This window comes from Pristis pectinata, chromosome 3 (genome assembly GCF_009764475.1).
Source record: "Pristis pectinata isolate sPriPec2 chromosome 3, sPriPec2.1.pri, whole genome shotgun sequence".
In the NCBI taxonomy this organism is placed as follows: domain Eukaryota; kingdom Metazoa; phylum Chordata; class Chondrichthyes; order Rhinopristiformes; family Pristidae; genus Pristis; species Pristis pectinata.
In genome coordinates this window covers 98,021,654-99,014,838 of record NC_067407.1, presented here as the reverse complement: position 1 = coordinate 99,014,838, position 993,185 = coordinate 98,021,654, and the positions used below count along the sequence as shown (strand labels likewise).

General features: G+C 39.3%; 11 protein-coding genes across 49 annotated transcripts; 4 read left to right on the top strand and 7 right to left on the bottom strand.

The window, feature by feature from the left end:
* The first annotated feature begins 93,654 nt into the window (after positions 1–93,654).
* Positions 93,655–137,016, top strand: papolg (poly(A) polymerase gamma). Of its 7 annotated transcripts, none has more exons than XM_052011914.1 (24): positions 93,655–93,852; positions 94,589–94,651; positions 99,647–99,817; positions 99,902–99,968; positions 100,711–100,792; positions 100,914–101,023; positions 104,519–104,572; positions 105,092–105,203; positions 106,684–106,773; positions 106,861–106,999; positions 111,746–111,818; positions 111,900–112,020; positions 114,652–114,736; positions 121,536–121,589; positions 121,665–121,784; positions 126,260–126,369; positions 133,471–133,592; positions 133,675–133,856; positions 133,948–134,066; positions 134,141–134,364; positions 134,726–134,815; positions 135,636–135,692; positions 135,897–136,012; positions 136,163–137,016. In XM_052011914.1, exons 1-23 carry the CDS (start codon positions 93,836–93,838, stop codon positions 135,993–135,995), a joined length of 2,361 nt encoding a protein of 786 aa, XP_051867874.1. In that variant the 5' UTR covers positions 93,655–93,835; the 3' UTR covers positions 135,996–136,012; positions 136,163–137,016. The 7 variants fall into 7 exon arrangements, with proteins under 7 accessions (XP_051867874.1, XP_051867873.1, XP_051867875.1 ...); XM_052011915.1 differs by having other exon boundaries at positions 93,688–93,852; positions 136,672–137,016; XM_052011913.1 differs by having other exon boundaries at positions 93,660–93,852; positions 135,897–137,016.
* Positions 137,017–152,771: 15,755 nt separating this feature from the next.
* LOC127568654 (proto-oncogene c-Rel-like) lies at positions 152,772–196,064 on the top strand. The gene is made up of 11 exons (XM_052012649.1): positions 152,772–152,955; positions 156,757–156,798; positions 156,918–157,054; positions 158,895–159,043; positions 171,830–171,921; positions 179,857–179,997; positions 181,021–181,125; positions 183,007–183,222; positions 186,448–186,519; positions 189,172–189,264; positions 189,898–196,064. Exons 1-11 carry the CDS (start codon positions 152,949–152,951, stop codon positions 190,725–190,727), a joined length of 1,884 nt encoding a protein of 627 aa, XP_051868609.1. The 5' UTR covers positions 152,772–152,948; the 3' UTR covers positions 190,728–196,064.
* A 971-nt stretch (positions 196,065–197,035) lies between these two features.
* pus10 (pseudouridine synthase 10) lies at positions 197,036–245,053 on the bottom strand. Of its 6 annotated transcripts, XM_052011805.1 has the most exons (19): positions 244,964–244,998; positions 244,690–244,864; positions 243,147–243,283; positions 234,275–234,523; positions 226,628–226,714; positions 220,806–220,840; positions 215,697–215,808; positions 215,261–215,322; positions 212,065–212,110; positions 211,042–211,106; positions 209,705–209,790; positions 208,994–209,119; positions 208,029–208,085; positions 206,247–206,323; positions 206,111–206,166; positions 205,181–205,298; positions 203,555–203,697; positions 200,693–200,792; positions 197,089–198,112 (listed from the first exon to the last, which is right to left on the bottom strand). In XM_052011805.1, the coding sequence occupies exons 3-19, from the start codon at positions 243,270–243,272 to the stop codon at positions 198,074–198,076; spliced, it is 1,584 nt and encodes a 527-aa protein (XP_051867765.1). In that variant the 5' UTR covers positions 243,273–243,283; positions 244,690–244,864; positions 244,964–244,998; the 3' UTR covers positions 197,089–198,073. The 6 variants fall into 6 exon arrangements, with proteins under 6 accessions (XP_051867768.1, XP_051867765.1, XP_051867766.1 ...); XM_052011808.1 differs by lacking the exon at positions 244,690–244,864 and having other exon boundaries at positions 197,036–198,112; positions 244,964–245,053; XM_052011806.1 differs by having other exon boundaries at positions 244,615–244,987.
* A 58-nt stretch (positions 245,054–245,111) lies between these two features.
* Positions 245,112–259,166, top strand: pex13 (peroxisomal biogenesis factor 13). The gene is made up of 4 exons (XM_052012769.1): positions 245,112–245,367; positions 249,513–250,204; positions 257,150–257,275; positions 257,828–259,166. Exons 1-4 carry the CDS (start codon positions 245,297–245,299, stop codon positions 258,121–258,123), a joined length of 1,185 nt encoding a protein of 394 aa, XP_051868729.1. The 5' UTR covers positions 245,112–245,296; the 3' UTR covers positions 258,124–259,166.
* A 141-nt stretch (positions 259,167–259,307) lies between these two features.
* Positions 259,308–275,233, bottom strand: LOC127568712 (uncharacterized). The gene is made up of 7 exons (XM_052012770.1): positions 275,140–275,233; positions 272,483–272,797; positions 270,852–270,983; positions 267,970–268,128; positions 267,766–267,881; positions 265,150–265,255; positions 259,308–263,311 (listed from the first exon to the last, which is right to left on the bottom strand). Exons 2-7 carry the CDS (start codon positions 272,732–272,734, stop codon positions 263,249–263,251), a joined length of 828 nt encoding a protein of 275 aa, XP_051868730.1. The 5' UTR covers positions 272,735–272,797; positions 275,140–275,233; the 3' UTR covers positions 259,308–263,248.
* Positions 275,234–276,038: 805 nt separating this feature from the next.
* sanbr (SANT and BTB domain regulator of CSR) lies at positions 276,039–330,432 on the top strand. 5 transcript variants are annotated; one of them, XM_052011930.1, is made up of 21 exons: positions 276,039–276,525; positions 280,344–280,509; positions 283,094–283,274; positions 284,833–284,923; positions 291,402–291,640; positions 295,077–295,135; positions 297,203–297,363; positions 301,116–301,202; positions 301,299–301,409; positions 301,709–301,832; positions 309,950–310,093; positions 314,969–315,114; positions 317,592–317,691; positions 319,081–319,113; positions 322,660–322,759; positions 323,680–323,756; positions 324,688–324,716; positions 325,615–325,688; positions 325,959–326,050; positions 327,811–327,902; positions 329,265–330,432. In XM_052011930.1, the coding sequence occupies exons 2-21, from the start codon at positions 280,360–280,362 to the stop codon at positions 329,299–329,301; spliced, it is 2,127 nt and encodes a 708-aa protein (XP_051867890.1). In that variant the 5' UTR covers positions 276,039–276,525; positions 280,344–280,359; the 3' UTR covers positions 329,302–330,432. The 5 variants fall into 5 exon arrangements, with proteins under 5 accessions (XP_051867890.1, XP_051867892.1, XP_051867893.1 ...); XM_052011932.1 differs by lacking the exon at positions 280,344–280,509 and having other exon boundaries at positions 309,950–310,102; XM_052011929.1 differs by lacking the exon at positions 276,039–276,525 and having other exon boundaries at positions 280,466–280,509; positions 309,950–310,102.
* Positions 330,433–337,268: 6,836 nt separating this feature from the next.
* On the bottom strand, positions 337,269–523,514 carry usp34 (ubiquitin specific peptidase 34). Of its 7 annotated transcripts, none has more exons than XM_052011351.1 (79): positions 523,306–523,514; positions 506,408–506,495; positions 505,023–505,446; positions 502,895–502,945; positions 500,943–501,092; positions 492,941–493,008; positions 492,590–492,782; positions 490,177–490,238; positions 489,925–490,006; positions 489,689–489,781; positions 488,523–488,648; positions 485,925–486,054; positions 475,010–475,140; positions 472,302–472,888; positions 463,982–464,196; positions 461,922–462,037; positions 461,717–461,844; positions 461,320–461,409; positions 454,418–454,513; positions 452,615–452,697; positions 448,231–448,385; positions 447,918–448,031; positions 438,938–439,040; positions 437,098–437,257; positions 435,937–436,063; positions 432,844–432,991; positions 431,859–431,959; positions 430,426–430,635; positions 426,431–426,556; positions 424,788–424,910; positions 419,678–419,761; positions 418,077–418,163; positions 415,820–416,020; positions 415,635–415,717; positions 412,396–412,436; positions 411,887–412,011; positions 411,576–411,728; positions 410,539–410,643; positions 405,794–405,849; positions 405,589–405,709; positions 404,466–404,649; positions 399,245–399,408; positions 390,564–390,629; positions 390,325–390,471; positions 390,183–390,239; positions 390,011–390,088; positions 389,370–389,464; positions 388,744–388,916; positions 387,689–387,839; positions 387,342–387,420; positions 385,417–385,470; positions 381,225–381,320; positions 379,143–379,207; positions 378,972–379,047; positions 378,804–378,851; positions 377,691–377,756; positions 376,258–376,338; positions 375,978–376,063; positions 372,578–372,746; positions 372,390–372,464; positions 371,887–372,050; positions 371,440–371,512; positions 370,556–370,660; positions 370,395–370,439; positions 368,976–369,080; positions 368,132–368,279; positions 366,483–367,117; positions 364,075–364,232; positions 360,581–360,659; positions 355,811–355,937; positions 355,088–355,195; positions 353,397–353,501; positions 353,157–353,281; positions 352,094–352,217; positions 350,304–350,383; positions 347,320–347,460; positions 344,401–344,547; positions 343,320–343,479; positions 337,269–338,559 (listed from the first exon to the last, which is right to left on the bottom strand). In XM_052011351.1, the coding sequence occupies exons 1-79, from the start codon at positions 523,346–523,348 to the stop codon at positions 337,925–337,927; spliced, it is 10,653 nt and encodes a 3,550-aa protein (XP_051867311.1). In that variant the 5' UTR covers positions 523,349–523,514; the 3' UTR covers positions 337,269–337,924. The 7 variants fall into 7 exon arrangements, with proteins under 7 accessions (XP_051867311.1, XP_051867314.1, XP_051867313.1 ...); XM_052011354.1 differs by having other exon boundaries at positions 371,464–371,512; XM_052011353.1 differs by having other exon boundaries at positions 371,887–372,047.
* A 6,298-nt stretch (positions 523,515–529,812) lies between these two features.
* LOC127568189 (exportin-1) lies at positions 529,813–582,595 on the bottom strand. 9 transcript variants are annotated; one of them, XM_052011653.1, is made up of 26 exons: positions 576,871–577,181; positions 576,572–576,663; positions 574,072–574,228; positions 569,397–569,498; positions 566,900–566,972; positions 562,594–562,655; positions 562,458–562,502; positions 561,450–561,631; positions 561,317–561,365; positions 561,111–561,230; positions 560,897–561,025; positions 557,326–557,484; positions 556,465–556,662; positions 555,928–556,066; positions 551,440–551,621; positions 548,994–549,150; positions 547,733–547,896; positions 546,306–546,440; positions 544,293–544,476; positions 541,106–541,212; positions 537,341–537,535; positions 535,403–535,571; positions 535,177–535,311; positions 532,336–532,495; positions 532,159–532,255; positions 529,813–530,924 (listed from the first exon to the last, which is right to left on the bottom strand). In XM_052011653.1, exons 3-26 carry the CDS (start codon positions 574,195–574,197, stop codon positions 530,778–530,780), a joined length of 3,216 nt encoding a protein of 1,071 aa, XP_051867613.1. In that variant the 5' UTR covers positions 574,198–574,228; positions 576,572–576,663; positions 576,871–577,181; the 3' UTR covers positions 529,813–530,777. The 9 variants fall into 9 exon arrangements, with proteins under 9 accessions (XP_051867613.1, XP_051867620.1, XP_051867618.1 ...); XM_052011660.1 differs by having other exon boundaries at positions 574,072–574,203; XM_052011658.1 differs by having other exon boundaries at positions 576,967–577,181.
* Positions 582,596–608,409: 25,814 nt separating this feature from the next.
* fam161a (FAM161 centrosomal protein A) lies at positions 608,410–641,264 on the bottom strand. 2 transcript variants are annotated; one of them, XM_052012767.1, is made up of 6 exons: positions 640,638–641,264; positions 618,540–618,775; positions 615,395–616,573; positions 610,935–611,034; positions 609,558–609,715; positions 608,410–608,808 (listed from the first exon to the last, which is right to left on the bottom strand). In XM_052012767.1, the coding sequence occupies exons 1-6, from the start codon at positions 640,665–640,667 to the stop codon at positions 608,724–608,726; spliced, it is 1,788 nt and encodes a 595-aa protein (XP_051868727.1). In that variant the 5' UTR covers positions 640,668–641,264; the 3' UTR covers positions 608,410–608,723. The 2 variants fall into 2 exon arrangements, with proteins under 2 accessions (XP_051868727.1, XP_051868728.1); XM_052012768.1 differs by lacking the exon at positions 640,638–641,264 and adding an exon at positions 620,313–620,380.
* A 10,455-nt stretch (positions 641,265–651,719) lies between these two features.
* On the bottom strand, positions 651,720–690,925 carry LOC127568266 (protein transport protein Sec23B). Of its 6 annotated transcripts, none has more exons than XR_007955985.1 (21): positions 686,187–686,425; positions 684,198–684,255; positions 681,698–681,784; positions 681,314–681,550; positions 679,959–680,041; positions 677,505–677,649; positions 676,544–676,702; positions 674,601–674,716; positions 672,131–672,254; positions 667,942–668,022; positions 667,384–667,473; positions 663,935–664,041; positions 661,049–661,202; positions 660,868–660,945; positions 659,781–659,942; positions 659,057–659,143; positions 657,713–657,868; positions 657,279–657,344; positions 654,513–654,645; positions 652,998–653,179; positions 651,720–651,751 (listed from the first exon to the last, which is right to left on the bottom strand). XR_007955985.1 is itself a non-coding variant. In XM_052011813.1 (20 exons), exons 2-20 carry the CDS (start codon positions 686,405–686,407, stop codon positions 654,556–654,558), a joined length of 2,301 nt encoding a protein of 766 aa, XP_051867773.1. In that variant the 5' UTR covers positions 686,408–686,422; positions 690,808–690,925; the 3' UTR covers positions 653,395–654,555. The 6 variants fall into 6 exon arrangements, 4 of the variants coding, with proteins under 4 accessions (XP_051867773.1, XP_051867774.1, XP_051867772.1 ...); XR_007955984.1 differs by lacking the exon at positions 651,720–651,751 and adding an exon at positions 652,286–652,637; XM_052011813.1 differs by lacking the exons at positions 651,720–651,751; positions 652,998–653,179 and adding an exon at positions 690,808–690,925 and having other exon boundaries at positions 653,395–654,645; positions 686,187–686,422.
* A 4,818-nt stretch (positions 690,926–695,743) lies between these two features.
* On the bottom strand, positions 695,744–992,734 carry pde10a (phosphodiesterase 10A). 4 transcript variants are annotated; one of them, XM_052012872.1, is made up of 23 exons: positions 991,921–992,734; positions 959,725–959,763; positions 822,623–822,751; positions 790,915–790,943; positions 789,030–789,150; positions 783,824–783,873; positions 777,715–777,858; positions 773,474–773,629; positions 772,768–772,818; positions 766,414–766,472; positions 764,324–764,375; positions 761,310–761,452; positions 756,635–756,727; positions 749,300–749,486; positions 736,454–736,596; positions 732,684–732,767; positions 732,149–732,299; positions 726,908–727,063; positions 719,997–720,169; positions 718,518–718,629; positions 710,489–710,569; positions 704,475–704,563; positions 695,744–698,493 (listed from the first exon to the last, which is right to left on the bottom strand). In XM_052012872.1, the coding sequence occupies exons 1-23, from the start codon at positions 991,994–991,996 to the stop codon at positions 698,385–698,387; spliced, it is 2,427 nt and encodes an 808-aa protein (XP_051868832.1). In that variant the 5' UTR covers positions 991,997–992,734; the 3' UTR covers positions 695,744–698,384. The 4 variants fall into 4 exon arrangements, with proteins under 4 accessions (XP_051868832.1, XP_051868833.1, XP_051868835.1 ...); XM_052012873.1 differs by lacking the exon at positions 959,725–959,763; XM_052012875.1 differs by lacking the exons at positions 959,725–959,763; positions 991,921–992,734 and adding an exon at positions 855,305–855,654.
* Positions 992,735–993,185: the final 451 nt, after the last annotated feature.

The following is a 993,185-nucleotide window of genomic DNA, read 5'->3' as shown; positions in this document are numbered from 1 at the left end:
CTCAAGGGGCGTTGCGAGGTAACCTGACTGCTTGAAAATCGAGAGAGCCATGTGCAAAACATGGGCAGGAAAATTGAGTGTCCGCTTGGTCGCATTTCAATATGTAAATGATCAGGCATTAGCAGTCGCGACCCATCCGCCAAATAAATCAAACCACTCTGCTGTTCTGTCATTATTTTTTTCTACATCATTTAGTAAATTGACTTTTTTAAAGCCTTGCTTTCAGACCGTGTGTTGCAGAATTTGTTCCCCCACCCTTGCTCGGCGATCAGGGCCTTGTTGTGACTGATTATGATCAAATGTTTTGCATAATCTACATAGCTGCACTGGCCAGTGGGCAGCGGTTGGAATAATTCTAAAGTTTAATTCCATTGTAAGGCAGATAAGGACTGGGTCTTAGTGAGCAATATGACAACCAATGAACGAATAGCTTAATCGATAAGTCTTAGATACTTCACTTCCCGAAGCACATTATTTTGTTCCAAAGGAGGACAATGAATACAGCCTTTTTGTTTAAAAAAAGACTGTTGTATTGGAAAAGTGGGCAGTTGCAGCATGCGACTTGATCAGTTTCCGCTGCATTAAAGTGGGTGCATTGAGTCTATCCTATCCGTTGACAAGACGGACCTAATAGCAGTATGGCAACACTTTCCCTATTTTTTTTCTCATTACCAGATACGTTGCGCTTTATTGAAAAGGTCCGTCGCTGTACCTATTGGAGATAAAGGCGAACTTGGCGGTGTTTTTGTATTGTCTGCAGTGTCTTGAAGACGTGCCAGTGCTTGCCAGTAAAAATGAGTGTCAATTACAAGCTTCCATATTCCATCCCACATATTAGGAGGCACTTGAGCAGAAAGCGTTCAGATGACGTTTGCACTATATTCAGAAGTGCAAATCGTGTAGGCTTTGTACCAAAACTAATCGCGAACAAAAGATGTGTGTCTCGGCATACAAAATTGAGTGAGAAAGTGTAACGTTTGAAATGCCCCTGCTGTACAATCCAAACGTAATTGGTGGCATGCATGCTGTGTGTTATGTTATACATATGGATCTGGTGCTATAATATTCATTGCCTTTGTTCAAGATGAGACAGGCAACCGAGAGGTAGTAGTACAACAAAGATTGTTTTGTCTGTAGCTGAATCAGTGTTGCGCCCCCCTCCCCTCCCCCAACGTCCCGTCCAGGTGTGAGAAAAAGGAAACTCGTAAAACTGGATTTTAGGTTCCAACACGTAGCGTGAAACAAGTACCTTTCATTAGGATACAAAGCGACTTCCTTAAAAAAATCGCAGGGACGGTCCATTGCAAAGTACAGCTACCTTAAGAAATTGCAACACTGGTTATGCCATGCTGACTTTTTCCACTTTCTTTCTCTTAGTTTTTAAAAGCTCTATACCCAAATGACAACGTTGTTCCACAAAAGTCGCTTGAAAACTCCTCGCGGCTACATTTCTGAGAGATATACAAAGTGCTGGATATCCTCTTTCTATTACTCATCAACTCGCTTTATCAACATTATCTTTACTGAATCCTAATATGTTTACATTTTCTCTGATTTTTTTTACAATTGTGCATACAAATTTGAACCCGGAATCAATTATATTTTACCTCAAATTAAAGTTTTGTAACTTTACTCATTTTTGGGAAAGAAAGGTCAAATCAAACGATAATCTTCTTGCAGTACCGCCTGAATCTTCTTAATCTATTCCCTTTGGTGATCATTTGGAAACAATATTTAGCTTCTTAAAGTAAATGTACTCTTTTCATTTTCTGTTTTCTCACGTAAATGCATTTTGCAGGTGTTATGCGAGTCCAGATATTGTCTAGGTATGTTGTAATACTGATTCCCTTATTTAAGGAAACAATTTAACCATTTGTCTTTAATATGCAGAAATTCCTATACATCAAAAGAGGCAGCCTGTTTGACATCATTTTGAGTATCGTTTTATCCAACGGTCACTACTTTGGTAAACACTTGAACGTTTAGTTAGTCCAGTTACAGGCCATTTCACCTTTTGGGGGCCAGACATAAGCACACAAGGACCTATTGAATCTGTCTGGGCTCAAGTGCAGACAGATGGACGGCGCACAGAGCCAAGAGGTTACGTTTGCCAAGCCCTACATCGACCCTTTCAGGGGGACTCCACTCAGCCAGTCTGTTGTTAGAGCTGAATTATAGCCCTGCGCAGACACACAAAACATTCTCAATAACACTACTGCACATTATTAACCGGCTAGCGACCACTTTATATAGGAGGCTCACTTCGAAGTGTATTACTTTTTTGACGAAACCCTCTGAAACTAGTCAAACGGTTCAGCCAAAACATGCGTCAGAATTTCTAGACTTCGTATGATATTTAAGCAGTAAATAAAGCAGGAGTGGAAAATTGACCCTGCAATGCATACACGTGATTTTGCTATGAGCTTCTTTATATTGTCATGTCAAGTTGTAATGTGCGCTTCATAGAAGGAGTAATGGGCAGGGATTCACTTATACACAAGGTGGTAATCGGAATCTAAATTAATTATATATTACTCGCCAACTGCTACAAGATTCTGAAATACTTTCAAACAGCCAAAACTCTTGAAAGTCTTGTTCAAAAACCACCAGTATCCTGCGGTAATGTCTAACATATAGACCACCTATGGCCATTTCACAATCAATAATTTTTGATAAAATGCATTATATTATGCACTGTTTAGTAGTCTTTATATATCTGTATGTATGCGTGTATATCAAAAGATTATTGGTGGTGCCCATGTAAAGCTGGAATTATACAACAACATTGGGATAAAAAGAGTATTTTCTAGGTTATTTAACATGTTAGATATTAAATGCATTTAAAATAACGATTTAAGAATTAAGTTAAATTCTCATCTACTGCAGTATCCTGTTTTTTGTTGAAAAGGCAATCGTCTGTTTTAGCAGTTCAGTCATCAGAACAGGTTTAAATCGGTGGCTGACAATGAATATTAATGTGAAGATTTCATACTGGGTATTATCATACTGTGTAACGAGTATATTATCCAGGTTTTGGCAAGCATTGGTCGTAATCAAGAGGGATTACTTGACCAGCAGAAAAAATATTTGAACCAATTTTATGTTTTGTCCATCTTCTTAATTTGTTTTAAAAGTATTGTTTACAGGATTTGTATGAGACACACAAATAACATGGATTGTCCCATCCTTCCTAATGAAAAATTGTTGTACTAAATCTTAAACATAGTGGTCGTGTCCTGTATTTAAAAAAATACTAAAATCTGAACAATTCTTTCATATCATTGAAATGTGTTACACAAAAATTAATTATTAATGCGTAGCATATAATAACTTTTTAAAATGCGAAATATACATTACATAAACCAATTGTGCTGGTAAAATTTGGGAATAGTTGTGTAAATGTAACCTAGTTTCCAAAGAAACAAAATTTAACATTATTAAATAAAATCATACTTAGAAATATATATCGAAAAAATGTTACTTGGGGTCCATGCATTTACAGAACTTACACTTTCCCGTCAAACGAGAACCACCGTACGTGAAAAAGTCAATTAAACTCCATATATTTTTTACTTTTTTAAATCGTTTTTTTTTCACAGCGTACTTGGCTGATTATTGCTGCCCACTGTCCATCAATCTATCGTAATGCATGATCTTGTTTATAACTGGTGTAGTTAAGTTGTTGTTAATTTTACACTAAACGGTTGTTATGATGACAAATGAGGAGGCTGTGATCACACACATGGGACCACAAACAATTTATCTCACGCGTGAAAAGCAGGATTTTGATTCGGGAGGTTGGCATTTCTTCAACATGCCTCGGGTCGGAAATGGCTGAAGATCCCCGCAACTTCACAAAAGACATTCACCTTTGGAATCTGGGGGAACGGCTAGTTGAGCCAACATATGAAAAGGGAAGATTTATTTTAAATGAGGCTGTGCAGCTTTGAGGTTCCAATGGAAGTATGTAAATAGATATATATTGCATCACCTCTGTACCAAACTAACGGAACAACACATGATTTACAATCGTATGCATATTATCAGAGAGATAATTTTATAGTATTTTTAATCCATCTTTAAGGAATATTCAAAGGTGGGCGTGTTTATTTCGTAATATTTATATTTAGTTCTAATCACTAGTTATGTCTTTATATATTTTATCTGATCATGGATTAAACCCGAACTTTACTGATTACTTAAATAGTTAATTTTTCTTTGCGACTTTTTTTTCTTTAAAACAAAACATATCTTACATAGAATTAGTTTTGTTGGGGTGCCATGCTCAATTGCTAATCAGGAATATTGCAGATCAAAGCGGAAAAGAGACAGCTAACGATAAAGATCAATTTCAATTTTGTGCGGACAGATTGAAAAAGTTATGCGTTCGGATCAGCTCAGATAAGTGCGCTTTTCAGTGGTTAGCAGATTGGTAGGAAAAAGAAGGGAGTTCGTGGTTCTTTGTCAGAGGTGCTGCGCTGTCCGACAGTTTGTAATGAACGCGCGCCATCAACAGGGCAAAGGCAGCACTAGACACCACACACCCACAGAACTAGGTCACAACAAACACCAAACACGGTGCTAAAGGTGCCTGGTCAAGAGTCTATCAATGGAAGGTCTGTTGTTAAAGACAAATATGCCGTAAAGAGTTATTCAATGTTTCTATATCAATGATACAGCTGAGGTTTCCGTTCTTCGAATTTTGGTATTGAAAATATTAGGACGAAGCAGGAGTTGCGCTAACTTTAACCGACAGTTTCAAATATCTAATGTTTCCTCAAGGAAGAGATATTACAAATTATTAATAATCCAGTTGCACTGGTTTAAATGTGAAAAGATTTTAGCTGGACTGCAGAAAATAATTGTATAAAATAAATTTAGAGTAACAATTAATGTGAAATTTCACATACTTTCTCTCCAGTCTGCAAGAAAAATCATATTTCATGTTACATATATATGTACTCCGTGCTGAAGGGATGTAAATATGAGGACTATTTACCCCGAGCCTCCCGTACCTTCGGTACAGCACCGTTGAGCAACCAATACAAGCAAGTGTAATGATAAAACAAGAACATTAGAAGATATTGGAAACCACTCAGACTAATTGCCAAAAGAACCAAGCAATAAAGTTCAGAATCTATATCCTTACGGCAAAGTTAAGGTACAAGTTCAGGAGATAACCTGATTAGAGGTGATGGTGAGGCTGGGGAATGTGACGGCAAGGAGGAATGCTTTAAAAATGATATCAGGATTTAGTAGGTCTTGTGTACATACAAAATGCACAGTAAGAAATCTTAATTACAATTAAAAATGTGCTTAATCTAGGAGAAAGTGAATCATGCAGTTTCCATATTACTGTTATGTGAGTCGAAATGTGGTCCAAAATTACAGGTAATTTCAGAAGTTAAAGAAAGGAAACTGAGACCAAGAGGTGGTCCTGAAATGGAGGGAAAATCTTAAGAACAAATAGAAGAAATGATGGATGGATATAGGAGGGAAAGGTGTCCTCAGGGGCAGAAAAATCTATGAGGAAAAATCTTCACAGCAGCAAAAGGTTCCAGCATTCAGTCTCCGTGAACTACTCCAGCCATCAAGGTCCCCCTGGTGGATAAAGGTTTACACTGTGTGAAGAAACAAGACCAGTATAGATGAAATGACAGTTAAACTCTAAATTAAGGAGCAACACTAAAGATAATGAATAGCTGAATATTCTCAAAGGGGCCAGCATGTCCTCTTGTTAAGTTAAATCTTTGAAAAATAAGCTTATCAATATCCTGAGAGTGTAATTGACAACTTGTAAACTTTTGAAGTGGCCGGAATAACACTTCACCCAATCTGAAACTACTTTTGAAGCTGATCACATCTTTCACCTTAGTGTGCTTAAGAGTTAAATCTTCAACTTGACTCCTAGGCTATACTCTCACTTTCAGGCCAAATGCAATATTCATAATGCAGAGAGTTTGATAAATAGTGCATTGCATTTGGATCTCCTGCTCATTTCTTTTTTTTCTTATATGGGCTGGAGTTTCACAAGGCTAAAGACCTTAAAATGATGAAATATCATTGACCTGAAACATTAGCTCTGTTTCGTTCCCCACAATTGCTGCCTCACCTGCTGAGTATTTCCAGCATCTTTTTCATGGGTTGGGGCAGAGAATATAAAAGTTATGATGTTATATTACTGTTTTATAAAACACTGTTTGGGCCGCACTGGCCACCACACTATAGGAAGGATGTGATTGCACTGGAGAGAGTGCAGAGGAGATTCATCAAGATGTTGCCTGGATTGGAGAATTTTAGTTATGGGGAGACACTGGATAGGCTGGGCTTGTTTTCACTGGAGCGAAGGAGGCTGAGGAGAGACCTGATAGAAGTGTGCAAGATTATAGGCAAAGATAGGGTACATACTCAAAATCTTCTTCCCATGGTGTCAAAAACAATAGGGTATAGGTTTAAGGTGAGACGAAGGGGTTTTAAAAGGGGTCTGAGGAGATTTTTACACAGAGAGTAGTTGACATCTGGAACCCACTGCCAGAGGAGGTGGTGGAATCAGATATAAGCACTATACTTAAGAGGCATTTAGACAGACACTTAAATTGGCAAGGCATGGAAGGGTACAGTCCTACTGCAGACAAATGGGATTAGTGTAGATGGAACAAAAGTTCGGTATAGACGTGGTGGGCTGAAGGGCCTGTTTCTGTGCTCTGTGTCTCTGTGACTTCTCTTTTTTAAATTTATTATTTGAGAAAGTTTGCAAACCTCAAGCCAAAAAGACCTGCTCCAAAGCATATTAATTAAACTAATAGTTAAGAAAAAACAATAGAAAACATTAATCTTTCTTAATGGAGTTTCACAGAAAAACAGGGTAGTACCCATGGCAAGAAGGAGAAAAGAATAATGAAAAGCTGGATACACATCAGAGAGAGGAAGCACAGCATGAAAAAGGGGCAAAGATTGTCAAGACAGGACCGAGTCTGAGCACCCTGGATGTGAGGATAAAATATTAGGTATTGAGGACAGTGAGAATGTTGCATAAGTCAATTTCATTAGCTGAGTAAGAACTGAAAATAGCACACTGAACTGGTAGATTGGACCACAGGAGAAGTGTACCTTCGGGCAAAGGAAAATAAGCGAAAACACCAGAGACTGCAGATGCTGTAATCTAGAGGAACTCAGTGGGTCGAGCAGCACTTGGGGAGGTAAAGGAATTGTCAATGTTTCAGTCAAGACACTGGACATCAGGACTGAGGGTGGAGAAGGAAGATAGCCGGTATAAAGAGAGGGTGAGGGATGAGACAGGGGGCCAGTAGGTGATAGGTGGACTGAGGATAGGTGGGCAGATGGATCCAGTTGGGAGAGGGGATGAGTAGAGTTGGAAGACAGAGGTAGGTGGGTGATAGGTGAAAGCAAGCAAGGAAGACAAAAGGGGGGGGTGGGGACGAGATGGAGCCAGGTGGGGGAAGGGGAGAGTAAAGGTGGAGAAAGAGGCTGGAGGTGATGAGTGAGGGCACAAAGGCTGCTGGTGCAGAAGCTGATAAGTAAGCAAAGTGATAATGGAAACATTTCAAGGGAGAGATGGGCAGATGGGACCAGATAGGGGAGGGGGTCTGGTGGGTGAAATGTGTGGGTAGTAAGTGGGTAGAACCAGAGTGGGGACAAAAATGGGTGATGGGGAGCTGGAGAGTGGGTATGGGAAAGGCAACAGAAAAGGGAGGACAAGGAGTAGATCGGAAGGAGAGAAAGAGGGGAACACAGGGAGTAAGAGATTGGAAAATGCAATGTTCATACCATTGGGTTGTAGACCTCACCCTGGTAGTGCAGAAGGTTGAGGATGGACAGGTCAATGTGGGAATGGGCAGGGAGTTGAAATGACATGGAAGCGGAAGTTCAGGATGGCCACTGCGGACAGAGCTCAGGTGCCCTGCAAGTCAGTTGCCTTATTATGTGCTTGATCTCACTGATGGAGAGGATACCACATCGGGAGCACTGAATGTTGAAGGAGGTGTACGTGAATCTTTACCTATTTAGGTCCCTAGATGGTGGTGAGGGAGGAGCTGTAGGAACAAGTGTTGCACCTCCTGTGGTTGCAGGGGAAAGTGCCAGGGGTCAGGGAGTGGTGGCTCGGGAGGGATGAACAGACTAGGGGGTCATGAAGAAAGCAGTCCCTGTAGAAGACGGCAAGGGGTGGGGAGGAGAAGATGTTACTAGTGATCCTGTTGCAGCTGGCGAAAATGATTAAAGATTATGTGTTTCATCAGAAAAAGTGGAGGGCTTTAAGACCTCTGGGCCTTAAAGGGAGATGGAAGTGTATAAAGACTGGAAGTAAAAATAAATGAAGTCTGTTTCAGCAATGGAGATAGACAAATCAGAGTATGAATGTTAGCTGGTACAACCAGAATTTACAGCTGCTATTCAGTCTTATTGGAGAGCCAGAAGATTCATTAGTCTCTCAAGCATAGTCAGATAAAAATATAAATAATGATGCACTAATAGATATAGTGATGTCATAAATTCAGAAATATTGGCTAAATAAAGCAACAACTAAATTATTCCCGTTTTGTCCTGTGAAATTACAAACAAAGTCACAACTTTAAATGAAATCTTCAGATATCTGTGCCTTAGACAAGGCATTACAAAGCCCCAGGTTCCACAAAAATAGCCTGTGGCCCCACCGTTGTGAGAGAATAGGACAGATTGTGCAGCTCAGAACTGTGTATCCTCAAGGCACCAAGGACCATCAGAAGCAACAGATATGTACACCACCATAACCTGTAACTTCATGGCTCAGCAGTTCCCTCACACTACCATTTCATTTAAGACAATGGAGCAATCCTGATTCAGTGAAGAGTGCAGAAGGGTAGGGAGGCAGACAATCTCTTGGTCATTGCCTGGCATCTTTGTGGCACAAATGTTATTTCTGGGGATAGTGTCAGGTACATCTAAAAATAAAATGCCAACTTTGTGAAGCTGCAACATGGGATGACATGCATGTTAAACAGCAAAAAAAACAACATGCAACAAACAGAGCTAAGCAATCCTATAACAAAGCTCTGCAACCCTGCCACATTTAGTTGTGAATGATGGTGGACAGCTAATGGCTGAAGAAGGTTCCAAGGATATCCCCATCTTCAATGGAGGCAGGGCCCAGCACATGAGTATCAAAGATAAGGTGGGAACATTTGCAACTATGTTCAACCACAAATGCCAAGTGGATGATCCATTCAGTCTCCTTCTGAGATCCCCACCAACACAGAAGTCAATATTCTGCCAGTTTGACTCAGTCCACGTTATTATAAGGAACAATGGAAAGGACTAGATGCAGGAAAAACTATAGGACCAGACAACATTCCGGTTGTGCTACTGAAGACCTGAACTCCAGAACTAGCCATGCCTCGAGCCAAACTGTTGCAGTACTGGCATCCAGTTGATAATGCAAAAAATTGCCCACAATAAGCAGGACAGATGCAATCCAGCTAATTACTCCCCAGTTAGTCTATTCACAGTCATCAGCAAAGTAAAAGAAGATGTCATCAACAGTGCTATCAGATGGCACTTACTCATCAATAATCTGATCACCAATGTTTAGTTCAGGTTTTGCCTGGACCATATAGCTGCAAGCCTCACCACAACGATGGCCCAGAGATGAGGTGAGACTGCCCCCCCCCCCCCCCCCACCTCCCCTTTATATAAAAGTGGTATTTGACCGATTGTGGCATAAAGGAGCCTTGAAAAAATGAAATCAATGGGAATCAAGGAGAAAATACTTCAAAAGTTGCATTCATACCTCAGACAAAGAAACATGGTTGTGGTTGTTGGAGGTCAATGATTCCCCCACCCATCCCAGAACATTACTGCAAAAGTTCTTTGGAGTAGTTTCTTAGGCCCAATCATCTTCAGTCATCAATGACCTTCTTTCCATCTTGAGGTCAAAAGTGGAGATGTTCGCTGATGGTTGCACAATGTTTAATTCCATTCACAACTCCTCAGCAAATAAAACAAGCCATCACTACATGCAGCATGACCAAAGCACCTGGCCTAAAAATTGAAGTAATATTTGGCAATGGTGATCAGGAACAAGAGTGTCTAAGAATCTACCCTTGATCTTCAATGGAATTTCTATTGCCAGGTCGCCACCATCAACGTTCTGGAGATCATCACTGACCAGATACTAAACTGGACCAGCCACATAAATACCACAGATACAAAAGCAGGCCAGAAGCTGGGTATCTTGAAGTGAGTAACTCTCCCCACCGCAACATCCCAAAGCTTTTCTACCATCTACAAAACACAGAAGTGTTTCTTTCCATTTGCCTGGACGACTGTAGCTCCAATGACTCTCAAGAAGCTCCATGTCATCCAGGACAAAGCAGCCCTCCTGACTGATGCCCCACCCAGTACCCTAAATATTCATTCTTTCCACCACCAGTGCAAAGTGGCTGCAGTACATTCCATCTTCAAAATGCACTGCAGCTATTCACCTGGACTGAATCGGAAAGCACCTCACAAATCTGGGATCTCTACCATAATGAAGGTCGAAGACAGCAGAACATCACCATCTGTTGAATTCTTACACAACAGCATTCTGGAAGTACCTTCACCAGAAGGACCGCAGCAGTTCAAGGAAGTGGTACCACCACCTTCTCAAGGGTAATGTGGGGGTGCACAATAAATGCTGACCTTGCCAGAGACACCTATATCTCAAAAACTGAATAAATAACTTAAATAAATAAGCCCTCTAATTCCAGAAATACAATCTACTGGGATTCCTGCTGCCCTGGATCTTGTTATATTTGTACTGCAGGTGGATTTCACAGATCTGGCAGACGCATGCGTGGAAGTACATGTGGAGTAATTTAAAGTCCCAACCACAGCTTTCACTTTCTCACTGCAGACTTTCTGCAATGGCTAAAGAGGGTTTATGTGAACCAGTAGCTCTGTCCTGTCTGTGCTAACTGATTGCAAACTTTGCCCACAACTGGAAGGCACAGTGAGTTGTGCCTTTGGCAGAAAACAAGTACAATTCATAAAGTGTCTTAGTCTCCAGATTCAGTCACCAGAATCAGGGCACAGTCTTTGGTTTTGGAATATATGAAGTAAACTTTAAGGGTTAAAAAAATAGGCAAGTTATTATTCTGCAATGAAAAAGATGTTTAGGTCATAATTCTAATAAGTCCTTCTAGATACTTCAACAATAATGTATAAGAAACTGACAGACACTTTAAAATTTAATTACTCCTCCTATCAGTATTCAGTTTGAAATGCATAAGTTCCTGTGAACAAGATTCATGGCTTTCATATTCTGTTAAAGAAGTAGGATAGTCTTTCCACACAATGCATTTGGTTTGTGAAACTCATTAAAGGTAGGTGCACTCCAATTGAGAATTATTTGTCTTGATGAAGTTCTTTGTTCTGCAATTAGTCCATTCAGTAAATCGAGTCTTTGTCAAATCTATCTGCCTATCTATATGAGACAAGTTCCCCAGTGTCTTAAATTTCTTTACATCTGCTTTTTTCCAGGTAGCATCAGGTGACCTTTTCCATATTCATCAGGCAGCTGTTCAACATTGTATCATGGTCACTGATGTTCTATTCAGAAGGCCTGTTTAGCTTCTATCCCTCCCAGTGGAACAAAGAGAGACAGCGAGAGAGAGAGATCCATGTTTCCACATGTGTAAAGAAAAATTGACAGAGTGCCTGTGCCCCCAAATCATTATTTGACATTCCCCTCAGTGACATGAACAGGAAATATTTTCATTCTATTCGATTGTTGCAAAATAAAAGCATTATGACAGCTTCTTGTATACCGACACCAATCACCTTACACTATGTGTCAAAGTCAGTTATACAAGAAGCTGTCATAATGCTTTCAGTCCCCAAAAGTCTATCTTAAGGCATATGGCCATATATACAGGTAACAACAAAAATTTAGTTTTATTTAGCATTTTAATATTGTTAAAAGTCCAAGGGCACTTCATGTGACTATAATATCAAGACACATAAAAATTTTTAGGACGGTCAACCAAAAGAGTCAAATTCATAGTGGCTTTACAAAGAAGAGGTGAGTGGAAAGGTGGAGAGGTTTAGAGTCTAGAAAATGATCTAGAAATCAGGCCTATGTTACCTGAAGTCAAGTCTACTAGTGGAGGATGGAAGGAAATCAGGCTAACACTGGAGAAACACAGATATCTTGGAAGGTTGTAGGGCTGAAGGAGGTTATAGAAATAGACAGAGGCAATGCCATGGAGGCCTTTGAAAACATGAATTAGAATTCTAAAATCAATGTATTTCTGGACTGGAAGCAATATAGGTCAGTGAGCAAAGGGGTGATGGCAAATGAGACATTGTACAAGTTAGGATATGGACAATAGTTTTAAATGAACTCATTTACAGAGGATTCAAGATCCTAGAAGTAACATGAACATGGATGAGGGTTCCCAGAGCAGATAACATCAGATGGGATACAGGCAGGCAACAGACTGAACTAGACAACTTTGGTGATAACAAGTATAGGAGTTTGGAAGCTAAGAACTAAATAGAACACAGGGGTTGCAAGAAGTTTGGTTCAGGTTCAAACGGTGGCCATGAAGAATAATCTGAAACAAAAACAGAAATGCTGGAAGAACTCAGCCAGCCAAGCAGCATTTGTGGAAAGAGAAACTAGCTAACATTTCAGTTCAGGGACCCTATCTCAGGACTGCAAGAGATTCTTTGATGGCAGTTGCAAATAAGAATAGAACCAGGTGAGGTTCCCTTCGGTTGTACAGCAGGGTTATTTTTGCTCAGAATTATCCTCTATGATTGTTACATATGACTCTGGAAAGTGGAGTGATATTAATAGGGAACTCTATAGTCAAGGGCACAGACAGGCATTTCTGTGGCTGCGAGTGAGATTCCACGATGATGTGTGCCAGGATCAAGGTTGTCTCTGAGCGGGCACAGGACATTCTGAGAGGCATGGGTGAGCAGCTAGAGGACATGGTCCATAATGGTACCAATGACATAGGTAGGAAGGGACATGAGGTCCTGGAAAGAAAATTTAGAGAGTAAGATAGTAAGCTAAAAAACAGGACCTCCAGGGTTGTAATCTCGGGTTTACTACCTGTGCCACGTGCTAGTGAAGGAAGAAATAGAACAGTGCAGTTCAATGCACGGCTGAGGAGCTGGTGCAAGAGGGAGGGCTTCAGATACCTGGGTCATTGAGCTCTCTTACAGGAGAGGTGGAACCTGTACAAGAAGATTGCACCTAAACTGGAGGAGTAAATTGGTAAATTGGTTTATTATTGTCGCATGTGCCGATATCCTTGCAGGGGGATTTGCTACTGCTGCTTGAGAGGGTTTAAACAAGTATGGCAGTGGGTTGGGAACCAGAGCAGTAGGTCAGCAGGTGGAGTGATTGAGGAGAAGGTAGTCCTCGTTAAGTCAAGTAGCTCTAATGAAAAGAACAGGCAGGGCCTGGATAATGGCCTCAGCAGGAATAATGGTCTGAAGTGCATTTATTTTAATGCAAGGAGTATAACAAGTAGGGTAGATGAGTTTAGAACCTGGATTAATACATGGAACTATGATGTTGTTGCCATTACAGAAATTTGGTTGAGAGAAAGGTAGGACTGGCAGCTCAATGTTCCAGGGTCTAGATGTTCCAGACGTGAAAAAAAGGGAAGTAAAAGATGCGGGGGAGTTGCATTACTGAATAGGGATAATGTCACAGCTGGATTTAGAGAGGAGATTCTGGATGGCTCATCCAATGAGGCCATATGATGAAAGTTTAGGAATAAGAAAGGTACAATCACTATGATGGGATTATACTGTAGGCCTCCCAATAGCGAATGGGAGATAGAGGAACGGATATGTTGGCAGATCATGGAAAGATGTAAAAGCAACAGGGTTGTTGTAATGGATGATTTTAACTTTCCCAATATTGACTGGGACTCCCTTAGTGCCAGGGGCTTAGGTGGGGCAGAATTTATTTGGTGCATACAGGAGGGTTTCTTGAAACAATATGTAGATAGTCCAACTTACATAGAGAAGAGGCCACACTAGACCTTGTATTGGGAATAAGCCTGGCCATATGATTGAAGTTTCAGTGGGGGAGCAATTTGGGAACAGCAATCATAATTCCATAAGGTTTAATATGGTTATGGAGAAAGATAAGACTGGTCCTCAGGGAAAATGTAAATTGGGGCAAGGCTAACTATGACAGTATTGGACAGGAACTGAGGAAAGTAGATTAGGAGCAGCTGTTTGAGGGTAAATGCACATCCGACATGTGGAAGTCTTTAAAAGGGCAGCAGGTGAGAGGTCAGGGCCAGCATGTTACTGTGAAGATAAAAGATAAGAATGAGAAGGTTCAGGAACCTTGGATGACAAGAGATAGGATGTCAAGAGAGAAGAAAAATGAAGCATATGTGAGGATTAAGAAGCTGAAATCTGATGAGGAATATAAAGGAAGCTGGAAAAACACTTTAACAAGGAACTAGGAGGGCTAAAAGGGGCCATGACATGTCCCTGGCAAATAGGATTAAGCAGAATCCCAAGGGATTATTAGGAGCAAGAGGGTAACTAGGAAAGAGAGAGGAGGTAAACTATGTGTGGAACTAGAGGAAGTGGGCGAGGTCCTTAATGAATACTTTGCAATGTATTCACCAAGGAGAAAGACGTGGATGATGGTGAGATCAGGGAGGGATATGTTGATATTCCAGGGCATGTGGATATTAAGAAGGAGGAGTGTATTGAAAGGGTGTACTGAAAAACATTAAGGTAGATAAGTCCTCAGGGCCTGATGGAATCTATCCCAGGATACTGAAGGAGGCAAGGGAGGAGATTACTGGGGCTTTGACAGAGATATTTATATCCTCTTTAGCCATAGGTGAGGTCCCAGGGGACTGAAGAATAGCTAATTTTGTTCCTTTGTTTAAGAAGGGCAATAGAGATAATTCAGGAAAATTTAGGTCACTGAGCCTTACATCAGTGCTAGGGCATATTTTAGGTGAATGTTCTTCTGTAAAATAAGCATGCCTTGTGCATATGAAATTCAAAGTTTATTTATTAAAAACTAAATATCCCAAACAGATCATGGATGTCCTGGGCAAGTGCAGCGTTCATGACAACTCTCAAGACAGCTAATGAAGCAAAAATAACTGTCATTTCAGAAGCTGCTTCTGGGATCATAATGCTGCTGAAATTGCCAGTATTTCACCATCTCCAGCAAGTTCTGCATATTGCGGGAAGTTTGCTGCAAAGCATTGCAAATATTAGCATTAGATATCTTCCTTTTGTCCACCCTCTCAGCCATACATTCAGAATTTCTTCCATATGAGACTATTACATCCAAATCAGAGCTCTATTCAACATCAAGCCTCTGGGATCTGTAGCTTTAGCTTCTCAGTCATTTAGCCTTCCTCCATTATGCAATGCAGTGTTCCTTTCCTCTATTTCCATGTCCTCATTCCTACTATGTTCCATGCTTAACCCATTGACAGCTTCCTTCAACAGGTGTTCCTGCTTCCACAGTAAGGATATTATGAAGTTGATCATAATGAACTATGGAACTGGATATGCATGTGATCAAAGGAGCAATTGGACTGTCCTACTAAGGCACCAAAAATATTTTAAAAATTGTGTAGCTTTGCACAGAGTGATAGTCATATACAGAGAGCAGTTGGTCATATGCTACAATCCTTAAAGTTCTGCATACCCAATCAACAAGAATAGCTGAGAAATAAGCTACAAAACCTTACTTTCATCAGTCATCTCATCATAGATATGACTTTGCATGATAGCACTGGTTCAAGTGTCCATGGCACTAACTTTGTGGAGATCCTCACATGGAGGACATTGTCCATCATGCATTATGGTTCAAACACCATTCCAGGTTGGATAAATTAAGGGCAGATAAGGGCTTATATCTCAAAATTAAGCATCCATGAGGTGATCTGGACCATCAGCAGCAGCTGAATTGTAATCCACCATCAGCAACATTAGGCATTCCTAAAAAGGGTAAAGTAACTCAACAAAGATACAACTGATGCAGACATAACAACAAAATTGACATGTTATAGATCAAGATAGGCAGACTTTGTTTTAAATAGGTTAGATTAAAGTTCTACAGCAATGTTACTTCAGTCATGAAGTGTGGTGGACAGTTAAGGAACCAATGCTTCCAGAGCTTTATGAATAATCCATTCTCAATCATGTCAGAGCTTAATACGTGAGTTTAAAAGATAGACTGCAGCATTTGTTTAGCCAACTCTAACAACGTGTGCCAAGCAGACGAACCTTCTCAGCCTCTCTTAATGTCCCCAGAATTACAGATGTCAGTCTTCAATCTACTGGATTAACTCCACATAAAATCAAGAAATGTTTGCATGCACTACATTGAGGAAAGATTATGAATCCAATAATATCCTGGGTGTGGAAGACCTGTGCTCCAAAACAAATCAAGACCCAATCAAGCTAAATTGGTTTATTATTATTCTCACATGTACCAAGGTACAGTAAAAAATATTGCTTTAATAATAACAGAATGCAGAATAAAGTGTTACAGTTACAGAGCAAGTGCAGTGCAGGCAGACAATAAATTGCAAGGCCATAACGAGGTAGATTGTGAGGTCAAGAGTCCATTTTATCATAATAGGGGACCAATTGATAGTCTTAAAATAGCAGGATAGAAGCTTTCCTTGAGCATGGTGGAAAGTGCTTTCAGGCTTTTGTATCTTCTGCCTGAAGGGAGAGGGGAGAAGAGAGAATGACCAGGGACAATATTGGCATCTATCCGATATGGTGGGAAATTATCAAGCTAAGTTCTGCCTTAAAAAAGCAAAAAAATCCAATAACCACATGATACCATTCTATTGCGCATCACTTGTTGGCCAGAGTCAGTGGTGATAGTAAGTGACCTTTTCAATGGATTGCTTAATTGTGTTCTCACAATGTTGTTAGTAAGAATTTTGATAGTGATAATATTGATACTTATCCAAATCTAGATGGTGTAACATTTGTAGGAGAGCTGATATTGGGAGTACAATAGTGTTATGGTAAATTACTGGGCTGGCAGCCAAGGTTCTGGACCATTCATCCAAAGACATGAGTTCTGATTCTGCTATGGCAGCTGGAGAATTTAAATTTAGGTCATAAATCTGGAAGTAAGAGGAAAAAATAAAGCTAGTCTCAGTAACTGGAGCCATGAAACCACCAGGTTATTGTAAAAACCCACCTGGTTCATTGTTGTACTTGTACTTCTGCCATCCTTATCCAATCAGGCCTTTAGGTGACTCCATGCCTGTTGCAGTGCGGTAGACTGTTAACTGTCTCCTCAGTCAGGCTATTACGAGTGGACAATAAATGCTGGGCATTGCCAGTGACATCTAGATCATGTGAATTAATTTAAGAAAACTTTAAGATAATGCTTAAAGTTACCTGCTACTTTTGTCCTTCTGGATGCAACCTTCTCCAGCCCACCAATTCCCTGAATTCTGGTTTCTTGTGCTTCTACTTTCTGTTACCTGACCATTAGCAACAGTGACTATAATGATCCAGGCCTCATTGGCTGGATTTTTCTCCCAAAGCTCTTCCATCCCCCTGCCTCATTCACCTCTTTAAAATCCACTTCACTGAATTATCTTGTGACCATCACTCCTGCTGTCTGTAATTCGGGAACAGTTCCTATATTAAAAAAAATAAGCAGCAACTAGGAGAAGTTGTGTAAAAGAACAGGACTTTATCAAATAAAAAAAATCCTCAACAAAGGCTACTCAATCAATGTCCATTTATGGTCCTTAATAGATTCCACTTGATTTTATTGGCTCTAGTTGTCAAAAATACTACTGCTGTTGAAGTCACCTTCTGATCTTTTAGCTCCATCCAAGTCAGCAGTCATGGCAGTTTGGCCATTGCTTACAATTATCTCCTTTACACAAATACTTCTTCTTAAAAATAAAGCAGACAACTTCTTGATTATATTTAAAAGTTTAACGTAAACACAGAACTGATTTCATTGAAAATCAAGAAAACACAGATGCTGGAAATCCGAAATAAAAACAGGAACTGCTAGAAAAGTTCAGCAGAAATAGAGTTAACACTTCAGGTTGAAGACCCTTCATGAAGTTCTTGACCTGAAATAATAGATTTTTTTTTAAGCACAGACGCTGAGTGTTTCCAGTATTTTCTGTTTTTGTTTTAGAACTGACTGTCGAGAAAGGCTTTATTAACAAAGTGGTATTTACTCAACAGGTAATTACATAATAGTTGTGCATTTATTTAGTCCTTAATTTACTTAGCAAAGCTTCCCATCATGCCTTAAGATCACAATCCTACAACCAATAACAAATAAAAAATCAAAAGCGGTTTATTAGGTTTATTGTTTTTATTTGATTACCTTCCAATGAAGTGTTACTACATTTGTTCCTGTTATAGCATAATCCAAATGGATGTTAATTTTATAAGAATCTTTTGGTAGTTTATAGTTTAAGTAATGTTTTACTGTGCTCCAAAGATTGCTAGATCTTAAAAAGGCCTCTGACACAATAATAAATCAAAAATAGCGACATGACCTCTGGCCTCACTACATTGCCAGATACTGGGTGTGTAAAAGGATGCATTTCGTATGGGGAAGACTCACTTAGACAAGTGGTCGTTGGCTTCAAGGAATATCTAAGTGAAAATGCAAAAGAGAAAGTGGCATAAAGATCATAAAGTAAAGGATTTTTTTATTTGAAATGTAAAGAGAGGCAATAGGCATAAAATTCCTATGCTGATGTTTGAAAGCTATATTTGTCATGACAAATTGCTTTAAAATTAAGTATGATAGTCATGGTGCACTCCAATTTTAACAGGTTGTTTTTGCTCAGTAAATGTTAGTATACTGATATCTATCTCTGATTTAGTGCCACTATAAGTCCTTCATACCTATTGAAATCAGCCACTTATTCATAAAATGAAACTCAATAAAGTAACAACTTTTTCCAAGAATCTCTAATAAGAAAATCTCTTTTCCCAGGAAACATGTCTTTTGAATTGTCCCCCATAAAAAGTATTTTCTCTGAAATCACCCAGACTAAAAATCAGCATTGTGCAAAGGATCTCTGACATGCTACTTAAGATTCCACATGTCCCAACCTGGACTGAGAAACATGTACAGCTACACACATGCTGGCAGTGGGTTCCCCCACAACCACAGTCAGATCTTACATGGTGCTTACCACTTTGGTAAGTGGTAAAATAACTGCTTTGACAGCAGTTAATTTGTCAGATAACATCCACCTTTTAATTCTAAATCCCTGTGATTCCGATCCCTGCCTGAATCACAGAGACTTATGGCTGAGAAAGGTTGCAAGCTGGTCCTTTAGATAACAGGTTTTTGCTCTTTGACTGTCACCTCTAATTGCATCCGGTCCATTGTGCATTGTTACACACTGAATTCAAACTCTCAATCAAAATTACTTGTCATAGACTGCTCTGGTGTACTCCATTCTGTGGCTGGAATGCTAGGTTTCTGTTTATCTGGGTTAAGGCAGGAAGATTCATGGCAGAGATGCATGCATGGGGAGGCCAGGAGGTTCAAAACCCCCTGGTAATCATTATGTATACTAAGGATGTTGGTACATGCTCTTATGGGTAGAATATGTGTTTAATATACTCTTTCCATAGAGGTCAAGGTTAAATTCCTGGCCATGTGCTTGGTTCTTGGGTTATCACTTGCACAAACATTGATAGAATAATTCCTGACAGATTTGCTTTTAAACAATGCTTTCATTGATAGATGAGACGTGGAATGGTGGAGTTCATCTTTAGTTCCATTTCAGAGTGTAGGCTATTGATCACTATCCACCATAAGCTCACTGACCACAACTATATTGACTGCATTTCCACCCATCCCACTTCCTAAAGGAACTCTCTTGTGTTCTCCCAATTTCTCTATCTTCATTGCCTGTTCTGATGATGCTACTTTCACATCAGTGCTTCTGCTCTGTTTTCTTTTCTCTGCAACCAAGGACTCGTATACATTGTGATTGACAGAGCCCTCAACTGTGTTTGTTTCATTTCCTACATTTCTGCTCTCAACCCCTCCTCCCATATCTATAAAAGGATTTCTATTGGCTTCATCTTCTGGATCATCAGCCATTTTATTCAAAGGATCATTCTCCACCATTTCCGACACCTCTTGTTTGAAACAACTACCAAATACACCTCTGCCATCTTTCATTTTCAGCATTCCCAGACATCCTTATCCAATCTTCGCTCATCCCCGGCACCCTTCCCGTCACACATTCCAAGGCAAGCACAAAAGATACAAAACCTGCTATTTTGCTTCCCAAACCCATGTCCCAAATATTCTGTGCCAGTGAAACTGATGGACCTTTTAATTTAGTGCACTGTATTCATTGAAAATTGTGGTCTCCTCTACAGCAGTGAGACAAAACCAGATTGAGTAACCACTTTGTGAAATACTTCTGTTTATTGCACAAGTGTGACCCTAAGCATCTGGTTCACTGTGACCATAAATTTCTGCCTCACTCCCACTCTGACCCCTCCAGTGGAGTTCAACACGAGTTCGAGGAACAATACCTCAACTCGTTTTACAGACTCACAGACTTAATACTGAGTTTAGCAACTTCAGTTCATAGTCACTATTCCCAGTTTTCAGACTGCAATTGCTGGCAACAATCCTGCTGTTCACACTTGTACTTCCTGTAGAATTATCCTGAGTTTTTTGTTCAATCACTATTCCCTTACATTCTCTGTGTAGCACTACAAACATGTTAAATGGGATAGACTCAAAATAGATCTGGGAGCTCAAAACTGGGCATCCATGAGGCACTGTGGGGCATCAGCAAGAGAAGGAATGTACACTGCTGCACTGTGTAACTTCATGGCCTGGCATATCCCCTGTTTTGTCATGACAATGGTTCAATTAGGAGTGCAGAAGAACTTGCTGGGAGCAGCATTAGGCACATCTAAAAATGATGGGGTGTCAGACTAATGGAGCTGCAACATTGGACTATATGCACCCCTGCTGGCAAGAGGCAACCAGTGAGAGGGCAGTGTGACTTCCTTCTGGGGCTGACAGCTGAGGAGAGACAGCAATGATTCTCAAGGAGACACATGACAATATTAGCAAATGTGAAATCTTTACGTACATTAAGCTGTTTTTCCCTCCAGAAACAAATAACGCCTACTGATATTAAAATTACTGCTATGAATAATTAGTCGATAACAGGACTCTGCATTTTTATCTGAATTGTCTGCAACTCAACCACATTCTTTTGAAGTCATCCTGTAATTTAGGTAGGGCCTTAAAGATCAGTATTTTGTTCAATTGCCTTCCTTGTTATTATTGCACCACTAGAGGGGGCATGGTGACATTGTAAAGGGCTAAAAACAGATATTTCCATACTGTATGTAACTCCACTGTTGTGATTATTTTAGAAAAAAGTAGTTTCGGGAGTAAGCAGATATCTTATAAGATATATAAGTGACATCTTATAAACATTTTTAGTTGCATTTCAATCCACCAACTGGTGCACTTGCATTAAAAATATTGTTAAAATAATTGCCCCACAAATACATGACCTGACATACTTTAAAAGTGGTAAAATTGTGCAATAATATACAATTACCATTAGACCATGATTATTTTTCTGCCACTGCATCTGCAGTACACTCCTTTAATGGATATAGTGCATATTCCTTTATTAAAGAACTCCCTGAATTTGCAGGTTTTTTTCAGTTATGATTTATCAATACAAGTGCAATGAGTTCTTTATGTTTTATTTACAGTTTGTGCTATACATTTAATAATATAATATTGAAATACAAATTAAATTGACTTAAGGTGGGACAAAATAAAGCAACAATGAGAAAATATGGGAAATAATAGTGGTTAGAAGGAGGCTATATTTTGGTGACTGAATTCATGCAAGGATTCAGAATATGGGATGCAAAGGAATCGCAGGTGGAATTTAACTCAGACAAGCATGCTGATGCATTTATTTGGAAATTAAACCAGGGCAAGACTTACACAATAAATGACAGGGCCATGGGGCATGTTGTAGAACAGAGAGATTTAGGGGCACAAGTACATACTGTATTTCCCTGAAAGTGATAACATATTGCGACAGGATGGTGCCTTCATCGGATGGGGCATTGAATACGAGAGTTGGGATGTCAGCTGTATAGGACATCTGTGAGACCGCACCTGGAACACTGTGTGCACTTCTGGTCACTGTAATATAGGAAGTATGTGATTAAGGTAGACAGGGTGCAGGAAAGATTCATCAGGATGTTGCCAGGACTGGAGGATCTGAGTTATGAGAAGAGACTGGACAGGATGGAACTGTTTTCCCTGGAACAAAGGAGGCTGAGGGGTGACCTTATAAAGGATTATAAATTCATTAGGGGCCAAGATAAGGTGGATGATCACAGTCTTTTTCCCAGGACAGGGGAGTCTAAAACTAGAGGGCACAGGTTTAAGGTGAAGGGGAAAGATTTAAAGCGGACCTGAGGGGCAACCTTTTCACACAGAGGGTGGTGGGTACTTTTCACACAGAGGAAGTGGGAGAGGTGGGTACAATTACAATGTTTAAAAGACATTTAGACAGGTTTATGGATAGGAAAGGTTCAGAGGGATATGGGCCAAATGGAGGCAAATGGGACTAGTTCAGGAAGGCATCTTGGTCGGCATGGACAAATTGGGTCAAGGAGCATATTTCTGAGCTGCATTTCCTCTGTGACTCTCTAACTACATGACAGGTAACTAACTTATTTAGCATGCGATCAAGCCAATTGAGCAAGAAAATAAAATTACTTAAAACATATATAAATTCCTCTTATGGACAACCATCTTTAGAATATGCAACAGTCCATGCACCTGCATAAATAAAGAGATTATTAAACAATGTTATGTATTAAAGCCATTTAATTTTTCTCTTTTAACACTGCAATATGTTCTTAACTTAACTTTGGTATGTTATAACAATCTATATCCTAAGGGCTAAGTTGTAATGAAGAAAGAGTATATGATTTAAAATATATTGTGCACTGTGAGAAATAGCCAAGTAACAATGTCATCGATCCTCAGATTCCTCCAGGAGAGGATTACAAAAATCAAAAACCCAGGTGTGGGAAGTTGATAACTCAAATCCCCATCTACGGTCAGTCAGATGTCAAGATTCAATTACACGTTCCAGGAGCTTGATAAAGGAACATTCATGTCTATATTCACAATGCTCATGGTTAGGCAGATGATCCAACTGACTAATTATGCAAAAAATTAGTATACTGTACTTCATTTTCGGTGCAATCAAAAAGATGTGCAACAGGATGTTATTAATATGTGTAATTTTAGTATTTTCTTTAAGTAAATTTGCTCTGTTAGATAATAAGACTATTAAAAGGTAATACTGCAAGAGGTGAAATTGTATGGTTGTGCCATAAATTGGAGTCCCATTGCAAAGTGTCATTGTGGACTACACTTCACTTGCCTCCATTTAGTTGAATTTACAATGAATTAAACCCAAAATATGTGGAGAAGTATCAAGTTGTACAATTAACGGACCTGATGCCCACCAAACTTGTGCTGTCCACTCAGTATAATGACTTCCGTGGCAGGCAATATTAACTGACCTGTTCAGGAGGCCCAATTTCATGAGTGGCTGTTAATACCAGTTAATACCAGTTAAATGTACTTATAGTCAGTCTGCACATTCTGGCTTAACCAAGCACTGGCAGGCAATCTGGAACTGAAGCTCACCTGGAAGCATAAAGATCCAAAAAGGAATAGAGCAGGTTCCATGGATTTCTACTGAGCCTAACGGGTCGAGCACCAGCCTTGCCGCAGGCCTCAGGCAAGCCTGGAGCTTTCATTTCTAGGACAGAAGAGGTGGCCAACTCCATTCACACATAGTAGTGTCTGGTGGCTGACACTGCAGTATCAATAGTAGCACAAGCCAGCCGAGGTCTGGGTACTATAGTGGAAGCTTATACTCCTGTACCACACATTCAGCTTGCTGCCTTGCAAACTCACACTGGTGCCACCATGGCTGAGGGCACTAATGTACAAAGGCAGTTGCAGGGTGTCACAGGAGTCCAACAACCTGTCCTCCAACAGTTTATTGTTGAGATGATATACCAGAAATGTGGTAATGGGGCTGTAAAGAACACATTTGCTGTCCTCTCCCAGTATAATAGCACGTCAACCGGCCCTGACAGCTCTCTGAGTTGCTGTAGTCTGAAGCTGGACCTTCTCAGTTCACAGCTACTCAAGGACATCCTCAGGTCAATGTCTGGTCTTCTCTGTTACCGGTCACCAATCTTCTAGCCACTGTGGTCATGCTGTATAGGAGTACTAGGGCAGGAAGAAGCATTCAGGAATGCACAAATGTGATTAGTTGATATTTGCATGCCTTGATTCATAAATTAAGTCTGAAATGCATTGGCTTGCCTTCTAGCATTGTGGTCTTTAAGTACTGTGATGGTCAGCAACAGAGCGGAGAAAAGGTGTCAGAATATTGATGAATGGAGAATTGTGCATGTAGTTATAGGTTTCATAGTTACATTCAATGTATAGATTATTGGATTAGAAATCCAGGAATCTGAACTAATGATCCAGAAAAATGAGTTTGAATCCTATCATAGGAGCTGGAAAACTTAAATATGGCTAATGAAATAGCATGTATCAGAAACAGAAATGATGAGAGCACTAAATTTTTGCTAATAACCGTTCCAATTCACAATGTCCATTACGGAACTAAAAAACCTCCCTTCCTTACCCCTTCTGGATTCCAGACCTGTAGCAATATTGTGACTGTTAAAAAAAACTAACAAGCCACTCAGTTATATCAAATAGCTGTATCACTGACAGGGGAGATCCACCAAAGGTGGTGGCATAATCAGGAGGGACTGCCTAGGGAGTCCTCAACACTGCAGACCTCAGAAAATCACACTGCATTAAGCCAAACACAGGGAAGAAAGTGTGTTGATCATATCCTACAATCTGCTCTCAAATAATGAATCACTACTCTGTTGTTGAGCACCACATGAAAGAAGACTTGAGTAGCAATGGCACGAAGTATATTCTATGTAAACACTTCAATATCCATCATCAAAAGTGGCTAATTAGCACTATCACTGGACATAACAATTAGGGACTGACGCAGTTGGTGAGGGAACCAACAAAGTGTATAAACCAACCTTGTCCTTAATCTACCTGTCATAGATGCATCTGGTTATGAAAGTATTGGCAGGGGTGGCCAGCTTAAAGTTTTTGCAGCAATTGATCTTCTTAGGCAGTCCATCACTATCAAGAGTAATGCTCCTTCTCCAGGCTCCTTCAGAATGCCATTCTGAAAATGGCATGCAAAAATTCTTTTAACATGGGTAGGCTGTTGCACACCAGCTACCACACAGACACAGCAGAGTGAGGTGTCCATCCAACAGTGAGGCAAATGGACACCAGGTTCTGCTGCACAGACCATGCACCCCTCCTGCCATGATCTCTGCCCTCCTTCATTCCTCCTCCATCAATCCCTCTCTCTCTTAGCTTTCTCCTCCTCCTTTTACCTCCTTAGTCCCTCTTGATTTTCGCACTCTCCAGCCTCCCCCTCCCCAATTCTCTTGCTGTCAGTGGCTTGTCCTTCCTGGAGTGAGACTGCCCCTGACCCAATCCCCATGACTCCAAAGCCTGTGGCCTAGCCCAGAACCCTTAACCCCTTCCCCCAAACCTCTCCCAGCAAACCACAGATGAATGCTGCCTGATGTTAAGGGATTGCAATTTCCCAGTGCTCCGTGGATCCCAGAGTGTGACTCCCTCACACACAACTTTGTTATTTAGATCAGGTGAATACGCACCACGTTGAAAGCAGAGGATCTGCATAAGGTAAGTCCTTAAAAGACAGATCTAGTATCTCTGGACTGCACATCCATGAGCTTGTCTGGGCTATCAGCAGCTACAGAATAGTATTCCATCTGCAATCTTGTAGCTCGAATATCTGTCACTTTACCATTATCTTCAAGCCAACATAAAATAGACAGAGGTATGCAATCCCATAATCTATGAATGAAGTCAAATCTCTGCAATCTTGTTACATCAGTCATGAACGTTAGTGGACAATTAAACATGAGACTCTATGAACATTCTCATCCTCAATAACGGTACAACTTACCCCTTGAGGGCAAAACACAAGGGGTATTTGTAATGATCAGAAATAAATCCTCAGGTAAGTTATGTTATTTTATGTGTCCTCTGTTAGGTTTCCTGTGACGCTGCAGCCCAAGGGGCATGGTTACTAATGCAGCCATGCTTGGAAGGAGCAGTTGGTGTAGAAAGATGGTCACAACACCATCTTTCAGCACCTGGCAACTTCAAGGAACTGGAAAAAATAGAAATCTTGTCAAATTCTGGCAACAGGCAGTAGAAATCAATCAACAACCTAAGTCCAGGCCATTTTGGTCCTTCCTGCTAATGCATGTTCTGGTATGTAAGGTTAAAAGAGGGCATCAGCTGTAACTTAGCAGCACGGGCATCAAATCAGGGATTGCACGGTGACTTACATGACCTGCCTCCCCTGCATTCTTTCAGAGGAACTTATAGTTGAATTATCAACACAAATGACACGGACAATGTGTGCACAGATATTGGTTACCGTGCAGGAGCCAATTTGCCACCCAAACTGTGAGTGCAGTGAGGCCAAATTCTGTATTCCTAATTTGTAGCATTTTGCATTGAGAGGTGTTGATGTATTCACTTACCCCATGGATCCAGCAGAGAGCTCTTCTTAAAGGAAGCAGATGCCAGGAAATCCAATATATATCTTTCACCGATATTCCCTTTAAACCTAGATTCTTGCTGAAGCATTGAATTGTTGAATTAACTTTCTGATACCTTCCTAAAGTAAAAGCTGTAAGTTCCCCTAAACATATTTGTTAGCTTAGAATTGTAACTTACTGCAGCATTCTGATATAAATTTTCTGATGTTCTGAAATTGTAAAGTTCTACATCAGGCTCAGATTTTTGTTTGAAAGGATTACATATTGGAAAATTGGGCATGGAGGTCATTTTCAACTTTAATGACTTTAATGGCTGGATAATTAGGAGCACTGTGAGTCAGCTGCACTGACCTCCATGCACAATCATTTGGGACTCAAATCTTCGTGTGCTCACAGCAACCACTCAGTGTCAAATTATGAGCTATTATTTTAATAACCTACAAATGCTGTCTGATATGCAAAAAAGGAAACAGCAAATCTTTAGATTACAGTAAGGTTTCTACTGCCCATTATTGATATCAAAATCATAAGCACATGCTTTATAATTGAGTTTACAATTTCACAACAAATAATGCACAGAAGATTTCATGTTCAGCTAATAAATTGGTAAGTCCCAATAGAACAGCCAAGAGAGAGAATGAAATAAAGCCGATAGACAAAGCAAAATAAAATATGGGTGTGTTTCATGATTCATCATGTCAGGCTCATAATCCCTGAGCTGTAATTGGAAGAAAATGAATGTGGACTCTATTTGCGTGACCAAGGATTGGGAAATAGTTGCCAGGTAAAGCAAGATCTCCAAATGTGGTCACATATGAGATGGAATCATATGAAGAAAACCCTTTCTAATGAAAAGAACAAAAGAATGAAATATATAGTTCTAAAAACTATGATGACTTGTGATAAGTGAGAAAAGGAGTTTGATTGAAAAGCAGTCAAATATGAACTTTGTATGACTTAAGTTTCAGGTATATCCAGTTTTTGATCACTTTCAAGGTGGCATTTAAAAATGACTGATGGAATATTTGAGCCTCCATCCCCCAAACCAGCACATCTTTCAGCATTTAAGAACCTTCCATAAATGAACTTAGCAAGCCAAGAGTTTCTCTAGTTGTGTTATAGATATTTAACATCTGAAAATAAATTGTAACTATAACATTTTAGAGTAAAAAGAGTTAACATCTATTAAAATAGCTTAAAGAAGAATGTCATACAAACCACTGTAGTGGACATCTGATAATTCTCACAGGAGAACCAAAGGACTGCAGATGCTGGAATCTAGATGAATAAACAACAAGATGCTGGAGGAACTTAGCAGGCCAGGCAGCATCCATGGAGAAAAACAGATGGTCACTGTTTCAGGTCAGGGCCCTTCTTCAGGACTGAAGATAGGAAAAGGGGAAGCCCAATATAGAGGGGGGAAAACAGAGCAGTGATAGGTGGATAAAGGAGGGGAGGCAGAGTGGGCACAGGGTGGTGATAGGTAGATGCAGGTAGGAGATAGTGATAGGCAGATGTAGGGGAGGAGGGGAGAGCAGATCCACCAGGGGATGGGTCAAAGGTATGGAGGCAGGCAACCCATGGGAGGCTGCTGCAGAAGGTCAAGTCGTTTGGCATTCAGGATGAAGTAGCCAATTGGATTCAACATTGGCTTAGCAGGAGAAGCCAGAGAGTGGTAGTAGGTGGTTGTCTCTCTGACTTGAGGCCTGTGACTAGTGGTGTGCCACAGGGATCAGTGCTGGGTCCATTGTTGTTTTTTATCTATATTAATGACATAGATGATAATGTGGTAAACTGGATCAGCAAATTTGTGGATGACACCAAGATTGGGGGCCTAGTGGACAGCAAGAAAGGCTATCAAAGCTTGCAGCGTGACCTTGACCAGCTTGGAAAATGGGCTGAAAAATGGCAGATGGAATTTAATGCAGACATGTGAGGTGATGCACTTTGGGAGGACAAACCAGGGTAAGACTTACACAGTGAATAGCAAGGCTTTGAGGTGTGCGGTAGAACAAAGGGAACTGGGAATACAGATCCAGAGTTCTTTGAAAGTGGCGTCACAGGTAGATTGGGTCGTAAGGAGAGTTTTTGGCACTTTGGCCTTCATAAATCAGGGCATTGAGTACAGGAATTGGGATGTTATGTTGAAATTGTACAAGACATTGGTGAGGCCGAATTTGGAGTATTGTGTGCAGTTCTTGTCACCTACCTACACAGGAAAGTTATCAATAAGCTTGAAAGGGTGCAGAGAAAATTTACAAGGATGTTGCCAGGATTTGAGGACCTGAGTTATAGGGAAAGGTTGAATAGGTTAGGACTTTATTCCCTGGAGCACTGGAAAATGAGGGGAGATCTTATAGAGGTATACAAAATTATGAGGGGAATGGATAGGGTGAATGCATACAGGCTTTTTTCCCCTCAGGTTGAGTGAGACTAGAAATAGAGGACAGAGGTTTAGGGTGAAAGGTGAATATAGGGGAATCTGAGATGGAACTTCTTCACTCAGAGGGTGGTGTGAGTGTGGAATGAGCTGCCAGCAGAAGTGGTAGATGCGGGTTTAATTGTAACATTTAAGAGAGGTGTGGATAGGTACATAGACGGGAGAGGTTTGGAGGGATATGGTCTGGGTGCAGGTAAATGGGACTAAGCAGAAGATCAGGCCAGCATGGACTAGATGGGCCAAAGGGCCTGTTTCTGTGCTGTAGAACTCTGTGACTCTATAACCCAAGATGAGCTTCTGTGAGCAGGTTGTAGTGAAGCAAGTGCCACTTGGTAGCACTATTGTCTATCCCTTTCATCACTTTGCTGATGATTGAGAGTAGACTAATGGGGTGGTAATTCGCTGGGTTGGATTTGTCCTGATTGCTGTGGACAGGACATACCTGGGCAATTTTCCACATTATCAGTGAGATACCAGTGTTGTAGCTGTACTAAAACAGCTTGACCAATGGCCTGGCGTGTTCTGAAGTACAAGTCTTCAGTACTATCACTGGAATGTTGTAAGGGCTTATAGCCTTTGCTGTATCCAATGCCTTTAGCCATTTATTGATATTGCATTGAGTGAATCGAATTGGCTAAGGACCACAGGAGGAGAGCGAAATAGATCATCTACTCGGCACTTCTGGCTGAAGATTCTTGCAAATGGTTCAACTTTCTCTTAGCATTATAAAGTCAAACTATGTGATGATTACTATAGTGAAAAGTTAGATGGATTACCATTAAGGTCTTACATGTTTATAAAGTTATATATCCTTGATTTTTGTTTGTATAAATGGGAGCAAATTTGGCACAGTAATCAAAAGGCACAAAAAAAACTGCAATGTCCCTCTGTTTTTCAACTCTCCTTAAGGCGCTATCATTTATTGTATACATCCTAGTCTTATCAGTCATCCCAAACTGCATCACCTCACACTTGTCAGGATTATATTCCACTTAACTTTGCTTTGCCCAACTTACCAAGTGATCAATAGAATGCCACTGTCAACAAACTCACTAATTTTCATGTCATCTGAAAACCTAATAATCATATCTGCCATATTCACATCCAAATTGTTAATGTATATCAGAAACACTAAGACTCCCAGCACTAAGCTCTGTGGTACAGTACTGGTCACAAGCTTCCATTCACAAAACAACCCTCCACCATCAACCTCTGTCTCCTATTACCAAGCCAATTTTTGGTCCAGTTTGTCATCTTAAGGGGGGCGGGAGAATGGGGTTGAAAAAAGTCAGCCACAGTTGAATAGTGGAACAGACTCGATGGGCCAAATGGCCTGATTCTGCTCCTATATCTATATCTTATGGTTTTATCCTGAAACTTGAAACCCATGGGCTCTAATCTCTTGGACCAGTTTCCCATATAGAACTTTATCAAAGGGGTTCCTGAAGTCCATGCAGATTAGGTCAACAGCACTGTCCTCATCAGTACCACTTTGTTACCTCTTCAAAAAATTCATACAAATTATTCAGACGGGATCTCCCCAAAACAAAGCCATGTTGGCTGTCAATGATTAATCCCTGCCTTTATCAGTGTAGATTAATCCTGTCCTTCAGAATGTTTTCCCAAAAAACTTCCTAACCACTGAAAATAGACTCGCAGGTATTACCTGGTATATCCCTGCTGCCTTCTTGACTAAAGATAACGCATTTGCTGTCCTCTAGTCGTCTGGCACCTCAACTGTCGCCAGCAAAAATTTTAAATTCCATCAAGACTCCAGTAATCTCCCTTGCCTCCCATGCCAGCCTGGGATACATCTCATCAGGCCTAGGGGATTTATCCACCTTTAAGCCTGCTAAAACATCTAATATTTTATCCATTTTCACTGCACTTTATTCTCTAATTTCATTGCCCCCTTCTCTGAATTTTCTGACTACAAAGTCCTTCTCTTTAGTGGATACAGATGAGTATTTGTTTAAAAATTCACCTGCAGTTTGCCCCTTTCCCTGGTTATCCTCCTATAAAATACTTTGGGATTCTCCTTAATCTTATTTATTAATGATATTTTGTTACCCTCCCCATCACTTTTTGTTTCTCAGCTCTTTTGAAGAATATCCTCCCTCCATTCTGCACTAATGGCCTCCTTAATTAACATTACAATGCCATATCCCCTTCTAAATCTCCCTCTTCCCATCACACCTGAAGATTCCTTACTGTACTGTTACACAGTACTGGTCTTTTATCAAACATATCTCTGTGATAGTGAAAATATGATATTTCCATATGCTGATGATTGCTCTCAGTTTATCAACTTTACTAATCAATCTCCTTGTATTAAAATAGATAGTATTTATATTGTATTCCTCCCATATGCCTTATCACACCAATGAATGCTCTCCTTACTGAATGAACATGGTTTTCTTTCTATATCTGATTGTACCTCCCCTCCCTAACTCGATGCCCCATTCTCCTGCAAAATTAACAGCACTAACAAGCTGTTCAACTTCTCCTAAAGTTTAATTGTTGTTCCTATCACTTCAGTCACAGAGTGGAGACAGATCACTGAGGCAATGGAACAGATTTCCTGCATTAGCAAACCACAGGGACTTGCTGGCACCCACAGCTCCACACAATATTCAGGCTCTCCACCAGGGCCATGCTCAGTAGCCAGTGCAAAGACAAGAGGGTGGAGGTGGCAGCATGTAGGGAGGTGGCAGATCTTTAAACCTCATGTTTTATGTAAGAGAGTGTCCGATCGTTTGCAGTTTGGAGATCAGCAGGTTTTCCCTCCCCTGCCTTGGTTTCCACTCTTCATTACACAGCCCTTCCACTGTTTCCAATGCTTCCCACTCCCTAGATCAGGCTCTATAGGACTTTCATTTCCAGAAGTTGTCAACTATTTTTATTAATGGCAATTCTAATGTAAAGTTTGAGAATTAAATACAAGGAGAACTGAGCAATGAACACACTGGTATTGTACCAGTAGGAAGTCAGAGAAACACATCCTAAGGTCACTGGCCTTTAGCAGATGTTCCATAAAGAAGATATGGAGAGTAAAAATCATGATGGCAATCAGTATAGGCCATTCCTAAACCCACTTCTGCACCAAAGGCCATGGGCCATGCAGGCTGCTTTAAACAAGGAAAACACAATTCCTAGGACAAGGGCAACACGTAACTTCACTGCATGTCCACCAATCACCCCTATACCTTCAGGCCAGTATCGTCCACTACACCTTATACTTTGTCCAGGAGAATGGACCCTGGCCAGCCCAATACTCACAATGACAACTATCAGCAGGAATAAAAGGGACAGATCATATTTATCAGTCAGTATTATATCCCAAATGCCAGCTTGGTCATCTCAGTGTAGACACTCCAAAGTCCAAACTGATGGTGAGCTTGCCTCCACACAAGTTCAACACAATCTTTTACCCTACTGAGTAAGTAGTCAGATAATATGTTAAGAATGATGCCCAGGTGATATCTTTATCTCGTGCCAGGACGAAAGATGATCCCATTCTTATCCTGTAAGTTTGATCACCCCAGTTGGAGCTGGATATATTTCTATCCATAGATGTGTCCAAATAGATCTAAACAGATTTCATTGTTTCTTACCAATGACCACAAGCAGGGTGATCTTGCATTTAACCATGATTACAGGCTTCCCCATGTCTACACAAACATTGCTTTGAGAGCATTATGTATGTAACCCTAACCTACACAATAACTGAAAGGCATTCCATTCTCTTCAACATCTAGCTTATGTCGGATCAGAAACAACAAATTGAACAAGTCATTGTTGGTACCCTGGCTGTGCCAGGTCTCTGTGCTGTATCAGGTGGCACTGAGCCATGGTGGTAAACCAAATGATGGCCACTGAACAGTATGGTACCTGCTGACAACATGGCTCATAATCCCTGGTGCAACCCAATCTGCATGTATACAATGAAGGCCATGCTGGGACACTGAAACAATGGTCCCACCACCTGGACAGTTCTGGAGGAGCTCTGTGGTACTTGGCAGCTATAGGTAAGCACCTGAGTCAAGAAGGGCTCACCACCATCTTAAAAAAAAATCTTCTTTGCATTTCTTCCTTCTGTGTGGAAATGTGAAAAAGGCAGAATAGATGGAATAAGGTCTTCCACCCTAAACACACCTCGTTACACCTTAATTGTTCCAGTGCAATGTGATCCTGCATGAAATTTTATCTAGAGCTGAAACTGGTGCCAACTGTTGTTCAATAGGTCAATAATACATTATAGACCAGAAAGTTTGAAATATGATCTTATAACAATCCTAGGCTGACAGAAATGTTTCTCCTTTCACTTGTTTTCCAACCACCTGCCAACATTTATGTCAACATTGAAAACTATCAATCCCTAACCACATTATGAGACTGCCAATGACCGGCTTGGGGTGGATCCAGGGATGAGAATGTCGGGCAAGCATCCCAGATTTGATCCCAAAAAGGCCTTCCAAGGAATCTATCAGCATCTATTGTAGAAATAAACTGGTTCTCAATTTGTGAAAAAAACTTCAAACCCATCTTAGCTGATGTTATCCTGACTTATTTCACACACTATTTTAACTGAGAAAGCATTGATCACCAACAGATAGAAACAAAACAAAAATCCAGCCCAAGATTATTAAATAATATGCTACTAATGCAGTATATTTTTTAAATGAAGGGTTGTAATCATTATCCTGAGTAATATTTACACCCTTTTATAGAACAAAAAAAAAATGGAAGCCTGGTTCATTATGTCAGATGAAGAAACAGATTATATTTTCAAACCCAAGTGCAAAATCACATTGTAATAATAACCACTAATTATGATTAGAAATAAATGAGCTGAGTAAATTGATTGGACATTTTGGTTCATATATGTGTAAGATTTCCAGATCAACAAGACTGTGATAAAACTCACTTAGAGTAATAAAAATCAGTTCAGAAAAACAACAGAATGGGGAGCTCAGGAACACAAACAAATCAGTGAAACAGACAACAGAGTTTTAAAAAGTTACATTTACCAAATGACAGGTAGGATAACAAGAAGAGCAAGTGTAGCTACTTAAATAACAAAATATTTTCAGTGCTAGAAAATCAAAAGTGAAATTATGCAGGTACTGAAAATACACAAGAATTTACCAAAAACATATAACTATTTTGACATATCCCTTGATATGTTGAGCAAAACTATCCAGAAATTAAAGCAAGAGTTGCGTACTGACATTTTATTCCATACACTGCCCCATCCTGATATTACGTTTGAAGGGTGCCAAAACACTCCACCCATTTCACCAATGGATCCATGATTATATATGTTCAAATAAATGAGGAACTGTTTTATGTACCCACCAGTATAAATGAGTCTCCAGAGATGCTAGGATTTATCCTAAACTATGTAGATTTAAAGAACCCATTAACAAGATTGGATTGGCAATTTGGAGATAAGTATAGCACCTATCATACCTTTCTAAAGTTTTCATTTTGCCACGTAAATTATCAGGTTGCTTTAAAACAAGTTGTATGCTAATGGAGTCCAGTCCTATTTGTATAGGTAGTGAACGTGTAAAAGGAAGCATTTAAAGCCATATCAATGCAATTGGCAACTCCATTAGCTTTCAGGAATCCTGCATTTCTGTGAAATAACTTTTTTATGCTATTGTTAGTTTTCCATGGTAAAGGAGATGAAATTGTTTGCCTAGTCAATCAAGGTATAACATTTTCTTTATGCAACAGAATACATAAAACTCTTTGTTTTACATTGCTTTGCTGGTAATCTGAAGTCTGCCACCTCTCCAACAGTTCTCCTCGTCGTTCTTCAAAAGTACACGGTGGAAACCATTGCACGACTGTTATGATGTTAAATGAAAAAATGGCAGTACCTAAATTATTACCTGCACTTCACAGTGTATTTGTGGACAGGTACTTGGATAGGAAATGTACAGAGGGATACAGGCCTAATGCAGGCAAAGAGGATTGGTGTAGATGGCACCATGGTCGACATGGACAAGGGGTGCCAATAGAGCCTGTTTCTATGCTGAACAATTCAATGAATCTATAATAACTGAGGTATCAGTGGTCACCAACAACGATAAATTAAACACAAATCTAGCCCAGAATTAGTAAATAATACAACCTTATTTTTAACTGAAGTGGTTGTAGTGACCATCATCACTGGATTAAGCAAGACAATGCTCAATTCAACCCATCTGGAGTTATGTTATAATTTTCTCCCTCAGTAATTATACAATTCCCCTTTGAAAGTCACAGTTGAATCTGCTTTCACCATCTGTGAATTCTAGATCGTATTTATTTCAGTCCCTTATGCATGGAGGTCAATCCAGCATAAATTTTAACTGAATTGATAAACATTGCAGAACAGCTAAAAATTTTCTACCTGGTGATCATTTGCCATATAGATCTTAGCAGCTCTTTCAACTGTCACTAAAATTAAGGAAAGCACAGGGTGGCCTTTAGGTAAGTAAAGCTTTTCTCTGAAGACACAGCACATGACATTTCTAAAATAATAATGATACCAGATGAGTATGTATGCAATAAGGTATACGTGTTCACCAAAATATTTATTAAAGACACTTATCATGTTGAAACAAGATTTCAGCTAGTTAGATCTGAGGGCTTCTGCAGTTCAGCTTGGCTGAGGTTACAAGACTATGGAAAGGCGCATTTGAACATAAGAAGTATCAGCAGGAGTAGTACTGAAAAGGGGCATATAATTAGTATGTAATTGTCAAATAAGCAATTGAAAGAATAGGGCAAGAAAGAGCAGGGTTAACCTAAGCTGCAAACTGTGATATGGCAGTAATCCTACTTTCCCATCTTCAGCATTCTCTGGAGCAATAAAACAAACTGCTGGAGGAATTCAGCGGTCAAGCAACACCTCTGGAGGCAAATGGATGGTCGACGTTTCAGGTCAAGACCCTGTATCATGATGTGCAGGGTCTTAACCCAAAACGTCAGCTATCCCTTTGTCACCACAGATGCTTCCTGACCCGCTGAGTTCCTCCAGCAGTTTATTTTTTTAAATTCCAGATTCTAGCATCTGCGGTCTCTTGTGTCTCCAGCATTCTCTGTCTTCCATGTAATGATGCCAAGGACTTTGTCTCCTCAGGAAATTAGGAGAGAGATCCCACGATACTATTCTCATGCGTATCTTTTTGCTGCCGTTGTGGACTGTTCTTTTGCAGCCTCAGAAGAAAAAAATGACAATTTCCAGTTGTTGGAATGAAATTTATTTATGTTTTTATTATTGGACCTCACAGGCAATGCTGATATGAATAGTCCACCCCTAAATCCCACTGAACTGAGGAAGGCAACCAAGATTCAATTGCATTGGTGGTTCTGTAGTCATATAAAGGCTAGACTGGGTAAGAATGGAAGATCTCTTGAATTTAAATTTCCCAGCTTCTTTGGATCAATGGCCCAGAACTCTAGCTTTAGTCTAGTAATTTAAATATTATGCTACCATAGCCATTTGCAGAATGAGGCTCAAGGCTGGTGTAATGACATTTACATACAACATTCAGATAGATTAGAGGGGTGGATTTTTCTTAGTGTTGAATGTAGGCATGGGCATGAGTAAAAGAATACTTTCAGGTGAAGCCTGGGAATACATCATGCACTATGCTGTAGAAAGAACGCCTAAATAAGACTTGAAAGAACTACAAAATCAGTGAAAAGAAGAAAGCCATTTCTAAGTTGTTAAGTACCAGCAACAACAGAAACACAAAGAGCCATGTATAAGTGTTGGAATCTATTTATTAATAACTACTTGTAATAATAAGAAAAACAAAAAATGTTAGATATTAAACATTGACCCCAAAAATAAACTCGAAGTGTGTGTGTGGCAAATTCCCAAACCCCACGTCTAGGAATAGTTCTCAAAGTTCAGTTCAGCAAGTCATACGGTAGAATGTTGAGCAAAGGCTTTTGAAAACCACAGCAGATTGTAGAGAGAATGCAGAGAGAATTTACAAAATCCACATGTTCCACGATGGAACCCATATAACACCTCAGTCACCGATGATCTGCATTGCTTTGTTCCGAAGTATCTGCCACACCGAGGGCACTCAATTCGTGGCCGCCCACAGATATACCTGCTTTCCAGTACAGGTTAATGACAAAGTGGACTCCACAGATTGCTCCACAAATCCATACATGGATTGTATAGTGACAGTCACTGCTATTGTGCTTCACTCGTGGGTACAGAAACTGGCAGTCAGTGTTTCTCTCTCTCTCTCTCTCTCTCTCTCTCTCTCTCTCTCTCTCTCTCTCTCTCTCTCTCTCTCTCTCTCTCTCTCTCTCTCTCCCTCCCTCCCTCCCTCCCTCCCTCCCTCCCTCCCTCCCTCCCTCTCCCTCTCTCTCTCTGTGCAACAACCCGTATGCTCTAGTTATAGTCTTGCAGTCATCAGATAACACCACACACACTACTACACTACTGTCCAGGTGCCTTAAAGGGACATTCACCAAGTAGCAACCTGGCTCATAATAAAGTGATACCCACGTTTTGTACACCATATTAAGGGAAGATAATATGTGTTGTCTTACCCTAGTATTTTTTTAGTGCTAGAATTAAGTGTATGCCAAATATGCCATTTAATAAATCTGGTAATGTATGTCCTGAAACATGAAGAATAATTGGGACCTACTGTATGGTTGTAAACTGCTTCATTCATGTTCTTCTGAGAAGTGGTAATGCCACCCCTACCTCGCAGGGTCTACATGTGAAACTGATCCCAGACTACAATATTGACTCAAACTAATCACAGCCCAAAATGATCTTGCAAAATTGTTCTTATTAGCATTTTGGAACTGGTGCCTCAGTTGAGAGAGTTTTTCCAGAGAACAATCGTGGCAATTACGTGAAAAAAAATTATCTTCTGAATCATAGTTATCAGGCTATGTTCTAGTTTCTGCATTACAATACTGGGTGTGTCTAATCCAAATGGCAGCATTGCTATCAAAGGTGAACACAGTGAAATATGACAAGGTTGAAACCTTAAATATTCACTTCAAATCCCACTAAGCCTCATAGGTTCAGATCAAATAATCTTCTCAGATGGATCCAATGAAACAAATTTTGATGAGGAGTATATATATCACAACATGAACTTGGAAACACGTGCCATGTGCTAGTGAGGGCAAGAATTGGTTGATTTGGCAGATGAATGTGTGGCTGAGAAATTGGTGCAGGGGGCAGGGTTTCAGATTTGTGGATCGTCGGGATCTCTTCTGGGAAGGTATGACCTGTACAAAAAGGACGGGTTACACCTGAACTGCAGGAGGACCAATATCCTTGCGGGCAGGTTTACTATAGCTGCTGCAGAGGGTTTAAACTAGTTTGGCAGGGGAATGAGAACCTGAGTAATAGGTCAGAGGATTGGGTAGTTGATGTACAGGTTGATGCAGCGTGTAGAGAGACTGTGAGGAAGGATAGGCAGTTGATCAGGCAAAATTGCAGTCAGTTGGATGGGTTGAAGTGTGTCTATTTTAATGCAAGAAGTATCAGGGACAAGAGTGATGAACTTAGAGCATAGGTCAGTACATGGAACTACGATGTTGTGGCCTTTACAGAGACTTGGCTGTTACAAGGGCAGGAATGGCTGCTGGATGTTCTGGGGTTTAGATGTTTCAAAAGGGACAGGGAGGGAGGTAAAAGAGGTGGGGGATTAGCATTGCTAATCAGGGATAACATCACAGCTGCAGAAGGGGAAGATGTCCTGGAGGGATCGTCTACCAAGTCAGTGTGGGTGGAGGTCAGAAACAGGAAGGGAGCAATCACTCTATTGGGAGTATTCTATAGACCCCACCTCCCCCTCCCCCCCAATAGCAACAGAGACACGGAGGAACAGATCAGGAGGCAGATCTTGGAAAGGCGGAAAAATAACAGGGTTGTTGTCATGGGTGATTTCAACTTCTCTAATAATGATTGGCACCTCCTTAGTGCAAAAGGTTTGGATGGGGCGGAATTTGTTAGATGTGTCCAGGAAGGATTCCTGACATAATGTGTAGACAGGCCGATTAGAGGAGAGGCCATTCTGGATCTGGTACTAGGCAATGAACCTGGTCAGGTGTCAGATCTCTTGGTGGGTGAGCATTTCGAAGACAGTGACCACAATTCCCTGACCTTTACCCTTGCCTTGGAGAGTGATAGGAGCAGATGGTATGGGATGTGGCGACTCACCTTACCGGTATTGAACCGGCTCCCGAGATCGCGAGCGTCGTCGGAGGCCCTGACTCAAGATGGTGCAGGGTCCTCCTTCTTCTCCATCGTTGGGCTAGGAAAGCCCGCGCGCGGGAAGGTCAGGTGACCCGCGCATTACGTCAGCACGGGAACTGAAGCGCGGGAAGAGTTTCGGTATTAAAAGGCGCACCGCGCCCCTGTCGAGCAATCGAATTCTGACTCAAAGCAACAGACTCCGTGTCTTTATTCTATAGTAGTGTAGCTAGCCACTACAGGGAAAATATTTAATTGGGGGAGGGGGAATTATAATGCTATTAGGCAGGAACTTGGGAGTGTAAATTGGGAGCAGATATACTCAGGGAAATGCACAATGGACATGTGGAGGTTGTTTAGAGATCACTTGCATGGGGTTCTGGATAGGTTTGTCCCATTGAGGCAGGAAAAGGATGGTAGGGTGAAGGAACCATGGTTGACAAGAGATGTGGAATATCTAGTGAAGAGGAAGAAAGAAGCTTACCTAAGGTTTAGGAAGCAAGGGTCAGACAGGGCTCTAGAGAGTAACAATATAGTTAGGAAGGGGCTTAAGAATGGACTTAGGAGAGCTAGAAGGGGGCATGAGAAGGCCTTAGCAAGTAGGATTAAGGAAAACCCCAAGGCATTCCACTCGTAAGTGAAGAACAGGAGGATGACTAGAGTGAAAGTAGGACTGATTAGGGATAGAGGAGGAAACATGTGCCTGGAGTCCGAGGAGGTTGGGGAGGTCCTTAATGAATACTTTGCTTCAGTATTCACCAGTGAGAGAGGCCTTAACATTTGTGAGGACAGTGTAAAACAGGCTGATAAGCTGGAACATGTCGATGTTAAGAAGGAGGATGTGCTGGAACTTTTGAAAAACATTAGGATAAATAAATCCTTGGGGCCTGATGGGATATATCTTAAGATACTACGGGAAGTGAAGGAAGAGATTTATGAGCCCTTGGCGATGATCTTTGTATCATCACTGGCCACAGGAGTAGTACCAGATGATTGGAGGGTGGGAACTCTCATTCCTTTGATCAAGAAAGGGAGTAGGGATAACTCTGGGAATTATAGACCAGTGAGTCTTACTTCAGTGGTGGGGAAATTACTAGAAAAGATTATTAGGGACAGGATTTATGAGCATTTGGAGAAGCATAGTCTGATTAGGGACAGTCAGCATGGCTTTGTGAAGGGCAGGTCGTGCCTCACGAGCCTGATTGAATTCTTTGAGGATGTGACAAAACACATTGATGAAGGTAAAGCAATGAATGTGGTGTACATGGACTTTAGTAAGGCGTTTGATAAGGTTCCCCACAATAGGCTCATTCAGAAGGTCGGGAGGCATGGGATCCAGGAAAACTTGGATGTGTAGATTCGGAATTGGCTTTCCCATAGAAAGCAGAGGGTGGTTATAGATTGAGCATATTCTGCCCGGAAGTCGGTGACCAGTGGTGTTCCGCATGGATCTGTACTGGGACCCCTACTCTTGTGATTTTTATAAATGACTTGGATGAGGAAGTGGAAGGGTGGATTAGTAAGTTTGCAGATGACACCAAGGTTCGTGGTGTTGTGGATAGTGTAGAAGGTTGACGAGGGTTTCAATGGGACATTGATAGGATGCAAAGCTGGGCTGAGAAGTGGCAGATGGAGTTCAACCCGGAAAAGTGCAAAGTGATTCACTTTAGAAGGTCGAATTTGAAGGCAGAATACAGGGTTAATGGCAGGATTCTTAGCAGCGTGGAGGAACAGAGGGATCTTGGGGTCCAAGTCCATAGATCCCTCAAAGTTGCCGCGCAAGTTGAATGGGTTGTTCAGAAGGCGTATGGCATGTTGGCCTTCATTAGTCGGGAGATTGAGTTCAAGAGCCGCAAGGTAATGTTGCAGCTCTAAAAAATCCCTGGTTAGACCATATTTAGAATATTGTGTTCAGTTCTGGTCATCTCACTATAGGAAGGGTGTGGAAGCTTTAGAAAGGGTGCAGAGGAGATTTACCAGGATGCTACCTGGGTTGGAGGGCATGTCTTATGAGGATAGGTTGAGCGAGCTAGGGCTTTTCTCTTTGGAGCAAAGGAGAATGAGAGGTGACCTGATAGAGGTGTTCAAGATGCTAAGAGGCATAGATCGAGTGGACAGCCTGAGACTTTTTCCCAGGGTGGAAATGGCTAACACAAGGGGGCATAATTTTAAGGTGATTGGAGGAAAGTACAGGGGGGATACCAGAAGTAAGTTTTTTACACAGAGAGTAATGGGTGCGTGGAATGCGCTGCCAGGGGTGCTGGTAGAGGCAGATACAATAGGGACATTTAAGAGACTTTTAGATAGGCACATGGATGATAGAAAAATGGAGGGGTATGTGGGAGGGAAGGGTTAGATTGATCTTAGGGTAGGTTAAAAGGTAGGCACAACATTGTGGGCCGAAGGACCTGTACTGCACTGTAATGTTCTATGTTCTATGTAAAAGAGCTAAATGATTACCACCCAGTTTTGCATCTTATCTTGCTGAAGGTGCACTGGATTAAGATTAAGCTTCTTGTGCATTTATATTATGATTAAAAAATGACTATTTTCCAAATTCAGGAGCGTTTTGCCTTGACGACCTACCAAACGTTGTTGGCACCAGCCTTCTAGGATGGTGCTCTTTGTAAATCTGACATTACTATCCCAGGTATTAAGGAGCATGGAAACTGAAGACATGCAGAAATAACTGAATTGACTAATATTTTAAGGAATATCAACTAGCTGAGAGTGTAACTTTCATTGTGCAGATGACACCTAAAACTATACTCATGGAACTCTGTGCTTCCATTCAACTGGTCAAACTTCACATTAAGGGATTCATCATCTCCTATAACTTTAATCTAAATGGTCAATTTTATCCAGAGTTGGCTGAGCTATCTGCAAAAAAAAACGTCCTCGCCTCCCACACAGTCCTACACAGCTGTGCATTCAGTTACCTGCCTCATTTTTTCTGCAATTTCCTCAATAAAGTTCTCTGCCTCGTAACTGTTCTCTCCTTTCTGAGAGCTCCTTAAAATCTACTTCTTTGACTCAGTTTTTTGTTAGCCTGTCCAGATATCTCTTCATATGATTAGGGGTCAAATTAAGTTTAATATTCACTCCTGTGCAGCATCTTAGGATGCTTTTTCTTGTTAAAGCTGCTAAATAAAAGCAAGTGATTTTTTTTGTTATTGTAAGATTACAACTGTGTAATCATTGTGTCAGAGTACATCTACACAAGAGGTTAAAATGAATAGAGAAGAGGGACTAGTTTGATTATTCAAGATCTGTCAGCGGCTTATTTCTTCAAATCCTAATATAACAGCTTTAAAATGAATTGTTTATGTATAATATACTTCTATACATTATGCAGACTATCTTGATGTGAACATTCCAAATGGTTCAAAATATCACCTTTGAACCATGTTGCCAGCAACTTTGATGAATACTTTGAAAATTCCTCATAATTTTTATTTTCACAAGGACCATGTCAAATTATTTTGCAATGGCAAAATCAAAATTGTGCAGAAATCAAAAGGAAATGGTATCTTTTAAAAAGCTAGTGCTTGCAGCAATTTCATACTCACAAATACAAAGTCACCACTGATGAAGAAATACAAGATTTGTAATAATAATGTAATAAACAGTTCAACACTGAGCAATATCTCTGTAATTATGAGTGTATTTATTAACAAGACACACTTAAAGTTAATCTATATGAAGTTTCCTATGTTGTTAGTTATGTTTGTAAAGTACATTACAACATCACCCTGGTTCATCATTGTGTTAGCAACATTTTGTCATCCAGGATTGTTAATGTAACAATCTTAAAGTTTATAAAATTTTCAAAACACTGGAAAAAAAAGTCTTGGTTTTCCAGGATTAATCTATAATCATACATTTGGAAATGAATTGATACAAAACCACTGAAGTAATCTTAAAAATATGATATGTGCAAAGGCAAATAGGCAGCAAATTAATTAATGAATAAGAGGAAGACCTCTCTATTTGCACTTATCCTTACAGTATGTGTATCAGACTTTGAGCATATCTGAGTATCCATATCTTTATTTATCCATGTGTGTATTATGTAACGTCATTAATTGATTCTGTGAATGTCACATTTATTTCCTGGCCTCACAGATTATTCCCAACACACTTTGATGATTAGATCAACAGAAGATAAAGATAAATCAGAAAAAGATGAACGTGTAGAGTTTTGGATATAACTGGAAATTTTTAAATGTTTATATTTGCTCTGGTTTAGTTGCTCTTTAAGTTTTCACCAAAATATTTTGCAGAATCACAAACATACATAAACATAAAATCTTCCATGGTCAATTAGGGAGCATAATAGAATTAATTGTTTAACTTTCTATTAAAATATATTTCTTCTGTACTTATGGTACTGTTTTATTAATAAAGCTAAAAATAAGTATATCATCAAAATATTTTCATATGAACTTCCATAACTTATTTATGAATAACCTGATTTAGAATAATTGATACTGCCAACAGAGCCATAGTGAACAATTTAATAATATTACAGGCACCGCTATTTAAATCAATTTTTTTACATCTGAAAACCTTCAAAAATGAGCAAAGCTTAAAGAGCCTGGACCAGTGTAATTGGTGGAAACTTGTTATTCTAATCTAGAGATTTGGTTTGTTGGAAAACAAGTGATTGATTTTGGAAAACTGAATAACTGAAAACTGAATCAAAATTTGACCTAACCCTAAAGAGATATGTTACATTGAACAGATACATAGAAATACTATTGTGCTCAATTAGATATTAGTATAGGTAATCAAAATTTAGGTCAAATTTAGGTTTTGTAGATTGTCTCAAGGATAGTGAGAATTAAAGAGGCTTATAGGTTTAATACACCATCGTTTTCACCACATCCACTTTTATGCCAGTTGTTCAGCTATAATCAAGCACATCCTACACACCTCACCAACTTGAATTTGCTGAGCAGCGAATCCCCACTTCATTCCTTTGGCCACTTGCACTTAAATCCTTCAAGCAGAGCTGGTGTTCAGCAATTATGACTAAAAGTAGGCCACATCTTTCTTTTCCATTCACCTTTCAAAAAGCACTAAATGCAAAGAATTAATGATGGATGTGGTTGTCTTCTCTCTCAATGTCAACTCATCCTCACTGTAATAACATCTCACCTCCAATAACTTCATGTGCCAGAAATTGGCAGTGTCCAGAAGGATAACCTTGGAGGCTACTTAGAGATTGGGAGGTGAACCCCTAAAAACAGTAATTGGTTCAGTATAGTTCATTTTTAAGTTATTTTCAGTTATTTAAAACCATGCTGCTCGCAAGTCATGGACTACGCATATTTTAAAATTTTTAGTTTTCTGTGATCAACTGCTTCCACCCTTAAGTATACCAATAAGTATTTGCTCAATACGATGTAAAAGTTAAAACGATTCCTTTTATAAACCTTTGCATGAATGTTATGGAATTGAGCAGAAATTTGAACTTATAACTTACTTTGGAAAACCTATGTAATTTCAAGTGGATCTTGTAACAGAATGCCAAATGCAGTCAATGTGGAAACCTACACTGAGATGTTCTGCATTAGAGAACCTTATGAAGCTTTTTTCCTGAGCCTAAAGAGAAAACCATTAACTATCAAGACAATGCAACTGAGTCCACATTAAACCTAGTTGTGAAATGAAGAGAACTGGAAAACAGCAAGCAGTGATCAACAGCAGCCTTTAACTTCTGTGAAGTGCTTGAGAAATCAGATGCAGGAAAACAAAGTTGTTTTATTTTTTGGTGGCTGCCTTCTAACAGTCCTTTTAATACTGATGCATACAATGTGAATGCTGCACAACTGGATCGGAAAGGCGATGGAAACTCAGATAAGAGTCCTGGATGTCCATAGTAAATGGCCCTTAGGTTAGTTTATGGGATATATGTGTCTGATACCAGGATGCACTAACCAGTTACACCATAGCAGATCCTTCAGCCCACAAAAACAATCCAATTTCTGGTCCACCATCTATATAAAATCTGGTTAAACTCATTTCATAATGCACAATTAGAAAAAAAAATAGATGTTCATTACCTATCTTCCTCTCTCTTGTTTAAAAGGCCCCTTGGAGCCTGACTTTGAACCAGTCCAATATAGCTCTTTACATGGCTTGATGTCAATTTCTATGTGGTGACTGGATATTTTACATCAAAGGTACTATAATTACACGTAAATGTAAATTATTTTTATACTCAAGCCTAGATGTCAGAGAAGAAAGGGGTGCATAGAAAACTACGAGACCACATAGTTCCATCCAATGTTTTCTAGAAGTTGAGATATCAAGCAATAGGCATGCCCCATACTTTGACGGAAAAAAGTGTAAATTACAACTACTTTAGGCAATTCTTTAGTAAAGTTAAACCTTAAGCATACCCTGTTTTTCTGGAACAAATCAAAAATCATGCTAAACAACTACAATGAGTAAGGGAAAAAGAAGAATGCAGCAATGAGATTGATCTAGCTGAACATGATCTGAGAGTCAACATTCATCGACTGCAAAACCTTGGAAGTATTTCTATCTTCAGTATACCTCTCAATCATCATTATGACCACCAACTTAATACATAGCACAGCACTGTAGTTGGAAAATTATATGTTTAAAAATTAGCTTTAGGATTGCAAAACAATTCTAGGTATCATGAATGTTGCTTTCACTAGTTACCACTTGTCCCTTTTTTTTGTGTTGTAAAGCTGTTGATCACAAGCTGCCTTTCATAAAGTGCACAAAAACATCCTGCAGTAATGTTCTCTCATTGGAAGAGATTACTAGGCAAACAGAGGAAAAGATTCAAGGATGTGCTCAAAGCCTCCTTGAAAAAGTGCATCAGCCCCACTGACTCCTGGGAATGTCCACCATTGATCACTCAGGGTGGAGAAGGAGCATTAGGGATGGTATTAACAACATTGTGGGCAGGCACGGTAGTGTAGCAATTGGCATAATGCTTTACAGGGCCAGCGACCCGGGTTCAGTTCCGGCCACTGTCTGTAAGGAGTTTGTAGGTTCTCCCCGCGTCTGCGTGTGTTTCCTCCGGGTGCTCCGGTTTCCTCCCACATTCCAAAGACGCATGGGTTAGGAAGTTGTGGGCATGCTATGTTGGTGCAAGAGGCGCGGTGACATTTGCGGGCTGCCCCCAGAACACTCGACGCAAAAGATGCATTTCATAGTGTGTTTCGATGTTACAAATGTCTGTTTAGAGGATACATGAACCTGGAGAATCAAGGAGCATTAAATGAGGTAGAAGCTATGCTTATTTCTTTACTTATAATAGTTTTGAAATTATAAGAATGGTTAATTATCCCCTGTTCCTCCAACAACCCCCCCCCCCCACCCCACAACAATAACCTTGAATCACAACATGAACATTATCTTTGTCACGTGACAACTTCAAGAAAAGTGCAGGGAACAGCACCACCTATTTTTTCAACCTCACTGAAGTCAACTGGAAAGAATTACAGAACACCCTCCTCAAATTTATCTGCCCACAGAAATCCGTCTCCATTTTACATTTTGACCATGACACATGCAAGCCATGAGCCTAACCAATGGGTCCTCAACAGTGCAATCTCAGGGAAGACCAGTGTAAGGCAATGTTGCTTCGTTGCCCTAACACTTTTCTCAATCTTTCTCACTACAATGTTGCACCTCATCTCTAACAAACTTCCCACAGGCATGGAGCTAAGCTTCAGAACCAATGGGAAGCTCTTCCTGTTGTGATAACTACATTCCTAAACCAAGGCCACCTGAACCTCTGTAGTCGAGCAGCCGTATGCAGATAGCATTTGCATTGTGCATGATCGGAGACTGAGTTCCAAGTCATCTTCAACCTGTTAGCTGAAGTATATGAGAGGATGGGTCTTACACTCAACACTCACAAGACAAAGATCTTCTACAAAGCCACTCCCACTACACCACATTGCCCTCCTATGATAAAAGTTCATGACAAGACCCTGGAAAACTCAGACTGCTTCCCATTATCTCAGAAAGTGCAGATAATGAAATTCACTATCACCTTCCATGTGAGAGCACAGCCTCTGTGTTTATATGCTTCTGAGACTATGTACAAGCATTGGGAAGTTACCACCAACACTGTCACCACAAGATCCTCCAAATTCACTGGAGGGATAAGCGAACCACCATCAATGTTCTCTCCCAAGCCAACATCCCCACCATTGAAGTCCAATTTATATTCAGTCAGTTCCATTAGGCAAACCATATAGATTGAATGCCAAACAACAGACTCCTAAAATAGACAATTTATTTCGAGTTCTCTCATTGGAAGAGATTACTAGGCAAACAGAGGAAAAGATTCAAGGATGTGCTCAAAGCCTCCTTGAAAAAGTGCATCAGCCCCACTGACTCCTGGGAATGTCCACCATTGATCACTCAGGGTGGAGAAGGAGCATTAGGGATGGTATTGACAACATTGTGGGCAGGCATGGTAGTGTAGCAGTTGACATAATGCTTTACAGCGCCAGTGACCCGGGTTCAATTCTGGCCACTGTCTGTAAGGAGTTTGTAGGTTCTCCCAGCGTCTGCATGGGTTTCTTCTGGGTGCTCCGGTTTCCTCCCACATTCCAAAGATGTATGGGTTAGGAAGTTGTGGGTATGCTATGTTGGTGCAGGAGGCGCGGTGACACTTGCAGGCTGCCCCCAGAACACTCTACGCAAAAGATGCATTTCACAGTGTGTTTCGATGTACATGTGACTAATAAAGATATCTTATCTTATCTTATTGAGGCTATGGATCATGAACACACGGAAACCCAACGTTGGTGGTGGAAGGAGCATACCACCTCACAGAGTATCCATCTGCCAGCCATCTGCCACCTTTTACCCCATCCATGGAAGAGTCTGCGGTTCCCATACTGGCTTCACCAGGCATCTCAGAACCTACAAAACCAGACTGGAAGCAAGGCATCCTTGTCTAAGACCACAGCAGAGTATAGATCAGATGGAAAGTTGGGCAGAACATTCGCAGACGGAATTTGATCCTGACAAGTGCAAGGTGATGCATTTTGGGAAGTCAAATATGGCTAGGACATATCTAGCAAATGATTGGGTGCTAAGTAATATTAATGAATATATGAACCTTGGAGTTTAGTCCTTAGTTCCTTGAAAATGGCAAATAATGGTTGTGAAGGCATATGGCATGCTTGTCTTCATAGGTCAGATCACAGAATATAAAAGTTGGGATGTTGCAACTTTACAAAACACTGGTGAGACTGCACTTGGAGTCCTGTGTGCAATTCTGGTTGCCACACAATAGGAGAGATGTGGTGTTGGAGAGAGTACAGGGCAGATTCACCAGTGTGTTGCCTGGATTGGTTATATGTAGAGATTGGATAGGCTGGATTTATTTTCCCTGGAGCAAAGAAGGCTAAGTGGTGACCTGATAGAGCTATATAAAGTTATAAGAGGCATAGACAGGTAATCTGAACCTTTTTCCTATGGTAGAGGCAGCAAAACTGAGAGGGAATGGGTTCAATGGAGGTTTAAAGGGGATTTGAGGGGAAAGGTTTTTACACAGAGAGTTGTTGATAGCTGGAACCAGAGGGTGTGGTGAAGTCAGATACATTCTCTCCAATTAAGAGACATTTAGACAGGCACTTAAATAGGTAGGTATAGAAGGATATGGATATGAGCAGGTGTAGATGGCATGGACATGGTGGGCTAAAGGGCCTGTTTCTGTGTTGTACAACTCTATGTCTATTTCTTTGTTCTCTATTTTAACACTGCAATTAACTCACTTATTTTGAATGGTTAATTATCTTTGTTGAACTGCTAACTTGCATTTTGGGTAGAGTATAAAGCAAATTTTACATTACCAAAGTGTGAGCCACAGCAGACTCTCTGACAAACTCCACTGTTACTTCAAAAGTAACCACATTACCCAAACCATCTGATTAGTCTGTGAATTAATTTAGAATTAATCATAAAAAATAAATGTTGGCTGTCCCAATATTTGACACAGCTTTTACACTGGAGACACGCTCAAGCCAACCTTTTCTGGTGCTGTCTCATTTCCTGAAATTATTGGAGAGAAGATGAATTAAAAATTTCAAACCTCCTGTGCATTGTACATTAACTGCCCAAGAAACAGGCTTAACATAGGACCAATTTATTATTTTGAAATGCAAAGTATGTCATAGCCAATACCTATATAATTCAATCCTTCAGTTTTCTGGAATTAAACCACATGCACTGTATTTTCTTTGAGCAAATACTGTATTTTGACAACTATTTGTAAACTTAAAGTGGCATAATTAATATCCCATAGGTATGAGAATTCCATATTGCACAATATCATTTCTTAATAACCCATGAAAATGTGCTGCTTAAATAGGTGACAAGAACTGTTACTGATAGGTGTTCCTGTATTATTACTGAATGTGAAAAGCATTATATTATTTTAAAAAGACAATCATTATTTCTGGAGTATTTCCTCCTTTTATCTCCTTTGGTACTCCTAATTCTCTGGTTGAGTTCTAGCATGACAACTTAAAAAATAGCAATAGGATTAAGCCATTCAGGCCCTCATGCCTGCTATGCCACTCAGTAAGATTATGACTGATCTTTTACATTTGTGCCACTTTCCTGTACAAACCCCATATCCCTTAACTATCTTAATGTCCAAAAATCTATCAGTTCTCTTGGGAAGAGAATTTCAAAGATACATCGGCCTTTTGGGTAAAGATGTTTCTTTTCACCTCTCTCTTAGATGGTTGTTGACTAATTCTGAGACTGTGACCCCCGGTTCTTGATTCCTGAGCCAGGGGAAACATCATCACTGTCAGAGTTTTATAAGTTCCAATGAGATCATCTCTCAATCTTCTAAACTAGAGAGTGTAAGTCCAGTCTGTTTTATTGCTCCTCATAGAACTATACTCCCATTCCAGGAATCAAGCTGGCGAACCTTTGTTGCACTCCTTGAATCACAAGTACATCTTTCCTTTGGTAGGAGTACCAGACTTGTACAGAATATTCCAGGCATGGTCTCACCAGGACTCTGTACAATTGCAGTGATCCAGCAGTCTTCTCCACTGACACAGATACATTTTAACTCTCTTTTCAAGACTGGCAATCTTAAACCCAAGAAAATGCCTTCCCCAATTAAGCATTCAACACTTTTTGAAACAGTTAGTTGAAGATCAAAGACTGCCATATCATACTGAAAGTTACCATGAGGCATTACTACAAGGTCTTGAAATGTGTATCAGTGTCATGGAAAACTCTGAAAACAGTCTGCTTATGAATAGAATACTTACGTGGTGAAACTTAACATTTTTTGAAAAACATGTTTAAAATCGGAGTGAATGTCACAGGCCAACACAGCTATATAAGTTAAAGATCAATCTTTCGAAGTGAATAATCTATTCGTGCTTTTCAAATAGATAAGTTTCCCAAACAACTACCCAATTAAGCAAGAACTTCCTTATTCTGGCACAAGTTATCGTATTCATCAAATGTTTTTCCATGGGAATCAGATATGGATTAAAGAGTCCAGTCATGAATCTTGTGTTTTGAGTTGATGTCAGTGATAGAAACCCCATGACATAGCTTATGATCTAATTTTGCTAAACTGTGCTTTAGGCAACACTACCTCTTTGGTTAGGGAATAGCATTTTAATGAATTTGCAAGTATTATAACTATCTCTTTTAATGATTTAATGAACTGTTTCAGTATTCAGTGCAGTAGCCTTTAATTGAATACTACTTAAGAAATATTAGCTAATTTTATCTATTTGGTTGGAAATGTTTGACCTGTTTCTCTGCTAATAACCTCAACCTATGAATATGCTCTTAATCTACAGCCTCTGTTGCTGAGAAAATGATGCCACAGTTTGTTAGGAATGAAAGAACACCTTGGTCAGCATACAAGCAATCTTTATTCAGTCTGCATTGGTTTGTTTGATACATTTCACACATTGAACATTAATGTAAGTGTGCCAAGAAATTTGTAGTCTGTAATCAGGTTCAATTTAGAATGCACCCAATATTAGTTTTTGGGCAGAAAACATAAGAATGTGGCGTATATGTATTACAAATATTCCTCTATTCAGCATTCCTAGTGAAAGCATATTCTACAATCAGTGTGTAATTTTGTAAGAAATAACATCCAGAACAAAATTTGATATCAAAAGTAACCAGTGGAATTCTTACTCCCAGGTAAACAGAAAAGTGATCGTCTTTTCCCACTTTAGATGGTGTAATCACGCTGAAGATGTTTTGTTTTATTTCAGGTCAGAAGGAAGATTATATAAGATTTTGGCCTAATGTGCCTCTTAATATCAACTTTGAATTGCTACCTTTTAGAGGACACTCTCCACTGTGTTTTAAAGGTGTTTTTGTCATCTCACTTGCAACAGCAATTGTTTGATTTAGGTTATTTTAGGATTCACAAATAATTTATGAACCTTAATAGGAAGTGAATTTCAATTGACAGCCCTGCAACAAATCAGATTCTAAATAGGAAATTCACTCTGCATTCCACAGTACAAGAATTAAGATGCCAATTCAAGAATTTTTCATTCAGAAATTTAATGAAGAAATATTGCAGGCTGTTAGATAATGTAAGAAAAATGCTGAAGAGTTTGCAGACCTCCTTGCTGCAGCTGACATCCACTTTGCAACAATGACCCCCAATTGGTGCCTTCCAAGGAACTGCAATGGGAGTGGCTCCCAATAGCTACAATTATCTATTTTCTTACAATAACCTTCCTCTAACTTCAAGTCATCCTCAAATCAAGATTATCTTCAAACTCTTCAGATCATTGCTAAACTCTGGGAGGGTACCAGAAGATTGGGAAAAAGCTAATGCAACTCTCTTGTTCAAAGGAGGTACAAAGGCAGAAGGCAGGGAAAACCACAGGCCAGTTAGTTTAACATCTATTATGAGCAAGACACTAGAGTCAATAATCAAAGAGGAAACAACTAATCATTTAGGAAAGCTGAATATAATTAAAATTAGATAACATGGTTTTATGAATGGTAAATCATATATGACAAATTTGCTTGAATTATTTGAGGGTGTAAAAGGGAGAGCTGATAGAGGGAAATCTGTAGATGTGGTGTACTTAGATTTTCAAAAGGTATTTGACAAGGTGCCACATAAGAAGCCGATGGATAAAATAAAAGCACATGGTATTGGAAGAAGTGTGTTAGAATGGATTGAAAACTGACTGTCTCATAGAAAATAGAGGTGGAATATATGGGTCCTTTTTAGACTGGAAGGAGGTAACTGGTGGAGTACCTCAGGGATCTGTTCTTGGCCCCCAACTGTTCACTACTTACATTAATGACTTGGAAGAAGGAGCATAATGTAAGCTTTCTGAATTTCCTTATGATATGAAAATAGGCAGAAAGGCATGTTGTGATAAGGAAACTGTGATTTTGCAACAGGGTATAGAGAAATTGAGAAAGTGGGCAAAAGACTGGCAAATGGAGTTTAATGTAGGGAAATGTGCGGTTATGCACCTCAGTAAGAAAAATCAGAAGGCAATTATTATCTAAGTGGAGAGAGATTGAAAGTGACTGAAGTACAGAGGGTCCACTTGTTTCAGGATACCCATCCTTAGACTGCTCTTGTAGCACAGTATTTATGTCTGATCCAGTTGAGTTTCTAGTCAGTGATGACCCCCAAGGACAATGATGGTGAAGGACCCAAAAATGATAATGCATTGAATGTCAAGACTAGGTGATCAGACTCTCTCTGGTTAGACCTGGCACCTCTTTGATGCAAATGTTTTTTGCCACTTCTGAATCAGAATCAGAATCAGAATCAGATTTATTATCACTGACATATGACATGAAATGTATTGTTTTGCGGCAGCAGCACGGTGCAAAGACATAAAATCCATAAATTAAAAAATAAATCAATAGTGCAATAAAAAGGAATAATGAGGTAGTGTTCATGGGTTCATGGATTGTTCAGAAATCTGATGGTGGAGGGGGAGAAGCTGTTCCTGAATCACTGAGTGTGGGTCTTCGGGCTCCTGAACCTCCTCCCTAATGGTATTAATGAGAAGAGGGCGTGTCCAGGATGGTGAGTCCATGGCTGAAAATTGTCTAGGTCTTGCTGCATGGAGGCATGGACTACTTCATTTTCTAAGGAGTAGAGAATGGAATTGAATATTGTGCAGTCATCAGTGAACAGATCAGATCAGATCAGATTAGTTTCTTGTCATGTACACCAGGGTGCAATGAAATTCCTTACTCATGTGAAGCTCACAGAGTAAACAGTATGCATGGTAATAATAAATACAACAATAAATACTATGACGAGCGCAAAACAGCTTAATTGTTCAAGGATTGTAGTGCAATCTGAAGTTTTGCAAAAAGAAATTCTAAAGTGACAATAATGGAATAACCGAGAGAGGCAGAATTAAAAGTCCAAGAATGTAGTGGCAGCACCACTGGGAAGGGAATGCGAAAGAGGTGATTGGTTCAGAAGTCTGACAGCAGTGGGGAAGAAACTGTTCTTAAATCTGAACATCTGGGCTTTCAAGCTCCTGTATCTTCTTCCAGAAGATAGAAGAGAGAAAAGGGAATTGCTAGGTTGGCAAGCATCCTTTACGATACTATTAGCCTTCCTGAAGCAGCACTACGTGAAGATGGACTGGATGGGAGGAAGTAACAGGCCTGTGATGAATTGCGCTGTGTTTACCACTCTCTGCAGGTTCTTTTGGTCCAGAGCAGAGTAGTTGCTATACCAGGCTGAGATGCAACCCAACAGGATACTTTCTAAAGCCCATTGTAGAAGTTCAAGAGAATCCTCATGACCATGCTGAATATTCTCAGACAGCTAAGAAAGTAAATGCGGTGATGCGCTTTCTTGATCACCTCATCAGTAAGGAGGGACCAGGAGAAGTTGCTGGTGATATGGATGCCTTGGAACTTGAAGCTGTCAACCATCTCTATATTAGCTTCATTGACGATGACATGTTTGTGTTCATTCACCACCCCCCCCCCCCCCAACTACGTTACGTTGACAATCAACTCTTTCATCTTGCTAACATTAAGGGCTAGGTTGTTGCTCTGACACCATGACACAAGGTTTGTGATCTCTTTCCTGCAGTCTGTCTCATCATTGTTGTTGATCCAGCCAATAACAGTGGTATCATTGGCGAATTTAAAGATCGGATCGAGTTGGCACTGTATCTGGCTACACAGTCATGGGTATACAGGGAGTAGAGCAAGGGACTGAGCACACAACCCTGGGGAGCACTGGTATTAAGGGTCAGGGTGGATGAAATGTTATTACCAATTGTAGCTGACTGCGGTCTGCCAGTCAGGAAGTTAAGAAGCTAGCTGCAGATGGGGGTCCCAAGGCCAAGGTCCAGGAGTTTAGAGATGATCTTATTTGGTATTATGATGTTGAAGGCTGAGCTATAGTCAATGAATAGCATGCTAACATATGTATTATTATTGTCGAGGTGATCCAGAACTGAATGTAGTGCAAGGGAGATGGCATCCACTATAGACCTATTTTTCCTGTATGCAAATTGCAAGAGGTCTAGATTGTGTGGGAGACTATCACTGATGTGGGCCATTATCAGTGTCTCAAAGCACTTCATTATGGTCAATGTTACAGCCACTGGTTGGTAGTCACTGAGATAGGGCATGTTACTTTTCTTGGGGACTGAAATGATGGAAGTTTCCTTGAACCAGGTGGGGGCAGTGAGAAGTTGAAGATGTCGGCAAAGACAGTGATCAATTGATTGGGGCATGATTTCAGAACCAGTCCAGAGACTCTGTCTGGTCTGACTGTTTTCCAAGAGTTTATCTTAGTAAAAGCAGACCTGACTTCTGTCACTGAGATGTAAGGTACAGAGCCAGCAGGGAATGGGGGGGTGGGGGGTTGCACCTTGGTGGAACATTGCCTGCTCAAGACAGGTGTACAAGGCATTCTCATCCGGTAGAGATGCATCATTGCCAGAGATCGCCCTTGATTCCAGATTATAGCCCGTGATGGTATTCAGGCCCTGCATCTGCTATCCCCACTTCTGACTCTTTGACAGGAAGGTCGTTGAAGAAGCAGCTGAAGGTGGTTGGCCCTAGGATGCTGAGGAACTCCTGCAGTGATGACGTGAAGCTGGGAAGATTGACCTCTGACAACCACAGACATCTTCCTTTGTGGGATTCTGGCTGAACATGGTTGTGAAAGCTTCAGCTTGCCTTAGCACTCACATTCTGAGCCTTGCCATCATCAAGGATGGGTGTGCTCTTGGAGCCTCCCCCTCCTGTTAGATGTTTAATTTCCCTTCAACATTCATTACAAGATGTGGTGGAAGTGCAAAGTTGCAATTTGATTCATTGTCTATTACTCATTAATACCTGGTTTGCAATTTTGCAGCAATTGTGAAATGTGAAATAAAGCAGAAAATTCATCCTATTATTTTTCTTTACAGAATAGAGATGAGCCTGTCATTGCAAGCGAACACGAACCAAGGTCTCAAACGCTATAATGTTGTTATTTATAATGCATGCTGCAATTCACCATAAAGTGCTTAGGGTCTAATCAAATCCCATCAAAATGAAAGGTAATTCGATAATAAAGCACAACAGTACAATATTTTCAAAATGAACACATTTGAAGGTTAAACATTAGCATTCCTCAATAATTTAGCTCTCTATACTATTAAATTATGTTTAAATCAAGATTAGTGCCTAATTGTACTACATCAGGAGATAGGAATATGCCTTTCTCTCTCTAATAGCTACACTTTGGATTTTTGTAAAATGATCCCATTATGTATTGCTCGCATATTCTCCAATGACTGAGAAGAGTGCAAATTTTGATCTCACAAAATCCCATGAAAAAGAAGTTTGAAGGAGGATTTTCAACAGGCCAATAAAGTGACAATTGAAAGAAGTACTAATGTTACTGATGGGGAAAATATTTAGGTTGAATGGTGAGCAAAGTGTTTGTGCTAATTGCCTAATGTCAGCAGCTAAAAGGTTGAACCATAGTCACACAATTTCAACCGGTTTGCAGTGTTCAACAAGTGATGACTACTTCAATGCTTACTGATTACTTCAGTGTAATTTGGTAGCCCCTCCATTGAGTCAAGCCAGAAGTAGTTCTTTGAGGAGTGGCAATCCTCGTGCTCCCATGATGCTGAAATATCTGCAATGGATGGAAAGAATTTTGTCAGGCCTGAGTGGGGTTTCAAACCTTTGGAATTTTAAGGACAGTTCATTTGGTCACTATACTGTATATCCAGCGTCATGAGATGGAGTACAATTTATCATTGGTAGTTCAGTGTAGTGTGACATCCCACAAATAGGTCCTGGTTTATATCTTTTGGAAAGTTGCAGCCTAGTTGACTGTTGAGGCCTTTGCAGCATTAATATTGTGGTTGTCAGACAAAAATCCTCTTTATATATTTCTTGTTTTTTTCTATGTTCATTGTGTGTTATTGATTGGTAGGAACACATATAGAACACCACTTGTCCTTCACAGTAACACTGACTTCTGTTAAAAATGATGTGGAATGTAAATGGGGCAAGTTCCAAAAAAGATGGGCAATTAACAGGCAGTACAGCCGAAATCAGTCCAAATGAAAAGGGAATGGGAATATATAGCTGTGGAGGACTTTTCCAGGATTTTAATCAAGAAGTTAATTTATGTATATCATACACTATTAATTGCATCATGAGCCTTTGACATTATTTTATTCACTGCAGCCTCATCAAGCATCTGCCAATAATCACTCTTATCCGGGACCGCACCTAACATTAAAAGCCTAACTCTCATACTCACACACTTGGCACAGCAGCAAGCCACACACTCATCTCACATCTTCACACACTTTCAGCTTTCTAACCACAATGTTCACACTGTAATAGGCTAATGGCGATGATAATTATAATTTGGCTAAATCATCAATATTTGTTTTCTATTGATGAGTTAGTATTAGTAATTAATACATTCATACCTACTTGCAAAACATTTGGTAAAAATATGGGCTATCTCTCCCCTGGGCTAGGACCCAGAACAAGCCGAATTTGACTTCAATAGGAATTACAATTAGCTGCAGAGGTAAGAAGCAGGACATACAGTATATGGTCCATGAGTCCTATTGCATGAAACAAAGCTCTGAGATCATGGCTTTGTGACCACTGCTAATGGAATTCCATGAATCTGTTCATATAATTCATAGGATATCCTTCCACTTGGAATTGCTGGAGTATTATATAAGATACGATAAGATATCTTTATTAGTCACATGTACATCGAAACACACAGTGAAATGCATCTTTTGCGTAGAGTGTTCTGGGAGCAGCCCTCAAGTGTCGCCATGCTTCCGGTGCCAATATAGCACGACCACAACTTCCTAACCCGTACGTCTTTGGAATGTGGGAGGAAACCAGAGCACCCAGAGAAAACCCACACAGACACGGGAAGAACAGACAAACTCCTTACAGACAGTGGCCGAAATTGAACCCGGGTCGCTGGCGCTGTAAAGCGTTACACTACCCGCTACACTACAGTGCCTGCCTTATCCTTGCATATAAGTGCGAAGGCTCATGTAAGTAGAGGTTGCAAAGAGACTGGCCAGTTCAAACTAAGAACATAGTCAATCAGTGTGTTGACCTGCAGCAAGAATGAACTTCATATCTCTTCTTCCCTCACCACGACCTTACTGCTCTCCCATTTTCTATTCCGACACCTAGGAACTATCAATTGGATGGTTATGGACAAAGACCAAAACAAAAAGGGATGATCAATTTCACCTTCTCAGCCACCATCTCAGATATTCACACTGCATGTAATATTGAGGAAAACCTCCAAGAATACAAAAATAAAAGAACAGTAACAGAATAAGCTTTCAACTACATTTACTGTAACAGAAAAAAATGTAAGAGATATACAGGTTACATAATCTGAAATTACCTTTAAGAGAACTTTTATAATCAGTACATAGCTCATTCAGAAAGAGCTTAATTTTAGACATATTTCTAGGAACTAAAGCCTTACTGTGTAAGGCTTATCAGTGGAAGACCATTTCTGCATTAGTCATCACAATTCAGTTAGATTTAAAAATTCTCCAGCAAGCAAAGCCAATTTTATTAGGCTGGGACATGACTTACTGAAGGAGGACCATGAACACAGAGTCATGCAGTATGAAGTCAGACCCTTGGGCCCACTATGTCCATGCTGGCTTTCAAGTACCTGTCTATGTAAATCTCATTTTCCAGCACTTAGCCTATACCATTCCATGCATGGCATTTCAAATGTGCATCTAGATACTTCTTAAATGTTGTGAGAGTACCTGCCTCCATCACCCTGCACTACATTCCAGATTTCAGCCTCCCTTTGGTAAAATATCCCCTCGGAATCTCTTATCCCTTACCTGAAACCCATGCTCTCTGATTATGGATATCTCTGCTAAAAAGAATAGTTTCTCACTATTTATTCTATGCCCCTCACTTTTTTTGTATACCTCCCTCAAATCCCCACTCATTCTTCTCTGCTCCAAGATAAACAAGCCTAGTCTATCAAGTCTCTGCTCATAGGTGAAGCATTCCATTCCAGGCACCATGCTGATGAGTCTTCTTTGCACTCTTACCAGTGTATTCAGTGTATTCACATATTTCCTACAGTGTGGAGACCAGAACTGTACACAATACACCAACTGTGTTCTTATTAATGTTTCATGTAGTTGTAACATACCCCCCCCCCCAACTCTTGTATTCTATTGCCACAGTCAATGAAGGCAAGTTTCCCATATACCTTCTTAAACATCTTAGCTAACTGTGCTTCTACCTTCAGGGATCCTTCGGCTTGAGCCCCAAGACCCTTAGTACTTCCAAGGGTCCTACCATTCCTTGTGTATATCTCAGCCTTATTAGTACTCCCAAAATGCATCATTTCACATTTTTTCAGAATTAAATTCCATCTGCCATTGCTCAACCCATCATTATCATTTTGTAACTAAAGACCACCCTCACTACCAACAAACATCTATTGTCATGTCACCTGCAAACTTACTAGTCATACCTCATACACACACACACACACACACACAGGAAGAGTCCCAGCACCAATTCCTGTAGCTCACTATTGGTCCAGGCTTTTAATTGCAAGAACAATCCTTGGCCATCACCAAGCCAGTTTGCCAAATTTCCCTTGATCCCTTGGGCTGTTACACTTTGGACTAGTTTCCCATGTGGGACTTTGTCAACAGCCTTACTTGGTCTATGTAGACAACAATGACACTCACTCATCAATACACTAGTTAATTCTTTTAAAAACTAATCAAATTAGTCATACAGGATCTCCCCTTAACAAAGCCATGCTGACTATATTTGATAGTCCCTGATTCTCCAAGTGCAGATTAATCCTTTCCTTCAGAATTTTTTCCAGTAATTTTCCTACCACTGATGTTAGACTCAGTAGCCTGTAATTAGCTAGCTTATCCTTGCAGTCCTTCTTGAAAAAAGGTAAACAGTGTCAAAGCAATGGGTGGTAGACACTGAGAATTCTGACCAAATACATTCCCACAACGTAAAATGTTGGTACACCTAAACCTACATTCCCCTCACCACCTCCCCCCCCCCCATCCCTGTCATGAACACCAAGAAGCATATGGGGTATGTAAAGATAGGGTAGCTTGTGTTGGAGATCAAGAGGTCAATACTGTAGAAAACTTAGAAGAAAATAGTAAGTGCTGGGATATAATTAAAAAAGGAGATTCAAAAGGCAGAAAGAGTACATTAAAATATTTGCTAGTAAAGAAAAACACAAAAGCTGATTTATAGAAGTACATTAAAGGCAAGAGGATAAGATAATAGGGCTTTATATAGATTGAAAAAGCTAATCTGTGTGGAGGCAGAAAATGTGGGGATGGATGTAAACAAATGCTTTCTATCTCTTAACAGAAGGGGTGAAATAGTTATAGATGAACAGTGTCTCAGTATCTCTCTTTTTCACTTTGTAAAATACTGGAAATAATCATAAATTTAATTAACAAAAGTACTTTATTCATGAAATAGCTTACAGAGATGGCTGGTATCCTCACAGTTGCTTTCTTTTTCTCCTCCTGGAACATTTTATCCACAAATAGTGTTGCAAAGCTAGAAGCAGTTTGTCACATGGAACAATTCTTAAAGGATTGATAGCATTAAAGGAATAATTATTACCCAAAGGCCAATATTACACATATGCTACATTCCAAACATGAAAAACAAATCCAGTTTCTAGGTGATTTAGCTTGACACAAAGTTCTTGAGATTGATGGCTTGCTTTGGGAGGGCATTAAACATTGCTTCCAATTGGGTTCGAATGTCATTGGTTGTTTTTGCACCAACATCTTGGCATAGATACATCCAGTAGTTTTTCCTTCTGCAGAACTGATCTTGTTGGCACAAGGTACATTGTTTGCAACTAATACTTTAAATCTGTCCCTGCACAGTTCATCTCCTCCAGTTGAGAAACGTTCAATGTCATCTTCATTGTAACCACACCATAGAAATGTACGCTTTCATTGTAAACCACACCATTCCCACATGCAGGACAAATTTATTCAAAGACTCATGTTGTTATCTGCAATACTTGCAAAATTTCAGCCAACCAATCTACACTTTCTTTTCCTGCTCCTTGTCTTGATAATCACGATATGTACTTCCAACATCTGTCCGTTAGATCAGTCCACAGCTTTGCATATCTGAATACCCTTTTCATCAGTTAATTGTGTCTCATTTACTAGCTGTTCCCTCCAGCTGGACTCTCAAGTTCCACAAATACTCCAGTCTCTGATAAGCAAGTCCTGTGAAACCGCAATTATTTGCTGACAATCTTAGCTCTGTTAAGAAAACATCAAATGATTCTCCAGGCTCCTGGTTGCACATAAAGAACTGGTGACAATCAACTGTGCCATTTCTACATGGATTGTAATGCATCTAATGCATTTTCCAAGGTCCTAAAAACTTAATGGCATATAGTATAATTCTCTCCCCTTGTGATCAATGAGACACAACAACATATTTACTTTTGTCTGTTCTGGCTTATCTTTCCTATCCAGCTCGATATAAATAGTGTAAGCTCCTCCCTTCATGCTCCCCATTTTTTTAGAAATGATATTTGCCAGGAAATTCAGAAGCTCAAGTTTCTTTATTTGTTCTATCGTGTACCATCTCAGTTGGCTCATGTGGCTCATTGTCCATTGGCACATATCCACATGCTATCTCAATTGGAAGGGATTGTGGCTGGTATTGGGTATGCCAATTCGGGCATAGCATATAAATTTCATCATCCACCACATCCAATGCCATGTCTCAATATCCTTATTCTCATAGATGCTGGAAATATTCAATAATTTAAACTCAGCAAAGATACTTTATTCATAGAACCATAGAACGCTACAGCACAGAAAACAAGCCATTTGGCCCTTCTAGTCTGTGCTGAAACTTTGTTCCGCTAGTCCCATTTACCTGCACCCCGTCCATAAACCTCCAGACCTCTCCCGTCCATGTATCTATCCAATTTATTCTTAAAACTTAAGAGTGAGCCTGCATTTACCACATCAGATGGCAGCCAGTGCCACACTCCCACCACTCTTTGAGTGAAGAAGTTCCCCCTAATGTTCCCCCTAAACCTTTCCCCTTTCACCCTAAAGCCATCTACTCTCATACTTATCTCTCCTAATCTAGGTGGAAAGAGCCTACTCGCATTACCCCTCATAATTTTGTAAACCTCTATCAAATCTCCCCTCATTGTTCTACGCTCCAAGGAATAAAGTCCTAACCTGTTCAATCTTTCCCTGTAACTCAACTCCTGAAGACCCGGCAACATTTTAGTAAATCTTCTTGGCACTCTTTCAATCTTACTGATATCCTTCCTATAGTTAGGTGACCAGAACTGCACACATGATGAAAGAAACAACAAGATGCTGGAGGAACTCAGCAGGCCAGGCAACATCAGTGGAGAAAAGCATACGGTCAATGTTTCGGGTCAGGACCCTCCTTCAGGACCGAAGATAGGAAAAGGGGAAGCCCAATATGTAGGGGGGAAAACAGAGCAGTGATAGGTGGATAAAAGAGGGGAGGCGGGCTGGGCACAAAGGTGGTGATAGATGCAGGTAACAGAGAGTGATAGGCAGATGTGGGGGAGGAAGGGAGAGCAGATCCACCGGGAGATGGGTCAAAGGTATGGAGACAGGCGGCATGGAGGGAGGGGAGGAGAGGAAAAGGAGAAAGAACATTTTATTTTCAAATAGCAAGGAGAAAAAAGAGAGATAGGCTGGGAAAGGGAAGAAAAGAAGAGGCAAGGTGGGGGCGGGGGGTTGGTTTACTTAAAGTGGAAGAACTGGAAGCTCATCCAGTTAGGCCATAAGGTCCCAAGACGGAAAATGAGGTGTTGTTCCTCCAGTTTGCATTTGGATTTCTCCTGGCAGTGGAGGAGGCTGAGGACTGACTGGGAGGGGGAGTTAAGTGACTGGCAACGGGGAGGTGCAGATCGTGGTTACGGACGGAGTGTAGGTGTTCTACGAAATGGTCACCTAGTTTGCGTTTGGTCCCGCCAATGTAGAGGAGGCCACGTTTGGAGCACCGAATGCAGATGATGATATTGGGGGGGTGCAGGTAAATCTCTGCCTCACCTGAAAGGACTGTTTGGGTTCACCACCTCCATCCAGGCTCTGCTCTCACCCCCACCCCTCCCAGACCCAACAGGGATAGGGTCACCCGTGTCCTCACATTTCAGCCCACCAGCCTACGTATCCAACACGTCATTCTTTGCCACTTCTGCTATCTCCAACAGGACCCCACCACCTAGCATATCTTCCCCTCCCCACCCCTTTCAGCCTTTCGTAGGGATTCTCTCCGTGATTCCCTAGTTCACTCTACCCTCCCCACCCATCCCACTCCCACTCCAGGGACTCTCCAGTGCCCCCACCATAGGTGTAACACCTGCCCCTACACCACCTCCATCACTTCCATCCAGAACCCAAACAGTCCTTCCAGGTGAGGCAGAGATTTACCTGCACCTCCCCTAATATCATCTACTGCAAAGGAATTGACACACTCATCAAAGACCATTGCATTGGGAAAATTATTGAAAAAATATGCATGTTTGTATACATCATCATTTACAGAGTCATGGTACAATTAGCCTGGACCTGTTAAGGTAAGGTTGTAAATAATTAATGACAGAATTTTCTGAGGTGGCAACAGGTCAATGAGATAATTTATTTGATGCAGTCTAAATAAATTTTAGGAAGGTGTTTGACGAGGCCACAGTGTGTAATCTAATGAGAAAAGTAAAAGCCAACATGATAAGCTGGTGAAGAACACTTCCTACAGGAGGTAAGTGTTTTATGCCACACCAAGCAGTGCCCTCATTGGATGTTGATAGGGAGCATTCTGAAAGTATGAGTACAGCCTATGAACATCTGTGCTTTGGGAAAGCCTGCAATGTAGGCAAATGGCCATGTCACTCTGCCTGCTCCTGTGGGCTGAAGGAAAAGTAATTGAAACTTTCTCTGCTTGAGTATGAAGTTGGGTGGCCACCCCAATGTATCATTGAGCAGAAACTGTAAGATGTGCCAGACATTAGCAACAGCAGCATGGAATGATCCTAATGGTAGGAAACTGAGAGTGACTATGACCCCAATCTCTGTGGCAAAGCAGTCCAGGCACTTGTGAGGCTGTATTTGATATCCCAAAAGGTTAGAAATCTCAGTGAGGACAAAGAATGTGGTTTGACAGTTTGCCATTTAAGTAGCACAGTTTCAGGGAAAACAGGATTTTTAAATAAGAATGGTAATTTTTGGTATATATTTTGTCACAAACCAGCAACAAAAGAAACACACTGAGCATGATTCAGTGTTAAAAACTATTTTATTAATCACTACTATTGATAATACGTAAAATAAAAGTAAAAATGTTAGTATGTTAGAATTCAAGAATGTTAAACCTCGAACGTTAACCCCAAAACTAAACTCTTCGTGTGTGTGTGTGACAAAGTCCAAAACTCCCAGTTCCTGAATGGTTCTTAAAGTTCAGTTCCGCAAGCCATAAGGTGAAACATGAGCAAGGGCTTCTTCAACAACCACCGTTGTCTGAAGATAAGATGTAGATGTAGAAAAACATAGAGAGAGTACATACGAAATCCAAATGTTCCACGATGGAACCCAAACGACACTTCAGTGTTTACTCGGTAGTGACTTCCTCACCCCGAAAAGCATCCGAACCGTGGTCGTCCACACACAAATACCTGTTTCCTTCTACAGGTCAGCAACAAAGTGAACTCCACCGGATTACTTCCAACTTCCATACATGGATTTCAGTGGCAAACACAGTTATTGTTTCTCATCCATCGATAGAGAAAACAAGCAGGCTGGTGTCTCTCTCCCTTCTCTCTCTCTCTCCTTCTTCTTCTTCAACAACGTCATTACGTCCTTTATCTTCTATTGACGTAAGCACGCCCCACACACACATACATACACACACACTCTCTATCTTAAAGGGACTTTCACTGAGTCCGTAACATGGTAAATTGGTTTATTATTGTGACATGTACCAAGGTACAGTGAAAAACTTGTCTTGCATACCGTTCATTGAGATCAATTCAGTACAAGGTAAAACAAAACAGAATGCAGAATAAAGTGTCACAGCTACAGAGAAAGTGCAGTGCAGGTAGACAATAAGGTGCAAGGTCATAATGAGGTAGATTGTGAGGTCAAGAGTCCATCTTATTGTACTAGGGGACTGTTCAAGAGTCTTATAACAATGGAATAGAAGCTGACCTTGAGCAAAAGAACTTTGCAGATTGCACTACAGTTAACATCTTTTGAGCCACAATAAAAGTGCAAGGGAGAGATAAAACTGTACCAAATAATGACAAGACAAATTTCCTGACAAGTGCAAAGTCACCCAGAAACATGAACAAGTATACTCCAAGTTAATCCAATTTTCATCAGCAAAGCACCATTATTTTGGAGCTGTGTGAATGAACTTCTAGTCTTTTATGTCCAGAAACCAGTGAAGTAAGTTTCCTATTTTTCTCACTTTATTTAATAAAATCTGACAATTGGTTGTCTCATTTGTATCAAACCTGCTCTTCTTCTTCTCCTACTATAATATCTGCAGTCTAGAAGTTCCTCTTCATAGGATTTCATTTATACTCTGGAGAACATTTGGTTTAGCTATTATTTTGTATTAATAATAAACAATGATGTAAAAACTATAGGCCGAGATTTACTTTAGTCAGTGAACGAATAGCACATCCTTGCCTGTTCAATTTTCATGATCTTTTCCGCAACATGCTTTTGTTCATGGAAGATCAAAATAACATGATGCCCTCTACAGGACATCTGGGGCTTATGTTGACTGGGAAGCAACTTCTCAACTCATCAGTCAAAGTCGAACAGTCAAGTTTATTGTCATATGCACAAGTACATGTATGCACAGGCACATTGCATCAGATACACAACATTCACAAAAAAAAACATAAATTAACAACATAAATCATACAAATTCATACAAGTTAGAACAAAATAAATTAAAGTAAATTGTAGTGCAAAGTGGTCATGTTTTCACTGCTGAGGTAGTGATTAGGGTTGTGTAGGTTGGTTCAAGATCCAAATGGTTGAAGGGAATTAGCTGTTCTTGAACCTGGTAGTGTGGGGCTTTAGGCTTCTGTACCTCCTGCCTGATGGTAGCCGTGAAAAGATGGCATGGCCTGAATGGTGGGGATCATTGATGATGGATGTTGCCTTCTTGAGGCAGCACCTCATGTAGATACTACCAATGGTGGGGAGGGATGTGCCTGTGATGTATTGGGCAGAGTCCACTACCCTCTGCAGCTTCTTAGTTCCTGTGTATTCGAATTGCTGTATCAGACCACAAGGCAACCAGTCAGGACACTTTCAACAGTACATCTGTAGAAATTAGCGTGCTTGGTGACACGTCAAACCTCCTTAACCTTCTAAGAAAGTAAAGATGCTGGCGCACCTTCCCTGTGATTGCATCCATGTGCTGGGCCCAGGACAGGTCATCCAATATGTTAATGCCCAGAAATTTAAAGCTGCTGACCCTCTCCACCACCGATCCACCAAAGAAGACTGGTGCATGTTCACCCTCCTTCTCCTTCTTGAAGCTCTTTAGTTTTACTGACGTTGAGCAAGAAGTTGCTATTGTGGCACCATTCAACCAGATGTCCTATCTTGCTCCTGTAGCTGACCCAACAGTAGTGTCATAGGCAAATTTGTATATGGCAGTGGAACTGTGTGGAGTAGAGCAGGGGGCTAAACATGCAGCCTTGAGGTACATCTGTGTTGGTGATCCTCATTGATTGAGGTCTGCCGATGACGAAGTCGAGTATCCAGTTGCAGAGGGAGGAACACAAGCCCAGGTCTTGAACCTTGATGGTGAGTTTGGATGGGATGATTGTGTTGGATGCCGAGCTGTAGTTGATGAACAGCAACCTGACGTATAAGTTCCTGTTGTCCAGGTGGTCAGACAAATTGCAACTGCTGTTGACCTGTTGTGGCAGTAGGCAAATTGAAGTGGATCCAGGTCACCCCTGAGGCAGGAGTTGATTCGCGCCAAAACCAACCTCTCAAAGCACTTCATTACGGTTGATGTAAGCACTACCAAGACGGTAGTTATTGAGGTAGGTCACCACGCTCTTCTGGGGCACCGGTACAATAGATGCCTTTTTGAAGCACGTGGGAACCTCAGACCGCAGAAGCGAGAGGCTGAATATGTCTGTAAGTACTCCAGCCAGTTGGTCTGTACAGATCTTTAGTACTTGGCCAGGTACACCATCTGGACCCAACACCTATCGTGGATTCACCCTCTTGAAGGATGCCCAGACATTGGTCTCAGAGACTGAGATTACAGGGTCATCCGGAGATGTGGGGGCTCATGTGGGTGTGTCATAGTTCTCCCTATCAAAGCGTGCATAAAAGGCACTGAGCTCATCCAGGATTGATGGGTTGTTGTCACTTATGCTAACCAATCTCATCTTGTAGGAAGTAATATTGTGCAAGCCCTCCACAGCTGCCGAGCATCCCATCTGTGATCCCAGTTTAGTCTGAAATTGCCTCTTTGCACTCACAATGGCCTTCCGGAGGTCATACCTGGACTTCATATATGACTCTGGGTCACCAGCCCTAAACACCACAGCAGATTATGAATCTCCTGGTTCATCCAGGGCTTCTTCTTGGAGAAGCCTCGGAACGTTTTTGTGGGTACACATTCATCCACGCATGTCATTAAGTCGGTGACAACCGTGGCATATTCATTTAGGTCTGCTGACGAATCCTTGAACATGGCCCAGTCCACCCACTCGAAGCAATCCCAAATTCGCTCCTCCATTTCTCCCAACCTGCTCTTCATAGTCCTCTTCACTGGTGCAGCGCTCTTCAGTCTCTGTCTGTACACAGGCAGAAGAAGCACAGACAGGTGGTCGGATATACCAAACTGCAGGCAAGGGATGGAGCGGTAGGCATTCTTGATGGTATAGCAGTGGTTGAGTGTGTTGGGTCCTCTAGAGTTGCAGGTGATGTGTTGATAGTAGTTAGGCAGAGACTTCTTCAAGCTGGCCTGATTAAAGTCTCCTACCACAATGTGACAGACATCAGGTTACACGACTTTGTTCTTGTTGATTATGGCACTCAGTTCCTCAAGTGCTTGCCTGATGTCTGTCTGAGGTGAGATGTAAATTGCAGTCAGGATGATGGCGGAGTACTCTTCTGGTAGGTAGAATGGTCAGTACTTCACTGCCAGATGCTGCAGCTCAGGGGAGCAGGAATGGGTCAAGACCGTCACATCCATACACCATGACAAGTTTATCATAAAGCAGATACCGCTGCCTTTTTCCTTACCCAATGCTGTCCTCCAGTCCGTGTGGTGGATCAGAAAACCCTCAGGCTGGAGCACCGTGTCAGGAGAGTTGGTGGTGAGCCGTAGCTCTGTGAAACAGAGCACACAGCAGTCCCTCATGTCCTTCTGATAAAGCAATGTTGCTCTCAGGTTCTCTGTCTTGTTTCCAAAGACTGCACGTTAGCCAGGACGATGCTGGGGGGTGGAGGGGAGGGGCTTAAGCCCCTGCGCTTCAGTTTTACCTGAAGTCCTCCCTGGCAACCACGTTTTCTGGCACAGTGGAAGCCCGATGTTTCCAGGTGCTGTGCTTGTCTTCTGGGTGTCTGTTCTGCCGAGTCTGTCGGCTCTGGCTAAGGTTCATAAGATCACTAACTCATTTTAATGGCTTAAAAGAACATTATTTACTGAAGTAGTTTCCACTTCAGTTCTCAGTTTTAAAAGATCAGAACCTGAGTATGTTACTATGTTGCTGTTAGCTGCCAGCAAAATGTCACCTCTCTCCGGTGCCACCTTGGTCTGAGAAACCACAAATGAGCAGCACAAAATTTGAAGCTAGAGGTGTCCATTGGAATAGTGAAGGCAATGTCAAATCATGTCCAAAAAGGGCAATAAAAAAAGGGAAAGAAAAATGGAATATGGAGAGGGGACACAAGGGAGAAAGTAAGAAAGTAAGTTAAATCTAGAACAATTAAAAGCTAAAAGAATGAGACACCATAAATATAAATATTCATTGCCAGTGCCAGAAGTATTGTTTTATTCATTCATTGGATGTGCATGTCACTGGCAATGCAAGTATTGTTGTCCATCACTCTTTCTCCATGAATTGAAGAAGTAATTAACAGTTGGCCATACTGGTGGGTCAGACATTGGTCAAAAAGGGTAAGGACAGCAATATTCCTTCCCTGAAGGCCATTTGTGCACCAAATGGGGCTTTACAACAATCTAGGATTTTTAGGCTTACCATTACTGAGGCTAGTTTTCATTGTAATGTCAGATATATTTCATTAATTGAATGTACCTAGCAATTCACACTCATGGAATTCTAATTCATGTCTCTGGATAAAAGGCCCAGAACTCTGGCTGCTCGTCCCATCACTTAACAATTACACTGCATACAAATTTGGCAGTAATTAAGATTCAACATGCCTTTAAAACGAGTACTGATGTGGAATGGCCCTAACTTTCTTTGGGTAGTTTAGTTCAGATACACTATCCAAGCACAGGAACTTCATGCTGTTCAATGGCAAATCATAGTGAGATATTTTTTTCGGAGCTAATGTCAATGTAGCAGGAACTTCCACATTTTCAGGTGATTGCTCTTCCCTTCTGTTTCTGAGCATAAATAAAGGTAATTAGTCTCAACCATTAACTGGACAGGAAATTCTGGCTGTTTGTGAGCATTAAAATAGAGAATACTTTCACCTAGTATCGCAGCTAAAGCTCCACAAAACTTTACCCCTACATGCAGACAGACCACCTGAATTGCCTTTCATATCTCAGCCCTCGTTAATTTTATTCACTAGTGAGACAGAACTGCTATCCACTCAGCTTCATTTGGGAAGTCAAAAACCAAAAAACTGCAGATACTGTAAGTGTAAATAAAAATGGAAAAGGTTAGAAATACTCAGCAGGTCAGGCAGCTTATAAGGATAGTGTTCGCATTTCAAGACATATCCGGACCTTGAGTACAGGAAGTCCCCGGGTTACGAACGAGTTCCGTTTCTGAGACTGTTCGTAACCCGATTTTGTATGTAACTCAGAACAGTGTCCGCGCATGTGCACTTGGGCCGGGGATCATGGCCGCACATGGCCCCAGCCGCACATACGCACTTGGCCTGGGGTTCCCTGGCCGTATATGCGCACTTGGCCCAAGGTTGGGCCAAAGAAGGTGTACCGCCGCCGTAAGTACAGGCGTTCGTAAGTCGGGCGTTCGTAAGTCAGGGACTTCCTGTATTTCTAACATTTAAAGGAAATGCTAACTTTGTTTCTCACTTCACAGATGCTACCTGACCAGCTGAGGGTTTCCAGCAATTTCTGTTTATATTCCTTTGGGATGATATTGGCTGTATTATGCAATTGATCACAACCCACCATTTATGTACATTGATTTTTTCACAAAAGAATGAGCACAAATTCCAGCATCCAGGATTATGAAAAAAATTTGCAATAATTTTATATGATATTTGGTGAACAAATCCATTGTTCAAAAATTTCCATCATTACTTCTACTAATATGAGTTCTAAGCTCTGCATATAATCGAACTGCTTCATTCTTTTTCAGATTTGATGGCATTAAATGCCTTTATCTTTAATTCCATTCTGTCCATTTGGTGTACATTTTTAGTTGAATATGCAAAATTATTCTACATATAATAGTATATTTATTCATGAGGTACAATTTATATTGGTGAACTGCAGCAAATAGAAATGTTCTCCACCACTACCCGCATGTTGTTCTCCAAGTCACTCACTCTCTAAGTCCTGATATGCAAGAATATCATTCCCTCACTGGGTCTAAGTCTTGGAACTTTCCACCCAACAGCACTCTGGGAGTGCCTTCGCCGGAAGGACCACATCAGTTCAAGAAGGTAACTCATCACCACCTTCTCACAGGCGATTAGGGATGCACAATAAACCGTATTACTGTCAATATCCACACCTCAAAAAATAAATGAATAAAAACAGAATGCTCAGCTTTCTGAGAATAATCTAAATAATTCCACCTTAATTACTTTAAAAAGACAGAGTATGAGTTATTGGAGTCATACTTGTGTTGTTTCGTGTTTAAAGTCTTTATCAAAAAGTATTCAGGAGTACCATTTGTCGAGTTGCTAAGAACACCTTTATGAGGTGTTCTGATGTGACATCACAAGCTTCTCAATAACTTGTGTCACTGTCTGATGTGTAATGAACCATGCACATTGCTATTCCCTTTCCTCCTTGGTACTCCTTTCCCAACCACTGCACAGGGATTTCCAGCTCCATGGTTCTATATTCCTCACTTCCTACTTACCATTGCAGAATTGAATAACTTGTCTTTATTACTTGTAGATCTCATAATTCCCCTTCCAATTCCTCGCATACCATAACCACATTATGTTGATCACATACCAAAATCTTATTGCTCCCAGTTTTCAACAATATACTTCCTACACAGACACGATCACATTATCCCACTGCCATATCTCAGATATCCTTCCCACTACATCCTTTATCAATTTAAATCAATATGCGAATCCTTCTGAGTATTAAGGACCCCATGAATATTAAAGTCAAGAAAACAGACAATACAAACATTGATGCATGATGATTGTCTCCAATATTTTTTCAAAAGAGTTTCATGACAATATCTTATAAGTAGATGAGCTTTACATACAAAATCAATTAAATAAATCATCTAACTCTATGAAAATTGTTCAGATTAATTTGGGAAAGCTGCGTGTAAATAGCTGGTGGTATCTTAAATTGTTTCTATTTTTGGTGAGCACATCTGTCTGGTGATAGTGCTTGATCTTCAGATGTGAATGGTTAATTATTATCTATTACAATCATTAATTACAGTCCTTGTATGTTAAAAAAATTGTCCTACCTCACCATGTCATTAATGACACCACCTCCAATCTCACAAATGCAGTCAGTTCTCACCCAGTGCCACTGGTTCAAGCAGCTAAAAGGCAATGTACAAGAAATCCTCCAATTAATTTGCCCTCTAATTTCTTTGGGAAAGTGACTTATCTCCATGAGCACCTTGCTATTAGCGGCAAGAATGAACATAAATGTAAATCCTACCCTAACCAATAGAGCTGGATGGAGGTATACCAAAATATATGGCTAGAACACATCCACCTTGAGAATACAGTTCTTTTATTCCAATCACATACTGCTAGAAGGCAATTAAATTACAGGAGATAGAATACTTTCCAAAAGTTCCTAAGACTGGGGAACCTGAATTACAAAAACAGAAATGCTAGAAATACCCAGCAGCTCAGGCAGCAGCTTTGGAGGAAGATACAGAAATAACGTATCAGGTTGTTTACTTTTCATCAGAATGGTCATCAAATCAGGGTATTATTTATTTTCAAATTTCTTTTAACTCTTACAATATAGTGGGGAAATAATAATTTTCCATTTCATTAGGAGATATTTTCCTTGACTACATCTTACATAAACAAATGATAGCTATCTTCAAATTGTAATTTTAGTAAAATTCAAAATAAAGGCAATAACAGTTCACGACCACATGGGGGAATGACACATTTCACCAAAAGAAAGTCCTTTCATTTAAAAAGCACCTAGTCTCACCTCACAGAGTCTCAAAAGCCTCTCTCGGAAAACATTACTTTTTTGAAGCGCAAGTGCTCTTGTAATGCAGAAAAAAACAGGGTTCTCTTTCTCCTATTGCTGGTCCCATCAAACTACTGGGACATACCATCCCAATGAGAATACTAGTGAATGTGAAATCATATCTATGTACTACTTCAGAAATTCCTTTAAAAATATATGCTTCCAGTACCAGGTGCGAAAAATAACACAAAAGGGTACACAAAACGTTATGCTTCATTTGTAAATTTAAAGCTTACAACAACCCACTTCCTCACTTCTATTATAAGTTGTTGTAGTGAGACTAAAATTACGTGTAGAAATGAACCACTGAAGGACCATACATTCTGAACTTTGCGAGTATTTAGGTGCTTGACTCTGACATAACTTTCATCACTATCTGTATTGTCATCAATAGTTCTTCAACCCATCTACATACAACAAACAGTGCATGTCAGAGGTGGTGGCCATTTCCAGTAACATTTGAACAAATCCTCAACTATCCCCAACTAAACTGTGAAAATCTTGAGGGAACACTTTACTGGATTAAATTGTGAGTTTTAGTGTGTAACATAAACAATTTTAAATTGATTTACAACATCCTGAACCGTTAAGGGGCTTCTCATGGTACACTTCCTGGCAAACTGACTCAATCTAGGAGAAAAAATATGAGCTGCAATAGGAGAAAGGAGCAAACAGATAGCCATTGCCTGAAATCCCTGAATGATCACAATCATTCACGTTTGGAGTTATGCTGAAGTAGAATGAGAAAGACAAGTATAACAAATTAGATGCAATGTATTTGATATTAAAAAAAAACTTTTGAATGATCCCAAGCGAATTTCTCAGTAGAAGTGCTGGGGAGTCTCAGTAAGTTTGTGCTTCAGAGCCGCAAAGTCCAGTGGCAGAGTGTAGTAACGGATTCATTGGGCAGAAATCCATCAGCACATTCGGACCATCCGCATTCAAATGTTAGGTCCAAACTTGCAGGCATTTACATCTTTCCAATACAGTTTGTGTACATTCAGAAATTGTTCTAAAACATTTTTGTTTTTGACTTTAGTACAGCATTGTGGAACACCCTAAAGCTGTTTAGGAAAGTCACATAAACTTTTGGAATTGTGAGGTTCATTTAGTAATGCTGTCAGATTTCCCTATGTATCATCATGCAGAAATTGGGATTGTAGGTTACAGCATTCTGTCCCCTACTGCAAGCCCTTGCAGTTCTTAACATGTAGTGCATCAGGAAGGATCAAAGCAGCTGGCTGTTAGACAAATAGCACATTTCCAGATACAGGAAAGTTTTGCTGCACATTGAATGCATGTTGCAATGATGGGAAGGGGTTAAATCGTGTTCCCAAAGAGCAGCAAGAACTGGATAAGCTGGTGAAGTGTTTTATGCCACACGCAGCAGTGCCATCCCGGAATGTTGATAAGGAGCATCCTGATAGTATGAGTACAGCCTATGAACATCGGTCCTTTGGGAAAGCCTGCAATGTAGGCAAATGGCCATGTCACTCTGCCTGCTCCTGTGGGCTGAAGGAAAAGTAACTGAAGCTTTCTCTCCTTGAATATGAAGTTGGGTGGATACCTCATGAGCAGCAAGCCTTGAGATGTGGCAGACATCAGCAGCAGAAGCAGCATGGGATGTTCCTGATGGTAGGAAACTGAGATTGACTATGACTGTGACTTCTGTGGGCAAAGCAGTCCAGGCACATGTGAGGTTGCATTTGACATTGCAGAGGGTTAAAGATGTTGGAGAAGATGAAGAATGTGGTTTGGGAGTTGGCTCTTTAATTAGGCTTCAGGGGAAACAGGTTTAGTAAAACCTTGTTGGTCTGTGATTAAATAATTTTTCAGATCAGTGGAGTTGAAAACATCATTGCAGAATTTTGCATGCGATACTGCAGTTAACATCATCTGGGGGAGATTAACACCAGAAAAGAAAAGCTGGAAAGAACATAAATCCCACCAAAAAAATGAGAAGATAAATTTCCTAATGGGCACCTATGCACCCAGACCTATTGAATCTTGCATGGTTGATTCATGACCATTGTAAGGGCATGTGAAATCATGGAAAAAGCAGCATAATATATAGCAAATTGACTATAAACCAAAACAAGGTCAAGGGATTAAGAACAAGAGTGCACAACACTTTTTGTGAGGAAAGCCAAGTTGACAATTCAAAATACTTCTGAGAGCCACTAGCCCTTAATTCACAATAATTCCTCTTTTTTTCCATGCACATCAATATGCTTGGCACTAGGTTCAAAATTCCTCTAATGACCACACTGTGCCACAATCACATCTCTGGCTCAACTAGAGTTTTCACAGAGTAGATCCTTGAGAACAATGCTGAGAGAGGTCCAGTGACCTTGTACAATAAAGTCCATAAAAGGTAATTGATATGCTTTATGGCGTATTGGTATGCTGCTCTGTTGCACATGGAGCATGAAGAAAGTCATGATACTGAAGAAACAGAAAAGGACAAAGAAGTCTTCTAACAGTTGCCTACAGATAGTGCTTCTCAGCAGCAGCTCTTTTACAAGCACTTTAGCTATACGATCGATTTTTCCCTGCATTAAAATTCATGTCCAAAAACTGTCCTGTTTTTTCCATCTTTAAATGTCCACTCAGAATTGCAATTGGTTTATTGTCACATGTACCGAGGTACAGTGAAAAACTTGTCTTGCATACTGTTCATACAGATCAATTCATTACACAGTGCATTGAGGCAGTACAAGGTAAAACGATAATAAAAAATGCAGAGTAAAGTGTAACGGCTACAAAGAAAATGCAGTGCAGGTAGACAGTAAGGTACAAGGTCATAACAAGGTAGATTGAGGTCAAGAGTCCATCTTATCATACTAGGGAACTGTTCAATAGTCTTATTAGTGGGATAGAAGCTGTCCTTGAGCTTGGTGGTGCATGCTTTCAGGCTTTTGTATCTTCTGCCCAATGAGAGAGGGGAGAAGGGAGAACGTCCGGGGTGGGTGGGGTCTTTGATTATGCTGGCTGCTTTATCGAGGCAGAGAGAAGTATAGACAAGAGTCCGTGGATGGGAGGGTGGGTTTCCCTGAAGCGCTGGGCTGTGCCCACAACCCTCTGCAGTTTCTTGTGGTCACAGTCAGAGCTATGTTGGGTTGCATAGCTAACAACAGCGCATCCCTTCCTGATGAACTTAACACATTCTATGCGCGTTTTGAACAAAAGGGAAGTGGATTGTCACCATTCACCCAGACAGCCACCAACGCAGCTGAACCTGTGATCACAGTGGAGGACGTAAGATCAGTCTTCCGGAGAGTGAACACGAGGAAAGCACCTGGCCCAGATGGTGTCCCGGGCCGCGTGCTCAGATCTTGTGCTGATCAGCTGGCAGAAGTATTTGCGTACATATTCAACCTCTCCCTGCTTCAATCTCAGGTTCCCTCCTGTTTTAAGAAGACCACTATCATCCCGGTACCAAAGAAAAGCAAGGTAACATGCCTCAATGACTACCGGCCAGTGGCTCTGACATCCACCATCATGAAGTGCTTTGAGAGGTTGGTCATGGCACACATCAACTCCAGCCTACCAGACAACCTGGACCCATTGCAATTTGCCTATCGGCGAAACAGGTCTACAGCGGATGCTATCTCCCTGGCCCTACACTCAGCTCTGGAGCATCTGGACAGTAAAGACACATACTTTAGACTATTGTTTATTGACTACAGCTCTGCCTTCAATACAATAATTCCAAGCAAGCTTGTCACCAAACTCCGAGACCTAGGACTCAACACTTCCCTCTGTAACTGGATCCTTGACTTTCTAACAAACAGACTGCAATCAGTGAGGATAGGCAGCAATACCTCCGGCACGATTATTCTCAACACTGGTGCCCCACAAGGCTGCGTCCTCAGCCCTCTACTCTACTCCCTATACACTCACGACTGTCTGGCCAAATTCTGCTCTAACTCCATCTACAAGTTTGCAGATGATACCACCGTTGTAGGCCGTATCTCAAACAGCGATGAGTCGGAGTACAGGAAGGAGATAGGGAACTTAGTGGAATGGTGTCATGACAACAACCTTTCCCTCAATGTCAAACAAACAAAAGAGCTGGTCATTGACTTCAGGAAAGGGGGTGGTGTACATGCACCTGTCTACATCAATGGTGCTGAGGTCAAGAGGGTTGAGAGCTTCAAGTTCCTGGGTGTGACCATCACCAACAGCCTGTCCTGGTCAAATCACGTAGATGCCACGGCCAAGAAAGCTCACCAGCACCTCTACTTCCTCAGGAGGCTAAAGAAATTTGGTTTGTCCCCTTTGACTCTCACCAACTTTTACCAATGCACCATAGAAAGCATCCTATCTGGATGTATCACGGCTTGGTACGGCAACTGCTCTGCCCAGGACCGCAAGAAGCTGCAGAGAGTTGTGGACACAGCCCAGTGCGTCACGGACACCAGCCTCTCCTTCTTGGACTCTGTCTTTACCTCTCGTTGTCTTGGTGTAGCAGCCAGCATAATCAAAGACCCCACACATCCGGGACATTCTCTCTTCTCTCCTCTTCCATTGGGTAGAAGATACAGGAGCCTGAGGGCACGTACCACCAGACTTAAGGACAGCTTCTACCCCACTGTTATAAGACTATTGAACAGTTCCCTTACACAATGAGATGGACTATGACCTCACGACCTACCTTGTTGTGATCTTGCACCTTACTGCACTGCATTTTCTCTGTAGTTGTGACACTTTACTCTGTACTGTTACTGTTTTTACCTGCACTACATCAATGCACTTTGTACTAGCTCAATGTAACTGCACTGTGTAATGAATTGACCTGTACAATCAGTTTGTAAGACAAGCTTTTCACTGTACCTCGGTACAAGTGACAATAATAAACCAATACCAATACCAGTTGCCATACCAAGCCGTGATACATCCAAATAGGATGCTTTCCATGGTGCATCAATAAAATTTGGTGAGGGTCGACAGGGACATGCCAAATTTCTTTAGCCTCCTGAGGAAGCAGAGGCACTGGTGAGCTTTCTTGTCTGTGGTGTCTACGTGGTTGGACCAGGACAGGCTATTGGTGATGTTCACTCCTAAGAACTTGAAGTTCTCAACCCTCTTGACCTCAGCACCATTGATGTAGACAGGAGCATGTGCACCGCCCCCCCTTCCTGAAGTCAATGACCAGCTCTTTTGTTTTGCTGACATTGAGGTAAAGGTTGGTGTCATGACACCATGTCACTAAGCTCTCTATCTCCTTCCTGTACTCTGACTCATCGTTATTTGAGATACAGCCCACTATGGCGGTATCATCTGCAAACCTATAGATGGAGTTAGAGCAGAATCTGGCCACACAGCCATGAGTGTATAGGGAGTAGAGTAGGGGGCTGAGGACACAGCCTTATGGGGCACCGGTGTTGAGAAAAATGATGTTGCTGCCTACCCTCACTAATTACAGTCTGTTGGTCAGGAAGTCAAGGATCCAGTTACAAAGGGAGGTGTTGAGTCCCAAGTCTCAGAGTTTGATGATGACTTTGCTTGGAATTATAGTATTGAAGGCAGAGCTGTAGTCAATAAACAATAGCCTAACGTAGATGTCTTTACTGTCCAGATACTCCAGAGATGAGTGTAGGGCTAGGGAGATGGCGTCAGCCGTAGACCTGTTTCAGCAGTCGGCGAATTGCAGTGGGTCAAGGTTGTCTGGGAGGCTGGAGTTAATGCGTGCCATGACCAGCCTCTTGAAGCACTTCATGATGATGGATGTCAGACCCACCAGGTGGAGTCATTGAGGCACATTGCCTTGTTTTTCTTACGTATCAGGATGATAGTGGTCTTCTTAAAGCAAGTGGGAACCTCAGATTAAAGCAGGGAGAGGTTAGAAATGTCTGCAAATACCCCCACCAGCTGATTTGCACAGGATCTAACATCACAGCCAGGGACACCATCCGGGCTAGATGCTTTCCACAGATTCACTCTCTGGAAGACTGATCTTACATCTGCAACAGTGAGTGTGGATTCAGGTGCATTGCACAGAACAGAGTCACCAGTCATTACAGGAACACCACCTGCATGCAAAGATTTCAAAAGGGGTCACCATTTTATTTTCTTAGTAGAAATGTCTCAATGTTAATTATCATTCAACTGAAAGCTCCCAGCACTTGAATTACATGCTTGCTTAACTCCTTGAATGTTCCTCTTTGAGTTTCCACCCAGTAAATTGGAAGCTATTGAATCAATGGCTCCTCAGACGCCTTTGGTTAATGATAAGTAGAAGCTCAGATTTGAGACTCCCTGACGACAAACTATGGCAATTCGGTGCCACTGGTCATTTGATGCTTCTGTATTTCTTACACCATGAAGATATTAGCTGGAGAAGTGGCCAGAATGTGGTTGTGCTATCATCCAAAGAAGCAGCAATATGTTCCAATACCTTCTGGTCAAATTGCAGCTCCACATTTTCACTCATGTATATTTGGTCTGCCTGTCAGCCCTCTTTTTGGCAATGATATTGACACCAGCCATCTCCAGTGGTCTGAGAAGCTGCAGGAAAGTGAGACATCTTCCTGTTGTGGAAGTCTCTTTTATTGTCTGCAAATTTTTCCTGCAAAGAGTGCCACTGGTTTAGCATGAATCCTGTTGAAATATTTTGCACATTGAGAAAAAGAAACATCAAGTGTGGTCACAAAAGTTAAGTAGTTGTAAGACAATAGTTTGTGGTAAAGAGAAATGGTGGTGTAATGATTGAAAGAAATGCTTGGGATGGAGAACTTGGTGTTCAAATATAAAAATGTATGAAAATATCATGAAACAACCAAATGAAGATACAAGAAAGTGTCCTACTTTTCCAGCCATTGTGTGCTAACCTTGTGCTACCATCGGTCACGCTTCAATTTACAAAATACCTGAGAATGAAGCTCACAACTAGGGGAACAATAGTAATGCAGGACCACATTCAGTGTAAAATAATTCACATAATGTCACATTATTTGAATTACATGAACAATGTTTTCATAAGAAATTGCTTAGGGAACATGTTGTCAATTATTTCCAAGAATACACAACAATGAGATAAAGTGCATTGAAACATATCATTGCAGTGCTTTTGCATGATGCCATTATCCTTGCTTTTTTGGCTCATCTCCATTTAAAAGCTAAAGTGTGGAATAACTGAGTACCTTTCCTGCACAAGCCGTTAACAAGCTTGCAACAAATTCTATTCTCTGCAACTTTAACAGAGGCATTAACCCATTTAAAATAAGTGGGTTAATGCCCTTGTCATAATAGTAGAGTGAGAATTTTTTATATAGGCATGTTAAGCATTCATATGATAACATCGCTCACAGCTATTTCCAGGCTTAAAATAGATTTGCCAAACACTTTTAATGAAGGCATTACCCTTTCATATAATAGAGGCCTTAACTTCATCATTATTAAAATTTTTGTCAGGTATTGAATTTAGGCTAAGATGCAACCTCTTCCTGTCCAACCTATATGTATTTTTCATAACAGAAGTTCCACTAATTGGAGAAGGTGGATAAGGGTAGCTGGCACCTTCTATGCCATGATTCCCAATCTAAAATGATGCACTGAGTAATTTTACAAATCATGGCTTTACTAATTATTAGAGGATATATCTGCAAAGATTAGTGGAGTCAGTTACTTAATTCGGTCTGTAAAGGACTGTCTTGCTTCAATCTTGCATTAAAAATTGTACATACTCCACATAAATGGTTTGATACTTGTGTACATAACATTCAAAATTTAAGGTTAACTTCAAGCTAAGCAAATGCCATTTTTACTAAACGAATGATAGCCAGCAGATTTGGTTATATAAAAACAAAGCTTAAGTCTGCTTTGTTCCTATCCAGTGAGATGCCACACCAGAAGTTGAGCTTGCAATAATCACATCTTTATGTGTGGTGCATATTTAAAGTTGTGGGTAATTACTTCAATTGTTTCTTTACAAATTTGATATTTAATGTGGCAGAAATTCCAAAAGGTATCTAAATTGTAATTTTCTTTTGAACTTTATGGAAGTACCTTTCCATTATGGTGTATCTTTACTTTTTCTATGGAGTTTTAATCCCATTCAAATTGGTAATCCACAATACCTTAAACTAAAAAAAACAGGTGGACAATTTGTGTCCAAGCTTTAAGCAATGTTTCTTGAGAATGGGCCTCGTCTAAATGTATTAATCATTAGATTAACAATTTCAACTTGAAGTGATTTGTTATCAGCTCTGGTTTGGAACTCCTGTTTAGTAAACCATCTGCTTGCTTTTGATCCTTCAGGGATCCATTCCACATCAAATTGTCTAGATCTAGCTTCCCCCTACAATGCCTACTTCAACTTTCCAATCCCTCAACGTTCCAATTCCTAATGTTCCTGACCCTCTATCTTGAATGTCACATTTTCCAATAGAGTACAGAACCTGAGGCTTTGAGCACAGCTGAAATTTGCAGCAGTGGACCCATGACCAAGATGGTCATTAGAATGCTGCTGCAATGCCCTTTAGTGAATACATTTGAATGCAGCACCACTCTTGGTATACTTTCAGGAATAAAATTAGCACTCCTGTGAAGCCTGGTGCAAATTCACAATCACACCATGTATTGGCAACCTATTCCAGAGCATGATGGTTTGGGAAATGTTACAGGGCTTTGTACCATAGCTCTTGGCCCTTCAAAGAGGGATGTTGATATTTTATTTTAAATAACATGCAGGTACTTATATCTGCAGGTTAAAAACTTGATTTGCGGTCATCCAACAGTCAATTATCCTAATTGCATATATGCATAGACCTTCTGTTTGGTATGAATTGGCAAGGATGAAAGAGGTATAAGCACTGCCAGAGAAATTGGAATTAAATACTTGGCATCTTATGCCATAATTAAAGAAAGAAAATGTTTCCTGTTACAGTAAATGTGCAGATTCTCAGCAGGTACAAGGCTGGGTTAAGTGGGTACAACAAATGAAATCTAACACTTATTTGTTCTTGCTGTGCATGGAGAAAATGATTAACCTATGCAAGTATAACACACACAATAGTCCCAGGCAGCCATGCCAATGTGGGTTGCTTTAACAATTCTTTTGAGCAATTATACTGGACATTGCTGGGTTCCATGAACTGGCATATTTTTACTGTATATACAAAGCATTTTCTTACTAAATCAAAACCCTCAATTTATTGCTAGATATACAAGTTAACAAACTGTTAATGCACTTAATTATTTTCCTCCATCTGCTATTTTAATCCAAATAGCAAAGCATGGAACACTATCATGCAGACAGTTCCAAAATAGGAGAAACAAAAGCAGAAGTCATTTTTTTTAGAGTCGGAGAGATTTTAAAACATTTTTTAAATATCTTCCTGAGCTGAAAACCGCACCAGGGAATAATCCTGCAGCTGACAAGACTCAGCCCCTTCTAAGATATTCAGTGCTTTTGAGTCACCGTTCTCATTACATCTTGAGATCCATGCTGAAAGCCATGTCAGCAAATGTATGCTCTTGACCTCTCTCTCCAACAGCACCAACTCACTTTTTCTCAAAGACATCCTATCCACTGTTTCATTTTATCCTTCGACACATTTAGTACTTTAACAAAAAACATTTTTCCTCCAATCAGTAATCAAGGATTGTGAAATTCATTAACTAGAATTCTAACATTTCTCCATATCTTTCTTCCTCTTCACTTTCCTCTGACTCCATCGCTCTCGCACCAGTCTTACCTCTTGCAGTGTTTTCATTATCACTTCTGAACTTCCCCTCTCTGAATAATGATGAATCCTCAGCAGAGGCCTCTGCTTTGTCCCCCCTGCATCACCATTCAAGTGAACTGTGTGCCCTTGATATTGTGATCTTTTTCCACCTGCCTTCAGCTCTCTGCCCATTTCTCTGGCCAGGAGCCCTCACCCCACGCTATGGACACTTTCTCCCATCTTCAAAATTCTGATCCACTTGCATTCCTTCCTCTAGCCTGATGTTCTCTCTGGATCCATTCACTTTGCCTACTCACTCTAATGTATCTCCTCACTGAATATGCAGCACTCTGTTCTTTAAGGACTAACTCCAACATTGTTATTAAACTGGAGCAACGAACACAAAATGCTGGAGGAAGTCAGCTGGTCAGGCAGCATCTATGGAGGGAAATAAACAGTCGACATTTTGGGCTGAGACCCTTCATCAGGACTGGAAAGGAAGAGGGCAGAAGCCAGAATAAAAGGGTGAGGTAAGGAGGAGTAGCATGAGCTGGCAAGTGATAGGTGAGTCCAGGTGAGAGGGGGAAGGTAGGTTAGTGGGGGAGGGGGGCTGTAAGGGAATGATGTGAGAAGTTGGTAGGTGATAGGTGTGTTACGGACTCAGTGAATGTCCCTTTTAGATAGAGTGTGTGTGTGTCGTGCTTACATCAATAGAAGATAAAGGATGTAATGACATTGTTGAAGAAGTCAGAAGAAGAGAGAGAGAAGGGAGAGAGACACCAGCCTGCTAGTTTTCTACTGAAATCCATGTATGGAACTTGGAAGTAATCCGGTGGAGTTCACTTTGTTGCTGACCTGGAGAAGGAAACAGGTATTTGTGTGGACGACCACAATTCGGATGCTTTTCGGGGTGAGGAAGTCACTACCAAGTAAACACTGAAGTGTCGTTTGGGTTCCATCGTGGAACATTTGGATTTTGTATTTACTCTCCCTATGTTTCTCTACGTCTACGTCTTATCTTCAGACAACGGTGGTTGTTGAAGAAGCCCTTGCTCATGTTTCACCTTATGGCTTGCGGAACTGAACTTTAAGAACCATTCCTGAACTTGGAGTTTGGGACTTTGCCACACACACACGAAGAGTTTAGTTTTAGGGGTTAACGTTCAAGGTTTAACATTTTTTTTTGAATTCTAACATACTAACATTTTTACTTTTATTTTACGTATTATCATAAGTAGTAATTAATAGTTTTTAACACTGAGTCATGCTCAGTGTGTTTCTTTTGTTGCTAGTTTGTAACAGGTGGAAAAGCCAAAGGATAGGTCAGAAGGCCAGGGAATAAAGGGAAAGAGATGGGCAGGTCGTGGAGGGGTGGGGGGAAGAGAAGGGGTGCAGAGGCCACAGGAATGAAGGAAAACAAAGAGAAAAAAAACAAAAATTGTTATTCAAACTCCTTTCTCTGACACTTTTTCATACCTTCCACTGGTCCCCACCACCAAACATTGGGCCATTATCCCCTAGGCAGTCATGTCTTTAATTCCTCTGGATATTTTTCTCTTCAGCTTCCTCCCCAAGCAGGACTGTCCTGGTACACCCATTGTTTCAGCCTTTTCTTGTACCACAGAAATAATTTCTTATTACCCTGACTCAATCCTTTCTCCACTTGCCTGGTATCTTCACATTTATGTCCGTAACATCTCTGACACCCACTGTTAATTTGAAAATTTCCAGCTTTGTGACCTCAACTGACTCATCTTCACCATGGATGCCCAATCCCTCTGAACCTTAACCCAAACCAGGATGGCCTAAGGGTTTTTTGCTTTTTTTCACCATGGATGCCCAACCAGACCTCCTCCACCACCACACTCCTTTGCCTGACTGAAGTTTGAGGACCCCAGTAATTCTACTCACTTCCACCTGTTCAAAGATGTAGCTATAATAACCCACATGGCTTCAACCTATGCTTGTCTCCTTGTGGATACATGAAACAAATGTTGTTTCAGATCTGCTCTGCCGTCCCTCACCTTTGTTCCCATTACATCAACGACTGTATTGATGCTCCTTCCTGCACTCAGAAAGAACTTTTGCTGACAACTTCCACTTCCTCTCCCTTTCATGTGATCCACCTCTGATCTTACCCTTCCCTTTTTCAGATTCCTTATTTCCATATCAGGGAATAGGTTAATAACATGTCCCACAGACTCCCATAAGCTATCTTGCTCGACTTCTCATTCTGCTTCTTGCAAAGGCTCCATCCTATTCTTCTAGCTTCTTCAGCTTTGTTGGATCTGTTCTGATAATGACACGTTCCACACCAGTGTTTCCAAGATTCTTCACGTTTTCTCAACCAGTTTCCCCTCCACCACTGTTGATAAGGTTCTGCTGCATTTCCTGTACTTTTGTTCTCACCTCCCATCCAGATCAAGGAAAGAATTCCCTCTGTCCTCATCTTCCATTAGGTTACCTTAACAGATCATCTGTGTAATTCCCGACACGATCAATATGATACCCCCACCTGCCATACCATCCCCTCCCCTTTCTTTTCAGCATTTTCCAGGGACCGTTCCCTCCGTGACTTCCTGATTCATTCTTCTATCTCCACCATCACCCACTCACTTTGTGTGGCATCTTCCTGTGCAATCACAGGAAATGTAATATTTGCCCTTTTACCTCTTCCCTTCCTCCATTCCAGGGACCCAGACATCCCAAGTGAAGAAGCAATTCACTTGCACTTCCTCCAATTTGGTATACTGCAGTCAGTGCTCACAAAGTGATCTCCCCCACATTAGAGAAAAAGTATAACAGATTGGGTGACTACTTGATAGCACACTCCATTCAGTCCATTTGAAGACCCTGAGCTTCCAGAAACCCATCATCTTAATTCTCTATCCTACTCCCACTCAGTCTTTGGTCCCCTACCCTGTTCCAACAAAGTCCAAAGATTGAAGAACAGCAACTGATCTAGGCCACATTACAGCCCTCAGGAGTCAATACTGAAATCAATAATTTTGATAACTGGCCAGTGCTGATGAAAGGTTATCAACTTGAAACATTAACTGTTTCTCCCTCTAGAGATGCTGTCTGACATGCTGTGTACTTCCAGCTTTTTCTGCTTTTATTCCAGAATTTTCTCCATTCAACATAATTTTGAATTCCTTCTGCAAAATTAAAACTTATCGAGTGGCTTTACCATGATTTCCTGACCAAAGTAAGAAAAATCAGGAATGAGCAAGAATATATCTAAATGCTAACTAAATGGTTCTATATGTTTTTTCCCACTACAAACTGGCACGAAAGCCAACTCGATTTCAGTCGATATTCAAAATATTGGTTATATTCATCTCATTCATTCAGAAGATTAGTTGTCAGTCTATTTTCACATCCATTATTGAAACAACAGACCTGGAGGTGATCAAAGCTGTATTTTCTCATAAGCTGTGCATCAGTTTACGTACCTTAGTACATGAGATGACTGTTGTAGCTGTACAGGCGACCCCACGTTACAGCCGTTTGGGTAACGGAAATTCATGCTTACAGAACTTACAGATCTCAACCCATAAATTTGAGATACAGAATAAGATTTGCTCTCACAGAACATACATGATAAAAAATAAAACACAAAATTATTTTTTTTCAACTTGTGTTTCTTGACATGTAGAGATGGCACAGCTTCACATTACAGAAAATTGCGATACCAAATGCGTTCTAGGAACGCATCCTCCCCATAATGTGGGGGTCGCCTGTACAAATGTTAAGGATAAGATTTTGTTCAGGATGTTATGAAACAGCTGTTAAATAATCAGAGGTATTAATATAATGCTGAGCAAAGGAGCGGAATTGGAAGACTGTATTGTGGAAAAAGATTGTGTGAGGAAATCAGGGTGGCTTTCTTCTGAGGATAAAAGAATATGATGGAAAGGTCATGGAATTAAAAGTGACCATGTGAAAGAAAGATAAGATGTTCTTGGAGTTCTATCAGCTATAAAGAACTTTGAAGTATCAAGGTTTGTTCTGAGTTATGGGTGGCAGTATCAACTAGGAGAGTGCTGATCAGACAAAGGCTGAGGGGAAAGAAGTCAGTGCAATATGAAAGATAAGTTATGCTGAAAGTCGGGATTAACGAGGATGAACATTCATTTGGTGCAGAAAGTGAAGGCAGAGAGCAGGGGGAAAATTCAGTCAGAAAACCACCTACTGCTGGGAGAAGAATGGCAATAGATGAGGTTATTTTGTAGAATCCTTCGAAAGAATAGAGAAAGGTGGAATCTTAAAATATGGAGTAAGTTGAAAATAAAAGCTATGATGCCAATCCCATGGTGGTTAGATCAGAGGTGAGGGACATGCTGGAACGTAAAAGCAAAGCAAGATGATTTTCATGGGAGGAAAGAATTCAGAATTTATCAGCTCATACATTAAGATATCCTTTCAGACCGCGATTGTTTGAGAAACAGAAGACATCACATAGGAAAATCTGAATGAGTGATTTCAACGTGCTATGTGGGTACTGATGTAGACTCATAAGAGTGACAGATGCAAATAAAGTTATTATAATTCCAACTGGTAGGCTCCAACAAACTAAACTGGGTATGAAGCATACTGGAAATAGGAATAGAACAATCAGGGTAACATGGGGAAGTGCCACAACTGGTTAATGTTTAAATGAGCCAGAGAGAAGTCAATCCATAAGGAGTGATGATAATAAAATGGATATTGATAATTCTCCTTCGTTTTTTTTGCTGAATAGGACCATTGGATCTTTAGATTTACTTAACAGGCAATGGGACCTCATTTTCACAATTCATCTGAAAGATAATAGGTCAGACAGAACTATATTGGTGTTAAACTAGTCTGACTTTTGATTGAGAAGTAACAGTCCAGTTGAATGAATCAAGCTGCCACAGCAAAATTTCGTAGGATTCACATTTATAATGAAGAGCAGCATATATATGGTACCCTTGGAAAAATCATAAAAAGTACAGCAACAGATTCCACACAGATGCTGATAAAGCATCACTTCATCTCTATTGATCCTTCCATCTTCAAGTTATCAGTTTGCTTACCCGAAATTCAAGAACTGGAGGAGATAAATTTCCTCCAGATAAAATAGAGAATAATGAAGACATTCTCTTTGGGGCAAATGAATGGCAATTCTAAGCTAGGATAAGATTCAGACCCAATATCAAAAGAGCACTCCCTCAGACAAATTTTTGTGCTCATATTCCTTATATGGGGCTTAAACCCACAGACTTCTGATTCAGAGGTTCTAATGAGCCACAGCTAACACCTAAAACATTGATTCATTAATCAAAATGCTCTGGGGTTATGTATCTATTGCCATAGAGAATTCCATCACATGGTCAACCTCAACCATCTCCACATTGTAGAATACAAGAAAATGGGCTTTACGCTAAACATCTTTAAGATAAAAGACTTCTATGGAACACTGTCTCCAAGGTCAATGACAAGACCATGGAAAATGTAGATCACCTTTCATATCTCAGAAGACATCTCTCAGTGAAGGCAGATATCCACGACAAATTTCACCGGCACCCCTAGAGCACAAGCACAGCCTTTCATCATCTGAGATAAAGCGTCTTTGAAGATCAAGACCTCAGACTTGGTAGGATCCAAAGACGTACGGGTTATGAAGTTGTGGGCATGCTATGTTGGCGCCGGAAGTGTGGCGACACTTGCAGGCTGCCCCCAGAACACTCTACGCAAAAGATGCATTTCACTGTGTGTTTCAATGTACATGTGACTAATAAAGATATCTTATTATAGTCTATCCCTGCTTCCTGTGTGCATCAGAGACAGGGACTACCTACAGCATATACCCAAAACAAACACTCTCTTCCAAACTCAAGGGATTTCCAGGAAAAAAATGTCTTAAGGATAACTTCAAAGCTTCCTCAATAAAAATATAGGATCCCAATTGGGATAAGAATCTGTTGGTCCATGATCACTCAAAATGGAGAATGAGCAACACCAAACCACACAGAGGTGGCAAGAATGCAATGAAAACAAGAATTCCCAACAGCCCACCTTCTTGGTCTCTCAAACATTTCCTCCCTCAACTGTAGCAGGATCTATGGATTCCACGAGCCTTACCAGCCACCAAATCTACAGAAATGGAAGCAAGTCATCCTTGACCTCGAGGGACTGCCTAATCGCAGTAGGAAGGGAGGCCATTCAGTCTGTTGAGTTGGTACTGGCTCCATGCAAGAGCAATCCAGCAAGTTCCACTCACCTGTTCTCTCTACATAGCCATAAAAATGATCTACTTTCACATATTTATCCAGCTCCTTTTTGTACATTACAATTGAACCTGCCCCCACTGGCAGTGTACTTCAGACTACAATCGCTCACTTTGGTATTTTGTTTTGGTGTCTCCTGGTTTTTGATTCGTGCATTGATGGGTACAATTCCTCCCTTATCTATTCTGACTAAACACCTCATTTTAAATAACTCTAAAACATCCCCTCACAACCTCCTCTTTTCCAAGGAGAATAGCCCTACCTTCTCAAGTCTCTCCATAAAACTATAGTGACTCATCCCCAGAATCATCTGAGTAAATCCTTTCCACACCTTTGCCAAAGGCTTCACTTCTTTCCTAAAGAATGGTGCCCAGGACAGGACCCAATTGTCCAGTTGTGGCCAAGCCAGTATTTAATAAAGATTTATCCTGACTTTCTTGCTCTTGAACTTGATGCCTCTATTTATAAAATTCATGATCCCCTTTTTTGTAAGCTGTCCTGCCACTTTCAATGAAATATGCACATATATCCCAAGACCTCTCTGTTCTTACAAGCCTTTTAGAATTAGTCAGATTTATTATCACTGACTTACAGTACATGATGTGAAATTTGTTGTTTTGCAGCATCAGTACAGTGCAAAGACATAAATTATGATAAATTATAAAAATAAATACATATTGCGGAAAAAAGGAATAACGAGGTAGTGCTCATGAATTCGTGACCTGATGAAGCCCCTCTGTATAGGCCCTTTTCGTTCTACCAAAATAGTCAACATTCTTCAGCCACCCATTCCATCAACTTGTTTATATCTCCTTAAAGGCCATTACCAACTTCTTCAAAGTTCAGGATATGTCCAAATTTTATGACTTCTATAAATGTGGAGGTTGTACCCTATATACCCAAATCCAAATCATTAACATACATTAAGGAAAGTAATGGTCCTGGTAACAACCTATAGGAAACTTCCTCCGGTATGAAAAACTATTTACTCCAACATGGAGTAAAAAACTGCAGATGCTGGACATCTGAAAACAAATTTTAAAAATGCTGCAAGCAGTTGGCAAGTCAAACAGCATCCGTGGGTAAAGAAACAGAGTGGACCTTTCAGGTTAATGACTTTCATCAGATCTGAGAAAATGAGAAAACAAGTATATTTTAAGTTGCAGGGAGGGTCAAGTGGTGGAGAGTATAGAGGTGTATTAGTGACAGGCTGAAGATCAAAGTTGTCAAGGCAACAATTACTTTAAAACTTGCAGTTTTAGATGGATGTGCAAAAAAAAAGAAACAAATTGAAAGAAAAAATATAGCCATGTCAGTGGAGAAATAAAGTGGGGTGGCTACCTGACATTGTTAAATTTGATACTAAGTCCCAAAGCCTCCAATGTGGCCTGTTGGAAGATTAGGTGCTGTTCCTACAAGCTTACATTGGGCATTGTTGGAGCAATCTAGGAGTCCAAAGACAGAGAGGTTAGAGTGAGAATGGGATAGAGAATTAAAGTGATAGGTGACTGGAAGCTCATGGTTGCCCTTGCAGACTGAATAGAGGTGTTCTGCAAAGCGGTCACCCAAACTGTTTTGGATTTCTTCAAATGTAGAGGACCACATCATGACTTTGAATGCAATACACTTATTTGTAAGAAGTGCAACTGCATCACCTGGAAGGACTATTTGAGTCCTTAGATGATGATTCCCGTCGCTGTCTGTAAGGAGTTTGTACATTCTCCCGTGTCTGCGTGTGTTTCCTCCCACATTCCAAAGACGTACGGGTAGGTCAATTTGGGTTAAAAAAAAAATGGGCGGCGTGGACTCGTTGGGCCAGAAGGGCCTGTTACCATGCTGTAAATAAAAAAAAATTTTAAAAAAAGAGGTAAAGATAGTTGTTGCAACTTCTGTGATTGCATGGGAAAATCCTTGAGAATGGAATTGGTTGGTGGAGATGTAAGAGCAAACAGTGAACAGTTTCTATGAAATGCTGAAAAAGGAGAGTGAGTAAGATTCGTCTGCTGGTAGAATCCCATTGAAGGGGCTGGAAATAATGGATGATCCATTGAAATTGATGGCTGGTGGGGTGGAAGATGAGGACAAGGGGAATTCTATCACGTTCTGGCTAGGAGAAGGAGGTGAAAGCAGGAAAAAGAGAATTCAGGACCGAGAACCCTGTCACTAGAATAGAGGTCAAGCTAAGGTTACGGAAAAATTAAGAATGAGTTCAGCCAGGCTAAGGAGAGTGGTGGTGAAGGGGGTTTGTTTGGGGCTCTTTTCAAAGAGTCTTTTCAAGAGGTTTGGGCTCCTTCCAAAGTGAAAGATTCTCATACCATCTTGAAGTAGGATGGAGGCATAGAGGAATTGGACGTCCATGGTGAAGAGTTGATTGTGATGAGGAAACAGGAAACTGTCAAAGTGCTGGAGGGCATCAGGAAGGGGACAAAGGGCAGGATGAATCAATGGGTTTACCAGAAGAGTCCTGCTTGTGGATCCTACGGAGGAGGGAGATGCAGTTAATGTGGGTTTGGGGGTCTATGAGGCTGGAATCTATGGAGGGAATGTCTCTCGAGGATATGAGAGCAGTGACTGTCTGGGAGACAATGGCCTGATGTTCAGTGGTGGGGTCATGGTCCAGCAGAATGTATGAGGTGGTGTCTGAGAACTGACATTCAGCTTCTGCGAGATAGAAATCAATTATTCAAACCACAACAGTGCTGCCCTTATCAGTGGGTTTTATGATGATGATGATGATGAAGGAGCGCTGCAAATTCAAAGGAGGGGTAGGTTAAAGTAAGGATTGTGGAAAAATTGTGAAGGCCAATGTTGCAATGGCAATTAGTGTTAAATGGATCTAAAGAGAGTAAAAATCCATAAGGAGCACTCCAGTCACTTTGGGAATTCTGGAGATAGGAGAAAGGGTCCATAGGTTGGGGTGAGGACTACTGGCCAAAGAAATGGACACAAACAGCAGTTTAATTTAGATGGTTTAATTTATGTTTTTCTTGTAAATGCTGCTTATATGATGCCATGTGCCTATGATGCTGCTGCAAGTAAGTTTTTCATTGCACCTGTGCATAGATGTACTTGTGCATATGACAATAAATTCCACTTGGACTTAGAGAAGAAGACACAAGAAATTTTTTTGCAGCCAAAGAAGAGCTCAACATCACTTTGGGCTCATAACATGGAAATGAGGGGGAGATGAAGGTGTATCCTCCGTAGGAAGATTTACAAGATCGTGAAAATATAACAAGGGGTAGGACTGAGAGGGAAATGGAGTCAGAGGAAAATGAAGGGGTAAGAAGGATCTGGAGGTCTATTAGAAATCAGGAGCTGTTAATGTTTAAGATATTTGATGTCTGAAAGAAAGGAAACGAGATTTTTAATCAAATCTCTGAAAGCAGCAAAGGCTAAATTGGAACTACAGACCAGGACAACTTTGGGATAGAGTCTGTGCATTTGCAGATCGAGATAAGCTCTTGCAGGTGTCGAATAATGGCATTAAGTGTGGATCTCGAGACATGACAAGAGCAGTGATTAAATAAAACAGTTCTTGTTCAAACACTTAGTTTGAACATGCCTTTCATGATTACTCTGTTTTATGTTACTTGGTTACCTTACCATCCCACGACTACAGCCCTATTATTCCATGGGCTTCAAACTTGATGATGTATCACTTGCCGTTTTGAAGGCTACATATAATCACATTAATTGTATTTTGCTCATCAAACCCTCCGTTATTTAGCAAAATCATTAGTTAAACGTGATTTGTTTTTACAAATCCATGCTGGGACTCACTAATCAATCAATATTGGTCCAGGTGACTATTAATTCTGTTCCTCGAAAGCACAATGGTACCCCGCTTTGCACTATTCCAGAGTTATGAATTGTTATAGCCCTTAGACCTCCAGACACTTTACGTACATAGATCATTGTACTTTAAAAGTCAGGCTAAAAGCTACCGTGCAGTGATGCGGGCACAAACCACTGCCCTTCCCAATGCTACACGCTGATGAGGGACTCCTGCTCTCTACAGGGGCTCTCCCAACAATAAATCGCCTACTGTTCACAATGCCGAGGCTGCCTGTGAAGGCTAGTGTTTGACGGGCAGTGGCGAACAGTGCAGCCGGTCAGCGCTGACATGCAGAATTCAGGCCGTTGCAGGGGATTGGCAACTGCTGCTCCACGTGTTATCAACCTGTTCTTTCATCGCCTCCTGCTGAAAGTGATCGAAACTGGCTGGTTCCCCTCTATCTGCCAGCACAGCTCTCAGAAGATTTCTCTGTAGTAACAAGCGACGGCTGGCCAGTGGTCTCAGCACTGAGCGGCCACATCGCTCGCCCCTGTCTGCCCAACGCAGATAGCCACTCCCGCACCAAGCTACCAGGTGATTCATTGCTAGGATTCGTGCCAGATTCCTGGTCATAGCATCGAGAAGGGTAACAGTTTGTGGCAAGTTTCCAGCACAGCACTGAGGCAGGCAGGAGTTGGCGCCAAAATTCCCGGCATAACGACACGGTCAGAGGCACAGCACTCCAGGTACATGATCACAGTTTTGGCGCGGATCCCACTCAGGCTCCGGTTCTCGGGAACCCCTACTGAGAACTAACAAGTGCCGGCGAGTCACAAAAACCGAGTTCACACATCAAAGAAAATGATAAGTTATCAACCTCAGAAACCATCAGCCTTGAAGCGGAAGCTGCAGCTCCACGCCCACAGCCCGAAGATGAGGGCGGGCGTGCACGCGTGCGGAGCCGAGCGCCGCGAGAGCTGGGGTGGGGGACGCGCGCGTTGAGGACGGGCGCGCACGCCGTGGGGGGGAGAGGAGGAGACAGGGGGCGCGCACGCCGTGGGGGGAGAGGAGGAGACAGGGGGCGCGCACGCCGTGGGGGGAGAGGAGGAGACAGGGGGCGCGCACGCCGTGGGGGGAGAGGAGGAGACAGGGGGCGCGCACGCCGGTGGGGAGAGGAGGAGACAGGGGGCACACACGCCGAGGGTGGGGGAGAGGAGGAGACAGGGGGCGCGCACGCCGGGAGGTGAGAGAGAGGAGGAGACAGGGGGCCCACACGCCGGGGGGACGGGGGCGCGCACGTCGGGGCGGGGCGAAGCGGGGCAGCTGGGCCGCCATGTTGGCGGTGGCTTCATATTTATGAGGTTTTCTCGGGAGGCAGCGGCCGAGTAGTTTCCGAGCGGATTCCAGTGGTGGGGGAAAAAAAAGAGATCAGGAACAAGTCAGTCGTGACGGAGGGGTGGGGTAGCCGTCGGCCGTGAGGAGATGAAAGAAATGTCAGCGTAAGTGGCGGCTCCGTCAGGGTCAGCGGGCGGCGTGGGACCGCGCGAGGATTTCCGGCTGTTGGGAAGTGGCTCAGCCGCCGGCCGGGCTGTTGGCCGAGGTCGCCAGGGAGGCCTCGGTGCCAGCCGGCCGGCCTGGTCTCCCCGCGTTAGACCCCGGGCACAGCTCCGTGATGGGAGACGGGACTGTAAGGGGGTGGTATCCACGCCTTCCGCTGGAAGTTAGGCCTCTGCCTCAAGCGAGACCTGGGCTTTAGCCGATAGGCCTTGACCTCCCACCTCTACCCCATCCCCAGCGCCTCTTTCCCCCCCCCCCCCCCCCCCCCCCCGTTCACACACTGCTGTTGTGTGCAGCATCCCCGGCTTCAGCAGTTTAGCTTATTTAAGTTGATGTGTGGCACAAATCTTAAAAAAGAGATCAGCTGTGGAAAGAACAGATAATAACGTTCAAACAATGTTAATGCGCCGTTCAGAACGCTATTTACTGCGTCGATTAATAATTATATTGATTTATTTCCGGAGAATTATCTTTAACTTTGATTGTATTTGGAATAGTTAAACCGTACACTATTTGCTTAGTAAACTGCTTGTGTTGAGAACATCTTTGAACAAAGATGGACAACCTGTTTTTTAATGAATTTTAAATAGTCACACTTAGTGTGCCTATTTTGTTTGCATGGGAAATCATGTGTTATTTCAAATCTCTTTTTGATCCAAATACTTTATATAACTGCAGACTTTTGATGTCCAATGGCGGAGTTCTGTCTCCCGAATCTTTGACTGCACTACTAAACTCAGGGTTAGTATACTTTATTTCCAGGAAGCATTAGCAATAGTTTAAAGGAGGAAGAATATTTTAAAAATAACTACTCTCAAATGTTTCTGACAAGAAACTTTTGCTGTTTCCATTACAGAAGCTAATATGCAGCATGTAGAGAAAAAGATTGTGTCAAATTCATGTTGGACACTGATCAATCTGAAATTTTCTTTATGTTCATGAATTGAACAAGTGTTAAAGGTTTACTTTTACACTCACTGCATGTGTTGTTTGCATGTAGTGAAATTGTACTATCTCAATCTCTTTTCAGCCTTAATTTTTAATAACTTAAAATTCAGGAATGCATTTATGCAGTATGTGAATGTTTAGTGTCCCAGTGAAGCATAGCTACAAGTTCTGCCTTTTTGTATGCAAGTGCCTGTAGATTTCAAATGGTTTGATTGGCTGCAAAGGTAGTTAAGTGGAATTGTATTCCTATTACTTTGAAACCTGGATGGCTTTGTCTCTCAAACATCATCTGTGGTTTAAGTTCATCATTTTAGTTTTCTGGTTTTTATTGTTAAGCTATCTTTTAGGCCCAAAATTTCAACCATAACATTTTGATTGGTGATGCAGTCAGAAATTAATGTTGCTTGTAAACAATACAAGTTTCTTCCTGACATTTTTTCCAATTGATATAAATGCATCCTGCACAAAAGCTTTATCAGATTCTTTAAATGTTATAAACTTCACATTTGGTTTAATACTCATAATACAATTGATTCATGTTTTTGAAGGGATGAGTGGGTATTAGTTGTAGTGGAAAAAGGCAACTGGAACTCCTGGATTTGTGGTGGACTTGGAAGTACAACTGCTCTGTTTATCAAGCTTTAACTAACAGTAAAATGTTCTTTTTTTTCTTGAAAAGAAACAATTATGCTTTGTATACTGTTTAGATCTAGGCTTAATGTAACATGGCAGTTCAACTGGTTTTTATGTTTAGTTGTGGCATGTTAAAAATTGGTTTTAAAGTGCTTTTGCTGGATTCCAGTGCTTTTAATATCACCCAATGAAAGTAGACCACCTCTGTAGGTCTAGTGGCAAGTTAATCTACTTCATAGATCTTTTGTGCTAAGTCTGCCAATACAATCTCTGCTGGCCTTCTGGATAATATGTCTCTGGTATGCATGTTTTGGTGTGCTTGAATTATACTTACAATTGTAAGTGCAGTTTGCTTGCACGAAGGGTCAGCTTTGTTATCTCTGCAATTGTTCCCACTCCCCAACAACCACCACTATTTCCCTTAGCATGTTGTTGGTGCCAATATGTAGTAATTGTGTACACCTGGCAAACTGGGGTTTCCTTTTGAATGGGCAGTTATTGTAATGTATTCAGGTTTTCAAAACTGAAGCAGATTAAAAGCAGGAAGGGAATGGAATGCAGGAGTTGAGGGAGCAAGCATTTTATGGTTGGGTGGTACAGAGATTTGTAGTGCTGAAAAACATCCTTCATGAGGGTGGTGTGAGTTTGTGGAAGGATTTATCATTGGAAAATTTTAAGCTATTTTGCACTTGGCTTTCCAGTATAGATTGGCACAGCTGATGGGGTTGCTACAAATACTATCTGTAGCATATGATCTGAGATTTATGTATGATCCTCAGAGCTAACCAGTAGAAAAAAAATTTGAAGGAGAGCTGCTATCTGTGCATACACACTGTCACTATTTGATCCACCTTCCATTCTCTTTTCTCTTCATGATGGAAGAGAGAGAGAAATGTCAGTACACTGGTTAATTAGATTGCAAGCCACAACATGTAGCAACATCAATGAGGTTTCTACTCTCAGGAATACAGGTGAAGTGGTTAAGTTACTGGACTAGTATCCAGGGGTCTTGACCATTGGTCTAAGAAAGTGAGTTTGAATCCTATCACACCAGCTGGAGCATTTAAATTTGAGCATGTAATAAACCTGGAAAGTAAAAGAGAGTCTAGTCTAAATGTTAGCTATGAAACTACTGGATTGTTATTTTTTTTCTAAAAATAAAGCATCACCTGGTTTGTTCCTATTCTTGGAGAATGAAATCTTGTCCTTACCATTTTGGCCAAAGCCACGAGTGGTTGATGCATGAAGAAAGTAAAGTCATAAGGGATATGGGCCAAACGCAGGCAAGTGGGACTAGCATAGATGGGAATCTTGATTGCTGTGGACCAGTTGGGGCAAAGGGCCTGTCTCCGTGCTGTATGACTTATGCAATGTTGCCTAGCTCTTAAGGTGACATAATGCTTGCAACTTATAAAACATGGAACAGTACAGCACAGGAACAGGCCCTTTGGTCCATGATTTCTGCACTGAACACTATGCCAAATTAAACAAAATCTCTTCTGCCTGTACATGATCCATATCCTTCCATTCTCTCCATATTCATGTGCACATCTAAAAGTCTCTTAAATGCTCCTAACTTATCTGCTTCTACCACTATTCCTGTCAGCCCATTCCAGGCACCTACCACTCCATGTAAAAAAAAACCGCGCACCTCTCCTTTTAAACTCCCCCTCTCACCTTAAATGCATGTCATCTAATATTTGATATTTCTACCCTGAGTAAAAAAAAAAATTCTGTCTACCCTATCAATGCCTCATAATTTTATAAACTTTATTGGTTCTCTCCTCTGCCTCTGGTGCTCCAGTGAAAACAAACCAAGTTTGGTATTGGTTTATTATTGTCACTTGTACCGAGGTACAGTGAAAAACTTGTCTTGCATACTGATCGTACAGGTCCATTCATTACACAGTGTAGTTACATTGAGTTAGTACAGAGTGTATTGAGGTAGTACAGGTAAAAACAATAACAGTACAGAGTAAAGTGTCGCAGCTCCAGAGAGGGTGCAGGTAGACAATAAGGTGCAAGGTCACAACAAGGTAGATCGTGAGGTCATAGTCCATCTCATTGTATAAGGAAACCGTTCGGTAGTCTTATCATAGTGGGATAGAAGCTGTCCTTAAGCCTGGTGGTATGTGCCCTCAGGCTCCTGTATCTTCTACCTGATGGAAGAGGAGAGAAGAGAGAATGACCTGGGTAGGTGGGGTCTTTGATTATGCTGGCTGCTTCACCAAGGCAGCGAGAGGTAAAGACAGTCCAAGGAGGGGAGGCTGGTTTCTGTGACACTCTGGGCTTTGTCCACAACTCTGCAGTTTCTTGCGGTCCTGGGCAGAGCAATTGCCGTACCAAGCCATGATGCATTCAGATAGGATGCTTTCTGTGGTGCATCGATGAAAGTTGGTGAGTGTCAAAGGGGACATACTGAATTCCTTTAGCTTCCTGAGGAAGTAGAGGTGTTGGTGAGCTTTCTTGGCCATGGCATCTACGTGATTTGACCAGGACAGGCTATTGGTGATGTTCACTCCCAGGAACTTGAAGCTCTCAGCTCACACCCTGCAATCCAGGTGGTATCCTGGTAAAACTCTTCTGCATCCTTTCCAAAGCCTCCACATGGTCCTGTATTGGGGCATACAGAATTGCACACAGTACTCCAAGTGCAGCCTGTCTAAAGTTTTATATAGCTGCAACGTGACTTCATCACTCTTGTACTCTGCCCCGACCAATGAAGGCAAGCATTGCCATACACCTCCTTTATCACCCTATTTACTTGTGCGGCTGCTTTCAGGGAGCTATGGACTTGGACCCCAAGATCCCTCTGTACATCAATGCTGTTAAGGGTCCTGCCATTAACTGTATACTTTTGACCTCCCAAAGTGCAACACCTCCCATTTGCTCAGGTTAAACTGCCATTTCTGTCACTAATTTGTATCCTTTGACAGCCCTCTACACTGTCCAAGACACTACCAATCTTTGTATTGTCTGAAGACCTACTAATCCAACCATCCACATTTTCATCCAAGTCATATTTTTTTTTATATATATCACAAGCCACAGAGGCCCGAGCATTGATCCCTGCAGAACGTGACTGGTCACTAATCTCCAGCCAAAATAACTCCTTTCCACCACTACCCTCTGTCTTCTACGGGCAAGTCAGTTCTGAATCCAAACTACCGAGTCACCATGGCTCCCATGCATCTTAATCTTCTGCATCAGCCAACCATGAGGGACCTTGTCAAATGTCTTCTATGTGGGCATCCTATCCCACCCAGTGTTACTGAATCCTTGATTAGATTTAGAGCAGGGGGGCTTGCACATTTCAAATCTTGAGGTTGGTAGATTTGTCTTGTCATTTAAGTAGGGTGCCTGTTACGGGTGTTAGTAGACTAGATTCAAACCGCATTCAGATTGCTGAATCTGATAACAGTGCTGTCTCATTTCTTAGTTTGCTTATCAAGGACAAAAGCAAGAGGATTGGAATCCTCTGAAATGCAGGTCTTGAACATCTGTTCACTTTTAAGGGTTTCTCTTTCTATGGAAAACTACTGTGGCCAGGATCTGTGGGATTGTTGCCTATGAAGTTCCTTGCAGGATGATCAAACTTAGCACTATCAATCCCACATGGTATCAAATCATGGTATTTGGTATTACATTAAGTGGATATTTTGAATTTTGTCTTAGCACTGTAAGAAACTTTGCATTGAAGAACTGAGTGCCTTCAAAGGAATCTTTTATCTGGTGTATATTGTCAGTTGCAATGACCTGGATTGGAAAAATGTAGTGTTCATGATGTTGGAGGGAGGACATTATAGCCAAATATATTAAGAAGGCTTAGCCTGGTGTGAAAGGGAAAGAATGCTGTTTGCCAAAGTTTCTCTTCATTTTTGAGTAAGTATGGCAGTACTGAGCTATTTACAGTCTACAATTGTCACTTTTTTTTAATGTCTGATATTGGTAGGAATCTAAGAAGTCAAGTAACTTTTTGAGATTTTGGAGCAGAAGTGAATTGACTTCCAGAAGTTGTAGCTATACTAGGTTTATAATTTCTGAAAGTTATTGTATTTGTACAGTGGAGATGCTACCATTTGCTGTATTGACTGGTCTTAACATTAGTGCATTTCACATTACAATATGTAATGGAATTTTTACTTCCTTTTGCAGCAACACTGTTATGCTGGGGCCTCAGCCTCAGCAGACCCAGAAGCATTATGGGATCACTTCTCCAATTAGTCTCGCCTATCCCAAGGATGTAGATGATATTTCTACTCAGAGGTTGATTGAAGCTTTGAAACCATTTGGAGTGTTTGAAGAGGAAGAAGAATTAAACCACAGGTGGTAATATTAAGACAGTTTTTATCGGCTGATTTACCATTTTTTCTTACTGAACAATTTTAATGGTTTCTTTTAATATTTCAGATTAGTTGTTTTGGGAAAATTAAACAATTTGGTTAAAGAATGGATAGCAGAGATCAGCGAAACAAAGGTAATATTGTAAAAGTGAAACATTTGTAAATATGAAAACTTTTAATCATGGCTTGTGTTACAAATAGTGCTTTAATATTTTCAAGGAAATCCTCAGTTGTAGCTGATGTAATGTTTGTAATGTTTTTCACTATTGGAACTTTGATTCCAATACAATGTGCAATACATGAAATAGTCACAGTAGATGGTGAGTTTCTCTCAATTAGAAATTTGGGATCTTGATATTTGAGTTTGTAGTGATTTTAAACAGCAATTTGTGCAGAAATATTTACCGTGTGTCTGCATAATTCAGTGTAAGCTGAATTTGAATATTCTGATGGAAGTAGTTTTGAGATCTCTAGCTAGTCATTTGTTTGTGGAAGGTGTGTAGTATCTATTACAATTAGATGGCAACTTGAACATTCTGGAGAATGTTGAGATTTTGGATAGTTTGTTAAACAGCTGTAGTGATTTCAATTTTAAATGTTAATATTTATGTTTGAAAAGGAAGTGTGATCAATTGAGTTGGAGTTGAGGTCAGAAGTGTGTAGAATTTATAAGTTTAAAGACTCTTGTATTTAATGTGGAAAGGCTCCTGCGGCCCAATAGTCACTGAACGTATTTTTAACAAAAGACATTTAAACAAAGGATGTTTAGCTATTATTGCATTTTTTGAGAGTAGATTAAAATACTGTGATATTTGTAAGAATGCAGCAAAGTGTAGCAGCTGTTGTGCTAACTAGTTGTAAACTTTTTATTCCCAGAATCTACCACCATCAGTTATAGTAAATGTTGGTGGGAAGATATTTACGTTTGGCTCATACCGACTAGGAGTGCATACAAAAGGTATACACAAATGAAATTTGTTTTGATGTAATGTAATAGTATACTGTAAATGCTTTTTTTGTCATTGCTAAATTTGCTAATCTGAAATATGGCACTTTCTTGGATTCTTAACAACTTGTAGGTGCTGATATTGATGCGCTCTGTGTTGCTCCACGTCATGTAGAAAGGAGTGACTTCTTTCAATCCTTCTTTGAAAAGCTAAAGCAACAAGAAGGAATCAAGGACCTGAGGGTAATGTATCGCATATAATTTTGTACCATCAGCTCTTCTCCATGTTGCTTTTGTGCAGGTTATTGGATTAGCATTTTCTGTTCTTTCAGTTGTTTCTGCTTAATTATGATGGACTTGCTCTAAAATACTTGTTATAATGCTCGATCTTTGTGTTCTAGACTTCTAATAAACAACTTTGATATGAAAACAGATTTATAGCCATGATACTTTGGTATGACTCTTTGACTGAAGTTTCTTTTTTGCCCCAAAAATAGAATGGAAATTGCTCGTCAAAATAAAAGGTGCAGATACTGGAAATCTGAAATAAAAACAGAAAATGTTGGAGTTGTGATGAAGGGTCTGCTACTTGAAACATTATTTTTTTTCCTCTTTTCACAAATGCTGTTTGACCTGCTGAATTTGTCCCAGTATTTTCTTTATTTAATGAAAATTACTACCTGCTTTTCTTTCTAATAAACCCTTAAGAGACCATCCTAGGCTTTAATGGGTCACTTGATTTTTTTCTAAGCTCGTCAGATGCATTGTTATCTCCTACCTTGGTCCACTTCCCTTACTTGATTCCCAAAGTCCTCTGCATTATTTTGCCACAATACTTTCCCATGATATTTTCCAGAGGTGAGTGCTATCTTTTCCCATTCTCCATATCTATGTGAGTGTTCTTGCATCGTAAAATTCCTACGTAGTCAAAAATAACATCATTCCAATAATAACTTCTCTTCCTGCCAATCTAGCCAATTAAGTTCTTCTCTATTATTCAGTCATCAACAGACATCAAGAAGTTATTGAGGCAGTGCTCTCAAGCACCACCAAGCAATAACGTGCTCAGTTTGGGTTTTGCTAAAATTATTGAGTAATACCATCATGTTAGTCCAAACATGAACAAAAACAAACTCAATTCCAGAGGTGAGGTGAGAGTGACACCTTTTAATATCAAGGTAGCAATTGACCATGTGTGGCATCAAGGATCCCCCCGCAAAATTAGTGGAAAACTCTTCACTGACTAAATTTTTGAACCCTGTATAAAGGAAGGTAGTTGTAAGAGATCAGTTGCCTGTTTTAGGATTTAGAATGTCCCAAAACACTGTCCAATGCCCAACCAAATTTAGCTTCATTACTGACCTCCATTCCATCAAAAACAGAAGTGGGGATATTTGCTGCTTGCACATGTTATTCCACTATCATCACAGAACAGAAAGCAGCCTATTCTTGTTGCAAGGTCCAGAAAATGTTCAGGTATGATCTGACAAGTGGTAAATAACATATGAGCCAACCAATGAGCATCTCCAACAAAAGCCTAATCATCTAGCTTTTGCATTCAATGTACCACACCGTGAATATCCTGGGGGGGGGTCACCAGAAACTGGGCTAGCCACAAATGGGTAATAGTTGCCTGTACTGTAACAAGTGATTTGTCACCTCATTCCCCAAATCCATTCCACCACCTAAATGTCAGGAGTGTAATAGAATACTCTCCATTTGGATGTGGAAATCCAACATCAGAAGACAAAAGAGCTTTTTTGATTGGCACCCCATCAACTGCTCTTTACATTCACTCCCTTCTTCATTGGCTTGATATCTGCACCATCAACAAAATGTACTGCAGTTACTCAATAAGGCTACCATGATAGCACCTCCCAAAACAAAGAAGGATAAGGAGATCAGACACATGGGAATATTATCCGTAAGATTCTTTCTCTTCCCCCCCCCCCCCCCCCATTAAAATTTGAATTGTATCATTGTTTAAACCTTGGTAATTTAGTAGCAAACTGTCTGTCAGGTTTGGGTTTAGGAGTGTGTGAATTATTAAAACATTCTGGGTTGTATCAGGTTGTGCCGTATTGCTTGGCTTGTACTTTATTCGGGTCAGAAAGTCTTGCTTAGTGTTATTGCATATGTACTCTATTCTTCACTAATGTTGTTTCATCTTGATGCAGATCAATAGCATGTTTAAGATTTATCTCCTGTTGATGGTCAGTGTAGGGGGTGGAAAATGTGTATGAATTGTTTTTTTTGTATCTGAAAAGATCTCATGGTGATCCTTATTAGTGGGTCAAATCCTGGAATTCCTTATTCAACAGTATGTAGTGGTAGTAGCATGAGAAGCAGCTTGAAGGCAGCTTTCCTCCATCTTAAAGGTGGTTAGGGATGGATGCTATGCTGGCGTTGCCCATTACAACCAGTCAATAAATGGATTCCTTAAAATTACTTTGTTTTAATTAAATATTTAAGAAAAAACTTGAGAAATACATTAGCTCTTGTATTGTTCTCACGCTTGATCTCTCACTCATCTTTTTGCTATTTTGCTCCCTGCACACTTCTTGGAATTGAATTAAATATTCTAGTTTGTGTTGCTTCATTTAGACTTAGGAATCCAAATTGATACCTTTTTGCTTGGTTCGGGTGCTATGACTTTTTTTTGTCCTCCATCTAAATCTCTAATTATCACGTCACAATGAAAAGCCCAAAGTGTCTTTAGGCAATGGAAGAATTATTGAAGAACAAGTACAATTTTTCCACTACTGCCTATACAATCCACATCTATACTTTAATATAGTCTACACCCCCACTTAAAAGAGAATTTACTTATCATTGTTTTAAGTGGGGGACTTGATTCTGCTCCCTACCATTCACTGGCTGCTGTACACGATCAGACCCTTGGTACAAACACTTGGTGACTTTTCTGTCGTGATTATTTGATGCAGTCACCTTCTGCTACAGGAAAATTGTACACTAGTTGCTTATGATATATACTTCTGTTGGAGCCTCTTTCTGTCTCCAAATGGAGCCTCTTTCCTGTAGATAGCCATACATATTAGTGCAATATGTATGGCTATCTACAGGAATACTTCGGGTCTAGGTCTTTTCACCACAGTTATTTCCCTAATCACTGATGCTAACATCCTAAATTTTATTTCTGCTGCCTTTACTGGATCCAGTGGTAGAAAATCTAAATTCTTCTTGGGCTTGAGCCCCATTTACACAAATCTTGGTCCCCTGCAGAGGGTGCCACACTCTTCCATTAAGTCAATGGGAGAAACATTAATGTTTGTTAATTGAACGTTTGTGTTTAAAGGTACTCCATGTGTTTTTGGTTTCATTTACTTCAATATTTTGGCAAATTAGTAAAGGATTTCTTTAGGTGCCAAGTGTTTGTTTGTATTTTTAAAAAAAATAAGAGTTCTGCCAGCTATTTTGAATGTGTTAACCATGAAAAAATGTTAGCTGTTCTAAAGTTGAAACAAAAAGTTATTTTACATGTTGGGTAATGAGATTTGATTCAATAATTCGGCTGCTGCATTGAAATTGGTTGGCACCTCTCATATTTTCTTAAATGCATCAACATGACTGATTTCCAAATATAATTGGGAAATATGAAGAATCTGCAGTTGTTTTGAAGTTGTCCTAGATTAGTACTTTTGATCTTTCTTTCAAAAAAAAAACATCCATTATTAATGGTCTACATCTGTATGATTTTCATCCTTTTAAAATTTGCAGGCAGTGGAGGATGCATATGTTCCAGTTATCAAATTTGAACTCGATAACATTGAGGTAAATCTGTTTTCAACAGTCCAAATGTGCTTATTTATAAGAGAATGCCATTTGTTTTTATTTCTAACTTTTACCAGAATGATAGCTTCTATTGTACAGGTTTAGGAAGACTTTTAAGCCTGAGCCTCAAATTGGGATGTTTAGAATTCATACACGAGTTTATATGATGTGTATCCCCTTTCATCCTAATGGGAAACACCTTTGGTCTAGTCAATTCTCCAACTGAACATCAATGACTGGAAACCTCCAGTGAAGGGCAGATCCATGGTCAGTTCAGCAGCAAGCTATACTTCAAAATTTTCTTTTCTTTTGGAAAGAAAAGGACAATAGACGTGTGAGCTTGTGTAGAAATTACATTTCAAGCTGTATGTACAATTGTAATCAAGTTGTGTGCTCAGGCAGTATAGAGAAAATTTAACCTAATGTCCAAATTTTGGTAATTTCTGTTTCTAGAAATAACTGCAGAATATAGTAAGTTACAATATCATAGTGATGTATATCTCTTTAACTTTTTCTCAGATTGATCTCGTTTTTGCTAGGCTGGCTTTACAAACCATTCCAGACAACTTGGACCTCAGAGATGATTCTCGATTGAAGAACCTTGATATTCGATGTATACGAAGTTTGAATGGTATGCAAACCACTGACTTGATCTTGACTGTTAAATTCATCAATCTCCTTTTGTTTTATCTAGCTTAAAGAGATTGAGAAATGTATTGTAAAGATGCTTCAACTTTGCATTCCAGTTTGCAGTACAATTGGTAGGCCCGTTGTCTCTGAGTAATGGCCAGCATGGCATCTTGTAGTAGAAACTTCTGAGGGCAGTCAAACTTATGATGAATTCTCCACAGCTCCTCATGAGTCAAAGGATTTTGTGTGATTTTAAAAAGACCCTGTTTAATGGTTGGTGCAGTTCACTCCATTTTTTTTTCTTGCAGTTGTGACATGGTGAAGATCATATTCTTTGTGGCTCTACATGAATGGAATAAACACCATGATTCAGGGAGTGGGAGGAGATGGTTGAGGCAGATGTGTACAATAAATTTCCCAGTGGCCAACAGAAAAGACCCCTCAGATTTGTCTCCTTGCTTGAAGATCTCTGGATGTCCTCATCCTTGATGTGGGAGATTCGGCTGTAAACTTGTGTCTGAAGTTCCTCTCTATTAAGCTTTAGAACTTCAGCAGGGATACCATGTGCTCCCTTGGTTTTATTGTTCGTCAGTTGAAATAAGACATTTTCAGTTACTTGATGAATAAGAAAATGATCAGGAGATCTGGGAGCTAATTGTATCACAAGGTGTTCTATGCACTCTTGGATTGGAAGCTCTCACGCCACAAGGAAACTTAAAAAAAGCTTATAGCTACGTTATGATCTGGGGTGGGCCAGCAGGTGTTCTGTGAGATGGAGTCAAGGGCAGAGTATCAGTTGGGCTTTCCTCGACACTCTCCTTTCAATGAGTATTGATTTTTTTTTCCCCCCCTGATTCTTAAGTGCTCTTGTCTTCCTGGTTCTTGGCCTGGTGGTCCTTGAGGTGTTTGTTGTGAAGAAATACTTGTCATGATTATTAGCGATTGCTTTATTTTCTGTGATCATTCCACCCACCATCTGTTCTTTAGATCATGGGTTTTGTGTTTAACCTTGGCCTTCAGGTGCTTGTGGATCTTTACTTACTCTCACTTGGGAAGCAGAGTTTCCAATCCAAGAATGCCATGTGCTTGCAATTCATTTGCTCCTGGCTCTCCTGATGATTCCCCTCAAACGAGTCTTAGTGTTTTTTTTGCAGTCTCTCTCAGGTTTGCTTCAGGGCACTCTAGATGCATTGCAGTTTCTGTTGATCAAAAGTTGTCAGGTTATCGGCTGTGCATTGAATATTGTGATATTTGTTAATTGTACCAATGTAGTGTCAAAATTATGCATAAATTAAGCATTAAGGAAGGCTTGAGGAGAGTACCTTAACATATAAGGGGCAAAATGTTCAGCATGAAAGTGTTTTGCAGAACTCTAAATGAATTTTTTTTTAATTTTGACCAGTATTTATTGCTTTACTGTATTGACAAACTTTGAACAAGTTGCATCTAATGCCACTAAATACAAATTTCATTTCTGATAGGTTGCAGAGTTACAGATGAAATTCTCCACTTAGTACCAAATAAAGAGAATTTCAGACTGACTCTTAGAGCCATTAAACTGTGGGCAAAAAGTAAGTAGCATAAGATGTTGAAGTTCACATTTTTAAAATATTTGTGAAAGGAAAATATGCTAATTATATTGTAATAATCTATCCTAGGGCGTGGAATATACTCTAATATGCTTGGATTCCTTGGTGGTGTATCATGGGCTATGCTTGTAGCGAGAACCTGTCAGTTGTACCCTAATGCAGTTGCCTCCACTTTAGTCCACAAGTTTTTTCTAGTCTTTTCAAAATGGTGAGTTAAATCTTACAATGTATAGTTATATTCATATAATTTCCTTTTGTTTTGTTGATTCTGAAGAAAATGAATTGCAAAACTTTCTCAGATAAAGCTTTCACAGTAAAAATCTGATGGCATGCTCGAGACTTTGGGGGTACCAGACTGGCAGATTTTCTGGACTATCGATTGAACCCCAACCTAATTTTAATTAACTTTTTTTCCAGCTATTACATAATTATAATATTTCTAGCGAAGCTTGAGAGTTCAAAGGAAGCCAGTGTTCCAGTCAGTTTGAGGGAGCATGGGAAGCATCACCTGCTGAGCCAGATGTTGAACCATTGGGAATTCCAAGTAGTCAGATAGCAGATTGATGGAGTTTTACTGTAATAGTTATTAAATATAGTGAATGCTCAAATGAAAGTTTGCATCAGGATAACCTGAAACAGCGTGAGCAAAATACAAACTTTGAAATTTAACTTTTAATGTGTATCCTGAAGAGTTGAAAACTTGGTAGTGTTGATGCTGGGGAGTTGTATTTTCCTGACTAGAATTGGAATTAGAGGAAATAGTTTTGGTATAATAGGTAAGCCATTTTGGATTGAGATGACAAATCTGTTCACCTCAGTTTTTTTTGAATCTTTGGAAATTCTTCAGGGGCTGAGGGATTCCATTGCTGGCTGTATCAAAGGTTAAGGTTGCTTTTATTTTGTACTAATAGAACTGTTGGTATGAGACAAGTGTGGGAGAGAGCAGTGGCTGTAGCAAATCAGACATGATCTTATGGAATGGCAGATCAAGCCTTGAGGCTGAATGACAATTCCCACTCCAATTTCTTATTCCAGAACTGTTTGAAATTTGAGGCTAATGAAAACCAATACCAATTATAGATTAAAGCTAGGAGGGTAATTCTTGGCCAAACAACAAGTAAGTTAGGAGGGCCAAAGGAGCCCCAAAATACTTGTTAAGAGTAAATTTGACATTATATAGTTATATAGCAATACAACACAAATACAGGCCCTTTGGCCTGACCAGTCCATGCTGACCACTGCCCACCCATCTAGTCCCCATTTTCCTTCATTCAGCCCATATGCCTCTAAGCCTGCTCCTCCGTGTACCAGTCCGTGTGCTGCTTAAACAATACTATTGTACCTGCCTCAACCACTTCTGGCAGCTCATTCCTTATACTCACCACTCTCTTCATGAAAAAGTTGTCCCTCAGGTCCCTGTTTAAGTCTTTCCCCTCCTCACCCTAAATCTATGCCCCCTAGTTTTGGACTCTCCTACCCTGGGGAAAAGACTGTTACCATCTACCTTATTATCTATACCTCTCATAATTTTAAACACTTCTATAAGATCACCCTTCATTCTCCTACTGCCCAAGGAATAAAGACTTAGCCTGGCCAACCTCTTCCTATAACTCATGCCCTCTCATCCTAGCAACATCCTCGTAAATCTTCTTTGCACTCTTTCTAGTTTAACCATATCTTTCTAGTAACAGAGTGACCAAAACTGTACACAGTACTCCCAAGTGTGGCCTCACCAATGACATGTACAACTGCAACATGTCCCAACTCCTATACTCGGTGCCCTAACTGATGAATGCTAGTGTGCTAAATGCCTTTTTCACCACCCTGTCTACCTGTGATGCTGCTTTCAATGAACTGTGCACTTGTACTCCTAGGTTCTGTTTCACTCCCTAGTGCCCTACCATTCAGAGTACAAGCCCTACACTGGTTTGACTTTCCAAAATGCATCACCTCACACTTATCTGTATTGAAATCCATTTGCCGCCACTTGGCCCACTCCCTAACTGATCAAATCCCCCTGTAATCTACGATAAACTTCTTCACCATCAACATCTCCTCATTTCATGTCATCTGCAAACTTGCTGATCCAGCCTTGTGCATTTGCTTCCAAATTAGTTGTATAAATAATGAGTAACAGGGTCCCAATACTGACCCCTGCAGCACACCACTAGTCACCGGCCTCCATTCTGAGAAATAACCTTCAACCACCACCCTCTGCTTCCTACCTCAGAGCTAGTTTTGAATCTACCTAACTAGCACTACCTGGATTCCATGGGATCTAACCTTCCAGACCAGCCTGCCATGTGGGACTTTGTCGAAGACCTTGCTAAAGTCCAAATAGACAACATCCCCCGCCCTACCCTCATCTATGCTTTTGGTTACCTCTTCAAAAAAAAACTAAAAGCTTCATCAAACATGACTTCCTACGCACAAAGCCACGCTGACTCGTCCTAATCAGACTTTGTCTATCCAAATGTTGGTCCAATCCTGTCCCTCAGAATTCCGTCCAGTAACTTCCCCTCCACTGACGTCAGGCTGACTAGCCTGTAGTTCATGGCTTGTCCTTGCTATCCTCCTTAAACAATGGAACAACATTAGCCACCTTCCAGTTTTTGGGAACTTCACCAGTGGCTAACAATGAAGCAAGTACCTCTGCAAGAGCCTCCACAATTTCTTCTCTAGCCTCACTCAAAGTCTGAGGATGCACCTGGTCAGGCCCTGGGGATTTATCCATCTTAATGTGCTATAAGGCTGCAAATGCCTCCCTGACAATATGAATGTTCTCCAAAATATCTCCTATTTGGTTGCTTAAGAGGTAAGGGAAACATGATTTTCTCCTCAGTAAACACAGCGTGTGCTTCCTTTTTCTTGACCAGAGTCTCTATCTCCTGTCAGCCAGGGTTCCCTGAACTTGAGATTTACCCTTTGCCTTCTTGGGAATATGCTGCCTCTGGACTCTTGATATCATAGCCTGAAAAACCTCCCACTTGTCGTTTGCTTTCCCTTCAGACAGGCTCACCTAATCACCCTCTACTAGATTTTGCCTAATTCCCCCAGAATTAGCCCTGCTCTAGTTTAGGACCCTAACCTGTGGACCTGTCCTATCCTTTTCCATCACTAACTTAAAACTAATAGAATTATGGTCACTAGAGCCAAAGTGCTCCCTGACTGCCACTTCAGTTACCTGCCCTACCTTGTTCCCTAGGAGAAGGTCCAGTATTGCACCCTCCTGAGTAGGGCCCACTTTATATTGACTTGGGGAACTTTCCTGGAGACGTTTCACAAATTCCACCCCATCCGGACCCTTAATACTGGGTGGCACAGTCAGTTCTGGGGAAATTAAAATCTCCCACTAATATAACCCTATTATTCTTACAACTGTCAGCGATTTCTCTACACACTTGCTCCTCCAGTGCCCGCTGACTATTGAGAGGTCTATAATACAGCCCCACTAGAGCGACCTACCTGTTTTTTTTATTTAAGTTCTACCCATATGACCTCACTGGATGATCCCCCAAAAATGTCATCTCTAAGCACTGCTGTTACGTCCTCCCTTATCAAAAAGGCAACATCCCCTCCTTGCTTACCTGTACTTCTGTCACGTCTGTAGCATCTGTATCCTGGAACATTGAGCTGCCAGTTCTGCCCTTCTCTCAGCCATGTCTCTGTTCTGGCTATGACATCCCAGTCCCCAGAGCCAATCCACAATGAGTTTATCTGCCTTACTTGTTAAGCCTCAAGCACTGAAATAAATGCAGTTTATCTGAGTATTCTTTTCCCTCCCTTTATTGTGTCCCTGGCTATCCTGATTACAAAATTTGTTCTCGCTGGCTACTGCTTCATCCCATGACTTGCTCCTGCTCAAAGTCCCACCCTCCTATGTAGCACTAGCACATTTTCCTGCTAGGATATTGGTCCTTCTCCAGTTCAAGTGCAACCCTTCCCTCTTGCATCTACCCCAAAAGAGATCCCATTGATCCAAGAACCTGAATCCCTGCCCTCTGCATCAGCTCCTCAGCCATGTATTCATCTGTCCTATCTTTTTATTTCTGACCTCGCACATTGCACTGGGAGTAATCCGGAGGTCACAACCCTTGAGGTCCTGCTTCTTAATTTCTTACCTAACTCCTTATACTCGTTCTGCAGGACCTCATTCTCTTGTTCTACCTGTGTTGCTTATGCTCAAGTTATGTTTGCATTTGACTGTAGAATTTGGGAAATGACCATCTAGTGCAGAAAGCTTACACAAAAGTCATTTTATTTTCTTTTGTTGCAATGAATGGTAATGGTTAAGATGCTCATTTACCCTATGGAATGCTAAAACTAGGCAAAGATTCAAATTTTTGTTTTTCTGTGCAGAATGCTATTGTGGTACAATTGTAGTATTCTTAATACTTCATAATAAGCTGCTATTCACAACGTCTGAAAAAAAACATCTGTTTTACATTATGATTGACTAAGAACCCAGAGTTTGAACCAAACAAGTAATCTAGCAGTTTTGAGTTGCAAATCATCAGGAGATTATACTGCAAAGTGGATTTTGACCTGAGTGGGAGGAGGTAATCTTGGATCACTTGGATTTGGTATTGCATTAAGTACAGGTCCAGAAGAATGTCAAGTGCTTTGTACCAAGTATTTTGTGAATCCTTTGAATCTCCTAAATTTAATTACAAACAAATATAAATATTTCTACACCATTAATAATGTCATCCACACTTTAGTAATGCCACCTACCTAATCTTCATTTCATGTGGATGATGATCTGCATGTTTATTTTGGATAGAGGCAGGTAGCATACAGCAACTTTCCCAGGTTGAGATACAGCCTGGCAGCATTTGCTAGTGTATATGAATTCTTAGAAACCAAAGAGCAAGGTTACTATTGAAACTGATAGTTTTTTTTTGTTTTTGCCTATTAATCATCCAGTTGTTTTTAAAATGTTGCTTTTTTTCAGGGAGTGGCCAAATCCAGTGTTGCTTAAACAACCAGAAGATAGCAACTTGAATCTGCCTGTTTGGGATCCACGGGTATGACTTGGCATGGTACAGAGAGTTAATTTAATTTAATGTTTGTTGTATACTATTAAGTATGAAATATTTGTTTTACAGGTAAACCCATCTGACAGATACCATTTGATGCCAATAATAACTCCTGCCTACCCACAGCAGAATTCCACATTTAACGTATCCTCATCAACTCGAACAATAATGGTAGAAGAATTCAAGCAAGGTTTAGTTTTTTTTTTCCATTCTTAATATACTTTGCAGCTTTTCATAGTATAATTTTCATTACTAGTTTCCTCTAGGTTACTGATACAAGTAGCAAGGTCTGCAAATTAATTTGAACAATAGCTTTACACTGAGTCATTTGCAATTACAGTTGAGGTACGGATCTATTATCATCTACTTGAATGTCAGAAAGAACTTCTGGGATTGAATGCCAACTTTTGGTGCTAGGGCATTGTGGCTTGTGATTTAGAATATTTTTCAAGTAAGGTTAGGGATGAGATTCTTGATGTGTGACATGAGTATAGTATGCCTTTTGAATTATCAACAGACTTTATTCCCCTTTTTAATTTATTGGGGACAAAGTATCTGAATGCAAAAAACCATTTCTGGTGTTTGACATTTGAGGCAAAAAACCTTTTGAATTCTTTGTGAGCTTTTTACTGAAATTTAAAGATTTGAGTCTAAATTAGAAATGTTTTTAGGTAAAATATTTTGATTTGGGGTACAAAAATATCTCGAGGCACAAGAATATCTGAACAAAAATTGAATATCTCCGAAGTAACTTCATGCAATTTAATTTATCATTGCTCTTTCTCAGTAATATTTTGAAGTACAACTGGTGTTGTATGTAACATGTCAATATGTAAAGCCTGAAACATCTGTAGATATGGTTTGGAGAGGTTGATGTTATTGAAGGGAAACTTATTCTGAAAAATTACAGAGTCTCCATTTGATGTATTCTCAGCTGTAAAGGGAAAATGAGGATGGTAGGAGCATTGACCTGTTACGAACCAGCAACAAAAGAATACACACTGTCATGATTCAGTGTTTTAAAAACTACTTTATTAATAACTACTTATGATAATAAGAAAAATAAAAGTAAAAATGTTAGAAGTAAAAATGTTAAACCTTGAACATTAACCCCAAAACTAAATTTGTCGTGTGTGTGGCAAAGTCCCAAACTCCAAGTCCAGGAATGGTTATTAAAGTTCAGTTCTGCAAGCCAGAAGGTGAAACATGAGCAAAGGCTTCTTCAACAACCACCGTTGTCTGAAGATAAAACGTAGATGTAGAGAGAACATATAGAGTAATTAAGAAATCCAAATGTTCCACGATAGAACCCAAACGACACCTCCGTGTTTTCTCGGTAGTGACATCCTCACCCCAAAAAGCATCCATATTGTGGCAGTCCACACAAGTACTTGTTTCCCTCCACAGGTCAGCAACAAAGTGAACTCCACTGGATTACTCCCAATTTCCATGTGTCTCTGTGTCTCTGTGTCATTACGTCCTTTATCTTCTGTTGATGTAAGCACCACACACACAACTATGGTCTATCTTAAAGAGACATTCACCTAGTCCGTAACAGACCTTAAACTTTTAGTCCTTTTAAGTTGTGCCAAGCACTGAAAGGCAGCAAGTGTAACATTTGTTCAAGAAAAGAGATAATATTTTAGCCATATTTATTGTTAATTAAAGGTAAATGCTGAGATTATTAATGAAGGTGAAATAAGGAAAATTTAAAAACTATATGGTTTGAATGAAGGGCCACCAGTGCTAACCATCAAAAACAAAACTTTTCAATTGTGAAGGAGAGTTCATAGCACATAGTCCTCTGTTCAGAACTTCCTGGCTTGCATTTTTGTATAAACATTTTCAAAAATTGTTATGTGGAGGAGTCATAAATAGCTGGTCCTGTGGTGAGGAGACCTGAAGTTTCTTGATTTATTGGTGCCACTATATTTTTAAATGTCAGTATTTTTTGATCCTTTTGAAGCTGTCGGTAGATTGATACATTAAAAGATAAACATTGATAAATACCTAGCAATCTGGTGCTTGGCTGTGTACTTTTTGTTTAGCTGTTTATCACTTTATGCTATGAATTATAGTCTAAGTTATGACTTGAAGTAGTTGGCATGACTACTAATTTGGATTATATTTCAATCACAGATATCTATTTCATGTTAATCCTGTTTAGATTCAATAAATGTTCCAAAAAACTTTGGGTTTTTTAAAAAAAAGTTCAGTAGTCAGAAACTTTTGAAATTTATTCTTTGTATGGAACTCAATCCATTTGACGTTGTAAATCTCAAAACATGGCTTTTGAAATGTAATAACATTGAAATGCAACATATATTTTAAAAATAAAAAGCACCATCCAACCAGTCTGTCCACGCGCAATTCCTTCTCCAAAGCAGTGCATTTAATTAACTTGCTTTCTAACAGCTGTTATTTTTAAATAACTATTACATGAGAGGAAAATCTGCAGTTACCCTCTGTTCCCTTTCAGTTCATTCATCAGAGGTAAAGAATGATACCAGTTCACTTAATAAATGTCTTAAAAAAATATTTCTGAATTAGTATTTTTCAATTTCATGACAGTGAAACTAGTTAATTTATTAATTGCCACATCATTTGCATTTTTCAATGTACATTTTGGTTCCGTGCCATCGGTCTTTTGGAATTAGTTTTAATTGATATCTTTTATCAAGTTCTGATTATGCCAAAGCCAATAATACTGGATAATTTTGATTATTTAAAATTTTGCAGAACCTAAAGTTTTATTAAATGTTCTTTGTTGTATTTGCACTGAGAGTTAAAATTTATTCAGGTTTTGTATTGTTATTGATAGGTCTGGCCATTACTGATGAAATTCTGCAAGGCAAGACAGACTGGTCTAAACTTTTTGAACCACCAAACTTCTTCCAAAAATACAAGTGAGTATACTTGTTTCAATGGCTATATAAGTTGTAGAATTGTAATCTTGTTACAAACTTTTGAGTGTTTACTGTCTGTTTTGGAGAGACCTGTTCCAGTTTGGTGGAAAAATGTCAAAATACTAATAGTATTTTAATTCTCCTTTTGTATTATTTAAACACTTGGAGTTGCAGGACAATTGTCCTGCAACTCCAAGTGTTGTAGATAGAAATATAGGAGGACAATATTAGAAGAAATGTCATCCATAGTGATTTGTATCAGTTGGAAGCTAACTACAGATTCGTTAAATTTAGTTATTTAGCAATCTCTGGTGTTCTAGTACATTGTTGGAATCTAGTTTCTTCTTGCTTTTGAAACTGAGTATCTCTCTGCATTTGAATATATTTTGTGAATTAATTCATTACTGGTATGGCTATTCACCTGAGTGTTTCATTTTTGGTTCCTGATAAGAGTATTGAATGATCTCTTAATTCTACAAGGTACCTCCCCCATGTAAAACAGCAACATGCTATTTAAACTTTATTTATACAGCACGGTAACCGGCCCGTACGGGCCGATAGTTCAGATTCTTATAAAATTAAAGATCTCCTGATCTGAATTTAGTAGACTCTGTCTCCATATATACTAATTTCTTGATTCTAAATTCCTTCCATGTTTAATTGATGAATTTTTATTTTAGGCTAATTTCTCGCAGCTCAAAGCTGTTCATAATTTTTTTTAATTATGATTTGAAATTCATACACATTTTAAGCTTTAAAGTTCCTTGAGCAGTAATATGATATTTTGCATGATTTTCTTTTTGCAACAAAACATAACATTTGCAGGGTTACTTTTTACATTGAGAATGATTGCCTAAACACCACCTTGCTTTTGTGAGATGGGACACTTCTCAAATTTGCAAAGTAGTGCACCTTGTGGAATACCAGGGTTTCATTCCCGCATTTGGCTGGGTTTTGTATTTGAATTGCATAAGCATAATCCAGAAATTACTGTTTCATGTTGAAATGACAATCACTGTTGGCATAATTAACAATGGCAAGATGTGGCCCTTGGTTCTGTTAAATAGTTTCCTAAGGATTGTTATTTTTAATTCCATTTTGTACGTACACTAATGGCTGTGCACTTTCCTGTCCAATGTGTAGTTAAATGATGTGGCGAACGCAGCGCTCTTACTATGTTCACAAGATCACAAGACAAGGGAGCAGAAGCAGGCCATTCGGCCTATCGAGTCTGCTCCAAGGAAAGGAAAATAGAAATGGGGGAAGAAGAAGAAAAAAAACTATTCTAATCCCAATTTCCGGCCTTATCACCATATCCCTTGATATCCTGACTATTTAGATATCTATCTATCTCCTCCTTGAACGCCCCCACTGATCTGGCCTCCACTGCTGTACGTGGCAAGGAGTTCCACAAATTCACCACCCTCTGGCTAAAGAAATTTTTCCTCATCTCTGTTTTGAAACTGTACCCTCTAATTCTAAGATTGTGCCCTCTGGTCCTGGACTCACCCACCAAGGGAAACAGCCTAGCCACATTTACTCTGTCCTTTCCTATCAATATTTTAAATGTCGCTATGAGGTCCCCTCTCATTCTTCTGTACTCCAGTGAGTACAGTCCAAGAGCCGACAAACGGTCCTCATACGTAAGCCCTTTCATTCCTGGAATCATCCTCGTAAATCTCCTCTGAACCCTCTCCAACGTCAACACATCCTTCCTAAGATGTGGGGCCCAAAACTGCGCACAATATTCCAAATGAGGCCTCACTAGTGCCCCGTAGAGCCTCATCAACACTTCCTTACTTTTATACACTATACCTCTCGAAATGAATGCCAACATAGCATTCACTTTCTTTACCACCGATCCGACCTGGTGGTTAACCTTTAAGGCATCCTGCACGAGTACCCCCAAGTCCCTTTGTACTTCCGTGCTTTGGATTTTCTGTCCTCCTAGATAATAATCTGCCCGCTTATTTCTGCTTCCAAAGTGTACAACTGCACATTTCCCTACATTGAATCTCATCTGCCATTTCCTTGCCCATTCTCCTAAACTGTCTAGGTCCCTCTGCAACCTTCCTATCTCTTCAATACTCCCTACTCCTCCCCCTATCCTGGTGTCATCCGCAAACTTAGCCACGAAACCATTTATTCTATCATCCAAATCATTAATGTACAAGGTAAAAAGGAGCGGTCCCAACACCGACCCCTGCGGCACACCACTAGTAACCGGTAACCAACCAGAACGAGATCCTTTTACTTCCACTCTTTGCTTCCTGTCAACCAGCCAATGCTCCACCCATTCTGTTATCCTACCCATAATTCCATGACCTCTCATCTTATTAATCAGTCTCTTGTGAGGCACCTTATCAAAGGCCTTTTGAAAGTCTAAATACACAACATCTACCGCCTCTCCCTTATCCACCTTACCTGTGATTTCTTCAAAAAAACTCCAATAGGTTGGTCAGGCAGGATCTTCCCTTCACAAAACCATGTTGGCTAGGACCTATCTTGCCTTGCGCCTCTAGGTATTCCGTAACCCCGTCTTTGAGGATAGATTCCAATAACTTTCCCACCACTGACGTCAGACTAATAGGTCTGTAATTTCCTTTATGCTGCCTCCCACCTTTCTTATACAACGGAACTACATTTGCGACCCTCCAGTCCTCCGGAACCACGTCGGAATCTGTCGATTTCTGGAAAATTATCGCCAATGCCTCCGCTATCTCTAAAGCCGCCTCCTTCAGAACCCGGGGATGCACCTCATCCGGTCCGGGAGACTTATCAGTCTTTAGTCCATTTAGTTTTCCTGGCACCTTCTCCCTAGTAATCTTAACTGAACTCAATTCCATTTCGTGAGACTCCTGACTAACCAGCACATTGCTGATGTCCTCCACGGTGAAGACCGATGCAAAATATTCATTCAATTCCTCTGCCATCTCTCTATCGTCCATTATAATAGCTCCTGCACCGTTATCAATTGGTCCTATATCAACCCGTGTCTCTCTTTTACACCTTATGTATTTAAAAAAAAACTCTTAGTATCCTTTCGAATGTTATCCGCCAACTTCCTTTCATAATTCATCTTTTCTTTCCTAATGACCTTCTTAGTTTCTCTCTGCAGGTTTTTAAAAGCTTCCCAGTCTTCTGTTTTCCCACTAATTTTTGCTGCTTTGTGCGCCGTCCCTTTTGCTTTTATTTTAGCCTTCACCTCTCTCTTTATCCACATTTGTGCCTTTTTTCCATTAAAAAACCTTTTTTTCTTGGAATACATCTATCCTGCAATTTCCTTATTTCCTTTAGAAATTCCTTCCATTTCTCCTCTGCCGTCCCTCCAGCCAGCTTACTCTTCCAATCAATTAGGGCCAACTCCTCTCTCATACCATTGTAATTTCCTTTGTTCCACTGAAATATCGATACACCAGTTATCAGTTTCTCCTTCTCAAACTTGAAACTGAACTCAATCATATTGTGATCACTGGTTCCCAATGGTTACTTTACCTTTAGTTCCCTAATCACCTCCGGTTCATTACACAGCACCCAATCCAAAACAGCTGATCCCCTGGTGGGCTCTTCAACAAGTTGCTCTAGAAAAACGTCCCTTAGACTTTCCACAAACTCCCTCTCCCGAGTACTACTGCCATTCTGGATTTCCCAGTCCACCTTCATGTTAAAATCCCCCATAATTATCTTCACATTGTCACTCTGGCATGCTTTTTCTATCTCAAACTGTAACTTATCGTCCACTTGCTGACTGCTATTAGGGGGCCTATATATGACTGCTACTATTGTCCTTTTACCCTTGCTATTCCTTAGCTCCACCCACAAGGATTCCACCTCCTCTGACCCAATATCCTTCCTTTCTATTGATTTTGTATCACTACTAACCATCATGGCCACACCTCCCCCTCTGCCTACCTGCCTATCCTTCCTATACACTGTGTACCCCTGGACATTCAGTTCCCAATCACATCCATCATAAAGCCATGACTTGGTGATTGCCACAATGTCGTATTTATTAACCTGTAGTTGTGCCACTAGGTCATCTACTTTATTCCTAATGTTACGTGCATTTAAATATAGTACGTTTAGTCTGGTATCTGCTATTAATTTTGTTGTACTTCTATTGTTCAGCAGATTATCCTGGCTTTCCACCTGTCTATCCTTCTTACCATCTTCACTACATACTACCTTAGACATGTTCCTATATACCTCATCCCCTATCCTAACATTCTGTATCCTAACATTCTGTATCCTAACATTCTGTATCCTAACATTCTGTATCCTAACATTCTGTATCCTAACATTCTGTATCCTAACATTCTGTATCCTAACATTCTGTATCCTAACATTCTGTATCCTAACATTCTGTATCCTAACATTCTGTATCCTAACATTCTGTATCCTAACATTCTGTATCCTAACATTCTGTATCCTAACATTCTGTATCCTAACATTCTGTATCCTAACATTCTGTATCCTAACATTCTGTATCCTAACATTCTGTATCCTAACATTCTGTATCCTAACATTCTGTATCCTAACATTCTGTATCCTAACATTCTGTATCCTAACATTCTGTATCCTAACATTCTGTATCCTAACATTCTGTATCCTAACATTCTGTATCCTAACATTCTGTATCCTAACATTCTGTATCCTAACATTCTGTATCCTAACATTCTGTATCCTAACATTCTGTATCCTAACATTCTGTATCCTAACATTCTGTATCCTAACATTCTGTATCCTAACATTCTGTATCCTAACATTCTGACTTGTTGTACTTCTATTATTCAGCAAATTATCCTGACTTCTCACCTGCCTGTCCTTCTTGCCATCCTCATTGGACTTGTTTCTATAAACTCCCTCCTTTACCTTAGCATCTTGTAACCTAACATCCTGGTTTCCATCCCCCTGCCAGATCAGCTTAAACCCTCCCCTACAACTAAATCAAACATTCCCGCCAAGATATTGGAACCTCTGGAGTTTAGGTGCAACCCATCCTTAGTGAATAGGTCATGCCTCCCCCAAAAAAGGTCCCAGTTATCCAAAAATCTGAAGCCCTGCCCCCTGCACCAGTCACTCAGCCACACATTCATCTGCCAGAGCTTTCTATTCTTCCTATCATTGACACGTGGCACAGGTAGTAATCCTGAGATTACTACCCTTGAGGTCCTACTTCTCAACCTTCTCCCCAATGCCTTGTATTCCTCCTTCAGGACCTCTTCTCTTTTTCTACCTATGTCATTGGTACCTACATGTACCAAGACTTCTGGCTGCTCACCCTCTCCCCTCAGAATATTCTGGACCCGGTCCATGATATCCCATACCCTGGCACCAGGGAGGCAACACACCATCCGAGACTCATTGTCGCTATCGCAGAATCTGCTATCCGTACCCCTTATTATAGAATCCCCAATAACCACTGCATTTCACTTCCTCCGCTGGACCACAGTACCAGGCACGGTGCCAAGGTCCTGGTTGCTGAGGTCTTCCTCTATCAGGTAATCCTCTCCAACCAAATCTAAAATGAGATATCGGTTTTTGAGGGGGACCGCCACAGAGGTGCTGTCTACAAACTCTTTATAACTCCTATCTATTTCCTGCTCGCTCTCCCTAACTAACCGAAGGTCATCGAGCTGCAGCTCCAGACTCTCAATCCATTCCTTGAGGAGCCGCATCTCGGTGCACTTTGCGCAGATGTAGTTATCGGGGAGTCTGGTAGTTGTTTGTCACTTATTCTCAAGTGAGATTGACTTCTAGCCTGTGGTGTTGCGATATATACAGAGATGAATGATTAGACCAATCTGGGCTCCAAAGTTTCTTTCCACACAGATGACAGAGGTATAGGGATGCTGTAGCATCAGTGGTTCTTGATCTTCCAGATTCTCTTCCCTCTTTTATTTCCTCCTTTTCTAGCTTCTCCATATGAGCAAGCACCGCTTTTTAACGCGGGTATGCCAAACGGGGTGATCCAATGCTGCTTGTTCCCAATGGAATGTGTCAATGTTGAAACTCTTCAAGGATGTTCTAAGAGTCTATTGAATCCTTTTCTGTTCACCACGTAATCATTTGCTCTCAGTCAATTCTCCATAAAGTAGCTGCTTTTGTATTCTGTCATCAGACATTTTTCTGACGTGTCCTGCCCACCTGATCTGTGATTCTTTCAGCAATGTGTAAATGCTGGGGAGATTTGTTTGGGTCGGAATCTGTGTGTCTGAAATTTTGTCTTGCCACTTGATGTAAAGTATTCTGTGCAGACAGATAATGTGGAAGTGATTAAGCTGCCTGGCATGTCTCCTGTACACTGTTAATGTCTCGCAAATATAAGAGTAAACTGGGTATGACAGTACCATGATGCATCTTCCGCTTGATCTTAGGCTGATTGATTCCTCCTCATTCCCATACTTGGTTTTCCAAAAGCAGAGCAGTATTTTGCTATCCTGTTGTTGACTTTGTCATCAGTGTTGACTGATCTTGAGAGTGCTGCCATTGTATGTGTAGTTGTCCACTAATGAAAGCCTCTGACAATTCACAAGAATGTTTGGTACCGGAAGTATTGCATGTGAAACCACATATTATCCCCCTCATTGTAGAAAAGAGGGGGATAATATACATGGTTTCATATGCAATGCCCCCTTCCCCTGCTGTCCTCTCCCCTCTCCTCCTCTTCCCCCTTCCCCCCACCCCCTCTCTGATTTAAGTATTTCTAAAAGAAAATGTTTGTGGTAAATCTATTGTAATGTGAGTTTATTGTGGTTTACTAGTGGATATTAAAACTTCTTATTTTATTTGGTTACAGGCACTACATTGTATTAACAGCAAGTGCATCCACTGAAGATCATCACTTAGAATGGTAAGTATCCTGTTAATCTATACAAGGATTTGTTTTCTTTAGTTGACTTCTAAACTTAAATATTTTCTTTCTTAGGGTTGGTCTTGTTGAATCTAAAATTCGTGTACTTGTTGGTAACCTTGAGCGAAATGATTACATCACTCTTGCCCATGTAAACCCTCAGTCATTTCCTGGCTTAAAGGAACAGCATAATCTGTAAGTTGGGTTTTAACTTTGCTTTTAAATACTTCATGGCCTAAAAAGGTTAAGTTTATCTTTGCTTGTAGTAGAATGGTTAATTGAACATCTGGTGTGTGTTTTGTACTTCTCGCTGGAAACCATTTGACTGATTGCTGGCATTGGACATGCAAACTTACTCTAGAAATCAAAATAAAGTTCATCTATTTGCATCATTTCTGTGCTTTATGATAAACACAATGCAGATGTAACTGGTATCTTGTTTTTGTAGATAACTGTGCTGTGAAAGCCACTATATAAATCTATACATAATTTGTTATTTACAAATTTCCTTTTTTAAATTTCAAAACTAGTTCCACTTGATCGTAAGAGTCCAGGTTGATGATTTAATAGGCTGTGTTATTTATTTGAAATACCTCTATCTTTAACAGGCTTCTGTATCTGTAAATGGAGATGATTTATAAACTTTTAAAAGATATAAAGGGCAGATAAAGGTGACAGTTCTACTGTTTGTTTAACTTGCATTTTTAAATTTGGCAGTACAGTCCATGCCAAAAGTAGCTGTTTGTGAAAGCCACAAGTTTATTATATTTAATTTTTTTGAAGTAGAAAATGGTGCATGGCACTTAAGAGCTGTTAGCAAAAGAAGAATTGGTTCATAAGCTTTAAAATAAATTCACTTTATCATTTTTTGTATATTTATGATTTTTTAGCTTGATTTGTCACCAAGTTCTTGTAACTTAAGTGTACCTTTTTCAATATATTGTATGTAGATCATCACTGTTTAAAAGATCAGCAGGTGAAAGCTCAATTTTAAAGCCGTGGATCTTCATTCACTTCTTCAAAGTGGGAGTGGAAGAATGCCAATTGGTATTCTTCAACTTGGAACCATTTGAATTATCAGCTATCCCAGTTTGGAGAGAGTTGGCAGGCTGAGTTGATTTGTAACCTAAAATTCCTACATTTCTTCATTACAATATTAGTATTGACTTTCAATAGTTTTAAAATTTTGGCTTGAGGGTAATCTAAATTTCATGCTTTCATCAAATATCTAGACTTGTAAAAAATTTTTAATAGACCTGGTTTACATTCAACAGGTGGCCAGAAGCTATCATGCATGCTATTTAGTGATGTATAGTAGTTGAACTCCACTTTTGGAATTCTCTTCCACGGATCTTAGTTTAATCCACAGTGGAGTATTGTGAAACACCCAATGCAATTATTGTTCTGTGACAAGTGCAAATAAGGATAGATTTCAACCTTGTATAGTCCTAAAAAAAACATTTGAGTCTTTTGGTACATGCTCCTTTATTGAGATTAGTGTTTCTTTACCTCCTATGATTTCAGAATTAGATGTTGTTGAAAGCAAATAATGAGTAGCTAATAATTAGTAGAAACTGAGGTCAAATTACTGAGTAATTTTAACCAGTTTAGACCAAAATGAGAAGTTTACTAAACTGAGTGTAACTTTCAAAGGATAGGTGCTTTGCTGCACATGTCCAGTACTGTCCTTGAGCTAATCAAATGGCACTAGAGATTGTTGTGCAAACTCCATCTATCCTTTTGCTTCCACTATAGACAAGTGCTTCCTATTAAATTTAGATAAAATGGCAAGTTTCTACTTATAAATCCCAGTGTCTTTTTGGAGTTAGTGTTATACCATCAGAAGGTCAAATATTATGGCTGCCAAGCATAAACAAACTTGGTGCCACTCCTTTAGCTCAAAGCATGAGTATACCTTGTACTTCAGCAAGAAAATAAATAGCAAGAATTATTAAATATAGATAAGTCTTTAACTTCCTTAGGTGCAATGACCAATATTTATGTACCAGAAAATATCAGATTAAATATGTTGACTACAGCATGTTATTGAAACTTCCATGCTGCACATCCCATTGCATGTGGGACATCTGTATGTATTGCAAAAAGAGTCCATTAAGGTTGGTTGTGAGCCACTCAGCTACTTTGCCTTTGTATTAAATCATTGCTAATCTGTAACTCCATTTTGTCCCTGGATCTATACCGGGCATCAGTGATCAAAATTGCATTCACCATGGAAGCCATAAGTTATTAGAGAAATCAAGAGAATTAAAGCAGGACAAAGTGCCCTGATTTTCTAAAAGAAATTGCTGCAGCTGGGATCTTGCAAGGTCCCATCAGATTGGAATGTAGCAAATATAACTTTGTTTTAAAGGGTTGGAAACTAGGAACTATAGCCAGTTAGTCTGAAGTATTGCCAGATACCAGAATGCATCATTTAATATTTATAACCTAATTTTAATCTTAATCTGATTAGAAAGAGTCAGCTTGGTTTTATGAAGGGAAAATTGCATTTGCCAAATCAGATCTTCTTTAGAAGATGTAACTAGCACGACTGATAAAGGAAACAAATGAATATAGTGTGTCTGGATTTCGAAAAGGTACTTGACAGGTACCACACAAACATGCAGGAAGGGCCTTACAAGGCTGGAGATAACAAAACAACACACAGAGGACAGAAAACAACAAAAATAAATAGATCGCTTTTGAATTGTAATTTGTAGGGTTCCATAGTATCTGGTTCTGAGTCTTTGACTACTCTTGCCGGAGGTAAGCTGCCATGTTTACTGTTGATGTGTGCAAAGGTATTTTTTCTGCAAACCCACCACTACTCGGTTGTCCCATTTAATAATGGAGCAGCCCTGTATAACATCAGGGTCTTGAGTGTCAATACTGTCATGTATGTCAGAATAAGCCCTGCTCCTGAAGCTGCTGTTGTGGGAATGAACTGACATTTGGCTGGGCAGAACCTCTGAATTTGGTGCCTGTTGAGTCCCTGCCATTCTGAATCATTCAAAATCCCTGTTCTTTGGAAATCAGAAACTAAGCAAAAAAAAATCAATTCCAACATTTGTTAAAACTGGGGGCTAGGGTGGTGGAGAGGGGGAGAGAACCATCACTTAAACATTTTGAATTGAGTTTCTTGAATTACCACGTACTTTTTTTAAACATCTATTCTTCTCCATTCAAAAGAATGGACTCTATTCCTGTGCAAGATCCAACCAGGCGCAGGTTCAAGTGACACATTCCGAGTCTAAATTCTGGGGAAACTGCTGCAAGGTTATCATCTGTTGCTGGAATCCATGAGAGATCCATTGTTCAAGCAAGCTAGGGAATTGATTGCAAAGCAGGTTGGGAACTTGCATGTTTGGGAATCCCGATCGTGTTGACCCTTGAGCTGAGAACTGACAGTTTTTACACAGTTCCCAGCATTTCCCAGAAAGTTTGGGCCCAATAATGACTTGGACGAAAAATACTACATTTCCAAATTTGCTGAGAAACAAATCCACTTTGGAACATGAGCTAAGAGAAGAATGCAAGGAGTCTGGGAGAACTGTCCAACTTTAGTTTCCATATATAAAGGTGGATATCCATGCGTGGGTGTTGGTGCAGTATAGAATGACCTGGTTTCTCAGATGAGCAGGCATTCTACAGGGAGAGATTGATTTTACTCAGATGAGAAAGATAAAATGATTTCATTGAAACATGCACAATTCTTGGAAGGATTAACAGGTTAGTTGCCTAGTGACTTGGAGAGTCCAGGGGTAAGGGATTGGTCATTAGGCAGAGGTTGTAAATCTTGGGGATTCTATATGTCCCCAGAGGGTTGTGGCTCCAATGAGTATATTTGGGTCTGAGATTGATGAATTTTAGACTTGGGAATTGGGCAGGAAAGCAGATAAGTGTGGGATTTTCTATGGTAAGGTTATGTATGGATTATTCTTTATTCTTGAGCTATAAATGGACACAGATTAACTAAATATGCAAGTTTTTATATGTATTAAAAAAATACAGATGGTGTTCAGACATTAAAAAGACCCACCATGGAAAATCCTTCACTTTAAATATGCTTTCCTGCCCAATTCTCAAGTGTAAAATTCATCAATCTCAGACCCAAATATACACAAGGTCCATCTTGATCTATTGGAATATTTTCTTGATGGTGAGAGACTAGGATTTATTCCTTCACTGCACCCAAAGCTGGTGCACAGATACAAAAATCGGTCATAAAAGATGATGAACCATTTACTGTTTGTCTCCATTGAATGCTTAAAGCTCTTGGTCTGACTATCTGAAGTTCTGCCTTCAGTTTTGGGCACCTTACTGAGGCAAACAGCATAGATGCACTAAAATGTAACCCTTAAGACGCCAATAGCTGGTTGTAAAAAGGTGTTCTGAATTCTGCAGTTTAGACCATTGAGAGGCTAAATGATTTATTTAAAATGATTTGACTTGGTCAGTCAGGTGAACTTTAGTGGAATAGATCAGCCAGGATAGTACTGAATGGTGGAAGAGGCTTGAGGAACTGAATGGCCTTCTGTTCCAGTATGCCTTGTGTCAGAATATTGTAAAAGCAAACTAATCTCGCTGTATTCAATGATAGTTGTAGGTATCAGTGCCCTCTGTGATTAATTTATAAAAGAATCTCAGTTGTAACTTTTATCTTTTTTTAGGGATAATTATGTTACCATCTGGTTTATTGGGATCATTTTTAAGAAGGTGGAAAATGCAGAAAGTGTGAACATTGATCTGACACAAGATATTCAGTTGTTCACTGACACAGGTAAATGGGTAACTTTGATCATCTCAGTTGTTTCACTTCTATAGATACTGCAAGTCCTACAATGAAAAGAAATCTTGTAATATCTTTGCTTTTTATTAGCTTGCCTACAAAGTTCAGCAAGTAGGTTTGTGGCAACTTTGCAAAAAGTTGTGTGGATTAATTTAACACTCTTCCAAAAATTGTAATTTGGATTTGGCAATATTTTCCAACTCAATCTTATCCATTTGGAGTTTTTAATCATTGAAACTTGCAATATTTTGTCAGTTTGGTCTTTACAGTAATTATTGATGTCATTTGGCATTGTAATCCACATTACACTGTCTAGGGAAAAATTTGCTTTTGTTTTAAATGATCTCAATCTTAACGTTTTGTATATTTTTAATATTTCATTTTACCATCTTGTCCAAAGAAAGTAATCAATTCCTTTAGATGCAACAAGATCTACAGATTCAGATAGGTTAGAGTCTGCTGACTCTATATTAGTTCTCAACTGGCTCATAAATATAGTTCAAGTGCTTTCAAACATTCTCTGACGCAGAAGAATGTAGTTCAAACATTTTAAAAGGTTGCATAAGAAATGGTATTAATAACATTTTTTTAAACACATGGAAGGATTAGACTCTGCATCTTTTCTTTATCTAATCCTTCCATGTGTTTAAAAAGAAGTGTTATTAATCCCATTTCTTATGCCACTTTTAAAGTGGCTCAGTAGTGTAGTGGTCACCATAATGCTATTACGGTGCCAGCAACCCAGGTTCAATTCCGGCTGCTGTCTGTGAGGGGTTTGTACGTTCTCCTAGTGTCTGTGTGGGTTTCCTCTGGGTGCTCCGGTTTCCTCCCACATTTTAAAGATGTATGGATTAGGAAGTTGTGGGTATGCTGTGTTGGTGCCGGAAGAGTGGCGACACTTGTGGGCTGCCCCCAGAACATTATATGCAAAAAAGATGCATTTCACTATGTTCCATTGTACATGTGACTAAAGATATCTTGTCTGAATCTGCAGTTTGTAATCAGTAATGCAGTGCTCTAGATCCAAGTTTTCTTTCACTAAAACTTGGTTTTATTGCCCTATATTTTGAATAAAGACACTTTATTTTATCATTTGCATCTCAAAATTCCATATTAGTAAGGCTGGTTATGAAATAGAGTGTAATGTTAGATCTAAAATTATTATACACTCTGTATCATGATGTGTCTAGCGAAGGTGAACATCGCCTTAATCCTAGACTTGACCATTTTATTCTTGAACTAAATTTGAACCTAGAAAAAGCTGAAATAGCCTAAGTACTACTTGAATGTAGGAAATATGTGGGAAAAATAATTGATCAAAAAGACTTTGACATCATATACATTCCATTACAGCACAAGATCATCTTTGTTAAGAGGGTAAATAACAATCTTAAATGCTTGTTAGAAACTGTTAGGGTTGTTGGCATTACATCATTCTTTGCACTTTATTTTATCTGTCTAAAGTTGGTGGTGTACTCCGCAAAGGTCCTGGAGATAGGAGCAGAATAACTTCAATAGGGGATTAATTACCCTGGTATCATCATCATCCTTCATCTTGCCTTGCACTTACATCGGGAGGTTCGTGCTTTCATTTCTGAAGCCTCCTTCACTTTTCAGCACAATTCCATCTTTTAACAAATTCCATGGGTGTTCCTAGCATCTGTTTTCTTTCATATTAAAGATACTATCATGAGCTACAACAGTATTAAAGATACTATCATGAGCTACAACAGTTCTATCATGTAGATGGCTTCTGCAAACACCCATTCATGTATAGTCTTCATACTGGCTTAGCACTTTTTTCCCCACTTGCAATCGTTAAAGATAGCTTTGCACAAGTTATACAAAATGAGACAGGCATTTTCAGCACTGGAGGACAATGCTTATAATTGGTAGACTTCGTCCACCAGAATGGCTTTAGCTGAACTGGTTTTTAATGGAGGTGTCTGATGAAATATCAGTGAATTCTTTCATGGATGTGTATAGCTGTTCAGTCTCAATATTCTCACTAAAACTGTTAGTAGTCTTCAGATATATAATTATTCTATTCTGAATTCTGGAAAATAGTTCTTTGATAGTTGAGGATACCAGAAAAATAGGTACCAATTGTGGATTAATTATGTCAAAGTAAATGTCATTTTTGAAATAAATTTAAGAATGCAAGACCTCAAACATTGTTGATTTCCCCCACAGACAATTTCATAGACCCATAACACTTTTTTGAAACCTTGTATTGATTCTCACTGGGCAATGAGTTCTCCCTAGCCTTGCATAGGTTTATTGAATTTCTTTTATTGATTATGTCCTGTTATAGAACTATTGCAGTATGGAAGGTTCTGATTTGGCCCATCGGGTTCATGCTGGCTCTCTGCAGAGCATTCCAATTGGTCTTATTCCCTGCTGGGATACTGGGAAAGATCCATTATTTTATTTCCTTCAAATACCTCTTTTGATTGAATCTGCTTCCACCATGTTATCAGGCAGTGAATTCCAGGTCATGATTGCTTTCCACAAGAAAATGCTTTCCTCCAAGTACGCTGGTAATTTTTTAATCATATTACAAGCTTTGCCTGAACCTGTCATGACTTTGAAATATCAACTCTCTTCCCAACTTTCTGTATGGAGAAACCAGAATTGTTCTGTCTATAACAACTGAACTCCTTCATCCATGGAATGAACATTTTCTCTGCCCTTTCTATGCCCTTCATCCTTCCACTGGAGCAATAACCAGGGCTGAACACAATTTCTCTCTGGTAGTCTGGTTTAGTCAACCACATCTTTCAGTACCCTGGCAAGTTTGTTTTTCTTTAGCAACTAAGAAAATGCATGTTTTTCCCCGAGATTAATTGTAGAAATTGGCATTCTCCCTCAATTAGACATCCCGGCTTTTATGCAAAAGCATCCACTTCCTCAATTGCATCAAACACCAAGTTTGCTCTTAATGATATTCAATGTCATCACTATGTTGTAGATACTTAGATCTTATTCAATGACTTTCACTGCAAAAATTGTTCAAATTGTACTGTGATTTTTGTTTATGTTCATGCATTGGACCAGACTGCTTTCTTATCACTACTACATCACCATGTTTGCAGACCCTAGTGTAGTTTGTTTGACTGCCTTTGGTTAAGTTTATGAAGTCATCCAATCACTTGTTAAGCACACTGTTTACTGGAAACATTTCTGCAAATTACTTTTGAACTTGACCATTAATACTGCAACACAGCCAAAAGTACAGTACAGCACAGCAAGCAAGCTTAAGTTCTGATCTTCTTTCTTTTCTCTTTTGGTTCTTTTCTGGTTTGCTCTTTTCATGGTCATAGAGTTGGGCTAGGTGCTTGTTGGTGGCAGACTGATAAAGTTTCTTATTAGTGTGCTTGAGCATAAGAATCTGCTTTGCTACCTTTTTGGTGACTTAAGATACATGTGGTACTTCTGGAATGCATGTGTTCATTTCTGATCCCCATGCTTCGGAAAGGATATGGAGGTCCTTTGAGGAGGATATGGAAGAGATTCTGACCTGAGTATTTCTGGCATTTTCTACTTTTATTTTAGATGTCCAGTATTTGCAGTTTTTTTTATTTTAACTTGCTAATGGAAGAGATTTACTAGAATGGTTTTGGGGATGAAGGATTTCAACAACAAAATTGGACAGGAAATGCTAAGGTTGTTTTGCTTAGAGCAAAGAAGGGTGAGAGGTGATTTGGTAGAAATGTACACGATAACTGCTGGTTTAAGTAGAGAAGCAGAGTTTGTATGCACGTGATTCAAGGTTTTTTTATGCACAGTGGTGGAAAATACCTAGTAAGGATGTTGGAAACAGCTACTGGGCTTTTGCTAGACAGTTATTCTTGGGACGACAAGAAAAGATCAGGGGAATGTGACAGTTGATTGTTTGTCAGACTGGCGTGGACTTGAGAAAATGGTGGCATCCTTTGCTATCAGAAGTCTTTGATTTTGTTTTTAAAGAGTAGAAATGTGTGAGCTTCTAGATAGCTGGACGAACTGGCGGACCCAAAAGAAATTTATTTGGAATAGAAAGTTGTAATTGGGGAAGTCGATGAGAGATTACATTGTGGTGCTTAAAGTACTGGATTCAAGGCAGGATCTGATTTAAGACTTGTACATTAAATACTAAAATATCCATCTTTTAATAGACGTATTATTCAATTACCAAACTACTGTAAGCCAAGTACAGAGATGATCATTATTGTCAGCAGTGATTATTTAATTTAAATTTTCCATGAATGTTTCTTTTCTAATTATTGATTTTTTTTCAACAGTTTAGCCCAGGCAATTATTTTTTCTCCTTTTCTATTGAGTAGGGTTGTCATTGCAATAGTGAAGTTGATCTTTGCGAAGTAAAATTACTGTCCTAGAATATTTTTCTGAATTTCTGTAGATGCCTTGATTGAAAGCCTGTTACAGTACTGTGTGAACCAGAGGAAATTATTTAAAATACAGTGAATTGTGGAAAGTTGGTGTAACAATTTGGATGCATGCATTCTTACACCACCACATTAGCTGGAGAATTTATGCTTGATTCATTTAAGGGCAAAATAGTTTATTGAAGAAAAGAAATGCAATGCCATTACCTGATGAGTTTAATATGAAACTAGCAGATGCGGGAGGGGGAGGGGGGGGGGGGGTGGTGGGAAATAATGGTTCAATCTTTTAAGGGAATAATCCGGCATCCTCGTCTACTCTGCAAACAAGTAACCAGTTATGCAATAGGCCTAAGTTGTTGATTTTTTAATTGCCCTCTGAAGTGACTAACAGGCTGCATGATTGTGTTAAACTGTTGCACCAGAATAAAATAATTAAAACTAAACAAACAACCTAGCGTTGATTTACAATTTGGATGTGACTACAGCACAGCCAACTTCATTGTTCCTGGGACCACCCAACAGATGTCCAAGGACGTGACTAAATTGAAAAAGCTGATCCATAGAACAGTCAAGCAATAGCCTGACAATACTTGTGGAATCAAAACTTTCAACTAATGTTACAAACTCTTCAACAATTCCTAATATTACCCTGTCTCATGAACAGGGGTGCCACTGGAAGATCTTGCATTGATTCAAACTCCGTACTATCTCATAGCATCAAAATAGGGATAAGAAACCACCTGATGATTACTACCTACTCCTCTAATTCATTTGATGGGAAGGTATTACTCCACATTGAACATGATTCAACATTGCTTCTAAAGTGGAGGAAGATTTTGGTGTCCTTCAGCAAGATTGCCAGTGACCAAGTTTGCCGAGTCATGAAAGCTGTAACAGCCAGGGTGGACTTGATGCAGGTGTGAGAGAACCAGCACATGCAAAGGTCCTACTTGACTTTGCCCATCTATATCCTAATCCTCAAGGTGATAGCCCCATATTTGTACTATAGGAACCTTGCTGTATGTTGAGTGACACTTGCTTTGTACTAAAGGAGGTAAATTCAGAGAAGACACAGCAATTCAAAACTGGGTATCCACGAGATGCCAGGTACAGAAAAGTATTCCCTGATGATATGAGAATTCATGACACTGCATGTTCCTCACTTCAACTAACCCCAGTTCTGATGAAGGGTCTATGTCCTGAACCATTAACTGTTTCCCTTTCTATAGACGTACCAAATTTCTGTTAGGTTTTCAGCTACCAAGAGGCTTTGATTTTTATCTTGAATATATATACCTTTTCGCCCTGAAATATCCCAATAATATGGAATACTTGTTTCGCCCCTGTCGGATCTATCAATTTGCACCTGAACACATTATCAACAATGGTGGTGTCATTGGTGGTGTTTTCTGCAGCTGGCCTCCTGCTGTGATAATATTTCCCATTTCTGAGGTTTTCATATTGCCTCAACTTGCTCTCTTTTTCAGGTAGCAGTTCTGTGTAGTATTTCAAACTTTTTCCATTAGTTTTATCACACAAACCACTCCTTGAATTCTGTTTAGCTTTTATCTATACAAATGCTGTGGCTATGAAAGCAGAGCAGATGGGTTATCTTTCAGCAAGTGTCTCAGCTCCAGCCCTCCTCGCCCAGTAAAACCTTGCTACCATCCATAGTACCCATAGGTCAGGAATTTAATGAAATGCATGCTGCATGCCTGGATCAGTGCATTTCCCACTACAAGCAGTTCTGGATCATCCAGGACAAAGCAAATCTTGAGCTTCTATTCCACCCTCCGAAACACCGACTTCCTCCACATTTTGTGTATCGTGGCTGCATTGTATACCCACTACATAAAGCACTGTACCGACACTGCAAAACTACTTCAACAGTGCCTTTTACAAACCTGTAGCTTCTATCATCTAGACGGACAAAGGCTGTACACCATGGGAATTCCACTGCCTGCAATTTTGCTTCCAAATCACATTGCATCCTGGCTTTAAAAAAAAATAAATTGCCATTTCTTTTTAATAGGGTTAAAACCACAGAACTGAGATTTGCTTGTCACCACCACAAAGGCAATTGACATAGGGCAATAAATGCTGAACTTGCCCATTGTGTCCATATGCTGCTCTTTCTAAATAATATGCTGCTGAGGTATCTCCAAATTCGCTACTGGAAACACTGCTGGTGGATGAACAAATGAATGGTTTTAGGGAAACCTCTTGAAGTATTTACTGCATTTAAAATAAGCTAGCATCAGATTCTAATGGCTATAAATCTAATTCTAAGCAGTCTAGATCCAGACTGTTCTGCACTTTATAATATTTATACTGTTACTTGGTCTACGTTTTGGAAAAACTAACTGGTACATCTATTTACCAAATACTGGTTTCATTTTTCTACTATGTATTGTTTTTTTACTTCTGTGTTTAATGTCACAAATTGTAGAGTAATTTGGAAAGCCATTTTATATTTGCTGTTAAATGGGATTATTTATTAACTTGCATCGTAAAACAATGCAGATTAAAATCTGTAATGTAGTACTCAAAAATTCTTTAAAGCTGAAATCTCTATACAAGATGCAATGTATTCGATCAGATGCTATTCAGTTAAATTCTACAAACCACCTTTCCCCATTTTATTTTATTTTATTTATTAAATATCCTTGCTCTTGCCTGGGAACAGTTCTGGTTTATATTGCAGTGTACAGACAAGCAAACAATATTAACATGCTAAAGGAAAAAATGAGGATAGAAGCTACGCATGTCAAAAAGAAGCAGCTTCATCAGTATTTGCCAGCTGAATTGGTACAGAAGAAAAAGAAGGTAATTATGGACAATTGCAGTGAATTTATTTGGCCCGGTGCTATGTGTGGGATTTTTAAACCATATTCAATTTGTCTTCCAGCAAAGCATACCTGACATTAATCGAAACTCTGCTGGAAGTGCCAGTAATCTAAATCGTACATCTTTGGAAGGAAATCCTTTGGATAGTTCGAGAGACACTGATGTTGGCACTCCATTTGGTTCTCCTGTGACGTTGCAAAAGTCTTCCAAACCAAATACTCCAGGAACAGGGGACTTGCAGGAGTATGTAAAATATGTCAGATTTGCTCTCTGCACCAGCATTCCATACTGTGTAGTTACTACAATGAAACTTTTCTGTTTCTTCTTCATTTAGAAACAGTGTTTCTCCAGTGAAAACGCAAATTTCAGATGTAACAAAACTAATGCCTAATGAATGTGCTTCTCCAGAAACCCAGTTTTGCCAAGGGAAATCTATACCAGTTATTGGTGCAAGTATGTCAGTTTTTCAAAGTTAATTTGCAGGATTATATATTGACTTCACACTCATAATTTTCCTCCTCTTGTAGAGAATGATCTGGGTTCCACTGCAAATCCCCCTCCTCCTCCTCAGGCAGTCTGTACCATTCCCACTGTCGTTGGACGTAGTGTAATTCCTCGCTTAACATCTTCAAGTAACCAGCCACTGCCAAATGGGACCAAGCTAAATACTAGTCCAAACAGCTCAACTTCAAAAAGACCTCATTCTCCTACATTGGAAGAATCTCCAAAGCGGATGAAAGACCTCCAGTTGGTAAATACTTCAAGATTTATCAATATTTCAATCATTGATCCAAGTATTAATTGTATTAAGTAGCTGTTAAGGGAGAAAGATTATTGTACGTGAAATAGTTGGTTAAATAAGATTATTTACCTGGAGTACTGATCTTAAAATTTCCATTTTGTTTGTATCTTTGACTGTAGCTTTTATTATTTAGTTCCACCTGGTAATATTGCAAGGTTATGCTTAATGGGACAACATCCTCCTTGGGGCTGTACTTGGTATCAACACTCCTAGGCTTACCATGAAATGTTTTTAATCTGGTCCCTTTTTTAATACTTTCTAGATGATGTCTGGATTATTAATATATTATTTTCCTTTCCTGTCCATGTAGATATGTGCTATTGAGCCAAATGATTCTGCATTCAGTCAACCTCATTCATCAAATGAAGAGGATGGATGGAAATGTCAGAAAGATGGACAGGTAGTGGTAACTACAGCTGAAGGTTGACCCCATTTCTCACTGGCTAGTAAAAAAAAAAATTCACTTGCACCTACAAATGTATAATTTTATCCATGTAACAGGTGAATTTGTTAGTAAATGAATCTGTTCATATCTAGTTCGGTGTGCAAGTGTAAATTCAACTCCCTCTTCAGCCAGACTATTATTTTATCCCATAAATTTTGTGGTTAATTATCAGTCTTCCTTATTTAACAAATATTGGGATATTCCTGGAAAAAGTGTATGGGTGTCTGTTGACTCTGTAAGGTAGATGAACAAGTGTTGTCTTCTGCATGAAAAGCATTGGAAAATGATACATCTCTAATTTTACAATCAATATTGCATTTTGTGGCCTGTGCCACAGTGCTTAAGACTTCATAAATGCTTGAACACTACTTGGAAATTAATATTCTACTTAGTGTAATTTTATAGCAAAGGTACTTAGCAAGAATTAGATGACATTTACATGCACTTTTTCCTTCGCTACTTATTTCCCCCCCCCCCCCCCCCCCCCCCCGCAAAGTGCTTGTGTTGAGCATTTCACCTGACTCTGGCTGAAAGCTGATTTGAAATAGCTCACAGCTGGAGTACCCAGACTACAGTGGATATTCAGCTCCCTTATTTCCCAATTTTAGCATTAAAATTAACATAGTGAATGCATTAATTCTTAAAAATCAAAATAAGCATAAACTTACAAATTTGATTTTTTTTCTATTGGGTACTTGATGATAACACTTCACCCATCTGTCTCTGTGAAATTTATTTTGCTTCAATTGATTAAACTGTTGTCTGTATGTAACAGGATAACCATGAAGAAGTGAAATCCATGCCCATTCCAACAATTGACACAAGATCACAGGTACTACCTATTAAATCTCTTTCTTCACAGGAACAATGATACTGCGAGTAAGGTCTGCATTCAAATCAAAACATTGTGGATTCTTAAGGGAACTAGAAATAACTTATTAAAATTAAAATGCCTCTTGTATTTCTAGAATTAATCTTTAAGTACAGTGTAACGTGTCTCTTTCCGTCCTTGTTTTTGGTGCTGCTTTTCTTACAGAGACTACCCAGCAAGGAACTGCCAGACGTATCTTCTCCAGTCCCCACAAGCAGCATACGAGTCATAAAAAATTCCATCAGGCTAACCCTTAATCGGTAACAACACTGTCTTGTCAGGTAAATGTAATTCTTGAACCATTCTCACATATCAGTTGAATTTTGTTAACAGTTACCCTGAAATGAAATTGGAAAACTGTAATTATTACCCTGACTTGGTGTTGAAGCCAAAAACTGGGTTGGCTAAGGCTACTCCACTATATCTTGCAGAGCAGATACAAATAGGAAGACCAGAATTATATTTTGGCTTCCACTTCAAGACATTTATGTACTGATTTGTCTCTGCTGGTTAACCACTGTCCATGGACTTGAGGCCTTAAAAGAGAAAGGGAGGAATAAAAATCAAAGCCTTAAATGGATGGAATAGCTTCCGGCCTCCTAGATCAGCCAGTGTCTTTGGACACGTCTCTTTGATGCCCTGAATTATGCATTGCATTCTATGTGTGTAAATACTTGTGAACAGCCTTTTATTGAAAAATCAGTATTGCATTGACAGTTCTCTTCAGAAGGCTGAAGTGTAATTTTAATAACTGTAAAATAACAAAAAAAAACTTGTCCTGTGATGTATTTTTTGTTTCTTCCCCCTGCCCTTCCCTTCTCCCCAACACCCTATTCCCTTCATACCCTGGTCTATGTTTTGTGTATATAACAAAAAAAAACAAAAAAAGTAGCCTATTTTAGTTAACTGATATTTGGTTTTGAGCTTAAAATCTTTACAGTTGCAGATTTGCATCACTTCAGGAAACAATTTACAGACAACAGTTTTTGATTACTTCTGTATGCTAGTCACTGTTTCAGTGGCTAACACTGGCCAATGACAAGTCTGCTGATTTCCAGTGTATGTGTATGTAGCACTGCATTTAATTGTCCAGAGCAGAATGAAAAGTTTAATTGCCTAAAAATGTCTGCTTTTTCTGCTGTAACTTTCATTGTCAGTGATATACATTTTCCAGTGCATTCAGTTGATTCTGTTTTGTAGACCTAAAATCCATATGTATTTGAAAGAATATTTTTGTATTTACTGTATCAAAAAGAACAAGAGTAAAAAAAAAGTTTGAAAACTTGGTATGTTTTATGTATTGCTAATTTAGTATTAACTGGAACTTGTTATGAGAGTTAGCCTGGAAATTTCAGCCCTGGTCTCCATTTAACTTTTGTATTATGACAGCTTTGTTTTGAATTTCCATAAATTAACACCAGCCTAACATTCTCATGGCTGAATTTGATGGCCATTTTATTTTTTTTAAACGGAGTACAAATTACAAAGCTGGTTTGGGTCCTAACTGGAATAAGAGAACCAAGTTTGAGTTGCAAGTAACAATGACTTCAGAATCTGTTCCAAAACACTGTTCATATAAAAGTTACTACACTTAATTAATGTTGCAGGCCTAAACCAAGCTTCAGGGAGTGCTAAATGTTTCTTTTGCTGCGCAACACAGTATTTGTGGAGCTAATCTAGCAATATTTCAGTTGGAATAGAGGAAATACTTTTATTAACAGGATAACGATTCATAAAATGAAATCCTTTTCCTATGAAAACAATATACAAGATTAAGTGTTTTGACTTTAGAGGGCAACTGAAATGTTAGTTATTAAACTTTTTTAAAGTTCAAGAATAAAGGACAGTGATTTCAGTTAGACTGAAATGAAGTGAGTTTGTTATTCACAGGGAAAACTGGCTGTGAAATTACAACCTACAGTAAGTTGTTTTTATCCATTCTTTGGGAATGACTGACTAAAGTCCATCCTGTGTAATGTGATTGTCAGTTACACTTTCATAGACAGGCCACATGATAATTTGAATTCCTGACAGCTTGGTTAGAAACTAAGTAGAGCATGGGGCCATTTCATATATGGAAAATCAAAATAGTATTTATTGTACAAAAATAGGTGTCTTAATTTCCAAAAGTGGTAGTGTGTGGACCACTTTTTTTAAATCTCCATTTATGATAGAGGCAGGGAATAAGCAAACAATCCCCTCCAGGGAGGCGTATTAGTCACTTGTAATGGACTTGCATGCCTCAGCATGTTTATCTTCATACCTCTCTTTAACTGCTGGGTTTTTCAAGATTTGGGGAAATCTGGTAGCTGAAGGGAGACTAGTATTGCTGTCTGGAAAAGGTAAGTGCTCTGCTTGTGGGCCTGAGGAACAGGACACCGAATCCAACTTGGCAGCAAATTGTACATCATTACATCAGTTGCATTGCTGGACACAGCAGATCTATTAGCAAAAGCTTTTTTCAAAAAAAAAACTTGGCTAATTCGGAGAGAAACTACATAAAATCCTCATGACAGATGAACATCTCATTTTATAAAATGGTCAGACCATTTAGGAAACAGCATTCAGTAGATTGCAAACAACTGTATATTGATCACCTTGTCTCAAAGTAATCAAAGCAGACAACAGTAACATTTATTAAAATACAAACTAATTAAGAACTCAAATTACTAAACCAGTTTTGTAATAAGTAGGACTGTTCAGCAATTAAAATTAATTGCAATTAAATCAGGTTAATTGTGGTTGTAATCACATATTTAAAAAAAAGGTATTTTGTTTTTTCAAATGGTCCAAAGAAAAATATTTTTGTTGTTTAGTTAATTTCTGGAGGAAAAATGCCTCCGATATAATTTAAAATTGTGGTCAAATCCCTTTAAGTTTAAGATTGTCTCCTCCCTCCCCCACCCCCCACCCCGCCGGGTTGGGGAAATAGGGCCGAGTACAGGTTTTTAAAAAAAAACCTTGGAAGAAACTAGATATACCCAATTGCATTTTCTTAAATTCAAGTTTTAAGCTAGAGCCCTGAATCCAAAGCCATTTGTCAATGCAGTCATTGCAGATAGACTAACAAAAACGGCAGCGAACAAAACTAAGTGTGCAGGTGTACTTTCAGCTTCCAAGTACTGTAGTGTATTAATTTGTGTAGCTTTTCAGGACTTGATGTTTGAGCCCTGTTCTTTTTAACAATTACTGAGCATGAGGAAGTAGAGGTACTGGGCCTCCATGATTTGCAAGAGGGGATCAAGTTTACTGATAGCAAGCTGAGTGGCAGCATGGATTGAGCAGGCTTCAAAAGGATATCAGCAGGCTAAGTCAATGAGCAAGACTTTGGCAGATGCGAACAAAATGTAAGATCATCCATAAATTTGAAATCCATAAATTTGAAGGTTTTTAAATGGTGAGATTGAAAGGTGATGTTCAGAAGAACCTTGGTGTCATTGTATACAAATCAATGTGCACATTCAGCAAGCAGCAATTGGGAAGACAAACGATGAGTTGGCCTTTATCACAAGAGGATTTGAGTACGAGGCATGTTCCTGCAATTGTATAAGGCCCTAATGAGATTGCACCTGGAACTTTGTCCAATTTGGTTTCCCTAGCCAAGGAAGGACATAGCTACAATAGAGGGAGTGTTGCAAAGGTTCATCCAATTGATTCCTAGTATTGGGAAGGGGTGGTTGGGCATATAGGAAGAAATTAAGTAGACTGGACCTTTACTCAGAGTTTAGAAGAATGAGAGGGGACAGGATCTTAGATGGCTTGACAGGGAAGGTGCAGGGATGACGTTTCCCCTGTTTTTAACTGTTGTTGGGGGTCATATTCTCAAAATAAGAGACTAGCATGCAGGATTTGGATGAAAATAAACATTCACTCAGTTGTGAATCAATGGAATCTGTTTTCCAAGTAACTCTGGAGGTTGATTCATTTTTGTTTTAAGTGGTTTGAACCTCTAACCCAGAATCTTCAGACTTGGGAGACAAGACATTCACCACAAACTGAGTTGACCATTAGGAGCCAAAGAGTAAAGAAAATCCTTTTCTAAGTGCAATGACATCCTGATCTTTCATTTCAGTTAGTTTACCCATGCTTGATAATGCACTTGTTGTGGCCAGGCTGATATAACTGATGACTTCCTTCCAGCAGGAGTAATGGCATGAGCATTAGCAAGAGGCACCCTGCTTGAGTTGTATCCTCCTGCCTCTCATCCATCCCTATTGGCCAAACATAATTTTAACATTCCACACAAGATGATCTTGATTCTTGGAGCTCATTCATAGCACATTGCTTGCTACATTTACTCTCATCAAAGAAATCCTGCTTTTAGTGTTAATGGATGCTAGTAGGTGGTGATGAATCAAAACATGTGGTTTGTTTGTAGCAATTTGTACCATGACCTTAGCATTAAGTAAGCAGCTTGTACCCTGCTATTTGTTTCTCTTATCCTTAATAGAGATTTTATGGTTGGATTTGTTTCTAAAGCAATCACTGGTTAATGTGACATAATAAACCGTAGTTACTCTAGTAAAGAAAAAGAAATGGTTGTCTTGTGACCATATCATGATACAGCACAATGAGAAATGGAACTGCACTTTTTGTAGTCTCTCTATCTGCTTTTCTCAGGAAATGTAGCCTCTGTCTTAAAAAGAATAGTAGTGAATAACGGCATCAGCACAGCATTCCTAAATCTTAGTTGACATTTCACATTTTGGAATTCAAAACTTTACATGCTTTCATTTCTGTTATTCCACAAGTACTTCACTGTGGCTTTTGTTTATTTGAAATAATGCTGAATCCTATTTATTAAGACTGATGGTACTTAACTGCATGAACAGTTAATGCATCTGGGGAGTGAACCAGACCTTCCATTATGGGGTATAAAGCACTTACCACCTTTTGTGTTCTCACCCCTCTAGCTTTTACTTCCTGCACAATTGGTTTCAGGCCATGGATTTTTGCAGTTATCACTGAGTGGGAAGCTAGTCAATTTTAGTTGCAGTGCTTGAATTCATCCAAGACTTCTAAAACGACCAAAATACTAAGTTTATTTGTCATTTTGTGCCCTGGTTAATTGATCCCTTTTACCTATAATTTACTTCAGAATTATTTTGAGGTGCAGTCATACTGTGCATTAACGTTTGACTGCTTCTCAAACAATTAAGGTGTCCTGAACAGAATCTCCCAACATTAATTCAGCTAGGCAGTTCCAAATGATTTGAACTTGAAATTTTCTTTGTGAAAATATAAACCAAGTACTACAAGGAGGTGCTGTTACTTCATTTTTAAGTTAGTAGCCCTAAATTTTGCTCTAAAGTGATATCCATGACTACATTATTGACAGCATATAGGACTAGAAACAACCTGTCTTTTATTTTTATCAAATTTCTCAATCTATTCCAGAACACTTCACAACTAGTGAATGACTTTCTGAAAGTGGATATTTGCAGCTTTGCATGAGTAAGCACAATTAACAATTGCATGCAACCAGATCCCACAAGCAGCAAATTAAATGAATCATGAAGTAATGTGTATGGTAAGAATGGTTGGCGGACTTCATCTGATCCTGTGACATATTCTGTAATATCACTAATAGGAACTTGCTCAACTGGAGTCTTCAGCTGCTCTTAATGTTGCATCATAATATATTCTTTGCAGTCACACCATTGGCTCAAGGCATACAGCTGCCATTATTGGTTAAAAGACTTGGGACACTCATGAGTGCCAAGGAATGATTCATGGCTGCTGATGGATAAAGGGTCATAACTTTTCTGAAAAATGGTTGGATTTGCTGCAAAATAAGAGGAGAAATGTCATGAATAGCAAAATGAAGTTTTGCAGCAGGAAGTATGCAGCTTGAGTGAATGTCTTTTTTTTAAACACATACTTGTGAATGTTCAGACTCCAGGACCAAGAGTGCAATAACTAATTCATGCTCTGTGAGATTGTCCCAAGCAAAGTACAGGTGCACTTTTTTCCTCAGCTGATTTCTCCTCCACCATAGTTGCATTTACTGCACTTCAGCTTGCACCCCATTTTCCTCCCAGAACAAGAAAATGGATCTTATCATTCACTCCACCAGCCTCTATTCAACAAATCTGTAATTTCTGACACCACCTAAAGTCATTTCTACCACTACTATTGTTTTTCTGAATTCTGAAGGATAATCTAAGACTGTGTTTCACTCTTCCATATCCATCAATGCCACCCCCCCCCCCCCCCCCCCCCCCATTCACTTGTTCATGCACAGTGCTCACATATTATCCTTTTCCCTCCTCCAGGGATGTAAACATCCTTTTTCAGTTGAAGCAGCAGATCACTTGTGTGACTTCCAATTTGGTATATTTGTACTGGGGGTCTCTTGGGAGGGGTGAGGAGGAACCAAACACAGGTGTCCTGTGAAGAATTCACCCAATGTTCAGTATGCCTGGAGACCCTGAGCTTCCAATTGCCTGTCACTAATTCTCCATTCTAACTTGTCTGTCTGTGGCCTCTAATACTGCCCTAACAAAGCCCAATGGAAGCTCAAGGAACAACACCTTGCTTTTCAACTAGCAACATTACAGCTTGCCAAACTCAACACTGAATTGAACATTTTCATTATTTTGGGTTTTTTTTTTATCTTGTTCATCTCCTATTGACACCTCACCAGACAAATCTTTTGTCATTCAACAGTCTTCACTATGCCTTTATAGCCAGCTCCATCACCTCCTTGCTTTCTCTGCAACTTGTTTTATTTCAAACTTTTCCCAGTGTGGATGAAAGGTCATCAACCTGTAATGTTAACTCCTGTTTCTCTCTCCAGAAGCTGCCTACCTGCTGAGTTATCTCCAGATCTCAGTATTTTGTCTTATTTCAGATTCCCAACATCTGCATTATTTTGGTCCTGGAGTTTAATTTCAGTGTTTTTTTTTACCCGTTATCATTCCATACCATTTTATGATTCAAGAGACTACTGTTAGCACATGAGGTCAATAGCCTTTATTTTAAAAAGAATAGCCTTGTCCTTAATTCCATGTGAATTGTTCTGAAAATAACACTGCTGTTGTAACTGCAATAAGAATATAGCATTGTTCAGGTGAGTGTGATGTAGAGACTTCATGCTCCCTGACTGTTTAAGCTTTGAACTGAATGGATCTCCTGAGGAATTGTCCTTTGGTGATGAGTTGGCTGATACCTTTTATTAGTGACCTCTGGGCTTTTTGTTTAGTGCTATGCAACTTGTAGGACCTGGTACCTAAATTAATAAACCTGCAGTTGCAAAGAGGGGTATAGATGAGAGAACGAAAGGAATGTTTTTGATAGGGTGGAGACCAAAAGAATACAGATATCAGAAAGGCTGTCAGTGCAATCCAGGAAAGGTGATGAAAGTGTGTTAAGTATAGCTGATCTGCTTAGAGTAAGTGTAGAAAGAGGGAGATGAGTGAAGACAGAGGACGAGGAAAAAGTCAGCAGAAACAGTGCTGGAAATGAGATGAACAGTTACTGGAAACCTGAAAATACTAGATCAGTTGTGGAGAAGGGGAAAAAAACAGTTAATGTTACAGGTGGATGACCTTGCATTGGATAGTTCTGACACAAACAACAAGGCCAGTTTTCTGAAATTGTTGAAATTCAATATAAGAGTCCCAAGAGCTGCAGTGTGCCAAGACAGCGCACAGCACAAACAATAGCAACCTCTGGATCACCCCTGTGGGCTGAATGGGGTGTTCTGCAAAGCACATCATGAACACTGTAGTACACTAAATTGGATAAAGTGCAATGTAAGGACTTTAGGCACTTGGATGGTGAAAAGAGAAGAGGTAAAGTGTGACAAAAAGGGGAGTAGTTGTTGCTGGAGATGGATGAGAGGACCAGGGAATCATGAATGTTGAAAGGGAAGGCAAGGATGCGTCTCACTGAATGTGGGAAAAATTACTTAGATGATCAGTTAAAATGTGGAGGCTGGTCCTGTGATAAAGACTCTCCTTGCTGTGGTTGGGAGAAGGGTGAGAGCAAAAGTACAGGGAATGAAGTAGATGTTATTGAGACTTGCTCTATGATGCAAAGGGAAGCCATTGTAAAGGAAGACAAGCACTGGTGTGGAAAGTTGTAATCAGAACAGATACAATGGAGCTGGAAACACTAGGGAGAATGAAATGGAGCTCTTACAGAAAGTAGGGTGGGAGGAGATGAAGGCAAGATAGTTTTGGTAGTCTGTGGACTTGTAATAAATATTGGTCGCTAATCTGTCCCTTGAAGCGGAGCTAAATATGTTGAGGAAATGTCGGATGTGAACGTGAGAGCAATATGGAAATTGGCAGCAAAGCTGATTGAAATTTTTGAGTTCTTTCCTGTATATTACTATTTCTTGAAGTTACTTGAACTCAACAGCTGTGAAGGCTGCAACAAATCCATCAGCTCTGATTTGTCGTGGTTTCCATGCCATTTGAATCAGTTGGTTGATTTGTAAAGTATCGTGTGCTTTTTGTAGTGCAACATCAAGTACACATTAAATAAACACACACAGGCAATGTGATGGCTGGAAGCTCCTAGTCAAGAACTGGCACAAAAACGGTGAATACTTTATTCAGTCGCTCAACTTTTGATTGCACTCATAAGCCACTTGAGAGCCCATGAATAGATCAACGGAACGAAGACCATCATCCTCGACCTTGAGGGAAAGCCATGATGACGATTACTCTTTCTTGTAAAATATTAGCTACTTGGATGTATTGTAAGAGCTATGATTTAGCCACCAAAAATTGATGGTATTGTGGATAGTAAGGAGGATAGTCTCAGGCTCCAGAAGGATATTGATCAGCTGTTGGTCAGAACAATGGCAGATGGAATTTAACCCTTACAAGTGTAGATTGATGCATTTTGGGAGGTCATATAAGGATAGGACATAATGAATAAAGGAGTTTTGAGGAGCAGAGGGATTCTGGACTTTTACACCAAAGATTCGTTAAGGTGGCAGCATGGATTGGTAGGGTGGTAATGAAGGCATATGGAATACGAACCTTCATTACATGGGGCGTAGAATTTAAGAGCAGGGAAGTTATGCTACAACTTTATAAAACATTGAGGCCATGTCTGGGCAATTTTGTGTAGTTTTGATTGCCATAGTATAGAGAGAATGTGATTGGTCTAGAGAGGGCACAGAGGAGATTCACCAGGATGTTGCCTGGGATGGAATGTCTCAGTTACAAGAGACTGAATAGGCTGCGTGTGTTTTCCATTGAGCTCTTATTGTTGAGGTGAACAAAATTGAGAGGCATAGATAGGAAAGACGAAAGCAAACTACACTAAAACAGTAGTATCTATGACGAGAGGGCATTAAAGAGTGAGAGGTTTCGAGGGGATAAAAGGAACAATTTTCCACCCAGAGGGTGGTTGGATTTAGAATGCACTACCCGAGAGAGTGGTGGACACAGACTCGCAGCATTTAAGTATCTAGATACGCAGTTTGATTGCCAAAACATAGAAGGCTATGGACCAAGTGCTAGTAAATGCGATTAATGCGAGTGAGTACTTGATGGCCATCATGTAGAGAGTGGGCCGAAGTGCCTGTTTCTATACACTGGACTCTAAGGCACTGATGCTGGTGTAGAAGTCGCATTGTCACGGTGAATCGAAGGGCCTGTTTCTATGCTACTAGACACTAAAATGTATGGGTGGCAATGATAGTGGAATAAATTTTATTTTTAGCAATAGATTTCTCTTCGATATTTCCTAAATGTGTGACATAATTGTATGTACAAGATATTCCTTTGGTCTCTGTAACGAGAATCGCAAACATTCAGAAGAGATAAAAAAAAAGATTGTGATATGTAAAGTAAGAGAAACTACTAGTAGACCAGAGCGGATAGTTTGGTTTGGTTTGCAATAGCAGCTCAAACATGCTGCTCGAATGTATTTAGTTGTGTGGATAACCTGTATGTAAATTTCAATAACTTTAAAATAAAAACAAAAAAATAAATAAAATGGTGCAGCTAAACACTGGGGTGGCTGGTCCCAGCTGATGTCCGCCCGCCACTTACCGGTGCACCGCTTGGCGATTTTACAAGCAATGTGTGGAAACCCTGACTGAGTTTGAGACGACAACCCCCACGGTCCTCGGCATTCACAGGCACGGCCGCAGGTCCCACCCTCGCCCAGCGGACGTCACTTCCTTCATTTGACAGGCGATTGGTGTGGATACATGGTGACATTTCAGAGCTCTTGTTAGTGTGAGAAGCCGCCTCACTCCTGCCCACCTCCCTTCATCCCAAAGGAAAATTAACTGAGAAAAGTCACGGGGTTCCATGTGAGTCATCGAGGAGGCGGAGGTGTGAGGGTGAAAATTTGAAGTCAATAAAATTTAAATATTTAGGCAATATTTTACTTCAATTCTTTTACCCGAAGTATCTCAGCCTTATTGGCTGGTAGTTAGAGCAAATAATTGCCAATGTAATTCAAATTTACCTTACCCCGGGAGTCCCAGACTGAGCCAGTGAGGAACCAGGGTCTTTCTTAGCTGGAGGCCTCCCACCATTCTAGGCAGTCCAGCAGTGTGGCGAGGGTCGCGCTTCATCACAAGCGGGCAGGTGGAAGGTGGCTGCCTCATCCATTGACGCCTCTCCGCCGACCCATGGACACCTTCTGACCGGAAACGGTAGATACTCCGTAACTATACATCTGCCTATCGACGATCAAACCCAGATTATTCAGTGTATCCGAATGAAACGTGTATTAGAAAGTAATCAAGGTGGAGTAATTAAATGCACTCACATTGATCCGAAAGTTAGGATACATTAAACAAGGGGAAATGTCAAACATTAGACCAAGACACCGAAAATATGTTTGGGGGCAAAAAAGAGGCATGCAAACCGATTCTAGGGACGACTGGATTTATGAAAAGAGTTGGGTTTATGTTCACTGAAGTTTCTAAAAATGTCAGGAGCAATAAGGGAGCCAGAGAAAGAGTCGGTCCCCTTAGGTTGCCCCTTTGGTCCCTATGTGTGGAGCCAGGGGATGTGGGCGAGGTCCTAGGTGTATGTTTCTCATCTGTATCCATCACAGAGAAGGGTGTGGAAGGTAGTGAGTTTAGGAAGGAGTACGTGGATAATCTGGAGCACGTTGGCATTATGAAGGAGTAAGTGTTAGATTCCATGGGGTGCAAAAGGGTTAATAAATCCCCAGGGCCTGATGACATCAATCCAAGGATGCTTTGGGAAGCAAGGGAGGAGATAGATGAAGTCCTGGCAGATTTTTGTATTTTCATTCGCCACAGGTCAGGTTCCAGAAGACTGGAGGATAGCTAATGTTGTTCCCTTATGTAAGGAGAGCAGGGATAAACAAAGTAATTACAGGCTGGTGAGCCCTACACCAGTGGTAAGAAAAATTATTGGAGAAAATCCTAAGGAATGGGATTTGGGTATATTTGGAAAGGCAGACGTTGATCAGGGATAGTCAGAGTAGCTTTGTAAAGGGGAAATCCTGTCTCACTAGTTTCACTGAATTTTTTGAGAAGGGAACTAAGAAGCTTGCTGAAAAACACTATGATGCTACAGCAGGCCAGGCAGCACTCGTGGAGAAAAGCAGGCAGTCAACGTTTCGGGTCAGGACCCTTCTTCAGGACTGAAGATAGGAAAAGGGGAAGCCCAATATATGGGAGGGAAAAGCAAAGCAGTGATGGGTGGACAAAAGAGGGGAGGTGGGGTGGGCACAAGGTGGTGATAGGTAGATGCAGGTAAGAGATAGTGATAGGTGGGAGAAGGGGAGAGCAGATCCACCGGGGGATGGGTCAAAGGTAAGGAGGAAAAAATGGGGTAGAAGAAAGAGAGATAGGAAAGGGAAGAAAAGAGGCATGGTTGGGGATGGGTGTGGGGATTACTTAAAGTGGGAGACTTCAATGTTCATGCCATTAGGCTGCAAGGCTCCAAGACGGAAAATGAGGTGCTGTTGCTCCAGTTTGCGTTTGGAATTCTCCTGGTAGTGGAGGAGGCCGAGGACTGACATATCTGTGATGGAGTGGGGGGGGGGGGAGTTGAAGTGACTGGCAACAGGGAGATGCAGATTGCAGTTACGGACAGAGCGCACGTGTTCTGCGAAATGGTCACCTAGTCTGCGTTTGGTCTTGCCAATGTAGAGGAGGCCACACTTGGAGCACCAAAAGCAGTAGATGATATAAAGGGAGGTGCAAGTGAATTTTTGTCTCCCCTGAAAGGACTGTTTGGGTCCCTGGATGGAGGTGGTGTAGGGGCAGTGGAAAGTTCCTGGGGTGGTGGAGGAGTTGTGGAGAGAGCAGTCCCTGTGAAAGGCAGAAAGGGGTGGGGAAGGGAATATGTACTTGGTAGTGGGGTCCCATTGGAGATGGCAGAAATGGCAGAGAATGCTTGATGAAGGCAGGGCTTTTGACAAGGCATTTGATGAGGTCCCACATGGTAGGCTGGTCCAGAAGATTAAGGCTTGGTGACAGGAGGCAGATGGTAGTGGTGGAAGGCTGCTTTCCTGATTGGAAGTCTGTACCACAGATGTACCACAGGAATCAGTACTGGGACCCTTGTTGATTGTGATATATATTAACGACTTGGATGTAATGTAGTAAGTATGATTAGTAAGGTTGCGGATGGCACGGAAGTTGGCGGTGTTGTGGATAGCGAAGAAGGTTGTCTAAGACTACAGTAGGATAGAGATCAGATGGAAAGTTGGGCAGAGCATTGGCAGATGGAGTTCAATCCCCATAAGTGCAAGGTGATGCATTTCAGGAAGTCAAATAAGACTAGGACATTTACAGTAAATGGTAGGGTGCTGAGGAATGTTGATGAACAGAGGGAGCTTGGGGTTCAAGTCCATAGTTCCCTGAAAGTGCCAACACTGGTAGATGGGGTAATGAAGAAAGTATATGATATGCTTCACTTCATAGTTTGGGACATAGAATGTAAATGTTGGTTATGTTGTAACTTTACAAAGCACTGGTTAGACTGCACTTGGAGTAATGTGTGCAAGTCTGGTCACCATAAGAAGGATGTGGTTGTGCTGGAGAGGGTGCAGAGGAGATTCACCAGGATGTTGCCTATATTGGAGGACTTGTTTTTCCTGGAGTGAAAGAGAATAAGGGTGACCTGATAGAGGTATATAAAATCTTAAGAAGCACGGATAGGGTATCAAGTCAAAATCTTTTTCCTATCAAGAACAAGGGGGCGTAGGTATAAGGTGAGAGGGAAGAGTTTTAAAGGGGATCTGAAGGTTAAGATTTTTGCAGAGTGGTTGGTACCTGGAACTCACTGCCAGAGTAGGTGGTGGAACAAATACAATCACTACATTTAAGAGACATTTTGACAGCCATTTAAATAGGCAAGGCATTGAAGGATAAGGAAAATGGAGAGAAAGCAGGAACCGGGTACAGAATTTGGATGACCAGCCATGATCAAATTGAATTGTGGAGCAGGCTCAAAAGGCTGAATGGTTTGCTCCTACTCCTATTCTGTGTTGCCTGGTACTAGTTTAGTGGAATAGTAACAAAATGAAAGAACACCACATTAACAGTTTAAATTGTAACTCTACATTCAATAAAACATTTTTTGGGGCAATGACTTCAAAACCCAATTTAAAATATAAATCATTTGAGGCATACACAGAATGTTGTAACTTTACTAATAAGCAGTTCACATATTCATGGAGTAATGTTTGGGAGTGCCTGGATATTTGCAAGCATCGTAATTTAAGGCCTAATCACTGATGCTGATGGAAAATGCTGATATCTGTCTCGGATATTTGGCTTTTTGTTACCACTCGTATTGGAGTCATTTGCTTTTGGAAGCTTCTTTTTTTGTTGTTGATTTCCCTTTCACCACCTTCTGTTGCCCTGCTTGTTGCTCCACCGCCGCCTCCTCCTCCATTGCCTGAGCAGGCCGGAGTCTGAGAGCTTGCAGTGGATGAACTTTTCTTCCTTTCACTGTATGGAATTTTTTGCCGTACCCAGTTTTCCATCCTGGAGGATTTCCTGCCAGTTATCCATCTATAGCCTGTGCATAGCTAAGGGAAGGTTTGGGAATAGGACCCTTTGAGGTGTCCTGCCTGTCCCCACACAGGCTGCATTACTTGTAATGCACACAGGCTGCTTCTCTAGTAGCCTTCCAGCTTGCAGTTCCTGTAGATAGCTGCCACATGTCCAGGTTTGATGCAAGAGTGGGACTGGCATACTCCGGGATGTCCGCTACTGTTGTTGGAAGTGGATGACATCACTGTCTTCTGCTTGGACCCATAGTCAGTCTACGGATTAATCAGCATTTGCAACCAGTTTGAGTTGGCATCAGGGGCTAGAGTCAACAGCAAGAAGAGCAAGGCAATGCTCTTCGACAACTGGCCTGTTCGGTCCACCATCCCTTTCACTGTCAGGTCTGACTACCAAAAGGTGCTGGGGATTTGGTTTAAAGGGGCCTAGGCACGTAACAAAAATTGGCCAGAGTGGACAGGCAGGATTAAACAAAAATTGGGACCGTGGGAGAGGTGCTCCCTCCCAATAACTGGTAAGAACTTGGTCATCAGATGCGATGTGTTCTCAGTGCTGCTGTACTGAGGTGTGGGCCATTCCCTGCTCCCTGGCAGTCACCCGAGTCATCTTCCAGTTCAGCGGGGGATCCAAACTGGAATGGGTCCAACAGGTCACAATGCACAAGTCCCTGGACAACAGGGGTTAAAGCATATCCAATATTGTCCTCATCTTGATGGCCACCTTCACTTGTGGCTGCATCAGGCTGTACTTGGAACCTAAGTAAGTGCGTATCAAGTGCCACCATGTGCTGAGGTTCTACCTGTCTGTTATGTTGCGAAGGATAGGCCTGGTGCTGTTAACATGCAATGTCCCAGTCAGCTGGAAATTGCCACACTATCTATCCTTCATGGAAAAGTTCTTCCAGAAAAACACCTTGGACCACAAGTCCACCAGGCTGTGGTCGGCACAGAATGTCCTGCAGGACAAAGATATGATGGATCATGTGGGGTGGTTCTATGAGCAGGCTGTCCAAATCATCTGGCAGAATGCCTCATTGCCAGAATTCACCAACAGGCAGCAAAACCTTGCTTGGCTGCTGGTGAGAGGAGCCCTCCCTGTCAAATTCTTTATGGTCAGAATCTGACTCCCAATCCACACTGCCCTTGGGACAGCTGTGATGAGGAGGAGACGGTCACCCAACTCTTTGCATTCAGTATATTTGCAAAGAGAGTCTGGAGAAGAGTGCAAAGTGCTTTGTCATTGGTTCATCCCAAGCAACTGTGCAACAGAGGACTCTCTGATCTATGGACTGTTCCCAGGGATACACACAGAGACCGACATCAAGTGCTGCTGGAAGATGATCAGCTTGGTGGAAGGTGCACTTTGGTCTGCCTGAAACTTGTTGGTCTTCCAGTACAATGAGATGACCATAAGGGAATTCTGCTGACTGGCACATTCCAGACTGCAGGAGATATGCTGAGGAACACAATGAAGTTTGGTGCAGCCAATGCAAAGGTTCTGTGGGGAAGGACAACAGTCTAGGGTCCTCCTGCCACTAGACACTGAGAGGCTCAGTCCAGGATAGAACCAGTTTAACATCAACAAAGGAATCCAATCCGTAGCCTGAGGGAAACACAGAGGAATCACAAAATCTATTGCTCAAGAATGAGCAACACACAAAATGCTGGAGGAACTCAGCAGGTCAGGCAGCATCTGTGGAGGGAAATGATCAGTCAACGTTTTGGGTCGAGACCCTTCATCAGGACTGTGTGTTGTTGCTCCAGATGCCAGCATCTGCAGAACTTATTTGTCTCAAGAATAAGCAGCAACTTGATCTGAGCCAAAAGGCTGTTTAAATGTAATGTTTTTGTTTAGCTGTAGATTTGCTATATGTATTTCTAATGTCTTTTTTTAAGCTAATCAGTTAAGGATTTTCAATTTTTACTGCACACCTTTTGCAAAGTAAAAAGATGATCAATTATATCCTGATTGAATATTTTCCATTTTATGTCCTGGTTTATTTGTCATTTTTCTTATTTTATTGATTTACTCTTTAGTCTGTCCTGAGGGATTGAGGAGAACTTCTTCCACTTCAGCTTTGTGAGGTGGTAAAGGAGGCCATGTGAGAATCATTGACTCTTCCACAGATGATTTCCTGGTCATTCTCATGAAACCTGCACCAGTTCTTCTTGACAGAGGAGCCAAGAGTTTCTCCATGGGTGCCAATTATAGCAATTTTTTTCAGCGCAGCCCATAAGTTGCAGACACTCTGTGGGGAAGTCTGGGAGTTGACTGGTTATCTATGAAGTATTGTCTGAGAAGGGCTGCCTTTGTTGGGATTCTTGAGCACTTCGGCATTGATCTTCTTGCAGCAATCCTGTTGATGGAGGTAACAGAATGGATCATGTGGTGATCAATCCAGCACTCACTGGTGCCTGTTGCAGTGTGGATGATGTGAACATCTTTGCGGTCCCTTGCTCGGATGATGATAAAATCCAGGAGATGCCAGTGTTTGAACAGGGTCTTGCCATGACTTTTGCTTATCCATCTGATGAAGCAGAGTGTTTGTTATAGGGAGACTGTGCTCCAACCATCCAAGGACCCCTTTGGAAAAAGGCTTCCCTATTACTTCCTTGACAGTCAATCCTTCCAAGGGATTGTGTCCCTTCCCACCCTGGCACTGAAGTTTGCTTAGAAGAGTTGTATCTGATTGCCTCCTCAAAGCCCATTTTCAAGAGCACATCCATCATCTTATGTACACATATGAGGTGATGGCGAGTTGTAGAACAAGATTGTGGGTTGTTCTTCCAGAAGGGCAAACTGGAAGAGGAACACTGCCACAGAGAAGCTTCTCCATCAATAATGAGCTAATCTGGAAACTCAGCGATTCACCCTGTGGAATTAGTAAATTCTTTTATTTCCTTACTGCTGATATTAGTCCGTCCTTTTATAACAAACAAAGGTAAAGTGCTTCTGGAGGTTCCGAAAGGTACGTGAAAGGCTTAATGAAATGCAAAACAACCTTCAGTAATATTCATTCATTTGTGAACAATGAATTAGGCTAAGAGAGATTCTTACTCTTAATTGGGCGCAGCTACCATCGGCATCACGTCAGCGAGGGGGCGGGGGAATTTCCCTGGTGAATTTTATGAGTTTCACAGGGGCCTCTTCCAGCTTTGCAATCAGGACATTTACGAGTGAGGACAGAAGTTACATATCGGAATAATTCTGTGAGGTATAAAAGGATCGCGGGGCAAACAGCCATGGACGGTAAGACGAGTTATTAATCAAGTATTGAATTGTTTTAGCTGCCGAAGCCATTTCTAAACTTCGCTGAAGGCCACTTGCTTTATTGGCGGAACTACGTCTCGCCATTAGGAGCACTTCACTTTAACACATCGCAGTCGAAAGGGCAATTTGATGAGTTTTGTTGCTGGCGCAGAACTCGTTACCTTTGGGAATCGGAGTAGATGGGACTGTGAGTCCGCATTTAATATCCATTCCGGATTAAGCCATCGCAAAGCGCGCACTTCACTCTCCACCTGACTGTGCCCTTGCCCGGCTGTTCTCACTGTCCGGGCTTCGGCCGCCAGGGCCGTGTTGAGGGAGGGTAGCTGGTCGCCTTTCGGGCGGCGGGGTGGTGACCAGGGCTGCGGGGAGTGCCGGAGCCAGGGTCGCGGGAAGCCGGCGGGAAATGAGTGCCCGGCTTCCGCCTCAAATGTCACCGTCGCCTTTGAATATCGGAAACAGCAGTAGGAGGCAATCTGAAGGCGTGTTAACATGATAAACTTGCTCGCCGGGGGCTTTATTGAAGGTTTTACTCCCACTCCCTAAAGCTGCCAGTGTCTTTGGCAGCTCCCATACCCCGGAGCAGGCAGGCAGACCGGCCGGCTGTATTGGCTGGATGAGGAAGTGTTGAGTGAAAGTAAAAACGCGTTTGAAAGTTTCTTTTAAGTTGCTACCTGTTCATAAAACAAATGTCTAGTGAAACTGCGGCTGAGACTCCTCGTGAAACTATCGTGGGCGACGGCGAGAGCAAAAAAACGACCGGAAACTTTCCTTGTGTTCATCAATTTAAACTTAAGCTACAAGTGGAAAGTGGGCGGACCTTTCTCTGAAGGAGCGCTGTTCGATAGGCAGGGGAATCTTTGTACAAGTGTAATAGACCGTCTCTGCAACGGGATACGTTGGTACTCTCCCCAGGAAGTTAATGTTAAGGCTGATTTTTGGTTGCTTTGGTCCCCAATTATCCCCAAATCTAATATTCAAAGACACAGAATTCTACTGATGAATGGGGCAGGGCAATGCTGGTGGAAAAAGCAAGTGAAATTCGCAGCGGAACAGTCCCATCAAACTGAAAAGGTGCCGTCCCCACAAGGTGGCGTGCTGTGTAGCCGGGACGTGGTTCAATCCATTTTCTGAAAAGCGGCTCTTATCCTGTTAAACAACCAGTTAAAATGGTTTTTTGACAGTAGATTCACGAAGGTTTGCTGTGCAGTCTCTGCTCTAAGTAACAACAGCTGGACATGGGGGGTGGGGGAACCACTGATTTCATTTTTATTATTTTTAATAAAAAAAGTTTTCGAATCCAAACTTTCAAATCTTGTTTCCCGCTGCCAACTCCCCTCCCCTTCCCTTCCACCACGCACGAGTCACAAATCCCACTCCATGATACTCCAGTGCAGTACGGAGAAAGTTTGACACGTTTGAAGATGTCACCTTTCAATGGTGATGCGCTCTGCTACATTCTTCGATGAACAAAAACAATCTTAGGATACTATTTTGAGGAAGGGAGGGTAACCTGCTCAGTGACCAGGTTAATTGTCCATCAATCACCATCAGGAAGACGTTACTTGCCTGTTATCATGTAATTGTAGGGTGTGCTGGAAAGAGTACAGAGGAGCTTCACCATAACGTTGCTTGAATTGGAGGTCTTTAGTTACAGGAAGAAATTGGATAGGCTGAGTTTTCCCTGGTGCGAAGGAAACTGAGGGCTGCTTGATAGAAGTGTATATAAGACTATGAGAGACAGATACCGTGGTTAGTCAATATCTTTTTCGGGTGGCACGAGTATCAAAAAGAAGAGGGCATAGGTTTAAGGTGAGAGGAAGGAAATTTAAATGGGGATATGAGAGGTTAGTTTTTTATGTATGAAGTGGTTGATATCTGGACTATACTGGCAGAGGAAGTGGTGGAATTGTATACAATTACTGTGCTTAAGACGCATTTTAAACAGATACTTAAATAGTCAAAGCATAAATGGATATGGTCCTATTCCATGCAAATGGAATTAGTGTAGATGGGCCAAAGAAATTGTTATGGGCATGGTGGGCTAAAGGGCTAATTTCTGAGCTGTACTACTTCTTTGATGCTATCTGCAGATTCTTTCACAGTTGGGGCAGCAGCTGTTTGATGGGATGGACAGGTGGCCATGAGTTGGAGCAGATGTGGTTTTGTTTTATATATAAATTTTCTTTGAGAAATTTCTTGAAGTGTCTTCCCTGTTCTACTAGATATCTTTCTGTGACACATCCTCAGAATGGAGAACTTGTTTCGGAAGTTTGGTGTCACTACTGCACATTTTGTTTTTAAAGTCTCTTAATTTCCCACAACAGCATGATGGAGCGTGCAATCCCATTCATCTGGTACTGTTGAACAATTGAAGACAAAGATTGATGATGAAGATTGGTCTTGACATATGCAGCAAGATATTAAATAGCAATTTTAGTTTGTTTATGGCAAATATGCAGAGAAATCCCAGTGAATGGTACACAAGGCATAAAATATCATTTCTAAGTGCAGTTAAAATGGACTTATAAAATTAAAGTATTGCACAGCTGTTGTGCCACTGCACTATTGATGACACAATTCTGGCTAGTGATTTTTTTTTACATATTTTCTGCTTATTATGTATTTGATTCTAGGAGTCACACTCCTGCAAAAAAAAAAGACCATTATTGCTGTTGCTCTCACTCAGTCCACCTGTAACTGTCACAAAGTGGATCTCTGCACAGACATTCATCTTGAAAGAAATGAACCTCATTGGGTAACAGTACTGGTTAATCTTTGTTTCCAATTGATAAGCAGTTCAGTGAATGGTCTCACTTGAAACTGCATAAGTAAATCAATTGCAACAGGCTTTGTGACTACTGCACATTTTAAGAAAGTAAAATGCTTGATTGTGAGCACTGGAAGGTGAAATAGTGCAGATAAGGAGTTGCAGCCACGCTGAGTCTGAAACTACCTGGTAACTTGTTTCTGTGTAAACAATTACTTCACATTGTAAAATTTAACATTTGGCCTAGTTTCAAAACATTGTAATTTTGTTCCTTAAGATATTTTGGAAATCTAGCTGGACAGTTATAATGCTGAAGAGCAAGTAATTATTTCCTCAGCTGGTTTACACAAAATTACCTTTCTTTAACTTGGTCTATCTCGTGATTTTTTTTCCCAAATAGGAAATCTTTTATGAAATATTGTAGGGCTTAAAGTCAAAACATTACTGTCCTAATCAGTATTATTGTGTGTGTTGTTTGGGGGTGATGGGAGGAGCTTCATTAATTACATTAGCTATTGCATATTCAAAACCTAACACTAATTAGATATTCTATTAGTTAGTACAGTTTGAATTGATTTGTATAAAACAATTGCTTCTAACACATTGCGCAAAGCTAAATTCCATAATCTATGGAGAAAACATTTTTAAGTCAATATTTAAAATGGGGAAAAACCTTCAGAAAATTATTTTGTTTTTAGTAGGTGTACATTAGCAGGACCTGCATCACTTTGTTTGAGTGCATGTGCACCATTAGGTGGTGGGTGTAAATCAAGTAACCTTTAATTTTAAACTTGCGTGGTTTCCTGATGACCTCATCAGAGGGCAATACTAACTATCCGCTTAGATCTTCGATCTTTAATCTTTATTAATTTGCTTTCATAAAAATGTACACTTCTAACTTAAATTCTAATTCTGATTTGGACAAAATTGCCATTTTTAAGTAAGGTGGTGCATTTCTCTTTTATTCCTTATAATTAATAATGAGCATTATCTCTGGAATTCTGTCTTTATAGTGAGAGGTCACTTGCCTGCTATGTCAAGGCCTCCCCTTCAAGGTAAGAGATTTTTATGTATTGTGTGGAAAATTGTTTCTAATTTTAATTCTGCATTGTGTGTCAGCTGTGTTGTGTACCTTGCTGGAATTCTACGTTGCTGAAATTATTGTTAATTTTAGGTGAACCTTATGTTGAAATTGTTGAGCAGCCCAAGCAACGCGGTATGCGTTTCCGATACAAGTGTGAAGGACGATCAGCTGGTAGCATTCCTGGGGAGCACAGCATGGATAACAATAGAACATATCCTTCTATACGGGTAAAATATCATAGTGCATTTGCATGCAGTATTAAGTTTTCTATGAAAATGTCTCACTTACTGTATCCTTTCAAAGCTATAACTGTTGTTAAGCATGTGTAAACTTTGCTTTTATGCTGTTGAGTTCCAAAAGTCAGGTGAACTACCTAAAATCAGTTGCTCACAGAGAACACAAATTAAGTAGTTTTCAATGAGCAAGTATCCTTTACTCCACGGTGTAGAAAAACTCCTAAATGATTTTCTTTCAAGCAAAGTAACATTTGAATTGTATCTTACCTGATGGTTCTCCCAAATGTTTTTGTTGAATTTAGGAACTCCCTGTATGAGCAATAGACATTTGACTGATCATTACACATGTCACAGCAATATTCTGTACCAAGGTACAATAACACCGGGGGGTTAGATTGATGCATGTCATCCCATTGTGGAAAGGCAAGAATTTATATTTTAAAAAAACAGAAGATGCTGAAAACGCTCAGGAAATCGGGTAGCATGTGTGGAAAAGAGAATTAGAGTTAATATTTCAGATCAAAAATCCTTCATCAGAACTGGGAACATGAGGAAATAAGTTATTTTTGCATTCTGCAGAAGGTGGGTGGGGAGGGATGGATAGGACAAAGGGATAGGCTGAGCCTATGTGATCATAATGATAAGGGAGGTGTCTGGTTAATAATTCTACTTGGGAAAATTAGAAGGGGAGAAAACAACCAATGGGGTATGTAAAGATGAAATGCAGGTCAGAGCTGTTGCTGAACCGTGGATCAAAAGGAAGTTGTTGGAAATGCCCAGCAGATCGGGCGGTGTCTGATGAGAGAGAAAACTGAGTTAGTACTACAGATGGATAACTTTGCAGTAGAACTGGTATATTGGAGAAAGAAAATACCTTTAATCATTGTCTATTTATAAATAACTATCAACACAGTAAAACTTGAAGTGAAACTACTAAACTGCCCAGATTATTGCACATTCTTTACATGACAACTTTCTTTCAAGTGTGCAGTCTTGCTATTTGATGTTTTGTTTTGCTTAAATCTAGCGTTCTCCTGAGAGTTTACTTTGGAAAAATATTTTTAATCCAGTCTGAAATGAATTTATAGAAAGCTGTAATGATTGCTATTATTATATCTACCATTAATCTCAATTTTACTGAAAGTACCATAATTACTTGGAAGCTACAATGCTTGTGTGCCAATTTGCATCACATTCACAATAGGGAAACACAACAGAAGATCAGATTAACTCCCAGGAATTGCAGAAGTTTGTGCTCCGCCACAGGACACCATGTGGACTCCATTTGGAAGTACAGTGTAGTTCAGTCAGCAAGTTTACATCTTCTGCACTCTCATGTGACTTCTGAACTACCTCATTCCATTGGGAAATAAATGCAAGGAGTTCAGTACAGAATTGCCTGTATTTTTCAGCAAGTTCCAGCCCATTAACCTTATTTATCTGTTGACTAGAGCTGCCAGACCTGCTTCACTTACTGTTTTTGGTATATTGAATTTCCTTTCGTCTGAGAAATCATGATGAAAATGCCACAATAGCCATCTAAATCAATTCCGTAGCAGGGGAAGAAATGGAAGTCATTGATTATATCTACTTGGTTTATGTGATCAACTGTATACTACATCAGTCCTGGTATACAACTACTAAAAGAAGTAGGCTTTTTCTGTCCTGAGACTGTGAACTTTTCAGTGCTATTAGAATCGGGAAACTGGAATAGAGAAAATCCCAAAATCTTAAAGTTCTAAACTTGATTAATTCTTTTGTATAGCTTTTCTAATGTTTCCTTCTCCTTTATAGCATTTTAGTTCTTACTTGTTTGTTCTTATTCATAAAGGTTGTGAATTATCTCGGAAGAGTGAGAGTTTTGGTTAGTTTAGTAACAAAGATCGAACCCTTCAAGCCCCATCCTCATGACTTGGTTGGGAAAGACTGCAGAGACGGGTTCTATGAAGCTGACTTTGGCCCTGACCGTAGGATTCTGTGGTAGGTATCCAGTGTAAGCTGGCATTTTTCTTTGTTTAAAAGTGATATATATTAATCTTTTGATTTTTGTTTTATTATTTTTACCAACTATATTGGAAATGGGGATGTGTGGGGGAAAAACATTTTTTACACATCTGGTACGGAGTGCATTATCAGGAAAAAATTGAAACCATGCCACAAAATGTACAGCAGGATGGGTGACAGCCCTATGGTTGACTCATAACTGCCTCCTCAGTTTGGAGTTGATCCAAGATGAATGATAAGTGCCAGCATTGCTTATGATGTTTACATTTCATAAATAAATGGGGGGGGAAAAAAGCATTTGGATTCCTTGAGATATTCTTTCTTTTAAAAAAAAAAATAATTATGGAGGATCCTTGTCCTGGATGCTTCATAGTAAAGAGTAGTCACTATCCTCAGAAATATCGGTACAAAAAATAGCATGCTAAAACAAAGGCTTAAAGTTGATGATCAGAAATTGAAATGACCAACATCTGGACATCATCTGTTTAATCTGTTGGGTTTTCTGGGATAACTTTGATGAATCTTGCATGTTGTCCTCTGGCAACGGTGAGGGGCAGGGTTAATATTTTTTGTAAAGATGATATTGTGAGTTAATGGAATCTGAATCTTGCCCAAACCACTGAAATAACAGTCTCATCCTAGTTGTTTGAATTCATTTTGAAATGTTTTTGTAATTTCAATCCACTTAGTGGGTGTGAGCACACAGCACAAATCTGGTCCAGACCTGGCATTCATGTTACTTAATGCCACAATAGTGGCAGTCTCGCTGCATCTGAATCAGAAGGCCAGTGAGTTCAAGTTACACTTTGGAGACTTGAGTCCATAATCTGTGCTTGCACCTCAATGTAGTACTGAAAGAGAGTTGGATTGCCATTGTGCTATCTTTCAGATTGTTAAACGAAGACTCTGCTCTCTTAAGGTGAAAGTTGGGGGGGGGGGGGGGGGTTTGCTGTCAACTGATTCAAGACTAGTGGAGTACTAGCCTACACTTAATCCTCCTCCAGCATCTAAAACTGACTTTATGGTCATTTATTTCATTGCTTTTTGTTGAAACTTTTCTTTGAAAGTGTTAGCTGATGTGTGGCTCTCATTACAACAGTACCTAATCTTCAAAAGTACCTCATTAGCTGCTTGGGGCCATGAGGAGATTGTGAATCATACAATATGCATTAAGTCTTTATTTCTTTCCTCCTCCTAAATTGTCAGTCTGTCTTGGAGACAGTAATGTAGGAGTTGCTGTCAGTTATAGTGTTGCATGGTGTGTCCTTCTGAAAGTGTGGTTAAGTTGTTTTTTTTTTACCCCTTTCTAATGGCCTGTTTCTCCACCCCTCTTCTAAAAGGTTTGGCAACTTAGTTTAACATTTTCAAGAGAAAGCACCTCTGGTACAGTTTCATGGCTTCCCTTCCCCCATGTGGGGAGTTCCCAGACTCAACTGGGCATTGGGCAAGGCACTATATCAAGGGCAGTGGGGTGGGGAGTTCCCCTTGGAGAGAAATAAACCACCATATTAGTCACCTGGGCTGGGCCTGTGTACCTCCCCAAACAACATTAGCAAAGGCTATGGAGAAGGTTTACTTGCCTTCTGTGGTGCTTATAGTAGAACCCCAAAGACCTGGATGGGAGCACTATAATGTCTATTATCATCATGATAAATTCAGTCAAATACGAGCAACTTCTTTAATGGACTATTTCACTAGATAACTAGAAAGTTATTGTCTTGGTTCATGGCAATAGACAGGGGGATCCACAATAGTTTTTTTTTCTGTTCTGCCTTTCAGAGAAAGTGGTGCTTGTTTTAAAAACTATAATGGTGTTGGCAGCCAGAAATATATCTACTACAGTTTGTTCCGAGGAAACTGTTTCTTTTGCCTGTTTTATTGCATGTATGCTTTTGAAATAAGCATTGTGAATATCAGTTCCACTGCTGTTGAGAAGTGGAATAATATAATTAACTAATTGGGCATCCTTGCTGAACCTTTTTATTTGTGAAACTGTTATTTCTATGCAGCATGCAGAAGGAGTGGACGTGCCTATCAATTTAACTTTTCCAGTTCCATGATCATGTATGTGACCAGCTGGGATTTTCATTTAACCTGTACTGTTAAGAATAAAAATTATTGTTGAATACAATTTGGATTATAAATTATGTTGCCTTTTGATGTTTCAAGTAAGGCATTGCCTTTTTTTATTGCGGAATCTAAAAATTACCAGTTTGAAATTAATCCTTATTAATTATAATTTTTATAATGAAAATCTGCTTCTGTTTTGGCACTTTAATCAGTCACTGACATGAGTCATAAATTTTGTCATGCCAGCAAATACCTTAAAATAATTTTTCCTGCCTTTTCTGAAATGGTAGTGGCTTGTTTTGTTAAGTTTTAAGTGTTTCATAAAATCACATGCATTTTCCTACTACCAATATTTAGATATCACATGATTGCTTTCAACCAATAGATATGTTGACCACTTTTCCAATCTTTAGGAGTTTCTCCAAAATGTAGCGCCAATATTATTAATTCTAATTTGGTTCCAAAAATCCACTATGCATCCAAACTTTAGTCTCTTTACTATAAACCATTCAGAAATCCGCTTGGACGTGATCAGTCTAAAAATAACTTTTCACCTTTGAACCTTTGCCCCTTTCTAATGTATGATTTAACTGAAGTCTAGTTACAGAATTATCTTTTGTATACAGCTTACCACTTTACATACCAGAGTGCCCACTGTGGAGCAGGCATGGTAGTGTAGCAGTTAGCGTAACACGATTACAGCACCAGCGACCCGGGTTCAATTCCTGCCGCTGTCTGTAAGGAGTTTGTACATTCTCCCCGTGTCTATGTGGCTTTCCTCTGGGTGCTCCGGTTTCCTCTCGCGTTCCAAAGACGTACGGGTTAGGAAGTTGTGGGCATGCTATGTTGGCACCAGAAGCGTGGCGACACTTGTGGGCTGCCCCCAGAACACTCTACACAAAGATGCATTTCACTGTGTTTTGATGTACATGTGACTATCTTATTTTAAAGCAAATAACTAGGCAAAGACAAGTAAACCTCTGCATAATCTTTGTAGTTCTTCAATACATTGCCTAGGCTGCTTGGATGAGTTCCTTGCAGCCTAATGACCAAAGCTGGGCACCGATGTCAAAAAGCACAATATCTTATGACTCTCAATCTACCAATTTAGCAAAGCAACTCTGCATTCTTATGAAAACTCTTTAACTATTTTTTATAATAGTAAAATCAAAAATTACTGGGAAAAAAAATTAAGCAAATCAGCGAGCAGAGAAAGGGATCAAAGAACCTTCATCAGAACTTGTAACCAGCTGAGTTTTTCTAGCACTTTTTGTTTATGGTTCACATTTTTGGCAACTGCAGGACTTCTTATTTTTCTGTTTTTTTTTGTTGTCCTTGATTACTTAGTTCATTTCTTTATTTTTATTTATTTATTTGTCTTATCGTTGTATTGATTGCTCAAACCCAATTCAGTGGTGGGGGGGGGGGGGGGGTGGAGCACCAAAAGGCAACCATATTAAGCACCAAAAGGCAACATAATTTTGATCTAAATTACATTTGTACATTTTACTCTGTTTTTCTTATAACAGTGCATGTTAAATGGAAAAACCTGACTGGCTTTAAACATCATGGAGCTAGAAAAGTTAAATTGACAAGAGTGCTCCACTCCAATTTATTTCTCATTGTATCCAAAGGTGTCCCTTTTTCTTTTTTTTTAAAAAAAAGAGAGAAAAGTTTAGTTTCAGTGTATTTTACAAACTATGTACCTTTTTCTTTTATTCTACCTATAACATTTTACCAAAACAAGGCTGTGCTGGCATTTCAGTCTTTGCACTAGTCTTAGGATTTCCATCATCTGTTCTTACCCCTTAGTTTTCCATGTATCTGCTGCTGGGTTACAAGCATGCATTAATGTTTTTAAAAATTGGTTTGCATTTCGTTGTTTGTGTCAGTATTTGGAGGGGGAAGGCCACGAACTTATTTGGAAAGTTCTGAACATGCTGTTCTAAACCTGGATTTTCATTTCTAGCACCTTTTTCGTTTCTAAATTTTCTCTTAATATTTCATGAGATGTGGGAGTGAATGTCTGGGCCACCACTTACTGCCCTTGAGAAGGTGTTGATGAATCATCTTCCTGAACTGCTGCAGTTCAAATGGTGATCACACTCCCACAGAGAGTTAGGCAAGGAGTTCCAGTATTTGGATCCAGTGACAATGAAGGGATGGCTTTGTATATCCAAAATTCACAACGTGTGATTTGGAAGGGAAGTTGTAGATAGTGGGATTTCCTTTTGCAAACTACCCTAGTCCTTTGTTGGCTGGATTTTTGAGTTGCTATTAAAGTTGCTGTTGTGGACCTTGTAGATGATATGTGCTGTAATAACGGTATACGGTGAAGGAAGGAATGAATGCTTATGGTGCACTGATACAAGAAAATGGTGAATTTTCCATCACATTCCTGATCTGGAGTCAAACTGCATGGAAACTGGCACTTTGGCCCATTGAGTCTGCACCAACCATCAATCACCCATTTATGCCAATCCCATTTTATGCTCCATGAATTCCCATCAACTCTTCCCAGATTCTATCACTTACCTACACACTTTGGACAATTGCCTGTAGCCAATTAACCCACCAATCTGCACATCTTTGAGAGTAGGAGGAAACTAGAGCTCCTGGAGGAAACGCGTGTTGTCACAGAAAGAACATGCAAGCTCTATCTAGACACGATTGAAGGCAGGTCACTGGAGCTATGAGGCATCAGCTTTTCTAGCTACACTACTGTGCCTTGTAGATCATGGAAAGTTGTTGGGGAATGAGGAGTTGAGTCATGTGGTTTAGAATACTCAGCCTCTGACCTGCTCTTGTACCATAATATTCAAGGGGCTTCTCCTGTTAAGTTTCTACAGTGACCCCTCCCGGGCTATTGATGGTGGAACATTCAGAAATGGTAATGCCAAAGAATGGTGTTTAGATTCTGCCTCTTGTTGGATATGTGTCTGGATTTGCAGCTGTCAATTCTTGGGGGGTGGAAATTCCTAACATGAAACAACATGGCTTCAGGTGAAGTAGGCAGCCAACCACAATGAAGGATTCTCACAAGTAGTAAAAGGCACAATATTAACTAACATTTTTCAGAATGTGAAGGTACAGTAAATACTATTTTAACAATATAATCCATTTTGAAATTTATCAGTGGAATTCCATCCACTGATACAATTTTTACAGATTGGAAAGTTTCCTAAGCAGTTATTTCCTAAGCGGTCATTTTAAAATCTCACACTTCGTGCAACCAAATGTAACAGTTTTAGGGTATTTTAAGGGCATAGCTTGAAATTTCTGAGGTTTTCCATAAGACATAGGAGCAGAATTAGGCCATTCAGCCCGTCAAGTCTGTTCCACCATTTGATCATGGCTGATTTATTTTTCCCTCTCAACCCCATTCTCCTGCCTTCTCCCCGTAACCTTTGACTCCCATGCTAATCAAGAACCTAGCAACCTCTGCTTTAAATATATGCAATGACTTGGCCTCCACAGCCCTCTGTGGCAATGAATTTCACAGATTCGCAACCCTCTACGTGGGTTTCCTCCGGGTGCTCTGGTTTCCTCCCACATTCCAAAGATATACAGGTTAGGAAGTTGTGGGCATGCTACATTGGCGCCAGAAGTGTGGCGACACTTGTGGGCTGCCCCAGAACACTCTACGCGAAAGATGTATTTCACTGATTGTTTCAATGAACATGTGACTAATAAAAATATCTTATTATCTCAGTTCTAAAGGGGCATCCTTTTATTCTGAGGCTGTGCCCTCTGGTCCTAGACACTCCCACTGGAAACATCCTCTCCACATTCACTCTATCCAGGCCTTTCAATATTCAGTAGGTTTCAATGAGATCCCCCCCCTTATCCTTCTAAACTTCAGCAAGTACAGGTCCAGAGCCATCAAATGCTGCTCATGCATTAACCCTTTCATCCCCAGGATCATTCTCGTAAACCACTTCTGGACTCTCTCCAATGCCAACACATTCTTCCTTGAATATGGGGACCAAACTGCTCTCAATACTCCAAATGTGGTCTGACCAACACCTTATAAAGCCCCAGTATTACATCCTTGCTTTTATATTCTAGTCCTCTCAAAATGAATGCTAACATTGCATTTGCCTTCCTTACTACCAACTCAACCCTCAAGTTAACCCTTGGGGAATCCTGCACGAGGACTCCCAAGTCCCTTTTCACCTCCGATTTCTGAATTCTCTCCCCATTTAGAAAATAGTCTACGCCTTTATTCCTTTTACCGATGTGCGTGACCATACACTTCCCTACGCTGTATTCCATCTGTCACTTCTTTGCCCATTCTCCCACTCTATCTAAGTCCTTCTGCAGACTCCCTGCTTCCTCAATACTACCTGCCCCTCCACCTATCTTTGTATCATCTGCAAACTTGGCCACAAAGCTATCAATTCCATCATCCAGATTATTAAGATATAACATGAAAAGTAGCAGACCCAACACCGACCCCTGGGGAACATCACTAGTCACCAGCAGCCAACCAGAAAAGGTCCCCTTTATTCCCACTCTTTGCCTTCTGCCAGTCAGCCAATCTTCTATCCATGCTAGTACCCTTCCTGTAATACCATGGACTCCCTCCTATCTTGTTTAGCAGCCTCATGTGTGGCACCTTGTCAAAGGCCTTCTGAAAATACAAGTAAACAACATCCACTGACTCATTACTTTTCGTTAGTTTATTGAGACCTAGTGTTCATGGAAAAGGCTGTAAAAACCCTTCCCCTTGTTACATGCAAGGTCTTAATGACTGTATTTCCGTGTTATTCTGGATTTGCCATGTGCTGACAATGTCCTCTCTGATGTGTAATGGTACCAAAGGCTGACAGTTTCACATCAATACTAATGCAAAATCTTAGCGTTAATTTCCCTTGCTGCATTGTTTAGGTCCTGAAATCATTTTGGTGTTATTTTTGGCATATTGGCTAATACATACTCATTAAATCTTTATATGTTATTTTGGTCATGACCTTGAAAAGCTCTTGTAGGAATTTAACAGAAGTGTATTGTAAGGTATGTTTCCGAAAAACAAGAGCTGAAACCCTCAGTTATTTTTTTTTAAATCTTTTTTTTCATTCTCTATACCACTAGCACCTGGGCTTGTTTATAATGTGACTCGTGTTTTGAAGAAACTGTAATGTGAATAATTGATGTGAAGAGGAGGGGAAATTTAAAAACTTGTAATCACTGTCATCTTATAAATTACTTCTGAAATGATTCAAAGCTTCAGCTTGTTGTTATTTATCTGGTGTGAGGTTTGTTTTGCTAAATTTTAAATCACAGTTTAAACCTCAAAAAGGATATGTTAGTTTTCCTTCATAGTATTTTACATTACAATTATTTATATTATTGTTCTAATATAGAATGCATAGAAAAGCTTTGTCATTTCAATTTGCTCAAGTAATTTTTAAATTGGAAACTTTGCAGGAAATTTACATTTATATAAAAACTTAAATTAGCATTGGTTAACAATAGCTAAATGTTGCAAAATCCTTGCTGTTTAAGTGAACCTTGTATTTTCAAAAATAAAATTCCTTAAGTTGAATGTCCTGTTTAATTTCCTTCAGGGATAACATCGTAAGTTAGTCAGATGCTATTGTCTTTATTGTACTTATTTCCATTTTGTTCTGTTTCCTGCAATATTAGTATGTAGAAAAATTAAGTTGAGCAAATGTAACAATTTACAATGTTCCTATTGTATCATAAATGTGAATACAAATCAGTATGAGGCTTCTTGATCATGGTTTACTTGCTGCATGAGCATTTCAAACAAGAAAAAAATATTACCTGATTATATTAGTTTTGTTTTTAATATTGGGCAGTTCTTCTGTTGCCCTGAGATTGCAGAATGCCATACTGTTTCTTCCAGTGTGGTTCTGGGTGCTGTCTTCCACCAGGATCCTAGCTGGTCATTGAGGCACAGGACCACCCCAAGTATAGCTAGCCAGCTGCGCTGACAGAACAGCTGCATGTAAAGCAATTAAATATTTTTAAAACTAACATCTATATCAAATACAATGCCTTGCCCTTTTCCAGCAGCCAATTTTCTCCAATGCAGGTGGAGTCTCACAGTGGAGCACAGATGTCTCGACGTTCTCTCTCTGCTTGGGGATAATCTAGTTACTGTTATATCTGTCAAGATCTGGACTGGTCCACCAGCAAAGCATTGGCTTTATTAACAATCATGCAAAATTTAAATGGGGTGGGGATGATAAGGGACAAACCAGAGAACATATGAAGGCAGAGGTATGGCTAAGATACTAAATAAATACTTTGTACTGTCTTCAATAGAGATGAGGATTCTGACACTGGAACAGTAAAAGAAGAATGCAGTAGTAAAATGGGATGGGATAAAATTACAGAATTCTCAAAATAGGGAAGTCACCATTTCCAGCTGGAATGCACTCTATTTTAATGAGGGAAGGGCAGAAGTTGCATAGGTTATGGCCAGAACCACCATCTTTTGGATATTGGGATAGGGTCAGAGGACAATAACATAGCAAATACTGCATTTCTGTTCTTTTTTAAAACGGGGAGGGGAATGAATCTGACCACAGATCTAACATCAGTGGTGAAGAAATTTTCAGAGGCAATATCCTGGATCAAAATTAATTCACATTTGTAAATTTACAGGCTGATGTGCTCAGCAATGATTTGTTAAAGGTTACCTTGACTGATATTTTAGAGTTTTTTTTAGCATGGTGTTGTTAATAGCTGTACTGAATTTCAAAAAGCAAATTTTGACATAATTGGCTTGCTTGCAAAATTAAAGTACATGGGATTGAGAGGATAGTGGCACTAAGGGGTGGAAAGTGGGGAGTATTGGTTAACCAAAAAGCAAAACACTGCAGATACTGGAAATCTGAAATAAAAACAGAAAATGCTGCAGATGCTCAGCAGGTCAAATGACATCTCTGGAGAGAGAAACAAAGTTAACATTGCAGGTCAATGACATGATGGGATAGTACAGTGGTACTACAGATTATGCAGTTTTCTTGCATCACCAGCAACATGGGTTCGATTCTGACCTCCCGTACTGTCCATGTGGACTTTGCGTGTTCTCCCTGTGACCTCGTGGGTTTTTCCCAGGTGCTCTGGTTCCCTCTCGCACCCCAAAGGAATACTGGTTGTTGGATTAATTGGCTACTCTAAATTACCCTGGTGTAGGTGGCTGATGGGAGAATCAGGAAAGTATTGAGGAGCATGTGAGGGAGAATAGGGAGCAGTGAATAAGTGGAGAAATAGGGTTGCTGTGAGAGCTGGCATGGACTTGATGGGCTGAATGGCCCCCTCTTGTATTACAGAAATATAAGACTTTGCATCAGAACAGGGAAAGAGAAAACAAATGTGTTTCAGGTTGCAGTGGGAGAGGGGTAGAGAAAACAGAAGGATTGGGGAAGAGCAAGTTTATCCAAGTGATAACCATGCATATGGCATGCTTGCATTTATTAGTCAGGACACTGAGTTCAGGAGTTGGGAAGTTATGTTGCAGTTTACCCAGAGTTTTATAAAGCTGCATCTGGAGTATTGCATTCATTTCTGGTCACTGCGATATAGGAATGATGTGGAGGCTTTGGAGAGGGTGCAGAAGAGGTTTACCAGGATGATGCCTAGATTAAGAATGCAGGTGTTATAAGGAGAAGTTGGACAAACTTAGGTTGTTTTCTGTGGAGTGCTGGAGGCAGAGGGGAGACCTGATAAAAGTTTATAAAATTATGAGAGGCATGGATAGATAGCTGATATCTTTTTTTCCCCAGAGTTGAAATGTCAAATACTAGAGGACATAGATTTAAGATGAGAGGGGGGAAATTCAAAAGAGATGCACAGGGCAAGTTTTTCTACACAGTGCTGGATGCCCTGGAATGCGCCGCCAGGGGTGGTGGTGGAGGCAGATCCGGTAGGAGCGTTCAAGAGGCTCTTGGGCATATGAATATGCAGAGAATGGAAAGATACAGACTATGTGCAGGTAGAAGGGACTGGATTAACTAGGCATCATTAGTTGAATTATTTCAGCACAACATTGTGGGTTGAAGGGCCTGTTCCTGTGCTGTACTGTTATATGTGGTTGGTGCCATCTAAGGGAGGGTGATGATCACTTGTTATTTATAGCTGTTCTGTCTGGAAGAATGTAAATAAGGGGAGATGGATGAAGGCAATAGAGTGAAAACAAATGCTGGCAATGCAAGATGTGGTGCAAAGTAGTTGCTAGAATTGAAATAAAAGAGAATGCTGGAAAGACTCGGCCGATCAGGTAGCTTCTGTGGAGAGTTAAAAACCAAGTTAGTGTTACAGATGGGTGATCTTGCATCAGAACTGATCCATTCTGACAATCAGAAGGGGTTCACCGGGATGCTGACTTGTCAAGGAGAAGTTGGACATACTTGGATTATTTTCACTGGAGTGTTGGGAAGCTGAGGGGAAACCTGGTAGAAGTATACAAAATTGAGAGGAATAGATGGGATAGACAGTTAGAGTCTTTATCCCAAGTTGGTAATGTCAAAACCTAGAGGGCATAGCTTTAAAATGAGAGGGGGAAAAGCTTAAAGGAGATTTCCATGGTAATTTCTTTTTAACAGTGGTAGATGCCTGTAACATGTTGCCAGGGGAGATATTGTCATCTCACCATGGGGACTAAAGTTATCTGATCTGAAATGCTACCATGTATCGACGGATGTCTTTTGTAAACTCCTAGGGCAGGCACGGTAGTGTAGCGGTTAGCATAACGCTATTACAGCACCAGCGACCCGGGTTCAATTCCGGCCGCTGTCTGAAAGGAGTTTGTGTGTTCTCCCCGTGACTGCCTGGGTTTCCTCCGGGTGCTCCGGTTTCCTCCCGCATTCCAAAGACATACGGGTTAGGAAGTTGTGGGCATGCTATGTTGGTGCCAGAAGCGTGGCGATACTTGGGGTGCTGCCCCCCAGAAGACTCTATGCATAAGATGTATTTCACTGTGTGTTTCGATGTACATGTGACTAATAAAGATATTGTATCTTCTTGGAAGCCTGTCTGATAGTTTAAGAGGCATTTGGATGGGTACATGAATGGACTGGGACTGGAGGGATACAGACCTTGTGCAGGCAGGTGGAATTAGTTAGACTGGCATGGTCAGCACAGACATCATGGGCCGAAGGGCCTGTTTCTGTGCTGTTCTGTATTCTATGTGAATATGGAAAGCTGGTTATCTGTAGTTGGCAAATTCACTATCAAGTCCCTTGGGCTGCAGCATGCCTGGAAAGATGCGTTGTTCCTTGAGCTGATGTTGGGCTTTGTTGGAATAGTGTAGCAGGCCAACGACACAGTGGAAACGGGTTGGAGAGAAAGTGACTTACAGACTATATGGAGGAGTTTGTTTTTCAGGTGCTGATCTCCAGGAGTCTTAATTGGGACCATTGCTGTTTGTGAAATTTAGTGAAGACCTGAACTTGGGTATACAAGGCATAATTTTGAAGCTTACAGAAGTCACGGAATTTATGATAAGTAGAGGAGGAGAGTAATAGGCATTAGGATACAGACTGGTAAAATAGCAGATGCACAGTAGATGAAATTAAATACAGGGAAGTGATCTATTTTACAGGAAGTATGAAGAGTGAAATTATGAATTAAAAATATAACTTTAAATGAAATAGAGGAACAACAAGACCTGGTTGTACATACATGAATTTCTATAGGTGCCAAGATAAGCTAAGAATGCGGTTAAAATAGCATTTGGGATCCTTAATGTGAAGGATAAACAGAGCCTTGGAACACAGATACAAGGAAGTTCTGCAAAGGCCCTATCAACTTGAGTAGAGATAAAGCCACGGTGGGCAAAAACAGCCAGTGTCTGGTCCTCTAGCAGGTGACAGATATCTTCTCTGTAATATGAAAGGTACATTTATAATTTTTGGAGACTGCTGTGAAAGTACTAAAAGGAACAGTGAAAACTGGACACACTGATAACAAGAATATTCTCTTTTATTTTAGTCTGACTAATGCCAGACTAATAAACGTTATGCTTTGTAATATATGGCTAACAATGCCAATGCAAATTAGCTAGAAGTCATTTTATAACAAGGTAAATATAGTATCAAACTGCAAGTGTTTATGGTTTCATTTACTATTTACCACATAGTTCATTAAACAGGCATTTTATTGGCCTCTAACAAAAACTGGTGGTAATGTAGACAAGCACGGTATTAGGAGTATAACATTAATTCCTTAAATGACTAGTTGAGTTATTCCAACCCTGCATTTTTAAATAAGCACTTCCCTGTTGTCATTGATTATGCTGTAGTGATGTCATGGTTTTTCCATGTGGGAAATGTAGTGGGGAAGTCCCAAACATTAAACTGCAGTATTATGCAAATTGGCTAAGAAATGGACTCCTGCGCAATTTTCCACAGCTATCACCTCCGTTTGATATAAAAATATGCAGTTTATATTTCAAGAAAAGGTTAAAGTAAAAATTGCTTTGTCTGTAAAAGAGCTGAGTCTAGTGTTAAATAAGTAATTTAACTGAGTTCTCAATGGAAAGAGATAATTGTCACAAAATGATCTCGCCCCTCCTTGGGGATTTTAACCTTTTAGACAAACATTTGGCTTGCTTTACTTTATATATTAATACTTTTAAAACTATATTTAATTTCTTGCCTTTGTTCGAGGACAATATCCTTCAATAACTCTGACGTTAAATTGCCATGTATTTTCTAGTTTTCAGAACTTGGGCATTCAGTGCGTGAGAAGGAAAGAAGTGAAAGATGCCATTCTATTTCGAATTCAGCGACAACTCAACCCTTTTAATGGTAATGAATTCTTCCTCATTCTGGAGCTGCATTTTAGTTCCTATAAACATAACTGGAAAATATAAGGGAACAACCAGTATTTACAAATAGTATCTTTAACTTCCAGGGTAAATATACATTAAATGCTTCCAATCAATTGAATTTGCTCTAACCTATTGGCAGCCAGCCTAAATTGTTTGCATTTACAAACATCTTGAATTTTCAGTCACTTTGAGGAATCAGCTCCTCGTGATACTCCATTGAACGCCCTGTCCAGTGCATGTGCTGTTTTGATTGCTGTTGTGAAATCAGGGGAAAATAAGATGCAAGAACTTTTCGAAATAAGATAATCGGAACGAAATAAGTCATTCCTTTCATTTGTATGTGCAATTAGCAATAAATTGCTGTACAAGTTGAAATTGGCTGCAATGCCATTGCAATCAAATTGAGATTGATTTTAAATATCATGACAAAATTTTAAGTTTTGAACCAGGATATTTGTGACCAATCTTGTAGTTTCCAGATGGCTTCTTATAAAATTTAGCTACAAGATTTAGTATTAAAATTGATAGTATTAAAATTGTAACTTATGGAAGAAGCCAAAACCTCAGCAGTCTGATTTGATTCAGAATTAGGTTTTATTATCACTGACGTGTTGTGAAATTTGTTGTTTTGTGGCAGCAGTACAGTGCAAGACATAAAGACAAAGACCTAAAAATGACTAAACGTTCTAAAAATAAATAGTGCAAAAGAGGAATAATGAGGTACAAAATGAGCTGAAAATATTGCACTTGTTTAAACTTGGCTAATGTGATCAACTTTGACTCACTGCCATGCTGCTGCTAAGATTCTGTCTAAGCCAGCCATATGTTACTTATATTCTCAAGTGGTTTAGAACTGAAGTGAAACAAAGACATATTTAGTACATGTTTTAGTTCACTGTTCTTAAAGATCACAGTCTTGTGTTGAATGAAGGATTTTGACTGTGCATAAGTTCGGAATGTCATGATATTTACTTTCATTTCCAGTGGTTCCCATCTAGAAATAATTTTAGGGATGGAGAGCTCTCAGTTTGAGCAAAAACTGGTGGTAATTTTTATTCAGCCTTATTCTGAAGGATTAAAATTGAGAAGTGTTTTTTGGTTTTAATGGTCCCCTTCCTCGGGCTTCTGAAATGGCAGACCTGAAAAACGCAGAGAAGATATTCTTGATATAAAAATGGAAAATGCTGGAAAAATTCATCTGGTGATTCCTCAGATAGATTGAAATGTGGCAGTTAACATCAGGTTAAGCTTCAGTTCCCTTTGTTCCACCTATCACTCTCCTCTGCTACCTAGACTGACTAGTTTCTCTCTTTCTCAGTTCTGATGAAGTGTCCCTGAAATATTCACTGTTTGTCTTTCCACAAATGCTGAACTTTTGCAGCATTTTCTGTTTTTATTTCAGATTTCCAGCATCTGCAGTTTCTTTGACTTTCATTTACTGAAGGAAGTATTGGAATGCTTTACATTTTTTTGAATATAGGAAAGAAAAAGTTTATATGATGATGTAATTTATTAACAGTTATATTTTTCTCTGCTTGTGTTACTAAAACCAAGTAAATCCAAGATGATGCTAGTTAATGGTTTTAAACCTCACTTTAGCTGCGTATACTTATAAAGAAACTTTCATTACAGTTGACAGAACTCTAAGCATGTACCCTATTTCTAGATACTCTCATGAGAAAACATTTTCTTGACATCTGCACAGTCAATCCCCCTCCACCACCACCCCAGAATCTTGCGCTTCAAAAAGATCACCTCTGATTCTTCAAAATTCCAAAGATTACACATCCTAGGAATCAATTTAGTTAGCCCTCACTTTACTGTCTCCATATCCCTCCTTAAATAAGGAGACCAAAATGGCATATAACACTCTGAGTGTGGCTTACTGATGTCCTGCACTGTTGTAGGAACCTTTCCTCACTTTTGTTTTTCATCTTCTTTGCAGTAGGAGCAAGCAATCTGTTTGGCCTCCTTATTATGCATAGTACCTGTTTGCTAATTTTGCATTTCATGTACATGGTGACCCAGATCCATTTGAAGCATTTGACACTTTTGCTCCATTTCAACAATATTCTGTTTCTTTTCTTCCTAGCAAAGTGGATAACTTTGCATTTCCCCACTTTATTTTATTTGTGCCCACTCATCTAATCTAATTTTTTTTGGTCATGTATATTAGTCACTTGGATGAGAACGTAGATGGCACAATTAGTCAGTTTGCAAATGATGCAAAAATTGGTGTAGGGAATAGTGAAGAAGGTTGTCTAAGGTTACAACAAGATGTCTATCAGCTGGGAAAATGAGTATAGGAATGGCTGATGGAACTTGACTCGGACAAGTGCAAAGTGATGCATTTTGGTAAGTTCAACCTGGCTGAGACTTGCAGTGAATGGCGGGGTCTTGTGGATTGCTGCTGAAGAGAGAGACCTAGGGGTGCAAGTACATACTTCCTTGAAAGTGGCAATACAGGTAGACCGGCTAGTGAAGACATATAGCATGCTTTCCTTCATCGACTGAAGCATTCAGTACAGGAATTGAGATGTCATATTACAATTGTATAAAACATTGGTTAGACCACACTTGGAGTATTATGTGCATTTCTGGTTGCCACACAACAGGAAGGATGTGATTAAACTAGAGAGGGTGCTGAAAAGATTCACAAGGATGTTGCCTGGACAGGAGAGCTTGAGTTATAAGGAGAGATTAGATGGGCTGTGAATGTTTTCCTTAGAGCAAAGGAGGTTGAGGGGTGACCTTGTAGAGGATTATAAAATTATGAGAAACATAGGGTAGATAATTTCTCCCTTTCCCAGGGTAGGGGAGTCTAAATCTAGAGGGCAAAGGTTTATGGCGAGAGAGGAAAGCTTTAAGAGATCTAAGGGGCAAGTTTTTCCACACAGAAGGTGATGGGTAAATGGAACAAGTTGCAAGTGGAGGTATAGGGGCAGGTACAATTATAACATTAAAAAAAATATTTAGATTGGTTTATGGATAGGAAAAGTTAAGAGGGATATGGGCTAATGGGATTAGCTTAGATGGGCATCTTGGTCAGCATGGATGAATTGGTGCTGTATAATTCGATGAATCTACCTTTATTCTTTTTGTGCCCACTCATTTAATCTATCTTCCCGTCCTCACTTGCTTTCCCACCAAATTTGGCAAAATACACTTTCTCCTTTCACCTAAGCCATCAATATAGATTGTAAAAAGCTGAAGCTCTTGCATTGATCCCAGTGGCTCTCCACAACTTGATCTTGCTAACCTGAAATGATCTACTTATCCTAGTTCCCTATTGTCTATTAGTTAGAGTCCTCTTTCTTGTGGGTTGTCACAAGAGATCAACAAATTGTTATCTGTCAGTTTGAAAACAGAAAGCTAACATTTCTCATTTCTTGCTTATAATTAGGAACATATCTCTTCATGTACTATCGTAAACCATCCAATGTGTATGTCGTGAAAAATCTTTCTTTTATAAACTTTTATAAATGTATGATTTCTGGAATCTGCTTTATTCTATTGAAAGCTGGCTGTAGTAACGAGTAGCACAATAAGTAGTGTTGAAGAGAGAGGAAGAACCATCATGGTTGAAGTAGTCAACCGTCAGATACGTGCATGAAGCTCTGGTTTAGTACCATGAACATTTGGTCGTAATTATGTAGTAAGCAAATATCAGGAAGCTGGTGTCTGTGAAACTGTGAGGTCTAAAAGGGAACTGGAGACAGGAAATGGGCCCCAGGTTTGAAAACTTCTTTATTGTCTGCAATTTGCCAAATTTGAAGTGCACTGCTGTGGCTTTAAAACAAACCTGTATTATATTGTCATTGGTTGTGTTTTCAGGTCAGAGTCTATCAATAATTCAGTATCATATTTGTTTAATTAAAATATAATATACAAACAATTGAATCAGCTTAAAAGGATATGCTATTTAAAAATAGTACAAGAGGAAGTGTACTATCTAGCTTCCTTTTAAAATGCCACATTGCAAAAAAAAAACTAGTAGGTTTTCAAGTTTTAAGAATAGATGAACAATAAAGTTTAAATATTTCCATCTTGTGAACTGCTTAAGCATTTATAGCAATGTTTCACAGCTTAGTAAATTCCCAAAATCTTTTTGGTTTGTAATTTTGCTATTGTTCTCAATGTTTACATAATTTTTGCATCTTTATAGTTTTTTTTTGCATTTAACCTATAATAGTGCATTCTTTTATAAAACAACCTGGTTTGAATATAAAAACAATTATGTAAAGTAAATCTTACACGTCTTTTGCCTATCCTTGAAGTATTATTTTAAGGCAATATATTATAGAATATATTGCCTTATTTTGTAAGAAACATGATGCTGATTCCTGAGGAAACTATGATCATCTTTCACACCTATATCCTTGCACCAGATTTGAGTCTGAAAATTTGAGTCAGAATCTCGATATTTGCTGCATGTTGCCAATAAATTTTCCTGACTGCTTGGGTTGTATCCTCATTGAAAACTTGGTTCCTTGTGCTTGAAGATTAGTATTAGAGAGCTGAATAAGTAATCACAGAAATCTATGTCAAAAGGAGAATATTTGGCCATTACGTTCCTGTCACATGAGAAAGATGTATCCAGCCTAATCCCACATTCCAGCTCTTGGTCTGCAGTCCTTGAGACAACAAGGTATCAAGTACTCATTTAAATGTGACTAATATTTATGACTCAACCACCTTTCAGATAGTGACTTCTAAGCCACCCACAGGGTGGAAACATTTTCTCTAGTCCACTCCAGTGCTTCTACCAACTACCTTGAATTTGTGTCTCATTGTAATTGAACTCTCTGTTATTGAAAGTAATTCCTTCCCGTCCATTCTATCAAATCCTAGACCTCTGCTCAGCTTCCTTTGTTTCAAAGTAAGTAACCCAGCACAGCCAATACTCTTCAGTCTCAACAGCATCCTCACAAATTTCACTTCTACTCTCACAAATTTCACTTCTACTCTCACAAATCCACATCTGGGAACAAGTCTTAAATCATTTGCTGTAATTTTAGAATGTGAGCAGAGAACTGCCTTGGATGTTTCATTTCTAGAAACTCTTGCTTATTCCACAAGCTTCTGAAGAGTTTGCATTGAATATCCATTTGATGCACTAGCTGTGAGAGGTGATCAGAACTGTACGTAGTCTTCTACCTGTGATATTAGTAGCAGTCATTATTGTACAAATTTTCCATTGCCTTTGTTTGAATTTCCCGAGCACAAACACAAAACTTAAATTTTATGGAATCCTTGATTCAGTTTCAAGATCACAGCAGCTAACTTTAAGATCTTTGCTTTGGGGTAAATTCATTAGATTTGAGCTGCTGACCTACGGACCTGCTAGCTCATATACTGCTGCTTTTTGAACCTATGCACACATTTATGTTTGTGGCTATACACAATTTCATCGAATGGTAATCATACATCCCTTTGTGAAGTACAACATTGGAAAAAGAAGGCAAAAAAAAGATAAATAGCTTGATAGTTTTCCTAATCAGTTTCCAATCCAGCTGCCACTGTACACCTTTATATATGTTGGAACCTAATGACCCAGCACCATTTTGATGAGTGACAAAATGAATTGATAACATGTGGGATGGAGGAGAGAGAAACTTTCAAAGTTGCATTCACAGGAAGCAGCTACCATTTTCGGGCAGGACTTTCCTTCAACTGTGTGATATACATCTTGTGGATTTAATTGGTTAGTTTAAATATTGTTTTACATTGTGGCATCATAAGAACAACTGATGCTAATTTTGTGATGTTATATTGCTGAGCATTTAGAATGTTACATTCTAATGTTTAGAATTCCAACGTGACGAACACAATCAGCAAATCTAAAAGCTGTTTAGATTAGCACTGTCCACAGTTAACCTGAAACGGGCATTATTGCTTCCTTGAATATATTTGGATTACTTCGGTTCCAGAAGCTTTGTAGGAATGGCACTCTATTGGTTCTTGCCCTGTGTCATTAGATGATACGATAATGCCTGCTGTAGAATCATAGAATGGTTGCAACACAAAAGGTGGCCATTTGGCCCATCATGTCTACACTGGCTCTCTACCATAGCAGCTCTCTAGTTCCATCCACCCACCAAAGCCTTGCAAGTTTATTCCCTACTCTTCTGCCAAAGTGTTTTGGTACAGGTTGTTTCACCGCTTGTTATTAACTCTTGACGTCCACCCTCTACAATTAAGGCAATAAAATCTGGATTAAATTTAGCTGCTCTCTTTCATGTCTCAGCAACCTAAACACTCTAATTGTACCAGGAAGTACATCATGATGGAAAGTATCCATTCTTTAGAGAACTTTGACTTGAAGCATGAAATAATCAAATCTTAACCACAACTCATACACAATTGGTGTGACAACTTGTTTCAGTCACACTTCTGGGTGATAGGGATGTATAAATGGCGGGTTTAAAATAGGGAAAAAATTAGCTAAAAGGCTATTTTAAGGCCAGTAACTTTTTAACTGTATGCTCAAAACTATATAACTGAACTTGGTTATTTTTGTTTATTTGGCATTCCATGTTGCATTACATTTCTGCACTTTCTTCCTACTGTCTATTCTACTATCTATCTGCTGCCCAAGTGTAGGGCCAAATCACCATAGCTGGTCACAGTTTCTGATTAGATCTAACTGGCGCTATCTCTATGCACTGCTTGATTAGTACATAAAGGGAATAGATAATCTTTGTTATCTAGGCATTAATCCTCTAGTTTTGGGAAAACATGTAATTTGATATTTTGTTGGATATTACATTCCGCATTTGTGCTACTTTAAATATTCTCAAATTTAACTTTCCAAGTTTCTAGATTGCCTTGGCTGAAAATTTTAAAAAGGGTAAAATGGTAAGCCTATTGCTATTTCAGCCAGTCATACAACAACATGAGAATAAAATCTAATTTGTAGTTACTGCCAGTTTGTTTATTGGGCTTGACATGGAGGGGGAAATGTGTAGTTCAAATGAATAAACTTTATAGCATTAAAGATCATTCTGGACTTTTTTAATTTGCTCATCGTTATTGTATAATTAACTTGTATTCTTTTGTTGATGATGCACATGGTAAAAGCTGTAAATGTCAATACTATATACAATGCAGGATAAGCAAAGGTGACATCGTGCCCAAAGAGACTTTCTTGTTAAGCTCAATTTAGTTTTCAGCTGATGACTTTTTTGGATTTAAAAACAATTGACGTTAGCAGAAGGTGTTCCTCTTCTTGCGTAGATTGGTTTGAAACAAAAACCAAAAGATACATCAAGAGTGGGTATCAACATTGCCTACTCACAACTGGGGGAGGAATGACTTGGCTGTGATAAATTTTGCATGCTAGTGGACTCATTATTCAAAAAGGAAGTGTAACCTCATTTATGGTTTGACCTTATCAGTTTTGCTACATGGTTGTAAGGCGTAGATAATGGTTGGATGGCTTTGGGTGTCAGTCGACGTCAATGAATCATGTGGAGGTGGTGATCATTACCAAGCTGGGGAGGTTAATGTAGAAGGTATTATTTCATCATTCTGCGATTTAGTTCTTTTAAAACTGCACTTTATTTGTTTTAACAGGAAAAAAAATTACAATATTTAGTTATATTTTAACATTCATTAGTAGAACCTACTTTGAAGTCACAAAGTACTCTTTCTGTTCTTGATATTTCTGTAAATGTATGAAAAATGTTTAAATGGAGCCTCTGGCCACCCGTAGTTTCTTTGACCAGATTTGACTTGTTTCTTTTTCCGGTAAAATTGAAATCTTATTCAAATAATCAAAAGTAAACTAAAAATGCAAATGAGAACCTATTTGTCATATAAGGAACTTTAATTTGTGTCATAATATCATCATGAGACTCTTGGCTTTTTGTCATTTAAATGAAAACCAGTGTTTTTTTTTCATTTTTTTCAGTTCCACAGGAACAGCTACTTCAGATTGAAGATTATGACCTGAATGTGGTGAGGTTGTGTTTCCAGGTTTTTCTTCCTGATGAACATGGCAGCTTCTCAAGAGCTCTTCCACCAGTTGTCTCAAACCCTATATACGACAACAGTGAGTCTCAAAAGTCATTACCGAATACCTTGCTCTTTGCGTTTACTATGTAGTAAACACGGTAACTTGGGCGGGGGGTCTCTTTTGGCTTTTGGACTGGATTCTTAGCTGATTTTTGGACTAAATCCTCTACTTCCCTATCATTGCTGACTCTATGCCAGCTTCTGCTGATCTCCTTTTTGAAACTCCCATCCACACACTTTTTGGTATTTCTTGACTTAACACCAATGCACTCTTCATTTTGCACTCTATAAACCTGAAGTCATCCAAAACTTTTCTGTCTTACATCAACACCCATTCATCATTACCCTTGTACTCGCTCCTCTCCATTGGCCCCTGGTTAACTGAGGCCTGCTTTTTTTTCCATCAGAATTCCATACTTTTTTTTTCCAATTTTTTTTAACTTTGCCCTTCCTTATCTCTGCTCTAGTCTTGCAACCCTCTGATATATCTATGTTATGATAATTCTGGCCTCTTGATCAACATTGAGTACTTGTGCCAACAACTGTCATAGCCCTAACCTCTACGGAAGCAATAGCTTTGGGGTAAAAGTAACAACTTTAACTGAAAAATTGTGTTAACCTTGCCTTTGTTTTTGCTCAGTTGAAGAAGGAAGGTGGATAGTATAGATGTGGTTAAATGAGAACAGTACATTTTATGACCCAGTTTTGCAATAATTACAGCATGAACAATAGTTGTGGAATTATATAGCATGGAAACATCCCCTTTTGGTCCTCCATGTTCATGCTGACCATCAAGTGTCCATCTATACTAATCCCATTTACCAACAGTTGGTCTGGCAGCAGAGCAAAGGAATACAAATTTGACTTCCTACATTCTTTGGTTTTTGGCAATATTCATAGAATTACCTGCTTTTCATTCATCTGTATGTTACCTTGAACATGAAAGGAATAAATTTATCTGCAATACTCTCTTGACTTGCACATTGCGTGAGATTTCTTCAACGTGAAATAGCCACTGCATGCCAGCCACCACAAATTTATATGCATTTCTGATTTACAGGAGCACCAAACACAGCGGAGTTAAAAATTTGTCGTGTCAATAAGAACACTGGAACTGTTAAGGGGGGAGATGAAATTTTTCTACTGTGTGACAAAGTTCAAAAAGGTAAATTATTACCCTTAGCTTTTTAAGTTATTGTATTTCTGCAATTTGTTATAAAGAGTGAGAAATTAGTGTAATCTTGATCAGACTTGATTTACTTAAAAGTATCAGTGAGAAATTTTAAAATTCACTCCATCATTTGATCTTGGTTTTTCACCTCTTCTGTGAAATTGCAAGATTTATTGCCGCTGAGTTGGGATTATCTTTGTGCTGGTGCATACGGCATTGCTACCGAATAGAACTGGCTAATTTTCTTCTAAAACCTGTTTTGTGTGTTTAAAGCAGATCTGAAATGGTAATTCTTGTTGGATCAAAATAACTTGTGCTGCTCAAAATGAAGAGTAATGTTCTTATTAAACAGATTGTTTGGCATCCTGTGTAACTGGAACCCACAAGAATGAGTGACTTTCAATGGTTGCTTCCTAGTTTTGCTATCTAGACCGTGAATGTTGGAAATCTGGAGAGTCTGAAATGGGATGTGGATTCTAATTAATTATATCTACATCTCAATACTGTAGTTTAGTTGCTAGGTAGCATTAATGCACACAGGGCTCTTTCTAGCATACCTCCTGTCCTTGAATTTCAGCCACCAAAATACTTTGGAAGCAGAATTATATATAGAAGTTCTCTCAGTGAAGTTGAGCTTGAGATGATCAGTGAAGCCATTTCTGGATTACACAGAATTTACCTAACAGACTACTTCATTTCTGAATAGCCTAACTGAAGTTTTTGTTTTATGTAAGCAATTGGCAAAGTTGATCAAGATAAATTGTTCACTCTGATCAATTTGCATAAATACATTATGTTATGTGGAGTGATGATGAAGTTTTTCAGTTAAGGATGATTTTTTTTAGAACTAATTTTCCAGTAAGGTAATTGGGAAAGTAAAGTACTCACGGGTTTAAGGGATAATTAGTTACACTTCTGGAAAGTGAGAGGTGATTAAGGAGGAAGGTGAGAAGATGGGTAGCTAGGATTGATCCAGTGGGGAAAAAAGATGAACATTTTAGGGATTCTTGTCTTTTCCAATTGTCATAATCTTCAGCGTTTTGCTCTCTCCCTCTTCTCTCACTGAATCATTTTACTAGGATAATAATTTCTAGTCAGTACTTGTATACTATGAGAAAAGGACTTGATGTGGATATTTATTTACTTTTACATGAGTGATGTCATTCAATAATTCTTAAAGGGATAATTTTCCTAAGATTTACTTTGACTACAGTAATTGCTTTTTCTAAAATGCTCAGTAACAGCAGAAATAATCCTTTTTTTTCTTTTAAATGATGACACTGTTTTGTGAAATGTGTTCTAAATTTTCATGTCAGTGAAGGATACTTCTAAGGTTTCACCAGTGACAGTAAGATGTTTGGTTATGTAGTGAAGGCTATGGATGATACTAATATGGTTAATGCTGCCTTGAATATTACATTGATATTGTGACAGCTATCCAGTCAAATATCTGCATGATTATTTGAATGACAGCTTTTCAACTGCCTTTAAAGCTCATTTGCAAAAGAAATTATTAATACTGGGCTTGGAGCTGGAAGAACAACTCGTCAGGGTGAACTTTTGCTTTCTTGAATGGTTGCAAGGCCTAAAGTAGGAGTAAAGTGATTGAACGCAGCCAAATACAAAGACGCTTACAAATGTTCATTATAATCTGTCTTCTATTTGTTTCAACTAAGGATGTTAATGGGTGTCCTAAAGTCAGTAAAATGGAACCACCATGGTGGGAAAAGAGAGTGTATTTTATAAACCAAAGAAAGAAGATACTACTGTACATTGGTCACTAATCATAAACTGTATATATTAAAAAAAAATATGGGTTAGAACTGTTTGTGCATAGCACTGTTGATTTTTTTTTTAATATATTTATATTCACAGATGACATTGAAGTTCGTTTCTTTACTCCTAACTGGGAGGCCAAAGGTTCATTTTCACAAGCTGATGTCCATCGGCAGGTTGCCATTGTCTTTCGAACACCAGCGTATTGCCAAAGTAATATCACCGAGCCTGTATCAGTGAAAATGCAGCTTCGCAGACCTTCAGATCAAGAAGTCAGTGAGCCAATGGAGTTCAGATACCTTCCAGATGAAAGAGGTAGATTCATACATTCACAGAGTTCTACAGTGTGGAAACAAACCTTTCAGCTGAACTCGTACTTGTCGGCCAAGGTGCCTATCTATGCTGATCCCATTTGCCTGCATTTGGCCTGTATCCCTCTAAACCTTCCCTGTCCGTTTACCTGTCCAAATATCTTCTAAATGTTGTAATTGTACCTGCCTCTACCACCTCCTCTGACAGTTTGCTCTATATGCTACCACCCTCTGTGTGGAAAAACTTGCCCCTCAGATCCCCATTAAATCTTTCCCCTTTCACCATAAACCTATGTCCTCTAGTTTTGACTCCCCTACCCTGGGAAAAGGGCTGTGAAATTCTACCTTTTTCTATGCCCCTCATAATTGCTTTCTCTTTTCCACCAACTGAAGGGTCTGAATTGTGTTGAGCCAAAGTATTTTCATGTGAAATTGAATCAAGTGTTGGCAAGTTATTAAACTTTGGAGAGCATCAAAGCTGAACCTAATTTTGATGGCAGGTAAACACTTTCCACTTTTCTCACGTTGGCTGATTGGACTAGGATGTCATTGACTCGTACAGCAAGGAATCAGGCTCTTTGACTCACCAAGTGGGGAAGATGCTAGAGTCCATTATTAAGGATGAAATAGCGGCATATTTGGATAGCAATGATAGGATTGGGTCGAGTCAGCATGGATTTACCAAGGGCAAATCATGCTTGACTAATCTACTGGAGTTTTTTGAGGATGTAACCAGGAAAATAGACAAGGGAGATTCAGTGGATGTTGTATACCTCAACTTTCAGAAGGCATCTGATAAAGTGCCGCACAGGAGATTGGTGGGTAAAATTAGGGCTCATGGAATTGGGGAGCGGGTATTAACGTGGATAGAAAACTGGTTGGCGGATAGGAAACAAGGGGTAGGGGTGAATGGATGTTTCTCAGAACGGCAGGCCGTGACTAGTGGGGTGCCACAGGGCTCGGTGCTGGGACCGCAGCTGTTTACGATCTATGTTGATGATTTAGATGAAGGCATTGTGAATAACATTAGCAAGTTTGGTGATGATACAAAGTTGGGTGGCAGTGCGACGTGTGTAGAGGAAGTTAGGAGAATTCAAGGTGATTTGGATAGGTTGGGTAAGTGGGCAGATACTTGGCAGATGAAGTTTAATGTGGATAAGTGTGAGGTTATCCACTTTGGGAGCAGGAACAGGAAGGTGGATTATTATCTGAATGGTGTGGAGTTAGGTAAGGAGGAAATACAAAGGGATCTAGGAGTCCTTGTTCATCAGTCACTGAAAGTGAATGAGCAAGTGCAGCAGGCAGTGATGAAGGCTAATGGAATGTTGGCCTGTATTACAAGGGGAATTGAGTACAAAAGCAAAGAGATTCTTTTGCATTTGTACAGGGCCCTGGTGAGAACACTCCTGGAGTATTGTGTACAGTTTTGGTCTCCAGGGTTAAGGAAGGATATCCTGGCTATAGAGGGCGTGCAGCGTAGGTTTACGAGGTTAATTCCGGGGATGTCGGGACTGTCTTATGCTGAGAGGTTGGAGAGACTGGGATTGTACACGCTGGAATTGAGAAGATTGAGAGGGGATCTGATTGAAACATACAGGATTATTAAGGGATTGGACAAGATAGAGACAGGAAATATGTTCCAGATGTTGGGGAAGTCCAGGACCAGGGGGCATGATTTAAGAATAAGGGCTAGGCCATTTAGGACAGAGGTGAGGAAAAACTTCTTCTCCCAGAGGGTTGTGAATTTGTGGAATGCACTGCCTCAGAGGGCAGTGGAGGCCAATTCTCTGGGCATTTTCAAGAAGGAGCTAGATAGGTTTCTTATAGATAGGGGAATCAAGGGATATGGGGACAAGGCAGGAACAGGATATTGATTGTTGAGGATCAGCCATGATCTCAAAATGGCAGTGCAGACTCGAAGGGCCGAATGGTCTACTTCTGCTCCTATTGTCTAAGTCCATGCTGACCGTCAAACACTCATTTACACTAATCCCTTTATTACTCCCCTCATCCATCAACTCCCTCAGATTCAACCATTCACCGACACACTGGCAATAATTTACAATGCACAGCTTTGGGATTAATGATTCTATAAGGGTGCACTAGCCACTTCTCACCAACCTTGCTCTTCAACTTGATGACAAATTATAATATTTCCTCGCAGTAAATTAACAACAAAGGTGATGACCCTCCCTGCCTTTTATTGTTGTTACATACTTTTATTATTTTTCTTGGAATCTTATTTTACTGTTGATTGTGCTACCAGTGGTGAGTCCATGAGAATGTTACTAGTTTGCTTTATCTTGATTTGAGGTGTAGGAGATTTGAATTCTTTTGGTTTGGGGCATGGGAAGGGGAAGTTTTCCTGCAGTATGATTTGAGCAACATTCAAGTGACAACTTGGTGGCATACAAGTATTTGGTGATCTCATTTTCCTCGAATGAATGTATTCATTTCCCCTTCATATCCAGTGGCTGAATCCTTTTAATGAAAAAAACATAACAGAATAAACCACATAAATACTGCAGTTATAATGGAAGATGGAACTTGCCTTCTGACTCTTCAAGGTCGTTCCATGAACTATAAAGCAAAAGTGATAGAATATCATCCACTTGCCTCCTTAGATTGCATCACAAATGAATCACACTATGCAGGACCCTAAGCATTCATTCATTCCATCACTGGCATATCTTGGTCACAATGTACACCATATACAAAATGCACTATAGTAACTTGCCAAGGCTGCTTTTGATAATATCCCAAAATCTGTGACCTTTCCACCTAGAAGGACATGGCCAGTAGGTGCAAGGGAACATCATCTGCTGCACAGTCACCTCAAAGTCACAGACCATCCTGACTTGGAATTGGATCCCTGTACTTTTTATTATGGCCAGGCCCAAATCTCGGAACACCCTACCTGACAGCAGTCTGAGTATTTTCACTACAAAAATTCTTAAGAATGCTGCTCATTCAGGGGCAACTGGTAGTTGACAGAAAAAGGTGGCTTTTACCACAAATAGCCAGATTATTAATTAAAAGAAATACTGCTTGGTGCCAAATTTTGTTTGATAATATTCATGTGAAGACTATTTCAATGTCAAACATGCTTTATAAAGACATTGTTAAATTTAGAGAAGCCTGCAAAGTGTCCTGTATTTTTACTAATATTTTTTATCTTGAGCACTGTTTAATTCTTTCAACTCCACTGTACTTTTTCTCATTTGTACAGATAACTATTTTTATGAAAAAAGAAAGAGAACAGCAGATGTTTTCCATAAAATGATGCAGGATTGGGCACCAGGTAAGGATTATGTTAAATACCACAGCCCAAGTGTCTTCATCTCATTTTATCTTGGGCACGACATTGGGCTGTCTCCTGTGAGCTGTGAATATCACATCCCAACAGAGCCTCGTATTACAACCCTCTCTCCACCTGGCCTTTACCATTCAACATTTCTGGGAGGGGTTTACATAAACTGTGGACAAATTTATTTTGCCTTAAATTATCATTGTATGCTGATACTGAAATAAAACAACTTTTGGTGCTGCTCAGTGTACTTGCTGGCTTTTTGCCTGATGAAAATGACTGAGTTGTTGTGAAGGTGGAGGAGGATTAAGGAGATGCATGTTCCTTGTTAATAGGTACATTTATCAATGGAAGTGCAAACAAAATAAAGTTGTGTTCCTAACCTGAGTATCAGACTTCACTCTGGTTTGGTGATTTTGGTAAATGCAGATACAAGAGACTGCAGATGCTGAAGTCTCAAAAAAAAAACTGCTGGAGGAACTCAGTGGGTTGGGTAGCATCTGTGGAGGCCGTTGACTATCCCTTTGCCTTCAAAGATGCTTCTTGACCTGCTGAGTTCCTCCAGTTTATTTTTTGGTAAATGCAGACATCTGAGTCAGCCAGCTGTAACGAGATCCAACCACCAGCCACATCTCCTCCCCACCCCTTTTCACCTCCACATGGACCACTCCCTCCATGACTCCCTGGTCCACTCATCCCTCCACACCTATCCACTCCTCCCCCCGGTACTTTCCCCTGCCCTCACAGTAGATGTAACACTTGTCCTTACACCTTCTCCCTCACCACCATCCAGGGACCTAAACAGTCCTTCCAGGTGAGGCAGAGGTTCACGTGCATCTCCTCTAACCTTGTCCACTGCATTCAGTGCTCCCGGTGTGGCCTCCTCTACGTCAGCAAAACCAAGCACAGGCTTGGGGACCATTTCACAGAACACCTATGCTCAGTCTGCAATGGCCATCCTGAGCTCCCAGTTGCAGACCATTTCAACTCCCCTTCCCAATCCCACACTGACCTGTCCATCCTTGGCTTTCTCTACTGCCAGGATGAAGCCCAACATAAACTGGAGGAGCAACACCTTGTATTCTGCTGGGTAGTTTACAACCCAATGACACGAATATTCAGTTTTCCAAGTTTTTAGGTAAACCACCCCCTCCCCCTCCCCCGCACCCCCCCCCCCACCTTTTCTCCCTCTTTCCCCCAACTCTTTTTCTCCCCGCCCCCCTCCCACTCCCCACTCACCTCCCCTACCTGGCACTACCTGCCTGTCGTCTTGCACTCCTCAGTCCACCAATCACCTTGGAATCTGTTGTTGCCACTCCCCTTCTCTCTATGCTGGCCATCTCACCTCTCCACTCTCAGTCCTGATGCAGGGTTTAGCCAGATAACAATGAGCTCAAATAGAGACAAGTTTATGTCACGCTGGCACCTTTGCCTCCTAAGTGGGATTGCCTATTACAGGTTTTGAACTCTTTCTAATATGGAACAAATGAATGGGTTTGCCCATTTTATAAATGTATAACGTGTTTACATTAGTTTCTCATTTTAGCCCCATCAATGTAATTTGAATTTTGTTAGGAAGCAAGTGGCTGAGGCATTACAAATGCTGCTTGGGATGTGCTTTGTCAGCCTTTCTTGCAAAGGGCAAAAAGAAGCATAAAGTAAAAGCACCAGACTCTGAGGCACATACAATCTCCTAGCTCAGAGCTAGGCAGCTTATTTTTGGGCTTCTGCCAATTTTGCCAGTGGACACCCACATTTGCCTTTCGTTCAAAGCTGGAAGGTGCCTGACCTTCGTATCTTGCTTCCCAGTAGCATGACTTGCAACAGAAATGGACCATGAGAAGAACTGTAACAAGGAGAACCTACTTGGAGTCATAGAGCAATAAAGCACAGATACAGGCCCTTCGGCCCAATGAGTCCATGCTGACCATGGTGCCCACCCAGCTAGCCCCTATTCCCTGCATTTGGCCCATATCCGTCTAAGCCCCACCCCTGCATGAACCTATCCAAGTGCTGCTTAAATGATACTATTGTACCTGCCTCAACCACTTCCTCTGGCAGCTCGTTCCATATACTCACACCCTCTGTGTGGAAAAAGTTGCCCCTCAGGTCCTTTTTTAAATCTTTCCCCTCTCTCCCTAAATCTAAGTCCCCTAGTTTTGGACTCCCTTACCCTGGGGGAAAAGACTGCTACCATCCACCTTATCCATGCCCTACATTATCTTAAATATTTCTGTAAGGTCACCCCTCATCCTCCTATGTTCCAAGGGTTACTTCAGCATCACTTTAAGATGCTTTTGTGATTAGCAGCATTGTCAACCAATGTGCTATGTTACCGTAACAAAGGATACTTTTGAAAGAAATTAATATTGTGTCAATGGTCTCTTCTTGCATTTCTGCTATCTGTGGAAAGTAATGATAAGTAATAATAATCTCATCCATAAATATTTTGACTCATTCTGATACGCAAGTTGGATATCATGCCATATCAATGAATTATGAAAATGTTTTATCGGAATGGATGATAGAACATTGGGTCTACTCAGATGAACAGATGGCTATGTTAATGTTGTTCAGTTGCATCTGCACATTAGGGAAAGCTTCTAAATCCAATTGCTTTCTGATGTTTACTTTCAAATGCCGTAGATGTACAACCTAGCGGAAACCGATCAGACAGGATATCGGTTGGTGTGCCTTCTGCAAGAAGACCGTATCTACCCTCAAAGACAATTAAACAAGGTAGGAGCAGCTGCACTGATAAATGCAAATGGATTTTGAGTATTCAGTACTAGTTTGTGTCAGAAATTGGGTTCAGAAGTTTTGCATTCTAACTGATATACTAGCATTGCAGATATGCATATTTTCTGGAATTTATTGTAAAATCAAATCTATCTCACTTCATAATTTTAGTTAAATGGTAAATAAGTTGACTATTTTCCAATGAAAAGAATTTGAGAAATATTTTGCCATTATTCACTAGAATAGGTGATAAGAGTAGTGCCAAAGCATGTGGGATTTTTTGGAATGAGGTTTTAACATCAAGTAACTTGCCTGTAATACGGTAATGTAACTTTGAGATACAAAACCAATGGATTGAACCAAAAATAGTCAATTCAATTCTCTGCACCTGTATATTTAATTTAGAAATATCAGTTTTTTAACTACATCCTAGTTATTAAGGTAACAAATACAAATTGATACTGTACACGTGGAGTGAATTGTTGCTTTCTGCTTATTTTTAAGTCAATAAGTGCTGGTTACTTGAGCAGTTTCAACATACAGTTGCTTGGATTCCAATGTTTTTGTTCAAATGTTGCATAACTTCCATGTCATATGACAGTATATTAATAGTTTTTGTTCCTTGTTTCTCAGAACCTCACGATCCATTTTCTGGACTACAACAGGTGCACGCAATATCAACACAGCAGCAGCATTCAAAGAACCATAATCATAATATTTTTAACAGTACAGTTCCCACAAATTCAAACCAGATCTTCTCTTCTGGCCAGTCAACAATGGTACCTACAACCATGGCAACAGCTGGTGGTCAAAGCTGGCCTCCAATACCTTCAGATTGCAAAGTGGATTTGCACCTTCACACTCCTGGAAATAGTAACTCATTGCCAGTGCTTAATGAAGATGTGCTGAAATGTTTAGAACCTCCTACCCCAAATTGTCTGTTACATTCAGTGGGTTTTAGACATGATGCCAACAGCAATGGTATTGCAACTCAACTGATTCAACAACCTGTTGGTTTCAGCACGTCAGAAACTATTGTCAATCAAAGCCCTCACATTAATATGCAAATGCTTTCCAATAACAGCATTGACCATAATGATATGCATTTGGTAAGTACAAACTGTGAGCAACCAGTATCCATGCCAGGTCTATGGAAACCATCAAATCAACAACCATCTTCATCCATTCAGAGTGTCCATTTATCAAAAAATACCATGGGAAACAACGCTGTTATCAAGACTGCTCAACCAAATTCGCAAATGCCTGTTAGCATGCATGTTGATGGTGTCCTTGGAGACTTGAACAAAGACCTAGCTTTTAATGGAGGCATACAGATAACGGACGTCATAGGAAGTGATGTATTTAGTATTAGTGGAGCTGAAGGTAATGATTGTATAAATTCAATAACTTCAGAACATATAGGTCTGAATTTCATGAATGACGGAAACTTTTGGGGATTGTGAATGAATTTGCCCTTGAAGTAAAACCAAAATGAACACTTGGAAAAAATCAGTTGCTGTCTATAGTTGAAATTGACTATAGGCACATTACTCAAATTAATTTCTTTAATGTGTGGCAAGAACTAGTTAATGCTACATCTCATTTTTAACATCAGCAATTTTTGATTTTTTTTCCCTATCAATGAATGACTGTTAACTGTGCGATTTAATGCAACACATACTAACTTTTGTGCATTAATCACACACCATCACATTTTTTTAAAAAAAAGCACAATACATCAACATGAACCAGATCTACCCTGCTGCGATATCCCCACCTCATCGAGTGCAATTTGATGAAAGAATTGTCAAGCAATTGAGTCAAAAAGCTTATTTCAAACAGAATGTTTTGATGCAGCCTCCCAGGATATACCAGCAGGACTTAAAGAAATCTTGTATATCGATTATGGATTATATTGGACATTGCTCTTGGATTATTTCTGAATCATCTCATCAACTACTTCCCAGTTACCAAGGAATGTATGTTAATTATTTGACCTGTTTTAATATTCACTTGAAAGCTATGTGTATAATAGTAAGTGAACTCATTCCTGGAGCTTTTATTGTGGTCATAGCAGTTTGGTGGACAGCTTTACATGGTGATCCTAATGTACTGGAGCTTGTATGAAGTAGGCTTTGATACTCAGTAATAATGATTAGAAAACAAATTCACTGAAACTTTCAGAATTTGAATATATAAAATTTCACCTCTGCCTTTTAACGTGTCCATTTGAACCAATCAATAGCAGTCCTAATGATCAAGTGTTTGTTACGAGAGAAAATTTCTCCCTCAGAAAACTAAGAATTGGGAAGTTAAATTTGATTAGTGTACACCAGGAGTCTGTGATCTCAGGAACCAAAATATCAAAGATTGTTCAAGCTTTGGCTAGTCACACAAACATCAAGTTAAGAAATGCAGTTTTAGTGATGAAATAGAACTAGCAAGAACTAAACAGATGGAAGAGGATGAGAGCAGAAAGAAGGGAAAACTTAATGGAGTGTCAGCTCACAATTATGCAAATTCCAAGTTGATGGAAAAATGATGCTGGCACAGAGAAAACTCCCATGGGTTTTGATTAGGCAAAGAATATTTGTCTTCTACCTAAATTCAATGAAGAGGGAGGAATACAACTTTGGAGGTGTATTCCTCTTTTTTTTTAAGAACAACAATCTGATGTAACCTTGAAAGCCGGGTTTAGGTGGATCCTATAGGATCAAACAGAGACTCTTTGATGTAAACTATGTGTTTAATGCCCCAAACAGGAAATGTCAGAGGGTATGTCAGGTGAACATTCTTTTTAAAAAAAATAGGTGCAATGAATGTGACTATAGTTAACAAGTAGGTGTAGTTTAGGTAGTGAAAAAATTAGCAACAGTGGGTATGTGGAACCAAGTGATGTGATTTCTGAGACTCAGCTAGTTGAGAATGTTAGAAAATCTGGATGAAGTGCCACACCATTTATTAGAGAGAACATGTTATTGATCTGTTGGAAAAGTATGTGCAAGAATGTGTGGATGAACTAGATTGTACATCTTTGGTCATTAATGATGTGTCAGCAGCCAAATGAATTAAAACCTACAGACTTGATCCAAGCAAATTCTTAAAGATCAGAGAGAAAATTTCAATTTGTACTTGTAATGGTGCCAAAATTTGATAGTTCCAAATATTAGTTTAATGTTGTAACTGAAAAGATTCCTATCCAAAACCAAAATTCAATGATTATGCTGAAGGTGTGGGAAAATCTGCCATTGTTAGAAAGGTCAATTTGCTTAATTTGTATCAGCAAGCACCTTAACTGACTAAGAAAAAAACAATTGCTGTTGTTTCATCAGATGTCTTTTTTAGAGTAAAGCCATGCCATTTGGTCTTAAAGATGCACAGGCAACCTTTTTAGAGATTTGACTTGTAAAGTGATGGCTGAGATTTGAAGTGTAAATTGATGACCACTCTGCACACAATGATACTTGAAGTGACCATCTTGAGCATCTGAAATCTTTATTTGATCAGCTTAGCAAAGAGGGAATTTGGCAAGGTCACTGACATTTGTCTTGGATGTTTAGCTGGTCGAGGTTGAGCTGCCACAAGAAGTTAAAGATTTTCCTCCATCCACTTAAAGAAGTGTGAGGATTACTTGGTACGGGTGGATTCTGCAGGAAATTTGTTCCAAACCCAAGTATTATAGTCCCTCACTGACAATTGTTGGGGGAAAGAAAACATGGATGTTGTGTGGTTAGAATCAAGCCAAAGTGCTTTTGAAATAAGCCTTTGCTTGCAGTACCAGACTTTAAGCTCTTCAAGATAACTATTAGGGCTAAAATGGGGTGGTAGCAGTATTGTGGCTTAATAAGCATCAAAGAAAGCCCCTGACTAATGAGAAAGAGACCTTAAGTTTTGTACTATCTCCAACAATTTGAAATGAATACCAGGAGCAGTGATGGGGATGTAATAGTTTATACTATACACAATCTCCTCGCGCCTTATAGAGCTTCAAAACAAAGAAACAATGGCTGTTTCAGTGGAGTTTTATGTTGCAACCCTTTGCACAAAACTCTTGCATGTTTCAGGGAAAAATGTGATGGCTGATGTAATAAAAACAGAATGCTGGAATAACTTGGGTCAGGTAGAATCTGTGGAGAAAGAAACAGTCAATGACCTTTCATCAGAAAATGTATGATTTCTGAATCATCTCGTGAACTGTTTCCCAGAATGTATGATAACCAATTTGATTTGTTCTGATGAAATGTTAACTGCTCTGTAGTTGTTGCCAGACCTGCTCCAGTGTTTTCTGTTTTTATTTCAGGCATCTGGGTTTTTATTTTGCTTTTATGATTGCTGATATTCTGGTTATAGCCTAATTCTTGAAAGAAAAGTGACAAATATGTTGCCTTTGTTGTACAGCATATGATGGTTAAAATGCTTTCTTTATGAACTTGATGCATGTAGGTAGGTTTTCTTTACCACAAAATAACTACTATAAAGACTGTTGTCAAAGGAGGAGGATGTGTTGTAACCCCCAATGCCAGAATCCTTTGGAGTCATCTGGATTTCTTCCTGAGTCATGGCTTCCCCTCTACCGCATTGGACAGAACCCTTACCCACATCTCAACTACTTCTTGCACCTCTGCTCTCACTTGCACTTCTAATCTAGTGTATTCAGTGTTCACAATGTGGACCCCTCTACACTGGAGAAGCCAAATGCAGATTGGGTGATCGCTTTGCAGAGCACCTATACTCAGTCTGCAGGAGTGATCCTGAGATTCTAGCTCCTGCCACTTTAATTCACCATCACACTCGCACTCTGACCTGTCTGTCTGCTGCCCTCTTGAGCTGTTGCAATGATGCCCAATATAAGCTTGAAAAACAACACCTCATCTTCCATCTGGGCACGCTGCAGCCTCCCAGACTCAATATTGAATTCTCCAACTTTCAAGAAGCCAATTCTTTCTTTGTCTGTATGAGAAATGGGAGCTTCAGCCTGTCTCCATTTTGGCTCAGTTTTTCTTATTCTATTTGTATTGACAAGGAATCTTAATATTGCTGGTAACTGCCCCTATTAACCCACTTGGTCTCACCCTAAAAAGTATTCCTTTTGTTCTACCAATCCCTTTCCCACCACCTCTCCTACTGAAAACTAACTTCATTTTTTTTTCTTTCCCTGTTCTGAAGAAGAGTCCCAGATCTGAAGTGTTAACTGCTTCTCTTTCCACAGATGTTGCCTGACCTGCTGAGTGTTTCCAGCGTTTTTGGTTTTTATTTCTATTTTCCAGCAGCTGCAGCTTTTTTTGTTTGTTTTTCTTTTTACTGGATTTTATCCTTGCTGGCCTATAGCCATCCTTGAAGGACTTTTATTCGAAGTGGAAGGCATTGCGATGGTAATAGCAGTTTAATTATTGAAAAGTTAGTTGCAGAAACTCAATTGGGACTGGGGTGGGTGGGGGGGGGGGCAGAGGGTGGCACGGGACAGGAGGTGGTGTTGGGAGAACAGGAGACTTTCATTTGGTGCAATTTTCCATACTACACCAAAGGAACTTAAATTTCTCACATGAATTGTGGATGACACTAGATATTACACAGCCTGTTCATGGATGATTTTTGAAGGAATGCACGTTAAACATTTGATGTAATCTTCAGTAAAGTCTTTGTAATTATCAAGTAAAAATCTTTTCTGGTAATCAGGTTGTCAACTTTACATCATGATCTTTAAATGGGCGTAAGTTATCCACCCTGACGTCTCCTGTTCCCCTAGACTACTGCTGTAAAATTGATGGATTCAGAGTTGTGTATATGGAATTGATATCAACAAGAGCACTAAATGACAGTGGTAAGATGGCAATTTGTTTGTCACTTCTCATCCATGTGGAGATGTATGTCCTAAAACAAATGAGGGTCAAGTGAGGAAAAAAAAGCAAAGAAATGGAGGTTATAACATTTTACTGTAACGGTGGCTAAGGTAATGCCTGATCACCTTCTAGCAAAGGAGGAATATTGCAGTCTGATTTAATTCAATTATTACCCTAATCACAGGACATTGGGACAGTGGCTGGGTGTCCTTTGAGGAAGGAGCTGTCTGTTGAAGTGCTACGAGTAATGTTTTTCAAACTTCCCAGAAACTTGAGAAAAATTCTAGGCACTCCTACTTCCTAGGAGCTCCTACAAATACTGACACATGCCTGGGGCCCCACAGCAAGTGTTTATATTCTCCAGTGGGTAACAGTTGAAAAATATTACAGGTATCTGTTGACATTATTTGTGGCACAGATTTTCCATAAACTAGTACGCAGTAACAGAAGCATACATTTTGTAAATTAGTAAAACTGGAGTAAATCTTGATATCTTGGACCGCTTGCTGTTCCTGTCCAATTCCTCCATTTGTTTGATTATATAAGCCTTCAAATGACAATACTATGCTACTATCATTTTAACAGTGCGGTCAAAACTGCTTTAATTGTGGTTAGTATTAATCTTGATTAATTGTGATCTCTTTTAAGTTTCCATTTTTATTATATTTAAGTTCTCAAAGTGGTAGAATAAATCATTAGAAAATTAGATTTACTTTACGAATTTTGCATTGTAAAGTTGTAAATACACTTTTATATAAGGGGCTTCCCTTAATGTTTGTAATGACTGTGTCAGCCTAACTACTTGCAAGGAAAGTTCTCAGTTTATAACCCTTTTTTTTGATAATTTGAATGTAAAGTTGTAATATTGCTTACTGTGATTAGTCTTTATATGCCAAATGGGATTTTTAAATATCATTCTTCCCCACTATCAATGTTTTTCACTTTGATATTCAAAATGCTTTTAACATATAATTACTGCCATCATTAACTTTATTGTTTTGTATGTTTTAAATAAAATTTTGTTTGAAATTTATCTAATTGGAATCATTACTTTCTGTTGGATGATTCCAGTCAATGTGATAATAGAGCAAGTAGGGTTGTTAAAAGTTTAAATTGAGTAAAAAAAAGGGTTGCCAATGGTCAGGGTAAGCAAGAATTTTTTTGTTTGGATGCAGCACAAGTTCTCTTTCAAATTCCACTGCCTCTTCATGGACTCCCCACAGTACTCATATTGGATAGCTGTACATACTGAAGCAGAGTTGTTTGAATCTCTTCAAAAGTTACTGACTTAAGAAGATCTTTTACTTACACACATCTATACATGAAATACAATTAAAGGCAGCTGAGGTCAGTTGGCAACCATAACGTTCAAGTGAAAAATATGGCAATGGTTATAAATTTATAAATTTAACTACTTGCAAAGTTATAAATTTAACACTACTGGAGGCTGAGATAACTCCTGATCACCTTGCTTTTGTGCAACTACATGAAATGGAAATATTCACTAGATAATGCAAAATAATTTCTTGCACCTATAATTCAAGGAGGAATTAAATTAGAGCATAAAATCTCAATGAACACTCAAACTTTGATCATTTGACTTGGTGCATAAATTTTACATTGCAACCTTAATATTTGTTGTGACCAGCTCATGTTAATTGTGCTTTTTTCACATTAGTGCAGAACCACATAGGAGACTGACAAAATTAGTCCCCAGCATATGTATTACAAGGAGAGGTCAGCAAGAGTGTAAGGTGGGGAAGTGTTGGCTGGTGTCTACAAAGCAGTTATTAGTGTGTCAATAAGTCCCTTGGTGAGTGAAATGTAAAACGCAGGATAATATTTGTATCAGATCATACTTTATGATGTGACAATGCAGGTTTATACTGTAACTACATTATTTGTAATGATTCAGTTCTTGGAGACTGTATATAAAAAAAATCTTTTTTAATCATAAAATAGGTACTGCATAGGGATTATCAAAACAATTTAATTTACTAATAAGACATGGTCAAGCTAAAAATCCAGCAAGGTTAGCTTACATTCTGCTTTCCAAAATTGAATTCTTTCATTAAATCGCTGCATAGCAAGTCAATGAAAACAAACCAACAGAATCTTCCTTCACAAAGTGAAATATTCTAAAATTTATACAATAGACACAGGAGCCATGTGCAATCTGAGACTGTACTTTGGTACTATTATGCCACACAGTAAAATGACATGTAGGTAAAGCAGTGCCAACTAAATGAGATGCTAGACTTAAAAAAAATTAAACAATGCCAGAATTCTTCTGTTTCACTTACATCTTTCTCCATGCCACCAATAACAGATGGTTTTGTTATTATCACTTATTATTCTGTGCAAAGTTGCTATTGCAAAATAGTTGTTACATTTCCCCAGGTCACATTTGCCAACATCTAAATGCTGGTGAAGTAGTTGGTTTGACAAGATTGGAAGATGCCATTTACATACTATCACTGTTTCATTTAAGAAGTTTGACCTACATCTACAGATGTTATAAATATCATTACAAGTTGATTTATGGTTCTACACATGATTGCAACAGGTAGTTTTACAACATTTTCACAAGTCCAAGAAATTGTATTATTTTGAGATAGGACGCCAAATTACCAGTTATTGTGCAAGGAGCACACAAGACCACTTTGCCTGAAATCGATGTATAAAAAATTTAAGATGGGCTAATTTATTTCAAATAAAAACAGGAAATGTTTAGCTTGGGCATCACCGACAGTGAAAGACCTGCCATCATATTTCAAATTGGTTGCTTACTTGTTCCAGAAGCTGCTGTAAATTTACTCTGCAACCAAATCATTAGGTATTATAAAGTTAAATTTTCTTTAAAAATTACCATCAAAACAAACCAGTTCCAATGATATAGTTGATGGGTTTTTTTTGGTTGTAGCTATAACTGGGCATGATCATTCAGCAATTGAATAAACTTGATTACTTCATTCATCCAATTTGGGAGGCCAGTCAACATCTACAGACTAAAGAAATGAAAGGTTAATGTGTTTTACCACAAACATAACAATAATTGCACAATGTGGTGACTACTACTAAAAGACTGTTAGCCTTTACTAATGATGCCAGAAATAAGTTCCCAAAGTAACTTTTTAAGAATGAAGTGTTGCCACACTATTAGGCTACCCAAATTCCCAAAGCAGATCTTGATCTGTCATCAGGGGTGTTACTGAGTAGAAAGCAGATTCTATTCTTTCAAAGAAAAAGCAAAAACCTCTCAAGGAACAGACATAACATGGGTTTCCTCCCTTGGTTGCATGAAAAAAGGACTGGTTCCTTCTTGGCAACTGGCAAGATGATGTGAGGGTCTGAAGCAAAGTACCTTTAATGTGCATGTAGTATGGACAAAATAAAACGCAAGACAGCAAGAGGACGAGTGAGTTAAATGTGACAATTCCAGCAAATGTATTAGCAAGATGAGAATGAGCAGCAGTAAGTTGATCATAAAGGCAGTAAGATGTGAAAAGTTAGCAGTTAACGAATGCAAGACAGAATAATGCAATGGAGTGACAGAGTGGTTTACAAGGATAGTCTAAACAAAAACAATAGGGCTCTTGTTAATAATGATAATTGTGTGAGGCCTATTGACTAATCATAATTCATCCATGCAGAAGGATCCTCCAGTCTTCATCCTCATCTCACTGAATCCAGTTGTACCTTAAATAAGCCATGGTTTTGCCTTCCATTGGTCTATAGAATTTCAGTCCACACACACATGAAGGGACAAACATTTTCCAGGCAACAGTCCAGAATTTAGATTTTTACCAGCTTGATTATGTATTATCTTGTCTTTTTCTCCAATGTTAATATTTTAGAGTTAGTTTTTTCCCCCATTCCCTTACTAACCTAATATATTTAACTACCTCCAAAACTTTTTTCCAATTCTTTTAGGATTACGTTTTTTTTTCCAATATCCCCATCTTAAAAAGCCACTATTTTGTTTGGATTTTGTCTTGCCTTATGGTTCTTCTCCTCTGCACTGTCTTTAAAGAATGAATTCCTCCTTGTTCAATCACTAGAAGTGGACGCAGTCCACGAGGTCTGACTTCACTTGATCATACCTTCCTGAGTCGTTTCCTACTATTTTATTTATGTAGTTTACTATTCTGTTGGTTGGTTTGGTTACTGCCCTTCACTGCCTGAACACATCAACTTTTGAGTCCACTAAGACTCTTTGATCTCTTTCGGCTGGTTCCACATCAATAGAACATTACAGTTTCCATCCTTTGTTCAATGCCTTTTGATTGTTTGAGTACACTATGCTGCAGGGCTAATCACAGTGCACTTGGGCTGTCACCCCCAAATCCAATAAATGACTATTTGTTGATTTATTATTACACAAATAATCAAGGCATTCTTTCTGCAGAAAGGAAACTAGACTGAAGGATATGTAGATATGGGTGTTCGTTTAACTCACACAATTAGCAGGAGATAGGGAGCAAGAGAAGACAAGAATGAGACAGAAAAGCTACAGGCAGTGTGTGCAATGGACAAGACATGACTACAGAAGGAAAATACTGTAGGCACAGGAAATCTGAGTTGACATTTGAGATTGTTGATCCAACACGTCAACTCAATTTCTCCAATGGTGCCATCTGATTGCTGAGTATTCCCAGCATTTTGTATTTTTGCAACATGGTTGCAATTTTTCTGACTGTAAACAGTAAGTTTTGACAGAAAAAGGGTTGCAGGCCTATTCTCTGATAGATAAAAGTGTTGCCAAAGTGACACTAAGTTGCATGTTTGTTACAAAACAGAAGACACAATTCAGGCAAACAATCTAGTACACTACCAAAAGTGTGCTGTTCATTCAAAGGTATCACCTTTCAGGAGGTATATTAAACTAAGAAAAGCTTCAGAAGGATCCTCTGCAGTTTTGCGCAATGTTCCTATGTTAATCTCATTGAAACACCAGATCCTGAGTGAGCCTGACAGGGTAGGTACTGTGAACACGTTTCCTTTAGTGCGGAAACCTAGAACTAGGGGCTGTCTTGGGATAAAGGGGCAGCCATTTTAGTCTGAGATGAGGAATTGCTTTTCTCAGAAGGTTGCAAGGTTATCTTTTCTAGAGAGTCAAAAGGTATCAAGGTCAAGATCGAAAGATTCTTGGGCTCAAGGGAAAATGCTGGGTTGTGGGGATCAGGTCGAATAGTAGAATTGTGGCCACAGATCAGATCAGCCATGATACTGAACGGCAGGTTGAGGGGTCCCGTGGCCCACTCCTGCTCTAATGTAAGAACAATCTCAGATTAACTAGTCGCTCGTCTCACTTACCGTTCACACATTAGCTACCACGCTTCCTATATACACACAACTACAATTTCCCAAGGACATAAGAGCTGTAATTCAAGATCTGCCTTGTAATGCTCAGCATCAGCAATTTGTAGCCAGGTGATCTGCATTTTGAAACATTAACCAAAATCTAGACTTCAAAACTATTCAAACTGCAAGCTGTTTCTTCTATGACAAAGAGCCCAACTCAAATAGTTCACAAGATCTTATCATTAACATACAATATAAATAAAAGTAATAGAAATTATTTTCACCTCCACATCGAGTTCAAGAATGTCTGTTGTCGTGTTCATTAGCATGCCTAGATTTGGCTTTGTACGTCCAAAATCTCCATGTACAAACTCTTTAACGTAACTATAAGATAGTTAAGAAAATAAATCTACTATTCAGAGGAATATGGTTAATAATAAGTACTTAATGTAATCGGCATGAAGCTTGCTTTCATAAAGTTTCAGTACAGCCAGATTTACCATTTATATCTAGTAAAATATCAAACAATTACAATATGTGAATATAATTTTTAGGTAGTTCAGGTTATTTAAAGAAATTTCACTGCAATTTGCACATTAGCTGAGGTTCTGTTTCATCTAGAACATAAAATAGATTATTTTCAAAGGAACCAGCCTTTCCAAGCTAGATATCAGCAGGGACAGATAATATACTAAGATGAGCCTAACAGGATAATCGAACCAAAAGAAAAGTACAAATCAGCTGTGTTCCCCGCCTAGAACCCGAAAAGCTTTGCCACTGCAGCTCTTTGTATTTAATTTGTTTTAGAATTCTAACTTTTTTTCCTCCTTTGGTGAGGAAGGGTGGTAGAGCCCTTTGCTATAGGAGGGGTATTTCTTACAGAGACCACTAATTTTACTGTGGTTTCTCTCAGGCCTGGGCATCATGAAACTCCTTGTAGAGAAGGTTCTTGTCTCCTCCAATGCACAGCTGACAGAGGATCAAAGTACCCATCAGCTTCTATCATGATCCTGCCTACTAAAGTGGCGCACTCCTTCCCCTGTTTATTGTGTGTTCCCAATGCATGGATTTGAGGTCCTCATTACCATTCCAAATGTTCCTTCTCCGCTTCAGTGGGCATGGGCCAGAGGTTCTCAGATGTCAGTAGGGAAATTTGCAATTTTCAAGCTTTGAGCACATCTTGAATCTTTTCCTCTTCCTGCCAGGCAATCTCTTCCAGTGACAGAGCTCGGCAGAGCGCCTATTTCAGGACTGGTGCTGGGAATGCAAACGATGTGGCTTGTCCACAGTGTGTGACTACAGCCAGTGTGTATGGCACACACTACAGCCATGGTGTACCAGTGGTAGAGGGAAAGAATGCTTAAGATGATGAATGGGATGCCAATTGAGTGGGCTGTTTTGTCCTGAATGGCATTGAGCTTTTTGGTTGTTTGTTGAAGCTGCACTCATCCAGTGAAGAGCGTTGCATTATGTGAACATATGAATTAGCTGCAGTAGACCACTCGGCCCTTGAGCCTGTTCAGTAAGGCCACGACCGATCTGATTGCAATCTCCACATTCCTATCTACCCCCAGTAACCTTTCCACCCCCCGTGCGTCAAGAATCTACCGACATCAGTCTTGATACAGTCGAAGATTCTGCTTCCTGACTTATGGTTTGTAGACAGAGAAGTTGCTTCAGGGTGTCGGGAGGCACGTCACTTGCCACGTGACACCCAGCCTGTGACCTGCTCGAAGCTGCAGTATTTGTGTGGTAGATCCAGGCCACCACAAATGTTGACGGCGGGAGAAGTGACAATAGTAAGGTCATTGTATGCCCCTACTTCTTAAAGATCAATGTCCAGCACTTTTGTGTCACTTGTCAGGCTATGCCTGAATGTTGCTGCGGTTATGCTGCGTTCAAAGGAACTGCTTCATTTCTGAGGAATTATCAATAGAATTGAGCATTGTACAATTATTAGAAAACAACCCAACTTCTCTCATTATAATGATGAAAAAGACGGTCAAGCCTAGGACACTGTCCTGAGGAACTCTTGAGTGATGTCTGGGGCAGGGATGATCACCATCCAACAATGACAACCTGATTCCTTTGTGTGAGACATGACTCCAACTATTGGAATGTTCTCTCCCTGACATCTACACACATCAATCAATCAGACTTGATCAGGCGTAACACACAAAAGTGCTGGAGGAACTCAGCAGGTCAGGCAGCATCTAGGCACTGCCTTGGAATGCAATTTCACTGGAATTCAGCTCTTTGGTCCATATTTGGATCAAAGCTGATGAAATATGGAACCAAACAGTCAAGCAAAATCCAAACTGGGCATTGGCCAGCAGGTTATTAAAGTGCTGGTTAAAAGTACTGCTGATTTTTAACCTGTCCAGTCAATGCCAGTGTTATAACTGCACTGGACCAGCTTGGCTGGAGGTGGGACTAATTCTGAACCACAAGCCTTTAGTGCTACAGCTGGAATGTTATTTGGTGTATTCAAAGATTTTCAGCCTTTATTTGATATCACATGCAGTGAAACAAACTGGCTGAAGACTACCTCGAGTGATGGTGGGGGGCTCACAAAGAAGCAGAGATGGATCAACCACTGGACACTCCTGGCTAAATATAGTTGGGAACGCTTCAGCCTTATCATCAGCAGTGCATGCTGGGCCATGTCATTGCTGAAGATCGGGATGTTCTTGGAGCATCCTGCTCCAATTAGCTGTTTAAATTGTACACTGTCATTCACAGGTTAATACAGCAGGACTGGAGATCTTTGATCTGATCTGTTGGTTATGGGATCACTTTGCTCTGTCTGTTGCAAGGTGTTTTGTTGTTTAGCTTCTATTACAGGTTCACCAGATTGGCACCTCAGTTTTAGGTGTACTAGTTCCAGCATGCCCTTCTACACTTCTCATTGAACCAAGGTAACTCTTCCATTACAATCAAGTCATTGGATTACAGATTGCAGTAGTGTACATTCCTGCTACTGTTGATGGTCCACAGTACCTCACACATGCCCACCTATAAACTGCCAGATCTGGTCTGATCAGTGAGACTAATACAGCAGTGAGTTATATGCTGACAGGAAAAAAGATCAGTTTTGAAAGTGTAGAGTCTTTTGCATTATTACTGTGCAAACAAAAAAAAGATACGATCCAGCCTGAGTCTTCAAATAAAGATGAAAATGATGTTGATCTACATACTCCACTTTCATGTTGTGTATTATCCGTGTTCTTACAGCCAGCGGTCTTCGGTGAAGAACTCTCAGTGGCGTCTTCTGGTCAATCTTTAGGTCCTATAGACATGCATTAATACATTAAACAGTCACATTTAATTACACATTCCCTTAAATTTCATAAATATATTTTGCAAAGATAAATCTTTCAAAAAATTGCTACATGTCACATCTTATAAACTGTTTTAATGCAAAACCCAGACCATTTAGGATAATCAACATTTGCAAGAAGCTGTCCTTTATAAAATGGCTTTGCAAAATTCACAAATACATATTAAAATTGAAAAGGTTAACAATTATTTGGTTTGTTAGATCAAGCCAATTTATCTTTCCATCACCACACAATTCAACTTAATTTGCATTCTGGGAATACATTTATACAGTTAAATTCACCATTTTTCCCTGATATTTTGACCACTGGCATTAAAGTTTCAGCCTGACTTGCTCCCATTTAATAATAACCTGAGTCCCTTGATACTTGATGGACTTATTTTGAAGTTATTATGTTCACAGCTTACCATTTGAAACAATAATATAAACACAGATCTCTTGCAAGGGAGTAAAGGTCAATGTGTGCACTTGAACTCTTTACAGAGATAACAAAATTCACTATCTACAAAGTAAAACAACAATATGAATCTCGTAGCAATTCAGAGATTGACAGATATCCATGATATGATATACCACCTCCATTGGTCACTTGTGTATTCTGTCACGTTTCCTAAACTGTACAGAATATGCCATGCATTTGAGATAGGATCTGACTAATTTCGTTTTTACAACAACTTGTCACAATCATACTAATAGACAACAGTACTGCATCCTACAATATAGGGGCAGGTGTCCTATGAAATCTCAAATGTTTATTTAATGTAACAAGTGGATATCTATTCTGGTTAACATTACATAAAGCTGTTCCACGTATCATTCTCTCAAATTGTTCATTCTGTTTCGTATTTTCCTGTTTGAATTTTCCTGTTTGAATACCATCTATCAGTTATCTTTCCAATTCTGATGGTATTATTTATTATTTCACTATATTACTTTGGAACTGTGCTCTTTAATAGCCACGTTTACTTCTTCAGTCAATGTAGAGCCTACTCCCTTTCCTAAACTGTGATTCCCCTTGACTAATCAGTGGGTTCTACAAGGGTCAATTTCAAATTCCTAATGAGAGTATATAAATAACACGTTAACATGTTTTCAGCATTACAATAAAAGCCCAGTTTTCCAACACTCCAATAACTGGCACTTCAGAGCTGGTAGCTGCACAGCATTAAGGGAGCCCCCTCTGATATAATGGAATAACTGAACATTGAATAATTGAACCTTTAGTGTATTGCCTTCCTTTCATGTACAGAGAGACCTTAGGACCTTCCCAGAAAAACAGCCCGACATTGGGAGATGAATTTAAAAATAAACATTAAAAAAAAGCTTGCTATTAGTGTGAAAACACTCAATTTCATACCAACATTAAGGCAAGGTCAATGCTGTCAGAGTTGATTGGCAATACATTTACCCTACTAGAGATGCAAAACTGTACCTTTATATTTTGGAGAAAATCTATATCATTTCTTTCTATAGCCTTCTCTGTCCAAATTAGGGCACTATATGATTTCGTCTTCTCTTCTTCACCTTCCTTCATATGTCCTATTGCTTCCCTAAACAAATATAATGGGAACAAGTTACTTGGTGATGTAATTAACAAAGGGAATAGATGCAAAGATATTGACCATGTGGAGGAACCACAGAACGAGGGAGTGTACACTCACAGATGCTCAAATGTAGCCAGATGGTCAATGATGTGATTAAAAGGATATACAGAATCTTTTTCTTTAACAGCCAAGTCTTAGAATACAAGAGCAGGGAGGTGATGCTAAAATTGTATACAACATTGGTACTACTGATTGACCAATACACAAAGTTCTGGTCAGTACCTTGCAGGAAAGATGCGATTTTACAGGAAAGATGCGATTTTACAGGAAAGGGCAGAGGAGAGATTTACAAGGAGGTTGCAAGGATTGGAAATGTGTGGCTATGAGGAAATGGATATATTACAGCTGTTTTCTTAAGAACAGGGAAGGCCGAGGGGAGATGAGGGAGGGGCCCAGAAAGGTGCAATGGAGAAATCTATTTCTCTCAGCAGAGAGGTGAGAAACTAGGGATATAGATTTAAAGTAATTGGTAGGATTAGAGGGGAGTAAAATAAATAAAAGTTTCTTTCACCCACAGAACAGTACGGGTCTAGAACTCATTGCCTAAAAGGATGATAAACCCCTCATTACATTTAAGAAGTACTTGGGCATGTGCTTGTAGAGCTGAAACCTGTAGGAGTATGGTCCAAGTGTTGAAGGTCGCAATTAAGCTGGGTAACTCTTTTTCAATTGGTTTCGACATGATGGGCTGAGTAGTCTCCTTCTGTGATTCTACTTCAGACTTATATCTGGATCCTGAGTTAAATGGATGTGCTTACCTGGTCACTATCTGTAAATCCCGAACTCGAATTTTATCAGTAGAGTTATTAATTTTCTGTAAAGAGCACAAAAAGTACACAGATAAGCAAACCAACTACAAAAGCTGAGGAAAATAATTTTCTTTACCTCAATCACCTGTTGAAGTTCTTTTATCTCTTGTTGAAGAAAGGATGTTCTACGTGGGTTAAGTAGCTCAATCGCAAAGGGTCTACCTACAAAAGTGCAAGGATTCAGTACTCTACCAGTTGTACTGGATGAAATATTTAAGTTATAAATTATTCCAATCACCAAATAATCCACAAGGAACAGTAAGTCAAAGTATTAGTGACATCAATCTTAGTTCAGTTGCGTCACCCATATCTCCTACTCCTTTGGGTACATAATCCAAGCCGACACTCCAACACTGCACTGAAGCAGCATTGCACTGTCAGAATTAGTCTCATTCAGATGAGATGCTAAATCGATGGCATAACCACATAGCAAAGGCCTGATACTCCTCTATTTGTGTAAGAACTGCAACATTTTCCTGCTGTCCTGGCTAACAATTAGCCCTCATTAAAATGGTCATTTACTATTTGTGGTTGTTTCCTTTGTCCAACTTGGCTGCTTTATTTATCTATAAAATACCAGGAAACAATACCTTAACCAATAATTCATTGGCTTATGAATTTCCAGAAATCATAAATATATTAATCAAAACTGTGTAAACCTCCTACAGTAGGTCAGTGGTAAACAAATATCCTTATTTCATAATACATGCTACAAGCAGCTCTTTGAAATAACTTTTAAAACATAGCATTCAGCTTCTTTCAGTTTTCATTTTATGAAAACATATTACATTTAAATCATAGGAACAGGAGTAGGCCGCTGTTCCTCAAGCACAAAATCTACTTCACGATTGTCTAAAAACTAAGCTACACTTCTGTTTCCTATCTCATCTCCATCTTGATTTGGTTTGTTCAAGGATGTCTCCTCCTTTAGCAATAGACCATGCGAGCTATTGCAAATGGATTTTTGTGGTTGATACTAACTATCTAATCATGCTTTGTAAAATAGTATAAAAATTAGCATGTTGTACGGTATAAAATATCACACATGCAAATTACCAAGAACCACCCTACAATAACATCAGCAAAACATTTGAGTTATGGAGCTTCTTTCCTCTGATTTGCTCAAGCACAGAGAGAAAAATGATCCACTGCTCAGTTAGTGTCTAATCTGTACCTCAACCTCATTTCCCTGCTTTTGACCCAGACCCTGGAGACATTTACCAACCCAAAATCTATTTCAATCTTGAAAATTTCAATTGAACCACTGCCTTTTGAGGGAGGGAGATCCAAATTTCCACTGGCCTATGTGGAAAAAGACTTCCCCCAATTTCAATCCTAAAAGGACCAACTCTAATTTTAAGATTCTTAGTTCTTCCTCTGGGGTCTCAGCCAGTGGAAACATTTTCTGTACCTCCTCCCTGTCAAATTCATTTACCATTTCAAATATCTAGGTTAGATCAACCTTCCACTTTTTAAATCTCAAGGAGTCACAAACCAAGATAATGCAACCTGTCCTCAAACTCCTGGTACTATTCCAGTGGGTAGATCCTAGTTTACAGAGCTGAGGAGCCCTAGGCTGAATGCTGAATTCCAAAACTGAAGCAACACTTCATCATCTCTTTAATTGCACCTTCCTGATAGAAAGGTCATTATTCTGTTGGTAATTTTCATCACATTTTGTAATGTAGAAGGTAAACATCAAACCCCTTTATTTCTAACTTTTCCTGACAAAAGCACAGACATATCTCGTGCTATTTATACAAATTTTTTTTTGTATTTTTAGCCTTAATCGATTGCTGTTTAATGCAAAACTTGCACAGACTGCAGTTAATACAAAGTATATCACACAAAGCCAAAACATATTTACCATTTCCCAAAGCTCTGACATCGACATCTTCCCTTCCCGAAGATGAAAAATTTAAATCTGCAGGAACAGAAGTTTTTCAAAATCCCTTTATTTTCAAGAAAAAGTTTAATAAGCCAAGTTATAAAGAGCATAATTATTAACCCATAACATTAATGGAACAGGGAATCAAATAAAATTAAGAAAAGATAAAACTAAAACAATAACCTATTGATAAATAAAAGCATTAAACTAAAGCAAAACAATTTTTAAAAATTTTTACATCTCCTTTCCCTCCTAATTCACAGGACTAGAATTCTCATTGAAGTTAACAGGGTTTTGGATTCCACATTCAATGTAGAGTCCAACACCAGAGCACAGTGGCAGATTTGGACGCCTGAATCTGCATGTCCCAGACTTGCAGCACGTGTATGCAAACCTGGGACCTACTTCAGTCTGAATGGTTTAATGCCAGAAGTCCTGTTTAGATCCACCAGCTTCAGCAACCCATTTGTTCGGTTCCTCGAATGCTCCAGGCAAAAACCATACACATAAAAAAAACTTCAAATTGCAGGATTGCCATCATAGAGCTTAATAGAGTTCTTTGATTAGAAGAAAAGGCAGTCTTACCAGACTGACATAAAACATGAGTAGGTGAAGTCCTACAGAGACTGCAGCAGAACCTCAGCTCTATGCTTTTGTAAACCTTAAGGTTTAGCTTGAATTCAATTATGCAGGGTTTGAGTTCAACTCTCCAGACTGACCGTGTGTCTACACAAGAACAATGTACTGCAAATAGAGAAAAATCAGACAGCCTGCCCTATCACAAACTTGGAATTAATAAGAAAATCAGCTATCATTGTGGTGTGTGGTGCATGTGGTCAAGTGTGTGCATGTGACTCTCTGCACGTCAGAGAGGGGGAATAATCTAAAAAGTTGAACCAGAAAACATGCATTGTTTAAGCATTTCACTTATTCAGGTAGCTTACTGTCCACTTCAAACATCTTCTTCAATGGCTCTCCTATAAGTTCTTCTACTGAGGACTCCATTTTTCTCTCTCCATCTATTACCCAAGGGGTCTGTGGCAGAGTTCTGGAGAACTTGTTATATCTGCCTGAGGAATAAAAAAACATGGAAATAAACCTTAATTTCCACTGCTCAAAGGTACAAGGTGTTTCAGAACAATAATAAACCATCACAGGTCAGACACGTTTGTTGTAATATGGAGCAAGTTGTTCCCAAATGACCTGGGGCTAATTTTGTGTGGATTTCAGATCAGTTACATGAAAGTGCAAGGGCCTTCAAGTTATAAAAGTATTTTCAGTATTATGACATGGATAAAGGTTATACCATTATCCTTCAAACAACAGAACACAGAGAAAAATGTATTTTCTGGTTACAGTACTAAGATTTCCAAGAAGATAGAATAAAAATGCTTCAAACTGGTTATGATTATGTACAAGGGCTTGTCAAAACTGCCTTGACTGTTTTCTGTGTCTCATTTAACATATAAAATATCAGGATTGAGTTGCATTTCAGCATCAGTTGAAATATTACATTCCTCCAACTTCCAAAAATCAAAAATGTATTACAAAAGTAACTAGAGAAGTCGACTTCCAATGTCCTCAATGTTTAAAACTAGTGATTTGCATATGACAGAAGGGAGGGGATTCAAGAAATAATTGCTGCAAGGTCCTACCTGCCACATAGACTGAATTGTGTGTGCAGTGAATTTCCTGAACAATACAGGAGCCTTTAGGTGCTTCAAACTGATAAGGAAACTGTCTGTCAAAAATAAAAATAATGAATTGGAGATCTTAAACACACAAAATTCAGGTGAACATTTCATTAAATCTACAGTTAAATCAATTTATCTCAATAAGCCACTTTTCAAAATTATTTCAAACATTAGCTTAGGAAGGTACCCAGGACTTGCACAGATTCAAATCAATCTTGATTCAATGCAAATAACTTACAATACATGCGTAAGCCATTTATTTTGTGAAACCAAATACAAAATTCATTCTATTTCTGTGACATTAGCATTAATATCCATATTGAAAGCTTCTCTAGGATTTCAGATCTTCAAAATCATTGTTTTTTTATTTTATTTTCACTGTTTAATTTCTTCATTTGTGTTGCTTGTGAGGAAATTAATTTTTTGCTGGCACAGATCCATAATCTGTTGTTCTGCTTCAGAGACTCCACACTATTGTTTTTCCTTCCTCCCTCCCTGCCCTGTCTGCTTTGCATCTATCCCTAGTTGTAGAACTGATAACTATGTTTTAAATTGTGGGCCTCCAGCATATTGCACTTGGCCATTCCTACGGATTGCAGGGGGGAAACGAATCCACCCAAGTCAAAGAAAGAACAAATGGAAGAGTGTGCCAAAGAGGTGCATTTTAAGGAGTGCTTTAAAAGGAGGAGTTGGAGAGAGGCATAAGAGCTCAGGGAGCTCCGGACAGAGTGAAGGCACAGGCATTAATGGTGGTATGAGGGAGGCATGGGGAGAAATGCACAGAGGATGAGAAGATGAAAAGAGAGTTTGAATGGTATGGATATTCATGGGCTGGGGTTGGTTTGGAGAGATAAAAGAGAAGTGTGTCAAGGGTTCTGGAGCTAAAGTAGGTCTACAATCGCAGGAATGATAAGTGACTGGGGCACGTATAGAATAAAGTTCAGGCAGCAATATTTTGGATGCCATAATTGATGAAGGATGGGGAACTACTGAAATATTTGGATTTGGAGAGGACATAAAAGCAGATGAAGATTTCAGTGGCAGGTGTCCCGAATCAACTCCATTGATAATATATTCTTAACTTATTTTGTATGAATGACATCTCTATGTCCTTCAAATTTTTCATTGCACAAATGTTTTTCTTTGTTTCTGGGATTTTCCTCAGAATATTTGTTCATTACTCAATGTATATCATTAACTTATCTTTATATCTCTATGGTATATGAACTCCCTATTTACTAAGAAACACAAAATAAATTTTCAAGCTTTTGCTCAACAAAATACTAGTCAATACTCACTCAAGGAAGTCATCATCTTTTATCTTCTCCAAAGCTTTCACCACTGCCATTCTAGTGAAAATGGACTGAAAAGAGAAACTTCCGCTATAATTGGTTCTCAGAACCTTAGCATGTGTACAGGATGTGGCAAAATGAAGTACCTCAAGTTCAATTTCAGCACAACATTGCTAACAAGTCACATGACTTAGCAATCAAGTCTAATTCACATTTACTCTGTAATCCAGAAAAATACCTTACTGGGATTTTCAGAGAACACTAATTCTTAGAGACTTTATCTAAAAAAATTCCATTACTGCCTCTATTCCTGGAGTGTTTCACAGGCAACACAATTCACATATAATAAAGATTTAAGTACTTTAATGCAGTCATAACGCCAATTTATTTTCTATTTCTTATCTACAAATAACTTCTATAGTCCTTTCTACAAGTAATTAGGAAGAATAGAATGTTGGCCTTTTTGCAAAAAGGACAGAGTATACACGTGGAGAAGTCATATTACATGTGCATGGAGCTTTGGTGAGACTGCACCTGGAGTACTGCATATTGTTTTGGTCTCCTTATTAATGGAGGAATTTCTTTTCATACTTCCTTACTGTAGCTCTCACTACTTGCTCTGCCACATTTTGTGCTCTTTGTACCTCTCACAATCATCAGGTCTCCTGCTAGTTTTTATACTTCTGTATGCTTTTCCATTCAGTTTCTAACCATCTTTAGACACCGGTGCTATTTTTTGGCTAAACTAAAGCACTTGCCTCTTGGGAGGTGTAAACTAGTCCTCTTCAAAAACTACACTGAATTGCTGGTTCACTCCTATTTTTGGCAAACAATTAAATGCACTTTCAAAATTGTCCACCTTCCAATCTAGTATCTTTGTCTCTCTTTTTATACATTATGAGGAGGTAATAACCATAACCAAATTAAATGTCAGGAAGGTTGTTTATCAAATAAATTTAGAGCCATGGAAATTTCCTGTACCATTACTACTGTTACCCTTTCTGCACTAGAGTGACATAAAAATTTTACCTGCTTGTTTTTTGTTGGTCTGAAGCAGTCACGACACACTGTGGCCCTAGATTATTAACAAATAGCACAATTAAGAAAATTCTAAGAATGTTACAGTTTTAAAGTTTGTTCTTAAATTTTTACTCTATAATACATAAAGAAGATGTACAAAACTCAAAAGCCAGAACAAAAAAAATCACAAAGTCACTAATATTAGATAGTGGGCTTCGTCTATACTTCTCTCCCTTGAGATGAGTGACAGACTTAACAGCAAATGCGGCATGATACAAAAAGCCTGTCAGTAGGAGTAATTATTGTTATCTACATAGAAGGAAACAAAGCTAGTCCTCAACAAAGACAGAGAGGCAACAGCTGTAATATGTAATTAATCCTTCAGACACATATTCATATTCCTACACTCAGTACACAGGACAAGAAAATATTTTGTAGAAATTGCTTTTAGAATTGATTATCCCACATTCATGGTAGGACTGATTTATTTTGGAGGGAAGGAGCCACATCATACCCAGCAATGATTAGAATGTGGGTCCACCTCAGACGAGCACAGGAAGTGAATGGCTACTCTGAATCATGATAGAAACTGTGTCTCCTGATATTTGGTGTGGTTGGCAGTAACATCACCAATGTCCAGCAGAGGATCACAGGGAAGGACTGCGCAGTTCTCCATCCCACTCATCTGGTTATGATTCCCAAAGTGTTGACTAAGTTGACTTTTAGGTTCCCTGCTGCTATTTAGATAACTATCCTGAAGGTTGCTTGTGGCAAATGGAGAGGCTCTCATGAAGATAAACGGTAACAACACATGTGAATGCATGCACTTCAATTTTGTAGTATGGAAACCAAAATTATTTCAAGATAAAATGACTGAAATGGCACACTTTAGTCATCTCAGGGTACTCTGGGTAATCATTCATTCTCCACTGGTAATGTGAAGCTTCCCCTGGAATCAGCATCTGTGAGCTTCTTCCGCACCACACATTCAATGAGACAATTTATGTTTTATTTGGATGTTCTAGTCTGGGAGGGAGAAGAAAGTAAATTATGATTACAGTCAGGTATATCTGTCCTACTGCAAAATAGAATTCTGATAATCAAAGAGGAAATTACTGTTTTTTTTAAAATAATTAATTTGTTGGATCATGGGCATCACTGGTATTTCATGCCCATTTCAAAACGTTCTTGAGATGTTGTTATAACACCTTAAATCACACTTCTCCCACTGGTATACGTACTGCTGACAATTCCAGGATACGGACTCACTGATGATGAGGCAACAGTGAAATATTTTTGAGTTAGGATGGCATGTGGCTCAGATGTGAACCTGCAGATGGTAGTGTTCTTAAGCACTACTTCATAACATTGCAGGTGGCACCCATGATCACTTAACTAATTAACCAGTGAACTAATAGGATGCTAATTAGCTGGGTTAGTTTCTCCTGTTTTTTTGCCAGCAGTGTTCCACCTTGTTGGGTAGATACCAATGGAACAGCTTGGCTTGAGGTGAGCTTAGAATTCTGGACAGAAGTTCTTCGGCCCTACAGCTAACACATTGACTGGTCACATAACCTTTGTTGTATCCAGTGAGCTCAGCCTTTTCTGGTATCATGTGGAATGAACTGAACTAGTTGAAGACTGGTTGCCATGAAAGTGAAGACCTTAGGATGAAGCCAAGATGGATCATCTGCTTGACATATCTGGCTGAATGTGGTCAAAAGTGCTTCAGCTTCATCTTTGGGACCCATGTACCAGGCCCTGTCATTGTTGATGATGGGGTGTTGTTGGAGTTATTCTTCATTAGCTGTTTAATTGTCCTCTGCCATTTAAGATCAGACTTTTGATTTGATATGTTGGATGGTGAGATCTATTGCATATTGTTTAGCATGCATGTAATCCTATGATGAAGCTTTACCAGATGCTGCTCCTGTCATACCCTGCACTCCTTAAGAAACCATTGAGGAATTGGTGGGGAGGCAAGTACCTGAAACATTACAGTCACAAGAGATTTCAGATGCTGGAGTCTGGAACAAAAAATAATCTGCTGGAAGAACTCAGGTAGGTCAAGCAACATCTGTGGAGGCAAAGGGATGGCTGACATCTCAGGTCGAGACCTGCATCAGGAAACATTAACTCTTTTTTTTGCCTCCACAGATGCTGCATGACCTGCTGAGTGTTCCTTGCACCTTCTATTTTATTTCAGATTCCCAGCATTTCTAGTATTTTGCTTTAAAATACCTGAAGGCTGAGATGGGCAAATGGAAGAGAGGAAATTTATGTGGAATGTTAGAAGCAGCACAAAATAGCTGAAGTGAGCAGCCTGTTCTGTGACTATAATGTTCTATGTGACTTCCATCAGCTGTTATCATGCATGTACAAAAGCATATTATTGGTTCATGCAGGTGAGTACTTTATATAGGGGAGAAACAGAATTTAATGCACAGAAATCAATTATCATCAAGGTATTAGGTTTTCAACATAAAAATTCATGCAGCATTTGCACTGCATGATATAAGTATTAGGATATTTGTTAATTTATACACCAGGGTCTCCTGCCAACTAAGGTGGTGTCAATTATGAATTTACACTATCAGGAGTAATTGTATTTAACTACAAGACAAAGAATTGTCATGTTAATCAATATAAAATATACAGGTTCAAATCAAAACAGTAGTGAACATCACTATAGCCTCGATAACATTTGCCAGAGATTTGTTTACTCTTAAATGTGACATTGGGGAAAAGGTGTTTTTCTTTGTCAGTCTTGCTTGTTCAATCACCCAGTCTCACCAGTGGCCAAATTTCTTTCACTCTTCCCATCTGCCTTAAATCAAACTACAAAATAATCTTATGCTAATTTCTATCCGAGGATGGACTTCTGTGGTGTGAGCTTGTGGTTACTCACATCAACCTTATGACTGCCTAAAATCATTTCATTCCTTTCTAATTGAAAGCATGTCCATTACAGTATATTTAAACATTTCCTTTAAAAAATAAACTTATACAATCCAACAACAAGAAAGCCATGGCAGTAAAAGTCATGGTTCTTAACATGCACCGCTGAAACTTTAAACAAGAAAGTGTCATTTATCTTACACAGATTACTGGAGTGTAAGTTTGCTGTTGGGTTAAATTATATAAATAAATATAAAATTCATGTGTTGAACAACATGCAAGAAAAATGATAAATAAGGCAACTTACAGAAAATGGCAATCCCCATCTGTTTCAGGATGAGCAAAGACCACACTCACTTCAAATAAACTCTAATTATTGAAACAAACAAGTTGACCTTAAGCATACAAGATAATCCTTATAACCTAACAAAGTCTTATCATCATTTCAACACAATAATTATTAATCAAAAACAAAACAAAACCAATTTAGTTTTAATTTTAAAATATTACTAATTGCGTAGATTATATTTACACTTATTTCCCTTGAAAAATTAAATAGCTCCTTGGTATTCTTTACCATTAATGAGATCTTAGTCCTCAGCAAGTCAATCAAATTTAATATTTCAATGACTCAAGTTCAGCTGTTCTACTTTCATTACATATTTCACTGCATTTTCACATTCTAACACATTAAACTTGAAGCATTGCCAAAGACGATGACAATTTAGAAATTAGAATATTACCTTCGCATCTACAGGAACACCCAGTTTTTCGGAAAGCAGAGGGTGGGTTATCCACTTGTAAACCTCTTTAAGTTGTAAAATATCACCTTTCGTTAAAAAACTTCCTTGTTGTCTGTCAAACACAGAGAACATGATGCTGGAATCTCACCCAAATCTTGTTAATTATATTGTTAAAGGTCAAAAAGCATGAAATGAGCAGAGTTACGAGAGAGTTTGGAAAACTGAGATCACATGGCTCAGCTGCTCTTAAGAACTGCAACATCAAGCCCGATCATATAAAAACTGGTGCAAATATCTTAAGGCAAGATCTTATGAATAAAACTGAAGTGATAATTAGACAGCCAAATCTTGCAGAGTAAAATCAGCCTCAGATTATAACCAAAAAAGGTAGCCAATTTCAACTCAGAAATATCAACGTCTAATATTTCAAATTACAGAGATGATATAGTATATGACAAGGATGGCACTAACAATTATAATACACTCAAAAATTCTGACAAACGTGATGAGAAATGTTAAAATGTTGAGTAAAAATGGATAAGCTAATTTTTTTCATTCCCTCTCCCTCATACCTCTGGTAAATAGGTGACAGACACTCAAGTAAAGCAATCAATAATATGACAGTTAAGAAGTGTAACTAAGGCATGCATGTTATGACTAAAGAAAAAGTCTTTGGGAAAAAAAGCAGCCAGCAATGAATAGCTAATATATAGGAAATGGGATTTAATTGGTGTTTTGCTGCTCTGTTCTATTCTTTCGAAAAGAATCTTTACTGGTTGCTTGAAAAGATTAACTAATTTATATTGTCTGCAACAGAGTTGTATATAGTCCATAGAAAGGGACTTTCACACTGACATTAGACTAGCTTGGTACTTAAAGATCAACATTCTTGAGTAATTAAAGTTGGATTCTTTACCCTGGTAATAGACCTGAATATCTGTGGTTCAACAATAAATACAGGAGAAGATAAACCGAATACATTGTGTATAAAATTATCAATCAATGGGCTTGAAAAAGTAAATTAGTTTATTTGCTGCACATGTTCTCATTAATATCCTCACAGGTTGGTTGCCAGTATTGTTTGGAAAGTTTACACCAGCTTGAAATAAAAACCTGCAGACGCTGCAAATCAGAAACAAAAACAGGTCACAATCCTAGAATGTTGACTCTGTTTCGCTCTCCACAGATGTGACCTGAACTGCTGAGTGTTTCCAGCATTTCTTGATGTTGTTTTAAAATAGCTTGGCAGGAGGATAGAAAGCTGAGCGAAGATTCAGGAGGGAGAAACACGGAAATGGAAATAGAAGTCAATTATAAGGTTGAAAAGGCAGAGAAAACAAAGTCTAAAAAAATTAACAAAAAGGTTTAGCTGGGCTTAATGGTGTATATACCCAAATGCAATGAAATTATTTAATAAGGCAGATGAGTTAAGGGCACTGACAGATGTGTGAAAGAATAATACCTAAGTTAATTCTGGCACAAAGCTTAAAGGAGGTGGAACTGGTAGCTTAACTGTCTTGGTTACGTAGTTCTCAGGTGAGAGAATAAAGGGGTTGTGGGGGGGTTTAAAAATGGAGTGGGGTGACAATATTGGTTAAATAAAGCATCAAAGCTGTGAGAAGGGATGATGTTAGAAGAGTCATCCAGGTTGAACTAAAGAATGAGAAAAGGGCAAGTAGACTGTTGGGAGTATATCATAAACTTCCAAACAGTCCAAGGAAGATAAAAGACCAAAATCATCAGTAAACCTTAGCCACTTGCAGGAGCACCAGGGCAATTTCAGTAGACTGGGAAGTGATTTTGCAAAAGTGCACTGGAGCGGCTACTTGAAGGTAAATCGCTCTCAGAGCAATGGGAAATAGATAAGAAAGCAATTCAAAGGGTTCAGGATAAACATTTTCCCACAAAGATAAGAATAAAGAGCACCCTGGACAACCATGTGCATTGAGGGAGGATAAGACACGGAAAAAAAAAGCTTATTTTGGGATATGAGAGCTTGATACAGCAGAAGACCTGGAAGAGTATAGAATAGAGGAGTGAAATTAAAAGGGAAAGCGAAGAAATATATGAAAAAGTACTGGCAAGATCAACCAAAACGAGAACTCTGTTTCTCTTCACAGAAACTGCTTGATCTAAAGACTACTTCCAAAATTTTCTTAGTTTATTCCATATTACCAGCACCTGCAGTTCTTTACTTTTCAGATGAATACGGTCAGTATTCGTCTACGTGGATTTTACCTAGATTTTGACAAGGGACCACATGGAAAAAAAGTTAAAAATCAATGGGACCAATTAACTGTGGCAAATTGGATCTGAAATTGGCTCAGGATGCAAAGGGCTAAGGTTGATGGCTGTTTTGTGACTGGCAGGCTGTTACCAGTGGTGTGCCACAGGTCTCAGCAGTCAGTCCCTTTCATGATTCACTTAAGTGTAGGAGGCATGATACAAAAACAGACTGTGTGATTACCAGTCAGAAGGAAAACTTTAGACTGCCAGAAGATACAAATGGTCTGGTCAGTCTGTGGCAAATGGAAACTAATCCAGAGAAGTGCAAGTATTGCAGTGGGGGTGTTCAACAAGACATAAAAACACGGAGGGAGGTGGAAGAACTAAGAGACCTTGTAATGTACACCAACAGATCCTGTAAAGTAGCAGTATAGATCAACAAGCTGGTTAAAAAGGCATATGTGATGTTTTCCTTTATTAGTTAAGGCACAGAATATAAGAGCAGGGAGGTTATGCTAAAACTAAATACAATACTTGCTAGAAATGACAGAGTTATAGTAACCACGTTACAGGAAAGATGTACATGAATGTTGCCACGACAGGAAAATTGTAACTATCAGGAAAGGTTGGTTGAGGTAGGGTTGTTTTCTTTGGAAGAGGCAGAGGAGAGACTTAATTCAGGTGTGTATAAAATTATGAGTGGCCAAGACAGAGTAAATAGGAAGGACCTATTTATCTTCACAGAGGGGTTAAAAACAAGGGACATAGATTTAAAGAAATCTGTAGATCAGAAGGGAGATGAGAGCAGTAGGGCTCTGGAACTCATTATCTGAAGGACTAAAGAGGGAGAAATCCACATTTAAACAGTGCTTGGATGTGCCTTTGAAGACTTGGGATCTATAAGGTTATGGACTAAGTACTGGAAGGCGGGATTAGGTTGTATTGCTCTATTCTGACCAACACAAATACAATGGGCCCAATGACATTTTCCGTGCTGTAGATTTTCTACGATTCACTTGTATTCCCTCATTGCTTTTTTTTTAAAAAAGAAAGAAAGTCTGTTGGATTCTCCATTTCCATAGAACCATTGGCATCTCTTGTGGGGCAGAGGTGATCTGCACAAGAGGTACAGGTTACAATTGAACTGGAGGAGGGCCAACATTCTTGCAGGGAGGTTTGCAAAGTACTACTCAGGAGTGTTTAAGCTAGTCTGGCGGGGGGTGGGACCCAAAATAGTAGCGTGTCAGGTAAGAAAGCCCTTTTGCCCAGCATCCCTCCCTTATTTAGTTCCACTTATCACCTTCCTTTCTTATCCAATTCCATAATCTGCTGCGCTTTGTTTCCACTCCACCCCTCCCTCCCCCACTTGGTTCTATCTGCCCATCAACCCCTCCTCACCTGGATCCATCTGTTGCTTGCCAACTCCTCCTCACCTCTTTATACTGGCTACCTCCCCTTTACACTCTCAGTCTTAATGCAGGGTCTCAACCTGAAACGTCGACTATCCCTTTGCCTCCACAGATACTGCCTGACCCACTAAATTCCTCCACCAAGACACAAGAGATTCTACAGGTGCTGCATTCTGGAGCAACACACATAAAATGCAGAAGGAACTCAGCAGGTCAAGCAGCATCTGTGGAGGGAAATAAACAGTCGACGTTTCGGGTCGAGTCCCTTCATCAGGACTGGAAAGGAAAAGGGCTGAAGCCAGAATAAGAAGGCTGGGGGGGAGGGGGAGGAGCACAGGCTGGCAGGTAATAGGTGAGTCCAGGTGAGGGGGGAAGGTAGTTGGGTGGGGAGGGGGGGATGAAAGGGAGTGATGTAAGAAGCTGAGAGGTGATGGGCAGAAGAGGCAAAGGGCTGAAGGAGGAGGAATCTGGTAGGACAGGGCAGTGGACCAGGGAATAAAGGGAAGGAGGTGGGCAATAGATGGGCAGGACATGATGATGGGGGAGGGGAAAGGGGTGAGAGGGACACAGCACAGGAATGAGGGAAGACGGGGGGTCGGGGGGGGGTGGTTACTGGAAGTTAGAGAAATTGATGTTGCAGCATCAGGTTGGAAACCACCAAGGCGGAATATGAGGTGTTGTTCCTCCAACCAGCGTCTGGCCTCAATGTGGCAGTAGAGGAGGCCGTGGATAGACACGTCAGTATGGGAGTGGGATATGGAATTGAAGTGGCTGGCCACTGGGAGATCCTTGCTTTTGCAGCAGACGGAGTGAAGGTGCTCGACAAAGCAGTCGCCAAACTGCATCGGGTCTCACCGATGTACAGGAGGCCGGACCGGGAGCACCGGATGCAATAAATGATACCCTCAGATTCACATGTGAAGCGCTGCCTCCACCAATTTATTTGCTCCAGATCCTAGCATCTGCAGTCTTGTGTCTTACTTTCTTTCTCATCAATTCTTCCCAGCTTCTGAGACGGCAGGAAAAGTGACAGGGTCAGGTGCAAGCCCACTTTATTTCAAGCAATTGCAAACATTTATTTTTCCCCAATTACACAAGGATTATGCAATGCTTAAGCCTTTCTATCCTACGTGATTAGTTAAAAGCAATATTATAATATTGTAGAGTCATTTTATGCACCAGAATTGATTTAAAAAAAATCAGTTGTCTGCCAAATTCCATTTTTACCAGTTTACATGATTAGATATTAGAAACACCAGATTAGCAAGTGCAAGGTAGGTGTATTGAATATAAAAGTCAAACAAAATTAATAAACGGTGAAAAATAAAATAACAATATTTTATAAAGTAGAATTTAACAAAAGGTTCAGGCAGTTTTTAAATTAAATTAGTTGAAAATGAAAGCAGTGGCAGATACTGTGATTAGTTAATTGCAAAACATGTAAAAACAAAAATTCCCTGCAATGACTACTTACCCTGCTTCCTGTTTTACCAGCAACCAAGTGGCATGCTATTAGGTATGTGACCACACCCAAAGATAAAAGAAAAAAAGCATAAACAATTAAAATGAGGTAACATTTCCTGTCTTCTGTGATTAATTGTCTAAGCACATCACAAGAGATAATGTTGCAGTCTTCTGAAGGTACAGCCCATCTGACAAAGCACGTAATAAAAGTGAGGAAGTGAACACAACATTTGTTTTGCAGCAGTTTAAATCCCACAACCAGCTCTTACAAGAAGTTTAGAAATCCCCTTTACATTACACAGACTTGGTCAATGTTTTTTTTAGAATGTTTACAGTTCTAGCTACAACTACCAATTTTTTGAAAGCATTCTTTTGTGAACATGTGAAAAATTGCTGTTAGCATAATTTTTTCTCTTCTCACAGAAGAATAATTTCAGTGATTGGATTCTGGAACACTTATGTTTTTTCCACATAGAGCACTCACTGTCAGCATTAAGGAACTTCAGGTTGGGGGCAAGATAGCTAGGTATAGAGCAAAACTCTTTTTCGTCTACCCCAACTGTATACCTAATGACAGACAAGCATAGCCTGGTATATGACCATTTCTATTTTCCACTGCAACTATACTTTGAGATCTAAGTGGGACTTTAAACCTCTGCTGAATTCAGTATGGTTTTGTATTGAGAATTAAGAAGTGGACTGAAATGAAAGTAACTTTCATTTAGGATCCTGGTTGAAGGAGCAAAGCTTCATACCACTGGTAAGATGCTAGATTCAAACCCAGGATCAAAACTGAGTCCTTCCATCACAGCACACTGCTGACAGATGGAGTGTTCAGGACAAACAGTAAAAATATCTAAGCATACATTATTGAAAACTTTTATCCTTACCACTCTGAAGCTCTTAAAATTATTTTCCCCAATTAACAGCATATCATACCAGTACTCCAGTGACGCAACACAGACTTGAAAGCTGAACTTCTCATGTACTGTACAAGCTCTATTATGGAAGTTGATAGAAGTGTATTGAACTGTCGTTTGCTACTTCTCGACAAGAGATAGAAGGATCATAGATTAATGGCTCTTAACCAAATGAATGAAATGCAGAGGGATCTCGGTATTCTAGTGTATGAATCACATAAAGTTAGCAGGCAGGTGCAGCAAATAGTAGGAAGGTGAATGGCATTTGCCCTTTTATTGCAAAGGGTTTGCTGTTTAGATATAGGGAAATATGGTTATAATTGTACAGGACATTGGTGAGGCATGCCTGGAGTATTGTGCATAGTTTTATTCCTCCTTTCAAGAAGGGATATGTTAACATTGGCGGTAGTTCAAAGAGATTCACTAAACTAAATCCAGAGATGAGAGGGAGGTCCTATCAGAAGTGGCTAAAGAAGCTGGATCTGTATTCTCTGGAGTTCAGAAGAATCAGGGGTGATCTTATTGAAACACATTGGATCTTAAGAGGGCAGGACAGGGTAGATGTTAAAATCTTTCCACTAGTGGGAGAGTCTTGAGCAAGGGGAAATAGTTAAAAGAAAAGAACGGGAATTTCTTGTCTGGGATTCTCCACTCCAGAGGGTTGTGGAGGTTAGATCATTGTAAGGAGAAGTAGATACATTTTTGAAAGATCAAGGAATTCAGGGTTATAAAGAGAGCAGAGGTTTGGAGCAAATCAGCCATCATCAAATTCAGTAGCAGTGCAGGCTTGAGGGGCTGGGTGGCCTCTTCCTGCTCCTACTTCCTTGTGTTACCACCTCTGCATTTTCAAGTGGAACTCTGGACTCCATCATAATATCAACAGAGCGCAGAAACATGTGAATATCACAAGTCTGTTTCATGATGAGAATATTATGATGTGTTTTGAGGAAGAGGGATGAGGAAAAGAAGCTCCAAATGGGGTTAAAATTGGTTTCATTACAATTGTAAAAGGAAAAGTTGTTGAGGAAACAAAGAACATAAGATCAAATAAAGAAAACCTTAGTTAGGAGTGCTATTTTGTTACCTCTGATGTCCCTCAAGGATTTCTCCTTACCACTTCCATCACCACCCCCTATGTTTTGTCTGCCTGCTGCCACTCAACGTCAGCCACTGTTAGGTAGTATTTGTAATAGAGTTATACAGCACAGAAACAGGCCCAACGGCACAACTTGTCCATACCAACCGAGCTGTCTTCTTGAGTTCGTCCCATTTCCCCACCTTTGGCCCATATCCCTGTAGACCTTTCCTATCCATGTACTATATGCCGGTTATACCTAGTTCCATGTTACCACCACCTCTCTTGGCCATTTGTCCAACAAACAGTACTGAATGAGCAGAAATGACTGAAACTATGGTCTACTTCTGTAACAGCCAATATTCCCATGTCACTGGCTCAAGACCTTTCCATGGGAAGTATCTGAAAATGAACTGGTCTCTTCACAGCCTTGGTGTTATTTCTGGCCTCAGCAAGCCAACCTTTCATTGTTCAACCACTTGTAAACTTGCAGTCGCTCAAAATGCTGTTGCTTGTTTCCTGACTCACAGTAAGTACTATTTACCCACTAGCCCTCTGTGTGCTGATCTACATTAGAAGACAAGAACTAGCAGCAGGAGGTTATTTGGCTCCTCATCGAATGGGAGAGCAGGCATAAGATCACAGCTGAACTTTTACCTCCACGATTGCCTTAATAGATCCAATAGATCTGTAAATCTCTTGATCTCTAGTTAAGGTTGCTGGTTAAATAGGCACTATCAAATACCTAAACCTCTCCACATCCCTTTCATTTTTTTTAATACGATCTTCAAAATCTAACTACTTCATCATGCTTTTAGTTATCTGTCCTTGCATCTCCCTGCGGCGCAGCACCAAGTTTTGTTTGATAACTGTCTTATGAAGTTCCCTGGGATATTTTGACATTTAAAGACACCGTATAAATATAGATTTCTGTAACTACGGATAAAGGCAATTTAAGAAACAGCTATCAGAAGCCCACAAAGTTAAATGAATAGTATATTTATACAAAAGGCTCATTTTAAACAGAACTGTGTAGTTAGAATAGTTAAATTCAATAGGATAAGTTCAGTCAACCATAAGTAATGACAGTTTCAAACGACAAGCATGTGCATCAGTACAACGGAGTAGTCTTCCTTCTACTGGAAAATCCTGGTATTACACCTCATGTGGTTTTACAACCCATGAGGCTCTTGATTACTCTAATTTTACTAATAAATAATTGAATAAGGTAAAACCTGTTTATGAATAGCACTGGTACTATAAAACCAAAATGAGAAAAAATGTGTAAAAATAAATCTCCAGTAATGGATAGGATTATCCCATTAAGCTGGAAGGTAATTCAGGATGCAAAAATCATTTCTCACACTCAAAAGCAAATTAGATGGACTTTTCTGCCTCCACAAAAATAAAATTTTTAGTACACAATCCACGAATAATTAGACACAGGAGGTTGAAGCATGCTTTGAAGGAAAATGGTGATTATAGTCCTATAGTTCCAAGGCTTTTCACCAGTTTATAGTCAATAGAAATCTGTAGCTGCCTAGAGTCAGTGACTGCTTTGAGATACAATCTCAGGGAATTGTATAAGGGCATCTCTTGGTAGGTTACAGTGTTGTAGGGTATTCATGTGCAATTATGTGATATTTTGTTTGTATTTATTACCTTACAGATATATTATGATTGGAGTGCCTAGGACAAAGCTGCTTTTAATTCACTAAAAATGGAAGTATGTAAATGAGCAAGTTGCAATATGACTTCAGGCAGGTGCACACACTGAGCGTTTCACACAGCTTTGCCAGAAAACTGCTGAAATCAGTCTTATGGTGATCAAACACGGCCACGTCTTGAGAAACTGGAGCATCTACAGGAAACCCACACAGTCACAGGGAAAACATGCAAACTCCACACAGACAGCACCAGAGGCCAAGACTGCACCCAGGTTGCTGGAGCTGTGAGGAAGCAGCACTAATTGCTTTGCCACTGTGCCATATGTGGAATGGAATAAGTGACAGTAAAGATGTTGGCCTAAGCATGGCTTCAATTTGTTTCTGATTTTGTATGAGGGATAACAGAAAAAAAACAAAACATTTTTTTTGTTTTCTTTCTCCCCCCCCCCCCCCCAAGTGAATCCAATACAATAAGAGGCATTTAGACAGGCACATGAACTGCCAGGGAATGTCAGGATGTGCATTTAAATTGGCATCATGGTGGGCACATGCATTGTGGGATGAAGGGCCTGATCATGTGCTGTACTCTTCTATGTTCTATGTTCAATTGGATCAGCCCACTCTCAGTGCCACAAAGAAACCTTTATACTAGTCCCATATCCCAGAACAACTCTCAATGATACATTTGGAGCTGCTCCAAAAACCAAAATTCCTTTCACATTATCAAATATAGTAGATCTAATTACTGACTGCCATATATTATTTACCAATGGTTTTTGTGTTTAGGGCCTGAAAATTATTGAAATAAATTAGATACAAGGATAAAGAAATGGTAATAACTGAAGTCACATATTTATAATCTGCATCATGGAATTCAGTCTCTATAACAGCAATAAAAACACAGGAATCTCAAGAATTAAAATCAGAATTCAATTTTCTCTTTAGTCACAATTAAGACAATGGCCCGGGTAACTGTATTACAAAGCACAAAATTCAGAAAACTGCTGAGGCCAGAAATCTGAAATAAAAACAGAAAATGCTTGAGGCATAGATAGAGTAGACAGCCGGTATCTTTCTAGGGTCGAAATGTTTAATAATAGAAGCATGCACTTAAGGTGAGAGAGAGAGAAAGTTTAAAGGAGATGTGCGGGGCAAATTGTTTTTTGAAAACAGAGTGGTGGGTGCCTGGAATGCACTGCCAGGGGTGGTGGTGGATGCAGATATGATAGAGGTGTTTAAGAGGCTCTTATATAGGCACATGAATATGCAGAGAATGGAGGGATATGGGCCACATGCAGACAGAAGGGATTTGGTGTCATTAGCTTAATTACTTCAGCATAACATCATGGGCCAAAGGACCTGCTCCTGTGCTATACTGTTGTATATGTAGCATGATCTCCAAGGTCCATGATCATTTTTAAATCTGTTTGTCCATACTAGGTTTCACATTTGTTAAATCAGCATGCACTTTGTCCCTCTGAAAGTATAGGGATAGTTGCCACATGAAAATTCACACCAGGATAAGAGCAACTGTCCATGACCGAGGTCAAAACATTTTGCTATAGTTTAATCCAAATTTGCATCTGACGGAAGCAATGCTCAGTTCTGACACAAGGGCACAGCAGTAAACCAGCACATTCCTTTGTGTAGGCATTGTGTGCTTTGCCGGGAAAAAGAAAAAGAAAATTCAACAAAATTTAAACCTGGCAATTATCAGCAGGAAACACTTATAAAACTACATATATTCAATGAAGATCAGTTATTAACAAATTGTAGTTTTAAATGTGTTCCATTTTCTGATTTGATCATATTTACTTCAGTAGCAATAAAGTTCAACAGCTGGAGGTGAAAGGACATGAGAAACCGGAATGTCATTTGGTAAATTTAGTTCCAAGTCATTTGTTGTTCAAAAGCTGGGAAGGAGACAAGTCAATATACTATTGTCTTTACTTCTATAAAACCTCTAAACAACATGGGATGAAATCAGAAAACATGAAGAAAACAGAAGGTCATAGTTTAGCAAAACAGACAGTGATTGATAATAGATCAATGCAAGGAAAGACAGATACAGATTTTGTAATTCATCAAGAGAAGCAAAATGTTAAGGTACATTTCATGCAACAAAAAAAAAATTCAGTATGTTTAAAAAATGAGATACTGGAATACTCACCTCTCTGACTAAGAGCTGTGGTGGCAGTGAAACTGAAAATACAAGACTGCTAAAATGATAACCAGCAGATTCCACTTTACCACACACCTGAAAAACAAGGCAAAATTTCCATTCATAACAGAACATGGATTTAAACAATGAAAACTGAAGTGTAGCTACTTATGAATCACTTTCATAAAGAAGCTACTCCAGTTTAACTTACAGTGTTTTACAGTCAGTGTGTACACTGAAAAAAAATTGTTATTGCTTCCCTGGTACAGACGTATCATACAATTTCCAATGTCATGTATTTTTAACAATGTGAATGTTTAAAAAAATGACTAGATTATTTCCAATACTTGTGATCAATTTAGGAGATGGAGGTCCCTTAAGTTCAATACCATTAAGTAGCATTGTTTATGCAGACATTTCTAAAAAAAAAGCATTGTTAATGGCCCAAAATCAGGCTTCAAATCATTGTGTGGCCATGATAAAATAACACACAAATTAGATTCAGGAAGAGTATTTGCCTAGGGAGCATTTACACAGTTGATTTTCTTTAGATACGTACTTGGAGTTTACTTTAATTGCTATCTGCTATGTTACATAGAAACCAAGTCTTGAGACTGAGCCTGGTTGGAAATATTGCAGAGCTGGAAGTATGCCATCTTTATAATGGGAAAGATTTGAAGTCTGAAACCAAATTCAAAGTCAAAAGAGCATTAGGAAGAGATAACATTTGGTTGTGGCAGAAAATGTGGGCTGGGGAAGCAGACAGAAGTGTTGCAAGGTCATATAGTTGGTTGCAGGAGCAATTGGTATTGCCAATTTTAAGTTGAGAACATCATGGCTTATCCAAGACTGAAATTTAGATACATTGCTTGAAAGCCATAGGACCTATCACGAGAGATGAAGACTCAATTTTTAAAATAAAATATTTATTCACTTTTCAGAATGTGGTCATCATCAGCAAGGCCAGTATTTATTGCCCTTCCATTATTGAACTCAAGAGGTTGGTGTTCTAGTATAGTTGCAACATTGGCATCCACCTGAAAATGTGGAAAATTGCTCAGGGAATTTTACAGATGAGAAGTGAGTCACTCCTTTGGGATACAAGTCTCTGACATACATTTCTAGCCACGGTATTTAAGTGAATAGCCCAGTTGAGTTCCTAGTCACTAGTGATTCTCAGGATGTTGGTGGTGTGGAACTCAGCAGTAGTAAAGCCACTGAATATCAGAGGTAGGTGGTACACTCTCTCGTGGAAGTTGTCATTGTCTGGTACTTTTGGCTCAGATCGTCTCATGCCTAAATGTGCCTAGGTCTTTCTTATGAATTGCAAATGGTATTTAACATTATGCAATCATCAGCAAACATCCCCTCTTCTGACCATACGATGGAAGGAAGATTATGCATAAGGCAGTTGAAGATAATTATGCCCAGGATACTAAGCTAAGGAACACAGTGATGGCCTGAGGCTGCAGGGCAAAACAGGACAAATCCAATCCAAGTAATTATCACCCAGTCTACTCATAATCATCAGTGGTGATGGGGCATGTGATTGCCATAACCTGTCTCCTATTTGCTATTTGGGTTTCACCTCTAGGCCTAATAACAGCTTTGAACCAAGCATGGGCCAAACAGCTAAATTTCAGAAGCAAGGCGAGGGTGACTGCCCTTCACGTCAAGCAGCCCTATTAAAAATGAAGTCAACAGCATCATGGGAAAAGCACACCAATAGTTGGAGTCAAACCTTGCAGAAACGGAAATGAATGAAGTTGTAGTTGTGTTTGTTGGAGGTCAATCGTACCAGCCCCAGGGCATCGCTGCAGCAGTTCCTTAGCACAATATCCTAGGCGTGACTATCGTCATCTGTATAGTACATGATCTTCCTTGTGCCGTAAGGTGAGAAGAGGGGATTTTTGCTGATAATAGTGTAGTGTTCAATTCCATTTGCAACTCATCAGAAAGTGAAACAGTTCATCACTGAAGAGGAACTCAAATGGGCCATTCACATAAATACTGTGGCTAGAAATGTAGATCAGAGACTTACATCCCACAGGAAATGACTCAATTCCCATCTCCAAAACCTTTCTTCCATCTACAAGGCACAAATCAAGATTATGATGGAATACTCTCCACTTGTTTGGATCCGTGTAGCTCCAACAACATTCAGGAATCTCAACACCATCCAGAGCAAAGCAGCCTATTAACTGGCGCTCCATCCATTACTCTAAGCCTTTATTCCACCCACTGCTGACACACGGTGGCTGCAATGAGAACAATCTACAAAATGCACTGCATTACTTGCTTAGGTACCCTGCTAGTCTCTCCCAAACCCACGACCTTAACCACTAAGGACAAGGGCAGCAAGCACAAGCAAACACCACCACTTGGTTCCCCTCCAAGTCACACAATACCCCGACTTGGAAAAATATTGCCATTCCTCCTTCAACAGTGGATCTAAATCTTGGAACTGCTGACTCAAAGTTGTGGGCATGGAAGGACGGCAGTGGTTAAAGTAAATGCCCAATCCCAAATGATGATTAAAAACTCTATAAGAGTTTCCGAACCAGCATTATTTGAAAGCCAAATACAATTTATTTCACCTATGTCGCCATTGTACACCTTAAGCATACTACTTGAGCCAACTACATGGCTTATATTTTGAAGAAAGTGAATGCTTTTGCCAGAAGAGCCATTCAATGAATCAAGTGAAGGTAGAGTATCCCATCAGTGACATGCAGGTTCAAGCCAATGTCATATCAAACAGCAATTTCAATGAAATGTTGATTATATCTATCTAATAACAGATTTGATTTTAAAAGTCCATCACAATTAATTTAGGAAGAGAGAGGAGGTCTATTTCTGCTTAAATTTATCAAGAATTTCAATATCCTTCAGTACAGGCTTCAAAAGGTAAAAATGATAGATGAAACCTAGGAAATCATTAACAATAATCATTTTAGATTCAAATCAAATGCTAGTAAAATAAAACTTTTAAAAGAAATTTGATTTAAAACATTTAAAACTTGGTCCAATCCCTCTCAAGACTGCTAGTAAAAAATGTTTCTCCTATTGCACTGGAACTGGGTTGGATCCAGTAAACTTAGACTAACAAAGAAGCTTGAAAGATTTAACCCAGAGGGTTCTGTCTTATATGGGAAAGTATTACATTTCCAATCCTATAAACTACCGATGTAAAATAGGGTCCATGGCGCATTTGCTTTTTCATGTGTACCCAACCTTGGTAACCATTATAGTATCAATGAGCACAGAAAAAAAATACTTGATCCAGATTTTGCAGTGGTAATGAAGGCAAATGAGCAGTGTTTGCCAATATTGCTCTGTCTCACCCACAACTACTTTGGGATTTCCGCACACGTTTGAAAAATCCCAAAAGGTGCCGTCAGTGATCCTGCATAAGCTGTGCAGTGGTCAGACTTCTCCACCACAATCAAATTGAATTCACTTGAACTAGCATGAATTTAAGCCATTTAGAAAATAATCCCACTATCGCTCTTAAAATCTCTAAATGAGTTTTAAAATGGTATACCAAGCTATAATTACTGCATGGCAAGCTATCTGGCCCTAAAAAGCTGATTGTGTGCGTATTATGATTTTCTAACATGAATATACTGAAGTAAGGGATTTTAACATCTTAAATTTTTTTATAGAAAGTCTACTTAACCTTGTATGTTCCAAATTTTGATTAGCACAGCTTTCAAGAAGTTTAAAAAAATTGTTTCCCGGCTTCTCATTAGTGTATAGTTTGTGCAGCATTATTCCACTCAACCATACTCAAGATTGCAAGTGCAAACCTTAAAGATTTTGATCGATGAGTACAAAATTTGTCAGAGTGAGGAATGCAGGGGGAGGGGATCCAGAATGAGAGAGAGGATAGCGAGATGGAGGGTAGAGGACAGGTAGGGACTACACAATTTCGGAACATTAATACAAATGGAGAGAGGAGAAATGGGTTAAAAATCCTATATCTGAATGCACGGAGTGTCAGGAATAAGGTAGGCGAGCTTGAAGCTCAGATACGAATGGGTAAGTATGATGTTGTTGGGATAACGGAGACATGGCTGCAGGGAGATCAGACCTGGGAGATGAATTTTCAAGGGTATACATGCTATCATAAGGACAGGAAGGTGGGCAGAGGGGGTGGGGTGGCCCTGTTGGTGAGGAATGAGATTCAGTCCCTTGCAAAGGGGGACATTGAATCAGGAGAAGTAGAGTCAGTGTGTATAGAACTGAGGAACTGTAAGGGCAAAAAGACCCTAATGGGTGTTATCTACAGGCCTCCGAACAGTGGCATGGATATCGGGTGCAAGCTGAATAGTGAGTTAATGTTGGCATGTGGCAAGGGTAATGTCACAGTAGTTATGGGGGATTTCAATATGCAAGTGGACTGGGAAAATCAGGCTGGTACTGGACCCCGGGAAAGGGAGTTTATTGAGTGCCTCCGGGATGCATTCTTGGAGCAGCTGGTACGAGAGCCGACCAGGGAGAGGGCTATTCTGGATTTAGTGCTGTGTAATGAGCAGGATTTGATAAGAGAACTCGAAGTAAAGGAGCCATTGGGAGGTAGTGACCATAACATGATAAGTTTTTATCTGCAATTGGAGAGGGAAAAGGGCAAATCAGAAGGGTCAATTTTGCAGTTGAACAAAGGAGACTATGGAGCCATGAGGGAGGAGCTGGCTAAAGGTGACTGGGCGGGCATCCTAGCAGAATTGTCAGTGGAACAGCAATGGCAGGTATTCTTGGGAATAATGCACAAGGTGCAGGATCAGTTTATTCCCCAGAGAAGGAAAGACAAAGAGGGGAAAGGGGCCACCGTGGCTGACAAAGGAAGTCAGAGATAGCATTGTGTTAAAAAGGAAGAAGTATGGCAGAGCCAAGCTGAGTGGGAAGATAGAAGATTGGGAAATTTTTAAGGTGCAGCAGAATTTAACTAAAAAGGTAATTCGGGAAGAAAAAATGTGGTACGAAGGCAAGCTAGCCAGGAATATTAAGGAGGATAGCAAAAGCTTTTTTAGGTATGTGAAGGGAAAGAAGTTAGTTAGGAACAATGTTGGGCCCTTGAAGACCGAATCGGGTGAAATTATTACAGGAAACAGGGAGATGGCAGTCGAATTTAATGAGTACTTTGGATCTGTCTTCACGGGGGAAGACGTAAGAAATCTCCCAGAGGTAAGGATGGACAAAAGGCAGAGGTTGACAGAGGAACTGAAGTGGATTGACATTAGGAAAGAAACGGCGATGGGTAGACTAATGGGGCTGAAGACTGACAAATCCCCAGGTCCAGATGGTCTGCATCCCAGGGTACTAAAGGAGGTGGCTCTAGAAATTGTGGATGCATTGGTGATCATTTTCTGATGTTCCTTAGATTCGGGGTCAGTTCCTGAGGATTGGAGAATGGCTAATGTTATCCCACTTTTTAAGAAAGGAGGGAGGGAGAAAATGGGGAACTATCATCCAGTTAGCCTAACATCTGTGGTGGGGAAGATGCTAGAGTCCATTATTAAGGATGAAATAGCGGCATATTTGGATAGCAATGATAGGATTGGGTCGAGTCAACATGGATTTACCAAGGGCAAATCATGCTTGACTAATCTACTGGAGTTTTTTGAGGATGTAACCAGGAAAATAGACAAGGGAGATTCAGTGGATGTTGTATACCTCGACTTTCAGAAGGCATCTGATAAGGTGCCGCACAGGAGATTGGTGGGTAAAATTAGGGCTCATGGAATTGGGGGGTGGGTATTAACGTGGATAGAAAATTGGTTGGCGGATAGGAAACAAAGGGTAGGGGTGAATGGATGTTTCTCAGAACGGCAGGCCGTGACTAGTGGGGTGCCACAGGGCTCGGTGCTGGGACCACAGGTGTTTACGATCTATGTTGATGATTTAGATGAAGGCATTGTGAATAACATTAGCAAGTTTGGTGATGATACAAAGTTGGGTGGCAGTGCGACATCTGCAGAGGAAGTTAGGAGAATTCAAGGTGATTTGGATAGGTTGGGTAAGTGGGCAGATACTTGGCAGATGAAGTTTAATGTGGATAAGTGTGAGGTTATCCACTTTGGGAGCGGGAACAGGAAGGCGGATTATTATCTGAATGGTGTGGAGTTAGGTAAGGGGGAAATACAAAGGGATCTAGGAGTCCTTGTTCATCAGTCACTGAAAGTGAATGAGCAAGTGCAGCAGGCAGTGATGAAGGCTAATGGAATGTTGGCCTGTATTACAAGGGGAATTGAGTACAAAAGCAAAGAGATTCTTTTGCATTTGTACAGGGCCCTGGTGAGACCACTCCTGGAGTATTGTGTACAGTTTTGGTCTCCAGGGTTAAGGAAGGATATCCTGGCTATAGAGGGCGTGCAGCGTAGGTTTACGAGGTTAATTCCGGGGATGTCGGGACTGTCTTATGCTGAGAGGTTGGAGAGACTGGGATTGTACACGCTGGAATTGAGAAGTTTGAGAGGGGATCTGATTGAAACATACAGGATTATTAAGGGATTGGACAAGATAGAGACAGGAAATATGTTCCAGATGTTGGGGAAGTCCAGGACCAGGGGGCATGATTTAAGAATAAGGGCTAGGCCATTTAGGACAGAGGTGAGGAAAACTTCTTCTCCCAGAGGGTTGTGAATTTGTGGAATGCACTGCCTCAGAGGGCAGTGGAGGCCAATTCTCTGGGCACTTTCAAGAAGGAGCTAGATAGGTTTCTTATAGATAGGGGAATCAAGGGATATGGGGACAAGGCAGAAACAGGATATTGATTGTTGAGGATCAGCCATGATCTCAAAATGGTGGTGCAGACTCGAAGGGCCGAATGGTCTACTTCTGCTCCTATTGTCTATTGTCTATTGAATGCCATGTCCTCGCACATTTACCAATTTAGCTAAGGTTTGTACTAATGCAGGTTGCAGACAGGTAACTGCACTAAATTACAATACTCCAATTCACTGAACCAGACAACCTTTCATAACTTACCCATGTAAAGCAGTCTTTTAAACCCTGATAAATTTACCCATCCCACAAGTTGTTAATGCTGAGCTTGCTGCTGGGACATACTGTATGAACAAGTTATCTATTACAGCCATTATGTCACTGAGTAAATGATTATTACAAGTTTTCAGGCTGCAATTAACATCCTTGCTATCAAATCCAACTCAAGCAGAGTTTGGAACATTTATTTTTAGCTATAATTATTCAGGAAGGAGTAAAACATCCATCAATAATTAATCACTGTAAAATCTGTAAAAGAAAATTCACTAAGGTTTGCTGTACTGATCAATCAAATCTAAAAAAGCATCTATACTCCAAATCTAAAGTAACATTTAACTAAGTAATCAGGACATAATATTAATTGGTATATTTTAACGTAGAAAACTAATAGTCATTCATCATCCAATACTCTGAAAATATAATAAGCCCACTAATGACAGAAAATTAGACAAAAACAAATAAGACACTGAATTAATGCATGAACTTGACGTTCTGAAAAATTTAAATTCCCTGCTAATTAGGATAATTTATGACTTACTTAATCATGCAAAACCTGAACTGTAATTATCAGCATCTTACATCTGAAAAGGCTTACACAGGTCATGGCTTAATTTGTGTAACAAAGTTTGGAAAAAATATCGAACATTTTACCTTTTTCACAAAATCTTTTTCACAAAGGTCCTGTAGTACACCCAGACACACTGTGCAAGTTCGAATACCAACATCAGGAACCACATGCTCACTTGATGGCACTTTTGTTGTTCCATTTTTGTCTGAATCCATATCATTATTCTCACAATCCTCCAATTTGATTTTCTTATAAAGTGGTTGATCATTTTCCATTGGTTCAGATTTACATTCATCATCATTTAAGAATTTGTGGAGTTCAATGAACAATTCCTGAAACACAATGATGTGTTTAAGAAGTTACTGTCCATGACTGCCTATATATGGAATTTGGCAAAAAGATATTATTTGTCTGCATATTTACAATGTCATAATTTGATCAGTGGAATAATTTTCACTAATGGAAATTTTTATAATAGTGAAGAACAAATCCGTTCAACAAACAAGACCAAAGTATGCTTTGTTTTTTGAGTGAGATGACATTACAGAGTTACACACAAGCCTGATCTGTTTTATACTGGATCCCGTTCCGCACAATTGCAGAGATGTTGTGACAATGCAATCGTTGTGCGAGCGGAAGGAGGAAATAAAAAAATATACTTTCCACTGGATACTTCTGCTCTCCTTATTCCAAGTGGGCAAGATTAGCAGTAACAAATCTACCAACAAGCTAAATAGGCTTCAGAGGAGCAGTGTGACCATAAGAGGGGAGGGAGGGATTACATTAGCAAGGACCTAAATATCAAGTGTGCAAAGAGGAATCCAACATTTCAAAGAAAAACAGCAAATAACAATTAACAAGTCTCATTTGGAATGTCCACAACTCAGCTGGCACATGCACTGCTACAAAGACAGAGCTTTCACTGTCTAGTTGGCAGTCTCCAAATTTAGCGACAAAGCACAAGGTTTTTGAAGCCTGCTGTTGATGTACAACTCTAATCCAAGTTATTGCAGTTATTACTACAACTCACCTGAATAGCAAACTGAACTGTCAATGAAGGACACAAACTATATTTGAATAAACTCAGGTTATGTGACTAGTCCAGTTAAATTTTTAATCCAATGTCAATTTGAACATCCAAATAAATCAACCTAATCAGCTATATAATTTGCCAGCTCATAATGATAAGTCATAATGAATAATGCGATGCTTTACCACTATCAAAGAATAAAAATCTTAGAATTATATGGCAATTCTAACAACAACAGAACATCTAAAGCACTTTATGTCCAGTGAAGCAATTCTGAAGTGTTACTGGCGTTATGATGTAGTCAATTTGCACACAACAAGCTTTCAAAAACATGATAATGACCAGATAATCTGCTTTATGAATGTTGATGGAGGGATACATTTTGGCCAGAACCCCAGGGATAGATCCCCTGTTCTGCTTCAAAGCAGTGGCTTAGATCCCTTTTGTCCACTCAAGAACAGATGAGGATTCAGTTGAATGCATCAACTGAAAGACAGCACCTCAGAGTGCAGCATTACCCCAGTTCTGTACTAGATAAGATTTCTGTTCTCACATCCCTGGATTGCAACTTGTATGCACAACCTTCAACTCAGAAGTTACAGTCCTACCCACTAAGCCACAGCTGACGGGAGAGGAATAAATTCTAAAACCTAGTCTGGCCTATACGACCCATCCATTATGGTTGATTCGTAAATTGCCCAGCAAGCCAATCAGTTTATAGGCATCAAATGCTTGTCTTACCAAAGATGTCCAGATCCTGAAACACAAACTTTAAATGAAGGTAGAAGCAAAGATATTAAGTGGCAGGTCAAAGGCAGGGTCCAACATCATTTCTACAAAATCCTGATGGCCTACTGAGCTGTCTGCCCCCACCGCCTTCCACTGTTAAGCATCCAGTCACATCCAGAGGTTCTGTTCCTATTCTTGAACTGATTCCACATTTGGCTCTCTGCTCGACATGCTGTGCCTTGATGGTATCATTGGAAAATATGTCAAGTTCCATGTGCACTGACAAAACACAGCTCCAGTTTACCGACACCACTCCTTGTCCCTCTACTGCTTCAAACTTTCCACGCTGCTTCTCTGACATCCAGTATTAGGTGAGCTGATTTCCTAATTATACATTGAGAAGACCAAATTAGTGTTCTTCAGCTCCTGACAAAAACTTGTGTTGGCACAGTCTCAGATTCAACAGTCTGATACCAACCTTGGCATTCTATTTGACTCCGAGCTGCACTTCCAGTCCCATAAGCACTCCATCATCTATTTCCACCTTTGTGATATTTACCTTTATCCACCCTGCGACAGGTTCTCTAAGGTTGCACATTCATCCATGCCTTTATCACTTCCAAACCCTCCATAAACTCGAACTCATCCTAAGCACTGATGCCTTCAATATAACTCACATTATCCCACTTATCCATCCTCAATGATTTGTAGTGTGTCCTGCTCTAGCAAGAGCTTAGTTTTAAAATTCTCATCTTCATGTTCCAATCATTCGATAGCCTTGCTCTCTTTGATACTTATAGCTAGCTCCAATCCTATAACACCAAGATCACCACCAATTTTTGATCTGTAGCACACACCCAATTTAGTAATTGCCTCACTATGGCCACCATTCTATGCCACCAGCTGCCTAGACTGCTCTGGAATTCCTTTTCTAAAATTCCCACATTGCCATCTCTCTCCCTTCATAACTGCCTTTTTCCATGGTCCACATTTTGAAATAGAGCATTTGAATCAGTTGAAACAGGATATGGTAAAGGCAGCACACTCAGAAGAAAGAAGTGACTTTGGACTAGAGTTGTCAACATTGTATTCCAATAAAAAGTGACATCGGTGAGGCCACAGTACTCGCATTGTACAAGAGGAAAACCCCAGGAGCATCGAAGGGCCAAATAGTCTCCTGTAACTGTGAATATTGTACAAATTAAAATCAAATAAGTGAACAAGAAACATGACATTATAATACAGAATCTGCCAGTTACCTATTCTTGAAATCTGACCAAATTTGGGGAATTAAGGGTTATGGGGAAAAGGCAGGTACGTGGATCTGAGTCCATGGCCAGATCAGCCATGATCATATTGAATGGCGGAGCAGGCTCGACGGGCCAGATGGCCTACTCCTGCTCCTATGTCTTATGTTCTTATATTCTTACTTTGAAAGCACTGCAGTACTCAAAATGTATGTTGTCACATTCAGAGGCACATGTTCTAAAATCAACACTCCAGACCATTTAGAGAAAAAAAGCCATGTGTTTCTTTTGAAAAAGGCAGATGTTCAAAACTCCCTCTCAGAGAGCAAGTATTTTCCACTCTCCCAAGACAAGAAGCTGGGCACATTTCTTCCCTGTGCACCCTTGATAAATCACTGTACTTTTCAGCATCAGAAGTCCTCAAATGCAGCTACATATATTTGTCACCAACATAGGGTGAAATTTTGTGGGGTAGTGGGGAGGAGATGGTGGGAGGGGGGCACGAGGTGAGTAGGGTCAGGGATTCAGAGAAATTGTGCTGGTATCAGCTCGTTAAAAAACTTCCTTGAAAGTACATTTCCTGCCAGCAAGAGACCTATGCTCACCATTACTTCACCCAATTTACATGGTGATGGACCTGTGCCCATCAGTACTGTATCGGAGCATTGTACAGCAACAGAGGCGTACACATCAGTACTGCACCCAATTGCTTTGGAATAACAGATCCACATTGCCCAGTGTTATACCCATGTTATGATGACAAGCACCCATCAGTACAGCACCCTGGGTCAGGGGCTGGATACAGATTTGGATCTGCATTCAGCTGCCCAGAAGATCAGACTGGCTTGCCAATGCCAAGGCCCAGCCTGGCTCCATTTGGTACCTGGTGACCATGTCTCATCATAGCACAGGCCCCAGAAAGCAGGCCAAATCACAGGGAGAGTGGGTCCTACCTCTGCTCTGCATCTGTAGCCTCCACAGTGCTCCTAGGCACTATGTGCTTCTGTCTGCATAATGACATCACTAGCCGCTCTTTTTAGGGAGCTGAGGCTGTTCTAGGAATTCCGGGCCTCACCATCACAGCCTGTGTGGGGAAAATTCGCAAACACTTTCAAATTATAAAGGGCAGCCAATTTTTCTTTTAGCTGTGGTTCTGATACTTATCCTTTTCTTTTTCAATCTTTTTATTAGTTTTCAAATTAATACAGATTAATATATAACATCAATGTTTGTAGATGTAATACCTTATCCTGGTGCTTTCAGTTGACAACATTACTGAAATTCCCCAGCATAGGTCTCCTGTCGCCAAGAAATGCAATCACGGAGCTCTTTTAAAGTGTTTATGCTGGCACAATAGCTTTAAATTATCATCCCTGGCCTGGCCTTCCGCAACACCAAATTTCACTTTTTGTTGGTGACAAGCATTATGTACCTGCATATCTGTGTTGTATAAGTTGCTCATTCAAGAAATTAGATGAAGGAAAGGCTGTGGATATTGTAAACATGGACTTTAGGAATGCCTTTGACAAGGTCCCACATGGGAGGTTAGTTCAAAAGGTTCAGACTCTAGGTATCCATGGAAAGGGTGTAAACTGGATTCGAAATTGGCTGTGTGGGAGAAGACAGAGAGTGGTAGAGGATGATTGTTTCTCAGACTGGAGGCCTGTGACTAGTGGTGTGTCTCAGGGATCTGTGCTGGGACCATTGTTGTTGTCTATATCAATGATCTAGATGATAATGTGGTAAAGTGGATCAGCAAGTTTGCTGATGACACATTGATTGGAGGCGTTGTGGACAGCGAGGAAAGCTTTCAAAGCTTGCAGAGGGATCTGGACCAACTGGAAAAATGGGCCAGAAAATGGCAGATGGAATTTAATGCATACAAGTATGAGGTGTTGCATTTTGGAAGGACAAATCAAGGTAGGACATACACAGTAAATGGTAGAGCACTGAGGAGTGCGGAGGAACAAAGGGATCTGGGAATTCAGATACATAATTCCCTGAAAGTGGTGTCACAAGTAGACAGGGTTGTAAAGAAGGCTTTTGGCATCCTGGCATTCATAAATCAAAGTTTTGAACATAGGAGTTGGGATGTTTTGGTGAGGTTGTATAAGACATTGGTGAGGCCAAATTTGGAGTATTGTGTGCAGTTCTGGTCACCTAACAATAGGAAGGATATCAGTAAGATTGAAAGAGTGCAGAGAAGATTTACTAGAATGTTGCTGGGTCTTCAGGAGTTGAGTTACAGGGAAAGATTGAACAGGTTAAGACTTTATTCCTTGGAGCATAGAAGAATAAGGGGAGATTTGATAGAGGTTTACAAAATTATGAGGGGTATAGACAGAGTTAATGCGAGTAGGCTCTTTCCACCTAGATTAGGAGAGATAAGTACGAGAGGACATGGCTTTAGGGTGAAAGGGGAAAGGTTTGGGGGAACATTAGGGGGAACTTCTTCACTCAAAGAGTGGTGGGAGTGTGGAACGGGCCGCCATCTGATGTGGTAAATGCGGGCTCACTCTTAAGTTTTAAGAATAAATTGGATAGGTACATGGATGGGAAAGGTCTGGAGGGTTATGGACTGGGTGCAGGTAAATGGGACTAGCGGAATAAAGTTTTGGCACAGACTAGAAGGGCCAAATGGCCTGTTTTCTGTGCTGTAGTGTTCTATGGTTCATAGAATCATAGAAAGTACAGCACAATACAGGCCCTTCAGCCCACAATATTGTGCTGACCTTTAAACCTCACCAAAAAACTATCTAAACCCTTCCCCCCACATATCCCTCCATTTTAACTTCCTCCATATGCTTATCTAGCAATCTCTTGAATTTGACCAATGTACCTGCCTCCACCACCGCCCCAGGCAGCGTATTCCATGCCCCAAACACTCTCTGGGTAAAAAACCTTCCTCTGATATCTCCCTTGAACTTCCCCCCCCATTACTTTAAAGCCATGCCCTCTTGTACTGAGCATTGGTGCCCTGGGAAACAGGCGATGGCTGTCTACTCTATCTATTCCTCTTAATATTTTGTACACCTCTATCATGTCTCCTCTCATCCTCCTTCACTCCAAAGAGTAAAGCCCTAGCTCCCTTAGTCTCTCCTCATAATCCATACTCTCTAAACCAGGCAGCATCCTGGTAAATCTCCTCTGCAGCCTTTCCAACGCTTCCACATCCTTCCTATAATGAGGTGACCAGAACTGGACACAGTATTCTAAGTGTGGTCTAACCAGAGTCTCGTAGAGCTGCATCATTACCTTGCAGCTCTTAAACTCGATCCCACGACTTATGAATGCTAACATCCCATAAGCTTTCTTAACTACCCTATCCACCTGTGAGACAACTTTCAGGGATCTGTGGATATGAATCCCCAGATCCCTCTGCTCCTCCACACTACCCATAATCCTGCCATTAACTTTGTACTCCGCCTTGGAGTTTGTCCTTCCAAAGTGTACCACCTCACACTTCTCCGGATTGAACTCCATCTGCCACTTCTCAGCCCAGCTCCGCATCCTATCAATATCCCTCTGAAATCTTTGACAGTCCTCCACACTATCCACAACACCACCAACCTTTGTGTCGTCTGCAAACTTGCCAACCCACCCTTCTACCCCCTCATCCAGGTCATTAGTAACAAATCACGAAAAGTAGAGGTCCCAGAACCGATCCTTGTGGGACACCACTAGTCACAGCCCTCCAATCTGAATGCACTCCCTCCACCACAACCCTCTGCTTTCTGCAGGCAAGCCAATTCTGAATCCACACGGCCAAGCCTCCCTAGACCCCATGCTCTCTGACCTTCTGAAGAAGCCTACCATATGGAACCTTGTCAAATGCCTTACTAAAATCCATGTAGACCACATCTACTGCACTACGCTCATCAATCTTCCTGGTCACCTCCTCAAAGAACCCTATCAGGCTTGTGAGACATGATCTGCCCTTCACAAAGCCATGCTGGCTGTCCCTGATCAGACCATGATTCTCTAAATGCCCATAGATCCTATCTCTAAGAATCTTTTCCAACAGCTTGCCCACCACAGACGTGAGGCTCACTGGTTCTAACTGACAGATTGATTGATTCATCCAACAAACAGATTATCAAAAAGGTGAACTGGATGGAACTTTGCATTCATCCACCAATTCCTAACTTTGGGACCCTCCGACATGAACATCTGGCGAGGGGAGGGGTAACTAACAGAACTCCCATATTCCTTACACATAATAAATTGTACTTTTACAACTGTTATTAGCAATGTTATTGTGGAGCTACAAGTAATTGTCATTATTCAAAGACAACAGTCTGCTTTTTTGCTATTCCACAAATGAGAGTTGCTGCAGATGGAGTCATTCTGTCCAGTTCTTGGTGAGTACAGTTTATTCACAAATATTGCACAAGTAAAAATGCTGCCAATTTGAGCATGATAAAGAGGAAAAACAAACTGCTGAATGAACTCAGCAGGTCAGGCAGCATCTGTGGAGGCAGAAGCATGGTTGATACTTTGGGTTGAGACCCTGCATCAGGACTGAGAGTGCAGAAGGGAGATAGCCAGTATAGAGGTGAGAGGGAGGGGCAAGGAAGGGGCTGGGAGGCGACTGATAGAACCTAATGTGAGGGTGGGGGGCTGATAAGCAGACGGAGGCAGGTGTGGGAGGGGAACAAAACCGGGTAATGGGGTGCTGGGGAGCGAGAGAGGTGAAGTGAAAGACAGTGGCTGGTGGGTGATAGGTAGAAACGGTTAAGAGAGCAGAAGAAGGGGGAGGCTGCAGATGGAGGCAGGTGGAGGGAAAGGAGAGTGAAAGTAGAGGTTGGAAGGTGATAAGAGGAGGCACGAGGCTGCAGATGCTGAAATCTGGTAAGGAGGGAAAGTGGAACCAGAAAAGGAAGGGATGATAGGCAGATGGAACCAGTTAGGGGAGCAGATAAGAGACCCAGTAGGTGATCGGCAGATGGAACCAGGTAGAGAGGGGAACAAAACCGTGTAACGTGGTGCTGGGGGGTGGTGTGGTGTGGGAGTAAAGGGCAGTGAGAAAACCTTGGTGGATCAGAAGGAGAGAGAAAGGAATACAGTGGGTTACCTGAAGTTGGAAAATTCAATGTTCATACCAATGGATTGTAGTTTACCCAGGGGGAATACGAGGCATTTTGCGTTTGGCCTCACCTTGGCAGTGGAGAAGGCCAAGGATAGACAGCTCAGTGTAGGAAGGAAAAGAGGAATTGAAATGGCATGCAACTGGCCAATTAAGTTGGCCACTGCAGACAGGACTTTGACTTTCAGACAAAGTGAAGGAGACAAAGCTATAATTTATTAAGATACAGGGACAAAAGAGACACAAGTGAAAATACGCGGGGCACCAAGTCCATGAGGAGAGTAATCAGAAACATCTTGTCTGATGAATATCTCACACAAAAGATGAAATACGTTGATGACCCTTAGGTGACTCAAAATTCAAAGAAAAATCAAGTCAGGTTCTCCTCTGTTAAAGAACTATTTCTAAATGTTATCTTCAAATATTCCAAAGCATGGAAAGGGACACGGTTCACCGAAAACACATTCACCTCTGAGCTAGAATGCTTTGGAAATCTTCTACAGCAAATCTGGACACACAGGGAAGACCTTATAATATAAAATTTTAGTTGCCATGCTGCTCAAGAGATACAAAAGCATCAGTGAATATCAAAGGAAGAGTTTTAAAGTATAACAGGGAATAGCCAATGGACGTACAGCTGGCTCTCAGGAGGGTGTGGGTTGTGGGGGGAGGAGGCAGGCAAGGCGGAACAGAAAAAAAGAGGAAAGAGGAGGGGAGACAAGAAGAAAAGGGAGAAAACTGAGGTGTGATGGCATGGATTATATCTTTACTGTTTGGGATACATGGAAAATTTGTCTTTAATATTTTAAGAGGACTTTACAACCCATTTAAATTTTCCAAACAGAAGAAAAACATGCAGAAACCTTGCAAGAAAGTCTGTATGACGCTTGGTTTCCCACGCAACAGAATCGCAGCACACATCGAGGGCAGGATCCTGCCCTCAGCAGTGCCTGGACCACTGCCTTGTCCTTCTCAATCAACGGAAGCATGACTTTGAATCCTATTCAACAAAGGGCAAAAGCATTATTACATGTCAAACAACTTCACTAAAATAGCTACATTCTTTAATATTTTCCAAAAGCAATTCAGTTACATCAAAAACACTAAATGTAAATAATTTGAAAAGCTTTCTTTTTGCTTCAATGTGTTCTTCAGTTACATTTTTTTCTGTTACAATTTTGAACAAGGGACACTTATGCAATTTTTGTTCCTAGATCTTCCATCCTGGAAGCATGTCTAATATGTATCTATGTATTTAATTTTATACTAAGCTCATATACCTACTAGAAACTGCAATGAGACTCCTTAGATTTGTTTGCATTTTCTGATCAATGGTGGTGGGGGGGGGGGGGGGGTAAACCATTTTGCACTTGGCATTCTTGCTAACTAAAAGGATGCTCCATTTTACTCAAATTTTATTTATTTGTTTACAGCTTGTACCTTCACTGGTAGGGCCACCTATTTATTAACCATCTCCAATTGTCCTTTTCAAAGTGGCAGTGACAAGTTGTCTTCTGTTTTCGCTGCAATTCATGTGATGAAGGTATCCTCACAGTGCTTTTGACTAGTGGATCTAAATGCCTCAGTGAAGAAAGAGCAATACACATTGACAGGAAAGTGTACAACTTGGGTGGGAAATTTGCAAGTGGTGCCCTTGCCATGCATTTACTGTCATTGTCCCTCCAGGTTTTCTGGAAGAAACTACTGCAGTGAGTTAATACAGTTATGTGGAAGGGACACCTTGCTGTCTTGATGTGACAATCATGGAAGGAGTCAATGTTTAGGGTGGAAAACTGAGTGCCGGACAAGCAGACTCTTTGGTGTTGAAATTCTTGAGCTTTGGGGAGTTGGAAGGAGAGTCACTTGTCATAGCCTTTTTCTGCTCTTACAGTTAGTATTTATCTGGCTTCTCCAGTTGACTTTCTGGTCAGCAATAACTCCTGGGACATTAATGGTGTTATTGCCAGAGCTGATTATTGTCTGGCAATGGTGACACAAATATAATTTGCCACTTACTAGCTTGTGCCTTAATGGTGACCAGGTTTTGTTGGATGCAATATTTTTCATACCTTTTCACTGCAGATCCTCTATTTTTTTTCCTCCAAATGTTTGACCTTTTCACTTTCAAAAGCTGCTATTCATCCTACTTCCACCACAGTATCTGGTGGTGTATTACATATTCTAACAACCCAATGCATTCAAAACCAAAGGTGAATGGAGATTATTTATCCTGATTCTGGGTTGCATTTGAATTCATATCCTACTGTATCATCCAATACCCTAACTTTTCTACTAATTTTAAGACTGCCCTCACGCTGTGAACTTTCTTACCTACGTATATCTCTTTCCATTCATACTCAGAACGCTGTTACTTGAAGAAATCACTTGCAATCGTCTAATACATACCAACACTTATACGACCGTTATTATCTTCATTGATATTTCTGTAGTGTTCAGTCACAAATATAACTGCAGCTGGTTAACGTCCCAGGTGCTTATTTACTTAATAACGTTCCTCGCTCAAAGATCACTGAAGTTCTTCACGCGTGGCACATCACAACGTTATTTCCATATTTTTGTACTAGATAGCAAACCAATTCGCATTCGGTCAAATGTGTAAATAATTATCCAGAAGACGAATAAAATGTCATTAAAAAGGGCATCACTAAACTCACATTACCTCAGCTACTTCCCACCTTGAACATTCGAGTAACCCCGTTCCCGGAAGTGATTATTCGCAAATGGAAAGTGACTCAGATCTTTCAGATGCTTTCAGTGAGTTACTGTATCCACGTTTCGATATATCGCCAACTCCCATTGGCTCCAGCTCGGCCTCTGCGGATGTGTCCCAATCTTCTATTGGATGATGTCTTTGTCCGGCTGTGTCTTCATGTATCATTCGAGGTTGTCTACGTTCGGATGTGTCTCTGGGTTCCATTGGCTGTATCGGAGGGTCATTAAACGCTGAAGTGCGGAGAGGTCGCACTGAACTAATGTTTTTAGAACAAAGATAATGGGGTCACAGCCGCCTCCAAAACCCTGGGAAAGACGGATCCCGGGAAATATGAGCGTCCCGTCCTTCCAGTAAGTGTGTTTCGCTACGTGGTGTGTAATTGACCAGGAGGAAATGTTATCCTCGGTTTGCATTGGTTCTTGGTGTAGTTGCAGGCTCCATGTTGGTAGGGTTGAGAAAGACGGCAAAAACTTGTATTTATGTAGCACCTTTTCATGTAGTAAACTGTCCCAAGGGGCTTCACAGGTGTGTGTAAAAAAAACAACAAACAGGAGGAACTCAGCTGCCAGATAATATCTGTGGTGGGAAGTGGGCAGTCGACCTTTCGGGTCAGTTCACGCAAATATTAAACCAGGAGCCCAAAAACTTGGTCAACGAGGTATACGTTAAAGAATGATTTGAAAGAGTAAATCTGTTGAGGGAATTCAAGAAGTTAGGGCCGTGTAGCTGAAAGTATAATAGCTAGCGGAGGAATGTAGATAACCTAGCGGCCTAAATGGGAGGAACGTAACTATTTGGAAGGAGATGCCAGCGATAGGGACGGATTGGGCAATGGGAACGATTTAAAAGCAAGAAAGAATTTTAAAACCAATGTGCTGCTTAATCAGGAATCAATGTAAGTCAGCAAGTGTAGGACAGATATGTGAATGGGACGATACAGAGTAGGACACAGTAGGGCTTTGGATAGCCTTCAGTTTGGCCAGTATATTGGAACAGGCAAGTTGAGAGGTACTGGGCCTAGAAGTCCCTTCCTGGGCTCTTTGCTATAAATGAGAGACATGGTTATGTGTGGAAAAGCACCACGTTCTTTTTTTTAATTGAACAATCTTTAAAAATAATATGCTGGCCTTTTCCAATTTTCATATGAGCTGTCAATCAATAGCTGGTAACTAGATTGAAGCAGTTATACAAAGTTCAAAGTATATTTTAAGAATTATTCAAAATACTGATGTATTACTCTATTGTTTTATTTAAGTCAGTGTTTCCCCCCCTTCTCCCCCCCCCCCCAAATGCTATGTATTATAGGATCCTCTGAAATGAAAGTAATAAACAATGGAGAGGGGCATTCTCCAAATGGAAGAATGTTTGACAGGCCTGATGCAAAATGTGTTCAGATGCAAGCTAATCTGAGCCACAACTTGTTTTATAATAGGAAGCACATATGTTCAGTAACTGCAGTTTTGGGGACTATCTCTTTGCTTTGTGAAGATCCTTCACAAACAATAATCATTGACAAAAGCTTGCTTATCCTTTTTATAAGAGTGTAATTTTTGACCTGTAGGAGTTTTAATGAATTAAATGTTGATAGCAAATCATTTGCATCTTCGGTTGCATTTTATTAAAATCTATTTTAAAAAGTGCAATGAATTATGGAATATATTTTTGAAAACTACATAGAACAATAATAAATGCTATAAACTCACTACATTATAAGCAGTTTAAGCATGCATAAATACTAGGCATCAGAAAATTATACAACATTTAAAGATGTTCATTTCTTATTCTTGAAAATGGCAAAGATTGTAAGAAAGGGAGGGGTTGTGTTGAACTAATTTTGGTGAGTGGCTGCAATATTTACTTTATATCATGCAAATGTAAATGTGGTTGCAATATGCCAGTGATGGAGGAGTTACTTATTGAGTCCAGTGAGAAGAGATTGACATTGGGTAAATGTGAATGATGTTGATTAACTGGACCATTGTTGTGATTGCACCCATGCAGGTATGGTGTGGGAATTGCAAAGTCTCCTGACTTGAGCTTTGTAGATGGTGGGTAGGTTCTGAAGAAAGAGAAGATGAGAAAGACACACCAGAGTATCTAGTTACTGCCTTAACCATACAATGGTGATATGGCCGGTCCACTTCAAACTTTGGGTTAATATGACTGCCCACCAACCCCCCCCCCCCCCCCCCCCAACCCCCCAAAAAAATTCACAATCATCTTCCTTTGTGTCATTCTCTTAATACTACAGCCATTGGAGTGCTACTAACTTCAGCTTTACTCTCATTGGCATCTGGTCAGATTCTTTATTGTGTCAAGAGGAGCAGGAGTCCACTCTGACTTTCAGTACTTTGATGCTTGAATGAAGACTGCTTTGAAATAAAAAGCAAAATCCAAAATGTGATGAACCTTCAGTATTTGCTGATTTCCAACTTTATTTTTAATTAACCTGTCTCTATAAATGTTTAAGTTGTTAATTGACTCAACAACATTTAATAATGAACTCGCAATCCAATCTATGTTTCATATAATCCTTTTCTTCAAAACATGTCTAATCCCTTTGGAAAGTAACTCAAAAATTTGTTTTATTTGCAATGAAATGTTCGTATTGGATGTTATTATTTTATTATTCCTTCACATTCAATTTTCTTAGCACAAAATTGATTTTAGTGTTTACAGTTACTGAAATAATTGCTACACCAACCAAGTGCTTGTCTAAAAAAAAAAACAAAGTACAAAAGACAGTTATTAGAATGGTAGAGTCATAGAGTAATACAGCATGAAAACAGACCCTTTAGCCCAACCCATCCATGCCAACTATGATGCCCACCAAACTAGTCCTATTTGCCTGCGTTTGGTCCATATCCCTCTAATCCATGTACTTATCCAAAGGTCTTTTGAATGTTGTTATTGTATCTGCCTCAACCACTTTCTCTGGCAGCTCATTCCATATACACATCACCCTCTGTGTGAAGAAGTTGCCCCTCGGGTCCCTTTTAAATCTTTCACCTCTCAACTTAAACCTACTGTATGCTCTTTAGTATTTAGTCCCCCTACCCTGGGGAGAAAAGACTGTGCTTTCACCCTATCTATGCCCCTCATGGTTTTATACACTTCTGTACGGTTACCCTTCAGTCTCTTATGTTCCAAGGAATAAAGTATAAGCCTGCCCAACCTCTCCCTATAACTCAGTCCCTCGAGTCCTGGTAGCATCCTCGTAAATCTTCTGCACTCTTTCCAGTTTAACGATGTCTTTCCTATAACAGGGTGGCCAAAACTATGCACAATACTCCAAGTGTGGATTCACCAGTGCCTTGTACAACTGCAACATAGTGTCCCATCTTCTATACTCAGTGCCCTGACTGATGAAGGTCAGCATGCCAAGCGCTTTCTTCACCACCTTGTCTACCTGTGATGCTGCTTTCAGTGAACTGTGCACTTGCACTCCTAAATGCCTCTGTTCCACTACACTCCCCAGGGCCTGACCATTCACTGTATAAGTCCTACTCTGGTTTGACTTCCCAAAATGCAACCCTTGGCATTTATCTGAATTGAAAGCCTTTTGCAAATCTTCACCCCATTTACACAGCTGATGAAGATTCCCCTGTTCCCCTGTTATTTTTGATAACCTTCTTCACTGTCTACGATACTACCTACTTTAGTTTCACCTACAGACTTACTAACCATGCCTTGTACATACACATTCAAATTGTTTATATAATTAATGAACCACAAAGGTCCCAGAGTAATTAAGTACTTTTTTTGGCTATGTCTGTGCATACTTTTCTGCATTAATTCTTAATTTAGTATGAGGAAACAAGTAAGATTCTCCAAAACACAAAATAATTATTATTCCTTGATTTAACACTAATTCCAAACTGATCTATGTCATTATTGGTTATATCAGTGGATTTGTGCATGGTGGACAGGATGTTCAGTTTAAATTTACCCAGTATGCAATATCCTGTAGTGTACCTAATGAAGGTCATTAAATCCAAGGGTAATATGCTTACAGCAGACAATGTAAAAAGGGAATCTTCCTTGCTCTCATCATGCTGTCTGTGATGGTATTATCCAGATTCTGCTTCCTATTGCCTCTCAGCACTCAGTCTCTACCAAGGACAAAGCCAAACAAATGATTGTATCCTTGGAATGTTTCTCATTCAGATTTATCCCAAATTTATCCCCATTCAGATTTGATAAATAGAGGTTATTGATCTGAAACATTAATTCTGTTTCTCCCTCCACTTCACCTGCTGAGTATGTGCAGCATTTTCTGTATCTTAAACTTTTAAACCACAAAAAAATTATGCAAAAGTTGATATTAATTGATCTTTATTTGTAAATAAAACATGCTTAGATTTTTAACCTTAAATTAATGATGGCACTTCCTTCAAACAAACATTTGTTAAGTATTATCTTCATGAATGCAGTGTTCCTTTATGATTATTGGTTTTCTGGTGTTGAAATTATATTTGTACTTCCTGAATTTCAGATCTGCTGATTTGGTATCTGGCTTCCCTGCAAGACAAGGACAGACTGTAGTTACACAAATTCCGCCTCCTGTTCCCCCAAGATCATCACAACAGACTGGAGTTGGCAATCTCAGCACTTATAGATCTGCTTATAACACCTTCTCTCCAGCATACACACCATATGGAAGCTCTTTGTATGGAAGCTATACCCCTTATAGTTATGGATATGGAGGTCTTGGCTATAACAGATTTCGAACAGATGATATACCTCCCAGCAGATTTGTACGCCAGGCTGAAGAAAGCAGTAGAGGAGCATTTCAGTCTATTGAAAGTATTGTTCATGCATTTGCTTCTGTCAGTATGATGCTTGAGGCTACTTTTTCAGCAGTGTACAACAGTTTCAGAGCCGTCTTGGATGTTGCTAATCACTTTTCCAGACTCCGGGTGCATTTTACTAAAGTTCTGTCAGCATTTGCATTGATCCGAACTTTGAAGTATATGTACAGGAAGCTACAAAGATTACTTGGCCTACGGAACAACTCGGAGGTTGAGGATTTATGGGCAGAGAGTGCTGGTTCCATGGTTCCAGCTGGAGCTGAAGACAAGATACCTGGGTCAGGCAAATCCTGGCCCATTTTTTTGTTTTTCGCAGTGGTTCTTGGAGGCCCTTATCTCATATGGAAATTATTAAGTTCTGCTACTTCTGAAGCAGGTGAGAAGGTTGCCAACAAATAAAAGCAACTAAATACATTGCAATTTTTTTTGAATGAAGGTACAGGGCCTAAATTGAAAGGGTTTACAAAACCTGAGGTAAAGAAATGTAATTCATTGGTAGGGTCATTAAGAATGATGCACAGCAATAATCATTTTAGGCATGGAGCAAAAGAGAGCAGATGCTGGAAATCTGAAACAAACAATACTGGAAGTCTCAGCAGGTCAGACAGCATCATTAGGGAGTGAAGCAGTTGAGCTTTTGAGTCAACGACCTATCCACAGAACTTAAAAAAAAAAGTAAGAAAACAAGCATGTTGTAAGGTGAGTTGTAGAGAGGGAGAGCAGAGGGTATGTTAGGCACAGATCTCAACTTTGTTCTCTGGCCTATCACAGGTATTCTGTTCTCTCCACCCCTCCCCCTCTTGACAATGTCATCAGAAGGGTCCTTGACGTGAAGTGTTGCCTCTGCTTCTCTCCCCATGTATGCTGCCTGACCTGCTGAGCATTTCCAACATTCTATGTTGAGATAATCATTTAAGGCATTTGGCTTTTGAGATGCTCAATGTTTTCTGCATAATTGAAATATATTGTACTCTTTGGAATTAATCTAATTCTATCAACTGAAATTTGTCAAATTTCATGTGCAGTAAAACTCCTTAATCTAACACTCATGGGATTTTGGTGCCAGACTAGGAGATTTTCCAAACTATTGGATGTTATGCCTCTGAAAACCCAAACACTGCCATTTCACATTTTTTACATGTAATCTAATAAACTTACCAGTGAACCCAGTGAGGTTAAAGGGAGTGGGAAGTGTACACACAGACCCTGCCTCTGGCTGCAAACTGACTTCCGGTGCTCTGGACCCCAATCTTGACTTTGGCTGTTTACTCAGTTCAGAGTCTGGACACCGCCCACAGCCACAGTCTGTATCTTGGTCTGGCCACACATCTCACTTACATTCTGGATCCCCTGTTTTCATTTCAGACTCGAGCCGAGTACCAGATCAACAGGATTTTGGAACATTCAGATGCCGGATTATTGGAGTTTTATTGTAGCTCTAAGTTCCATGCATTTCCACTTGCTCTCTTCCAGAGTGCCCATTGGTGATTTGGCTATAAATTCAATAGAGGAAGTTTGAATACAGATTGTGCATGCAGAGAGGCAGCTTCGCCCCGTTGATTTTAGTGTTTTTTGTTTTGGACAGGAGGGTGATGAGGTGGATTCAAAGTACATGAGGCTGAGATGTTCTACCTATACACTGAAGCCAAGTGATAGACTGCCAGTATTCTTGTGTAATATCAAAGATTTCAGTCAAATCAAGTATCTGTTTTAAATTAGTAATTGCATTTTCCTGTTTGCTGTCTGCTTTGATAATGGATTTTGACTCTTTAGTTAGAGAGAAGGGAGGCATTAATAATACCTAAACTTGGGTCTGCTAGTTTGAGGATGAGCTTCATAAACGTCATTTGGAAGAATCAAGGGCTGAGGGAAGATATCAAGGAGGTTTATAAAACTATAAAGCAATTATATTTACTTAAGATATTTGAAGTAGATAGTAATAATGTAACCAAAAGGCATGCCTCTGAGGGGAAAAATACTTTCTGCAATTCTCTCTGACACTCCAAAGTACTATTGTCAAATGTATCATTTGTACATTTGATCAGAATAGTTGAGCTTTAACAAGTGAGATGAGGTGGTGGTTAGTTAAACAGGCTAGGGACCTATTCAATATTGATAGTAAAAGACAGAACCTTTTAATTGTTGAATAGTTACTCAGAAGTTTTTGTGAAATAAGCTGTAGTTTTCTTTTCCATCTTCTGAAACTGCTTTATGGATTTGGCATTATGAGAGTTTGAGAAATTGGAACGCGATATGAGATGATAGAACAATCATTAATTAGTGTAATGGTCTTTGACTGCCATGTTTTTGTATGCAACGACACCAACACCCTCTTTCAAAGTCTTTTTTAACTAAATGTGTAGCTCTATGTTTAAACGTGTCATTGATGCAAATACTGTCTTAAAACCAAATCAGAACCACATTTGTTTTATTTTGGTTTAAAGCCGTGTGTGTCAGTAGGCCACGATTCCACCTTAGTGTTCTGGCCAGGAGTCCGAATCATGATGTGATGCTAATCATGTGAAAGGATTGTAATCTGTGTTCCAACAGGCAGTTTCTCACTGTGGGGGAGAGTCTATTCATTACAAAAACAAACTCTGTGCACTAAATGGCTGCATTCCTCATAAATTTGAAAAATTTAATGACTCAATCTTGGAAAAACTCGCACAAAATTATGTTGCTTTCATATAGATTTTTCCTATATGTTCTGTTTATATTTTAACTGCATCTGGTGTAGAGAGAACAGATATTTGCACTGTATTTCATATTGTGATTCTTATATTTAGAGGCTGTGGATTGTTTCCAATCTCTCTCCCTTTCGCCTGGAGCCTTCCAAATACTTGCCATTTCATTTGTTTCCAGCCTTCTGTCTGTAGACCATGAACTGAGTGAAAGTATGAGGGACAAAGATAGTTAGTAGAACTTGAGCACTTGTCAAAAGTTTCATGAGAAATTCTGCTCTTAAACTATGTGGAGAATTATCAGCTGCACCCTGGCAGTTTGCTGGGGATGCATTCCCAGAATGAGAACACTAGTAGAATTGGTAATAAGAGGGGTTATTATTGCATTTGTACGGAGAGAGATGCATTACTGACAGCTCTACTATGTTGGGAACCTGGCATGAACCCTTGCCCTTCCTGATGCTTAACCACCACTGGCACTCTCACGGCAGTGAAATGGTTAAAATAATTTCATTGCCGTATGACTTGATGTAGAATGAGGCACTGATGCATTGTGCAGTAGCTGCCTGTGAGGGCTGGTATTGGGCGGGGTGGGATGAGTTGTATGGCCTGTCAGCACAGATCTGGGTTCAAGTCTGCACCCTAGCTGGCACAGTAAGTACCAGCCATTGTTGGGGACTAACAGCACCTGTGCCACATGATGACAGAGTGCCCAGATCCTGTGGTCTCTCTCATTGCTTCCTGCTGCTGTCTCCATCTCTGTTTGGCTGCACCTCTCTTCCCAGCCCAGTGATTTCTCAATGGTAACAAATTCAACAGTGGTCATTGATCATGGAGCTCATTACCGCAGAGAAATATCAGGTTGGGGTAGAATCTGGGCAGTCTGCCAACATGTGCTGCCTGTCTCCAGCAGTGATCTGTACTCACCACCCAGGCCGAGATCACAAGACAAGGGAGCAGAAGTAGGCCTTTCGGCCCATTGAGTCTGCTCCAAAGAAAGGAAAGGGGGGAAAAAGAAAGGGGGAAAAAGAAAAAAAATGGGGGGAAAAAGTCTGCTTCATGAGCTAAAGGGGAAAAAAAAACAAAAAACTATTCCTTTCTAGCCCCAATTTCCAGCCTTATCCCCATATCCCTTGATACCTTGACTAATTAGAAACCTATCTATCTCCTCCTCAAATGCCTCCAATGATTGGGCCTCCACTGCTGTACATGCAAAGAATTCCATAAATTCACTACCCTCTGGCTAAAGAAATTTCTCCTAGTCTCTGTTTTAAACCTGTACCCTCTAATTCTAAGATTGTGCCCTCTGGTCTTGGACTCGCCCTCCAAGGGAAACAGCTTGGCCACATCTACTCTGTCCAGTCCTTTCAACATTCTAAATGTTTCTGAGGTCCCCTCTCATTCTTCTGTACTCCAGTGAGTACAGTCCAAGAGCCGACAAGCTCATCATATGTAAGCCCTTTCATTCCAGGAATCATCCTCGTAAGTCTCCTCTGAGCCCTCCAACATCAGCACATCCTTCCTAAGATATGGGGCCCAAAACCGCACACAGTATTCCAAATGAGGCCTCACTAGTGCCCCGTAGAGCCTCATCAACACCTCCCTACTTTTATACATTATACCTCTCGAAATGAATGCCAACATAGCATTCGCTTTCCTTACCGCCGATCTGACCTGGTGGTTAACCTTTAGGATATCCTGCATGAGAACCCCCAAGTCCCTTTGTACTTTGGTACTTTGAATTTCCTTCCCCTTCTAGATAATAATCTGCCTGTTTATTTCTGTTTCCAAAGTGTACAACTGCACATTTCTCAACATTGAATCTCATCTGCCATTTTCTTGCCTATTCTCCTAAACTATCTAGGTCTCTCTGCAACCTTCCTGTCTCCTCAATACTCCCTACTCCTCCACCCATCTTGGTGTCATCTGCAAACTTAGCCACAAAACCATTTACTCCATCATCCAAATGGTTAATGTACAAAGTAAAAAGAAGTGGCCCCAACACTGACCCCTGCGGAACACCAGAAGCCAACCAGAACAGGATCCTTTTATTCCCACCCTTTGCTTTCTGCCAACCAGCCAATGCTCCACCCATTCTATTATCCTACCTGTAATTCCATGACCTCTCATCTTATTAATCAGCCTCTTGTGCGGCACCTTGTCAAAGGTCTTTTGAAAGTCTAAATACACAATATCTACAGCCTCTCCCTTATCCACCCTACCTGAGACTTCCTCAAAAAAAAAACCAATAGGTTGGTCAGGCAGGATCTTCCCTTCACGAAGCCATGCTGGCTTGGACCTATCTTGCCTTGCACCTCTAGGTATTCCATAACCTCATCCTTGAGGATCGATTCTAATAACTTTCCCACCACCGATGTCAGACTAATGGGTCTGTAATTTCCTTTATCCTGCCTCCCACCTTTCTTATACAGCGGAACTACATTTGTGACCCTCCAGTCCTCTGGAACTATGCCCGAGTCTGTCAATTCCTGGAAAATTATCACCAGTGCTTCTGCAATCTCTAAAGCCACTTCCTTCAGAACCCGGGGATGCACCTCATCCGGTCTGGGAGACTTATCTGTCTTTAGTCCATTTAGCTTCCCTAGCACCTTCTCTCTAGTAATCTTAACTGAACTCAGTTCCATCCCTTGAGACCCCTGACTATCTGGTATGTTGCTGATGTCCTCCATAGTGAAGACCGATGCAAAATACTCATTTAGTTCCTCTGCCATCTCTTTATCATCCATTATAATCTCTCCAGGATGCAGCCCTGAACCCTGTACCTCAGCACTGAGCAGCTCCATGCCCAACACCAGCCCACAGGCAGGCTCTCCATTTCATCTTGCTGGTTCACACCACACTGAGCCACGCAACCTTCTAAATATTTGTTATTGATTAATACAGATGGATGGGGCAATAGTCTTGCCTGAATTGGAATGTTTTTTGTTGACAGGACAAACATAAGAAACTTTGCACATTGTCTATTTAAATGCCAGTCCCATAGATGCAGTAAAATGGCTTGGCTAGAGACACAGCTAGCTCTGGAGCACAAGCCTTCAGCATTACAGTTGGGATGTCCTAGGAGTGAATTGAATTGGCTAAAGACTGACTACTATTGTAGTGGAGATGTCAGGAGTTTTAGATGGATTATATACTCAATGTTGAATTCTGCAACTTCATGCAACCATTTTCAGCCAATACATTGAGTCCAAAAAGCTGCAACATACTCAGATGGAAGATGAGGCGCTATTGCTCAAGCTTGTGCTGAGCTTTATTGTAACAGTACAGGAGGCCACAGATAGAAACGTCAGAGGGGGATGGAGAATTAAAATGATAGGCAATGGGAAGCTCCGTGTCACCCCTGAGGACTGAGCACGAGTCCATAAAGCAGTCGCCTAATCTGTGTTTGCTTTCTCCAATGTAGAGGAGATCACATTGTGAAGACCAAATGCAGTGTCCTAGGTGAGAGGAAATCTGAGTGAATTGCTCCTTCACCTGGAAAGACTGTTGGGTCACTGGATAGTGGGAAGGGAAGGAGTGAAAGGGCAAGATTATGTTTGAAGGGAAAGTGCCAACTGAAGTGGGGTGGTTGGTAGGGATGGCAGATTGGACCAGGAAATTGCAAAGGGAACGTTTTCTGCAAAATGCTGAAAGAGGAGGAGAGGGAAGATGTCTGGTGGTGGAATCTCTTTTGAAGGTGGTGAAAATTCTGGAGAATGACCTGTTGAATGTGGAGGCTGCTGGAATGGGAGGTGAGGACCAGGTGAAATCTATCTTTGTTCTGCTCTGGAGAAGAGGGGTTGAGAGCAGAGGTGCAGGAAAAGGATGAGCTGTGGTCAAGGGCTTTGTTAACAATGATAGAGGGGAAGTAACAGTTCAGGAGGAAGGAAGACATTTCATGGGCACCTCTATGGAAAGTCTGTATTGGAACAAAGACAGAGAAACTGGGAGAATGAACTGAAGTCCTTGCACGAGGCAGGTTAGGACAACAGTAGTCAAGATAGCTATGGGAGTTGGTAGGCTTGTAATGGATATTAGGCAGCCCATCTCCTGAGATGGAGACAGAGATCCAGAAAAGGAAGGGAAGATTCCGAGGTTGACAATGTGAAGGTGCGAGCAGGGTGGAAATTGGCAGCAGGGGTGATGAAATTATAAATTTCTGCATGAGTACTGGAAGCAGCACCAATGCAGTCATCGATGTACCAGAAAAAGAGTTAAGGGAGTGGACTGGTTAGGACTGAAACAAAGACTGTTCCACGTGTCCCACAAAAAGACGGGCATGGCTTGGGCCTATGATAATGTAATTCATTTCTTGTTGGTTTGAACCTGAACCTTTTACTTCAGAGATGCTACCAAACATGCACATTACCATTTCAGATACTGGAATTTAAAGATCCAAACCTTTGGATGATATTATGTGGATTCACTAATCCAGACTTCAAGCAAACTCTCTCTTGTAGATATGTTTTCTTATTCTTCATAAACAAAATTAGATTACTGGATTTGCCACAGTGCAGTTATTAGTTGGTGACACAAACTCTTTTGTAGCACATAGGTGCCTTTTATGACTGTGTAAATTGGTAACAGGTAGTGATGACCACAGTCTTAATATTAATAACCTTTCTCTGTTTTCAACAAAGAATCAACAAGTTGGGCAAATGGAGAAGATGATCATATTGTTGCAAGAGCGGAGTATGATTTCACTGCTGGGACAGAAGAAGAGCTCTCATTTCGTTCGGGTGATATGCTTAACCTGGCACCTAAAGGTGAGTTGTTTGACCTTTTTACCAAACTATCAAACCAACAAAGTAAAAAGTATAAAATGTATAAATATATTAAAATGCTGATTAAAACTTAGTGCAATATCCACTAAAATTTATAAACTTCTCATGCATTAACCTTAAACAAATATGAAAGTTGCCAAAAATATATAAAGCTTCAAAATACTTGAAGAATCTTTTTTAAGAAGCAAAACATCCAGAATTTCTGTTTAGTAGTTTAGTGTTTTTAGTTTCTCCATCTCTTAATAAAGGTAAGTCACGAAAACTGAGAAATGAGGCTAAAGTTTAAGTTTTGAAGATTATTACAAACTTATTTTAGAATTGTTTATTTCCTTCCCTAAAGTCAACCATTTATATTTTGGACAGGGAGCTGGACCTGTCAAAATGCTGAAAGTTGTTTTCTATTTGACATTTGAAGAACATTTTTCAACATATTCATCAAGCTCTTTGTTACTGTATGACCTAATCTAAATTGCTGTTTTACCCAAATTTTATACCGGATCAAAACGCACTTAATTGTTTTGCTTCTCTTTCCAGAACAACAGCCAAAAGTACGTGGATGGTTGCTGGCCTGTTTGGATGGCCAAACAACTGGATTAGTGCCAGCCAATTACGTCAGAATTTTAGGTAAAAGGCGGGGCAGAAGGCAAGTGGAGCTGGAACGCACTGCAAAGAAGCAGCCACAGAGACCTAGTGATTCAACAGCTACAGGAACCTCATTCAAGGAACAAGAGGCAGTCTTTGAATCTGCTTTTTCTGAAACATCAAAACAGAATATAGATTCTGACACGGTAGAATCTATAAATACTGGGAAAGATGTAATGAATGTCTGAAAATACCAATATTAATAAGATCCTTTCCCACCTGCCTTCTGCTCTATTAAATTTTATTCATAGGTTTTAAGCTTCAGTTGTAGCATATCCTTTCATTCTCAGCCTAGCAACATATTCTTTGATAAAGGAATTGGGTACATTAATTTATTTGCCACCTACCAGTACATATCCATATCCTTGATCTATGTGCACCAGATAAATAATGTCCTTGAGTGCAACTAGTTATTGGTTAGCAAAATTTTAATCTTGGCCTGAGATTTCAACAACTCTGATGGGTTGTCTGTATGAATAAGTTGTTTCTCTAGCAAGATGTGGAGTTGATTCAATTATATTGGTATAATTCAAAGCTTACTGCATGTCTAAAATTTGAACACTCAGGGTTTATTGGTGTTTGTGTTATTGGTAACATTCTGGTAATTTTTGTAATAAATAGGTTGTGATGCATGGTCATTTGATTAAATTAATCAAATCATTAATCTACAATGTTCATAAACTCAAATTAATGGACAAAAGAAAATATGTGAAGCAAACACATTCTTAAACCATTGATGAAATTCATTAGAGAAATGCTTATGTGTTGCTTCCAATTAATTGAATAACCATGATGCTAATTTGCTGGAATATTATAATTTGTAACCATATTCCAACAAGGAGAAGTTTTCAAACTAGTTATGGTGATTAAAACAAGATTCTACAATTTTACTTAAAGCCTCATAATAAAGGGTGAAGGTAGTTTACAGTCCAGTGTAATAGAATGGATATGACCCGATGTAAGGAGTAAATATAATTGTAAAGTAATATTATGGGAAGCTCTTGAAAATTCATCAAGTTAGGCAAATGGAGATCATAATGTTGGAAGAGCGGAGTATGATTTCACAGCTGGGACTGAAGAGATCTCATTCCTTTCAGGTGATATACTCAATCTATTAAAATCTGGTCTTTTCATGTTTATATGTAATTTCTTAACTAAGTTCCATAATCCAAACATTATTACAATATTATCAGTCAATAAAACCTGTACGGTCTTGTTTGCATTGTGAAAATTTATACATATGTAATGGCTTCCCCACCCTTTTCCATGCATCTGAGCTCCATACATTTTCAAAGGGATGATGAATGTTCGGCAAAGATAACAAAGGCATTTTTAAATTAGGCCTGTGCAATGTTTAAGTAATTGCAGGTGTATAAATTTCGTCCATGTAATGTTTCTCCCAGCATATTATCCCCATGACACTGAACAAATGCACCTGTATGCAAGATGATGTGCATGTAGATTAGGAGGATCCTTGGTCTGATGTTAATGCGGTGTGGTGAACAATAGACAAAGATTCTGAGGCTTGGATTTGAATCTGAGGTAATTCTGAATACTCAAGATATTTGCCCAAAATTTTCACAAAAATAACAGCACTTGCACACTTGGCAGTGTTCATCTCAAACATGAAAAACTCTGGGTCTCCTGCACAAACCTGATAAGCTCACTGTACTCCAATACTTATCATGAGTTTAGCACTGGAGTGTGAACTTCCTACAGTTTCCCAGAAGTAATGCTTGGAAATCTGCCTGCTGAATTTGTGGCATATTAACCCTGGTGCAACTTCAATGAATCATCATTTCAATAGAGATGAACAGTTACAAGGGAGCAGGTAATTTGTTTTTGTGAATTGAGATAACTCAAATTTATTTGTTTTGTGTTTTCTAGTGTCAATTTTTTATCTTAATTTTAATAGTACATTTAATAGGTTTTTAAGTTTGAAGGTCAGACATTCATTAAAGATGTTTTATGGTTTTGATAGCTGGTGGAGCCTGGAGTGTGGCTTCTTCAGCTGAAGGAACATTTCTGTGGGATTTTGGTTGGAAGGCCCTGCAGTGGATGGTTGGTGAAATGCTAGGGAGAAATGAAATGAGTTATTTGACTAGATCAGTAAACCAAGTTGTGAAACAATTGAATATTTGTAATTTCAGCTGTATACATAAATTATTACTTGACTACAAGTGCAGTTTTGCAACTTATTTTTTAATTGTTTAGTAGATAATCGGAAAAATTCAGCGTGAATACTTTTACCATTTTTTCCCAATTCGGAAGGTAACATTTATTTTTAAAAAAATCTACTGGTGTTTAAAAGTAACACTTTTCTAAGAATTTTCTTTCCTATGATGCAGGTGCATACTACAGAAATGTTGAGGTATTTTTATTTGTTAAATTTTAAGCAAATTCTGAACCTCTACATGAAACATCTGTTAATGTATAAAATTATGGCCATTCTAAGTGTTGAAAATAAGAAAATATTTCATTAAAAATAGTTACCAAAGTATAAATGGGGAATATGTTGTATTGTACACAGTCTGTTTTTGCCTGCATCTCATATCACTTAAATATTTTAATGGTACTTGTCAACAGTTACATGCATTGACTGTAGCTGTGCTTTGAACTGATGTATGAGAGTGTTCATTAATGCATGAGGGTGATTTATGCAGATTACCTAGAAACCATCTTTGAGAACACTTATGCAAATATTTTTGTAAAAAAAGTAATTTTGCTAGAAAAAATAAGGGTTTATTTGAGTTACAAACTTTTACCCACAGGTTCAATGAATAGTTTCATTTGCAATCATTTCATTTGGATTTTTTGGCAGTAAAGGTTTTATAATTGGTGGAAAAATCGATAAAATCTGCAAAGACAATTATTGGGAATGAATTACAGTGCAAATTGTAGTTTAACCTTAGCTGTCAAAGCCAAGTGGACAGTTCATCATTTGAAGAATATGCATTTTGTTTGAAATGGTTTAAACTGTGTTTATTATAGTAATGTGAACGTTTATAAAGTTCTAGCAAAGGTAGAAGTAACAGATGAATTTTACATTCACAAATATCAACTTGAGTACTTGGTCATACTTAAAAGCATTGTTTTATTGATGTTGATACATTGTACAAACTCTTCTCACATCACAAATGTTACTGAAGATAATTATTTATAATTTCAATAATAAAAGCTCTAGGTCACATCTTCATAATTTCAATGGAGAACATGTCCCAAAAACTTGTAATAATGGCGAGAGATTAAATTTTATTAAATGTAAGTTCATATTTTTGTTTCATTTGCTGAACTATTTTTGATATGCTAATGAGCAACTAACCACAATGGATATTATGAATGATGTTTTTGACAATTGATGAAATGTTCCTCAGATCTTTCTTCCTCATGTCATCTTCGTACTCGCTGTGGCATGTGAGTCCTTGTTAGCTCCCTCAACCCTATTCCTGTTACACTCCTGACTACCTACCTACCCTGATTCTTAACTGTTCTTTGGATATGGGGCCTTGCCTTCAAATCTGCTGTTGACACTCTCTTTTCAGTTTATCTTACTACTTTAATGTGTTGTAGGCTCCTAAATTTATAGAAATTCTTGCTTGAATCCACCTAGACCGGTTTTAAGCTTTGTCAAAGATACAACTAACATCCTAAGTGACTATGACAGTTGATCCATCCCTCTTTGTCCATGGCTTATTTGCAGTCTTTGGCATGGTTAATCTCACTATCCTCCACCAACACCTTTCTACCATCATCCAGCAGAAATTCTTACCTCTACCATCATTGCCAGAGAATCAGCTGCAATGGCTATGCTTTCCACCTTTTTTATATACCACTTATCTCTTCTGTTTGCCAAAGATCTACATGTTGCCCCTTGCCAACATCATATTTATATAAAAAATAATTCCAGTTTTTGCATCTGTACTGATGACGTTTGGCTCTACCTCAATTTCTTTTGACCCTTTTTCTGTCTCTAAATTACGTCCTTCCAATCTATAGGGTCAAATGAATGGAAATTTCCTCTAACTAGATAATGGGAAGACCAAAGCCATTGACTTTATTCCCCATCTCAAATTTCAGACTCCATCCTCCTTTTTACCATCCATGTGAAAATGAACCAGATTAATATCCAACCCGGGGACCTTTTTAAACCAATGATTGGCTTGAGACCACACTGTTACTAATTTTGCCTATTTCCACCTTCACAACAGCACTTGACTTTCACCGCTGTCTCACTTATTATTCTCCAATGTCTTTGCTGCCTCTCATTTTGACTATTCCAATTCATTCCTCATCGGCCTTCCTCATTCAGCATATGCAAGGGCAGCCAGAACTCCATGGCCCATATCCTAACTTGCAAGTCTTATTCACTGTACCTCTTTACTCTGACTTGCATTGGCCCTGGTTAAGCAAGCCTCCATTTTGAAGTGCTGACTCTTGTTTCCAATCCTTCTATCCCACTGTTATCAGACTCTATGCTAAAGACGATCTTTTGGTCTCCCAATCTACCTTGCTGTGGTCTATCTGCACTGCACTTTCTCTGTAACTGCAATACTAAATTCTGCATTCAATTTTCTTTTTACTATCTTGATGTAATTACATATGGCATAATCTGTTGGGATGGCATGCAGAACAAAGATTTTTCCCTGTATCTCAGTACATGTGATGATAAACCAATACCAACATCATTATTTCTAAGTTTTCTCCAGCACTACAATAAATCAAAATCTTTCTGCCCCAATCCTGTCCTTCTGATCATCCAAAATCAGCATCATAAGTGTCTATACCTTCAGCTGTCAAAGCCCTGAGCTCTGGACCCTTCTACCTCTTCATTTTAAGACAAACCTTCAAAACTTTAAATTTAATGACTTTGAGGGGGATATTAAATACGTATGTCTATAACACATGTTCATGCAGTTTTGATTTTGGTGGAGTTGGGGGACTGTTCTCCTTGCTTGTCTCCCACCTTATGCACACCCCCAATTAGCCTTTTAATTTTTTTTCGGCCAACCTTTTGGTCTTCTGCACCAAAATCTCCTTGTAGCTTGGTGCCAAATCTTGTTTTACATTTTTCAAGTTTCTCAGAACGTGTTTAATGTGCTGCAGATAAACAAGTTGTTGATTTTTTTTTATTAATAAGTGCCCTCAGAACAGCAAAACAAGATCAATATAAGGTAGTGATTTGGATGTACTACTTGGATTTGTAATTACGGGAACAGTCTAAGACAAGTTACTCATTTAATGTTCCAATGTACGTGCTGCAATCTCTGTTCAAAGCATTGGAAGGTTCTATGTGGTTCATCATCTGTTCTTTCTTTAAATCTTATTGGTAAGATTGTCTCCAAGATTCAATGTCAAGCAGCTGCAGCTTTTACAATCCTAAAGAAAACAAACAACTTGCGTAATTATTTGCAACTTGATCCAGTACATAGGAAAACAGTACAGTACAGGAACAAGCCCTTTGGCAACCATGATGCAGATTTAAATTGCACATCTGCCTACACATGATCTATATCCCTCCATTCCCCGAATGTTCATCGGCCTTGCCTATATGTCTCTGAAACATTGCTATTGTATCTGCTTCCTCCACCTCCACTGGTGGCATGTACCACTGTGTGTGTGTGTGTGTTTAAAAAAAAATTGCCTCAAATCTCCTTTGAACTTTTCCTCCCTCACTTTAAATCTATGCCTTCTAGTGTTTGACATTTCCACCTGGGGGTTGGGGGGGGAAACATCTACCCTATCTATACCTTTTCATATACTACCAGGTTGCCCCCAGCCTCTGACACTGTAGAGAGAACAATCCAAGTTTGTCCAACTTCTCCTTAGAGCTAATACTCCTTAATTCAGCAATATCCTGGTGAACCTCTTCTGTACCCTTTCCGAGCCTCCACATCCTTCTGTAATGTTGTGATCAAAACTGCACACAATACTCCAAATGTGGCCGAACCAAACTTTTATACAGCTACAACGTGACTTCCCAATTTTTATACTCAGTGCCCTGACCAATGAAGCAAGTGTGCTGTATGCCTTCTTTACCACCCTATCTACTTGTGTCGCTACTTTCAGGGAGCTGTGAACCTCAAGATCCTCCTGTACATCAATGCTCCCAAGTGTCCTGCCATTTCTGCATACTTCCCTCTTCCATTTGACATCCTAAAGTGCAACACCTCACACTTGTCGGGATTAAACTCCATCTGCCATTTTGCTGCCCACATTTCCAACTGGTCTATTGTCCTGCTGAATCCTTTGACAAGGTTCCTCTATCCATAACCCTGCCAATTTTGCATTGTCTGCAGATTTTTTAATCAGCCCACCTACATTTTTGTCCAAATCATTTATATGGAGGCTGCAGCACTGATTCCTGCAGAACACCACTGGTCAAAGGCCTCCAGACAGAATAAAGCCCCTCCACCACTACCCTCTGTCTTCTATGGCCAAGCCAATTTTGAATTCAATCTACAAATCACTATGGATCCCACATGCCTTAATCTTCTGGATCAGCCTTCCATGAGGGACCTTGTTGAATGCTTCACTAAAGTCCATGTTTACACATCCACTGCCCGATCCTCATCAATCATCCTTGTCACCTCCTCAGACAAGCTCAATCATGTTTGTAATACGTACCCTCCCCCTGCACAAAGCCATGCTGACTATCCCTAATAATTCCATGCTATTCCAGATGTGATTAGATCCTATCTCTAAGAATCTTCTCCAATAATTTCCCTGAAGGCATTACAGGAAGGATGTTCAAACAGAGGGTGCAGAGGTGGTTTAATGGAAATGGTACTTGCAGAGTGGGACTTCAGTTGTGAGAGAGAAGTTGAAAAGGTTAAGAGGAATTTGGCAAACCAATTCAAAAATCATGATAGTTCTTCCTACTTCATCCAAACCTATTTCAGAGGCAAAAGTGTTGGTAACCATTGAATAGACATTTAAGATAATTAGCAAAAGGACTGAAGGCAAGAGGTGGAGGTTAAATGTTTTAATTAATTGGTGTTACTGGCAAGGTCAGCACTTAATGCCCATTCCTCCCTCAACCAATTGTGAATACCATGTACAACTTAAACATTTAAAGAGAGATGGAGATTCTAGCAAATCCTCATCTTCTCTGATGGCAAAGTTCAGCATATGAAGATAAAAGGCAAAACTCAAGTATTTCAACTGTACCAAGAAAGCTACAATATGAGAGCCGATAATATCCTGCAAAAAGTTACCTTTATAAAAGATTGTTGCAACTGAAGTTTCTTTTGAAGTGCACTTGCTTCCTCTGTTAACTGTATTACTTCTTTCTTTAGTTCATGTAACTGTTGCTGACGTTCCCTTTTTAGGTCAGGAAAACACATAAACCATACATTGCAATAGTAAAGAATCAAAATTTACTTAATTAGGCTGTTAATGCATTCAAAACTTCTTTGAGTGACCCAAACAGAAATAAAGCCCAGAGCTATGGAAGCAGACAGCTTATTTGACTGGTTCAATATACCTCATTCATTTTCAATATTGGTACAATATCTCCATTGTGTGATCAAACTTTCTTGTGCAGTATTTCCTTTTCCATTCTCCTGTCTTTTTTATATATTTAAAAAGAGGTACAGGAATATACCACATATAGCTACATTGAAGTATTTGTCCTGGTTTTTCTCAGGTCCTTATCATTGTGAAGTTCAGAGCAATTTAGATGTTGTAGAGCACGAATCACGAAAAGTTAGCAGGCAGGCCCAACAAGTAGTTAAGGCAAATGGCACATTGGCCTTTTTTTGCAAAGAGATTGGAGTTTAAGAATAGGAAGGTTTTGTTACAGTTGTACTGTGCACAGTTTTGGTTCTCTTACCTAAAAAAATGAAGTAGTAGCATTGGGTGTAGTCCAAAGTAGATTCACTGGGATGAGAGGGTTGTCCTACCAAGAGAGGTTGAACAGTTTGGGTCTATATTCCTTGAAGTTTAGAAGAATGAGGGGGTGACCTTAGTTACATACAGGATCCTCGTACAGGGGTGGGGGAGGTGGGCTTGGCAGGATAGATGTTGCGGTCTTTACATTAGTGGAAGGATCACAAACAAGGGGACATATCAGTGAAATAAGAGGCTGTTCATTTTAAATAGGTGCATAGAAATTTCTTCCCAGAGGGTTGTGAATCTTTGGAATTCTCTGCCCCAGAGCAGGGTGGAGATAGATAAATATTTGAAAGATCAAGGAATTAAGGGTTATGGGGAACTGGCACAAAAGAGAAGCTAAGGCAGGATAGATCAGCACAAATCATATTGAACAGTGGAGCCTGGTGGGCCTGCTTTTATTTCCTTGTGTTCATTTGCATAAAATAAAATATCTGATATGATTCCATTGAAGTATTCTTTATTTTTACTCTTGATTCCATTCTTGTTCTCTGTAATGTTTTGTGTTTTTAAGTTTACATTCCACTCTTGTCCACTTTCTTCATGTTGTTTCAACCACCTCCCTAAATATCATAAATTCATACCCATTCTTGCAATTTTCTTATGTAATTAATAATCTACAGTTATAGACAGCCTTGGGAAATTATAGTGGATGAAAATATTGATTAATACCTTACATTTGAGTCCAACTTCCGGAGGAAATCTTGCTCTAGCAAAGTCATTTCTCACAACCCTGATTCCATCCTTTCTCCCCAGGTCCAGTCCCTTCCCACTCACATCCATGACACCTCTGATATTTCCCATCATTTTGACAGTTGCCAATTTACTGCTCCAAACCGGTTCATCTAAACCATGGACATAAAATCCCATCACATCTGCATCCCACACAAGGATGGTTTGAAGGCCCTCCACCACTTCCCTGAGCGGAGGCCCAATTAGTTCCCCTCCACCAACAGATTCATTTTCCCAAGTAGACTCATTCCTACATTGAATAACTTCTCTTTCAACCCTACTCACATTCTCCAGATCAAAAATGTGATTAAGGGAATACCATGGGCCTAAACTATGCCCATCTTAATGTTGGATGTGGAACTTGTTTCAGGTTCCTTCTCTCAACTCTTTCTGGTACATAGATGACTGTTTTGGTGTTTCTTCCTGCATTTTTAAAGAACTCAAACATATCACTTTTGCCTCAATTTCTACCCTAGTGTTATAAAATTCAACAATTTTGGGTAATTCTCTTCCACTATTTGTGTCAGCACTTTCACTATTTCTACCATAAGATTATCCATCAACAAAATTAACCTAATTTTTCCTTCTGGGGATTTCCAACATTCTCCTTTTCATTGCAGTTCTCTGACATGCATCTCATTGATTTTGCACATCCCTCATTAAACTATCAGTGTATCACCTCAGCAACCCTGAAACAGCCATTGGCACACTGTCCAATGGCTGTAAAGTGCACCCATTAGAATTTTTATGCAAAAACAAGGGAAGACATATCAAGCACTGGCTTGTGTAATAATGATGAAAGTGACAACAAACCAGGTTCTCTATGTAATACCTTTCAATTTACTTAATTTTTACTACTGTCTCAAGAAAGATGAAATTTAAAAAAATCCAGATTCATTAAGCAAACCATGATGTATAAGTAATAGAAACTTAGAAGAGGCTTAATCAAATTTTTATCTCTGTTGGCACCATTGGGGAGATGTTACAATTGTTCTGGTGTCTCTGTATGAAATTATATAAACCATGAGCAAAAGTAGCATTAGTTTCAATGGCAATATATCCAACTTTGTTACCCTGCTGTATGTTATTGCCTAGCCTTACATATTTAGGGCAGACACCCAAGGATTGTTAGCACTAATGCCAATATACCCCAGCAGGACTTACTACCTTCAAAAGAGAAAGGAAAAGACTTGCACAAGAAAAAGTACCAAGATTTTCCTTCTAGAATTTCTGAAACTTGTCGCTTCAGTTTTCTGATCTTCTCATCTCTGCATGTGATTTCTGATGTACTTTCTCTTAACATTATGGCTAATTTTTCTTCATGCTGTATTAAGCAAAACAAAAGCTTATCAAATTTGGGATGAACTGGATTTTGCATGTACTTCTGAAAAGCTGCTGTGAAAATTACTAACCAACTTCTTGAGATGCTCAGTTTTTTCTTCAAATTCCTTCCTGCACTCATGAAGGCTCTGCAACTTCTCTGCTGCCAATGCTTCGGCTTGTTTTAATCTTTCTTCTATCTGTTCATGGGATTGTTGTTCTAGTTTAATCAAATGACTGTATTCAGAAATCTGAAAAAAGGTTAACAGACATTTATTTATTTCTAAAGAATATCCCCAGTTAAAGTTACAGCCACTGGTAAGTGTTACTATTGTCTGTGTGATGTCTGCACTCATTAGCTTCTGCCATGTGAAGTATATTTTACAAAGGCCTTCCTTGATTTTATCCTTTTATTCTCACCCCACTATCCCACAAGGATAATGATTTACAATGGGTACTATTTCTGCGAGTGCCTCTCCAGATTACCATTCTACTCTCCAGTGTTTATACAATTATAGGCAGTTTATGAGAGTTGAGTCTGACTTGTCTTCACAAATCTTATTTACTAACCGGGATTAACTGCTGATAATGAACACTGGAAATCCTGGCCCTTTTCACCCATTCTGACTAACTTATGATCCTAGAGTCAATTGTTATAGAGTTATACATCATGGAAACAGGCCAACTCGTCCATGCCAACCAAGGTGCTTACCTGAGCTAGTCCCGTTTGCCTGTGTTTGGCCCAAAAACCCTCTAAACGTTTCCAATCCACGTACTGTCGACATGTCTTTTAGACGTTGTAATTGTACCCACCCCTTCCACTTTCTCTGGCAGCTCATCCCATATACCCACCACCTTATAACAAACAAGAGCGTTGATTTATTAAACTTACACAAAAAAAATTGAACCATGATTCTACAATGCATGGGTAAATGCATTGTACTATAGTATACATTTACCCATTAAACCATAGGGAAAAACCTCATGATGCTGCTTTTATTTGGCTAATTAAAACAAGCATAGAACAATCTAGCAGGAGGAGGTTTCTTTTTCATTACAATAAAAGTTAAGCTGTTTTCTCCATGACAACAATAGCACCTGTAATAACCAGGCTGAATCATGTTAAATTGAGGTAGGAATGGTGTCCATGGTCATGCACCAATATTGTCTGTGTGAATATTGTGGATTCTTTGCATCCTTATACCTTCTCTAGAGTTTAGAAGGATGAGAGTTAACCTCAATGAAGCATATGTAGCTGGCTTTACAGAATGTTTACCCCTAGGTTAGGAATCTAGAACTGGAGCATCACAGTCTCAAAATAAGGGTACACCAAAGTGGAAACATTTCTTAACTCTAAGAGTGGTGAATCATTGAAATTCTTTACCCTGGGAGGCTGCAGAGGCTTAAACATCGATTGCATTCAAATCAGGGATCAATAGACTTCTGGATTTCAAAGAAATCAAGGAATTTAGGATAGTCCAAAGGAATGATGTGGAGCTGTAAGACTGCCATTAGTTGCAGGTAGGAGGTTTAGGCCACATGGTTCTTCAAACTTGTTCTGCCATGTCTGTTCTTCTATTTCAATGCAATTTTTTTGTTCTATTCTCATATCCCTTGATTCCTTAGTATCCAGAAAGCCATCGACCTGTTTTGAATAACCTCTACAACCCCCCGTGTTAAGAAAGGCTATATCGTCTTGAAGCCTCTTTACATCCTACTTCCTACTCACAATCTCATCTAGTTTAGAATCATCAGCAAAATTTGATCTATGACATTTGGTCACCTCAGCTAAATCACTGGAGGGATCTGGGTGTCCTTGTACATAAATCAATGGGCAATCAGCAGATGCAACAGGCAACACTATGTTAGCCTTTATTGCAAAAGGATTTAAGAACAAGTACAAAGATGTCTTACTACAATTAGGTCATGATGTGATCACAACTTGAATTTGTGTAAACGTCTGGTTTCCCTACCATATGAGGAAATGCAACAAAGGTTCAGCCCCGAGATGAGGAGGGTGGGAGTCGGGGAGTTGTTCTATGCAGCAGGATGAAGCATTCAGGGATATACCCATTGGAGTTTGGAAGAGTGAAACATGATCTCATGGAAACATAAAAATCTTATGAGGCTTCACAGGGTAGATGTTGAAATGATGTTACCCCTGGCTGGGGTGTCTAGAACAAGTGGGTCACAATCTCAAACTATGGAGTTGGCCACTCAGGTCAAAGAAAATGTTTTTTTTTGTTTTCAACCAGAGGGCAATGAATCTTTGGAATTCTCTATTCAAACGGGCTGTGGAGACTTGGTTCTTGAGTAGATTCGAGACAATGATCCATCAACATGATCAAGAAGGAAAATGCTAGAATGCTTGATTGAGGTATATAAAATTATGATTGGATTGAAGAAGTAGATTGCAAGAAACTTTTCCCCTTATCAGAGATGAACAAAACTGGGGGACATAGATTTAGTGTAAGGGGTGAGAGATTTAGAGGGGATCGGAGGGGAACCTTTTCACCAAATGAGTGGTGGGTACCTGAAATGTACTGCCAGAGAGAGTGGTGGAAACAGAGTCACTGACAACATTTAAGAAATGTCCAAACACTTGAATCACCCAGGCATAGAAGACTATAGGCTAAGTGTTGGAAGGTGGGATTAACGCAGATGGGTGCTCACTGGTAAGTGTAGATGTAATGAGCTGAATGGACTGTTTCCATGCTGTATGACTCAATAACTCTATATAGACTTTTAATGAATATTTTGGTCTGTCTTCCCAAAAGATAGGGATACTCTAGTAAAGGCAAACAAGTATAAAATATTGGGTAGCATCTTTATCATCTTTGAAAGTGGATAAATTGCTAGGTCCAGATGAAATGCATCCCAGGGCTATTAAAAGAAATAAGGGAGGAAACTGAAGACTCTGATTACAATACTTCCATTCTTGTAGTATTGATAAATGTTATTATCTGGCACTTACCTTCTGTTGCATTAGTTTATTGATATTGTTTATCGTTACTTCTTTTCCTTTTAGTTGTGTTTTTAGCTGTGCATTTTCTTTTTCCAGCATACTGATTCTTTCCATCAATTGTTTTTGATCATACAAGGGAGCCTGCAAATACACACATGGCTGGTTAATACATTATTCAGATGATCAGGAGTTTTGAACAACTCCCTGAAATAAATAAACATATGTAAGGTTTACCCATGTGACTGTCAGGTTAATAATTATGTGTGACTGAAGTTACATTGATGTTTTCCCAAATAATAATAGTTGCTACATTACACAGAATTATTAGTTCTGAATCAGTTAGCTCCACTGACTTTTATACTATTTCATATTCCATACTTTCAAATATTTATCCAGTTAACCTCTAACAATGACTGTGCCTCACGAGCCATATAAGTAAAGCATTCATGTTCTACTAAATGTTTTTGAAGAAGTATTTCCCCTTCCTTCTTATGGAGGTATTTCCAAATATTTCCCCTTGCAATTGATTCACCAACAATTTTTCAGTGGCCTTTCAAAATTAGTTGTAACTTGAAGATATTTAAAATAACAATATGCTTTGATAAAGTAGTCACAAGAGACTGTAGATATGGAATATGGAGCACAATACAAGCTGCCAGAGGAACTCAGGATTGATGCAGGGTCTCGACCCACAACAACGACTGTCCCTTTGCTTCCACAGATGCTGCCCGAGTGGTTGAGTTTCTCCAGCAGCTTTCTTTTTGCGTTCATGAGAAAAACATCAGGGGAGTAAAATAAATGACAAATTCACCAATGGAAAGACCATATTGAAAACTTAAATGATTATTGTGTTACTTTATGATAGCACTATGGTAACTGTATCAGAGACATGAGCACAGAATGGATTCCAGTGTAAAAAATTGACTAGAACTTGCACTGGTGGTGCTTCCATTTTTCAGATGTGTCCTTTCTTGTAAAATTTGTGTATAATTTATGTTTAATTTATGTTTTTCTTGTGAATGCTGCTTATATGGTGCTATGTGCCTGTGATACTGCTGCAAGTAAGTTTTTCATTGCACCTGTCAATACATGTACTTGTGTAGATGACAATATATTTTACTTTGACGTTATGTCAGGTGATTGCAAAACATCCTCTGAGGCCACATTGAAGGATAGCAGGGTAGATCTTCCAGGTACCTGGTTTATCCCTCAACTGATATCACAACAGACAGTATCTGGGGTAAAATTGAATTACTGTTCACAAGTCCTTGCTATGTGTAAATTGGATGTAACAAAATGACTACACTGTAAACTATGAACTATATTAAGAGAACCTGACATCTTGAAAAGGTCCGTTTGAAACGCAAACCTTTCTTTAGGCCAGTTTTCAAAATTATAAATAATCTGAGTTAATAGTGTTTTTCATAACTTTGGAAAACACAAGTGTAACAACAATGTAATGGTCAGAAAAAAAGTAGATGGGAACAACTATCCTAGGCTGAAGAGAAAATATTCATGAAGACATACTGGCAAACACTAATGAAATGGCATTTAACAGAAGAAAGTTTTGAGACACATCTTGAAAATAATTGATGGCAATATTGTTAACAAGTCAGGATATAAAGATAATTTCATCTTACTTTAATTGTAGCATCTTTGGCAGAAATTTCATGTTTTTCACTTCCAAAGGGAATTTTCTTTGTATGCCCTTTATGCACTCTAATGGCATTAAAATGTATGGTCAATGATTTTGTTTCTGGAATGGGCATGCTTGCACCTGATATTCCTGTAAAATCTGGAGGCTCCTTGATTGATATATCAGGTTCTGCAGATGCATTTTTGTGTTTCAGGTTACCAGTTGATCTTGTTGCTCCTAATTTCACTTTGGACATGTTGGATGTTTGTCCACTAATTGCCAAAATAATACCATCAGTCAATGACCTTCTTTGTTGCTTCTTGTTAGTTTGCAAAAGAATCAGCACAATGGAAAATAAAAATAATCACCATTATTCCCTGATCTTAACTAGATATTTCATGATTAATAACTTATGAAGCTTAATCAAAATACACATGGACTGTTTTGAGACCATACAAACAAAGTTAACTTGTAAATTTGGCAATTGGTGTAAATAAAGCTTCTATAATATTTTACTTTCATTCAAAGGGCATATTATCCCAATTTTCAGTTCAGGTGAGGATCCCTGACAGCATTATGACCCTTTTTACACAATTAGCAAAGCTGCCGTGATTGTCAAGTCATTTAGAAGAAATAAGTATGCTAATCAAAATCCAGAAGGATAATAGAGAAAAATAAATACATATTATTTTATTCAAGAAAATCTTTTGTTCTGCAGATGCCATCATTCAAATAATCAATGCAAATGGTGAAGAGTGATGGTTCTGAAATAGAGACAGGTTGCAAAAGAATGGGGTACTGAGGGACCTAGTTGTCTTTGTGCAGGAATCACAAAAGGTTAATGGAGGAGCAGCAATTAGTTACAAAAGGTAAATGACACATTCGCTTTTTTTTGCAAGGAGCTTGGAGTTTAGTAATCTGGATTGATTGTTGCAATTGTACAGGATGTGAAATCTAATGGGAACAGAGCAAAATATAAGTGGAGGTATAAAATCAGAATATCTGTGTGGGATGAAGTTTGAAGTTAGAAGGGAGTCAACTTAAAACATCCATTAATTGATGTTCAGAACTGAACACAGAAAAATAAGAGCAGGAGTAGGCCACCTTAAAGCCTGCCCTGCCATTCAATGTGATCATGGCTGATCTATGTTGGCTTTAACTCCTCTTCTTTGCTAGTTCCCCATAACCCTCAATTCCACAATCGATGTGGAAGCCAAATTAATTCACAAGCTATTTGAAGGCTATAGTCTTAACATTTGAGGCTATCATTGCCTGTAGCATGATTGCTAAAATGATCTAAATTGTTTTGTTTCTGCATAATTACAACAAAAGTTTTGTTGGCTATAAAGCTATGCTTAGGTTGTGAAAGGTTAATTATGTCAAGAAAACACAAGGAGGATTAGGTCGTTCAGCCTCTTCAGCCTGCAATGCCATTCAATAATATCATGACTAGTCCTTTATCTCAGTGGTGCTTTCCTGTACTAACTCCATATCCCTTGCTTCCTTGGGCCTCATTACAAGTGCAGGAGGCTACAGACCAACAGAGTGAGAGTGGATTGGAGAATCAAAGTGGCAGGTAACAGCAAGCTCAGGGTTGTTGTGGTTGCAAGGGAAAGCACCTAAAGGATGGGGGTTGATTGGTGGGATTGGAAGAGTGGGAACATGCTTTCACCTCTTCCCTTCCCAGCATCCAGGAATCCAAACAGACTTTTCAGCTGAAGCAGCAATTCACTTGCACTTATTCCAATCTAGTTGTCCATAGTCAGTGTGCATACTGCAGTCTCCTTTACAATGCAGAAACCAAACTCAGAGTGGGTGACCACCTTACAGAGCACCTGTGTTCAGATAATTTGATTACTTTGTCTGTGTCAGTCAACCATCTGTGATATTGGCCCAGCTTGTTTTACCCCCCCCCCCCCCCTTTTTTTCCCCTCTGGAAGAAAAGGACATGCTCAGCCTGATCTACCAGTCACGACTTCCTGCTATGCATCTCACAACTCCTACATTCTTCAGTCGAGACTATCCAGTCTCTAACTGTTGCCAGCGACTGGATAGTCTAGGGTTGTTTCCCCTGGAGCAGAGACTTGATAGGCTGGAGACAAGAAAGCTGAGGAATGACCTTATAAGAGGTTTATATGGTCAGGAGGGGCATGGATAAGGTGGACAATCACAGTCTTTTCCCTCAGGATAGGAGAGTCTAAAACTAGAGGGCATAGGTTTAAGTTGAGAGGGGAAAGATTTACAGGGGAACAGAGGGACAAGTTGTTCCACACAGGAGGTAGTGGGTATATGGAACTAACAAAGGAAGTGGTAGTGATAAGTAAAATTGCAACATTTAAAAGACATTGAGAGGTGCATGGTTAGGAAAGCTGAGATGGATACAGGCCAAATGCAGGCAAGTAAGACTAACTCGGAAGGCACCTTGGTCAGCATGGACGAGTTGGCCCGAAGGGCCTGTTTCCATGTTATACAACTGTGTGGCTCTATTCTCTCATTGACTGGATAACCGTTTACAGCATATCTCCACGTTCACCCCAGTTTTACCCTGTCAGAGATATCCCCCTCCCCTTCTCCCTGCAGTTTAACGAGTGTGTTCCCAGTACTGACGAAGAACCTTCGCCCTGAAAGGTTGACTGTTTCTCTTCCCCCAGGCGGCCTGACCTGCTGAGTATTTTCAACATTTTCTGTTTGTGTTTTGGATTTCCAGCTTTTGCAGGGTTTTTTTTTTGCTTTTCTTTGACACTGGTGCCCTTCACTTCCGCGTCGCTGCGAGTGCGCGCGCATGCGCACAGTCCCGGCCCCAGTTCCTAACATCGCAAAATGTGAAGCAGATGAAGTTTAAAATGATATGGGCAGAAATAAAGCAGCGCTGATTTATGTAAAAAAACAATTTCGTTAGCGCGGAGTTACTAAGTTAGCAGAATCTGAATAAATAAAACCAGAAAATGTGAATGTTAAAAGGTGAACGAGAGATAAAATGCTGGAAATGTTTGCAAGGAGGCGACGATTCACATCTGGCCGAGTTATTTACAACCCCAAGCGCTTCCTTACACAGTTCGGTTAAGAGATTCCCCAAAACTCGGAGATGCACTGAAGGGCGTTTAAAGTCTTTTACCTGTTTACTCCTTAACAATAGTGGCTGACCAGTATACTTTGAGAACTTTCTACAGATAGATTCTGAGTGCGGACTTTTCCCCCCTTAAACAGAACGATTGATTGGAAATCCCTTTATAATCGCAGCCTCTTTCCGCATTGAGCTCCTCTCACCGACGAACAGTGCGGTTGCCTAGTTACCCGGACGCCGGCCTTACTGCACTGCGGCTCCGGTCCGCAGAGCCGGCGAGAGGAGGAGGAGGGGGAAGCTAAATACTGCGACACGTAAAACCGCCTTCGCCCCCAATCGACCGCCAGCCCACAAGACCCGCCCACGTCCCGTGCGCCAATTGGACCAACCTTGGCTCCTGTTCGCAGTGTCTTCCCCCGTTGCCAGGGTTAACCTTGCCTTTGATTGGTTGATCGGGATGTCAATCAGAAAAGGCGAGTTGCCCCCTCCTGCGCTTGTTCGGTTGGGCGGTTGTTCTGATCCATGTTTGGTGCGGGCATTGTGGGGGCAATGGCTGGAACTGGGCAGCAGTACGAGGAAGATATGCCTCTTGTTTAAAAAAACTGTTAAAGAGACAGCATTGACAACAAGAAGATGCAGTGTGGCGGCGGTCTGTAGCCGGCGTATTTACTGCAGTTCGAGCAGAAAGGACGGGGAGAAATCCAGTGACTGGCTTCACAGCCGCTGCTTTGAGTTGCTGCCGCTGAGGTGAAGGACACGATGTCGTTTGGTCAAATACCGGCTGTGCTGAACAAGTAGTTTTGAGTTGAATTGGGTTGTACCATTCAAGTTTAAATTCTGTGTTATCACTCATCCGCCGCCGTCTGTAAAGAGGCTCAATGGAACCACAGCATTCAGACTCCGAGTTTAAATCCTATTGAAAGAGTGTCAGCCCCTCTGAGAGTGCAGTCCTGCAGTTCTACCGTCTACCGGCTGTAGCTCGGGTTAGTGTAAATATGCCAATGTTTCATGATTTTCGTGGCCCATATGTTTGTAGAACACCAAAATATACATGACCGTGTAATTAAAGCACGAGATTAAAATGGGATTTTAGTGTGCATGTAATCCCCGAGCAAGGGTTTCTGAGAACAGGAAATTCTAATCCCATTTTACTGTTCTTTAGCCCCCGTTTAAGCAAATTTACAACTAGAGATCTATTCGATCTCTTGTTTTATATTGTAACAGGAAAGTACAGGGAAGATCACATATTTTGTTATTTTTTCTGGGATGTGCTCAGAATGTATCGCTATTCCTAGATTCTTGATATAATAGATTGACTTGTAGATTGCGTCAGAGGATAGTTGACCACGTTGAAGTGGGACTGAAGTCACATCCAGGCAGACCTGATGAGGAATAGTAGGTTTTTCACCTCTGAAGGACATCATAATTTTTATTTATAAAATACCTTCAAACTGGTAGTATATTCCAAGGTGCTTCAAAAGATGTTATTAATCAAAATTGGACGAGCCATCTTTAGACACTTAAGACAAATTACCAAAGCTTAGTCAAAAGGATGTGTTTTAACGGAAGGAAAAGAGGTGTAGAGGTTTTGGAAGGGCTTAGGATCTTGGCAACTGAAGTCAATTATCGAGAGATTTAAAATCAGGCATAACAAAAAGGCCAGAATCTGAAGAGTACAGATTTCTTTCAGGGTTGTAGTCCAGTGATCACATAAAATAACGTGCAGTAAATCAAACTTTAGAACCTTTAAACAATATTTAGGCTATAATAACTTTCCCCATTTTGTGTTGCAGCATATTGCAGCAGTTTTGAATATTATAAATTGATATTTACTTAAAAATAATGACATGTTGGCAAAGCTTAACCATTTGTAATTTAAAAATCTATTAGAGAAACAGGAAAGTCTTGATAGAGAACTGTGTAATCCAACAGTGCAGTTTATGGCTGTGCCAATTCTTTAAAAGGTTTTCAATTTAGTCCCACCGCCTATAATCCTGCAAATTAGTTCTAACCAAGGACACATCCAATTGCCTTTTCAAATTTCTTCCTTTATCTGATTTGGTGCATCGCCAAACATAACTACCCTTCATCAAAAAGAATTTTTCATTTTGAGTTTTCTTGTAAATCTTTAAAATCATTTGACTTATTTATTAACTCTGCCAAAGAAAAATATTTTTCCCTACTTTCTCTGTCAAAACATACTTTAGGTGTCCCCCTAATCTTTTACATATCACTGGTCAGACCATAGTCAAAGTGTATACTACTTTGACAATGTTCTGATGGGTGATTTGTGAACAAAGGAACAGGAATACACTAACTAGTCTCTTGAGCTGTTCCACCTTTCAGTGAGATCATGCCAATCTATGCCCTTTCCTCCATATTCCTTCATTACTTCTGGTTAGCAAAAATTCACCAATCTCAAATTTGAATTAAAAAGAAACTGACCTATCATTTTTTTTTGAAAGTTGTAACACCTTCTGCATGTAAAATTGCCCCTCATCTTTTGTTCTTTAAAGGCCTGACTAATTTTTAGGTAATGGCCTCAAATCTTAGACTACGCAATTAGCAGAAATAGCTACTTTTCCTCAGAATCACCAGCATTTTGGAAACTTTTAAATTCCAAGGAATGCATCCCTATTTTGTATAGACTTGTATTTTGACTCTTGAGGTTTGTCTATCATTTTGAAAATTTGTGCTGCACTCCCTCCCAGGCTGGTATATCATTGTTTTAACATGACATTTTTATTTCCTGTGCTTCTTCCCTAAAACACCAAATATTTCATATGCTTTTTTTTTAAACTTCCAATAAACTTTTCTTGTCACCTTCAAGAATCTGAATTTGCTCCCTCAGGCCCTCCTGCTCTTGCATTACCTCAAAAAATTTCCACATTGTTTCTCCCAAATTGCTTCACTTAAGTGTATTGAATTGCACCTGCAATGGGTTTGCCCATTTCATCTGTCTATGGTATAATATTTCTTGCAAAATTTTCATTATTATTGCTACCAAGATTTGAATCATTTGCAAACTTTAGAATTGTCTTTCTAGTGTCCAAGTCCAGATCACTAAAATGGAATTAGAAAAGCAACAGTCACTTTACCAATTCTGGGGTATTGTCCATGTTTCCAATAAGAAAAACAACTTTTTGCTATTACTCTCAGGTCCTGTCCCTTGCCTAATCAATATACACAAGTTACCAGTCCCTTTAATACCACACACTTACATTTTCTCTTTAGATCTATTGCATGATTTTTTATCAAATGCCTTTTGAAACATCTACTAATAGTCAACACCCACTCGTTATTTCCATAGGAGCAAAGGTCAAAGAGGAATTAAAATGATTTGTAAAATTATGAGGGAGTTGATGGGGAGAATAGAGAATAACTCTGGTTTGGGAATTACTAATATTTTATTAAAAGTGTTAAAATATTTATTAAACATTTTAAATTATTATTATAGTTCCATGGATTATAATTTTTAAATTCTATTAAAACTAAGAATGGATTTTAAACTTTGAATAACAATTTAAAATTCCAGCACTTTATCGTCATTTTTGTTCAAATACAGCTATCCTAATCTCACAACAGCACAGTTTGGTCAGAGAGGTTAGTAATCTCTAGTTTGTTTTGTAATTGATCATGAGTGCATTATGTATTGGCAACAGAGTTGTGTATAACTGATCTGTTGTTGTTTGCCAGCGATGTCAATATGGATGCTTTGTTGGATTATATCATGAATGAGGGAGCCAATAATACTCAGACAACCAAGGGACTGCACTTGAGAAACAAGAATAATGGGCACTGGTAAACTAAATTATGGTTATGGTAATAATGGAGGGCAAATTTGGGTTGCACCATGGCAAGTCCCCTTCTCGGCTGCCTTTTGAGAAGTTTAGCCAACGTCAAATTAATTACAAAGGAATTTGTTATTTACTTGTTACACTTGTTTATTGACTTGTTTATGTGTTGGGAATTTTACCCTAGGAAGGAAATGTGTTATTTGTTGATAGGAATTTTCACCACTTTGAATCTCTTTCTTTAATTATGTTCCCAATTGGGATAGGAAAGGTTACATAGATAGGAAAGGTTTAAAAGGATATGGACCAAATGTGGGCAAAAGCAGCTAGCTTAGACGAGCATCTTGGTTGGCATGGACTAGTTGGGCTGAAGGGCCTGTTTCCGTGCTGTATGATTCTACGATATTAAAAATCCTTGTATCCAGAATTTAACTTATTTATATATCTGCCAGCATTTATTATCTATCCCTAAATGCCCCTTGAACTGATTGGCATGCTAGACCATTTTGGAGGTGGTTATATTGCTCTGGGTCTGGAAATGTATTATAGGTCAAACTGAATGTGGATATCAGATTTCCTTCCCAGAAAATTGTCACCATTACCAGTGCTAGCTTATTCCAAAATTTACTTATTTGAATTTAAATTCCCCAGCCACCTTCAATGATGGAATTTGAATACCTTTCTTGATCAATTGCTCCCTTGCTATGCGTCCAGTATACTGTTGTTAGGTTTTCAAACTACAATGGCTTACTTTCTGTTCCTCCCATGTATGTTTAGAATATTATTAGCACTCTGTAAAATGCAAATAAAATTGAACCCAACAAAATAAATTTTAATTCTGTGCAGTACCCAATGATCTAACAACTGTTTCCATATATATGTAACTGGCTATGCTAAATTAACTAAAAATGCAAATCCAAAATATCTGACCTGGGTATACCTGCAATAACTAGTGATGCTACTTGCAGTACATAAATATTTTTAACTAAATTGCAACTTTTTCTCAGTTTAGTAGAAAACAAGATGAGTCACGCGTGTTCAGTAAATGCCCCATTTCTTTATGAGAAGCAAGGATTGGTGCTGGATATGATTCTCCGCTCTATGTTAGGAGTAGCCCAGCCTATCAACTGGGAAAGAGTAGCTAGACTCATACCAGGAGTCACAGCCAAACAGGTATTGAAAGTTACTGTTTTGCCTTTTGAGGTTTAAGAACAATTCTCATTTCTACTTTTCCATTCAAGAGTAATGTTACATTAATCAGTAAGCCACTTTATTGTTGGGAACATTGTCTGTTGAGCTCAAAGGCTAGTAGTCTGTAAGACTGGTTTGTCAGAAATATCACATCAGAAATTTCCTTCCTGGCAAAATCATTGTTTATTCTAAAAATTATAAATCTTTAAGTAATGAATTTTAAATTAATTTAATATTTTTCCATATTTATAAAATATCTTTTTAACACCCAACTAACAAAGTAGTTTATTAACATATTCTTTTTTTAATGATTTCTTTTTAAGCCAAACATTATTTGTTAGTTTGAGACCCATTCAATTTCTTGAAAGGTTTTCTTCATATCAGCAATAAAACTGCACCAGTATTGAATGGGTTATTTTTCTAACTTTACCAATAATCACTATAAAGTGTTGTGCAGATGATTATTCTAACTGTTCATTATGAACATAATGTCACTATCGTGGAATAGAGGAGATTTGGATTAAGTTCTGGTAATTATCATACTGAGTAATCACTTTTTTACTGAAAAGTGCTGCAGCTAAATCTTTAACTAAGTAACAATTAAATCTGATGGAGTGGTTTTGAAAAATTCTTAATTCACAAATACAGGAAAATTAATGTTGATATTTCAGAAATAGTGTAATGTGAGAATATAAGTTGCTGCATTAACAATGGGAATTAAAAATGTGAACTGGTTTATAGAACACATTGGAAAGTAATCAAGAGCATTTATCATTCAGATGCATTTTGCTCAGACTTTTATATTGATTTTCAAATATGTCATTTATAAGATTGGAGTTTATGTCATTTATCTTGACTTATGTCAGCAGTGTAAGTCCTGGGGTATATTTCTTGCATGTTGATTGGATTTTCTAGTATTTTTGCTAAACAGTTCAGTGTTTTAATGAAGAACAACCTGATTGTCTCATCACCTTTGACCTCCTGCATATATTTTTGAATGGTGATCATTGAGACCTAAACCCTGCTATGGTGATTTATATGTTCAATACTCTAAAATTACATGCACTCTGAATGGCTATATTGTTTTGGATGTGAACATACATATCTAACCACTACAAATTGTTTTTAAAAATGTAACGCTGAAATTGTAGATTTTTAGATAGTTTTTTGGAAAACTAGAGTCTCCTGTGGGCATAATCATTTCCAAGATCATTGGAGAGATCATAAATCCAGAAGGACACCTGTGCATGGGGGCTAAAATGGTTTGTAAACATACACGCATTGTTAGCCTAAATAAGTAAAAGATATTTAATTGAATCCTTTGTTGATGGGGACTATGGGTAGTCTTATAAAGAATCTGGGAAAAAGTGTTGAAAGGACTGGTGGAAATGACTAGGAAATTCTAGCCAAACATGTCAATAGCACACAAGTTTCCTCTGTTTTGAAATTGCATTGCATCCTAATTCCATGGTATTGTAAGGACAAATTGCTAGGAAGTTCCAAGTCTTAATTCTTTCAGGGGTAGGAAGGTCATATTGGTGAAAAAGAATTTATCTGTTCTGTTAAGAGGAATAGTGTGCATGAGAGGTTCTGAGTTCAATTTTGTTGGAGATCCACCAAGAAGAGGTAATTTGTGAACTGACCAGGGAATTAACTATGAATAAATGAGCAGAGAGATTTTGATAACCAAATATTTGACTGGCTCTAGGAAAAGGGAACAGGGAAAAGGAAATATAATTCGTAAAATGTGTGAATATATACTGTATACATGGATAGAGATATTCCCAAAAGCAATATTGAGAGAATGAGTTAAAACAAGGCAAAACTTGATATATTTAGTTAATTTTTAATTTGAATAAGTCATTAAAAGATATTACAAAGATTCAGCTTAGATGGATGCCATCAAAAAGGGAACAGACAATAGGGTATTGCTAAATATGGGGTAGGACTTTTGATGCAAGATTAATGAGTGTATGGAAAGTAAATGGAAATTGGTGGGGGTGCCCAACACAGAAAGCATTTTGCATTAGGGAGGAGAATATCTGAATTAATTTAAAAAAAACAATGTGAATGATTATAATAAATATTAGAGAAGAATTGGTAAGGAGGGTGTGATTTGAAACATGTATGTTAAAATTATGAAGGGTTGGGATGAATAATAACAATTTCCAAGGATTTGAAAGATTTAGAACCTGAGGACACTTTTATAATATTGAGAAAGGGAGATTTGAGACAGAGAACAGAAGTTATATTTTGACTGGCTTGTGATGTTTTGCAATGCACTGATTAGGTTAGTGATTTAAGCAAAGACTGTATCAGTTGTTAAGAATGGTTTAGGTGATTAAGGGAAATGGTTATACAGGGAAATATGGAAAGCATGGGCATGTAAGATTGTATATGTGCTAATGTGAAGAATAATCATTTATTCAGAATGGTTGGGCAAATGATCTACTTTAAAATCATCAAATGAATTTAGATTTTCTGAGGGTAGAAAATGAGTTGCTACTAGGAATGCACTGAAATGGCTACAATTTATTATTAAAGCCAAGCTTTAAATTATTTGCAGTGTGCCAAGAGATTTGAAGAGCTAAGAAGCAATGGAATCATGCCCCATATTTGTGATGAAAACAAGTGTGAAGGGAGTCCATCTAAATCATTGGCCACATATATTAAATCATCGTTTTTGGACAATGAAGATGATGAAAAATCTAGATTATCTGTAGTGCAGAATAGCACTTCCATATCAGGTTAGTTATGTCTGCAAGGAGTTTATTTTTTTAATATTTGAAGGTATTTTTTCATTAACTGATACTTTATAGATATTATATTACTTCAAATAAACAAAATTGTTGAAGAGGTTGAACATTTGGAACACTTATTTGAATATCAAAGGGTATTGATTCATTTTTATTAATTATTTTGCTGAAAAACATGAACATTCACTTTTATAGTTCATGGCTTGCTGAGTAGTGCCTACAAACTACATAGAACCATAGAGCACAGAAAGAAGCCATTCAGCCATTTCTGTCTCTGTTGACTCTTTGAAATAATTATCAATCTAGCTCTGCAAATTCTCCCTTTTTAATTATATATAGAATTTCCCTTGTAACTTCTGAATATTATTCTGCAACCCCATCAGATGTTGCAAACCAGACCATGACAACTTGTTACATTAATACTCTTATAATTTCTCCCATGGATTATTGACAATTATCTCAAATTGCTATTGTCTGATTACAGACCCTCCTACCAGATTTTTTTTTACCTACTATTATCATTACCTCCATATAATTTCAGGGTATGGTAGTCAGAGCAGCTATGGAATTTTGAATTCCATCAATTAAATAATCTGGAATAAAATCTATGGTGATTGTTGTAAAAATGCAGCTGTTTCACTGAGTTCTTTCAGGGTAATAACTCCGTCATATTTATCCAGTCTGACCTACCTGGCTCCAGACCCACTGCTATGTAATTGAATCCTAACTGCCCTCATAAATGACCTAGCAGGCTATTCAGCTGAAGGGTCAGTAGGAATGGGCAATAAGTGCTGGTGTTGCCAGCAATATCCGTACCCCGTGGAAGGATTAAAAAAAAACTCCATTAAATTTCCTATAAACTTGACTGATGTTTATCCGCAAATAACTACCGTCAAAGTCTAGTTTATTGTCAAACGCACAAGTACGTGTATGCACAGGTACAGTGAAAAACCTAGTTGCAGCAGTATCAGGTACACAACATTCACAAGAAAAACATACATTAAACATAAGTTATAAAAAAAATGACACAGTGAATGCTTCAGTTTTGAAGACTTACAAACTAAAATCAATAGTTTTAATATAACTCGGTATCCTTTGGGCAGCTGAGTAACAGACTTTCTCCAGCATTGCCTTCAAGAATCAATGAGCTAACTACTTGAGGGCCTAGAAATTCTAGTTCAGCCTAATTCAATGCTGCTCACATCTGGGGAAGAGGTAATTCTTTCTTCACACCCTACCGGAGCTCAGAATTTTAGGATTTTGATTTCCATCTGCTGTTTTCTCCACACCCCCACCAGCCCCTGCCCATATATAATAAAACTTCCTTATTCCCTGCAATCAAAGTTGAATGTAGTGATAGTATTGAGTTATTGATCAGCTGGAAAGTCATTGATGACTTGCAACATATATTCTTGATTCTCAAAACTTATTTTAATTAATGAGGGAAATTTGCTTGTTTATCTGATTTGCATTTGGTTATCTGATTTGGTGCAATGAACTTTGGTTCACTCTGCCAACTTTGTAGTTTCAATATTTTTAAATATTCAAGGACGAATTACTTTGTCTTCAGGAAGAAATTGCACTCTAAAAGAAAATGGTTCAACGGATAAAGGTGAAGATAAACTGGATGAAAGCCAAGGGTAGGTAACAATGAAGTATATCCATATCTGTAAAGGGAAGTAATCATTCATTGAGACATAATGATGGATAATACCTACATTTTAAAAAAAAATTCTTAACAGAAACAAGCATAATCAGACATTTGAAGTGAGTGGATAGATTTACATGCTTTAGGCCCATGTTGGTATATGTGTGAATTTAAAAAAAAATACAATAATTAGAAAGGAGTAACACCATTACTTCTAGTTATGTTCTCGAGTAACACCATGATATCTAGCCGATAGTATTGTGATGTAATGGAGATGGATGATTAGACCAATCTGGGCTCCAAAGTTCCTTTCACACAGGTGACAGAGGTGTAAGGATGCTGTAGCATTAGTGGTTCTTGATTTTCGGGAGATTTTCTTTTCCTCTTTGCTTCCTCCATTCTAGTTTCCTCATATGAGCGAGGAAAGCTTTTAATGTGGGTACGCCAAACAGGATGATCCAATGCTTGTTGTTCCCAGTGGTATGTGTCAATGTTGAAGCTCTTCAGAGATGTTCTAAGAGAGTCTTTGAATTTCTTTTTCCGTCCACCATATAATCGTTTTCCCACAGTCAGTTCTCCATAAAGTAGCTGCTTTGGTATCCTGTTATCAGACATTCTTCTGACATGTACTACCCACCTGATCTGTGATTCTTTCAGCAATGTGTAAATGCTGGGCAGGTTTATTTAGGACAGAATCTGTGTTTCAGGAATCTTGTCTTGCCACTTGATGTGGAGTATTCTGCGCAGACAGGTCATGTAGAATTGATTGAGCTGTCTGGCATGTCTGCTATACACTCTCCATGCCTCACAAGCATAGAGTAAAGTGGGTATGACAACAGCACAATACATCTTCACTTTGTCTGCAGGCTGATTCCTCTTTGTTCCCACAGTCTTCCAAAAGCAGAGCTGGCTTTTGTTATACTATTATTGACTTCTTTATCAGCGTTGATTGATCTTGAGAAAGTGCTGCTGAAGTATGTGAATTTGTCCACCACTGTTCACAAGGATGTTTGGTTCTGTGTATGGCATGTTTGGTGCAGGTTGTTGCATAATTTCTGTTTTCTTTGTGCTGACTGTGAGGCCAAAGTTGCCACAGGCGCTGTCCAATTTGTCCAAGCTTTGCTGCGTATCAGCTTATGAGCTTGCATTGATCGCACAGTCATCAGCAAAGAAGTCGTCCCTTAAAGTGGTTTCTCGTACTTTGGTTTTAGCTGTGAGTCTCCTTGGGTTAAAAAGGCACCATAAGTCCTGTGTCCAAGGTTGATTCCATCTTCTTTATCAGCGTAGGCACTAGACAGCATTGCAGAGGACATTGTACTAAATGGTGCAGGGAAAGCACACGTCCATGTTTCAGACCATTGGTGACTGGGAATAGGTCTGAAGACACTCTGTCATCCATTATTCTGGCCATCACACTGTAATGGAGTTGTCAGACAATTTTGATGAACTTTTTGGGGCAACCGTACTTTGCCATGGTCTCAGGCCCTCAACAAACAGTGTCAAAAGTTTTAGTGAGATCGACAAAGGTGGTGAACAAGCTGCAGTTCTGTTCTTGGCACTTCTCTTGGGGTTGTCTTGCTGCGAAGATCATGTCTACCGTTCCACGCGCTTCATGGAAACCACATTGGCTTTCTGGATGTAAGCCTCCCTCAGGGTGAGTAGTCAGTATGTTTAACAAGACTTTATCAAGGATTTGAGAGTAAAGAGATTCCTCTGTAATTATCTCAGAGTTGATGGTTCCCCTTGTGCTTGTATAGGTGTATAATTGAAGCATCCTTGAAGTCCTGAGTTGCTTTGTCCTTGTTCCATAGTACCTGAAGTAGCTCTATCAGTCTCTCAATCAACAGTGGGCCCCCTTCTTTGAAGACTTCTGCTGGTAAAGCATCTGCTCCTGGAGCTTTTCCATATAATAGTTGTGACACTGACTTTTGAGCTTCTGCAAGAAACAGGTCAGTTGCTGGGGGTCAGCAAGAGTGAGTTTTGTTGGATGTTGTGGCATGCATCTATTGCTTCATCACTAATCGTAGTTTAGATCAGATTTGAAATACTTAGCCTTTCTCTCTAGGATCTTTTTCTTTTCGGTGATGAGTGCCTGTCCATCTGCGCTTAGTAGAGGTGAGCCACCAGATGGTTGAGGACCATATACAGATCTTAGAGCAGCATAGAAATTTTTAGAGACTTTCTGATCATTATCACACTGTATCTCATATGCCCTATTACTGAGTCACAGATCCTGCATCTTGCGGGGCTTATTTTGGACACTTCTACGAATGTTGGAAAAGGTATCCTTTTTAGAAATGTATGTAGGATCTTTCTGGTATGCTCTGAGATGAGATGAGATATCTTTATTAGTCACATGTACATTGAAACACAGTGAAATGCATCTTTTTGCATAGAGTGTTCTGGGGGCAGCCCACAAGTGTTGCCACGCTTCCGGCACCAACATAGCATGCCCACAACTTCCTAACCCATACGTCTGGAATGTGGGAGGAAACCCACGCAGACATGGGGAGAACGTACAAACTCCTTACAGACAGTGGCCGGAATTGAATCCAGGTCACTGGTGCTGTAAAGCGCTACACTACCGTGCCTTAGATAGGTAAAAAGATTAACTAAAGTGAATGTGGATTCCTTACAGAAGAGAGATTACATTGGGGAATAAGACCATGGCAGAGAAATTAAACAAATATTTTGCCTCTGTCTTCACAGAAAATAGAGAAAATCTCTTGGAAATAATGGAGTACAACAGATCTGGAATGAATGAGGAACTGAAAGAAATTAACAATTAGTGTAAAAAAAAATTAATGAGACTAACAGGTGATAAATCCCCAAGACCTGATGACCTGAATATTAGGGTTTGAAAGAGGTAGCAATATAGATAGTGGAAATCTGTACTGATTTATCTTCCAAAATTCCATAGATTCTAAAATGGTTATCAATAGATTGAAGGCTAGCAAATATAATCTCATGGACTTCTGCATTTAATTGTGCACAAACAAAATCTGAGACTTTCAAGGGGCAAGCTGCTGATCGCTGGTAGTTCCAAAGGCAACTGCAGACCATCTGTCTGCATGATTTCACATAGTATGGATTATCACCTCCATTGCAGTACTTTGTACAAATGGAACTAATTGCCCAGGGATACTTAAAGCAAAATCTGAAAAGTAATAAAGAAATGTTTCGATTATCATCTTCATTTCTGCTGTAAAGAATGTTTCTGCTTCATCCTCCCACTGCCAACTCCTACGATGTGAAAATGTACCTGTAATGATTCTGTCAAGCAGAGACCTGATTTCCTCCTTATTTTCATCAAACCAGTCTTGTTGTGTCTTTGGTTCAAGCTTTCCATAGGCAGTTCTGAATATAATGTCCCTGAGTAGGGCCCAGTCATCCTCTGCATCATTTGGACTGAGGTTCAGATTAGCTAGCTGGTTGTCAAGCTCTGCTACAAACTCTTGCTTCACTGTATTGTCCTTGAGTTTGTTTATATTGAGTTGTTTAGCAGATCTTGTGCCTTGGGGATGCCTCTTAGTCTAGATGTGGAGATTGAGTTTGGAGATAATGAGCCTGTGATATGTCCAGCAATTTGCACCACACATGGCATTAGTCACTCCCATGTCTTGCTAGTCTTTTTTTTTCCTAACAATAACATTGTCCATGAGATGCCAGTGCTTAGAGCCTGGATGCATCCAAGAAGTTTTGTGGCGACTTGGTTGATGGAAGATGGTATTGGTTGTGATTAGGTCATCCATGTTGCACAGTCTGAGCAGCAGTAGGCCATTACTCTTACACTTTCCAACTCTGCTGTTCCAGGCTTGGTGGTCTGTTCTAGCTCTTGCATTGAAGTCGACACGAATGCTAAATTTCTCTGTAGCTGAGATCACTGAGTTCAGATCTTCATAAAATTTTTCTTTGATTTCATCATCATTTGTCATTGTGGGAGCAAAGACGTTGACCAGAGGAGCATTTTGTTCATCCTCTACTGGGCATTGTAAAGTCATGAGCCTATTGTTAATTCCCTTGGGGAGATGGGTTAAACTGCCAAGGTTTAATATTGACAGCAAAGTCAATACCTGTCTCTCTACACTCTTCGCTACTACGACTGCTCCAGAAAAACATGTACCACAACCACTCTGTCAGTTGCCCCTCATCTGCTGGGTGACTTTCAGTCAGTGCAGCAATGTCAATGTTATATCTAGCTATCTCCCTTCCAACAAAAGCACATCTTCGCTCTGGTCTGTCAGCATTAGAGTTGTACATTAAGGTACGCACTTTCCATGTGCCAATTGTGAGTGAAGTCATTCTCTTCTTTGCTCTCGTTCGACTGCTGAGACGGAGAATCCCCCAGCTGGAGTAAGCTGGGCAGGGAAGAAATGCAGCAGCAACGTTTGGGGTACCATTTCCAGCCCCTTCCTCAGTCCATGGTGCTTTGGTGCTTTGATGCTCTCCCAGCACCATCTGACTTAATGCCATGACTTGCACGTGACTTGGATTATAGTGACAGAAATTGCACAGATTCAAGCTCTCTCTCTCTCGTCCAGGCACATCTGGTTCCAGTGGCAACACAAAATCTAGATGACTGGAGATGAGTCTGGATGCAGGAGCTGCCAGAATGACTGTGAGATGCTCTCAGACCGCCTATGAGTTCCACTCCTGATATTCTGTCTGGGTTTACTCATATAATCCCATACTTCGTCAAGATAACCCACAGGACAGTGGGGACTTTCTGTTAGGGTTTATTCCCTCAGCCTTTTCCTCTTGGATACCCACGAGGTAGTGGGCCTATTTGGTCAAAGCTGGGGATAGGGATACACTATATATACACTAATGGGCTATCCTGGCCCAGACACAGTTCATTTTGGAGGCTGGTAGATGAAAGGTACCATGTGGGTGCCTCTGGCCCAGGCACCAAGGTAGTTAGTGAACAAATGAAGGGATGGGTGCATGCATTGATTATTTAAAGATTACTCATACAAGCATTCAGTTACCTGTGAGATCTGTGTACTCATAAGGGTGTTAATTGCCATGTTTGGCAGTTGAAGGATTCCCCAACATGCTGGCAGCTCTACGCCTTATCCAAATAGCCTCTCTTTTTCACAGGGTGGAGTCCTTGCCTCTTTCAAATATTATTGGCTTTTCATTACATGAACGTGTCTGTCTGCAGGTTATCCTGAGACAAATACAACTGTCACAGCCCATCTTGTGAAGCTGTAGTGGTGACGTATCTTGTAGGTGTAAAGGGATTTGTAAATATGGATCTTCAGGCAGTTACTGTTACTGATACAGACAAAACACCTATGATGTTTTTGCACCTGCTTTTGTTAGTTGCTTATGAACTGCATTATTGCAGATGAACAGGACACATCATAAGCCCAAGGGAAAGAAGGTTGCACTTTGTAGATCAGAATAATGGAGGGTACTTGTGTTTTAAAACTCTAGAAGATGCAAAAATGGTAGATTACACAACGAAGGCATCACTTTGGATCCCGGAGTTTGGTATAACTAGAAAGGAACCTGAAGTTTAGCAGAACTGTGGTGAAATGAGGGTTGTCTTTATGCTGATGTCAGCAATGAGTGGAGTGAGTTGAGAGAAATGAGTGGGGTTATGAGTAGGGAATACAGGCTTAAACGGCACTGGGTGGGGGTGAGCATTTTCCTGGGTTCTCTTATCTTGCATGTGCATAGCTGTATCTGCCTTGAAATAATAGCTACGTGATGGGCAAAATTATTAGTTCAGAAGCAAGATTTTGAGCCAGAAGTTTTCAGATAAAACAAAATATGAAAGTAACTAAGATATGAAACGGACATATTCTGTGAGTAAATATAAGTGTACAGTCAGCTATTTTAACAAAAAATGTTAGAAGTAATGTAAGATGTTTTTCCTCCATGTCATCCTGTTTCATAAATATAAATTTGCATCTTAAAAAGGTAAAAATTCAATATGTATTTCAGCTGAGAAAAAAAAAATGCTGTGTGAACACATTGTAGAAAAGAATTTTATAGTGAAGAAGTGTGGACGGTAATGGATCTTGGTGGTCATCAGTGCCTCACCACCTTGAAGCAATAAAGCTAAATAAACTACTTCCCCAATATACTTATTGGAAAACAACCAGTCGAGAAAATTAAAAATTATGATCCTAAACACAACTGAATTCCTTCAGCTTCATTCCTGATTCATGGGAGTGTACATAAAAATGATGATAGTCTGGACAATCTCCCAAATGCCTGCTGTGACAAGTTATATAAAAATATAATCCTTTGATTTAAGGACAAAAATTTGATCAAATGAGTAGTAAAGTGCTAGTCAAGCACTTATCAAACATCATAATTTCTTATTAACGTACAAGATTTAGATTTAACAAAGCAATTCCTAATCACTTTTGGTTTTGCAATATAGTTGTAAGCCACAGAAAATTGAACTATATTTTTGTTACTGGTTATTTCAAATTTGCTCTTTATTTTTATAATAGGCCCAACATGGTAATTCATGTTTGTGATGAAGCTAAAAACTTGAAGCGTGATTTTGTTTGTCCTCGGAATCTTCTCGTCAGTGAGATGAAATACTTTGCTGAGTATCTCTCTGTAGATGCGCAGCGCTGGCAAGAAGTAGATATCTCAGTGCACTGCGATGTCCATATCTTTGCCTGGTTGATGAGCTATGTGAAGAAGAAACTAAAGCATCAAGGACAGGCTGAACAACCAGAGCTTGGTATGTGTGACAGTAACAGTTTAATTGAATACTCGTACAGTGGAGAATTTGTCATTGTTTTTAAACTGATCTTTCTTCAATATTAATGATTTTATGTAGTTTATAGTATACTAATTGCGAGGTTATACATTTATACTATTAGATAAAACAGTAATTGTGTCCACTTCTTTATCATGTTCTATTCACACATAAGTTAATTTCATGTTCTCTTCTAATAATTTCTTAAACACTTATAGAATTTTATAGTTTTGCTTGGTTTATTTATTTTCTTATTGTCAGGTTGTGCCATATGGTCACATTTATTCATAAGCACCCTCTCACAGCCACATTTCAAATTGTAAGGCTTCACCATCATTCAGTTTTTACCTAAATGGCTCTCTGACATAGAAGGGAAAATGGAAGAAGTACCAATGCATCTTTTATTGCTTGTATAGTAACTTTAAAAAAAAATAGGAATTGAAATTTGTTCATAATTTAACTTTCAAATGTAGGAGAAGAGCTTTGTAGAAAAGACATTTCCCACATATTTTTAGAAATTTGATGCTTTGCCTAAAACTAATGGATGTACACCAATCTCTGTAATGTGATGAGAGGATGTGGTTTTATAAGTGAGTTCTAGGTCTATGTCTAAGTTCTATGTCATTTGAAGTAATTACCAAATTGTGGTGACCATCCTCCACCTTTCATATTTTACTTCAAATGGTTGATTCATACTGACGCAGCGTGTCTTCATAGCATCAACGTGAGTTATTTTTATTTGGCACAGATCTACTTGTCATCAAGGGAGTCAGTTGGTGGTATGGTGAAGAATTATTTGTGGAGGGCAAAAAGAAAACTTGGATGTATTATTGCTTTTAGAATTCAACATTTTTTTTGTTCTTGGCATTCAATTTGGTTTAAATATTTTTAATTTATGATGACTGTTGTCTTTGATTACTTGTCACATTTTAACTTTTTTATATGTATGTTCATAAGCAAATTCAAATAATTTTGGCATTCCGTTTACTATTCTAGTTGCTGCTTCCACATTTTTGGGTATCATTATTTACTGTTGATCCACATTTTTATTACGTTTGATTCTCCCATGGCCAGCTGATTGAGTACAAGAAAAAGCCAAATATAAGTCTCCATGAAATATTTCAGAGTGCAGTCTAGTTCTGATTATTCAGAGTTGTTTGCGTTAAGGGATTCAAAATATTCAATAACTTGAATTAAGCTAAAAAAATTATATTACAGTGCAAAGTGGGAATTTAGTTCCTTAATTATCAAATTACCAGTTAATTCAAATTAAGTGACTTTGAATCAAGCATGCACTCTAATTCTATTATAATGTTCATATTGACATTTCATAGTAAAGTCAGGTTGAAGTTAAGCCTAATTATATTACCGTCCATTGCTAGAAAATAAAGGACAATAACTTCTTAACATTTTTAATTTAACAAAAATACAAATAAAAATTTTTAAACCCTGCAGGCAAAATTTCGCAGAATATAAGGTTTACTGATGCATAATTCAGTCTTTGTAATAAACAAACATCAATAATAAAACAATTTTCACTTTATATACCTCCTCTAACAAAATGAAACAGCTGATGGAACTCAGCATTGTAAGAGAATACATTGCATAGGTCTGAGATGCAATTTTTATTTAAATTATTATAATTGGTGTATTAAGAATATGAAGATGAATAAGTAGTAATATTTTTGAAATGCATACTAACGCCAATCTTTTCCAACTGGTCAAAATCCACTGTTAACATGGCAAAAGAATGAACTTTTGAAGGGCTGGAGTCCTTTTCCAGGCAGCCTTGATGAATGGAGACAAGAATATAATATCTAAATGCTGGATGACATTCTGGGAGGTACATGTGATGGACTGGTTAGTGATCGGCTTAGAAGTTTGGGTTGTCATAAAGGATAGCTGGGGTTCATTGTCTTATTTGAATCCTAATAAATAGAATGTACTCCTAAAATAAGGAAGGAGTAAATCACCTCAGCTACTTTTCACTAGCAAATTGCCAAAGAATCTTGTGAACTAGGAACTTACTTGAGCAAAATTGTGGGTAAAATTCATGAAAGGACTTTGTAGAACTGTTATTTCATTTTTATCTTGCTGTCACCACAGATATTTAAAATTAAATTTGATTTGAGGTCTCAAAAAAAATTCTAACTGGTTCTTTTTCCATACTGACAATCACAAAGAAAATAAAAGTTCTCTTCCTCCAAATGTTTTTGTTTACCTACCGGTCCTTGAATGACTTGTCTCCAAATATCATTTGTTGGCTTTTGACCTTGCTATAAATGTAGCTTTCCATTTTCATCCGCTTATACATATATTTTACTGTGTGTGTGTGTGTGTGTGTGTGTGTGTGTGTGTGTGTGTGTGTTTAAAAAAAAGAAAGAAAGAAAGTTGTAGACAACAAAACATGACAATGTCAATGGCGGGGATCTGGGTCAGTTTGAGAAGAGGTTAGGAATGAAAGTGAAGAGGCAGCTTTTTGGAATATATCATGCACAAGTGTAAAGTGAATCTGAACTTCAAGCAAAATGATGGGAACTGAAGCCTCTAGCCTTGGAGAGAACAGAGTGCCAGTCATGTACAAGAAGCAGTTGGATTGGGGTAGCTGGAATGATAGAAAGTGACATCTTGTTCAGGTGGCAGTTTTGGTGCCTAACTCAATGGACTGCTGTTGTTGACTGCTATTAAGCTTTGAAAGGTCACAGTTCAATCAGGACTAAAGGGCCACTTGATTTCTTGAATGCTCGGTTTGCTGCTTCTGCATAATTTTTAGTGTCAGCAAGGAGAAACTGAGAACAATATTTTTGATTGAATTATCCTTACTGAACATATTGGATATCTAGTCATATGGCCAATGAATCCTTTTAAATCCTGTTATAGCACTATTACAATATGAAGGAGACAGGAAAATTGTATCACAATGTAGATCTATTAAATGCACACATTTAGATTTTACTGTAAATAGCAGTATTCTAGATAAGTTTTTAATAGTTAATATGTGGTGCTGTTCATGGAGAAAATAGAAACTGAAACTGCAAAAAAAATCATATAATTCCCTAAAAACCTATGCAATTATTTATTTCCATTCCCTCCGATTTTCCTTTTGTTAAGAACTTCCCCTCACTTTTTCATAAAATCTGTTTGATTACTTTCATACAGTGAATTACAGTAATACAAGAATCATCCAGGTACAGGTTCTTGAGGCAGATGCATAAGGCCTTTTATGGGCCTTGGAAAATAAGAATCTAGCATTTTCTTGTTCTTAAAATTGATAGCATTAATTATTACTAGAATTGATTTCTGACAATTCCAAATTATCTAAAATGGGAAGTTTGTTTACCTGTCTTCTTTTGTGTTTATGAAACTTGTCGTTACAATTTGTGACATTTTTGGCAATTTTATTTTCCATTTCTTTTAGAGCCTAGTAATGTTATCTCAATTCTCATTTCATCTGAATTTTTGAAAATGGATTCCCTGGTAAGTACATTTTTAATTAAATGCTAATATGACAACTATAATCTGGTTTGCTAAGATTTGTCTTTCTTTTCTATCCTCTGATTTTGCAGAGTTGTACACTGTAAAAGAAAAAGTTTGCATATACTCAGTGCCTTTCACATCCCTTGAAAGGTATCCAACAGCACTTTACAGTCGACAAAGTGGCTTTGAAGTATAGTCATTGAGGTGATGCAGCAACCAATTTGAGCAAGATAAGCTCTCAAGAGCAACAAATAGATAATCTATTCTTAGATTATATTGATTGAGGATAAATACTCCTCCTTTGAAATAGTGCCATGAAATCTTCTACATCCACTTAAGAGATTAGTCATATGCATTTATATTAAACACTCAGCCCTACGATTTTTAAAAAAAGTAGTATCTGTTCATGAATGATAACTGCAGCTTTATAATGTGTACATTAAGTATAAATGTTGCAAACATTTATTAATACATTTTTGAATAGTGCTTTTACTATGATTAGCAATTTTACTTGCTGGGGAGAATGTAGGGAAGGCCTCCATTCCCAGAACAGTCTGGTCTCTGTTAAGGGCAGTACAGAGGTAAGTTGTTAGTTATACTGCTCACAGGCATGAAATCCATATGGCAGTTTTCCAATAACATCACATTAGCAGTGTCAACTGTAGATCAATTGGTAATACTCTCAATTTCCAAGTCAGAAAGTTGAGGGCTGAAGCCTGGCACTCCAGTGTAGTACAGAAAAATAATGCTCCCCCAACAGGACATAAAAGATCACATGACAATATTTCAAAGATCAGGAGGCTAATCCCAGCATTGTGGCCAATATTTATTCCTTTTGCAATATCACTTTTAAAAAAAAGCATACCATCTGGTCATAACCACATTATTACTTGTGGATGCTTGTTGTCTGCACACTGGCTCCTATATTTTTTAAATTATAACACTTTCCATACTTTAAAAGTATCAATTGACCTTAAAACATTTTGGGATGTTCTGAAAGAAATGTGATAGACTGTAATCTTTCTTTATAAGTCTCACAAACATAGTCAATAGTTGTCCTGAGGTAAGAGCAGAAAATACTGCAAGTATTCAACAAGTCAGTGAATCTGGAAAGAAAAATGAGTTAATGCTAGAGGTCAATTTCCAGTATCTGCTGTTGGTTTCAGTTTTATATTGGCTTCATAAATGACATTGCTATTGTGTATGAAATATTGTTTCTAGAATATGTATGAATACATATATACTACTCTAACTTAGAATAGATAATATTCCAACTTTAAATTTACTGTTATGTTTAATTGGGATTGTTATTAAAGTAAAAAAAACTTTGTTCTCATAATTACTTTTAATAACAGTTCTGTAGCTCTAATATATTTTTTTAAATCACTTTGAAATATTGGCTGTATTTGTTATATTATTAGCATGAAGACCAAAATAATTGATACAGTATTTTGCCGCAGTGTCTTGAGCATTATAAAATTTCAGGCAGTAAGTTGACAGCATCATTATTTAACTTTATTTGTTTTGGTTCTTATGTGGTATTATCCTAACTTGTTTTTATATGCAAATGTTCAACTTGAAACCACTGCTTCAACCAACATGAAAGATATTTGAGTTGAAGCTGAAGTGACTTAAATCTCACATAAGATTATACCAAATTATGAATCTCTCATGACTGCAGTAGAATATTTTGCTGGTAATTCATGGAGTAACATTGGAGAAAATCTATCACCTTTTTCCTTTCCTTGGTTTGAGCTTGGTACATGGCAAAGGGTGGTTTCTCTTAGATGACAAAGAGAAGAAATAAAGGCCTAATCCAGAAGTATAAATTCCAATATAAAGCATGTTGCTTTAAGGATAGTTTTTTTTAAATTGCAGTTTTAATGATACTAAGGCCTATTAGTCATCTAATAGTATGAAGTGCTGGAGTCTGCAAGTTCTGGTGCCTGCTCATTCAACTGAAACAAGTGGATAAATAAGCTAGGATAAGGGGATGGATGCTGCATGATTCATTGTAATGAATATTATATTGAGTGCCCTTTATATCTTTGTTCTTTGTTGCTTTAGGTTGAAGAGTGCATACATTACTGTCATAAAAATATGAGTGCCATTGTAGCTACTCCTTGCAATATGAACTGCATCAATGGCACCCTAGCCACACGTATTATTGACCTCTTCACACATAATGAAGCTGATGAAGTAAAAGACAGAAAAGATAAATTTAAAAGGTAATATTAATCCCCTAATATCATCTACTGCATTCGGTTCTCCAAGTGTGGCCTCCTCTACATTGGCGAGACCAAATGCAGACTAGGTGACCGTTTCGTAGAACACCTACTCTTCGTCTGTAACTGTGATCTGCATCTCCGTGTTGCCAGTCACTTCAACTCCCCCTCCCACTCCATTACTGATCTGTTAGTCCTCTGCCGCCTCCATTGCCGGGAGAAATCCAAACATAAACTGGAAGAACAACACCTCATTTTCTGCTTTACAGCCTTACAGCCTAACGGAATGAACATCGATTTCTCCCACTTTAAGTAGACACCCCCTTCCCCCCCCCCCCCAACTTGCCTCTTCTTTTCTTCCCTTTCCTAGCCTATCTCTCTTTTTTCTTCTCACCATTTTTTCTCTCTCCTTTTCCTCTCCTCCCCTCCCCCCCATGCCGCCTGCCTCCATGCCTTTGACCCATCCCCCAGTAGGTCTGCTGTCCCCTCTTCCCTCCCTCTTGCCCGCCCCATCTGCCTATCACTATCTCTTACCTGCATCCACCTTGTGCCCACCCCGTCTTCCCTCTTTTGTCCACCTATAACTTCTCTGTTTCTATATTGGGCTTCCCTTTTCCTATCTTGTCCTTAAGGATCCTGATCCAAAATGTTGACTGTCTGCTTTTGTCTACAGATGCTGCTTGACCTGCTGAGTTCCTCCAGCATCTTGTTGTTTTTTACATCTAGATTCCAGCATCTGCAGTCCTTTGTTTCTCTAATATTAATAATTATCTTGAAAATATTATCAGCTGAAACACAGAATCTGGGGCTACATTAGATCTTTTAGTAAAGTCTGTGAGTTGGTTGGTAACATTTTTCCCTCCCTTTGTTGATAAAATATCAGAATCAGATTTATTATCACTGACATTGTTGTTTTGCAGCAGCAGTACAGTACAAAATATGTGTTTTGCCTTCCTGTTACACTCTCAAAAATAATGCATCAATGTGACCAAATTCTATTAAAGTATGTTGCGACTAAAATGTGAAGCAGATTTGCATCCTATTAGTTTGATCTGTGTTCAAAGACCTGTGAGAAGAGGAATCTGTATGCTAATTCCCAGTTACTTGGACGTAGTCTTTGCCATTTTTCATTTGCACTTTTTGTCCTTCAGTGTTTTCAGATTAAGTTGCATATGTTAATACAACATTATGCAAACATCAGGTAAAAGAATACCAGGGTTTGATTACTGGTAACAATAGTTTTTGTTTCAATAAATAATTCTGATGGCATAGAATATAAAATATATATATTTTAAAATATATTTTGGTTTTAATGTGCATTAAATAGAATCAGAACGATTTGGTCTAGATTAGCTATTGTGGAAGATGAAATGCTGCATTAGCACATGCTCCTGCTCGAGGTTAGCTGTCTAGCAACAGTTAAAGGATTAAAGCTATGTATGGTTTCTTTTGTTTTTCTCAGTGCTCATGCATTATCGTTTATTTGTAATAGAGGCTGAAACTAAAACCAAGCTGCGAGGGGAATATATGCAAAATGAAAACATAGTAGCAGTCTATCTGTAGTAATTTGAAAGTTGGGAACAGATATTGGAATTTACAAGGATTTGTTGGGTGATTTTTTAAAAAAATTTAATTGTCATAGAATAGACTGAACTAAAGGTGATTAACAAAGCTGACATTGGCTTGTAGCGTGTCCTGGACCATCTTGGATCAGAGTATATCCATTATAACAAGGAAAAGGTATTATTTTGTTTAATTGAAATAAATAACATTTGGAGTTAGAAGAATGTACAGTAAAACTGATAATCTGCTCTCTGACTATTCTGAGATTTCAGTGGTTTAGTATCTGGCTCATCAGGTGATGTTTGCACTTTCCACTTGCCAGGGCCCTGTTTCCTGAACTCCCTTGAAATGTTACTGTGTAACATCTTTTTTAAAAAATGACCTAAAAATCTGTTGGTGTATTAATAGAATAACACCTGATGATCTGGGAAATCTAAAGTCCATTCTGGATTAACAGAGTCTTACTGTGCTTGGCTTCAATGTAAGAAGTTAAAATAGTAATAAAGCATCCAAGGTATTCAACTAGAAATATAAAAAGTTCAGTGGAATACTACTGTCTATAATTTTCCTTTGCAATTCACAAACCATCCTGACTGGGAAATGTATCTCTGATTTGTTTTTTTTTATCACTGTAAGAAATTCTTGGAACACTCCAACTAACAGTACAGTGGGAGTTCCTACACCATGTGGGTATTGGCAGATCAGGGCAGCTCACCACTAGTATGCCTTACACAATTTGGAAAGGACTATAAAGGACTTGCTAGCCTTACAAATGATGATCTCAATCCCATCCTGAGTAGCAGGTGTAGATTCTTAAAAGCTCATAATACAGCATTAATTGCCACAAATTTGATTATTTTGTCCAGTTATGAGGCAGAGCAGCTCTAGTTTCCTCCCACATTCCAAAGACGTATGGGTAGGTTAATATGGGTTTAAATGGGTGGTGTGGACTCATTGGGCTGAAAGGGCCTGTTACCATGCCGTAAATAAAGTTTCAAAAAGTTTAAATTAATGAGAGCAGAGAACATTTTTGGAACTTCACTGTACTTATGGATTTGTATGACTTGGAGTGCTTATGCTAATTTCATGCTTTTTTTTCTCTCAGAGGGTACCAGAGGGTGGTGGAGGCTAAATAATTAGTAAAATTCAAGTTAGAGATAGGTAAATATTTGAAAGATCAAGGAATTGAGAACTAAGAGGAACTAGCACAGATCAGCCATGATTATGTTGAATAGCAGGGCAGGCTAGAGGGGCCTGGTGGTCTACTGCTGCTCCTATTTTCTTGTGTAATGACTAAATCTTTCTGGAACAAGCTCATTGCGATCAGTACAAAAACTTCAAATGAATAATTTTTAATTTAGAGCAAAAATAGGTCAAAAGAAACTCAACTTTTTTAAAACTGGAAGATACTATTTAAATATTGTGTGTTATGAACCAGCAACAAAAGAAACACACCGAGTCATGTATAAGTGTTAAAAAAACCTATTTTATTAATAACTACTTATGATAATAAGAAAAATAAAAGTAAAAATGTTAGAAGTAAAAATGTTAAAACTTAAACATTAACCCCAAAAACTAAACTCGAAGTGTGTGTGTGGCAAATTCCCAAACTCCAAGTCCAGGAATAGTTCTCAAAGTTCAGTTCAGCAAGCCATAAGGTGAAACGTGAGCAAGGGCTTCTTCAACAACCACTGTTGACTGAAGACAAAACGTAGAGAGAAAATAGAGAGTAAATATGAAATCCAAATGTTCCACGATGGAACCCATACGACACCTCAGTGTCTACTCAGCAGTGACTACTCCACCACTTTGTTCCGAAGCATCTGCCACCCTGAAAGGCATTCGAATCATGGCCGTCCACTCAAATACCTGTTTCCCTCTACAGGTTAATGACAAAGTGGACTCCACTGCTTTGTTCCAAAAATCCATACGTGGATTGTAGTGACAGACACAGTTACTGTTTTTCATCCATCGATACAGAGATCAGCAGGCTGCGCGCGCTCTCTCTCTCTCTCTCTCTCTCTCTCTTTCTTCTGACGGACTCCGACTGTCTGCTCCAAAAACGTCATTATGTCCTTATCTTCTGTTGTCATCACACACACACACCACTGTGCTCTAAAAGGGACATTCACCAATAGTAAACTAATCTGTAACTTTTAATGTGTAATTTTTAATATTATTCTATGAAACAGCAAGATATTTTGTAAGAAGATTGAGAGGCTATTTGATCCAGAGTTCAAGGACCCGGACTCTCCAGGGAGTGCTCATACACTGTACAGGTATTCCACGAAAATCTTCAAATGAATTTTGAGAAATTGTTTAAACTGTTAGTCCTGACTACTGAGAATGTCATGCGGTGTTCGTGTCTTTTTCAGATGTAGTTTGTGTAAGAAACTTCTTACCAAAGAAACTGAGAAAATGCTTCCTTGTTTGCCTGTGAAAATAAATATTGACCTACGTGGAAATATAATATACTTGCACAACAGGTAACTTTTGAATTATTATACAAATTCTTGAGCTGGAGATTAACAATTACAGCAGAGTTTATCCATAAGAATTAAACATTGGGATTTCTGGTTATCTCTTTGATACTTTTACTCTGCACATCACTTTAATTCCCTGTAACACCTTCCAAAAAAAAAATTGATGCAAAGTTGTAACTGACCCCAACATTCTTCCTGGTATTGAAATTCCTGTATTTTCCGATGATCAGTTACTCTTGCTGCTAAATTTTCTCAATTTATTATAAGAGTAAAGTTAACCAGAATATTTTCAAATTTTTAAGGGACAAAAGCTGGGATGTGAATGAGTATCTTGATAGTCTCTTTGAAGACTTGAAGTCTTGGCAAGATGTGTATTGGCGTTTATGGGGAACTATAAATTGGCTGCCCTGTACAAGATGTAAAAAAGTAAGTTTTCATATTTAAATTTTGATGCTGAATTTTAAATACAAAAAACCTAAAAATAACATATTAGAAGTGGAATTTTTAACCTATTATACAAGCTGATTTTAGTCAATTTTCTGTGTTTTGGTGAAGGAATGCATTTTAATTGACAGATAATGGATTTATTCAACAAAAAAGAACTGCTGTAATGAAAGGCTAGCTGTACTAAAAATGGATCAATCGCCCAATTTGAATGATTTCCTGGGTGCTGTGAGCGGCATAGGTGGAAATTATCAAGGTATTGGCTACCTTCCTCCAGCATCTGTAGATGTAGGGCTGGTGCACATGGACTGGGGAATTGAAGATGCTACCTATTTGTTCAAAAAATGGTGCAATAAAAACACAAATCACAGGCCACTTATTTTTACCTTACTTGTGGGAAAACTTTTAAAAAGTGATGAGAACACTTGACCACCAGGGGATTAAGTGAGGAAAGCCAGTATGGATGTAATATAGACAAATTTATGTAATTTTTTTTTCTGTTGAATAACAGAGTTGAGGGATCTCTGGTCAATGTGGTGTATATGGACTTTCAAAGGCCATTAATAAAGTGTTGCATAGTATGTTTGTCATCATGATTGCCGACCCCAAAAAAAGGGGCAGTAAACAAAGAAATTTCACTAAGTGACAGGGGTCAGAGTAATAATGAACAGTTTATTTTCAGACTGGAGGAAAGCGTTCAGTGGATTTCCCCAGGACCACTATTTTCCCTAAATTAATGGCTTGGACTTAGGGATATAGATGCAATATCCTAATTTACAGATGGCACATAACTTGGAAAAGCAGTGAGCTCTGAAGACGATTATAATAACTTCCAAGGGATATTGACAGGTGAATGGAATGGGTGGATTGGGCAGATGAAATTTAATTGGGGCAAAAAAATGTGAAGCAGAAACAATGAGGAGAGGGAACATTAACTAGAAGGTGGAAAGCGTCCAGGCAGATAGAGATCTAGAGATATACAGAAATTGTGGAAGGACATAGGGCAGTTTGAGAAGTTGATTTAAAAAAAATACAGGATCCTACAATGAGAGGTATGGAGTACAAGAGCAAGGAAGTCGTGATAAATTTTGTTAAAGCACTGATGTGGCCACAACTGGAGTACTGTGTCCAATTCTGGACACCATACTTTAGCAATAATGTGAAGGCCTAAGGAGAGTGCACAGCAGTTGTACTGTAATGTTTCCAGCAATGAGGGACTTCAATTACATGGATAGATGGGAGAAGCTGGGATTGTGCTCCTTGGAACAGAGGAGTTTACAAGGTATTCTGATAGATGTATTTAAATCTATGAAGAGTCTAGACAAGGTAGATGCGGAGGAAATTTTTTTATTGGCAAAAGGGTCAAGGAATAGAATTGTCTTTTGTGCTGTGAGTAGTTAGATTCTGAATTGCACTGTGGGGTAGGGATAGCAAAGGTGGATTCAACTGGGATGTTTAAAAAGGAATAGGTAAATATGTGGAAAAAGAAGAATATGGAAAGATGATGAATGCTTCTGAGTGGATGTCTGCTCTGGCTATATGAAAGACTTAATGAGCCGAGTGACCTCCCTCCAGTGCTGTAACCTTCCTGTGAATGAACGTTATTACAAATGTACTGTGTGTTGGTGGCTATCTTGTTTGTAAGTGATGGGGTTCCAGTTGACTGGGAGGGTGGAGAATCCATAACCCTTAGAATTGAGTTGGTGATGTTGAAGTTTATATTTAAAGGGCACGTGGTTAGAGAAAATGTGGTATATAATACGTTCAGCAGTTTGGCCATGCTGCAGGTACAGAAAGAGAGGACATGGGTGGCCACCAGGAAGGGCAGTTAAGGACAGGCAGGTAGTGCAGGAGTCCTCTGTGGACATGCCCTTCTCAAACGGGTATACCAATTTAGAGCAAAAATAGTTTAAAATAAACCGAATCTTTTTAAAATTGGAAGATACTACTTTAAGTATTTTAGTAGTATTTTAATAGTAAATATTTAACTGTTGAGGGGAATGGCTTCTCTGAGGATAGCAGCAGCAGCAGCCAGGTTGTACGCAATACACAAAAATTGCTGGAGGAACTCAGTAGGTCAGGCAGCATCCATGGAGGGAAATAAACAGTTGCCGTTTCGGGCCGAGACCCTTCATCGGGACTGGAAAGGAAGAGGGCAGAAGCCAGAATAAGAAGGTGGGGGGAGTAGCACACGCAGGCAGGGGATAGGTAAGTCCAGGTGAGAGGGAGAAGGTAGGTGGGTGGGGGAGGGGGAGAAGATGCAATACTCTGAGAGGTAATGGGTAGAAAAGGCAAAGGGCTGAAGAAGAAGGAATCCGGTCGGAGAGGACAGTGGACCATGGAATAAAGAATAGGAGAGGAGATGGGCAGATCATCAAGGTGCAGGAAGGGAGCCACAGGATTAAGGGAAGACAAAAGAGTGGGGGGATGAAAAAGAAGGGGTTACTGTAAGTTAGAGAAATTGATGTTGAAGCCATCAGGTTGGAGACTCCTAAGGCAGAATATGAGGTGTTGTTCCTCAAACCTGCATCTGGCCTCAACGTGGCAGTAGAGGAGGCCGTTGATAGACATGTCCGCATGAGAATGGGATGCGGAATTGAAGGTCACCCGCTTCGTCGAGCACCTTTGCTCCGTCCGCCACAACAGCCAGGACCTCCCTGTGGTCACCCACTTTAATTCCACATCCCACTCCCAGACTGACATGTTTATCCATGGCCTCCTTTACTGCCATGTTGAGGCCAGGCGCAGTTGGAGGAACAACACCTCATATTCCACCTTGGGAGTCTCCGACCTGATGGCCTCAACATCGTTTTCTCTAACTTACTGTAACTCCACCCCTTCTTTTTCTATCTCTCCCCCCCCCCCAATTCCTTTGTCTTCCCTTATTCCTATGGCTCCCTTCCCCCACCTTGATGACCTGCCCATCTCCTTGTACGTATAGGCAAGTTTCTGGCACCACCACGGTTAGCTCTGATGCACAACAGGAAAGAGTCTAGGTGAGCACTAATGGTAGGAGATTTGTTGGTGAGAGGAACAGACGGGTGTTTCTGTGGCCAAGAGTGAGGTCAGGGATGTCTCGGACTGGTTAAAGAGCATTCTGAAGGAGGAGGGAGAAGAGCCAGAGGTCATAGTATTGGTACTAATAACACAGGCAGAAAGAAGGATGAGGTCCTGCAGAGTGAATTGTTGGAGTTAGGCAGAAGGCTAAAAAGCAGGACCTCTAGGGTCGTAATCTCAGGATTACTCCCTGCGCCATGTGCTAGTGAGTGTTGAAATAGGAAGATTGGTCAGATAAATGCATGGCTAAAAAGCTGGTGCAGGAGGGAGAGCTTTAGATACTTGTATCAGACAGGTGACACCTGTACAAAAAGGACATGTCACATCTGAACTGGGAAAGGACCAATATACTTGCAGGGAGGTTTGCTCACGCTACAGGTGAGGGTTTAAACTAATTTGGTGGGGGTGGGGAAACTCGGTAGCAGTGTGGCAGGTGGGGAGATTGACCTGAATGTAGAGGATAGATCAATCAAGTCGAGTGACTTGTCCTCACCTTAGGAAACGAAATCAGGCAGGTGGTGAAAGTGTTGGTTGGGGAACACTTTGGAAACAGTGACAACAACATGGTAAGTTTCAAGGTGGTTATGGTAAAGGATAAGGTTGATCCTAAAGTTAAGACCCTAAAGTTAAGGAGACTTGGAGGTAAGTCAGATGAGCTGAGAGCATGAATCAGCACATAGAGTTATGTTATTGCAGTCATGGAAACATGATTGAGTGAAGGGCAGGACTGGCAGCTTAATGTTTCCGGCTCTAGAGGTTTTGGGCATGACAGAGGGGGATGCAAACGAGGGATGGGGAGTCGCACTGTTGATTAGGGAGAGCATCACAGCAATATATAGGGAGGATAGCCTGGAGGGATTGTCCAACAAGTCCATATAGCTAGAAATAAGAGAAGGGTGGTCACTTTCTTGGGATTATATATAGGCCTCCCAGTATTCAGTGGGAATTAGAGGTACAGATATGTAAGTATATCACAGAATGGTGTGAGGTAGGGTATTAATAGTAGGGGATTTCAACTTTTCCCAATATTGACTGAAATTGCCTTAGTTTAAGGGGCTTAAATGGGGTCAAATTTGTTAAGTGCGCCCAAGAATGTTTTTGCAGATGATATGTAGATGGTCATACCAGAGCAGGGACTGTACTTGTCGTCATCTTAGGAAATGAAACCAGGAAGGTGGTGGAAGTGTCAGTTGGGGAACATTTTGGAAATAGTGACAACAATAACGCAAGTTTCAAGGTAGTTATGGAAAAGGATAAGGTTGATCCTAAAGTTAGTCCTAAATTGGGGGACGGCTGATTTCGATAGCACGAGAGGACCTGGGGAAAGTATATTGCAAGCAGATGCTTGTGAATAAATCATCACCTAAGAAGACAGTCAGCAAGAGTTCAGATTCAGAATATTCTGTTAAGGATGTAAGGAAAAGATGGCAAGATTTGGGAACCTTGGATGACCAAGGTTGTTTAAGGTTTGATCAGGGAAAAAAAGGAAGCATATGACAGGTATAGGCAACTATAATCAAGCAAGTCCTTTGAGGAATATGGAGGGTGTGGGTGAGGAATTAAGAAGGAAATATCCTTGACAGGTAAGATTGAGGAGAATCCCAAGTCATTTTCTAAGTGTAAGAGGATAGCTATGGAAAGAGTGGGTCCCCTGAGTGATAAAAGGGGTAATCTATGTGCTAGGGGGTGTGGGCAAGGTCCTAAATAAATACTTCTCATCTGTATTCACCAAGGAGAAGGATGTGGAGTATAATGAAGGATACATTGATTGTCAGGAACTTGTAACTATTGAGAAGGTGGAGGTGTTAGATATCTTGGAACACATAATGGTGGATAAATCTCCAGGGCTGGATGAGATCTGGAATAGATCTCATCCAGACCTGGATATTTAACCACCATTATGTGTGGATAACAAGGAAGGAAATAGCTGGAGCCCTAATTGGGGATTTTTACATCTTCATTAGCTACAGGTGAGGTATCAGAAGACTGGAGGATAACTAATGTTCCTTTATTTCAAAAAGGCAGCAGGGATAAGCCAGGTAACTGTAGGCTGGTGAGTCTGGTATCAGTTGGAGCAAGTTATTGGAGAACATTCTAAGCGATAGGATCCGTGTTCATTTCGAAAGGGAGGGATTAGGGACAGTCAGCATGGCTTTGTGAGTGGGAAATCCTGTCTCACTAATTTGAGATTTTTGAGGAGGTAGCCAAGGAGATAGATGAAAGCAGGGCAGTAGTTGTTATCTACATGGATTTTTACCAAGGCATTTGACAAGTTTCCACATGGTAGGCTGGTCCAGAAGGTGAAGCAACATGGGATCCAAGGCAAACTGATGAATTGGATCCAAAACTGGTTTGGTGAGAAGAGGCAGAGAGTGGTGATGGAAGGATGTTTTTCTGATCTGTGATCCCACCAACACTGGGATTGGTGCTGGGATCTTTGCTGTTTGTGATATGTATTAATGACTTAGATGTGAATTAATGGTTTTATGGATAGCAAGGAAGGTAGTCTAAGGCTACAGCAAGATAAAGATCAAATAGAAAGTTAGGCAGAGCATTGGCAGACTGGAATTTAATCCCAAGTGAAGGTAATGCATTTTGGGAAGTCAAATAGAGGTAGGACATGTAGAGTAAATGGTAGAGCACCTAGGGTTCCATGTCCATAGTTCCCTGAAAGTGCCAACACAGGTGGATCGGGTGGTGGTCAGACATATTGACGTGCTTGTCTTCATAGGTCAGGGCATAGGATATAAAAGTTGGAATGTTGCAACTTTACAAAGCACTGGTCAGCACACTATAGGAAGGACGTGATTGTATGAGAGAGAGTGCAGCTGAGATTCACCAGGATGTTGCCTGGATCGGAGTACTTCAGTTATGGAGAGAGATTGGATAGACTGGGCTTGTTTTCCCTGAGTGAAGGAGGCTGAAGGTTGACATGTCAGAAGTATGTAAGATTATGAGAGGCATAGGATAATCAAAATCTTTTTCCCATGGCAGGGGTATCAAAAACAAGAGGTCATAGGTTTAAGGTGAGAGGGTGGAGATTTAAAGTGGATTGTAGGGAAAAGTTGACATTACAGAGAGAGTGGTTGGTATCTGGAACATGCTGTCAGAGAAGGTGGAATCAGATACAATTATTAGGTTTTGGAGGCATTTGACAGACACTTAAATAGGCAAGGCATAGAAATATACAGTCCTGATGCGAGCAAATGGAATTAGTGTAGATGAACAAAAATATTGGCATGGACATGGTGGGCCGAAGGGCCTGTTTCTGTGCTGTGCAACTTTATGATTGTTAATCACTCTGAAACAAGACAATGGAGATGGAGGTACAGATCAGACACTAATGGAATGGTGGCACAGGCTCTCTGGGATAATTGGCTGTGCATTGTTCCTGTAAAAATAATATACAGGGGCTCTCTGACTTTAAACTATCCTCTCATACATTTTAAAGCAATTTTCAAGATGGGATTATGAATAATAATGTTTTGTGGTGGTCATTAATGACTGGATACAGTATATTCCATTAGTTTAATTATGGGTAGTATTAGGGTGAATATTTGAGAAATGAAGGAATTATAGCAAGTGTATGTAGGAGTGATATGATGTGGGTAGTCTTAGAAAATGGACATTTCTGACTTGCAGAGAAGTCAGCTTATGGACAGTTCTCAGAAACGGAACCCATATGTAACTTGGGGACTGCCTGTAAGTTATTCAATTTACTTTTTAAAAAAAGTATTTGTGGCTTTTATGGAGAAAAAAAAATCCTAGTTTTGCACATAGGTCTGATACGTTTTCAGAACATAAAGTCATAGAGCAATACAGCACGGATACAGGCCCTTTGGCCCAATTTGTACATACCAACCAATATGCCTACCTTAGCTAGTCCCATTTCCCCATGTTTGTCCCATATCCCTCTAAACCTCTCCTATCCATGTACCTGTCCAAATGTCTTTTAAATGTTGTAATTGTACTCTCCTCGACTACTTCCTCTGGCAGCTTGTTCTACATACCATCCACCCTCTGTGTGGATAAACTTGCTCTGAGGTCCCCTCTGATTCTTTCCCCTCTCACCTATGCCCTCTGGGTTTAGACTCTCCTATCCTGGGGGAAAATATAGTTACCATCTACCCTATCAACCCCCCCCCCCCCTTGTGATTTTATAAACCTCTATAAGGTCACCCCTCGGTCCCCTATGCTCCAGGGAAAGTAGTCTCAGCTTATATGGTCTCTTATAACTCAAGCTCTCCAGCCCCAGCAACTTCCTTGTGAATCTTTTCAGCACCCGCTCTAGCTTAATGGCATCCTCCTTATAGCATGGTGACCAGAACTGCGCATAATACACTAAGAGTGGTTTCACCAACATATTATACAGCTGTCACATGTCCCAACTTTTGTACTCAATGCCCCGACTGATGAAGGCAAGCTTTCTTCACCACCCTGTCTGTGTTGCCATTTCAGGGTACTATGTAATGTACCTCTAGGTCTTTCTGTTTTACAATACTTCCCAGGGCTCTGCCATTCACTTTGCACTTTGTCTGGGTTAAATTCCATTTGTCATTCTTTTGCCCACTTTCCCAGTTGACCTAGATCCTGTTGGAACCTTAGACAACCTCCTTCACATCTACCTGAAGTATCAATTTCTAGCATCTGTAAAGGATATTGTGATGGTCATATTGCTTAATATGTTAGACATATGCAAAGATGAGTAATAACATGTTTTCTGCTTGATTCATTTAGAATGTGAAAGAACACTTGATTTTTTCTATATAATCTCTCTTGTATGTATGTAGGTGGCAATAAATTCTCCCATTAGGGAAGGCTTGTATTTGAACCGAAGTTGCATTTTAAAAATGCTTATTTTGGTGAAATGTATCTGTTTGAGACAGTATATAAACGAATATGTTGCAACAGTCACAACTGGGGTACATTGAAAAGACCAGTTACTCAAGCACAAAATCAAACAATTTATCACTAAATACTTATTTTGAATTTGTGTTACAAGATATGTTTATTTAGTATTGTGCTATTTTCATTTGTTTTAGGTCTTTCAATGCACTGAACTCTCCCACTGCCGCTACCACCCAGAACAAGTGACGTATCTTCCTGCAGGCAGTCAGTTGTCCACTCCTGGCTTTGGGTTCTATCCCTGTTGCAAGCAGAAGGTCCTGCGGTTTGATCCTCTTCAAGTAAATACAGTAAGCATGAAAGCTGAGCAAAGAATTTGCTATTCAGTATGTATAAATAAAGGAGCATTCTAAAAAAAATATTGAGCCCTGGAAATTTACAGCAGAGAAGGAAGGCAAGAAGTCTGCTATGAATGTGCTCATATTTTTTTAAAAAAACTTAATTATGACCCTGTTTTTTCCACAAAAGGGTGCAATGTTATCTATTTAAATAGTTTCCTGTAGTTAAGCATTTTATTCTTCAACAAGCTGCATAAGACACTTCTAAACTCTCATCATTGTTTTGCAACCAAAGAAATTTGCCTCTTTTTACTGATACCCATCAATTCACTTTGACCATGTTGTTATTGTGGCGTTCTCTGCTCTAGTGGAAGTAGTCCAAGTTTTTGAATCTTTCCAAATACCTGTAGTTTCTCACCACCTAGAAGCTATGTGTACTTTCTCATTTTAGAAATTTTGTCCATTATGCAACTGAATGTGTGAGATGATTGTTTTGGAAACATTTCTGTAACAACTGTTCCCTATCATCCTGTAGTTCAATAAAATTCACAATGTCACCACTTTAAGTGTGACAGTGCCAGTGACAGCCAAGCTCCATTGGTAGCAGTAGTATCCCTGCGTTTTGAACTTGCAATTTAAATTACACTTCAGTGACCTGAGCACAGTAAAATTCTGTTCATCCAGCACACTCGGGACTTGAGTGGCACACTGGCAGATTTTCTGGACTATTGGATGTTATCCTATTTGTACTCCAACACAATTTTAATTCACTTTTTTAGATGTCACACATTGACATAATGAATGTTAAAGTGAACCCAGTAAGCTTAAAGGGAGGGTGGGAAATTGAAATGGGTGAGTTTCAAGGGAGCATTGGAAATGGTTTCCGGTGAGATGGATGCTGAACCATTGCAATTTCCACATAATAGGATAGTGGATTATAGGCGTTTTACTGTACTTCATTGGACTAATGGACTCTGCTCTTGCATATGACAAGAAAATCCTTGGATGGGCAGTCTATCAACGGCCTCCTGAAATGCCAAGTGGAGAAATGGAGTGTTTCCTGGAACATTGCTTACTATACAAGTTGATATGATGTATTTGATAGTTTGGGATTTATGGCCACCACTGCAATTTGGCTTGTGTGGATTCTGTTGAAGGCCATCCACAGAGAGGTATTTGTCTTCTGTACAGGTTCTGTCCTTCAGTTACTTTTATCAGGAACAATGGGTTTGTGCCTCTTGGAGCTTGTTTCCCAGAGTTGCCAGCTGGCTTTCAGTTTCTTTTGCACTGGTTTTGCCAAATCTTTTTGAATGAGGAGGTTATTGCTCATGCTATTTACCATCTTGCAGATGGTGTTGAAATGCAAAGAACAGGCAGCGAACGGTGGGCCAGTACCAGAGGCACTCAGTTGGAATAGTCCTGAGGGTTCCTGTTACTATCTGCATGGTTGAGCCATATTCTCCAGGAATCATCCCTGCTGTACCGGCCATGCTTATTCCTCTATTAAGATATCTTTTGAAGCATTGCAGTAAAACATCAATGATCTGCTATCCACTTTAAAATTTTGTTTGATCTGTATTTATTCATGATCCTTTATATGTGAATGCACGCGCTTCATGCAAATTTTTATTTTTACTTCTTAGCATTGTGTTTTTGAAGATTTATTGCTGGTGAGCCCGTTGATCCCTTTGCCAACTTTTCTGTTTACTTACCTTCACCAAAGCTTTTCTCATGCTGCTGAATTTCTTTATCTGACCCAACATCTTTGACTCTTTGCTTTTCTTGTATTACATCTAAATGAGTATAACAATGTTGTGTTCACTATTTTTTAATTATTCTATAATTTACAAGTCAGTTATTTTCCTTGTGCCCCTTCTCTCAGCTAAATCAAACAGTGCTTTTCTTCATATAAGTCCAGAAAATGCTTCTGGATGCATTCTAAAAGTATTATTTGTTTAAAAACAAATGCAATTTTTTTTCCATTCTCTTTTGGGCTGTTAGTTTTATCACTCAATATCATTTCTGTTTTGCTTGCATATCTCTCTGAAATATTTAAAGAATCCTCTACTATTTGCTCACCTGTAATAGCCTGAGAATTGTATCATTTCTTAATCCTATCCATAGTTATTTGTTGTGCTGCCGTATGGTAGCATTGTGTGATAATACTGCGCTGGAATCCTTCCCTCCATTAAGAAATTGCTTCAAACTTAAGTCGCATCTCTATTTTAGCCTCTACTCTCTCAATTTTTATTTTGAACGCTTTATCGATTTGCATACAGTCAATAATTGTTCCTGATCTTTTTTAGAACCTACACTCTCATTTTTTTGTCCAAGTTATTTTCTCAACCTAAACTTTCTGAATTCTCTTGCAATTTCCATAACAGTATTGTATTTCACTGTGCCTTTCATTTCTTTTCCAGAGATATCTTAATGCTGTCCATTTAAACTAATCATTTTGCCTCTTTTTTACCATCTATGTTAATCCCTCTAGTCTTCTGTGTAGACTTACCCCAAATAGAACATAGAATAATTACAGCACAATTCAGGCCCTTCAGCCCACAAAGCTTTGCCGAACATGTCCCTACCCTAGAAATTACTAGGCTTACCCATAGCCCTCTATTTTACTCAGCTCCATATACCTATCTAACAGTCTCTTGAAAGACCCTATCGTATCAGCCTCCACCACAGTTTCCTGCAGCCCATTCCACGCACTCACCACTCTGAGTAAAAAAAAACTTACCCCTGACACCTTCTCTATATCTACTCCCCAGCACCTTAAACCTATGTCCTCTTGTGGCCACCAATTCAGCCCTGGGGAAAAGCCTCTGACTATCTACCCTATCAATACCTCTCATCATCTTATACACCTCAGTCAGGTCCCCCCTCATCCTCCGTCTCTCCAAAGAGAAGAGGCCGAGTTCCCTCAACCTGCTTTCATAAGGCATGCTCTGCATTCCAGGCAGCATCCTTGTAAATCTCCTCTGCACCCTCTCTATGGCTTCCACATCTTTCCTGTAGTGAGGCGACCAGAACTGAGCACAATACTCCAAGTGGGGTCTGACCAGGGACCTATATAGCTGCAGCAATACCTCACGGCTCCTAAATTCAATTCCACGATTGATGAAGGACAATACGCCTTCTTAACCACAGAGTCAATCTGCGCTGCCATTTTGAGTGTCCTATGGACTTGGACCCCAAGATCCCTCTGATCCTCCACACTGCCAAGAGTCCTACCATTAAGACTATATATTCCACCAACATATTTGGCCTACTAAAATGAACCACTTCACACTTATCTGGGTTGAACTGCATCTGCCACTTCTCAGCCCAACTCTGCATCCCATCTATGTCCCTCTGTAACCTCTGACAGCCCTCCAAACTATCCACAACACCCCCAACCTTCATGTCATCCGCAAATTTACTAACCCACCCCTCCACTTCCTCATCCAGGTCATTTATAAAAATCACAAATAGTAAGGGTCCCAGTACAGATCCCTGAAGTACACCACTGGTTACCGACCTCCACTCAGAATACGACTCTTCAACAACCACTCTTTGCCTTCTGTGGGCCAGCCAGTTCTGGATCCACACTGCAATGTCCCCTTGGATCCCATGTCTCCTGACCTTCTCCAAAAGCCTCGAATGGGGTACCTTATCAAATGCCTTGCTGAAATCCATATACACTACATCTACTGCTCTCCCTTCATCGATGTGCTTAGTCACATCCTCAAAAAATTCAATCAGGCTCGTAAGGCAGGACCTGCCCTTAACAAAGCCATGCTGACTATTCCTAATCATACGTCTCCAAATGTTCATAAATCCTGTCTCTCAGGATCTTCTCCATCAGCTTACCAACCACTGAGGTAAGACTCACCGGTCTAATAATTTCCTGGACTATCCCTACTCCCCTTCTTGAATAAGGGAACAACATCCGCAACCCTCCAATCTTCCAGAACCTCTCCCGTCTCCATATACTAACTATTAGATTAGCTTGACCTCCATTGTACTTTTTTGCTAATTTTTGGAGACTCCAAACAGTATTTTACAGTCAAAGTACTGGAGTAGCAATTAAAAAGTCTAGTGCCTGAAAGGTCCTTAGAATTAAAATATTTTTAATTTGCAGTATACAGTGGACAAGTTTACTTGACAAAAGCTTTCTGCGAGTTTACCTCTTTCCAGCAAAATGCAGAATGATAAGAGTAGTCCTACCACTGTGCCTTAGTCTGGTTTTAAAGAAAAGTCAATAATTTCATAGAAGCTCGGAAAGACAATATAATATTAACATTTATATTTTCCCATAGCAGAAACTAAGGCAACTATCCAAAATAAAAACATTGTGCTGCGGATACTTTAGCAGGTTAGGCAGCAAGTGTGATGAGAGAAACAGTTGATGCTTCAGAACAGAGAACAATATTGGCAGCAATCTGCATGCTTTTAACAAGTATTATTTAAATTTTTTTTTAAATTTTATTTTATTTACAGTGTGGTAACAGGCCCTTCCGGCCCAACGAGTCCGCGCCGCCCATTTTAAACCCAAATTAACCTACCGGAAAGTCTTTGCAATGTGGGAGGAAACCGGAGCACCTGGAGGAAACCCACGCAGACACGGGAGAACGTACAAACTCCTTACAGACAGCGACGGGAATCGAACCCCGATCGCTGTAATAGCGTCGCGCTAACCGCTTATGCTACTGTGTCATTTGAACAAATTGATAGCACACTGGAGCAAGATACAAGGAAATAATGGCTTCCTTTCACTTTTTTTTTCCCGTTTTATGTGTAATAAATCTCAATTGTAAGTGGAGATTGAGCTAACTAAGAATGTGAAAATTGATTATCTCTGTTAATAATTTAATAATTTTTTTTGTTTTATTTTAGGGTTGTAAACTTCAGGATCATGTTGTCAAATTAGTCAGTCATCTTCGGAATGGTAAACTAACTTCATTATCAATTGGTCAAGTGTACTGTGACGTACTGCAGCACAAGGATGTTGTCTGTGTGCCATTTTGTAAAACTGAAGAAAGGTAATATCCTTGATAAGCTCTTGAGCATTTAAACGTTGCAAAAGTATGCTGAATATGGATTATTTATGTTTGTTTTTACATATGTAAGGATGATAAACACTGAAATTTAAAAACAAAGTCTGGTTACTGTTGCACATAGATATAACTTTTAAATTGGTCTGGACGTGTGAAAATGTGGGTGTCATAGAGTTGTACAGCGCAGAAACGAGCCTTTCAGCCCACTATGTTCATGTCGACCTTTTACCATCTATACTAATCCCATTTGCCAACACTGGGTCTGAATCCTTCTATGTCTTACCTATCTAAAAGTCTCATAGTGAATGTATCTGACTCCACCACCTCTGGCAGTGAGTTCCTGGATTCAACCACTTGATGGGAATTTTTTTAAATTTAAAAAAAACTCCCTGAAATTCCTATTAAAACTCCATCCTCGCACCTTAACCTTTGGCCCGCTTGTTTTGGGTAACCCAACCATGTAGTATTATAGAATTATACGGCATGGAAACAGACTATTCGGCCCAACTTGTCCATGCTGACCAGTGGGCACCCTTCTGTATTAATCCTATTGCCTGACACTTGGTCCATTAGCCCTCTATACCTAAGCAATTCAAGTGCTAGAATGGTTCTGACTATCCACCCTATCCATGTCTCTTTATAATTTTTTATACTTCTTTCAGGTCAGCCGTCAGCCTCCTTCGCTCCAGGGAACAGGCCCAGCCTATCTAATCTCTCCCCATAACTAAAGTCTTCCAATTCAGGCCATATCCTGGTGAATCTCCTCTGCACTCTCTCCAATGTAACCACATCCTTCCTATAGTGTGGTGACCAGATATGCATGCAATACTCCCAAGTGTGGTCTATTTTGTTCAGTTGCAGCATCCCAACTTTTGTATTCTATGTCCCGACCTATGGAGGCAAGCATGCCATATGCTTTCTTCACCACCCTATCCACCTGTGTTGCTACTATCAGGGAACTATGGACATGAACACCAAGGTCCCTCTGTCCATTAATATTCCTTAGTGCCCTATTGTTTATTATATATGTCCTTCCCCTTTTTGATTTCTCAGCATGCATCACCTCACATTAGTTGGGATTAAATTCTATCTGTCAACCCTCCACTCAGCTTTCCATATGATGTATTATCTTGCCATAGCTTTGGAGAACCATCCTTGCTATCCACAACACCACCAACTTCCGTGTCATCTGCAGACTTGCTAATCATACCTTCTACGTTCATGTCTAAGTCGTCAATAAGTTAATTTTATCATCTACGAAAGGAAAATCACCTTTAACTAATCTGCTGGACTTCCTTGAGGTTATGATCAATAGAATAGATGAGGAGGGGGCTATTGGTTGTGGTATGTTCAGATTTATGGAAGGCTTTCAATAAGGTCTCACATATATTAATCAGCAAGGTTATTGTATGTGGAATTGGGAGTACTGATATGGATTGAGAATTGGTTATCAGACAGCGCAAACATGGGAACAGATGTTTTTTCTAAGGATGGCAGGCTGTGACTAGTGGAGTACCCCAGGGATCTGTGCTTGGGACCCAGCAATTCACAATTTATATCAATTAGTTGAAGAGTAGATGATACTGAATTAGATGGGATTGAGGGTAGGGAGTTGGATGCAAAAAAGGCTTCAAGTGAATGTGGACAAGATGACTGAATGGGCAAGAACATGCCAAATGCAATCTAATGAGGGGAAAAATGTGCACAAAATAAAAAAGCAGAATAATTTTAAAATGGTGAGAGAGAGTAGTGTTGATGTTCAAAGGGTGGTGGGTTCCCTTGTACACTATTCACAAGGACAACATACAGCTGCAACAAATGATTAGGAAAGCAAGTAGTATGTTGGCCTTCATTACAAGGGAATTTGAATATAGTAATAAATGAGTTTTACTGAGATTGTATATGGCCTTGGTGAGACTATACATGGAGTGATGTGCATGGCTTTAGTCTGCTTACGCATTCCTCTTCGAATCAGGATTGGCTTCATAATAATGATCGAGTGATGGATCATTCCACTGTACTGGAACATTATGATGCTGATGGCCAATAATCCCTCATGGTAACCACGTTTTGAAGTACTAGATCTATTCTGAACTTATTCAGTATAGCACGGGGGGGAGGGGGGTCACATAGCTTGGTGGGTGTCCTTGGTGTGAAGACTATGATTTGTATTCACAAGATTTGTGCAATGTGATTGTACTTGTAAATACTGCCACTGTAATAGGTCACACGTAGTGCAGCTAGTAGACTTGCTGTCTCTCAGCTCCAGAGGCCAGAGTTCAATCCTGACCTATTTTTTCCCAATAAAAATATCCATATTAAAAAGAATTTAAGGTAAAAGTTTCTAGTAAATTGTTTTCTTGGAATACTTCCTCTCAGAATAATCTGATTGGTAGTTACACATAATGCTTTAATAAAATGTTTGTTTCTATTATAAAGTTTCAATTGGAATTTTGTTGCAGTAATGGAAACACAGATCCTTCTGAAGAGAAGGATCTAGATTTTGAAATCTTAGCAGAACCCAATTCATGGAGGGGACAAAAAATTGGAGATGTCACAACTGTAAGTATTCATACTGATGAGCAGTAGTTTTTCTGATGGAGGAAATTTTGGTATTTTAAAAAGTAATATTCTGAAATGTTTTACGACCTAAAATATCTACTCATTTTAAAAGAATCCTTTGGTGTATAATGCTTCAACATTATATTTATGTAGCATGTTGTCAGGGTTTCCTAATGCAGTTTTTGTTTCAGTACTTTTTGAATTACTGTGTCCATTGTTTGGCAAACAAGACAGCCAGTTTGCACACAGGAAATTTCAATAGACAGCAAATAGATGATTATGTAACATGATCTGGTGATACTTAGTGGGATTACCCTGGTCAAAATTATACCCTAATTGAAGGTCTAGTAACCATTTCCTCTAGACCATGTTGGAACTATTAATTGGGATATTCTCAATCAAACATCTTGTGTTGGCTATCTATAATTTGACAGCAGTAACCCTGTGAAAATCATTCTTTATTGAAATCATTTTAAAAGAATTCCTGTTAGTAATGAGAATCATGCAATGGTGCAGCAGTTGGCACTACTGCCACAATGCCTCATTGACCTGGGTTTGATCCTGGCCTCGGTGCTGTCCTTGGTGTAGATAAGTGGCAGAATAATCAATGAGGAATTGATGGGTATATGAGAGAGAATGAGTTGCAGGGCTATAGGGAAACAAGAAAAACATGAATGGGGCAGGTAGAAGTGTTTTCTCAGAGTTGGCATAGACCTGATGGTCCAATGGCCTTCTCCTGTGTCTTAATAAGTAAGCAATGAATCAATTAAAAAAAAGTCCTGATCATTCCTCTGTTGTGCTTCAGCAATTTTTCCTTCCTTAGGATTAGAGTATAACATTTAGCAGGAAATTGAGTAGTAGTAAACAATTTTATCAGAAAGAACAATTCTGTTGGGAGTGTGTTTCAAACCCGTGACTCTGAGTCTAACGATGGAAATACAAGGTTATTTTGCTCTAGTGCAAGTTAGTTACAATTTTATTTTAATGAAGAAAGTTTTATGGCATACCTCATTTTTAACACTTGGGGATTGAAATTGGCTTCTTATTTAGTAGCCAGAGCTAACTTTAGTCTAATTTATGCAACATCAGCACTTTGGAACTTTTCAGAACATTAGAAATCAGTAGTCAACCATAAAAGGTTTATTTATAGCTATGGATTCATTCTGCAGCAATCAAGGCAACTTATCACTTTCAGTATTTCATGCTTAAATACTTCTGGTCTCAATTTTTGAAGTTAAAATTCATTGAAGGTTTATCTACAATATTCAGATTTATTTCATTACAAATCATTAAAATGAAGATAATTGACTCTTTACTTGCATAGTATATTCTTATGGGTATCTTGTAATTTTTTTTGCTTGTTTCACAATCTCTGAATTCCTTTCATAGTTTTCACTTTTGAAAAACTGGAGTTTGCAGCTGGTATGTTAAAGTTATTAATGTTTAGTTCTATAAAATGGTAATACATGTTAATATTAAAATGTTGAAGTTACTGTTGAGTTGAATTCAATGCAATTAACAAATTACTGAAACTTAATTTGATGTTTGTTCTGTGTCCCAGAAAGTTAAAGTCTTATGAGTTATGTTTCAAGTTTTCTGCAACAGGCATAAGCATTTTTAGCTCTGCCAATGATCATAACTTGCATTCATGTATCGCCTCCAATGCAGTAAAACACTGAAGGTTGTTATAGCAATGTAATCAGAAAAAAATCAATACGGAGCCAAAAAGCTTGATCTGAGGTGTGGGTTTTCATTGTCATAAAGGAGCAGGCAAGCTGCCAATGGAGGGGCTAAAAAAAATGGGCCTCTCATTCATCTTGAAGTTGGAAAACGTGCCTAGAAATTTAAATGCCTAATTCTTTTTCCAGCATTACATAACTGGAGATAATTTATTTTTCCCCTCCACAGCATAAAAGGTGAAATTAATCATTTCCAGACCTTTGGAATGAGAGGTAATTTTTGGTGAAGCACCCTTGCAGCTGTGATAAATTTTTTCTGTCCTGGGCACACTAGATAATGCCATTTCCCATGCAGCTTTCCTTTTGGAGCATTGCAGAGGAACAATGGGCCACATTGACCTGTGAACATTGAATTAGGACACCTATCAGATAGGTGTATTACTTACCTTCATCCTCAGGACAACCCCTGCACTACCCACCAGTGATTTCTGACTTATGTTTTAACCCCACCCCACCTTCTTACCCACTGGTCCTGATCCATTACCACACCACTCCACCTCCTGACCTACAGGGCTCCAATGCTCTGTCCTCCCTATCCTACAGCCAAGCTGTGATTGGGCCTGTGACCACCAATTCCTGGATCTTAGTACCAAAAGGGGTACCAGATATTATGTTTTTGATTCTGCAAATGTGGAATGCCCAAAAGAATTGTTGGTACCCAGACACTACACCACTCTTGCAGATCCTTTGGAGTACACAAAAATATGCAGGCAGTAAAGTATCTGGAGGCTTGTAGGACAGAGACTAAAGCTAGGAAGGAATGAAGCCATAGTGAGATGAACTTGCTGTAATGGGAGCTAATGTAGATCTTTGAGCATACTTATGATGGGTGACTAAGATATTGTGAATGTTACAGTACAGGCAGCAAAGTTTTAGATGAGTTTATATTTGTATAATGTATATGATGGGCAAATAGAGCATTTGAGAAATGGAGTAAGAACATAATAGAAATATGGATAATTGTTTTGGCACAAATGGATTAAAGTAGGCTTGCAGGCAGACAGTGAGAAGAAGAAAGTCAGTTGTTTAAAAACTGAGTTTGCAAATGGTCTGAGATGGCGATTGTGGAGCAGGAGATGACATTTTGTTACTAAAGTGAGTATGAAGTAGGACTTTACCATTACAATTTTTAATTGGCAGAAATGTCAGCTGATCTGAGCCCACATGTCAGAGAAGCACTTTGATTAGACAGGCAATAGAGGTGTTCAGGGGTGTTACCTGAACACGTAGAACTGAATGTCTTCTTGTATGAAGTTGCTGACTGCTTGCTTTGATGTGCCGTATAAAGCAGCTTCTGAGTGGCTTCTCAAGCTCTTCTAAAACTCTGAAAATAATTCACTAATACACCTTAAGGAGCTTGTCTTAGAGGCTATCTTTAGGTAGTGACCTTTGGCACTGGACTAAAGTGCATTACAGTTTATCGAAAAAGTTAAAGCATGATCTGTGGCTCACGATTGAGAACCATTACCTTTTGTTAGCAAGTGAAATATGATGGATAGCATTGTTATTGTTTCTTTACAGAAGGCAGACTGAGATAATGTCCCACTTCAAACCAACAACTGATTTAATCTACATGAATGATCAGTACAGTTTTCCCATTTAAAAAAAAACTCAAGTTACCCTTTAAACATGTATTTAGTAAATAAGCTGCTGGAGCTATCTGCCCTAGACTATCAAACCAACATCTTGTTACTGTCATCTTCTCTGTCTGAGGTGGTCATGAGTCAGAAAGGCTTTTCTATTTCCTACTATCAGCCTTTGAGAGAGAAGGCTGATCAAATTAACTAATGTGACTACCTTTGGGTGTATGAACATGATGGTCCCAATTGTCATTCTCAGCTATTTGCGTAGAATAACTATGTACGTCACAGTTTTATCTGTACTAGCCAGAATGCTTGTGATTGTTCTTATTTATTGCTCCGTTTGGGTAACTAACATTTCAGATTAATCAGCACAAGCCGATAGCTTTATCTATACAGAGGTATTAAATTTTTTTAAAAATCCATCCTGGGCAACATGAGTAATATTAAGTTATACTTTCGTTATTTCCTGGAACTCTCCATAAACTACATGCAGTAAATATTACTACATTAAATACTGCATTTCTTTAATTGTAGTTTTCGTGACCAAATATAGAGCTAGAACATTTTAGTTAACTGTTGAAGTTAGAAGATCTAGAATGGATGACCAGATGATACTTACCCATCAGATTTTCTTTGGTAAATTTCATTTTTAAGAAGGCTCATTCTTAATGAGCTTCATGAAAACCATTTTGTAAGTCGTTTTTATCCTCTTTTTAGGTCCAAGGCCTTCTCCCTCACTATAATATGCTATAGACCATCTAATTACTGAGAGGGTGGACAGGAGATCTGTTGCACATCCATGTCAAGTCTGTCCAATCAAGCTACTGGGCAGGACCAAACGGTACCACTCATTGGTTTCTGCTCCAATTTTCTCATGGTTGGGAATATCTCATCTCTGAGTGCATTTCCCATCCCACCTAAATGAGATTACAAATGTGTGGAGAAAATTTCCACCAGTTCACTGGGGAGAGGGATTGAAGAGTTAATATTCTGCAGTAACCATTTTCTAATGGTTTTCAACCTCAACCTCACCATCTATGTAAGAGGCTGTAATGAGGTGGGGGGGGAATTAACTTTCAGTCTTAAGCAGGAATTATCTTCTAGCTTCCCTTAATTGGACTTTTACTCCCAAGTATCTGATCCATTATATTTTCTTCAATTTGAATTCAACTATATTTTCAATTTTTGGTGAAATTAGTGAACATTGAACTGTTTATCATCAGCAGTACTACGGAACCTAGTTCTTGTAATCATGTCTGCTTTGGTTCTAGTTTTAACATGTGCAGATGTTACAAATTAAATTGCATGGAATTGCAGGTTTTATATTTGTCAAACCCACTCATTTTTAAAGAATGGGAAGTGTCTTACCATAGTATAATATTTACATCATTCAGTTGGTCACTGCCAATTGTAGCAAGTTTTCATTAACAATCTCAGCAGAAAGGAGTGTGAAACTTCATTGACAGCTGTGGTTTGATAATATTTCCATTGTTCTTTCCAGTTCATTTTTAAATGTGAATTGATGCATTAAAGTGAAAAATTGCAAGTCTATTACTGTTCTGAATATATACTTTTAAAACTATTAATCTTATGTTGAGCCATTGCTGGACCTCCAAAAATGTTGGATAAAATGTTATTTCTTTTAGAAGCAGCAAGCATTATATTCTGAAGATGAAGAGTACACCACAGGTTCAGAAGTAACTGAGGATGAAGTAGGAGATGAAGAAGAATTGACAAAAAAACAAGGTAAAAAATTCAGAATGATTAAAAATGTTTGTTGATATTGATGCATAAACTGAAATACTGATGAACAATGTAAGCATGCACACATTGTCATAAAACTTGCATTCAATAACTTCCATAAAGAAATTCTTACTACTATAAGAATTGGCACGTTAGGATGAAAATTGATGGTGCTGGTGGACAGCTTTTCATATGACAAGAGAAAATGTCTCTTAAAAACAATCTTTCTGGTCACATTCTAGTTGTAATTTGTGGGGGGAATGTTGGTTCCAACACCACAACCATAAGTGTTCATCAAAAATTGGTCGAACAACATTGGAACAAAGTGGTGTGAAAGGTGCAATACAAATGTAATTTTATTTGTGTGATTTGGGAGGGGGCTGCCAGAGTGGTAATTGGTTGGGTTAATTTATTGCAGTTTTGATAGAGATAGGGCATTACTGGCCAGTCTTTACTGGCCATTTTTACTATTCTCGCATCAGTACTAAAACTGATTGTCTAAGGGAGCAGCTTGATCCAGTGGAGCAAATAATATCTCTCAATCTTGCTGCAAAATAAATTAAATCACAACTTTTAAGCAGAAGATTTGCTAATGCATTGAAAAACACGCTAAGAACAGTGAGGTATAATTCACACTTTACAACTGTAATGCCAAAAGGCTCTTTGGTTTACAGTCCTATGTTTCTAAACTTTTTTCAAGTTTATATTTGCCTTTCTTACTAACAATTTAGAATTGGTTTTAGGGACACAAATTTTGAATAGCTAAAGGTAAACTATTCATTCTCATAAATTGATAAAAATATTGATCTGCTTTTAGCCTATACATAGAATCATGCTTTAACCTACATTATTGATATTTGCAAGTTTCCAGTAAAGGAGAGTATCCAAGCTTGTAAGTTTACTATTTCCCTCCTCCCATACAGGTACAAGAAAGTTTAAGAAAATTACTAATCGAACAAAGAAGCCAGCAGCATCTCCTACTACACAGAAAAAAGAGAAGGTAAAGACAGATAGGGAAAGATAAAGTGGGCTGCTTCAAATTAAAATGATATGTACAGGAAGTATTCTGCTCCATTTATATCTAATCAGATCTATTTTAAGATTTCTATTGAACACAAGCAACCAATGTCCAAAATTCCTTGATGGGTGAACAAGGAGGCATTATCTTAAATTAGAACTAGGTGATTTCGGGATGACCCACCCCGCCATTGGGTAAAATGGAGAATATTGGATCAGGCATTGTGGTAGGGGAGGGAGAATTAGACTAGCACTGCTTGAAGAGTGGATGTGTCCGGGTCAGGAGCTGGTGGAGTGTAGTCAGATTGATCTGGCGTGGTGTGAAGTTGGGAATGAGGAGGCAGGTGTATGGGCATCAGGACTATATCAGAAATTTGGGGATGCGGGAGAGATATCAAATTGGCATTGTGTAAAAAGGAAGGAAATAGGGCTGGTATGTTGATGTGGGAGTTCGGGATCTGGATTTTTAACAGATGGTATTGCACGGTCAGGTTCAGCTTCTGGCTTGTCCATCGGAAGGGAAATTTTGTGCAGTGTAACCAGATTGGTGAAGGTAAGTAATTTACTTGCCTGAAAAACATTCCAGTCAGGCACTGTGCTAGTAAGTCCGTCTTGTCCTGGTAGTTCCTGGTGATGGGCAGCCCTGCGATAGCATGGTCTAAGTTCTCATGCATGGCTCCAAAAGTATTGTATAGCTGTGCCTAGAAATTCAACTGCACTCCTATATGAAAAAACATGGAACAAAGGTGGATAAACCTTTTGAGGTACAGGTTACTTTATGGTGTTGTGGAATGGATTTTAAGGGCGGATTGGCCTTTTGCTTCATTGTTCCTATCTACATTAAATAAAACTAATCCAAATGAGTCTTTATTGTGTTTACAACTTTTAGTCTAATTTTTTTTTGTTATTTCCAGGGATCTGTACGAGATGGATCTCCTTTCACGTAAGTGTCATGCTTTTATTTTTGATAGTTAACAACAAAAATAGAAATAGGATTCATTATTCAGCCTCACTGCATTTGAACAGCTTGTTTATAAAAGTGATCAACTTTTGTATAATCTTGGCAACAAAGAAAGGAGGCCATTCACTGATGGACTGACTTACTAACAGGAAACAACTTGCATTCTTACAGCATTTCCTACTATAGGAAAATAATCCTATAGAAGAAAATGCTGTAAGTACTTATGTAGTCATAAATAAAAATGAAAGGACGATTAATTGGGAGAAATTATCAAAAGCTTGATGAAAGCAGTGGAGTTAGGAAGAATTGGGATAATAAGCGAGTTGGATTTTATCTGGGTCAGAATATGGCCAGCAGGGTTATGGATGAGCTGAAATTTGAGGGTGGGAATTTGGCTTGAATGAGATGTCCTGAGGTAGGAATGAAATGCACAGAGACTGTTGTAAAGGCCACATTGTGCATGCTGCTAAAGGTAAAGTAAGAATAGTCTGGTTCAGTCTGAGACTGTTGCTGGGAAGGAAGATGGAATCTCGGTCAGTGTTTTAGATGTATGGGAGGAGCAAAAGACAGTGGCTTTGCTCTAGCATTTGGAGAGAATTGCAGTTCATTCAGAACTGGATATTGGATGAAGAGACTGATAATGGAAGCAGTAGAGAAGTTGAAAAGGAAGTAGTGGGTAAGTAGAACAAGGTGTCATCAGATCAGGAGCTGTGGAAAGGAGCAGCACTGAATTTGAACATGGCAACATGGTTACAAATTTTGGAGAGGCAAGGATGTTTGGAAATGAAGTCATCTGAGTATTTCGAGAAGAATTTCTGTACAACAAAATAAGAGAAGATATAATATGACAGTGATGTAATTCAGTTTCTTCTTCTGTTAGTGTCAGTTTTCAGAAAAGCAAGTGGGACAGCAACCGTTCGATGCGATATAATCAGGACGCCCAAAGAGAGGAAGGTACATTAACTGATGTAGAGTAAATAGTTTATAGTATATACCAAAGTACATCAATCTTTACAACTGATGTCTTTTGTGGTACCGAACAATGCAGTAATGATCTTAATACATTTTAGCTTTAACTTTCTTTGCACATGTCAGTCACACTTCCCCAATAGTAAAAAATTTCCCTTGTTTTCTATTTAACTGTAATTATTTAATCACATTTGTGGAAAGTAATACAGAAACAGAATCAAGTTATTTTAAGTTAATGCAGGCTTTACTTTTCAGATCAACGAAGGATGGTTGAAATAATTGGACATCTGACAAAGATTAGGTTTGGAGAAAAAATTGATCGCACCAAGGCAAAAGAAGGAAAAGAGGTGAGTTTTTTTTATTATTGACATCTTCTGATAATGTGAAAGTTGGTGTGTTGATCCTACATTAAATGCAAATAAAACTCAAGTATTGTTTTGTGAGTGCGTCCATGGACTCATAATAATAGGAAAGTTTATTTTGGGTAGTGGTGGGGGAAGCAAAGGTTTAAATTACTGCTATCTGTTTAGTTACTTAATCAAGTTTTCAAGTGGTAGGTACTTACTGTTCACCAAATACTTTTCAACAGTGTGTTTACTAGATCTTATTCATGCATTCAGCTTACTACTTGATGTTAATTGAATGCATGAATTTGGGTAATACAAAGCCACCTGAGATGAGCTTTAAAAATCTGTTTCCATTCACTGAAATTGGTTAAAAACGAGTTGAGCACACCCTTTTCTTTTTCAAAAAAAAGCAAAGAAAATTAGTCTTTCGAAAGACTGACAGTTTATATTTTCAGGAACAGCAATAAGAACTTATTTCTGCTTTATAAATGTACAGTTAAGCTCGGTTTAGTGAATGCACATCCCGTGCCACGTGGGAAGCAGTAGCAGCTGGATTTGCTAGAATAATATTAGAGAGGGAGTCACGTTGTAGCTTAAATGCCCTCAGGCAGAGGGAATGGATGTTTCTGCCAGCCAGACTAGGAGAAGCAGATAGGTAAATGTCATGCAGGAGTACCCAGAATCCACCACCTTACAAACAGATTTTCTTTAATGAATACCGGTATGGTTAACAGAAGAGTGCAGCCAGCAGCAGGAGCCTGGCACCATTGGACAAGAGGGATGAGCACAAAGTTATGGACATATTTCCTTACAATACAGATCATTTGTTGGCTCACATCAACCCCATTCCCCCACTAATTTTCCTTGTTTTGCCTATTCTTCCCACGTTCTTTTCAATTGCCCATAAATTCTTACACTAACCTCCAAACTCGAGGATCCAGGGGAAACCCACACAGTTACAGGGAGAACATGCACACTCTATACAGACAGCACTGAAGGTCAGAAATGAACCCAGGGCTCTGGAGGTGTGAGGCAGCGGTTGTACAAGCCCTGCCATTGTGTCACGTCATGGCACCAGGGGGATGGAAACCTGAGGGTAGGATTGGAAATCGAAGGATTGGGTATGGGGGTAATTAGGAAAGCAATAGCATGGGGGCAGGAAGGGATTATTACATAGTGTTTTGGGAAGGAGCATATAAGCACAAACTGAAATATATAGGTACGACAACCATTACTGTGACATAACTGCAAGGTGACCATAGCTGGGAACTGAATATTCAGCAGTATTTGACATTTCAGAATGCAAAGGAAAAGAGTGTGAGGTAACTCTGTTAATAAATGCCCTGCATTCTGAAGAGGGCCCAAAGGATTGGAAGGCTATGAAATGTATTCAAGAAGGGTAACAGAGAGCAGGAAATGCACATTATGAGAGGTCCTGGGGAAATCACTGAAAAGACTTACTAGGGTGGAGGCCCTTAAGATTTTAAAAATGTGAGATAGGGCGGGCATTGTGGAGGAGGATCAGAACCAGGGTGCTTAAATGCACAATAATCTTTAATTATTACAGAATTAAGGAGAAACAATTTAGTGGGTGTTAGACTGAGGAAGTAGTAGGATTGATACATTAGGGGAAAGAGGGACAGTAGCTTATGTTGATGAGTTTAGATAAGCAAGGATCAGAGGGGACTTGTTCTGTTAAATGTAAAACTATGACTAAGCCATTATATTGCTTAATTTTAAATACACTACCATTTTTGCAGTTTGCTGGTGGCATTTATTCCAGATTGGAATCTCAGTTTAAACCCTGTCAACCAGCAACTCCTCGTCAGAATAATTCATCACAAAACACAAGGTAAACTGGATTTCTAGTTTTGTGATTTAAAGAAATATAGATATAAAGCAGTTATTATCTGAAAGCTTTTTACAATGCCCCCTAACTAGTGGAATGAAGATTACAGGTAATTATATTTCACATAAACTTTTGCATTCAGTCTCAATTTTGGAGTGTACATCAATTGTTTTGTGTTATTTGTACCATTTCACCATTTTAATATAGATGGGTCAGTGGTTAACAAGGTGGTATTTAGTAGGGAGTTGTGACAATAGAAAATAGTTTTCATGTAAAGGACCCACCTGGAGTGTAAAACTTAGAACTGCCTGATAACAGTGTGGGAATACTACTTTTGTTGGTGACTAATTGATAACCTATTAAGCTAAACAAATTATTTGCTTTTCTCAGATTACCCCAACAACATTATCTACACAGATTCTACAGTTTAGGAACAGGCTGAGTCCAACAGGTCTATTTAAGTGTGTATACGATACAAGATGCCTGTCATCCTTCATCTCGCTCCCTCACCAAATCCCATTAATCTGACTTAACTAGATTCCCCTAAATGCTGAATTCTTTGCACAGCTCCCTGAGCTTCTCATTTAATTTCAGTAACTAGCTTATTTTAATGATCTTCCCCCAGTAGATGTAATTTTACAGAACTCCATCAGGTCATCCATCTTTTCTCTCAAAGAAAGCCTCTGCTTAAAGGTCTTTCCTTTATATAAAAATATTGGGCACAACTAATTTTCCAGTTTACTCATTACTTAACATGACACTGAAGACAAATAACCTGCAGTTGTAATTTTATGAGTGCATGATTTTCCTCATATGTATCTTATTTATTGCTGTGTCTGAGTCCCTCAACCAATAGTGCTGCTGCTGGCAATGTGCCCACCAGTGACTGGTTTAATTATGCTAATTGGTTTAGAGAATGCAGTTATTTATTGAAGGGTGTGCACTAGCTTGTTCTGAAAGTGTGTTGCTAAATGTGGTGCAACCTAGATGGGTGAATTAAGTACGTGTGCAAGCTGCCATGGTTTAGTTGGAGGACCTCCTATGGATAGAACACACCCTCTACACCTCTACCAACATCAAAAAACATCGGTTACTGCTCCATCCTAGTCAAGCCATTATTGCATCGTTACTTTCTCCAGCCACAGTGCACCTTCCCTGTAGGAGGTACAAGTTGGCTTTAAATAGTACAGGATAACAAAGTGGCTCCTTTAACTCTCACCTGAGGGATGCAGCCACTTAACAGCTTTGTTAGCACCAATTGCATAAGGCAATCATTTTAATTAGCAGGTAGCATGACATGTGTATATTTAAGTATCACATTTGCTTTACAAAAAGATTGAATGTGTTTTACTCTCTCACCTCTAGGTCCAAGGCCCGCTTATCACAATTGCGCCCAACGTAGTGGATCCCAGAACCAACAGGAATGAACTCATGATAAACGCCAACCTCCACAGCAATTTAAACATGCATGTTTATTAACATTAAATACCTAATCAAGTACAATGTGCGAATAGTTTTCATAACTTTTCTGTAGACTGCCCAGATTATATCATGGTATAATGCCATTTAAACAATCAACTCTTCTGCACTTGACAATATTCAAATTTAATTCAAATAGCTTAACTGCACTTACTGTATTTGGTGAAATGTTTTCCACTAAACTTTTTAGTGTAGTTTTTCTGGTTTTCTAAAAATAACAGCAAGTTCATAATTTTGTGAACTATAGTTAATACTTCACATAGATGGTTTAACTTACAAAGTTTTGAACTTTAAATTGCTGGGCAATTCTGAAAAAAATTAAAAACTGGTTGGCTGCCATCTTGCAGCACTCAAAGGAATGAATGGCCTGTATATTTATAGGAGAAAAATGTTTTAATTTCCTACCTCTTAGCTTCATATTTGATTTGAATTTTATTGCCACATGGAAATTCCTTGGGATTACATTTTCTACTAATTTATGAAAAGTGGGGATTTTAAAAGCCATTTCTAGCATTCTGCACTAATTACATTAGTTTATACAATGTAAAAAGGTTGTACCAAAAATAGGCTCGCTAACTAAAACATTCATTCGTTATCCTTATTTTTCACATTTACAAAATAATGGAAGCAATTCTATACTCTTCATTTGAGCAACTAGAAACATGGAATTTTGCTGATGGCCCAAAGAGCTCAAGAATAATTATGCGAATTGAACAGAGTAATATGAATTCTTGAGGGTTCATCTCACACATTTATATATGTATGAACAGCTGTTGTAAAAGTGTTTTGCACGTACTTAAATAGTTCCTGCTTGAAATGCATTGCAAGCAGTGCAGTATGTGCATTTTCAGGTATGTTTTCAGGAAATCAACAACCAATAACAATTGACTGAATAGCCAGTAGATATTAAAAGCAATTGGAATAACAATTATATTCACCCTGTGCACCCAAACTTAAGCTGTTGCCTGTTCAGTAACTCATTTAGATGTCACTTTTGATACTTTGTATATTAGTTTTGTTTAGAAATATCTAAGTGAACCTTTTGAAAGATATTCGTTAGTGGCATACAAGACCATTATTGTAAAATTGGTTATAAACACAACTGCTGAATAACTCCAAAGTTTGCAATGACATTAAAGCTTATTTTGAATGACATTTGTCATGTAATCAATTTTTAAAAGTAGTTTGCTTCTGAAATTAGTTACCATTCTGCACAGCTAACTTTTGATTCAAACAGTTTCCTTGACTTGGGTTAATGTGACTTATCCAGCACCAAACAGACTAGGCACCTACTATTCTAGTAGGGTTCTTGTCTTTTACCTCTGTAAATACCTGTATAACTTCTGGTACTGAACTGGTTTCTGTCCTTTGACACAAGCGGTTTACAAAATATGGTAAAGCACAAGTATATCATGATATTCCATCCACTTTAAACAAGATAAGCTGATACATAAAACTCTGAGTATATCCAAAGTACACTGCTGTTAATATTTCTCTGAAAGAATTCCTAGGTTTCTTTACAGAAGTCATAATCAATATCATACTTTATGTACACACTAGAAATTCAATGAACTAACAGATTTAAGTAATGTAAGAGTAATAGGCCACATTGCCCATCAAGCCCTCCCCACTAAGGCTGTGCCTCAGCCTCCACTGTTCTATAGGGTGCTAAGTTCTGAAGATTCTTCAGCCTTAAATAGCCAACTCTAGTTGGCTCCCTAGTTCTATATTCTCTCAAGGGAAAACTTCCTCTCAGCATCTCCCGTATCAAGCCCTCCAACACTTTTCCCATGAAATTTCTGCACTTGTATTAACCGTTCCCTGAAACCACCTATCTAGGTATTGCACTGAGAACTTTCTCTAGTTTGTGTGATATGTTTATTATTCAGTCAAGGAGATCAGTTGTTCAGTTTCAAAATGGCTCATTTAATATTGATTTGAGGATTTTTAATTAAATGCAAAATTACTCAACATTTCACATCTTGAGTATTATTTGTGGAATGTTATTCATATGAATTTTATCTAGGTTACCAGTCAATTTGTTAATATAAAGTTTATTTGGTTCAGTGGATCAACTTTTGTTTTTAACCTGTAACAAAAAGTTATAAATCACACCACCCTAGAATTTGGATACAAAAAGATTCTCCAGTGATGGTCAGTGATGGGCAGGCATGGTGTGTAGCGGTTAGCATAACGTTTTAGTGCCAATGACTCGGGTTTAAATCCGGTCACTGTCTGTAAAGAGTCTGTACGTTCTCCCCATGTCTGCGTGGGTTTCCTCCGGGTTTGATGTACATGTGACTAACAAAGATATCTTTAGAGATTATTATCAGTTCAATTATAAAATCAGTATTTGTTGCTGCTATACAGCCTCTTAGAGTAACAATGGATACATTGTTCATTTTCTGTCGAGAAGTAAAAGGCAGGTCAGTTTAGCAAAAATGCTTTCTTTTTGAAACATGGACTCATCCAGTCTGAACTGATGTAAATGAAAAAGAACTCTTTTAGGGAATATGAATAAAATTTGTTTTTGGTATAGAATGACTTTTTTCCCCCAAATTGATCAATCACAAAGTTGGCTGTAAGTCAACAATATTAAGATAATTTAAAATATCTTTGTATAATTAAAATACATCAAAGGTCGAGGCGATTAATAAGAGTTCTGTGAAACAAATCTGTTTGAGAATTTGTATTAAGATTTGCCTAACCAAATGATGGCATATATACCAATTTAGATCAGTCTGAGGGTTCAATTATTGCATACCTGGGTTAACCTTTGACATACACACGCGTGAGTTAATTCACATAAAACTGAGGGGGCAATTGAACTCAAGACAACATCCAAAGGGATCTCATTAAATATCAGGTATAATGCAACATCTAAATTACCAAAAGCTCACTAGTATTAACTGCTAAAATAAAATTCAACCTTGACATTTGTAGTGAGTTTGAGTAACTTAAGGCTTTTCTTAAAAATATCCTTTGAGTAGTTTCACCTGTACGCAATTAATATCATTTGGCACACACGTTTTCCCTTCTACCTTTCACCCCTACCTTCACAATATTCAAAAGTTAACACCATCCAGGCAACTGCATGACTGACACATCATCAACCACCCTAAACATTTACTCCACTTGTATCATGGCTGCACTGTGCATTATTTCAACAGCTTCTTACAAGCTTTACCAGTAAGAGTAACCTGCTCATGAACATCATCAACTGTAGGTTGTCTTCAAGTTACCGTAAAACCCTGATAATCCACTAACTGACCATTTGAATCACCAGGTAATGTTTCTCACACTTCCCCTAAATTCACGGTCCACTCGCTCTCCTTGGGGAGTTCACTGGAGAATTTATTATAGTAAATTCTGTGTAACATCTTAAAAAATAACTACAAGTGTGTTGGAAGTATTAATATGGAGAACATCCAATAGTCCAGAAAAATCCACCAATCCAGCACCAAACTCTCAAGCATGCTAGACTATTGGAGGTTTACGGTACACACTATTCTTAAACATTGGTTAGCTTAAGTCCAAGAACTCCTTCCACAAGAGCACAGAAGACATTCAGCTATGGGTTGCAACAATTCACCAAATTCAAACATCACTTTATCTAAAACTACCCTTTGGGGCCACACTTTTCAGTCTTTAACAATGTTTCCATTTGAATTCAATGTGGCTAGGGACAATTATAAAATAGGCAAAACCAATGTGACAAGTAAATTCAGAGCCAGTCTTTCAAACATTGTAGGAGTAGTTCAAATAGTCTAATTAAGATAACCAGTGGGAAATCGTTGCTGCACTAATGTATACAAAGGCAAAGAGATTTCTAATGTTACATTTGTTGCTCTAATTCAGTAAATTCAATGATAAAGTCTGTGGGATTTGTATTTGCCATTAATAAACATATCAAAACATTAAGGAAAGCCATTTGTAATCATTGTACTTCCAAGACTTGCCCAAAATTTTTAATTATTTTCTTTCAGCAGTTTCTAAGAACTGATGCAGGTTGATAGCTACAATATAGAAAATATTCACCTGAAGCTTTAAAAAACAATATTCATTAGTGTTCAGTGGTTGACACCCTGTTTATAGATACACCCTAGAATGGCTTTCCTTTCCAGTTGACTACTGGTGTGATAATGAGAGGATACGTGACTCTCAATGCAGGAAATCAGAACAGAGTAAGGAAGAACAAGTCGTTGCAGATCTGTGTCTTCAGAGTATTTTTGTAAATATAGCCACTATGATATATTTAGTTTCACTATCGCTTCCCTGATACTACATGGTTGTTAATGTAACCGGGCTTATCTTCATATGTCAGAACCATAATTCTCTATAAGATTATGAGACATTTTTAAAGGAAAAACTCGACACTGAGTCAACATAGATTGTGCAAACATACCTCTTTAACTGCTGCATTGATTGATGCTTGCAAGAAGGATGCTTGTTTTCCCCCTCTTGCAAAGATGGGCAACCTGTTCTGAACTTAAAGAAAAAAAAGTTCAGCCAAAAAAGATGTTCCAAAGCTTACTAAGAAGCTGTATACTTAAAAGCAGGTTTGGACCTTAACACATGTAGTTCAAAGGAAAGACATAATGTATTAATTTTCTTTACCCTCAATGCAATGCTGTGGACAAACCAGAGGATCAAAGAGTAAGCTTGCTGATGTTTACACTCTTTTACAAATAGTTATTATTATAAATAAATTGAACTATTATTTATTTATTATAACAGCTACAACATTTTAGATTTAAATTTTGGGCAATGATAGCTTGAAGGTTTTAAATAATCTTGTCACAATAAAAAACTATTTGCATATTAGATAATATATGTTGAATGTTGATTAAGGGGCAAATCTAGCTCACCCACATTAAGAAAAGTCAATTTCTTACTCCACGAACAGGTTTCAAAGAGAAAATTTGGTGTGCAATATTCAAATGTGGCATTTCTATCAATTGAAGTTTTCAAATTTTTCTTTATATTAAAACTGACAACTCACATTATTTTATCAATAAACCAGGTTTATTTTGATTCAGATATACCGTTGCAATCACAAAAGTTTCATGCAACACCTATTCTAATCAGACAACTATTCAAGATAGCGTTTTCCAATTACTGGACAAGCTGACTGACCACACCTAACGTATTCAGCAGGACAGAATAGGTTCTGAACATCATATCTCAAGTCCTGGCCTTGGAATTCTCTGACAGTCTTTTGCTTCTCACTGGCTGTCAAAAGCCTTTTAACAGATTTTAAATGCTTCTGATGATCAGAAACAGATAAAATCTATTCAATTATTTTAAAATTCTATTGTTTTTATTTTAAATTGTAATTAAAATAAAAACATTACAAACACTTAAATACACCAAGTTAAAAACTTAGTTTTTCCTTCCAAATCTCCGCACTGAGAATCCATATTGAAATGATTGGTTTCTCCAATCTTCATCAAAATTGGTTGGATCGGAGATAGAGAATCCCCAGCATAATGTTAGCAGGACAGGGGCTCCGCTGTTGGACTGCATGGTGTACTGACATGTGTTCCTCATGATGTTCAGGAAGTGCAGAGGCCACATAAGCCTGTGCTTACATGAGAGCAGCTAAATAGTGGCAGATCCCTTTGGAACTGCCAGCCACAGTCAGCATGACTTAGCCCAATGCCTCTCCCAAATTTGGGTACTTCAGAATGCTAAACTGGTAAATTAACGTCACCAGCATTTAAATATGGTATGTTTAATGTCTCTCTCCATGACCTTTCTATGATGTTCTTAACCAATGGAGAAATCAAATGGCCAGACACCAAGCTTGTACCACGGGCAGCCACTGTACCTCGTGCCTCAATCTCTTTAATCATCCCCAATACTTAAAAATGGACAAAGAGAATATACTGGATATGCCAAGCAATTCAGGTAGCAATCATGTAGGGAAATATCATAACAGGAAAAAAATCTCTAGCATGTGTGCTAATGACAGAGCTCGAAAGAAAACTCTAGAAAAGCAACATTCTTTCTTCAAATCTTTAGCTACTCATTGACTGGAAATCCAGGCATGGGATCACAAGACAACACCTCACCTCAAATCCTTTCAGACCCCAAGCACAGAAATGAAATAAGGTGTCACTGTATGCCACCATAAAAGTAGATGCTACTTTCAGAGCAGAGAATTTACCCCAATCATTTGTTTGTAGAGGGAGTTATCACCAATGCAATACACTTTAGAGTGGGTGTCCAACTTTGCATCTGCCTAGTACATCATCCTTAACCAGGCAACAAGGTAACCTCAGTCCTTGGCAGCAGCAGAGGAGCAGAAGTAGAGTACATGCAAGAAGAGGAAGTGGCAACATCTAGGTAGGCAACAAGAAATTTGATTTCAATATGCAGACGCCTGTAAACCATCTGACTCTCATTTGACCTCAGTAACACAATACAAAGCACACCTATTCAACATTCAACCATATTTATGCATTCACGCGTCCAACATATATGTCAACTTTTTAACAGAGGTGCATTCCCTTTGTGATTGTACTCTGCATGCCTTTAACCATATTGAGTATTGCTCCACAGTGGCTGCAGCATGACTGCTGACTTGCAGAGGAGGAGACTGCTGATGATTATCTCAAGCAGCTTTGGACCAAAAAAGAACTATTTTCACACTGCGTTCTTGTGTAGCGGACTGGGTTAGCCGATGGATATCAGGAAGGACAGGATGTGGAAAGGGTGGGAGCATAAATATCATTCTGAGTGGGTTATTCTGAGTTAGTTATCTGAATGTTAGTTAATCCTCCTGAAAGAAAGAGATATGTACTTGTATATTAAAGTTGCCTCGAATCAGGTGTGAATGACATTAATGATCACGTACAGGAAATAAACATTATGAAAAGATAAAACAGCATCTACTGACTACTTTTACACAAAAAGCCTGCAAACCTTTACAGTTGCGAGACCAGTTCAGAATGCGTGCTTATGGCTTTTCTGTCCCTTGCTTCCATTTCAGACCACTATCCTATAGAGCATCCTTCACAAACAGGATCTCTCAGTTTTCACTCAATGCTTCAAGATTATCTGCAATTAGAACAAATAAACATAACTTTTATTATGTATTCCAATATGGTCAATATAAATGACTATTATTATTTTTCTTTGCTTGTAATTTCAGGATTCAGGTATTTATAATTCTCTTTGCCATCAACTTAACAATTCTGGAATATCACACACATTGTTTGATGCTCTTTTTATTTTGTTATCCTTTTGCATATATTTCCACTCACAATTTAATTAACTATGTTGTCTCTATTTAAAAATAATGGCAATATAAACTGCCCATGAGCACAATGTGAAAAATTAATATTAAAATTAATATATTACAAAACTCAGGAATATTGATAAGACTCACCTTTTCATTGTGCATCATACATTTTGTGTGTTCTCAATACCAAAGTAATCCTCAACATTAGAAATGTTTAGCCCATGAGCACTTTAAATACCTAGTTCAAGATCAATTAAAATGCAGAGGCTGGAATGACTTACAATGATATCAGTGAGTGTCAGAGTTAAACTAAAGGCTGTTCCTGATAAATGCTTACAGAAATGCTTACAGATTTTGATCCAGTAGTGACAATTTTTATAAGTAGTTACTGATAAATCCCCAAAAATACTTAGAAATGCATTACATCCACTTTGTTTGAATATGCTACTGTAAAACTACTGATCAAAGAACACGTTCTATGATCTTTCTATTCATTACAATTGACAAAAAGAGAATGAATCAGTGTTATTTTCATTTTAATTTTGTAATAGTTCAAATATTAATTCATTCTTGACTTCATTTTATTCATAATATTTGGCAATTAATTTTGTGTGCATCAAAAAACATGGAGAACAATATAAAGTTCCAATTTTTATTTTGTGTGCTTTATTTCCACCATGGGAAACCTGTCAGATAAAGCACCTTATTTATGCCAGTTCATGTCTACAGAGGATTCTTAACAGAATCAAATTAATCGTGGTTGGTTTAGTATACAAGTAAACAACTTAATTTGGATAATAGAACCACGGAGATTTGAGGCAAGGTTGCCTCCTTTAATAGAGTACAAAAACCGGCAACAAAAGACACAATATTATACACAGTAAAAATGCAATATTTTTAAATTACATCATACAATGTGAGAAGAACAAAAATCTCTGTAACCCTTCACACCTAGATACACCCCAAATCTGGATGAAAAGCCACAACAAATTACTTCTATGTAAAAGCTGACCATTAATATGATTTCCCTTGAGAAATATGCTGTAAATGCCTTTGCTTTAAGTTATCTAGAAATGTGTTTAGTTTTCCACTTATCACATCTTCAAGCGCATAACCCTAACACACTGGATTTCTCTTATGGCTGAGATGCTTCTTCATACAAATAGCTAACAGGCATTCAAGCAGGAAAAATGTCACTTGACAGTGAAGCACAAAGCATCAGATTCAACAGGCAGAACAGAATTAAACGAAACTCAAACTGTATTTAAAAAGGACAAAACTAGTCATGCTAGTAGTCTCATCAAGAAGTGGGTTGGTTCCCTCTGCTCAATATTCGTGTGACTGCACTAATAGTAGATTCAATGGTCCTGCACAAATTATCTAAAAGGTCCTGCTGTTGCATGTTAAAGAGTCCTCTGGAATGGGTACAGCTGTTGGATAAACCTGTTTCTGGGTCAAATGACGGTAGATTTTGAGCCTCACAGTTCCTAAGGTCAGTCAGATCAGATAAAACTGCAGCAGCAGGTGGTGGTGTAGAGGGAGAGTCAGAATCATCTTCATTCACACTAGTTTCCTTTTCTGAACTTAGTAGTTCCTTCACCACTTTACAATTGTCTGCTGCATCCTCTCCCTGCAACTGTTCTACAGAGTCCTGGGGCCTATTGCTGATTAATGTCTCATGTGCACTCAAGGAAGAAACTTCCATTTTATCTTCTTTAATAGAAATAGGATCAGGGGTTGGCGGGTCTTGTTCGGTGCCTGGATCAATGACTGTTGAATCTCTAGTTTCAGTGTCTGAGGTACTGCCCGGGGTTAATGCATCCCTAGGTTCTGTCCGAGTATCACTGGGCGTGCTATGTCCTGTGCTGTTGTCCAGCGGATGTTCTTCATCACTGCTAACACGCCTCCTTTTAACAGGAGTGGCTCCTTCATCATCTGTTAAATAATAGGGGAAAAAAACATGTGAAAACTGTGCACGTACTTCATAACCAAATATCAGGAAAGAGGGATAAAATAATAGTATTCCAAAAAAAACAAAATACTGCATATGTTTTGAAATCTAAATCTTGAATCAACAGGCTTTATGATACAATGAAACAGGAGCAGAGATCAAGCACTTCTGTGATTGCTGGAAGGTGGGAGAATCCAAATAAAGAAGTGGATTGATAGTGTAAAGTCAAAGAAGTTAATAACAGGACATAAAAAACTAAAAGGTCAGCCTGGAAATGGTTTAAGTAGAAGCAAGGTCATTATATGAAATTACCAAAGGTAAACTCTCGATGTTGGAAATATGAAATGAAATGCTTTCTCTGAAATTCTTGAACTCATTGTGGAAGGTCTTACTGTACCTTGTCAGAAGATGGGTGTTATTCTTCAAACTTAAACTGGGCTTCACTGGAACAGTTTGGAGGCCAAGCATAGAGCAGTTAGAGTGGGAATCAGACGGAGAATTATACTGAGAGGCAACCAAAAGGTCAGGATCAAGTCTCTGCACAGCAGTCATTCACAACATAGAGACCACCACATCATGAGAAGCAAACTGGTAGGTACTGCTGTAAATGGAGGAATGAACCAGAGCATCACAAAGGAAATGATCTCTTTGAAATACTCAAAAGAGCAGGGAAGATATATCTGGTGCTAGCAACTCAACAAGAAAATATCAGAAGTCAGAAATTTGTTAAATGTACAGGCAGGAGAGATAGAAGGTGAGGAAAGAGAAATCAAGTCCTGATTCTAACAGGGGAGAAGCAAGCAAAAGTGTGGAAAACGGAACAGATGTGGTCAAGGGCTCTCTTTGTGGGGAATCCTAGATGGTTGGAAAAGAGATACATATTAAGATCAATAGAATGAAGATTAAACTATAGCCAGCAGACATCAACAGAGAAAGAAAAACTTTGAGAACGAAGTAGCATCAATAGAGCAATTAATGTAGCAGAAAAAAGAGGTGACGGAGGGGACCTAAAGCAGGAATGAAACAAAATATTGCACATATCCCAGAGAGGCAGGATTAGCATAGATTTATTTGGAAGAACTCAGTTAAGTGAAAATTTGTTCAATGCTAGAACAAGTTCAGTCAAGCAGAGGAGAGAGGAGGTGGAGAATGACCTTCCATTCAAGAGGCAAAGGATCTCAAGTTGCCCTGGTGGGGGAATGGAAGAGCAGGATTGGATGGCCATAGTGAAACAGTAGGGAACAGAAAAATGGAAACTGTAAAGGAAAAAGTGGGTACCAAGATGTAGCTGGGGATAGACTGTACAGGTGGAAAAAATCTAGAATCAAGGTAGGAAGAAGTGCCTACCATAGGACAAAAACAAGCTATGAGATAATAAGTTTGGACGTTTACACGTTTCTGATGAAGGGTCCTTCACCTGAAACTTTAACTGTTTTTATTTAGTACAGGGGCTTCCTAACCTGCTGAGTTTTTCCAGCATTGTCTATTTTTATTTAAGTAGGGAGGGCTTTGGAAGGAAGATCTCCAGATAAAATGGAGTCAGAAATCCTACAACCAGGACTACAGTGTAAAATGCTCAAGGAGCACTCTGTTTTACTACCAAGGCCCTCCCCCCTCATTTCTTCTTCCAGGAAATTAATGAGAGTACTGACATCACATCCCGCTCTGACCCTAAACTAGAAAATTCCATCAACTTTGTTAGCTTCCATCATTCCCTTCACACATTTTACCTCTGAATTTTTTTCTTTCTTTGATTCTCTATTTCTCTTTCAGAGGACAGGCCAGTAACCAGTATCCCCTGGAAGTCCACTGACTCCCAAGCCTACTTTGATTATTATTTTTCCCCATATTGCTACCTAATGGACTCTTCCATTCTCCTAGATTCTCCTTGGCTGCAGCTCCTAGATCTGGGCCATTCCATTTACAGCACCTACTCCCAGTCCTTTTCCTCTCACTTCTAGAATCAGGATAGGATTCTCCTCGTTCTCACTTTCCAAGCCCACCCACCTTCACATTCTACAAATTATTCTTCATAATTTCACACAATCCAATGTGATGCCACCATTAAACACATTTTCCCCTCTCCTTCCTTATCAGCACTGCAAAGGGACCTTTCCCTTTGAGGCACAGTGGTTCACTCACTCATTTCTAACAAAATCACTCTCCCTTCTGTGGCACCTCACCATGCAACAGCAGGGTATGCAATATCAGCCCATCTACCTAGTTCCTTTTCACTGCCTAGGGTCCAAACATTTTATTTTAGGTGAAGCAGTGATCTACTGCTTTTAATATAGTTCTCAGCAAATGTTGCTTATGATGTGGCCTTTCTACAAAAGGGAGACCAATCTTAGACTGAGTGATCATTTTGCAGAACACCTCTGTTCAAAGTGACCTTGAACTTCCAGTAGCTTGTCCTTTTAATTCTTCCCTGACCTCCAATACTATTTCAATGAAGTCCAATGCAAGCTTAAGGAAAAATACCTCATCTTTTAAGTAAGCACACTGTAGCCTTTATATTTCAACATTGTGTTCAATGATTTCAGATGGTTAGCATTTTTATTTCTGATTTTCAACATTCGCAGTTTTTAGCCATTTCTAACAATGATTTTGTTTCTATCTTTTGCATCTTCTCCAGAATGATCTTCTATATCTTTATTTTAAACAATCTTTTTCACCTTGCACCATTTATCCCTTTGACCTGAAGCACTGATTTAACCATTTAACATAACGATAAGGTTACAGAATGAATAATGCAACCACCATGATGCATGTATTATTTTATCTACTGAAGCCAATACAAAAGTCTTTATTTATTTCTAAACTGATTATTCCTTCACAGCTCCAGAACCTCTAAACATAAAGGAAGATATTTTAATGGGCAAGACATAATGTTATTTTAAATTACACTGATAGAAATGGTGGAAGATTGTAATCTGAGATTAAAAAAAAGAAAATGCTGGAAACACTGAGCAGGCCTGGCCACATCTGTGACAGAGAAACAGAGTTGAAGTTTCAGGTCAAAGATTGTTTGACAGAACTAGGAAAGAGAGAACATGTTAGTTTTAAGTTGCAGAGAAGGTGATGGGAGGAATGGTAACACAAAGGGGAAATCTCTGATAGGGTGAGCCCAGGGTTGCAAATTATTTTAATTCCCCTTCCCATTCCCACACTGACCTGTCTGTCCTCAGCCTCCTCCACTACCAGGGTGAGGCCAAGCATAAATTAGAGGAACAGCACCTCATATTCCACCTGGGTAATCTACAACCTAATGCCATGAATTTGAATTCCCCGATTTATGATAACCTGTTCCTCCTCAGTTCCTTTCTCTCTCTCCTTCTGATCTACCAAGGTCCTCTCACACACACACTTTTTCCAATATCCCCTCCCCCAGTTTCCTTCCCCTCCCCCACCTACATTTGCCCATCACCCACATACCCCTCCCATTGGGTTCCCTATCCCCTCCCCCACCGTTCCCATCTGCCACCATCCCTCCCTTGTTTGATTCCACTCTTCACCTTCCTTTCTTATCAGATTCCATAATCTAAAGCCTTTATTTGCCTCCACTTGTCATCTCCCAGCCTCTGTTGCTATCCCCACCCTTCCCTTTCCCACCTGAATCCATCTGCCAATCAACCCCTCCTCACATGGATCTACCTATCACTTAACAAGCTCTTGCTCCACCCCACCCCCTCACCTCTTTATACTGCCTATCTCCCCTCTGCTCAAGCAGTCCAGATGAGGGGTCTTGACCTGAAACATCAACTGTGCATTTCCTCTTTGACCTGAAAAGTTAACTCTGCTTCTCATTTCATAGATGATGCCTGAACTGCTGAGTGTTTCCAGCATTTTTGGTTTTGATTCACGTTATTAATTTAGCTTTTGTTGATATGGGATGTGTTTGTTAATTATTAAAATATTATCATTTCCTTCTCAGTAAGTAGATATCTACATTGCAATCCACAGGGAAAAAACCCTCTAATCTTTTTCTAATCTTCCTTTAGGTTAAGTACAAAAAAAATCTGCTATTTTTCTTCGCAGTTACATGTCTTCAAATTTATTTTTATAATAATAACTGGCTACATGAAAGTTTATTTGTTGTTTGATACTCTTACAGAATTTTATTGTAAAATATTTTAAAATTTTACAATAAACATTTTGAAAATTTTACATGTATGAGTGGTAGAAAAGTCTGTTGGGAAAAGGGTGTCCAGAAAATTTGAACAAGGCTAGCATTTTAATTTTGGTTCGCATATCAAATGTGCCCATGTACATGTTGCTCTTATTGAATTCCGAAGTTATTTCATTCATTTTATGAGTACTTCTGAGTGGAATTTGATTTTACTCTCAACTACAAATTTAATGAAGGAACGGTTTACTTTGATTAGATGATACTTGGAGAGGATGATGTTATTTTGATAACTGCATCAAAAGCAAAGCCTTGTAGCAGTCATACTAGCTAAGGTAGCTGTTGTCTCCCGAACATGAAGAGACCACAATGGCTGGTTTATTCCCTAAGCCGTCCAATTTTATTCCCTTTAAGGTTATTTGGGTGCTTTTGGAGTTATGTTGAAAACCTCTCTCAGAAAACTTCTCGAACTTATTGGCAGCTCTTCAGTTGGAATCTACTTTTATTACTAAAGCCAACTATTAGCTTTTGAGAGGATATATTCCAATACAGAAGTGTCCGCCTTCCAGCAATAGTTGTTTTCCATTCCAGCCAATGAGAACAATCCCTTATACGCACCCTTTGTCTTTCTTTCCTTTGCTTCCTGTTCCTGTAAAGCATTTTTCTGCTGCTGACATGTTCTACACTTATTTAACAAATCCTGCAGCGTCTGGATTAGTGCAGAGTCCAGTAGTTTGGGGGTGTGTATAGAAAGCAGCAAAGCGAGAGCTCGAAGGTCCTGTTAACAGAAAAATAAATCAAAGACTACTGTTTTTTTATGGTATTAAGCAAGTGCAAGTTAATCAAATGACTGCGCAGCTGATCCCTTGGTGCCTCCACTGTTAGTCTGGCCTCTTCCCCCACATTGCCCTTCTGTTGGCCAGGCTTCCTCTTCCATGCTGTCAAAATCAGTGCAGCTGCTGTCTCTGCAGCTCAGCCACTCCCTCTAAAATACTAATGACCAGTGTGTGATGAGTTGTAAAATGCAGGATAACAATGCCTTTGCTATAGAAAATGAATTAGAAATGGCTTAACACATTTCATGCAGGAGGTTCATTATCAACATGGAAGACTTTTCTTTTAAAAAGTAGAGCTTGGACTACAATAAATGCAAAATACAAAAACACAACATAAAATTCCCACCAACAGTCCACAGAGGAATTCAGTATACAAATCACAAATGCTTTCTAATAACCATTACCAGCAGAGAAGAAAACTCTACAGTACAGAGGGTGATTAGGGGAAATTTAAATAACATTAGATTCACTTTCTGATCATGACCCAAGCCATTTTGAAACATTAGAAATTCATCCAAAATCTGTCTTTGTGTTAGGTTTAAGAGTCAATCCATGGACCTTTGCTGCCAATCTCATCAATGGTCATGAAGGTCAGGAGAGAGTGAGGGTAGAAGAATCCAGTTTTATATTCTATGGTTAAGACGCTCACCAGCATTTGTGATTTGTACACTGCTTGGGCCGAAATTACAGCTCATATGTTTGAATCCCACCCATATGTTTGAATCCCACCCAAGTCACAGCATCCTAGAACCATGGATACAGAAGGTAGATTAGATACATTAGGTGGTATTACATTTTTAAAAATAAGATCAAGCAGAAGGTTGGATAAAGCTTTTTTTTAAAGAAGACCATAAATATCTTACCCCATTTAGAATAGCACCAACTTTATAGATTTCAACACGCTGTCCCAGAAGCTCTGGCTCAAGGTTATGGTATTCGTTTATTAGATTTGTGATTAAATTATTGATCAAACTGGAACAGTTTGAACTGGAAAAAACCTGATTCTGAACCTGGGAACACAACATCAAGAGTAAAGACAATACTTTTTTTTAAATAAGCAATTTGATCTATTATGATCTGGACACAAAAGGTGACTCAAACATTCATATTTCTATCAATCCTTTGACTCCTGAAATATTTGAAGTTTGATTTGTATTACTGAATAATGAAATACAGTAAGGGAACATTCGCATTGGTACCATCTCTTTGAAAGAGTTACCCAATTTAGTTCCATCACCCTGTACTGTTGCCGTAATCCTTTAATTTGCTCCTCTTCGGTAATGTATCTATCCACTTCCTTTCCAAAAGTGACAAATGAATCTGCTTTCACTGCCTTTTTAGAGCGTGTACTCCAGACCATAACATGCTGCATAAAAAGAAACTTTCAATTTCTCCTCTGGATTTTTGCCAATTATCTTAAATTGTTACCTTCTGGTAACTGAGCCTCCTCCAGAGGAAATGATTTCTCCCGATTTACTCTTAGAAAACACATCAATTTTGAATATCATTATTCAATCTCTCCCAAACCACAACAATCACAAATTCTCGACTCTTTCCACGAAACAGAAGTCCCTCACTCTGCTAACTTTTCTCTGGACCAAGGCCTCTGCATCCTTCAGTCATGTCAACTTGCCCTTGCCACTTTAAAAAAATGTATAAACTTCCCTAGTTCTATGTGCTCCTGCACCCACTTTTAAATTCTAACATTTAATTTACATTGCTTCACTGTATTTTTCCTTACAAAATGCATCAGTTCGCAATTTACTGTTACTTGTTTACGAACCTCCCTTAGTGTTCTAGAAAGAACCATTTGGGTCTATTGCTTAAGCTTCATTATCTTTTAAATTTTCTAATAAATCACTCTTGCACATTTTTTTCCTGGAGTCCTTCCTTCTTCTTTTGCAAACAAGGAGGTAAATTGCCAACTACATCTGCTTTATTAATTTCTATTGTAAGACTGCCTTATTCATTCTATTCCTTTTGTTAAATAGACTGCCTGGCAACTACAGTGCAAAAAGTCTCATTTCACATTCAGGTTAAATTATGCTTTTCCAGTTCCCTTAAAATATGATATCAAAATCTTCCCTTCTTTCTTTATTCATTTCTATTTGGAATCCCGGTGCCCTGCTTTTCACCTTGAAGGGATAGACAGGTTAGTCCAGGCATCTGGATTGTTTGTCTAGTACATAACTACTTTGCTATTATAGCTTGTTATAATAAGGTGCTGCATAATAGGCAGCTTTGATAAAGTGCTGGATAATAGGTTCGTCATTAAGAATGAAGCCCATGGAATAAAAGGGGCATTAACAGCATGGATTCCAAATTGGCTAAATGACAGGAAGCTAAAAGCAGTAGTGAATGGTTGTTTTTCAGAAAGGAGGACAGCATGCAGAGATGTTCTGCCGGGTTTGGTACCAGGACAACTGTCTTTCTTTTATATCTATTGAAGGGGAGCACAGGGCATAATCTCCAAAGCTACAAGGGCCGCAAAACTTGGAAGTGCAGTGAATTGATAGGAAGATAATAAAATACTTCAAGAGGATACAAACAGACTGCTAGAATTGGCAGACACATTGCAATGAAATTTAAAGCAGAAAAATACATTAAAAAATGAGGAGAGGTAATATAAACTAGAAAACAGAATTCTAAAAGGTACAGGAACAGGGAGATCTGGAGGAAATCTGTGCATAAATCTAATGGTACTGAAAAAGCAGTTTAAAAAATGCGTATGGGATCCTGGGCTTTATAAATAGAGGTATGGAGTTCAAGAGGATGGAAAGTCACGATGAACCTTGACTAAATATTGGTTTGTCCGTAACTGGAGTATCTAGTCCAGTGCTGGGCACTTCTGTCTAAGAAAGATGAGAAGGCTGGTTCCAGGGATGAGTGACTTCAGTTACGTGGTTAGACTGGAAAAGCCAGGGTTGTTCTCCATGGAAAAATGGAGGTTAAGTGGGGATGTGATGAATAATTTAAAATAATGAAGGATGTAGACAAGAGCAGATGGGAGAGAGACTGTTCCCATTGGACAGGTCAAGGATCAGAGGACACAGAATAAAGGTGATTTGCAAAAGCCGCCAAAAAAGTGATGAGGATTTTTTTTTAAATGCAGCATTACATCTCATGAGATTACATGAACTTTAATTTTTCATGTCTAATGTATTTACAATTCCCTAGAAAATTGCTGCTGACTTGCATCAATTGAAGCTAACATTTATCTGGAAGTTTTCTTTCCAGAACAGTTGGACTAAACTTAGCAGGAACGTTAGGCTTACCAAATGTTTCTTATAATTGTCAGTAATCTGTCAATTCTTTCTCATGAAAAATACTAAACATTCTGCTAGTTTCCAGCTGTACAGATTGCATGGCACCCTACTAAACTGGCTACTATTCATTTATCAGCCTTGACCATTTGGTTGCTTAGGAAGGCGATCAGGCCCAATTCTGATCCTGACAGCCGTGTGCAGTTTCAGCTTGAAAGTAACTAGCAGTGGGGATTTCTTACTCCCTAACCCAAGTATGTTGGAGGTCATATGCTACCATTCAGTTTATACCCCAGAGGTGATTGGTTAACTCAACTCCAATTACCAAAACTTAGTCCCTAAGACTCAATTATCCATCAGAGAATCAGTACATAAACACTCAGAATAGTAGCAAGTTTCCTTAACCGGGAAACTTGCTTCTGTTTGCAATGAAACCTTTTAATTCAATAGTATAAGACACCAGATGAAGTTTTAATAATGAATACAGATTACAGTGTGGAAACAAATGTGACAACATACCTTGGGGAGGAAGCAAGCAAGAAAGGTATAAACTGCATTGTTGTTTAAACAGATCCTTTCGTCCATAAGAATGCACTTAATATATTCAGCAAATACTGGTTCATCACACAGCAGTTTAACACAATTCTTTGCCATAGTTGACTGGAAAAAAAAGTTACAAGTGAGGAGAGTACAAACAGAAAACTTAACTGTGCACAAATAAACCTCATTTAAGTTATTCCTCTCTCGCTCATATAACTGTAGGCGAAGCATTTTAGCAGCCAAGAGGATCGGTAATTAATGGCCATTAGGTCTTGCTTCTGTTCTCTAACCAGCGATTTCCCTATGGAGAAGATTCTGGCCATAAAGAACTCAACAGCATCGCTGAATTCCACATATTGGAAGGCATAGATACTATCTACAATGACCTAGATGTCACCATCTAATGCCAACAGTTCCGAATAGACTCTCTGAGGTTTAATCATTTAAGCATCGATAAGTCCCGAACTTTTTACCAGAAATAGAAAGCACAGTCAATCAATTTTCTCCAGTCTTGGCATCCACAAGATCCAGTAATGAAGCCGAGTCTTGCTGAGGGGAAAGAAAACACCTTTGGGATCTGAGTTGCCATTAATTTCAATGGCAATTGTAGGGTTTTGGCTTTGGAGGAAAACATGACTTTATTAAAAATATTTCCCATTCAATGCTTTTAGTTCTGTGTTTTTAGCTAAACTGTCTTTTAAGTATGTCAGGGACATAAAAAAAAACATTTTTACTTTGATTGCTGCTGTGGGGTTTTGTTCGCTGTTAAAGCTCTCCACACAGTTTTACTATTGCTGCCCTCTCAACGGACACTAGAAGCACTGTCAACTCAGAGACCATATCACTACAGCCTTGGATAATTCAGGCCAGTAAAACCGGCCTTGTGCATCTGGATCAAGTACATGCAGACCTGGGGGGGTGGGGGGGTGGGGTGGGTGCGGGTGGTGAGGAACGACTGGTGGTAGCAATTCTAGGCAGGTGAGTGGGCTGACATATGGCATTATTTTGAGGCACCTCTGTCTTAATGTGTCAGCTGTAAGTGCACATTTATAATGAACAGAACTCATGGCACCACTACAGAGATTATGAAGTTACACTGCATTATTTAAATTTTATAATTTTTAACTGATTTCTATCCTGCTGTAAATTGTAGATTTACAGCAACTATTGGGAAAACAGTTCAAACGTAAGAACATAAGAAATAGATGCAGTATATGCTATTCAGTCCCTTGTGCTTGCCCTACTATCAATAAGACCATGCATGATCTTCTACCTCAGTACCACTTTCTAGCATTAAACTCATATCCCTTGATTCCCTTAATATTTAAATATCTCCCCTACTTTGAACTTATTCCATGACTGAGTCTCCACAGTCCTCTTGGGTACAGAACTCCAAAGATTCACTGTGCACTGGGTGAAAAACGGCCAGCTCCCAATCTTAAGATCAATTCCTCGTTCTTCAAACCCTTGCTCAGAAAAAACACTGTCCCATGTCAATCCCATGAGGATTTTGTATATTTCAATAAGATCACCTCTCATTCTTCAGGTCTGTTTAATCTCTCTTCATACAGTGTCACCCCCATCTCCAGAATCAATTTAGTGATCCTTTTCTGCAAGTACATCCTTCCTTAGGTAGGGAGACCAGACCTCTGAAATATTCCAGATGTTACCTCACCAAAGTCCCAAATAATTGGAGCCAAATGTCTCTACTCTTGTATTCAAATCTTTGTTAATATAAGGCCAAACTACTGTTTGCCTTCCTAATTGCTTGCTGAACATGCACGTTAATGTACACAAATCACTGAACAAGAATACCCAGGTCACTCTGTTCACTAACACCTACTAAACTCTCACCATTTAAAAAGTTTCTACTTTTTCTTCCCGAAGAGGATGACCTTGCATTTTTCCACAATATATTCCATTTGTCATATCCTTTCCCTTTCATTTAACCTGTATATCTCCTTGAAGCCTTTGTTCTCCTCACAGCCTGACTGTATCAACTGCAAACTGAGATGTATCATGCTTGATCCCCTCATCCAAGTCACTAATTAAGTTGCAAATTTTCACAGCCATGTCATGTGGAAAATCGTCTCTCACACCTGAAATGCCATGGATTTCAATGGGGATTGTACAGTTTCAGAATGAAGGTGGCATTTTTTTTTCATCCTCTCCAAATACATTCTTCTCCATTATCAAATACTTGGTAATTTTAACACCAACCTATTGGACGTGAAAAGATCTACCATCTACGAATTAAAAATAAAAAAAGAAAATGCTGGAAACACTAAATGGGTCAGGTAGCATCTGTGAAAAGAGAAATTCAGTTAACTTTTTAGGTTCAAGACCCTTTTGTCAGACCTGCTGAACATTTCCAACATTGTCTGTTTTTATTTCAGATTTCCATCATCTGCAGCTTTTTAATTTTTAGTTACAATCCACTAATAATAAGTTACATGATAATGACCTAACTGGATAAACAAAAAAGAAACTAAAATCAGTGATGCCAACAAATTGTTAATATTGTCAGACCCTCAAAATTAAAAAGGACTTTTCAGTCTTTTTGTTTTTTCTTTAAATAAAGTGGTTCGCGTAACGCTATTACAGCACCAGCGACCTGGGTTCAATTCTGCCGCTGTCTGTAAGGAGTTTGTACGTTCTCCCTGCGACTGCATGGGTTTCCTCTGGGTGCTCCGGTTTCCTCCCACATTCCAAAAGAGGTACAGGTTAGGAAGTTGTGGGCATGCTATGTCGGTGTTGGAAGCATGCAACACTTGTGGGCTTGCCCCAGCACATTCTCAGACTGTGTTGGTTTTTAATGCAAAAAGACGCATTTCACTATTTTCGATGCACATGCGACTAATAAATAAATATTATCAAGTAACCATCACAAACAGTTCATTTCTTCTCAAAAATAAATATAAAGCGCACCCACAATTTAGAAAAAAGTTACAGTAATCAAATACCTGAGATTGGCAAATCTCTGTCCAGAGTTTAGGGAATAATGCTAAATGTAGAGGTAAACCTTCATATGCTATCAGGACACCTGTATAACAACAAAATAAACTGCACAATCAGTGAAGGAGCAAAAAATAATAAGAACTTGAACTATTATTAAATTATGCACAATGCAGCCCCATTCATTTTTGCAAACTTCAATATTTACAAGTTGAAGTGAATTTTCAAATGGAATGGTTTGCAAATGAGTGGTCTGTAATTCCTTATTTTGATTCCATAAAGTTTGATAATTTATGCAGAAACAGTTAAAAGCTATAGTAGTAACATATACTAAACCACAGAACAAGTAATGAAACTGAACTTTAAATGGATTCAAATAAAATTAATGAATTAAAACTTCTAACTCTTACAATTTCAGTAATTAAAAATATGATCTCAGATTGAAACTTTATGACCATAAGGGAGTTACGGACAATAAAGATAAAACATTATTTATCAAAGTTTCTTCTTCCTCATTCATTAAGCCTCCAAGTTTATTTATTCCCTTATTAATTGAAGTGTCTATCACACATTTATCACACTATATTTTCATCAACTGAGCACCCCAGGGGTCATAATTGTCTTTCATACAGAAACTCCAAGGAGCAAAGGCACAGTTAACATCCCACCCAAGTCCATCTGACCCTCAGCAGAAAAATACTCAGTAGTCTTAACAATTCCTAACCAGCACATAAGCACATGCAGGATTGCATCAGTGAGCTTTTGTTGGTCTGCTTCCTATGCCAAGGGTACAATGCCTCAGAATATCCCTAAACAAGACTCCCACAACTTCATCCCTGATCTCTGGAAGCTTTTTCAAGTATTCTTCCCCATGATCGATAAGCCAACTGTATAGAACTACAGAAAAATGAAGAGGAGGAGAAGCAGCAGTAGATAAACTTTTATCAAGTTAAGTTAATAAACCAAATCATGTATCTTTCAAAAGACTGAATTTCCTTTCCCTAAGGTAACATGAGCTCTAGATAGGATTCTGCATATCATGCACTTTTATCATTCTTATCCAATATTATTTATTTAATCATCTTTCCTACATTGCTCTTTTAAATGCCTTCCTTAAGTTCTGTATCTGCACCTCTTATTCATTTATCATCCTGAAGGCCTACCTTTTTGTTCCTTTCTCCTAATTTCTTTTTCATTAGAAACTACATTATGTTTTCATCCCAGTAATGTCTTTTCTAAGTTGAAGGGACTGTATATATTCAAGCTATTATCAAATCTTTGAAGCAACTGTGCTTGTACAGTGATTATGTAATTGCACATAAACATAATAGGATTTGAAATTATGCCACTGAGCTTCAAGTTTAATGTTTACAAAACAAAACATGCCTGCATCACAGAAGCATGTTCAAAGTGATCAGTCAGTCCCAGATTTCACCCCCTATACAATCTCGCCTGCCCTGCTACACAAAACTGTTCCAAATTTGGAGTTGACCCACAATATCCAAGAGCCATGCAGCACAGCCTGCCACAAGTTTTGACTAGATCTTAGGTGCTGGATCCTGAAGCTGCATCTCTGGACTGCTCTGATGTCCTTTGAACCAATTTCAAAGGCTTTTGAACTATTCTTAAATGTCTCTGACAGTCAGAGATATTTTAAAACTCTTCAAATTAATAATTTTTATTTTCAGAAGTAAAAAAAATAAATTTAAATTTAAAAATAAATAAATACATTAAAATACAAATACACAAAATACAAATAATTCGTCATTTTAAAAAGAAAGATTAGGTTAGTCCATACTTAATTTCACCAAGGTTTCTGTAAATTTTTCACAGTTCACTGCTACTCGACACAGGAGATGGATGAACTGATGGTATGAAAGGAAGTAATCCACTAGCACACGGTCATAAACATCATCTTTTCCCTGAAAAACAAAATAGAGTAATTAGAAGAAACAAGAAGGTCTTCACAAAATTTTCACCATTTGCTTTCACCAGTTTCATGATAGAAATTTAACATACAGTCTCAAAACTAAGTATCAATATATTTTTATGCTTGAATCCTTGAAACCACAGTGGAGTGGGAATAAAATAACATTTTGGGAGTATTTCCTATTTGGGCAACGTTTGTGAGGTGGAAAAACAATCAATAGTTAACAGTGCTCCATTGGAAACGTGCATTATACTAAATGCATTTACAAGCAAAAATTAATGAACAAAAGACAGAATGTTCGCAGTTAGAATTTTGGATAGTACGTCAAGCACCACTTTCTTTTAAGTTGAATAGAAACTAATACTACAGGTAACAGGTAATACCAACTTTGCACAAGAGCCACATTATTGATCCTTTGCTGAGCTGCCAGATCGGAGATCAAGCACAAAGGGTTTTGTGGATTGAAAACAAAACTGCCAGGTTTAAATGCAAGAATAAATCCAGAAAGCACATTTATGGTTAAATTATACTAAAGTAAGGGAGATCATTTGGTGGTTCTGAACAAAATTGTCACACAAGAACCCCTGTTAAGCACGTGATAATATAAATGCAAAAAAGTATTAGAGGGAAGAGACACCATTACATAAGCTCAAGCTATCTTTTTCTTTAATTAGCAAGTGTAAAGATGCATATGCAGATGTTTCAGGTGGACCTTTTCCCCATGACTGTTTGAGCCAGTAATAATGTAATATCATTGCCCTATATGCTCACCTGGCTGACAGTCAGGAATTTGAAAAGCAGGTGGCCATGAACTTGAGCAACAAAAACATTACTTAAAAATGTTTATTCCTCAAATTTGTCTTTTAAAAAAAAGTACACACACACGTAAGCTCTGTCCTACTTAGAACACTTCCATGGAGTCTCAACATACCTTGCTAGTTTCCACCATTGTGGGCAAGAGGCACATATTGAGTTCTGGACGAGGAGGGCGGATATTATTCTTTCCGCCCATTAACTTTATGTTCTCACGACAGGGAAAATAGGGGCCTAAAGACACTGTAAAACAAATTTTAAAAAAAAGTGAAGTGCAATTTTCAAAGGAAATCAAAGACAAAAAAAGAAATTCATTATTTTCTGACTTGCTGATTAATTGCTTAAAGATTGCACTTACTTGGTATATTACTATGGTGGTAAGTACAATGATTGTGCTGAAGGAATGGTACCAAAGTGTGAAGGAAATCATGAGGACTCAGAAGAACAAGTTCTTTTAAAACATCTAGAAAGCAATGACAATTTTGTTTAACTTAACAGGAGTGGAGCATTTTATACATGATTTTTTAAAAAAGTCCTTGGGGTTGACCATTAAGCTGTCTTGTTTCTTAAATTCCAATGATCATTTACTGAATGAGCTGATTTGACAGTGCAGAGTATTGCAGCCATAAAGTGTGTCAAAATACAGATAGAAAATCCCTGTACAAAACTGTATAAAGTCCCTGGCTTTAATTTCACAGAGGCACACATCACAATTATGTTGATATCTGATGGCAAGAGGTGACTAGCAAAAACAACATTCTTATTAATATTTCTGGAAATCATAAATTTATGACACAAGGTAGTCCTTTAGTGCAAGCTAACTGAAAAAAGAGTCAGCATGCTCCGAACCTCTTTCACTGCTACAGGTGAAAATATCTTTTGTTTTTAAATGGTATTTTTTTTACATCAAGTGGTAGGTTACAATGTAAATTGTGTACCCTTTTCTCATGGTCCACATATCTCAAGCAAAAATAGCTTTGGCATTCTCAATCAATCCCTAGCCCTAATTACCTTATATCTGGTTTGCCATCAGTATGAACATGTTGGGAAATCCTTTGGAAAATGGAGAGAGCAACTATCAAGTTACTGAGGCTCGCCATTAAATACAATGGAAATTTCAAAAACTAACTACCACACAAAAAAATCTAAATTGATATTTTGTCCTATTCCTTCTCAAAAATTGATCATGCCCGACATAACAATATATCCAAATGCTAAGAGAATTTGCCAATCCACACTGGTTCTACTGAGATCTTTCGCCAGGATTTGAGAGAGAACAACTCAGATGGACTCACCTCCCTGTGCTGCAACATGTTGGCAGTTGGACCATTGGGCAGATTCGCTAATTACCTTGCAAGTGAAGGACTTCAGGAATGGGATTGTGTATAGTTCCCTGGTTAACACTTGTATCGCCAGAATACCAATACTACACCCAAATCACACATTTCAGACTTTCTTTTTTCCTTGCTCATGAGGACAATTGGAAAATCAAAATTGAACACATCTGAGACAAAAATGGACGAGTCAACCTACTGTAAGGTAGCAATAGTACAGCTCTAGACCACATTCACGAGTTCATATCATGTTTTAACGCCAGGCTTTGGAATTCTTCCCTTTTAAGACATCAAAGTTATTTTTTCTCTGAACTGAAACTATTTTTTTGAAACTTTTTTTCCCTAAGTAAGCAGCACATTCTTCTGAAATGATGGATAAAGCACCATGCTTCAATCTTTACCCACCACTTCCCTTACCAACCAAACACAAGTACCTGAATGGAAGATGCTAAGTTGTTACAAATGCCAGATTTATCATGTGCAGCAAAAATTAGATTGAAATTGGCAAAACTATTTCCTATGCAGGATTGTTTTAATCATTAGGAAGAAGAAATTTTTAACCAGTTAATTTGTGCTGAATTCAAATACCACATCACAGAACTACTGTATTTCCAAGAACTACTCTGCCAATCAGATAGCCCATCCAGATGAATCAAAGATTCAAGTGCTGACTTATTTAGTTGCAGCCAAAGTACAACCTAAAAGGTCCTATTACCTATACAGGCATTTCGAAGTTCTGGAGGGCTATAGGAATTCAATAATGTGAGAAGCTTGTGAGCAAATTCGATTCTTTCCTGCCACTGGATCAAGGCTTGCTTAACATCTGTAAATGCAAGGTGAAAACAATGAATCTGAAACTGAAAATGCTTCAACTTAACTGCAAATAAAATTTTAATACTGTGCATTTATTGAAAACAATAAACAATTTAAGAAGGTAACACTAAGCATCCTATAGTAAATAAATTCTACCACCAAATGTAACTTGAAATAGTAAATACATCTCAAAGTAATAAATACACATGGTTACATATTTATGTATGTATAGGTCTACTTTAAAGGTGTGACCAAGCAGGAAACAATATTTAATCATTGTGTCACTTGATGCTTCTTATCTAAGCCAAAAACATCATAAATGTAAAAATTTAACACAATTGCAGAAACATTTGTAATCAGAAAGCCTACATGCTTCATTCTTGAACATGGCTGAAGGATCAATTTTAAATCTGATTCCCTGCAATTTCACCCAACCAATCTTCTCATAAAACATAAATGAATATTAAAAATGATCCAACAGCCAACTGAAAAAGTCAACTAATCCAAAATAAACAATAAAACCAAACTCTGCATTAGCTGATCTACTGTTCATCCCACTGAGACCCATGTTGAAGCCTTCCAGAGAAGATCTATCCTTCACATAACATAACAGAATTGAACAAACCTTTTCGCTGCAGATATGGTCGAGTTGATTTCAAAACAGATAGGAAAATAGAGAGAAGTTCCACTAAGTCTCCAGTTACATGGCAAGCTGTAGCCTCGTGGTACATCATGTGCAAAGTATTAAAAGACTGAAAACAAAATTTAGGGTTATAGATTTTCTTGTTATCAAAAGATTTGAAGCCAATTTATTCCAATAAAAAGACAGATAAAATTGTAGTAAAATTGTAGAAAAACTGGTGGTGCTTGGGTAGCTTGGGTTCCCTGTCACTTTAAGAATTCTCCATCCCACTCCAATACTCTTCCATCAAAGCTCAATATAAGTTTGAGAACAACATCTGATGTTCCAAGTGAACACAAAGTTGCCCAGATGCAACAAGTTCAACAATTTCTGATATCAACATTTCTAGTTTTAGTATTTTACATTTTCAGAATTTAAAGTGGTTTCATTCTGGTCATTTCCTCTCACTTATGCTTTCTCCTAGATTGACCTTTTCTTTCGCACTAATCTTTTTACCACTCAACACCATTAGCCCTTTCACCACATCATAGAACTGTACAAGGATCGCTGCTGAGACTTTTGATGTTTGTGATATACTTAACACCTACATTCACATCCAAGTCGTTAACGTATCTTTAAAGATGATATGAAATTTGGTGTTGTAGATAGCAAGGAAGACTGTCTAAGGTTATAGCATGATATAGATCAGCTAAAAAATTTGGCGGGCCATTGGCAAATGAAATTTAATCCTGACAAGTGCAAGGTGATGCATTTTGGGAGGGCAAAAACAAGGATAGGGAATACAGGCAGTCCGCAGGTTACAACAGTTCCACTCCTGAGAACTGCTCTCAACCTGAACTGTTTGTAAGTTGAAAACAGTGTGTGGGAGAAGATCACAGAAACACCTGTCATGGGAGACCGAGCAGGCACGGGAAGAGCAGCCACCAGCTGGCCTCCCTGACTCAGTGAGTGAGTGACTGAGTCTGCTCAGCGCACCCAGCTCCTTGGCTCAACCCACTCCTCAAATTGTTGCAGCACAGGGTGGGAGAGATGGCATGTGGAAATGCCCCATTCCCACCCAGCAGGAGATGCCCGCAGCCCTGTAGCAGCCAACAAATCCATCCCGCCAATCTCCCAAATGCTCGTATGTATGGGATGTCCATAAGTCAGGCGAACATAACCTGGGGAGGATCTGTATCCTGTAAATGTTAGGGCCCTGGGGAGTATTGATGAACAGATGGACCTTAGGGCACAAGTCCAGAGATCTCTCCAAGTGACAGTACAGGCAGATAAGGTGGTGAAGAAGGCATAGGGGATGCTCAGCCATGTCTTGGAATAAAAGGCTTGGCATGTCATGTTACAACTTTACGAAACATTGCTTAGGCCACACCAGGAGTAAGGGATGCAGTTCTGGTCACTCCATTATAGGAAAGATGTGATTACGCTGGAAAGGGTGCAAAAGAGGTCCACAAAGATGTTGCCTGGATTGGAGCTTTATATTTATGATGAGTGCTGGATAGACTGGGTTTGTTTTCCCCAGAGGTTGAAGGGTGAACTGATGCAGGTTTTTAAAATTACAAGGCATAGAGAGGGTAGATTGTCAGAATCTTTTTCCCATGGGTAAGGGTATCAAAATCAAGAGTGCATAGCATTAAGATGAGAGGTAGAATGTTTAGAGGGGATATGAGGAGGATTTTTTCTCCACACAGATCTGGAATGAGCTGCCGGACAAGGTGGTGGAGCCAAATACTCTCAGAACATGCAAGAAGCATCTAGACAAGTACTTAAATAGCCAAGGCATAGAAGGCTACGCATCGAATGAGGGTAAATGAGATTAGTGTGGACAGCTACAAGAGGTGGCATAGATATGGTGGGCCAAAGGGCTTGTTTCTGTGCTGTATGATTCTATAACTCTACCTTCCTTTATGTTCCCTCCTCCCTTTCCCTGCACCTGAAAACTGGTTTTATCTCTAACTTTTCCCTGTTTTTTTTAAACGTCATTGACCCAAAACAAATTTTCACTATCCTGACATTTTTGTTGCCTTTCCCTGCGGACATAATTGATCTCTGCTGGATAAACCCTTGTCCAAGAACAATGACAGCAAACGGAATCGCGTGGGTCAAAATTTGTCTAAACTATAAATATGTGCACATGGTTCTTGGCATAAAGGCACACTAAATCCTTAAGGAATGCAAGGCCTCTTACAGAAGCGGACAGTGATGGAACTCCCAAGGGAATACTTAATACAAATAATTGCAATTCATAATTGGGATGCATGGAAGACAAAGGCAAATTAAACAGTTTTGTTTTCAATAGATGACATGCCATTCGTTTTTGCTGGTCTTGATAAATTAGTTAAGTTAGTCAGGTTGAAAAATTCTATAGATATACCAGGAAAAAATTCAGGAAGACCCTAGTATTTTTGGGCTTGAATAGGGGTCCATCTGAATAGGTCATTCTTAATTGAATATATGTAACTGAAGACTCTGTTAAAACTGAAAGCATTTCAAATGTGTCTGCAATGATAAGGAAGAGACTGGGGATTGAATACACATTGTATTATAATACAAGTAGCAGCAGAGGAGATACCGAGAAGCAAAATGGTGATGAGCAGGAAACTTTGTTCTTATTCTAAAATTTGTCTTATTCTAATATCTGGCATATTTTGAAACCTCTGCCTTATATTAACTCCAATGTGAGTACATTTTATCATCACTTCAAATTTATATATGCTTAAATTTATCAGAGTTGAACTCCAAGGTTACATTAACAGCATGATGGTATTTATTTTCCTCAATAAATTGGTAAATCGGTTTATTATTGTCACATGTACCGAGGTACAGTGAAAAACTTTGTTTTGCATGCCATCCATACAAATCATTTCATTACAACAGTGTAGTACAAGGGAGAACAGAATGCAGAATAAAGTGTTACAATTGAGAATAATTGAGATACATTGAGAAACTGCAATTCATGGAGAAAATGTGAAATAAGCACAAAAAGGTATTTCTGTTTTGAAATGTCAAAGAGAAATTTGTTTTGTAAAGACTGAATGAACTATTTTGTTGCATCTATCTATTGGTTTTTGATGTGAGGGGCTACAGTCTATTGGAAGGTGATTCGACATATCCATTAAAGATCAGAGAGATGAAAAGCCCAAGGAAAATTTTAAGCCTCTCCCTGCTTCCATCTGAGGTTCACACCTGCTTTAAGACCACTATCACCACAGTACCTAAGAAAAACAAGGTAATATGCCTTAATGACTACTGCCCAATGCCTCTGACATCCACTTTCATGAAGTGCTTCAAGAGGCTGGTCATGGCACGCATTAACTCCAGCCTCCCAGATAAACTTGACCCAGTGCAATTCACCTACTGCCAAAACAAGTCTATGGCAGATGCTGTCTCCCTGGCCCTACACTCATCTCTGGAGCATTTGCACAGTAAAGGCACCTATATTAGACTATTGTTTATTGACTACAGCTCCACCTTCAATACTATAACTCCAAGCAAACTCATCTCCAAACTCCTAGACCTGGGACTCAACACCTCCCTTTGCAACTGGATGCTTGGCTTCCTGACCATCAGATCACAATCAGTGAGGATAGGCAGCAGCAGTTCTGCCATGATTATTCCCAACACTAGTGTCCCACAGGGCTGCATCCTCAGCCCCGTACTCTACTCCCTATACAGTCATGACTGCATGGCCAGATTCTGCTCTAGCTCTATCTACAAGTTTGCAGATGATACCCCCGTAGTGGGTCGTATCTCAAATAACAACGAGTTGGAGTACAGGAAGGAGATAGAGAGTTTAGTGACGTGGTGTCATGACAACAATCTTCCCCTTAATGTCAGCAAAACAAAAGAACTGGTCATCGACTTCAGTAAGAGGAGCCATACACATGCTCCTGTTTTCATCGAAGTTGTTGAGGTTGTGAGGGTTGAGAGTTTCAAGTTCATAGGAGTGAACATCACCAATAGCCTGTCCTGGTCCAACCACACAGATGCCATGGCCAAGAAAGCTCACGGAGTGAACATCACCAATAGCCTGTCCTGATCCAAGCATGTAGATGCCCACGGCCAAGAAAGCTCACCAGCGCCTCTACTTCCTCAGGAGGATAAAGAAATGTGGCATGTCCCCTTTAACCCTCACCAATTTTTATTGCTACACCATAGAAAGCATCCTATCCCGTTGCATCACAGTTTGGTAAGGCAATTGATCTGCACGTGACCACAAGAAACTGCAGAGAGTTGTGGACACAGCTCAGAACATCTTGGAAACTAGCCTCCCCTCCATGTACTCTGTATACATTTCTCAATGCCTTGGTAAACCAGCCAGCATAATCAAAGACCTCATCCACCTTGGACATTCTCTCTTATCCCACCTCCCATCGGGCAAAAGATACAAAAGCCTGAGAACACGAACCACTAGGCTCAAGGACAGCTCCTATCCTGCTGTCATAAGACTACTGAACGGTTCCCTTATATGATGAGATGGACTCTTGACCTCACAATCTACTTTGTTATGACCTTGCACCTTATTGTCTACCTGCACTGCATTTTCTCTGTAACTGTAACATTTTATTCTGTATTCTGTTATTGTTTTACTCTATACTACCTCAATTCACTCTTGGAATAAACTGATTCGTATGAACTGTATGCAAGACAAGTCTTTCACTGTACCTCAGTACACGTGACAATAATAAACCAATCTACCAAATGCTGAACATGAGAGTACACAGCAATGAATAAAAGAGAACCAATTTAATGTACCTCAGTCATCAGAATCAGACCCCGATTGAAAACAACTAGCAACCTATCTTCATCTGTCTCCAGGAGTATTCTGAAGGCACTGTAATAATAAAATGATAAAAATAAGGCGCATTAACAAAATAAGGTATTTTGATGGAATGTCAGAATCCACTCATGGTTCATGCCATTTATACACATGGACGTTATCACTGATTGTTTAATTTTCTGTCAGCATCCCAATTTGTTGCAATATGAATCACCAGTAAAACCTAACAGATTTAGGTAACATAACCATTATCCTATTCCCTTCACTATTACATACATGACTAATGATCTCTTTCAATCCATAATTTTTAAAACTAGTCATTTAAAATGACACAAATTTATTACAAAGAACATGGATTGATTAAAGGCTTTTTTTTAGTTCATAAACATATTATTTTGATTTGTTAATGAAAATGTGATCAATACATTGTATATGGGTTTGGAACTTGTACTGCATGGCAGAAATTTATTATGCACTGCCCAATGGAATCTTTAAGATCTCTACTGCAATGCACTTCCAGAAGTTAGATTTGAGTCGTCCAAGCTCAGAACACACATACAATGGGGGCCACTGATGGGCATTCATGTTAAAATGGGAATAATTTTTGTTCTTATGTCACTGATGCTAAAATGTATTGTTCCGCTCAGGCCACTAAATTATGGCCTAAATCAGCTTGCAAAATCACTTAAAGGGTTCCTTTACCTTGACTGCTGCCAAGGAGTCTGACATTTCTTCTAGCTGGATATAGGTCTTTACGTTTTGTTAATGATAACCTTTTATACCCACCAATCCCGTAAATTCCCTCGACCACTAATATTCTCTGGCCCCCATGACTGTTACTTTGAACTCCTCCTCCCTTCCTTAAACCTTAGCCTGGCAATCTATCCCAACCTACAACACCCCCTCCACCAGTTATGGAATAGTGCTGCTTGAGGACCCTGATGCATGCCTTCACACCCCTCTAGCCATGCGATACATTTTCAGGTTTGTTATCATTTCAAGACCATGGCATTTTCAGGAGTGGACTCAACCAGTTTCATCGTGGGTATAGTTCTCCCCACCATTGAGGACATCTACAAGAGGCAGTATCACAGGAAGGTGACAGCCATCATGAAGGAGCCCCATCATAAAGGCTATGCTCTCTTCTCAATGCTGCCATCAGGCAGGAGGTACAGAAGCCTAAAGACCCACACCTCAAGGTTCAACGACAGCTTCGTCCCCACTGCCAGGTTCTTGAACTTACCTGAAAAACCCTAACACTATTTTGGACTATATTTCGTTTTTCCCTTTCAACTTGCACTAATATTGTTGTTATGTTTATTTTAGCTTATTTTGTCAAGCAAGTTGTTTATAATTTATGGTAATTTAAGTCTATGTTAACTTACGTTTGTCACGTCTGTAATGCACTGTGTTGCTGCTGCAAAAAGCTAACTTTCATGGCATTTTATACCCAGGATATATATGCTGATGACAATAAACTTGAAGTGTTAAAATACATCAGGAAACTTGTACCCATACAAGTAAATTTTCTCACTAGAGGAATTGTAGTAGCATATACAGATGACTTACTCTTCAGAAGCAAAGTTAGGGCAAACAGGTACAGCTCTAGTAAAGGGTTTTGCAAATTGAGAGTTGTCTTAAACAAGTTGTTGGAACAGACAAGCTGGCAGTGGATAAAATTAAATACAAGGACATGCTGTGTTATAAGATTTGGGAAGAGAAAGAAAGACTGTTCATTCAGGGAAAATTGCAGAACAGAGACCTCTTAGATATTCAAGTACAGTGGAGAGGAATTAAAATAAGCAAGGATAAACAAGCAATCAATTTACTGTCATTAGTTTTGTGCCCTTGCCAAATTGAATTTCATGCCAGAATTCCCAGTAAGTTAAAGTGATTGCACAGATAGATAAGGGGATATAAAAAGATGTTAATCATTTTGGATCTTATAAATGTGACATTCATTTATCAGATTAAGATGTAATGATACATTACTAAAAAGCATTAATTGTGCTGGTTTATAAAATGTATAAACTTGTCCATTTACCAGCCAATTTGGAGGGTAACATTTCTTGGACTTAATTGCGAGAGAGTTGGGGGGTACAAAATATTTGAAAGGAAAACTTATGTTTGATTGTACCAAGTTCATCCTAAGTATTTGGACTGAGAAGTGGAGCTAAACAACTTTAATTAAATGGTACAATGGGTGAACTTCTTGGGCCTTCTAAGATCCCATAATTTTGGTCTAAGCTCTTCTTGTTCCTAAAGCCAATCATGATAACAAAGGACAGTAAAAGGATTTTAGATTCACAATTGGTTATCTCATTTGCAAGCTCCCTGGATTACAGGTCCTCCAGGTTACGAATGCCCAATTTACGTACAGCCCGTATGTTTGAATGAGCATTTGGGAGACTGGCGGCATGAATACAAGAATGATACCAGGAATGAAAGGCTTAACATATGAGGAGCGTTTGATGTCTATAAGCCTGTACTCTATGGCACTCAGAAGGATGAGGGGGGATCTCATTGAAACCTACCGACTACTCAAAGGCCTGAATAGAGTGGATGTGGAGAGGATGTTTCCATTAGTAGGAGAGTGCAGGATCCGAGGGCACAGCCTCAGAATAAAGGGATGTCCCTTTAAAACTAGATGAGGAGGAATTTCTTCAGCCAGAGGGTGGAAAATCTGTGATCAGACAGCTGTGGAGGCCAAGTCATTGGGTGTTTGTAAGGCAGAGGTTGATAGGTTCTTGACTGGTAAGGAGGTTAAGGGTTAAGAGAAGGCAGGGCAATGAAGTTGAAAAAAATCAACCATGATTGAATGGCGGAGCAAACTCAATGGGCTGAATGGCCTAATATCTGTTCCTGTATCTTATGGTCTTATGACTTGCTGGCTGCTGTGGGACTGCAGGCACCTTCTGCAAAGTGGGAACTCGGTTTGCTACAATATCATTGCAGCTTGCAGAGAAATCTGAATGGTTAAGTTAAATGGCCTGGTTTAACTGTACATTGCCCTTGGTTGGCACATGCTTTTATTTAAGTATATTGTCAGGCTGCTGTATTTCCGACTTGCAAACTGTTCAGTTTATGAGCAGTTCTCAGGAATGGAACCCTATCGTAACCTGGAGAGGACTGGTAGAGAAGCTGCACGGATTTCAAATACCAACCACTGGAAAAAAGTGTTCATAAAAGGTTACATAAAGCAAATTTTAAAATATCCAGGATATATGAGATAAAGTGCTTATCTTCCAGAATAAACAAAAGAAATGTATTTCATTAGGTTTTGGTTAAATTTTCAATTTTACTTTCAATCCATGATTGCCACAGATCTCATCAACTCTACACAGTTTCACCACAATCAACTGCCAAAATTATGCTCATTAGGATTTCTCATTAAATCAGATATTTTCATATCAAACCCCATTATACTAGATGTACTTAAATATTTCTTGATATTATTTGCTTTCACTACCTAATAAGTGTAGTCCAGCATGAGCGCCCATCCAGACATCGCAAATAGCAGCTAATGGTAGTTTTCTTGAATTGCTTAATGTCTTCCAGTTCCTCTTCTCTCATATCTGGTCTCTGAGCTACAAATAGCTGCATAAGATTGAATAGTTCTTCGACAGCCTGTGTAATAAATAAGGAATAATTCAGTACAGGAATGGGGCAATTTTAACAATGAAAATTATTTATAATTCAGCTCAACAAATTTGCTTTAACATTTCATGAAATTACTGATTCCTATTTGAGTATTTTTGGTGGTTTTTCCCACAGTAAGACACCAGCCTGAGATATAACTATTTACTGAAGCTTTTATATTCATCAGTTTATCTTTACCGCAGAAACCTATTAACTTTTAAGTGAATGCTGCTCTCCAGCAAAATCCCTTAATGAACCTAATTTTTTGAAGTAGACTTGGTACACTTGAGAAAAGTAAAGGGTGACTTGATTGTGAATGAATAAGTATGACTGCGAGAGACTGCCTCCAATGAATCTGAGAGTCAATAACCTTAAAATAATCACAAAAAGAAATTAATTTCAGTGGAATATGCAAAGGCCTGCCAACGATCGAGCAGTTATGCATTTTCCAAAAGTCATGAACCTATTCAATAAAGTCTGATGAAAGTTGTATGCCCTGGATGTGTTCATATCTGCATGCTAAAGCTAACTTTTCCACAGGATAACTACAGTTGGTTAATTGGCACGTTTCAGAATAAAGGAACCAAAACCATCATCTCAGGCTCACTGTCTGTGGTTACCAATTTACCAGTGAGAATCAATGTGATTAACTCAAAAAAAGTGGAGGACAATTTTAAACATTTTAGGGGAAATATATTAATTCATAAATGTAAATGATTCAAAAAAAATTACAGTTTTTAAACACTTTCCACAAGGAATATAACATTAAGAAATTGATTCATACTCAGGGAGGAGACTGCTTTAAAAAGTTTTATCTATTTGCAAACCGTATGAGAAAAATAAGGCTGGAACTACAGCTGTGAAGAGCTTAGAAACTTGCTTACAAATTGAAAAATATCTGCTTAGATACGTTAATGATAGGTCAAAAGACATTTTGTTGGAGGGCCTGCCACTGCGGGCCAAGGTTTGAAGCGCTACTGAAGAGGATAAGGATATTTTTAAGAGAATCATGTTGGGGGTAAACATCAATAGTTGGAAGAGCCAGAGCAAAGATTGGCAGAATTTATAATTGAATCAAGCTGAGCTTCACGTATCTCCACTACAAAAAAAAACGAAATGTACACTTCAGTATACTGCTTTGTTTTGCCTCTCACTAGCCTCAGCCTATCTATTGCCAAAATCCTGATCTAGGCCCTTATCACCTCTAGACATGCCTGTTCCAATACACTTAGGTTCAGCTTCCCATCCTCCACAATTTTTGTAAACTACAGCTCATCTAAAGCTTGCTGTCTACATCTTGTCCTACATCAGATCCACTCACCACCTGAGCTTTAAAGTGTTCCTCTTTTTTGCTAATGGCAGCCCAACGTTCAGCCAACAAGGCTCCACACAGACATTTCTCCCTATACAGCCTTCTCTGCTCTTTTTAAACTCTCAGAACTGGACCAAACATTTGCTGATTCATTCCTTCTTCGAACCCTTGTTAGGTTTTACCCAACAGCATTTCTCTGAAGTATAGTGCAATACTTTTCTCCATAAGGCATTCCATAAATGTAAGTTGGGGAAGCAAAGCAACTTTTACTCTCTGGCTAACTGTATTAAACCTGATCGAAGAAAACATAATACATTGAAAATGGATGCTGGAAATGAGAAGTTTTCCATTCATGAACAATGAAATTCCCATCTTGAAAAGTACAAGTTACCAAAAAAAGTTGTACTTCTATTTCACTGATACAGACACAATCTAATCTACCAACATGATAAAATAGAGACATGAATAGCCAAAGGCTGCTTATTCTAATGCACAAACCTACTTAGACCTAATCTTAAAAGAACATTTTACGTAACAGTAGGCACTCAACAACTTTGCCAAAAGTTTTCTTTTATTATAAACAGATTCATAGCTTCAAAGAAATAAAGGCCGTCTTTTGTAGAAGTGCACCTTTTTCCTCTTGAGCTACATTTATGAATTGTGAAACAGCTGGAAAATTATTTTGTATTAAAGTACAATGATCTGAACATTGGCACTTATCATCCAAAAGTAAGTGTGACCAACTTCAAAACTAAAGGTCACATCACCAAACAAGTTCAAGATTTGATGTTCGGCATTTCTGGCTGTTCCAGATGCCTTCCCAGTAGATTAGGTAATGCAACACTTAGAAAAGAACTAATTCAGCTCACTAACATGCAGCGACGTTCAATCTGGCTAAAAACCGTTAAATAAATAGCTATACTTACCCCTGGATACTGGCTTGCATGAGGTGTAAGATTTTTGAATGCCCACTGAATATTCTGATGAGAAGCTAGTTGCCGTGTGAAAGCTGGGGACTGTTCACAGCACAGGCGCAAAATCCCATAATATGCAGGCAGCATCCCACGGTTAAAAAGAACAACGTCTTGGTCATCATGATCGGCCAAGATGTAATTAAAAGCAATGTTTTTTGTCACAACGGGATTCTGTACAATGAAGCGCACATTTTCTGGGCAGTCCACACACACATTATACCAGAAAATGAGCAATGCCTGCTTATTGTGGTTTGTTGCAATAGCAGGTTCAGACAACTTAGGCTGGAAGAGATTCCACAGGTCCATGAAATAGCTAGAAAACATCAACTTCTCAGTCTTTGAGACTAAACAATAGGTCATGAAGCTGAAATAAGGTACTAATTTTGTGGTGCCATGAACAGCAGCATCAACATATAGCTTGGCTCTTGAAAGCAGACCCAGGAGAATATTGTACACCTGATGAAGAACAACAGTTGTATCTGGACTAAGAGGCAAATCACGTGTAGGATTGTGCAAAGAACGCGTAGATCGGAACATCTGACGGAACGAGTTACTTGGAATGAGTGAAACCAAGAGGTAAGCTGCAGCTGTAAGAATAAATAAAATTATAATCAATTTAACAGATCACTAGATCTGATCATTTATTACTTCATGGTTCTTGATCATTTAAAACCCAATATTCTGAAATACAGGTCCTCTCCAGCTTACAAACGCCTGACTTATGTACAGACTATACATATGAATGAGCATTTGAGAGAAAGGCGGTATGAATTTGCTGGCTGCTGCGGGGCTGCAGGCATCTTCTGCCGTGTGGGAACATGGTTTGGGGCGCATTTCCAACTTGGAACTGCTCAGGTTATGAACAGTTCACGGGAATGGAACCCTGCCATTAGTGGGGAGGACCTGTACATAGTTTAGTATAAAAAGACTGCGCATGCAACCAGTATTTCATGATATCTTTTCAGCAAAGAAAAAGTGAGTTTAAAGGTACAAAGGGTAAGACAAATTTTCATTTACCTTAAGGACCTTAGCAATGTGGACTTGCAGCTATTTTATTCAAGTTTTTAGATAGAACAGGATTATAAGCCTCAAAAATGTTGAGACCAATATATTCATTGGGTAAAACAAAAAATGTGGGAATAACCAGCACTTCAGGCAGTATCAGATGAAAGATCAATGACCCGATATGTTAAAGATATTGCACCCTCTACAGATATTGGTTGACTTATTGAGTTTTCCAGCATTTTCTGCTTTATTTCAGTTCTCCAGGATTTGTTTTGCTTTGAGCTCAAAGTACATGCTTAATTAGAATTGTCACTTAATCCAGTAATACTGAATTCAATCACTCAAAAAGAAACAGTTTAAAATTGAACAAGAAGATTTGGAATAAATACTTAAGTTCATTCTGAGAGCTGGTCCTGTCTCATTTGGTAAAGACAATTGGTCCAATCTGTCCACATTTACATAATATACAAAATATACATAAAAGAAAGAAACTCCTCAACTTCTCTTGATTGTACCCCAGGATTTTAAAAAGATGACCAGGACTACCATTTTTTTCCTTCTGTAATTGCTGATATCTTTGACTGGAGGTAACTTACATGTTCTGACTCGAGGATAGTTGTGTGCCAGCAAAAAACGCTCCACCCAGTTCTCCATATTTTGAAGTACCCAGCTGTGAGCAAGCTTATTGCGAGGCGTTTGCATTGCTAACCAGTCTAAGCACTGAGAAGGGTTGTATTCAATAACCTAATCAAAAACAAGAGGTCTAACATTAATTATTTTAATAGCATACTCTCCAATTCAAAATTTCCCACAAAAATGGAAGCCAGTTTTCATTTTAATTGATACACTGTGCCCAACTGATTTCCAAATGAAATAAACTGATATATACGTAAACTAAATTAAGTCTTTGCATTCACAAAATAGAGGCATGGACTTTCTGTGGATAATGAAAACAAAACACGCATTCCACTAAGGCCAATGGTCATGACAGTAATGCTGCAACGACATACAGTGGTCAACCTCCCCATGGATAATAACAACTTCCATACAAGTTTCAACTTGGCTCCTTTAGCTTGTATGCTTCAGTCTACATGCCAGATCCCTTAGTGTTTCTAACCCTGACCCCAACTATTGATATTTCACTACCTGCCTGCACAAGAGATCAAATTCAATCCATCTCATGGCAAACAGGACTGACCGGATACCACAGGAGAGGACTCTGAAGGGACTCATTAAATTAAGGACATTAAATTTATCAATGCCAGTAATACACAGGTGACCTCGCAAGTACACAGCTCCATGGATAGTAAGTCAATGTGAACTTGGAGCATTCTTAAACATAGTTATTAATTCATAAATTTATGAATCATATTTTCCCCACTACCATAAATTCTATATTCCAAAACCACTGCTTGTGAAAGACAGTGAATTAATGCATACCTCCCAAATTCTCTGAAGAATATAAGAAGCAAATGGAGGCATTCCAGGTGGTCCACCAGCAAACTCCATCAACATGGATAACAGCTTAAAGAAAGGCTGTGCAGCCTAGAAATAATATAAAGCATGAGCATGATTCTTGGCTTAAATATGTGAGACTGGTACTAATACAAGGTATGTTTTTATTTTCTTCAACATTAGATGCTATTCAATGGAGTGACAAGAATTTTTAGCTATGCAAATGGAATGCACTTTGCAGTAACAAAGCAATAGGATGAGACAGAAAACCTGGCAAGAATTTTAAGCCTTCTACAAAGTTTAATCAATCAAAGTTTGGACAGAAAATTAAGTTCAGTATACCTTCAATTCACAGTCCCTACAGCACTTATTTATGTTGCTTAAATTCAAAAGCCAAACAGTTCTAAAAAGGCTGGAATTCTAAAAGAAGTCATAGAGGTATACAGCACAGAAACAGGCCCTTCGGTCCAACTCATCCATACCGGCCAAGTTGCCCATCTGAGCTAGTCCCATTTGCCTGCATTTGGCCCAGATCCTTCTCAACCTTTTTTATCCATGTACCTAACTAAATGCCTTTCAAATGTTGTAATTGCATCTGCCTCTACACTTCCTTTGGCAGCTCGTTCCACATACCCATGGGAGAAAGTTTTCCCTCACATCCCCTTTAAATGTTTTCGCCTCTCACAATAAAACTATGCCCTTGAGTTTTAGACTCCCCTACCCTGGGAAAAAAACTGTGAACATTCACTCTATCAAGTCCCCTCATGACTTTATGTACCTCTATAAGGTCATTGTCTTCATATTAAAGAATAAAAGCACAGGGCACCTATGTCCATAGCCTGTCCTGGCTGGATTGCATTAGTCATCTAAATATCCTTTATACCCCACCTTTTCAGAAATTAAGCAATGAGCCAAATAATTGTCAAAATGTCAATTTCTAATCCATCCTGGGGTTACGAGATGTTGGCTGGAGTGGAGGAAAAGTAAAACCACAAAAAAATCCCTGAGTTAGCACAAGTAAAATTTGACAAGTTCTTTGTCATTATCTAATAACAGCTAATAGAAATGTGCTTGCAAATGTCAGATGAAGTCAAGATTAAGCCCAAGCATAGTTATGTTGTTACATTATAAATCAATAGTCTGCTGATTGAAGCCTCATACATAATTAATGTTCATTTGGGCAAGGTACAAAAACACGAATGGCATCCTGGGGTCTTATCCCAGCAAGCACTCAACCTCAATAGAAAAAAACTGTGGGACAACATTAATGAGGAATGAAAAAAATTTTCTAACTGAAATTATAATGCTGCATTCATTTTGAAGTTCAACAGAAAATGATTTGGAATGCGAGTTGGTATTTTTCCTTGTCAAATGGAAGACAAAACGTCAATGTAATAAACATACCTCAGGAGTCAGCTTTGCTATCGATGTGAACAGCATAGAAACAATCTAAGTACACAAAGAGAAAGCCATATTTAAAAAATATTTGCCATTTCTCTCTACCTGAGCATCTATGAAAATGTTAAGTATTGCTACTGAATTATAACAACACAAAAGGTGCATACATGCTCTGCAAGTCGATTATTGTAGCGGCAGAGGCTGAAGATCAAATTACATGTCTGTCTAATGTTGATTCCATCACGGATATGCTGAAACAAAAACGGGAAACCCTGAAAAGGAAAACAAATCCATAAATATTAAACATATTAGAAACATTAACAAACTACTTTAGTATTCAAGTACTGTCAATACTACCATTTTGAAATATTACCAATCATCAAAGCACATATGATGTATGTCCCAAAACAAATGGCTTGACACTGAAATAGCAAAATTCCAAGTCAATTTCAGAATTGCAACATAAAACGTTAACTGCTCTCAGCAGTCATAGTAGTCCTTGGGAAATCCATAGTTTTCATTAATTAAAATATATCATGGAGTTTGCATTTCACCACATAGACCATCCTGTGGCACTATTTTTCATTCTTTTAGCACAATTAGTTCATAAATTACAAACCATCCTAATCTGATAAATCTAGTAAAATAGCATTATAAATTGCCAGAGTACAGTAAAATGTGAAGATGGAGATCTTTGTCCTTGCTTGTTCTGTAATTAAGAATCCATTAGGTCAGAAGCTACTTTTCTGTCATTTACCTTTCTCCTTAATAATAATGTAAACCATTTACGTACATACATGAGAAACCTTAAGAAACTAGGTCACTTACTTTAAAAACAAAAAGTAATGTTTGAGATCACTATATGAAATGAATTTGAAAGTCTTGGTGTTGAGACCATCATTTCTGATTCAACAATTAAAATTATTACTGACTAAGAATTAGAAATGCAATTTAGATTCACTCTTTAATTGTAGTATCAAAAACAAGGCGAATTGCACTGGCCACAAAATAAAGTCAAGCATTTCTAAAAGAGAAAAGAAATATATATCACCAGTTCTATGTCTACTGACGATACCTTGCCTCCTGTCAAGGCAGCCATGTCATTCTGTGACAAAGTCAGATGCCTATTAAAATAAAATTGAAAAGGGCAACCATTACTATTGAGTCCTGAAAATCAAGACTAGGATTCAATGCAACATATAAATAAAAAGATATAGCATTTTAGAAATAAAGTTCAACTTGTTTTAATTGGCATTGTCAAATTTAAACAATTCCATAAGCAAACAAAATAACAATTCATAGTTCATAGAAAAATGGGCTATATATTTCTATATCAATTTTCAGATTTCTTCTGGAATCAAAAGTTAACAAAAGATAGTTTGGATGTTTCATTTTAAATGGTTAAAGGAAGAAAAAAATCCTATTTCTGCAAAATATTAGAAACACTTGAAAACAAGCAGGCAATTGAGATGAACGCCATTCCATATATGCATCTTACCTTTCAGAACGAGACTGTTCTACTAAAAGTGCAATCAAGGCAATCATCTTCTCCAGTGCTGCGGGCCTGTACTTCTCTTCTGTTAAAGATAAAATGTCTTCCTCCTCCTCTTCCTCCTCACCTTCTTCTTCAGACAGTACCTCAACTTGTGGTTGGGGGAACTGCTAAAGGTTTTAAAATATAAAATGATACCAAAGTTCAGATAGTAAAATCTATTGTTTTATTATTTGTAGTTTAATTGTACAAATATAACTTACTGTATCACTTTCTTAACAAAAGAACCATACTCAACAATAATGCAGATTAAATTGAGGACCTAGGTTTTTTTATGTACGTTTTCTACAAAAGATACAAACTTGAGAAATGACAAAAATATGAGTCCTGTAGAAGTAAAAGGATATTAAACAATGTCAAAATTATTAACTTTAAAATAAAACAGAACACCATTGCAAAAGAACACATTATGTGCTTCAAACATATTGCCATGTCTGAAAAGTTCTTACATTTTCTGGTCCCTTTGTTCCCATGTAAAAATGTACCATTGTTGATATCGCTTGCAAGGACAAAAGAAACTGACTCTGAAACAATTAAATAACAATTGTTAGGAGGATCATATGAAAAAATGAGGTAAATTTGAAATTGCCCTTCCTTTAAATGCTATTTTAGACCTGAGAGCATCCATTTAATTTACCTCTTCTTCTCCCATTTTGGCAAACTCAAACAAGAAGGCAAAATACTCTGTGAGATGTTTGCTGTGAGGTTTGACTCCATGCTCCATTATAGACAACAGTGTCTTCACGAATCTAGTTACACATGAACGACTTCCTATATCTTCTACTGGACCATCCATATCATCAGAACTACAAAAGGGGAAATAGAGATGCATTAACTATATTGTCTAAATCATAGAATATTCAAAAGCAAAGTGTTAAATAAAAACTGTAAGGTTTAATTTTGAAAGCTGATAATTTAAATATTTCACATTTCACTTGATAATTAATGTTCATTATTGATCAATAACTTAGTGATTTAGTCTTAATCTACAAACTGTCTATAAATTTCCAACAAAGACCAGAACCTGGACAGACACAGGAATACAATCATTGCAAAGGTATGTTCCACTAAACCTATGCTCCAATTTTTTTTAGTGTCGTACTTCCTGAATACTTCCAAGCATAGTAACTACATTTCATTCTTGTGTTAAGCACTGTAAGATAATACAAAGTTAGAGACAAACCTTTCAGTAAAAAGGATAAAATATTGGAGTTTTAACAATGGATAAGGAACACATTTCTAAACCACTGTGTAAAAAGCCAAACAAAGGAAGATTCAGTATTAGATCTAGTAATGGAGAGTTAACCAGAGTGGAAAGAGGAAATAAATATACAGTAACATCTGGGGAAAAATGACCACTGTAATGAGCATAATAATGACTATAACTGTAGATGCTGGAATCTGAAAATAAAAGCAGGAAATGGTGGAAAGACTCGGCAGGAGAAGTTTAAAATTGGCAATATTAGCAACAGGTAATGTAGAACAACGATGGGCAATGCTTAAAAAGGACTTCAACAGAGGGCAGGAAAATCTCAAAGACTAAAAACTCATCATCTTGATATTTTAAAGACATCAAACAAAAAAGGATATGACTATTTGGGGACAGATAGGACAAGCCAAAGGTAATGAAAAGGTTATGGCAGAAATAACTCAGTTTCTTTTTCCTGTATTTACAAAAGATAGAGTGTAGGCGGTCTTGACTTTGGAAGAGGAGTACTGAGATAAACGAATTTAAAATAGAAAATAAAGATATATCAAATAAACTAATCAAACTCAAAAATGTCACGTGCTGGATACCACCTGAGGCTATCCTCTCCATCTCAGAGATGAACTAGACATCAACATCCACAAGCCCACTAACTCCCATAGCTATCTTGATTATACTTCGTCCCACCCTGCCCCGTGCAAGATTCTATTCTATTCCATCAGTTCTTTCACCTCTGTTGCATTTGCTCTGATGAGACATTCTACACAGGTGCCTCTGAAATGTCTTTCTTCTTGCTGAACCAGGGCTTCTCCTCTACCATAGTGGACAAACCCCCTGACCGTGTTTCACCTTTTTCCCTCAGCTCCGCTCTCATCCCTTCTCCACCTGAAGGCTGTTAAAGAGGCTGTGTCCTTCATGTTAAATAGGACCTTTATTTTAACGAATAGAAGCTTGTTCCCCATGACTCAGCAAGCAAAACACATGAAAGACGCTTGGAAGAGCTGGGTCAATGAGTTAAGTACTTTTACAGTATGATTTGTTGGTCATGAGGAGCAGGAGAGTTTGCATCAGGCACCAGTCAATATTGGGGTATCGGTGGTGGAGAGAGTCAGCAACCATCTTTTTGTAGCTACCATCAGGCAGGAGGTACAGAAACCTGAAGCCCACACCACCAGATTCAAGAACAGCTACCTCCCTTCAGTCATTTGGTTCTTGAACAAACTGGCAAAACCCTAATCACTACAGTTTAGCAAGACTATGACCACTTTGAACACTTTGCACTAAACTGGACTTTGTTTTTTTTGTTCTAATTGTGTGCTTGTAAAAATTTTATTTATATTTTTCTTGTGAATGCTGCTTATTTGATGCTATGTGCCTGTGATGCCGCTGCAAGTAAGTTTTTCATTGTACCTGTGCATACATGTACTTGTGCATATGACAGTAAACTCGACAGTGACAAAACCCTGCAGACACTGACATAATGTGCCAATTGGCCTTCTGGGGTTTTTTATCATCTAGTGGCTTTTAGTACTGCAAACTCCAAAACGTCTCATATATAGATCTTTATTAAAAGACCTGTTGGAAGTCAACGTACACATTTTTCTTTTTTAAAGAGCTTTCCTCACAATCCACCTGTATTTTCACTTCCTCAAAGTTGTCACAGAGGCAGGTAAGTCATTTTCCTCCAAAATTCTGATTGCCATTCCAGGATTATTGTGCAGATAATCAAGTTTATTCTTGCTAATTGACTGAAAGTAGTGAAACTTGCATATGTATAAATAAATCAACTTCTCTATGACCTCCAGTTCAGTTGATTCACTGAAAATATCAGGGAATTATAAATGGACAGAATCAAACATAACTTTAAATTCAAATCTTTTCTACTTGTATGCATTTGTATGTTCAAACAAACATTTAGGAAAAGATTAGGAAACTTGGGCATGGATTTTCTGGCAGGGACTACACATGTTGGCTTTGGTCTTGTTCATCTGTAAATCTCTAATAGATTCTGGCAATTGTGCTGTTCAACCGTTGTTCTGACATCAATTTGTAATCCGCGAGAGGTTATACTTACACAGAATTTTACATTAGATGCACGAGAAATTCTGTTAATATGCAAAAAATGTGTATTTATACAGCGAGAAATGGGATCATAAAAATCACCTTTCCATCACTGTTCAACTATTTTGATATTTCACACGTGGGGGCCTATTATTACTGGTCCCTTCTTTTGAAGCCCCTGAGAAGGAGATCCTGAGGGGGAGAATGGTCTGCAGTAAGAAATGCTACTTATGAGATACTGCACCACTGGACCCAGAGTTTTAGACTAATGGTGTGTCAAATGCCAGGCCTCTAGCCCCTATAGTGGGAGTGAATGCCGAAAATGTGCAGAGGGTGAGGAAGCAAACAATTACTAACCTTTCTGGCAGTGGTCACATTGTTTAGCGTTGTCATTTGTCTTTTTGATGTGACATTTCATGGGCCTCTGACATTACTGGCTACTCCTCAAGGCCCATTAAAAATACTTCATGGGAGAAAGTCTCTGAACTAAGGCAAGCTGCTCATGAGGTGCTGCCTCATTACACTGAAGATCAGTGAACTAGGCACTAGGCACCCGGCCCCAGGAAGCCAGTAGGACATTACCTTGTTATGTTTTCATTACCTTTGACTTCAAGCTAGGCACTGGTCTCTCAAAAAATTTTGAGACAGAGAAAATAGCCAATAGACCAAACCATGACCACAACATTGGATAAATATATGACTTGATAAAGCATTTAAAAATGCAGCCTTTACTAAATATATTCATAGATATAGAAGTGATTATCATTACCCATCTTCCATTCCTGGCTGTAAATAGAGATGAGCATGTACTGGTCGGAGCCGCTGAATCACATGAATGCATAAACGCTGGAACATCTGCAGAGCCCAAAGTAGGGTGTAAAGGAAAAGTTTTAATAATCACATTTTTAATTTTAATAAAACAATTTTATTTCTGACGTTATTAACTTCAAGCATGCTCTACAGAAACTAATATATAAATTAGTGCAATATTAGGAAAATGACGCAATGATCAATTAGAGGTATTACAACTGTATTAAAACACTTCATACCTGTCTCACAATCTGATTTGGGCACTTAATAAGGATTTGCATTGGCCACCAGTCATCATCAGCCATTCGGTCCAAAAACCACTACATAGACAGAATACTGAGTTATCATTTTGAAACTATACAAAAATAATGATCTACAACTTTTGAAGAGAAGTTTAATTTCACCATTTCTCACAAGCACATCGACAATGAAACTAACATAAGCATGCTACCATACGACTACATTGAAGATGCACTTGCAGACACACAGTATTGGTGGGTTACTGAATTCAAATATTCAAAACAAACTATACTTAGCATTTGTTAGGAAAGGTGCTGCTTGAATAACTCATTCTGTCACCACCAGCAGCTTACACTTAAGCAGATTTTGAAGGCGACACAATAGTACAACAAAAATGGACTGCAATATGGTTAAAATGATATCCAAATAGGGTATGATGCACAATGACAACAATAGGAAGGTGGGAGCAGAAGGAAGTATGAGAATGAAAATTATTAAAGAGAAAATGTTGGAATTTTATACATTAAACTGTGTGAATTGTTCAGATTAATATTTTGCTACTTGCTCTTGCGTGGAGGTACGCACTGAACTCCACCTTGACCCCTCACCTCCTGTCCACAAAGGCCTATGTATGGATGTTTAGAAATCTTCCTACTAATTTACATTATATCATTTCAATTTCATAATCTGAGTTTTATCATATAAACAATTGCTCACTTAATACCTGCAATAAAATTATTCAATGAATTGGCAATTTTATGGAACTTGCTGGACAATAAATACATTTAAAATTATGATTGATTGTTGTATGCATCTGGAAAACAAGTTAATGTGACTTAATCAAGAAGCACTATCAGCTTAACTGTGGCAACTTAAGCAATGTGTTTTTTTGCACTAGAAATCCATACCACTTATGTAATATTACATGCAGATACATTGGAAATGAAAAAGCATTTAATTTATTTAGTATTGCTTGGCATGTATACTGCAGGAGTTGCCTTGGTACAATCTGGATATAATCAACATGAAATAAGAAAGATTCTTCTCAACATAAAAGCAAAGAGATTTTCCTAAAAAAAAACGTAGATCTAAAGCTATAAAGCGTTTTAAATAAAGCAAAAAGAAACTGGATATGTAGGGACAACTAAACTGAGGAAATGGAAGGTCGGGTTATGTTCCATAAAAAGGTCAACTTGATGTGCGTCAATGTTTCAAAGACACAGAATTCTGCCTCCTCTCAGCAGACCATGTCTGTTGTTTAAAGTTTATTTCAGAGGTTTCTGGAATATATCAAACAAAGAAAAGGTAATGGACCTCCAACAACATTGGATCCCTCAATTTAATTCAGTCATGAAACCTACATTCTTTAAAACATTAAGCCATTCAAAACCAATTGGAAGAAAGTTGCTCAGAAATCTGATTAGTTTCTCACCTCACAAGCTGCCTGGCTGTTGTTAAATTGTTTTGTCAAAAGTTCGATCCATTGCAACATAGTGGGCTATTAAATTTAAAAAAATGTAAAACTTGAATACACATACATTTATAAACCAAAATTTACAAGTTTGCTGCTAAATAACAAAAGGGCTGCTCAGTCGATCTATACATTTTCTAAACAATTTCCTCATTACTTCAAAAAAAAGTGCTGTGGTCAGTCAATGCCTGAACAGCTATTTCAAGGGTGGGGAGTTTAATATTGGATTTTGGGAAGTAACAGAAGTTCCACACCACCATGTTCAAGAGCAGTTGCTTCCCTTCAACCACTTGGTTCTTGAACCAACTGGCACAACCCTATTCACTATAGTATAGGAACACCATGACCACTTCGAACACTTTGCACTGAAATGGACTTTGTTTTTATTTTGGTCTAATTGTTTCTTTCTTGCAAGCATTGTGTACAATTTATGTTTAATTTATGTTTTTTCTTGTGAATGCTGCTTATCTGATGCTATGTGCCTGTGATGCTGCTGCAAATAAGTTTTTCATTGCACCTGTGCATACACGTAATTGTGCATACACGTAATTGTGCATATGACAATAAACTCAACTTTGACAACACAGAAAATTGCACTCTCTTTTCATGATAAAGCATTCACCAATAATGAGTACATCTGTAGGTGACACCTTTCCACTTTGGACATAAACTTCAACCTCAATGTTACTACTCTACTGTTGGATGTGATTCTCAATGCAATGTGATCCCATGAGTAGAGGGAACCAAATATGTATCTGGACTCTAAAGTTTCAGCAACAATCCCCAACCACATCCAGAACAAACATATCCATCAATGTCCATGAAAGATGGTTGCTTTTCCCCATCCCACGTGTTCACTAATACCGGTCTCCTACCTAATGTTGATGTACTAGAAACATAAAAGAAGTTGATTTTGGCTCTCAACAAGCTATTGGAGAGCTGCAGCTTTTTGTTGTAGTGTCATTTCATTAAATTTTACAAATTGTTCCATAAGTACTGTATTAAAACTGAATTTAATTTCATTAAATACCTGCATTGAATACAATGATAATATAATTAATACTGTACATTTACCTTTTCTTTGGAGTGGATAAAAGTTTCCAGGACAAAAGATGTACTTAACTACAATCAAAAAAAAAATTTCAATATAAGATATATGTATTGACAAAATGTTTTTGTTTAAAATAGACAGAATGTCTTCAAGTTTTATCTGTGAAAACCCACAACATAACAAGGACTCACCTTTGCAGTCATAAGCGATACTGCCTTTGGGTCAGGTAACGTGCTTGGGATGCTACTGCACAACTGCCACATAAATCTGAAATTGCAGATGTTTTTGAAAGCAAATTGCATTATCCTGCCAATATGATTTTCCAAAGGTCTAGATGTGACATAATGTTGCAGAACACTCACCCAAAGTAAGTATGTTCAAAGATATTCTTGTCCTGCAGAAACTGCATGTTGTCATGCCAGATCCACTATATTTAAAAAAAATATGATTTCCAAGAATAATCTTGAAGATGAACACTTGAATTTTTATACTGCATTAAAATTGAGATTTTTCAAGATTTTCTTTGCACTTTTCTTAATTGTGGAATATCTATTGTGTTGCGTGTATTCAATGTCATGTTATAATACTAATATGTAATTGAAAAGCAATTTCTGTTCCAATCTTCCCCTCTTTGATCCCAATCAAGTCATTCTCAGTGGAGGCCTCAGCTTCATCTCCTAGTATTGCCAGCTCAATGGATTCTGAGCCCAACATGATGTTGAGCTGTTCTTCAGTTTACCTTCTTTGGTCACGCTAGACTGTGGAACTTCTCTCCTCTGTTCAGCTTGCCTTATCCACATAGGCCCCTCCCTGGCCTCTTACCTTTTCTAGATCTATTCATCATGTATTGCCGATGTGACATTTCCACCGATCTTGCTCACCTTAACCTACAGCCCTCTGAACTTGCAGTGCTCCACTCACTAATAACCAAGCACAATATTGTCAAACCTGCTAACGAGGACAGTCCAGCTACCGCATGGCCAAATGACCTTTACATCAGGCTGAATGAGAATTATCCAACACCTCTTCATACCTCTATATCAAGACAATAACACCACTGAATTCCTGGCCATTGCTTCTCAGTCATTGACCATAGCTCCTTGAGAGATCTTCCCTCCACAGCCTCTGTACTACTGAGGATCCACAAGTATGATTGTCCAACTTGACTCAATTTTTTCCCCCTTATCCAGTCCCTTCTCCCTTACAACCATGACATTTCTGATACCCTCCACCACTCTACAGTTTTCAGCTTCCTGGTTCCAAGGAAAAAGGAAGACCAATTGTAAATCCAATCCTTCTACACCTCTATCTCACACCAGGATAGCCCTTTGAATCTTCTCTGAATGAGACCCAAGCAGTCTTCATTTCTCCACTGCACCCCCCCCCCCCCCGCCAATACTTCTTTGTCTGGCCGAACTCATTCTCACATTGAACAACTTCTATTTTAACTATATTCCCTTCTTCTAAATGGTATAGTTATAGGAATCTGCAAAGGTCCAAGGTGTCTTCCTCTTTGAGGATTACGATGAAACAGCCCTTGTTTCAGTCCTACTTGGAGCTTCCTCCTTTATCTCTTTTTCCTGGACATTTGTTATATTGGTTCTGCTTCATGCTCTCATAAGGAAAGATTCATCACCTTTGCTAAGCATTTCCAACCTATTCTCATACTAACATGGCCCTCTAACCCTTCACTTTCCTGATTTCTTTATTTCCATCTCAGGGGATAGGTTAGCGATCAATGCTCTTTACAAGCCCACAGACTTCACAGCTATCTTGACTGTAACGCCTCACACTCTACAATCTGTAGGGATTACATTCCATTCTCCCAGTTTGATTGGCTCTGTCATATCTGTTCTGACGACAACACTTTCCATACCAGTGCTCCCAAGAGGTCTTCCTTTTTCTTTAACTACGGCTACTCCTCTATCATGGTTGACAGGGCTCTCAATCATGTCAGTTCCATTAGAAAGTCAGTCTTTTATCCAGGGTGGAAATGTCAAATACTAGAGAGCGCAGGTTTAAGGTGAGAGGGGGAAAGTTTAAATGAGATGTGCATGGCAATTTTTTTTTATATACAAAGAGTGTTATGTGCCTGCAACATGCCACCAGAGATGACAGAAATAGACACAATAGCAATGTTTAAGAGGCACACGAACAGGCAGGAAGTAGAGGGATATGGACCATGGGCAGGCAGATGGGAGTACTTTAATTTGTCACCATAGTCAGCAGTGACATGGTAGGCCAAAGGGCCTGTTCCTGTGCTGTAATTTTGAATGTTTCTGTGTTTCATCCCACTTTCCTCTAACCAAACTAAGAATGATGCACTATGGTCATTTATCAGATGCTTGTATCAATATTCAAAACATTTCCATTATTTTCCTTGAATATCATTAATTTTTTCTAATATGCTGATGTCAATAGGTCAGTAAAAAATATCACATTACCTCCAAAAGTTCTGGTGAAACATCAAAGCTGTACTCCTTCCCATTTTCTTCTTCTGTCTCCACACGTTTATAGAACAGCATGTATGCACTGTGTGTCTAAGACCAAGATATTGTTTCAGCAGCTAAAACCCTCAGATATTTCATTTCTAACTGAAGGATTAAACAATGATATATTGAGCACAGTACACAGAGCGCACACTTCAGGGAAAATGCTGAAATTAACTACTTATTCTGCCAGGAGATGGAAGTAAGATGAATACTTATGATTTTGAAGGTGTCAAACATTCCTGTGATTGCACACAAACTTCTCATAAAAACACTCAAAATATTCCAAAAATATTTTTCTTCAATTTCTTCATGTACCATATTGTTCCTCACTAACCACAATTCCTATGGAGCAAAATAGGATTTGCCTTTTGCAATTCCCTTACCTTGCTACGTTGAGAATAGAAATATTATGGACCCAGGGTAACTCATATCACATCACTCTACATACATTCGCTATAATTCTTTCATTTCATTGAATAATCATCTAAACACTACCCATAATTAAACCAATGGAATCTACAATGCTTCCAGTTATCAATGAACATGATGAAACATTTTATTATTGTTAATACTGGCTTGAAAAATAGTCCAAAAATTGTTTTGGAGAATTTGTGTAAAGTGGGATTTATCCATAAGGATGTATGGAGGTGGGGGTAATGTATTAGCATGGATAGAGGATTGGTTAACCAACAGAAGGCAGAAAGTTGGGATAAATGGGTGTTTCTCTGGTTGACAATCAGTGGTGAGCGGAGTGCCACAGGGTTCGGTGCTAAGCCTGCAACTGTTCACAATATACTGTACATTAACGACTTGGAAGAGGGGACCGAGTGTAGCATATCTAAGTTTGCAGATGACACTAAATTGAGTGGAAAAGCAAACTGTGCAGAGGACGCGGACAGTCTGCAGAGAGATATAGATAGGTTAAGTGATTGGGCAAGGGTCTGGCAGATGGAGTACAATGTTAGTAAATGTGAGATCATCCACTTTGGAAGGAAAAAAATAGAAGATCAGGTTATTATTTAAATGGTAAAAGATTGCAGCATGCTGTTGTGCAGAGGGACTTGGGAGAGCTTGTGCATGAATCACAAAAGGTTGGTTTGCAGGTACAACAGGTTGTCAAGAAGGCAAATGGAATGTTGGCCTTCATTGCTAGAGGGATTGAATTTAAGAGCAGGGAGGTTATGCTGCAACTGTACAAGGCACTGGTGAGGCCGCACCTGGAAATACTGCAAGAGTTCTGGTCTCCTTACTTGGAGAAGGATATACTGGCTTTGGAGGTGGTGCAAAGGAGGTTCAGCAGGTTGATTCTGGAGATGAGGGGTTTAGCCTATGAGGAGAGATTGAGTCGCCTGGGACTATACACGCTGGAATTCAGAAGAATGAGAGGGGATCTTATAGAAGCATATAAAATTATGAAAGGGATAGATAAGATAGAGGAAGGTTGTTTCCACTGGTAGGTGAGACTAGAACTAGGGGACATAGCCTCAAGATTCAGGGGAATAGATTTAGGACTGAAATGGGGAGAAACTGCTTTTCCCAGAGTAGTGAATCTGTGGAATTTTCTGCCCAGGGAAGCAGTAAGGCTACCTCATTAAATATATTTAAGATACAGTTAGATAGATATTTGCATAGTAAGGGAATTAAGGGTTATGGAGAGAAGGCAGGTAGGTGGATTTGAGTCCATGGCCAGATCAGCCATGATCTTATTGAATGGCGGAGCAGGCTCGACAGGCCAGATGGCCTACTCCTGCTCCTATTTCTTATGTTCTTATTTCCATAAGTCAGATCATTCGCAACCTGGGGAGCCCCTGTACTTGTTTTCATTCATCTTGCCCATGCCAGTAAAACCCCTATTAAAAAAAAATTGTCTAACCTGACACAGTATCCAAGAACAGGTTTCCCTGCCCTCCTGTTGAACTTGGCAGACATTGAATAGGAAATCACCAGAGGAACACAGCGAGCAAGTTCGGGACTTCAGGGTTTGTGCAGGAGTGCTGAGAATTACCTGCACTTATGCTGAGAAATAGCAGCACTTCCACATGGAACTGCCAGCAAAACACAGCAAAATCTGTGCCACGTTTTTTTTCCCTGCATGTTAATTTGACTTACATTTTAAATGTTGAACTTTGAAACAAAACGAAACCAAGCTGAGATATAGTATATGAGAGAAGCTAAAGGTGCCTCCAGCATCTCACCATCCACTGGGGTGAATACAAATGGACATGAATAATGCAATTATAGAAGGAAGTTTATAGGTGAGAAAATCAAGGGAAAGGGCAGGATACAGAATTTAAATGAGTAGCTCAAAGAAGTAGGAGTGGAGGGGTGATCAAAAAGTAGAGGGTTGGGAACAATGAGTAGGTGGGGAAGCATAAATGATTGTCTGAGGGAGAGATATGGGAGCCGTTAAAGGCAATTTTTCTCTACAATCCCCAATTCCAATAAAACTTTTATGTTGGTAGTTATTTTCCCCTATCACACCATACTACTGAAAGGAAGGTAGCGAAAAGGTAACCAATAAGTCAAATATCTATTCTCGTAGATAGTATATTTCCTCCATTAGTGAAATTACTGGCATCATTAGTTTTCCTTGCCATTTTTTACATAAATAAAAATATCTCACTATTCTTAACTGGAGAGCACAGACAACACTGGGATAGGGGAGGAAGATGAGACAACTTTTTGCATCGAAGGTAAACATCACCCTTCACAAGATTTCATAATTACAAACCAAAGATATAACTGATTAATGGTAGGAAATTATGACTCTGAGAAAATGCACGCTGTAAATCAGTACTTGTCCACTCGACTGGAACAAATACATTTAACAACTGGCTGAAACTGCTTGGATATTGTTGTTGACAGCAAAAAATCTAATGACTCTTGGAATGGACTTCCCCTTTCTCAATGCCAGTAACACTTAGATTTTTATGAAATTCCAGATTATCAACTGAATTTAAAAAGAATAGAATCTGAACTCTGCTCTCTGGATTGTTAGTCCAGGCCTCTGGATTATTGGTCTGATTATTTAACCACAGTGCCACAACAGTTCTCAATAGATGGTAGGTGATGAAATACCAAATGAAAATTTAAAAAATCATTTTTTCATTTTGAAAAGGTTTGGGAACAACAATCCACATACATTAGACCTGTTATTTTTAAGTAAGCAGTAAGTTTGCAAAACAATTAGCTTTAAAAACACTAACCAAATATAACATTTTCATGGTATTTTATGAAGATAATTTGCAAATTATATGTATCCACTTCAGTCCTACTGATGTCCCTTAATTCATTAGAGAAAGCTGTAAAGTATCATATACGATGCCCGAATCAATATCATCAACTTCAGGATTTCAGAGTTATGCAAATCCTGAAATTACTGTCAGTTTCACAGTAAAATGACCCCAACATGCATGGTTTCACAGCATCATTACAACCATAAAACCCAGATTAATAGTAGCCTCCTTTCTGCCTGTAAAATTACATGCTACAAACTACCTTCTGAACGTATTTTGCAAAAGCAACAATAATGTTCTCAGCCTATTTGACAAACATTTTCTCGAATTCTAATTTCCCAGCCTTAGTTTTGTCCCATCCACATTCACATATTTTCCTATTTGTTTTCCTCCCCATTTTCAATTTTCTTTCTATCAGCTACCTATGACCCAACTCTCTCCCCGGCAGCTGACTCCAATAGTGCACCTGATCTTTACTCCCAAGTACAATGCCTTTTGCCATCAATAAGTGACAGAAAATGAAAAGGCTCACTGGAACAAAGAAGTTAACTATGATTCGCAGAGAGCAACCTATGTTCTCATTTTCACGGGTTATAGGTAAAACATATTCAAATTAAAATGGAATCTATGCAAATTAGTCATCTGAAGGGTGAACAAATATTGGTGCTACTTTTTTTGTTTACTGGTGTTAATACTTATTCTGACATTTATTTTTTGGGGCCTTCCCTTCTAATCTCATGTGTTTGCTTATCAAACAATACTCTCATCACTGAAACAGGAAAGTTATTTTAAGGAAGCTATTACAAAAAATATACAATTGATAGATAATGCTGGTTGTTCCCAAAGTGTAATTAAAATGTAAATATATTTAATATATTACTGGGTTATTTCCAGTAAGATTTATTTACCTTTTCAAAGGAAAAATCCATGAACTTGTCCGTGACAGAATCATAGGTTTTGGTCTAAATTGAACAAAAACAGTAAACTTTTGCAGAATTCAAGATTATGACAACTGCAGAACATCTTGCCCATCCCCAAATTGTTAATATTTGTTCTATAGGACAAATTGCATGGTAATCCCGAAGTAATAATTTAACAGCAAGCCATGTATTACAATCTGCAATGTAAATATTTCCACCATCCTCTCTTTGATGTGTGGATTCTTTATTTCTATCAGTTTAAGGCACCTAACAATAATTATCAGAATCTTTCCAGTCATTTTTGACATGTTATTTGTGCAGGAAACAACAATTGATGCTCATCCCATCCTCATTCAGGCACTTCCCAGTAGAAATCAACTGTAGGAATCACTACTTATCCTCATCCATACCTCCCTGGATATTTCCATACAACACAGAAAGAATCCATTTTGGCCTCTTGAGTCTATGCCAGCTCACAGAGCAACCTCACCCCTTCACTATTTTTCCCTGCAACCTATTCTCTCCACATTCCCATCAACTCCACCCCCCCACCTCCACATTCTACTACTCACCTACACACCTGGAGCAATTTACAGTGGTCAGTTAACCTAACATATCTTTGGGTTGTGGGAGGAAACCGGAGCCGCTGAGGGAAACCTATGTGGTTACAGAAGGACATGCAAGCTCCACACAGATAGCACCAAAGGTCAGGATTGAACATGGGTTACTGGAGTTCTAAGGCAGCAGCTCTACTAGTGCCACTGTGCTGGCCCTAAATGAAATAATTGATAGGAGATCAGCAACATTTTGTGCCATGCATTAATTTTACCGAATTTGAAAATAAGAGAAAACAATTTGGGTCAGTTTAGTGAAGAAATTAATACAAATGGGGGAAAAAAAACATTAGGCCACAAAAAGATCATGTACAATTCTGATCAGCATATTCCAGGGAGGATACGAGAGCACAAGAGAACACCCAAGGGAAATCTACAAGAATGTTGCCAGACTTTGAGTTGAGAAGTAAATGGTTAGGCTGGAATGGTCTTTTGAGGAGATTAAGGGAAGATTTAATTTTTAAGGGAATGTTTTTAATCAAGGTGCATAAAATGATGCGAGGCTTAAACAGGGTAAACATGAAAAACTATTTCTCTGAGAGAGGTCGATAACAAGGATACACAGATTTAAGGTAACTGACTGGTAGTTTGGAGAGGAAATGAAAGAAGATTTTTAATACCTAAAGATGTAGGAGGACCTGACAGTCACTGCCTGGAAGCCTGGTGGGTTAGTAATACTATGCACATTTACAAGGCATCTGGAAGAGCCTCTGGAACGTCACAACCCATAGGCCTACAAACCAAGGTCCATGAGGTGGGATTGGCTTAAATCATGTGTTTGGCTCAGATGGACATGACAGAGTTTTCTATAATTCTTATACAACTTCAGCAGCAATTAGCTATCATCAGTCCCAGTTAAAAATGGTATGATCAAGCAAAGTCCAGATGAATTTTTGAGAAACTGGACTTTAATAACACTGTTTGCATAAAAAGGAGAGGATATAAAAAGGAAATAATACAGAGAAATTGTAAATGCATGAGTGTTCTTCTTTATAAAAGTATGTTGACAGTAAAGTTACAAAAAATTATGGGTAAATCATGCAATGGATGTATGTATCTTATGTTAAGAGCAGTATTATGTTACTGTCCATTTAGTGGTAGCCAAACTGATGTTTCCGGAGAAGAATCTACTTGCAACAGAACATTCTCAGTCACTAAGTTCTAGTAGCTTAAGTAGATGAATAAAGCAAGACAAAAATAAATGATGGCCAAATGAACTGTGTTATAAAGAGTGCAACACTGCACTTTATATTTCTTTAAAGATTTTAAAGATGTATTTTTTTTAAAGTTGCAACTTACTGTCATTTCTCCACCAAAGCATTCAGAGGCAAGTTGGGCAGAATCAAATGGTTTTACCTCAGCATCATTAAACAGATACCTTTTAAAAAAAAATTAAATGACCACATGTGAGACAAACTTAATGGCCTTTTATCATTCTGACTTCCAGTTAATTTGACACACTTTTGCATAAAACATATTTAATTTATGTGATCAAAAATATTTTTTGGTAAATTTCTTTATCCAACACTACTAATTTAGAATCTTTACTAAATAAATAGTGACAGAATGAAAATTCAGAAGTTTGTTGTGTTCATAACTAGTTTGCAAAACTGACTTTAAAATTGGAACTATAAAGATCAACTTACCATTTGTTGTTTTTGTAAGCATGAAGATTCACAATTTCTCTAATAAAACTGTAGTAATGCCCTCCATCTGCTGTTCCCGTGTGTACGGTCACTCCTATCAAATCATACTCAAAGCTTTCACTTTGTTTAACTTTACCATCCTCTTTCAAACCTAAAAGGATAATTAAAACCATCACCGTTGTGCTCAGTTCACCACAGATTTGCTAGTCGGTAACACCTAATTAGAAAAACTGCTCTGTTGTTAAATCATCCAAAAGTCCTCAAACAAAAGGCAAAAAATACTGGAAGTACTCAGGTCAACTAACATCTGTGAAAAGAGAAAATAGCTCATGTTTTAGGTTGATGAGCTTTTATAAGAAGTATTCTGACGCCAAATCATCTTAAAACATTAGCTCTTTCCCGTACCCACTCCACAGAAACTGTCTGACCAACTGAATATATCCAGCATTTCCCATGTTTTACTTCAGATAGTCAGATTTACAGTATTGTACTTCATTACTACTGGGAACTTATAGGTGAAAATGGAAGAGGATCAATCAATGGAAATTGGTGCAATAGCAAGAAACTCTTATAACTCATTCCATCACAGCACAGAGAAGGGAGAGATATCAAAGCTCATAATTCCCTAAGCTACAAACAGAATTGTTTTCCATCAAGAATATAATGTTTCTTGTAACAAAACAAACTGAAATAAATTTACCGGTGGGGGTCAGAGAAAGAACCTTGCACAAATGTGTACTATACAACATTCCTTCTCTTTTAAAAATAGATTATCATTGATCACTTCAGCAGCACAAAATGCAACAATAAACATACTGTGATCGTACTGGAGACTATATCTGAGGGTTGATTTCAGCATATACAGTATTATGAGAGAACTAAGTTAACCATCATGGAATTTACCATTCGAATAATGGTACTAAAATTAGTTAAAAAAAAAACAGCATGCATATGTGAAGAACTGTACATTTTACAGCAAAACCAAAGATTAATGAAAATTTATTTTTTTATCTGGTGTAAAGATTTAAAATAAACTAGATAACATTGTGCAGTACCATCTATCCGGTCATTTTTTCCCATTAGATAATCTTCAGTGTATGGGGTCATGTCAAGACGGAGGGGAAAAGAGAAATGAGTGTTGACTTTCTCTTTCATCATTGTAACCATATTGAAAGTATATCGCATGGTATTGAAACTCAAGATTCGTGGTAATTTCTTAAAACAAGCCCTGCGAAAGACAAAGTTAAAAAAAAGCACAAGGAAGATGTTACATGCTTTGGTCATTGCAAGGGTATAATGAAACTGAATTCAGCAATACACTGTTATTTTTAGATGTATTTCATTCGCTTTAAATACAAGACCAATTATCCCTCTTGCAAAACACCTTTTTCTGATTGATTTTCCATTACACAGAGATAATACCACATTCTAATACTGTGATGGTAGTGGTGGTGAGCAGGGAAAAGCTTACACAGAAGTACCCTTGAAACCATTCCATAACACACTGATAAAGTTTTCCACATTTTTCCAACTATCTAACTACTCAAAATCTATTCATGGTCACGTGTATGAATGTCTTGGAGCTTCCAACTTTCTCATTGTTATATGATGCTATGAAATAAAGGCCATCACTGATTAACAATTGTGAAAACATCTAGATGTATTTACTGTAGAATCAAACCTTTTCTCAGCCCGTACTTTCTTCCCACATTGAGAACAAGTGTACATGTTATCACCTTCCAGAGTATCTTTAATAGTAACTTCATCAAGTGACTCCTAAAAGAACATAATACATTTAAAATCAGCACTGTTTTATACAATTACACCAAGTTTAACATGCTACACTAATTTAAAAATATTTTAAAATGTTGAGTGGCATCAGTACATGCTTTGCAATTTTAATATAACCATAACAAAATGACGGTTAATGCATGAATACACAGTTATGAGAAAGCCACTGATTGTAGAGAAATGAACCTTCTTTTAAAAAAAGCACTGGAGCCTTATCTAATGTAGGATAGTTTAAGAGTCAGCGCTAATTACTTTTTAAAAGAGGCATTAATTCTATAGATAGGTAACAATGACAAACATAAATTTATAACTCTTTTATTAAATTCTGTTTTCTCAAAAAGAGTTCTCAAGTGGCATTCCTCATTGTATACACTATTGTTTGAAATATTAAGTCCAGCATTAGGTAGAATATTGACATGTTGTATTTTCTTGCAGTTTCAGAGTTAAAGAGGTGTCAATTTAGCTTTGTTTTTATCAATCTTCATTAATAAATTATGTTATTTTAGGCATATGGAATTATGTATAACTTACATAAATGTTTTTCATATCAGCTACTTGGCATCTAACTGTGTAGAATTCCTCAGCTGTCTGGCTAACATGTTCACAATCCTGAGTTTAAAAAAAATTGTTAGTTTAGTATTTATCACAAACACTATTTATTTTCATAATGAAAGGTGCTCAAAATTCAAAATTAAACACTTACCAGTGATACAACATTATTCGTTATAACCCCTCCAAATAAGCTCTTCACTGTGTTTTTCTAATTAATAAAAAGTCAATTTTAGAAAAATATAGCCTTTATTATCTGCTATTAAACAAATGCAAAGAATGACTTTCAAGCTTACCAGATCAGGAGACATCTCTTCAATTTTTGTTATCAGATCGGTGAAAAATTCAGTCATATCTTTCTGTTCTCCAGTGTTCAAAGGCTGTTTGTCCATGGTGTAGGTTTTGCAGAATGGTCTTGGATTATATGCTTTACGTTCACTTTCCTAAGTAATGATATTTCAAAAGAAATTAACTAATTTTCATATCTTAAGTACTGCTCTCAGTAGGAACTTTTATTATCCAGTGAACTACTCACCATGAGATATGTGAACATTTTTTGCAATTCAAGAAGTGTTGTTTTATGCTTTATGTCTTCTGAATACTAAAAAAGGAAAACATCAAAAAAATTTAAAAATTGACCTCTGCATCTGAAAAGGATTGCATGTACAGATTAAAATAGAACTTTGTTTCAACTACCCAGGCAATTCTTTCAATACAACATTTAGAGATGCATGGCAAATAAATAGCAAGTTACATGAATAAATTATTGGACCCATGTTTTCATATCTCTATGACCTTCCAGCTTGTTCATAACTTAAGTGGATAGTGATTGGTCCATCCTCTGACTCACCTGTTATATCCAATCAGCTATGATGTTCTTCCTGCTCTATTCTATTGCCTTCCACCCAGCAGATCCATCAAATCTTAAGTACAAATCCACCTTACTAACACTGAAGATGCTAAGTGCTGTTTGGATTTAAACACAGTTGTTCAGTTGGAGGACATGTAGAACAAGAGATAGGGAGAGTCACGTGAGAAAGAGTATTAGATCAGGGATGCAGTCTGGAGATAGGCACAGACAGCTGTATTCCAGTGAGTACATTATAATGCAAACAAATATTGAGAAATTGTGCTTTGAAGCATTGGATTATTTATGGATATTCTTAGTCTTACAATGGGAAAAATTGTGTTTAAACCCCATACTCTTCATTGGCAGTGAAGCATTTTGGCATGTCCTGAGATTGCAATAGACCTTAAAAAAATATATATTTTTTTAATTTCTTCTTAGATTCATCTAGTTCTTTGTTAATCAGCAGTATTACTCCAATTTTCAAGTCTGTCCATGTACTCTCAAAAAATGTTTATTTATCCACCGAAACTATATTAGCTTCCTAATTTGGGATATTAGCCTTATGATAGGCATCTTCATTTTGCATCAATTCCTCTTATAAATTGAGACATTTGAGTACCAAAGGTCATATGCCAGCAAGAATGAAAAGACTAAAAAAAATTTAAGAATCTGGTCATATTTGGAAAATGCTGATTTGAAAAATGAGTATAGTTTGGGGAGAAGGCAGTGGTGGTGGTGGGGGGTGGGGGGGGAAGATAAGCTAAAAATTCTATTGTTCCAATTGTGGAAGCACTATGAGGCAGAAGGAAAGGGGATGAGGAAAGTAAGGAGTAGCATGGAAGGAGAGCAGAAGATAAAGGGAATAAAAAGGAAAATAAAAATTAATTTACAAACGAAAGTGAACCGTGAAGTGGACAGGTGGTAGAAATAATAAACTGTAAAATGTTTAAAAATGCAATAAATTAGTAACAAGATGCTTAATGAGGGAAGCACATTGGCTGTAGGTTCACTTCAATATTGTGGGATTTGTCAGCTGATTCCCTTTCCATGCGTGTGACACAACACAAGCAATGGACCCTTCAGCTCTGAAACTTGTGTAAGTTAACATGTTAGTTAAGTTAGTTATGATTCAAAAGCTCCATTGTGAACTCGCCATTTCTGCAATCTGCATAGCCTCCTTCGTTCTTAGCCCTCTTTCTTCCATAGCCAGAGACAACTGGCTCTGATACTGGCTGTATTTCAGCCTAGCCTATGTTCAAACTACAAGTTTAAAGCTATTTGTGCAGAGCCCACTGCCTGTACCCTGACCATACTTCATTGTTGTTTTCCATTGTGCTCTTTTGAAAAGCAATACATCTGCTCAAACTTGACTCCACAAATCCTGGATTCCTCCAAGTTAGACAAAATTAGATTAGAATTGGATAGGTTACTCTGTAACACAAGAAACATGTACTGTGCCTAAGCTCTTTAACATGCTGTAAGTGAGCACTTCTCAGTTTTGGATCCCAAACTCCTCTATTTCTCTGGGCATCAAACACATTAACGCATTAAACTACACAGTTGCACTAATTTGCTGTGCCTTTGGCTCTCCTGCTCAATTGCTTAAATCTTTAAATTTTGATCAGTTTAAAATTGCAGAGTTTTTGTGATTGGCAACCTAAGTGGTTCTTCACCTTTAGCCAAAATCTCAGATCCAGATGAATTGTATGGGGATCCCAAATTTTCATCAGTTTAATGCTGTGCAGCTAATTTTTCACACCATTTAGATTCTAAATAACACAGAAATATTTCCATTCCTCTCACTTCATTCCCTCCAAAATGTATGTTCACTTATGAATAAGGCCACTGCTCTCCATGAACTTATTGTGAGTGATTGTATTGAAATCACAGCCTTGAGAGAATATGGCTAATGGCAGACACCTGCGGCACAGTAGCGCAGCAGTTAGCGCGACGCTATTACAGCGCCAGTGATCGGGGTTCGATTCCCATAGCTGTAAGGAGTTTGTACGTTCTCCCGTGTCTGTGTGGGTTTCCACTGGGTGCTCCGGTTTCCTCCCACATTCTAAAGGCGTACAGGTAGGTTAATTTGGGGTTTAAAATGGGCAGCGTGGACTCGTTGGGCCGGAAGGGCCTGTTACCATGCTGTAAATAAAATTTTTTTAAAAAATTTAATTTCCAGGATGTAGATGCATCTACTGGTAACTTTTGAACCTCCACTGTCTTTAAATTGTGTAACTGCCTGTCAGCATCATGACTGGCTATTTTCAACCACTGTAGAGTTTTCATGCAGCTGAAACCTTGACCCACAATTTTCCTACCTCTAAACTTGACTGTTTCAATGCATATTTGGCAGGCTCCCTCATTCTGTCTCTTGAAAACTTGAGGTCATCCAAAACAGCAAGTTAAACAATCCTTGTTACTCAGCACCTGTTACTCTGTCCCAGTATCTCCTTAAACAACTGGGTGTCAATTTTTTGCTGGATAATAGCTCTGTAAAGTGGATGTTATGCTCCACTAAAAGTGCCACATAAATACAAGTAGCAGCAATTATTATATGTTTAAATAAAAGATTGATAGTCTTTATAACAACTCATAGGTATGCCTGCTATTTGAAGAGGTAACACCTCTTGCTGGCAACAGTATAGGTGATTTTTATTATTTTGGTGGATTTCAGTGGCTGGCACTTATTTTTTTTAAGTTATATGGAAAGCAATACAAACACAATGATGTCAATAGGTGCTCTACCGCCACGTCAGTCTTTCAAAATCGACAGCATAATTACTGCAGAGGGGTAAAAAATATTACAAGAAAACATCTATAATAGAAGCATGACACTGGTAACATTAAAACTTTCAAAGCTTGATCAGGCATTGTAACTAGTGTACATTTTGAGACTTCTCACCACAAATATGGTGCAAATGATGTCTACCTAGGCAGACTGGGCCATGGAAAGATTCAGTGACAAACCAGCACCAGAAATGGCAAGACTTTTTCATACCTGCTGCTCATACAAAGTGGCCCTTTCAATATGTACATTCAACCAAAAAATAAAGATTAACAATGAAACATTTGTCGAACATTGTATAGCATTACAAAAACTTACCAAATGATATGCATGACCACAAAAGCAACTCTTGAAATTATTCCATAATCTACTCATGCTTGGGAAGCAAATTTCACAATGCTAGAGATCATTTCTAGAGGCTAATTTATCCTTGAAGTTGTATGAGATTTGTTATTCATCAGATAGCATGGTAGGTAACCATAGCGTTTGAGTTAAGTTACTGGTCTCATGCCCCAGTAAAGATCCAGAGACACTGGTATGAATTCCATGCAACAACTGGGAAATTTAATTACATTTTTAATGAACAAAATCTGGAATTAAAAAGCCAATATCAGCAATGGTGACTATGAAACCACTGGACTACTATAAAATCCCATCTGATATCCTTTGGGGAAGGAACTCTGCTGCCCTTTCCAAGTCAGGTCTTTGTGGTCCAAAGTTCTGTGGTTTCACCAGCAAGCACAGAAAGTCAGTTAGCTGTCTCAAACTACTATGTTGGAACACAAGAACAAAACTGGTTACACCACGTGACATTGACCTGTTCATTTGTTTTGGAAATGGTAGTAGCAGGATCTATTAGGCTTGGCATGTACTCCTCAACACAACTGGAATCATGTGTCTACTTTGGAAAAGGTATTAATACTAAAACAATATTCAGAGTTGGTGATACTCTCAAAATCATGTTTAGACCAATCCCCAAGATTCTACTGCCATCCACATATATGTCCTGCCCCACCACAATTACAGCCTTATTTGGTGTCAACACAATGACTTAAAATCAGTGGTTCTTGGAGCAGACAACATTGACCTCACTCCTTGAAGTCTCATGGCATTAATTCAAACACAGACATAAAGCCTCCTGCTGATAATCACCAACTTCCTCAGCTGCTGAACAGGACAGTATTTGGTAGATGCACTTAGAGCAACTAGTGCACAGAATTGTGTATGGGTGCACGCGACCGTACCAATTTATCTGCTGCAAATGTACATGTCTGTGATAGTACTCATAAGATTGACCCAACGGAGCCCTTCAAAAGACAAAGTTCACATTATGAATACATTCCATCATGCTAAATGGGACAGGTTCAAAATAGCTCCAGCAGCTCAAAGCCAAGCATTCTTGAATCCTTGTGAACATTCAACAGCAGCAGATTCTGCCACAACCACAAAGAAAACTGCTCAGCCTATTCCTCACGCTACCATTACCATTAACAGAGGACTAATCCTGTTCAATACATGTAGAGGAAAATGCTAGGAGAAATTGTACATGCTGCCAACTTGATGAAACTAAAACATAATGAAACATTTATGCAAATCAGAGAAAATAGGATTCAATGCACAGTTAATCAATCACACAATCCACAAACTAAATTGGAACTCTATCAGGTCTAGTTGACAATGGTGGAGAGCTAATGAGAAAGGGAAGTTCCAACAATATTCCCATATTGCAGAGCCCAGCATATTAAGTGCCAATGCCAAGGCTGTGGCATTTGCAACAATATAACAATATTCAGAAGCGTTGAGTGAATCATTCATCTCCACCTCTTTCTAAGGTTTCTAATGCCACAGCAGCCAGTGTTCAGCCAACTTGATATCAAGTAATGACTATAATAATTGAATTCATCATTAAAGACAATGGAACCTGTCAACATCATGACTGTAGTGTTTCTGCACGCCTAGCACTAGCATCTAAAAATGTCCACACACATCCTGGCCACAAAAAAAAGCAGGATTAAATCTATTCATACATCTTCAAGAAATGAAGAAGTCCATCATGGCTTGCAGCAAGACCTGGAAAACATTCAGGTACTGCAGATAAATGACAATATCCACAACATTCAACAGTCATGTGACAATTGGGGTTGCTGAGCTTTCTCATGGAAAAAGAATGTCGTGTTTCTTAAGTCAGAGCTGAAGAACCTACAAATATAGAAGAACTTTGAAATCTAACTGGAAAAGCATACATTTACAGCAGATGTAAAACAACAGTTCCTGGAAATCAATTTGCCTAGTACACAAGATCACCGTGGTTCAATTTCAATAAAACAAAGCAAAGGGGGAAGCTGGAGAGGATTGGACAAAGTACATAATCATCCCTCAGAATCAGAATCAGGTTTATTATCACTGACACATGTCGTGAGATTTGTCGTTTAGCGGCAGCAACACAGTGCAAGATATAAAAATTACTGTAAGTTACAAAATAAATAAATAGTGCAAAAGAGGAATAACGAGGTAGTGTTCATGGACCATTCAGAAAAATACAAACTACTGGAGGAACTCAGCGGATCAAGCAGCATCTGTGCGGGGGAAGGAATTGTTGACATATTGGGTTAAGACATTGTATCAGGACTGACAGTGGAGAAGGAAGATAGCTGGTATGAAGAACAGAGGAGGAGGGGTGAGGCAGTGGGCAGTAGGTAAGTGGACTGAGGATTGGTGAGGTATGATGGATAGAAGGAGCCAAGTGCCATGTACGGAGAGGGAGGGGTGGAGTTGGGACACAAAGGCAGGTGGGTGATTTTCAGAGACAATATCTTTCAACAATGGTATATTTAGCAGTTTATTAGAGTATATGGAAAAAAATTGCTTTGGCTGATCACAATATTAGTTGAGATGATTTAAAGAAGATAAAAATCACAGATGGTGGAAATCTGAAATAAAAACAGAATTTGTTGGACTCTGAAATCAAAACAGAAATTGCTGGGAATTCTGATAAAAAGTCATCAACCTGAATTTCTGACCGTTTTTCTCTCTTCACGTAAGTTGTGTGGCCTGCTAAGAATTTCAAGCATTTAGTGTTTTTATATCAGTTGAGATGATTTTTTGTTTAAGAAAGCAACAGATAAGGCCATGTTGATACAAAGATACTGTGCCACATTCTTCAAGGGGAAAAATAGGTACAAAATGTTCCGTGCTAGCAAGAATCTCAGTTATTTCACTTTTGCGCTAAAGTTGGAGCAGAATCGTCCGAAGACATTTGACAAATATATACCCACTGTAATGCTGCTAAAGACATAATCCAAATGCCCTTGAAGTGCACTCTGGTGCTTAACCATATATGCATAAAGAAATCCATTTAGAGACCACCACCAGTGAAAGACAAATCAGCCTTTTAGATTGTCTTCAATACCCCATTACTCATAAATACACTATGAAAAGCAGGAAAAACTACCATGGTGACATTAGTAATGTTTGCCTTTTGTCTTCCTTTGTTGTACAATATGAAATATTCCCTCTTCTGAGTTGCAGTATTTGCTTTTCCAGAAAGGGCAAAACAAAATGACTATGGATTTCCTGTGGTGTTATTCAGACCAATAGCCTGGAGTACAGCACAAGATCTGTTAGAAGGGTAACTGCAACTTCAATAAATCTATGGCTCCAAGCCTTAAGAACCCAGTAAGAAATAACATTATTGTTTGAAATCTAACTTTGCTTTGGATATTATTTTTCATAATCTATCTAGAATTTAGACAACGATTGCCAAATTTTACCAGCTCAACGAAGAATTATTAAAAGGAAAGAACACCTTTCCTTTTCCTCTTCACAACATAGCACCTCTATTGCTCACTTAAAGTCCATTCCTAATGTTCATCATTAAGGTTACATGAATAACTTCAATGGTACCAACTTTCAATGTATATTTTAGCAGCTTGAACTTGTTCACCTGTGAAAATTTGAGTCTTAATAATGTTACAGATTTAAATTCGTCTCTGATCTGGTTACCCCAATGTCTGAAACTCAATATTTTATTCTGTTTTAAAATTATTTCAAGGCTCAACTCTTTCAATATCATGGCAACCTCCTCCAGCCTAACCACATACATCAGGACAGTTTCTCTGACTGGTCTCCTATGAATTTCCATCTTCTGTAACCCTACCAATAGTGGCTATGTCTTGAAGGGCCTTAGCCCCATGTAGTGGAATCCCACCTCAATGTTCTCTCATCTTCCTATTTTTTTTAAAAAGATGTTAGTTAACATCCATTTATTTGACAAAACATTTTGTCACCTCTGATGTTGTTAAGATTGCTCAGAATTCCTTCCTTGGTTGAACAGAGATTCTCCCTTATTTCCTCAGTAGCTCGAATCTTGTGGTGCATTTCTACATTGGCTCCATTTACTTGAATATCTTCCAGCCAGAGACTAGAGAATACTTGAGGCACAGTCCCTTCAGAGGATTGTATACTTTAATCTAACCTCATGATACTTGGATTTGTATAAAATTAAGTTTTATTTGGCAGAATAGAAGAAAGAAAAATAGGAGAAGACATGAAATTATACGTAACTTATAATTACACTTCAGTTTATAGAACAATGAATCAATGCATTAAGCCAAAAAAATCAGGTTTACCAGTGGTGGGAACTAATTTATTTCAAGCATCAAGGGATCTGTTTCCAGCTTAGTTTTCATATTAACCTCACAAAAGCTTGTACAATAGAAGTTGAGGCATAGTTAATTAAGAGGTTAGCTTCTCAAAGCAAATGCTGATTTATAACTCAAGTTACAATGTTATTTCTTCAGAATGGAGTAATTCTGCTGCACCTATCACCTGTGGTTTGTTTCCAACTGAGGAATTCCTGTAAACGTTGGTCTTCTAAATGCCTTACATGATGGAAATCTTGGGTTTTAAAAGCATTATTTTTATAGGAGTAAAGAGCAACAGAGAAAACATGCTGCAATTTCCAGGTCCTAGAACAATAATAAATTATGCCAGAAGATTGCACTAAGTGTGTATAGGACCATCTCTGCAGTTCAGAAGGAACAAAAAGGTAACATGAAATGAGTAATTTTGCTCACTGTTGAAGGAGAGATCAGACACTGAAATGAAAGGAGGATTTCCATTTGATTATTAGCTTTTAATTGTGTTTTAAAAGAAGGGTCAGATGTCCTAAGAGAACATCCTGAACATGGGATGCAAGTCAGTCTTCGAGAAAGTGATCTCGAGTTGACCAAACAACCATAACCAATGTCACAGAAGATTCACCAACTCTGGTTAAAATGAACACAGTAAAACTTGAAATATACAAAACTCAATGACAAAGATGAAATATGTTCCTATTAGATCATATCCACATCAACTTTTTTTTTACCATTACAGTGCACACTTATTTATCTATGTTTTCTAAAACAAAATCAGAACTTAGAAGTATTCAAATGCTTAATCTTTATGTTGGATTGCATAAATTGCATATCTACTTTTACTGATAAGTTTTTTAAATAACCTCTTGATTAATATTTGACTGGATTTATCATCATGCTCAGTTTGCTATATACATCATACTCAACCTTTCAATGGTACTTACCTTAGCTGTAAAAATGGCCTGTCTGGCCTCCGGTATCATATAGAGCTGCTGAATGGTGGAAGCCAAGTAACAGGTTGCTCCAAGATTCGTCAAACCCACAAACCTGCACTCAGCTCGCACATCATCATGAGGCCAGTAATCCCACTTGTATGGTGCATGAGATGCTATATAAAAAAGTGAATTTAAAATCAAAATAATTGTGCTACTGTACAAAAGTTCATCACATCAACGTGCAAGCTTAATGAAAAATGCATCATAAAATTAATAATTTCATTTCTTGCACATTTCTTTAATCCTGAAACAGATGACTTTTTACAGAAACACTGACAATGTTTAGTCTTTCAAGTTGTCATTTTCTGATTGTATATGTAACTCTTCATATTTAATTCATTGACAATGAAATTATAAATGCTGAAAAAAAATTCTGACTGCTGCAAGCCAGCAGCCAGAAACGTTGCATAGAACAATGTTTCTAAAATAAAGAGCAAGGTGGAACCTAATAAGGACCAGATACTTTCAAGCAAACTAAGGTTTTCCACAATAAAGAAAACATTCATCACAGCAGAACTTAATGAATGCTCAGCTCCTGAAACTTGCACCAAAAGGCCCGTCAGACTTGTGTCTGAAAAGGGGTGCAAAGGGAAACTTCAGTTCAAACAAGGAAGTTTGGTCTTCATTATATTGCATGTTATGCTATAGACTCCAGAGATAACAAGTGAAAGCAAGCTGAATCTCTCTACAATAAAACCTTGGCTCATTTCTCAGCTTTGCAAACAAGAGGTAGTTTACATTTGTGCTGCAATTAGTAACCATCTCAAACAAGGGAAAAATTATTCCTTGTCCCTTGACTTTCAACTGTATCATCATGTCTGAACATTACAACATCAATATACTGTTCGGAAGCTTAAATGAACAAGCTGCATTATCATCTATGTATCAAAAACATGGCGGAAGTTTGGAAGGCTGCAACTAGAGACTCACTTTAAGCTCTAGAAATCCTCTCACCAGCTGTCCTTTCTCTACACACCTCCACCTACTTGAATCAACGAAGATGTGAGCATTAATGTCACATGAACACCATCACCAAGTACACTACCAAAAATAAAGTCATAAATCTTCTAATTTTGACATACCTATATTTTCCTTCCCAATCAAATTCATGGGATTCCCTACCAAACAACTTTGCAAAATCATCAGAACCGAAAGGGCTGAAGTTGTTCAGAAAGGTCACCGCCACTTAGGATGGGCGATAATTGGGACTCACAAAGGATTTCAACATTGCCAAATCAAAATTATTTCAGAACAGTTTGAATTTTAACATTACTTTGCATTAACTTATTGCAAAAAGGACAGGATCGTTCTTATTTGGATGGTCTGATACAGAGAGGACACTTCTAGTTTCAAATAAATCACATGGGAGTTTCTATCGCCAAATGCCTTTACTTTTCTTAGTATACCACTATATGTTCTGTGATAAGAATTTGGATGCAACCAAATGTAGAGTGAGAAATTATAACTGTGGAAGTGCCATTTATTTGATTCTCACAAAAGATTAGTTACTTGGTGCAAAAATGTGAATGTTTTTAAGAAATAGCCTATTTATATAACATTTCCCTTCCTACTACTTTAAATGATGCTATGATCTATTTATTTAGATACCAAAATGGTGGACAAATTTTACTATTTAAGTGCAAATTTTGCAAATTTATAGCCTTTGGACATTTGCATTCTTTTAAAATATGTCCAAACTTGCTAAGTTCAGTCACCCTGCATCAGTATCCAAAATTAGACAGATGTTAAAAGACATTACAATTTCTTGGTGGGAATCAAAACAAAATTAGTTGTGAAGCATGTGCTTGGAGAATATTCTCCTGCATCTAGTCAAGTGCAAGTTTAATCTAATGCCATGAAAAATACAAATCATGAGAATCACAGAATGAAAATTCCTTTTCATTGGTACTAAATATTCAGTAATGGATTACAAGCACAAATTTGTTCTGTCGAAGTTTCATGCCAAGTGATTACTTTTCGAAAGAGCAAATATCTTAACACTTGGTATTCAGTAACATCAACAATTTGGACTTGCACTACATTGCATTTTTAACATTGGTAATGTATGGACACACTTTACAAAGGAGGGGCTGGCAGTGCAAGGGTTGGTGAAGGTGGCAGCAGGGAAAGTTAAAACTATTACAATATGTAGAACAGCTGAGCTGTGCCATAATGGGAGATCACAGGCATTAGTCAGGGATGAGATTTGTGAAGATTTGTACAATAGTGAAGAGAACAAGGGCCAAGATACTTAGGAAGGAAATTCAAAGGAGGACCTAATTAATAATCATTGGACTGACAGGAGGAAGGAAAATAAAAGAGATCTTAACAGAAAACAATAGGTTGTCAGGGTTGACGCAAAAGTCTGAGAAGAGGCCTTTTGAGTGAGTTGAAGGGGACAGAACCGTAAAACTCAGCAAAGCTATGGAACTTATTGCACAGATATAGATGGGTGTTTCTTGGACCAGGTGGAAAACATGCAAAGCGGTAGAGGAATAAGAATAATTTAATTTACAAATAACAAATGCATGGATACAAATTTGATGGCAAAAGAGCTGAGGTATAGGCAGAGGATGTGCTGTGAAAGAAGTAATTATTCTTGGTAATGAATCAGACATGGCATTTAAAACTCCACTCTGGACTGAGCAGAATGTCATGATTTTGTGCTATGTAGTTCAGTGTGCAGCTGCAACCAATTGAGTTTGCAACTGGTGGCAGCACCCATAAATTAATGTCCCGATACAGTTAATGAGTGGTTGTTATGCTCAGAAGTGGTGCTGAGGTGCTCAGCGGACATATAGAAACTAACTATAACTCATGTCATCTAAGACAATATGTAACAAATAGAGGGTTCAAGGATCATTCTTAGTCACTCTTACAGCAATAATAGAGGTGGGAAGGGAAACACTGCCAGAAATTATAGTTATATTGGAATTGGTATGTTTTACTTTTTAGAACATAGAACATTACAGCACAGTACAGGCCCTTCGGCCCACAATGTTGTGCCGACATTTTATCCTGCTCTAAGATCTCCCGTGTAAAACAAAAGACATCCCCCTTATATCTTCCTCCAATCACCTTAAAATTAAGCCCCCTACTGTTAGTCATTTTCGCCCTGGGAAAAAGTCTCTGACTGTCCACTCAATCTATGCCTCTTATCATCTTGTACACCTCTATCAAGTCACCTCTCATCCTCCTCCTCTCCAAAGAGGAAAGCCCTAGCTCGCTCAACCTATCCTCATAAGACATGCTCTCCAATCTAGGCAGCATCCTGGGAAATCTCCTCTGCACCCTCTCTAAAGCTTCCGCATCCTTCCTATAATGAGGTGACCAGAACGGAACACAATACTCTCAAGTGTGGTCTAACCAGAGTTCTATGGAGCTGCAATGTTACCTTTTACTGTAAAAAAATTCCAGGCTGGGCTTAACAGTGATGATGTTTAACCACAAAAGGGCAGTACTAACTACCTATAAGAGGGGGAGGATGTTGAAGATAATCCAGAACAACAACAACATTTATGTAGCACTTCTAACATAGCAAAATGTTCCAAGCCATCTTAGTGAAGTGCTGTTAAACAACTTGTGACACCAAGTCCATAGGGAGATATTGGGGCAGATGACTTAAATCTTGTTCAAAGAGATGGGGTTTAAGGAGAATCTTAATGCAGGAAGGGGAAGTGGAGATATAAATGAGAGGGGTCACTGCAGAGATTAAGGTGTATTGAACCCAGAGTTGCCAGTGGTGATGCACTAAAATAAATGATAAAGTGGGGCAGAACAGCAGAAGCACACTTGCAGACGTATAGAAAATTAAGGCCAGCCATTCAATATTCTTCCTCTTCCCTAGGTCTGAGCCTCCCAAAACATCAGATTATTAGATATACTAAGGAGGCTGCTAGCAGGCAACACTGGAATAGTATACATCAGAGCCAAATGAACTTCACTGTTGCATCCCTTTATTCAATACTTACAGGATTTTCATGTGTACTATTCTATCTAGAAATTCATTACTTCTGTTGATCACTGTCAAAATAAACTTTTGGTATCAGCCCCAAAGTTACTTTTAATGAGTTCTATCCAACTCTCATCATCTTATTTTCAGTAGGATTCCAGATTGAGCTTAGCCAATAGCGTTTTGTATCACTCAAAAACAAATGGCTTTGGAGGCTAAAATGTCTGAAGTTTCACTTGTCTTTCCTCACTTTTCAGACTCATGACAGGGAGGATCAACCTCATGGCTACTCTACGTACTGGGTCTAGTTTTTGAATATCTCTTTTGTTTTCCGGTGACCACAAGTCATACAATACTGAAATTCTGGTCAGTGGACTACACAATTCAATCACAATACAGTTACTTGCTTTTGACAGTTTCAGGTCTTTCAATATCTAATTGATTGGTTGATTCCTGTTCTAAATTGATTGAACTTGCCAAACATCAATTCTACCAAAATTTAGACCTCTTCCTGATTTATTAAAGTGATTTCTATAACATATAGTGTATGTACATTTTCCATTTTATTTCATATGTGAAGTATTTCAAGCAATAATTACAAAGTCAATTGCTTGCCACTCATTTTGTTCATCTTGTTTAATAAATTCTAAGTATCCCTTCTACTCTCGTATCATCTGGAAAAACTGATAAATTTACGAGTTTCTGAACCCAATTTGACACATTAGAAATGCTAGTTGCCCCAACAAAAAATAAATTTGGATATATCGCTCACTTACTTCCCTCAATATCAATGCAACTCATTGCAAGTAACTGTTATTTTCTATCCTACTGTCAATTGCTGACTTACTTCTAGCTTCACTATTCCTCAGAGTTCTGATATTAAATGCTGACCTTTCACGTAGAAGTTCAGCAAATGCATTTTGGAAATTCAAGTTTAACTGCAGTCGAGTTAGGCAGGATCTTTCCTTTCTAAAACAATGCTAGCTTTTATTGTAACTAGCCATTCCATATTCTTCCTCTTCCCTGGTTCTGTGCCTTTGTTTCATACTTGCTGTTTTCATATAGAGGTTTGTTCTACAAAATCAGCACTGTTCCATTTTGTCTTTAATGAAGCAGTTGCAAAATGTTATTATCCAATTCATTTATTTTAATTAGTTCCTCATTTCTTTGAATTGGCCTATTTAATATATTTTATATAGTATTATATTTTTTTCTTACACTGCATGTGCTGTGCCATCACCCAATTGTGGAGCAATCTGTAGTTTTCTGCTGAGCCCTTCACCATTTCCACTAGCAAATCGTAGGCTGCTGCTCGGGAAGAATGGGACTTGCACTTTGGTTGCTGCCTGTCCTTCAAGCTTGGCAGTAAAAACAGGAGATTGAACACATCTCTTAAGAATTCCTGAAATAAAAGGAGAGGAGGTATTTCTCCAAGTTCTCTACTTAAAAGCACTAATATCAACATAGATAAGCAAGCACCTTTAACAAATGCATTATATTCTGCTTGTAAAACCCAGGCATGATCAGTAATTTAATAATATAATACCAGAAGGTAAATATTTCTCTGTCATAATTTCTGCTTTGTATTTGATCCATCTTCAGGCAATAAACTAGGACAAAGCCTAAAGTTATAAATCTGTTTAGCCTGGGGTGCACACTCAGAGTATTCAAATTCTACCAGCATTTTAATGCAACTTTTGTAATTTACCTGTTACATTAGTAGACTACCATCAATAACTATGCCAAATTTAAATACAGTAATACACAGAAAATTGGATATTATTGCTACTAATACAACTGCTTTTTAAAAGATGTTACACAGTAGTATAATAAATTTTCCAGTGAATCAGAGCCCCAGTGTGTTTACAAAGGAAGCATGGATAAGGCGCCCCGCTGAATTTATAAGGGCCGATATCAGGCCCGGTGAATTTATAAAGGGAGTGCAGATACAGGGCCTCAGTGAGTTGGATGCTCAACCATTGTGATTTCCGAACAATAGTACATCAGTTTACCAGAGTTTTACTGTAGCTGAAAATATTGAAAACAATGAACACTTGAAATGAACCCCAAACCATTTGTTTAAAAACTGGAATTTCTCATTTTATGAACTTTAGTTGAACAACTATAATATATTATTAATGATATTTTTAATTTTAAAAAATTGGTACAGATGTTATAATATGAAAATAGATATCAACGTTAAGTGTCAACTCTATTTTTCTTTTCACAGATGTTGCCTGACTGGCTAAGGATTTCCAACATCTTCTATTTTTATTTAGTACTTGTATATTGTGTCATTTCTCCCTCAGAGACTAATCATATTTAAATACAAGTTGACTACCTGTCCTTCTCGAGAGAATTTAAATGGAGGCTTGTGCTTTATGACTACAGTGCAAAGACGCAGTAATCCTGTAAGCCCATCATCTTCAGTGTTACTGTCCTGCTGATCAAGAATTTCCCTGCTACAAAGAGGAAAGGGAAATTAATACGTAACAACACATTGACATAACAATCCAAGAAAAAATTCAAAAATTTTGCCAACAGACCTGCGAATGCAATCGGCGAGATGTCTTGCCAAGGCATCCAAATCTAGCAACGTTGTCTACAGAAAAGATACCACACTTATACAACAACAGAAACAACAATTTGCACTTACACTACATTTTTAACAAAGTAAAATGCCACAAGTTCTTCAGAGGAGTAATTCCATGTAGAATTTGTGGAGAGAGGTAGATATAAAGAAGATAAGTTGGTGATGAGGTTTTAGGAGAAACTCTCGAGCTTAAAGCCTCGGCAGCTGAAAGCATGGGCATCGCCAGTGGAATGGTTAAAATCAATGATATTCAAGAGGCCAGAATAAGTTGAAATAGCAGTTCAAATTATTCTCTCTATGTCCTTCAACAATTTCCCTGAATTTAAGCTATATAATTTAACTGTACAATGATATAAGAATTAACACATCTCATGGTGTTGGTTATGCTCAGAGAATAGAATGCATTGCCCTGTACAAAGAATAAAACATTATCAAGCCAGCAAAACAAGAGTGAATCAATAAATCAAATTGTCTATTACTGAGCAATGCAAGAGGTTATTTCAAGCTGAAGTTCATAACTAAAAATTTGCACATGACATATTGATAGGTATGAGAAAATATTATGGTATAAGATAGATAATGTAATAGTATTTCAACATGTTGGAAACTGAAATGTTTAAATGTTAAGATTTAATGTTAAATTTTTTTCATTAAAAAAAATCCAAATTAACAAAGTTTTAGTTTTGATTTAAAAAAATTTAGAAACAAAATAACCTCATTCACTAAAAGTTCTCCTACTATAATTGCAAAGATTTTGGAATGAAAAAAAAGGGGTGTATATGTGAAATACAAAGTTCTTTAAAGTGTGCCACTTAAAATGTAATATTACCAATAAATTTCCAGGACTTTACAAACTGATTTAATTAAAAACTATTTCTATCCAATTTTAACATGGAGACAAGTTCTCCAAAGGTTTTGGAAGACCAAAACTATTATAATGTTAGTAGTGCCTTCCTGGCTGCAACATGATGATGCAGTTATGTAATGTGCATGACAGACACCCTTGCATACATTCCCAAAATCACCCATGCTAAATTCTTGAGAGTGAAGTTCAAATTCTTGAGAGTAATGCCTGGAGGATCTGACCAGGCTACTGAAATGGAAATTATTGGTATTCAAATAGTGATAGCAATCAAATAGTGATAACAATCAATTATTGTTAAAATATTTGTACACTTAATACAAGTGACATTCAAATTATTTTAAGTAGTAGCAGCCTAAGATCAACATTTAGGAGACTTAAATAAGCAAGGAAACAATCTATAGCGTGGAACTAAGATGGAGAATAAAAGAATCAGCATGAGCAGAAAGATGCATGCCCATCAAGGAGGTTTTAATACTGTGATACATATCACAGATAGAAGCATTATTTACAAAATGAAGTATATCTTAAGTCTTGATAATGACTACAGTTAAGAATTCTTAACAAAGTGGATACATCAGTTACATATTTCAGTCACATGAAAAAAATGTGATGGCATTGTACTTTGCAAGATACTGTATTCAGAAACACTGACCACCAAAATAAATGTTACAGTATGTGATCACAGATTCATAAATTAGATTTCCTCTGTATCACTTTTTACAGTGATTGAGGTTTTCCATGAATTTATTGCTGCCCTTTTAAGCTCTAAAATCAGATATTAAAAAATAATTTCAAAGATCTTCAGTACATCAAAGGCCCTGCACATAAAGATAGACCATTCAACTCATCACAAACCACATCATTAGACTGTAACTATACACACACGCGCACATACGGTGACATGCAAAAGTTTGGGCACTCCTGGTCAAAATTTCTGTTGCTGTGAATAGCAAAGCGAGTAAAAGATGACCTGATTTCCAAAAGGCATAAAGTTAAAGATGACACATTTCTTTAACATTTTAAGCAAGATTACTTTTTTATTTCCATCTTTTACAGTTTCAAAATAACAAAAAAAGGAAAAGGAAAGGAAAAGAGCCCAAAGCAAAAGTTTGGGCACCCTGGATGGTCAGTACTTAGTAACACCCCCTTTGGCAAGTATCACAGCTTGTAAATGCTTTCTGTAGCCAGCGAAGAGTCTTTCAATTCTTGTTTGGGGGATTTTCACCCATTCTTCCTTGCAAAAGGCTTCTAGTTCTGTGAGATTCTTGGGCCGCCTTGCATTCACTGCTCTTTTGAGGTCTATCCACAGATTTTCAATGATGTTTAGGTCGGGGGACTGTGAGGTCCATGGCAAAACCTTCAGCTCGTGCCTCTTGAGGTAGTCCATTGTGGATTTTGAGGTGTTTAGGATTGTTATCCTGATGTAGAAGCCATCCTCTTTTCATCTTCAGCTTTTTTACAGATGGTGTGATGTTTGCTTCCAGAATTTGCTGGTATTTAATTGAATTCATTCTTCCCTCTACCAGTGAAATGTTCCCCATGCCACTGGCTGCAACACAAGCCTAAAGCATAATCGATCCACCCTCCTGCTTAACAGTTGGGGGGATGTTCTTTCAATGAAATTCTGCACCCTTTTTTCTCCAAACATACCTTTGCTCATTGCAGCCAAAAAGTTCTATTTTAACTTCATCAGTCCACAGGACTTGTTTCCAAAATGCATCAGGCTTGTTTAGATATTCCTTTGCAATCTTCTGACGCTGAATTTTGTGGTGAGGACGCAGGAAAATTTGGAGAAAAAAGGGTGCAGAATTTCATGAAAAGAACACCTCTCCAACTGTTAAGCACGGGGGTGGATTGACCATGCTTTGAGCTTGTGTTACAGACAGTGGCACGGGGAACATTTCACTGGTAGAGGGAACAATGAATTCAATTAAATACCAGCAAATTCTGGAAGCAAACATCACACCATCTGCAAAAAAGCTGAAGATGAAAAGAGGATGGCTTCTACAACAGGATAACGATCATAAACACACCTCAAAATCCAAAATGGACTACCTCAAGAGGCACAAGCTGAAGGTTTTGCCATGGACCTCACAGTCCCCCGACCTAAACATCATCGAAGATCCGTGGATAGACCTCAAAAGAGCAGTGCATGCAAGACGGCCCAAGAATCTCACAGAACTAGAAGCCTTTTGCAAGGAAGAATGGGTGAAAATCCCTCAAACAAGAATTGAAAGACTCTTAGCTGGCTACAGAAAGTAGTGATACTTGTCAAAGGGGGTGTTACTGAACATGCAGGGTGCCCAAACTTTTGCTTCTGGCTCTTTTCCTTTTTTTGTTATTTTGAAGCTGTAAAAGATGGAAATAAAAAAGTAATCTTGCTTAAGATATTAAAGAAATGTGTCATCTTTAACTTTATGCCTTTTGGAAATCAGGTCATCTTTTACTCGCTTAGCTACTCACAGCAACAGAAATTTTGACCAGGAGTGCGCAAACTTTTGCATCCCACTGTATATACAAATGTAAATGTTAAAAAAGACAGAAAGGAAGCATCAAAATGTAGTTTGGGGAACAGCATCTATTGGCTTCAACCTGTCTGAGTCTTATCTTCTCCGAGTCTTTTATATTCCCTTTTCATTGTTCTATACCCTCTCCTTCCTCAACCCAAAACAAGTTACAAAAACAGGGAGAAGTATTCTTCATAGTCACACAGCGCAGAAACAGGCCCGTCAAGTCCACGATGTGCATCAAGCGCTAATCCTACAGTAACTCAATTTAATCACCCTGTATTTCCATCAACTCGCCCACCACCACAAGATTCTACCATCCACTAAAACACTTGGATCCTTTTACAGTGACCAAGTAACCCATGGGTCTTTGTGATGAGGAAGGAAACTGGAGCACCCAGGGGAAGACCACACAGTCACATTTTTAAGAAAGTTAAAACTGCTCACTGCGCAAAACTTTAATTGGTGACTGTCAGGGAACAGATGGGAGTCTATTGGGCATTGATCAGAAGCCAAAGCATAAAAAAATGAATGGAAGTGCCTATGCAAAGGGAACATTGTCTATGCAAAGGGCACATTGCTCATGCTATCAGTGTGATATGGTTGTGGTGAGGGGGTGACTATTGGAAGAGGAGCGTGAAGAGATGGAGTGGTAAAGAGAGGAAAGTTGTTATTGCACAGGGTCAGCTGAACAGTCTAGGAGCCCATTAATCTTTAAAAGTTTAAAGTATTTTTGGAAAGTTCAATTAAATAATGCATAAGTAATACAAGTTAGTCCACTGGGCAGGAAATTAAAAAACATCAGAAAATGGAAACACTCAGCATGTCAGGCAGCACCTGTGGAAAGACAAACTGAGTTGAGGTTGCAGGTCAGAGACCCTTTGTCAGGCAGAGGGGTCTCCAACCTGAAATGTTAACTCTGTTTCTCTTTCTACAGATACTACTCAACCTTTTGAGTACTTCTAGCATTTTGTGTTTTTATTTTAGATTTCCAGCATCTGCAGATGTGTTTTGATTTTCAGGCAGAAAATTAAGTTTGGAGGTCTCAAATTCAACTGGAGACAAGAATATCATTGTCATATCAACTGAGCTTCTCCTTCTGACATAAAGTAATAGAGCAAGTTCCTTCTACAGTGCATTTTCAGACTGTAACACAAATTGCTAAAATTTTCTTTAATCAAGTTTCTAAAAAAGAAAAATAGCAAAGACTGAATATATGCTAATTCATGAAAATAAGGAAATTCACTATTCAGATTATGAGAGGTGGCCATTAGTATATTACTATTTTTCTAACATGAGGGAACAATAGGAATCACAACTGCATACCTGGCTAGCATCTTTTACATGGATATTATCAATCAGTTTACAAAGTAACCAGAAATATTCCTTGCAACCTGCTCGCAATACTGATTCCTCTTCATAATCTATCTCCTGTAAATAAAGAAAATCTGCTTTAACACCACTGTTATAATGCTCATATTTCTTTAGTACATATAGACTTCCATATTCTTTTCAGCAGTTTTCTCCTGAAACTGGTACCTCAAGGGATAATTGTACAGCTGTCTCCTTTAAACACACATTGTAGGCTTCAAACACAATGCATAAATTAAAAACTGGATCACACAATTAGGAGCAAAATTTCATTGCCATTTTTCTGCAACATGCATCACAGCACATTATATTTCATAAAGTTATCCCAAGCTTTCAAAACTTTGAAGTCTTACAAACAAGTTATAGTTAAATTGTAGTAATTGTTATAGGGAAAGACAGTATAAAACTTCATGTTTTTCACATCATTTCAGATTCCTTTGACACTATTTATAACATACTCCTGGCCCTCTCCTCTGCCCATCACAAATTGCAGCCAGCCCATGCATAGTCTTTTCTCCATCATTTCCTAGAAAAGATTGGCACTAGAGGGGAGAGAATGAGGCTGAAAGCCAGGGTATAAGGAGTGGTCAGCTCACCAGCTGGTGAAGTGACAGCAGCTAAGTCTGGTAAGGGGATGAAAGCACCTCTGCTCCTCCCACAAGCATTGTTTGATGGGCACTGACAGATCTCACTCCCTTAATAAGTGCTTCCTAAAGACCAGAAAATGTCAACATAAAATTTAAAGGAAAGTAAAATCTGATGTGCATTAGGTTCAGGATTGAAATATTTAGCATTCCACCCCAGGCTCATGTGGGCTCACTAGATTGAAGACATTGCTAGATCTCAATGCTCTACTGCAATAATACCATATTGCATTTGGTTACATATCTTTAATAAAGTTACTTTGTAAAAGAAAAATATCCAGCATCGAAGCAATTAAACTAAGCTGTTTAAATGCTTTGCCATGGGAAAGTAATCTAAGTAATTCTTACCCTGATAGGCTTCAAAGCTTGGGCATCAGGAAGGAATTTTAGTAACGTTGATGCAGCTAGCAAAAGGAAAGATCGATTTATTGACTCTCCACCATCTAAACCTGAAAGGCACAACTTATACAGCCCACTGCAAGCTTCGTGTCGAACCGAGGTCTGGAACAAATCAGATATGGACAAGATGCATAAAGCAGAACAATATGACATAAATAGCCCATTTGCACATTCAACTTGAAAAGTCAACTATAGCTAGTGAAAGTAATTAACACATTCATACATTATTGTACATCTATGATGGAGATTTAAAACCTTACCTCTGGTACAAGAAGAGTTAATTTTTTCAGCCAATCATGTAAATGTTCACTGTCTGCCATGCTGGATTTGACTAACGAGCAGCAGTGAGCCCAACTCACTAACAACCACATGGCATAATGAGTAACTGAAACATAAAGAAAAAAATTAATAAGGGATTAAAACTCAAAATATTTCAATCAAAATTTTAAATGGTTTCAGGACACCATGTATTGGTGACAAAATTAACCCTCAAAATGGTTTATAATGTTTTATAAGTAATAATTACAAAGTCCAATTAATACTTTAGTTGTTATGGTTTCTTTTACTAGTTCAAATGTTTCCTTTATAATGCATGGGCACTTATTTTGGTAATCTACTCAATAATTTTAAGCTCCAAATAGTTTTCAAGATAATGTTTATTATGGGTTTCTGACAAAGCGTTTCTGTAAAAAATCAATTATTTATTAATTATAAGGGTAAATTCCTAAACATTAATGTTTTATTAAAATTAATTCCAAGTATAACCTACCTTCATGCCTGGATCGATGATCAGATTGGGCTTTAAGCACTCTACAATTTTTTTTAAAAAAGAGAACGGAAATTGAAATTAAACATTAAATTATGCAAAAACTTAATGTTACATATGTAATGAACAGTATCTTGCTGGTGTGGTCACTTCATGATATCCACTGTTCACTCCACCTCAGTTTGAAAGGATTTCCCAGACTAACTTGAGAAAAATGCAAACTGATAACATCCCTGAAAGTAGTCCAGTAATCCACAAATCCAACGATGAGTATTTAACAAATGAGATTTAAGGACTGAGAAACAAACATGAATAACAGAGGGTGAATTGGCACAGGTGAATAAGGAAAAGTGGGAAATAAACAAGTTTTAAAAAAAAGAAAATGCAGGCACACTCAGCAAGTCAGGCAGCTTTTGTGGAAAGACAGAGTTTATATTTTAGTTGGAGAAAGAGAGAAAACAAGTTAGTTTTAAACTACAGAGAGGGGATGGGTAGAACAGGAGAGTATCTCAGGGTGAGATCAAAAGAATTAATATAGCAGTTAGAAGCAGATTACACTTCTTTGTCTGTGTTATCTGTTGCCAACAACAGGGCTGTGGCACATGTCCAGCTAGCCAGGCAATACTAATATAAAAAGTAAAACTGAGCCAAAATCACAAAAGGACTGGCAAAAATGATCAGCTCTGAGATTGACAGACAGAGAGTAAGTTACCTGAAATTTGAAAATTTGATAGCGAATCTGGAAGGCTGCAACATGCTCAGACAGAAGACGAAGAGTTTTTCCTCAACCTTCCAGCTGCCTGCAACTTTAAATCTCCATCCTATTCCACTATGACTTATCTGCCTGTGGCCTGCTGCACTGATGGAACAAGGTCCAATGCAAACATGAGGAACAACACCCCATCTTCCTTCTCATTGCAGCCTTCAGGACTCAATACTGAATTCTTCAATTTTAGGTAATTCACTCTCTTTTTCTGTTTGCATCAGAAATGCCCATTTCTGCTAGTCATCCATCTCTGATGTTGACTCAGTTTTTCCTCCCTCCCTTATTATAATCTGGCCTGCAATAACACAGAGAAAGATGTATAATAGGTTTACAAAAGCTACATTAAATAACTTGGTCTCACCCTAACAAGAATATTTCCTTTGTTCTACCTATGCCTCCCTCATTTTCTCTGCAACAAAAACAAATTAGTTTTCAAAGGCTCTCAGACCTAAAAAGTTAACTCTGATTCTCATCTCACGAACCTGCTGAGTGTTTCCAACATTTTCTATTTTTATTACAGATTTCCAGCACCTGTAGATTTTTTTTAAAATTTTTGTTCAGAAATAAATATTACAAGGAAGAGTGGATTGAGAGGGGAAAAGATTTAAATGAAAATTAAAAAAGAATTACTTTTTAAAATTTCTAATCACAACTTACTACACCAGAATTGAGATAATAGGCCTTCTGACGAAAGGCACCAGCACATATTTACAGTTTATATAAAACATTTTGTAACAAATATAATGGGAAATCAGTGCCCAAATCCAGCAAGTACTTAAAATAAAAGGGCTGTTAAATAAGGGATGTCATTTGTGTGAGGGAAAATGTGAATTGGTGTAAATCAACAAGTATTGGAGAATTCCAACGCATGGTTTTTCTCTGCATCTCTTAAAATTGCTGGCCTATTTATGCATCAATGAGTTCACCGCTAAAACTCTTAAAGTGGCATGCAAAAGTTTGGGCACTCCTGGTCAAAATTTCTGTTACTGTGAATAGCTAAGCGAGTAGAAGATGACCTGACCCAAAAGGCATAAAGTTAAAGATGACACATTTCTTTAACATTTTAAGCAAGATTACTTTTTTATTTCCATCTTTTACAGTTTCAAAATAACAAAGAAGGAAAAGGGCCCGAAGCAAAAGTTTAGGCACCCTGCATGGTCAGTACTTAGTAACACCCCCTTTGGCAAGTATCATAGCTTGTAAATGCTTTCTGTAGCCAGCGAAGAGTCTTTCAATTCTTGTTTGGGGGATTTTCACCCATTCTTCCTTGCAAAAGGCTTCTAGTTCTGAGAGATTCTTTGGCCATCTTGCATGCACTGCTCTTCTGAGGTCTATCCACAGATTTTCGATGATGTTTAGGTCGGGGGACTATGAGGGCCATGGCAAAACCTTCAGCTTGTGCCTCTTGAAGCAGTCCATTGTGGATTTTGAGGTGTGTTTAGCATCGTTATCCTGTTGTAGAAGCCCTCCTCTTTTCATCTTCAGCTTTTTTACAGACGGTGTGATGTTTGCTTCCAGAATTTGCTGGTATTTAATTGAATTCATTCTTCCCTCTACCAGTGAAATGTTCCCCGTGCCACTGGCTGCAACACAAGCCCAAAGCATAATCGATCCACCCTCGTGCTTAACAGTTGGGGAGGTGTTCTTTTCATGAAATTCTGCACCCTTTTTTCACCAAACATACCTTTGCTCATTGCGGCCGAAGAATCTCACAGGACTAGAAGCCTTTTGCAAGGAAGAATGGGTGAAAGTCCCCCAAACAAGAACTGAAAGACTCTTAACTGGCTACAGAAAGCGTTTACAAGCTGTGATACTTGCCAAAGGGGGTGTTACTAAGTACTGACCATGCAGGGTGTCCAAACTTTTGCTTCTGGCCCTTTTTCCTTTTTTCGTTATTTTGAAGCTGTAAAAGATGGAAATAAAAAAGTAATCTTGCTTAAAATATTAAAGAAATGTGTCATCTTTAACTTCATGCCTTTTGGAAATCAGGTCATCTTTTACTCGCTTAGCTATTCACAGTAACAGAAATTTTGACCAGCAGTGCGCAAACGTTTGCATCCCACTGTATATACAAATGTAAATGTTAAAAAAGACAGAAAGGAAGCATCAAAATGTAGTTTGGGGAACAGCATCTATTGGCTTCAACCCAGCTGAGTCTTATCTTCTCCAAGTCTTTTATATTCCCTTTTCATTGTCCTATACCCTCTGCTTCCTCAACCCAAAACAAGTTACTGCATTAAAAACAGGGAGACGTATTCTTCATAGTCACACAGCGCAGAAACAGGCCTGTCGAGTCCACGATGTCCATCAAGCATTAATCCTACATTAATTCAATTTAATCACCCTGTATTTCCAAGAAAATATGGACTAATGTCCAACAAAATACTTTGTTGGACTATCTTTTTTTTCCCCCAATGATCTAGTGCATGTTGAACATAAGTATATAATGTTTACACAATTATTTGCGTGTCTTTACCTATGAGCCAAGTTGTTATAGGTGTAAGCAACAGACATTAGCCGATAGATCAAACCAGATCCATGTACCAGGCTGAGAAATATCTAAAACAGAAATAAACTTGGTTAGATTTTATATGATACAAAGACCTGTACAAACAGACCGGAAGAATCTTGATAACAGCAAAATAACTCAAAGGCACTAACCTCCGTTAAACGAGGTATGTGTAGTCCTTTCCCGTGATCACCAGCTCCTTTCCTTGATTTCCCAGGCCAAGTCCTTTTTCTATGGCTGTCTGACACACCAGACCAGGCATAGATGTCATGATAAGCCAGATCTAAGTCACCTGGATCAACTGCAAACTGGCACATTAGCTTCAGCAGACAGGCAAGGCAGTCCAGCTGCCACTAGGAGCAAGGATGGTAACAAGTCAAAAGTGATTTTTAAATGCTGTCAAAATAGTTGTCAACTTCTTAATACAAATTATACAATATAAAGACAATGAGTAAACCCTAAGGTAAAAAGTGAGGTACTGAATCATTAGCTGTACAAAATGAATATTATAGCTGACTGGGATTTTCTGAAACACTCATATAAAAGCAAAATCTTTCACAATGTTTAAGTTTACACAAAGAAGTTCAAAAAATTCTGGCTTATAACCTAAATAATATACATTTAATACTGGTCCCAAGTCCAGATTATGGGGAAATGTGATTGTGAGCTTTACAACTCATCTTGCTTCTAACCAGACTGCTTCATTTACAATATCACCATGTTCATGTATTTGCTTTGGCATAATCTTATCTTTAACACAGGAACAAGGAGCACGAGTAGGTAATCCAACCCCTCAAGCCTGCTCTCTGCCATTCAATATAATCATGTCTGATCTTTCAAATAATTATTAATATTTCAACAGGTGCGATAAAGCAGTGATAAAAAATATTGACAAGATTACTAACAGTCTCAAAATCAAAGGGTTAGAACACCGTGCTTGAATTTAAATACAGCCACAGTAACAAAATTGTGTTTCTCTTTTATAAGAGGCAAGGGATGATTTGAATGGAAATATCGCTCAGGGAGCAGTCAAATTACTAAAATTACCCAATGTGCCACAAGGATATGATTGCTAGGGAATAATATCCTTGTGGCATACGGGGAAATTTTAGTGACAATTGCTAGAAAATTACTTTGGTAAATTTATTCTGATTTTAAAAGATAGCTTTCACACAAAAAAAAAAGAAACAGTAATATCATCAATAGATTTAAATTGAACCAAAAGCTTTAAGGCAAAGGTATTTATAGACTGGCAAGATCAAACCTATGCTATAGTAACAAATTTAGTCATAGAGTCATACGGCACCATAACAAGCCCTTCAGCCCACCATGTACATGCCAAAGTCAAATCTCCATCTACACTTATGTTATTTACCAATACCTGGTTGGCAGCCTATTATGCCTTGGCAATTCAAGTGCTGTGTCCAGATGCTCCTTAAGGCCTGCAAGAATACCTGCCTCCACTACCTTCTCAGGCAGTGTGTAGCAGATTGTGACCAACGTCAGGGAAAAAGTTCTTCCTCAAATCCCCTCTGATCCTGTTATTCCTCACCTTAAAACAGAGCCCTCTGTCCATAAAGCTTTGCCATGGGTTAAAGTTTCTTATTATCCATCCTATCTATGTCTCTGATAATTTTGTACACCTCCATCTGGTCCCCCCTCAGCCCCAAGGAACATAAAGCCATCCTGACCAGTCTCTCTTCATAAATGAAACATTCCAACCCAGGCAATATCCTGGTGAATCTCCTCTGCACCCCTTCCAGTGCGATCACATCTTTCCTATAGTGTTTAACCAGAACTGCACATAGTATTTCAGCTTGGCCTAATCAATGTATAATAATGTTGTAGCAAGACATCCCTGCTCTTATAATCTGTGCCCCAGGTAATAAAGCCAAGCATCCTGTATGCCTTGTTCACCACCTGTGTTATCACTTCAGGGAACTGTGAACTGACACACCAAGTCCCTTTGTTTCTCAATAGTCCCCAAGGTCCTACCATTCACTGAATATGCCCTACCCTTACTTGACCCCTCTCTCCCCACCCCACCCCCCCCTCCCCAAAAGCATCATCTAACAATTATCAGGATTAAAAATGATGTTAGTGTGACTCTATTTAAAAAGATGTAATCATAAAAGCTCAATCAAATGGAGATATTCTCCTTTCTCACCCACAATAAATGAAAAATATGGAGAATAATTTCAGAATTGGTAACCTCCATTAAAACATGACAAAAATATAGCAGATAATATAGCAGTACAATTTCTAAAAGTGTGAGCATATGGTAACTTTTACAATTTATTTTCACTTTTTTATTTTGTTCCCTTAATAGCAGCTAAAAAAATGATATTATAAAATATTTATAAAAATGTGTAATCACTTCAACACATCAAATATGGAACTAGCCCTTACCACAGTCCATGATTCTTGCTCCTTCGGTTCCAAAATCCCTGATAGAAAAATTTCCAGTAATTGCTGAAGTCCCCCAGCAGCAACAAACTGAAACATAAGAGTCATAGAGTTATACAGCATGGAAACAGGCTCTTCAGCCCAACTAATCCATGCTAACCAAGGTGTCTTGCTGAGTTAGTCCCATTTGCCCATATTTGGCCAATATCCCTCTAAACCTTTCCTATCCATGAACCTGTCCAAATGTCTTTTAAATGCTGTAATTATATCTGCCTTTACTACTTCCTCTCATAGTCGTTCCATATACCCACCACCCTTCGTGTGAAAATCCTGCCCCTTGGGTCCCTTTAAATCTTCCCCTCTCACCTTAAACTATTTCCATCTAGTTGTGTGAAAAACCTGCCCTTCTAGATTCCACTACCCTGGGAAAAAGACTGTGACCATTCACCTTATCTATGCCCCTCATGATTTTGTAAGGTCACCCCTTAGCCTCCTTCGCTCCAGGGAAAACAGTCCCAGTCTATTCAGTCTCTCCTTATAACTCAAGCCCTTCAGTCCTAGCAAAATCCTCATGAATCTTTCCTGCACCCTCTTTAGCATAAAGGTAAGTAGATGGCTAGAATGACCCATTTTAGTCACTAAGTTGAGAGTTGTCAGAAATTGCTTTTGGAGTTCTTGGCAAATAATCTAAAATAACCCTCCCCCACAGCTCCCACCCACCCAGCTCCATACCTAACTTAACTGTTAAATGCAATGTTTTCTTTGGCAATCCAGCCAATATGTTCCTTTTTCCTGTTATCCATATGTTGCCTTACATTGCCAGCTATCAATGCACAACTCCTTTTTAGCCACAAAATTTGGTGTTTGGGGAGGGAAGAATTTGTATTGAAAAGTTCCTGCTTATCAGCTTTTCTATAAATTTCGTCAGTTGATGTGAACTAACAAATTTCATGCATATGGTAGATTTTTTCTCTTATTATCTGAAGATTAAGTTTATATTTCTGGTTTATAATAGTCAAATATTCATTTCAGTCAATTTTGTCAAAATTTTTGTCACTAGAATCTTTGTGGTTGTAACAGGGACTAAAAAAGGTATGAATCATTAAAATTCCTCTCATTGCAATTCCAACAAGTACTCGTTTAGTGCTTGATATTGTTTAAAAGTAAATTACATCAGGACATGACCCTGCAGCATAGAACAGCTCATTTGTGCCCAATATGATCATCAGTAACGCAAGGAGGCAATTTAATCAAGAGGACATCAAATTTCAAGACACTTGAAACTTCAAGAAGAACTGCAATATTTAGTGCCTTTGAAAGATAACACAAAAGGGGAAAACAATTTCTTTTTCACTTTGAATCACCACTATGGCTTGCAGGAACTCATTCCCCATCCCTCCCAAACCTCAAAGTACAAACATTTAGCTGGGAGTGACTCCTTATTATAAATTCCACAACATTTATACTGTTATTAAGGCTTTCAAACAGGGCCAGCTCAGCCGTTATGTAACTGGATTTAAGAGTTAAGTACTGTCCCATTTCCTAAGTCATTATCTGATAAAGACTTCAATACTTAATCCATATTAAGAAAATATTAAACGGACCTTGCAACTCCAAGAATTTTTACTGTTCTCTATCTGATCTTCGCTTGAATCATCCGAATCAGGATAAAGATCACTGTAGCTACCCTGGAATAAAGTTGCATTAAAAATCAAATGCAGTAATCACAAGGCAACCACCTAAATACCATTTTAATGCTGTTTTTAACTGAACAATAAGTATGATGTGAAATGACATTTTACTAGCTAAACTGGAGGTGAAGGCAATCTGTGAAACAAAAAGATGTGTAAAGCATTTGTGATGCAAAATGTTTTCCACTTATACTCCTTTTAAAATTGCGGTGGTGTGAAAGCGTATGGCAGAAACATCTAATATTGAAGGAAGTGTATTAAATAGAATAGTACTTCGAAGTATAAACAGAACATGTTGCAAATACACAACTGGCCAGGTAGTTCAACAGAGAGAGGGAAATGGAATTAACATTTCAGGCCAATGATTCTGAACCAGAACATAGTATAGAACATTTTGAGCACATGTAGAGGAAAAAAACAAAGGGAAAAATGAGGAAATTAAAAAAAGGGGAAGGTATGTGAAAGACTGGAAAGCAGAAGTGATTACATGAGTCCAGTGATGAAGAAAAATATGACCATTCATTTGGACCTGAATTAGTTGAACATGATTTTGAGTCCAGATCATGATTTTGCAAGGCCAGATTCTGTTCTAACTCCATCCACAAGTTTGCAGATAATACCAGCATAGTGGGCTGTATCTCAAATAATGATGCGTCGGAATAAAGGAAGGAGGTAGAGAGCCTAGTGACATGGTGTCGTGGCAACAACCTTTCCCTCAATATCAGCAAATCAAAAGAGCTGGTCATTGATTTCAGGAAGGGGGGGCGGTGCACATGCTCCTGGTCACATCAACGGTGCTGAGGTCAAAAGGGTTGAAAACTTCAAGTTCCTAGGAGTGAACATCACCAATAGCCTGTCCTGGTCCAATGACATAGATTGGCCACAGCCAACAAAGTTCACCAGCATCTCTACTTCCTCAGGAGACTAAAGAAATTTGACTTGTCCCCTTTGATCCTCACCAATTTTTATTGGTGCACCATAGAAAGCATCCTATCTGGATGGATTACAACTTGGTATGCCAATTGCTCTGCCTGTGACTGCAAGAAACTGCAGGGAGTTGCGGACAAGCTCAGCACACCACGGAAACCAGCCTCCCCTTCCTGGACTCTGTCTACACTTCTTACTGCCTCAATAGAGCAGCCAACATAATCAAAGACCCTACCCACCCCTGACATTCTCTCTTCTCCCCCTTCCATCGGGCAGAAGATACAAAAGCCTGAAAACACGTACCACCAGGCTCAAGGACAGCTTCTATCCCGCTGTAAGAAGACTATTGAACAGTTCCCTAGTATGATAAAATGGACTCTTGACCTCACAATCTACCTCATTATGGCCTTGCACCTTATCATCTACCTGTAGTGCACTTTCTCTGTAACTGTAACACTTCATTCTGTTATTGTTTTACCTTGTACTACCTCAATGCACTGTTGTAATGAATTGATCTGCATGAACTGTATGCAAGGCAAGTTTTTTTTGCTGTACCTCGGTACATGTGACAATAATAAACCAATTTACCAAGACTGTTGTAATGTTCCTGATTCAAATAAGATGTGGTATTTCTCAAGGTAGATACACAAGAACAAGCAGATCACAATGGGGCTGGGATGGAGGAATAAAGTGCCAAATAAACAGCATAGGATTGGATCTGTGGACTGAAGAGAGATGTGATCATATTATATTATTCTTTTGGTCCCCCTACTGCAAAGGAAGGTACACCATATGCTTATTAAGGTACTTAAGTAAATCACTGCTTCACCAGGAAGTTGCCTTGGAGTTTGAACAGGTGGAATGCAAGAGGTAAATAGCTGGGTGTTTCATCTCCTATGCTTGAATGTGAAGGTGTTGTGGAAAAGGGACAGAGGATAACAGGAAAGTAGACATAAGTGTCAGAGAAGGAATGGTCACGTCAAAACACTGCAATACGTGCTTAAGGCTGGAGATGATAGAAAAGGTAAAACAGATGATTAGGTGAATGTGAATATTGATGACATGAGGAGGAGGAAAGGAATCCTGAGATAATGGAGGATTTTTTGCCTATGTATTAATTTTTTCATGATTCAGGCATCATTGCATTTATTCCCTATGATAATGGAGGATTTTTTGCCTATGTATTAATTTTTTCATGATTCAGGCATCATTGCATTTATTCCCATCTCCAGTTGCCCTGGAGAAGATGGTGCTGAGCCGTCATCTTGAAATACTGGAGTCCAAAAGAAAAGCAGGTAACATAGTGGTTTTCATAAATATTAATAACCTTCTTGAAATGCTAATGTCCAAACGTAAATCTAACAGTAACCATGCAACTGAGTAGTTTGCCTGGCCATTTCATAAGGCAGTTAAGAGTTCAATGTGGAGGAAATTTAGACCAGACCAGGTAAGAATGGTAGTTTTCTCTTCCTGAAGATCATTAGTTTACACTAGATGGTTTTATGTGATAGTTCAGTAGCTTCATCATTACCTAGTATTTTAGAAAATTTCATATAATTGTTAATCAGAATCTAAATGCCACGGTTGCCGTGGTAGGATCTGAAAATATGTATCTGCATTACTTGTAAAAGGGCGAACAGGAAAGTGCAGAAATGAGACAAACACTATTATTGTGCAGTGAACCACCATGAAAGGGGGATGGTTAGCCAAGGTAATATTGGGTACCCCAGTGTGAAAGGTAGGGATAGAACAGATTGCTGTGTAAAGAATCAAAGCATCTGGGGAGTCAGAATGTATAGTAGTGTGTTTGTTTAATCTAAAAATGGAAACAGAGAAGTCAAAGCAGGGAAGAACCAAGAATAGGACAAATAAAGACAAAGGGGTAAAAAAAATTGAAGCAAAGTTCATGATATTCTCAAGTTCAGGGCAAGAGCATATTCCAGAAAAATGTGATGGTGGGGACTAGAATACAACTGGAAAAAAAGCAAGTTCTATTGTTAAGTGACTGGCAAGGATAGGGTGGATGAAGTACAATGTGAAAAAGTCCTTAATTACCCACTTTGACAAAAAGAGTAGTAAAGCAGAATATATTTAAATGGCGTGTACCTCATAAATAAAGGGAGATGAATGACATTCCATACAAATTACTAAAAGTTTGCTTGCCACACCTGCATGCTACCAGGAAGGCAAACTGTATATTAACCTTTATTGCAAGGAGGAGGGGTACTTTCAGAATGGGAATTTAGGATGCTCAGTACCATTCAAGACCCCAATTTCTATACTGCAATTTTCTCCCATCTTTGCAATAAATATGTCACTTGTCTCCCATATCCCAGGAGTCAATTCAAAAGCTCAAACTATAGCTGTACCAGGACAGTCCTATTTGTGGATCTTGGGAGGGTGGGATGGAATTAGAGTGTGTGGGATTGCAGCAATGATATTGCAAACTGCAGTAAAAACAATTCTAGTAATAGCGTAGAAAATAAAGCTTTAATGTTTGGCAATGAGGTCATAGACTGGGGTGGTTGATGAAGGTATCGATGAATCGGTGTTCAATCTCTGCTGTTACGGACTCAGTGAAAGTCCCTTTAAGATAGTGTGTGTGTGTGTATGTGTGTGTGGGGTGTGCTTACGTCAATAGAAGATAAAGGACGTAATGACATTGTTGAAGAAGTTAGAAGAAGAAGAAGAAGGAGAGAGAGAGAGAGAGAGAGAGAGAGAGAGAGAAAAGGGAGAGAGACACCAGCCTGCTTGTTTTCTCTATCGATGGATGAGAAACAATAACTGTGTTTGCCACTGAAATCCATGTATGGAAGTTGGAAGTAATCCGGTGGAGTTCACTTTGTTGCTGACCTGTAAAAGGAAACAGGTATTTGTGTGTGGACGACCACAATTCGGATGCTTTTCGGGGTGAGGAAGTCACTACCGAGTAAACACTGAAGTGTCGCTGGGGTTCCATCGTGGAACATTTGGATTTCGTATTTACTCTCTCTATGTTCTCTACATCTACGTCTTATCTTCAGACAACGGTGGTGTTTGAAGAAGCCCTTGCTCATGTTTCACCTTATGGCTTGCGGAACTGAACTTTAAGAACCATTCCGGAACTGGGAGTTTTGGACTTTGTCTCACACACACACACGAAGAGTTTAGTTTTGGGGTTAACGTTCGAGGTTTAACATTTTTGAATTCTAACATACTAACATTTTTACTTTTATTTTACGTATTATCATAAGTAGTAATTAATAAAATAGTTTTTAACACTGAATCATGCTCAGTGTGTTTCTTTTGTTGCTGGTTCGTGACACTGCAAAGCAGAGGTCTGTTTGTCAATCAGTAACTCCATGGTTCTTGTCAGCAAGTTTACTGACAGTGTTAGGTATGGACTCAAGGGAGGAGTATCCTGTAATCTCAGAGGGAGATAGGGACTTTACACTATCTGGATTATACAAGTTTGTATTGTGCTCCAATTCTTTTGAGAAACTGCTGGCAAAGAGCACCAGCAAGTTGCTATTACTTATGTTCAGAATGCCAGCAGTTCAGAATTGAACTGCTAGCACTTCCACTTAGTTTTTGTCTAGGCATGTATTGCAACTTACTTGCCAGAAAATTTCAAAATACAAAGTATTTTAAAACGATAAAAAAGATACAGAAGGGGTTATTACATTTTAGAGAGAATGAAATAAGGAAAACATTGTGGAGTGTGATTTGTGGGTGGGAGGGGTTGTAAGGTTGCAGTAAAGGAATTGGGGGGGGGGGGGTGTGTGTGTGTGTGTGTGTGTGTGTGTGTGTGTGTGTGTGTGTGTGTGTGTGTGTGTTTTCTCTTTAGTCAGCATGTGGTTTAATATTTAATGGGTTAATTAAAATTACTTCCAAGTTCCATATATAATTTTATGTACAGCCAGGCTGATGAAATCATGGTTGATGGTCACTAGAAATCATAATAAACTGTGCTGAAAAGCAGTTGTGCAAAAAAAGAGTTCCTGTCCAAATCTTTGTGGACAGCTTGTTCTGAGGACAGTAGAAAGTCACATCATCTCATCCCCAACTGCAAAATCAAGCCAATCAGATATATACAAAATAAACAAACACCAATTACCGTTGATGCTCTTCTTATTCTCCTATTAGGTTTCCCCAAGGCCTCAATAATTTCGAGCGCATACAGGAGCTTATGAGGACTCTTTATTCGAAGCAGATCTTTCCAACAATGTCCATCATTACCCTTCAAGAAAAGACATCAGAAGGATGCTAGTTGCAACAATAACATTTACAATCATGAATGAATGGCAAAAAATTTAGCAAACTGCATCCAGTCAGTTATACTTAACCTACATTTGTCTTTTAGAGATAGGCTGGCAAAGCATAATGCAGACATCATTTTCATTTATTCAAATCAGTACAATCTAACTCCATCCTTAACTCCAGGATGAAAAAAACTACTTTGCTTTTCATTAGCTAAATAAATTCATCAGATTTTTAGAACAGCTTCAATACTTAGATTGCAGCCAAACTATCCATCAAATTTAACTCACACGTCAAACTTGCTAAAAATAACAATTTGGTCACTTCAAAGTGGCAGTTACAGTTACACGCATTGGTGTGGGACTGAAGTGATTTATAAACCACACTGTGGACAGATGACAAATTTCATTTTCTGAAGGACACTAGTGAATCAATTGGGTTTCTAATGAATGCATACATACAATATATTCCCCAAAAGAATTATTATTTCAGGAAGAACCGCTATATTTAATGCCTTTGAAAGATCAGACAAAAGGGGAAAACATTTCAGAAGCATCTATCTTTCCCCTCAATGCACTGCTGAGGTCTGCAGCAACTCCATCCCCCATCCTTCCTAAACCTCACAAAAAGGTATCAGCAATAATGGATGAAATCAAAATTGATAAACAGGTACAAGAAAGGCTGGCTATGAAATAGCCTCTTCATTATCAGGTCTGGCATCAAAATTGTAATCCAAAATGCCTGTGTTTCATGTGGAACATTAACATTTACATGAACAAAATAAGCTGAATGGCCTGCTTTTGTCACAGTGCATTCTTTGCAGCTCAATGTAACAATGCCATCATATTCACAATGATTAAATGTTGAAGCATTAAAACCATGAACGAAGAAAAAAATCTTTCTATGAAAATTTGAAGCTAATAATTCAACAAATACAGTAACAAGGGTAGCAAGTTAGCCCTTGAGACCAATCCATAACCTAGCCCCATTAAATATTATCCCAATCCTTTAAAGCTTTGATTGATTTTTGTTAACCATTCTTGATTTAAAATTAACAGCTGATTAAGCATGAGCAGTGGTTTGTCAAGTACAGCTGTTCCACCATGGGGGAGAATGGTCAGCACCACAAATTATTTTTTGAACATCCTCTCACTAATCACCTGTTATTTTACCCATCAACAGATTCATCCTGTTAATCACAGAGAATCTCTAACTCATCAAGTTTCAGTTGGCCTCGCCTAAATCTATGACCTTAGCAGTTGTGTGGTGTATTTTTCTTTTAAATGTTTCATTGAAGTGCAGCATCATATTATGATTGTTATTTGATAAATGCCCCTGCACTATTCAACTGGTAACTAAACCTGGCTCTTTAATAAATCTATGATAATATAGTTCCTTTTTACTACAATCTTGATATCCTGAACCCTTAATCCTGCAGCAGCCTTATATAATTCATTGTACAGTTTCAGAGTAAGAGGAAATGTGCAAAGTCTGCCTCACCTGTTCATCAGAGATATTTTGAAAAGCTTGTAGCATGTTTGGACAGGTAGGAAGAAGCATTAACAATTCCCAAACACGTCTCGACAGGTTTTCTGCATGAAGATGCAATTCTTCACAGCGTACAGTCTGCATATAGCATTGTAAGTAAAAGTTCATATTGTAAATGCAACAGTCAGGAGAAAAACAAAGGATCTAAAAATCCAAATCCATAAGCTTACTTGAAAATTAGGTGCCCATTCCCATAGCTGTCATCAATTCTAAAATCTTTCATAAATCCTAATTGATGGGCAATGGGGAAAATATTCATAAAGCTATACACTTCTATGCCCAATCTAACAAAAGAGCTTATTTATTCTTTCTCAGCCCAGTAATTTCTATGGTTCAGGATGATCCTCTTATTTCCTTGTCATATTGAAAAAACAAAACATTCAATCAACTTTAAAATTGTTCAAGTGAAATGGAAACATTCCTCAGCAATGAAATATAACATTTTGTGCTTCTAACTATAACAAAGTAAAACATTTCATGGTGTATGTCAAAAACCTTCAGCCAATAACATAGCTTTGTCATTTTTCCTCCCAGAAACTTAATCTGTATGTTATGGACGATTTAATTCACACTATTCTTTCTATTTCTCATAGACATAGCCAAGTCATGTGGTGGATTGGGCTACTTTGATCCAGATTCTGTTACCATAGGAATTGTAACTATCTCCAATATAGGGTCTGCAATTGGAATAATGTAATTAGCCATTGAGTAGAAAATTAGAATGTTAGGAGAGATTTGTTGCACATCCATCAGTAAGTATCTGATGCATAGCAAGCAACTGATCTATGCTGAGAACTTCTAATGTTGACCATTTTTTGGAGATAGCCTATCAACAGCACATACTATTGTGGGTTAATTAGCTCGGATAATGCTTTGAGATGGCCATTAGACAACAAAATTTTCATGCAATTTCATTAAAGTTTGACTTTTTATGGGCTGGTACAAATTGGTTTAATCATTTAGATTCTGAATGCAAGTTTAGTGTGTTACTTATCACCAGTTACTCATAACAAATAAACTATAAACTGGTAATTTCCTGTATATGGGATTTGGCTTTGCACATATTGGTTGCTGCATCTGTCTACGTAGTAATTATTGCACTTTAAAAAAGCAATTAAGTATCACATAAAAAACTTTCAGAATGTCCCTATTCTGAATGCTGTATGTAATTGTTTCATCTAAATGATGAGGGCATTTTTAGAGAGCAGGGGAAGAAAAAGTACTTTAAATTTTTATCAATGCACTATAGAAAGCATCCTATCTGGATGCATCACAGCTTGGTACGGCAACTGGTCTGCCCAGGACCGCAAGAAACTGCAGAGAGTTGTGGACACAGCCCAGCACATCACGGAAACCAGCCTCCTCTCCTTGGACTCCGTCTTTACCTCTTGCTGCCTTGGCAAAGCAGCCAGCATAATCAAAGACCCCACCCACCTGGGTCATTCTCTCTTCTCTCCTCTTCCATCAGGTAGAAGATACAGAAGCCTGAGAGCACATACCATACGGACAGCTTCTATCCCACTGTGACAAGACTCTTGAACGGTTCCCTGATACAATGAGACGGACTCTGACCTCACAATCTACCTTGTGACCTTGCACCTTATTGTCTACCTGCACTGCACTTTCTCTGTAGCTGTGACACCTTACTCTGTACTGTTATTGTTTTTACCTGTACTACCCCAATGCACTCTGTACGAACTCAATGTAACTGCACTGTGTAATGAATTGACCTGTACGATCAGTATGCAAGACAAGTTTTTCACTGTATCTCAGTACAAGTGACAATAAACCAATAGCAACTGGTCATATCTCCTAAGACAAGTAAACCTTCTAGAAGTTAAAGTTAGCACAGCTCATGGAGGTCTTCCCTTCTATTAGCACGACAAGATTAAAGGCAAGTCTAAATAAGTTCTCAGAAGGACAAGAACATCCGCGCACAATTTTAGTTTATGTGCCTATGTGCAGTAATGAGGGGTGCTCCAATGCTGGAACTGCAATCCTTTCACTGAGATGTTAAGTGAAGGTCCTGTTTGCTTGCTCTGATAAATAACATTACCGTATATATAAGGATTTTTCTTTGTGCTTTGGCCAACACAAATCACATAACCACTCGACCAGAACAAATTAACTAGTTCCTCCGCTCTCTGATTTTTCCAAGTTGTAAATAAAAGCTGTTTACATTTGTATGACATAAGATGATATGAAAATACAAGCCTTATTTTTATATACTACATCATTGCTTCAATTTGCAGCATTTGACTAACAGCTTGTTGCATTTCATGAAATGAAGGCATTTTTTCTAAGCAGGCTGAATTCAGATTCAATATCTCAAATGTCCATATATCCCCACCTGTCCTGGATAGAACAAATGACAACAAACAAATAAGCCAAAATGATATAATTGGGTTTATTTAAAACTGGAATTGTAGATAATATTACCATACTTGAAAAACTTTGAAATACACTGACAAAGGAATTAAAATGTTTTTGAAACATTTGGCATAGCTGTTTGCCAAAAGTCTTTTATCAAATGTATGCTATAATAATCTATATAAGGATTTATCTGTTCAGTCAAAATCTGAATCAAGTTGCAAATATGCTCGAAAGTAATACGATAAATCACCGAAATCAATTTGATCAATTATCCTCAATTAGATACAATGGTACAAATTATTCAATACAAAGCCAATTCACATGCTTCCAGCAACAAGAATCCAATGGGCAATTTATTTCCATAATTTGAGGAACAACCAAAATCTCTCTCTTAAATTCTGATTAAACTCCTGAAGATCAATTCTCAAATGATTCCATATGGAGAATAAGTTTCTGTAAGCAAATAGGGGAAGCTAGCTTCTTCATAATTTCCGACTATTTTAAAATAAAATACTCAGATTTCCCTAGTTTTTGTTGCAAAATGTAAAAAGCATAGGATCTGTGAAGAATAAGGAAACAAAAGCTTCAAGTGACACCATAAAGCATAGCAATAAAACTTCAGTATTTCCATCATCTAAACAGCTGGACTTGTGCAAATATTATGCACAAATGATCAAAACTTGGATTATTTTTAAAAATAAAAACTTGTTTTCATTACTTGAGATTTTACTGCAGCATTCTGTCAGAGTTAATAGAGATTAATTTTTGACAGTATTGCTTTTTACTATTGAATTCCACTAATGTAATCAGCATTTTCACCAGCATATTGCCTACTGTACCATAAATCTATTTAATAACAAACTGATGGATTTGCCAAGTAATATCTGAAAGAGATTAATTTAAATATCGACTATTCAGCTTGAGTGGATTTGTTTGTTCAGTAACAACAGTTCCTCCTCCCCATCAAACTAACCAAATCAAAAAGAGTCATTATGCCAACATCTTTACCTATATATATAAACATCTGATGTCCTTGCTACAGAAATGACAAGCTTACTATGTGTTACAGAATCTAATATCCACATTCCATTTAGATCTTAAATTTAGGGAGGGAATTCCACACCAGCTAGGGTAGATTGGTATGGGCAGAAGGGAAGAGCAAGGAGCATTGCAGCTTGATTTAATGACTGAGGTAGTGGGATGTGGTGAAATGAGGATGCAATGAGATGAAGTGGGAATGATAAGAATGGCTTCCTGTGAATGACAATGCATCCATTAAGGCAAGCTTTGACAAATAAAACCATTTCATGCATTATTTATGATAAGCATGCAATACATTGCTATTATAATGCAAAGTGCAGCTTTAAACTAATATGTTCTGGAACTAGCGCTTGTCAATAGATATCCAAATTAAAAGCTACCCCTGGATCTATACAATGAAAACAAAAAGAAAAAACTCTTTTAAATAGTTTAGTTGAGAGAAAAATTCATGGTCAAATTACCTAGCCACATACGTCTAACCATGCTGCTTTTCAATCATAGACCAAAACATTTAATACATTCAAAAACCTTACCTCACTATCTTCCATAGTTTGGTCAACTGAAGGTGGTTTAAATGATGCCAGCATCTCAAGCAAGTCAAACAAGGTAGTAAGATGTGGTTCTTGTAGGAGCAAAAGCATTGGAATATTTTCCTTTTGGGGTGGAGGAAGACAAGATGCAGGCAACTGAATGCCATCTCCTTTGCGCTCCCTACGTGGAGCTCCAAGTGATACAAATACCATCTGTAAAAAAAATAAAGTTAGATACTGTTGAAAAATCCTATAGGGTGATTTATTGACTAAAAGCAGACTGCTCTTCTCCGGATCTACTTTAGAAAGGATTTTGAGGAACTATGCATTCCATGTTGTATTTCAATGACAAAGGACATGGAGAAGAAGATAAAACAGAAAAGTGGGAGAATGATACACATCAGCTGAATAATTCTGGTGAGTACCAGGCTGAATATAATAAGCTGAATGGAGAGGAAAGTGAAAAGCAGAATAAGACAGAAAGGAGTTTGAGAGGCAGCTACAGGGCAATTAATCTGTCAGAAAGAAGCTTCTTAGAAACACAAATCAAGAAAGAAAAAAAGTAGGAAAATTTTGAGCTGATAACAGTCAGTCAACATGTTTTTCTTAAAGGCAAATAGGTTTGACTAACCTGACTGAACTTTTTTTTAAACAGATTCACTTCAGGTGGATTACCAGGAAGCATTTGATAAAGTCAGAACAAAAGGTTTATAAAGGTTCACTTCTGGCATGGATAGGAACTTGGCTCAAAAGCAAAAAGCAAAGTGTAGTGATAAATGATTGTTTTTCAGAATGGATGGTGATATCACTGCCTTAATGACTTCGACATGGTTTGCAAGAAAAAAATTCCAAATATGTGATGATACAAACTTGGAAGTGTGCAGATTGCGAGAAGGAGAGTAAGAGACTGCAAGACGTCACAGATTGGTAAAAAGGGTAGATGTTGTTGAATGTACAAAAGTGCAGACAGAAAAAACAATGAAAAACCAATATAGACTAAATGACGCTGCAGGAACAGAAGGACCTGGTACGCTGTCCATAAATCCTTGAAGGTGGTAGGTATTTTGAGAGAGAACACAACACATAAAAAATACAGAATCTCCGCAGGTTTCAGCAGGCTTCCACTCCTGTGAGCTGTTCGTAACCTGGACTGCTTGCAAGTTGGAAATGTGGCCACAAACCAAGTTACCAGTTGGCAGAAGATCCTGCAGCCCCGCAGCAAAGAGTATGTCAGGGCTTTCAAAAGGAAACTAATCACATGAGAGACAATATGCAGGGCTATAGGGAAAGAGCAAAAAATAGGACCCTTAGGATTGTTCTACATACAAGGAACAAAGATAGACTGAAGGTGCCAAATGCCTCCTCCTGTGCCTTAATAATGCTTAATCCCACTGCTTTTAAATTTAACAACACAGAAAAATGAACATTTCAAATACCTGCATATCTTTAAATCCAAGTTCATTCAGTGTTTTCTCATCATAATCTGTGGTAAGTTCATGTCCTGAGGAAATCATTCTCACGGGTCCCATAAGGCCTCCTGAAGAAAAAGCACAGAAATTTTAAGTCAACTACTTTGACATTCTGATATATTAATAGTTTAACCAAATCAGCAAATAAATTAAATCAAATGGAAGTTGTTAGGAAAGAATCAAGGCAGAAGAGCCGACCAAGATCTTTGCTATTCTATGGTACTTCCCACCCTGTACCAAGTAGTGCAGTGAAAAGATACAGCTGAAAAAAAAACAAATTTCATTTATGTCCGCAAATAAGAAAAATTAAACTTATTTCAGAAAGCTCTAAACTGCAACAATACTTGCAGAATTTAGACAGGCCTAGGGATTAATAATATGATCAAACTACAAATACAAGTAATGTTCACCAAAACTCCATTACAATCGACATGTTCAATAACGAAGATAGAATACCAAGATTTTGTTTTAAAGCACAGCTACTGAAAACTTACACTTTAGCACAAATATAAATTTTACATTTTACTGCTTGCATTGTAAGATGCAGACTGTAAACTACCACTATTTTTGTTTAACTGTGCTCCTAATTGTAAGGGAAATGATTCAATGTGCTTTTTAAGGCAGATGGAAACAAAACAATACAAACAAAGCAGGAATCAAAAATTAATTAAGAAAAATATAGCTGTGCATTTTCAAAAAAAGACAGATGCCTGGCACCTACAGGTGCGAGAGATCCACAAACTGTGTGCTGGTGCAGAAGGCAAAGATGATACAGAATATTGAAGGGGAAAAGCAAAAGTTGACAAAAGATTATAACTGGACCTCAAAGAAAGCTGCTTCTTTACAGGAAGCAGGGCCAGTAAGATAGTCAGAATGGTGGGAATAGTGTGATAGGGTGAAGAAAAGAGAGAGAAAAGATAATACAAATCTCAATTATATAAACTACACACACCAGTAAAATCTCCTTGCCGGCTGCTTTGGCCAAATTCTTGAAGCTGAGCTTGTTGACTCATTTGTTCCTTTTGTAGGTTCTCATACCAGTGGGTAACTTCAGCCCTTAAGTCTGCAACTTGATCACTAGGATACATTTCAATAGTCATCTACAAAGTAAAGTAAATGAAAAATACAAAACAAAATAAATGGCATATCCAATCTGTAAAGCAATCCCACATATTAACCATTTTACATTTAGTTATTTAGATCACCTTCCTATTTGGCAAACATACAACTGAATGATAGTAGTAAAACGTCACCTGCACATGTAAAGTCCTTTGTGTTAATGCACATTCACAAGAATTAAAAATAAGTCAAAATGGTATTTGTAGCTTAAGAATAATTGTTTTTTTCGAAAAAAAGACTGGAACCATCTCATAATTGCTACAACTATTATCTGCACTTTAAAGTAAAATAACTAATATTTAAATCAAAGAAAGACAGAAATTACGCTAGCAAATCCATGCCTTACATGGGTCATTTTCAACGTGTTGATCGTTATTCAAAAAATATTTTAAAAAATCTAATATTGTCATTTGCTACCAGTACTATGTCTAAATCAATTGCTATAAATAGAAATAGACGATACTTCCATAAGGAACGAGAATAATTAGCAATAATGACAGATGACCACCATTGTCCAGAGCTGTCATTTGCCTAAGAACAAACAACCATTGCCAGAACTGAATCTACTTAATATTGGCATCTGCCACCATCATATTTTTTTAATGCATTACCATAGCAGGTAAACCCAGCATTTACTGCCCGTTCCTAACTGCACTTGAGTAACTGAATAGCTTGTGCAGCCAGTTTGGAGGGTAGCTAAAATTCAACCAAATTGCTTTGGACAAAGGGCCACATACATGCCAGACTAAAAGATATTAGTAGACTTTTAAAAAAAAACAACAGCCCAGCATTTTTCCAGGTTAGCTAATTATTAAATTCCAGATTATTTAATGAAAGGATTTTAAATCTTCCAGCTGTCACACTGGGATTGTGCACTCCTGCTACCAAGTCATTACTCCACACCTCTTGACTACCAGTCAAGTAATTTAATCACTATGTCATCATTCCCTATAGTGATCATTTCCATATTAGACAGTAGTGTTCAGTGTTAAAACCTCCACCTTCCAACCCTATCCTCAGAACTCTCGATTCAATAATTGAGCTTTGAATATGTTAAGGAATTTAGCCTCTACAGCTTTTGGGGTCAAGAAACTCCAAAGACTCCAACCCTTTGAGAGAAGAAATTCTTTCTCATTATGTCCCATTATTTTGATACAATGGCCTCTAATGCTAACCACTCCTGTGATGGGAAACATCCTCCCAGCATTCACCTTGACAAGAGCCCCCAAAATCTGAAATGTTTTAAAAGATTATCTCTGATTTTTCTAAACTTCAATGGGTACAGACCCAACCTGTTCAACCTTTTCTCATAAGTAAATCCCTTCATATGCAGGATCATCCAAGTGATCTTCCTCTGAACTGCCTCAAATGATAATATATTTTTCCCTAAATAAGTGGACTAAAACTGCACAGAATATTCTAGGTATGATCTCACTAATATTTGGTACTGTTGTTGTATGACTTTCCTACTTTTATTTATTCCAAACCCCTTGAAATAAAAGCCAGCATTCCATTAGCCTTCCCAATTATGCCAGCATTGTATTTCATGCATGAGGACCCAAAATCCTTTTGCAATGCAGCTTTCTACAGTATTTCTCCATCTAAATCTAAACAAAACAACTAGTACAAAACTAATAGCCAAAGGAAATGAGGACTCAAAATCTAATACAGAACAACAATTCCAAATACAAGAAAAAGTAATTTCTCTTAAATATAGTCTTTCCCATTCTTTGAATTCAATTCCCCCTTAATGTACAAATCAGATATTAAAATAGGAGGCAAGCCGATGGGCCACTATCCTGTATGGTGTTTGGTCCAACACAGAAACTGTTGAAGTAGTGATGACCGATTCCATATTCCATACAAAGGCCTTATGCCTCTACTATATTTCAGTGATCTAAATAAAATAGCAAAGGGTGAACTAACAAATAAAATAAAAATAGAAATAGGTAATGAATATGGAAATGTCAAAATATCTGCAAAAAATTGAGGAAGACTAAATAAATATACAAATGAACTGTGTCGAGGAACTACCAGATCTGGAAATGCAGCACAATTACTTCATTTTTGAGGTCAGCTTGCAATTTAGATATGTATTTTGTCAAGTCTGTCAGAATTTAGTCTGCAAATCTGTCACAAGTGGGTAAGGTGGGAAAAGAGAAGCAAACAGCCAAGTCTTTATACTTAAACATCTCTGCTGTAAAAGAGTTGAATTACCTTTGTAATCTTCCAATTTAGCCATTCCATTTACAAGTACTTTAATAATAGCAGAAGGAATAAGTATTGAATATGCATCTTAAAATAATTGCAAATTAAAATTTTGTTGATGTAGTTTATGGACACGGTTGATTTATCTGATTGGAACTAGGGTTAATCATCATTGTGATTCTGTTAGACTGGGAAGAAAAGTTTCTTAGTTCATAGTTAACTCCCATTTTCCAGAATAGAAAGTGCACATACACATGAAAGTGACCAGGAACAGTGTCAATTGTGATGCTTTCACAGACAATTTTCCTGTTAGCAATCATTGGCATCGATGTAGAATAGCCACTTAGCTGGAATCACAACTTGGCCAGCAATGATTAAAATGTACCTCAGGCACAGGGAAGAGCAGGGCAGGGATTAAACTAGGATATGAAATACAACAATGTTAATTGATTTTCTCCACAAAAATAACAGAAGCAAATTTGCACCCTCACTGAACTTTTAACTGAAGCAATGTTAGATTTACACTGTTTTTAACAGAAGAAAGCAATACAAGAACACTGTATAGTGTAAGGAATGTAGCAAGGAGTCAGAACATTGATGTAGTGCTCTAATGCAAATAGCTTTGCAACAACTGCATGTATTGTTTACCTAAACAAATAAATTTGGTCCATACTAGAGATTTATACTACTTGGCAACAACTCACAAAATGTTAGTTACCTTATCAGGCAGCCCTGCTGGTTGACAAACAATTCGTAATGGTAAAGACTGCTTATCACTAAGGGCTTTTAAGTGACTGCTAATACCTGTACCCTCTATCTGCCACTGCCGTAAATGGTATGCAAATCTATGGGAACAATGAAAAGAAAATCGCAATTACTTTTTTTATATATATTGTACCTTCAACATAGGAAAGAATTTAAAATCCTGGATTGAGATTGTATTTTAAACATGTTTGATTTTTGTTAGAACAAAACACTAGCAATGTCCATTACTTTTTTTTAATTAAAATAATGTATTTCCATAATTGTAATAAAGATTGTCAAAGTCCACCAAACAATTAATCTTCAATGGAATCAATACTTTTGTTTACCAGTTCCAACATTTCAGTAAATGGCAGTTTTTGGAAAAAAAAAGAGGAAGGCACCATCTACCGATGTGTTGGCAAACCAACAAGATTAATGCTGTTGTCTGATTCAGTATATAAAGTGGTAGAATTTACAGTCTGACAGTTTAACAGGTTTCTCAATATTACCATGCACATGCCACAAAGATATGACAAAATTTGAGGCATGCCAAAGTTCCAAAAACATAAATAACATTAGTATTACAGAATGAAAAGAAAACAGCCAGTCTGATGTGATGTCCAGTGAAGTCAAGTGAACAGTGTAGTGATATTGCATGAACACAAGCAGCATAATGGTGCAGTAGTAGAGCTGCTGCCTCACAGCGCCAGAGACAGGGGTTCAATCCTGACATGGGAGCTTACACATTCTCCCTGAGACTGCATGGGTTTCCTCCAGTTCTTCAGTTTCCTCCCACATCCTAAATAAGTGCTGGTTGGTAGGTTACTTGATTACTGTAAATTGCCACTAGTGTGTAGATGAGTGGCAGAATCTGGGGGTAGTTGAAGAGAATGTGGGTAGAATAAAAAATGGGATTAATGTCAGATTAGTGTAAAATGGGTGGTTGATGGTGGGTGCAGACTCAATAGGCTGAAGGGCCTGTTTCCATGAAGGAAAGAGTGAGAAACAGAGTGTGTGAAAGTGAGAGCACAGTGGAAATTGGTTAAGAGTCTACAGAAATTTCTAACAGTCTCAATAAAATACGAAGGGAAACAAATAGGATCTTTATAGAAATTGTATTTAAACAATTATTTACCTTCTCCTAAATGCTTCCAGGTGTGTTTTCAGCATCAGCAGTCCCCTTTCAATAATAGTAAGACTGGACTGTGGTTCTTTCTCAAGATTTTCTGAAGCCATCATAAGGCTCTCCATACACTTACTGATAAATTCTTGCTCCTTCTCCAAGCCAGTTTTACCTGTAACAATTGTAAACTCATTTATTTGTGCCTTATTCTTACATAATTCTTTGATAAAATATGTACATATTGATTAAGATTTCAAGAATTCAAAAAACATAAATGACATGTAGGTAGGAGTTTCTCTAGTTTCTGTGTTCAACTGGAAGATGCAAAACCGAGATGCCACAAAGACACCTTTGTGAAAAGGTTTAATTATGTGAAAAGTTTACATGGGCAGTTTTCATTATAAATTCCAATGCACACATTTATAATTTTTACTATCAGTAAGATGGAGGGTGAATTTACTATTTTACTATCAGTAAGATGGAAGTGGCCCTTGAATTATAGAATTATACCATATGTTATTTTTGTTCATTCCAATTTTACTCCAACAAAAATGAAATTTTGAAGGATGAAAAGATGACAAAAAGATGGAAAAGTAAGGTGCTGTAAATTTTTGATATATTAGGTGATCTCTGTTCCTTTTCATACTACGCTGAAGGCTACGGTCTCTTAATTGTCAATGCTGTTTTTGTATCCCTGTTTAAATCTCTTCTAATGTCCCTTAACCCTTTCTTTCTCTGATACTTCATGCTGCTAGCAAGGAGGTGATAGGTGTTTTACTATGGTGTCAGGGGATAGTGGGAGGAATTGCAATTTCCAGGAAAATAAAGCCCAAGGCACTCATGCTTCTTTCTCACTACCAACTTGTTCCCTAACACTTCATTTTGTTTATCACCACACACTTCCAACTTCAACCTTGCTAACTTTAACTTTTCCCATTTAGACTACCTGCTCAGAGCTTTTATCTTCAACCTTATCTGTCACTTTCCTATCCTTATTTCACCAAACAACCTCTTCACACTCAGTCACTCTTCTTAACAAAAGCAGGAAGGAACCTTCAACCTCTCCCATACCCTCAACCAGATTGTCTCCCCCTCCCACCTTTGGAGGCTTGACATCCTCCAAAATTTCATTTTTGTTTGAGTGAAATTAGAATGCCCGAAAATACTATGACAGCCACTCTGTAATACTTTTTCCATCTTATTGATGGTAGAAATTATAAAGCTAGTCTTATAGGTCTTCAGAAACCATCGTGAATATGTTCCATAAACACTCACCTTTATTCCAATCACAAGGAAAACAAAAAAAAAATTTAAAGAAGTTAAATAGAAGAGACAGATATGGTGTAACTACAAAATGTTTAATATTATAGCCATACAAATAGATATACAGTGGAAAGAACTGTGATACAACCACCATAAAGAAAAGAATAATTTTCTTCAAATTTGTTAATTTCCTAACAAACTCTGAATTCACTGTGCAGGTGGAGGAGAAAGTGAGCATGGGGAGAAGGGAAAAGAATGGCAAACTATCACATCAATCACTCACAACCATTCCCACCCACCCAAACATATGACCAATGTCCTTCTTCATATGATTCTCTCTTCCCCTCCCCACCTCACTTTCCCCAAGATCTCTACTGTAATGGGAATTTACCAAGAAGAGCTTATTTCATCACGTACAATGTTTTAGGGCTCACATATGACAGATTTTCTGAGGTCCTTCAATGGAGTCTGTGACAGGCCAAGTTTGGGAGTACCCATACTATATCAACAGTTATTAAAATTTCACATTTCATGCTGTAAACATTATAAACCACCACTTCTAAAATAGTTGAAAATAAAAGTTACATACCATTAATATAATATGAATTGATGTACTGGATAGCTGCTCGACTAACATCAGCTGTTTGAGCCCTTAATGCAATGCCCCAGAGTTGATCCATTCCACAAAGCTGCTTTGAAAAAGAAAGAAACATTCTGCTTATCATCATTTTAATACACACTACCATGGAATCATAGTACATTTAAGACACAGTAGGCAACCATTTGGCCAATTGTGTTCAGTGCACTTAAAAAAGTGGTAACAGCCTGCAAGCATTAGGTGATTATTCCATGTTGATCTCTTAGACAGGAGGTCAATCATCCCAGGGCCAGGGCAATAATGGTCTACCCTTGGCCCAACAATCTCCAGTTACTTTGTCAATGATTCTCTTCCATCTTAAGATAGGTTTGCTGATGATTATGCAATGTTCAATACCATTCAAAAACTCCTCAGCAATTGAAGTAGAAATGCCTGCATGCAAGAAGACCAACACAACATTTAGGCATTGGCTGACAAATGGCAAGTTAACACTTGCACCACAGAAGGACCAGGCAATGATCATCTCTAACAAGGAAGAATTTAACCACTGACCCTTGACTTTCAATGGCTTTACCCTCACCTGGGCCCCCAACAACAATATCCAGCAAGTCCTCATTGACTAGAAACTCAAATGAAAAAGCCACATAAATACCATGGCTGCAATAGGCAGGTCAGGGGCTAGGTACTCTAGCGAGATTCAACTCCTAACATCCCAAGACCTTCCCACCACCTACAAGGCATAAGTCAGGAGCATGATAGAATATTTTCCACTTGCCTAGATGGGTGCAGCACCTGCAACTATGAAGAAGTTTAACACCAACCAGGACAAAACAGTTTGTTTGATTGATACCCTGTTCATTCCCTCCACCACTGGCGCACTGTGGCTGCAGTGTGCACCACTTACAAAATGAACTGCAGTCACTAAACCACGCTACTCCAACAGCACCTTTCAAGCCTGTTACCTCTAACACCGACAACACAAGTGCAGGAGGAACAAGGAAACACTGGCACCCACATGTTCCCATCTATATCACACAACATTCTGACGTGGATCATTAGTCCTTCAACAATACTGAATCCAAATGCTTGAACTGTCTCCCCAATAGCACCGCAGGGGTATCTATACCAGTTCAAGAATGCAGCTCACTTTCACCAAGGTCATCTGGGGCAACAGTAGCTGGCCTTGGCAGTGAGACACAGATCCCAAAAATTAATTTAAAATAAACAGATCCATAGTCACAACATTCAGGTGCAAATCCAAGTACTTTTATTAAAAATCTGATGAAAGGTTCTGCCTCTACCACCTTTTTGGGGGGCTGTGTTACAAGCCCCAACAACCAATTGGGTAGAAAAAATAGTTTGCCTCATCTTCCCTCTAATTTTTCAAACAATTACTGTAATTCTATGCCCCCTGATTTTTGATCCCTCTGCTAAAGAAAACTGGTCCTTTCTATTTAGTTCATCTAGCCCCTCAATTACAACTCTACTCATTCTCCTCTATTCCTTGGAAATCAACAACAAACTATTTCTTCTTTCCTCATAGCTAAATTTTTCCAGCCCTGGCAACATCCTTGCAAATCGGTTTGTAAGACAAGCTTTTCACTGTACCTCGGTACAAGTGACAATAATAATAAACCCATACCAAATCTCCTCTCCACCCTCTCCAGTGCAATCACACCTTTCCTGTAATATGGGAACCAAAACTGTATACAGTTCTCAAGCAGTGGTGTAATTAGTACTGCATACAGTTTTACTGTAAAACTCTGCTCTTATATTCTATACATTAGCTAATATAGGAAATCATTCCACATGCCTTTTCCACCATCCTAATGCTACTTGTCATGATCTGTGGAGACACACCACAAAATCATTCTGTTACTCAACATTTCAATACAACTCAATATCCTATTTATTTTTATATTCCCTTGCGCTGCTGCATTTCCTTCCCACCCTGAATGCATTACTTCACAGTTCTCTTAACTAAGTTGAACTCGCCACTTTTGTCCCCAACTGACCAGACAATCTATGTCTTCCTGCAGATCAATGCTTTACTTGTCACCGTCAGCCAGACAGCTACTAATTACTATATTAGTTACTAGACAGTTACTAATTCTCAACACTTTCCATCTGCTTTAAAGACATTAGTTTGTATTTCTTGAACTTGATCGGTAATTTTAACCTTCACGTAAGGAAGGTGGTTTAATATTGAAGAACTGGCTAGGCACCCCCTTTAAAACTCTATTTCATTTACTTCATTTACAAATTTGATGTCACTGATAAATTTAAATTATGCACTTTAATCCTGGGTTAATCATTCATCTGCAATATCCTCCTGATAGCAGGTCATTAATACTGAACCCAAAAGATCCAGTTGGATACTTCCTTCCAGTCTGAAAAATGGCTTGTATCCACTAATATCTGCTTTTCATATTTCTTAGACTTTTAATTCAAAGATAGTTTGATGCAGTGAAAAGGCCTCAAATGTACCGTATCATTTGGTAATCACCACAGATATAGTAATACCAATTTCCAAAAACACACAATTAGAACAAAAGACATAGCAGTTTGGGTATGTTAGGCTAGATTCCACATCCATTAATGCAATAATAAAAAAGAAAATGTTGCAACTAAAACACAGACCTTCAACAAGCTTTGAAGTCATTGGAAGTGGCAGGGCAGGTTGAGAAAGTGGCTTAGAAGGCATATATAATTTGGGGCTTTGTCAGTAGAGGCAGAGAGTATAAAAGCAGGGAAATTATGCTGAATCTTCATCAGACACTGGTCTGGCCTCAACTGGAGTACTCTACTCAGATCTGGACATCTCATTAAAAGAAAGATGCAAGGGCACAAGGGAGGGACCAAAAAAGATTTTTCAAAAATGATTCCTGGGAAGAGAGCTTAAGACTATTCCTGCTGAACTACACCTGTGGGAAGTGTGTCCAGCTGCAGCTCCTAGCTGACCGTGTTAAGGAGCTGGGACACACTTAAGATCATCTGGGATGCTGAAAGCATCATAAATAAGAGTTTCAGTGAGATGGTCACACCTTGGGTGCAGGATGCAGGTAGTTGGGTGACCACCAGAAAAGGCAAAGGGGGTAGACACATAGTGCAGGATTCCCCTGTGGCTATTCCCCTTGAAAATAAGTATACCGTTTTGGATACTGTTGGGGCTGGGAGTGGTGGAAATGACCATTCAGGAGAAAGCAGCAGCAGCTGTCAGGTCTGTGGTACCATAACTAACTCTGAGGTTCAGCAGGGAAGGGTGACAACAGAAAGGACTGTAATGATAGGAGACTCAATAATTAGAGCAGCAGACAGGAGATTCTAGGATGGTGTGCTGCCTCCCTGCTGCCAGGGTCAAGGATGTCTCTGAATGGTTGCCAGAAGTCATTGTGCATGTTGGCACAAATGACATAGGTAGAAAAAGGAGCGATGCCCTGTGGAAGGAATATAACGAGTTGGGAAAGAGGTTAAAAAGCAGGACCTTGAGCGTTGTAATCGCTGGATTACTCCCCATGCCATGAGCTAGTGAGAGTATGAACAGGAGGATATTGCAGATGAATGAGTGGCTGAAGAGATGGTGCAGGAGGCAAGGATTCACATTTGGGATCACTGCTTGGACAGAGGTGACCTGTACAAGAGGGACAGGTTGCACCTGTACTGGAGGGGGACCATTATCCTAGCAGACAGATTTGTTAGTGCTACGAGGGAAGAATTAAACTGGATTGGCAGGGGATTGGGATCCAAAGCAGAAGTGAGGCAGATGGGAGGCTGGAAGTTAAGGCGGAATTCAATGACAGTACAGTCAGTAGATGAGACAGCCAGCAGCATGGCAAGGAGCAAGAAAAGACTGTTGGATTAAACTGTATTTATTTCAATACAAGAGGCCTGACAGGTAAGGCAGAAGAACTCAGGGAATGGATAGCTACATTGGACTGGAATATTGTAGCCATTACAGTAACATGGCTAAGGAAGGGACAGGACTGGCAGCTAAATGTTCCAGGGTACAGGTGCTATAGGCAGAGGTGGAGGAAAGAGAGGAGGGGTGAGTTGCGTTTCTCATTAAGGAGAACATCATGGCAGCAGTCCAAGATGAAATTACTCAGGGATCGTCCAGTGAGGCTTTAAGGGTGGAGCTGAGAAATAAGAAGGGCTGATCACCTTGTTGGGATTGTACTACAGGCCCCCTAATAGTCAATGGGAATTAGAGGAACAAATATGCAGGGAGATTGCAGAAAGTTGCAAGAATAATAGGTTTGTCATAGTAGGGGATTTTAATGTTCCTAATATAGATTGATGCTGCCATAGTTTTAGATGGGATGGAATTTCTTAAGTGTGTTCAGGAAAGTTTTGTCACGCAATATATTGAAGGCCCTACCAGGGAGAGGGCAAAGTTTGACCTACTCCTGGGAAATGGGGCAGGACAAGTGACTGAGCTGTCAATTGGGGAGCACTTCAGGACTAGTGACCACAGTTCTATTAGTTTTAAACTAGTTATGGAAAGGAATGGATCTAGTCCACAAGTTAAAGTTCTAAATTCAGGCAAGGCAAATGTTGATGGTATTAGACAGGAACTTGCAAAAGTTGGTTGGAGTGGGTGGTTTCAGGAAAAGTGATGTCTGGCAAGTGGGAGGCTTTTAAAAGGAGATATTGAGCGTTCAAGATCTGCATGTTCCTGTTAGAGTGAAGGGCAAGGCTGGCGGGAGTAGGATGACGAAGAATATTGAAGCTCTGGTCAGGAAAAAGGAGGCATGGGTCAGGTACAGGCAGCTCGAATCAAGTGGGAGGAGTATAGGGATTGCAGGAATATACTCAAGAAAGAAATCAGAAGGGCAAAAAGGGGGCATGAGATAGCTTTAGCAGAGAAGATTAAGGAGAATCCAAAGAGATTTTATATTAAGGGAAAAATAACTAGGGAGAAAATAGGACCCCTCATAGACCAAAGTGGACATCTTTGTATGGAGTTGCAGGACACAGGCATGGTCCTCAATGAAGACACAAGAAACTGCAAATGCTGGAAATCTGGAGCAACACACAAAAAGCTGGAGGAACTCAGTGGGTCAGGCTGCATCCATGGGGGGGGGGAAAGGACTAGTGGCCAGTCCACATGAAGCGCCTCAACCTTAAACGTGAACTGTCCATTTCCCTCCATAGATGCTGCCTGACCAGCTGAGTTCCTCCAACTTTTTGTGTGAGGTCCAAAATAAGTACTCCTCCTCTGTTTTTACCATGAAGAAAAACAAGACGACTTTGGATCTTGAGGTAATGCAGAGGTCTTGGGGACAGTCTGCATTACAGCAGAGGTAATATTGGATGTCTTAAAACATATGAAGGTAAATAAATCTCCAGGACCTGATCAGGTATATCCAAGAACACTGTGGGAAGCTAGAGAAGAAATTGCAGGAGCCCTAGCTGAGACATATGCATCATCATTAGCGATGGTGAAGTGTCAGAAGACTGGAGAGTGGCTAATGTTGTGCCTTTATTTAAGAAGGGCGGCAAAGAAAAACATGGAAGCTATATACTAGTAAGTATATTGGTTTATAATAGTCACACATACCAAGGTACAGTGAAAAACTTGTTTTGCATGCCATCCATACAGATCGTTTCACTTCAACAGTACGTTGAGACAGTACAGGGAAAAACAATAACAGAATGCAGAATAAAGTGTTACAATTACAGAGAAAGGGCAGTCCAGGCAGACAATAAGGTGCAAGGCCATAATGAAGTGAATTGTGAAGTCAAGAGGCATCTTATCGTACTGGGGACCATTCAATAGTCTTATTACAGCGGGACAGAAGCTGTCCTTGAGCCTGGTGATACGTGCTTTCAGGCTTTTGTATATTCTGCCTGATTGGGGGGGGGGGCGGGGAGAAGAAGAGAGAATGTCCGGGGTGGGTGGGATCTTTGATTATGACACTAAAATAGGTGGTGTCGGTGACAGTGAAGATGGTTATCAGGATTTACAGAGGGATCTTGATCAGCTGGGTAAGTGGGCCGAGGAACGGCAAATGGAGTTTAATTTGGATAATTGTGAGGTGTTGCACTTTGGGAAGACAATTCAGGGTAGGACATTCACAGTGAATGGTAGGGCCCCAGGCGTGTAGTAGAACAGAGAGAATTAGGTTCTCTGGAAGTGGCACTGCAGGTAGACAGGGTAATGAAGGCAACTTTTGACACGCTGGCCTTCATCAGTCAGGGCATTGGGTACAGAAGTTGGGATGTTATGTTGCAGTTGAACGAGACGTTGATGAGGCCTTATTTGGAATACTGTGTTCAGTTTTGGTCACCTTGCGATAAGAAAGATGCCATTAAGCTGGAAAGAGTGCAGAGGAGATTTTTGAGGATGTTGCCGGGACTCAAGGGACTGAGTTATGGAGAGAGGTTGAGCAGGCTGGCACTTTTTTCATTGGAGAGCAGGAGAATGAGGGGTGATCTTATGGAGTTGTATAAAATCACGAGTATAGATAGGGTGAATGCACACAGTCTGTTTCCCAGGGTTGGGGAAATTGAGAACTAGAGGGCATATGTTTCAGGTGAGAGGAGAAAGATTTGACAGGAATCTCAGGAGCAACTTTTTCACCCAAACAGTGGTCAGAATATGGAATGAGCTGCCAGAGAAAGTGGTTGAGGCAGGTACATTAACAACACCTAAAATGTACTTGGACAGCTACACAGATAAGAAAGGTTTAAAGGGATATGGGCCAAAAGCAGGCAAATGCAACTAGCTTAGATTGGAATCTTGGTCGGCATGGACCAGCTGGGCTGAAGGGCCTGCTTCCATGCTGTACGACTCTATGACTGTTTTCTTTCGAGAAGGCTATGGTGAGATTTTCTCAAAGCATACAAAAAAAGTTCCTACAGAGTAAATAATGGAATGCTACTCCTGTTGGTGGAGGGGTTTGAGAACTAGAGGTCAGAGGTATAAAATAAAGAGTAAGAGAAGTAAGAGTGACACAAGGAAAAGCTTTTGTTTTATACCCAGCTTATGGTTGAAATCAGGAAATGTACTACCCAAAGATGTGGTGGAAGCAGGTTCCATTGTGACCTGCAGGAGGGATCTGGATAAATATATGGTGGAGAAACATTTGCAAAGCTACAGAAAAATGGTCAAGGTAGATAGCCAATGTGAACACAATGAGCCATTTTATGATTCTGATTCTATAAGACTGACATCCAGAAATTATTTCAGGAACATGGGGTTTAAAACAAAACAGAATTGTGGACTTCCTGCATAATGGGTAACACCAGCACCCATTTAACTGAGTCAGGCAGACCAAGATTTTGGGTTTAATTAACAAAGTGAGTGATTTTACTCATCTTGGCCAGTGCAACAGTGAGATTGCTATAATCAACCCTCATAGTTTAGAGTTAGAAAGGACACATGTATGGAGGGGAAAGATAGCTAAGATTCCTTTGTCTTCTTTCTACCCAATGAAGTGCATATATTGTATGTGAAGAGCTGGTCAATACTATCATACCCACTATGGTGCCTGACAACAACCAATTATTGGGCACATATGTGAAGTATGGCTTCATGTGTTAGAACATAGAACATAGAAAATTACAGCACAAGAACAGGCCCTTCGACCCTCAATGATGTGTCAAACTAATTAAGCTAATGACACCAAATTAAATAATCCCTTCTGCCTGCACATGGTTCATATCCCTCCATTCTCTGCATATTCATGTGCCTAAGAGCCTCTATCATATTTGCCTCCACCACCACTCCTGCCAGCACATCCCAGACACCTACCACTCTCTGTGTTAAAAAAACTTGCCCCGCACATCTCCTTTCAACTTTCCCCCTCTCACCTTAAATGCATGCCCTCAAGTATTAGACATTTTGACCCCGAGAGAAAGGTACTGGCTATCTATGCCTCTCACAATTCTATAAACTTCTATCTGGTCTTCCCTCAGCCTCTGCCACTCCAGAGAAAACAGCCCTAGTTTGGGGGGAAAACACCTCCTTACAGCACATGCCCTCTAGTCCAGGCAGCATCCTGATAAATCTCTTCTGCAACCTCTCCAAAGCCTCCACACCCTTCCTATAATGGGGGTGACCAGAGTTGAATGCAATACTCCATATGTGGCCTAACCAGAGTTTTATAAAGCTGCAATATAACTTCTTAACTCTTGAACTCAATGCCTCGACTAATAAAGGCAAGCACGCCATACACCTTGTTTACCACCCTATCAACTTATGTGGCCACTTTCAGGGAGCTATAGACTTGGACTCCAAGATCCCTTGCCTCTAGATCTATATCCCAACAGCATTAATAACATTCAGAATGAAAGTAGGAGCCAAGGTTCTTGGTCTAAAAGAATGAAATAGTTGGGGTCTATTCACCTAAAATGTTCTTTTGCCTTCCAGTTAGCTGGAATACACTTACAGAATTAGAAACTTAATCAATGCCACGTTAAAAGTAAAATTATTAATGACAAATAAAATATGCAATGCTTTCTGTAATAAATGTATTTCGTTTACTTTTTAGAATGAACTGTACAAACAAGTACCTGTTTAGACTTTAAAAACTTGTTGTGTTTGAAGAACTGACAGGTAACAACAGATTATTCCCCTCATCACTAACAGAATACCAGAGAACTAAACAATCACAAATGGTTGAAAATGCAGTCAAGTCTGTTAAATCAACGACAAAGGTTCAGGATTTCAAAGCAAATTCCAGTCAAACACTCTCTTTGAAATACCACAAACTCATACTGGTAATTATCAACTCACAGCCAAGTTCAATCATTAGTGGGAGAACTGGTCTATTTTCCAGTGGAAAGACTTAAAATCTAATGCACAATTTGAGGGTGCCATAAACTGATTAAAAGGCCTGTAAAAGCAATTGTAAGAATTACAGCATTTACTATTTTACATTCAAATGACTTTGCCCAAGACTTATTGCATATTAACATCAGTTTGGTACAGAAATTTCTCTAGTACAAAATTATATTTCTCTCTCACCTCTGAACTGGAACCACCATCATAAGCACTGGTTGCAAGACGAGCCAAATTGCACAAGTGTTGGAACAGATTTAAACCGGTCATGCTGATCGTTTCTGGTTTTAATTGCGGCATCTGAAGTATATAAACACACAATTTGACATAATGAGAAAACAATTAGAACTGCCACCTATAAATTACCCTAACTATAATGGACAAGACAGAATCTGTCTCCTTCACCTTAGCTGACATTTCACTCTCCATTTACACATACCTATAAAGCATGAAGAAAATCCTGCAGGGATGCAGGATATCCAAGAGTACTTTTACTAACCTTTTCTAAAAATAAATGTTTGTATGTCTCCATGCCCATTGCATGCTGATCTTTACTGCGAACTTGATTTAGGAACCAATGTAAAGCATCATCATAGCATTCAGGGTCCTCCACAAGGCAGTGCCATAAGATATCTACCTGGTCAAGACTTAATCCTAAGGTAAAAAGCAGAGATGCTATTGCTGAAATTCTTGAGGTGAAGAAAGAGAAAAATAATTCAAGTACATATTTTAAACATTTATTTTAAAGTGGAAATCAAATATGTTTGTTGACATAGTGTTCAAAATTAAAATAAAAGTACATTGTAGTACACAATCAAAAATGTACAATTTCATTGGTTAATGATCTGTTCCTTAAAGAAATACTGTCAAAAACAACTGCATGCTTTAAAAAGCAAGGAAATATATTAAAGTATTATGGCACAAGAGGCCATTCAGCCTTTGAGTCTTAAACAGATCCAGATATAGCAGTCTGGTGAGTCCAGCTCTTTTCTCAGAGCCCTGCAATTCTTTTTCCTTCAATTACCAATTCAATTTCCTCTTGGCAGCCTCATTTGATTCTGTGAAAGAATCATGGGTGAGCAATTTAAGATTAATTTAATTGCACTTAAAAATTCTAAGTACTAGTAGCATGAAATATTCCAAGTTTTACACCAGGACCAACACCCACTGATCAAAACAGATCACAAGACAAAGGAGCAGAAGTAGGCCATTTGGCCCATCGAGTCTGCTCCATGAGCTAAACTAATACTATTCCTCTCTAGCCCCAATTTCCGGCCTTATCCCCATATCCCTTGAGACCTTGACTAATTAGATACCTATCAATCTCCTCCTTAAACACCCCCAATGATTGGACCTCCACAGCTGCACGTGGCAAAGAATTCCATAATTTCACTACCCTCTGGCTAAACAAATTTCTCCTCATCTCTGTTTTAAACCGGTACCCTCTAATTCTAAGATTGTGCCCGCTAGTCCTGGACTCACCCACCAGGGGGAACAGCTTAACCACATCTGCTCTGTCCAGTCCTTCCAATACTCTAAATGTTTCTCTGAGGTCCCTTTTCATTCTTCTATTCTCCAATGAATACAGTCCAATAAGTAAGCCCTTTCATTCCAGATGCACGATGAACTTCAAACTAATAGCAAGTTAATAAAATCCTGAAATGTGCAAGTGTGACTTATTATTCCACACATGAATCAACCAGATGCAAGATAATTATTATTAAATATTGGATAATTAGTATGATGAGAAAGTATTTTTGTAAGGAATACCAGACAAGGAATGAATTTTTTCAAGGAGTCCAGTATTAATGGGCAATTAACTTTCTGGATTAAAAATTTATGTAGATGCAAGCTGTACAGCACAAAAACAAACTTTCTGTCTCTTGACCTGGTCTACACCTCTTCCCACCCTGTCTCTTGTAAGGATGCCAACCCTTTCTCCCAATTTCTTTGTCTTCACCACATATGCTCTGAAGATGAGGCCTTCCATTCCAGTATATCTGAAATGTCCTCCTTTTTCAAGAAAAGTGACTTCCCTTCAACTACTTATGGAGCCCTCTCTCACATTTCCTCCATTTCTCAGTCTTCTGCTCTCACCCCACCTCCCTCCAGACAGAAGAGAGATAGAGTTCATCTAGTCTTCCCCTTTCACCCTCCCAGCCTCTGCATCCAGCACATCATCCTTCGTCACTTCTGCCGACTGCAATGAGATCTCACTACTAGCCACATCTCGTCCTCCCTACCCCTTCCTACCTTACCCAGGGATCACTCCCTGCATGACTCCCTAGTCCGCTCATATCTCCCCACCACCATTTGTTCTTACATCTCCTCCCAGTGACCTAAACAGCCTTCTAGGTGAGGCAAAGATTCACACGCACTTCCTCCAACCTCATCTACTGCATTCAGTGCTCCTGGTGTAGCCTTTTGTACATCGGCAAGACCAAGCACAGACAAGGCAACTGATTCGCAGAGTAGCTGTGCTCTGTCCACAATGGCCATCCTGAGCTCCCAGTTGCATGCCATTTCAATTCCCCTTCACATTCCCACACTAACCTATCCATCCTTGGCCTTCTTCACTGCCATAGTATGAACACTGAATTTCCTAATTTCAGGTAACCCTCAATCCGGTTACCCTCTCTCTCTCCTTCTGTTCCTCCTCTTGTCCTCTTATTTTTGTCCCCTTTACAAACTTTCCCCCAGCCCCCCATCACCCACTTTCCTCCCGCTCCTCGTTACCCACACATTTCACCCGCAGGCTCTCACTCACCCCTCCCATCTGGTCTTGGTTCCATCTGTTTTTCACTTCCCCTCTAATGGTTCCCACTATCACCTTCCTTACTTATCAGATTCCAAAGACACAAGAGACTGCAGATGCTGGAAATCTAGAGCAACACACACAAAATGCTGGAGGAACTCAGCAGGTCAGGCAGCATCCATGGGGGGAAATGAACGACACATCAACTTTTCATTTCCCTCCACAGATGCTGCCTGACGTACTGAATTCCTCCAATATTTTGTGTGCATTATCAGAGTCCAGCACAGGTAGCTTTTGTGTTCCTGCTTATCACTCTCCAGCAGCCATCTCCACATTCACCTTCCCCTTCCTCCTTCAAACTCTATCTTCCTCTTCTTTTTCTTGCCTCCATCTATAATCCACCTCCCTCTGTCTCCCAATTCCACCCCTCCCTCTTCCCTACCTGGCTTGACCTGCCCATCATTCTTCATCCACTTCCCTTAGTCCACCAATCAACTCTGGCCCATCTCACCATTCCCCCGTCCCCTTTATACTGGCCATCTCCCCTCTACACTCTTGGTCCTGATCTGAAATGTCAACAATTCCTTTCTCCCCACATGTGCTTCTCAACCCATTGGATTATTCCAGCAGGTTGCTTGTTGCTCCTGTATCTCCAACAGGAAACTCCTGCTAGTCTGGAGTTTACTTTGATAGGAAGAGCTGATTATTGCTGGCACAATTTGCCCCAATATAAAGTTTCATCATATTATGATCAACTTTCCCTGGAAGATCTTTTAAAAGAAGTCTACTAATTTATCCTTTCTTATAAAACAAAGTTTGATCTGAAATAGGCATTTCTCAAATTTGTTTCATGATATATAGGTCTCAGAAACTATCCCGTCTTCCAAGCCAAGCTTATTTCCTCACTACTACTGTTACTTCATCAACACTACCTCCATCTACCCTCTTTTAGATTTTGACAGCTCTTTCTCAACATCAAGTTCTCAATCATGAAGGCTGAGAATCCCAAATTACAACAATCTTGTTTCCTGTAATTGTCTGACTCACAATCATGTTCTCTCGTCCCTGATTATTGATCAAATCTACATTAACCCAAGAGGTGCGACTGCCTCCTAGGTCAAGCTGTCCAGGTAACTATCCGCCCTCAATCCATTACAATGCCTTAAGCTCAGGAACCAAGTCAAAAACCCTTAAAATGAAAATGTTCACAACAGACTTGGTTGTCTGTGAACTCACCAACTCCCACAAGCTGCAACTGAAGCACATCATCTGCCCTGTCTTTAGGAATCCTTACTTTATTGGACTAGATTTTGAAATCATTGGGCAGTCCACCCACATTCACTACTGATCTCCATCCTAAATTAGATTTACCTTCTTGGATCCCTCAACAGAATCTTTTGCATGAAGATCTTCTGCTAGGAGTCCCTGCACAGCAGTAGAGGTTTCTTTGTGCATACTCTATTAGGTGGGGGGGGGGGGGGGGGGGGGTGGGGGGGGGAGGGTGTGCAGAGGAGATGGTGATGAAGGCAGCTGAGCTAACCCCACTTATAAGAAGTCAACTAAACTGTACCACCAGGCTTAGCCAGTTTTTGAAGCCTTCAATACACTCTGAAAGTTCCTAAATGCTTGTGGAATTCAGAAATATTAATAAATATCCTAAAACTTTTACTGGTACTTGCGTGGTGATAAATTAATAGGTTTGTCTAAAATCCTAAATAGTTTTTACTCATTTGATTACTTTTAGTTTCAATAATTTCAAGTCTTTGTAACTCTTCCAATAAATAATTAATAACTTGAGATGAACGTAGTTAACAAGTTTATAGTTTCCATTTCTCCATCAAAATGATTGCCCTGTTTATAAAACAAAATAAAGCAATATATTGTACTGTTCACGATTGTCCAGACTCTTGAAACCTGTAAAATTGTTTCTTAAAGAACATTGCCAGCTCCCACGTTTCAAAGGCCAAACACTGTTTATTTGGCATAGCACAGTTCTATATGCCTAAACAGAGTTTACTCTATATAAATTAGCAACCATATGGTTTATAACACCATCACATAATAAGTTCACAAAAATAACATTTCTTAATCAGCATTGCAGTTGTCAATCTAACAAGAAATTACTTACTAAAATGGTCTGGAGATCCAAGTGTTGAAAAAACACATGTCAGAAACTGCAGGCGAACTTGCACCTCAGCACCATGACTATATCTATATTGAAAAGGCCAGCAAAAACAATGTTGATCAAATATTAAGAAAACACTGATCAGTTTACTCATTGTAACTTTTAAGCTTTCTACATTTTTCAATTACCAACATAATACAGTTGACAAGTCAGACAATAATTATGACGGTCAAGACTGATTTCAAAATTCATTTCTTTAAAAACATCAATGCTCAACATGAAACATCCAACATGAGAGAACTGGATACTTTTCCTGATTTGTTGCTTTAGGATAACACCAAAATGGATGAAATCCCCAAGTTTTTTTAAGTCAATATCAAATACCTGGTACATTAACGTAGTACTTAGATGTGCATCTGAAATACCATGGCATGGAAGGCTATGGGTCAAGTGCTGGTAAATGAGATTAATATAGATCAGTACCTGATGGCTAACACAGACACGGCAGAATCAAGGAGTTCTTTCTGTGCTGTGTGATTCCATTACTTTAAAGAAAAAATTTACAATTTTACAGCCAACAACAGTCTTCAAGGAGTTGAGTTGTGCAGAGTTGCTGCAAAGGTAACTTAAGACTTTCTTTGTAATGTCAAGCATACAATGGCACAAGTTCTTATTCACTCATAAAATTGTATTAACTTATTCAATTAGTGTAGCACCTTATTATTCCTATCCTATTTTAAGAGTTCTGCTGAAGGATTGCAAGAATTTCCCCCAACACAATCAGATATCAACTCGCCCATAGATGAGGTGGAAACCCACAAGATGAAGGTACCAGAAGATACAAGAGATCACAGATGCTGTAATTTGGAGCAAGGAACTCAAAGGGTTAGACAGCAACTGTGGAGGCAGAGGGATGGTCGAAGTTTCGGGTTGAGTCCCTACATTGGGTCTGAGAGCAGAGAGCGAAGATAGCCAGTCTACAGAGGTAAGAGGGAAGGTTGAGAGAGGAGATGGCAGGCAATAGGTGCAACCAATTGAGCAGAGGAATGATGGGCAGATGAATTGGGAACATGGTCAAAGAGCAGAAGAAATCAGAGGTGCAGCAGAGAGAGAGGAACTCACAACTGGATGTGTACTCCCATCATGATTCACCATTATCATCATGCCCTGAGAGTATGGTGCAAAGTGAAAAGATTTGGGCTATATAGGTCATTTACCCCTCAACTCCCTCCAATATGGGCAGGCACGGTAATGTAGCGGTTAGCGTAACGCTTTACAGCACCAGCAACCCGGGTTCAATTCCGGCCACTGTCTGTAAGGAGTTTGTACGTTCTCCCTGTGTCTGCATGGGTTTCCTCCGGGTGCTCCGGTTTCCTCCCACACTCCAAACATGTACGAGTTAGGAAGTTGTGGGCATGCTATGTTGGCGCCGGAAGCGTGGCGACACTTGCGGGCTACCCCCAGAACACTACGCAAGAGATGCATTTCACTGTGTTTCGATGTACATGTGACTAATAAAGATATCTTAAATTGCCTTAACCACAGCTTGCATCAAAATTATTGAGAAATGTTAAGATAAATACCATCTTGACATAAAGTTCATTTCCATTCCATATAATTATTTTCAGTGTACAACTACTATTATTTTCTTTATGTTGCATTTGATGCTCAGATCACTCAATTTCTCTGAGGAAAATAAACAGCACAATTTCTATTTATTTCAAACTATGAAAAAGATTTTGCATATTACATTTGTGTGGTCTACAACTCAAAAAGGTGTTAAAGGATAATATCAATTATACTCACAACACATGTTTATGCGCACCCTCTCTCACTGCCTGAATGTAGTGTATCAGGTTGTCAAAGAAGAGTTTCATCATGTTTAGTTCCTTTTCAGCCCACCTACACAAAAATAACAAAAATCTGTAAGTATATCTTTGATGAATTTGTACATCCATAATCACTCCTGAAGTGTATACCTGAAATGTTTATCATATTGTAACAAGACTGCAATTCATTCATTACTGTACCGGTGACCTCGCATTACGGCCATTCAGGTAATGGAAATTTACCCTTACAGAATTCACAAATCATTACCCAAAAATTTGAGATGTAGAATAAAATTCACTCACAGAATTTATGTGAAAGAAGTAAATAAATAAACACAAAACGTATTTCTTTTTCAACTGGTGTTTCTTGACACATGCATAGATGATGCAACTTTGTGTTACCGAAAATCACAATATGGACCATTTTCTAGGAACACAATCACACACCCTGCACGCCCCCCCCCACCCCCCCAATCGCCTGTATTACATTTCTGAAACTAAACAGCTCATGACTAATTTGTGGTAAAATTATTACAACATCATACCAATAGATACAAGCTTACAGATAAATCCATAATGTATCCAACCACTCTCCAAAGCTCACCTGAGGGACAAGCAACATCTGTTCCGAACTTCCATTTATTCACATTATAAAAAAAGCTATTTTTCTCAATTATTTATCCAACTATGTTTTTTTCTTGGTCTTATATGGATCACTTGTGCTAAGGATGCTTTAATTGTAAACCCCAAAGTTTTTCTACAACACCATGATTGAAGTGATCAATGCGTGAATCTAATCATTTGTCAGACCAAGCCCAGAATGGCCAACTCCTCTGCTCTATCCAAAGCTGTAATCATCCATGATGACTTGCATTTTTATAGCTTCTTTATTACACCAAATTTCACAGGAATATTATCAAACAAAATATGACACCTAGCCATGAGGGAGACATTAGAGCAGATAACAAAACCCTTGTCAAAAAGGGAGGTTTTAAAGAGCAATTTAAGAGCAGGAATGAGACGGAGCAGCAGGGTGGTTTTGAGAGGAAATTCCAGAGATTAGAGCCTAGACTGCTGAAGGCAGATACCAACGGCAAATCATTTAAATTCAAGGATGAAAAAGATGTGTGAAAGATTAGTGGGATGGTGTGAATTAAAACATGGACGCCCAGAGTTTGGATGAAATCAAATATACAGAAGATAGAATGATGACGGCCAGCCTGGATTACCTGAGAGTAAAAATATCCCTCTAATAGAAATGAGGAAGAAGACAGTAGGAAGTTTGATCATGAAACCACAGAGAGCCAGCAGCAGTTTGACACATTACAATATGACATGCTCTTAGTTATATTTAACAAATAATACTACAACAATTTTCAAGAACTTCACTGATCAATTCCATACGATTAATCGCTGAGCCTGTACGAGTTCCTGAGGTAGTCCTAAATGTTCAATACCTTACTTTGAGACTGTGATTCCTAGTTCTAGACTACTCAGCCAGGGAAGCATCCTCCATATTTCTACCCTGTCAAGCCCTCTCAGAATTTTGTACGCTTCAGTGAGGTCACCTCCCACTCTTCTGAACTCTAAAGAATAGTGGACAGGCCTATTCAATCTCTCTTTCAATTGCCAACACAGGAACCAGTCTGATAAATCTTTACTGCAGTTCCTCTATAGCAAGCATATTCTTTATTTTACACAAGGAAACCAAAATTGTAGACAATACCGTAGCCATATATACAGTAAATGGAGCAAGATGCCTTTACTATTGTACTCAAATCCTCTTAGATAAAGGCCAACATACATATTGCCTTCCCAATCCTTTCTACTAATTAAAGCTGATCTGGTTTCTCACTTTCCCAGTTGTAATGAAAGGTCTTTGACCTGAAAAGTTCACTCTGTTTCTCTTTGCACAAATGCTGCCTGATCTTCTTGGGTTTTCTGGTTTTATTTTTATTTAAGATTTCCTCATCTGCAGGCTTTTGATTTTTCTCTTTTTCCTGCTGCTCTTCACTCTTCTTCCTCCCATCCTGAGCATCCTAGCCAATCATAGTGCCACAATGACTCAGGATATTCCCAGACTGCCTCTTCCTGGTCTGCCAAACTAAAGTAGGGCCAGAGTTGGGCATTGTTGGAATTATGTGGATACTTTTCTGAAGCTATTCTCATTATAACAGTCTGGTTACTTTCAGACAGTTGTCAGGAGAGAGATGGTGTCAGTTTTAGGAAATTGAGTTTGTGGTTAATGCCTTTAGTCTTCTCAACATTTGGCTAGACAAGATTTCTCACCCAATATCAGATGTCAGATAAGCAAACTAACAATTTGGAGACAGATCAAAAAAATATGGTGAAGAGGCAGAACTGGGTTTTTATCAATTCACATATGAAAACTGACTCTGCATTTTCAGATCTAACAAATGGCAGAATATAGTTGATAAGTGGGTGTGGGCCAATAAAGCTTTGGGCATTAGAACATTACAAACATCTTCTGGCATAAGTATCAATTTCACTTTTTCAAATAACACTTTGTCATGGACACAAGTTATTACTTATTGATAAACTGCTTACACTTAATACAATTTGCATTTCACCCACCCCACCTCCACAAAACGTGCACCTCACACCTGGGCAATATCCATTTGATTCTTCACTACAGACAGGCGTGGTGTTTTTAGTGAGAAATTATAGCAATGTTACCAGTGCTCATCACCAGAATGAAAGAAATCTGACAGCAGATGTTGTAGTTAAACATCCAGAAGCTGCTGTCAGTGATTCCCTGCTCCTTCACAGGGTATGCTGTTTTAATACCTTCTCATTTAATCTTCAGAAATTAATGAATCAATGGAGCCTTTAGGTTATGAACTATTCTCACTTCAAAAAACCTTGAAATATTAGTTTGCTGCATAAAGTGTAAATGGATATCTAGCTGCATGCTGAGGCCAGGATTATCACTGAGCAATCTGGCATTTAAAAGACCATATTAAATGGATGCACTGTCAATCCTACATAATTATTGCAAAATTTTATACTTTTTAAAATAAGAGATTTTATCAAATGCTTAGTTATATTTCACTGTTACCGCAACCTTATACTTAATTCGTCATCTGCAAATTGCTAAAACGTTTGCTGAAATTGTGTTTTTTTATTTTATGTTGTCTGAGAATTGATAAAGTTCAATGCTCAGCTGCTAGCTGACATCATTATTGCTGGAAGCCAAGATTCAAGATTTGCTTTATTGTCATTTCTCTGAGTATTTACATACACAAAAAAACGAAATACTCTTTCTCACCAGCTCATATCAGTGCAACAAAAAGAACAGTGATAAATATCTAAAATAGTCTATAAAACCATCTCTAAAACAAAACTAAAAAACATATCAACACCCCATATTCATATCTGTTAAAGTGCGTTTATGTATTAATAAGTGCTTATTCAGCTCGAGATGAAGTTCAACGTATCAGGTAACTAACTATCAAACTGTTTCTGTATTGATGTGAGTATTTACGTGTGTGTAGAGGGAGAGTTTGTCGGTGGAAGTGGAAGGGGGAACAGTCCATTTATGATCCTGACTGCTTGTGGGGAAAAAGTTGTTCAGCATCCTACTAGATATAGAGCAGATGCTCGTATATCTCTTCCCCAACGGCAGGAGGGAAAACAGGTCGTGAGAAGGGTGATGAAAGTCCTTAATGATGACTGTAGCTCTGTGAACGCAGCGTTACTGTTAGATCTCCATCAAAAAGGGGAGAGGGGCACCAATGATCCTGCTAGCTGTCTTTACCATCCTATTGAGCTGCTGTTGTTCGTAAGCCTTGCAGCTACCAAACCAGGAGGTGAGGCAGTAGGTCAGGATGCTTTCAATGGCGCCCCTGTAAAAAGTGATGAGGTATGGAATAGAGAGGCCTGCCTTTCTGAGTCTCCGGAGGGGGTAAAGCCGCTGCTGGGCTTTTTTAACAATGGCTGCAGTGTTAATAGTGGAGGTCAGATCATCCGCTAAGTGAACCCCCAGGAACTTAATGTTGCTGACCCTCTCCACAGCAGCACCATCAATAGTCAGTGGTGTATGATCATGCTTACCAGCCCTCCTAAAATCAATCACCATCTCCTTTGTTTTGTCCACATTGAGGGCGAGATTGTGGAATCTACACCACGCTGTTAGCTGCTCCACCTCCATCCTATATGCAGACTCATCACTGTCACTGACGAGACCCACCACTGTTGTGTCATCAGCGAACTTAATGATGTAGTTGATGCTGAATCTAGCAATGCAGTCATGTGTGAGCAGGCTAAACAATAAAGGGCTCAGGACGCAGCCTTGAGGTGAGCCTGTGCTCACTGAGATGGTTCCTGATGTATGACTGCCAACTCTAACTATCTGCTGCCGCTGCATCAGGAAATTGAGGACCCAATTGCAAATGCCAGTATCCACCTCTAACAGCCTCAGCTTTTCCACCAGCTGTTGTGGAATGATCGTGTTAAATGCTGAGCTGAAGTCGATGAAGAGGATCTTGGGGTATGTATTCTTCCCCTCCAGATGTGACAGTGTGAGGTGGAGCAAAGTGGAGATTGCATCCTCTGTGGATCGACTGACTCTATATGCAAACTGTAGGGGATCTAAGTTTGCAGGAAAACAGGTCTTAATATGCTGCATGACCAATCGCTCAAAGTGTTTCATTATTATTGGTGTAAGGGCCACAGGGTGGAAGTCATTCAGGCAGGCTGGGTTTGACTTTTTAGGGACAGGAATAATGATGGCACTTTCGAGGCGGGTGGGCACTACTGCCTGGCTGAGCGAGATATTAAAGATGTCTGCAAAGACATCCTTCAGCTGCTCTGCACAATCCTTTAAAACACGTCCAGGAATATTGTCCGGACCTGCAGCTTTATGTGGATTGACGCTGGCGAATGCCTTTTTCACTCCAGCTGTTGACAGCTGAAGTACCTGGTCTCTTGATGATGGTGGAAGCATCTGTGCCTGAACGGTGTTACTTGCCTCAGAACGTGCATAAAAGACATTAAGTTTATCTGGTAAAGAGGAATCATTATGACATATCCACACGCGGCGGGGGGGGTGCTTGTAGTCGCTGATTGTTTGAACTCCCTGCCACAAACGATGTGTATCTTTGTTGTTCGTGAAGTGGCTGTTAAGTTTCTGTCCATACAGCCTCTTCGCCTCCCTAATCCCCCGGGACAAGTTTTTTCCTTGCCAATCTGTATGCAACAATGTCCCCAAATTCAAATGCAGCATTATGGGCTCTCAGTAGTGAACAGACTTCCCCAGTCAACCAAGGTTTCTGCTTGGCACACATCTTGATGGTTTTGACCACAGTCACGTCATCTATGCGTTTACTGACGTAGCCAATGACTGTCTCTGTGTATTCCTGCAAGTCAATGACATTGACATATGTTGCTGCCTCTTTAAAGATATCCCACTGTGTATTTTCAAAACAGTCTTGCAATGCTGAAATTGCTTCCTGTGGCCATATTTTAACTTCTCTGACCACTGGCTTGTCTTGTTTCACCCTAGGTCTATATGCAGGTGTGAGCATAACAGCTAGGTGGTCAGAGTTACCAATATGGGGAAGGGGGGGCTACTCTATATGAGTTTTTGATGTTTGTATACACCAGGTCTAATGTGTTATTGCCCCTAGTTGCAAAGTTCACATGCTGATAAAATTTTGGCAAAACAAACTTAAGGCTTGCCTGGTTGAAATCTCCAGCTGCTATAAAGAAAGCATCAGGGTGAGCCATCTGCTGCACGCTGATATTGTTGCAGAGCTCATTCATAGCCTCCTTCACATTAGCACTCGGTGGTACATAAACTGCCACTATAATAATCACCGTTAACTCCTGCGGCAAGTAGAAGGGTCAGCATTTCATCATTTCATAGATGCAACAGCACTATAGAGACACAAGAAACTGCAGTTGCTGGAATTGGAAGCAAAAAACAAACTGCTGGAGGAACTCAGTGGGACAGGCAGCATCTGTGGAATGAGAAGGATAGTTGACGTTTCGGGTCGAGACCCTACTTCAGAACTAGTACTCAGCAGCAACTGATAGAGATAAAAGTGAAACCAATGTCACACATCCCAGTATCTTTGTGGGAAGCTTTCTTTGAGAGTAACAACAAGCATCATCACTTCAACAGTAATTGAAAAACTTACCAGAGCCTATTGTTATTGCACAAGAGGGAAGAAGAAATTATAACACAAAAATAAAAAATGCAGTAGAATTTATCTACAAATCCAGATATTTAATTTTTTTGAAACTTTGAGTGTTTATTGCAGCTAAGATCTATTGTTCATCCAGTTTTCTTGCAATGTTTTGAGATGAAATACCTCAATTGACCACTGCTCTGTATGATTTTTTATAAAGCTGTGAGAAGCTGGATATATGCCAGACACAAGAGTTGATGACCTAGAGCAGTACTTGTAAGTGATAAATGAATCATTTGGTAATAGTATCAAAACTTACTTTAAGGTGGCATCTTACAAAGTTACTAGTGCTCAACTTAAGTACACACCAGTACCATGCTGAAGGAGCACTGTCTTTTTTGAAGTACTATTCTCAGATGAGCCCACATATTCTAGTGCCTCTAACTGAGGAAAGCAGGGAACATTCTTCCATCAAACAACCAGAAAAAATAATTAACTGATTAATTCTTTGCTGTTTGTGGGATTGCTCATTACAAAACAGTTTTTGTTTGCTTTGTCACATAAAAATATTATTTGATTTCTGATCAAAATAAAGTGCTGAGATACTTTGGAGATGCAATGAAGTGCAAGGCAAATTAAAAAAATAATTTAAATTATAAATTTGTAAACAAACCAACCAGACATTTAACTGAAATTATAATACATCTGACAATCTTGAATTACTTACATAGTTATCCAATGTGTGTCATAACTGCTCCCAAATTGTTGAAAGGTGCCAAAAAGTTTAGGCAAAAGACGAAGTGAAACTACCACTGACCTGAATAAAGGGAATCAATCCAGACATTATTAATATTAAACAAATCATTTAATTACAGATGGCAAATAATCACATCATTAGCAAGATTGTTTTGTCTGATAATAAAAATCATGCTGTCAAAAGGTTTTCTGAACCGGTGACTTTTATTTTCATTAATTTGCATTCTAAAATCACGAGACAAGAGTAATTGATTACCTGGAAGTTTTAATTTCCTATTATAAAATTTAGTGTATGTAAAGAAACAAGCACTTGCTGCATATTTTAAGAATTAACAACAATTCAACTTTATCTTGCACTTCGTCCTTACCTATCATTTGCTAGGTTTTCTAAACAACCTTCAATGAATCTCATTCTAATCTGCCGGTCAGTAAACCAGCACACAAGGGAGCACAGCAGTTTCTCAGCTTCATTTATCAATCCCTCTGAGAGATGAACCTATGCAAACAAACAATAAGTAACCAAAGACACTATATTCAAACAGTTCTAAATTGTTCTAATGAAGATAAACATACCGCATCTTCATCTTGTACCAAGTCCCAAAGAAGAGTATTACCCTTCTTGCAAACATTGTCTAAATTGATATCCGTTACTGCATTGGAATTGTATTGATGCTTATGTACACTGGGAGCTGAGGAAAGAAGATATAGGATCCAAGTACTAAAATACAAAACTGATTCAAAAATACATAATGTGGAATTTCAATCTGCAATCTCATTTCGCAATATTAAGTATAAAGATCCAAAGGACAGTTTTCAAAATGTCAACCTCTTTTAACATGTATCCACCTTCCTCATTGCCCTGCAGATAATTCTCTTCTCTCCTGTTATTCATGTGAAAAGCAAACCTTAAAATTTAAGACAATATATTTCTATTTATAACTAGAATATTTGAGATTTGATTAGTATAATGAGTACCATACATAAAAGGCCATCAGCAGATAACATATTAGCCAAGCCAGATAAATTTACTGAACTATTGTATCGTCATAAAGAAAGTAAAATATCTGTAAGAAATAAAAAGTCACACCAGTTACTCAAGCCCAAAAATGAAATTAGCTCTAATCAATTATCTTTCTAAACCTTATGACAATGATGGTATTCACGGTGGTGTTATGTCCTGATGATTCAAATGTCCTTTTTCCCAGGCATTAATTCATTTATTCTATACATTTTTTTCAGTCTGACACCTTTGGATCAACCAGTATGCTCATGGGAACAGATAAGCAATTTTCTCATGAGTAGAGTGGACTGATGAGTAGTTTCCACTCTTAAGCAAATGTCCATTTCTCTTTCCAATCAGGACCTGCTGCAGGAATCTATGGCACTGCAACTTCCATTCTGATACACTCCCACTCAAAGTCATACAGTGCCATTAATCGGAGTGTTTTATTCTTGTAAACCCAGAGGAAGCTTAACTTATTTTGCCCATGGACTTTTCAGGGCTATTTTTGGCAATTAGTGATCTTTCTACTGGCCAAATTCAAGCAGAGGGAAGAACCCAAATTCAGCCCATGGCCAAGAATTGGACAATTTTATTCTGGACTGTTTAAAGAAAGACTTACATTTATACAAAACCTTCCACAATCTCATTAAGTCCATGTGTTCTATAATCCAATTAAATATTTCTGAAGTGTAATCACTACTACATGTAGGAAACATGACACACTGTGCACAGTAACCACCCACAAACAGTATCGCACCAATAATCAAATATGACAGCATTAGCGGAGACAGAAACAGATTTAGTACTTCAGGTTAATAACCATTCATCATAATTTTAATTTTTTTCTCTCTGTACACAGATGATGCTTACACCCCCCAGAGCACTTCCACCATTTTCCATTGTAATTTAAGATTTCCAACATCTACAGCATTTTGGTTTTGGAATAACTAAATAATCTGTGTTAGTGATAAATATTAAACACAGCACTGGAGATGATCATCCTTGTATTCTTCAAAAAAATTGCTGCATGATATTTTATGCCCATCTAAGAATGTGAATTTAAATGTCTCATCTAAAAGGTAACACCTGTGATAGTATAGCACTTCATTATTGCAAAGGAGTGCTCAACTCTCTGGAGTGGAACTGAAACCTAACACCTTTTGACTTAGAAGTGAGAATGCCACCAATTGAGCCAAAAATGACATCAAAGTAAAAACAAAACTCCTCAAGAGTGCCAATAAAATAACACTGAAGGGACAGAACATGTGATGAGATGATAAAATTTGCTCATAATGAATCAGGCATACTGAAATCCAAGAAATGAAATAGCAATTCAATTGACTATTTATTATCTTTGTTATCAACAAAAAAGTCATTATTAATTCAGGATACATTTAGTATTTTCAGTAATGAAAGATTAAATCAGCACAAATGTATTGTCTTAAGCAGTAAATTCCTATCACCCAATCCTACTACTACTGACAACAAATGTATAAAATTAAATTACATTAAAAGATTATGGAAATTAATTTGGATTACTATCCATAAGTTTCAAGCAACAGTGCCAGATGATGACCAATTGCTTTAGAATTCTTCCATTTACATTAAAAAGTATGTTCATTTTCCTTACCTTGACTAAGGTGTTCATGATAGATGGAAGCAAGATTGGGTAAATGTTGTTGAAGATGAGATGTAAGTTCTGCATGAGAATTAATCTGTACCAGTTCTTCCTCACAGCCCGACTCTTCCCCATCAAAGTCTGCCATGTTTTTTTCAGATTTCGCACTGACCTGAGAACTACTGCAGCTGACATCATCTGCACTCATCATATCATCACCCAAGTGCCTATAATTATAGAATTTCACAAATTATCTTCTTTATTTCATTTGTAATGGAAGGCAAGTTCCACAGACTGTAAACATAATTTCAGATGCATGAAATGACATCAATTGACAAAAATGCATTTAAAGAACATCCTTTAAGAATTGGCCTACATCATGACAGAATAGCTCAGATTTCACTGGGAAGAATACTCTCTGCCTTAACACTGTTCTTGTGCAAGGATATAATAACTAACAGCTGGAAGCAGCAAAATTAAATAAATAATGATTTTAGATGGAACATATGTAGGACTGATGCAAATTGCAAACTTCTGCTATTTAAATGCAGTTAAAGAATATGTAGAATGAACAAATTTGCATTTAGACATCTTTCAAGGTCTTAGGATGTGTCAATACACAGCCAATGAAGTATTCCTGAGTGCAGGTTAATGCAGCAGACAATTTACACACAAAATCACACAAAGAGCCAAGAGGCAAATTATTAATCTGTTTTAGCCACATTGCTTGAGGAATACATATTGGCCCATACAGCAGGGAAATTCTGCATTTTCCCCCTCTAAATGGAGCCATAAGACCTTTGACATATACTTAAACAGCCATAGGCAGTCTCAGTTAAATTTGTCACCTAAAATTCAGCACTTCATACATAACAACGACTACTATTTCTTGAACCATTGGTAAGGATGATACTACTGAACCAAGCCATATAATTTAATAAGGTGACCAAAATCTTTAAATGACTTTTCAAACCACTTAATGTTCACTTTAAATTAGATGGCTTTTCAAATTACATTGAAGCAACTTGTACTGGATTCAAGAAAATAACACAAGAAATATCATACTTATCATTTCCTTGAAACACACACATTTGCACCAGTGAAATATATGCAAATGCAAAACAATTATTCAGCCAAACTGGGCATTGTTTGGCATTGGACTATCTTCTATTTTATTTTCTTTCTTGCCTTCCACCAGAACCTATTGATTTAACTATTCCAGTGCACCTTGAATGCCTCCATTCTGGTTCACATATTCACTTACCATTTGTAGTTTAGCACCAAAATGTATTACCAAAATATAATGTTTTTCTAACATGAGACTTCATCTCCATTTTACAGTTTTCACTGACAACTGCAGAACAATAGGCCAAACACTGCTGCCAGCCCTACTTGCCACTGAGCTGCAACATAAATACACACTTGCTTTCTGCAGATCACACCACTGTCAACGTGCTGTCAAGTAGCAGCCAATACTCAAGAGTAAGGCAATGCAATGGCAGCAGAAAACTGGAACTGGGATTTTAAATTACAGTCAGATTTAAAGTTACATATTAGACCATGCACTGGGTAAAGTCAAGACAAAAAAATCTCTGAAATTCCATTTGTCCCCACATTAAACTATTTCTATAACTAGTTTGAGGTCAAAACATCCAGTTTGCACAAAATATCAGAAATTGGAACAAAACAGTAAAACTTATATTTCAGAAGGGTAAAATGTTTATCATCAAAGGCAATAGAGAATAACCTTGGCGAGTGAAAACTTAAAAAATCATTTTTCATAAAAATGCAACAAATAGAAATAGCAGTTAATGTGGTTTCTCAAGCCAAGTCTGACATTCAACAAAATCAGTGATGTTTCTGGACCTCATTCACTTTTCCATATAATCCCCATTTCCTGTAATAGCTACAGGATCCAAAAATCTACCAATCTCAGCCTTGAAATATACTGAACAACAGAGTATCCACAGGATCGGAGGATGAGATTTCCAGAATGGCAACATCCTGTGTAAAAAGAAATTTTCATCTCAATCCTAAATGGCCAACCTCTTATCCCGAGACAATGCTTTCTTGTACTAAACCCCAGCTCTGACTGCCTCCATTCTATTTCCTTTAGAATTTATTGTCTCAATCTTCTAAACTCCCTTGAATAAAACTCAATCTTTCTCAGTCTCTTCTCTGGACAACTCCCTTATCCAAAGAATCAATCTGATGTATTTACACTGCACCAAAGCCAAATATATCCTTCTTAGGGTATGAAATCTAAAGTTAAACACAATACTGCTGACAACATTTTGATTTCTGAAGAATTTCTCAGTAAAACACAGGTGAAGACTGCAACCTAACAAAGTCTACAAAGAAATATAAAATTAATTTAGAAATTAAACAAAACCAATTTATTCCAGCATTAAACAGCATGGATAACTCTTGTATTTCACTCAAATAGGAAAGTCATTACACCTAATGGTGTGAATAAAAGATTTTATATACAAATTTTAAATTCCTCAGACTTTCAGATGCAGCATACTAAACATTTAGGTTATCAGGAATGTACATTGATGGGCACAGCCAAAAGACATTTGAAATACCGATTCATATAAAATTCAGTAGAATTAGAGAGTTTGTGCAAGCAACTAATAGTGGTGTAATTTATTGAAACCAAAATACTAATATTACTGAATAAATTAAACAGTTTAAAAGCTCGAGCGTAAAATAACTTCTACATTTTACTGATTGTTCTTCAAAAACATCCCAATTATTATATAATTTATGATATAAAATTGTTAGGTGCAGAATTTGTTAGTTGCGTCCAAGAGGGTTCTTAAATCAGTATGTAGATGGTCCAGCTAGAGGAGGAGCCATACTGGACCTGGTATTGGGAAATGAGCCTGGCCAGGTGACTGACCTTTCAGTGGGAGATCATTTGGGAAACAATGATCACGACTCCTTAAGTTTTAAGATAGCTTTGAATAAGGATAAAGCAGTGTGGAGGAACAGAGGGATCTTGGGGTCCAAATCCATAGATCCAAAGTTGCCACGCGAGTTGATAAGGTGGTTAAGAAGGCATATGGTGTGCTGGCCTTCATTAGTCGGGGGATTGAGTTCAAGAGCCGTGAGGTAATGTTGCAGCTATATAAAACTCTGGTTAGACCACACTTATTGTGTTCAGTTCTGGTTGCCACATTACAGGAAAGATGTGGAAGCTTTAGAGAGGGTGCAGAGGAGATTTACCAGGATGCTGTCTGGATGAGAGAACATGTCTTATGAGGAAAGGTTAGGGTTAGGGCTTTTCTCTTCGGAGTGATGGAGGATGAGAGGTGACTTGATAGAGATGTACAAGATTGAGAGGCATAAATAGAGTGGACAGCCAGCACCTTTCTCCCACGGTGGCAATGGCCAAAACCAGAGGACATCCGTTAAAGGTGAGTGAAGGAAAGTTTAGGAAAGATGTCAGAGGTAGGTTTTTATTTTACACAGAGAGTGGTGGTAGGGGCTGATACAAGAGGGACATTTAATAGACTCTTGGATAGGCACATGGATGTAAGAAAAATGGAGGGTTATGGGTTGTATAGGAAGGAAGGGTTAGATTGATCGTGGAGTAGGTTTATATAGGTTGGCACAACATCATGGGCCAAAGGGCCCATACTATATTGTATTGTTCTATCTTCTAAGAATAAGTCTGGACCCTGCAGGAGAGTATTAAATTGGGGCAGGGCAATTACAAGAGTATTAGGCAGGAATGAGGGAGAGTTAATTGGAAACAGCTTTCTTTGGGCAAGTCCACATCTGACATGTGAAGGGTGTAAAAAGACTAATTGCACAGAGTATTGGACAGGTATGTTTCAGTAAGAAGGAAGGACAAGGATGGCAAGGTAATGGAACTTTGGATTACAGGACAGGTAGTGAATTTAGTCAAGAAGAAAAAGGAAGTCTGCATAAGGTTTAGGAAGCTAAACTCAAGCAGAGCCCTTGAGGATTATAAAGAAGATGGAAAAGAACTGAAGAAGGGAATTAGGAGAGCCAGGAGGCGCCACGAAAAGTCCTCGGCAAGTAGGATTAAAGAGAATCCCAAGGCATTCTATACATACATCAAAAGCAAGAGAATAACAAGGGAGAGGATAGGACCACTCAAGGATAAAGGAGAGAACATGAGCTTGGAGGTGGAAAATGTGGGAGAGGCCCTAAATGAGTACTTTGCATCAGTATTTACCAAAGAGGAGAACATGAAGGATGTGAAGGATAGTGAAATCAGTGTGGAGCATGGCAGTATGCTAGGGCATTTTGAGATAAAGAAAGGGGTAGTGTTGGGTCTCTTGAAGAACATTAAGGTAGATAAGTCCCCAAGACCTGATGGCATATACCCCAGGTTATTGAGAGAGGCAAGAGATGAAATTGTCCTGGCATTGACCAAGATCTTTGTGTCCTCTCTAGCCATAGGCAAGTTCCCACAGGATTTTGGAAATTTGAGATTTTGGAAAGGTGCAAAAATAGCAGGGTTGTTGTCATGGGTGATTTCAACTTCCCTAATATTGATTGGCACCTCCTTAGTGTAAAGGGGATAGATGGGGTGGAGTTCGTTAGCTGTGTCCACAATATGTGGACAGGCCGACTAGAGGAGAGGCCATACTGGACCTAGTACTAGGCAATGAACCTGATCAGGTTTCAGATCCCTCAGTGGGAGTGCATTTTGGAGACAGTGACCATAACTCCTTGATCTTTACCGTAGCCTTGGAGAGGGATAGGAGCAGATGGTATGGGAAAGTATTTAATTGGAGGAGGGGAATTATGATGCTATTAGGCAGAAACTTAGGCGTGTAAATTGGGAACAGATGTTTTTGGGGAAGTGCACAATGGAAATGTGGAGGTTGTTTAGGAAGTACTTGCATGGGGTTCTGGGTAGGTTTGTCCCTTTGAGGCAGGGAAAGGAATGTAGAGTGAATGAACCATGGTTGACAAGAGATGTAGAATACCTTGTCAAGAGGAAGAAAGAAGCTCACTTAAGGTTTAGAAAGCAAGGATCAGACTGGAGAGTTACAAGGTAGCCAGGAGGGAGCTTAAGAATGGATTTCAGAGAGCTAGAAGGGGGCATGAGAAGCCCTTGGTGAGTAGGATTAAGGAAAACCCCAAGGTGTTCTACACTCATGTGAAGAATAGGAGGATGACTAGAGTGAGGGTAGGACCGATCAAGGATAAAAGAGGAAACACGTGCCTGGATTCGGAAGAGGTAGGGGAGGTCCTTAATGAATACTTTGCTTCAGTATTCACCAATGAGGGAGACCTTGACGTTTGTGAGGATGGTGTACAACAGGCCGATATGCTAGGGCATGTCGACGTGAGGAAAGAGGATGTTCTGGAACTTTTGAAAGACATTAGTATAGATAAGTCACTGGGGCCAGACGGGATATATCCAGTTATTACAGAAAGCAAGGGAAGAGATTGCTGCACATTTGGCGACAATCTTTGCGTCCTCACTGGCCACAGGAGTAGTGCCAGATGATTGGAGGGTGGCAAATGTTGTTCCTTTGTTCAAGAAAGGAAGTAGGGATAACCCTGGGAAATACAGGCCAGTAAGTCTTACTTCAGTGGTGGGCAAATTACTGGAGAAGATTCTTAGAGACAGGATTTATGGGCATTTGGAGAAGCACAAGCCGATCAGGGACAGTCAGCATGGTTTTGTGAGGGGCAGGTCATGCCTCACGAGCCTGATTGAATTCTTTGAGGATGTGGCAAAGCACAATGATGAAGGTAGAGCAGTGGATGTGGCGTACATGGATTTTAGTAAGGCGCTTGATAAGGTTCCTCATGGAAGGTTCATTCAGAAAGTCAGGAGGCATGGGATCCAGGGAAACTTGGCTGTGTGGATTCAGAAGTGGCTCGCCCATAGAAGACAGAGGGTGGTGGTAGATGGAGCGTGTTCTGTCTGGAGGTCGGTAACCAGTGGTGTTCCACAGGGATCTGTTTTGGGACCCATGCTCTTTGTGATTTGTATAAATGACTTGGATGAGGTTGTGGAAGGGTGGGTTAGTAAGTCTGTAGATGACATGAAGGTTGGTGGTGCTGTGCAAAGTGTAGAAGGTTGCTGTAGGTTACAACAGGACGTCGATAGGATGCAGTGCTAGGCTGAGAAGTGGCAGATGGAGCTCAACCCGAAAAAGTGTGAACTGATACACTTTGGAAGATCAAATTTGAAGGCAGAATACAAGGTTAATGGCAGGACTCTTAGCAGTGTGGAGGAACAGAGGGATCTCGGGGTCCATGTCCATAGATCCCTCGAGGTTGTCGCGCAGGTGGATGGGGTTAAGAAGGGGTATAGTGTGTTGGCTTTCATTAGTTGGGGTATTAAGTAGAAGAGCCGCAAGGTAATTTCACAGTAAGTTCGCAGATGATCCAAAGATTGGTGGCATTGTGGATAGTGTAGAAGATTGCCAAAGAATACAGCAGGATGTAGATCAGTTGCAGGTATGGGCAGAGAAATGGCAGATGGAGCTTAATCCAGCCAAGAGCGAGGTGTTGCACTTTGGGAGATCAAATGTAAAGGGACAGTACACTGTTAATGGCAGGACTCAACAATGTTGATGTACAGAAGGATATTGCAGAAAGCACTGCATGTGTTATCAGTCATTAATTTTACTTTTAAAGTAGCATTAAGTTTCTAATTCTGTAAGTGTATTCTAGCTAATTGGGAGGCAGAAGACCATTTTAGGTGAATAGACCCCAACTGTTTCATTCTTTTAGACCAAGAACCTTGGCTCCTACTTTCACTCTGAAAGTTATTCATGTTGTTGGGATGTAGATCCAGAGGCAAGGGATCTTGGAGTCTAAGTCCATAGCTCCCTGAAAGTGGCCGCATAAGTTGTTCAGGTGGTAAGCAAGGCATATGGCATGCTTGCCTTTATTAGTTGAGACAGTGAGTTCAAGAGTTAAAAAGTTATGTTGCAGCTTTATAAAACTTTGGTTAGACCACTTCTGGAGTACTGCATTCAATTCTGGTCACCCCATTATAGGAAGGGTGTGGAGCCTTTGGAAAAGTCACAGAAGAGGTTTATCAGGATGTTGGCTAGATTAGAAAGCATGTGCTGGAAGGAGAGGATGGACAAACTGTTTTCTCTGGAGCGGCAGAGGCTGAGGGGAGACCTGATAGAAGCTTATAAGATTATGAGAGGCATAGATAGACAGCCGGTATCTTTTTCTCAGGGTCGAAATGTCTAATACTAGAGGGCATACATTTAAGGTGAGAGGGGGAAAGTTCAAAGGAGATGTGCGGGGCAAGTTGTTTTTTTTTACACAGAGAGTGGTGGGTGCCTGGGATACACTGCCAGGGTGGTCGTTACAGACGAAGTTACAATTGGTGAATGCCCCTTTAAGACATAGTACAGTAGTGTGTATGTGTGTGGTGTGATTATGACAACAACAGGAGATAAGGACGTGATGACATTTCTGGGGCGGGGAGGGTAGAGAGAGCGAGAGCGAGAGCGAGAGACCTGCCTGCTGGTCTCTGTATCAATGGATGAAAAACAGTAACTGTGTCTGTCACTACAATCCACATATGGATTTTTGGAATAATCCAGTGGAGTCCACTTTGTCGTTAACCTGTAGAAGGAAACAGGTATTTGTGTGGACGGCCACATTTTGAATGCCTTTTGGGGTGGCAGATACTTCGGCAGAACAAAGGAATGGAGATCATCAGTGATATTGAGGAGTTGTATGAGTTCCATCGTGGAACAGTTGGATTTCATAATTACTATTTTATCTCTACATTTCCTCTTCAGTCAACAGTGGCTTTGCAGAAGCCTTTGCTCACATTTCACCTTATGGCTTGCTCAACTGAACTTTGAGAACTATTCCTGGACTTGGGGTTTGGGAATTTGCCACACACACACTTCGAGTTTAGTTTTGGGGTTAATGTTTAAGATCTAACATTTTTAATTCTAACATTCTAACTTTTATTTTTCTTATTATCATAAGTAGTTATTAATAAAATAGTTTTAACACTTATACATGACTTGCTGTGTTTCTTTTGTTGCTGGTACGTAACAGTGGTAGTGGAGGTAAATACAGTTGAGATGTTTAAAAGGCACTTAGATAGGCACACAAATGTGCAGAGAATGGAGGGATATGGATATTTTGTCGGCAGAAGGGATTTGTTTAGTTAGGCTTTTAATTATTAGTTTAATTAGTTCAGCACAACACCATGGGCCGAAGAGCCTGTTCGTGTGCTGTACTGTTCTACGTGCTATATCTTTTCAGAATACAAATCAAAACGTACATCATTCATCTTAAATTTAGTGTTAATCATTTTGAAACTAATACAAAATCTTAGAGTGAAACTTACCCATCATGATGATGATGCTGCTGACCAATGAACCGTCTGCAGTTAAATATTTCATTTCCAATTGCCTCTCCTAAAAAATCTCCAGTGTGAGTGATACAAGAATCCTGAGAACCTTGTGATATGTGTGCAGTATTTATTTCCCCTGACATATCACGTTCAGAGTCCTCAGGATGCGAGCAAGTATCAAGAAGTCGAATTCGATTCTCTCCTGATGGAACTGTATCAGTGCTATAAGGAATATCCTTGCCCGATCCACTATTAGGTCTGTCACATTCTGTTCCACCAGGTGATTCTGACATACAAATTCCTGACTGCGACTCTGCACTCAGAGTTCTTAACTCAGGGTTCCTGCTCTCATTCTGGGGGCTCTCCTCTCCCTCATCATCATCATCTTCTTCTTTGAGGACTTCACTATCTGCCATATCCTCAGAGCGGACTTCACTTCCTGGACTTCCAGCTGACTGACTGGCATGGCTTGAATTTACTTCATTACTAGAACCATCACTGTGTCCACTGCTACTGCCAGGCCCACTACTGGCATCTTCGCCACTATTAGCAGTCTCATCAGAACTTCCTTGCATAGACTCCTAGGAAAGAAAGGATTTTATTAATTGATCAATGAAATAACTCAATTTTATTCTTGTTTAAAAAGTCCTGTGGATGTTTATACCACTGGAAAACAACAAAACTTTAAATGTTGCCTAATTTATTTTAGAAATACTAGATTACTCTCAACACAAGAACAATTTCTTTGGAAAGGTAGAAGGTGATTGTAGTAGTAGCTCTTTACATTTATTTAAAATAAATATAAGCTATTGAACCTAATTGATAATTTACCATGTCATTAACTAAAACACAATACATTTCAAGCTGAAAATTCAACAAATGGTAGAGTAGCTCAGCTGACCAGAATGTGCAGCTTGTGCCTGTGGGGTGTCATGGACACTTCCAATGACCTGGACAGCCAAGTGTGCAGGGAAAGTCTCCAACAGCAACAGCTTGAACACCAGTTTGTGGAGCTGGAGCAACTGTGACACATCTATGAAACTGAGAAATTTAAAGAAGTGGCCACCCTGCAGCTAAAGTGCATTTGGGCAAAAGAGGAAATGGGTGATTGCCAGGCAGACTAGCAGAATTTTCCCGATTCTATCCCCTCTCCATTTTGGATACTGATGAGTGCAATGGTTCTGAAAGGGAATGCAGCCAGAGCCAGGAACATAGTAGCACAACTGGTTCAGAGGCAATAGGAGAGGAGGAGGGAGAGCAATAGTGACAAGGGACTCAATAGTTACGGGGACAAAAAGGCATTACTGTGGTCATAGATATGACTCTACGGTGGGATGTTGCCTCCCTGGTGCTCGGGTCAAGGATATCACTGACAGCTGCACAGCATCCTGAAGGGCGACAGAGTGAACAGTACGAGGTCATGGTCCACTTCAGTATCAATGACAAGGGTAGAAAGAGATGAAGGCCTGCAGCCAGAGTCTAGGGAGCTTGGAAAGAGGTTAAAAAAAGTTGGATCTCAAAGATAGTAATCACTGACCAATTACCAGTGCTACGTGTTAATGAGTAGGAAGTGGGAGCAGATGGTGTATGAGAAAGGATTTTAGATTCCCGGAAATTACAAGAGTTTCTGCGTGAGATGAGCCTTTTTACAAGTCAGATGGGTTGCAGCTCAACAAGAACAGGATCAATATTCTTTGCGGTGGAGGGAGCTGCCCATGCTGTTGGCGACTGGAGATGGGTGGAAAGCTGAGTGTAGATGCAGAAGGGAGAAAAGCTAAGTTTAAAATAGATGATAGGGGTTCAGGTGCAAGTATATTTAGGAAGGCAAAGGGCAGTGATGGGGCAATGATACACAGAATCTATCAGGATGGAGTATAGCATAATGTGGGAAAAAGGGAGATTATCTACTTTGTATGGAAGAATGTAAATGCAAATTATTATTTTAAATGGGTTAAGACGACAAAACGTTTTAGTTCCACATTAATCTAAGGGTCTTGTATATGACACACAAGAAAGTTAGCATGCATGCACAGTAAGTAATTCAGAATGTCAATGGAATATTTGCCGTTATTAAATGGGGTGTGGAATAGAAGAATAGGAAAAATTTGATGCAACTTTTTATGGACTACTGATACAATAAATGAAGTACTGCACAGTTTTGGTCTCCATATTTCAGGAAGGATCTTTTTGCATTGGAGGCAGGCAGGCAAAGAAAGTTCATTGAGTTGATTCCTGGCCTGCAAGTGTTGACCTATGAATGGAAAAGGCCAAGCAGATTGGGCCTATACACACTGAAGAATGAGAGGTGGTCTTATTGAAACATAAGATTTTGTAAAGGGTTTGACAAAGTGGATGCTGAGCGAATGCTCCCCCTTAAATGGGGATATCTTAAACTAAGGAGCATAGTTTCAGAATAAAGAATTGCTGATTTCAGTCAGTGATGAGGTATTTCTTTTTTCAGAATCATGAATATTTGAAATTCTCTACTCTTGAGAGTCGTGGAGGCAGAGTCATGGAAATTTTTTTTGAACCGCAAGGGAGTCAAGGGGTATGGGAAAGTGGTGCTGAGGCCAAGGTTGAAGGACCAACTGGCCCAGTCCTGTTTCATTTTATGTTCTTTAACAATACCAGCATGTTCAGCCAAACCTGACCACCTACCTTGTTTTTCCCCACTGAACTTACTTGGATTTTAAAATACATACCTCTGTATCCGACAGTCGCTGTTGTCCACGCTTTGCTCTGTTCATCATTTGCTCGTCCATTTCAATGTCACTGCCACCACTATGGTGAGTATCACTGTTGTCACTACTCTGTGGACTAGCTGCAGGAGATCCTGTTAAATTTTTGTACGTTTTTTAAAGTTAATTAAAACCAGTCAACAAACACTTTGAATTGCCTTAATGCTTACTAACATCATACACTATCCGTTATTTTGTTCTTAGCCAATGCTTCAAATATATCAAATCAGTAGCTGAAAAACAACCCTTGAACAGAAAATAGTTTGGGATAATCCCCAGTTCTTCTAGCTCACAGCAAATAAAATGCAAGTTATTAAATAATTACGCAATTATGTCTTTTGATACATGGAAGTTGGCCAAGAATTCAAAAGACACGCAAGCAGATAACATTACTTTATCACACCCTTCATGTGCCAGGGGACAATAAAAGTTCTGTCATTTGCCCCATCCTTCAAAATCGTTCTTGTTTCAGTATGGTACCCTAGGTACAAATTGCTTGATTACATCACAGCTCATTTTCACCAAGGAATTCAATGACATTTAGTCCAATCATCAGTTCCCTTTTATTATTACTTTATCTTAAAGAGAATTAAGTACAAAACAGCTTCTAACCAAGGCAAAAGGTAGATGGATTATCACTTGAGAAAATTGATTTGGACAGTCAGTTTCTCAACAAGACAGTTTGTTTAGTGTCATGGGACAATTATAGTTCTTAAAAGGGCAGTGGGCAATGCATGAAGGGAGGTAACCATTTACATCTCAATAACAGGATGTGGATCTTGGGGTGAAAATGACTTTGCAGAAGGAATCCAAAGAAACAAGAGAAATGGGACTTCAAGCTTGGGTGGTAAGGGAGGAGGAGGGGAAGCAGTGGAGGGAGCACTTCTTTTAGTTTGCAACCATCATCAAACCTTTCAATTTCTAACCTGACATTATTTCCAGGCATACTGTGCATTGCATAAACTTTCACTTAAATTCATTCATTTGCTTACGCCCAGTCATAGCATATTTAACTGAAAATGAAATCTGTACACATCATACAGTTTTTTATTTTGGAACAGTCAGTACGAAGGCATTGAATTCAGGAGCATTTGCAAACTTGATGATAATTTCACCAAAACAAACTCTTGCAACAATTTGCTCAATTAAATTTTCAAGACAGGGCAACAAAATTAATACGCGAGTTTCATTGCATCATTTGATTGCCTTAGAGTAGCATTATGTTAAATATTAGATATGCTGTGGCTAATGAAGGGTCAATAGGATTATTAAAATTCATATTGTTGGTTATCTTTGTTTTCTCTGTAATTTTCCATTATGCATTTTCAGCAAGCTCATTTGTTTTTTTTTCCAAAGTAGGAAGGAATCATAAATTTATTTTATATCATTTTGCTTATCAATGTAATAAAAACAGAAAACATTGGAAACACCCAGCAGATCAGGAAGCATCTGTGGAAAGAAGAACAGTGTTAACATTTTGGTCAAAGACCCTTTCTAAGAACTGGGAAAGAGTTTCATTTACCTCATTCAGCTCCAACAAAGGGGCTTTGACCTGAAACATTATCTGTGGAAGGAGAAACAGCGATGCTGCTTGATTGAGTGCTTCCAGCATCTTGTGTTTCTATTTCAGAACATCAGCATCTGCAGTTTTTGTTAATTTTTATTAAATCAATGTAACAGATTAAAAAAAGATAAGAAAAAGATGTATCTTAAGGCCTTCATTCTTTCAAAAGAATCCATAAAAGTTGCATGAAGTTGCACCTTTTATAACCTTTTCTTGGGCAAGAACGTGAAGATTTTGTCAATGTGACAATTTTTTAAAAATTTAGTTTTCCTTGGGAGGATTAGGCAACCATGGCTGACAAGGGAAGTCAAAAACAGCATAAAAGCAAAAGAGAGGGCACACAATATTGCAAAATTTTGTGGGAAACTAGAGGATTGGGAAGCTTTTAAAATTCAACAGAAGGCAACTAAAAGAGTAATGAAGAGAAAAGATGAAATATGAAGGTATACTAGCCAATAATATAAAAGAGGATACCAGAAGTTTTTTCCGATATATGAAGAGTAAAAAAGAGGCAAGAGTGGGAATCAGACCACTGGAAAATGATGTTGGAGAAGTAGTAATGAGGAACAAAGAAATGTGGCGGACGAACTGAATAAATATTTTGCATCTGCCTTCACTGTGGAAGTCACCAGCAACATGCCAGAAATTCAAGAGAGTTGGGGGGCAGAAGTAAATGTAGCCGCTATTTCTAAGGAGAAGGTGCTTGGGAAGCTGAAAGGTCTGAAGGTGGATAAGTCACCTGGACCGGATGGACTACACCCCAAAGTTCTGAAAGAGGTAGCTGAAGAGATTCTGGGGGCATTAGTGGTGATCGTTCAAGAATCACTCAATGGTTCCAGAGGACTGGAAAATCGCTACTGTCACTCCATTCTTTAAGGGAGGGAGGCAAAAGACAGGAAATTATAGGCCACTTAGCCTGACTTCAGTGGTTGGTAAGATTTTAGAGTCCATTATTAAGGATAAGGTTTTGGGGTACTTGGAAGCACATGATAAAAAAGGCTGAAGTCAGCATGGTTTCCTTAAGGGAAGATCTTGCGTGATAAATCTGTTGGAATTCTTTGAGGAAGTAACAAGCAGGATAGACAAAGGAGAGTCAGTGGATGTTGCTTACTTGGATTTTCAGAAGGCCTTTGACAAGGTGCCACACGAGGCTGCTAAACAAGATAGGAGTTCGTGGTATTACAGGAAAGGTACTAGCATGGATAGAAGATTGGCTGACTGGCAGAAGGCAAGGAGTGGGAATAAAGGGGGCCTTTTCTAGTTGGCTGCCAGTGACTAGTGGGGTTCTGCAAGGGTTGGTGTTGTGTCCATTACTTTTCATGTTATACGCTAATGATCTGAATGATGGAATTGCCAGCTTTGTGGTCAAGTTTGCAGACGATACAAAGATGGGTGGAGGGGCAGGTAGTGTTGAGGAAGTAGGGAGTCTGCAGAGATCTTGGACAGGTTGGGAGAATGGGCAAAGAAGTGGCAGATGGAATACAGTGTAAGGAAGTGTATGGTCATGCACTTTGGTAGAAGGAATAAAGCCGTAGACTATTTTCTAAATGGGGAGAGAATTCGGAAATTGGAGGTGCAAAGGGACTTGGGAGTCCTAATGCAGGTTGAGTCGGTAGTACGGAAGGCAAATGCAACATTAGCATTCGAGAGGACTACAATATAAAAGGATATAATGCTGAGGCTCTATGAGGCGTTAGTCGGATCACATTTGGAGTATTGTGAGCAGCTTTGGGCCCCATATCTAAGGAAGGATGTGCTGGTGTTAGAAAGGGTCCAGAGGTGGTTTACGAGAGTTATCCAGGGGATTAAAGGGTTAACATATGAGAAGTGTTTGATGGCTCTGGGTCTGTACGCACTGAAATTTATAAGGATGAGGGAGGATCTCATTGAAATCTTCTGAATATTGAAAGGCCTGGAATAGAGTGGCCGTGGAGAGGATGTTTCCAGTGGTGGAAAAGCCGAGGACCAGAGGGCACAGCCTCAGAATAAAAGGACATCCGTTTAGAACAGAGATGAGGAGGAATTTCTTTAGCCAGTGGGTGGTGAATCTATGGAATTCATTGCCACAGACGGCTCTGGAGGCCAAGTCATTGGGTATAATTAAAGCAGAGGTTGCTACGTTCTTGATTAGTAAGGGTGTCATAGGTTAAGCGGACAAGGCAGGAGAATGGTGTTGAGAGGGAAAAATAAATCAGCCATGATCAAATGGTGGAGCAGACTCAATGGGCTGAATGGCCCGAGTCTACTCTATATCTTACAGTCTATGATCTTGTTACAAGAAACCCAAAGGCACCCAAAATAAACAGCAACATGTTGTCATTTGCTGGGTTTGTTCACAAGCATGTGCACTTTCTCTATGTATCCTCCTTTCACGTCCTGTTTTATCAGTTAATAAATGCTGATCGGAATTAAAATTGGACAGTATGAGAACCTGAATTCCATCATGAATCATTCTGGTTAATGTCACAAGTTATGGGACAGTCTCTAATTTCAGTAAAAGGTTTTCACATATTAAAATTTGGCATCTGAATTTTGAATTAGGATTTTGGGAAATAGTCTGGGAACAAATCGAGTGTATTCTCAAAATGTTGTCTCCCTTCAAGAGAATGTCATCTTTCCTGGGGTTAACAATATTATAGTTTCAAATGTTTTGTTCGATTTCTGGACCCTTAAGGTGGACTCTGAGATTTTATGTCAAAAGCCGTGTTCAAAATCTATTTATTGTAACTACACTTGCAATCCATTAACTGAAATATTGCTAGCGAGGATAAGCCTATAGAGAAGTTAACCCTTTCAACCAATCCATCTTAAGTTCGAGTTGCTTAATTTTAAATATATATTTTTCTTAGTGTTATTTTGCATGAGGTATGCATGAGTTAATTACAGTATTTAATTGAGAACTTAAGGAATTAATTATGTAACTTTGACCTATTGTAGAATGTCAGCATAGGGTAATAGCAAATGTCTTGAAGCAGCTAACAATGCAAATGGCAAACAGCTCCTCACTTGGATAACCAAGAAACTTCTGTCAGGGCTATTTAGTTCCTGTGACAAAGTACACCCATATAAAATAAGGAATGTGATTAAACTCCATCCATTCCAGCACAAATGCCACAGAATAGGGAGCCAGTACCTGTTTTAACTACTATAAATTTCCTAGTCTTATGAATCAAACCAAATCTAATTCCCTGTTTAGAACAGAAAACAGTAGGATTGTGAAAGGAAGTGTCTTTAGTCAATTCCAGGCAGCACCACAATGGCTTGCCTGAATAGAGGAACTAACTTGCTTTTGCCATACCTAGAGGGCTGCAGTACAAATGAGTATAGCCTCACGTGCACATATGATATATGAGCACTCAAAAGAAAAGTGGTTTCAATTGAAATCAGGAGGGACTGAACTGAACTATGGAAGTGATAGGCCAAAGAAATGCGAGAACTAAAACCGGCAATGTACAAGAAGGAAAATACTGCTTCATCACATTAGAGAGCCATTATGAGCCATTTGCTATTAATGCTGGGACCTACTGGTATTACATGTACCAAAGCCAGAAACCGGAAACCTTCCTGCAAGGGCCACAAGTGAAAAATGGTCTGGATATAAACCTAAAGGGCAATGTCACTACATTGGTGTACAACATTTCTGCACCAGTTACGTTAAACAAAGAAATCTCTCCCAGGATTAGAATAGTTTCACATTTACTGGTATAATCCAGCTCATGGTGCTAATTTTGTTATTGCTCCAAACTTGCAAAACCCCATGTGCAAAAAAATCATTCAATGTCATTACAGCAAAAAAAGGTTCTGGGAAATTAGTAAAAATGGGAATGGAAACATACAAAAATATGTTGCTTAAGTAAATGGTGTAATGCTTTAAATTTATAAGCTTAGGTAAAGATGTTTCTGATATCTTGTTTTAATTGTTATTGGTATAAAGCAATGTTTTGTAAGATTGTTAAAGCAACTGTAATCAGTACTCACTTTAGTATTAACATGTGGCAAAAAGTCAAAAATAATAGGAACAGCAAATACTGTGCTGAAGCAGGAATATGGTTGAAACCTACACACTGTAAAGATCGGGTAGCAGCATTGTGATGAGCTGGAATAGTGATACTTGAAGCAGACAGATAACCAGGAACAAAACATTAATTAAATCTGTAAGGAATATACTAATGAAGGATGGCTCTCAAAACAAATGAATTAGGATTTAGAGACCAATAGGAGAATTAAAGGCATTATTGGAGCAAGAACATTTGTGGCAAAGTTTGAGACTGGTTACATAAAAATTCCACATCATAGGTAGCTCAGTTTAAGGAAGAAGGGCTGTGTTATTGAGGGAATCATGTTCAGTTTGGAAGTCCAACTGGTTGTATCCAAATGGGCCAGATATAATCTATCCAGAGGCGAACAGGAATGATTGATGTAGATAACAAAGGGTTAATGTAAAATTATTAAAACTTCATGCTGTTGAAGTTGTCTTTGTTTTCTCTGTACTCTTCCAAGTTCTCAAGTGCTTATCAACGTGACAATGTGCATATGGGCACCACTTAAGTATTGTACAATGTGGCTTTGCTGTAATTGAAGACTTTCAGACAGAGATTTCTGCATGATGAATGCTCTCCTCTGCATGCTTGTAATAAAGATTTCCAAATTCCACTATGCCCCTAATTCTAAAGAGCTTACTGGCCTACAACAATATAAGAATGATGGCTCAATAACATCATAAAGCATCAGTAGCAAGTGGACAGCAGTTCCAAAGGAAACTATTGGTGACATGCCTTTCCCACGCAACTAAATCTCAGACTTAGACAATGTAAATCTGGAACTTGCTCAGCACCAGATGTCACCGCAGCCATCATTCCATTTTACACTAGACACATGGAATACTTTACCAGTAAGACCTGGCTTCGGATTGAAGACTCCATTCATTTAATTGAGATTCTCGGCCCCAAAAGGAGGATGAAAAGTATTCCAGCAGTGAGCTTACACACTAAACTGGTTGAGGCCTACTTATCACTGAGACCACCCTTGCCAAACATCACCTGGGAGTCAAGAGTTAGCTCAATCAGCCCTCTGCACATGGCCTAAGTGTGGGTGGGTGGGTGGGTGGGTGGGAAGTACAGACAACGGGCTAGGTGCATCATGATTTAGCCATGTAATCTAATCTAGAAGAAGCTGTGGATTCAGTTAACTAAAATATCGAGAGCTTTTTAATATTTGTTTTGAAGCTATTGATCCAATATTCTTCTAATACCCTTCAAACATCTCTTTACTTTTAAAGCAAAAGCCACTGAGTATTCATTCTGTTCAAATAAAAAACCTCCTGAATTAAACCAGCACTTGCAAGTTTCATAATTGTCTGCCGAAGTTTCACATAGATATTGAACTGTTGGAAAAGAAAGCATTAAAAAATTGGCAGAATCCGTCTGTGGAATTCTATACATTTTTCCACTTCACCTCGAACTTATCGCATAGAAATTGGAATCAGGAGGGTCTAAACTGAACTATGGAAGTGATAGGGCCAATTGGTCTTCACTGATCTACTATGCTCCACAATCTCCTTCCATCCCTCTTCATTTATTCCTTTCTCCCTAACGTACATGCCCAATTACCCCTTAAATACATTTATGCTATTAAACCCAACTTTTCCTTGTGGTAGTAAATCTACATTCTACTAACTCTGTGGATAAGAAGGTTTCTCCTGAATTTGTCTCTAAATTGATTGGACTACCTTACTTATATGAGCACTGTTTTTGTTGCCTATATTGTTAAAAAAAATTGCAATCTTTAAGAAAGGATTGCAAACATGCTGTAATGTCAAATATAGAGAGAGATGCTTAAACAATAATGAAGCTGTGAAAGTCTTTAACTGCTATGCTCCGGAGATTTTAAAGAAATTCCTTTTTCACTCAATGGTGGCACATTAAACATTAAGTTGGTGATTAAGTCTATAATCAAGGAAGAAATAGCTAGTTATTATGCAAAAATTAATGCAATCAAACCAAATCAACATGGTTTTATGAAAGGAAAATCATATTTTATATACTTGCTAGAATTCTTTTAAGGATATAATAAGCAGAGCTGATAGAGGGGAACCTGTAGCAGTAGTGTATTTGGTTTTCCAGAAGGCATTCAAGAAGGTGCCACATAAAAGACTAGTGCAGAAGAACTCATGGTATTGGGGGAAGTGTGTTAATATGGATTGAAGGCAGACCATCACAAAGAAGATAATCAGAATCAATGGGTCTTTTTCTGGATGGAAAGATGTAACTTTGGAGTGCCCCTAGGATCAGCTCTTGGCACTATTATTTACCATCTACATAAATGACAATGAAGGAGAAAGCAGAGTGTAAGGTATCCAAGTTTGCTAATGACACGAAAACTGGTGGGAGGACATGATGCAATGAAGTTAGTTTGACTCTGCCACAGGACACATATACAGGTTGGGTAAGTGGGGGAAAAAACTTGGCAAATGGAGTTTAAAGTAGGAAAGCATGGTGTCATGCAGAATCAAAAGCAGACTATTATCTAAATAACAGACTTCAAATGAATGGAATACAGAGTGATCCAGATATTCCTGTGCATGAAATACAAAAGGTTACCATGCAGGTGAGGCAAATAATTAAGAAGGCAAAAGGCATTTGCTCTTTATTGCTATGGAGTTGAACTATTACAACAATTGTACAGAGAGTGTTGAGGCTGCACCTGGATACTGCACACAGTTTCGATCCCCTTATTTAAGGAAGGATATGGTATCATTGAAGGCAGTCCATAAGAGATTCATTAGACTAATTCCTGGGATTAGACAGTTATCCTATTGCAAATGGCTGAAAATCCTAATGGGCATGATAAGATAGATGTTAAGATGTTTCCACCAGTGGGAGAGTCTTAAACGAGGGGACATAGTTACAAAGTAAAATGGCAATCACTTAAACTGAGAAGCATGGAAATTCCTTCTCAAAGGGTAGTGAATCTCTGAAATTGTCTACCCTGGAGTTATTGGAGATTATGTCACTGGAGGTATTTAGAGGGCAGGTAGATACATTTTTGAAAGTTCATGGAATTGGGGACCATGTGGAACTGGCACGAAGAGGAGTTGAGGCCTGGGGCAACTCAGCCATTGATCATATTGAATGGAGGGGCATACTACAGTGGCTAGGTAGCCTATTCTTGCTCCTATTTTCTTGTATTGTGCAAACACAATCTACAATAGAATGGACTTTTTTTTAAACTTAAAATTTATAATATCATTGCCCCAATGGTTGTAGCCGGTTCATTATTTCTATCTACATGAGAAAAACAGATTTAATACTGAAAATCAAGAATTGCAGATGTTGGAAATCTAAAATAAAAACAGAAAGTGCTGGAAGCACTCAACAAATCAGGCAGCATCTATGGAAAGAGAAACACAAAGTTATTTCAGTTCATGGACCCAGACTTTAAGCTTGATGTATGTAATCATCGAGATACTTATGCACTATAATGAGGTGGCTTGCATATTCAGAAAAACAAAATAGTTATAACATATTATTCAAATTGAAAATGCAAGTAACAATTGTTATACCATTTTTAAAGCTTTTAAATGCTCCAGAACTAAATTAACTAAAATGTTTCCACAAATTGATTTCAAAATCTTTATCAATGGAGTCGTTGGGTCATACAGCACAGAAACAGGCCCCATCAAATCCACACTGGTTAAAAAAAAGTCTGTACTTGATATCAATACTAATTCCTTTTCTAGCACTCGGCTCACAGCACTTCAAGGGCTCATTGAAGTACTTGTTAAATGCTATGAGACTATCTGCCTCCATCACACCCTGGGGTATTTTGCATCCCAAATTCCCACCACCCTCTGGGTAAAAAAAATGCTTCCTCAAACCTTCTCTCAGTCTCCCAGACCTTAAGCCTTTACCCGTTGGTTATTGACATCTCTGGGAAGGGGGAAAATTTTTCACTCTCACTCTCTCCCATCTTCAAGCCCCTCATAATTTTGTATAGTTCATCAGGTCCTCCTTCAGACATTTCCTCTCCAAGGAAAAGAAACCCAGCCTATCCAATCTCTCCTCATAGCTAAAACGCCATATCTGGTGAATCACCTCTGCACCCTCTCTGGTGCAATCACATCTTTCCTATAATGCGGTGATCATTACTGCACACAACACTCCAGTTGTACATCAACTAATGTTTTATATAATTGCAACCTTCCTGCTCTTATTTTCCATGACCTGGCTAACGAAGGCAAGTATCCTATGTGCCTTTCTAACCAGCTTATCTACCTGCGTTGTTATTAGAGTTCTTTGGGAAGTATTCATAAAGGTTCTCTGCACTTTTTAGGGGTCCTACCAGTCATTGTCTATATCCTAGCCTAAAATGCATCTCTCACATTTTTCAGGATAAATATCATCTGATATTTCTTTGCCCATCCTACCAACTCATCAATATTATGCTAAGACTACCCTCCTCACTGTCATCTTCTACACTCACATCCTGATCATTAATGTATATAAGAAACAGCAAGAGCCCCAACAGTGATCGCTGTGGTACACCACTGGTCACAGGCTTCAAATCACAACAACTGTCCACATCACTCTTTGCCCCTTATCAACAAGCTAATTTTGGATCCAATTTGCCAAATTGCCCAGGATCCCATGAGTTCTTATGTTTTGGACCAGTTTCCCATCTGAGATCTTATCAAAGGCCCACGTAGTCTATAACAATCACTCCACCCTCATTGACATACATAATTATCTCTTCAAAAAATTCAATCAAATTAGTCTTACAGGATCTTCATTTAACAATACCATACAGACTACCCTTGATCAATTCCTGCCTCTCTGTATGCAGATTAACCCTGTCCCTCAGATAACTCCCACATCACTGACATTATTTTACCAGCCTGTAATTACCTGGCTTATCCCTGTTGCCCTTCTTGACTAAAGGTACCATGTTTGCTGTCCTCCTGTCTTTGGGCACCTCTTCTGCCGCCAATGAAGATCTAAAAATTCTGCTGGAGCTTCAACAACCTCCTCCCTTGCCAATCAGAGCAGCCTGGGATATACATATCTCATCATGCTCTGGGATTTATCCACCTCTAAGCCCACTAAAACATCTGATACAACATTTTTACTGGCAATTTGTTCCAGAGTTCCACTGTCTTCTTCCTGAATTCTCCACTACAATGCCATTCTCCATGGTGAATACAATCATAATCTTTCCAATGCAAACTTCCTCAAATCATTATGTTAAATGACCTAACACTTTTCTTACATATGAACACTTAAATCTTATAGCAGGTGCATTCTCTATCACTGCACTTACCTTTCTTATTTCCCAAAGGGAGGCTGGTGTTAAGAAGAGAAGCAAAGGAGCTCTGCTTGGATAATTGAGCCTTAGCAGCAAGTGCATTGTTCCAGAGGGCTTTAATGAGCATTGATGCCAAATATAGGGTCTGTGAACAAAGCCAAAAATTGAATATTTAGTTCTCAGCAGGAGATATTAGAGAAACCAAATACACAAACCAAAGAACCACAGAAGTGCATCAACTCTTGACTAAACAAGAAATGGATTCAATTTTAGTAGAACATTCAAAATTGGAATGCTAAGTCAATTTGGTTCAGCAAGGTACTGTAAATACCTTAATAAAAGGATTAAGATAAGCGAATAGTTCATTTCCAGATGATGTAGACAGTTGACATATGTCACAAACATCACACTTAAATGACAGGTTAAGATTATTTAGGTAACCAAACAGCATTTGCATTGCAAGTAATCAAAATTAACCTGTTTTGCTGAATGCAGCAACATTTTAAAGTTGCAAGAGTATACAGTGACAAATTTTATTTTAAGATGGAGTGGATAATTTCATCTGGTAAGGGAGTACAAGTTGGTAATACTGAAGTAAGTTATTTTCTGAACAGTTGTGCATTCTCATACTGCACAATGGCAATGCTGAAATTTTTAATATATTTTCAAGAGGAATGAGTTGTAACATTGTAATAACAACAATAAATAGAATAAGCAAATTGTGGGTATCACCAGATCACAGCTAAGGTATTATTGCTCTGTGTATGAATAGTTTTGAATACTCAATGTGGTTAATATAGATATGCACACTGATCCCACTTTTCTAATCCAGTTAATTATTATTGAACCAGTTAGGAAGTAAAGGGAAGAGCCCCTAATTTTTCTTTACAGCTTTAACAGATACTTGGCAATTATGCCACATAAACTGATATGCAAATTCAAATTTGTCATTCAAGTCACACTGCTCCAGAACTGCACAATAAAAATCCCTTTGCTACTAATCAAAGGGGAGCCTTCATTCATCCTCTCAGTTTTCTGATGAAAAATAACACACCTTCAACTTAACCTATGAATTACAAATCACGTTCACTTAGTTACATTATAAAGTAGGGGAAAACAGTTCAGAAAATTTGACTTGATAATCTGAATTCACATTTTTTCAGGTACAAAACGATGAAAGCAGTAACACTTCCCGATTCTTTCGACAATAATAAATATGGACTAGCAGTTTAATGTAAAAGTGAAAATTTCAAAAATCCTTCATTTTATATCCATACCTTGGGAGTACAATAGAACAAAAAGAAAGAAGGTTATTTCACCTCTCTTTAAAGCGGCCATTCCCTACCTAAAAGATACATCCATTGCTGTAGAAAGTTTACCCATCTGTTCTAATAACCACTTGGGTGATTAACCCACATCCTAGAGCCAAAACAACACCCAGCCTGAGTCATTTAACAAATGGTTGATAGAAATCCAATTCCATGCCTTAACAAACTCAACACACAAAATTATTTTTCAACATTTATGTTTCATCTCATTCTGATTCCTGGAAAGTCTCTAGTCCTTTTTTCCATTTGCTTTGATGATACCATCTCCCACAGAAGATGCCCTCTCTTAACCTCAGAATAACTATTCACCACAACTGACAGTACCAAACTATTTCTTGCACTTTGACTACCAGTTTCTACATTCACTATTCATTTTGTAATTTCCACCAATCACATTAACTTTACTATTCTTGGTTTTCTGAAGTGACTGTTCCTTTCTTTCATCAATCTTTACTCTCACAGAGCACCTACTTCCAGCACCCACATCCAGGACACTGAATATTTTTACCCTGGGAAACAACTAATTACATGAAAAAAGAAAATGCATTAATACACCCGCAGAGAAACAGAGCACTCAGCCCAAATGGTCTACACTGATGCAATTGCTTTACTTGTGCTTCCTTCCTTCATTTTATTTTCATCTAATTCTTACAACAAAATTTTCTATTTCTTTTCATCTCTTGTGCATATAAACCTTCTTCCTAAATACAACCAGGTTCTTTTGATTCAACTACTTCCTGTCATAGCATGCTCCATGTTCTGACTAACCCTACAGGTAAAGAGGTTTATCCTAAATTTCCTATTGCATATTCAAGACTATCTTGTATTTATGACCCTGAATTTTAGATTTCTGCATAAGTAACAACACCCTCCCTACAGCTACCCCTTCAAACATATTCACAACTTTAAAACCCTTTGTGTTAATCCTTAGCCTTTGTTCTCAAAGGGAGCCTTAAACTGCACAATCTTTTTTGGTAATACACTCTTATATGTACTACCTCTTGCTTTTACCTGGTGCATGAGAAATAATTAGATGCTTTTGAACTCACACAACAACAAAAACAGCAAGCAGCAGTGAGATAAATGACCATACAATCCATTTTGGAACTGTTGACTAAAGGATAAATATTAAACAGGAAACCAGGATAGCTCCATTATTCCTCAAATGGTTCCATGGGACATTATATAAACACGCTCCCCTCCTTCACTGAATCAAGTCAAAGAAAATGATAGAGATCCATTAATATTATATAAAGTACTAGACAGAATTGTGCAGATATCTTACTTGTTCTGTGTGGACACTTGGGTGAAGAGCAGAAACTAGATTAAGAAGGTGACGGAGTGGTACAGGATCCAAGTGCTTAATAAGAGAAGGGAACAAATCATGGATGTATCGACTACAGTGCTTCAACTGTGGGGTGGAGTGGGGGAAGAAGACACAAAAGAAAAAAAATCAAAAGGTAATATTTTGAATAAGTACATCTGTAAATGTCAGTGAATTGACAGAGATAATTAAACAATTTAATTTTACCTGATTAAAGTAACAATGAAGGAACCAAAAAGTTAATTCGGAGAGAAAAAAAATCAGTAAATAAAAATTTAATTATGATGGAAAGATAACGCTTCAATCTGATGATTGTATGAAGCCATCTTTCGAAATCTGGGGTGGGTTTTAAATGTCCAACATTAAATAGTGACCAAAAATTACATGAAGCATTCCCCAAAATCAACATCACTAAATCCAAACCTAAAAACCAAGCCAAGAATCCAAACAAAAATAAAATTGGAAGGGTAGTTTTTTTTGTAATCTAGATGACATAATAAAATTAGGAAAATTTAATCTATTAATATTCCTGAGATCATTTCCTCCATTGTGAAGAAAATCTGCATGTACAGAATCTCAATAAATAATCTAAAACTAGGAGCAGTCTTCAGTGTTGAGGAGAAAGTTTAGACCACACAAAAAGATTAACTGAGCATCTTATTATATCAAAATTTAAAGGAATAGATACGGTAGATAATCAAAACAAGAAAATCCAAAAAGAGAGGACCTTAACTTCCAGGTCATAGAATGGTTGCTGATTTCCAAGGCCACAGTAACTACATTTATGATTAACTTGTAATAATTAATTAAAATGTATACATGTGCACTGAAAAGTCTTTCCCTCAATTACAATTAGCAAACTGATACCAATTTTTAATGAAACAATACTTTCAAACAATGTCTTAAGTCTGTATCAACATTTATCAAGTGTTCCCATCCAACTTTAATACAAGAACTGAGCAATCAATTGGACAAATTGATTTCCTTCAGAATTTATAACCAGAAAAAAACCCACGTAGTCATTTCAGATTATTTTTTGGAAAGAGTGATTATATGATTGTATTTACATTATACATTACTCAGTAAGGATTAAGCAAAAAAAAATCTCGTTACAAATCGAATAATACCTGTGCTGCCGCCCAAATACAGTCTATATGTTGTGTGCTAAGTCTTCCTTCAGCAGCTAGAAAGTTCAGGATAACTTGGCATTGTTTGATGATCTGCAACCCAATATTGAACAAGTTTGGAAAAAAAAGCACTGTTAGTCTTTGTAAGCTTGTTGGTAGTTTGTGGAGTGGTATGTGGAAAGGAGGGGTAGGGCAGGAAGAGGCACAGGAAGAAAACAACAACATTCTGGACAAACCTCAATGTGCAAATTTGGTCCAAAGATATGTTCAACAACATTATTATGAATTAGCCAGTCTGCAAGCTCTTTTGCAATTGACCTATGCAACAAAGGAAAAAGGGTATACATTAACACATATATACACAAATATTTTATGTTCCATTTCCCAGCTTCCCAATAATTTAAGACTATGTCAACATTTTCCTTCAAACACATACAGCTGATCTTACATGAGTCAAGTTCCTAATAAAAGTTACAGTCATTACTTACGTTTCAGTGTCTGACACCAAAGATTCATTATTACAAACATCATTGAATGTATGAAGTTGATTCTGTTGGGGAAGAAAAAGTTGGAGAACTGATTTATTTGATACCCAATCCAAGTTGATTTGTAAATCAACAGCCTTTTGACAAATCAAAGGTTATAGATTAGTGTTGCTGAGTCAAAAGAAAATCTGCAAAATACTGAGTTCAAGACACAAAGTGGCCCATTAAAATAATACTGCATCTCTTTCCCCATTAAATGATCATCAGCTGTAAACACGAGAGAGTGCATCCATTGCAAGCAAGACAAAACAGTAATACCTGTTTTGTTGATGTTCATAACATGAAAAAAAAACTCAATTTAGAATGCAATAAAATTTCTCTGTTTCAGCGGTGCTTAAAATTTTCATAAAATTACCAGAGGAAAGACAGAAAGAAGAAGTGATTGTGGATGCACAAAATAATACCATCTTACTTTCAAAGAATGGAATGCAAGTGAAAAATCACAAGATAAATTCAGAGAAGGACAGAAGGAAAATATGAATTTAAACCAATTTCTCATTTGAACTATAACTTATTCCATAGACACAGCTGGCATTTATGCAGTATTTTCAAGGGAGTTTGAAGTGAGTGGCAATTTAAAAAAAAAGTAAACTCTATTGTAAAATATGAACAGCACACTAAACCTTTGCTACAAAGCTAACATATCTAGCTTAAGAGCCTGTGGAATTATTTTCAAATTAAACTGCAAATCATGTTCAGTAATAAAATTCCTAATGAACTTTAAAGTGGAAGAGAAATATCTTGATTATATTCTGGTTTTAAAAAGCTGTTTATTTCGATTGAATACCTACATACTCGGGTTTCGCCACATAATTCGGTAAACTTTTTTTTACACTTCACAAACAACTTATATTACTTCAGAAGTTCACAACTCCACTGGTGCAACTTTTTAACCTTGCATATAAACATTAAATTACAACTTATGAAGTAATGAGTTGAACAATATTCAATCATTACATCCTTGAAGGTCTTTTCATTCATCCGTAAGAAAAGAAACGCATGAAATATGGGGCAGGGGATAACATACTGCTTGGAAAATAAGAAAAAGGGGGTTGAAGAACAAATTATGACAAATCACTAAAAACAAATAAAGCCAGAAAGAAACACTTGAGATCATATCAAAAGGAATTAATTGGAAAAGGAGAGAAGCTATGCTAAACCTGTATAGGATCTTGATATAACTACACTGATGTATTTATACTGTTCTGGACTCCACATCGTAAAAACAATGTAATAAACTTGGAGGAGGCAATAAAGGACCATTGATTCTAAACAGGTAGGATAGAGTACACATACAAAAGATGTTTGGGAAATGGCATCTCCACAAGTAGTTAAATCTAACAGCAGAAATGGACTTTAATTTAATTCAAATGAAAGCATGGGGGGGGGGGTGGGGGAGAAAGGGACAGGTTCTGCTGACTGGATGAAATGCAGAGGGCCACATGAATTGGTACTTGGAACCATGCTGTTTACAATTTATATCAAAGATTTGGATGTCGGGACCAAGGTTAATATATTAAGGTTTGCTGATGATACCAGGTTGGGTGGTAGTGTTGGTTATGTTGAGGATTCATGGGGATATAGACAGGTTAAGTGAATGAATGAGGACAAGGCAGATGGAATACCTTGTGGAAAAATGCAAGGACATCCAATAACATAGGAAAAAATAGCAAAGCAGAATATTTTTTTAAAATGGCAAAAGATTGAAGGAAGTGTTGAGATTTGAAAAAACCCATGGGTCCTTGCATACAATCACCGAAAGTTCACATGCAGGTACAGCTAGCAACTCAGAAGGCAAACTGTATTCTGGCCTTTATTGCAAGAGGACTTAAGTACAAGAGTACAGATGCCTTCGTTCAGTTACACAGAATCTTGTTGAGACATCACTTAGATACAGAATACAGTTCTAAATCTCCCTGCTGAAGGAAAGATATACTTACAAAGATATATTTACAGAGACTAGAAGAAACTTCTTCAGCCAAATATTTACCCAAAACAGTTTGACGGTTCAGTCACTTAATATATTCAAGAAAGAAACTGACTGATTTTTAGGTAATAAGAGAATTAAATAGTATGGGGTTAATGCAGGAAAGTGATAGCAAGGTAAAAGATCAGCTATTGAATGGCACAGCAAGCTCGAAAGACTGCTGGACCTGCTCCTGCTTCTCTAGAAGAGTAGGGAGAGGAGGAAGTATGATGCTTAAACTCCTGCATAGGCAAATGGACCCAACAGTCTGCATGTGGGACAATCCATACCATTTCATGATAAAGCAGAATACTTCTTTTTGTAAAAATGTCTAAAATGCCTACATGAATACAGCATTGTGTAAGTAACATTTACTAAATAGCAACTTACTGTAATCTGACTGAGTCCAGCCAACCTCATTGTTAGAGTTGGTGACATGAAGTACTTGAAAGCAAGATCCAAACTCTCCTTATCAAAACACAGTGCCGTATCCAGAGGTTCCTTGACTGTACTCCACATCAAATCTGCCATGTTGCGTGCAGCACTCTGCCGCAATTCCTGGTCTGAAAGTTTACACAAATACCTAGATTTGAACATGTAAAGAAAAGTTTGTTTAAAAATACACATGGTGATATTTTTCCAGTTTAAGAGATACAAATATTTGCAATGTTTTTAGTGGAATGCTAAACAGTCAATTATGAATATAAAAACATCACAAGTGGAAGTAATCTGATCACTCACCTAATAACGTAAGTTCTAAAGGGTATAACATGTTGCATAACAGCAGGGATGTGTAACCATATTCTGATCTGTAATATAAAACAAAATTACAAAACACTGGTAATGAATTATTACCACACACTTAAAAGGTAATATTATTTCACAAATACATAAATGTCATTAGTATTCTGTAATAGTAAAATACTGCAGTTGTAATATTCAACACCAAATATGATTTTATAGATCAATTATGAAGTTCTGAAAGTGCAAAATATCCACATTAATTCTCCAGAATTGTTGAATGAAGGTAGCCATTATTTAAACCTGCCCTTCATCATTTAATTGCAATGATATTTGGCACCACAAGTTGCTGGAAACATCTGCAGGCCAACTGTTGAGACATTTTCCCCAAAATACACAGAATACAATTGATACCCTGTTTATAATCAGTCTTAAAGCCATTTTGCAAGCCAAGAAATAAATCAGTTCTTCCTTACACACAGCAGGAAAATGTTAATCAATATACGCGCAACCCTATCACTTATGCACAAGGATTTCAAAATACAACTGTGAGTTAATCAAAGACTTAAAAACAAAGAACCTACATTAAATTGTGCATCATAAAAATACAGGTTTTAAAATTGATAAATGAAAATTGCTAAACTTATTTTCAATTACTATCTTGAAGAAAATGTGAAGACTCAATAGATAAAACCATTACTTTAAAAGGAAAAGGTCAGTAAGAAAGTCAGGATAAATTCTGATAAAAGGGGATATTAAATGAGCCAGATGGATTTTTACAACAATCCAGTCTCTTTTGTGGGAATTTCTTTGACGTTAGCATATAAACTACTGTTGAATTCAGAACTGCATTTGATCTCTTCTGGATTGCATCTTAGGTACCATTACTCTACTAACCACTGAAAATTTCTGGAAGACAATTGAGAACTGCAATGCTATTAACTGCAAATAGCTTGCTATTGCTACCTTCACTTACATGAAGAACGGGTGGAAGTACTGGAGGGTTGCAAGAAACTGCACCCCAATAAAAATCAATACTTTCAGTAGAGTGAGAACAAAATTGTTAAAAAGAATCAGTAGGCAACATTCTCTCATATCTATATTCCAAACAGGCAGAAGTGTAATCTTACTTACACAATAAAGAATATTTCACTGCACAGATGTTTGCCAGTAAAATTCTATTTTGTTTCAGGGTGGGAATAAGAGTATTATTTACTAATTTTCCTAACACTTAAAAAAAAATCCAGCCCATCTTGCAAGTGTAACCAACCAGCTAATCAGACATAAAATCATGACTTTGTTCTCCCTGGCCTTATGGGTCAATTAAACATAATATTTCTCATACAAAATCATCGTTGCCAGATTTCATGTTTCTCATAGTCGGTCTTTAAGTTTTGAAGTTACAATCTAGCACTGCATTATGCTCCCTGCAGACACACTATCATAATCACTGTATTGTTTTTCAAAGTTCAATTTGCAAAGCTTGCTTCAGCGATCAACAGTTTTGCTCTGAAATACAGACTTAATGGCCTAATTTTTGACTATTAAGGACTGCATTTATATCAGAAGATTCAATCTCACTACTTAAAATTATGATCTCCCTGACTTGTAAGGGATACAGATTGGAGCATCTTGCCTGTTGATTATTTTCACTATTTTGTTCTCATTCTACTTAAACTTTTAATTTTTATTAAGGCCCAGTACTTCCAGCCATTCTGCACAAAGGTCAAGGTCGTGACATCTATTTTCAAGTACTAATAAATTTGCTAATGCCACTGAAATTTCTGTGCTAGACGGCATAGCAAATGAAACAGTAATTACAAAACTGACATAATAATTACTGCAACAAGTTACAACAGCTAACTCTCATGACATATTAGGCAACCTTTCTTTTTTGTCTGTAGTCCATCCTCTACAAATGAATGAACGAGTCATCCAAATGGAAAAGCATATTTTGGCACAAAAATTTATTTGGGAAATCTTAACAGTTGCAAGATAAAACAGCAGACAAAGCTGCATATGTGGGAAGAACAACAGTTAACATTTCAGGTTAAAGACCCTTCATCAGTACTGGGAAGGAGAAAAAAGAAGCTCAATGTGTGGTAGGGAGAGTGGGGAAGAGGGGATGTCTCTGACAGGGAAAATCAGAGAGAAAACTTGGATGACCATGGGGATAAGCTGTAAACAAGGATATCTGATCAATGAGTGCACGGGAGCAACTGGAGAGCGAAAACAAAGACGAGTTTGCAGACAACACAAAAATCTGTAGATAGCGAAGGTTGTCTGAGGATACAGCAGCAACATAGATCAGCTGGAAAGTTGAGCAGAGCAGGGGCAGGTGAAATTTAATCCAGACAAGGGTGAGATAATGGACTTTGCAAAGTCAAATTCTGGCATGACAGGTACACCAAATGGCAGGGACCTTAGGAGTGCTGATGCACAGAGGGACTTTGGGGTGCAACTCCATAGCTCGTTAAAATGGCAACACAGGTGGATAGGATAATGAAGCAGGAATTTGGTATGTTTGCCTTCATAGGCCATCACATTACAGTACATATGGTAACCTGGACGTTGTGTTGCAAGTATACAAATTAATGGTTTGACTGCACTTGAGTAATGTGTGCAGTTCAAGTTTCCAGACTACATAAAGGATGTGGTAGCTATAGGGAGTGCAGAAGAGATTCCCCAGGATGCTCCCTGGAATGGAAGGCTGTAGTTAAAAAGTGAGATTAGATAGGCTGAGGGGCAAGCTTAAAGAAGTGTATAAAATTATGAGCAGCATAGATAGAGTATACTGTCAGACTGTTTTTCCACAGGGCAAGCTAGTCTAGAACTGGAGGGGACAGGTTTACAATGAGAGGGGAGAAATTTAAAGGAGATCTGAGGGGCAAGATTTTCCATACAGAGATTGTTGGTTATCTGGAATGAGCTGCCAGAGAAGGTAGTAACAGCAGATACAATTAAAATGTTTAAAATGCATTTGGGCAGGTACTTGGATAGGAAAGATGTAGGGATATAGGCCTAATGCAGACAAATAATAATTAGTGTAGATAGTCATCACAGTTGGCATGGACAATGTGGGCTGACAGGGCATCTCCTCCACTTCCAGAAGCAAAAAAAAAAGGAAAAACAGAAGTTGTGCCAATATCACAGATGGACAACCAATACAGAGAGAGAAATCTAGTTACCCAAGTTGTAGAATTCAATATCAAGCACAGAAGGTTATAATGTGCCCAGATGGAAGTAGTGGTGCTTTTTCCTCAAGCTTGCATTGGGCATCATTATAACAGTGCAGGAGGCCACAGACCATTGGCCCCCACTTCCTATTACCTGCCATTTTAATTGTCCATCCCACTCCCACACTGGCTTGTCTGTTTTGTGGCCAAGTGCATTGTTACAGCACCTCATCTTCCAGCTGGGCATGTTGCAGCCTCCTGGACTCAATACTGAATTCTACAAATTATAGACAATAGGAGCAGAAGTAGACCATTCGGCCCTTCGAGTCTGCACCGCCATTTTGAGATCATGGCTGATCCTCAACAATCAATATCCTGTTCCTGCCTTGTCCCCATATCCCTTGATCCCCCTATCTATAAGAAACCTATCTAGCTCCTTCTTGAAAGTGCCCAGAGAATTGGCCTCCACTGCCCTCTGAGGCAGTGCAGTCCACAAATTCACAACCCTCTGGGAGAAGAAGTTTTTCCTCACCTCTGTCCTAAATGGCCTAGCCCTTATTCTTAAATCATGCCCCCTGGTCCTGGACTTCCCCAACATCTGGAACATATTTCCTGTCTCTATCTTGTCCAATCCCTTAATAATCCTGTATGTTTCAATCTGATCCCCTCTCAATCTTCTCAATTCCAGCGTGTACAATCCCAGTCCCTCCGACCTCTCAGCATAAGACAGTCCCGACATCCCCAGAATTAACCTCGTAAACCTACGCTGCACGCCCTCTATAGCCAGGATATCCTTCCTTAACCCTGGAGACCAAAACTGTACACAATACTCCAGGACTGGTCTCACCAGGGCCCTGTACAAATGCAAAAGAATCTCTTTGCTTTTGTACTCAATTCCCCTTGTAATACAGGCCAACATTCCATTAGCCTTCATCACTGCCTGCTGCACTTGCTCATTCACTTTCAGTGACTGATGAACAAGGACTCCTAGATCCCTTTGTATTTCCCTCTTACCTAACTCCACACCATTCAGATAATAATCTGCCTTCCTGTTCCTGCTCCCAAAGTGGATAACCTCACTCTTATCCACATTAAACTTCATCTGCCAAGTATCTGCCCACTTACCCAACCTATCCAAATCACCTTGAATTCTCCTAACCTCCTCTACACATGTCGCACTGCCACCCAACTTTGTATCATCAGCAAACTTGCCAATGTTTCTTGTAACTTGATACTTCTCTTTGTATCAGTAGTCCACCTGTGATTTTGACTCAGCCTGTTTTTTCCCTCCTTTTTTTCCTTTTTCTTCCCCCATTATGTGCAAGTGAAGGACATGCCCAGCCTATCCTGCTGGTCTTTCTGCTCTGCATTTCACAACTCCTACACTCTTTTGTTTACATTCACATTCTCTTACTGCTTCCATTCACTTATTGACCAGATAACTTCATTTACAGCTTACTCCCACTTTTATACTACCAGAGACATAACCCTCCCCCAGCCTCCCAGCAACTTAACAAGCTTCTTTTCTCTCCCAGTTCTGACAAAGAGAGTTCAACATGAAACGTCAACTCTATTTCAGTTCTCACAGACGTGGCCTGGTCTGATGAATGTTCCCAGCTTCTGCAATTTTTTTTGATCCCCAAAAGTCATAAACTAGACTGCCACCAATTACCCACAATCAAGTACTCGAGAAGTTGCTGATTGACCACCGTCAATTTCCCACCTGCACTTAGACACTGGACTCCAGAGCACAAATTCTGAGCAATTATTCCGCAGAAATGCCCTATGAACTAGTTGTAAAAATACATACTTATGTATTTGAAAGGCAAAAGGGAAGTACAGAGTAACTCATCAATTTTTGATAGTTTGTTTTAATGATTTTTATTCAATTTTAAAAAAACTTTTAATTTTTTAAAATAATTTGAATGTCTTCTTAATGTCCTGTCTTAGCTTAGCCAGCTGACAAAGTTCCTCCTTCATGTCAGCAGTGAGCACATGTAGCTCATCTCGAGTAGCAAGTTACAATCTCTTTGTTAATTCATTCCCTGGCTTGGCTACTGCTAGGAAGATTGGCTTTTATTGCTGATTCTTAGTTTTCTTTAGGATGACTGATATGGTAATGTTAAGGCCTGTTCTTGAAATGCTGCAGTCAGTGAAGTGAAGATGCACCCAAAAGAAATTAAGACAAGCCCATTACCCCCATTAACTTGTAGAATAGTCCTTCAAAACATCAAGCTTCAAAATTCATTAATTGTCAGGAACTAAGTCAGTATCCTGGTTCCAAGTAACTTGGCTTCCTCTCTTCCAAACAGTACAAGAGAGCTTTTGTTCCTCATGCCAATAAAATGTGAGAAGAGCTCCAAGTGTGAGAAGAGCTCTAAATGTGACTGGCATAAAATTGGATCTTTCCTCATTTCCATGCAAATTATCCTTTCTCAAGTGCCTATTCTCTTTCCATATCCTTTGAAGTCAATAATTCTAGATCTTAATTATTGAGAAAAATACTCTTTCCTCACATCTCCCTTGCACCTTTTGTTCCAAATGTTAAACCTGTGTAGCCTTGTCATTGAACTATCTGCAAATGGGAATATTTTCCTCCATTTACCTATAAACAAGAAATTATCTTCCAAATCTCCACTTGACCTTCTTTGCTCCAAGGAGAACAACCCTGCTTCTCCATTTGAATTTGTAACTTTATTCTCTCATTACTGGATCCATTCTACTAAATCTTTTCCACTCCCTCTCCAGGACCTGACATCATAAAATGTGGCAACCTGACTTGGACAGTTTTGAGCTAACTGAAGTTTTGCACACATTCCAAACCTTCCTACTTATGAATCTCAGGATCCTATGTACTTTACTAACCATTTTAGCACATTCAAAAATTTAAGCTCATGTACACCCAGGTCCCATCATTCCCAAACATGCTTTAATCTATAACATCTCTCACTATTTCATAAAAAGTACAGTATTTCACACTTTTCTGTAATAAATGAAATATGCCATTTGTCTACCCATTGAGCCAGCCTTTCTATCTTTTCTGCCAAAGTTGGTGACCTCCCATTTTCCACACCATGTTCCATCTGCCCTGTCATCACCCATTTACTCAGCCAGTCTATATCCCCTTGAAGCTTCTCCAATTCCTCCTCATAACCCACATTACCATCCAGCGTGGTATCATCAGCAAACCAGGACTTACTTCCCTCACCCATGTCACTGATATAGATTGTGAACTTCTAGAGCTCCATCATCAATCCCTTAAGCACCCAATTAGTCACAGCCTCTGTACCCAAAAAATGACCTCTTTAATCCTGCTGTTTCCTAACCATTAAACAAAACTTCAGTCCATGATATTACATTATCCCTGATCCCTTGTGATCTGATTTTTATTCATAGTTTCTAATATGGCACCTTATCCTTACTTGTTCTTTATGAATCAAATAATTCCCCATCACCTATTCTGTTAGGAGCAGCCTCATATAATTCCAACAGATTCGTGAAATTTCTCTTTTACGTTGACCCTACCCACTTCCTTGACAATAAATGCTAACATTTTCCCTCCAATTGGTGTCAGGCTCTCAAGTTTTTTTTCCCATCACTCTCACATTTTGATAGGAAAGTTTCAACTAATTTACATTTTACCAAGTTAATTTAGTTGTTAACTAAGATGTATTTAAACTGAGGTGTGCTTTCATGTTTTAAGGTCTAAGCTTCTAATTATTAATGCTACTTATAAAATCACAAATAATTTAAGTTTTCATAGCTAAGTATTTTTCAGTACCAGTTATATTCAGACATTTAAAGTCTTTTGCAAGCACACAAATCCATGGGTGTAATATCTGTCAAGGCATTTCTGACAACAGGGCTCGAATTTTCGATGAGAAGGCTCTGTGCTCCACAACCTGGCCTCAGGGTCTAAGCTGCCACTGCAGATTAAGTGCACAGAGAGGAGTAGCAGTGCACATACACTTTACACAATTTCCATTCCAAATGTGGACAGAAGAATTTACGAAGCAAGATGCTGCTGTGAAATGCACACAGATACAAGATCTTTAAGTACATTAAGAGGAAAAAATAGTGAATGAAGATAACAGAGTCAAAGAGATTAAAACAAGCGTGTGATATTGACAGGGCAGCTCTGATTTATATTAAAAGGTGCATTGCTAAATAATAACTCACTCAGATGTACAAAGACATGGAATATAAACCGACTTCTACAGGTTTTCAGAGTACATGTTCTGTTTAATATGTTTCAATTCCTGCAATGCAACAGTTATGCAGTTTGTTTTTAAATACATTAATAATTCAATTATTTGCACGTTCTTTCTTGAATGACCATAGGAACCATAAACTACAAATTACATTACTCTACAGAATGCATTAATTAACATACTCACATTTTTTGATAATTAAAACTAGCCAAATTGTTAAACAATGCTCATTACAAAAGTAACACGTGCAAATAATTTGGATTTAAAAGCAAGTGACATACAAGTACAGAAGCCTATTTGCTCCACATCCTAAAACCATTCTGCCAAACCTACACTGTACATTCTTTACAGCATTATGAACCTTTTTACAAAATAACCAAAATAGCTTTACCTTAGATTCTTGACTGTGACCTAACAAAATTTTCACAAAAAATTGTTACTACTTTACTCTCGCACTGTATGCTCTGGCCATAAATGCCAAAATATTCTTAGCCTTTTTTATGAGTACATCTACTTGTACATTAATCTGTAGGGAAGAGCAACATTTTAATAGATTTAGTCAGCTAGCTTGTTGGGTGGTTAATAGAATTCAAAGTAAAAATATGTACAACTTACATTGGATACTACTGTAATAAATGCATGTGCTATTGGAAAAGGAAGAGTTTCAGGCGTTCCATATTCAAAGCAATCTTTCATAAGCGAAAGGCCATTTTTTCCACAAAAGAGGCAGACATAACGAAGCAAGTGCAAAGGTACTTCCACATCCTAAATAAATAACAAACAAGGACAATTAAAGATTTTGGTGACAAGAAATAAAATCAGTAAATTACAAAGGTTTTCAGACTAGAGTTATCAGTTCTCTCTTTCACCTCCTTTAAATCTAGTTTTGTTGATTTTATATAAAACTCAGAAATTTAGTATTTTATAAAGGGAAAACAAAACCACAACTTCAATATTTTACAGTGACAAGATTTTTCAGTGAGTTTCTCAGAGCACATGGAAAATTAATGTAGATTCCTCAGATATAATCCAAACTATCTTTATCAACATTGCCAAATTAGATCTTCTTACAGCAGTTTTCCCCACAAGCAACCTTAAAGAGTAATGCACTCAATAGCTGAATTTATTTTGAAGATAATTAAAATCACCTAAACTTCAAGTCTGATAAAAGGGTTCACAACAAAACTTCAACCTCTTTATTCTCATCACATAGGCCATTTCGTATTCCAAATATTTCCAGGCAGTTTTATTTTAGTTTTACGGATCCAGAAAAAGTACTTTTCTAGAAAGATGTTGCACTTATCCCAAATTGCATGAAATTAGCTCCTGAGGATATTAGAATCGCCCATTTTACTGGTATTGGTTTATTATTAAATCCAACAATAATTCATCATGATGATGCACTAGATGAAAAGATCTGAATATGATGATACACCAGAATATAATTCCATTAAACTCCAGAATCAGAAGGTTAAAAGAGTGTTCCAATCAAAATCTGTAATACATTTGGAACGGCTCTTCCACAAAATAATTACTTAATCTTTTGTATAGGATAATGAAAATGCACTGCCAATAAAGAGCCCTAGATACTTTTAAAATATAGGCAATTATTTGGGAAATAAGGTATTTGGGCCTTTGAAGAAAGGCCAGTCCATTGGGAATAAAATATAAGCTGGTATGTTTAATGTAGCCAATAAATGGGCCACGTGACCAACTTCTATTCTGACAAAGAACTACTGTCTCCAAATTTAGTTAAAATCACTTGTACTTTACAACTGTGAATTTCACTTCACAAGAAAATTTGTGATCAATAATTGCATCTCAAGCTTCAGTTTAATAGTTAGTTGAAAATAAAGATCATCCAAGATTCTGCAACAATATCAACTTGAAATGTACAAGCTTGCCTCTACAGCCAGGTGAAAATCATATGCAATAGATGGAAAAAATATAGGAAGTGTGCAATAAGGTTAGACTTCAAAATGAACTAAAGTGCAGAAAGAGTAGTTGTGAAAGTCAGTACTATCATAGGAAATATCTGCTGCCACACCACAAAATGGAGGCACAGAAGCCAGGAAGGGGTAGACTCAAGAGTACCATGTGAAAATAAAGGAAAGGTCAAATTTGGCAGCAATTGACAAAATTTCTCAGCACAAGAACTGACACTGAAACCACTTTTCCTGGAACAGATGACTGTAAGGGAGGAACTCAATTAAGACTGAAACAATGTACGTTCCATGTATTCCACAAAGATGCAGACAGAGCAAGGCCCTGTAGAGATTCCCTGTGGCAAGTCAAAGCAAATAACATGCAAGTTAGGTTGGAAAGAAGGGTTTAACATATTTCACTGCAACTTAGGCTTAATTTCTAAATATGCTTTGCCCTTAAAACAGACACTTCAATGATTAAATCAGAAATTGAGTCACTTTATTTACAGAAAGTCCAAAAAATCTAAAACATATATTTTTATAATTATGCCAATGTCAAAGCTTGTTCATCCTAAATTCATTTTTCACAGTATTTTAAAAACAAATCAAAATAGCATAAAATAGATGAAAGTTGTTACTTACATTCATATCACAAAACGCCCCTAATAAGTTGCTTTCATGAGCTGAAATATCCTAATTCAAAGAAAGGTTAGTATAGATTTTAAACAACTTTGAAATATATTATCTTAGGCAACAGTAGACACAAACTACAAAGCCAACACTACCCATATTAGATAAAAATATACATTCAAGGTAAAATCCAGTTGTTTCTCAAATTTCAAAACAATTAACCCTTTAATTTCATCGCCAACATTAGCAATGGAACACTTAAATCTTGTGTCAGGTGACCAAAAGTACAAGCCTATATAAGGCAACTGAGCATACAATCTACACTGAACTTCAAAATGTTAAAAACAAAGGCCTGCCTCCTTACACAAATGGAGATAAAAAGCCCAATACATTTTTTCAGGAGCACAACTGTTTCCGAATCCTAAGCAACGTTCATCCATCAACAATATTACTTACACCCACACAGTATCGTTAACATAGTAAAATGCACAGAGGCATTTCACAGGAGAGTAATCTGAGGGTCACAAAATGGGATATTAGAACAGCCCAGGTAGGTTTAAGCAACACCTTGTAAGAGTGTAGATAGGCCAGGTTCAAATAAAAATTTCAAGAGTTTACTTCACAATGAACAGTGGTGGAGTATGAACACCTGTAAAGCACAAGAGGGCAAAACTGGAGCAGCATAGAGATCCAAGGGTGTTATAGGGCTAGAAAAGGTTACTGAGATGGGGAGTTTTTGGAGATTTGAAAACAATTAAAATGGAGGTATTTCTATTCAGAAAAATGCCATCATATATAAACAAAGAAACATGTGCAGTTTCCAAGGAGTAGAAACTTGTGGAGAGTCAGGACGAGTTGACACTAGCCAGTAGAGCATTGGAGTAGTCAATTCTGGAGCCAAAAAGACATGGATATACAGTAGGATTCAGCTGTAAACTGAATGAAGGTGATTGAGGAATAATAGGTCAGAAACTAAATTCAGGGCACAAACGGTCTGATTTAGCAGCTAGAGAACAGGGATGTTTCCACAGACTAACGACAGCTGATCTTCCAATGTTAGTCGGAGAAAATTTCTCCAACGATGAATGTCAAACAATTAGTTTTTAATTCATTGTTGTTTGTACAACTTTACTGTGCAGATTGCCAGCCATATAACAGCAACTAACTTCAAAAGAAATTCATTAGTTGTAAAGTGATTTTGTGCTGCCGAAATGCAAGTTTTCTTTCACTTTCCTGTAGCTGGGCTAACTTTAACATTTTACAAGACCCATGATAATTTCTATGCTTATAAATCTTAAAATTATATGTAGTAAACTCTAAATGCAGTGTATAAACAAATGTGTGCTCTTCATTTGATGTCATGAACTGCGTCAAAAGTATTTCCCTAACTTATAACTGCATTTGCTTTAGTTATTTCATTCAAAACCTAAATTATATTTAGATACTGATCAAAATACAGTTGCAAATTAAATTACAAACATTAACATATCTACAATTTTTAAATGGATGTTTCCCACTTTTCAAAGCAGTTACCAAAACAAAATTCCCTAGTAGCCTCTCAAATTTTGACAGTGAGTTTCCTTGTGCAAAGATCATAAGGAATTAGTAAACTTTAAAAGTATTTATCAGCTGGAAACACAGAAATTAAAATGGAATTCAGGAATATAAATAGTCTAACTGCTGTTCTCTTCTACAACACTCCAAACAGAGTGAATTTGTTAAAGAGATGTCATCTGGAGGATAAACACTATGTTGTCAAATAAGGGGGTTGCATTGTTGATTCTTTTCTGTTAGAAAAGCCACAAATTCAATTCTATTTATGCTAATCATAGCTATAACAGCTTGTTTCATTAAAACTTAGTTCAAAAACCTATTGCATCCATCCCATCCTTCAAAGTAAACACAGAAACACTACAAAAAGGCCATGGCTACTTTCTGAATTGCCTGAAGCCATTTATCACATTTTTCTTTTTTTCCCTTACATTTCAAGTTTTATACCTAATCAATTTTGGGCAAGTTAAAAACCTTGAAATATACATAATGCACAAACTTGCTTTTTTTTCCAAAACAATGGAAACTTGGTAAAAACTCAGTTAGTAAATTACATATCAACTGATACAGCTCAAAAAATACATTATACCTCTATAGTAGCATGAGTGTTATGTTTGTAGGCAGTATATAAAGGAAACTGAATCTGAAATATCTTTGCCACACATAACAATAACTTTTCTTTTTCCTCTGTATTCCATGTGCTAAATGGATCAGTGCTCCGTGTGGAAATCTCCTCAGTTCTCCCACATGTTCTATTATTTGCCTTTTTCTCCACAAAATCATTTAATTTTCGACCAATATCATCTTCGTTTTTATTACACTCTCCTTCCTGATTAGTCTGTTCATGGTTTTGCTGATTCAGGTCCTGCCATGATGAATCATTACTAGTGCAAATTTTACACAACTGGTCTTGGAGAACCTGGATTTGGGCAGTCACCATGTTGATGAGGGCATAAACCACCTGGTTGAAGATTTCCAGGTGCTTGTACTCCTTGAAGCAACAAAGGCATTGCCTATATTTAAAAAATAAGAAACACTGTATGAACAGGTCTACTTTAAACACAAAAATATCAAAACTTTAGTGAAAGCAAACAAGTTCCATATTTAAAAATATCTATAATGTACAAAATACAAAAACTTACATATAATGACATAATTACTGGTCTTAAAATGAAACTTGCAAAGATCTCTGGCATCTCTAAAATATGTTGGAGACACTTAAGCTTGCAAAAACCTGAAGATTTACATTCAATATTACTGTCATGTAAGAAGAATCGCTGAGTTGTGCCTAAAGATAGGACATTATAACATCATGTGTTATGACATTGACATTTCATGCAGTTCTGATATCAGACGAGAACGTAAAGATAAGCTGACATCAAGACAGAGACAAATATGTTTTGTGTTTTATTCACAAAAGATAAGTTCTTTGACATTTAAATAGGCAAGGCTAGTCCTAATGAGGACAAATGGGATTAGGGTGGATGGGCAAAATAGTCAGCATGGACATGGTGGGTCATAGTGCCCATTTCAGTGTTGTACAACTCAGATGATATGTATACCTCAAGATATTCTGGACAACCCACGGATTGGATTCATTTTAAAATAATTAAGTCTAAAATTAACAACACAAAATCCAAGCACTCTTTAGGTTCAAATATTCAAAGAAGCAATCCCTATGGCAGCACTGAATTACACAGTGGTTTATTACTTGATGTTAAACCAGCTTTGTTCAGCTACCATATTCAAAAACCTCCAAGCAAAATCTAAGGTAGAATATCAATAATACAAAAGCTTCTCTCTTGGCTTAGGAAACAGAAATTTAGGGAAACAAAGAATGTCAAAATGTACCAATTTTTCTTGTGACTTTAATTTATTGAAGCAAATTATTGCAACCTGTATCATCTCAGACGAACAATATTATTTAGTACAAAGACAATTCATGCAAACATCATAAATAAAATGCACACATACCTTTGTGTCCAAGAGTTAATGTAATTAAATATTTTGAGAGCATGTTCCTTTTTAAGCTGTAGTCCTTCATTACTTTCTGTTTCAGATACTGTTGAGAGGACAATAAAATTAGTCAGTTTCACAAAGCATAAGAACGGGCAATTCCGCTGAGCCAGTTTATGCCTCGTGTTTATATTCAGAGAGATTCTGATTGTTTATGTTCACTTAGATTCAGAGAGCTATACAGCACAGAAACGGGCCCTTCAGCCCAACACATCCATGTCGACCAAGGTGCCCATTTATCTTCCCTATCCACATACCTGCCCAAATGTTTTTTTTTAAATATTAGGAAGTTGTGGGCATGCTATGTTGGCACCAGAAGCATGGCAACATTTGCCGGCTGCCCGCAGAACACTCTACGCAAAAAGATGCATTTCACTGTGTGTTTTGACATACATGTGACTAATAAAGATATCTAATCTAAATGTTGTAATTGTACCTGCCTCCACCTCCTCCTCTGGGAGCTCATTCCACATACCCACCACCCTGTGTGACAAACTTGGCTTTCAGATCCCCTTTAAATCATTCCCCTTTCACCTTAAACCTATGCCCTTTAGACTTCCCTACCCTGGGAAAAAAGCAAATGAGAGCAATGTAATTGACGAGTTCATGGACACTCACTAAGTCATTGATAAAGAAAAAATGTACTAGAGCCATTAGCAAAATTGATACTCATAAGCTGATGATAACAATAGCAAATTTTGCAAGAAGATAGAAACACCATTTGTCCTAAATAGAAAAAAATATATAAAGTGGTTTTCCCCAGGCTTCAATACAGTTGTTAAGGTACATTAATGCCTTGAACTTAAGGCATACAGATCAATTTTTGTTTCCAGAAAAGGGAGAGATGTTCATAGATAAATCTTTAAAGGAAAGGAGAGGTTAACAAAGAAGCTCACACACCAAATAGAATCCTGGGCTTTACAAATAGAGTACAACAGCCAAATTCTGCTAAATGTTTATAAAATCATTAAAAAGGCCCCCACTGGAAGGTTCTGTCCAATTCAAGGCACAGATGAATGCTTTGGAGAGAGTACTGACAATAGTCACTGGAATGGTTATATATCTGAGAAATATAGTTATGAGGATAAACCAGAGAAATTGACAATATTCCCCTCAGAACAGAAGGTAAATAGACAAGAGAGGTCTGCGAAATTATGAAGGATTTGAACAATGAAATTAATGCTTTCAATAGCTTATGGGTCAATAAACAAAGGCAACAGATTTAAACTGATGGACAAGATCCAGAGGAGTCATGCAAGGAAAAACTTAATTATGCAACCTATGGTTGGGCAGTGGAACACACAGCCCTTAAAGATTGATGCAAATGATTCAATAACAGCCTTCAAATGGAGACAAAACTGAAGGAATTTTGACAAAAAGACCAGGACAATGGAACCAGCTGATATTTTCCCCCAAAATACCATCTGAACATGGTGTAAACTTCCTGTACTCTTCCAAGTGTATCTTTGCATTCACTTACAATATTAACAATGTATTAACATGTCACTAATGTTTCGTCCCTAAATATTCCTTCAGTGAAATGTTCAAGAGGTTATTACACAGGGTCCCATCCCTAAGTGCCCACTGGTGAAAGGATCCTATACCGTGGTGTTTTCCCCACACAGCCTTTAAGGTAACTATCCAATTTTAACGTGCTCCTCAGCACATATTCCTGCACTTTGGAATGTGTCAGTCAGCAGCATTCAGTTGTAGACATGTCCTTACACTGATAAGACCAACAAGTTTCAGGCAGACCAAGGTGCATCTTTTATGCTGATGATCTTCCAATTTCAGTTGACATTTGTTTCAGTGTACGTCCCTGGGAACAGCCCACAAAACAGAGCCCTGTGTTACGCAGCAGTTCAGGATGAAATTCAACAAGGACCACAGCATCCCTTTCCATACTTCATGGTAAGCACACAGTCTGCCACGTAGTGGATGACCATCTCATCTGTCCTGCAGCAATCTTTGACAGCATGGATGATAGTAAAACTGAATGATTATTGTTCAAAAATATTTTGACGAGCAAAATGGTTTCTGCTTCTGACTATGACAAATAGTCCACTTGGGGGAAGCACAATTAAATGGCCACATTGACCTGTTTACTCTGACTTTGGAGTGAAATAACAAGCTTTTTATTTACATATAAAACAGTATGGTTTTTTAGGAGTATGCAACATTTCATACCATGTAGAATATACTAGCATAATGATGAACTTCCTGTGATATTGCTCATAGTATAAACTGGCTGATACAGCATCTAATGAAGCATGTACTTTTCAATTGTAAAACTAATGCCTGGAAGGCAATAATTTCTGATTATTATGAAACAAGCACCAAAGATCAAAGTTTAATTTGTGATCAGGCTATATCAAAAACCTCAAATTAATCAACAATTACAGTGTAACAGAAAATGCTGGAAATATTCTTCCGAGTTCTGACCAAGGGTCTCCGGCCTGAAGTGTTAACTCTGCTTCTCTTTCCACAGATGCTGCCCAACCTGCTGAGTGTTTCCAGTTTTGTTTTTATTTTAATTTCACTACAATGTGACTGGTTTATATAGGCAACTATCATTGTGAAACCAAATAGGAATTATGTAAACAAAAGTGTCTTTCACATGACAGGATGGATATATTGAAAAAAAGTCTGCATTTATTGATATTTTCAGTTTATTTAATTAATCAATGTATTTATGCAAGTATCAGTTTGAATCCACACACATGGTCTTCAGGATGCAAGTGGGTCAGCGGGAAGGAAGTTCTGAGTATTACACTGGCAGAGGAAGTTAATTTTTTGGAAAATGTCATGGAACACGCACATGTAAAAAAGGTGCACGAGGGTTTTGGAAGTGGAGGGGGGAGGAGGTTGAGCAGTTCAAATTTTACACCAGAGATATGAAAGCACAACAATGTATGGAAATATAAAACTAAAGAGGCAAGTTATTAGTGATGGCTGGCAACTAACTAAAACATTATCAAAAGAATTTTGAAAGGGTAGAGATAAAGGAGAAGAAACAGAAAAAGTAATGATAGACACATTAGTCTGATGAAATATACATAAGGGTAATTATTTAAAGAATGATCTATTAAATAGAGTCTGGTTGAATATTTTGAGGGCACAGGCATTGATATTACCGTAGGAGTTCCTTAGGCCCAAACATTTTCAGCTACTTCACCAATGACCTACCTTCTACCATGAGGTCAATGGTACCCATTTTCCACCCTAAATATTCATTTCCTCTCCCACCAGCGCACCTTAGCTACAGTGTGTGCCATCAATAAAATGTATTACACATATTTATCTAGGCTATTCTGACAGCACCCCCCAAACCTGCAACTTCCACCACCAAGGTGGCAGAGGGTTTTAGTACATGGGAACACCACCACCTACAGGTTTTCCTCCATGTTGCACACAATTCTTGGAAATATATTGCTATTCCTTCTTTGCTGGGTCTAAAACCCAGAGCCCCCAACTGACATTAGGAGGACTGAAGTGGTGCAAGAAGGCTGTTCATTGCCACCTTCTCAAAAAGAATCAATAATAAATTGAGAAGAATGCAAGGTAAAATATATGTCCTCTGGGAATACAATAATGGCATAGAATGCATCCTTTAAATAAATTATTTTTCAGGATGTGTGCATTACCAGTAAGACCAGCATTGATTACCCATTTCTAACCATCCTTGAGAAGATGGGATCTGAAGTCGCGACCGCTTGCTGAAGCCAAGATTGAAACATTCACAACCATAATCAGCCAGAAGTGCCTAGCAGATAATCCATTGCAGCTTCCTCCATCACAGATGCCAGATTTCAACCCATTCAATTCACTCATATCATCAACAAACAGCTGAAAGCACTGAATAAAACAAAGGCTAAGGGACCAGACAACATCCCAGTTGTAATACTGAAGATCTGCACTCCATAATTAGCTGCACCTCCAACCACACAGTTCCAGTACAGTTACAACACTGGCATCTATGAACAATGTGAAAAACTTACCACATCATGCCCTGTTCACAAAAACAGCAGAACAAATCCAATCCAGCTAATGAGCACCCAATCAGTCCATTCTAAATCATCAGAAAAGTGATGAGAGGTGTCATCACCAAAGCTATATAGCCGCACTTTACCCACCAATGACCTGCTCACCAATACCCAAGCCTGGGTTGTGCCAGGATCACTCTGCTCCAGACTTTACCAGTCTCGATCCAAACATGAACCAAAAAGCTAAATACTAGAGGACAGATAAAGAGTGACTGCCCTTAACTGAATGTAACACAATGAGCCCTATCAAGCCGAATTAAACGGGGATCAAAGAGAAAACTCCACTGATTAAGTCATACCTTACACAAAGGAAAGTACTTGTGGTCACTGGGAGTCAATTATCCCAGACCCAGAAAAATCACAGGAGTACCCCAAGATAGTGTGCTAGGCCCAAACATCTTCAACTGCTTCATTACTAACCTTCCTTCCAGTGCAATGTCAGAAGAGGGGATGTTTATCAAGGACTCCACAATGAAAATCAAACCAATCTGCAACCCTCCAGCAAATGAAGCAATCAGAGCCTGAATGCAACAAAATCTAGAAAACATTCAGGCACACGATGATAAGTGACAAGTAACATTTATACCCTAAAGTGCCAAACAATGACATCTCCAACAAGATATGGTTTAACCAGCGATCCTTAACATTAAACAGCACTACCATCATGATCACAGATGGGGGTCACCCCTACCTTTTCAAAAGCCTGCTAGAAAGGGGAATTAAGTTTGACCTTGCCAGTCATAACTATACCCCAAATATGAACTGTTAAAAAATTCTTCAGCTTCATTCATCACTTCACGTCAGAATTTTCTCCAATTTATTCCAATTGTTTTTTAAGCATTTAAATTGTTAGATGACCACAGTATACCTCAATCATCCCTCTGTTAACAGTGTTAAAAACTCAATCACTTCACAGGATAGGAGGAAATACCTTGCAAGACTAGTATTTACTGCCCATCTCTACTTGTCATTGTGGGTGGTGATGGTTGCAGCAAATCTCCTTAAATGATCACAAGTCCATGCAGTGAATATAGAAGCCAAATGATAGGGAAAAAAATAAATTACCTATTACCCTAAGAAATGAACTACAGCATCAACACTTCGGCTGCCACACCTACATGCATGGAAGACATTCAAAAGCACTCCTAAATGAGCCCATTTTGTTTTGTTCTTACTAATCTCCTATAGATTCTATGCAGTTCAAAGTACACAGAATAGCAACAGAATAATACTGGTTTTCCTCCATGTAATACGAGACAAGATCTTAGACAATGATATTATCTACCCATTTTATAAAACGTGAAATTGTAAACATCCGTCTTTGCACTTCTTTCCCGACACCTTTTTTCTACTGCATATACTTTGTCCTTGCCCATTGTGTAATGGATGGGACTGCCCTTCACTTGATTCCACTTGACGGTCAAATCATAAAAAGACTATCTCAGCAATGGTTTTTCTTTCTGGTCCCAGATCAATTTCTTCTGCATCTCATCTAAATGCTGCCACTGGCATCAACACCCAGCGAAGTCTTTGGTCACCAAACCCTTGAACTAGGCTGAACCAGTACATTTTTTCTTCTTTTTAGCAGTTCTTTGAATCAAAGATGACTTGCTTCCACTTTGGTTTAGTGGGTCTCAGAATGTCTGATGAGATCAATGTTGGAATCTCAGACTCTTCCAGATATCAGACAAGAGATGTCTGACAGTTAGTTTGGGAAGGTGGTGCTCTCCCTCTGCCATTTATACTGGGCTTTGATATGCTCCCAATACATGGATAAGATTCTCAGTGCCATCCTGAATGCTCCTTCCTCATTTTCAGAGGTCATGGACTAGACATTTCCAGGAATCAATGCAGACGTTGCATTTTTTCCTCGCAAAAGGAGGCCTTCCTTCAATCCTTTCCCTCTATGCCAGGCCATTCTTTCCCACGACAGAGTGTCTGATTGAGGAATCTGTTTCAGGCAAGCAAGCAATATCGCCGATAAAACAGAGTTCACCAAGTGTTTTTGGAGGGATATTGGCCTTGGAGATTTGCATTTACAATATCAGCATCCTATTCATCCAAGTTGAGCTTCCTCTACTACATAAGGAATGCTTGCTTCTGATTGTCACTTCCAGACAAAGCACTCCTGGTTAATCCATCATCTTCCAAGGTGCATAAAACTAAGCTCAACAGAAACTCAAATTCTGTATCCTACTCCAATTTACCCACCACCCCTGTAATCGCCAACCTACAATGACTTCTGATGCAATTATCTTCACTTTGAAATTCCTTAAGAGGCTTCAGCTATCCCAGCTGTACAAACCCTCACAAATTCCAAACTCTGGCCCACACATTACATTCTCAACCCCAACTTCATTATCCACAACTGCGCCCTCAGCCATTTAAGGTCCAAGCTTTGGCATTCCTTTCTATTTTTCTCAGCTCCATTATTAAGACTCTCACTCAAACTTGTCTTTCTTCAACATTTTTTAATCAATCTGAAGTCTTCTATCTGTGCCCTAGGACATTTTGTTTTTTTAAATCATTAAATGCATTCACTATATGAAGCATGTCTACCAGTGATGTTGAAAAAAATCCTAAGTTAAATGAACTCTGTAAGAGTACAGATATTCTAATAACATACAGCAGAATACAATGGAAATGGCATGCTAGTAGCTTATGAAATTTAACTATTTAAAACCTTGCTTAGATACACAGGGACAGAAATGATCTTATGCACATACTACATTTTTATTCTACTATTTTTGTCTTCACAAGTACTGATGTTAATGTTTAATCTTCCCAATGAAGTCCACCTCATTAAAACCAGTGAATTTATATAACAATGTTTACTTGAAATCAACTATATTACTTTGGCATAAATATATATGCATGAAAGATAATGATTGATCTTTTCCCAATAATAGCAAAAACAACCACCAATTTGTATTATATTACATTTGTTATACAAGACAACACCTCAAAGCACTTTACAGGAGTGTTCAGAAACAAAATCTGATACACAAAAACATATCAGAGCTGATGTACAAAAATTTGGTCAGAGGCAACTTAAAGAGCAAAGCTTGAAAAGAAAGCAAAAACAGAAAAGATTTAAAGGAAAGAATTCTGGAGTTCAAGGCCTAGCCAGCTGAAGATACAGCTACTTTTACCAGAACTACCATAGATTCTAGAACAGCTCCTACATAGAGTTATGGAGTCTTACAGCAGGGGAACAGGCCCTTTGGCCCAACGCGTCCTTGCCAACCAAGATGCCCATAAAAGGTAGTTCCACTTGCCTGCGTTTGGCCCATATCCTTCTAAACCTTTCCTATCCAAGTTCCTGTCCAACTGTCTTTTAAAATTTGTCATTGTACCTGCCACAACTACTCCCTCCGGCACTTCATTCCATATACGTACCCCCTCTGTGTAAACAAAAAAGTTGCCCCTCAAGCTCCCATTAAATCTTTCTCCTCTCTCCTTAAACCTATGCCCTCTAGTTCTTGATTCCCCAACCCTGGGAAAAAGACTGTGTGCATGCCCCTCATGATTTTATACACCTCTATAAGATCACCTCTCAGTCTCCTACAGTCCTTCACATGGAGGGTAGCAAGCAGGATTCAAACACAAGTTCTGGGAAATACAGAATACCAAAAGATAGAGAGTACAAAAAGATAGAGAACTAAATGTTAAAGCATCTTATAAGAATAATACATTGGCAATGCTTTAGTCAGCCAGATCTTCCTGAACTCAGCCTTCTGTCAAATTTGACACACAAGAGATTCGGCAGATGCTGGAATCTGGAGCAACCTGTTGAGTTCCCCCAGCATTGTGTGTGTGTTACTTCTGTCAAATTTGTCACCTCAAGTCCTAGCCTGATTGAATGAGCTGACCCTTCACATCCAACAAACATCCAGCAAGCAAGAGAGCACCATCTGACTCCATGGTAGCACTTTATCAGAGATGCAGCATATTCAAAATAACAATCACTGTAATGCAAGCTATTGTCATTTCTCAGTTTTTTTTTTGCAAAAACAGTATGTTCCCCCTTCCCAGCTCCAATTAAGACTTAACCTCTTGCACATATGGTATCTCTGTAGAACAAGGCAGCACTGCCCTGACTGTGCATTAACTTCTCAAGCCCAAATGTGCTAAAACAATTCACTAGCACGCAAGAAAATAAGCTATCAACTGAGCCAAGCCAGCAAATATTCAATAGGTCAGACTGCATCTATGCAGAAACAAACAGAATTAAACTGCAGGTTAATAATCTTTTCATTAAACTGGAATATGGTGAGATAAAGGTAACTTTTAAAAGGTGCAAAGAAAGGGAGGGGGGCAGGAGTGAATTCTGAAATGGCAGATGGAGTTTAATCTGGCCAAGTGTAAAGCGTTGCACTTTGGGAGATCAAATGTGAAGGAACAGTACACTGTCAATGCCAGAACCCTTAACAATGTTGATGTACAGAGGGATCTTGGGATCCAAATCCATAGCTTCCTATAAGTGGCTGCGCAAGTTCTTAGGCTGGTCAGGAAGGCGTATGGCATGCTTTCCTTTCTTAGTCGAGGCACAGAGTTCAAGAGTCAGGAAGTTACGTTGCAGCTTTACAAAACTCCGCTTAGACTGCATCTGGAGCATTGCATTCAATTCTGGTTGCCCCATTATAGGAAGGATGTTGTGGGTTTGGAGAGGGTACAAAAAAGGTTTACCAGGATGCTGCCTGGATTAGAGTGCATGTGCTACAAGGAGAGATTGGACAAAGTTGGGTTGTTTTCTCTCGAGTGGCGGAAGCTGCATGGAGACCTGATAGATTATGAGGCAAAGATGGAGTAGACAGCCAATATCTTTTTCCCCAGGGTTGAAATGTCTAATACTAGAGGGCATATGTGTAAGATGAGAGGGGGTAAGTTCAAAGGAGATGTGCAGGGTAAGTGTTTTCTTTTTTTAAACACAGAGTGGTGGGTGGCTGGAATGCACTGCCAGGGGTGGTAACGGAGGCAAATACCACAGAGGTGTTTAAGAGGCTCCAAGATAGGCACATGAATGTGCAGAGAATGGAGGGATATGAATATTGTGCAGGCAGAAGGGATTAGTTTAGTTAGGTGTCTAATTACTAGTTTAATTAGTTTGACGCAACATTGTGGGCCGAAGAGCCTGTTCCTGTGCTGTACTGTTCTACAATCACACAGTGACTAGTGAATAAAGTATATTAAATTTAAAGAAAAGCAAGGAAATTACTGCTTCATCTGGAAAAAGCATTTAGTCTTAGAAAATCTTAGGCAGTTGGGGGAAGGTGGTGATAATAAAAGAGCAAATATCATATCACATCTTTTGCTGCAGAGGAAGGCATTGTGGAAAAAGGAAGGGGTGTTGCTGGAGAACAGTTCCTTCAGAACACCGACGGGGAGCGATGGGAGTTGCTTGGTGGTAACATTTCACTGTAAGTGCCAGAAATGGAAGAAGATGATCAAATATACATGGAAGCTAGTGGAGAAAGGCGAATACAAGGGAAACTATCATGACCTTGCGACAGAGTGGAAGAAACAACAGGAATCAGGAAAATGGAAAAGGCGGTCAAAGGCCCCCATCGAATATCATGCAGCAAGGGAATCCTAAGCTTAAGATAAATATGCAACTCGAGCCCCAATAAAATTCTCAAAGTGTAGGAAGTAAAATCTTATTTGGGTTGATCTGTCCCAATGATACGCATTGGAATTTTTGTTTATGGGATGTGGACATCGCCAGTGATACTTTCTTTCCTATTAAGAGCCAACCACATTAGTGTGTCTGAAATCACACTGGCTGGACCAAGCAAGGAAAGCAAAATTTTCTTCCGAGAAGTAGTTTTGTGAATAAGATGGAGTTTGTAAACACCATTTTTAGAGCCATTCCTTCATTCATCAAAAACTCCTAATCAGAACATTGATTGGTTTGATGTAGCTACAGAAAATAATTATCTATTTAAACTTTATGCACAGTATCCAAGACTTCAAAGCAGATGTATGCAGCTCATCAATGAGAAATGCAGACATATGCTATCTTATATCTTTGGGTTGAACCTAATCACAATTGTATATGGGTTGACACCTCCCATTTTAACCCTAAGACATTGCAAAAGAATATGGATCAGTTGGAGCAGCAGTTGGACTCACTGAGGAGCAGACAGGAGGCAGAGAGCGTTACAGATAGGAGTTTCAGGGAGGTGGTCACACCAACGGATGGTCACACAGATAGATGGTTGACTGTCAGAAGAGACAGGCAGATAATACAGGATTCTCCTGTGATTGTTCCCCTCTCATGCAAGTATACCATTTTGGCTACTGGATACTGTTGGGATTGGGGGGTGGAGGGGGGAGTGGTGGAGGGGGGAGGGAGGGAGGGAGAAAGGAAAATAGGAGAAAGTGACAGCAGCAGCCAGTAGTACCACTTACTGACTTTTACAGCAGGGTAGGTCAAGGAATAGGCGAGCAACAGTGATAGGGGACTCTTTAGTCAGGGGGCACAGACAGGCATTTCTATGGCTGTGAGGGAGACTTAAACAGAAGACATTCTGAAAAAGGGAAGGTGAGCAGCCTGAGATTGCGGTCCATATTAGTCCTACAGAGACACTTAGTAATAACAACATAGGCAGGAAGAGAGATGAGATGCTGCACAAAAAATTCAGGGAGTTAGGCAGCAAGTTACAAAGCAGGACTTCTAGTGCTGTAATCTCAGAATTACTCCCTGTGCCATGTGCTAGTGAGGCAAGAGATAGGAAGATAGTACAGATAAATGCATGGCTTAGGAGCTTGTTCAGGAGTGAGGGCTTCAAGTACATGGATCATTGAGCTTCCTGCCAGGGGAGGTGGGACCTGTACAAGGAGGACAGGTTGCACTGAACTTCACAGGAAGATTTGCTAGTGCTACTTATAAGGGTTATAATTAGTGTGGAGGGATTGACGGGAAGGTGGAGATTAGGTCAAGTAAGGCTGAAAGGAAGGACAGGCAAGGCCAGGTTAATGAACACGGTGGGCTGATAGGCTGAAGTGTATTTACTTCAATGCAAGGAGTATTATGGGTAAGGCAGGTCAACTAAAAGGCCTGAATTAGTACATGGAACTATGATACTGTAGCCATTGCAGGGACTTGTTTGAGAGAAGGGCAGGACTGGCAGCTCAAGGTTCTAGGATTCAGATGTTGCAGATGCAATAGAGAGGGATGTAAAAAGGGGTGGGGGAATTGCACCACTGATCAGGGAGAATATCACAGCGGCACCTAGGGAGGATATTCTGGAGGGCTCATCCACTGAGGCAATATGAGTAGAGCTCACGAATAAGAAAAGGTGCCCTCACCATGATGGGGCTATACTATAGGTCTCCCAATAGCCAGCAGGAGATGGAGGAACAGATTAGTAGGTAGATTATGGAAAAATGTTAAAGCAACAGGGTAGTTGCAGTGCGCAAACTTGATTTCCCCGATATTGACTCAGATTCATCAGAAGCTTACATGGGGCAGAATTTGTTAGATGCATTCAGGAGGGTTTCTTGACACAAAGTAGATAATCCAACCAGAAAAGGGGCCATACCAGACTTCGTGTTAGGAAATGAACCTGGCCAGATGATTGGAGTTCCCGTGCAAGAGCATTTTGGGAACAGCGATCATAACTCCATAAATTTTTTAGATAGTTATGGTGTACGAGGTCGAATAAGTACTTCGCATTGCTATTCACCAAGGGGAAGGACATGGAGGATATGAGATCAGGCATATCATGCATAAAGTTTAAATAGATCAGGGAGGGATATGCTGATAGTCTCGGGCATGTTGCTATCAAGGACGTGGTGGTGTTGGGGCTCTTGAAGAACATTAAGGTGGATGTGTTTCCAGGGCATGATGGAATCTATCCCGGGTTACTAAAAAAAGCAAGAGAGGTGATTTCTGGGACCTTGACAGAGATCTTTGTATCCTCTTTAGCTACAGGCGAGGTTCCAGAAGACTGGACAATAGCCAATGTTTCTTTGTTTAAGGGCAAAAGAGACAAACCAGGAAATTATAGATCAGTGAGTCTGACATCAATAGGGAAATTATTGGAGAAGTTTCTTATGGATAGGATCTACTTGCATCTGGAAAAGCATAGACTTATTCAGAATAGTCAGCATGGATTTGTGCAGAGGAAGGGCACGTCTTATAAACGATTAAGTGTTCTGAAGAGGTGACGAAGATGATTGATGAGGATAGATCAGTGGATGCTGCATACATGGACTTCAGTAAAGCTTTTAACAAGGTCCCACATGGTCGGCTGATCCAGAAAATTAAGGCACATGATATCCATGGAGACTTGGTAGATTGGATTCAAAATTGGCTTGGCCATAGAAGACAATGGGTAGTGGTATTATTCTGACTAGAGATCTCTGACCAGCGGTGTTCCACAAGGATCTGTGCTGGGACCTCTGTTGTTTCTGATGTATGTAAATGATTTGGACAAAAATGTAGGTGTGCTAATTAGTAAGTTTTCAGACAATACAAAAATTGGCTGAGTTATGGATAGTGAGGAAGGTTGTCAAAAGATTCAACAGGATATAGACAGTTGGAAATGTGGGCAGAGAAATGGCAGATAGAGTCGAATCTAGACAAGTGTGAAGTGTTGCACTTTGGAAGATCAAATGTAAGAAGTATACAGTAAATGGCAGGACCCATGGCAGCATTGATGTACAGAGGGATCTTGGGGTCCACGTTCATACTCCCTGAAAGTGGCAACACAAGTAGATAGGGTGGTAAAGGTGTATGGCGTACTTGCCCTCATAGATCGGGGTGTTGAATATAAATGACTTCCTGACATTTTGTAGCTGTGCAAAACTTTGGTTAGGCCACATTTGGAGCATTGTGTGCAATTCTGGTCACCATATTGCAGGAAGGATGTGGAGGCTTTATGGAGGGTGCAGAACAGGTTCACTGAGATGTTGCCTGGATTAGAGAGTATTAGCTATAAAAGGATAAGTTGGACATTTTGAACTGTTCTCTCTAGAACGGAAACTTTGGGTGGTGGGGGGGGAGGCGGTGGCAACAACCTAATAGGAGTATTTAAAAATCATGATAGGCATAGAGTAGATAAGAGGCTTTTTTTCCCCCAGGGCAGAAATGTCAAATACTAGGGGACAGAGGTATAAAGGTGAGAGGGGGAAAGTTTAAAGGAGATTTATGAGACAAGTGATACATACATACACACACACAGTGATAGATGCCTAGAATGTGCTGCCAGGGAACGTGGTGGAAGCAGATATGATAGGAACATTTAAGCAGCAGTTAGACAGACACGTGAACATATGACCAGAAGCAGGCAGATGGGATCAATTTGGATTATCATCACGGTCGGCAGACACATCTCGGACTGAAAGGCCTGTTCCTGTGTTCTACTGTTCTATGTTCTGATATAATCATTGCCTGTCTGCTTGTAAATTTCACTTTGTTAAAGAATCCTACAAATCATGCTCATACAATCACTTCAACACAGCAATCCTTTCTCTCTCATGGGATGCAAGCATCATTAACAAGGCAAGCATTTAATTCCCATTCCTAATTCCCCTTGAAGACAAGGTGCGCCATCCAGTTTTGTGGCTTGCTCAGTGATTTCAAAGGGCTGTTAAGTATCAACCAGGTTGCTAGAGGACTGGTTTCAAATACAGTAAGGAGGGAGATTTCTTTACCAAAGAACAAGAAGTTTTTTTTAAACTGACAATCTGATGGATTATTTGTCACCATTGCTGGTAATAGTTTTTTTTAAATTCCATAGGAGTCATGTCTCTGGAGCTTGATCCAGATTCTAATGTTATTAGTCCAATACACAAACTACAAGATCCCATCATGCATGAATAATTGCAAATAGCCATTTGCACTACATTGTTTGAATTAATCTTGGAACAAAACTATTGGAAGTTCCATTAAACCAAGACCAATAAAGAATAGATATTGCAATACCTGCGTGATATTGGTGCAGATGCCAACTAAATACCAACATCTAACAAGCAATAAAAAAGCCAGTAAAATGAGTGTCCTGTTTTGCTCATTTAGGGACTTGGAATTCAAATTATATAGTACTCTGGAAGTTGGACGTTTCCCTCCTTATCTCCACTCAGTCTTGTACTTTTTCCAGATCTTAATTACTTTGATACCAAACCCATCAAAGTGAGCTCTATTCCACATAGACTCGCTACATACAAACCATACAATACAAATCATGATGTTTCACAATCCAGGTTGCTACCTACGTGTACTTTATTAGACAGAATTTCTGTGGAACTGATATATTTTAAAAAATAATTTGTTTTACAGAGAAGATACCAGATCCAATTATAATCCCTTTGCCTTTTGGACAGGATTCTTAAAAAGTAGAATAAGGTACTTTTGAGAGAACAGCTATATTCTCCAAGACAAAAACACGGCATAGAATGTAGCCTAATTTCATAAAGTTAGAACTTATAAAGAATAAATCTTGCAAATGCATTTCTGAAGTATTTAAATATGATGTAAACAATTTGAATATGTTGTATGCAAATCCCAACTATTAATCCCCTTCAAAATATTAGGCACTTCTTGAGAACAGAAGATTACAAGAGTTTTATTGCTGCTTTCTTTAATATCTACTGGTATCACTTGTGGAAAAAGTGAATGAATATAAATAGAGGCAAACCCAAAACGAGGCCTAGTTCTTCAAATCCCAAAAGGCTGCATTCAATATCAACCATTAATAGGATGACTCAGCTGAAGCCAAAAGAAAGTCAGTACAACAGCAAGTGACTGCTTTTAACATTACAACCATCCAGCTTTGGTTGGTCAGAAAAATATTACTGCTGCTAGTCATGATGTCAGTCACCATCAGCAAAGAATTCACAATATAAAAAGTCTGTTAAACACAAACTCTCTTTATTCATTTAAACAACATCTGTAACATATTGGATATTTCAAACAGAATACTGTAGCAGGCACAGGCACAAGCTAAATCAATGCACAGGGTTACAGAAATACACTATGAACAACTTAAAATATACTCATTGATAAAGATGGAATATGTCTGATTCCTGAGGCACAAACCACAAACAGCATGGAAGCACAGCACTTGATCTAATCAGTCCATGTTGGCACTTATTTTCTACAAATGCATTGTTCAAACCACATTATTAACCTTTCTTCCCCTCCATCTCCCCCACCAACCCCCCCACCACCCCTACCATTTCCCATCATCTGAATTTTCAGTCTTGGAAGATTGGTAGTTTCTTCCTTAACCAATTAAACTGGAGATAAATGCCAGAGTGTCACAGCACTCTAAAAAACGTTTCTCCTGCCATCTATTCCAGATTATTGTATTAAATATTTCCATGACATTGCTCCAAAATCTACTTTATTTGAACATACAATTTTTTTTAAAGAATAGGGCAGAATTTGAACAACACTGATCACTTTTGGAACGCTACATATTAAAGCTCGCAGCACCAAAGGAAATGGCTATTAATCTGTTCAACAGATACAAAAGAAAAATGAAGACCTGACTTGGAAAAACAGGAGTTTCCAATTCATCGCTTAAATCTACACACTAATACAAGTAAGAATCATGTCAATTAACTCTTTGCAAGAGCTAAAAATTTGAGATAGTCAATAATAACTGTAACTAAAGTTCACGGGCACAGTAAGACAATACAGCAAGTAAAACTTTTGCATAGTTTAAAAAAAACTTTGGGTAAAATCTTCTCAAAGAATAGACAGAATCATTCCCAATATAAGTGAATACATTTCGGTCTTACAATCATTGTCAGTTATTTCTGCAAAGAATCTTTCCTCAAAAAGTAACTGGAGTTTTTAATTTTCAATTCACATTATACAAGGAAGTCTTCCATGCATATGTTTAAATCATAAGGATAAACAAATAATAATTAAATACTGGGAACTTTCTGCTAATTAAGACAATATCCTACAAGTATACAAAGATTTTCACTGTGATCTTTGGGATACTCAAAGTTAATCATGGGCACATACCAATTACATTTATTCCCTACAGCCACTTAAATTTTCATATTGCTTTCAAAATACAAAAGTATTGTTTTCAACGTCAGGGAATATTTAGGAATGAAATGTACAGGCAAAGGATATTTCAGGCTGTCAAAGTATGTTTGTTTATAAAGATCATTCCAAAATCAATCGCACTCTAAATCAACAAGCCTATAAAAGCCATTATACACACAAAATAAAAATGTGATACCCGTAAGACAGTTTCATTTTAAAGGACCGATTAACCTAGCATAAATCCTCATGTTTTAAATAATACTCAAAGTGAAAATCAAAGCAGGTTCATGCTAAAATATTCCCACTTTCCCACAAGACAATTTAAATTACTGCGATTAAAAAGGAACACACATTTTACGTGAAACGTTTACATTTTACGGTAACAATTGTTTAAACATTAAGTTATTGAACACAATTTCAACCAAACCTTAAATGTTAACACAATGCGTTAGGTTTCAAAAAAACCTAGACAATTCTCAATCAGCCTAACTTATTAGGCCACAAAAGCTCCAAGCCATAGATACACTAAATTTATTTTAATCATACTGTATCAAACTTAAAATAAACATTCAATAACTACAACTTGCAAATCTCCAATATAGACAGTCGATAAGGGTAGGAAGAAGCAATTTAAATACAAAATACCTTGAATGACCTGAGTACTTTTAAGATAATATCGAGGCCTGCAAGAAGGCTAAACAAGCACAGGCCTTGACCAATGGCTATGTACCTCTGCAGATTATTATTTTCCACACACATATATACAGGCCCGTGCAGCAACAGGGGATGATTTTACTACTTACTTGCATTTAACACGTCCAACAGCTCTGCGCAGTTTTCGCACATCTTTTACTAATTTAACCATTTATTTGCGCTGTGGCCTCTTATTAAGTTCAATTGTTTGTTGTGCGACCGTTCGTTGTTTTGAAAGGGCGCTGAGGGAGGGGGAAGGGAGGGTAAGAGGGGAAAAAAATCTAAATGCAAATTAACCGATCAGCACCAGAACGGCTACCTCGAGCCTCCGCGCCATTTTGATTTGGCGAATCGGTCGGGCCGGCTTCGGCTGTTTCCGTCCGCGTTCGGCTCCTTCTCCTCCTCCGCGCCCCGCACGCCGCCCGCGAGACAGCCAGGTGGCGCGCGCGGCCGCGTGCTGTTACTACATCAACCTGCGTTACCACGGCGACGGACGCCTCGCCCCGGCCGTGTTTGACAATGGGCTGGTCGAGAGAGCGTGTCCGATGAGGAGGGGAGAGGAAGGGAGAGGAGGGGAGGGGTTGCAATCCGATTAAAGCACTCGGCGTGTTGTTAGTTGTGTCGTCCCACTGATCAGGCTGAAGGTTTCAGTGAGGCAGTGGATCTGTGCGGGGCGAGGGAAGAGACCGTGAAGCTTGCTTCTTCCCCTCTGACTGTCGGCGGTTCTTGGTTTTCCTCTTCGCTTCCAGCAGCACTTGAAATTGATGGCCTATTTTCTTGGACAGATCTACCAGATTTCAAATATTTTACTTTTAGGAGGCAGAAGTTGACGAGATTTCTTTTTTAAAAAAAAATTAAGTAGGACTTGCAACATTGCTAGTTGTCCGTCGTCAAAAATTCGGAATGCATGAAAATTCCATGGGTGATGTGACATTTTACAGCGACTTTTCCCCCCAGTCATTGGATGGGTTTTAATTAATGATATTTTCGATTTTCGTGTAGAAGTTGTCACTGAAAAAAAATAAAATTCCACGCCTATGCCTGTTTCTGTTCCGCACCAGTGCATGGATAATAGCAACCCACAAGCAGTATCATTTAATTCTTGTGGTATGAAGCATGTTACTGAAGGTCACCTGATACTTAACGAAGGGGAACATCATTTGGCCCACTTTAATTCAGCCTTCTAGAAACAACACGTTCTCTCTCCCCATTCTTTATCTAATTGTTTTTAAGTAAATATGGTTTTGCCTTCATTACATTGAGCAGTCCATTCCAGATGCTACTTCGTGCGAAGACGAGCTTCTAACAATGCTAAATTTAATCAATCGATCCTAAATCTAATTCAATTTATAGTAGTAAGGTGAATTTTAAGTTTCTCAATGCATCAATTATTTTGTGTACTTCAAGGTCACGGTTAGTACATTTACATTCCAAACTGAAAATATAAACTTCTACGTCTTTCCTCGTTATTTAGATAGTTGATATTAGGTCATCAGCTCTTCCCTGCTTCTGGTGCTTATAATCCAACATGTTTATATATTGTTGTTGGATAATCTTATCGCAGGTTCCGTGACTTATTGCTTTAGCTCTATCGTCCAATGTTTCTATTTGTCTTATTAATTGCTGCACCTTTTTGATTAGACATATTAAATATCTTCTGCTAAGATTCCCCAGTTTCTTCCAATTACCGTATTATTCCATTTTTTTTGCCTGGAGTACTTCCACAAATAGAGTGCAATACAGGGAGGAGTTTCTAACAAACACAATGATGCGATTTAAATTTTGTTTACTGTTTTTTTTAAAAAAAAGTTGGGGTTTTTTGCGTCCTTACGAGAGGACATGCGTTTTTTTCTTGATTAGAATTCCATTTAGTTGCCTTGGTATCATATAAAAACAACTATCTGCAGATGTTGGAAATTCAAAATGAAAATAGAAATTGCTGGAAATACTCAGGTCAGGCAGCATCTGTGGAGAGAAAATGTTTTAAATTACCATTCATCAGAACTTGACGTTTTGCATAGGTTGACTATGAAGTGCAGTACTTAATTTTCAGTCCTTCACAATTACTGAGACCAATAAATGGAAGTCATGAATAACTTCACAAATGTTAATGCTTAATTTACCATTATGGAGCAATTTGTCATATTTTGAATGCTGGATTTAGTCTCAGTTTGGAGGAAGCCACAAGTAATCACTTTTGAAATTCCACAACATAACTGCCAGAAGATAATTCAAAATTACGAACAAGAGCTTAGCAAGAGGAAAGGTTGAAGTGGATGAGCAACAATGTTTCTTTATAAGTATTTAGTATCACAAGCACCATTGACTAATATATTACAAAAAAAAATCATGGAAACAATTTCAGATCGTTTGGGCAGATATTTCTTCTAAGAATATTTTAGATAAAGAGCTTGTCCTTTGTAATATACAATCCCCTACCATGAATGCAAAATACACAGAAGTCAGGATACGTACATGTTATTTATTATAATTTAGAAATTCAACTTTAGTTGGCATTAATATAATGAAACATACATTTAACTGATTTTTGCATGCATCCAAGTAACTTCTTAAATTTAACAGAACCTACGTTTTTGTTTTAGATAGCAGTGTCATCAACTTGAAATTAATTCAGTATTAAAAGTAGTCAAAGCTTGCATTAGCAGTTTTTTGAATTTAAAATACCCAAGCAATTCTTAAAATGACCACTGAAGCCTAAGGGCACATAATTAACAGGGCCAGGAATGCCTCTCATTAATATAGTGGTCACTGCTGGCACTCATTGGTCCATTTCCTATTCAGTTGTTTCTAAAATTCAAGAGTGCATCACTTTGAACTTAAGTTAAACAACAGATCAATCAATTTTTATTCATCCATTCAGCCATAATAGAAACTAACCTAACCTGGAGAAGTGGATCTCCTTCCAGGATAGATGTTTCTTCCAAAATAATATATGTTATATAAAGAAAATTTAAAAAAGCTTTCCCTTTGTATTGAAGTAAACAAAATTCACAGGTAAGATACAGATATCTGTAGCCTACAAGCTAGAAATTTAACTTTAGCAGGTGCTCACAAAAAGGAAACCCATACATTTTATCCTGAATCCCAACCAGCTAGTGGAAAAATAACTCACCCATCTTGTCTTCCACATTTTCTCTATGAAACAGATTAATTGAAGGCTATGTTTGGTAGTTGGACCATGGTCCTGGATACAGATCACTCTTATCAGCACAATAATATGTGGGATAAAAGTGATGTAATGCTCTCCCCTGTATTAAAACAGAGTAAGGAGCAAGATGCTCCACTTGGGAAGGATGGGTGGGTGGAAGGGGGAAGATCTGTGATTCGAACTAGTTCCACCATTCTTTCCTACTCCTAGATCATGATGGAATGAATACTTACATGGTGTATAACATCTTACTACATTAAATCTTAAGTGGTTACGTGTTACTGGATAGAATTAGGAGGCAATACGGCATAGGAACAGATGTACACAGACTCACTGATTTGTTCTATTAACTCAAAACATTCAGGAAAGCAATGAACAATAATCACTACTTATATACTACATTAATGTACATCTTCTGCAGCTTTCAAATAAAAAATTAAATGATACCGTGTAACCAGCAAAAATTCAGTCACAGCCAAACATGAATCTAAAACTCACTGCAGATGCTGGAAACCTAAAATATTAACAGAAAATAATAGAAACACTCAAGCAGGTGAGGCAGCATCCGTGGAAAGAGAAACAGAATTAACATTTCAAGTTAATTGTTTCTCTTTCCAGAGATAGAGTGCTACCAGCATTGTGTGTTTTTATCATTGCCAAACATGGTTCATCTTTGACACAACCTTTGATTCCTAACAAGTATTTGCAAAAAAGAAACACCAGCAAGGTGTAGTCTTACATAAAACTTTGCAGGCCACTCAAGCCTGCTGCCCCATTTAATGTAATTTCTGATTCATATCTGACACAATTGTAACCACAATTCTGCATGGTAACTTTTCACTACTTCACCAAAAATCTACCCATCTCTGCCTTAAATGCCAGACACTGCTTCCACCGTCCTTGTAGGAACAGTTGCAAAGTTTCAAAACATTCAGGGAAAAAAAATTGCCTCATCCATCTTAAATAGGCATTTTTTGAAACATTTCCAGTTTATCCCACAAAGGATTATCTTCATATCCACCATATCAGGACTTCATGATCTTGAGAGTTTCAATCATCCCCTCTTCAGCCGAGTATGACCAACATTTCCGTGCAAGATAATCCACTCAGTTGCAAGTAATAGTTTCATAAACCTCTAAACTGCTTCTGTTGGATGAACATTATTCTTTAACAAGACCAATATTGTACACAGTACCCCAGATGCAGTCATACTAATGCCCTATATAATTGAAGCACAACTTCCTTATTTTGTGTTCTATTCAACTCTCAATAACATCAGCTTTCCTTAATACTAACCTTTTGAAGATTCCTTTACAATCTTTCAGTTTATGCTTTTAAAATATTTCCTGCCAAAATGGACAATTGCATTTTCCCACAACGTACTCCACTTTTGACTACCTTATCCAAATTCCTTCATAGCCAATCTCTTCATAACTTTTCTACCCACCTTTGCATCATCGGCAAATTTAGCAACATACCTTCAATGTCTTCAAGTCATTCATACACATTATAAAAAGGCTAAGGCCCCAGAACTAATCCTAATGGCATACCACTCATTCCATCTTCCTAACATAGAAAAAGACCCATTGTGCCAAATTTATTCCCTGGAAGTTATCCAATCCACACCAAAAGTGTTATCCTCCAGACCATAAGCTTTTATTTTCTACTCTAATCATTGATGCCAAACCCTATCAAATGCTTTCTGGAAAGTTTAATACATCCACTGGTTCTTTTTTATCCACAGCAAACATTGCCGTTTCAAAAAGAAAACTTCAATAAATTGGTCAAACATCATTTTTCTTCCACAAAATCATTTAACTTCCCTCAATTATCTTGATTTTTGTTTAATTGCCCAGCTATAACATTTTTAGTAATGAAAACAGAAAATGTTGTAAATATTCAGGCAGCATCTGTGGAAAGGGAAAGAGTTAATTTTTCAGGTTGAAGATCCCTTGTCAGAGCTGGGAGAGAAAAATAAATTATTTTAAATTGGAAATCAATAAAGGTGGGGCAGGGAAATGAATAGGACAAGAGATTACCCAAGAACAAGTGAGGCCAGGGTTGCTGAGTGGGAAAAGATGATGATTGATCAGATAATGAGGGAAGTTAATGAGGAAGTGATAACACAAATAATGGAACAGAAAATGTTTCAAGATTCAGGGCTGTTGGATTGTCCATGAGGTCAGGTGTACTCATGGAGAGAGAAAAAACAGCCAATATCACAGATAGATGACTTACAGTAGAAATGGCCAGTTCCAATACAAATATAAAGAGCGAGTTACCTGAAGTCGTAGAATTCCATATGGAGTCCAGAAGGCTGCAACATGACAAGATGCAGCAGATCTTCAAGCTTGTATTGGGAATGCATTGTAGTCTCAGTGCAGGAAACAGTATTAGTAGTTTCTAGTGTTTTCCAACAGAAATTTCCTCTTTTCCAAATTTCCCTCACTGTCCCCCAACCCCATTTTGAACAAAGGAGTTACATTTGCAATTTCCATATCAAAATGGAACCTTCCCCAAATCTGGAGCATCTTGGAAAATTAAAAAACAAATCTCTGTTCTGTAGCTCCAACAATTTGTTTCTCTCCCCCATCCTGATGTTTGCAATCTCCCCCCCACCCCCTCCCCAAGTTCTCAGCAGCAAACTTAAACAGGTAGTGAAGCAAACGGCAATAAAACCCTGCGGTTTATTTCTAGAGGAACAGAACCAAAATGCAAAGTCATATTAAACCTGTATAAAAACCTCATAAGACCATTTAAAAGTATTGCCCATTTAAGGGAATTGTTAAGTAGAATAGTGATTACAGAAACATTGGACAAAGCCCAGAGGTTTTCCAAGAACAGAGAAGGCACAACTATTAGATTGTACAGGCTCAGGTTGTTGAAAATATATTTCAATGAAGTTTATCCAGTTATGAAGAACTATGGCAGGTGATAGATTTGTGGCAGGGGTACTTAAAAGTGTAGATAATAAATAAAAGTAATCAATAAATCCTTTCAGAAATTCAGGATAAACTTTTCTCAGAAGGTACTTAAAATATAGTTATCAACGTAGTAATGGAATTGAACAGCTTATTTGCATTTAGGCAGGAGCTCATTAATGAAGAAAAATTGAATAGAAAGATAAAACAATAACAAGTGGTAGTTTGAGAGAAGACTAGTGTGAAGCATAATTACCAGGATAGCGTAGATGTGAATTAACACTCCAATTCATTTTAGAATGCATTGTGAAATACCAGAACAGTTAAAAAGTAAAATCTAATAAATTCACATTTCAATTTCAGAGGAAAAGGTGCACTAAACAGTGACAAATGTGGCCAAATGTTCATTGGTAAAACTTGAATCACATGACCTTTCACCAAAAGTTATCAAGTCACCTGTACATTAAATTTTGAAAAATTCAAACTTAAGAAAACATGAACAAAAGAATCAAGGCCAAAAAGGCAGATTTAAATGTAAACCAAATTTATTTTGCTCTTAAGTAGTGTTCTTGAAGCACTACAGCATGGTAAACAATGTAAATTAGTACAAGTCATCTCAAAAGCCATCAGTATTTTCATGAGCTGTTTATAAAGATGCAGCCTATGCCAACTCGATAAATATTTAACCACTTTCACTTAGAATTAATGAAGGCTCAACAAATGAGCAACACTCCTCATTGAGGAAAACAAAAAGCTGTTGTCGACAAAGCGACAGCACATACATAGACAAAAAAAATTCATAAAAAATAACCAAGTGTACTGTGTTCCCAAGTCATTCAAGATGCTTTACACCGGGATGATGTGCACATGATCTTGCCGCAAACCTATCTGGCTAGAATTGCATTAATTCAGTCAAGCATTACCACTTCTTCCAACTACCCATAGATACAATTGAAAAGCAGCACTGGGACATGCCTGACACTACGCTTTGAATAATTCCCACCCCACCCCCCAAACCTACCCCACAGATCACTTTCATTCCTAGGTTGCATAGAGGCTATGCTACAACAAAGTAACACACACCCAATTTAAGAGATTGGTGATCAGTTACAGAAAATAATTCCTATCTCTCTTGTACACTTTGCAAGCAGAGGCACAAGCAAAGCCTACTTTTCAGCTCTCTTTCCTCCCCTCCCAAACCATAAAATGGGACACAACTGATCTTTAAAAAGTGATTTGATTCATACAACTGCATGCAAATCTAAACAAAGATGACAAAACTTTGAATTTATAACAATGGAAAGGTATTACACAAGAAAAAACTCCCATACAAATTGCATACTAAGTAAAAAGAGCTATCAGGTGACAAAGGATTTAATATACATATATTGGCATCATTTTTGGTCAAGACACTTGTGCATTATCTTCTGCAAAGCTACACTAATGGTGGCTAAACAGAAGAAACAGCACAACTTGGTTTACTCCTTATTTCTCAATCATACATTTCCTCAGGGATTTCATGTGGATTAAGAATTCCAGGAACAGACATCTGAAGTTTATGTTTTTCTTCTTGGGCTTGGCGTAAAGCAGCCTCTCGTTCTTCTAAGAACAAGTCAGCACTATCTTCTCCAGCAAATTCCTGCAGGCAAACAAAAATTTGTAAAAAAAAACAAATTTGCAAAAATGGCCTTCCATATTTAACTGGAACATTTTCATTCTGCTGTATGAGGCAGTCGTGAATCCCCTTAACCCTCAGAAGTAATAAAACAAAATGACCATCAACTTATTTCACTCATTTAAGCCTCAAAGCATTATTGCTTCAAAACAATGGCACATTTTACAATTCACTGCCGGTTTTGAGAAACCTGGTGACTCTCAGCTCATGTACATTTTCACCTTTTCCCCATGTTGAACTCAATAGAGCTTCAAATCTGAGAGGCCCTTAACACCTCTGACATAGGTGTTTTAGCGTAAGAATTGTGATGCCTTCTTGATAAGGGCACAGAAAAGGATTTGTATTAGGTAAATCACTAGCCTTTACCACATAGAAACTCTACTTTCCCTCCATTTTTCCCCAAATCCATGCTGTATCCCAACAATAATTTGCTGGCAAGAGTAGAGAAATTAAATCCATACCCTTCTGGTTTGCATCCATAGAAATTAAATGGATGTGTTAAATACTGATCTTAAGCAAAATCAGTGAAGCTTTATGCAGAATTAATGGCAGACTCTAATGCTGGCTGAGGAATTACATTTTAAATGTTGATGAACATGCTATCATTATATGAAGGTGTCAGTTTAAAAAGAGAACTACACTACCATAAAATAAAACCCTCTTGAAATAACTGAACAACTCATGTTAAAGTTTTAAGGAACAAAAAAAAGCCCTCATTTTCTACCAAGGAGCTTAGGTCAACAAATTTTATTTGATTCAAGACTTAACAGCATGGTTTTCTTTTTAGCAAGCCCAAAGTGAAATCAATACTGACCCCAAGCTTCAAAATCAGACAGACAGCAAAGTTTTGCAAATTGTGGGTTAAACAAGCTGTTTTATTAAATTGAACAGAACATTCTATAACATTCTACATTCACACTCAACAATTGAACTTTGTAATTAAACTGTAGTTCTATGTCAGACTAATAAATATCTTTGTAGCCAAGTAGTGACTGAATGAGACTGTTCAGCTGACCTGTGAATCAAACGGAACAGACTACAAATACAAAAAACACCATTTCCTTGCAAATAAAATCTGTTTGCACTGCAGTAGCCGATTTATCCCACTTTAATGTCTTCACTACATTGTCTTAAAACATTTAGAAATAAAGTTTTGATACATTCTAAAATCTTCTGACATAAACTAGAACTGCTTTACCTTGATTTGAACAAGGAAATCTCTCAGATGTTCTTTAAAGGCTGCAATGTCTTGATTTAAACTGAAAAGCCCGGTTACAAACAACTTCACCTGTGCTCTGTAACAAGAAAAGGAGACTTAAGAAGTTAAGTAAAAGGTTCAAAAGAGATTTCCTTTAAACAATTAAAACCAACTTACTCTTGTAGATGTGGAAAAGCAGATTTCAATAGATTAGCCACATAATCCTGAATGAATACATGATTAGTGACAGGATTTGTTGGGTTAAGGGGCACTGATATTTTTCCTTCCTCCACCAGGTTGAACATGTATGCAAGTATTGATGCATGCATTGTCAAACCTAAAAAAAATTTAAAAAGTTAATACTTTAGAAGCAATTATAAAACCATTACAAGTATTCAGTCTTCAATTTAATTGATGTTGCTGATTCATTTAAATTTTAACCTATATTATAAATAATCCAAAGATATGTGACAACAATGTCAAGCACACAGTCCAATGGAATTAACTATTACACCAAACATCACTAACCTATGGAACTACAAACAAACCTTAGCAACAAACTATACAACACTTGAAAAATTACCATCTTTTAAAGAAACATATTACTAAATATTGTGGATTGTATTGTATTGTGTATTTTTATATATGCTGAAGTTAAAAGCAAAGACTATTACTCTGGAATGCAATTAGTTTTTAAACAAATATTTCTTTAAGGGAACATTAACATACTTTAAAAACAAGTTTCACTTATTCAGCAATTCCCAATAAGTGATGTGCTGAAATTGTTAGAATTAACTTTTGTCATATTTGTTAGTCAACAATTATTAAAAACAAATATGTCATTTCCAACCATCAGACTTCCATCACTTAACTCACACTGGAGAAACTATCTGCCACAAGCCAGTAGAAAAATGCTGTATTCTAAAAACAGAAAAAATTCTTCCATCCTTAAAAGATAGATCTTTCACAACCAAAAGGATCCCAAAATACTTTACACTGAATCACGTATTTTTGAAGTGTAATTACTGTAGTGTAAGAGACATGACAGCCAATTCACACAAAGGTTCAACAACTGCTGTGATTCTAGTGATGATCTTAAATTTATGCTTTCCTATAGCTCATTCACTAATGGAAATGTTTCAGTAAAATTCTTTTACATTGCTAAGCACTTCTGATAGACCAACCTAAACTCTCACAGCCACAGTGAATACAGTCCTAGCTTTTCTCAGGTATTCAACTGCATCTTCAATACTTTTGTGAACTATACTCACTTTGCAATATTCTTTTTATAATAGTACATTAAAAATAGCACAGTTCTCCAAAGGAATCAAGTCCAGCAGCAACCCAAAACCTAATTCGCACAGGTAAGTTGGAAAGGAACAAAAATTTCAAAAATAAACTTCAAAAATCTAGAGAAATCAAATGCTAATAAAACCATTTAGCCCAAATAGTCTGTAAGGAAAATGACATTGAACAAATCACTAAAGGCAAAGCAATGAGCTGGTCACTTCATGAGTAAAGAGACTACGTAGTGCTGGATTAAGCCATAAATTTCAGAACAACATGGAACCAAGTTCCTCGATTGCTGCAAGTTAAGCCTCAATACCACTTAGCAAAGAAAACAAAAACATCTTTTACTCAGTTTCTGATCCCATATAGTTTAATAAAAATCTAACAGTGTAAACAAGATTGAGAATGAGACAGGGTTGAGCTATATAACTTCTGCTATTGCCAAATGGCTGGTCAGTGTTTAGTCTCAATGTTCATGTATTGAGCCACTTTGGTAAAATAGCCAGAAGAATTTGGACATTAAGTAGCACTTTAGACAAAGTACTGGAAGGGCTGCTGGTTCCAATGAAACAAGTTCCAAAAAAAGTTATTTTTGGGTTGGGGAGAATAGGTTTATAAACAAATTAAGCATTGAATAGTAATGCAACTTGAAAAAGGTTCACTTGCATGAGCACAAAATAAAATGACCAGTTGACTAACTCAAATTGTCACTACAGGATCCATTTGTGGCAGATGCAGAACTAGCAGGTAGAGAAGTAGCAAACAAGGGGGCCACTGCACCCAAGAAATTCCAAATTGTTATCCGTTTATAATAAAAGTTGAAGTGGTTAAAAAGTCAATTGAAAAACAAAATCTTAAAGATTTGATAAGCTAAGGTCTTGAATAAAAATAGAAAATACTGGAAACACTCAGCAGGTCAGGCAGCATCTGTGGAATAAGAAACAGTTAATACTTCAGGTCTGGGACTCTCCATTAGAACTGGGGAAGAGAAAAATTGAAGTCTGCTTTGTTGTTTTTATTTAAAATTGTGTTTATATGATTTATATGTTCAGCAATAGCTATGACCAGAACTGGTGTCTTCTCATTTCCTGCCTGGAAATCCAAAACAAGAACAGAAAATGCTGGAAACACTCAGGTCAGGTAGCATCTGTGGAAATGGAAACAAAGTTAATGAGAGTCAAACAAAGAATCTTCAACCCAAAAAATTAACCATTTCCCTTTCCAGAGACTGCATAATGAGTATTTCCAGAATTTCCTGTTAGCTCGAGTTACTGATTTTTCAAATCAAAATCTTTTACCAAGTTAACATTTATTATTAGCACATGATAGCCTTGAATTTCCAGGGTGCGGTGGGTCTTCTCCCATGTTTGCCACTCCCCAACCAGTTCTATGCCCCTATCAATTAGATGCACACCAGCCACAATCAGTACCTCCAGCAACAACTTGGCCCACAACACTAGTTCCAACCTCATCAGAAATGCCTTCTGTTTATAGCAAGTCATTTGTGCAGGCCACAGCTTAGAAGCTCTCAAAACCAAGGTGTTTGAATATTGTGAATATCTCTGCAATTCAAATATCCAAAAACTTAAAGCACCAAAATGAAGTTATAAACAATTAAATCCACTTGCCTACATGGAATTGTCAACATTTCTCTGAAAACTAGGTCAATATTATTAACACTTTAACCAACTGCAACAAATCTGGGTATGCAAAATCCAAAGTCCTTACCAGCAGTGTGAGATGTATCTGTGACAACAGAAAATATATGTTGTAGGACATCACAAAAATACGTCTGATAGAAACTTTGTGCTGCTGCTTCTTCCTGCGCAACATTTTGCAGAAGTGTGTAGAGAATCTGTAGACCTGTAATAGAAAACATTCTAATTGCAGGTCATAATCAAAAAAAAAATCCTTTTTTACAAGTTTACTATGCAAAAACCAAATTTAAACAAACCTGTATCAGCAACATTTCTCATGGTGTGTTTAAAAGCCCATATTATGGAATCTAAAACTAGCTTAAATTGTGCTGGAGGAATGGCTAGGAATGCTGGGAAACAATGCGAATTTACAGCTTGTAAAAGCAGGAAGAAATTGGTTCTATGTTCTGGATATTCTTCGAAGTCCTGAAAAAGAAAGAATGAAACCTCTTTAAAAAAAAAGCTGAAGAGAAGAACAGCACAATGAAATTTGTAAGAGAACAAAAGTAACGTATAATTGTACACATGTGAATTCATGACTGGGGCTGCACAACTTTAGGATGGAGTTTGAGGAGTGTCATTCAGTGCCACACCATTGGAACCAAGATATTACTCATTTAGGAACAGTGGAAGCTTGACAGCCAGGTGATTAAATTTGGGGAAGCTCTGCACAAACCTGGTGCAGCAAAAAGAGGGATGAAAAAGGGTTCAAAGATTAGTCAGATGACAATAAATTCATATGAACTAAAATTTCCAAAAAGCTTGGTTAAAAAAAATTAACATAATGTTTAACTGCTTTGGCAGTTTTATTCCATTTCACCTCTTGCATCATCCCTGACCTCGGATAAATTGCTGGTTTAGCTGCTATCCCCAGAATGATAAAATTACCTCAAAGGAATTGTGCCCTTGCATCTTGATATACAGCCTCTATGAAGCATTTGAGCTCAGTGTAGGGAAATCATGATAACTAATCTAAGGTAACTATTCTTGGGATAGTTTGATGAAAGTCCAATAAAATGTCATACCTGATTCAGAATATTACAACAAAAAAAAATCAAATTTAAGTCAGATGACTGCAACCAATTTACCTTATCTTTTATTATGCCCCACTTCAGAGAGGGGAGGTTTCTTTCTCTTGAACTGCAACACTCCACCATAATTCTCATTATAAAACTGACTAAAAGGCAAATTGTTTGATAAAAGTAACACCACCATTTCTTTTCCCCACTCCTCCAAGCCTGCCCCATGCCAGAAACCAACATTACCACAAAGGGGATTAAATGGTTGTCCACCACTGCATCCCACTTTAAAGTAATAAAGTCTTAAAACATAAATAAGTTGTTAATCAGTTAATATTTTCCAATTGGCAGCACATCAGTCTTTTCTCATAAACCTATACGTAACAAATCAACCTCAGTCTGATCAATACTTTTAAACCAAAACTTTAAACTTACACACATTTTCAGTTCTTTTTCCCCAAGGCAGAGCTCATCTTGGACTAAGTGTGGAACCAAAAGGCCTACAATTCGTAAAACATCTGAAATTGATGTCAGAGAACTTACTTTGATGTCCTGAATGTTAGTATTTTGTGCAACATAAGCAGCCCGTCTTTTTTAAGTTCACCCCAACTACTCATCCTGCCATACCACTTAAATTGATGTAATTACCAGAACATTCCATACACTCAGTAACAAAAGAATGAAGTGATTGATGTTGATAACGTAATCAAAATCAGCCCTTTATTTCCCCCAACATGGTGCAAAATATACTGTGCAAGTTGAGAAACTTATTTTGACAGCATCTCTAATCCTACACTTTAGATAACAAGAACCACAGTGGCAACCACTTCAGTTCTTTTTCCAAGTCAAACACTATAGTTAGTTGGGACAAGGAAGCATCATCACAAATCATAATGATCAGGAAAAAGTGTTCACTATCAAAGAGCAAACAAATAAGAACAATAAGCATGGTTTTATCATCCATATTGAAAACAAGAATGTGATAAAGGTACATAAAAAGAGATACTGAAACTTAAAATTTTCACATTTTAACTGTAAAAGTCCATAGTCATTTCAATTCCAAAACCAGAGTTCTACTAGTGCCAAGTTATGACCCATCCAGAATTAAACGTGTGACTTTGGATAGTTATAAGGACTGTATTAGGGAATGCATACTCAATGATCTATTAATCTCACCTTATTAATCATATTTAAAGTGCATTCGAAGACAGCATCAAATATCTGAGGAATTTCAGATGTGATATGTCCACCCAGTTTGTTCACAATGGTTGCCATGGTACTAAGTACTTCTGGTTCTCTAGCAGCTGGTACATTCCTTTGATAGTCAATAAGCACTGCATCCAGCAATGGAGGAACAAAATTTTCACCCACCTATAAAAATTATTGGAAACATTATTCCATTTTGCCAAAATCTGAGGAGCACAAATGAGAAGCGATGGTGGGGGGGTGCGTTTCCAAAGGAGGGCAGAGGGCAGCGTGAGACGGGGATTGGGGGTGGGGGGGGGAGAAGGTGACTCAGGAGAGGGGAAGACAAGTTAAAAAAAGCCATAGATCAAGGTGCCATTGTGAGAAAGAATGAAGTGCAGACCGAGACAGAGAAAGACATGTTGTGAAAGAGCAGTCTCCTCCATTCCTTCAACATATCCTGCAAAGAGTACAGGGTAGTTCATTCAGAATTCATGTGTGGGCTGGCAAATTCCTTAATACACAAATCAAACTCATTGAGGATGATTGAAGAAACTAAATCTAATATAGCAATAGAATTAATCTCTGTGAGAGTTACGAGCTGGTATTTAAAAACTTGTAATAGGAATGCCAATACAGTATTTATATTTAACCACTAAACCAGCAGGTGGCACTGTGAAGCAACACTGGGTTACACAATATAATGACAGTTTGGCCAGCAGATGGTGCTGCAGAGAATTTTCTTAGATTTTTAGCCACTTGTTTAAACAAAGATTTAATTCACTGATTTCCTGCTAGTTTAAGACCCATGGCTACAGCAGTAATGCCATTTTCCCCTCTTTTGCCAATGAATGGGCTTTTCTCATCTCTGCTGCTGGCCACTAAGCCTACATTGTTTTGAACAAGGCTACTATTGTTTACCGATGCCCTTAGTTGACCTCTTCAGGAGTTTTGTTTCTACAGAGTGCACAGTGCAACTTTATTTATTTAACTGAATAAAGGCAACCTCAACTTTAAAATCTGATTCAAAATTGAGGTAGAGATAAACCCCGGCCAGCAAGTCAGCGTAATTGAAAAGTCATCCAATAAAACCTCAGAGGTCTGTTATCACATACCCCATTCATTCCCTTTTCTCTCCTTGTTTTACTTTAAAGGCCATTCCCAACTCTTGCTCAGAATTTCAGGATCTGCTTATTTCTTTGCTCACATTCAAGTTATTATAGAAATTGAGCATTAGGCCTATATTAACTGGAGTGTAGAAGAATATGGAGTTATCACAGAAACCTAAAAATTAGGCAAATTAGATACAGACAGGATGCTCCTGGTGGCTGGAGAGTCCAGAACCAGGGATTATAGCTTCAGGATACTATTTAGAACTGAGATCATGGAAAATTTCTTCACCAAGATGGTAAATCTGTAGCATTCCATACCACAGAAGGCAGTGGAGGCCAAGTCATTAAATAAATACATGCAAGAAGGTAGCAGATATTTCTTAATTGCCAAATGGATCAAGGGAACGTGAAGACATCAGGATCAGGGCATTGCAGTGGCTAATTAGCCGTGAATGCACTTAATTGTGCAGAGGGCTGAAGGACCAAATGACCTACTCCTCTTTTCTATGTTTCTAATCTTCCACAGCTGGTTAGTCTCCAGGATAAACACAGATGGATTGGAAATGGGCAGAAGCGACATTGTCATGGATAAATGCAGCGAGAACAAGTAGTTCAGGCCAATTAATAATGGTATAAGATAAATAGCAATAAGAGTGGCATCCTTTTGCAACGTGTAAATTTAGATCCCAGACAGAGATGGCAGAAGTTATAAGTGAGGAAAAAGGAAATAGCAGAGGATTTAAATGAAGACTTTGAGTCTGTCTTCACAGAAAACACAAAAACCTCCCAGAAAAGCTGGAAAACCTATGGTTTAATCAGCAAGTAAAAAGGAAGACTAGTCAAAAAATGTATAAATTACAAGGACCTGGTGATCTACATTCCAGAGTTTTGAAAACAGCCATTATGGAGGCAGTGGATACTAGGTTTATAATCTTCCAAAACAGACCATGGAACGGTTGTTGCAAATTGACAGATAGCAGGTGTATTTAAAGAAAGGAGGGAGAGAAAACAGGGAATTGCCAATCTGTTAGCCAAATATCAGTAGCAGGAAAAACAAAGGAATCCACAATAAAAGGATGCAATATAGAAAGTTAGAAAACATTGTATCAAAATGGATTTGAGGGAAATGGTGATTGACAAATCTGTTGTGTTCATAAAGAATGTATCTTGCAGAGTAGATAAGAGCGAGCTAGTGGATGTGGTGTACCTGAATTTTCAATAGGCTTTGGATAAGGTTCCACACAAGAAGTTGTTGAACAAGGTTAGAGCACATGAAACCAGGGGTGTGCATTGAAAAAACAAAATAGGAATGAAGAGGTCAGTTTTAGGTTGGCTGGAAGTGACTACTGCAATTGGAATTGGGCGCTTCAGCCCCAACTATTCCTAATCCATATCAACAAGTTAACCAAGCAGACCAAATGTAACATTGCCACATTTCCAATGACAGCAAACTAAGTAAAAATGTGTATGGTGAAGGGATGCAAAAGGGACACAGACGTGTTGAATGAGTGAACAATAGAATGGCAGACAAAGCATAATATGGAAAAATGTGACACTACTCACTTTGATAAAAAAAGAACAAATGCTGAGAGCATTTTTTTTTTAAATGTGAGAGACAGTGAAATGTTCATGTTCTGGGTTTCTTGTACATAAATTACTGAAAGCTAACACAAAGCTGCAGTAGGCAATTAGGTAAATTTGGTGCTGTTTTTTACTTTGAGGATTTGATGCAAAGATATAAAGTTGCTTTACATAGGGCCTTGGTGAGACCACAGCTACTTTGTTGGTCTCCTTACCTAAAAATGGATATACTTGCTATAAAAGGAACACAGCAAAGATTCACCAAACTGGTTCCTGCAATGACAGGTCTCCTATGAGGAAAGATTGGGTAGGGTAGGCTTTTCATTTAAACTTTAGAGAATAAAGGCGACAACACTGAGAAGTATAAAATTCTTAGGGTTCAACTGGGAAGATGCAGGGAGGATGTTTTCCCTGGCTAAAGGAATCTAGAAATAAAGGTCACTATCACTCAAAGGGGTAGACCATTAAGGGCTGAGATCAGAAAAAAAAATCCTTCACTCATCTGTGGAGGCTTCATCATTAATCAGATTCAAATGAGATTGATAGATTTCTAGATACTGCAAGAATTAAGGATTATGGGAATGGGACAGGAAAATGAAATTGAGGTAAATTGCCATGACCTTGATGAATGACAGAGAGCAGGGTTGAGGGCTGTGTGGCCTAGTCCTTCTCCTTCTTCTTATGTCCATATAAAGCAGAGAAAGATGAAAACATTGCTAGGAGAACAAACTTTTTTTATATTGTACAAACTTTTAATATGAAAAAGACTAAGTATCCCTCTGCACACGCAGTTTAAATTTCAAATCCCAAGTGGTACACTTTGGAAGCAACATCAGACAGAAACGCAAGTGGTCATTCTTGGGTGGTGAGGGGTGCTAGAAAGAGAGGGGAGGAAGTACAGCAACAAGATAGGGCAGAACAAATAGGGGTCTCTACATCTTACTGTCACATAATGAAGGCACATCAAACAGCATTTGAAAAGGTCTTCATCTTAGTCATAGAAAAGATTTTTTCAGTACAGGTTTTAATGACCTTAAAATGCTACTATTTATTCCTTACTTACCATCTGTGGATCATTGGATCTGCTCACCCAACCAGAAATAAGCTTCAGAGTCTCTCTCTTCACTGTCCGCATACTTCTGATTAAGGGCTGTTTTGTAACCATATCACCTATGGTACAAGAACATTAAAAAAAAGTAGTCCTTGTGAACCCTTGAGACTACTTTGCTTTATTCATGGCTGATCCATGCTTAATCTCAGATGTTCTTTGGTGTGCAAAAATTTCTCATGCTTGAAAATTATTAACAACAGATACCACTGAAATAGAGAAGTCTGAAGATTTACAAACCCCTAATTAAAAGTCTTTCAGAAATGCTCAACGCCATATCCTTGCTCCTAACACCCTCTATCTAGAGGCAACAGCTGCTCATTTATATCCCATCAATCCTTCTCAGAATCTTGCATGCAAAGATATTACTTATTCTTCTAAACTTCTATGCTAATTCTACTCCCTCTCAAAAGGGTTAGGATGCAATCTAACAAATGCACAGCGTAGAATCCAAGGTAAGTATAACAGCTAGGTATGGAGATCAAAGCTCAACTCCAAATGAAATCTCACCAGAGCCTTCCACAATCTCATCAAGACTTATGTCAACATACCACTGACTTCCTTTCTGGCTTCCTATCTTCCTTTGTCCACCAGCATTTTGTATGAAACTTTAGATGAAAAGTAACACATCCAAGTCAGCAATAGAAACTGTGAAGGGCCAAGGGCCCAATACAGATTCCTATGGCAATACTAATAACAATGTTATCAACTTGAAAGCAACCAGTTACTTCCTAATGTTATGCTAACCCAGCACCCTTATGTACAAATCTTCACGATACCAACGTAAATGTCTTTTGAAAACCCAGATACACTGCACTAATTGTTTTCCCCTTTTCTAACCTGACAATTACACCTTCAAAAGTATTTGTCAAATGCAATTTGCACTTCATGAAACTGCACTGAAATTGCTTAATCATGATTTATTTTGCCATTTAACCACATTTATTATAGATTCCAGTCCATCACTGACTGCACTATAAAAATTAGGCTAACTTGCCTTTAGTTCATTTTTCCTCCTTCTAGATTTTTCTCCCTTCCAATTTACTGGGATTATTCCATAACAGGTAATTTCAGATGAATATCACTGATGCACACATCTCTGCAGATTTGAGATGCACACCATCCTGTCCAGGGAATTTGAGCTCTCAAATCCCTCTAGAATTTTATCTTCAGTAAAATTACTTTAAACTCCTGCTATTAGACCCATCGTTCCTCTCCATTTCAGCTCCTACGTCTTCTGTAAAATTTGACTAATGGTCAGATATTTCTTCATCATCCTTAAATCCTCAGGACCCAAATTTATTTTTGCAACTCTTATTTTACATAACTGTTGAGGCTCTTCATTTTTATAACAACCTTGAAATCAGTGTCTATCCTTTTGTCTATAATGAACCCTATCACTAATGTTCTTTTTCACTCCCGTCTCTAGCCCCACCACTATTTAAATATCTCAGTACTAGCCCCATGGTTAGTTTATCTATTATCCCACCATTCTTAGATCACATCCATACAAAGTGCAAGTTCTTGCAATTCTGGATCTCCAAGCCTACCTGACTTGTCCATCACATTTATCTGCCCCTAACTACTGCTCAAATCCTGAATACTACCTACGCAAGAAACACAACCCTTACCTGGTTCAAAATAACCAGGTAGCTTCCCACCAATATCACGAGCTTGAACTCTAACTCAATACATGCTACCAATGTGGTTGCTAGGGAGCATCCTGGGCTACACCAACTCACACACATTGCAAATATAACTCATCACCAGTCTTACATCTTTAACAAATCTTGTTCACATATTCAATCAATAGAGGCGTCTATTCACTTATTTTTTTAGTTTTTAGACTAAATATTTTAGATCAATTAGTTTCTTTACATCTACCTCTTGATCTGCTGCAAACTTTTCTTAAAGAAAATTATTTACATTAAGCAATGTTTATCTCCTGAAGCTCACATGAACAAAGAATGAGGCACAAAGCAACACCTTCCCTTCCTAACTAAATTCCCATTTTAGAACATTAAAATGGCACTCCAACAGTGTCTAGCAAATAACAAACACCCAATTTGCTAAAGAACACATCTTCCAATATTTAAATGTATCCCTCACTCTCTGCCACCCTCCCTCCCCCATTCAGGATTCAAACAAAAATCTACAGAACAAATAAATGTTGATCTTTATAATTTACAGTACTGTAATACAAGTTCACGAAACGTATACTACTGCTACAGAAACTACTGGTTGAACATAGCAGTTCTTTTTATAACACTGCAGGATTCATTGTCCTAATGTGCATGTAACACAGAATAATACATGAACACCAGGAAGAGATTACATAAACTCAAGTTGTATTCTATGGGATCTAGAAACCCAAGCTATGATTTGTTTGAAGGTTTTAAATATTAAGACATACAAGAGTGTATACAAAAGGCATAATTCCAGTGGCTGTCAAATCTAGAGCAAATCTACAGATTAAGAGCCAGGCCTTTTAGAGGTAATTTTTAATTTCTGCAGGCAAAGGGTGCTCAATAATTGCCTCTCTACGGCTGATGGTAATATATGTGCCACCTTTGAGATACTTGACAAATATTAACAGATGATGAAATATATCAAGGAACATAGACCAATAAGGCATATGGAGTTAGGTCACAGAAGAACAACCTCATTAATATTGCTGAAATGCAGAACAAGCTAAAAAGGGATTAAATAGCTCACTGCTGCTCTCTTTATTTTTACATAACCAAACCATTTATAACAAATCTGATCATATTCAGAATTAACCAAGGTATACAATAAAAGCAGATCAGATTATGCCGGCATCAAAAAACAGGCGCTGGTAAATGCCTGGAGATTATCAAACAACTTGGAAAACAATGTACTTTTGCCACAGGACCTCAAATAGCATTAATGTTAACCAAGTTGGTGTACATTTGGTGACAGATTTTTTCCTCCATTTCATAGCACAAATTCAAATGCGCTCAAAGAACATTGAAAGAACTCAGATACCAAGTTAAGCAACTTTAAAGTTCATACACACAATTTGCATTGCAATGCAACTGCTTTTACTCGAGTGCATTCATTGTTTTGCAGGAGACTTTTATTACATACATTATATCAAGTACAAATCAAATATTCAACTAACCATTTGTTTGAATTGCTGCCGAAATATTTTCACTGAGGCACTTGTACACATTCAGCATATCCAGATAGATTCGACCAAGCTGAATGACAAATGGATGACCAACTGCTTTACAGGCTCGAACATTAGTTTTCAGAATACTGCCAAGCTGTTTCACAGTCTCGGGGTCCTTAAGAATGTCAACATTCTACAGCAAAAGAAAGATAAATTAACTCCAATTTGGCAAAAGATGTGTACACACAGTGTGGAGATTTTCTGCAGATGTAAATGAGATCTAATCTTCTAGGCTGCTAATTTTTAACGTGTTCCTTACTGTTAACAAAGGATGCTTAAGCTCCCATAATTCTACAATGTGTACTCCAATTTTTTTAAAATATATTCACACCTGATTTTTGCTGCTTTCATTTTGGAAACATTAGCCAAATGTAACCAAATTCAAATATTGATTTAGAAAGCTAACACTTTGAAACATTAGCAAACATACAATCCACTCAGGTTGTCACAAAATATGTACACTGCAGAGGTCTTTTTCAGGCAGCTGAGATAGCATACTCAATATTAAGTACAATCCCCAATTATACTGGTGGCTTAAGGTCAAGATTGCCATGTTTTTTTTTGGGAAAGACAGGAAGTTCTGAACCATTACATAAATGCACAATGGCAAAATAAGATCTAAATAAATGCAGCAAGATATCAACTTCAGTCTGGAGTTTGCTTATTACTGAATAATATGCAGATTAGTTTATGGTTTGATAAGTAACAAAGCTTCAGGTCTAAAATGTCTTTTTGCAGATCCTTGCATGACAGCATTGCACATGGGAAGCCTTGCACATGGGAAGCCTTGCACATGGGAAGCCTTGCACATGGATCCATTGCCTTTCCAGAGTGACAGCTTAGCTGAAAAAGTTTTTTTGTTACACAGACAAAACTATGCTTCTCCAATTTTTCTTTATTAAGAATTTAGTGATGATTTTATATGCATTACTCATTTCAAACAATCTGCATGAGAAGTTTCTGAACAAATGCAAGATGCAAAAGAATTGCTCACTAAGACAGTACTAAATATCAACAAGACAGGCACACATACTAATCACCATCGCAGAAGCAATGGAATTTTGTTAGACATGAAGGCAGCTCCATTGATTTTTAGAACTACTCATAACAAACATACCATGAAAAATTTCAATTCTGCTGTTAGCAACACAGCATTTTCAACACGTTTCCTATTTATCCAGTTTATTCACCACCTTCCTCAAATATTTGCCAGTTTGACAATATATTTGAAAATTCTTCTAGCTTACAAGGATAAAAAAAAATACTGCATATAATGTGTTAAATCAAAAAGGTACAGGATGAAATGGAGGGATTCAGTTCAGCCCCCTGCCCCTCATTTTTTTTTGGGCCATGCAATTCGATGTAATTTTTGTGTATTTTTTTTAAATATCCATAATACAGGTTGAAATATTGTGTTGCTCGAGCAGAGTTCAAAATCTTGCTTAAATAAAAAGGTAATGGTTCAACAGAAATTCAATCAACTATATATCTGAGAGACATGAACTTTTGGCCGATCAAGTCTATGTAAGCTCAGAAAGAAATCCCACTCCCCCACCCCCAACCCCCACCAATTCTTCCCCGCAACCTTATCTCCTCAAAGTCCCTTCAACTCCCCCCAGATTCTGCCATTCACCTATACACTAGGGGTAATTTACAGTGGTCCAGTGACCTATCAACACACTCATATTTGGGATGCGAGGGGAAATGGAGCATTCAGCAGAAACCCATGTGGTGACAGGAAGAAAGTGCGAACTCCACACAGACAACATAGGATATCAGAATTGAACCAAGGTCGCTAGAGCTGAGGGGCAACAGCTCTACTAGCAGTGTATAAACTATGCTGTACAGAATACTGGAAGAATCCATTTATAATACATTATGCAATTGAATGTATTACAAAATCTCAAGAATTGCTAACATTATATATGCAAGTAAACTTTATAATTAAATACCCATACTTACTTTAGTTGCTTGCTGTATTATACTGTCCCAGACCTGATTTGGCAGCATCATGTATTTTTCTATTAAATGCTCTTGCACTGCCTGATCTGTCTGAGCACCAATCATATAACCAACAGCTTCATAAAAAGTGTGAACCTATTGGCAATACAAATAAGTTTATTTTAAGCAGAATTATACAGAAATAGTGGAAAAAGAAAAAAAATTAATACCAAATCACCAATATCTTCACTTTGAAAGCAGCTTCAACTACACTCAAGGAGCATGCTGCCATCCAGAATAATTTACATGACTGGCAGTCCACAAACCATTTTGTACATTCATTCCACCAAAAGATACACGATGGCTGCTTTATGAACAATCTAAGAAATCATTTGACACCTTCCAAACATGTGACCCCTACCATCCAGAAGGACAAGAGCTTCAGACAGATGCAAGCACCACCATCACTAAGATGTTACCCTCCACATCACTCATCTCAACTTCAAAAAAGCAGCATTGTTTCTTCATTATCACCATGTCAAAATCTTGGACCTTCAAGGTCTCTCATGGTAGGCTGATCCAAAAGATCAAGTCACATGGGATCTACGGTGAATTGGTAGATTGGATTCAAAATTGGCTTGGTCATAGAAGACAGAGGGTAGTAGCGGAGTGGTCTGCCTAGAGGTCCGTGATGTAGGTGATCTGATAAGCAGATTTGTGGATGACACAAAAATTGGTCAAGTGTGAGGTCGCCTGTTTTGGCATGTCAAATGCAAGAGGAAAGCATACAGTAAATAGCAGGATCCTCTAGAGTGGGGTGCAAGTCAATTACTCCCTGAAAGTAGCAACACAAGTGGACAGGGTAGTAAAGAAGGCATACAGCATTCTTGCCTTAATCAGTAGGGACATGGAGAATAAAAGTTGGCAAGTCACATTATAGCTATATAAAATTTTGGTTCAGCCACATTTGGAATACTGTGTGCAGTCCTAGTTACATTACAGGAAGGATAGGGAGGTTTTGGGGAGGGTGCAGAAGAGGTTCACCAGGATGTAGCCTTGATTAGAGACTATTACATATAAGGAGAGGTTGGACAAACTTGGTTTTCACAAAAGATGTTGAGGCAAGGAGTAGAAGGATATAGACCTTAGGCAAGCAGGTGAGATTAGTTTAGATTGGCATCATGGTTGGCACAGACGTTGTGGGCTGAAGGGCCTGTTCCTGTGCCATACAGTTCTATGTTCTTATCCAAAAGAACTGCAAGAGTTAACCAAAGGGACCATTGTAATTCAAGATGGCTTACAAACACCCTGATGGACAACTGGAAACAGGCATTAAATGCTGGCTCTGCCAACAACGCCCACATCACATGGGAAAATAAAATAAAATTTTCAGATCATATACTCAATTCTTGAATTGCTAAATGCAAATTTATTCCCAAAAACCTTACCTGTTGTGGCTGAAGATCACAAATTATTGTATTGATATTATTCAGGATCTCATCAATGAATGGCATTACTTCTCCAACTTGCACCTGAACAAAGTGTCGACGACATTTTTGAGCAATTTTAATGAAAGTATCACATGCCATATCTTGAACTCCATCATGAGTTTCTAAGTTCAAATAATAAAGTTTTTAATAATTATAGATACAGATAAGAACTCAAATGTATGACCTAATGTTTTGCCACAAAGTCTGCTTAAAACAAGAGAAATGTTAGAAAAGTCAGAAAGTCAATTACATTACAGGTATGATGGTTAATCACTGAATGACACTAACGCAGAAAACACAATGTTACATCAAGGACTTGAGGGGCATGGAATGTTACCTTGATTAAACTTGTTGCACTCTCACCTCAGAACCAGGTTGTTAGGAGTTTCAAGTTCTACTCCTAGGTGTTACATTACATAGGCTAATGCACACATGGAAGAGTGCCACGAGTTGAACGTTATTGTAACATTCTTGCTGTTCGACACTGCATAAGGAATAAGTTTACCTACAAAAGGCTTTTCTTCAAATTATTTTTTATCACTTGAAATTGCATACATGAGCAGATGGTGAACAAGTGTAGCCCTTTAAAACTAACCAATTTAATTGGAATCAAGATAGATCCATTTGCTAAATGTGGACACCAGCCTAGGCAAAATACTCGCCTCTTGCCATATCCCTTCTTGGAATTTCAAATGGCTTCTACACAACTACCTAGAATTTTAATGCAAATATTAACTGGTTGCTTTAGTCTTTAATTCAACTACAATGAGTTTTCAACCTGACTAACCAGTGCACAAGATTAATTAGATACTACACATTTCAAATCAGCAATGACTTTAAATATCATTTTGAAAAATGATTTTAACTTTTGTTAGTAAGATACTGGGCACTATATATTGCATAATTATATAGATAGAAATGAAGAAACTCATCTTTTCCAATGCCTAAATTTCTTTGGATATTCTAAGTAATTTATCCCAAAGCTGTGGAAGAAATGCATTGAGTATGGCAGAACATGATTAAAGGTTCTGTGGACAACTGAATATTTTGACGTTTAATGCAGGATCCTGTATCAAGATTAAACAGCAGTTCAAATGAAGCTTGATTTAAAAGGGACAAGTCTTTTCAGTTGTGCTTTTGAACTCATCAATTTCAATTGCCTAAAAAAAACTCCAAACTTTATAAATTACACACTTCTTTTGTCACACAACAAACGTACCATGCATAAATTCAAACAGTTTGTTAACCACAGTCTTTAAAAACTTCCAGTGAGCTCTCAAGAAACGTGGGTACTGTCCAACGATATACATGATATTTGAAGCAATAATGGCCTTGTTGTCTTTACCCCTCTTCTGTTCACACAGTCCCAAAAGATCCTAGAGTTAAAACAATACATACATTACAACTCAAAATTTTGAACAGGAATTTGGAAAAGGTTTTGAACGGTCATAACCCTGGAATAGTAACAATTGCTGAAATTGCTTTATTTGTTTTTATTTCAGATTTCTAGCATTTGTAATATTTTGTTTTTGTTGTAATTTGATGTGACCATGCCAATCTAGATTCATTTTTCTTAGTTTCTCACACAAAAATAAAAATCACTTGAGCGTGGCATTTAACTATTTCCAATGAATTAGAAAAGGTTAATGTAGAGTACAGGAAGTCCCTGGGTTACGAACTAGTTCCGTTTTTGAGACCGTTTGTAACCCGATTTTGTACGCAACTCGGAACAGTGTCTGCGCCTGCGACTTGGGCCGGGGACTGCGGCCGCGCATGCGCACTTGGGCCGGGGATCACAGCCGCACTTGGCCCGGGGTTGGGCCGAAGAAGATGTACTACCGCCGTGGTAGGATCGGGGGCCGGGCCCGCTTACGAATCGACCGCAAAGGTCGGTTCGTAAGCACGGGTGTTCATAAGTCGGGGACTTCCTGTATATTAATCAGGAAAAAAAGTTTTGAAAAACGTTAGCAAAGAAGTGGCCTAAAGGTGAGTAATTGAAAGCTTAATTCTTTTCTATTTGAAATTGCTTTTAATTGACCTAAATCAGAGTACAATTTACGGGAGCCTGGCACTTGGTTCACTGCTTTCAACCGCAAAGAAAGCCATCTAGATCAATCCCAGCTCTCAGTCCAGAACCCGAGAGATTACAGTACATCTAGTACTTTTTAAATGCAATGTTTCAGTCTCTGATACACTTTTCAGGCATAAAACTTGAAACCCCACTACCATCAGGAAGGATCTTCCTCAAATCCTTTCTAATGCTTCTTGCAATTATGTTAAACATGTCTCCATGTCCCAGTGTGTCAATTTTTCATCCATTTAACCTTAACAAAAGGCCAGAACATTAACAGCCCAGGAGGTTTCAAGAATAAGTGACAAGCTGAATACAAAATCCACATGGTAAAATACATGTGAATTTTAAAAAGTCACCTTTAACACTTCACCTCGAACAAATTCGATTCAATCAGCCACCACTCCATATATCCACTGTAGCGATTCTTTATCTAATCTTTTTCATTATAAGTGAGGATCTGTACTGAATCAGGAACAAATCAGGCAACAACGTGCAGTTGAAAATGTCTCGATGATGGAATTTGTGGTCCCAAGTTTGTTGCATGGTCCAAAGTCTATTGCATTGTCAAATATAAAAAGGTTGCCAACAGTCTGGCTCAATTTCAGACAATTGCCACAGAAATGGATGGAGTCGTGGCTGGGGAATAGAGTTTGTGGTGTGGTGCTAGATATCAGAAAAGCCACTGGACAACTGAGGGACTGTTAAGAAAGATGGTGGTAAGGAAGAGCTTTCAACATAATCATGAAAATGACACTAATTTTCAGAGGAATACACATTTCTTTTTAGACAATGCATGGGGAGAGAAGGAACAAGCCAGATATCCAGATTTGAGACAGAACGCAGGAGACAGAAGGAGAAATGGGAAGAGAGGTTTCCAGTAATCTTGGTGCCATGGCTTATTCTCTCTCTCATTCCCAACACCAATCCAATGGGAGGTGGACCACCTGGTCGTCAGCCATCAAGGCAATGGGATGAGGACAGTGCATTGAGTTACTACAGCAAGGTGGGGAAATAGGAGAGAGTCAAGTGTTCTAACAGCACTTTGTGCAGGTATGCACACATGAGAGAAATATTCTGAGTTCTAGCATTTGACTGCATTGCACAGGTAGCAGGCAAGGAAATAAAAAGGTACACATTTCAGACTAACAGGGGGCAGAGATGTCTGTTAACATGCATGATTATGGCATGAAAAAAAATTAAATTTGCAATCCTACTAATTGCATGTCCTAATTCTAACAACTCGATGCAAAAAGAGCTGGAGAAATCCAATCTTCCCCTACACCAGAATTAAATCATTCAACCATAGGTTTGCAGTTTATGGTAATATAGTTATTTGGTGCCAATAGTAATGCTGACATTCATAACCTCAGGCCTGGGATTAAGATTGAGAATTTTTTATTACAACATTTGATCTTTAACTATATCACTCATTATATGAGCCACAACTTCAGGTTGATTTGTTCTTTCCAAGTTTCAAGGTCTTCAATAAGCATTTGGATCCCTGCAGTAATGAGGCAGCCCTTGTATTAGTCTCACACATGGAATAGTTATTAAGACCCAAAGTCATAGCAGCAACTGTCAATTCACTTACTTTTATTACAGTTACCAAAAATCTCTTCTCATCCTCCTCATGCATAGCACCACTAATTGAACCAATAGCCCAACAAAGTGTGTTCAGATTCTTCCATGACCACTCCGTACCATTCACCTGGTTGTGAAGCTTGTCAGTCATGATACGCTCAGTATCAGCATAATCCAAGTGAGTAAGGTAAACTGGAAAAAAAATAGAAAATTTGAGAATATTCCAATTTAGATACTGTTAATAAGAGTTGCTATCGACTCCAAATTCCATTTCCACATCTATTCATTTAAAAAGAATTTATAGCAACAATAGTTTATTTAGCCCCTTGAGCCTGTCCAATAAGAATCATTCTACATCTGCAAGGTACTCTGTCAAGAATACACCCTTCCAGTGGTGGAAATCCCAGAAGTACTCCCAGTACTCCTGACATGTTGTACCCAGAGGTTTTCACTAATATGTCATATACTTTACTCCCTTGCATTCTCGTCCCCTGGATATAAAGACCAACATCAAGCAGTCTTCTATCCAATGACAACATTTTGATGACCTTAGTTTTGGATTTGGATCCCCAAACCTTGCTGAAACTATTAGTTTCATTTTAAAAAGTACTTGATTTAATCTAATTTAGTTTCTTTAATCTATTTTAGCTTCAAAGTGGATAATCTCACATTTGCCTGTACCAAACCCCACTTGCACAGTTTACACATTCCTTTAACTTTTTTTTGAAAACAGCATTTATTGCCTATCTTTTGGTTGGCTTTGAGAAGGTGGTGGTGAGCAGTGCACATAAGTATACTCTCACAATGCTAGTCGGTACAGAGTTCCAAGATTTTATCCCAGTGCCAATGAATACATTTCCAAGTCTGGGTAGTGTGTTACTTGAGGGAAATTTTCACATGCTAGCCAGCTATATCTTTCTACATGGGGTGAAGAGCTTCGGCAGTAAATTTTGTAAACAAATCTTATAGTTGCTGTGCATTGTTGCCATGGTTTCCTAGCAGTGATAGCAGTGAAGTGACAAGTTTAGGAATGTAAGATTGAGTGGCAATAAATGGAAAGGTTTAAGAACCAAGATTTACATCCTCTGACCAGCTCTAATGGTTGGTCCAGTTGTGTTCTGGTCTAGCGTACCCTCCATCCCAAGAATGTCAAAGCAGTGAGAGACTTGGGAATGGCAATATTGCTGCTGAATTCAAGAAGTGGTGGAATTTCATGGAAATAGCCATTGCCTGGTACTTTAGTAGCAGGAAGAGCAACTTGGCATTTAACACTCCATGCCCAAATATTGCTCAGATCGTGTTGCGTGGAAACAAAACTATTCCATCAGGCAAGCAGCATTGTATAATGAAAGAAACAAAAGCAAACATTCCTACTTCTAATCTTATGTCAGAAGAAAGATCACTGAAAAAGCACCTAAAAAATCAAGTCTGAGAAGCATCACTAAGAACTTCTTCATGGAAGCTTTTGTCATCTTGTGCGAGGTAAGATTATAACCAATGAACAGTTTGGACCTCAATTCCCACTGACCTCACCCTCAATTTGTCCAAGCCTCCTCAGTGCAACATTATACCAAATGCTGCCTTAATGTCAAGGGCATATCACTTTCACCTCCAGATTTCATTTATGAACCAAGGTTGTAATGAGATCTGGAGCTAACTGACTTTGGAGAAACCAGGATAAAGTAACAGCTTTTCACTTGTGCTTCTATCAACATTGCCCATCTTTTTCATCTACAAACACTAAATAGCTGAGCTGCAGAGTTCCTTCTGTGACAATACTTGCCACAGTCTGCCTAGAACAGCACCTAGCCCTTTGCCATTACTTTCTTCTGCCATCTAGCTCAATCTGACAGGACCTTTTCAAATATCTCTAGAAATCCACAAAAATATCAAAAGACAACAATTCAAAAAGCAACATCTGACTCTTCCTTCTCCTTCCTCAGCTTCTTTACCTCCATTTTAGGGTATAAGCTAAAGGTGAGTTTGCAACAGTAGCTCACAGACTCCCAATCACCCTGACTATACTGTCTCCCATCCTGCTTCCTGCTTACACCACCTTCCACACCAATGCTACCAACAAGTTGTGAAGAGGACACAATACAAAAGAGAAATAGATAAGTTGTCAGTGGGAAAAGATATGGCCAATGGAGTATAATATGGGAAGATGTGAAATTACCTACCTTGACAGGAAAATTTTTTTAAAAATCTAACAGCAGAGCTCCAACATGCAGAGAGATCCAGAAGTTCTAGTGCATGATTTGCAAAAGGCTAGTATGCCATCACAGCAAGTAATTAGAAAAGATCACAATATTACTTATTGCTGGGGGAAGCAAGAACAAAAATAGGGAGCTTATGCTTCAGTTACATCGGGAATTGGTGAGATTGCAATATTATGTACAATACTGGTCTCTTTATTAAAGATGGATGTTAATGCAAAGTGATTCTAAATGGGTAGGCTGTCTAATAAGGATGGACAAGCTAGGGTTGTATTTGCCAAAGCTTAGAAGAGTGAGAAGGGACTTGATTGACTTGACAGTGTGGATGTGGAGAAGACGTTTTCTCTTGTGGAAAAAAATCCAGAACTAGGGATCACTGTCCACAGAAGTCACCCATTTAAGATAGAGGGAGGCAACATTCCACAAAGAGGGTTGTGGCCTTTGAAACTCTTTTCCTCAAAGGGCAATAGAAGTAGAGTCATTGAATATTTTTAAGGCAGAGGTAGACAGCTTAAAGGGGTGAAAGATTGCCATTGGCAGTTGGTAATGTGGAGTTGAGGATCCAATCAGATCAACATGATCTAATTAAATTGTGATGTACCCCACCTCTTAATTTGTATGTGCACATCTTCCTTTTACCTCAACCACGGTTTCCCATCCGCCCTAATTGATGGGGCTCACAATCGCACCTGTTTCATTTCTCACCCTAAATAATAGGCTCCCCTTGTCCTCACCTTCTACCCATCAGCCTCCCCGTTCAAAGGATCAATGTAATTACCAATACTTGCAGTAGTACACTACCACCAGAGAACTCCTCCTCTCCTGCTCTATTCCAATTGGATAATTTCCTGCACAAGACTTTGGTCCATTCTTTCAGCTCCATCAATATATACTCTGCTTCTCATGCCCCAACTCATATAACCTGAGGTCGTGTGACATCTTCCCATTCCATCTCTGCAGGTGAAGCTACAAGTTATTTGTATTTATTCCAACTAAGTATACCAAGTTTGGTGTTCACAGTGAGGTCTCCTCAACAATGGGGAAGCCAAATGCAGAGTGGAGAGTCTTTTGCAGAATTTCCATTTAGTGTGCAAGAATGACCCCAACGTTCCAAATGCTTCTCAATTATCCATTGCACTGTCATTGGCCTCCTTCATTGTTCCAACCAAGCTCGATGTAAGCTGGAGGAACAGAATATCTTCTTCTGACTTGGCACATTACAACCTCAAGGTCTCATTAAATTCAACAATTTCGGTTGACTTGATATTGCAGTCCACATTTCCTTCTTTCAGATTTTATTCCCTCTCTACTGGCATTGCAAATTTCATTTGTCTCTTCAGATTGATACTTCTTCCATACATAGCTTGTGTCATTCACTCATTTTTACTAACATCTTCGAACTAACACCAGTGTCACCTCCCTTTCTCCTGGTCTCCACCTTATCACCAACCTTCCCTTTTTCCTCTGCCCCTGCTCTCTGGCTCCAACTTTAAAATATCCTTAAATTCATAACTTTTCAGAGTTCTGGTGAAAGGTCCTTAACATGAAATATTAAGCCAATTCTTCTCTCCACAGACCTGTGGATTATACCCAGCTTTTAATTTAAAAAAAATTACCAGAGCCACTGTTTTAAAATGCCTCTTCAAAAAGAAAGTCTGAGCAAGTGAATTAAGGTATTCAGTCACTACATCCTTCATAATAATTGTAATTAATTTCCTGATAACAAAACATTAGGCAAGATATGCCATTATTCCATTTCCAAAGTCCAGTTTCAAAGTAATTGGCAGACTTCTGTGACTAAAAGGAATGATTTTCCCAGTTTTTCATAAAAGCTTTAGTTACTCAAAAATTCAAACAATCCTATCAAACATGCCAAACTCTCAAAAAGAACATTAAAATCAATGTTCCAATTAGACAGTAACAAAAAATTTCATTTTATCCTTAACTTTTTTTGTATTTGTAGCTTAAGCATAGTGAAAGCAGTTTATTTATAATCACAACATCCACAGCTTCTCGGCTGATTTCTATGTCTTGTATTCTGAGCTGTATATATTACATGAAAACAATAATACAATGAAGTTTGTAATTTGCAACTATCCAGGGCTTCAGTGTACCTCTTGTATATTTTACCATATAAGTGGCTCAGCTCTCTCAGAAAACCATTTGAAGTCTACTTATAAATGCCTGAAAATTGTGAGCAAGAAGAATACTCACTGACAATGCTTATTTTCAAACAGATTTATACCTTCAACATTTTCCTACTTGGAGAAGAAAAACCTTACCAAGTGTTTCCCTCATATTTTTATACAAGTTAATGGAATCTGTATCCTTCATGAATTCTCGCACAACTTCTCCTTGGTCATTTTCCACCACTAGTACCTCTTCCGGCTTGGCCATACGACTGACCATTAGAAGACGAACCTGAGAAAGAAAAGGTTAATATTTCTTACAAATTCTCCATATTGAAATTGAAGTAGACACTGTGCTTACCAATCACATAGAACAATCTGCAATATTTCTTAAAAAGCTACACTGCAAAAGCTTTCTGTAAAGAAAATTGCTCTAGGTATTTACAAAGAATTAATCCCTAGGAAGTAAATCAACTATTGGTGCTGTCCCAATAAGTGCTACCAAAATAAGACGGGGAATCAACTTGACCTGAACTAAAGGAATGACAGATTTCTTAAAAATTATGAACAACAACTCACCCCAAGAAACAGAAAAACTCTTGAGAATATTGATATATCTGCAAATGTCTTAACATTTACTGAAAGAATAATAATAGCACCAATTTCTTTAAATATCCACTCAATGCCCACCTTGGATAATACTGGCAAATAAAGTTGTCTTCTTGGAGGCACATCAAAATGCTGACTTCCAGAAAGCACAGGTGATGCAGGTGTTGAGAAGGGACTTTCCCTATAGAGCTCAGAAGCCAAGTGATTCCAATACTCCAAACAAATTTTGAAAATTTCAGTTTCTTCCACTTCAGAGACCAGCAGCATGTAATGAAGAGCCTGTGGATTCACAAAATTTCCCCCAGTCATTTTTTTTTTCTTTGCTTAGAAATATATAATGGAGTAACATACCAATATTTTGGGAGGTCACCAATAACCAGAAACTTAACTGGATCAGCTTCATAAGTATTAAGACTATAAATGCAGGTCAGACCTACAGTCTCTTCAAAGCCTTTCCAACATCTAGAAAGCACAAGTAGTGGAGTGTGATGGAATACTGTCTACTTGCCTGGATGAGGACATTGTACATTATGTCCTGTCCTTTCCTACCTATAAAAAGCACAAAAGCCTTCCAGCAATCATATCTAAATATTTACTCTTTCCACAATAGAAGCATCATGGCGAAAGAATGAACTATTCACAAAACAGCATAGCAACGCCAAACTTCTCCAACAGTACCTCCCAGAGTGATGATCTCTACAACCTAGCTAGAAAAGGACAACAGAACAAGTTTGTCTCCAAGTGGCACATCATGCTGAAATTGGAAATCCTTACGGCATTGCTGTATCATCAATTGTACTGGAATTCCTCATCCAAAAGCAGTGACTGCAGCAGTTCAAGGCAGCAGCTTACCACCACCTTTAGGATAAGGAATATGCAGTAAATTCTGGCCTCAGTAGTAAAACTTTAAATGCAAATTTCAAATAAAGTTAAAACTCTTACCTCCATAAGAGTTTCCCTCAAATTCAATCTTTTTTCAACAAGCTGCCCATGTTCTTTTAAGAAAGTACAAAGAAAGAGGCTCAAGTTCTGGATGAAGTTCTGCTCATCATCTTTGCCATTGGCATATGCCACACGTATATTGGTATTTAAAGGAAGCATCTATAAAAGAGTAAATACAGGAGTAATTACTGATGTTATCTATCATTTGTAGTCACAATTTATTTTATTCACCAGCTACATCAACATTAAAACTCAGTAGTTCTAATACTTAAGACATTTTCAAATAAATCATTTCTATAAAACTGCAAATGAAGCACTAATCAAACTGGTTTTCATTCTGAAACAAAAAAACTGAAATCTTACCAAAGATAGGTAAGATGTAATGGAAATGGCAAAGATACAAAACAAAAAGGAATTTTAAAAAGACATTAAGTCACTGTGGAGATTTTCTAAATACTACTCACTGAACAATAAAAGCAGAATACGAGATTAAAAAAGAGTCATAAGAGACTGCAAATGCTGTAATCTGGAGCAAAAAACAATCTGGAGGAACTCAGCAGGTCAGGCAGCATCTGTGGAGGCAGAAGGATGGTCAATATTCTGGGTTGAGACCCTGAAACAGGACTGAGTGTAGAGAAAGCTTGTAGAAGATACTAGAGGAAGGGATGAGGCAGGGGCTGACAGGTGATAGTGCAACTAGGTGAAGAGGGGAATGATGGACAGATGGAGTCAGGTGGGAGAGGTGTGTCATTGAGAGAAAGCAGCTGGTGGGTGATGGGTAGAGACATAAGGAGAGAGAAAGGGCAGATGGAGTCAAATGGGGAGAGGGGATGGTAGAGATAGAGACAAGAAGCTGGAAGGTGATAAGTGGAGACAGAAGAGGCTGCTGATGCTCCAATCTGATAAAGGTGATAAATGGAACTAGTGGGGGAGGGGGTTAGGAGATTCAGTAGGTTAAAGGGGTAAGTGATAGGCAGATGGAACCAGGAACGTGAGGGAAATGAAACTGAGTGATGGGGGGACTGAGAAAACCTGGCTGGATTAGGAGTACAGAGGGTGAGGGTTACTTGAAATTGCAAAATTTAGTATTCACACCATTAGGTTATAGATTACCCAGAAGGAATACAAGGTGTTGTTCTTCTGCTAGTTTGCATTTGGCCTCACTGTGGCAGTGGAAAAGGCCAAGGACACACAGGTCAGTGTGGAACAGGGGAGTTGAAATGACATGCAACCAGGAGCTCAAGGTGGTCATTGCAGAGAGCACAAATGTTCCACAGAACAGTAGCCTAGTCTACACTTGGCCACATCGAGAGCACCGAATGCAGTTGACGAGATTTGCAGAAAGTGCATGTGAATCTTTGCCTGACCTGGCAGGGCTGTTTGGGTCTCTGGATGGTGTTGAGGGAGGTGTAGGACCACTGAAACCGACATGATCCTAAGGGGTCCTGACAGGATGGATGTGGAGAGACTGTTTCGTATGATCGCCGGGGAAAGTTCCTGGGGATGGGGAAGAGTGGGGGTGGTGAGAGCTGAAGTCCAGGAAATGGAGGGAATGTACAAGGGCACCATCAACAATAGTGGGGGGGGGGGGGGGGCTGGGGGTGGTGGTGAGCCACGTTTCCTGAAGGAGGACATTTCAGAAGAAGTTCTTGAGAGATGCTGCAGAGACAGAAACTCAGAAGGTGATGACATCCTTACAGGATACGAGGAGTTGTAATTATGATATCTGTGGGAGTCCATAAGTTTATATCAGTGGACAACATCTCCTGAGATGGAGGCAGAGACATCCAGAAAAGGAAATGTCAGAAATAGTTCAGGTATAATTAGAATCTGTTGCAAAGCCTTTATTTTTCTTGAATGTGACTAAGATTTAGACAAAGGAAACGTAAGTGATTTCCATAAAAATCTCAAACCCTAACACATCAATTGCAAGTAAAAGAACATGAAAAAGTAAACTCTCAATTGAATACACTAGCCTTATTGGGTAACAAGTGGGTAGGAGCAATACCTTCATGGTACTATGAATCTCATTGATCTGCAAATTACAGATGAATGCAGCTCCTAGCAAGTATCAGACAAAAACTCATGTTTAAATGGACCTGTGGATTCCAGAAATCATTACCCGTGTTTTCTCTCTCTAATTAAATAGTATACACTGCTGGCCTCAGCAATACTCTCAACAACAACAAAAAATTCATTTTGCCCACAAGCAATGATAAACCATTATTAATTTTATTTTTCTATTACTGCCATGGAATAAATGTTAAATTACAAAAAAAATTCTTCAATTAAGGCCAGATTCCACTAGTCGCCTCAACTCTCAGAACAGCTGAATACTTCAATTACCCTGAATAACAGTGGTCTGACGGTTAGAAAGGTATTTCTCTCACTGATGGGTAAATTCAAGCCAGAAAGACAACATCCATCTCTGGTTTATGTTATGCAAGTAATTCTGAACACTAGTTTAGGCTTTCCATTGGCCCAAAGATTGGAGTCCCAATATTAAATTTGCACATTTCCTGTTATTTAAGCAAGTACAGGCAGTCCATGGATTACACAAGGGTTCTGTTCCTAAAAACTGTCCATAAACCGATTTTTCCATAGGTCATAAACGAACAATTTCAATGAGAGTAGATTAACAAACATTTATCTTCTTACCCCGTATGGTAACAATTGTACAGATTTAGAATGTTCCATATCCAATGGCTAGTTTCAATGGCATTCAGTATCAATGGATGTTATATTGTTTCATGAACTATTTTACAAACATCAATAAAAGACATTTTACTTGTCAGTTGCCAAAGCAAATGTCTAATGTGGTCTACCACTGCAAACCAGCAGCTTTGTCTTAAAGACAAAGTATCTGATTAAATTCAGACTAATTTGTCAAATACACCAAGGTGCAATGAAGTTTCTGGCTTGCATGAAGATCAGAGTAAACAGAACACACTGCAAAAATACAACAAGTACACCAACAATTGCAAAATAGTAGATTGTTGCAAAGATTGTAGTGCAAAACAAAATGCTAGAGTCACAACAACAGAAAACCAAGAGGTAGAATTAAGAGTCCAAGAATGTGGCAGCATCACTAGGAAGGGGATGTGAAAGAGGTGATTGGTTCAGTCTGATAGCAGTGAGGAAGAAGCTGTTCTTAAGTATGTACACCCAGGCTTTCAAGTTCCTGTATCTTCTCCCAGAAGATAGAGAAAAGAGAACGACTAGGGTAGCAGGCATCCTTGACAATACTATTAGCCTGTTCTGTCTGATTACTGCAGGGAGGTTGCATGCAAGGTTTTGTTTTGAAGACTGTTCATTCTTTTGAACTAACTAGCTGCTACCCCTATTCCATAACTCCTGAAGATGTTTGCATTTCTTTAACTAACTTTCCTATCTTGCAAAGTGCTTTAAAAATTTACAGAATTTGCATAATATCGGATTTCCACATCCATTTTTCCGTAACCCGGGGAGCCCCTGTACATGCAACCTCATGCATTACACCATTGATCTTCAGAGATTTGCAGAGAATGTAGCATTAGATTAATTACTTTCACAAAAATCAAATTTGAAATACCTGTTTCAGTTGTATCATTGTTAGTGTGAAGAGAGTAACAAACTGTTCTTCATATTGGCTGACGCTTACTCCAGCTATTTCTGTCAGACACTTCAGGGTCACATTTCTGAACATGGGTACATTGAGAAACTTAAAAAAAGAGAAACATATTAGCTATAGCATATTTCTCATCTAAAATACTCTGAAGATCCCGAATTTGTAAGGATGTACATACCTTATATATCAGTGTGCTAATTAGTTTAGTTTCAAAGATATATCCAAGTGGAATCCAGTTTAAGAATCTCAGTAACGTTTCTAAGGTTGCTTGAACAAGAGGTGCATTTTGAGAGTTTTCCTGCAAGCACAAAAACAAACAAGTGTTGAAATCTGCCCAAATTAAAATGAAAAATGGACATACAAAAAGTCAAAAATATTGTTTACCATGACAAACTGGCACAGCTGGAATATCTGAGAGAATTCATTGCACATGCTATAAAGAGACAAGAAATCACTGATCAATTATCTAGAATAATTCTTTAACAAACTTGAATAAAATTCAATTTCTGAATTATACCTGTCCTTCAGATGTTTTGCTTTAACTTGGGTCATTTGACCACTGGAGAAATCAAATACTTCCTCACTCAACAATTTAAGAATAATCATGTTGTTCTGACACAAGCTCTCGCTGGTTCTACTTGCGCCTACGATGTCACTGATGAATGTAGGCCAGTGTTTTGGCCATTCCTGTTTGAGTATCTGTGTAAATATCACAAACAATTAAACATCATCAAAAAACTATACTTAAAATATGTCAACATCCAAGGCAGTGATAAGAATTCTGATACCAGTGGCCAACGCAAAGCATTCATAAAGGACTCCTCCCACCCTCAGATTAGAACTCTGATCAAAGTGTTCATCATCTAACCTAACCGACTTAGCCATGCAAGATCTGCATTGATTTGTGTTGCTTCACTTCTGCTTGGCTCTTCACCTCCAATCCACCTTAGGCACACAATTAATCTATAGATTTTTTGAAAAACTGAAATATTCAGCACCTGGTGGTAATTGCTCTCTATTCTACCAGAAAAGGCAAAATGTTCATTGGCTAGTATCAGTCTGTCTATTGTGCTTTTGACACATAAAAAGGTAATTATGAATATGTGAATACCATAAAAGCAGGGAGGTGTATTCACAGTCAGTACAAAGGCATCTAGTTTTAAACAGGGAGCCATTTCATTAATTAAGTCTATAGTGAAGATAGGTTTGAGTTGAAGTAACAACCAGCTAGTTTGTAAAAACAAATTAGTGTAAGCAAGTCCCCAACCATCAAAGATGCTGTTAGTACTTTGGACCCAACTCCTCCTACTTTGGTACAATGTTCAAACTGAAGCAAGAGGTGCCAAGCTATTTAGTAGCAACATGAAAGAAATTACTAAAAAATATATGCAGTATAGATGGTCTATGTTCACTAAAGAATTCAAACCCTATCAGCTGTGATAGAATCCCCTGGAATAACTTTAGAAATGTTTGCACACTAAAACAACAGTTTACCAACCGACTCTCAAAGCATGGAAGATCTTACCTGAACCAGAATCATATTTAGCTTCCCAATGTAAACTTTCTCCTTCTAAAAAGAAAAAGTAGTCATTCAGTAAATGGCAAATTAAATTCAGAATTTTTAGACACCATATATTACATAGCTTAACATGAAAACTTACCTCAATGTTTACAGGATCAGATGAAGTCTTAATAATCAATCCAACAACATATTTTTTTATTCCTATACACAGTAGAAAATAAAAATGTTACTGAATGTTAAAATAAGAGCAGGACATATGGTTCTGTAAGAGATAGTTACATTAACTTATTAAAAATAACCTCACCCTAATGTACAGTTTTCAGTCTTACAGATGAATGCAAATAAAGCGCCCATGCCAACTGTACTGGCAAAGTGCTGAAGAACACCAGGTCTGTAGCAGGTTAAACTTTAACAAAAAGGGGAAAATCCTACTTGATCTTGTCCACACCAATCTACAGTATCAGTTAAAAATCCTCTGCACCTGTTAACATTGGTAAGATTTACTATTACAAATTTATTGTAAAGATCATACCCAGTTTTCACACAAAGTGGCAATACAATCACATTAACTGAACTAAACTCAGAACAGCAAGCAATCTGCAGAGGAACTCTGGGGGTTGAGCATTACCTGTGGGAAGAAAGGAATTGTCGAAGTTACTCCAGATTCCAGCATCTGCAGTCTCTAAACTCAGAACAGATCTGACAGCTCAAATTTGAAACCAGGAGGTCCTCTGGAGCACCAGCAGCTGAACCATACATCATCATAATAAACTCATGGTCTACTATATCCCTCACTCTTCCATTAAACAATCCAAGAATCAAACCCAGTTCAATAAGTAAAGAAAATCACATCAGAAGCTACAGCAGATATAGCTAAAAGTGAGTTGCCAACCCAGTAAAGCTGCAACACAAGAATAAACAAAAAAAAACATGCAATAGGCAAAGCTAAGCCAAGCCACAGCACAACAGATCAGATTACAGCTCCAAAAAGAATAACATGATCAATGACAGTGCACAGCACACAAGCGCTGAAGATGACTCCAGAGTAACTCCATTCAGCCAGAATGCTAAGTGAATTATCCATCTCTGCTTCTACCCAAGACAACCACCGTCACAGGAGCCAATTTACATCCCATTTAACGTGACACGTGACATGAAGTGACAGTTAAGCACACTGGATAAAGCAGGGCTTTGGGACCAGAAACATTCCAGAGGTGGAACAGAATAACTTTGCTCCAGAACTACTTGTCTTTAGCCAAGCTTTTCCAGTGCAGTTGCAATACTGGCATCAACCTGACAATATGGAACATTACTCAAGTATGTAACGGTCACAAAAAACAGGAACACGACAGAGTACTCTCCACCAGCTTGGAAGAGTGCAGCTCCAACAATGTCGAAACAGCTCGACACAATCCAGGACAAAATAGACTGTTTGATTAGTACACCATCCACTTCATTATTCCATGCCACACAAGGAGGAGAGAGAGTGTGTGTGTGTGTGTGTGTGTGTGTGTGTGTGTGTGTGTGTGTGTGTGTGTGTGTGTGTGTGTGTGTGTGTGTGTGTGTGTGTGGGGGGGAAGAGAGAGAGCAGGAACAAGAGGACCCTCAGTTCACTTCATAATGACATATTTGCTGCTGCTCCAGTCCCCGCCATGAACATCCACAATTAACCAGAAACTCAACAGGATTAGCACTACAAGTCCTAATACCCCTTAAACTTTGCTATTGTATCTGCTTCTACCACCTCCCCTGACAATGCATTCCAGTACCTACCATTCTGTGTAAAAGAAAAGCTTGCCTCAAATCTCCTTTAAACTTTCCTCCTCGTCTTAAACCTATGCCGTCTAATATTTGACAATTCCACTCTGGGGGGGAAAAAAGACTGAATATCTATGTATGCCACTCGATTTTATGTACATCCATCAGGTCACCCCTTACTCTCCGATACTCCAAGGGAAACAACCCAAGTTTGTTCAACCTCTCAGTATAGCCAGTTCTCTCCAATCCAGGCAACATTCTGTAGCACCTTCTCCAAAGCCTGTAATGTGGCAGCAGAACTGCATACAATACTCCAAATGTGGCCTAACTAAAGTTTTATACAGCTGCAACATGCCAACTTTTATACTCAACACCCCAAATGATGCCATTCACCTTTACCACCCTATCCACTTGGGTTGTCACTTTCCAGTCCTCTTGCAGCAGCCCAATATCAGAGCACTGGAAGATTATGGTACGCCTTTCGAAAATCTCCAACCCACTTCCCTCAGTAACCTACAATGCATCCCATCCAGACCAGGAGATTTTGCACAACCAATTTTCCAAGAAATTCAATTCCCACAGTATTCATTTACTTCCACCTCCTCTTCTACTAATATTTTGGTAGCATCTTCTTAATGGAGGAAGATTCATTTAGTATTCTGGACACAAAGATCACTCTTTATATCTAATCTGTACCATCACTCATTTTAACCACCCACATGTCCAGGAAAGACTTTAGGGTTCCTTTTATATAATTGCCTCTCTCTCAAACCCCCTTTGTTAGTATTGCTTTTTTTTTTATTTTCACTTCCTTCATTTTACTATATTTAACCTAGATATTTACTGGAGCTCACCCGACTTGCATTATGTATCCATTTCTTTTCTATCACCTACACTACCTTAGTCATCCAGGCACCTCTAGCTTAAGTTCCCTCATTTTTCCTCTTGCAAGAAATACAACTAGCCGTACTTGAAACACGTGCTCGCTAAATGCCATCCATTGTTTTGTACATGTATTTTGCCAAATTTGATTCCACTTCACTTTGGCCAGATTCTATCTCATCCCATCGAAGTTACCCATTCCACCAATTTAAAATTTCTAATTTTCTACCTAGATGTAATAATTCAATCATTTCTCCTCAGCAGCTCACCTCATTCTTAGAACCAGATCCAATACTGCCTTCTTAATGGGCTGTAAGTCATTTCTCCTAAATATTTCAGAAAGTACTCCCCCTCCTTCTCTTTCTTCCCCCCCCCACCCCCCAACTTTGTCTTTTCCTAACTTTTCCTAATATTGTGCCAATCAATGAAAACCAGAGTAACTGAAATCCTCCAAAACCATGACTCAAGATTTACGTATTTCTATAACCCCCTGCAGATTTGCTGCTACATCACCCTTTAACTACTTGGGTGACTTGCAAAAGAACAAGCCCCCCCCCCCTCCCCGGTGGTTTGTTGGCCTCCTTGTTGCTTCCTAACTCTAATGGATTCTGTGCTTTACCTATCAGAGATCCTCCCTTTACAACACAATGCCTTCTTTAACATCAATGGCACCCAACTTTCCATCCCAATCTTGTGTCCAATCTGTCTTTTATTTTAGCCATTTCATACATCACCACTACATCATAGTACAACACAATTTGTATTTGCCTCCAACCTTATTCACTATATATTGTTTTTATAAATGCAGTGTAAACTAATTTCTGCATTTCTCAAAGTCTTTGTTAGTGCACTACTTCCTTCACTATTTATATGCAAAACACTAATTTCTTTATGCACCTTATTCCTATTTTCAACTTCCAGATGATGCTGTCTGCTAGCCAGCAGGAAGTCAACACATAACAAAATCTATATAGTCAACTACATAAACAGATGTCCCTCCACCACCACCATCACCCCCCCACCGCCAAATAATGTAATCCTCTTTGGTGCATTTCTAATCTGGTGTTCCCTCCGATGCAGTTCATTGTTCAATGTCTAGGTTTGCACTACAAGGTGTTGTCAACTGCACCAATCTCAATGCCAATTTATGCACTTCAAGAGACCTCTGCACATCCTGACTTTTTAAGATAGCCAGCTTACCATTCAGAACCCTGTGGGATGGCCACATTCTGGAAGAAATGATCCAGGAGACACTCAGCTTCTATTACACAACTCTGTATGCACTTCAAGCTTGAAAATCCTAACCTTGAGTTCAAGCAGCTGGAGAAACTTCCTTCATGTGGCTACCACAGTAAGGTCTCAGCTGTCCCTCTGATGTAATAAGTCTATAGCTCCTTTTAGAGCTGACTTTGTTACCTTAGTTAAACAAATTATTTTCTTTGTAATGTACCATTGCAGTATTTAACAGCTGCAACTCCCCCTTGCTCTCAAAATTCCCTTGTTTAAACATGCACCCTGCTTTCATTAATTTAGCACTTAAAAAAATATATACACACACCTTCCTTCCCACCACCAAATTCTGACATCTGCACTCAGTCAAGTCTCGTGCATGCATTCCATAGCCACCAACCTCCTTTAATCAGAAAAGTAAATGGAATCAAGGTACAGATCACCCACGATCTCCAGGGATCAAAGAGTTTACTCATCCTCCTAAGTGCTTGTTGATGCCAGAGGCAGGGAAAGAAGTCCTCAACTTTCAAAATGTTACGTACTAAGCATGGGGAACATTAATTCTGATCACTTACCTTCACACTGATTTCTAGGGAGAATCTTCCACCTAGTTTTTATGACATTTTCCAAGATCTGGAGTGCGTAGTACTGTAATGAGATGATAAGGCAACATGAAAATCGGAAAATGGTCACTCTTTAATATTCAAGACTATAAGCCACATTTTCACAAAATGCTTGCCTGTTACTTCTCTCATGTCTAATCAAAATCTGCTCTAAGTTATTAAAAACCAAGACACAAAATCTAATCTACCACAGTACTTTACATGTGAGAATTAAGATTTCATGCAATTGTTGTTTTCACTTGCACAAAACTACAAATTTTAACATAATCGAACTGTCAAGCAGTCCTGCTGTTGATCAGGGCTTGCACCAGTTAATAATGTATCAAGTCTAGCTCAACAGTAATTAAGACCTAAAGTATGGTGTTTCCAACAGTTAGTGAACATGTTTTCTTGTATCTACCTGGTGTTGCTCTTCAGGAACAGCAAGACAGCCCACAGACTCATTTGCAGTGTAGTTTCCAATTTCCCAGTCACCCTCACTAATTTAAGATTCATTAATGTTTATAACAATTAAAAGTTACTATTTATTTGAAGTTATACCCTATTTCAACTATAGGGATCAGGTATTTAATGAAAAACAATGAAGTAAAAACAATGCAAGGAGTACACTGCAAGTAAAGCAATAGATTTTGATACTTTAGGTTTGAGCATAACAACATTGCTTTCTTAAATTACAAATTAAAAATATTCTATACATAAATTACTGAATAAATCTACAAAGCCAAGGAAGAAATTAGGTATCAAAAGATTGCACAACACAGTTCACCAGCATGCTTAACTATGGGACACTTATTCCTCTGCACCATTACTACACAGGCTGTGCAGTCAAGAGGAATGTGAAGTTTCATGCACTCTCTACAGCAGGATAGCCAGAGATGCAGAACAGGTTGTGTGACCAACATCAAAAGAGAACAATAAACAATGGCAAGGGAGAGATTTAACTATATATATATGTAGCAATTTTGCAGTGCACATTAGCAAATAAATTTAGATACAAAAGTTGTACACTTCATTTGGGAATGTGAGGATATGACATAAGGGGAAAACTTCAAGTTTGTCACAAAGATGCTAAATCTGTAAGTAGCATGGATAGCAGCTATTAAGCTTTTTATGTTTGGGAAAAATCCATTCATGCCAAGTTGCATAACTCCAAAAATAATCTATTGATATGCAAAAGAATAAGAGCAATAGAAAAGAGTACTGATCCCTACAGGAGAAATAATTTGTATTACATTCTCTTATTTTTATCTCAGCCTGTTTATTATACCTCTTAACCCGTCCCCTTAAAACAAAGTCATAGATGAACAGAATTCAGTTAAAGGGAATCAAAAGGGTAGACCTTGTGGAGGCCTGCCGTCAAAGCCTAGCTGTGTCAGTTGCACAGGAAGACACCCCTTTTCTTCCTATTACAATCAACATAATGGAACATTATGATTAATGTCAAATAACATTAACAGTTTGAATAAAAAAAATACTAAAATAGTGATTGCATAAAACTGTTGTAAAGCCAAATGTCAGCGCATAAAATTTAGCACCAAATGATTTTAAATTTAGGTATGCAAGAGATTCTTTACCTTCAGTTTTCTCTCTGTTCCTCTAATCATCTCATTTGTCACAAGATACAATTTTGAGTTTTATAAATACTGTTGACAAATCAGCTTAAAAATTAGTAATAACTGTCAGTAACAAAACAATGCAACAGGCAAGAAAACAAGGCAAACACCTTCACTAAGATTAGGTCAGAACTTTAAGGAAGTCCTGTGCAGATGATATTCAACCTCTAACAACTTTTCAAAATTTAAACACTGCAGTTACCATAGATTCCAGACTAAAATTAGTAATATAATACCAACGAATTTTAATAGAAGTTATGTCAATTTCAAACACTTGTACTAGACCCTCATTAGCAGGCAAAAAAAATGAAATGCATTATAAACATGGTCATGAAAGATGCCCTAAATACACTCCTTCAACAGTAAACCTCGAAACTTACTGAAAATTGGTGCTGGTGCTTCCATAAAGGAAGTGTTCTGTAACCAAAGGTCCAAAATAATTCAAATTTAACTGCACTGAGCTAATTAGCAGAATGTCTAATCAAAACTGAAGATATTTAAAAGGTAACACCTACCACCCCACCCCCATTAATACAATAGCCCAGAACATATGTTTAACAATACATAAGCAAACTGTGCTCATGGTTTCTTTTCAATACCCATATGACGAGTTTGCTCAGCTCAGAAATTGAAATTTAAAAAAATTGGTTCTTTAGTACAGATGTTTCCTCCCCCAAGTGTTTCAAATCATACCAACAATTGCCAAATTGCCACGCAAACAATTAAAACACATCCAAAACCAGCACTGAAGCAGTATAAATTTGTTGACTGTCTTGCCCAAAGTTTAGTTAATGATTCAGATTAAGAAGATTGCTTCTCATAAACATTTCACTTACTTTGGTATTCATATTTTGTGAAAACTCCAGAATAGTGTCAACTCTTGTCCATGCATCAGGATGCTCCTTTAAATGAGTTAAAACCTCTTGAGCCATTCTTTGCTAGCAGGAAAAATTCTAAAATTATTTGGAATCAGTTGCCCCTCCAAACAAAAATAATACATTTATAAAAGCATAGAATATCAAATGATTAGTGTCTTCGTTACAGCAAATCTAAAGTTAATCTAAGCAAATCAAACTAGAACCAAATTGACAACTCCTTTAAAATACACATGCCAGGATGTTAAACAACTGGGAAGGTTGACGACTACAAGTTACACAACCACTGAATACATTGGATTTTAAACAAGTTCTGCTCTTAACTTCCCCAATGTGCCTGGCTAAATCACATTAACTTAAAATGGAAAGGTGTTGCCAAATAAACATCCTTGCAGTACAAAGACATTGAAAATAATAATAGCTTCTTATAAAGTTATTATCATGGAAGGTTCAGTCTTTAATTTCTTTAAATTCAAGGTACCAAATGTAGAGATTTTCAATTTCTCATTCATATAAACACATGTGAAATACATGGTCAGGCTACTCCTCACTAAAAGCATACAAGCTGACTTCCAGCTAAATGACAGTGCCTTGAATAGCATTCTAAATACTTGGAAAGGTTTGAGCAGTTTTATTACAAGTGATGGAATATGGATTCTACACCAACACCTGATCATCTTCCTGTGCAAGTATGTAAACTGTAATCAAAGATTTAGGATAATTACTCCTTGCACTGGTCAATGACAAGCATAACAATCCAAAACAAAACATTCTCCTAAAGTATCAGTGCCACTTCCTAGTATCCCAATATTACCCAATACTAGATAAACAGTGTGATGTTCTAAGTCTGCCGCATGAGGTGAATGGCTAGAAATTTTGCAGAACATTGGAATTACTAAAACCTTTGCGGTTTTGGTTGAAGTTTGGTTTTGACTCTCACTCCAAGGAAGAGAAAAACCTATAAACTCCCATTGTTCTATTCTAGTGCTTTTTTTTTTTAAAAATGCAATTTGTTCAGGGGATGCAAACATTGCTGCCAATGCCAATACCTGTTGACACCTAGAACCGTAACTGAACTGAGGCAGCATTTTAGAGTTAACCACGTTGGTGGCTATGGTGTAGCCAGACTAGGCATGGATAACAGATTTTTCCTTTAAAGATTTTTATTAAATCAACAACCTTTAATCATGGTTACTTTTACTCAGACCAACTTTTAAAATTAATTTAATTACTTAAATTTAAATTCCCTTGCTGTCACGGTGAGATTCACTCACATCTCCAAAAGTGACATGCATGTGCACAGGTTTGTGAACTACATGATAAAGCTGCTCCGTGATTTAGTCTTCATATTTTAGATATATATAAATATATAGATCATCCTGTCCTCGCACAGGACTCTTTCCAACAAACTTGTCTCTTTCTAAAGATAGCTGTGCTTTTGTTAAGTTTGTGATCGCAAAAGTTCATAGCTTGTGGTTAAATTACTGGACAAGCACCCTGAGTTCTGGACTCTTTAGAAAGAGAAGTTTGCTTTGCACATGTTACACACAAGCAAGAACTGCTATCAACTTTAGACCTTAAGCAAAGCTGGCATAATTATAGTGCATCCCCAAAACTGAATATTACATGAATCAAGCCAGGAGATGGTTGGGCCATACCTTAAGCAGAAACAAATGGAGGAGGAATGGGTGACCGTGAGTCAGGCAAGGACCACCAAGCAGATACTGCACTAGTGCTTTAAGTGCATCATTCTCTCCAACTAGTATACATCTCTTACTATTAGAGAATCACACCTTGGGTGATTCAGTTACAAAGTGAGGAGAGAAAGAACAGGTGAGCTAAAGTGAAAGGAGATTCAACAGTTGGGCGCATTTTTGTGGCCACAGACACGATTCCATTGTGGCGTGCTACCTTCCTGGTGTCAAGGTAAAGGATGTCACCGAGCAACTACAAGCAGAGATCTTGATCCATATAGGTAGCCATGACATAAAAAGAAAGACAAGTCCTGCAGGCATATTACAGGGAGCTAGAATGAGATTAAAATGACCTTGAAAGGTTGTAATCTCCTTGTAACTACTAGTACCACACACATACAGAAATAGGAGTGAAAATGAATGTGCAACCAAAGAGGTGGTGCAAGAGGCAGAATTTCAATTATAAATTTTAGATTCCGGGGGAGAAGGACCATAGAAGCTGGATGGATTGCAGTTCAACAGGGTCAGAATTAATATCCTTCAAGGGAAATTTGCTGGTGCCATAGAGGAAATTTAAATTAATTGGAAGTGGGGCAGGAATTTGACAACAGTTCCATCAGGTGGAGATACAAAAATGTTTAAGGTTGATATTTCATAAAGGAGTCTAGAAGGCAGAAGAAAAAAGGATCAAAGAAACAAGTTTTGTGGTGCTTAACTGTACACATATTAATGACAGGGATCAAGGAAATAGAGAAAGTGAACTGACAGCACAGATGGATATGTGGACTATGATTTAACAGTCATTGCTGAAACATGGCCGAGATAGATAGGCAGCTCCATCATTCTTGGTTATAAGGTTTTCACATAGGATTGTGGAAGGGTTTAAAAGATAAAAGACAGGCCACAGCAATACTGGTAAAGGAAACAAATGGAGCAATTCAGAGATGATAGGTGGTATAATATTCTTTTGATGTATTCAAGAGAAACTAAGTGATTTGCAGAACTTCATCAAGAATAAGCAGACAATAGGCATGAATAGTAGTTTTGGAGAATGAACCTGGCTGGTGGGAAAGCATTTGAGGCAGCAATCAAAAAGTTTAGCACTTTTACAAAAACAAAAGGGCAGAAAAATACCTTCAGGGAAGATCTATAATTCTAAATGAATACTTTGCATGTCTTCAGAGGACAGGGGAATGATAACAAATTGACAGCATGAAATAAGTAAAATATTTGAAATGGTTAAGAACATATTAAGGAGTCTGACATCTTAAAAAAACTGCATCAATAAAAGTGAATAAATAACAAGGCCCAGATGTAAAGTTTCCAACGGCCATCAAAGAAGCGAGGATGAAAATAGTGTAGACTATCAGTTTTCCAACTCTCTTTGGCCACAGATGCAGTCACAGAAGATTGCTAATGTGGTCTTATTGTTTTAAAGAAAAGTACACACTAAGTAACCACAGTCCAGTTTGTCAAACAGTGGTGGTCAAATTATTGGAAAAAAAGTAAGGACCAAGGTCAATTTGGGACTTGCACAGATTTGTTAGGAAACTCATCCAACATATTTGATTTAATTTGAGATGGTACTAAGTTGAGCTGATAAGAGTTAGGGTAGGTTACATTGACTTAAAACAGGATTTTGAAAGTAAAGTCCATAGGATCCAAGTGGCATCTTGGATTAAAAATTGGCTCAATGTGGGAAAGCAGCAGGTAACAGCTACTGGAACATTTAGCATCTGAAGAACTGTGCGCTTTGGGATTCTGCAGGCCCCAGTTGTAGGTTTCCTGTTTTATGTATTTTAGTTCCTATATTAAAGTCCCGGTTACCATGATTAAGAAATTTATAGAAATATCAAAAATGGCAATCTGGTTGATAGCAAGGCAAAAATTTTAGACAGGAAGGAGGCATCAATGGACTGATTAAATGGGTACAAAAGATGTAATGCATTTCAAGAGGGGAAACAAAACGCCTGATAAGCGTGGAAGAAGAGGGATCCGAGTGAACATCCACAAATCCTCAAAGGAAATAGGACAGGTATTAGGTGGTTAAAAAGGTATACAGGATTCTCCTCTAAACTTTCTCCTCTCACCTTAAACCCATGCCCTCTGGAGCTTGACATTTCCACCTTGGGGGGGGGGGGGGGGGGGGGGGGTGGAAGACTCTGAAAATCTACCTTATCTATGCCTCTCATAATATCATACATTCCTATCAGGTTGTCCCTCAGCCTCCGATGCTCCAGCAAAAGCAATCCAAGTTGTCCCACCTCTCCTCATTGTTAATACTATCTAATGCACGCAACCTAGTTAACTTCTACGTCCTCTCCAAAGTCTCCACATCCTTTCTGTAATGTGGTGACCAGAAATGCACACAATACTCCAAATATGGCCTAACTAAAGCTTGAAACGGCTGCGACATGACTTGCCAATTTTTATATTCAATGTCCCATCTGATGAAGTCAAGATAAATATGGGATGTGGATATGCTAATAGGTACATGGATTAGAAAGGAGTCAGGTTTTATTTCCCCAGAGGTCTGGGCTCAATGCTTGTCAAAAGTAGTAGAGGCAGAAAGCCCCACCCTTTTTAAAGTTACCCTGGATAAGCATTCTAAGAGCTGTAACCTACTTGGCTACAGATCAAGAGCTGATAAACAAAGCAATCTAAAAAGCTCCTCTTTTGGTTAATATTGACATTGGTCAAATGGGCTCCTGCTGTACCATAAATGATGATTCCATTCCACTGCTGATATTAACCAACAGTTCTCTGTACAGTTTAAAATCTCCCTTTATAAATATAGGAATACCACTGTTTGTTCAGAAATCATCTGTCAATTCAGCAGTGCATCTACAAGCACTTTCCCAACTCACGATGGACAGATAAAATTCATTTTAAAATGAATTAGTATTAATTCTGTATTTAAATTGAGTACATCTATGTGTTACCTGTGCACCTTCTCCATGGTACAGGCAATTTACCACATTGTCCAGAAGGTTTATATCAAGCTTCTGAGTGAAGTCCAGCAGCTGACGAGCTGCATGGTCTGCTAAAATTGTCATTATGGCTGGCATAGATTACTGCAAGAAAAAAACGATGTAATTCCTAAATGAATTAGAAAGAAAAAATAAGTTAGAACTTTCAGTTAAGTACACTGTAATAGTTAGTCATTGCATAAACATAAATAGCCAAGATGGCTAGATCACCAGCCTCCAAATCAAAATGCTACCTGTCACCATTGCCCTTGCCAGTTGCATCATTACAGACTCACTATACATTAACATACAAAATTGATGGTTAAATTGACCACTCATTTTTAGATGCAGTTCTGATTGGACAGATAATTGCACTGTTTTGAGATGAGAGAAATGCTTCTCTTTCAGAGTGCTTTAAAGTATAAAGTAGATTAAACACAACATGAAATGAAGTTCAAGTCACAATTTGTCTTGGAAACTAATTATTTTTCCAGTTAAAGCACAGTATCACTTGGTCACTTCCGGCTACCAGATATCAGTGAATGAGAATGCAAAGTTGTTGTAAAAGCCAATGATTGTTCCCTACTGAGGTATTTTAGAATATCTGCTTAAATTTTTACAAAATAAAACTAGGATTCAACAGTGGTCAAACTAGTAAAAAAAATCAAATGTCGTTGCATGGTTCTACCTACAATTGACATGATAAACCTGATTTAACACTAACCTGACCCTTCAGTACATTGGGAGAAGTACAGAGGAACAAGAGGATACCCACTCCTGTCACTATGCTCTAACTCCTACTACAAAATATACCGTAGATATCAATGACACGACTGGGCTCAGATGTGACACCCCACAGTGAAATAGCCTGCCAACACTGTCTAGGTTGGCAATGAACCCCAACCACTTAGGGTAAGATACAAGAAGATTCCCAACTGTATGGAACAGCACCCCAAGAGTAAATATCCTCAGGAACATAAAGTGGAGAACACTGTGGCAAATGTACACAATTTAAACTATAGTTGTTGGATCTGAAGATGCTGTTATCCAGAAGGTTCTTCAGAAGTCAAGAATGAGGCACCAATCTTATGGTTACAGCCATTTATTAGATGTTCAGAGTACAGGTCAAGCAGTGTCAGCATGTAACAGCAAGTAACAAAGGACTTGTTCTCAGGCTCTCTCTTTATACAATAAACCAGTCTGAGCCAGTGTTGGCTGGTTAGTGATAAGAAGACTCAGCAGTGATAAGAGAGCACAGTGGAAAAGTACTGAGTTACACTACCATAACACTTCAGGGCTCACAATCAGGGAAAAATACAGAAATACAGATCCAAATGTACTAAAAGTTACTGAAAGTTTACAAACAGGTGGTCACACAAACATATAAGCAAGCATAAAAAACTAAAACTAAAAGAAAAAGCAACGATCTGGACCATAATCCCACGCAATACAAAAACTTTACAACTTATAGCAACTAGATGGACTACAAAATGACCTGCACTCAGAATGGGTAGGAAAAAAATTACAATCGAAGTCCAAAGGCTATCAGCTTTATTCTTGTACAGATTAAACATTCTCAAAAGAAAAGCAAACCACCAGTTTTCTCCACAAAGAGTATGAATATACCAATACTTTAGATGGTTGGGAGTTCCTTATTTAAGTTACCCATGTGAGATAGTTACATTTCAAGAGAAAGTCCTGAGGGGTGGGTGGAGAAATCACAGCAGGCAGTATCTGGGGAAAGATAAACAGTCAATGTTTCAGGTCTGCGGCGAAGGGTCGCAGATCAAAAACATTAACGATTTCTCTTTCCACAGTAGTGGAATAACCACAGTGGGGTTATTAAAAATGTTTCCATTGACAATTTTATTGACAAAAAAAATCACAACTCAGTTCTACTAAAATATCCGCACAGCCAATCTCCCAAGCCTCACTCCTCTTGCTTTCACCCTGACAACATACTGAAAACTTCAATAACCGAAGACATCATTCGAGTAGCGCCAATTAGAAAGTTAACTGCGTAATATGTGCAATTTATTAGAAGTTCACGAAGATAACGTTGGCGAGAAAACTACCGAAGTACTGCGCCTTTTTCCCCCAAATCACGAGTCCCCTCCCTGAACTGGGAGCATGCTAGGTCATCACGTGACTGGTTGCAGCGATGCCGCCAGCAAGCTTCGGCCGTTATTTCTGGAATGTTCCACTCCAGACTTAAACAAACCCAGCGAGCCGGACGCATTCAGTCAGCGGAATTTAAATATCGACATAAATAGTTTCAGAGGGGAGAGTGGCGCAGCCGGCCTCCCAGTGTTTACTACTGCTGCTCCCCGCCCCCCCAACACACACACAGCGGCTCCGTGTGGCGGGCTCGGGTCGTGCAGGCCTCCCGCTCGTCGGAGTGACAGCGTTCAGCCAGGCCTCGGCGCAGCTGCACCGATCGCGCTAAAGAATCGGAAAACTTAGCAACACTCACCCAAAATGGTTTTGTTTTGGTTAAACTGTAAGCCGCCTTCAGTCTAAGTGAACGGATTCCAGCACACAACGCCTCAGCAACGCTTTACAAGTCTTACCCAACACGCAGTAGTTCGGATGAACGGGGGAGGGGGGGAAGGGGGCAAGAAGGGGAAAAAACAAATGGCGGGAATTTAAAAAATACAAGCACACACACAAGGTCGCCTCCTCCCTTTATCGCCTTCGTTCTGGTCCAAACTCAAGTACGAAAAAAAACAAAGACAGTACTTGCGCTAATCGGTCACAATTTAGAACACTCACTCCTCTCCTCTGCAATTTTGTTAAACTGTGCGTGTTAATAGTTATAACCAGTTAGCAAAAATTGAAATCAGCCGCCGTGACGTATGCTTGAATTACTTTTCTCAGAAAGATTTTTTTTATGTCTTCCGATTCATTTTTCGTGACCGTTTCTGTAGCAGACTGCGTTGGACTATCAACCTCCAAACCTTCTCTGGCAAAACTAGTAACCGGTTGTAACCGGTTCAGACTGGGAGATTCCATCTCGGTTTAGTTTTCTGCCGATAGGGCGTCAGTATCGCAGACCAGTCCCGCCGCCTGACGTTACGTCGCGCCGTGCGAAACCACGCTAAACCATTGACAGGTCCACGCAGACTGCGCGTCAGGCTGCCCGAACTTCCTGGAAGGAAGGTCTTCGCTGCGCTGACTGAATAGGCAAGGTAACACTCATGTGCTGCATTAAATAGAAGAGTCACGCACAGGAACAGGCCATTCGGTCCCACGATGTCTGTGCCGACCATGATGCCAGTTTAAACTGCACATCTGCCGGCACGTGGTCCATACCCATCCATTCCCTGCCTGTTCCCCGTGTCTGTCTAAATTTGTAAATGGAATTCAATGCAGTTAGAGAGGGGAAACAGTATCAGGGAAGACAGGATAAATGCCTGATACAAGTGTGGAAGAACAGAGGGATCTCCACAAATCCCCGAAGGGATACAGGGCAGGTGTACAAGGTGGTTACACAGGAGACTGCAGATGCTGGAGTCTGCAGCATAAAACAAAATGCTGGAGGATCTCAGCACTATGGACTTGCACCCCCAAGATCCCTCTGTACATCAGTGCTCCTTAGGGTCCCGCCATTTACTGCATACTTTCCTCTTACATTTGACTTCCCAAAGTGCAACACCTCACACTTGTCTAGATTAAACTCCATCTGCCATTTCTCTATCCGTATTTCCAGCTGGTCTATATCCTGCTGTATCCTTTGACATCCTACCTCACTATCCACAACTCCACTAACCAGCCCACCTATGTTTTCATCCAAATCATTTATATATATTACAAACAACAGAGGTCCCACCACTGATCCTTGTGGAACACCACTGGTCACAGACCTCCAGTCAAAAATACACCCCTCCACCACTATCCACTGTTTTCTATGGCCAAATTAATTTTGAATCCAACCTGCCATGTCTCCATGGATCCCACATACCTTAATCTTCTGGATCAGCCTACCATGAGGGACCTTGTTGAAATCTTTACTAAAGTCCATGTATACAACAGCCACTGCCCTACCCTCATCAATCATCTTTATCAAAGGTGGCACATTATATGGCACATTAATAAAATTACCATAGGGGTGAACAAAGCAAATTAATGAATTTCAGGGAAAAAAGGGAAAAGTTTACATACCTGGTTTGTTTTTCAGATGATCAATCCGTTCCTTAATCAGGGTATCTTATTTTTAAATGATAAAAGGTAACTTATACGTTTAGGAACAAAATGGACACATATAATCTACTTAATGTTACTGTTTTTCCTTTAATCTATATATGTATATCTGTATGTTGGTTAACTTAAATATGTCCATCTTGCTTTAAAAATACTGTGCAGAGCATTGCAATCTACCAGTTATCAATTTAAATATAGATTCACTTTCCACACTCATCCCTAAGAGAGTAGTATGAAGGACTAGGATTCTCAGGCTGATTAACAGTCTGACAGGCTATAATGCTGACATATGTTGGAGTACCCCATGAAGGCCTATATTTTGCTGTTATAGTGATGGCAAATGTCACAGTGTATGGCCTTGCTGCACTGTGAAACTGTCAGCATGTTCAGGATTTCCACACATGCTAAACTTAATGCAGAATCCCAATTATGCTGTCAGTGTCAACATTTTTATATATCCTACACTGTTCTGCATTTTAATCTATTGAACTCAATGGAAATCAGACAAATTAACAAAAAAAATGGAAACGTCACATAGTAAAATACCCTGAAAATGTTAATTATTGTTACATGAGGTTTATTTGAGGTTTTAATGGTGTAATCAGCCAAACACACTCCTTAGCAAAATTTCTATTGCTAATGCCTTCTTTGGCCATTAAGCTTTTTGGGATATCCTGAAAAAAAGTCATAGATTTGTATAGCAAAGTAACAGGCCCTTTGGCCTACCGTGTTCAATGCCACCCATTATACCTACCTAGACTAATCCCATTTACCTGGGTTAGGTTCAAAGCCTTCTATGACTTGGTGATTTAAGCCTCACAAATGCTGTGAGAATCTCTGTCTCCAATACCTCCCCAGCTAGCGAATTTCAGACTCCTCCTCCGTGAAAAATGTCCCCCTCAGATCCCCTCTAAACCTCCTACCTCAAATCCGTGCCCGCTTGTCCTTGACAAACCCACTATGGGAAAAGACTTCCACTATTAACCCATCTTCTTCCCCCATAACTCTATATACCCCTGTCAGGTCACCCACCAACACCTCCACTCCAGGATAAACAAATCCAGCCTACCCAGTTTCTCCATATAATATTTCAGTTAATCCAGTAAATTTTAGGGGAGTGCAGAAACCAGAACAGTAAAGGGGTTATGTAAATACAGATCCACTTTTTTCAATCCTTATTGCACTTTTGTGTCCGATTTGACTGTGGATTCCTTCAATGTAATTCATCTTTCTTCTGTTCTTTATTATTTAAGGAGGCACAGAGTTTGTACCACTGTTCACTAGAATCCCAGATTTGTTGTTACTTTGTGGTATCACCATGAGCTCACACTTCTAGCAACTTTGTGGGAAAATATTTTAGAACTTAAACATGCAAGTGAAAGTTCAACCACTAAAACACTCCAATAGACGTCCCACTGCCCAAAATCCAGACTTCTAATCCTTTCTACACAATCTCATGGGCTATTGGAGATTTTCTAAAATGCAAAGTTCTTGCAGCACCTCCCAATCAAACTACATGCTGACTTTAACGTGGAGCCAATTTTACTTAAATGTGAAAATATATCAACAATGAGTACAGTTGTCAACAAAGCACCTTTATTAAAAGGATAAACTGGGTAACTGAAAAATAGTCTGGCTATTTTTCCAATGAAATAGGTCATGGATACTTGTCTAAATGAACCAAGTGCAAATTTAACAGTGGAGAGTTCCCATTAGAAATGAATAGAAGGCAACTATTTTTTATTAATAACTTCCATCAAATTTAACACTTTTATCTTAAGTGCATGACAAAATGAGCTTTTCAATCTGTGTCTGTTTGAATGTTTTGAATATTATTTAATACAGCATGAACGAAGTGGTGGCAAATGTAAAGTCAACTGTTAAACAAAGGGTTCCACGCAAGTTTTGAATGGGAAGAGGAAAGAGCCAATCATTTGAATTTTTTAAAAACCAGTTCACATTTTATTTGATAACCCCACCTAACAAAATCTAACATCCTCAGCCTTTAAAAATACAGTTGCCTCAGCATCAGACAGATTTCCAGAAATTTTGTGTGAAAAATTTCACTCTTAAAAATGACATATGTCCAACTTTTAAGATTCTAACCCCATATTCTGATCTCCTATACAAGAAGAAATAGTGACCTAGAAATAGTGGCCTAATCAAACCAGTCTGGTTGCAGAACACAAAGAACTGATCATAGCCCAGACAATACATGATGCTTTCATTGGCAAAACATTTTGGCAAAGTGGCCTGAAATTGGTCTTGGCCCTCCAGATGTACTCAAACAATGGATCTAACATCCTTTCAGGTGCATATACGTCTCCTAAGCAATCCTAATCAGCAGGTAAAGCAGCAGCGATCTTAAGGTGGACGAGGCAATGAGGGGCTGAATGGTCTACTTCTGCTTTTTCTATGTTCAAATGTCCTCTTCCCTTCTTCCTTTTCTCTCACTCTGATGCGTGCTTCTTTCTCTCATTTTGATATCCATTTCATTCTCTCTCTTCTCCTCTGGACCTCCTTTATTACTCTCACCTATCCCTCTTACAATCAGTGTTAAAGATTTGACAGGTTTGATTTAACTTTTACGTTTGACCTATGGAATAACATGTATTTAGAGTCTCAGAGTACTTTTTTGGGATGTGCAAATGACACAGATTTACAAATTACCTCAAAAAATGACAAGTAACTTATTATGAACTTATTTGAACACAATGAATTATTTTGACCCTAAGGCGTTAAGTCTACTTCAAATTATTTCATTTGATTGCAAAGAGATTCAGGATGATTCATTATTAGCAAAAGCAATGCAAGCTTTAGCAATGTGGCCTGTTCAGAGGATTTGAAATTTGAATCATTATATTTTTCTCCTTTCTAAACAGTTATTATAAATAGGATAAATTGAACAATTTTCTTTGTTCTTATGATTTCTGCTCCCAGAATAATGTGAAATCAAAAACATATCAAAATTCATGAGTGCACTTAAACTTACTTGATAATTCTTGATGCATATGTGCCAATATACTTACTTTGTACCATTCAAATGTTAGCACAGGTGCTACTTGTAGAAAGTGATTCAGTTAGTCAGCAAACACATACACATTTCTCATCTTTTTGCAAATAAAGATTATAATTTGTTACTTAGCAACACCAATTCACACATATGAGGGTGGAATAAAGAAAAACATTCCATTTTTAAGTTTATTGTGTCCCATCTAGTTAATCCAATTAACTTTGATGTTATAAGCAGTGGGGTCAGGGGCACCAAGGCAAATACTTGCTAAAGTCAGAGGAAATTTTAGTTAAGGCCTCAATTACTTAATTGGACTCCAGCCCAAATCAGTTTGATCCATGATAGGAAAATAAGGTGCCAGGAACAAGTGAGAATTACCTAATATATTAAGTCCATCAGCTAATCTTAGAAGGAAACTTGATTAATGGGGTTGGAGATGATGCCTAGAGCATTGAAGTTTTTAAGACCCAGAGTAGAACTCCTGGTGACCTGAGCAGAATACATTTTGGTCCAGTTTAGCTCAGATTTCCTGGAATATAAACATGGCATAGCTAAAGGCCACTGCCAAACAGTTAAGTTTAATTTTATAATTTGTGAAAAACTTGAAGGAACTGCATACTTCCCCCAGAACCAGAGCATTCCTGATCACTGCTGCCAACTTCAATTGATCCCTTATTTTCGGAATTTACCTGAGTGCCAGGGTTAATGACACAAGCATGACAAAATATGTTTTGCAAGCTTTGCAAATTTTTTACTGGGTAGAGGTATCATTTCACAACCCAAAAAAGCAGAAAGGTGATGGTATGACCATCCAGTCCAGTAAGCTTCTAATGCTAGTCCTTGGTTGAAAGAAGACAATAGATGAAGGAAAATCAGCTTCTCAAAGAAATAAAGGGGGAGAAAAAGTCAGATATCTTTACCTATTCATTGATGTACAGATATATTGGCAGGAGGCTAACAGCAGAATTAGAATGATTAATTTAATGGATTTCCCATCCACTTAACTGGGCATATATCATCCCATATATATTTACAGATCCATTCATTGACTTTGATCATATATGTTAGGTCACTGACTTTACCTTGGCCTTGCATCCAGACGCATGAGAATCGTCACCGGGCATTGTTCACATGTTTACCCCAGTGTATTCTCACTCTATGTCTGGAGTACTGCAGATCCTTGTGGGAACAGGACATCTCTTCTTTCCATTTCCTCTTCCATGGTGTTTAGTGTATTTTCAGAAAATCTTGGAGACACCATTTTCTCATCTTTCACTGTTCTCCAATCTTAGGTTATTGCCATGTCCTTAAGAGGTGGCAGTTGGCTTTAATTGGTACAAGCTAGCTTTAATTGTTGCTAATGATTAATAAAATTGGGTTCCTTGCTGAGGCAATGGGCAAATGAATAGCAAAACTACTTGTAGTCAGGTAAAAGGACACTAGATCATGAGGCAGCCTGAAATCCTCAAAGCCACTATCCACTTTGTAAGGAAAAAAAGAATGAAATATGTTCAGATTTCTTGGAATAGAGTGTATCAGTAATCTCCCTTATGCAGAAATGGATGGTAGACATATGAGGTTCAGCCAAGATGGCTACAGTAATCCCGATGGCCAAAGTCTGTGCAGTCCTTATCCTGTTGCGAGCTTTGAGTTTGTGGATGTAGAAGGTGGAAGGTTCCTATGGGGACAGATGCCTTGTACACTGTCATACATACATGTACACATATGAACATACAAATTAGGAACAGGAGTAGGCCATTCGGCCCCAATCCTCCAACTAAAGATTTCACCTTGACCATCTCGGAAGTGCAATGATGCTGGAATACATTGCTGAAAATTGTCCCCACATCTTTGTGGGTGTTTTCCAGGTGGAAAGGGATAATTTTTGTGGTAAAATGTCCTGTGTTTATGTTGTGTTACAATTATCAACAAATTTAGCAAGGACAGAATCTAAACACGCAATAGATGCCTTTGAGAGATTAATAGCTGTTTAAGGGTATTTCCGTAAAATTCACAATCGCTTATAGAGTTGGTGTAAAGCTTTGTCTGCTCAGATTTTTGGTTCTTAATGCCAACTGAATAATAATCTTTAAAGTACTGTTGAAGACTGTGGTCAATAAAGGAAAGAATATTTTCTAGTTACCTCGATACGGAGCCTGTCTGGGGGGAATAAAATTACTTCCCTGTCAATCACATTACTACTGCCAGGCAGCTTGGACACATCCTGCTATCCATTCCCAAAGTTAAATGAAGAAGATACTGACAAAAATAATAGGTGAATTGATGGAGATCAATTTCCTGAGCTAAAATTCTGTGCAATGGTTATATAAATTGAGCAGAAACTTCAAAATTGTTACTCCCACAAAATATACTGGAATAGGGAGGTTTGTTGCTATCCCAAAAGCATTATAAATGTGGTTAAAATGAAAGGTTTGATAATTTATGGGCTTGTGATATGTTCCAGAAAGCAGTTGAGGTCTCTCATTGCAGAATCTGTGCAAGGTCAGAACACTGAGGATTAATTTAGGTTTCAAAATAGCAATCTCGCCTGTGTGGTCTGCAAAACTATTTGGGGGTACAACAGTGAGTCTGCCTTAAGGTAAAAAAAAAGCCAACATTACAGCTCTGGTTATGTAAATTCCCTTTAACTTAAAGTATTATTTGTTTAAAATACGGGATTATATTTCCCTCTGATTGATAATTTTAACAAAACATACACATGAGTAAAATGGTAACCATAGCGAAAATCAGCATTTAATTATTCATTAATACTGATCTGAAGATATGCACCCCTTCAAAATGGATGAATAAACAAATATGAAAAGTATCATAGATACCAACTTCTAGAATCATGGACACATAATCAAATAAATCTGCTTGTAATCCTGATCAGTCTTAATTTTCATGAAGGGGAACATTATATAATTGCGCAGAGTATTCTAAAATCGCAATGTTGGGATTTAAATTCTTTAATAAATTGTTGAATATTATCATTATATTTTTGTCCTTAAAAAATACTTAATCAGCTCACCTTTCATATATGGAGGCCTATAGTAGCTTAAATGATGTTGCTGTTTCTTTGTTTTTGAGCTCTTCTACGACTATACCAGTTTTATAATTTTAAAGTATTGACTATAAATAGATTTGTAAAGAAGATAAATTTAATCTAACAAAATGACCAGAATAAAGAATAAATATACATACCATACAGAAATACGCCCTTCAGCCCAGTCCACATCAATCACCAAACACCAACCAATACATCAGTGGAGCAACAGACAATCTGCTGGATGAACTCAGCAGGACAAGCAGCATCTGTGGGAGGAAAGGAATTATCGATGTTTTGGGTTGAAACCCTGCATCAGTTGGGTTTTGACCCGAAACGTCAACAATTCCTTACCTCCCACGGAAGCTGCTTGACCTGTTGTTCCTCCTGCAGATCATTTGTTGCTCCAGATTGCAGCATCTGCAGTCTCTTGCATCTTCTAATCCTATGCTGATCCCATTTTTATTATATACGCATATCAATTAACATTCCCCAACACACTAGGGTCAACTTATAGTGGCCAATTAACCTACTGACCCACACATCTTTGGGATGTAGTAGGAAACTGGAGCACCCAGAGGAAACCCACACTTATACAGTTATACTAACTCTATATAGACATTAACCCAGGTCACCAGAGCTGTGAAATAGCCCTTCTGTTAGCTGCACCTCTGTACCACTCATGATTCTTACCTGATCACAACAGTAAATGTCTTCCAGCAATTTTTATACTATCATTTTTATTATATCCAAGATCAACTATAATATACTTAAGCTAATGAAGCCATTGTAATGTCAATATCTGACCAAACTGGGAAGGAGCCCCATCTCTGTATAACAAGGGAGTGGGTTAAACCTGCTTCAGAAACTTCAGAAAATATTCCACATTGACATTTCCATGCAATTCTGTGGGACAGCTATACTGTCAAACATGTTATCTTAAGAGTGAGATGTTAAACTATAGCCCCATTTTCTGTCTTGGGGGACATTAAAAATTCCATTACTCTATTTGAAGAAAATTGAGCCAACATTTATTTCTCATTCAGAACTATCAAAACACATTTATTTCATAGTTCTCAGAGGGTCATTGGTCTGATTCTCCATATTAATACAGTTCAAAAGTATATCATTAGCAATGAACATCTTGGGAACATGCTACTTAGGCATAAAGGACTACATACATTTTTCTTTCTGAAGAATATCATTATTAAACTTAATGTACATTAGGCTGGTGGAGAGAAAGTATTTTTCATTCATTTTATGTCCTCTGCTTCCTGACCCTTCTGACAATGAGAATGATTTCTCTCTATCTACTCTGTCTAGACTCTTCATGATTTTAAATTTTTCTATCAGATCTCTTCACAACCTCTTCTGTTTCAAGCAAAACAATCCTAGCTTTTGCGGTCTATCCATGTAACTGAAGTCCCTCATTCCTGGAATTAATCTAATACATTTCTTCTGCACCTTCTCTAAGGTATTCACGTCTTTTTTAAAGTGTGGAAACAATACATAAGTTGGAGCCAAACCAGCATTTAATAAAGGTCTATCAAGACATATTTGGTTGCATACTCTGTCTCTATTTAAGCTCGGGATCCCATATGATTTTTAACCAGTTTCCCAACCTGTCCTGCCACTATCAAAGTACTATTCGTCTATAACCCCTCGATCTCTTCCTTTTAGAATTGTGTCCTCTGGTTTGTATTGCCTCTGCGTGTTCTTTCTTTCAAATTGCAACACCTCATTTTTCGGTATTGTTTCATCTGCCAAGTTCTCATTAGCTTACCTCTTATCTCTTAGTCTAATACTATGCTCCTCTTTATTTCAAAAAATTGTGCCCAGTACACCCAAATCTAAATCATTAGTACAGTATATATTAAGTGAAACAAAGGATTCATCTTCACCCCTCTGTTTTGTACACTATGTATCATTTTCTAAAACCCATTTTACTAACCATTCAATCAACGTGTTATACCAATTTCAAAAATCAATACATGTATATCTCCAGATGACTCTGTTCCAACATCCTTCAGAACGGTGCTATTAAACCTGTCTTGTCTCTTCTCATTCTTTCTGCCAAAATGTATCACTTCACACTTTATTATATTTTAATCTCTGCCATGTGTGCCCCTGATGTCAGTATATGTTCCCTTGCAATCTATTACATTACTTCTCACTATTAACCACACCAAGCTTGATGTTTACTAATTACGAACTTTTATTCCACACACCCATATCTAAGTTATTAAAATATAGATTAAAAATCATTGAAGTTATTAATAATTATACCAGTCATATGTTGGAATTAATTATAGGTATTCACTAGATTTTGAAAGGACAGGAAAAAAAGACAAATGTTTACATAGATTTTCAATATTTGCAAATAATTTTTACTCTTGGAATCTGCTTAGAACAACCTGCAAGTTGTTGGCAAAAAACATACAATTACAACATTTAAAAGACATTTGGACAGGTATATGGATAGAAAAGGCTTAGAGAGATATGGGCCAAATGTAGGTAAATGAGACTAGCTCAGAAAGACACCTTGGTTGGCATGAAAGATTTGGGTCAAAAGGCCTCATTCCGTGCTGTATAACTCTCTGACTCCGACTCTTAACACCTGGCACTTGGTGTGTGACCTTCATAACCTATATTGTTTTGTTCAATATTCAAAGGCCAAAAAGATGTCTAGTTATATGAGAATGATCCTGTTGTGAACTTTAAAGATATGGGTCATCTTTTATATCTGTGAATCCACAATCTATAAATTCTGGTTTATAATAAATAAAGAACATAAAATACTATTTTCTCTCATACTTTTATAACAGGCTATAAAATGAAAATAAATTTGCTGTTTCAAAATGCCAAATTACTGTTCGAAGCACCTAATAAAAGTGAACATAAAATAGCTGCAGTTAAGGTGCATTATTATAGTAAACATTGAAATCTGCACTAGAGCAGAACATTCCACTCAGACTCTCAGGTAATTGAATGTAAAACTCTGAGGTATCTTTTTTATTTTTAATTAATCAATCAGCTCCCATGCCAACATTAAAAGAGCCTCTATCACACACATACACACACTCCCAAGCATGAGAGGATACTGGAATGGTACCCTACATACAACATTTCAGGAACTTCGCCTGTTTAACAGCACGTTCATAAAAAAAACTATGAAAATAAAAAGAGATTGGCTGAATGACTTGTTTGGACTAATGTAATAAAAAAGAAAAGTATAAATTTATGAATGCACCCTACTGCCAAATATTATCTTCATCTCTATTTTCTAACTTTTTTGACTTGTTAGAATACTTTTAATTTTATGCTTTTCTGAGTCTTTTTTGATATAAAAATGCATTCAATTCATTCACATTTCATTTACGAGATCTATTTTATGAATGTGCAATTAAAATTTACTGAAATCGTATCAACATTTTATAAATATAGAGTGGCACTCCAGTCACCCAAGTGTGAGCATGCATAGGTGTGCACACACACACTGCATTGTAAACAGAGTATAAAGGTGAGAATTTAGAACATAGAACAGTATAGCATAGGAACAGGGCCTATGGCCCACGATGCCTATGCTGACCATGATGCCAAATTAAACTAATCCCATCTGCCTGTATATGGTTGGTATTCCTCCATTCCCTGCCTGTTTATGTGCATGTGTAAATTCCTCTTAAATGTTGCAATCATATCTGCTTCCACCACTTCTTCCAGTTGTGCTTCCCAGGCACCTACCACTCTCTGTGTAAAAAAAAAACTTGCTTTGTAAATCTCCTTTAAACTTTTCCCCTGTCACCTTAAAACTATGCCACCTTGTATTCAACATTTCCACTCTGGGAAAAAGACTCTGACTATTTACCCTATATATGCCCCTCATAATTTTATATACTTCTATCAGGTCACCCCTCAAGCTCTAAGAGAAAACAATCCAAGTTTGTCCAACCTGTTCTTATAGCTAGTACCTTCTAATCCCCATCAGGCCATAGGTAGTTATCCTTCTCAATGTTCTTCAAAAGACCCAACACCTTCTCCTTCTTGATATCAACGTGTCCTCGACTATTGACATACCCCTCCCTGATCTCATTATCCTTCACATCCTTCTCCTTGGTCAATACTGATGTGAAGTAGTCATTTAGTACCTCGCCCATTTCCTCTGGCTCCACCTTTGTCCTTGAGTGGTTCTACCCTTTCCCTAGCTACCCTCTTGTTTTTTAATGTAGGTATAAAATGCCTCAGGATTTTCTTTAATCTGACTTGTCAAGAATTTCATGGCCCCTTTTAGCCCTCTTGATTCCCTGTTTAAATTCTCTCCTTTATATTTCTTAAGGGCCATATCTGATTTCAGCTTTATAAATCTTACATATGCTTCCTTTTCCTTTTTGACTAAATTTACAACATCTCTGGTCATCCAGGGTTCCCGAACCTTGCCATTCTTCTCTTTTTTAATCACAGGAACATATTGCTTCCAAATTCTGGCCAGTTGGCCTTTAAATGACTTCCACATGTCAGATTTAGACTTATTCAATAACAGCCACTCTCAATCCACTCTCCTTGTTCCTGCATAATACTGTTGTAATTAGCCATCCCCAATTTCACACTCCCACCCCCTCTGAGTTCTAGTCTTATCCTTAACACATTAAAACTTATTAAGTTATGATCATTTCCCAAAAATACCCTCCCACTGAAACTCCAATCACCTGGCCAGGCTCATTTCCCAATTCAAGATCTAGTATGGTCAATTTCAATGGTTGGACCATCTAGATACCGTGTCAATACCTATAATATCTACCATAGCTATTGGGAGGCCTACAGTATAAACCATTCATAGTAATTGCTCCTCTCTTATTTCTGAACTCTATCTATATTGCCTCACTCAATGAGCCCTCCAGGATGTCCTCTCCAAGTGCAGCTGTGACATTTAGCCTGAGTGAAATTCTCTATTAAGTATGTTTCAGTCAAAATTTAGTTTGACATCTAGCATTTAGCTTTGAACTGTAAGAACCATATATAAAACTGCAAGTTGGTCAGTAGTTCACAAAAAGAATATGCCAGTGATGGTTAACAGTTAAAAGGTAATTAGCCCTAAGTGGTTGGCTGAATAGGGAGTAATTATGCAAAGTAGAAACCCGAGTCAGAATTTGTTACTTGAGGGTAGCTTAAAAGGTGTAAAGACATACATTGTTTTTATTTAAGCATAGCATGGTCATAAACTAAGTGCATTGTCAGCAGAAGGTAAAGCTGAGACAGCATCCAACATGGTTCTCATCCCGATGGACATCTTTGTGTGTTGCTGCATCAAGCTGTGCAGAGCCAGAGCACACAAACACCAAGTATCACCATATGCTAAGCTTCTACCCATCCCTGGTGTTGCAATGTATGTGCATGGCATTGTTGCTGCTCAGTGTTCCATTCAGTTGGACTTTGCTGCTCCATCTGTCCTTTGTTGAAAAGTTTATGCAGAAAAGCACTTTTGACCTGTATTGTGGAGGGTTGTGGCTGTCACATGACAGCACTACCCACTAACTGGTCAGAAGGCACACCACTGCCAGTCAAGGTTTGGCTCCCTCCCACCCATCAGCACACACCTGACCATTGGTCCCTTTAAGTACCTTGTACTTGGCCTTGGGCCATTGGCCCTTGTAATCGATTAGTCCTTGCTGGCACCGAGCCATTGGCCCCCTGTAAATTACCTGGGCTGGACCCCCCAGCCCTACAGCACTATAAAGGGTGCCACATGTAGGGCTCTCTCTTTTTGCCATCTTCAAGGGACCATCCTGCTTCACTCCAGGCTGAGTACTGTGGAACAGCACTAGAGAAATCATTGGTGAGGTGTGCACTGTTAAAGGGTTGGGAGCATTTTAGTTAGTGTCCCTAGTAGCATAGTGCTGTGCCTGCACTGAGTCAAGGGGTGGCGGGTATCATATTGTTTTTCCTTGATTGTGTGTGCCTAGTTTGCTGTGTGTGTGTTTTATCCCTGGTGTGATTTTCCCACGCTTACTATAAACTGTGTGTGTGTGTTATTCCTGTTACCATTTTCCCATACTTGTCTTTTCTAAATAAATCATTTACTGCCAGACTGTGTTCAGAGTCCTTGCTTTTGAGACCCAGAATCTATTTCCTCACTCACAACATGACCACAAATCCATCAGGCAGTGGTCAGTGAGGAATGTCCTGGAAGTTCTGCAGGCAAAGACACAGTGGATCTAGTGGGATGGTTTCCCAAGAAGACTGAAAGGCATGTGGCAGAATACCTCATCGCCAAATCTGACAAACATCAGTAAAAAGGCCCTCTGTGTCAGATCCTCCCTGCACAGCGAGAGTCTCACTCCCACCACACACTGCCTTGAGATGACTGTGATGCAGATAAAATGATTGTCTACTGTAGGTTTGCCAAGAAGGTCTGGAAAGTCAAAGTAAAATTTATTGTCATATGCACAAGTACATGTACGCACAGCTGCAATGAAGAACTTACTTACTGCAGCATCACAGGCACATAGCATCATGTAAGGAAAAGGATGCAATAGCTGAGGTTCACCCAGCAGTAGCATAACTGTTCCCAGGGATGCATACCAAGACAAACATTAACTGCTGCTGGAAGATCATCAACTCAATGTTAGAAGCAGTTTGGCCTACCTGAAACTTGTTAGTCTTTCATTGTCCACAAGTTAATGCTGCCTACTGGCACATTATAAAGTGTAGGAGCACACGTTGAGGGATGCACTGAAGTTCAGTGCAGCCACTGCAAAAGCTTTGTGGGGAAGGACCACCATCTAGGCTCCTGCTATCAGTCAAGATCAAGGGGCTGGGCCCTTTGTAACAGCCTGTCAAACACTTCATGGGTGCATTGTTTGAGAAAACATGAGTAATGTTGTATTGAATTGGTACAATTAATGTAGAGAAAGACATGTAGCAATTGAATAAAATATATTTTTTAAATAAAAAAGTGCAGACAGGGATTGTGGCTTTTCTCTCATCTCCAATTTTGCAGTGCTTTGTGCAAGTTTTAAGCCATAAATATATGCATTTTTTTCTTGTGTTTTACTATTCAGTGCAAGTTTGTGTACGTAAAGTCTTTCACCAGTTTAAAAAGTACATGAGGAAGGGCACATTGACCTGGGCTAGAGTAAAGGTCAGGCCAGTACAGAAAATAGTTACCAGAATGGCCTACAATACAATGTACAAGGAGAGACCACACAATGATCATCAATGTGAAGTATTGACTTGAAGTATTTGCTATCAAATTGAACCTCAATGATTTAGGCAATTCCCAGAGTTCAATTTGCATGGAGAAGCAAGCATTCTACAGTAGACAACCATACCCAATCCTCCCATGCACCCATATTATCCCCACTGCCACCTTTATTGTCTAAAGAGAATCACTAATCAACTAATCACTTGCAGTTTCTTGATGATTGATTTGGGGAATGAAATTTAATGCAGGTTACAGATTAGTCTTCTCCCAAAATCTCACGACTGATTTTGCATTAATAAATGAATGTGTGTTGGCATCAAGCTTCAAGACAGCACTGTTGCTGTCAGATTTGAATGCTCTGGTAACAATTTCACAAGAAATGGAACATGAAGGATAAGGAGATAGCACACAGAAAAATACAAATTGCTCAGAAATGCAGAGCAGGAGGAGGAGGAGGTGGAAAGAAGAGCCCTCAGCAGGAAACTCAAAGGCACTGCTTGTTTACTACGCTTCTCAATCTTTTAGAGATATGCAGGAGACAACTGCTTGTCTTAATCTGTAGCACATCACTGCATTTGGGAGGTCACAGACTCTCTGCATCAGGAGCATAGAATTAATCATCTCACTTGATAGAGAACAGCAGGCAGCAAATCCTAAGAGAGGAATGCATATTTGTGTCTCCACTGGCCTGGTCATCATTTGGTCCTTGCTGAGTGATTTGGGAGTGCTGATGGCCAACAAGAGTGGATCTGGACCTGGCCCAGCTAAATGTGGTGTGCAGGAATTATGGGTGAAAATCCTGGATTGTTGGCCTGGTCCAGCATGATCTGGCCCAAGGAAAAAGTCTGGGTATGAGCAAACAGTCTTCAATTGTCCACAATGCTTTCATAATGGACCACATTCTTCTTCAACGGAATGTGATGTCAAAACTGCACAAGTCCCCTGCCAGTTTGTTTTTGCTGCTGTAGGTTATGTGACAACTTTATCTGCAAGAGTGAGGGAAGGGACAGGATTAATGTGATGATAATGCACGTTTGTCAGCATGTGAAACGTGCAAGATCTGGGGGTCATGTTTGCTGCAGGGGTAAACTGTGAAGCTGTGGTCCTGATCAATAAAAGATTGTTGACTAGTGATTGTTCAATGGGCCTCTCTCCCCTGAAGATCTGGGCCAGGTCATGTAATTGGCAGCAGATGTTATTGGAAGTTTTTTCTTATAAGTATATATCCTCTTTTTTTTGTACTTACTCCAGTACATTATGATCATTTTTTATAATATGTGGACCATTTGTGCACACTATTTCAAGAATGACCTAACATGATTTCATTTGAATTACTTAATTTATGATTATTATTTAATTAATCTATGATTACTATTTATTTATAGCAGATACTTAATGCAAATTAGATCAGTTGAATGTTAGGTTATTTTTCTCAGCTTATTTCCTTTTGAGTCCCTTTGTCTTAATTCAAATTCTACTTACACAAGCATATTAAGCCAAATTCACTTAAAGAAGAAATACACATAAAATAAACACCACCAAACTCAAAGAGATCAAAATGCAATCTTACCCAGGTCTGATTCCCAATGCAAATCAGACCCTAATAGGTGGGCAACTGGCTAATACATCCCGTTCAAACTAGGAATATACTATGCTGAAAGCATTACATCCTATATTGCAAGTGAGAGCATATTGTCATCACAATGAACAATGCAAGGCATATTCCAGAATATTTCACTGCCATCAATCCTGTGACTACGACTGGTTAACTAATTGCATATCAAGCTGTTCTTTAATTGTGCTTTACATTTTGTGTTCTGTTTTATACCAAGAGCTCATTGGTCAGATTCTTGGTTAGCAAAACTTCAATTTCATAGTCTAAATTTCTTCTCAAGGCAAAATCAAAGCACCTTTATACATTTAGGCCTACTGGAAACAAACTGCAGCCTGTTCAAACATATTTCAGCTTGTTATTGTAATAAACAGGTACCATTTTGACTAATAGTCCTTCCTGCCTTCCCCAGCTCAGCATGGTTTGGGCACTGCATTTTCACTCAAGCATCAAACCATACTATGGAAAAATTAAACATTTTGCTAGGATCAAATATTTTAACAATTTTGGTATGTGTTGGAATTGTTAGGAAGAGCTTTAAAAATGCATTTGGTAAATTTACTGCATCACTAGCACTGACATCCAGTTGTTAACATTGTTAAAAGGTCTTATGCAGGGGTAGCAGAAGTGCCAGTTTGGAACAAGTGTTAGATCTATAACCCATGTGAATCAGGGTTATAACAACATGGTTAAGGTCCAAATTGTACAAGTAGGGGATGCTCAGGCACATACTAACCAGTTAAAGAGGTAGCCCTTCATGCAACATGGAATCTGGAATACCACAAAAAAAATATTACTCCTGTGCTTTTGTGGAACAGAGATGCTCCTCCTGAGAAAGTAAATACAAATAATTCAGGTTTCGAAGTCATACTGGTTTGTTTGCAAAAAGGATTAACATTTTTTTGGCTACTGGAAAGAATTGGCAAATGGGAAGTCAATTTATGGTTTGTAGATTTGTATTTAATTCTAAAATGCATTTCACTGTGTGTTTCGATGTACATGTGACTAATAAAGAAATCTTATCTAATTTAAATGTAACTGCTGTTGAGATATATTGCAGTAAATACTACAATGATTTGTCTGCTGTAGATCTTGGTGTTCTAGAATCAATGGGACATGGATACTCAGAATGGAATTTGATAATAGGCTATAGAGATATATGGGCTTTTATTCAGATTACTTGAGTATTGTATGAAATGCAAATAATTATATGCAAAATCTCAATTAATTCAACACAGTTTTTCATCCTGATTTGAAATTGTTTGACCTTTCTAATTGTGACAGTTTGGGGTCTGCATCTATACATGAAACTCAGAAGTTTATGATTTGTCACCTTCGTAAGACCTACCACCATAGAAAGAACTGTGCATGGAAAAGCATACATAAATGGAATAGTAAATATCAGGTGATGGTAAGAATTGAGCAATGTCCTCACTTTAGAACTAGAGCAATGGAATACCTGAGGAACTGAAACTAATCCAATGTTTCTCAGTGAATTTAGTAACTAGGTCAAGTGTTTAAGTGAAGAACACAATTAATAGGAGGAGGAAAGATCAGTTGGAGAATATCCTAACCAGTAGTGTGACATGCTCTGTCTATTACCATTCTGGATCAGCAAGTCATTTTATGAAACAGTGGGAAGTATGTGCTTTGAAGTATTTTAGCTCCCTAACTAAAGGAATAAACAGATAACATTTTAATTTTTAAAGGCTTAATGTAACTTGAAGATGATACTACTTACAGAGAGGCAGATTATTTGTTGTTTTTCAAAAACATGGTAAAACCACACAATGAAACTTTGTGTATGTGTGCTTTCTCTTCAGGGCTACAATATCTAATTATTCTAAGAACACAAACTGCAGTCATTGCAACTGTAATTGACAGCTGGAAAATCTTCAGCTGCTTTATGTCAGCAGAAATATTCCAGTAGACCTGAAAAAAAATAAATATTTATATAAGAAGGGATAGAAAGAGAAATAGATGTACCACAAAAGCTACCTTCCTTATTAACACTTCCAAAAATGAGTTACCCCCACAACTGTAATCATAATAGTGTCATAAAATGGCAATTTCATGGGGATTGTGGCACATGGGGATTATTTTCTCCTTACACAGAGCTTGGTTCACAAATGAGTTTACAGTTTGAGCTTTATTTGTTGGTGACTTGGTTTGGAAACTTGAAAATAGAATTCTTTTATGACATTGCAGATAACTAGCTATTGACTCTTTGGCCTTGATATTAAACACTCACTTTCCTCTGCTCCTATGATGAGAGAGGAGGGTCAAGTGTAGGTGGATAAATTGTCAAATGCATAAAACAAGACACTAAAAGACTATGCATCCACCCATTGCAATTTTTCTGGAATTCAAGTATCTCACTGTGGAGACATCAGGTTGTCATTAGCATATATAAATAGAAAGCCGGATATAAAATTGACTACTGCATGTAGATAAGCCAAACAGAAATACAGCAGGAAAAGGCAGGTAAGAGCTGCTGGCTCCATAAGCAAGTTCCTCTTACAATCGCTGCTGGTCATATCCTCTCTTTATTTCCTCCGAATCTCTGTCTTTCCAGAAATGACCTCTTTCCCTCTCTGTGCCACAATCCCCATCTTCCTGTCTCCCAAATGCTATGACTATCTCCTGGTTATGATCTTCTATTTCGCTCCTAGCCTCTGATCAGGCTCAATTTGACTGCCTGGGATTAGGAAACATATCTAAAGATTGATAGAAGTCCCATTCCTTCTGCCCACTACCCAACCCCTCCCAATACCCATAAATATTGCAGCCCTTATTGATTTTGCCTTCCATTCTTAAACACTTATTTTTTGGTGAATTGGCAAATTGTAGCAAGCAATGGGAAAAGACAATGTGCATTATACATAAATTTAAGATGTACTCAAATCTTTTCTGAAATTAGCTTGTATATTGGACTGAAACAGATGTCTGAGAAAATGTCATCTCTTGGTTTGTTATAATAATAATCAGCCCTGTGCAAAGGTTCCTTGATGTAAATTATACTCATAACAGAAATGCTGTGAGAACTAGAATTGTAAGAGAATAATTACCTTAAGAGATGGAAGCAGGAGTAGGTCATCTGGCCCTTTGGGCCTGTGCTGCCATTCATTAATACTATGGCTGATGTTCTAGTTTAGCACCATTTTCCAGCACTGTCCCTATATCCCTTGCATTCCTTTACATGCAGAGATTTAAACATAGGCATAGACCAGTACAGCACGGGAACAGGCCCTTGGGGCCCATGATGTCTGTGCTGACCATGATGCCAAATTGAATTAATCCCATCTGCCTGAACATAGTCTATATCCCTCCATTCCCTGCCTGTTCATATGTCTGTCTCAATGCCTGTTAAACATTGTTATTATATCTGCTTCCACCACCTCTGCTGGTAGCATGTTCCAGGTACCTACCACTCTCCGAGTAGAAATAAAACTTGCCTCGTAAATCTTCTTTGAACTTTCTCCCTCTCACCTTAAAGCTAAACCCTGTGGCATTTGACATTTCCACCCCGGGAAATAAACTGATTATCTACCGTATCTATGCCTTTCATATTTTTATATATTTCTGTCAGGTTGCCACTCAGCCTCCAATGCTCTACAGAAAACAATCCAAGTTTGTCCAATCTCTCCTTATAACAAATACCCTCGAATCCAGACAACATCCTGATGAACCTCTTCCGCACCCTCTCCAAAGCCTCCACATCCTTCCTGCAATATGGTAACCAGAACAGCACAGATTACTCCAAATGCAGCCGAACCAAAGTTTTATACAGCTGCAATATGACTTGCCTACTTTTGTTCTCAACATTCTGACCAATGGAGGCAAGCATGCATACACTTTCTTTATCACCCTATCTACTTGTGTTACCACTTTCAGGAAGCTGTGGACTTGCATTCCAAGATCCCTCTGTACTTCAATGCTCCTGGGGGTCCTGCTATTTACTGTATACCATGCACCCAGTAATTAAGATCATTGCCACCTACATTCTTATCCAAATAATATGACTAACAACAGGGGTCTCAGCACCAATCCCTGTGGCACACCACTGGTCACAAGCCTCCAATCTGAAAATCAACCTGCCAATACCTCCCTATGCCTCCTACCACCAAGCCAATTTTGTATCTAATTGGCTAGCTCACCCTAGATGCCACGTGGTCCAATCTTCCAGCAGTTGCAGCTCTGGGAAAAGCCCAGAGATGGAGTGATCTGTCCACCACCACCCTCTTGGTTCAGGGTTAATCTATACTTGGAAAGGCAGTGATTGATCAAAGATTGTCAGTATGGCTTTATTAGTGGGGAGATCCCATCTGACCACTTTGATTGAATCTTTTGAAGAGGTAACAGTATATTAATGACTTCAGTTAAGCCTTTGACAAGGTGATTAGAACAGACACATTAGTAACACATATTCCTAGGGGTTCTCTAAGGGATGAGGATGACTTGCATCCACTCTGGCTTTGTGGGTTCAAGGTGCTGATGATAACACTCTTCCACAGATGGAGTAGGTGGTGCCTTACTAGGCAGGTGATTAGGTGGTTTGTGCTGACCATGACGCCAAATTGAATTAATCCCATCTGCCTGAACATAGTCTATATCCCTCCATTCCCTGCCTGTTCATATGCCTGTTAAACATTGTTATTATATCTGCTTCCACCACCTCTGCTGGTAGCGTGTTCCAGGTACCTACGTTCCTTTTGCCGATACGCAAGGCTTTTGTGCTTCTGCTACATGGACTCGAAATTCTCAATACTATCCACTTTAAACAGTCATAGGCTATAGATACTCAGGAGTTGGTGAGGATGTTATACTTGGAATTAGAATTGCTTTATTATAGTTACATATACCAAGGTATAGTGAAAAACTTGTCTTGCATACTGTTCAGACAGATCAATTCATTATACAGTGCATTGTGGTTGTACAAGGTAAAACAATAACAGAATGCCGAATACAGTGTCACAGCTACAGATAAAGTGCAGTGCAGGTAGACAATAAGGTGCAAGATCATAACGAGGTAGATTGTGAGGTCAAGAGTCTATCTTATCGTACTAGGGAACTGTTCAATAGTCTCATAACAGCGGGATAGAAGCTGACCTTGAGCCTGGTGGTACATGCTTTCAGGCTTTTGTATCTTCTGCTTGATGGGAGTGGGGAGAAGAGAGAATGTCTGGAGTGGGTGGGGTCTTTGATTATGTTGGCTGCTTTACTGAGGCAGTGAGAAGTATAGACAGAGTCATTGAGGGGAGGTTGGTTTCCATGATGTGCTGAGTTGTGTCCACAACTTTCTGCAGTTTCTTGCAGTCACGGGCAGAGCAGTTGCCATACCAAGCCCTGATGCATCCAGATAGGATGCTTTCCATGGTGCATCAATAAAAATTGGTGAGGGTCGATGGGAAATTTCTTTAGCCTCCTGAGGAAGTAGAGACGCTGGTGAGCTTTCTTGGCCGCGGTGTCTTGGTGGTTGGACCAGGACAGGTTATTGGTGATGTTCACTCCTAGAAACTTGAAGCTCTCAACCCTCTCGACCTCAGCACCATTGATGTAGACAGGGGCATGTGCACCGCCCCCCCCTTCCTGAAGTCAATGACCAGCTCTTTTGTTTTGCTGACGTTGAGAGAAAGGTTGTTGTCATGACACCAAGTCACTAAGCTCTCTATCTCCTTCTTGTACTCCAACTCATCGTTATTTGAGATATGGCCCACTACAGTGGTATCATCTGCAAGCTTGTAGATAGTCCCAGGTCTTGGAGTTTGGTGCTGCTTGGAATTATAGTTTTGAAGGCGGAGCTATAGTCAATAAACAATTGTCTAATGTAGGTGTCTTTACTGTCCAGATGCTCCAGAGAGGAGTGTAGGGTCAGGGAGATGGTGTCCACCGTAGACCTGTTTTGGCAGTAGGCGAATTGCAGGGGGTCGAGGTTGTCTGGGACGCTAGAGTTAATGTGTGCCATGACAAGCCTCTCGAAGCACTCCATGATTTCTACAAAGAGGCTTTGAGCAACTACTTCCTATTGACTAGATAAACAGTTAATCATTGCATTTGAACTTAAATATAGATTAACAAGAACATTTATGTTTTTATGCTCTCAAATTTTAGAATTTCATAATGTTTGAAGAAATATTCCTTAATTGACTAGAACTGGTCCCAGGTTGCAGTTTGCAACAAGTAACCACCATAAAGATTGCAAGTAGTCTGATGAACAGTATGATATGCCAGATTGTGGGTTTTCCTGGAAATGTAAATAGGAGGAGGAATACTTCAGTTCTTTTAATTTGCAACAGAAATGGAAATTCTGAAATACTTTTCCTTGCTTCCAAATCACCTCTTTTGGAGACTTGTACCTTAAGCAGCTCCTTGTAACCTGGTTTTGTACAGTCATTTAAGATTACCATTCTTTGTCCTTGGATCCAAACAGTTTGGACGGACAGATCTGTGTGTTCTGGGGCATGAATCACAAATCAGCAGCAAGTAGTTGTTGTGACTGACTAAACTGAGCCACACAGAAGCTGTAATCTTGAGATATAGATGTCTTTATTCAAAACAGCAGATCTTCTGGAGAGAATCTAGAATCCTCCCCTCATCAATGTTTTATACTTTTTTAAAACCAAAGATCACAATAAACAATTAACTACAGTTTCAATAGCTATTAATTACCTATTTAACATTTTGAATGTAGATAGGTAACTCTGCAGAATTACATATTTACAATGGGAGCACATTCCCAACTAGCAGAACTTCTTTGAATATTCATACTGGTGGCTGGTCCAAGAGCTTCCGAGCACAAACTCCAGACATTATACCTCTTTTGTTGCAGTGTTGAGGGATGGCTACCTGAATATGCAACTAGCCAGAATATTAAGTGACAAAACAGACCTGTCCTGAACTGTGCATTCCATGCAGCCATGTGCAGTCCTGCAACCATGCAGGGATAAGCCTTTAATGATGCATTAGTTTCAATGGGACAGAATCAGAATGTCCCACACCCAATGATTAGTTTCAATAGCCTTAACGTATCAATTGAAGTTAAATTGTGAATAGGTTTTATTTCCTGAAGACTGGTTCTCATTTTAATTAACATTTACTATCCATAACTTCATAACTCCAGAATAATCCCTTACGATGGTTAGGAAAAGGCAAATGGTAGATCAACCTTTATTGTAAGAGGATCTATGAAAGGTTATACTATACTAGCATTGGAGGCAGTTGAGAAGAAATTCACTAGGCTAACACTATCACAAAAGGATCTGTATTCCTCAAGAGTTTAGAAGAATGAAGGGTGATTTTATTGAAACACGAGATCCAAGGGTGCATGACAAAGCAGATGTTGAGACCTTTTCATGAGTGGGAGAGTCTTGAATGAGGTTACGGAGTTACAAGATAAAGGGGCAGACTGAGGTGTGCAAAAATATTTGAGGTGACACTTTAGTTAAAGGTTGATTCACATGGTTTGGGTAGTAGAAGTATTGAACTCTTCCACAAATGTGCTTAGACAGTTGGCGCTTTCATGACCGAAATCAAAGAATTTTGACAGACATGAGCATCAAGGAAAATGGAACCCAGACTGGTAAATAGTCTAGAGCTACATGATTGAATTGAAATGGCAAAATAAGATGAAGTTGATTATCCCACTTTTAGATTAGTTATACAGCACAGAAACAGGCCCTTTGGCCCACTGAGTCTGTGTCAACAATCAAGCACCCATTTACATTAATCCCATTTTATTCTTCCCACATTCCCGTCAATTCTCTCCATATTCTATTACTCACCTACATGCCAGGGACAATTTACAATGGCCAATTCACCTACCAACCTGCACGTCTTTGGGACGTGGGAAGAAACCCAAACACCCAGAGGTAATCCACATGGATGTAGGAAGAGCATGCAAACTACTCATAAACAGCACCTGAAACCAGGATCAAATGCAGGTTGCTGGAGCTGTGATGTATCGGCTCTACTAGCTGTGCCTCTGTGCCACTCTTATATTGTCTGTGATAGCTCATCTTTGGAGGGAGGCTAAGAAAACTAAAAATGCACAATGTATTGATTTACCCAAATTTTTAAAGATAAAATGTTTTCTTTTAATGAGTGTAAGTATTGCTTTTTATATACAAATAACTGTTGGAATTTAGCTCAGAAAAATCAATAAGTACAATTAGTTTGGGTGGAGCTAAGAAATAACAAGGGTCAGAGAACATTGAGAGTTTTATATAAAGGCATAGCACGAATCAGGAAATTAGAGGGTGCATGTAACTAGGGTAATACAATTATTATGGGGGACTTTAATCTACATGTATATTGGCCAAACTAAATTAGCAACAATTTTGTGGAAGATGAATTAATTCCAGAATCAGTATGTTGAGGAATCAATAAGGAAATAGACTTTCAATGTAAAATGAGGAAGGGTTAAGTGAGAACCTAATGGTTAAGGCAGCTTTAGGGAACAGTGATCATAAATGACAGAATTTTCTATAAAAATTGAACCAATCACTTTCAATCTGAAATGAGAGTCTTAAATCTGAATAAAGCAGGATGCACAAGCTGACTTTTGTAGATTGGAAAGCCACCTTAAAAGGGATGACAGTAAAGCACGAATGGCTAACTTTTAAACAATTAATACATAGTTTACAAGTAATAGTTAAGGCAAAAAGAGTGGACCAGCTGTAGCTATCAGCAGAAATTAAAGATAGCATTACATCAAAGGAAAAGGCTTAAACATTGCTTAAAAAGAGCAATAAGTGCAGGAGGACTGAAGATTTATTAGCTTTCAATTGCATTAATTTCTCTATCACTTTTTTGTTTACTTATACTACTAAAGATCCTCCCGTGGTTACAAACATCCGACTTATGGATGAGCGTTTGGGAGACCGGTGGTATAGATTTTCTAGCCCCTGCAGGTATCTTCTGTTGTGTGAGAACTCTGTTCGCAGACACATTTCCAACTTGTGAACTATTTGGGTTATAAACAGTTCACAGGAACGGATCCCTGCCATAGCCTGGGGAGGACCTGTACCTTAAATTCCTACTTTTCATTTGACTCTTGGTTCTTTCACATTTTGAGAAGTTATTTTTATCCTCTTCTCTGAGCCATTTCTCTGCTCTCCATTATCTCAAAGTTTATTTTTGTTCTCATGGTCCCTTTTTGCTGAATCCTAAACTGCTTTGAATCATCAGGCTTATTTCGTATTCTGGGAACTTTGTCTGATTCCTCTTTGGATCTAATACAATTTTTCATTTCTTTGCCATGGTAGAGTTGTTTTTCCTTTCGCTTTTTGCTTAGGAGATAAAGCTGGCTGGATTCAGAAGACTCAAGACAGGTTAAGTATATGCTCAAAGACTTTACAGATGTAATATAAAGTGGTAAAATGTGAGGTCATCCACTTTGGAGAAAAATATCAGCGACATGAGTATTTTTTTAAATGAGAAAATATCGGGTGTTGTTTTTAGAGGCACATGGGCTTTTTTTGATCACAAATCATAGCAAGTTCAGATGCAAGGTCATCAAACAATTCGGAAGGCAAACAGTATGTTCGCCTTTATTGAAAAAAGATTTCAGAACAAGAACAGAGATACTCTAATTATTTACCATCCTGGTGTGACTGCATCTGAAACACTGTGTACAGTCTTGTCTCCCTTGGATATACTTGCAACATGCCATGAAGGATCACCAGATTGATTCCTGGAATGGCGGAATTGGTGGATGAGAAGAGATTAAGTCCACTAGGATCTCATTAAAACATACAAAATTCTCAAAGGGTTTAACAGATGAAGGCTTGCCGTTTCCCTGGACGAGAGTTCGAGAATCAGGGATCAACCATTCAGGAAGAAATTTCTTCACCCAGTGGATAGTGTACCATTTGGAATTCACTGTCCAAGAGGACCATGGAAACTTAGTCGCTGAGTACATTCAAAACAGAGATTGCTAGATTATGTGATATTAAGGGAATCAGTGGATATAGGGTTATTGCAATTAAGTGGCACTGTGGTCAGTCATAATATGATTGCATGGCGAAGCAGACACAATGGACCAAATCACCTACACCTGTTCGTTTTGCTTTTGTTCTTATTCTACCATTAGAGGGCAATATTTTTTTCATAATTCTGTCACCACACAGAAATATTTGTGGAACACTGCATAACTTTGTGTTATATACGTCCAATTGTTTCAAGAAAATCTAATTACTCATAAATACATTAAAAAGTCTTTAGGATGATTCACACCAGGAAAATAGAGAAACCCTGAATGCAGTTTGCTTCTGGCTGGATAGTATCCCAGAAATACTATTATCAACAATTTTTTTATTAATGCAGAAACTAGCTTCATTTTAAAATCATAGAATTGTTGCAGTATTTGCAACTGTAATTTGGCTGTTCAAACCAGTGCTGGCTTTTTGACGGGTCAACCAACCTGGACTCTTGCTTGTAGTTATGTATCTTTATTTCCCAACTGCCTATCTTCCTTTTTGAAAATCATGTTTTAATCTGCTTCCAATACACTTTCAACCAATAAGCAGACACTGTATTCAAATTGCCTTTGTTTCTCTCACCAACCAACTCTGCTTTCCAATCCTTTCACCAATGAGTACTTTAACATGTCTAGAATATTAATGATATTGGATCCTCCTATCAAATCTTCTCTCAAAGGTCTAATTTTGCTACTTTACCCATATAATTGAAATACCTCATCTCCACAACCATTCTAATAAATCATTCCTGCACTCTTCCGTCATCACATCCTTCCTAAACTGTAATCCTCAGAAATGAGTGCAATACTCCATTTGCAGGCAAACCAATACTTCAAAGATTTTACATGACTTCCTTGCTTTTGAACTCTACACTTTCCACTATAAAGGCTATGACCCTGTATGTTTTCAACATGTTTGTCTGCATACATCCTCGTGTTTCAGTTCCTGCAACTCTTTAGAATTGCACCTTTTATTATTCTATTAATTCTCCTAATTTAATCTATCATATGTCTGCTTATTCCACGAATCTGTCTATATCCTGTCTTGTATACCTAAGATATTAATGTACATCAGGAATGGCAGAGGTCCCAGTCTCGATCCCAAGGACCTGCCAGTTCAAAAAATAACTTTTCACCACAACTGTTTCCTGTTCCTAAGATAATGATGTATCTACCTTGCAACTGCCCCTTTCATGGGTATCATGCTGGTGATAAAATATAATGCTGCAGTTTATCAAATGCATTTTGAAACAGTCATATTGCCCTTATTAAATCTCACTGTTATCTCAAAGAAAAAACCATGACGTTAGTTAAAAACAACCTGCCTTTAACAAACACATGCTGGCTTTCCTTTATTAATTTCCACCTATGCAAGTGACAATTTTATTTTGAGGTTAGACTGACTAGCCTGTAGTAGCTCAGTATTTTCATGCATCTTTTTTTCAACAAGCATGTAACATTTAGAAGTCCAGGTAGTTTTAGATTTCATTTATCTTCTTCAATTTACATTTGTCTGATATACCTTTTGCTATTTGCTTGCCTTTACCATTATCTTTCAGCTGGTTCTACCACCACTTCTGTCATTCAACATCTACTTTCCACACCTTATCTCAGACTTCCCTTTTTGTTTTCTCTGCCCCTCCCCACAACCACCACCAACCCCATCTTCTCCATTCAACATGTTTTATCTCCAAGTTTTCCAAGTTCTGATGATAGATCACCAACCTGGATTATTACATTTTTCTCTCTCCACAGCTGTTGCCTGATCTGCTGAAATTTGAGTATTTTTACTTTATATAACATTTATTATCCAACCACAATCAGAAGACTTTAACCAGGATCTTTGTAATCATTAACCTTGTATTTCTCAGCAACCTATGATGTACATCACTTTTGGACCTGGTGATTTATCTACTTAAAATCCAGTGAAAACCATCTACATCAAAACTTAAGCAACCCAACATTGTCTACCTGCACTGCACTTCCTCTGTAGCTGTGACACTTCACTCTGTATTCTGTTATTGCTTTTATCATGTACTGTGTAATGAATTGATCTGTACGAACAGTATGCAAGACAAATTTTTCACTGTACCTTGATACAAGTGACAATAACAAACCAATACCAATAATAAACCAACACTAATATGCACTACCTCTTATTTTGTGACTTTAGTAATGTCTACATCTTAATAAAAGTAGACGCAAAGTACTCATTTAGTCCCTCCATGCATAAAACACCTCCTTGATCCCTAATTAGGCATGGCCCTCCTCTAACTACCTGCTTGCTTTTTACATATATATTAAAGATTCTTGGATAGACTCCAACTCTGTCCCTCATTTCAAACTTTCTAAATCTAGGCTCATTCTTGCATGTATTTTCTATCAGAATCTGTTATGCACCTTTCCCTCCTTCACCTTATTTTCTGCATCTTTCATCACCCAAAAAAACTCTTGTTCTGATTACTATGTTCCCAACACCCTCTCACGTGAACAAGCTCAAACTGTGGTTGAACCATCTACAAGTTAAAGGCAGCTAATTATTCAATTAGCCTTTGATGCCAATTTGCCTGGCCAGATCAATTTCCAACCCACTGAAATTGTTGCTCCTCTAATTTTTTCCCCATCAACTGTTCCTTGTTCTTTTCTAACGGTAGTGTAGCGGTTAGCGTAACACTATTACAGCGCAGGCGACCTGGGTTCAATTCCGGCCACTGGAGTTTGTATGTTCTCCCTGTGTCTGCGTGGGTTTCCTCCCCACATTCCAAAGACATACAGGTTAGGAAGTTGTGGGCATGCTATGTTGGTGACGGAAGCGTGGCGACACTTGTGGGCTGCCCCTAGAACACTCTACACAAAAGATGCATTTCACCGTGTGTTTCAATGTACATGTAACTAATAAAGATATCTTAAAATACAGTAGATGTACATGTGACAAATAAAGATATCTTAAAATGACTGCTATTCACCAAACATTCCTCCATTAACACTTATCCCATCATTTCCCAGAATTAAATTTAGCAATACCCCCTTCCTTGTTGGGACAGAAATATAACATTAATGAAGGTCTGAACAGATTCTGTTTTGCTTTTCACATTAATAATTACATTCCCAGACTACATTAGGATAGTTGACATCTCCCATCACAACAGAGTTCTTGCACAACTCTGAATTTCCCTGTAAGATTTCCTCCTCTATGTCCTTCCTACTATTATGAAGGCACTTGATTTTTCTTCTATGAAAAAAAATGCTTACCATACATATGCTGTCATAAAAAACATCCTCGCTCTCAAGCAATATGCACCTTAATCAATACAGCCACACCTACTCCTTTCTTATTTTCCTCATTTTTTTCTGAACATTTTGTATTCAGGAAAATTAAGTACTCAATCATGCCCTTTTTGAGGGTCCTGATGAAGGGTTTCGACCCAAAACATCACTGTTCATTTCCCTCCACAGATGCTGCCTGACATGCTGAGTTCCTCCAGCATTTTGTGTGTGTTGCTCCAGATTCCACCATCTGCAGAATCTCATGTCTCCTGTCCTTTTTGAACCCAGTCTTGGTTACTGCCATGGATTAGAATTCCGAATAGCTCTAAGCCTTATTTTTCATTATATTTGGGTTCTGAAATCTTGGGTTTTGATTAGATTCAGATGCAAAAGGGCCAGATCTGAATAATTCCTGAACTTGGAGCCAAAAATTACAGCCAGTGTTTTAATTTTTACAATTGATAGGAGCTGTTCTGCACTTTAAATGCAAATTCAACAATGATTTCCACATATTGGTGGAAGGTTGTTTCTGAGTGGAGGACCATGACTCAGAGGTCAGTACTGAGCCCTTTGCTGTTTGTGATTTATATCAACGATTTGGATGAGAATGGTTAGAAAGTTTGTGGATGACACTAAAAAGGCGTATAGTGGACAGCAAAGTAGTCAAAAATTATAGGGGGGGTCTTGATCAGCTGAGTAAGTGGTCTGAGGAATGGCAAATGGAGTTTAATTCAGTTAAGTGTGAGGTTTTGCATTTTGGAGAGTCAAATCAAGGTAGGACTTTCACAGTGAATGGTAGGGCCCTGGGGAGTGTTGTAGAACTGAGGGATCTTGGAGTCCAGATACTTGGTTCCCTGACAGTGGAGTCACAGGTAGACAGGGTGGTGAAGAGGCACGCTGGCATTCATCAGTCAGGGCACAGAGTATAGAAGTTGGGAGGTCATGTTGTGATTGTACAAGATGCTGGTGAGGCCACTACTGGAATATTGTGTTCAGTTCTGCTCACCCTACTGTAGGAAAGATGTTAAACTGGAAAGAGTGCAGAAAAGATTTACAAGGAGAGTGCCAGGACTTGAGGGACTGAGTTATAGGGAGAGGATGGGAAGACTAGGACTTTTTTCCTTGGAGTGCAGGAGACTGAGTGGTGTATAAAATTATGGGGGGAGCGCATTTATATGGTGAGTGCACTCACTCAGTCTTTATCCCAGGTTGGGAAATCAAGAACTAGAGGTTGTAGGTTTAAAGTGAGAGGGGAAATATTTAATAGGAACTTGACTGTGGTATGCATGTGGAATGGGTTGTCAGAGGAAGTGGTTCAGGTGGGTACAATGTCAATTTTTAAAAGACAGTTGTACAGCTACATGGATAGGAAAGGTTTAAAAGGTTAGCCAAACGCTAGCGAATGGGACAAGCTTATATAGGCACCTTGGACCAGTTGGGCTGAAGGGCCTGTTTCCATGCTGCATGACTCTCTATATATTGTGCATTTAATATAGCAAAACTGATGTTGAGACTCATAAGGAAACATTAGGGCAGATAGCAAAAAGCTTTGTCAAGGAGTAACTTAAATATGGAGAGATTTATGGAGGAAATTCCAGAACTTAAGGAGTCTAGCAGAGGGCAGGATTGCTAATAGCAGAACAATTAAATTTAGAAATGATCAAGAGACCAGAATTTGAGAGAAACAGGCTTCTTAGAGAGTTGTGAGGCTGGAGGAAATTTAGTTTGGGAGGATTGAGGGCATAGAAAAATTTGAATAAGATGATGAGACTTTCAAAATCAAGGCTTTGCTACAAGACAGGCATCTCCGGAAATCAATGCAAAAGTACATGTGATAAAGATATCTTCAATTTCAACTTTTTACAGATTGAGGATTTGGCCAAAACATTTAGAAAACAGCCTAAGATACTATTAGTGCAAATATCTAACCATAATAATATTCAGTATAAATATCATTCCACACAAACACTAGAAAAGTGCTTGCAAGCATCTATATCAACTGAAAAAAAGTACTACCGTCATTAACATCAGTTGGATTTCTGTTGTATATTTGAGAATCACAAGACAAATTTGCCAGACCTGATTAAATGCCCTTTAAGTTCAGTAATAAAAATCAGTCTTATCATAAAATTAAGTAATCTGTCATTAATTCTGTAATTTGCCAGTCTATGATCATACAAAATTGTAAAAATAGTACCCATTAGGAATAAAGCATAATTGTTATTCAAAAAACTCACTTAATACAGTTAGTCATTTATAGAAAATTCTTCAAACTTCTTGCTGCTTTACAGTCACTCAGCTTCACATTCTGTCTTAATTTTCTTCTGCAACCCTTGACTCCTCATCTTCATAATCATCTTTGAAGTCAAAGTCAAGTCCATCATCTTCCTCTTGAGAACTAGAGAAACAATTTTAACACTGTCAATATCCTCTACTGTTCCAATCTCAGTACCTACAGCTGAAACCTTTTCAAATGAACAAACCTAACTTATAGCTACAAGACGTCAATCTCACAAATATATTTTAGCTGGATGTGCTGCGGATTATTTATTTTTCACCTGATAAGAGATCACATTTTTTTTAACCGAAAGTGATCTGTTGAATTCCAAAAGAGTACTTTATTTAATTAGACCATAACAAATATTTTGCCTACCCTACTCAACAACAAACTGATCGTATCACTTTATTTAGATGACATGTATGGTCAACAAAGCTTAACATGCTTTGCAATAGCGACAGCTTTACAGTAGTAACTGATCTGCTGTATATTGAAATTATGTGAAAAATATTACAAAGTTAAATCCACAATGTTCATTAAATATCACCAAAAAGTTTAAGAAGCTATTTAACCCAATGTTCTTTTGTGTATTAAGAAAAATAATTCAATCCAAAAATGTACTCTCTTTTTAGGATTATGCTACATCTTAATTCAACAATTTGAACTCTGGAAAGTTTTCACTATTCTTATTTCAGAATATGAAAGTCTCTACACAAGTTTAAAAGATAAACCCTGGAATCTCAGTTTAATAATTAATATTTAATAAAGCAAAATTCCAAATTATTGAAACACAAGAAGGCATCTTAGAACTAGAAAATTGAAAACTTCCAAAACATCAAAACTAAATCAATTGTTAAAATTAAAGTTACCTTTCTTCATTTACATTGCTGTCCTCTTCATTTTCCGCAGACTCTCTGTCACTTGAATTTAAAGCAGAGTGACCTCGCTGGGAAACAAAATCTTCCTTCAATCCTCGTTCTTTTCGTGCTGTAGTACAATATCTCTCTGCTGATCTTCTAGCATTTCTCTGTATGCAATAACATCTAGCAGCTCAGATGTTTTTTCAATAAACTTTACTAAACTGGCTGTTATAAATTCATACCAATGATTATATAGCTGGCAGCTAAAATAAAAATACAACACTGAAATATCAAGATGTCATATTCCATCTGTACACCTAAAGTTGATCAGAAGTTACTGTAGATTAAAGATATACAAGCTGATAATGTAGTTTCTTCTCATTTCAAGAGACAATGCTCACATGAACTCTTTGATATTAAATTCTAATTAGTCTTAATACTTATGAGACAAAAGGTTTTGAAAAAGATTGCAATTTTAAAATGGCATAAACATTTTATGTACCTTTCATTATAATACTTTTCACTTAATAAATGATAACATTTTAATTCTATCCAGGATCTGATTATCAATTGAAAAACAAATGAATTTACTGCATTTTACTGGCAATACCCATTATCTAGAATGTCATTTGTTTTAACATTTTCCCTGGTCATGTTCAAAAATACTTCCTCATCTCCAGTGATTAAGGAAAATTTGCAACGATATGTTTATCTCCAAAATTAATACTTCATTTTTCATTTAAGTTTCATTTTGCAAACTTAGCAAAGTAGCATGCCTTTAACACAAATAAAAAGTAATGCACATTTAACCCAAAGAAACAGTGGATTGGATCTTCAGGACTTCTAAGCATGCGCTCTCAATGTTTGTTCCAAAATGTAGCATGAGATCTAAAACGCCATGAATTTCAACGAGGGCTGCAATTATAATGTGAAGAGGAAGGCAAGCTCATTTAAAAAAAAGGAATGTAGTTTATTGTCTTAATCATTTGAATACTTTTAGGCTTTTTCAATAATTTAAATTTATTACATTTTTACTAGTTTTAACCCCTCCCCCCACTGAGTTATTTTAAAAAAACATTGAATGATTCTACTGCTGACTAAACTGAGGATGGGCTTTGCTACTTCTCAAAGTTTTTATAAGCCTTCAGAGATCGGAATCCACAGTGTGCTGTTGGAGGTCCTGCAGCTGTTATGCCAGTAGAGTCTGGGATACCTTGGGCAACACTAGCTCCCCAGTGTCAACAAGATCCAGACCAATATGACTCATAAGAACCAGGTTAGTTAGTTATGCTTTCAAGATATGCAAGGCCTGAAAATTAACCAGATAAAATATTAGAACTTGTAATGTGTAACACTTAAGCAGTTCAAAATGTTTTAAGGGCATACCTGTGCCAGCACCTCTTGGAGCAAAGGCCTCCTGTTTACTATCTCCTGCATCTCTTCAAGTTCTAAAAGGTAGCTTTTTGTCCTTTTTCTTTGGTGATTACTGGTAAGACACAATGGGGGCAAAACTGCAAAATCCAAAATTGGATTCAGACATTGTAACATAATTAAACTGCAACCCTTGTCTGAAACACAAGCAGGATAACACTTTTGTGCTGCTTATGCACTTGCACGACGGTGAGTTATTTATTGCTGCAAACATCAGTAGAGAGTCCAGTATTACTAATATCAGGCATGTATTGGAAACCACCTCTCAGTGAAGGTAGGCATTGACGCAAAAATCCATCATCCCCATTATTAGGCCAGCATAGACTCAGCCACTGGCAGAAATGTCAAGACCTCGAACCCAAAACCAAGCTTATGGTCTACTGAGCTGGAGTGAACCCTACTCTCCTGTGTATGTCAGAGACAGAACAACTTAAAGTAGGATCTCATGGTACTGGAGAAGTACCATCAACACTGCCTCTGTAAAATCCTCCAAATCCACTGGAAGGTCAATCAAACCAATATCTCTTTTCTCACAGGCCAATATCCCCAGAAGAGGCTATGATCATGCCGAACCAGCTTTGATGGGCCAGCCATGTCATTTGCAATGAATCTACTCAGAGCTGTCCTGGCATGTGATATCTAGGAAGACAAACTAAACATTTCAGGATATCCTCAAAGCCGCCCTGATAAAAATGTACTATACCAAAAATCCCTTAAACTGGTGGAGACTTGTCATAGGATCACATGAAGACCAGGTGCAAACAGAAAAGGAACAAGCAGTAATGCAATCAATTGTCCCACCCATCCCATCAACTTCCACTGATTCCACCACACCCCCACCCCCCTTGGCAGAGTCTGCAGATACTACACAGAACTCATTAGCCACCTCAGATGTGGTGGTGGTGCTGAGTTCATTCTGAATACTGTGCTGCAGCTACAATTGTCAATGGCTGATAAAGAAAAAGAGCAAGCATCATCTTCTGATGCAGCACTGGAGGTTATCCTGGAAGAGGTAGATCAGGGCACCCAAAATATTTCCATACAGGCAATGGCAAGGGATAGTGGAGAAAAATCAGGAAGATGGTTGAGTGATCTCGTACAAGATGTCAAGTTCCCTCTGCATGGCTTCAATGGCAAACAGCACCACTTGCCTCATCTATTGCTTAATTCATTATATCTTGTTATTCATCTAGAAACAGTGCCTATCAGTCAGGATTTGCCTTTAATGTTGTTATATTTTACCTCACCCATGAACACTTAGCATTATTGAAAAGAAAGAAGAAAGTGAATATGAAGGAACAGTGTCCTGTGATTTCATGTGCAACCACCACCTCAGATATTGACACTATCCATGGTTCAGAAAAAAAGTACAGGAGTGAGATCTGCACTTGAAATCACAATGGATTGGATCCAAGGACAGCACAGGTGCCATATTGCCAGCTGTCAGAATTTCATACCAGGTCTGCTGCAGAGACTCAAATGAGAAATTCAATGTGCCAGACTACAGAAGAAGACCAGTGAGAGTGCATATCTAATTACTTGGTGTCCAGCACCATCTTGGCACATGTTTTTGCTTGTAGAGTTTAAGAGTCCAACTTGGAATGGGCAGTCTCTCCATCAGTGTATCTGTGGAGCAAATCATGATACCAAGTCTTATAGCCATCCCATCTGCCAAACATCCAAGAGCAGCAGGAAGATGCCTTAAGCAAGTGATTTTTTTTAATATTAATTCTTACTCATTTTTGGGATCTGAATGTTGCTGGCAAGGTCAACATTTATTGCCCATCCGTAATTGCCCTTGAAAAAGTGCTGGTGAGCTGCCTTCTCAAACTGCTGTGGTCCTTCTGGTGAAGATACTCCCAGAGTGCTGTTCGGCAAGGAGTTCCAGGATTTAAACCTAGTGACGATAAAGGACCGGCAATATATTTCCAAGTAAGGATGATGTGTGATTTAGGGGCAAACCTGCAGATGGTGGCTTCTGCCATGGTCCTTCTTAGTGGAAATATCATGGGATTGGGAAGTGTTGTTAGAGGAACCTAGATGAATAACTGCAACACAGTTTGCAGATGAATGTTTATGGTGATCGATAGAGTGCTTTGTACTGGATGATGTTGAGCTTCTTTAGAGTTGGCACTGCACTCATTCAGGCAAGTGGGCAGTGTTTCATCAACCTCATGACTTGTATCTTGTAGATGATAAAAAGGCCTTGGGGTGTCAAGAGGCTACTTACTTGCTACAGGACATTTAGTCTCCGACCGGTTCTTGTAGTCATGGTATTTACATGGCCAGTCCAGTCGACTTTCTAGCCAACGGTGACTCCTAAGGTATTGATGGTGAGGGACCTGATCATGTAATTGAAACGTCAAGAGTTGGTGATAGGATGTTCTTATGTCAGAGATGGTCACTGCCTTTTGCAGCATGAATATTAGTTGCCACTTAACCACTCCCTAAAGACCTTCTTCGAAATGAGAGACCCTGCTGAGAGCCCTTTTCTTCCTCTTCTTGTTCTACTCTGCTTGACCCACTGAGTTCTCCAGCAGATCGTTTGTTGATACATGAACTTCAGTTGGTCTTTCACAATATCCCTCATGGGAAACTGATCCAAAAGCTTTGGGATCCAGGGCAAATAGCAAATTCAATCCAGCTTGGTAATAGGAGATACAGAGTGATGGAAGATGGTTGTTTTTGTGACTGGAAGCCTGTGACCAATGATAGACCATAGTGATCTGCGCTGAATTCCTTACTGTTTGTTACATACAATAATTATTTAGTTGTGAATATAGGAGGTTTGATTAGTAAGTTTGATTTTGTTTAGCATTGGGTTAAACTCGAAACAACAAAGCTACAATCACCAAATCACACAGAAGTCTAGTCAACAGTTCCAAATGGAACATTACTCAAATAATGAGATAATAACTGCTAGATTGGAGAAGTCAGAGGTTCTTTCAAAACTTCACTAAGTTTCAGACTTGCTAATATGGAACAAGTAAACATGGAAGGCTATCACTTATTTAATAATGGGTGCTGTTGCATCTGTCACTATTCTCCACACCTGGACTCATGGCCTAGTCTTGCCTGAATTCCTCTGCATTAAGCTGGAGAAAAATCATCTCTCTTTTCCGAGGACAGATCAGACCTAAATTGAATATCCCAGTAATTTCAACAGAGAGTTTACAATTTCATTCAATTTTAATAGCTCTTAAATATCTCGAAGTCCAGCATGACACACTGACATACTGAGTGGAGGAGCCAGATTAACTTTGCCTTAGGTCTCTCAGCATTACGCCCATTTACCAGATTCAGGTTTCTCAAACCAGAGCGAATAAAACTAAGTGACTTATTTACTTTATTTTTCTCTAGGACAATAATGAGTGCAACTAAAAACAATTATATTTTAATTATTTAAGACTTTATAAACTGTTTCCTTTGAGTTACATATCTACATAGGGATTCATCTTTGAATGTTCAAACACCTTTGCTGGGACAAAGTAATTCACATGGATGGTCTAAAAGCTTCTGGGAACAGAGATCCCAGACACCAAAAATTAATGTTGTGAGGGATGATTCTCTGAGTACACAAATATCTGAACTATTGATTGAGCAAATATGCATGTGACAATGTTTGATGTGCTAAGTTACAATGTCAGTCTGGTCTGCAAGCTTCCTTGAACTGGGTCACAGTGATGCAAAATAATTTAGCCCATGTTGCCTGGTTTGATGTAGGTCAATTAACATAACCCCAATGTTTTACATTTGGCTGATGCATACTAGAACATCTCACAGTCACTTCACTTTGCAAACCATGTCTCTTGAGCAGCCAGCCCCCTGCTGGGACCAGCAGTCTGTGCTCTGTAGACAGTACTCTTTGTTTGCAAAGCTGTCTTTTTAACTTCAAACTGATTACTGCTTGCAATTTACATTAAGAACTGAAAACTGGTTCTCATTTAAGTTACTATCTGCTATATTCAAGTAATTCCATTACTCCTGAATCCCTAACAATTTTACTGTGATTATTCAATGACATGAAAGAATTTTAGCAAGTGTATGTAGAGCGATATGATATGGGTTACAATAGAAAACTGATGTTTGTGACTTACAGAGATATCAGCTTACGGGCAGTTCTCAGGAAAGGAACCCTTAAGTTATCCAGGGACTGCAACACTGCCAGAAATCTCACGTTTTACTTTTCTTTCCCACGTGAAATTAATTTGAAAAGTTCCTTATTTATCTACTTTAGTATGTAAAGATGCAGACGCAAATTGATGTTATTTTTTAAAAAGATATTGTCAAAATAACTTTACTTTTTTGTAAGCTTTTCACTAAAAATGATGGATTCAGAAAATAGCGTGGTATGGATAATCTGATTTAATGAGTCATTGATTACACTTATCATACCAAAGATAAAATTCTCTTACCTAGCAGCTTCTTTCTTCTTTGAAGCTTCTGTGCTCCGTGTAATTTCAAAGGCCAAAGATCCTGATGGAGTTGAATTCATGCTGTTACGTGATTTTGACTGTTTTCTGCTAGATATAAAAGGCCAGTGTATCTCTTTCAACTGAGTTTCATCTGCTATTGTATCATCCATAAACTTTTTATTAGGTAAGACATGCGAAGTGCGCAGTTGGAAGGGTTCACATACAGTTGTCAATTTCAATTTCTTCTTTTTCATGATCTGTCTCTGAGATTTTCTGTGCAACATCTCAAAATCTGGAACTTTGGCATTAATCTGGGGTTTGAATTTCAGTTCTTTATCCAGCTCACAACACACTGTTTTTCTTCTTTTCAAGACAGCATTATGAAGCATACTCTTTGGAAGGGATGCACTGTTTAACATTTCTTGAGCTCTCACTTTCATCCTTATTGCTCTGTAGAGCTCTTCCTCTTCAATCCTATCAATGATCTTCTGATCATGAAGATATTTGGGGAGAGGTTTTGCTTTAAATGTCTTTTTTTTGTTTACCAATAAATCAAGATCCTTTATTTGCATTTTTCTAATTTCTTTCTTCTTTTCCTCCCTTTCAATAAAGGCAAAGGGTTTTTGTATTGCCAGTAGAATCTCTTTGCTCCTTGCCTTAACAAATTTCCTTCTTTCCTCATTCCGTTCCATTATTTCTTCCATTAGCGGGATATAGGTGTGGGCTGGTACAGGGTTAGCACAGAAATTTTTCTGGCATTCTGCTTCTTCCTCCAATTGTTTTCTTAGCATATAATTCTCTACCTCAATTTGAGATCTAGATCTGATCTTTTGCTGCTTCCTTTCAGCTTCCCTAAGGGTCATTTGGAAAGGCTCTGGTATTGTTATCTTTGGTGACCAGTGTTTTTGCTCCTTTTTAATTACTTTTGCTTTCAGCAAATTTGAACTTCCAAGCTTCTGGGGTTTTTCACACGAGCTATACATCTCGACAGAAAATCCATCCCACATTCTCTGAATTCGATTCCTTCCATGGGATGTGAAATTTTCCCCACCTAGTTCTTGATCTTCAGTGGATGATTCTGATAGGCTCAAGGATGCAGTACTCCCCACCTCTACCTCCGCAGTCGAATAAGAAAGATGGACATCATTTTTCCTATCTGTACTCAGCTTGCAGGTTAAACTATAAAAATTTACAAAGAAAGTCTGTTTTACTTCGTAATATTATAGTATATTTATTAAAACAACTTGCGTAACACATTCTTGTAAGAGAACATCTCAAGTACTGGGAAGCAGATGATGCAGAAAAATAGGATAATTTAGTAGATTGTTATCAGTAACAGAGAACAGTATCAGTAACTTTTTTTTAAAGAAGTGCTTTCCAGAGGATCACAACAAAGGCAATTGATATTATAGAGCAGACTGAGATAAGGCTAATGAGGAAGTAGAACTTAAGCAATAAGGGATAAAAGGCAGATTTTGGATTGTTTGGATGTTTGCAATAGTTAGAAGTTTGCAAAGTGTGAACGTCCAGAAGCTGGTAATTAACATTTTACAGAAATCAACGCTCGAGGTATGGGTATGGATTACAACAGCACAGTGACAGGTGAGCATATGGACAATCGGAAGTTCATATCTGTGCAAACGAAAACTGAGATTGCCTGCCAAATAGATAAGCAGAAGTATGCACACAAAAACAAGATAACATCAGTTTTGATGATATTAAACTACTGTAAGTTTCAAATTATATAGAAAATTAATTTGGATATATTGCTCAGCAGTGGAGTGACCATTCTGGACTAACTGGTAAATGTTCTAGCAGTTTAAATACGGAAGCTGAAACTTACATTACAAATTATTAATATGCAAATAAGAAATGGAAGAATACTAAGAACGAAGAAGGATAAAATGTGCTTATGATGGAAGAAATATTTACAGACATGTAATGAGAGGTACAAAGGGGAAAAAAAGATACATATATAGCAAATGCTGGGACCTGGAGCAAAAAAAAACTGCTAGAGAAACTCAGTGCATTAGGCAGCATCAGTAGAGGTGAAGGGATAGACAAAGGAACTGATGCAGAGTCTCAACCCAAGGGGTTGACTATCCCTTTGCCTGATAGATGCTGCCTGACATGCTGAGTTCTCCCAGCAGTCTGTTTTTTTTAAAAGACACAAATATAAAAATTAAGTGAAAAATGGAAAGCTATAAAAAGATTGGCAAACTGGGCCAACTGTGGTAGGAGTCACAGATTATTATAATTTCATTTGGGTTAATTGAGAAAAAGCATTGGTGGATCTTAAAATTGGAATGTTGGAGCATGCTTCAGTGACACTATCATAGTTACGACTCTTCAAAGGAAACATCAGATGAAAGAAAGAATAAGGAGAAGGAATATTACAGGGTACTGTTTATAAAACCAGAAAACTTAGTGCCATCCTTTTCTTAAAGATGACAGTGGTTCAACTGAAGGATTGCAAATGTGCTCTTGGAATTTGCAACTCAAGGATTTCAGCTAGCTGTTGTGGCTTTGCAGTAGTGGGCTAGATCCAGGATCTTGTGCTGATAAGGACACTGAAGATGGGAACAAGTTATTTGTCAAGCAGACCAATGAAATCCTGATGTCAGTATGCTGAAGGTAAATAGTTGAGAGTTTAAGAAATTGTTGTTAAAAAGTTCCTTATAACTTTGCTTGGTATGGTAGAATAGATAGATGAAAGCGATTGCCAGGTTCTGTAGAGTCAAAGAGATAAAATAATGATCAGAGGTATTCTCAACCAGGAAGGAGGGTAACATAGCATAGCAGCAAGAAAGAGAGTCAGCAGAATATAATGCAGATTGAAGACTGGAAAAGGAACATGAATGACAGTGACTGGGAAAAGTGCTGGGAAACCAGAAGTAAAGCAGGAGGATAAAGTCAATATACGTATTTATTTCTAAGTCCAAAAGTTAAGAGTTCTGCTCTGTGAGTCTATCAACAGATACCGATACTCAGTTCAAAACAGTATTGAAGTAACAATTTATACTATTCATTTTGTTGATGCCTCAAACCTAGAAGTGTACAGTTAATTTTCTTCTGTATTGTGGTAGACAGCAAGATCAATTTAGTTTTCCTGTTAACTTATCATAATTAGTGATAGTGTGCCTACCTGTAACACAGTGGAGTTTCGCAAAGATCCTCTGAATCAATGACATCATTTCTGACATGGAGTTTACTCCTGTACAATTTCTCTAGTTTCGCCATAGCATAAACATGTGCATTTTTTAGTTTCTCTATTTTCTCATAGTAGTCTTCATTGGACTTGCCACACAATTTGCTGGAGGTTATGGAATCTTCAGTGTCCACATAATAAACTTGCCCTTCTGGATCGAAATCACTTTCATTCTTAAAAACAGAAAATCATTTTTTCCCTGAAATTCATGATTTACTTATGTCATTTCAACAAAATACAACACTGTTACTACTGTAATATTGTTAAGGCGAGCAGGGTCAAGGGTACATTTAAAATAAAAGCAAGCAAAAATATAGAATGAAAACCAAACACAAAGTTAATATTCCAGAAACTCCAGAGCCAAACAAGCCATGAGAACTAATGAATTACAAAACTTAAAATATGGGGACTATTAAATTTCCTTCTGCAAAAATACATCAAAAAATTCTCAACTTAGTTAAACGATTCAGAATTAAAATGTTCTAAGTAGAAGGAAGAATATAAATCCATTAGTTTGTGACTCTGTTGGGTGCTCTGTCACCTTAGGTAGGTCAGTAAATTGTCCAGGTCCTACTCTGGAGATCAGAGTATGAAATTCTAGCCTAACACACCAGTGCAGCATTAAGGAAGTGCTGCAGTTTTGGAGATAAACCAAGGCCCCATGTGCCCTCTCCACTGGATGCAAAAGATCCCAAGACACTGCAATGAACAAGTATTGGTTTATTATTGTCACTTGTACCGAGGTACAGTGAAAAACTTGTCTTGCATACCGTTCATACAGATCAATTCATTACACAGTGCATTGAGGGTGTCACTTGTACCGAGGTACAGTGAAAAACTTGTCTTGCATACCATTCATACAGATCAATTCATTACACAGTGCATTGAGGGTGTCACAGCTACAGAGAAGTGCATTACAGGTAGAAAATAAGGTGCAAGGTCATAACAAGGTAGATCATGAGATCAAGAGTCCATCTTATTGTATAAGGGAACCGTTCAATAGTCTTATCACAGTGTGATAGATGCTGACCTTGAGCCTGGTGGTATGTGCCCTCAAGCTCCTGTATCTTCTGCCTGATGGGAGAGGGGACAAGAGATAGAATGACCCAGGTGGGGTGGGGTGGGGTGGGGGGGGGGGGGGTCTTTGATTATGTTGGCTGCTTCACCAAACGAGGGAGTTAGCTGCAATATCTTGAACAATCTTTCAATCAATATCACCAAAATAAGTCTGCCTGGAAGGTATTATGTTGCTCTTTGTTGATCCTTGCTGTACATAAATTGGCTGCCTGGTTTCCTATATTATAACAGCAACTACACTTTAAAAAAGGTACATCATTGGCCATTTTGAATGTCCTGAGAATGTAAAAAAAGGAGCATAAAAATTGGTAAACTGCTTTATTATTGTACTGAGGTACAGTGAAAAACTTTGTTTTGCATGCCATCCATACAGATCATTTCATCACATCAGTACATTGAGGTAGTACAAGGGAAAACAATAACAGAATGCAGAAAAAGTATAGTGCAGACAGACAGTAAGGTGCAAGGCCATAATGAGGTAGATTTGTGAGCGAAGTTTATTGGCATCAAAATGAATGAATTAAAGATTTTGACAATGTCTCCAATCTGTATTCAACACAATACCAGCACAAGTTAAAATAATCTTTTTTTTAAATTTACATTTAAAATTAAATTTAATGCCATGAAACTTACAGGAGTATGCAGTCAAGATGGAAGATTTCCAGGGCCTCATTTGCCCAACTTTGTCACTATGGCACAACCTCTGATGGATCTATCCTATCAGTGGACAGAAAATACCAAAAGATAGTAATGGAAGAGTTGGAAGCATTCTGTAAGTATGACAATCTTGACTAATCCATGGTACAGCTCTCCTAATATTGGCACAAGTTCCCACAGGTACAGGGAGGAAGACCTGCATGGTCAACTGGGCTTTGTGCACCTTCATCATGTTTGGTACTTTGGTCAATGTGGGTTAATCTGTCTGGTTTTCTTTTCTGGTTTATATTTTGATTTATGATACAACTTAGTGATGTGCTGGGCTGTATCAAAGGACAGAAAAGAATCAGTTAAATTGGAATAGATTTTGAGTGTTAGAGGCCAGACGAATACTAGCTTTTTATTTGCAGATTTATTTAATTAACTAAGTTTAATTTCCTCAGCCTCACTAAGGGATCTCACTTCTTGTCACTGAATTATTTTTCAGGTCTTTACTGATACAGTAACTTAACCACTATTCTACCATATTTCTATGTTACCTACATTGATAATTGAATTTTAAGTATTAAATTTCTGCCATTTTCTATGCTTAAAACAGCTAGAAAAATACCCAGACACTGCAGATGCTGGAAATCTGGAGCAACACACACAAAATGCTGGAAGAACGCAGCAGGTCAGGCAGTATCTATGGAGGGAAATGAACAGTCAACATTTTGGGTCAAGACCCTTCATCAGGACTGGAAAGAAAGAGGGCAGAAACCAGAATAAAAGGGTGTGGGGGGGGGAGGGGCACAAGCTGGTGGGTGATAGGTGAATCCAGGTGAGGGGGGAAGGTAGGTAGGTGGGGAGGCGGAGTGGGGAAGAGTGGGAATGATGTGAGAAGCTGAGAGGCGATGGGTGGAAGAGGCAAAGGGCTGAATGAGCTGGAATCTGATAGATGACGTTAGACCATGGAATAAAGGGAAGGAGGTGGGGAACCAGAGGGAGGAAGGGGTAGGTGATGGGCAAGTCATGAAGGCAGGGCAGGGGAAGGAGGAGTAAAGGGTCCAGAGGGATAAGGGAAAACCAAAAGGTGGGGGGGGGGGGGGCGCGGGGGAAGAGAGGGGGAGTGGTTACCTGAAGTTAGAGAAATGAATACTGATGCCACCAGACTGGAGACTACCAAGACTGGAATACAAGGTGTTGTTCCCCTAATCTGCAATCAGCCTCAACTTGGCAGTAGAGGAGGCCATGGACTGACATGTCAGTGTGGGAATGAGAAGTGGAATTAAAATGGCTGGCTACTGAGGAGGTTCCGGCAGACGGAGCGAAGGTGCTCAGTGAAGCAATCCCCTAATCTGCGTCAGGTCTCACTGATGTGGAGGAGGCTGCATTTTCGATGTAGGGGAATGGAAAATACCGATTTCTCTAATAATATAACTGACATCCATCCTTTACACCAAGGCTGTGACATTCTTCTAAAAATGTTGAGTTCTGAAATGTGTAAATAAATCCAGCTAAGACCTAAACAATAGGGGCCAGAGCACTGCAAATCCTGTAAACCTAAATGAAAAAAATAGATGCTGGAAGCACTCAGAAGGTCAATCAGTATCCACGGAAAGAAAAATAGAGCTATGACTAGTGGTGTTCAGCAGGAATCAATAATCAGAAATTGATCATGGGTGTTGCAAGGACCACCTGCAGGGTCAACTGGGCTGTGTGTGCCTTCATCATGTCATGCAAAGTTTCTGTTTTGGAGGCCTAAACAATAATTTGCATGGGTTTAAGATATCATTGCTTAAACTCTTATGTCTCTCTATAAAATCAAAAGATATCGTATGCTTTAATAGCTTTAGCAACAGCCCTCAAAGATCTTCAATAACCCTTAAGTCCCTCCCTTCAATTTAAAGTTGCTCAATTTATCATAAAAATTCTTCTCATTCTTTCTTCCAAAATATATCATATACAGTCCAGCTTAAATTACATCGCCTTGTGTATGCCTATCTTGCCAGTATGTCCATATCCTAAACCTCCTGTTATCCTCATTACTTCACTACCAATATTTGCAGGCTCTGAAAATCTTACGTATGCCCCTTATTATATTCAAGTCTATTAAGAACCATGCATTCTCAAAATGCGGTTGAATTGAGACCTCGAAATTCTAACCTATTTCATGATCTAGTCTGAGAGCAGACAGTTTATCAAAGCCAATAAAAATACTTGATCTACTAAAATAGACCTAGTACCATAACTTATTTCTAAATAATGAACAGAGTACATCAAATAAAGGCAAACAATATTGCAAGGGGATCAATTAGATAATACTTTGGGGAATTTATTTTTATTTGTAGAAAAATGACCACAAGACTGTCTACATTTGCAGTTATTACTCTGTGTAAGTCACAGAGTAATAGAGTCATACAGTAAGGATACAGGCCCTTCGGCCCAACGAGTCCATGCTGATCAAGATGCCCACCCATCGAGTCCCAATTTCCTGTGTTCAGCCCATATCCCTCTCAGCCCTGCCCCTGCATCAACCTATCCAAGTGCTTCTTAAATGATACTATTGTACCTGCCTCAACCACTTCCTCTGGCAGCTTGTTCCATATACTCACCACCCTGTGTGTGAAGAACTTGCCCCTCAAGTCCCTTTTAAATCTTTCCCCTTTCACCCTAAATCTATGCCCCCTAGTTTTGGATTCCCCTACCCTGGGGGAAAAGACTGCTACCAGCCACCTTATCTCAGCCCGACATTATTTTAGAAACCTCTGTAAGATCACCCCTCATTCACCTCCAAGGAATAAAGACCTAGCCTGGCCAACGTCTCCTTGTAACTCATGCCCTCTAGTCCTGGCAACATCCTCAAATATTTTCTGCACTCTTTCCAGTTTAACCACATCTTTCCTATATTAGGGTGACCAAAACTGTATGCAGTACTCCAAGTTCAGCCTCACCAACAACTTGTACATCTGCAACATAATGTCCCAACTCCTATATTCAATGCCCTGACTGATGAAGGCCAGCATGCTAAACGCCTTTTTCACCACCCTGTCTACCTGTGACGCCACTTTCAATGAACTATACACTTGTACTCCTAGGTCACTCTGTTCCATTACACTTCCTGGTCCCCTACCATTCATAGTACAAGTACTACGCTGGTTTGACTTTCCAAAATGCATCACCTCATACTTCTCTGTATTAAAATCCATTTGCCACTCCTCAGCCCACATCCCTAACTATCAAGATCCCTCTGTAATCCACAATGACCTCTTCACTATCAACAATACTTCCTAATTTCATGTCATCCATAAATTTACCGATCAAGCCTTGTGCATTTGCATCCAAATCATTTATCTAAATAATGAATAACAAGGGTCCCAGCACCGACCCCTGCGGCACACCACTAGTCACCAGCTTCCATTCTGAGAAACAACCTTCAGCCACTACCCTCTGTTTCCTACCTCCGAGCCAATTTTGAATCCATTTAGCTAGCTCTCCTTGGATTCCATGGGACCTAGCCTTCCAGACCAGCCTACCACGCGGGACCTTGTTGAAGACCTTGCTAAAGTCCAAATAGATGACATCTACTACCCTACCCTCATCTACCTTTTTGGTTACCTCTTCAAAAAAAACTCAAAGCTTTGTCAACCACAACTTTCCACGCAGAAAGCCACGCTCCTAATCAGACTGTGACTTTCCAAATGCTGGTAGATCCGGTCCCTCAGAATTCCCTCCAGTAACTTCCCCACTACTGATGACAGGCTGACCGGCCTGTAGTTCCCCGGCTTGTCCTTGCTACCTTTCTTAAATAATGGAACAACATTAGCCACCTTCCAGTCTTCGGGAACTTCACCAGCTGCTAATGATGAAGCAAAAATCTCCTCAAGGGCCTTCGCAATTTATCCTCTAGCCTCCCACAAAGTCCATGGGTGCACAAGTGACAGAAAATTTTGAATATCAAAACATGCAGTGTGTTGGAGAAATTGGGAGATGGGTGCCAGCAACTCACAACTGGGCATTAGGCTGCACTACAACATTGGACTCCTTATTCAGCATATCAGAGGGAATTTGGACAAATTACCCAATAGCTATGCTATAATGACAACAGACAATTTTGTGTTAGATGCAAAGGGTATTCTTTCATTTAATTTAATAGAATGGAACAATTGCAAGAACTTTAGGTCAGAGAATGGCGATTTAAAAAGGCTTTAAATAGGTTACTGGTTTAAAAAACTAATTCCAAAATCTTGAACTCTTAAAAAATCTCTGAACAAAATGAGATTAACAAGCTATTCATGGTATTTAAGAAGAATATTTAAAAGTGGGTAGTGGTCAGTGGGACATATTTTGGCTGGAGGTCTGTGACTAGTGGTGTTCTGCAAGGATCCATACTGGGACCTCTGCTGTTTGTAATATATATAAATGACTTGGTTGAAAACATGGATGGGTGGGTTAGTTAAGTTCACAGACAACATAAAGATTGGTGGCGTGGTGGATAGTGAGAAGACTGCCAAAGGATACAGCAGGATAGAGATCAGTTGCAGATATGGATAGATGGAGTTTAATATGGCCAAACTTGAGCTGTTGCAATTTGGGAGATGAAATGTTAAGAGACAGTACACAGTTAATGGCAGGACCCTTAACAGTGTTGATATACTGAGGGGTCATGGGGTCCAAGTCCATAGCTCCTTGAAAGTGGCTGCACAGCTTGATGGGGTGGTAAAGGCGGCATATGGTATGCTTCCCTTTATTTGTTGAGGCATTGCGTTCAAGAATCAGGAAGTTATGTTGCAGCTTTATAAAACTTTGATTAGGCCCCATATGGAGAATTACATTCAGTTCTGGCCACCCCATTATAGGATGTGGAGGCTTTGGAGAGGGTGCAGAAGATTAGAAAGCATGTGCTATAAAGGAGAGATTGGACAAACTTGGGTTGTTTTCTCTGGAGTGGCAGAGGCTGAGGGGATACCTGAGAGAAGTTTATAAGACATAGATACAGTAGACTGCCGGTATCTTTTGCACAGGGCTGAAACATCTAATACTCAAGGGCATGCATTTTAGGTGATGGGGGCAAGTTCAAAGGAGATGTGTGGGGCAAGTGTTTATTTACACAGAGTGGTGGGTGCCTGGAATGCACTGCCATGGGTGGTAATGGAGGCAAATATGATAGAGGCATTTAAAAGACTCTTATATAGGAACATGAATGTGCAGAGAAGGGATGGATATAGATGTTGTGTAGGCAGAAGAGATTAGGTGTTTAAGTACTAGTTTAAGCAGTTTGGCACAACATCATGGGCCAAAAGACCTGTTCCTGTGTTGTATTATTCTATGTTTTAATCTTTTATGATGTCTTGAGCTTTTTTAAAAATCACATTTAAGTTTTTTCATTTTCATGTTTTTAAACTGTGAAATTAAGACTTCAACAATTCTAGCTAAATTTGCGGCAATGACCTAGGCAAATGTCAATTTTGTTCCTCATTTGTGGACCAGTCCATCTCTGGCAGAAAGTCTCTGCATGGAGGATCCTCCCATCTCCTGGATTGGCTGAATTGAAAGAAGCAATATTTCAAAGTATAAAAGATGAAATCTTTACTTCTGAACTGGCAGATGGAAGAACATCAGTGGGAGAATACTTCTGTGGTAGTGATCTGAATTCAGTTGGATTTAGCACAGTTATGTTAAAGGGTAAATATAAAGGTTCTAAGCTGGATAAAGGCCAATTTCACTAAACTGAAGTAATTTAGCAAAAATAGATTGGAATAAAGCTATTTAAAGCTCAATCAGTCAAGCAAAGACAATCAAGGAGATTCATGGGGATCAAGATGAACATATTCCCATGAAGAATTCTGGATGACACAATGTAAAAAGGACAAGATAGAAGCAAAAAAAAAAACAGTTTCATACTGCATAAAGCCAAGAAGTATTTTCTAGGTATAGGGGTAAAATTGAAAAGGGCAATTAGGAAAGCAAAATATTGGCTTGTAAAATTTAAGAAAATTGAGAAGTGTTTTATAAGCACATAAAGAGCAAGAGGAAAATGAAGGAAAGAGTAGTGTCCACTAGCAACCAAGGGGTTTAACAACTTTGAAAGGGAACACGTCACCAGGTTTAAATAAAGTATATCCCAGGCTATGTTTTTGTTTGGAAAGGAAAGAAATTGCAGCGATTCTGATCATTATTTTTCAATCCTTCCTGGGTACAGGAGTAGGGACTATCTATAGTAAAACTCTGATAATCTGCTATCTGACTATTCAGAAATCCTAACGATTCGGCATCTGGTTCACCAGGTAATGTTTGTCAGTCCTGACAGCCTCAGCATTTCCAGTCTCGACAGCCTTAGCAGCAAGTAAAAGGGAGGCAGGCTTTAGCGGAGTGGCCGTTTTGAGAAAGGCTGCTTTGAGGTGGAAATGCTATAGTAGGCTTCAGTGAGGAAGGTGAGCAGCAACAAGGTTAGGGCAAGATATGGTGTTGAAGGTGTTTACTTCTCCTTAAGACCACTAGATTTATTTTTCTTTTTTCAATATTTTTGTATTTTTTGTTTGAAATTAATAAAGTCCATGAAACAAAGGAAAAAAAAATGTTACAAAATAATTATATTGAATCACACTAGAAATCACAATGCTTCATATTGATAAACAAAAAAGATAACAATTAATAAGTTGGAATAATTTTATTATAAAAAAAATCTAACCCCACTACCAGAACCAAAGCTGTTTAGTAACATCCTAAAGACATAGTAGTATTAGCCAATATCTGTACTTTAAGCACCAAATCAGTGGTTTTGAAAGCAGTTTAAATAAGGTCCCCATAATATTTGAAAGTTCAGAATAGATCCAGAAATAAAGCAAGGGATCTTCTCTAAATTTAGATATGACATCCCATAACCATTGAGCATGAGTGGGCGGAGTAGTTTCCTCCATTTAAGCAATACAGCCCTCCTGGCTATAAGAGAAATGAAGGCCAATATGTGTAAGTTGGAAGTCTCCAGAATTGTATCTTTTTCTCCAACAATCCCGAATAATGCAGTTAAAGGATTTGGCTTAAAATTTATTTTAAAGTACAGAAGAAGTTTGAAATACCTCTAGCCAGTATTTTTCCAGACTCGGACATGACCAAAACATATGAATTAAAGAAGCCTCTCCATTATTGTATTTGTCACAATAAGGAGATATATCTGAACAGAAACACGGTAACTTGTCTTTGGACAAGTGAACTCTATGGACCACTTTAAATTGAAGGAGGGAATGACGCGCACATAATGATGAAGTATTAACCAGTTTAAAAATTTGATTCCAAGTTTCCTCAGAAATTGAAATCTGCAGATCACGTTCCCAAGCGTTTTTAATTTTGTCTAAAGGGACCTTATTCATTCCTGATAACCTACCATAAATCTTAGATATTGAAGCATCATAAAAAGCCTTCAAATTAAAAATGACATCTAGTAAGTTCTTATCAGGACTTATAGGGAAGGTATGTACTTGAGATCGGAGAAAATCTCTAATTTGTAAATATCGAAAAAAGTGAGTTTTTGGCAAATTATATTTAGTTGACAATTGTTCAAACGTTAAGAAATTTCCTCCAACAAACAGATCCTGAAAGCAAGTAATACCCAATCTATCCCATTCTTTAAAAACTATGTCAGTCCTAGAAGGTTTAAAGAAAAAATTAGCAAAAATGGGACTAGACAAAGAAAATCTCAATAACCATAGCATTTTCTAAATTGTAACCAAATCCTCAAAGCATCTTTAACTACCAAATTATCAGTTAGTTTATTTATTGATAAAGGAAGTGAAGAGCCAAGCAAAGAAATAATAGAATTTTTTTTTTAAAAACAGAATTAGCTTCCAAAGAAACCCATACTGGACAGGCCTCATGATTAATACAATGTAACCAAAAAGTAAGATTTCGTATATTGACTGCCCAGTAATAAAACCTAAAGTTGGGTAAAGCAAAGCCTCCATTATTTTTAGCTTACTGAAAATGAACTTTATTTAATCTAGGATGTTTATTTTCCCATATGTAAGAAGATATAATTGAGTCAAGAGAATCAAAAAAAGACATAGGAATAAAAACAGGTAAAGCCTGAAATAGATATATAAATTTAGGTAAAATATTCATTTTAATAGAATTAATTTGGCCAATCAGCGATATAGAGAGGGGTGACCAATTTGGTAAGACCCTTTTCACATATTTCATTAAAGCAAGAAAGTTCTCTTTAAATAAATGTTTATAATTTTGAGTAATAGTTACAGCCAAATAGGTAAAATAATTTCTTACAATCTTAAAAGGAAGGTTAATATCAAATGGTATCAGATTGTTCAAAGGGAAAAGTTCACTCTTGTGTAAATTCAATTTATATCCTGAAAATTGGCTAAAACGGGAAAGTAAAGAAAGCATAGAAGGTAACGAAGTCTCAAGATTAGAAATGAAGAGCAGTAAATCGTCAGCATAGAGTGAAACGTTGTGGGTGGTACCTCTCCTAAAGATACCGGCAATCTCTGTAGATTCTCGAAAAGCGATAGCTGAAGGTTCTAGGACCAGGTCAAATAGCAAAGGGCTCAAAGGGTATCCCTGTCTAGTTCTACATTGGAGTTTAAAAGGTTCAGAAAGTTGAAAGTTAGTAAGAACACGAGCAGAAGGAGATAAAGTAATTGAATCCATTGAATAAAATCAGGTTCAAAGTTAAATTTCTCTAAGGTTTTAAATAGATAACTCCACTTGACCGGTCCAAGGCCTTCTCAGCATCTAGAGAAATCACATATTCTAATATTTCCTTAGAAGGAGAATAAATAATATTCAATAAATGATGAATATTAAAGTGGGAGTAACGGTTTTTGATAAACCCCATCTGATCATCGGATATAATGGTAAAATATTTTCTAATCTATGAACCAAAACTTTAGATAAAATTTTAACATCAACATTCAGTAAAGAAATTGGTCTGTATGAAGAACATTCCACTGGGTTTTTATTCTTCTTAAGAATAAGTGAAATGGAAGCTTCATAAAAGGATTGTGGTAACCTTCCCAATTTAAAAGAATCCAAAAAACAGAACTTAAATAAAGGTATAAGCAGCGAGGAGAAAGCCTTATAGAATTCTCCCGGAAATCCATCAGGGCCTGGTATCTTTCCAGAGTGCATTGACCGTATAACCTCGGCAATTTCCTCATGAGTAATAAATTTATCTAGTTGTTTTCGGTTATCAGCAGAGAGTGTAGGAATGTTTAATTGGTCGAAAAAGTTGTTCATTACAGTATCATCTTTAGGAGAATCAGAACTATGAAGTTTGGAATAGAATTCTCTAAAAGTATCATTTATTTCTAAATGGTCTGTTGTCTTTTCTCCATTGGCTTTGTGAACTTCTTTAATTTGCTGTCTAGCTACAGAGATTTTTAATTGATTAGCCAATAATTTACCTGTTTTATCTCCATGGATATAAAATTGAGTCTTATCTTTTAAAAGTTGATTCTCAATTGGATATGCTAAAAGGAGATCGTATTTAGTTTTAATTTCAACTCGCCTTTTATATAAAGTGGGATCTGGATCCAAGGCATATTTTTGGTCTAGAAGTTTCAATTCATTGGCTAAATCAATGTTCTCTGTATTAGCTTTTTTCTTAACACTTGCTGCATAAGAAATAATTTGTCCTCTAATAAAGGCTTTAAAAGCATCCCATATAATAAGACTAGAGGTCTCTCCCAGGGTATTATCTTTAAAAAAGAAAGTAATTTGTTTCTCCAAAAATTTTTAAAAATCTTTATCAGATAGCAAAATTAGATTAAAACGCCAGGATCTGTTTATTTGACTTAGAGATAAAAACACAGGAGCATGGTCTGAAAGAGCAATGTCTTTATATTCACAGGATTGGATTGATGAAATCATTTGACTATCAATAAAAAAAAATCAATCCTGGAATATGTGTGATGAACATGAGAAAAAAAATGAATATTCCCTGTCATCTGGTTGTAAAAAAACACCAGACATCAGTAACACCAGTTTTCATTAAAAAAGATTGAAGAAATAAAGCTGATTTATTAAGAGCTGCTGGTTTAGTAGATGATCTATCTAACCTTGAATCCAACCAACAATTAAAATCTCCTCCTCGAATCAGAAAGTAAAGATTCAAATCTGGCAAAAGTGCAAAAAATCGTTCAAAAATTCCTGGATCGTCTGTATTCGGAGCATAAATATTGGCAAATACCACTAGTCTATTATCTAACTTCCCTGATACTATAACAAAACGACCGTTAATGTCCGTTATTACCTTATGTTGAACAAATGAAACAGTATTGTCTATAAAGATTGAAACCCCCCCCCCCCCCGGATTTAGCTCAGAAAGAGGAATGATATTCCATCCCTCTCCATCAGCTATAAAAGCATAAAGTATCACAATTGCATGTATGAGTTTCTTGTAAAAAAAAATAAATTGAGGCTTTGAACTTTTTAACGTAAGCAAAAATCTTGTTTCACTTTACAGGATGGTTTAGTCCTTTAACATTAAAACTCATTAATCAGTCGATCCATTTTAATAACGTTTAACTGTGAATAATAAACAAGGTAATACATAAGCCATATTAGAATGTAGATTCAAATAAGACACTGAACTTTCCGATAAGGTAACTAAACAATAGACTTGGCTAAAAGCCCAAAACAGCTTCCGAAGAAAGAACCCAATCCCCCTCCCCCCACCCAAAGAGAGAAAGCAGCCGACCAAAAGAAAGCCGGCATCTCTACCTAAAGACAGTATAACCCAAACAATCCTGTTGCCAATTTCTCAAGGTTGGTAATTTTCAACCCAGTCAAAACAGTAACTTTAAAAAAAAACACCACGGTTTCAAAATCATGGAATAACAAGCATCTCGTTAGTTTATTAGTAAAAAAAACCTCAAAAGAATATTATATACACGTGTCAAAAAAAGAGATCAAAAATCAAAGTACATAAACATTCAAAGTGTTAGTAAAGAGTTATCGTAAAAAATTTTAAAAAGTAGATGTTTATGAAGAAAATTACAGAGTATTTCAATCCTCAGATTCCAGAAAGGCTTGAACATCTGCAGGAGAGGTAAACCATTTGTGCGAGCCGTTTTTCAGAATAATTCTTAGCTTTGCAGGGTAGCGGAGCAAAGGCTTATAACCTTGGTTAAAAAGCTCCGACATGACCTTTTTAGATTTCACACGTTCATTCATAACTTCGGGTGAGAAATCTTCAATGATTCTAATCTTGTAATCTTGGTAGTTAATCATTCCTCTTCGGCGGGATTCACAAATTAAAAGGTCTTTGATTTGAAACTCACGCAGCGAGATAATGACTGACCTGGATTTGCCTTCTGTAAGAAATTTGTTCACCGGTGACCTATGTGCTCTATCAATCTCAGGTGCAGCTTTTAAAATAGAAGAGAACAATTCAAATAGGTTTGCAAAGAATTCAGTAGGTTGATTGCCTTCAACAAGCTCTCTAAGACTGAGAATTCTGATGTTGTTCCTTCTGGTCCTGTTTTCTAAGTCAATAATCTTCTGCTTTAGCTTTCCATTAGCTTTAGATTGCTTTTCACAAAGCTTTTCCAAGTCATCAATTTTCTCATCCAGAACCGAGAGAGATGCTTCATGCTGTTTAATCTGTTCGTCATGATCATGTAAAGTTTCTTGGAAAGAATCCAACTTAGAATTAATCTGCTGAAGTTGCTTTTGAAATTGTTCAAATTTCTTGGAAGAATCATCTATGTGTTTTCGAAGCAATTGTAAAATAGATTCCAGAGATGCAGGAGGGTCATCTTTTTTTAGTAGTTTTAGTACCTTTGGCAGCCCTTGTAGCCATGGTGAAGTAAAATTGCAATTAGAGAAAGAGTTTCAAACCGGGTTGAGAAGGTAAGATAAATAGGAGCTCCAGCATGTAGCTGTTACTCCATTGACGACCAGCAGGCTTTTCCCCACTAGATTTATTTTTAAGTGTGTATAAAGGGGACAGATGTGGAAGATCAGGGGCAGTCAGGTGTCCCTGATGATTATGTCTCCAGGAAGTGTTTCCAGCTGCAGCTCCTCTCAGACTGCATGGATCAATTGGACTGGTAGTTGGACTGACTGAGGAGCATACAGGAGGCAGAAAGGGTTGTAGATAGTAGCTTCAGGGAGGTGGTCATTCCCAAGGTTCAACCGGATAGGTGGGTGACCAGGAGAGGCAGGCAAGTAGTGCAGGAGGCTCCTTTGGGTATCTCCTTCCCAAACAAGTATATTGTTTGGATAGTGTTGTGGGGAGGTGGGGGAATGGCCCCTCGCAGGAGAAATAACCAGCAGCAGCAACCAGAGCAGTGGCACCATGACTGGCTCTATGGAACAGCAGGGTAGGGCAAAGTCTAGACAAGCAATAATGATAGGGGACTCTATAGTCATGGGCACACACCGGCATTTCTATGGTCGCAAGTGAGACTCCAGGATGGCATGTTGCCTCCCTGGTGCCAGTATGTTTCCGAGCAGGCACAGGATATTCTGAGAAGGGGAGGGTGAGCAGGCAGAGGTCGTGGTCCAAATTGGTACCAATGACACAGGCAGGAAAGGAGATGAGGTCCTACAAAGAGAATTCAGAGAGTTAGGTAGCAAGTTTAAAAAAAGGACCTCCAAAATTGTAATCTCAGGACTACTACCCATGCCATGTGCTGGTGAAGCAAGAAATAGAAAGATAGAGCAGTTCAATGCATGGCTAAGGAGCTGCTGCAGGAGGGAAAGCTTCAGATATATAGATCATTAGACTCTCTTCCAGGGCAGGTGGTACCTGTACAAGGGTTGCAGCTGAACTGAAAGGGAACTAGTATCCTCACAGGGAGGTTCACTGGTGCTACTTGGGAGGGTTTAAACTCGAGTGGCAGGTGGGCGAGAACCAAAGCAACAGGTGAGCAGGCGGCAGGATTGATGGGAAGGTAGTTTGATAAACAAGTCTGAAAGGAAGAAAAGGCAGAGACAGGTTAATGAACACTGTGGGAATGGTGGGTTGAAATGTGTTTGTTTCAATGTATTTCAATGTATTATGGGTAAGGCAGATGAATTTAGAGCCTGGATCGGTGCATGGAACTCTGATGTTGTGGCCATTACAGAGACTTGGGGGACAGGACTGGCAGCTCAATGTTCCAGGGTTTTGACGTTTCAGATGTGATAGGGAGGTAAAAGAGGTTAGACAGTTAGATAGACTTTTGCATAGTCGGGGAATTAAGGGTTATGGGAAAAAGGCAGGTAGGTGGATCTGAGTCCACAGCCAGATCAGCCATAATCTTACTGAATGGCAGAACAGGCTTGACAGGCCAAATGGCCTACTCCTACTCCTATTTCTTATGTTCTCGGCATTGGTATTCACCAAGGAGAAGGATGTGGAGGATAGGGAGATCAGTGTGGGGTATACTAATATGCTAGGGCATTTTAAGCTCAATGAGGTATTGAATCTCTTCAAGAGCATTAAGTCCTCAGGAACTGCTGGGATCTATCCCAGGCTTTTGAGAGAGGCAAAAGTGGAGATTGTTTGGGCCTTGACGAAGATCCTTGTATCCTCTCTAGCCAAGGGCAAGGTCACAGTGGATTGGAGAATGGCCAATATCCTTTCTTTCCTTTAAAAAAGGAAATGGGGATAATCAGGGGAATTGTAGGCTGTTAAGCCTCACTCATATCAGTGGTAGGTACCAGAGAGGATTCTTGGGGATAGGATTTAGTCGCATTTGGAAAAGCATGGGCTAACTGGGGAGAGTCAACGTGGCTTTGTGCAGGGTGGGTCATGTTGTACAAACGGTTGAGTTTTTTTAAGAGTTGACAAAGGTGATTGAGGGTAGGGCAGTGGGTGTTGTCTACATGGACTTTAGTAAGGCATTTGACAAAGTCCCTCATGGTAAGCTGATCCAGAAGATTGAGGTACATTGGATCCATGGTGACTTGGTAGTTTGTATTCAGAATTGGCTTGCCTATGGAAGAGGGTAGTGGTTATTCTGGCTGGAAGTCTGTGACCAGTGGTGTTCCCCAGGAGTCGGTGTTGGGACCTCTTGTTTGTAATACATATAAATGAGTTGGATGCAAACGTCAGTGGGTTGGTTAGTAAGTTTGCAGACAACACAAAGATTGGAGTTGTGTACAGTACAATAGGTTACTAAAGGATACAGCAGGGTATAGCTCAATTACAGATATGGGCAGATAAATGGCGTTTAAACCAGGCAAGTGAGGCGTTGCACTTTGAGGTCAACATTAAGGGAAAGTATACAGTTAATGGCAGGACTCTTAACAGCATTAATGTATAAAGGGATCTTGGGGTCCAAGTCCATAGCTCCCTGGAAGTGGCAACACAAGTAGATAGAGTGATAAAGGAGGCATATTGCCTGCTTGCCTTCATTGGCCAGGGCATAGAGTATAAGAGTAAGGAAGTCACGTTGCAACTGTTCAAAATTTTGGTTAGGCTGCACTTGGAGTATTGTGTGCAGTTCTGGTTGCCTCATATAGGAAGGATGTGGAGTCTTTTGAGAGCATGCAGAAGAAGTTTACCAGGATGCTGCCTGAACAAGAGGGCACAAGCTAAAAGAAGTTGGACAAATTTGGATTGTTTTCTCAGGAGGATTGAAGGCTGAGGGGGGAAGCCTGATTTGAAATTTATAAAATTGAGAGGCATAGATAGGGTAGACAGTCAGAATCGGGGAGGGAGGGGTGGTGGTGGAGGCAGATGAGATTGTGGTGCTTAAAGCCCTTTTGGATAGGGGCATGAATATGGATGGATATAGATCTTGTGCAGGAAGACGGGATTAGTTTAATTTGGCATCATGTTCAGCACAGACATCATGAGCTGAAGAGCCTGTTCCTGTGCTATACTGTTCTATGTTGTATGTCCTTTTTTCCATATCATGCTCCCTTTCCACTCACCTGGGGTTCCAGTCCCCATACTCCCTTACCACTTGCCCAGTTCTGAATACAGGAAACATTCAGTCACTCAGTTAATGTTTCAGCTTGAAAGGTTGAAGACCTATCATCAGAACCAGCTGAACCTACTTACAGTTCTGATCACCAGATTACAGGAAAAGATGAGACTGCACTGGAAAATTGCAGACTAATTTCTCTTAACAGTTGGATCAAAAAAAAAGATGCATAAAGCCCAAGGATTTGGAAAATCATTTCATCCCAAAGAAGTTGCCTGAAATGGTGGGAAGTAGAACCAGCTTAGCACAGTTTAAAAAGTAGTTTGTTTCCTTGTGAACTACAGAGAAGGTGGGAATAGACTGTGTAGCTCTTTTACAACTAGCAGCCACAATAGGCCAAATGGCCTCCTGACGTGTCTTAAATTTCTTTGATTCTATGGAGCTAGATAGTGAAATAACTGTGTTTTCATTGCTTTGGTTTCCATTCACATAAACAATTCACTGATTAGTGAATATTAAAAAGGCAGATCTTTCATGAGAATTGGATAATGACAAGAACAAATATATAGCAATTGTAAACAGAGTTAAATTTAGATAATTAGACCTCAGGTTTGTACACTGAAATAAATGGGAGTAACTCAATAAGCAAAAACTGCAGAGCCTTATTCATTCTCTTCTAAAACAAGATTAACTAAAGCTACACTGCACTACAATGATTAATAAATACCGTTCAAAGAGTAATAATGTGTAGAAGCTGTAGTCTGAGTTGCTCACTATTAAACTCTCTTGCCCATGTTCAAATTACCATGGCCAAATTCATTCCATTCATTCTTTTGCATTCCGTTTCAAGACAGAAAAAATTTGATTATATCTCAGCTTTTTGTTTTGCTCAACTTTAGTCAACGTTTGTTTTGAGTGAGTCTGAACAATAGGTGCACAAAATCTGAATCTTTAAGTTTCTGTATCAACTCTGTATCAAAACTGACTATGTTTCCATGACTGTTGCATAATCTTTATTACCAACCTCTAATCCGTCATTGCAACTAATGCTTAAAAATATTACATATTATAAATGGAAGAAGCTCCATAGTTGTAGCTTCTATCTTCTAAAAGGCAAATGCAACTAACAAAGCCGAAGGACATCTTTCAGTAATCTTCTCATCAAGAGCTCGGAAGACAATCAATTAATAACATTAGGGAACACAAATGGCTTGGATTCGCTCGCCGTTCCCTTAGAAAAATAATTGTTTTTTTCCTTATATTTGTGCACAAAGTACCCACTCGATGCAAGGCGGAAATTGCATTAAATCTTATCTCGTTATTACCAAGAAATGCCATGTAAACACACCGTCTTCAGCGTGACAATTCTAGCTGCTTTCTTGATCAAAAGTATCCGCATTCTAGATATAATTAATTACCTAAAATCGGAAAATGGATTGAAATTCTAGAAGGAGAAACTGCATTTGTTTTTTTTCAAAAAAAGGAAACACAACACTTGAAGAACGGTGCATTGAAGTATCTCTGTGGACGGGGACAAGGCTGACGGGGACGTTCAAAATCAGACCTGGTCAATCCAGCTCGGTTTTAGACGTTAATTTACAAATCCACAAACAACGTCTTCCAAACCAGATGCTTACATTAGGGGAGGTGAAAATGCCACTTTCAAAACGGTTGTGCTGTTAGCTGCCCATGTACCTCCTCCCCTCCCCTCCCCCCTCCCACCTCCTCTCCCTCCCCTCCTCCCTCCCACCTCCTCTCCCTCCCCTCCTCTCCCCCCTCCCTCCCCTCTCCCCCCTCCCTCCCCTCTCCCCTCCCTCTCCTCTCTCCCCCTTCCCCCTCCCTCTCCTCTCTCCCCCTCCCTCTCCCCTCTCCCCCTCCCTCTCCCCTCTCCCCCTTCCCCCTCCCTCTCCCCCTTCCCCCTCCCTCTCCTCTCTCCCCCTCCCTCTCCCCTCTCCCCCTCCCTCTCCCCTCTCCCCCTCCCTCTCCTCTCTCCCCCTTCCCCCTCCCTCTCCTCTCTCCCCCTCCCTCTCCCCTCCCCCTCCCATCCCTCTCCTCTCTCCCCCCCCTCCCCCCTCTCCTCTCCCCCCCTCCCCCCTCCCTCTCCTCCCCCCCTCCCCCCTCCCCCTCCTCTCTCCCCCCTCCCCCTCCCTCTCCTCTCTCCCCCCTCCCTCTCCTCTCTCCCCCCCTCCCCCCTCCCTCTCCTCCCCTCTCCTCCCCCCTCCTCCCCCCCTCCCCTCTCTCCCTCCTCCCCCTCCCCCCTCCCCCTCCCCCCTCTCTCCCCTCTCCCCTCTCTCCCCTCTCCCCCCTCCCCCTCCTCTCTCCCCTCTCTCCCCTCCCTCTCCTCCCTCCCCCTCCTCTCTCCCCCTCCCCCTCCCTCTCCTCTCTCCCCCCTCCCTCTCCTCTCCTCCCCCCTCCCTCTCCTCTCCTCCCCCTCCCTCTCCCTCTCCTCTCTCCCCTCCTCTCCTCCCCCCCTCCCTCTCCCCTCTCCCCTCCTCTCCTCTCTCTCCTCTCTCCCCTCCCTCTCCTCCCTCCCCCTCCTCTCTCCCCCCTCCCCCCCTCCCTCTCCTCTCCTCCCCCCCTCCCTCTCCTCTCCTCCCCCCCTCCCTCTCCCTCTCCTCGCTCCCCCTCCTCTCCTCCCCCCTCCCTCTCCCCTCTCCCCTCCTCTCCTCTCTCCCCTCCCCCTCCTCTCCCCCCTTCCCCCCCCCCCTCCTCTCCCCACCCCTCCTCTCCCCCCCCTCCCCCTCCTCTCCTCTCCCCCTCCCCTCCCCCCCCTCCCCCTCCTCTCCTCTCCCCCCCCTCCTCTCCCCCCCCTCCCCTCCTCGTCCTCTCCCCCCCCTCCCCCTCCTCTCCCCCCCTCCTCTCCCCCCCCTTCCCCCTCCCCCTCCTCTCCCCCCCCTTCCCCCTCCTCTCCCCCCTTCCCCCTCCCCTCCCCCCCTTCCCCTCCCCTCCCCCCCTTCCCCCTCCTCTCCCCCCTTCCCCCTCCCCTCCCCCCCTTCCCCCTCCCCCCTTCCCCCTCCCCTCCTCTCCCCCCCTTCCCCCTCCCCCTCCTCTCCCCCCCTTCCCCCTCCCCCCCTTCCCCCTCCCTTCCCCCTCCCCCCTTCCCCCTCCCCCTCCTCTCCCCCCCCTTCCCCCTCCCCCTCCTCTCCCCCCCTTCCCCCTCCCCCCCTTCCCCCTCCCCCTCCTCTCCCCCCCTTCCCCCTCCCCCTCCTCTCCCCCCCTTCCCCCTCCCCCTCCTCTCCCCCCCTTCCCCCTCCCCCTCCTCTCCCCCCCTTCCCCCTCCCCCTCCTCTCCCCCCCTTCCCCCTCCCCCTCCTCTCCCCCCCTTCCCCCTCCCCCTCCTCTCCCCCCCTTCCCCTCCCCCTCCTCTCCCCCCTTCCCCCTCCCCCTCCTCTCCCCCCCTTCCCCCTCCCCCTCCTCTCCCCCCCTTCCCCCTCCTCCTCCCCCCCTCCCTCTCCTCTCTCCCCTCCCTCTCCTCTCTCCCCTCCTTCCCCCTCCCTCTCCTCTCTCCCCTCCTTCCCCCTCCCTCTCCTCTCCCCTCTCCCCCCTCCCCCTCCCCTCTCCCCCTCCCCTCCCCCTCCCCCCTCTCTCCCCTCTCCCCTCTCTCCCCTCTCCCCCCTCCCCCTCCTCTCTCCCCTCTCCCCCTCCCTCTCCTCCCTCCCCTCCTCTCTCCCCCTCCCCCTCCCTCTCCTCTCTCCCCCCTCCCTCTCCTCTCCTCCCCCCTCCCTCTCCTCTCCTCCCCCTCCCTCTCCCTCTCCTCTCTCCCCTCCTCTCCTCCCCCCCTCCCTCTCCCCTCTCCCCTCCTCTCCTCTCTCTCCTCTCTCCCTCCCCTCCCTCTCCTCCCTCCCCTCCTCTCCCCCCTCCCTCTCCTCTCCTCCCCCCCTCCCTCTCCTCTCCTCCCCCCCTCCCTCTCCCTCTCCTCTCTCCCCTCCTCTCCTCCCCCTCCCTCTCCCTCTCCCTCTCCCCTCCTCTCCTCTCTCCCCTCCCCCTCCTCTCCCCCCTTCCCCCTCCCCCTCCTCTCCCCCCCTCCCCCTCCTCTCCTCTCCCTCCCCCTCCCCCCCCCCCCCCTCCTCTCCTCTCCCCCCCCTCCTCTCCCCCCCCTCCCCCTCCTCTCCTCTCCCCCCCTCCCCCTCCTCTCCCCCCCTCCTCTCCCCCCCCTTCCCCCTCCCCCTCCTCTCCCCCCCTTCCCCCTCCCCTCCCCCCCTTCCCCTCCTCTCCCCCCTTCCCCCTCCCCTCCCCCCCTTCCCCCTCCCCCTCCTCTCCCCCCCTTCCCCCTCCCCCCCCTTCCCCCTCCCCCTCCTCTCCCCCCTTCCCCCTCCCCCTCCTCTCCCCCCCTTCCCCCTCCCCCCCTTCCCCCTCCCTTCCCCCTCCCCCTCCTCTCCCCCCCCTTCCCCCTCCCCTCCTCTCCCCCCCTTCCCCCTCCCCCCCTTCCCCCTCCCCCTCCTCTCCCCCCCTTCCCCCTCCCCCTCCTCTCCCCCCCTTCCCCCTCCCCCTCCTCTCCCCCCCTTCCCCCTCCCCCTCCTCTCCCCCCCTTCCCCCTCCCCCTCCTCTCCCCCCCTTCCCCCTCCCCCTCCTCTCCCCCCCTTCCCCCTCCCCCTCCTCTCCCCCCCTTCCCCTCCCCCTCCTCTCCCCCCCTTCCCCCTCCTCTCCCCCCCTCCCTCTCCTCTCTCCCCCTCCCTCTCCTCTCTCCCCTCCTTCCCCCTCCCTCTCCTCTCTCCCCTCCTTCCCCCTCCCTCTCCTCTCCCCTCTCCCCCCTCCCCCTCCCCTCTCCCCCTCCCCTCCCCCTCCCCTCCCCCTCCCTCTCCCCTCTCTCTCCCTCTCCCCTCTCTCTCCCTCCCCCTCCCCTCTCCCTCCCTCCCCCTCCCCTCTCCCTCCCCCTCCCCTCTCTCTCCCCCTCCCCCCTCCCCCCCCCTCTCCCCTCTCTCTCCCTCCCCCTCCCCTCTCCCTCCCCCTCCCCCCTCTCCCTCCCCCTCCCCCCTCTCCTCTCTCCCCTCCTTCCCCCTCCCTCTCCTCTCTCCCCTCCTTCCCCCTCCCTCTCCTCTCCCCTCTCCCCCCTCCCTCTCCTCTCCCCTCTCCCCCTCTCCTCTCCCCTCTCCCCCCTCCCCCTCTCCTCTCCCCTCTCCCCCCTCCCCCTCTCCTCTCCCCTCTCCCCCCTCCCCCTCTCCTCTCCCCTCTCCCCCCTCCCCCTCCCCTCTCCCCCTCTCCTCCTCTCCTCTCCCCTCTCCCCCTCCCCCTCTCCCCCTCCCCCTCTCCCTCTCCCTCTCCCTCTCCCCCTCCCCCTCCCCTCCCCCTCCCCCTCCCCTCCCCCTCCCCCTCCCCTCCCCCTCCCCCTCCCTCTCCCCCTCCCCCTCCCTCTCCCCTTTCTCTCTCTCCCTCCCCCTCCCTCTCCCCTTTCTCTCTCTCCCTCCCCCTCCCCTCTCTCTCCCTCCCCCTCCCCTCTCCTCCCCTCTCACCTTCTCGTCGGATTTCAGGCACACGGCCATACCTAGAGCCAAGGCCGCCTCCCTCTTTCACAAGGCAGCGGGTGTTCCGCTCTGCGGGTTCACCGTAGGCTCGACGCAGCAGGTGATGGGGAGGCAAGAGGAGACTCGACGCGGACGGGGCTCCTCGCCGCCCTCCAACGGCCGGCCACCGGCGCTTGGCAACCGGCGACGCGGGCGGGACGTCGGGCGCGTCGGCAGGTCAGAGGCCGGTGCTCCAAGCGCGGCTGTTCCGCCGCTGGCTGCCCGCCCTCTGCCGCTGCGCAGCAGAACCGCCTTCCGAACAGTCTTCTGATTTCCTTCCAGCGGCTTCGGGTTATTTCCAAATTAAGTGGTGCTCGGTAGGTCAGGCAACATTAGCGGAAAGAAAAAAAAGTTTTCAGTTCTGCGATGAAAAACACGATGATGCTGGAGGAACTCAGCAGGCCAGGCAGCGTCCATGGGGGAAAGCAGGCGGTCACAATGTGGCTTGGACTGGACGGCTTGAATTAAAAGCGATTCCAGCATCTGCAGTCCTTTGTTTCTCTTTTTTTCAGTTCTGTGACCTTGGGAAGTAAAACCAGGCCAGGGCATGCACGCTGACTGGTAAGGCAGCGTGCTGTAGGACAGAGACCTGGGGGTACAGGTACACAGTTCCCTGAAAGTGGCGACACAGATGGACAGGGTGGTGAAGAAGTGCATGGCGTGCTTGCCTTCATTGGCCAAGGTATAGAAAACAGTAGGAATGGACTGGTTGTTCTCAGGTTGGTGCCCTGTGACTGCTGGAGTACTGCAGTGATTGGTGCTTGGGCCTCAACAATTTGGCTGAAGGAATTAAATGTAACATTTTCGATTTTGCTGATGACACAAAACGAAGTGGGAATGTGAGTAGTGGTAAAGATGCAAAGAGGTTTCAAGTTGTGACCAATAATATAAATATGGAAAAGTGAGACCTATGGGGGGGGGGGGGAGGAGAACAATTTTTTTCAGTGGAGGGAGTTGGGAAATGTTAATGTTCTAAGGGACCTGGGTGTCCTTGTACACGTTACTTAAAATTAACATGCAGCATGTTAACATTGCAAAAATAATATGCAGATGCAGCAATTAGTAAGGCAAATGTTATGTTGCCCTTTATTGCCAAGAAGATTTGAATAAATGATTTGTGATGTCTTACAGCAATTACATTGCTTACCCCAATTGACCTGTACGATCGGTTTGTAAGACAAGCTTTTCGCTGGTCCTCGGTACAAGTGACAATAATAAACCAACACATAGGCATTGTTGAGACCATAACTGGAATATTGTCAACAACTTTGGTCTCCTTACCCATAAGGATATCCTTGCTCCAGAAAGAGTACAGAAGAGATTCACCAGACTAATTCCGTGGATCAAAGTTCAGACATGAGGAGAGATTGAGTAGTCTGGGCCATTATTTTTGAGAGTTTTGAAACATACAATATTTTTATGGGGCTTGATATGTCATTATGAGGAGAATGTTTGCCCTAGGTGAGCTCAAAATAAGGAGAAATGGTGGTGAATCTTTGAAATTCTTTACTCTAGAAGGCTGTGGAGGCTCAGTCATTGATATTACTCAAAACAGATTGATAGATTTCTGGATATGGTGACAACAATAAAATTTAGCAGAGGTAGATTGGTTTATTGAAATGTGGAGCAAGCTCAAGCTGAATGGCCTAGTTTATTCATATTTCTTGAGTTGCTATGTAGAACTGGCCAATTCTAATGCAAACTGGAAAGGCTGATTATCTGAGATTGTTGAATTCACTGAGTCCTGAGGGCCATTACTTGCCTTGTCAGAAGACAAGATGGTTGCCCAAATGGGATTAAGTGTAGATGGGTGAAAAAGTCAACATGGATGTGGTGAGCCAAAGGACCTGTTTCTGTGCTACACAAGTCTGAATCTAAGTAATCCTGCAAGGCAAGTCAAGCTTTGAAGTGCAGTTGACTGATGAAACCCCAAGGTGGCAAAACATTATAAAAATCCTCTTACCTCATTTCTAGTTGCGTTGAGCTTGAATTAATTTTCCCACTTTAGTCCCCAGATCAAGGCTTGGTTACTTACACATGTGGTGCAGTTTCTTAATCCAGACATGTATTACTATTTTGATGCTGCTCTCTGACTATTGAAGTATACTAATGCTGGCAACATTCATTCTGGCAGAAATGCAGCAAACTTTACTCCTGGTGGGTTTTTTTTCCATGGCCTGAGACCAATACATGGAACAGGGCCTCTCAAACTGGAAGGCATTGCTTTTTACTTGTAATTTGAAAGCAGGTTAGCTTTGGTCTACATTTCTGCCATGGAAATCCAAAAGTTAAAAACATCAAAAATTGTCCCAGGATCTAGTAAATTAAAGTTGTGTAGCCACGTCTTCACTGTTTATGCTCTAATTATGCATTTCTATGATGACTCTTGCTGTCATGAAATGTCTAAGTTACTGTAAAATTCATTGTGCTGGTCACCGTGTCTTCAATTTTAGGGAAATCTGGAATGATTCCTAGCATGTTTCCAGAAATTGTTCTCAAGAATGATAGTCACTCCTTTTGCAAACAGTATACAGAAACACAGGGGAAGAAGTGTTAATTCACCAGCAGGGGCACTGGGTTTGGGGGAGAGTTCTGGACTATGTGGCAGGCAGAATGTGACCACAGCTGATGTTTCTAATCTCAGTTTGGGAAGATTTACCAGTTGGTGTACAAATCACACCCCATTGTTTGACCCTTGAGAAAAAAAATCCCAGAAAATGAACAGTAATACAAATTATCATCTAGGCACCCATGGGTTTTATAATGGAAATGGTCTACAATGTCAAAGAAATCTAAAATATTTTACTTTTATTGAGAGACCACATTTCATGCTCATTTGTATTCTATGGGAACAAATATCCTACATATGGATTACAATGCAGATTACAATACACACCACTCCATGAACTGTATTTATAGAGATTAAAAGAATGTGCATACAAGTGCGATTTTTACAGTGATAGTTGTTGTGGTGAGCAGTGATAATGAAAGTGTTATTTCCTTGGGAAGGTTGGTCCTACAGGAAACACTGGTTACTGGGTGATTTCTTCCTTGGAGATTAGGAGCTCATGTCTACTCCACTGGAGGTTTCATGGTTTGCTACATACACATTAGTTACTTATTAACCTCCCACAAAAAGGCAACACTAGCAAATAACAGTGCAAATATACCCTTAACAATGATGAAGAATGATCACCTATCAACCTCTTGCCCACAGTGAATCTTCATATACAGTTGTATGTTCTAGTGTCACAACATCCTTCATGACAGAAGAGGCAGGTATTTGGCCCACCAGGATTATGCTAGATCCTAACCAGCAATTCCATCAATCTCATTCACCCCTCTCCTTTTTCCCCTTTACCCCTGCAAATTTTGGCCTATTACAAACTCATCAACTCCCTCGTGGTTCTTTTTGCCACTTCCCTGCACCAAGGGTTAACCCAAAGGATAAATTACAGTAGCCAACTAACCTGCCAGCACTTCATTGGAACGTGGGAGGGAACTGGAGCATCCAGTGGAAAATCCACGTGGTCATGGGGAGAATATGCAAACTCCATCTATCAGAATTAAACTCAGTTCCCTGGAGCTGAGGCAGCAGTGCAAATTGCTTATGTCACTGTGCCATAACAATTCTGTTATTAATTTAAAATGACTCAAAAATATTTTTTAATGATCAGTAATATGAAATCAGAAGAGTCTGAAGACAATACTTGTGGATGAAAGAAAAACAGAAAATGCTGAAAACACAACAGGTTAGGCAGCAAAGAAACAGGGTTAATGTTTCAGATTGACAGCATCTGCAGTTTTTGACTTTGATGGATGAAGGTGGCTATTCAACCCATCCATTAAATTATCATCATTGCTACATCCCCCATTTCACATTCCTGAATAACTCCAAGATTTCTTCCTATGTTCTATTTAAAAGTACACTCCAACTGTTTATTATGCTTTAAATTTTGTACAAAGTTGACCTCATGGACTACTCTCACAATTTACTTCAATATTCTGGGATTTGTCTCTTGTTTCATCTTAGATACTAACTTCTGACCAAAAAGCCCAAGATTCTCCAGTCCTTCCTCATACTCAATCTTCCGACATTAAAGACCACAACCTGAAAATGCCTCGCCTACAATGAATGTTGCTTGGGTTAATTCAACTTCCAAGGTGATTGTGGGACCAATTTAATCATAAAAGTCATATCCAATATCATCATCAGTACCATGGAGTCTTGCATATTTAAGCTACAGTTGGGTGAATCTCACAGGAGAAGGTGTCTAGCCTCACCCTCTGCCAAAGGCAGAGCTACCACACCTCATGCCTTTCATGGAGAACTTTTTTTAAAATTTTATTTACAGCGTGGTAACAGGCCCTTCCAGCCCAACGAATCTGCGCCGCCCATTTTAAACCCAAATTAACCTACCCGTACGTCTTTGCAATGTGGGAAGAAACCGGAGCACCTGGAGGAAACCCACGCAGACACGGGAGAACATACAAACTCCTTACAGACAGCGACAGGAATCGAACCCCAATCGCTGGCGCTGTAATAGCATCGCGCTAACTGCTACACTACCGTGCCGCCCTGATCCTCCTCCTGATGACAGTCCCACTGATTTTGGATGGCAGACAGTTCTTCAATTTGTAAAATGAGACCCAGGAATTATAATGGGGCAGGGACAATGCTGGAGTTTACTCACCCTCCCATGTTGCTGAGCTAAATAGATAAAAGTACAGAGTCTTCTGCATTCTATACCAGCGTGAACTACAGAATTACCATCTATATGTTTTGTCCTTGCCTGTACTGCTCCTGGCAGGTAATTCTGCAAAGCTTTCTCTAGTGACAGGTCACAAGCTGCTGACTGTAATTACCCCTTCACAGACAGCAGAGTTTGATAATTGCATCTGTAATAAACACTGGTTCTGGGTGTTAGATGTTTAGTGGGATAGATCAGCATAGAACGGTATTGGGAAAACAGACACCAGAAAAGGATCCCCGTTATGACAAAAGATACCAAGTCCCCCAACTTTGAGGGCCAGGCAGACCAAGCCAAGTGAGAGAAGAGAAAAAAAAATGACATTTTGTTGACCTAGATGGTGAAAAAGAAATTGAAGGGACATATACTTATGCAAGACCAGACGCACTCCTAGGGCCAATCAGCTGTGGCAAAACTGTTATAAAACCCATCACAGAATGTCAGAAGCCAATCACACTAGCCTGGATAGGAGAACACCAAATGTGCTGGACCCATTTCAATGTTGGGACCAGCTATTGAAAAGACATACCAGGGGATGGATGCCTTTGGGGTTAGATCCTTACAGCCTTCAGATATAACCTGCCCCAGAAACCCCTCTTCCATCGAGTAGAACATGTAAAAGCTAGAAAGCACGCACCACCAGGCTCAAGGACAGCTTCCATCCCATTGTTATAAGACTGTTGAACAGACCTCTTGTACGTTAAAGAAGGACTTCACAATTTACCTCACCTTATTGTCTACCTGCACTTTGTCTGTAACAGCATATTCTGCACTCTGGCATTGCTTTTCCCTTGTACTACCTCAATGTACTTATGTTTTAAAATGATCTGCAGGCTTGCAAAATGAAGCTTTTCCACTGTATGTCATATATGTGACAATAAACCAATTCCAACCTTCATGCTTAAAGAGTACTAAACCTCAATACAGTGAGATTCTCCAGACATTCTTCCAGAATGCCTGCTTGTTGTGCTGAATGCCAAAGTCCCACATAGTAGGCTAGTCTAGAAGGTTAGATCACATGGGATCCAGGATGAGCTAGCCAATTAGATACCAAATTGGCATGGTGGAAGGTGACAGAGGGTGGTAGTGGAGGGTTGTTGTTCATATTGGAGGCCTGTGACCAGTAGTGTGTCACAGGAATCAGTGCTGGGTCCACTATTGTTTGTCATCTATGTTAACGACCTGGATGACAATGTTTTTAACATGGTTAGTAAGTTTGCAGATGACACCAAAGTTGGTGGTGTAGTGGACAGTGAAGGTGGTTATCTAAGATCACAAGACGACCTTGATGAACTGGGGAAGTGGGATGAGTGATGGCAAATGGAATTTAACTCGAATAAGCAGAAGGCTTTGCATTTTGGCCAGTTAAATGAGAACACGACTTGCAAAGTAAATGGAATGACTCTGGAGAGTGTTGCAGAACAGAGGGGCCCAGGATTACAGGTACATAGTTCCCTGAAAGTGGCAAGACAGGTAGACAAGGTGGTGAGGCATTTGGCATGCTTGCCTTCATCAATCAAGGCATTGAGTACAGGTCTTCTCCCACACAGCCAATTTCGAATCCAGTTTACAACCTCTCCATGGATACCTAGTGTCTGAACCTTATGAACTAACCTCCCATGTGGGACCTTGTCAAAGGCCTTACTAAAGTCCATGTAGACAACATCCACAGCCTTTCCTTCATCTACTTTCTTGGTAACCTCCTCGAAAAACTCTACAAGATTCATTAAACACGATCTACCATGCACGAAGCCATGCTGACTATCCTCAATCAGCCTTTGGCTGTCCAAATTTCAAGGGGACCCAAGGGGAAACTTTTTCACAAAGATGATGGTGTGTATATGGAATGAGATGCCAGAGGAAGCTATAGAGACAGGAACAATTACAATGTTTAAAAGACATTTGACAGGTACCCAGATAGGATTTAGAAGGATATGGGCCAAACTGCAGGCAAATGGGACTAGCTCAGGTAGACAACTTGGTCAGCATGGATGAGTTGGGCCAAAGGGCCTGCATCCGTGCTGTACAACTCTAAGAACAAAGACATTTTACATCTGCAGCTCCAGTCTCCATGTGGCTAGTTCAAAGTCACAACAGCCAGTATCCAGACTCTGCTGATAAGGTCATCGATGTAACCAAATGTCAGATCAGCAACTGCCAAAACAGCCATTCTCTTGCAAGATGAAGGAGGGAAAACTACTCTCCTGGAGTTCAGAAAAACCTTCAAGGAATTCCTTTTAGTTCTTAAAAGTTTCAATATGACCGGAAGTCTTAGGAGGATATCGCTGACGATTGTTCCAATTGCACGCAGTCTCATCGATAACAGAGCGATGGTATTCAAGAGGAAGACGCGCTTAAGCCAGAGGAGAGCAAAAGCAGTTGTGAATCATCAAACCCAAAGTAATATCTCTTACTACAAACGGTTTAAAGTAGAAGCTGGCCTGAGCAGCAACTCACGTGCGAACGGAAACCAGCCAGTGATGTATTTTCAAAGTCGAGGGATAAATTCATTTAGCAGAATGAAGGCTCAAAATAAGTGTGTAGAAAACAAATTAAACATCTGGTAAATACAAAGGGCATTGAAGGAAAGGTAAAGGAGATAGAAGAAGATATGATTTATTTAAATATTCAACATCTTCTGTGAAATTAAGCATTGTCGAGCTGTTCCACATTTAAAGCTTCATCCTCATTACAGCGGCCCGAACATATTCACCAACTTAAACAAGGAATCAATGGGCAGTCGGAGCAATTCCGAATCAGACAACGCCAGTTCTCTTGGTGAAGACTTTAAACTGCTCTCTGCATAGGAGCTGGATGTATCTGACGCCAATTTATGAATTTAGTAGTGTTAGAGCAAGATTCAGATTATGATGTTAAAATTGTCAGAGAAACGTCGGAAGGTTCCCAGTGTTGCAAGAAAAGTTGTTAAGGTCCACTAAAGACATATTTTTGTTAGTCAAGGGTGTGAAACTATAGTTTGCTTGATCTACTTCCTACGGTTGGTAAATTTTATCTGCCTCTCAACCTTTTTCGGATTCTACGTGACTTTTTTTCCGCGTATTCGTTGCCAACATTCAAAAACGTGGACGGAAGCCAGCAGAAAGCTTGTATTCAACATTCGCGCTGCACCTATAGATCAGAGTTGAATGGTAAATTCATCCTACAATGAAGCATGTAAAATAATCCTACAGCTCTGAACTAAACCTTGCACTTCTCTACCCCCGGGACATTCCGCATTTCCATTGCTCCCACCGTTAAACTCGACAGTTACTTTCCCAAAGCTCCTTTAAACTCTTACCTCTTCTGTCACTCTTCAGTCTTTGGATCAGTGTGACAATTCCGAGCAACACACAAAGTGCTGAGGGAACTCAGAGGGTCAGGCAGCATCTACGGAGGGAAATAGTCGACGTTTCGGTCCAGACCTTCCAGCTCGACTGACAGGAGGTGGACAGAGAGCCAGTATAAAAAAGCGGCGGGAAGGGGTGGAGCTGGTGGACAACTCAGATTTGGAGCAGTCCCTGGAGACACCCGACAGGTAAACCAAAGACGCCAGAAACATACCAGGTGTGGACTGGCTTCTGGTGCCAACCCCTGGCCGTGTGTCCGGGGCTCCAGCTCCTAATTCTGGAGCAGATTTCGCTATTGAATATCCTTCCCCTCTACAGATAACAGCCCGGAGTTCTCTCTCCAGAACTACACTTCCAAAACTGGCGCCGCCCACGCCGACAAATTCCCCGCCCAAACAGCCCCACCCCCAGGCTCGGCATTGTGAACGGCGCAGTGAAGTGGGTTGTACGTGTGACCCAAATTGCCGTCAGTACAATGGGATTGGTTGTCTTCTCGATTTGCGTCAAGTGACCGAAGCCATCTACGGAGGTGGGAACCAGTAATCGATTTGGGAATAGTATCAGTTTTTGTATAACCGAACGGAATACTCTATATTAAAAAAAATCAATCTTAAAATAAATGCAGGTCGTAAAAACATCAGGGAAAAGCAAATCATCTGCTGGAGGATTTCAGCGGGTCGATCTGTGGGGGAAAAAGGAATTTTTATTTAAAAAGAAATAAACTTTAAGTTATCTTTATTAGTCACATGTACATCAAAACACACAGTGAAATGCATCTTTGCATACTATACTCTGGCGCAGCCCACAAGTGTCGCCACACTTCCAGCGGCAACATAGCATGCCCACAACTTCCTAACCCCTACAACTTCCTAACCCCTTCCTAACCCTTTGCAATGTGGGAGGAAACCGGAGCACCCCGAGGAAACCCACGCGGACACGGGGAGAACGTACAAACTCCTTACAGAGAGCGGCGGGAATTGAACCTGGGCCGCTGGTGCTGTAATGGCGTTATTCATAATAAAGTATATATACAAAAAGAAAGAAATCAGTGCAAAACTCGTTACATTCTTAGTATCATTTGGTCAATACATTCAGTAGTGTTAACACTTTTTAAAACCAGAGCTCTATTGCCACTCGTGCCCCCTTGGGGTGATGCATCATTTCAATGTTTGAAGGGCTTCCCCCCCTCCATGTCCGGTAGCACAAGGACCCTAGACGATGGTCCTTCCCCAGACCCTCTGCATTGGCTGCACCAAGCTTCAGTGTATCCCTCAGCACATAGTCCTGCAGCCTGGAATGTGCCAGAGGGCAGTATTCCCTTACAGATATTTCGTTTGAGTTGCAATACCAACAAGTTATGGGCAGACCAAGGAGTGCCTTTCACCGAGTTGATCTTCCAGCAGCACTTGGCATCCATCTCCATGTTTGTCCCCGAGAACAGCCTGAAGATTGGAGAGTCCTCTCTTACGCAGCTGCTTGGGATGAACCGAAACAATGACCCTTCTCCACACACTCCAAGCAAATCCACAGTCTGCAAAGAGGTGGGTGACCATCACCTCCTCACCACAGCCGTCCTGAGGGCAGCATCTGTTAGGGATGATATTTTGACTGTACAGGAAGGATACGTCTCGAAGGAATTGTTGACGTTTCAGGTCAAAACCCTGCATCAGGACTGAAAGTGGAGGGAGGAGATAGCCAGCATTAAGAGGTGAGGGGGAGGGGTGGGACAGGAGTGAGAGATGAGAGGTAGGTTGCACCAGGTAGGGAAGGAGGGGGGTGGAGTTGGGAGATATTGGAAGGTGGATGATACCTGGAAGAAGACGAACAGAAAAATAACATGAGACACACATGGCGCGAGGTGGGAGGAAGGGAGGGTGAAAACTGGGGACAGCTCCTGGAGGGAGGTGAACAGGAACACAAGCGCTACCAGTGCTGGAATCCGACAAGGAAGAGAAAATGGGAACCATTAGGGGAGAGGTGAATGATGGCCCACCAAGAGGCTGCTAATCACAATTTATCAAGCTGATTAAACTCTACAATTGTGTTGTAGATACTCACATGCACGGCATGCCATGTGGCAGAATTTAGTCCACAGTGTGGGAACACTTTGCCAGGAATGTGATACAATTATGTTGCCGGAATTGAACCCGGGTCGCTGGCACTGTAAAGATTAAGGCACGTGGCATTCATAGTGATTTGGTAGATTGGATTCAAAATTGTCTTGGTCATAGAAGATAGTGGGTAGTGGTGGAGGGGTGATATTCTGACTGGAGATCTGTAACTACTGGTGTCCCACAGGAGTCAGTGCTGAGACTTCTTATTTATGATATTTATAAATATTTTAGGCAAAAATGTAGATGGGCTGATTAATAAGTTTACAGACAATGCAAAAATTATCAAAAGTTGTGATTAGTGAGGAAGGTTGTCAACACATACAGCAGAATATAGATCAGTTGGATATATGCGTGGAGTAATGATAGATGGAATTTAATCCAGACAAGTGTGAGATGTTTCACTTTGGGAGGTCAAACATAAATGAATAGAGTAAAAAGCAGGACCCTTAGGAGCATTGATATACAAAGGGATCTGGGGCTACAACTCCATAGCTCCCCGAAAGTCGCAACACAAGTACATAGGGTGGTAAATAAGGTGTACAGCCTACTTGCCTTCATTGGTCAGGGTGCTGAGTATAAAAGTAGGGAAGTATAAAGCTTTGGTTAGGCCACATTTTGAGAAAGAATGTGGAGGCTTTGGAGAGGGTGCAGAAGAGGTTCACCAAGATGTTGCCTGGATTAGAGAGTATTAGCCAAAAGGAGAGGTTAGATAAACTTGGAATTGTTTTCTCTGGAGCGAAGGGCCATTTTTGATAAACATCTTAGTACCTTTTTGTTTAAAATATTCCCACAGAGGCCAGTTTCAAAACCAGTACTTACAATTTATACTTGTATATCCACATAGCTGACTCCTGTATAGGCAAGGAAACAATAATTGGACATAATACTGCAACCATGAGCTAATACCCAATATTTGAAGAGCATATATAATGTGAAAGATGCAGGAAGATTGTCCATTGAGCATTCTATAAAGAACTTGGTTGTTCCTTGGTTCACCCATATAAGTGAGGGAATACCAATCTCAGAGGAATCAGTATTGTTCTAAAGTAATTAATTGTGAAAAATGCTTAAGTGTTTTAATGTACTTATGTGCTAATGCAAAAATTCAAGACCATCACCACCTTTCACTAATGTTGACATTATGGACTGTCTAGTTTTATTTTTATCTGCTCTAGGAATTAGTTTGACTGATAATGAAATGACCTAGCTTCATAGATTTGATTGTATCCCTTAATTTTATGAAGTGTGGTACCTTAAATCATTTCTATAACTAGAAAATACAACACATTTCAATAGATTTCCTTTTATTTGCAACAAGGTGGCTAGCATGATTTAGTTTTTTTTGAACCATGCATAGTTTTTAAACTTGGAACCTGACAGCAGTCATTCAAGGAACCTGGGAAATTGAGAAAATTTTAGCCATAGGCAGCCAAATCCAAACATGAATTTAAACAGTTGTATCTGTAACTTTAAGGTGGTTGGTGACTGATCTTCATGTACTGCATTCCAAGATTATCTAAAATAGGACCACAAAACATGATATGGGGTTGTTCTATCTAAATTTTATTTTAGATATGATAACAATTCTACCATTTTGTGTTAAAAATGATAAAAATGCAAAATTCCATATCCCACTGTTGCCTTTTCTGGTCACTTGGAACTCATGGAATGTTTTACTGTGGCCAAGAAATTCAATTTTAGTTAGTTAGGAGAAAAAGCTGCAGCCACATCTGTGACCTGAAAGAACAGGAAACGTTAAAATTAGGATAATTACAAAGATTTTAGCAATCAATTCAGTTAACATTTATTCATTTGAGCCATCAAGTGTATTTTCCTTTTCTCAATTCAGCCTTGGAAATTAAATCAGCACAATTTTGTACTGATTAGGTCCAGCAAAAGCAGATAATTAGTGTCTTCTTGTTGATTTAATTGGCTCAAGAGATATGTTGTGATCTATCACATTATCAAGCTGGTAACTTCCTTTTTCAACATCAGAATTTTTTTTTAACTTTAAAGCCACTGCACTTTTGCTGCATTTCCATTACATTGCCTTTGTTCACTTCTTGGCAGTGTTATGTGTTCAATAAGATCACATACCTTTTGGGTGCCTTCATTTTCTCCATGATCCTATTCTGGAGCTTTGTATGTGATGTGTTTCACCAAAGTTTGTACTGTGCAACTGTGATAACCCGATCCAAACTTTAAACTCTTTAGTTTCTCAAGTATGTCATCCAATTATTTTTGGTGCTCTGGGCAGTTAGGGCTTTAAGACCGGCTATCTAGAAATAAATTGGATATTAAAATTACAGAAGAACAGATATGTCAGTAAGATACATCAAAAATAAAAGTTCCTTTTGGGTCCAGACATGATTCTCGATAAAAGATAAGACTGTCATAATACATTACATAAATTGTAGAACCTCGTGTTTTGAGATTGATTAAATATGAAACTGGAACTTCCACTTTGTGGAACAGTGCAAGCTTGAGTCAACACTTTTAGGAATTGTTTTATTATTCTATAAATAATGGTACAAATACTAGAAATGCACACCATATTCTCCACAACATATTTCTTGCAGTCAGAATTGAGCCAAATGAAAGTACTTAGTTTTACCATGAGAGTTCAAGAAATTAGGAATCAAACCCATTACATGTCCTCCCCAGGTTGTGAACATCTGATTTATCAACAGCCCATACATATGAAAGAACGTTTAGAAGATTGGTGGGATGGGATGGATGCGGGTGGATTTACAGGCTGCTGTGGGCATCTTCTGCATTGTGGAAATGGGATATTTCCATGTGCCTTCTCTGTTCTGAGCTGCAACAATCAGGAACTGGGTCCAGCTGAGCAGAGTTAGGACTGCTGATCAGACTCTCTCACTCATTCACTGAGTCAATGAGGCCAGCTGGCAGCCATTCTTTCTGCTATACCGTCACAGCTGTTTCTGTAATCCTCTCCCATACACTGTTTTTGTTCATTTCTGACTTACAGACATTTCAGTTTATGAACAGTTCTCGGGAATCCAACACTGTTGTAACCTGGGGACTGCGTATCAGAATGAAGGGTCATATTTAAAAACCGAATTTCCACAAATTTTAGCAGAGTTTTACATCTAACTGGTAGTAAACTGCAGCGAAAGAAATTCTCACCTCTGTGGAGATAATCTGTTTAAACAAACAAAACTATAAAAGACAAGTTACCCACAAATATCAGAGACTTCATCTTGCATATTTTTGCAATAAGAAGTCTTCTATTCTTTTACCAGAAAATTTAAGGTTATTTTTTAATAAATAGGCAAACTAAAAGTACGTTACAATTTCAAAGCAAGCTAAAGAAAAAAATATGGAAATAATTTTTGAAGTTATACACATAAGCAGTCAATGTATTTAAATTTATTATTAGCCATTAAACTTGTATATAAAAGACATTGATTGAATGATAAATTAAAGATGTTAGCAGGAAACAAATTTTCTCTAATAGGAATGAAGTAGTTTTGCAAATGAGTGACACCTAAAAATTAAACAAAAATCAAATCAGGACATCTACACAAGCAAGGTGCAACATAAAGCAAGACAGTTATAATTCAAAATAAAGAATCTATGTGAATTCACTATTTTCCAGTATTTCTCTTGTGCTCTTCTGCACCAGATTGATTTATGATGCACTGGATACTGCTAGCTTTTTTAGATGGTCCATAAAGACTTGAAGACTAACATCATCAGTGAGGATTGGTGCACCAGATTCCTGAAGAATACATAAAAAATAGAATTATAATCAGTATCTGTTAAAATAGTCATTGCACCCAAATAATACAAAATAGCTTCATATATTAGATTTGCTCTTTGGCCAAAACTGCTTGATATTGCTAGATTTTTGCATGATCAATTTTATCTCACTTTGTTTAAAAGAACCTGGTCCAGTTTCCTCACTACTAATATATCTCACAGAGTTATACAGCATGGAAGCAGGCCCTTCAGTCCAACTCGTCCATGTGGATCTAGTCCCATTTACCTGTGTTTGGCCCAAAACCCTCCAAATCTTTCCTTTCTATGTACTTGTCCACATGCCTTTTAAATGTTGTAATTGCATCTGCCTCTACCACTTCCCCTGGCAGCTTGTTTCATATGCTTCCACCCTTTGTGTGATAAACACGTCCCTCGGATCCCCTTTAAAATCTTTCTCCTCTCAAACCTATGCCCTATTAGATTTCCCTACCCTGGGAAAAAGACTGTGACCACCTTATCTATGCCCCTCATGATTTATAAACCTCTAAGGTCACCCCTCAGCACCCTTCACTTCAGAGAATACAGTTTAGACCATAAGGCACAGGAGCAGAATTAGGCCACTCAGCCCATCAAGTCTGCTCCACCATTCGATCATGGCCGATTTATTTTTCCCTCTCAACCCCATTCTCCTGCCTTCTCCTGTAACCTTTGACACCCTTACTAATCAAGAACCTATCAACCTCTGCTTTAAATATACCCAATGACTTTGCCACCACAGTCGTCTGTGGCAATGAATTCCACAGATTCACCACCCTCTGGCTCAAGAAATTCCTCCCCATCTCTGTTCTAAAGGGATGTCCTTTTATTCCGAGGCTATGCCCTCTGGTCCTAGTCTCTCCCACTACTGGAAACATCCTCTTCACGTTCACTCTATCCAGGCCTTTTTTTGGTAGGTTTCAATGAGATCCCCCCTCATCCTTCCTTACTCCAGCGACTACATGCCCAGAGCCACCAAGCACTCCTCATACATTAACCCTTTCATCCCAGGGATCATTCTCATAAACCTCCTCTTGACCCTCTCCAATGCCAGCACATCCTTCCTTAGGTATGGGGCCCAAAACTGCTCACAATACTCCAAATGTGGTCTGACCAATACCTTATAAAGCCTCAGCATTACATCCTTACTTTTATATTCTAGTCCTCTTGAAATGAATGCTAACACTGCATTTGCCTTCCTTACTACCGACTTAACCTGCAAGTTAACCTTTAGGGAATCCTGCACTAGGACTAAGTCCCTTTGCACCTCAGATTTCTGAATTATCTCCCATTTAGAAAATAGCCTATGCTTTTATTCCTTCTACCAAAGTGCATGACCATACACTTCGCTATGCTGTATTCCATCTGCCACTTCCTTGCCCATTCTCCCAACCTGTCCAAGTCCTTCTGCAGACTTCCTGCTTCCTCAACACTACCTGCCTCTCCACCTATCTTTGTATCATCCACAAGCTTGACCACAAAGCTGTCAATTCCATCATCCAGATCATTGACATATAATGTGAAAAGTAGTGGACCCAACACTGATCCCGTAGAACACCACTAGTCGCCGGCAGCCAACCAGAAAAGGCCCCCTCTATTCCCATTCTTTGCCTCATGCCAGTCAGCCAATCTTCTATCCATGCTAGTTCCTTTCCTGTAATACCAGGGGCTCCCACCTTGTTTAGCAGCCTCACATGAGGCCTTCCGAAAATCCAAGTAAACAACATCCACTGACTCTCCTTTGTCTATCCTAGTTGTTACTTCCTCAAAGAATTCCAACAGTTTCTCTTTGTACCTCAAAGCCCATGCAGTCCTGGTGCAAAAAAGTGAATCTGTTTTGCAGCATCTCTAGCTTTATCACATCCTTCCTAATATACAACGATCAGAACTGCACACAATATTCCAGGTGCTCTCACCAATGTCTCTAAATTTTCTTTTAAATAAAATACAAAACATTAGGTGATCATATTTTTCATGGGTGCCACCTTAATATTTTTTTACCATTTATTATCTACAAATAGAAGTAATGCCATCTTGCATTCACTCTTTGAATACTCTTATTAAACACAGGAATTTAGTTTGGAAAGTTTTATGGCTAAGACATTTTAATGACTTCAGATATTTGGAACAATGGAATCAAAGATTAGATTTTACATTCCTTCACAATTTTTTAACAAACTGACTCGTGTTAAAATACATTTTCACAGGTCTCCTGTACCTAATTCAAATGGTTATTTTTCATATGCGAATCTTGAATAGCAGACTAGCAAAGTATTAACCCGGAATATAAATGGTCCTTCTTCATTACATAGCTAATCATGTGCAATTTTCAGGGCAGCTTGGTGGACACTGAGGAGGAATTGAGAATCATTTTCTCTCCTCTGTCATTGTAGGCAATTACAAAATACTTTCTTATAGACCAACTGAAACCAGACCAAGGTAATAATCTGTACCCTTCATTTCTATTTCGTGCCAAAGTGGCTGTAACTACTTAATGATGGTGATATAAATAGAATGGGTTGTGAGAAAACAAGATCAAAAGTTTTGGGTTTGTTGGGTACACATCAACCAGTAAAAGTTCACACATTTAATAAAACTTTTCTAGAGGATACCAACCTGCCCCCAAGCATACAAGTTATTATGAGTCTGTGATGGGTTCACTTTTGATAGAAGGAATCGAGCCTTAAAAGGAAGAGAAAGTCGATTAGCGTTACCCTCAAAAAACATCACTTGTTTCTTCTCTTCTTCATGTTGCAAAACCCCATTAAACCCAGGACATAAAAATCTTCAAAGCTTTGCCATGAAAGCTTCTGGTTAATCAAATTGTTTTTTTGCAAACATATAGGAGTAATATAATAATGATAATAGAAAAAGACAGTTAACAGCATCTAGCACAGACATGATTTTCTTTAAATGGGCATGATATGACCTCATTTTTTTGTTAGCTAGAAGAGAATGTAATGTAATTGAATCCTTTACCTAAGATTTATTTCAACATTTCTACAAAGATGAGTCCTTCAGAGGTTGAATATTAAAAACAACTTAGGTACCTGACTCCCTCCATGTTCTGTGTCAATGTAACGTGGCATTGGGAACCGAGTCTGTAGGATTTCTTGTGCATCATCCAGTGGAGCTTGCAGGAGTTGTTTAAAGTTTTCATACTCTTGCATGTCCTGGTAACCAGCCTTCCGCCACTGCGATATAGTCTGAAAAAGAGCGAAAACTGAACAAGCTTCTTTTCACTTAGCACTTTTCCCCCAACATTTATTTCCAAAATGAAAAATATTCTTTGTACGTGCAACATTTGAAAACAAACAGTGTGCTATTAATTGGTTCAGTATTCAAATGAAGGACATAAATTGTAGATTCATTAATAAAACATTTTAATTAGGTTTTTAGTAATTCTTTACAACTCATAACTACAAGGTCAGCCTGCACAGTTTAAATCAAGTGGTGTATGTTCGAGGGAACTGTGTAAATTAAGATTATAATCTAAATATAATGTAAATATAATTAATCTTTATTACTCTGGACACCTTAATTTTTGTGCTGTCTGTGAATGATTTTTAGCAGCTATTTTGCCCAGTACCAAGGGACGGGCATTTCAGCCTGAGAAGGTGTAAATCTCCTTATAAGCTTCTGACAATAATATTCTATCAATTTTTCCAATGTTGTCTCAAGTACATAAGAAACCCAAAGAACATAAGAAAATTAACACTATTTAATTTGAACTTTTGAATCATGTTGCTACATAAAATAGTCAATTGATTAAAATACAACTTCCAAGGGATAGTTTCTCTTGGAATTCATATAAACTAATGATTACTAATGCTCCCAGGTTGTTCAAGGGATTTTCCTGTGTGTGCACATTTTTGTACGTTATTTTTGTCTGTATATACACATTTTCATCATCTAAAATTTTTGCAAAGACCAATGCCCCTAGATTATAAAAATTGTCCCCTCCCCCTACAAATATAATTCAAAAGGAAATTATAAGTTTTATTCGATGGAAAGGTGTTTCATTATATCATACTTTGACAAAATGAATCTTGTGTAAATCTCTATTAAAACATTTGGCCCGGTCCTGAACTCTGTTTTTGCATCTGCACATTGTTCCCTGAATCCCTTCTAAAGGAACAGGATTTATGATTACTGTATAAAAACACTGTTGAGCAAAAGGGTGAACAAAGTAGCTAAATATATTTAATGCACTGTACTTGAAACTAAATACTTTTCATGATTTGATGATTTTGTATTTCTATCAATAAATACAAGGCCATGTCATGTGCAGCATTTTAATTACATACTCATACACAACCATTAACAATAAGGATAAGAAAACAATTGGTATAGACAGAATTACATTTTTAAAAATGGTTTCATTAAACACTGACCTCTCCATGGTAGATAACAATCTGGAAGAAAGTGTCCATGAGGAGTATTCGATCTGGTAAGATGCTGCCGCTATCTAAAAGCACTGGCTGTGGAAAAGGATGAATGAATGATTAGCATCATTACTTAGGAAAAACAAGACCAATGTTCCACAAATACTGATACTCTTTTTTCAAAATAACACATGTATACTTCCAAGCATGCTCCAGCAGGTAGGAAATAGTTCTGCATGGTGATAAATGTTTGAAAATCTTCCCCCAAATGGTAACTATTGCTGGGCTAATTGTTAAAATCAAGTCTGAGGTTAACAGATTTTTGTTAATCAAAAGATATTAAGGGATCTAGGCAATTCTCAATGAATGGTGGCATACGCTTGAGGGATTAAATGACTGACTCCCTTCACATATTCAAATCGTGACTGAGTCAAAACCATTCATCAATGCTTGTGCAGTTCCAGTAAAAGTTGCTGGAGACCAATCAGAATGAAGAACACCTGCAATTTCTTCTTTACTAATCCAGAAACCGAGATTAATTATACATTGCACTGACTGAGATTACATGAAACTACTAACGAAGGGCTCTTAATTTATTTTGAAACAATGTCACATAAAAGTCCCCCAATTAGCCATTAATACAGAAAACATTTTGCTTATAAAGTCTTCATAAATCAGTCATGCAACATTCCTCATTTGTGAAATAAACTTGACAATATGTATCAATTCTCACCTCAGGAGGTCCATAGAAAGAATAAGAGTAGAGAACAGGCTGAATCATGATCAGTGACTGAGTCAGGTCTTGTCTCATGAAATGATGGCGGTAGTACGATGATTCATCAGGACTATTATTGAAAACTTGAAGGAATGGGGATCTTCTCAGATGGAACATAAACTACAATGACAACATAAGACTACTCAGAACATCACGGAATATACTTGGGCTCCTATAAAACTACAGGTTAAAATACTACCTGGTCTGATGAAATTAGAAACAAAGGAAGATGCCCATGCCAACTGGCTGGTGAAGAACCTCGACATGTCATCTGAGCAAGTTATTGTGCCAAGGCTGTCTCCTTGAGGCACTTTTGACCTGAAATAAACTGACATTTCTCTTGTGGGGTTTCTTTCTTCCTTTAAGACAAAAGACACGCCTGTGTAGAACATCCCACATTGAATACTTCCATTAACAATCCTTTCCTCGCAAATTATTCGAACATTGACTGTTTCTGAATCATGGGAGGAGGTAGCAATTCTTCCAGCACCAATTCTCTGGTGAGAGTTTTGCAACTCTATTAACATTCTAAATTACTTTAAACTCTATATATCACTGGTGAGCTATTCCCTCCATTCAATAATCAACCGTGCTATATGGAAATACAAGAGTTAACTATTGCCATCACTCCTGAAGGCGCCGGGTCCCAAAAATCACTATCGACCTTTTGTATCCTTCTTAAATAGCTATTCTTCATCTATGAGCCTGGACAGGTTTGGTAGGCCATTCACCCATTTTGGGAGGGGCTGAAATCAGAACAAAGAGTATTCTTTTACCACACATTCTGCACTTCAACAACTAGCTGATTAGAAGCAGGATCCCTTGCTGACGTCCCCACCTTTTGGCTAAGCACAGTATCTCACACAGCTATAACCATCTAACTCAGCAGAATCCAGGGACTGAATCACAGAATCAAACAAAAAAATGTTTTTTCTTAAAGTACTGTGGTATGTTTCTATTTGAAAACATTTTTACATTATCTTGCCAATCTGCAGATAATAATTTAAAATCATTTCCAAAGAGTTCAATTTACCCTCTTATTTACCTGTGGATAGAGGGAAAATGTTTCAGAAAGCCTGAAAGAGTTAGGATCATCTTTGTGGAACTGGCCAAACTTCTGACACTGACGAAAAAAAAGGGGAAAGAGTAATGAGTTTTATAGTTGCCACAATCTTAAGTTTTGTCAACTGTCTTTCCAGGCTGATCATAAGTTCTTGGTGGCTTACCAGTCGGATCAATTGTCTGTCCAACCATCGAAGTACATCAGGTCCTTCCTCAGACTCAGCCCTGAAAACTCCCAGCCTTGCCATCAGCACAGCTGATGCTTCCTGATCAAATGCTGCTTCAATGTGCTGGAGTTGACTCTGTGCATCTGCCCAGCTAAGAATCCAAATATTAACACCAAACTGCACAATCAATGCATAATTAGCACCCCCAACACCTCCCCGCTTCCTGTGTTCCCTATAATTTTGATTCAGTTATGAAATATACTACAATGTTGAAAAAAAAATCAGCCATGATTGAATGGCGGAGCAGACTCAATGGACCAAATGGCCCAATTCTGCTCCTATATCTTATGGTCTTAAATATTTTTGCAGCACTTTATTGGGAAATATTATTATTGGAAAATAAAGGAGGATCAAGTAAGTTAAAAATGGCTATTCCTTTTCTATCCTTCCCTCCAAACCTAGATTCAGCTCTGTTGCAAAGGCATTCTAACACATCCAGGGAAGTCTTATGACATAAGATTAGTTGATCATAATGGAACACGCTTGAGGATTAATGCAACTTTGATAAACATTGGGTAAAATACCAGAGGTAATGGAAGCAACATGCAGCGCAGCAAAAATAAAATTGACAAGCAAATAAGTAGTGAAGTAGGGCTGTCAAGCCAGATGTAGAATTTCCTTGTCTGCCAAAGTAATTTGAATATTTTTCAAGGTGATCAAGCTTCATGAAAAGAATGACAAATAAAGCAGCTCTTTGTAAACAGAAAGTCAGTAGCAACCACAGAGGGGAACATTGGGTTATGAAGGATTATTTTGATCTCCCTGCAATTAGCACTATTTGACAAATGATTTGTAGGTGAGTTCTTTAGTATTACATTAGGCCCCGTGGTACTTTTTTTGCAGGATGGTTAGAGTAAAGCTGGTTTGGGAGTTGGGGGGCAGGTATATCTGGTTCATAAGTAATCTTCTCTCTCAGACTGCAAGCAGAACTATTAAAGTTGGGTAGAAGAAATCTTTCAATTGAACAAACCCACTTTAGACATTTTAAACAGAAAACAAATCGGGACATGAAATGAAACCATACATGTGCACACATACATACATGCACATGTGCACGCATACATACACAAGAGGAAAATCTGCAAAGCTTGAGCAGGAAACCTCTTTGTCCTGGCTATGATGATTTCTTTATCTTCTACCAAATTCCTGGACCCAATTCCAATTTCATCTTCCCAAGTGCCTTAACCTAATAAACCTAACAATCTGTGATTTAGAGATTATTTTATTAATTTGATTAATCTTACTGTTTCACAAAAGATCAATTCTACCATTTGACTACTGCCTGTTCTCACGTTGCATGTGTACTCCTCTTGCTCCCCACCTTCTCTGTGCTGCTCCTCTAAAAATACACACAAAGTTAACTGATCCTGTGCTTTGAATGTATGCTGGTTCTCCAGCATCATCTGCCTTATTTCAGATCTCTACTATCTGCAGTATTTTGCTTTTGGTTAACATTTTTAAAGGCTGGAATAAATGCTGTACGGGTGGCATTTTATCCAATATTGAGGCTAGACATGAACAGAAACCTTAAAGATATCAAGAAGGAAAACCCAGCTCAACAGGACAAGAACAAATGTACATGTCCTGGAGAAAACATTTTGGGTAGGTTTTAAATTGAGTCAATGGTAATTTTCTAAAGTTTAGAGGTGGAGATACAAGAGGCTGTGCAGATGCTGGGATCTGGAGCAAAAAAATAAACTGTTGGAGGAACTCAGCAGGTCCTAATGCAGGGTTACGACTCAAAACATCAAGCATCCCTTTGCCTCAACGGATGCTGTTTGACCTGCTGAGTTCCTCCAGCAGTTTTTTTTTGCTTAAATTTATATGTTTTAGGAATTTGTTTGTTTCAGTATATTTTAATGTTAATTTTAAGATGATGGCTGAAAGCATTTTCAGAAGAGATTGAGCCAAGTCATTCTGTTCTTTGTTAGTTGTTTATTCAGTTTGTTGCTTCTTAATTGGTACCTTTCTTGCATGTTAGTTTTAAATTGGTAGTTTCCTATCTGCGCATACTAACATTCAAGTCAATCTGTACTGCTAACCAAGTGGCTTGTCATTTTGTTTATAAATATATTTGTCAATTAGTGCAAATATATAGATACTTTGCATTGTGTGCTATCATGAAAATTGCTCTGTAACATCTTTAAGTGTGATGTATATTTTCTCCATGCAGTGCAGCAATGCATAGATCTAAAGCTTTACACATGTAAATTTGCTTTTATCCAGCTGGGTGATAAGTAAGAAATACTGATACAATTCAGATAAATGGGCTATGGATTGGCATCTTTCTAATCAGGTATCACGTGCATTTCTAATGAGAACAAGAATGTGTATATAAGAGAAGGTTCTGGATTAATGTCTCTTCACTGGAAGTATGTAGTCCCTGTGATACTGAGGAAAGCCTAATAAAATATTGGACCAGATCACAAGTATTTAATTACAAGTTAAAAATGGCCATGTTCAGAAAACCATCTGCAACACTGGCCAAAATGCATTAGACTTATCCCAATAAAAGAGCAGTACGATTGGTGTTTGGATTCAGGGCTATAAATTGGAAAATTTATTCTTTGAAATGTCAGAGTTTCATTGGAGAAAACTCATTTAGAGAAGGCTTCAAAATGAAGAGAAGGCATCAGCATCTTTTTATTTTTCAGTGTTATCTGTGACTGTTAAGTTTCCTGGTTTGTTAATTTTGAAGTTCCTGAATTAAAGAATTACTATTGAGAATAAGCAACATTTAATTAGAGTATAATTCTATCTTGTACATTATGATTAAAGAGGGTGCATAATACACACATATTGGAAGAGAGTCAGCAGACTTACTTTCTGGCTACTGTAGTAACTCGGATGCGTCTCTGACTGCTGGAATGCTGGTAATGGGTGACAAACTGAATTGCACCTCGTCCACCCTGAGGGATTGGTGCATTATGCTGCAAAATTATAACATTGAACAGAAACATTGTAACACTGAAAAATCAAATTGATTAAACTGAAATATACTTGCAAGTTTTGACAACACTTTATCACCAAGTTTATTTAGCATACGGGAGACACAAACAATAAACTCATTAGAAAACAAGCCATCTTGTGAATGTTGAATAACATACTTGCGATATTTCTAATTCTTCACCATTGCAAGCACTGGTAAAAATGCAAGTAACCACTCACTTCTCATTGTTGCATAGCCTAACCTACTCCTCAGCACACTTACGTTTGGAGACATTAAACTAGGGATGTAATCAAGAGATGATAAATGTACAATGTTAATTGACCTGTGTAAATTTGAGAACTTCGCAATCATCATTTTCAATATACAACTTCAATAATGATCAATAGAAAGATGTAGTTAATGAACAAGTAATTTACACAGACCTCTCAAGTCAGCATATTTTTGACGAAATTTCAACAATTAAAACCTTGCTAATGAGAAGAGCATTTAGACATGTCAGCACAAAGTACCTCTGCAGTATTTCCTTGAAGCATGAGTATTGCTGTTGCATGGACAGATTCAGTATGAAAATACCATATTCCCATAAGCACCAATGACACAAATGGGAGTTAAGTTGGTTTTGATGATACTAATTGAGGTATAAATATTGGCTGAGACATACAACTCTTAAAATGTTTAAGATGCTAGAAATCAAAACTAAAAGCAGAACATGTTAGATATACTCAAGTCAGGCAGCATCTGTAGAGACAGAAACAGAAATAATGGTCACATGCAGTGCTCTGATGTACTGAAGTGAGGGGCCAGTGCAAACACAGCTTTACATCAAGGCTGGCTGGTAGAAGAACCAGGTCCTCAAATCAGTTGAATGGGGCCACGACCCTATGAGCGTAAGTAAGTAAGGGTAACTAGTTTACTTATCTTATTTCTTTAATTATTTGCTATCATTTTAAAATGCTTTAAATCAAGTAATTTTCACTATTTTTTTAAATTATTTGAATCTATTATTTAAATGTCTATCAGAAATATTTAAAGACGGCTCCAAAAGCCTTAAAAATTGCGAGCCATCAAAGGCTGTAATTTGGGATCAGGGCCTCAAGATCCAACATCCAAGGCCTACTTGCTATATGGCACCTACTCTGCTTTGTGGGATTCCTCTCAACAATCAGCTCAGGTGGTTCTCTGTACCTGGAACAGTAGAGCAACAGGCAGACACAGTGGATGGCAAATTCATTAACTTTTTTTAATAGCTTAAATCTACATGAACAGTTTTTAAGCGTCCATCAGAGCCACCAAGTGAGAATAGATTTTAAGATGCAGAGAAAGGGAGGAAAAAAAAAACAAAAGTGAAGGTCTCTGATAGGGTGGAAGGAGAAGAAATTAAAAGATAGAAGGGATCATACAGCTAACCAAAAAGGAGTGATCATGACTCAAATAAAGCAGCAAAAGATGGGTCTCAAGGAAACATAAATGGAGGTAACTGAGTCAATATGTAAAGTTGCTGAACTCATTGAGTCGAGAAGGTTGTGTGTGTCCAGTCAAAAGGCTGATCCTTGGGCACACATTGAGATTCACGGTAACGTACGAAGTAGGAAGAGGACAAAATGGGAGTGGGACAGAGAACTAGATAATGCATAGCAAACTGCATCAGAAGCAGCAAATACCAAACACTAAATAAAATACTGTTTCACACAAAAACTGTGTTTGGAACCCTGACTGGATTTAGAACAGAAGCAAAATAACAGTTGCTGCATTTCCAATGGTCACAATGAATATAACACCATGGTTACAATGAGAGCCAACACAAGTTTGAGGAACAGCATCTCATCCTCCATGTGGCGCGTTGCAGCCTTCTAGACTTAATAGTGAATTCTGCATCTTCATGTAATTTGATTTGTGTCTGTATCAGTCGTCCATCTGTGATATTGGGTCAGCTTGTTTGTTGTTACTTTCCTTCCCATCCCCCTCCCTTTCTCCTCTTTTTTGTCCCAGTCTGACCTGCTGGGTATGTCTTCCTGCTCTACATTTTGCAACCCCTTTTTTCACAACATTCTTTTGCCTATGTTCTTTCATCCATGTCCTCTCTCTCTAACTGTTGCCATTCACTGACTGACCAGATAACATAGTTTACAGCTTATCTCAATCATCACCCCATCAGACACACCTGCTCTTGACATTCCCTATAGCTTGACAAGCTTTTCTCTACATCCCAGATCTGATGAAGGGTTTTCAACTTGAAATTTTTGCACTGTTTCTCTTCCCACAGATATGGCATAGCCTGCTAGGCATTTCCAGCATTTTCTGCCTTAATTTTAGATTTGAAGTTTTTTTTTGATTTTCATTAACCTATTGAATTCACTGCTACTTCTCTTCCATGAATGCCTAACCTGAAGAACTCTACTATCCAATGGATTTCTGTCTGCCTCTCTTGCTATGTTTATTCTCAGTGGTTTCTGTCTCCCTTCTTGTCTTAGATAAGGTGTTGACCAAGACCACGTTCCACAGCCACATTTCCTTCCATCGCAAATGCTTCCAGTTCTAACTTGTCCCACGCGAATTCCAACTGAAATTCTGCCCTTCACTATTCAGACCCACCCAGGATCACAGATATGTTCAAACTATCTGACGTCTCTCAAGGCACTGCTCTCTTTGCATCCTCAGATCCATACTCAATGCTGTGCATCAGCATGTGCACGTTCTTGACCTCTCTCTGCAACAACACTGATTCACTATCTCAAAGCAATCATAGTTCATAGTTCCATTTTATTCTTCACCGCATTTGGTGCTGCAATAAATTACTTTTCTCCTTCCTTGCAGATGTCAGAAAACTGTAAACTCCAACAGCTTGTTTTCCAATACCCTCCAGATGTTTCTCCCTCTTCATTTTCCTCAGACTGCACCTCCACCTCCAGTTCCTGCCCCTGCCGATTTTTACTATCCCTTCTGATCTTCCCCTCTCTGATCCTGAACCGTCCATCCTCAGCAGAGGCCTCAGTTCCATCCCACTATATCCCCAATTCTGAGCTCAACATGATGTTGAACTCTTCTTCTGCTGCCTCGGCCTCTGTGCCTATTTCTTTGGCCAGGTGCCTTCAATCCATAACATGGAACCTTTCATCCATCTTCAATACTTCTAATCCTCCCCCTGGCAGCTTACCCTCTCTAGATCTGTTCATTGCTAGCTGCCATTGTAATGTTGACCATCTTGACTTCTCCACCCTCCCATCTCGCACTCTAACCTACCGCTGAATTTAATTCAGCCAGGCAGGAAGAAATTTCCATCCTGACATTTATCCATAAGAGGAAAAATATTCAGCAGGCTCACCTGATTAACCACTTCAAAGTAGATACCCAAGGTGGTGCTGGGGTCCAAGCCACAAATTTTCCACTGGCATGTACCACCTAGACCCAACTCCTACAAGAATAAAAGAATATGAAAAATATTCAAGTACATGACCACTGAAATGTCTATGCATGCTTAAACAATAGAAAAAAATGCCTGGAGAACATCAAACATACTGCAAAACACAAGTTAGATATTTCAAATAATTAAGCTTGGCAATATTTGCATTGATTTGAAAATTCAGAAAAGTGCACTCTTAAGGGGTCATCTTTTAACCAAGAGAATCTTCATATTCATATTACTTTTCCCTTGAGACTTAGTTTCATAGGAAAACTCTGAAACTGTTTTCTGATCTTATTCAATGGCTGAACAAGCACAAGGGTCCCAAAAGCCTACTCCTGTTACTTCTCAAGTTCTTATGTTGATTATGTGCTATTAGGTTTTTCACTCAAAGTTAAAGTCATCAGCTAACCATTCAAAAAAAAACATGCTTTTTTTTAAAATAACATTTTAACTATGCATTACATTAAGTCAACTTACATTCTCAGACACAGAAGGGCCTTTGGAGTTCAGTGACACACAGGTCCCTATTGCTCCAGCAATTTTCAGTTCTCTGGTTGTCTAAAATAAATATTTCAGATATGAAAGTCAGTTTAGTAAATCTGGCTAATTTTCTCTTTCAAATCTGCTCCTGTAAGAATAACAAAAATTAGTTAAGCATACATTTTTAGAATACAAGTACTCTGCCATTATTGTCAAATATGGCAGAGTACTTAACAAGTATTCTGCCTGGAGGTCGGTGACCAATGGTGTTCTGCAGGGATCTGTTCTGGGACCCCTGCTCTGTGTGATTTTTATAAATGACTTGGATGAGGATGTGGAAGGGTGGGTTAGTAAGTTTGCTGATGATACAAAGGTTGGTGGTATTGTGAACAGTGTAGAAGGTTGCTGTAGATTACAACAGGATATTGATAGAATGTAGATCTAGGCTGAGAAGTGGCAGATGGAGTTTAACCCGGAAAAGTGTGAAGTGATACACTTCGGGAGATCGCATTTGAAGGCAGAATACAAGGTTAATGGCAGGACTCTTAGCAGTGTGGAGGAACAGAGGGATCTTGAGGTCCACGTCCATAGATCCCTCAAGGTTGCCACACAGATCGATAAGGCTGTGAAGGCAGCATATGGTGTATTGGCTTTCATTAGTCGGGGTACTGAGTTCAAGAGCCGTGAGGTGATGTTGCAGCTCTATAGAACTCTGGTTAGACCACACTTGGAATATTGTGTTCAGTTCTGGTCGCCTCATGAAAGGAAGGATGTGGAAGCTTTAGAGATGGTGCAGAGGAGATTTACCAGGATGCTACCTGGATTGGACAGCATGTCTTATGAAGATAGGTTGAGTGAGCTAAGGCTTTTCTCTTTGGAGAGGAGGAGGATGAGAGGTGACGATGGAGGTGTACAAGATGATAAGAGGCATAGATCGAGTGGACAGAGACTTTTTTCCCCTGGGTGACAATGGCTAACAGGAGGGGGCATAATTTGAAGGTGATTGGAGGAAGGTATAAGGGGGATGTCAGGGGTAAGTTTTTTTTTTACACAGAGATTGGTGGGTGCGTGGAACACACTGCCGGCAGAGGTTGTGGGGACAGATACATTAGGGACATTTAAGCGACTCTTGGTTAGACACATGAATGATAGAGAAATGGAGGGCTATGTGGGAGGGAAGGGTTAGCTGGATCTCAGAGCAGAATAAAATGTCGGCACAACGTTGTGGGCCGAAGGGCCTGTACTATGCTATAGTGTTCTATGTTCTAGTGTGCCAGAGAAGTTTTTCTAATGGATTGTTGATTAAAGCTCAACAACTGCCAGTGTCATCCAGGACAATGTCTTTGCAAACATTTTCAGACAGGAGGGTAGCACTGGTGGTTGCTACCAGCAAGCTGATAGTTGGGAGAGGGGGCTACCTGGGTACTGTGTTACTTTTACTTCTCATTAGGTTGGAATGATCTCCCAATGAAAAGTATCTCCAATACAAGAGACACAAATTCCACCACAGGCTCAATGGGCCCATTGATTCAAATTAGCAACAACAAAACTACTGGATTACTGTGAACTATCTTCAGTGGCAAATAAACTGCAATGAATCAGAGCTAGCTGACAGTAAAGCTGCTCTGGAATACTGAAGCAAAGGCCCACAGGTATAAATTCATGCTTATTCCAGTCCGTGATCTCCCTCCTCCATTAAGGCAATGCTGCGAATATATCACCGCCTTATCTAAGTAGCCACATACAGTTTGCCAACAGACTATATTTAATGGTGAGTTATCTTTCCAAGACTGATCCTGTCATCAGATGTTCAGATAGAACAACTTCAGTGGACAACAATAAGTAGAAACCCTGGCTGAATTTTTCTCTTCTCTGACCCAGAGATAATGTGATCAGTTGTCACATTCCTACCACTAAACTGTTGATTTAAAGCCTTTTAAGATCAAATATATGACACTGATCAAGAAAAAAAAATCAAACCTCACTGACAAAATCACAATCTCACAAACTGCACGGGTTAAAGTACATCCATTTACTGAACCAATGAGGTTTTGCTCCCAGGTATTACGTCTTTGTATGCATTATGACAAGTAGGTTTGTATTAAAAGATAATGGCTCCAATTTAAAAAAATAATTGTATATTATTATGATAATAACAGTAACAGGAAATAATTCAAGCTTAACTCAATTTAAATGAAACAAATGTTTAAGTAGTAAAATGAGTAAATTGTATCGAAACTGGGAACTTCCAAAAACTGGTTCCTTTCTACTAAAAAATATCACCTATATTTATTTGCAGATAATGGGTAATTACTCTTATCTGTCGAATGACACAGTAAATGACACTGCTGAACAAAGTGAGACTGAGTGAACATGACTACAATCAAACTGGTGACTGGTTTACTAAAAGACAGCCTCAATTAGCAATTAGCATAAAGATATGAAAAGGATCTCAGGTTCAAATGGTATATTGAGCACCACATATGCTCACTACACTGTGATGTAATATGATATTTGTTGCTCTTGTGCCATTAATTGAGTGTCAGTTTCAATTAATGAATCTAGAACAGGGTGATGCAATGATAACAGAGTAGTTTAATTTCTATAGTAGAATGTGTGAGCTCTGCTCCAGTAGTATACAATGGACTCTCCTATGGCCATGGAGTCAGAGGTGTAGAGCACAAAAATAGGCCCTTCGGCCCACTGCATCAATGCCAACCATCATGTCTATCTATACTAATCCCACATGTCTGCATTAATTCTGTATCCCTTTATACCCTGCTCATTCAAGTACCTGTCCAGATGCTTCTTAAATGTTATTGTGCCTGCCTCCCCTCATTCCTCTGGCAGCTCATTCCAGGTACCAACTACTCTTTGTATGAAACATTTATCCCTCAGATCTCCTTCAAATCTCCTCCCACTCACTGTAAACCTGTGCCCTCTAGTTTTAGACATCCCTACCATGGGAAACAGACTCTGGCTATTTACCCTATCCATGCCTCTCATAATTTTAAAAACCTCTATCATGTCACGTCTCAGCCTCCTTCGCTGCAGAGAAAACAGACAGCCTATCCAATCTCTCCCCACTAGTCAAGCCTGCCAATCTAGGCAACATCCTTGCAAATCTTTTCTTCACCCTCTCTAGCTTAATCACATCTTTCCTATAGTTGGTAACCAGACTGCAACAACATTCCATGTGTAGCCTAACCAACATTTTGTACAGGTGTAACATCATGTCCCAACTCTTGTACTCAATGCCACGGCTGAGGAAGGCAAACACGCATACACCTTCTTCACCATCGTCTACTGTGTTTCAACTTTCAGGGAACTATGTATTCATTTCCGTCAGTCTTTCGATTCAACAATACTTCCCAGAGCTTAACTTCCCACACTTGTCTGAGTTAAATTCCATCTGCCATTCCTTTGACCATTTTCTCAGTTGATCAATATCCTGTTGTAACCTTGGACAACCTTCTTCCATCACACCACCAACTTTGGTCTCATCTGCAAACTTACGAAACATGCCACCTACATTTTCATCCAAATCACTAACGTGTATGACAGACAACAGAGGACCCAGCACTGATTCCCGTGGCACAGCTCTGGTCATAGGCCTCCAGTCTGAAAAACAGCCCCTCATTACCATCCTTTGCCTCCTACCACCAAGCCAATTTTATATCCAGTTGGTAACGCCTTCTAACCTTCCAGACCAGCCTACTATACAAGACCTTGTCAAAGGCCTTGCTGTAGTAATGTCTACTGCCCTGCCCTTGCCAATCTTCTTAGTCATCTCTTCAACAAACTCGTGAGATACAATCTCCCATGCACAATGGCTTCAAGACCTCCAGTACCTCCTCCTTTGTAATGTTGAAATGCTCAGGATATGACTGTTCGCTCCTCTGAACTCACTAGCTTCTACGTCCTTCTCCAGGGTAAATATAGATGAGAAGCTTTCATTTACGACCTTGCTCCCTTCATGGTGAAGACAATAGTAGTAGAAAAAGGAAGCAATCAAGAGAAAGGAAGTAAGCAATAAAGTGATAATAAAAAAAAGTACATCTCCTACTAGGAAGTAATGTAGCTTGTTTGGTGATATCAGAAATGTGGTGACAACCTCTTCTCAGGTAATAGAAGATTAAGTCAACAGTGTTTAAAATATTGGACCTGCATTAAGATATTTGCTTACCTTAACCTCTAAACTGGCACCAAATGCCATTCTGAAATCTCCCTGCAGACCTTTACTGAAAACCCTTTGGAACGTTTGCTTGAAGAGGGAAGTGTTGAAAGAGTCTGCCATCACAATGTAACCTCTAGATTTAGAAAGGTGGACACAAACTGTGAAGTTATTTTACTACAAACATCCATCAGGACAAACTTAAAATATTCAGATAAGGAGTACAACTGTTACAGGTATATTGAGGAAAAGATGCTGGTAAATCAAAGCTGGTGATGAAAACATCTTTCATCAATGAAAGATTTTCATCAATGATGAAAACACCTGGCAGACACTGTATTAGTAGATAGCATCTGCTTAGCTATTTGAGCACTGAGGTTTGAATATACACAGTAGATTTTAAACTTGTCTTCTAGGTGTTAAAACTGGTGTTGTGGTCTGAGAGTCTGTTCCAGAAATTATTCTCATCAGTTTCCATCAGGCTTAACAAAATTGAAAACTGAGCAGATTCTCTAACTGTCAGGAGCTCTGTGATACAAGTTACACACCCAGATGGTAAGGTGAAACCTACTGTATTGTTTTCCTTCCTATTGGATTGAACCCATGTGTGGAATTAAGCTAACATTAACAATGACACAGAGGAATGGGCTCGTACAGAGTCCTTTAATTTCTGGAATCATATCAGCAGAGAAGGGATGAACGTCTCCAGTGTCTCCAAGGGTCCCACAATAATGAATTTGGGCATTCTGAATCAAGCTTCCAACAGGGAGTAGCCCACAAAACAAAGGCCAATTTGACATTCTGTTCCAACAAAGCACCTTGGCCTGAACTATGAACTTGTCTGCCCTCCTCACAAAGTACGAACTGACCTGGTGATGAAATGTCTCATCAACCTGAAATATTAACTCTTATTTCTCTCCCACAGATCCGTCCGAGCATTTTCTGTTTTTTTTCCCCCAATTGAACTAGTACAGATTTCTCAAATTACCTATTTTTGTTTCAGTTTTCTTGTGCCTATGGGTTTTGTTTGGCTTTTCTTGATAACCTCATTGAAAGATTCTGCAATGAAGGAAAAATATGTCTTCTGTGTCATACAATTTACTCCATTATGTAGCTGATGTACAATGACTTGGACTATCAGATTAGAATAAAGGTTTCACCTAGCTTTATCAACACAATCCAAGATGACATTGGCCTAAGCAGGGGAAGAGATTGAGGAAATTCAACTATAGTTTTGTTAAGTGTAACTAAGTGTCCACAATCTTTAAAAATGGCTTAAAAGTACTTTTTCCCAAAATCAGCCTGTCCCCAATACAGACCACAGCACAAGATGGAAATAATGATAATTATTTCTGCAATTAATTTCTACTTGCAGCCACTGGAGAAAGCTCCTCAAATTGAATTATTTTCATAGGTGCTCAGTCACTGGTTTTAGAAGTTTAATAATTAATTTATTTATGAAACCGACCAATTACACACCAATGAAACTAGTAAATGATTCAGCTGAGATACCAGAGACTCAGATGTCTGGAGCAAAAAGACATACAGCTGGAGGAACTCTGAGTCGAGCAGCATCCCACAGTTCTGATACAGGGTCTCAACCCAAAACGTCAGCTATCCCTTGGCTTCCACAGGTGCTGCCTGACCCACTGAGTTCCTACACAGTCTGTTTCTTTTTAAAATGATTCAGTTGATTTTTGTTTTAAAAAGTCATATCCAGTTTAAGCACAGGCATAGGACAAGATAATCTGAATAAAATTGATTATTATTTGTAATAACATTAATAAAATTGCAGTAGGTTACTGTCGTTAATACAAAAATACATCATTATACAAAGAAAAAAAAGTAAGCTCTGTTCCATTACACTGGCCACTGAGCTGGTTCAGAGAATTTATAATTGTGAGAAGTCAAATGCTTTTTAGCATATACTTGAACAATAGTTAACCATGACCCAGTTTTCTAACCCACTAAAAAAGGAAAGGCTCCCTTATCCCAGGGTGTTTGCCTCAGACTGCAACATTGTTCCCCCCACCTTTCCTTTGATGTGGTCAATGTTGCCATCCAGTGGCCACAATTAGGAAGTGCACTATTTAATCACAGAATGTCTTGAGCAAAATCTTATAAGCAAATTCAATCAAAACTTTAAGGGAGATAAATGGGTAAAAAACATTATTACTTGCATTTCATCCTATTTCTTATCTATTCTTTCCTGCATGCATTTCATCCTATTTCTTATCTATTCTTTCCTGCAATATCTGAAGCACTGGAATATAGACTCCCTGAAGTTTTACCAGATTGCTTTCATGCAATCTGGTAAAAAAAACAGCTTGAGCTTGGGTAATTGGAAAAAGCAGGTGAACTAAGTTATACAATACTATGCTTTTCTGTACAAAGCATGCTGCTTTTTTTTAACAATTAAAAGTAGGCATTCTTCTCCATTAATTTGAACTCGTATTGCTCGCTTTCTTTGGAAATCACGTACCCAGTCAGGTTGCAGCAGCACTTCAACTCCAAAAGTCCAGTCTGATCCAAAGAGCAAGCGTAGATGTCAATGCAATGTCCATTTACTGCTGCACGGTTTGCTAGAGCCTCATAGTGCTATAGGAAGTAAATTATTAGAAAATTATAAACATGTAACAGAAGAAATATTATCCCAATATAACTGAGAAAGGAAGAACAAACTCACTAACGTTGCCAGCAGGAGAGAAAACAAGTGCAAGGGTTTCAGCAGTGAAGAGACTCTGGAACTGGTTTTGTAAAGAAGCAATACATGAAAGAATGAGGAAGAGAATTTCTGTAACCCTTTATTCCACCTCAAGATATCACAGAATGATTATTGTTAAAATGCAACAGCCAATTTGTGCATTACAAGATTCCAAAAAAGAGGAAGTGGATATGGTAGCATTGTGGTCAAGCAACTGGACGAGTATCCAGAGGCCTGAACATCACAACTCCTTAGTGAAATAGTGCTGTGGAATATTATGTTTCTACATGAGCAGTTTGGCAGTGCTCTTGGTTTAATATCCTCTTTAGAAGGACCTCTGACAGTGCATTGTGGCTCTCTTAGTATTGTCACAGAGTTACACAGCAAGGAAACAGGCCCTTCGGCCCAACCCATCCATGCCAACCAAGTTGCCTACTTGAGCTAATCCCATTTGCCTGTGTTTATCCACTATCCCTCTAAACCTTTTCTATTTATGTACCTGTATAAATGTCTTTTAAATGTTGTAACTGTACCTGCCTCTACCACTTCCTGTTGCAGTGGTTCCCCATATCCACCACTCCCTATGTGAAAACGTTGTCCCTCAGGTCCCCTTTAAATCTATCCCCTCTCACCTTAAATCTATGTCCTCTAGTTTATGATCTAGTATCTGTCTAAATTATATACTTCGTTATTGCAGTTTGCCATGTACCCACACCCTTCTGGTTCAGAAGCCCATCCAAAGCTTTGCAGGATTTAGGAATGAAATGATTATACACGTTACCTTTTCAAAGTACCACCTAAAAGGCTAGTTGACAAATTGAAGCTCATGTTATGGCAGAGTCGGGAGGACGTTACACATTTTCCTAGGAGGCTTTTGAAACCATCCTTGAAACATCTCCTCTGTCCTCCTGATAATCCCTTGCAGTGATGGAGCTCAGAGTAGAGCATGTTTTGGCAGTATGGTGTGGGACATGCAGACGATGTAGCCTACCCATGGGAGAAGGGCGAGTGTGACTAGAGCTTCAGTGCTAGGAATGTTGACCTGGGAGAGGACAGCGATGTTGGTTCACTTCCTGTCGATGGATTTGGCAGATTACACAAGGACAGTTGTAAATCTTTTATGGAATTGTAACTTTTATAAGGGAATTGGATTGCTTTATAAAGGAAAAATTTGTAGGGCAATGCAGATGGGACTAATTAGTAGCTCTGAGACCTGGCACAAGCACAATGAATCCTTATGTGCTTCACAAAGCTGTCATTACCAAATAATCCCAGGAATATGCAAGTTTTTTTCTAAACCAAATCGTTCCCACATTTCTCTATTTCCAAACAAGGTCGTAAAGATAAGACTTTGGCTCTAAATCATTTAGATGTGTAAAATCAGCAAAGTAAATAAATGACAGATGTGCAAAATGAAATGGGTCTAAAGGAATAAGACTAAATTGAACTGAGTTACGAAAATGAATTTGTGCAATAATTTTGTAACTTTACATCATTTACAAACAGATTTACAATTTTCTTGTGCATATCTTCATGCACAATCTGTTCATTTAAACAACCATATAAAAAGATATCACTTAAAATGAGTAGACTCTCACACTATATGGAAGACACTTGGGGAACATTCACTCTTCCAAATCTCAGATATTTCACATCTAAAACTATACAAGCAATAATATTTGGTCTTCAATATTAAAAGAATTACATAAAAGATGACCAACCTTGGTTGCTTTCTTCAGGAACCGTGCATTGTCCTTTTCTATATCATGCCAGGAACGAATGGGTGTTTTTAGTTCATCGCCCACCACCATGCCTGGTCCCTGGGTTGGCGGTCCTCCAGTGAACAACATTATTCTAGCTCCAGTATTCGGAAAACTACCCTGTTGCAAAGAATTCAAATATTAGTAATTTATTTCACCCATAAGGAAAATCAAAATAAACTTGTTTACTGTCCAAGACAAAGGGTATACATCTTCAAAGCACTTTTTCAATTCATAAGTTGGAGCAACTAAGAGGACTACAATGGCAAAGAGCATTGTTTTGAAAAGATTTCTGCACAAAAATTATTTCAATATTTTCTGTCAAAATCTCAGAATTCTGTAAAATACCCACTGGATAACCTATGGGTTATAATCAAGTTGACATTGAACATTGCTGGCTAGTAAACTAGTCAATTGCTAGGCTAAACATTCATTATTAAGATATCTATTGTGCACACTTCCAGTTGAAGGTGGATATCTTGGAAACCACTTAGGAATGGGACAGTATTTTTTCTCTTTATCATAGGATAGGCTATAACAACAGAGGGTAAGGCCCGCATCAAAGAGCACTACTTTAGTCTATTCTTAAATATGACCAATGTTCCTATTCTCTGAAAGTTGCCTGCATTCAAAGAATTCTCCATGGAAGCTAGTGCTGAATGCTGGTCCCAGACTCCCAATAACTGGCAGTAGTTGTATGAGGAAAGCTTGGAATGGTGTGTCAATGCTTTCCCCCCATGAAGGAGATCATCTGATTATCCTATGCCACCACATCTCCTGACAAGTATCTCCTTGTTAGGGTACCAATAAAAACAATCCAACATGATTTTATGTATAATCCTGACAGAGTATCAGGCAATAAGTCACGAGAAGCTTCTGAATGTTCTGAAGGTCACAAAGCCACAAAAGTTCAGTTCAATACCTCAAGCAAACCAACAGCTATGGAAAGAGCCACACCAGTCGAACGCAAAGGTCTTTTCCCCTGAGGTACCGGCCAGGGATCCCTCTGAAGTTCTCCGAGTAGATCAGTCAAATTCATATCAATTTTATGAACAGGCTGCAAGAACCTTAAAGAAAAACAGTACATCATCTTATTGTGTAAACTGGAATAACCTGAAGTGAAAGATATCACAGCAGTGCTTTCAACTTTTTAAGTAATGCAGGAATTGATGGATAAGGATTCAGCTCAGAGGTGTTCTTCCTGACATTTTTCTGTCAGAAGTCAACTGATCTTGTAAAAAGAGATTGGCAGTTTGATTTCTTAGACATTTTTATTATAGACCCAATTAAGTGTTCAATATAATTGAAAATACCTGCCTTACCTCGACTTATCAAGTTGATATTGGAAATGAAGAAAGCAGCTCAGAAGTGTGTTACATTAATTAAAGACAAAAGAAATACTGTATCCTGGATTAAATGTGATATATTTTCTAATAAAACCTATTCAGAAATAAATGGAGCTACTTGGTGAATCTTTAACAGATTGTCTGAGACTATGAAGTATGAAACTGTCATGCCAAATTAAATGTTAGACAGGACAGACAAACTCATTGGGAACCCAATTCCAAAATGTCAGATTGATAAAAGATTTCTCAACAAGGAATGGACACAAGATAATAGATTATTATTTGAATTCTAGCAAATAATTGTGCAATGGTCAAATCTTCATAATTGACAACACAGGAAAATAGGAACAGGAGTAGGCCACCTGGCCCCTCAAGCCTGTGCTGCCATGCAATACGATTGTGGCTGATCTGGCCCAGATCCCAACCCCTCCTCTCTGTGAGTTCCACAAAGCCCTCAATTCCCTGATTTTCCAAAAATATAGCTACCTCCTCTTTATACACCCCGTTATCTAGTTGCCGCAACCCTCCCACACAGAGAATTCTGGTGATGTACTACCCACCCACTGCAAGAAGAAACTTCTACACAGCTCAGTTTTAAATAATCCTTATGTTGCAACGTTGGCTCCTCCATTCCAGTTCATCCTGGTACTGGAAGCATCTAAATATCGACCCTGTCATGGCCCTTTAAGATCTTTGCTTCAATAAGGTCACCCCTCATTCTTCTAACCTCCAAAGAATATAGATCCAATTTCTCTAGCTGTTCATGACAAGAACAACCCCTCTCATCTAAGGAATTAGGCTAGTGAATCTCTTCTAAATTGCCTTCAATGCTAATATATCCTCTCTTAAATAGGAGAACCAATACTGTATACAGTACATAAAGTACAGTCTCACCAACACCAAACCCCTTATAATAAAGGGAAATGTACCATTTGCCTTTGTAACTACTCGCTGCAGCTACCAGCTAACATTGTGATTCATGCACAAGAATAGATAGATCCACTTATCCACTCTGTTCCACTTACTAGCAACCTCTCCATTTAGATGTTAATCTGCCTTTGGATGTCTCTTAGTGAAGTGCAATGCCTCACACTTTCTTATATTAAACTACCAAGATTTCACCCACTTACTCAACCTATCTCTATCCTGCTGAAGAGTACAAATATCCTCATTGCAGAATATTCTCCCAGCTACTGTATGTCATCAGGAAACCCCTCTTCCAAGTCATTAATATCGATAGTAAACAATTGAGGAACAGGAATTGATCCTCAGGGCACTTCAATAGTTCCATCCTTCCAGCCCCAAAAAGATCCATTTATTCAGATTCTCTCTCTTGCATGTGATAACCAATCTTCAGTCCATGTTAACACACTTCCCCCAATAATGTGAGGTCTTATCTTGATCAACAGACTTTTATGAGGCACCTTATCAAATGACTTCTATAAATCCAAATACACTACATCTGCAGGTTCCTCTCGATCAACTCTACTTGTTACATCCTTGAATGACTCTAGCAAATTTGTCAAACAAGATTTTTTTTTCAAAAAACCACGTTAACTTGGTTTCATTGCATTGAGCTTCTCTAAATGATGATCTATTTCTTTCTTGACTATAGCTTCCACAGCATCTTGCCAGCAACAGATGATAAGCTAACTGGTCTATACTATTCTACTTTTGTATCCCTCCAATCTAAAACAACAGTCACATTTACAGTTCTCCAGTCCACTGGTACCCTCATGGAACACAGACTTTTGAAAAACTTCAACAAATGACTCTATCATCTCTGCAGCCACTTCCCTTAAAACCTTTGTGTGCAGGCCATTGGGTCCTGGTGGCTCATCTGCCTTTATTCCTATTAGTTTTTCCCCCATACCTTGCTCCTCATGATAGTTTACAACAGAAGCCTTATTGCTGCAAAGGTTTAATAGAATGGTTCCTGAATGAAGTTACAGAAAGTACACCTGCAGATATCTTTTCCTTTAAATTACACATATTTTGCTGAAAATCATAGCAGACTACAACTATAATACCTGCTCGATAAACCAGGGTGCTCATGTGGTTGAGGGGTCCTTCCTTGAACTCCTGCTGGTGGCTTTGCAAGTCCCAGCATATCCTGTTTGAAGAGAAAAAAATGATAAATGAACTACATTACTTTAAATGTGGTTTGATATCAAAGACATGATGCTCCAAAGTCAGCTATACTTTCCCCACAGCTCTTATATCTCAAAAAATCTATTGCACTAAAAAATTATTCCTCCTGAGCAAAGAGAAATATTTATGAAGCTGGACAATTAATAGTTTTACATCTGCTGATATGTGAAAATAATTGCAGTCTGAAAGCTGTTCCTACCTCAAAAGTTACTTTACAGAAAACGTTAGGGAGCTAAATTAACTACTTTTAAAATACAAACACACATCTTGCCAGATACACTTAGAAAAGTCCATGAAAGCTCAAGATAGTGCACAAGGATTCTGAAAATGCCAGCTTCAATTAAAGAACTGTAAGCTATCATAGAATTTTATGGTACAGAAGGAAGCCATTCAATTCATTGCGTCCATACCTGGAGAAAGCTATTCAGACTAATTCCACTTCCAAGCTCTCAATCTGAAACCTTGGATGCTACAGTGGACAGAATGCTCATCCAGATACTTTTTAAATGTGATTGGTTTTTGCTTCCACCACCCTTTCAGGCAATGAGCTTCAGACTATGACATCAGTCCAATAAACTCTCCTGCAGCCAATAACTTTCTTCCTCCATTTTAATCACAAGGTATTACCCTTAAATTCCTTTATCACACCCCTATAGTTATATCTATAACTGATGTATAGTACAAAGAGCAAGGACTTACCACAGAATCCTGTAGGATCACATTGTAAGGCCATCCATTCACCCCAACCCCAACTAAATGGTCTTCTTTGCTTCCTAGCTGAGTTAACTTTGAACCTGATTTGCTACTTTCCCATTCTGCTATGTGGGACTTTGTCAGTTACTTTGCTTAAATCTATATAGACCACATCAAATGCACATTCCTTATCAACACTCCTCATTACCTGTTCAAAACTATTCAGTCTAATTTCACAGTCACAATATTCCCCTAAGAAATTCAAGATGACTGCCCTCGACCAAGTAGTCAGATTTAAGTGATTTATGATTTGCATTTATGTAAATTTGCCAAGCCACACATTCCCTCCCACCATAAAAGGCTGATGTTACAAAGGCATTAGCTTTGATTACAAAAGGAGAATTACAAAAAATTAAATTTTCAATACGCAACCTTGTTTATAAAACTCTTAAAGCCAAGTTCATGGGACTTAACAAAATGTTTGATTTTAAATAACAGAAGCAACATATAGTTTTGTCTTTCCAGCAACATGCAGACATACCTGGATTTGCTTTGCAGTCAGGTCCTTTGTGCCTCTGAAGACATAGCTTTTCGAAATCCCCTCACAGTTCAGTTCATGGACCTGCACCATTCGACCAAATGTAATTAGACCCACTAGTGCATTTGGAGGGAGCAGACTCAGTGACATCTGCAGGGATTCTTTGAGGGCCTGAAGATCATCTTCCTCCAAGCAAGTGTCCACCACATACAAGAAGATGAGAGGGGCAGGTGAACCTCGCTGTCCAACAAAAAAAATTATAGGACAATTAGTGAATAAATGCTTTTACTTCAACTTAAACAATTTTGCATGATGGATCAAACAACTTACTGAATCCATTTTAAAGAACTTTACTAGTACAATGAATAGACATGCTCCTCGTATTACCTGAACAACATATTCAATAGTTGAAAACTGTGGCAGTAATTCAGCTGGCTGATTCACTTCAGAAATGCCCGAGTAAGAAGGTGAAAACTGCAAAATAGTTAATTTGTAAAAATCAGAATACTGCAATAAATGTTAGTACAATTTTGTTACTGGATGTTAAAAAGTGGAGAGAACTTTTGTCAGATTCAGCCTACTTAAGATTTACAGGGAGGTGAATGGGAAACATCCCTATTTGAATATTGAGTACTTAAATATCAAGACTTGCTGTTAAACAATTATAACAGTCAATATTGCTGGCAGAAGGTCACAAAGTTGAACACTGGTGTGTGAATGAATAAGAAAATTGATGAAGGCAGAGTGGTAGACGTGGTTTACATGGATTTTAGTAAGGCTTTTGACAAGGTTCTGCATGGTAAACTGGTCCAAAAGGTTAAGGCACAAGTGATCTGATGCTTGTTGGCAAACTGGATCTTAAATTATCTTGGTGATATGAGGCAGAGGGTAGTGGCGGATGGGTGTTTTTCTGACTGGAAATCTGGAACAAGTAGTGTACTGCAGGGATCAGCACAAGAACCTTTATTGCTTGTAATATATATAAATCACTTGGATGAGAATGTAGGTGGTCTGCATAATAAGTTTGCAATGACATAAAAATTGGAAGAATCATACATGGCAAAGAAGGTTGTCTAAGGATACAGCAGGACACAGATCAGCTGGAACATTGGGTGGCAGACAGAATTTAATCCAAACAAGTGTGATGTAATGCATTTTTGAGGTCAAATTCTGACAGGACATATAGAGTAAATGTCAGAGACCTTAGAAGTATTAATGTATAGAGACACCTTGGGGTGCTAATCCATTGCTCCCTGGAAGTGGCTACACAGGTGGGTAGGGTAGTGAAAAAGGCATTCATTATGCTTGCCTTCGTAGGTTGAGGTATTGAGTACATGGGAAGTCATGTTGCAGCTGTACAAAACATTTGTTCGACTGGACTTTGAGTGTTATGTACAGTTCTGGTTGCCACACTACAAGAAAGATGCGTTAACAATAGAGACACTGCAGAAGAGATTCACCAGGATGTTGCCTGGAATGGAGGGCTGTAGTTTCAAGGGAAGATTGAATAGGCTGGGTTTATTCTCATTGGAACATAGAAGGCTGAGGGGTGACCTTATTAGGTTTATAATATTCTAAGCAGCACAGATAGGATGGATAGTCACAACATTTTTCCCAGGGCAGGGGTGTCTAGAACAAGAGGGCACAGGTTTAAGGTGAGAAATTTAAAGGAGGTAATGAGGGATAAGTTCTTACACAGAGAGTGGTGAATATCTGGAATGTTGCCACAGGAGGTAGTAGAAGCAGATAGAATTAAAGCATTTAAAAGGCATTTAAACTGGTACTTGGCATCATGGTTGACATGGATGAGGTGGGGCAAAAGGGCCCATTTCTGTGCTGTACATTTCTATGATAAGCTGACCCTCTAAGTTTGCAGAAGATCCTTCTGAGGAGAGAGCCAATAGATCACAAGACAAAGGAGCAGAAGTAGGCCATACGGCCCATCGAGTCTGCTCCGCCACTTCACCATGAGCTAAACTATTCTCCCATCTAGCCCCAATTCCCAGCCTTTTCCCCATATCCCTTTATACCCTGACTAATTAGATACCTATCAGTCTCCGCCTTAAACACCCCCAATGATCGGACCTCCACAGCTGTACATGGCAACAAATTCCATAAATCCACGACCCTCTGACTAAAGAACTTTCTCAGCATCTCTGTTCTAAATGGGTACCCTCTAATCCTAAGACGAATGAGTTAGATGAGTCCAAGAGAACCAAAACAAGAGTCCTAGGCATAGTGGAAGCAACTGTATGGACACTGGAAGACAAATCAATAAAAGTGATAGCTTAAGCTGGAAAAGGTAGTAGCAAAGACAAACCAAGGGGAACATTAAGCATGTGAAAATACAGGCTTTGAGTGTATGATAAAGGAAAAAGATAGAAACAGCAGGACAAGCTTGAATATTTTGGATAATGGTTATGCAAGTAATAAATATTTACTGCAGAGTATAAAAAAGAAACCTCTGTGAAGTACAGTAGTACTTAGAAATGTTTTTAGCATGAATTATGCTGATTAATCACGGGCTGTCGCCAATTTACCTGCATCATTACCAAGGTTAGTAAACAATGACAAATACAAGCACTTTTGTTCACAAAGAATGTAAAGAGCACCAGTTCTTCAAAATTTGTAGAGTGTTCTTTCTATTTCTCATTGACTAAAACAAAGTTTAACACCTTTTCACATAACAGAAAGTTTTCAAAACTGGCTGTGGTGCATTGCCCCTAAACCGTGCACTACACTGCATATATTGTAGGTGCGAAACATTAAAAGAACACAAAAAAGTAAGTAGAACCAAAGTTCAATTTACTTTCTCTCTAGTCAACTCTTAATTTTTTTCTTTTAACAGCTTGCATATTGAAATATACACCATTCAATTAGCACTTACCTGGTTCCTCTGGAAACAGAAATTGCACGCCCAGAGTTTTGCTCGATAGTCCACTTGACTGTTTTTCAAAAAAGGCACAAATTAATATTTTTGTTACTTTAGTAAAAACAAGAACTCTATTCTTCCATTACATAAATATATATTAACAATTGCATTTGTTATTTATTTCTAAATTGGGTAACTCTGTCTCTTTGATTTTACCTATTATTGCACCGATGCTCTGATAAAATTTGTGACTGGAAGCATGTAATAGAAACACAAAACACTCAGCATCTGGGGAATAAGTAGTAGACTTCACGTTTTAGGTCCAAGATCGTTCATCAGACACCCCAAGCCCCTTGTTCTTCCAGGGGGACCGAGCTGAAACATTAACTCTCTTTTTCTTACTGTCTGACCTGTTGAGTCTTTCCTGCATTTTCTGTTTTTATTTCAGATTTCCAGCATGTTTTTTTTAGTTTTTGGAACCATGTATTCTACCGGTTTGATAAAGTATTTCAGACTGTTTAGTAAAATGTTTTTAAATAAAAGGGATGTTTAACTTGTTTTGTCTTTTCCCTCACCAATGTCACGTTCATTCTGACTAGCCCCTGCTTGCTTTCTTTCAAGGGATAGCTCTCACTACTTTCAGTCCATTGAACTTATGCTTTTCCTTGTCTTCACCGGTTAGGGACAAATGATGTGTGTCAGCACACAATTCTGATTGCAAAGATTCACATCCTCAAAATGAAAGAACTTTACAGGGGGTTTTTGTATTGCTCCAATGTCATTTTCTAGTTTGTATAATGGCAACAATTATCATAGTAAGCGTATCACAGTTACGTCACATAGTGAGCCAGATACATAATGTTGTGTGAAGTTGTGTGGCTGCCCAAACTGCAATAAGAGTATGAGTGTAATTTGATCACTATTAAAACCCACATTTAAAAATAATCCAGCATTCCACACTCAATGCATTTTAACAAAACTTTTGATTATTAATTTTTTTATATAGTTGAAATACCATCAGCTATTTTATTTTTCATATATATATATATATATATATATATATATACACATAACACACACACACACATATATATATATATATATATAGTCAAGTTGGTGTCACAGTGTCAGAACAACGCATTTGAAATAGCATTCCTACATTCTCTATTGCAATCTACTTGACTACAACGTCAAATAAACTGATAGGAGGTATAGGAGGTAATACAAGGAATCTAAATATTATCATCTCAAATTGCTTCAAGGATTCTGACAATGCAAGCTATACAATTTCATTCAGAGTCCAATTAAAGCAGCCCTTAATTTATATTAGAACTCATACTAAATGTTGAATAAACAATTGCCTAATCAATAATATCCTCTAACGTGTAAATAAAAGCCTCTAGAATACAAGGATCTGTAAAGATTGCGCCAGCAAAGAGATGGAAGTTTTAATACAACAAACAGGCCTGTGACAATAATAGGCTGAGCACCTTGCATTGAATGAGATTGCGAATCAAGGGTGAAATGTAGGCCACAAATGCAAATGTAACCACACCAGATGAAATGGAGAAACTGGGAAAAAGCATTAACCCCTTCAAACAAATTCAGATATCTGTGCCAAAATGTTGCAAAGCTCTTTTGTAAGTTTTATTTGTAATCTTATACCCAACCTTACATTACTACCTCCTAATGTCCTTAAGACATCTTCTGAAGAATCAGTAGATCTTTTGGTATGACCCCATTCTCAGTTGGGGCTGTTTTTCTCAATATCATCTGGCAGTGTGACCTTCATCAGTACTTGACAAGGATAACAATGAAACATTACTGATTTAAATTATTACCATTACCTCACTGACAATATATTGTACAAAGAACTAAATGAATTTTAAATATAATCTTTTAAAAAGTCTAACAAAGCAATTTAGCCTCAGAAAAAGTTAGAACGGTTTCATATTACTGCTGACCATCTTGCCCTAAGGTGACAATGAAATTCAGATATCCTACCACAGTGGATTAAGGACGGCCCTGCAGGTGGCCCTGCTGCACAGGACAGGTTCATACTGTATAGGTGGTAAATCTGGCCGCTCTTTTAAAGGAGTGAAGAGACAAGCTAAAGGAACCACCATGCGCGTAGCCTCTAGTCGACTGGATGGCCACACATTCCAGCTGAACCGAATGCCATCTCGTTCTTCATTTTGTTGAATAAATTCTAGATAGGATGCCATGATCACTGGAGACTTCTGCTAAAAAAAAGTGAAAGTAAAGCAATCTACTTCAGCTACATTATTTGAAAACATGAAATTAGCATAGATTAAAATTTGCCCATTGCATTTTTATATTAAAAAGTTTCTCCCTCTTATGAAAGTTTCTGGATTGGGAAGGGAGGGATAGGTTGGTATTTAAACAACATATAAATATACATTTATATGATCCTCTTTCTTTCTGTCATACAAGTTTCTATAATGGACAGAACACGATATGCTTCCTTGAACCTTTCTCCTTGTATTCATACAATACTGGATGTAAGATGTAGGCCGATTTGTAAAATTTGGAAATAAGATTTTTGGATATGTTATAATGTCATTTCTGTGAATTACGTTAAACAGAATATTATGAAATGGCTAAATTCAATGGAACATAATAAGCTAAGTAAATCCGAGATACCTGGTCAACCAGCACAACATTTATTGCATTTATGGAAGCAGTCTCTTGCTGCCACAGAACTGAAAAATATTGTGGGATTAGATTAACTCAATGCCAATGTTGTGCAATTTAACGGTTTGAGATTCCAGCATCTAGACAGCAACCATATTGAGCATAATATTATTGCTTCACATATAGTTAAATCATTCAAACTGTAGAGTTTAGAGAGCATCCAACAGTTTAGGTAACATAGAATACTGTGCTACAGATGTGTATAAAGAATGCAGTCATTTCACAAAAGTTCTGATGTCCTGACAAAAATTTACAACCAAACCCCAGATGCAAATTTCCCTCATTAAACAGCAACTAATTTCAAGAAACATTATATAAACCTATATTTTAGTAGCACAATTCACTGTGCATTGCACATTACATTTTTTCTATCACTGTAAAACAATGTACCATTGAACTCTTGCAAATTTCCCATTATCTTAACCAGACCTTAGCTGTTAACTCAGTTTGAAGATTAAATATATTGACCTATTCCATTGCCCAATGTTTTATTATTAAGGAAATATATGTATTAGAGTCTAAAAGTAGTGAACATTACATAGGACAAATGGCTTCCTTTCATTGAAAACTGATATTTAATTTTGGTTTATCTAAAATTTTAATTTTCTTGCCCTCTCTAGGTATGCAGCTTGTAGGTTTGCTAGTTTGAGTCATACACTTACAATGAACTATCTCCACACAGAAAAGAACCACCTCTTTGCCAGTTAGCAAGGCAAGGCAAGACATTGATAACAAAAAAAACGTAACCTAGATCAACTGACTTTTCCCAAAGCCAAAAATGGTCTCTGCAGAAATACATTAAATATTTTAAGGTGCAGCTTGCTCCAGGATTCACGCCTACACACCAGACTTGTCCGTTACTGGATCAATATTATATTCCCAGAAAACTAAGTTTGATGATGTATCCTAGTATATAACACACATTTAGCCAAAGACAAAATCATGTACAAACACGGTACACGAGAGGGAAGAACGAAAGCTGTGGTCATATCGTGGGGTTAAAAGAGGTTAAAAAAAGTTACAAATAGTGGCAGGGCTTTATTTCAAAAGGAACATGAAATCAGAATATAATAATAATAGTTTTGCTGGAATACACGGAGTCATGCAGTGTTATTTGCATATTTGGTCTTCAAACTACAAAAAAAACATTGAAACAATAGCAGAAGTGTAGTATAAACATTAACAGAATTGAAGAGTTTTAACAATCAAGATCAATGGAGTTAGGAAGATTTTTTTCTCCAGAAGAGACCGAAAACCAATAGAGATCTTTAAAATATGAAAGAGTTGAGATGAATGTAGAGAAACTGTTTCAGCTTGTGGTCAAGTCACAGACAAGAAGTTATAAATTTATGATAATCACTGGCAGATTTGGAAAGAAATCCTTATCACAGGGACAGTTGAGGATGTGGCACTCTCTGCCACGTAGAGTGGCTGAATGAGACTATATTGATCCAAATAAACATGCTCGATGCATATATTGCACAGAAGGGAAGAGGACAAAGGGAACAGGGTGGGGAAAGGTAATTACAGCAGAAGCCAGTTTATGATTTAATCAAAGAGCAGTTTGTGTTTCAGATCCTAGACCTTATGAATTCATGCTGGAAGGTATCACACATCAAATTCAAACAGGATAGCCTAGTTCCTTCTGGATTAAGTGATGTCCCATTCAATAGGGGACTGTAGGCATCTCTACATGCTACCCAAACAGGAAATAAATGTCAAATTAATTATGCCATGCCTCTGCTGGTTCTTTAAAAACATTCTATGATCAATCCCGCTCCTATTTCTTTCCTCAAATCCCTGTAAAACATTCCCCTCATGTATTCATATTGTTCATTTTTGAACATTACAAGTGAATCTTCATCCACCATCTTCCAGGTAGTGCATTGCAGATCACGACAATTCAGTGTATAGAAAAAATTATTCATATTGCTCTGAGTTTTTTTTTGCTAATTATATTGATTCATTGGTTACTAACCCTTTTGCCACAGGGAAGTGTTTCTCTTTTTTTATATTAAACCCAATTTTAATTTTAATTCTATGAAATTTCTTAACTTTCTCTGCTCAAAGAACAACTCAGTTTCTTGAGTCTCTCACACACCTGCTCTCTCATTCCTGATACGATTCTGGTAAATTTCTTCAGCATTTCTCCAAGGTTTTGACATTCTCCCTGAATTGTGGTGTCCAGAAATGAACACAACACACTGGCTCAGCACTGACTAGTACTTGATAAAGATTTAGCAAAAACTCCTTTGTTTCTAAATTGCTTCAACCCATTACAAAATCCATGAACTGCACACGTTCTTTTACTAACCTTTTAATTTGTCCTGGTACCTTCAAACATCAGAAAAATATCCACAAGGCACTGATAGTATGTAGTGACACAGTTCTGGTATCCTCCTTAAAATTGCACCAATTAGTTCATATTGTCCCCACTCATACTTCACATTAAAATGTATTACATCACATTCCTCTACATGAAATTTTATTTGTCATACGTCTGCTCATTTCACTGATCTACACTGTCAAGGAATACTGAAAGCAGCATCAGGCATTAGAATTGAGCTGCCAGGTTAGCAAAGCTACAACACAGAGCTATTACATGCATGCTAAAACACCAAAGACAGAGCTTAGCAATCTTACAACCAACAGATCAGATCAAAGCACTGCTGTTAAACTACATCTAGTCGTGAATGATGGTAGAGAATTAAACAGCTAACAGGAGGAGGAGGCGGCTTCAAAAATATCCCTACCCTGGCCCTACACTCATCTCTCAAGCATCTGAACAGTAAAGACACCAACGTTAGATTATTGTTTATTGACTAAAGCTCCGTTTTCAATACTATAATTCCAAGCAAACTCATCACCAAACTCTGAGACCTGGGACTCAACACCTACCTCTGCAACTGGATCCTTGACTTCCTGACCAAGAGACCGCAATGAATAAGCTTTGGCAGCAACACCTCTGGCACAATTATTCTCAATACTGGTGCCCCACAAGGCTGTGTCCTCAGCCCCCCACTCTACTCCCTATACACTCATGACTACATGGCCAGATTCTACTCTAACTCCATCTACAAGTTTGTACATGATGCCACTGTGATTCATCCCCTCTGGCTGAACCAAGACTATTTACACCCTTGGCATCCTATTTGACCAAACTGACCACCAAGGTCAAGACACTCTGATCACTTTGCATTAAAATGGACTTTGTTTTTTTTGTGTTCTAGCACCTGTGCATATGACAATAAACTCAACTTCAAATCTTCAAAACAACAGCCAGTTCCACCCTAGGTCAGTTATTCATGAAACCCTTACCCATACTTTTGCATTTCTGAAATACACTCCCAGCGACACTTCTGGACTTCCAAGATCACTCAAAACTCTCCTGGCTTCACCTTCAATTCACCACGGTCATTTTTGTTCACTTTTTCAAACTACAACTTTAATTCATAAGCTGGACAGGTACACGGATAGGAGGGGTTTAGAGGGATATGGGCCAAACGCAGGACTAGCTCGGATGGGCATCTTGGTCGGCATGAACCAGCTGAGCCGAAGGGTCTGTATGACTCTGGGACTCTCAGCACACATAAGAAGCCCGGTCCACCGATGCAGATCACTCCTGCTCATTATTAAACCGGGTGGTAATCAGAGGCAGCCGCCACTCCCCGTCCTCCCTGCGGACGGAATGGCGGTGGGCAGTCGCTGGGCGGAGTGACTGACCCGCCACCGAGCCCGGAGGAACCACCCGAGGCTCGGTCACACAGGCCGCACGGAAGCCGCTGGGCCCTGAAACACGGCGGAGGGAGGGTTGGTGGCGGGGCGGGACAGGGGAGGGTAGCACTGGCCGTTACTGCAGGGGCCGCGGCAGGTTGACCGGGGGGCCCGGGGGGGGGAAGAGCTCACCTACCGGACGCTGCCCAACACCGGCGCTACCGCTCCTCACCGCCTCCGGCACACGCGTCACCGGCTGACGTAACTGACAGGAAGTACAGCTCAGCACCGACCGGCCGGCAGGCGCCACGTCACGGGCGGCGTGCGCGCTCGGGGGGAGGGGGGGGTTGCGGGCGGCGTGCGCGCTCGGGGGGAGGGGGGTTGCGGGCGGCGTGCGCGCTCGGGGGGGGGGGGGTTGCGGGCGGCGTGCGCGCTCGGGGGGGGGGGGTTGCGGGCGGCGTGCGCGCTCGGGGGGGGGGGGTTGCGGGCGGCGTGCGCGCTCGGGGGGGTTGCGGGCGGCGTGCGCGCGCTCGGGAGGGGGGCAGTGTGTGCGCGCGCGCGGCGCCCGGGAGCGCGGAAAAAAATAGCGGGAGGTGTGGGTGGGGGCAGAGCGGGAGGTACGGGGAGGGGTGGAGTGCGGGTAACCGGGAGAGAGTGGTAACCAGGGTGGGGGTAACGGGAGGAGGCAAGTGGATGGTGGGGATATCAGCAAGGAGGGAGGTGGGGGCAGCAGGGGTTGTGTGGGGGCATCATGGACGTGGAAGCAGAGGTGGCGGTGGCAGTAAGCATGGGGTTGGTGCAGCAAGGATATGGAGGTTGTCAGCATGAATGGCGGGGACAGCGGGGGTTGCGTGAAAAGGGGCAGCTGGGGGTGGGGTTGTCAGCAAGAATGGGCAGCAGGTAGTGGGGGCAATAAGGTTGGGAACGGAGGGGTGTCGGCAAGGACAGGGGGCAGAGGGGTCAACCTCGGGTGTTGGCAAAAACAGGGCACCTGCTCGCCACCGCTTCCCTCCCGAAGAAGGAATCTCTAGGAATCATAAGGACATGGGAAAGTTTGTAATATTGGACAACATTGGTGCCATACTTACTGGAAAATGACTATGGGAAATTGGGTCAGTGGTGAAGTAGCTTAAAGGTCACTTTAGAAAAGGCAGTGTAGTAATTACATTAGGGAGTGTTTATATCAGAAGGAATAGCTAGCTGGTGCAAAGGTAAACATGGCGGTTGGAAAGCAGACTAAGTGCAGAAGAGCTGATCATGAGATAAACAGAGTAACGAGGGAAAGACAAGACCATAAATTAAGAGCATCCGATTGCAGAAAGAATGGGGAAAATGGCTGTCAGGCAAAGGCAAAATCCCAACTGATAGAGGCAACTCCTGCAGATAAAATAAAGATCAAAAGCTACAAAGAAAAATAGGTTCCTGGTGAATTATTGTTAAATCTTCATGTAACACAAATCCTATAAATTGGGTCAGTGGAGTATCTTTCAGCTCTCACTTGAAGTGCTCCCCAGTGTACACTGTAACAGGGCCTGAATAAACTGATTTGTTTGAGAAACTCCCTGAGTGTAATTTCCTTCTGATCTGGGCTTAATTAAGAGGGCAAGTAGGCCAAACGTGAAAGCCAGATTCATGGTACAGGCCAAACACACATCCTTCCAACATCTCCCCTCGCTGTCTTGTGCCACCTGCCCCTCACATCCCCCCCCCCCCCCCCCCCCAACATTGTCACCTTCACTTTTGGCCCCTCAGTGTGTAATTTGTTCTGCTCCTCACTTCATTTCAATTTCAATTGAGGGGCTGAAAGTGAGGAGCTGAAAATGAGGGCATTAACCAATCCTCGATATCCAATACCATGTGTTCAATTTTTTAATAGTCTCTTATGTAGCACCTTTTCAAAGGCCTTCTGAAAGTCTAACTGTACATGAACTGCTTCACTCTTATCTATTCCTCTAGTTACCTCAGAAAGACTCCAAATTTTTTTTCAAAAGTGACTTCCCTTTCATAAATCCATGTTGACTCTGCTCTATTATTTTCCAAATGCCCTATTGCCACAGTCTTAATAATAGATTTCAGCATTTTCCTCACTACTAATGTCCGGCTAACTGGCCTATGTTCGCTGTTTCATCTCTCCTTCCTTTCTTAAATTACATTTGCTGCTTCCAGTCTGCGGGAACTGTTGTAGACTCTGTGGGATTTGAAAATGACAATCAGTGCATCCACTATCTCTATAATCATTACTTTCAAAACCACAGGATGCAAGCTATCAGGACTTGGAGATTTATCAGCATTCAGTCCCATTAATTTTCCCAACACTAATATTTTACTAATGCTTATTTCTTTGAGCTCCACATTTACTCTCCGCATACAGTCCTCCATTATTTCTACAATAATACAAATTTGTAAAACAATAATAATGTTTGCTTAAATTGCCTATGGCCCCATAAGGAAACTTCAGAGATCTGAGTGTAAGAATCTGTACCAACTATTATCTATCTTCTGCAGCAGTCAAGGATGCTTGATAACTATTCAGTGATACACACTAGATACATTATTGCTTAATCAGCTTGTGTTCTATATCTCATGTTCAATAACTTTGCAGATTCAAGATTTTCAGTGCTTGCTTCAAAACATGTCAGACCCCAGTAAGTGTTGGTTTCAAAATTTATGTTGCAATTACTTATTTATTGATTGAATTATATTTTATTGAACCTGTGTCCACTATTCAATTTTAGCTAGAAAAAAATGGTTTCCTTTTATGAACAAAACATTGCAGTGTGATGAATGGACCATTATCATCAGACACAGCCCTGGGGCTGCTGCAGCAATGAGGTAATTGCTTGTTAAAGAACGATAAGATTTCATTAAACAATGGTGGTATGTTTATTGCAAGCCATTTTTTATTTGCCTATAAACTGTTGTATCAGACATTTATAGGTCAGGGAGTAAGAGCCATCATTATCCTACTTTCCTATTATTATTGAAAGTCAGATGTCAGAAATACTGGGGCAAATTGGGTTGGCTGTGGTGGGTGGTTCTGAAAGGAACCACCTATGTTCAGCTGCTCTCTCCCTTAGTGGATATGCTATGAATCTGAGATGTTGCACTTCAGATATTTGTCACTCTGCATTGTCATTGGAGTCCATGAGGTCCTGTGGCAGAGCCTGATCGTGGTGGGATTATGCTGGGGAAACGGCCTCTCGCATTCTATGCCGGCCAGACTCTTGGATTCCTGGCCCTGTAGTTAGTAAGTTTAGATTTATTTTACCTGATTTACTTTATGTTCTTGCCTTCAATTATTTCTCATTTTTAAAAATGTATTTCAAACCTTTTCTTTTTGTTATTTAATATTAATAGTTTTTAGATGTCTCTGAATGTTGGAGGCATTTAAAAACTCTTACAAAGCCTTGAAAACTTTGATAAGAGGTGAGTCTCCATCCCCAGTCTTGCTGTCAGGGTGTTTTGGGGGTGAGCGTCAGTGGTACCCCTACTGAGGCCTAATTGCTGTTGCGATCTTGCTGGACACCTTACAGGTGTACGTGCAGTAAGGTGGATGGGAGTGGTGGGAGGAGTGCAGTCAGCTTGTTTGGGTTTCTGTAGACTGTGGCAGCAAACCATGTTCCACTCGATTTGTTCCAATAATTATATCATTTCCCTGGGTCTTTTATTTCAAAAATACCTGAGCAATATTGTGCGCAGTTCTGGTCGCCCAGCTGTAGGAAAGATTTCATTAGGCTGGAAAGGGTACAGTAAAGATTTACAAGGATGTTACTGGGACTGGAGGGTTTGAGTTGTAAGGAGAGACTGGATAGGCTGGGGCTTTTTTCCCTAGGGTGTAGGAGGCTGAGGGGTGACCTTAGAGGCATATAAAATCATGAGGGGCGTACCTGCATATACGTCTGATCCTGGGGATTCTAATGAAAATGATAAGTTATTTCTTCTGCCTCTCATCTTTCTTCCATTCATTCCTCTTCATAACATTTTAGCTGAGTAATATCCCTTTAAATCTTGACATGAGTCTACTCTCAATGCTTTCTTAAAATACAGTTTTGGATCTGGATTTAAACCAACTTCGTAGATTATGTATCTGAAGAATAGAACTAATCTGCTCCTGAACTCTGCTTAATTTTTCAGTTGACATTAACAGCCTAAATTTGACAACTGTTAGGGAACGTGTTGTGTGGATGGTGGACAGAAATCATTGTATTTGGTTATGATACCTGAAGCTTAATGTTTAGTCTTCTCTACGAAAACAGAATAAATGATCGATAAATGTGAACACCATATGTACCAAAAAGACTTCCATCTTTTCTTTGTCCATAGTGTCATAATGGTTGAAAGGCCAGAAATTGTAACATCCAGACATCCAAACATCAATTGCTCAAAAGCTCAATTCTATCAGTAGATAGCACTAAGGATAAAAACTGTAGAATGATGATACTCACCTAAAATTGCACCTTACTGTTGAACTGTAATATGTGCTGTGTGTAATATCAAAGTCTATGCAGTATAATTCTGTTAATCAGGCATACTTGGGACTTTAGTGGTGCTGGACCAGCAGATTTTCTGGACCATCAGATGTTAAACAAACCTTCCCCCCCACCCCAACAAACACACACACAATTTTTTTTTAGACATTACATGGTAGTGTAATTTTCCATTGTACCCAGTAAATTTAAAGGATTGTGGCAAACAAGGCCCAGTAAGTTTCAAAGGATTATCAAAGTTTTACTCCAGTATAAATGGAGTAATCCATTTACTATTTTAGGCTAGGTCAAACCAGTGGGACCATGGACAGAGCGAAATAATATTTGAAACAGATGGAATAGGGGTAGGTAATACTTGTAAAGGTCTTGAGAGTAACCAAAATCCCAGTGTGTGCTGTTGGTTGAGCTGGAGTGCTAAAGAGCTCTCATTTAATGAAGTACGGGTCATTTCTCCATCCTGTTAAAAACTAATGTATTGGCATTTTCTATGTATTTCAACAGTATACATCCATAGCATTATAAACTTAAGAAACTTTGATACCTACTTATTCTGTGTTTGGTTTGAGCATTTATTTATAAATAATCAGTAGTGTAATAAATGACTTTAAATACTCCATTGTACAAACATAAAGAGTATAGGTTTTTAATACAAAGACTGCAAATGAAGAGACAAGAAAACTTACAGAACATATACAATATTTATAATTTATAAACTGGAAGTTAAGACACCTCAAAATTATTGCACTTGCATTTTTTTCCATTTTCTCTACTTACAGAGTATGTCCTGTTACTAGTCAACACACATCTACTCTGGAAATACTTCTCTTGTAACATAAAAGCCCATCCAAAACTTTGGACTTTTTAAACCAACATACTATACTGTGTAAAAATTAATTTACAATAACAATGTTATGTTTCTGCATTGTAAATGTACATAACCAAGATCACTTGCAGTAAACAATTGCCTAAATATTAACATTTGTTACACTGAAACATTACATGTTATAATAAAGCTAAAGTGGACAGTTAGTCAGCATTTTCTTATATTTACAGGTGACGTTGAAGCTGCTTAGGCAGCTGGCGTGATTGGTAATATGTTATGAAGTTCCAGTTTGTTTGTACATATTACATGCACACAAAGCATTCCATTATATTAAGTACAATGAAAGAGTGCAAAAAATAGTTTTAAAACTTCCAGAAGAAACTAGCGCTAACAAGATTGACAGCATTCTGAGTAGACTAGTGCAACATACTGCAATATTAGAAGTACTTGAAAAGGCCCATCAGTTCTATGGTATGTCTTTCACAATGGATGTTAGGGAGGCAAGTGAAGTTCAAAGGATTCAATGTTTTGCCAATTTGGATATTTCAATTTTGCATGTTTTAAATGTTCAGATACTATAAGTGGAATGATCGATGTGCAGAAGTAGATAAGGATTAAAAGCATTTATGCAAGGGGCATTCTTTGTTATGCGTGATAGAATTTCCATTTTCTCTTCCCCTGAATCATCTCTTTTTGTCTAGCAAACATGACGTGGGGATGCAAGATCATATTACCAATATTTCTTTTTCAATTATTGGGAATGTTCTAGCAATCACACATCCCACTTTAGTCAGGAAAGCAGGACAGTATATGCTTAAAGCCTTTGCCTCAGAGGTTAGGCTATTTCTATTGACACTTGTAAATCTTATTCCATAGGTTTGCCAAGCTACTGATTGTATAACTTAGATTGTGCAAATTATTTCTAAACCTTGAACGGCAAGATTCATTTTTAATTTCATTGGTGGTTAGTGAATGCTATTCAGTATTCTCATTATTCAGAAGTGGCATATGGTAATGAACAATACTTGGATGAGTGATCCACGAAGACAAAAAGATTATTCATTCCTGGAATAAATCTGTGCAATCATTGTCACATTAATATGGTCCTTTGATCTGTTGGCAGGTAGTTTACTTACCTTGTGCCTGTCAGATGCTCTCATGTTTTCCTTTTCAAATGCAAAACTTTTATCTAGTACCTTACTCTGGAGTAGGAACAGCTGAAGGGTACAAAAGCATTGGAACTTCTGGTTGGGGTTCAATTCAACTACTTCAGCTATCAGTGGCATTATGATGGCTCAAATGACAGGTGTGATTGTTCACTGTAGGGCAGCCATGAGTGTCACTCGGTGCCTCCTGTATCGAGAGAACATCTGTCCTATGATATAATGCATCACAAACCTGCAAACTCAAGAATGCCACTCATTGAGTAAGCAGGTAAATTCTTACTTCTCATCTCTCACTCACTTCACCCATTTAAGAACTAAAAGGTTTAAAAAAAACTTTTTAAAATTGCCATCCTGCTGAGATCTTGACAAACTTTTTACTGAATTGTTGCTGCTGTCTTGTTCCCTCTGCCCATCATTACATGCTACTGTTTAGATATGGGGAAAATATTAGCTTTGCTATTTCAAATTACCAACGTCAAGTTTACCAAGATTTTATCCAATCTGGAGCACCTTCACCATACATCCTTTCACCAAAATTACTGCTCAAACTAATGACGTAAATGAAATGTCTAAACCAGCTTGTTACAGGTCAGGAGGAAAACATTGCTTCTGTCTTTCCTACAAAGAAATTCTTCATCCCATGACTTGCATTCATTTACACCCCCAATAGAAATCTGATGATGAATTTCCTTCGCTGTTCTAGATTGGAAATAGTTCGAAGATGGCTGAAAGATCTGTCTTATTTTTTGCAATTTGCACATCTGATGCATGTCTGATGCATGCTGTCATCAGTTTAAGTAATAATTTAACAATATTTGTCACTCTCAGACTACAACTACTACAATGCAACCTCCTTCTATATATATATCTTCTACCAACATTCATACTAATATATAAACTACTTATAACGAAAATAATGATTTCAGACCAGTACTGTTTTCAACCTAGACAGATTATTTTAAGTACCACTGCAGATGCTACACCTAGCATACAATTGCATGGAAAGTACCTCCCTGTTTAGAAGTATATTAAGGCCACAGCAATACAGCATATGGTTAAGGGCCAATGTTCTCTTAAAAAATCATGTTATTTTCAGACACAACAGATTTGCTCAGTTACATCTGATGCCTTACAAAATGTTAAGTTTCCAGATGTCTAGTGTTATCAACTAGAAAGGGAGTCATGTTGTCATGGATTCATGAGGTAATGTTACTGTATCACCAACAGTTACAGGCTCCTCTTCAGTTTGGAGCCAAACACTTAACAGTGGAGCATTCATTTCAGAGTATTGGTTCCATTAGTTCTCAATTTTTACAGGGCTGTTCTTCAAAGGGGCTGTTGGGTTTCGAGTTGTTCCTGAGGCACCTCTTGATTGTACTATCTTCTCCCACTGAGCAAGATTCTCTCTGGAAACCAGAAATGGAAATGATAACTTTAGAATGCTTTTCTCCTTTGTCATGAGGATAAATTTGCTAACGTATAATTAAAATCCAATAATTTCAAAAAACATATATTCATCAACAGATGGCGCCACTCCACTGGAATGTATTCTACCTCTCTCCTTGCAAACCAGTTATGGGACAAAGAACCTGCATCAGATGCACATTAGGGACATTTCTTTTGAATATACTGAAAGATTCTTTTAAACCAACATTTAACAAAATCAACATATTCAATGCACAGAAAAGTATTATACAATGACAACATTTCACTGGAAGAGATAATTCAGACCATGATGTCGACTCTTTCTAAAGAGCTATCTGTTTTAGTCTTCTTTCCTTGCTCTTTCTCCTGAAATTTACATCTCAAGATTTATTCAAACAACACATTTCAGATCATAACTGTTGCCAATTACCTTAAATCAGTATCCTCTGGTTATTAACACTTATGCAATTGGATGAAGTTTTTCCTCATTTACTCAAAACCCATCATGGTTTTAAATACCTTAGGCTTCTCTGTTCTAAGGAGAACAATCCCAATTTTCTCTACATTTTCCACTACATTCTGTCTTGCCCTCCTTGTGGAAATCTATCTATCTGAACTCAAACAAACTTCTCTTTTAAAGTGTTGTAGTGGTTTAACTTCCAATATAATCCTCAGGCCAAATGATATTTAACTCGCTGACATTAATCACTCATTCAATTGAGAGATCACATACATTTTTTCCACTGTCATTTCCAGTAACTACTATAAACCAATACTATTGTGATCTGCAACTCCCCAAATGTCCATCAAGAAAACATTCCTTTTTTTTCCTTTTCCTATATTACATGAATACATTGTAGCCAAAAATAATAGACCTGAACTCTTCCTATGTTTGAACCATGTAGCCAATTGTTACCACAATATCATAATCACCTTATATGCCACATTCTATGCAGTTCTGCATATTATCACCAAATCCATCTTCATTCCTCAGGAGACCTGTACTAGCTGTCATCTAGTCTGCCAGACGGTTACTCATTTGTCTTTTCCTTGAACTCCCTGTAGCAGCGGGGCAGCCATATTCTGGAAATTCTCAGCATCCCATTTGCTCTGCAGCAAATTTCTGAAGCTCAGACACCAGAATTTGCCCAAACATGAAGTGTCCTTGCTGCAAGCATTGGGTCCCATGATTTTTCTTCAATCTAGATCTATAAGATCCAATGTTATACATGTTTTAGTTTAGTGTCCTCTCAGTTCTTATTTATTACTCATGGACTGTAGACATTTATCTGAAGCAATTAGGATCCCTAAGCATCCTTCATCCCCTGAGATCTAATTAGTTATATTATTTACTTTTGCACCTTCATTTAAATTACTTAACACCTTCAGTGATCTAGTTCCCATTCTCACCAAATTCTAATTTAAAAATCTTAACTCTGCAATTCATTGTGTTTTGCCAAGTTCAGTGCCTAATCCTCTTTTGGTAAAGAACATTAACAGTACAATAAAACATGAAAAAAAAACCAAAAATATCCAAGTAAATACTTCCGGTGCAGTTGCAATGGGCACATACCCACTGCCTAAGAGGCTGCTTTTTAACATGGAGAGAAATTATTTGAATCAAACTGATCTCAATTTTGACACCAGGTTATGTAAATGAAATGACCATAATTCCAAATACAGTTGGTAATTAAGATCTCTTTGTCAAAAGTAGAACTCATTGTATGAAATGCAAAACCTACTTACAATAAATATTACTTTCAGTGTACAAGATCATTATGGACTCCTTTACTGTATATACATTATAAAGGACTGCCAAATGGATATACTATTGCAAATTGATGGTACAATACTTTTTTGTTAAATAAATTTTATATGTTTAGTAATTTCAGATTAGATATTGAGTGGCCATTGGATAAAATTCATAATTGTATAAATTTGTGAATTACAGTATAAATTATTCTTTTATCTAATGCAGTGTGGCTCATTTTTATTTACAACTAAAGTGCTTAATGCAACACTACTTTAACATAGTACACTAATTTTAGCAGAAACTATCTTACTCTCTCAAAATGATTAATGTACCTGATGTCTTAACTTATTTTTAAAAAAATCTCCCATCATTTCATAATCAAGGAATTAAAGATCTCATAATGATCAAGGCCATTTTCTTTTTCAACCTAGCATTTTTACCAATAAATGTATACAAGTCTGAAGTCCATTCAAATACACCAAAATCACATACCCCCGATTTACCTAATTTATTATCAATGAGCTTCAGGATTTTCTGTTAGTCAAATGGTCTAATCTGGTTACATATGAGTTGGTTCACAATGAACAATGATACAAAATAGCCAGATGATTCCAATTCTAGACTTTGTTGAGTCTTAGGCTATCAAATATTAACATATATTAATATGTGTTCTGTGAAATATATAATTGTCTGCTATCAAATATTACCATTACATTAATATGTATTCCGCAAAATATACAATTGTCTGCAAAATAAGAATGATAATCTAAGAAAATGTGTTTTGTTTCCCTAAGTAGTTTATAGTATTTCATAGAAAAAGTACAAATTTGACAAGTAGAGAAATAGCTAGATCATCAAGTCTATTCCATATTTATGATAGTTGCAGCAGCATCACTAAACATCATATGTTCTAGTTTCTTTAAGCAGTACACTGTGAGGCAAGATCCACATTGCCATTGGTGCATTTGTTTAGGTTAAAGAAGACAACAATGAGTGCCAAATGTCATGTGTTCGAAATTTTTGGGTCATCATGATGTGCATTCATGCAGGCATCTATGAATTCTCTGAAATACTCCTAAAAGGTTGCAATCCTTATCATGAGAGTTAACATCAGCTATTCAATTTTTTTCATAAATAAACCCCAAAGTATATGTAAATAACAGTGTGGGCATTCATGAGATATGCTCCTATTGTGACTATAATCTGCTTCACTGACTCTTTGCAGTTGCCACACTTGCTTTATCTCAGAGTGAAGTGCAAGATAAATTAAGACAGCAGTCATATGAGGAAGATGGCAGGTGTATTTGAATATTTAATTTCTTCAAAACTACCTTAGGCATTTTTCAAAGTGCTATCTATGGAATCTAATAATTCCAACAGTGAACAACTGTTGTAATGCTTTCTAAGTGGAAGTTGTCTTGCTGTGTTCTGCAAGTAAATGAGAAAGGCCAGTCAATAGCTTGAAACCACCAGAATCCTCATGCAGTACATTTTCCTCATGATTATGTGGTCCATTACTTAGTTATTCCTTGTTACATCAATATATTCTAGTATGATACCAGAAATGCTGGTAAGTTTCTGTTTAAAAAAAAACAGGGCGCATAGTTAATACATAAAAGAAAGCTACTAGTTTACACATTAAATGTCACACAAAAATTCATTACTCAAAGCTACATACAGTATAACTGCATCAACAGTAAATAGACCGTATTAAAGCCAACCAATGGTGGTTCTGTAAAGAGGTGAGGTAGCCTGTTACCACGTGATATGATTTGTTATTACCATATAAAAATATGATGGTTAAGATTCCCATATTCATCATAGAATAAAGGATTACGGTTGGACATAAAAGAATATCTGAGGAGCCTCCCAACAAGTTGAGGTTCGAAGCCAAGGACTGACTTGAGAGGAAGGCAAGACTTTCCTTGGGCATGACGATGAGGTGGGACTGTATCTGGTCACCAGCTTTTTACATCTGCTTCATTCAGAAACTACAGAAGATGAGGAATATAACGAAGGTGAATCCCGCAGAATCCAATCATTAATCTACCTGTAAGACTGGGTAATTATTCAACCTGGAGTCCAGATTTGGCCATCAAAATACCTTTTAAATTAGGATTCTTTCTTGCTTTTGGTGTCTAGAAAAGATTTACACAATTACAGCCCCCCCCCCACCACCCACGGCTACCATGTCCAGTTACAGAAAAGATCAATTCAGTCATTTAAATATTCATATTCTTTTGATAACGATGCCAAAAAAATCTACTTTAACTAATTCTTGATGTATGGTTTGACAAAACTGAAGCATCTTTGTTTATAATGAGTAATTATAGGATTCTCTTTTGCTTGTTACATTTTTGTATTACCTGTTTCTTTGGCTGGTAAGGGCAAATACCATATTGAATTCTACAAAACTTAATTTAGTTATGGGACATTTAAAAAAATTCTCTTTTCTGTAACATCTTCGAAGAAGTTTCAAACAAAATCTTCCTGGATTTGTACCTAGACTGTGATCAGTAGTCCGAAACCAGTGTTATTCTTTTAGCTACTTCACACTGAATAAATTAATCTCGTGGTTTTACGGTTTGAAGGTGTTACTATAAATTCCCCAACACAATGGATGAGGAATCTTGCGCAAACAGAATCAACCACAATGTAATGGGAGTGTATATTTGCCTTCTGAAGTTGGATCATGTGATGTAATTAATACCATTTAAACAATGGAGTGACAGGATTCTGCATTCTATCCCTGGGTTCACAATATGTACTCAGATGATCGGCACATTCTCTTCAAGATTTCTTTTAATCACTCTTGACGTTTGCAACCATGCTCATTTAAATAGAATGTTAAAAATGTAATCTGTTTTATTATAAAGAACTGAAATTATTTTGCTTACCCTTTTTATACTTCGTTCACAATACTTGGCAAAACATTCTACATTCCTCCAAAATGCATCATTAATCTAGACATCTACTGTCTTGGAGAACTTGTTGTAATACCTTCAGAGCTGTATTTAAAGACCACCCCCATAATAAATCAATAATGGCTGTATTACAATAATTGAAAGAAGCCTTACCTTTACTGGGGTGGATAGACAACGATGCATTTTCCATTTTCTCTTTCTGATTTGAGGTCAAAATTCCCCAAAGTACCAGAAGGAAGCAGGTTTGCCCTAATATCATGATTCCTTCGATATGCCCTCATGGTATTGATGAACTTATTAAATCACTCTTCAAGTCATTGCTCGTGGAAGGGTAGCAAATCAAATACGTCTACAAAGTCTCCTCTATATATTGCTGAAGTCCACCTTTCCATCTGAGATGAACTAACTGGGTTTGATGTTTGGTATCACAGCAAAGCTACATTATCTTGTTTTGGGAGAAAGAAAGCATGAGATTTTTTCCCCCATACTTCTACTTTATTCATCATACAGGACTTTTTTCATCATTCTTGACCTAAATAGCTGAAATAACTGATTAAGAAACATTTCCTTCAAACTTTTTAAAATTGTTGATAAAACTTGACAGATGCTAGATTTCTGAATAAATGGAAAAGCACTGTAATTGTGGGGTTATGGAATCTGCAAACTACAGAGATTTTGAAGCAAGACTTACCTTATTTTGTAAAGATCTCCAGGCTACAGCCTTAAGTACAACTTTTCTATTTCAAGTAGAAGCAATGTGAATATAACATATTGCAAAAAACATATGAAGTTAACGTATTTAGTAGAATGATGGGAGTCAAGCATCTTTACCTATCCCACTGTTGACATTAATTGGTACATGAAAGGTAGCAAATTAATACAAATAATAGTGTCAAACAATTATGGAAACCACATAATTGCAATTGAAAAATTTAGTACTGATGGAAGAGCTGAGTTTTCCCACAATTAATATTGATTTACTTATTGGATAAAGATGAAGATTGGTGGTTGCAAGGTTATCCTTTAAGCTTGTTGATATTCAATTTCTATTCCACAATAGAACTTCTGGCAGTAAGTTCTTATATTTAGATAAATCATACTTTCCTGAGGTCATTAAAAAGATCTACAAGAATCCTTACCAAACAATTCATGCTTTTCACTTTTTTCCCCTGCATTTAAATATATTTATTTCAAAAAAAGGGTTGGATGAATTGTAATATCTAATTTAAATATGTAAATTAAGACAGATACCCTGTTTCTACTTTTCTGTGATGGAAACTCCTACCTGCAAGATTTTAGCAGCTGAGTGCTTGCTGGAAAGATCTCTGCAAGTATACGATAGCAAGGCAAGGCTACAGCATTGTAGAAACCAACCTGTGCAAAGGGAAAATAGAAATGGCTTTCTTTAAGTCATCATAAATCACTTAATAGAATAAGAGTTATATTCCTCAAGCTTGTTCTTTTATTCAATTAGATGACGATCAATATTTATCTCAGTCTAAGCGGGACTCATTCTGCAACTGAAATTACCTTTCAGAATATTTTTGAAAAAGCATCATTGATTGAAATACCAGAGAAGAATGGCAAATAAAAAGGATTTGTATTTGTAAGTTGTAAAGTTAGGTGGGATTCTGACTTAGATGGTAGCTTTGCATTATTGGCTCCTCAGCTGAGCACATCTGCCAAATGACTGAACCTGTGGTTCCTCTCCTACTGAGCAGGATTACTCCTGCAACAACACATCATCAGGAAGGTAAACCTAACCTCTCTCACTACAGTCTTGGTTCTGTAATCCTTAAAATGCCTAATAAAACTTAGTTTTAAAATGTTCCATTGCTGTTCAACAGCTGTTATTTAAAAAAGCACAATTCCTGAACGGCTTTGCTCCAATTCTTTGATCTTACTTGTTCTCCGCCCCTCCACCAAAGGAAGTAAATTAACTTTATTCTCCCTATCAACTTTTTTGATCATCTTAACACATCTCAATTAAATCACCCCTTGATCTTCTACATTCAAAGGAATACAAGGACTGTCTATGCAGCCTCATAATTTATTCCTTTTAACCTTCATATCCTCCAAGACTAATACATCCATCCTGAAGTGTGATGCACAGGACTGACTGCAATACTTCCAATGAGATTCAGGGTTCTGTCGGGCTGTACTATCCAAACCTTTGCATTTCAGAGGCTGTACAAGTTGGTTTCAAATTTTAGACTCTAGATTGGCTGAGTTCACAAGTACATGGCAGAGTATTTCAAATGAGGAAAAAAGTCCTGGGGCTGAGATGATTGACCATCAACAGTCACAACCACCTTCCTTATTCCAAACCTCAGAATGTTTTTCCCTAGATGGTCACTGACTCCTTGTTTTACCAGGACTTCCTAGATAGTATACTTGGTCAAATGCTGCCTTGATGTCAACAGCAGTCACTCTTACTTTACCTCTGGATTTTAGCTCTTTGGTCCAAGGCTGTAATGAGATCAGGAGCAGGGCATCCTACACTCATAACATGGAGGCCAGAGGAGCAGTCCCTTTGGTCCCATTCTGCCTCTCCTTACTTCCCTGTACCCCTGAAGCTTATTCTCTCACAGCTATGTCTAATTAACCCTTTTGATTCTTTTAGCATTAACTCACACAGAGTGGTAATTTACAGCAGCCAATTCACCTACCAGCACACCTTTGAGATGTGGGATGAACCCAGAGCACACAGAGGAAACACACACAGTCATGGAGAGAATGTGCAAACTTGGCAAAGATAACACCCCAGGTCATAATTGATTCCAGGACCCTGGAGCTGTGAGGCAACAGCACTAAATGTGCTGCCCACGGTGTTACTACTGAAACCCAAACTGAATATTGATGAATGGGTTACTGCTGAGTAAGTGTTGCTTGACGGCATCCCCCAGTACCTTCCATCACATTGCTGATAATTGAGAGTAGAGAGATTGCATGGAGTTGAAATTGTCCTTTCATTGTAGATGGCAATTTTCTATATAGTTGATCATGTGTAACTGAATGGAAAAGCTTGGCTCGGGGCATGGCTAGTTATGGGCTACTAGCATTCAACAGAGAGGTCATCTGATCCAATAGTCATTGCTGCATACAATGCTCTTAGCAAATCCTTTAAACACATGAAGTGAATCAAATTGGTTGAAGACTGGCTTCTGTGATGGAGGGAGTCTCAGGAGGAATCTGAGGTGAATCTTCCATTTGATTCTTTTGGCTGAAGGTGATTGTAAATGCTTTGGCCTGGTCTTGACAATCACAAGTTGGGCTTTGCCATCAATGAGAATATTATTTGAGCCTTCTCCTCTCATTAGTTGTTTAATTATCCATCACTGTCCAGTGCTAGATCCGTTGGACCAAATTTTTAGATATGCTTGGTACTGTGCTGCTGCTGGCATATCCATCCACACTGCTTGTTGAAGTAAGCTTGCTCCCCTGGTTTGATTGCAATGGTAAAACGAGTGATTTGCTGGGCCATACAGATGGTGCTGGTGCACACTTCTGCTGATGGATACCCAATTTTGAGCTTCCAGACCTTTCCCATTTAGCACAATGATAGTGCCACACAACATAGAAAATGGTAACCGCTGACTGAAGACAAGAATTTACTTCTCAAGGATTATGCAGTGGCCACTTCTATCAATGATTTATAAACAAATGCATCTGCAATATGTAGATTGTTGAGGGCAGGTCATCTCTTGGTTGGTTTGCTCACCAATTGCTTTTCATCCAAACAGGCAGTTGTGTTTTCTGGATATGGCCAAATTGGTCAAGGGTGGTACTACCAAATGGAAGCTGAGATGGATTTTCCTCTTGAGACCTTGAGCATCACAGAAGCCAGTCTTCAATCAATTTGATGGATACCAAAGTCCCCCATCCAGGTAATTTGATCCCTCACTACTTTCAGTACTTTTTTTTACTGTCAGAGTCATAGAGCAATATAGCACGGATACAGGCCCTTCGGCCCAACAAGTCCATGCCAACCATGGTGCCTCCCCACACCCCCCCCATCTAGTCCCAATTTCTTGCGTTCAGCCCATATCCCTCTTAGCCCCAACCCTGAATGCACCTATCCAAGTGCTTCTTAAATGATACTATTGTACCTGCCTCAACCACTTCCTCTGGCAGCTTGTTCCATATACTCACCACCCTGTGTGTGAAAAAGTTGCCCCTCAAGTCCCTTTTAAATCTTTCCCCTCTCACCCTAAATCTATGCCCCCTAGTTTTAGACTCCCCTACCCTGGGGAAAAGACTGTTATTCATCTACATTATCTATGCCACTCATGATCTTATAAACTTCTATAAGGTCACCCCTCATTCTCCTACACTCCCAAGGAACAAAGATCTGGCCAACCTCTCCCTGTATCTCAGGCCCTCTAGTCCTGGCAACATCCTTGTAAATCTTTTCGGCACCCTTTCCAGTTTAACCACATCTTTCCTATAACAAGGTGACCAAAACTGTACACAGTACTCCAAGTGCGGCCTCACCAGCGACTTATACATCTGCAACATAATGTCCTAGCTCCTATACTCAGTGCCCTGACTGATGAAGGCCAGCATGCTAAATGCCTTTTTTGCCACCCCGTCTACCTGTGATGCCGCTTTCAATGATGTATGCACTTCTAGGTCCCTCTGTTCCACTACACTCTGTAGTGCCCTACCATTCATAGTATAAGTTGTTTAACACAAAGAAGCACTGATTCATCAGTTATGGGAGAATGTGGTTGGTAATCAGGAGTTTCCTTGCCTCTGTTTGCTCAGATGCCTTGAGACTTTGTGTGGCTGGTGTCAATGTTGAGGACTCCCAGGGCCATTTCTTTTACATTCATACCATTGCACTGTCGCCTTTGCTGTGGGTCAGATTTTGACCTGTGCTCACTATGACGTTTAAATTTTGAGAGGAATTGACAGGGTAGATGCTGAGAGTTGTTTCATCAGATTGAAAAATACAGAACTAAGAGATATTGCTGAGGATTAATGCAACATTTAAGTGACATTGAGATAGGTACATGAAGGGGAGCGGCTTGGAGGGTTATGGGCCGAATGTGGGCAACTGGGACTAGCAGGGAGGATGCTGTGGTCGGCATGGACCAGTTGGGCTGAAGGGCCTGATTCCATGTTGTATTACTCTATGACTCTACAAGGGTTTGGTTACGAAAAGTTAAGATACGAGAAATGTCCTTACTTGAAGGGTTGTAAATTTTTGAAAGTCTCTGCATTAGAAACTGAATAATAGCTCAGCATATTCAAAGTGGAGACCAAGTGATTTTTACTCATTAACGGTATCACTGTGTATGGGTTGGGAAATGGACTTGTGGTGAAAGATCTGCCCTGATCTTATTGGATGGCAGAGCAAGCTAAAGGTTCATAGGGCTATTCCTGCTTCTGTTACAAATGTTCTTAGCTAAAGACTAATTGTGGTTGTCGAGCTCCTGGATTTCTTTTTTTTTCCTTTTTCAATCTTTTTATTAGTTTTCAAATTAATGCAGATTAATATATAACATCAATGTTTGTACATGTAATACAAAGAGATCAGGAGAACAATCATAGCATAGATAATCATAAAGAACAATAAAATATAAAAAAATCTGTAGATCCAATGATCTCTTAGTAAATGAATATAATATAAAAGAAAGGAAAGAAAAAGATTTATTATATAAATAAAAAAAGAAAAAAAACAAATCAATAAGAAAAATTATGAACAATATATCAAACCAAACTAAGCTAAATAGAAAAATTTAAAAGAAAACAAAAGAAAACTGAACTAAAATTTCTCAGTAGAAACAGAGCAATATTATGTCCATAGAACCATAGAACCATAGAGCACAAAACAGGCCCTTCGGCCCACCGTGTCGTGCCGTCCATCAGACCACCCTCACACTACCTAACCCCTTCCTCCCGCATATCCCTCTATCTCACGTTCCTCCATATGCCTATCCAACAAGCTCTTGAACCCGTTCAATGTATCTGCCTCCACCACCACCCCAGGCAGTGCATTCCATGCACCAACCACTCTTTGGGTGAAAAACCTCCCTCTGACATCTCCCCTGAACCTCCCACCCATAACCTTAAAGCCATGACCTCTCGTCTTGAGCATTGGTGCCCTGGGAAGGAGGCGCTGACTGTCTACTCTATCTATTCCTCTCAATATTTTATATACCTCTATCATGTCTCCTCTCATCATCCTCCTTTCCAGTGAATAAAGCCCTAGCACCTTAAGCCTCTCCTCATATTCAATACCCTCCAATCCAGGCAGCATCCTGGTAAATCTCCTCTGCACCCTCTCCAATGCCTCCACATCCTTCCTATAATGAGGCGACCAGATGTGAACACAGTACTCTAAATGTGGCCTAACTAGAGTTTTGTAAAGCTGCATCATAACCTCGCGGCTCTTAAACTCAATCCCACGATTTATGAAAGCCAACATCCCATTGGCCTTCTTAACTGCTCTTTCCACCTGTGAGGCAACTTTCAACGAACTGTGAATATGAACCCCCAGATCCCTCTGCTCCTCCACACTGCCAAGTACCTTGCCGTTTACCCTGTACTCTGCCCTCTGCCATCAACTCTGTTCCTCTAAGTTGGAAAGTTATTGAAAGGGGATCTATATCATGTAAAAATAATGAATAAATGGACTTCAAATATCTTCAAATTTAAGCAAAGGATCAACAGTACCACTCCTAATTTTTTCCAAGTTTAAACATGATAATAGCTTGAGAGAACCATTGAAAAGTAGTAGGGCGTATCGGATCCTTCCATTTAAGCAAAATGGATCGTTTGGCCATTAATGTAACAAAGGCAATCACATGGTTAGCGGAAGCAGATAAATGGCCAGACTCTATCCTTGGTAATCCAAAAATTGCAGTGATAGGGTTGGATTTCTTGATCACAGAAGTTAGGCCATATAATTTAAACTGCCTCTACAAACCAAAGTATTGCAAAGGTTGCAGCTGACGTAGGATGTAGTTTTGAATACCTTACCTTTAATTGGTCAGAGATTAGTAATAGATATGATTCTCAGATTTTACGTGTTAAGAAGAAAGAAGCTCAACTTCTTTTCAGGGGAGAAAATTAAGAATTTGACTGTGATGTTAACTGTCCTGGCCATGTACATGCAAATCAACTTCGAATATTAGCATTAGCACAATATTAAATCATGATCAAGGAAGTTCAAGTAAAATACCAGCCAGGATGGTTAATGAAGTCTTTAAAATTCTCAAGTGAATCCCACTTACTGAACAATCTTAATATTCTGAAGCTCAGTTGCTTTCTCAAATTCAATAAGTTATTTACCTGGCCCTCGGGGATCTCATCATTTTTATCCCTGTCCATCATAGGCATCGGCTGTATTCCCACTTTTTTCATCTCGTCACCCTGTATGAAGAACATTATTCAGATTAAATGAACAGAAATTGGATTTGTATCTCACAATTATTCTACCTTTCTAAAAGCAAATTACAAAATAATTTAGAACAGAATTGTTATTAAGACTATGACAGTAATATGTTGTTCCTACTGACCCTCCATTGGCAAGGCAGCTTATGCAAGTGTGGTAGGGGTGGTGGATGGCAAAGGGGAGAATGCAGTGTTTCTGTGGGGAGATTAGATTTTATTTGCATGCTCCGGAGTTTTTACTTTGAAACTGCATCGTTGGTTTGACAGATTTCCTGCCTGACTGGAATAAGCTTCCAGTTGGGCAAGAAGCACTGAAGAGCAACATGCAGCTATAAGTCCACTGCTTGTTGCTTGACAGTAGAAGAATTGAGGTCTGATGCTTGTCTGCAGTAAGAGGGAGGAGGTGCTGGGGAAGGACTTACCTTCCTCTTGAAGCTATTTTGGCTTCTCTTCAGCTGCTGGGTTCCCAATGCCTGCAAAACCCAGCTGCCTCAGTTAAAATTAAAAAATAAATCAAATACAAGTCACACAGCCTTGTTCAAATATTTAATTGATGAAGTTACCTCCTAAGTGTAGATTGCCTGCCAGATGTGGGTGAGCTGTTGCAAGAATTCAGATTTTTAAAGATGTAATACCTCATTCAACCACAACTCACTGAATTTGCTGGTTAAGATTCATCTGTATGTTTATAGGATATCAATGAGGTGCCAAAATTTATCAGTTCTTTTCTCACTCAATATTCACATTTTTAGATTCCAGTAAGAATCCCTGGATAAAAATCAGGGAGGAAACTTTGGGAGATTTTTATTAGATAGTGCTTGATAAACAACATAGAAAATTTTTTGAGTCCACGAATGGGAAAAATGACCATAACACCTCAAGGCATTTTACGAGTAAGCCGACACATTTCTTTTCAGCAACACATTAGATTTTACTATGACGGCCCACAAGTTATGTGCACCGACACGCTGCCAGTAGCTCCTGTGGTTTTCTTTACTGTTACCACAAGAACTATCATTCAAATTAGCTAGCATGGACAATGGAACTTTTATTGATGGCAGCCATGCACAACGTATCAAGGCCATACCACATAGTGCACTCAATTCTTAAAGGTACCTTCCAGTGTGCAACTGCCTTTATTAGGTGATGCTATAAACAGCAAAGAAAATGCTATAAGCCGAAGGGCACATTTCATCAAGTAATAAATACATACAGACCATTAATCCCCTGTGTGCACAAAATATACCAGTTAATCATTACAAATTTGAAATCAGACATTAACTATGTATTTATAGAGAAACGTTACAAAATTCTTACAGGTCTTTACAGACTGGTTGCAGGGATGATGTTTACTCTGACTGAGGAGCCTAGAATGAGGGGGTCAGTTTCAGGATACAGAGTAGACCATTTAGGACAGAGATACGGCAAAATGTGTTCATGCAGAGTAGTGAACATTTGGAATTCACTATCCTGGGGAACTGTGGAGGCTCAGTCATTACATTCATTAAAAACAGAAATCGAAAGAATCAAGGGGCATGGCAATGGTACAGGAAAATGGCACTGAGGTAAAAGATCAGCAATGATCTTGATGAATGGTGCAGTAGACTCAAAGGACTGCATTTCTCACTTTTTACATTTTTCTCTCTCTCCAACTCTCATTAACCAATCAACCAAATGGCTCCATTAATATTTTATCACCGTGGCAATCCTGACATCACCTATCAGAGATACTCCCTTTATCATATTCATTCCTCTCTATCCTCTCTGCAACTTAAAACTAACATATTTTCTCTATTCTACACTTCTGACACAGGGATTTGAGCCAAAACATTAACTCTATTTCTTTTTCCACAGTTGCTGCCTGAACTGCTGGGTGTTTCCAGCATTTTCTGCTTTTATTTAAGGTTTACAGCATCTGTGGTATTTGATTTGCATATTATTGCTATTCATAAAAAAAACCATTACCTTTGTGCAATGGTGTGTCTTGTCCACATCTTGGTCACAATGTTTTTAAGTACATATTGCAATTTAGGTTGGTCTTATCCGTACAAGTTTTCATGTACATCCTTTTCCCTGCTATCTAACAACATAATCACTGCCCCCAACGTTTACCAACTCCAACCTCATCCTTTCTTGTAAGTCTGATTCATACCAGTCTACAACTTTGTTTCCAGTTATTCATAATTTGTTTTGAATATGGCCAGAAATTATTGCCTAAACTAATTGGCCATGAGAAGGTAGGGGTGAACCACCTTTTTGAATCACTGCAGTCCTTCTAAAAGTACTCCCAAAATGTTGCCAGGGAAGGGTGCCTGGATTTAAATCCAGCAATGATGAAGGAACAATATAGTTTCAATTCAGTGGTGTGCAATTTGGAGTAGAAACTGCAGGTGTTGATGTTCTTATGTACTTGATGATCGTGTCCTTCATGGCGGTAAAGACTACAGCTTTTAGAGGTGCAGGCAGGTAATTGCAATGCATCATGTTGATGGAAGACCCTGTAGCCAAAGTACACCAGAATTGGAGTGAATGAATGTATAGAACATTATGTGGAGTGCTAAACAACCAGGCTGCTTCATCTTGAATGCTATCCAGGCAGAATACAAGGTTAATGGCAGGACTCTTAGCAATGTGGAGGAACAGAGGGATCATGAGGTCCACATCCATAGATCCTCCAAGGTTGCCTCGCAGGTTAATAGGGTTGTTAAGAAAGCGTATGGTGTGTTGGCCTTCATTAGTCGGGGTACTGAGTTCAAGAGCCGCAAGGTAATGTTGCAGCTCTAGAAAACTGGTTAGACCATACTTGGAGTATTGTGTTCAGTTCTGGTCACGTCATTATAGGAAGGATGTGGAAGCTTTAGAGAGGATGCAGAGGAGATTTACCAGGATGCTGCCTGGATTTGGAGAGCATGTCTTATGAGGATAGGTTGAGCGAGCTAGGGCTTTTCTCTTTGGAGCAAGGGAGGATGAGAGGTGAATTGATGGAGCTGTACAGGATGATGAGAGGCATAGATCGAGTGGCAGAGACTTTTCCCAGACAAAAATGGCTAACACAGGGGGGCGGGGGGGGTTGGAATGGGCATAATTTTAAGGTGATTGGAGGAAGGTATAAGTTTTTTTTACACAGAGAGTGGTGGGTGCGTGGAACGCGCTGCCAGCAGAAGTGGTGGAGGCAGGTACATTAGGGACATTTAGGAGACTCTTAGATAGGCACATGAATGATAGAAAAATGGAGGGCTATATGGAAGGGAAGGGTTAGATAGATCTTTAAGTAGGATAAAATGTCTGCACAACATCATGGGCCAAAGAGCCTGTACTGTGCTGTAATGTTCTATGTTCTTGAATGCTTTTGGAGCTGTGCATTCATCAAAATGGAGAATATTTCACCATGTTCCTAACATGCATCTTGTAGATAATGAAAAAGATTTCGAGTATCAGGTGGTGAGTCTTTTGTCACAGCAGTCCCAACTTTTCACTTGCTCACGTAGCCACAGTATTTATGTGGCCTGTCCGGTTGAAGTTCTTGTCAACAGTATTTCCCATGACATTGAGTGATTTGGTGACTGTAATGCTATTAAATGTCAAGGAACATTTAATAATGTTAGGTTCTCTCTTGTGGAAGATGGTTATTGCCTGGTACTTTTGTGGCACCAATGCCATTTGCCACTTATCAGCCCATGCCTGTATGTTATCTCGGCCTTGGAAATGCAGGCATGCACTGTTTCATTTCCTGAGGAATTGTGAATGGAAAGGAACATTGAGCACTCATCAATGAATGTTCCCACTTCTGATTTTGATGATGGATGGTAGGCCACTGATGAAATGGTTGAAGATGGCTGGGCCAAGAATTAACTCCTGCAGTAATGTCCTCAGGGTGAGATGATTTAACAACCATAACCATCTTCCTTTGTGTGACATACGATTCCAACCATTGGATGTTTTTCCTCTTAATGCCCATTGACTTCACTTTTACTGAAATGCCTTGATATCACTCTTGATCAAATGTTGTGATTTGGCACTTTGGTCTATGTTTGAACCAGGCTGTGACGAGATCCAGCACTGAATAATCTTGGTGAAATCCAAGCTCGACACTGGTGAACAGATTATTGGTGGGTAAGTGCTGCTTGGTAACATTGTCAACAATTGCTTTGTTGATGATCGAGAATGAATTAATTGGGTGCTAATTAGCTGCACTGGATTTGCCCTTCTTTTCTGAAGAGGACACACCTGAGCAAGTTTCTACAAAGTCAGTTAGATGCCAGCATTTTAAGTGGAATAGTTTGGCTAGTGATGCAGCTAGTTCTGGGCATGTGTTCAGTACCACAGCAAGTATACAGTCTAGCTCGATGACATTTACTGTACTTAATATTCCCAAACATTCCTTGTTATTAAGTAAAGTGAATCAAACTAGCTGAAGACTGGCTTCTGTGACAGTAGGGATCTCAGGAGGAATGACATACCCTTCTGCCCTCCTCATTGCATGATGGTTGACACTAACAGTAAGAGTGAGAGATATGCCTGACCATGAATTTACTATTGTGTTGGTTTATGTTTCTGCTGCTAGTAGTCTACTGTGCTTTATGAACACCCAAGTTTGAGTTGACAGATCTGTTCTGAGTCTATCCCCTTTAACATGATAGCAGTTTCACACAACATAACAGAGGTTGATCTCAATTTTAAGAAAGGACTTCGTCTCCATAAAGATTGTGCTGCGGTCCCTTCTATCAATGCTATTATGGATGGATACATCTACCAGGAAATAGTTAAAGATGAAGGCAAGGAGGTTTATCATAAGTTGCCACAGCCCAGCCTGGTTGCTATGTCCTTCAGGACTCAACAAGTCTGGTCAATGGTGATTTTACCAATCCACTCTTGGTGACAAGACATTGAAGTTGCCCACCCAGTGTACATTTAATAACTAGATGCTCTTCCAGTGTTTCTTCCAGTATTGTTGACATGAAAGAGGATTGACTCAAAAGCAGAGGGAGCTCTACAAATTGTAATCATTTCCTTGCCTATTAATTGACCTGATGCCCCGAGACTCCATGGGGTCCAGAATAAATTCCCAATGCTGCTGCTTTCTGCTACATACCACAGTACCTGCATCTCTGGTGAGTCAATATTGCCAGGGCACAGCCCAACAATTGTAGCAGAAGATTCTGGTTCTTGTCTCCAAGTTATGATTCTATGAGAACAACTATATCAGGCTGTTGTTTGATAATCTGTGGATCAGCTTTCCCAATTTTGACAACAGGTGCCAGCTGTTTGTGAGGAGGACTTTGCAAGGTCCACCTTGCCATGTTTGAATTCAGTGCCTCATTTGATCCAAGGTGACCAGTTTGGTTTTATTTTTATCCTGTTTGAACTGAGAGGCTTGCTTGTGCATTTTAACATCGGTCTAGAATCACATATAAGCCAGAATAGGTAGGGGTTGCTGATTCCCCCCAAAGGATATTGGGAAGCTGTTGTTCTTTTTTGAAAGGAAAAACAAGTAGGTTCATGTCTTTATTTATTTAAAAATGTCATATTATTAAATTTAAATTCTACAGCTGCCACGATGGGTCTCGAAATTAAATCTTTGGATTGCTAGTCCAGTAACAACTACTCCGAAGATTCCAACAATCCTGAAAAAACATCAAGTTTCTCCAATTATCAGGGGATTTCAGTCTGGAGCTCTAGCAAATTGTTAATTGTTTTTCAATGTCTATGTATATCTTAATTTCAGATCTTGTAGAGTTTTTCTTCCAGTTCCCTGGTACTTATCGTATATCGAGCACATGGCTCAGCCTGAAAATATGCACAGTTAATCCAATCTTCTCCTTACTCATGTTCATTATTAAATTAAAACCAAGTGCTCCAGCTGATTCTCATTCCTCTGATTGCTGAGTGCAATCATATCACTCTTCCTACATGTTCAAGGCCCCATAAAGGCATGAGGAGCCTGAGGGTCCTCAAACTTCACTTCATTTTCCCAATTCTTTTTCTAGTATCATTAACTTATGAAAATAGTATTTTTGTGGCAAAACATAAATACATAATGAAGTTTAAGCATTCATTTACCTTGGATGGCTGACTTTTCTTTTGAAATATATACTTTGAGGAGAGGGGAGATTCATGGAAGTGTTAACATATGCTTGTCATCGAGGATCCTGGCGGTGACTTCCTGCTATGGGTTTTCTAACTTAGCTACCAGCAGACTATCATACTGGCTGCTGGCAGTCACAAAAAAAAGAGCCAAAGAATGATTATATGGTCTCGCTGTTAAGTTCAGAAGGTTTTCCTTTAGTCTTTCCATTTAATCCTTTGGTTATTATTAACCTTCCTAGCACCATCCACAGCTCTCCATAGACATGTGGTATCTTTTTTTCTGATGTTCATAATATTTAAGCCAATTCAGACAGATTTGTTTTGAAGATAGGACTGTGTCGTATGTCAGTGAAGCAATCCTCACATCCTTTCTGGTCTCTTGTGCGGCAGTAAGTGATACTGCTTCCTGGATTATTTGGATGAGGGCATGGATATTACGAAACAGTGGGAGATTGCGGTACTGAACTGAGTTCTATGGAGAGTTCAGTATTATTGGGCCAGACTTGTTGACTGAGCATCACTGGTGGTCTTTACTTTTATTTTTGGTTGGAAGGTGGCTAGATCCATGGATTGCTTCCTGCATTGCTGAACTTTCGACTGCTGGTCCCTCACTGCACCATGAGGCATGTGGAATCTTTGGGCTTCCGTATTAGAAGATGGCTTCTGCTGCCAGCATTTCAGGTTCCACCAAGGTTTATCAGTATACCTGCATGGCTATGATTTTTGTCACTATACCTCACATATAGCTGGAGGCCTGGAATCTGGGGATAGTTTCCATAGCAAAACAGAAACTGTTAACTTTGATAATGGTTTTCCAATTATTCATGTTAGTCTTCCACAGTCAAAACCCAAATCCAGTTTCTAACCTTAATCCAGAACCAGCTTCATGCTGCAGGGATCTGAAATGCGTTGACACGACTCAAACTTTAACGTGGGGGGAATGGGCAGCACACATACGCTGATGTTCTGGCTGATTTTACCTGGGGTGCATAAAATTTGCAAACTAAATGTGGCGTTTCATTGAGGAGACTGCAGCTTCTAACAATTCAACAGATTTGCATAGAAGAAGCATGTATCAGGTGGTCATGATTACTGATATTTCTTTGTGTTGGTTATTACCACTTTTTTGTAAGAATTGCAGTAATTGTACATTATCCACTGGATATTGCTCAGATTTGAAGACCCCAATTAATTAAAATACACTCGTATTACATTTTTATTCCCAAATTCCTCTATAAAAGATGGATTTCAGGCATCAGGTGTTGCCAGAGAAGTTGAAGAGTTCTTTTATACTAGCATTATCAGTACATGCAAGTGCTGGTCACATGACATCCCCCACACACCAATGAGACCTGTGCAGCATGGGATTCACTGATGGAAGGCACTGATGAATTCATCAGGGTGGGTGAGGATTTGCTGAGCAGGATGGTCTTTGGCCATTACCATCAGCTAGAATGCCTTTGAATGGCAGGTTGGACATTCAGGCTCATTACTGACATCCAGTGGATTGGAAGGTTGGCACCTCACCGGAGGTGTTATCCTTCTGACGAGCAAATCCAGAAAGCACAAGCAGTTATGAATGCAAGTACTATTGGGACATCAGGAGATTGGCTCCATCTGTTGACCATGGAGCTCGTCACTGGCTACTTCTCAGTAATCCAGAGATATTAAAACTGGCATCAACTGAAGAGTCTGTTTTATGGTAGATATCTGCATGTTAAACGATTCCTTTGAGTCACTAGTAGAATATAGAGGCGCTACACCTATCCCTATTTCAGTAGAGTCTTACATGACCTAGTGAAGGTCTCCATACCACCAATAAATCAGATTAGGCATATACCTCTCCCCAGAATTCAGCATAGATATCATTGGTTGTTGCCTTGGTAACTGGCCATAACTTGGTGACGGAGGAGAGGTCACAAGCTGTCATCATTAGACCAATCACCCTGTCTCTGTTGGAGGGGAAAAAACAAAATTAAAACTGAAATATGAATAAGATTAAAATATTATGCTCAATTCATTACTTATTTAATGCCACTAATTTCTCTATTCCTTGAGAACTTCTTAATTTTTAGATTTTTGTATATTCCTATTTATTAAGTGTAATCTAGCAATTTTATCTTTTTTTTCCATTAGGATCTTTCAAAGCAAACATTGAAAGAAACAAAATTCTAAAAGAGAAGGCAAGTTTCCCTTTTGTCCAGGCCATCTGAAAAAACTGTCCAACCTATACAACCTGGCCAATTTTTTCCTCATAATTATCTTTCTCAAGCCTGGTAATATTTTTACAAATCTCCTTTACGTCACCTCTAATATCATTAGAGTTTCCTATGGCTTGGCAATCAGAACCTTTGGCAGTTTTCTAGCTGTGGCGTAACATGTTTTTCGTTCTTCCTGCCTGACCCCACCTTCTGCCCTGCTGCTCCCCTTAATTTCCTCCCCCCTCATGCCAAACCATCACCCTTGCACAATAAAGGAAAATATCTTGCGTGCCTACCCTGCTGCTAGACATTCATGAATGTGTAAACCACAATCCCTGTCCTATTCCACGTGTTTTGGTATCATTTGCCCTGCTTCCTCTCTCGAAATACATTACCTCAAACTTTGCTGGCTTGAATTCCATTTGCCACTTCTCCACCCATCTCACTGTTCCCTTGATTTCTTCCTAAAGTCTTCCTGATTTTCAATCAACTACACACTAGTCTGATAATTCAGTCTAAATTATCAATGTAAAGTATTAAACACTGTGGAACCCCATTGTATATAGGCTTCCAGTCACTAAAACTCCCATCATTGACCTCCATTTTCTCTGAAACAACTCTGGGATCAAACCTTTGGATCTTGAGGAGTTTCTTTTCTGATTAGTCTGCCATGTGTGGCTTTGTTAAACACCTTGTAGAAATCCAAGCATCAAATCAAATGTATTAGCCTCAGTGACCCTCAATGCTTCCTCCAAAAACAATGATTCAGTTAAATTAATGAGATATGATCTTCCTAAAACAAATACATGGTGACTGTCTTGAATTTATCTGTGTACTTTTAAGTAACGATTTATACTGCCTCTTGCATTTTTCAATGATTTGTCCACCACTGACATTAGGTTGATTGGTCTATAATTACTTGCTCTATCTTGTCTCCCTTTCTAATTTAGTGGCACCATGTTTGAGGTCTTCAAATCCCTGGCAATATATTTGCAGCCAGAGAAGGATGTTCAAATCTTACCACAAATCTGCATAATTTCTATAATCACCTTTTCAAGCTTTACTTTCATATTAATTCAATACCCAAGGATTTTTGTTTGAATATAGAAAATATCTACCTGTGTGCTTGATTGTTGATGTTCAATGCTCCTGCTTGCAGCAGGTCACTTAACTGTTTTCTGTTGCCAAAATATAGTGCCAGATCAGTGGCAATGATGGCTTTCCGAATGATGTCTAGCAAATGTTCATATTCATCACCTGTCAGATTGTCGAAAATATTATGCCCTTCCAACTGGGGGAAAGAGAAAATTCAATAAACAGTACAGAAACTAGTTTTAATTTGCACGACTTTACTGAAAATGATAAATATTTCCATTCACATTGTTGAGGGCATCTCACCTGGAATCGGTTGTTGTGGCTTAAATGTTCCTGGAAGAAAAAGTTGGTCTAAATGTAGTCAGAATGTAGATATATTTAAAAAAATGGGGAATAAATATTCTTCACTTTTTGCACCATTAAGCTCTCTTTATCAGGTCTAACATGTTTCAGATGCAGACTAATGTCAATCATGATTCTACAGCTCCTCCTATTGAGCCTGGCATCATGATTTGTTAGAAAGCAACTTGAGCCAATTTTAAACTCATAAGCTCCATTTAGATGGCATAATAGCTAACACTGCCAGAAATGCTGAACCATTTGGTTCACTTTTCTTCTCCAAATTTAAATTCAATGATCTTGTTAATGAAATTTTCCTCATTGTTATGTTGCTTTATCAATTTGATCAATATTAAGCTTCATCTCACAGAGTTTGTTGGATCCTCTGTTCCTACTGCATGCTATTTACCTTATGAAAGAGGATCCCATTTATCTTTGAAGTTATAAACCAGCTGGTAAGCCAAAGTATCCATCACCTTGAAATAGTTATCCAATTCTTTTTGCCAATACATTTTTCATTAAAAATATTCATTTTTAGAATCTTCCTCTTCAACATTTCTGATGAATTAAGATGTTTTCAAAGATTTCAATAAGATCTGGCAGTGTGCACTTTGAAACAAAAGAAATAACTACTAACACATTGCACAAAAAGCAACCTTCAGTGGTAGGCAGTTTCCTCTCAAATTGCTCTGGTAGATTTGATGCTTCTTGCTGTATCTATTTTTATTCATTCAATTACAGTATATACAAGGAATCTTCTGTTCAATCTTTAAATATTTCATAACACTGACGTTTTTGGCCTACCTTCCATCCTACTCCTTTTTAAAGTCATCAGGCTCTAACAGATGAAAGGCCTCAGTGCACAGGATCATCAGGCAACATTCTGCTCCACCACACCATCCCCTTCCATCACTGTTCTGCATTCTCCCACAAGTTCATGCAACTTCCAATCCCCTTTCTGGTCACTGGCTGAATCAGTACATCTTTCTTTTTCCATGCTCTTCAATGGCTAATTACATTGTTACTCATGTTGTTCTAAGACAGACTTCTAATTCCACAAGCCTTCCCATTTTAATTGCTCTACCCTTAGCCACATTTCATTACATGATCTTCAACTCTTGCCATTGCTTCAGTAAAAATTGTTTTCCTTTTGTTTCTGAGAAATGTCTGTCACATTTCTATACATCAAAGTGCATCTTTGACTATAAGAGAAATCAATAGGTAGATTATCTAAATGGAGAGAGACTGAAAGTGAGAGAAGTATAAAGGGTTCTGGTGCATGAATCACCAAAAGCTTAACAGGCAGGTCCAACAAGTAGTTGAGAAAGCAAACAGCATTTTGGCCTTCATTGCAAAGGGGTTGGAGTTTTAAAATAGGGAGGTTTTGTTACAATGGACAGCATGCTGGCGAGGCCTCTGCTGGATTACCCTCTGCAGTTTTGGTCCCCTTACCTAAAAAAACAATGCAGTAACATTGGAGGCAGCCCAAAGCCCATTACTGGGTCGAGAGGGTTATTCTACCAAGGGAGACCAAATAGCCTGTATTCTTTGGAGTTCAGAAGATTGAGGGGCAACCTTATTCAAGCATACAAGATCCTAAGGGTGCATGACAGGGTAGATGTTCGGATGTTTTCATTAGTGGGAGACTCTCGAACAAGGGGACATGACTGCAAGATAAGGGATAGGTCATTAAAAACTGAGGTATGCAGAAATTTCTTCTCACAGAACATGGTGAATCTCTGGAATTTCTGCCCTGGTAAGTGGTGGAAGCTGGATCATTAGAGGTATTTAAAGTAGAGGTGGATAAATATTTGACAGATTGAGGAACAGAGGGGTATACAGAAGTGGGACAGAAGAGGAGCTGAGGCCAGCATACATCAGCCATGAAAATATTAAATAGTGGGGCAGGCTTGAAAGATCTGGTGGCCTACTCCTACTCCTTGGTATTCTCTTGTTCTTGTGAAATCAAAATAAAGAGGAAAAAAATTCCATCATAATTCTTTAATCCTAAAAGAGATGAAAAGGCTTGGGGGAAAAATGTGGAAAAATATTTTGTATTTTTTGACTGTTTGAAATCTCTTGCTCATTTGCACAAGTAATTTTTTAGTCCCAGATAAGTTGTGTGGCAGTAATTAAGTTGTGATGTGCTGTTAAAAATTCACTTAAACTCAAATAGACAAATTGCAAGCAGTACAATTTATATTATGTTGAAACTACTGGAAATATGCAATTTTTTTTGTAAGTTAATACTCAATCTCGCATTGAGATTTGACAATTATTTACTTGTCCCTCAAATTTCCATTCAGTCACATCTGCAACAATAAATGTAAAATCTGGCATGAATCAGGGCATCTGACTGTTTTAGTACATAATGCAATGGATTTTTCAGGGAAATTCCACACTTCCTTGCATAACAACTCCATTTCCACACATAACTATAAACAGCTTTTGGGTATTTCTGCATGAATGCTTTAGTTCTAAATTTGCAGTCTGCTGTTCACCACCATTTTGCTAAGTCCAATGAGAGATCCAAAGCTGCAGTGATTTTCACAACTTCTGATGGGAAACCCTGTTCAAACACTGTGCAAGATTGAACCTGGCACAGGGATGGCTTCACCATTAATTTTACTGGAGGGGAACAGCCAGAGGAGAAATTAACAACTTGTATTTTTAGCCCTACTGCTGTAATTTGACATTTTTTCCTTCTCTGCAGCCTCTGAGATCACCGATTACTGTGACAGAAGGGACAGTTTGACACCAGATTACCAGCAACAGACAAAGGACATTTTCGCACATTAGTTGGAGAACTGTTTCACCTATGGGTACAATTGATTGTTTAACACACTTCTCCAATCAGATCCTGCACTCAAGATTTGTAATGAAATAGTTGATAGTCTGGGAACAAAATACAATAGAAGTCATGAATTTCATCTATCTTTAACATTTTTGCACAAAAGGTTATAGAAGATGAAATATATACACCAGATCCAGAGAATAGACAAGGAGGATAGTGAAAGATCCAACTATAAAGGAAACCAAAAACACTAAAGTTTATTTAATAAAAAATCAGAAAATGCCTGAAATATTTATCAGGTCAGGCCGCAACTGTGGTAAGAGAAACAGAGTTAAAGTTTCTGGTCAAAGACCCTTCATCAGCACTGGGAAGAAGGCAAAAGAAGCTCATTAAGCTGCAGGGAGGCTGAGGCAGGACAAGATAGGGCAAGACCAGGGTGATCATGGGGATGAGCTGTAAACAATGTCAATGAAAGAATGGGAACATTGACAAAAGAATGTGGGATTTGTGAAATGCAGAGCAGGAAGACATGCCCGGCAGGTCAGGCTGGCTATGTCCTTCATCTCCAGAGAAACAATAAAGAAAGCAATTGATGAACCGGTATCACAGATGGAAGACTGGTACAGATAGAAAAATAAAGTTACATGGAGTTGTGGAGTTCAATAAGAGGTCCAGAAGGCTGCAATGTGCCCAGATGGAAATGAACTGCTGTTCTTCAAGCTTCATTGTAACAGTGCAGGAGAACACAGATCGATAGGTCAGATTGGGAGTGAGATGGAGAATTAAAGTGTCAGGCAACAGGAATCTCAGGGTTGTCCCTGCGGTCCGAACGCAGGTGCTCTGCAAAGCAGTGACTCAATTTGTGTTTTGTTTCTCTGATTGTGAACACCGAATGCAGGAGGTCACTGGTCTCACCTTATCAGGGACATCCCAGTTCCCCACCTTACCCTCTGTGCAACTTAACAAGCTTCTTTTCTCTCCTTCCCAGTTCTAATGAAGGGTTTTTGACCCGAAATATTAATCCCATTTCTCTTCCCACAGATGTGGCCTGACTACTGAGTATTTTCCGTTATTTCTGTTTTTTTTATTTTAGATTTCCAGCATCTGCAATATTTTTTCAATACTCCAATGAATGTTCCTATCTACCAATTAAGTCCCAGCCAGTACCTTTATATCTCTTGGATAAATGTATAGAGTGCACTTCAATTTGTTGAGAGTTACAGCAAGTTCAGGTTTAAGTCCTGATGCAGGGTCTTGACCTGAAACGTCGACTTACACCTTTTGCCTCCAACAGATACTGATTGACCCGCTGAGTTTTTCCAGCATTCTGTTTTTGTTTCAAGTTTAATCCTTGCACCACATAGAGCAGTGAGACAATAAGAAATTACAGTTTATCTAAGTAGACTTGTAACATTCATTGTGGACTTGTGCATGAAGAATGGCCCTTTGATAAAGGCACCAAGGAAACTCCACCAAGGGGAGTCAAAACTTTCTTGGAAGGCAAGTGAAACCCTCTAATTTAAAAATCAAACATTTCTTTGTTGGAATAACTTCAGTTTTCAGATTGACTTAGTGGTTTCATATTAATGCATTTGAAGATATAGGGTATAGTTTTTCCACAGTAGATAATAATTAAAGTTAAATTCCTTTAAAGCAGTGACTTAAGTGCACATGGCATTGTATTGCACATATATTAAGTTTGTAAGTATTTGCTATTATGAAAAAAATAAAGCTTTTGATGGAATTTCAGTAATAATTATCCCGCAGTTGGAAAATGCATGGGTAGTTTTAAGAAACAGTAAAGAATGAAAGATTCTGGCAGGAATGAACTACAAACCATCTGATAACTATCATACACTGGGAGGGATGCAAAAATACAGGAATGAGAGAAACATGTAGCAAAAGCAATGAGTATAGTATCAGAATTTAATTTTTACATTAATTAGAAATAAAAGCAGAATAGGTCATATATTAACAATAATTTTCTAAAAAACTAGTGGCTACATTGGAAAACACTGGAAAACATGCTGGGATCATAATATGTAAAAACCTAATCCAGGGGACACACAAAAATCAGGATCATAATTGGGGGGGGGAGCGGGGAGGATACTGACTGCTTTGATGGATGGGATGGAGAGAAGGCATGTACCCACAGGGTCTAGGAAATCGACAGTTCACTGATAGTGGAAGGAATGAAGTTAATACCAGGAAATGGATACAGTGCTGCAAGATATTTAATTACATCACACACATGGTTGATGTAATTAAATATGTCATAAAATCCCATCTCCCAACTACTGCACCACAAAATGCACATACTGCCCACCTTTAATCGTCACTCCTATCTAATGATAATATGCTTGTCTACACCCTTATACACTTACCACTACTTCAAACTTATATTCACATCTCAGATTCCACATGCTCATATCTATTTAACAGCACAATTTATTCACCCACATACACAGCAGCACACTTCCATCTCCTTTGCAAGAGAAGTTGATGCATATCTAGCAACAGCTGCAGCATATGAGTGAAGTCCAAGCCCATGTTCATCAACCAACTGGCTTAATGGAGAGAATGCTGATAATTGTTGGTGCAGCAATTGCTCCTTGAATGCTCTTGCTTCCTAACCATAGCTGTTCTCCTCTTCTTGCAGTTTGGCCTCCTCTATCGCCTTCTCCAATCTTCTCATTTGTTCCAGAAATGGAGGAAGCCAAGACTACAGTTTGAGATTACTGTAGTTAATGAGGGAAGTCATCCTAGAAGGCTCTTCATATGGGATCATACAGGTAGAATTTAGGAGCAAAAAAGGGGCAATCACTTTGCTGGGAGAGTACTATGGGCCTCTTAACAGCCATTAAGTGATAGAGAAGCAGATATGTAGGTAAGTCACAGAAAGGTGCAAGAATAATATGGAAATAAGAGATTTCAACTTCCCCAATATTAACAGGGATTGCCTGAGAGTGGAATTTTAAAATGTGTCCAGGAGAGCTTTTTGATCCTATACATAGATAGTCCTACTGGAGAATGGCAATACAGAGAAAATCTTAGGGAATGTAGCCAGGTAAGTGATAGGAGTGTCAGCAGAAGAGCATTTTGAAGATAATGACCATAACTCTAAGTTTCAATATAATCAGGGAAAAGGATAAGGATGGACTGGAAGTTAGGGTCTTGTATTGGAAGAAGGCCGATTTTAATATCATAAGACAGGACCTGGCAAAAGTACTCTGGGAACATGTTGGTTAATTAATTGTAATAAAAAAAGCATATACCATAGTATATCTGATGAAAAGTCACCGACTCCTCCACAGCTGCTGCATGACCTGCTGAATATTTTCAGTATTTTCCATTTTATTTCAAATTTCCAGCATTTGTAGTACTTTGCTTTTAGATCAAAATATGTTATTTTGAATGTCACTTTGATTCAAGTGTATGATATTAGCATAATGGCTGAACCGAGCTGCATCAAGCTGTTAAGGATGCACCTTCACTATATTAAGAAACTTAGGTAAGAATTATGGGAAAGGTCCAGGACTGGAAAAAGCAAGTGGAGAACAGAAAGTAAATAATGATATTGAGGTTTGTAGTTTCAATATTAAAACCAGTATTCAGTAGGAATGCAGCACAGATCTGAAGTTCTGGGAATGTTAGTGTTAAATAAATATGCATCTACCAGTATAAGGGTTGAGAACATATGAAAACTCAATGTCACACATCACACAAGAATTACATCCAAATACTCCTTGTTTTCTGTAGTTTAACAACATTTCTCAAAAAGCATGTCTATGGTAATCCTACCTGTAAGATAGCAACTGTCTGGGAGAAGTGATGCTGCTCCATTGTGGAAGTGGAATATAGAGCAGCCAGTGGGTGGTCAAACTTATGTAGATAGCTGTTAGTATAACCTCTGTGGTCTAGGTCATGACACAAACAAGCCACAAGGAGACCTTTTCTCTTTTCATAAAAACAAAAGGGAGAGAAAAGGAAATGGTTATAAAACAATTCTTAATAATACTGGTGGTTTGAATATAACATGAAACTTATTTTATAAAATGGCAACTTAAAATACATCCTCACAAATATTCAGCATTTGGATGTGAATGCAGGAGATAATTAGTAAGTCTGCATATGATATGAAAGTTGAAGATGTTGTGGGTATTGAGGAATGTTGTCTAAGGCTACAGCAGGACATAATTCAGATGGAAAGTTGGGCAGAGCGTTGGCAAATGGAATTTAATCCCAACAGGTGTCAGGTGATGCATTTTGGGAAGTCAAATAGGAGTAGGACATATCCAGTAAATGGCAGGGCACTAAGGAATGTTGACAAAGAGAGGGACCTTTGGGTTCAAGTATATAGTTCTCTGAAAGTGGTAACATAGGTAGGTAGGGTCATAAAGAAAGCACATGGCATGCTTGCCTTCATAGGTCATTTCACAGAATACTGAAGTTGCAACATAATATCCAAACTTTTCAAAACATTGGTTAGATTGCACTTGGAATATTGTGTGCAGTTCTGGTCGCTACACTGTAGGAAAGATGTGGTTGCGCTGGAGAGTGCGCAGAGGAGATTCATCAAAATGTTGCCTGGATTGGAGAACTTTAATTATGGGGAGAGACTGGATTAACTGGGTTTGTTTACCTTGAGTGAAGGAGGCTAAGGGGCAACCTGATAGAGGTGTACAAAATTATAAGAGGGTTGACGAAGGTAGATAATCAGAAATCTTTTCCCATTGTAGAGATATCAAAAACAAGAGGGCACAGGTTTAAGGTGAGAGGACAGAGCTTAAAGGGGATTTTACACAGAGAATGTTTGAATGTCTGGAACTCACTGTTCGAGGAGGTGCTGAGTCAGATGCAATTACTACATTCAAGTGACTTTCAGACTGGTACTTAAATAGGCAAGACACAGAAGGATGCGGACCTAGCTGAGGGGGGGGGGGGGGGGGAATGGGATTATTATATATGGGTAAGATTGATGCGGTGCACCAAAGGGCCCAGTTCTGTGCTGTAAAACTCTATGACTCTATTACATTACTTTGTCAAAAAATGAGATTAAATAATTGAACGGTCTATCACTGTAGAGGGAGTCAAGGTGATAACCTGCCAATGGAAGTCTGTTTCAAGGCATCATGGTACATAGTTCTACAATATTTCATGGAACAACATTAAATAATTTGCAGAAGTACTTCCACACATACTTTAAGTTTATAGGAGCTCACTCTTGTCAAATAGTGCCTAAGCTTTTTGGGCTTTGATAAGTGAAGGATGTTCCACGGATAGAAATGAATTCTACATTAATTCTTCTATTCTATGATAAACCAATGACAGCAACATTTCATTTAGTGAAACAATGCATAAACGTTAAAAGAGAGAGATATGTAAGTATTTGTTTCATGGCAAGCCCACATCTCATTTTACAAGTTGTAAAATACTTTTCCTCCATTATTTTGTTTGACAGTGAATTGTTTCGCTGAGATAAATGCTGTTTCGACTGATAAATGGACAGAAAACTGTTGAAAAGTAGAATAATGGGCCAGAACTTGCTGGGAAATGCTGGCAGTTCCACATTGAACTATCAGCATTTACACATGCATGTTCCAACAAGTTCAGGACTCCCACTTAAAAGGAAAAGTTAGAAACTTGGTGGCCAAGCTCAAGTTCTAAATAACTAATGAATGAGCTTAATGAGTTGAATTAATGAATTTAAAATGAATTTAATGAATTCCTCAGCACTCGTGCTGGCAAACCCACTCAGTACTCAAATGGTGGAGCAGATTCAATGGGCCAAATGGCCTAATTCTGCACCTACATCTTATGGTCACAGGTGGCAAGCAGTGTTCAGCACCTCCAGGCCATTACCAGATGAAATGAAAACATTTCTTAACATGCATTTTCAAATATTTGAATTATTAGTTCTTAGGAATGGTAAAAACCAGTGAAATAATATTGCATTTTAATTATGTTCCTATCTGAAATTTGTAAAGATAATTAATCCTTCAGATGCACTTCATTCAACTCAAGGCTAAAAGAAACCATTTGACTATATTTAGGAGTTATTGATCTGCCTAAGGTTCATTTTAGTTTTAACCTACATCAAATAACTTTCTTAATGCCACCTTCCTGCAAATACAAATATTCTGATGCAATGTGCTCAGAAGAAGCTGATTTCTTAGGTATGTATGCTAAATATACATTTTGCAATGACAAAAATTTAATGCTTAGAATGACAAAACATTCAGTTTTAACCATCAAACCATCAGTAGTATCTACAGGAGGTGCTGCCTCAGGAAGGCAAGGCCCATCATTCAAGATCCCCAATATCTGGATGGAGATGCAATTTAGGAGGCTAAATCATATAGCTAAAAGAAGCACAGGGGAAAAAAAATGAACAAATGATAAGTGATCATTGCTTACAGTAGAGGTAGAACACCAATTTGGGGGGTGGGGGGGGTGATATTGTGATTACCTATGATTGAAGGCAAGCCAACACAATACAAATCCAGCTTGCATATCTTAAGTGGATGCTTACTATGGCAGCAGTAAATGCTACAGACACCCTTAAACTTACTCTGCCCTGTAAGACCGGACATATCCTTGACTATTGGAAAATTATCCATAATGTGTCCTGTTTGCAAAAAGCAGAGCAAATCTAACCTGGCTAATTACCACCCAATCTACTCTCAATCATCAGAACAGTAATGGAAGCTGTCATCGACAGTGCTGCCAAGCAGTACTTATTCACCATGCCCAGTTGTGGTTCCACCAAGACCACTTGTCTCCAGACCTCATCACAATCTTGATCTAAATATTAACCAAAGAGTTAAATTCTACAAATGATGTGAGCGTTACTGTCCCTGATATCAAAGTTCAATTTGACTTGAATGTAACATGGAGGTGCTGGATAAAAATGAAGTTAATGGGCACCGAAGGGTGCTTCAGTGACTGGAGTCATACCTTGCACAAAGGAATGTGGTTGTGGTTATCACGGGTCAATCGGTACAGTCCCAGGACTCAAGGCAGAAGATCCTCAGTGTAATGTTCTAGGCCTAGCCATTTTCAGCTGCCTCATCAATGACCTTCCTTCCATCAGAAATGGTCAGAAATGAGGGAGTTTGCTGATGATTGCACTATGTTCAATTCCATTTGCAACTCCTCAGCAAACAAAATACATGCTTGCATACAGAAGGTCATAAATAACATTCAGGAATAGGCTGGTAAGTGGCCAGTTACATTTTGGACATAGAAATGCCAGGCACTGACCATGTCCAACTACAGAGTCTAACCACCTATCCTTGATGTTCAATGGCACTGCCATTGCCAAGTCCCCCGCAATCAATATCCTGCAGGTTACATTGACCCAAAACTCAAATAGACCTGCCACATAAACACCATGACTACAAGAATAGGTCAAAAGATGGCTATCCTGCAGCAACCGAGTTACCTCTTGACATCCCAAGGCCTTTCCACCATCTACAAAGCAAACGTCTGAAAGATTGACACCGTCCAGGACATTAGCATTGTATCAATCATAACCCTAAACATTCATTCTCTCCACCACCAGTGCACAGTGGCTGCAGTGTGCATCATCCACAGCAGTTATTTGCCCAAGGTACTCCAATAGTACCTCCCATACTATGACCTCCACCAAGGAGGGCGGCAGGTGGTACTGTTGAACTTCCTCACCTGCAGGTTCTGCTTGAAGTTGACCATCACTGGGTCAAAGTCCCAGATCTCCTTTCCAAACAGCACGGTGGAACCACCTTCACCAGAAGGACTACAATGGGTCAAGAAGGCAACTCACCCTTACTTTTGCATGGCATTTAGAGATAGGCAATAAATGCTGGTTGTCCCATGATACTGGATTACGAATGAATCCATGTATTGCCCACTTTATTGATAGTGGGCAAGATAACTTCCCAACTCCACATAAAGCACCAAGCAAGCGTTTTGTCAAACTCCTCCATACTGCATGGCATTGCACATAGGAATTCTGGCAGTCTTGCAAATGCTTAAGGATTTAATTGCACCTCTTCCATCAACCTTTTTCATCATAAAGGCTCTCATCCAAATCCTCTATCCAATGTCTCAGCACTACGAACAGAAGACACCAACACCTGGGTGCTGTTGTAGAAGATCAGACTTGGTTCATATAAACTCAGTTTATTGCACTGCAATCTCAGATTGTCATAATGGCTGTGAAAACCAGATTTCAAAGGACCTTGCAGAATATCATAGCAGACCTGCAATCTATCCTCTGACAGATTATGAAGGCACATTCCCAGGGCAGAAGAAGTGGAACCATGGACTGCAAATCTGCTGTACCACCTGAGAACAGCAGCATTGAGATTTAGTCCACATTTCCACTAACCCTGATGAAGAGAGGTAAAGAAAAGATGCTTTTTCTAACCTTCAGTCTTCAGTGAAGATTGTTCTACCTTTCTACATATTTCCTCTGTTCATTATGCCATCCAGGTCTCCCAACATTTCAAAGATATAGAAGTACTCTTACCAAAGTCCAGACCAAAGTAAAATTGTGTGCAAGAACATTCCATAAGACATTCCTCCATTATCAAATTCTCTACAATGTGGAAATGTAGAGAGAATATAGTCATATTAGACAATTCAAGAACAGGTTAATGCTCAACTTTTAGAATTTGTTCCAGGTGTGTAAAGGACTGATGTCATTTGTATCTGTTGTACTTTGTCGTTATTCCCTCTCACATTTCATAACAGAATGATGCATAATCAAGTATGCTCACAATTTAAAACAGATTTATACAGATAATTGGAAAGTTAATAGAAGGGTTTCTATTGGAATGACAAAGTTTCCCCTATCTATGCGTCACATTAGTGATAAATTTCACTGTGCACATTGTTCTATTTTAATTGCTAATAAAATCTTCAAACTTGAGTACTGATTGGCTGGGGCTTTAAAATGCTTTTAAGATGAACATACAGTAACAGGTATTTTCAGTGCCTGTACATCCAGCGGAATTCTTATCCGTGACCGAGAATGGGTGAAAAATTGTATTCGCCTACCTCCAATTCTGAAAATGTGCCCTGGACGCTCTGCAGGATGGTGTACATGCAATGTGCCACAGAGACCGCATGTTTCCAGTTGTGGTAAGGCACACGGCGGTAGTTTTTCTTCACTGACATTGTGAACCGACACAGTTTCTCCAGATCAATGCTGGACAGAAAAGGAGAAAGATGGCAATTAAAAACCAGTAAATACAACTTAAAATACAAACTGATAACATTATTCCTACTGCATTTTGTCAGCATTATGAAGATCAGGTAGCTTTTAATTGTAAGGGTGACAAGTATTTTAAAACATATTTTCTGCAAATCTTAAAAAAATCTACTTTCTGGAATTTCGGAAATTAATTTTTTTTAAGGTTGTTGACAGTTGCAACTTTTTCTATTTTTAAGCACCAATTTACAGTACCCACAGTTTTGTTTTGCTTTCCGTGAAAAAAAACCAAAATGGAATACAGTTTACATTTCCACCATGATTTGTCAAGTCAATGTGAACTTAAAAAAAATAAAAATGGGGTGATTTTATCATCCTTACCTGTTCTTTCCACAGCTGCTATGGATCATATAGACAAAAATACTTGGCCAGAGGTCCTCATAGGGGCTGATATCAAAATGGAATCTAACATTAAAGACAGAAGTCAATACAATGAATCAACTTTAGGCAGTAATCAATTTTAAACATACATCTTTATTTACATATTTAATATTCAATAAAGTGGATATTTATGAGGAAAATGTATTCTGAGAAGAGGTAGATCTACCATAAAAGCTTAATTGCAGGCAACTTACCAGTTTTCTCAGGAGGGCAAATTGACCCCAAGCTAAGTTAACTGAATTAATTTTGTAAGTGAACATATGAATTAGGAGCTGGAAGAGGCCATTTGGCACCTCAAGACTGCTCTGCCATTCAGTAAAATCATGACCTACCATATACTCAACTCGTCATTCACACCCACCTCAGATAACATTTCACCATCCCACTATCAAGGATCTACCCAACTCTGCTTTAAAAATATTCAAAGGCTCTGCTTTCAACATCTTTGGGGAAAGAAAGTTCCAAAGACTTGCAACCTTCAGAGAAATAACATTACCTCATTTCGGTCTTAAATAGGCAACCATTTTAAAACATCAACTCCTACTTCTAGGTTTTCCCATGAGAGGAAATCTCTTCTCCACATCCACCCTGTCAACACTCCTCAGCACCTTAGATATTTCAATCTAGTTCCCTGTCCCTCTTTTAAACTCTTGCCTGTCCAATCTTTTCTCGAAGTAAGATCTGCCCACTCCAGGTACCAATCTAGTAAACCTTCTCTAAAATTGAAGGAATAAACATATTGACAGCAGTACTTAATGTCTGAATGTAAGCAGGTTATGCCCTGTGGAACTACAGAGAGTTTCATTCAGTAAACACAAAAGGCAACACTTCAGGCTAACAATGGTTCAAAGGAAGCAAATAGAATTCTAAGTTTATTACAAAGGAGTTACTGAATTAAAATGTTAAGAAATAATGATGAACCTGTATAGAATCTCATTAAGTTCTTTCAGAGTACCATGCACGGTACTGAGCCCCACACTACAAATCACTGAAGAGTTTGAATGCAACTTAGAAATACCTGCTACCTGCATAAAGATTTCAGTGACTGACTAAACAGATTGTTGCTTCAATAAGCGGCAGGGCAGCTCACTTCCCGAATGGTTAGCACCAGTTCAAGCTAAAGGTAGTATTTAAAGCCAACCTATACCTTGTACAGAGGTGGTGCCCTGCCACTACAGTTGTTGGTGGAAATCATTGTGGAATTTACTGCAACTTGCTAGAGGATGCACGAATTATACAGGAACACTGATGGGCTTCACTTCTTGATGCTGAATGCTCGCTCAGTTGTATAGAGTGATGCTGGCAGCTTCACTTGGAAGTGATGACATTAAACAAGCATTCATGCTGAATTATCTATCTGGAATGATATATTTAGGGTGCAAACTTCCAGCAGGCACTAAGATCCCATGTGGCATCATATATATGCACATGTGCATCCAATGACATACTGGGAACAAACTGTAATCCTTAATGCCCAAACAATAGCTGCTGTGCTGATGAATTTCCTTTTAAACAGAACCATTCTTTGATATGTGCACATCATAGGCAATGCTGGTATTTGCTGTTCATAACAAGTGGTTCTGGAGAAGGAAGCAAACTGTTGCATTAGTAATTTGACCACTATGCTACTGTACTGACTGCTTCTCCTGTGCATACAGAAATTCTCCATATTTTCAATAAAGTTGAAGTCCTGGATTTTTTTCATATCTATTGTGAGACAGCTATGCTGCTGTAAACATATTCAGGTGCTATTCTCTGAAATGATATGAGGATTTCTAATGGCTTAATAACAAAACCTCCAAAGTTTTGTTATTAAGCCATTAAAATCTAATGGGCATACACATAGTATAGTATATTAATACTTTGTACCATTTGGTGGAAGGCTTCATAACATTGATACACACTATTCTGGCAAACCACATATATAGGCAAAACTGAGAGAAAGAATCAAATGATATCCAAACACGAATTCCACTTGCCATGTTCACATTCCGTGGTATCCCTTTCCCCTCTTATCTTTGACAAGGTGTGCTGCTGGGCTTGTCCTTCTGCTCTGCATTTCGCAACTCCCACATTCTTTTGCCTTGGTTCGTTTGTCTGGTCTCACCCTCTAACTGGGAAGGCTGGGTAATTTGTGATGAGTGTCTCATTTCTTCGCACCTCAAGGCTTTTTCACCATCTATGATGGAATAACCCTCCATTTGCTTGAATAAGTGCAGCCCCAATTACAAAAGCTCACCATCAAGAACAAAGCAGCCTGCTCGATTGGTACCACATTCACCAACCTAAACATTCATTCCCTGCTTTAATGACATATTGTGGCTGCAGTGTGTACCATCTATAAATCTTGCCGATGCTACTCAAACAGCACCTCCTAAACCTGTGATCTTTATCACCAAGAAGAACAGGGTGGCAAGCATGTAGAAACATTAACATTTGCAAGTTTGCCATCAGGTCACACATTGTCCTGTTATATGTCACTGTTCCTTCATCACTGCCGGGTCTAAATATTGGAACTCTGAACTTAACAACACTGTGTGAGTGCATTCACTAGGAGGACTATAGCAGTTGAACAGCTCATCACCACATTCTCAAGGGTCCTGCTTGTTCTTGGGTCATCCCTTGGAATTGAGGATGACTCACTTCTTTCCTCTACAGTATCTGGGATGACTGATGATGCTAATTTGGGAACCGCAGACTCTTGAGATCACAGATGAGGCAGGAAATGCCTGAAGGGGTGGGCAAATAAGTAGTTTGAGAGGTAATATATTCCTTCCTTCATCTACGCTGGGCTTGTGTGCTGCCAACGCAGAGATTCCAGGTTCTCAATATCACCTTGAATGTTTCTTCTCCACTGAGTGGTCATGGGCTCAGGATTCCCAACATTTAAAGAGGAAGTTACATTTTTTCAAGGAGTCTTTCTGGACAACTTTTAATCTCCTCAGTAACCTCCTGTTTTGACAGGGGTCAGAATACGGTACCTGTTTGAAAGTCTGGTGATATTCAAGAATAACAATATAAATGCTGGCTGTGACACCAAAGCCCATGACCCTCCAAAACTGTGCAAATAAAAAAATGTGATAAAGGCTCATCAATTGTGTGTTCTAGTCCCAGCTACTGTTGGAATACTATTTCTTTCAAATGTGTGCTCCTTCTCCAAAGTACCATTGGTACAGGTTGTGCTCTTCATGCTTTATTTTCTACATTTTTTTTTAACATTACTCCCTGAAATTTAAAATTTACCAACTTTTAAGCAAGGCCAGCGTGATGATCAAACCTGAATGCTACAAACTGGTATTTTAAAAAAAGTACATCTTGTAATTTAAAGAACTGTCTTCTGCAATTAGCAACAAATAAATATAAATTAAAATTGGTGGAGAGAATGAATGTCTGATCTTTCAATAAATCTATTCAAGAGCAGATTTCCCCTATTCAGTAGTCTATGGAGAGTTCTGAATTTATGCTTCCTAGCCTTAAATGGTAACAATTTAATATCAAGAACATTCATCTGTACCATTAGCTTTGTAATACAATCCTAACCAGAAGAACAACTTTCAATGCTTCATCCCACGACTTTAAAAAAATACACGATTAGTTCCAATGGCAAAGAGTTTTATTTAACATTGTCTCCTTTTTCTAAATTGTAAACACTACTGTCGTTCTGAGAAAACAATCTGCTAAACCCAGAAATTGAATGAAAGTTCACTTACTGTTCAATTTCTTTGCAAAGGGCTTTGGGAAGTGTAGATTTCATGAGGCTCTGCCACTCTTCAAATGTGCATATACTGTGATAAGCCAGCTTCTCCATTGTGACCCGATAAATACACTCTGATTGTTGTATTTTGTGGTACATCTAATCACCAATTGAAGTGGGGAAGATGAGCAAAAATAAATTCACAGGTAATTTCTTTATGTTGTGCTAGTCAAATTAATTAAGCCATATGTGATGCATGTGGTTTCTCTTTGCACTTAAAAATTCATCCACTTCATTTCACTAACATGATCAAAGATCAATACAATTGCAAACCTGTGGTTCTTTGCAAAAGTTCCTCTAACCTCAGTCTGGTGTGTGTGTTACATGGTTTCTTTCCTATCACTCAAATAATCAAGTGTGCTGACTAAAAAGAAAATTCTTAAAAATAAATTGCATGAACTTAAATCAGAAAAACATTGCTGAGCAAAAAATTCCAACAATCAAATCATAGTTTTCATTAATTTCATGCTGATGATTTCAGTGGATAAAAATTCAAATTACTAAAGGATGTTCATTTACATATTGGCTTTATTTTTTGCCGTATATGATTAAAGGGATAAGAGCTGACTTGCCTGACAATTGAATAGTGATTATAAAGGTGTTTTACTGGATTGGTGTATATGAAACCAATAAATGTTTTGTTTCTGGTTCTGCAAAATTAAGTAAAGCATGAAGTTGAAGGTATTGTGTGTTACTGAAGAGGTCTTGCACACAGAAGATCGGGTGAGTCAATGGTGGCAGGGTCAGATGGCCAACTGGTAGATAGAGGTGTTTGGGCAATGGTTGCAAGGTTGGGGTTTGAGGTTGCAACTAGGGTGGGGAGTTGTGGCAAGCCTGATGGAGAGCTGCTGCAATGGGTAGGTGCCTAGAAGAGGCTCCCAGTGCTGGACTCAACTCAGACAGGTCTTTTTTTTAAAGCAATGACAAAGCAGGCTTCAAATGAGCTGCAAGGTGGCCTGAACCTTTTGTGAGCTATGCATGCTTGGTCCAAAATTACTTAAGTGATGTTCAGGTGTGCATTCTATGGAACACCTGGAAGGAAAATTGCAGACATGCAACTCCTCGCAAGTCCTTTGTGATTTAAAATAAAAATTGAAATGCATAGTGCACAGAAACATGGTGCCATGCATTCCAATTTCAAGGTAAGTATCTTAAATAAAAATTAAATGTTCAAACTTTAATTTGCTACAAAATAGAGCAGACTGAAAGATTCTCTATTATTAAGTTTAATAATTATTAAATGGTTTAAATATTTGGTGCCAAAATTTTCAAACACAAATCACATTTCTAGACTACCAAATGGATATTTAATAAACTAAAGCAAACAATATTTTAATATATGTAATCAAAATTAGAATGTAAGCTATGATCTTCTGGTGACTTAATTTTAACCTCGCAATGCGAGGTGAGCCAGGAGCTGGCTGTCACCAGATGCAGCCACAAAATTTTCTGTGCCACCTTTAAGGAACCACTTTAATCCAGCCAACATCTTAACCCCAATTCTAGATCTCTGATCAATTACTCTGAGCAGGCAATATGCACATCCTAGTTTTAGGTCCACTTTGAAAACATGACCTTTGATGGATTTGGGAATCAGGTGCACAAGAGCAATCTGGTAGTACTGCGCCTCAGTCGCTAGACTAGGAATGCAAAAACCCGGACTGATTAATTCAAAGAAGTTCAAATGTCACCATACCACATGAAAAGTTTAAAGTAATTAAGTACATTCTGGAATTATTGTTGCCAATAGCCAACACGAAACTACTTGACTGTTGTAAAATCTCAACTGCCTTACTCATGTTATGAAGTGATAGAAATCTGCTGTCCTTATCTGGTCTGGCTTATATGCGACTCCAGATGCATAGCAATTTAGTTCCTTGGCTACATTACCGAAATGCACTTCAACAAATACTAAAATGTTAGAAAAAGGACTGTCGTCATACCAGGTTTGCTATAAGCTTTAGTGACCTTGCCTGATGCAACAGAAAGAATTTTAAGATCCTGTAAACTGAAGCAAGGCTGGAGATTGCCTCAGAGGCACGGAGCAGAGATGTGGTTTTGACCCCTGGATTCAGAATGGCAAGAGGTTAACTCTTCTTAAGATCAGAAACGATGAGACCAGTGGCGCATCCTTTTGTGAGTGCTACTCAACCCTCTCAATATACTCCAATAAGTCAGCATGCAGATACACCCATCCTTCTTTTGTTATGCAGTTCTTTACATCACTGTCTGCCCAACCATCAATGATATTCAACTCTTTTCCATGAATGTGGTGCCTCTCCCTCAGAGTCACTATTAGCAAATGTTCTTGATCCATCCATTCAACAGATGGTATTACTTACACTCATGGGATCTTTTCTTGCCACACTTGCCAGAGAAGAAAGCACAAAATGTCAGAGACAGGCAGAGAATCAGAGGTGGCCCACTTCCCATCACATGTGTAGAGGAAGCATATATGGATTGGGCTGGCAGGAAGAAATACACAGCAAATGGAGATGGGATCCCTAAACCCCTGACTCAATTCTATCTCATTCAGCCACATAGCATACAATAATCAGTCAGGAAGACTTCACAGAATCGGAGTTACTGCAGCATGGAGAGAGGTGAAGCCACTCCACTCTTTTGTAAGCACTAGCCTATTAGTCCCATTCCCCTGTTTGGTCCCAATAGCCCTGCAAATTATTTCCCTTCAGATAGCAAGTCAGCTCCCTTTGAATACTACAGATGAATCTGTCTTTACTACTCTTAGCTGTACATTCCAGACCCTAATCACTCTCTGGGTAAGAAAGATTTGCCTCATGTCACTGTATTTTCCTTTGCCATCTCATCTCTTCTAATGGGACAAACACAGCATCTCCATTCTGTCCATGCAAATAAAGTCCTTCATTCCTGAATTCTCTTCTGTATCCTCTCCAAAAGATTTACATCGTTCCCAGAGTGTGCACCCACAACTAGACATAATATTCTAGCTGTGCCCAAATCAGTGTTTTAAAAATATTCGTCATTAATTCCAGGCTTTCTATATCTCCTTGAAGTCAACTACTATCCTTGTTACATTTCACTAAACATTCAAGTTTTGTATAACCTGTACACCAAAGTGCAAGTCATTAATGTATTTTATTAAAATGTGGCCCTAGTCCAGAACTCTTTGGAACCCTTCAGTCTGGGGTGAGAAAAAAAATTCACTGCTACTCTTGGTTTCCCTTTACTTAGCCAATTTTACATCCAAATGGCATTTGACAAGGTGCCATTTAAGAGGCTGGTGCAAAAGATAAAGGGCCAAGGAATTGGAGGAAGTGTGTTAGCATGGATCGGAAAATGGCTGTCACATAGAAAACAAAGAGTTGGAATAAATGGGTCCTTTTCAGGCTAGAGGGATGTGACTAGTGGGGTACCTCAAGGTTTCCAAGTTTGCTGAAGATACAAAAATAGGTAGAAGGCCATATGATGCTCTTCTTTATTAGGAGTTTGAGGAGATTTGGTATGTCACCAAAGACTCCTACACATTTCTACAGATATACAGTGGAGAGCATTCTGATGTTGCATCACCACCTGGTATGGAGGCTCTAATGCGCGGGATCAGAAGAGGCTGCAGAGGGTTGTAGATCAATTGATTGGGCCAAAACCTGGTGAATGGGGTATAATGTAGCAAGTGTGAGGTCATCCACTTTGGTAAGAGGAATCAAATGACAGATTATTATCTATATGGAAAAAGACTGGAAATGGGTGAAGTCCAGAAGGATCTGTGTGTTCTAGTCTATGAATCACAAAAAGTTAGCAGCTCTATCACGGTCACAACCCACCCTGCCATTGAGGACATCTTCAAGAGGCAGTGCCTCAAGAAGGCGGCATCCATCATTAAGGACCCTCACCATCCAGGACATGCTCTCTTCGTGTTACCACCATCGGGGAGGAGGTACAGGAGCCTGAAGACCCACACTCAACATTTTAGGAACAGCTTCTTCCCCTCCGTCATAGATTTTTGAATGGTCCATGAACCCATAAACACTACTTCGTTATTCCTCTTTTGCACTATTTATTTATTTCTGTAACTTATAGTAATTCTTATGTCTTTGCACTGTACTGCTGCCGCAAAACAACAAATTTCACGACATATGTCAGTGATAATAAACCTGATTCAGATGAGGACATTGTGATTCTGCAACTGGATGTAAATAGATCAATTGATTGAGCCAAAACCTGGCGAATGGGGTATAATGTGGCAAGTTTGAGGTCATCCACTTTGGTAAGAGGAATCAAATGACAGATTATTATCTATATGGAAAAAGACTGGAAATGAGTGAAGTCCAGAAGGATCTGTGTGTTCTAGTCTATGAATCACAAAAAGTTAGCAGGCAGGTCCAACAAGTAGTTAAGGCAGCAAACAGCATATTGGCCTTTATTGCAAAGGGGTTGAAGTTTAAGAATAGGTAGGTTTTGCTACAGTTGTAGAGGGTGCTGGTGAGGTCACATTTGGAATACTGTCCCCTTACCTAAAAAAAATAGAGCATGCAGTCCAAATGAGATCCACCAGACTAATTCCTGTGATGAGAGGGTTGTCCTACGAAGAGTGGCTAAACAGTTTGTGTCTGTATCCTAGGAATTTAGAAGATTTAAGGGTGACCTTATTCAAATATACAAGGGGCTTGACAGGGTAGATGTTTTCACAAATGGGAGAGTCACGAACAAGGCAATAAAGCTACAAAATAAGGGGCCAGTGATTTAAAAATGAGGTGTGTAGAAACTTCTTCTCTGAGGGTGCTGAATCTCTGGAATTACATTATGTACACCATTAGTCTTTCTAATGCCTCCACTTTATCAATTTGTAGCCTACACAGAATCTCAACTATTTCTTACTTTGGTCATATTCCAGCAGACTTGTAGCTAGTGTTACATTAAAAATGATCATGTGCATAATTATATTTTTAAATTTTCTTACCTTGACAGTTCTAATTCATGACTTTAATCTCCCACAGGGCCTTCACCCATCCCACAGGATATGCAGCAGGACGAAGACCTCTTCCTCCTCAAAAGAAGAGGTAACTCACTCTGAAGATGCACTGCCACATGACTCATGCCTACCCTATACCAGCTGATATTTGCACTTCAGAGGATCTGTTGGAGTTGGAGGGAGTTGGGTGTTCATCAGGTGACTCGCACACCATAAGTGAGCAAGAGCAGAGTGGAGACAGGAGAGCAGCACCAAGTTCTTATTGGAGCACACAAGATGCTTCAAGCTCTACTCATCTGGATGCAGATGTACCCGAGAGGCCACTGACAAACAAAAAACATCGGAAGTAATGACAAGGAATGTGTGGCATACTGGTGGGCATCTGAACCATAATAAGCATGCTTGCACAGAGTTTGGAGATGTCCTTCTCAATCAAACATGTGGGGTTTGATGTTGCACACCTTTGCAACGATGTCTTCATCCATGGAAAGAATGGTCACCTACATGAAGCATTAAAAGCAACAAGTAAATGAAGGCCCCATTAAGGGCATGCACACTATAAATCACTAAGACAGGTGATACACTAGCCCGAGTCTTTCAGTGCCTCACTGAATGAATGCAATTCAGGGAAGTGCTTAAGAGATTGGAGAAGAACAGCAGCAGGAACATGAAAGAAAGTGCTTCTGCTTCTCAAATGTCATCTCCCTCAAACTTGTCCCATGTGCTGCCTTATGACACAAAGCCCAGGTCTGCCTCTGCACATACAAATGCAAGGGCCAATGGTGAGACTCCATGGGCTCTAAAGCCCAGAAAGCGTCAGTCAAGAGTATCTCAGAGATGTGAACCAGTTGAAGCTACATGGGTTGCCTCTCAGAAGAGCTGAGGAAGATGAGTTACAATTAGTAGTTTCACAGGATATGCAGGAGGACATCTCATAGCGTATCAGTATGTGAGGTTTCAGTACTTTGGAAGTACATAAAAACTGTTTGTTGACAAAATTTTCTGGGCTGGAATATTTTCTGATTAGTATTTTAACTGAAGATGGGTAGGGATGGCAAGCATTGCTGTTTCAGGACTGGATTGTGTTGGTAGAAGCATGGAGAAAGGAGAATTTGGTAACAAATGTCAAATAGGTTGGCCTGGTGAAAATTAAATCATTCTCCATGTGATGAGCTTATCTCAGGAAACTGAAAGAGGCTCTTCTATCATTTCCTCTATCTTCTTCCACAAACCTGATCCTGATCCGTCCTCCCCATAATCTGAAGAAGCCCTATCACTCCACTTACATCATCACTGCACAACGTATGAAGTGCAGCAGGGCACCATCATTTGGAGACCCTGCATGATGTACATTAAAGGCACCTCCAGATCTGTAAAGGCATTTGATGCATGTTGAATAGCACCTCCAAGTCGTCATAGGCAACTCGCATTCTTATCAACAGGGGGCATTTATACTGTTCCCAGACCATCATTGAGTTCCTCAGGGGTCAGATCTTACCTCTGACCAATCAGCCCATTAAGCTGCTTAGAACTGGAGAGAGATGAGGACTGCTGCAGGGTAAATTCATCATGGCAGCTGGGAATCTTACATGTACTTTCAAAAAGAATGTGATTGAAAAATGTCTGCAAGTTGATGGAGTGAAGTCCTTTCAGTTGATGAGCATTCCTGATTGGCTAGCATAACCACATTCATGTAGTGGAAAGAGCAGCATCAAATGCAAAATCATTCAAGTGCACCTTAGCAGGAGAGGTGACAGTCCAGTCTTTGTCATTCAGTGACCATGATCTGCTGTAAAGAAACCAGCAGCTCATTCGTAGTAGGAAATTGCTGGAGGGGTCAGAGAAAAATGGTGACAGTGACATGGACATAAACACCGTGCCTAAAGAAAGCAGTCAGTGCCACAAACCACACATATACTCATTCTGACTGGCTGCATCATTGCAAAACCTGATGTCATTAACCACTGCAGAAAAGAAAGCAACAGTGATCTGCCTGATTAATTTGTGCAGGCCCATTGCATAATCTGAATACTTCTCCAAAAGAGCCTTGACAAAGAGGTTGTGAACACAGAGGATGTAACAGCCAACAAGAGAGCAATGAAACCAGCACAGTAAGTACCTAATACTCAGATCCCACAGAGTTCAGACCTGCCAAAGAAACAACATCTAAATCTGGTCCTTGTGTAGTGAGTACGGTTTCCCATGAGCTGGATCCATTTGATGATCCTATCTTCCCTGGCTAGTTGGAATTTGTAAGGAGCAGTCTGCTACTGATCTGTGGCTCTTGAGTTGTCCATCGTGGTCCTTCTCTGGGTCCTACGAACTAGCAGCATAAGCAGCATCTCTGGTCATAGATACAGTGCAAAACAGGTAAATTCACAGCCTGGAAAGTGAAAATCAAAGTATGCAGATTTTCTCAAGGTTTCCAAACAATCTCCTAATACAGGTTCTATGAAGAAAAGCTGTCACAGTTAGTCAAAAAGCAGTTGTGAAGGCAAGAGTGAACTTAACAGGAATAGATGTCAAATGTGGGAATTCCATGTAGCACAGAAATTGTGTGCAGAGGGGTACTAAGTGACTGCTGTACATACCAAGAGAACCAGGCAGGGACTGGAATACCCTCACTAACTAGTCTTCAGTTCTGAATACTGGAGAAGATGTGTGTTCTTCTGCAGAGTACAACCAAGGTCAAGTCCATGGCACCATGGGTGATTAAGCTATATGGAGTAGGAATAGAAAACTCAGGAAAGCTACAACGATTGACAATTAGAGAATGCTTCTCTGCAGCCACAGACATGATTCTAGGTATGTTGCATCTCAGGTGCCAGGGTCAAGGACATCACTGAGCATTTGCAACTGAGACTGAAGAGTAAACACCCAGTCTTGATCCATATCACTATGATGATATAGGCAGAAAGAGGAATGGAATCCTGCAGAAAGATTACAATAGGCAAAGAGATTACAAACACAGAACCTCAGAAGGAAGTAATTTCTGCATTGCTACCAGTGTTGCAGGCTTGTGAATACAAAAAATAGGAGATGCTACAGAAAAATGTATACCTGAGTTGGAAAGAGGGCTTTTCATCTTTGAGGCATTGGAACTGATTCTGGAAGTGGTACCTTTGCAAAGGTACTGGGGTTGCATCCCAACAGGCTGGAATCAATTTTTGCCTGTGCTGTGGGCAGAGCTCAAACTAGCTTAGCAGGGGTTTGGGAACTTGAGAACAGTTTCAGAAGGGAGACAGATAAAGTCTTATGTGGATTATTAAATGACCCTTTAAGGCAGAGGAAAATGATAGAAAAACAGCAGCAAAGAAACTTGTCAGTGTTTAATGGTACACACTTTAATTGAAGAATTCTGGGGAAAAAGAACAGATGATTAAAGACAATGAAGCACTTCTTAAGGGCAGGAATTTCTGTTCAACATTCCCGAATTCTGGGCTTTCATGGGATTGAGAGGGGGGAATGAAGGAGGTGGAATTGTAATATCGGTAAAGGAATCTTTATGGAAATGTATGCTTAAAAATATCAACTATGAAGCCATGTGGGTTGAACTGAGGAATGAAAAAAAGGACATCAGAGGTTTGAAATACTCAGAGCTAAAACAACAAACATGTAGGTAAATTTCTGAGGGCATAAAAGTTTCAAACAAAAGCCTAGCTGGTGGGTCCTTTAGGGTCTGCTGGCTAGCTGCGGTGAATGTGGCAGTGCATTCCAGACTTCCGCGTGTGCACACAACAGCTTGGAAGTTGGGAATGCTCGAACGATAAGACCCCTTGCTCTGCCCCTGGACACACCATTGAGTACAAAGACATCCAATAAACCAAGTAGAGGGACCAAATATGTCCCACATCTGGCTTGTCAGTTTTACACCTGATATAACAGGTACATCTAGCATTTGAATGGGGTCATCAACCTTCACTTAAAACTTGGGTAAATTTTCAGATTATTTTTCTGTATTTCAATAGAGATTCATATTTTTAAGTAATGAACAGATATTTCATTCTTTTCCCGAATAAATTAAGTATTTAAGAAACAATTTTCAACAGTTTCCAATTGTCTCAGGTCACCAGACATTTAAAAACAATGAAAAGGCCTGGCCAGCATGTGCAGTCAGTAGGCTGTCAGGCAGTGCACGGCTGTAGCTCCCACCACTTGTAGCTGCGTGTTGTTTGCAGGACGGGTGGGAAAGCTACATAGCAAAATGAAAGGGGAGGGAGCTTGTGTTGAAGGTGAGCTTTATATAAGACGATGGAGACACATGGAGGGGGGAGAGAGAGGGGTTGGGGGGGAGAGGGAGCATAAGCGAGCATACGAGATAGAGGCAGAGGGACAGAGATACGGGGAAAGCATCAGTCAGATAGTCAAAGTGCTACATCTTGACATTGTTAGAGAGATAACCAAGGCACTTTATACATTAACAACAAGAGGGTAGCTAAGGAGAGGGTAGGACCATCAAGGACAAAGGAGGGAATTTATGCCTGGAGCCAGAGGAAGAGCGCAAGATACCAAATAAGTATTTTGCATCTGTATTCATTAAGAAGGAGGACATGCATGATAGTGAGACCAGGAAGGGGTATGCAGTTATTCTAGGGCATATTGACATCAAGGAAGGGGAGGTGTTGGCTCTTGAAGAACATTAAGGTGAACAAGTCCTCTGGGCCTGATGGGATCTATCCCAGATCATTGAGAGAGGCCAGAGAGGAGATTGCTGGGGCCTTGACAGACAACTTTGTATCCTCTTCAGCCACAAGGCGAGGTCCCAGAGGACTGGAGAATAGTCAATGTTGTTCCTTTATTTAGAAGGGTAATAGGCATAATACACCAAATTATTGACTGGTGAGCCTTAGATCAGTGGTAGGGCTATTATTGAAGATTACAGATAGGATTTACTCACATTTGGAAAAGCATGAACATTAGGGATAGTCAGCATGGCTTTGTGCAGGAGAGGCCATGTTTTACAAACTTGATTGAATATTTTTGAGAAGGTGACGAAGATGATTGATGAGGACAGAGCAGTGGATGTTGTACAGAAGGACTTTAGTAAAGCATCCTTCATGCTAGGCTGATTCAAAAGATTAAGGCACATGGCAACTTGGTAGACTGGATTCAAAACTGGCTTGGCCATAGAAGACAGAGGGTAGGAGGGGTTTTATTCTAACTGGAGGTCTATGACCAGTGGTGTTCTGCAGGGATCAGTGGTGGGACCTCTTTCGTTTGTGTATATATAAACGATTTGGATGAAAATGTAGGTGGGCTGATTAGAACATTTGCAAAAGACACAAAAATTGGCAGAATTTGGAAAATGAGGAAGGTTGTCAAAGGATTCATCAGGGTATAGATAAGTTGGAAATATGGGCAGGGAAATGGCAGATGGAATTCAGCCCAGACAAGTGTGAGGTGTTGCATTTTGGGAGGTCAAATTCAAGAGGAAACTATATAGTAAATAGCAGGACCTTCAGGAGCACTGACGTATGGAGTGATCTTAGGTGTAAGTCCATAGCTCCCCGAGAGTGGCAACACAAGAAGATAGTGTGGTAAAGGAGGTGTACAGTTTGCCTCCCTTCAATCAGTCTGGTATTGAGTATAAAAGTTGGCAAGTCAAATTGCAGCTGCATAAAATCTTGGCTCGGCCACATTTGGAGTATTATGTGCAGATCTGGTCGCCGCATTACAAGGAGAATGTGGAGACTTTGAAGAGAGTGCAGAAGAGGTTCACCATGATGTTGCTTGATTAGAGAGTGTTAGAGGTTAGACGAATTTGGATTATTTTCCCTGGAGCATTGGAGGCTGAGGAATGATCTGGCAAAAGCATATAAAATTATGAGAGGCATATATAGGATAAATATTCAGAATATTTTTCCCAGGGTAGAACTGTTAAATACTAGAGGAGATAGCTTTAAGATGAGAGGGAGAACGTTTAAAGGAGATTTATGAACTTTTTTTTAAACAACAAGGGTAGGTGACTGCCAGGGGAGAGGGTGGAAGCAGATACAATAGCATCAGTTAAGATGCACGTAGACAAGCACATGAACAGGCAGAGGATGGAGGGATATAGACCATGTGCAGGCAGATGAGGCTACTTTAGTTTGGCATCATGGTTGGCACAGATATTGTGGGTTGAAAGGCCTCTTTCTGTGCTGTGCTGTACTGTTCTATGTCCTAACTAAAAGGGAAAGCTACAATTTCACAAAGCAAGTTGCACTTTGACAGAGGGTGGAAGTGTGTGTGCATATGCAGGCTGAGTGAAAAAGAACATAAAACACTGAGTAACAGCATTACCATCGACTGAGCAAGTGAGTTACAGTATGATTGAGAGCTAGGTATCCATTAACCAAGGAGGGCTATGCACTGTTCTAGATGGAGCAATATACTGGCTGAAATAAAATTGGGCTCTGACAAAGTTGGAGCTGCATTCTCCAAGAGGAAGGCCAACACAGAGAGAGAGAGAGAGAGAGAGTGTGTGTGTGTGTGTGTGTGTGTGTGTGTGTGTGTGTGTGTGTGTGTGTGTGTGTGTGTGTGTGTGTGTGTGTGTGTGTGAGAGAGAGAGAGAGAGAGAGAGAGAGAGAGAGAGAGAGAGAGAGAGAGAGAGAGAGAGCGCAAATGATCCAACAACTAGGTGAACGAGAAAGAGAAGAGCCAGATACTGAATAAGGAATGGATAATTTACTAATCAAGAGCTACATACTACAGGGAAAGGTACAATAACTGAGAGAGCCATGCACCAATTGGGAGAGAACTACACATTCACAGAGAGAGAGCACATTTCAAATTTTTGTTCTAAATTTTACATGTTTTCCTTTGGTATTTATCATCTATCAGGATCTTAAAAACACTCAGTATTTGTAACATTACTCAACTTCAGAAATGTTCTGTTGTAACATCTCATGTCATGTAAAGAATCAACAGCTTCATAGTATATTAGATACTTAGGCAATATTCCAATATATAAGATTTGAGACATAATTATTAAATTAAAGTTAAAATATTAAAGATGCTGTTGAATGATTTGGCTGTCATGGTTTGAAACTGCAATGTGAAATATTAGTGGTAAACGTATTTTTTTTTACCAATATTATACAGAAAAATCTACATAAGTAACACCTTTGAAGAAGTAACTATTTTAAATAATAGCATTTATAATGATTTCATAAAAAACACAATAATTTGAAAAAAAATTTCTGAAATCATGCAGAAAAAGGTTTTGGCCATTATATCCTTTCACTGGAATTAGATGAAATATTAATATATTCTCTCCTCCAATACTTTCTGATCTACTTTAGTGTTTTTTTGTTTTGATTTCTGATTTCCAGTCTTTTTCTTTTTATTAGATCCAATAATGTGGACAGGTCAAACTCACTCTAAATTAGGATACTCACAAACATGGATAATGATCTAAATTTACACCATATTTTACAATTATTATCGTTCAGTATACATGCACCAATCCAGTCCCTAGCCATCGTAGAATCTAGTAAATTACAATTGTTTGCTGGGATCCCATGTGAAATAACAAAACAAGTTTGCAAACTGAGATGTAGAACCACATGGATGTATAACTCGGGCTTGAGTATAATATTTTTCAAATCATTAAAATGAATGGATGAAAAAGTATGACTAGCTCATAACTCAAAAGGCGGCGAGGCCTCTTAATGGTAAAATTATCCCTTCAGCCTCTAAAGTAATTTAAAGTCATGATACAGGATGGCAAAATTCTGAATTAGTAACCCAAACAATTTACATAGGATTTTACATGTACATATACATGTTTTAATTAAAAACGTTAAAAGACATAATTGGAAAAGTTTACAGCTTTTGAACGTTAATGCAGACATTACTTAAGTTACTTACATTTGCACAGTGTAAAGCCAAAGCACAGAAAACTGCAAACATTTTAAAGTTCTTCTCATCTGTTTGAGTAAAGGCTTTACCACTCATTTTGTTCACCATTTGTATAACACCAATGACAATCCCTCGGCTGACGATAGGCATGCAGAGAATGCTTCGTGTTGTATACCCTGTATACAGGTCTACTTCTCTATTGATGCATGAAAAAAAACACAGCTTTTAGATTTAAGTGAACTGAAACTAAACATTTGAAAATTGTTCATGATGATTTCTTTGCCCAGTTAATTTAAACATATTATCCAAATTATCAATTAGAATCAAGACAACAATTCACCACCATTTCTAACTTCAAGTGCCATTGTATTTCATTTTCATGAAAGTCAAAATGTAATCAGTAGCACATTTTTCTGACCAATCAGATTCAGGTCTATTACCAAGTGCACTTAAAAATGTTGGCCAAGAGTTTCAGCTTTGGCCAAAATTGGTTATCTGAGCAGAAATTGCAATCAAAGTTGTGCTAGTTTCTTGAAGTGCTTTGTTCATGTTTTTGCTCAAACTCATCTGTGAATAGCAATACAAAATCTTCCACAAACCCAGCACACCCAATGTTGTAGAACACAACCTAAGAAAAAAATCTATTCAAAACGCAAATTAACCTGGTGCTATTTTAGTGTAGCTGAAACTGAATTTATTATGAAAAAAATGTAATCAGAATGCCCAGATCATTGCCTGTCAATAACCCAAATTTAAAATGGGAATTTAAAAAATTACACAGAACCATTTACAAAAATCACAGACAGTAGTTACCAGTGTGCATTAATTGGCTTTTTTATAAACTTTTGAAACATTACTAGAGGTCTATTTATAAGTCATGCCCCAGCCCCCGATAAAAATAACTAAATTTTAAGTTTTCTAGAAGTCCTGCAAATGTATATATTTAGCAGAAACCAGCCATGCCAATTAATTTGATTTGTGCTTATGGATATTTCTGTAATGGACTATATTTTAAACGTGCAAGATACCAATCTGAACTAGAAACAAATTTAAAATTTGACCTTTTGTGCTGTTTGACAAATTTGGGCTTGTAGGAACTCAAGCCTATGACATTTATTTTTCTATCTAAAGTAATGTAGCAAAGTAATTATTGAAGAAATTTCAAAGTATTCTTGAACATAACAATAAGTTATTAACTTTTTCAATAGTATCAAAAAATTATGAAAAAATACATATTGATATATTGGAAGTTTGATGCAATATAATGGAATTATAATAAGATAGTGGTTATGGTATGTAGCAAGCAGAGTTCTGAACCATTGATCCAGAAACACAAGCTCAATTCCCACCATGGGAGCTGGGGAATTATAATTCAATATTTAGATAAATCTCAAATACAATAAAAAGTTAAGTAGCAATGACCATGAATGTCAACAACAATGAGCATGACTGTCATAAAAATCAATTTTGTTCACTAAGGGAAGGAAATCTGTCATTCTCCCATTGTTTACCTGGTAATTTATTGTAGTTTTTGCAGTATAATGATTATATTCAAACTACAACCAACAGCACTACAAAACATAGGCTGTATGTATGAAAGTAACTTATGACTGCAGAGAGCACATTGTGAGCATGTAATTGATAGAGTTCCATTGAAGAATTTTAATATTCTCTAATGCAGAATCAATGGAGTAACATGGAGGAAACAAGGACAATTAACATACACAGGCTTTTTGTTGTGGGTTTGATGTCACATCTGTTGTACAGGTTTGATGGGGTTAGCTTTGCAGGGACTCTTGTTCCTTGCAAGGAGGCCTCTGTAATTACCAGATGAATGGAAAAGTGGGTAAATGAGTATTGTAGGATGAATGTGTTATACCCAATGCAGTAAATGCAAGTTGAACATCAGTGAAATGGGAGCCATTCTTATTATGCCTTCAGCTACCAGGGTCTTAAATTCTGGAAACCAAATGGAGTTTCACCAATGCCTTAAGCACAACCTCTCTATGTTTGTATTCACTTCCCCTAACAATAACAAAAAAAAGTTCTGTTAGTTTTCCTAATTACTTCCAGTACCTTTATATTGGCTTTTGTGCAAATCATGCACTTGGAAACCCAGATCCTTCTATATCTCAGAGTTCTGCAATTTTTCACTATTTAGACAAAGCACATTTTTCTATGTTGTCTACTAAAATGGACAATTTCATATTTGCCCATGATATTCCATTTGCCAGGCCTTTGCCCACTCTTTCACATATATCCTCTTTATGTCCTCCATAGTGTTGAGTCCGTTTCCCAAATGGTGTCATTAGCAAATTTAGAAATTTTATTTTTCATTTTGAAGAATAAATCATTAATATGGATTGTGAACAATTGTTAATCTAGAGCTAATCCTCGAGTGTCCCCGCTTCTAATATTATTCAATTTTAAATAGTTACTTTTTACACCCAGTTTTGTATATTTCAACCAGTTGGTTATCCATTCCGTTACTTGTTCCATCTCGTACATTCTGACCTTATTCACTGGTCTATTGTATGGCGCCCAACTGACAACCTTTGGAGATCCAGTTAAATTACAACCACTGTATCACTCTTGTCTGATTTCTGATTTCTCCGTAACATATTCAAAAGGATTCAATTCTGTTGGTCAAGCAAAATTTGACCAGCAAGACTTTCCCTTTTGGAATCTATGCCCTTATTTCTTAGACTTTATTTTCTAGATGTTTTCCCATTTTCTCAATTAGCAGGTAAACCATACTTCCCCTAAATCAATGTTATGTAGATTTATCTAAAGTAACTATGAGAGATAATACACTGTGGAGTAATAATGGAAACTGGATGCTTAAATGGTTGATGCGAAGGTATGAAATTCTGACTTCTTATGAATCCTTCTCTCCACAGTTGGCAGTTGTGTGGTTGGCATCTAGGCACTGAATGTCCTTCCCCAAATCTCTCTATCGCTCTGCCATCACATTGCTTCTTAAAACTTAGCTTTCTCATGAAGCTTTTAGTTAGATGTCCTAATGAACCTAACATTCTTGGCATCAATTTTAGTCTCATTCTGACCCAGCAAAGCACTTTTGAACACTTAATATTTAAGCTTCTGTATAAATGCAGCCAGTTGTTCTTATTAACCTTATTGATGATGAATGGCAAGCACGTTCAGGCTGAAACAACGTGGATACAAGACCCCCCCCTCCCCAGCATACTACTAGCTAACGTCCAGTCTATTGAGAATAAAGTTGATGAACTAAGGGCAAGACTGACCTACCAAAGAGAACTGAGGGACTGTTGTGTACTATGTCTCACTGAAATGTGGCTCACACCTGCCTCAACTGACTGTGCTATTCAACCTGAGGGCTTCTCAATTCATTGAATGGACCATACAGCGTCCTCAGGCAAAGTTAAAGGCGGAGGGGTCTGCTTCTTAATCAATAACTTGTGGTGCTTGGACGTGACAGTCCTGGCGAGCTCCTGCTCACCCAGCCTGGAATATCTAACGGTGAAGCGTCGACCATTCTATCTGCCAAGGGAGTTCACTTCAACTATCCTGGTGGCAGTCTACATCCCACCACAGATGGACATGAAGCCTGCTCTCAATGAGCTATACTCCATGATCAACAACCTTGAGATAGGATACCCTGAGGCCCTCTTCATTATCACAGGTGACTTCAATCAGGCCAACCTCAAGAGCGTGTTACCAAAATACTACCAGCACATCTCCTGCTCCACCAGGGGCGCCAACACCCTTGACCACTGCTATACAACCATCAAAGATGCCTTCCGGGCCACCCCTCATCCTCACTTTAGGAAATCAGACCACCAGGCTGTGCTCCTCCTCCCTGCATACAAACAGGAATTGAAACAGGAGGATCCAGTACAGAGAGTCATGCAGCGCTGGTCTGAGGAAGGAGATGAGCTCCTACGTGACTGCTTTGAGATCAGACTGGTCCATGTTCAAAGACTCAGCTGCCAGCCTTGATTAGTATGCCACCACCATCACAGACTTTATCAGCAAATGTGTGGAGGAATGTGTACCAAAGAGGACAATACGGGTGTTCCCAAACAGGAAACCACGGATGAACCAGGAGATCCACTCCCTACTGAAGTCGAGGACGGCTGCACACAGATCTGGCGATCCTGATCTGTACAAGAAATCCAGATATGACCTTCGGAAAGCTATCAGGGATGCCAAGAGGCAATAACAACTCAAAATAGAGTCCCAGACCAGCCGTCAGTTATGGCAGGGCTTACATGCCATAACAGGCTACAAGACGAAGTCGGGCTGCATAGTTAACAACAGCGCATCCCTTCCTGACGAACTTAATGCATTCTATGCGCGTTCTGAACAGAAGGGAAGTGGATTGTCACCATCCACCCTGGCAGCCTCCAATGCAACTGAACCTGTGGTCACCGTTGAGGATGTAAGATCAGTCTTCCGGAGAGTGAACACGAGGAAAGCATCTGGCCCAGATGGTGTCCCTGGTCGTGTGCTCAGATCTTGTGCTGATCAGCTGGCAGAAGTATTTGCGGACATATTTAAACTCTCCCTGCTTCAATCTCAGGTTCCCACCTGTTTTAGGAAGACCACTATCATCCCGGTACCGAAGAAAAGCAAGGTAACATGCCTCAATGACTACCGACCAGTGGCTCTAACATCCACCATCATGAAATGCTTTGAGAGGTTGGTCATGGCACGCATCAACTCCAGCCTCCCAGGCAACCTGGACCCACTGCAATTTGCCTATCGCCAAAACAGGTCCACAGCGGACGCCATCTCCCTGGCCCTACACTCAGCTCTGGAGCATCTGGACAGTAAAGGCACATACTTTAGACTATTGTTTATTGACTACAGCTCTGCCTTCAATACAATAATCCCAGGCAAACTTGTCACCAAACTCCAAGACCCAGGACTCAACACCTCCCTCTGTAACTGGATCCTTGACTTTCTAACAAACAGACCGCAATCAGTGAGGATAGGCAGCAATACCTCCGGCACGATTATTCTCAACACTGGTGCCCCACACGGCTGCATCCTCAGTCCTCTACTCTACTGCCTATACACTCACGACTGTGTGGCCAGATTCTGATAACTCCATCTACAAGTTTGCAGATGATACCACCGTTGTAGGCCGTATCTCAGACAATGAGTCGGAGTATAGGAAGGAAATAGAGAGCTTAGTGGAATGGTGTGATGACAACAACCTTTCCCTCAATGTCAACAAAACGAAAGAGTTGGTCATTGACTTCAGGAAAGGGGGCGGTGTACATGCACCCGTCTACGTCAACGGTGTTGAGGTTCAGAGGGTTGAAAGCTTCAAGTTCCTAGGAGTGAACATCACCAACAGCCTGTCCTGGTCAAATCACGTAGATGCCATGGCCAAGAAGGCTCACCAGCACCTCTGCTTCCTCAGGAGGCTAAAGAAATTTGGTTTGTCCCCTTTGACTCTCACCAACTTTTATTGATGCACGATAGAAAGCATCCTATCTGGATGTATCATGGCTTGGAACGGCAACTGCTCTGCCCAGGAGCGCAAGAAACTGCAGAGAGTTGTGGACACAGCCCAGCACATCACGGACACCAGCCTCCCCTCCTTGGACATAGTCAAAGACCCCACCCACCCGGGTCATTCTCTCTTCTCCCATCAGGTAGAAGATACAAGAGCCTGAGGGCACGCACCACCAGACCTAAGGACAGCTTCTACCCCACTGTGATAAGACTATTGAATGGTTCCCTTATACGATAAGATGGACTCTGACCTCATGATCTATCTTGTTGTGACCTTGCACCTTATTGCACTGCACTTTCTCTGTAGCTATGACACTTTACTCTGTACTGTTATTGTTTTTACCTGTACTACATCAATGCACTCTGTACTAACTCAATGTAACTGCACTGTGCAATGAATTGATCTGTACGATCGGTACGCAAGACACGTTTTTCACCGTACCTCGGTACAAGTGACAATATTAAACCAATACCAATACCAAGTAGAGGGATTAAGCATGATGTCAGTTGCTGTGATCAGGGGTAGTTTAGCAAAGGGAATATTCAAAATTCAGTATAATTCCTTTCTGGGTGTACCTCAAGCTCAATCACTTCCTCCACTTTCACTGTAAGGATGCAGGATGCCCTCTGGCTGCACGGTCAGAATTTGTCAAAAGTGTAAAGCAGATTTCTGCCCATCGTAGAACTGAAATGACTCTCATTCAGCCCAAACCACATATATAATGTGATAGAGAATGGTGATCATAAACACATTTTATTGTTTTTGATAATTCTAACAAGCTTTTTTGCAACTCTTAACATACTCTTTGTACTCCTTTGATGCTCTTTATTTCTCGCCTGTACTCATGGGATGTTCATCATCCCTTTCCCAATTCCTTTTCGTACACACTGAGACTTCCTTTACCCTCTAAACAGCTGGGAATCCAGATCAGGAATGGAGAGAATGCCCTACTCCCTTTTAAATACTATTTACTTATCACTCCTGAGTTCATGTTGGGTCTTTGACCCCTACATGTCAAACCTAAAATTCTTATCCTTGCACTTGAATTTCTCCATGATCACCGTCTTTAGAGTTCATTCTGCATTCCTCCCTTTATAGCCTTGTGCATCACTGATTTCCTCTGCTATACCACTGTCAGCCACAGCTTCAGGTGTCTAGGCCTTTAATTTCCCTCCTGAATCTCCCTTCCATCATAGTCCTGTTCCACTTTAAGTAGTCCATACAACATACCTCTTTGGCAAGCTTTGAGTCACCAGTTCCCTGCCTCCTTAAAAAGTTCGGTTTCAAATTATTTCCAACAACACTCCCACAAAGTGTCTTGGGTCATATTACTGCATTAAAAGTGCTACATAACCTCAAGTTGTTGGTGTTGCTATATGAATAGTAGAAGACGATAACTTTAAATCTCATACTGGACTGTCACTCAGTTTTATAAATCAAACTTTAAAAAGGCAGCACGAAAACTTCCAATATGGCTCCTTTCATATGAATGAGCAGCACTGGAAGAAGACATGAGTAAAAGGTAATTTTTAGCTTCAACATGGCACTAATTTGAAAGAAAAGACCCACATATCTGATCTATGAGGAATCCTTCCATATGTCTTAAAAATCCATTGGCAGGCTTACTTGCCTATTAAGCATAGCTGGAAAAATAAAACTGAAGGGACAGTCTTCCAAGGAGATTTGATAAATGCAATGTCATTGTAATGTTGGTACAGTTCAAGAAAATATTTACTTACATCAACAGTTTTGTGCTGTCAAAACATTGCTTTTTCATATGATCTCAAGAATCAATTAATGTTAAAAAAAATCAAAGTAATTTGCAAATAAATGACCTGTTGAAGCGAGGGTCTGCATAGGCATCAGGAATGTTTAGAACTTCTCCTGTCCGTGCCACTTGTCCAGCAATTCCTTTCTCAATAGAAAACCTTATCAATAGAACAGAATTGATTGGTTAAGCAATTTTCTTCAGCAGTTAATCTTGGAGCACATCTTCCAAAGGCTCACCAGTGATCACAGACTTTTCTCACTAGAAGACATGCAAACAGGCTGAGACAGCTATTTGTCCAATTCCCAAACGACTTCCTGTCAGTCCAACAGGACATGCAAACTCCAACACCAGAAATTCAGGCAGCAAGGATCTGAATCAACACACCTGGACTGAGGAATGTTGGGAGACTCCTCTTTATAAGCTACTTTAGAGATTTCCAGCTCCAGCAAGGGAACCACTCAACATTCCTGCTAAACTCCAAATCTCTCAACATTCTTCTCACCGACTTTCCTGGCAATAAATTTAATACTACCTGTACTAAAAAATGCAAGTGTCAGGGACGGCTGAAGTGTGAAGCTGGGTATGGTGATTTTTTTTGTCTCATGGACAGATGGTAAAAGTGGAGTGTCACTAAAAACCCAATGGCATGTTTAATGCAATCCAGGAGAACAGTATGGGAGGCTGTAAATTGGCGCAGTAAGGCGACCAGATACACAGAGACAAATCCCATGCATGCTGGAGACCTGAACAATAAAAAAAATTACTGCAAACCCAGAGCAGGCTAGACCCCTTCTGTGGACAGAGGAATGGAGGCAATGCCTCAGGTCACTGACTGTTCTGATGCAAGGTCTCCAATTTAGAACATTAACTCTTTTTTTTAATCTCAGCAAGAGCAGCAATAAAGGACTAATGAGCTTTCTGTTCTGTTCTCCATTTGACAGTGGCAACAGTGGAGGCAGACACTCCATAGAACCATACAGCACAAAACAGGCCCTTTGGCCCAACATGTTGTGCCGTCCATCAAACCACCCTCACACTATCTAACCCTTTCCTCCCGCATATCCCTCTAACTCACATTCCTCCATGTGCCTATCCAACAAACTCTTGAACCTGTCCAATGTATCTGCCTCCACCAACACCCCAGGCAGTGCATTCCATGCACCAACCACTGTCTGGGTGAAAAACCTCCCTCTGACATCTCCCTTGAACCTCCCACCCATAACCTTAAAGCCATGCCCTCTCATCTTGAGCATTGGTGCCCTGGGAAGGAGGCGCTGGCTGTCTACTCTATCTATTCCTCTCAGTATTTTATATACCTCTATCATGTCTCCTCTCATCCTCCTCCTTTCCAGTGAATAAAGCCCTAGCACCTTATAAGCCTGTGCTCATATTCCATACGCTCTAATCCAGGCAGCATCCTGGTAAATCTCCTCTGCACCCTCTTCAACGCCTCCACATCTTTCCTATAATGCAGCGACCAAAACTGAACACAGTACTCTAAGTGTGGTCTAACTAGAATTTTGTAAAGCTGCATCATCACTTCACGGCTCTTAAACTCAATCCCACGATTTATGAAAGCTAACATCCCATAGGCCTTCTTAACTGCTCTATCCACCTGTGAGGCAACTTTCAGTCAACTGTGAATATGAACCCCCAAATCCCTCTGCTCCTCTACACTGCCAAGTACCTTGCCATTTACCTTGTACTCAGCTCTGGAGTTTGTCCTTCCAAAGTGTACCACCTCACACTTCTCTGGATTGAACTCCATCTGCCACTTGTCAGCCCAGCTCTGCATCCTATCAATATCCCTCTGTAAGTTCCGACAGCCCTCCACACTATCCACAACACTGCCGATCTTAGTGTCGTCTGCAAACTTACTAACCCAGCCTTCCACCCCCTCATCTAAGTCATCTATAAATATCACAAAAAGTAGAGGTCTCAGAACCGATCCCTGTGGGACACCACTAGTCACTGCCCTCCAATCCGAGGGCACTCCTTCCACCACAACCCTCTGCTTTCTACAGGCAAGCCAATTCCTAATCCACACAGCCAAGCTTCCCTGGATCCCTTGGCCTCTGACCTTCTGAAGAAGCCTACCATGAGGAACCTTATCAAACGCCTAAAATCCATATAGACTACATCTACCGCACTACCCTCATCAATCTTCCTCGTCACCTCCTCAAAGAACTCTATCAGGCTTGTGAGGCAAGATCTTCCCTTCACAAAGCCATGCTGGGTGTCCCTAATCAGTCCATGATTCTCCAGGTGTTCATAGATCCTATCCCTTAGAATCCTTTCTAACAGCTTACCCACCACAGACGTAAGGCTCACTGGTCTGTAATTCCCTGGACTATCCCTACTACCTTTTTTGAACAAGGGGAGAACATTCGCCACCATCCAATCCTCCGGCACCATCCCCGTGGACAATGAGGACTCAAAGATCCTTACCAGCGGTTCAACAATCTCCTCCCTCACCTCTCGAAGCAGCCTGGGGAAAATCCTGTCAGGCCCCGGAGATTTATCTGTCTTGATATTATTTAACAACTTCAACACATCCTCTCTCTTGATATCTACAACCTCAAGAACATTACCCTTACCAGCACTCCCTTCCGCGTCATCAAGACCCCTCTCCTTGGTGAATACCGAAGAGAAGTATTCATTGAGAACTTCTCCCACTTCCGCCGCCTCCAGGCGGATTCTCCCACCTTTGTCTTTAATTGGACCCACCTTTACCCTAGCCATCCTCCTACCCTTCACGTACGTGAAAAAGGCCTTGGGATTTTCCTTAACCCTACTAGCCAATGCCTTTTCATGTCCCCTTCTAGCTCTCCTCAGCCTTTTCTTAAGTTCCTTCCTCGCTCCTCTATATTCCTCACGGGCCCTGTCTGAACCTTGCTGCTTATACTTTATGTATGCTACCTTCTTCTCCCTAACTAGTCGTTCCACCTCTCTCGTCACCCACTGCTCCTTCACCCTGTCATTCCTTCTCTGCCTCACCGGGACATATTTGTCCCTAACATCCTGCATAAGATCCCTGAACATCGACCACATCTCCATGGTATATTTCCCTTCAAAAAGGACATCCCACTTTACACTCCCAAGTTCTCTCCTTATAGCCTCATAGTTCGCCCTTCCCCAATTAAATATCTTCTTGTCCTCTCTGCACCTGTCCCTGTCCATGACAATTTTAAAGGTTATGGAGCAATGGTCACTGTCCCCCAAATGCTCACCCACCAATAGATCCTTCACTTGTCCCGGTTCATTTCCTAAAACTAGATCTAGCATGGCATTCCCTCTAGTCGGCCTGTCGACATACTGCATCAGGAATCCCGCCTGGACACATTTAACAAATTCCGTCCCATCTAAATCTTTGGCATTAAGCAGGTTCCAGTCTATATTTGGGAAGTTGAAGTCTCCCATTATAACAACCTTGTTATTTTTGCTTCTCTCCAAACACTGCCTGCCAATCTGCTCCTCTATATCTCTACCGCTACCGGGGGGCCTATAGAATACTCCTAGTAGAGTAACTGCTCCTTTCTTGCTCCTTACTTCCACCCATACGGACTCTAGAGATGATCCTTCTACAACATCCATCCTTTCCACAGCCGTAACAGTGTCCCTGACCAGTATCGCCACCCCTCCTCCTCTTCTCCCTCTATCCCTCTTAAAACACCGAAAACCAGGAATATTCAATATCCACTCCTGCCCTGATGTCAGCCACGTCTCAGTAATAGCCACAATATCATAGTCCCCCATACTTATCCAAGCCCTCAGTTCATTTCCCTTATTCCTGACACTTCTCGCATTTAAGTAAACACACTTCAGTCCATCTACCTTACTACTTTTATAGCCTGTATTCTGCTTTTCCTTCCCCAAAGCCTCTCTACCTGTTTGATCTAATTTTTCCCCATCCCCTTCTTCCTCTGACCTACTCCTCTGGTTCCCTTCCCCCTCACAAACTAGTTTAAACCCTCCCGAACCACCCTAGCACAGCTAGCCGCACTCATCAGCTGTCAAGGCCATTCAGAGACAAGCTTGCCAATTATGGTCAGAAAGGCCCTGCATTATGCAAGACCTCAGAGGGTTTCTGGTATCCTGTTGGACGAATGCACCCAGGTAGTAGCAGCATGCCACAAAGGGGAAATGACCACTAAGCTCAGGTAGTTTGCCAGACATCACAATAGCTGCTCCAAGAAAGTAACGCAGCTATCAATCAGCAGATATTAGCTCTTATAATAATACAGTAAATTTTGAGCAATGAGAAGTACTTTAGCTCAGTGTATCAAACTACAATCCAAAGAAGAAGAACACTCAGAACCTGACTTGTACACAACTACCTAACGCTTCTGGATATGCTGGAAACTTTGACGCTGGTCCCCGACCATTCTTGTATATCAATGACCAAAAAAAGAGATAACAACTTGTCGAATGCTCCCTAGTTGTCAATTTCTATGTGATCTTAATATGCAAATATGTAACATGTTGCTATAAAATTACTTTCACCACTTTATTAATTGTTTTGTTAACCTATTACGGCAGGACACAACTGTAAGGCAATACTATAAGTTGTCGAACCATAAAGGCAATACTATAAGTTGTCGAACCATAAAGTCAACTTCTAGTTCGATAACAAATTCCTTCAATGTACAGATAAAGAAATGGAACAGAACTAAACACTCTGGATTCAATTTTCTCCCTTATTTTTGTTACTCAGTGTTGATAAAGCTGTTATTTGGTACCTAATCTCTTTGGTTTTCTTGAAGACTGGTCTTCCTTCTTTCACTTCACCGATGTCAAACAAGTCTGAATACAACTCTCTCTTGTTGTGGTCAACCTGAAAGAGTGCACAGCGATCTGCATTCACCAAGCTTTTTGCATTTATCTGGGGAAAAAAAATTAAAACGTGATCAATTGCAGATGTCAGAATAAAGATTCAATAGTTGTTTTGACCCTGAGATTGGTTGAAAATGACAATAGCTCCATTGTGCAAAAAACAGGCTTTGTGATTTCTCAACAATGTATTTTGTGCCAACTGTATTTAAAATCACAGAATCCAAAGACATTTATGGCACAGGAAGCAGCCATTCACCAGTGTCGTGAAGTAGGTAAAATGAAAGGGGAGACACCTCCCTGTCTATATTAACTAAAGTATTTAAGTGCAAATAATATACTTGCTTCAATTTGAAATGGTATTGAAAGCTTGTTTGATGCTAAAATTAGTATCTACTGGCATTCCTTTAAACTGTTAATGTGTATTCAGGGTCAAGCCCTGGCATGTGTCCCCTATACATTTTGTACATCATATTTGCTATCTGTTCCTATAAGGAACTACACGTCTCTGTCTATACTTGAAGATTCAAATCCCCAGCTATAGTTCTGCCATTTTACATTGTTGCCTTATGTTTCCAATAGGCCTATGCTAAGTACCTGGATAAACAACATTTATTTCAGCCCGCATCTGCAGCCACAACTTTCCATTTAGTCGGAAGCAGCTTTCATTTACACAGTTGTGTGCTGTGAAAAGCTAGGGCTCTTGCTTGATGAGAAAGATAAGCTGTAGGCTCTATACTATCAATACCATAGGATACACTGGAAACAAGATGGGAGGCTGATGCTATAACATTAGTGGTTCCTAGACACCATATCTCTCTCTATCCCAATGTTGTTGCAACAAAGTCATGGCCCTAAAGCAGCAGTAGACTCTGCTTTTTGCCCGTTTTCTTTTCCACAAATACACATACCGGAGGTGACATTTCAATGTGATCTGAATCAGAGCACAAAAATGGACCCTTTTGGCACACCTTGTCCACGCTGTCGACCTATGCTAATCCTATTGCCCGCATTAGGAGCATATTCTTCTACACATTTCCTATCGAAGTACCTGTCCAAATGCCTTTTAAATGTTGAAATTGTATCATACTCCACCACCTGCCCTGGCAGCTTGCTCCAGATATTCACCACCTTCAGTGTGAAAAACTTACCTGAGATCTGCTTTAAATTCTTCTCATCTTATATCTGTGTCCTCTAGTTTTGGAATCCCTTGCCCTGGGAAAAAGATTCTGATCATCTATCCTATATATGCCCCTCAGAATTTTATAAATCACTATAAAGGTGACCTCTCAGCATCCTACATACCCAGCCTATCCAATCTCTCCTTATCAATACAGCCCTCCATTCCAGGCATGTCCTCGTGAATCTCTTCTGCACTCTCTCTATTGCTGCTGCATCCTTCCTGTAGTGTGGCAATCAGAACTGTAGACAATAATCTAAGTGCATTCTAACCAATGTTTTGCATTCTGATTTCAATTAAAAGGAAAGAGGAAGACAGAGGTAGCTTGTGCTTACTTAACCAATTACTGATATGTTGAGAAAGGAATGGCCATGCACATTAGAACCAAATTCAATGCTGGGGTTAAAAAAAAGGCACAGTGCCATTTTTCTGTTGTTTTTATGGTTTAAAATTAGTTAACTAATCTCAATAGTTTCTTCCAAAAATCATATGAATTACATAAAATGTGTATTGTAATAATTTAATTTTTAAAGTTTTATTTCATAAGGTAGACACTGCTCACTCTGACTGCACATTACTGTCATTCACCCAATCACATCTCTACCAGCCAAAAATGGAGCTATTTGTACACTATTTCCATCTCCCAGCTCTGCATCAGTAACCCTGTACTTCATGGTTTCAAATCCTCATCCAGGTATGTTTTAACACATTTGCATCATCCACTCTCTCAGACAGCGGATTCTGAACCCCTCCTGCTCTTCAAGTGGAAAAAAAAACAGGATTTCCTCAACTGCAACTGCCCTTTACGTATTACTAAGTCTGTGCATTCAGTTAAGGTTCATTCTATCTAGATTTCTCAAAATTCCCATTAAACCCCCCTTTGTTGCCTTTATTACAAAGAAATCAGCCCCAGACTAGTTAGTCTTTCTACTTAATTACAATTCTCCAGCCCTGGGAATATCCTCATTAATCTCAATCAGGAAAGTGTCAACTTCCCACCGGAAGGCTGCAGTTAAGGACAGGCTGCAAAAAAGAGAAGGCTCCAAGGGCAGATAATCATTGGCAACTCCCCAATCAGCAGCAAATATCTTCAATTTTAAAAGATAATAGGCATACCTTGGCTTATTGTATCATCAACAACATAAAATCCTCACTCGGCCTTATTACAAATAGTTGTACAGTTGCATTCTTAACTAAACCAAGTTTATAGTAATTTAAACAGAGTCTGCTTGTTTCTTTAGAGCTTAGGCAAAGATATAACATCACAGTAAAGGAGTTTAACTGTTTCAATGTTATAACTGATCTTCAAATATTTCATGCTGATACCAATTACAGAATGTCAAATCAACACTGTTCCCAAATATTCATGTCCCAAGAAGCATCAAAATTTATCATCAAGATAAGACTTGTTTAACAAAAATACAACACCCTTCTGCTTCTTCTATTATAACCTATAACTGGCACTGATTTCCATAGCTACAATTATTTTTCAGTCCTGTGTCCAATTCTGAACAAGATCATAAAACATTTATGTAAATCTTCATATGCAATCCATTTCATGAATGGATGGCATGAGCAAGTATAACAGGAGCAGAGTGCCAAAGAAATACTCATCTGTCATTCTGATGGTAAAGCAAATGAATTTAAAAAAAGGCAAATCATGCTTTTATTCCATCAACTTCTTTCAGTTAAACACCTCTTGCTAAAACTTGGATTCTTCCAGCAGCATAGACAAGTACTCACCATAATGTGTTCAAGTAGTGAATCTATTGCCAATATATTATCAAAGTAGGTTCTGTATGAAAAAAGTGAACAGTAGCAGTTATTTACTCCATTCACGGTGATTTCCATATACTGAACACAATGCCAAATTAATCTAAATCTCTTCTGTCTGTACCTGATCCATAACTCTCCAATCCCTGCATATTCATGTCTATCTAAAAGCCTCTTAAGCCCCACTATCGCATCTGTTTCCATCACTACCCCTTGGCAGCCCACTGCAGGCACCTACCACAGTCTGTAAAGAAATATGGTGATAATTTTTCTAATAACCAAAAATTAAAGCGATATATAATTAAAGTTTATTTGGATTGATCAATCAACATTACGTCTCTTCTCAAAGTACTCATATTCAACCATTTCTAATTCTTAACATTATTCTTATTTGCTCACATGAACAGCAGGTTTAAAGGACAATGTTGTTTCTGACTCTAAAGGTCAACCAGGATTTAACTACGTATCTACATTGTACTTTACATTTCCAAACAATTTTGAACTGAACTAGAACAATGCATCTCAAATGCTCACCAAAGAACCCTTCCAAGATGTGCTTATGCCTAATGCAAATCATACTGCATATCATCCAGTTGTGCCCATTAACTAATTAACCTGGCAGACCACATGTTTATACAACATAGAACAGAACAGCTTATAAATGCCAGAGAAATATAGGGAATTCAGCTTTTTTTGTCCACCGACCCAATCCCTTATGTGTTGTTTATGTGCTAAGGCCCTGGTGTTGTGCAAGTACAGATTTGGGAGCACAAAGTAGTGAAGGTGAATCTCAAAATGTGCACGTGCACATGGCCCATTGCTGCAGGAATTTCGTGGACGATGTATTTAATTTGGAGGAATCATAATTTGCCCATGACAGGAAGGTCAGTACTAAGGCACAGTGTGGTAAGAAATTAAGTATCACAATGTATCAGAAGTTACTCTCAGTGGAAGTCGATGTGTCGATGTTGGGTGAAGTCCCACTGTGAAAGTTGGTAAATTGGTTTATTATCATCTCTTGTACCGAGGTACAGTGAAAAACTTGTCTTGCATACCATCCATACAGATCATTTCATTACAACAGTGCATTGAGGTAGTACAAGGCAAAATAACAGAATGCAGATCAAAGTGTTACATTTATAGAAAAAGTGCAGGCAGACAATGAGGTGCAAGACCACAACGAGGTAGATTGTGAGTTCAAGAGTTCATCTTCATCTTATCATACTAGGGGACCGTTCAATGGTCTTATAACAGTAGGACAGAATCTGTCCTTGGGCCTGGTGGTATGTGCTTTCAGGCCTTTGTATCTTCTGACCAATGGGAGGGGGGTAGAAGAGAATGTCTGGGGTGGGTGGGGTCTTTGATTATGTTGGCTGCTTTACCGAGGCAGTGAGAAGTGTACACAGAGTCCATGGAGAGGAGGCTGGTTTCCATGATGTGCCGAGCTGTGTCCACAACTCTCCGCAGTTTCTTGTGGTCACGAGCAGAGCAGTTGCCATACCAAGCTGTGATGCTTCCAGATAGGATGCTTTCAATGGTGCATCTATAAAAATTGGTGAGTGTTAAAGGGGACATGCCAAATCTCTTTAGTCTCCTGAGGAAGTAGAGGCGCAGAAGAGCTTTCTTGGCCGGGGCATCTACGTGGTTGGACCAGGACAGGCTATTGGTGACGTTCACTCCTAGGAACCTAAAGCTCTCAACTCTCTCAACCTCAGCTCCATTGATATAAACAGGAGCATGTGCATTAAAATTTAAATCAGGCTCTTTGAGAGCATCTGGGAGCCCAACTTAAAAGTGAATGCAGAGATCTCAGGAAACCCAGCAGCAAAACAGAGACATAGCCAGTAAATTTATCTGCAATGTCATCAATATGCCAAAGGGATTTACAAGGTTTATTCTCTGCTAAAACCATCATTTTGTTGACAGTTTGATCTTGGGTGTCCTAATTCAGATTTTCTGTTTTCAAAATATACTGAACTGCACTGACTGAAAACTAACACTATCTACTGAACATTGCCTTAAACAATTTATTTGTCATATCAAATATATTAATCACTTACTTGGAAACATCCAGTAGAAAATCATTCAATTCAGTTTGCTTGGCAAGACCTTTGGACACCTGAAAAATAAGACTGCATTTCAGGGCAACATTGAACAGATCTTTTTTCAATGTATTCAGTTCCGAGTGTGTTTTATGGCAGTGACTGTATGTACGGATGCATAAGAGAATGCTTATATGCATGTAATGAGTGAACATTCGTATGTCTGCATTTTGTGAGAGTGTGTATTGGTGCATGAAGTTTTTTTTAAAATTTCTTCACAGAATCTGGGTGTTACAGCGAAAGGCCACATTTATTGCATATCCCTACTTGACTCAGAAAAGGCTGTGCTGGACTGTTCTATTTTGAATCACTGCAGTCTGGAGTAGGTGCTTCTACAATGATATTAGTTAAAGCATTCCAACATTCTGACCCAGGGACAATAAAGGAATATTGGTATGTGCTCACGTAATGTAATACTTGACTTAAAATTATGAAAGACTTAGATAGGCTAGTTAGCCAGTGTCTGTTTCCCATGGTAGGAGTGTCTACAACTGGAGGGCATAGGTTTCAGATGAGAGGGTGGAGGTTTAAAGGAGATCTTAAGGATACATTTTTCACACAAAGAGTAGTTGGTATCTGGAATGAGCTGCCAGAGGAAGTGGTGTAGGGAGAACAAGTAAAAACATTTAAGAGTAACCTGGCAGATACTTGAATGAGCAAAGCACAGAGGGATATGGCATTAATGCAGGCAAGTGGGATTAGTATAGATAGTCGTCATATAAACAGTGGGCTGAACAGCCTGATTCTATGCTGTACAACTCTATGACTCTATGGTACTTGGATGTAAATTTAAAGCTGATGGTGCTCTGAACACTTCCTGTCCTTGTCTTTCCCAGGTTTGAGAGTTGCCACTAAAGAAGACAATAATAAGCTACTGGTGTGCCTCCTATAGGCAGCAGACACTTCATCCAAGGTGCAGTGTAGTAGGCAGCTTGGTTGATTAGCCTAATGGCAGACACTTTCATTGAGAGTAAAGCTAAAGGAAAGGAGTCTATATTTTAGAGCAGGAGTGTGATAACCAGAACCAAATATAAAGTAATTGAGGAAAAAAGATACCAAGAGGAGAGATGAGGAAACATTTTTTTAAATACACCAAGTATACAGTGGAGGAAATACATTTAATAGCAATTTGCAAAAGAAAACTGGATATAGATGCAAAAAGGAAAAAATAATGCAAGAAAAAGTGCAGGGAGGCTAGACTAATTGTACCGTTCTTTTGAAAAGCTCGGAAAGACCAATGAGCCAAATGGCCCCCTGCTAATGTGCCACTGAGGTGGATTCCTATGTTTTGGATGGACAACCCACATTATGCTTCCCCCCCCCCCCCCCCCCCCAGTTGTGCTCCTAAGGAATGACAATGTCGTGATGGTGGGGGATAGGGATAGTAATGCCATTTAATATCTAGGTGAATAGGCTTAATTGTCCACTAATCCTTATAACATTTGGTTCAGCTCCAGCTTTGTCTCCTTCTGTCAGTCAGTTCAGTGTAGATAAGTTCAGTCTATAGTATACTGTTTCCCCTGTTTAGCACTCATATAGTCCTATGTTAATACCTTACCAGGTTAGCAACTCTTTTTCAGCCTTGTGCTTCATTCAACAGGCACTTCTACCTTCCTCAACAAACCTGAGTCGGTTACCAGCTTAATGGAATAGAGGATAAGCCAGGCAATGAGTTCATGATTGCGATGATACAAATATTGCCCAGTTTTCAGATGCTGCATCTGTTCTTAATGTCTTTTAGTATGCTGCTAGTCCCACAGGTAAAAATGAAGGACAGTCTAGATTAGTGGTTTAACTGAGCTACTCTCAGCAATGAGAATTACAGTGCCTCCCCTGGAATGCACCCTAAGTTAATATCAAATGTAGAGAAATTAAAATAGTAATAAATTAAGCAGACTTTAGACCTAACAACTGATGCCCAAGAAGTCAGATGTGAATATTGTGTTCTTGCTACCATCTTGACAGGAAGTGGAATCAATCCATAGGCCCAGATTTTCCTCTGAATGGTGACCCTCTGGTTACTTATGTGCTCATGGGAGGTAATACTGGACAAATCTTCCAGAGGCAACTTGGTCCTTGAAGCCAGCCCCAGCCTGATCAACAAGGCCCTTGGCAGCATGACATCTTTTGATTATAAATCTCAAAGAACTGCTTTGACAAGCAGTGAAGCTTTGTCTCCAGACTGAGAAGACTGAGAATGCTACCAAACGGCTTGAATGTTTGTGAATGTCAATGACATTCCAGCGTTCAAAAGCAACTAGGAATTATAAATACTATTGAAATGTTTTAAAAGGAATTGAAAACATAAAAACAATTCAATACATTTAAATGAACTTGTAAATAAAAAAGCATAAATTACCTGAAAACACCTTCTCTCCTTTGGATTTCTCTTCATTAAAATGGAATTGCTAAATCAGTGCCAGATCTTATCTCGTAAAGGTTCAGCTTGATGATTTCACTGCATAACTGCTGAAAGTTTGCACTCCACTGTTGTACCCTAAAGGGTCCAGCAATGGAGCACAGTTGGAATGACAATGGTGCACCAGCTTTAAGGAAGTTCCGGATTTCTGTATTTACAAACGATTTTATGGGAGTTCCAAACTCCCTTGCAGTTATGGAAGTGAATGCTATCAGTTATGTATGGAACAGCAAGTTTGTTTTTGCTGAAATTGCAGGCCAGTATTTACCTTGCTTCTTATTCTTTATCTTCTGGATCTCTCTGCCAATGATAAGTATCTGAGTTTGTCAATTATTTCTTCAAAACCATATTTCTATGGAATCCCCCTAATAAACTTACACTTTATCTTTTCCTCTTATATATTTCATAAAATAGCCCAGTTCATCACAGGCACATGACTTCCTTCCATCCAGACTATCTTTGCACTGTGTTGCTTCAGGAAGGCTAATAGTATCATCAAGGATACCTACTACCTTGGCCATTCCCTTTTCTCTTTCCTACCTTCTGGGAAAAGATACAGGAGCTTCAAAGCCCAGACATCCAGACTCAAGAACAACTTCTACCCCAGTTCTATCAGACTTCTGGTTCATTCACTTCTTCCACACCTCCTTCCCGGTGGTGCTGTCACATTCTTGGACTTCTATCTTTCTTGGTTATTCCATTATTGTCAATTTAGCATTTCTTTTTGTACTACTTCAAATTGCACTTCAATCTTTGCACCATTCCACTGTTTCATATTCGTTGTTGTATTTATTATTACCATGTGTACTACTCTCTGATCTTCATATGAACAAGAAATTTCACTGCACCCTGGTGTATGTGACAATAAACTAAACTGCTGAAAACTGTACAAAATGTTTCAGCTATACCCTAATTAATATAGATAAGTACAGTTGAGCCTCTAAGTGTACAATATTGTATGCATTACTTGCATTGACCTCATGTCAATTTAGCTACCACTGAGATCTTGTAGCTATGTTTTGAGTGCTTATGTTGTCCATTCACGAGTTAGACCACTTCCGGTTGTAAGGTTTGTGCTTTTTGTAAAAAGAATGGGGTAGTCTTTTTCTTTGTCTCTTCTCTCTGATTCCATTTCTCCCTCCTTTACTCTTTTATTCTCTCCTTTTTACCTGTTCCAGTTAATCTCTGTGATTCATCTTCTTTTCATTTCTAGTTTGTCTGCAACAACCCTCCCACCCACTTCCCATTGCTTCATTTGGATCATAGCTTTGGGAAAACATAGCAGAACAAAATGGGGAACCAAGGGGTTAATAAGAAGGAAAAGCAGAAGTATTGTGAGTAAAGAAAAACGTGCTTTAGTAATTAATCGCATTAAAAGATGACAGATCTCCTGGATCACATGGCCTATGTCCAGGAATTCCAAAAGGGATGGTTGCAGAGACATCAGATGCAATCTTCTAACATTCTTTATTATCTAGAACGGCCCCAGTAGATTGGGAGTCTCCTCAATAAATTAAGAAATCTATTCAAGTAGTGAGACAACACAAAAACATGTTTGCCTGATAGCAGTTGACAAAAAAAAGCAAGAATCCATTATTACAGAATTTTTAATAAAAGGGCACTCAGAATTAGATGGGTTCAATATAAACTTTACAAAGTAAAACTATTTTACAAATCCAAGGGACTTCTTTGTGAATTAGCAAGATAAATAAATGTATGTCTGAACACCACTTCTGCAATACTCATTTGTGCATGAGTGACCCAAAAACACCACAGGTCACTCATGCAGTATGTCTTACTAAGGTGATTACTTTAGTATAACTTAAAAGGGACCTACCTGATCAGGTTTGGGACTGGGGACCCTGTCCTTAGAACCACCTACTGACTCATATCCTTCTTCCTATTGTTCCACATATCCACCACTGTTAATATACTTTGGGTCACCACCACCAGAGGCTAACCCAATTATGACCACAACCCAATTATGCCCTAACCCACCCCCAAATCTCAAATGAAGCTTTATTACACCTGCCACAATGTGAGTGGAGGAAAGACCTGAGACAACTGGGGATATGGAAAGAATTAAGAAACAAAAATGATTTAAGCCTTTATTGGGCCATCTACTGGCCACCTTACAGCCCAGTGGTAAAATGAATATATAGAGATTAGCAGCAGACATTTATCCATGTGATTAAGTTCCATGTACAGTTTGCAAGCAGAAAATGCAAAGTAGCTACAACATTTCTTGATTTTGGTAATGATGGGACGTAGGTAAGATGACAAAAGATCAGGGGAAAGAATTGCTCCGAAACTTTGGAAAATTGTTCATGTCATTCAGCTACTTGAAAAAACTGTGAAAGATAATTCATGGCTAGCAAACCTCATGAAACTGAAGGCAAAATACCAATCTGGTTAGGAAATCGGCTGATCAGAAATGATGACGGTGTTTGGTGTTGTCCCACAGTAATCTGTATTAGGGTCTCAACTATTCATTGTATGTAGTGAGCCAGATAATGGAAGAGAAAGCCAGACTCCAAGTTTGCCCCTAACAAAAAGCTAGGAAGCATCGTAAACAGTATAGATTCAAGTATTGGATTACAAAGTACAACTGATGAAGCGCATGGAAAAATGTTGGCAAATGTATTTCAATGGAAGTAAATACAACAACTTTAGACCCCACACAGAATGGAGTATTTCAAAAATAATGAAAAGTTAGAAACAGTGGAAGTTCAAAGACTTTTTGGGGTCCATGTCCATAACATTAAAATGTCATGATTCAGCTACAAAGGTAATTAGAAAGGCCTTCATATCTTGAGGACTAATATACAAATGACAGAAGTTATACCACAGCTACACTAAGGCCTGGTTAGATGACACCTGAAGTCATGCCTTTGGAAGAATGACTTGGATGAAGTTCAGAAAAGTTTAACCAGTCTGATATCTGGACTCAAGGGTTAAATTACAAAGAGAGATTACTCAAACTGGAACTGCTGTGTTTGGAATTAGAAGATTAAGGGGTGATTTGGTTAAAGTTTTTGAAATACCACTGGGAACCGATAGGGTAGATAAACGAACAAAAGGAACTGGTGGGGCAAGACGTAAAGAGTAGATCAGGGCCTTTTAGGAATGCAGTTTCCTACATTTAAAGGATTCTGAACTTTAGAAGCTCTCTGCAAGTTAACGATCAACTGTTCATTTTATATTTGAAATTGATATATATCAAGGACTATGAGGAAAAGGCACAATGAATGGCAGAACAGGTTCAAGGAGCTAAAAGCTGCCTCCTTTTCCTACATTTCTAGTAAATCTGAGTTATGCCATAGAGTAAATGAGATAACGTTTATCAACATATGCATGTGTTTGCACAGCAGCTGTAAGCTGTTTATCAGTGAAGTTTTTGTCTATTACCAGGGTAGTCAGGCATTCTGGAATGGAGCTTGCTGATTTTGTATGGAGGCTTTTTGGGCCAAAGAACAGGAGCAATGGGAAAAACTAAAAGGTAGATATTAATGTTATGCAAAGCATTCGTAATAGCATTTTATTTTGGGTGTCATCAAATGAGTGAACCATGATAAATTTATGGGAAATTAAATAACAGTAGAGAAAAATACACTTTAAAAATGATTACTCTGAAGTTTAATTTGGGGTGCAAGACCATACAAATGTTCCAAGCACATTCTCAGTAATGCAAAAAGACGCATTTCACTGTGTGTTTCGATGTACATGTGGTTAATAAATAAGTATCTTATCTTACGTCACCCTTCACCCTCCGTATTATATTGCATTACTTCAAACCATCTACTTTAGAAATTGTGGCATTTACCTTAAAATAATGTACTTATATTTTCAGTGCTGAAAATTTGATACAAAATCAGGAAACAGTGAAAGCTTACCTGGATTTGATGTATTGCCACCAAAGCCCATACTAAATTTGCAGTGGCAACCTGGAGCAAAGAGCACAAAAGAAGGTCAACCAGTATAGTCCAAGTAAGTTAGGATAACATTTCTGTTCCCTTCTCCAATTTTCATTCCCTTGTTCTGAAGGTAGTGTCTCTGTTTTGGGATGATCAGCTTAACATTTTCCTAGCAAGTGCTCATTTTTCATATATTAGCCTTCAACAAGCATTGGTAAGGCCATTTGACCTCTGAAGCTCAGCTGATTCCGATGTAACCCATAGTCCATCGATACTATTCACTTCAGATGCTAATTAGATACAGAAACCCAGGTGGAATTATTGGCTTCCCAACCCAAGGGTGCTCATCAAAAGCAGTGACTTTTTTTTTATAAACAACTTCTGCTGAGGTCAGCTTCCCCAGTTTACAAATAAATGTTCTGTTACAAATGGGTCAGCAGTACTCACAGACATTCATCTCACAGACACTACAGCAAATTTTACATTCTCCTACAGTGGTGAACAGGCATAATAATCAACTGTCAGTGTTGTTTTAGATTCATAGCAGTTTTTTCCAGAGTATATATCCCCAAATATTTTTGGGCGATTGAGACTTACAGGAAGATTAGATGAAAGCGCTAATTATATGTTCAAGCATCAGAAAGGGGGACAAGCCTTCAATTCAAAATCTACAGTTGAAACCAACCTTCTGCTGGTTGACATCAAAAGGATCTTTGCCAAAATATCGATGCAATTCCAAAACACCTATTAATTCATCTGTGGCAGTGATTATTGGTAAACAGAGAACAGATTGGATAGGAGTCGCTGAGTCCAGCCCTGTCCCTTTGGGAAATCGTTTATCCTAAAAGGAAAAAAAGAGAATGCTCATATAAATTTAGCGGGCACCTCTTTACAATTTTTCAATCATTTCTTAGGATCTGGACATTGATGACAAGACCAGCATTTATGCCCATCAGAAGGTGGTGCTGAATCACCATTTTGAACTGCTGCAGTCCTTCTGCTGAAGATGTCCCACAGTGTTGTTGGGTCAGGAGTTCAAAGATATTGACCCAGTGATATATTTACAAATGTGGAAAACTTTTGTAAAGGGTAACTTGCAAGTGGTGATGCGCTACCTGCCTACTGCCCTTGCGCTTCTGGGTGGTAGAGATTGTGGATTTGAGAGATGCCGTTGGAATAACTGTGAAGAATTTTGTAGATGGCTCACACTGCAACTACTGTGCACCGGTGGTGGAGGGAATGAATGTTTAGGGTGGTTGATGGATTGTTAATCAGGTGGCATGCTTTGTCCTAGATGGCACCGAGATATTGAAGCTGCACTCATCTAGGAAAGCTGAGAGTATTCCATTAAGCTCCTGAGGTGCCTTGTGGATGATGAAAAGGGTTTGAGGTGCACCAAGATACCCAACCTCTGAACTGCTCTTGTGGCCATAGTTCTTATGTATCTGATCTAGTTTAGTTTCCAGTCAACACCCCCAGGATGTTGATGGGCTTGGGGAACTCAGCTATGGTAATACGAGTGATAGGTTGTTGGACTCCCTTTTGTTGGGATGGTCATTGCCTGATAGTTTTGTGGACAGTATGTTACTTGACACTATCAGTTCATGCCTGAATTTGTCTAGCTCTTGCTGCAGGTAGGTATGGTCTTCCTCATCTCAGTATTTGCACTTTCTAACACACAGGGAATCCAATGTGTTATTCCTTAGATTTGATGGATTTAAACAACGGTGTCCTCTGGTCCATTGCATTTTTTGTTTCAATTTACCTAGATTCTTATTGAGGCAGATTTACTGACGAGCAGTAGCAAGAAATAGAACAACAAACAATAAGTGCTTTACAGACCATATTAAAAGGAAAAGAATGGCTAATGTAGATATTAATCCTTTACAAATGAGACTGCTGAATTAATAATGGGAAATAAGGAAATAGCAGAGACTTTAAATAATTATTTGACATCTGTACATGGTAAAACACTAATATCATCCCAGACAATAGTAGAAATTCCAAAGGCAAAAGCAAGGGACTAATAATAGAGAAAAGCTACCAGACAAACTAATGGAAGTAATGTTTGCCAAGTCTCCTCGACCTGATGGCTTGCATCTTAAAAGTAGCTGCATAGATAGTGAGTGGATGGTCATAATTTTTCAAAGTTTCCAAGATTCTAGAAAAAGCCACAAAGATAATGCTCCGATTCAAAGGACAGATAAGCAGGAAACTATAGGCCAGTCAGCATAGTACTTGTCATTGGGGAGGAATAGCTTGAATTCACTATTAAGGAAGGGGTTGCAGGATACTTAGAAAATCATAATATAGTGAGGCATAGTCAACATGGTTTCATGCAAAGGACACTGTGTTTGACAATTAATTAGAGTTGTTTTGGATGTTTTGAGCAGAGTGAATAAAGAGGGACCAGGTGGTGTAATGTAATGGGATTTCGAGTCATTTGACAAGGAATCAGAAAGTTATTGGATAAGGTAAGAGATCATGGCATTGCAAGTTAGATATTAGCATGGATAGAGGATTTGATGATAAATAGAAATGAGAGTTGGGATAAATGGGTCATTCAGGTTGGTAATCAATTAGGTGCCACAGAGATAGCATTGGAGCCTTAACTAATTAGAATATATATTAATGATTTAGCTGATGGGACCAAATATATTATAGAAAAAAATTCTGATGTACAAAGATAAGTGGAAAAGCAAGTTGTGAGGAGGATATAGAGAATCTACAAAACAAAAGAGACAAGTGAGTGGGCAAAGACTTAGCAGATGTAGTATAATCTGGGGAAATGTGAAATTTCCCTGCAAATGAAATACAGAAATGAAAATGCAAGTAATTAGGAAGGCAAATAAAACGCAGGCCTTTACTGCAAAAGTGACAGACTATAAAAGTCAGAAGCTGAAGACATTATAAATAAAAAAAAACTTGTATGTAATCCTTTCATGACCTCAGGACATGCAAAAGTGCTTAATGCCAATAAAGTCCTTTCAAAAGTAAACATTATGGTAAATAAATAATGAGGGAAAACAGCAATGCTGCATCCACAAACTATTGCTTAAATTGCAGCCTGAATCTTGTATTAAATTTGGGTACCTTTCTTTAGAAGGTAAAAACTCATGGAGTAGTGCAGCAGATATTCATTGAGATAAGCCACCAAAGCTTCTCTAGTCAATACCCCCAAAATTGAGGTCCCAACACCAGAATGCCAAAACAGTCACCATATTCCAGGCTCTATCATGGAAAAAGATTACTAGGCAGACAGAGGAAAAAGATTCAAGGATGCGCTCAAAGCCTCCTTGAAGAAATGCAATATCCCTACTGCCTCATGGAAATCTCTGGCCCATGACCAAAGTAAAAAGGAGCATTCAGGATTGTAGAGAACCTCAGTTATGCATCAAGAGCATACAGAGGCCCTGCATGAATGGCAGCAGAAGTAGACCAGCTCAAAAACTACACGTCTGCCCATCCCATCAGGAGAAGAATCTGCAGTTCCCAAACTGGCAGCATTAGCCACCTCAGAAGCCACAAAACTGGAGTGGAAGCAAGTCATCCTCAATCGCGAGGGGCTGGTCAAGAAGAAGAAAAGCTTTGTTAGGCCATAGAATTCCTGCTACGTGTAACAGAATCCATAACAATTTTCTAAAACATTGGTGGATAAATATCCACAAAAGCTAGTCTTTCTTTCTTTTTCAATCTTTTTATTAGTTTTCAAATTAATACAAATTAATATATCAATGTTTATACATGTAATACAAAGAGATCAAGAGAATAATCATGACATGGATAATCATAAAGAACAATAGAGTATAAAAAATCTGTAGATCCAATGATCTATTAGTGAATGAATATAAAAGAGAAAGATTCATTATAAAATATAAAAAAAACCCAAAACAATAAGAAAAATTATAAACAATATATCAAACCAAACTAAGCTAAAGAAAAAAAAATTCAAAAAAAACAGAAAAAAAACTGGACTAAAATTTCTCTATAGAAACAGAGCAATATTATGTCGTCAACTCCGTTCCTCTAAATTGAAAGGTTATTATAAGGGGATCTATATCGTGTGAAAATATTGAATAAATGGACTCCAAACTTCCTCAAATTTAAGCGAAGGATCAACAGTACCACTCCTAATTTTTTCCAAGTTTAAACATGATATAGTTTGAGAGAACCATTGAAAAGTAGCAGGGGGTATTGGATCCTTCTATTTAAGCAAAATGGATCGTTTGGCCATTAATGTAACAAAGGCAATCATACGGTTAGCGGAGGCAGATAAATGGCCAGATTCTATCCTTGGTAAACCAAAAATTGCAGTGATAGGATGAGGTTGTAAATCAATCTTCAATACATTTGAAATAATGTTAAAAATATCTTTCCAATATTTTTCCAAAAGAGGACAGGACCAAAACATGTGTGTCAAAGAAGCCACATTCGATTTACATCTGTCACATATAGGATTTATATGTTGATAAAAACGAGCTAGCTTATCTTTTGACATATGGGTCCTGTGAACTACCTTAAACTGTATCAAAGAATGTCTGGCACACATTGAAGATGTATTAACTAAATGAAGAATTTTCTTCCAAGTCTCTGTAGGTATAGATGTCTGGAGTTCACTTTCCCACAAAAGCTAGTCTAAAGTGCATTCAGAAAGTACATAGACATGGCACTAAATACACTTTTTAGTAACAATGCTTCAGCAGAATGGCTCCCTTCAATGTTATAAATTGTTTGGATACATTTGGTTCAATGCATTCCTGGATTTTCATTCCTTTGGTTTGATGTCATTGACACAATCCTGAGCTGAACATGAAGTTTCTTGCTCTGACTTTTTGGGATTTAACAATGTTGAAATATGGCATACATGTATAGAAAAGTCTTGTCTGTTCTGAATAATTGAACAGTTGACATCATTTTCATTCTTACCCCAGCAATATCTTCTACTAAGAGCGTTTTCCTGAACTTGGCTACATATGACGCTATTGTAGTGCCATATCCAACTTGTCCAGCAGGAATAAGTCGCTGTTGTTTATCTTTTAATCCCATTGGAGTAAACAAGCACAGTGATTGCTGGAATCAAACAAAAACAAATCAGACCCTCCTGATTATATCTCAAAATTAAGAACAAAATCCTTATCTCAATTTTTCTCTGACAGTTGGTCAATATTTGCAGGAGGAACGTTTTGCTTTTTACAGAACCTCTTTTTGTCTTTTCCTTTATTCAAACAGATGATGGCTGATTTAGAACCATTACACCATCTCTTTCCATCACTAATGTCCTGTAACACTCCTTGGATTATGTTTTATCCAACGTTTTACAATACAATTGAACTAATAGCATTGATAATATAAGTAAACTATATACTCTGAGGAAAGCTAAACTTAAGGACCAATCCATAATGAGGTCTGAAGTCAAGCAGATATGGCAGAATTCAAAATGAACAAGTTTGAGCATATTAATGATAAGTTATGGTTTATAGCACTATTGACATCAGTTTACGATGATGGAGAATAGGATGATTGGCAGGTAGTTGGTTGTATTGTATTTGCCCTGGTTTTTGTGGACTGAACACAGTTCAGCTATTTTCCATTTATGGAATTTTATCTATTTTCTAAAAAAACTGACAGAATGGACATTAGGTTCGCGCAGACTGTTAAATCAATTTATCTTAGATTTTGATCATTAAGAATGTTGTTCTTAATTGGCTGTAAAATATTTTGGGCATCTCAAAGTTGGGAAAGGGATTACAAAATTTAAGTCTCTATTTTCCTGTACAAAACTTTTGCGCTGGTCATTTTCCTCAAAACTAGTCTGAAATCTCCCAGTTTCATTTCTAACTCAGTAACAGAAATGATCAGCCCATGTCTGAACGTCATTTAGCTTTTGTTGCATGCAGGCATGTACTATTTCATTCTCTGAGAAGAATCAAATGGAATTGAATATTCTGTAATAATTAGCAAGTGGTAAATTAATTTAGCTTTAATTTTGATCGTTAAGTGCTGAAGTAATCTGTGTTGCAATACTATAAAACTGGGTAAGTACATCAAATGAATATTTTAGAATTTAGTTTGGAATGCAGCAATGAGGAGTGGACAAAAACTGATATTTTTTTTAATGGTTTTTAACCTCTATTTCAAATCTGATATTATTACAAAAATCTTCCTCACTCTTCCTATGCAAACCACTATCCCATCTCCAAGTCTCTGCTGCCATGGTTCAGTTTGGATATGATCAAATTTTCATTAGTATTTTCAACATCACACAAGCATCAAATCAGGAGTAGGTCATTTAATCTCTTAAACATGCTCCACCATTCAAAAGGACATATTGATTATAATTTTAACTCCTTATCTCTGCCTACCTTCAGTAACCCTTCACCCCTTTTGCTTATCGTGAATCTACCTACCTATACTTCAAAAATGTTCAAAGTTTTGAGGAAGAGTTCCAAAGACCCGTGACCCTCTGTGAGAAAAAAAATCAACTCATCTTTGTCTTAAATTGGCTACCCCTTATTTTTAAATGGTGACCAACAGCGCTAGATTCTCCCACAAAAATAAACATCCTTTCCACATTCACCCCGTCAAGATCCCAAGTTGTTTTATCTTTCAATCAAGTCACCTCTCACTCCAAGCCTAGCCTGTCCAACCTTTCCTTGTAAGACATTATAACAATGATATTTACTTTGCTGTAAAATGTTTTGAATTGTGTTGAAATTATGAAAGGCATCATATAAACCTCAGCCTCTATCGTCCATCCAAATTTCTTACATGGTTCATCACTTTCTAAATTCAAGCCTATTTTTGTCAACTCCAAATCTGTAATTCTCCAATTAGATTTCTGCCACTACCACAGCATTGAAATGCCTTATTTAATTTAACAAGCCACTCTCCCAGAAAATGGATTGTACATTACCACATATTTATGTGCTATGCAATCAGATTTCAAAATTAAAATATGATTAACAATAGTGCAGATCACAGAATCAGAGATTTTCCTTTGCAGAGATAGTGGATCTATTGGTTGAAAGTTTTCATAACTTGCTAAACTCCAGGAGGGTGTCAGAAGGTTGGAGAACAGCGAACATAACTCCCTTGTCTAAGGAGAAAGGGCAGAAGGCAGGGAACTACAGGCTAGAGGAAATAGCTAATCATTTAGGAAATCTGATTACAATTAAACTTAGTCAACATGGTTCTATGGAAGGTAAATCATGTTTGACAAATTTTCTCAAATTCTTTGAGGATTTAAAAGGAGATTGATAGAGGGGAACCTGGAAATGCAGTGTATTTAGATTTCCAAAAGACATTTGACAAGGTGCTGCACAAGAGGCTGGTGGAGAAATTAAAGGCCCATGGTATCAGAGAAAGCGTGCTAGAATGGATTGAAAACTGGCTGTTTCATAGAAAGCAGAGTTGGAACAAATAGGTCCTTTTCACACTGGAAGGAGGAAACTAGCAGAGTACTATCGGCATCAGTCCTTGACCCACAATTGTTCACTATTTACATGAATGACCTGGAGGGAAAAACAGAATGAAAGGTTTCCAAATATACCAATGATACGAAAATCAGTGGAAGGGTATGTTGTGATAAGAAAACTGTGATTCTGCAACGGGATATATGTAGATTGAGCAAGTTGGCAAAAGACTGGCAAATGTAAGAGAAATCAAAAGGTAGATTATTATCAAAATAGAGGAGAGACTGAAGGCGAATGAAGTACAGAGGGATCAATGAGTTCTAGTGCATGAACCACAAAACACTAACACGCAAGTCCAACAAGTAGTTAAAAAGGCAAACAACATTTTGGCCTTCCTCGCAAAGGGGTTGGAGTTTAAAAATAAGGAGGTTTTGTTTTAATTATATGACAAAATGTTGGTGATGTTAGTGTTGGTGAGGCCTCACCTGGAATACTGTGTACAGATTGGAATTTAGAAGACTGAAGAATCTCTGACCTGAAGGTGGCACGATATCCATTTAGGCCGAGAAAGAATTATACAGAACAATTATACTTCCCAGCTTTTAGACCACAGCTTTATAGGTTGGGGCACCTTATGTGCTTATTCTAAGTTCTGAGGGTTTCTGGCTCTGGTGCCCTATTTATCATTGCCATCTCAATCAATATGCATCCTGCTTTTCTCTATTGTCGTTATGCAATTCTGATTAATGAAGAAACCTTGCCACACCTAATATCCTTTCCACAAAGTAATGATAATAAAATAGCGTAAACATTAAACCACTAATTCATCTTTGCATTTACATGGGAGAGTACCAAGATGGATGGCATTAAAGGAGATCAAAATGTATTAAGACACTCATGATAGAAAGCAGGGAGATAATTGATAATATTTGGAAAGGGTAAACCCATGGGTCTAAATAGATTATATTCAAATATATTCGAAGAGGTTAGGGAAGAGATACCAAAGGCATATATTTGGAAAAGAGCAAGGGACAGTTAGCGCTATTCCTACACTCAAAAGGAAGATAAAACAATGGATCCATGAACCAGTTAAATTAATATTGGTGATAGGGAAGATGTCAGTATCAATGCTGAAAGATGCAAATAGAAATAACACCTAGGAGCTTTAATATAAAAATCTGAATGAATTTTATAAAAGGGCTTGCTTGATTGACCTAAATGAAACCTTTGAAACAGTTGCAGAAATAGCAGATAAGGAAAATGCAATAGGTGTTACATGCACGTCTTATTAGAAGGCATGGTGAATCAGTGCTAAAATGTCATATATATCAAGTGATAAGTACAAAATGGATTGTAATATGTTTACAAAACAGAGTACATACAGGAGGAATTAAAAATAATAATTCAAACTGGAGGCAGAGGGAATGCAGCATTCCAAAAGAGTTACACAGATGGACCAAAGGGCGCAAGGATGCCTACTTCCAATTCATAAAAAGTTGATGGATCATATTGTGCCTGATCTGACCTACTGCATGGTCTGACAACACCATTCTCCAAACCACATTTGCTTTTAACATCCACATGCTAAAATATTGTTAAGGCCTCACTGTGTGGTTATTCAACAAAGTGGAGCAGTCTGTGAGCATCAACTAAACCTCAGGTTGATCCCCTCAACTGTTTTTAATTGCCTCCAATAATCAGAAATTAACTAGAGTATGTCAATAAAACTTATAGATGGTCCAGTAGTTTCTTTTAATTGGGTTACTTACAAATAGTGGGCAAGACAACCTTATTAAAAAAAATGTTTCTTTTTTCTGATGAACCCAATTTTTGCTCTGTTAATAACAATGCACTATGGTACCACTTAAATACATAAATTAGTACTCTTAATGGAAAGGAAAACAAAACTTGTGTTTCTATTATACTCCTGGATTGCAAAGATTAATACAAATTATACAAATGTATTTTTATGGGAGATTAAACTGTAAACTGAATAATGCAATTAGAAATGTGATTGTACACAAAACAAAAACTCCACCTAAAATATTTCACCAAGTCAACAATTGCTACTTATCATAGTATCTTATCAGCTATGAAATAAAGACACTATGTCTGTTCTGAATTTACGAAAAATCATTGGATTGGATTAGATCATGTTAACTGCTCGTGATATTCATGGGGCCACTAAAAGTAAGTGCTGCCACAGATGTCCAAATTTCCTGAGGTTTTGCTTTTGTGGCTATTTTACAAGGCAGATCCTTTGAACTGTTTTTATGTCTCCAATGGCAAAAGCTCATTGACCTGAAATGTTAACGTTTCCACTGAGATTTTTGGTGTTTCCAGTATTTTTCTATTTCTGAATTTGCTTTTGTAATAATAATCACATCAATTTTTGAGAAACAAAATCATCAATGTTTTGATGATATAGGTGCAAATCATGCATCCAATTAATCTAAAATACATTTAGCTATTAGTGAGCTAAATTATTGGATGTTTTATTATGCTGTGAAACTGTGTGTAGTATTAAAGCATTCCTACACTTAAGAATCAGGTTTATTATCACTGACATATCACTTTAGTCCAGTGATACCCAAATTATGGCCATATGCCATTTTCTTAGCTTGGCCGAATGAAGAGGAGCACTCCTAAGAATAACTATAAGACTATTTTTAAAATATACTCTGTTTAGCCTCTGTTTGTGAATAGCATTTAAAACAATGTATATTCACTGTCAATGGATATTTTAAAAAATATTACAATGATATATCACTTCCTGGCAGGCAGGCAAAACAGTTTCAAATTATAATTGTAGGCTTATGCAGAAGGAATGCTGATGTAGACCATAGTGTGGTGCTTGAAAACATTGTAGAAAGTCTGCAAGGCAAAGATCAGTTGTATGCATTGCATTCACAGACCTTTCATTTTCTTGATACTTTAAAATGTTACAGTGATCATCTGTGTTCCTTCGGCACCTCGCTGCTACTTTTCTACAAACGTCAAATATGTTGTCAAGTATGACAATGGCATCAAAGTTGCTGCAGGCAAAGTTTCCTTAAAATTAGAAACTTATGTTTTACTAATACCTATTTTGTTTATATATTGCTAAATTTATGTCAAAATTGGTGTATTAATGCAGTAACTTAAACCTGCAAATGATGAATAATAACATTAATTCGACATTTACACCTGGCTTGTTATGGAGGGCTTTTGTTTTATAAATATAGTGGTTTGTGGCCTTCAAATCCACCCTAAAATTAGATCTCCAAATGTGAGAGCCCTTCTTCTTGATATCAGTGAAATCCTTTGTAGATGGAAGTCATATCAGCACAATTACTTCCTAAAATGGTTATAGAATAATACAGGAGCATTAACTTATGCAGGTGAAGTTTGGTTAATATCTAAACAATTCACATGTCTAGCATCCAAGGAGGTTTAGGACTCGACTTACTTCTAACTCCCCTACTCCAACTCGTGTTGGGTAGCAGCAATTGCAAAATTGGCTTGCTACTATATAGCCATATCAATACTGCCATGAAAAAAGAATGCAGTTATTGGCTTCTAAAATGTTACCATATCCTCTAAGTCCATATTTTTTGTTTGGTCACATGTTGAGCAGTACTTACATTGCTGCATTCTCCCACAAAATAAAGCGCAAATGTGTCAGCATTGGTAGCTATGAAGAGAAACAGAGAGAGCAATTGTTATTGCAATGCGGAAAGGTGCAAATAATTAGGATAGACAGTTACAATGCTGCATTTAGCAATATTTTGTAGATAGGAATGAATAATGCATTCTGAATTTCCACTTCATTGAATAATTTCTAAACAAAAGCAAAAGTAAAAATCATAATCAATTATCAATATTCATGCTGTTCAAATTTCAGCAAATATATGGGATAAAAATATTCAGTTTGTTATGAGCCAGGTTGCTACTTGATGAGTGTCCCTTTAAGGCACTTGGACAGGTGTAGTAGTGTGTGTGTGGCTTTATCTGACTACTGCGAGTGAACAAAAAAAACATTAACTGGAGTGTACTGGCAGTTGCACAGAGAGACGAAGGGAGAGAGAGAGAGAGGGGAGAGAGAGAGAGAGAGAGAGGGGAGAGAGAGAGAGAGAGAAAGGGAGAGAGAGAGGGAGAGAGAGAGAAAGGGAGAGAGAGGGAGAGAGAGACGAAGGGGGAGAGAGTGGGAGGGAGATGAAGGGAGAGTGGGAGAGAGACGAAGGGAGAGAGGGAGAGAGATGAAGGGAGAGTGGGAGAGAGACGAAGGGAGAGAGGGAGAGAGATGAAGGGAGAGAGAGTGGGAGAGAGACAAAGGGAGAGAGAGAGGGAGAGAGACGAAGGGAGAGAGAGGGAGAGAGACGAAGGGAGAGAGACGAAGGGAGGGAGAGGGAAAGGGAGAGATGGTAACACTGACTGCCAGTCTCTGTATCCACGAGTGAAGCACAATAGCTGTGACTGTCACTATACAATCCATGTATGGATTTTTGGAGCAATCAGTGGAGTCCACGTTGTTGTTAACCTGTACTGGAAAGCAGGTATATCTGTGGGCAGCCAGGTATCGAGTGCCCTCGGTGTGGCAGATACTTCGGAACAAAGCAATGGAGATCTTCGATGATTGAGGCATTGTATTGTTCCATCGTGGAACTTGTGGATTTTGTAAATTCCTTCTCTCTGCATTTTCTCTACATTCTCTCTACTTTCTACTGTGGTTTTCAGAAGCCTTTGCTCATCATTCTACTTTATGACTCGCTGAACTGAACTTTGAGAACTGTTCCTAGACTTGGTGGTTTGGGAACTTGCCACAAACACACACTTCGAGTTTATTTTGGGGTCAATGTTTAATATCTACCGTTTTTATTTCTCTTATTATTACAAGTAGTTATTAATAAATAGATTCTAACATTTAAACATGGCTCATTGTGTTTCTATTGTTGCTGGTACGTAACAAGTTGAAACAAACTGTAATCAAACTATTAACAGTGTAAATGGCAAAAAAAAAGTCACACTATTAAGCCATGTAACTGTTCAAAGGCCATTAAAGTCAGAAATCAGAATCTTGATAAAAATATCCATCTTACAGTTCCACAAGTGGTTTATTCTATTTCAGTGGCAATACTAATGTAAAAATTTACATTAGATATTAAAATGTAATCGTTTTCTTATTTTTCTTATTTTCTTTTGACAATATTTCTACCAAACCCTCACCCACCGAATTCTGTGCCAGCAGAGTTACGTGAAGCAACCTACAGATATCCTCTCCAGTATTGTGAAAAGGCAGCATGAAGAATCCAAGTTCATTTTCATGGGAAATGGAAAACTGAAAGGTGAGTGGCCTTCAGATGAGAAATTGCAGGTTGAAAAGGGTTTGTAATGTTCTAGGGCTGTCATGGGGATGAAATGAATTTTGTTATTTGCAATTTTGCTTGGACTGTATTTGGGCACATTTTTACAAAAATTGAAGGAAACTCAGCAATAAGAAAGTCAGATGGTCATTTAACCTCATCCATCAAGCACAGTAATTTTACCATCATTTACTTCAATGCATTTTGAATGACAATCTGTTTAATTCTATAGCTAATTGCCAAATTATTACAAATATTTATGTTCTAATTACATTTCCAGGCAAAACTCACTTGGTTAAAAATTTCTATTCATAGTCTTTGGTTCTAGTTACCCACCTAATATATTTTGAAGTAATAATCTGAACTTTATACCATTTTCGATTCTTCAATATTACAGTGTATAAATTCAGGAGGGAAGATGAGGGCTTGGTTTAACATCTCATGTCAAATATGGTTCCATTGACAATGCAGTATTCTCTTCTACACTTAAGCAAAGCCATGGCTTTCTACTTGTGGAACGTGCCTTGAACCTTACAGAGTCATATTGCACAGAAATAGTTTCTTAGCAACTTCATATCGACCATTAGGCACCCATTTATACAAGTCCCATTTTTTAATCTCTTCCCACAGCCCATTCCCATCATCTTTCTCTTGCCCCAAATTCTCCCACACATTTACACACAGGGGCAATTAGCAATGGCCAATTGACCTATCAACAAACACCACATCTGTGAAAATGGGAGGAAACTGGAGCACCCAGACAAAACCCATATCGGCACAAGGGGAACTTGTAAACTCGATACAGACAGTAAGATTGAACCTGGGTGTTGAAACTGTGAAGGAGTTGATCTACCAATGACTTACAACTCCATGATTCAGAGTGCTAACATTGAGCTAAGTCTCACACCTATTCAGACAAGGATGGAATTTGGAGAAAACCAATGGGGAAAAGACAGGGACATGGATTCTGTAAACTCACTCTGTCAACTAAATCTTATAAATCACCACCCCTATTTGAAGAAGAGAATTTTGGTTTGTTCAGCCACGTAATAAAGGAAAGCAAGCACACTGAAATACCAGTATCTCTAGTTATCATCTGTAATATTTTCTTGAAATTTACCAAGAAACAGATAAGATAAAACTGTGGTCCCTTAGCTGTCCATTTCAGAGGGCAGTTTATAAATTCATGTGGGTCTGATATCGAATATGGACAAGTCTAGGAAAGGATCACAAATTTCTTTCCTTAAAGGATATTTGTAAACAAAATGGGTTTTTATGACAACTTTGATGGTTTTGTGGTCACGATTACTGTGTTTAATTTTCTTTTAAATAAAAGTTCCACATTATTCAATTATCTGAATGTAAATACTCTGGTTAGCCCTAGTTTACCTGTTCTCATAGGCACTTGAATTTGCAATCCCAAAATGATTATAAAACTAAAATACTAAAATTTTTTGGTCAGGAGCAAATAGCCGAAAGAAGAATTTCAAACAGACAAATGGCTGGTACTGCCTTATCAGTGGATTGAGGAAATTTATCCAGTGTCACCACAGAGTAGCCATTTGCTCACAGATTCAACCCATTTACTAAATATATGAATAGATATCATGGATCTCAAGCAAAAAAAAACTGCAATTCTAATGTATTTAATTTTGTGCTCCCAGGGATCAGTGTAGTTGGAGTATGTTTTACATGAAGTAGAAGTAGGGGAATTACATCAGTTTACTGTACAGAAATAAACTCTTCTGCCCAAAAGATCTATGGCAGTATCTATCAACAATATGCTCCTTCCCACAGTCTCAACCCAAGGAGCCTTCTGCACCTTTCTTTCTCATGTTCATAACTTTTAAAGGCATCAGTAATATCAAGCCCTACATTCTCATCACTTGTTGAAAGATATTTCTCTTGAATTCTCTACCAGATTTACTAATGGCTCCTCTTCAGTTATCCTATCAAAACAGTTCCTAACTTTAAAGATTTTCCTCAATGTTCCTCTTAGACTTCTCATGAGAAAGCTACCTCAGTCAAATCAGTCTTTTCTAACAGTTATTCTGAAATGATCCTTGTACATTAAACTTACCAGTATTTCTACAGTCATTTTGTGAAATAAAGGTCAGTACATGTTAATCTCCTCATAAATACAGATACAGATATAAAGAAATTATTTGATTTTTTAACATTTTGCAGTCATTTTGCCTATTTTAAGCATTCATCCTAATTATTTTTGGTAGTTTTCCATCTATTCACGGATTATTTTTTTTTAGATATTTTTGACATATTAATTTATTGTTTCATTTACCTACTAATTCTTTTTGGCTCCTTTGCTACCTCTTTAAACTGCATTTTTGCTGACCTCTTCACTCTTGTCTATGTACCGTGTATATATTTGTCATTTTATTTAGTTTCAATTTTGCCTTCAACTCGTTACTCAAGGTATTTTATCATTAGTTAGCTTTCTCCTCTTAAAGAGGAACATATTTTTCCTTATTATTACTGATCAATTTTAAAACAAATCCCTTTACATGTTACTACCTTTCTAGTTTATCCACCCCAGTTCCATCTATACCAACTCAAAATTAGATTTTCCATAAGTACTCACATCTTTATCAGTTATTCCCTAAGTTTCAATGCTTTGATTGTTATCTCGCATTCCTACACATCAGCTCTGGGTGACTTCACATTTGGAGATGTCACACAGCAATTTTTTTTTTGTTGTGTTTCTTGCATACTGTCCTGTGCACACTGCAAAAATTACATTCCTTTTGACTTTTCATCAACTCCTCAGGACAGTTTACTTAGCTGGGATGGAGGGGAGAGGGAGAGTGCAAATTCTGGTAGAGAACGAGTAGCTGACACATTGCATGATTATTCTATGTCTTGCATTTATTTCATATAATTGCCTACATATTTCTTTCTCCACGTCTGGTCATCTCAAGGAAACCCTATGAGAGCAGACAAATTCTTATGTTTTATTTTAACACCCCCACCCCACCCTCTTTTATCCATAATGTGAGTTGAGTCCTCTTATTCCATTGTTTACCCGGTTAAGGAAGTAGATAAGCAATTCAAACCATTCCATTGTTTTGTTTTGATACAAAAAACAATTTAAATAATAACAAAATTAAATTTCCTCCAGCAAAGAGACGTGCACTATACAAATCTGGTAGAACAGAATTATGTTATAGTTTTTACAGTGCTCAGGTGCCTTAAATGTCAATTACATTTCATAGATTTCACCAAAGGAACTGAATGAAAATTTGAACGACTGATCAAACTGTAAATTTTCTGGGCATTTTGCAATGTCAGTAATTTTGGAACACCATTGATGGGGGTCTAAAATATATATATAGATCTCTCGCACAACCACTTGGATAGAGAAAACAGTAAGTAGCCCATGGGAAGGAAGGGAAAATAAAAATAAACCCTTAACCTAAAAACCTAATTGGGATCCTGTATAACTATCCACATGCAGGAGTTCATGCCCTACCTGTTTTTATGACGTTGGACAATTCATACAATAGTAGTTTGTTGTCACCGCCAACGTCCAGACGCTGTTCTAGGTAGGAATTTAATTCATAGACCACTGCCTGAATGTTGCTTTCCAAGTACTAAGTAAATTAGAGGAAATGATGCATTACCTTTGAAAATGAACAACTTTTCAACACTTGCAATCATCAAAAAAAATCAAAACCAAAGTAAAAACAAAATCAATTAATTGATAGTAAGACTTTACATAAACTATTAAGTCTTAGAGTACTAATTATTGTTATGGCCAAAATATAACTATCAAAAAGAATAAGCAGTTCAGTTTTTGATTTGCTTGGAAGTCATAGTTAAAGTTTAAAAAAAATCCAAAGGTCACGAAACAAAATTGTCAAAGTCACATATTTTTCTGTGCTTATAATATATTAGAGAACAGAATAAAATTAACACATTCTGACAGCATAAATGGCAGAAAACACTTTATAATTATTTTAATTAAATTTCTATGGAACACTGCTGGGAGCAGATATGAAATACAGATATTAATTACTCTGCATTCCTACATGTGACTTCTAAAATTCATGGGTACAGTGAGAAATATATTTTGAAGTATACAGAATTTCTGAATTTTAATTAATATATCATCTTAAAATTGGGTTTACTGGAAAATGTTAGATACTTTAAAAATGCCTCCACGACGTCCACTATCTGAACTGCAAACCTTTATAGCTTAGAGAACACAAATTTTACATGAAGAAACTATTGCAATTAAATTTTGCTTTTTGAAGCATTCATTTATAAACTTTATTAGTTGTGTGATGTATTTTTTAAAGCTTGAATTGATTAAGTTTTAATCAACTTAAATGAATAAGAAAAATATTTCAGAGATGTGCAGAGCAAAATCTGGTTACATATTTGCCCAAACTATCTTTGGTAACGTTATCAACAGGAGAAACATTAACTTAGGACCACCAATTATACAATTGACACACTAATTTCAGGATGTCTTCTGGATGCATGCTGATATTTGTACATTAGAAGATTATGATCCTCAAAATTTTTTTTGATATTTTTGAGGCATTTTGTGGGGAGGGGGTGGGGGGGGGGAGAAAGGAGTAGGAGCAGTTACATTGATTTATATGTCATAGATTTCTACTCAATTTCAGTTTTGGATTAAGGGAAAAATGTTCTACAAATTGAAACCCTAGTCTGATATTCTGCGGTCCAGCATGTTTTGAATCTGTAGTTCAGACCTAGACTAATTAATGAATTCGAACTAAGATCTAAAATTAACTAAGATCTGCACTGATCTGTAAACTAATTAATCCACAGTATAACTTTTGCAATCTCAGCTGGAAGCATTTCTAACTTTGGGAAACTTCAGGTTACAGACAGTTCTCAGAATTCCCCAGCTTCCTTTCCCCATATCTGTCCCACCATACTTAAATAGAACAGTTCTCCTACTCAGAGGAAGATGATTGGGAGGCATTTTCTGTGGTCTGGCACTAGCCAGGTCTCAAGGGTGCCAGACTAGACCAGTTCAACCTCTACTACTTTGGAAAGAGATTTCCAATCTGTTGATTTGTACAACTTAAATCAAGGACATTTTAGCTAATTGGGAATTTCATCGAATCATCAATCCAAATATTATTTCTGGTATTTTAAAATATACTCCTATTTTATCAAAACTAGACACTTGGCAAGGAATATTCCCAGTGATCTATTCAGAAAGGACTATTTTTTTTCTGCTCAGTTTTCTGCAGTTCAGAGGCACACAAATCCACACTAAGTGTTTCTCCTATATTAACTTAGTCAGATGCACAAAAATGCTGTCACATAATCAAACAATTACAAGCTACATGGTGGAACATCATTACTCATGCACTTACCCTATTAGTTTCCTTGGACAAGGTGTCATCTGTTAGAAACCAAAAGAAATTATTAATCATCAAAAGAAATTTGACTTTATAAATATTATGAAAATAATACCAGCATTTAGTTCTGAAGACATTTTCTATAAGATAATGCCAAAGTTTTCTTAATCATCCTTCTTTCAAAGTAGCTGTATGAGACTATTCTCTGCAATTGTCTTATTCAGCTACTTTGCACCAGACCAAAGTTACAGATTTTCTTCCAAAAAATAAAGGGAAGCCACGGTATTAGGCACATTAACTAATGTGTATAATATAAATAAAAAGGGAATATTGTCATAGCATGAGGCACTGACTAGATTCTACGCAGAGTCATGACTGGACACTTAGAGATAAAAATCACTATACACAAGAACAGCAAGTTGAGAAAACTGTATACAGTAAAAACTCTAAAAATATGCTACCCCATTGATTGGAAGTCCTGATGGTTTGGCATCTGGCTCACCAGGTTCCATTTACTGTGCCCTGTTTAAGGCATGGAAATCCAGATTCCTGCACTTACTTTAAACTCTCAAAGGCCCCGTTTCCAGCTCCCTTTAAACTTACCATATTTAAGGGAACTGAGTAACATATAGAAGTGAATATAACTGTGCAGGGGTATTAAAGCATAATATCCAATACTCTAGAAAATCTGTCAGTCCATTACTATGAAAATCTCAAGGGTGCCGAATTATCAAAGTTTTACTATAAATAGCACACTGTTACATTTTTAAAAATATATTTATATATAAAAGAGAACAGAAGATATGGCTTAAATGGGACTGGTAGGGGTCAACACCAATAATAAAAAGGTACCAAAATCTTGTGCATTTTCTCCTCCTAAAATGCATAGCGTTCATATGGAAAGAGGAAGAACTGATCTTTTTAGTAGTTATGGAGGACTGCACAGGTGAGGGAATTGGATTTTTCTACCATTACTGAGCTTAATATTCACATGTGTCTAAACATTATGAAACTGTGTAACAAACAAAATGCTGGACTGCTGACCAGTGTCCAAAGCAAAGTACTGCTTAGTTATAAATCTGGAAATGTAAAATTATCACTCTTCACAACAATATAGAGGATGGCATCATAGTACAAAACAAAAAAAGCAGTATAGATATTTTAGTAGATTCCTGGAGAAGATACTTGAACAGAACTACTGGTATATTGTTAAATAAACCACAAAGTTATTCACTCGATGGACTCAAATAGAAATTGATATTGTAACTCACTGCTATTTTTTCAATAATCTATGAAGTCAGAAATGTATTATTGAGCTATAGGAGAAATAATTGACCCTTGCATCTTTTAGCTTAAACTTTTGGTTCAGTTTGTCTTTCTTCCCCCTCAGTTATCATGAAATTTGGCAAATTTGGATTTTCTTGATTATTAAAGAGCTTAAGATGAACCCACTAACTTGCAGAAAGTTGTCCATTATTGCTGCATTTTCACTAATTTGGGTTTTCCACCACGCGATCGAGTTATCCAGTCATAAAACATGTGCATCAACAAATAAACTGATCAGTCTATGCACAATATACGCATTTTAAATGCTAATTTAGAATTATAGAGCCATACAGCACAGAAAACAGACCCTTTGGCCCAGCTCACCTATGCCAACCTAGTAGCCCAAGTAAGCTAATCCCACTTGCCTGTATTTGGCCCATATCCCTCTAAACCTTTCCTATCCACGTACCCATCCAAATGTCTTTTGACCTTGGCTACTTACCTTATCTATGTCTCATGATTTTACAAAACTCTACAAAGTCACTCTTCTGCCTTCTATGCTCCAGGGAAAAAAGTCCAAACCTATCCAACTTCTCCTTATAACTCAAACCAGTAACATTCTCATAAATCATTTTGTACCCTTTCCAGTTTAATGACATACTTCTTATAGCAAGAACTGTACGCAGTACTCCAAATATGGCCTTACCAACACCTTGTACAGCTGTAACATAACGCCCCAACTCCTGTACTCAATATCCTGACTGATGAAGATAAGCATGCCAAACAATTTCTTCACCACCCTGTCTACCTGTATCACCACTTACAAGAAACTATGTACCTGCATGTCTCAGTCCTTCTGTCCTACAACACTCCCCAGGGCCCTACCATTTACTGTGCAAGTCCTGCCCTTGTTTGTCTAACCAAAATACAACACCTCGCATTTATCGGAATTAGAATCCACCTGCCATCCCTCAGCCCACTGGGCCAGTTGATCAAGGCTTTATTATAATCTAAGATAACCTTCACCAATTTTAGTAAGTTTGTGGATGACACTAACTATACCACCTACATTCTCATCCAAATTGTTAATATAAATGACGAATAACAGTGGACCCAGCACTGATCCCTGCAGCACACTGCTGGTCACAGAATTCATCTGAAAAACAACCCTCTACCACTATCCGTTTCCTACCTTCAAGCCAATTTTGTATCCAAGTGGCTTGCTCGCCCTGGAACCCAAATGATCCAACCATCCAGACCAGCCTTGTCAAAGGCCTTGCTAAAGTTAATATTTTACCAATCATACATCTTTTTCGAAGATAAATGTATGGTTGGTAAAATATTGAAAATAGTTATGTATCCATATGTAAAAAAATAAATTCAGAACTTTCTCTTTTAAGTAGATCTTTGGTGGGGGGTGGTTGGAGATGGGGTTCCAGTTATTAGTGATAAAACAAATCAAGCCCTAGAAATAAATTTTCTTTTTAGAACATATTATTTATAAATAAGTAGCTTTGGGTACATGTGCTGGGATGCACCAGAACTCCCGCTAGTAATCCCTCCATAGCTGCAGGAAGTGATGAAAATCTAGGTGAAGGTAATCAGTTTATTATTGTCACATGTACCAAGATACAGTGAGAAACTTTGTTTTGCATGCCATCCAGACAGATCATTCCAAACACAAGTACATCGAGGTAGTACAAAGGGAAAAGCAATAACAGAATGCAGAATATAGTGTTACAGTTACAGAGAAAGTGCAATGCAGGTAGGCAAATAAGGTACAAGGGCCACAAGGAGGTAGATTGAGAGATCATAGTTCCTCTTTACTGTACAAGAGGTCCAGTCAAGAGTGTTATAATACCGGGATAGAAGCTGACCTTGAGCCTGTCGATACACATTTTCATGCTTTTTATCTTCTGCCAGTGGAAGGGGGGAGAAAAGAGATGGGAGGGGTCTTCGATTATGTTGGTTGCTTTCCCGAGGCAGTGGGAAGTGTAGACAGAGTCAATGGAAGGGAAGCTTTTTTTCGTGATGGACTGGGCTGTGTCCACAACTTTCTGCAATTTCTTGACACCTTGGGCAAAGCAGTTGCCACACTAAGCTGTGATGCATGCTTTCTATGGTGCATTTATAGAAATTGGCGTGGGTCAACGGGGAGATGCCGAATTTCCATAGCCTTGAGGAATTAGAAGCGCTGGTGTGCTTTCTTGGCCATAGCATCTATGTGGTTGGACCAGGAAAAGTTATTTGGTGATATTTACATCTAGGAACTTGAAGCTCTCAATCATATCCTCCTCAGCACCACTGATACATACAGGAGCGTTTACTCCGACCCTCTTCCTGAAGTCAATGACCAGCTCTTTTGCTGACATTCAGGGAAAGGTTGTTGTCTTGACACCATGCCACTAGGTTCTCTATCTCCTTCCTGTCCTCTGACTTGTCATTGTTTGAGATCTAGCCCACTACAGTGGTGTCATCTGTGAACTTGCAGATGAAGTTAGAGCAGGATCTGGCCACACAGTGTATAGGGAGTAACGTGGGGGCTGAGGACACAGCCTTACGGGACACTGGTGTTGAGGATAACCGTAACGGAGGTATTGCTGTCTATCCTTACTGATTTCAGTCTATTGGTCAGGAACTGAGGATCCAGTTGCAGAGGGAGGTGCTGAGTCCTAGGTCCAGGTAGATAAAGCAGTAGTAGAACAGAGTAAGGTTTTCACAGTATAAATCAAAGGAGGAGGGAGTTTGAATTATTATTGCGAATTATTAAGACAAGAAGTTGACTGAAATGGTTCTACTCCATTTTCTTCTCCACCTAAATGTTCAACATGAAGAGGTTAAAAGATTAAAAACAAAGGTAGCCTTATCATAATGCTGACCATGTAAAAGTAAAAAGTCTTCATGAAAGTTCACACTTCCTGCAACAGTGTCCTCTCAGACTTTTCCCCTCTTTAATATCTGTCACTCTGAAATTTATACATTCATCAGTCAAGGCACTGAATATAGAAATTGGGATGTTATGTTGCAATTGTACAAGACATTGGTGAGGCCGCATTTGGAATGTTGTGTTCAGTTTTGGCTGCCTGCTATAGGAGAGATGCCATTAAGCTGGAAAGAGTGGAGAAAAGATCACAAGGATGTTGCCAGGACTAGAGGGACTGAGTTATAGAGAGAAGTTGAGCAGGCTAGGACTTTATTCATTGGAGCGTAGGAGAAGTGGGGGGGGGGGGGTGAGAAATGATCTTATAGAGGTGAAAAAATACCATGAGGGGAATAGACATGGTGAATGGACTGTCTATTTTCCAGGGTTGGGGAAATCAAGATCTGGAAGGCATAGATTTAAGGTGAGAGGGCAGAGATTTAATAGGAACCTGAGGGGCAACTTTTTCCATCCGGAGGGTGATCCGTACATGGAATTAGCTGCCAGAGGTAGTGGTTGAGGCACGTACATTAATAGCATTTAAAAGACACTTGGATAGGTACATGGATAGCAAAGGTTTAGAGGGAATTGGGCCAAACGGGACTAGCTTAGATGGGCATCTTGGTCAGTATGGATCAGTTGGGCCAAAGGGCTATTCTTACCTCTAGTTCTTACAACGTTTGTCCCACTGATATATGGAACCATTCTCCACAGCACAGGCTATCTAAGACTCATAGTGATCATGTCTGTCATCTTTTACTCTCGGTGACTACTATTCCAGCTTCAAAATGCAGGTACAGCCTTGGCTCTCTCTGCTATCCCTTGCCATTGCTTTGACCCCTTACCTTTCAACACATTATTTAAATCTTGGATCTTTTCTTTGCCCATCTTTGTCAGCTCACCTTAGAATATTGCAATAGCTCTTTCTGATAGTAACGTGGTGGACAAACAAAAACTCTGTAAAGCATGTGCTGTACTTTTAGAAAAAGCAGAGTTTAAAAAAGGTAAGCTTGTTACCAGGCCTAAGCCGAAAACTTACTGTGCCATTCTCGGGACTAAAGGTGGAAATATAATGAGAATTAAACATTGGCGTGAAGTATGGAACTGTTTGTAAGTTCTAAAGCACATCATATGAAGGATTTACTAATTGTGTCAGGTTTAATTTACTGGCTACCATGGTGGAAGACATGAATGAAAGGCCTCGAGCATGCAAAGCCTTTTCCATAGCACATAACACCGTGTCTGATACTCGACTGAACTTGCTAGCATTGGGCCTACAAACAAAATGTTCATGACTGATTGCTTAACATGCCTTTAATAGTGCTAACAAATTTCTAGGCATTAGCATGGAACACTGGAGGGAAAAAGTATGAGCATATCAGATGCAAAGTTCTGCACATAATACTTTGTCAAACATTTTAGTTTATCTGGAAATTGTCATTGAGAAAGTACCAAGAATTTATATTACCTTTCTAGAAGAATTCAGTAATGATGAAAAAAAAAGAAAATGAAGCAAGGCTTTAGATGAGAAGAATAAAAAGATCTGAGTCTAAAAAAAACATTATTCCATAAATAGGAGTGCTAAAGCAATGTTTGATGTAAAGCTCCACCTATTTATCTTAGCATTTAATTGTTACTTTTGTGAAAATGTTCTGAGTATGCCCTTTTGTTGCATATTTATTGGATTACTTGTTATGTTTATTTTTCTGCAACATTCTGCTTTTAGTGATGCTGGAGTTCCTTTAATTTTGCAGGCATGTGTTCTGTGATGAGATAAGTCTGACCAGTATGAGAGAAGTTGATTCAAATTGTGTAAGCTCTGTAAAAATAGCCTTTGTGTTGTACAGATCCGTCAATTTATCAATTGATGCAAGTTCCTCTGATTTCGTCAAAGACTAATTGGGGCTGTATTTCAGCACACAGCTATCTTGATATATTTTTCTTAGCTGATACTTGGAGATGTTCTTTTCAGATGTTAATCTATGTTAAGTAAAAACACTGCAATTTTGATCACATGCATTGATTTAACAGGCATTCTAAACTACATTACGAAAATACAGTGTTTGAACTTCTACATGTGAAAAATCTGACTCAGACATTTCCTGACTGAAAGGAAGGGAAAATCTGTACATCTTATTGAATATCTTGTAGCTGTGGCCATTTTTGTCTGTTTCAAACCCGCTATTTCATTATAAACACATTAACTCATGACCAAATAGGTCTAACATATGAGTGGATTGATCCAATTATCACAACTTATAATGATGCTTCATCTGAAATCTACACTTGCTCATTACATGTCAACATGTCAAATATTAAATGATTTCAAGCTGCTGCTGTGCATGTTTTGATCACCAAAGGAAAAATTGTGCTATGCAAATAAGTTACTTAACCAACCTCACACTCTGTGACTGGTGCTTAGTACTAATCAATTTCTCTCAGTGGTCAAGTCAAATATATCAGAAACAGAATCACAGAGATCAGGAAAACATCAACTTTTGATTGACACAATTACCTGATTTTAGTTGGACTAGCTATATGATGATCTAGGCATGAAACATTCAAAGATCAGTAAAATCAATTTCACCACATTAAAATTTATCCATAGTCCTAACATAAAGCTAGATTTTTACTGACAAGGTCATCCTGCAGAGTTGCCCATGGTTAAGCATGGTCACTTGAATACAAGTTTTTAAAAAGAGCTTGCTCACAAAGTACTATAAAATCCACTGTATATGTTGCAATAGTGCATTTAACTCTTCTCTTTTGGGGACTTCAATTTTAGAAAAATATATTTCTTCAATATAAATTTAATTTGTTTTCCCCCATAGTTTTTTTTTGTTCAGGAATTGCAACCCCATTTATCCGATTAATAATGTACTATTATGTTTTACAATTTTATTATTTCAAGTTTAGTAAAATTTGAACAAACATGAACTTCTAGATATCATCAAGTAGTGTTTTGAAAAATAAATGACTAATTCTTCCATGCTTAATTTTATTAAATGAATACACAGGGAAATAATCATACCAGCATACAAGCCCCTTGCAGAAATACCCAGGAAGTAGACAAGTACTCCAGTTTTAACAATAAATGGAAGTGCTACTTTACAACGGGACTGTAGAAGCAAAACAAAAAAAAACATCAGAAAGATTAAAAACCAAACTGTGAAACTGAGCACAAAAACTGGAAAAGGAGAGAACGGCATTGGTTAGGTCAAATGGTCAAGATATTGCTAAAAGAAAAATAACAATTATCACCTAAGGGAGAGGAAAAAGCAACTCTCTCCAAAATAGTTGATGAAGGGAACAAGATAATAAATTAAAGCCCAACAAACTTAAAACAAACCTATCTATTCAAAAAGGGAGGCAAACAAAGGCTCGACATGTACAGCACACCACAGGGAACATCAAATAAGAATGCAAAGTGTCATGATTAACATTATAAAAACCCTGAGGATGCAAGTAAATTATTATAGTAGTCAAAAGAGAAAAAGACTGGTCTAAAATAATTTACAGATTGTTGGGTCCATCAGGGATCTTCCCAATAATGCTTAATCTTGCACTGAATATTAAGTTTTCTCACATAAATCAAATCCTTTTGACTGTGTACCCAAGGCTTTTATATGGAGTGGACAAGCAGAAAAGGATATTACTGGGAAAGAGGGAGGAGAACAGGAGGGAGGGTCAAGGAGGAGGTTAGTCAAGTTCTTCAGTTTTCATTACAAATCTATTTACAACAATACAAAAACAATGAAATTGGACATAATTTGGTACTAATAAACCAGCAAATTTATCCAACTTCTTAAACATAAGCATGCACAGATAATTCACAGCATTTGGTAACTCCATATATGGTAACCATCATGATGTATACTTTTCAGGGACAAAACATTAAAACAAAATAAATCTAGTTCTCCTCATTCCAATTTGGAAAATGTCTTATTTGAGTATGCATGTACTTCAGTATTCCATCACATATTAATTCCAATGACATACAACAGAATTCACCAATTACAGACAAAGAACATACTCGGACTTCAAATTACTTTTGAATAAATCAATAAAGACTAGAAGTTTCCAGCTCAACAGTCTCCAAGTCACCATATCCAAGGACCACATCTTACCGATGACACATGAACTGCATTTGTAAAATCAAAACATTTTAATAATGAAGCTATAAAAATTGCAAGCTTTTATAGTAAATCAAAATAATGAAGAGTTACAGCAGAATTTTACAAAACTGAGCAAGACTGCCATCTTCGGCCAAATTAGGGAGAATTTTGGTCTATCAAATAAAGCCCACAAGGAACCAGATTGAGTGTCTGAATTTATTTCACATTCTTTAGCTAGCAGACAAAGTAAATGACGACAATAACATTAGCTAGTTCTCAATAATAATCCAAATGCCAGAAGTGAAAGTACTATCCCACAACTATATATCTAATTTGGCAAATAATACATATTAGAGCATTATCTGTAGGTCTGTGCCAGTGGTGTTCTGCAAGGATGAGTGCTGGCACCTCTGTTGTTTGTGATAAATAATTTGGATGAATGGGTTGGTTAGTAAGTTTGCAGACAACACAAAAATTGGAGGAGTTGTGGACAGTGAAGAAGTTCGTCAAAGGATACAAAGGGTATAGACTAGTTACAGACATGGATGGAGCAATGACAGATGGAGTTTAATCTGGGCAAATGTGAAGTGTTGCACTTTGGGAGGTTAAATGTAAGGAGCAAGTATACAGTTAATGGCAGGACCCATAACAGCATTGATGTACAGAGGGATCTTGGGGTCCAAGTCAATAACTCCCCAAAAATGGCAGAGTGATTCTAGTGGTAAGTGATAGAGTGGTAAAGAAGTTGTATGGCATGCTTGCCTTCACTGGTCAGCATAAGAGTCAGGAAGTCATGTTGTACCTGTATAAAACTTTGTTTAGGCTGTATGTGAAATATTGCATTCAGTCTGGTTACCCCATTAAAGGAAGGATGTGGAGGCTTTGGAGAGGGTGCAGAAGAGGTTTACCAGGACGCTGCCTTGATTAGTGGGTATTACAAATAGAGAGGTTGGACAAACTTGGATTGTTTTCTCTGGAGTGTTGGAGGCTATGGGGAGACCTGATAGAGGTTTATAAATTCATGAGGGGCATAGATTGATTAGACAGTTAGAATCTTTTTCCCAGCTTAAAAATGTCAAATACTAGAAGACGTAGCTTTAAGGTGCAAAGGGGAAAGTTTAAAGGAGATGGGCAGGGCAAGTATTTTTTATTTTACAGAGAGTGGTAGGTGCCTGGAATGCACTGCCAGGGGTAGTGGTGGAAGCAGATATGATGGTGGTGCTTACAAGGCTTTTAGATAGGCATGTGAATACGCACAAAATGGAGGGATATGGATCATGTGCAGACAGAACGGATTAATTTAATTTGGCATTGACACAGACATCATGGGCTGAAGGGCCTGTTCCTGTGCTGTACTGTTCTATGTTCTATACTGTCATGTGATTTTCTCTTCATGATTGCAGCCAAGCTGATGGATGCTTGCCCCCTTGGAGTGAAGGTCGCTCTTTGCTGCAGAATTCTAAGCCTAGATGTCCTTGTTCATACTGCATCACTTTGCTGTAAGCAGCAGCAGTCTGAATTAGTTGGCTAGTGGGCCACCACAAAATCTCTGTTGAAGCACAAAATACTGTCATCCTGAGAGCAGAATATACACTACACGGACTTACTAACTCCTTGACCTGGGCATCAACAGGGCTACAGATCTGTTGGGAGATCTGATTATACACATGCTATCAGCCTTGAAGCTCAGCTTGATTGGCAGCAAAATGAGCCTCATCAGTAGTCATCTCAGTAACGACTGCAGCACTCAAATGTTTGGTGACCTCCATTTCAATAGAAGTTGTTTCTTCTGCTGTAAGATGCATCATTCCTAGGTCCACGCGTGTTGACAAAGAGTTGCCACCTCAACCATACTGCAAAGGATAAGCTCCAGGCTACATGCAAAGAATTGTGCAGCATTGAAGCTGGACCCCTTCATGCTCTTTGACATCTCCAGCAGCCATTCAGATGGGTAAGACAAAACCTTAAGCATTTCCACATTCATTTTCATCAAATTTCCTCTGTAACATTCCCCATCAAAGCCTTCGTCTGACACAGAAATAGTGTGTGAATTCACCTTCTGGGAAGTTAGCATACAAGGTATTCTTACTCCCAGTCTGAATGCTGTCCACTTGTGAATGGTGACTCACTGCATCAGATCCTTTAGATTGGAATGCCAGGTTCGGATCTGGTAAGTGAATGGTAGTTACAGATGCAGTGACTTTGTCTTCCTTAGATTTCTGCAGCTTATCAGGCAGGACCTAACCTAGTGACAGACCTTGAGTGTACAGTATAATGACACAAATAAAATCAAAAGGATCTCATTAAAATCATCAGGACATGACCAGGAAGAAAAGGTTGTGAGATAAGGGAAAGGTTTGGAAATGAACATAACAATTGTCTCAATGATTCACTGGCAAGAACTGGCTGTGGTGTAGCAAGGGCCACAATTACCAGCATCCTCTCTTCCAACTAACTGATCCTCTGCACATGGAAGGGCTCCCTCCAATTTCTGGGTGCAGCCAGCAGTTGAGAACAAACTTCATAGAGCAAAAGAGAGTGAAGAACGTATGAGCAAGGGATAGAAGTGGCTTCCGTGGTTCAATGGAGCATGTAACATGTGAAGCATCACTGTAGTAATTCACACATTGCTAGGTGGGATTTGTTGCTGTCTCCAATAATCTTGATCATACTTGAAGTCATTAAACTCTCTTGGGATCAGATCTACAGGACATCACTCCAGGCATTGATTTCTCTGGTCATTTCCTCCCACTCACAATCTTGGAGTGCTTCCTGCACCCCTAACATGCAGAATTACCCTGAAACTGTCCACCTCCTTCACTAAGATGCCCACTCTCATACCTGCACTGCCATTCTTCTGAGTGATGATCTTCAAGCTGCATGATGACATCAGCTATGGTCAGATTCAATGGTTACTTCCCCTTAAGAGGTATTTAAGAAATATGGCCTTGCCATCAGCCAGTGCTTCTTAGTTCTGCAATATTTCTGTATGTTAATGAGAAGCAATGAAACAACTTGGTCTTAGTCCCCAGAACAGTACCACATTACTGTACTGTTTAATGGTTGCCACAATATCAATTTATGGTTGTAATTTGAAAAAGTTAAAAATTTTAACAAAACATTTAACAAATTTAAAACTGCTATCTTGAACCTTTATTCAGGACAATAGCTTTCTTGACTATATTACTTTTGTATTTCTATTGTAATAATGATGCTGAAACACTGGAGAACTGAAAAATGAAAAAGCACTCCAGGTCACGGTGCTCCTGTAAAGTGACCAGGTTCTAACTTTTTAAAATACAATTAATTGATCATCACTCCAAAAGACATAAATAAACAAAACTACATTCAAAGTAGCAAAATGGTGGAGAAGAAATGGGAAAGAGGCAGGAATATTGGAGATAAGGAGATGATGGTCAAATAATTTGTAGATTTAAGAGCAATCAGAAGAGGGAAGGAAGCAGGTATGAGGGAAGGGAAGGTGGAAGAAAGATGACGGTATTTGCATCAAAGAGAAATGGGGGGAGGGGGCATTCGTAGCTGACAATAGAGGATATGGGGTCGTGCCAGATATGGAGGCTAGCTTATGCCAGAGTTCGGTGCGCAAAGTGGGGGTTGTAGTTCATGACCAAGGTGAAGCACCTGAGATAGAGGGTGGTGAAAGAGAGGGGTTGTGTGAGACAGAGGGAGCAGAGGTATGGAAGACAAGATAAGGAATAGACAAAGAGGCTCAAATGAATAAGACAGATAGAAAATGTAAAGGAAGGTGAGCAGAGAGTTTTCATTCTGGTATGGTTCACCATTGATTTATTCTGAAACTTACTAGATACAAAATGTGATAAAATCATATGTGCTGAGTTATTCATGTCCAACAGATGCATATTCCCCATTTCTGAAAACTGTTAAAATTAAATGATTACTAGTTGACACTTCCTTATTCAATGAACTCACCCCCAAAAAATTCTGTTCCTGGTGCTTCAGTAGTGGGGCTTGCTAACTTCAGCAAAATTTCACCTACATGGACAAAATTCCATGAACTGTTAAAATTATACAAATGTCCTGTTTAACTTACAGATAATTGTAATTTCAGAAGCTCGTAAGTCACTTAAAAGTATACCAAGGCTACTAGAATTTTCCTTTGTTTGCATATTGTGCTTGTTTAGTTAAGGAAATGTTCCAACATTCTTTGAACTCTGGATCAGTTCCTGTGGAGTGAAGGGTAACTAATATAACCCCATTACTTTAATAATGAGAAGGAGAGAACAGGGAATTTTAGACCAGTTAACCTGACATTCGTAGCATGAAAAATGTCAGAATCCATTATTAAGGATGCAACAGCAGAATATTTATGGTGAGCTTTCAGAATGTACAGAATTATGAATTGGAAGGAGGGAGGGAGGAACTAAGAAAAATAACAATCACCAGGAAAGTAGTACTGTGCAAATTGAGTTATGCACTGATGTCTCTGGATGCTGACGGATCGCTTTGACTTTAATTTTCTAAAACTCCTTAGACTCAGGGAAGGTTCCATTTGATTGGAAAATAGCAAATGTATTTCCTTCATTCAAAAACGGAGAAACAGGAAGAATGAAACAGATAAGGGAAAAAAGAAATATTGAAGCTAGACATGTGAAGTGTTCAAAATATCATTTACAAGCTGCTTCACCTGCAATACAAATTCAACACAGTTGAACTTCAACTGTGTCCTAAGAAGCATTGCCATTGACAATTTAGTCAGGGGAGGATTGCAAGGGGAAAGCTGCTGCTGCTTTGTACTTACGATATTTGAAAGATTCATGCAACAAACTCAGCAGACTGCTTAATGCATGGTAGAGTAACCAAGTTATAAACTAACTTGTTGCCAGCAGTGAGCCACCTATGTTTGCTGTTGATCTTGGTACTTCTGTGGATTGCCTGGCATCGATATGCTGTTCAATGCCATCCCAGTATTAACTGCAAAATAGACAGTTTCCCTGCATACACAAGTTTGTGTGTTGTCCCCAGACTCTACCAGCAAAACCCACAGTGAAGAGGGGCCAGCAAGTTCATGACTTCTGCAGTTGCACAGGGACCCTGAAATTGGTGGCACTTATGTGGGGGTCAGCTACACGTTCAGTGTGCAACGACTGGTACCCCTGAAGTGAAGGGCGCTGCACAGAGAAGTGCCATGCAACAGATTTTTAACTTGATATACAGAGTCGTGGGCCACTTGCTATTTCCACAATCTGGAGAAGTCTGTCTTCCATGTTTACACAGAGTGAGAGGTTCTGCCCCTGTTAGAGTATTTGAAGGGGCTACTCCTCAAATTCTGGCTGCATTTCAGCTTCACAATCCTTTTAGGCACCCTGTGCAGAGGGGGTGGGGGTGATTGGTCAGGGACCCCATCGTTAACCTGTTCCAGGAATGGTCAGAGTTGCCTTCACAGGTCCATTCAGCATGCCATTGAGGGATCCATCTGAACCAACTGTCTTCCCCCTCTTCCAATGATACATCAATGCCCAAGTGCCCATGGTATTCAGTGACTCACTGGATGCCTTCCAGAACCATTAGGCACCACAGGGTCCAGAGTGCATCCTAAACAGTGAGAATCGCATTTCAATCTAAAGTTATTGTAAGCATTGTAAATAAGTAAACAAAGTTACTACCTTCAAAAAGTTGTAGTGGCACTATGGGGAAGGGCCACACGTCAAGGCCCTCCGTCCACTGCACACAAATTGGATAAAATGTTAAAATCCTATGAACTATTTTCTTTAAATTTGTAAATGGATGATAACAAATGGCACATTAATGTTACATAATGGAATAACATTACTTGTTAAGAAAATGTTGACTCGAACGTTCTATATTCATGTATTTTTATGAATAAAATGTAGTTTGAAATGATAAAAGGTTTGCATTTCCTAGCAGACTGACAAAACATCAAGGGAGCAGAAAGCTCAATTAGTTGAATAGGTAAATCAATATCTATTGATTTGGATCAATACCTATTAATGTAGTGAATCAATATGTATTCATTGAATAGGTAAACCTGGCAAGTTCAGGGAACCTTGGCTGACGAAAGATATCGAGGATCTGGAAGCATACATTGGGTTTAGGAGGTCTGGGACGAGTGAATCCCTTGATGACTATAAAAAGATTAAGAACGCTCTTCAGAGGGAAATCAGGTAGACAAAGAGGGTATTGGTATTGGTTTATTATTGTCACTTGTACCAATGTACAGTGAAAAGCTTGTCTTACAAACCGATCGTACAGGTCAATTCATTATACAGTGCAGTTACATTGAGTTAGTACAGAGTGCATTGATGTAGTACAGGTAAAACAATAACAGTACAGAGTAAAGTGTCACAGCTACAGAGAAAGTGCAGTGCAATAAGGTGCAAGGTCACAACGAGGTAGAGCATGAGGTCATAGTCCATCTCATTGTATAAGGGAACCGTTCAATAGTCTTATCACAGTGGGGTATCACAGGCTCCTATATCTTCTACCCGATGGAAGAGAAGACAGAATGTCCCGGGTGGGTGGGGTCTTTGATTATGCTGGCTGCTACACCAAAACAATGAGAGGTAAAGACAAAGTCCAAGGAGGGGAAGCTGGTGTCCGTGATGCGCTGGGCTGTGTCCACAACTCTCTGCAGCTTCTTGCGGTCTTGGGCAGAGCAGTTGCCGTACCAAGCCGTGGTACATCCAGATAGGATGCTTTCTATGGTGCATCGGTAAAAGTTGGTGAGAGTCAAAGGGAACAAACCAAATTTCTTTAGCCTCCTGAGGAAGTAGAGGCACTGGTGAGCTTTCTTGGCCGTGGCATCTACGTGATTTGACCAGGACAGGCTGTTGGTGATGTTCACTCCCAGGAACTTGAAGCTGTCAACCCTCTCGACCTCAGCACCATTGATGTAGACAGGTGCATGTACACCGCCCCCTTTCCTAAAGTCAATGACCAGCTCTTTAGTTTTGTTGACATTGAGGGAAAGGTTGTTGTCATGACATCATCCCACTAAGCTCTCTATCTCCTTCCTGTACTCCGACTCATCGCTGCTTGAGATACAGCCTACAACGGTGGTATCATCTGCAAACTTGTAGATGGAGTTAGAGCAGAATCTGGCCACACAGTTATGAGTGTATGGGGAGTAGAGTAGAAGGCTGAGGACGCAGCCTTGTGGGGCACCAGCGTTGAGAATAATCGTGCTGGAGGTATTGCTGCCTATCCTCACTGATTGCGGTCTGTTTGTTAGAAAGTCAAGGATCCAGTTACAGAGGGAGGTGTTGAGTCCTAGGTCTCGGAGTTTGGTGACAAGCTTGCTTGGAATTATTGTATTGAAGGCAGAGCTGTAGTCAATAAACAATAGTCTAACATAGGTGTCTTTACTGTCCAGATGCTCCAGAGCTGAGTGTAGGGCCAGGGAAATGGCATCCGCTGCAGACCTGTTTCGGTGATAGGTGAATTGCAATGGGTCCGGGTTGTCCGATAGGCTGGAGTTGATGCGTGCCATGACCAACCTCTCAAAGCACTTCATGATGGTGAATGTCAGAGCCACTGGTCGGTAGTCATTGAGGCATGTTACCTTGCTTTTCTTTGGTACCGGGATGATAGTGGTCTTAAAACAGGAGGGAACCTGAGATTGAAGCAGGGAGAGGTTGAACATGTCCGCAAATACTTCTACCAGCTGATCAGCACAAGATCTGAGCACACGGCCTGGGACACCATCTGGGCGAGGTGCATTCCTCGTGTTCACTCTCCAGAAGACTGATCTTACGTCCTCCACTGTGATCACAGGTTCAACTGTGTTGGCGGCTGTCAGGGTGGATGGTGACAATCCACTTCCCTTTTGTTCAGAACGCACATAGAATGTGTTAAGTTCATTAGGAAGGGATGCGCTGTTGTTAGCTGTGCAGCCCGACTTTGTCTTGTAGCCTGTTATGGCATGTAAGCCTTGCCATAACTGGCGGCTGGTCAGGGACTCTATTTTGAGTTGGTGTAGTCTCTTGGCATCCCGGATAGCTTTTCGAAGGTCATACCTCGATCTCTTGTACAGATCAGGATCACCAGATCTCCCGGTTCATCCATGGTTTCCTGTTTGGGAACACCCATATTGTCTTCTTTGGTACACAGTCCTCCACACACTTGCTGATAAAGTCTGTGATGGTGGTGGCATACTCATCAAGGGTATGAGATGGATTTGGCAGGTAAGGTTAAGGAAAATCCCAAGAGGTTCTACAGCTATATTAAAAGGGTGGCCAGGAGAGAGTAGGTCCCATTGGAGATCACCAGGGCTGCCAATGTCTCGAGCTGCAAAAGATGAGTGGGATTTTTAACAAATATTTCTCCCGAGTTTCCTGAGGAGAAAATCATAGTTGCTCAAGAGACAAGGGAAACAAGTGGAGATGTTCTGGAGGATATTTGTATTACCAGGGAGGTATTTGCAGCCTTGCAGTGCATATTGGTGGATAAATCCCCAGGGCCTGACCGAGTGCATCCTCGAACTTTGTGGGAGACTGGAGGAGAAATTGTGGAGCTTCTTGCGGAGATATTTGCTTCATCATTAGCCACTGGTGAAGTTCTTGAAGACTAGAATGTGGCCAATGTCGTTCTATTGTTTAAGGGTAGCAAGAACAAGTCGGGGAACTACCAGATGGTCAGCCTGAGGTCAGTAGTGGGGAAGTTACTGGAGGGAATTCTGAAGGACAGGATCTACCAGTATTTGGATAGACAGTATCTGATTAGGAGTCAGCATGGCTTTGTGCATGGGAAGTCGTGTTTGAAGAACCTTTTAGAGTTTTTCTTATGAAGAGGTAACTAGAAAGGTAGATGAGGGTAGGGTAGTGGATGTTGTCTATTTGGACTTTAGCAAGGCCTTTGACAAGGTCCCACATGGTAGGCTGGTCTGGAATCCAGGGGGAGCTGGTTGGGTGGATTCAAAATTGGTTCAGAAGTAGGAAGCAGAGAGTGATGGCTGTTTCTTGTAATGGTGGCGGTGACTAGTGGTGTGCAGCAGGGGTCGGTGTTGGGACCCTTGTTATTCGTTATTTAGATAAATGATTTGGATGCGAAAGCACAAGGCTTGATCAGCAAGTTTCTAGATTACACAAAATTAGGAGGTGTTGATAGTGAAGAAGGTCAACATAGATTACAGGGGGATCTTGATCAGTTAGGGAAGTGGGTCGAAGGGTGGCAAATAGATTTCAATACAGGTAAATGTGAGGTGAAGCATTTTGGAAAGTGAAACCAGCGTAAGACTTATACTATGAATGGTAGGGCACTAGGGTGTGTAATGGAACAGAGGGACCTAGGAGTACAAGTGCATAGTTTGTTGAAAGCAGCATCACAGGTAGACAAAGTGGTGAAAAAAGCATTTAGTACGTTGGCCTTCATCAGTCAGGGCACTGAGTATGGGAATTGCGACATTATGTTGCAGTTGGTGAGGCCACACTTAGAGTGCTGTGTACGGTTTTGGTCACTCTGTTATAGGAAAGACATGGTTAAACTGGAAAGAGTGCAGAAAAAAATTTACAAGGATGTTGCCAGGACTGGAAGTCTTGAATTATAGGGAGAGGTTGGTCAGGCTAGGTCTTTATTCCATGGAATGTAGGAGAATGAGGGGCAACCTTTTAGAGATGTTTAAAATTATGAGAGGCATAGATAAGGTGGATGGTGACAGGTTTTTTTCTCCTGGGTAGGGGAGTCCAAAACTAGGGGGCACAGATTTAGGGTGAGAGGGGAAAGATTCAAAAGGGACCTGAGGGGCAATTTTTTCCACACAGAGGGTGATGAGTATATGGAATGAGCTGCCAGAAGAAGTGATTGAGGCAGGTATCATTTAAGCAGCACTAGGATAGGTACATGGGAGGGGCCTGGAGGGATATGGGGCAAATGCAGGAAATTGAGACCAACGTGGTCAGTGTGGACTCATTGGCCGAAAGGCCTACATCCATGCTGTATTGCTCTATGACCCTATAATAGATAATAGGATTGCAGTAGTTGTAGGTACAGCTGTGGTGTTTTCTGCAGCTGCGATGGGGAGTCACAGTGTTATGTTGCCTGCACGATGCCAGGGTTAAGTATACTGTACTTCTTTGCAGTGAAAGGATGACTTGGGAGTGGAAGGAGACAAAAAATTCTGCAGAGGCTGGAATCTGGACCAATACACAAAAAGTGCTGGAGGAACTCAACAGGTCAGGCAGCATCCATGGAGGGAAATAAATAGTCGATGTTTCGGGCCAAGACCCTTCATCAGGACTGGAAAGGAAGAGGGCAGAAGCTGTCTTGGTCCACGTTAGAAACCAATAATACATACAGAACCAAGAATGAGGTGCTGCTTAGACAGTCTGAGGAGCTGGACAACAAAGTAAAGAGCAGAATATTAATGATAGTAATCTTTGAATTGTTGCCTTAGCCATAGGCAATTGGCACAGGGACAAAAAGACCAGAACATTGAATGCATGACTCAGAGTAATGTGAGAGTCATGGTTTCAGTTCTTGAGGCAATAGCACTAATATCAGCAAAAAAAGAAACTGTTCTGTTGGTACAAGCTTAATTTTAACCTGGCTTGAAGTACTGCACTGAAAAATGAATAATTAGAACTGTTGATAAAAAGATGCAAAAGTATTTGGGGGAGCAGAGAAGAAAGTGGGGAAGATTTTGATGAGGGATACTTTAAAAAATCAATGTCAACAGAGCAGAGTGCTGACTCTAGGTGCAATAGAGAAAAGGGTCTAAACATGGATAAACAGTAAAAGATCAACATTAAAAGTAATTTATTGCAATGGAAGAAACAAGTCAAATGGATTTATGTCACTGATAAGATAAATATATTTGAGTTAACAAATCATTATTGACACATTGCTATGATATGAGAACCTTACATTTCAGATAACACAAGGGCATGTCAGGACAGGAATGATCTTGGTTCAGAGAATCAGCATAGAAATTTAAATTGACATGATGGTCAGCGTAGAGATTGTGGCCTGTTCCTGTGCTGTGCTTTACTGTTGTATGGAAGATGAAGAGGACTCACTGCATTGGGGTGAATGGTTAATTGGACTCCAACAGCATCTCTATCATCAGACAAACTATTAATTAAGAAATAAGAGTTTGGAACCATGGTAATTCAATAATCAAGGGAGAAATTCCATTAGGCTTGTCAAAACAAGATGTCAGGAGTACTTTCGAGAGCCTGTTCATAGAATGCATTTGAGGTAATTTCTTAAAGTATATAGTTAAACCTTTCATGGAAAGGATCATTTTAAATTGTCTTGTGTAATCAGGATCAATTACTAATCTCATAGAAAAGAATTCTCTGGGGAACTGAAATAACAGAATAACATCTTACACTAAATTGAATAGTTTCTTAAGACTGAAACGTGAGTCTCAGAAATAAAGCCACTTACGAAGGCAAGTATTGTGTTGGATAAGGTGAGTTGCGAAATTAGATTTAAAGTTATGATTGTGGTTGAGCAATGATGCATTCAATTAAATATTTGAAAATTTTCAAAGTTATATTGCATTGAGAAATAAAGTTCCTTGGGAAAATATGATGGAAATAGCTAACTAAATTTGTTATGGGTATTCTCAGATTAAAAGTAACAGTTTACAAAACTAGCAAACCTGGAGGATTAAGAAGATTTGATAGAAGATATGACAGAAATGATAGCTGAATTACCTGCAACCTCCCGAAGTTCCTTATACTTTAGAAAAGGCCTGATAGTTTAGAAATAACCAATGTTATGCCATTTTTCAAAAATGGGGAGAAGAAAATAGGGAACTTCACGCCTGTTTGCACGATATTAGTTGCCAAGTAGTGCTAGGGAGCCTTAAAGAAGTGATAGTAGAATAAATTTATAAAACCATAACATAATTAAGCAGAGTAAACAAGATTTAACAAAAGAGAAAATGCATTTGACAGAAGTAATTACTTTGAGGATGTGACTAGAGGGATCGATGTGGGGAAGTGAGTAGATGTAATACAATTCTTAATACATTTCATGAGATGCCACATAAAAGACTGTTATAAAAGATAATGTGTTATGGGGTTAAATTTAATACATTTGCATGGACAGGTGATTAGTTAACAGGCAGTACACAGACAGTGGGGGAAAAGCTGGTCTTTTTTTAAGTAGGCAGTCTCTAACTAGTAAGGTGCCACAGTTATGGATCTGAGTTCAAACACTGGCTATTTACAAACTATATTGATGACTTAGAAAAGGGAGCTGATTGCAAGTCATCTAAATTTGCTGACGACCAAAAGCTACGTGGAAAAGTAAGCTTGAGGAGGATGCAGAGAGATTACACAGGAGTAAGCAAGAAAATGTCAAGGTGATGTACAACATGAGAAAATACAAGGCATTTCTCTTTGGTAGGAAGAATTATAAAACAGTATCTTTTAAATAGGCAGCAACTATTAAAGGTTGGTATACAATGACATGTGAGAGTCCTTATGCATGGATCATAGAAACAGGTGACACCCACATTACATTGGGGGGAGGGGGTGTGTTTTCCTAGAAAATGGTCAGTCATCGAAAGCCATGAAACCAAATGAAAGCCGTGTCATTTGTGCACGCATCAGGAAATGAGTTGAAAAAATATTTATTTAGTTTACATAAAATCCATGAGAGCAAGTTTTATTCTGTATCTCAAATTTTTTGGTAGTGATTTGAGAATTCTGTAAGGACAAATTTCCATTACCCAAATGGCTATAACGTGGGAGGTCACATGCATAAGCACAGCAAGCAATAAGGCAGGCAAACTTCATGTACAGGGTTTTGATCCGATCATACCCTGGAGTTCTGTGCACAGCTTTGGTCTCCCATCACCTTGGAAGCAGTGCAATGAAGACTGTTGGGGTGGAAAGGACTGTATGATGAGGAAAGAATGCATAAAGTACAGCTAAGTTCTCTGGAGTTTCGGAGAATGCAAGATAATCAAAGATTCCAAAGGGATTTGAAGTGAAATGATTGTTGCTGGGAGGTTGCTCCCCTCGACTGTAGAGTCTAGAACTAGGAGAGCAGAGTCTGAGGGTAAGGGGTGAGACATTTGGAATTTAGGTTAGGAAGAATTTCTTCAGTAGGACCATTGCAAAGTTTTAGAATTCACTATTCCTTAAGGCTGAAGCTGCTCCTTTTACTTCATTAAACCTCCATTTGAAAGAACAAATTCAAATTTAGATACTAAGATTAGAATGACAACACCATTTTGTACAGATTTTTTTTAAAATTATATAATCACTTTAGGCTATTACTCCTACTCTGTACAATTGGTGAACTGTTTTAAAATGGTAATTTACTTCCTGCCGAGCACATCTCAAATCCAGTCAGAATGGCAAAGCTCTCAGCCATTTTATCCATCCCCCCATGCTTCCTCTGCACTACTTTCCTGCACAAGCCCCCCATTACCTCCTCTATCTTAAGTAAAAATTATCCATCTCTATTCTGAACATACTCAGCAACATATTCTCCAGAGTTTTCATGGGAAGAGAATTCCACAGATTCATTACCTTCTAGGTGAAGGGATTTCTTCTCATTTCAGTCCTGAAACCCTTCATGTGACTGTAACCCGGTTCTAGACACTCCAAGCAAGAGGATACATTGCCCTTGCACCAAGCCCCACAAGAATTACATTTGTTTCAACAAGGTTGCCTCTCATTCTTCTAAACCCTAGGGTGCATGGACCCAGTCTACTGAATTTCTCCTTGTACAACAGACCTGCACCTTCAACTGCACTCTCTCGATGGCATGTACATTTTCCCCGAGGTAGGCAAACCAGATCTATATTTCAATATTTAGGAAGAACAGGCAAAAAGAAAGAGGAAGAAGGCTAGTGTCCAAGTTCAAGAGGAGATTAATGCAATGGTAAGGATGGATATCGGCTCAGATGATGTGGATTCTCTTTAGGTTGAACTACAAAATACCAGGGGATAAAAATTATTACTGGGAGTTGCATACAGATTCCTGAATAGTAGTGGTAATGTTGGGGCTAGCATTAGAAATTAGAAATACGTGCAATGACTGTAGCCGTGGGCAACTCTAATCAACACAGATCGGGCTACACAGTTTCACCAGATTGATTCTTTGGATAGCACTGTTGTTACAAATTAGTAACAATAATGTGGAGGAGGAATACCAGGAATATATATATAGGAAAGTTTTCTGGACCAATTTGTTGAGGAACCAACTTGAGAACAGGCCAGTAATGAGAACTGATAACAGTAAAACTCCATTAATTTGGCATCTGATTGTTCACAAAATCCGACAGTTCAACATCTGATCCACTCATAGTCCAGAAGGCGAGTTGGAGTTCCAGAGTGCAAGTGGTTTTGTGGCTAGAACTGGGGGACTGAAGTATGACCAGGACCACAGTCCATGCTAGGGGCCAGGTATGTGGCCAGATCTGGTATTATGGTCAGGAACATGGGCAGGCTTGCAGTTGGAGCTGGTGTCCAGAGTGCTTGTATATTTTCTGCTCTCTTTAAACACACCAGGTTCACTGGAAAATAAATTTATTAACATGTTAAAAAAAGTGAAATAAAAGTGTGTTTGAGTATTAATAAGAGTACCATCCAATACCATCAGTCTGGAAAATCTGCTGATCCCAAGGCATTATCGGAGTTTTACTATAATTAACCATTTTGCTGAGTGAGCGCTGTTTTGGATTAGTTTGCTATTTGGTAACTGTCCCTTTAGGATATAGTACAGTAGTGTGTGTGTGTGTGTGTGTGTGTGTGTGTGTGTGTGTGTGTGTGTGTGTGTGTGTGTGTGTGTGTGTCATCATTACGATAACAGCAAGATAACTACGTGTTGATGTTTTGGCAGTCAGAAAAGAGAGGAAGAGAGAGACACTGCCTGCTGGTCTCTGTATCAATGGATGAAAAACAATAACTGTGTCTGTCACTACAATCCACATATGGATTTTTGGAATAATCTAGTGGAGTCCACTTTGTTGTTAACCTGTAGAAGGAAACAGGTATTTCTGTGGGCAGCCACGTCTCAAATGCCTTCAGGGGTGGCAGAGACTTCGGAACAAAGCAGTGGAGATCATCAGTGACTGAGGTGTCGTATGGGTTCCATCGTGGAACATTTGGATTTCATAATTTCTTTCTATTCTCTCTACATTTTCTCTTCAGTCAACAGTGGTTTTACAAAAGCCTTTGCTCATGTTTCACCTTATGGCTTGCTGAACTGAACTTCAAGAACTACTCCTGGACTTGGAGTTTGAGAATTTGCCACACACACACACTTCGAGTTTAGTTTTTGGGGTTAATGTTTAATATCTAACATTTTTTTCTTATTATCATAAGTAGTTATTAATAAAATAGTTTCTAACACTTATACATGACTCGGTGCGTTTCTTTTGTTGCTGGTACGTAACAGTAACTTTAGGGAGGATCAACCATGTTATGGTATAATTCTTCATCAAGATAGAGCATAACAGAGTTGACTCTGAGACAAGGGTCCTGGCTCCAAATAAAGAAAACCACAACGGCGCGAAGTGAAAAATTGATAAAATGGACTGGGGTAGGTTACTTGTGGGGTTAGTGGCAGAACGACAATGGTAAATATTTATTGAGTGCATGGATAAACTACGGTTGTTCATTCCTGTCTGGCATAAAAAACAAAACAGGAAGGGTGGCTCAATTGTGGATAACAAAGAAAATTAGGGACATTATTAGATCCAAGGAGGAGACACAAAATTGACTTAAAATGCAGAAAATCCAATGACTTGGAACATCTAAAACTCAGCAAATAGGACCAAAGGATTAATTAAGAGGGAAAAAATAGAGTACAAGAGTAAGCTTGCAGGGAACATAAAAAGTGACTCCAAAAAATTAGTGGAGAAAAATGTAAACTTCTTGCAGAGAGGAACAGGGGAATTTATAATGGGGAACACAAAAAAAATGGCAAACCAATTGAAGTAGTACTTTGGCTCTGTCTTCACAAAGGAAGATTCAAATAACATCCCAGTAATTTTAGAGAATCCAGCTAGAGGAAGGAATTGAAAGAAATCAGTATTAGTAGAAAAATGGTATTAGAGAAATATTGATCTATATCCCAGAGTATTTAAAGAATGTAGCTATAGAAATAGATGCATTGGTGATAATTTACCAGCATTCTTTGAGCTCTGGGTCAATTCCCAAGGAGTGAAGGATAGCTAATGTAACCCTGTATTTAAGAAATTTAAAATTAACAAAAACAGGGAATTATGGGCCAGTTAGCTTGACATTCATTGCATAGAAATATTAGAATCCATTATTAAAGATGTGACAAGATCAAAGTCAGCATGGATTTACAAAAGGGAAATCATGCTTGACAAATTTACTGGAATTTTTTTTTTTTTGAGGATACTTCTAATAGAGTGGATGAGGGAGAACCAGTAGAGTGGATGTGGTATATCTGATGTTTCAAAAGACATTTGACAAGGCCCACAAAAGTGATTAGTAGGCAAAAATTGAAGTATATCAAATTGCAGATAATGTACTCATATGGATAGGGAATTAGTTTGCAGGCAGGAAATAAACAGTAGGAATAAGTAGGTCCTTTTTCAAGTGGCAGTCAGCAACTGGTAGGGCATGATGGTAATCAGTGCTTGGGCCCCAATTATTCACGATACACATTAAATATTTAAATGAGGGATTTCAATGTAATATCTCCAGGTCTGCAGAGTGCAAGCTGTGATGAAGATGCACAGAGGCTCCCTGTATAATTTGAAGAGATCGAGTGAATTGGCAAATGCATGGTAGATGCAGTGCCATGTGAATAAATGTGAGGTTATCCACTTCAATGGTTAAAAAAGACAGATTATCTTAAAGGCAACAGATTAAAAAAAAGAGGCAGCTGCAACAAGATGTGGATGCCCTTGTACGCAAGTTGATGACAGCAAGCATGCAGGTTCACCAGACAATTAAGGTGGCAAATGGTACATTGTACAGTAAGAGGATTTGAGAACAGGAGCAGAGGTGACTTCCCGTATTTGTACAGGGCTTTAGCAAGATCATGCCTTGAGTACTGTGTGCAATTTTAGTCTTCTTATCTGTGCAAGGATGTTCTTGCTAATGGAAGGTCTGCAGCAAAAGTTCACCAGACTGATGTCTGGGGTGGTAAGACTGATGTATGAAGAGAGCTTGGGATGATTGAGCTTATATTTGGTGGAGAATCAGAGGGGACCTCATTGAAATTTATCAAATTATGACAGGATTGGATAGACTAGATGCAGGAAGAATGTTATAAAGTCATAGAGCAATATAGCACAGACATAGGTTCTTCAGCCCCACGAGTCCATGCCGACCATGCTGCCCACTCAGCTTGTCCCAATTTCCTGCGTCTGGCCCATATCCCTCTAAGCCTCGCCCCTGCACATACCTATCCAAGTGCTTCTTAAATAATATTATTGTACCTGCCCCAACCACTTCTTCTGGCATCTCGTTCCATTTATGCACCACCTTCTGCGTGAAAAAGTTGCCCTAAGTCCCTTTTAAATCTTCCCCCTCTCATCTTAAATTTATACCCCCTAGTTTTGAACTCCCCTACCCTGGGAAAAAGACTGTTACCATCCACCTTACCTATGCCCCTCACGATTTTATAAACTTCTAAGATCACCCCTCATTCTCCTAATTTTGTGTCATCTGCAAACCTACTGATCAAGCCTTGTGCATTCGCATCCAAATCATTTATATAAATAATGAATAGCAAGGGTCCTAACACCGACCCATGACACACCACCAGTCACCGGCCTCCGTTCCGAGAAAAAACCTTCGACCATCACCTTCTGCTTTCTACCTCATGCCAATTTTGAATCCATCTAACTAGATCTCCTTGGATTCCATGGGACCTAACCTTCCAGACCAGCCTACCAAGCAGGACCCTGTCGAAGGCCTTGCTGAAGTCCAAATAGACAACATCCACCCTACCCTCATCTACCTTCTTAGCTACCTCTTCAAAAAACTCTAAAAGGTTCATCAAGCACAACTTTCCACACACAAAGCCATGCTGACTCCTCCTAATCAGCTCTACCTATCCAAATGCTGGTAGATCCTGTCCTTCACAACTTCCTCCAGTAACTTCTCCATTACTGACATCAGGCTGACTGACCTGTAGTTCCCTGGCTTGTCCTTGCTACCGTTCTTAAACAACAGAACAACATTAGCCACCTTCCAGTCTTCGGGAACTTCACAAGTGGCTAATGATGAAGGAAAAGTCTCGGCAAGTGCCTCTGCAATTTCTCCTCCTGCCTTGCACAATGTCCTACGATGCACTCAGTCAGGCCCTGAGGATTTGTGTGCTGCAAGGCTGCAAATACCTTCTCCCTGGTAACATGAATGTCCTCCAAAATATCTCCACTAGTTTCCCCTTATCTCTTGAGCAACCATGATTTCCTCTTCAGTAAACACTGAGGAGAAATATTCATTAAAAGTCCCAACCATCTCCTGCAGCTCAAGACACAGATCAGTAGGGCTGCCTATATGGGGACCTACTCTCTCCCTGGCCACCCTCTTATTCTTAATATAGCTATAGGACCTCTTGGGATTTTCCTTAACCTTCCCTGCCAGATCCATCTCTTATCATCTCTTTGCCCTCCTGACTTCCCTCTTAAGTGTATTCTTAATCTTCTTATTGTCATCAAGGGACTAATATGTCTTCGACCTCCTAAACCCATTGTATGCTTCCTTTTTCTTGACCAGAGCCTCAATCTCTCTCATCAGCCAAGGTTCCCTGAACTTGCCAGGTTTACCCTTCACCCTAACAGGAACATGCTGTCCCTGGAATCTTGATATCACACTTTTAAAAGCCTCCCACTTGCCAGTCATCCATTTATCAGCAAACAGGCTCACCCAATCGACCTCTGCAAGATCCTGCCCAATTCCCCCATAATTAGCCCTGCTCCAATTTAGGACCCTAACCTGTGGACCCGTCCTATCCTTTCCCATCACTAACTTAACACTAATAGAATTATGGTCACTAGATCCAAAGTGATCCCTGACTGCCACTTTTGTTACCTGCCCTACCTTGTTCCCCAAGAGAAGGTCCAGTATTGCACTCTCACAAGTAGAGTCCTCTATATAATGACTCGGGAAACTTTCCTGGACACATTTCACAAATTCCACCCTGTCCAGGCCCTTAACATTCTGAATATTCTAGTCAATACCAGGGAAATTAAAATTTCTCACCGATACAACCCTACTATTCTTACAACTATCAGCATCCCCCTAGAGTAACCCTCCCCTTCTTGTTTCTAAGTTCTACCCATATGGCCAAACTGGATGATCCCCCATGAATGTCATCGCCAAGTACTGTTGTTACATCCTCCCTTATCAAAAAGGCAACACCCACTCCTCTCTTGCTTGTTCTTCTGTCACGCATGTAGCATCTGTATCCTGGAACACTGAGCTGCCAGTCCTGCCCTTCTCTCAGGGATGTTTCTGTTCTGGCGCTAACATCCCAGTCCTCAGAAACAATCCACGCTCTGAGTTTATCTGCCTTACCTGTTAAACCGCATGCATTGAAATATATGCAGTTTAGGGGCAGGCACTGTAGTGTAGCGGTTAGCTTAATGCTATTACAGCGCCAGTAACCCGGGTTCAATTCTGGCCACTGTCTGCAAAGAGTTTGTACGTTCTCCCCGTGTCTGCGTGGGTTTCCTCTGGGTGCTCCGGTTTCCTCCCACATTCCAAAGACGTATAGGTTAGGAAGTTGTGGGCATGCTATGTTGGCACTGCAAGCATGGCGACACTTGTGGGCTGCCTCCAGAACACTACGCAAAAGATGCATTTCACTGTGTGTTTCGATGTACATGTGACAAATAAAGATAGCTTATAGAAGTTTAATTGGGTATTCCTTTCCTTGATTTTTCTGTGCCCCGGCTATCTTGATTACTAAACTTACTCTCGCTGGCTACTGCTTTATCCCATGACTTGCTCCTGCTCAGAGTCCCACACCCCTGCCAATCTAGTTTAAACCCTCCCGTGTAGCATGAGCAAATTTCCCTGCAAAGGTAATGGTCCCTTTGTTCCTGATAATGGAGATGCCTAGTACCAGGGGTCATAGCTGAGGGATACAGGGTAAGCCATTTAAGACTGAGACAGGAAGACACTTCTTCACCCAAAGAATGGTAAACCTGTAGAATTCTCTACAAAAGGTCACTGTTGTGGCCAAATCATTATATATATCCAGGGAGTTAGAGATAGGCTAAAGAGATCAAGGACTCTTAGGAGAAAACACAAAAGGGGTACTGAATTGAGGTGATCAGCCATGATTGTACTAAATGGCATACTAAGCTCAAATGGCCTACTCCCACTCTATTTCCCATGTTTCTAAATCATTAGAGTGTACACTGTTGGGGCCCCAGCATTGATCCCTGTGCTCACCACTGGTTACAGTACCCCATTTATTCTTCTGTTTCCTTTCTGGATAACTAATTCTTGATCCAAGCCATTATATTACTCAGTACTGTGCACTATAATTTTGTTTCTAATATCACATGTTCTGAAAGTCCAAATACATCACATAAACTGGGTTATCATCAAACACTACTTCTTTCCTAAATGTTGACTTTACCCATTCCCATTATTTTCTAATTGTCATGTTACCACTTCTTTAATAATACATTCCAAGGTTTTCCTACTATTGATATCAGGCTAACTGGTCTGCAGTACCCTCCTGCAGTGGAATTACATTTGGTGTCTTCTAACACAGAGATTAAGAAATTTTGTAAGATGACAACCAGTAGACCACCATCTCCATGGCTACCACCTTCAAAACCTTGGATGCAATTATCAGGTCTGGAGACATCACCTTTTAATCTTATTAATTTCTCCAATAATATAATGCAATGGAACAATATAATAAAACATCTGTATGATAAGATTATAATCTTTACATTCTCGCTTCTTGATACAAAATTTCCCACAACTTCTGTAAGAGCAAATCTTATTTTGCATTTTGGATTTTTGAGTCATGACTTGTGAATTTCTGCATCTGAAACAGCTATAACGTGTGGGTTGCCTGTACATCAATTGTAAATTACTAATTGCTCAGTAATCTTACCGAGAGATCCCATAAACTTGCCTAATTTGGAACTAAAACATAACATGTTATCTGGAAGAAAGGTAATGGAGATATACAGCACGGAAACAGGTCCTTCGGCCCAACCTGTCCACACTGACTGAGTTGCTTAACTGAGCTCATCCCATTTGCATGCATTTGGCCCATATCACTGTATACTTTTCCTATCTACATACTTGCCCAAATGTCTTTTAAATGTCAGAACGCTACATGCCTACACTCTGCATGTAATGTAACTTTGATGTAAAAACCATTAAACTGAGGAAAATTATAAAATCATTGATTCATTTATCTTTTGGGCAACATGGAGTTCTCCATCTCTTTCACATGTGCTAAACCTCAAACCAAAAGGAGTCATCGTGACTCCAGTAATCAGTCTCCAGCCTTTGTTATTTTATAGCCCTCCATATAAGTGTTACTACTCAATCTTTGCAATTGCTGTGACCTTCTGATTTGAGACTAGTGGTCCCATTTCATTACAGAAAATCCACCCTGGATTGTCCCAACTCCAAAAGCAAACTCATGCTTTTGCTACATAAAACATATTTAAAATGGAGCTGTATGGAACATATACTGGTATTTAGATGCATGACTCTTGACCTGATTTGATAAAGCTGAGAACTTGAATTGAAAATCAGGATGAAAGGACCTTAAGTGCATGAGTGGCAGGAGAAATACAATAAAACAGAGGCACAAGGGTAAGTCAAGCACAAAAAAAAGAGCACATGAGGCTATAAGGAGATTTAGCTAATACAGGTCGAAACTCACTAGTCCAGCACCCTTGAGACCTGACTGGTGCCAGACCACAGAAACTGACCCCTGATCATCATCCTCTGAGCAAGTGAACTGTTCTTTTTTTAAAAAAAAAATTCTCTTCATAGGTCGGTGAGGGTTCTGCTTTTGAGAACCATTGGTAACCTGAAGTTTCAGTAAGTCAGAAAGCTGTTGCCTGAGATTATAAAAGTTGCACTGGTAGTTTAATTAGGTACAGATCTTAGTTAATTTTAGATCTTAATTAGAATTAGTTAATGAGTACAAATCTGTAGTAATTTGTACTCCAGACCCAAAACAGACCTGACTACAGAATGCTGGTCCAGAGACTTTCAATCTGTATATAAAATTTTAAGGAGTGGGAAGGGAGTTGCAAAGAAAGCAGAGAGACAAGGAATGAGAAGTTTCATAAATGCAGCAAGACAATGAAGCACCTGAGAAGTGATAATATGAAGTAAAGGACTAGCTCTGTGTTAAGTGTGGAGAGATTAAGCAGAAGTGCAGAAAGAGGAATATGAAATCAAAGAATAGTGACCTCTCTTTCAGATACCATGTTATGTTTCAGTTCCACATTAGGCAAGCTAATGGGATCTCTCAGTAAGATTACTGCACAATTGTTCATTTAATACTGAAGTACAGGCAACCCCCATGTTATGGCTGTTCAGGTTACAAAAATTTGCCCTTACAAACTCACAAATCCCTACCCAAAGATCTGAGATACAATAATAAAATTTGCACTTACAGAATTAATGTAGAGAAAAAAAATAAACAAACAGAAAATGCAAAGGAAACAATAAAATTTCTTCCTTTTTTTCAACTTGCATTTCTTGCTGCACACGTAGATAACATGGCATTTTTTTTAAAGCACAATAAGTTCATTTTGCTGTCTTGCAGTTCTTTTTAACACCCCCCCCAAAAGAGTGTTCCATATTGCAAGCTTAAGTGAAAATTGTAAACCAAAACAACCACTTATTTGTTGTGAGTTATATGATTAAACTATCTTACCTATATTTGATATGCATTTAGAAGTGTATATCGCCATTTAAAGCAAAGGCTGGAAGGTGATAGGCATATGCAGTGGCTTGTATCCTGAAATGCAGCTGCTTGCCACTTGAGATTTGCTTTGGAAACTGACAAGGCAATCTCTTAAGTGGCCCCCTGCCCTGAACCAGCAACTGCAGTTCTCAACACAACTGTTGAGAGAAAAACATCCCACAAGAATGCATCTCCATTTATAACATGGGATTCAATGGGAAATAGGGTTTCACATTACGCAAATTCATGACACCGACCATTTTCTGGGAGAGCAATCCCTCTGTAATGCAGGAATCACTTGTATACACAATTTGAACTGAATGGTTGAAGGCATTTGTAATAGACCTCAGCACCACATGATTTTGAACTATGGCGCACCAAGAAGTGAATACCCACACCAACCAAACTTGCATCAGATTACCTTGCCTAATGCTGTAAATTCAAGCACATTTAGCATAGGCAATTATCCTGACTGTTTAAAGTCCATGTATATATTAAGGTGTTCCATAATATGAACTTAAGTCACACCAAAAACATAGCTACTTGATAACTAGTGGAGCAGTAAACTTACCATCTTGCCTGTTGTGTTTTTTCATTAGCCATTTTTCTACTGTTTCAACATCAACACTGTCTGCCACAAATTCTTCTAGTACATGTGTATGAAGGGAAAGATAAGTCTTTACTTTTTCATCTGTCAGACCTGGAAAGATACAAGATATGACAGTGAGTGTGTAAGCATTCAATGGATAATTGCTTAAGATCTGAATTAGATGCACTGTAGGTTATTTTTGCAGGGTTGCATCTTGACTGCAAAGATTCTTAATTGGTCAGTAGAAACTCTGAAAGTGGGACTTCCATTACATAGCAACCAAGAGAAGACCGCATCATACTCCAAAGTAATCAGATAAAAGATTGTTTTCTTCATACAGAGCTCCATATTTGTACCATTACTGTAAATTAAGAAAGGAAAAATTTTGAAAATCATAAGTTCAAAGTTTTCTACTTGGGAATCCTAGGCATAATTAAAAGAAAGAAAATGAGTAAGAGACCAATCGAGTAAAACCTGCTGCTTCTTGATTTCTTGGTGGTTCCCAAATGGATTTCACAGGCTCACTGCTTAGAATGTGATGGTTAGGCAAAAAGGCCCTTTAAAAATAATCTGGTTCATGATTTTGTGCCCAAAGACTTTGCAAGCAACTTTCTTAATCTGTGTTAGAGAATGTTGTGGAATAGAGCTGCAGACCAAGGCCTGCATCTAACTGTACCTTCTTGCTCTGCTTTTTGCAGCAAAGTGCAGCTGTATCATTGGCCAGTTCTGGTAGTGCCAGACCTTGAAAATGGTCTGGTGGAAAAGTCACATGATGCCCTCCTTTGGCCCAAATCAGATATACTGTGCCTATCAGATATACATAGAAGAAAATCTAACCTATTGACTCTAATAGGAACATGTTCAATAAATGGCAGTGGACGGAACTAAAGGTTGGTTTTGGTTTGTACTGTGCACCCAGTTTAACAGAATAACACATGGATTTCTTAAACTGAAATCACGTGGTACCATGAGTTAAAAGGTACACACTCTGGAGCTCCAAGCCACTGTTGGCTTGATTACTAAAGCATACAAGAGGATGGGTCTGACACTCAATATGCAAGGCAGAGATGTTCTATTAACCTGCTTTCATTTCTTAGCAGTGGAATTCACCATTGTCTTTAACATCAGCACAATCTTTGGTCAATTCAGGAAGGGGGCACTTGAAAATCAATACATCAAATTGGCACAAAATGCATGGTCGACTAGGCAATAGTGAACACTGCTCTCCTATGTGCTTCTGATTCCTGGACAACCTACACCAGACATCAAGGCACAGGAGAGAAGCCACCAATTATTTCTTCACAAAATCCTTCAAATTCATTGAAAGGATACATGAACCAATATCAGTGACCTCTCCCAGGGCAACTTCCCCATTATTGAGGCCTTAATCGCATTCAGTCAGCTCTGCTGTGCAGGCAATGTCTTTCACATGCCCACCACAAAACTCCCAAAATTAACCTTCTATTCCAAGCTCTATCATGGGAAGAGATTATTAAGCAGATAGAGGAAAAGATTCAAGAATATGCTCAAAGCCACCTTGAAAAAAATTGCAACATCCCCACTAACATTTTGGGAATCCCTGGCTAACAACCACTCAAAATGAAGGAGCAGCATTCAGGAATGTATCAAGAACCTGAAGTTCAAACATCAGGACCACAGAGAAGCCCTATGATGAATCTAAACCAACAGGAGCTATTGTCTACAGTGTCCAGACTGGCCTGAAGACCACTATAATTAGCATTGGTGAAGACTATTTGCTTCTCCACCAGGAAACAGCATATTTGATTTGATTAGAATGACCAAGCAATCCAAGAGGTAATTAATCACAACTGCAAGGTATTCTTGGATTGGAAATTCCAACCTGCCTCTAGGGAAAAGAAATGTCAACAGACACCTGAAAACCAAGGTCAAACAGAAAATCAGTGACCCAAAGAACAGGTGTCAGTGGAAAGAGAAGCAGGGGGTTGGGCAACCCACTAATAAAAATGACTGGCATGCATTTTTTTTTAGCTCTGTCAAGTTCACCCATAACTCACCATGGAAAGAGCCAAGAATGGAGACAAGCGTCAAGGCGAGAGACACAGTAAGCGGCAACTTGAAGGAACATTTCAAAGAACTCTTCAACCATGACTCTTGTCTTTCACAATGACCACCCTTGACTCCATTCTATAGGAAAGTATCCAGTCCAGCCTTGCTGCTATCCCAACAAACAACGTCAAAAAGCCTACAAGCCATTTGAGAACTATGGGCTTGGGAGGAGACAGTGTCCTTGTTGAATTTCTACAACTTAGCAGAAAGTAACTTTAGTTTTAAAATTAATATCCCCACCTCTCACTTCTTGTAATGCGTCAGGAGACTTAAGAAAAGCTGCAATTATTCTCATCTTCATGAAAGAAATCTGAATGCAGATATCCTTGTTAGAAACACAGAAACAAAAAACTACAGCACAATTCAGGCCCTTCAGCCCACAAAGCTGTGCCAAACATGTCCCTACCCTAGAAATTACTAGGTTTACTCGTAGCCCTCTATTTTTCTCAGCTCCGTGTACCTATCCAACAGTCTCTTAAAAGACCCTATCGTATCCACATCCACCACTTGCCGGCAGCCCATTCCACGCACTCAACACTCTGAGTAAAAAAACTTACCCCTGACATCTCCTCTATATCTACTCCCCAGCACCTTAAACCTATGTCATCTCGTGGCCACCATTTCAGCCCTGGGGAAAAGCCTGACTATCTACCCAATCAATACCTCTCATCATCTTATATACCTCTATCACGTCCCCCTCATCCTCCGTCACTCCAAGGAGAAAAGGCCGAGTTCCCTCAACCTACTTTCATAAAGCATGCTCCGCGTTCCAGGCAGCATCCTAGTAAATCTCCTCTGCACCCTTTCTATGGCTTCTACATCCTTCCTGTAGCGAGGCAACCAGAACTGAGCACAGTAGTGGGGTCTGACCAGGGACCTATATAGCTGCAACAATACCTCACGGCTCCTAAATTCAATTCCCGGATTGATGAAGGACAATACACCATATGCCTTCTTAACTACAGAGTCAACCTGCACAGCTGCTTTGAGCGTCCTATGGACTCGAACCCCAAGATCCCTCTGATCCTCCACACTGCCAAGAGTCCTACCATTAAGACTATATTCTGCCATCATATTTGACCTACCAAAATGAACCACTTCACACTTATCTAGGCTGAACTGCATCTGCCACTTCTCAGCCCAACTTCACATCTTATCTATGTCCCTCTGTAACCTCTGACAGCCCTCCAAACTATCCACAACACCCCCAACCTTCATGTCACCCCCAAACTTACTAACCCACCCCTCCACTTCCTCATCCAGGTCGTTTATAAAAATCACAAAGACTAAGGGTCCCAGTATAGATCCCTGAGGTACACCACTGGTCACCGACCTCCACGCAGAATACGACCCTTCAACAACCACTCTTTGCCTTCTGTGGGCCAGCCAGTTCTGGATCCACACTGAAATGCCCCCTTGGATCCCATGCCTCCTTACTTTCTCAATAAGCCTTGCATGGGGTACCTTATCAAACACTTTGCTGAAATCCATATACACTACATCTACTACTCTCCCTTTATCGATGTGTTTAGTCACATGCTCAAAAAATTCAATCAGGCTCGTAAGACAGGACCTGCCCTTAACAAAGCCATGCTGACTATTCCTAATCATATTATACCTCTCCAAATGTTCATAAATCCTGCCTCTCAGGATCTTCTCCATTAGTTTACCAACCACTGAGGTGAGACTCAACGGTCTATAATTTCCTGGGCTATCCCTACACCCTTTCTTGAATAAGGGAACAACATCCTCAACCCTCCAATCTTCCGGAACCTCTCCCGTCTCCATCGACGATGGAGAGATCATCAGAGGCTCCGCAATCTCTTCCCTCACCTCCCACAGCAGCCTGGGGTACATCTCATCCGGTCCTGGCGACTTATCCAACTTGATGCTCTCCAAGTTTCAGCACCCCTCTTTCCTAATATCTATATGCTCAAGCTTTTCAGCCCACTGCAAGTCCCCACTACAATCCCCCAGATCTTTTTCCGTAGTGAATAGTGACGTAAAGTATTCATTAAGTACCTCTGCCATTTCTTCTAGATCCATACACTTTCCCACTGCTGCCCTTGATAGGCCCTATTCTTTCGCATCTTATCCTCTTGCTCTTCACATACCTGTAGAATGCCTTGGAGTTTTCTTTAATCTTGCCCGCCAAGGCCTTCTCATGCTTCTTCTGGCTCTCCTAATCTCCTTCTTAAGCTCCTTCCTATTAGCCTTATACTCTTCCAGATCTCTAACATTACCTAGCTCTCTGTACCTTTTATAAGCTTTTCTTTTCCTTTTGACTAAATTTATTATAGCCTTTGTACACCACGGTTCCTGTATCCTCCCGTGACTCCTGTCTCATTGGAATGTGCCTATGCAGAACGCCACACAAATATCCCCCGAATATCTGCCACATTTCTTCTGCACTTTTCACTGAGAACATGTTCCCAATTTAATCTTCCAATTTCCTGCCTGAGAACCTCAATTCCCTTTACTCCAAGTAAACACCTTTCTAGTCTGTCTGTTCCTATCTCTCTCCAGTGCTAATGTAAAGGAGATAGAATTATGATTACTATCACCAAAATGTTCACCCACTGAGAGATCTGACATCTGACCAGGTTCATTTCCCAATACCAAATCAAGCACAGCCTCTCCTCTTGTAGGCCTATCTACATATTGTGTCAAGAATCCTTCCTGAACACACTTAAACTCCTCCCCATCTAAACCCCTCAGTGTCTGGAGAAACCCCTCACTGTCTTGTTGCCACCACAGGAAATGCCATTGCTAGGGTCATCAACCACCATCTTTCAGTAGTTTGCATTGTGATTCAGGAGCAGTTGCATGAGTTCAACTAGGAGGCACAATGAATGTGATCCTCACCATGCATCAATGCCTTCACTTTTCTCTAATTCCAGTTCCATCCTCTGTTATGTGTTCATTATCCCTGAGAACTCCTCTCTGATCCTGAACAACTATGCAACTACAGGAGGTTAATACATGTCCTTTTATTTCTTCCCTTCCCACTATCCTGGGACCCAAACAATTCTTCTAGGTGAATCAGCAATTCTTACATTCAGTACCCACAATACAGTTTCCTCTGCAGTCCACAGAGGCGACCCTGAGCTTCCAGATGCCCGTCACTTTACTCTCCATCCTTCTCCCATTTATCTGGCTATGACTTCCTGCATGTTATAAATGAAGCCCAATGTAAGCTTGAGGAACATAACCTCATCTTCAGTTTGGACACATCACAGCTTCGAGACTTGATTTTGAATTGAACAATTTCAGGTAATTTGCTTTATCTGTTTGTATCGGAATTGGCCAGTTCTGCTACAAGTCTTTCCATCTGTCATTATGACTTCATTTTAACTCTCTCCATTAGCACAGCCTAAACTACTGGGCATTTCCTCCAGCTCTGCATTTCACAGTTTTTATATGTCCTCCTATTTTTCTCTAACTGCTCACATCAACATATTAACTCAATAGCTTCATCAACAGTGTTTCACCATGGCAAACCTTGCCAAATCCTATTAGACACATTACCTTTATCATAGCTATCCCTCCCCCATCCTCTGACTTGAAAGTGATGTTTTCTGAATTTCCCAGTTCTGACCAAGGATCTTTGACTTGAAACATTAACTGTTTTGCTTTCCCTGGATGCTGCCAAACCTGCTAAGTTTTTCCAACATGTTTTATTTCAGATATTCTTTCATTACCAAAGGATATTCAGGGGGGCAGCATCAACCACTATACCTCATACTTTTTTGATCTCACAAAATACTTTGATGCATCAACCAAGGCATCCTTCTCACATCTGGCTGCCCACTAAAAGTTGGCTCCATCTCTTACATCTGCTACATAACAGGTAGAAAGCCGTGATCTTAATCAACATGTTCACAACAGACTCAAGTTCAGTGCAGTAAGGCTGTTCCATTTCTCCCAACTTCTCTCAATCTTTCCAGTGCAATGCTGCACCTTGCCAACCAGCTTCCCACTGAAGTAGAGCTAATCAACAGGTCAAATGGGCAACCGTTCAACCTACATCACCTCCCCTCCAGACCATGGCCGCTCCAACTTCAGTTGTCAAGTTGCAATGTACTAACAATGCTTGTGTATGCACATATTCAGATGCTGAGCCCCAAATTATCGTTGGTATCATCACTGAAAAACAACAGAATTGGTTTTACACTTAACATCTGCAGTACAAAGAAGTTCTACCAACCTGCCCTCTGCTGTACAACAGTGATTTCAGACAATAAGAAGATCCATGGCAGGACCCTGAACCTTGCACCATTTCCTATACTTGAGTTACTTCTCATTGAAGGGAGACATCATTGATGAAAAGCACCATTACTTACAATGAGCCAGCAGCCTCAGGTTCTTGGAGGAAAAGAGTATGTGAAGATCAAGATTTCAAAGCCAATACAAAGCTCATGGTCTATTGGGCAGCAGTGAACCCTTCCCTTCCTTTTGCCCGAGTCATGTTTTAGCACAACAGGTACCTCAAAAAGGTTTCAGGAATACCTCCAAAGCCATCTCAGCACAATTCTTCAAATCCACTGGTAGGACAAACAAACCAATATCAGCATTCTGTTCTAGGTCAACTTCACTGACATTGAGGCCCTAATTTCATTCAGGACAGCTCTTATGGGCAGGCCATGATGTCTGCAAGCCCAACATCCAATTCCCAAAACAAAGGCTGTATTCTATACCCTGTCACAGAGATTACCAGGTTATCAGAATGTCTTAAAGCCTTCTTGGGGGGAAAAAAACATCCCCATGTGACTCAGTAATTTCTGACTCATGACTACTCCAAATGGAGGAGGAGAATGTGTGATGGCATTGAGAAAAGAGTCTATTCCTCAGTAGCGAAATTAAGCAAAAATGTAAATGGGGGAAAGAACACAGTACCTCCCAAACTATCCACCCACTACCTCTATCAAGTAATACATTCCCACCAGTGGCAGTTTGCAGCTCTCACATTGATCTCACCAAATATTTGGCAGCACAGTAGTGTAGCGGTTAGCGCGACACTATTACAGCGCCAGCGATCAGGGTTCGATTCCCGCTGTCTGTAAGGAGTTTGTACGTTCTCCCATGTCCACGTGGGTTTCCTCCAGGTGCTCCGGTTTCCTCCCACATTCCAAAGACGTATGGGTAGGTTAATATGGGTTTAAAATGGGTGGCATGGACTTGTTGGGCCAGAAGGGATTGTTACCACGCTGTACATAAAAAATTTTTTAAAAATTTAAGTTTAAAAAAATTTCTAAACCCAAAAAGCAACCATTTAAGCTGTCTCCCTGCAGCTTCTCCTATTCACACATTCTTTCATCATCTATTACCACTCATTTTGGAATAGAAGTGGAGGGAGAAAGTAGTAGAACCGAAGAAAGAGACCACAGAATCAACGTTGCCTGGGGAAACTTTCATTAGACAAAAAAATTTTAAAATATAATCCAGAAAATTCTAAGCCAAACACAAGTTTAACCTGTGCCTTCAGCTCACCACATCAAGATGAAAGACTTTTTTCCATCCCTCTTCCCATTTCATAGCCTAGGACAAAAAATCTCAGACTGCCTCAAGAGTGGCAGGGAAGCAGCATGGAATAGTTTGCACTATTTCATAAAAATTAGGAAAAGTATGAAGCACAATAATATTGAAGCAATTATAAGATTAGTGAAGGGTTAAAATATTGCACACCACCTTAATGAGAGCCTGAAAGTGCAATAACAATTCTTAATGTGAGAAAAATTTTGGATGTTTACAAAGTACTTTTACAACTTTAATATTAGACAGGGATTAATCCAATATAAAACAATGACAGAGGAGTTCATCTCATTACAAAAGGGAACTAATACGACCCAGCTTCAAAAAACTCAGCAGACCAAATGTCTCTTGTTCTTTTGAACAGATTGTGGAAGACCTCCAGACATTCCTTGTTAATTAATTCCCCATAATGTGTACATAACTGCTTTTAATAGAAATTTCTATAAACTGCCCTGAGAAAGATTAACTCCTCTGATTCCAGTTAAGAAAATGTGTGGCTACAGAACATTTCTGCTGAACTGCATACAATCTACTCGTGCCTCTATCACGTGCTGACCAGCTATAAAGTATGTTAACGTGGAATGCCCTTTTGGCCACTAAAAGAAATGTAACTTAGGAAACCATATAATAACGAACATTTATTGTTATTTATTTGAAGGACAGGATCAAACTATTAAAAATATGGAAGGCAAGTTCAATCATGTAGTGTGATGCTATTGTTATGCTTTGTTTTTCCCTTTCCTTTTTAAGAATGGTCCTCTGTGATTCAGCACACCTCTTATTATGTGCACCTCAATGATAAAAGCAGCCACTATATCATGCAGAGCAAAGAATCTGTGCAACTCATTACAAACAATAGAGCTAACAGTCCGAGTTTATACCAACAATGAGGAGAAAGGAAATGGAAATACAGTTGCTGTCGGTTTGAGCATTGTGAGTGTATCATCCAAAAAAAAAATCAGTTATTGCTGTCAATTATTAAGGAGTATGGGATTTCTTGCAGAACCATCATTAACTATCAAATTTCAAAACCAAGTCAGTCTACTGCTTCATGCCACAGTTTTCTTGCATATAATACATTCAAAAATCTAATCTAATTAAACTGAATCTGGACAAGCCAACCAACTTTGCAAATCCAAGTTTAAACAAGTGTCAATACAACAATGGCCGTACCCATTCGCATTGCCGTTCATAGTACATTCTAAACCATCCTTAATCCTATCTCAGTGGAAATAGGAATGGCTTCAATGGTTTGAAGAGTCAGTTAAAGCATTTGAAATTTTTTTAATTATATACACACTTTGATAGCAAAGAATTATATAATGTTTATGAAATATCATCACTTATAACTGACAGCTACATTGGAGCAAAGACTGCACATTTCTTCCCAAAGCAGAATGTGGGGTGTGAGACCACTCGTCCAGTGCAGAAAACAAGCAGCAAAAGAAACAACTGATCAATACAGCATATGTTTGAAGTGGAGATGCAAGAGACTTTAGAAGCTAGAATCTGGAGCAACAAAATCTGCTATAGGAACTCAGCGGGTCAAGCAGCATCTGTGGGGAGTAAGGAATTGTCAGTGTTTCAGTTTGCAACCCTGAATCTTAATTTGAAGCAACTCACCCCAAAATGTGAATTTTCTAATTCTGAGCAAGAGCTAAAACAAAGATCAGTGAAGGCTGCATATCAAAGCAACTCAAGTACCTGGGACAGCCCTTTGAGAAGAATAATCAAACTGTCCTGGTACTTGAATTGGCAAGATCATTGTCATTTTCAGGGAATAGTGCAGTGATCCCAAAAGGCATAGCTATTAAAGGAATTAAAGGAAAATACAAATACTATTTTTGTGTTTTTGGTCAAGATCATGAATAGAAAACAAGCAACAAGTTAAACTGAATGCAAAACAGTGCTATTATTGTAGTGGCAGTTACTCACACTTAGCAGAATACAGTGCTAAGGGAGCGATGTGGAAAAGTTAGCCATTTTGTGAAAGTGTGTCCTCAAACCAAGTGAGTCAGAATTCACCAAAACAAGCCATGAACATTAGAGCAATGCAAAGATTAAAAATAATTCTGATAATTATTAGTACAGGTCAGATATTCAGCATACACATTAGAGAACTCAGCAATGTAAACTTTTGCAACTCACAAATCAATGTGCTGATTGTTTTGGGTTTGAATGGTAAGTGAGAAAACATCCAATAGTCTTCAAGTCCTCCTTCTCTATTCCAGCAGGAAATGCTAGAATACATCCTCACAACAACACTGCATCTTCAATAATCAGTCAAATATTTTCATTGCAAATAACATCCAAATCCAAAATCCAAGAGCATCAATGTGTAATCTCAAGTGCCTGTAATATTTTTCTGAGCTTTTCACCTGGCTGATATCATAATTGCAGTGCCTACAACAATAACCCCAATTCCCCAAAGACTGCAGAAGAGCACTTCAATATCATCATCATTAACACAACTTGCCAGTGAGTGAAATCAAGTCAATAATGATAGATGCTGCTTAATTACTATGTGTGATAGCACCTCAGTCGCAAGTGAAAATGCATCAACCTCTCACAATGTGGTTCTTAAACAAAGATTCTTTAGTTGAACACAAAGATCAGGAAACTTCTAGCACATCATGCAACCATGTCAAACATGCTAAAACTGATTCAAATGTTGGCAATGGGTTAACATTAGTGTATATTTTTAATCCCTACACTTGTGATCATTTGCTTGTAATTGTCAGTGACTATAGTTGATTCCCAATTGTAGAAATGATCTGCTCAACATACGTGAAAACTACCATCCCAAAGCATCTTCGCACTGTTTGACGTTCTGAAAACAGCAAGGATGGTTAATGGTGAGGATTTCAGAAAGTTTGCAACCAACTTAGGTTTCGCACATTGAAAAAAATTACATCTTACTATCTGGGTGACAAACACTGAAAGGTCATTGATATTGGTATGCTGAAAGCAAATTAGGGAGACAAAAAAACTATTACCAGTTATAAAATTACAGAGTAACGTCACATTCAACAATTGGATTGAGACACAAGTAAAAGTAGGATATGCAATTAAGCTATGGAGAAAACTGACTGTAGTTGGTTTTACTTTCCAATCTGCAGGAGCCATTCTACAATCTGTGGAATTTTAGAAGATGAAAAGTCAATGTACCCATGATTTCCATAGCCACTTTCAATACCCTACGACACAGATCATCAGGTTCAGGATTATCAAAAGTTAACTTGGGTGCATAACAGACTAGGACAGAAGGAAATGTACCAAAGAATAAGGAAACAGCAGAAAAATTAAACAAAAATTTCTGTCCATCTTCTCAGAAGCAATTGTCAATGACAGTTTTTAAAAGAATGCTTAGTACAAGTGACCCACCCACACCCCCAATTACAGAAGTTGGGGTTACAGAAATTCACCCTTATAGAATTCGCAAATCACCACCCAAAAATTTGAGAAACGGAATAAAATTTGCTTTCTCTGAATATGTGGAAAAAAAATAAAATCAACAATTTTCCCCCAACTCAAGTTTCTTGACACATGCGCAGATGACGCAGCTTCACGTTACAGAAAATTGGGATACGGGATGCTTTCTACGAATGCCACCCCCCAACCACCCCTCCCCAACCCCGCAACTTGGGGGGTGGGGGGGGTGGTCAGGGGTCGCCTGCATTGGAGAAATTTATGACACTTAAAAGGCAATATATCCTCTGAACCTGATGACCTGTATTGTAGGGTATCAAAGATGGCTATAGAGAACATAGATACATTGATTTTCGTCTTCAAAAATTCCACAGATTGTAGAATGGCTCATGCAGATTGAAAGATAGAAAATGTAATCTCATCATTTAACAAAGGAAGGAGAAAACAGGGAACTATACCCCAATTAGCTTGATAAGAGTAGGAAAAATGCTGGAATCTATTAAAGAAATTATAATATGGCACTGGGAAAATAATAGCGATAGGTCAAAGTCAACAGGGATTTATGAAAGAGAAATCATGCTTGATATTGAGTTGTAGCTAGCAGAATAGATAAAGGCAAACCAGTGATTTGGTGTTTCTTGGACTTGCAGAAGGCCTTTGAAATAGAGATCATTAAACAGAAGTAAAGCTCACTTTATTTGAGTCATGTATGAACTGAGGATTAGTTAATGAACAGAAAATAGTAAGAATAAACAAACACTTTTCAGTTTGGGAGACCATGATCAATGGGGTGCTGCAGGGATCATATCTCTTCATTATCTATATCAATGATTTGGATGTTTGAATCAAGTGCAATAAATCAAAGTTTGCTGATGATACAATGTTCGGTGGGTAGTGAGGATACAGAAAGGCAATATAGGCTGGATAGATGAACGGCAAGGAGATTGCAGGTGAAACAATGCACAGAACAATGTGGTATCATCGAATTTGGGAGAGAAATAGAAGGGCAGAGTATTTTCTAAATGGTGAGAGCAAGAAGTTTTGGAAGGATTTGATGCCCTTCTATATGAATCATCTAAAGTTTATATGCATGTTCAGCCAGCAATTAGGAAGCCAATTGGCCTTTATTGCAAAAGCCTTTGAGTACAGAAGTACAGACACTTTGGTCTAATTTTATAGAACTCTGGTGAGACCGCATCCAGAATATTTTGTGCAGGTCTCATCACCTTAATCCAAGGTGGGGATGTGCAGGATCAGTTGTTGAATATATTAATGACAGATTAATGGATTTTTTTTTAAATCAAGGGAATCTGGAAAATGCTGAGGTACAAAAACAAAATAAGCATGACGTTATTGAATGCCAAAGCTGTCACAAGGGGCTGAACAGTCTACATCGGTTTATATTAATGTTCTTAAATTTACTCTTGTGAAATATATACATCTTCCAGAGATACCCTCTGAAATAGATGATCAATATCTACACGATTGTGACAAAGCCAAGTAAAACAGCATTAAAGCAAATGCAGGAAAGCAGATGTAAATCAGTTCTCCACCATCATGGCCTGAGGGCTATTGTTATGAAATGTGGTAAGCATATTAACAAGCAGCTCCAAGCAGTGCACCAATTTGAAGCACCTCAAAAAAAGTATCCATAAAGCATCACATGGAACATCTCATTCTTCAAATAACTTAAAACACCATCCTCTATCACAGAACCTGAAGTAGATCATTTTGACACAGTAGGTAAAACTGGGTGATCTCATTAGTACAATAATCAATACCCCAAATCCTGAACTCACTGAACATCACCCATCATGCAACTGGAAACCTCTCTCATACCTAAATGACTTTATAACAGTGATTAATACAAGATCAAGAAAATCAAAATGCTTCTTTTAATTAAGATGGGGAGGGATACAGTGTTATGTTGTGGTTTTTATGAAAATTATTTCCTCTAAGGCTTTGTATAGTTATGAGCATGCCCAGTACCTTGGGTGTGGCAATAAAGCAAGCAGCCATTACTTACATCTTACTCGGCAGTGAACCTGCATACTTAATCACAAATATAGGACATGGGCTAATACAGTCAGAGTTATAATACAGACCACTGGAAAACACTCACTCACTTACCAGAAGTTGTGCTAAACTAATCAGTTTACCCTCTAATTACACAATCTGTGCACACAGCAAGAAAACTCAATATTTATGACCACAAGTCAGCATATTTAATACTAGCTACAAGCACAGTGTTTTTCCATTCATTAGCAGCTGCTTTGTAGAAAAACACGCAGAATAAAACTTTTGCAGGCTATGGGGTATTAAAATAATAGATGCTGCAGAGTGGAAGAGTTGTCTAATTGTATTTGATACATTCAACTGAAGCCAATTTAAATTAATTTTATGGACAAGACCATGATAAATTAGCATGTCATGTCTAACACATGATTTTTTTTTTTAAAAACATCATTTTAGCAAAGGAGTTTTCCGAAACAGCACAAAATAGCATTTGATACTTGGCAAATGACTCAACAATCACAGCTTTAAGTTAAAATAAATAAGTTTCTTCACATCAAAATCAGAATTTTCAGAATCAGGTTTATTATCACTGACATATGTCATGAAATTTGTTGTTTAGTGGCAGCATTACAGTGAAAGACAAAAATTACTGTAAGTTACAAAAATAAATAAGTAGTGCAAAAGAGCAATTATGAGGTAGTGTTTCATGGACTGTTCAGAAATCTGATGGTGGAGGCGAAAAAGCGGTTCCTGACATGTTGAGTGTGGTTCTTCAGGCTCCTGTACCTCTACCCTTAAGAGGGTACCTCCCAGGTGGTGAGGGTCCTTAATGATGGATGCCACCTTCTTTTGAGGCACCACCTCTTGAAGATGTCCTCGATGGTGGGGAGGGTTGTGCCCGTGATGGAGCTGGCTGAGTCTGCAACCCTCTTTCGATCCTGTGCATTGAGGCCTCCATACCAGGTGATGATGTAACCAGTCAGAATGCCCTCCATCGTACATCTGTAGAAATTTGCAAGAGTCTTTGATGACACACCAAATCTCCTAATGAAGTAGAGCTGCTGGCACGCCTTCTTCAATGGTGCCAGAGAGTGGCAACTTCTCCTTCTTAAAGATGGGGCCAGAGAGAGGCGACTTTGTGTGCAGCTCCCAGGGGAATTATAAAATAGTCCCATTTACAACTACTACAGCTGAAATCTGCAGCCACAGACAGTGCAGTAAGTTTCAAAATTTACAGATCATGATAAAATGATAAAATCTTTTTTGCCTAGAGAACATTAGCCAATTCTGCTTTAGGTTGTCCCATCCAAGTGAACAAATGTGCCCTCCCTGACCCTGAAATTTAACCAAATGTTCACAAAACCAAAAGTACAGCAAAGGAGTGTCAGTACTTCTGAAAAGCAATCTTCCTTCACTATTTACCCTATGTCCCTTCAAATCTTTTCTTTCTCCAAGTATATATCCAATTCCCTTTTGAAAACTGCAACTGAATCTGCTTCAGCTTCACAACTATTGTAAAAAAAAATCTTGTCAGAGTTGTTTGCACAAGTAGTAAAAAGAGCTTCAGGCAAGCAGCCCATTGATGATAGCCAGGAATTTGCAGATAGAAATTACAGCTGTCAATATATATTTAAATCTGATTCCTTTCTAACCATTAGCTATCACAATACAATTTCTCTCTAATTGATGATGAATTCAATTTTTTTTTAAATTGTCTAAGGATTTTATTTTCATTTTTATAAGTGAAAACACAAGCAAAGAATATTTTCTTATTATGAAGTATTTGCAGCTGGATCAGCACCAGTTTTGGAACTGCCAAATTACATTCTCTTCCCCCCCCCCACCCCACCAAAACAGTGGTTTCCCAGAGACATCTTACATAAAAGAACCTCACAATGTCCCAAGAAGAGTCTTGGCCCATAAAACTACCCAACTATTTAAAACAATGAGTAACTGAGCCACATGAGCAGGAAGCAACAAAATTGATCCCCAAGATTCTGCTGGAGTTTGAGATGTCAGAGTAGAGGTAAAGGTGCTTGCATAGGAATGTGCATTGGTAAATAAACCAAGATTCCAATTCCAGGTTGCTATCCAGAAAACCCTGCTGGAAATCTACCTTATATAAACAATCAATGTGAATTCATACTTTAAATTAGGACTTGGTTGCTCAGATAATGCTGGAAATAAAACAGTATATTAATGAAGACTCCTATTATTTATGTACAATTAGAACATTCAGGGAATTATGTAATACACCCCAAATCACAAACCTCCAAAATTTGCTTAGTGATTTATTAGATATTTAGTTTGTACAAATGGCTAACATTTTACCTTAAAAATTGGATCAATCACTGGCTTTTTTTAAAAATGTATAAATTGTGCATAAAAGTGATTTAATCCAGGTTGTTTTTTTTTTAAAAACAGGAGCGAGAGCAGGAAGCAGTTTGGAGAGCAAGTCTCATTGCTTAGCTAATTGGGCAGCAGCAACTAATAAAAAGGTAAGCTCAAGCGGAGTGGCCATTGTGTGTGTGGCTCAGTGTAAAGAGTGGGACTTGAGGCTTTAGCTCAAGAGGCTTCAGTGTGAAGAGGCAGAGTAAGTGAGCAAAGGCTAAGGTGAGGCTCAAGTAAGGTCTCTTTTTTTCCCCTCCTTACTGCACAGTTTAGAGCACTGGGAATGGCAGGCAAAGCAACAGTTTGCTCCTCTTGCAGGATTTTGGAAATCAGGAAGACCTCCAGTGTCCCTGATGACCACAGCTGCAAGAAGTGAATCCAGCTACAGCTCCTGACAGACCACATTAGGGAACTGGAGCTGGATGAACTCCAGATCATTCGAGAAACTGAGGAGATGAGAGACAGGAGTTACCGGGAGGCAGTTACACCTAGGTTGCCAGTAGCTGTGTGACCATCAGGGGAGGGAAAGGGAATAGGCAGTCAGTGCAGGGTACCCCTATGGCCATTCCCCTCAATAACAAGTATATCATTTTGGATACTGTTTGAACCTACCAGGGGAAAGCCACAGCAGCCAGGTCCTGGCACTGAGTCTGACTCTGTGGCACAGGAAGGAAGGGTGGGGGAGAAAGAAGGGGACTGCAGTAGTGATAGGAGATTCATTGGTTGGGGGAACAGATAGAAGATTCTGTGGATGAGAATGAAACTCCCGGATGGTATGTTGCCTCCCGGGTGCCCGGGTCAGAGACACCTCGGATCGGGTCCGCAGCATTCTTAAGGGGGAGGGTGAGCAGCCAGAAGTCAAGGTATACCTTGGTACCAATGACATAGATAGGAAAAGGGATGAAGTCCTGAAGAGGGAATATGAGAGGGGAAGGAAGCTGAAAAGCAGGACCTCAAGGGTAGTAATCTCTGGACTGCTGCACGTGCCACATGCCAGTGAGGGTAAGGATAGGAAGGTATGGCAGACGAATGCTTGGCTGAAGGTGCAGAGGGCAGGGTTTCAGATTTGTGGATCACTGGGATCTCTTCTGGGGAAGGTATAACCTGTACAAAAGGGTCGGGTTACACCTGAACGTGATGGGGACCAAAGTCCTTGTGGGGAGGTTTGCTAGAGTTGTTGGGAAGGGTTTAAACTAGGTTGGCAGAGGGATGAGAACAGAGTGTTAGGTCAGATGATGGAGCAGATGGCATAAAGGTAGACGCATTATGTGGAAAGACTGAGGAAGGAGAGACAGAGGAAGTTCATAAACACAGTCAGTTGGATGGGTTCTTTGTGTTCCTAGAAAATGGATATCACAATCTTCCATAACTCAAAGCCATGTCATTTACGCATATATCGAGAAATGAGAGTTGAAAAAAAAGTGTTGATTTACTTACTCCTCCCCCACCACCACCCCCCCCCCAAACAAATTCTGAGAGATTGAATTTTATTCTGTGATTTGTAAATTCTGTAAGGGCAAATTTGTGTTACCTGAACAACTATCATGGGGGTAGCCTGTATTAAGAGATCAATGAAGATACATGCAATCAATCAATATCCTTCAAGAATTCTTTAAAATGTAGGGGGGAGGAGGGAAAGAAAGGAGAAAGAGCATATTTATCGATATTCCTTTTTTTTTAAGTCTGTATTTTAACAGTGGCTTCACATCAAAGGTACCTAATTACTACTACAGAAATTTTTTTTGGGAAATGACAGACCCAATGCAAATGCAAGTTTTTTCTCTTTGACCTCAAGGAGGAAAGAATCTTAAGAAGAAGAATAAAGGCTTTACAGTTGATGCCAAATATCAGGCTACATATGCATTCCATTAATTTATAAATGCTAGATTTGAATCAGAATTAATGAGAATTGTTTGAACAGGGAAGTTTATTATCCACCATAAAATAAATAGAAAATGCTGGGAATGCTCAGCAGGCCATTATCTGTGAGAAAAGAAAAAGTGTTAATGTTTCAAGTTTATTATCCATCAGGCAGTCCACATGTAATTTACTGAACAAGCTAATCCAAAATCATTGCTCCAGGGACTCAACTCAGCAATGGCCATAATGTGCAAGCCCCATTGTGAATTTTCCAAAGTAGTCTTTCAATCTTACATTTAAAGAAAAATGAAGTAGAAAGACTACAGTAATATAAGAAAGCAAATGCATGGAATTGTTACCATTCCAAAATTATGACCTTGATTCAGTGTATATCTGAGAAAGAATCTTACAAGAAATGCTTTCTCATTACTTGTCTTGAAGTTTGCTTCCATTCCTTGAAAAATTCTGAAAGATATACTGATACCCAATGCACAATGCTAGTATATCCATTGCCGAACAAGCCCCATTAAATTATACTTTATTCATTCCTAACAAACATGCTGATATTGTATGGTCTGATTAAGAGCAAATAATGCATTTTCATTTGATTCAATCACAGGAGATTTTCATTTTCAAACAGACTGCACAGGTAATAAGTGACCAATGCCGTTTGTTGCATCTATCTAGCTGTAGACTAACACCCTACATCCTGTAAATATTAACAGTAATGGTTATCAACCAATCTAGATTGCCATATAATTTCCCCCAGACATAGTTATCCCCAAGCAGTTATAACACACTTGTGCAGGCACTCTCAGTCAAATGTTTCAATCAAACAAAATGTTCTTCTGTTCATTTTATATAGCTTGTGGAGTGGAATAACACTGATAATACACATTACAGACTGGTAAAGATTTCACACTTCAAAAGATGAATAAAAGTCCAACTTCCAATGAATGTAACTGAGTCAGCAGATGTAGGCAGTACTTAAATCAAAAAACCCTGTCACTTCTGAGAAGAACTAGTACTTCAACATCTAGTGTTTTCAGTCACAATGACCAGTCAGGTTCCACTGTACATAAGCCAACTAGAACCTATTTGTACCAAGTGTTTCACTCAGTGAGGACATTTCAGAAAGGCAACAATATTTAAATTCATATTAAGTATATCACAAAGATTCTGCCAAGTAAACTTTAAAATTCATGATGTAGAGAAAACATTACAATGTTTTTCCATAATGTACTTAGATATTGATACCTACTTTAGTTTTGTTTTTAACAGATACCAGTCCTATGATTGAGATAGCTCACCACTTTGCTGTACAAATGTCTGACAATTCTAGAATGCTGGTTGCTTTTCCACAAAGTATTTACCAGCATTTATTCACTATGGAATATACAGACATCCTCCAGAATATTGTGCAGGTGAAGGGGGGGGGGGGTGGGTGGTGGATGCTGGTGGCTCTTAGAGGCAAGAGAGACATGAGGAGAGATCGCCTGCCAATACTGAGTGAGCTTGTTTATACTAATTAGATGGAGTAATTTGATTCATCTGTGGAGTTTTGACAGTATTTTACATGTCCCTTTGTCAATGTGACAAAGATATTAAAATGAAAAGTAAAATTAGATGCCATTTATTTACAAACTTTTCCTTGGTGCGTGCTCATTACTCTTTCTTAAAAGTGCTATTGCCACAAATGGGCACTTAATTTTAAACTCTTGTCAAACACAAACACAGAACTAGGTCAAAAAGGGAACATGAAATGCCACTGTTCTGGAACAAGTTTCCATAAAACAAATCTGAATTCTTGACCCCCTAAATTTTAATGGAAAGAAACAAGAAGACATTTTAAAAGGGAAATCAAAAAACTGAGAAAAAAATGTATTCCTTAAATGAGCGCGAGTTTACAAGATTTTCAACTGGCTTTCAATCAATCTATTTTCAAGAGAAATACACTGCATTTGTTTTCATGTCACATCCTTGGACTAAGCCTAGCATTGCCTTAGAACCACTGTCTGAAGGAGAACATTCGTGGAGTTACTCCAGGTCACACATTTAGGAATATTCAAGACAATTCTGATTTTTTTCTTCATTGTGTAATGAAGTCATCTTTCAGCTAAACAAAAATATTTTGGTTTCTGCACAAGACAGAATAAAGTAGTACAGCATCGCATATGCAGAACTTTCTCACTTATAGTGCTGAAAACTGCACTGAATCTAATCCCTAGCTTCCCAAGTACCAGTGTGGAGTTACAAAGGATAAAGAAAGCTCAAACATCTGTATTTTCATTCTCTGCATGACTTTTCATTAGTAGGATATCAGAAAGTATTGCTTAATTTCGAGTAAACGAGCTAAAAATAAAGTTGAAGTTTTAATTTTTTAAATGAATTTTACTGCTTGTCTAAACATCCAGTAGAATTTACACAACTCTGATAGACAGCATTAGGTCACGTTACCAAGATTCCCCTCATCTTGTAATATTCTAAAGCTGTAAGTTTGCCTGGTAGAGATGATGAAACAGCAAAGTAATATTTACACCAAAATTATTTATGGCAAGGCATGAAAAGCATCATGTAGGTACACTTTTCACATTTAAAATGAGACGCATGCTAGAAACTGCAAAACTACTTGAAAATAGTCAGTCAAAGCTGATAACTAGGAGCCTGAAACATACTCTGCTATCTAACAAGATCACGGCTGATCTGATCTTGGCCTCAACTCCACTTTCCTCCCCATACTCCATCACCCTCAACTTCACTCTAGATCAACATTCTGTCTGCCACAGGCTCGAATACATTTAGCCTTCACATCTCTCAGACTGGACAATCCCAAAGATTCAACCTGAAGAAATTCTTCTTCATCTCTGACTTGAATGGGCAACCCTTCATTCTAGAACAATGCCCCCTGGTTACCTGAGGAGGCAAAACATCCTCTGAATATCTACTTTGTCAAGTGCCCTCCGAGTCTTATGTTTCTCCCCCACCCCCCTACAATCCACACCATTTCTCTCTGCAGTTTCTATGATCAATCCTGAGCACCTATCTGTACATTTTCCCTTGGCAATGTCATTCATGTGCATGCTAACAACTCAGATCAATTTTACTGCCATTCTTGACCTCTTGATTAATACTGTGCTTCTACAATGGTCTAGTATCCACTTTCAAAACTACATAAAGGATCCTGAAGCTACCAAATTCAGCTCCCACTGCTAACTATAATAAATTTCATCTACTCCTCCAAAAATTAAATCCTAATCAATTATAATTTCTTCCACAACCTCATCTCAGCCTACCTCTCATTGCACTCAACTTCATATGCCCCTTTCTACCCCACAACCTTTCATCCCTCTTCACTCCATCTCCTATTAAACTTCAGCTGCTAAGCTCATACACTGGAACTATCTGCATAAATTTCTTCAACATATTTCCAGTGATCACTGATATTTGTTTTTCTCTCAACCAAGTGTTATTGTAAACTTTTTCTCTTTTCTATTAAGTTAAATATTCTGAAAAACAAAAATAAAAGCCATTATAAATTTCAAAGCACTGTGTATCAAACTAAATAAAGGCAACCCTCAAGTTGGTGGGGATTGCGTTCCTAGAAAATGGTTCACATCGCAATTTTCCGAAATACAAAAACGTAAAGCCATGTCATCTGTGTGTCAAGAAACAAGAGCTTAAAAAAAATAATGAATTGTGTTGATTTATTTACCCCCCCCTCCCCCCCACAAATTCTGAGAGTGAATTTTATTCTGTATCTCAAAACTTTTGGGTAGTGATTTGTGAATTGTGTAAGGGCTAATTTCCATTACTCAAGCAGCAGTAGAGATATACTGCTAATTGTCTAACAATGTCCTTCATCTGCAACAGACATGAGATGAGTTTTCTTTTTTTTAAAAAACAGTAGATAATCAGGTATCCAATATATCTGCCACCTAAATCTTGAACAAAATATGCTAGATATATAAAAGGTGTTGACTGTTCTTAGGCAATCAGCTTTTTAAAACAACTACTTTGCAGATATTTTTTTTTAAGTGGATAGTTGATTGGTAAAATGATCACAACAGTAGAATAATTCAAACCACTAGGTGCTAGAACAAGGGAAAGAGAAAGATCCAGTTAGTTTATTTTTTAATTTATTTATGGGCCTGGCAAACCATGTTTTGGTTTCCACTCACATTCCAAAGACATACCAGCAAGTTAACTGGCTACTGTAAGTTATCCCTTATTGGGGCAAATGGCAAAAACAATCAAAGTGAAGTTTATGGGCATGAAAGAGAATTTGGTACAGGGAAATAAGGAGAGGAGGAACAGAACCAATGGGATCACTCAGCTAGATGCCAGCATAGATCCAATGGCTGAATGACCTACTGATCTGAAAATCTAACCCATTGTTAGAAATGTCAATACTCGTGTTTATTTGATACGTTTACAAAGATAAGGTTCCCGAGAAAACACTAAAGTCCTGAACTTGGTAACTGACTTTTGCCAGCAATTCCATGACAGGCTCCCTGGCAGCTAAGCATGACCTTGTTAAGCTGGAGAACCTGCTTGAACAGCAAATCCATTCACTTGACTGGAGAGTAAAAGCTTCAAGGGAGGTATAAATAATATGCATTTTCTAATTGATTAAGTTTGCAATTATTTATGTGTTTGAGTATTTTTGAGTCATTTGATATTGAAAATTTTTAATTGTTTGTTAAATTAATTTTGAATGTTAAGGTCAGAGACATTCCAAAGCACTTAAAGTCTTTGGCACCCTCCAAAGACCTAGGGCATGACCAAGCCAGCTGTCAGAATTGTTTTCTCAACCATTTCATGGGCAATCCTGTTCCTCACACAGACTCTAACAGCCATTAAAGTCCTGTTTGTAGGCAGGCCTTACTACTTTGTATCAGGGTGATTTAAGGTAGCAAGTGGATACAGGATGATCTAGAAATGTCCAGTCCGTAGCTGGCACGCAAGTCAGTGGCAACCATGGATGGCTAGTTGCTGGCAGCAAAGTTTACTCCATTAAAACTGATTGCAACTTTAAAAAACTGTCACAGAGTACAGCTTTCTACAGGTAATATACTTAAGTTACGCAAAAACAAAATTTAAAATCAATGTCTACAGATTTGAAAGTCTAGCCCATTTTTAGAAAAGTCAGCTTTTTCTTATATTTTAAAGCAGTACCATTTAAATCACACTACAGAATGCCTGTAAAGCTATTCAATTTCCATCATAAGCAAAATTAATTCTTTAAACATGCACAAAAAGAAACTAACTCATGACCCAAGTCAGTAGTCTAATTTACAAAAATACTGACTTCATTTTGGTCTACCCATGAAACAACTTCATTTTGGTCTACCCATGAAACAAAAAAACTATTAGAATGGTACAAAATTTTGGATATCTTTGGCAGAAAGGGAAAGAAGCTAGCTCCTATATTTTACGACTAGCATTAGCACAGTACCAATATTCACCATTCTCCCATGTGAAGGCATAGATTCTCCCATAGATATTGCTGGCCTTTTGCAAAAGTTACAAGCTTCATTAAACTAAATGGTTCCTATTAATAGTTAGTAGCAGCACCATGAAACAATTCTGTACTAAAACCAAGATGAAAACAAACAAGCTGCTATATCTCCAACAGTTTATAATATCAATGGTATAGGATTTAACATGCGAACACAATGTTCCATGAGGCAACTTGAAAATTAAAGAACACAATGACACATTAATTCAAAGAAAGGACAGAATTTAAATTCTGGTGTGTGTGTGTGTGTGTGTGTGTGTGTGTGTGATAAAGACATCACTTTTAGTGGTCCACAATGGGATAATTATGATATCATGACACAAAGAAATAATATTACTGCAGTCTGTGTATAGGTTTTGCCATGTGTAACCCCATTCCAAAGTAATTATCCCCAAGGGAAGTCTGTTAATTAAAGACTCCAAATTTTCAACATTTTGATGGGGCAATATGCGATAATTAATAGTAACCTTTCATTGTTCATAAAGATGCAATATCATGATTGCAATTCAATTGCTTCTGACTACATTTTGTAAAAGGTTCTCCCACATTGTGGTCATGATGAACAACTTTCCTATGGTTATGAGGAAGCAATAGGATTTGATTCCAAGAAGTTTAAGTAAGGAGAGTTCATCAAGGAAATCATTGCAGAACAGCTGAAGAAAGCAGCCAATCGAGATTTTCAAAGTTAATCATGAAATAAGCTAGTACATCTCTATTCCAGATGCATTCTCAATTGGGACAATTATAAACAGCTATTTTCAGTGCTAGAAATTGTATGAGAGTTTGAATTTGATGTCTCAAAAAATGCCATTTATATTAATAGCAAAAATGGCAGACAGTTTCTGGAGGTCATTTATAACATGTTAACTATTTTCAGTAATGGTATGCATCATTATGAACACAAGTAGACTATACAATGTACTATTAAGTCAAATTCATGTGTGAAGTTACTCATCCTGACCTGTGATAATTCATCCCTGATTACTTTTTAAAAAATGTGATTAAAAGCCAAACAAGCACATCTAAGAAATCTTAGATTTCTCACCTCTTCTGTATATGATTTTGTCAGCTGAACTGCAGACGTACTTTCTATTGCTATTACAATTAGGAAGTACTAAGCCTAGTCAGGGGGAAAATATTTAATATATTTTCATATACTTATGTATTTAAATAAAACAATTAAATATTTTAAATATTAAATATTTAATTGTACTGTGTACCAATGATGTACACAGAAATCAGCCTTCCAACCACTTCCAAACGTACTGATATCTACAAGCAGCAATAGTTTTTGAAAAAAGATTGGGCTGTGTAAACATAGACTGTTCTGTACTGAAACACCAGCTGCATTGTCACAGCTGGCAGCTACCTAAGGAACTATGGAAACATTGCCATTTTGTACAAGACAATGTTTGGATCCTGTATGCAAATATATTTGTACATGTATGCAAATATTTGTTCAATACTAGGACAGAGTAAAATATGACATGATCTTATGACATTCTGATATGGTTTGACTAAATGTATAGGGCCACTTTGTTCCCACCTGAAGATCGTCGAGACAAAAGGCTACTTAATTGGATTCCAATCATCTCAAGTTGAAACAATAAATGGGAGAACCACTAAACATTACAAAGTGAAGATATTTGGCACCACTGAACCAGGCAATGGAGCAAGACACCTTGGAGTTGAGGTACTTTCTACCAATGAAGCACAGATAGGGAAAAAAAAACAATAGTTGAATGGGCCCCACGTCTCCAAATAATGCGCGAGTTTATGGGAGTTCCAGAATGGCTACTTTGCTACCTAGGCATACCAAACACAGCCTTGCTCAAAACTGACAGGCTATCAATCACCTGTCTTCATTGTCATTGAACCTAAAAAGTATGAAACTCAATGTACTGGAGTTTTGGAAAGATTCTTTGACTGATTACTCCTTCATGTTTTCTTATATTAAAGGCCTGTTACATTCAAAGTGCTGGGGTCTGAATGGCCTTTCAACCATGACCCTGATTAACCACAAAACATGTTTTGGAAACTAACTAAGAGTCCTTAAAACAGCTCAACAACACAAGGCAGAAATTAAGGCCAAATATATCAGGAAGATTTACACTCTGTGCTCAGTTAGCTAACATCAGCATCATAATTAACCCCAGCATCTTGGAATCAAGGAAGAAATTGATCAAGATCCCTGATCTTGAAAACCCTCAATATCCACTGTAATTTTTTGCTGTGGCAAGGAAAAGTTACAATATAGTTCTACTTATTGAGCTTGTCAATGTGACAAACCAAATTGCCTAATCCCCATTCACCTTCGATGAGCTACACAACCAATTATAATAATTAAAATGGAGTGTGTCAAAAGATCTGGCCAATAGCAAGTTAAAGGAAGTGGTCCACAGGTTGTCCTTGTATTGCTTACCTGGACACCATTTGCAGACCCTCTGAATTGTGCCATCTTTAATCAACTGGCATAAAATGTAACAATATACAGTCAAAAGTACATTTTGAGACTCCACTTTCAGCGCAGAAATTCTACTTCATTCTCATACTACAAATCAAGGGAAGAACAATTAGGGTATATTTAGTTGATGTACATATATAATGTACATAGTTGAATAATATTCTAATATTATGTTGTTTCAGCTATGCAATGCAAACTCCAATAATTGTTAGAACATGTGTTGTAGTACCATGCGCAACCAACCAGGAAAATACTACAGTCTATCTTAATCTACTGAAAGGTTAGAAAGAAAACTGCAACTCATTTTGGCATTTTCAGGACTGAGAAGAAAAATCACCCACAACTTCTGTTCCTGATTACTACGTAGTGACCTCTGCTGGAAAGTATACTCAGTATCATAGAGTTATACAGCATGGAAAAAGGCCCTTTGGCCCAACTCATCCATGCCAGCCAAGATGCCACATCAAAGCTAGTCCCATATCCCCCTAAAACTTTCCTAACCATGAAGTTGTCCAAATGTCTTTTAAATAATGTTATTGTACCTGCCTCAACTACTTCCTCCGGCAGCTCATTCCATATACACACCACCCTCTGCATGAAGAAGTTGCCCCTCAGATCCCATTTAAATCTTTCCCCTCTCACCTTAAACCTCCGTCCTCTCGTTTTTGGTTGCCTTTCCCCAGGAAAATAAACACCCTATCTATGACCCTCATGATTTTATACACCTCTATAAAGTCACCCCTCAGCCTCCTATGTTCAAAGGAATAAAACTCTAGCCTGCCCAATCTCTCCCCATAATTCAGGCCCTCAAGTTCTGGCAACATTCTTGTAAATCTTCTTTGCACTCTTTCCAGCTTAATGATGTCTTTCCTATAACAGGGTGACCAAAACTGTACATAAAACTCCAAGTGTGGCTGAAACATAACTCCCAATTCCTACACTCAGTGCCCCAATTGATGAAAGCAGTATGTCAAAAGCCTTCTTCACCATCTCGTCTACCTGACGCCACTTCCAGCAAACTTACTACTTGTACAATGAGGGAAGACAACATTTACTCAGTTGTGACTTCTGTAAGGTAAACCACCTGCCCAACACTAAATATCCAGACTGAGATACAACACATTTAATTAAAAGAAAGAGCATTTAGTAAATAAAATTGTATCTTAGTGTACAGTAGGAACAATGAACCAGCAATAGTGCACTTAAATTAGTTTATGTTAATACAAAACCAACTTTGTTTTGTACTGGTACTAAGTTTCAATCCAACTATCTGAAGGTTATTGCTGGACATGGGAAGTCAAAAGTGATTCCCCATCATTACTACCTTTACACAATGCAAAGTTTCATGGCACTAAAACAACAGATATGATGTAATGGTACCCCAAAACTTTTCAATACAACCTGTAATTTAATCATGATTTAATTCCTGCAAAGCAATTATCCTATTTCACAGTTATCTTAACAAAATGCAAACCGTAAAACAACTACTGTATAGGTTATATTGTAACTACAGCAATAAAAAGCCAATGATCATCAAAACATCTTAGGCCCCTGTGGAAACAGATTTCAATCAGAAAACTTATGCATTGCATTTTGGGAGATTTATGGATATTTTTAAATATAATCAGACAAAAAAAAATTACCACAGAGCAGGAATTCCTTGTCCAGGTCTATTCCCAAACTTTTTTTTATGTTATACTTGTGTAGACATGATTATTCCTTTTCCACTATTTTAGAAAATTATATATTTAAAATAGATGAGAAAAGAGATTATCTTCAGTACATTATATTCAGTTGTTACTTATTACCAAATAAGTTGATTCTGTGGTCTTGTTATGACATTTCAATTCTGAACAATATTTCATCTGAATTACAAACTAATACTTCACTTGATTTACTGCAGTCCATATCCTATTTAATCTAGCAATCTGACAAGTGCTACTTAGTGTACAGTAAGAACAATGAACCAGCAATAGTACACTTAAATTTATGTTGTTCTATACTCAGCTCAAGTTGTCTTTTATTCCTTCTTCCTTGACAGTCCTTCCAAATCAAAGATGACTTCTTCTTACTTTCACTCTGCTTTAGCAGTGCTGAATAACTGCAGTAACAACATAGGCATTTTCTGACCATCTTCCACTGAGAAAGTCATTGCCATGGTACTTCTACACTGCCTCCTCCCAGTGGCTGAAGAACTGCTCCCTGAATTACAGTTTGGACTAAGTTGAGGGACAGTGGGCATGCATGGCCTTCACTACACAACAACTCCAAGAAAGATCCAGGGAGCAGCATCGACCACTTTTAATCTCACTAAACTCAAACTCTCAATCGGGATGCACTGTGGAACACCCACCTCAAATTTGAATGCCCACAGAAATTTGTCTCCATCATAATGTTTGCTGCACAACAGCATACAAGCCACAATATCAACCAATGGGCCTACAATAGAGCTAACTGCAGTGAAGACCAGTATCAGTAGAGCACTGTATATGAATACAGATGTACAAATGAAGGCAGGTATTAAACTCCAAGTAAGTACCAAGTGCATTATTTACTGAATTTAAAAGTGCAAATCCACCCCATGTGTAATAAGCTTTTTTTATTTTACAAATACCTGATTATCCTAAAGTGACCACTGCTGGCCAACTATATTGTAGTTTTACAATAAAACAACAAACCAGCCATGAAGAAAATATGACATGCCTTGCCTCTTTTTTAAAAAAAAATCTTAATTTGTATTGCTGATAGCTTAAACATTATATTTCAAACATGATGCTACCAAGTTAAGTATCTTTTCCAATAAATACAAGAGAGATCATGATCCATGATGCAAGTAATGTTACATGATCCAGAGTTGCATGCTATGTTGGCAGCGGAAGCGTGGCGACACTTGTGGGCTGCCCCCAGAACACTACGCAAAAGATGCATTTCACTGTGTTTTGATGTACATGTGACTAATAAAGATACCTTATCTTAATTCTGTGGGTAGGCTGGTTAAATTAACTTTGGCAAAGTATTTGTATATATGTGCAAATTAATCCAATTCCTAGGTGCATTGCTGAGAATCACACAAAAGGTAATCATTTGCATTCATCACTCTACCTCATCAAGTAAAAAGCAACAGAACCAAGGGTTTGTTAAATAAACTAACTTAAAAAATGTTAGAATTACATAAGGACTAGCATCATTTTCATAAATGAGTGCAATAACCAGCTTTTCATTACATGAAAAATATTGCAATAACAGCTATTATTCTCCTACACAATGTATGCAAATACACAATCAAATCACAAACATCAAAAATCAGTGCCAACAATCTCTCCCCCTTTCAGGACAAAGTATTCACCAAGTTTTCTTGAAGTCACTTCTTAAATATACATATGATTTTCTCTTTCATTTAAAATAAAATCTTGCACGTTTAGGGAGCAATCAAACACCCTTGAAAAACTGAACAAAAATATTTCGGGAATCCAAAACATTGACTGTCCATTTCCCTCCACAGATGCTGCCTGACCCACTGAATTCCACTAGCAGTTTATTTTGTTCTCCAGATTCCAGCATCTGCAGTCTCCTGTGTCTCCATCTTAAGTTTCCGTCAAGATTAAATGTTGCTGATATGATGCACTATATGCATTCTTGAGAAGAATGAAAGTCTGCTCTTCCTGTACCGAACCATGGCTTGCAATTAAACCATGGGATACTTAAATAAAAGAATTAACCTAGTTATTTTTGAACAAAATAATGGGCAGGAAATTCAGGCAAACGTAATACAAATCTGCCCACTGGCATCTTGTGGCAAATATTTGGGCCAAAAATAAGTTTATAATTTGATAGAGTTTTCAAAAGTAGAGAAAACTTTGAAAATCAACCATATGATCCTTTCAACCTTGGTTACTTCATCCACTCTCACTTTCAGAAATAAAATTCTCTTGTTGCTGGCAACTTCTTTTAGAATTAAATGTTTTTCTAATAACAGTTTTATTGCATTATATTACCAATGTGAAGACAACTTATAACAAACTTTTCAGGTAACCAACACCTTATGTGCTCCTCCCTCACACATTCACCTGTCCACCTAGATTTCTTCTCCCTTTGTTCATCTCCCTCATCCCCATCCCATCTGGTTCACCAAACATCCACCAGCCTCTATCTGACTCCACCTCATACTGCTACATAATGGCAATCTTTTCCCTTGCAGGTCTTGACCCAAAATTTCAACTTACACCTTTTGGCTCCACACATTCTGCTTGACCCAGAGTTCTTCCACCATTCCATTCTTTGCATAGAAAAATCTTTACTCTTTTTGAAAACCAGAACACATGTAAAGTAATTATTAATCCAAAGATATCTACGTTTAATTGATCTTTCCTTGCAAATTTAATCACTGCCAATATAAAACTTCTGGGGAAGACTCTGGGCCAAATAAACCACCACAATTTCTGGATTTATAGACTTCCATCAAAACTGAAATACTGAAAACTGGAACGAAATTAAAACCATATCAACTGAAAAAAAAATCACTATTACACTATGGATACTTCCATTTACTCTCTTAAAAGGCAATTCTTTCACTTCTAATCTTCGTTCCCAGGCAACAAATTCAATAAATTACTGCTTTAATGACAACATAAAACTAAGGCAAACTCTTTGAAACATCAGGAAATTCATCCACACCCGAGGCTCTGGACACTATCCAACTATTTACAAACAAATCGAGTTTGCCAAGTGTGAAATAAATTTGACTTCACATCTTCGCCATGTGATAAAGACTTAGTGCACAAGAGCTGTGCACTCCTTCCCATTTCTCAGTAGCCCGGCAAGCCACCGATCGTTTTTGGGGAGTGCCAGCCGATTACAGCTTGATGTCTCTTGTTTGAACGGAGACAGTCGTGTCCCGGGGTCAGGAAGTTTACACAAGACACTTCCATTCGCGGTGCGATGACTGTAGTCTTTGCTCACCCTCCCCACTCGGTTAAGATGAAATTGGACGCTACTTCGTAGATAGAATAAAGACTTACGAACACACCTCTGCGCCGATACAAGAATCTCAGAGTGGTTTTGCCCTCCTCCATGAAGCGGCAATGACCAGAGAAGAGAGCGGGTTGCAGCCCATTGAAGACGGAGGGGGAGCAGCGAGAAGCCCAGCCAGTCCACGAGCAAAGACTCGGGCGGAGTTAGGGCTGCAATCCGCCCAGCATCGCCGGAACTGTGCCACTGAGGGTAGTCCCTGTCACAAAGACATCTCGTCATCCCTCCCACCCAAGCCGCCACTCCCCACCCCCCCACCCGGGATCCCGTCCCCAAACCCAAAACACAGCCTGTCCGGTAGCCACTCCCGCATGCCCACCCACTCACCCCGATCCAGGGCACACACCTCCGCCCTCACCCACCACCAGTGAACCCCCCAGCTGGCCTCACTCACCACCGCTGAACCCCTCACCCGGCCTCACCCACCACCGCTGAACCCCTCACCCACCACTGAACCCCCCCAGTCGGCCTCACTCACCACCACTGAACCCCCCCCCCCAAGCCGGCCTCACCCACCACCACTGAACCCCCCCCCCCCCAGCAGGCCTCACCCACCACCACAGACCCCCTCCCCCAGCCGGCCTCACCGACCACCACTGAACCCCCCGCCCCCCAAGCCGGCCTCACCGACCACCACTGAACCCCCCGCCCCCCAAGCCGGCCTCACCCACTGAACCCCCCGCCCCCCAAGCCGGCCTCACCCACCACCACTGAACCCCCCCCCCCCAGCCGGCCTCACCCACCACCACTGAACCCCCCCCCCCCCAGCCGGCCTCACCCACCACCACTGAACCCCTCACCCACCACTGAACCCCCAAGTCGGCCTCACCCACCACCACTGAACCCCCCCCCCCAGCCGGCCTCACCCACCACCACTGAACCCCTCACCCACCACTGAACCCCCAAGTCGGCCTCACCCACCACCGCTGAACCCCCCCCTCACCCTGACCTTTACACCTTTACCCCTCCTTCCATTATCAACAATCTTTTCCCGCTGCTCCAGGCCTACCTAGGCACGTTACCTATCCTGGAGACGGGAACATCAGCTCACCCAATGACTCCAACCACCCACTGTCATCATTCAACACCTTCTCACCATCTCAGCACAGCACAGATCCACCCACCTCCTTCAAGCAAGACTACTTTCACCCATTAAACCAGGGCATCAGAGCCATTGCAAGCAAATTCCTCACCTCCCCAACACCTCTTTCTATATAACACTCATCCACCCCCAGGTTCACCCCATCATCCCAGCCTACCACATTCCTCTTCAACCCCCTGCACATCCCACCTTACCCAAGATCATCAAGCCTACCCCACCACATCTAACACACAACACTCAATCAACACCATTCCTCCGAACTAGCCTATCCACACCACTCCAGACTCACCCCCTCTAAGCACGCTCTGGTCTGGACATCTCCCCTCACCCTATCCTCACTGCAGGCTTGCACCTCTCTCACCCCAAACTTGGCCCCTTCCACACTCACCCACTTGGTTATCTCTGCTCATCCCATCTTTTGGACTTGCAACCTCCCCATTCCTTTCAGGCAATCCTCCAATAGTCCTCTGGACTTGTTCCTCCTCACCAACTCCACACACTATTCCACCACTCCATCCAAACCTACCCCTTTCCATATTATATCCCACGTTTTTCCAGCCTTACCCTCTCTCTGCCTTCTCCCTCTACCGTCCTTCTGGGCTCACACACTCGAGTGCCCATCTCCCATCATCCATACAGCCCCCTTCATACCCTACCCCAATTCCTTCTGGGCGCAACAGTTCCTCCAGCCACACTCCTCCACGCCCAATCAACTCGACCCCTCCCACAAGCTCACCCCCTCTCCATAGTGCCCCCATCTAGACTCACGCCCTCCCTGTATGCCACTGCGGGGCTCATCCTACACCCCATGCCCCAGCTGTGAGCGCCACACATTCAACAAGCCCCCCCCCCCCCGTCAGCCTGGCCCGCCCCTCCTCCATCCCGCCCAGTTTCACCCCACCACACCTCCCCATCCCAACGAGGCCCAGTCCATCGCACCCTCCCTCCCCCTTTCATCCCAGGCCAGCAATTCACCCGCGGGCCTAGCCCACCGCATTACCCCTCCTTCCCCACCCCACCCCACTACCCACCCACCAGGCCCAGCCGCCCCATCCACGCCCTGGGCGAGCCCACCTAACGCTTCCCTCCAAACCACCGGACAGGCCCGCCCTCCCACCAGCCCGCCATTAGGCGGCCGAGCCCGGCCACCGGGACCGCCCATGTCACGGCGACTCAGTAGGCAAACTAACGCCCGGAGGCTGAGGTAACCGCGGGAGAGGCGCCGGCAGGACGTACAGCAGGTGTAGAGGCAGTTGGCGAATCTCCGAAAGCAGCCGGTGAAGGCTCCGTCTCCCATGCCTGCCCGCCGCTGCCGCTCGCTCGGTGCCGGTTGGAGGTCGGGGGTGAGCGCCCCGGCTGCGGTTCCGTCTGCCGCTGCCCTGAAGCCCGCTTCCTCCTCGCAAGCCGGCCGGCAGGAGAAGGAGGAAAGTGCTGGAAGGGCGGTCGCTACCGGTGCTAGTGAGGGGCGGGCAACATCTGCACACCGGCTATGTGGGCGCTGCTGCCGCCGCCCGGGAGGGGGCGGGGACCAGCCGAGGAGCGAGAGGAGGGAGCAATCCAAGTCTTGGAGGAGCCTCCTCAGCAATGGCCATCGCCTCCCTGCTGTATTGGGGGTAATTTCAAGATAAATCCAACATGCCGAGGATGCTGCCAGTCTGAAACGGCAACAGAAATGCTGGGATTGCTTCTCAAGTCGGGCAACATCTACAGAAAGAAGAATGGTTAACGTTACAAGTCCACGACCTTTCGCCAAATTTTAATTTTAACTCTGCCTTCCCTTCTTTCTCAGTTTCTTTAAATCGTGATTATTGTCTCCCATCAACGGGTTAACAAAAAGCAGATGTGACCACGGGTAGAAAGACTGCGGTTCATTCATTATTTTCTCTTGTTTTTGGAAAAAAGTTCCAACAAAGTTACTTAACGCGAGAGAAAATAGTAAATTCTTTTTTGTTTTCTATTTCAGGGTCGGTTTCCATGGAATGATGCCCACTGGCGAAATCAAAACCACATTAAATTACTGCAATGAATCAGTTCAATTTAACCAAAGAAATGTGAGAAACACGAGCGGGCCTTTTTTTTATTTTCATTCATCAATCTTTGGTCATACATGGGATAGTTCTAAATAAATGACTGGGAATGAGGCATTTCATCCGCATACAGCAGGCGTCAGAGACTGCTACCACCAGTTTGCAAGGCTGTTCTAATTATTTTACGTCCCTGTTCAGTCCTTTGCAAAGAACGGCTTTCTTTTTATCTGAAAGTGCTACAGTGTGATCACATCGTGTAATATACAGAATGCGACAAACACGGTCAATATAGTTAGTAAATACATATGGATTTATACAAGATACTCACCCCATGAGAGAACAGGGAGGGCGAGGAATTAATCGTAACCAAGTACACATGAACATCATGACTCAACATTTTACACAGGGCTTACGTTACGCAAAGAGCAGGCACCCCGACAGCCAAACTTAAGCCCTCAGAGCTCTGCTTTAATAAGCGCGAATCACTTCACTCAAACATGCATCGTGCCTGGTTAAAATTGCGTGCTCTGCAAATTTAAAGTTAATGGTCCCCTTTTCCCAAAAAATATTACGAATTTCAATCCCTTAATTAAAATTTGTAATATCAACTTGTAATTTATTTTATGCGCTGGCCCAGCAGATATAAGAATAATAGTATTCGCTTTAAGTGCACTAAAATTGCATCAAGTTATTTTGGTAAGTTGTAGCAACAGCTTTGAATCTTGTCATATAACCCAGCACTGGTATACGTTTCTGGCACCAGATTTTTGTATCATCTTTACTAAACAAATCCCAAGGAATTGGGTGCACTCGTAATATCCTGTCTCCCAGTTTTTGGAAAAAAAAGGATAAATCGTCAGGATGCTGGATTACCAATGCAGCCGGTATTTTGTTTTAGTGCAAAACTTGTATCTATACACTCAGCGTTGTAATTCATTTTACTGTGACAAAAGAAACCGTAAGTTTCACTGTTGTGTTGGGGAGAGGCTGTCCAAGGGATTTCCTGCAGATGTGCTATTTACGTTTTACTGACGTATGTAAGGCCCCACGCAGTCTGTTATGGCATTAACTGCTTTTGGAGTGTATACCCTATCGTGTGGAAAATAAGACTCAAAGAGCGTCTGGAACAATAAGGAACAGTGTCCATTATCAAAAGACATAAAAGGAAAGACATGCTGTCCTGTATGCAGTCAGATTTTAAATAACTCAAAGTCACATTAATGGAAAACAACATCATTACATGATTATAATATGACGCTACTGATTTCTTGCAGTCATAGCAATGCGGTCGTATAATATGAAACCAAATTCAGGTATATAAAACTGTTATCATCCTAAACCCTACTTTTAGTCACAATTTGCTACATATCTACTCGCATAATTTCATAAAAATTCGTGTACTTTTGACCTTTTGGTTGAGTCAGTTTAGACTTCACGGCGTGACTATGGCAGGTATTCATTAGGTCATGCCATTAATTTAAACAAACAGTAATCTTGAATTTTTACGTATTGCACCTTCTAGCGACTAGTATGCTTATTATATGAATTAAAATAGTCTTCAGGCGGGTCCACCCAATTTTAAGTGCGGGTATTGCAGAGAGCAGTAATCATGCTAGAAGCTCACTTAATAATGCGAAAAATAATAAGTATGTTCCCATTTTGTATTTTAGCGAAGTATATAAATAAGTGAACAGTGCAATGCCACCGTAGTTATTAATAAGTATATCTTGTTATGTCCATTTTCCAAGTTTAGTATGCTCTGCCATACTGTATTGAAATACTGTAGTTAAAATGTCTTCCAGGGCTGGGGGATTTTTCCTTTAAATTATTTCGATCTGCGGGAGTCTCTCATTCACGTTTCCCTATTTTTGATGATACGTAAATAAACAACACCCAAATAAACTTAGTTTTAAAACAGATACCAACTAACATTTCAGCGTTATAAGCTTTGATCTGCATTAAACTCCATTATCCAAATAGTCTGAGACTAAAACACGCTCAACAAATATCAGAGTAAATGTGCTTTGTCGTTCAAATGCAGTCAATGATGAACAAATTACAAACCCCATTCATCCCCAATCCACCTGCAAATATTATAGCGCAATAAAATTATTTCGTTATAACAAGTTTCAACATTGCTGTTTACTATAAAGTACTAATTCATCTAACCAGATCAGTTTGTATTTTGGGAGTCGTACGAAACAATCACATCCATTTACCACTGTGCCCACGAGTCAGTGAGCAAATTTTCATTAACTTTACTTAAGAGTCAGAGGAAGAATAGCGAATACCTCGTGTCTGATCTGCCATGTATCTTTTAGTAAGTGTCACATATCCGAAAGCCCCGCTTTATGAAAAGTATATATTTACTGAAACTTAAGTCTCGTATCTTCCAATCATAATGAAATATCGAACTGTCCAGGAAACGAAATTATTCATGTAACCAATACCGTACTTTCAAAAATGTTATGGTAGGCAGCGTGTTTCAATTAGCATCTTGTCGGCATCCTTGGCTTTCCAATATAGTTACGGAATTCATATTAACTGAAGCATCAAATGCAGAAAAATCCAAATGTATAAACATTTCGAACTTGGCTCAGCTTAAGGTGCATCTCCAGTTTGTCTTGCAAACGTGCAAATGGCTGATTATAATGCCAATATAAGAAATGTTTTCCATATGGAAAACATCGACAAAGTTTATATCTGATAAAACTTCAAATGAACAATACCGAATATCGAATTCAATTCTATCTACATCTTGCATGTTTCCCTTAAATCGCGGAAGGAAATACCCCCAGCAGGTATGCTCTTAAATGCAGAAGATTGCACGCCACAAAGTGAAAATCTCCCAAAAGCATCGCCCCACCAGAAGATGACGTCTCAAAGCCTTTCCAGGAAATTATATTCACATGTCAAAGCAAATAGATAACATAACCTTTTGGCAAAAATAAGGTTCAAAATGTAAGTAGTTCGTTTAATTCGGTTAAGCAAATATTTCCCACATCTAAAGAGTTCTTCTGGCCCTTGATTTTAGGTCTAGGAAGTATTCATTTGCTTAACCAGATTTTTAAAAACTTGCACGTGGGACGATCATGCGTTTTCAAATTTACCTGGAGACTCGATAACTTTATGACGGCGTAATGACAAACACTGCACTGCTTTCACCCACGGCTGGTATCATAGATTTGTCAAGCTGAGAATCACCACAGCAACAATAGAACCTTTTGAGGGTTAGAGGGAATCTAACCCTCACAAAAAAGTCCAGAAAATGTGGTTAAACGCTGAACGTTTTATTTGTGCTCCTTAGAGCTTTTTGAACTATATAATTCATTCGACAGAATTTCCAAAGCCAGAACACAACAATGGTGATATTGGTGCACTGAATGAACATGTGATAGCCATTTAATTTGTGCAGTGTGCACAGTCTGTACCGCATGCCCTTGGTGAGTATGAAAATAAAACACGCTCAGCCTAGGAAATCCGATAAGTTATAGTGAACGATGCGTCTGCGCCGGAACGTAGACCAAGAATATGAAATAAATCCAATGTCGAGGATCCAATGGATCTCACAAATAATGGCGTCTGACAAGAAAAGGAAAGAAAGATTAAATATTGCCAATTAATGTGAATCATCAGGGCTTAAGTGAACGTGACGGTAAGTAGTCATTGATGGTTATTTTAGTTGAATCGGAGATATAGGATACTTACCTAAATAACATTAGGAAGAAATAGTTGCTTAGATTTTGTCAAGAAGCACATTTCTAACAGAAGGCAAGAATAAACATGAAGAATCCGGATGGACCACTTAACAGAAAACAAACATCAAAATGACAATAATAAATGTCCGGATTCCAGAATTGTCTTCAATTTATAGTTCAGGAGCTAATGCGTGAAAATATATTTTAAAAAAAACTACAAGTGCTTGAAATCTGAAATAAAAACAAAAAATGCCCTAAACACTCAACAAGTGAGGCTGTATCTGCAGAAAGAGAAAGAGTTAACATTTCTGGCTCTGAGGAAAGGTCTTAAACCTGAAATGTTAACCCGTTTCTCTTTTCACTGATGCTACTGGACCTGCTGAGTACTTCAAGCAGATGTTTCACTGTACGGGTTGGTGTCAAGATGAAGCAGTATAGACTGACAATATATGTTAACTAATTCATTTTTGAGGATGTGGGAATTGGTACTTATTACCCATTTCTAACTGCCCTTGTGAAGGTAATGGTTAGTCTCATTCTTGAAGAGCTGCAGCTCTTCTGATGAAGGAACTCTTACTCCTGCTGGATAGGAAGTTTCAGCAACAAAGAGAGAATAATGATATATTTTGAAGGAAATATGTTGTGTGACTTGGAGGGTAATCTGCAGGAGGTGCCCTGTTCCTACTTGGTGGTAGAGGCCATAGGCTTGGGAGGTGCTGTCTGCAAAGCATAAGTGGGTCACATTAGTGCATTTTGTAAATGATCCACAGTGTAGCCACAGTGCACCAGTGTTGGATAGCTACCAATCAAGGGAGCTAGTTTGTATTGGATCGCATCAAGCTTCTTGACTGTTGTTGGGACTGTACTCATCCAGACACTGCTCCACCATGCTCCAAATTTCTGACTTGTAGAAGGTGGAAAGACTTTGGAAGTGGGTCGCTGCCCACAGGATACATAAAAGCTGCAGTTGGTACATCATTTATGCAGCTAGTCTGGTTGAGGTTCTGATCAATGAAGATGACAGAGGACTTGAGACAATATTGCCATTGAACATCACAGATAGTTGGTTAGACACACTCCTGTTGGTGATGGTCAATGATTAGCACATTTGTGGTGCTAATGTTACTTGCCACTCATCAGCCATATATCATTACGATAGCCATGATGCTAAACAGGAAGCCTGCACATACAAGAACACAGGAAAATAGGAGCAGGAGTAGACTACCTGGCCTCTCAAATGTGCTCCGTCATTCAATATGATCATGGATGATCTATGCTGGCCTCAACTCCTCTTCTGTGCCAGTTCCCCAAATCCCTCAATCCCCCATCTTTCAAAACTTTAGCACTGCACTTTAAATACTTCCTGTGATCCAGCCTCCACAACCCTCTGTGGATGAAGATTCCAGAGATTCACTATCCTTAGTGAGAGGAATTTTCTACATACCTTGGTTTTAAATGACCAGCCCCTTATCTTGAAACTAGGTCTCCTCGTTTGGTATTGGTATTGGTTTATTATTGTCACTTGTACCAAAGTACAGTGAAAAACTTGTCTTGCATACCAATTGTACAGGTCAATTCATTACACAGTGCAGTTACATTGAGTTAATAGAGTGCATTGATGTAGTACAGGTAAAAACAATAACAGTACAGAGTAAAGTGTCACAGCTACAGAGAAAGTGCAGTGCAATAAAAGGTGCAAGGTCACAACAAGGTAGATCATGAGGTCATAGTCCATCTCATCCTATAAGGGAACCGTTCAATAGTCTTATCACAGTGGGGTAGAAGCTGTTCTTAAGTCTGGTGGTATGTGCCCTTAGGCTCCTGTATCTTCTACCCGATGGAAGAGGAGAGAAGAGAGATTGACCCGGGTGGGTGGGGTCTTTGATTATGCTGGCTGCTTCACCAAGACAGCGAGAGGTAAAGACAGAGTCCAAGGAGGGGAGGCTGCTGTCCTTGATGTCCTGGGCTGTGTCCACAACTCTCTGCAGTTTCTTGCGGTCCTGGGCAGAGCAGTTGCCGTACTAAGCCATGATGCATCCAGATAGGATGCTTTCTATGGTACATCGATAAAAGTTGGTGAGAGTTGAAGGGGACAAACCAAATTTCTTTAGCCTCCTGAGGAAGTAGAGGCGCTGGTGAGTTTTCTTGGCCATGGCATCTATGTGATTTGACCAGGACAATCTGTTGGTGATGTTCACTCCCAGGAACTTGAAACTCTCAACCCTCTTGACCTCAGCACTGTTGATATAGACAGGTGCATGTACACCGCCCCCTTTCCTGAAGTCAATGACCAGCCTTTTTGTTTTGTTGACATTGAGGGAAAGGTTGTTGTCATGACACCATGCCACTAAGCTCTCTATCTCCTTCCTGTACTCTGACTCATCGTTGTTTGAGATACGGCCTACAACAGTGGTATTATCTGCAAACTTGTAGATGGAGTTAGAGTAGAATCTGGCCACACAGTCGTGAGTGTATAGGGAGTAGAGTAGAGGGCTGAGGACGCAGCCTTGTGGGGCACCAGCGTTGAGAATAATCGTGCCGGAGGTATTGCTGCCTATCCTCACTGATTGTGGTCTGTTGGTTAGAAAGTCAAGGATCCAGTTACAGAGGGAGGTGTTGAGTCCTAGGTCTCAGAGTTTGGCGACAAGTTTGCTTGGGATTATTGTATTGAAGGCAGATCTGTAGTCAATAAACAATAGTCTAACGTATGTGCCTTTACTGTCCAGATGCTCCAGAGCTGAGTGTAGGGCCAGGGAGATGGCATCCGCTGTAGACCTGTTTCGCCGATAGGCGAACTGCAATGGGTCCAGGTTATCTGGTAGGCTGGAGTTGATGCGTGCCATGACCAACCTCTCAAAGCACTTCATGATGGTGCATGTCAGAGCCACTGATCGGTAGTCACTGAAGCATGTTACCTTGCTTCTCTTTGGTACCAGGATGATAGTGGTCTTCTTAAAACAGGTGGGAACCTGAGATTGAAGCAGGGAGAGGTTAAATATGTCCGCAAATACTTCTACCAGCTGATCAGCACAAGATCTGAGCCCACAGCCAGGGACACCATCTGGGCCTGATGCTTTCCTCGTGTTCACTCTCCGGAAGACTGATCTTACGTCCTCAACGGTGATCACAGGTTCAGTTGCATTGGCGGCTGTCAGGGTGGGTGGTGACAATCCACTTTAAATCCAATGGGATAATTACGGATCTTTAAACATTCCTTCTCATCTTGCAATGATCTACTAGACTTATTCCAGCATTTGGATGGATGGATTTTCTCATATATTAATTCTGTCTTTCACTGTTAAGAGGTCCTTCTTGTTTTAACAAAAATGAACTAACTCATAAATTGGCAGGGTTATTTAGATCTTCTAACCCTGTCGATTGGCAGACCTTTCCTACCTTAGTGAATGAAACATCTCTAAAAAAAAACTTACTGAAATTTTTTTATCAAATGATGACAACAGGATTTATCTGGTCACCATGCCTGACTTTTTCCATATATATAAACTGCACGTTTGATCCTAACGATGCTTTCATACTTTTTGTTAAGTTGTCATTAGAGGAAATCTTCCTATGATGTTGGTAGCTTACTGTGACCGAAGGAAATATTGTATTTTAAAGTTATTCTCACTTCAAAGTGCATGATGCAAGCGCAGAAGAGAGCTTTATTATCACCAATTAGGGGATAAAAATCTTCAGAATTATTAGAAATTAACACATTAGTTTGAAAAAGAATGAATTAGAGAATAAACAAAAAGAGGGAAAAGGATAGACATGATATAAATTGGAGATAGGAGTAGCTCTATTTCTGTGTCATGTGCTCACTTCTACTCAAACTCTAACAGAACCAGAGCTATGCAGTCTCTTCCCTTCAGAATTGTTTTTATGTAACATCTTTGAATGCCTATTTATTATCTTATCATTAATATAGTGATAAAGGTATTCTTGTCTGATCATTTTAGTCTGTCTAATGCTTTTGCTTTCTTCAGTTATCATGCCAAGAGCTGAACACTTAGAACAATACAGAATCCAATCTGATCGTTTTCCTGAAATATCTTTGGCTTAACTTCAAATTTATGGAATGTCATATCTACTTAGGAAGATGTATAGAAACTGAAGAATATGACTAAAGACCAACTGCTCTGATTACACATTGGCAACTACATTACATGTGCACAAGAACATAAATAGAAGCAGCAGTAGGGCCCATGGTTCCTTGTACCTGCTCTGCCATTCACCAAGACAGTGGCTGATCTTTTACCTCTGTGGAACTTTCCTGCGCTAACCCCATATCCCTTGATTGCCTTGATATTCAAAATGTATCAGACAGTATACCATACTCAGCAGCTGTGCTATTGCTATCATTTGACTGAAGAAATTTCTTCATCTCATTTTTAAATGGCTGACCCCTAAACAGGTAGATGCAGGGATAGTGCTACCTCTGACCCCTAGCCAGAGGTAGCATTATCCCTGCATCTACCTGTTAAGCAGCATCTGCAAGTTTGACAATTAAAGCTTGGGTGACCTTAGTTTTGGAGTGGGGGAGATGTACAGTAGGTTGAACACTTTCCCATTTATTCTGCTGTTTAGCTCCACTTCTTATCATGCGACCTTTGATATGCATACATAGAACCAGAGTTATAAAGTTGCACAGCACAGAAACGAGCCCTTTGGCCCAACTCATCCATGCCAATCATGGTGCCTATCTATGCTAATCCCATTTGCCCGCACTAGGTCCATATCCCTCTATGCCTTTCCCATCCAAGTATTGTCCAAATGCCCTTTAAATGCTGTAATTATATCTGCCTTTACTACTTACTCTGGCAGCTCATTCCATATAACCACTGTGTAAAAATGTCTGTGTAAAAATCTTGCCCCTCAGATCACTTTTAAATTTCTCCCCTCTCATCTTAAACCTATGTCCTCTAGTTTTAGACTCCCGCCTAGCAAAGACTCTTAATAATCTATCCTATCTATGCCCCTCATAATTTTATAAACCTCCCTATGGTTACCCCTCTGCCTTCTACATTGCAGTGAGAATAAATACAGCCTACCTAATCTCTCCGTATAAGTAAAGCCTTCCATTCCAGGCAACAACCTGGTAAATCTCTTCGACACTCTTTATAATGCTGCCGCATCCTTTCAGTAGTGTGGTAACCAGAAATGTGCACAATACTCCAAGTGCAACCTGACCAATGTTTGGTACAACTGCAACATCACAGCCCAACTTTTGTACTCAATGCCTTGGCCTGTGAAGGCAAGCAGGCTGAATGCTCTCTTCATTACCCTATCCACATGAGGATTTATCCAACTTAATGTGTGCAAATATCTCTAACACTTCCTTCCTGACACAGACATGTTCCAGAATATCAGAGTACCCCTCCCTTAATCCTCACATCATTCTCTCTCATGAATACCAATGAGAAGTATTCATTTAGAATCTTGCCACACTCCTCAGGGGACCTACTCTTTCTTTAGCTGCCCTCTTGCTTCCAATAAACTTATAAAATCACATGTTCTGATGATCTGGATTATCTAAAACTGAATGAACTGTAAACAATTCATTGAAGATATAATAACTCACAGGTACCACATGGAACATATCCTGCTACACTGGGACCTGCTCCAGCAAATGTACACTCCAGATCCTTGTCCGGCAATCAACATATTACAGGGATGATTTTCTGAGAGCTAAGTACAATGTACTTGTGTTACAAAGTTTACGGGAAAGATAGGAAAGGTGGCAGAGGGAAAGGAATAATCTAAATAAATAAGCATGAAATCATTAAATGATGAGAAGGTAAATAACGAGAGGTAATCAGGCGGTGGAGATAATATGGGGAGAATTAAGAAATAGAAATAGAAAAGGATTTAAGGCTGTGGTTGGAGTTGTATGCAAGCTCCTGGAAGCAGCTACTGTTAAGCAGTAGAATATATGTGAAGAGATAAGACAATCTCTTTTAAAGGTAGATGGTTTTAATGGGGGGGGCTACAACTTCCATCTAGATAATCAGATCAGCTTGTGTTATTAAAACAGCTATGAATTTTTTTGACTGTGTAAAATAACTTCCTGGCCATGAGAAGAAATCTGGACTTGCTGCTCCCCTACCTGTTAGATTCGCATTTATCTGGAGTGGACCTTCTAGTGGCAGTGAAGCTGGTTCCAATGTGGTTGGCAAAGCTGTGTGCAGGTAAAGCTTTCTGGACATAAATTACAATCCCACTCACAGAAATACTTTGGTAGCTGATTAAACCATAGTCTTATAAGCTTACCAGTTGCTAAATTGTCAAAAAAGCTGAATCTTTCCTAATCCCTGTAATTTACAAACATTCAAAAAGTAAACAAAATCACTTTAAATTTATTGAATTAAAAAAAATGATTAAACAATTAAACACTGGAAAACAATACATCATAATAATATAATAAGTTAAATGTATTTACAGGTAAGTACATTTAAATTATTATATTATTATGATGCACTAGTGGTTTATATTTGCATTACAGTCCTGATACACATCTTCCAGTATAGTCATGGAGTCATACAGCATGGAAATAGGCCCTTCAGCCAACTTGTCCGTGCCAACCAAGGTGCCATCTAAGCTAGTCCCATTTGCCTGCGTTGTCCCATATCCCTCTATACCGTTCCTATCCAAGTACTTGTCCAAATGTCTTCTAATGTTGTTACTGTACCTGCCTCAACCACTTCCTCCAGCAGCTCGTTCCATTTACGTACGACCCTCTGTGTTAAAAGTTGCCCCTCAGGTTCCTATTAAATCTTTCTCCTCTCACCTTAAATCTATGCCCTCTAGTTCTTGATTCCCCATTACTGGGGAAAAAGACAGCGTGCATTCACCCTCTCTATGCCCCTCATGATTTTATACACTTCTATAAGATCATCCCTTAGTCTTCAATACTCCAAGGGATAAAGTCCTAGCCTGCCCAATAACCCAGTCCCACAAGTCCTGGCAACATCCTCGTAAATCTTTTCTGCACTCCTTCCAGCTTAATGGCATCTTTCCTATAGCAGGGTGACCAAAACTGAACACAATACTCCAAGTACAAGCCAATTTGGCCCCCCCTTCTATTTTTTCCTGTAAATCACCATATAACAAAAATTTCTAACTGGATAGAACCTATGGTTATTTACAAGCTAACGAGAATGTCCCCAGTGTTTAGAGCAATGACAAACTCTTCTGCCCCTGACAGATCTTTCAAGAGTTCCCAGCTGTGCCTAGGTTTCTCTGCTCGGCTTCCACAGCTGTTCACCTTGTTGTTTTTGGGCAATCTTGTCTTCATTTGCCATAAATGCTGCTAAATTAGGATTTACCTTGAACAATTCTATATTCAAATTTTCCTTGCCAAGAGCTTTCCTCAGTTTAGTATTTGATTGCTCGGATGATCTCTTTTTTTGTTGGGGTGTCTGTGTTAATATCAAGACCTTCTATTGCCTCCTCAGTTATTGCTTCCACTTTAGGTGGTTTCCTGTTTGGCCGTTCTATGGGATGTTTTGTCCAGTGCATTTGTTGTTCCACTACTGTTGACAGTAGTTGGCCTTATTTGTCTCAGCTGGATATATTTGTTGATGTCTGCCATTTGCCAATGATAAATTGTCATCTTATGGATGGTTCCATATTCACCACTGGCAATCATCAGCTTGTGTTACGCGGTTATCAATATAGTATTGTCTGTCTGTGCTTGAGGCATTTGACCTACCCATGTGCTTTCCTGTACTATGTGTGGTATTTATTCTTTAACCTCTGGAATTTTATGCCTAGACTTTTTTTTCAGGTTTCATCTGGTTTCCGTGGCAACGCTTTTCGTAACTATTCCTTTCTTTCCTTCTCCAAAACAGGCTTCACTACTCTGTTTATGGATTTTTACCACTTTGTCCCACTTCTTGTTGATCTCTTTATTTGCATTTCCTTAGTCTTTACCAAGCTCAGCACGTGCATGAAACCTGCTCTTTAACTGTTGGTTTATTATTGTCACTTGTACCGAGGTACAGTGAAAAACTTGTCTTGCACACCGTTCGTACAGGTCAATTCATTACACAGTGCAGTTACATTGGGTTAGTACAGAGTGCATTGATGTAGTACAGGTAAAAACAATAACAGTACAGAGTAAAGTGTCACAGCTACAGAGAAAGTGCAGTGCAATAAGGTGCAAGGTCACAACAAGGTAGATCGTGAGGTCATAGTCCATCTCATCGTATAAGGGAACCGTTCAATAGTCTTATCACAGTGGGGTAGAAGCTGTCCTTAAGTCTGGTGGTATGTGCCCTCAGGCTCCTGTATCTTCTACCTGATGGAAGAGGAGAGAAGAGAGAATGACCCGGGTGGGTGGGATCTTTTTTGAATCAAAGTTTCTGCATTCCAGAATTTTTTGCTTGTCAATGTAATAACATCCGTGTGCCTGGTTGGGTGGACTCACACTTCTCAGTTTTAGTGAGTTGGAGCACGTCACAAAGTGGTGGTTGGCAACAAGCCTTCTCTCCTTTCACTTTTACATTTGCCAGTGAACGAGGCCAGTTTTCAGTTTTCATCATATTGTCTATCTGATTCTTATCTCTGCTATTTGAAGAACACCGTGTTGGTTTGTGATTTTCACGATGATGAATTAATGTTTCATTGATGACTGGATCACTTATACTGCAGAGATCAGTAACCCACTCCCGGTTTTCACTCATGTCTTACCATTGCTCTTCTGTTATTTGTGTTGTCCTTACTAACTTGGCATTCAGATCTCCCATGATGACCGTGGTATGGGTCTCTCTCTAACTCCACCTGCAGTGTGAGGTAGAATTGTTTGTTAGCTTCTTCATCAGTGTCATTTGTCAGAACAGAGCACTGAATCAGGGCGATGTTGCTGTGTTTCCTTTTCAATCTGGTTCTCACATGTCTCTGCTAATGGGCTCTTGATCAAAAAGGAACCACTCCACTCTCATCCTTATAGGACAGCAACACCATTGTGGTGTTGTCTATTATCCCATCCAGAATACAGCAGACTTTCTCCCAATGCTGTGTTTGACTCTTAAATGCACAACATTCAATTCAAAGGAAATAAGTGATGAGCAATAAATGCTGATATGCCAATGGCACTCAGACCTGGAAAAATAAATAAAAACTTCTTGATCCCGTCCATCTACTCTCATTGACATCCAAGACTAACAAGCTGTGGCATCACATTTCTGCTGTAGCCAGATCTACCTTTCTTATTTCTTACATTATCCATATGTTCCAAGAACAAACTCTGTATTTTTCATCATGTGGAGCACTTCATGCCAGTGACTTCCTTTCAGCTCTCTCCACTGGCAGTCCTGTGAGTTCTGTCACCTGAAGGCCACATTCACAGCAGTGGTTGACCACTTTGCTGCTGTTTCTGTAACATTTTGTATTTTACGTGACAGGGCTTAATCCCCAGCCTGGAAAACCTCTTTACCTGCTCAGACCAAATTGGCATGATTGAACCTGCCAGTACCAAAAGCCCCACCAGCACAATCCTGAGGATCTTTACTGTACACAAGTTGTCCTGCCGCAGCTGGACATCGACTTCAGGAGACTGAGGATGACATCCATGAAGTCAAAATCAATAGTGAGGACTGATTGACCTTTGTACAGATCACAAAATGCCTTAATGGTCCTCCTTTTACTTTATTACCATTAGCTGACATCTATTATTATTGGGAAATAAGTCATCAGTAGGAATAAATTATACATTTATATAAATATTAATTATTTACAAGATTAAACTATTTTACAGAAATCAGTCAACATCAGATGAGTTTTTACTGTAAATGCCTTCCAACCATTTCAATAATGAGTTAAAGTAAAAGAGAATGTTAAAGATAAACAATTTCATTAATGTTATTTGTGAATGTCTTCATTTCCTTGTGCGTTTCTCTGTAGTTCACAGATAAAAGTAGTTTTGACTTAACTGGTAATTGATAAAAAGACTGTGAGATTGTCACTCTGTTGATTTACAACCTCTACCTGGAAGGACACTGTAATGTGACAAGTACTGTATATAACAAGACTTTAATGTGCAGTAGAAATATTATTTTATGTTGCCTGATACTACAGAGTAAAAAGGAATTATTTTCATGCAGGCTAATTTTCCAGGAACTTTATTTTGGTGAATTAAAGTATTTTCGTCATGGCTTAAGCACAAATAACACCATCTGCTGTGGGAGAAGATTACTAGGTAGACAGAGAAAAAGATTCAAGGATATGCTCAAAGCTTCTTTGGAGAAATGCAATATCCTCACTGAATCCTGGGAACCTTGGCCCATGAACCCTCAAAGTGAAGAAGGAACATTTGGGATGGTATTGAGGACCTCAAGGCCATGCATTAGAAGCAGAGAGAAGATGTGTGTAACTGGTAGAAGGGGTGAATCACTTTAGAAACTTCCCAACCAGCTGTCCCAACGGCTGTCAGCCATCTCCTGCCCCATCTGTGGAAGAGTTTGCAGTTCCCGTATTGGCTTCATTAGCCTCCTTCAAAATCCAAAAACCAGACAGGAGTGACTGCATAAGAAGAAGGAACATGAAGATGTGATTCAAAGACCCAGATTCTGTGGCCAAATATTACAAGGATGTGTTCACAGCTTCCTTCAAGAAGTGTAAGGTCCTCTGACCTTGATGAAAGCTATTCACCAAAATCTCTGGATCTTTAGCATGGACTTCACCTTTTGTGATATCAGTTGCTGTTCAGGCGCTAGTTCCAGGGGATCTCTGACATCCAGGAACAGTGATGACATCAGGCTGACTTAAAAAAACGATTGAAAACTTTCCACGACAAACCAGGAAGTTAAAAATCAATATTTACGAAACCTGTTCAACTTCTTATAGCTTATGAAATAAGATTAGGCGCATCCACAAGATTAAAGTGGACTTTGAAACAACATGAACTTTTAAAACATGTATTTTTTAACTAAAAACCAGAATTTTGAAATAATTATTAAATTTAAATTGGATTCCCACATATATTCTAGATTCATAGCAGTTGTGAAGCAGTAACGGCTCTGTACACAATTCAATACTTACTTCCACCTCATGCAACCAAAGGAACACTCAGGGATTTGTTTAGCAGAAAAGGTACACTGTGTATCAAAACCACTAATAGTTTCAAAAACAAAATCCAGAGTTTGGCAATTTACATTGTGCATTTATAAATAAATGTAAGGTTTACCTGTCCATATTTTTCATGAAGGTGTTGCAGTTACAAAAGCAGGTACCATTTATAAAGATTCTGATTTTCAACAATTTTGATTACATTTTATAATTCTAAACTGGGCTGTAAATTATTTAAAGAAACAAACATATGATTTAAATACACATCTCTAAAAAGCAATATTTATTTATTCTAATGCTACTGCTAAGTGAACATTCTGTAATTCCTGGAATTCAAATAATATCAAAGATTGCAGTATTGATAGTTCAGGATATTGGAAACCATGGATTAGTTCAGAGCATTGAAATCACTCAGAGGTGTGTATTATTTACACAGCAGGATCAAGTTTCCTACTGATGCAGTGCTCCACTGGTAATTTAGAACTTTGGAAAGCAAGATAAAAATAGTCAGGAGTCTGTAGATTGAATACCTCAATGATAAAATCATGAAATGGAGAATAAAATAAATGTAGCTTTAGTATGAAAACCTGGGTCAAATAATGTAAGGAAGAAGAAACTTCTATGAAGATGAATTAAACCTCTAAGATAACAAAAACAGAGAAGATTGGATAGATGTGGTTGAAAAAACTTAATGCTGGCTAAAGGAAGGCTGAAACAAAATTAGTCAAAAGTAAAAAGACTTTGTAAACATGGATAACATTATCAGTGTCCTGGAGTCAACAGCAGTGGGAAGGGGAGCTGGGGAAAGCGGAGAAGTGCCAAAGGTGGCAATAAGCTAGAAGGACCACCTCCAAGAGTCTCACATGGTTTTGAGGTCAGAAGAAAGTGAAAGAAAATTCTCATTAGACCAGAAGAGATAATCAAGGGTGTGGGGAGAGGATCAGTGGGATAAGACAAAGTTTAGTGAGGCAAAGTAGGATGTTAAGGGTTCAGAGAGAGAGAGAGTGGAATTAGACCGTGGAAGATTAAAGGATACAGGGAGTAAGGAGAAGGAAAAAAGAAGTTAATTTGCAAAAATAAATTAACATTCACTGGAGCCTGCTCAATCCTTTGTCACAAGGCCCTATGTTGAAAGGGTCTCCAGTGCTGCAAAACGGTCAGTTGGCAGGGCCAAAAAAACATCTCATCCCACTTCCCTCCCCCATAAAATCTGTTAGATCACAGCCCCTGCTTTTTAATGATGTCTGTACTACTTTATCATTTTGAATGGTGGTCACCCTACCTGTCACACTGATAAATGCCAAAACGGAACAAATTTATTGGATAACTGTAGTAAAGGGCACACCTGTCATTTGCCAGAAGCATTACATAGAAACATACGAATACAGCAGGAGTAAGATGCCCAGCTCCTCAAGCCTGCTCCACCATTCAGTAAGATCATGGTTGATCTGAATGTAAACAACCCCACATTGCTGCCAACTCCTGGTAACCTTTTACTTCCTTACATGTCAAGAATCTATCGAACTCTGATTGAAGACTCTGCTTACAGCTTAAAGTAGGCAAACGTAAAAGAGGCGGACAACAGAAGAGATTCAAAGACGTCTTAAAAGCCAACATGAAGGAATGTAACATCGACATCAACAAATGGGAAACCAGTGCCAAGGACAGGAAACTCTGGCAAACCATCATCCGAGAAGGAACAGCAACCTTCGAAGCCAATAGATGTGCAGAATTAGAGGAAAAGAGAAGAAAATGGAAAGAGAGGCAGCAACAACCAAAACCCAATCTGCCATCTGGAACTACCTGTCCTGAATGCGGAAGAACTTTCAGAGCCAAGATTGAACTCATAAGCCACTTGAGAGCCCATAAATAGATCAATGGAACGAAAGCCATCATCCTCGACCTCGAGGGATACCCACGATGACGACAACGTTACATTGTCCTTTGAGGATGAGAGTTCCAAAGACTTACAATCCTCTGGGAGAAAAATAAATCACCTCATCTCTGTGTTAAATTGGCTTATTTTTAAATAATGATCCCTAGGTCTCGATTCTCCCACAAAAGGAAATGTCCTCAACACATTCACCCTGTTAAGACCCCTCAGAACCTTATAGGCTTCAACCAAATCACGTCTTACTCCAGCAGATACAAACCTAGCTTGTCCAACTTTTCATCATAAGACATATCATGCCCACCCCCAGGTTTCAACCTAGTAAACCCTCTAGAATATTACTGGTATTCTTAATGCCAAACTCAAATGATCGGGCGGCCAAAGAAAAATTAATGTTCTTCTCACTATTCTGTTATCTTTTCCTTCAGGATGCATTCCAACATTTTTCTTACAACTGATGTTAGAATTACTGGTCTATAGTTTTCTCTCTCCCTTCATGCACAGCTATTTTAGACTTGCTGTTTTCCAATCTGCTCCAGCCATACCAGAATCAAGGAAATTTTAGAAGATGTCAGCCAATCCATTCACTTCTTCTGCAATCACCTTTTTTTTTAACAACCTGAATCTACAGTTAACTGGGCACTGGGGATTCAGCAGGCCTTGATCTCATTGGTTTGCCTAATATTTTCTCATTTTAAACATGTTAATAGTTCAAATGTTTTCACACTTTTTTGCCCCCTTGATAAGCATATCTCTCTAATGGGTTTTAGATCAAACCTATGTATATCTGTTGTGCCACTAATTCATCCATCTCATCACAAATACTTTGTGCATTCAGAGCCCTTTTTTTATATGAGCAATTTTTCCCCTCCTTCACCCCATTAGCTGCTACACTATTACCATTAATGGTCATACTCTGCTTATCACACTGTGCTACTATTACCTTTTTCTTTAAATTCCTAAAATCCCCTCACCTGAATATACCCCCATCACCAACAGCCTGTCCTGGTCAAGTCATGTAGATGCCACGGCCAAGAAAGCTCCCCAGCGCCTCTACTTCCTCCGGAGGCTAAAGAAATTCGGTTTGTCCCCTTTGACACTCACCAACTTTTATCGATGCACCATAGAAAGCATCCTATCTGGATGCATCAACTGCTCTGCCCAGGACTGCAAGAAACTGCAGAGAGTTGTGGACACAGCCCAGCGCATCAAGGACACCAGCCTCCCCTCCTCGGACTCTGTCTTTACCTCTCGCTGCCTTGGTGAAGCAGCCAGCATAATCAAAGACCCCACCCACCCGGGTCATTCTCTCTTCTCTCCTCTTCCATCAGGTAGAAGATACAGGAGCCTGAGGGCACGTACCACCAGACTTAAGGACAGCTTCTACCCCACTGTGATAAGACTATTGAATGGTTACCTTATACAATGAGATGGACTCTGACCTCATGATCTACCTTGTTGTGACCTTGCACCTTATTGCACTGCACCCTCTCTGGAGCTGTGACACTCTACTCTGTACTGTTATTGTTTTTACCTGTACTACCTCAATACACTCTGTACTAACCCAATGTAACTGCACTGTGTAATGAATTGATCCGTACGATCAGTATGCAAGACAAGTTTTTCACTGTACCTCGGTACAAGTGACAAAAATAAACCAATACCAATACCAATCTCTAGGAAACATCTCTGCTTTCAGTACTCTCCAGTATAATGAAAGTCACTGAAACCATCATCTCATTCCCTCTTTGCAGCGAGATGCAGGCTAAGCATGGGTCGCAGTATTTCCCTTGATGCAGAGTGCCACTGATTGCACGCAAATTACCTTCTCAGTGTCTGTTTTGAACTCTGCCCTTTTTATGAAACAAAGGAAATTCCAATCCTGCAATTTAAAGTATCAGCACAGACGGCACATCACGCAGCACATCATAAATGCCCATTAACCTGGAAGTAGTCATGAATTTCTTCATTCAGGCAGTCCTCTCTGCTATCTGCATTTGGCTCACCACAAGTCAAAACCTAACTACTAGGCATCCAGTACAAGGCTCACACAGTAACACGGAATCTATATCCATGCTCAAAGCAGGCCTGCAGTAAGGCCCAGGCTATCACAAAGAATATAACTTAGGCAATAGTTCTGTTGCCTGAACTGTTCAGGAGGTGTCCTGCAATACTCAGCAGATGGGATATCAACATTTTTGGTAGTATGCTGCATAATCTGGCTACAATGAAGGAAAATCTTTTGCCATCATCTTTCAGAAGAGAAATTGAGGAGCAAGAAGAGGACAAAGTGAAACTGGAAGGTAGAACATGAAGAAGAAGAAAAAAAATTCCTCACAGGAATAACAAGATCAAATAATGAATGAGTAACCTTAACCACGGCTTCCCATTTACTAATGGTCTCACAGTAATTATCTCTCTTCTCTTATTGACTGTCAAAACATCTCCTTTGACCACATAAAGATAAAAGCTCACTGCAAATGTCATTCCAATTCAAGTTTAATGTAGGTAAAAGAAATCAACCTTTGTTTATTCTCACAGTGCCTGTCTTTGTCTGTCATAACACTAATACACAGTGTTGCAGCATGGTTTGTGGAAGCCCACTGACTTTCAGTAGACTGTGGATGGCCTTGGAGAATGACCTCGAGCATCCTACATGGGGCCAGAAGACTGTATCATCATGGCCTGGGTTGTGTCAGTCTGCCTGATAGGTAACAGTAAAGGAACTGGCAGAGTGCTGTGGACAGCATATACAATATAGTCACACTGCCAAAAGATGTGAAATTTATGGCTTATTGGAGATGATTCTGCTCTGCTGTGGGAGTGCCCCAGCAATCCTGTCGATCTGTTGAAGAACAGATGGATGGACCGGCGTGATGTGACTGCCTGGTAACCTCTTTCAACAATGTTATCTTAACTATCACCGCAGGAATCCAAGCTCCCACTGCACATGCAACATGAAAGCTATTGGTTGTGCAATGGAAGCTGTGACACCGCCATCATTGCAACATGGTGAGCTCAGTTGACGGGTGCGGGAATGACTGAGATTCTGAATGAGTTATTCTTGCCTATCTTCACAAAAATAACATAAAGAAGAGACACTACTAGGATAAAAATAAATAGACAGGGAACTTTAGACAGGTTGTCATCACTCAGACTTAATAAGTCACCCAATCTATTATGAGAGAGACAAGGGTTCAGTAATCAGGAACTCTGTGGCAATCTTTTCCAAATATGTTAGTGGTTAAAAGCATAAGAACAGAAGATGGTACATCTCTGCTCACACAGGTGCAGAAGGATAAACCTAATAAGCCAAGGGTTAAGAAAACTACCACAGACCACATTCCAGGACAAAATTAATTCTTTCTTGCACATACATGACTTAATAAGGGATAGTTAGGATACACTTGTTAAAGACAAATCATATCTGACTAAAATAAAATCAGAAGATGCTGAAAATACTCAGCCAGTCAGTCGGTATCTGTGGAGAGAAACTAAATTAACATCTCAGCTTGATGACCTTTCATCAGATCTTGCCTTTTGGACATACCTGAGTTTGAGGTTTTTTTTTGATAAATAGTAACTGAGATTATGCAGTATATGCAGATCTTCAAAAGAAATTTCTTCAAGTTACATGTCTGTAGGATGAATCTAAGTCCATACTAGCGTCTGCAGTCCGCAGATACAGGCATTCCCCAGGTTGCAGATGACCTGACTTAATGCAAATTCAACTTTACGCAAAATCTCCCATGCATTTTTAAAGCACTTTTCTAGATGGTAATAACAATGAAATATCCATTAATGACTAAGTACAGTATGTATTCCATTGGCTTAATTTGGGGTGATGTTAGGGTGATTATTCAATGAAATGAAAGAATTATAGCAAGTGTACATAGAGCGATATGATGTGGGTTACTATAGGAAATGGACATTTCTGACTTACGGAGAAATCAGCCAATGGACATTTCTCAGGAACAGAACCCTGATTCAAAAATTACAGCGCCAGCGATTGAGGTTCGATTCGCGTCACTGTCTGTAAGGAGCTTGTACGTTCTCCCGTGTCTGCATGGGTTTCCTCCGGGTGCTCCGGTTTCCTCCCACATTGCAAAGACATACGGGTAGGTTAATTTGGGTTTAAAGTGGGCGGCGCGGACTCGTTGGGCCGGAAGGGCCTGTTACCACGTTGTAAATAAAATTTTAAAACTTTAAAATACTGGGAATCGTCAGTATCAGGCAGCATTGAGCTGACAACTAGAGTTTGAGATCTTTGCGACAGAGCAAATTGATGTGATAAAGGGGAGGGGAGTGGAGGATTGGTGAGGCAGCTGAAAAAGTGCTTAAAAACTTTGTTAGGTGGCTAAGCTAGGGGACATTATTAATTTTATTTAAATTATAAAACCAAAGCACTTTGAAAACACAAAGCAATTGACAACATGACTCAGCTAAGTATTAATGAACTAAAATATTGATTAGTCCCTCAGAACTGTTCTGTCCTATGCAGGGAAATGTCACAACCTCATATTCAACACTGGACCCCATGTGAGACCAGTAAGGAAAATGCTACTGAACAGCTGCCAGGAAGATCGGTTCATTTACATAAATCATTAAAATGTCATGGTGAATTACAGAAAACAATCAAAAAAGCTAAGTGAATGCTGCCCTTTATATCTAAAGGGTTAGAGTGCAAGCCTACATAAGCTATCCTGAAGCCACACAAAGCCTTGATGACACCGTACCTAAACTTCTGTGAGCAGTTCTGGATGTCACACCCTTAGGAAGAACATAAGTGTTGTAGGAAGTACAGCCAGATTTACCAGCATGATGACCGGATTCCCTGGCACAAACTAAGGTTGTATTTCTTGGAATTTAAGGATATTTTGATTGGAGCCTAGGACCAAGCGGCAGAGTTCAAAGTTAGCACCAGGCCTTTCAGATGGGTGATAAAATTCTGAAACTTTTTCACCAATGGCAATTGATGCCAGTAGGTTGATTATTAATTTTAAATCTGAGATTGGTAAATGTTTGTAAGGCACGGTAGTGTAGCGGCAGGCACGGTAGTGTAGCGGTTAGCATAACGCTTTACAGCACCAGCGACCCGGGTTCAATTCCGGCCACTGTCTGTAAGGAATTTGTACGTTCTCCCCATGTCTGCGTGGGTTTCCTCTGGGTGCTCCGGTTTCCTCCCACATTCCAAAGACATACGGGTTAGGAAGTTGTGGGCATGCTATGTTGGCGCCAGAAGCATGGCGACACTTGCGGGCTGCCCCCAGAATATTCTACGCAAAAGATATATTTCACTGTGTGTTTCGATGTACATGTGACTAATAAAGATATCTTATCTTGTCTTATCTAATATATAAAGGGATATAGGGAAAAGGTGGGTAGATAGATTTATTCAGCAATCGGCCATGATCCCAGTGAATGGCAGAATGGGCTTTAATCCTTTTCCTATGATCCTATTGCATCTGTATGATGAAAGTTAATTTGGAGCTCTATGAATTGTTGCATTTTAGTACAAAGAATAAATGGAGAAAATATAAACTAAATTGTACAATTTTAAAGTGATGCAAGGACAGAGCCATTTGGGGAGGAATGCAAGCAAATATCTGATGTATATTCAAAGGAAGTACAGGTTTATCACTGCCATAAATACAGGCAATGTATAAAAGCAAGGAAATTATGCTAAATCTTTTATAAAAACTAGCCAGTTCTGTAAAGTAGACCTTACAAAGGATGTCATAGACTCAAGAGGTTCTGCAGATGCTGGAATCTGGAGCAACACACACAAAATGCTGGAGGAACTCAGCAGGTCAGGCAGCACCTCTGGAGGGAAATAAACAGTCGACATTTCGAGTCAAGACCCTTCATCAGGACTGGAAAGGAAGAGGGCAGAAGCCAGAATAAAAACATGGGGGGAGGGGGAGAAGCACAAGCTGACAGGTGATAGGTGAGTCCAGGTGAGCTGCCTGAAAGGATGGTGCAAGCAGATTCAATAATAACTTGCAGTAGATGACATGTAGAAGAAAAAAAAGTTGCAAGGCTCTAGGGAAAGAGTGGGACGAGGGTGGTCTGACTGGATACCTCTCAAAGTGGCGGGCTCAGTCATAATGGAATGAATTGCTTCTTTCTACAATGAAAAATTGTGAGTTTTCACAGGCACATAAGGAGGGGTCAGAAACAGGGTGAATGCTCTGTATAGCTCACAGGCACCTTCAAGCTGATTACACAAGTGGCCAACAACTGAATGATTTCATAACTCACCAGCAAAACATGGTCAGCATAACTAAATGATATAGGCCTTGAGCTGCAATAAGCATGAAAACGTGCTTTATTCCTGGCAGAAATGCTGCTGAAACGCCAGTTACATCAGCAGGGCTCATTGCTCTGGTCACCTATCATTTTGCTGCTGACTACGAAGGAGATGTGCTGCAGATTATTAGTCAACCAGAGCAAAAGTCTGACCTCCAAGTTATGGATCTTGTGTGGACCTTTTCCTTATACAGAATGTGACTTCTCTAAGCTATTTGCTTTATGGAAACTATCCTTAGCTGCTGGTCTTTATGTCTCTACTATCAAGAGTTCAGGGACAATGGCATCCCCCCAAATCCCATGATCAGGTTCCAGGAGACACTATAGGGTTAAGGCAATTTCACTTGTCATCTGAGGCCTACATGAAGCATAGGGTTTATATCAGGATTGAATTAATGTGAATTGAATTAATGATGATCCCTGTTTTGTGGCATTAAGCATCACCTCCACTCTCCTTCATTACTAACGGAATCAACGATCACCCTGCTCCTGTCTTCAAACCTCTGTTAGTGGGGGGAAGGCACTTTCAGACTTGGAAATTAGGCCTTCCATAATATTATTGCAGATTTTCTCATAATACATGGGTATTGTTTCTCTTGGCACATTTGCATTGCAGATGACCTGTATTCAGAAACTCAATCTTAAATTAGTCAGACCCCTAGTTTTTATTTAGTGGAGAATGGGTGAAAAACTTGTTGATGCTGTTGACTAATTACAGAAGGACCCATTTACAAATTTAACAATGACAAGTTAAAATGAAAGATAAAAGTCTTGCACATTTTAAGATAAATAGGGAAAGAGTTGATTACAGAAAGTGCAGAGGGAGGTAATAAAGGAAATAAGATGGTTCAAGACAGAATATGAGAAAAGACTGGCATCATAAATAAAAGGGAATTTAAAAACCTAGTCTTGTAAATAGAGAAAGGTGGAGCCAATCTGGGACCAAAAAGAAAATCAATTCATGGAGGTGGAGATCACGGCAGAAGTACCAATGCAGAGTACTCTACGTCAGAGTTTGCAAAGGAAAATGCTACTGGAGTCTCAGCATAGAAAAATGGAAATACCAAATAGGCTAAAAGTTGAAGAAAGGGAAGTACTAGAAAAGCTATCTGTATTGAAAGTGGAAACACCACCCAATCCAGATGGGATGCCTTCCAGGTTGCTGAGTGAAATGTGGGGGGAAATTCAGAGGCCATTATCTTCCACATATCTGTAAATACAAGGGCGGCACCTGAGGACTGGAGAACAGCAAATGTTACACTATTCTTCAAATATGCCTGTAACAATAAACATAGCAATTGTAGGCTAGCTAATTTAACCGAGGGAGGACAGAGAAATGATGATCAGGGATAGAATTAACAGCTGCATGGACCTGCGAGATTGATTAGGCTTGGATGAATTTATTAAAGGCCAATTGTGTTTTGAAAAGGTATTAGAAAAGGTAACCAATGTGGTGTATATCAGCATTCCACAAACTACCGCAGGGGAAGGGTGTCATTAAGATTGAAGCCCATGGGATAAAAGGAGCGGCAGTAGCATGGATACAGGAAACACAATGTAGTATGGAAAGGCTGAAGGTCTACATCATAATCTTAATAGTTTGAACTTCAGTGTACAAGAGCACAATTTCCAAATCTGCAGATGGCAAAACTTGGAAGTGTAATGAACCATGAAGAAGATTGTAACATACCTCCAGAGGTATACAGACAGGTTGGTGCAATGGGTGGACACATGGCAGATAAAATTCATTGCAGCAGTAAGTGAAGTATTACATTTCAGTAGGAAGAATGAGTTTAGGCAATATAATCTGGAAGGCATAATCCTAAACATACAAGAACAGAGATCTATTTATTGCAATGTATTTAAAGTCACAGGACAGGTTGAGAGAGTGGCTAAATAAAGGCACAAGGTACAAGAGAAAGGAAGTCATGATAAATCTTAATAAAGACTGGTTTAGACATAGCTGTGTCCAGTTTTGTGTGCCACACTTCAGGAATGATATAAAGGCTATAGAGAGGGTGCAGTAGACATTTACTAGAATGATTTTAGGGGTGAGCAACTTTAATTACATTGATCATCCAGAGAAGACGAGGTTTTTTTGGACAGAGGCTGAAAGGGGATTTGAGGGAAATATTTAAAATCATGAAGGATCTGAACAGAGCAGAACAATTTCTCTAATTGTTCCCATTGGAAGGATCAAGAACCAGTAGGCGACTGGCAAAAGAACAAAAAGTGACATAAGAAGAAACCTTGTTTAAGCAACAAATAGCTTGGGTCAGGAATGCACTGCCAAGAGTAGTAGTGGATGCAGATTTAATTGTGGCATTCAAAAAGGAACTGGATAATATTCTAAAGTAACAAAAAATTGCACAGCTCTGGGGAGAGGGTTGGGTAAGGGTCTAATTGATTCGCTCTTGCAGAGAGCCTCCACAAACCTGATGGGCAGAGCAGCCTCCTTCTGTGCTGTAATCTTTCTGGGATTCTGTAAAATTTTAAAATTTGCATAACTTGGATTGGAAGCAATCTAGGAATGATGCAACACCATACAGTGTCCAGGCAATTTCAAGCATCAGTCATGAAAGTGAACAAAATTAAATGCTAAATTACTACTAGTCGTTACAGGTGAACTTGGGTGCTGTCCTGTTGAAGTGGTACCATGCACTGGTCAGGCTATAACATAGTTAGTGTATTCAGCTCTGGTAAGTGTAGCATAAGGAAAGCATGAAACTCCTGGCAGCTGCTCAAAGGGACTAAGCAGGCTTATTCACAAAAATCAGAGGATTTATCTCAAAGGAATGATTTGAAAATTAAACTCTTCAGTCACAAAAGGAGGGCTTCAGAGAGTGGGATTTTGTAAAAAGTATATAAAAGTAGAAAGAGTAATGGAAGAAGTTAATCCTAAGCATCATCTCAAGTTAAACCATGGCAGCAGATCAAGGCAACACATGCACAGACTGATAAACAGAAAGTTCAATACTGATGTTGGGATAGATATTCTCATATAAGCACTGATAAATACCTGGAATGGTCCTTCAGAATGCATACTGAACTAGAACTCTGGAAACACTCAAGAAGCAGTTGGATGCTATGACAGAAAATAGTATGTTTCCACAAAGGATGAACAAGATGAGCTGATTAGCCTCCTTCATATGCACCATATAGACACGAGAAAACTACAACATGGAAGGAGGCTATTCAGCCTATCATCCCTGCCAGGGTTGGAAAATGAGCTACCCAGCCTAATCTCATCTTCTAGCACTTGATCTATAATTCTACAGGTTATCCAAATACTCTTAAATATGGTGAGTGTTTGTGTCTCTACTGCCCTTTCAGCCAATGAGTTCCAGACCACTGACAGCCTCTGGGTAGAATTTATTTTTCCACTTCTCCCTTCTAATCCTTAGACCAATTACTTTAAATCTCTGCTGCTAATTTTTGGCCCCTGTGTTGAGAGAAAAAGGTCCTTCCCATCTATTCTAGATCCCTTCACTATTTTTACACCTCCCCTCTGTCTCCTCTATTCCAAAGAAAACAACCACGACTTTCCCTTCCACCTTCTTGGCTAAAATTTCCAGTTCTGGTAACATCCTGGTAAATTTCTTCTGCACCCTCTCCAGTGTAATCATATCTTTGTTGTAATATGGTGACAAGAGCTATACACAGTACTCAAGCTATAATCTAACTTGGGTTGTAATTCTAGTATAACCTTACTGCTCATTTTTAATGCCTTAAAACAGAGGTTTTCAACCTGTGGTCATTGCCAGGGGGTCTGCGAGCAAGCCAAGAAAGAAATGGAAAAGCAACCTGTTACAAAGACGTAGCTTACTTGCTTGCTCCAGTTTTCCACTATTCAGAAAATCGGCCATATCTATTCTATCTGTTATAGGCGACAATCTTAGAGATTAGACGGTGTTCCCTTCTGGTAAGCTGCCGCTTAATATTCGATTTGTGTAGTCAGAGTAGTCAGTAGTGTTCACTACTCACTACTATTCTGTTGTGCACTGTAGTGTTAGCGAGACTGAGTGACGTTGTTGGTGTGCCTTAATAATATTGCATTTACGCCACAGTGACGTCACTGTTAAACGAAAAGTGTGCAAGCGTGTAAATTTTAGATTAGTTTTGATAATTTTGTTTATCAGTAATAGTAATTAAACTGTCCAGCGTGTATTGCTGAGTATGGAGAGATTTCTGAAGAGAAAAGCTGACCAGAAACCGGAAGATTCTGATGACGAAGGGGATAAGGGTGACCGAAAGAGAAAACAATGCAAGTACGATCCAGAATACATCTCATATGGCTTCATTGCAGTAGGGACAAATGCGGACTAATCTCTCTGTGTTGTGTGTTTGCAAACACTGTCCAACGATGCAATGAAACCAGTGAAATTGAAGCGCCTTTTAACAACAGTGCATCCAGATATTGCCAGTAAGCCAAAGGAATATTTTGGCGGCAAAAGGAGCTGTACCTCAAGCAGAGAGGCAAAATGACAGCCTGCGCCACTGTAAATGAGAAGGCTCTTCGTGCATCATATTTGGTAGCATTACAAATAGCACGTTCCAGAAAGCCTCACACAATTGGAGAAGAGCTTATACTGCCTGCGGCAGTATATATGTGCGAAGTTGTACTGGGAAAAGAATCCAGTCAAAAACTGAAGCCATTCCACTGTCTGATAATACAGTAAGCAAAAGAATTGGTGATATGGCGGAAGATATACAGAGCCAGCTGATAGCACATCTTCTGCAAGTCAGATTTGCGATTCAGCTTGATGAAAGTACTGATGTTGCCAGTGCTGCGCAGTTGTTGGTTTATGTTCGATATTGCTGGGAAGGAGAGGCTCTGGAAGACTTTTTGTTTTGCAAGGTGCTCCCAGGGCATACAACCGGTGAAAAACTTTTCCATGTGCTTGACACTTTTTTTGTACAATCGGCATTGGCGTGGACACAGTGTATTGGAGTATGCACGGATGGTGCTGCCGCAATGACGGGACCGAAGTCAGGTCTAGTCGCACGAGTGAAAGAAGTAGTTCCACATGTAGCAGCAACCCACTGCATGATTCACCGTGAGGCTTTGGCTGCAAAGGATATGGATGAAAATCTTGCGGATGTATTTTCCACGTGCATTAAAATCGTTAACTTTATCAAAGCCAGGCCGCTTAATCATCGTTTGTTTGAAAACATATACTGTGAAATGGAAGCCGAGCATAAGCATTTGTTGCTACATACAGAAGTCAGGTGGCTGTCACGAGGCCGCGTTGTGCAGCATGTATATGAATTGCGAGATGAACTGCTCATTTTTCTAAATGAGCATAACGGATCATTGGCACAGTTCTTGACAGATGAGACGTGGGTTGCCAGATTAGCTTATCTTGCAGATATTTTCAACATTTTGAACAGCTTAAATCTATCATTGCAAGGACCTGGCTCAAATGTTCTGAAAACGCATGACAAAATCAATACTTCCAGAAAAAACTCCGTATCTGGAAGGGAAGATGTGAGCAAGGCGTCTATGATATGTTTCCATTGCTGGCTGACTTTCTGACAGTGAACGAAAACGAAGACAGAGACCATTGCGAGCACCGTTTTGAACCATATTCAACAGCTGTCACATTATTTCCATGAGTATTTCAGCGATGATGAGACAAGCATGTTTGATGGGATTCGAAATCTGTTTGAATGCATGCTTACTGATTTAACTGGACGTGAACAAGAAGAATTGGCTGAACTGTCATCTGACAGGACTTTGCCCTTGCAGTTCAACCGAATGTCACTGTTGTCGTTCTGGATAGCATGTTCCCAGGACTATCCACTGCTGTCCAGCAAAGCCGTCAATGTTCTGTTACCATTTTCAACCACTTATTTGTGCGAAATAGCATTTTCTGCAGTCACTGCCATGAAAACCAAATACAGATCAAGACTGAATATTGAGGATGACATACACGTATGTTTGTTGCACATACCACCATGTTTGGACAAACTCTGCAGTGCAAAACAGGCACAACCTTCACATTGAACTGAACACTGAAAGATACCACTGGTAATTATCAGTGATTGAAATAGTCATTATTTCAATAGGGCCCATGTGCAGTAATTTAAGTGTTGTATGCATGAATTATCGATTGTTTGATTTTGTGGGCTTTGGGGGTCCGCCATCTAACAAGGACATGTTCTGGGGTTCCGCAGCATGAAAAAGGTTGAAAACCACTAAAAGATTGCAAGTCATTTATGTGCTGAGATCATGTAATGGTGATTAAGTAACTTGTGAGCAAGTGTTACACATCCAGTTCACATGGAAAATTACACAAATGGAAAATTACACACACCTCAGTTTTCATATCTCATTAAATACCATGGCGTCTCGGGAAGTAATTGAAGTAAAATGGAAGAGGTAATTGACTGGAGTGTAAAAAGGCTGCAAGTTTGCCTTCCCTTTCTTTCACTCCTTCCTAATGTGAATTTCACATCTAGCATATCTGTCCCAGTGAGGATAGAGTTCTCTTTGATACCTCAGTCAGGTTCAAAGTTTTTTTGAAAAAAACTTGCAACATAATATTCAACACACAGATCAGTGTACATACACATAACTGCCATGTTTTTTTGACCACTCTCTAACTGGAGGGTTTTGTCAGGTAGAAATACATTGAAAAATTGAACAATCTTAATATACTAAAACTGGATTTTTCAATTACCTAGAAACCCATATTAAAATATCCATAAGCAAAAAAGCCTATAGAATCTAGAAATCTAAAAAAAATCAGAAAATGTCGGATCAGAAACACTTAGCAGGTCATGCAGCATCTGTGGAGAGAGAAAAGGAGTTAACAGTTCAGGTTGAAGATTCTTCATTGAAGTCATCTTACCAAATGCTTTTTAGCTTTTAGAACTCATAAGTTTCAAATTGTTTAAAGAAAATGAATCCAGTAGGAAAAAAAACTGGGCCAATATGGAATTTGCTTTTCTCAAAAAGGAAAGTAGGCATCTCAAAAGAAAAGTAATATTGCCCTGGATTTTATTAGAAAATGGCGCTTACCTTTTTACTTGGAAGCAAGTCCAGTCTTCTGTGCATGTGGAGTCAAACTTACCACTCCCAAACTTGCTGAACAGTACCAGGTAACAAATCCCCATGGAGCCCAGCAACAGGGCACAATTTTGCTAAGTTTCCTCAGGACTGCAGCTGGGGAAACTGGCTCAGAGATCCAATTAATTTCAATGATGATTGTGAGGCTGATATATTCAGAGAAATTTAGAATCCCCCACAGCTGACAATGCTTTCAATTAAATTTCCAGGACAGGGCTTCTTTGATGCACAAATGGATATCTTGCTGCCACAGAAGAGCAGAAAGCCTCAGACTAGTGAAGGAAGCCTCTGAATTCAGAGCTGAGAAGCATGGGCGTCGAGTGATTGCTCAATATAATTCCAGGTAGCAGGCAGCTAGCACAATAACTTATATAAAAAAAAACAAACAGAGGAAAAGTGATTAGGAAGAACAGTGATTGTGAAGAAGAAGCACATTAGGATAAAAATAACAAGTGGTAAGTTATGCTGTGTGCTGTTATATGGTCCTATTATTTCAGTAGTGAAGAAGGATCATCAACCTGAAACACTAACTCTGTTTCTAAAGATGCTGCCTGCCCTGATGAGTGTTTCCAGCATTTTTTGTATTTATTTCTAACATTTCTGTTGTTTTATTTCAGTCACTGTTTAAGTTAAATACTATGAGCCGGGTGGTGTTGGGGTGTGTGGTTTCCTTTCATCTACAAATCTGATAGTTATGCTATATTTAAAATGGTTATGACTTTAATTATGCAAGTTTCCTTTTAAAAAGTTCCGTAGGTTTCTGACTGGAGGTTGGATTGGTCGTAGCGGTAGTGAAACAAGTACTCTGATTGTGGGCCTGTGGCTAGAAACAGCTGAAAATGCGCTGTCCCAGACGGTTGCATGAACGGGTGCTGGGGGCAGGGGATGTTTGTGGGAGGACTAGCAGTCTTAGGGCTGATCAGAGGCAAGGACCTGGAGTCAGTGATCAAGTAAACAAGCGAGGGGTCTGTGATCAGGTAAGTGGCAGGGGAGCTGAGAAGTGTCGGTGATCTGGTAATGGTACAGTTGGGCAAGGCTTGCATGGGGAGAGATAATCAATTATTTTGTGAAGGGAGAATAGAGGTTTTGTGGGCAGAGGTGGAAGTTTGGAGAGAATAGGAAGGAGGGTCACAAGGGGGAAGTGGACTCAGGACTTGGGCTGCTCAGGGACTTGGAGGAGGGGTGGAGTGGCCGAAGGATGCAAGGTAAGGATGGGAATCACATTAACAGGATCCCAAACCAGCACTGCAGACTCAGCAGGAATTGTCACTTGCAAGAAAAGTTAGTCTTCTTTTCCATGCATTGCTCTAAGTGGAGTACTGCAAAGGAAATGATGCAATTTTATGCTTGTGTGATGCAGAAATTGTGTCAGATGCATATGTGCAACACATGTTAGAAATTCCCCAGTCAAATTTCTGGGCATGAAACAGCCCAGAAATTAAGTTTCACTTTACGATCAGTTCACTTACAATTGTGCAGCACTAAAAGAAAATAGCACTACACAATCCAATTCCCAGGCAGTAATTTTTTACTATATATCTTGCCTTGTTCAGAAGCAAGGGAGCATCTTTTTTTGCTGATCAGACCTCTACTGGGCTTGTAGTTAGGGTGAAAAAAATTAGTTTCAGTGATCCTGGATAAAAAGAACAAATCATGGTTTTTACTCTCATTGTTGGAAGTCTGAGCATGCAGATTCCAGGGGAGAAAATGGTATGTTTCCGTAGCTTCAAGGAAGAAAGGCAGGGAACAGACCAAAATCAGGAACATGATTTTACATAATTACAAAAAAAAAATCACAAGAGATACAAAAAATTATCTGGTCCCTTCCAGCTCAAATCTGCAGAACACTCTTGCCGACTTTTATCAAAATAATATTATTTTAATACTTTGATAAAATCTTTGATAAAATAAAATCCTCGTGAAAACATCTGACCTGAGTTCACTTTCTTGAACCATTTGTCCATTGCACCTTTTTAGATTTAACAGTAATACCAGTTTTGAAAAAGAAATAAAATGCATAACCTTAGAACAGATTACTTGTCTGCAGGCCACTGGTGTGTGATCTCTCCAAGTGGCCAACACAAGAGCATAGTTACACAATTTTCAGAACATGTTGTTCCAGGAATGACGCCAGTCTGAGAACACCTCATTTCAATGATAACACTTCCTTGAAATGTGCATCGATTTTTAATCTGTAAAATTAATCCTTTAAATCTGCCAAGTGTGAAGACAATGGCCTGTGGCCATCTGTGTCACAGTCAGAGAAACTCTGGGAACAGGGACTGCTGAATCTCATAGAGAATAATGCGTAGGCACTTCATATACTAATCTATGCAAATTAGGGGGAAAAAGAGGATAAATGGAATGGAACACCAAATTTGATAAAAAGTAACATGGGATAGGAGTGGGTGGGTAAATTTTGCTGAGGCAAGCTTTAAGTGATCTTCATGTAGTAAAATCTACCCAGATAAATGGAGCATAAAGCAAAATAACTACAGCATGCAAATGTGAAATAAAACTAAAAGGAAAAAATCAGTGAAAATGGTTCTTTTCTGATCTTATTCTCCTGATGTAGCAGGTGATTTTCCACTTAATAACAATGATCCTGCTGGTCTGGAACAATCCTGGGGCTAAGAACTTACATTGAATTGATTTAGCCAGGTCCCAGTGTTTCAGGCAGTTAAAGTAGTCTGGATTCCCAGAACAAGGTCTTCTTACACGGAACATGCAATGTTGATAAATTTATTTTTACTCAAACTACATTTGAAATACTCTGAGCCCTGGGGAAACTATATAAATTGAATAAAACAAAGAAAGAATAAGATATTTACTTCAACATAAAGCCCTTCCTCACATCAGATTCCTCTAAAATGCTTTGCAGCCAACAAGGTTCAAAAGAAGTGTAGTCAATATTATAATGTAAATGTGACACGCTCCCAAAAACAGCATTTACTTTAATTTTTTGTCTGACTTTTGCATAAATGATGATGAGTGCTGTTAGCTTCACCATTGTTCTAAGTCCCAATATGATTGGTTATGTATTGAGCTGTCAGTTCTGACTATTGGAAATAAAAGAAACAAGGCCCATTCTAAAAATAGGACCTAATTAAACTTCTCTAATCTGATGGAAACTGAGCAGTTAAAATAATGAGTCACTTATCCACTACAGTACTCCTGCCAACGTTTTAGTATTAACCTGCTCGTCTGAGCAAGCGAGCAACACACCAGAAAGGCAGCAGAACCTTGTTCAAATATAGCACACAGCTGGTGGACCTTTACAATTAGCTTCAGCACCTATCCAAGGGAACAGAATCAGTCTCCAGATGTCCAGCATTTGATGGGCTCCTGTATGAAAGTGAACATGTTGATATCTTGTGAATAGTCCTTTGGCATTCATTGTCCAGACCTGCATCCCGTTATTCCCTTTTGTAGATCAATAGATTTGAATTAATGGGAGGTGGAAACCATAAAACTAAGAAGGCAATTAATAAATACGATGGAAAAATGGTAACGCAGAGCTTGGTAGAAGAAAGGAGAATTTTTCAGTAGCACCATGCCACAATTAAATAAGCAACCAACTTGAACCTTATGCTAACAATACGTCCTATGGTTACACACCAGGCAACCCTCACTGGATTTATGTTGATATAGACAATAGATCAATTTGAATAACTAAATGAGAGTGATTGTAAGGCTGTTCAGAATTCTGGGCAGGCATACTATAGTGTAGCGGTTAGCATAACGCTATTACAGCACCAGTGACCCGGGTTCGATTCCAGCCACTATCTGTAAGGAGTTTGTACATTCTCCCCGTGTCTGCGTGGATTTCCTCCAGGTGCTCCTCTGGGTGCTCTGGTTTCCTCCCACATTCCAAAGATGTATGGGTTAGGAAGTTGTGGGCATGCTATGTTGGCGCTGGAAGTGTGGCAACACTTGCGGGCTGCCCCCAGAACACTCTACGCAAAAGATGTATTTCACTGTGTTTCGATGTACATTCTGCCTAAATACAGTATATCATCCTGTTGCCAGTGGGAGTTTAAATCCTTAACTGGGCTCTGGCACTTATGCTACACTCCCTTTCTGGATGTCAAATGTAACATATGTGATAAAATAAAATATAACATTACATGCCCATACTACAGATTATGCAACCAACTTGGCACTGCCTTCAAAGGTGATCAATTCAAGTCAGCAAAGACTAGGTACATGGAGTGATAAGTGACAAGTAACATTCATGCCACAGAAGTGCCAGGGCAATGACCATCTCCAACAAGACAGATATCCTTGACATTCAAAGGCGTTACCATTACTGAGTCCAACAACTATCTACCAACATATTCTGGATATTACCACTGACCTGAAACTCAACTGGAAGCCACAAAGTCAGATGCTGAGCATCCTACTGTAACTCACTTCCTGACACCCAACACCTTTTTACAATCTATAAGGCACAAATCATGAGTGTGATAGAAATCTTTCACTTGCCTGAATGAGTGCAGTGCCAACAACTCTCAAGAAGCTTGAAACCATCCAGGATAAAGCAATCCACTTGACTGGAACCCCTCTACCCTACCAAACATTCATTCCCTCCAACACTGCCTCTCAGTGGCTACAGTGTGTACCATCTACAAAATGCAATTCAGTTACTTGCCCAGGCCACTTCAACAGCACCTCCCAAGCCCACAACCTCTACTACCAATAGGACGAGGGCAGCAGGTCCACCTGTAGGCTTTCCTTCAAGTCACACACCAGACTGATTTAGAAATATATTCTGTGTCTGTGTCAAAATGAACCATTTCTGCAGCAAGTCTTGCATCTTGGCACAGTTGTTCTCTCCCCATTAGCACAACTTGGCATGTCCAAGAACATTGTCCCTGCATTTTGCAGCATTTTATACTCCTTTGCTTGCATTATCACTTTCTAACTGCCCCCATTATTAACCCATTGACCACAACTTACCCTCACAGCAACCCCGATCTTGCCCGATCAGAGATATTCTCTGTGTCCTAACCAATCCTCTCCATAATTTAAAACCAGTTTCTCTTTCTTTCCCAGTTCTGATGAAGGGTCTTCAAGCCAAAATATTAACTCTGTTTCTCTTCCACAGATGCTGCATGTCTTATTGAGTGCACCTTATGGTTTAATTTCAGATTTTAACTTCCTACAGTATTTTTTGATTTCCATCAGAAATATATCAAAAACCTTTAATGTTCAATGGTCTAAATCCTGGAACTCCCTACCCAACTGCCGTGCAACAGTTTAAGAAGGCAGCACATCAATACCACCAGGCAATCTGAGATGGGCAATAAATGCTGAAAGTGAATATTAAAAAATCACACAAGGCTGAGGCTAACACAATAAGTTGCCAGTTCAGAAGACATATTTAAGTGAGCCACAATGCTGAGAGTCTGACATCACATATAAATTAAAACAAGTAAGGGTAGCAGACTTCCTTTCCTCAGGGACACTAGTGGAGCAGCTGGGTTTTTATAGCAATCTGAAGGCTTTGTGATTATCATGATACTGGTCTCTTATTTCAGATTTATCCAGTGTTTTTATTTTAAACTGAATTCAAATTGAAAAGAAATGCCATGGTGGGATTTGAGCTATTGTTTCTGGATTATTAGGTGAGGGCTCTGATTGCCAGCCCAGCAACACAACCAACTTCTGGGCACATGTGCTAAAAGATGGAAGCTAATATTTTGTAGTGCTATATTTTAAAGTATTCTGCAACAAAACTCCTAATCTAAAATTTAACCAGTAGGTATTCTCAGTGTTAGTAGAGTAGTTGACAGTGGGCATGTTGGAACTGAGTCAGAGACAATTTTCACTTGAAACTCATTCAACTGGACATTCCAACAACCATCATTCACTCCCTAAAGTTGCCTAGAACATTGGCAGGATAATAAGCTGAAAATTCACACAGTGTTTTTTTACTGCTAATCTAACAATGAATGCCCTTTAACTGGGAACTTCCCTTTTGTTTAGCTTTTTAATTAATACATGGGATGTGCCATCAATGGCAAGGCCAGCATTTATGCCCATCCCTTACTATCCAAATTAACAGGAGACTAATTCCTCTCCCGTCCTGTGCAAAATCAAAACTATTTTCTTCCATAATAGAATAATGTTTCTGAAAAGATGTTATGAGGTAGACTTAAACATAGCTTTGTTTTAGCTATATGGTGTGCAGCTTTAAGATCTGTACATGTCTACGGCCTTGTTTAGAATGGAAACTGTCTATGAAATCTTCTCACTGTAATTACAGCCACCTTGAAATCTTCATAAGCAGGAATGCATAATTATACCATGACAGATTTACAGAATCAGTTGCCATTAAAGATGAGTTAATGAAATTATAATAGCAATATAAAAATAAGCACACAATATTTCGCCACAATCTAGTTCAAAATGAGTTGAAAGGCCTTATGTCAATCTCTACACAATTAAATTCATTATACACTGGGCACATTGATCTCCAATGGCTGTTACATTTGTAGATGATGCTGTGATTATTTCCTACACTACCACCCCAAAAATCTTCCAATCATCTTCTTCTCCAGTGTTGAATGTATTTTGGTTTTATGTAACACAGTAGCTGTCACTTTCTAGTGAAAATACAAGAGCAAAAAAAAATACTATCTTCACACAGCCATTAGGTGATGCAATGGTGTGACTCTCTAATCTATTTGTCATCCTGCTTTGAAGCAAATCATTTTTCAAACATTTCTTTGAATGTTTGATTGAAGTAAAAAACTAGTTGATCTGTGTCATAGTTGGCACATACTGCTGTTCTTTACTTATATTGTTCAGCCATCTCTCCACATTATTTTCCTCCCTTTAGGATGATGGGTGATAGGTGACATCACGTGATGCAAAAGGAAGAGAGCACCAACTGTTGGTCATAGTGCTTCGGTTGGGCCAAGTAAAATACTTGTCCCTTAACAGACGCTATTACAGTGCCAGCGATCGGGGTTCGATTCCCGTCGCTGTCTGTAAGGAGTTTATACATTCTCCCGTGTCTGTGTGGGTTTCCTCTGGGTGCTCTGGTTTCCTCTCACATTGCAAAGACGTACGGGTAGGTTAATTTGGGTTTAAAATGGGTGGCACAGACTCGTTGGGCCAGAAGGGCCTGTTACCACGCTGTAAATAAAATTAAAATTAATTAAAAATTAAACAGTTACCATCCTCGTCTCTGCTCACTCTCACTCCTATTATACATTCTGCCCCATAACTTTACCACTTCTAATTCTATTTCACATAAGCCGTTCACTTATATAACTCTCATTATCTCTTCCAACATTAACTGTATGCTTCCCTCCAGCATTCCCCAATTCTACTGTGATTCAAATTACCCTTCATCCTCCATAAACTCCCTTCCGGTTTCCTCAAGAGAGATAGTGAGACCCATCATCCTTCCACTCTCATCCTCTCTCCTTCCCATCCACCCTTTTATTTTTCATATTTATTGTTTATTTAATAGAATGTGGAAAAAAAAACTTAAACACTGCCTTTCTCCTTTTCTCAGACACCTTCCTTCTCCTGTCTTTTTGATATTGGAAATTAGTGTTTCTTTCTCACAGATGTAAAAGATTAGTAAACCACTTTTTTTGAATCAACAAACCATAAATGGGATAAGCGTTTAACTTCATAATTCAATTCGTGTTTTCCTGAATGCTGAACTTATATTAGGACACAGAGAAATAATTTGTTTTATGTCGCAACATTCTTGGCCTTGTAACATTCTACCATGCATTAGTACAACTGAGGTGCAGTCAACATTCAAATCTCAGCAAATACAGTGGTAATTCACCACAACAAGGATACACTACAATAGGAATGCAACAAGACTAAAAGTTACTTCACACCATTTTCTTTTGTCTTTAAGATAGTGTTGTGGGCCACCCTAACCCCATTTGTGAAAGTTCCATAAAGATGGAGAACCTCATCTACGAGGCTCACAGAATAGTATTGTGTGTTTCCCTGTGCAGTGTAGCTCTGAAACTGAGATTATCATTTTCAGTGTGGCATGCCCTGTTGAAAATTCAGACAGTTCTCAGCATATGCCCTCTTTGCACGCAGTCCTTAATGGGACAAACCACAATATAAACAATACTCTTCCAGGTACCGGGAAGTGCAATTACTGAGAAAACAGACACCACAATGATGCGAAAAGGATTGGAGAGTATATCCCATGGATCACAGGCTGGGAAAGAACAGAGCCTGCTCGGGACAAATTCTTTGTGCTCAGGGACCATGGTGACTCTCCAGGACTACAGAGCGGTCTTCTGTAAAGGGCAGGAATACAGCTTTTCAATCCCTGCATTTTGGGGAAACCTGGAATAAAGGCAAATGCTCACTCTGCCTGCTCCTGTGAGCTAAAAAAGTAGCTAATATTTCTAATATTAATAGAGAGAGGGATGGAGAAAAGGGGAAAGGCAGAGTGTAAGTTTTTCACATTCTTTTAAAAATACATTAAATTTGAAACCATTTGAAACAATAAATTATAAGGCATCAAAACACACAGTGAAATGCAGTTTTTGCTTAGAGTGTTCTGGGGTCAGCCCACAAGTGTCGCCATGCTTCCGGCACCAACATAGCATGCCCTCAACTTCCTAACCCGTACGTCTTTGGAAACCGGAGTACCCAGAGGAAACCCATGCAGTCACAGGGAGAACGTAGAAACTCCTTACAGACAGTGGCCAGAATTGAACCCGGGTCACTGGTGCTGTAATAGCGTTATGCTAACTGCTACATTACCACTTTGCTGCTTAATATAATTTAAGTAAATGTTGGTATTATATCCCAAATTTTCTAGAAAATTAGATTTTACAAGAAAAATCTGAATTAAATATGTTCAATTCCGGCCACTGTCTGTAAGGAGTTTCTACGTTCTCCCGGTGACTGCGTGGGTTTCTTCCGGGTGCTCTGGTTTCCTCCCACATTCCAAAGACATATGGATTAGGAAGTTGAAGGCATGCTATGTTGGCGTCAGAAGCGTGGCAACACTTGTGGGCTGCCCGCAGAACACTCTATGCAAAAGGTGCATTTCACTGTGTGTTTCGATGTACATGTGACTAATAAAGATATCTTATATTTTATTTCTTATATATTAACCAAAATATGTTTGATTATAATTTTGCCTCTCAGGAGTTAAAGTTCTTCCTTGTCCAATTTCTTTAAATTTTCTCCTCTTTCTGTCTTGTAGCATTGATTCTTGCAAGTCTCTGAAGTGTGATGCTGAATAGTAAATATGATCTGTTTTTTAACCTTGAGGGAGCAATGGAGACCTACGTCCCATAGTCTACTTTCCTGCTCATTCCAGTAGAGGTTGATGAATGTTAATCAGGAATAGAATCATTAGAGAGTTTTGCCCTTAAGGGCACCAAGATGAGTTGTATCACTCATGTTAATGGATGGATGTGATCAACCAATTTGTTACAGATCAGATATCCAATCTGCTCCTTCCTATCTTGCATTGTTCAGCAATTTCTTGCCTTATACACCTGTGGCACTGGAAAAAGGAGTGGCGGGGATGTGATAATCAGGTACGTGGGTGCTTGGTGGAAAAGATGCTTGTTTAGTGCATAGTGTGTGGGAACAATTTAGGTGGAATTGCAGGGTACAGTGGTTGGGGTCATGTCAAACTGGATGAGGGTCATGAGATTGGAAATGCCTAGAGGTATCGGGCTGGTGGTATGTACCATGAGGAGTGTGATGGAGAAACAGAAAGCAGCTGCTAAATCAGTGACTTAAAAGAGGACTTTTCCAAGTTGGGTTTCCAACACTGGCTGGGACCTGCTCAAGAGTTCCCCTTTATTGAGCAGAAGCGGGCCTCATAGTGACAATGAAGCCCACCTCTGCCTGATTGGGCCCATGGATGACACAAGCCAGTCCAACACAAATCGAAATCCTGGAACACACAAGCTGACATATGTTTCCATCACTATATGCCACTGAACATGTCCAGACTCTTACATGGTTTCTTAGGCAAATGCATAATATGAAAATCAAGCTTTTATTAACGACATTTTAAGTCCCTGATTTTTGTCATTATCTCACACACTCAAAGGAAATGATGGATGCTACACAATAGGCAAGTTGGGCCCCCTTTTGACTAATAGCAAAGCAGACCCCAACCCTCAGCCCTGTTAGCTCCATGCCAATCAAAGTCTCTTACGTGCAGAAAATGTTGTACATTAAATATCAAAATGTGTGTTGGACTATGTTTGACATCATTGATTATGCCCAGTGTTGTCCCATGAATGTGTCAAGTGTCTGGAAGATGTGTAAAAAACTTCCTGAGATGGGTTACCCAAGCACAAAGTATCCAACTGCACTTAGCAGCAGCATTTGTCATTCAGTAAGTTGTGAGGTTTTGCACTTGAAAGCTCATGCACAATCCAGGATTTATGGTTGTTCAAAAAGGATTGGTGGTATATAATGGATGTCAATTTTCATTGTTTAAAGTTCACTGGAACCAACAGATAATAAGAGAGCTGGATTTTCCATTTAATTGGAAAATGACAGTACTTGGCATTGACATTGAAGTTATCCACAAGGATTTAATAATCTTCGATGTGATCACTATCAGTATTGCCAGATATCATTTCAAGGGGATGCCTGATACGCAACAACTGTATGGGATGCAAAAAAACAAACTGCTGGAGGAACTCAGTGAGTCAAGCAGGCAAAAGGAGGTCAACATTTTGCGCTGAGATTCTGTATCAGGACCAAGAGTGCAGAGAGAAGATAGCCGGTATAAAGAGGTGAGGGGGAGGGATGAGACAGGGGATGGCAGGTGATAGGTGGAACCAGGTGAGGTGGGGCATGACGGACCGATGGAACCCAACGGGGAAGAGGGGAACATGGGGACAGAGGCTGGTGGGTGATAGGTGGAAACAGATGAGGGAAAAAAAGGGAGAGGGAAATTAGGTGAACCGGTGGGAGTGGAAAAGAACACGGGGGCGGTGGGGGGGTGGGGGGGGTGGGTTACCTGAACACTATTGGATGAGCAGCCAATCACATTTGAGAATTCCCACAATCAAAAAAAAACAGCAAGGAAAAGAAGAGAATAGGAGCTTGGTTTGGATTCACAAGAAATTTGGAATCTACAAGTAATGGAGGAGATAAGAGAGTAGTTCATAAAAGGCCCAACTGCTAAAATGGAATAATTATTGCATACTGAACAAACAAGCTGCTTAAGCATAAATTAAAACATATGATCAGAAGCAAATGCCAGAAGTAGAGAGGAGGGGAGTTAGAGATTAGGAGCTATCTTGACTTGCAGCTGAGGATCTTAAATTCATAAATTGGGAATAGTGCAGAGGAAAGACACAAGGCTGGAGAAAAGGAATGAGTGCTTCAGTTATGTGAAGTAGTACAGGTGAAGGGTAGAGGAGCAAAAGGAACAGCACCAGCACATATGCTAATCTTTCAATGAGGACCCAGTAATTTTTTCAACCTGTAGTTTCAGTCAGATCAAATCTATTAAATCAAACAGTATTACAAATGTTAATAGACGTTTACAGTTATAAATGTATGTGAGGCTGGAAATTGTGCAGAAAGAAATTATAATTAAAAATACTTTGTTTGGGCACAATCAACACGTTTTTGGTAATTTTTGTACTGTTAGTATGTTTGCTGCTTTTTTTTTGCTGCTGGGTTTTAGTTTCTGTGTAAGTCTGGACAAGTAATTTTAGATTCCACAAGAGAGCTCATCTGTTGTTTAATGGCTCAGGCTCAATCCGAACCTCTCCTCGTGCTTGCTAACCATGTTGGTCCCATGGCCACACTTAAGTCTGCAGCCCAGCTGGTCTAATCAAGCTCCAGGCTTTCCTGCTGTGACTGCCCCATGAAGTGGGGCCATCCATAACCTCAGTGGGCAGATCCTGAGGTCCCACCCCTAGGCCACACTGGTAGCCTGCAGATGTCTAAGTAAGAGAAGTGAATTAAAAATGAAAAGGAAAAAACAAGCCACAGACCTTTACAATTTAAGAGAAGAAGTCCTTCAAGTGAAAGTGGCCTGTATTGGGCTGCTCAATACTTGGTTAGATTTTCTGCAGTAAATCCAGTTACAATAATTTGTGGGGTTCCCAATGAAATGAAAACAGCTGCTTCAGGCATCTAATCTCCATGGCTGGGGACCCAATGGGGGCCTCCATAAATCCACCAGAGTCTTGAAAAATCTAAAATCTTGGTGATTAATGAATTGCACTTACTTATGGTGCCTTTTAAAATCATGCCATCTCCTACATGATGTGACAACTCAAGAACACACTGACATCTACCCAATGATCATTCCAGCAGGAAAACTGTCTGAGATTCCCACTGTTACAGGCTAACCTCCCAAATCTCCCAGTCAATAAGCAAAGAACAAATTGCCAATCATTGAGGAAAGCAATAAAATCAAACCAAGTCAACATGATTTCATGAAAAGCAAATCATGTTCAACAAAATTTGCCTGAGTTTTTTGAGGATGTAACTATCAAGTAGCTAGAAGGGAACCTGTAGATGCAGCATATTTGAATTTCCAAAAGGCTTTTAACAAGGTGCCACATAAAAGGCTGATTCACAAGTTAGGAGTTCATGTTATTGGAGAAAGTGTGTTAGCGTGGGCTGAAAATTGGTTAACACATGGAAAACAAATGACTGGGTTTTTTCCAGGTTGGAAGATGTAATGAGTGGAATATGCAGGGGATCAGTTCTTTGCCTGCAATTATTTACTATTTATATTAATGACATGGAAGAGGGAGCAGAATATAGGATATCCATGTTTGCTGATGACATGAAAACAAGTAGAAGAGCAAGTAGTGATGAGAATATTGTGACTCTGCAACAGTATATAGATAGATTAAGTGAATGGCGAAAGCTTGGCAAATGGAGCTTAATATGGAAAAGTGTGAGATCATGCACTTTGATAAGAGGAATCAATAGGCAGATTATTATTTTCCATGTTAAATAGAAAAAGACTGCAAATGAGTAAAGTTCAGTGGGATCTAGGTGTTCCTGTTCATGAAGCACAAAAAGTTGGCAAGCAGGTGCAGCAAGTAGTTAAAAGGCCAAATGGTATATTGGCCTTGATTGCAAAGAGTTTGGAGATTATAAATAGGAAAGTTTTGTTAGACTCGTACAAGGTGTTGGTGAAGTCAACACTGGAGTACTGTGCACTTGCTTGGTCTCCTTACAAAGGAAAGGATATAACAACATGGGGGCAGTCCAAAAGAGATTCACCAGGCTAATTCCTGGGGTGAGAGGATTGTCCCATCAAGAAGTAAATAGGTTGAATAGGTTAGGTCTGGGTTCTTTGGAGTTTTGAAGATTACGGGATGATCTAATTGAAACACATAAGATTCTACGTGGGCATGACGAGGTAGATGTTAGATGCTTTCACTAATGGGAGAGTTTCAAATGAAGGGTCATAGTTTCAAGATCAGGGCCTAGTTACAAGGAACTTTCCTGTCATAGAGGGTAGTGAATCTCTGGATTCTCTACCCCTAGAGTTATGGAGGGTAATTCATCAGAAGTATTTGAAGAGGAGGTAGATAATTTTTTGAAAGATCAGTGGATTAAGAGCTATGGGGAACTAGCACAGCGGAAGTGTTGAGGCCTGGGGTAAATCAACCATGATTATATTGAATGGCGGGACTGGCCTGAGGGGACAGGAAGCCTCCTATTTTATTGTGTTTGTTCTTGTGCTGCCAGCAACGGGCAAAATAAAAAGAACAGGGCAGCACAATGGATGGGAAAAGGGGGTAGGGGACAGTGGATTGGGAAGAGCCCTGTGGATGGGACGGGGTAACAATGTATAATGGGAGGGCACAATGTATGAGTAGCACAGGCATGGCAAAGTGGCACAACTAGTACAGCTGTTGTTTTCGTGCTCCGACGATCCAAGTTCAATCCTGTCCTCTGGTGCTGTCTCTGAGCAGTTTGCACGTTCTCCAGTGGCCATCTGGGTTTCCTCTGGGTGCTCCATTTTCCTCCCAGATCCCAAAGATGCGCAGGTTGTTAGGTTAATTGGCCAATGTTAATTGTCCTCAGTGTACAGGTGAGTGGTGGAATCTGGAGGGAGCTGATGGGAATGTGGGTAGAATAAAATGGAATTAGTGTAAATATGTGCTTGATGGTCAGCGTAGGCTTGGTGGGCTAAAGGGCTTCTTTCCGTGCTTTATGACTCCATGACATTTAAAAAGTGAGCTTTCTTTGAATTTTTTTATGTGTTACTTTTCAGAAATTAGGGCTGGGATAAAAGAGTATTTGGCTGGTAGTCAGGAATCATCTAACTGATGAACAAGTCTGTTTGCTTTCCAGTTGGTTAGTCCAGAAAGGGTGTGGATGTGGAGTGGTTGGACATTGCAGGCAATGTGATGAAACAATCTGGATTTTATCAAACTGGAGCTGGCAACACCAAATAGCAGAGATGAAAGAAAATATGAAATGTAATAACATTGCTGTATAATTGGAATGCATCTGCCCCCATCGGGGAAGATATGTTCAAAAACTAACATCATAGCAGAAAATCACAGAAGTGACGACAAGCCAGTGGAAGGCTGTGTGGTTAAGTTTCCACTCTGTCTGACTGAAGTTGTATGGATGAAAAGTGAACTAGTTGTCCTAATTCAGAATGGAAGTGCTGATGTTGGTTTAAATTTGTGTATCTCACTTTTAAAGATAGGTCATTTTGTCTAAATTGGTTTGAGTTCAGCTTCACTTCTTAATAACAGATCTGACTTCTAACTCCTCTCTGACCCAGGCTTTGGTTTTGGATTTTGGGAAACTATTCCTTGCCAGTTCTCCTAGGTGACCTTTTAAAAAGCCAGTTACTTTGGTGATCTTGGCATTTAGGCTGACATCTGATTAACTTAGGGCTTTTGTTTTTACAAAATACACAATTAAGCATGTTTTTGAATGATGTGAGAAGAACTAGCCTTGGAGGACTAAAGACACCATGTTACGCAAGACTAATTAAATGCACTATTGCAAACTTCTGAATATACAAGTCAGTTAAAATATATTGCATCTTGAACAATGATTATACACCACATGAAGTTTCAGAAAAATCCTTTCATTCAATATACAATAGTGTAAATTCATTTCAAAGCAACAAATCTATTTTAACAATGACTCAAAGATGCAAACATGTAAAAACAAAAACTGATGGCCCAACTCAAAATTCAATTCTTAATTAAGCTTCAACTGTCAGGGTTCTTTCAGAAAAGTGATTCATGACGTGTGGCAGTGTGATAGAGACAAACGCAATGGCTGTGGGGAGACACTGGGTTAGAGCCATCAGTTTTCAATTTCTGTTCATGTAACTTATTTCTGTGGAATCAAGTGAGAAAAGGATCCACCTTTCTTTCTAATGGTCTCAGACAAGCATCATATCACTACGGCTAAGTCATCCCAGAAACAAATTTATAAAAATAAACTCGTATGAACATATTTATTTACAACAAATGATTAAATATTGAGACACAAGAGACCACAGATGCTGGAATCTGGAGTAACAAATGGTCTGCTGGAGGAAGTCAATGGGTTGAGCAGCATCTGTGGGGGGAAAGGAATTGTTGACGTTTCAGGTTGAAACCCTGCATCAGTCCTGATACAGGGTTTCAACCCGAAACGTCAACAGTTCCAATCCCTCCAACAGATGCTGCTCAACCCGCTGACTCTCTCCAGCAGATTGTTGCAAATGATTAAACATTGTTTGAAATAGCCCCTATAAACCTATGTATAGCACTCAGATAAGGCTCATTTCCTCTGCAGCCCAAAAACAGGTAGCAAATAAAAGCAGTACACTTCAGGCCAACATGAGTTGGAACCGCAACATCCTCATCAGCATTGAAATTTCCTTACTTCCAGTACAACAATATCCACAGGGCTGAAAATATTCAGCTGTAAAGTAGCTTCAGATGTCCTGAGGCTGCAAAAGGTGGTAATGAAAAGCAAGAGACTTTTGCTTCCTAAAATCTCATTTAAGAAGCACGTCCATGTATTCCTGGCAAGACTTACCTTGAAGTAATATTCTGGATCTATCTTTGTACCCTTTCATATTGCCTGGGTTTCAGTGCATTCTCCTCTGACACTTTCTGTTTACATCTGTATCACTGTGGGCAGCAGTTAGTGCTGCTGTCTCACAGTTCCAGTGATCCAAATTCAATCCTGCCCTCAACTGCTGTTTGTGTGGAGTTTGCACATTCTCTCCAGACTGCTTGCATCTCCTCTAGATGCTCTAGTTCCTTCCCACAATCCAAAGATATGCTGGTAGGTTAACTAGTAACTGTGCAGGTTAATAGCAAAAAGAAACAAAAGGATAACTATGCTCTTCAATTGCAGACCCAAAATTTTGCGGCAATTTTATTTGCTAATAAACAGTGTCATTATCCTTTTAATTCTGAGATGTATCACAGACTCAAGGAATTGTAGAATGATATGGTACAGGAGGAAGCCAAACATCCATGGTGCCTGAGTCAGCACTTTCATAAAGCCATCCAACTGGTCCCATTCCCCAGCCTTTTCCCTAATCATGCACAAAGACAGCAGTTTCCTGAAACAAGGCCCAGGATTAACTTTGTAAATACAGCAGCTATCAATGGAACAGATTCTCCAGAATCTCATGACAGTTGACATTTTACAGAATCTCTCTTCATCAGCACAAACTGTTGGATCATTCACTCAATCATTACTCCACATTTCATAAACCTCTGTTCTGCCTACCCAACTAATTCAGAGCCTTTTTCTTTCCTTTGTGCTCAGCTTTTCTTTGCATTTTGCTTTTCCATTCGTTCCGTCACAATTTTCTTTCCTGTCGTATTCCCTGTTTCATTCATTTTATTTACACTCTTCCTTTCTTTCTCATTGCCACATTGAATGATTTGTGAGGTGGAAGAATCCCCCAACACAATTATGTGGTGGTGAAGATCAAAATGGAGTGCAATTAAGTTTGCAGGATAAATGTAAAGAATCAAGGAAATTGTTCTCTCAGATTTTAGATTCCCGACAAGCCAGGGTGGTAAATTTCATTAATGCTTCCATTTGATGCAAGTGAATTAACTGGTGAAAAGCCAACAGAATAAAATGTTGAAATGCACACTGCAAATATGCAAATCCAGGAGAAATTGGCCTGTATTTCTCCTGAAGATTACAAACCTTTAACCTTACTGTTATCTTCAGGCTTGACCTCATGTTCTATCACTTAAATGATTGCCATATTCTTCTCTCCCCATCACCAACACCACCCAGTTTGGAACACAACACTAATAAGCTAACTTCTCCACAAACATATATACAAAGATCAAAGATTAAAAGGTTCATATTAAACAGAAAATGCTTTGCATTTTATTTTTCATATATAAGCGTACAAATTTGGCCAATTAAGTTGGTAAGTGTGGTTATTGTGTCAATTATGAGGAATTGATTGACAAAAATGTTATATCTTATGCACTCTTTCATTGAAAACTAAAACAAGGAACATATCAAATATGTTTAAGCTGGTTCAACGATGACTTTGACTGACCTAGTGAGAAAGGCGCCCACTTATTTCTGTGTTTTGGCTTTTTATTCATTCCACAATGAAGAGGAGACAACACAATTGGGATTGATGTTGGTGTGTGGGTTACATGGGTATAAACATACATGGGTATATATGTTTATACCTATGTAACCCACACACTCTTAGGCTGGGTATTGTTGAAATAGATAGATCTTAAGAATTCATCTTCACGGTCAAGGTTCGAGAGTAGGTAGGAGTGGGGTGCAGTGTTACACAAGGTGTAAGTGGAACTGCATTGAAAACCTGACACTAACCTGCTAAATCAGCATTGAACCTGAACTCGTGTGGCTATGTGTGGGGAATCCCACTATGGAAAGATAGATTAGCAACTTGAATATGTTAATCGTTCAACAAGGATCATATCAACTGACTCAATGCGCCTGGAGTTCCCAAGTTTTCTGGAATTTTCCAGTTGAAACGAAGGTGAGAGCACAATGACATTGGATGGGAACTGAGCAGTTGGCAGGCATAACTGGTAACAAAATACTGCAGTTCATAGCTGCCTTATAACTCACTGTGAAAATCCTCCTCCTTATATTGGGAGGTTGCGTATCAAATTTTGGACAAAATATTGCTAGAGTGTGCTAACTTTCATTTTGCAAACTGAGGTGATGCCAACTCATTGAACCGCACTTTACTGTTCACTAACCCCCACCCACCACTGCAGGTGCTCCTTGCACCACATCACTGAGTGACCCAGAGGAGTTCCACAATTATTAAAAGCAACAGATTGGCACTGCTCATGTACCACAGCGACAGAAGAGAGAGGGAATCAGCAGAAAAATCCAGCTTACAGGAGGCCTTACCTGCTAAACAGAGTGAAAAGTTGGAGGATGAGATTCCATGTTTGAGAATCAGCTCCCCAGTGGCTCAATATTGGAACAAAAACTTAAGATGCTAGAAGCACTAAGAATCCATGAACAGAAAAGAAAGAGTCAATCTTTCACATCAAGGACCCTTCATCAGAGCTGGAAAAAGTGATAAATTAAGTGTGTTTAAGGGTTTTAGGTTGCGGCGGGGGGCTGGTGCAGGGGAGAGAGGAGTGTCTGTTACTTGAAAAACTAAGTCAGAAGAGAAAAGAAACAAAGGAATAATTGAAAACTGAAACATCCAATAATGTCTGTGGGATGAAGGAAAAAAAGCTGGTTACATCAAATTGTTGAATTCAATATTAAGTCCTGAAGTTTGTAACATTCCCAGACAGAAAATGAGGTGTTGTTTCTTGAGCTTACATTGGGCATTGTTGGAGCAAAGTAGAAGGCCAAAACAGGAGGTCACAGAGTGGGATGGAGAACTAAAGTGACAGATGGTGGAAGATCACGGTTACCCGTGTGTACTGAATGAAGGGATGCTGCATAGCAGCCACTAATTCAGCATTTGCTTTCTCCAGTGCAGAGGAGGTCACACTGTGTGCACAGAATGCTATACAATGGATAGAATGAAGTGCAAGTGTTTCACCTTGAATGACTATTTGGGTTCCTGGATGGCGGAAAGGAAGGGGTAAAGGGCATGTGCTACATCTCCTGTGGTTGTATGGGAAATTGTCATGAGCAAAGGAATGGTTGGTGGAGATGGAAGGGAGTCATGTATGGAATGGTTCCTTAGAAATGCTAAAAGAGAGGAGAAGATGCGTGTGGTGGTGGCAGATATTTGCAGCATATAGGAATAAGATCTGCTGTTTGCTGGACCTGGTTTGATAAGATCATTAAACTGCCAGTGCCATTGAATCCAGGATCAGGGGAAGGGAAGCACATTCTCAGAGATTAATCACTTCTACTGCAACCACTAGTCATGACTTCTTGATGTCTTTGGCAAGCTCCTTTCTCCCATCAGGGTATGTATTGTTCTTATGGGACCTTATAGCCCCCAACTGCAATCCATTTTATTCTCTTCCTTTGCCAATTCCTGTGTCCATCTGAAGTCATGGTTATGACATAACAATAAATAACGGAGATAAAATTGAGCACACAGTGTCAACACATCTCGGTGTAATTAATCAAGAAATCCTGAATAACACATTGTTATGATGGTTGAAGCAGCCCTGACAAAAACACTTTCTGACTTTGCAAATATACAAGCCAGCTATCAGTAACAGTATTCACAACTGGCAAAGATCGAATTGATTAGACAATGTTACAATTGAAAGTGGAAAATTCACTTTCTTCACATGTAGGGGTAAATGTAGTTACAGGAGAGAAAACTTTTCTCCAAAGAGAAAACAATCTCTCAAGAAGATGATGGCTTAGAAATAGCTGTGTACAAAGAAATGGTAAAAGAAATGGTTGGGGACTAATGACAGTTTTGTTTGGAACCAACAGGTACATTATTTTAACATGCATGATATGGCAGCCTGCAATTCCATGTAAACTGTTGAGGTTTACTTCCATAACTGTGACAGAGTTTAAAGCTTCCGTGCAAATCTGTGCTAACTTGAAGATCTCAAACTTGCTCACAGCTGGTGTTACTGTCATTCCATAGAACCACAGAACAGTACAGCACAATACAGGCCCTTCAGCCTACCATGTCATACCGACCTTTAAACCTCACCTAAGACTATCTAACCCCTTCTTCCCACATATCCCCCTATTTTAAATTCCTCCATATGCTTATCTAACAATCTCTTGAATTTGACCAATGTACCTGCCTCCACCACTGCCCCAGGCAGCGCATTCCATGCACCAACCACTCCCTGGGTGAAAAACCTCCCTCTGACATCTCCCTTGAACTTCCCGCCCATTACTTTAAAGCCATGCCCTCTTGTATTGAGCATTGGTGCCTTGGGAAAGAGGCGCTGGCTGTCCACTCTATCTATTCCTCTTAATACTTTGTGCACCTCTATCACGTCTCCCCTCATCCTCCTCCTCTCCAAAGAGTAAAGCCCCAGCTCCCTTAGTCTTTCCCATAATGCATTCCATCTGTACTCCAGTGGTGAACTCCTCATGGAGTCCAGCGGTAGAGTGCGAACCTCCTGTGGTTCCCCAGCAGCTTTTCTGCTGAATCTTCCTGTTGAACTAGTTTGGCAATCTATTCATTTCAATGGAGAGAAACAGCTGCTGGTTATCTACATCTTTGGATTTAATTGAGTTAATTTAAATATATTTCATCATTTTTAGGTGCTTCATGGCTTTAAATATTTCAATTTTAATTTGAAAGATGTAATAATTTAAGTTTTTTTTTACAAACAAAAATTCAAACTGTTGACATACTTGGGCATGGTTTCATGTCTGTTAAAGCATTTCTGTGGGGTTTACAATAGAAAGGGCCTGTACCACACAGGGCTTCACTGATCAGTTCAGAGATGGCTGGTTAAATTCTCACCTACTCAATCTAAGAAAAGTTTTAGTGGGTATACAAGTAACAAGAAAAGGTGGCCCACTGTTTCTGGGATATTCTGGACCAGTAATGGCACAATTTTAACAATATTCTTAAGTGTAAGGAAGGATGTGGAAGCTTTAGAGAGGGTGCAGAGGAGATTTACCAGGATGTTGCCTGGATTGGAGAGCATGTCTTATGAGGATAGGTTGAGTGAGCTAGGGCTTTTCTCTTTGGAGAGAAGGAGGATGAGAGGTGACTTGATAGAGGTGTACAAGATGATAAGAGGCACAGATCAAGTGGACAGTCAGAGACTTTTTCCAAGGGCGACAATGGCTAACACAAGGTGATTTTAAGGTGATTGGAAGAAGATGTAAGGGGGATGTCAGGGGTAAGTTTTTTATAAAGAGAGTGGTGGGTGCGTGGAACGCACTGCCTGCAGAGGTTGTGGGGGCAGATACATTAGGGACATTTAAGAGACTCTTAGATAGACACATGAATGACAGAGAAACGGGGAGCTATGTGGGAGGGAAGGGTTAGATAGATCTTAGAGCAGGATAAAATGTCAGCACAACATTGTGGGCCAAAGGGCCTGTACTGTGCTGTAGTGTTCTATGTTCTATAATGATTGTAATGTACTTATAAGCCATAAAATCAAGTTATGCCATAATTAAGGAAATTTGATTAGTTCAAAAAATTCAAATTTCACTCTCTGTCCAAGGCTTCAAAGAGCTAAATAAATGTTTATTATGTAGTTGTTTGCTTTTCTGGCAAGAGAACTGAGACTACTTTGTTATGCACAGATGTAGTTCTAGTGAGAGAACTGGGATTACATCCCAATGTACCGTCTCATTTCTAGTGTTATCTCTGGGACTGATTTGCTTTACACAGACTTGTTTCTAAACAACAAACATAGTTAATTGACTTAATTTGGTAGCCAGTTTCCATGAGTCATCAATAGATGCAGACAGTCAAGGTTTAAAAACAATGTACATATTTCACTGTTTAGTGAAATTCTGGAAACTATTCAAGGACATGGGAGTATCATTTACGATTAGTCATAATCAGTTATACTCAATATGGTAATCTAACATAGTAACGTATTCTTTGTTTTATAGAATCATAGAACAATACAGCACAATACAGGCCCTTCGGCCCACCATGTTGTGCCGACCTTTAAACCATGCCTAAGACTAACTAACCCCTTCCTCCCACATATCCCCCTATTTTAAATTCCTCCATATACTTATCTAACAACCTCTTGAACTTGACCAACGTATCAGCCTCCACCACCACCCCAGGCAGCGCATTCCATGCACCAACCACTCTCTGGGTGAAAATCTTTGAATCCATTTAAAGAAAAATCTTTCTTAGTTATCAATGGGATCTGCATAATTTTAGTCCCTGAAGTTATCCACTCCTGATCAAACTCCCATCCACTTGGGTCTCTGCTTATCTTAGAAATAAGAATCTCCATTGTGCAGGGAGATGTTATCTTCTCCAATTCTGACAAGGACACTTAGAAATGTAATTTTTCCTTCAGTCACAGAAAGAGTGAGAAAAAGCTGAAAGCCACATTGGAAATTAATATTCAAAATGAAAATATATTAATAAAGTTATCAGAGTAAAAGTTTAAAAAAAGAACATTTACTTCAATTATTCAGAATATTGAGCATGTTTGGGTCAGAAAAAAGGTGAGAAAATTGGGAACTACAGATCTATGAACCTCACATCAGCGGTAAGTAAAATGTTGGAATCTATCACAAAGGATGTAGGTAATAGGATTAGTCTGTCAACATAGATTTCCCAAAGGGGAACTCATGTTTGACAAACCTGTTCAGAGTTTTTGGAGTTTTAAACAGATGATATGTTCTATTTGAAATAATAGAAGACCTTTTGCAAAGATTCACACAAGAAATCATCAAATGAGATTAGAGTACACAGTGTTAGGGGTAACATACTGATGTGAATTGTGGATTGGTTCATAGACAAAAAACAGAGAGCAAGAGCAAACAATCATTTTCAGGTGAGGGTGTGTCCATTGGGGCTTGGCAGGGATTGGTGTTTGAGATCCAACTGTTCACAATCTGTATCAATGATTTAGTTGATGGGTTCAACTGCAACAGATCCAAGTTTGCTAATGAAACATAGCTGGTTAGCCGTATGGGCTGTGGGAAAGATCCAGAGAGGCTTCAGGGAGAGATAGGTTACGTAAATAGATGAGGACAGTGTAGATGGAATATAATGTGGGAAGATGTGAGATCATTAATTTTGATAGGAAAAAAAAGAAACAGCGTTTGTTAAAGGTACAAGATTAGAAGTGGGTTTTGATTTGGTTCTGACGAAGGGTATTTGACCTGAAACTTTAACTGCTTCTCTTCCCACAGACGCAACCTGACCTGCTGAGTATTTTCAGCATTTTCTGTTTTTATCTTAGATTTCCAGCATCTTCAATTTTTTTAATTTTGATAGGGTACATGCAGGGATAATATTTCCACTGGCTGGGGTGTCGAGAACCAGGGATTACAGTCTCAGAAAAGGGGTCAGCCATTCAAGTCTGAGGTGAGAAGAACTTTCTTCACCTAAGAGTACTGAATCTTTGGAATTCTCTAATCAAGAAGGCTGTAGAGACACCGTTGCTGAGTATATTCAAGACAGAGATCAATAGATTTCTAAATACTAGTAAATCAAAGGACATGGCATAAACGATGAAAAATGCCACTGGCATACAAAATCATCCATTAACTTCTGGAATGGTAGAGTATCCACAAGTTCTTGAATGGCCTACCCCTGTTTCTATTTCTCATGCTCTGAAATAAAGTAGAGGCACTGGCTACAACTTTCCAAACGTCCTTGGAAGTAAGAGTTTTGTCAGAGCAATGGATGTTGGCAAATGTCACAACTTATTCTCAAAAAAAATGAATGATATATCTAAAATAGTCTTTCTTCATTTTGTGGGTAAACACCGAAATTAATGAACATTGGACATAAAGGTCTAACCACATGATATTCAGCTTATGATTGACTAATTTCATGGACATTATTGAGGTGATCCTTGAATGTATAGAGATGAAGGGAGTGTGCAGAATGTTTTATATGTAAAACCATGTCATAATTCCTTGAAGCTCTGTGGCATTAATTATCCTACTGATATTGACATACAGGCAATTTAATTGCTCTTCTGTCATATTTGCTACTTTCCTCAATCTGATCACTGCGAGTTTTTGGAAAATTCTAAATTTATTGCTGCCGATATTTTTCTGTCCTCTGGTCTTACTGTTCCTATTTTATGGCTCCTCTGGGATATATGCCAGTGGGATAACAGCAGATGGACCCAGACGTAACCAATGGGGGTCTTTTGGACTTGGTACGTTAGTGTAAAATAGGTGATTGTTTGAAATAAAATTTGTGAGAGATATAAAACAGGCCGCCAACTCACTCTCCTCTGTTTACCCAATGACAACATGAAAAATCAGCTTTTTCCTCAGCTTTAATTTTGAAGATGTTATTTCTCAGCAAGTCTTTGAAGGTTGGCCAAATGCTTTAACAAATACAGAGCACCTTTGAAGCTTTCTTTTCAATTAGTGTGTTTGGCAATTCTTTTATCTTTATGATAAACAAGAGCTCTTAGCCAGACATATGGTAGCAGAGCGGCTAAATTACTGGATCTGAACCCTGAATCTGTACCTTGGGCTGTTGACTTGGACTTGAGTTGGACTCCCACACAGCAGCTGGAGAACTTAAATTCAACTAATGAAATGAATAAGCAATAAAATGTTGATATTAGCCATTGCAACCATTTTGATTGTCATAAAAAAACCATCAGATGTCCTTTTGGGAAAGATATCTGTCAACCTTATGTAGTCTATATGTGAATCCAGACCAGTCAAATGTTATCTGCTGAAACTTAGGAGAGTGAGAGGGGACTTGACTTAAACCTATAACATCCTGAGGGGTCTTGACACGGTGAATGTAGAGAGAACGTTTCATCTTGTGGGAGAGTCTAGAACCAGGGGGTCATTGCTTAAAAATAATGGGTCGCCCTTTTCAGACAGAAAGGCAATGAATTTAAGAGAAAAAGTAAATGAGATATTTTCTCCCAGAGGGTCATGAGCCTTAAGCATTCAATTCCTCAAAGGGTGGTGGAAACAGAATCTTTGAATACTTTGAAGGCAGAGGCAGACAGATTCTTGATAAGTCAGGGGGTGAAAGGTGACTGCAAGTGGACGGGAATGCAGAGCTAGGGACATAATCAGATCAATCATGATGTTATTAAGTAGTGGAGCATGGTCAAGGTGATAAGTAGTCTACTCTTGTTCCCAATCTGTATGTTGCAATGAAAATGTTGTTGACTTTTAAGAACACTCTTAAATGAGCTTGAAGCCACTTAGTTTAGGGTCAATTAGGAATGGACAATAACTGTCAAGCTTTCCAGCAATAACCAGATGCTGTTTTCAGATAATAATAAAAGAGCCAGTTCAGGAAAATAAATGTTACTCTTTTGGAAAAATGAAAATTACTAGTGCGTGGTAGAATTTTGGGGAGAGTTGATGGAGAGAATAAAAAACTGGAATTAATGTAGTTTTAGTGCAAATGGGTGATTGATGGCTGGCATGGCCTAGGTGGGCCAAAGGGCCTGTTTCTGTGCTATATCTCTCTATGATTCCATGTCTATGATTGTACTGGGAACACCCAATAGTGGATGCAACTTTGGGCATTTTTTACCACTTAACCCAATGAGTTAAACGTGGTTTAGAATGAACCCAATTTTGTTTCCTGGTCTGTGATGAGAATATTGATGCTGGTAATAGGGACATTACAGACAGGCAGAGTGTCCCTGGAACTGGGGAGAGAAGAAATTCAGCCAGGATGCTATTTCTAACTGTTATGGGGTGGAACCAGGAACAGATATGGAATAGCTGCCTCAGTCAAACTGCCTCCCAGTAATCAGGATGCTGGTACCTCTGCATCCATCTCAGCAAATGTCAGTACCTTCAGGAAAGATTGGTTGGAAAAAAGAAAGGGGAACAAATAAACAAAGAGAGAAAAAAACACACACTCTGGAAGCTGTTTATCTTGGAGGAGAAAGGAAGTGTATTGGATATCCTGATTCTACATTGTAGAATAGCAGCAGGTCCTGCCCTAAGTATGAAGTGCTATGCAGCACATCTACAGATTTCAGTAGTAACTGCGTCAAAGTAGCAGTCTGTTTTGATAAAGCTCTGCAGTTCTCCCACAAATGTCTTTGTTTCTCAGCAGTATCACAGCTACTGTTTTAATTGGCACTTTTCCAAGCTCTGGTGACGCACAATCTGAGACTGAGGCAGTGATCAATTGAAAGAAACCTGGTGAATAAATTAACAATGTGCTCTGTGGTCAGATTTGCTGAGCACAGAAACTTTTAAGGAATTTGAAATATAGGAGGCAGCTCATTATTACCACACCAATGACACTGAGCAGTTACGAGATCTGTGACCTTGATGCATCCCTTTTGACGATATTTTATAGCCGATAATAGGAATTTGAATTTACATCGAGAGAAAAAATATGCACATATTATAGGGGAGTACGGAGTTGGAAGTATTTTCCTGTCCAAACAGTTGACTCCTACATTAACACAAAGATAATATGGCATGGAGATTGTCACAGTAATTCACAACAGCAGTATACTATGAAGCTTGACTATGTGTTATGCTGAGCTATTCATCCTTGCTATCATAATAAGTGCAATGTCTGAATTGGCTTTCCTATCCTCATGTAGATATTTTCATCACTGTTGGGGACAATATCACGGCAACGTTATAATTCTATTTAATGAGAATGTGGCAAGAGATACCTCACGACCACCTACACCCTCACCCCAACCACTGCGTATTCTACCTACCCACCCCTGCCGACAGGATGACCGTTTTACAACAAATCTATGCACTGCTCTCTGGAATTGAAGTCTGCCCTTTCCTCAACTCTCTGGACCAACACAAGTTGCCTGGGGAGACCAAAACAGAAGAACTTCATTGGGCCAAAATCCTCAGCTGTAACGATGGTGAAGCTATCAGGCTTCATCATCATTACTCTGAGAAAGTGGCAGGAATTTATGGCATCTGCACAGGCATAGAAAAAGTGGTGATTCAAATGTTACTGTAGGTGATAGCCTATTTCATCACGGGGGTGTTGCTGCAGCTTTCACCAATGTAATCAACACAAAATCATTGATTAGATGCAAACCTCAACTTTTTAAGTACTATTCTCCCTGTGAAGCCATTGAAAATGCCACATCATTTAGTTTAATGAAATACAACTAAGTTTTTAGGCAATTAGTAAACTAACAATTAGTGCTGAATATCTAGCGCTGAAAAGCTAGGTTAATGCATGAGTCCCAATTCCATGGAGTTATTCTTCCAAACATCCATGTATTTTAAAATAATAAAAATAATTTAAATAATTTTAAAGGTTTCAGATATTTCAGCTCCAATTCTAATCCATGCGTATGTCCTAATCATGCCACTGTTTTCAGCAAAATGTTTATTAATATGAAAATTCCAGCTTTTAACTTGATTTGCTGACTAGTTTCTGCAATCTGTTCACTCAGCTTGACAGCTTCATTATTGTTGGATGTAGAAAGTACCAGTAACTTGCACTGAGAAAGGGGAAATCCATGACAAAGACCCTACGGTGAGCAGCAACCACTGTACAGTTGTTCCAAAATCCAGGGATTACTTCTAACCCAGAACTGTAGCATGTAATACTGACTCAAATATTTGCCATATCAGTGACACAATAGTAATCTTGAAGCAAATTGGTCATTAACTGTCTCTTTTATACATGCATATTAACATTAGGAATTCACAGGGACAATAAGTGTGTATACTTTCCCAGGATTTTCACCAGAGGACAATGAATGAGAAATCTTTGTGTAGAGATTGTGGAACTGTCACTTCAGACTGGAAGGTCTGTAACATTACAGTCCACAGTTTCCTGGCACCTTCAGTGATTTTACCTAATGGAGGTGAGCGAGGCCAGAAATTGCCCATTTTATTTCTCATCCCCAGTTTGATATGGATGCTGTGGCAAGTACAATGGGTTACAAAATCCCTCTTGAAATGTATTTCATTCATTTTTCCTAAATGTGACCTGTGCTATTGGTTACATTTAATTCTGTGCTAAACCAGATATTTCATGTTGGGAAATCCAAGCAAAAGGTAAGACACTGATAATGTAGGACACTGCCAAAGTTAAAAATAGTAAGAGGGGCACTAAAAATAACCTTGAAGATTGGAAATCAGAATCAAGTCAGAAATGCTAGTATTAAATCTTGGAAAAGAATGAGGAGACACGTCCTGATTTTCATATTATGGAGGGAAGATTATTTGTTGTTTAAGATGAACAAGATGACAAAATTCAGGAGAATGCTGTTAAATAGAGAGAGAGAGAGAGAGAGAGAGAGAGAGAGAGAGAGAGAGAGAGAGAGGTGTGGGCGGGAAGAAGAGAACAATGGAGACGGGATGAGTAGGTGAGAGGAAGAGAGGGCGTGAGGTGAGGAGCAGAGAGGGAGAGTTTTCTTTTGTTCACTAATGAAATCTGGGTGTTGCTGGCAAGACCAGCATTTATTCCCTATCCCTTATTGTCCTTGAGAAGGTGATGCGATGCGTTCTTGAACTATTGCAATTCTTTGATGAAGGTGCTCCCACTGTGCGAAGTTGATCCAGCAATAATGAAAGACTCGTTATCTGCTTCCAAGTCAGCAAGATGTGTGACTTGCAGGGAAACCTGCAGGTGGTAGTGTTCTCATGCACCTACTGCCTTTTCCTTTTTGATGGCAGAGGTTGTGGGTTTGATGGCAGAGGTTGTGGGTTTGGCAGGTACTGGGCAAGTAACTGCAGTGCAGTTTGTAGATAGTATGTCATATTGCACCTGTGGTAGAGGAAATTAACATTTAAGGTGGTCGATGGAATGCCAATCAAATGGGGTGCTTTGCACTGGATGGTGTTGAGATTCTTAAGGGTTATTGGAGCTGCATTCATCCAGCCAAGTGGAAAATTTTCCATCACACTCCTGACTTATGCCTTGTAGATGGTGGAAAGGCCAGAGGGTTTCAGGAGGTGAGTTACTCATTGCAGGATATTCAGCCTCTGACCTGTTCCTGCAACCACGGCATTCATGTGGCTGGGCCATTTGAGTTTCTGGTCAATGGTGATCACTGGGATACTGACAGTGGGGGATTCGGCCATTGTTATGCCATTTATTATCATGGGTAGGTGGTTGCACTCCCTTGTTGGAGATGTTCATTGCCTGGCACTTCTGTGTGTGAATATTACTTCCCAGTTATCACTCTATGCCTGAATGTTTTCTTGGTCTTGCTACATGCAGGCAAGGATTGCTGCATTTACTGAGGAGTTGTAAATCAAATTGAACACTGTGCATTCATCAGCCAACATCCCAACTTTTGACCTGGATGCCACAATCAGTCAAATTCTGCCTTGATGTCAAGGACAGTCACTCTCACCTTTCAAATTTAGTTTTGTTCCATATTTGGACAAAGCCTTTGACAAGGTCTGGAGCCAAGTGGTCCTGGTGAAACTTAAGTTTGTTATCAGCAAGGAAGTACTGATTGATATCACTGTCAATAACAGATTCCATCAATTTGCAGTTGTTTGAGGGTAGACTAACTGAGCGATAATTAGCCAGACTGGATTTATCCTGCTCTATGTGAACAGGACATAATATGGTCAATTTTCAATGACATCATATCGTAGCCAGTGTTGTAACTGTTTTGGAACAGTCTGATTACTTCTGGAGTGTAGGTCTTCAGTATTACAGCTGGGATGTTGCCCAGTTCCGTGGCCTTTGCTATATCCAAAGCTCTCAGCCACTTCTCGATACCATGTGGGATGAATCAATCTGGCTGAAAAATGGAATAAAAATGGACAATGCTGGAATCATTCAGCAGTGCTGATGGCTGGCTTGTGTGAAGGCATAGATTTTATGAGGAAGACGAGATGGATTACCTGCTAAATGGGTTTTTACAAAAAGATGGTAGTTTTCAAGGTTTTCATAACAGACTAGTTGATGTGTTTTTTCCTGAATTCTAGTTTATTAAGTGAATTTAAAATCATGGTAGGATTTGAAATCGGGTTTTTGGAATGTTAATCCAGGTTGTTGGATTGCTAATCTGGTATTCTGAATGCTGTGCCATGTCATGGGGGAGGGCATGAGTAGATAGAGAGAGCATGAGAGAGAGAGTTCGTTTGCCAGAAATGAAAGAAGAATGACTTGTCAAATGGAAAAGTTCGTCTTGAATCCTGAAGTATTATTCAAACCTCCTGGAATCAAATGCCATTATTACTCCTATATTGCTTCTTTCAATGTAATTCAAGTTCTTTCAACCACCATTAGCAGGTCTTTCATTCTAATGAGGTTGCCAGAAAAATATTATATTTATAAAAGGAAAGCTTAAGTCCTGAAGGCATCTATAAACTTATATGGTTCATATTTGTCATTTACGTCATCTGGTCCTCTGGTGCAAATGAAAGTCCAATTAACAACTCTCAGTAGTCTCTAGTCCTGTATAGAATTTCGAAACTGAGTCAATGCCACAATTACATACTGATGCTTTATGATCTCAACCATAAAGCAAATAAAAGATCAGTGAAGCATACACCATACAATCAAGAAAAAGGCAAAGGTATTTCATATTTCATTGAGTTTTATAAATGGCTGCAGAAGTATAGAAAAGATGAAAATATGATTTTATAAAGCAAACCTTGATGATAGTGCAAGGAGACATTGATGTAAATTTGTGAAAATTAAATGTAAACATATGGGAAGTATCCTTATTCAGGTACAACAAAAAGTTCAAAATTCTTAAAAATTACAATCTAAGTCTAGCTTTGGAAAGCAAAATATTAAATTGTTTGTATTTTTATCCAGTCTTGCATGGTGCATTATTAGTTCATCCCAAAATACTTTTCAAAAACCTTACTGATCATCTGGAATGTGTAAGAAAAAAATCTGAACTGAAAATGGAAAATGTTTAAAATTCTCAGCTGGTCAGGCAGTATTTGTGCCAATAGAAGTGTGGCTTAACATTTCAGGTCCATAATCTTTTACCAAAAGTGGGAAAAGTTAGAGCTGTAACAAGTTTTAAACAAGTACAGAGGAAGGGAAAGGTTATGACCAACATATAAACAAAAGGTTGGTCTAATAACAGGAACCATCAGCTGGGTACATAGATCTAAAAGAAAGATGGGAGGATGGGGTGGGGTAGTAGTTTTTGTGTGTAAGTTATGACTTGAAATTACTTAAATCAGTTTTGAATCCAGAAGTTTTCAAATTGCCTGAATGAAGTGCTGTTTCATATGCTGAGTTTCAAAATGACTAATATTTTTCACAAGTCTAATGACTGAAACATTCTTCTGATGTATTGCTGGAACTGTGTTGCTTGAAGGTAACCACATAAGAATCATTACACAAGAAACAGGAGCAAAAGTATACATCAGCTCCTTGCGCCTACCCCACCATTCAATAACATTGTGGCTAATCCAATTTTGCCTCAACAACACTTTTGCCATACCCCTTGAATCTCTTGTAGTTCAGATATCTATCAATCTCTGCTTTAAATATAGTAAATACCTGCCTCTGCCACTCTCTGCGATAGAGAATTCCAACAAGTCATAACCTGCTGAGAAAAGAAATTTCTACTTCATCCCTGCCTTAAAGGGGCAACCTCTCATACTGAAACTATATCCCATATTTCTGGATACTCCACTCGAGGAAACATGCTCTTAGCAGCCATCTTGTCAATCCCCTTCAGAATATTATGTTTTAGTAAGACCACCTCCCATTCATCTAACCTCCAGTGAGTATAAGCTCAACCACTCTTCATATGTCAACGCTTTCAGCCCAGGAATCAACTGAGTGAGCCTCCAATGCAAGTTTATTGTTCCTCAAATATTGAGACCAAAACTGTATGCAGTACTCTAATTGTGGTCTCACCAGTGCCCTGCAAAATTTCATCACAGCTTTCCTTCTTTTATACTTTGCATCCCTTGCAATAAAGGCGAACATTCCATAGCTTCCCTAACTATTTGCTTTACCTGCATGCCACCCCTTTGTATTTCATGTATTATGGCTCCCAGATCCTTTTGTAGTCACTCCACTTAAATAAAAATTTGCTTTTTCATTCTTTCTTCCAAGTGAAAACCTCAGATTTTCCAACTTTACCTTGGAACTTTTTGCCCACTCACTCACCTAGCTCTATCACTTTGAATTATCCACAATTTGCTAACTCATCATTTCATCATCAAATCTGGCTGCAGTACATTTGGTCCCTTTATCCGTCAATAGTATAATTGTAAATAGTTGATGCCCCAGCACTGACCAATGTGGCCAATCTGAAAATGACCTATTTATCCCAACTCTGTTTTCAGATGAAGTATCTCGACCTGAAACATCGACTGTCCATTTCCCTCCACAGATGCTGCCTGACCTGCTAAGTTCCTCCAGCATCCTGTGTGTTGCTCCAAATTCCAGCATCTGCCGTCTCTTGTGTTTCTGTTTTCTGTTAATTGGCCAATGTCTGTACCAATATATTACACACAACCCTGTGCACTCTTACATTGTGGAATAACCTTTTTATGTGGAGCCCCAAGTGCTGGTTCTGGGGAAGTGACATGCTAGCAGGTCCCAAGGTCACTGGCAGATAACTGTTGAGGGAAATTTCTGTACATCATTCTGTTCAAGGTCAGAAGAAATGCAACCAATACTAAGTTTAATAATTACTGTTTTCAAAATTTCTAAAATGCAAGCCTGAAAAATGATGGCCTTCAGACTTACAAGCAAAGCTGTGATCATCTAGTAGATCTTGACTTTGTGCATTTGTGAAAACAGCTGATTGAACAGGCAGGCTTTTATCTCATTCTCCCCTTTTTTATTTTCCTTTCAGTTGAATAGAAAGATGGAAAATGGTTTACCCATCCTCCATCACCCATTTTACACTACCACACAAAGTCAAAGCCTGCACCAATATGTGCTGACAATTTGGTCCCAAACTCAAGAGCATTGTTTCACATTTCCCCATATAAATGGCTTTATGCTACAATGCAGGGTTATCTGAGTTAAACATTTGTGTATCCTTTAGCATGCAGGAGATAATGCAAATAAAGTCCAAGGATTTCTGATATGTCTTGGAGGAATTCATGACTGAACAGATGGAAGAAATGCTCCAGGTCAGAGAATCAGACTAAAGTACCACAGGTTCAGCAATTGATTTACACAACTTGCTTTGTAGCAAAAACTTGCTTGTTTCAGCTCTAATTCTTTTATTTTAAACCTTTGACCTCTGGCTATGAGCCCCTTAGACACAGAAGCAGCTATCCTTATTTAGCTTGACCACAAAATCTTCCTAGATGACAACTCAAATTGCAGCAACTCTGGCAATTCCAGTTGAAGTTCAGGATAGCAGAAAAACAAAACCGTGCATAAGGTCAGTTCTTTGTATACGAAGGAAAAGTATTCACAATAGTTAGTAGAAACCCTGAATTTAAGCCCCTCTTGTTCATCTGAAATTTTCCCTTCCAAACCACTCTCTCACCCATATTAATGGTTGTTTCTTGAATTATGCATCTCCTGTTTCCTCTCAAATTACATGGTTTTGATAATTGGCAAGACTACCTCTGACAACTTTCAGCCTTCATGATCGTATGCCACAAGTGCCCACCTCTGCATCCACTCATGTCATTTACCTTCCTTTTTGGCCTCCTGTTTCCACAATACTTCTACAGCTACCAATCTGCCTACCTCCACCTTCAGTGCCCATCTCATCAGAACCTTTGTTCTTTCAGACATCTGTGGATCCTATTATTTTTAACTGATGCATTCTATATTCCAATTAAACCATGCAAATTGTGTTTTTAAGGGTGATCTGTTAAAAGAGTAGTATGCAACCAACAATATCAATTCTTTTAACAGATGGTTTGCCTTTATCTCGACGAGCAGAGATGTGTGTTTTTCTCGTGAGACCCGATAGAACCAGCCAGGTGAGTGTCTTCAGTAAGCAGGAAGTGTTGCCAGCTGTGGATGTGGCTGTCAATCAAAGCTAAGATGTCTGTCATACACAATAAGATGACAAGGACTTGCAGAGACTTGACAGGGAAATGCAGAGAGGGAAGGTGACAGATTGATCCCCTTGCAGGGTTAATGGGTGGTGGCAGGTGGTCTAAACGAACTGAGAAGGAGCACAGTAAGGTCATTTGCCAGAACACAAACTGAGAGCGCTGGAACTGCTGTTTCCAGGAGGCAGTGATCGGTGTCTCAATGGAGCTCTCAAGAATGTTAAGAAATGTGGAGTTGCTGTGGGCTTCTTCGAGAGGAATTCAGCCAGAAAATGACAGGAGAGTAGGAAAACGAAGGTTGGATCAGGGCAGGGACTGAGAGGAGTAAAGTACTGGAGAGTTTAATGAAAGAATGAATACTCAGGTGACGTGAAAGGGCGAGGGAGAGAATAAGGGCCCAAGATAGCCTGAGATCAAAACAAATGATAAAAGTAATGGGTTTGAGCAGCAGCCAGACACCTACACAATGCAGGTCATGGGTGTCTTGTGATCAGAGCATGCAAGTAGTTACATTTAGTACACCAAGTACATTAACATTGCAGTAAGATATTACAGTATCTGATCAAGCCAACTGTAATTTCACAGGTGCAAATGTTCACTGGATCAACATTGTCATCAAACATTGGAACATTCCACAACTTCAGCAGATGTTATCCTTTTGAGTTACGAGTTTTCTTCATCTGTTCTGATTCCATATTAGTTTATGAGTAAATGCACTGGTTCCTGTTCAGTGGAAATTCCAAGCCAACAGATTTTTCAAAATGTACTTCTCTTAAGAGTTGTTGCAAATACAGGATGCCATTCAGCCCATCAAACCTTGGCTTCTGTAAGAGTAAGCCTGCAGTTTTATTCCCTGTTTATTTTCCCTGTGCCCCTGCATGTTTTTTCCTTCAGTTAGGTACATCTATCATTTTCAGAGCTATGACTGAATCTGCTTTCACTACCTTTCTAGGCAGTGAATGCCAGATCTTAAACCACTGTGCCTCATCCATGGTTGTGTGCGGGAGAATCCATGCCAAACTACATTTTGTTAAGATTCATCTACTAAATATTAAAAGCACCAAAGGTAAGAAAGTGAGTTACTTCAGCTGATTCAAGGCAACGATAACAATCATATGTGAGCAGGCAGCTCCTAGACTGAAAATTAGATTAAGAGTTTATCTATCTAAAACGAGATAGAGTAGAAGCTGGGAGTGTTCTCTTTGCAATAGGAAAGGAAAGACAATCTCCCATCCTGACCACAATTGACCCACATGGGACCCCAGATCTGCAGCAAATTAGTTGACTTTTATCTGCCCTCTGAAGTAGCCGCAAGTCGTTCAGTTCAAGGGGCAATTAGGGGTGGACATTAAATGCTGATTTTCCTAGTAAGGTCCACATTTTATGAGTGAATAAAAGAAAAATAGTGCGCATTGATTTACATTTCTCCCAAGATAAGTTCATTACAGGCAAAGCCAGCATTTAGTGTCTGTCCCGAATTGCCCTTTAACTGAATGACTTACTAGGCTACTTCAGATGGCAACATACACTGGAGAGCATAATTCTAAAGAAGACACAGGAACAGAGTTCCAGAGGGCTCATATCACTGGAAGTGGCAGGGCAGGTCGAAAATACGATTCAAAAAGCCCAGACATTTCAGAGGGTATTTAAGAAAGCATACAGAATCCTGGGTTTTATAAACAGAGGCACAGAGTATAAGAGCAAGGAAATCAAGTTGCACTTTAAATAATACACTGGTTTGTCTATAACTAGAGTATAGTATCCAACTTTGGACCGCAATTTAGGACAGATATTAAGATTTTAGAGACGGTGCAGAATGATTCCAGGGTTGAACAGTCTTAGTTACATAGACAGACTGAAGATCCGGAAGTTGAACAGAGAAGGTTGGGGATCATGAGGGTTGTATTTAAAACCACGAAGGGTCTACACAGGGTAGATAAGAGAAATTGTTCCCATCAACGGAAGGAATATCAGTGGATAGAAGTGGTTAGCAGAAGAACTGGAAGTTATATGAGTAAAAATATCTTTTTATTATACAGTGATTGGTTAGAATCTGGAATGCACTATCAGGGATCAAGGTGGAGACAGATTCAATCATGATGTTCGGTAGGGACCTGGATAAATTCTTGAAAAGAATAAATTTGCAGGGCTATGGTGAGAGGGTGTCGATCTTATCTATAATCTGCTTGGACTTCTTCTGAACTGTAGCCTTTTTGTGCTTCTGTGATTTTACAACTATATGTACTTGAAAAATATCATTAACATCATCAGGTATCCGAGCCCAACCACAACACTGATGGACAACAGTTAGCTGCAGTTACTGACGGTAGGATAAAGAAGAAAATGGAGAGGGATATAACATGGCAAAGGAGTTTAGGAAAACAATCCTAGCATGCAAGGGCACTGGCATCAAAATTGAAATGTGCACAAGAGAGATTTGGAAATGATTTTTACCATAAATCAACATTTTCAATTACTTCATGCAATTACCATTAATACATATTCTCAGTTATTTGGTGCAAAATGCTCTAGAAGTATCCAAACTTGATTCTCAAATGGATTTCCCCATGTTTAAATCAGGGAAAAGGTAATTAATATAATAAGTGCAGCAGAATTCCCTCCATGGGTTAATCATCCAAAGTAACTCTCATGGCACGAGCATTATAAAAGACTCAGAAATGTGCCAAAAATTTGGGATTAACAGGTCTGTTCTTCCTCAGCAACTTTGAAACATTTCCAGCTCCCTTAAGTCTAGAACTTGTAAGGCAAAGTCTTACATTTGCCGGTTGGAAGATCAATGGGTCAGAGCAGCTAAGAGATGCAAGACTTGGGAGACCCTCCAACAGGGAGCATAATGATCTCAAAAATTAACACCATATGAGGAAAGAAACTTGCACTGGAGTTTGTTGCAGGATTTGGATTTAAGTTTTATTGGATTTGGAGGGAATTCTCACTGAGTATTCTTTCTACTCTGCCATAGATTTTTCGAATCAGACTATGAGGCTTCCCTATGACAGTTGCAAGAAGCACTCAAATGAAAGACTTAGGATACAGCCTCCAAGTTAAAGTGCCACACAGAGACAAATAACAAAGATCTGGGTGTGTGGTGTCAGGGACCAGCTGGTGGAGTGGATTGAAAGGCAAGGGGAGTTTCCTCGTGTGGGAGCTGTGATCTGCAGGAAACTGTGCCAGCAGCACTGTTGTTCATCATGTTCATAAACAGTCACAAAGAGAGGTGTAGACTCAATTAGAAGGTAGAGAACTGCACCAAGTTATAGTACAATGCAAACAGGCTTGTAATGTGCATTCAAATAGCAAATAAAACTTAACAAAGCAAAGTGTAAGAATTAGGAAGCCACATTCTTTTAAATATAAACAAATTAAATAAAGTAGAAGAGCAAAAAGACTTGGAAATGCATATGGATATGTGTAAATTAATAAAAGTTGTAATAAAATTTGATACAACCATAAAGAGATTAAAGCTGTATTTCCAAAGCCATTGAATCCAAAAACAGGGAGTTACTGTTAAAATTATGAAGAACCTTTATTAGACCATAAATATATATTTGTTTATCAATGAGTTGGTACATGAATAGGTTCTCAGCAAACATTTTAATACACAGCAAACAAAGTCAATTTACTCAGAAAAGAGTCTATTTGAAGAGCAGTAGAAACAGGTTGTGACAGAAACTACAGCAGCTTCTCTCAATAAAAGCAGGATAATTTCATAGAAGAGTCGTACAACACAGGAGCCAGCCCTTCAGCCCACCACGTCCATGCCAACCATTCTGCTTATCTATACTTGTTCTAGTTGGTCTGTAGCCATCCGTGCCTCTATGATTCAAATGCATATTTAAAGGCTTCTTAACTGTTGTGAGAGTCTCTGCCTCTGCTACCTCCTCAGGCAACAATTTCCAGATTCCAATCACCCTCTGGTTGAAAAAGTTCCTCCGCAGATCCCCTCTAAACCTGCTTTCTCTCACCTTATACCTATGCCCTCTTGTTTTAGTTTCCATGGGAAAAAGATTGTTACAATCTACCCTATCACCCATTCCCCTGAGAATGCTGGATGGTTACATACAAACTGTGTGTGTGACATCAATCTCAATCAACTACTGCAGTGGGTCACCAGGCTACATTGACAGGGGAACTTACCCAATCATTTCAGCTCTGGCTGTAGATATCATTAACACTAACGCAGGCTTTCTTCAAATCTCTATTTGTATTCAAACATGAGAGGTGACATTTTCATATTCCGACATCACTTTAGATATTTTGATGTGATGGGGGCCTTGTGCTGATTAGCGGTTAGAACACTGTGTGCCATCAATAAGTACAGGGCTGCTTGTTGTCCTTTCCTTACTGCTACTATATTTCCTTATGTAGGCAGGGAGTTCCCATTGGAAGTCAAGAGAGTAGGTGGCTGGGAGAGATGGGGGGAGGGGGGCAGGTTTGAAGTGGCCTCCGTGAGGGAAGATTCTGTAAAGTTATTCCCATACAGTGCGAATTGCAAACTGCTCACATAATATGGAGGCCTTCCAAGATAAATGGGATTTAGGACCTTGAAGGATTAAGCAAAAACTGGCACACATTTCCTTCTTAATTGATAATCAAAAATACTTGAGGGTTTGGCACAAGGCCCAAATGCTCTTTTTTTTTCATTGCTAGCTTCGCAGGGGGATGGGAACTGGAACAATGGGTCAGTAAGTGAGGGGTCGGGCAGGAGGGCTGATGTCAAGGAATGTAGTATCAGGCAGATTCCTAATAACAGATGTGACGGTTTGAAGTGCTTGTAATTTAATGTGAGGAGTATTATGGGCAAGAGCGATGAACTTAGAGCATGGATCAGTACATGGAACGATGATGTTGTGGCCATTACAGATACTTGGTTGAGGGAGGGACAGGAATGGGTGATCGACGTACCAGGCTTTCAAAGTTTTAGAAAGAATAGAGAGGAGGGTAAAAGGGGGTGGAGTTGCAATACTAATTAGAAATAATATATCAGCTGCACTCCGAGGAGACACAATGGAAGGCTCGGACACAGAGTCGATATGGGTAGAACTCAGGAATAGGAAGGGTGCAATCACTCTCTTTGGGGTGTACTATAAACCTCCCAATAGCCACCGGGACATTGAGGAACAGATATGCAAACAAATTAGGGAAATGTGCAGAAATTACAGGGTTGTGGTCATGGGACACTTCAACTTCCCTAATATAAATTGGGACCTTTTTATTGCAAGGGGGTTAGACAGGGCAGAATTTGTTAGGTGTATCCAGGAGGGCTTCTTAAATCAATATGTTGACAATCCAACAAGGGGAGAGGCTATTCTGGACCTGGTGTTGGGTAATGAGCCTGGCCAGGTGACTCACCTATCAGTGGGTGAGCAATTGGAGAACAGTGACCACAGCTCATTAACTTCCAAGATAGCTATAGATAAGGATAGGTATGGGGCTAGCAGGAGGGTTTTAAATTGGAGCAGGGCTAATTATGAAGGCAAAAGGCAGGAACTAGGTAGAGTAAACTGGGAACACCTTTTTGCTGGCAAGTCCACGTCGAGCATGTGGAAAAAGTTTAAGGATCAAAAACATAAGGTGCAGGATAGGAATGTCCTGGTTAGAAGGAACAACATGAATGGCAAAAATAAGTGAACCTTGGATGTGCAGAGAAGTGATGAACTTATCAAGAAGAAAAAGGAAGAGTATGTAGAGCTTTGGAAGTTAGGATCAGATAGAGCGCATGAGGACTATAAAGAAGCTAGAAATGAACTCAAAAAAGGAATGAGGAAAGCCAGGAGGGGCTATGAAAAGTCCTTAGCAAGTAGGACTAAGGAGAATCCAAAGGCATTCTATACCTACGTAAGGAGTAAGAGGATAACGAGGGAAATGGTAGGACCATTTAAGGATAAAGTAGGGAATCTAGGTTTGGATGCAGAGGATGTGGATGAGGTTCTGAATGAGTATTTCTCTTCAGTATTTACCCAGAAAAGCGACATGCAGGACACAGAAATTGGAATTGAGGGCCTTTTGAGGTCAAGGAGAAGGTAGTGTTAGGTCTCCTAAACAGTATTAAGGTGGATAAGTCCCCAGGGCCTGATGGGATATACCCCAGGATACTGAGGGAGGCGAGAGAGGAAATTGCTGGGGCCTTGACCAGCATCTTTGTGTCCTCTTTGACCACAGGTGAGGTCCCAGAGGACTGGCGAGTGGCTAATGTTGTTCCTCTATTTAAGAAAGGAACAAGGGAAAATCTGGGGAATGATAGACAAGTGAGTCTCGTCAGTTGTAGGGAAATTGCTGGAGAAAATTCTTAGAGATAGGATATACGAGCATCTGGAATCTAATGGCTTGATTAGGGAAAGCCAGCATGGCTTTGTGTGGGGCAAGCCATGCCTTACTAACCTGGTTGAGTTTTTTGACAAAGTGATGAGAGAGATTAGAACATAGAGCATTGAACATTACAGCACAGTACAGGCCCTTCGGCCCACAATGTTGTGCCGACATTTTATCCTGCTCTAAGATTTATCTAACCCTTCCCTCCCACATAGCCCTCCATTTCTCTATCATTCATGTGTCTATCTAAGAGTCTCTTAGATGTCCCTAATGTATCTGCCCCCACAACCTCTGCCGGCTGTGCGTTTCACACACCCACCACTCTCTATGTAAAAAACTTACCCCTGACCCCTGTGTTAGCCATTGTCGCCCTGGGAAAAAGTCTCTGATCTATGCCTCGAATCGATCTATGCCTCTTATCATCTTGTACACCTCTATCAAGTCACCTCCCATCCTCCTCTTTGAGAAAAGCCCCAGCTCACTCAACCTATTGATGAAGGTAGAGCTGATTGATGTAGGTAGAGCTGTGGAAGTCATCTATATGGACTTCAGCAAAACATCTGACAAGGTCCCACAGAATAGGTTAATCAAGAAAGTTCAAATGCATGGGGTCCGTACAGAATTGGCTGTGTGGATCCAGAACTGGCTTGCCCATATAAGACAGAAGGTGGTGGTTGAAGGAGCTTACTTGGGCTGGAGGCCTTTGAGTAGTGGCGTTCTGCAGGGATCTGTACTGGGACCTCTGCTGTTTGTGATGTACATAAATGACCTGGATGAGTATGTTGATGGGTGGGCTAGTAAGTTTGCAGATGATACCAAGATTAGTAGAATTGTGAATAGTGTCGAAGACTGGCAACGGATACAGCGTGATGTAGATCAGTTGCAGATGTGGGCAGAGAAATGGCAGATGGAGTTTAACCCGGATAAATGTGAGGTGTTGCACCTTGGTAGGACTAATGTCAAGAGGCAGTACTCTCTTAAGAGAAAGACCCTTAATAATGTTGAATAGCAGAGAGACCTTGGAGTGCAAGTCCATGGCTCAGTGAAAGTGGCTACACAGGTAGATAGGGTGGTTAAGAAGGCTTATGGAGTCAAGAAGTTACAATGCATCTCTACATAACTCTGGTTAGGTCGCTTTTAGAGTATTGCATGCAATTCTGGTGACCTCACTATAGGAAGGATGTCGAGGCTTTAGAGAGGGTGCAGAGGAGGTTTACTAAGATGCTGCCTGGATTAGAGGGCATGTGTTATCAGGACAGGCTGGACAAACTTGGGCTCTTTTCTCTGGAGGCTGAGGAGTGATCTGTTGGAAGTGTATAAAATTATGAGGGGCATAGATAGGATGGACAAGGAATATCTTTTTTCCCATTATTAAGTGATCCAATACCAGAGGGCATGCATTTAAGATGAGAGGGGGTAGGTTCAGAAGAGATGTGAGGGGTACGTTTTTTACTCAGAGAGTGGTGGATGCCTGGAATGCCAAGATTGCTTGCCAAAAAGCAAGATGCCTGATAGGGTGGTGGAGGCAAATTCATTGGGGGCTTTTAAGAGGGGTTTGGATGGGCACATGAATGAGAGGAAAATGGAGGGATATGGGCATTCTGTAGGTAGGAGGGATTAGCTATATGGGCACAACATTGTGGGCCAAAGGGCCTGTTCTGTGCTGTACTGTTCTATGTTCTATGTACATAAAGACCCAAGGTCCTATAAAGCTCACTTCTTGGCACTCACTCACCATTGTGGAAAGTGAAGATCACAGAGATTAGGGTGGGTCTACATGATTTATGGAGGAGATGGAGGTGCCAGCTGAGGAAATAATTGTGGGAAGGGACTGGGTAGATAATTGAGGAGCCTGGCAGGATTCTGGGAGGTGAATGATTGGGAAGCAGAGGAAATTATAGGGGAGGCCAAGGGGAAGTTTGAGAAAGGTGTCAGGGGTTCCAATAGAAGATCAGTGGTTCCAGAGGGAGACCCAAGGTTCTGAGGACATTGGTAGGAGTGGGATGGGAATATCTTTGCAAGTGAAAAGATAAAGATATAAACAAACTTAAGAAACACTAGTTGATCAGATTCCCAGCACTGGTCAGGTAGGACAGACATTTAACAACAAGACCTTCCCTGGTGCTTGAGATCACAAGACATGTATGTACAGTAAAATTTTGTGCAAATGGCATCAGCTGAGCAATGAATGACAACTGATTCACTGTGCATTATCCTGTGGCCTCTAGGTGCCTCCACTTCAATCACACAGAGAGCCTGAGTGATTGTCTGGAAAATGCATTGTGCAATCACAAACGCTACTGTGGGATTTAAAATTCAGGTGCTCCATGTGTAATCCTTTCAAATTTAAATTGCTAAAATGTCAAAATTGCACAATGTGGGCAAACTGTAAGACAAAGGGTTTTCCACACCATCAAAAAGCACAGAACCCCAAGTGCTGGAAATGTCAAATAAGAACAAAAATTACTGGGAACACTCAGCAGGTCAGGCAGCATCTGTGGAGCGAGGTACAGAGTTAATGTTTCAGATTGAAGATGCTTCAACAGAACTGCTCAAGTTATAAAGAATATGGAAGGGCAGAGAGAACAGAGGGAAAGTCCATGATAGAAGGGACAAGAGAGACTGAATGAAACAAGTTGTGGCAGTGCTAGCTGAGAGAGGATGAAGGCTTGTTAATTACAGCTGATCTGACGGAGGCTAAGAAAGAGACATACGAAAACAGAGAAGAGAACATTAAAAGATGCTAAAACTGAGAGATACAACCAGAAAAGCAAAACCCTGCAGATTCCAGAAATCTGGATGGAGGTACAGAAGTACTGGAGGTCCATGGTGAAAATAAGATGGGACCAGGAAGCTGGAAACTGTCAAAGTGGCAAAGAGCATCAGAGGACCAGTGAGGAAAAGAGGTAAAACAGGCTGAAATGATGGGTCTAACAGGGCAGTCCTAGGTGTGAAACCTAGAAGAGGGTGATGTGGAGTTGTGAGGCTATGAGGCTTAAGGTTGTGAAGGGATGCCCTCCTGAGGAAGTGAGGTCAGGGAGACAATGGGTTTATGTTTAGCAGTGAAGTCATGATCCAGAGGAAAGTACAAGGAGATGTCAGGGAGCTGGTGTTCAGCCTTGAGAGGTAGAGGTCAGTTTGCCAAACAACAGCAGCACCACCCTTGTCCACAAAGTTGATGACAATGCTGGGGTCACTCCTTAGTGATCAGAGCATTGTGAGTTCAAAAGAAATAAGTTACAGCAAATAATGACAGTGGAAAACTGGAGACAGTCAATGTTGTGCTGGCAGTTTACCATGAATGGAAGGAGAGAGAGCCAAAGGGAGAGCTCCAGGTGAACCAGGAGTTCTGAAGGCAGGAAGAAGGGTTGACAGTCTGGAATGAAGATTCCTTGCATGAAATGGGCACAACAAAGGCAGCGGAAGAAGAGCTCTACGTCATGTCTGGCTTGGAATTCATGAAGGTGCGGTCGAATGGGGAGGAAGCAGTGGCCTCTGCTGAGGACTGATCGATGACAGGAAGATCAAAAGGGACAGGGAAAACACAACACGGAGTAATATTGTGGAGATGGAAGTTGTTAAAGGAAAATGAAGAGGAAGAAAGGTCTGGAGGAGTATTAGAACAGGAATTGTTACAGATTGTAATCCTTGATAGCTGGAAGGAAGGAGAAAAGTCTTCTGTTAAAGCACTGGATGGGGTGAGGGATGAAGTGGAACTGCAGACAACAACAGAACAGAGGAACAGCATGCCACTGTTACTGTCGCCCTATGCTATTATTTGCCAAACTAAAATGGATTATATGAACATAAGAAATAAGAACAAGATTGAGCCATAGAGCCCCTCGAGCCTGCTCCACTGTACAGCCAGATCATAGCTGATCTGATGTTGGTATCAGATCTGCGCTGTGCCTGGTCCACCAACCCTCGACTTCCTTCCAATGGAAAACCTGTCCATCCTGGTGCTGAATATGTTGAAGATCCGGCCCCATTGCCTCTCTGGGATAGAGACTTTCAAAAATTTACAAGTCCCAAAAGAAATTCCTCCTCATCTCCATTGTAAGTGGAAAAGAATCAACCGCAAAATGCTAATGCAATTTTAAATGAACGGTGCATCCCGTTGGCAATTTTAGCTGAGGAAGAGGCTGATGAGCTGTACTGGCTGACTCTGAGAGCAGTGAGCATAGCCTTCTGGTCCTGTCGTATGGGGAAATGATTCACAGTACTGCAAAATTTAAGCTAGTGGCTAATATAGTTAATCCAACGACAACAGTAAAAACACACTGAAAGAAAAGATTTGGCAGCAAAACTGCTCATAGTTGAACAAGCTTTCAAAACTCTTCAAGAATTACTTGACTGAACCCAGCAGTTAGAGGACCAGATGCAGGCAAAAATCTTCAGGAAAGGGGAGAGAACATTTTAAATTAGAATAATCTTGGATTTGGTCACTACACAAGTAAAATAATGAAGTCAAATATTTTACATCAGCTTACAGTAGTTTACAATAGCACTATTACAAATCTTAGCCTACGACTTAAAGCATGGTTAGTTTTACTCCACAGCACAGCCAGTAGTAAAACACTGTGTTAAGAAAATGCTACGCTGTCAGCTCTCTGTTCCTTGGGAAAAGAAAATATACCGTCTGGCCTATTATTGTTGTGCAGCACCCTCTGCTGCCTAGAACCTGAAATTCTGAAGATAAAAATACAGTCCGTTATTTAAAAGCGTTTGTGATCTTAAACTATAGCCTTTTGAAATAAACCGTGTAACATTACAGAGCATCATTAGAATCCAATTCTTGACAAATGAGAATTACCAAAAATATAAAGCAGTAAATTATTCTAAAATAAAATCCGTATTTTGTATTCATTTTTCAGGATCTGGTCATCATTGGCAAGGCCTGCGCATAACTGCCCTTGAGAAGTCAAACATCAGCAGTTCTTCTGGTGAGGTTACTCCTGCCACGGTGTTGTTGAGTAGGGAGTTCGAACAACCCTGCATTGACGAAGGAATAGCAATATATTTTCAGGTCAGAATTGTGTACAACTTGGAGGGGAACCTGCAGGTGCTGGTGTTCGCATGCATCAGCTGCTCTTGTCCTTGGGGCAAAGAGTCATGGGTTTGGGAGATGCTGTTTAAGTAGCCAAGGTGAGTATCTACTGTATATTTTGTAGATGGTGCCTCTGCAGCCACTATGGAGGGAATGGATGTTTCGAGTGGTAGATAAATTTCCAATAAGATGGGCTGCTTTATATTAAATGGTGTTAAACTTGTTGAGACTTGTTAAAGCTACAAACATCCCAGTAAGTGGAAAGTATTCCATCACACTCCTGATTTGTGCCTTGTGGATGGTGGAAAGACCTAGGGGTGTCGGAAGGTACGTCACTCACTCCAAGATACCCAGCCTCTGATGTGCTCTTGTGGCCACACTATGTATAAAGCTGATCCTGTTATCCATCAGAATATTGATCATAGGGGACTTGGCAATGGTAATCCACTAAATGTGAAACATAAGTGGTTAGTTTCTCTCTACTTCAAAATAGCCATTGACTGGCACCTTTGTGGTGCTAGTGTTCCATGCCACTTATTAACTCATGTCTGAATGTTGTCCAGGTCTTGCTGCATTGCAGGCATATTGGTTCATTTGCTGATGAGTTGAAAATGGAATGGATCACTGTGCAATCATCAGAGAACATCTCCATTTCTGACCTTATCATGGAAGAAAGGTCATTGTTTAAGCAGCTGAAAATAGTTGAATCCAGGACATTGCCTTGAGTAATTTCTGCAGTGATGTTCAGGAGCTGGGATGAATGACTGCCAAGAACCACAACCAGGTATGATACCAACCAATCACGTGATATTGCTGTGATGCCCATTGACATCTACCACGGATCTTTGAATGTGAAGGGCAATCACTCTTACCTTGCCTCTGGACTTCAGCTTTTTGATCCATTCTTGTACCAGGGCAGTGATAAGTTTCGGCGCAGAGCGGTCCTGGCAAAATCCAAACTAAGCATTGATGAGCAGGTTACTGCTGACTGAAAGTAGCTTGACGACACCTTCCAGCACTCTGCTGATGAGTAGAATAATTGGACAGTAATTAGCCGGATTGAATTTGTCCTACTTTTTGTGAAAAGGGAAATTTTCTGTATTATCAGTAGATGCCAGTGTTGTATCTGTATTGGAACAGCTTGGCTAAAGGCTTTTTCTTCTTTTTAAGCCATCCATCAGGATAGAGGGTGACTCTTCTCTGATTCTCTCGGTTCTGAGGTGGCTAATGAGGCCAATCCAGGATCCACAGAAAGTAAGTCACCCTTGATCCTGAGTGACTTCCTAAAATGTACCCTGCTGGTGGATTTGGAGGATTTTGCAAATATTGCATCAGTGATATCTCTCATGCACTTTGAATTGCCTGCTAAATTGCCTGATAAATGGTCATCCATTTATCTGAAGCTTACAGGACTGCAAGGATCACTACGAATTGGCAGAGAGATTTTGATATTTAGACACGCTTTTTTCAGACGTCTTGATTTCCAACAGTAGATGTCAGAAATTTGCAAGCAGATCTGTTTTTTTTTTGGGATGCACTCACATTAAAATAGATATGCCTTTCACAGTTTCAGGCATGTAGTCCTGGAGCAGAAACATAAATACATAAATATATGCTTTGTTCACAGCCTTGTGTTCTTAATATTTATTTTCATTACATTGCCCTGTACTGTGGTCACATTTCACAGACCCAACTAAAGACTAAAACAAGTTGATGGGTATTACAATACTAATAATTAATTTAATAAAAAAGTGAGAGTACAGAATGGAAAACAAACTACACTGCACGAGTGTGTTAGGCTATAACAAACAAAAGCTATTTTTCTTTTAATCAATTCATTGGGTATGAGCATTGCTGGCAAGGCCACATCTATTGTGCATCCCTAATTACCCTTCAGAAGCTGTCATGAGCCAATTTTTTTTAAACTGCCATATTTCCATACCTGCTATTGGTAGTGAGTGCCAGGATTTCGACCCAATGATGACAAAGGAACCACAATAGATTTCCAAGTCGGGATAATGTCTGATAGATGTTGTACCTAATAGGGTTCATGAATTTTAGAAGTGGTGTTGAAGAAGCCTTGGTGGAGTGTATACACTGCAGCTGCAGGGTACTAGTGGAGGAGGGAGTGAATATTTAAGGATGTCAAGGAGGTACTAATCAACGAGGCTGAGGTAACCTGGGTGGGGTTTAGCCTTTTGACTGTTATTGCAGCTGCATAAGTCCAAGAAAAAGGAGTATTTCATCAAACCCCTGACATGTCTTCTGTTCGGTGGGAAGGCTTTGAGGAGGCTGGAGGAGAGCCATAAACTGCACAATGTTCAGCCTCTGATTTGCACTAATAACCACAGTATTCATGGCTGGTCTGCTGACCTTCCGGTCAATGCCCCAGGATGATGACGACGATGATGGGGATCTCATAATGGCCAGTGGTATGCTGATGGAAGGTGGTTAGGCTCTGTCTTGATGAAAATGGTCACTGTTCAGCAATGAGTGGCCCTAATGTTGCTTGTCAGTCCAAGCCTGAATGCTGTACTGCTTATTCTGTGACTGTTTCTGTAAAGTAGAGTACCTGCAAGTTAGCATTCTATTTACATGCAGCTAGAAAAGTGGCAACCTGTGATAAATATATTTTCATATCCCTCAGTCAACACCCCTTGCCTTGAGGTATTAACTTTTAGCCTGGAGAACCTATTCTGCTTCATTCATGTTGCAGTATGTCATGAAAATTAAGCCTGCTGCTTGTTGCAGCACTGTGCCAAGACAGGAAGAGTATTCGTTGAAATATTTGTTGTACAAAATTTTGTAATGTTATACAGGGTTACGTTTGGAGCTGTTGCAGTGGACTTACAAAAGGGTTTCCACTGATGTATCCTGTGAGTAATCTGAGAAATGTAATCATAAATCAATGAAAATTTGCAACTGTGCCTATGGAAGGGATCCTTCCGCTGTGGTAAACAGTAGTTTATAGAGGAATGAGTGAGGTGAAAGAACAGCTTCCTCTAAAGAGGCTCGTTTGACAACCTGTTTTCAGGGGCTGCAACATCTTTCCAATAAAACTTGGACAAAAATGACCACAAGTAACGCTGGCGCAACTGAAGTAACTGGCAGCTCCAAGAACCAAGTTCAGACTGGGATAATAGAGTTGAGAAGTAAGTGGTGATATGTCTGAGGGCCAAAATGGGATACAAAGCTAATCTGAGGTTTGTCCATTATATTCTAGAAATTAAACTCTGAGATAAACATAAATTGTTCCAAGATTAGTAATGTTTTCAAATATGCCAACTGTGGCTCACACATAGCATTCTCACTTTTGAGTCAGAAGGCTGTAGGTTCAAGTCTCATTCCTAATACAGGAAGTCCCCGGGTTACGAACGTCCGACTTACGAGCGCCCGTAATTACGAACCAACCTCCGTAAAGCCTATTATTTTAAAAAATCGAGTTACACACAATGGTTCATACTAACAAACGGGCGGTTCGTTAGTACGGGACGAATGGGACAAACTGTAAATATTTACATGTATGGTTTAATGCAATGGTTGTCCATATTTGCATCTGATTGTGAAGAATTTTAATGTTCATTCGTAAAACATTGTAGAAGAATCGATTCGCTTGCACAATGATTTGAGTTAGATGCTTTCTGAATATCCGACCACGTTTTAGAACAGAGGCAGTGAACACTGGATCCAGTTCATTTATAAAGCCGATAATCTCTTCGGAGAGACTTTATCTAAAAAAAAAATTCTCATATTGATGGCAAGCAATAGTTCTTAATATATATATTTACTAAAATATATACAGATAAAACAATCTTACAGTTAACGATGGATAAATGTGGGAGTGAGTGGGAAGGGTGGTCACGGAGACTAGACACCGATAGACTGTGAAGTGTTACGTCATAAAACAACCGTGCTCCTTCTCATCACCACTATCACCTCCTTTTAGTTCAGGACAACATGGATATGGTGTATGTTGGTTATCTGCTCCATACAATGCCGGGAGGGGGGGTTCCTTTAAAATTGGAGCAAATAAAAACAAACTGCCGGGGGAACTCAGTGGGTCAAGCATCATTCTTTAATGTACGGAATTTAGGCAGCATTGAACGGGCTGTGAAATTGACAAATGGTAAGCACAATATTCAGGTTTGGCAGTGAGTGTAACTCCAGGCTGAGAGTTATTCGCACATTGAGGCCTCTCGCATCCCCTGATAGTGTGGCGGTCCACCTGACACAGACACTGCAATCGACCCGCTTTCTCATAAACTTATTTGATAAAGTAAAGAAATGCTAATAACTGCTCTGTGTTCGGTTAACATCACCCACGACCCACTGAACCTTAACTCGCTGCATCCCACACGGAATAAAAAAAATAATTATTATTATCATTACTGCATTATTATATTTATGATGTTTTAGGTAAAATATATACTATATACTAAGACAAACATTTGACTAATTGACCTTAGATGTGAACTGTACGTAACTGTTCCGACTTACATACAAATTCAATTTACGAACAGACTCAAAAACGGAACGTTCGTAATCCGGGGACTTCCTGTACTGGAATACAAATGTCTCGGCTCAAACTCCAATACTGCATTTTTATCATTGTTAGCTTATGCATAACATGGTGCAATCAAGCTTCCTAACTAGATATAAATGTTCCCATTGTATTATTTTAAAGGAGAAAAGAGAAGCTCTCCCCAACACTTTGGATATTACTATCTCTCAACCAACCCCATTAAATAAAGCTAGTCATTCTCACTATGTTCTTTATGAGAATCCACTGTGCACAAGTTGATAGCTGTTTTATGTTATTCTTAAACACCACAACAATGATGCTGCTTTCCAAGTACTTTATGGGCTGGGAAATAAATTACTGCAGCATCCAGAGGTGAAAAAATCACAATAAGGAGCTCATATAATCTGGATTTGTTCAATGCAAAAGCAAGCGAGATAATCCCAACCCGCCCTGCAAGTGCTTTCCTTTCAATTACATGTCCAGCTGTCTCTTGAACACCACAATTGAATTTGCCTCCACCACCCACCCGTCTCCTACTACTTCTCCCATCCCAGTTGTGTATTCCTTCTCCCATCACCCCCTGAATAAAGGAGTTTCTCCACACAGCACTTTGCTTCTTTTGTCAATCAGCTTCATCCTATGTCTTCTGGTTCTTGACCCTTCACCAATGGGAACAGTTATTGCACTGAACCCTTCATGATTTTAAGCACCTCTGTCAGACACCCTATGGACTTCAACTCAAGGGAAATCGATCCCAGTCTATCCAGTCAATCTAATGTCTCTCATTCCTGGAATCATTCTGCAACTAAGTATTTTTACAACTTTCTTCCAGAACTGTACACAATATTCTAGATGTAGCCTGACCAGTATTTTATAAAGATTAATCATAGATTCCTTGCATTTATATAATGCCTTTAATGAATATGTATTTCTTTTTAAAAAGTTTTTATCAGAATAAATTGTTCTTCTGTCATTTAGCTCATTTTAATCTGAATTTACAAGCTGCATTAAAAAGTATGCTCAGGAATGTTGTATTAAATACCTTCTGAAGTATTAAGTTGTTTTTCAATAAGAATGATATTTGGAGTCATTGTATACATCTGCAACACCATGGAAATACATTATGCTGTTATCTGTTTGGCCTGCTGTTGCTTAGCAATATAATTTGCTGACCTTCAGCTTTGTAAACATTGGCCTTTCCATCAATCTGTAAATTATAATATGATCAGGCTCACTACTAATACAAATAGAGACCATCAAACTCTACAATCATCTGAAATTCAGGCTGTCATAAAGTCTCAGCTGAACATAAGGACATTTCTCTGAGTGATAAGCATTCTAGAACAGCTAGGACTGTCACAGGCCTTCACCATTCCAACATGTGCTGGAGTGATCACCATTCCTCGAACACACATGCACTTCACAATTCAAGGATGTTGTCCTGTGCTGCACAATATTGTTTGAATCTCAATGCAATGACCAAAATCATTTCAATCCAATAGGTAATTAATATTAGAATTCCTATTATTTTGCTAATGAATTGATCCAGATAATTTGAAATAACAGAACTTTAATATTTCACTTTATGCTGTTGGCTTTTCTTTTCCCTTGTTGACAACACTGACAATTTAAGAGGAGACACAAAAGACTGCAGATGCTGTAATCTGGAGCAAAAATCAAACTGCTGGAAGAACTCAGCAGGTCAGGCAGCATTTGCAGAGGGAAATGGACGGTTGATGTTTCGGGTCCAGATTCTTCATCTGGAAACGTCAATTGTCTGTTTCCCTCTACAGATGTGCCTGACCTGCTGAGTTCTTTCCAGCAGTTTCTTTTTTATTGACAATTTTATGTCAGTTTATTCTTGGTTTGGGGCCACTCCCACAGGTTCAGCAGATAAAGAGAATTGAAAACATTAGTGAAGCGGGATCCTCGCCCATTTTGCTCTCAACTCTTCAGCTTGTGATTGTCCAAACTACTGTTTTTTCTGTGAAGAAGAGTAGGTGCATATCTCAGATGACTTTTTGTCTTCAGTCTCCCAGACCAGAGAAGTGTGTGGCAGAAATACACACTATGATTTTAGGCAGATTTCCCCCTATAGTCTTCTATCATTGTAGTCCTTCAATGCAGTCTAATTAAAACATGAATGTATAGAATATATAGAAAATATTTGAATGAATACCTGGCCAAATTTTTGCTATCGATGGCTACTGGAAATACTGTATTCAATGGAGCTTTCAATGAGAAACAGGTTTCAGAGATTTATGATGCTTTTAGTAATCCATGGTTTTCAAAAGAAATTATTCAATATTCATGAAATATTAATGATGTATTTTTGGAGGAGAAATTTTGATTACTCAATACCCTTTCCTTTCCAGTGTGTCAAAACTCATATCCATAATTGTCCATTAAGTTTTCAAGAAGTGAATTGTCAGCAGAGTAGGCACAAGACTTCAGTTACAGAACAGAGTTGGAAAAGGAGCACTTGAAATAATACTCCTCCAATACCAACCCCCACAGGACAAAAGCCACGTCACTAAATGCTGCAAAGTCCTGTGGCAAATAAGGAAGGAAAAGTTCATTTGCACTGTAAATAAGGTGATTAGGATCTTGCAGAAAAAATACGGTTAAACTATCTTCTAAGAATTAAATCATATAGCAATTTTTGATGACTACACATGCACCAATAACCAGCTGCTGCCTGATTTATTCCGGTCATCTAGAACTACTCAAACAGTGTCTTGCACATTGAGATGCATCGAATGGGGTGAATTTGCCCCACTGATGTGATAGGCACAAATTAAACAGAAAAGTTAGGACTTACAAATTCAAGCACAGATAAATTTATTGTGGGTGATGTATCTTAATTACTGTCAAACAACATTTCTGGTTTTGAAAATTAACTTCTCATAATGTGGAGGCAAATTCCATGAGATTTTAACTATTGGAGGTTTTAAAAATTCTGTTTCATCACTTTCCAAAAAATCCCATTTATCCCTTTTCTTTATTCCTGCACATGATTTGATACTGAATTAGCTATTCTAACTTATTCTTCCTGGTTCAGATCCCACTAGCCTTATTACCGAATTTTTCAGTCAGATGAGTTAAGGAAGTACACAGTAGGGAAGCATGTTCACAGAAGTATCAAGTCCCCCGTTAAGGGCCCTGCACTGTTTTTGATTTCTAATTGCTGAAGGAGAAGCCTCGTCAAAAGTGTGTGGCCATGGTTGGTATCACTGGCATTGTGCAGAGCCCCCACTGACTGCAAAATCTGGACAACTGGCTGAAGTATAACAGGATGAAAGAAGGTATACCAGATTGGTCAGCAGTCAACTGGACCATGCCAGTTGCAGATGATACCACTGTTGTAGGGCATATCTCAAACAGTGATGAGTTGGAGGATAGGAAGGAGATAGAGAGCTTAGTGGAATGGTGTCATGACAACAATCTTTCCCTCAATGTCAACAAAACTAAAGAGCTGGTCATTGACTTCAGGAAAGGGGGTGGTGTACATGCACCTGTCCACATCAACGGTGCTGAGGTTGAGAGGGTTGAGAGTTTCAAGTTCCTGGGAGCAAACATCACCAACAGCTTGTCCTGGTCAAATCACGTAGATGCCACGGCCAAGAAAGCTCACCAGCGCCTCTACTTCCTCAGGAGGCTAAAGAAATTAAGTTTGGCCCCTTTGACTCTCACTGACTTTTATCGATGTACCATAGAAAGCATCCTATCTGAATGCATCACGGCTTGGTACGGCAACTGCCCTGCCCAGGACCGCAAGAAGCTGCCGAGAGTTGTGGACACAGCCCAGCACATCACGGACACCAGCCTCCCCTCCTTGGACTCTCCTTTACCTCTCGCTGTCTTGGTGTAGCAGCCAGCATAATCAAAGACTCCACCCACCCAGGTCACTCTCTCTTCTCTCCTCTTTCATCGGGTAGAAGATACAGGAGCCTAAGGGCACGTACCACCAGACTTAAGGACAGCTTCTACCCCACTGTGATAAGACTATTGAACAGTTCCCCTATAGGATGAGATGGACTCTGACCTCACGATCTACCTTGTTGTGACCTTGCACCTTATTGCACTGCACTTTCTCTGTAGCTGTGACACTTTACTCTGTACTGTTATTGTTTTTACCTGTACTACATCAATACACTCTGTACTAACTTAATGTAATTGCACTGTGTAATGAATGGACCTGTATGATCAGTATGCAAGACAAGTTTTTCACTGTACCTCGGCACAAGTGACAATAATAAACCAATACCAATACCAATGCCATTAAGCTGTCAAGCACAATTAGCCTACCTGGTCTCCTTGGCCCCCTTGCCACCGGATGAAGACCTTGTTCTGCGAAGCTTTGTGCAATAGCAAGGGTTATGCAATGTTAAAAGAAAGCCTGCACAGGCAACTTCCAGTCCACAATATGAAGTTCGGGACCTAGAATGTCAGGTCCAATGACAGACTGAACATGACTCCATTACTGTAGCTCAGAAACTTAGATCCTTTGACACTGACATCACCACCCAGAGTGAGATACTTCAGGCAGGAGATGGCCAGTTATAGAACAAGGCAGTGAGTATACCTGGAAGAGCCACACTACACAGAGTAAGCTTTGTCATCAAGAATGAGTTAGTCCGGCTCCTCAACGACTCCCTCTGTGGAGTTAGTGAATGTCCTTATGATCTTTCAGCCCACTCGAATGTGGAACCAACGTGTTAGGCCAACAGCACACATGCCCTAACCCTGGAAGCTTCAGATGAGGCCAAGCAGGACATCTGACCTTGATAAAAACCTGGTCTGCATCCCAAAGAGAGATGATCTGATCCTCCTGTGTGACATCAGTCCCGGGGTGTGAAGGAATACAACTCTCTGCAAGGTGTGATTGGCAAGGAAGCAGTAGGGAAGACCAATTCCAACCAAAACCTTCTCTTGACAAAATGCTTGAAGCACAGTCATAATAAGCACACAGTTCTATTAGAAGGACAAGCACAGGACATCCTGGCAACGCCTCCAGTTCAAACACTGGCACCCGCTTGATTATGTCACTGTCCAATGCAAAGATGTCTGCATCAGCTGCATCATTACAGACACCAATAACTGCTGGACTGGCCACAACCTAATCCACTTTATTATCTTCATCAACTTAGACCTAAAATATAAGTGTCAACAGAAGCTTTGACACAAGAAGAAAATTTCAAGGACTCCACAAAGGCGGCTCTTCTCAGACAGCGCTGCACAGACAACCAGTCAACTCCCAGCCAACGAGAGCTGCAGGAAGTCCACAGTTTAGAGGCTGAAGGGACCCTCGGCTTCTCTATGAAGAGAAGGGGGGCTAGTGTGATGAGAATGACAAGGAGACCGAGGAGCTAATTAACTGCAAACAAAAAGTATTCCTGGATTGGAAGTTCCACCTTTATTCAATGGAAAAGAAACAGCTGGATAGGCACCTGAAGGCAGAGGTCCAGCAAAAACCCGTGACCTAAAGAACAGGTGATGGATGGAGGAAGCACAGAAGACTCAGCAACCTGCTGACAGCCATAACGTGCGTGAATTCTTCAGTGCTGTAAAAACTATCAACAGCACAAACACTCATGGCCCTACTCCACTGAGAACCAGGAATGGGGGTGAATTTATCAGGGACAGAGAGTAAGTCAAAGCCTGCTGGAAGGAACATTTTGAAGATCTCATCACCACGACCTGCTCTTGACATGATGACCCTTGACTCCATTCCACAGCAGCCTATCTGATCTAAACCTGCTGATGTACAAGAAGTTGAGAAGGCCAAATCCCAAATCAAAAGTAACAAGGAACAGACAGTATCCCTGATGAAATCCCAAAACTCGACAATGAAAAGCTTCAGTCACAAATCCCCAATCTCATTGACTACATCTGGGAAGACAAGGGTATGCTAGGGAAGTCAGCAATGTCATAATTGTACTATCTTCAATAAAGCAGACGAGTGATACCTATAGAAGGGCCTCCTGCTATCTGCCATAAGGAAAGTTTCCACCACAGTCCATCTCATCTCTTGACTCCCAGGGCTGATGAGCTGCTCCCCAAATCACAGGGGAAAGTAAACAGGAGATTCTTGCAGAATCTCACCTGTGTGCAGAGACTCACTTTCACAGACTTCAAAACGTATGGAGCTGATGCCTGTATACACTGATCAGAGGAATACAAAAATACTTTCTTTTATGGCATTTCCTCTTCCAAGATAAGATTTCTTTATTAGTCACATGTACATTGAAACACACAGTGAAATGCAGCTTTGCATAGAGTGCTCTGGGGGCAGCCCACAAATGTTGCCACGCCTCTGGCACCAACAGAGCATGCGCACAACTTCCTAACCTGTATGTCTTTGGAATGTGGGAGGAAACCAGAGCACCCGGAGGAAACCCACGCAGTCATGGGGAGACGTACAACTCCTTACAGACAGTGGCTGGAATTGAACCCGGGTCACTGGTGCTGTAACAGCATTATGCTAACCGCTACACTACCATGCCTGACCACAATGACAATTCCAAAGATCACAAGTAACAGAGACATGTACTGGAATTGAAATTGGAATTGGTCTATTATTGTCACTTGTACAGAGGTACAGTGAAAAACTTGTCTTGCACACCGTTCGTACAAATCAATTCATTACACAGTGCATTGAGATAGTACAAGGTATAAACAATACAGAATGCAGAGTAAGGTGTCACAGCTGCAGAGAAAGTGCAGTGCAGGTAGACAATAAGGTGCAAGGTCACAACAAGGTAGATTGTGAGGTCAAGAGTGCTCACAAGAGCACTTATCCAGTGCATTTTATAATACCTTGATAAATTATTTCACTACTAGATATTAGACTTTATGTTGCTGCAACAAATGTGGCAAAGTTGGATTTGGATTGTACAATCTGATAAATTCAGTTTAACAGTGAAGAAGTGAGGGATGCAATGTGAATAAATGATTTAGGTGGAGGGGTGTGTGGGGAGGAGGGAGTGTTCCCCTCTCTGTAGTCTGTAGGTAACAGTGACTCATTTCCTCAACATAATACCCCAATTCATCATGTGAAAGAGCAGGTAGAAAAAGAACACTGCCAAAGGATATAAACAGAATCAAAGCATTGAAGGTGAGGCAGAGGAGAAAAAAACAAAGGAGCAACACAAAGGCAGAAATCGGTAAGGAAGTAATCGTATTCTCTGACTTACCCTTTGTGATAGTGTGCAGATCAAATATTAAAACAACATTCAAATTTTGACTGGTGATTTGGAGGATTCAAAGAGTAAAATGCATTAAAAATGGTGCCAAGTTCTTAACTAATTCAATGCTAAAGGTTCAGAAAAGTAGGTTAATTTCCGTTTTTATGTTAAGATTTGATTCAATATATGCCCTCCCTCAAACTCTATGGCAGTTTAAGGAATTATAAATGTCATACAAGCATGTAATATGATGAAGTCATATGTGCAATATCAGCATGTGTCAATTATTGATAATCATCCTGTTCTGAAGTTTTTGACATGTTCTTGGGGTTGCTATAGTTAGAACTTACCAGCACTACAAAACTGGCTCAGAGGCCACCTTAAAATACACAACAGGCAACAAGGATAGCATCAACTTTGAACCTCCTTCAGTACTGAGGAGAAAAAAAGTAATGTTTGAAAAACTTTCTGCAGCATCTCCGAAGTATTTTTCATGAACCACACCGATCACAGCATTCCAAAGATTCCAAGGCTGAGAAGAGAATGAGTGAAGTTTGCAGTATACAGTGAACTGGTGAATTTGCATGAGCAATAGCAAATCAGAGAGAAAGAAAAGGATGATGCACAGATGGAACTAGGTGGGGGAGAGGATAGGAAAGGTGAACCAAGGGAGAAGAAACCCATTTAGATAGGTTTGTGTGATGGGCAGATGTACAATAGCAGATACTATTATTGAGGAGTTGAGATAGATCTTTGCTAAACACAGCAAAGCTGAGGAGTTTGTGTCAGGCAATAGACCATAGTTCACATCATGTTTGTTTGTATGCTTTGAGATTCAATGGAATCATGTACTCTTTGAATCCTCCAAATCACCAGGCCTCTCATGGTACAGCAGGGATGTTTGTCTGTCTTTTGAAGGAAGCCTTGAAGAAGAAAGTTTTCCAAGGATTTTCCAGTTTGAAAATGAATCATTGGTTGGCTAACTTCAAATATTGGACAATGTCCCATTCTATGACTAGCAGGGCTCTTGATATGTTGTAGACTTTGAACGTGGCTAAATTTGGTGTGCCTCTAGTGTGGAGGAGAGTGTGGAAAGGCAACAGCTGAAACAAAAATAAATTGGAAGAGATAAAGATAAGTTTCTCAGATAATGAAAAAATGAGTGTCAAGTACAACACACAGAAATGGGATATCGGTACAAGTCTGCGGTTTGTAATGATATTTGATACAAATCAGAGGCATGGTTAGAAGCATTCATATTGACTCAGATAATTACAGCAAGGGACCTACCTGAACACACTGAAGAATATATGACTGGGAATTTATTCCAAAAGTGGAAATCTGAAACAACTAGTGAAATTGAGGTTGATGTTTACATTGAGTTGATTCAGAATGATACAAATTTTTCAGATCAAAAAGTAACCACAACACAATTAAGAGACTCAAGCATTGTTAAGAAGGTCCAAGCGCCTCAGAAAACCAGCTAGTAGACTGAAGCTGTAGTTGCATATTTCATTTCAGAGAAGGAAAGCCATATATGGACGTGTAAATAAGTCATCCTGACATATCTGTACTTGCAGATACAAATGTCATCCTGGTTCAACTCATCATTTAATAGGTTTTTATTTCAACAATCCTAAATACATTGTAATAATGCCAAAAGAGAAATAAAGGACTGCAGATGCTGGAATCTAGATGAAAAAACAGCAAGATGCTTGAGGAACTCAGCAGGCCAGGCAGCATCTGTGGAGAAAAACAGACGGTCAATGTTTTGGGTCAGGACCCTTCTTCAGGATTCAGTCCTGAAGAAGAGTCCTGACCTGAAATGTTGATCGTCTGTTTTTCTCCACAGATGCTGCTTGTCCTACTGAGTTTCTCCAGCAATAATGCCAAAAAATCTGGTAAAAGTATTGTTCAGAATATTCATTTTGAATACAGTATTTAAGGAAAGTACCAGGTTATGTCCATGTACACATACACACATGAACACATGCAGCTGAATCCTGCCTGATCCACTCACCCTTTGCTTTCTTCCCTTATAGATACTAACCTGCACAGATACATGAATCCAATTTCCTGGGCCTTCTCTTACTGAATCAGTCACACAAAGCATGGCAAGACCTCAGTGATGAGTAAGCCTCAGCCAGTGCACCTCTGCTGTCCCAGAATGTCCGACAGCACTTTAAAAGGGCGGAGATCTTTACTTCTTGCCAAAGTATTTTTTAAATGTGTCTGGCTTATCAACAATGCACAAGGACAAAAGTAACAATGCCTTCCTTTAGTTACCTCACTCCTTGGTTCATGGTCTCTATGCCTCCCTTTCTCTCTCTGTTGATGTTGCCAACCACTTCTGGTTCCCTGATTCTTATGATTTATTTTTTATTCACTCACAAGCAAGGCAGGCATTTGTTATCCATTCCTATTACCACCTTGAATTGAATGGTTTGCCAGGCTATTTAATAAAAACAGTTAAGTAAAATGGCCCTTTAAGTACCTGGCAGCCCTAGTGGGCTCCTGTTGTTGGAATACACTGTTTGTTTTGGAGCAGCCATTGTCGGAGTGGACAGAGTCAGAGTGAGTGGCTTTGGCACAACAGGCTTCAGCATCAGGAGGCAGAGGCCATCTGCAACAACACTGGTGAGTAGCTGGTAAGTAAAGGTAAAGTTTACTGTTATTGTTATAACTTTTAAGTAGACTACAGCTAGGTAAGAAAAAAAATAGTTCAGATGGAGGGCAAGGTGATGTGCTGCAGCTGCATGACGTGGGAGCTAGTGGGCCCCGCTGAGGTGCACGGTGACCACATCTGCAGTAAGCGCTTGAGGCTGGAGGAACTTCGGCTCAGAATTGATGAGCTGGAGTTGCAGTTTCAAACACTGCGAAGCGTCAGGGAGGGAGAGAGTTATGTAGATGCTGTGCATTGGGAGGCAATCACCCCACTGAGAGCAGGTACTTCTAGGGTCCAGGAGGCAGATAGATGGGTGACTATCAGGGTACAGAGAGAGAAAGGGACCAGGCAGACAGTGCAGAGGACCCTGGAGGCTGTTCCCCTCAAAAACAGGTATTCCACTTTGGATGCTGTTGAGGGGGATGACCTACAGGGATCAAGTGGCAGCAGCCAGGTCTCTGGCACTGGGACTGGTCCTGCTGCTCAGAAGGGAAGGGAGGAGAAGAGGAGGGCAATAGTGATAGGGGACTCGATAGTCAGGGGAACAGAAAGGAGGTTCTGTGGACATGAGCGAGAATCCCAGATGGTATGTTGCCTCCCAGGTGCCAGGGTCCAGGATGTCTCTGATCGGGTCCACAGCATTCTTGAGCAGGAGGGAAAGCAGCCAGAAGTCATGGTACATGTTAGTACCAACGACATAGGTAGGAAGAGGGATGAGGTCCTGAAAAGTGAGTTTAGGGAGCTAGGCAGAAGGCTGAAGAACAGGACCTCAAGGGTAGCAATCTCAGGATTGCTGCCAGTGCCACGTGATAGTGAAGGTAAGAATAAGAGGAGAGGCAGATGAATACGAGGCTGAGGTGTTGGTGCAGGGGGCAAGGTTTTAGATTTTTGGGTCATTGGGATCTCTTCTGGGGAAGGTGGGACTTGTACAGGGTGGATGGGTTACACCTGAACCCGAAGGGGACCAATATCCTTGCAGACAGGTTTGCTAGTGTGTCTCAGGAGGGTTTAAACTAGTTTGCAAGGGGGATGGGAACCGGAGGGATAGGTCAGTGGAAGAAGTGCATGGAGTAAAGCCAGATCTAACATACAGAGAGGCTATGAGGAAGGAGAAGCAGAGTATAGGGTATAAAAGTAGTAAGGTGGATGGGCTAAAGTGCATTTACTTAAATGCAAGAAGTATCAGGAATAAGGGTGATGAACTGGGAGCTTGGATAAATACATGGAACTATGATATTGTGGCTCTTGCAGAGACTTGGCTGTCACCAGGGCAGGAATGGATACGGAATATCCCCAGATTTCAGTGTTTTAAAAGGAATAGGGATGGGGGGAGAAGAGGAGGAGGGGTGGCGTTACTGGTCAGGGATACTATTACAGCTGCAGAAAGGGTTGATAATGTAGCAGGATCCTCTCTAGAGTCAGTATGGGTGGAAGTTAGGAACAAGAAAGGAGCAGTTACTCTACTGAGAGTATTCTATAGGTCCCCCGGTAGCAGCAAGGATACTGAGGAGCAGATCAGGAGGCAGATTTTGGAAAGGTGCAAAAATAACAGGGTTGTTATCTTGGGAGACTTCAACTTCCCAAATATTGATTGGCACCTGCTTAGTACCAAAGGTTTAGATGGGACAGAGTTTGTAAAGTGTGTCCAGGACGGATTCCTGTCACAGTATGTTGATAGGCCGCCTAGAGGGAATGCCATATTAGATCTAGTATTAGGTAACAAACCGGGTCAGGTGACAGATCTCTCAGTGGGTGAGCATTTGGGGGACAGTGACCACTGCTCCCTAACCTTTAGCATTGTCATGGTCCAGGATAGGAGCAAAGAGGACAGGAAAATATTTAATTGGGAAAGGGCAAATTATGAGGCTATAAGGCTAGAAATTGCGAGTGCGAATTGGGATAATATTTTAGAAGGGAAATGTACTATGGAGATGCAGTAGTTGTTCAGGGATCTCTTGCAGGATGTTAGGGATAAATTTGTCCCGGTGAGGCAGAGAAAGAATGGCAGGGTGAAGGAACCATAGTTGACAAGAGAGGTGGAACATCTAGTTAGGAGGAAGAAGGCAGCATACATAAGGTGAAGGCAGCAAGGATCAGATAGGTCTCTCGAGGAATATAGGGTAGCAAGAAAGGAACTTGAGAAGGGGCTGAGGAGAGCAAGAAGGGGACATGAAAAGGCCTTGGCGAGTAGGGTTAAGGAAAACCCCAAGGCTTTTTTCACTTATGTGAAGAGCAGAAGGATGATGGGAGTAAAGGTAGGACCAATTAGGGATAAAGGTGGGAAGATGTGCCTGGAAGCTGTGGAAGTGGGTGAGGTCCTCAATGAATACTTCTCTTCAGTATTCACCAAGGAGAGGGGGCTTGATGACGCTGAGGACAGTGTTGGTAAGGTTAATGTTCTAGAGCATGTTGATATCAAGAGAGAGGATGTGTTGGAGCTGTTAGAAAATATTAGGACAGATAAGTCCCCGGGGCCTGACGGAATATTCCCCAGGTTGCTCCGCGAGGCAAGAGAAGAGACTGCTGAACCTTTGGCTAGGATCATTGAGTCCTCGTTGTCCACGGGAATGGTACCGGAGGATTGGAGGCTGGCAAATGTTGTCCCCTTATTCAAAAAAGGTAGTAGGGATAGTCCAGGGAATTATAGACCAGTAAGCCTTACATCTGTGGTGGGCAAGCTGTTAGAAAGAATTCTTAGAGATAGGATTTATGGGCATTTAGAGAATCATGGTCTGATCAGGGACAGCCAGCATGGCTCTGTGAAGGGCAGATCATGTCTCACAAGCCTGATAGGGTTCTTTGAGGAGGTGACCAGACAGATTGATGAGGGTAGTGCAGTAGATGTGATCTACATGGATTTCAGTAAGGCGTTTGACAAGGTTCCACATGGTAGGCTTCTTCAGAAGGTCAGAAGGCATGGGATCCAGGGAGGCTTGGCCATGTGGATTCAGAACTGGCTTGCCTGTAGGAAGCAGAGGGTTGTGGTGGAGGGAGTGCATTCAGATTGGAGGGCTGTGACTAGTGGTGTCCCACAAGGATTGGTTCTGGGATCTCTGCTTTTCATGACTTTTATTAATGACTTAGATGAGGGGATAGAAGGGTGGGTTAGCAAGTTTTCAGACAACACAAAGGTTGGTCGTGTTTTGGATAGTGTAGAGGATTGTTGAAGATTGCAGAGGGACATTGATAGGATGCAGAGCTGGGCTGAGAAGTGGCAGATGGAGTTCAATCCAGAGAAGTATGAGGTGGTACACTTTGGAAGGACAAACTCCAAGGCAGAATACAAAGTTAATGGCAGGATTCTTGATATTGTGGAGGAGCAGAGGGATCTGGGGGGTCCATATACACAGATCACTGAAAGTTGCCTCGCAGGTGGATAGGATAGTTAAGAAAGCTTATGGGATGTTAGCTTTCATAAGTCGTGGGATCGAGTTTAAGAGCCGCGAGCTAATGATGCAGCTCTACAAAACTCTGGTTAGACCACACTTTGAGTGCTGTGTCCAGTTCTGGTCACCTCATTATAGGAAGGATGTGGAAGCATTGGAAAGGGTGCAGAGGAGATTTATCAGGATGCTGCCTGGTTTAGAGAGTATGGATTATGAGGAGAGTCTAAGGGAGCTAGGGCTTTACTCTTTGGAGAGGAGGATGAGAGGAGACATGATAGAGGTGGACAAAATATTAAGAGGAATAGATAGAGTGGACAGCCAGCACCTCTTTCCTAGGGCACCAATGCTCAATACAAGAGGGCATGGCTTTAAAGTAATGGGTGGGAAGTTCAAGGGAGATATCAGAGTAAGGTTTTTTTACCCAGAGAGTGGTTGGAGCGTGGAATGCGCTGCCTGGGGCAGTGGTGGAGGCAGGTACATTGGTCAAATTTAAGAGATTACCAGATAAGCATATGGAGGAATTTAAAATAGAGGGATATGTGGGAGGAAGAGGTTAGGTAGTCTTGGGCGAGGTTTAAAGGTCGGCACAACATTGTGGGCTGAAGGGCCTGTATTGTGCTGTACTGTTCTATGTTCTATGTTATGAGTTTTGAGGGCAACATCTGCACTGCTAACAAAATTCGCCAGAAACTTCAGATATCCTGACTGCAGAGAAAGGACAGGAGTACAATACAAACTGGCAGTGTAAGAGAGAAGAATGGTAAGGGAAAGAAAAAAAAACAGACTTGAGGGAGGAAGAGATCCTGTGGGCCTGTATTGTATAATAAAACAGAAATTTCTGGCAGTGGAAAGTCATCTACTGTCACCTGCTCATTAAATCCACACTTGCACCATGCAGATATTCCAATGAGGACCTTCACACAGAAGGCTTCGATTCCTCATTAGCTAAGCCCTATGCAGCAAGGGGGCCTCTCAACATAAATGCTGCTGAGTGACGGAGTCAGGAGATGCCTCAACCATAGAAATGCTGCAACAACTTTGATGACTAGTAAACCACACCTTGCAACTTAACCAAATGTCAAATGTCCCTGCCATTCAGGAACATTCAAAATCTAAAATATTTTAAGACGTTATTAAAAAATTAAAACACTTTAAACCATTCAGGTAAAAATTAATTAAACAACGTAAATTATCCAACTTATCCAGGCCTCTCACAGCCTTTAATCGCCATTAATATGAATGGGTTCACTGTTACTATGGTAGGTTTAATCCAGTGCAGATTCAGTGGGGCAGATTCAATGGCATACAGAGTTGGGAAAATTGCAGCAAATCTTCACTCTTCTTCTGGAGCATATTTGGTAAAACCTGCCCAGTGGCTCTGACACCCACCATCATGAAGTGTTTTGAGCGGCTGGTCATGGCACACATTAACTCCAGCCTCCCAGACAACCTCGACCCACTGTAATACGCCTACCACCAAAACAGGTCTATGGTGGATGTCATCTCCCTGGCCCTACACTCATCTCTGGAGCATCTGGACAGTAAAGACACCTACCTTAGACTATTGTTTATTGACTACAGTTCTGCCTTCAATACTATAATTCCAAGCAAACTCATCACAACTCTGAGACCTGGGACTCAACACCTCTCTCTGCAATTGGATCCTTGACTTCCTGACCAACAGACCACAATCAGTGAGGATAGGCAGCAACACTTCCTGCACGATTATTCCCAATGCTGGTGCCCCACAGGGCTGCGTCCTCAGCCCCCTACTCTACTCCCCATACAGTCACGACAGCGTGGCCAGATTCTGCTCTAACTCCATCTACAAGTTTGCAGGTGATACCACCATAGTAGGCCGTATCTCAAATAATGTTGTTTGGGGTACAGGAAGGAGATAGAGAGCTTAGTGACATGGTGTCATGACAACAGTCTTTCCCTCAATGTCAGCAAAACAAAAGAGCTGGTCATTGTCTTCAGGAAAGGGGGTTGTGTACATGCACCTGTCTACTTCAATGGTGCTGAGGTCGAGAGGGTCGAGAGCTTCAAGTTCCTAGGAGTGGACATCACCAATAGCCTGTCCTGGTCCAACCACGTAGACATCACCAATAGCCTGTCCTGGTCCAACCACGTAGACATCACCTCCACTTCCTCAGGAGGCTAAACAAATTTGGCATGTCCCCGTTGACCCTTACCAATTTTTATCAATGCACCATAGAAAGCATCCTATCTGGATGCATCATGGCTTGGTATGGCAACTGCTCTGCCCGTGACCACAAGAAACTGCATCACAAAAACTAGCCTCCCCTCCATGGTCTATACCTTTTGCTGCCTCGGTAAAGCAGCCAGCATGATCAGAGACCCCACCCACCCTGGATATTCTCTCTTCTCCCCTCTCCCATTGGGCAGAAGATACAAAAGCCTGAAAGCACATACCACCTCACGATCTACCTCATTATGACCTTGCACCTTACGGTCTACCTGCACTGCACTTTCTCTGTAGCTGTGACACTTTTATTCTGTTATTGTTTTACCATGTGCTATCTCAATGCACTGTGTGATGAATTGATCTGTATGATCGGTATGCAAGAAAGCTTTTCACAGTACATGTGACAATAATAAACCAATTCCAATTCCAGTCCCAATAAATCCAAGATTTCTATGTGCTTGTGTTGGAGTTCTGGTATTCTGAATATTTATGCAGGGAAATGTAAGCAGTACTATGGTATACTGCCAGGACTGCCAGGTAAAGTGTGGGCATTGTGATTTATTATTGGAGTCAGCCAGCTTAGAATTGGAAAGCACTGCAGGGAAAATACCTTGTAGGACTATGGAGAAAGAACTGGGGAATGGGATTGATGAAATTATCCTACTGCTAGCCAGGATAGTCATGAAAGGCCAATTAGACTCCTTCTGTGCCACAACAATTCCATGGTGCTTTTCCCTGAACACTGCACCTCACCTTTCTGATATTGGGCTTCAGTGGTGAGTTGGGAATCAGTAAACTTAACTATTTGATTTTGACTTTATTTCTGATTTCTATAACCTCTTATGTTCTGACATTTGTATGGGAACCTTAGACATTACATACTTTTTTATTGAATCTCTGGAATTTACATGTTGATCCACATGGCAATCTAAACTGCAAAATAATCATAAGCTGTATTCACGTGAATTTAAGTCTTCCTTTTGTTTTCCTGTCCTATGAAGGAAAGACTTTATATCAAAAAAGTCAAATAATTTACCTGGTGCACAAGTCCAAGAAACTCAGCCACAGTAAATAGAATTACCTTGGCATAATTTAGTTAAATGCCACATTATCAGAATATTATACACTACTGTTAAACATCAGGCAGAGTGCCATGTGTTGGAATATCTTGTGATCAAACCTCTGTCTAGTACATTAGAGCAGAGTTAATGACCTGGCCTTTCTTGTTTCAATGTGCATCTGTCAGAGGGTGTTTCCCTCTCTTTCAGTTGCATTAGTTCCTTCCTTTATTTCTCTCACATTTCATAGGCTTCTCACATGATCTTTCTCTCCCTTCACCAGACAGTTGTAGCAACAATCGGAGCTAAAATAATCTGACGATTGAAGAGATTCTTTACCTGGTACAATGAAGAAATGGCATCTGATTCAAGGAAAAAGAGCGAATTATGGTCAAGAAAACAGACCACAAACGAGCAAGAGTGAAATTTCTGCAAACTCATACTATGAAACAAACCCAGATTCACACTCTCTAACATGTTTATGCCTAGAAACTCACATCGGTATGCATAAATACGTTTTCAAAGAGAAAAATAAGATAACACACATTGTCATGTTGCAAGAATTCCAGATATTTGCTTGAAGCAAAGTTTTGGGAAGTATATATTTAAAATGTTACTGTTAAGTTAAATTCAGCACATAAGGGATTAAATCCGCACATCACAGACTGGAAGGAGGTGATGTCTGTGAGAAAGATATCTTTCTGTATTTTCCAGCAATGGGGTACATCAACACATTCCAGTTACCCTTTACACATGATGACTCAGGTAATTGCTGAATAAACAACAACTTCTGATCGGTCCTATTACATTCAAATTGTCCAGGAACCTGAAGTGTATAAGAGAAACCTGGAGATTTTTGAATCATCACAAGTTGTCATGCATTCCTCTGCTGTTAGCTTCACAAATCTTGTCCTTAGTCTCCCTGTGATTATCATGAGGGTTCATTGACTATGCCCAAAATAGTCCAATTTAAGAATTAAAAGCAGAAGCATCCTTTTAACAACGTTATCATTATTAGTCAACCACGTTGGTCCAGAAAGGAAACAATTAAAAATATGGAGTCTTGTTCTTGAATTAGTTAATTGCTTAGGATATTAATAATATTTTTAAAATATATCTTACTTTTCCATGTCTCACTTTTCTCCCTGAGTACAGTCTTATCCTATTTTTCTTCCTGTACTTACTTGACATAAATTCATCCACTGCAATTTAAATTTTCTTCTAAGTCCTTTTCCTATTTGTCTCACAACCCTTGTATCATTTTAAAGGAGATAGACTGTTAGACTTCGTCTCCCCAAATGTCCCAGAAGCCACGTTATCTGTTCACACTTCAAGCAGTTTTATGGTTAAGCAGTATCTTAACTGATGGCGGCAGGCGCAAGTACAGTGCCCTGTTTTAAATTCCTTCATTGCAAATGGTTATCCCTCTTTAATATGATTGCACTGTCACTAGCCAACTCCATGTTCAACCATCCAGCTCAATGCCCACCAACTCAGCTTCCATCTTTCGTTTTTTTCAGCTTAATTCAGCGATGCTATCAGAAGCCACAGGGACTGCTTCTACATGAATGCCTAGAATATTTAATCAACCTCTCCTGCATCAGCTTTGCTGGGCTGGTGAAAACCACCAGACTGACACGAAATCCCGATTAAGCCGAATTTCCTGCAGCAAATATTGACAAATGAAGGAGAAGTGTCCATGTGTCTTTGGCTTCAACTCCTTCAACAGCCTTAAGTTGTTAGTGTACCATATTATTATCTTTTTCGAAATGCATATCTATTCCATCATTAAGCCTTTTGATTAACATTTCAGGAACATTCCACACTTTTTAATCAACCTTACTCTGCTAAAGTAGAAAGTCTCTTCCATTTTTATAAGTTTATCGAAGTAAGAGGTCTAGCTGTGGAAGGAGCAAGTCCCCACAGGGACCAAAGGTGGATTCTATGTGAGGAGCCAGGCGATATGAGTGAAACTCTAAATGAATGCTTCTCATCAGTATGCACCAGGGAAAAGGATGTAGAGGCTAGAGAGTTAAGGGAGGGGTACGCTGATATTCTGGTGCATGTCTATATCAGGAAAGAGGAAGTGTTAGAAATATTGGAGCATATAGGGTGGGTAAATCCCCTGGACCTCATGGGTTCTATCCCAGGATACTAAGAGAAGCAAGGGAGGAGATTGTTGGGGCTCTGACAGAGATTTCTATACATTTGTTAGCCATGGGTGAGGTACCAGATGACTGGAGGATAGCTAATGTCCCCTTATTCAAAAAGGGAAAGAGGGATAAGCCTGGAAGCTACAGGCCGGTGAGCTTTACGTCAATGGTGTGAAGTTGTTGAAGAAGATTTTGAAGGAAAGTGCGACACTGGTGTATAGGGTGATGAAAAAGGGCAATTGGTAAGTTTGCCTTCATTGGCCGGGGCATTGAGTAAAAGAGGATGCTGTTTGCAGCTGTACAAAATATTGGTTAGACCACTGTTATGTACCGTTGTAGTTGCCACACTACAGGAAGGATGTGGTATCAACAGAGATACTACAGAAGAGATTCACCAGGATGTTGCCTGGAATGGAGGGCTGCAGTAATAAGGAGAGACTGGACTGTGTTTATTCTCAATGGAGTGTAGGAGGCTGAGGGGTGATCTTATAGAGCTTTATAAAATGATGAGGGGCATAGATAGGATCGATTGTCAGAGTCTTTTTCCCAGGGCTGTGGAGTCTAAAACTAGAGGGCACAGGTTTAAGGTGAGAGGGGAGAAACTTAAAGGAAATCTGAGGGGTAAGTTCTTCACAGAGAGGGTGGTGGTTATCTGGAATGAGCTACCAGAGGAGGTGATGGAGATAGATACAATTAAAATACTTAAAAGGCATTTGAACAGGTACTTAGACAGGAAAGGCATAGCAGGATGTGGGCTTAATGCAGGCAAATGGGTTGAGTGAGATATGCATCATGGTCAACATGGACAAGGTGGGCTGAAAGGGCTCATTTCCATGCTGTATGATTCTGTGATTCTACATTCTATTATTCCACTCAAGACTTAATTGCTCAAGGGTTATTAACACCACCCTCCATATCTTAATCTTCAATGATCTTCAGCAAAACCAAGTCCTCACCTGCACAAAGTCCTCCAAGCCCATTCCCATTGGTATCTGCTTGCATCGCCCCCTTGTGGCCCAAATCCACTTTCTTGTTGACAGACCACTGTGTGCCTTTGCTGCACCTTACTTCCCAGACCGTCTGTCATCAATTGCTCCATGTGCTCTTCAATCCTGGAATATAGATAGTTCTTCTACCCTTCTTTACTACTGTCAAAACTTGTTCTTTCATGGGCATGGGCTAGCAGAGACTACCACACAAAGCTCTGTTCCTATTTTCCTTTAAGCTCTCCTAAAATCCATTTTCACCACCTCACCCCACTTTACTTTTTCAACTTTTCACCCTCCTCCTTGTAAAATGGTGTAAGGTTTTCATTTACAGTTGGGACACCATGGGATCATTCAAGTGCAAGCTTCTGTTGGAATAGAAATACCACATAAGATACATTCATTTGTACATGGTTTCTGATATGACTATATATTCCAAGAACATCATTACAAGGAAAATTAGAATGTACTCAATTTAGTATAGGGTTAATGACTGGTTATTTTTTTACTCATGATCCTACTTCGCAAATCAATGCCAGCACAGTTTATCGGCATAGGACATACAGAGAGGTGTCATCAATATAGATAACTATTAAAGACAATACAAAACAAAAGCTTAAGCCCTACATACAGTGATAGTTTACATATATTAAAATGAAGACTTGTCAGGGTTCCAGTTTATCACTGATATATTGTCAGTCCCAGTGGTAAACTAGCATTGCACAAGATGCTGGGGGAACTCAGTGGATCAGGCAACATCTAAGGAGGAAAATGGACAGTTGATTTTTTGGGTCAAGACCAGATGAAGGGTCTCGACTTGAAACTCTGACTGTCCATTTCCCTCCATAGATGCTGCCTAACCCACTGACTTCCTCCAGCATCTTGTGTGTTGCTCCAGATTCCAGCATCTGCAGTCTCTTGTGTCTCCACCTTGGTTTAGAGCAATACAGCATGGATACAGGCCCTTCAGCCCATTGAGTCATGCCAACCAGGTGCCCACCCAGCTAGTCCCAATTTCCTGTGTTTGGCCCATATCCCCCTAAGTCCTGCCCCTCCCTGTACCTATCCAAGTGCTTCTTAAATGATACTATTGTACCTGCCTCAACCACTTCCTCTGGAAGCTCATTCCATATACCCACCAACCTCTGAGGGAAAAAGTTGCCTCTCAGGTCCCTTTTAAGTTTTTCCCCTCTCACCCTAAACCTATGCCCCCTAGTTTGGACTCCCCTACTCTGGGGAAAAGACTGTTACCATCCACCTTATCCATGCCTCCCATAATTTTTAACATTTCTATAAGGTCGCCCCCTCTTTCTCCTACATTCTAAGGAATAGAGACCTAGCCTGGCCAACCTCTTCCTATAACTCGAGCCCTCTAGTCCTGGCAACATCCTCATAAATCTTTTCTCCGCTTTCTCCAGTTTAGCCACATCTTTCCTATAACAGGGTGACCAAAACCGTACACAGTACTCCAAGTGTGGCCTTATCAATGACTTACACAACTGCAACATAATGTCCCAACTCCTATACTCAGTGCCCTGATTGATGAAGGCCAGTGTGCTAAAAGCCTTTTTCACCACCCTGTCTACCTGTGTTGCCACTTTCAACGAACTATGCACTTGTACTCCTGGGTCCCTCTGTTCCATTACACTCCCTAGTGCCCCACCACTCATAGTATAAGTCCTACGCTGGGCTGACTTTCCAAAACACGTCACCTCACACTTGTCTGTATTGAAATCCATTTGTGACTCCTCAGCCCACTTCCCTAACTGATCAAGATCCCCCTGTAATCTACAATGACCTTCTTCACTATCAACACCTCCTAATTTTGTGTCATCCACAAACTTACTGATCAAGCCTTGTGCATTTGCATCCAAGTCATTTATATAAATAACGAATAAGTTTCAACCATTATCTTTTATTCAATTTCAAGCAATCATGGAATGATACAGCACAGGAGCCCATTTGGCCCACTGTAGTAGTACTGACTCTGAAAGGAATGAGTCCTATTTACCTGTCCTTACATTGTGGCCCTGGAACTTTTCACTCTGCTAATTCCCTTTTGAAAGCAATTGATGAATCTGGTTTCAGCATACCTCTAAATCATAGAAATATGCTACAGAAAAAAAAACTCATCTCTTCTTTAATTTTCATGCCAATTACCTTTTAGTCCCCTGAATGCTTCTAGTAAATCTTGTCCTTGCCTTGACCTCTCCAAGGCTTTGGCATCCTTTGTGTGAACATGAAAACAATGACACAGGTAGATACCCTCATGGTTCATCCAGCCAATCCTAAACAAATGTTACACCCTTGAATACATATAGCTATACTCTCCACCTTACCCAAAACCATACATTCTTCTAGGTGAGAAAAAAAAGATTAAAAATAGTAATCTTGTTTGAGGGAAAATTTCAGAATATTTCTTGCTGGTACCATCCCCACTTCTAACCCTTAGTGAAATGCTCAATATCAATCCAGGGCTCATATTGGCCCTGATAATTCTTTGCTCCTTCTTCCTTCCCAGCTAGAGGCAGGTCCAACCTTCACTTAAAGGAAATTAGTGACTTGGCATCCACCTTTTAAGCCAATGGTCTGTCCCAGAGGTCCAGCAGGTTCTAAGAAAATAAACATCTCCAAATCGTTAACCTAGAACTGGCCTTATACAATTTATAGTTGTCATCCTTGTCCTTGTCATGTTTAATTGGACAAGCTATGCTATTCATCATCTTATAAACCTCAACCTCTCATCCTTATGCTTCATAAAGTTTAGAGTCCCAATTCTTTTCGTCAATCTTGATAATGATAAACTATAATTGACTATAATGATAAACTTATAACTTAAAACTATAATTAGTCTAGCAACTCTCCTTTGCTCTTGATAGAAAGCCCTATGTGAGGAGTACAAAACTGAACTCAGTGTTCCAGTATTCCACGTGACCTAAATGAGGTCTTGTACAAGGACAAAATACTGCAGTATGCTTGTTCATACAGTCAATGTTCCCATGAAGACAGCGTTGCATTTATTCCAGTTACTGCTTCACAGCATTAATCATAAACTTTAAAGGTACATTTGTCCACATTCTTTAATAATTTTCCCAAACATTTCATGTACTTTAAGTATTCTCATAGCTCACCATGTACTCTCTCAAATTAAAATTATTTGCCAGTCATGAGCTCAATCTCTCAATATACCAATACCTACCTGAAGTCACTGGTCATCTCCCATCCTTGCACACATAGACATTGGCGATGTCTTCAAATTTACAGATCATACTTTCTTGATTATTCATAAAAATAGTAATCAAGAATGATTCCAACATTAATAACCCCAGAATACAAGGGTAACCAATACATCCAAATCTATCTGCAACTATATTTTAGCTATATTTTTCCAGCTATTTATTAATACATTGTCACTCATACCAGAGGCTTTCATCATGTGAGGAAGAGTCTTATGCAATACCTGCTAGATTTCCAGATGTTCCTTCCTGGTGATTTCTACATATCACAAGTTACCTCCTTCTAATGAAGCTACTTATTATGGAGTCCGTAATATGTCCCTCTCCATCCAAGCAATTCTATATCACATCCCAAAGGATTTCCTTGACCATTCTCATTGCTGACAACAAACCTATGACCCTAGTTACCAAATCTGTCCTGTTTTCCCTTTTTCTTAAAAGCATGTTGACTACTGAGTCTACCTCCACTCTTCTGGAACTCTCCCAGGGTGCAGTGAACAATGGAAAATACAGGCATGAAGCTCACACAGCAAATGTTCCATTTACTTAAGACCTTGGGGTAAATACCAGCCAGCCCAACTGCCTTGTTTTCACTTTCATGATTCTATCTAATGCAATATATTCATCTTTGTTAACATTAAGTTCCAGCAATCAATGAACCGCATCAATCTGTGTAAAATTTAACTGGACGTGCAATTAAATCATGGATCAATCACATAAATCTACTGCACAAGCTATCCAAAATTCAAAGCGCAAAACTGTTCTAAACTCCTTGCAAATAACATACAATATATTAATAAATAGCAAATATCTAAATGTTTAACTCATACTTGCTTACCAGCAGTCAGTGTTTCCTCGGGTTCTTCTGCTTCAGTAACTGACAATATGAAAGAATATAAAAGTTACAGAGTTTCTGGATGCAAACTGCACTCAAGTAATAAAAAGTCCATAAATCACTTTTCTATTCAAATTCACTTGCATAATCACAAAACAAAATCTACCACAAACCAACACAATCATGATTATTTTTATTTCTATTAAGTATTTAAGAATGGTAACCATGCACAATTTAATTAATACAGCTTAAATTAGATTCATTACACAGAAAGTTGTGACTTTTAATGAGTGCCTGTGAGAAACCTGATTTTGAACAACTAAAGCTGAGTTAAGGAATTATACAGAACCATTTACTAACATCAATGGTAATGAACAGCATTTTGATACATCGCATACATCATAATGAAGAATGATATCACTTGTTCATCAGCCAGCTCAACCATCCAAGGACAAATTTGATGGATTTATCAACACAATGAGTTTGATATTTACTCTTCACTAGGAACACTGTGAAGCTGCCCATCTCCTCTCCTCCATTATTTATTCCATGGTCCACTGCCCTCTCCTACCAGATTCCTTCTTCGTCAGCCCTTTGCCTCTTCAACCTATCACCTCTCAGCTTATTACATCTTTCCCCCCCCGCCCTTCCCTAACTACCTACTTTCCCCCTCTCACCTGAACTCACCTATCACCTGCCTGCGTGTGCTACTCCCCCACTTTCTTATTCTGGCTTCTGCCCACTTCCTTTCCAGTCCTGATAAAGAGTCTCGGCCTGAAACGTCAACTTTTTATTTCATAGATGCTGCCTGACCTGCTGAATTCCGCCACTTTTTGTGTATTGCTCCAGGTTCCAGCACCTGCAGAATTTCTTGTGTCACTATGAAGCAAACAGTGTGGCCCTCCAAGAGGGTAATGAGGCCCCCTCCTTTGTTTCCAACCCTGGGGCAGGGGAGATTAAACCTAGACCAATGGCAAAGGTCATGTGGTGGAACTGCTTGTGGTTTAGCCCATCTGATCATGTGCCCTGAGCTAAAAGGAACAAATAAACATAAAAGAATGTCAGTCAAACAAAGAAACAACTTCTCATCTCTAAAAAATTCTCCTACTAACGGGCTCCAAGGACATTGGCCAACAGTGCAATGGCAGTTTTGGAAAGTGTGCTACATGTTAAATATGCCAAGTCTCAGTCTCTATCCCAAGTCACCACAGAATGCAGCTAGTGGAGACCATAGAAGGGAATTCCCAGTCTAGGAATTTCCTCTATCCCACATATGTTCAATAAGCAATATCGCAAGTTGCAAGTGAGTTGAAGTGAGATGTGTCCAGGACTACAATCCTACAATCTGCATCCCACACTTTGGCCTGGACAGCTCCCCCCCATCCACCCCCTACAGCAAGGGTTAAAAAAGACCACACAAGAACTTTCCTGGGAAAATAAGAGCATTCAAGAGCTGCAGTACTGTTTGCCCTCCCCGATCCCTTTTCTAGAAAGTGCCCAAGTGCACCTAACATGGCTTAGGTTCCTTCTTGATGTGTACGACCGCAAGAATAGGATAAAATATTCAGACTATGCCAGATAGTACTTCACGCTTGTTTCGCCATTCAGTAAAATTAAGTTCAAACTATTATATAAATTTCACAGACCTAGCCTATTCACATATTCCTTAATTCTCAATAGTCTGTCAATATCAGCCCTGATTATAATCAACACATGTTTTAAAATCGAGGTGTTATTTGACCAGAAGGCAGGGTAAGCCAGCAAGGATTGGTGAACACTGCCTGGTGACGGGTAGTTCATGAGCAGCAGAGTATGGCACGGTTGCAGTGCAATGGGAATAACAAGTCTACAGGTAACAAAAGCATTGTCAAGAAGTTTCACCAGAAAACAAGCAGGGCCAGAATCAGGCAATGTTATGGAGATGGAAATATATGGCCTCGGTGATGGTGTGGTCAGAAGCTCATCTTGGTGGTCAAAGAAGGTTGCAAATAGTTTGCTTGTAACGTAGGACCAGGAAGGCGAATGGATTTCATGGCCAGGAAATGGTGTTTATGACAGGACCAATTTTTCCATGAACTGAATGTCCTCATCAAGATCTGCCACCTGTGACAATTGGAGGACCAACCTCAGCAAGGCAAGAACTGCATTGGTAGTGGCTGTTAGGGTGACAATGGTGATGACTTTTTATGCATCAAAATCCTTGTAGACTGGAGGTAATTGTGTTGTTTCATTGTCTGCCATCCACTGTTGCAGAAGGCTCTCTATTCAGAGTTATTTTTTTGCTAGAGACAAGCTTCAGGAGCAAGCACCTAGCTTTGCAAGGATTGCAGGCTCTCCTATGATGCAGAGTACCATCAACTCAAACACATTGCATGTCAACTCTTCCTTATGCTAATAAGGGATTCTAATCCTCAGTATCCAGTTGATGTGAGACACAATTAGCAAATCATGCAGGTTAAGGGCCAATGTCCTGACTGCATCATGAGGCCTTCATTGTGTGCCAGTGCACTATGTCAGCTACAACTGTGTCACTTCAGCAGCAAGGATGGTGACTCAGTGACCAGGGTTACCCACTGAGAACGTGGCTGATAACTCTGGTATGCATCCCACACACATGTGCAAAATATTCATTCAAGCACATGAAATGTGATAGAGTTAACCACTGGTATGCTGAAACAGCAGTTGTCTATTCTGGAGGATCCTGCAGTACATGGCAAAGCAAATGTTAGGGTTCATGGAGATCAGATGCCTGCTGCAGAATCCTACCTCATAAGAGCTTACTGCTTGCCAACAGCCATACAATGAGCATTCAATGAGCAGATGGAGTAAGACAAATAAAGGCGCAATCTAGGGGGGTTCTTTCTGGTCAGATCTCAAAGCAATGCCAGTAACCACAACCCTCAATCCCCATTTGCCACAGTCACACAGCTTTGTGTCCTAGTGACTGTCGGGTGGTGAGAGGAAAGCTGCTTACTATCAGAAGAAGAGGCTGTAGTTGCCTTTGAGAAATGACCACAAGCAGCTCCAGACATAGAAGTCTCAGCCTGGGTCATCAGGGACAGTATAATAATTGCCTAGTAGGGTGGCAGGGATGGGATGATGTATACTGTCCCTCCAAGACTGGACATCAGGTTCATGTTCATCGAGCCAATGCCATATTTTTCCTGGACAGGATTTCAGCAATTTAATTAACCAAATGGTGGACTGTCTCATACTTTGCAAGTTCCCATGCTGTATAACCAACAGCCATAATGTTGGACGACTGCATTTGGGCTTCTGCTGCACTGAAAGCTGAGGTATCTGCAAGAGGCAGCATCCTAACTAGTGTGAGCGGGGGAAAGTGTATGTTGCACCAATGGCAACTTGTAACACTCTCTTCTGTTAACTGTGAGCAGCAACTAGGATGTAATGAGACAATTTAGATGCAAATCACCTTCAATGCTTTCATCCTGTGCCACTGCCAGTGCCCTGTGAACTGAATCCCCTGACTTCCCAGCCAATCTCAGCCAAGCTATTAACCCCCTGTTTGTCCTGATGTTAATTCACATGTGTCTCATGTACTATTCTCAATGATGACTGCATCACTGCCCCAACATTTTGCTCAATGTTTTTTGTAATGTTGCATCTTAATCCCAACACATTTCCCACGGGAGTGGCGCTAATCTTCAAAATTAATGGAAAACTGTTCAGCCTATGGTGACTATACTCCACAACCAAGGTTCCTTCAGTATGCAGATGATGTTTCTACTTGTGCAAACTGAGCTCCAAGCCATTGTCGCACTTTAACTGGATATACTTTATGTTCAACATCCACAAGATAAAGGTCCTCTACCATATTGCAATATGATAATAAAGGTTCACAGTGAGACCCTGGTAAATATGGACCATTTCCCATATTTTGGGAGGTATCTCTTGGCGAAAGCAGGCCGATGATGAAACTCACCAGTGCCTTCAATGTGCCAGCACAGATTTTGGTTGGTTGAGGAAAAGGACACTTGAAGAGCAATACTTCAAAGAAAAAACTCATGATCAACGGGACAACAGTGATCCCTACCCTCCCATATGCTTCTGAGACCTAAAATAGGCATCCAAAGGCACTGGAAAAGTACCACCAACACAAAGTGCTCCAGATTCAGTGGAAATAAGTCAACCAACATCAGTGTCCTCTCCCACACCCAGCATCCCAGTATTGAGGCTATAGTTACACTCAGTCAGCCACAATGGGCAGGTCATTTGCATGCATGAGTCCAAGATTCCCGAAACAGACACTATTATCAGCTCTGTCCTGTGAAGAGATTGTCAGGTGGACAGAGGGAAAGATTCAAGTGTGTGCTCAAAGCCTCCTTGAAGAAATGCATCACCCTCACTGACTTCTAGGAATTACTGGCCCTTGACTACTCAAACTGGAAAAGAAACATTCAGGATGATATTTGGAACTCAAGTCCATGAATCAGGAACACACAGAGGCCCTGAATATGTAGTGGAAGCACCTAACAAACTACTCTCTCACCACTGAGGTTCTGTTTTTTAATTTACACCCTGGCTTCCTTTACCCCCTCAGCAGAACATCAAACTGAGTTCTATTGGTTCACTGGTTCCAATATGATGACAACAGGACCATCACTGCCCATGCCATGTTCTCCTCTAACGAAAAGGAGATTTCCTTAACACTAGCACTGGTACAAAATAGTTGAGCTGCCTTGAGCTGTAATGCTTTCACAGTGTCAGAAGTTGAAGCTCTCTGGCACTTACACTTGCGGGACATTCTTCTAAATTGTTAGGACCACTTTCTCATCCAACTTTGTTTGAAGTTAACCCAAGTTTCAGCCAAGCATGACCACTATTATTGGATGTATAATTAGACCTTTCATAACTTAATTAAATCCTCTCAACCTTTTTCTACCAAGTAAATGATGAATTACAATGGATGATTAATCATACTTTGTACAATAGTACATTTGTAACAGGTCCTATAGATCTCATAAAGTCACACAGTTGTACAGTACAGCAATGGGCCTTTCGGCCCATCATTCCCATCTCAACTGTTTTGCCCATTTACACTAATCCTTACCTATTCAAGTGCCTGTCAAAATATCTCCTAAATGTAGTGATTGTATCTGATTCCAACACCTCATAATTATTATTTCATATACCTCCATCAAGTCACTTCTGAGCCTCCTTCGCTCCAGGGAAAACAAGCCCAAACTATCCTATCTCTCCCTATTACTGAAATCCTTCAATTCAGGCAATGTCCTGGTGAATCTCCCCTGCACTCTCTCCAGTACAACCACTTCCTTTCTATAGTATGGCAACCACAACTGCACACAATACTCCAAGTATGGTCTAACCAGCATTTTGTAAAGTTGCAACAGAATGTCCCAACTTTTATATTCTATGCTCTAACCTATAAAAGCAAGAATGCCATATGCCTTTTTCACTGTCCTTCCTACCTGTGTAGCCACTTTCAGGGAACTATGGACTTGAACCCCAAGGTCTCACTGTTCATCAACATTCCTTAGCACCCTATCATTGACTGTATATGTCCTACCCTTATTTGACTTCCCAAAATGCATCACCTTGTAGAGATTAAATTACATATTCCAATGCTCCGCATAATTTTCCATTTGATCTATAATCCTGCTGTAGCCTCAGACAACCTTCCTCACTATCCACAACACCACCACTCTTGTGTCATCTGCAAACTTACCAATCATACCGCCTACATTCACATCTAAGTTGTTAATATATTTCACAAACAACAAGGGAGCCAGCACCAATTCCTGTGGTATACCACTGGTCACAGACCTCCAATCAGAAAAGCATCCTTCCACCACCATACTCTGTCTCCTATCACCAAACCAAATTTGGATCCAACTAGCCAGCTCGCCTTGGAGCCCATGTGCCTTAACTATCTAGACCAGCCTACCAAACAGGACCCTGTCAAATGCCTTACTGAAGTCCATAAAGACAGTGTCTGCTGCCCTGCCTTCATCAATATTCTTAGTTACCTCCTCAAAAAGTTCAATCAAATTAGTGGTGAGACAGGATTGCTCCCAAAACAAAGCCATGCTAACTATCCCTGATCAGCCCCTGCCTTTCCAAATGTTCATAAGTCCTATCCCTAAGAATTTTCTCCAATAAATTCCCTACCATTGACTTAAGGCTCACCAACCTGGCCTATCCCTGTTGCCCTTCCGAATAAAGGAACAACATCAACTGTCCTCCAGTCTTCTGGCACCTCACCTGTGACAAAAATCTCTATCAGAGCTCCAGCTACCTCCTTCCTTGCTTCCCACTGCAACCTGGGATAGATCCCACCTGGCCCTGGGGATTTATCACGGCTTGCACGTTCCATGACATCTAATTCCTCTCCTTCTGAATACTGACCTGCTCCAGATTATCCATATACTCTCCCTGAACTCACCATCTTGCATGTCCTTCTCCTTAGTGAATACTGATGAGAAGCATTCATCTGGGATCTCATTCACATCCCTTGCTCCATACATAGATTATTCCTTTGATCTCTAAGGGGACCCACTCTTTCCCTGGCTACCCTCATGCTCCAGATATACTTATCTTGGGATCCTCCTTAATCTTGCTTTCCAAGTATGTTTTGTGGTTCCTTTTTGCCCTCCTAATTTCTTCCTTAAGTTCTGTTCTACACATTCTATATTCCTCAAGAGACTCCCTCGATTCCAGTTGCCTATCCTGCCATATGCTTCCTTCTTTTTTTCTGATCAAACCTTCAATATCCTTTGGTTCCAAGGTTCCATAATCTTGCCGCCTTTGCCTTTCACCCTTATCAGAACAAGCTGGTCCAAAACTCTTAATTCTAAAAGACTCCCACTTGTCAGCTGTTATTTTCCTTGCATGCATCTGCTCTCAATCTACTTTTGCCTGGTCCTCTCTTATGCTATTGAAATCTGCTTATCCCCAATTCAAGACTTCAACTTGAGGACCAACCTTATCCCTTTCCATGACTGCCTTGAACCCTACGGAATGATGGTCACTTTTCCCAAAGTGTTTCCCCAACAACACTTCCACCACCTGCCTGGATTCATTTCCTAAGGTCAAGCATTGGCCCCCCTTTTCAAGCAGGAATATTTACATACTGAATCAAAAAACTCTCTTGGACGCATAATAAATTCATCCCCATCTAAACACTGACAAATTCTAAACTTTAATCAATTTGGGATGAAGGTAAGGGATTCTGTGTGAAATGTGCTTGGACACTTTGACATTTGTTAGAGCAGAAATTTCTGAGCAAGATTACATGACAACAAAACTCATCTAATTTTTCTTTGAAATGGATGTTAAAATGTCCATTTGGCTTTGTACAGAGTGTGTGATCTTAACCATCATTGTTTCCTTTCTAAACAATGGTAATTCATGTGTAAGTGATAAAGACAAAAATCTACCCAATTCTCTCCACAACTATCCCCACCATGGCATTGGTTAGAAACTGAGAGATACAGGAAAAAGCACTGTAGAATTATCATCTGATACCCAGCTCCAAAAATTTGTAGCTACCTAACTTTCTGAAATAATATGCTGGTTATTCAATAACTAGCTACTTCCTGGGACATCTGATAGACCCTTGGAAACAGCATTAATCATCCCATTCATGATGCTACACCACTTTAATTTTAGGAAGAAAATTGTAAATACAATCCTATTATGGCCTTTAAGAATCCCTAGTAGATGGTATAACACATGACAACTAGAAATAAAGTGAAGAAAAAAGAAGAGAAATTTTAGTCTAGTGGGAATATCACATTGAGCATACTGTACACTGCAAAAAGAAAATCAAGGAAAAGGTACTTGAACATAGAGAAAGCTGAAGGATGTACCCTGTCCTAATAATGCGAGACTCTGTTATCTAAAGATCAACTTGGATAAAAAGATCCATTGCAAAAAAAAAGAATTTTACTCCGTGTACAAAACTAGAACATTTGTCATATGATTAGTTACTAAATAAAATACTGAAAATCAAAAGGTAGATTACTTACCTCAACTGCTTCTTTTGCCATTTGCCATCATGGTTGATCTGCAATCACGTAACCACCAGTTGCCAAATTCCTTAACAGCCTAGTTTAACAATGATCTATCATTCTCAGATTGAAAGTTAATAATTTACTTGCCATCAACTGCCATTTGCAGAATAAAGTTCCACAATTTTACCACTTACTACGTGGTGTTTCATAATCACTGTCCAGTAAAACCTTTAATTTGTCACCTGCAGAACTAGACTCTCCAAGCAAGGTACCAATAATAGGCAACAAGCAAATATATAGCTACTTAGCCAGAAAAAAGTAATTGATGGGATAAATGGGAGCTGGATAAGGTGAAAAGAAAAACTACCACATAAAGCTGTGGATAAACAACAAACTATGGATTAAAATCGGTATTGGTTTATTATTGTCATTTGTACCGAGGTACGGTGAGTAAAGTTTCACAGCTACAGGGAAATGCATTGTAGGTAGACAATAAGGTGCAAGGTCATAACAAGGTCGATTGTGAAGTCAAGAGTCCATCTCATCGTATAAGGGAACCATTCAATAGCTTTATCACAGTGGGATAGAAGCTGTCCTTGAGCCTGGTAGTATGTGCCCTCAGGCTCCTGTATCTTCTACCTGATGGGAGAGGGGAGAAGAGGGAATGACCTGGGTGGGTGGGGTCTTTGATTATGCTGGCTGCTTCACCAAGGCAGTGAGAGGTATAGACAGAGTCCATGGAGGGGAGGCTGGTTTCAGGTGATGTGCTGAGCTGTGTCCACGACTCTCTGCAGTTTCTTGCGGTCACAGGCAGAGCAGTTGCCATACCAAGCCATGATGCATCCAGTTAGGATGTTTTCTATGGTGCATCAATAAAAGTTGGTGAGTGTCAAAGGGGACATGCCAAATTTCTTTAGCATCCTGAGGAAGTAGAGGCGCTGGTGAGCTCTCTTGGCCATGGCATCTATGTGGTTGGACCAGGACAGGCTATTGGTGATGTTCACTCTGAGGAAGTTGAAGCTCTCAATCCTCTCGACCTCAGCACCATTGATGTAGACAGGTGCATGTACACCACCCCCTTTCCTTAAGTCAATGACCAGCTCTTTTGTTTTGCTGACATTGAGGGAAAGGCAGTTGTCATGACACCATGTCACTAAGCTCTCCATCTCCTTCCTGTACTATGACTCATTGTTATTTGAGATATGGCCTACTATGGTGGTATCATCTGCAAGCTTGAGGATGGAGTTAGAACAGAATCTGGCCATGCAGTCATGAGTATATAGGGAGTAGAGCAGAGGGCTGAAGACGCAGCCTTGTGGGGCATCAGTGTTGAGAATAATCGTGCTGGAGGTGTTGCTGCCGATCCTCACTGATTGCGGACTGTTGGTCAGAAAGTCAAGAATCCAGTTGCAGAGGGAGGTGTTGAGTCCCAGGTCTCAGAGTTTGGTGATGAGTTTGCTTGGAATTATAGTATTGAAGGCGGAGCTGTAGTCAATAAACAATAACGTAGATGTCTTTACTGTCCAGATGCTCCAGAGATGAGTGTAGGGCCAGGAAGATGGCTTCCACTGTAGACCTGTTTCGATATTAGGCGAATTGCAGTGAATTACAGTAAATTAGACCTCTCAAAGAAAATTTAATGTTTCCAACAAAAACTGACATTCCTGGGATGACATGTGAAAGAGACATGACAAGTTTAAGACAATTAAAAAAAAGTGACGTAGAAAATGCAAAGAGAAACATGCAAAGCAGGTGCAAAATCGGACAGTTAGCCTCTAAAACCTGCTCTGCCATTTAATAAATTTGTGGCTGATCTGATTTGTAGCATCAATTCTACAATCCTGTCCCCCCTCAGTAACCTTTAACCTTCTTGCTAATCAAGTATGGACCTACCTCTGCCTTAAAAATATTCAAAAATTCTGCTTCAACCCATCTTTGAGGAAGAGAACTCCAAAGACTCACAACCCACTGAAAAAAAAAGCCTCACCTCCATCATAAATGGGCAACTCCTTGTTCTAGATTCTCCCAACAAGGGAAAAACAAAAGACATATACAAAGAACCACCCTATATCTTTATATATGCCTTTTATATTGGCAACATAAAAGTGAAATAGTGAAGAACTCAATGTCAAAAAGGTTAGATCAATAGAAATATTTTACAGAAGGTAAAGGAATTACATAGGGATTTGAGGTAACAAGGAAGCAGCAAGGATGTATTGAATAAAGGAAATATAATGGATGTTTTGCTTATGGATTCTCAAAGGGCACTTAGTTGATAAAATTAAGGCATAGTGGCAGCATAAATAGGATGTTGGTTAAGAAACAGCAAAGAAGAATAAAGGTTGTCTGTCAAACTAGAGGGATACAAATAATAATGTCCCATTGTTGGAACCATTCCCTCATTATAGGCCGTGCCAAAACATAACAGCAGTTGGTGTGACCACCAAAAATAACATGGTCGAACTCTAATCTCCCTGGTAATGGTAGGCACCTGCATCTTAAGAATTGTGCCAGAAATCTTCATAAAGGAGACTTGGCCAATAGGCCTGACCTGTCTGATCTGCTGAATATTTCCATATTTTCTGATTTGATCTGTCATTTGGGCTGGCTCCCCTTTACAGGAGGGCAGTTGTACAATTTCTCTGTCATATTGTTCAGACTTCAATTTCTCCCAGATGTACCTCTTCCAAGTCTGTTGAAGTTGCATGTCATGGAAATTCCTCTCGCATGGAAGTAGGAATCCCAGTCCTCCACTAACTATAATGGTCTTGCTTATAGTTTACAGATTATTTGATTGTTAATATACACCCCCTGAGATCCAAAGGATTTCTGCCAGCATGCTCATTTGTTTGTAAGTCATGAATGACATTGGGCATTGGTTACAATAAAACAGGAAATGTGATTAACTAAGATGATAACTGCAAGCCAATTCAGCAGGACATGGAAAGGCAACCAGATTGTACAGATAAATAACAGGAGGAATTTAATGTCAAATAATACATTTTGCAAGAAAGAAAAGTGAAAGGAAATAGACACTGTATGGTAAAACACTGAGGGAGGGTGAGATAATGAGTAACTTAGATACCTTTCAATGTAGATAATGATGAATCTGTTGCTAGACAAAGCCATAAACAACAATACATTTTAATAATAAAGGCCTACAGTTCAAAAGGAAGTTAATAAAGGTAAACATAAGAAAGATTTATTACCTTGGAGCTGGAAAACTGTGTACTGTTCTGTTCTGTACCCCACCATCATCAAAATGGTGTAGAACAATTTAATTGGTGATACAAGCAGAAATAAGACATTTGGGCTTTTTTCACTGGAACAAAGACATTTGAAATAAAGTTCTAATAGAAATCAAAATGACGGAAGATTTTGATGCAAGTAAAGAAAACTTTGTAGTGTTTAAAGAGCTGACAATTATAATATATTTAAAGTCATATAAAGAACAAAAGTAAAAGAGCAGAATTGTGGAAACTTCATCAGCAGGACTGCAACAGTACATGAAGTAATTCATTGCCACTTTCTCAAGGGGTATTAGAGATAGGCAATGATTGCTGGCCTTCCAGTGATACACACATACCAAAAAAAATACATCTGACCTATGCTGGGTTCTGGCCCAAACAATGCTTAAAATTTAAAATTCTGATCCTTGTGTACTGACCATACAGCCTTCTTATTCTGGCAACTCTTCAAGAACTCTGTGTTCCTCTTATTCTGGACTCTCATGCATCCACAGTTTACTTTGGTCCTCCGCTGGCAATTATGCTTCAGGTATCTAAACAGTGAGCTCTGGAATTCCCTACGCAAACCTTTTGCATTCTACCTCTACCTCTCTCTAATTCTTTAAGATATACAGTATTTATGTGACCCAATCCCACATTCTTTCTGAAAACACATGTGAAGGACATAGTATTTTGAGTTGAAAGCCATGAATGTAGGAAGATAATTTGCTGGAAAATATTATAAGTGGTTGTCCCTACATTGAGAGAGAAAGTATTCTCTGGCCAGGGATCCTGATCAGAGACTAGGTGCAGAAATGGGAGACCTGCAGGTCTCTTAATCAGAACCAATAAAGGGAACACATCAATGTCTTCAAGTTCTTTTCCAGACACTGGCAAATGTCTAGTCTGATCTACTTCACCTCAATGGGAAAATGTATCTGAAAACACCCATTCATCAATGGTCTTTCATAAGCTCAAAAGGCAAATGTGCCAGATACAGCATCCTTGAGGTGCAGATCATGGGCACACAGAATTCACAAAAGACAACTGTGGTGTCCTCAAAGTATTGACAATTTGATCTCCAGTCATTACCTCATATTCCATAGAGTAATGGATAGCCAGAGAACATGGCAAAAGTGGACAAGGAACTGCTGAAGGTAGGTAAATCATCAGTCAGACCCCTATTGGAGCATCCTAGCCTTCCACAATACCCCAATCCAAGGGATTATGAGCAGTCCTTTGCAGAAACTTGTGCAAATGAACTGGAATTCCACTCCCAGACACAAACGTAGTACCAGAAGTACAAAAGAATGTAAGGTGACAACTGTAGGTGGCAAGAATGAAGTCTTTCGCACTGTTACAACGAACGTGCTGAAGATCTGACACCACTCTGAGTAGAGAAACAGTGAAGGCAAAGTCCACATAAGACCCACACAATCTGTGGCAGAAGACACTGGTGACTTGGTACACCTCACTCCAGGTCACACAAGTTCATGACAGAGGAAGAGGTGCAATCTCAAGAAGACAAGCAAGGAGGCTTGCTTGTTAGAGGGACTGAAAGATTCACCACTTGCCTTGCAAAGTGAGAATACCACATTCTGTCAACAGGCCCAGGAGAACTGTAACCAGTTAGCATCAGATCTGGCAGGAGAACTTGAGACCAAGTAAAGGACGCAGAGACTGCTCAGTCATTTTGGTTGTTTCTTTTTTCCTTTTGATTTTCATTATTGAAGGCAGGATGTAACATGCGTGACATACATAATATTGGTTGGTACCACCTAAAGAACTGCAGCTAAGTTGTTTAGTGTGGAATCTGCCAGAGGCCTTTATGGCTTCATGGAATAAGCAAACAGTGGAAGTGCTGTCCTGGCATTCCAAGTTCCTTCAATTAATAAAGTACTTTGTTTAATTTACTGGCCATTCTCCAATACCTTAAAGAGGAATTAGGAAGCACACTAGAACAAAGTGATTTGGGATTCTGCTTGTGCCCCAGGTCTGGCTGGTGTAGGGTCACAGAGGAGAATTTCCCAGTGTAAAGGTGTGGAATTCCAGCACAGCTGGACTTTGCCATTGGGCTATACATAGAGTCTAAGAGTGGAGCAGAATGATGGACATGCCTGGCTGGGTCTGTCATTCAGCTCATCCCAACCTCATTTCCCTCCATAGATACTGCCTGACCTGCTGAGTTCCTCCAGCATTTTGTGTGTATTGCTCCAGATTCCAGCATCTGCAGAATCTCTTGCATCTCATGATAAAGTTGAATAAGCCCAGGACTATTACCTGTTATAACCACGGGCCACAGGCAGCAAAACGCAACGATGTCATGTGTATTTAGTGCCTTCTCTAGGGGTCCATGCTTTCCAGCAACAGAGGGGCAGCCAGCAGCCCAAACAGCCAATCAGGTTAAAGCGTTCTTAAAGGCAGCAGAGCAGAACGGAAAAGCAGGGAATATAAAACACTGTGTGTAGAAAGCAAAGTAAAAACTTGGTTAAGGGAAAGCAAAAAAAGTTTATTATATGTCCTTTGACGAAATAAGACTCCACATGCATTTTTTTATGTCCATACAGCTTGTTCATCAAGAACTATGACCTTATGTGCCATTTAAACCAGTTCACCCTGACTGAACAACACTTAACTTTACCACTGCTTTTATGGTGAGAATTGTTTGCCAGTAGCACAAGTTCATGAAGAATCAGTAAACTGAAAGCAACTTCTAGATTTTCACATTTAATTGCATGTGCAGACATCATAACTTGCTGTTAGTTTTATATGGTAACAACAGCTTCATAAATCCTTGGCCAATCGTTCTAAGGACAAATCATTTCCATCTAATCCTTCTTTCCCCATCATCTAAAAAAATTATGTTGCTGCAGCAGGAATTGTGACATTGGCAAGCGTGCAGATTAAATATTGTACTTCAGAGAGATTCTCTTCCAGCACATTGTGATTTAGAAGATCCAGCACAGACATCTGGCAAAATATGTAAATTTTTTCCATGAAATCCTGTGTTGACCTTCTTTCCCTGAAGGAATATAGGCAATGAATGGTTTAACGAGGCAATTCCTGCTTTTCTTCTCATATAAAGCCATTTTTCAAGCATGAAGCTAAACAATTTAAATTTATAGCTAGCTAAGAAGATAAGAATTAGGAGTAATTGGGCATCTAACCTTCCAAGCCTGTTCCACCAAACAATGCTATTTTCCATAAATAAATTAGTAATTGCCCAACTGAGCAGCAGACCAGAGCAACCCTGTGGGCAGGCACAGTAGCATAGTGGTTAGCATAACGCTACTACAGCGCCAGCGACCCGGGTTCAATTCCGGCCACTGTCTGTAAGGAGTTTGTATGTTCTCCCCATGACTGCATGGGTTTCCTCTGGGTGCTCCAGTTTCCTCCCATGTTCCAAAGACATATGGGTTAGGAAGTTGTGGGCATGCTATGTTGGTGCCGGAAGTGTGGCGGCACTTGTGGGCTGTCCCCAGAACATTCTACACAAAAGATGCATTTCACTGTGTTTTGATGTACATGTGACTAATAAAGAAATCTATCTCATCACTTGGCTTACATCTAGCCATGTATTTGCATTTGAGGAAACTAAGCGGTGATCCTCCTTTTATAATCATCTCACTAATTGCCATGGCAAGGAAGTTAGAAACAGGTTAATGACCTGCTCACATTAAAAAAACAAAGAGTCTATTACACATGATACAAGAAGAGCCAACTACTGGATGTGAAGCAATGTAAGAATGGGGCTGACTCGTGCCATAAAACACCGAAGAAACCTTGTTTTTGACCTATTAGTTCAGATAGCCTCCTTAAAGAAATAGTGTTTGTGGTCTATGCAAGGCGAAACAGCAAATCTATATTATTAGAAACAAGTCTACACATTAAAGACAGTGCATATATTTGTATTGATCGCTACTGTAGCAATACATTTAGATTTTTGATTCACTGTCAAATGGACCAAAGACTAGCTTCATAAACATTCCAGGCCCTGCAGTCTTAATGTCGATCCAGATGCATGTGACCAGAACAAATATTTTTATGTGAATACTTTATTCATTAATATGAAGGAGTTAATGCTTCCAGCCGAACACACACTGCAAAGTCCTCCTCACAAATATCTGGAGGCTTGTGCCTGAACTTACCAGAGACTGATCAATCTGACAGTTCATCCTCACAGTATTCACCCAGAATCCATAATCCTTGGGTGGGAGCTGCCCAAGTTGCAGGACAGACCGTCCAGAATTAGAAGCACGATGGTAAAGAGTCTTCAGGGGCCCTGAGAGTTTTCATTATTGACTGTGGACTCTGCTTATTCACCAATTACCTGTCCACTGGTATTCACTCCGGGTCGGGCCAGGATCATTTGAGTCCAGATCTCATTACAGTCTTGTATTGATTAAAATGACTCATTATCTTATTTAGAATGGACAGTAATTTTCCCCAAGTCAGTTCAAGCTCTTTAAATGTTACTCCCTTATACAGCCTAATGTCATAAAACAGCAGGCTATTGCCTAAATATTAAAAATAGGTATGATAACAGTGTGGCTTTATTGCTGGAATATTAGTAAAGGCATCGCCTAAAAATCTGGGGTTCAAATGGCATTATGAATTTTAATGTATTAATTTATTCATTAAATAAATCTGGAATAAAAATCTAGTATCAAAAGTGGTGACAAAATGCCTCTGGAATGTTGTGAAAGCCCAACTGTTCCAGTAAAGTTCTTTAGAAACGAAATTTGATTACCACCCGAGTGGTAATTAGGATAGCTTTAGCCCTGTTATCACTATTCTATAGTTTTTAGACCTCCTTAATTTCCCTGCAAACTTGGCCCTTTATATCCTTCTCACTACTTGGTGTCTTCCACCTAGTTGTTGGATTCTCTGCTCTCTCTCTCTCTCTCTACAGTATGAAATATTTTGTTAATCAAAGCTGCTACACATTTTCTTTCTTTCCATACCTTTCCTGAAAATTTAATATCAAATAATATTTAGTGTATAATGCTGCAATTTTTGGAATTGCAAACTGAAACTGCAACCTATTGGAATTTTTTGAGGTAATCTCAAGTAGGATGGACAAGGGAGAGGCAGTGGATGTTGTGTATTTAGATTTTCAAAAGGCCTTCGACAAGGTGCCGCGTAAGAGGCTGCTTAATAAGATGAGTGCCCATGGAATTACAGGAAAGATATTAGAATGGGTGGAGCATTGGCTGGTAGGCAGAAAGCAAAGGGTGGGAATAAAGGGATCCTGTTCTGGTTGGTTGCCGGTTACTAATGGTGTTCTGCAGGGGTCGGTGTTGGGGCCGCTTCTTTTTACACTGTTTTTCGATGATTTGGATTATGAATTAAATGGTTTTGTGGCTAAGTTTGCAGATGACACCAAGATAGGTGGAGGAGCAGGAAGTGTTGAAGAAACAGAAGGGTTGCAGAGACACTTGGACAGTTTAGGAGAGTGGGCAAAGAAATGGCAGATAAGATGCAATGTTGAGAAATGTGCGCTTGTACATTTTGGAAGAAGAAATAAATGGGCAGTTTATTATCTAGATGGGGAGAAAATTCAAAATTCGGAAGGGACTTGGGGGTCCTCGTGCAGGATACCCTAAAGGTTAACCACCAGGTTGGATCGGCAGTAAGGAAAGCGAATGCTATGTTGGCATTCATTTCAAGAGGAATAGCGTATAAAAGTAAGGAAGTGTTGATGAGGCTCTATGGGCACTGATGAGACCTCACTTGGAAAACTGTGTGCAGTTTTGGGCCCCTTATCTTAGAAAGGATGTACTGATGTTGGAGAGGGTTCAGAGAAGATTTACGAGGATGATTCCCGGAATGCAAGGGCTTACATACGAGGAGCCTTTGTTGGCTCTTGGACTGTATTCATTGGAGTATAGAAGAATGAGAGAGGACCTCATAGAAACATTTCGAATGTTGAAAGGATTGGACAGAGTAGATGTGGCTAAGTTGCTTCCCTTGGTGGGTGAGTGAGTCCAGGACAAGAGGGCACAGTTTTAGAATTAGAGGGTACCCATTTAAAATGGAGATGAGGAGAAATTTCTTTAGCCAGGGAGTTGTGGATTTATGGAATTCTTTGCCGCACACAGCTGTGGAGGTCCGATCATTGGGGGTGTTTAAGGAAGAGATTGATAGGTATCTAGTTAGTCACAGTATCAAGGGATATGGGGAAAAGGCCAGGAATTGGGGCTAGATGGGTTTAGCTCATGGTGAAGTGGCAGAGCAGACTCAATGGGCCGAATGGCCTACTTCTGCTCCCTTGTCTTGTGATCTTGTGAAATTTTAAACCAGATTTTCATCATCGCTACATTAACATAAGCCTATGTGGTTATTTTTGTTTGCAGTTTACCAACGTTATTTACCATGCTTCCAGTGTTTATACATTTGCACTGCAGAGATATCTTTCTGCCTTGTCAGATTCCTTCTAGTACAGTACTATTTCTTGATCTAGTCCTTGTTGCCTCGTAATTTTTTGCTCACCTAGATGCTCCTTTCCAATACTACATCCTGTTACCTATAGCCCTGCATTCCCCAGAACATGATAAAGTCTGCAGAGCCACATCCCTAATTCCCCTTCCACCCATCATCATGACAGGACATTGGTCTCAGCTCTTTTGAAGTGCTTGGATGGGTACCATTTCTCCCAGAACCAGTCTCAGTGACTCTGGAATCTGAAACCTTCCCTTATTCACTTTGTATTCAGCTATGCATTCAGCTGCAAGACCTTGTCTTCCTGGTCTGGCAAATTAATGTCTTTGAGGTCCAGTTCTTGAATCTCCTTTCTAGCTCTCTAAAATCTGCCAGCAGGACCTCATCTCCCTCCCCACCTGTGATGCTGATGTAGACCATGACCTTTGGTTCTTCACATCTTCAATTGAAAAAGAAATCCTTTGACCATAAATAACATCTGAGTAAGTTACTTCTGTGTGGTTGACCCTTGCCATCTGATATCTCTCAATGCAATAAGGTACCTCATCACCTAATGAATGTATGTATTTCTTCAAACTCTTATTGTCCGATTGAGGAATCCTTAGTAAAGATTAATCTTGTAACAAACTATTTTATTTCACAATGGGGGACACCTTCAGAGCAGATTCTGCTCTAACTCCATCTACGCTTGCAGATGAATAGGGAGTTGCCTCACAGGTGGATAGGGTAGTTAAGAAAGCTTATGGGATGTTAGCATTCATAAGTTGTGGGATCGAGTTTAAGAGCCACGAGCTAATGATGCAGCTCTATAAAACCCTGGTTAGGCCACACTTACAGTACTGTGTCCAGTTCTGGTTGCCTTATTAGAGGAAGGATGTGGAAGCGTTGGAAAGGGTGCAGAGGAGATTTGCCAGGATGCTGCCTGGTTTAGAGAGTATGCATTATGAGGAGAGACTAAGGGAGCTAGGGCTTTACTCTTTGGAGAGAAGGAAGATGAGAGGAGACGTGATAGAGGTGTACAAAATATTAAGAGGAATAGATAGAGTAGACAGCCAGCGCCTCTTTCCCGGGGCACCAATGCTCAATACAAGAGGGCATGGCTTTAGAGTAATGGGTGGGAAGTTCAAGGGAGATATCAGAGGAAGGTTTTTTACCCAGAGAGTGGTTGGGGCGTGGAATGCGCTGCCTGGAACGGTGGTGGAGGCAGGTACATTGGTCAAATTCAAGAGATTGCTAGATAAGCATATGGAGGAATTTAAAATAGAGGGATATGTGGTAGGAAGGGCTTAGATAGTCTTAGGTGAGGTTTAAAGGTCAGCACAACATTGTGGGCCAAAGGGCCTGTATTGTGCTGTACTGTTCAATGATTCTCTGATTCTATGACCACCATCATAGTGGGCCGAATTTCAAATAACAATGAGATGGAGTATAGGAAGGAGATAGAGAGCCTATTGGCATGGTGTCATGACAACAACCTTTCCCTCAATGTCAGCAAAACAAAAGAGCTGGTCATTGACTTCAGGAAGGGGGGAGGTGCACACGCTCCTGTTTACATCAACAGTGCTGAGGTCAACAGGGTTGAGAGCTTCAAGTTCCTCGGAATGAACATCACCAATAGCCTGGCCTGGTCCAACCATGTAGACGCCAAGGCCAAGAAAGCACACCAGTGCCTTTACTTCCTGAAGAGGTTAAGGAAATTTAGCATGTCCCCTTTGACCCTCACTAGTTTTTATAGATGCACCATAGAAGGCATCCTATCCAGATGCATCAAGGCTTGGTATGGCAATTGCTCTGCCTGTGACCGCAACAAACTGCAGAGAGTTGTGGACGCAGCTCAGCACATCATGGAAACCAGCCTCCCCTCCATGGACTGTCTACACTTTTCGCTGCCTCAGTAAAGCAGCCAACATAATCAAAGACCCCACCCACCCCGGACATTCTCTCTTCTCCCCCCTCCCATCAGGCACAAGATACAAAAGCCTGAAAGCATGTACCACCAAACTCAGGGACAGCTTTTATCCCAGTTATAAGACTACTGAATGGTCCCCTTGCATAATAAGATGGGCTCTTGAACTCACAATCTACTTCTTTATGGCCCTTGCACTTTATTGTCTGCCTGCACTGCACTTTCTCTGTAACCGTGACACTTTATTCTGAACTCTGTTATTGTTTTACCTTGTACTACCTCAGTGCACTGATGTGATGAAATGATCTGCAGGGTAGGCATGAAAAACAGTTTTTCCACCTCAGTACACATGACAATAATAAACCAATTTACCAATTTACAACAGTCAGGATTTTAAACTACACTTCTCATCTTCACATAATGATAAAATAACTGAGACATTATATACACACTTGGATCAATGGGTAATAACTTAAACCAAACACAATCCAGTCTGCCCTGTGTTTCCTTCACAGAGACAGAAAAAATTCTGCAGATGCTGGAATCTGGAGCAATACACAAAAAATGCTGGAGGAACTCAGCAGGTCAGGCAGCGTCTATGGAGGGAAATAAATAGTTGACGTTTTGAAATCTTGACTGTTTATTTCCCTCAATGGATGCTGCCTGACCTGCTGAGTTCCTCCAGCACTTTTTGTGTATTGCTCTGTTTCCTTCTGTTGCCAGAAGCTCTCCCAGCTTTTCTCTTTAGCCTAAACTAACTGCTCAGAAATGGGTCTTTGATCATATCTTTTCAGATCTTCACCTGTCCAAGAAAGAGCTACAAGTGCTGTTTTTCAAATCCACTATACATTGGAGACACAAGAAACTGCAGATGCTGGAATCTGGGCAAAAAAAAACAAACTGCTGGAGGAACTCAGCGGGTCAAGCAGCATCTGTGGAGGCAAAGGGGTAGTTGACATTTTTGGGTTGAGACCCTACTTCAGAACTGAGAGTGTTGAGGGGAGACAGCCAGTTTAAAGAGGTGAGAGGGAGGGGTAAGGCAGGGAATGGCATGTAATAGGTGGAGGGAGATGATGGAAAGAGTTCCATCTTTCCATCATCAACCTCCACACCTGGTTCCACCTATCGCCTGCCAGCCCCTGCCTCACCCCTCCCTCTCACCCCTTTATACTGGCTATCTCCACTACCTACACTCTCAGTCCTGATGCAAGGTCTCGACCTGAAATGTTGATGATCACATTGCCTCCACAGATGCTGCATGACCCACCGAATTCCTGCAGCAGTTTGTTTTTTGCTCTGCTACTACATTGCCTCCCTTTGAAACTAAATGGGTGAAACACTTTACACCATCTCACACGTGGTGTTAGTGACAGTTCAGAGCAGGAAGAGGTTAGTCAGTCCCTCGTACTTGCTCTGCCATTCAATAAGATCATGGCTGATCCAACATTGGCCTCAACAATAAACTTGAACACCATTTTCCCACTCTCTCCCCATACCATTTGACCCTCCTGTAGTTCAAATGTCTATTGATCTCCACCATGAATATGTTCAATGACTCTGCCGCCACTACTCTCTGGGATAGTCAAAAAGTCACAGTCCTCTGAGAAAAGAAATTCCTCTTTAACCACATATGAACTAGAAAAACACTTTCTCTAAAGCTATACACCCAGATTCTAGATCCCACCAGGGGAAATATCCTCATAGTATCCATCCTGTCATTCCTCCTCAAACTCAATTCTGTTTCAATAAGAATGATGACCATTCTTCAAGATGGGATTTGAGGTTGATGACCTTTCATCAACTTGAAACATTAACTCTGTTTCTTTCTCCACAGATGCTGCCTGGCCTGCTGAGCATCTCCAACATTTTCTGTTTTTCCCTCTAAGCCTTGGTGTTGCAATTTGGAGGAAGCGTGGAATGAAACCATCATCTGGAATAAACACTCATCTTCTATTCGACGGTCGTGCTTCCTGTATGGGGCGATATTGGATCTGAAAGGGCATGGCACAAATGGCATTTTAGGAGTTTTGCAAAATATAACCCAGATCAGATTATAAGCCACAAAACAAGACATCACTCATCAGCATTAGACTATTTGGTGAACCTTCAACTGGATTTACAAATGTTGCTCCAAGTCAGCCATATGAATGCAGGAGGATTTCCCAGCTTCTAACCTGTACACAAGCCAAGCTATTTTGCTCAAATTGACTCTAATTCTCTGGTTAGCAAATTTCCAGGATCTTTGCTAGTTTTAATTATAATTTTTAAAAACAAGTTTTCTGCAAAAGGAAGTAACCCACACAAGTTTAAAATAATGAGCAGATTACTTTGCAGATCTAATGTTCCTTTTATTCTTCAACTCTCCTAAACACAGTGAATAGTAGGGCGCTGTGCAGCGTTGTAGGATAGAGGGATTTAAGACATAGTTTCCTGTAAGTGGCATCACAGGTGGACAGGGTGGTGAAGAAGGCATTTGGCACACTGGCCTTCATCAATCAGGGCACTGAGTACATGTTACGTTGCAGTTATACAAGATGTTGATGAGGCCGCACCTGGAATAATGTGTACAGTTTTGGCTACCCTGTTATAGGAAAGACATCATTAAGCTGGAAAGAGTGCAGAGAAGATTTACAAAAATGTTGCCAGGACACAAGGGCCTGAGTTATCGGAAGTGGTTGGGCAGGTTAGGCCTTTATTCACTGGAGCATAGGAGACTGAAGGGTGACCTTAGAGGTGTATAAAATCATGAGGTGCATAGATAAGGTGAATGCACATGGTCTTTTTTTCCCAGGGAAAGGGAATTAAAAACTAGAGGCCATAGGTTTAAGGTGAGAGGGAAAAGATTTAAAATGGACTTGAGGGTCAACTTCTTCACACAGAAGGTGATGCATATATGGAATGAGTTGCCAAAGGAAGTAGTTGAGGCAGGTAAAATAAGAACATTTAAAAGACAGTTGGACTGGTACATAAATAGGAAAGGGTTTGAGGGAAATGGGCCAAACATGGGAAAATGGGACTAACTTAGATGGGCATCTTGGTCGGCATGGACAAGTTGGGCTGAAAGGCCTGTTTCCGTGCTGTATTACTCTATGACTCTATAACTACACAGGCTTTCCACTTTCCAAGTCCAAGACCACAGGCAATTGACCAGAAAACAAAACATATTCCATTAAACTATGAGAACCAACTTATAAGGGGGTAAAAAAGAATGACAAATAAGGGTAATTATTTCTTGTGGTTTACTTAAATGAGTAAACTATTTAAACTTTAATGCAACACATATTCTGCAATACAAATGTACAGCAAAAGAAATTCAGTTTCCTTTACCCTGCCAATGTAAATATGAAATGAATTTTGACACCTGTAATGGTAGAGAAGTTATTTTTGTGATTCTAACCAATTTGCCACCATTCTTGACAATCATTTGGTTTTACTATTTTTTCTCATTCTCTGTAACCTGTCCCATTAAGAAGATCAAAACTAATTCCAGGAATTTAAAAGAGGCTGTCCTCATGAAAAAAATGTAAAATCCTTCTGTTGTCTTGGGAAACAGAAGTGCCATTGCTCATTTTCTTCACTATAGCATTACAAACAAATAATATATGTGAAAAATTATTTGATGGCACATGAGAGTGGATTCAGTAACTTGTGTCAGCAGCTGTTCCTGAATTACCACAGTTTTTAGAGATTTGCGCTCTAGATGTGGACAAACAAAAGCCCAATAATTAATTTTATTATGCTGCTTCAGAAGAGATTAAGGGTCAATCACACTGCATGGATTTGAGTTGCGTAAAGACCACACCAGGTGGGATTGGCAGATTGCCTGCCCCAAAGTACATTTGTGAATTCATTTGGATTTCAGTGGAAATCCAACAGTTTTTATGAAATTTACTTTGCTGGTGCTGATTACATAAAACATATAGCACAGAGACAGAGTCTTTGATTTAATCATTCCATGTTGGTATGTGTGCACTGTCCTACACTATCTACCTCAATACCCCCAATAAACATATTCTTCAATTTGCAATTTTCTTGCATGTACTTATTCAGCTTCCCCTTAGAGGTCCCAATGCTATTTATCTCAATAACTCCCAAGTGGTAGCAAATTTCACATTCTCACCAGTCCGAGGACAATTTCTCCTGAAATACAATGGTCTTATATTTATAACCCTTATATCAGATTCTCCTGCAAGTGAAAGCCTCTTCTCTGCATCTGTTGTGAGAACAGATTTCACTTGGAGCACTTCTTTTCTGAAGAAAAACCCCAGGATTTCTTGATAGTGGTGTCTTCTCAGTTCTGATATCAGCCCTGGACAGCTTTAAAACACATTATTCAGTACTTCCACTGCCAAAATATACTGAATTCAATGCTACAAGTTCCCATTGCAAGACCTGAATTCAGATTTCTTAGTTGACAATCCATCTCTATGACCAGCACAGGGCTATATATAGTTAACATATTTGGGCATTCTGGCATTAAGCTTTTTATTTGGTAACAGCAGAAGAAAATATTAGGAAAATTCACTTTATTACTGTGTTGATTTATTCATGGAAACTTACTGATGCAAAGGAAATAATAAGGCATCAATCTAACAGACTGGCTTTGAATGTTGTTTAATTTGTAAAATACCTGCATGATTTCATGCTGCCATGTGCACATTACGTGCAACAATTCTCAATGCACCACCGGCAGCCTCAACTACTGTTACAACTTTCAAGCTCACAAGTAATCAATGGTTTAAGGAATCATTCATTTTGGTTAATATTTTGATCCAGAAAGGGATGAGGTAGATGTGGCTGAGGACAGTATCAATGCCTTTCCATCATTCAAATTCAAGGAAACTAGGGCACCCTTAATCTTCCAGCATTGTATTTTAATGCATTTCCTGGGCCTTATAAAATCAAGAGTTTACACTTAGTCAGAACAAGTTCCTTTAATTCTTCTGTCTTACATCTTTGTAATTTCCGTATTCAAATATTACAATGTGAAAGCTCTTTCCCATTTAACATCTTGCAGCATTCACTGTGATGCCCCATTATGGTGATCATTTACTGAAAGCAAAAAAAAAGTCATAAATTACAAATGATATGAGTCTAACAATAGAAGGAAATGCTGGTAGTACAAATCTTTATCTATCAACTTCTGTAGAAATAATAAGTGTGGCAGGAATGGTCCTAACAACTGCCAGTATGAAACTACAACTAGGCTGCTATAATTCCTTTGCAAAAACATTGTGAACCATGCAAAAGTTTGGAGGTTAAAGAGAGGCCCCTCATTAGCTTACCACTAACAGGAAGGAAACAAAGGAAATGAAATTCTCAACAGCTGAAATGACTCTCACTTTTCAGAGAGAATGCAGAGAAGATGATGCCAGGAAGACCATCTAATACCAACAAGAACACGGAGGCTTAATCAGAGGGAAGGAAGATACAGAGGCAGTCAATGCATTCTCGACCAACACTAAATAACACAGAAGAGGTTCAGGATCCTCACCTACTTGGTCAAGATAAACTAATAGCAATGCATATCCTTTGATCATACAACTGAACATTTCTTTATCTTTCATATTCATTTTCTCTTTGGTAACTAATTCCTTCTAAAATAAAACTTTTTTTTTAAATAATGAAATGCATTTTTACACAAACCACTCTTTCAATTCATTTTATCTGCCACAAAGGTCACCCTTCAAGAAAACCTCTATTAAAGGGATCTTCCTCCTTTCATCATTATGGCATGCATGACCTTGGATTGGACAACCTTTCAAGATATGACCATGCCTGAGACATGGCTTTTTTCCTTCTGAAAAGTAACATAGCACACAACCAGGACCACAGAAGGACAATGAAGGCCCACGTGGTTATAATCCCAGAAATTCCAGGGAGGAGGAGGAGTAGTTAGATAGGCAGGTGAAACTGTAGGAGATGGTGATGTTGAATAAGACACACATATAGTTCATCAGAGACGTAAGAAGCTGCAAAGAGTAGGGGAATCTGCCTAATACATCACGGGCACATCCCTCCGCACCATTGGTAGTATCTACAGGAGGCACTGCCTCAAGAAGGCAACATCTATCATCAAAGATCCCTACCATACAGGCAATGCCATCTTTTCGTAGCTACCATCGAGCAGGAGGTACAGAAGCCTGAAGTCCCACACCACCAGGTTCAAGAACAGCTTCTTCCCTTCAACCTTTCAGTTCTTGAACCAACCGGCAAAACCCTAATCACTGGAGTTTAGCAACACTACGGCCACTTTGACCACTTTGCACTAAAATGAACTTTGTTTTCTGTTCTAATTGTGTTTTCTTGTAAAAATTGTGTATAATTTGTCTTTCTTGTGAATGCTGCTTATATGATGTTATGTGCCTGTGATGCTGTTGCAAATAAGTCTTTCATTGCACCTGTGCATACATGTACTCATGCATATGACAATAAACTCAACTTTGACTTTGGTATTTGTTTTCTTGAAGTATTGCATTTAACTAGATTAACTTACCATTAAAAAAGTTCAGACATCACTGAATGAACAGCTGAATCAGCTCTTCTACCTTGGAGGTAGACGCTTCGGAACTACATAGTTTTGTCCACATCTATAGCTGCTTCCAATTTCTCACCAACTCCATCCTTCCAGTTACCTGTACATGCTCTGATACAGTGACCTATATGGTACTCACAAGGAATTAAAAATATCAACCAATGATGCTCCGTGAACTTCCCACCATTTCACAATCTCAGCCAAACAACAGATTATATTCCTTTCTTCATGCTATTGTAATCTAGTTTCCTCCTTAATCTCAGTTTCTCCCCTTGATCAGTTCATTTTCGTGACTTCCTTTTACTAAGAAGGGATTCTTAGGATTAAGATTTTCCTGATGACAATAACATTAAGTTTTGTTATCATCTTTGTAAGATTTCAAAGGGTTTTTCCCAGTGCTGGTGCAGCACTTTTGTAACTTGGAAACCAGAATTTCACCATAAGAATGGTTTGAGTTTGATGTAAGAACACAAAAAAAATGTAGCTAGGGTAGGCCATAAGCATCTTGAGGCCACCCTGTCATTCAATGACAATGTGGCTGATGTTTTACTAGTTCCCTTTCCTGCTTTATCCCCATACTGCTTGATTTCCTCAATTCAAAAATATTCTGTCGATAGTTGTGGACTCTCTAACCAGGAGAAACAACCTCTCAGCATCTAATCTATCAAATTATTTTCAAATTTTATAGACTTTAAGGAGATGATCACCTCGTTCTTCCCTACTCCAGAGAATGTAGGCCTGTTCTGCTAAACCTCTTCACCACAGGATAAAACTTCCACTTCACACTTTCACACAAGAGGCTGCAGAGGGTTGTAGACTTAGCCAGCTCCATCAGGGGCACAACCTTCCCCATCATTAAGGATCCTCACCATTCGGGACATGCCCTCTTCTCATTACTACCATCAGGGAGGAGGTAAAGGAGTCTGAAGACCCACACTCAATGTTTCAGGAACATCTTCTTCCCCTCCGCCATCAGATTTCTGAACGGTCCATGAACCCAAAACACTACCTCATTATTTCTCTTTTGCACTATTTATTTATTTTTTTAACTTATAGTAATTTTTATGTCTTGCACAGTACAGCTGCCATAAAACAACAAATTTCATGACATATGTCAGTGATAATAAACCTGATTCTGATTTCTTAGTGAACTATATCCTTCCTGTGCTCCATGTGCAATCTCCCAATTGTTGTGCATAATTGCAGCAGACTTTCTAGTCTTGTAGTCCAAGGCCATTCAAATAAAACCATATGATCCACATTCCTAAATGCTGGCATATCTATTACTAACTTTTCCATCTTTGCATTCTGCTCTGCCGTAAGTGAATCTCAGGTCTTTGATTGCATGTTTAAAACCTTGTTAACCAGCATTATTCATAATCAAAATATTTGGGAATCTGCACCCATACATTTTGGTCCTTCATCCTATTTAGACTCTTATCTGAGCACTTGACTTCCTTAACAGTCCTACAAAGTTCCCATCTCATCCCTCTCTCGAAATTCATTTGATAAAGTACACGCCAATTCTGCAGATTGGTAAACATCTTCTTGCATTTTGTCACAGCTTTCCTTGGTATCAACTATATCATCTAATTTAGTGTCCTTTGAAAATTTTGATAATCTACTTTAAATTCCAGAGTCCAAATCACTTATATAAAAAACTATAGTACCAGTAATGAAGAATTCCACTTCCCACTTTTTGCCACAAGAATAATTTAATAAAGTCTGGTTGCCATGATGGAAATGGCCTGTGCAAAGCAATGGAGAAAAATTTGCACAACCTGATCGTGCTTATTTATTAGGAAACAGCACTAATTAGGAACTAAAGTTCTCAATTACTGTCTAGGGCACTAAAGGATGCAATGCAGAAAAAATAACCACTAATAATAGTACGCAAAATGGCCTCCTCAATATGGTATCTGCCAGAGTGATACTTTTCAGCTCCATCTCACAACCACTGTCTCTGAATTGCGATGCTCTATGCCTATTCCTCTACTCAGTACTGGATGGGCAGAAATTTTCTCCAATTAGATAATGGATATACCAGAGCCTTTGACTTTGGACTGGCTAGGCTCCAAGCACTGGAATTCCTTTCCTAACATTTCAGCCTCTGTCTCTTTAACCTTATTGAATAAATTTCTGGCCATATGTCCTAAAATCTCTGTGAATTGGAGTTACACGTAATTGATGAATTCACTTTAAAGCTGGCTGAGATGTTTTAAGATGAGATGAGATGAGATATCTTTATTAGTCACACGTACATCAAAACACACAGTGAAATGCATCTTTTTGCATAGAGTGCCTGGGGGCAGCCTGCAAGTGTTGCCACGCTTCCGGTGCTAACATAGCATGCCCACAACTTCCTAACCCGTACGTCTTTGGAATGTGGAAGGAAACCGGATGACCCGGAGGAAACCCATGCAGTCATGGGGAGAATGTACAAACTCCTTATAGACAGCAGCAGGAATTGAACCCGGGTCGCTGGCGCTGTAATAGCGTTACTCTAACCGCTACAGTGCCGTGCCTGTATTACATTTATTACAAATGGAAATTTGACTTAGTGTTGCAGTAGTTCCGGTTGCCACCTATGCAAGGATGGGAATTATAATAGTTCCCTAGCTCTTATGAGGGTCTTTGACCTGAAACAAATCTGTTTCACTTTTCACAGATACTGCTTGACCTGTTGAGTGTTTTCAGCATTTTCTATTTTCGTTTCAGACTTCTAGCATCGGCATTTCTTTTTATTTTGTATTACTGGGAATTATATAGGCAGATTTAGAGTCAGAATAGGGGTGACAGCATGGAGCAATTAGCCCTGTTCCCTTAATCCTATTTAAATATGCCAGTACAGCCTTGTGATGGGCCTTCAAGGGAGCAGGTCTTTTTCTCTCAGACAACTGAGCTGCAGTTTTTCTTGTGGTAGATTTGATGCATTAGCCGTTGAAGAATCCATTTTTCTTTCTTTGCCACCTCAAAAAACAGACAGCAATTCATGCAAAATCCAAGCAAACACATTTATATCTCGGTAAAATAACAGTCCGATTTACCAGGAAAATAAGGTTTTGTTTTTAAATACTGGCTTGAAATATACACTTCCACTATTTCTTGGACCGGGGCAGCAATTGCCAAAACAGCCGACCCACTGGGCAAATGTTGCCGATACCAAGAAAGGCCAAATTCAATTTCATGGAAGGTAGATAGTGTCCAGATACAGTTGCCATTCTTTGAAGCGACTTTTCCCACCATAAGTACTAAAGACTCAGAAGAATCATAAAGTTTGGCAAGCAAAATTATTAGTAATTCATTTTACATTGTCATGAACAAGATGGAACAGAGACAAGAAATTATCAATGGCAGTGACAGAACATGAACGCTTAATGTTTTCTTCGTATGACATTTATAAATAGATCACACTATAGTTAAAAATGCAGTTGTAGGGAAACCATATGGATGTGTTAATTGCTTGTTTGATAATACTATCAACAGTAATATCTCTGCTCAAATGTGCAAATTGAGGACGGGAACGTTCAAGGTGGCAGAATAAACCTAGCCGGGGGAATGTTATAGAATGAGTTCTTAGGCAATATACTTTAAGCCCACCTGCTTTAATATGTTCGCTACTAACCACCTGTGACTATGTGAGAATCCATCCAAGCATAACTATATTTCGAGTCAAAAAGAGATCAGTAATAATCACTACCAATATGCATGTCATCTCAATACCCAATTGCATGTATGTGTAAATTGGTAAGATAAAAAAGCAAAATGTCTGTGCATTTTAATCAATAAGGAGACTTTACTCCTTAAATTACTGATGGTAGTTAAGTAAATACACATGCGAAGTAAGCAAATAAGATGTGAATTATGTCCATGTGGCTAAAATGCATTTTGGCTACTTAGATCAGTCCCTGTGACTAAAATGGTGTCACTATAAACTCATCTATGGCTGCTCAATAATTTCTATTGCTCAAGACTGCTTAATTATTAAGCTTGTAAGCCACTTCTCTACCATAGTTTATACTTCACTGCCATTTACGGAGATCTGATGATGGTATGTGTGCCACACCAGCACACTAAATATGATTCCTCAAAACAAAGAGCTTCCAATCTCAGCCTTATTTTGTCAAATGCTGAATGGAAGCTGCTTGCTGGTCCAGATTAAAAGCAAAAATAAAACAAATAAAGGAGAGTGATTGTTGGATGCTTCACCTCTGGCTTTGGGTGATGAATTGAGAACAGCATTACTAGGGGCCTAGTGATGGGACCCATGTCCATTCAGTGTCAATTGGGATGCTGAACTTAGGTAGTCACCCACAAAACAATCTCCCAGATGTTTAATATCATTCATTATGGCTTCTGGAAGGGAACTGAACCTGGCATTTTGCATAATCAGATAAAACACATTGTAAGTCTTTGATGTTTGATTCTACTTTGCTCTCATTCATCCACTGTTTATCAATGTGTTTTTTTATAATTTGGACAACCCATAAGTAGCTCATCTTATTCTCAAACCAACATATTCTGTATAAAATGCTGTATTCTATATTAAAAACTGAGTTTTAGGAAAGAATTACAAAATGTACACATGTAATCAAAGACTTGTAAATGCAAACACACTTTTACAACTTTTCCTAAAATTAATTTGTGATTTTCCAAACACTGTGAAAGCTTGATAGCTATTTGGAATATTTCTTTCACAATAATCAGAACGAGGCAGATATCAGAGAATATGGTTGTCATGAACTAATGTTGCACTGCAATGTAGGCTATCCAGTCTTAAAAATATTCTTTCTTAAATGTCATAAAAAGTTGAACTTTCATAAGCAGAGGACACAAAATTAACCAAGAAAATTGTTCTTAAATGGAAAGAGGAAATATCAGCATCACTGAACTAAGGTCTGGAGCTCCTGCTATTTTTTGCTCTAATCTGACATATGACCAGATGTTTTCAGAATATAAAACAACATCAGTTTAGTGCACCACTCAAGTGATTGTCACAGGGCGACCAAATACAGTGTAATAACCTAGTGAACGATGCCCTCATGTATTTTAAGTGTGTATGCTGAGAAAATAAAATAATCCCAATCAGAAGAGGTAAAGTGCAGTCAGAATAGAAAGTGCCAGAAAGGCCCTGTGGTGCAGCATTGTAAAAACCATTAACATGCTCCTAAAGTCAAAACTATCGGGAAATTCCACATTTGCACCAAAGCAGTTCTTACACGGGGTAGGCCCTGTTGAATTAAGTAGAAATGAGGAAAAAGGTATCACATAAGATTTTCCTGATGATCTGCTTACTAGCCCATGGAGTGAAGTACATTTTTCAAGCGTTGACTTGGATTTTTACTATTCATGCTGGTTCCGCTGGTACGTAACTCAGTTTATAATCTCTAACTGTGTATTTAGTAGGCTATTCCCCTTCTTCATTGAACAAGACAATTAGCTGGGAAAAATTCTGCAAACTACAACACAAGACCCTCATCGGGTTTTGCGTGGGCTGGACTCGTTCTGCTTCAAACGGTTAGCTCCCAATTAACGTAAAACAAACACAAATCTATTTTTCCGGGCACGTTGGTGCAATGTTATTTGAAGAATGCAGCCAGTGGGCAATGAAGGCTGGACCCTTTGGGAAATCTAGCCTTTGTTGCAGACCCTGTGGTGTAGTCCTACTTTCCCCACTCAGTGACGCACACTGGCCAGTTGACGTCAGCTGTGATAAAACCCACAAGAAATGACCAGAAAATGAACTAAAGTGAGATTTTTATGGCGTGTCTACCTCCCTACAAGGCCATTGGCCGCAATAGTATCCGAACCCCGCTTTGTGCCAAATTATTCCGCTACCGTCCCCTGTTTTTTTTAATAAAAATAATCGATGGGGGAATGAATCGTGTGAAGCTGGGATCACTCGCCACCGGCGAGCTGGCGAGAAGCACATAAGTTGCACAAACCTTGCAGCATTTCCAAGCCATGGTCAGACCATCACTGGCTTCAGAGCGCTGGCTCTCTGCTCAGTGGAGCAATCCCATAGTCTGTGCATTGCTGAGCAGAGGCCACGCTCGCCGGATGATCAGAAATTCACCTTGTGCTTTCGACTCTTACCTTGGTCTTTCGCCCCCGTAGCTGGCGACGCCTCCGGGACCAGGGATCCTTCAAGGGCTTTACGTTTTTTCGACATCGACGAGATATTTCGGTTTTTTTCTTGGTTTGAGTTGCCTTGTTTCACTTCGCCCTCTTTTCTGGGGAGGGACGGGTTGGCGTGCAGCTCGAAGGATGGGCAGGGATTAGCAGTCAGAGAAAGAAGGGACTTTCTCCTGGAGGGGAGGAGGCGGCGAGACCGGGAGAAATGGCTGAGCCTTCAAGAGTCGTGACGGGGCGACCCCCTCCTCTCCTCTCCTCCTCGCCTTTCAGTGATGGGCACAGTTCACCAACTGATGCCCACGCTCACTCCCAGCGGCGCTTCTCTTTGCACCTCTGGCAAGAAACTTGACGGTGCTGTCAGCCACCAGGATAAAACAGACACCCGCGCCTTTCCCGCGGACCGAGGGGAGGGGAGGGGAGGGGAGGACCGTGTGTTGCGGATCGCAGCTAACGGATCACGTGTGCCCGAGAAGACTTGGAGTGGAAATGTGCGTAAAAAACTCTGCTCTCATTTTCTCCCTTCGGTCGGGTAAGGGGCCGCCCCCCGGTCGCCTTCACTTGTTGGGGATCCGGTGACGGAGCTCCAAGGGTGGACTCTCATCCTGCCAAATGCCAGGTGGGAAGAGCGAGGAATGTGTTTGCAGAGTGCCAAGCTGGTCCAGCTGCCGGCTGCCGCACGGAGCGCCGATGCAGGGGCGAGCGACCCGGCGCCCCTTATGCACTGGAATATCAACCAAGTGCCCGGAGAAGGGAGCGCCCAGCCACTGCCAGTAGACAGAGCTGCAAACGCTACTCGTCATCAACAGTTGGCACAGGGGTTAAGGGGGATGGGTCTCTCTTGTCGGGGGTCACTTATTCCACAGACTTTGAGAATCTCCTCCAAACTGGCTTCACCTTCTTTGCAGAGGCTTCTTTGGGATTTTTGCGGCGTCGGACAATATTCGCGCCTCGGAGTCCCTGGTCTTTCAAAGACAGCCTGTACCACTGAAGGTGTTCCAGGACCTTCGCGCAGAGTCCTCCTGCTCCCTTGCAGAACCGAAGTCTAATGCAGAACATTGTCTTGACGTTAAGAAATCAGCTTCACGCTCGGACGGTGAATGATTAAAGGAAAGCGGTGTGTCCTGAAGGATGCTCCGTGCGGTTATCAGCCCTCTCCTCGGGGCGCCGAGGTCGCACAGATCTTGATTGTGAACCAGTCATTCACAACTGTTAGTTCACAACAGCGG

Coding starts and splice junctions, on each gene's coding strand:
- papolg (XM_052011914.1), top strand. Junction 100,793..100,913: donor ACTAGGAGTGCATACAAAAG/GTATACACAAAT, acceptor AACAACTTGTAG/GTGCTGATATTGATGCGCTC. Junction 106,774..106,860: donor CATTAAACTGTGGGCAAAAA/GTAAGTAGCATA, acceptor AATCTATCCTAG/GGCGTGGAATATACTCTAAT.
- LOC127568654 (XM_052012649.1), top strand. Junction 156,799..156,917: donor GTCAAGGCCTCCCCTTCAAG/GTAAGAGATTTT, acceptor TGTTAATTTTAG/GTGAACCTTATGTTGAAATT. Junction 186,520..189,171: donor GATGCAGGATTGGGCACCAG/GTAAGGATTATG, acceptor CAAATGCCGTAG/ATGTACAACCTAGCGGAAAC.
- pus10 (XM_052011808.1), bottom strand. CDS start 243,272: ATGCTTCCGTTGATTGAGAAGGACAAGGCAGTGGTCCAGGCACTGCTG. Junction 220,841..226,627: donor CACAGCTCTTAGTCAGAGAG/GTGAGTATTCCA, acceptor CATACCTAATAG/CATGCCACTTGGTTGCTGGT. Junction 208,086..208,993: donor GAAGATGTTTGAAGTGGACA/GTAAGCTACCTG, acceptor CTGTTCCTGCAG/ATTTAAATTTTTCATCTTCG.
- pex13 (XM_052012769.1), top strand. CDS start 245,297: ATGGGGTCACAGCCGCCTCCAAAACCCTGGGAAAGACGGATCCCGGGA. Junction 250,205..257,149: donor TTCTGCTACTTCTGAAGCAG/GTGAGAAGGTTG, acceptor TTTTCAACAAAG/AATCAACAAGTTGGGCAAAT. Junction 257,276..257,827: donor GCTTAACCTGGCACCTAAAG/GTGAGTTGTTTG, acceptor TTCTCTTTCCAG/AACAACAGCCAAAAGTACGT.
- LOC127568712 (XM_052012770.1), bottom strand. CDS start 272,734: ATGTCCAAAGTGAAATTAGGAGCAACAAGATCAACTGGTAACCTGAAA. Junction 270,984..272,482: donor CCAAAGATGCTACAATTAAA/GTAAGATGAAAT, acceptor GTGTATTTGCAG/GCTCCCTTGTATGATCAAAA. Junction 265,256..267,765: donor ATTCTAGAAGGAAAATCTTG/GTACTTTTTCTT, acceptor TGACCTAAAAAG/GGAACGTCAGCAACAGTTAC.
- sanbr (XM_052011930.1), top strand. CDS start 280,360: ATGAGTCACGCGTGTTCAGTAAATGCCCCATTTCTTTATGAGAAGCAA. Junction 297,364..301,115: donor AGAAAAGATAAATTTAAAAG/GTAATATTAATC, acceptor TCTATGAAACAG/CAAGATATTTTGTAAGAAGA. Junction 301,833..309,949: donor CCTGTACAAGATGTAAAAAA/GTAAGTTTTCAT, acceptor CATTTGTTTTAG/GTCTTTCAATGCACTGAACT.
- usp34 (XM_052011351.1), bottom strand. CDS start 523,348: ATGTGCGAAAACTGCGCAGAGCTGTTGGACGTGTTAAATGCAA. Junction 488,649..489,688: donor GTATTTGGGCGGCAGCACAG/GTATTATTCGAT, acceptor TCCACCCCACAG/TTGAAGCACTGTAGTCGATA. Junction 448,032..448,230: donor AACATTTATTTTTAGAAAAG/GTTAGTAAAAGT, acceptor TATATACTTCAG/ATGCCGCAATTAAAACCAGA.
- LOC127568189 (XM_052011661.1), bottom strand. CDS start 574,197: ATGCCAGCCATAATGACAATTTTAGCAGACCATGCAGCTCGTCAGCTG. Junction 541,213..544,292: donor GGCAGCAATTCAAACAAATG/GTTAGTTGAATA, acceptor CTTGTACCATAG/GTGATATGGTTACAAAACAG. Junction 530,925..532,158: donor ATTTCCTTGTTCAAATCAAG/GTAAAGCAGTTC, acceptor GTTTGCCTGCAG/GAATTTGCTGGAGAAGATAG.
- fam161a (XM_052012767.1), bottom strand. CDS start 640,667: ATGGCCGTGTGCCTGAAATCCGACGAGAAG. Junction 616,574..618,539: donor GAAACTCCACTGTGTTACAG/GTAGGCACACTA, acceptor AAATTTTTATAG/TTTAACCTGCAAGCTGAGTA. Junction 608,809..609,557: donor AGCAATGTAAATGAAGAAAG/GTAACTTTAATT, acceptor TTGTTTCTCTAG/TTCTCAAGAGGAAGATGATG.
- LOC127568266 (XM_052011813.1), bottom strand. CDS start 686,407: ATGGCATCCTATCTAGAATTTATTCAACAAAATGAAGAACGAGATGGC. Junction 677,650..679,958: donor CACCCTGGTTTATCGAGCAG/GTATTATAGTTG, acceptor TTTTTCTTTAAG/GTTCTTGCAGCCTGTTCATA. Junction 659,144..659,780: donor CTTTCTATGGACCTCCTGAG/GTGAGAATTGAT, acceptor CCTTTTCCACAG/CCAGTGCTTTTAGATAGCGG.
- pde10a (XM_052012872.1), bottom strand. CDS start 991,996: ATGTCGAAAAAACGTAAAGCCCTTGAAGGATCCCTGGTCCCGGAGGCG. Junction 772,819..773,473: donor TTGATGTCAACCAGCAGAAG/GTTGGTTTCAAC, acceptor TCTTTGCTCCAG/GTTGCCACTGCAAATTTAGT. Junction 704,564..710,488: donor ATGAGATCCCCGAGGGCCAG/GTAAATAACTTA, acceptor CCCTTTGCACAG/GTTGGTTTCTACAATGCTGT.